General features: G+C 43.6%; 5 protein-coding genes and 3 long non-coding RNA genes across 38 annotated transcripts; 5 read left to right on the forward strand and 3 right to left on the reverse strand.

Moving 5' to 3' along the window:
* The first annotated feature begins 526 nt into the window (after positions 1-526).
* On the forward strand, positions 527-170,352 carry IQCA1 (IQ motif containing with AAA domain 1). 6 transcript variants are annotated; one of them, XM_053283147.1, is made up of 21 exons: positions 528-1,298; positions 3,843-4,170; positions 7,066-7,182; positions 11,789-11,980; positions 19,613-19,684; positions 48,949-49,154; positions 72,927-73,011; positions 83,403-83,549; positions 94,025-94,100; positions 104,277-104,383; positions 113,820-113,912; positions 128,604-128,674; positions 130,135-130,217; positions 133,104-133,203; positions 133,366-133,418; positions 136,270-136,377; positions 141,085-141,284; positions 156,322-156,408; positions 158,991-159,168; positions 166,546-166,784; positions 169,623-170,352. In XM_053283147.1, the coding sequence occupies exons 2-21, from the start codon at positions 3,940-3,942 to the stop codon at positions 169,752-169,754; spliced, it is 2,577 nt and encodes an 858-aa protein (XP_053139122.1). In that variant the 5' UTR covers positions 528-1,298; positions 3,843-3,939; the 3' UTR covers positions 169,755-170,352. The 6 variants fall into 6 exon arrangements, with proteins under 6 accessions (XP_053139121.1, XP_053139124.1, XP_053139122.1 ...); XM_053283145.1 differs by having other exon boundaries at positions 528-1,294; XM_053283146.1 differs by lacking the exon at positions 156,322-156,408 and having other exon boundaries at positions 527-1,294.
* On the reverse strand, positions 118,417-133,350 carry LOC128339371 (uncharacterized). The gene is made up of 3 exons (XR_008313010.1): positions 133,271-133,350; positions 123,786-123,917; positions 118,417-118,505 (listed from the first exon to the last, which is right to left on the reverse strand). It is a non-coding gene; the product is annotated as an uncharacterized LOC128339371 (long non-coding RNA).
* LOC128339372 (uncharacterized) lies at positions 164,170-166,725 on the reverse strand. The gene is made up of 3 exons (XR_008313011.1): positions 166,589-166,725; positions 165,417-165,547; positions 164,170-164,961 (listed from the first exon to the last, which is right to left on the reverse strand). It is a non-coding gene; the product is annotated as an uncharacterized LOC128339372 (long non-coding RNA).
* A 21,045-nt stretch (positions 170,353-191,397) lies between the features above and the next one.
* On the forward strand, positions 191,398-257,886 carry ASB18 (ankyrin repeat and SOCS box containing 18). 8 transcript variants are annotated; one of them, XM_053283155.1, is made up of 7 exons: positions 198,477-198,726; positions 200,062-200,171; positions 200,556-200,644; positions 217,158-217,425; positions 245,453-245,960; positions 252,064-252,177; positions 257,582-257,886. In XM_053283155.1, the coding sequence occupies exons 3-7, from the start codon at positions 200,632-200,634 to the stop codon at positions 257,765-257,767; spliced, it is 1,089 nt and encodes a 362-aa protein (XP_053139130.1). In that variant the 5' UTR covers positions 198,477-198,726; positions 200,062-200,171; positions 200,556-200,631; the 3' UTR covers positions 257,768-257,886. The 8 variants fall into 8 exon arrangements, with proteins under 8 accessions (XP_053139132.1, XP_053139130.1, XP_053139131.1 ...); XM_053283154.1 differs by lacking the exon at positions 198,477-198,726 and adding an exon at positions 199,137-199,215 and having other exon boundaries at positions 200,028-200,171; XM_053283157.1 differs by lacking the exons at positions 198,477-198,726; positions 200,062-200,171 and adding an exon at positions 191,398-191,523.
* A 37,543-nt stretch (positions 257,887-295,429) lies between these two features.
* GBX2 (gastrulation brain homeobox 2) lies at positions 295,430-299,740 on the forward strand. Its single transcript, XM_053299260.1, has 2 exons — positions 295,430-296,647; positions 297,740-299,740. The coding sequence occupies exons 1-2, from the start codon at positions 296,143-296,145 to the stop codon at positions 298,261-298,263; spliced, it is 1,029 nt and encodes a 342-aa protein (XP_053155235.1). The 5' UTR covers positions 295,430-296,142; the 3' UTR covers positions 298,264-299,740.
* A 55,799-nt stretch (positions 299,741-355,539) lies between these two features.
* AGAP1 (ArfGAP with GTPase domain, ankyrin repeat and PH domain 1) lies at positions 355,540-947,240 on the reverse strand. 17 transcript variants are annotated; one of them, XM_053283164.1, is made up of 20 exons: positions 946,581-947,238; positions 852,802-852,860; positions 844,877-844,964; positions 843,624-843,635; positions 830,141-830,226; positions 820,251-820,392; positions 809,403-809,537; positions 764,679-764,806; positions 752,619-752,774; positions 746,134-746,226; positions 648,654-648,758; positions 633,992-634,160; positions 585,633-585,794; positions 542,632-542,793; positions 487,863-487,940; positions 461,254-461,408; positions 458,961-459,051; positions 452,059-452,281; positions 368,203-368,458; positions 355,540-367,197 (listed from the first exon to the last, which is right to left on the reverse strand). In XM_053283164.1, the coding sequence occupies exons 1-20, from the start codon at positions 946,756-946,758 to the stop codon at positions 366,994-366,996; spliced, it is 2,682 nt and encodes an 893-aa protein (XP_053139139.1). In that variant the 5' UTR covers positions 946,759-947,238; the 3' UTR covers positions 355,540-366,993. The 17 variants fall into 17 exon arrangements, 14 of the variants coding, with proteins under 14 accessions (XP_053139139.1, XP_053139134.1, XP_053139140.1 ...); XM_053283159.1 differs by lacking the exon at positions 946,581-947,238 and adding an exon at positions 871,564-873,205; XM_053283165.1 differs by lacking the exon at positions 843,624-843,635 and having other exon boundaries at positions 946,581-947,237.
* On the forward strand, positions 873,300-877,796 carry LOC128339375 (uncharacterized). Its single transcript, XR_008313017.1, has 2 exons — positions 873,300-874,774; positions 877,582-877,796. It is a non-coding gene; the product is annotated as an uncharacterized LOC128339375 (long non-coding RNA).
* Positions 947,241-982,229: 34,989 nt separating the features above from the next.
* LOC128341156 (uncharacterized) lies at positions 982,230-1,000,289 on the forward strand. Of its 3 annotated transcripts, none has more exons than XM_053287302.1 (5): positions 982,230-982,248; positions 995,177-995,267; positions 999,117-999,336; positions 999,429-999,506; positions 999,589-1,000,289. In XM_053287302.1, exons 2-5 carry the CDS (start codon positions 995,248-995,250, stop codon positions 1,000,135-1,000,137), a joined length of 867 nt encoding a protein of 288 aa, XP_053143277.1. In that variant the 5' UTR covers positions 982,230-982,248; positions 995,177-995,247; the 3' UTR covers positions 1,000,138-1,000,289. The 3 variants fall into 3 exon arrangements, 1 of the variants encoding a protein (XP_053143277.1); XR_008314238.1 differs by lacking the exon at positions 982,230-982,248 and adding an exon at positions 983,574-983,970; XR_008314237.1 differs by lacking the exon at positions 982,230-982,248 and adding an exon at positions 984,047-988,645.
* The last annotated feature ends 102,852 nt before the right edge of the window (positions 1,000,290-1,103,141 follow it).

Genomic DNA, 1,103,141 nt, shown 5'->3' on the forward strand with positions numbered 1-1,103,141 from the left:
GCTGGCCCGGCGCAGAGCATCTGCTAATTCTCCTGCCTCTTTCCCTCTCCACAGCACTCCTCACACGCTCTGGCTTCCACCACTCCTAAATAGCTAGGATACCAGGATGGCACTGAGGGATGAAAATGTTTCAATTACAGTACCTCCTCAAAATGCACCTTTTTGGTGAAGTCTTATAGAAACGAAGCTTTAATACACGCACTTGAACACATCTTCCCTTTACCGTCATTTCCATTCCATTCCATCTTCCTTCCCTCCCTCTATAGTCCCCTCCTCTGTGTCAGTTTGCAAGCCCATCAGGGCAGGGCCCTGTCTTGTTTGTTATTCTATAAAGTTCCATGCACACGGATGACTCTGTATGAGCATATAAAGTAAAATAACAACAACGTGTGAAAAGTGTATCTGGCAGTAAAAGTTGGCAAGCACGGCCATAGCCATATTTACTTTGATTGATTGCTACAATGCGCAATCAACGTAAAGCTCATTGGGACGCTTATTCTCAAGGAGGGGATCCAATGGGACTCTGGCTCCCAAGGTAGTGTGCCTTGAGGACTGCAGCCTTAAGGAGTCCAGCCCGCTTCCCTTGCGTCCGTTCTCCCCAGACCGAAGGAGGAGGAGGACAGGCATCCAGAGAACTCGAGTCAGTGTGCAAAAGGGCCCCCGTCGAGAGAAAGCCGCCCCTCAGTCGCCGGCCGGAGCCCTTTGCTTGTTGCGACAGAAGAAGGAGGCAGCTGCAGCCCGCAGGCTTCCATAGCAACCGCCCGGGGACGGAGAGGAGGAAGCCGGGAGAGGCGCAGCCTCGGTTTGGCGTGGCGTCCAGTTGCTAAGGACGGAGTCGCGTCGCCGGAGACCTTCAACAGCAACCGCAGGAGCAGCAGCCAGATAGGCGGCTGCAAGTTGGAGTTGGGCTGGAGGGGCCCGCTTAATGCGGCTTCGCCGGCGGCGGCGGGCGAGGAGGAGCCGTGGTCGTTAAGGGCCTTAGTCAGCTGTGCGGCAAAGATCGAAGCCTGCACCGAGAAGAAGATTCCGCTCAAGCCCAGGCCCTGACCGGGGAGGACGTGATAACAAAACTGGAGAGGAGGAGGAGGTGGTGGTGGTTTGGGTTTTTAAAAATTTTATTTTTAGAGACGGCCAACCCCAGCCCCTGCCTTTCCCCAGCGCACCTCTCCACCATCCTTCAGAAAGTAGCCCTTTGAAATGGAAAGTTAAAAAGACACGACCGGAGAGAGGGAGAGAAAGAGAGAGCGCAGGGCGGGCGGGGAGAACAAACAGACACCATCATCATGTCCCACAAGTAAGTAAGTAAAACAAAAACAAAAAACAACGCCCCAACTAGAGTTCGAGACGTCGGGAATGACCAAGGCTCAAAGGGCTTAACGGCGTGCAAAATCAAGAGGGAAGACCGGGGTGGGGGTGGCCAGTAGCCTTGCCCCGCACCTGTGTTCAAGTTTAGGCCTGATTATTTCCAGAGGAGTCTCTGTTTGCTCAGATATTATATTCTGGTAGAGAAAACTACTAACTAGGGATGCATGGGGCACAATTCAGCCAATAATGAGCATTTTAAAGACTTATTGGCTAACATACTGAGGAAAATTACTCCAAAGTAATCCTCTTGAAATTAAAAGGGCTTTTAAAAAAAAAAGTTTCAAGGGGACTGTTTTGACTAATTTTCCTCAGTATGTCAACCAGAGATTTTAGTGGAAGAGCACTGCAAGCACACACTTAAAACTTTCCCATTGAAATTACATCATCAATAGTGCTCAAGTGTTGCCTTCAGTGCAGTTTCTGGCAGAGCTTTCTAGTTCTAATCTTGCAGTAGCCTGTTGAGTCTTTTACAGCTTATTCATTCTTATGCACAGTTAGGTGTGCCTAATTAAAAACAAACCCAAACTCCAAGCCTATTATAAACTTTTCAGGTAGTTTATAAGGGGAATGATAGTAGTGCTAAGTAAAAGCATTATGCTTATCTGTCATGAATCTATTTGTGAAGTTCATAGAATACGGACAAAAGATGGTAGCTTGTTTCCCATTTCTCAGGTCACCTCCCTTATTTCTATTGTTCATGAAAGCTCAAAAGCAGTTCTGATTTTCCCCTCAGTTAGCCATTGTAAATGATTGTGCAAGGTCTCTTTCTAAAGCTATTGGCCTGGTATACTAGCTAGTCAGCTGGCGTATGTATTTGTTATATCTCTTCCCTGCTGCCTATTGGTTCCTGATGTTGAGACTCAATAAAATAAATAAAGCATTTTACAACAATTAATTAATAAAAGCACACATCTGCATTAATAGCAGCAGTAATATCTGCACTAGAACCTGTCAGTACAGAACTACCACAGCTTTTGAACTATGAGCCCCTTGGTACAGGGAATAATTATTCCTTTTGGTGTGTAAACCACTTTGAGAACTTCTTGTTGAAGAGTGCTATGTAAGTAATAATACCACCATCTCACAGCCCAAATGTCCCACCTTCCTAGGTGAGCAGAGCACAGCAGGTGCTGACCAACAGCAGCTTTAGTGGGAGCAGGGGGGAGAGGGGGCCTGTGTTCACTCTTCTCTCTGGGGGCCCCTCAGAGTGAGGGAGATAATGAAGAAAATAGATAGGGGTGGACCTGTGAGGCCCGTGTTCTTTGAACCTATCTGCTCAATTATAGCTACACCCCTGAGTGGGAGCTGTATGGCTCTCTAACAGTGGATGCCCCCTCATTCATATGGGCTGTCTTCCCTGCCAGGTAATGTGAGGGTCAGTACAGGGCTAATAAACTGGGGTGTGGAGGGTTGGTGGAAAGGGTTAATATACCCTGATGCACTGCACGAGTGTGTGGTGCATCACAGGGATTCCCCCCCCCCCCAATCCCCAGGCTCCCCACAGTGTGGCACAGCTGCCACATGATCAAGAAAATGGGGTTAAGGGAGTGCTTGCTCCTTTAACCTCATTTTCAAGGGTGGCGACATAGGTGCCATGTTGCCGCCGGGCCCGATCCGGGCAGTTCACACGCGCTTGCAAAATGGCTGGGCTCCTTCAGACCGGTTTTGCACATTTGTGTGAATAACCCCAGTATCTACTGGTAGGTTTGAGAAATACCGCTGGAGAACTATTTCCAGTCAATGTAAACAATACTGAGCTAGATAGACTGGTCAATCTATATTGCTTGACTCCAATGCTTGTCTCTATGTATGAGATAGCTTCATATGAAATGCACCTAAGACAAATATGTTGTAATTGAGTTCCATATCTGGGCATTTCAGCTATAAGTGTTAAGTTGAATTTCTATTTCCGATTGGTTGTTGTGATTTCCCAGTAGAGAACTACTTGTTTGGCTTAGAAACTATTCACAAATGGAGGCAAAACCAGGCTAAGGAAGCCCAGCCTGGTTTTGCCTCTTTGTGTGTATTCCTGGGATCAGGCCCGATCCCGGTGGCATCTTGGCAGCAAACCTGCCTCTGCAGCCACCTTCTAAAATGAGGTTATCCCTATGCACTCCTTCTATTCCTTTCCATTCAAGGATACAACTCTCCCCCTCCACCCCCCCCCCCAAATTATTGACAACTTGTACAGCCCAGTACAAAGTTTTCAGGAAAACTTCAGTATTCATTTTTTCAACTGTTTTGCTAAATCATTTTCTGGATGACTAGGAGCAAAGATGGCAACAATTAATTCTTTGGTTGGGAATAGATTGTAATTTTGAAATACAATTTATGTAGAAATATATTATAGCACTTAATACCTGGTGAGAAATATAATGTTTAGGCACCACAAGTAACAGAACCGATGTGTACAGTTGTATATTATTTAGTACTACTTTTACAAACGTGTTTTCTCCTTTCCCTCCCTCTCCAATCAGCTCTTACAATAAAATATGGGCAGAAGCCCAAGAATCCCTCAATGGTTTGTTACAAAAGGAGATAGAAGGGAAAAGCCAAAAACCACTGAAAGATCGCATGGTAGTTTTTCAAATGCTAGCTACTTTCTACATCAAATACGTACAGATATTTCGCAATTTGGAGGCTGCTTATGATCAAATAGTTCATCCACAAAAGCGCTTAATAATTCGACAAATGTTGGATGGAGTGATGGGCCGTATCCTGGAGCTGAAAAATGAAATGGTGGAGCTGGAGTTCTCAGAATTTCATTACTTTGATGATGTTTTACAGGATCTCAAGCTAGCTCCTGTAAGTATATTTCTAACATAGTTGTTTTCATACTATAGAGTCCAAACCTGAGAAAGTCTGAATAGCTATTTGTTTTATTTAAATAACTCTGTGTCAGGCCTCCACAACATAAGGCCCAGGGACCAGATCCGGCCTGCAGGGACTTTTTTGCTAGCCTACAGGACAGAAAAGTCCTGCAGCAAGAGCAAGAGCCATGTCCTTGGCCTGTCCTGTCACAAGCAGTAGCAATTCAATGTATTTGTCCACAGGTGAGGGACCAGATATTCCTCACCTGCCTTGCAAGTCCCGCCTCTGGGCCAGAGCCCAACAACACCATCCCTCATCTCTCTTTCCTCATGCCTTTCCCCCAGAGTCCAGCCCTCTGCCCCCTCACTTTCATTAATTTTCTGATAGTTAATTTTAGGGAAATTCTGGCCCACCCAAACATTTGAGTTGTGCACCTGCTCTAAGTTAATTGCAATGGCTGAAACCCTAATGAAGCACTTGTGCAAGGATGTTGTGACATCACAACACTATTGTGTTGTTAACTACTTGTGCTAAGTCTGAAACTTGTAAACTAAGTCTGAGACTAGTGTTGTGCTACTGCTGCAGGCATGCTTGTTCTTGCACAACAGTTACACCATATGCAACATGCCTCATTTGTTTTAATGGGAACTTCTGCGTTCCCAAGAGTGCTGTGGCACAGTTCTGCAAATCTCCATTTTTTTGGTGTAACTAAGTCACCCTCTTGCACTAGTGTAACTTTTCTTATTCCGCATGCAGTTAGTTGCTCTGGATGTTGGCCAGTATTTATAAAGATTGCAACTCTCGTTGCAAAATAGCACATCCAATCATACATGGAGAAAGGGTTGTTTTGTTGTTTTTACATTACATTACTACTGTGCCATCAAGTAGCACTCTGGAAGCTGATATAATAGGACCAAATGAGAAATGATTGTTTAATTCATTTAGGAGGCATCAGACTTTGTCATAGTGATGATTCCTAGATCAAGAAGAGAAAAATGTAGTTTGTTCTCAACTTTAATCAACATATGTAATAATAACTCTCCTGCCTCGGTGAAAGCAGATTAGTGGAGAAAAGAGAGATTAGAGATCATTTTGATCCATAATATTTAAATCCCATAAAAGCAAGGGGCTGGAAATATATAAAAGAGAGCATCTTTTAACACAGTGTATGTCCCAATGGGTGAAAGAAGCACCTGCCAGACATGGCATCTCCTTTTCCATACGCGAAAAGGCCTTTGGCTGTGCAGCTTGTCACCAACTGAAGTGATTATGTGAGAGCTGACTGCACCTTTCAAGCAGTGGTTTACAAAAAGCTGACCCAACTTGTAGTAGAAACTCAGCATAGTTTAAGTCTAAACCATGACTGCTGTTTGTGGAGAAGATTGTGAGACTGGATCCTGAGTAGAGGCATGCCAACTTATTCTGTAATGAAAGCACACACATAATGTATGTGCTTTCATTACACACATTATATACATGTCAACTTATCATGTAATGAAAACACACACTAGGCTTTAAGGAGTTGGGGAGGAGCTGATTCTTCCCCCCAGTTTCAAGATTCATATAATTTCAAGATTCATATAATTAACTTCTTTTCTCAAACAACTCCACCTGTTGCCCACATCAGGTACTGTCCATACATTTTCTGTTTTTAAAAGAACAGCTATATTTAAGTCCAGATTCCAATGGGAAGTGTGTTCACATTCAGCACATAAAGGCATTTTTGCAAGAACTTTCCAAATGGCTCTTTGAACTCTCTTGAGTTAATAAAGTAGTATAGCAATTAGATATATGAGATTTCCACAGAGAAATTGGACAGGAAACACCAGCAGTGTTTCTCCTTTGAAAAGCTCTCAGTGTTACCAAGGCATAAAATAGTGCTTTAGCCTTCCCATAGATGTAGAAATATGGGCAACCACATGTATAGCTAGAAAGGAACCTTATAGTCTCTGCTCCCATTCCATAAATGCAATGTCCTGCTTTGCATGGCGGGAGGGGGAGGTACTCCTGTTGATTTCTAGGCAGTTTATTGAAGTTAAAATACTGTGTTCTGTGATTATTTCTTTCTCTCCCAACAAGGCAAATTATCAAGTAAGCATTTCTGAGAGGATTTGACATGGTTACCCTGCAGCCCAACATGTTGATGCAAGCCCTTCTTCCAACAGTGGATTGTACTTAAGGGCTTCCTGTCCCTCACTTTGCTTCTTCCTTTCCTGCACTTGTTTAACACTATATGGATAGGAAATGTATGGCTATACACTTCTATATGTAGACAGATAGAAAGATACACTTTCTGGCATCAGTGCCATCTGTTTTTATTTCTTTAATCATTCTCAACATTAGTGTTTTTGAGTACTCCCATCTGTTTCATATATGCTTGTGTCCCATGTGTTGCTTCCGTACATGGAAGAAGCTCTGTTTGAATGTGGGGAATGGGCAATTTTCACTAATCTTTTCCCCTCTCCAGCCCCCTATGTCCCCCTCATATCTGTTCCTGGGGATCTCTGTGGTGGTGGGGATGGGGTGGGGTGCAGCAGTCTTCAGAGGTAAAGAGACTGATAAAAATAGACCTCCTCCCAATTGCACAAGCAGAGCTTCTTTCATTCAAGAAGGAAGTTCTTGCTGTACAATCCATTATCTTGTAAACTTTTAATTGGTGTCATAGCCAAGCTTTCAGTTGCATTAACAAGCTTTAGAGGTCTCTGCACTGAGAATGCAGAACTCCAGTTATTATTTTTGTTAAATAAATTAAGAAGTTAGAATCCAAACAGTTGCAGAGTATTAACAGCAAAACTAGAAATGTGTCCGGGCAGTTTTTACTTGTCTATATTAAGAAAGGTATTAAATGGATGACTAACATGGTTTACAAATTGTTCTTTCCTTCAACAGGAAAACATTGACATTCCTATACCAAGGTATTTTATCAAGGAGAAAGTGAAGGTGTTGAAAGAGAGAGAGAGAATCCTTGCCCAGATATTGTTTGAAGCTGGAATGTATGATGAACCTGTAAGTTTATGTCTAATATTATCTATACCTAGTAAAAATCCAGGACTAGCCCTAGATATTGTGACACCCAAGCAAGGGACAGCATCTATCAACCTATGCCACCTGTGGCCCTATGTCTGCCTTTCATAGTTGTGCAACATCCCTGTCAGTGTTGTGCATCTCTATAGATGTGTTGGACATTTGATTGGAAAGCAAGTCCTGGAATCAGTAAGCAGTAAAATTGTTTGTCTTGCCTTTTTCCTGAGTTGAAGCAGAATTGTGACATAACTAAAGAAGGCACTGTCAGTTAGCTGATTGATATGTATTGCAATCAAAGCATCCTATTCAAGTGGTCTATTTCGTGATAGTGTTCTGTCTTTCCCCTTCTGCTGAATTATAAATTATAAGCACCCTATAGCAGGGATCTGCTGTTTTTAATGTCAGTTTGTGTTGCTTCATGTAAATTGATGGTGCTGTACTACAACAACAAACAAATAAATAAGTGCAGATAAGGATCAGGTCTTGAATTACCTAAGCATTAAGTTGTGTAAAATGTTCCAGTCTTGTAAAATATAGTTGTGATAGATAAACTTTATTACGACAGTACAACAGAAAAAAAAGAAGGGAAAAAAAACATTACATGAGACTAGAGCGTATAGTACAAATAATGTAGCAAAACGTAGCCACATTGAAAGTGATCTCTTTACAAAAATTAGATAGCAAAAACTCTAAGTAAAATTCATCAGAGTGACCTGGAAAATTCTCCAAGAGAGGAGAAATTAGTTTTAAACGAGCGTTACTATAAAATTTACAATATAAAGTATAGAATATTATCTAAATATGCTGCCGGTTTGGAATTAAAAAGTTGTTTCCCCAGATAGATACCACTCCTTAGACAGGCTGTATCCACTTGTAATTCTGTATCAGCAATACGCTGCTTAATATCCTGCCAGGCCTGATCATGTCCTAATCTAAGAATTTCCTCATGGGAGAACCCAAACTGAAGAAGTTTGTTTTTAACAATGAGTACCTCAATTTATCTGGATTCAGTCTCAGTTTCTTATCCCTCTTCCAGCCCATCACCGTCTTGAAGCAGACATTTAAGGAGGGTTATGTTATGTTTTATGTTATGTTATCTCCCGATTATGTTGACATGGAGAAATAGATTTGGGTGCCATCAGCATACTGATAGCACCCTGCAGCAAATCTCCGGATGATCTCTCCCAGCCGTTTCATGTAGTTGTTAAACAACATCGGACATAATACGGAGCCCTGAGGGACACCATACACAAGTACAGATTTTGAAAAACAACAGGCTCCAAGGGACACCATCTGGAACTTTCCCAATAGGTAGGAGCGGAACTACTGCAAAGCAGTGTCTCCCACTCCCAACCCCCTCAGACGCTCTAGAAGTTAAATCATGGTTGACAGTATCAGAAGCCTCCGACAGGTCCAAAAGGACCAACAGAGTCACACTTCCTCTGTCAATTCCCAATTGGAGATCATCCATCAGGCCAACCAAGGCAGTCTCCACCCCAAAGCCCACCCGAAAGCCAGTTTGAAATGGGTCTAGATAATCAGTTTCCTCCAAGACTGTCTAGAGTTTGGAGGCCACCACCCTCTCAATTACTTTGCCCAGTCATGGAAGGTTGGAGACAGGCCTGTAGCTGCTCAACTCTGAGGGATTCAAGGTAGGCTTCTTCAGAAGTGGTCTAATAATTGCCTCCTTGAGACAAGGAGGCATCGTGCCTTCCCTCAGAGAAGCATTTATAATCTCTACCAGGCCTTCTACAACAACCCCGCTGCCAGACAGTATAAGCCATGTCGGGCAAGGGTCAAGAGAACAGATGGTAGGCCGTACCGTTCCAATCAGCTTGTCCACATCCTCAGGAGTCACAAACTGTAACTGCTCCAACTTAACTACAGAAGAGGAGTCTCTGGACAGCTCCACATCAGACACTGAAGCAATTGTGTAAATGGAGTCTAAGTTGGCCCAAATACAAGAGATTTCCCCCCACAAATAATTCATTAAAGACGCCACAGCACGTAATAGATAGTTCCAGATTCTGATTCAAGGGAGATGGGGCACATACTAGCCCTCTACAACCCTGAACACCTCTGCTGGATGTGAACTTGCAGGTGCAATACGGGCAGAAAAGAATTGCTTCTTTGCCGCATATATTGCCTGAGCATAGATCTTCAAATGCGCTCTATGTTGCAATCTGTCTGATTCAAGCTGAGTCTTTCTCCACTTGTGCTCCAGTCATCTACCTTGCTGTTTCAGCCCCCATAGTTCTTCCGTTTACCAAGGGGCCAATTTTGAAGCGGGTCGGAGAAGACACTTAGGAGTGATCATGTCTACTGCCCCGGAGAGTTTGCTGTCTCAGTTCTGTTGGAGATGAACTTCCAGTGCATCGACCTTTTGCACCAACTGTCCTAATGACCACTAGGGGCATTGGGAGTAGAGTCAGTGAGTCAGGGTCTCCCTATCTGTCCCTTCTCTATGACCCCTGGACTGACTCTGCAGCACTTCCTGTGCTGAGTCACAGTCCTTCCTTTCCTCCTAGAGAGCAGATGGAAACATCTCTCTCCTTACCTATCCACTATGTAGTCCTTTAGATTAGAGATAGGTCTTTCCTATCTAAGTGTATTTAACCAATAAATATTTAGTGTTTGGTCATACAAGGATCTCCATGTGTTTTCTCTAAACAGTTGCAATATCCAAACCATCCTCTGCTACCTACTCTGTAACTGGAGTGTGTGCTCATTCCTTAGTGCTCTGCTGTTTTACCTATTGTGGGTAAACATCAACAACCTCTAACAAGTTCTCCACCAGGGCATCAACAGGATTGCTGGCAGAGCCAACACTAAATCCCTCCAAGGCTTCTCGAACTCCTATTGGATCCAATAATCTTCTTGGGCGGATCATCCTTATAGGTTCCTCACCCCTGCAAGAAGTGATTATGAGTGCAACCTTAACCAGATGGTGATCCGTTCATGACAATGGGGAAATCACAAGAGTCCCCAACCACAGAACACCACCCTGATCAGAGTGAAAGACCAAATCAAGCATGTGACCAACAGTGTGCATTGGTCCTGAGACCACTTGGGATAGGCCCATAGTTGTCATGGCCTCTATGAACTCCTCAGCCACCCTGGACAGATTGGTCCCGAAATGAACATTGAAGTCCCCCAGCACCACAAGCCTGGGGGACTCAAACACCAAGCCCAAGACCAAGTCCGTCAGCAAAGTTAGGGAGTCTGTTGAGCAGCGGGGTGATCGGTACACCAACAGAAGTCCCATTCTGTCCCTGGTCCCCAGACTTAAGTATGCACATTCAATATGGTCTGGCACTTCAACAGGGATCCTGGTAAGGGAGAAGTTATTCTTATGGCCCGCAGACACTCCACCTCCCTGCCCACGGTCCCTCACCCGCTCCTCTACAGAGTACCCTGGAGGAAGAAGCCGGGACCAGATCGAGCCACCAGCCTCCTCCATCCAGGTCTCTGTAATACATACCAGGTCGGTGCCTTCATCCAGAATCAGATCATGGATGGTTTCTGATTTGTTCTGAACTGACCTGGCATTACAAAGGAGCAAGGCAAGGTTCCAAGAGTGGTCGGCACTGCTCCTCAAGGTCATAGAGCTGGCAGGACAGCCCTAAAGGGAAATAGCTATTAGATTTCCAATTCCCCTTCCCCTGTAATGGCATGCTGACCTGCCAATGTTACTTCTTCTGTTCCACACCGCCACCAGTATTGCCTCCCCATAATCAGTGGATATGTCTCCTGTCTCCCCATCTCCAGGTAAGCCCAGACACATTATAATTAGTCCACCCAGGACTAATTAAAGTGGAAGCCCCACTATTAAATACCCACCCACATGCAGATTCTTTGGCCAGGAAACCTGGCCCTCGCCCTTGCTGTTCCCCAAAGGGGTGACTCCCTCTTTCTTTTTTGTTCTTTCCCTATCCCATAGGTCTCTTTGCACCATTTTTCAGTTCATACTTCCTCATCCCCACAGTTCTTCTCTTTTTCTTCTTTTTGGCCCTGTTTCTGTCCTCTCCTTATTAATCTGTACTTCCCCTCATTAAGTTCAGTGTTGATAAAACCACACATGGCTTTCACTCTCCCAACAATTCATGTGTTGAAAGAGTCTCCTCAGATGCAGGTAAACTGTGGCTGGCTGTAAAGGCTAGAAAAGCTGGTATAATCTCTGATTCCTTGAAGAGGTGGAGCAATGTGGACATAGTGATACAGGAATTCCACACTCATCTTTGATGGGCTTTGGTGGGCCTTAGTTGTACCCACAGAAAGATAGGAAAGGGCAAATAGTAAACAGGACCCAAAGTAAGCTAGTTGTGACTAAGCACCTATGAAGTCAATGCGTTATGACTAACTTAAGCCCCATGAATCTCAATTAGACTGAGTCATGACTAACATCTGGAATCTTGTCCAGTAGGTATTTGGAATTTCCCCATGAGGCCACAGACAGTCAAAGGGTTTGCCATAATTGACCTTATATTTTCATCTCCACTATCTCAGGTCTACACAACATAAGGTCAATTGTCATGACAAATGCACTGTGTGTTTTATTCTTGTTCTGCTCTCCAATTTTATGTTACAGAAAAAATATGTGAAGGTCATGCCCTTAGAAGAAGCAATTCGAGCAATTCAAATATCTGAACGGGCTCGACAGGGTCGGCTCAGGGCTACATTCATGAAGCAAATCTACCTTGAAGAAAAGAGAGAGAAGCTAGCCAGACTTCATGGTGTAAAAGGCCCAGATCTGGAAGCTGCTGCATTGTACATTCAAAGGGTAAAACACACATTTCCATCCAAAATGTATTGTTGTGAAAGCTCAGAAAGACAGAGTCTGGTGTTGCTCCCTTCAGCACTCTGGTATTGCCAGCACTCTGCCATCTGTTGTTCCCTCCCTTCCTGAACTTAACTTGTGAAGAAAATAGGGAAACTTACAGCCCCACTTGCATATTTCTCGAAATAATGGAGGCTCCACAATTATAGTTACAAGTACCAGTAGACCTCAATATTCGCAGGAGTTCTGTTCCCGGCTGTAGCTTTGGGGGCAATGGGAGAGTGGGGGTTAGGTTCCTGGGTGGCTCAAAAATGGCTAAAAATTGCCAAAACAAAAATTGCCAAAAAAAGTGGGGGGGGGGGGAGAGCAGGGGGGGAACACTCTGGGGTTGCCTCTGCTGTCATGAGGCCTTTGAAACACCATCTTCTACACACACACACACACACACACACACACTTGTAAGGAGAAGTTTGAGAAAGCAAACTAGGGAGCTGAGTGTGGAGCCTAGTCAAGCCCATTGCAAGCCAGGCCTGAACCTTGGTGCGAGTTTGGGCTTAAGTGTATAATGACTAATGAGTTCAGGGGGCAAACCTTTGAGTTTGCCATTCCAAATTTCAGTCTCATCATTGATTTACCTAATATTAATTTTGCTGCCATTTCTCCACTGTGCTGCTTAAGGTGGCTATAGAGTGGCATAGCATGTGCTATTCTAATTAAAGATGGGAGATACCCTGCCTCCCCACCTTCGAACTGGCCAAACTGCCAGTCTTTTGAACTGGTTTGGGGGACCATAAAGGGCCTCCAAACCAGTTCTGTGCACAACTCTAGTACCAGATTCCTGCACTTTGCAGAGTTGGTTTAGAAGAACTTGAACGTCCCTTCCAACTCTAAACTGTTATTCTTAGTGTCAAAGAGCCATTCTCTTATGCTGATTAGATTAGATGACAAATACACTCCTTCCGACTCTATAATACATGCAAATGTGTATGAATATGAATGGGTGAAAGTTCTAAGGATCTGGAACGTGATCCATTGTGGTCATAAGGCATGGGTTCTGCACCTGCGCAGGAACCTCATGGGCTGATTGAATAGCTCCTCGTCACGCCCCTTCCGCCTGCACATGCCGTGCTGAGTCTTCGAGAGGCGGCTGGGGCGTCTATTCCCCAGTTTCTCTTTGACCGCCTTAGTGTTCACACCTCAGAGCTGAAGCTCCTCGTTACTGTTGTTTGTTTTACTATTCTGTTGACCTCGGAACTTGTTAAACGGACTACCCCTTTGCCTAACGGACTGGACTTGTTCTTTGTGGATTTCTCGGAACTTTGACTCGGATTGCTGATTACCGTTTTCTTCACTGTGCCTGGCTTCGACGTTTGATTGTTTGTCTCACTCGGCTTGACCCGGACCATGCCTGGACTTTCTTTGACTTGCATTGAGCCCTTGTATATATCTATACGGGCGATGGAAGTTACCAAATCTTTCAAGCGCTGCGTGAAATGTCGTGCGAAACTGCCTTCTACGGACCACCACGACTCCTGCCTGATGTGTCTGGGGGAAGAGCACAACACAGTAACTTGTAAGATTTGCTGCTCTTTTTCTAAACAGATTAGACAAAATAGGACTCTCCGCCTTCGGGCTGCGCTGTACGACGAGGCACTTCGCCCTCCGACGCCGCGCCCCACTGCCTCGCCTAAGTCCCTGTCGACATCGACAGCCCCCTCGACATCGACCTCTTCGATGTCAGACGCAGCCCCTGCCGACCGTGGAACTGCAACCGGGCAGTCTAAAACCGCGTCGAAGACTAGCGAGAAGGGGTTTAAGCGACCTTCCCATGTTTCCAAGAAGGCGCACAAATACGGGCACCATGAACACCGAAAGAGGGGACACTCTGACGTTGAGACTTCTGATGCTCCACCGATGAGGAAGCATCACACCCCCCCTCCGACGGCGGCCCAGACCTTTGGAGGAGACTCGGACAACTCCGTCTCTGAAGTTTGGTCCCCTGCGCCGCCTCCTGCTACTTCGACATCGACTCTCTCGATGTTGGCGCAGCCTCCTCTATCGATGACGATACCGTCTGCCGAGCCGACCACGTCAATATCGATGACACCGATGTTGACAGCGAGGGTTGTGCATTTACTCTCCCCGGCTCAAACGCCGATCCAGTCGCCTGCTACCCCCTGCACTCCTCGGATGCAGTCGCTGGAGGTGGAGGAGTATCCAGATCTGCGAGACCTGATGGGTTCGACATCCGGAATGCCGTCCGGCTCTACTTTCCGCGGCTTCTTGACTGCGGGCCTCGATATTGAGAGGGACATGCTCGACTCTGGACTGCCTAAATCGCCGGCTTGCTCACCATTACTTCAGCTATCGACATTGACGACCCCCTCGACATCGGGGCTTCCCTCGACATCGATACAGGTGCTGCCTACGACATCGCTGCCGATTACGTTGCAGCACCCGACCCCGCCATCAACGTCGACTACGGCACTGTCAGCGGCGCTCCAGCCTTCTACCCCGCTCCATCCGTCTACGATGCTGCGACCTTCGACTTCGAAGCAACTGGAAGCCTCCGCTACAGCTCAACTTCTGAAAGCCTTGGCGGCTACTCACCACCAGCTAGCGTTCATATCTCCTAAGCCTCCAGAGCATGTCTGTGGCTTTCGACACTCGCTACTACAAGACTATGCTGACTTTCTCCGTTGGAGAACCAGACAACTTCCTGGACAAGCACCTACCTGTGTGCCACAGTCTACCCAGATCGTGGAACAACCTTTCCAGGATCCATTGGGACTCCCGGCCCAGATGTCATTGGGGGCTACCATGCAACTGCCTCACATGCCACAGCAGCCCCCGCTCCAGCTTCCACAGGCGCAACCACAAGCACCTCTGGTCTCGGCGGCCCAACAGCCACAACTTCCCTCTCAACCTTCGGAGAAGCCAGGGGGCAAGCGGAAGAAGAAGTCCACCCCTCTGCCTTCCCCAGCTGACGAGGAAGAGGACTCTTCCCAGGACTCCGACTCTGACAATTTTAGCCGGAGGTCTGACCTGCCCTCTGACGTTCCACCGAGACTCTCTACTTCCCCCACGGAGGAACTCAAGGCGTATCATGCCTTGATTAGAGACATTGCGGAGGCATTGGGCATGGAACTGAAGTCTCCTGACACTGACGTTGTAGACCCGGTCTACAACATGATGCGAAAATCAAAGACATCCCATCCTGTAGCCCTTACTATGATACCAGGCATCAGCAAAGCAGCCAAAACGGCTTGGGAGACTTTGCATGTTTCAGCTCCCACTCCTAAACGTTTAGAAAATTTAGACCGCATTACCGGGGATGACGACACTTACCTTTGCGTCACCCAACGCCGAATTCGATGGTTATTGACTGCGCGACAACAGCTCAAGGCGCCTGACGTCACATGACCCCTGCTGATAAAGAAGGTCGAAAGCTCGACGTGCTGGGCAGGAAGATCTACTCAACCACCAGTCTCGCTATCCGCATAGCCAACTATGCCGCTTGTATGGCTCGTTATACTCACCTCCTATGGGACTCCCTGTTGCAGGACTCCACCTCGATGTCTCCAGAGGAATTCCAGGGGAAATTTAATGAAACCTATGAGAGGACAACAGCGGTTACGAGACAGCAGTTAAGCACTTTTAAACACCTTGCGGAAACGGAATCCCGCACCATGGTGACCGCGGTTAGCATGTGCCGCCATGCCTGGCTACGTTCTACGTGCTTACAGCAGGATATGAAAGAGAAAGTGGAGGGCCTTGCCTTCGATGGTAAGGGCCTTTTCCATGATGACATGGATTCCACCATGGAGTCCCTGAAAAAGTCCAAGTTCACGGCATGCACCTTCATGGCATCTTCGACCGCTTTGAACACCTTCTCTAAGGGCCGCGCTTTCCAACGCCAGCGCCCCTACAGATACCAGGACAAGAGGGAGTACAAGCATCCATACCGCCCTGTCCAACGTTCTAAAGGATTCCGCCAAAAATCGAAGGGCCTCACCTCCCGCCCTCCCAAGGACAATTCCAAATAGGGATTTTGATGGGCCTGTCCGACCACTGCACGTTCTAATGACACCTCCCCGTCCCACTTTGGGCCCCCCTCCACCTACGGAGCCCAGCCATGCCAGGACCCTTTCCATCGATCCTGCAGCTGCCGGCAATACCATCAGGCTGGCAAGCTACGCCCAGGCGTGGCACAACATAACATCCGATCGTTGGGTGCTCGGCATAATCCAGACCGGCTACGCGTTGGAGTTCAGGATCTGACCGCCGTTCTCGGGGATACTCTTCATGCCAGCCACGAGAGTGCTGCAGGAGGAAGTGAGACTGTTGTTAGGAAAACAAGCGATTGTTCCAGTGCAGTGGCTGGACAGGCTGTCGGAATACTATTCCCGTTATTTCCAAATCCCAAAGAGGGATGGCGGCATCAGAGCCATAATGGACCTGCGAGGTCTCAACGAATACATCTCGACCTCGAAATTCAGGATGACAACTCTACAATCTATTCTGCCCTTCTTGGACCAGGGAACTTGGGCGGCGACCTTGGACCTGAAAGATGCCTACTTCCATGTGGGCATCCAGGCCAGTCACCACAAATATCTACGCTTCTCAGAGGGGGACCAACTATACCAGTACCAAGTCCTGCCCTTTGGTCTCTCCACCGCGCCACGAGTTTTCACAAAGGTGATGGCGGTGGTCGTGGCCTACCTGAGGACGCAGGGCATGATGTTTTACCCATATCTGGACGATTGGCTCCTGGTGAGCCACGACAAACGCCTGCTGTCCACTGAAATCCGAAGCATGGTCCGGAGAATAAGAATCCGAATAAGAATCAACTGGAAGAAATCAAACCTCACTCTCGTCCGGAAGATAAATTTCATAGGGGCGGTATTGGATTTCGAGCGCAAGAGAGCGTTTCTGCCCGAGGAGCGCATCCTACAGATACAGGCGCTCATCCGGAGCCTTCTGAGGACCCCTTGCCAACCCGCGTTACAATTTCAGCGGCTTCTCGGCCTTATGGCCTCCTGTGCTACGACAGTCCTTTATACCCGCTTGCGGATGCGGGAGCTGCAGCTGTGGTACCTTCGCAGCTTCCGGCCCAACGTAGACAACCAGAACATGCACCTGGACATGCCACAAAGGCTTCGACAGGAACTGCTTTGGTGGTTGGACCCTGCCAACCTGACGCAGGGGGTCCCATTCACACCGTTGACCCCATCTCGGTGGGTGACCACGGATGCGTCGCTGACCGGCTGGGGCGCCCATTGCGACAGCCTGTGCATTCAGGGGCGATGGACCCCCTTGCAGACCAAGCAGCGTATCAACTACCTCGAGCTACTGGCGGTATTCCTTGCACTGAAGGCATTTCAGCTGCAGCTACGGAACTCCGTAGTCCAGGTGACGTTGGACAATACGATCGCAATTGCCTGCATCAACCTCCAGGGGGTCACTGTCTCAATATCACTATGCCTCTTTGCTCAAAAATTGTGGGATTGGTGCATTCGCCAAGTCATCTGTCCAGTGGCCCTCCACATACTGGGTGTGGACAACCACCTAGCGGACAATCTAAGCAGGGTGATGGATCTCGATCAGAGACACGAGTGGGAAATACAGCCTGCTTACCTCCGCCCAATTTTTGATCTTTGGGGAGTGCTCAAGACAGATTTATTTGCCACACTTGCCAACAGAAAGTGTGCGAATTATTGCTCGCGTGCAGGCATTGGAGAGGGATCCCTGGGAGATGCCTTTCACTGCACTTGGAGCGTGGGCCTGCTCTATCTTTCCCCCCCACTACCGATAATGGGCAGAGTTTTGGGACAGATACTTCGGGACAAAGCAAACTGCATTCTTCTAGCCCCCTGGTGGCCACGCCAGTCATGTTTTGCCCCGTTGCTACAACTGTCCCAGGGCATCTATGTAAGACTCCCGCGAGTGCCGGACCTGTTGCACAAGCAGGAAGGCCCGATTTGGCATCCGGAGGTTCACACTCTAAAGATGACAGCTTGGAGGATCGCTCCTTGAGGACCATCCTCCTCAACAGTAGGAGACAGTCAACGCATAAGAACTATGCTAGCAAGTGGAAACGCTTTAAGATCTACATGTCTTCCAAGGGGAGGCCACCCTTGCTAGCCACCACACGCGATGTACTCCTTTACCGAACTTCATTAAAGTTGAAAGGCTTGGCCAACACATCTATAAAGATTCATCTAGCGGCCATTTCAGCACGGCACGCGGGTTGGGATGGGTCGACGGTTTTCTGCCACCCAGACTGCAAGCATTTCATGAAGGGTCTGAATAACTTACATCCGCCCATACGAAAGCCTTTGGAACAATGGAGCCTGTCCTTGGTGCTTTCTGCGCTTACAGAAAGCCCCTTTGAACCCTTAGCCACCATACCCCTCAAAATGATGTCTCTGAAAACTGACTTCTTGGTGGCAGTTACAACTGCGAAACGTGTGGGAGAACTGATGGCTCTCCGTGTCGATAAGCCATACACTCAATTCTATCCACACAAAGTAGTCATGAGACTAGACCCACGTTTTCACACAAAGATTGTCACAGACTTTCATATCAACCAAGAGGTGGTACTCCCCACCTTCTTTCAGAACGCGGAAACCCCGCTGGAAAGAGCGCTGCACTCACTAGATGTGCGGAGGGCCCTCCTCTTCTATCTCCAAAGATCGCGGCCCTTTAGGAAGACGAGAAAGCTTTTTGTAGGATATAAAGGAAAATGTAAAGGACTTCCGATTTCTCGACAACGTCTGGTGCATTGGCTCGTTGAGGCAATTTTCCTGTCATATAAGAACCAAGGTGTGGCTCCGCTGAGAACGGTGCGAGCTCATTCTACCAGAGCCTGTGCAGCCTCAGCGGCCCACTTGTCGGGCATTAGTATGTCTGATATTTGCACCACCGCTACATGGTCCTCACAGTTACCATTCATCCAGCACTATGCTCTGGACTTAAGGATGGCTAAGGAAGCAGACTTTGGGAGGAGTGTTCTTAAAAGGGTATTAGCATAGCTGGAATACTGCACCCACCTTCTGTGAGGGAAGCTAGCTAATCACCCATGCCTTATGACCACAATGGATCACGTTCCAGATATACAGGTTGCTTACCTGTAACTAAAGATCTGGAAGTGATCCATTGTGGGCATAAGCTCCTCCCTACCGTCCCCACTGCAGTATTCTGGACAGCTGCACTAACTTTTCCTGCGGATCGTCGCTCCAGCGGTCCACGAGAAACTGGGGAATAGACGCCCCAGCCGCCTCTCGAAGACTCAGCACGGCACATGCAGGCGGAAGGGGCGTGACGAGGAGCTATTCAATCAGCCCGTGAGGTTCCTGCGCAGGCGCAGAACCCATGCCTTATGTCCACAACGGATCACTTCCAGATCTTTAGTTACAGGTAAGCAACCTGTATATTTGCTTCAGATAACCGAGTTCCTGTATCTATAAATATTGCTTTTGCATTTCTAATGGGTATTATGTTCATTTGAGATGGAAGAAAGAAGAGGTTTAAGTGAATTAAAGTTATTATTTGTCATACCCTGCCCTCAGTTTTTGTAGTAAAGGTAGTTGTAGCATGGTCAACTAATTTCATTGAGTGTGTGTTTGAATGCAGGTTTGGCGTGGACACACCCAGTGGAGGAAAACTGTTAAACTCAGAGAAGAAGAAATGGTATTTTTAGGAATGGTGAGTCGTCTCATATTCTTCCGTTTATTTTAAATATATATATATATATTTTCTTTTTAGCTAATATAAAATGAAAATATTCCAAAACTCTATAGTGCAAATGTATAGTATATGAAAGTATAGTTTAATGACCAAAACCAACAACAGATCCCTACATCGGAGCCGACATGTCAAGCATGTTGGTACTAGGCAAACCTATGCTGTATATCTGACCCCAAAACAGATATGGTGTGGGAGCAAAAGGTCAGATGCTGCTGATGTTGGTGTAAGTATCAACAGAAGCAAGAGGCAAGGGGTGCTTTGGACTGCTTATCTGTTCCCTTGGTCCCTCAGTTTTTATGGCCATGTACAACCCCCTAGTCCTGCTATGCTGCCTCATCATGGGGGGTGGGGAGGTTCCTGGGAGGGATGAGCAAAGTACGCTGGGAGGTATACTCCCAGTAGGGTCACCCAAAGCATGAAGGTGATCCCAGCTGCCCAGCTAAAGCAAGCAGGCTCCTGTATTGGGCAGCAGCGATATAGGAAGGTGCTGGAGGTGGACAGTGACAAAGGCATCATTTCATACTGCACGGGAGAAGGCAGTAGTAAACCACTCCTGTAGAAAACCACATGGATGGACAAAATAGAATGATTGTAGAAGTAGTGCCGGATGATGGGCCCCTCATGTTGGATGGTACTCAACATGCTACTTCGGAAGAGCTGAGGATCTCTAAGTATCGATGGTGTTTATGATGCGGTTAGATTAAAGCCTTTTGGATGTCTAGCAGCTGATGTTGCCATGCAGGAAAATAAAATCTGAAGCTGCAGAGATAGAATTACAATGGGAACATGGCACGTAAGAAGCATGAATATGAGAAAGCTCAACACAGTGAAAGATGAAATGAATCGACTACAGATTGACATCTTGGGCATCAGTGAATTAAAATGGATTCGAATAGGACACTTTCAGTCAGAAAATCTCAACGTTTACTACTCAGGAAATGAAAAACAAAGAAGGAACAGCGTTGCTTTCATAGGAAGGATATAGCAATGATAGTACTTGGGTACAATGCGGTCAGTGACTGACTGATATCAATTGGATTGGTAATATCAATTGGACAACCCTTTAACATGACAGTTCTTCAAGTCGATGCCCCAACAACTGATGCAGAAGAAGAGGAAGTTGATGAGGTTTATGCTCAAGTTCAGTCTGAAATTGACAGAACATGCAAGTAAGATGTGCTGTCAAAGGGATGGGCACAAATCAATTTTTTAATTTCGATTTGTACCTGTCCCCACTGTTAATTCATCTCAATTCTAATTGTTCCTCTGGTAGGGACAAGGTTCTTTTTTTGGTTGCTGCCAAGTCAGAGTATGTTTACAGGAGGGTAGCAAAATTCTTATTTATAGCAAGTAAGATTTGATTTAGAATGATGGAGGCACAAGATGCTGGGCTGTGCACTTTAGATTGACTGGCTTATTTGAATGGAATTGACTATATGTGCGGTATCGGGAGCCATTAATGTTTTATCCATTTTATGTTAAATGTATTTAATCTATTTTATGTATTTATTCTTGCTGTTGCTTTTTTTAATATGCTGGCCTTGGGCCGAAATAAACAAATAAACAGTAAACAGATTTGTACCTGAATCAATTCACCCCTGATTTGTTTTGGGTCCGAATCTGAGCCCCTAAATCACCCCAGATTCAATTTGTACCCACATTTTATGAATTGATTTGGGGCAAAAAAGGGGTCCCGGAGGCAAAAGAGTAGGGTGGGTGGTAGTGCCCAGTGGGTGGAAGCTACCACCCATATTTCAAAGAAATTGGGCAAAGGGGTGATTTTTAAAAGATTTTTGAATTTGCTGTGTCTTTGCCACACATTCAGGGCAGAAAAGGGGTTTGGGGTCAGGTGGTAGTACCCCAATGCATGCCTGCTACCATCCAGATTTCAAATAAATTGGTGAAAGGGGTGATTTTTAAAGAATTTCTGAAGTTTATGTGTCTTTAAGCCCCCCCCCCCCCCCCCAGGGAATAATGGGAATTTCAGCAGCCCTATAACTGCACTTGGAGGGCACCAGGTTGGCCCAGAGCAAGTGGTCAATTCTCTGTTAGGAAATGAGAGTGGATTCAATGACAAACTCCCAGACTGTATTTCCCAACTCTTTCTGATATATAAGTTCATTTTTTAACCTTGTGTGCTGTGCTGTCGTGGATTCCACACCAACTGCAGACTACTACCCCCAGGTATTTTCGAATACCTGAATATGCTATTTATTGGAGCCCCTGGTGGTGCAGTGGTAAAACTGCCGCCCTGTAACCAGAAGGTTACAAGTTCGATCCTGACCAGGGGCTCAAGGCTGACTCAGCCTTCCATCCTTCCGAGGTCGGTAAAATGAGTACCCAGAAATGTTGGGGGTAATATGCTAAATCATTGTAAACCGCTTAGAGAGCTCCGGCTATAGAGCGGTATATAAATGTAAGTGCTATTGTTATTGCTATTGCTATTGGTGAAGTCAAAACTCATGCTGAGGAGCAGTGCTGAATGCAGTTTCATAACCATGAAATTCTACAAATTACCCTACAAAACTGGCACTAGGGATTCAAGCTTTGAGTGGAGGAGAGCTGGTCTTGTGGTAGCAAGCATGACTTGTCCCCATAGCTAAGCAGGGTCTGCCCTGGTTGCATATGAATGGGAGACTTGATGTGTGAGCACTGCAAGATATTCCCCTCAGGGGATGAAGCCGCTCTGGGAAGAGCAGAAGATTCCAAGTTCCCTCCCTGGCTCTCCAAGATAGGGCTGAGAGAGATTCCTGCCTGCAACCTTGGAGAAGTTGCTGCCAGTCTGTGAAGACAATACTGAGCTAGATAGACCAATGGTCTGACTCAGTATATGGCAGTTTCCTATGTTCCTATGAGTGTGCTTGAGCTTTGTCAGTATTTAAATCCTGAGATCAGCACATAAAATGTAACAACAAAATGACTCCTTTTGATTTAAAATACTTTCTAAAGTATGCTAAAGTATAGGCTGGAAAAGATATGGGGGCAGGGAGAATTTGTAGTGACTTAAAGTAAAATAAAGAGACACACATACAAAATAATATATATTATTTCATTTATTAATAATATATATTATATACAAAATAATAATATATTATTTCTTTTCTAGAAAATGATTGAAGACTATACTAGGTTTGACATATTAATAGCAGCAATAGAACAAAAAATACACTGAGCTTTTCAATTAAGGTTGCAATCCTATACACACTTACTTGGTAGAAAGTCTGATTGAATCAGTGGTGTTTACTTTTGAGAAGACATGCATAAATTTGCACTGTGAAGCCTAACCAGCCTTACAAATTACAAAACACAGGTAGGCAGTGCTTAAGATTGAAAGAGATAGGGCAAATGCAAGCTATCCTCTCAATTGTCCTCTAGGCATCTGCTGCCGGCAGGGGGGGGGGGGGGGGAATGCAACATTCCTCAGAGGTTTCCTTATTGTGAACTTCTCCCAGCCAGTAGGGATGTATACGAAACTGTTTGGCGTTCCATTCAAGGAATGGTGAACAGGTTCGGAACCCCTGCGTTTGAACTGGTTCGAATGTGGGGGGACTTTAAGGCTCGGGGGGGTGCTCTTACCTCCCCTGCTCTTATCTTCCCCACCGCATTTCCCTCTCTGGCGTGACTTTAAAGAATGCTGGCGTGGGGTGGCTGTATACCCTCTTGCTGCCCTGGTCAGTGTAAAACCAGAAGTGTGTGAACGTGCACCTGCCATCCAGGTGTGTGTATGGTGTGCACATGCGTGCCAGCCACCTCTGGTTTTATGCTGGCCTGGGTGGCAAGAGGGTGTACAGCCGCCCTGCACTGGCATTTTTTAACATGGAGGGGGAGGTAAGAGCACCCTCCCCGTGCCTTGAAGTCTCTCCCCCCGCCCCCAGCCTCTCGGGTGTGCCAGCCTCCTGTGCTTTGCCTAGCTTTCTCTAAGTCCAGCGATTAAGCAGAAGAATGCTTGCACATTTTGTTCCGTATCTACAAGGGCTTTTGGAGAGGAGGAGGAGGCCGGGAATGTGGGCTAGCTAATAGGCTGGATAACATGCCTAAAATCCATGAAATATCTGGGAATCTTGGAAGGATGGCCAGCCTAGCCTTTTACCACCTTCCAACCTTATTCCTCGTAAGGGGGAAGGGCTGCTTAGTTCCTTGTAAAGCCAGAGTGGCCAGGACATTTAACAGTTCTGTGACAGGCAGAAACATAACAAGTGTAACTTTGACTAGTATATGAAGATGCAAGCAGCAGCTGCTGATATTCTGCCAGGACTTCAGCAGCTTGACAGCCAGAGCCTCATTCTAGCTGCCAGCACGAGTCCCAGTCCAGCCCCACTCTGGCCACCATTGCTGCTGCCATCCTTGCTCCTGGCCCTGTTTTGCTTGCCAGCACAAGCCCTGCTCCAGCTGCTGGCCCTGCTCTGGCTCCACCCTGGCTGCTGCCACTGCCAGCCCCACTCTGGGCCCGGATTTAGCCAAAGGCGCCAATCCTGCTTTGGCCCTGCTCCAGTCACCAGCCTTGCTCTGGCCTCGCTCCAGCCACCATTGCTGCCACCAGCTCTGCTCTGGGCACCACCACTGCATCCATTCCAGCTGCTATTGCCACTTCAGGCCCTGCTCTGGCCACCGCTGCCACCCCAATCACCAGCAAATCTGCACGCCAATAAGAAGCGAGGCCTCTTTCCTCTCTGGAACAGGGGGGGAAATTGTTTTTATTTCATTTATTGCGCACAGGCCTCCTCTGACCTATTTAAAAAAACAGTGCTCCATGCTCTAATCCACTACCTGCATAGGCTGTATAGGTAACAGCACTCACCATATGCTCAGAGGCACACACTACCAAATTCTTAAACATTACCATCATCACCCCAATCCACAGATTTTTCTGTTGCCATCAGCCTACACAGGTAGTGGATTGGAGCATGGAGGATCTAGCTAACTTGTGTTTACATGGTTATGATTTTATAGGCCAGTACAATATCTCTGACTGGACATCATGTCTCATGCTCCCATGGCATAAATATTATTGGCCATTGAATATCCTAGCTTTTTAGAGCTCAGTTGGAGCTGCCACACCTATAATTATTACATTCATTCATTCATTCATTCATTTGATTTCTATACCACCCTTCCAAAAATGGTTCAGGGCGGTTTACACAGAGAAATAATAAATAAATAAGACGGATCCCTGTCCCTAAAGGGCTCACAATCTAAAAATAAACATAAGATAGACACCAGCAACAGTCACTGGAGGTACTGTGCTGGGGATGGATAGGGCCAGTTACTCTCCCCCTGCTAAATAAAGAGAATCACCACGTTAAAAGGTGCCTTTTTGCCAAGTTAGCAGGGGAGAAAATCTAGTATTCATATTTATAATATTTGGTATAATACCAAATCTGAATACCAAAAATGACTAAATTTCAAGTTTTACATAATTGATTGAAACATAAAGGAGAAAGGAAAAAATACACTAAATCAGACATCATTCTGATAAGACAAAAATATTCTTATATATGGTTACCCAATTATCATATTGAGTTTATAAATCTGTGCCAAACTAACTGCAAATGAGTTAAACAATTGTGTTTCAGGAATGTTCTTTCTACCGAATGGCTCCAAATATACAGAATACAATCTGTAGCTAAAGAAATAATTAGATTGCTTATAACAAAACTTCATGCTGTAAGTAGAGCATGAATATTCTTCAGCTTGCAACTGGGAAAATAAGATAGCTAAGGGGTGCCAAAAGTCTGTTTCATTAAGCATGCATCTGAATATGCCATTTTGGCTTTATTTATAGTGTACATTGACTTTCTAGGGGTTTTTATTATGTTTTGCGCCTGTTAATCCAGTCTTTATATACTCACAATCTAAAAGAGACATTGCCTAAAAGAGACAACAGAGAAAGAGGTGCCATCATGAATGCATTCTGGGAGTTAATTCCAGGCAGCAAGGGTTTGAGGGAGCAGTGTCCACTCTATACTTACTGCCTAAGGGAGCCGAAGTGAGATGTGCATTGTTCAAGATGTGAATCTGCTGCTGAAGTTTGAGCAGGAGTGAGGGAGGGAGGGTGGAGTGATGAGACAGAGTGGCAGACTGGAACTAGGGTTCAGGAAGGCAGGAGCAGAATGCTGGAAAGGGAAGCAAAAACAAGGGATCCATTGGTGCTATATAGCTGACATGAGGAGGAAAATACTCGCAGAAGTTCCATTGAAATTAAAAGGACAAGTTAGGACAGTGGTTCCCAAACTGCAAGCCTCCAGATGTTGCTGAACTACATCTCCCATCAGCCCTAACTACAATTTATTGTGGCTGGGGATGATGGGAGCTGTAGTTCAGCAACATCCGAAGGCTCCCAGTTTGGGAACCACTGAGTTAGGCAATGGCTTCGTATGCAAGAAACTGCTGCAAGGGATATTTTATTTATTTTACGTTTATTTATTTTACATTTATATCCTGCTCTTCCTCCAAGAATCTCAGAGTGGTGAATATGATTATATTTATTCTTACAACAACACTGTGTGGTAGGTTAGGCTGTGAGATGAGTGATTGGCCCAGAGTCACCCAGTGAGTTTTGTGGCTGAACGGGGATTTGAACTCGAGTCTCTCCAGTCCTGGTCCAACATTCTAACCACTATGCAACACTGGCCCCATGTGTCTATCTGTCTATTTGTCTATTTATCTGAAGTACTAAGGTGATGCCTAGCACACTGGAGGTACCTGGAGCGCATGTGTGGCATGCCAGAGGTGCCTGGAGTACAGAGCCACACGGTGTTGATCCCGATCGGAGGCAGTGGCAGCACTGCTCGAGCTCCAGTTGGGAACCACTCTAGACCTGTGAGGAGAACATGAGCGGAGGGATCTTGGGTGAGGGGACTGCTGCAGGGGGTGAGGAGAGCCTCCCAAATGGCCCAAAAACGGCCCGATCTGGCATTTGGGAGGAAGGTGGGCCCAAGGAAGGAGCTCTTGCCAGCTCCACCATCTGAGCAGAGATGGCGGTGAGAGCCCCTTCTTCGGGCCCCAATTCCTTACAAATGCCAGTTGGGCCGTTTTTGCCATTCTGAGGTCCGAAATGGCCCCAAAACGGCCCCACCTGGCATTTGGGAGGAAGGCGGGCCCGAGGAAGTAGCTCTTGCCACAGTCTTAGTACCCGTGCAGATGCTCTGCACGGGTAAAGGTAATTATCTATTAATAATTGATGTTCCTGTAAAAAATAGGTGCCATTGAAAGATGTGTAGGGTATCACATTTGGAACTATATGTTCCAAAGAAATCCTCATTGGGATGTCTTTGTCAGGTGTGTGCACAGAACTGGCTGGTCCAGTTCGGTTCAAGTCCAAACTGGACCCAAACCAAACCAGTTCGGTTTGGCACCCCTTGAACCCCACTCCCCAGTTTGGTTCAGTTCAGGGGGGGTTCATGAACAAAACCATCCCCTCTCCTCACGGGCTTTGCACAGTTCTTGGAGAACTGCGCAATGGGCCTCTGTGTGGCCTGGGTCATGTCCAGGCCACGCAGAGGCCCATTGCATAGGTGCAGCAGCCTCCAAAATGGCTGCCGTGCCAGTTGGGAAAGGTCTGAATGGGCTGAAGAATGGATGAATTGGACTGTTTTTGAAGGCAGGAAGGCTGGCAGGGGGAGGGGGAACCTCTCACAACCCCCGCCACCTCAGAGAACACCCGGTGGGGGTGTAAGTTAATTTTTTTTTTTAAAAAAAAATGTGTTTGCAAACCCTCCAAATGGGTTGGGGGGGTCGATCTGGGGTCAAGCCCAACTGGAGCTAGTTTGGCCCGACCCCGAGCCTTCAATCTGGTTTGGTTTTGAACTTGTTTGCACATCCCTAGTCTTTGTGGTAGCCTGTCTTGAATAGCCACAAGTCCTCTCAAAATTCCTTTGCATGAGGGAATTTTATTAAGTGAAAGCAGTTTGACATTATGCCCAGAATAAGCACACAATAAGAATGGTTTCAGAATTATTTTATAAGCATATTTCATTGAAGATAAAGCTGCCCTCTCCCTTAATATTACAGTGGTAATACAGGAGAACCCTGTTATCTGTGGGGATTCCATTCCATGTGGGGGGGGGGAATAGTGAAACTGCGGATAACCGGCTACTAGGGTAATGGGAATTGGGAGGGTTAGGCTCCTGAGGCAGTGAGGCAAAAGTGTAAAAATGGTGCAAAAGGGCTGGCAAAAATGGGATGGAAAAACTGGCTAAAAGTTTTTTTGGGGGAAATTGTGGGGGAGTACCCTACCGTGCCCTGTGTCCCTAGCTGTCCAGCAGTGCCCCCCAAAGCAAAAATAACTTGTGGAGTTTTCATGAAAAATCACTTTTTCCTCCCTTAAAAAAAAAGAAAAAGAAAAAGAGCCTTTTAAAACAAAATAATAATAATAAATAATGGTGGCTCCTGTTCTCAAAATGGCAGGCAGAAATGACCTTGGAGGTCATTTCCGCCCTTTCCCAACCTGTGGATATATGAGCCTTAACTCTTTAAATGCCTAAATCTTTTGTGTATACTGAGACACAGAATCAGTCTGAATACACCTATGACTGATGGACTGAAAGTATTCTTTTGTAGACGTATGTCCACTTGTGCCTTATTAATTTAAACAACGGTTTAAGACAAAGCCCATCAAACATTAGATAAGCATTTTAAGCTAATGGGCCATATATTTATTTGACAAACACAGGGAGCTCATATTGCAGCCTATTTTTACAGGAACATCAATTATTAATAGGCATATTATTGCTGACAGAGGGCCTAGCTAAATATGTGAATTTCGTTATCCAGTTTTGGCTCATTAACTGTAGAAAGCTTGTAAACATAATGGCTTCTATTCACACAGAAAGCCTTCATTAAGATGTATTATTCTGCTGATGATGTGGCCATCCCATACTACTAAATATGCAGTCCACATCTAATATATATAGATTTATTTTTAAATGAGTAGCTGTTCATAGGGAGAGTTAACAATTTTTCATTGCCAGAGAAATTTCTTTAATATAGCAACATGAGACCACTCTTAAGGAAAAGCTCCATATAAGATGCTTGAGTGCAATACCCCCTCAGGTTCGAAAAAGCTACATAATGGTTTTAAAAGGTTCAAGTATTTTATTTGGCTTGAGATGACTGAGTTTCTTCTGTCGTTTATTATCCACACAGACTCTTACAGGCATTTTGGAATTTGGACTCACTGCTCTTGATCACTACACACTAAGGCAGTTCACGCAATCAAAAACTGGGTAGGGCAAGTGTCCTACACAGGTTTAGAAGCGGTATGTGATTCCAAGTTTTGCTTGTGTGTGACCAAACAACTAGGTAGGAGGAGGGTGGGGGGAGTAATCTTGTGTGAAGCTGGATAGGAAGATTCCACCATCTTACGCAGCTTTCATACCCAGCTATTTACCAAGGTAGGAGGAAAAGCTGCCCTACCCAGCCCCTACCTCATACACAATCACTCCCTGTTCCTCCTACCTAGTTGTTTGCACTAACAACTTCCCAAACCTGGGTAGGACACTTGTCCTACCCAGTTTTCAATTGTGTAAATTGCCTTACTGATTCAAACCAGGTTAACAACAACAAAAAGAGTCAGTGACTGGCATGCTGTGAAACATTATGTGCACTTTATAACATAACATTTGTGCAGATGTGCAAGAGCACTGTTGCTCTAACTGCAAGAATTATGCAAACACGGTTTCACAATGGAGAGCCATTATTTCTAATGGCTGTCAATTGTGCAACTACAGTCGCACAATTCTTGCAATTAGCACAACAGCACTGATGTTCAACTGCACAAACATTAGGTTGCAAGGTGCACATGAAGTTGCACGGTATGTCAGCCCATACCTCCAACAGCTGAGGAAATGGGCTCAAAGTTGAAACTGTTTGGAGTCATACTATAACACTGGGCAAGCTGAGTTTCTTTTCTCTCATGTTAATTTGTCAATTCTTATCAACCCAGCTAGGGTTGTTTATATTTACCAATGTGCAGAGTGTGTTGCTCTAATTGCAATCACCTTTGGTTGATTCAAAAATTACTAACAGACCAATCCCTGGTCCAATGCTTTGAAGAATAAAATTGAAAATTAAAGATTCAAGACTTTAAATATATTTGTCTATTTTTGAAGTGGAGTATTCCAAACAGGCCCAAACTAATTTTGTTTTTGTTTATGTGCCGCTCTTCCTCCAAGGAGCCCAGAGCAGTGTCCACAGTTACTTACCCTCACAACAACCCTGTGCATTTCATGGGTTTAGTGACAACTGCAGATGTAGCTATTATGTACCCCATAATAGACATTTAAAGCTGTTTCTTCCCAATCTGTTGGTAGCTCCCTTGTTCTCATCATTGATTTCTGATGTAACTTGCCTTTTCGGTTTCAGACTTGGTGTGTCATATGTTGTATAGGTTTTGTCCTATGTGCCAGTACATCAGCTATTGATCTTAGGTGTGATAACACCACAAACTGATTCTTCTTTGCATGGGAGCCATGTCATCTTCTGTAGACTGAGTCGTATGTACCTTCACACAAAACAATGTGCAGGAACTTTCCACTGTGCTACTTCCATTGGAAATAATGGAAGTAACAGCTGCAGAAACTGCCTATGCACTCTTTTAAGGAGTTTGCAGAATGTTGGCCAATCTTTCCAGCATCTAACTGACCCATCAATTTGCATCTTAGGCCTACACCTGTTATCACAGCAAAACAACATATAAAATTAGCCATCTTTAAAATAGCTGAAACAGGTACCCTTAGCAACAGAGGGAAGAGACTGCTGTGTATTCTTTATTTCTGAAAAGTAGCTAAAGCTGCCAGAGCTCAGTTGCACAGCATATGCTCTTTCTTTCTTGAAATGCAATAACAAAAGCAGCAAGAAAGCTTAGCTTTTTATCTTAACTACCTATGCTGGTTTACAAGTCCCTAAACTTATTCTTGGGTGAGGCTATTAAAATAATGGGGAACCTAAACAGTGAATTTTTGTATTAAAGTACTTTATGCTTTTTATGTTTTTGTTTTGTTTTGTTTTTTTAATCTCAAGGGACATGGATTTCCTCACAGATTCTTAACAGCTGCATGAAAATGCCAGGAAACAACTGACTAAACACTGCACATAAAATTAAGTGAACAAATTAGAAACAATACTTTCTAATTAAAAGAACCAATGGGAAGTGTGAACATGGGGAAATTCAATTTAAAAATCTTTGGCACCCTTCTGATATTGAGAAACATGGCATTTGCCAAACAGCAGTCTTCTCACCTGCTTTCATAAAGCATACCATTATCTTATTTTAAAACCATTATTTTTCTGTACTACAGTACTGGTAATTGACATTGAAGCATTAAATAGTAATCCATCATGTACACTGGGTTTTTGTTTGTTTTGTTTTTAAAGGAGCATGTCTATTTCTTTCTTGACATGGAGCAAATTGAATTAAGACTGGGTATAAATCAATTGGGTACTGTTTACTGCACAAGTTTAGGATGCATTAGTCCAGACAGTTTACCACTGGTGTAACATGTGAACTATAGCTGGAAACATCTTGATATTGAACACATTTTAGTCAGCATTGGAGGACATGTTGTTTCGAGCATCACAGTAGAAACAATAGTAAAGGATCAGTGTGAATGGTTCTAAGAAAGGAAAATATTGTCTAAGTAAACTCTTCTCATATTTCTCTGAAGTGCCAAGCGATAAGTTCTCTTGTGGCACACAGATAACTTAGTGCTGAACAAGCAAATGCTATGTCCCCCTTACCCATCCACCAGTTCTCTCTTTATTATTGAGCATATGTAGCTGGGTGGGTTTTTTGTTTTTTTTTGTTTTACTGCAGCAGCTCATTTATCCATCTAGCCTGGTACTCTCTATTCTGACTAGTGGCAGCTCTCTAAGATCTCAGACAGAGGTCTTTCCTAGCTTTAACTAGAGATGCTGGTAACTGAAACAGAAATCATCTGCACACAAGGCATGTCTTATACCACTGAAATCTGACGTGGCTGTTACACTTCTGGGCTTCACACATGTACGAAGACCATGTCAGAAAACTTCCAAGTTTATTCTCCTGCTTTGGGGGGGGGGACCTGCCCCCATAGCTATATGTGGCTGTGCCACCCCTCCTTCCCTCAGTCCTTCATCGTCCATACTTCAGTGAACTGTATTGGACTTCTTCTGAGTTTCTGTGGGGGGGGGAGTGTTCTTGCTTTTTAATTTCTTGTTCTTTTGCCTCTTGTTTTTTCATATTATTTCTTTTGCGTAGTTGCTCTTTTCATTTGTGTTTTTATTTTCTCCAGCCCCTGCCTCCTCTGCCCCTGCCCCCCCCCCCAGTTGTTGTCTCTCTGTTTCCCCAGCTGGGGAGGAGGTAAATTTTGTATTACTCGTATGGCAAGTAAAATTAGCTTTTAAAATGTGTCTGTTGTGGTACCAAGCAACTGTCCTCAGACACACACAGCAAGTGCCTTCTCTGTTTAGAAGAGGCACATGTTGTTGAGGCCTGCTCACATTGCCAGAAAAACTGCCTCTCACCTGCACTTGGCTGTTTGGGACCAGGCCCTTCATTCTTCACAACAACTGGTGGCTTCAAAGGGCCCTGCCATGTTAGCCTCAATTGCAGAGACTCCCTCAAGGTCCCCTGTGGAAGTCCCAGACTTGGTGACACCACACTGCCAATGTTGGCCTCGGTACTACCGAGAACCCTGGTGCCAAGCGAGATCTTGTGCCTGATGCCAAGTGCACCGATCTCAATCCTGACGATTAGTATGCAAGTCTCGAACCCGATGATCCCAACTCCATTGTCAACACCAGTATCTTAGCCGGGGACTATGCCAACACCAGCCACTGTGGTGGAGGAGGAGGAGGGGTCAACATCTCCTTCACAACCCAGAGTTTAAACAAGTGCCTGACAAGGAGTTGGCTCCTGTTAAGACCAAGAAAGAGAAGAAACTTCATTTGGATTTTACCCTGATGGGCCTCAGCACCAAAACCCAAGGAAGCACCTTGGATGCCTATGCAGCCTTCCTCTTCAGTTCCGACAAGTGGCATGATCCCAACAGTGCCATCACCGAAATAGGGATGTGCACGAGCTGTTTGGGCAGCTGCAAGTGGGGAAGAGAGTGGCTCCCTTAAAAAGCAACTCTTTAAAAAGGAGATCCTTACTTGTTTTTTAAGGGAAGCAGGCACCCAAGCCAGTTCAGTGCTTCCCAGAGGAAAACAGCTTGTGCACAATCCTACACTAAAGGCGAGCAGATTAATCTTGAAGGCATCATCTCATCTGAGTTTACCCACCTCAGTCCTGGACATGATGTCAGATCCTGAGGGCTCTCCCGAGTATTGCCCTAAGTGGCCGGGAGACCACTATACCCAGACATCCATACTGTCCTTCTTGGGACTGAGACATGCGATCAGAGAGAGACAGGACATCCCGATGGGTGCCATCTATCTTGGTACTGAAGAGACCTCTCGCTCTTGGACTCCATAGGTTCTGATTACTACCGACACGATCCCTCCAATCCAGGTATAGGGATTGGTGCTTGGAGGACTGATATCATGACCAGCCATAGTACCAAGAGGAGGAGGAGGAGGACTATGCTAGAGTCGTATATCGTGGCCGCTATAGTCACTCTTATGATAAACCGAACTCCTATAGGTCTTGATCTCAGTCACTGGATTGTTAGCTGAATCCTTATTGGCCACATTGCCAGCAGGTGCGCCAGCGTTCTCAAGGGGAGACAGCTCCAAAGCACACTAAGGTGCTTACCCTGACCAACAGTCCTCAGCCTTCAGCCATGGATCCCACACTGTCTTCCCCATCTCTGGACCTGCCAAGACTGGGCCCATCAAGAACACCAGATAAGACCCCTGGTCCCGGACTACCCTGAAAGTCAGCTTTTGGAATCAGGTCCTGGACATCCGATCAGAGGAACAGAATTCTGCCCATTCAGAGCTAGCTTCCACAGGCTCTTGGCCTCTAGAACTTTTGTCTGAACCAAAGCCTGTCTCTTGTTAATTATACTGCTCCCAGGGAATTGGCAAGCACTCCTAACTAACGTTTGGGCTTGTGTAAGGGAACCAGTGAGTTTAGAGAGAACAGCTAATTTCAGAATAAATTTGTGCAAAGCTTCGGTCTTGGAAATGACTGACAGAGAGTTGAAGTCACATGCAGTCAGGCTTATTTAGGGTTTGGGGTACAGAAAGAAAACCTTGATTAGCAGGCATCACAATATCAACTAACAAAGCTAACCAGGCTAATAATATTAATAGTACTAAATTGAAGCTCACAAAGAGGCACACTAGCTTGAGATTTGAATTAAATCCACTCAAGGCTGACCAGAGAAACTGTCTTAGAGAACAGCTTTGGATTTTAGAGTTAGAGAGTGGGAAAGAGGGGAGTGGGAGACTTAGGAGCAGAGATTAATATATCTCATGTCCTTTCCCAGTGGTGTGTTTAGACACATCGCTCAACAAATGTTGAGGGACCTCTTTCCTTTAGGACAGGTGGGAAAGCAGAATACAGGAGTGGGGACCCGAGGGCTACTCAAAGATTAGGGAGCCAGGAAAAGTCCAAATGAGGTCTGATCTCAGGGAACTTGTACCTTGCTGCAGCCAAGTGTGCTGCACAGATCAGGCCTGGAAGCAGGGCTGGTCTGGGGGCGAAAAGCAGGATGGGTATGAGAGCCAAGGCACAGCAAGATGGTATAGCTGGTGCCAAGACACACAAACACGCAATGGATGAATCCAGAGAAGAGACACTCTGCTTGGTGGTTTCAGGGACAGAAATAGTCTATGGGGCTATTCTCATGACCATCAAAAATCGGGCTAGCAGAGGCTAGCCCCATTTTTGTTGGTCATCAGAACCTCCAGGTTTTGTTGGTCGTCAGAACCTCCACAGCCGAGCCCGGTGGTTCTAGAACGGCTAACCCGCTCAAGAACCCCTTGCAGAAAGCAGGTTTGCGGAGTGAGCACTCCTGCAAACCTGATTTTTGCGATCGTGAGTAGCTACGCCGTGCCTCATGAGTAGACCCCTGGCCGGGAGGCTTAAAATCAGCCTCCCGGCTCGGGGGTCTCTCCAGTATGCCCTGCACACTCGCGCAGGGCATACTGGGGCTTGCGGGGGCCGCGCAGTCCCCGCTCCCCCCACCCCGCCAGCTCCGTCTCGGGCCGGCCATCGTGTGGGCAGCCGATCCAGCCGCCCAGGGCTCCCTGCCCGCTCGTGAGCGGGGCTTAGCCCACTCTTCCCGCTCAGCGCCCTAAACCGGGTCTCACTGATCATGAGACCCGGCCCAGTATCTTGCCTGGAGGCAAATGTTGACCACACCTTTCTGCTGAAAAGGGTGACGTGTATGACAGATAAAAGAATACATTTTGTCCTGATCAAACTTTGCTGGTGTGCTCTACCAGCACAATTTGGTGAATAGGTTGAGAAAGCTGTGCAGGATGGGGTGTAGTGGGCGCATTAGAGCTTATCTCGTGTGGTCAGGAAGGACCTTGATAGGTGCTGAAATGTATTAACAAGCATGACTCCTGAGCCTCGAGCCAACCATTAATACTTTTTGTTAGTGAGACGAGCCTGTTACCTCTTACCTTATTGCTTCCTGCGAAGGTCATAAGCTTGAAAGCTAATCCGAAGCTATACCATCTCTCCAGATTTAAAATACCCAACAGTTTCCATTGCTGTGCCATAATTGCTTTAGCAGCCAGGATTAAGAAGATAACTAGTTCTTTATCTTCAAATTCAGTATTGCTTCCTGTGAAAAATATTTAATAAACCTAGCTAGATCTGGAGAGTATTCTACTCTTTGATTCGTTATATTGCTCATTTCAACAAAGATTTTCTCCCCAAAAGGTTTAATTTTCTTACAAGTCCACCACATATGATAATATGTCTCTTTCTGTTTACAACCCCTCCAACATTGTATATAATTTTGTGGAGAAAACTGGGCTAATACCGAAGGAGTTAAAAACCAATAATGTAATATTTCCCAGTGAAGTTCTTGAATAGAGGCCAATAGAAAGTCCCCTGGCCTCTATAATAATTGCCAGTGTGTCTTCTCCATATTTTTACTTAATTAAGGCAATCCTCAAGCCTATTGGAGGATCTCCAGTCTCTGTTTGTATTAATTAGGGGTGTGCAATTTGGGTATTCGGTGATTTGGTTCGGGACCCAAACCGAATCACCCCTGTTCTGTTTTGTGCCAGAATATGGGCCACCCGAATCACCCTTGATTAGGTTCGGATTTGGATTTAATCCGAATCGATTCGGGGGGGAAAGGGGGCCCAGGGGCAAAATTTTGGGGTGGGGTGGTAGTGCCCAATGGGTGGAGTCTACCACCCCAATTTCAGGGGAATTGGGCAAAGGGCTGATTTTTGGGGAATTTTTGAAGTTTTAGTGACTTTGGGGCAGTTCGGGGGCATAGCTTGGGATCTGGGCAAAAGGAGTGGGGTGGGGTGGTAGTGCCTAATGGGTGCAGGCTACCACCCCAATTTCAGGGGGATTGGGCAAAGGGCTGATTTTTGGGAAATTTCTGAAGTTTCCATGTCTTTGGGGCAGATTGGGGCAGAAAGTGGGGCCTGGGGCAGAATAGTGGGGTGGGGTGGTAGTGCCTAATGGGTGGAGGCTACCACCCCAATTTCAGGGGGATTGGACAAAGGGCTGATTTTTTGAGAATTTTTGAAGTTTTAGTGACTTTGGGGCAGTTTGGGGGCAGAAAGTGGATCTGCCCCAAAAGGGTGGGGTGGGGTGGTAGTGCCTAATGGGTGGAAGCTACCACCCCAATTTCAGGGGGATTGGGCAGAGGGCTTATTTTTTGGGAATATTTGAAGTTTGGGTGTCTTTGGGGCAGATTGGGGGCAGATAGTGGATCTGCCCCAAAGGAGTGGGGTGGGCTGGTAGATAGTGCCTAATGGGTGGAGGCTACCACCTGTCCCCAATTTCAGAGTGATTGGGCAGAGGGGTGAATTTTGGTGAATTTCTGAGGTTTGTCTTCATAAGGTGAAGTGTGCTAAATTGATTACTTCCTCATATTCATAGTAATTGAGAGTGTGAAAAAGTGAAAGTGGGGTCATGAGAGTTGTTTAATTGAAAAAAATCTCATTTGCTATGATAGAATGAGAGGTGTGAGCCCTCTGCCCAATCCCCCTGAAATTGGGGTGGTAGCCTCCACCCATTAGGCACTACCACCCCACCCCACTCTTTTGGGGCAGATCCACTTTCTGCCCCCAAACTGCCCCAAAGTCACTAAAACTTCAAAAATTCTCAAAAAATCAGCCCTTTGCCCATTCCCCCTGAAATTGGGGTGGTAGCCTGCACCCATTAGGCACTACCACCCCACCCCACTCCTTTTGCCCAGATCCCATGCTATGCCCCCGAACTGCCCCAAAGTCACTAAAACTTCAAAAAATCCCCCAAAATCAATCATGAACCGAATCACCTGAATTTTTCGGGCCCGAAATTCGGGTGATTCGGCTCGGGCCCGAAAAATATCGGGGGACATCAGGGGTGATTCGGTTTGGCCCCGAATCACCCGAAATTGCTCGTTTTGGGCACAGGTCGTTCTGTGCCCGAAATTTTTTGCACATCCCTAGTATTAATACTTTATAGATAGTTGAACTTACTCCTTTAGGCTAATCCTGATAGCAAAGTATTAATTTCTCAAAATTTGTAAGTGAGCGAGTAACTGAACTCTCGACTCTACTATCCATCAGTATGCATCTAATTTGAAACCAAACTAGCCAAGGTATTTGGCATCCTGTTTGTTGTTCAATCTCAATATTGTTATATAACCTCTTATATCTATAACAATCTCTTATTCTCTAAAAAAAATATCTCCTTCAACAGTCTCAAATAAGCCAATCCAGAGTTGCCTGCCCCAGTATCCAGACATGTTAATAGAGGTGTTAATGGAGAAAAATCTCCTCTCAATATTGTAATTTTTTCTTTCCATATCTGGAACATATTTCTAGTGAATACATTTTTTAATTTTCTTAACATCTATGAATTTACTTGGGTAAAAAAATATTTGTCTTAAAACTCCTGCTAATTCTTGTGTCTCTTCTATTTGTATCTACTGCTTTGATACATCATCCATTATAAATTCAATCATACTAGCCAACCCGCACAGAGCATCTGTGCTTTCTTTGGGGCCGGCTGTATCCCCCTCCCTCCCTTCTGCCTTACACTCTTGCCCCTCTTCTCCTTCCTCCCGCCCCACTCTCTTGCCCCCTCCCCTCCCTTCCCACTCTCTCTTGCCCCCTCCCCTCCCACTCTCTCTTGCCCTCCCTCCCCTCCCCCTCCTTCTTGTCCTCCCCCTCCCCCTTCCTTCTTGCCCTCCCTGCCTCACTCTCTCTTGCCCCCCTGCCCCTCCCCCTCCCCCGCATTTCATTTCACAGTAGTTATCGGGCGGCGGCAGCTGCCGCTGCTCCTCCACCCAGGCAGCAAACATGGAAGTCCTGCCGCCCGGGTCTCTCCCACCCCAGCCTCCTGTGGGCGTCTGGCCTCGGCGGCCAGTTCCGCCGCCTGGCCGTGAGCTGCCTCAGCGGCTGGGCCCAGCACCTCCGCGGCCTGGCCCGCTACCAGGCTGAGTGCCGCATTTGCGGCCGGGCCTGTCAGGCCCGTTGCCGCCACTTGCTAGCCTCTGCTCACCCTCACCCTCTTGCCCAGGCTGTCGGGCCGAGTCCCGCCGCCTCGCCCGGGCCCGCCGCCGCCTCACCCGGGCCCCCCACCGCCGTTGCCACCTGTGTATAATTTGTAATCAACATTGAGTAACAAAATCGCTCTATAAGAGCTAACTTCTTGTAAATCTCTGCCTAGTTTGGGAATTGTTATTTTTGAATCATACCACGAGAATGGGAGACAAGCTCCCTGACGTAAAGCATTAATTAACATTACAGATTCTGGTTTAATAATTTCTTTATTATTAAACCTAATATTTTCTTTATTTCCTAAAAAAAATTCCCCTATCATGCTATCCAGTTTGGAATTCTGAATTATTTTTAAAACTTCAAGAACTTCTGCTTTAGTAAATGGTGCTTCTAGGATTTGAACATCCTCTGATAATAATTGTGGAGAGTTAATCTTATCTAAATAGTTAAGAATTTTCCCCTTTGTTGGATTTTGAGAGTTAAATAATTGTTTAAAGAACTTAACAAATTGATTACTAATATCTTTTATGTTAGTGATGATTCAGCCTGTATCATCTCTTTTAGCTTTTATAAACCACTTCTCCTTTAGTTTATGAGTTAACAATCCTGTATTTTTATTGTCATATTCATAGTGTCTTTGTTTTAAATAAATAAGTTGAGTAGAAATTTGTTGTTTTCAGAACCTCGAGCACCTTTCTTTTTTTAATCTATTTGCTTATAAGTATTCACCGGCCCTGTTCTATTAAATATTGCCAGTAGGTGATTAATCTCCAACTGGAGTTTATCATTCATTTGTGCTGATTGTTTTTTAATCCTGCTCATCTGATTAATACACTCCCCTCTAATAACAGCTTTCATCACATCTCACCTCACAGCTAACATTGTATGCTCTTTATCATTTTCATTTAAAAAAAAAAATGGGGGGGGGATTTTTACTTTGTCACCTAATCAACAAGTAGTCTAGGTTTAAAACACCAAACTGGGGAGAATAAAAATTTCTCCTTGGATTTAAACTTAAAGATCACTGGGGCATGGTCTGAGACAAAATGGGTCCAATTTCTCCCTTTTGAAATTCCTTTAACAAGGTATTAGATGCTTATATGTAATCTAACCTAGAATAAGATTGATGTCTTCCTGAAAAAAATGTAAAGCTTTTTGCAGAGGGGTTTAACGCTTGCCAAATATCTGTACGCTCATACTTATGCATCAATCTTTGAAAATTCCACGATAGTGAAGTTTGTTTCTTATGTTATATAAATATTGATTTATTCCCATTAGATGTCTTAGTTGCATCAATGTTGAAATATCTCCTCCCAACACTATATTAGTACCAGCAAACCTTTTCATTTTCCTCATTGTTTTCTGAAGGAAGTCAATCTGTCTCTGATTTGGAGCATAAATAGATGCCCAAGTAATAGTTTTATTATAGAACTTGTTCTTAATAAGAATATATATCTTCCATCCTTATCTTTTTTTAAAAAATCGATAACAAGATCAATATTGTCATGCCCCCACTCGAGGACATTGGAGAGGAGGGCGGGGGGGCAAGGGACTTACTAGAAAGTGGTAAAGCACCTGAGGAGGAGCAGGCTGGTGATTTGAACAGGGAGGTAGTTGAGACAGGCCAGGACGAGTGTTTGTCACAGGAGGGGCCAGCAGGGCCACATGATCTTTGGAGAGAAGGGTCAGGATCTGAGCCAGAAATTGAACGGCTGTTATCTCCTCGAGGACGCCGGCGGGGGAAACGTCAACAGTAGGTGAGGGAATTACAGAGTAGTAGTCAGCTGGCGGGGTGGAGTGTTGACTAAGTCCACGTGTCTGATGATTATAAATTTGGCAGCCTGTGCCTTGAACAAACTGCTGGAAACAACATGTCTAATCTGCTTTGAGCTTTTGTCAGAGAGATTGTTACTTTGGAATCTGGGCTTCTCACTCCTCACTTCTGTATTCATAGTGAGACTGTTAAAGCTTACCATTTGCCAGTAAAGCTGAAACTTGAGCTACTGGCTATCTATATATATAATTCTCCTGGGTGTGCCCAGGAGAAATGCGTCCCGGCAGCCCAGCTGATTGGCTGGGCTGCAGGGGGCACCTGATTGGCTGGCAGCACACCCAGGAGAACGGCAGTGGCGGCCATGGCCGGGGAGCCAGGCGGACCCGGCCGCGGAGGCGAGGCGGCGGGCCTGGCCGGGCCCGGCCACAGCAGCACTCTCGGGCCCAGGGGCGGCGGCGGCACTCTCGGGCCCGGCCGCGGAGGTAAGGCGGCGGGCCCGGCCGCAGCGCAGGCGGTGGTGGGCCCGGCCGCACTAGAGGCACAGATGCTCTGTGCCCGGGCCCACTAGTTGTTTCATATATTTCGAGCCAGTGTCTTCTGTAGATTGAGCTCCTGACAGATATTGGCTTTAAATAGAATAGCAACCCCTCTTGCCTTATTTGTCTCTTGAGCAAAAAATTGCTTTCCATAATATCTATCAGCAATACCATCTATCTTATAGGTCTCTTAACAAAAAAACACCACCAATGGATTTGACATATTTAGATCTCCTAGCCCTTTTAATTTTAATCCCCCAAACATCTTTAAGCCCTTTTAATCCCCCAAACCTCTTACATTCAGAGAAACTACCATTCACTGATCACTCATTTTATTCCTTATTCCTTTAAAAAAAAAAATAGTTATTCAATTTCTATGAACCAGATAATTCCAGTTCACTCAAAATGCCCATTTCTATTTTAGTATCTCTATCTATAGAGTATAAAATACTGTATTTAATTGTTCCTTTTTACAAGATGTGTTCCCCTTTTCCCCTTCCCCTTCCTCCCTGGCCTACTTAGACCGAAAGCAAACATTGTTTGCAGAGGAATCTAGGATCCTTTAACAGTTTGAGAGGCGAGGGGGAGCATCAGCCAGTCCTCTCTCCATTCCCAGCCCAATATTCCTTGTAACGAAATAATTAGTCAACTAATTGATTATATTGACCTAGCCTGACTAAACATCTTAGCAATCTTCTCTCTTCTTTTTAATTTCTATTTTAAAGTTCATCTAAAAGTGTGAATTATGAAATCTTCCAGCTGCTTCTCTTAGGTTCTCATAGGTTCCATAGACCACAGCCTCGAGGTCAAAATTGCCTGGTTTCCAGTTCAACTCTTCTTGGCAGAGAAGCATAGCTTATCTTCTAACAAGTTCTCCTGTTTTCCGAAGACCAGCTACCTCAAGGCCAAGTTGTTTAATTCCATGCAAGACTTTTCTGCTTTGCTGTTTCATTTTGCATTTGTTCCACAGAAATAATAACTTGCTTCCCTTCAGGTTTAAAGATAATTATTTTAAAGGGAAAGCCCCATTTATATCGAATCCCCTTTGAAGACAGAAGCTCAGTCAAGGGCTTGAATTCTTTACACCGCTGTAATGTTGCTATACTGATTTCTTGAAAGAATAACACTTCCTCATTTTCCCAGATTAGATCTTTTTGACGCCCCGTATGTAGAACTCTGTCCTTCAAGCCGGAGTTAACAAATCTCATCAGGACGTCTCTCGGTTTCTGTGTTGACATCTTGTATGGGACCCTATGAATTCTCTCCAAGTCTTTTTCCACCAGTTGCAAGTTTGGAATCATCCCATTCATTTTAGTAATAACATAACTCATTAAATCCACCTTCTCACTAATGCCCCAAATTCTTAAATTATTTCTTGTATCACGATCTTGGATAGCCGCCATATCCTCTCTTATCTCCACAATTTTTTTCTGAGTAATAGATAATTCTAAAGGTAAAGTGTACCAGTCGATTTTGACACCTGGTGCCCACAGATCCCTTTGGTTTTCTTTGGTAGAATACAGGAGGGGTTTACCATTGCCTCCTCCCACACAGTATGAGATGATGCTTTTCAGCATCTGCCTGAAGGTACCAGCAGGGATTTGAACCGTCAACCTTCTGCTTGTTAGTCAAGCATTTCCCCGCTGCGCCACTTACGGTGACTAATAGATAATTCTAGAGCATTCTTATTAGCTAAATCAAAGGCATTGCTGGCTGTTTGTCCAATATCAGATATTTGCTGTGCAAACTCCTTAAATTGCTTATTAATTTGGTCAATTATACCAGCCAGATCTTGGCGGACCATTGTAAAGGAGTTTCTCCATTCCATTTGTAGTTCTTTATTAAGCTGCCTTATCAAATGTTCGATTGATTATTATTCCAAAGTTCGACCGGAGGTATATAAAAGCTTTTCTTGTTATTTTTGTAGATCGAATGAGCTTCTTCTTGGATTTCTTCATCCTTCTCCTCTCCTGCATTATGAGGGGGTGACATAGCAGCTGGCTTCAGTTCATCCAGGAAGGCTTTAATTCCTTTTCCTTTCCTCTTCAACTCTTTCTTAGACATTTTTCCTTAGATATCACTTCAAATTAGCAAGCATAGTTTCCAAACTTTCAAGGCTAAGTCTATTAAAAGGGCTGAGGTGGAGGGAGTGATTGAGCTAACATGCCATCTTGCCCATGTCTTGCTCCGCCCCTGTGTGGCTAAAGTTATGGCAACCTCTTTGCATTCCGTAAGCATGCTTGGCTGTGGTCTTCGGGACTGACCTTTGAGGCACACTCTTGGGTAGAAGAACTTTCCTTTGAGGGGTAGGCCCTGTCTGAAGACAAGATGGACAAGACCTTGCAGAAAGTTCAAAAATTAAAAAGTACGGCTTGTTCTATGAGTTACCAGCCTGCTAAATTCCACTCCAGTAAGCCAAGCAAATGGCCTCATTCCCAATTTTCCTGCTCTTCTTCACAACAGACCTCATCTGAGTGGTCATTTCACCTGAACTGATATGACCCTCCTAAGAAGGTGCCCTATTCCCAAGCCAAATCGCAGCTGCAACAACGCACCCGCTCCTACTCTAAGAGACAATGACTTTTTTCTCTTCTCCACCGGCAGTCATCTCACCCCATGCCTACTGACTTGGAATCAGATAATTCAGATGCTTGGGTCTTTACCATAATTCGCGTGGGGTATGCCCTAGACTTTACAACAAAGCCACCCTTCTCTCGAAGGATTGTCATTCCTCCTACACTAGTGCTCATGGAAGAAATCATGGTCCTTTTGGGAAAGATGCTACAGAAAGTGTTCACAGTCTCACATCCCAAGGATTCTACTCCCCATATTTCATGGTCCTGAAGGTCAACGGTGGTCTTCGCCCTATTCTGGATCTGAGGGAGTTAAATAAGTTCATTATTTACAAATGTTTCCGTATGCTGATGATCGCTATGATTTTGTCACCCTTCAAGAGGGGCATGTGGATGGCATCCCTAGACCTCAGAGACCTACTATCACGTCTCTATCTGACTCCAGCATTGGAAATTTCTACATTTCCAAGTAAGACTCTCCACCTTGGATTGGCTTCAGCTCCCAGGGTCTTTACCGAGTGTATGGCCCCTTTCTATTTCTCGATGACTGGCTGATGGCAGCAGACTCTTTCAGCCAGGCTGCATCAGCAGTACAGGACACCATCGCTCTCATAGAGACCCTGGGACTCCAAGTCAGCTACCAGAAGTCTCAGCTGCAACCCACACAATGCATCTAACTCCTAAGGACTGATCTTTGATTCAGCCCGTGCCAGAGTCTTCCTGCCAGATACCAGATTGTGTATGCTCATTACCCTGGAAGGAACAGTTGCTGGGGTGGCCTTTATAGGGCCAGAACTTAGGCCACATGGCAGTCACCACACACTCGCCTCCATATGCGTGTGCTTCAATTCTGGTTCTTGGACAGTTTTCACCCTCACACAGACTCACAAAATATGCTCCTACTCCCTCCCAGAAGAAGTCTATGCTTCCCTCCATTGGTGGATGCTTCTGAATCATCTGTCTACCAGAAGCCCCTTCTATGTTCCAATTCCAAAATTAGTCCTCTCTATAGATGCCCCTGAATGAGGCTGGGGAGTGCATCTATGGGAATACCGTGTGAAAGGTCACTGGCACGGGCATGAGGGATCTTGACACATCAGCTACCTGGAGCTCCTCGCAGTCTTCAAGGCACTCAGGTGCTTCCAGCCTTTCATAGCAGGGGCCTCTGTGATAGTTCAGATGGACAATACTACCGCAAAAGTGCATGTCAACAGACAGGGTGGTACTGGCTTCAGGAGCCTCCTACAGTAATCCTTGAGTCTATGGTATTGGTGCATCAGGCATCGGGCTACACTGCAGGTGGTCCATATTCAGAGCCACGTAATTCAACTTGGACACCCTCAGCAGATCCCTTATAATATCCCATGAATGGCAGTTTGCTCATGGAGTCCTTCACAGGCTGATTGACCAGTGGGGAATCCCACATTGGATTTCTTTGCTACTGCAGAGAACAGGCAATGTCTTCCCTACTGTTCCAGAGTGGGCATGGGACATCGCTTGTGGGGAGACACTTTCACCATCACATGGACGGTCCTGCTCCTAATCCTGCTGCTCCTGCGGGTTCTTTTAAGGATCAGAACAGAGGGAGAAAACTGCATCCTGATCATGCCATGGTGGCCCCCGCTGCGCCTTCGAATGTTGACAACTGACTACTGACTCCTACTGTTCCACAGCCATCTACTATTAGAGGAGAGCTGGTCTTGTGGTAGCAAGCATTACTTGTCCCCTTAGCTAAACAGGGTCTACCCTGGTTGCATATGAAAGGGAGACTAGAAGTGTGAGCACTGTAAGATATTCCCCTCAGGGGATGGAGCCGCTCTGGGAAGAGCAGAAGGTTCCAAGTTTCCTCCCTGGCTTCTCCAAGATAGGGCTGAGAGAGACTCCTGCCTGTAACCTTGGAGAAGCCGCTGCCAGTCTGTTAAGACAATACTGAGCTAGATAGACCTATGCTCTGACTCAGTATATGGCAGCTTCCTATGTACTGTCACAGCAAAGAGCGTGATCCCTCCACCTGACAGTGTGGAGGATATTCAGGCCTTCCCCATAGAGCTCCATAGGGTTCTCCAAGCTGCACGCAAGCCATCCACAGTTAAGTCCTATTCCCATAAACTGACACATTTCACAAAATTCGCTGTTGAGCATAGTTTCAATGTTTCTTCATTGTCGGCACAACATATATGTGCCTACCTGTTACATTTGAAAGAAAATGTTAATTTAATTTTTTTTTAAGCTATCTTCTTCATGGGTCCACTTGGCAGCCATCGTGTAGGGGTGTGCACGGAACTGCGGAGCTGTGGTCCAGCACTGGGGTGGGGGGTTCCATTAAGGGCGGGGGGTTTACTTATTCCTCCTGCCGCTTTCCACCTTTGGTGCTGTATTTTCTGTAGCAATGGGGCAGCAGGATACCTCCCTGCTGCCCCTTTCCCCACTTGACTGTGCGCCTCCTGTAGCAATGGGGCGGAAGGATACCTCCTCAACTCCTTGACGGGGTGGGGGGGGACAATGTTGACCAGGACAAGAAAGAGGGCTGTACCACTGGGGCGACTGTCGGAGGAGCCGCTTGAGCGAGCTCCTCCTAGCCAGCGAGGGACCAAACTGCGGCGCCGGCTCACTGGATACTGCCTCACTGCTGCCACCGCCGCTGTCGCATCAGCTCCACGTGGAGGTGCTGCGGCTGCCGCCGGCACCAGCAGAAGCCCTGGGCCGGAGGCCAGAAAAGGCCTGCTGCCAGGGCAATCGTCGGAGGAGCCACTGAAGCGAGCTCCACCCAGAAAGGAAACCAGCACTGGACTGTAGCGCTTAGTCAAGTGGGGAAAGGGGCGGCAGGGAGGTATCCTTCCACCCCATTGCTACAGAAAATACGGCGCCAAATGTGGAAAGCAGTGGGAGGGGTAAGTAAACCCCCCCACCCCAATCCATCCGAACCCGAACCGTCCATCCCCGGACCGGTCCGGAGGCCTGTAGAATGGCCTCCGAACCGGTCCGGGCACATCACTACCATCATGTCTGTAAGGAATCAAATATCCTTTCTACTCAGATCAGCACGTGTGAGGAGAATGATCGCTGAGTCATCCCTGCTGAGCTGCCTGGGTGGGCTCCTCATAAAACTGTTCTATATTTCTGGTTGATTAAATCAACCAAGTCACTTTTAAAAGCTTTTCCTAATGGGGTTTGAGTGACTGAAAAGCTCCGTTTCACTTTGCTTCCCCTTGCTAACAGGCAAGTATATACAAACCCACTGCTCCCCTGTGTGTTTGCTTGCACGTGGCGCTAATGATAGCTGGCTAAGCTCTTTTGATGACGTGTCTGCACTGGAGGAATTCCCTCCTTCCACCCATCCCCTTCCTTCTCCTGAGTTAATAACCAACTCTGGAAGGCTTGTAAAAAGAAAAGAACAGAGAAAATTTTATTCATTAATTTTAATCTTTTCACTTGTATTCAATTGCTGTAGGCTGGTTCATCTGAGGTTTTGGCTTTTTAGATACTCTCCAAAATGCCTAACTTGGATTACAAGAATGTTTCAGAACGCCCAGATCTTTTTTAGGTGGCACACATTGCTATCTTAGTTTCTCAGTTACAAAGAACAGATATTTAAGAATTGCAAAGCAAACTCAGAAAGCAAAATAATTCCTAACACAAAGTCTGACTAAGCATACTTTTCCCTATGCTAGTTTTCTGAAGCTCAAAAACCTTGGCTTCATTCCCCCCCAAACTCACCAATATTCCTGGCAAGATCAAGTCCCTGCAAATCTTTCACCCTTAGAGATTGTCCTGCAGCATTCACGATGTTGGAGCAGCCTCCATGCTGGTCACTGCCCCTCCGCTCTCTCCTCTTCCTTCTTCTCCTTCCCAGCACTCCCCACCCCCACCCAGCAGCCCTCATGTCCCACACACCTGGTGGATTGATTGGTCAAGACCTGAGGTCTTCAGCCTGTCATTCAAGGCCAGGGGTTCACTTCCTGTTAACCCTATTGGAGCTGGGAGGCTGATCACTGCAATGTACTTTCTACTCACTACAATGTCTTATACTGTTGAAACAAACCACTCCTGGTTCCACAATGATGTACTCAAGAAGTTCTTAAAGGGCCTGTCACATCTTTACCCAGACGCTCTGCTGATGGCACCGGCATGGGAGCTCTCTCTTTCACTGAAACCTCTTGTTGAGCCTCTGGCCACAATAGACCATCAGCTACTCATCTGGAAAGTTTGTTTTTTTAGTAGCTATCACTTCTGCACATAGAGTAAGCAAACTGCAGGCCTTGAGAGTGGACACTCCATAACTTACCTTCCATAAAGATAAAATTATACTCTGACCAGACATCTAGTGCCTGCCCAAGTTGTCATTTCACCACTCAGAACCCATCAACTTAGCTGTCTTTTTTCCTAATCTGACATCCAGAGCTGAACATTGGCTATATCTTCTGGATGTGGGATGGGCCTTGGCCTTCTGTGTTGAGTGCATGGTCGCATGGAGAAAGACAGACTTCCTCTTTGTCTCGTTTGAAGGACATCAGAAGGGACTTCAGGTTTCCCCACAGTCCATTTCCAGATGGATAGTCTCAGTTATCAAGCTCTGCTGTAAGATCACAAAGAAGAAGTCACAAAGAAGAATTAAAGCACACTCCACCACGACCATGGTGACTTCGGTGGCCTTTGATAAGGCGGTGCTGTTAGAGGTCATTTGCCAGGCTGCCACCTGGGTTTGTCTGCATTCCTTTATCCAGCACTACACAATAGATGATGAGCCCAGAGGAATGCGAGCTTTGGCAGAGCAGTGCTTCAATCAATTTTCAAGTAGATCCCACTATCAATCAGGTAAGGCAGCTTGTTATGCTCCCAGAAGTGTAAAATCCAGAGATCACATTGAAGAACAACAGGTTGCTTACCTGTAATTTTTCTTCTTCTAGTGGTCATCTGGGCTTTTACATGCCCTCCCCCACTCCCCACAGAGGGGTCTCCTCCAGGCGGACTCATTGACTGAAGGCTGGCGCAGCTGCATATAGCAATGGGGGGTGGAGTTCCCACCAAAAAGCAGGAGAATAAGCTTGGAAGTTTTCCAATATGGTCTCCGTGCATGCGCAAAGCCCAGAAGTGTAAAAGCCCAGATGACCACTAGAAGAACTAAAATTACAGGTAAGCAACCAGTTGTTCTGCAATGTAAATATTAAGTTCTTTATGTGATAACTGTAATTGCCACATGAATAATATCACACAGAACTCATCCTCAGTCCAGACATCAAAAGTGAAAAGTGAGGTAGAGAGAATGGAAAGGGGTAATTTCCTGTAAGTTCACATGGTGTGTTATCAGACCTGGTGTCAGGGGTCAGCCAAGTCAACCTGAAGACCCAATGTCTTAATGTGGTGATTTTTGGCACCCTTTCTGAAAATAAGAGCATCTCCCCCATTCACCTCACTGGTGAATCAGGGGGATGTGGTGGTAACAGCAACTCCACCTCCTTTGCCCACGATGAGAACCCACAGTGCTCACGTGCTGACAGTCCGCTCTGGGCTACAGCTGGCCCCATGTGTTAGCCAAGACAAGGCAAAGATGAGATAGTAATGCAAACTGGAAAGATTATTAAAGCTGTGGTTATTGTGTCCATTAAAAAACCCCAGGCTAAAATAGTAACCTCTGAAGTTACTACCAGAATTAAAACTGGGACTATGACATGTTACAGGCAAACATCCCAGGCCTCATTTTGATATGTATTCCTACGTCTTTTTCAGACTCTTCCTCCTCACTTCCAAAGACCTAGTATTTCATTGGTGCGAGCCCAGAAGGTGGATAGTTTAAGGTGTGAAATTCAGGAGAAACATGAGTCCGATTACCAGAAAGCTCTAGTAAGCATAAAGGAGCGTGTGAAAGAAATTGAAGGCCCTGACATCAAAGAAAGCCTCCAGGATCAGATCCGCCAGTGGTTCATCGAATGCCGGTGAGGAAAAAACCAAAATAAAATAATGAAAAATTACCGCAGCAATTATAGCAGTCTTATTGGCTTGAGTCCCAAGAATGCTGTTCACGTAATGGGGCTTTAACATCCCTTTGTCCTGCAGCACCCCAAAAAGTCAATCTTGAGGATCAGGGAACAGGAATAGTATGGGATAAAGTATGCAGAGCTTCCAATGGAGGAGGGAGTTGACAGAAATCCCCCTGTTCTCTGAGAGGAAGTGCTTTTCCACTTGTGCAAACTCTAATCAGCATTCAACCCATAGCCTCTAAACCTCATTCAGTTTAATCCCATTGGAAAGAATGTCATGCTTTTTCAGGACTAGGTTAGACCAGTGGTTCCCAACTTTGGGGCCTCCAGATGTTGCTCAACTACAACTCCCATCAGCCCCAGGTACAATTTATTGTGGTGATGATGGGAGTTGTAGTTCAGCAACATGTGGAGGCCCCCAGGTTGGGAACCACTGGGATAGACCATGTCACATCACCATTTTGACCATACATGCATGACATTGCCTTGGGTTGCTCATTTGATAAGGAATGTTGGGTATAGAGCATGCCCACAGCTCATGTGGACTGTGATTCCCAAGAGTATGGCTAGCAAGCTGGCATCAGGAATTACAAGACTGGATCACATTTGCAGTGGGCCCACTTGCTGACCAGACACCAAAAAGAAGAGTGACCTGGTTGCCATTCTTCGCATATACCTAGCTGCTCCCTTTCAAACCACAAATCTCAGTTGCACTGGGTGGCTGCGTAATTCTCCCATTGGAAAACAGGCAATCTCAAGTTGGGCAATCTCACACTTTTTATTATTTTTATTTTATTTTAATTTAATTTAATTTTAATTTTATTTTATTTTCACCCCGCCCCTCCAGTGCAATACTGTTCAGGGCAGCTTACAACAATAACATAGACTCAGAGACAAGTAATAAAATTTCTTTTAAAAAAAAAGTCAGATTAAAAACAATTATTAGGTTCAAATTAAAACTGAAAATTATAACAAGCTAAAGAACCTACCAGATATAACAAAATAATGATATTAAAAAGTCTCCTTTAAAAGATGTGTTTTAAGATGTTTTTTTAAAAACCCTGAGGGAGGGAGCATGGCAAAGCTCTTCAGGGAGGGCGTTCCAAAGCTGAGGGGCCACAACTGAAAAGGCCCTGTCTCTAGTCCCCACCAACTGGATCTCTGTTAATGGGGGGTCATGAGCAGGGCCTGAGATGATGATCGGAGGGCCCTGACAGATTCACATGGGCGAATGCGGTCTTACAGGTACCCCGGCCCCAAACCATGTAGGGCTTTAAAGGTCAATATCAGCACCTTGAATCTAGCCCGGAAGCAGACCAGTAGCCAATGAAGCTGACGCAGGATGGGTGTAATACTCGTGAAGCGACTCGCACCCACAAGCATCCTTGTGGCAGCATTATGAACCAGCTGAAGCTTCCGAAGAGTCTTCAAGGGCAGCCCCACATAGAGTGCATTGCAGTAGTCCAATCTGGATGTTACTAACGCATGAGTGACTGAAGTCAGGTCCGACTTCTCCAAGTAGGGTCACAGCTGGCGTATCAGCCATAGTTGGTAAAAGGCACTTCTGCACACCACTGCCACCCGTGTCTCCAAGGACAGCATTGGGTCCAGAAGCACCTCCAAGCTGTGGACTTTGTTCTTCAGATGGAACGTGACCCCTTCCAAGACTTGGATGATCATTACTTGGATGATCAGTTCTACCAACCCAGAGCACTTCTGTCTTATCTGTATTGAGTTTCAGCTTGTTTGCCCCCATCCAGTCCAGAACAGCATTTACCAAAAGGAAGGACGCCCAGCAATAGTGAAGCGAATTGAGAGTTACTATCTTGGGTTCCTTTTGACCCTGCCTGCATGGGTAGTAATGGTGGGATGGATCAGACGGAGCATAAGACAACTGGGTTCTATTCCCTCCACTGCTGCAAGGCATCTTTTGCACACGAGTCCCCCCAAACCCTAGGTTTGGTACTGCTGGATAGTGAATGTACTCCATGGTCTTTTTCAGTGCAGAGTAGGTACAAGGCAGAAGGCAAGGCTTTCTCAGTAAATAGGCTGCTGTAGAAAATGTTTCTTAAAGGCAGAAGAACTGAAAACTATTCAGTTAAAAAATTATAGCAAAAGAATAAATGCCTGGCTCTTTTGAGGGTTTCTTGCTGAATAGACAAGCTGTCAGAAAGAAGGGCTAGGCATGTTGGTGCACTGGATAGAAGAAAAATATGGCTGGAGCAGAGGGAGCAGAATGAAAATTAGTAGGATGCCATAAATAATTTATTAGAGAGAGAATTGTTTTGCAAAGTATTATTATTCCATTTGAAAACAACATTTAATTTTAACTTTTGATTGTTTTTGGTTTCTTGTATCACTCTTTTCATACTGATTATTTTGAAGGTGTGAATCTTTCTGTTTTCCAAAAAAATATGAAATGTAATTAGGCCCATGTGCAGTTAATCTGTTTTATAGGGTGTTGCTGGATTTACAGGAGGCTGGGGGCACTGGAGTAGCTTCTGTGCAGTGGCAAAAGTTACCTACTTCAGTATATATTGGAAATTTATGGGTCTGCTGACATTAATGGAGGAAGCTTGATGGCTTCAGTGGGGGCAGGGGATCAGCCGGAAGCCCCCGGTTCATATATTTTCCATACCTGATGAAACAAAGATAAATCTCTGTGTCATGAATACAGCCAATTGAACTTCCAGCATCAAGTCTCCAGAGACTGTTACCCATTGCACTAGCTCTGTTTTGTAAGTTTCAAATGTGCAAATATATCACCTCAACATTTTCAAAAAGCTTCTTGATTATACCATTCCATTTTTAGTATTTGGAAATAGCCAAGTGTCTAGTAGTGCTTGGCATTTTAGTTATTGTCTTAATCTAAACATCATAACCCTTTAAAGCAAACCAGTAATTTTAACAAACTTGTAAGGACAGTCAAAATCCAGTGGCTGACATCCAGACTTGCACTAACGTGTTGTGCTAGTACAATACTGTTGTGCCGGATAGCTGCACTAAGTCTGGTGCTTGCATTCTCGATTGGTATTGTACGTGTGCAAACTGTGACACACCTTATATGTTGTGCTGGGAACATTTGCACAAGAACACAATTCTAAGAATCCCTGTGGCTTTGCACAGCTAAGCGATCTTCTTGCACTTGGTTGGTTGTGCAAGCATTTCAATAGTTTGGATATCAGCCAATGAGTCTAGACACTTTGGCTGATATTTCCCATAGTATACTGAGGGTGGTTCTGAACTGCCCATGCTGCTATGGGCATCTGAAACACATGCCTATGTTGCTGTGTAACAGGGCTGTTCCACTAGTACTTATAACTGTGAAATTGTATATAATTAATGCAATTAAAGTCTATTCTTATAAAATTAATATATATCACTAATTTGAGTACAATACAAATTAATTTGGATACTGAAATTGAACACATGCATTTAAAATGGGGAGCTATGAGTTGCCATGTTTAATTTTTACTAGCCAGGAACAAATTTTGAAATCCAAATTCTACAGTTGAAACACAAATTTAAGTGTACAATGCTAGAGATGCACATGGATCGAGGTTCGTGGACATCTCTATATAATGCCCGTAGAACAGGTTGTATGGCCACAATTTAGGTTGTGTGTTCTGGTGACTGTGGGTGGGTATCAATTATTTATTCCAGAATTCTGTATCTTTCAGAGTCTTGAACTGAAGCAGATACAGTTGCTAGATCTCCTTAAGTTCAGACCTGAGCTACAGGGGATGGACACTGTGAGCTTAAGACCCTTAAGAGTTAGTGCCTAGCGGATCAACGGGTGGGATGGGGCAAAACCTAGTGTTGGTTGGCAAGGGCATAAGATTATAGGGCTGTGCAAGTTCAGATTGGTGAGGTCAGACATACTTCAATTTGGGCCACATCGGACGATGTCAGAGAATACCCGAACCCAGCCTTAGAAAGCCTAGGTCAAATTTGAGTTCTCTGACATTGTCCAAAAAAAAATTAGAGCTTTTCAGAGCACCAAATGGCAATGGATATCTGCTCAGTTTATGGCATCTGCAGGCATCTATTTGCCCACCAACCTGATTGCCTGCCTGCCAATGCAGTTATGTTTTATGCCTTCTTAAACTTACAGTTTTGAAAAACAGACGGGCCACTGGCCAATTTCCGAGTTTCTCTTGTGATTCATTTCCTCTTAGATTCTTTAATGTTTCAACGCTTCCCCTTAGATTCTCTAGGGTTGGTTACTTTTCCTTTCCCCCCCAGGTTTCACAGTGAGTATCCCAGTTGCTTTTAAATATTAATTTAAAGGATGGTCAGGAAAAGACTCAGTCATAACATTCTGAAGGGTCCAAAGGACCCTTAACTGACATTTATGGTATCAGGTCATTTTGGATTGGATTCAATCCTGACGTTTGCGATTGTGCACCCTTAAGATTATACTTGGCCAGGCAAGGAAGGACCTGGCTGTGCTAGTGCCTCAGGGTGGAGTCTGGTGGACACAGAGGTTGAGTAAATGGCAAAAAAAATATCCCCAAGCAAAGGAGAAAATAGCACAAACAGCTTGTCAAATTGATCTATTTCTTTATTGGAGTTTCATTCCTTTTGCTGAAGACCATGAGAAGATGGCTAAGACGTTAATACTTCAACTTGAAGTTCTATCTGAGTGCTTGACTTGTTCCACCTGTCCCTAAGGACCAGAGATCTCTTGTGACAGGAGAGATTTCTGGAGTCCTGGGCAGTATATCTTGGAGGATCTTAAGGGTGCACACTAAGAGTGTCTGGGAGGTCAGAGAGGGTCGGAAGGAGGTAGATTCTCTCAGCTCCCTGACCTCTCCTAATGAACAACAGCCATCTCACCCTGCCTGCGCATTCCTGTCTCGGCTGAGGAGGTTTGTTTTTACAGCCCCAGACCTTCTGAAGGACCAGCTTGTGGCAGCCTGATTGCTGCCCTACTCCACCTGTGCCTTCTATCTGAGTGCTTGACTTGTTCCACCTGTCCCAAAGGACCAGAAAGCTCTCGTGAGAGGAGAGATTTCTGGAGCCCTTGGCAACATATATTGGAGGAAGGCACGCCAGAGGCGTAGCCAATGGCAGAGCCTGTATTTAAATACTCTGCCTTTTAAATATTAATTTAAAGGATGGTCAGGAAAAGACTCAATCATAACGTTCTGAAGGGTCCAAAGGACCCTTTTAAAGGACCCCTGCCGTATTTCCAAAGGGTTCCAAAGGACCCCTGCCATATTTAAAATGGCAGAGTACAGCCTGTAGGCAGCCACTGAAGCTGGCCACAAAAGGGGTTGAATGTTGTTAGACCTCCTTTTTATTGGCTTGTGCCAGGCCTTTTGTTGTCATGTGTTTGGGTTCTCTTGGGCAGAATGATGTGGGGTGTGTGTCCAGTAGCTCTGGAGCAGCTATTACTGTTGTGGTGGGGAATAGAAGAATTGGCATTGGCAAAGCAGCTGGCCGTTACAGGCGATGGGAAACCAGTAATTTAGTAACTGTTTCCACTTCTGTATGGCCTGTCAGCCCTCTGGCCTCGGGGAGTTGTTCCAACTTCCCACAGAACCTAGCCTTGCTCCTTTGCAATGCCAGGTCGGTTCAGAATAAGACCAAAATTATCCATGACTTGATCATGGATAAGGGAGCTGGCCTGGCTTGTATAACTGAGACCTGGATGTGGGAGGCTAGTGGCCCAGTTTGGGCCCAGCTTCTTCCACCAGGTTACTCTGTTGTGGAGCAGGCTAGGGGATGTGGGCGGTGGGGGTGGGGGTGGACTGGCTTTGGTCCATAAGGATACCATTCCTCTTACCAGGGCCCCTGTGTGACAGTTGACTTACATTGAGTGTGTCTTTCAGAGGCTGGCAACTAGGGATAGATTGGGGATTCTGTTGGTGTACCATCCTTCCCGCTGCCCAACCAACTCCCTAACTGAGCTGATGGAGCTGGTCTCGGAGTTAGTGTTGGAGTCACCCAGACCTTTAGTTCTGGGGGATATCAATATCTGTTGTGAGGCTAACTTGTCTGGTGCAACTCAGGACTTCATAGCAGCCATGACAACTATGGGCCTTTCCCAACTAGTTTCAGGACCAACTCATGTTGCTGGCCACACACTCGATTTGGTCTTTCGTTCGGATCAGGTGGGTGTACCATGGGTGCGGGATCCTGTGGTTTCCCCATTGTCATGGACAGACCACTACCTGGTTAAGGTTGGTTTCACAGCCACAACCCAGCCCTGTAGGAGCGGAGGACCTGTTAAGATGGTCTGCCCAAGATGGCTGATAGACCCAGTAGAATTCCAAAAAGCCTTGGAGGGTTTTAATGTTGGTCCTGCCAGTGATTCTGTCGATGCCCTACTGGGAACCTGGAATAGGGAACTCACCAGGGCAGTAGACATGATCACAGACAGTTCCAATCTGTTTTAAAAGTTGCCCCTTGGTATACAGATGAGTTGCTGAGTCTGAAGCAGCAAGGTAGGCGAGTGGAGCGCAAGTGGAGGAGAACTCAGCTTGAATGTGACAGGACACAGCATAGAGCCCACTTGAAGGTTTATGCAGAGGCTGTATGTGCGGCAAAAAACCAATTCTGGTCTGTGCGCATTACTTCTGTGGGTTCGTGTCCAGCAGAGCTGTCCCGAGTTGTGAGGAGTTTGATTCAGGTTCCTTCCAATTCAAACCAATCCCCAGAGACTTTGCTCTGCTGTGATTCTTTTAATGGGTTCTTTGCGGACAAAATCTCCTGTATTCAGGCCGACTTACTCCACTGTTTCTGCAGAATCTATTAAGGTGGTGTCCAGCAACCCCTCTTGCAATATTAGATTGGATCAGTTTCAGTCTGTGATGCCTGATGACATGGACAAGCTGCTTGGGGGGATGCGGCCTACCACTTGTTCTCTGGATCCTTGCCCGACAGCTGCTTCTATCTAGCAGGGAGATTGTTGGAGATGGCCTAGTTAATATCATTAACTTTCCCCCCCTTCTCACTCTAATGCCCAGATTAATCAGAGATGGGGCTCTCTGGAGTCTTATATACAGGGTCTTCAGTCTGCTTATCCACAGGCAGCCCTGCTGGTTGCAGGGGATTTCAATGCAAGACTGGGTAGTAATGATGCGGCTTTATATGCAAAATTCCATTTACAATCCCTCATCATTTATATTCCCGGCCCATTGTTGCCTAGGAAATTTAAAGATATCATTAACTCATCATTGAGGGAGGGTAAGATGCCTTCTTGTCTGAAGGAGGTAATGATTAGACCACTTCTTAGGAAGCCTTCCCTAGATCCCTCAGTGATGGATAGTTGCTGTATAGGCCAGTCTCCAATCTCCCATGGTTGGTCAAGGTGATTGAGAGAGTGGTAGCAAACCAGCTCCAGCCAGTTTTGGAGGAAACCGATTATCTAGACCCATTTCAAAGTGGCTTTAGAGTGGGCTATGGGGTTGAGTCTGCCTTGGTCACCCTGATGGATGATCTTTACCTGGGAATCGACTGAGGGAGTGTAACTCTGTTGGTTCTTTTGGATCTCTTGGTGGCGTTTGATACCATCGACCATGGTATCCTTCTGGTTTGCCTGGGTGAATTGGAAGGAGGCACTGCTTTGCAGTGGTTCCGCTCCTATCTCTCAGGCAGATTCCAGATGGTGGAGCTTGGTGACAGTTCCTCTTTAAAATGGGAGCTATTATATGGAGTCCCTCAGGGCTCCATTCTGTCACCAATGCTTTTTAATATTTACATGAAACTGCTGGGTGAGGTCATCTGGAGATTCGGTGCAGGGTGTTATCAGTATGCTGATGACACCTAAATCTATTTCTCATCATCATCATCATCATGATCATCATCATCAGGAAATGGCATTCACTCTCTAAATGCCTGCCTACAGGCAGTAATGGGCTGAATGAGGGATAACAAATTGAAGCTGAATCCAAGCAAAACGGAGGTGCTCATTGTGGGGGATTGGCATTTAAGGGATGAGTTAGCTCTTCCTGTGCTGGATGGGGTTACACTCCCCCAGAAGGAACAGGTACACAGCTTGAAAGTGCTTTTGGATCCAGGCCTCACCCTGGTGTCCCAGGTGGAGGCTATGGCCAGGAGCGCTTTCTATCAGCTTCAGCTGATTCGGCAGCTGCATCCATTCCTTGAAGAGAACGATCTCAAAACCAGGGGCGTAACTACCATTAGGCAAGGGGAGGCGGCTGCCTGGGGGCCCCCACACCTCGAGGGGCCCCCCAGAGGCAAGTCACATGTGAAGAAAGTGTGTGTGTATCAGCGAGGGGCCCATTTTAGAATTTTGTCTCTGGGCCCACTCCAGCCTCGTTACGCCCCTGCTCAAAACAGTGGTGCATCAGCTGGTAGCTTCAAGGCTCGACTACTGCAATGCACTCTACGTGGGGCTGCCTTTGTACGTAGTTCGGAAACTGCAGTTAGTTCAAAATGCAGCAGCCAGATTGGTCTCTGTGGTACACCACAGAGATCAACCTGAAGAGACCATATTATGCCCCACCTGAAGAGACCATATTATGCCTGTCTCAAAACAGCTGCACTGGCTGCCGATATGTTTCTGGGCGAAATAAAAAGTGCTGTTTTATTACCTTTAAAGCTCTGAATGGCTTGGGTCTGGGTTACTTTAGAGAGCGCCTTCTTCTGTATGGTCCGCATCTCTTGTTGAGGTCATCTGGAGAGGTCCATCTCCAGTTACCACCAGTACGTCTGGTGGCAACTCAGAACCGGGCCTTTTCTGTAGCTGCTCCTGGTCTATGGAATGCACTCCAGGCAGATATCGGCAGTTTAGGCTCGCTGTTGGCCTTTAAGAGAGCCCTAGAAACTTATTTGCTTGGCCTGGCTTTCCAAGGTTTGTAAAGTGTTTTAAAAAGTATTTTAAATGGTATGAATTGTTTTTGAATTGTTTTTATATTGTTTTTAGCACTGTGTTTTTAATGTCTTTTTAAAGTTGTTGTACACTGCCGAGGCAGTTTATAAATGTAATTAATTAATTAATTAATTGACTTGGACCTGACAACCCTACAATAGCAATAGCAATAGCACTTACATTTATATACCGCTCTACAGCCGGAGCTCTCTAAGCGGTTTACAATGATTTTAGCATATTGCCCCCAACATTCTGGGTACTCATTTTACCGACCTCGGAAGGATGGAAGGCTGAGTCAGCCTTGAGCCCCTGGTCAGGATCGAACTTGTAACCTTCTGGTTACAGGGCGGCAGTTTTACCACTGCGCCACCAGGGGCTCTTTCTATCATCGTCGTATTTGCAAAAATTGATATTTTTGCAAGACCATTATATTGTCTTGTTTCAGTCATTAAAAAAACCTTCATTTTATGTCAAGCTAGAGATCTAGTTATATCAGAAATATTGTATTCCTCCCCACCCCTGAATATTGTCAAGAGAAGCTGATTCATAAAACAACATTGTTTTCAGTTAATAATGGATAGCCAGGTTCACCATGTAATAATATTAATACTTACATATGATGAGATTACTTAGAACCAAATGTATGAATTGTTTATATTTTTCCTAATTATATATCATGGCTGTTCTCACAACCGTGCAAAACCAGGCTAAGGGAGCCCAGCCCAATTTTGCGTGGTCGTGTGCAGCACCGGGAGCCGCACAGCTCCAGGCTGCCAGCCTTCCTCATTCACCCTCCTCTTAAATGAGGTTAGCGGAGCTAGTGCTCTGCTAACCCCATTTCCCTGATTGTGAGTTGCTATGGTGCGGCTCTGCAACACAATGACTCACGAGGAGCCCCCCACTGGGAGGCTACAACAAGCCTCCCTGTGTTAGGGGGCTCCCCAGGATTCCCCGCGCACTCGGGTGGCCCCCGATCCCCGCAGCCCTAACCGGCTCTGTAATGGAACCAGTAATCATGTGGGCGGCTGATCCAGTCACCCAGGAAGGAGGCAGCAATCATCTGTGGGGAGGTAAGCACTCTTGGGCTTCCTCCCCGCAGAAGGGGATAGCCTCATGGAGCGATTGTGAGGATCACTTCATTAGGAAATAATTATAATGTTATAAAACTAACTTTCTCACTGCTATAGCTTTTAAGTCCTTTTTAATATCTTCAGTACTTCATTCACTGAACATATAGAGGTGTGACTCACTAACGTCTACATGGTGTGGTGTGAAAGTTATGATACCCCTCCCACCCCATTCCAGTATTTTATTACTTATGTGAGTCTTGTGGGGGTTGCTGAGAAATGGAGAAAATTATGATATACCTCTCATAGAGCCCTACTTCCATCCAATACAACGATCTTGACTTCGCAGAAACATTTCAACCTGGCCTACACCTGCAGCAGAATGGAATGGTAGAATCCTGCGATGGCAGAGTAGGCTGTAACATTTTAATGAGGGAGCAATTTTTGTTGAATGTAAATTTCATATTAAAAACTCTTTGCAAATCTAAAATTAGCTCATCAAGTAGAAAGATTCTAGTGCAGCATTTCCCCTCTTCTGTTACTTTACTCAAGTAGGAAAGTTTTTCACATACAGAACACAAAAAAGTTACCCTCCTCCCTGCAACAAGAGAGGGCCCCAATCAGAGAAGAAAAACACAAAGAAGAAATGCTTTCTCAGAATGCCTCTATGTCTTCATAGTTATGCCCACTGTGTTTGTTTCAGAGGATTCTGTCAGCGAATTTCTGTATGGCTCAGAAACTCTGGTGGGATGTTATAGCTGTATTCTGAAGGAAAAATCTTATGCAGACCAGTAAAATTTTGTTTATGAGACTTTATATATTACCATCCATTTGTAAAAGGTCAGGAGGGAATGTATTCTTAGGAGTGAATAATGTAAGTACAGTAGTTAAGTTCCAGTTCATGTTAGTTTACTGTTTTAGAAGAAAAAAACAAAAAATAATTTCAGAAGTCAGCCACTTTGAAGATATCAATTATAGATTTCTAATAGCCATGAGAACTTAGTAGTATGAAATATAGATATGTTGATTTTTCTTTTACAAATCAGAATAGTCTAATGAGATTGGCATCTGAAGATGCTATAATGTGTTTTTTAGACAGCATAGCTAACAGAGTTTTTCCGTTAGCAACATTGATAAATGGGCTCTCAGCATTAAACTGAGGCTGGCTTTTAATTGAGGACATCTGGTTTATTTCTCTTCATCTTCTTTCACACTTCAGAAGTCACAGAAAACCATGCCAAGATTCTGGCCAATTTATATCAGCTATAATGCTTTGTATGAGAAAGCTGGAGGGGTTTTGATGTTGACCGACCAACATCTTTTTAAAAAAAGAAAAAGATTTTATGTGACAGCTCTGTGAGACTAAACCCATGAGTAGGACTTATTGTCTCCTGCCAGAGTCTACATGGTGTGGTGTGAAAGTTATGCCACCACACAAAATTTCGCTACATTATAAGGCTGTTCACATGACTGAAATCCCTAGGGCTAGGGAGGGAGGCAGGAGTATCTTACCTTCCGCCACACAAGTAAAGGCTCTTGAGCACCCCACTGTGCTGCATGCCCACATAATCGGCGTGGCTATTGTCCTCGGCTGTTAACCGAGGTTAAGTGAACCACGGGTTTGCTTAACCTTGGCAGGCGATCATGTGCACGATTGCTGCTGGGTCATAAGGCTTCCCCCCCACCCCAGGCCGCCACCATTTCCAGCAGCAAGCCCTCCCACTCCCATGCCTTCTCTGTGCTGCCAGAATGGCCACTGCTTGTCTGCCAGGAAGGCAGGCGAGCCCCTGCCTTCCCCACAGCCCTCCAGAGTGGGAGCCAGGAGCTCATGTGTATGACCTCACTATCTAATACAGTATATTTAGGTTGATAACTTTGGATGAATTCTTATTAATTCTTATTATAAACTGTAGTTATAGCTTGTAGAAGTTTAAGTTTAATCTAGTTTATTAAAGTTTGGTATATTTCAAACTTTATCATATTATATTCTGTATTGTAATGGTCCTTGATTCTACTGCTGGTATAAGACTGATTGATTTTGTTCAAATGAGATCATTTTAAACATGAAAGATGCTGAATACAAGTCTTAATATGTTTTACAATCTTTTGATATTATTATAACAAAATATAGTACAGGTGGAACTCCTTACTCACAGATTCATTATCTGTGGCTTTGAGTATCTGTGGTCGGGAAAATGACACCCAACCTTGGCATACGTGGCAGGGGGGCACGTTCACCTCACGTATCAATGGGTAGGGTTTTTTAAAAAATAGTAAATTTCTTTCTTTAATTTCTTTCATAGAAAATGCACTTATACCTTTCTTAATGAAAGTGCTTTCCAAAACATAATAGTAATATCATTAGCACTGACATGGGGCTAAAAACATGGCTTGTACAATGCAAAATGTTGACTATAAAAGATTTAATCTAGACATAAAATATACTGACTTGTAAGCATAAACTTGAAGCATAAATGGTTCTTCAAAGATTTCTGAAAGAAAACCATTTAGTATAGAACACTGCAGCAGCCTTCAAAAGAATCAATATAACAGGTGTTTTCCTATTCTTGACTGTTATGCAATTGGATTCTTAATTTAATCCATATTTTATAAATTAAGTGCACTTTGCTGTGCTGGAAATATTTAAACAGCCATATTATGAAATTTGAATTGAATTAACTTTTACTTGGCTTATTACGAGTTGCCCTAATTATTTCAAACCACTTTCAACATAAATATCATTAATCCTTGGAACCCATGAATTAAGAACTCTCACTTAAACTCTGACTTAAAACAGTGCCCATATCATCCATCCATCATGAACAGATTCATCTTGGCTAAGAAATGTTATAGTTTATCTGATGTTTGTGGATGGTGTGTGTAGTATACGTTCGGTCATGACACAGAATGATGTAGGCACAATCTAGTATATACTGTTAGCTTGGAAGTTGATGCAGACAGCATGCTCCTGACAGCTTCTCCACCAAATGCTTATAGGGCCACAATTCAGTGATCCAACATGTTTTCCATGAAGAAAGATCCAAATCCAATTTCTGACCTTACCAGGAGGTTTTTCACATATGGCTCTATGCCTCGGGGTTTCTGAAGAGTGAATAGCAATAGCAATAGCAATAGCACTTACATTTATATACCGCTCTATAGCCGGAGCTCTCTAAGCGGTTTACAATGATGTAGCATATTGCCCCCAACATTCTGGGTACTCATTTTACCGACCTCGGAAGGATGGAAGGCTGAGTCAACCTTGAGCCCCTGGTCAGGATCGAACTTGTAACTTTCTGGTTACAGGGCGACAGTTTTACCACTGCGCCACCAGGGGCTCTTCACATCTGCTTTGCAGCAGCTTTGCAGCAGATGCAAGGCATTTTAATTCAAGAGATTAGATGGCTCATTCACATAGCCACCAGCACCTCCATCAATACCTTCGGAGAAAGCAGAAGCCCCAGAGTTTTTCCCCAAAAGCTGCTGGAAATAGAGGATTTTGTTACCCCGGACATAACTTGGGCTAAGCCAGATGACAGTGGTTTGTTTGAAAGTATATTAGCCGCAACCTGATTCACCATTTGTGGGGGTCTGCATTTATGTTATGAGATTTTCTGATAAGTATACATTTCTCAAGAAAACACTTGAAAACGATCATTTCACAATATGGCAACCAGTGGGGCTGAATTGGTACTCTTCAGGATCTCAAGAGTGCCCCTTGATCCTGGCACCACCACTTGGCTATGTCTCTCTTTCTCACTTGATAGTATCAGATTGAAGTAATTCTGCTGCACTTTTCAGTTTCCAGTCTCAGGAATAGTTTGCTTAGTTTAGGCTTGTGTGTGCGTGTGTGTGCAAAAGGGGTGTGTCAGCTTCTTTCTGAGTCTCTCACTAAATGACACAGGACCAATTTGGACAATCTGTTTACTTGCCCCCTCTAAATCACATGATGGGGTGTCTCCCATGCAGTCCATCCCTCTAACTGGAATCCCTCTAACTGGGATTCCCAGATGTTGCTGACTACAACTCCCAGGACCCCCAGCTGCAATAGCTTTTGCTTGAGGATTCTGGGAGTTTAGTCAACAACATCTGGGAATCCCTGTTAGAGGGAACACTGCTCCCATCTCTCCCTCCCTTCCCCTTGTGTGTAAATAATGATGTAAGAGAGCCCCACCATGCAGTTTAAATACTACTATTTAGTAGTTAAAATACTACTGCTTATTATTTAGTAGGGGTGGTGTGGTTTGGAAGAAACCCCCCCACACACACAATTATGCTATGGAACAACAACACATGCTTCTCCCTTACATGGCTCCAAAGTGTCTGAACTAGCCCACAATGTGAGTCTGAACTAGCCCACAATGTGAGTCTGAAAAATTACAGTTTACGCAAACCAATACCCTGATTTGTACAAGTATTCCATGTCCTACATTAAATTAGCAATCTCTCTTGATTAATCTCAGTCTCCTTGAGACTGGCTGAGAGTAGAAAGCTGCTTTGTACTGAGTCGGAAATCTAACCCAATGCTGCCTTCTCTGACTGAAAGCAGTTTTCCAGAGTCTCACCTTGGATTAAAGCTGAGATCTTCTGTATGCAAATCATCTCCTCTTTCCTTGAACCATGGCCTTCCCTTCTGAAGCATCATTTCAGAAGCATTTTGTTGCTCAGTAGTTTGCTGACATCTGCATTGCTTCAACACATTTGCTTCTGAAACTTTTTTTTTAAAAAGGAAGGTCATACTTTCTCAGAAATATTGTTTTCTTCCATTATTTGTTGAACATGTGACTGTGCTGCCTACAGCATGCAGTAATTATTCATATCTTGTGTTACATAAATCTCACATTCTTTTTAATCCTGAAAAAGAGTTCAGCTGTTTGTATTCTCAGAAGAACATTTTTTTAAAATTTTCCTGACAGGACCTTTTATGCAATTAGAAAGAGGAGTTATAGCAAGAGAAAATGGAACACCATATGTAAAGCCGTGTAGGAATACAAAGATTGGGTAGTGTACTGTTAAGTATCACTAGAAAAATGTTTAGGTTAATGTTATGCTAACATAAATCTGCCTCAGTGCAGTAGTTTGAATGACACAGTGGACAGAAAACATGTTTTAAGTTCAGAATAAATTGCCAGAAGTTGGGTGGGGTGAGTCCTGTCAGCACTAGCTTGAGATAAGCAGAGCTTTTGGCCTACAATGTATAGCTACTTTATACATCTTTGACACAATTCATTGCAGATCTGATCTGAAGTAATGTGGAATTCTTGGCACTTGTCTCCCTCCCTGATACTTGCTACCAGCCTTCTATCCCTGCACACCCTAAATTTGTCCATCTAAATTTTGTCCATCTAATGTATCCACCCCCAGCACAGTACCTCTAGTGACTGTTGCTGGTGTCTATCTTACGTTTCTTTTTAGATTGTGAGCCCTTTGGGGACAGGGATCTGTCTTATTTATTTATTTGTTATTTCTCTGTGTAAACTGCCCTGAGCCATTTTTGGAAGGGCAGTATAGAAATTGAATAATAATAATAATAATAATAATAATAATAATAATAATAATAATAATTATTATTATTATTATTATTATTATTATTATTATTATTATTATTATTATTATACCACCACTGCATGGTCAGTATTTGCACAATATAACTGGAAAATCAAACATCACCAAGACCTGGCAATGGCTTAAGAATGGCAACTTGAAGAAAGAAACAGAGGGTTTAATGCTGGCTGCACAAGAACAAGCACTAAGAACAAATGCAATAAGAGGAAAAGTCGAAAAATCAACAACAAACAGTAAGTGCCGCCTTTGTAAAGAAGCAGATGAAACAGTGGACAACCTAATCAGCTGTTGCAATAAGATCACACAGACTGACTACAAACAAAGGCATGACAAGGTAGCATGGATGATACACTGGAACATCTGCAAAAAATACAAGCTACCTGTAGCCAAAAATTGGTGGGACCATAAAATTGAAAAAGTTGTAGAAAATGAAGATGCAAAAATATTATGGGATTTCCGACTACAAACAGACAAACATCTGCCACACAATATACCAGAGAGCCAGCGTGGTGTAGTGGTTAGAGTGCTGGACTACGACCAGGGAGACCTGAGTTCAAATCCCCATTCAGCCATGAAACTAGCTGGGTGACTCTGAGCCAGTCACTTCTCTCTCAGCCTAACCTTATTCACGGGGTTGTTGTGAAAGAAAAACTTAAGTATGTAGTACACCGCTCTGGGCTCCTTGGAGGAAGAGCGGGATATAAATGTAATAATAATATAACTGTAGTCAAGAAGAAAGAAAAACAAGTTAAAATAATCGACATAGCAATACCAGGGGATAGCAGAATAGAAGAAAAAGAAATAGAAAAAATCACCAAATACAAAGATCTACAAATTGAAAATGAAAGGATGTGGCAGAAAAAGACCAAAATAATCCCAGTGGTAATTGGAGCCCTAGGTGCAATTCCAAAACAACTTGAAGAACACCAAAGGGGCCACAGAAATCCCCATCAGCCAATTTAAAAAAGCAACTTTACTGGGAACAGCCTATATTCTGCGACAATATCTATAATAATAACAGCAACAACATTGATAATAAAATTCAGCCATCCCAGGTCCTTGGGAAGGACACGATGTGTGGATAAAACAAACCAGTCAATAACACCTGTCTGACTGTGTAAACAACAACAATAATAAATATTTAGTGTAAACCTTTTGTGCAAATCCTGTTCCTGTGTTTTGTACAGAACTTAGTATTAATAATGACAGTATAGTCACAGTAGCATGCTTCACTGTTAGAGAGCTGTTTTACAGTATATTTGAGATATATTTAGAAATATTTGTTCACTACATTCACACTGACCTTATATTTGTAAGTGTAGGCATGAAACATTTTGCATAAAACACAAATGTGTCAACTGGCCCAGAAAGTATTTTGCAGCAAGTCAAGGAGTTCCCAGTTTTTCAGTGAGTATAGCATACCACATTGGGTGGGTTCAGAAACTATTGTGAACAAGCCCAGGAGAGCCATAGGCTTGCATACTTCCACTCTTCTGTGTGCTGGAGAAGAAAATAGCAAGCTTCCCCTTTGAATGTTAAGCTAACTACAACTCTATGAGGCGATTCTCACAATGGCCCAAAAGCGGGCTAAGGGAGCTTAGCCCGCTTTTGGGAGGTCATGTGCTGCAACGAGAGCCGTGTGGCTCCCTGTAGCCAGCCCTCATAAATATCCCTCCCTTAAGACGGGCTTAACAGAGCAAGTTCTCCGTTAACCATGTCTTTTTGCTCATGTGTTGCTGCGGTGTGCATCCACATACGAGTAGACCCCTGACTGGGAGGCTGCAAGCTGCCTCCCAGGCTCAGGGGTCTCTCCAGGATGCCCTGCGTGCTCGTGCGGAGCATCCTGGAACTTCCGGGGGCTACACAGCCCCTGATCCCTGCAGCCCCAGCCGGCTCCGTGACGGAGACAGCAGTCATGTAGGCAGACGATCTGGACGCCCAGGGCTGCCTTCCGATTGTCTGCAGGGAGTGTGGGCTAAGCCCGCTATCCCTGCAAACCCCCTTCCAGGGAGTCTCACTGTCTGTGAGACTTGCTTCAATGTGTCTTCTGAATTCAGAGCATGTTTTAGGCAATTATCTGAATTACTTCATTCATCATCAATTTTATTACAGCCATTGGCCAGCAGAAATAGAAATAACAAACATGTCCAATACAACAATGCTAAAACACAGTAAAACAATTACTTCATTGTAATTTAGGGAGTAAATTGGTTCACAATTTGGTTGTGAACCCCCTTGGTTCACAACCAATTGGTTCCCCCTTGGTTCACAACCAATGTAGAGTTCTTTGAGTTTGTAGTTGTCTTTGATAAAGGATTAAAATGGTAATTTTAAAGTTTATTTCAGTATGAAGTGCAGCTAGATGCCCAGTATTGGTTGGTTGGTTGGTCATTCATTCATTCATTTTATTACATTTATATACTGTGTCATACAAATGGTTAAAAACAACCAATCAACAAGAATAACCACAACAATAAAATCCAACTTACAGCTGATCAAAGACTTGATGAAACAAATTCATCTTTAGTGCTCTTTTAAAACCTGTCAGAGATGGAGAGGAAGAGGGCCTTTTCAGTGGTTGCACCCATTTATGGAATAGCCTCCCCAGTGAGGTTCACCGGGCTTTGTCATTTGTTCTTTTAGGTTCCAGATAAAGATCTTTTTGTTCACCCAGGCCTTTTAGATTTGGATTTTCAGATTTGATCTGGTTTTTAACTAATTTTGCAATGAGTTTTTAATTTGCTTTGTATTGTATTTTGTATTCTTTTTTGTCTGTTATGATTTTAATGTGTTATGTGTTTTTCTTGTATGTTTTAATCCTCTGTTGTGAGCCACCCAGAGAACAATTTGTTATGGGCGGCTAACAAATAAAGTTGTTGTTGTTGTTGTTATCTGCTGCTGCTGCGCCTTGAGGCAGCTGTAGAAAATGTCTGACCCTGAGTCACCATCAGAACAAGTTGGGGGCAGACCTATCCCAAAGGTCTTAATAATAAATGGGTGTCCTGAAGCAGAAAGCACTCTCTTAAATACCCTGGGCCCAAGACATTTAGGGCTTAATAGGTAATCACCAGCACTTCATATTTTGCCCGGAAACATATGGACAGCCAGTGTAATGCTTTTAAAATGGGAGTAATGTGGTCTCTTTGAGTTGCCCCAGAGACCAACCTGGCTGCTGCATTTTGTACCAATTGTAGTTTCTGGACTACATACAAAGGCAGCCCTACTTAGACTACATTGCAGTAGTCAAGTCTGGAAGTTACCAGCAAATGTACCACTGTTTTTAGGTTCTCTTCGTCCAAAAATGGCTGTAGCTGGCGTATCAGCCTAAGCTGATAAAAAGCGCACCTGGCCATGGCCTCAACCTTAGAGACCAGGGAGAGGCCTGGGTCAGGAAATACTCCCAGACTATAAACCTGTTCTTTCTGAGGGAGTGTGACCCCCTTCCATGTCTAACCGATCTCTGGAGTTACGACCCCCCACAATACGTACCTCTACCTTCCTTGGATTCAGCTTCAATTAGATAGTTACACTTTTAAGTTCAGCAATCAGCATGGGTACTTAGGCAACTTCTTTATATTTGTGCCATGTCTTCCATCATTGGACAGAAAGAGGGAAGGGCCAGCAAAGAAGTGGTTTTGCATCTGTGGTCTTTTGGTCAAATAAGCCTTACTCTGTTGTAAGTAAATGGATTACTACAAGTCAGAATTGTAAAAATTAATCGTTATCATCTCCGAGCTACACTGCCATTTAAGATCGTTTAGGCAATCTGCCTGCAATCCTGAGACTTATGGTATATGTACCAGTTTTGTCATTAAAAAGCCAGACTGGAATTTGCTAAAATGCATATTGACAAGCCACAATGCTTCTTGGAGAATGTCCTTTAGACAGATGAGACAAAACTGGAGCTTTTTGGCAAGTCACTTTAGCTCTATGTCCACAGACGAAAAAAGGAAGCTTTCAAAGAAAAGAACACCATAGCTCCTGTGAAACATGGAGGAGGCTCGTTATGTTTTGGGGCTGCTTTGCTGCATCTGGCACAGGGTGCCTTGAGTCTGTGCAGGAAACAATGAAATCTCAAGACTATCAAAATATTCTGGAGCGAAACATACTGCCTAGTGTCAGAAAGCTCGGTCTCAGTCACAGGTCATGGATCCTCCAACAGGATAATGACCCAAAACACACAGCTAAAAGCACCCAAGAATGGCTAAGGACAAAACATTGGGCTATTCTGAAGTGGCTTTCCATGAACCCTGATTTGAATCCTATCAAATATCCATGGAAAGAATGGAAACATGCAGTCTGGAGAAGGCACCCTTCCAACCTGTTAGAGCTGGAGCACTTTGCTCAGGAAGAGTGGGCCAAACTACCTGTTGACAGGTGCAGAAGTCTCGTTGAGAGCTACAGGAATGGCTTGTTTCCAGTGATTGCCTCTAAAGGTTGTGCAACAAAATATTAGGTTAAGGGTCCCATCATTTTTGTCCGTGCCATTTTCATTTGTATTATTATTTGAAATATTCTGTTGCATCAGAACTCTAAAGCAAAGTCTGATTTTTGTTCAATGTGGAATAAACAATGATGTGTGCCAATTATGTTTGTCAGTTTCAAGTTATTTCAGAGACAATTGCGGGTTCTTCTTCTTTCGTGGAGGGGTACCATCACATTTGTCCACGTGTGTATATTGGGCAGCAGCGATATAGGAAGATGCTGAAAGGCATCATCTCATACTGCGTGGGAGATGGCAATGGTAAATCCCTTTTGTATTCTAACAAAGAAAACCACATGGCTCTGTGGTCAGCAGGAGTCGACACCGACTTGACGGCACAACTTTTACTTTACATAACTGTATTTTCCACTTTTTGTAAACACCTCTCCTGGAAATCTATATGGATCACAGGATTTGGGGCCAACACAGCTTCAGTAAACCTCAAATTGCCAAATTTGAGCTGTCTTGCAATGCCAAGTTACCTTTAGAAGTATTATTTCTTTTCAAAGTTCAGCCAGTGGTACAGAACTATGTTCTAATTAGAGACGAAAGAGTATGATTAGAGACTTTGTTGCAGTTCAGTGCCAGGTATTTTTTGTCTCTGCACAGGGAAATCTCTTTGAAGCTGAAGCACTGTTAGCATAACTTTAGGTCATAATAAGAATATTATACATAAAGAGAATGTGTTGCTCTTTTGCTCAAATAAACTATCTGGAACGTATATGTTTATAAGATTAACATGGTTATTTTTGATGCTACTCACTTTTCATTAAGACAGCTTTTGTTCAAGAATGCTTTAGCATGTTTAGAATATCCTTTGAGATCTATAGTAAATGCTTATTCAGGGGTACATTCCAGTTGAGTTCAGTGAGACTTATTCTCAGTAAGAGTGAAAAGGATTATTGCCTTAGATATGTGGCAGGTAGCAGAGGTTCTCACTACAGCAAAGATAAACAAACCCTAATTGTCACGTTGATTTCTCATTAGAGACTTTCTGGGCTATTCTTAGGGTTATGTGTAGACAAGATTAATCCTTAGTTACAGTGTAGAACAGAGGAAATTGTGGGGTTGGTAGCTGACATCCTAAATAATGCTGCAAGCATGCAGGCAAAGAATGCATGCCTGCAGTGGCTTCACTTCCATTTCTGAAGTGTAGTGCTCACAGATGGGGGGAAAGGGGAGGTTCACTGATCTCCTCATCCCCACAGCCCTCCATGACATAATTGTGCATTGCACAGAGTACTTTTGGAGGAAGGAGAGAATAGCAAGCACCTGCTCTTCAGAAGAAGCAGGAGTGGAGCTCTTGCATGTGTGCATCATTTGGCTGCATGCCTGCAGCATTAGTTAGGATGTCAGCCAGTGTCCCCTGGCACTAGGCATACTGGGTAAGGTTGTGTAAAACCTCTCATAAATTGCACCTTCTTTTTGAGGAGAGGGTGGCAATTTCTACATTTATAGTTTAGCACTCAACAGATGATCAGCCTGGTGAGACTCTGATTTCAAGAGTTGGCATGGACCCCTGAAATGCAGCTTTTAAAACTTACTAGCCTTTAGTTATTATTATTAACCTGAGTTAACCCAGGCTAACCAAACTTAAAATTCAAAGCAATAAATCATAATCATACACAGTGAATTTCAACATAGCATTAATTAATTAATGTTTAGCATGTATTTTTAAGCAAGTCTATAGGACTGCACATTTTAGAAATACAGATGTTATTTTGGTTGTTGTAGTTTGGAAAAACTGAGAATTGAGTTGATGCCCAAATCTGGGGCAGGATTCATCCTTCAGCAGACATTGCTGCGGTTGCAGCCCTCTTCCCTTCCCTGTCTGGCACTTGGAACATGCACATCATAATTCACAACAGGAAGCCAGTGTTGTACAGCACACCTCCCATCTAGTAATCTATGTGTCCTCCTTCCTCTCAGAGCCCCAGCCTGCAAGTGACTTCAGCTCCAGGAGTAAAGAGGGTTCCTTCATGCACTATGGCATTCTCCTCCCGTAGCTGCACCAGGAGCTGTTGGGCAAGGGGGTTGTGGATCATGTTCTTGGTTTGCTGAGAGCCACAGTCTTCTTCCTTTGCACCGAAGAAGGTTGTAATTCCTACCTAGCCCTTTTGAATACTTTTGTCATGTCAGGATGTACAGAGAACAGCATGCCAAGCTGTCCAATGCACAGATGCAGCTGGTACACATATGTTTAAAAATTGACTAATTACATAATGTTGAGACACAGTGCAATAGAGCATGACGCAAATGTGCAGAGCCTCAAACTAGTGCCTTATGCTGGACCATCCTTCCCTACAGAGGACATGACAGTTTAATAATGGGAACAGCTGAAACTGCTGAACAATTGACTTGAGGGCAATCAAGGGCTGCAATGAGTCATTAGTTATGCTTGTTTTTAACAACACATTTCTCTCTAATGTGGCCTAAATATGAAGCAAGCCAAATCATCTGTACTTCAGTTTTAGAGCCAAGAGCAATTTTTCAAATGAATGCATAAAAGAGACGAAAAACATAAAAGAATCATGTGACACATATGTTTAATATTTACATTAAATAGGAAATTTGATCTATATGCCATATATCCATTCTTCTTTGTTAGCATTATGTCTGTATGGTTGCAAAGACGCAACCATACAGACATTTATCCCACCAGGTCTTTAAAAAAACAGTCAGAAAAAGAAATGAAATCAGCATCTTTAAACAATGAAATATAAATCCATTTTCTCCCCTATTCTGGAATAAATTGACTGTAAGAAAGGTTTAAAGAGAGATGTGTCCATCATTGAATCTGCCTACTTTCCAATTAATGATATTTATGGACAGGGAGAACTTTGCAAAATCATATAGAAGATAGCTTCAAAGGAGTGCAACAGTACTGGAAAAGTCTCTCAAAAAGAAGAGCACAGGATTTAAGACTTGTAAATGAGATAATATTAGACTGAGCAAAGTTTAAACACAATTAATTAATCTCATTAATACATTTTTCCTTGGGAATTTAGAATGTTGGATGCAGTAACTAATGCTTAACAAAGTAGGACTTATTAAACCATTTTATGACTTTGTAACATGCAGTTTATAATCTCTGTTGGGAATATTTCATAACAACCTTGTTCAAGGGATATCTAAACCTTAGTATGTGGAGATGAAATAATCACATACAGTGGACTTCTCCATTATCCCTGTCTCCACTTCCCTCCTCTTCTCATGTAGCCTTCCTTGTGAGCCACTTAGATTGTGAGCCTTCCTAGATTGTGAGCCACTTGAGGTAAGGAGCAGTTGTCATCTCATTCTTTGCAATGAGCAAGCATAGATGGTGCTATATGTATATGGATATGACAAATATTTATATACCGCTTTTCAGCAAAAGTTCCCAAAGTGGTTTACATAGATATAAATAAATAAATTTATGAATGCATATGGCCATAAATAAATATTAATTAATTAATTAATAAGGTAGGTAGCTGTTATCTTCATTAGTTAGAGATGTTTGAAATTAGAATTTAAGAGAAAGTGGCTTGCCTTGGACCACCCTTAAATCTGTGGCTGAGATAGGATTTAAGGTCTTGAAAGTCCGTCTTCACCATACCACACTGATTCTCAAGTTATCCAGCTGAGGTTAAACCTCTCCCACAACATCAGGCTCATACTGCTGATTAGCCACAGGTCATTATTCAAATGTTTTTAAATCCATTATTCATAAATGCTGAATTAAAATATCCTGCAATATTCTGTTTTTAAATAAAATATTTGCTTTCATACAGGCATGTTACAGGAAAGTTTCCTGACTACCCTGATGAGCAAGATGGAGGTTCAGCTGCTATTTTTTCTGAAAAAACTCCAGATGAGGTAAAGATTATTTTGATTATGAATGCATATGAGCATAAATAAATAAATAAATTTTTAAAAAGTTTTTAATAAATTAGTCACATGTCATTATTCACCTGGGCATAATTGGGCAAATATTACTAGTCACTACTAACTATTTGCTGCTAGAAATCAATTTAGTATGGCTAATAAATTAAGTTCATAATCAGAATAAATGTTAAAATAATGAATTCTACTTATGTTGGAGAAATGTAGAAACCAAAATTAAACCTGATCATCTCCAGGGTTATACTAGGTTGAGCGTATTACTTTTTGTAAGGTAAACTGTGAAATTCTTCGTGTATTATAGCTCCTCAGTTTCTAGAGAGCTGCTCATGTGTTAGAATGAATGCATTTATAATGTTGCTATCAGATAGGAAGTCATGATCTTGGAAAACATATATGGTATACATCACTAGATGCAAATAAATTTATACAAAATGTACATAATAGTATGTTATAGATACCCAAGTCTAAAATTTGAATTATCACCTGCTTATCATCTAATATAACTATTTACTTAATTAATACTCTGAAAGCATGTTCTTTCTTTAGAAAAAGGAGAAATACTTGCCCTATTAATACTTGCCCATTATGAATGCATTGCCACAGTACCTAGGTATTGCCCACAGCAGCATGCTGGCAACTCCTGCATCCCACATTCTGACACACTCTTCGCCCCATCTCCTTCATATCCCCAAATACTAAGTTTATCTCTTGCTCCTGTTCCCTCAGCACCTAAGTACAGGAATGAATGAATAGGACTCTAACTAAATAGTGCAGAATTCCATGGATTTCTGTACTGATTTCAGACAGAGATTAAAGTCTTGAAGTCAGAAATTGTGTTGATTTGTTCAAGTCAATACGCAAAATGCAGTGCCCCTTCCCCAACAATATCTTTGATTTCCTGACTGCTTTGTTTCCTGCCTTATAGTACTTTGGAGTATCCTTGCTTCCCTGCCCTATAGTACTTTACCTGTCTATTCCCTTTCTGGGCCCATGAGTCAATATTCTGCTAAGCCTTTCTCCGTGGCCAACCTTTTGTTAACTCTGTGTCTTTTCTGTCCATTTGCCTGAGACAGTGGGCCGGTTCAGATGATTGTAGTTTATTGGGACAGGAATGTGGTCTGAACCCTCCTGAATACTCACTCCTCCTGCAGTCAGTAGATCTAGTTTGATAAACAACAATCTGTAGAGAGTAATGGAGTAATGGCAGGTGAGAGGGCACGCCCTCAACTCCTGTCTGTGGCTTCCAGCGGCATCTGGTGGGCCACTGTGTGAAACAGGATGCTGGACTAGATGGGCCTTGGGCCCAGCTGGGCTGTTCTTATGTTCTTATGTTCTTAATCTGAGTGAACAACAGGAGGATGAGGCAGGGGTGTGAAAGAAAGCAACTATTAAAGATGGGAACTGGGGGAAAGAATGCGTCGCCGTGGAAAAAACTCACAAAGATCATAGGAAGAACAGTGGCTGTGTGCTACTGGCAGAAAGTGTGTTGGGATGGCAATCATAGGCAATTGGCTGAGCAGAAGAAGCTGGTTCAGACAACCCCCAAACAGTGGCTTGTTGGGTTGTGGCCTGAACCCTCCTGAGTCCACACACTCCCTCCTTCCCTTCCTTCCACTCATGCACTACTGACATCCTGTTTTGTTAAAACAACTCCATGTATCATCTGAACTCCGAGCTGTTTTCTAGCTATGGTTTATAGACCAGAGTTACTGTTAATAATATCTCCAGATTTGGATGAGCTGCAGAGCTGTTGTTTTAACAACCCTTACATTCAAAGGAAATCTTCTTTACTTTAGCACACTTTGGCCTCTCAGTGTAAACTTGTTTTTTTCATTCATTTTAGATAAATTATCTCTGGTTAATCACCTCAACATATTGCTTTCTCCATCAACACCCAGTGAATATTTTAAGATAGCTGTCAGGATAAATCTAAAAACCTAGATAATAACAAGTTACATTAATTAAAGATAAATGGACAAAAGTGACATTGGGGAGACATTGAAGATTACCTTAAGGAGTCAGACATCAAAGGGAGCCCTGGTGTTCAGTCTTTTCTGTAAGGCAGAATTGCACATGGACTTTGGGGGGTCTTTTCTGATATTCCCCAACAAGTAGAGAAGTGTACAGGCAAGACCCTTTTCCCAATGTGATGCCACTTGCAACAAAAAGCAGCCGCAGGATTGTTCTTCACTGGCATGGTATATGGGAGAATTTCTTCACAAAACACTGAAAAAATTTTAAAAGTGCATCTGCAAAATCATGCTTGTAAAATAAAGAATGTGAGTTTTGAGATTTGATTTTCCAGTTATAGCTATACACACAAACAAAACAGATTTTGAGTCCCCGAGTTAACAGACTGGCTGGCTACAGTACAAGAAAAATAATGTTGCCTTGGAGCCTTTAAATATTTCAAAAGGAAAAATTGGCTTTTTGGAACATAATCATAGCCTTTTCCTGGCAAACATTACTTATCAATCCAATTAATAAAAACACTTTGCTGACCATTCAGTTTGATGTGTAAACATATCCAGATACATTTTTGTAATTCAGTTTGGGTAAAATCTCATCTCTACGATATATTCTTTTCTTTTTCTTTCTTTCTTTCTTAAAATGTTTTTGCTATGAACGCAGATAATTTTGCTATGAACACATACTCTGCTCTTTCATTTCTAGATTGTTACTGCAACAGCCTATGTTGCAATAATAATATAGTCACTAATTTAGTATATAGAATAATTTCCGGAAAGCCCAAGACAATCTGATGCATAAAGTAGGCAACATTATTAGACAGCATTTTTAAACCAGAAGTAATTATCTAAGATTTACCATTTTGAGGGGTAGGGAACAAGCAATGTTATCAGCAGTTTAATTAATTTGCACCATTTCTCATCCAGACAGCTGTGGCCCAAAATCATGTTAGAACACAAAGTAATAAACTTAAAAACCTTGCAGGAACCCGAAGGTCTGCACACTGTATTGGGCATATGGGTCAGGGCCTTCCCACTGCAGCTCCTCAAAGCCCCTGAAAAGCTGCTCTTGGAGGACAAGGAAACTCCAAGAACAGCAATTGATGGAGTACAAGGGGGTGCCGCAAGAAAGGAAAAGCAGCGAACCACTCCCTTCTGTGTGCAGATGGAAGGACTTGCAATTTTTCTGTTTTCACAAGTTTTGTTGAGCTGATCATGGAACCAAACTAAACAAATGTTATGTTTTATGTTTTCAAAAATAACTCTGGAGTCTTAAGTAGGGATGTGCAAAAAATTTCGGGCACAGAACGATCTGTGCCCGAAACGAACAATTTCGGGTGATTCGGGGCCGAACCGAATCACCCCCGATGTCCCCCGAATTTTTTCGGGCACGAGCCAAATCACCCGAATTTCGGGCACAAAAAATTTGGGTGATTCGGTTCACGGTTGATTTTTGGCGATTTTTTAAAGTTTTAGTGACTTTGGGGCAGTTCGGGGGCATAGCATGGGATCTGGGCAAAAGGAGTGGGGTGGGGTGGTAGTGCCTAATGGGTGCAGGCTATCACCCCAATTTCAGGGGGATTGGGCAAAGGGCTGATTTTTGGTAAATTTCTGAAATTTTCATGTCTTTGGGGCAGATTGGGGCAGAAAGTGGGGCCTGGGGCAGAATAGTGGGGTGGGGTGGTAGTGCCTAATGGGGGGAGGCTACCACCCCAATTTCAGGGGGTTTGGACAAAGGGCTGATTTTTTGAGAATTTTTGAAGTTTGGGTGTCTTTGGGGCAGATTGGGGGCAGAAAGTGGATCTGCCCCAAAATAGTGGGGTGGGGTGGTAGTGCCTCATGGGTGGAGGCTACCACCCCAATTTCAGGGGGATTGAGCAGAGGGCTGATTTTTTGAGAATTTTTGAAGTTTGGGTGTCTTTGGGGCAGATTGGGGGCAGAAAGTGGATCTGCCCCAAAGGAGTGGGGTGGGCTGGTAGATAGTGCCTAATGGGTGGAGGCTACCACCCATCCCCAATTTAAGAGTGATTGGGCAGAGGGGTGAATTATGGTGAATTTATTTGTATGAGGTTTGTCTTCATAAGGTGAAGTGTGCTAAATTGATTACTTCCTCATATTATTCATAGTAAAGGAAAGTGTGAAAAAGTGAAAGTGGGGTCATGAGAGTTGTTTAATTGAAAAAAATCTCATTTGCTATGATAGAATGAGAATTCACACCTCAGAAAAAACTTTAAAAATTCACCAAAAATCAGGATTTTGCCCAATCCCCCTGAAATTGGGGTGGTAGACTCTACCCATTGGGCACTACCACCCCACCCCAAAATTTTGCCCCTGGGCCCCTTTTTACCCCCCCCCGAATCGATTCGGATTCGGATTAAATCCGAATCCGAACCGAATCAAGGGTGATTCGGGTGACCCAGATTCGGGCACAAAACAGAACAGGGGTGATTCGGTTCGGGTCCGAGCCGAATCACCCGAAATCCCGAATTGCACACCCCTAGTCTTAAGTTATGATTTCTAGAGACCAGATGATTCCTGTGATGGTTCTTATAATGGGATGTGCAGTTACTTGATGTGAATACATCAAGTACAATACTTGATACAATACAATACCTGATGCAAATACATCAAGGTAGTATTGGCATGTAGTAGCAATTTCCAAGACATGCTTGCTTGTGTAATCAATCATGGGGATCATTCACCAGGACATTGCATGTCTGAGAAAATCAAACTGAGAAATGACTTAAACTATTTCTTCATTCTGCTACCCAAGCTCCCTGTTTTGCTGTGTTAATGCTGTCCCTGGGCTGTCTTCTTCACTAGGGTCATGTCTACAAAAGATTAGGGCACAATAAATGTGTTAGTCTTCATGGTGCCCCAGGACACCGAAGCTGTTCTCACAAGCAGCCATGAGCAGGCTAAGGCGGCCCAGCCTGCTCTTGGCCGCTTGTGAGAAGCAGCAGGAGGAAAGTGGCTGCCGCTGCTGCCACCACTGCCACAGCAAATCTGCCTGTGGAGCCCTCTTTCAAAATGAAGTTAAGAGAACAAGTGCTCCCTTAACCTCCCATTCAAAGCAAGTGCTCTCTTAACAAAGCAAGTGCTCTCTTAACTGGGATCGTCTGCCAGCCCCAGCAGCTTGCAACCAGGGCTGGAAGACTGTGGGGTCCTTGGCCGGCATCTGGAGAATCCCCACAATGCACTGTGCCCTCATGAGATGCACTATGGGAGTTTCGAGGGGCGGGGTGACACTTCACATCCCCTGACCATCTGTGCTACCGGCAGCTGCCAGCAATTGTGTGGGCAGGTGATTAGCCCGCCCAGGAAGAGAAGAGGGATCGTCTGCAGGAAGGTAAGTACTAGCAGCCTTACTCCCCCCTTTCCCTCAAGACCTTTCTCACTGATTGTCTTTGATATTTGTGAACCGCCCTGAGCTATTTTGTAAGGGCGGTCTAAAAATCGAACATCAAATAAATAAATAAATCCTGTACAAGAACAACATGGCTACTTTTTGAATTTGTTCAACACATATAAGCATGTTTTCGTGTGTGTGTGTGTGTGTGTATAAATTTTGGCGCAGCGGCTTCTGCAAGATTGCAGGCAGGAGTCTCTCTCAGCCCTATCTTGGAGATGCCAGGGAGGGAACTTGGAACCTTCTGCATGCAAGCATGCAGGTGCTCTTCCCAGAGCGGCCCCATCCCCTAAGGGGAATATCTTACAGTGTTCACACATGTAGTCTCCCATTCAAACCAGGGCAGGCCCTGCTTAGCAAAGGGGACAATTCATGCTTGCTACCACAAGACAATACAACGGATATTCTTACTAAACGCATTATGAGTCCTCGCTTACCTGACTTGCCTTTTTAAATTGTTCGCCTTTTTCACTGATCTTTCTTTTTTGTTGCAACACCATAAACCCAGACCTCATTTTCTTTTCTCCCCCCAAATTACTTCATGCCTTCTCCCCCCACATATGTTTAGTCTCCCACAAATGTACCACTCTTTCCTTGCCTTACGTAATATTACTACTTAGGATGTTCATTGTACATTTGTAGGACTCAAAATTCTTCACATTTTGAAGTATTTTAAATACTTCATATGTTGAGACATATGTTGTAATTCTGAAGTGTAGTTCAGTATAATTATCCTCATAATGCTCGTAGTGCTGAAGCAGAGTATGCATTCTTAGAGAACTAACTCTCTCTCTCTCTCTCTCTCTTGTTCAGTTCAGGTCAGAGGCAAGATATTAGCTTTAAGGAAATTGATTTGTACCCGAATCTAGCTGATTCGGGTGATTTGGAGACAAAACAAATCACCCCTGTGGTCCATTGACTAGATTCGGGTACAAATCGAATTGTGCCTGATTCGAATCGAATAAAAAATACCTTAAAAATAAGCTGAGTACCCCATTGTGTGTGTGTATAGGGGGTGGGGTGTAGTTGACACATGGCAGTTGACAGTTGGCACTGTCCAATGATAGTCAAAATGAACAGAAGAAACAAAGGCGTATAGTGAATCCTCATAGGGATTCATTTTGAGGAAAAGTTATTAGACACCAAAGAATCTAAACATTTCAATATTCCTAAAAATTAAAATGAGTACCCTAATGCCTTGCAGGTGGGGGTGGGGTGTAGTTGGCACATGGCAGTTGATGGTTGGCACTGTTCAATGACAGTCAAAATGAACAGAAGAAATGAGTGTGTGCAATGAATCCTCATAGAGATTCATTATGAGGAAAAGTTATTATAAACTGAAGAATCCAAACACTTGAAAAATAATGACTGCACATTTTGCTCCATAATTCCACTTCTACAAGGGCTAGAGCTTAGCTTTTTAAAAAAATTGAAAGCTTGAGATCCATGTTAGGGTTAGGATATGGCAACTTCAAATCCCCATTGTTTCCTATGGCGGGATAGTTCAAAATCAGTAAAAACCGAAATAATTCATTAAAAATCAACCAAGTATCCCACTGCTTTGATATTTGGATGGGAGGTGGCACCCATGGGGCCCTACCCACCTCCCAAATTTGGTGCCCCTAGGACCTTGTTAAGTGGTCCAAATCATTTTGAATCTGAATCAAAGCAAAGCAAATACAAATCGAATCTGGGGTGATGGGGGGCGTTAGATTTGGACGCAAAACAAATCAAGGGTGATTTGTTTGGGGCACAAATCGAATCAAAAGAATCGATCTGTGCACATCTCTAATTAGCTTGGAACTTCCTGATCACCATTCTGGCTGGCTGTGCTTGGTAATTGTAGCCACATTGTTCCTTGCTTCCATTTCCTCTTTCCAGTTTACTCCAGGCTGTTGTACCTTATGACCCTTTGGTTCATTTCTTGAGACCTAATAGGGAATAAAAGTTCCCAATGATGTCCTTCCCCTTCCCTGTTAGCCATATAGGTCTTCCTTCCACTTCAGACATTTCCATCCCAAGCCAGAGTGCTTGCTGAACAACTGGATGTTGCCAGAGCACATTGCCTAGTGCTCACAAACCACTGCACAGTACTGCATTTGTATTTTTCAAAATTATTTTGCAGATATACAAGGCTCTATAGTTGTTCTAATATCCATATCCCCACTTAGTCACAAAGCACCTTGAATCAGTCATTCTCTCTCTGATTAACATATCTTATATTTGTGAAGATAAAGTGAGGGTGGGAAGACACTGTAAGCCACCTTGGAGGAAGGGTGGGATTAAAATGTAATAAATACATTTTAACCAATGACCCAGTTCCCAGGATTAAAAGCAACATATTTTGTGCAGTTCTTCCATACCAACGTCTCTAAATTCTCCTTTTTAAAAAGGAGAAGTAATTGTACAAGATTTGAGTCTTTAGAAGTTTCCTTATTTGCATAGGCCATGGGATGAGTCCCATTTTTGTGCATTTACTCCCTGTATATTTTGTATGATGCAAAATTGGAGTCCATGTATCTCTGCGAGGAATGTTTTAGTCAAGTCAAGTTTTATTTACGGTCTTAGACCAAACAATCCATGCATGCAAACAGCAGAACAATTTATAGAAAAATCTATAGGTTCTCATTATACATCTTAAAAGCAATGTAACAAAATTTGGCTACGGAGTTAAAATTTAAAACATTTTCATCAGAAAGAAAAAGGAGTATAAAGCTCTTCTTAGAACTAAGAAATTGATTGCAACTCAAAAGGAATGGCTATCTTTGATAGAAGCAGCTAGGAAAAATGATTTAACAAATTTTTGGAGGCTGATTTCATTATCCCAAAATAAGGTAAACTCTGAACAGGCCTGTCCAATTGCCCCTGAATTATGGGAATCACACTTTCGGAAACTTTATAGCAACCACACATTTAAACCCCAGATTGACCTACATATAGATACTTTACCTTCCTGGCCTACGGTCTCCACCTATGAGGTGGAACAACTAATTATGCAGCTGAAGGGTGGAAAAGCACCCGGGAACGATTATATCCCTCCAGAACTATTAAAGGCTCATATAGACTGGTGGGCCCCAGCACTGGCTATTTTGTTCACCTATATAGACCAAACTGCACAATTCCCTCAGGAGTGGGGCTCAGCCATGGTGGTCCCGATCTATAAAAGAGGCAATAGGGAGGATCCCTTTAACTACAGGCCAATTAGACTTTTGAATATAATAAGTAAATTGTACGCCAAACATCTGTGTGTAAAACTTTGCTCTTGGATGGAGCAGGAGCATATAATCCATTATGAGCAAGCAGGTTTTAGACCGAATAGATCGGCTATGGACCATTGCTTAATTTTACAACATCTTGTGGACAAACAAGTTAGGGTCCATAAAGGACCACTGTTTGCCGCTTTCGTGGACCTTAAAATGGCCTTTGACTCAATTTCAAGGAGTCTACTATGAACTAAATTGGCTAGTACATCTATAGATCAAAGGCTTTTATTATTGCTCATCAAGCTGCATGAGAACTCCTCTTTAAGAGTACGTTTGGACACTGCCGGCAATTTCACCAATTCAATTCCAACAGAGAAAGGTGTGCGGCAAGGGTGTGTGTTGGCCCCTTATTTATTCAATCTTTATATTAACAATCTGATTAATCGGCTGCAAAATGTTGATATCCACGCACCTAAATTAGCCAACAAAAAGTTCCCGATCCTGATGTATGCGGATGACGCGGCTATTTTATCTCAAACCAGGGTCGGGCTCAAAAGAGCTTTAGATGTTCTAACATCTTATTGCCAAGAGGAACACTTGAAGATAAATTATAATAAATCTAAAATTATGTGCTTTAAAAATAAACCAAGGATATTTACATGGACCTTGGATGGACATAAATTAGAACAGGTCAATCAAATAAAATATCTTGGGGTGGTTTTTCAACAAAATGCTGGGAAAGTGGCACATATGAGAATGGTAGCTGACTCAGCAAAAGGAATGTTTTAGTGCTAATGCTGAAAGGCAGAGGTGGAGGCAGGTAATGTTTAAAAAATGCTGCCTCAGAACAAAATGTTTTAATGCATATTATGCACATTTTGTACCATCTATTCTGGATTTTGCATTATGCTTCCACTAATTATTTCATTACAAGGATCTCTTCCAATCATTTTGAGCCTTCGTGGCTCCAAATTAAGGTAAATATGTGAAAATATATAGCCAAGAAACTCTTAAACTGACAGTTTACAAAAATCAGTGTTAGGTTTGTTGTTTTAAAATGTTGCCTGACTATTGTACTCAGAAAGCAATTTTAATTCATCTGTCTGGGACCTATGTTTTTTCCCCTTCAGTGGATTTAGGTAATCAAGATTCCTGCTGACCTTGGGCTAAAAATCTGCAGAATTTCCTATGGTTTATTTGGGAAATTTGGCAGAGAACTTTTAGCCCAATATTGATGAGACTCTTGACTACCTTTTTCCACTGAGGAAAAAAAAAAGAGTTCTCAGACAGTGTCCAACCTCCAGAGCTCTGCACTGCAGAGTGCAGTGTAGATCATCTGGGAGCATGATCTGTGCTCCCAGCAACTTCACACCCATCATCTGGTGAGTTTAACCAGCCTTCCCCCCTCCCACACACACATACATCCGCCCAATCATGTGAACAGCCTCAGTAAAAAACATCGCAATCAGCATGAGCCAGATGCTGGAAACAGAAACAACATTTGAAGTGCTGCTGCTGCTGCTGCTGCTGCTGCTGCCGCCGCCCAGGGATACATGGTGAAAAAAAGTTTTAAAAAATAATTACCCTCTTCCAACTTAATTAACTGGTTCCCCTCTATCTATCTATCTATCTATCTATCTATCTATCCTGAATAAAATGCTGGTTGTGATTTCTTAAGATCTGTAAATTTACTGCTTGTTTTATAGCAAACAAATTTTCTTTCTGGCCGGTTCTTTCTAAAGTATTTTAAAAATCTAGACAGATTTGATTCTTATTTTCTACCAGGTTGCTGCAGAACTACGTGCTAAAGAAGAAGAAGCAGAAAAAAGGAAAAAAAAGAAAAAGGGGAAAAAAGAAAAAAAAGAAAAAGAAAAAAAGAAAAAGAAAGGAAAAGAAAAAGAAGAGAAGAAACCAAAGAAGAAGAAAGATGAGGTAAGACATTATTTAAATATTACTTTTAACCATCATTTCAAATACTTGTTGGTTAGAATCTGGATGAGGTCCAGGTGTATGCTTCTTTAGCAGAGTTGTGGGGTTTTTTCTGTCAGTCTACATAGATTTCATATGTTCTTCAAAATCCATTCTAATCCATAAAAATACAATGATCACCATGAAAGATCTAACATTGCAGAGAAATACTATACAACAGGGTCCTTGTCCAGAAGATAGCAGCATCCAGATACCAGGTTCAGAGAAGCAGCATTCCTTCAAATTCTGTACCAAGAACTTGATCAAGTTCTAACCAAGGAAAGCGTTCTCTATGAAGGCTCTTTCTGGGGTAAGAATCATGGATTCTGAGTCCTTTGTATCTATGAACTGAATAGATACTAACCTGAATAGTAGCTGCTGTAAGATGGTATCCTGCCTCAAATGCAAAGTGTTTGTGTATGTGTGGGAGTTGTGGGGGTGCTATCTCCTTTCTTGGATTTGCCAGAAGCAAATCATATAAAGGCATCCCTTTTGGAATCCATAGCTTTTCTGAACTTGTCACTACTATTCATTTGCTCCACCACCAGTACTAATTCCATTACTGTCCTATTGCCTGGCATAGAGGCTGAGGATCAAACCACATGTTATACAAATTTCCATTATCGGAACTCCAAATTTTTGCCCCTTAAAAAGGAGGAGGGGTGAAAACCAGCATAAATCATCTAAGACCTGAAGTAGTGTGTCAGAACTCAGGATGCTCTAGTCCAGGGATTCTCAAACTTGGGTCCTCAGGTGTTATTGGATTTCAACTCCCATAATCCCCAGCCTCAGTGGCCTTTGGTTGGGGATTATGGGAGTTGAAGTCCAATAACACCTGAGGACCCAAGTTTGAGAATCACTGCTCTAGTCTAAACCAAGATCCAGTGATTGTGTGAACCCATGCATCTTACCTATCCTAGTCACCTGTATTCTACATGCCCTCACCTGCATGTCTACTGTAGACATCCCCAGATAGAGCAGATATTACTCACGGGCGCCCTAGCATCCTGACCCTACTCCATGGCTCCCAAGCTGCAACACCATTGGATGCACTCTGCCTGGCAACACACCATGCCACACTCACCTGCTATGACTGCCCACACTGCCACAAGCAGACCTACACCTCCTCCCTAAAGCACCATGACTCCCACTCCACTGACAGCTAAGCCCACCAGTATCTCCACAGTCAAGCAGCTGTCAAGGAAACCACATGCGCTATACCACCACCACAATCTGTGCCTCTCCATTCATGGCCACTCCACACTCCTGTACTACTACTATGGATGTTTACATACTGCTCTTCAACCAAAATTCACAAAGCAGTTTACAAAGAAAAATACACAAACAAAATGGTCCCCTGTCCACAAAGGGCTCACAATCTAAAAAGAAACATAAGGCAGATACCAGCAACATCCACTGGAGGGATGCTGTGCGGGGGCTGGGTAGGTCTCCCCTTGCTAAATATAAGAGAATCCCCACTTTCAAAGGCATCTCTTTGCTCAGTTAGCATGGGTTACTCCTCACATACAAACAGCTGTCCCTCAAAGGGATACTCATGACTCCTCAACTCCTTGCCTCTGCTCACATGTCTCCACTCAGGCATATAACCAGCAACACAGCAGCAGCTGTCGGTGGATACAACAACTAATCCTACTTCACCAGTTCCAGAAACATCTACATATCACCAAAGCAAGTCCCGAGGAAGAGCTTCTCAGTAGCACCCCCTCTCCTACTCTGGGCACAGCTCTAAAGCACTGGCTGTGAGATTCCCTTTAAGGGATGCAGCTCAACAGGCAACAGCAGCCTGGCATCCCATGGGTGTGGCTCACTATCCTCCCAGGTTCAAGAACTCAGACATCCTAACATAACATATCAGATCTGCAGGTCCCACACATTCCAGTTGATGCCCATCAATATAAGCACTCCAGTCCCACAGACACTCCCAGTGCCACTCCCTGAACCTGAAAGGTGCTCCCAGTGTTCCCACCAGTATGGGCAATCATGTCATGACCTCCCAAAAGGATGCTCCTGGCACATCTATGCTGGCAGCAGCCCAAAGTGCAACTCTGAGTCCATGCCCAAGAAGTTCTGGGCCATGTATTGGTGCCTTGAGGAAGCTGCCACCCAGTCTGGGTGGACCAGGGCATCTGGTAGAAGTTGAAGGCCCAATAACAGTGCTTTCTACCTCAACATCACCACAGACCTGGCACTTAGGAGCTTTGACCGCACTGGCCACCAGTACAAGGAGCACATCAGCTTCCTCCACAAAAGAATTAAAGAGCGGCTGAAGGTCTCGGACTTGTATGCCCACCTACTACGACAAACTCACAGCTGTATTTCTGGGATGCATGGAAATCACATCTGGGCACACCATGGATGGCGGGAACACCACTGGGGACAAGCAGCAGAGGACAAACACTTGACAAGGCAGGGTGCAAAGTGCCATGCACACACTGTCAGGATGCCCCAGGCACCTCTGTCCCATGGTGAGAAAGGCCTTCCTTACGTCTCCTCAACGCAAAGGGCTTCAACCTCTACAAAGAGTGACCCAAGCAAGCAAGCAGAGGCCCCCACCATGGTGCCCAATGACAAGCCCCAGGACCATGGCGAAGGGGAAGGCTGGCAAGACGTTAGGGAGTAGGAGGGTTTCGTGATGGAGGACCCCTTTCTTGTTCTTGGGCCAGAGACCTTGAGGATGCACCTGAGGGTGTGGGGGTGCCTGTGGAGGGAATCCAGCAGCCCATGGAAACACTGCTACAGAGGCATTTGTGCACCAGAATGCAACAGAGTGACTCAACCCAAACTGTCTTGGGTGGGAGAAAAAGAAATTGGGGAGTGCAGAAATGAGCTACACGGCTTGCCTGGAGGCAGGGTTTAGTAGACTGAGTGGAGAATCTCACTTGCTTATGAGGGGAATCTACACCCCTGGCCCCACCAATGCCTCCCCTCCCCCCCCCCACATCCTATCACAGTACCTGGCTGACTTTCTCTAGAGTGTGCTTATAGAAGGGGATGCCCAGCTGCATGAGCAGTGTTCAGCCAACTGACATGCTGTCATATGCACTGAAGACTATATGCCTTTGCACTCCTTCTGACAGGTGCACTGATGACACACATTGGAACTATGGAAGAGAGATATTGGAGGCCATCAGTTCTGCCATGGCCACGTACAAGGCAGGACCTGTGTGACCATCTGCAAGAGCATCATTCGCTCCAACTCAGTCTTTGAGTGCTACATAGATGCCCAGTGAATGGAATATGTTGCGGAGCAGATGGTGGAGCACAATATCCAGACAGCCCTTCCCACACCAGCATTAGCACTAGCATTGGCAGTGGGGTACCCTCCACCTTACTTTCTCCCACACCCAATGATGCACCCCCAATTCCACAGGAGCAGAGTAAGTAGGGGGCTATGGAGTCAAAGGGGTATAGGGAGCACATCTTGCATGATGGGGAAGGGCTCCAGAGATGCCCCATAGGGCAGATGCTGGCCCAGAGATCTGGCACTGGCAAGCAGTGCAGAGATTGGGTGTAGAGATCGGTCTCCTCCTGCAAGATGACCATAGTGTGACATCCCTATGGAGGGCCCCTTGGCCCACCGAGTGCCCCAGTTGCTGCTCTCTCAGCTTCATAGCCACCCTGAGAGTTGTGTTGTAGCCCTCTGCATGGATGCCAGTGATGTTGCCCTCAGCTCCTGATATATAGGTCCATGCCACTGATCCCCTGCCCTGACACTCTGCACGTTCCAGCAATGCTCCTGTTACCCACTCTATTGTTTGCATTACATTGGTACTACTGTTTATTGCGCCCTTTACACACACAACTTGACATTGCCCCTGTATTTTGCATATATTTCCTAGCTGAACTCTCATGTTGAATACCTGCCTGTGAGTTAATAAAAGTATGCCAAAGTATGTTCCCCTCATTCCTTAACTTTTCTGGTCATCACGACAGCCAAAGGGAGCCGTAGCTATGCAAACAAGTAGCCATTGTCCCAGATGGAGGCAGATGCTCAGGGAGGAGGGGGCAGGGGTTGGAGTGAGAAGTATCATAGTGGGGATTCAGCAGAAGAATGGGCAAGGGGTGGGGGAGACTAGGAACATAGGAAGCTGCCATATACTGAGTCAGACCATAGGTCCATCTAGCTCAGTATTGTCTACATAGACTGGCAGTGGCTTCTCCGAGGTTGCAGGCAGGGGACTCTCTTAGCCCTGTCTTGGAGATGCCAGGGAGGTAACTTGGAACCTTCTGCTCTTCTCAGAGTGGCTCCATCCCCTGAGGGGAATATCTTGCAGTGTTCACACATCAAGTCTCCCATTCACATGCAACCAGGGTGGACCCTGCTTAGCTAAGGGGACAAGTCATGCTTGCTACCATAAGACCAGCTCTATGACTATGAGAGCTTTATCTCATATGACTATGAGAGCTTTTTCTATTCTTTACCACCCTCTTGAACTCTAGAGTGGCTGTGGCTTGACTATGAAGAACTGCACCAGGAACAGTGATGTCCCAGGTGCCTGGCATCCTCTGGTTTGGCTATCCCCACCCAGGGCTTCAGAGTAGTGATGTGCATGAACCTGTTCAGAGGCCCTTTTATGGGCCTCCGAACAGGTTCAAAAGAACTGCCCCTTTAAGGGCAGGGCAGGGTGCTCTGACCCCTCCCACCATGTTTCCCTTGCCAGTGCTGCAGTTTAAAAGGATCTGGCGGGGCAGCAGTGTAAACATGCACACGAGCGTGACATGCGCATGAGCACCGGGTACTTCTGGTCATTTCCAGTCTGTCAAGGAAATGGGGAGGCAGGGAGTTATGCTGCCGCTCCGCCGTACCCTTTTAAACTGTAGTGCCGGCAGGGGAAATGCGGCAGGCGGGGTAAGAGCACCCTCCCCCACCCTTAAAGATCTCCACCCTCGAGCCATCCCCTGCCAGTTCCATGCACATCCCTACTTCAGAGAGAGGGTAGTGTGACTGAACCATATGATTGTCTGTCTAGCAGTGAGGGGGCCCTTGTGCATGGTGTGGAGTACCCTCCCTGTTGGGGTGATGTGAGTGCAGGGTTCACAACTAGAGGAATTGTGGGTGGGAGGAAAGAGTTAACGTATCTGGTGCTCACTTGGGCAAGTGCCCTGTCTCCCTGGGTGAGTGAGTGCAGCAACGGCCAAAGAGGTCTGAGCAGGATTGTAGCTGGGAAGAGCCGATGGGGAGGGCTCTTGACACAAAAAGCCCTACCCATGTGAGGGATGTTATCTGGGTTTTGGGGGACAAGGGAATAGAGGAGTGGGTCCAGTGCCAGGATGAAACAAGGCAAGAATGGCAATGGTGGGTGGGTGGGTGGATTCTCAGTGACCCAGTGGGACTACCAATTGTGTGCTTGCCTCCACTTCCATTCTCACCATGCCCTGAACTCACATTCAAACTATTGTGAGAATAGGACCTTTATGTTAGAAAAATCAGGCATGCAGACCCAAATCATACAGTAGGCATCAGCAGTGGCGGCCAGTACTGATGAGCTGGGGTGTCTCTTGTGTGTGCTGCTCATTGCTGACAAGCCACATGGGCTAGTCATTTGCCTGGTTGAGTCCAAAGCAAGCTGCTGAAGTTCTCTTAACTCAAGGGAACTTCAACAGCTTGCTTTAGATGCAAGCAGGTGATTGACCAGCTTGGGGCTGGGCAAGCAGTGCACACATGAAAGGGGCAGCCAGAGCCGGTAAGGAAGGGAGATCAGCAGCAGGGCCATAGGAGGCTTGCTGTCAGCTGGGGGACAAACCTCCACCGGTAGCCCCTACCCCATCACAAGTAGACATATGTGCCAACATGCAACGTCCATGGCCCCTGTGTCAACATCAGGCTCAGGCAATGTGGCAATAATCAGGAGAGAGGCTGCTCAGACCCATTCCAGATTCTCCTCAGTCAGTGCTTCATTCCAGTGTTGGCTAGGAGCTCTGCCTCATGAATGAAGCACTAATTGGGAGTGGGGCTGAGAGTGGCCCTCCTCCTGATGCTAGCTAATTTCCCTGCATCTGATGTTGATGCCGGGGGCATGGGCACTACTGGGAGGAGAGGCTGGTTGGCTGTTTGTCAGTGCTTCACTCAAGCCCTGGCTGGCTGGGCGTATGTCTTCCTCTGCCTTGCTGGACAGGAGAGGGGCGCACTGTTACCGTCCAGGCCTGATTTATATACTAAATATTCTCATTAGCTATTATACAAAATTAGGTCTGGCTCATAGTGTCACCAAGTGACCAAGTTCTTTTATATGGTGACCATGTATGATCTGGGCGCATAGAAGAAAGGAGATCAATCCTCAAAGATTCAGTGGGCTTTATTGAGTATAAAAGAATAACAACATAATCTAGCAAAGCAGAAAGCAGAACACTCTATCAATATCAGCAACAGTATTTCCTAGCCAGCACCAATATTCAACCCGTGTGCCTAACTAACATATGTGTATGCAATTAAATCTTCCTAGAGCCTAATTCAAATACAGGCAGAAAAGGGGGGGGGGGCGGAAGGCTGGGGGCTGGCATGATTTGGGGAAGATCAGGAGTTAGTGGGGGGGGGGGGCGAGGAGAAGGGAACAGGAGAGGGGGAAGGGATGAGGGGATTCCAGGCTTGTAGGAACAGCATATTTACCAGGATCAGAGACTTGAGAGCGCAGGATCTTTCAGCTGAAGGAGCGAGGCGCTTGGCGGGAGACAGGAGCATTTGCAGTTGCTCAGATCATGGCTGAGAGCCAGAGCACCATGGCTGGGGAGTCTTGGCTTCTCACTGCGCAGTAGAAGTCACAGACAGCTCCAGTCCATGAACAGAGTTCCTGCTTTGCCCCGCGGCTTAGCAGCAAACTCTGGGATCTTTGTGTGAGCAAGATTGCCCGTAGGCATAAGTCTGCTAAACTGCCATGTCCAGAGACTCCTTCTTATAGTGGTTCCATCCTTTGATGTCCATTTGAGTCTTCTGGATCACAAAAGGCGTTTATTCCTGCTATCCTCTGAATATTGTCTTTTAATTACCAAAAATATCTCAGGATATTTGGTCAGTTCAGAGAGATCTCAATCTCATCTCCTGTAAACTGTGCACTTAGAAGGGAGGGGGAACATTGCCCAAGGCAAATCTGCATCTCAGAGCTGCAAATTGCATCTTCCCCCAGAAGGTGTTAAAAGTCAGGAGTTAGTGAGAAAATTTAGTTCTATTGGTGAGAGATAGCCATTACATTATTTCTTGTGTACCTCTATAGATTGTGTAATTATACATGTGTGAGACGTTCAATACATTTGGCTAGCACAGAAGCATCAGTGAGGTAAGAATTAAAGTCTACAGGCGGATCTCTGTATGCATTTAGCTATGTTGAATTTCTATGGAGAGTAATTGAGTTAATCACTGACAAGGATTAACACTGGCTTCTTGCAACAGGAAGCGGGAGAGATCAGCCCCTGGCAGACTATTGATTAGCTCAGGCCTAGCCCTTTTGTTTCTGTGAGTGCTCATTCCACAATACAATGCTGGATTGCCTCCTCCCTCACAGAGCAGTTGACCTGGGCATCAGTTTACCTTGAGTCCAGGCATTTAATTGAACTCTTAATATAAAATGAAATCAGACACAGGCCTATATTTCATATACTTCTGGCGTCCATAACAGCACCTTGTGCTCCCAGCTGGCGAGTGCTCTGTTTGCTGGGTGGGGGCAGGATGGGGCGAGAGGGTGTCCTAAGGGAGTGGGTGCCATGGCAGCCTCCCTAGACTCCGGCAGCCCCTACAGACCCCCACAGCCCAGATACTGCCATTCCCCCCCCCCCGTCTAATGGTGGGAGCTTAAGTTGCTGCTCGCTCTCCAGCCCCCTCCCCAGCTCATTAGGTACTGGCTGGCACTGGGCATCAGGGGAGTAAGGTGACAGATTAAGGTGTTTGAGCCATATGTTTTGCCATATGGCTCAAAAATGATAATTTTGAGATATTTCACATACTTGGTACCTGCAACTCCTGTTCTGCAGACTAAGAACAATGATGGCCTGATGATACATTATTCTCACTATATGAACTCATTTTCCTTCTCTTTACTGAAAAAATACCTCTAAACTTTGCTGCTTTTGAAGCTTTTTCTTTGCTATCTTTCTTTAACTCTGTACCTCATCTATGTAACCCCTAAATAAAAAAAAATACACAGAAATGTGTTTTATAGTGTTTGAGATCAATTTTCAAAAAGGCTGTCTGAAACACATGAAAGATACCACATCAGGTTTCAAGACCAACTTCTGCATTTATGTTTTACATTGTTTCTCAGCATATGGCTAATGGCTAATAAATGGTATGATGAGGATCTTGATGCAGAGTGGGCCATTTGGGTGTTATCCATCCCCTGCCTCTCCAGATTCCTCTTTTCTGTGGGTTCTTGCTGTCACTGCCTCCTTAATACCATCCTAAAGACCACAGGAATGAGGGACTCTCTCCGGACTTGTTCATTAGGAATAAGGGGCCTTTAGCCTTCCCATTTACACAGATGGGAAGACTCAGCCAACATTCCTTTGTATTTTGCATTTAAGGGAAAATTGCATGAGCCTAATACGCATGTGGGAGGGTAAACTCCCTTCAGAGCATTCATACAAACACATCACTAACCCCACTTTGTCAAAATTTTAAAAAGGCTTCATTACAAGTTTAAGATCAAGGATCAGAGGGAAAACCAAGCATACAAGAAAGTAAAGACTTGCACAATTTAGGCCTACTTTGCAGGAATATGTACAGATCTTTCTTTCTAGGCAAGCTTAACCAGGCAGGAACAAACAGGCTGGCTACACTTCATCAGAAGGAGAGGGAACAATGTGGGAGAGAGATGTGACTTCAACAAACCAGGTTATAGTAGGTGGGGGCAAGGTTACCCATATTTGGAGATGACATCTAGGAATGCAACTGTTGGAAGGGAAACAAGCCCCATTGGTGGTTTAATTGATGGACAAATTCCTGGGTATCTGGGCCTTCTGCTTACATCTCCAAACAGAAGAACCGAAAGAAAGCTCAAAGATCATGGGCTCTGGCACACTAGAGCTGATAGTCTGAAAGAAAGAAAAACTAGAAGTCTGACTTTGTGCTTCTAATTGTACTGTACAAAGCATTGTTGGCAGGACTTGTGCAGAATGTCCCCAATGTTCATAGACCCAGCATGGTCCAGGTTGTACTAGTTAATATGCTAGCTGGTAGTAGACAGCTCACTCTCTTTTCAAGTGCAGGTGAGCCTATACTGTGAGAGAGACACTCCCTGATGTAGCCAGGACCTAGGCATCTTAAGGGTGTAAACCAGCAATTTGAAGGGCACCAGAAGCCATCAAGCAGTTGGATCCTTTTCAATAAGGCTATTCATGGATGGGAGGTGAGGCAGGGTTTCACCTATCTTACGCCCAGATTATCCTTGGTCTTCTCATGGGCGTGCCATTGCACATCTACATGATCCATGCAACATGGATTGCTGGAGGCCAGGACTTGTTTTCCTGGACTCTGGGAATCCCTCAATTAACCATGCAATGAGCGTGGTGCATTGGGGAATTCCCCTGGAAGACTCTGTTTATGCTCGGGCTGCATGCAACCTGAGCATACACAGCGCCCACCCACCCCCACTAGCCAATACACACGACTCATGCCCTGGCTAAAGGCTGGGGTTAGAAGTCGGGCTGCCTGCGAGGGCAGCGCTAGGATCAGGCTCAATCCTGGCAGTGCACACAGGCAGCCAAACCCAGGCTGGGTTGCCCTAGCCTGGGTTTGGCTGCTTGTGTGCATAGCCTTCAAGTCTCCCAACTTGTCTAAGGTGCATTCTTCTCTATTATGTACCAACTGAAGTTCCTGAATTGTCTTCAGGTATACACACAAAGAGCACATTGCATTAATGGGCTCTAGAGAATAGCAGCTGTCTAATTCCATCTCACCAGACAAGGTTGTATATTGGATACAAGATTGAGGAATAGGTGCTCCTAGTCACCCTTTCTGTCTAAGGTTGCAGGATCAGTGCCAAGTGCTCAGTATGCAGACCGTTTATCTGACTCGGAAAGGAGAACCATGTATTGCAATATCCCCTAATTCCCTCTACCAGATGACAGGGACCCCCAGACATTGTTGACTCTAATTTTTTAACCATACCACCTTGACCACAGCTTCCATTCTCTAGTATAAAACAGACACTTTTGCTTCCAGATTAGTTGGAAGAGGGGGTGGGGTGGAAATCTGATTACCAACCCAGTGATGAATCTTTCTCAATGAAATTCTGAATCCCAAGGGTAAGAAGTCAGAACTCCTTCATGGTTCTGGGATCAGAACACTGATATCCAGAATGGATCACATGAAATCTTGCTTGGGCCAATATGGGATCATTGCTACTAGTTTGGGGATCACAGGTAGGTACTTGTTATAACCCTTTTTTGTTGTCAGCTGTTATTTTCATTCTCTGTGCTTCTAAATTAAGGAAGAAGATGAAGGTTGGAAAATGGGCCCCAGTAATTTTCTCCCAGTAATGGAGGAAGGAAACAACAAATACAAAGGCAAGTAGAGCAAGCACTTGGAAGAAAAACTTCATTGGTGTGTTGAACATGCTGGCAGTCTATAGACCTGTAATAGCTTCATTGTTGGAGAAAACATTAATGGCATATAAGTGCTTGAATTTATATCATTGCCCTTTAGTAGCCGAACCCCCAGTTCTAAAGAGAAAATATCCACTGGACTTTCAAACATAAGAGATGCCAAGTAGTATGTTTCTTCAGGTCCTTTACCATAGGACCTGTTTACTGTAACATGCAAACCAGACCCCTGAAACACAAAGGTAAACATGGTAAATTAGCATGTTGTCAGGGTTAGGATGCATGCTTCATTAAACATTTTTAATGGTATTTTAAAGATTTATGTTTCAAATGTGTGCCTGGGGATTTTTGAGCTGTTTAGCAGGATATGACATACTGGACTTGTTCATCAAAAGACTCAATTTATCACGCAGAGTTGCTGGAAAATGGGAGGGAGTTAATTCCTTGAGATCTAACTCAAAACAGATGTGTGGTTATTTCTGGAAGTTGCCAATTCAGCTATGACGTTTTACATATTTTTATCCTTAAAGGGTAAACTTAAAGGATTTAACAATGCACAGTTATAACAACTATAGATGTGCTAGAAGAGGCTTGTACAACTTATTACTTACTGGGTCAAATGCACCTACTAGCTGTCTGTGGTAGTTCACCAAAAGTTTGAGAGAACAGCATTTACTTGAATCCAAGATTAGGTTTCTTCCAAGTACTTGAGATAGTATCAAACAGTATATAAATATGATGAATAAATAAATACTTTGATATTAGAAATGGGGGTTGGTCTTAAATTCAGAGTCCTCTGCCTTTTGGGTACATACAGGTATAACCAGTATTTAACTTGCATTTTTCAAGGGGTTGTCTTAAATTCAGAGTCATCTTCTTTCTATTCAGGTAAATATGATATTCCTGTATATGTGGCTTGCCTGAGACTGCAGCAACAGAAAAGGCTGTCAAGCAGCTGGCAGATCATAATACAGGGCTGTTCAGCTGAGTTTGGCTTAATTATTAATTAATTAAAAATTAATTAATTAATTTGGAGCCAGCGTGGTGTAGTGGTTAGAGTGCTGGACTAGGACCGGGGAGACCCGAGTTCAAATCCCCATTCAGCCATGAAACTAACTGGGTGACTCTGGGCCAGTCACTTCTCTCTCAGCCTAACCTACTTCACAGGGTTGTTATGAAAGAGAAACTCAAGTATGTAGTACACCACTCTGGGCTCCTTGGAGGAAGAGCGAGATATAAATGTAAAAATAATTAAAAATAATTATTATTATGGGTCACAAATTGTGCAAGCTTATACCAGAAGATGGACCATTATTTGGAAGAACATAAGAAAACTGTGGTTGCATTTGCCTCCCTCTTGTTCTTTTCTCTTTAGATCAGGGGTGTCAAACTGCAGCCCTCTAGCTGTTGTTGGCCTCCAACTCCCATCATCCCCAGTCACAGTGGCCAATAGCCAGAGATGATGGGAGTTGTAGGACAACAGCTGGAGGGCCACAGTTGGACACCCCTGCTATAAATGATACAGGTGGGAGCCAGCAGTTACCAAGCAATTGTTCCTGCTATGTATAATGTAATGTAGATTGTTCATGATAAGGAGAGTATCAGTAATTCATTCATGAAGAGACTACTTGCTTTGCATTCATTGCCAGAACTTAGATACAAAATTCATGCAGCTAGTGCTTGTAGACCCCTATTCTAGGTCCTGCTCTGGATGCTACTGCCTTATGAGGCAAGATGGACATGAGGAGCAGAGCTTTCTCTAGATTCAGTCGGGTTCTCCACTTTGGAAAAGCTTCCTGCTGGAGGCCCCTTTAGATCCCACTCTGCTCTCCTTAAAGGTTGGTGAAGCCTTTTCCACACAGGCTTTGGTCTTGGCTGAGGGATACTGCCAGGTGTGGCTATTGTTCTGTATTGCTGTGTGGTATTGAGGGTTTTTTATTCAAAATTATTGTTTTATTTGGGTTTCTTTATAATTTTCAGCTTTGTTTTGTCTATCTTTTGTATATTTAATTCTCTTAGGCGCACCCATCGCTAATCCCATGCGTGGCAGCTCTCACGAGAGAGCTGTCAATTAGCAACGGGGGACTGCAGGGGGGGAGGGGCGGCCCGGTGAATGGCTGGCCCTGGGGGGAAGCAGCAAGCCCGATAGTGCTCTGCACTTCAAAACAGTTCCTGGCTCTCTCTATAGGTATGGGAAGTGGGCGAACGAGGCGCAGAACAGCCCACTCCTGCCTGTAACCAGTGGACACACAATTATTACTTTATTTGAATTTTAGTCGCAACCAGCAAGCCCGATAGTGCCCCACACTTCAAAACTGTTCCCTGCTCTCTCTATATGGGGCTTGGAAGTGGGCAAAGGAGGCGCAGAACAGGCCGCTCCTGCCCGCAACCAGTGGACACACAATAATTACTTTATTTGGAGCGGGCTGCTCTCTGCCTCCTTCGCCCACTTCCCATCCCTATAGAGAGAGCAGGGAACTGTTTTGAAGTGTGGGACACTTGAAGTGCAGGGCGGGCTGTTTGTTGGTGAAGAGAGAGTTGGGAACTGCTTTGAAGTGCGGGGCACTATCGGGTTTGTTGGAGAACGAAGAGAGAGCTGGGAGCTGCTTTGAAGTGTTTATCGGAGATTCGCATTGAGTGGTCCCTGCAGTGAGTCGGCCATGTTGAGGTGTCCCACAGTGAGTTGGCCGCAGAGAGTTGTTCCATTCCCGTGACTGGTGGGCGGATGGCCGAAGTGGCTGTGACCGGCAGGCGGACAGGCAGAGTGGCTGCAGCCACCGCAACGGGTGGCCGCAACCAGCAGGCGGACAACCAGCTGCGACCGGCGGGTGCTGCAACCAATGGGCGGAGGCTGGAGCAGCAAATGGCAGCCGGCTGAAGCGGCCGCAAATGGCAAGTTGTCCCGACAGGTGGGCAGACTCAGCAGCTGCAGGCGGGGGGAGAAGAAGAGGGGCAGCTGGGAAGAATATGGTGGGGGTGGCAAGCCAAAAAGTGGTGGGGTGGGGAGACCAGGGGCGCAGATACTCTGCGCCGGATCAGCTAGTTTTAATTATACATTGAGGCTCTACACACGATTCATGTGTAAAGCCTAACCGGGCTCGGTGGGGAGAGTGGTAGCCCACTCTCCCCACCGAGCCCGGTTAGGCTTTACACATGAATCGTGTGTAGAGCCTCAATGTATAATTAAAACTAGCTGATCCGGCGCAGAGTATCTGCGCCCCTGGTCTCCCCACCCCACCACTTTTTGGCTTGCCACCCCCACCATATTCTTCCCAGCTGCCCCTCTTCTTCTCCCCCCGCCTGCAGCTGCTGAGTCTGCCCACCTGTCGGGACAACTTGCCATTTGCGGCCGCTTCAGCCGGCTGCCATTTGCTGCTCCAGCCTCCGAGTGGGTGGGCTTAGCCCACTCTCCACACAGATGAGCAGGGAGCTTGCTCTGGGAGGCCAGATCGGTCACCCACATGACTACTGGCTTCGTCACAGAGCCAGTAGGGGCAGCAGGGATTGGGGGCTGTCTGGCCCCCAGAAGTCCCAGGATGCCCCATGCTAGTGCTAATGCATGGGGCATTCTGGGGGATCTACGACACCCGGATGCTTGTTGTAGCCTCCCAGTCAGGGGTCTCCGTGCCGGGGTGTCTCACGATTGAGAAAATAGCGTTAGCCGAGCACTCGCTCCGCTAACCTCATTTAACGGGGGGTACTTAGTGAGGTTTGCTGCCAAGAGCCATGTGGCTCCCATTGCAGCACACAACTGCAGGAAAGCAGGCTGGGCTCCTTTAGCCTGCTTTCCTGCAGTCGTGAGAATAGCCTCATTATTTATGCTTTAATGTTCCTAACTACTTTGCGCAGATTGACTAGGGAAGTGGGACAAATTGGAACAAAAATGACTGCATTTCCCCCCAGCTCCACTCCAGCTTTTTACTGAGCCTCCAAAATGTACTTGCCCACAAAATTGTTGCAAAACTACAAACTTCTTTTTGCCATTTTTTGTGGGTATTGATGGTTTCAACAGTGTTAAAAGTATTGATTTGTTAGGGTCCTAGGCAGTATTCCTTCTGATTTTTTTTTTTTTTGATCTGTGCGTGGAATGAGTTTTGTTCTGGGTGGCAGTATCAGGGCAATGTATGCGCACGTGCATTCAGAATGCAGCCTTCCTGATTCAATCTGAGTGGGATCCAAAATTAACTGAATGGGCATTAAAAACCTGGTGTGCGCTTGCACATGTACATGCCTTAGAGGGAACATTGGTCCTAGACCTAGAGTAACTTGTTGGCACATTCTAGAGATTTAAAAAATGGCGGTTAACAGAATCAGTACTTCAAATGCTGCTGTAGTCAACACTTCCCAAAGAAATGTGAAGAAAAAAGCTTTAAAAATAATTAACCTCCTGCAACACACATCACTCCAACATGAATTCCAGGCTACCAATGGCAACCAGGCGAGTACTTAGGGCAAGTGTGTAGTACTCTACTATAGTAAGGTTTAACTACTCAGTTTGCAGATTTGAACTAGCCCATTAAGAATACCAACTGCCTTTTCTCTCTGCTGCCAACTTGCTTTCTTCATTTCCTCCACACTTAAGTAGCTTGAAGAGATGAATTGTTTAATTATATATACTAAAATTGAAAACATGTGTGAACATTTTAAAGGGATTTAAATGCAACACAGAGCCAGTCTGATATTCATAAAAGATACACACCTTACTTGTCATTGTAAACATGACATCCTTGACCACCTGACCTTTCCTTTAAAGCAGGGAAGTCGCATGTTATTTCATAGTTCAGTGAAATGTTTTTAATACATCGAGGCTATCTGTCTTTTCAAATTAGTCGCTTACATACCACACAACTTTATGTTCATCTTGTAATGTTGCATTTGTGCAATCGTACAATCGCATACAAATATTTCCAATGGCCATATCCTTGCACAACTCCAGTTGCACAATTTTTGTGATTGCACAAATTGATACTCTTACTCATATAATGTAAATCCAACATTGCAGGTGAAACCTGTTGACCCATCCAGGGAAGAGTTTAAAAATCACAATAATCTATGTAATAACCAAACTCTGGTAATCCTGACGGAAGTGCATTGCTAACTATTACAAGTCAGTTTTCTCTACTTAAATATTTCAGGGCATCCATCAACTTTCTCAATCTGAAAAGCTAAGAGTAGTTTAAATAAATTAATGCCTTCCCATCTTTAGTTGTAAATGAGAATTACTTGCTTGTCCTTTGCGGTGAAACTGCAAAGAGGATCAGAATTCCCATAAATCAAAGATTACTTCAGCTAAACTAAAACTTGAAAGATCTCCTCAGTATTTGCATTAAGTAATGTGAAGTGCTAATGTGTATTAAGTAATGCCATGATTCAGTGCCAGATTTAGGTACAAGCTAGGTAAGCTACAGCTTAGAACCTCGCATCATGAGGGGCCTCTGAATGGAAAAAAGGGACGACATTTCAGGTTTTTCATAATGTATTTTCACTTAAACGTATTTTTATGTAAATAGGCTTATTGCCTGAAGATAACAGTTTTTGTTAGATTATTGGTTTTTCATTGTATCTTTGCCAAGTAAAAATTGAGCTGTATTATTTCTATTTGCATTGTCGTTTTTGTTAGAATAATATTTTTTTGACTGTAATGCTATGGTGCCTCTTAAGCTTGACATAGCTTAGGGCCTCAACATGTCATAATTGGGCCCTCCCATAATTACATCTAGAGTTTATTCTGCCTGTTACTAGAACACGTGAGCTCAGCTTTGAGCAATGCATCCTCCTTCTTCAACCATCCTACCCCTCTCCAGCAGTGGAGGTGCAAAGTTTCCAGCTTGTGCAGTGTGCAGGAGGGGTGCTTTGCAACACCTTTCCACAAGGGAAGTGAACATCAGCTCCCAGCCTCCAGGTGCACTGTCATACTGTAGCTGCAGTATTTTAAGACAACCGTGAGGCTTTACACATAGGACTTCTACCCTGAACAGGGGCGTAACTATAATAGGGCAAGGGGAGACAGTTGTCTGGGGGCCCACTGCCTTGGGGGGGCCTCCAGAGGCAAGTCACATGACTGACTCCCCCAGCCGTGTATGCACCCAGACTTCTTTCAGTTGTATTCATCCTCCGAAATTGATGTGAGTGTTAAGACCTGGAGTTACCAGAAGAGCATATCTTTCTCTAGTACCATTAAATGACTTGCATCGTCTACAATTTACAGAACCTTTTAAAAAATAATTTAGGATGATGTTCTATAGTGGCACATGAGAGAGAGAGAGAGGTAATGTATATAAATTTTACTATGCTTTTTGTTTCCACTATTCAGCCTCATTTAAGATTTCATGAGCTGAGCTTCAATGGGGGGGGGGGCATTTTAAAATCTTGTCTCTGGGCCCACTCCAACCTTGCTATGCCCTGACCCCGAATCTACTTCAGAAGAGAGTGTGTGTGTTCACACGCCAGCCAAACTTACCCTGAAGTCCCTTCGACATTCTTAGACCCACTCCACACACAAATCTGGCTTTATGATGTGAATTCTAGCTTATCTCGATGTATTTTCACATTTTTAAAATGCTGGTTTTAAGCTGCTTTTTCTGAAAATGCCAGAGCAAATAGGGAGAGGCACTGATGTAGAATCATTAGCATCTCTTTAGAAATGCAGATAATGCTCTTAAGGAAGCTCTCACTCACACACACACACACACCACACACCCGGCTAGAAGGAAAACATGGAGCATGCCATGTGAACTTGCTTCAAAACGAAATCTGAGAACAGAGGGGAGGGGCTGCTTCCCTCAGTGCTGTGAGTGTAGTTTGAAGTGGCTTCACTCAACATTTACCCCGAATCATGAAGCCATGTTCAAATAACTCCAGTGTGAGGTTTTCTTTGTTGGTTTCCACTGCATAATATTCTGCAGAATCTTCCTAAAAATAAAATGTTAGATTGGGTTGTGGGGAAATATATTATTAAAACCAGTTTTTAATAACCTAGTTTTCTAGGTTAATAGCAGAGATCAGTTTTTCCCATTTATCATCCCATTCAAGATGATATAGTCACATAGTGCACAAAAGGAAGCAAAAAAAGATTTTAAAAATACCTGTCCACTGACCACTTAATCCATTACTGCTGGTCTTAAATTGTTCTATGAAAGATTTTGCTGCTGCATTGTTCTAGATCAGTGGTTCAATCCTCATGAGAAATTATGCAGAGTACCAAACATATTGGGGCAATTCTCACAATCACGGAGAGCAGGTGGGGTGTGGGGTGGGGAAGGCTCCAAAAAGCTTACCTTACCTGCAGACAATCGAGGAATTGTTGGTGGGAGTGCGCCGTGCTCCTCCCACATGAGCAGCCCTGCTGCATGAAGCACAGAGCAGGGCGGAGGGATCTGAGGCCACAACATGGAGCCCCTGGTGGCGCAGTGGTAAAACTGCCACCCTGTAACCAGAAGGTTACAAGTTCAATCCTGACCAGGGGCTCAAGGTTGACTCAGCCTTCCATCCTTCCGAGGTCGGTAAAATGAGTACCCAGAATGTTGGGGGCAATATGCTAAATCATTGTAAACCGCTTAGAGAGCTTCGGCTATAGAGCGGTATATAAATGTAAGTGCTATTGCTATTGCTAACATTGTTCTGGCCTCTGTGAATACTACAATGCAATGTGTGACGTCTCTGTGTGCAGCCAGACTGGAAACAGCCCATGTTCACACATGAGCAAGTAGCCGGGGGTAAGACAGCACTCGCTCCCTTAACCTCGGCTAACAGCCAATTTAAATAGTGGGGCTAGCTAGTGCTGCCCCGCCAGGATTGGGGCAGGATCCTGCCAGTTCTCATGCACAGCCTAAGCATCCCTAGCCCGGGTTAGACTGTGCATGAGAACAGCCTCATTTTGTTCATACAAGGGAAAGTGGGTGCTGCACTGATGTATGTGTGCTGTGTGCAACGCTGGCATTCAGCCTCAGTTTTGCTGAGAACATAACAACAAAAAACACCCTCTAGTTACCTGCAGGTGAGACTTCTGCAATGCATTGTATTTTCGGCTGCCTGTGAAGACTTCTCAGACACTTCAACTAGTCCAAATACAGCTGCTAGGTTACTTACTGAGACTGACCAGAGGGAACATACCTCACTTCTTAAAACTTGGCTGCCAATTCAAAGTGTTGGTGTAGGGCTTTTAAATTCCTAAGTGGCTTGCCACTTGTGAGTATCTAAAGGACCACCTCCTGCAACATGAACCTACCCATCTGTTACCATCCTCTTCAGAGCTTCTCCCCACCCCCAGCCTGCCACCAGTTAGGCAGGTGGAAACCTGAGAGGCAGCCTTTTCAGTTGTGGCACCACACATGAGGAATGCCCTCCTCAGAAAGGTTCACCTGCTACCAAACCCAGTGTGCCCAGGCCTTCCAAAATTGTAGTAGTCATTGTCCAAAATGTCTCTGAATCTGGTTTTAATCAATGATTTTTATGGCTTTTGCCACTACTCTGATCAGCTTTATTGTTTTGCTGTTTCTTCGCTTATCTGGGAGTTTTGTAAACAGAAGCATATTCAACACATAAACATTTCAAATAAATATGTAAAACAATTTTTCAATATCTTGGCTGATTAAGAAATGCCTTATTCCAGTGCTTTTTTGCAACTCTCTTGATTTTTTTTTTAAAATAAAGCCGTTCTTTTCAACCTTTTTAGACCTTGGACCTACATTTAGTACCAACCTACATAGGGCCTGCTTTTAATTATTAACCCTGTAAACAATTCTGTCAGTGTTTCTTCTTCTTCTCTCTGTCTTGGCCCTTCTCCCTTCCTTTTCTACACATGTTCTCTCCCTGTTTTTATTCTTGACTTTGCCCTTCTGTTTTTGTTGTTGTTTTTATCTTTTAAACAGAAGATGGAATGATGGGATGTAGTTTGGGGCAACCTACTTTAGGTTGGGTTGCAACTCAGTTTTGGGTTAGTTGAAGACCAGTGTCCTAAGGGATGCATGAAATATTACAACCAGGCATTTTCAGACAGGTATTAAGTGTGAAACCTGCATGTAGATCATTATGTCTGATTATTTTAATACATTGTGAATGTGCTGGGAAACTACAGTTAACTTGTAGCTTCCCATTACACACCCATACATGTTACACATACAGCAGGGGGGAAACCTATGTTTAAGTTTGCCAGGTGTCAAGATTTTTACACAAGTTTCACTTCCATATAGGAAATTAGTAACTGTAAAATATCCCAAGTCTCCTTAAGCTGAAATTCAAGCAGGTCTTGTGGAGCCATCTCTTCCTTCATCAAGAAGGTGCATATATCATTCTTGACTTCTCTCATAGAAGCCTAAACAAGGGTATTCAATTTCATCTGTTCTTTTGTAGATTTCATTTAAAAGAAACCTTCACATCATTTACCTTTTTCTATGCCATGGAATAATCATATAATGGTCATCATCCAGCCTAATCAGTTGCAACTATTACTTCACTCATCACAGTCAAGGTTAATTTCTGTTTCAGAGGAGCAGATACTGAGGCTGTTCTCATGACCTACGGTGGGGGTGTGTGTGTGCTTTGCAAACCTTGCCTTCCCCCCAGATGAGCATTCTTAGACTGGTGAGAGCACGGAGCATGCTCCCATACAATCAGCGCTGCTCCATGCAGCGTGGAGCCGAACAGCTTGCTCTGAGGCTGGGATTTGTTATTCCGGCCTCCAGTATCCCACTATGCACCAAGTGCAGTGTAATGAGGGATTCCCCTAGATAGATAGGTATGTATGTATGTACAATATGTACAGTATGTTTGTATGTATATAAACCGCTTTAGGAACTTATAGGAACTTTTGTTGAAAAATGGAATGTAAATATTTGTCACATTCATATTTGTAATTCTTGGCTAAGAGCTGGGCTTCAGTACTGGGTTGGCGCCACAGCACTGCTGGGATCTGCATGAATCTCCCAGGCAGCCAAGGCCAGGCTGGCTGCCTAAGCCTGAGCTTGGGTGCTCATGACAACAGTCTCACTGTCAGGCACTAAACTTGATTAAAGTTGATATCACTGTAATCCAGTCACCCAGAGACATTATATGCATCCTTGTAAAGCTGCCTTCTTTTACACAAACAAACCAAAGCTATTCTCATCTCTATTTTTCCTCTTTTCTATCCTTGGATAATAGATATTTGGCAAAACAGAGATGAGCGATGGAACTTCTCACAGGAGTATGACCCAGAACTGATCAAAGAGGAAAAGAGGAAAGAAGTGGAAGGAGAGATCAGAGTGCAGGTGAACTTACACGAGCAAGCCATTTATAACAAACAGTAGCTGTTGCCAAAGAGGGTCCTTGAACAAAAGTAAGAGCTTGCCAAGTATAGATTAGCAACAGTCTGCTCCTGTTCTATTTACTCCATGCTATCGAAGAGTAGAGTTATCTGAGCGTGCCTCTGCGTGGACATATGAAATGAAGCTGCGATGGAGTTCAGCAGTGGTTATGTTTCCAGTTGTAACAAATTTCATATAATGGGAACTGGTAGAGCCAATACTGATTCTATAGAGAAGTAGGTTTCAGGTATGGATGGTAAGAGCATTAATCCAGATTCTGGATTCGGTCCAGGTTAGGCTCCTGAAGAATATCAGCCTCTAAGGCCTTAACATGAAACAGTGACCTTATCAGATGATTCATACAGCAAATCGGCTGCTTCCGCACCACCCCATGGTTTTGTATTATTTATCAAAAGTTTCATTTGTAACATCTGAAACTCTGCATGCTCCCTCTCTTGTAACTATCATTTACGTGCATTGTGTGTGTATAATTCTTTTAGTTTGTAGTCTGCTTTTCAGCAAAGCCCCTGAAGTAGCATATAGTCAAAATTAAAACAAACTGCAGTGTGGAACAAAAAACATTGTTCAGGGGCCTAAAAATGTTTTAGCTTATGTAATGCTGTTCATAAATTAAGTGGTGCAGCGGGGAAATGCTTGACTAACATGCAGAAGGTTGTTGGTTCGAATACCCGCTGGTACTATATTGGGCAGCAGCGATATAGGAAGATGCTGAAAGGCATAATCTCATACTGCATGGGAGGAAGCAATGGTAAATCCCTCCTGTATTCTACCCCCCCCAAAAAAAAACCCAACTCACAGGGCTCTGTGGCCTTCAGGAGTCGAAATCGACTTGACAGCACACTTTACCTTTTAAATTATCAAAACACTTCTTGTGCATTATCTCAAATCTGATATATACATATGAGGTGAGAATAAGACTTTCTAGGTCTTAGGTGATTGAATGAACTGTACCAATTAAGGATGCAGCTTGGGAATCCCTGCAATTTCTATCTGATGACCTAGTTTTCTACTTGCAGGGGATTTTTGTATGTGGAAAGCATTAAAAAAAAAAGTGATCCCCACCAGTGTTCTCTCTAACAGGGAATCCCAGATGTTGTTGACTATAACTCCCATCATTCCCAAGCAAAAGCCATTGTAGCTGGGTCTTCTGGGAATTGCAGTCAACAACATCTGGTAATCTCTGTTAGAGGGAACACTGATCCCCACCTACAGTCTCAACTAGAGTCTTGGGACTTGTCAGTATTGTCCCCATATTACATTGGAAAACACAGAGAGCAGTAATTAGTGTCTAAGGCCTAAGGCCACTTTGCGAGGTTATGGCTAGGGATATGCACAAATTGATTTTTAAAAATTGATTTGTGCCCAAAACAAATCACCTCTGATTTGTTTTGTATCCAAATCTCCCCCCTCCAAATCACCCTGATTCAATTTGTATTTGCTTTGTTTTGATTCGGATTTGGACCAAGGCCTCAGGGGCACCAAATTTGGGTGGTGGATAGATCCCCATGGGTGCCACCTACCACTCAAATTTCAAGACTGTGGGACACTTGGTTGAGTTTTAATGATTTATTTTCATTTTTACTGATTTTGAACATTTCCACCATAGGAAACAATGATGATTTGAAGTTGCCATATCGTAACCCTAAAATGGATCCCCAGCTTTCATTTAAAAAAAAAAAGCTAAGCTCTAGCCCTTGTAGAAGTGGAGCTATGGAGCAAAATATGCAGTCATTATTTTTCAAGTATTCAGATTCTTTGGTGTATAATAACTTTTCCTCACAATGAATCCCTATGAAGATTCATTATACACCTTTGTTTCTTCTGTTCATTTTGACTATCATTGGACAGTGCCAACTGTCAGCTGCCATGTGCCAACTACACCCCACCTCCACCTGCAAGGCATTAGGGTACTCATTTTAATTTTTAGGAATATTGAAATGTTTAGATTCTTTGGTGTCTAATAACATTTCCTCATAATGAATCCCTATGAGGATTCCTTATACACCTTTGTTTCTTCTGTTCATTTTGACTATCATTGGACAGTGCCAGCTGTCAACTGCCATGTGTCAACCAACCCACCCACCCACCCCACACACTGGCGTACTCAGCTTATTTTTTAGGTATTTTTGTTTAGATTTTTTGGTGTCTTCATTACACATCTTCATTTCTTCTGTTCATTTGACCCCACTGCTTTGCAGGTGGAGGGGGGGATAAGTGGCAGCCTATGTTCCAACAACCCCGCAACCCACAAGCCCCTGGGTACTCAGTTTATATCTTAGGGATCTGGATAGTGATCCGTTGCATTCATAAAGAATGGGTTCTGTGCCTGTGCAGGGACCTCACGGACCGATTGACTAGCTCCTCGTGCCGCCTCCAACTGCCCTGCACGTGATCGTGCTTTCATTAAATAAGGCAGTTGGGGCGTGTCTTCTTCAGTTTCTTTTAGACTGCCATTGCGTCTAAACCTCGGATCAGATTGCTCCTTTAAAGTTTTTTTCTTGATTTTACGGCAAACGACTTGGAACGGATTTGGAACGACGTTTTGGTACAGGACATTGGACTGTTTTAAAGGACTGCGTATTGTTTTACCCTAAGGAAAAAAGAAAAGAAAAGATAAAGCCGTCGGGTTGGCATAGCCGTGAGGCGGTTGGAACTATGGCGTCAAAATCGACAGTTAAAACAACGTTTAAGAGATGTACTAACTGTCGAGCAAAATTACCTACTACAGATACCCATGGCGCTTGTCTGCTATGTCTGGGAGAACAGCATAACCCGGCAAACTGCAAGATCTGGTGCTCTTTCTCGAAACAAACTCTGAAAAATCGGGCACTGAGATTGAGAGCGGCGCTTTACGAAGACGTGCTTCGACCCCCGACGCCGAGACCTTCGGTGTCGGGACCCTCGACATCGAGGTCGGTGTCGAGCGAGACGGTGTCTTCGGTATCGGTACCTCCCGTAGTGGACTCTGCAACTGCGCAGTCTAAAGCCACTTCGGAGCAAGAGTTTAAGCAACAGGAAACCGTTGGGAGGAGACGGCATAAACACAAGAAGGCCCGTTCTCCACAGATGAGGAGGGCAATTCTTCGCCACCTAGGAAGAAGTCCAAAAAGACTCATATTCGTAGTAGAACCCCTTCGCCTACGGGCTTGCAAGCCGAGGCGGAGGATTGGGACACTACTCTAAAGATAACTCCGTCGCCTTGGGTGCTGCAGAGCTCGCCATCGTCGGACAGATCGCCCTCGGCATCGAGATCGGCTTTCGTTTCGGCATTGACGGTGGCGCCGAGGTCGACATCGATGCCGGGATGGTATCGATGGAACCAGCATTATCGACATCGACGGCGCTCGGCTCGGTATCGATGGAACCCGTGTTATCAACATCAACAACGCAGCATGCTCTGGAATCGGCAGCCATAGCAGGACCAGGTGCTCCGTGCGTGTCGACATCGACAGCCTCGACATCGAGGGGAGTGCAATCTGCGGTACACCACCGAGTGGCAGTAGACTTGACTCCTGCACGAACTCCGATTCAGTCTCTGGCAGCGACGCCTAGAGAGGCTTATCGGCCAGAAGACTTTATGGACTTTGGAGAAGTGTCGGAAGAGGAAACGGCTGTACCAAGGGCTAGAACTTCACTGATGGCTCTGTTGGAATCTAGTGAAGGCACGCTGTCGGGCTCGACCTTTCAAGGTTTTGCTGCTGTTGAGGCATTGGAACAGTTGACCTCCGCTGAAGTTCCCAGGACTCCATCCTTGTCTCCAGTGAGAGCGCCATTACGGCCACGGGAGTCGAGTCGACTTGTTTCTGCTGCTACGAGCCCAATTAGGCATCTGGTGACCCCGTCGGTTGAGACGCACAGTCTTCCTAGACCTGTACCTGTTATGGCGCGTTCGGCTAATGCATCTACAGCAACGTCGTTGGATGTTGGTCGCATCACACATTCTTGTGGCTTCAGGCATAACCCGGACGTGATTACCCACCAGACTATGCTGAGTACAAGATTTAGAAGGCACAATAGGGAATCTGTCATCTCGCTATTCCACCGGTGCAGCAGCGTCCGTTGGAGTTGCAAGCGCCATCGGAAGTACCTAGAATGACAAGCCATCAAAAGATGGTTATAAAGGATCACCAGAGGGCTGTGCCAAAGGTCCCTACCAGCCTTGCCCCTAAGAACCCTTAGGTGTTACTTCTGCGCATGATACTATGAGCAGTAGAGGCAGTGACACGGACACCTCATATATGTCTGACACTGACGGCAGTAATTTGCCTGAGCCAAGTGAGCCAGACCTGCCTGAGGAGGTGGCACCGAAGACTTCAGTTTCTCCCACAGAGGAGTTAAAAGCGTACCACGCACAAATACGGGAGATGGCAGAGGCCTTGGGCCTAGAGATTAAGTTGCCAGAATTGGATCTGAAGGATCCTGTGTACAATATGATGGCTAAAGCAAAGCTCACTCACCCTGTATCTCTTCCAATGATTCCAGCTATATCGAAGGCGGCACAGTCCACGTGGGAGGTGCTGCAGACGTCCACGGCCACCTCGAGGAAGTTGGAAGGTTTATATCGGGTGCAAGAGGAGGAGAACACTTATCTTGTAAGGCACCCAGATCCAAACTCTGGGTGGAGTGTGCGTCAATGAAGGGTGGTCAGCGTCACACTACCCCCACCAACAAAGTGTAGAAAACTCGATGTTTTAGGGCGGAGGGTGTATTCTACTTCTAGCCTCGCGGTCAAAATAGCGAAATATTCGGCATGTATGACATGATATGCACACCATCTTTGGGACACATTCTTTCAGGACTCGTCCTCAATGTCCTCTGATGACTTGCAGAGGGCGCTGGCACAGACCTATGAGAAAACGACTGTAGTTACTAGGCAGTTGCTTAGTACTTTTAAACATCTGGCTGAGACTGAGTCACGGGCCATGGCCACAACCATTACCTTGCGACGCCATGCTTGGCTTAGGTCAACAAATTTGCAGCCAGAGATGAAAGATAAGATAGAGCACTTGCCCTTTGATGGGAAGGGGCTGTTTGCAGAGTCAACGGATGGGACAGTGGAATCGTGGAAGAAGATGAAGTTCACGGCTAAGTCCTTCGTAGCATCTACATCTTCGGCTGGACAGCAATCCCGCAGTCGTTCCTATGGAAGGCAACAAAACTGTTATCCTTATAAACAGGATAGAAAAGAGTACCGGAGACAGAACAGACCTTATCAAAAGAATACGCCCTATTACCAAAAGTCAAAGGGACAAAGGACAACCAAGGAGCAGTCAAAGCAGTCTCTTTGAAGTGCAGGTCCATCCACAGCAGAAGCACTTAGTAACACCAAGTTCAGTACCCGAGGCTCCCAACACCAGCTTCGTGTTAGCCAATGTTTCCATCAAATTGGCACGCTATGCCAAAGCATGGCACAACATAGCATCGGATCGTGGGTGCTGAAAATCATAAACTTTGGTTACGCGATAGAGTTCAAAGCTTTGCCAGCTTTTCAGGGTGTGAAGTACACCAGGTCAACTCAGGTGTTACAAGAGGAAGTAGAGGTGTTACTAGAGAAACAGGCAATAGTGCGAGTGCCGTGGATGGACAGACTGAAGGGGTTTTACTCCAGGTATTTTCAAATCCCCAAAAAGGATGGGGGGATAAGGGTGATAATGGACTTAAGAGATCTGAACTGTTATGTAGATACGAGGAAATTCAGAATGATCACTTTGCAGGGGATTCTGCAGCTCCTGGCAGAAGAGGAGTGGGCAATCACCCTGGATCTGAAGGATGCCTATTTTCATGTGGGGATCCGCAAGAGGCACCAGAAGTACCTTCACTTCACGGTGGGCGATATAGCATACCAGTACATGGTTTTGCCGTTCGGTCTCTCGACGGCCCCACGCGTGCTTACAAAGGTGATGGCAGTCGTCGTAGCATTCTTAAGAACAAAGGGTGTAATTTTATATCCTTATTTGGATGATTGGCTACTGGTGAACAGCGACAGAGAAGAGTTACTTTCTCAGATTCAGCTGGTCCTGCAAACTCCTGAACACGTTGGGAATCAATGTGAATTGGAAGAAGTCAAAATTGAGCCCGCAAAAGCGGGTGGACTTTATAGGTGCGGTGCTGGATCTTGAAGAAAAGAGAGCATATTTGCCGGAATCAAGATTCCAGCAGATCACGGACCTTGTACTCTTGTTCGAGAGGATGCCGCGGCAGCCGGCAGAGTCTGTTCAGAGGCTTCTAGGGTTAATGGCTTCCTGCAACTCCACTGTAGCCTATACCTGTCTACACATGCGCGACCTTCAGTTATGGTACCTGCGCAGTTTTCGTCCAAACCTAGACAACCAGAAAAAGCTGTTGCTCATCCCGGATTATGTGTTGGAATCGCTTCAATGGTGGATCCAGCGCAACAATCTTCAGACAGGGGTGATGTTCCGACCCAGAACGCCGTCACGTTGGGTGATGACGGATGCCTCCCTTTGGGGTTGGGGGGCACATTGTGGCCATCATCAGGTCCAGGGACAGTGGACTCCGGAGCAGAGGCGAAAGCATATAAATTACCTGGAACTCCTGGCTGTGTTCTTGGCGCTGAAGGCTTTCAGACCCCAGCTGCAGGGAGAGATGGTACAGATAAATCTCGACAATACAACCACCATTGCATACTTGAACAAGCAAGGAGGGACGGTGTCCCGGTCCCTGTGTCGACTGAGCAAGCATCTTTGGATGTGGTGTATTGCGCACTGCATACTCCCCATGGCATTGCATATCAGGGGAGAAGACAATGTCCAGGCGGACGAGCTGAGCTGCAGCTTACAGCTGAACCAGCATAACGAGTGGGAGATAAACGATATTTACCTACGGCCACTGTTCAGGAAATGGGGCTGGCCAAAGATAGATTTGTTTGCTACTGCTGTGAACAGAAAATGTCAGAGGTTTTGTTCGCATGCAGAACATGGCGAGAACTTGCTGGGCGATGCGTTCCAGCATATCTGGGCAAAGGGCCCTTTCTATATCTTTCCTCCTCAACCACTGATCTCCAGGGTGTTGTCACAAATACTCCGAGATGGGACGAAGGGGATACTAGTGACCCTGTGGTGGCCCAGGCAACCGTGGTTTGCACTTCTGCTAAAGCTGTCCCACAGCCGGCATCACCAGTTTCCAGATTACCCAGACTTGTTAAGCCAAGACCGGGGGTTGATACTACACCCTCAACTGCACACGCTCAGGTTGACAGCTTGGCAAATAGGCTAATGAGTAAAATACTACTTAATAGTAGAAAGCTTTCGACCAGGCGCAATTACACAAGTAAATGGCTGAGATACAAGATCTATGCAAGGCGGAAGGGGTTCTTCCCAAGGAAAGCGACGGTCAAGCAGGTTCTACTGTATATGACAACCTTGAAAATCTGGTTTGGCAAATGCATCCCTCCGTGTACATCTAGCAGCAATATCGGCAGAGCATAGAGGCTGGGATGGTACGAAAGTGTTTTCGCATCCCGAAAGTAAAAAATTCCTGAAAGGAGTGAATAATTTGTACCCGCCAGTTAGGCGGCCTATGCAACAATGGGACCTGACGTTGGTATTGAACGCAATGACAGAGGAACCGTTTGAACCTCTGGAGATTGCTGTGTTGAGGATACTGACGTTAAAGACAGCGTTCTTAGTTGCGGTGACGTCGGCTCGTAGAGTGAGCGAGTTGGCAGTAATGCGTGCTGACCACCCTTATACCCAAGTTTACCCACAGAAAGTCGTAATGCGCTTGGATCCAAAATTCAGGCCTAAAGTGGTCACAGACTTTCATATAAATGAGGATATTGTGCTAGGGGTGTTCTTCCAGGGCCCTCAGACACAGTTGGAAGTAAAGATGCATTCATTGGATGTGAGGAGAGCATTGTTGCACTATATACAAGCTACTAAATTGATTAGGAGAACGAACAAATTGTTTGTGCTTTATCGGGGGAAAGCCAAGGGCTCGTCGGTTACGCGACAGCGACTTTCTCAGTGGATCATACGAGCTATAAAGCTAGCGTATAGCTCTCAAGGCAAAACGCCGCCAGGTTCTATAAGAGCACATTCTACAAGGGCTTATGCGGCATCGGCCGCGAATTTGGCGGGGGTGCCAATGCCTGATATCTGTAAGGCGGCTACGTAGACAACATGTCATCCATTTGTGAAGCATTATGCTCTGGACATTCGGCAGTCAAAAGATGCAGAGTTTGGCCGAAGTGTTCTTAAAAGAGTCCTGCCTTGATGACCCGCCGCCGGAGCTGGGAGCTGGCTAATCACCCATTCTTTATGAATGCAACAGATCACTATCCAGATAAACAGGTTGCTCACCTGTAACAGATGATCTGGAGGTGATCCATTGTATTCATAATAACCGTCCAGCCTCCCCACAGAATCAAGGCAATGAGATCAAAGTTGCAAAAGAGATCGTCAGTACAAACAGCTATTACTGGCGGTCTGCAGAAACTGAAGAAGACACGCCCCAACTGCCTTATTTAACGAAAGCACGATCACATGCAGGGCAGTTGGAGGCGGCACGAGGAGCTAGTCAATCGGTCTGTGAGGTCCCTGCGCAGGCGCAGAACCCATTCTTTATGAATACAACGGATCACCTCCAGATCATCTGTTACAGGTGAGCAACTTTTTGAGGTGTTTAGACTCTGGTGTGTAATGAATCCTCATAGGGATTCACTGAGGGAAAGTTATTATATACCAAAGAATGCAAACACTTGAAAATAGTGACTACACATTTTGCTCCTTAACTCCACTTCTACTAGGGCTAGAGTTTAGCTTTTGTGTGTGTGTGTGTGTGCTTTTTTTTTTTAAATGAAAGCTGGGAGTCTGGGGGAATTAATAGGAGGGATCCAGATCTCAAATTGATTTGAATCAAATTAGGCGTGATTCGATTTGTACCCAGATCTAGCCAATGGACCACAGGGGTGATTTGTTTTGTCTCCAAATAACCCAAATCAGCTAGATTTGGGTACAAATTGATTTGTACTCGAATCAATTTGCACATCCCTAGTTATGGCAGAGGTTAGATTCCAACCTGATATTTCCCAGTTCGCATCTTAGCCATTACTACACCAGCTCTCCTATTACATACAATACAAAAGAAGGCTACAGAGGACGTCCCTTCCAAATCTAGTCAAGAATCTGGTTAATCTGAAGTTTGCAAGCCTCCAGTTCCTATCCTTCTGCTTTTATTATATCCCATGACTCTGTAACATTTCCAAAGTTAACCAGTGCATGGCAAAAACAAAAATGCACATGCCAAAAAATAAAGTATGCACATTGACTATTATTCCCAGCATGATTTATGTTTTTGAGGCCCAGAAGCTTTTTTTAGTACAGTATTTCAAATCCATTGTGTGTTTCTATCCAAACAGGTTGATGAGCTAATGCGTCAGGAACTGAAGAATCTAAAGTTAGCTGTGGACAGAGAGACAGAGAGAAAAGTGAAAAAAGGCAAAAAGGGAAAGGTAATTGAATCTTTATCATCTGTATTTGCAGTCATTACTAGGAACCAGTGCAGACATTACTGCTGCCATTTGCCTACACAAATAATTACTTATACAAGATGTGGTTGTTTTCTTATCATAGACTAGGAGGCACAGGGGTCACTCACATGACTGCTGGGGCTGGGGAGGGCTTCGGGGGGAGGCAGGAGACTACCTACCTTTCTCCACATGATCCAGAATCTGACTAGGGCTCCACAACTCACCTGACCACACGAGCAGTGGGGAATGAGTGGTGGGGAGAGCAAAGCCTGGCCACCAGATATCCCACAATGTGCCGCACAAGTAGCGTGGTGCATTGGTATATCTCCCAGCTGCTGGGCCACTCCTTTCCCCTAGCTCTCTGGTGGGTATGACTGCCGAAAGCCTGAAAGGAGCTGCAGGCAGCCTGCTCGCCCATACAATCGGGGTCATATGTTATGCCCACACAACTAGGGTAGTGTGGTAGTGTGGTAAGGTAGGAGGCATGAGTGCCCATTTTTAGCCCGATTTTCAAACCCAGGCTGCCCTGCAAAGGACTGCTGGAATCAGGAATGATCCCGGTAGTTCTCATGACCAGCCCTATCTGGTAGGGCTGGTTGTGAGAACAACCTCACAGTCTTCCATGTGTTCCTCCCTCCTATTTTACACTGCTTATGCAAGCAGATCATTTGCATGAACAGTCAACTGTATGGAAAGTTGACTGCAGTAATATCTGCATTGGAAAAATCAATTTCTGTGGAAGCATCTATCTGTGATAGCCTTGTCTTTGAGGAATGGCTACATTGGGGTACATTGTAGTGTACACAAATTATATTGGCTGACATGCAGAGTAAAAAAATTCCTTGCACAATGAATAGTGTTGCACTAGTGCAAGATGATCATGCAGCTGCACTAAATCACAGAGATTTTCAGAATTGCACTCTTGCACAAAAGTTCCCTTTAAAACATATGGGGTGTGCCACTGATTGTGCACATTGCTGTGCAAGCACAAACATGTTTGTACTAATGCAATACTGGTCTGGAACACAATCTCCAGACTTAGTGCTAATCGCTAGCTTGACGGCCTTGCATTATCACAACACCCTTGTGCAAGCACTTCATTAGTCTGCATGTTGGCCATTGTACATAGGTTAAGCAGGTTATTGGTCAAGTTGTTTAAACTAATGAAACATGAGGACATAGGAGGCTGCCTTGTACCTGCTCGAACTATTGACCCATCTCTCCCTGTGCTGCCTGCTCTAGCTAGTGTGGCTTTCTGGGCCTTGTACCGGGGAGCTTTCCAATCCTGTTGCTGATGCCTAATGATGAAGATGCTGTGGATTACACCTGGGACTATGTAGAGTAGGTAATGGACCACAAATCCAGCTACTCCTCCTCAACAGAAGTATTGATATACTGGCTGCCATGGACAATAAGGACAACACATTTCAACTTGGGAGAGAATCCCTTTTACCTTTCTCTTCCTACCCTCTAATCTCTCACTAAAGGACAATCCTACCAGTGTCCTGCAGTAAGCTGTGGAGGACTGCTTTCTATCTAGCCCATTAAGCTGCTGGTTTATCTATATTGTTGCATGGACATCTGAGGGATTGTTACTGTGTGGAACTTGTGAGCATGGAGGAAAGGATACTACTTACACTGCCACTATCCACTTCCAGCACTAGACCTATGAGAAACATTCCAGTCAGTATGGATGTGCACAAATCTATTTTTTTAATTCGATTTGTGCCCAAAACAAATCACCCTTGATTTTTTTTGTGTTCAAATCTACCCCTGCAAATCAACCCAGATTCGATTTGTATTAGCTTTGATTCGATTTGGACTCAAACCGATCTGGACCACTTAACAAGGTCCTAGGGGCACCATATTTGCGTGGTAGGTAGGTCCCCATGGGTGTCACCTACTACCCAAATTTCAAGACAGTGGGATACTTGATTGGGTTTTAATGAATTCTTTTAGTTTTTATTGATTTTGAACATTTCCGCCATAGGGAATAATGGGGATTTGAAGTCACCATATCCTAACCTTAACACAAATCTCCAGATTTCATTTTTTTTTTATTTTTTTTTAAAGCTAAGCTCTAAGCTTGTAGAGGTGGAGTTATGGAGCAAAACTTGCGGTCATTTTTCAAGTGTTCAGATTCTTTGGTGTATTATAACTTTTCTTCATAATGAATGCCTAGGAGGATTCGTTGCATACCTTCATTTCTTCTGTTCATTTTGACTGTCACTGAACAGTGCCAACTGTCAATTGCCACGTGCCAATTACACCCCACCCACCCCCTGCAAGGCAGTGGGATACTCATTTTAATTATTAGGAAAATTGAAATGTTTAGATTCTTTGGTGTCTAATAACTTTTCCTCATAATGAATTCCTATGAGGATTATATCCCTTCGCTTCTGTTCATTTTGACTGTATTAGGATAGTTCCAGCTGTCAACTACCATGTGTCAACTACACCACCACCACCCCACACACACACATGGGGGTGCTCAATTTTTTAAAGGTATTTTTGAAGTGTTTAGATTCTTTGGTGTCTTCATTACACACCTTCACTTCTTCTATTCATTTTGACCCCACTGCTTTGCAGGTGGGGGTGGGGAATTAGTGGCATTCCATGTTCCAATTACCCCCCCAAACTGACAAGCCACTGGGTACTCAGTTTATATTTTAGGAATTTTTGAGGTGTTTAGACTCCTTAGTGTGTAATGAATCCTCATAGGATACATTTTTAGGGTCTTTGGTGTCTAATAACCTTTCCTCGTAATGATTCTTCATAGGAGTTCATTATGATGAAAGGTTATTAGACACCAAAGAGCCTAAACACTTGAAAAAACTCCTAGAATATAAACTGAGTAATACCCCTCTACCTTGCGGGTGGGAGTGGGGTGTAGTTGGCACATGGCAGTTAACAGTTGGCACTGTCGTGGGAGGAGAACTGGTCTTGTGGTAGCAAGCATGACTTGTCCCCTTAGCTAAGCAGGGTCCACCCTGGTTGCATATGAATGGGAAACTAGAAGTGTGAGCACTTTAAGATATTCCCCTCAGGGGATGGAGCTGCTCTAGGAAGAGCATCAGAAGGTTCCAAGTTCCCTCCCTGGCATCTCAAAGATAGGGCTGAGAGAGAGATTCTGCCTGCTTGGAGAAGCTGCTGCCCGTCTGTGAAGACAATACTGAGCTCCATAACATTTTGCTCCATAACTCCACTTCTACAAGGGTTAGAGCTTAGCTTTTTTTTTTAAATGAAAGCTGGGAATCTGGGGGGAATTAAAAGGAGAGATCTGAATCGTGAATCGATTCAAATCGAATCAGGTGCGATTCGATTTGGCCCGAATCTAGCCAATGGACCACAGGGATGATTTGATTTGTCTTCAAATCTCCCAAATCAGCTAGATTCTGGTACAAATCGATTTGTACCCGAATCAATTTGCACATCCCTACCAATCAGTCCTATACCATTGCCAGTCTGACTGGACTAATGGACCCACATTTTGAATCTAAAACCAAAGTAGTACTTGAGATTGTTTTACAGTGGTTTTTACTTGAGATAGTGCCTTGCCCCATATGTCTCAACTCAGACCTTAAGATCTTCTTCAGAGACCCTGTACCAGGTGCCCCTGACAAATGAGTTGGGGTGGGTGGCTACTAGGAAGAGGCTTTTTTGGTGGTGGCACTGCATCTGTGGAATAGCCTCCACAGTAAGGTTTGCCTGGCATTGTCACTTTGTTTTTTTAGACCAGGTGAAGACTTTCTGTTCACTCAGGTTTTTTAAAATTGATTTTTTTAAAAAAAAAAGTTTTAAAATATTTCATCTTGTATTTTTGATTGTAATTTGTTTTGTGTTATGTGTTTTTATTGGATGTTTTTACTGTTGTATTTTTGTGAGCCACCCAGAGAACAATTTGTTATCAAGTGGCTAACAAACAAATAAAGTAATAGTAATTAATAATAATGATGATGATGATGATGATGATAAAATTAACTGGGTGCAGTTCCAAAAGACCTTGAAGAGCACCTCAACACCATAGAGGCCACAGAAATCACCATCAGCCAATTACAAAAAGCAACTTTACTGGGAACAGCCTATATTCTACGACGATATCTATAACAACAGCAACAACATTGACAATAAAACTCAGCCATCTCAAGTCCTTGGGAAGGACTCGATGTCTGGATAAAACAAACCAGTCAATAACACCTGTCTGACTGTGTAAATAAGGAATAATAATTAATAATAGTACAACTATATGCAGCATTGTTCTGAGGGAGGTATTCTGGGGAGAGAAGGAATTGCAACCACCAGGAATTAGCTGTCAGGAGGAGCATCATCATTAAACTCCCTTCCTCCTCCCAACCACATAAAGTGCCAGATAAATTTAGCTGCCTTTGAATGGGGTGGGAAAACTGGGGTGGTTGGGGGTTTGCCGCAAATTTGGCATATACTTAATGTCAAGTATATTCTTTAGGGAGCTTGTTCAACTACCTCTTCAGTGAACTCAGATTCTTGTGTGTGAAAGAGTAAACTTGTGCCATGTCTCCATGTAATCATCTTGCCACTACAGGATTTTTGATGTGTCTATAGCAGAGAAATAACAAGCATGAATATCTGGATGATCCAATTAGAGGGAAACATATTAATGGGAAATTTTCTGTAATAAGGAAGAGAATATGCAATGTTTTCCAAAAGACATAGCAACTTGTTAAGTCTTTGTAGCTTGAAACAAAAACTGAGTGATAGTGGTAGTATCTCTGAGAGTAAACACTGTAAAGAAAATAATCTTTAACAACCATGTTAGATTTTATTCAGAGTTTTCCCATTTCAAAAAAGCCCAACAAAACCCCTGATCTTTGGAACCTTGTCCCCTGCAGTAGAAATGGCCAACAATATAATGGAGTTCAAAGTAGAAATCTGAAAACTAGTGAATAGCCACCCCACTGCTTGGGGAGCCCCTTGTACTTAGCTGCTAGAAGCTGAGAATTGACAGCTGACAACTAAATAATGTGTAAGTAGCCTGTGCTGCTAAAACTTCTGAAGCATCTCAATCTATCTGTTGGAGAGAAAATACTAGGCGTATTGCCAGGACAGAAGGTCAGGAAAGACAGCAGCTACTGCCTGTTACCGGTTTTATTTATTTATTTTAGAATTTTGACTGGTTGAAATAGAAATATTCTTCAGGAAGCTTTGACTGACTACCAGTTCAAAGAACTCTGAAAGCCTGTGGGAAAGAGTAAAGTTGTGCTGGCATGTCTCAACCTCATGTCATCATCTTGTCACTCCAGGATTCATGATTAAGTAGGTCATATAACAGAGAAGATAAGTTATATTTTCCAACATGAATATTTGGACCATCAGTATGGCTGTGGTTATGTTCTGTTTAGTGACAATTTGCTCAGAAACTAATGAACAGAATCTATTCCTTTTCCTTAGCAACTGCTGTTCACAGTAGGCACTAATAACTTTGGTATTGGCTACCCTTGCAGAGTTTAAGAGCGCACACTCATCTTCCTTCTAAATACATTTTAAAATGTTCTGGGCATTAAAAAGTAGTGGCTATTAAGCCACTAGAAGAAAAATCAAAAGATCCCTTTTATAGTTTCTTTCTGATGCTTTTAGATTACATAAAGCATCAATGGAATTTTTTTAAAAGGTGTGAGGTTTCCTTTCCCTCCAATTGCCATAGATGTTTTCTGTCTCTTAAAGCTCTAGTTACTAGGGATGTGAGAAATGATTCAGGTACAAAACAATTTTTACCCAAATCTGGCCAATTTGGGTGATTTGGAGACAAAACAAATCACCCCTTTCCTCACTTGCCCAGATCCGGGTACAAAACAAATAACCCTCTATTCAGATCTGAAAAATTTGGAGATTTGGACCTCCATTTTGTGGCCAAAGTGGGTTGGGTGCTAGTGCCCAATGGGTGGAAGCTATCACCCAAATTTCAAAGAAATTGGACAAAGGGGTGATTTTAAAAGAATTTTTGAAATTTACTCATCTTTAAGTTTTCCCCCATAGGGAATAATGGGGATTTCAGCAACCTTATAGCTCCACCTAGGGGGCACCAGGGTGGCCCAGAGTGGGTTGTGGTGGGTGGTAGTGCCCAATGGGTGCAAGGAAGTTATGACCCATATTTCAAAGAAATTGGGCAAAGGGGTGATTTTTAAATGATTTTTGAAGTTTAAGCTTTTTTCCTTAGGGAATAATGGGGATTTCAGCAACCTTAGTTGTAATTCCCCAGGGAGAGGGGTGGCACCAGGGTGGCCCAGAGCCGGTTGTGGTGGGTGGTAGTGCCCAATGGATGCAAGGAAGCTACCACCCAGATTTCAAAGGAATTGGGCAAAGGGGTGATTTTTAAAAGATTTTTGAAGTTGGCATGTCTTTGGGGGTGGAGGCAGAAGAGTGGGTCAGGTGGTAGTGCCCTAATGGGTGCCTGCTCCCATCCATATTACAAATAAATTGGTGAAAGAGGTGATTTTTAAAGAATTTCTGAAGTTTGTGCATCTTTAAGTTTTCCCCCCATAGTAAATAATAGGATTTCAGCAGCCGCATAACTCAACTTAGGTTGCACCAGGGTGGCCCAGAGTGAGTTGTGGTGTAGTGCACATAGGGTGCCAACCACCCACAAACCCATGGAGCACTGGGTTTTGTTGTTTCTGAGGTGTTCTGAGAGTAGATTCTCTGGTAGCAAATGAGAGTGGATTCATTGTTTGCCATTGAAAATTCGCTCTCAGAAGGACACATCAGAAACAACAAAACTCACCCACCACAACTCACTCTGGGCTACGCTGGTGCCACCCCACCCCTGGGAGTTACAACTAAGGCTGCTGAAATCCCCATTATTCCCTATGGGGGAAAACTTAAAGACGTGTAAACTTCAAAAATTCTTTAAACATCACCCCTTTGCCCAATGTCTTTGAAATTTGGGTGGTAGCTTCCATCCATTGGGCACTACCACCCACTCTTTTTGCCCCAGGATGCTTTTTTTGAGCCAAATTGATTCAGATTTGGATTGGGTAAATTCGGGTACAAATCAAACCTGGGCTGATTCGGGGGCGGGGGTCAGATTCAGACCAAAACAAATCAGGGGTGTTTCAATTTGGGTACAAATCAAAATGGAAAAATCAATTTGTGCACACCCCTACTAGTTACAGCCAAAGACTCACATAAGATTTCTGAGTAGAAATGTTTGAAATCTTATTGCATCCACTTGAGGTCAGATTCTCTTGTTTTCTCCCTTGGAGTTCCTCTTGGCTGATTTTTCAAGCAGAACCTTGCCTCTGCTTTTAAATGTTTTAAACTCACTTCATTTTTACAGAATCAAAAATCCATGAGGTTTATGGTATCTAGAAAATTATCTATTCCAGCCACCCAGTAGTATCAAAAGTGACCAAGCATAACCATGAATGTCACACCCACAGAAAAAGTACCCAGAGCTTCTTTCTCTTGTAATCACAATCTTTTGTAATCACTGCACAGTGCGCATGGCCATTGCGTTTTCTTCTAGAACAGATGGTTCCTTTCTTCGTGGCTTTGCCATATTGTAATATTGCTAAATTTGCTTTCCTTTCTCTGTATACAGTCTGTGTTTTTCCAGATAGTTGGAAGTTGTATTATCAATTTACCAGCACAACTGAAGTTAAACCCTGAAAAAGCTAAAAGTTGCTGTACTTCCCTATAAGGCTCAATTCAGCTGTCACATCAAACCATGCTTTATAGTAACCATAGTTTAGAATAGGAGCTTCCAAACATACTAGAGGAAACCCTGGTCCATACCTGAAAGTCCATTTGTACTCTCATTTCTAAGATGCAGGGGCCTCCAGTTGTAATTATGATTTGTCAAGTAATGCCTAAACATAGATAACCATGGAGGCGCTTCACTGGGAGAGTTAATGAAGCACCAGGAGAGTTAGTGTGGGGAGAGCAGGCTTAGCCCGCTCTCCCTGCACACGTGCAGATTGCTCGCCCTGCTCAAGGAGCACATATCTACCAGCTCCATCATGGAGCCAGTAGGGGCGGCAGGGATCGGGGGGCACCTGGGCGACAGGAATCGAGTGCGTGGGGCATTCTGGGGAGACCCCCGAGGCTAGGAGGCTTGATGGAGCCTCCCAGTTGGGGGTCTCCCCATTAGTTGTTGCGGCGCACAGATGTATTGCAGTATCTCATGACCCAAAAACCTGGGTTAGCCAAGCACTCACTCTGCTGGGTTACGGGGAGAGGTTGTTAGGTGGGCTAGCTGCCAGAGAACCACTGGGCTCGCCTGTGAGCCTGGTGGTACTCATGACCGTGCGAAAGCGGGCAGGGCTGAATAGCTTCATGGTTTGGCAATAGATAATAGGGGGTGGAGACTACCTTGGTTGGCCTGATGGATGATCTCCAGTTGGCAATTGACAGAGGAAGTGTGACTCTGTTGGTCCTTTTGGATCTCTCGGCGGCTTTCGATACTATCGATCATAGTATCCTTCTGGAACGTCTGAGGGTTTGGGGGGTGGGAGGCACTGTTTTAGAGTGGTTCCGCTCCTACCTCTCAGATAGATTCCAGATGCTGTTGATTGGAGACTGTTGCTCTTCAAGATCTGAGCTTAAGTATGGTGTCCCTCAAGGCTCCGTACTTTCTCCAGTGCTTTTTAACATCTACATAAAACCGCTGGGAGAGATGATCAGGGGATTTGGAGCTGGGTGTTACCAGTATGCTGATGACACCCAGATGTCATCTCCATGTCAACTTCTTCAGGAGCTGGCATATCCTCCCTATATGCCTGCCTGGAAGCAGTAATGGACTGGATGAGGGAGAATAAACTGAAGCTGAATCCAGATAAGGCGGAGGTACTTATTGTGTGGGGTCAGAACTCTAGAGATGATTTTGATCTGCCTGTTCTAGATGCGGTCACACTTACGCAGTCTGGGAGTACTTCTGGATTCACACCTCTCCCTGGTTTCTCAGGTTGAAGCGGTGGCCGGAGGTGCTTTTTATCAGCTTCGGCTGATACGCCAGCTGTGCCCATTTCTCGAGATCAGCAACCTCAAAACAGTGGTACATCTGTTGGTAACCTTCAGACTGGACTTTTGTAATGTGCTCTACATGGGGCTGCCTTTGTACGTAGTCCGGAAACTTCAGTTGGTTCAGAATGCGGCAGCCGGGTTGGTCTCTGGGTCATCTCGGAGAGACCATGTTACTCCTTTACTGATGGAGTTACACTAGCTGCCAATAAGTTTCTGGACAAAATACAAAGTGCTAGTTATAACTTACAAAGCCCTAAATGGCTTAGGCCCTGGGTATTTAAGAGAGCGTCTTCTTCATTACAAGCCCCACTGCCCATTGAGATCATCTGAGGAGGTCCGTCTCCAGTTACCGCCAACTTGTTTGGTGGCTACACAGAGACAGGCCTTCTCGATCGCTGCCCCAAGATTGTGGAATGCACTCCCTGCTGAGACAGGATCCTCTCCATCTCTGGCAATTTTCAAAAAACACCTGAAAACGCATCTTTCTCCCAAGCTTTCTCAGCTTCCTAATATTTTTGGATTTTAATTTCTGGTTATTTTTAAATTGTTAAATTGTTTTTAAGTTTTTGTATATGTTTTTAACTGGTTTTATGTTATTGTAAACCGCCCAGAGACTAAAGTTTGGGGCGGTAAACAAACTAGATAGATAGATAGATAGATAGATAGATAGATAGATAGATAGATAGATAGATAGACAGACCATGGAGTCTTAGTCTGGCAGTCACTGCCTTTGCCTAATTAGGAGAACAGTTGCTGCCTGAGTAGGTTGCTTTAGATCCCTACAGTAGTATTAGCTTGCTGAGAGAGGGGGGCGGAGAAGGAGGGGGAAAGAACTGCTTTCTAGCCATCATTCTGTACCTTTTTAGTTTTATCATAAAACTTTTATGGTCATAGAATTTGAGATTTTTGTGAAGAATTCAATACATTTATGTCCAGCAGAATGTTTCACTTGGTATCCAGGAATTCAAAACTCTCCAAATCCTTTTCATTCTATAGAGAAGACAAGAAGAAAGATAAAAGTAAATGTGCAAGTGTTTGAGAGGACAGCTTCTTACTAGGTCTTTTTGATAGAACCACCAAGTTTTAATGGTTTTCATTATTTTTCATTAAATATGTCATTTATATTTATAAGATTTTTAAAGAGTTTTCCATAATATGACATAAAGCATGCAGGAAAGCCACAAACCAAAATATTTTCTTAGTCTCTTCTCAGCACTTGCCATTTTTTTCCATAAATCTTGATGTTAATTTAAAAAGCTTTCCCTTGCAGTATACTGTATATAAAACTTTTGAATTACTCTACTGGAGAAATTGCCTTAAGGAAGCTAACAGTTGGTCCATATGCCGAGCATATGCTCATTGTCTATGTAAGTAAGTAGAAATGATCTAATAGCCATGATACGATCATTTTTAAAATGGGTAAAGATAATGGGCCATTTCCAGAGACCCTAAAGAAAAATTCCTGAGGGGAGAGGAAGAAGAAGGAAGACTGCTGATTTATGTCTTCAATTGCTTTGCTCTACTAAATGTAGATGTAACATGTTCTGCATGCCATAAGTATTAAACTTTTGATATATGTTTTAACATGTTTATTTTAATAACTATGAATTCTTTTACAAAGAAAAAAAGCTCAGCTTGATCTTCAGTCCTAATGTGATATACTTCTGACAGTGCCTCAAGTCTTCAGGCTCTTTTACAGTGGAATCCAACTTTGTATCATCAGAGCTCTTTTAATTGGTACCAGTTACTCAGACTGTTACATGGCATCCTCTCTGTATTATAAATCAAAATATAAAAGCATTTGTATGCTTCTGGTTGTGATAGATGGCAGTCCAATGTGTGTTCTTATGTTATGACATTCTAAAAGTGCAGACAGAGCTAGATGTGTTGCTGATACATTTGCATGTTTCTGCCAGCAGAAGGCAATATGGTTCCTTTCCCACCACAAGAAACCGCCTGGAGTGAAGCCTCTCCAAGCTCTGTAAGAGGGCTAAAGGGGTCATGAAGTAGGTTGATACAATCTTATGCACTGTTCTGCCACTCAGTGGTTGAACATCTGCTTTGCATGCAGAAGATCCCAGCTTCAATCCCTGGCATCTCCAGGTAGGGCAGGGAAAGACTTCTGCCCGAGTCCTTGGAAAGCTGCTACTAGTCAGTGTAGACAATACTGAGCTCGATGGACCAATGGTTTGACTTGGAGTAAGGCAGCTTCCAATGTTCCTGTCTTACCAACTGAGCTATATCATGGAATTCTGATATAGAAAAGCAGGCAATTGCCACCATCACTAGCATTATGAAGACAAGGTTGCTTATTGGTTTCCAGTACAATGTACTTTTGTTGTTCTGTGTTGTAGGCTATTCCTGTTTGCAATGTAGTGTAGTAATTAGAGTGCTGGACTAGGACCAGGGAGACCTGAGTTCAAAACCCCATTCAGCCACGGAACTCACTGGGTGACTCTGGGCCAGTCACTTAACTCTCCGCCTAACCTCAGGGTTGTTGTGATGATAAAAATAACCATGTACACTGCTCTGGGCTCCTTGGAGGAAGCACGGGATACAAGTGTAAAAATAAATAAATAGATAGATAGATAGATAGATATTAGTGTGTCTGCCTACAACACCAGAGTAGAAACACTAGCAGGGATGCAGAGAGTCTTAGGAGTAGATTGCTAATGGTCTGTCTTTAAAATCATAAAAAAAATTGATATGTTTTATCACTGCCAGTCCTAAGACATGTTGATGATGCATTTAAGTAAACCTCTTACATAACTGCAAATGTTGAAAAGTGTAAAGTCTACTTCTGCTTCAGAGTAATTTAACCCAGAAACTGAGGAGACAGAACCAAACAGTGTTTCATCCAGGGGGAAACCCTTTGTGTTTCATAATAACATTTACTACTCAAAATGTGTAAGCAATCTGGCTAAACAGAGTATTAAACCTAATATTTCTCTCCTTCCCTTTGGATCCACAACAGTTTCTAACATATTTCTTTTAGAAGAATATATATGTGTAATTTTTGCTTCTCTGCATTTCACACTACATGGAATTTTGAAATTATGAGCAGGCTCATAATTATAGTATTTTCATATACTGGGATATCCCTACAATATGAAGAATTGATTAAATCTCATCCTGAGTTATGGGCTAAATTCCTACCCAAGCTGCATAAATGTGGGTAAACAAGCAAACCACTGCACTTCTAGCTATGCCCTTGTTATTATATTCTTACCTGCACTTTGATGCATAGTATATCCACAAGTATGTCCCCTCACCAGTTATGTCACTTATGTTATTAATAAAAAATATAAAATAGGGTAGAAAACCACCCCAAAATTCATGGACTCACTGTGGTAGGGTAATTTCTATCCCATTTCCATTGTAAGTCAGTTGGGAGAAAAACAACCTCACAAATGCACGGACTTCCTCCATTGGGGTAGTTACTATCCTCACCCCATGTCAAGTCAATTGGGATGAAGAATGCCCTGTTTCTCTTTAGAAACTTAAGTTTTGTTTTCCCTTGCAAGCTCTATTGACCTTGAAAGTGTTGGAAGTGAAGGACTATGCGCTGTCTCAGTGACATAGGAGAACAGACTAGTGAGTCAGAGGACTTGAGGGTCAAGACATTGGTCATCCCTTCTCTGCTACTCTGACACTATCCCTTTGATAGGTAGATTGCTAATCTCAGGGACTTCCTTCCTTCCTGCCACTTCCTCTTCCCTTCTTCTTCCCTTCCTTCTCCCTTGTGACATGCAAGCTCCTCTCCCTGCACCATGTGTGCAGAGATACAGAATCCATCTGCATCCAGCTAGATAGATAGATTAGAGATCCTAACACTTCACTTTCCTATCTGGAACAGAGTTCTCTAATAAATACCATTTATATTGATTTGAAACTATGAACTGGCTCCAAGTTACTTTACTCTCAGCATACACACATGCCTAACCAAATTCTGCTGTGTTGTGCCTCTGTGCACTCTGCTATAATGAAAAAGGGTTTCTCTTACCAGAGAGAATTCCCAACGGAAAGGTGATAGTAAGTAAGTAAGTTCTCACGAGCAGCCTAACCCAGGAAAGGGCAGCCCAGCCTGAGTTAGGCTGCTCATGTGGAGCACCGGGATCCGCGTGGATCCTGACTCTACCACACAGCCGAACCCAGCTGCAGGGATCATGTGTCTCCTTGGGCTGCATGCAGCCTGAGGGGACACAGAGATGGACAAATCCCCCAATGCACCATGCTCAGCACACGATGCATTGTGAGATTCCCAGAAGCCAATGAGTGTTTTCCTGGCCTCTGGAATGCCTCACCAGTTGCCGTGGCAGCAATCGTGTACATGATGGCACTGTGCTGCTCATGTCATCCCAGATCACCCGTGGGGAAGGTAGGATAAACCCTGCCTTCCACTCGCCCTCGCCCTCCCTCCCAAGCCCAACAATGGCTGTGTGAATGACCTTAGTGTCTGACCAATAGGTCTGTGCTCCCAGGTTTGGGCAGATGAAGCTAGCCCCTCCCATAATGTCAGATCTAGTATTTGGAATGAGTAAATCATTCAGAAGCATCTGACCTTGCTGAAGCAGGGATTTTAGCCACCACAACAAGGCGGAAGAATCACAACAGGCAGCACCCACAACAACTTACCTTCATTAAGTCTGGCATCAGAGGATCAACCATCAACATTATGTATCTTTTTCCATTTCTCCTAATGGGATACAGCCTAACAAAAGGGAAGTTGGGGCTTTGTTTCAGGTGGCGAGAGCAAGATGTAGAGGTGGGATGCATAGCTAAAGATACTGAGATCATGGGTTATATGACAGGCAGGAATGGAAGGTCTTTCACACCATATATGAGCACACCAGGCAGTGGGGGCAGGACAGCTTCCCTGTGGGATGCTGGGACAGGGAGCTCCCTGCTGCGCGGGTGCTGGGTGCCCACTCTGGCAAACCAAGGAGGAAGGGAAAGCAAGACAACCCCAGAAGGGAATAAGGTGTGGGGTCCACCACTGCAGCTGTTGGGGGCAGGAGGTAGGCTGCCTGTAAGAACACAGGCTGCCTATGCGCTCTCTATGCCCCACCTGGAATGGGAAACCTCTCTCTAGTGAGTAGTCCCTATACTGCCAGGTTAAGAGGGGGGCAATGAAATGGGATAGATTTATCCCTGTCAGTTAGAAGTAGATGCAAAGAATCATGGGCAATGCTGCACGCTCTGTTGGGATCTCTCTGTGTCCCTGTTTAGTGAGAATAATGCAGTGGTTCCCTAATTATGGGTCAGCCCTCCTTTGAGAGAAGCTGACGTGCACCTTCAACTATTAAGCCGCTGCTCTAGGAAAGAATTCCAGAATTATCACCAGTGGCCAAAAAGCCCGCATCCCTGACCCCTGACTGATTGGGCAAAGGGGAGAGCAGGTTGCCATGGACAATTATTTGAGCTATCCTGCAACTGCAAGGAGTATGCCTGCCTGTTGTTCTGGGAACGGATCTAGAAAATACAAATCTTTTTTAGTGTCGAGTTAAATGTGCCTCTCATTTTAGTCCAGGGGTGGGGAAGAGTCCTTGTCTGTATGGGGAGGAGCAGAATTTTAAACTGCTGTAAAGGCCTCTAAAGCTATTCATAATCTTCTATAAACTTTTGCCAAATGTAGAAGTATTGCCTTTGCTAACTATCTCCATTTATGGTCCTTAGAAAAAGAAAAAAGGAAGAAAGGGTGGAAGGAAGAAAAAGGCTAAGAAGGAGAAAGATCTGACTCCTGACAGGTAAAATGCACCTGTACCTCTGAGATTCACACTGAAGCATCTCTCTCTTTTTTGGCTTTGTTCAAGCACAAAAGAGAGTCAAAGTTGGTAGGCATAAGCCTGAACCTGGTAGCTCCAATTCCTTGGCAATTATGGAGAATCTAACGTTAAATTCTTTTTAATGACTATAAAATATATAGAAATTTAGAAAAGGAAAGGTCAACCACCAATTTGTAGAAAGTTCATTTTAGGTTATATGTACCGTAGACCTTAGTTCTGTATATTTTCATCGTATGTCTAATGGTTCTTTGAAGAATTGTCATTAAATTTTATTCTTTGCGGCAGGTGTGGAAACACCTGATAGTTTCAGATATCTATCAGATTTTTCCATCTGTTTTTAACATCCTTGAAATAGGACACCATCCATTCCTGCAATAATTGAACAAAGCAGCGTTTTTTCCATATAAAAGAAATCATAAAATCAGACTACAAACCCTTTATGTCATCTTGTATATTGGAATAACAGTGAACAGCTTAGTGTAGGTAATGTGCAAACTGCCCTGGAGCCATGTTTGAAGCCATGCTTGTGGGGTATACTTTTTTTTAAAAGTAAATAAGTAATAGAGGTAGCTTCATTACTTTTGCCAACCACCTGGATCTTCTAGTTCCATCTTCAAATATGAATGGTCTCCCCCACTGTTTCCCCTTAGATTTTTCAGATACCTCATGATAAGCCAAGGAGCAGAACTGAATGACTGTGCATAATTCAATTCAACATCCTACAAAAGAGTTAGTGCCATGGTCTACTTGCTTCACACTGTACTGTGAAGGCCATCCTCACTAGCAACCACTGCCTCTACTATAGTTGCAATGAAATGCTCTTATTATTCATGCCCATATCTGTTAGAAGCGTGATCCTCCATCCTGCAGGAACAATGTGTGAGGGACAACATGGGGTGGGGGTGGGGGGTCCTATTGGGCAGGAGAGATCAGGCACACACATACGCCAGAGTGGACTGTTGAAATAATTGCCTTTGCCCCTTTTGTCCAACACAATACTCCAGTGCTGTTACGTTTCAAGAACCCCTGAGGTAATTTGAGAACAACAGTGGAGGAAAAGGTTTAAGCTCCACATTCCTATGAAATATTTTCCTCTTAAATAATGAATGTGGGTGAAACCAGCAACTCATTCAAAAGTTTTTTTTAACTTTACTGTTCAACTGTCAATAATAATACTGATGCTAAGTACAGTAGATATTAGAGTTCCAATGGTTCCAACCATTTATAGCTGGATAATACTATTTTGCTAACAAAGGGGTATATTGCCTGTGCTTTAACTGAAAATGAAAAGGTCATTATTGCATATAAGAAATGTTCATTTTAGCCACATGTAGACATGTTTAAAGGGCTTTTCTTTTACAGCAGATTTGTACCTTGGCTATAAATCTACTTCTGTAATTAACATATTCATCTGTGTATAGGACCATTGATTCTCTTTACAAGGAGCTGGTAGAAGAAGGGATATTAATAAAAGCCAAGAAAGTGAAACTCAGCGATTATGTGGGTAAAGTATAAACTTTATGTGCCAATACAGAAGTACATCTTGACTGTCTTTGGAATTACGAACTGTATATAATTCTAAAGTTAAACATGTTACAGTATATCACCTGCCTTGAGCACTTGGGATAGTGCAAGCTATGAATAGCCTAGCTGTGAATAGCAGCTGCATAAAATTGTTCATCACAATTTTGCTGATTCCAGATATACAAATTAGTTTCAGTAAAACAACTAACCCAAAATGCAAGTTAGTATTTAGACCTTTTAGCTCTGAGCGTTTGCGGTTAGGGATGTGCACAAAACTGGTTTTACCAGTTAAGCTCAAATCCAGACTGGATTGAAGCCAACCTGGCCCGCCTTGGTTTTGTGCCTGATCAAACCGGACTCAATTGGACCGGCTCAAAGCTCTACTGGTAAAAGGGAATCCAGTGAGGATTCTCCTTTACCCGTAAGGGGGCAGGGGGCACTTCCCTAAGGGAAGAGCAGATGGGAGGGGAGTAAAAACCTGTGTGCCAGTGGTGCCACTGGCTGCAGGGAGTGAGCACCTCTGCTAGCCTGCAAGTACATCGGGATGGGTTCGACCCTGAATCCATAGTCATGCAGTGGCCTCTGTGCATCCACAAAGGTAACAAAAAATGGCCCTCGTGCTTGTGTTAGAGGCCTGAATCGGGCCAAAGAAGCCCTCAACCAGGCCGATAAAGACCCAAACCAGGCCAGCCTGCCTATTCTGGGGGAGGCCAGTGGGCGGGGGGGGGGTGTCACTGCATCCCCCCTCCAGCTGCCTCTGCTGCCAGCACTACTACATAGCTATTTACTCCCCTCCTGCCTGATCTACCCTTAGGGGAGTCCCCCTGTACCCTGTTTTACTGCTAAAGGGGAATCCTCACCAGATTCACCTTTACCAGTAGAACTTGAAGCCAGCCCAGTTCAGTTCGACCCCAAACTTGTTGAGCTGAGCTGGCTCGATCTCGAGCCTGGATCAGACCGAGCTGACTCACACACCCCAATTTGAGGTATTATTTACAATCTTTATATTTTCTAGTTCCACTACCTTGCCAGTCCTGCATCTGGCAACAAAAATAAATTAAGAGTTTCCAAAGTGTTCCCAAAATTGTAGCTAGGGAAACAACTTTTAAATGCCTAGAACACACATGGCATCTCTGGATGTCATCTATGTACATGTGGGGGATGTGTAAAGTGTACAGAATGTCCCAGGAACCTTCCAAGATGCTAGTCTTATGTTAACATCTGACCCCTTTGTCATTCCCAGCCACCTCCTGGCTGTTTCTCTCACATGTTTTTAGAACCTGAAATATTGTATTGTAGAATGCAAGCATTCATTCAGAATCTTAATGCAAGCCACGTAGGTCATTTAGCCTAAGCTAAATAGAGTGGTGAGTGGTGAGCAGTGAGCATAAACTGTACCACTTCAGGCAATCACAGGTAATCACATGTATTAACATATCCCTATGTTAAAATTCCCAATAGAAATCTAGCACAGCTAGCAAATAGACAGAAACAAGCTCATAAGACCATTAAAAATCCCTGCTAAATGAAACCAAAGAACAACCTAGTGGTCCATATGACCTCAAGAAGAAAGACCACAAGCAAGGCATGAAGGTTCTCTCCTACTGTCGCCTGCCCCTCCTACAGCCAGAAACTAGTGTTCAGTGCCACTGAAAGTTGGCAGCTCACAAGGAATCCTGTGCGGGAGAGTAATAAACTGTTGGGAAATGTCACCATAGCACAAAAATGCCAGACTACTGAGCTCTGGGGCTAGAGTAGCATCCTATTCAGCCAGCCCTGAACCTCAGCAGTCAGATGCTATGGGGTAGTAGTGCTGACTACTGAGGTTCAGAGCTAGGCCAGTAGGAAGCTGCTCGTCTAGCCTTTAACCTGAACTATATAGTGCAGGGTAAGGGAGGATATTTACCCCATGATGTATCTGAAAATTTGTGGGCGGGGGGGATTGAAGTCAGAATTTGTGCACTTCACAGCATCCCCAGAACCTAATTTCATTCCTCCTTTCAGGATACTATAAGGTGTCTAGGGTTCTGCCTCTTGCAGGCAGTCCTTGGAGAGGTGATTAATTAGGACTGTGAGAAGTGCTTTCCTGCAGAGCCTAATTAATCCCCCCAGGACTTTTTTTTTAGCTTAAAAATGATTGGAGCTCTTAAAAGCTCCTAGCATCACAGACTTCAGAGGTGGTTGGAGGACATACTCACAGCACATATCTGTGACCCTAATCCCCCTGCAGGATACCATAAGCTGTTGGAGGCTCAAAAAAGCCAATTCCCTTCCCACTTTCATTTTTCCCCAATTAATAAACCAACACTCCGTGGCTTCTGGAGGCCACTGTATTTTTAAAAACGAATATATTTCTGCATTTCTGGGGGATCCCCCGGGTATGCAGAAACTACTATCTTACTGTTGCTCCGTTTTGCTGCCCAACTGATAGACACTGTAACATTCAAGATAAGCACTAAAAGGAGGAAATGGAGGCCCAGTGCTGCAGTTTAGCCCCAGGCATAGTGTTGCTGTTGGGGCAGCATGTAACAGACACTTTGTAGCCCTGGCTTACATACAGCACAGCATGCCATCCCATTAGGAATCCTGGGAGCAAGGTCGCTGCAGCTCTGACACAATACTTAGGAGCCACGGAGACAAGCAAGGATGCAGTTTGGAGTCACACAGAGCCAGTGCACATGAATCTGCCTCCCATGGGCAGCACACTACACTGTTGGGGCTTGCAGAGGTAGAATTCAAGGGTGGGGGGAAGAAGAAAGGGTTTTTTTCCCCTTTTCCCATCTGCTTAAGATCTCCCCCCACTTTGCTATCTAGTAGTAATAGGCGATTTGCCAGTGCTGAACCTCAGAACTGTATTTGCATATAGGAAGGGGAAGGAGATTTGTCAAGGAACAGGAAGGGGGAAAGATGTTGTCCTGGCCCCGTCCCCCCACCGCCTTCTATCTGATAGTCCTTATACAATACAGGTGAAAGGTTTTTTTAAGCTTATGGCATGAAGCCCCCAACCCTAATCCCCACATACAGGATACTTACTGTAAGTTGTTAAACTAATTCCAAATCCTCTCCCTCCATTTTCATTTCTTTTCCTTTTCAACTGACATCCTCAATATTCTACGGCTCAATTGCAGTCAACATTCCATGGGTCCTAAAAGGTTATTGGTCATTGTCAAGCTGTATACAGGTGACCCTCTCTATTCACAGGGGTTTTGTTCTCACCTATAGGCATGAATATGAAAACCATGGATAAAGAACCTTACCCCTATGGGAATCTTGGGATTAGGCTCCTACACAGACACAAATACTAAAAATGGGAGGGGGGGATAAATAAGAGAAATAAAGTACTCTACCTTGCTCTCCAGGGCGCTTTCCAGATTAGACCCTGCAATAGGGTCACGACGCCTTTCATATTTCCAATGCCTTGTTTCAAATTTAGTTGCTGCAATATAGCGTTATAATGTATATCCAGCATTTAAAAGTTTCTGTTTTTTCAGGTGGTTAGTTTTCATGAGACTGCTCCCCCTGCTAGTCACTTTGCTATTTACGTTTTGAATGTGGTTTGCCTGAATGGAAGCATTTTGGGTTCGGTCTTGTCCCCCATGCTGTTTAACATCTACATGAAACCACTGGGAGAGGTCATCCGGGGCCTTGGACTGAGTTTTCAGCAATATGCAGATGACACTCAGCTCTATCTATCCTTGTCACCTGATCCTAGGGAGGTGGTGGGTGTCCTGAATTGGGGTCTGGAGGCTGTGATGGGTTGGATGTGGGCTAATAAACTGAAATTGAATCCAGACAAGACGGAGGTACTGTTGGTCAGTAGGGATGAGGAGATTTTACCGGTTCTGGATGGGGTTGCACTCCCCTTGAAGGAGCAAGTATGCAGCTTGGAGGTATTACTGGACCCAGCTCTGCTTTTGGAAGCTCAGGTGGAGGCAGTGGCTGGGGGTGCCTTTGCACGGCTTCGGCTTCCCTTTCTCGAGAAGGCAGATCTGGCCACAGTTACCCATGCCTTAGTCACGTCATGGCTGGATTACTGTAACGTGCTCTACGTGGGGCTGCCCTTGAAGAATATCCAGAAACTGCAGCTAGTGCAAAATGTGGCCGTTACGGTTTTATCTGGAGCTGCCCGATGAGAGCACATCACAACCATTTTAAAAGAGCTGCACTGGCTACCAGTTTCTTTCCGGGTCCAATTCAATGTGCTAGTTTTGACCTTTAAAACCCTTAACGGTTTGGGCCCGGGGTACCTGAGGGACCGCCTGCTCCCAAGGGTTGCTGCCCAGTTGACGAGGTCATCTGAGGGGGCTCTGCTCCGGGTGCCAACAATGAGGGAGGCTCGGCTGTTGTGCACACAGGACAGAGCCTTCTCTGTTGCTGCCCCCAGACTCTGGAATGCTCTCACGGTGGTTATTTGCTCCTCAGTCTCCTTAAGCATATAGAAAGCGTGTTAAATCCTGGCTTTTTACCCAGGCTTTTATCTGATTGTTCTGCTGCTGCTCTTTGTACTTTGTATTTTGTATTGTTTTTATGCTTGTGCTTTATATTTTTTAATCAGATTTGTTTTATATTTTTCGCTTAATATTTTAATTGTGTCATTTTTAGTCTTGTTTTTAAATTCTGCTGTAAACCGCCTTAGGATTGTTTTAATGAAAGGCAGTATATAAATTTAACAATTAATTAATTAATTAATTAATTAATTAATTAAATCTGGAAAGCGCTCAGGTTTCCAGCTCCCCAGCACTGCTCCCACCAATCCCCAATTCCTCCAATTTTCACAAGAAATTGTGGGAATTTCTTTAATAGCCACAAAATGGCTCTGCACTGTAAAATAGAGACCAGAAATGACATTGGAAGTCATTTCCAGGTCATTTCCAGCCACTCAAAACTGCAAATATGCACATTTTAGCTGTGGGTAAAGAAACTGAGTCTCTAGGACCCATCAGCAGATACACAAAACTGAAATTGTCGAAACTGAGGATAATGAGGGTATATATTTCATTATATATACATCTGTATATATTTCATTTAATTTATAAACAAATATAGTACAGGCTGAAGCGCTCAAGCAGCCCAAACACACACACACACACACACACACTTTTTTTTACTGACTTCCTCAACATACTGCAGTTTCTGGAGGCCACAGACCATGCTCAATCCTCACTGGATGTTTTGGGTTAGATTCCCCTCCCCCCCCTTTTTTTTTAGTGTGGACCCATGGGTGTAACCACAGGAAGGAATGGGATGGGGTGAGAGAAAATGTTTTAATTATCTTTAACCACTGGAATGTAGAATATTGTGACAGCTGTTTAATGATTGTGAGTTCTAAGTTTGGCTCTCATGCTATTTTTCTACACGTCTGTGAATTCTAAGTTTTTAAGCAACACAAGAAGCTAGTGTGTTAGCAGTTGGATAGTGTCTCAGAGTTATATCTGCATAGTGGGCAGAATTCACATTGCGCTCGATCCTTGCCTAAATACTGGCATCTCTTTTGTGTAATCAGAAAGAGAATGTGTGGCATGTGGTAATGTGAGCTCAGGACTTTAATCTAAACCCAGACTTTCTCCAGCTGGACAAGCTAGCATTCTGGTTGGATTGGACTACTTGTGACATCACTTAAATAAAAATCCAGCTGTGCAGTTCCTCTTAATCCCCACAACATCCCTGTGAGATAGGCTACTAGAATTCCAATGTTATAGGTGAGGAACAGGGCCTTCATTGTGGGTGGCCTTGGCAAGTCTCTGAATCCTGTGGCTGAGCTAGGACTTGCAGCAAGACCCAACACTCTGTCCTTGGGACCACAGTGTCTCTGCTTGTTAGCTGGGCCAACCAGCATGGAACAATTGATTCTGTTTTGTTTATTTTGTATTCACCTTTGAGGATGCATTCCAAAACATTATTACTTACTGAGAAAACCTATTAGGGCTTAACAGGATGTTATATTTGTAGTCCCAGGTAGTTTCCAGTTTCTGGAGTTATGCATTCTGTAACAATACAGGATCACATATTAAACCTTTGTCTCTTCCCTGCAGGTGAGTACAGCTATCTGGGGACAATACTTCGACAGGTAGATATAGAACCAATGCCCTCTCTCACGGATGTCAGGCAGCTCATAACTCTGTATGGAATATTGCCATTAGGTAAGATCACAGCAGAAATCGCCAGAGGGCAGAATACCATGCCTTGCTTCCTGTCAGCATCATATATTTTTACAGGCTATGACAGTGCTTGATGGATTTTGGTTGAAAGCATTCTGCAGAATTCTTTTTCAATTAAGCATGCTGAGCTCAGGCAGAATGGTTTTAATAGCATACTTAAAAGAGGGGTGTTGTGTTTGACATACCATTTCTTTACCATTTTTGTTTGCATGTTAACAGTTTGAGAACGGTGGCACATAAAGGAAGTCGCTTGGGAAAGGTAATTGCTAACCTCAAAGCTCCAGTGATTAAATTTAATCAAGTTAGGGGAAGGGCTAAAGTTGCAATTTACCTTTTACAAGCTGGCTAATACATCTTGCTATTAAACAATGGAAGCACTTATGGAATTAGTGAGAGCTCATTTCATGTATCAGAGAGAGTACTTTTAATTATCCTTGTCATTTTAAATACCAAAAATTATCAGTAAGAACCTACCATGGTTGTTTTCTTAAAATACCACCTGCACAGTATATTGTTTGCAACAATGATTACAGAATGACCTTCTTAAGAGAAGTCCTTTGCTTTATATTTTACCTCTGTTATTTTACTACATCTCTCAATGTGGGAGATTTCAGAGAAGAACATTGCCATAATACCCCACTGAATCCACTTTACCAGCCAATACAGTATTGACTGGCTGCAACCAGTCCTAGGCTAGGACTGACCCAGAAGAGGTGATTTTAGAATATTAAAAGTAAAAAAGTAAAAAAGTAGAATATTAACAATTTAGCATAAGAATACTAAAGGTTTAGAATACTAAAACAATGTGTGCATGTCCACCCAAACATTCAACCAAAGCAGAAATTATTTACAGACATGACTTGTATGTGAGAGAGAGCTTGCTAAATCAGCATTAGATGCAGGCCCAAATTTAGAAAGCAGAATAATGCTCATGTAGAGAGAGTATTTACCAATGCTGATCTTTTGTAATTATAAAAGATTTGGTATTGAAAATGTCATGGATAAGCACCACTCTGCAAGAAGTGTATTTGGTTGTTTATTGTGGCTTGAACATTGTGATGGGCAACTATTTTTCTGACGTGACTAAAACATTAGCCTCCTTCAGGCATTATTTAAAAAGCAGGTGCCTATACTTGCATAAAGCATCTGAGAGCATGTCCCCAAACTGAGCATGCCCCCATCTATTCACTGTCTACAGTTACAGTGTTGTCAGCAGAGACAAGAGCTGTAATTGTGGAAAGGTTCTTCCCGCGATTGGAAGCTGAAGCACCTCAGCCATCAAATCATGAAAAGAATCTGTCCATGGTTACTTTATAGATTCTTAGGGAAGTGCTCCACTCGGCTTGTTTCCCTAAACCACTAGGAGGCCCAGTGACAAAATTGTTCTATGACAAGAACAAAACAATCCTGTTTAGAAGGAAGGCTTACTTAAAAATCACTGCATGTTTGTTCAGTTTCTGATCTGGAAGTGAAAGCTGAGTCTCTTTGGGCCCATTGCACCACGTTGTCATGCAGTTGCCACCTAATGAACTACTGAAGGCAGGGACATAGCCATGACGGCAACAGGGAGTGCAGCTGAGGCAGGGCCCCGACTCATGCCAGTTATTGCTCAGTGAGCATAGGCGATCCCCCAAATCATGGCTTGACCAAGACTGTATTGACGCCAGGAAAGCTCTTGTTTTTGCCTACCATAGCCACAAATCCAGTACAGGAGTCAATGCTACAATGACTCTTCCACACTCCTCAACCATAAGAAGCAATATAAACACCTACTGGGAGTTATTCGCACATGGCTTCATGGTGCGGTGTAAATGTTGAGTGAAGCCACTTCAAAGTACACTTGCTGGATTGAGGGAAGCAGCTCTTCCCCTCTGCTCTCATTTTGCTTTGGATGCAAGTTCACATGTTCTCCTTCGTGTTTTCCTTCTAGCCAATGGTGGGGGGCGGGGAGAGGGAGCGAGTACTGAAGAGCTACATCTCCAATTGTAAAGAGAGTACTTCTTATCATGCTAATGATTCTACATCAGTGTCTTTCCCTATTTACTCCAGTGTTTTCAGAAAAAGTATCTTAAAACCATCATTTTTAAAACCCGGAAATACCTCGAGATAAGCTAGAATTCTCAAGGCTTGTGTGTGGAGTGGGTCCAAGGACCTTGAAGAGACCTCGGGGTACATTTGGCTGGTGTGTGAACACACCCACTCTCTCCCGAAGGATATTCAGGGTAGAAGTCCTGTCTGTAAAGCCTCCTGTTATGCAAGAAGAGAGAGGCAGTGAAGGCTACTTGGTCACAGCTCATCCAGGCCAGCAGACTCAGCTCTATTCTGGCACATCATGACCAACCACACCGGCAATGGCTTGGCCCAGTTAGCCACCCATATCCCATCAGAGCTCTGGGAAAGGCACTTTAAGAAGCTGTACAAAGACCCCACTGTAGATGGTGGCTACCCTCTTCTGGATATGGAGGACTTGCCCAGGTGGCCACCAGTCTCTACGGCCAAGACTGAGTCTCTCATTTCCCAAACCAGAATGAGGTGGGGGGCGGAAACCAAAGTTATGGCCTTCACCAGAAGACCCAAGACCCACCACTGGAGTATAAACTGCCACAAGATCAAGCACGGTCACCTGTGTAGCGCTGCATGCCTCCGGCTCAAGAAAGGCCCACTGTGACCATGTTACCCTCACTGCCCAGAAGACCTCCACCACTATACTTAAATTCTTACAGACTAGAGGGGGACAAAATATACCTGTTGCACTCAAAATATTTGAGGCCAAGACGCTAGCACAACTCCTCTATGGGGCCCAATCTGGACCCCACCCCCTAGTCTTGACCCTTTGAAGCGAGTGCAGTCCAAGTTTCGAAGAGCGGCCTTCCAAGTCCCTCGTGTCTCAAATGCTGCCCTACATTTGGAAACAGGCATGATTAAGGTTGAGACCAGAGTGTGGCTGTTCATTCTTAACCTCTAGATTAAACTGTCCCTCAACCCTCAGGGTATGGCCCCCCTGACCTTACAGGACAGTTTTCAGTCTTCTTGGAAAAGGGCCATGTGGTCTAAACTGCTGCTCATGGGCTTTTCTCCCTCTCCTACTTGCTATGGGCCATGAGCAAGCGAAAACAGCCATCAGACAGAGGACGCAGAGTGCCAGGCTGACCTAGGCAGGGTCCCATCCTTCCTATTCCCCCAAAGCCTCAGATACACGGCCTCCCCCGCCACGTATCTGTTGCAGCTGGAAACCCCAAGCCACAGAAGGACGTGCTCTCCCCTCAGCTGTACTGGAAGGCAAATACAGAAAGATCCCAATGGCAGAAAGACTTTACCCCTGTGACACTGGGGAGGTAGACACCACAGAACATATACTCCTCCTCTGCCCCTTTTTTAGAGACGTTCAGGCCAAGTTTATTTCCCTGTGGCTTCACAAGTACCCAGGTCGACCAAACCGTATCTATACCCAGTTGCTGCTTTCAGATGAAGTTCTGGCCTTCACATTTAACACCACCAGGTTCTGCGTGGCATCATGCTAGATCCACCAGACCATGACGACCAGTTCTTCCCCTCGCATCAGCTCCCTACAGCTTAGAACTGCTGTCTATACCACTGTCTTCTAGCGCTCCCATCCTATATGCTCTCTGCTTCAGTCACCGCTTTTTCAGAATGTACATTAGAATTTTAATAATTTTATGGCCCCCCCCTTTTTCAAGTGTAGCAGTTTCTAAATATCATATAATGCAATAGCTTTTATTATTAGATAATTTTAAAATATAGTTTTATGGTTCCACATGTAGTGATTTATACTGATTACATAATATGTTTCAGCAGTAGTTATATAGTTTTATCTATAATTTTAGAGTAGCCTTTTTTTAGTAATTATGGTTTATAACAATTAGTCTAATTAGTATTTTCATAATAATTTTAACGCAACATGATGACAATACTGCTTTGTAATTGCCTTTAATTGTGCTTTTCTGTACTATCTTATGCTGGTCTAGGACCGTAATAACGATGATTACTAGGTGGCCCCTTTATGAGCTGCTTGTTCTCACTGAGAAGCAGCCTCGCTGGGTGTCAGTGCCTTGGAGGTGCCCATAGAAGCTGCCAGCGATGGCATTGGGCTGGAGCAGCTGCTGCCTCTTTAAGTCAGCCGGCAGGATGGAGCCTGGGCAGAAAGGGGGTAGCACCCCACTACCTAGGGCAGTCCCTGCAGGCCAAAGGTGGAGGCTGGATGCACTACAAAGCCTCACTCAAGAGAGCACCCTTCCCGCCTGCCTGCTTGAGCTGGGCTGCACACTCAGCTACCTAGGCAGGTGAAGAAGGAGGGTCCTTCCCTGTCTTCCCCACTACACAGGGCAGGTGACAAAAGGAATGCGGCACTTGCAGTCTCTGTGCCGCTTCCTTGGGACCAACCAGCTGCCAGACGGAGAGAAGGCTACCCCTGCCCCCAGCCCAGTTCTTGCCTCTCCTTCAGTGGCAAAGGCAGGGGAGCACCTGGCAGCAATGGGGTGGGGCAGATGGGCTTCAATGGGGCTCATCTTCAAATCTTGCTACGCCACCCTGACTGAAGACTTTCTCAGTCTCAAGATCTCCCAACCCCAAAATTTGGGAACCACTGCTGTCGATCACTGAAAGGCAGCACCCTTCATACATATATTTATGGGAACATAAAGTAAAATTGTCCCTTTTTTACTTCCATAGGTTCTCAGTCTGTGCATGAGAAAGCGCCTCTGGTGAAAGCCTTGCTGCTGGCTGGGCCAGCTGGAGTGGGGAAAAAGATGCTTATCCATGCTCTCTGCACAGAAACAGGAGCAAACCTCTTCAATTTATCTGCTGCTAACATTGCTGGTAAATACCCAGGAAAGACTGGTCTGCAACTGATGCTTCACATGGTGGTTAAGGTAGGACAGAGGGTGCATTCAGACATAAGGTGAAACTGTGTTTTAGGCTAACTATAGTTAAGAACTCACACCATTAGATGGTTTAGAGGTGTTTATGTGCTTTTGCTTCCCCATCTGCTTAGAACTTAGCTTCATTGGGTAATCCACTCCTCTTGCCATGTTGCAGCAGCCTTTTCCAAACTCTTTGAGTGAAATTATAGTTTAAGAACATAAGAACAGCCTTGCTGGATCAGGCCCAAGGCTATTTAGTTCAGCATCCTGTTTCACACAGTGGCCCACCAGATGCCTCTGAGAAGCCCACAGGCACGAGGAGAGGGCATGCTCTCTCCTGCTCTTGCTCCCCTGCAACTGGTATTTAGAGGCACTTTGCCTCTGAGGCTGGTGGTGGCCTAATAGCCATTGATAGACCTGCCCTCAATGAATTTGTCTGAGCCCCTTTTAAAACCATCCAAGCTAGTAGCCATCAGCACATCCCGTGGCAGAAAATTCCATAGATTAATTATGCGCTGTGTGGGAAAAGTACTTCTTATTGTCGGTCCTAAATTTCCTGGCCTTCAGTTTCATGGGAACCCTTGGTTCTAGTTCTCTCTCACTTTGTGCATAATTTTATACACCTCTATCATGTCTCCCTGTAATAATCTCTTTTCCAAACTGAAAAGCCCCAGATGCTGTAGTCTTGCCTCATAAGGAAGATGCTTCAGGCCCCGGATCATCTTGGTTGCCCTCGTCTACACTTTTTTCAGTTCTCCAATGTCCTTCTTAAGATACAGTGACCAGAACTGTACACAGTACTCCAAATGTGGCTAAACCATAGATTTTTATAAGGGCATTGTAATATTAGCAATGTTATTTTCAGCCCCCTTCCTAATGATCCATAGCATGGGATCTATTGTTCTTAGCACTTCCAATGAGCTGTCCACCAGGACCCCAAGATCCTGGTCAGTCACTGACAGATCAGACTCCATCAATGTGTATGCGAAGTTTCAGGTTTTGCCCCAATATGCATCACTTTACACTTGCTTACACTGAACCACATTTGCCATTTTGTCACCCTCTCAACCGGTTTGGAGAGATCCTTTTGGAGCTCCTCACAATCTGTTTTGGATTTCACTACCCTAAATAGTTTAGTGTCCTCTGCAAATTTGGCCACTTCGCTGGTTACTCCAACTTCTAGATCATTTATGAACATGTTAAGGAGCACTGGTCCCAGTACAGATCCTCTTCTTACTTCCCTCCATTAGGGATGTGAACAAACCTGTTCAGAGGCCCTTTTACAGGCCACTGAACAGGTCCGAACACTTGGGGGTTCAGCCGGTACGAAGGCAGGGGGATAACTTTAAGGGCAGGGGAGGGTGCACTTACCCCACCACTTGTGGAACTCTCTGCCACAGGATGTGGTGACAGCCAACAACCTGGATGGCTTTAAGAGGGGTTTGGATGACTTCATGGAGGAGAAGTCTATCAATGGCTACTAGTCAGAGGGCTGTGGGCCACCTCCAGCCTCAAGGGTGTGCCTCTGAGTACCAGTTGCAGGGGAGCAATGGCAGGAGAGAGGGCATGCCCTCAACTCCTGCCTGTGGCTTCCAGCGGCATCTGGTGGGCCACTGTGCGAAACAGGATGCTGGACTAGATGGGCCTTGAGCCTGATCCAGCAGGGCTGTTCTTATGTTCTTACCACCATGTTTCCCCCACTGCTGCTCTCTGTAAAACTGGTCCGGCGGGGCAGCAGCATACCTCCCTGCTGCCCTGTCCTCTCCTGAGTGACCGGAAGTAACCTGGTGCATGCCCAACGTGCACATGAGCAAACGCAATGTGCACGAGTATGACGTCCACATGCACGTGGGTTACTTCTGTTCTGAGGAGAGGACGGGGCAGCAGAGAGGTACGCTGCCGCCCCACCGGACCAGTTTTACAGAGAGTGCCGGTGGGAGAAATGCTGCAGCGTGAGGGGGAATGCACCCTCCCCTGCCCTTAAAGTTATCCCGCCATCTTTGAACTGGCCCCTGCTGGTTCCATACACATCCCTACCTTCCCTTGTGAAAACTGTCCATTTTTTCATGAACCTGTCCCCTTATCCCATGACTGCTAAGTTTACTCAAGAGCCTTTGGTGGGGAACTTTGTCAAATGCTTTTTGGAAGTCCAGGTATACTATGCCAACGAGATCACCTTTGTCCACATGCCTGTTGACACTTTACATTAACAGGCATTCATTCCTAACCCCATGTTTGCTGAATAGTGAGAATGAACATTTTTTCAAGGGAGAAGCAGCAGAGAGAGGGAGGATGCATAACTCTGCCCCCATGGGGGAAAATGTAATACATAGACAAATAGCATGTCTTGGAGAAAAGTTCTAACCTAGTCTTCTCCCTGATGTCTAGTTTTATCTATGCAGTGAGTTGCTTTTGTGTGTTATTCAGTCATGCAAGTCCCCAGCTGTATTCTGAAGTAGTACAGCTCAGACTCAGATTTACCACCTAGGAACATAGGAACCTGCTTTATACAGAGTCAGACCATTGATTCCATCAGGTCTGCTCTGACTGGCAACAGCTCTCCGGGGTTTCAGAGAGGGCTCTTTCCCAGTCCTCACCTGGAGATGCCAGGGCCTTCTGCTTGCAAAGCAGATACTCTGCCACTGCGCCCCACCTCCCATCTCACCTTAGGGAGAACTAAGCAAAAGTACCTAGTTCACAGCAGCACACCTCCTTTTGTTCTTCTTAATACTGTGTGTGTAGCAACCTACTGAATGACTTACTCATCACAACATGTTTTATATTATACACTTTCAACATAGTTTATATGTTTGCTTTCCACATGGCAGAGGAAGTATTTGTAATACAAAGGTTTTTCAAGTACAGTAAGCCAATTAAAATATAGATTTGGGGCATAATATGTAGAACTAAAGCAGACACAAATGTAGACATCTCTCATCTCTGTGGTTCAGGTAAGCCATGCTTACCCTTCCTTGCTAAGCCATGAGAATTAGCAAGTATCATAGTATAGCTCGCAGTGAGGGTGAGGTAACTTAGAAGTTCCGATTACCAATTGCTTTTACAAATGAAGAAATTTGACTTAAATTAGTCTCCAGGGCACAGAGACTGGCCATTAGGCAGCTTTTTATCCATAAATGAGCCATTGGCTGATGGCAATTATTTCATGAGAGATAGCTTAAATGACTGAGCAGTCATGGAAAATATGAGATTAATATATTTAAAATGTTAAATGCTTGAATAATTTTTCCTATCTTTTAAAATGTAAATACTATTAAAAGTTAAAAGCTCTGACAGAGAACAAGTTCGATAAAAATGTATTCTAGATACAAAGGAAATCATATTTCATAATATAGAAGAATAAAAAGCCAGAAAAATATATGTGTAATTAATATTAACTATGTAAATATTGAGTATTTACATAATCCTTATTAGTTAATATTAATTGCATAAAATGCATGTGTAATTAATAATAAAGATTAAGCACTTTAAAGTCCCATTAACTTCATTGGGAAAGATTTAAGCACTTGCTTAACTCTCCCAATGAAATTAAGAGGACTTAACTGCTTACTTTAGGCTGGATTACGCCCCAAGAAAACTGATTAAAAGAGCTATGGCAGACAAAGGCTACTGCCAGATAGAAAGTCTTCTACCATGGTGGTAGTGGCAGTGCTGCAAATGCGATGCTAGAAATGGCTATCTACAGCACTGCCCTCAATCCCAGTATTATGGAAGGGGCAGGGCTAAACTTGCAACTGATGATCACCTTAAATAAAAGGGAGAGGGGGGTAGGTGAGCACTGAAACACTGCCAAGGGTAAACACATGGCCTTTGAATTGGCAGAAACAAGCAAGGTTTGTTTTTTATGGAGGAGGATGTTTTCAAAATGGCAACTTCTGTCACATATCTCAGATCACAGTTTAAAGTACATAGATAGCTGCGTTATACTACTTCACTCCATTGGTCCATCTAGCTCAATATTGTCTACACTGGCTGTCAGTGGCTCTCCAGGGTTTGAGGCAGAAGTCTTTCCCACTCCTACTTGGAGATACAAGGGAGTGACCCTGAGATTTTCTGCATTAATCTGCATGATTGAACCTGAGATTTTCTTCCACTGAGCTACAGGTCTTCCCAGTCCAGTATGTACTAAGAGATGTGCAAAACGTTTCAACTTGAAACAGGCCTTTTCAAGTGTCTCAAGCTCAAAACAAATAAAGGGCCTGTTTTGAGCTTGGGGGGAAACAACCCCTCTATTCGAAATGTTTCGATGTTTCGAGCCCCATTTTGGAGGCCTTTCCCCCGCTTGCTGATTGGTTTTCTGGCACTGGCTTCCAACTGGCTTGCAATTGCCTTTCTTCTTGGTTGGCTTGTTTTCATACAAATTATAGTGAGTATAATATGGTGTGCTATTGCTGCTATAAATATCTGGTTTGGCTGGACCTTTGATTGACAAAGACAGAACATGGATGCCTGTCTTCCTTAAGTTGTGGTTTGTTGTCTTTGTGAGATAGTGTTATGGCAAGAAATGGACAGTGGCAGGTGTGTGTGTAATATGTGTTTGCTGTGATGAGCTCCATGTCTGGCCTTGAAACTAACTTGTGCTTCACTCTCTGCTCTGGTTTGCTCTGCAATCTGCATTGCAAAGTGTACTCAGTCAAAATGTGGCTGAGGTTACTCTAGTTGGGCTTAAGGCTATGCTAAGGGTGCTGCTATGGTAGCTGTTACTTCCTTACTAGGAAGTAAGGAATCATAATTGTGTGTGAGAGAGCAACTTGTGCCAATGATGTTACTGCAGCGCAGACACTGGCTGGCAGTGGATTCTGGCTCCTTGATTCTTTTTTGACCATTTTTGGACTGTGTTTGAAATGTGTGTTCTGTGTTGGGAGGAACAGATTCCCTTTTACTGTGTGCTTCTGCAGTGCTTTTCAAGGCAGGGTTTCAAATTGTCACCCAAAACTTGTGTGCATACACTTTGTGAGTGCAGCTTATTCCAGCCATAGGGAACAATGGGGAAGTTCAAAACACCCCACTGTTCCCCATGGTAGCTGCTAGGGACACCAAAGTGGGTTGGGTGGTAGGGCAGGATGGGTGCTGCCTACTATCCAAAGCACAAAAGAAATGGGAAAGCAAGCGATTTTAAACACATTTTTAACCTTTCCCCAAGGATCCTATGGGGGATTGGGGAAAAGGTTAAAAATGTGTTTAAAATAGCCTGCATTATTTTGTGGGATGGGTGGTAGGCAGCACCCCTCTTGCCCTACCACCAAACCTACTTTGGTGTCCCTACCCATGGAGAACAATGGGGTGTTTTGAGTTTTCCCATTTTTCCCTATGGCCGAAACACTTGAAATGTTTCGAGGTTTGTTCCGTCGAAACAACCAGGTATGCCGCTATTTTGACGAAACGTTTTGGCCATCTGCGTTTTGTTTCGAGCTTGAAACAAAACACATAATTGGTTTCATGCAGATCCCTAATATGTACCACTGAAGGGCTGAGCCCATTCCCAGTCCTGAGGCCAATGATCATGTTAACTGTGAAATCCAGACTGAGTGCTGTTAAGATTGCTCCATAAAACAATGCTTGCAGTGTTGTCTGGCTGATTCAGCCATGATCCTGCAGTCCTCCCATTGCAAATACCAAGTTAGGAATCCAAGTCAGGAATAGTCTCAAGGGTACAAATTGCTCACTCATCGAAACTTCAAGTAGACTTCTGTTTGTATTGCCATTCTGCTTTGAGTCAGAAAGAGACTTCAGTTCCAACCACAGTTCCCTCTAGGGTGAACACGTCTGCATGCACACAAGATTCCAGCCCCCACCCCTTAGAGGATTCCCTCAGCTACGCAATCTCGCTGCGCTCCAGTAGTGGCTTGAAGTGCCAGCAGTCTTTCACCCTGCCACCGCTGTGTTAGCTCTTGCTGTGGACAGAGTGAAGAAATTGGCTTTTGCAAGCCAGAGAGCCAGTTCTCCCATTTAGTAGCTCAGAGAAGTAGCTTCCCTTCCCTTCTGCCTTCTCCCACCACCGTTCCCTATGGGCTAAGGCTTCCTTGTCCAATGGGAAAGCCGGGGGAGGGGCTTCTGCCAGAAGCTCCAGCACTTAACTTCCTTTCAAAACCCTTTCAGGCAGTTGCAGAGGCCTTCTCTCTCGGTGGCTCATATCTCAGAAAGGAGGGTACCTAGAGGGAGGGTGTGTGAGTGTGCCTAGAGGGACGGTGTGTGCGCGCATGTATAGAGGGAGGTGTGTGGGGTGGGAAGGGAAGGAGTTTACTAGAGGGTTAGGGTCTGTGACTGTAGCAGCTATGTGGGGCGGCAATGGAAGGAGAGTACTAGAGGGAGTGTGTGTGTGTGTGTGTGTGCGCGCGCGCGCAAGGAGGTGTGTGGGGTGGGAAGGGAAGGAGAGTACGAGAGGGAGTGTGTATGTGTTGTACCTATAGTAGCACATAATAATGCACATGTGCGCACCCTGCCTTGATGCTGCTGCCCAGAGAAAACCCAGTCCACTCACTGATTAAACAAATTAGAGGGAGCACTGATCCCAACCTGTGTACAGCTCGGGAGGATATACCTTTGATGACAATTGAGAAAGGGCAAAAAAGACTGGTGTTACATAACTCTCACCCCCTCCCCCTAAAAAAAGGCTAAACAGTCCAGAATAACAGGCCTCAACTCTCATGCAGTGCCATAACTGAAAGCACTATAAGAAAGGTTAAGGAGCCATCTGCTGGCGACTTCAACAAAATGAAGAGCATAACACTGCTAATAAAATTTCAATTATAAATTAATTGCATGGTCCATTTAATTATCCATGGACTCAAATTATCCATGGACTCAAATAATCCATGGATAATTCAAATGAAGTACTTTCATTGGAACATACAGTCTGCTACAAATCTGCCAACAATTTCAATTAGATTCTAATGAATTATGGTGTCTCAACTTTAAAAAAAAATAGCAAAATAGTATTGTATTGATCAGAACAAGACAACATACTATTCAGAGTAATAGTATTCTATATATATGCAAATCTGTTCTTTTTAGCCAGAAAGCAAGGTGATTCATACATGCATTTTGTTCTCAAAATGTTTATCCTGCCTTCTTAAACAAATTATCTAAAATTGCTAGCAAAAGAGGCACATTTTAAAGTGGCAGGGGGTCTTATTTTTAGCAGGGGGGGAACCATTGTTCCCATTCAGTCTATCACAGTGCCTCTCCCGTAGCTGTTGCTCATATCTCTCTTGGGTTTTTTTGTTTTTGTTTTTGTTTTTGTAGATTGTGTGCCCCTGTGAGATAGAGGATTATTTTCTTACACACACAGCCTGTTCCATTCCCCTGAACTTTGACATACTTGTCGGCCATATTTTTGAGAGCCATAGGAACATAGGAAGCTGCTATATACTGAGTCAGACCATTGGTCTATCTAGCTCAGTATTGTCTTCACAGACTGGCAGCAGCTTCTCCAAGGTTGCAGGCAGGAATCTCTCTCAGCCCTATCTTGGAGAAGTCAGGGAGGGAACTTGAAACCAGTTGAGCAAGGTTTGCACTGTAAGATGCAATCTCTGCTTTTGTTCGAAAGCTGCAACTTGCAGGATGCAAAACACTGGAGATGCTCCATTGCCATCTCAACCACAAAGGAGGAGAAGGTTCCAGGAAAGATTAAAGGTAAACCACAAGCTGGAACCTCAATCAAAAACCAGGATACAAGCAAATATATAGAAAGAAATCTGTGTACATACTACAAAATACTGCAAATACAAAGAATAGTCGATACATATATAACATAAATATGGCAGGTTTTCTGGATAGCAACTCATTTTATCAACTTGATCAAATATATACCAATTTTTATGTGAATGGACAAACTCAAAAATACAGAAACATAGGATCGCTGAAGCATAAAGCAACCTACATGGTTCTTGAGCCCCTGGTGGCGCAGTGGTAAAAACTGCCGCCCTGTAACCAGAAGGTTACAAGTTCGATCCTGACCAGGGGCTCAAGGTTGACTCAGCCTTCCATCCTTCCGAGGTCGGTAAAATGAGTACCCAGAATGTTGGGGGCAATATGCTAAATCATTGTAAACCGCTTAGAGAGCTTCGGCTATAGAGCGGTATATAAATGTAAGTGCTATTGCTATTGCTATTGCTACAGTTTTAAAATAGAGAATAGAGAGAGCTGGATTCCTCATCTTAATGATAAAATTGTATCTAAAAGAGAAAGGAATAAGTAATTAAATCCCTAGAAACATGTTTCCAAACTTATCTCCCTCCATCCCCAACCCCCACGATCCAATAAAGTTTAATTGAGGCTGTTCTCATGCATAGGCAAAACCAGGCTGATGATGCCAAGCCCGGTTTTGCCTCCTTGTGAGAACCGCCAGGATCATGCCCAATCCCAGCAGCGCCTTGGTGGCAAACCTGCCTTGAAGCCATCCTCTAAAATGGGGTTAAGAGCACTGTCTTAACCCCGTTTTTCTGATTGTCTGCCAGCCCTGGTGCGGTGCATTATGGGAGTTCTAGGGGTCAGGGCAACGTGTCCCGACCCTCTGAGCTACTGGCAATCATCTGGGCAGGCAATCCACCTGCCCAAAAAACTGGAACAGATCGTCTGTGGGGAGGTGAACTTTTTAAGGCTTTCTCCCTGCTGACTCTATAGCCCTTTCTCACCGATTGTGAGAAAGGGCTCACTGTTTATCAAAATCAATCAAATTACTCATGAGCAATCCCATACAGAATCTACAGGTTTACAAAACAACACTATAGAAACAAATTTAAATCCATTCTTTCATTCAATCCCAGTGGAGACTTTGTGTGCCAAGTGGTAATCCAAAATTCTTCTCATGCTAAGGTCCAAATATTGTCTTTTAGGAGGCTTGATTAATTCTACGAGGCTTGATTAATTCCAAATGCAAAAAAATGCAAGACCAAAGATATATGATGCATAGCTGTAAAATGTGCGGGCAAAGGTGCTTCCATATTTCCAGCACGAATTCAACGTTAGTGTTCAGAAATCATACACAGGTGTCCCTCGCCCCCAGAAATGACTGAACCGTCGTGGTTGGCGAGGGACGCCTGTACACAATGTATGGAGTACCACAATTTGTTAAATCCCTTAACACATATTTCTTGTTATCAGCTGGATTGGTAAAAGATTTAATTTGCAAGCATTGTTGACAACATGAACAATGTCCACATCTGTTATGGCCAACAATCAAACACTTCTTTTGTTTCCACTACACCTGATCTGAACGAACCAATTCGGCAGCCAAGTTAAAGGACTACAGAAACCTATACACGGATGTATCCCACAGCCGGGAACATCCTGAATGAGATGCCAATGTTTGTTAACAAAGTGTCTGATCTTAGAAAGAGAACTTAATGCCAAGGACCAAAACAATCTATTTGGGGCTGTAACAGAGCTCTCCTCAAGCAAAGTAAACTTAGTAATTTGGTCTTCTCTGGATCTAGAAGAATTTATCACTTTCTTGGGGAACCCTCTTGGATGTAAGTTACCAGAAAATAAAACAGGCTGCATATGATGGGAATCTGTTCTGGTGTTATTTCTTTTTAGATGCAGAAAATAACCATATGGTAGATTTTGAGCAAATCTTGAGCAAAGGGGCACCTTTTAAAGTGGTGAGTCTCTTACATTTGGCAGGGGAAGAACAACTGGCCCAATTCAGTCCCAGCACAGCACCTCAACAGTTGCTGTTGCTGGTTTCTGCCTTGTAGATTGTGAGCCCTTTTGGGACAGGGAGCCATCATATTTATCTATTAATTATTTTTCTATGTAAACTGTCTTGAGAACTTGTGTTGATAAGTGGTATATACATATTTGTAGTAGCAGTAGTAGTAAAAGCCACATTTAGCTGCAACCAGGGCACCAAATCTTGCCAGGTTTTTGGTATACCTATAAAGTACAAACATCATCATGTGCACAACAAAGGAAGCCGAACAAGTATAGCCTGCTTTACTTTTTTCCCTTTTTGTACTCTCATAATGTAAAAACAATGTAATCTCACTGATCTATTTTTCATCCTCTGTGTTTTTGCCTGTAATGACACTTAGTTGTGCAAATGTATATATATACTGATACAAAAAATGGAATAATCATTCAGAGGCAAGATGGTGAAAGGGGATGGAGCCACTCTGGGAAGAGCATCAGAAAGTTCCAAGTTCCCTCCCTGGCTTCTCCAAGATAGGGCTGAGAGAGATTCCTGCCTGCAACCTTGAAGAAGACGCTGCCAGTCTGACTCAGTATATAGCAGCTTCCTATGTTCCTAAGTAACTGTCCCTAGTCAGCCCAATGTAGCATCTCTGCAGTGGCTGCTGCAAGTGTCTCCCTTGTTTCTTTTTAGATTGTGAGCCCCTGTGAGAAAGTGAATCATTTCCTCATTACCTAGTTCATTACCTATGAACTAGGTAAAGGTTCATATTGAAAAGCAATATATTATTATTATTATTATTATTATTATTATTATTATTATTATTATTGATGATGCTATTTACACACAGTCTACCAGATGTTATTGACTGGATTTGGTATTATTATATTATATATCCCCTCCGCCCCACCATCAGGACAGCACAAATAGTACAACGATATCTTTAATTTTTCTTTAGTTATCCTAGACCCTTGGAAAGGGCCTGATAATTAAAGTACTAAAACAATATCTGGACTGTGTGTAAATAACATAATAATAATTTTAAAAAGATTATTAGATAGAGGCAATTTTTAAGACACTTTGGTTCCAGGCCTTAACTTTTGGATTGGGCACAAAAACACATTGGTAACCAGTGCAGATGATATCAAATTAAAGTTATACACTAATTTGCCAGCTCCAGTGCTGCATTCTGGGCCAATTGCAGTTTCCAGACTATTTTCAAAGGTAGCCCCACATAAAGTGAGGTCCAGAATGCAGCAGTCAGATTGTTCACTGGAGCACCAGTTTAGAATCATCATTTCCTCTTTCAGAGCAGAAGATGGAAATGAGATATAGAGCTGGGTGTCATCCACAAACTGATGACGCCCTAGCCCAAATGTTCAGATTACCTCCCCCAGAAAGTTTAGGGGGAGTTAAATAACATGAGACACCAGATGGAAATTTGTGGCAACTGTATAATAAAGAGCATGGTGGACAGCAGTCCCCCAGCACCACCTTCTGGAACCAGGGAATAGAATCAGCACAACAAAGTTCTTCCCAGTCATACTCCAACCAAGCAATTCAGGAGATATTGTAGTCAATAGGCTGAAAGCCACTGAGAGGTCCAGGATAATCAATAGGGTCTCACTCCCTCTTCCAATCACCCAGGAAGGTAATTGACCAGGGTGACCAAGGTAGTTTTAGTTCAAAACTGGGCTGGAAGCCTGAGTGGGCCAAATCTAAATAATCAGTTTCACCTAAGAATACCTGGAATTGTGTGTCACCATCTCATATTCAAACATCTTGTCAAGATATGGCAAATTTGAAACAGGGTGATAATTAGGTCGATAGTTTCTTAAGAAAGGATTTCACAGCTGCTTCCTTAAAAGTTGCTGGGACCACATTTTCACTTAAGGGAGCATTTACCAATTCCATCTCCCCATCAGCAAGCCCTGAACTGGCTATTCTATCTAATAAGCCAAGATGGGCAAGGATCAAGAGCACACATAGTGTACCACTGCCCAGAGCCATTTGGATGGGGAAGGATGGGGTGGTATATAAATGTAATAAACAAACAAATAAAAAAATACCACATCACTCCAAGGATCCACATCATCAGTTGAGACATGATTTGAGAGGTAATATAAAGTGGGATCATTCCCAATTTTTTTGTTTGTTTTGGCTATATGCACATACTCATTTAAGGTAAGAGAATCACAGATATGATCATGCTGAAGAAAAAGTATAGAAGGTTTGAATGAGACTGTAATACTAGAATCTTCATCATCCAACAACAGATATTGTATTGCAAAAGCTGTGTTGTATAAAAGCACGTATTTACTTTAATAACTCTTCAGAAGAAGTTTACTAAAATAAAAACTGTCGTAGGATTAATAGAAAATAGGACATCTTAAAGGACATCCATTTTTAAACTGGATAATTTTTCAATGAATTAATGCTTGAAGTGCTAATCAAATAAATCATGTGCAGGCTAAAATGTGAATTTTCCTTTGATTCTGTGCTAATGCCATTGCTGTAAATGAGGTCTTGATTCAGACAATGCATTTACAATCATTTTACAAGCAAATGAGGATTTGATGCAAATAAACAAAAACCAACTACGTATCAGGGCAAGATAGACACTTCAGTAGGCATGCTCCTGCCGTGTAGATGCTTTTCCCAACATAGGCAGTGGGGTGTGCACAAAACCAGCTGGCCCAGTTCAGTTCAAACTAGACCCAAACTGGACCAGGCCAGTTCGGTTCTGCACCCCCTCGAACGCCCCCAGTTCAGTTGAGGGGGTCGCAATCACCCGCTCCGGGGGGCTTCTCCAAGGCCACAGGGGGGAGTCATGACCCAGGCCATGCAGAGGCTCATTGGGCATGTGTGGCGACCTCCAAAATTGCCACTGCCATACAAGGCAGGCCCGGAATGGGACAAAAGCCACCCAGAATTGGCGATTTTTACCATAACGGAGGCCAGCGGGGGGAAGGGAAAACTCTAGAGACACACACACCCCACTGCCTTGGGGAAGCCCCCTGGAGGGGGTGAATTGCAACCCACCCACACCCGAATGGCCGGGGTAGTTCTGTTCAGTATTGGACCATCAGACTGAACAGGTTCAGTATCGAACCTGTTCAACATCGAACCTGTTTGCACATCTCTAATGGGCAGTAGTAACCATGTAGGGGGAAATAACCCTAACAAGGATTTTTAAATGGGTTTTCATCTACTTGTGTCCCACCATCATAGGGCTGTGACATATTTCAGCTTAAAAGCTTTCAAAATGGGATTTATTTCTCTTAGGTTTCCCTAGGCAAATCAGAATATGCCTGTTAAATCACACAGGATCAATAATTATTTTGCATGGAAGCAATATACATTGCCCTTTCATGCAGCAGGTGCTAAAAACCAAAGCAGGCAGCAAACTGAACACCAGTATTTTTATCCTTACAATGAGCTTTTACTGAGCAAACAAGTACAGCTAAGAGGCCAACAATTGTTATGTGATTGTTACTTGCAATTGAAGTGTTCATGGAATTTCTGTTATTTCAGAGTAGTTTCTGACAGTCCATTTTTTCCATCATGTGTAGAATATATTCATACATATATCACATGGTGGGGTCGATAGGGAACTTGTTCATCTGGAGAGCTTTTTCTACGAATTGTTCTGTAGATACTGCTGTACAGCGATTACAAGAGGTCACCACACAGTGGAAAAAGTAATAATCTGAATCCATCCATAGCCATCGTGTATGAGGGGGGGTTGTTTGTTTGTTTGTTTGAAACTGTTGCCTGTTTCATGCTGCGAACTAGAACTACAGTGCATTCAAATCTTCAGCTAGACTATGTATTTCTTACAGCTTGATATGTTGTAGGTGTATGCCAAATCCTTTAAAATTAATAGGGTTTTCATCAGCTTCATAAAGAACACTGCACCCTGCGGACTTGTTCACACATGACGTTTGTGGTGAAAGTTAATTAGCATGATTATCTCGAAGCCTTTTTCACAAATATCATGTGTGAACAAGTCCTCAGGGTGCAGTGGACTTCCTTGTGAAGCTGATGAAGGCCATTCATTTTAATGGATTTTTCAGATGCCCACAAGATGCCAAGCCTTATGGGGTACATTTTTAATAACAGCAACTGCCACCCAGACTATATTACACATGAGTAGTCCCATTGAAATTAATGGGGCAAGTTTGTCATGATTGTGAGTAATTTAACCTGGATGTCAGCCTATTATTAGTATTAGCATTTGTATAGCAGTTGAGTGTGTTCAAAGTGTGTCTGTTTCAAAAGTTAGTTGTGAATGCTTATATTGTTTAGATAATCAAAACTTGAAATGATTATTTCACAAGAGAAGTAATAGGAACAGATTTTCAAACCAGTGTTTGATACGTTCCAGAGAAGTCTGAAGTCTGTACAGTAAAAACTACAAAAAGTACTCGAAGGACTAATACATTTTTAATTGTGACATAAGCTCTCATAAACCAACACTCATTTTGTCAGATATGTGAAGGGGCGATATATATACACACACACACACACACACACACACACACACACACACACACACACTCTTAAGGTGCAGCGAGGAAGTAACTTGCCTAGGGAGCAAGAGGTTGCTGGTTCGAATCCCCCCTGGTATGTTTCACAGCTACATCAAGCAGCAACAGTATAGGAAAGTGCTGAAAGGCATCATCTCATACTGCACGGGAGATGGCAATGACAAACCTCTCCTGTATTCTAACAAAGACAGCCACAGGGCTCTGTGGTCGCCAAGAGTCAACACCAACTCAACGGCACAACTTTACCTTTATATAGATCTACTCACTTGGAAGACAACTTTATCTGACAAAGTAGGTTCTAGCTTCTGAAATGTACACCACAATAAACCAATTTGCCTTTCAAGTGCCACATGCCACAAAACCCTTTGTTTTTGCTTGATACTTAAGAATATATCATTTTTCTGGTGTCAAGTAACAAAGCAACCATGGATCTCTTAAATTTGAGGGGTTTCCAATTCATTTCAGCTGAGGGAGCTGAATCTACCTCAGTATGAAAGGGAGCTTAGCTCCTGTGAAATGAATGGGGAAGTTGTTCCAGATGGAAGGAGGTACACTGAAGCTTCCATAACTAGAATGTTGGATTGGTTGGACTGGGTAGAAGGACTCCAATCTTTAATCTGTCTTTAATTGCTTTACTGGTATTTTAATAATAATAATAATAATCTTTATTACGGTCGTTGACCAGCACAAGTTGTAAAACAGTAATACTATAGAGTAAATGCAATATAAAGAAAGTGTTGCAGTATTACGGAGATTAAAATTGATGTAGCATTAAGACTGAGGGGGAGGGAATGGTATTTTAAAAATTTGAAACCTGGAAACAACTTGCCATTTTTCACCTTAGGTAGCCAAACAACTACAGCCTTCAGTGATATGGATTGGAGACACAGAAAAAACATTCTACAAAAAAGTACCTAAGGTTGAAAAAGAGGTAACTCTCTCTTAGCGTAGTAGAATGATAAGCCAGTAGCAGCACAGCAAACTAAGTGTTTGGGTAATCTTGCTTGTTTTTCCCTTTTTAAAAATGTATTGGAATCTGTCACCCATAAGTTAGACATTCAATAGCCTCACCATACTGTTGTCATATTAATCCCAGAAAATAAGAAATCCAAAAAAGATATTTTAATAAGATAAATATATCCTTCTTGTAAGAGGATGCTAACGTTTGAGTAGCACAGAACTGTGTTGGCACAATGGAAATGAGAGTAATTCTCAGTTATGTATAAAGCCAGATCAGTGTAAAAGGCAAATAGGGGTGTGCTCCACTGGTTTTGAATAGAACCAGGTTCGATACGAACTGGCCCAGTTCAACTGATTCAAATTCAAACCAGACTGGCCTCAAAAAAAGGCGGCTGCTCTGAGTTTGTACCAGGCCCAGTCCAATACGGACAAGTTTGAGGTGGACTATGCTTGCAAATTGGAATCCGGTGAGGATTCTCCTTTACAAGCAAAGAGGAACCCTGCCTTTAAAGGGTAAGGGCATCTGGGGCGGCAGCGAGATAACACTTTGCTGGTTCAGCAGTGGCTCCTTAAAACCCTACCAGCACTCCCCACCACCCAGCAGTGTGGGCTGCCACCAGTTCACTTCTAGCCTCCATGCATGTGGGCCCACTGCCAGCCCAGCCTTTTAAAGGCAGGGTTCCCTTTTGCTTCTAAAGGGGAGTCCTCACTGAATTCCCCTTTACAAGCATAGCCCCCTCAAACCGAGTTGAACTGGTTTGACCCAGTCCGAACAAACGAAACAGACCACCAGCCAGTTCAGCTGAACTGTCTTGTGGACCAGCAGTTTGGTTCAAATTCAGTTTGAATTTGAACTGGACCGCCAAAACTGGTTCTGTGCACACCCTAAAGGCAAATAAGAAGACAAAGGCCGAATTACAGTTTCTCATTCCAAAATAGAGCCATCACTAACTTTGTGGGGAAAGCTGAAAGCAGATTCTTACATTTATGCGTAGAAATCTGAATTAGAAATTTTTTTATCAGTCCAGTGTAAAATGAAAGCCTGAAGAAGAAAAGGCTTGGGTCTTGGTCAGACATATTTTTGAATGTGGGTCAAATTCCAGATTTCAATTCTTGAAAGTCTTATCTTCCAAGTTGATATTTTAATTACATTGTTCTATTAATTATCAGCAAGTTTGCCAAACAGCCAACTATTATTATTATTATTATTATTATTATTATTATTATTATTATTATTATTATTACATTTATATCCCACTCTTCCTCCAAGGAGCCCAGAGCGGTGTACTACATACTTGAGTTTCTCTTTCACAACAACCCTGTGAAGTAGGTTAGGCTGAGAGAGTAGTAGTGTGCATGGTTCGGTTCGGGCACACTGTTACAGACCTCCGGACCGGTTCGGCAGTCCTGCGGTTCGGATGGGTGGGGGCATGTAGCTTTAAGCGGGGGGGGTGGTAGTACTTACCCCCCACGCCGCTCTTCCCCCTCCGGTGCTGGTCGTTTTAAACATCTTCTTGGGGCGGCAGAGTTCCTCCCTGCCGCCTCTGCCCCCGTCGTTGTTCCTTAAGGGTTAAAAGAGACTAGCGCTAGTGGCGCGCATGCCCCCTGCTCGGCACGTGTGCTTGTTTATGACACTGGCGCGCGGCGCATACGTCACGTGTGACGTGTGTGGCGCACACGCGCCAGTGTCAAAGACGAGCGCGCACGCCAAGCAGGGCGCATGCGTGCCACTAGCACTAGTCTCTTTTAACCCTTAAGGAACAACAACGGGGGCAGGGGCGGCAGGGAGGAACTCTGCCACCCCAAGAAGCTGTTTAAAATGACCAGCGCCGGAGGGGGAAGAGCGGCGGGGGGGGAGTACTAACACCACCCCGCTTAAAGTAACAGTCCCCCCCCCCGTGCCAGACCGGGGGGGACTCCAGACCATGCACACCCCTATGAGAGAGAAGTGACTGGCCCAGAGTCACCCAGCTAGTCTCATGGCTGAATGGGGATTTGAACTCGGGTCTTCCCGGTCCTAGTCCAGCACTCTAACCACTATACCACGCTGGCTCTCAAGTAGTTAAATAGCAGTTGAAAATAAATTGTAAGATACAAATATTATCAGTTGACTTTTGTTCTAAGTTTTAGAAATGATATTTGAAAGCCTCATTTTTGGCAGATCCAGGTGTAGTATCTGTAGAGACAGAGTGGACCTTTAAAAAAATGTATAGAAATATTGCATTTAGCTATGAGGTGACTGGTGCCCTCTGCTGGCTGAAGTTTGCATTAACAGCTTGCCACAGTGATCCCAGTAAATAGACAAAATGATACGTGTTATGACAACTTACTTTCATGAATCTTACATACTCTTATAGCAATAGAAACTAGTCTATAACAAATATGCCCTTTTATTTTATATCTTGTATACTAAATTGAAAAACAGACTATTAAACTTAGATGCTGGCAGTGCTTAATACTTAAACTGTGACTAAGACTGCACTTTTGACCTTTGTGTCTAAATAGTTTGCCTGTCTATACTAAAACTTTACTAATTTGTATTTGATCTGGAAGCTGGAACCTAGACGTCTGAAAAAGCAACTTCCCAAACTTCTGAAAGCACTGAAAATTGAAGACAGAGTCCTGATAGTAGGAACCAGTAAACGGCCCTTTGATGCAGACGTCAAACCCTTTTGCAAAGTATACAAGAAAATCATTTTGATTCCAAGACCAGACTATGCTTCAAGATTTGGTAAGTATATAATGGGAGTGCCTGCTTACATAAAACTTAATTTATTTAAACATGTGCTCAAAATGTTTATGAAAATTCCAGTATATTCAGTTAGATATCGGAATCTGATGCAGTTTTAAAAGCATGCAGTATGCATGTCTTCATTGTCCACACCATATATCTTCTTGTAACATCTCTGTATACTACAGAAGACAAATTATGTTGTGAACAGATTTATTTAGAATGAGAATTTTGAACTATAAACCCCAGTCTGTATTTAACTATTGCTTATTATGGGATAGAGTGTTTTAAGACTGGCAAAATCATTGGTCAGGATCCAAAAGGTCCTGCACAAGGCCCCTTCACCACAGCATCTCTGGCCTTCCTTTTATATGCATCCCTGTTGTGCTCCTTGAAAAGCCATGCCTGAGGGTCAGGGGGTGCTCCAGAGCAGTTTCCAATGATGCAAAAGCGGGTGCAGTGGTGGGAGGGTGGAGAGGAATTGGCTCACCACCTATGTGCTCACAAAAATGCTTTCCATTCTTTGGATCCCAGCCTTTGCACAACATTCAGCAGTTTCCTTTAAGGTTAGTATACCTTTAAGGGGGGAAATGATTTAATAATTAATTAAGGAAAAAATAATGTAAACTTTGAAAAAGCCTTAGCTGTAAAAATAACAGCTGGGGAATTTGTTTTAGTAATGAAACTAAAGGATTATTATGGTGATATGATAACTAGATAGATAAATACGAAGGAAATATTTATATGAGAGCAAACATGGATGTTACAGTACAACTATGTTGAAAGATGAACTGGAAGTCACACTGGCATACAGAAAACTAATAAAAATATAAATACTGAAGAAGCCTTAGCTCACTGCAATCTTTGACTTGTTTGTATCTTCAAGGTACTAATCAAAGTTTTAACAGAAGGTAAAAGTGAAAGAGAGCCCTTAGATCATTAATGGTTCGTGTCCTAACTGTTCTGTCATTTCTGGATAATCAACTGTTATCCAGTTCTCAGTAAGGCCAAATTCACAATTTCCTGCATGCAAATTATGCTTTGTGAGAAAATGAAGAGAGAAATGGAATAATATATCCTAATATACAATAATATTAATATACAAACAAGGATAATATACAAACAAGGATGATCTATTCAAGCTAATTCTGAATTGGCAATTTTTTTGGTATAAACAAATACAACTCCAAATTCTTATTCAATTATCTGCTTCACAGAGGTGAAGTTGTCAACATTGGTGGCCTGAAGTGTATTCATTAGGGCTGTGGCCCTATTTCACTCAAATTGCACCACAGTCCAATTCAGGTTGAAACGGGCTCAGTTCAGATTCTTCAAATCCTACCCACCCTGATTCCCCATACATACCAGGTGAAAGTCCAGGGAGATATTCTCTTATTTAACTTTATTTCGTTCTCTCCTGATGGCAAGGGAGCAGTAGCCCCAGCATCTGAACTTTCAAAAAGGTAAGAAGATTATTTGTTTTTCCTCTGCAAGTCCTGAGAAAGGCATAGGTTCTCTTGGGAATTGTAGTATTTTCAGAGACTGCTGCAAACCAGGAGCAAAAATAAAAGAGAGTGTCTCCCTGCATTCCACCTGCCTATAAGCACAGGGGTCAGGGGATCCAGTTCAAGTGTGTGTGTATGTGGGGTGGGGGTGGTCATGTGAGGGGAATGGGGGGTATGATAATATGAAGTCTGGACTCCAGCACAAAGCAACCCCTTCAAATTGGACTCAGTTCAACTCCATTAAAGGTGAGTTGGACCAGGCACTTAAACCACCAAATCAAATTGGAGCTCCCTCCAAAGCAGGCTCCAATTTGGATCAGATCTTCTTTGCACAGCCCTAATATTCATATACTTTTGACATCTTTTTGCCTAGGAGGAATGTAGTGGGTACAGATGTTTCAAGCATTACAGTATTGATGGGGAAAAGCCACATTTGCTGAATTCTCAGTGGCAAGTTGTTATTAAATGCCAAGAGCAGCTACTAAATGCCTGACATCTGAGGAGACAACTATTCAAGAGGAGAAATTTGGCTATAGGATATCATCATATATTTCTTGCTGATTGGGCCAAAGAAGTCAGATCTCAATCTGAATTTGACCTCATTCAGAAAATGGAGATTGGAAAAAAATTATTTAAAATCACCAGTTAGGTCTAGAGCTTTGAAACTTGTGACACAAGTGGGGAAAGAGGGCAGGACCCCCTATAGTGAATTTGAAGCAAATTGGTCAATTCAGTGGTTTTTGATTAATTTTTGAAATATTTTTTAAAATAGCTAAAATTGGTGAAATTTGGTTTTTTTCAAGGGCAGATTTCTCCACATGAGGTTGTAATGATAGTCAGAACTTTTTCTCTTCAGATTCAGAACGTTTTGTAAGGTTCTGTCTTGAAACAAGCTGGGTTTTGGCATTTTTGCTATTTTTTTAATTCACCAAAAATCAGAGGATTGACCCATTGCCTTAAAAATAAGATAAGTACTCAGTCCTGACGATGTGGACTTCATGTGTGACAAATTTCATATTTGTATGCCCAGACATTCTAGACATATAATTGGGGCAGTGGGGGGTGGGGGAAGGGGGCATGTGGTTACCCCCTTTTATGAAGGCAATGGGCAGATTCCTCCATGTGGGAATGCAATGATGGAGAGGCTTCAGTTCCAGAAGGTTTTGTAAAGTTCTGGTTTGAAACAAGTCAGATTTTACCATTTTTAGCCATTTTATTAACAATTCCAAAAATTCACCAAAAATTTGTTAGGCACTGGGAAATTTTGTTAGGCACCAAAGATGTGTTAGGCACTGGGATACATTTTGGGACAAGATTAGCCTGTACAAAAGAAACAGGCTCCTGTTGAACCAAGATGGAACCAGACAGCTGGTGTTTAAAAATTTTTTAAAAATCATATAGGTGCTTATATGCCAATGCAAGAAGCCTCCAAGCCAAGATGGGCAAGCTGGAGTGCTTGGTTTCTAATAAAAACATAGATATAATGGACATAATGGAAATATGATGGAACAGTGAGAACTGATATTCCTGGATATAAATTCCGTAGAAAGGATGAGGTGTGTGTGAATTGGAGGTGAAGTAGTATGGTATGTCAAAGAAGGGATAGAATCTCAGAAGCCAGAAAACCTAGGAAGACCGGAGTCCTCCACAGAAACTCTATGGGTGGCAATACAAGGCCTGAAAGGAAACGTGTTACTAGGAATGTGCTGTCACCCTCCTGATCAAAACACTGGTAGTGATTGGGAGTTGCAGATAAATTCACATTCAAGTAGTGACAAAGAGGCTAAATTTTACTTTTACTGCTGCTGCCAAGTGGACTTTTGGTATGGCTGGGTCCACTACGTCAAAAAATTTCCAAAACCCAAAACTCTAGTATTGTAGAAAGGCTTTATAGGCATGGGGTGGAGATAAATCATCTATCTATCTATCTATCTGCAATTTCAATACAGTTACTAACAGAGCAGGTCAGGGGAAATAAAAAGCTGGAGAAACACAATCACTACCTGACTCTATACTGGTCCCTACTCAGTCCTCTGTGCTTTCTTACTTCTCAGCTTCTGGCTTGCTGTGCAGACTCTTTGTTCTGATTACAGCACAGGTCTGGGGCTCAATTCAGCCTGGCTGTTCCTTTTCTTCTAGTGATTTCAGCTAGGCTTCTCTTCTTGCTGGCTGCTCACTCTCTGCACTCCTGGATTCATCCTAGCAGACTTCCAGACTCTCTTCTGCAAACTCCAGCTCTGACTTGCTTCAGCAGACTCTCTTGACTTCTCCATCTTCCCTCTCAAAACACTCCCAATATATATTCAGTTTCCTGGCCCAACAGTTTTTAAGCCATCCAATTAGAACAAACAAAATCTCCCTCCATCTTTTTAAACTCTCTTTTCCATATGTGGCTTGTACATTAATTGGAGCATTCAGAGTATTCTGAGAAAGTCAGCCTGGAGGTATCATATAAGTAGACTAGTTTAGAATCAGATTTTTACACTTAGTGTTCTGCCATTCTTTTGCTACAACTGCCATTATTATTGTTGTTTGTATAATTATCAAAACATGATCTCTTTGTTTTATATGAATGGGCTTTGTACCTGTGCAAAAACCTCATTTGGATCATTCCAAACGTCTGCTTTCTCTCAGTTTTTGCAGGAACACCACCACCACCCCATAGGTACGTGGCTGCACTGTCTCTCTCTTCCTTCAGTCTTTCGTCATTTGCTGTTCTGAAGACTTGGATTGACAAACACTCTGAGCTTCTTTTTAAAAGAAAACCCTCTTTGTTTCTCTCGCTCTGATTATTTTATTACATTCATTTCTATCTTACTCTAGTTATTTTCTTAGTTAGCTCTGTCTTTATAGTTTGTATTTTTCTTTATATCGGTATCCCCCCTCAACCCGCTTATTCCCTGCTGAGAATATGCAGCCTCTACAAATTTCTTCAAAAGCGTCTCAAATCACAGTTTCCAAACCTCCTTTGCCATTACAAGACTTAAAGCAGCACCCTAGGGAAGAATAACCCTCTGGTCCCGAGCTATCAAGTTATTACTGGCTCTCCCGAGTATCACCCAACATAGCCAGTCACCCAACCTGATCCATTCATCAGAACTGAGTTGTTGGAGCTTGAGGGAACCACAGGAACCAAGCAAGCCTTACCTGGATCTTCTGCTGCATCATTGCACTGGCAGAGACTATAGGAATCATCTTCCAAAATCCTTATGAAGATAGGGATGTACACAGAACTTGTTCCATGCACTCCCGGGAGGCTTTCCTTTAAGGGGCAGGGGAGGAGCTGCCTACCTGTCAGCCCTCACCCTGCCACTTTCCCCCTGCTGGAACTCTCGTAAAAAGCGGGCGCACGGGACTACAGTGTCCCTCCCTGTGCCTCCGTCAGTGTCGCAATGGATGTAGCCGGTGCACGTGCACGTAGCATGCACACACACACACCAGCCAATTCCATTGTGATGCTGACTGGAGAAGATGGAGGGACGCTGCAGTCCCATGCACCCATGTTTTATGAGAGCACCGGCCAGGGAAAGCGGCAGGGTGGGGCTGGCAGGGAGACAATGCCTCCCCTGCCCCTTAAAGGAACACACACACCCTCGCCCTCCAAACTGGCTCAAACACAAGTCCATGGAACTGGTTTGGCATTCCTAGAATGGAGCGCCAAACAGTTCCGTGCACACCCCTATATGAAGGCAGGTACTGCTGTGACTGGGATAGGCATAGGGAGGGAGATTGATAGCATGATGGCTATGATTTCAGTGGGTACCAAGGGAATGTTTGGTATCAAGACTGTGCTCGTTACTGCTTAGAGCGGTACCACCAAGACGGTGATCGGTACAGCTTAGAGTACTACCATGAAGAAGATTGGGACTGAGGAAATGACCGCTACTGTGTGCACTCAGATGGGTACAGAAGTCTGGATCCGTATGACCCTGATACATCCCTTAGAGGAGGCACTATGATCGTTTCCAGGGTCAGATATCAGCACAGTAGATTGCACTACTACTTGATCTCCCACTCCTGTACTCCAATTTCTTGCAGGTCTGGACATGACTCTACAGATCAAAACACTTCTAGACCAAAAATTCCCCATCTTTCTTCATTGCCTGTGGGGACAGATGCACTACCATGTAAACATAAGGAAACTCCTCATTGCTTTTGGGCCCTAAAACTCCAGCTCCAAAACCTGCAGAACAACAGCATGACACAGTCAGTATCGATGAACCTCAGAATCCATCTCAATCAAAACAGGCAGTTGAGCACCTCCAGGAAGAACCAGACGGAGAAGAATCTGCAAAAGAAAAAGATGAAAATCTTTCTACTCATTCATACTTGGTGTTTTCAGGTTCCTCCCCAAATAACGTTCTTACTGACTCTAAACCCCGCTTACCATCAGAGGATCTCAAACTCTATTTATTTACCACCCAAAACTTATGTCTCTGGGCAGTTTACAACAAAATAAAAATAACATTAAAACATTAGTTAAAAACAAAAACAAGAAATTTAAAATGTGACAATTTAAAAAAAAATTAAACAATATTCTAAAACAACATTAAAAACAATCAAAACAGTATCAGTTAAATACCATTTCACTTCCCTGTTTCTGCCCATCCCACTATTCCTACGAGTTTTACTCAAGATTCACTAGGAAGAAGCCAAGTGCATTATAACAACACTGTGGTGACCAAGAAGGCCATTGTTCCCTTGGTTGCATCAACTGTCAGTCAGCTGCCTATGTCCACTTACCAACGCATCCTCAGTTTCTGTCACAGGCCTCCAGAAGGGTTCTCTACATTCACAGCCTCCATCTCACCGTGTGGAGGATACAGAAGCCTTTCTACAGGACCTTCAAAACATCCTTACAGCCGCATGTAAACCTGCAACATTGAAGCCCCATAGTCATAAATGGAAACATTTCCTCCTGTTTTCAAAATCCAATCACATCAACACCACAAATTTGTCTAAATGAGGTATTTTTTCTTATCTACTTAACTTCAAGAAATCTGAATTGAAGATGTCTTCTCTCAGAGTACACTTAGTGGTTATAGTAGCCCATACCCCACAACGTAGACTCATGGTTCCAAGGCTCAACTGTCAAACAGTTTCTTAAAGACTTCTCTCATTTAGGAACAAACTTCCTGTTTGTTCTTATGAAGGTCCACATCAAAGTCACCAGATCTCCTCTCAGAGGTTCTTGCGCTGGATGGTTTGGACTATACAATTGTCATACCAGACCTGTTCCTCCCACCATTGAAGCCCATTCCACCAGGGCCATGTCTACCTCGTGGTTTTTGATAGATTGTTCTCCTAGATGTCATCTGCCAGGCTGAGACATGGTCTTCATCACACTCCTTAATGGAATATTATGTGCTAGACATACAAGTGGGCCAAGATGACAAGTGCACCAACTTCAGCAGGGCTGTGCTGCAGTAGCTCTTTGTATGACTACTCACATCCAGATAAGGGAGCTTGCTATGCACCCATTCATCTAAAACACAGAAACCACATCAAAGAACAACAGGTTGCTTACCTGTAATTTTGGCTGTTCTAGTGGTCATCTGTGCTTTTACATACTCTCCCATCCTCCTCTCTGTAGTTCACCATCACAGCAGACTGATGGACTGAAGGAAGGGAGAGACAGCATAGCTGCATACCTACACTACGGGTGGGATTCCTGCCAAAATTGAGAAAAACTTGGAATGTTCCCATTGAGCTCTCTGAGCAGATGCAAAGCCCATTCATGTAAAAGCAGATGGCCATTAGAAGAAACAAAGTTACAGGTAAGCAACCAGTTGTTTTTGAATGCTCAGTACATTCAGTACACAGGTATTAACCCTGTGGTTGTGTTTTCATTTTTGTTGTTGGCAATGCACAGTTTTATGGAAACACTTCATTCAGCAAAATGGAGGGTTCCTCACCAAACAATTGAACATCAGTTGCCTGGCACAGGTTTCCGATGGTTACACCCAGGGACACATAATCTATGCAGTTCAATCAGTCCTGACCGAACGACGCCTGATGCAAATGAACAAGAAACCGCTGACAGCTGTTGAATTCCTGACTTCACTAGCTAAGCAGGATCCAGTATACAAACAGGAAGAGGAAACATTTAAGGTAAAGTGGGCATTTTGAGAAATGTGCCTTTCCTTCTTTTATTTATTATTTAACATATTTTTACACTGACCAAAACTAATGTCTCTGTGCAGTTCCTGCCCCCGCCCCCACTTAACTGGATAAACAGATCACATAGTGTTTATCCCTTTTGCATAGCACAAAGATAAGTCTGCCTCTGTTCATACATTTGGAAACATATATCAACCACGTCCACACTGACCTCTTCCTCATTACTAGTTTTGCCTCGCCTTCACTTATTGACTTAAGTCTGCATATGATAACTTGATATGTATATGTTTTTGCTTGTTGTGTGTGACCCAACCAACTACCATTTTAAGGGAGAAGGATTGCTGGGGCTGCTGTGGACTTGTATGGCAGCCCTGACACTGTTGAGAAGAAGTGGTTGCTCAAGCAGCACTACTGCAGTTATTTCCATTCACCAGAATGGGAATGACTATGGTAGCACTGCTCAAGCCATCAGAGCTCCCCTAGCCGAAGCCTCGACTCAAAGAAAAAAATGTGCCCAGTCCCACCAGGGGGGCAAGAGGAACCCTTCGGACACAAGCGAGGGGACACCCTCGCGAAAGCAAAGTTGGGCATCAACAGGGGCGTGCTTGCTATCCCCACGGCTGCTCTTGTTGGCCACTGGACAAGTTCTGTGCCTCCAGTGTCTCAAGCACACTGGCTCTTATTACTGAGGCAACAAGTGGGGTGGGCCCTGTGCAGAGAGAGTGCGGCCATTGAGGAAAAGGCCAGCACTGAGTAGGACAGCCACAGCTCACAGACCCACAAGAGGACCCAATTCCTCCACTGATTGGAAAAGCTGGATGCAGGATGCAATCCAGCAGACCAATGTAGCCACTTTGAATTCCCAGAAGGATCTTCTTGCTCATAGGAGGCGGAGGAGCAGTTCCTCATCCTCTTCATCATAGAACCTGTTAAAAATGAAAAAAATCAGGGAGTAAGAAGCATAAAAAGCAGTATAGAGGTCCCAAGTCCTCAGAGGACTTAGGCGGGGAGTCCCCTGACTTATTTCACCCAATTGGACCCAGGCATTTATCTGGATCAATTCAGGACTCCTCTTCTTCTGATGAGGGGGAAATATCAGATGATAATTGTCAAAACACTCAACATCGGCATGGAGTCCTTTCAACTTCTAGTTAATCAGGCTATTTCCACCTTAGGCCTGAAGACCAATAATGTAGAAGAGGATTCACTGGTCTCTAAGCGTTCACTTGTTCTTCCAAAACCCAAGGCACCTAAGACAAAATCACCTATGCAAGGGGTTTACCAATACTATCAAGGAAGAATGGAAAGTGCCTTCAAGATCTAAACATGCTTCTGCCTTTGCCAACAGGCTATATGACTTTGAAGAGGACACATTAGACTTACTTAGAGTCCCACTCATGGGTGTACTAATAGTGGCTCTCCTCAGTGGCACTGTGGTACCCAAGGCCAGGGACTCCTCCCTCAAGGATTTGCCTGATAAAAAGACAGATGCCACCATATGAAGGGCCCATGAGACCCCATCTATGGCCATTAGAGCTGACACCACCGCCTCCTTGCTCTGGATAGATGAGTTACTAAATGATCCACCTTCTGACCAGGCTAAGATGAGGCGCAAACTATTAGGGTTACAAAGGACCTTGCACCAAAGCACCTTCATAGCAGATGCCACACTGGACAGTGTCAGGTTCTCGGCCTGCTCTGTATGCATCAGTATTTTGGCTAGAGTACTGGAATACTTCAATACAACACTTCTCAATCTAACCTCACTTCTGTTCCATACATGGGAGAGAGGCTGTTTGGTGCTGAGGCCCAAAAGGATGTACTGGTCAAGACTAAGGAAAAGTATAAGTTGTTACCTTTTGCCCACAAGTGGAAAGACAAGGGCCCGCAGCGCAGGTTTACTCAACCATTCAGGGCTTTTACCACCCACTGACCCTCAGCTTCCAAAAAAATTAATAATAAGGTAAGCGACACAAAATGTAATCACTCTCCTGTTATTTGAAAGATAATTTCAGCAAATTCAGTCTAGTAAGTTGAAACCTAACCTATCAACTTAAACTGCAACATACGTGGAAAAATCCTGCTTAGTCATGCTGATATTTTCATTTATTTAACATTCTGTTCAATTTTGGTGGAATGATATAACAATGAAAAGCCACTTTACACTGTGTCTCTCTTAAAGTAGTACACAATTTTTAAAAATGACATTCAATTATGAATCTTTCCCAAGATAGTATCTGGTATATCAGTGCTCAACTCTTGTGCCGATATTATACAAATCAATGGAAACACGTTTGTTTCCCATTTTCATTCAACTTCAGTAATTGTGATAATTGCCCTCTTTTACTCATTTTCTAATAAGCTTTCACACTGTGTTAAAATTCTTAATTGGCACTCTTCACTTCATTTAGTAAAAAAACAAAGCCAAAAAATCCTGCAACAAACAGTTAACCATCTTCCCCACTGAAATCAGATAACTCAACTCGCTTGTGCATCTTGCTACACTGCCAAATTTTGAAGTACAGATTTTCAACTAGAATTATATACCCTAGGAAATAGAGTTGATCACAGAGATTGTAATGCTATCATAACTATAACAACTTAAGTACCACAGCTATGTATTCATGTTAATGAGCCACTTCAAGCACATGATTGCTACTGTTCTTGTTATAATAGCATTCTCAGGAGATCTAAAGATTGTGATGCTTCGTCTCCATGAGCTTCCCACAATTAGGATTCTTGTACAGAAAGGACTACTGCAGGCGGGGGGAGGGGGGACGGGGCATACTTTCAAGCTCTTTAAAAATATGTTTCTACCTGATTCTATAGGTTTGGTATGCAAAGACTCCTCTGGGAAAAGCACGAATCAAGTCACTGACAGTGAGTGAAGACACTGGAAAGGGGAAAGGAAAAGACAAGGGAAAAGATAAAGAGAAGAAGAAAGGGAAGAAGAAAAAGTAGTGATGATTTCTTGGGAAAGTTCTCTTAATATTCACCACAGTTACAAAGCCCTTCATCAGTTGCTGTGGAGAGCAACTATTGCAGGGTGAGGAAACTTTCTTGAAATCTCAAGCCTCTGCTCAGTTCTCAGAACAGCCTGCATCTAAAAGTGTCCTGTGAATAGCATAAAACTTCAGTGTGACATTTAGTTCCTTCAAGGTAACAAACTAATGACCACTGGATTATTACATAGGCCACATATTACTATTATTAGGCTGCTTCTTTAACAAGTTACTTAGACCTAGCTAGGGTATTTCAGTTCTTTAGATTATTAACTTATTGGTAATTTTCCTAAAATTTAACTGTGTATCTGTACTCTTCTTTTTGACCATCTATAGGCATGGTACTTCCCCCAGTGAGGACAGAGCACACAATGGGATCCCCATCAGGTTTAACAGAGCTATGTTTCTCCCTTTCCTCCTCCTTGCACACACCAGTTCACCTGAGCAGTCCAGGGAATGGGAGAGCCCATACCCAAATATTCTGAATAGGGGTATGCAAGAAAAAAATAGTTTTATTATTTCATTTATTTCTACCATTAAAAGTATTTTAATACACATTTTTGTATGTTTCCCCCCATTTTATATTAATGCAAGTCATTTCATTTCTCTCTTTCATTTTGATGCTTTTGTTTCCTTTTCCTTGTTTTTTAAGTGGTTGCCTTCATGGTGAGCAGCAGAGGTCCTATGCATAGCTGTTTCCTGGCAGCAGCCATTTTATTTCAGGGCATTCTGGGGGGAAATTGTGGCTGCCAGTGAGGGCCACCATGATTTTGTGGAGGCCATTTTATTTCCCCACAATCTTCCAGAGTGATGGTGTGTACAGGGCTTTGCGAGAAAATACAATGGCAGCTGCCACAAAAACATGGCCCCACTGATGGACGACATTTCCTCGCTGCAGTGCCCTGGAATGATGTTTTATCCATGGCATAGTGGGGAAATAAAATGGTGGCCACCAGGGGGTGTGTTTACAGAAGCCCTCTGTTTCCTGTTGGACAAAGTAAACACTCCACACCCCTGAATGGGTAATGAATCTCATTCATACGCATTTGTTCCCCATGTTTGTTTCTGAATAAATGGAAAGTGAATAAAATGGGCCAAAAATAAATGTCCACTCTTAATTGTGAGCTGGTGACATGGTGAAAAAGAGAGCTCGATGGGAGGCACGCACAGACTTTCCATTCCATGGACTGCCCCCTTGCACAAATGCCATGTGCACATGAGCGTTTGGGGGCAGGGGGGCAGGACTCAGTTAGCCCAGTGGGGTTCACTTCACACATGGTTGCTGCATCACTGTATGCAGAAGAATTGTGCCATATATTTCCTTACAAAATGTTTTCAGTACCTGAATGCCTAATGTGTTGATAGTTTCCAAGAAAATTGTTAAAGCTGAAAATTTCGCCTCCTGTTTTAATATGCCCATGAGCTATTAACAAACTCTAACCAGCTGCCCACAGGACACTTAGCTATAAGAACCCAGTAGTTATTTTTTTTAAAAAATTAGAGATGCCTGGGTTGTCCCAATTTCAGAAATCATGAGCCCAAATTCCAAATGTGCTTGAAATGGTTGCAGATACTGGCATCCAAAATGACTGGGCTAGAATGGGATTTCAGATTAAACTTCATATTCAAAGAGTAGCTTTGAATCTATTTTGGCTGTGAATCCAGGTGTAAGTCCTGGCTTTCAAAACAGTTTGCAGAACTGATCCTGTATGAAACTAGAAAACAATACAGATAGATTCTTAGGGCCTAGCTTTGCTTTTTCTTCACCGTTTATCAATTTAGATTTTTAGTACTTGGAACACCAATATTTTGACACATTTCACTAAAAAGGTCTTAAATGCACAACTCATTCCAAAATATTTTTGTAGTATACAATGCATGTATGTACACATTGCTGGAAATCTCAGCCACTAAACTTTGGCTCAAATGAAGACATTCCCCCTCACCCAAAGCAAATCATTTATTCCATGTATTGCTGGATTAAAAGAGTTCTGTGTGGACAATGAGAATATCCCTACAAGCCTTTTTTTTTCCAGGCTCTTCAGGTACAGCACAAGGGAGGAGGCATTCTCTGAAGAATACTGGGCCCAAGTGATTTAGGTTATGTGAATTTATGTCGGCTAACACTTTGAATTGTATGACAAAGCTGTGGGACATGGAGGCAAACTCTAGAGTACTGATGCAACATTGTAGCAGTGAGGCACTGAGGCTATGCCCATGACCTACCTAGCTGGGGAGGCTGAGCGGCTGTCGTCCTCCCCTCTGCTACGCCACACACCCACACAAGCGGTGGTGCGGCTAAGGGAAACAATGGGAATGGGAGGACTTCCTCCTCCTGCATCCCAGGATGCCCTGGGACATGAGCATGGCCGTTCCTTCCCCCTAGCTCGCTGCTGGAAATGGCAGCAGGCCAGGGGGAAACTGTTTGTCCCAGCAGCGATCTCTCAGATTATCGCTGATCAAGTTTAAGGAAAACATAGGTTTGCTTAACCTTGCCTACATGCCGGGTTAAGAAGTGGGGTTTGGTGTGGGGTAGTGCCAGGAGCTACCTCGCTCCTGGCTACCTCGCTCCTGGCAGTTCACATGTGCAGCCTAAACCAGGCTGAACTGCCCTAGCCTGGGTTAGGCTGCACATGTGAATACCCTTATTATGGTATAGTGGTTTGGGTTGCTACCTGTATGTTCTGCAACCTCCAAACAGTTTCCAAAGGGAGTTCCTTAAGGATATTACATCTTAACACTAACAAAGGCGTAAATCATGGTCATGAGATCAAAACTGATGAAAGAATTACTATATGTTGGAGATAGATAGATATAGATATGAAAAGGCATCATTAAACACCTTTTTAATGTCTGAACCCAGTCAGTCATTCACAGAGATCCCAACTCCCTCCTAGCACAGGTTTTGTCAAATATCTTTATAATATTTATGAGATGCATCTCTACCTCTATGGGGAGCCTCAAGGACATACAATACAAGTCTTAATAACCATCAAAACAGCCCTGCTTGCTCCTTTCCTGTCCTGCAGCAAAAATTCTCATGAAATTCAGGTATTTTGATATTAAAATCCCCTATTCTCAAACTTTAGTTTTTGAGTGTACACAAGAGTAGATAGAGTTAAAGCCCATCAGGTCTCCCTCAGACTCAGAAGCTTCAGTGGTGTGGGGATGGAGTGGGTGGAGCTGGCCCAGCTGTCAGGGTGGGCAGCATAAGGCACTCCCAGTGGCGGCATGGCACCACTTCAGGCAGTGCCAGCGTTTAAGCTGGAGCTGGTGGCAACTGGCTCAACAATCAGAACTAGTAAAAAGCATTCCCAACCATGGCCACCACTTGCAAATCAAGTCACAAAGCAGAATCCAGGAACACTACCAAGCTCCATACCTGCATTGGCTTGCAATCAGTTCACACAATAAACCATGGCTGACATTCACCACGCGACGGGCCACTTCCACGGACATAGCCCTGTGGAGAATCAAAAATAAAAGAAGTCTTTCCCCACAGCCCCAGTGGGTGCAGTGGGGGAAAGGCTTTCTCCTCACAGCTCTCTCCTCCCTTCGATGGAGTTTTTAACTCCAGAAATCTGTCCCTGAAGGCTCTGTGACACGGGGTGGGGGGCTTGTATAGTGACCAGTGATGGAGTCTCGTGCAGATGTCAGCATAAATCCCAGCAGAGCCCTAGGCAGAAAAAACAGAACCACCCAGATCACGGGGTGAGTGTAGGGTGACCACAATGCAACAACTTAAGATGTTGCTCCAATGAGAAGTTGGAACTAACTAACTGGGGCGAACATAGGAACATAGGAAGCTGCCATATACTGAGTCAGACCTTTGGTCTATCTAGCTCAGTATTGTCTTCACAGACTGGCAGCAGCTTCTCCAAGGTTGCAAGCAGGAATCTCTCTCAGCCCTATCTTGGAGAAGCCAGGAGGGAACTTGGAACCTTCTGCTCTTCCCAGAGCGGCTCCATCCCCTGAGGGGAAGATCTTACAGTGCTCACACTTCTAGTCTCCCTTTCATATGCAACCAGGGCAGACCCTGCTTAGCTTAAGGGGACAAGTCATGCTTGCTACTACAAGACCAGCTCTCCTCTCCAGGCTTATATAGGCCTGCCCTCTAACTAAGCAGTAGGCAACCTTGGATCTCCAGTTGTTGTAGAACTACAACTCCCATCATCCCCGACAAAATAAATTGAATAAAATAGTTCAAAAGCAGCTGGTGAGCCAAAGTTGCCTACCCCTGATCTAACTGGTTGTCTTTCGTTCCACCCTGCCTGCAGAAGCTGTTGAGAATTAAAGCCGCTGTGCTCTATTTCTCCAATGCTGGCTTCAGCTATGCTGCAGAGTTTCCTGTGCTTCCAGAGGTTTTGAGGAGGAAAAGAGCAGGACCACTTCCTTAGGCCATACCGATACAGACTCCTGGGGTTCCCTTCCCAGCATGGCAGTTTCTGAGGCTCCTGGGGTTGGTCCTGCACCTTGTCTCCCCCATCCTCTATGTTCTCCGATACCTCCTCTAAGCTGTCTTATACTGTGACTCAATATAAGGTCCATCTGGCTTAGTATTTACAATTACTGGCAGTGGCTCTCCTTAATTCAGCCAAGATTTTTGCACCCCTGGGAAATCTGCTCAACCTGAGGCCTGCTACATGCAAAAGAGATGCTCTTCCACTGAGCTGCAGTCCTACCTCATAGTAAGTGCTAGAAGGACTGACGTCTGGGCCATGACAAATGGTCTCACTTAACACCTCTGCAAAAGGTTAAAAGTAAAAAAATTCCAAGCTATACCAGGATACCTGCCAGAACGGGTACCCATGAAGTAGGTTGAACAAACTTTTTATCTCCTTCATTATGGAAATGGATTGATTTCCCATCAAGATGTTCTAAAGAAGCAATACACAGTTATGCTAACACCTTTTCATGAAACAGCTTTTTAAACAGGGCAGTAACTCAACTTCTGCTTAAATATAAGGCACTTTGAATACATTATTCTAACAACATAAAAATTAAAAAAACTTTAAATGCTATGATTTTATTATATGATTCTCTTGCAAAATCCTAACATTATGAATGCTCATTTGTGCAACAAATTCATTGAAGAGTGTTTCAAAGGGGACATGCCTTTTTCTTTTCGTTTACTGATTACTACTATAAGAAATTCCAGTGCAATTACTCAAAGTACATTTGGCTGAAAGAACAACAAGCATTCAATCCAATGCCAGTTCTTGCAGTCAAGCCCAAGGTGACTAAAAAAGGAAGATGTCATGTTCTCATTTGTATAAGAGACTGATCTACCAAATTTGAGTTAAATTATTTACATCCCCTATTATCATCAAATTACTGGGCTTTCATTGAAAGAACAATCATAATGTAAGTAATTATGATAGTGATAATGTGAATGTCAGACTTTCATTGCAATTATTTTGAGCTCCAGCATAAAATAATTTACCAATAAATTAATTGGGTTAATTGCTTTCTTCGGATCCAAAAGAATTTACATGGTGTAATGAGTTTTGCTATCTTGATCTTGTGCATAGGTATATCACTATGATTTTTCTGAAATGTTGCCTGATGGAGGTCAGGGATTTGGAAGAAGAATGTCCCCCAATGGGCTAGAATCTCTCTCCATCCCTCAGAACACCCTCATGCTAGTTTGCAGTGCAGGGAAGAGAAAACATTTGAGGCAAGTTCTAATTGGGAGGTAGAGAGAGTCACATACAGAACTGGGAATTTTTGTGCTGGAGATACTTAGACTGTTCTTTACACTTGTTTGGGGGATCTAATGAAGGTTCAGCAGTTTATAGGAATCTGTTTGCTTCCACTATGCTCTGATTGTATACAATGAAAATAAGACAAATATTTCAAAGATGCTACAAGACTCCAGTGTGCTCTCTCAGCAAAAGGAAACCAAACCCAAGTATGCTGCCCTTGGACATCTCCCAACTTGGGAAAGTAAGAAGTGCTTAATGTGAAAATAGCTTCCAAGCTTCCTGAAAAAAATCTGTAATATTGCCAGAACAGTTAAGTCTTGGGATGTAAAGCTTCAGTCCCAGAAAACTTTAAACTTCAGGGGTGTCCACCAGCAGCCCTTCAGCTGTTTTTGGCCTACAACTTCCATCATTCCTGACTACTGGCCACTGAGTCTGGGGATGATGGGAGTTGTAGGCCAAAATCAACTGGAGGGCCATAGTTGGACAACCCTGGTGTAGAGGAAGATATCTGAGCATTTAAAACTACTGCAAGGGAGGCTCAAATAACCAAATGGCTAACCAAATGTTAACTGAAAATCAGATGAAATATAAGGAACAAATGTATAAGGGTATAAAAAGTAACAATAAACATGTGTTTAAGTTCCTAGTAAGCATGAAAGTAGCCCAAGAGGCAACAGGATACTAAAGGAAGATAAGGAAATGGCACACCCATTATTTATTTCAGTCTTGGATCTGAGCCATTGATTCAAGAAGTAGATTTGAAGAATGTCATGAAATGAAGAGGATAAATGATGGAATTATAAGAGCAACACCACATTAGAAAGCAACCAGTCCCTGGGGCTGGATGGCATTCACTCAAGAGGTCTTAGAGCTCACATGTGAAATTGCTGGTCTTTTCGTTAAAATATAGAAAACTAGCATGCTGGGCAGAGGGTCTAATTTCTCTCTGATGTGAGAATTTTGTATGTGCAGGGAGTTATTGACAGGAGGGAGCATTCAGTCTCTCTGTCTACTCCATTGTGAAGTGCTACAGTCCCTATGCCACAGTCCCACACAGGGAATACCACATCTCTCTTTGAATATGTCATTCAGCAATTGCAGGATTTCAAAAGCTTGCCTTCACTGACAACTGAAGCAACTTTATAGAATTTCTGCATCAACCACTTGCAAGGTTATTCTATTCCACACTCAAATAATCGTGTGGATATTTAATCTTTGTTTCGTAGTAGTTGATGAGCACAATCTCCGTAGTTCACATTGTATATTTTGGACAGTGATTCTTGTTACCTAAAAAAATCAAGCCAAGTGAGAACAAGTGGTTTTGAAACTGCTTTTAAGAGGAGTAGAATATTTTATTGTAGCCTTAAGCCAAAGGGTTTCCATGTACCAAGAACGAATGAGGAAAGAACAATGCTATTTGACCTTTGAATACTCTTACCAAACATAGCACCACAAATCCTTGTTGCCCATAAACAAGTCACAGTAGATCATACCTGCAGAGCAGCAATACCACAAGCCTAAGCTGCTGGTATTCGTGGGATCTAGGGGAATAGTGCATTAAAATGGAAGATAGCCAGACACCTCTGAAAATGTGATGAAGTCACATTTCTGAGTGCCTCTCTATAGCCCTGGGCTATGCCCAAATCCTTTACCCTTTTTGGGCCCAAATTATTTTAATAAATGTTTTATTTATTTATTAGATTTTTATACCACTTCACCCAGATGGCTCTAGGTGGTTATGCTGTGATCATCATAGTCAAAACCATCTTGATTCTTGCTGGTCTCGTATTATATAAGTACTATTGGGGAGAGAGTCAGAGAAGTGAACTTTTGTGAAAAGGCAGTTGAAGCCAATTTCTTTTTTGGTATGGGTTTTACAAGCAACACTGAAGCATTTTAACAGTTACATTACTATAACTATATCTGGGCTATGAGTCCCTACCATTGTGTTCCTATAGCGTTTACCAACCTCTATTGCTTCAGTCCAGCAGTTTGTCCACATGTGCATCTAAAACAGCAGTTCTACCTGTACAAATGTGTACTGGATCTACTATGACAAGTAAAAGGAGGCAGATCTGAAGCTCCACCTTGCAAATCAGTAGGCTCGCACAAGCTAATGCTAGGGGTCAACATCCCACGTGATAACAGCTTCAAAGCCCTCAAGAGAAAGCAGGCTGTCAGCCAGGCAAGGGTCAGAGAAAATCATCCATCATCCAGGCAGGCAACCCTTCAGGTTCTAGAGGCCATAGCAGGCATGTGGAAGGGTGGAGAGGAGCAGCACCACTTAGCCAAAAACCAAGTTGAGATATCTGCAAGCACCTAACCCACCCCACATCCCTGATAACTGCTGGCACAGGCAGAATATCCAATACATAATGGATCTACTTCATGCAGAAATGTTGGCGATTGGGATGAGACTAGAGAACTTTCCATGACGGAGGTGGCTGTTTTCTGGAATGTGTGCTCTGGCTCTCCTGCATTCAACCTCCTCCCACACCTGAATCCTCAGGTGGTACAATCACATGGGAAGACTGGGAGAACCTGCCTTGCTGTTTGGCAGCTGCTTTAAAACAGCCTGAGTTTTAAAAACAGCTTAACCAGATGAAGTCATCCACAAGCCATGAGATCTGCTGAGGCTTAGAATACCCCATCACCTGAAGTGAGACACGACTACAAGGAACAGGCCTTTCTTAGTGGTGGCCCTTCATTGTCAGGCTCCTGAGAAATGCCTGCCAAGTTTGCTCAAGTTCATCTTGTTGAACTTCTGCAACCAGACTATGACAAGGCTTGTAGGGAGGCCAAGTTAATTGCATTTTAATAACTGTGCTTTGTTAAATAACTGTCTTGAATTATTCATTGAGTGATTTATTTGCTATGATTCCTTCAGGTGTATGGTGCTTATCTGCATGCTGCTTGGAGAACCTTTGCAAGGAAGTGAGGCATAGATTTAAAAATAAATATCCCATGAACTATTTTATTTATTCACTACATTTCCATCTTGCCCTTCTTCCAAAGAGCTCAGGGCAGTATGTCTGCTTGGCCTCCCCTCTTATCTTCTCAAGGACTCTAGGAAGTAGGCTAAGAGAGGGCAACTGGCCCAGGTCATTCAGGAAGCTTGTGGCTGAGCTTGGGTCTCCCTGGTCTTTTCCCATGCTCGGATGCATTTGTTCTCATGGGAAAGGTAAGCGTCCATGCATGCCACATCGTTTGAAGTCCAGGGCTGCAGGGTACTTCAGGCTGAGAAGAAGGACACATTGCTACCTGCAGAGCTCCAAGGCCTTTTTTGAGCGGTGTATGCAGATGTATTCAATCTTAGGGCTTGGGGGGGGGTACTGTAAACTCTCACTCATAAAAGTAAGAAGCCCTGCATCAATAAGCAGCACAAGGGCTTGTCCTCCTTCCCAACTGTGGTCCTTTGTTTGCTGCTCAAGATCTCAGCTGTAGCTCGGTGCCTCAAAGCTCATCGGATAGCATGCCTCAGCATTCCATTCACACACACCTGAATGAAGCTCATTGTTTAAATGCCCATTAAGAAAACAGAATATGCCTTTTCTCTCTAGCAAATACAAAACTCGGTAATACAAAGTGAAACTGACTGTTCTATTAACATCCATCCTGCATCAGGAAGTTTCTAAAGGGTGGAAATTTTATAATTGACTTTTCTGCCAGTAGCAAATGTCACTTTTTCCTTAATCCTTCATAAGTCAGTAAGGTGTTTCAAAAGCCTCCAAGGCTATCACCACAACAGGACTTACAAATTAGCACATTTTTCTGCTTTTCATTAGACACAATACAGAAATCTTCTCATATTAGGGTTTCTCATCTCATTATTGAAAGTACTAGTACTTTGGAACTTCTGCTAGCAAATTATAATGTGCTCAGCTAGAGTCTATTGTAAAATCAGCACTTCAAAAACTATCACATACTTGTTCCTCTTTAAGCACTGGAAATATTGGAGTCTATTTTAAAAAGCCTTATGGAGTCTGTCTAGCCTTGCAAATCATCGCTGTGCTATGCCGAGCTCCCTTTTATTTTCTGAGGGCGCCAAGCCATTTTTGTTCTTTCAAAAATAAAAAGGGAGCGTTTCTTGCTGTGATTAAAAATTACTTAAGGTAACAGGCTGCATTAAAACCCCAAATCATTTTGGGCTCTCTTCTCTGGCATTTGCTTTTAAAATTTCTGGCACTACAGGCTCTACTGGGTTGACCTCCCCTCCTGGTGAGCGGGTGACATTACTCAGACCTCCCAGTATTGAAAAATGCGGGCTTCAACAACGTTCTGCTCACTCCCCAGAGGGAGGGAGGAAGATGGCTCAACAAAGATGACATTGCATACCAGCTGCATGCTGTCCGACAGAACTATTGCAGCGGACCAATCAAAAGGGGGGGACACATACAGCTCCAGCTAATTTCACAAGTACTCCTTTCAAACATACCAGAGCTCATAAGAGAAGTACCATATATTCTACAAAGATACTTTCTTGTGATACATAAGGCTCTTTCTCCTACAGAACAACCAAGCACTGGTGATTCTTTTTAAACGTCGTTCAGATGAAAGAAAGCAGCATGATCTCTCACTGGCCCTTCAGCACCATTATGACCTTCTTGCTGAATTCCATTTGCTCTAGCCAATTGCTTGATTTTTAAAGGAAGGAAGATGACTTCCTGGCCCACTAGCACAGCAGAGGGCACCTTCTACCCATTGGCAGCAAGTTATACTATTTGTACTACTATCCCCCTGAGGTCAGTGCTAGAGTATCAAAAACTTCCTAGGGATATCTGAAAGGAGCGGGTGGGGGGGAAGCTGTCAGGCAAGTTGGAATATCTGTAAACAAAACTTTCCGTTTCTGCAAGCAGAAGAGGCAAAGAGGCCGTGTCAGTCTTTTCTTAGTTTAACCCATTAGGACGTAATCTGAGCCTCTGTTAAAGGTAAAGCTAAAGTGTGCCGTCAAGTCGGTTCCGACTCCTGGTGCCCACAGACCCCTGTGGTTTTCTTTTGGTAGAATACAGGAGGGGTTTACCGTTGCCTCCTCTCGCGTAATATATGCGATGATACCTTTCAGCAGCATCCTATATAGCTGCTGCTAGTTTCAATAGCAAGGAACAGCTCCATGATCTTAATCATGCCTAGGGGGCATCTCTTCTTAAAGAAGAGCTATCTTCTTGTTTCTTGCTAACAGTGCTTCCAGAAAGTGCTCTCCTTCTTCAGGGATATACAGGAATACAGAAGAGATTTTTTTTTTAAAAAAAATCAAAAGTTTCAGTTTAAGATTCACTTGTGCTCTCAGCAATGCGGAATTCAAAACTAGGGTGCTCACCTTAACTTGTGTGCCATATAAACAATAATGACTTTACAGAGTCTTATGCTGTGGTTTTGAAATTAGGTTTCATGCACCCACACTTTGACCTGGTCTTTGAGTTCAAGACTGGGCTGGGAAGGGATGCATTCAGGAAGAAATCCAAGATTTAGAACAATCTGGACAGGCTCAAACACTGAGCCAAAACCAACGAGATGAAGTTCAACAGAGACAAATGTGAAGTCCTGCATTGGGAAAGAAAAATCAAATACACCAATACAGAATGGGGATGGGGACAGGGCTTGGCAAGGGAGCTCCTGTATAGAATATCTCTTGCTTAGAGACAAAGCTGTGGGTACTCCACAATTCTGCCCAAGCAGAAAAAGCAGGATTTGTGATATTCAGAATCACAAGAATATAAGCTTGTGTGTGTGTGTGTGTGTGTGTGTATGCGCATATGTATCTATCTACAGTAACTGTACAAAAACATTCCAGTCTTTATAGCTGGCTGCCAGGGTAGACTGTGGTCAACATCTGGCGAAATCTCCAAAGCTAGAGGGAAGCTGATGAGAACTTCCAGGATTGAAAGCTGGGGCTTTGATGCTTTGCTTTGCTCTTTTCTCCATGACTACTAGTAATTGAATAGCATGCCTCAGCATTCTGTTCAACACACCTGAGTGAGGCTCATTGTTTAAATACCCATTAAGAAAACAGAGTATACCTTTTCTCTCTAGCAAATACAAAATTCTAAAATGCAAAGTGAAACTGACTGTTCCATTAACAGCCACCCTGCATCAGGAAGTTTCTAAAGGGTGAAAATGTTATAGCTGACTTTGCTGCTTGTACCAAATGTCACTTTCCCCCTTAAATCTTCTGCTAACAAAAACGGTGAATCTATGCAAATGAGTAAAGTAATTGACAAGTCAAAAAATAAGGCATTGCATTGCATTGCATTGCATATGTAAAATAGAAAACAAAACTGAGACTTTCAGGTACCAAACTTATTTTTGAGATGCGAGCATTCCTGTGAAATGACATGCACATCACTATAGAATCTGGCTGTAGAAGTGTGTGCTTTTAAGAAGCACTGGCTAGCTGGATACAGCTATCATGGGGCATGGTAAAGGGCAGCCTACTTCAAAAGTGGCTATGCAAGCCCCTCACTGCAGCATACATATTAAATGATACCCTTGAGATCTAGACAGTATGCTCTAGACATGTACTGGCCTGCCAAAAGCAATGGATTGCATTGCGTAGCTCAGTTCACTCCAAGTTAGCTTATACACTGTAAGCACGAGGGAACATTTCATGGAGCAGAATATCAATGACTGATGGTTGCGTTTACATAGGGTTTTTTTTAATTGTTTCACATCTGAGTTTAGAGAACTCCAGACCCTGCAAAGAGCCACAAGAATTTGAAGAGTCTTGTAAGGGTCAACACGGGTGAGATTGTAGTCAGTTATTAGACATGTTTCTTTAAGTTCTCACTAAAGTCATCTTTGATAGGAATGGAAATCTTTGATTCCTCTGGGCCCAGAACTCTGAGAAGGCCCACCTGAGACAACCTCACAGGGTGGGTCGAAGTTGGATGGCAGAGGCGCCAAGCCCTGAAGGGCTTTATAGGTGATAACCAGCACTTTGAATTGGACTCAGAAGTGAACTTGCAGCCAATGCAGTGAAACAATGGTGAAACATGATCATATTTTCTGCTGCCCATTAGCAGCCAGGCCCCAGCATTTTGAGCCAGCTGAAGCTTCTGAGTTATCTTCAAAGGCAACCCCTAGGGGCAGAGCCACCATTGGGCGAAAGGGTTCAAAGAACCCAGGATGCCAATGGGGAAAGGCCCCTGAGCCCCATGACTTGGGCTCCATAGGAGCCCAGAGCAAATTCCCCCCTCCCACACCTGGGCCGCCAAGAGCCTGGGCGAACTCTTTGCCAGTTATTTCAGGCAGCTCCGACTGCCCAATAGAACGTTTTTCCCTTCCTCTCCCTCTCTGGAGGGAGAGAAAGGGGAAAAGGTCCTATCAGGCAGTCAACACTGCCTGAAATGACAAGCTGAGAGCTCGTTTGGGCTCTTGGCAGCCCAAGCCACGCCCCCTTGTGTCACAGGGGAAACTATTGGGCAGTTGGAGCTGCCTGAAATAATTGGCAAAGAGTTCGCCCGGGCTCTCAGCGGCCCGGGCATGGAAGCCAAGCCCCGGGTGCGTGACATCACACACACAGGCATATTGGAGGGGGGGCAACGAGCGGGGCTGGACACCGGCCGCCACTCGACTGGCTCCACACCTGGCAATCCCAGGTAGGGCGCATTGCAAAAGACCAACCGAAAGGTAACAAGGGCATGCATTATGGATTCAAGGGCCTGCTGGTCGAGGTAAGGCCACAATTGGTGCACCAGATCAAGAGTCTTGGAATTAAGTAGCTAGAAAATCCAGTTGCAATCATCTTCATACACAGATACTGGCCAACATTCAGACTAGTAAAGTAAAGTAAAGTTGTGCCGTCGAGTCAGTGTCAACTCCTGGCACCCAAAGAGTCCTGTAGAATACAGGAGGAGTTTACCATTGCCATCTTCCATGCAGTATGAGATGGTGCCTTTCAGCATCTTCCTATATCACTGCTGCCCAATAGAGGTGTTTCCCATAGTCTGGGAAACATACCAATGGGGATGTTACTTCCCTGCTGTGCTAGTACTGCACTATTATTTTATTATTATTATTATTGTTGTTGTTGTTGTTGTTGTTATTGTTATTAAATAAATAGTGCAGCAGTTCTGAATTCTAGACTAAGGCTGCATGACTCTTAGGAGCATATTATCATGATGCACAGTGAGCTCTGGAGGGAAGGGGAGATATACAAAAAATTTCACTTCTCCCGCAGCCTTAGTCTGGAGCTCAATACAACCTGCACTACTAGCTTGGATGACAGCCAGTTTTTTGCTTGTTCAGCTTGTAATGGTGAATGTATCCCCTGCTAACTGAGCAAAGAGGCACCTTTTTAGTGGTGATTCTCTTTATTGACCAGGGAGAGAGCAACTGGCCCTATCAATCCCCAGCACAGCATCCCTCCAGTGGCTGTTACTGGTGTCTATGTTATGTTTCTTTTTTAGATTGTGAGCCCTTTGCAGATGAAGCCATTTTATTTATTTATCTATATTTATGTATACTGCTTTGGAAACTTTGGTTGAAAAGCAGTATATAAATGTATTCATAGAGATGTCAGCAAAGTTCTCTCAGTTCAGGCGCAGAGAAAAAAAATGGGAGCTTGAAATACCCTTCCCCAAACAGAAGGATGGACTCCAGTTGTCTCCAAAAAACTGCTTATCAGCCTTCCTTCCACTCTCTTCTCCCAAGTGTGACATACCATTGCTGTTTTTGAGCCATTTTGACATCCGTTTTAGTCACATTCTCTAACATGGATAGAGATTTTGGTGATTTTATTCCCTCACATAAGGGAATTGCTGCTTAATGCCACTGTTCTGGATGTTATCTCTACTTCTCCAAGACAGTGAGCTATTTTTTGGCCTTCAGCGAAGAGGCCCAAGTCAAAACAAAATTGGGAGATCATTTGCACCTGACTTAGCCCTGGCAACAAGTGGAATTGGGGGCAGGGATGTATAATAGCTAGAGTGTCATCAGGGGCAAAGCTAAGAGCTAACACAGAGACTTTGAAAAGGACACCTTTTTCGCCTGGGCTTTATTGGAGAGTTTTGGATGAGAGATTTACTTTTCAAAAGTAACTTTTTGATGCTTTTGAAATGAACTGTATCCTACTTTGAACAACACCTGCAAACTCTGCAAGGTGTTTCCATGCTTTCTAGTGTAATCATTGCAATCTACCTTAAGTAGGTTGCAGTGTTTTCATGCTTGCCACTGTCTCTATTTTGATATTGGTCAAGGTGGACTCTAAATCTAGACATGGCGAAGACTTAATGAAATTCAGAAACTGGCTGGCATCTTCCACAGCACTGCAATGATGGAAGAAAAGTTCCATCCTCACAGAGCTGCAAGAGTCGAGCTGGGATGAAGCCTTGTGCCACAGCCTAGCATGGGGGAAGGGGAAGTGATTTTAGTTTATCTTCCTTCCTTCCTTCCTCCAAAAGCCACTTTTGCTGCCAGAAATATGTCCCTAAGGGTCACACAGTGACATATTTATGGCAACAAAAAGGGCTTTTGGAGGAGAAAAGAGAAGGAAAAATCACTTCCCCCTTCTCATCCACCCACGCTGGGCTGTGAATCAAGGCTTCAACACCGCTAGGCTCCTGCAGCTATGTGAGGATGGAGCCCTTCTTCCACCCTCATATTGCGGTAGAAGATGTGGGCCACTCTATTTTAAATAATCCTATTCCTTACAATAATTTCTAATTATTAATCTTTTTCATTAAAGAATGCAAAATTAAGAAAATCAAAAAGAACCAGAATATATTCAAAAAAGAATTGTCTTTTTCCCCATTATAAAACTAGAAATCTCACTAATTAGTGATGAGAAGCAATTTTCAAATATATCAAAGGGTGCAGTTAAATTTAGCAATTTGAGATTTTTGATAATATACAATCCTTAAAGAGCAACAATCTATATTTCTTCTCTTATATTTAACCCCTATGAGAGGGATTCTCATAGAAATCCCTTAGGATGAAGCCCACATTATACAGTCAGCTTATTTTACTGTCATTGCTTCAGCAGCTTTGTTTTGTTTCTCATTGGGGATGAAATACAGGTTTTTAAAAAGTTAGCCAAATGTGGGGTTTTGTTTTGTTTTGTTTTGCATGTGAATATGTGAGTTCAGCTTATATCTGAAAAAAAGCAGGGGGGACTGCCTGTCATCTTCTCTTTAAAGGACTACCAATTTGAAATTTTGAGAAAAGTTAATCATTAAATCAAAGTATATGTATTTTTAATGTTCACTCACCCATCAAAGCAAATGGTTCTGACCTTTATAAAACAGACTTGGAAAACTTAGATAAGATATTCAAATACATTCCATACAGTTGTTAATTTTTTCAGATTTGATCCATGGCTCAGAAATGGTCCACTCGTTTCAGTTGTATCATATCTAACACAATATCAAAATAGTGTAGAATTTATTTATTTTTTTAAACCAATTTTGCACAAGCACTGTTTGGCACTGGTGAAATCTCCTATTGGTTTCAGTGACGTTTCTCCACTGGAGCTGCTTTACTGCTATGAAATAACCAAATCCATTCACGATTTAAGGTGATTTAGATTTACATCAAAAATTAGCCAGTTGTACTTAATAGGGTTGTGGAATGGGGCTTTAAACCTTTTGACAGAAACTGATCTTATGTTGCGTGGATAAGTCTGATAAGAAGTCAGTCAAAATTATTCATTTGCCACAGTTGTTCCTCGACTGAGGCTAGATGAAGGTTACTTTTCACTTAGACATCACAGTAGGTTCGTACCTGTGAAGTCTCCCATCTGAAGTGGGAGGGTCCTGCATCAAGGACCTTATTCCCATTCCTCTGCATGACTCCTCTAATCTCCTCCATTAGGGCAAGCATATGCCTCTGCTCTCCCCTGTTTCCATCCCCATATAGCTAGGCTCTCTGCACAGGGGGACTTTCAAGTGAAACTTACTCAGTGTTACGTCGTACTTTGCCTTGGAGTCACAGCACAAGGCAGCAGGAATAGGGCTAGGCTTTTCCTCTATGCTGTGGTCAGAGACAAAGTGAATCTATCTAAGATCCGCTTTGAAATCATGCTGAGAAAAGCAGAGAAAGAAAGAAAGAACAGGCAATCAGGTAGGACATAGAGAAGAACTAGAGAACAAGAGAAGACAACTGATCACCATCTTTCTCTGGTTGTGCCCAGAGGGACTGCTCTACTCCAACCCCATTTTACACTCTCAGCCATGCTGATTGTTGGTCAACAGTATTTATGACATTCTATGATAGCAAAGAATTGAATGCTCCCTATAGGCCCCAGGTTATGAAGAAGAGGAATATCAGGGAAGCCTGCAAGAAACTGAAACATTTGCGGGGATTAGAAGTTCAACACAAAAGCACCTAAAATTTGATTTTGGCCTGTGTAATATATATACTTAATTTTAAATAGTTCAGTCCTAATTGGAAATTCTGGCAATTTTTATTACCAACATTAGTTTCAAGACCTTGAATTCTGAAATTCAAATGGCTGACATACCATGCAAAGGTATGGCAACCTAGTAAGTCTGTGTGCACCCTAAATTGCACAACTGTGTGAATGGTGCAAATGCTATCACACAAGTTTAAGTTTATTGGAAATAATGAGCTTGCTCTTATGTGACATTGCACAAGTTGCATGCACATAAAGTTACTGGGCTGACATACCCTTGCTTGGTGTGTCAGCAAGCAATTTCATGTTCAAATATAAGCATAGGAACCAACATTTAAATTGTATTACTGAAATTAAAACAAAGATCCTGCTTCCAAAATTTGAAAACGGCATCTCCCAGTTTAAACAATTTAAAGGTTAGATTTCATATTCTTGATTTTTATTGCGATTATTGCAATCCAAAGTTCATGGCTCAGGATTTCAGGTTTAGGGTTTAATTCTTTAAATTCAACATCAGACAATACATATTCAGTGCAGGTCTGAATAAGCAGGCCAAATTATAAGTGACAGGAAAGGCTGAAGAAAGGATCTCCTGACATCTTTCTCTTTATCTCAAAGCAGCTGCCGAGGGGGGGGGGGTACGTCCTAATTTGTTCATGTTTTAACCACATTTAATTAGCTGTGTGCAGTGCTGTCACAGATTCCCTCACCAACTGCAGACTACCACCCCATTTTCCAGTATTGGATGTTCTTTATTGATGAAGATACCCAATCAAAGCTTATGCTGGGGAGCACTGCAAATTCTGCAAATTCATGTCCAACTGAGATGTCTAGGGTTGTGAGGGGGTCAGTTCACACCCCCTCTGCCTTGAATTTGAACTTAGAACCATCTGTCACTCACTGTGATATTTTTAATAACTTTTTTGAGGATAAAATCTCTTGTATTCATGCTGATCTAGACTCCACAGTTACTGCAGAGTCTATTGTAGAGGTGTCCAGCAACTCCTCTTGTTGGATTGGATTGGATTGGATTGGATTGGATCACTTTCAGTTTGTTACTTCTGAGGATGTAGACAAACTGCTTTGGACTATATGCCCTACCATCTGCTCTCTTGACCCTTGCCCAACTTGGCTTATTTATCCTTGCGTTTGGGGTGGTATATAAATGTGTTAAAATAAAATAAAATAAAATAAATAATCTGGCAGTCACATTATTAGAAATGGTCTGGTAAATATCATAAATGCTTCTCTGAGGGAGGACAAGATTTCTATTATTAGAAAATACTTGAAGAGACTTGCATTGGACCCCTCAGTTGGCTAATTACAGACCTGCCTCTAATCTACAGACCTGAGCCATTTTGGAAGGGTGGTATAGAAATTGAATGAATGAATGAATGATCTTCCTTGGCTGGGCAAGGTAATCCAGTGAGTGGTCACTTCTCAGCTCCAGGCAGTTTTGGGTGACACAGATTATCTAGACCCGTTCCAAACTGGCTTTCGGATGGGCTATGAGGTTGAGACTGCCTTGGTCGCCCTGATGGATGATCTCCAATTGGTGACCGACAGAGGTAGTATGACTCTGCTGATCCTTTTGGATCCCTCGGTGGCTTTCGATACCATTAACCATGGTATCCTTCTGGGTCGCTTGAAGGAGGTGGGATTGGGTGGCACTGTTCTACAGTGGTTCTGTTCCTACCTCTCTGGCAGATTCCAGATGGTGTCGCTTGGAGACTGTTATTCTGCAAAGCGAGAGTTGAAGTGTAGAGTTCCACAAGACTCCATACTGTCTCCAATGCTATTTAACTTCTACATAACACAGACCTGAGTTAGCCTCCGAGTTAACTTCAAGGTCTCTTTGCCCAGAGACTGACCCTTTTACCTCCCTCTCCTTGATTGTCTCAAACAAGCTAAACTAATCATTCCTCAGCAAGGAAGCAGATAAGGCACAGCGATCACTGCTCCCCTTCCCAACAAAAGAGGTTAATGGGTCATAGGATCTCAGGAGATGTGCTCATTAAAAATACCAATTGGTTTACTGAGTCTTTCTGACCTGACAGATAGGTCCTTGCATGTCCATTCAGTCAATTTACATACAAGTTGTTCTTGACCTTTTCACACCATTGTGCTTATGCTAGCACACCCAACAAAGACAATGGATTATTTTGAGATCCACAGGTATTCCCCTCCTCAGGAAAGAGGAGGAACCAGCATTTTGCTATTTGCACATTTTGGGCTATAACTGGCCCTAGTTTCATGAACCAGTGTGCATGGTCTCTATACCTTGGAACCACTTGCCGTTTGGGCAATTGAACTGACACCTACCATAACACCTGGCTGTTTATTGTTCTTTGTGCCATTCCTGCTCTCAGCCTCCAAATCGGCCTTTCTCACTGGCCCAATCTGCCCAGCTCACTTTGCTGCTACAAGAAGCTGGCTACATGAGACTATACCCCTTTGGCTGTATCCCTGCTGCCTAACCCCCGAACAGCAATCAGTTCTCCGCTGCTGCCTCCCGACTTCCGGTCTGTTCCAGAGGAAAGAGATCCTTTGGCTGCACCTGAGCCATAAGGAGTGAGGTAGTATAATAACCACTGTGCCCCTCTGGGCCTCTCCCTATCTCTGTTCTTTCCTAAATCCAAAAACCTATTTCTCTGAAGCCTTCTCTCTCTAGCCAGTCTGAAGTTCAGTTAATTCGGACACCAAGCTAAATTGCCTTTTTTAAGTGTCCTGGTTAATCTCTCTGACATATTTTAGTAATAATATTGCCTTAATCAACTTTCCCCACTGTATCCTTCAATAAATTGTATTGAATCCCAATACAATTTGTGAATCTCAGCTTACTCTCTGTCAGTTAATTTGCCCGGGTCCAGAACTTTGCACAAATTTATTCTGACATGCGACTGCTCCATTCTGGCTCGCTAATTCCCCCACACAAGCCCGAACGCATTTAGGGGCGTCACCAATCATCCCAGAGCAGTTCTATTAATACAGTGTAAGACTGAAAAACTCTTAGCTAATTTAGAACCTGGCCTGGTTCAAGGAACAGCCTTACAAATTTACAATATTGATCACAGGTAGGCATGGTTCTAGTAAGAACTAATCTGCCTACTTTCCTTTCACTATCCCTACAACTGGACTAAATTAGCACAAATTACAGTAACTGGACTAAGTTAGCCCACTTGTACCTCAAACATTCATGCATCCGCCATCTTGAACTGGGGTGGATGACGGCATCACAAACTATGGTTTTTGAAGTGTCCCTACAACTGTACCAAATCTGGTCAAAATTGGTTTCCACTTGCACCTCAAATGTTCATGTGTCCACCATCTTAAATCAGGGTGGATGAAATCATTGCAAACTATGCCCATGGGCCATCCCTAGGTGTCCCTACAGCTGTAGCAAATTTGGTTCACAAGTTAGCCTACTTATGCCTCAAACTCCATGCATCTGCCATCTTGAATAGCAGTCGATGACATCATTACAAATTATTGAGGTGTCTCTATATGTCCCTACAACTGTGGCAAATTTGGTTCAAATCAGTTAGGAGGTTCACAGGTTAGCCCACTTGTGCTTCAAACATTTATATGTCTGCCATCTTCAATCAGGGTGGATGGCATAATCACAAACTACACTGTTGAAGTGTCCCTATGTACCCCTACAACTGTACCCAACTTGGTTCATATTGGTCCAGGCACTGTGAAGTGTAGAGAGAGAGAGAGAGAGAATATACCGGGTGATCACATAAGCCTACTAGAAGGTAAGCTAAAAAACGATTGAGGAGGATAGTGCCTGCACATTTTGCTGGCTACCTGAGTTAAAAGAGCTAGAGCTTAGGCTTTTAAGAAAGAAAAGGGGGGAAAAGGAAAGAAAAGAAAGCTGGGAATCCAGGCTAGTGAATGGACTAAACGGTCAGCACATGGCATGGCTAAAGCCTGGGGTAAAATCCAGCCAACCGGGCAATCTAACAACCTTAGTAAAGAGTAAGGAAATTGCTTGTAATATAGCCCTGGTATAATGAGACTCTGAAGCTACTATTAGGCTTGTTCTAAAATAAAATCTGCCAGCTCTTACATTCGTGGGTTCAAACATAACCCCCCCCCATTTACTAGTAATCTGATCAGTCAGCTTTTGTTTGCCAATATGAAGTGATCCAGAAAAAGGTAGCCCTTATCTACTACTTTGTATGCTTGTAGTAGAATTTTATCTCTATGTCCTTAGGGAGAAAATGTTCCACAGTCTTTCTCTGTTACAGAATTCCTTTTAAAATGTCTGAGTTCTGGTTCTTTTCAATGACTCTCATATATATATATATATATATATATATATATATATATATATATTACACACACACACTTCCCTGTGCTAATCCCAATGGTGAAAAAGGAGCTGGGCTCATTCTATTTTTAGTAAAGCAAGTAACACATCTCATTTACGACTGGCAAAATGGTTCCCAGGCACAAAGTGCTCCGAAAGTCCTGCTTCGACGACATCCCTGATCACCCACTCAACTCAGATTTGGTTACTAGATTAAAGAAAGCACTGGAAGTTGGAGATGAAAAGACTGTGATGGATATTCTCTGCAATGAAATCAAGCATGTGGATGCCACCATAGAACTATCTAATGATGACTGGATGAAGGCCCCCACGGCTCAGTTACACCCTCTGGTATTAGTAGGTAACTGGATCATTTGTGCAATTAAGAACTGGTTCATCTTGAGAAAGCAGCTGTAATTTAATGGATTTGCTTGATTAAATTATCCCATTTACAAGGTTGCCACTGCACCATGGATGCTTGAATTCTAAGCTCAAAACCAGTTATGCAAATTAAGAATGCTAATTTGCTTTTCTGAAATAACCTTGCTCAATCTGCATGCTCTACTCAGAGGTTCTGCAGAATTTTGAATTTTGGACAAGTACCATGAGGAGGAGCATGGTGTGTGATTAGGGTGGGGCAAAGCAGTCACTACAAGTTGCCATGTATTAGCACAAATATGCCAGTCTCTGGAAAACTTACAAAAGCCCTCTGAACATAGGATGCATCTTCATGTCTTCTTGATGCAAGAATGAGGGCACCATAAAATAAACTTTCACTTGAGAGAAAATCTGATTTTCTGATCTGAGGTTGAGCTTCTGAAATAACACATACGTCATGCATGCACACAGCTGAGCAATGAAGCAACCACCAAAAGCTAGTTTTCATAAATGGGTCTCTGGGTGCTCCTAGGTGTCATCACAGAAGCAACAGTAGCACCAATCAGTGCATTAGGTGGGAAGTACTTTCCAGAAGGAAGCATGGGTGTTTGGAGGTGCCACCACTGTTTAGGCTTAATGGTTTCTGTGTTCCCCCTCACTGATCATCCTGGTGCAACTGCATCAGCGCAGAGATCTGCCTAGCCCACCTGGGATTTGTGGGAGTCACAACTGCTTGCTCTTAAATTTGTGTCTAACTAGGCTTGAACATTCCATGCCTTTCTGCTACCAAGCTTGAAATGCTCTCTGGTCTCAGCTGTGGCCTAAAAATGCCTGGATAAGCATGTCTTTTTCCAGTGTGCTGCCTATACATTTAAAGCTTGAGACCTAAGCATGACAAGGCCCAACTCAAGCTGATGTTGTCACCTTACTGAGAAGTGAACCTGCTGGCAAAGAAGCAGACTAGCACCTGCCTCAAAGGCTTGACTATCTCTTTTGTGGTGTGGCAAGAGAAACAATCGGAAAAACCTAATGCTTAACTAGGAGGAAGATGCTGAAAGGCATCATTTCATACTGTGCGGGAGGAGGCAATGGTAAACCCCTCTTGTATTCTACCGAAGAAAACCACAGGGCTCTGTGGGCGCCAGGAGTCGAAATTAACTTGATGGCACACTTTACATTTACTTATTGCTTACAGAACAATCTGAAAGATACAAGGCAAAAAGTGAAGATTGGATTAATATAAAATACGCAGCTTATCTTCCAACCTAGCACACTCATTGTATCCTTGATGATGCAGAACTAACTACTATCTGAAAGCTGTTGTAAACCGCCCTGAGCCATTTTGAAAGGGCGGTATATAAATCAGATAGATAGATAGATAGATAGATAGATAGATATTAACCATATACATTATAAAACACTACTAGATGGACACACACTGCCCAGCTTCTGGACTGATCTAGAATCTTCATCTGAAGCTTCCCTCTAGGCCAAAGATTAGCATATCTGCATGCAAACCAATGGAGTCCAATGGCTTTGAGTTGGGTGGGAAAGGGCTCTGAGGGGACAATTTAAATAGGTTGATCTTTGCTGCAACCTGAGATGTGTTTTGTTTGGGGGACTTTTTTCTAGAAAGAAATCCAAATCGGTCTCAACAAAAAGTTACTAGCTGCTGTGGGCAAATATTCTTCCCCCTCACCATTAAAAATGGGGACCCCATTAAAGACACATTCCATATGGCAGGCTTCCCCACCCTGCAGCCCTCCAGATGTTGTTGAACTACAACTCCTAGTATACCCAGCCACAATAAATTGTGTCTAGATGTGCTGGGAGTTGTAGTTCAGTCACATCTGGAGGGCCACAGCAGGTTGGGGAAGCCTGCTATATGGCAACCATTTTTTGTGGCAACCATATGGCAACTATATGGCAACCATTTTTTTGTTTCTGGCTTTCAGCTATTAAATCTCCAAATGCAGGGAAATGGTAGCCCTTCTCATCCTCTCATCTTATTTACTCATATCGCATGAACTATTTTTGCCTGTTCCTGTGCATGAATCTGTAGCAGTGCATGATTTGGATGCTCTGTATAAAATTTATTTTTAGTGAAGTAATACTGGGGGAGTGGGGGACAAGGCCTTTTGAGGGAGGGGAGAAGGAACCCTAATCTCCCTTGAACTGCTTGTGCCATCAATTCAGTAAACAAGCAATGGATGCAAAAAAAAATAGAGGTTGTAGAGAGGCTATGCTCAAACTTTAAGCGTGTGTTTGTAAGGAACATACATTGCACTTCCACTCTAGGTGACTAGCTAGAGTATAGGTCTAATATGCTGGAAAACTGAATCACTAGGCTGGCTAGATGGTAGTGCTTTCCTTTTCTCTCTACTAGCGACTGAGATGCTTGTCTCCGCTGCAAGCAGTGCTTTCTGAACTCAACAAAATTAGTCAAGTATCAACCATCTTACTGCTTGTTAATGGCTGAAAAAACAAATGAGAGTGGGATGTGAATTTTTGTTTTTCCTCCTAGCTGGTTTGGATGTTACAAAAGACTATTCATCCAACTGGATGCAGAGTCGCTTACTGTTTCAGATGTTGCTTCTATGAAACATCTGAAAAGGAAAGGGAAAGGGGAAAAAGGCCTGGCACTTAAAGCAGGGTAGACATCAAAGTGATTTGAACACACATTCACTGCCCTGAAAGGGATGGTCTTGGGATGCAGCAAAATTTATGTTCAAACCACTTCTGCCACTATTGTGGTAGTGGAAACGGTTTGTATTTTTAATGTACAGAATGTGCTTTCAGAGTAGCAAATATGTTCCAAACACTTCCATAACCACACTTAATTTATATCTGGCTTCACCCTTACTGTCTTCATCCTAACATGCATATCTAAGACCTGATCTTGTCCCCCACTCAACATACAAGTCTTTCTGTATACAAAAAGTGCCACCAACTGAATGGGCATCCAACTGCAAATAGGAACATAGGAAGTTGCCTTATACCAAGTCAGACCATTGTTACATCTAGCTCTGGCACACTGACTGGCAACAGCTCTCTGAGATTTCAGGCAGGTGTCTTTCCCAGCCTTACCTGGTGATGCCAGGGACTGAACATGTAGATGCTCTACAACAGAGCTACAGCACCATCCTCTGTCCATCCCCATATTCAGTACTACTTCAGGAAGTTCCAGGCAACAAAGCTAAAATAGGTTGTTATTTTGATGGAAAACATAACCATGCGAGTTCCAGAATATTCTGCAACAGTAAAAACAGAGGCTGACATACTGCACAACATTCCATCTCTCTTGTAATGGAACATGCACACAGTTGCACTAGAACGCTTATGTGCAAAATGCAAGATTGAAGCAAACACAGCTGCACAATGGAGTGCTAGTATTTCCAATAGGCATTCATCACACAACAACATTTGTGCAATTCTTGTGTTTTGCACGCTTGAGATCATGTACAATGCACATTCGTTGTAGGAGGGTTGAACATAATGTGCAAATAGGGCTAGTGCGTCTTCTACATTCTGATGATTGCCTATTAACTTGGAGATGGAAAAGGAGGGGAATTTTCAGGATAGAGGAGTAAAACATGCCCTGCATTATTGGACCAAATGCAGAAGCAATGGAGGAATGACCCCACACAGTATGTACTATAGAACCTATGAAGAGGGGAAAGCAAACAAGCTCAGTCTCTTATCAGGCCAAGCCATCAAGAAAGGTGACCTTCCATTGCCCCCTCCCTCCCTGCATGCCTCTATGCTTGAACGAGAAATTATGCAGACGGGCATGCTAATTTAGTCTGCTCATTTGCATAATTAGTACACATAATTTTATCAGGCAAATTACATCACCCAGATTGATTGGGGGCAGCCAAGGAGGGAGGAGTGGAATATAGCAGCCATAAACGGATGCATTATGCTTCAGTTTACAAAGGGCTTATCTGGACCATTTTTACAATACCAAACTTACCCCTACACACACTAGTCCCAGTCCAGAAGCTGCAGTTCTATATTCTGCCCATATTTAAAATACCAGGGGAAGCTTGCTAGCCTGTGTGTTCTTTTATTTACAAAAAAGAAAAAGAAAATGTGCACTTCAGGAATAGAATGGAGACCACATCCTACAAATCAAATACAATTTGGTTTTGTTTTTATTTTAAGATTCACATAATGGCAGGGAAACTGAAATGAGAAACTGGAGTGGGGTGGAGATCCTGCTGGTTTGGGCTACCTGGTTTTTCTTTTAAGAAGGCTACAAGGCTATCCGTGTGCAATGTGAGTTTTAAGGTTAAAACAAAACCCAACCCGTACAGGTCTTAAACATCAAACCAGTGGCGTGAGCAGGCGTTGTGTCATTCAGCATTAGTGATGTCAGAGGGCGCAGCCCAGCAGGTATCCAAGAGACTTGCACAGCCACATGCCTTATGGCAATTGCAAGGGGGGAAATTGATGTCTAAATGAAAAAAGCATCACACTTTCCCAATGACAAAATATGATGGCTTCTTTGCTGGGAAATGTGACATTACCATGATGGAAGTGCTGCTTTGAGAAGATATCTATATCCCCACCCAAAATAATAATCATGTGTTTATTGTGCTAAAAAGAAGAAAGAAAGAAAGATTATGGCCATCCCTTCACCTTCAGATCGCACCATTAAGACAGGTGTGGATTTGTGAAGTTGAGTCCTGAGGGCAAAAAAAGGGGGGGAAAGGCTGCCAAGCAGCAATAGAAGTGAAGCATTTGCCTGTTATGCATTTGAAAGCTCAAAGCATGGCTTACATTCTAAACTATGGCTGGTGCAAGCCATGGATTGGGATGATACCTAAACTGAGCCATAATCTGGTAATGCAGCCAATGAAGTCATTCACACGACTGAGTGGCAGGGATGTGCATAGAAGTGGCTTGGAGGCCCTTTATGTGGCTCCAAACCAGTTCGAATGACCAGTGGTTTGGCTGGTTCGAAGGCAGGGGCATACCTTTAAGGGCGGCGGAGGGTGCCCTTCCCCTTCCCGTTGCGTTTCCCCCACCAGCGCGCCATTTAAAAAGTGTTTGTTGGGGTGGCAGGATACCTCCCTGCTGCCCCAGTGTCGTCCTTAGCCAGCCAAGGAGGACACCAGGGTGGCAGGGAGGTACGCTGCCACCCCAATGAACACTTTTTAAATGGAGCGCTGGTGGGAGAAACGTGGCAGGAGGGGTTAGGGCACCCTTCCCCACCCTTAAAGGTATGCCCCCTCCTTCAAGCCTCCCCCCGCCAGCTCCGTGCACATCCCTACTGGCTGAGTGGGGCAACAGGCGGGTGAGGGGAGGCTTGGTAAACTCACTTCCTGCCCCCCGCTGACGACCAAATTCTTGTTGGGAGCACATATTTCGCTCCTAGACAAGCAGTGCTGTGTGCCTGCAGCACCAAGCTCTCGAAGCCAGGACGTATACCGGCCTCCGAAGATCCCACAACGCACCACACCAGTGGTGGTGTTCCCCCCAGCAACAGGCAGATGCCCATCAGTGTTGAAGCACTGGCTGAAAGCAGCCGGTGCTGACACACAGTCAGGTAAATGGGATTAACCTCATTTAAGAGGTGGGCTCCCTAGGCATTTGCCGCCGAGGTGCCCCTGGGAGCCTCATGCCTCCCAGCAGTTCTCACAGGCAGCCAGGGCTGGGCTTAGGAAGGTCTTGGGCGCTCAAGAGAACAGCCTCAATGTTTTTGCAGTACCAGCAATTCAACTGCAGATTTAACAGCTATAGAATGTGCTCCAGTCTTATGAAAGTTCACATATACTTAGTGGTTCCCTCAGCAATAAACCGTTGTGACAAACTGGAACTGTTATTTCTAAAGCAGTGAAACAGCCACCTTCTAGACAGCAGTCTGTCTGACTTCAGTGAGCTGACTCTGAGCGTAGCTAAGGTCAACCTGGCAACTCAAAGTTCCCATCTGCATGAATTAAGAATCACATAGAGGTGCTTTCAGACATACATTTTCCCCAAGGAAAGAAAATGCATTAAATGTGAATGAATCACTGTCAGTTTCTGCATCAACAACAACTCATTAATTTCTTCAAGAGTATTGTCCCTAGTAAATTAAATAATTGCCGTATTGTACTCATGGAATTCATTGATGTTCATGAAGGAGAGGAGGGGGAAGTTAATTTAATTTGAGTGTCATGAACTTAAACAGTTTGGCATGTATACAAACAGAAAACGGCAAGAGCACCACAGAAGTGGACAACTTCCAGGACAACTTGCTATTCAGTCCAGCTCATTGGTTAAATGGTCTGGTGCAAAGGGGCTGGAAAGCACTTTGCAGTTGTCTACCAAGCACTCCACCGGCAATCATGGGTGGCTGGGAAGCCCATTCTTTAATTGCTAGGTAATTCCAGAATTTCAACAGGAAGTGCTTTTGCCATGTGATAACCATTCTTCTGCCTCTGAAGTTTCCTCTAGAAAGCCCAAGGAGTGGGTGAGCATACAGGGATAGTCAAGAAACCAATGCATTAATGTGTCAAGTGATCGGATTACACTAGGAGGAAGAAAAAACTAACACATACCAAATTCCATGACCTTCGGTTTGCAGACACTCAAGGATTTCATCTCAACTGTCTGCCACTCTGTTCAGACACTCAAGAATTTTGGTTCGTGGAAGAGAGAACTACCCATAAACAGCAACCACCCCCCTAACTAGATGAAGATGACAATGACAAGGGGCAGATTTTGCCCACCATTATCCAGTGCCCAGACAGATGCTTTGATTTCAACGCAAAAAATGATTCCAATATTAAAAATAGGAAAAGAACATTCAGAAACTATAGACCTTTCTTTTTTCTTTTTTCCCCCATTTTGGGCACTGACACTTAAGATGCTACCATCTTCTGTTACTAACAAATATCCATAGGGATTACATCATAATTGGGACTAGAACCTAGTCTGCAAGCATTGCAGCTCAAAGGCCTAGCAACTACTTGTGGTTACCTCCTTCCAAAAGAGAGACTTAAACTACAGGAGAACATACTAAAGACATTCTGCTCACAAGCAGCTATAGTGACAGATAGCTCTGGAAGAAGTGACTGGCTAAAGCAAAGGAGCATTGAAAAGATTACTTGTGAAGCAATGTTGTAGCCTGGCTTGTGAGAAGTAAAGCTAAAAGAGCCTGGGCTTCATAGCATTTTTTCTGCAAGTGAAAGGAACTGAGGTGAGAAATGAACTACCTGGGGAAAGAGGTAGACTGGGAAATGGTGGAGAAGGTGAGTCAGAGATTAGGGGGAAAGGCAAAAACCATAAAGGCTTGATGTGGGGGCAGGGGAGTTGGCCACATGCTGGAGAATGCGCCTATTTCTTTAAGAAGTCTGGGATGAAGCACATTTTCTACAGTGGCAGAAGGTCTCCATGCTCCAGACTACAAATTCACTGACTCGAAAAGGGCAACATTGGAAAGAAAGATGTGAAAGAGTCAAAAGGGTACATGATAAGCAAGGAGACCTGTCACTTTGTGAGAATAGGAAAAGCATTTCCATTCCTCAAGATTTACATGGCCCTTCCAAATAAAGGCTGGTTCAGTCTCATACCGCAGTCATGAGAGCAGATGTGGGGGTGGGGAAGAGGTTGAGGAGCAACTCCTCACTTAAATTGTTTGGGAGGAGAGAGAAACACTGTTTAACAGTTGAAGAAAACACTTGTGGGGGTGAGAATATATAGGAAAAGAAGATTGTTTAAAGATCTGCAGTTAAATGGAAAAACTGGCTACCCTCTAGGATCTCTGGAACATGCTGGAAAATATAGTCTCACATGTTCTATAGGGCCAAGGGAGTCTACCACGGGAGTGGGGCAGGAAGGACACTTGCCTCTTCAGAAACTCTAAATTTAGTTAAATGTTTTAGTTCTAGCCCCTCACTAGGAACCTAGGAAGAGATATCTTTAACAAAAAGAATAGAGTTCCCAGGCCTAGAATGTGTGATCAGAGGAGGAGGGCCTGGGCCAGCAGCAGCAGCAGGGCTAGAATGCTGCTCATTCCATGTGCTCTAACACTGCTTCTGCTTGACTCCAGCAATCCCCACAAGACATGGACACCACCCCCCATAGATAGAAATAAGTTTGCAGAACCCTTCTTAAATACTCTTCTGCAGTTCTACTTTCAGCTTCCCCCTCATGGCACAGCAGCCCACTTCCTGGCTCCCCTAGACTCCCAGGCCTTGGCCAGCTGTCCTCATTCCTTCTCCTCTCAGCCTCGACTTGGGCCCTGCAAAAGGATCTCTCCCAGACTGTTCTGGTTCTCTGGGCCTCCACTCCCAAGTGGAGCTGAAAGGAAGAGCAGCACAGCAGTCTGCCTGCCACCCAGTACAGGCAGCGGGTAGAGATGTACATGGACTGGGAGGGGAAAGGGGTGGCTATTGGGTTCACTTGCCTACATTTCCCTTGTAAATGGGTGTGAGACTGTTGTTTTGTAGATTTTTTTGTTTTTAATTTTAATTTTTGCTCATTTGATCATATTGGAAGAAATGTGTGCTGCCCATTGCTTCACTAAATTTAGACGCCACTGATCACCACAAACAGCACATATGAAAATCCACTGAGTGTGACAAAAAGTGAAATCTGGATAATTTGTTTACACAAACCGACAAACAAGTGCAATGCCTTCAGGTCAGTATCAGTAGTTGAGATATAAAGGTTTAGAGGCACTTTGCAGTGCAGTCATGAGTGATAAATGGAATTCATGCAAGAAAAAACACCAACATAAGGTAAAATTCAAGATGAGCGCTATTAAGGGAACTCAGTAAAATGGTGGGGTGGGGGGCACCTCTGACTGCAGTCCTCTCTAGGACTCTTGAATTCTTTATATTTACAGTTGAGTTTTCCAATAAATATTTTCTTTGAAATTGAAGTGTAGCTCCTCATTGAGAGAGATCAGCATATGAAACAGAATTCCCTTACCCTAAACAAATGTGCAGAAAAGGGAATTTCAACAGGTATTTATATGCTGATTTAAGGATTCTTTTTAAGACTCCGTTTACTCCAACTTTGTAGGATTCAGCTTCCTCTACTCCGCAACTTATGCACTGGTACCAGGTCTTGGGCCTTTAAGAAAAAAGCAGCAAGATTTATGATGAAATCTGGTGAGTCAGCAACACTGGGCTGAAAAAAGGCCAGATCAGAGAGAAGGTAAAAGAGCCCATTATGTTTTATTGGCATAAGGTAACATGCCAAAGCAGCATTCATTGGACCCAGGACAAACTTGTAACACCTACCTCCCCCACCCCTGATCCCTTGCCTGTCTTGAAAAATTGGAGAACTGATTGGTGCTCTTTAGCTGATTGGTGCTCTTCATTAGGTTCAAGCTCCTTAAGGTTCTGACTGCCAGATTTATATTTATAGCCAAGCATGGCAGTATGACATAGATGTTTATTCACTGATAAATGCCATTTAAAGACTGCTCCCTGTTCTTGAGAGCTAGTGTTGGTTCTTCTATGCACACAGGAGACCAGAGGCCTAACTCATCTACTCACATATGCTCTGGGGTCTGCAACTCCTATCGGCAGCACTAGCTCCTACTGCCTCTGGATCAGTATTAGGGTTGTGCACGGAACTGGCAGGGGGCAGTTCAATGGCAGGGGGATGACTTTAAGGGCAGGGGAGGATGCACTCCCCCCCGCCGCATTTCCCCTGCCGGTGTGTGATTCCCTAAAAGCCTGTCGGGGTGGCAGTGTACCTCCCTGCCAACCCATCCTGATGTTGACTGGATATAACCGGAAGTACTAGCTGCGCCTGCACACATGTCAGTTGCGTGCGCATGGTGCATGCGCAACACACACAGGTGCAGCTAGTACTTCTGGTTATATCCGGTTGATGTCAGGACGGGGCGGCAGGAAAGTACACTCCCGCCCCGACAGGCTTTTAGGGAATTGCGTGCCAGCAAGGGAAACATAGCAGGGGGTGCATCCTCCCCCACTCTTAAAGCCACCACGCCCCGCTGTCGAACTTTCGAGCTGACCAGGGTTCAAACCGGTTTGGAGGCCCATAAAAGGGCCTCCAAACCAATTCGTGCGCATCCCTACTCAGTATCCCTAGTTATCCCTAGCATCGGTCATTGTCTCTCCTACCTGCTGACACCCCTGCAATACAAGACACAGAAAATACTGCTACTGCTATGAATATTTAAAATACCAGCAGAAATTGTGGAATTCTGGGACTTGTGGTTCTTGAATTTATTTTGCCAATAATGTCCTGCTCCTCTGACCATAATTCTGGCTAAGCCCGGGTTTCTGGTAGAGGAGAGAAACAACACAACAGATCAGGAGACTAGAGATCACAAAGTTTTAAGTTAATGCTCTGAAAGGAACTAGGGGACCCAGGAGAAGCTGGGAATCTCAAGATGTTCAAAAGAGACAGAACATCTATGGTCCTGGCAAAGAAGGTGTTTGTTTGAAAGTGGGAGGTCTGTTTGCATAGGATTAAGACACAGCATCTGTTTGTGGGTGGAAGCATACAGATCCCAGATGCTCTTGGCACTCTCTGTGTCCAGGTTGATAATTTGGTCAGGTCCTGAATTTTGATGGCAACAGACTGAAAGACCTGCTTAGGGAAAAACTGAAAAGGAAGGAACTGGAGCACCAGAAAGTGTCCCAATCTTCCTGCCTATATCTAAGTATCAAACAAATAACTGGCATCCTTTGGGCTTCAGTTTGGTCCAGCCCTGCCTTCTAAGGTCTGTGCTGAAGAAGCTGTTGCTTTATGCTTCTGTCTTATGGATGGGACTTTGCAGCATTATTGAATTGTCAAGGGGCGGAGGAGAAGGGGGGAGGGAACAGTAGCAGTGGTTTTTGTAGCACAGAGATGGAGCACCATGTTGTTCTCAGAAAGCTTTCAGTACATGGATGCTGTAGGAAGAAATGTGCAAGGAAAAATGAATAGGAAGTAGCCGAGTCAATTGAAAAATGATTTCTGCAATACCCACTCCTCCTTCCTGCATTGAGGCATTTCCCTGCTAATACTCAAAGATCTGTGTAATCAGTCATATTTCTTGATATATTCCCATTTGGCTATTATTTCTTTGTATCACTAGATTTCTGAATGAACTTCTGAGGGCATAGCCCCTGGTAATAATAGGTTGTGATATCACATACTTCTGGAGCAGAATAGCTGTGTGGCTGTGCCCAGGGCATATCAGAAGAGGGGCATTCATCAGCTATTTCTGTTGTGTCCCCTACATAACCTTGAGCCATTTGTTTTGTCAATCAAATTTTATTTTAGGCAAAAACAATGTGCTAATTTAACAAAGTAAGGAATGCTTTGCCATGAACTTAAGCAGAGAGTCTAGTCCTTGGAAATCACCTTATATGCAGCATGAACAAAGGTGCTAGCAGACTTGAATTTGCTCCATACAAAATGCTTTTGATAGTTGAACGTCACAGAGAAATGCAAACTGAGTGGTGATGTACACCATGAACAGGATAGATCTACCCAGCAAAAAACTGGGTAGATATATCCAAAAAGTGTAAAAAGAGATGTTGGTGCTGGAAATTATTTGGTAGTTCTTTACAAAAGCTTGAAAACCAAGAGACCCACAAACATGCAAGCCTTTACATACATTCATATCATACAGATTTAAGGTTAATATGCATTTTAGAAAGAGTCAACTGTAGACTAGGAACTTGTGTGTTTCTTTGCCAAGCTGCCGCTTGGAATTAAAATAGTTTGTCACACAAATCCCAACACAAAACAGCATTGTGAATATTTGACCTTGTCAAGCTATATATATTTCTACACGCAATCAGGCTATCATAGTAAAGTGCTTGTTGCTGTCGCTTAGCAGCCCACGTGGCCTTAATTGTATCAAGTAACAATTACCAGATTTGAAAATAAGCAGTGTCAGGCACCTAACTAAACTATAATTGGATAATGCAAGCAGAGCAATCAAAATACTGCAAGCTATAAAACCCCACCGATCTGCAGAACAAGATTTTGGACTAAAATAAACGGGATCAGCAGCATGATGGCAGAGCAGCTGCCAGGACCTGCTGTAGAGAAGCGGCTGATCTTTGAACAAGAGGGATCCAAGTGCCAGCTTCTGCCTCATGCTCCTGTGGACAGCTACTATGAAGCTCTTGTCACAGGAAACCTGAAGAAGCTCAAAGCCTTAACTGGCCAGTACTATGAAGATGTCAACATGGTCTTTGAGATCAGTAAAAGTGAGCTGGAATGGCAGGTGAAAAGTCAAGCTGCTTTTGGACTGTCAGGTACTCGAGGCCACTTTCAAACCTATACAGGAATTTACTAATTCCAGTGAAGAGTTGTGGTGCTTTTGGGGTTGATTTGTTGCAGCTCGGTTGTTACACATCGCTGTGTGGTCTAGTTGTCCTGAGATCTGCATGCAGGAGTTAGTTCTCTGATGCTAAGCCCTTCTCGCCATCAGCAGCTCTTCCGCATGTGGAAACATACACCTGGATTGCCCTTTCGTTTGCATACTTTGCGGCATGAGCGGTAAGCGCTTTCAGCAGTGAACATGCTTGCTGCTGCCTCAGTGTTGACATGTGTTCTAGCCATCCTAATGGAAAGTGGCCATGTGGCCATTGTGACATGCTGCTACCATGTGTGATGTTGTTGTTCAGCATTACCAGCAGGGTGTGGGAGATCACAGAAGGCCTTGGCAGGGAGAGAGTACAGGGCTCTTGGCTTGGGGCTTCCACTGAGGCCTCAGACCAAGGAAAGGGGTTTGAACAGCACCATCTCCTCCGCTCTGGGCTTGGATTCCAGGTGCCCAGCTGAACGCCTGGAGTGTCCTCCTTGGTCGGACTGCCTCTTGGGCAAGAGGTACGTCCTCCTCAGATCTTTTGTGACTGCCACATCTCACAAGCCTAAAGAATGCACCTCTGCCACCTGGCATCTGGCCACTGGTGGAAGCAGTGCTCAAATCACAGAGAGCTGTCACTTCCATTGACAAACATGGAAGTCTGCTCAAGCAGCAGAGGAAAGGGGTGGCATTCTTGTGCAACTTCCAGTTCTTTGAACTTGATGATAGACTGCTCCAAGGAATGTTCCCAAAATAGGACTGCCACCCAATTGAAGAAATCATGGTCACTCAAACTTGACTTAATTGATAAATCTAATCTCTTTTGTTGATTCTGTCAGCATAAATGTGCATATCATTTTGAAGAAAAGAATCTGTCTTTTTTAGATGGTGCACGTAGGTCATGGTAGACACCATCTTAGAAGAGGCCTTACATTAAAAATGAAGGGGAGTGCATCATCTCAAGGTAGTTTCTACCATTTGTGGTTTTCATAAATACTTATACCAAAAATCATCCAAATAATCAGGGATAGCTTTTAGTTAAAAGTTTTTGTATTACTCTATTAAAAGCTTTTCAGCCATATATACTAATACAGTTTTTATTTCTCAGAATGGTTAATATCAAAGTCAGCATACATGTTTGTCATTAGAGCCTTATATAGTCAAACAGAAATTATCAATTCAGTAAGCACAAACATTTTAACATGAAGCCTGAAAAAGATAGGCAAGGATTCTTCTGAAAACCCTTCTCAACTGGGCTAAGAGGTACCTTTTAAAGTAGCGCCTCTTTTTTATTTAGCAAAGCAGAGTCCCTCCTGAGTTGCTGGTATATGTGTGTTTTAGATTCTGAGCCCCTCTGGGAAGGAAAACCAGTTTCTCGTTATTTTCATCTTTACTTTTCCTATGCAAACTGCTTTCTGAATTTGGAAAGTTGCATAACAACTGCAATAAGACTCCTTAATAGATGGCAAGATTACAAATATAACAAGTTGTTCTGGTAAGAACTAATCTGCCTACTTTCTTTTCACTATAATCTTAATTGATAATTCTCAATCTTTCCAGTTAGCCCACTTCAGCCTTACACGTTCATGCATCTGCCATCTTGAATCAGGATGGATGACATCAGTGCAAACTATGCTCGTAAGCCATCCCTATGTGACCGTACACCTGTAGCAAATTTGGTTCAGATTGGTTAGGCAGTTCACAGGTTAGCCCACTTGCACCTCAAATGTTCACACATCTGCCATCTTGAACTGGGGTGGATGACATTGTCACAGACTATGCCGTTGAGGTGTCCCTACTCACTACAACTGTACCAAATTTGGTTCAAATCAGTTAGGTGATTCACAAGTTAGCCCACTTGGGTCTCAAACATTTATGTGTCCACCATCTTGAATAGGGGTGGGTGACATCATCACAAACTATGCCATTGAGGTGTCCCTATGTGTCCCTACAGTTTTAGCAAATTTTGTTCAAATCGGTTAGGTGGTTCACAAGTTAGCCCACATGTGACTTTCATGACTTTCAACATCCACCATCTTGAATTGAGCGGATTACATCATCACAAACTATGCCCTTGCACCATCCCTATGTGTCCCTACACCTGTTGCAAATTTGGGTCAGATTGGTTAGGTAGCTCAAAAGTTAGCCCACTTGTACCTCAAATGTTTACATGTCCGCCATTTTGAATCGGGGTGGATGACATCATCACAAACTACGCCGTTGAGGTGTCCCTATGTGTCCTTACAACTGTACCCAATTTGGTCCAGCCTTTGCAAAGTTGATGGGACACACACACAGAGAGACATACAGACACACCTACACACAGAGAGAATGCCGGGTGATCTCATAAGCTTACTTTTCAAGGAAGTTAGGCAAAAAATGGAATGAAGTGGATTTAGACAAAGTCTTTCATTTAGTTATTTGTAATTAACATGGTTCATACATGGTTCATACAAGGGCAGCTGGCCAGTAAGGGCAGGAGGGGCTATGCCTCCCCTTCAAATAAATAAACACACACAAACACATAAGGTAGCTTACCAGCAGCCAGCTATTCTTCCCAATCAGGGAGCTTTCTGCATCCCCTCCTCCCCATGCCAGTAAGTTCCTTTGTCTTACTGGCTAGAACAGCCTGCTAATCAAGCTGTTCCAGCCAGTCTAATTCCTTGGGGGCGCTGGTCTAGAATCACCCCCACAAGGAAGTAAACAAATGGGTAGATAATACACTTCCTGTGGCTTTAGGGGCTCTATTTTCTACCTTTAAAAAAAAACTTATGAGGAAGGAATGCCCTAGGAATTAGACTGGCTGGAACAGTTAGATTTATAGCAGGCTGTTCTAGAAAGTAACACACACACACACACACACACAAGGTACTTACTGGAAGGAGAGGTTAGAGGAAGCTCCCTACTTGGGAAGAATGGTTGGCTGTCGAGAAGCCTGATCTGTTGCTACCTTGTGTGTTTGTTTTTGTTTGTTTGTAGGGGGGGAGGGTTGGAATGCAACCCCTGCTTTCTTTCCTTTGATCTCTCTCCCTTGTGCCCCTTTCTGCCTTTTGCTGCTCCTTTCTGCTCCCCTAATTTCTGCTTTTCTGCCTCTTACCCTTACTTTTTGCCCTTGCTGCTGCTTTCTGTCCCATCCACCCACCCTACCTCCACCCCCACACAACTTTTCTGTTTTCTGCTGTTTACTTCTGATTTTCTGCCTTTTACCCTTGCTTTTTGCCCCTGCTTTTCTGCTTTCTGCTCTTCCCCGCTGTTCTGTTTTCTGCTTCTTGCCCTTGCTTTTCTGCTTTCTGCTCCCCCCCTTTCTGCCTCCCCCCCCTTTCCCCTTGCTTTTCTGCTTTTTGCCCCTGTTTTCCTGCTCCCCTCCTCACTTTCCTCTGTGCCAGTGGGCTTGGGCAAATACCCAAGCCCACTGGCTCTGAGAAAAGCAGGGCGGAGACCCCTGCTTCAGCGACTGGGCTCTCCCCTGCCCTGTCCCCCACCCAGCCCCAGGACCCACCAGTCCCTACTGGGTTCATAAGAGCCAAGAGGGGAAGCTGCATCTTCCAAACGATCCTCAGAATCAAAAGAAACTCCTGCCTGTTGTTATCATTTGGGATCATTGTGAAAGGGCTCTGAAAGTGTTCCTTTTGTGTAGGGATGTGCAAAACGTTTCGGATACAAAACGTTTTGTACCCCAAACAGCCTGCTTCGGGTGTTTCGTAGACAAGACAAAACACCCATTTTCCAGATCCAAAAGTTTTGTATACAAAACAAAACGCCCCTGTTTCGACTACAAAACATTTTGTTGTTTCGGACCTCCATTTTGTGGTGATCTCTGAGTCAGTCTCCATTTTGTGTTTGATATCTCTTTGAATTTCCCACCCTTCCAGCCTTCTGATCAGTGACCTAAATCATGGGCTGACCTGCTGACAATTCCCTCCTTGTTCCCCATTGGCTCTTTTGCTTCTTCCCACTCTTTACTGACCCCACATTGGCCAGGGGAAGGGTTGCTAACCCATGGGGTGCTGGGTTCTGCTGTTTCTGTGGTGTTCTGAGTGTAGATTCTCTGGTAGCATATGAGAGTGGATTCTTGTTTTTCACTGAAAATCTCATATGCTACCAGAGAATCTACAATGAACACCTCAGAAACAACAAAACCCAGTACCCCACATGCTTGTGGGTGTGGGGGTGGTTGGCACCCTATGTGCACTACACAACCCCTCGCTCTGGGCAACCCCAGTGGAATTCCCCAAGTGGAATTATGGGGCTGCTGAAACCACCATTATCCCCTATGGGAGAAATCTTAAAAGACACGTAAACTTCAACAAATCACAAAAGATCAGCCCTTTGCCCAATTCCTTTGAAATAATTCTGGAAGTTTCCTTGCCCCCATTGGGCACTACCACCCACCACACTCTGCTCTGGGTCATCCCTTTCCCCTTGATTTGAAGCGATACATTTGCTGGAATCCCCATTATTCCCTATGGGAAAATTCTTAAAGATGTGTAAACTTTAAAAAAAATCACCAAAAAAATCAGCCCTTTGCCTAATTACTTTGAAATTTGGGTGGTAGTTTCCACCCATTGGACACTACCACCACCACCCACTCTTTTTGCCCTGGGACCCTTTTTAAAAATCCAAATTGATTCAGATTTGGATTCGGAAAATTTGGCTACAAAACAAAACAGGGCTGATTCGGATTCAGAAAATTTGGGTACAAAACAAAACGGGGATGTTTCAATTCGGATACAAATCAAAACAAGAAAATTCCAAAATGCACACCCCTACTTTTGTGATCTCTGAAATTTTGTGATCCCTGGTTTCTTAGTTCAGTTTCAGTTCAGAATCTGTTTGCTTAAAATAATTGGTAATCACAAAACAAATCCAAAATAAATTACCAGTTATCCTTGAGGTAAAAGTAATTTTAAAAACCAAATAAAAACAAAACAGGAGAAATTGTAATCAAACATTAAAACATATTTTATACATTACATTATACATTATTTTTTCCTGCCACACCAGCCTGAACAAGGCCAATCACATTTGATTTTGGAAAATGAGAATTTGCTTGACCAGCACAAAGCATCTGTGTGCTAGTTGCTCTCCTTGCCCCCTGCCACAGCCCCCTCACCCCAGAGACCTCTCCACCCTCCAGTGCATCAGCAGCACTACTTTCCTTCCCTGTGCCACCTCCTCCTCGCCTGCCCCGTCAGGGTCCTTCAGTTCCCCAGTCTCCCTTTGGGAACCACCACCCCGCCAATGTTGCCCTTCTTTCTTATTCTCTGCCCCCCTCCCCCCCACTCTCTTCCCATCTTACTTTCCACCCCTCCCCTCTATTCCCCAGATCCTATAACCAGTCCACACAGATGACCAGTGAATAACTAGCCCACATGGGTTTGGGGATACAGTGGGAAAGAGTTGAGGAGCTTGGAGCCTCAGCTTGGATCACTTGAGAAGGAATGAAACTGAGCAGGGTCAGCCCTAGGGTTGTTGGTGCCCTAGGCAAAGTTTGACTTTGGTGCCCCCCCACCCCCTGCCCAGAAATGCAGAGTCCTAGCTTTAACTTGAGCTGTGCAGGCTGCTCATTCCCAGGCCCAATAACCAGCCCATGCAGATGACCATTGAATGACTAGCCCATGTTGGTTTGGGGATACAGTGGGAAATGGGAAAGAGTTGAGGAACTTGGAGCCCACTTGACACCCACTTTTCCTCTATTCATGCTCCCTCCCCCCCCCCCACTCAGCAGCACAGGCCTTGTGCTCCTCAGGGCCTACCAACCTCTCAGTTTCCCTGAGAGACAGCTTTTAAGGATGCTGCAAGGAGCTTCCCTGCATGAACAAACAGGCCTGATGTCAGCCAAGCCAACTTTCACACTTCCTGTTTGGCATCAGGCACTTGGAAAACCAGGATGGAGGCTCCTACCTGAGCAGCTGCAGAAGTAACAGAGCAGAGCAGGCTGAGAGGAGGTGGGGACAGAGCATGCTGAGTGGGGAGGAGGAGGAAAGCAAGCCAGAGACCAGCTAGAGGCAGGCCATGCTCACTTGACTTTCTCCCAGGGAGCTGCGGCACCCCACACAAATTAGTGTCCTAGGCAACTGCTTAAGTCTGCCTAGTGGACGGGTCAACCTTAAAACTGAGAAGCTGAGAAAAATGACTGCCAATGCAGAAACAAAGGAGGAAATGACTGCAAAAAAAAAGTAAACAGATGTACAAAATATGCCTCGCACAATAGGAAAGGGGTTCTATTTTGGTTGCCAGTAGTGTTGTTAGGATTAATATTTTGGGTTGAGTTGAACACCCACCCACCCCCCGATTGCTGCCTCATTTGCAAGTTGTCCAAATGGAAGGGCATTTTGGCTATTTTGCATGGGTGGGGGGTGTTGGGAATTCTCTCTGGTAAGAGAAACCTTTTTTCATTATAGCAGAGTGCACAGAGGCACAACACGGCGGAATTTGCTTAGGCATGCGTGTATGCTGAGAGTAAAGTAACTTGGAGCCAGTTCATAGTTTCAAATCAATATAAGTGGTATTTATTAGAGAACTCCATTCTAGATAGGAAAGTGAGGAGTTAGGATCTCTAATCTATCTATTTAGCTGGATGCAGATGCATTCTGTATCTCTGCATACATGGTGCAGGGAGAGAGGAGCTTGCATGTTGCAAGGTAGAAGGAAGGGAAGAGGAAGAAGGGAGAAAGGAAGTGACAAGGCAGGCTCAGGGAAGGAAGTGTCCCTGAGATTAGTAATCTACATTCCAAAGGGATAGAGTCAGAGCAGTAGAGAAGGGAGGACCAGTGTCTTGACCCTCTAGGCCTCTGACTCACTAGTCTGTCCTCCTATGTCATTGAGACAAGAGACAGCGCAAAGTCCTTCACTTCCAACACCCCCTCTCGATGTCTCGTGACTCAGTTCACAAGATTCATTTTCTCTCTCAGTTTTTCAAAGCAGGGTCTTGGTAGTGGCTTAGTGAGTATATCTGCAAGCATTTCATTTGCTGGGCAGTAGATCAGCTTGATTAGTCCATCCTTTTGCATATTTCTCACTACATGGTACTTCACATCAATATGCTTGTCACGCCTCTTTACATCTTCTTGTTTGGAGAGTTGAATGCAGCTTTGGTTGTCTTCATACAATCGAATGGGCTGTGGTAGATCTATACCTAGATCTTTCAGTAGTTGACACAGCCATTGTATCTCATGACAGCCCTGTGCCGCTGATACATATTCTGCTTCAGTGGTTGATGATGCTGTTATGTCTTGCTTGGTGCTTGACCAGCTTATGGCTCCATCTCCATAGAAAATTATGTGACTGCTGGTGGATTTCCTTTCTGTTAGGTCTCCATCCCAGTCTGCATCTACGTATGCTTCTAGTTTTTGTTCAGTGTTAGCTGGTAGCTTGAGCTTAAAGTGTGCAGTACCCTTTAGGTACTTAACAAGTCTCTTAATTGCCTTCCAGTCCTTGACTGTTGGTGATGCAGTCTTTCTGCAAAGTAAGCCAACTGCTGTACTAATATCTGGCCTAGTGAGTGTACTAATGTATAGAAGCTTATCCAATGCTTCACGATATCTATGGTTGTCAGATAGTGGCTCAGTTTGATCTTCTTGCTTTATGTAGTTCACCCTCCATTGGAGTTGGTGTAGGATTCGCATCTTCCAGTCTAAGCAGATTTATCAGGTCTTTAATTTTCTGTTCTTGGTTGATGAGGAAACTTCCATCTTTCTCTCTTTGTATTTGAATGCCCAAGTAGTGTGCAATGTTGCCAAGTCGCTTGACTTCCACATCTCTGTTCAGATGATGCATTATTTCCTTGCTGTCATCTGGATTCTCATAGGCAAGAATCAAATCATCAACATGTGCCAAAATGTAAGTCCATTTGCCATCTCTGCATTTCGTGTACAGGCAGGGATCAGCTTCACTTCTTTTGAAGTTTGCTTGAAGCAGCATATCATTTAGCTTTGTGTTCCATGCTCTGGCAGCCTGTTTTAAACCATAAATGCTCTTTTGCAGTTTGCATACAAGGTCTTCTTTACCATTCTCTAAGAAACCCAGTGGTTGTTGCATGTAAATGTCTTCTTCTAGTTCGCCATGCAAGAATGCAGTTTTCATGTCTAGGTGTTCAACATGCATTCCTTTGCTAGCAGCAATACTTAACAGAGTCCTTACTGTGGTGTGTTTGACCACTGGTGCAAATGTTTCATCATAATCTTCTCCATATCTCTGTGAATATCCTTTTGCTACTAATCTGGCTTTGTAGCGCTGAATCTCACCATCAGCATCATGTTTGAGTTTGAAAACCCATTTTCAGCCTATAAATTTCCTTCCTTGAGGTAACTTAGTAAGAGTCCAGGTTTTGTTTTTCTATAGAGCCTCAAGCTCTTCAGTTGCAGCTTGTTTCCACTTCTGGGCTTCTGGTTGTGGTAGCTGGGATATTTCCTCCCATGATTAGGGTTCTGGTTGTTCCACCATTCTTGCGAGGTAGGACAGTTGGAGCTGGAACACCTCTGTTTGAGTGCATTGATCGCCTCACCTCACCCTCTGTGGTCCCTTCCATTATCTCAGGTGCATCTGGTGGATTGCTGGGGGTCTCTGTATCAAGCGTGGTTGGATCTGGATCTGCTGTCTCCTCCTCCTCAATTCCTCTGAGATCAGGAAGCATAATCCAGTCGTCAGGGTGTTTGGTCTGGTTGCTTGCTTCAGTGTAGGCCCCCTCTGAAGACGTAGCTCTTTCATTCTCATCAAAATACACCGATCTGCTTATGGTTATCTTGTTGGTGTCAGGGTCCAGAATTCTGTAGCCTTTGGATTGCGCTGAGTAGCCTACAAAAATCCCTTTTGTGGCCCTAGCCCCTAACATAGTCCTTTTTTCCTTTGGGATGTATGAGTAAGCTGTGCTTCCAAAGACACGCAAATGCATCATGGACGGCTTATGACCATGCCAAAGTTCATATGGCGTTGTTCCTACAGGATTTGTGTGCATTCTGTTTTGTATGTATGTAGCAGTCATGATGCCTTCTCCCCAGAGTTTCTGTGAGCAGTGTGCGTCAACAAGCATGCATCTTACCATATCCAGGAGGCTTCTATTTTTCCTTTCTGAGACTCCATTTTGTGACAGATTGTAAACTACTGTGGTTTGATGCACGATTCCATGTTCTCTCAGGAACTGCTGTGTGGCGCTGGACATATACTCTCCTCCATTGTCTGTGTGCAGGATCTTTGGCTTCTGCTCAAATTTGTTGCTTGCCATGGCCACGTAGTCCTGGAGTTTCTCATGCATCTGTGATTTCTCCTTTAGTAGAAAGACAACTGTGTATCGTGTGTAATCAACGATGAATGTGAGAAAATATTTGAAATTACCTATGGTTGCTGGTAGTGGTCCAGATATATCGCTGTGGATCAGCTCCAGGGGTCTTCTGGTCTTCCTTTAACTCTGCTTAGGAAATGGCTTATTAACTGCTTTGGACTCAAGACAACAAACACAGTTAGTCACAATGTCACATGGTACAAAATCAATGCCATCAGCTAATCCCCTTTCCTTCGTGTTCTGGATTGACTCATAGCTCCTGTGCCCTAGGCATCTATGCCACAGTTGCAAGCAGTTTTCATGCGAGCATGACTGAGCAAGGTTCACTTCATTGGCCTGGTATGCTTCAGGTTTGGACCAGGCTGGTCTTTCTCTGTCTGTCTTTGACACAGGTTGCTCCTGCACGCTGTACAGGCCTTTGCATTCAGAGCCTACAAGGCAAACTTCTCCATTCTGGGTAACAACACATTGTCCATTTCTAATATACAGTTCACAGCCTTGTTTCTCTAGCTTGGATACTGAAAGCAAGGAGCTTGAGAAGTCAGGGATCTACAAAACATCCTTCACACAAAAATGCATTAATTGACCCATCTAATAACTTGCAATACAAAATTCCTTCGCCTTTCTTCTTTGCTTTAATTGTAGTATTATTGCCCAAATGAACAATCTCTTCAGGAATATCAGTTCAGTACAGAAATTTAAGTGGTTAGAAATATGGACCATGGAACCTGTGTCCAGAATAAATTTTTCATTGCCTTGCATCAGGCAAACACTGAAATTCTCATTTGAATCTCTTTCTGTAAAGTCAGCTTTCTTTGTCTGATTCTTGAGACAGTTCACCACCTTCTGGCCAAATTGGTTACACAGAAAACATCTAAAGGCTTTATTATTTATTATTAGTAGTATTTATTTGATGTGTAGCCCTTCCAAAATGGCTCAGGGTGGTTTACAATTAAAACAAACCACTTAAACAGTAAAGAGCTAAAACAGATTAAAAACATTAGTCCCAGTTGGCCTCATTCCAGGAGCAGTCTCCCTGCTGGCGGTCATGTGACCTCTCTCTCTGGACTGAGTTCCTTTGCCAATGGAGCCAGACCTCTTTGTATGTAAATGTGGGGGGGGGGCATGCAGTTTCCTCTTGCAGCATTCCCTCCCCACCTTGGGTTTTCTCTGGAATAGCCAATTGTTGCCTTAAGAGCAAAATTATTTGCCAATTCACCTTCATATGGAGAATTCAAAACTTGTCTTCTGCTTGCTTCAGCAGAGATAGTTTCCACAGCTCTCTCAAAGGTTAGAGTGGTGTGGGTTTCCAATTGGCTGATTATATGGGCGGGGGGCAGGCATGCTTAGGAACAGAGCTTCCAATTTCTGACTCTCTGTAAATTCCTCTCTTGCAGCATTAAATTCAGCAAAAAAGTCCCATAGCAGTCCCACATGCGTGGCAAAACAGCCTCTGTCTTTATACTGGAGATTCTGCATTTTCTTTCTCAAATTAAAGGTGTATGCCCACCCCTTTTTCATATGCAAGGAATCTAGCTTGCTTAGCATTTCCTTTGAGGTTTCAAGATCACATATGGTAGAAAGATAATTTTTACTCACAGAAGCTGCAATCAAAGCTTGAGCTTTTGCATCTTTGAGTTGCCACGCCTCTTTAGCAGTTTTCTCAGCAGCTGTGGTTCCATCTGTGGGGGGATCTTCTTCAGTGACTTTCTGTAGTCCTTCAGCTCGCAATGCAAACCTCAGTCGAGTTTTCCATTCCAAGTAATTGTCTGGGTTCAGGATAGTCAGCCTGAGCTTTCCCTCTAGGTAAGTAGCCATCCTCACTGAGCTCCATAAAAGGGCAGCTGCTACAGATTAGCAATTCAAAGTGTCCACGGCTTGATCTCACTGGATCTCCTGGAACAGACTTTAGTTGCAGTACACGCAGCTCAAAATACTGGGCTCCCATAACCTGTTGGGAATTCTCTCTGGTAAGAGAAACCCTTTTTCATTATAGCAGTGTGCACAGAGGCACAACACAGCGGAATTTAGGTAGGCATATGTGTATGCTGAGAGTAAAGTAACTTGGAGCCAGTTCATAGTTTCAAATCAATATAAGTGGTATTTATTAGAGAACTCCATTCTAGATAGGAAAGTGAGGAGATAGGATCTCTAATCTATCCATCTAGCTGGATGCAGATGGATTCTGCATCTCTGCACACACGGTGCAGGGGAGAGGAGCTTGCATGTTGCAAGGTAGACAGAAGAGAAGGGAGAGAGGAAATGACAAGGCAGGCTCAGGGAAGGAAGTGTCCCTGAGATTAGTAATCTTCATACCAAAGGGATAGTGTCAGAGCAGTAGAGAAGGAATGACCAGTGTCTTGACCCTCTAGGCCTCTGACTCACTAGTCTGTCCTCCTATGTCATTGAGACAAGAGACAGCGCAAAGTCCTTCACTTCCAACAGGGGGGAGGCCCAAAATTGAGGAGTTGCAAAAAACACTTTTAGTGATAACTGCCATTTTCCTCCACAGTCGTATTAAGTGATGCTATATCATCATGTAATATCATTCCAAAGGGAGGACCACCATTTCCCCCCAGAATTCCTCAGAACTATGCTACATGATGACATAATATTGCTCAGAGGGGAATTATGGCCAAAAAAAAAAAATGGCATCCATTGCCAATGGCCACCAGGACAAAAATTGCTGACAGCCACCATTGTGTTTTTGTTGCCAGCTGGCAGCAAAACAAGCGCCTGGTTTCAGCCCCCTTCCCCTGCCAACCTCTTCGATGTGGAATGGAAAATGTCCATCTGAGAACATTTGGCTCTTCCAGTTTTGTCCCTTTAAACTGAGTATAGGCCTCCTTAATGCAAGCTTTCCTGCAGATGACCATGTATGCTATGACCCCCAATAGGCTATACATCTGCATTAGATGCAGGAGGGCAATTAGCACTGAGTGTTTTAAATGTTTCTCAGCATGGGCTCCCAAGAGATGTTAAATTTACAGCTGGTTACAGGAATCAATGATTTATCCTTCATTACAAGCAGGCATTCCTACCATTCGAAATCCAGACCACTGATGTGTATTCACTAGGGGATTTTATTTTATTGTATTTTATTGTTGCTTGCTCCTATATCCACCCTAGCTCATACTGGTTAATAATCTTCAAGAAGCCTTTTCAAACCCCAAAAAGTTTTCAGAAGGTGAAAGTTTAGTGTGTCACTGTCATATTCAGCAAGGGCACTTGGCAGCACATGTAGGACTAAAGAAAGTATTAAAATAATCCAGAATGGTTGGATATGAGGTGCCAGTGATCCTTTTCAATAGTAAGATGCATTGATACCTGCTACATCTGTCACTTCTCTTGGCTAAGACTTTCTCCAGCCTTTTCCACACATTGTCAAATGGGTGAACCAGAAGACATCTGGTCTCTGGGCTCAACTTTGCATCTTCATCTTTTTTGCTCTTTGCATTCATATTCCAGACGTACAGACAGGCACATTCTCCACAGTCCTTGAAAAGACTAAGTCTGCCTGTCCCCCACAGGCACAAAACTCTTTTTAGACATGGCTTTGCTATCTTTTGACAGCTCAGATGCTAACATTCACATTCACAAAGGGGACTCACATGCACAAATTAAGGCACAGGCAAGAGACAGAGATTGGAGCTTGCTGGTGAACTGTACCAAGGCCATTTCTGCAAACAACACACCTGGTGGCCAGAGACTAGTCTGATGGCATGTGACCCCAGTAGAACTGGGGAAGCTGGCCTGGCACCTGCCTGGATGGGAGAATCTTGGGAGCTCTATGTAAGCTGCCTGAAGGAAGAGCAAGATATAGATAATCATGAAGAAGTCACTTCTGTTGGTTCTGTAAAAACCCAGAACTGTAATGAATGCTTCAGTGCTTCTTACTCCTCATTAGCCAGCAACTGTTTGCATAAGATATTCCAGTGATGAAGTCCAAAACAGAAAGCTGATAGCAGGACTGGAGCTCTAGGATCCACACACTTAATTATTGTTCTTCTTTTTGTTGCTTTTCTTATTTTCCCCTACCTCCTAATCCCTGCTCCTCCAGGCCTGTGGTCTCTAGAATACAAGAGGGATTTGACCAATCCGCTCTGTATCTCAGCCAGCCATGGGCACACGGCCTGTCTTCGTCATCTGCTCTTCTGGCGGGCAGACCCCAATGCAGCCCCAGGAGGACGGAGCGCCCTGCATGAAGCCTGTGAGAGGGGCCACACAGATTGCACAGAACTATTACTGGAGCACAAAGCCAATCCCAACCTCCTGAGCCATGATGGTCAAGCCCCTTTACACCTCTGCACGAACCAGAACACTTTGGGGTAAGGACGGATATACCCAGGCAAAATTTTAGTCATTCCATGCTAACAGCTCCTGTAGGTCTTAGAGTTAGATGTATGCAAAAGAGTTGGTATTGCTTTGCATTTGGGCCTTATTTTAATGTAGGCTCAGCTTCTCTGCAAGTATAACAAGATAGTGAGGGAGGGCTGCAGCATTTAGTCTATTAATCATGCTCCTCAACTAAAATCACTTGATCAGTTAAGGAGCCTCCTGATTAACTGGGCAGTAGATTTTTAAAACAGTTTTAATTGCTTTGAAAACAACGCCTTGCAGAAATGGACAGGCACCATCTTCTTCCACCTCCTCTCCCACGCTAGAGAACATCATGGCACCTGTTACCCATGACACATTCATGCATCACTTTTAAAAGGGGTGGGGGTGGGGGCATTTCCCTTTAGAATTATAGTTTTAATCCATATGCAGTTTTCATTTGCAGATTTAATCAATGAATCGCTGCTTAAAACTCATACGACTAAGTGGCTCTGCTGACAGTTCTGCTGACTAGCCATCTAAACTACATCCTTGGATTCCAGTAAACATATTTGGTATTGATAGTCACAGGCTTTGCAGAAATTCTGACAGAAGTTACGCACCTTTTTTCTACCCACACTGATACGAACACAAATAACCAGCATTGCTCAGCCCTGCGTGGCCTCGCAGCCTTTCCAGCGGAGAGCCCACCTGCAGTCCTGTCACCCAGCTCCCAGTGTTGCTCTAGCCTTGTTTGCCTGGTGGGGCTCATGCGAGTGTCGTGGGAGCTCCTCCACCGCTGTGGATCAAGTGAGCTGATATCTGTACTCTCTCCTTTTGGAGAATATGATCAGATGCATCTGTGCATCTCAGCTGCTCATTCTATTTGTGGGGAAAGCTGCATTTTAAAAGGGTCTTTTCCACCAGCATCCCCCAAAGCCCCACCTTACCTGTCCTGTGTGACTTCCCAAATAGGCACTTTCTACAGTGACTCATTGGCTGCAAATGGTTTATAGCAAAAATGACAGGATTCTTCTTGGAAGCTCAATCAGCTCATAGCAAAAGGTACTCTGTCCTGCTTCTGGAATGCAACTATTTTTAATTCAAATGTTTACAAAAATGATCTGTAGTTGTTTTTCTCTCTCCTTGTTTCTCTCTCTCCATGTTTCGCTCACAGATACAAAGGAATGCCTCTAATGTGAGGCATTCTATATATTATTGGACCTTTGATATGGAGCTAACCTTATGTTTGCTTGTACACATCATATTTACATTCCACCCCCTCCACATCCTCAAACAAATCAGGGTGGCAGGGATGGTCACTCAGTAGGAATCATTGAGCAAGGATCTGAAGCTGAATCTTACCTATCAAAGTCCAGCACTCTTATCACAAGGCTACACTGGTTTTTGTTGGATATTGCACAGCAATAAAGTAACAGGTAAAACGTGTTAACAAAAATGAGTCAAAAGTGACGCAAAGATCTTGTTGTGAGCTGCCGAGAGACCAATTTGTTATGGGGCTGCTAACAAATAGAGTTTATGATTGATTGATTGATTGATTGATTGTTAAATCAGGCCAAATCCTTCCTAATAATGCATAACACCATTAATCCTGTATGATTTGTAGCGTTTGTTATATTAAATCATATGTTAAAACACAATGTGCACCACCAGGATAACTTTACATTTTAGGAATAAGTTATAAGAAATCAAACTCATCCCTAAAATGTAAAGCCACTCTGGCTGAAACCTTCAAGTGAGCAGAACTCAGTCAAATCATATGCAATAGTTAAACAGGCATTTTAGAATAGATAGATAGATAGATAGATAGATAGATAGATAGATAGAATGCTGCAGGGCCATACCACTAGGGACAAAACAAAAACAGAACTGCAAATATGAATGTCTCCATTGTGTCAGGTCTTGGATCTCTTTGAGCACCAAACTGTAATCATTACTCGGCTCAACTAGAGTTTAAAAAAAAGCATGTCTTAACAAGCACAGCCACATTAAAATCTTGTATTTGAAACAGAACTTATTAGGGCAGCAAACATCATTTCCAGCAGAAGAACTGGAACAGAGAGAAATGGGCAACACTTATTTCTTTACCTTCTCTTCCAAAAGCACCTCCAAGTTGAGAGGAAGGCTCTTCCTTGTAGCTGCCCTCTTATAGCTGCCATCTTAGAGAACTTTGGAAGAAATCTGTCACTGGCTTCTTGACTTTTAAAAGAAAAGAAAAAATCATTCCTCATTCCATGTGAGCAAGATTTTGAGCCTGACTCTTTGGCTGTCCAACTGTGAGGACATCTTTGTTGATTTACATCATGTATGATACAAATGGGAAGGGGTGGGAGCAACGTTCAAGCTGCCATCCTATAACTACATCCTATATCACAGATGCAATGTTGAAAGAGCCGAGCCAACTCTCAGCCCTTGAATATTGTGGCTTTATAATGGAAATGCCATCAGACCCTTAACTACAGCAGCGCTACTGGATGCCTCTACAATAACTAAGCCATCTACCTTGAAGGATCAAAAATTAACTGACGTTAGATGTGTTTTGAGGATTCGACCATTGCTTTTCAATAGCAAAGACTTGTGCTAAAGTTAGATAGTGAGGAGGTCAAGCTTTGGTAACAAACATATTCTCTTTGATTAGAGAAGAGTACTCTCCCCTGATTTTTTTTTAAAGTAATGGATTTGAGGTCATCCTTAATTTTTTTTACTGACAATAAAGAGCAGGTCATTGACCTACATAGAGAGCTATTTTATTTGGCTCCCTCTTTGTAACAATGGCCCGAACACCGATGTGTCAGGTTCTTCTGTGTTCCCATATCGTCTGCGATTCACCATAGGGGCAGGACTTAAAACCTTTGAGCCTCTCAGTGACTGGGATAAAAAAAAATTATCTGGGCTTCCTTCCAACAATTTCAACTTTCAGAATCCATGAGAATTCAAAAAAAAAAAAAAAGGATATAGGAGCTTTAATCTAGAAGCTTTTTGAAGACATTTTTTAAACAAAGTTCCAGCAAAGTTCATCCCTGTCTTCTTCACTTTAGGAGTCCTGCATGCCAACTTCGCCCTATTTAGGAGAGTTCCTCTCCTTGACCTTCTTTTTACAGTAGTGATAATTAACATGGTGGGGTAAGAGGAGTCCACAAATGCACTGCACTCGCTCTGCTCAGGCTTGGGTGATTAAGGAAAGGAGAATCACACAGGCGTGTGAAGTAACTAGAATTGAGAACGAGAAAAATCTCTTTGTTTCTATATTGGCCATTCCACAGGCAAATATATATTACACATGCACGCACACACGCATGGTTGGTCCGGAAGGCAAAAAGGATATTCTCCAATGAAACACCAGGGAAACTGCTGCAGGCTTCCGAGCGGAAGTATAAAAGTCAGAAGGGAAATTAATAGCCCGTCGATCTCATATAGGTGGTAGTGATTGCAAGTATTTTGAAATTAGTATGATTATTCCCAGTAAATCTAAATAGGAATTTCATTTGCAGAATGCTGTGTATCTGATCTTTTCAACTGCCTTTTCAATATGAAACTCCATACTATAAATGAGCTATCGGAGTGGCTTTGATGTTACTGTAATCCTGCTACTGTTCACTCCCCCCACCCCCAAATCGAAACATGTAAAGAAATGCATGCTCTGCCTCTTCAGAAGAATTGTGGAAGCCATTTTATTCAATGGAGGGCCTAAAGTAAGGTCTGAAAATATGAGGGCCTTTTTAGCATAGGGGTTAATTTGTCCTTGCCTCCTAAGGGTGATGAACCATCCAAATGACAATGCACAGTCCAGAAGATATTGTACCACCAACACCAACACCCTCGTACTACTACTTCTCCTCCTCCTCCTCCTCCTCCTCATCATCATCATCATCATCATCATTGTTATCATTAATATTTATATACTTGGACAAAAAAGCAGGATCTGGGCCTGTGTGCATTTCCACATCTAATGCAAACTCTGTTCATTGTTGCTGGCTTAACTTCTTGTGGCTGAAATTTAAGCTCTGTCTCTGAAAATTCTGTCTGTTTTTGCTATGTGGAAGGGTTATTTTTAGGGGTGTGCAAAACGATTCTCCATCAAATTGATTCAGCTAGAATCGGGTGATTCGCAGATTTGACCCTGAATCAAATCATCCTCAAAACAGAGGACCCAATTTGGGGTTAAGGAGAATCACCTCCAATTCGACCCAAATTGATTCATGCAATTTGAATGCCATTGAGGCCCATTTTACTGGGGAAATGGGCCTCAAAATGGCATTTTTTCCCCAGGGGTCAGTTGGTCTACCAGTTGGGATTGGTGGGTAGATCAGCCCTCTGCTCTGGACTTAGCACATCAGCCCGCCTGGGAGGACAAGTCTACCCCAAGAGGGCCTGTCCTCCCAGGTGGGCTGATGCACCAAGTCCAGAGTGGAGGGTTGATCTACCCACCGATCCAAATTTGTAGACCAACTGTCCCCAGGAAAAAAGTGTCATCTTGAGGCCCATTTTCCCAGCAAAATGGTGCATGAATCACCCAAATCGATTTGGGCAATGTGTGCTGATTCGTCGAGGCAGGCAGCGAGCAAAGTCGGCTGCTTTCAACAAATCAATTCAGAGGTCTGTGGTTCAATTTGACCTCGTATCGAATTGCAGATTTGTGCACACCCCGAGTTATTTTGTATTTGAACAGTGCTAGAATGCTTTCTATTCACATTGATTGTTCCTTCTCCAGCCATTTCACTAACTTGGAAGCTTGTTATGGCTCTTGCTATGTTATGGCTCTTGTTCTGCAGATATCAACTGCTTGTGCTACGGTTTTCTTTAGTTTGATATCAGTTTCATTCGATATCAAACAAAACAATTTTGTCCCCCAGTATAAAATCTTCTGCAGACCCAAATTCACGGTGTTGTGCTATGTCCCTGTGCTCTGTGCCAAAAATGCTTGCTTCATCTTATTTAATTTGCCAGAACTTGTTCCTTTCAAAAGACAGTTTTTCTGGGCTCACAATAATTCTTAAAAGTCTGCCAGTACTTCTGCAAGAGTTTTGTTACTGGTGTTTGCAATACCTTGAACGCTATTTCCATTGAAGGACAGGGCTGCTGGAGGCTTAAAACGGTCTATTTTTGGTTATAGGCAGTAGGCAATCGCTTGTTTGTTTAATGTAACTGGTGACCAAAGGAATAAATGGACCAGCTTCTACCACCATCTAGTATTCTTTTGTTTCGTGTGTTCCAAGGGAGTAGTCATTCAGTCTGTTCCCTGCATGTTCTGATATCCTTGGTCAGCATCAGCCAGAGAGAGGGATTCTTAAAACAGCCTTTCTTTACTGAAACTAAGCATACTACCACTTGCAGGTAATACACCAGACTACCCCTAAGTATGCCCACACAGTAGCAAGAGGGAACCTAGGTAACAGTATTTCAATCTCCATGATAGGGATGTGCACAAAACCAGATTTCCTGGTTCAGTTCAAGTCTGAACTGGGCTAAGAACTGAACTGGACATGTTCAGTTTTGGCACCCCGAATGAGGGCCTGGCTCAAATCCGAGCCCAGTTCAGAGGTGCTAGGGACATTTTTTCCCCTTCAAAAAAATGACAGACTTACTGCCTCTGAGCCCTCAGGGAGATTGCAGGCAGCCACAGGGGGTTTCAGCAGTTCCCCCTCTCCCTGCCGGTCTCCCCCAGACAATTTCAGCCCATTTTCAGGCTGTTTCCACCCTTTCCAAGGTCGTGCTGGTCCACAGCATGTTTGCATGGGCCATTTGCAAGTCCGGGTCATTATGCCAGCCATGCAAATGGCCAGGGTGCATGTATGGTGGCCTCCAAAATGGCCACTACCACCTCAGAAAGGGCCAAAATAAGCCAAAATGGACCTTAGAAGACCAGGAGAGGCAAGCAGGGGGAGGGGGAGCCACTGGAGACTCCCCCGTGGATGTGACAGTACCCCACCCACCCCGGCCACTGAACCCAGTGGTAAGTTGTTGGGTTTTTAAAATTTAACTGTATCCTCAAACCAGCTCTGAGCCAGCCCAGGGGGTTTGGCTCAACCTCGAACCAGACCAGTTCAATGTCGAACTTGCTCAAGGTCAAGCTGTTTTGCACATCCCTACTTCTTGAAGGACCATAACACATATATCACATTTCTGCCACACACTTATAATTCCTTCTGTGATATCTCTTCTTCAAATTATTGTTAACAAGTGTCATCATCAGGGGTAAGGTGGTGTTTTATTGTATGTTGATTTGTTTTAAGGTTGTTTCTCAAACTTGGGTCCCCAGATGTTCTTGAATTACAACTCCCATCATCTTCAGTTACAGTGGCCAAAGGCCACCCTGGCTAAGGATGATGGGAGTTATAGTTTAACAACATCTGGGTACCCATTTGAGAAACTGCATTAAGGAATACAGGTTGCAGCAATGTGGTTCTCTCAGACAGAAGAGGAAGTGGGAAATCTGTTTCTGACCTATACTGTTGCAAACTACAAGGATGGCCCTTGATTTTGCTGTTAACAGTGAGACAAAAATAAACAGGATGCAGGACACAAGGAGGATGGACAGCATCCAAATATGTGTTGTATGGCTCAATACAATTGCAGTGTAGAAGACGGCAGGAGTTGGTTTAGTCATCAAGATGTTGCAGAGAATTCAGAGGAGCATTTTGGTTTTAGTGCATTAGAGAGAACTAGCATAGTGTAGAGCTGTGAATCGAGAGGTCCCTTATTTAAATCAATCTCACTTCTGCGGTGATCTCACTAGGTGACCTTAGGCAAGCCATTCTCTCTCAGCAACAGCCCCCCCCCCCCAATATGTGGATAATATTTCCCTTACAAGATTATTGTAGGGATTACAACAATACAGGTGAAACACTTTGAACACTCAAATGTGTATACATACTTCTGTAAATGCAAGATATGATTACATGAGTAAATGGAAATGATATTCTTCGGAGGAAGAAAAGTTAATGTAGAAGGGAAGGTTAGCTCTGATGTGGCAAAGTGTTATGTCTCTCACTATGATCATGTTAGGCACCATTTTTGTGTTTTACAGTGTCACTCTATAAAATTTAAAATAAGAGGAACTGACACTTTTGCTAATAATCATGCATTTCCACTTTGCATTCTTGCAACTACATTTCGTTTCTTGTGTTGCAATTTCCTTAGAGTCACATCTGCTCAAGTGCTGCAACTGTGCTATAATAAATGCCTGTTATTTCAGATAAGTTATTTCAAATACGTATGATAAACAACTTTAAACAACAACTTTACATGTTGGCCTCCCCATAACAAATTGTTCTTTGGTTGACTCACAAAGTAAAACAATAAAACATACAATTAAAACATGTAAAACAAAGTAAAATATTACAGTAAAATACAAAGGAATTTAAACTACTCCCACCATAGAAACCACAGAAACCAGTAGATCATGAGAACCACTCTTCTGAATTACTTGTTTGAGTTGAAAGGGAATAAACTATTTACAAATTTTATTTCTTTATCATCTAACTGCTTACAGCTCCTCCAATCCATGGATAAGAACGTAAGAACAGTCCTGCTAGATTAGGCCCAAGGACAATCTAATCCAGCATCCTGTTTCACACAGTGGCCCACCAGATGCCTTTGGGGAGCCCACAGGCAGGAGATAAGGGCTTGCCCTCTCTCCTGCTGTTGTTCCCATGCAAGTGGTATTGAAGGGCATCGTGCTTTTGAGTTTGGAGATGGCCCACAGCCACCAAACTAGTAGCAATTGATAAACCTGTCCTCTGTTAGTTTGTCTAAGCCCCTTTTAAATTCATCCAAGTAGGTGCGGAGCCAGCCGAGCGGCAGCCTGGGTCCAGCCCCACCCAGCGGCCTCTCTGCTGATGAGCATGTGCCCCCCCACCCCCACCCCTGCCCCCCACCCCTGCCCCCGCACCCTGCCCAGCAAGCACTTGCCGATATTTTTCAGGCAGCAGACGTCACACACAAGGGGCCATGGCCTCGAGCTCTGAAGAGCCCGAGCAAGCCCTTCCCTTTCATTTCAGGCAGCAAATGCTGCCTGAAATACTATACTATTCTCCCTTTCTCGCCCTCTCTGAGGGAGAGAAATGGAGAATAGATGCTTTCAGGCAGCGTTTGCTGCCTTTCTCTGAGGGAGAGAAAGGGGAATAGACGCTTTCAGGCAGCAAATGCTGCCTGAAAAAGATTGTCAAGTGCTCACCGGCTCCCGGTAGCCCGGGCAGGGGTGGATGCAGGGGGTGTGGGGGCATCCATTCAGGGCTTTTCCGGAGCCCGAGCCACGCCCCCCAGGCGCTTCTTCAGCAGCTCCTACCATTGGCGGCCTGGGTTCTTTGAACCCTTTTGCACAATAGTGGCTACGCCCCTGCTCCAAGCTAGTGGCCATCACCACATTCTGTGGCAAAAAATTCCATAGATTAATTATGTGCTGTGTGAAAAATTACTTCATCTTGTCAGTCCAAAATTTCCCAATCTTCACTTTCATGGGATGACCCCTGGTACTAGTGTTGTGAGAGAGGGAGAAAAATTTCTCTCTGTCCACTCTCTCCACTCCATGCATAATTTTATAGAATTTATCTCTATCATGTCTCCACTCTATCATGTTACCTCTATCATGTCTCCGCTAAGTCACCTCCTTTCCAAAGTAAAGAGCCCCAGATACTATAGCCTAGCCACATAAGGAGAGTACTCCAGGCCCCTGATCATCTTGGTTGCCCTCTTCTGCACCTTTTCCAGTTCTGCAATATCCTTCTTAAGATACAGTGAGGAAACTACACAGTACTCCAGCTGTGGCCACAACATAGATTTGTATAAGGGCATTATAATATTAGCAGCTTTATTTTCAACCCCCTTCCTAATGATCCCTAGCATGATCGCTTTTCACATGATCGCTTTTCACAGAGTTGACACTGTCAACTATGACCCCAAGATCTCTCTCCTGGTCAGTCACTGACAGCTCAGATCTCGTCAGCATATATGTGAAGTTCAGATTTTTTGCCCCAATATGCATCATTTACACTTGCTTATGTTGAACCACATTTGCCATTTTGTCGCCCACTCCCCCAGTTTGGAGAGATCTGTTTGGAGCTCCTCCCAATCTGTTGTGGATTTCACTACCCTAAATAGTTTAGTGTCCTCTGCAAATTTGGCCTCTTCACTGCTTACTCTAACTTCTAGTTCATTTATGAACAAGTTAAAGAGTACTGGTCCCAGTACAGATCCCTGGGGGACCCCACTTCCTACCTACCTCCATTGTGAAAACTGTCCATTTATTCCTACCCTCTATTTCCTGACCTTCAACCAGTTATCAGTCCACACATGAACCTGTCCCCTTATCCTATGACTGCTAAATTTACTAAAGAACCTTTGGTGGGGAACTTTGTCAAAAGCTTTTTGGAAGTCCAAGTATTCTGTGTTGACCGGATCACCTTTATCCACATGACACTCTCAAAGAACTCCAAAAGGTTAGTGAGGCAAGACTTGCCCTTGCAGAAGCCGTGCTGGTTCTCCTTCAGCAAGGCCTTTTCTTCTATATGTTTAACAACTTTGTCCTTAAGCATGTTTTCCATCAATGTAACTGGCACAGAAGTTAAGCTAAACAGCCTGTAATTTCCTGGATCCTCCCAGATCCCTTTTTAACAATCATAGTAACATTGGCTACTTTCCAGTCCTCTGGTACAGAGCCTGATTGTAGGGACAAGTTACATATTTTTGCTAGGATGTCAGCAATTTCACATGTGAGTTCCTTCAGGACTCTTGAGTGGATGCCATCTGGCCCTGGAGCTTTGTTAATATTTTTTTTCAAGACAGTTTAGATAATCTTCCCTTATCACCTCAAATTAGCCAAGGTCTTCAGCTAATAAACTTGAGAAGCTCAATTCCGGAGAGGGTATATGGTCAGTATCCAGTATCCATGAAGACAAACACAAAGAACTCATTCAGCTTCTGTGAAATCTCCTTGTCCTCCCTAATAATCCCTTTCACACCCTCATCATCTTAAGGTCCAATCACCTCCCTGGCAGGTTTTCTACTTCTGATATATTTAAAGAAGTTGTTGTTATTCCCCTTGACACTTCTCCTCAAACACTTGTGCTCCTCAAACTCTCTTTTTGCATCCCTTATTATTTCCTTACATGTCTTTTGCCAGAGTTTGTGTTCCTTCCTGTTCTCTTCATCTGGGCAGAACATCCATTTTCTGAAGGAAGTCTTCTTCCCTTTTATAGCTTCACTGACACTACTTGTTAACCATACTTGTTAACCATCCTCCTTAACTTGGTAGTACCTTTCCTCCTTCTTGGTTGTTTCCTCGTCTGAAGTCCAACACATCTGTGTTGGACTTCCTTGGCAATTCTCCACTCACATGTTAACTAAATTGAATCATACTATAGTCACTGTTCCCCATTGGTTCTGCAACTCTGACATCTTGCACCAGGTCCTGGGCACTGCTCAGAATTACGTCCAGGGTTGTCATCTCTCTGGTTGGTTCTGGTTCTGTGACTAATGGTTCTAAGTCATAGTCATTTAGTATGTCTAGGTGTGCCTGAATTACTTAGTGGCTGAACACAAAGGAAATGTGTTTTCACACTATGTGTTCTTCTCCTACTTGTTCCCCAATTGTCCTAGCCATCTACATGTTAATGAAGACACCTTAAGATGAACAAATATATTGTGACATGGACAGGCAGGTCTCCTTTTTACAAACCTGGATCAACATGTTTGCTGTTTCCTCTGTGATTGCTCTCATGTTGCTACAAGAACATTTTAAAAAAAACTAGTAGATGAGGTCCATTCAGGGGCGGAACCACCACTGGGCAAACAGGTTCAAAGAACCTGGGCCACCACCAATCAGGGGCTGCAACCGTGGCCACAGACACACACCCCATGTCTGATGTCAGATGCGGGAGGTGTTATTTCAGTACCAAAAGGGGCCACGTGGCCCCATGTGGAACCAAAATCAGCCGGTGCTGCATTGTCAGTGCAGCCGGAGTGACTCTCCATGCCTTAAAGGCAGAGAGAGGTACTCCTGAACTCACTGCCAACGCAGCAGGGCCAATCAATCTCCCTCTCAAATCGGGCCGCGTGGCCCCGTTTGGGAGGGAGATCAGCAGACGGAACGGCTCTCCCTGCCTTTAAGACAGGGAGAGTTGCTCCGGCCCGCTCTGCCCAATGCAGCGTGGGCCTCTCTCCCTTCCAAATGGGGCTGTGTGGCCCTGTTTAGGAGGGAGATCACGTCCCCTGCATCTGACATCAGATGCGGGGGGGGGCAAGGGAGCCCCAGTGGTGGCAGCCACCGGCCGCCGCCAGCCTCCCTATGCTTCTGAGTCCGTTGTTGACTGGGCAAAATCATTTTGCGTAGATTAAGCTGCTAGGAAGGTTCAAGAAATTGAATCCAGGAGGCCCTCTACTCTCACGGGGGTAACATGCGGGAACCGCAATACTGGAATGCTTTACCTGACCCCAAAAATGGGGTTAGGTTTGTTAGCTAAACAATCCACTCTCACAGTGTGGGGAGAGTGGCTATTTCAGCTTGAAGCATTTCAACTCAGCATGTCAGCTGAGAAATGAGGGAGTTGTAAAGTTTACATAACCACTCTTCCCACTGCTCAGCTGATGCACAAGGAGGTTTAAAGAAGTGGCACACGAGAAAGAGAGTGGATGGAGCAGTCTGCGTCTCTTGCACTGCTTCTTTAAATCTCCCCACATGCCAGCTGAGAAGCAGGGAGAGTGTCTGCTTAAACGGCATACCAATTTGATCGGGGGGGTGGGGGCAGAAAACCATGAATAACCCAAACTAACCCCCTGATAACTAAATTGGTAGCCTGTGAATGGGAGAAACCACTATTTGAGGGTCACCTGTATATGTCATTAAAATAATTCTGAGTGCTTTCAGAAGGGAAGTAAAAGAACAGTTTGAAATTTGTAGGATTTCAACTGCAAATATTATTCATTTTATTGAATAATTACCATGTATGATAAATTTGAATAATAGTAAATTTGATCTTTTGCTTCTCTTGGGGATGATGTTATTTTGGAATTATTGATCTGATTGTTGAGTGTTAAAAATCTGTTGAGAATAATAACGGTTAAAATATGGTAATTATATTCAGAATTTCTTCTTTAAAATACCCCCACCCCAAAGTATTTATACCTCTCCTCCAGAGTATTCCAGGGTAAAAAGTAGTGCATTCAGCTAATTTCAGTGGCAGGATTGATCAGGATTGGTATCTGTAGGCCATTGGAAAAATGACTTTATTTCTCACAAACAAAACAAACAAATCCTTCAAAATATATAACAGATGTACTGGACATGTTTCTACTTTATTATCTCTCTCTCTATAATTCTCTTACGGCCAACCCGAAAGAGAACTACGTCCGGATGTGTCCAGAGCATCTGGATGCCTGGAACCATTGCCTGGAGAGGGAACGGCAGTGAGGGAGGAAGGCAGAAATTGACAGAGTTGCGGGGCAAAGGATGGAAGAAGAAAGGAGGAAAGGCAGATTGGAAAGGAGAAACTGGACAGAGAGGGCGGCAAAACAACGGAGAGAGAGAGGGAGGGGTGGTTTGTTCGAGAGGTCAAGGCCTGTGGGAGTCAGCAAGAGAGGCTGTTGCTGGGCCGAGGAGAGAGGGAAAGCGGCCGAGGGAAAACTCGGGGCGGATGGTTAGGAGGAGATGGCAGAGGCACCAGCAGTCCTGGCCACTGCAAGGAGGGAAGGAGGAGGAAAGGAGGAAAGGCAGAGTCGGGTGAGTAGGCGGGGAGAGAGAGTGGGGGGGAGAGCACGAGTGAGAGAGAGAGCGAGAGTGGTGGGGAGGAGAGAACGAACAAGAGAGTGGTGGGGGGGAGAGAGAGAGAGAGTGGTGAGAGAGAGGGGGGATGCCACAGGCTCAGTGCACTACCACACAGATGCTTTGTGCGGGCTGAGCTAGTGTATTTATAATGCACAAGATACGTATGTCCCAAGAGCACTTACAAAAATGCTGTTGAACATCTGATGCTTGCAGCTCTCAGTTAAGAGTATCAGAAGTGCTCTGTTGCATCAGACCAAGGTCCAGCATCCTGTTTCCAACAATGGTCAAGCAAATGCCTCTGGGAACCCACAAGCAGGGACAGAGGTGCTGGTTTTCCCCATGAGGTCTTCCCTGCCTTGCCCCCAGCCGCAAAAACAAACAAACAAACCAAAAACAAACCAACAAACCAAACCAGAAACTGTTGTAGAGAAATGAACTCTCCTCCCTCATTTTCAGCTATAAAGTGGGGGGAGGGGAGAGCTGTCTGTCTTTCTCTCTCCCCTTCTTCTAGACAGACAGACAGACAGATGCTGTAACAGAATCTACATTAATATAAGCCATACCAGTCAGATAATTTTAATCCTGGCAAGTAAGTAAAGGATCCTTTGCAGGACTGCTTTCTGACCTTTCAGCCACAGTGTGCTGTGTTGAACCATGTCTATGAAATTCAGGCTCCCCACAATGTAACTTTAACCAATGTAGTAAGGAGGTTCTGTGCAACAACAGCAGCAGCAGCAAATATTTATATACCGCTTTTCAACAAAAGCCCTTGGGCAGGACTCAACATAGGCCTGCCACACGTTTCTCCTAGACCAAGCTGGAACTGTGTTGTACTTAATTCATTGTGCACAGTAAACAGGGACGCAAATAATACAACACCGAGAGAAAGCTGGCTGCATTCCCACTATACAAGTATACGCGAGAATAATGTAGAAGCTGAGACCTTCTGCCAGATCTTTTGTATCGCAAGCACAACCAGGGCAACCATTGCAGTAAACAATCCCCCCCCCTTCCTGTCGGCCCTGTTAGTGCATTCCATTCACGTCTGTGTTCAGGGCTATTTTTAACTTAATAAGGTTGGTTACTTAAGATAAAACAGAAGGGACCCCTTGCTGTTCAGAAAGCCCCCTGCAGAGTCTCCAGGGAGCTCAGCATCCAAGGCACTGTGTTCACCTCTATGCTTCATTTTTATCACCACCTCTCAGTTAATTATGTGGAACAGCAGAAAGGGGTTCAAGAGGTGAATACAGGGCTAGACCTTCTAGGGCTGCAATGTGACAGTGAGTGGGTGCCAGCTCCTAGACAAGGAGGCCAAGAGACACAGTGAACTGCCTTGAAGGACAAAAGGGGTACCGTGGTGTACATGTACTTCTGGGATAAAGAAATTGGAGAAGGCAGGCAATGTAGCTTTACTTTGTCTCATCAGCCAATATTGAGCATATAGAGTCTAGCAAATGTTTCAGGCATATGCCTTGCACACAAAAACCTCTAGCCTCACAGCACATTTAAAATGCACTTTGTTCTCAAGGAGCAGGTCAAAACATGGGTCAAAGACAAGCTCTTTAAATTTGCTACCAACTTAGACCTGGCAACAAGCCAAAACACAGCTTTCTCACTAAGGTACTATCACCACAAGACCTATCATTGCCTGCAAATGTACTTATTAGAACTTGAGGAAAGGTTTTATCAGACTATGTTTCTTCAGATGGGAAAGATAGGAACCCATTGCAGAGTGTATTGTGAACAAAATGGAACTGAAGATCTTGGTGTGTTATACTTTTTGTTGCTCTCTCAACAAAGAGCTGAGAGAGAAATTTATCCAAAAATTCATTAAATTACCAGACTTAACACAGGCCCAGAAAAACTGGATCTCTATCTCCTTGCAAACATAGATGTATCTATAATATACAGAGCTACTCTTTTATTAAAGCTCTTAAGGTTTTTGAGTGATTAGGTATGTTATTGTGCTTTTTCCCCCTGGAGGTAATTGTATATAATTCTGACCCATTAAAACAGGGGTGGGGAACCTTGGGCTTCCAGCTGTTTTTGAACTACACTCCCATCATCCCCATTACTGTGGCAGAGGATGGTGGGAGTTTTAGTTCATTAATTCATTAATTCATTCATTTGATTTCTATACCGCCCTTCCAAAAAATGGCTCAGGGTGGTTTACACAGAGAAATAACAAATAAATAAGTTCAAAAACAGCTGGAGGGCCAAGGTTCCCCACCCCTGCATTAAAATATATCTTATGTCTGCATGTAATTTTTTGCCCCTTGAGGGAATTGTGATGACCTTTGGTTGATGCAATAAAGTGTTTGTTTGTTTGACTGACTCACTCACGGATTTAGAGATTTTTCTATAAAGTGGACCTGAAGGGGTTGCTCCTATCACAGAAACAAAGAAAGGAAACAACCCTGCCACCAAAGCCAGAGTGTGTTTGTTTATGCCCCCTCCTCTGCTCCAGTCCCAGACACCTCCAGAGTAACGATACCTAGTTGTAATCTTTGATTGATCCAAGGATATTCATACAACTGGGCAAGGAGCATGCGCAACTAGGCAACAGTAGGACTTTCAAATCTCCATGTGATGGTCTCGCTCCACCCCACACTCGTGCACTTCCATTATGAGTGGCGATTCGAGTGTTACTGGATTCAGTTCCTGGATGACCACGGTAGCTAAAGCAAGAATCCCATATGGAACTTTAAATTATGAGAGATTATTAAAGTATGCAGTACATTATAACCCAATGGGTGGGTTGTGTGAATACCCCCGGATCACTCAAGGATCACTAGTTACAGGTAAGCAATCTCTTTATCCTTGAGGTGATCCAGGTTGTACTCACACAACTGGGCGATTAGCAAGTTTCCTGTATAGGTGGAGGGTACAGGATTTAGCTTAACTCTACATTATTGCATAATCTGCTTCAGAATGCCTCTATCAAAGGAAGCGTCAGATGAAGATCTCAGATCTAATGCATAGTGCCTGATGAAGGGATGCTCAGAATACCAAGTTGCTGCTTTTCAAATATCTTCTTTAAAGACCCCTGGTAAACCGGCGGCTTCCACCACCACATGTGTGGAATGTGCTTTAAAGTCCATTGGTGGATCCATTCCCTAACACTTGTATGTCTCTGTTATAGCCAAAACTATCCATCCAGACCCATCCATCTGTTGGATTTTTTCCCCCTCCCATCTTATCCTCCCTGTCATAGGGATGTGCACAAAACTGGTTTGCCAGGTTTGGTTTGAAAATGAACCGGATTCAAACCGGACTGGGAACATTTGGTTTTCACACAAACACACACACAAATGGGTGGCCTGGTTTGGTTTGAATTTGGACTGGTTCGGACCTGGTTTGGGGGTTCCAGATACCATTAAATTTTATTTTTAAATAAGGTCAACTGCCGAGGGCTTTGGTGGCCTTGGGAGTGCTACTGTGGCCATGGAGGGAGTCTCCGGCAGCTTCCAGCTCCCCCCGCCAGCCTCCCCCCGAGTCTCTAGTGGCCAGCTTGGGCCATTTGGGGGGCATTTTGGCCTGTTAGTGTGTGCTAAAGCCATTTGGGGGGCCACTGCACATGTGCACCAGCCATTTGCATAACCAGGTGACCACCTGGGTCATGCAAATGGCCCACATGCATGCACAGTGGTCCAAAAATGGCCATCGGGCATGCAAAGAGGGCCAAAACAGCCCTGAAATGGACCAAACAGGTCAATGGAAACTCTGGGGGAGGCTGGTGGAAGGAGGGGGAGAAGCTGGAGACTCCCCCTGAAGCCACAGCAGCACCCCTGGCAGCACCTAGTTAATCATGTTTTTGACAAAATTTAATGGTATCTGGCTCGTGATTGAGCCAGGTCACACCTCCCTAGTACAAGATGGCTATTTCCTTTCCTGAAGGCCTTTGTCTTTTCCAAATAGAAGGCCAGTGCTCTCACATCTAAGCTGTGTAGTTTATTTTTTATAGCAGTCTAAGGATTGCAGAAGAAGGAAGGTAGAATTATATCCTGATTGATATGAAAGCTTGTATTTATCTTTGGCAGGAAATTTATGTCTATATGGAAAACCACTTTCTCTTTGTGGAAACCTACGTATGAGAGATATCAGCTCTTAAAGCCTGTGATTTGCTTACTCTTCTTGCTGTTATTACTGCAATTAGAAATAAGGCTTTGTGACAGAAATTTTAATGATATTGTCACCATTGGTTCAAATGGGCAGTCTGATAGACCTTTTATGACTACTGACAGGCTGCACAGGCAAATTGGCTTTTTAATAGATGGACAGTAGGGATGTGCACAAACCAGTTCGGAGGCCCTTTTATGGCCCTCCGAATCAGTTCAAACCCTGGCCAGCTCAAAAGTTTGATGGCAGGGGGGATGGCTTTAAGGGCGGGGGAGGATGCACTCACCCACCCCGCATTTCCCCCAAGAACATGTTATTCCCTAAAAGCCTATCGGGGTGGCAGTGTACCTCCTTGCCACCCTGTTCCGACATTTACCGGATATAACCGGAAGGAATAGCTGTGACTGCGCACATCATGCACACACACGCATCGGGTGCATGCAGATAGTAACTGCTATCTGTAGTAGATAGTAACTACTTCTGGTTACATTTGGTAATCATCGGAACGGGGTGGCAGGGAGGTACGCTTCTACCCCGACAGGCTTTTAGGGAATCATGCGCCGGCGGGGGAAACGTGGGGGGGGGGTGTAAGTGCATCCTCCACCACCCTTAAAGCCACCACCCCCTGCCAGTTCCATGCACATCCCTAATGGACTGTGGGTATGAGAAGCAACCTGTTTTTCTCACTACTGTTGGTTTGCTTCCATTTCACTAGCAAGTTAAAATGTTCACTCACGCTAAAGTGATAGACTGAATAGAGGTCTACATTTATATACTGTAGCAGTCTCTGGCTAGTGTGGGTTTGGCTTTTGTTGTCAGTGGTTGCTACTGGCAAAAAAAATTAATGTTGCAATCCTATGTGAAGTCCACATATTCATGCAACCATTTCCTTTCCCATGTTTTCTATGTAGGATTAATGTTTTTATATCGTCTTTATTTCTGCCTAACGAAGAGCTTTGTGAAACTCAAAGCCTTGTACATTTTCTACTATCAAATTGTCTTAAGATGGATATTTTCTCTTTTTTACCTGTCATTACACTATTCTCTAATCAGTGCAAGCCTAAGGCTCCTTCCTCAGCCAATGCCCTTCACAGAATTATGGAATTATTATAGGGGCTTTTCACATGATCAATGTAATGTCAGTTCAGCAAAAAAACCCAGAGATCCTGGCTACCCATGGAGCATGTCATGTGAAATCAGGATTTTTCGGTGATCTCCGCTTGGCAACACACCAAACTGACATGAAGCTAAAATTGGCAAACTGACTTCAAATCCCAAATTACAGATCTCAGCTTCTTGTCAGGTTGGCGTGTTGCCAGGTGGAGATCACTGAAAAATCATGAGTTTATACAACATGGGAGCTTGCTGGCGGTGGGGGACCTCTGTTTTTCATCTAACCTGTTGTAACTTAAACTTGAATCTTTACAGAACCTGCATTACCTTGATCATGTGAAGAGCCCCATAGTATCATAGAGCTGAAGGGAGCCTTGTCCTGCTTGATGCAGGAGATCAGAGCTAGAGCATGCCCAACAGATCATTGTACGGTTGTCAGCCTCTTCCTGAAGAACTCTAGTGAGGGAAATTCCATCCCCTCGCCCATGTAATTAGGTCACTTGTCAAACTACTTTTATCATTAAAAGGTTTCTTCTTATGTTCCACCAAAATCTACCCTCCTCTGTCTTAAGCCCAATATATCTAGTTTTGCCCTCTGTGGTAGCAGAGAACAAGCCTTTGCCCTCTTCTTTCTTTGTGCTAGCCCTGTAGGTTTGAAGAATGCCGTCTTGTTTGTCCTCCATCTTCTCAGGTTAAACATACCCAGTTTCTTCCGCCTTTCCTCATAGGGCTTGTTTTCCCTGATGATCTTCATTGCCTTCCTCTGAACCCATTCCAAGTTGTCTACATCCTTCTTAAAGTGCAGCTCCCAGAAATGGGATGAGGTCTGAATAGCGTGGAATAAAATGGAACTATTATTTCTTTAAAATTATGGTTGCAATGAATGCAAACAAAAAGAGGCATTAACCTCTTTTGCAGGTGCATCACACTCAAGCTGACCCAATATTAGCTTGTGATTATGCCAATGCCAAGATGCTTTTCACATGTACATCTGCCCAGCTTATACTACTGCCAAGCCTTTCCACATGTACTGTTACCCATCCTATACCATTTGACTTCTTTTAATGCATTTGTCTCTGTTGCCAGTTTCAGTCCAGTTTTCCATTCTGTCAAAGTCATTTTGAATTCCATTGCTATCTTCCAAGGTGCCAGCTGTCTCTCCCACTTTTGTATCATCTGCAATTTGATCAAGATTCTCTCCACCACTTCATCTAGGTCACTGATAAAAATTCTGAAGAATACTGGGCCCAAGATAGATCCCTGAAGCCCTCCAGCATCCTCCCTCCCTGAGGGGCCATTGGTGAGCCATTCTTTGGGTACAGTTTCCCACCCAGTTATGAAAAGTATTGGATAGTATTCTCCACTAGCCATGAAATCAATCACCTACCCATTTGACTATCATCTAGCCCAGGAGTAGGCAACCTTGGCTCTCCAGCTGTTGCTGAACAATAAATGTGGCTGGGGATGATTGGAGTTGCAATTCAGCAAAAGCACAGCATCCCTCCAGTGGCAGTTGCTGGTATCTGCCTGATGTTACTTTTTAGATTGTGAGCCCTTTGGGGACAGGGGACAATCTTATTCATGTATTTATTTTTTCTATTGAGAACTTTGGTTGAAGAGCAGTATATAAAACTCAGTAGTAGTAGTAGTAGCAGCAGCAACAGCAGCAGCAGTGGGAAAGCGAAGGTTGCTTACTCCTGGTCTCACCAATATTTGACCAGTTTGCAAGATACCAGCCAACCGTGAATACCAGCAACAGCCACTGGAGGGATGTTGTGCTGGGGTTGAGTAGAGCCAGTTGCTCTCCCCCTGCTTTCAAAAAAGAGTTCTTTGCCCAGTTAGCAGGGGACATACACAATCTTTGGGTAAGAGCACTGGAAGGGGAGCAGATCATGGTCTCTTAGATTGGTTTTGTGGCTAGCTCTCTACCTACCAGAGGATTTGACCTTGCTGTGTGAAGGTGTCACTATTTCATCAGAGGCAATGTCAACATCTCATAGCAGAGCAGCAGTCACTGTGATTCATTTAGACTAGCTTATCACATTCATTTACTTGCACTACAAACATTGCTGTAGACTGTTTTATCATTAAGTCTCTTCTGTTTGTCAAAAAGCATTTTAAGCAGTGAATGTAATGTGAAGACAGAAAGTGTCCCCCCATCTGCTTCTGCTGTCTCAGAAAATGCTCTGGAAATGCTTCAAATCCTGTGTGTGCTTGCTTGGAAGTAAATTCCACAGTATTGAGTGAAATTTCCATTGAAGCAAATGTGTTTAGGGATAATGAATCAATAGAAACCACCATACTTGGAAGAAAGTATGCCTTTCTGCATACTTTCTTGCCTGCACTGCTATGCAATATGGATCCACCAGCCTGCCCAGGCCACATTTGGTGGAAATAATGACACATAGAGCCCTAGATCTGAAATAGATTGTGGTGGTGCTGTGCACCAGAATCAGTAAAAAGATGATAGGAATCAAAACATGTGTTGATTCCTGATGATCTTGCAATTTCCTTTCTCCCAGCACAGGATTTATGGGAAGCGCTGGGGGACACTTTTATACTGAGCTCTGTCAGTCTGATGCCTGCATAAGCACATAATTGGCAGCAGGGGGCTAGGAATACTATAGCACTAACTTGTAATCACCTCCTTACTGACAGACTGCTGGTTGCTGCTTAATACTGTATGTGCTAACAGAATTCCTCACACCAACAGGGGATTATGTTTTTAAAACCCTTTCATTTTCCCCAACACCATCACCACTCTGACTCAGAAGTACTGGACTGCCTGAACATTATTTGCACAACATATTATTTTAAATATTACTTATAGAAAAAAAATACTATGTTAAATATAAACGATACAAAACTAGCAGAATGTTACTTTTAATTTTTATCCCACTTTGCCAGGTTTCTAAATTTTCAGCTTATGTGAGAAGCTCACAGAAGGCTTTCACCAAGAAAAGGTCGACCCTTTTTTGTTGATTTATCAATGTAGTGTCTTTATTTGCTGCAAACAGCCACTTTATGAAGCAGCTTTGAGAGGGTTTGGTAGGGAAATGATACAAGGGGTAAGTGTTCACACACACCCCACACACAAACGCACACCGTGCTTTCAATCCACCTCTGGATGTTTTTAAATAATAATAATAATAATAATAATAATAATAATAAATTAATAATTGGTGGAATCATCCAACTGAAAAAGGTCACAGAAAATGAGGAGGCAAAAATCCTTTGGGATTTTCAAATATAAACTGATAGGCGTTTAGCAATAGCAATAGCAATAGCACTTACATTTATATACCGCTTTATAGCTGGAGCTCTCTAAGCGGTTTACAATGATGTAGCATATTGCCCCCAACATTCTGGGTACTCATTTTACCGACCTCGGAAGGATGGAAGGCTGAGTCAACCTTGAGCCCCTGGTCAAGATCGAACTTGTAACCTTCTGGTTACAGGGTGGCAGTTTTACCACTGCACCACCAGGGGCTCTTAGCTCATAATATGCCAGATCTGACAGTCATCAAGAAGAATCGGGTTCTGATAACTGATATTGCAATCCCAGGGGATAGACAAGTTGGCGAAAAACAACTGGAGCAACTAAATACAAGGACCTTCAGATTGAAATTGAGTGGCTCTGGAAAAAGAAAACAGTAGTAGTGCCAATAGTTGTTGGGGCCCTTGGTGCTGTACCAAAAGAACTTTAACACCATCTTGACACCTTGGGCATCGATAAAATTACAACACATCAGCTCCAGAAGGCCACACTACTCGGCACAGCATGAATACTATGGTGCTATCTTTCATTTTTCTTTAGTTATCCTAGACCCTTGGAAAGGGCCCGATAATTAAAATACCAAATCCAGTCAATAACATCTGGTACACTGTGTGTAAATATCATCATCATCATCATCATCATCATCATCATCACTGCTAAACACTGTCCGTATATTCAGTAGCGATATAACAATGGAGTTTGGACTAGACAAGTGTGCTGCATTAATAATAAACAGAGGAAAAATAAGAAAAACAGAAGGAATAGAACTGCCCAATGGAAGCAACATCAAGAACCTGAAAGAGAAAGAACATTACAAATACTTGGGCATTCTCCAGGTTGATAACATGGCACACACTGAAGTTAAAAGAAAAATTGGAAGTGAATACATCAGGAGAGTTAGAAAAATCCTAAAGTCCAAACTCAATGGTGGGAACACCATACAAGCCATAAACACCTGGGCTATACCTGTTATCAGATACACTACAGGAATAATAGACTGGACCCAGGCAGAGCTAGAGATGCTAGATCGTAAGACCAGGAAAATCATGACCATCAATCATGCTCTGCACCCCCGCAGTGATGTCAATAGGCTATACCTCCCTCGGAGCTCAGGTGGAAGAGGAATGCTGCAAGTCCATCAAACAGTAGAGGAGGAGAAAAGAGGCCTTGAAGAATATATCAAGGACAGTGAAGAAGATGCACTTAAAATGGTCAATAACGAGAAACTCTTCAACACCAATGAAAGAAAGCAGGCCTACAAGAAAGAACAAGTGAAGAACTGAGCAGAAAAATGGAAAAATAAGCCACTGCATGGTCAATATTTGTACAATATAAGTGGAAAATCAAACATCACCAAGACCTGGCAGTGGCTCAAGACAGGCAACTTGAAGAAAGAAACAGAGGGTTTAATACTGGCTGCACAAGAACAGGCACTAAGAACAAATGCAAGAAGAGCAAAAGTCGAAAAATCAACAGCAATAGCAAGTGCCGCCTCTGTAAAGAAGCAGATGAAACCGTGGACCACCTAATCAGCTGTTGTAAAAAGATCGCACAGACTGACTACAAAGAAAGGCATGACAAGGTAGCAGGGATGATACACTGGAACATCTGCAAAAAAAATACAAGCTACCTGTAGCCAAAAATTGGTGGGACCATAAAATTGAAAAAGTTGTAGAAAACGAAGATGCAAAAATATTATGGGACTTCCGACTACAAACAGACAAACATTTGCCACACAATACACCAGATATAACTGTAGTCGAGAAGAAAGAAAAACAAGTTAAAATAATCGACAAAGCAATACCAGGGGATAGCAGAATAGAAGAAAAAGAAATAGAAAAAACAACAAAATACAAAGATCTACAAATTGAAATTAAAAGGCTGTGGCAGAAGAAGACCAAAGTAATCCCAGTGGTAATTGGCACCCTACAGTAGGTGCAATTCCAAAAGACCTTGAAGAGCACCTCAACACCATAGGAGCCACAGAAATCACCATCAGCCAATTACAAAAAGCAACTTTACTGGGAACAGCATATACTCTGCGATGATATCTATAATAACAGCAACAATATTGATAATAAAATTCAGCCATCCCAGGTCCTTGGGAAGGACTCGATGTCTGGATAAAACAAACCAATCAATAACACCTGTCTGACTGTGTAAACAAGAAATAATAATAAAATAGTAATAATAATCAGGAGAGACTTCCAGCATTAAGCTTCTCTGTTAGTACAATGTGTAATTTGACCCAAAAGTTATCCATCTGTTCTTTTATTTGTCAAATATAGAGTTTTGATAGATGATGATTTTGATGACACTGTAGATTTGCTTGTGGAAGTGATATAAGCTATAAAGTTTCTCCTTATTAAAATGAAATCTTGAATACATATTTACATTTGAGTATTTGTCAAAGGAAGTAAAAACTAGCATTTGATTTGCAAGATTTAAAAGCAATAGTTTTTTGTTTTTTTAAAAAAATTAGACTTCCAGGCCTTCCATTTTTGAGGGCTCAGTTTAACACCACTTTTACATTTTCAAAAGACACAGAACTCCACCAACATTTCCACTATTGTATGCCGAAACCTCCAGTGTTGGCTAAACTCCAGCCACCTAACAAGAAAGTCCTCACCACGGTTTGCCCTTGTTCATATGTTTTCTCCTTGGTAAGCAGGGGCAGCAAGGAGGCCAGATCAGGATCAGGACATTGGACCTGAGGCTTTTTAACTCTTGACCTCTGTGTCCCATAGTTTCAACAAAAAACTCCTCCCGGCCCGGAGCTGCCATCAATGGCAAAGTAAAGACATATGTATGGGAAAGTGCAGAACACCCCAACTCCTTGATCACATACATGGAGTATCAGGACGACAGAGTTAATTTTGATTCAGTATTCCAAGAAGCATAACTTGTTTCAGTAACATCGGCATTTGTGTAAAAAGTGTCACCTTTCTATACTTCTTTTTATTTTCATTGAGGGCTTACAAATATGTTCAAGCAGAGAGGGAGCCCCTCTCTGCCTGAACACGTCAGATTTAAAAATGAGATTATCTGTGCAAGTGATATGCATAGCATTCCAGGGGTATGTCTATGTTAAAATGCAACCACCTTTATTTGGTAGAGCCTTTTTGAGGTATCTGTGCCCCGCATGCCTTATAACCCTGATTTCAAGAATCAACCTGCTGTATTTTGTGTGCAAAACAGATGGTCTTCATTTAAGTAATGGGACTGGGAAATGTTCATGATCAAGCAAAAACCAACAAAGAAACAACAATAATAATCAAAAGAACAAGCATTTATATCTTCCTTTTTGGCCACAACCCAGCATAGAGCTAAATATACTTAAGCCCACTGATTTCAATTAGCGTAAGCATGTCTAACGCTTTATAATTTAGGACAAGTGATTGTTCAAAGTCCTTCACATGCATTATGTCAGCAATCCCTAAAAAGCCTTCTCAGATCAGTCAGTAGTATTATGTTCATGTTACAGTGGCTATGAAGGAAGGTGCAAATGACACAATAGGTAGAAGTCCTTTTTTTTTTTTAACCTCATTTTTAAGAAACCACCAAAGCAGCCCTACAAATGCTGCATCTGAGGGAAATAGTGGCTGCTATATATTTTCCCTCTTGTCCTTTTTTCAACACAAAATCCCTCTCCCTAAGAACAGGAATTTTCTACCCGCAGAAGGGAAAGATAGCTTCCCTATATCTTTCTCCCCATGGATGAAAAAACAGATGGAGAGGGCAACCCTGAACTGAAAAACAACTGAAAGAGCAAGAATTAAACAGCCTCTTGTGGCCTGCCCTTTACGTGCCCTTTACATGCCCAGGGCTCAGGGGCGTAACTATAATAGGACAAGGAGAGACAGTTGTCTGGGGGCCCACTGCCGGGGGGGGGGGCCAGAGGCAAGTCACATGACTGACTCCCCCAGCTGCGCACCCGCCCGGGGGAGCATTTTAAAATCTTGTCTCTGGGCCCACTCCAACCTTGCTACGCCCCTGTCCAGAGGCCATAATGAGTTCATGACTAAGGAGGACAGTGGGGAGAAATGCAATAAATAGAGCAAAAATAAGTAGAGCAAAAATAAAGGGTCACTCACTTTGCTGTTGTGAGCAGCAGGGTGCGAAGCCTACCTTAGCACTACTGAAATCCTCACCACGGTTCCCGGGACCTACCGTTCCCGCAACTGTCCACAAAACAGCTTTAATTTCCCCCTCTAGTTTCTAAGAAGACATCAGAATGCCAACATTTTAAAATTGTTTCAATCTGCAGTCATGAAAGCTAAAAACTTTCTGCTAACTGAGCAAAGAGGCACCTTTTAAAAGCGGCAATTCTCTTTATTTAGCAGGGCAGAGCAACTGGCCCTATTCAACTCCAGCACAGAATCCCTCCAGTGGCTGTTGCTGGTGTCTATCTTATGTTTCTTTTTAGATTGTGAGCCCTTTGGGGACAGGGATATATCGATATAGATATAGATCTATATATAGATATATAGATTAGATATAGATATAGATATAGATATACACACACCCCCAAAACTTGCTTTTTTAACTCAACTAGTATAAGGTGCAGATCCCTAGACTCCCCTTTCTCTTTAGGAAGATGAGATATAGACACTGTGGTTTTTATTCCTGTTATTTTCCCCAACTCTGCAAGACAAAAAGCAAATTAAATTGCACCGGATCCCTGAGGGCTTTTACGAATGATCAGGCAATGCACACTGAACAGCATTTTCCCTGTAGCACAATACTGTACAATACTAATAGTGTACTGTGTAGCATGAAGCCCCCATGTATGATCCAGATATGAGGGGGGGAGGTGGTCTAGCTGCATGGGGAGCATCATGCTGCTGTTCACTCCGTTCCACTGCTGCAGTGAGATTTAGCTGGATTGCTAAATGAGCATTCCCCACAGTGGAGCTAGAAAGGGGCAGCACTCATCCAGAAAAGAATATGTTGAGACAAACAGGCAAAAGATTAGAAAATAAAAATGAAAGAGAGAGAGAAGAAAATATGCTGTTGTTTGTCAGTGTCACAGACACATCAATTGGGTTATAAACTGTGCAGAAGGATCACATTTTCCTAGCAAGACATTGCTGCAGAGTGAATGCTGGAGAAATTTGATATATTGCAGCCAGAGAAGTGCCCACCTGAGCAAAGACATCAGGATCACTCGTGCACAAAAAGAGAGGAGGGTCCATTTATTGCTGGTGAGGAGCAGAAAATTCAGTGGATCAAACACCAAGTGTCCTCAAGGAGTCACAGTCCTATAGAGTCCTTGGCAATATTTGATCAGACAAATTAGAGCACAATTAGGTTGAAAACCAACAGCTTTCAAGCTTGCTCATTTCTTTCAAATGCAGCTGCAACAGGTATTTCTTTGCCCATTGGTCATAGTCTTTAAGCTTTCCTTCAACATGAAGGTGATGGAGCAGCCACTGCTCACACAGAGCATCATGTCTAGCTTGGAGCCCTTTGGAGCTTTGGGTGACAGTCTGTGAGAAGCAGGAGTGGAGTACTCCGACAGGGAGAACCCAAGTTCAGTGTTTAGCTCCTGGTACCTTTGGCGATAGCCTCCCAGCCTGTTCCTTCAGCCCTGTTTTCCAGCCACTCCATCAGCTGCTGCCCCTTTCCCTCTTGCTACAACCACATCATTCCAAGCCAAACATTCCTCAATTGTGCAAAAATTAAGAACATACCAGCTGAGCAGGTACGTGGGTATAAATCATTTGAGTGGCCAAGTTTTAATTTTTAACAGCACAGAATTAGGGAGAGGGGAAGAGCTTGCACAGAAAGAACGTCTTGCCAGCTCCATAATACATAATTCAGAGTAAACACTATTCCGCCATGCAGGGCATCAGTTAGCTTACAAAAAATTTTCTGTCCATCTTTTCTTAAATAATAGTAAAGACTCAAGCATTGCTTTCAAAAGATGTAAGTACCATAAGGGGAGGTAAGTTTGTGTTCAACTAAACTTAATAGCAATTGTACTTTATTACTATTAGTCATTCACATACTACACAATGCGAAGTGGATGGCAGGAGCCCTGCCTGTGCTGCTGCATTGACAGAGCTGTGCACCAGAACAGCTCCACCCCGGCATAACGTTGCACAAATGCAGTTGCACAACATTACGCTGGAGTGGAGCTGCCCTGATGCCCTCCGTCAATGCTGTTTACTGATGCAGCAACACAGGCAGAATTCCTACCCCCCACACTACATTGCATAGTATGTGAGTGATTATTATAAAACACATGTATATTCTGCTTTTCAACAACAACAAAAATCTCAAAGTGGTTTACATAGCAAAATGCATACTTACACCACACTAAGGAAATACCAACCATAAAATGCTATGCTGGAGTGACTAAAGACAGTCAATCCAGCATAGCTTTTGTCTGGTTATTCCTTTCTTTATATATTTGCACAATTGTGTGCCATTACAGAGAAAAACACTGGATGAAAACAAATAAATCAGTTATTTTATCATTAAAAATTAAGAATTGTTAGTTTGTTTATTTAACAGATTCGTATACTGCTCAAAACCTATATCTCTGGGCGGTTTACAATAAAACAATACAAATTAAAAGAAATTAAAATGTTAACAGATTGAAATAACTTGAAATTCAACACAATGTTAAAACACTATTTAAAACTGTTACATTAAGAAGGTACAAAAAGGAAAAAAAGAAAGCAGGTTACAATTGGTCAGTTCCCTTTGCTGTAAGTGTAATGATGATGTCCCTACTTTATAGCTGCGCCAAAGCTTTGGTGAGATTTGGTGCCTTGGTTAATCAGCCAAGTGAAGAGTTCCAAGAAACACCTCTTCATATCGCAGCTAGACATGGCCTTTACCACCACCTGCACCTGTATTTGAGGTATGGTGCTACTGTGGATAAGAAGAACAGTCTGGAGGAGACAGCACTCAGTGTGGCTTGTAAAGAAGCAAAGAAAGTGGAGAACCAAGAAATCTACTTGCAAGTATGCAAACGCCTCCTTGAGGATGGTGCAGAAGTTAACACTGTGGATGAAGAAGTAAAGAGCCCCCTTCACAAGGCCTGCCGAAATGCTCACCACAATTTGGTCCAGCTTCTGCTGCAGAAGAAAGCCGATGTCAATGCGATCGATTACAATGGAGCATCTCCAATGTCCTGCATTCTGCAAGCTGCAGCTTTCCAACAAGAGCAGAAGAGACCACATCTGACTGTGCAGACCTTGCTCAACTATGGCTCTCAGAAAATATGGCCTACGGCTTTTGTCAAGGTATTTATGCTCAGGGAAAGAGAACAGGCTTTGATTCATTCCCACACTGAACGTCTCCACTTAAAACCTTACAGGAAGCTAAGCAGAGGAAGACATGGTCTGCCTCTGACCTTATGAAAGAGGCCATTTATCAGTTAGTTTTGACCTAGATGGACAGTGTGGCTCTGAAAAATTCCAAGGTGGATCTTTATACACGTGTCTTTAGTTTATTGAATAGATGCAGGCTCAGGCCCCCTTTTCTGGGTACCCAGCAGCAAGTCAGATGCTTTCCCTATCATGCTTCCCCACACCACTGGAGAAGGAGTGTGTATATTGCAAACATGTGGGCTAGGCCAGTTGTGCAAGTCTTTCCCACTTTATCAACACCTTTCATCCCACTAGGCTGCTGATTAGGAAGGGCCTGTGCAGTTAGTCCCACCCATATGGTTGCCAGGTTCACAAATATTTCCCAGTAGCAGGAGGTTTCACTGAAACAAATTGCTTCCATGCCACTGAGGTATCTGTGAAAGCAGCTTCCAAGCACTGGTGTTCCAAGGGAACTGGAGAAGAGATGCAGAAATGTGTAAATGTGTAACTTCTACACATTTAAAGAAGCACCATTGCAATACAGAAATTTGGACCCAAAAATGTTTCTCTAGGTTTAAAGCTTCTCATTGGGAAATTTACTCATTTTAGGCCGAACAGCCAGAAGAACGACTTGAAATGAAACCAGTTTATGACCGTTTCAAAAATGCTAGTGAAATCCTCATAGTTCATGTGGGCATTTCAGTCAAGTTCCAAAAAGTAGCAGGCTTAAACCACCAAAGTTGTGCTAATTGGCTCTTGGTGAGTCTCTGGAGTGTGCCTCTTGCCCTTTTAATCCCTCCTGGAATGGTCGGTCCTAATGGACACTGCCCTAGATGTTCACATTCTCAAGCTCTCACCTTTGTTTCTAATTTTAAACAGCTAGTGAATTAACCCTCCAATGCTGTGAATCCAGCACCTCCGTGAGGTTGTAATAATAACTGTTTTAATGATTTGGGAACCTCTGATCCAAAAGGAGAAGGTCAGCCCTGCTTGTTAGTGTCTGTGTAGGTATTAACTAATAAAGGAACTGTCAAGCCACTAGATTTGCCCTACTAAGAGTTGCTTAAGCAACCCTATTTGACTGACATTCTGTGCATATGAAACTCCATCCAACATCTTTTATCTGGCACAACATTAGTATTTTGTGCCTGTTCCATATATCACATTTCCCATTCCAAAGTTTAAAAAAAAAAAAAAAACTCTGCACAACTCAAATATCAGGTTGAGAATAAAGAAGACATCAATCTGGGCTTGCAGTGCCTTGCAGAGTGATCTGGTTTGACCATGGCAGATACTTCAAGTGAAGGGGGAGCCCTACACTGGGACCCAGTACACAAATTTAAAGCAGCCTCCATTAGCCCAGGATCAGATGACAATGATCCTGGTCCTCACTCCACTTCTCTTTCCCTCCCTTTTGTTATATATTAGATACCCATTATTAAAAGGGAGAGAAGTTACTACAGGATGTACCCGATGGGCTGTGTTCACTCAATCAGAGTGATCCTGGTTAACGAGTGTTACTAGAACTGCTCCAGAGTGCTGGCTAAACACTCTTATTATGCTCTTGGGCTAATGTGGGGAATCAGCTTGGCAATGGGGAAGCAATCGGTTTCAGTATTAATTTATGTCAGGTTTTGGTCTGGAATGATGAGGAAGCATAGATACAGTTTAAAGATTTATTTGGCGGTAAACAGGGCACAAGAAATGAAAAAGGTTTGGCTAGGCAAAGCAATACAAACTTAGTTAATGAGAAGCTCACAAAGAGGAACTTTAGCTTAAGGTCCAAATTGAATCAGCTTAAGGCTTGTAGTAGAATGGGCTGAGAAACGAGAGAGAGAAAGGGGTGAGGAGGAGATTTGAGAGGCCGGGGGCTAGTTTACCTATCCTTGTCAGTTGCTGCTTCTAGTACACTTGTAGAATGGGAGTGAGAGCAGGCATCCTCTCCAGGCAGAGGCAGCAGAAAAGCAGGAGGAGGAGGAAGAGGAAGAAGCAGCAGCAGCAGCAAGTGGCATGGAGCTGCCACTCTTGAAAACCCAACTGGTGTAAAACTGGACAGACAGCTCTTGCCAGCTTATTAGGTTGCTAACTGGGCAAAAGAGGCACCTTTTACCATGGTGATTCTCTTTATTTAGCAGGGGGAGAGTAACTGGCCCTATCCACGCCCAGCACAGTACTTCCAGTGACTGTTGCTGGTGTCTCTCTTATGTTTCTTTTTAGAATGTGAGCCCTTTGGGGACAGGGAGCCATCTTATGTGTTTGTTATTTCTCTGTGTAAACCACCCTGAGCCATTTTTGGAAGGGTGGTATAGAAATTGAATTATTATTATTATTATTATTATTATTATATGAGATGTGTGGGGAGCATGTTGGCAAGAAGGCAGGGATGAACCTACCTTTCCCCCAGATTTTCTCCGAATGCCTTTTTGGCACAATAGTGTGTGCCCGCATGATCCCAGCTGCTCCATGCAGCACAGATCTCTGGAGGCCGGGACCCATTTTCCTGGCTTCCAGGAATCCCACAATGCAATGTGCAATAAGCACAGTGCATAGGGGGATTCCTGGGGGAGTCAGGTGCTCTAGGAACCCGATTCTGTGTATACTCAGGCTGTGTGCAGCCCGATCATACTCACGACCCCCAGGGTAAAGGGTGTGCTCAAACCCTTAAACCCCAACTAAAGCTTGAGGTTAAAAGTTGGGCTACCCACGAGGGCAGTGCTGGAATCAGGCCTGATCCCAGCACTCCACCCAACCCAGGCTGGGCTGCCCTAACCTGGGTTGGGCGGCTCATGAGAACAGCTGAAATGGTTTGCTAATTGGGAACTAGCCTCAGGAATGCAGATCCCCTCCCTTCTTATCCAGCACCAATCCCTGCCATTGTTTGTCTTAACCATCTGCACTGATGCTAACCAGGCATCCAGTTTTAACTAGAATTTGAATGCAGGACCTGAAGTGGGTTTGCAAACCTGGTAATTAAGAAAATCATGGAAAGAACTGACCACAACAGAACTGACAGAATTGAAGGGCAGGAAGGAACTCATGCCAGAGGAGGGGAGGAAGAGGGGGGAAATGCACACTCCCAAGCCTTGTTCCTGAGCTGCAAACAATTACATAATAAAAATATTAAATTGGTATATAAAAATTTTAATTTATTTTAATTAATCTAATTAAAATATTTTAAAACATACACAATGAGACCATAAAATACAGAGCAGCAACAACAAAAACAACACTCATATAAAAGCCTGGGCAAAAAGCAAAGTGTTCATTTGCTTTCTGAAAACTGTGATAGAGAGTGAGGAGCGGATGCCCACTGGGAGAGCATTCTAAAGTCGGGGGGCAATAACTGAGAAGGCCCTGTCTGCATGCATGACAGTCGAGCCTCCCTCATTGTCAGTATGTGGAACAGAGACCCTTCTGATGACCTTGGCAAGCGGGCAGAAGCCCTTGGGAGCAGGTGGTCCCTCAGATATCCAGGGCACAAACCATTAAAGGTTGAAGTATCAACCTGTAAGATCAAAACCAGCACCTTGAATTGGACCCAGAAACAAATTGGCAGCCAATGTATGCTCGTTCAAAATGGGTATAATATGATCCTAATGGACAGCTCCGGATAAAATCCTAGCTGCTGCATTTTGCACTAGCTGCTGTTTCCGAGTATTCTTCAAGGGCAGCCCCACATAGAGCACATTACAGTAATCCAGCAATGACATGACAAACGGATGGGTAACTGTGGCCATCATTACATCTTTACATTACATCTGTACAAGATCTAGCAGGTTCATATGGAGCGGCAAATTGATCAGGGCTCCTGTTGGTATCTTTTGGGGCAATCAAATTTTGAGCTATACCCCTGCCAACTATTTAAACCAGTTAACAGTCCCAAAGTACTGCAGAGCTCTGACATTGGCTCGATGCAATGCCTTGCACACAGCTGTGATGGAAGGAAGATGTCAAAAAATCCCATACAGAGAGCGTATTTTCCCCTGTGGCTCCGGTGAGATTGAAACGACAGTTCATGTACTCTTCTACCATCAGTACTATCGTGACATTCGGCATAATCTTATCTCCCCATATATTAGTGCATACCCAGGCTGTACTGATTCTTTTTATCTTAATTTCCTCTTGACAGATCAGAATGACTTTAGATCCTATAATGTGGCCAAGTTCTGCCTCATAGCTAGCAAAATTCATTTAGAGTTTAATAAGAACTAAACACTTTAGCACCTGTATGTATGTCGCGTCCACTAGTTGGAAATGCTGATGATGCCATACATACAATAGTATAGAATTCAATATGGAATGAGATTTAACACTGTTGTGTGTTAAAATAGGCATACAAATTTGCTGTCTTGTCCCCTTTATACTCAGTATCATTCTGAGACCAGTGTTGATTAATTTTTAAATATACAGTAGTTTTATGTTCATAGTCTTAATTTTCAGCTTCTTCTACTCACTATACTATGTTTTTAGGTAATTTTATAGAGATCCCTTATTACTTTGTAGGAGTAGATTGTCTTAACTGTTTTTTGTTTGTTTTGTTGTTAGGCTAGTCAAAGACCGAAATAAAGACTATGCCTATGCCTAACAGGTTCTACTGAAAAACCTACTCCTTCCAGACACACTGCTCCTTTCTGACCTTTGAGCCTGACCTCCACTCACTGACACACAACCCTTCAGCTTTCCAAAATACATGAAGATTAAAGTAAAAACTGAAGAGTGCCCCTAGTCAATCAGGCTCATTCATCAAAGGATACTTCAACCACATTAGAATGGTTTGTGCAATATTGCAATGGTTTGTAGAAGAACAAACCTGGTTATGATTATGACACACTAAGGCTATTCACACGAGCAACCTAGCCCAGGCTTGGACAGCCCAGCCTGACCCTATTTTTATTATTTATTATTTATTATTTATTTATTCAATTTCTATACCGCCCTTCCCAAAATGGCTCAGGGCGGTTCACACAGAGAAATAACAAATAAATAAGATAAACAAAATGGATCTCTGTCCCCAAAGGGCTCACAATCTAAAAGGAAACACAAGCTAGACACCAGCAAAAGTCACTGGAGGTACTGTGCTGGGGGTGGATAGGGCCAGTCACTCTCCTCCTGCTAAATAAAGAGAATCACCACATTGATTAATAAAGAGAAGCACTACATTAACTCCGGCTCTTGGATCGTGTGTATGCTTGGGCTGTGCACAGGCCTGGCATACACAGAGTCAGGCACCTGGAGCACCCGACTCCTGGGGGATCCCCCAAGGCACCACACTCATCATGTGCAGAGCCTGTGGGGTTCCTGGAGGCCAGGAGGAGGAAGCTTCACAGACCGTGTGGGGGTGTGGCAATGTGACGATGAGGGACTGACATTGTCTGGGGGCGGGGGAGGTAAACCAAACCCTGCCTTCCCCTAACCCACCTGCCCGCCCACCCACTCATGAGCATAGATTCTCAGTCAAAGACTTTTAGATTGTGTTATAGATTTAAACAACAACAACAACTTTCCTTCTGAAAGCAAGAGATAGCAAGATAGATATCTATATGCATGATATCCTTACAAATCTGTTTATATACTATTCTGGAAGCCAAAAAATAATGATCATTTTTGTTTGCAGTAACATAATTTCTATTTGAAACATACCCCTTTTTAATCAACAGATTTTTTAAAACAAACTGTTCTAAACATTCAGCAACCATGGTTTTGCTATCATTGATTGATTAAGTGCCGTCAAGTCGGTGTTCACGCTTAGCGACCACATAGATAGATTCTCTCCAGGATGATCTGTCTTCAACTTGGCCTTTAAGGTCTCTCAGTGGTGCATTCATTGCTGTCATATTTGCCATTATTAGCAAATGCATAAATAAGGTATCAAAGAGTGCGAACTGATTCATACATTTCAGTTGTCATATGTAGATTGGCTAGCAAATATCACATCCCTTTTAAGATTGGCTGAGGGCAAGAATAACAGAGAATGGTTCACATGATGATAGGTGTGTGCCACTGTCATCTTAGTAGAGCCTGATTCTTTCCATACTAGGTCCTGAAATCTTGTGCTTCAGTGCCAGAGATCATTGAAATCCTCTATAATTCCTACCCTCATCTGCCAGTCTCTGAAAAGTGGGTGGAAGCTATTCCAAAGGAAGATTTTCAGGTAAGAGATCTGTGAGCTCTTTTTCAGTTAAGATTTTCAGGTAAGAGGTCTCATTACAACCATAGCACTTGGTGATGTTAGGATAAGGATGAAGTTGTTAAGAACTCTATAGAAAAGCGGTGGAGTTTTTCACACCTTGCTTGGCCAGCTGCCTTTTGTAACGTGCGCTCCCTGGGCTGCAGCCGTCCTGGAAATCACATCTCTGAGTTCTGCTGTGACCTCAGATCTCCGAGGTCTGCCAGTGCTGAGGAAAAGGCACCCTACACATGTTTAGGAGAACTCCCCTCTTCAGTGTGAGATGGGAATGAATTACGTGTTCCAACTAAAAGCTATATGAAACCCTGAACACTTGAAACTGTCTTATACTGAGGGCATTTCACACAATAAAAAATTGTGTTCTACCTGGATTTAGGAGCTGTGTGTTCTCTCAATTTTTGGTTGTGTAGGAGGAAAGGTTGCTTCCACACAACCAAAAATTGGGAAACACACAGCTCCCATACCTGGGTAGAACACAGTTTTTGATTGTGTGAATGACCTCATTGAGTCAGACCATTGATCCATGTTCTAATACAGTGCTGCCTGCTGTGACTGGCTATGCCTTTCCGGGGTCTCAATGAGAGGTTTTTCCAACCTTGTTACCTGAGGATAAGCCCGAGATTGTGATCTTGTTACCTGAGGATAGGCCATCTTAAGTGGATAGGCTAGAGATTGAATCTGGGGACTTATGCCGACTAAGCATACGCTCTGCCACTAAAATATGGACCCTCACCAATATTACAGGAGGAGAGATGGTCTTGTGGTAGCAAGCATGGAGTCTCCCCTTTTCTAAGCAGGGTCTGACCTGGATTGCATTTGGATGGGAGACTACATGTGTGAGCACTGTAAGATATTTTTCCTTAAGGCAGGGGTGGGGAACCTTGGCCCTTCAGCTGTTTTTGAACTACAACTGCTGCTCTGGGAAGAGCATCTGCATCCTTGCATGCAGAAGGTTTCAAGTTCCCTCCCTGGCATCTCCAAGATAGGGCTGAGAGAGACTCCTTCCTGTAACCTTGGAGAAGCCACTGCCAATCTGTGTAGACAATACTGAGCTAGATGGACCAATGGTCTGACTCAGTAGAAGGCAGCTTCCTATGTTCCTATATATTTTTGGTAGTAGAGTCAAAGTCCTCCTCAGGATGGCAGGAAGTAGATTCAGGCCAAAATACTGGAAAGCACTTCACTGACAGAAGTATACCTTCCCAGGCATATTCACCTTGCAGAGACATCATCACTTGGTTTTGGAACACGTGTCAGTGCTTGAAACTGATTAGCTCCAGATGATTATCTTTTGGAATATAAATCCTCAGATGCTGAAAACCACTTGAAAACCATAGCCTATAGGCAGTGCGGTAACCCTACACCTTGGATCTTTCAGCAATAAGTCCTCTTCTATCCAGTCTTTATCTGCTGACTTTTCAACAGAGCCCAAACTGAGAGGATAACCATTTCTTCTTTCTTTCCACATTCAGATACCATTTGTTCTCCAGCTAACGAACATCTTAGTCATTGAGACTGTTCTTACACACAGCCCATCCCAGGTTAGGGAAGCCCAGTCTGGGTTAGGCTGTGCATGAGAACTGCCAAAAACAGGCCCAATCCTGGCAGGGCAGTGCCGCCTAACCTAGCTTTTCAGCCTGGCTTTTCACTGAGGTTAAGGGAGTGAGTGCTTCCTTAACCTCATATGACCTCATATGGGCTTCCTGCTCATATGTGAGCTTGGGCTGCTTCCATCCCTAGAGCTCCCATCTCCTGGGAGAATACCCCAATGCATTGCACATGTCACACGGTGCACCGTGGCATATCCGGAAGCTGGGACGCGTCATCCCGGCCTCCAGAGCTACATGCTATGCCATGCAGTGCTGCTCATCTGGGAGCGAGGTCCATGCTCCCAGAAACATGCAATCTCTTATCTGGGGGGAAGGTGAGTTTAACCAGCCTTCCCCCCACCACCACCACCACCTTCCACCACTGCCTTGCCTGCTCGGCTGTGAACAACCTCAGTATCTATTTAACAACACACCCTACATCCCTATAGAGAGACTCCCTCTTCTCCCATTCCCCAAGGCTGGCAGGGATTCTCCAGTCTAGGTCTAGTTCTTCTCTCTTTTCTGCCTGATTATAGAAAAGCAGAAAGGAAAGTTCTCTGCCTTCTAGCTCACAATGAAGCTCATCTCATCCCTAAGATATTTATTGATAACTCTCCAGGTTTCTAAGCCATCATTAGCTAGATTTCTGTTCTTGCTCTTCCTCCAAGAAGTTCAAAGCAATGTACAAAGTTATCCCCCACCCCTGCCATGTTATCCTCATGACAACCCAGATCTTCATCACAGAGTAGAAAGGAGCCTGCCTGCCCTCCCCCACACTATCGGAGTATTTTGCAGTGCTTGTGTCCAGGTGGATTGAAAGTTCTCAGCCAGCCCCAGAGGAGAGAAAGGGATCAGCCCCAGAGGAGAGAAATGGATCTTGAGCCAATAATTAAGGATTGAAATCCATGCTTTTGTTTCCACTTCTGTAGGCCCGTTTCCAGCCAAAATGCATGGGGGGCCTAAATATTGCTCTAATAAACTTAGATTGAATAATCTCCAATGGCCTATAATTCAGGGAAGGGCCCAACTGTGCACCATATAAGAGTTGGGCCAATGATTTAGCAGCAAATAGCTTTAACACTGCAGGGATAACCTCTCCATCTTTGAAGCAAAAGAATCTTTATGTGGCTGATGTGCTCCTTTGTGCCTGTTGGGCAATGTAATCCATGTGGGCCTTCCATGACCCAGTGGCATGAAAAACCACACCCAAATATTTAAAACTATTGACCTGCTCTATATGATGATCTTCTACATGCCAATTCAGTATCTTGAACCTCTTGGCAAAGACCATCACTTTGGATTTCTGGAAATTAATTACCAGGTGATTGTCCTGGCAACAAGTAGCCAGGAGCCTAAGTGCTCTCGTAAAGCCCACTGGAGTTCGTGAGATGGTGGCAGCAGCATCTGTGTACAGCAGGATTGGGATAGCTGCGCCTGCAATGGTTGGGGGATGTAATGCTGGATCAGAGAGATTATTGGCTAAGGTATTTATGTAAAGATTGAACAGGGAGGTTGCCAAAATGCACCCTTGTTTAACTCCTTTGCTAAACAAGGGTTATTAGATGTGAAAGAGAACCTTGAGGGTTACATCTCACTCACTCTTACACTAAGATTTCTGAATGAGAAAAAGTAAATGCCTATTGATATTAGCGTCCCTGAGTTTTTCCCAGAGGCTTATCCTTAACATTGAATCAAAGGCTGATTTAAAATCTACAAAGGCCACATACAAATAGTTGCTGTATTTCTCAGTCAGTTGGGCATGGTCCATGATTGAACTCCCCGTTCGAGAACTGGCCTGTTAGTCACCCAAAATACCTTCATTCTCCATCCAGTCTTGCAACTTCCAATCTAAATGCCTTGAGTAAAGCTTATTCACAACACTCAACAGGCTAATTGGGCAATAATTGGCAGGATCACATCTATCCACTCTTTAGCCTACTTTCCAGTAGGCTTATGAGATCACCTATCAACTTGGCAATGCCCGGACCACTATCAACTTGGCAATGCCCGGACCAATATCAACCAAATCGGGTACAGTTGTAGGAAAACATAGGGACACCTTGTGAACAACCGATTTGAACCAAATTTGCTACAGCTGTAGGGATACATAGGGATGCCCAAATGGCATGGTATGTAATGACGTTATCCACTCCAATTCAAGATGGCAGCTGTGGGAGCATCTGAGGCACAAGTGGGCTCATTTGCAGACTGCCTAACTGATTTAAACCAAATTGTGTACAGTTGCAGTGATTGGCACACAGGGACACCTCAACAGCATAGTTTGTGATGATGCCACCTACCCTGATCCAAGATGTTAGGTGTGTAAACCTTTGAGGTGCAAGTGGGCTAAATTGTGAACCACTTAACCGATTTGAACCAAATTTGCTATAGCTGTAGGGACACATAGGGACACCTCAACAGCATAGATTGTGACAATGTCATCCAACCCAATTCAAGATGGTGAACACAAAAACTTTTGAGGCGCAAGTGCACTAACTTGTGGACAGTCTAATTGATGTGAACCAAATTTGCTACAACTGTATGGACACATAGAGATGTCCCAATGGTGTAGTTTGTGATGATGTCATCCACTTTGATCCAAGAAGGTAGACGTGTGAACTTTTGAGGCACAAGTGCACTAACCTGAGGACTGTCTAACCCATTTGAACCAAATTTGATACAGTTGCAGTGAGTGACACACAGGGAATAATAATAATGCCATCCACCCTGATCGAAGATGGTGGATGCATGAACATTTGAGGTGCAAGAGATCTAACTTGTGAACCTCGATTTGCACCAAATTTAGTCCAGTTGTAGAGACAGTGAAAGGAAAGTAGGCTGATTAGTTCTTACTAATCTTGTTCCTATTGTTAAAAAGTTACTAAAATTGGCACTGTTATGGCTATTCCCCAATCTTCAGGTATGTACCCAGTTTGATCTATACATATAAAAAGAGCTACCAGCACAGGAGCCCACCAATCCACATTAAACTTAATCATTTCAGGAGATATGCAATCACAGCCCAAGGCCTTGCCAACTTTTAAGAAATCAATAAGCTTCTTGACCTTGGCTACTGAGACAAGTGGCCATTCAGACTTTGGTTGTGTGAATAACCTCTGCATGTCAGGAACTGTGCATATAGAAAAAGTAAACAGAATAGTTTAATTTTGCAGATAGATAGACAGATGGATAGAGAGTACCCATCGCTAATACCATGCATGGCAGCTCTTGCAAGAGTTTGCGAGTGAGCTGCCGGGGGTGGGGGGGGGGGGAAGCGAACGGGCAGAAATGGACGGACGGACGAGAGAGCGGTGCTTGGGAAAGCAAGAAGGTGGTGGCAGGGGGCGGGCTGAAGAAAGCAGCACCAGGAAAGCATGGGGGAGAAAGGAGTGGCTGGGGGTGAAGCGGTGGGGGGGGGGTGAAGAAAGCAGAGCCGGGGAAAGTGGTGGCGGGGTGAAGAAAGCAGAAGCTGGGGGTGAAGAAAGTGGTGGCAGGGGAAGAAAGTGGGGTTGGCAGGCAACCAGAAAAAAAATTGGTGGTGGGAGGGCTGAGAACAAGGGGCCGAGAACTAGAGGTGCAGATGCTCTACGTCCAGCCCAGCTAGTACATCTGAAAGTTCATAGTCAACCTCCATAAAGCACTGCAACTACTCACTTTCTCAAGAGAATGATCCTGATGGTCATAATCTTGTTAACTGATGCCTGGAGGGGTATTGACAACAAACTAACTCTTAAGCCTCTTTCCAGATGTTCACAAATGGCCCTTCCTTTTTCTTGCAGAAGCATTTGCCTTTCTACAAGTCCTTTCTCAATCAGATGTCCACAGTTCGCTGCCTGCAACATTTGTGCCGCTGTGCTATCAGGAGAAGGTTCAACAGTAGATGCCATGATCTCATCCCTTTACTACCCGTGCCAAAACCCCTACAAAGCTACCTGCTATTAGAACCAGAGGGAATATTGCTTTGATGATCTCCTGGCAGTCCAACCAAACTCGCTGTTGTGCAGGTCTTTGTTTGATGTATGATAACTGACCTGCTTGTGAATAAAGAGTTTGCAGTGTTTACACTGCAAGAATTTACAATGAATTGAAGCTGTACTTTTTATAGAAGTTCTAGCCTTACCTTGCAATTATATGTTGGTGGTATTTATTGCTTTGTACATTTATTCTTTTGTGATCTATTAGTACAATATAAATTGTACAAATAATCCATAGTAAAATTACAGGAATACAGACATAAAACACGTTTTACGCCAGAGTGTATTTGGGGGTGAGGGAGACTATGCAACCCGCAAAGGATCCATACATCTTCTTGATCATTCACCACAAACCCACAGTTCTGAGCCCTTGCTCCACATTCAAACACAAAACCAACTGGGACATATAGAGCATTTGTAAGGAAAATGCATTAAAAACCACAACACATGTCCCTTGCTTCACAGTTCTCATGCAGACCTTTTGGATCACAAACTAACTTGAACGAAGTGCATTGCGAGCGCAGCAGGGCAGTGGGGAGTTGTTCAGATGTAACAGTTAGTTCCACTTTCACTAGGTGAAAAAGAGAGAATCCTTTCTGGCAGCTTTACTACAGTAGGGGGGAAATTCCTTAAAAATCACGGGATTGACCAAATTCCTTAAAATAAAAATACACAGTGTCCTGCCATCTTGGGCTACATGTGTGCTCAATTTCAGAACTCTAAGCCCAGCCATTTGGGAAATATTAAGGGTTGGGCAAAGGGGGGCGTGTTCCACTTTTTTGTGAAGGCAATGGGCAGAATCTCCACATGGGGGTGAAATGATGGTCCAAGGAGGGTGGGATTCAGTTCCAGAAGTTTTTGTAATTTTCTACCAGGAAACAAGCCAATTATAGGACCTTTTTTGAACTTTTAAAATTCAAAAAATCCTTAAAAATCAATGCATTAACCAATCTGCTTCTATCTGCTTTGTGACCCAGCAAAGCACTGGTCAAGGAGTTATGCTGCTGCTGCTCACTGGGAACACCCACCCCTCCACTGACACCTCCATGGGCTTGCTAATGAATTGCTGAGTGTTGCTGAGAGTGGTCAGAGCTGCTTCAGTTGCCCACTCGGGTCAGGGCCAATGGGAGTGTGATGGCTTTCCAGGGTGAGGGAAGTGTGAGGAGTGGCTCAAGGGCTGCCAGGATGCAATCTGGATCCCTGGAAGCCGATGGCTCCTGTGAGCCACTGCCCTGGAGCCATTAGCTGGGATTGTGTGGATGGTGCACTGAGTAACCTGACAGTGGCACTGATGTGCACCCACCAATCCTGGCTATCCTGCAGGGCCAAAAAAGCAGTCTTGTGAACCCAGTCCATATATATTATCTTGGGTAATACAAGAGGGTTTTATTATTATCCCCATATTATCCCCATGTTTCAGATGAAGAGCTGAGAGGTAGAACAGCTTGCTTACAGTCAGCTTCATGGCAGAGGTGATGTGAGTTGAAGATCCAGATCTCAGCTAAGCCCTTCCAGCCACCTTTTTTATTAGCCTACTTTCTAGTAGGCTTATGAGATCACCCGGCATTCTGTGTGTGTGTGTCTGTGTGCCCACCCCCCAACTTCGCAATGCCTGGACCAATCAGGTACAGTTGTACCAAATCAGGTACTGTTGTACGGACACATAGGGACACCTCAACGGCATAGTTTGTGATGATGTCATCCACCTCGATTCAAGATGGCAGACGCATAAACTTCTGAGGTGCAAGTGAGCTAATTTGTGAACCACTGAACTGATTTGAACCAAATTTGCTACAGATGTAGAGACACATAGGGATGCTTAAAGGTTGTGGTGTGTGATGATGTCATCTACTCCCATTCAAGATGGTGACCACATGAACATCTGAGGCTCAAGCGAGCTAATTTGTGGACTATCTTAACTAAATTAAACCAAATTAAATGCAATTGCAGTGAGTGACATATAGGGACACGTCAGTGGTGTAGTTTGTGATGATGATATCCACCCTGATCCAAGATGGCAGACGCATAAACGTTTGAGGCATGAGTGGGCTAATGTGAACTTGTGAACCGCCTGACCAATTTGAACCAAATTTGCTGCAGCTGTAGGGACACATAGGGATGCCCAAATGGCATGGTGTGTGATAATGCCATTCACTCCAATTCAAGATGGCATCCGCATAAACATCTGAGGTGCAAGTGGGCTCATATGTGGAGTGCCTAAGCTATTTTTACCAAATTGGGTAAAGCTGCAGTGACACTAACCAATTTGAACCAAATTTGCTGTGGGGCACCTCAATGGCCAAGATTGTGACAATGTCATCCACCTCAATTCAAGATGGTGGACACGTAGACTTTGGAGGAGCAAGTGCACTAACTTGTGGACAGACTAACTTATTTGAATCATATTTACTACAGCTGAATGGACTCATAGCAATGCCTCAATGGTGTAGTTTGTGATTATGTCACCCACCCTGATCCAAGATGGCGGATGCATAAACCTCTGAGGCACAAGTGCACTAACTTGAGGACTGTCTAACTGATTTGAATCAAATTTAGAACAGCTGTAGTGAATGAAACACAGGGATACCTCAATGGTGCAGTTTGTAATGACGACATCCACCCTGATCCAAGATGGCGGACACATGAACATTTGAGGCGCAAGAGATCTAACTTGTGGATGTTGATTTGCACCAAATATAGTCCAGATGTAGAGACAGTGAAAGGAAAGTAGGCTGATTAGTTCTTACTACAACTTGTTATTATTGATACCCCTTTAAATGTAATCATCTGCATGTTTTAGTTTTGCAGGTGGGCCACAAGTGAAAACATGAGATGGGTGATGCTAGTTTTTGAGTAAAAATTTCTTTGGACAAATGCAAGGTCCAAATGGATGGACAGTGAATTGACCTTGCATTTGCTTTTTGGGACCCAGCCTAGCTTATATAGAATCTGTGTGTGGCTTAATATGGTTAAAAAGAGTAGTTGTCCTTTGTACCCCTTCAAGCCAGTGTGATCTAGGCAGCTGTGTACCGTTCTCCCGTTGACTGACATGCCTGCAGGTCACTGTGGCTTTTGGCTTCCTGGGTTGTCTTCTTCGAGGTGGCTATGAACCCAGATGGCATGGTTCCACCTCCTCTCCTTTGTTCTGCTTTCTTTTGTGCTACTATCTAAGCCATCTATATTTTATCTTGGTTATTCAGGCAGGGGGGTGCACTTCACTATTGCAAGTCTGAAAACCTCAGATCATTCATATAGTGCACTGCTTTTTACAGTAAACTGTACTAGTGCTTTTTCATTGCCTCAAAGAGAGTTGGAACCCAAATCAAAGAAATGTAGTTCAACTGTTTACCTATGCTAAATATACAGTACCAAACAAAACAAACAAAAAACAAACACACCAAAAAACAACCAGATATTGCAGAGACACTTTTAAAGATCTGCTGAAATCAATTAATTACTCAGTAGCTATTTTGTTGCAGTTTTCTTTGGGGAAAGCCTCCATGAACCTTGATGGTGGTATTCTCTTGGTATGATTTGATATACATAGGATATGTTGTTCCTGCAGAGAGAGAGAGAGAGAGACAGACAGACAGACCACATTGGAAGCAGAATAGCACTGTGTCATTGAATTTAATTGTATCCATTGATCAATTATAGCATTGGTTACCAACACACTGAGGTGGGTGAGAGTGAAGTGGTGGAATGATGGGTAAGGTTTGTGGTCATTGCAACTTCATCCCTGATGACTTTATCAAGAACAAACTACTGTTCTAAACCCTAGGCACACTTCCAAGCAATAATAATTTGAAGAAGAAGAAGAAGAAGAGGAAGAGGAAGAGGAAGAGGAAAAGGAGGAGGAGGAGGAGGAGGAGAGTAGAATAGAATAGAATAGAATAGAATAAGAGAAAAAGAAACTGTCTTCCAAGTAGCTCATCTGACTTGTAGTGCAAAGTAGAAACAGGTTGCAGCTGCTCAAAGTAGTAGTAGTAATTTTTATGTTGGTCACTGACCGGCAAATAAATAAAAGGAAAAAATAAAAATACATAAAATTCCTTAAAATTCCTAGAAACATTTAAACATATTGAGGGGAAATACCAGCATTATTTGTAGAAAGACAAGAAGAAGAAGAAAAACTGACTCAGTTTATAACAGCTATCCTCGGTAGGTAGTGATACTTGGTTATTCAGCTACATAGCATGGTCTTATGAATTTTGCTAGCAATTAGGCAGAACCTGGCAACTGCATAAGAGATCTTGTCATCATGATCTGATAAAAGGTAGCATATGTAGAAATCATCGGAGCAGCCTGGAAAATTTAATACATATGTGTATGTAATGTGCATATTACAGATCTCCCTATAAAAATTACAATATAGTAGAACATGCATGGTTGATTCTATAGCTCCTGAATTGCAGGGACAAACGCACTCCACAAACAGGACTTTGTTAAATCTGCCTTCAAGCACTGCAGTGCAAAAAACATTGAAGACTATTCGGGTAAACACCCTGTGATACTGAGTCGATGTAATCTGGTTAAGATATCTAGCAGGGCCTGTGTTCAGGATTTGATTTCCCAGCACTACTCCCCTTGGAATGAAACTTTGGTCTGCCAGGTGTTCAACATTTAAGATTCTTTGGGTAACCACCAACCTGGCCCATCATTGTTAGTACTTGCAGTGATAGGCCATAAGTAAGCAGCTTCTGCTCAAGCAAGCATTCCCATTTGGAAGTGAATTCATCCACCAGCATCAACAGTCAGCCCCAAAGGACAGAGATTTAGCTTGGCTGCTCAAGGTGTAATATATACAACTGAGACATTGTCCACACTGTTTTCCTTATGGGCCTGATCTGCTAATTGATACACATCCTAACCCCTCACCTAGGAACCTGCTATTCAGTTCCATCCATCATATAACTTGGTGATGTGAAATAGTTATGATGAATACTAGGACATGGATAAAATCTTGTTAGTTGGAAATTTTAAATGAATGCCTTGTCCATTAAGGTATCCCTCTGGAAGTCTACCAAAGAGAGAATGAAACTTGCAGAGCAGTATTTGAAGAGGCTGGAAGGAACAAGAACCACTGAACAGCAATCATGAAAATGAAGGTGCGCCATAATTTCACTACATTATGGGGGTGTTAAAAATGACTGGGGGCAGGCCGGGAGGCTGAGAAAGTGGGACACATACTTAGACAAATACAGCAGTTGTTTTGGCAACTGTTGCCACCTGAAGCAGGAGTCTTGTGTCTGAAGCGAACAACCACCAATGCTAGTTTGCTCTGATAGTTTGGAAAGAATGTCTTTTAGCCAAGATGCTGCCATTCTGCTCTACTCCAGAAAGGAAGCACAGCCACTCCATAACAAAGGCAGGAAATGAGGTTTCATGCAGCTCAAAGATTTCATCATGTTTGTTTGTTTTGTTTAGTTTATTACTATCAATGATCAAAGATCAGCAAATGCAATTTAAAATTTTACAGAAAATTACAAATAAAAAGAATACCTAAAATAACAATGGTAATAATCAGTAGGAGAACAAATCCCATTTACATATAAAAATAGCTGTTATCCAACATCCTAACCGAACCAAGAATCTAAAAAACAGGACAGGAAATTAGTTGCTGTCAAGTCCTAATAGCAATAGAGCAAAACTTAGCCACATTATACATAATAGAGGGAATTTTGTCTGCAAGCAAAAAAGCAACATAAAATTCTTCTCAACGACCAGGTAAAGATAATACAATTTGAGTTAATAAAGTCTGTTGTATGTCCTTATAGAATAAGCAATGCAACAGAACATGTTGTACATTTTTAACATCCCCTAAACCTCAAGGACAAAGTCTGTCACTCCTTGGGACCTTCAAAAATCTCCCAGAAAGCACTGCAGAGGGCAGTACATCGTGTTTTGCCCTGAAAAAGGCCCTTTGATGACGGGAGTAAATTAAAATTTGTAAATAAGAAGATGAACCTCCAAAAGGGAAATCAAGTCTCCTCCTGATATAATCAGAAATAAGAATAAGGTCATTCTGATATTCTATGTCCAGAATTCTTTGTTTCAACACCTATACAGCCTGGTTGTAACTTAACAGAAAAAAGTAATCTTGAGAGAGGCCCAAGGCTGAGATTTTATTCTGGACAGCTTGCATCCAAGATGACTGAAATCCATCAGCCAGGACCAAAGTGATCCAACCTTGGGGGGGGGGGGAGTGATCTTAAGCCAATAAACTAAGATTAAAATCCATGCCCTGGCTTCAATTCTCTGAATCCCCAATTCGAGTCTCAGCGCCGTATTAGAAGTGCATCTGGGGGCTCTGAGAACTGCACTGATGAATTTAGATTGCACAACTTCCAACGTCCTATAAGAGGGGTACGGGCCAAGTTGGGCACCATAAAGAAGCTGATTCCTAGATTTGGTCACAAATAACCTTAAGGCAGCTGGTATAACCTCACCTCCCTTGGTCCGACAAAATCTCAAAAAGGCAGTAGAACTCCATTGTGCCAGTTGAGCTACATGGTCCATGTGGGCCTTCCAAGACCCTCTGGCATGAAGAATCACACCAAGATACTTATAGATGTTGTCCTGCTCAAGTCAATGGCCCTCAAAGGACTAATGCAACACTCTAGGCCTTCTAACAAAAACCATGACCTTAGACTTCTGATAGTTAATAATTACATGATTATCCCTGCAATAGCAACCCAACTGCCTAAGAACTCTCCTAAGCCCAACAGGGGATCTAGCCATGATAGCTGCATCATCTGCATAAAGAAGAAGTGAAATTCCAACTCCTGCGATGGTTGGAGGATGAAACCCTGGCTCCGTTAAGTTGGCTGCTAAATCATTTAAATAAATAAAGATTAAACAGTGAGGGTGCTAAAATGCACCCCTGCCTAACTCCTTTGTTAGTAGAGATTGATTGAGACAGGGATCCTTTAGGGTTACAGCTTACCCTTATGTTGGAAGTTTAATGTAGGTGAAACATTTAAAAAAAGAAGCCGCCTATCAATGTTGGTTTGAGCAAGCTTTTCCCAGAAGGTGGACCTTGAAACAGAATCGAAAGCTGATTTAAAATCAATAAACTCAACATACAAGGAAGACCTAGGCTTGCTACCATATTTATCAACTAAATGACAACGGGTTAATACATGGTCCATAACTGAGCGCCCTGATCTAAAACCGGCCTGTTCCTCACCCAGTATGCCATGCTCTTCCATCCAGTCATACAGTTTCCAAAGAAGGTGCTTGGCATACAGCTTGCTCACAACACTTAACAAGGATATAGGGCAATAATTAGATAGAAGATTCTTCTCCCCCTTCTTGAAAATGGGTACAACAATTGCAGTGCCCCAGTCATGAGGTATATGGCCAGTAGAGTCTATAAAAGTAAAAAGAGCAGCAAGAACTGGTGCCCACTAGTCTACATTAAATTTAATAATTTCAGGAGATATAATATCAATACCAGGGGCCTTACCCACTTTCAAACCATTAATAAGACTCACGATCTCGGTCACAGTGACAGGAGGCCAATCAGGAAGAGAACTGACATCAAACAACAACGTTGCTGGAGACGACTCCTCTGACCCATAAAGGGCTCTAAAATGGGCCACCCAAGGATGGGAATCTGACAGTTAAGACACAGAGGCTGAGGATAAGGATGGTCATTCACAATTCGCCAAAAAAGAGTAGAATTTGTTTCCTTGGCTGCCTCCATAAGGCCCCTCCATGAAGTTCTGAGATCCTCCTTTTTTTTAACTTTGAGAAGGCCTTTATATTTTTTCTTCGCTACCACCACACTTGCTGCTGTTACACTCTGAGGGTCCAATTGAAGCAATCTGAAGGTAGTCATCAATTCCTTTTTGGTGGACAGACAGTCTTGGTCAAACCAACTCCTAGATCTAGCACAGGATAAGGAATGAGCTCTACTCCTGTCCTGACTGAGATGGTCCTGTACAGACTGAATCAAGGAGGTATAATTATTTAAAACTGAGGGGCCTACAGCAGTACCCAAAAGCTCCTCCCAAAAGCTCCTCCTCATGATTTCATAATGACATTAGTGGTGGGATCCCAGAATCTGGCAACCTGTCCACTTTTGTGAGCACTTGCCTTTCTATCTGTCTATCATCTATCTATCTATCTATTTTTATACTGCCTGATATGTACATCATTTTGTACAGTGTGCAAAATTTAAAAGAATATAAAAAGTAAAAACAGGTTAAAAATCCACAAAATGCAATTAAAACAATCTCATCAAAGAAGTTGTTAAAACAAATTATTAAAATTAATTACAGTTAAAAGCCCAAGTGCGCCCTGAGGGTCTTCCTGAAAACAAAGAAAAGAGATGCTCTTATTTCAACAGGGAGCATATTCCAAAGCCCCGGGCAGCCACAGAGAAAACCTGGTCCTGAGTCGCCATCAAACAAGATGGCAGCAACTGTAACTAGACCTCTCCAGAAGATCGTAGTAGGCTTTCATGACAAAGAAGGAGCTCTCTTAGCAGTTAGAGAAACTGCTCCAGGGTGATTGGCAAACACCCCCAAATCTACCTTTTGGGCTCATGGGGGGAATTTAGCTCAGAAAGGAACAGTTTCACGTAAGTTTTAATTTGCACAAAGTTGTGGAGGCAGGAAATGAGTTGGACTGAGACAAGATTTAAGTTTCAAAATAAAAGGAAGATATTTATTGTAAGGAGGGGTACAGAGGAAAGAAATGAGAAATTAGAGCAATATTACTATCAAAAATACATTTAACTGCAATGAGGCGTTTTAGCTTAGAGTCATAATTATGTAAATTCTGAGGCAGGCAAGAGAAAGAGGCTTTTAGAGAAGGAGGAGGGTTGTATCTAAGAAAGGGGAACAGAGATAGATTTTTGGGCCCAAGGAGGGGTGAAGCCTCATATCCCCTGATCTGGACAAAAAGCTCCAGGGACTCTGATGAACTTCGTTCCTCACTAACAGTTTGGGCCAAGACAGATGCAAGAAGGTTGGAGAAGTTAGTTGTTGGAGGTGATTCCAGGAGGGTGCTTCCTCCTTGGACCCAGCTTCCTGGGTTACTGTGGAAGACTGGGCAGATCAGGTTGGGCAAGAGAGCCGATCGGGAGAGTGGCACAAAGTACTGAACACAGCCTTACATGATGGCCTGTGGACAGTAAGTAGCCCATAAATCTGATGGAATAGGCAATGGAGTCCCACGTGAAGCATACAAGGAAGCACACTGGATCATGTAATTTGGGGTCCTTATACCCAAATACATATCCTGGGGGCAAATTCTGGATGACCGTTGCTGTCTAACAGGTGCGTTGGGAGGGACCGGCAAGGAACCCATTGTTGCTGATCTTTCTTCCTGAGTGTACAATGTGAGAATTGCTGAGGTATCTGCCAAGGCTTTTGTCATGAAAACAGAGCGCATAGACACGAGAAGGGGGAACCTGCATAGACGGAAAGGTCCAGAAATCTAATCAGTATTTTTAATGGGTGCATCTCTTAGGTTCATATTACTTGCTCAAACTCCTTTGTGAGAGGGGAAGCTTTACCTCCCCAACCCTTATCTATGTTCTTCCTGTTGAGCTAATTGGCACATTAGCTGACTTCTATCTTGAGCGTTAACATGCTTTTGGTTAATGTCTGGGGTCTACTTAGGATTAGGAAGGGCATGCATGCATCTGCTCCCCTTTACAATTTGCTTGTTAGGACCCAAATCTCAGGGCAACTGGCCCACTGTCACTAAGTTACCTGTCCCCATGTGTATAAACAGAGAGCTCGCAATCATGTGAAGCTCCTGAGTGAGATTTCCATTCCTGGAGACTCAAACACAAACAAGGGGGCTCCTGGAAGCCAACAGAAAAGGCTATGCTAGCAATGATAGCCTGAGCCCAAGCCATTAAGGGCTATATAGGTAATACAGAAAATGAAAAGAGTAGGCACAGATATAACACAAAACAAAATCCCTTATAAATAGAGAACTATATTTCAGTATCAAAGATAACAGATAGTATATATAACAAATGCCTGAACAATAGTTGATCAATCACAATCCTATAAGTTTCAGAGAATCAATATACAAAAACTATTGTCATAGAAGGATATGAGATAGATGATGTTCCTTTTGGACCACTGCAATGAGCTTTAGGTGGAGCTGCCATCGAAGACTGTTCAGAAGCTTCAGCTGGTTCAGAATGCTGCCATAAGGATGCTCATGGGTGCAAGTCACTTCACGAGTATTACACCCATCCTGCGTCAGCTTCATTGGCTACCGCTCTACTTCTGGGCTAGATTCAAGGTGCTGGTATTGACTTTTTAAGTCCTGCACGGCTTGGGGCCAGGGTACCTGTTTGACTGCATTCGCCCATATGATTCTGTCAGGGCCCTCTGCTCATCATCTCAGGCCCTGCTCATGACCCCACCACTAACAGAGATCCGGTTGGCGGGGACTAGACACAGGGCCTTTTCAGTTGTGGCCCCTCGGCTTTGGAATGCCCTCCCTGAAGAGCTTCGCCATGGTCCCTCCCTCATTGTTTTTAAAAAACATCTTAAAATGCACCTTTTTAATGTTCCATTTTTGTTATATCTGGTAGATTCTTTAGCTTTTTATAATTTTCAGTTTTTAGCTTTTAAAATAACCTTTAATTTGAACCTAATAATGATTGTGGTTTTTAATCTGACTTTTTTGTTTAATTTAGTTAATTTTATTATTTTTATTGTATCTTATATCTTTCTTATTGTGAACTGCCCTTAGCAATAGTGCACTGGAGGGGCAGGGTATAACTATTTTAAATAAATAAATAATAATAAATTTTAAAGAGTGTGTTTCCTTCAGGCCTTAAGGATAGGTCAGACTTGACTGCAATTCTTTGATGTCTCTTTAAGAATCAGAGCCCTGGAGGCTATTTAAGAGCACAAGATACAGCTGCTAGTTCATTAGACCAACTCTTTCTCTCCATTTACAGGGAGCAGTTTCGCTCCACCTGCAGGGAGCACTTGCAGGGAGAAGATTAGGTACTTTGTTTTGTGTTATATGTATAATATAGGTAATAACCAACAGTTTGTATTTCACCTGAAAAAATATCAGCAGCCACTGCAGTTCTTTTAAAATCAGTGTCATGGCTGCCGCATTCTGGTTGCTGCATTCTGTACCAATTGTAGTTTCCGGATTACATACAAAGGCATCCCCATGTAGAAAGCATTACAGTAGTCAAGCCTGGAGGTTACCAGCAGAGCACCACTGTTTTAAGGTCATTTACCTCCAGAAATGAACATAGATGATGTATCAGCCAGAGTTGATATAAAGTGCTCTTGGCCATTGCCTCAACCTGAGAAAGTAGGGAGAGTTTTGGATCCAGGAGCACTCCCAAGCTATGTACTTGATCTTTCAGGGGGAGTGTAACCCCATCCAGAACAGGCAGATCTAAACCATCTCGCAGGTCCCAACCCCTCCCCCCCCAGTCAGCACCTCCACTTTATTTGGATTCAACTTCAGTTTGTTATCCCTCATCCAGCCCATTACCTCCTCCAAGCAGGCATTTAGGGATGGTGAAGAGGTTGACATGGAGAAATAGATGTCATCAACATATTTATTTATTTTTATTTATTTTACATATTTTTATACTGCCCAAAACTTATGTGTCTGGGCAGTTTACAAGATAAAAACAAAAGTAAAACATTAGTTAAAAACAAAAACAAGAAATTTAAAACACAACAATTTAAAATTTTTTAAACAATATTCTAAAACAACATTAAAAACAATCAATCACCCTGCACCATACCTCCTGATGATCTTTCCCAGCAGTTTCATGTAGATGTTAAAGAACTTTGGAGATGCTCTTTATGCACTGGCAGCTTGTACAACACAGGCTGGAGCTCTTAATTCAGTCTCTAGTTGTGAGTTCTTGTTTGGTTAGGGTAAAGGTAAAGTGTTAAAGTATGTCGTCAAGTCGATTTCGACTCCTGGAGCCCACAGAGCTCTGTGGTTTTCTTTGGTAGACTACAGGAGGGGTTTACCATTGCCTCTTCCCATGCAGTCTGAGATGATGCCTTTCAGCATCTTCCTATATTGCTGCTGCCCGATATAGTAGCAGCAGGGATTCGAACCAGCAACCTTCTGCTTGTTAGTCATCCATTTCCCCACTGCGCCACTTAAGGTGACTTTGGTTAGGATGCTTGAGTCCTAAAGCTTTTTAGTGCTGACTTTGTGACTCACTGATCCACTGTTTTATGTGAATTAAAAACATAATTGAGGAAATGGAAAACATTTTCCAGTAGCCCCACACGCTCTCCTTATAATTCTGCAAAACCATTGTAGAACTTGTAGTTGAGTTATTATCTAGTGTAGCTAAATGAACAAGTCCCAGGCTCCAGCTTTGGAACCCCTTCACTTGACTCAGATATCTGTATACTCCTCAAGACAAAGCTATGGCATGCTTGGAGGCTTGAGGTGCCCACAAGTGGATGCTGGTGCTGATGGCACCATGTACTGTTCCTTAGGGTCTCTTTGCATTTTGGTCCTCCTTTTAAGGCCCAAGGGCTGCACCATGTGGAGTGAAGGAGAAGTTTTCTCTCTCTTTTGCTGTTGGTGCACTTTTGCTTAGAAAGAGAGAGAGAGAAAGAGAAAGAGTGCACAACTTGGAAACGTGGGTGGGATGTATGTAACCCAGAGAGAGACTACACCTGGGGAATATCCTAGCTTCTCCTGTTCCCTTTTGAGGACTCTCATGAGTAACAGAACTAAATTGTGAGACTCAGGATCCAGAGGGGAAGCAGCTGAGAAAGGAGACAGGCAGGTTTTGCGGCAGAAGTCTCCAGGCAGGGCCAATCCCTCACTGTGGCTTGCTGAGAGTGATGTCTACCAGTCTAGGAGGAACACAATAAAAGATGCCATCTCTAAGCCACTGTCTGCAAGTGCTTTATATTATGCTAGTGGATTCTGCAGATGCGGGGAGATTTTATATTATCGGCCCTGGATATTGCAGATAAGGGCCTGGCTCAGGAATGGGCCCACTAGAAACAGGAGATTGAGCTCTACATCAGCCTGGCCATGCCTGGAGAGGAAGAGAGCAGGAAGGTTAAACTGTCACTTTATCTTATTGGGCAGCAGGGTAGGAAAATCTGTGCTTTCTTGAAGCTCAGCAGTGCCTCAACCTTGTCAGATCTGAGGGTTAGGGTTAAGAAAAAGGTAAAGGTAAAGCTGTGCCGTCAAGTCGGTGTTGACTGGCAACCACAGAGCCCTATAGTTTTCTTTTGGTAGAATACAGGAGGAGTTCACTATTGCCGCCTCCTGAGCAGTCTGAGATGATACCTTTCAGCATCTTCCTATATCGCTGCTGCCTGATATGGTACCAGCAAAGGTGCATTTCAATTTGGAGGTGAGGTGGCAGCAGAACAGTTCTTATGGCTGCAGAGGGGCAGCTATGCCCAACAAGGCCCTTTTGAATTACAATAGTGAGGCAAGAGGCAGCAGGGAGGAGCTAAGATGAAGGCAACATGGGGAGTCAGCAGGCAAAGAGAGAGAGAGAGAGAGAGAGAGAGAGAGAGAGAGAGAGAGAGCCCAGCCCCAGAAGCGTCTGTCCGAATTGGGTTGCTGTACACTCGGAGTCTCTTGAATGTAGTAGCTGCCCACAAACAGACCACCGGGTTTCTGTGGAGGCAGTCAAAAAGGGTTTTCAACACCTTGTTGGCCGCCCCACAGATGCCCTGCTGCACATCTCCCCACCGCCTTCTTAACAGAAGTAGGTGCAACCCGATCAAACAGCCACTGCTTCAAGGGTGTAACTATAATAGGGCAAAGGGAGACAGTTGTCTGGGGGCCCACTGCCTTGGGGGGGGGGGCAGAGGCAAATCACATGACTGACTCCCCCAGCCACACACCCACCTGGGCTTCCTTCAGTTGTATTCATCCTCCGAAATTGATGTGAGTGTTAAGACCTGGAGCGACCAGAACAGCATGTCTTTCTCTAGTACCATTCAATGACTTGCGTCGTCCACAATTTACAAAACCTTTTAAAATAATATATATATAACGCTATGCTTTTTGTTTGCACTATTCAGCCTCATTTAAGATTTCTTTACCTCATAAGCTGAGCTTCAGTGAGGGGGGGCATTTTAAAAATCTTGTCTCTGGGCCCACTCCAACCTTGCTACGCCCCTGCACTGCTTGTTGGGGGGGGGCTTTGCTATGCCAGAACTGATGCAGAGCAGCGGGGACTAAAGCACAGGCCGCACGTCCACCGCAGTGTGAGTGTCCTCAGTATTGTCTGCTGCTAGGAAACAACAGCGTGGGTCTCCGGTTTCATTGGCGGCTGTTCCGCATTTAGTTGCCTTGTTGGCTCGTCTTTGCTTTCGTTCGTTGGTCTGAATTGCTTATTGGCTATTGTTTCATGGTGTGAGAGTGTACGCTTCAGAAAAGTTAGAGATACATACAAGAACGAAAAAGGAATTCCAACCGCACAGCTTTCTATGCGGCTGAAAAGTGCCTCGAGCTTGCGAGCTGTTGTGCACGCACCGGCCAGAACGCAGAAAAGCAGAAGTTTCCCCCCCTTTCGGAGTTCTGCACCTGCTGCCACCTGGTCCTTCTGTCACCACGAAAGAGCTGGAGAACGAATCTCCCCACTTGACGGCCGGGGGCGGGGGGGGCTTCAATGCCCCGAACCCCCATGACCTGCTGGGCCTGGTGTGTCAGGGTCATTCGGTCGGGATGCAGCGGCCCGCCTGCTCTGCTTCTCCCACCTGAGGCATTTGCGTTATTTGCAGCTCCTCGCTACGAACTGTAGGTGGCACCACTTCCACAACAGTTGCTTGCTTCCAGCAGGCGAGGATGGTGCGGGGGGCGCTGCCTCCGCTGGATCTTCTCTAGCTGTGGAGTTTTAAGTTTGTGGAGAAGAATCTTCTCTTAAGAATGCTTGTTAAATCCCGAGAGGCCGAGTCTGACCGATCCGCCCACCCCGCCCGCGCCCAACGAACGCACCCAATACGCTCTTGCCGTCTATTTGCTCTGTGCCCCGATCAGGACAGCGGACAGCTCCCCCCGCCCCCGCCTTCGGGCGTCACTGACCTTCAGCACTAAGTAGGGGTGGGGGTGGAGGTGGGGGGGCGAGGCGGGGGCTCTCTCCCTCCCATTCATGGTGCGCGGCGTAGAGCTTTGACACTTGGGAAGGAAATTAGGCAGGCTGCTGCGGAGAACTGGAAGCCCAGCCGAAGGAGCGGCATAGCCGGGTCGCTGAAAGACTGAGGGGGCTTTGCTGGAGCAACCAGTCGGGGCGAGAGAGGCCCTTCCCTTCGTAATACAATTTGCAAGCAATAAACGTGATTGACATGCGCCCGTGGGGGTGGCGGTGGCGGTGGCGGCGGGAGGAGATCCACACGGCGCGCTGCGGCCCCTCCTGACTAAGCCCGCCGGGCATCTGCCCCAGCTTTGTGTCCCCGGCTGCTTTGGTCCTCACCTTTGGGGAAATGGAAACAGAAATGCCTCTTTCGGGATGCGTCGATCATCCCAGGGCTTTCTTGTGGCGTCGATGTTTACAAACGGGCTCATTTTTTCCGGATCGGCTAAAGTCACATTAACTTACACAGAAACACGCATAAAAATGCGATTATAGCTGCGAAAGAGAACACAGTGGGCTTCTAGTTAACGCGATGCGATTTCTAGGAAGCGATGCATAAATTCTTCCCAAAATGACATATTTTTCAGGTTTCGTTCCAATTAAATTAGCGAGGCAACTAACGCGGCAACGAGCACACAATACATTTGGGGGAAATGAGAGTTTGCTTTCCTTTATATATATCTAGATGCTAATGTGTCTCGTGAAATGCAGCTGAAATTAAACGGCTTTCACCGGGGAGGAGAAATATACTACTAAACAACTCTTACAACCTCTTCCTTCCCAAACGACTCCTCCGCCTACGAGGTTGTCCTTCTCCCCACTAAAGCCAAAACCTCTTCGTCTTGAAATCGGAGGAAGAGTCGAATCAGATAACAAGATTCAGGTCTGTTCAGGAAAGGAAGGGAGGCTGTTTACTTCCAGAAAGGAGAGAAAGAGAGAGAGAGCCCACAGCAGGGAAAGAGATGAGGGAGGGGGAGAGAGAAAGACCAACAGAAAAAGTGGGAAGTAGAGGAACAGAACGGGAAGGACTTCCAGTGTGGTTTCTAAGGATGCATGATGTGAGATGGGCATCGTTCGGGGAAGTTTTATCCCGAATAGGTTTAACAGAGATTTACGAAAATGTTCCGTGTTTAAAGACTACGCTGGCTTTCTCGAAACAACGACGCCTTGTTGTAAGATTTCAAACTCTCCCTCCTCAGGCACAAGCCATTTACAAAGCAGTTGCACAATTATTTCACAACTGTCCAACAGTGTGACGGGGGCGGGGGGGGGCGGGATCCCGAAGGCACTTAGTACCGTGCTGTTAATGGAGAGGCTTACATTCAATTGTTGGTCTCTGAAAGCCAGTTGCAAACCCTTTCCTTGGTGCAAAAGATTAGGATCCGGCCTGGTTTGGTCCATCGTCTTCTCGAAGAAGCCATTCACGGAACAAGCATTTTACTGGGGAAATGGCCAGTATAATGGCTTAGCATTTACTCTTATAAGTAGAGGCTTTAAAATACGGGCGCGCACACTCAAACGGCACTGAGGCGGAGTGATCCACAAAGCAATCCAAATCAGAAAATGAGATTATTTTTTTCCTGAAGTCCTAATGAACCTGATTGCATGAACATTTATAATCCCCCATGGCTTTAAATGAAATCAGATGATAATCAGGAGCTGTGGAGAGAGGGGGGAAAGAAGTGTTTACAGGCTGAGAAAAGGGTTGCAGTATTAGCGAAGATTCTGCTGCTTCTTCTGTTGATGTCGAAAATGATGGATAATGTGAGAATGGCAAATATACTATTTGTCTAATGGCTCTGCAATTAAATTCCCCTGTAAATGACCCATGCCTCATTTCATCCTAATCTATGGAATTTTGATTGAATTCGTCAGCTCTAATTGAAAAATACTGCACTTTAATGTCTGCCTTGCAGATTCCGGACCAAAATGGTTTTAATGAGACAGTGGCTCTCTGACCTGCGAAGATACGAGACTTTTAGGCAGAAATTTTAAAGGGACCGGTTTCCCACCTAAATGTCCTGGCAGAGAGAGAGAGAGACCCTTAAACCTCTCCAACAGCATAGTGAAGTTGCAGAAGTCTACTGTGTTGAGGGCTGCTCTACTTTGTAAACTCTCTTCTTACTTCGAATGCAACCCATGTGGTCTATATATCTGGCTGATTGTTTAAAGTTGGGATTGCACCTTTGTATTTGTCAACCTCCGGTAAACTGAATGTGTGTGACCAAATGTATGAATGTTTACTCGGAAGTAAAATCTCACGTCGTTCAACGGGACGTATTCCAAGTCAGTGGACCACAGGATTTCGAGCTCAACAAAGCTCGTTTTCTCCTGTTCTTTTCTACGCCTTGGTGACTCATTCTTGAGAGTCCCACACGCCAGGGATGATGTTGGAATTTGTTTTGTCTGGAAACGAGTCCGACGTTCTTACTCCTTCCGCCTAAATTCCCCGACCCCGGGCAGGGCTTCTGCAAAAGGAATTTCTAAAACTATGCACATGTTTTCTTCTCTGTGCAGTCAAGAAGCGTGGAACAAATTAAAAAACAAAACAAAAACTCTTTGGGAACAATGCGCGTGGTTGCAACAGCCTCGTATAATTTAGCCTGGCGCCTTAAAAGATGCAGCACAGGAACTCCACCTTGGCCCGGGCAAGGAGAAGCGCTGTCCCTCGCCTTCCTCTTAACGCGAAGCGAAAATGTGCAGTTCAGAGGTCGCATCTCAAGAGAATCTTCAAAAGAAGCTACTTTCCCGAGTGGTCCATCTAGCTCAGTATTGTCTACACCGACTGTCAGTCCGCGACTCTCCAAGGCTTTCCCGCCCTTGAATCTGGGGCCTTCTGGCTGCAAGGCAGATGCTCTGCCAGTAAACTACGGCCCCATCCCGGCAGTAGCTCACATCTGCTCCCTTGCATGGCCGGAGCAAAGGGATGGCACTCCCGTGCAGGGCTTTGTATTAGGCTTTGTATTTGTGTGGAGCTGGGCTGGGGTCGCCTCTGGAGGAGCTCTTGGCCAGCAGTTCCGATTTGGAACTAAAGCACACTTGCCTAGGAGTCAGTCCTGTGATATATCCACGGGACTTGTTGCTCAGCCAGTCAACTTGAGGGTCTGGGACTTGTCCTCCAGCAGCTGACTTTGGCCCTGAAGGAAGGAAGGAAGGAAGGAAGGATGGATGGATGGATGGATGGATGGATGTCAAATGTTCTATACCAGGTTTGTATTGGAAACCTGTAGAAGCATGCAAAGATGGCAGAACTAGCTTAAGAAAAGCCACCTGTCTCCTGAAACCTCAGTGCAAGGGATGGAACAGGGCTTTCTCGCAGAGAGCAGCTTCTCACCTCAGAGTGAGTGGGCACTCCCTCTCTGACTTCACAATTATGGAATCATAGAGCTTGATGCAGGGGGGAATCCACAGCTAGAGCATCCCCACAAATACCTGCCCGGCCTCTGATTGAAGACCTCTAGGTAGGTCTTCACCATCCCTCGAGGTAATTAGTTCCTCTGGTCAAACTGTTTCTAACTTTTAAAACTATCCTTTATTTACTTGGAAAGGTCATCAGAAGTCAGCAGCACCAGTGAATATAATTGACAGCAAGCTGAAGCAAATCTTGGGTTGCTTGTTCTAGCAGAACTCCCATTATTTCCGCATCACTATCAGACTGCTGGGGAAAGTGCCATTTGCTGGTTTCCTCCTGTCACTTAGATGTAAAGACTGAGGAGACTTGCCACCAAAAAAGCTAGCAACCCAAATCTGGCATCAGTAGAGCAGCCTGCTACCTTTCCTCTTCACTCACTAACATATTGTTTTAATATATGTTTGAAATACCCAAGTAAGGGTGCATAGGATTGCAGCTATAGATCCTCTTTCAAAACCATACAAGTTTATCTGCTTTGAACATTTTAGACCCCAAATACTTAATGAGGGAGAGGACCATCCTGCTTGGTGGCCACTCTCTTGGCTGAAATTCTGCCTTGCTAACCAACAAAGTGATGAAAAGCAATGGGTGTCATCTGCAATGGATGCAGAGTCTGATCCAATCAATATGAACATGCTAATGAGTATTCCAGAGCATTCTTTAAATTCCAGTTCCAGAGCTGTTCTGGATGGTGCAACGTGAATTGTCACAGTGCTAAGGAGTGGAGTCCCACTATGTTCTTCATGCACAGGTTAGACTGTGCTGCTGTAAAAGCACCCACTTCTCCTTGCTATTCACCCACTGGGTCTGGGAAGCAGGATGCTCACATTCATAAAAGCAGCCCATCACAGTTCCACCCAAATGAATCCATGCAACAAGTTCATCAGCCCAGTCAGGGCCTCCAGGGTAATATTCATAGCCTTCCATGAATCGGGCATATCTGATCAAGCACTTCTCTAAATTAGCTCAAGCTAATATCTGGTTCATGAGATGGCCCCTTTCACTAATTGATGACCTCTCTCACACTCATTAGATAACCTCATTGATGACCTCTCTCACACTTATCAGTGACTTCCTCTGGAGTTTTTCCTCAAACCACAGCCATGATCTGATGTCTTATATGCTTTACCTTCTCATAAGTGCTAGTATTAGGCAGAAATACACCTATTTCAATAATGTGGTGGTCATTTTCAAGACTGAGATAAACATCCACATAAGCTGCAGACCATACCATGTCCCTGTCTAGATGGCTGGTACTCAAAACTGCTGTCTCTGTCTAACCTAGAAAGGGCCTCAACCACTAACATACTAGAAGATAAATTCACTGAGTTTTCCAAACAGAGAGCAAAACAATAAAGGGACATGCTCAAGGACTCATAGCAAAAAATCTGGAGGGCCACCAAAGCATATAGGGAAGGGCCACAGTTCATTAGTGCAATATCAGCTTTGAAGGTAGAAAATCCCATGTTTTGTCCACTTCAAAGGTTCTTGGGTAGCAGGATTGAGCAAGAAAAATCTCTTCTGCCTGGAGAGAATGCTAGGGAAGATGGACTGATGTTCTGACTCACTATAAAATAGCTTTGTATGTTTGTTTGACTATCCAGCTAGGTGCCCAGAACTTCCCACTCAGGCAGAGCTGCAGAGAGCTCCAAGGGCCATGGGAGGGGCTTGCTGGAGCCCAGAGAAGCTCAGAAAGCCTTCATCTTCACACATACAAGAAATGTACAACAGACACCTGTGTTTCCATTCTCTTGCATGGAACATTTAAGAGGGTTTTACTTTATGTTGGGTGGTAGCAGCTCTCTACTGTGAAGGACTTGTGCAAGTGGGAAAATGTTCAGAATTGCAGATGTAGGGATTTCTCTGCCATACTGATCCAATGATTGAGGTTATCAAGAAAGAAATTCTGTGAATTTTCTATATTATTAAAATTCATCAAATTCAGTCATTCCCCATTAAATGGAAACATATTAAAATATAAATGTGAAGAAGTTATTGTTAAAAATCTATAGATTACCCTGCGAATGACCCAGATCATTATACTATAGTTGGGCTCAGCAAGTCCTTCAGTCTACAGTTTTATGCAAACAAATCACTAAACCTTCTCTGTGCAGAAGAACTCTCTCTGAATGGGAGCTGGGAGGGCTCCCGTTGCTATTCAGCACCCAGAAAGCGACCTATCCATCATTTCAAATAACTAAGGTGAACGTGTCACAATTGTGTTATGAAATCAATCCACTTGGTGGATTTTGCCACTGGTATTGGCAAAACACTAAATTCACTTTTACCCATGTCAGTGAGTGACTGTTCTGGTGAACTGTCAGGCCCCTTTGTGAAGAAAGGCATTGCCTCAGTTAATTTCCCTAGGACAGTAACATCCAAATGCCATTTTTTCCCCAGTGCAAAATATGTTGGCAAACAAGAATAACAGGAGTCTTACTTAGTGGTCTGTGCATTGATGTCAATAAACAGATCCATTGTACAGAATGGCCTTTTTCATGGGAACCATTAAAAATTCATTGTCCTTTGTTTTGCCCCTTGGCTACACATAATCCCATTTCTTATTGGTTCCTTACACAATTAAGTAGGAATTACATTTCATTATACTGATCCTGGTTGCACAATGAGATATATAAGCTACCCCACAATTTACAGATCTTCAGCCTATAACACTCTTATTCAATCATTTTAAGAACCAAATAGATTATATACAGCTGATAATTGACATTGCATTTGATTGATTGAGTGATTGATTGATTGATTAAGTGCCGTCAAGTCAGTGTTGACTCCTAGCAACCACATAGATAGATTCTTTCCAGATCTGTCCAACTGCTGGGAAAAGTTGAAGGAAAGAGAAGAAGACCAGCAGCAAGGTGGATGGACTCGATTATGACAGCAATGAATGCACGTGTCTATACCTACAAAGATTATACCATTCAGACAATGGTTTTTCTAGACTTTGAAGAAGCAGGATAGGAAAAGCATTGACGCTTTTGAACTTTGATGCTGGAGAAGACTTTTGAGGATACCATGGACAGCCAGGAAGACAAACAAATGGATCATAGAACAAATCAATCCGGAATTTTCACTCGAGGCACAAATGACCAGGCTCAAACTATCATACTTCAGATACATTATGCGAAGATCCAGCTCCCTTGAGAAGTCTATAATGCTGGGGAAAGTTGAAAGAAAGAGAAGAAGAGGATGACCAGCAGCAAGGTGGATGGACTCAATTACAGAAGCAATGAATGCACAACTGAGAGACCTTAAAGGATCATCCTGGAAAGAATCTATCTATGTGGTCACTAAGAGTCAACACCAACTTAACAGCACTTAATAAATCAATCAAAGGTTTCTTGAAAACAATGAGATTTGCATTGGATTGGGTGGCACTGCAGGCAACTTTAGTAGTTATGATCTGCATTTTTAATAGTTATTTAGTAGTCCTGATCTGCATTTTTAACAGCTATTGCAAAATGATGGCTTTGTGGTTACAAAATTAGAATATACTTCAGAAAACAAAATAAATTGCCATGATCCTGTTTTCCTTTTGATTACTTTTGATGCCACAGAGGTTGTTCAACAGCTGCTTTGTCAAAAAAAAATTAACTAAAGGTGGAATATATATGCATAACATAAAATAGATGTTGGAACTTCTAGACCTTGCCCTCAGATCATCTAATTTCGACCGTTTTGTTTTGGCACAGTCATATCCAGCTATGCTCTCTCTTCTTCCAAAATCACAACCTGATAAATCAATCAGTGGAGAGAGAGTTGGAGGGAGGGGCAACCCCTGCTAACTGGGCAAAGAGGCACCTTTTTAATGTGGTGATTCTCTTTATTTAGCAAGGGGAGAGTAACTGGCCCTATCCACCTCCAGCAAAGTACCTCCAGTAACTGTTGCTGGTATCTATCTTATGTTTCTTTTTATACTGTGAGCCCTTTGGGGATAGGGATCCATCTTATTTATTTCATTTATTTATATATCTATATAAACTCCTTTGGAAAACTTCTGTTGAAAAGCGGTATATAAATATTTGTTGCTGTACTGCAATAGTACAGAAGATATTAATAACATCCTTAAGTTTCCCTTATTGGTAGGCACGTTTTTACATGAAAGAGTCTGAAAACCAAATAATTCCAGCGTTCAGCATGCTGGCACACACTGCCATAAGAAAAATGATAAGAAGGTCTAAATATATAATGTACTGGTTTTTATTAATTTATTCTGTAGTGCTTTGGCTGGGTAGAGCTGTTTTATGTTTCATGCTCACTTGAATCAGAATCTGTTGCCTAAGAGCAGTAGCAGCAGTTATTAAAGAAAAGCATTGGAACAGACAAGCAGTGGTGCCCAGAGATAACAATGGTGTGATCACAATCGCATGTCATCTAAAGAGTATAGTACTGAGGCAGTTGGATCTCAGATGTGAGCACTGCCCAGGCTCTCTCCACCTTATCAATCATGTTTCTTGCTCACCGCCTGAAATTCCCTGCAACTACCATGTGGACAGATGGACGGCTGTAGCATATACATGAGTGGCATATGGCATGGCAGTGGACTTTTAAAAGACCCACTAGATACACAGGCCCTCATCAAGGAGGCTTCAGCCTGTGATGGTGCAAGGACAGGGTTCATTTCACTTCATGTCCATCCTTGCTGAAACACCATCTTGCTGGCAGAAAGGAACTTAGTGCCTTATTCCGGGACACTATTGCAACCATTCAATAAAGCCAACTGCAGCACATCACTGTAGAGAAAGTTTGCTAAGCCACATGGGGCTGCCTCTGATGTGCTGGCCAGCTGGCTCAAAGAGGAGACATTGGAAGCTGGGCAGTGCTTCATCTGTATCCTGAGGTGTGGCCAGGGAGGCCCTTCCTGATACTTAGCCACCTGTGCAGCCTACACTATGCCATTTGCTCCCAGAACAAATGTTCATCAGCAAGAGTCTTGCTGTGTACTCCAAACACAGTGTGTTCTGTTTCTGTCACTCTTGTGTCTAGGGAGATGCATCGTGGAAAACAGTAGCATCACATTCATTAAGTGGAATTGATAAGCTGAGGATGGGAATAGTCCTCTTCCCTGGGAGTGGGGAAGACCACCGTGTGTCTTATTTCTGAGTAAGGATTCCACTCCACAGCAGAGAGTTTTGTTTCACAAAGTCACCCCATTAGGTTCAACCACTCATGTCCACAAATACACTTAAGGGTAAGATGGAGTGCTAGTGAGAGATAGCTTAACCTTTTCCCCTCCCTACTGATTCTTCTCCTCCACAGCCCCACTTCTCTGCCAGGCCTTTTCCCAGGGCCAGATTATGACATGGGCCTTAAAAGACCTTCTATGGGCCCTTTAAGCTATTAAAAGGCCCATAGAACAAAAATGATTCTAACTAAATGGACAATGAAATAAAAATAAAGCTTTAGTTTTTATAAAGCTACAAAACATTGACGTCTTTCACCCCTGGTGGCCACTGCAAGGAAGCCCACCTGCCTTCCCCTGCATAGGAGCAGTGGCTGCCCTCCACTCTGCCCCACCCACCGTGTGCCCACATGAGAGGGCAGCAACAGCAGGAGCTGGGAGTGGCCATATTGATGAGTGGCCACATCGAGTGCAGGGTGCTTAGAGGAGAGCAGCTGCTCTCATTAGAGCAGCTCGCTCAACGCAGCCACTCCTCTCCCACCCCACTTTGGCTCACAGTGCGGAGTGGGGAGGGGTTCTCGGCTAAACACCGGGTTAAAAACTTGGGCTTGGCATGGGGACTGCACTAGGATGAGGCCTGATCCTCATGCTTAACACACACCTGGGCTAGGCTGCATGAGTGAACAGCCTCACACTAATAATTAACAAAAACTGTTATCTTGAGTGAAGGAATAAGGCTTGGACCTCCTCTTTTTGTGTTACAGATTTCTGTACTGGATATGTATTTGGTGTGTGTGTGTGTGTGTGTGTGTTTAAAGCTGCGCAGGGGTCAAAAGTTCGCAGCTCCTGTTCTACAGTTTGGTTTGGGAGAAAGAAGAGTTGTACTGGTTAAATTTTGGAGGGAAGAGAGGGTTTGATTTGTTCAGATATGTTTTTAAATAATGGAAGGAACTTGAGTTGCTTTGATTGGTTTGTTTAGAAGACTTGGAGAGGGGGGGAAGAATAAAAGGATGCTTGCCTGCAGCAGAGAGTTCAAGTGAAGGTGTTCAAATTGGTTGGAATGCAAGTTCCAGTGGGAGTTGAAGCTAGAGTCTTGGAGAGCCAGGAGAGAAGAGCTGCTGAAATTTGAGCTGAGAAATCACTGGGAGAGTTGAGCTGAAACTCTCTGAAGAACTGATTCACTCTCAAAGCTGCCGAAAGAACAGTCTGGAATTGAATCCCCAGAACTAGATAGGAAACAGCAAGACCTGAGGCTGAGAAAGCCAGGCGTGCTGTAGAAGCTGACTAGAGGGTACTATAAGAAGACTCATGGTACGGACACTGAGCTCAGTAAGGACACTGAGCACAATATTAGGTGCAGGTTCAGTTGGATGCATTTTTCCCTATTTTATTTGTTCCTTATGGTTGCTATTTCTTTGTACTATTTTTTCCAAAAGAACTACTGTTTTGAACTGAATTTAAAGTAAAGTTGAACTATATTAAAGTTTTCTTGTTCTAAATTTAAAGATTTGTAGCTTCAGTCTGTCTCCCCCCACCCCACACTTAGAAGTCTTTTCACCCTACCTAACTTTGAGAGAAACAGAGGTTTTGATGGCTGTTTCAGTAGACACAGCCAGTCAAAAATACAAAAGTACTGGGTGGTAATGGTGAAGCTTAGGTGATGAAGCTTAATGGGACTGGGCTGTGACATTGTGCAATCAAGCTATTTGCATTATAATTGTTTTAATGTTTTATGTTATTTTTTACATTATGTAAAATTGGAAATTTAGTTATTCCTTTTTATTCAGAGGCCCCTCATAATATGAGGCCCTGAGCTGCAGCTTACATAGTTTGTGCCAAAATCTGGCACTGCCTTTTCCCCAGCCAAGCTTATTTACACTCACACAGAGCCTTACTGGATGAGAGAAATCATGAGGGAGAATCAACAGGCAGAGAAAGAGACAAGCACCCTTTCCCACCCACCAGGTCTCTCCTGCCAATATCCCCCCACCCCCCCAGTAGCTTTTCAGGATAAACATAGGGTTGGGCTGGTAGGCTGGGCAGTGGCCGAAAGTAAAGAGGCCTCGTCAAAATACATTCTATCTTGCTGGTTTGTAAAAGCTGATAACATCCCTTCAATCCACCTCATGCCACAAACCCCATAAACGAGCAACTCGCATAACCCCAACATCTCTAATACAAACACCACCAGAAAATTACAAAACACAGGGCATCCTTTCAAACACAAATGCCAGGTAGACTATGGTGTTTTAATGAAGACACCTCTTTCCCTCCTATCCATACTTCTCAGTGGCTGTGACAATACCAAGAGACCATTCAGTGCACTACTGTCCATTCCCAGCTTCTGGCAGAAGGGAGAGGATAAATGGCCTGAAGATCTAAAGAGCTGTTGTTGAGTCCTGCCTTCATCGAATTGGTTTTATTTGTAAAAAGTACTTGGTGTGTGTGGGGGGGGGATGAACGTTGTTGTTGTTTTCTTAGCCTGTTGCTACCTGTTATGATAAGGTGTTTAATACTTGCTTGTTCAGATATTATTTACGCAGCACCATCAATGTGTCCACCAACCCTATGCTTATCCTGAACAGCTACTGTGGGGGTGAGGGGGTATTTGCAGGAGAGACCTGGCAGGTGGGAAAGGGTGCTTTGCAGAAGAACCACAAAACAGTTCCACGCCCTGAGGAAAGCGCCCCTGTTTCCAAATCCACCATTTTCCACATTAGGGAGGCTTCAGTGGTAGGGGAGCTAAAGATTACAGGGGAAGAGTAAGATATGGATTCCCTTCAGTGATAAGTACTTAGGCTTTGTTTCAGAAGGGGATGAGGACAAAAGGGTTGTGCCACAGACCTCATATAAAAGATAAGTTTCACAGAAGGTCAGCCATGCAGAAGTTGAACAAACACTGTTTTGTTGTAAACTTCCATTGTGTTTCTTTTGCTGGGTGTCCTCTAGTTCTTGTGTCAAGTGAAACAAGAAACCATTTAATCCACTTCCGTTTTTACTAATGAAATACTCCTGTGCCAATTTCTTCACTGCCTCTTTTTGAAGTGGACGAGTCCCAATCTGTATGCCCTCTCTTGTTATGAAAGCAACAAAGAATTTTGAGGAAACTTGAGGCACACAACTTTACTGTGGGATATGCTTTTGCGGTGTAAAGCCCGCTTCTTCAGGTGCATGATTTGTTCTCTTCAGTTGGCAGCTATGGTTGTGTCTATAGATGTGCCTATTACACACAGATATATAAAGGGAAAATATCCCCTGCTAACCAAGCAAAGAGGCACCTTTTAAAAGTGGTGATTCTCTTTATTGAGTAGGGGGAGAGCCACTGGCCCTCTCCAACCCCAGAACAGCATCCCTCCAGTGGCTGTTGCTGGTGTCTGTCTTATATTTCTTTTTAGATTGTAAGCCCTTTGGGGACAGGGAGCCATTTAATTTAATTTAATTTAATTTAATTTATTTATGCAAACTACTTCTGGAACTTTGGTTGAAAAGCAGTATATAAGTATTGTATTGTATTGTAAACAGTAGAGCCCATAGACCATGAAATGTAGGAGACATTAGTAAGTCTTTAGAGCTCAGATGTACTACATAAGATAAGAACATATATGTCTACCGATATAGGTGATGATTTCATCATAATGGGGCTCTAATCCACAAATGCTTATGCTAGAGAACACCTGTATGCCTTTAAGCAAATCACTTATTTATTTTTGATAAAAAGGCTTAGCTTCTAGAATGCATCCTATCATCAAAGGTATCCCTTGCTAATTTCTGGTTCCCAATGTATTTTTTTTTAAATTTCCTTGATATTTATGATCAGAACTGTACATCATTTTGAAGAGGAGATACAAACATAACATGTGCTGCACCATTTCCTCTCCTTTCCCTAAGAACCCCTCATGTTTTGCTTATCCTTTGGATGGCTCCAGCACATTGAGCCATTTTTTCCAGGCAGCTATCAACTCTGATGCCAGCTAATTCACTGCATTAGTGAATTATGCATAATGATAGTGTTGCATTCTGTGAATGCTATTTGTTACATTCAGCCGTCAGCCATTGGGTCATCAAATATTCCCAGGTTCTTAGGCTATTGGCCAAAGGAACTACAACTCATGCAACACAGCCAGGTATAGTTAATCTAGAGCACAGACCTGCTGTGATTCTCAACAAGCATCAGATATCAGATGTATAATTTCAATAGATGGAAATCTATCTGCTTGTTCACATGTTCTCTCTCTCTGGCAATATATTTGTTACTTTTTCATGCAGTAATTCTGTCCCATAGTTTATTCCCCCATCATCCCCATCAGCATGCAGTTGACCTCTGGGAGAAATGGCAGCCTGAGCTGGACACAATATGATGTATGTCCTTTGCATCCCAGCACAGAAGGCAAAAGCTAAGTGCCATTCAAAGCAGCAGCACACATAACAAGCCCTTCAGAGTTTCACTGTCAGGATTACAAGCTAGGAGTCCTAGCCTAGGGATGAGCCCAAACTTCCTCCAGAGAATGGGCTGCTTGAGATACACCTCCCTGGATTGTATACACAATGGACCAAAAGGCCTATCAGTGAGCTGGAAAGACCTCCTCTCACTATGGATATAATAGGACCACTTATAATGTTGAGGGGACAGTCCTGAGGAACTTATCCTGCAACCCTTTAATGCATCAGCATTTCATCCCAGGATTTCCGGAACAACTCTGCTAAACAACCACAATGACAGCTTAATTTTCAAAGCAGTCCAGCAAACTCCCAATAACATGCCGCTCTCAGCAACTCTAGAAAATCTGTCATGAGGAAGGATAATTAAAAGGCACTGTGTTTTTTTTTGTTTTGCACATCACTCCTTTATTTGTCTAAATAAATCAGTTAGTTCCCCTGCTAACTGAACAAAAGAGGCACATTTTTAAAGTAGTTGTTCTCTTTATTTAGCAGGGGGAGAGCAACTGGCCGTATCCAACCCCAGCACAGCATTCCTCCAGTGGTTTATCCTATGATTGTGAGCCTTTTGTGGACAGGGAGACATTTTATTAATTATATCTATGTAAACCGCTTTGGGAACCTTTTTGAGAAGTGTATATGAATATTTGTCATATTCATATTCATAAATAGCAGTGATGGTTCCTTTTTTTACCAGTGACAAGGAGGATTTAGGAAGATATATGAATGATGGAGCATCGAATATGGTTGTGATGTTAAATCCAGTGACATCTGTAGAACTTTTGAGATTCCCAGATTATTTATTTATTTATTTATTTATGCATTCATTTATGCATTCATTTATTTATTTAAGTTTCTAACCATCAAGTATTATGGGGAAAAGCCTGAAACTTTGGATCTCATGACCCTTCAGGACTTTAAGCAGATTCACATTCAGTCTCAACAGCCTCCATTTCCTGTCTCCCTGCTTTAAGACACCTCTTGCTGTCCTATTTTGCTGGACTTCCCAACCCCTTTTTTCACACCCTATTTAAGGAATGAACATAAATATCAAAAATCTGCAAAAGAAAATACATAAGAAAGTGAAGTTTGTCAATTAATGTGTTAATGGAAAGAGGTAATTAATATTCCCTGCCTTTGCATGAACAATGCAACTTACTCAGGTCCAAACATTTAGAGCAGGCCCTCAGTCCCCATGTCAGTACTTTTGATGCCACTTAAAGTATATTTGTAAATTTAAAGAAGAGTTAAAGACAAGATGACATTCTTGTCATCTAAAGTCACAATCTAAAGTGTGACTACAATTTTAGTCCCTTGCAATGACCAGTCTTGCAAAGTTCCCACAGCACTGTGCAGATGGGCACAGTTGGTTGAGAATTTGCTGTTGCAGTTATTTGAAAAGAGCTGTCTCCTGTGTGTGTGTTCCTTTATTGCAAGAAGGTGAAGAAGAACTGATGTCAAACATTTGCCACAGGTTAATAAATATGTAGAGGTTATGCAGTTCTTAGGAGGAAATACATAAGGGGAACAGCTGTAGAAAACACCATCTGAATAGATCAAAAACACTGCAGATGTAAGTGAGTAAGCTGCAAAGTGCCGAACTACCACACATGTGGCAACAGCACATAGAATAAGAGACCAGGCAGATGGAAATGTGCAGCAAAATCAATTTTCCCAAGCAACCCTCTCTCCTTCCAAAGTTTCAGAGTAGATTCCAACCCAGAAATCTCCTCTACAAGGAATATTCATAAGCTTAGGCAGACTGCAATCCTAAATATACTTCACAGCAAGCGTCCTTGAATTCAGTAGTAAAGAAATTTAGGATCGGGCCATCTATCCTTTAAACAAACTGAAATAAAACTAAAAATAATAGCAGTGATGGATGTCCTGTTGTTTAAATAAGACATCTGTGGCCAGTGGCATTCGAAATAAGAGTCGGTTTCTTTTGAAAACCTATCCAGTTCCCGTCCTGCGGCTCAAAAAATTAAGGGGGCATTTAGTGTTAGGTGTGGAGTGTTGGTGGTTATGACAGCTGAATTAAGGGTTTCACCCATCACAGCACATTTCATGCATTTGTTGTTACCCATCCCATGCTTACAATGTAGGGCAGACTGTAAATGCTGAGCAGAACTTGAATCATGTCCAGGCTGTCGGCACCATCCCTTCCACGTTGGTTCCCTACCTCTGGCATGCTCAGAAATGTCCCAGTGGCACTGGTACTCCTCCTCAGGTATCCAAGCTGCTCCATCATGGAAGCAGCGGGAAGAGCACCCAGCAATAAAGAGGCACTTGCAGCAGCAATCGCGTGTACAAGGATGGGTCACTCAGGCTGCAGACCTCTTGTGCCGAGAGTTCCACGAAGCACGTGCTTTTGAAAGTGTCTTTTCTCCGCTTACATCATGGCCCTGCAATGGAAACACTACAAACATCTGATACAAGAGACTACAAGAACCCTGATGGCTCAGACTCAGTCCGCCATCCTGTTTCCCACAGTGACCAGCCAGAAGATGCTTCTGGGAAGGCCACAAGCAAGGAGATGGCGCGGCAATAGCCTTCCTCCATCGGTTGTCTCCAGCTCTGGTTTACCGAGCAGCTCATCGTCATTGACAGCCCATAAATCTATCTAAGCCCCATTTACAGCCTTCGTAAGCCAGCAGCCATCACTACATCTTGTGGCAGAAAGATTCCAGAAGCTAATTGTATGCAGTTGAAATTTGGGTTTTCTACTACCAGTCAATTTCATTGAGAGACTCCGTGTGTGTGTGTGTGTGTGTGTGTGAGAGAGAGAGAGAGAGAGAGAGAGAGAGAGAGAGAGAGAGAGAGATCTGCTGTCCCTATACCCCTAATATTTGTACAAATATCTATATGCCCCCCTTGGGTTTTTTCTAATCTTAAAACCCCCAAACTCTCCCCCCCAGGAGAAAAAGAGCTCCACTTGCTCATTGGAGTAGCGAGGGAGAGGGGAGCAAAGCAGGCTGGCCTCCTTCTTTCCCCCGGCCCACTCCAATGCCCTTTGATTTCCTTCCTTATGGCCTGGTGGGGGCCCTTCTTAAGTCTCCGAGAGGCTGTGGGGGTGGGGAAGGGGCTAAATGTGCCTTGCTTCCTTTGTCTATTTATGCAAATAATGCTTTTTTCAAAACTGGTTCGCAAACTAAGAAGCAATTAAACATTCATTAAAAAATACCATCTAAACAAACTCACCAATAATGAAGCCAAAAAAGAAACTGCACAATAATGATTTTTTTTTTTAAAAAGGCTAAGAGAGAAAAGGAAATAAACAAATAACAACACCTGTTAACTAGTGAGGAGAAGGTGGGATTTATTTGAGGACTTCTTTCCCTCCTCCTTCATCTCTTCTTCCTCCTCCTCCTCCTCCTTCTTCTTTTTGGAAGCCATTCTCTCTGCGTCTATGTCTCCCCCACCCCCAGTTGGGGGAAAAGACCTAGACACGAATATAACCTCTTTTTTTAAAACTATTTTACAAAAAAAATTAATTCTGTAATTTAATTCTATCGTATGTTAAGGTTTCAAAAACGGATAGATACAAATTCGGGAACTGAATTCACTTGCAACAACATTCTTTCTGCATATGGGATTCTCTTTCATCAAAGAATACAAACATCAAACACAAAGTTAAAATCTGGCGAGTGTTCCTTGATGCTCTTGGGTGGGGTGACGACGACTCCTTCAGCCGGGCTATTAGCCAAGCTATTGGTCTGCCTGAGGGCGTGGAGAGAGGAGGAGGAAAGGAGTTGAATGGGCTAAGTGTGGATTAAATGGACAGGGCAAACAACAGAAGAGCGGATCCTGCCACTTTCGTGCCTGGGGGAAGCGGAAATCCAAAGTACTGAAATTCCTCTTGGTCCTGGACTCACATTTTCACTGAGCAGTGTGACTGCCTTGAAAGGAAAAGGATCCAATCGCTTCAGGCACTGAAAGGCAGCACTGTTTGTTGTCTCTGTTGAAGTGGCCCTCTGAGTGTGAGAGGCCCCGGCAATTATTGCCGCCCCCGCCCGGGATCTGGTCCATGCACTGCTAGGTTCTGCAGGAACCAGCTTTAAGATCAATGCTCAAACTCTGTTTCCATTGCTGTTCATCTGGAAGATCGTAGAGAGCCACTCAGTGAGTGCCAAGCTTCCCCTCCCAGCTGATCCAGCTCCCCATCAGTCACCTGGGCTCTTACTGTCATTTTCTTCGCCTTCTTCCTCTCCCCCCTCTCACCAAATGCCAAGCATCTGTCTTGCTCTTTATTTTTAATTTCCCCAGAAAATATCTGCTCCAATTGTTTATAAATGGCTGCCATGTAATTAAGGCAGGCCTGAGCAAGGAGTTCCAACCCTTCCCCCCACCCCACCCCTCAAAAACAAAAACCAGGGCCAGGGCCAGGGGTGTAGTGGAGGGCGGGGGTGAGCAGGGACGGGCCGTCGGTACTTCTCGGCTTCCCTGGCTGTTGGGGTGGGCATGGCTGGGGGGCTGTCGTGGAAAGCGCCTGCACTTCTGAATTGGCAACTATATCACTGGGGGGGAAACCCTTTGGGCAAACGGTGGTTGGTTGGCTTGTGCATTGCAGGGCGAGTTACTTCGGGAAAGAGAATCGGAGATTTGTTTTGGAAACGCTTCCTTAGCATCTGGTTTTACCAAGTGATGTTGAAGTCTTTCTTCCCTTCTCCCCCCACCTCCCGCAAACTGAGGGAAATGTGTCCTTTCTCCTTTCCCATCGAATCAGCCTTCAATCCGCTGTTTACAACTATCGAGGATTAATTGATGCCTTGAACAAAGAATCGGGGGCGCGCGGAAAGTGAGGCTCCCGCTTTAAGACAGGAGGTGCCGTGCCTTTGATATGCACAAGACGTCGGCACCTCAGGGCTGCAGATGGGAGGCCGGTAGACCCAAGTAGCAGAGCCAAGCAAGAGCTGCTCACCTTCTCACCTCGACACTTCCGAGGGCCTGAAGCCCCCCACCCAGCCCCGCATCGCCCATCTGGCCGATGTATCCGGAAGCGATGCCAGGGAGGCTCCCCGGTTCTCCTTACTCCCCCCCCCATGGAGGCGGGGGCCGAGACCAGCCAAATATTATTTCCTGGCCGAAGTGAATTACACATTTGCACAGGGACGGACACACACACACACCCGTCCTGTTCTGAACGGCGTGAAAATAGCTGATGATATTATTGGGTGAATGTTTCTTCCTTAGTCCTCTTCACTGGTTGTGTTCAAGGCACTTACAATGGAGGCACATGCCGTTCTGGACATTAAGTTGAGAAAGAAACCCAAGTGCAGTCCTTCCTTCACACAGGCACATCATATACCCATGTACAGGCACCTCGAGGCAGGGACCTCTGGATCGGGCTTCTCCCATAGCAATGGCCGCCCCCCGCCCACCCCCACCCTTGCGTGAAAACACCTCCAAAGTGCAAAGGACGGCGGAGCAAGCGCCCAGGCAAGGCCGCGCCCTTTGCAGCATGCCGCTGCTGCTTCTCCCCGCCCGCTGCCCTGCCTGCTGCTACCGCTTTCTCGGCTTCCTTCACAAGGCCGCCCCACCAAGAGCAGGCAATTCCCATCCCCAGCCCAGATTGGTTCACTCCTGCTTGGCCAGCTCTTCTCAGGCACTCCGCTTCCGTCGGACAGGCTCACAGCCTGCTGAAGCCGAAGCCTGGCCATTGAGGCTCAGCCTAGTTGAGTGCTGGGGTGAGAGAGCGGGAGGGTGGGGGCTGGAATGGGGGGCTGTGTGCGGAAGGAAGGCACCTTTTCAGTCGGAGTCCCACCTCTAGCCGGTTTCTCTCCAGTACCTTTCACACTGGGGCAAATCCAGGAGTGCTTTCTTTCCTGTACGTGCGTGTCTCTCTTGTTAAGAGCAACACACACACCCTTATAAAAACCTGCGGCCGGCGTCTGACTTTACTTTTTAATTGTTGCACAGCGCCTAGGTCTTTTAGGTGCTTTATAAATAATAAATATAATTATTCTATGTCGATCACGTCTCCGAAGAAAATAAAACAGGAAAGAACCAGAGGGATAGGGAACAAATCCATTACTCCGAGTGGACACTCTCTAATCGGCTCTCTGACAACTCCACCCCAGCCATTAGTGAAACGCCAAAGAGGAAATCCAGGCTCAAATTTGGAGGAGGGGGGGTTGTTGTCAAGGAGTCAAAGGCAAAGCGATGGCCACTGCATAATCTGAATCTCAAATGAGCAAATAAAAATGACGAAGAAGGCGGGTGGTGGGGGTAGTGGACGGTTTTTAAACATTCTTACATTTAAGGTATCAGTTGACATTTTAAGCAAAAAATAAAAATATTACCTAAAGGTTTTAAACAACAGTCTCCTTATATAAAACCAAGATTTTAAAGACCGTTTTTACCTTAAATAAATCTAATTGGTGCAAAGTGGCAAGTTCCTGCGAGCAAACAAGGCGAGGAGGGGGGATCTTAAGAACACAGAGACATTTCTATTTCATCTGAAAGATAAAATAATCAGTGGAAAAGTTTATTTTTCTTGTTCATTCATCCCTCCCCTTCCCTCCGCCACCGGGTCTTTGGGGAAAGAAACTCTTTGCTCAAGGGTTGTTGTTGTTGTTGTTGTTGTTTGGGAAGGAGGGGTGAAAAAATGATCTTTCCCAGCCTGAAGAATGCAAGTCAATTCCTCTCTTTTTATTTGTATTATTCCCTGTAATAAACCACTTGATCTTTGCTTGGGAATCTCCATTAATTGAATGGGTTTGCCTTTTTGCCACGTCCCTTTATCATTATTTATGGGCTCTAAATTGTTTAAAAGTTCCCTTGACGTTCAATTTACAAGTTTGGGGACTTTTCCCCTCTCCTGTCCTGCCTTTTGTCCTAAAGAAAGACATCGTGTTGGAAGGGCTTTGAAAAGCCAAACATGAGAGGCCTGCCCGTGAAAAGGGAGCAGACTCGATCCCTTTTAATTCTGCCGTGTTACTGAATGACTCTTTGACATAATTGCAGAAGCCGTTTCAAAGCCGAGCGAGAGGGGCTGACTTCACTTAAAGCCCACATGGAGTCTATTTGGGGGGCTTTCGGAATTTCTTTCTCTTTTTCCTTTTTAAAAAATGTGAATAAAATAGTTAGCCTTTTTATTTTTTAAAAAAGTGGCTTCAGTGCCTTTGCTCCTTCCAAATTGGTGTGTCTGATGGGTGCGGGGGGATTTTTTAAACACAAGAGCCCCTTTGTGGAATTCACCGTAGACACTTTTTAGAGAAACTTGGATGGGGGAAAGCTTTTCTCGCCCAGTTCCTCAAAGACAATCTCGCCGAGACCATTGAGCCGGCAGCCAAGAACTGCCTCAATGATGGAACGATCCCTCTCTTCTAAAGAGCCTGAAAATTAATGCTAATTAATTAATACGCGAGGAGCCAACCCCTCCCCTGGCAGTAGCGAAGCTGCTTCGCAGGGGAGGGCACCATCCATTTGCTGGTGGGGGGGGCTCAGTGGAGTTGGGAGACCTCGCAGTGGCCTCGCCAACGGGGAAAGCCGAGCCCATCCAAAGGACTCCCGACAAGAGCTTCCTTCACGGAGCTGCATTTCAAGTGCGCCGCCCGCATTGATGTCCCCAGCTGCACCTGCCTGGACGGGCGGAGCGTGGGGTGGGGGACGGGACGGGACAAGAAGACACGCCGAATCTGCTGCCCTGCTTGGTGCTTCCCAGACAGGGACCGCGGAGGTTTCAGGAACAAGGCCGGGAAAAGCTGGCTCTTCCAGAGAGCGCGGGAGAGTTGGGCGCAAGCATTTGCCTTTTGGTTTCCCGTCGCAAGTTGGAAAGAAAAAGGAGAGCCACTACTCAATTCGATCTCCTCTCGTCGGTTTCTGAAGGCAGACGGACAAGCCAAGTCCTACCTTGCTTGCCCCCCCCTTCTCGCCCCCCCCCAACGCCCAACCATGAATCGCTCCCGGAAGCGGTAGGAGGGGGCTTTTTATTAGCTGCACTTCTCGAGCGTTAAACGCACTGCAGATAGTTTTCAAAGGTGTCTGGGATCGATTTTTGTTAATCCCGACAAACCACTGTTGGCTGGGAGCCGTTTTTATGACAGGCTTGCAGGTCCCCTCGTTTTCTAAGCACTTAAACATCGGATGATAAAAGCCCTGGCCCGGCTCGTAAAAGAAAAAGGAGGCTCTCCCTTGCCCCAGGTTCAAAACACAGAGACTCGCGCGAGTCAGTTTCGCTCACCCGCCCTCTCTCCAGAAGGGCAAGTTGCAGAGGTGCGAATCTTTGAAATCGTCATCCCGGGAGGGAGCTAAAAAGCAGCAGCCACAGAGCCCAGCAGGCTGGGGGTGGGGGGCGATGCAGAATTTCACAAGTCTCCAAATGCCTGTCGATTGCTCTTTTGACTTTCCCTGGGAAAATTACTCGCTCTTAAATCATAATTTTATTATGCAACAAGATGGTAATCACGCTGCCAAAGCGGGAGGTTTCCAGCAACTTTGCAAAGGATTTGAGAGATCCCACCACCATCCCAGGGGATCTCTTGTCTGATAAATGGCCACCTTGACTTACTGCTGCCCCCCAGAGCCAAGCCCTTCCCCACCACGGGACACAGATTGGGCTCTAGAGGGTTCGGTGCGCTTCAGCAGGGATCTTTATCCTGCTGCAGGAGCTGTTACTGCGAAATGGGAGCGGAGTGTGCTGAGAAGAAGCCTTCGACCTAGTTTGGTGTGATGGACCACGAGTCTTCCGACTTTGCTTGAGGCCTGTGCTGGGATTGAGGTATCCCCGGTGATGCTGTGAAGTAACTAGACAGACGTGGGGGGCGAAAGGGGAGCGAGGAGAGAAGGGGCTGGATCTACAAAGGTAGGATCGATGCCTTCATAAATATCGATCCGTCTTTATTTTCCAATTAACTACGCATGTAAAGAAATTCCCATTACCCTTGTAAAGGCCCCCATTTCTCTCTGATCGTTATCTTGTTAGCGGCCTCCACCACAAGAGATTCTGTCCGGTTACACCTGCTTAAATCTCAACAGCAGAAGCAGCCCTTTCCGCTCCTTCGATGTCTCCCTCCCACCTGGGGACCTCCACTGGCACTTAACTCTTTCCACCCTTCTCCCAACTTTTCAGATGTACTCCGATGTATGCTTTAAAATCAGATCTGCGGTCGAACGAGATGAGGAGGGAAAGATCAATTCGCGTTTCCATGGGCCGGGAGAGCCCATCAGACTGTCCCAGCCAGGCCTCTCTTCCTGGCCCCCGGTTGCTGTGATTTATATAATCGCTCGAGCGCTTCAGGTCCTGACCTCCTGTGGAAGTCTTGCCCTCTGCTGCTATCGTGCGATCCTGGGAGCGGGGGTGGTGAAAGGAAAAAGGATGGAAGTCGTCGGAAATAGGACAGGAGAAAGGATGAGGCCGACCTGCAAGGCAGAGTTTGCGCAGAAGGAGCCCGCTGCTAAAGATAGTGGCGAAGAACCCTGTGCAAACAGCATTCTCCTTTAGGGAAGGGACATACTACTAAATAAGAAAGGAACACACACACAGCTGAGCTTCGCCCTCGGCAGGCAGGCTTAAAGGGCTCACGGAGGTCAGCCTTCACAGACACCACTTCCCCCGCGCCCCCTGCCCAGATCCCAGAGGCAGCCTGGCTGGCCGGGATTATGCTTGTCATGAGCCCTGCTTGCAGAGCCGGGACTGGAGCGCAGCGGTGGAGGGGGCTCTTCCCCACGTTAGGCTTCGGGGTCTCGGTGGCGTGACTCCCAGGCTCGAGGACACACTGGCGCTCCTTTGGGCTCCCTTCCCTTCCGCGCGAGGGGGAGGGGCCAGGCATTCCATCTCCGAACACTCCACCACGCACCCCCACCCCGTTCCCCTTCCATCTCCCCCGCACTCCTTAGCCAATGACAAGGGAGGAAGCAGTCCACGTGGGCCCGGGAAGGTTCCAAGGCTGGCAAAATGTGAATGAGAAAGAAGAGCGCGATTCAAAGGTACTGCTGGCACCCGGGAGGGAGAAAGCGAGCGAGCGAGCGCGAGACCTTGGCGCTTGGCTCACCGCGGGACCCAGGCAGGGGAGCAAGCGAGGACCAGGCGACAGCAGGCAGGTCTGCCAGCCTCTCTGGAAGAGCAGAGAAGAGCGAAGCCGAACACAGGGCAGCTCGTCCCGATGTCTCCCGGCCGCGGCCAGGGAGAACCAGCGCTGACCCGCCGCCGCCACCAGCGCCGAGTCCAGGCTGTCAGCTGCGCGCCTTTGCTGCTGGGTTTTGCCCTCAACTAGCGGCCTTGAAGCCGCTCCGTCGCTGCCGCTGCCAGTCCCGCTTCTCGTCTTGCGCGCACCCCGGCCAGCAGCGCCTCTATGAGTGCAGCCTTCCAGCCCTCGCTCATGATGATGCCGCGCCCTTTGGGAAGCAGCACTGCCTTTAGCATAGACTCGCTCATCGGCAGCCCATCTCAGCCCAGCCCGGGCCACTTCGTCTACACGGGCTACCCCATGTTCATGCCCTACAGGCCGGTGGTCCTGCCGCCGCCGCCCCCCCCACCGCCGCCAGCCCTGCCCCAGCCAGCGCTGCCGCCCTCACACCCCCACCATCACCAGATCCCCAGCCTGCCCACCAGCTTCTGCTCCAGCCTGGCGCAGGGCATGGCGCTCACCTCCACCCTCATGGCCACCCTGCCCGGCACCTTCTCGGCCTCCCCGCAGCACCAGGAGGCGGCCCGAAAGTTTGCCCCGCAGGCGCTCCAGAGCAACTTCGACAAGGCCGAAGGCATCCAGGCGGAAGCTGAAGACGGCAAGGCGTTCCTGGCCAAGGAGGGCTCCCTGCTGGCCTTCTCTGCCTCCGAAGCGGTGCAGGCCTCCCTCGGTGAGTAAAACCAAACAAGCCGGCTTTTGACCAAGTTAGCAGGCGGCCTGGACACGGGGCTGGCCCTGACTGAAGAGGCCCAAAGGCGCAGGGGGCTTGTGCTTGACCTGACCTGATTGGCTAGCTGACTTTGGGATCGCTGGGGGCGGGGAGGGGCGAGGGAGACACTCTAGCCACAGAAAGAATCACCCGGGAGAGCGAAAGGCCCTCGCTTTGCCGGGCCCAGCAGCAGACCCACATTTCAGCAGCCCTCCCTCATACGGAGAACGGGCCCCTCCTGCCGAAACGAGCTGCCAGGGTTGCGGGTCCGGGTGGGGTGGGAGGAGGGCTCGCCTCTCTCCATCGACTCTGCCCGGAATTAGAGGAGGCTGGCTTGGGACACTCACGTGGATTTATTTGTTGTAGGCTCTCAGGGTGGCTTTGACACTCCTGCCGGGCGTGTTGCCCTCGTGAGGACCTTGGTTTTGTTGGTTTCCCCCCCCCCCCGAAAGAACAGTTCTTGCGCTGGGCAGTTGTGTAGCTCCAGGAAAGGGTTGCAACAGGCCTGCTTGCCTCCCCCTGCTGCTGCCCGTTTGGACCCAACCCCAACCCGCATATCAATGGCATGACACAATTAAATCCGTTAGAGCTCAAACTAGCAGGAGTCTTGGGGCAGCCGAAAGGCTCACAGATGTCTATATGGTCCTAATAGGCAGAGCCCGCCACTGCAAGCATCCGATGAAGTGGGCCCTGGCCCACAGCAGCTTAGGCCACCACGGTACATACATCTCAGAGCTTTGCAGCGGCCTCAAGACCTTGAGGCTGGTTTCATTCTTACAGTGGAACTCTCTCCTTCCCGGGCAACTTTGATGTTTGCCAGAAGCCTTCACGAAAAGTTTCCTCCCCACCCGCCAAGATCGCCGCCCCCGGGTTTCATTCTCTCGCCCGTTTCCAAGTTTTGGTTCTCTGCATGCGGAATTCCAGTGGGAAAGGTCTGAAAAAGAAAGGCGAGAAGGAGGCACCTTAATCGGCGCTGCTTTGAGGCTCACCAGACGCACGAAAAGTAATGGAAAGCTCCTTTTCTCTTCTCCTCTTTGTTTTGCTTCCTTTTAGGAGCAGTCAGAGGAACGTCGGGGAAAGACGACTCCAAAGCGGAGGATGACTCGAAAGGCAAAGAAGAAAGCTTCTCCATGGACAGCGATCTCGACTACAGCTCCGACGACAATCTGCCCAGCCAAGTGGCCCACAAGGAGGACGAGGCTGGCAATGGCCTGGAAGAGAGCAGCCAGAGCTCGGCCAACCCTAACAGCACCACCTCCACAGGGAAGAACCGGCGGCGGCGAACGGCTTTCACCAGCGAGCAGCTGCTGGAACTGGAGAAGGAGTTTCACTGCAAGAAATACCTCTCGCTGACCGAGCGCTCTCAGATCGCGCACGCCCTCAAACTCAGCGAAGTACAGGTCAAAATCTGGTTCCAGAACAGGCGAGCCAAATGGAAACGGGTGAAAGCCGGCAATGCCAACTCCAAGACAGGGGAGCCCTCCCGAAACCCCAAGATCGTGGTGCCGATTCCCGTCCACGTCAGCAGGTTTGCCATCAGGAGTCAACATCAGCAGCTGGAACAAGCCAGGCCCTGAGAAAAGCTCGCTTTTCATCTTGCCCCTCCCTCCCCCCCCCGCAAAAATATTTGGAGCAAAAAAAAAGTTTCCTCAAACCAGGGCTACCATGAGAATTTGCTCCCAGGCACTCCTAACGAGAACCCGAACTTCCCGCCTAACAAAGCCCGAAAGCCCAGAATATGTGCGGGAGTATCAAAAGCCTTGAAGAGACAGTGCACATATTTAATTTATTAAACTGTCCGAACTCTATATCTAAAGCTCTGGATCTCAGCTGCAGTATTTTGACTGTGACGGGACCAAATGACCAGGGACGTGAAGTCTTACATTCCAGAAGTATATCCAAGTCCAGAACTGCAGCCCGTTGAAATCGCCCCTCTTTTTTGGGTTGCTTGTTTCTGATTCTTTGGAGAGAGAAAAGGGGAAGAAAACTGCCACTTTAACTGTTCCTTCTTTCTTTTTTTCTTAATTATTTTCTCGGATGGCTGAGTAAAGGAGACATTCTTCAGGTGCATTCCACCTCCTGCCAAAAACCATCTCCTCCTTGGAGGGTGTTTTGTTTGTTTGGGCCTGGCCTTCTTTCGGTTTGATTGCCTATTCCAAACCATGTTCTGGTTTGTTTTGTTTAAATGCACGACCTTTTTCTATTGTGTTGAATTAATTTATTTCCAATGTAGTTTACTTTTCTTAAGTTATGAAAATGAAACGAAATACAGTCATGTTGTGAATAAAAACCCAGAAAAGGGGAAAAAATAAGAAAAAGGGAAAACCAGAGGCGTGAGCCGGTCTTCTGTGCAAGGCGTGAAGGGGCTGGGCTGGGCTGGACGTGGCTGCTGGAAGCTTCCTCTTGGATGCTCTCGAATGGGCGCCGTAGCTGCCTGCGGTTGTTATGTGGGGGAGAGGTCCAAACGACCTGTAGAAAAACTGGGCTTAAGATCAAGAAACTAGGCTCCAGCTGCAAGAGGAGACGTGTGGGGGAAACCTGTATAGATGCTCCTGTACGGAATTCCTCCCAGAACTGAGAGCTAAAAGGGATGGCGGGGCCAAATGACCACAGAAGCGTATCTTAAAAGGGAGGGCTGCTTTCGCACCGCAAAGGAACAGATCTGAGGAGGGTCTCCTGCTCAGGATCACTTCGTGTGGATTAGTCACCCACTCCCCACCCTTTACTCACCTAGTCTATGCCTCGGGATTCGGTTGGGGTGGCGGGAGGTGGGGAGATCCTCACCCCCCCCTTCCTCCTGTAAAAGGCAAGCGGGGAATTTCAATCACGCGGGTCCTGGGAATCCCAGGAAACCCGGGTGAGGTGATCCAGGTGAAGGATAATTTGTGGCTCTTGTGTAGACGGTGTTAGGAGGGCTCTGCGGAAGGCGAATTCACGCGTTGCCTGGAAAAAGGAAGCACTTTTCCTCAGCCCACTCACTTGGCCACCTAAAAACACGGAGGACTTCGTCGGCTCTGATTGCCAGTACATTGAGAGCTCCCGTTTAATTTCGAGAGAAGGAACTTTAACACACTCCCTCCTGGGACGGTTGCTCTCCAAGGAAACCCCCGGGGGCTTAGTGGCGGGGGGGGCATTGTCACAGGGGCAAGTGCCCGTTGCCCCAGACTTCGTGGTGGCGGCTGCTGTTGCTGCCGCCACGAGGAGCAACCGCCCCAAACAGCCGCTTCCAAGTTGGAGAAGGGGCGAGGCACAAGCGCTGGCTTGCGTGCAGAACGCCACACAAAGCCAAGCGGGCCCCACCAGCCCTCTGCTCCGAGGTCAGCCGATGTCACCTCGGGCACCTGGTTCTCTTTCTTTCCCCACGGCCGCAGCCCGGAGCCCACCTTGCAGATGTGGGCTGGAAAAGCGTGTCTGCCTAGTCGCCTCGTCGGCAAAAGAGGCAGCGAAGCACTAGGCTTCGGAAATGTGGTGGCCGTGAAGCAGGAAAGCAAAGTGGGGCGGTTTGTGTGTGTGTGAACCACTGAGGTAGTAGCAAATAAAAAGCGGAGGCGGGAGTCGGACGACTTTCTAGACAACTTCTCCACAAGTAATATGGTGCAACGCAGAACAAAGGGCACGCGATTTCAGAAGAGAACGGCAACAGCCGACGTTAATTTCTAGATTTCCAATTACAATGAACAAAAATTAAAACTAGCTGTGACTGTGGACAAATTAAAGAAGGGTGGAAGCAGCAGTGCCCCCGGGAGAGAAAGGCCAGGTTGAAACTCCAGTGAGGAAATCAAGTGCCGCTACAGGAGGGCCAGTCCCAATATCGACATACATTTACCAGGCTCACTAAATCATTGGGTAAGGCTGGCTTTGAATTGCGTTTCAATGGCCGGGAATGGCAGCTGGGGAAAGGCAGGTTAGGGCCGGCACAGCCTTCCCCTTTGAGAGGGAGGGAAAGAGACAAGGCGGTGGGGGAAATCCAGAGTTTCTAGGTAAGTCCTCCGATCCGTTTAGGTTTTGGAGGAAACGGTGTCCGACAGACAGGCAGGCAGGCAGAGTTCTGCACCTGATCTCTGAGCGTGGGCAGCAACGATCAGCTGCTGGCAGGCTTGGAGAGAAATCCACCAGTTCAGAGGAGTATAATTTTTCTCCTCCGAGGCAAATAGGAGTGTTGGTGATGGAGAGCCGGGGTCAGTCCAGATGCCAATCGGCAAGAACGGACTCCGCGAAGGCGCTCTGAGACGCCTCTGGGTTCTAATCCTGACCTTCGGGGCGGCCAGGACCCTGACCTACGCATGTATACTTCGCATCTCCGTCAAGCTGCGTATCTAGCAACCCTCAGAGAAACCAGAGCTCCCACAATACCCATTCTCTTGAAATGAGAGAGAAGAAAGGGTTGCCGAGGCTCATAAGCCGCAGGGGTCACTCTTAAACCTCTTAAAGCTGTATTTGAAGTAGACAAATGTGCCTGGCAGCGTGTGCAGGGCAAAGTGGACGAGATTCCCCGCTCTGTTTTGCATCCCTTCCACGCGGCAGCAGACGCCAGACCCCTGTTCTGCCCTCTGCAAGAGATAGGAATACAGCCCGCCCCGCCAGCCCCGCTCCACGCACCACACTTGGAAAGCAGGGAAAGAGTTTCCATTCCGCCTGTCCTAGGAAGATGGGGAGGAAAGGAGAAAACGACAGAAAAGAAGAAACCCGGGAGAGTGAAGAGCACGCACGAGAGGAAAGCAAATATTTGTGTGTAGTGTGTGTGTAGGGGAGGGAGATTCCCCCCCCACCTCAGACAATAATTTAAAGGGAGCGGGATGGGGTGGGGGTGAGGTGCTACAGCATCCAGGCAGGGTCAGGAAAAGCCCTGGAGTGGGAGCCACCACGGCAGAGGCAGAAGCCAAGAAGATAAACAAGCGAGGGGGGTTGATAGCTGTCATCATCACCATCATGGCTTTCATTTGGCTGCCTAATGAGTCAGATCACAGGCAGAGAGAAAAATTGTCAATCGCCCAGGCTCTAATGAATTTTTTTGCAAATTGTAATCAAGCCAGGCCGTCTCAGCTCGCTGATTAATGAGACCCAAGAGGCTTGGCCAGCACCTCAGCTTTTTATTCCATCCCATCCTCCCTGCACTAAATTAACAGCAACTTGTCTGCGCTTCAAATTAACTCCCAATGATTAATTCTGATGGGGGGGCCTGAAGAATAGCTCGCGCTAATAGACACTGGCCTCTGATGCTGTTTGAAATTAATACACTTCCCCCCTTTGGCTGCCTGCTTTAATCCAGAGCTGGGCTTTGACATCCCTATATTTGTTGTTACAATAAATTTCACTTACATTTGAACATCACATCATTACACTGCCCGCGGTCCCATCCCAGAAAACTGGGGGCCAAGCTGAAAAACATCCGCGGAAGTTGGATTAGGAATCACCCCATTTCAGCCAACATATCTATGCTGGCATTTGTAGCCGTCTGTTTTGCTCTGGATTCGAGCATTTCCTTTTAATCTCCCCCATAAACGCTACTCCTTTAATCGCTGTGCTCTTTCACGCAGCTCTGCGGCACTAGATAAATTCGTTTTTAACACAAAGAGGTAGTTTAGAATATTCCATTTTGGAAAATGGGAGGAGAAAACAAATCTTGCTTTTAATACAGGTTTCAGGATGCACGGGAAAAAACGACCAGCCGCGGAAGAAAGAGGATGGCTGTGGTGAGGTTGTGACTGCACTTCTATGGGCAAGAGAAAACTCGGCCTAAGGGATCGTCTTTCCTTGGCTCTGTCAAAAAGTAAACAAAAAGTTTGCTGTGCAAAAAAAGAAAGGGTGTAAAACAATTTATTCCCCCCCCCCCCCGAAGAAGGCGGAGAGGGAGCGGCACGCAAAGAGGATCTCCAGCCACTCGCATCGAGGGCCAAGTGGGGCCTCCTCGGAAGAAGTAAGGGCTGGCTTCTCCAGGTGCCCCCCAACCCCGCCCCCGCCCCGCGTGCCTCTTGTGGTCAAGAACTGCCCCACAACCTTCTGTCCTAGTTCCCTAGTGCGAAGAGAAAAATCAGCTGAAGCCTCCCCACCCCACGGCTTTACGACTCTGTTGTTAAGCCCCCGCATTGTTGTCAACGCACCGGACTAAGCTTCATTTCCTCCTCCCGGTGAGGGTCTCTGGAGGAAGCACAGCTGTGGGAGGGCGGGAGCCCAGGCCGCCACCTCCTCCCCCTCCCTCCCCCCGCAAGGGGTCAGATCTCTCTTCCATCTTGTTTCTGTTTGTATTGACTTAATTGGTTTAATTATTTCAGCTGTGATTGGCAAGCCTCAGCGCTGTATCTTTTAAGCGCCCCCTCGTGCCCCAGGGGTCTGCCAGTGATCTCTTGTCAGAAAGAAGGAAGATTGCTTTGGCAAGCCCACAAGTTTTACAAGAGCCCCTTTGTGACTAGGAAGGGAGAGAAAACGACACTTGAGTTCTTTCTCCCCCTCACACACCCCACCCCGATTATGTTTTCCCAGTTATGATTCTCCCTGAAGACTGACGACTGAGCCGAGGGCCGAAGGAATGTCTCTGGCCTCAGCTCCGAAGGAGACCTTTAGCAAAAATAAAGGAGGGGTTTTAAATGAGAGGTCAACCCCAAAGGTGGTGCGGACCCATCGGAGATGTGGAGAGTACCAAGCCATTGGCTCAATTTCGATTAATGTTGAGATTTGCAGACTGAAGGTACTGCAGACCTCTGGGGTACACAGAGCCCTGTCTCTGGACAGAGTCAAAGTATTGTTGGCCACATCTCTCTAAAGATGTGGAACTGATAGAGCCTGGTTCTAAATGCGAAGAGTTCTGCTCATTTCATTATATATAGGAGGAAAAGGAACAGAACTGCTCACGAAGCAGCCAGTGGAGAGACCCGATTGGAAAGCGCCCCCCTCCCAACACAAGTTGAAATGAGATAAATTATCCAGGGTTGGGAAGGGATCGAGAAGAAAACGCGATTTCTTGCTTGGCTCGTAGGAAAAGCACACTAGATCAAAATAAGATGCCAAAAACCTTTGTTCAGGTTATTGGATAGAGATCAAAAAATTGGATTGGATTAGAGATTAGAGAAATTAGAGATTGGATAGAAACAGGATAGAGATCCTTATGCCTAAGGAGAAACCCGATCCCTTTAGCAGTAGGAAAAGGGCTTTAGACTCGATCCTAAATGATTGACTCGCTCAGGAGTAAACTCGTCGATTGGGAGTTTGAAAGTCACATGGGTTGAGAGGAAGATTTATTTGTATCCCATAACGGGTCACCGGGGGTTGTCTCCGTGAAAACACGCCCCGTGTGCGCGCGGCACCCCCCTGAGCCTGCTTCTTTGAAGAAGCGCATCCTTTGGAGTGCTCCGCTCGGAGTCATCTGTTAGTTACCCCAGGAGACAACACAAGCGGCTGACATCGGCGGCATGTTTGTATCCACTACTTTTCCAGAACATGTCCGGCTGCAAAGCAGGCAAGCGTCTGCCTTTCCTCAGGGCCTCTGTTCAGACTGCGCACAAGCTTCGCGAACCTGCCGGCTGTCCTGGCAGTCTGTAAGGAGGGGAGGCTGCTAGTAGGAACGCCAGCCGGCAACTTCCGGTCTCCTTTCGGCCTGCATAGCAGCTGATCCCGCCCGCACCAAGAGGCACCCCTCAGCAGCCTCTGGTCTGCGTTCCTCGTTCTCCCCGGACTCGCAGCAGGCAGAGGGAGGCGGCTCTGTTTGGTGTGGCTCTCGCCCGCAACCATCGAGAGCGCCTTTTCTATATGTCCCTTAACAGGGTGGAAGCCAACGCAGGCAGGCAGCCAGATCAATCTTCATATTCGGCCCTTATGGTGTAAACATGAGAAATATGAGCAGGGTAACTGAACATGAATGCAAATCAAACTGTCACAGTAATAAAGTACCTGAAACACTGACACACAAAAGCAACACCATATGTATGAAGACAACCTGTATGAATTATAAATTACATCATAAAAATTGATTGCCTATTTTAACCATTCAGAAACACAAGCGCGCGCACACCAGCCAACCAACCAAACTGCTGTTGATTGCCATCTCTCTAGCTGACGAGAAGGATTCCGACGTATTCTGCAAAGCCAATACAAGCTCTAGTTATTAGGGGTCTCCATCTTGAAAGCAATTCAATAAGAAAGCCACACCTTCTTAGGATGTGGGTAGGTGTGGAAAACCGAGGTTTCCTGACGACATTTAGCTCATCCGCTGATGTGTTCATTCCACGCCAGACCAGTGTTGCTTGGTATAATTGGATCGCCTTTGGGTGGGTAGTATAACCTTCTGAGTCACACAGAACTCTTTTGCTTGTGCATATTATGGGCCATTCAAAAGCAACTATAATTCAAACAGCAGCATCCCTTTTCGTTATTGCTTATTTCCTCAACACAGCAAGAGACCTTGGTTCTCAGAGGGACTAGACAAGTGAGAAGACCATATCTGAACCAACTTCTTCCATAAAACATTTACTCCAAAAGACAGAACTCTTTTCCAGTGTGCAGTCAGAATAGAAGAATCGGCAGCCGATGTATAATTAGAGTCACTAATACATCTAATAGAGTGGCATTTTCAGGCCATACCTCAAACGTGCAAAGTGCAACCTTTCGTTCCTGCCAGATTTGAGGCAGGTTCCTGCCATTCTTAGTTCATGGATGACCTCACGATCAAGAAATGACCTCACGATCACCCCACAAGAGTCTAAGACCGAGCAGGGATTGGAAACCAGCTTTCAAAGCTTCAACAGCAACACTCACCCTATTGCAACAGGATCACCTTGTCTCTTGTGTGTCTCAGGGCAAAACTCCCAACCTATCTGTAGACCCAAGAAATTGTAACTTCTCTTTAATGAGTTAGTGATGTATCTGTGAGAAACTGTTACATCTGCTCTGGTTGGTTATGTATATAATTGTATATTATTTTATGTAGTAGTACAGTAGTTGTTTTTTTCTGTCAGTCTCTGTCAGTAATAAAGGCTGATTGCTTGATAGAGTCACCCTACAGGATCACCTTGACTCGTGTGTCTCAGGTAGGCAGTGCAAAATTGCCAATCTATTTGTAGATCCCTTCTCCAAGCGTATGAAGTTATAATTCTCCTTTTCTTCCCCTTATCTCTTCAAGATTTTAAGAGTGTAAGTTCCTGAGGGACGGGGTAGCATTTCACTGTATGTAAAATCAGACTGTGTTACTTAGGTTACTCTGTAAAGCACAGATGTCTGCTGCTGGAATGACGACAGTGTTTGAGACGATCACGTGTAACATAAAAACAGGGATACTCTCATTCCTACACAGGGACAGTTAAAGACAGTGCTGTGCCAGAACGTTTTATATTTTCTAGGATCAGAGAGACAACAGTTGGCCATTGCCTTCTTGAAAGAGGATTGGTGGTGGTGGGGGTGTCATCTGGGGCTAAGGGGAAGATGTCGATGGGCAGGAGGGTGGGTTCTTTCCAGGTTGACTTGGGCCCTGCTGCCCGTGCCGCAGAATCTTCACAAGTTAAGACGCTTCTTGAAATGTATTGACCTAATCTGAAAAAGGTGATTGTTCCAGATGGAAACCTAATACTGAAAAGATGCATCTGCCACCTTTTCTTTTATTAAAGGAATTAAAGGAAATATTACACGCATACACGGATCTATAAAACTGAGCACATGATCTTGCATCAGGACAGAGGTGCTGCCATTCAGAAAAGAAAAGAACCTCTCTCAGACTTCTTCTATTGAGCACAACTTCATCCTCTTGATATGTTCCAGTCAGGGGCAGAGCTATAATTGGGCGGATGGGTTCAAAGAACCGGAGCTGTTCAGCTCCCGAGATTCGGCCTGGCTTGCCCCTCCCCCTCCCCCGGACTCCAGCCTGGTTTTATTCCGAGCCGGCTTCATTGTCAAAATGGAAAATGAACTCAGGACGAAGGGCCGTGCAGGCCCTTCTGGGTGTTGGCCACGCCCCCTCCATGTGACATCACACACAGGGGGCGTGGCTGCTGGCTCGGACAAGGTGTCGCCAAGAAAGGGCCAGGGCAGGAGTCCCCTCTCTCCTAGACACACCTGGTTCCAGCGTGGCTTATCTCCCAAAGGACAAGAAGTGGAAATGCCCAAGGCCTGTTCCAGTGATTTAACCACAGCTAGTAAGTTCATTATAAACCAGTCATCTTTGGGGACCAGCCCTTTAAGTAAAATCTAAAAGAATGATGGCACTGAGTCTCATCTAACCAATAGTAGTACACGGTATGCTATTCAAACTATTTTGTTCCAACCATTTCACGGGAGGGAGAAATCTCACTCTCTCCGGCACACACACACACTCTGGTTTCTCTATCAGCATTATGCAAGATAGGGGCACAACCCTGTTGCCCTCCTCCCCTCCTTTCCTGAGAAAATGCTCGCCTTTGAAAAACGGTCGCCTTTCCTTGGGAAATGCTGTAGCGCCGTGCAAAAGCAAACCGGACCCTAGAGAATGAGCCGGCCTCCTCCGCGGTTGCTCTTTTTTCCTGCTGTGCCCAGCCCATAGAGAACTCTAATCTATTTATTTCAAGCCACTTCATCCCCTCGCATGCTTTTGTCATGGCTCCAGCCCCCGGCTTTGTGGTATGACCGCTGATCTTTTGAAAAGCCCCTTCCCCTCTAGTTTGGGGTCTCTGTGGCTGCCTGAATTACAATGGATAAAACAGGATTACACTGACCTGATCCTATTAAAGCCTGCCAACTGATCTGCATTGACCTCCCTGCAGCTCACTCTGCAAACTTACTTTAAACTTCTCTCTGCCCATTTACACGCTCAGAGGCAGAAAAGAATACATAAACTTGGGCTGGTGCCGATACAAAGCCAGGAGAGGTAGCAACAGGAAAAGCATTTAAAAAAAAAAAGAAGAAGAAGAATTGTAAGAAGTTTTTATTCTAGTCTAAGAGGGTTTGTGTTGTTGTTTTTAAACCCAGCAGCATATCCCAAATTTTATTAATATTATTTTCTTGTCTGCGTCTAATATCTCCTATTCCTCTTAAGATGTGGGTATGGAGAAAAAGAGAAATGGAACAGGGAGGGAAATGTGGCTTAAAAGAGCACTCCACCGTGTCAGAATGACGGTTCTGACATGACATTTCTTGCCCACTGAGGTTGTCCCAGCTGTTTCTAAGCATGCATTTCATGGAACGTTTCATGTGTTCCAACTTCGTGTGTGAATCAAACAAGCAAAGTGATATGAATAGCATAATGTAATTGCAGAGCCCTTCTTTTTTCAATTTTGAGTGTGTATTTGGGGACGATCAGGGTGAGTCGAATGCATCAGAAATGTAATTCTGTAGATAGGTTAGGCCCCAATAGGGTTCCTGTAGCTCAAACGCCACAGAATGCAAATTTCATCGTGTGTGGCTTTCTCCATCTAATGGGTGCAATCCTGTCTTCCATGCACTTCCTAAAGGAGTATGAGCCACCTGAGGACCCAGCAGTCCTAGGTGGGAGAGAGCAGTATTTAACAGCAGACCTTTTTCTAGATTGTGAGCCCTTTGGGGACAGGGACCCATTTTTATTTCTGTATTATTTCCCTGTGCAAATCATTCTGAGATTTTTTTTGTTGAAAAGCAGTATATAAATACTTGTAGCAGCAGCAGGAGGAGGCCCTCTGTCTTCACAGCTAAACACTCCTCATCCCACTTCTCAGAGCTGAAGCCTCTTGGCGCCCACCTTTGTAGCACCAAGGTCATGCCAACAGGGCTGGGTGCTGCCATTTATTGCTATGAGTGACCCGTCTGCTATTTTTTGAGACAGTGTGTGTGTGCTTCCTGTCATAACATGAACTGACTTCCCAGAATGCCCATAGTTGTTTTCCCCACCTGCAGCCATGCCCAGAGAGAACATTTGCAAAGGAAGATTAAATAAAACCATAAAACACTTTTGTTTGGCACACTCTCAAGGATGCATAAATTGAACTCGGTTAGAAATCTGAATTACAAAACACACACACACACACAACACAGGCGAGTGCAATTGGAGATGAGTAAAAAACACGATTTCATTAAGAAGTGCATGCAACACATCTGCAATGAGTGCATTCTCATCTGTGATGTCACAAGGCACGACTTCAAACAGTTGCTCAGAAGTTCCATTCCACCTACATTCGACTTGAGCTGAAAATGTGACACCCCCCACCAAATATGGGTTTTTTCCTTCAAGAAACCTGCTCACAAGAGGGGGAGTTGTCCCTTGCCTGCAGTTTAACTTGGAGAAGAGCCCTTCAGAGAAAATCCGTTTAGAGAACCACAGGGATTCTTGGGGAAGATTCCCAGGAAGATACATCCTTCCATGGTGCTCAGTTGCATGGTGGGAAACAGAGAGAGTGGGGAGCGTTGCTCTGCCAAGAAATAAGCTGGGAGCTGCCTGCAACATAATGAGAAGGAACAGCTGCAAATCCCTGCAAACAGCCTGGCCGATAGAGTGAGAAGTGTGGAGAAGGCTGTTTGGTGCTAGGAGGACAAGGTGAGAGGTGAGCGTGAGGCTTGGCTTGGCTTTCCCCAAGCCCCACCCCCACCCCCCCCCACCCGTTTTCTGAAGAGGCCTGGGTCAGTTTGAGCATGTACAGAAATATTTGTCCCCTCAGAGGTGAAACTGCAAGCATTTTTGAAAGTAAAGTAACTACTGAAATAAAACTGGTACTGTGCCCTTACTTCACTTTATGCAGCTGCACCTTTTACTTGCTATACAGCAGTATCCCCTGATTTGGATAATTTACTCAAGGTAATTTTCCATGTTATTTTCCTTTAGATATAAATGACCAGACAAGGCCCAAAGCAGGCAGTACTAGATACACCAGACTTGATGGAATGGAGGTCACAGCAACTTCATCCATTATTTACAGAGACTCTGCAGTGGGCAACCCTTCAGCCTTCAGTGTGTGTATGGCCCTCTTGGGCTGAGGCTGTGGAAGCCAATTTCCCATTCACTTCACATACACTCCTCAGCTCCAGGCAAGTCCCACTTTGGCTCCAAGTGTGGGAGCAATTTCTATACCTGTTCCTAGCTTCCACATATCCACAGATGTATTGGAGGAAGCTTCCCTGCTCCCAAGCTCTGGGAGAGGGAGGTAGGGATGCCCCAAAAGGGTTCTGGTCCCTTGTCCCCACAAGTCCAATAGCCCTGGGAAGTTGGTCTGGGGAAGTCCCTTCTACTGAAGCCACAGAGTGCTCAACAACGACCTCTTCATCCTCTTCCCTCCCTGGCCCTACAAGCTGTCGTGCCCCCAAATCCTCCCTAATTACTAAGACACTTGCCATATGTTTGGAGAGCCACTCCCCAGGATCACAGTGTAAAAGAACCACAACTGCAAACACATCTCAACCTTATGACCAACGAAGGAGAAAGAAGCAGATTCTTAACAAAGTGAGGGGCTCATCTTTCACTGCCATCAAGAAAGCGGGGGGGGGGGGTTACTTCTGGTCTTTAAAAGCCTGCTGAAGTTCATCACCCATTGTTTGTCAGCCTGTAGGAGGCAGATGCAAACTGCCTTGCTTGCTTCCTGCCTTGCTTCTTGGACAATTCTTGTAATTTGTGAACAGTCAAACCTATACCTCAGAATACATAGAGGGTCAAGTGTTTGGATGTTTCTTTTAAGTTGGTTGATTTATATCTCTTTTAACTAACTAAGAATAATATATAGGTAGCTAACCTACCCCGTAATTTTATGCATGGTTATAGGAGGTCCATATATTCCCAGGTTATGTGTTTCTTCTAGAACTTTCCCACACATGGCTAAGATGTATAGGAAAAAGTCATGTGAAAAGAGATTTTTGTTCAGACTTCATGTCATCTCTTTTAAATTGCACTCTCATAGGCAAAAGTCTATTTATTTATATCTATCATGGCGCTGTCATTGTCAGGAGTCGACACCAACTCGACGGCACAACTTTACTTTATCATTTCATTCATTCATTAATTCATTCATTCATTCATTTTTATGTAAACCACTTTGGGAACTTTTATTGAAAAATGGTATATAAATATTTGTTATATATATATTTGGCATATTAAGTGCTTTTCTTACAGTAATTTATTTATGAAATTATTCCCTGATAATCCCTGAAATTTACTAGATATTCTGCATTGCCCCCACCCCTAGAAACCACACTGAATGTACATATTTGAGTGGAGCAAAAAGAGGGTGCTGGCATGGGCACGTACAGGCGTGTCAGATACTTCCAGTTGTATCCAGTCAATGGGGGCAACAGGGCAGCAGGGAGGTATGCTGCTGCCCAGATTAACTTTGGGGAAAAGGAGCGCCAGCTGGGGAAGAGCGGAGGGAGGGGTAAGTGCACCTTCCCCCGCTCTTCAAGCAGCACCCCCACTCACACCATTGAGCCGGCAGAACTGGCCGTCTTTTGAACCAGTTTGGAGGCCCATAAAGGGCCTCCAAACCGGTTCCATGCACATCCCTAACCAGGGGCTCTCAAGGGGAAGTGGTTGTGGCCCCTGAGCCGGACTCAGTCTGAGAGGATTCACAGGATGAGGCAAGCTTCGAGGGGCCCTCACCCCCCGCAATGGAAATGCCAGTTAGGACACCCTTGCCTGTGTCCTCTGTCAGAGGATGAATCCGAAATGCTCCAATCCCCACCAGCAGCCACCCAGCTATGCCACAGCCATCATGTAAGAAATTGGGTGCAGCCCCGTTAAGACATTCCAGGCTCGGGTGGGCTTGCAGTGCTGGCTCTGTATTTAAGGCCTCAGTTTGCCTCCACTATTGGCTGAATTAACTTTGTTGTATATGGGTCCTCCTACCTTGATTCTGCTCCTGCTTCCTGTTCTTGGTTTCCCTGGCTTCTGACCCTTTGCCTGTTTTGACTCTGACTTGCCTGCCCCTACCAGACTGTTCTCTGGCTCCTGCTTGTTTGACTTTGCCTTGCCTGCTCCCACTGTGTGCCTTTTACCACACCTGACCTGCCCAGATATGACAGGAATGCACACAAGCCCAACTTCTGGTTGGGCGAGGACTTGTGATTCTGAACCTGACATCTGCAACCCACTTCACTTCTTGGTTACAGATGGGTCTGGAACTACAGGTTGGGCAGAACCCCCAAGTAGGTGGGTTCACATGACATGACCCATGGCAGCCTTGCCCTTGTGTGACTGTTGGGCTTGTGCATGTTCCAAAACTCTTGTGGCAAACTTGAAATGGAAAGTGACATATGAAGCTGCTCATAGTTTTTATGCCTGATAGGTATAAAATAGGAGCTCGAACTGTGGTCTGAGCACCAGTTCAAGCCCTGTTTGGGAGCGAGGAGTGGGAGCTTTAAGAAAGAGAAGAGCAGCACCAGCAACACACATGGCACCCGATACCTGATTTGCTTTAAACCTTCACCCAATTCTGTGCAACTTGTGTTTCTGAACCTGACATCTGTAACCTACAGACATCCTTCTTTCTAAAACCATTCCAGCCTGAGGAAAATGGATTTGTAGTAGTTTAGGAGATGTGACCCAACAACCCAGTTTTTTCACTGAAGTTTTCAGCAGTTCTACTCTTTGGAAAACCGTTATACTTCACCCACAACTGCATACCTTTCCTCCCCTCATACACATTGGACTCCTGGTGACTCAAGAATAGGGCCCTCAAGTTAGGGGAATACTGCCCGTTAACATATGTTTGCAGTTACTAATCTTACTAAATAATACAGAGCAGGTTTCCCCTCAAGTCAGTCATGAACATGGTTCAGCATCCTGTACCATCCCATCCACATCAGCGTCACAAATGTGGGTGAAAGGGGCAAGGGCATCAGGATTTCTAATTATGCCAGTGATTATTTTCCTCACCCATAATAGAAGCTTTCCCTGGGTTCATTAATACCAGAATGTAGAAAACAATACATTCTGAAAGTGACAGAATACATTTAACCCTCTCTGGAAACCTTTACAGTTGAAATCACAAATCATCTACACCCTGCAGTTGTTAGAAAAGCAGAATTTCTTGGCAAACTGATATTAGTCAACAAGAGTTTTGACTGCAGGGTATATCTTTAATAGGTTTTGCCAGAATAGGGATGGCTGAAAAGAAGAATCATCATCACACAAAAGAAGGTGGCTTTTCCTTCCCACCACCTTGTAAACTGTGGGCAATCGAGTAGTATAGCTAGATAGTAAATAATACAAGAAGAAGTGTGGGTTTTTTAAAAAAAATATTATTACCATGGCCTGAAAGCTTACAACCCAAATCATGTGAGTCCTGGATTTTGACTCAGACAAGCAGAGATGGGCAGTATCTAAAATACATTTATTTTAAAATATGTATTTTTAATACTTTTTATTTTGTATCTAAAATACTTTTCAGAACAATATTTTGTATGTTGTATCTAACATACATTTTTTCAGGTATTTTGTATTTTTAAAATACCTTGCCAAAACCAAAATACATCAGCCAATCATTGCTTTGGTTTTTTTTGTTTTGTTTTGTTTTGTTTTTTGCTTCAGGAGCTGCCTTTTTATTGCAAGCAAGCAGCCCATTAGCATCAGCAAGCTTGTATGCTCAAGTCCATCAGTCAGTTGAACAACCCAGTCAGTTCTGTGTTGTCTTTGTAGCAACTCAGCAAGCAAGTTCCTAGGAGGCACACACTTTCACTCTAGGATTCTCTGATTAGAAGTAGTATAACCAGGAGAAAAGCACGTGATAACTGGCTTGACCAGTTTGAAATGACCAGCCTAATATCTTTCAATGATCAGTGAACACCCATATTGGGATGCAAATTCCACCCCCACCCTTTGGAAGGTGGAAGGGTTTGCAGACATGTGGGTTAATTGAGATTTGCCTACACATTGTCCTTCTCTTGTCTTCAGTACAGCAATCAGTGAAGCACAGTTAGGAGGGCAAGAGGTAAATAATTATTTTATCTTCTTAAAAACTCTTTGCAAACACTTTGGCTCTGGGCTGGCTGGGAATCAAAGTCTGATCCCCAGCCAGCAGCTACCCTATTTGTTAGGTATTTGGAGTGGGGGACTGTTCCATCCTCCTGGGTACTGTATTCTTTTGTAGGGTTGTCATGGGAGAGAGAGTGGGAGATTTTCATTTGCTTCCTTATTGCAAAGAGGTGAGAGAAACTGAGAATCCTTGTTTGTGTGGCTGAAAAAAGGTCCTATGTATCCTATGTGTATGGTCCAGTGCTCACCCAGCCCAGCATCCTGTTTCATACAGTGGCCCACCAGATGCATCTGAGAAGCCTACACGCAGGGCCGCCGAGAGCTAGTTCGGGCTCTGGTGGAAAAAATGTGGGGGGGCCCCCCAGCAAGGGTGGAGTGGCTATAAATCTTTACACGGGATTTGTATTGATGTGCAAAAAACTTTTTAAAAACCCCAAACCCCACCCGCAAAATATGCCCTGCCTTGTATACAAATGAAACATGGAATAGGAAAAGAAAACATGGAGGATAGTTCTAGGACACCACAATGCACTGAGCAGAAGAATGGGGAAAGCAGTAACACAAGTTGGAAGAATGGTTGTAGAAGGCAAGGCAGTAATGCCTTCATTTCAGCCATAAAATAATTTAAGCTAGAAACGTAGGTTTGGGTATATATATATATATATATATATATATATATATATATATATATATATATGAATGATAGATCGCTAAAACCACTTATGTCTTTATTCTGGATCATTTAAACTAGAACTCCTGGATGCTGTTCATAGACTATAATCCTCATTCCACCTTTTTTGCCATTCTTTAACCATCTCATTCTACATATTACAAGGACGTTGTTCAGTTGTAAGTGACATCTCAGTATGCACCCTAAAAATGTGTTTTGGAGAATGAATCTGTAACAAAGACAAGGATTTTGTCACATAAATTAATAGAATATAAAAGAGAAATAATGATGTCATTAGCTTAAGTTAAACCATTTGCAAGCTTAGATCACGGAAAATACAGGCTGAATTCAGATTGTGATGTTAACTTTCTTCTGTTGACAAAAGGCAGGCACCAGAAAGGAAAACTGGAAATATTTGGATGGGTGGCCACTTATTTCCTGGGAAGGTGGTGGGGGGGAGGAGAAAAAAAGCAGATTTGCAGTGCGGGGGATCAAAGGAGAAATACTGCTGTGATGGGGGAGGCTACTTCAGGAAAAAGAAGTGAATACAGGGAGGCTCACTGCAGCCATTTTTGCAGCAGGGTGCAAAGCCTCCAAGGTGTGAGGGGAGGGAGGAGGAGGAAGACCCCACGGAAGTGGGCAGGGGGGGGCCTCCCGCTCGGTCTCTGCCAGTGTGTGCATGGGCTGCCATTCTCTAGGAACTGCAAGCCTGCCCTGCTCACGTTCTGCAGAGAGACATTTGGGGAGGAGATGGCTCATGGCTGTTGAGCAGGCTGCGTGGAAGAGGAGGTGTAAGTAGGGGAGTGGGCACGTGGCTGTATGTCCTGGGTTTCTCCCTGGGAGTGTACAGGTGGCCTATTCACACATGTATGTATGCACTCACACAACTCTAGATCTCTCACCCCTTCACAGCTGAACAAAAGGTGAAGATTCTAGCGCCCCTCTCTGCCTCCGCTCCTTCTTCCCCCCTTCTCTGCAGCTCTGCTGCTCCTTCACATCTTGCCTTACGGCGCAGGCGCAGGCAGGCAGGGGAGTGAGTCCAGCTCATCAGCAAGCTCTGTGTGTGTGTTTGGGGGTGGATTCTCTCCTCTCCCTTCATCTTTCTAAGGATTCCGTGGGGAGAAGCTGAACTGCCGCCAGCGGCTCTAGCCTTAAGCCCAGCCAGGAGCCCTCAATCCCTGCCACTCTTTCTCCCTCTCTCTCCCTGAAGGATGTGACAGAATAGGCCTTGCTTTGGCTTAAAAACACATTCCAGTTTCATATCAGAACTTCCCTCAATCCCAAAAGCCAATTTGGCCTGGGCCCGTGCCCACCACTTTGGTGGATTTATTGTCTCTCACTTGTTTCTCAGGAATCTTGTTCCTGTTGTTCGGAAAACTCTACCTTGAGCAGAAAACATTAAGCTTTTGATTGTTTTGCCTATCTCCAAGAGGATATAGTTAACCTCAAGTTAGATGAGGAGAGGGACTCCTGAGGGACTCCTGTTCCCAACATGCTACTTTGGTGTCAGTTTAACTTTGTTAACTGAGACCAGGCTGCATGGCTCCTGGGAACGTGCAGACTTCACCACGATGCAAGCTTTTGTTCTCTGAACTGCAATTTGAGACCGAAGAGCTACCACGCCTCCTATATAACAAAAGGTATATAACAAAAAGAAGAAAGGTATCTCCTTTGTGCATTTTTACCATTTTGCTTTGGTTGCCTGTGAATTGTCCTACTTTTTATATGTACTTAAATAAACTAGCTTTTGATTGTTTTAAATTTGATCTGGCTGGAAGTATGCTCCATTCTGTCTCCCTGTGTGCCTGCTCTGGCTACATGTTCCAAAGAGGTTACAAGGCATTTTGGCTATATTTTGAGTTCACCCTGGTTCTAGATAGAACAGGGAAGGTTTTGATGTTAGGTTTGTCTTATAGGAGACAAACCTTATAGGAGGCAGCTCTACCAGAGGATTCATTTAATTCATGTGAAAAGTTACTTGATTTTTATTTTAGACTGTGGTCTTCAATTTACATAGTGAAAAGTATATTCCATTTTTAAAACTATGTGATTAATTGTTGATGAAGAGTGATTTCTAGAAATATAAATAATGAATACTTATAGATGAATACAACTGTGTCTGTCTTGGGGACTGGGTTTAGCCATGGGAACATAGGAAGGAACATAAGAAGCTGCCCTATATGGAGTCCTTGGTCCATCTAGCTCAGCATTTTCTACGCAGACTGGCAGTAGCTTCTCCAGTTTTCGCAGGACAAATCCAAGCACATTAGTATGTTGGATGGGTTGTCTGGCGCCTATTTTTTAGATATAATACTAGCCTAACATGAAGTGGTCCTATAGAATGGTTGTTTTCCTTTGCTGGGATGATTCACAGCCCCAGGCGGCACAACCTGAGTGATTTGATCTTTGAAAAACTAGTATTGCTTACAAGAAATGGAAATAAGTTTGGATAAGTAACTAACGTCTCAAAATTGTTTCCTTTTTTCAGGCATTGTATTTTGCATTTTAAGATGTATTTTAAAATACTATTTTGTATTTTTATTGGTTGTTTACCAAGTATTTTGTATCTAAAATACCTTGTCTGAGTATTTTGCCCATCTCTGCAGACAAGGCATTCATAGGAAGAGTCCTTGTGCTTCAGGAAAATATTTAAGAGAGAGAACTTGATCTGTCGTGTTATATATGGAATGAAAATTAGAAATTTGTGGTTTATCCCATTTGTGACTATTAGAAATATGTGGCTTCCCTCATTAAATGGGGTGTGTGGGGGATTTTCAGTGTACATATAAGAAAAGGCAGGAAATATAAGAAAAGGAAGGAGAGAAATACTAATTTTGAGTAGCTCAAAATTGGAGGGGCATTGGCTGGCATCCTGCCTACTGAAGCAGATGCATAAACTGCAGCTCTGCACACAGACCACCCCTGCAGCTCTTTCTGTTCTCTTATGCACACATTTTTGTGCAATGGAGCCAGCAGGCACTTCTCCTAGAGTGCTCTCCTGTGCTCCCAAAGTGCTCTATTGCAGTGGAAATACATCACTGAGGGGAAAAATATAAGAAAAGGAAGGAGACTTTTTTTCTTTCTGGCAAAAAAAGTGCCCACTGGCTTAATTGTGCAACAAACAAACAAACAAACAAAACACAAAAACCCCATGAACATAAGAGAACTGATAGAGCTGCTGGGCTGTTCCCACTGCATAGGTGAAACTGTTGTACGCACACTTCGGATATCAGGAAAGCTAAAGCTCAGAGTCAGCTGGGCCTGGTGAGGGATGCTAAGAGCAACAAAAAGGGCCTTTCCAGGTATGGCATAAGAGGAAGGAAATGATAGACTCACTATCATTCCCATAAGGGGAATGGTTTGCAGCCTCACAAAGGCAGTGTGACTTTAACAGTTTTAAACAACTGCGGTTTAAGACTGATAAAGAGTTGGTCAGGAATCAGCTATCTACCCTAATAGCTCAAGTCTTCAGGGCTAGATGAATTGCATCCTAAGGTGATGATGGACTCTCAAAACCTCTGGCTATCTTCTTTAAGAAATTCTGGAGAATGAATGAGATGCTACAAAGCTGGAGCTGAGCTAATGTCTTGAACATCAAGAGGGGAAAAAGGAGGATCCAGGAAATTACATACTCATCAGTCAGACTTCAATACCAGTGAAGATACTAGAACAAATTATTAGGCCTGTGCCTAATAATTATTAGCCTCCCACAAAAGTTGAATCTGATCTGATCTGACTCATCCAGACAGAAAAACCATTGGGACGTGGTTCCCCCCAAAACTGTTGAAGTAGAGTAGAATTGGACATGACATTTATCCAACAGAAACACAAACACATGAACACAAACTCACACAGACAAAGAGAAAAAACAAACATGCATGTTGCACACATGCATGCAACACAAACACACAAAATGCACACAACACAAACTCAGAAGGACATGCACACACAAACACAAGTAGTTAGCTGTGTAGATGTGTACAAGTGAAAGATACAGGATATATTGGCTCAAGTCCCTCTCCACTCACCTCTGAGTAAGGCTCCTACTTTTAAAAAATACATAAAAGGCTGTGGCTTAACAGCCACAGTTTAACAGTAGTCAGCTGTTCTTTGTGAAAACAAGAAACAAATCAACAAGAATGAAAGAAAAACTAGGAAGAGAGAGAGTTCTACTGTTATCTGTTCCTATCCAGAAAAGCCGCTGCTTAACAAGCCGAAGTGTCATTCATAATCGAATGACATAATGCCATGGATCAGAAGACTTAATTTCATACAAGATGCTTATGAGCCTGAAGCAATACCTAAAATGACCCCTAAGCAGTCCGTTACCTGGGCAAAGACAGATTAGCTCTTTTGTGACATTACAGGATGTAAACTAACTGCTATGTGACTCCCCTGCTAACACAAGTCCACTGTGACATAAGAGAGCAGATCAGCCAACAGAGTGAAAAGAAAAATGAAAAGCCAAGAAGGAGGGAACTAAAATGAAGAGGGAATGGAGAACCACCAGGAGAAAGGTTCAATGGCAGTCACTCATACCAATAAGCCATTTAGTGAATATACCACAAATTATCAGGAGAAAATGTGAAAAATAAATTCCCAAGTTTGGAGATGGTTTGGATGAACAAGGGAAGGCTTTCCCACACTATTGCTGAAAGTGCATTTTAGCTTTTGTGTGTTATGCCTGAAAGTAGGTATTCAGAGACAATAGCAAACTCCCCCATGTTCATGCAACAGTATCTTGGACTTTTGAAAAGTCATTCAAAGGACATTCCAAGAGCAGGGAGGACTAGCTTTGCTGCAGGGGAAACTGCTTTGGACCTAACTGGATATGTATTCCCATGCAAAACTGGGAGCAGGAGAGAGGGATACCACTTTGCCTCTAAAAATGTTTCTGTGCAGTTTAGAAAGGCGATGGATAAAGCAAAAGCGTTGCAAAATGGCATGCCTGGAGAGTCAGAGTGACAGAAGCTTTGGTGGAGTGGGACATTCATGAAGGCCATATGCTGAGTAATATTTTTAAGTGCCACCATTACAATTGAGCAATCGGCAATTTTTAAAACACATCAGTCCTTTTTGCAAAAGGTGATGAGCTCCCTTAAGTTCCACAACTGCTATTTTTCTCCAGTAATCTTTATAGTTCAACATTTCCAGTACTGTGATAAGTTACTGTGAGAGAAGGATAACAGAGAGGCGCTTGAAGAGAAATTGTTCATCTGAAATGTATAAAGGACTTTCCCTAATGAATAATTGTTGAGATCAATCCATCTTCCTGTCTCATTTTGCAGAGTAACATTTGTAAATTAAGGTGATCTCAATTAGTCCTCCTAATCACTCTCCCCTTCAGGAAGAAGATGGCTGAGATTTCCCAGCAAACTGGCTAAACAAGAGCAGGCCTTTAGACATCCCAGGAAAAAAGGATGGAAAACCTAGCAGATTGAACTAGGGGGCTGCTTTGTTTCCCATGCATTGCAAATGTACGTCAGCCTTGATGAAGTACATGCTTGCATGCTGTGGTTTGCTGCAGCCTCCAAATTGACACATGTGAAAAACTCCAAGATAGTCTTTCCTGGGAGCTCAGTCTCTTGGTTCATTTTGACCTTCTGGCATTCTAGAATTAATTAATTTAACCACAGAAGCATAGGCACAGCAGCTTGATCCTACACATGCATACTTGGCAAGCAAGCTTAAAGTAATGCTGAATTTGTGAGCCACTTTAGGAGGGTAGATCATTTGTTGGCTTCTTTTGTAATGTTTCTTGTGAAAGTTTTTGTTGAAAAGTGCTGTATAAATAATTAATAAGGATACAGGATGATGATTATGTCTCCTTGAGTTTACTAGGACTAGTCAATGTGCACAGGATTGCAGCTGAAGAAACCCATTTTGTACCACGCCTTTTTTTGTTTATGGCAAGCATTTAAGAGGCTGGGCAATTTGAACATTACTACTATCAGACCAGCCACTTTAAGTGATGCAGTAGGGAAATGCTTGATTAACAAGCAGAAGGTTTGACGGTTTGAATCCCCGCTGGTATGTTTCCCAGATTATGGGAAACACCTATATCGGGTAGCAGCGATACAGGAAGATGCTGAAAGGCATCATCTCATACTGTGCGGGAGCAGGCAATGGTAAACCATTTCTGTTTACCTCCTGTTTTGACCAGGAGTCAAAGTTGACTCGACGACACACTTTACTTTTACCTTTACCATCAGACCATTCCTAGATGTTTACATTTCAGAGCTTTGTGAGTCACACTGATATTTGCTGTATTCCATTCAGTTTGTTTGTATGTACATTTGTCCCAAGGGGGTTTCTGTAGAAAGTGTGAGGGAGGAGTTAGAAAGGAAAAGGGAGAGAAAGGAGAAAATGGAGTTGTTGCTGAATAAACCTTTAGTTAATCTACATAATATTTCCTTGTGTTTATGAGGGAAGCAGCAACAAAACATTTGGCAACAAGTGTGTGAGCCTGCAAAGCTTGTGAATGTTCCTGCAACCTCTTTTCATTGCATTACTGGGCCTACATTCCTGCACTGCTTTCTATTATTGCTGCTGCTGCTGATTTCTCCAGCTTCCTGACCTTGCCAACCCCTGAAAGTACTTTTTCCTTCTGAATCTTGGACTCTGTTGTTCACTGGATGCGCACTGCAGCATGGTTCAGATTCCACCAGCAAGCTTTTTGTTGGATCCAGATGACATTAGTCAGGACCACCCACTGAAATTAATTTAGTCATCTCTCATTTGTGTCAATGCTGTTTGGTCATTATCACCTGGCTTGATCTGGATCCTGTTCTTAGATGTGCACTTTGTGAGGCGGACCTAATGGAACCCGTGCAGCTCCTCCAAAACCCCTTAAAAATGGTTACGTGGCAGGCACTGGGAATGTGTGTGTGTTTTTTTAAATGGTGAAAGAAAATGTGAAGAAGAGCGGTGGGGACCTGGCTTTAAAGGGAAGGGGGCGATTCTGAGATGGCGGGGGGCACTGGGCATTGTAGTGGTGGATGCCTCGTCTTCCTCGCTGGGGAGAGGAGACACTGTTCAGGGTGGGCGAGGCAATGGTGCACTGGACCACGCTTGGAAGGCTGCCTGGGTCTAAGAGCTGAGTCGGAGAGCCAGCGTGGTGTAGTGGTTAGAGTGCTGGACTAGGACCAGGGAGACCCGAGTTCAAATCCCCATTCAGCCATGATACTAGCTGGGTGACTCTGGGCCAGTCACTTCTCTCTCAGCCTAACCTACTTCACAGGGCTGTTGTGAGGAGAAACCTAAGTATATAGTACTCTGGGCTCCTTGGAGGAAGAGCAGGATATAAAATGTAAATAATAATAATAATAATAATAATAATAATAAAAATAATAATAAAAGAGCTGCTGCCGCTGTGCTTGTGCACCAGAGTGTAGCAGGTGTTCCCCCATCCTTTCTTGCAGCATGTGCCTCTGCACCCCCCTCCCAACTCCCCTGCATGTGCCAATCACACCAGCCTGCCTTTAGTGCCACACAGCTCACATGGTCCCACATGCTGCCTGTGCGTCACTGCAAGGTGAGCCAAGGCAGCCCTCCTCCCTCCCTCCACCGCTTAGCCCTCACTGCAGCATGATCTTGGCCAGAGGCTGTCTACCTCTCCTGGTGAGGTCATAAGGGGGACCGCCACCTTCCACTGGCGGTGCAGACCAGGGGGTTATAGGGGGCCAAGGGACCACAACGCTCCACCAATGCAAGAGGGAAATGGTGTTCCCTTTCAAGGTGCCTTGGCTGCAACAGGCAGCTGGTTTTAAATTGGTTGGGATCAGACACAAACTGCGCTAGGCATCAAATCCCCAGGATCACTTCATTCCAGTGCCATTCATCCAATGACCCTTTCGCATGAATGCACAAAATGCTATCTTGCCTCTCCCCTGCACCATGCCGCCTCCCTCCTCCACTTAGCCCTCTTTGGTACTTGTGCTTGCTCCCCCTCCCCTGAGGGAGGTCCACCTGCACTCCCTTTCTGCAAAGCCCGAGACAAAGCGGCCCTCCTCCCTCCCTCCCTCCCTCCCTCCGCCACTTATCCCTCACCATGGCATGATCCTGGCCAGAGGTTCCACCCCCTGGAGAGGTCACAAAGGGGACCGCTGTCTTCCACCGGCGGTGCAGACCAGGGGGTTACAGGGGGCCAAGGGACCACAATGCCCCACCGATGCAAGAGGGAAACAGCGTTCCCTCTCAAGGCGCCTCGGCTGCAATAGGCAGCTGGGTTTCAATTAATCAACTGTTGGCTGCAAACAATGAGCATGCAAGAACCAGCAGCCCTTCTAGTGGTGCCCACTGCCATACCTTTTCCTTGATGACCCCGCACCGCATACAGTTTGAAGCTGTAAAGATATAAATAAGATAGCTGTAGGAAGATCTCAGCAGCACGTGGAGGCAAGGCGGAAGCAGGGTCCTGCGCCTCCGTGATACTCCTTCTCTTCCTCTTCCATGCCATGTGCAAAATTGAGGAAGTGAGTGCCTTGACTGCAGCTGATTGCGTGTGTGTGTGTGTTTGACTCCCAGTCACGTACCGGCACTCAACCCTTTGTGGACCAGCAGCGGTCCAGGGACCGGTGGTTGAGAAACTGTGGACTAGATCACCATCTAGTTATTCTCAAAATGCAGCATTTGTTGATACACTACAATTGTGCAGAGTAGGGGTGTGTGAACAGGTTCAGAACCAAACTGGTTCAACTTCAAGTTGGTTCGGTTCAACAGTTTGGAGGTGAGCCAAACCACCCCCGGTTCAGCTTGACTCCAGACCAAACCTCCCCCAGCCAATCGGAGGGTTCACAGACCAAAAAGTTTTTTTAAATTTTTTTTTCAACTTACCCTCTCTGGGGGGCTTCTCCGAGGTTGTGGTGGGGGTCCATGCAGGTTTCCCCTCCCACTGCCAGCCTCGGTTATGCACCGATCACCCGGTTTGGGTGGTCTTCAGCCCTTTCCAGGCCTTTCCTCCAGTGCAGTGGCCATTTTGGAGGCTGCCGCACATGCACAAATGGCCCTTGCATGCCTGAGGGGGTTCGAGGGGGGTGCCAGAGCAAACTGGCCCAGTACAGTTTGGGTCCATTTCGGACTCAGACCAAACCTTGTCAGCCGGTTCCGTGCACATCCCTAGTGCAGGGTAAATAAGACACACAGATAGATCGGGTGCGGAGGGGGGGGCCTCCTAAAACATTGGGAAGGAGACTTGTTGGGTGACATGGGGCAAAACAATCTCTTTTTTCCTACAAGTAGAGAAGAAGAAGAAAAGGTTTTTTTTGAGGTTTACTTACTACTGCTGCTACTACTATCTTTAATATACACTTTTTCAATGAAAACATTCTCAAAGTCGTTTACACAGAAATAAAAAGAAGAAGGTTCTCTGTCCCCACAAACGGCTCACAGTCTAAAAATAAACACTCTGTAGACACCGCAGGAAAAATGCTGTTCTGGGGTCGAATAGGGCCAGTTGCTCTCCCCCTGCTAAATGTAAGAGTGCCTCTTTGCCTAGGTTTGAAAGGTACCTCTTTGCTTAGTTAGCAGTCAGGGAGGTGTGCTGGAAGAATGCTTCCAGTATTGGCAACTAAAGTTTGTTTTTTTCTTTCCCCTGGGTCATTTTTTTCTTTTTCTTTTTGGCAAGGTATAGAGGGCAGCATTTTGTTTTCTTTGACTATCTTTTAAGATCTAGTCAGTGAAGTTTCCTTTCTTGGCCACAGAGATGGATACTTCCACATCCCACACAACATATGAGTTCCCTCCATGCAACACAAAAGTTTAAAACTGTTTCTGGATGGAGCTCTTGAAAGAGATGGTAAACACATGCTCGGAGTTTGTAACTATCTGACACCAAACACAGTGGGAGCCCTCTTAGACTCCCCTGACTTCTGTTGAAAAGGAGAAGCAAATGCTATTTGCTTCTCCTTTTAAGCCTCTCTCTCCTTTTCTCTTTGGTTGCTTTTGCTAGCCCTCCTATACATCTTTCCCCTCAAGATACTGCATTTTTATATTTCACAAACCAACAGAGCATAGAGGAACTTGGATCATATATATATTGCATGCCTTCCACCATTTATTTGTCTAGATTTCTGGGCTTCCTTTGCCTGTTCTTTTAATGGTAGAGCTCCGGAAGCTTCATCAGACATTTTAGGTCACACCTTTTCAAATCACAAAAGGAAGGTTTGTGATTTGGAGTCATTGGGAGTCATCAATGTTTAATGGTGAAAATCCTTGAGCCTGGAGTAACTTTTCCTATGAAGATAAGAAATGGCTCCTTTTCAAAGCATTATAAAAATGGATTCTATGGCTGAGTTGAAATGCCTATCCCGACTTCACTCTTTTCACATCCTGCAGAGTGGGAGGGCATTTCAGTGATTTGCGGGATGCAGCACACAAAGGGTAAAGTGTGCAGGAAAGCAGTGATTTTGTTCCCCAGAGTCTTGGCAGCAGGTGAGCATCCTTTGCTGCCCGCTACCCACTCCAGCAGGCTCAGGCATAGGCACCATTAGGCACGGACCAGGGGGTGCACCCATTCACCTAGAGTGCACCTACCTAGAGGGCCCCCTGATTTTTCATAAGGAAAAAGATATCCTATTTTATATTTCTGGAATGGCTTGCCTTAGAGTCCTGAAATTTGGCACAGATGTAGGACAAGGTAGCAGGACTCTGTGTATTGATTTTGAAGTAGATCAGTCAATCCATTTATTTTTAATGATTTTTAAAAATGTTGTTGTTGTTGTTATTGTTGTTATTATTATTATTAATTCGATTTCTATACCGCCCTTCCAAAAATGGCTCAGGGAGGTTTCCACAGAGAAATAATAAATAAATAAGATGGATCCCTGTCCCCAAAGGGCTCACAATCTAAAAAAAAAATCCCTCCCAAGTCCTATACCCACTGGTATAGGACAATCACTGGATCAAAGTGAACTCAACATCTGCATATGGAATGTATGTGTCTGGCTGTCCAAATGCACAGATTTAACTATTGTAAATTATCTATCTAATTTTGACATTATTTTCCTGCAGGAGACTTGGGCCACAGACAAGATTGATGTGGATGGTTTCTATGTGCAGTGTCTTAATGCTTTGCCCAGTGAGAAGCGGGGTAGATACAAAGGAGGATTGGCCCTACTAATTGCAACAGACTTACAAGTGAAGGTCAGCTAGATGTCCTTCCATGCCCATTGGGTGACAGCAGCTCTACTGCAATTTGCAATTGTTCAAATTGTCTTGATTAATATACATCTCTTTTCCAGGCACCATTTGATAGGGCAACAATGACAAAGCTTAGGTAAATACATAGCGGAATGTATTGAATCCAATCCCAACCTATATTTTAGTAGGTGGCGATCTCAATGCAAGGATGGGGCAGGATGACACATCCTTATATACTTACTACCAAGGTGTTCCACCAGAAAATATGGGGGATTTCCCCCTCCCTCCCTGGTTGGCCAAGGATGGGAAACATAACTTTGCAGGCTTTTGCTTGGCCCAATTGGCCAAGCAGTTTGATCTGTGTATTTTAAATGGAGCATTGAGTGTAGACCACCCAGCAGAATTCATCTATTGGATGAACAGGATGTCAACAGGAGATTACTGGCTTGCCTCCCGCAATCTTGCCAGTTGCGCTGTACAGCTGGAGGTTGATCCCCGACCAGATAGTGATCACCTCCCTTTGATCCTAAGGCTTAACTTGTCAGTTAGGATGCCTTATTCAAAGGTTAAATTCTGCCCGGTGTTGGAGGTGGTTGCCGAGGAAGTGTGGACTAGATGGGATGAGAAGTGGGCTCAGTTTATGGCCGATTTGCAAAACTCAGAGGTCATGATGGGAATTCATGATGAGGTTACAAATGGAGAGATGGGAGCCTTGACATACAATCATTATAGGACCTTCATTCAAATGATACAGGAAAATCTTACTCAGGAAAGAATCAGTCATAATTCTCGGTCAACTGCTAGATCCAGAAGTAAGTATGTATAGCTGCCAAGATGGAGTTAGTGACCTATTTTTAATTATATTGTCAAGACCCTCAAAGTGTGACTCCTCTGACACTATTGGGCCTGAAGAAACAATACAAAGTTTACTCAGAGCTAAGAATAGAGAGTCTCAAAGGGTGTCCTGGCATCGGCTGATTGTGTCAGTAAGAGAGGGGAACTCTCCTCTCTTCTGGCGCATTACAGCTGGCTATTCGGAAAACTGCCCCTCCCATCTGACCAGCCACACATTAGAGCTCCCACCCAGGAGGGACAAGTACCATCAGATTTTAATAATAATTTACTCCCAAAATGGCCTCCCATCTCAGTAGCTGAAGTTAAGAAACTTATTGATTGTTTAAAAGTAGGCAAGGCTTTGGGCAGTGACCGTATCTCTCATGAAATGGTTAAACTCAATAAGGATTGGTGGGCTCATGTGCTGGCGGCTCTCTTTTCATAAAAAGACCACACCGGGAATATACCTAAAGACTGGGGCATAGCTATAATAGGCTCGATCAGCCTGTTGAGTATCATGAGTAAGCTTTACTCGAGATATATGGGTTGGAAGCTCCAAGACTGGATGGAGAAAGAAAACATCTTGGGAGGATGAACAGGCTTGTTTTAGTCCGGGGCGCTTAACTATGGACTATGCCAGGGGTCCTCAAACTGCGGCCCTCCAGATGTTGCTGAACTACAATTCCCATCATCCCAGCCACAATACATTGTAGTCGGGGGTGATGGGAATTGTAGTTCAGCAACATCTGGAGGGCCGCAGTTTGAGGACCTCTGGACTATGCCTTAGTACTACACCATCTTATTGAGAAGTATAGCAGTAAGCCCAAGTGCTCCTTGTATGTGGCCTTTGTAGATTTCAAATCAACATTTGACTCAGTTTCAAAGCCAAGGCTGTGCGAAAAACTCAGGGATACCAACACTGATAGGCAATTACTTCTCCTCAATTAAAAACTTTATGAGAACATAAAGGTGAGATGTAACCCCCAAGGCTCACTTTCACACCTAATCCAGGAAAGGAGTCAAACAAGGATGCATTTTGGTACCCTCTCTGTTTAACCTGCATATACACACCTTATCCAAAAAGCTCTCAGACCCAGGGTTACATCTGCCAAATATCACGGGGGTAAAAAAAATCCCATTTTTGCTGTACACAGATGCTGCTGAGATTATCTCTCAAACCCCTGTTGGTCTTAGGAGGTCTCTTAAGCTCCTGGCCAATTACTGTAAGGATAACCACCCGGTTATTAATTTTGAGAAATCTAAGGTGATGGTCTTTGCCAAAAAGCCTAAGAAAGGTAATTGGTCTATAGAGGGTCATTGGATTGAGCAGGTTCACAGTTTTAAATACTTGGGTGTGGTCTTTCATACCACAGGGTCGTGGAAGGCCCACGTGGACTACACTGTCCAACAGGCTCAAAGGAGCACATCAGCAAATCTGAGATTTTTCCACTCTAAAGGAGGACAGGTTATAACAGCACTAAAGCTGTTCTTTGACAAACCACTAGCCCAATGGTGCACAACTGGGCCCCTATTCCAATGACAGGTCACTGGAGATTGCCCAGTCTGTTTATAAGAGCTGTAATCAGGGCTCCCAGATGTATTTCTAATGCTGCACGAAGGTTAGAAATGGGCTTTCAGAGGGTGGAATCCAAAGCATGGATTTCAATTTTCAACTACTAGCTTAAGATCAATTTCTCCCCTCTGGGTCTGATTCCCCTTGTACTGGCCGACAGATTTCAATCTTCCTGGACACAAGCATTGCCGGCAAAACTCTCATTACTTGGCTTCTCTTTAGAATATTTGTCACTATTGGGATATAATCAAGCCAAGAAGTTCCTCAAACAGAGGATCTTGGACACTGAGCATCAAAATGACCTAGGTGTCATCCTGCAGAGCATAAGAGGGCGCCCTGGCGATCACAGCCGGGAACCGGTCAGCTATTTATCATCAATGTTTGTGCCCAACCATCAAAGAGTGTTTCTTAGAACAAGAGATAATGCCTTACCATCAGCAGTTTTTAATGGGAAATTTCTGAAATTCTCCCGGCCAGTCGGATCTGCCCCTGTGGTTCGGGTGAGGTTGAATCCGTCCACCACATGTTGGTATATTGTTCCTTTTAAGACAGTTGATGTAGTCTTACATTACCTTGCTATTACATTACCCTGGCTGAACGGATGAATTTTATGTCACACTTCATTTTTATGTCACTCCTTCAGACCAGAAACCGTCTATTATTACACATAAGGTTGCTAAATTTTGTGTGGCCACTGTGAAGATCTGCCAACAATTAATTCCTACCCTTTAGATCATACCATAAAATGTTTACTTTGTTGGTGTATTGTATGATAGATTTCTTATCTGAATGTTCTTTTATTTTTATTTGTTGTGTTTATGACTGATCTATGATCATAATAAAGCTTTCCTTCCTTCCTTCCTTCCTTCCTTCCTTCCTTCCTTCCTTCCTTCCTTCCTTCCTTCCTTCCTTTCTTTCTTTCTTTCTTTCTTTCTTTCTTTCTTTCTGGAACTGAAGCCTGTACAATCATCCCACCCCCATGTAAAGGAATCTGCCCTTTGCCTTCATTAAAAAGTGCAACGTGCCTGCCCCACCACTTTTGTCCCACTCTTACATTTTCAGAATGACTGGGCTTAGAGTTCTGAAATTGGGCACACATGGCAGGACACTGTATTTTTATTTCAAGGAAATTGATCAATCCTGTGGTTTTTAATGAATTTTCCCCTGCTGCAGTAAAACTGCCAGAAAGAGTTCTCTCTATCCATAGAGTACTTCACAACTAGTGAAAGTGGAACAGTTCCATCTGAATTTTAAAAAAACCAAACAAATGCAGAAGTTGGTTTGTGATCCAAAAGGTCTGCATGAGAACTGTGAAGCAAGGGGCATTTGTTGTGGTTTTAATCCCCCCCTTACCAATGAACTATACGTCCAAGTTGATTTTGTATTTGAACTGTGGACATGCATTGTATCCCAGTTAGTTTGTGAATGGTCAAGAAGCTGTGTGAATCCATTGGGGCTTGCATAGTCCCTCCCTCCATCCCTTCCTTCTTAATGCATTCTGACCCAGACCTGTGGGTTTGTGGTGAAATGTATATATACAGAAAGTTTGCTTATGTGGGGGTGGGGTGATAAGCTCATTAGGTACAGGTTCCAAAATTACGCTGTCCTGAGGCTGCAGAATGAGGGGAGGAAACATTGTCCTCGCTTTGATTGGCTTCCGGATAATGCTGCACAGTCACTATGGGGCTATTCTTATGATCACAAAAATCGGGCTAGGAAAATCCTAGCCCGATTTTTGTGATCGTAAGAACCACCAGGCTCGCAGCTGAGCCCGGTGGTACTGGAGCAGCTAACCCGCTCCTATAGCCCACCCCTTAGCCCGGGTTTGCGGAGCGAGCACTCCGGAAACCTGGGCTATCTGCTTGTGAGTAGCTGCGGTGCAGCTCTGCACTGCGGCTACTTGCGAGTAGACCCCCAGCCTGGAGGCTTAAAAGCAGCCTCCCAGCTCAGGCGTCTCCCCAGTATGCCCTGCGCACTTGCGCAGGGCATATTGGGGCTTCCGGGGGCCATGCGCCCCCGAGCTCCGCAGCCCCCGCCGGCTCCGTCTCACAGCCGACCATTGTGTGGGCGGCCGATCCGGCCACCCAGGGCTCCCTGCTCGCTTGTGAGCGGGGAGAGTGGGTTTAGCCTGCTCTTCCCACTCACTTCCCAAAACCGGGTCTCACGGATCGTGAGACCCGGTCCTATGAGTTCTTGCCTTTACTCTGCAGCTGCGGGGGGTGGGGGTTGGGGTTGGGGGGAGGAATGGCATCCACCAGCCAAGGGAATGTATGAGAGCACAAAGCAGACAATTGTGATAGTGAAAAAGATGAGCTGGGGAGGGCTTTGCAAAATTAAACCTTTGAAATGTTAAAAAGATCAGGCTAGATGTGCTTTTCAAGGAAGAGAGTTCTAGAGTCCACACACTGAGAAAACTCTGCCCTCCCATGTTTCCACCAACCACTATATAAACAGTGCCGGGACATGGAGGAGCAGAGCCTCCTGAGTAGCTCTCAGTGGGCAGGCAGGAGCCTGTGGGAGTAGTTGATCCCTTAAAGGCCTGGTCCACGTGTACAGTTTAAATGCAGTTAAAGTCACTAGAGTTTGTAACTGTAGCATGCCGTACATGCAAAACTGCTGTTAAGCCTCAAAAGCAAACTCCAGTTTGCCCCAACAAACTCCAATTGGCACCTGAGGTGTCTCCAAGATTCGCCACCGATAACTGCAGTTTTGCTGCCAAAGCGTTACGCCTGAAGGCAGACTTGTCCCTAACCACAGTTAAACGCCCATTTCCATACGCCAGTCACAGACGCGGTGGCACAGACCCGCCCGAGGATGCGGCTGCTCCATGCTTTTGACACTTCTCACTGGCAGGCAGCTTCTTGGAAAACCAGCCCTTCTTCTCCTGTCAGCTGCACAGCTATGGAGTGGCCAGGCTTACAGGGACACCAACACACCCCATCCCGAATCAGCCATCCTGTCAAGCCGCTCAGCCTCTCAGGGCAAGCAGGCATCGATGTCCACAAGCACAAACACCCCCAGTGGAAGCACAAGCAGGGGAACAAGAGGGGGAAGCCAAGAGGAAGACCCAAGCAGGGAAGCTGGAGCAGCCAAGTTCTATTGTTCATAAAGAAAGGGGGGGGGCAAGCCCCTTCCCCAGAGGGCTTTTTGCTCCTCAAATCCTACTTATGAGAAGACCCATCCGGGGAAGTGCTCAGAAGTCTCCTGTGTTGCATCTAGATAGTGCTCTACCATTACAGACCAGGATGGCTCTCTCATGAAAGTGACAGGCCATGGAGGCACACATGAGGGCCAGAGGGCTGCAGACTCCCAGCCAAGATGCTATGTCCCTGCAAGCCTGGGGAAGGATACCCCAGCAACACCTTTCCTGATCTCAGTGTATGGTGGACTGCAGGATTACAAGCACTCACCTGGCAATCAACTACATATGGATTTATCTTCTCACCCTGCCCAGGTGGCTTAACAGAGATAATCTCCCCTCACCCGGGATTTGTTGTGGAGGCTCATCTATATACGCCTCAATGATAATCTCTCCTAGCCCGGGAATTTTGGATGGCTGGAAGGGTCCACTCCATAGCCCACTCCCTGCACTGTCCATGCAAATGGTTTGTGTGTGGGTGCTATCAGTGGGGTCTGAAAGGCAGACCCCCAGAAGGGTTTCCAGAGCAGCCAAGTTTCACACATAAAGGGGGGCCCAGCCCCTTCCCCTTTTTGATGTAGATGCCCACAGAGATGCTCATGAACAGGGCAGGTCAGTGAGGATAGTCTTAGGTCAGCTGAAATTCTTATTTAAGGAAACTGCTGGCCAACCCAGGGCTCCATGGCCGGGCATGAGAGTGACAGCCACAGGGACACCTCCAGACAGCTCATGAGAGGGACCATCAGAGTGGAGGGAAAAGAAGTAATGTGCCCAGAAAAAGCATAGAATGAGGGGTTCGAGAGGGAAATACATTGTGAGGGAGGTGTTCGGTTGTAATCTACCTAACACCAGGGGTGTATCTAGGGGTAGGGCAGGCAGGGCACGTGCCCTGGGCGCCACTTGAAGGGGGGCGCCATTTTGTAATTTTTTTTTTAAAATGGCTGCCAAAAACAAAATGGCCACTGTGCATGCTCAAATGGCCTCTGTGAGGCCCTAGGTCTTGCCAGGCCTTGCAGAGGCCATTTGAGCATGCGCGGTGGCCATTTTGTTTTCAGTGGCCATTTAAAGAAAGATTTTTTAAAATGGCCACTGCACATGGTCAAATGGTCCCTGCGAGGCCCTAGAAGCCAGTGGGGGAGGAGGAACCTTTGCAAACCCCCCTAGCCTTTAGGAAGCCCCCCGAAGGGGCTACAGGTAAAAAAATAATAATATATAATATGTCACTGTACACATATTCACATTGGCACTATGTACAGAGAATCAGGGCTTGTGAATACTGAGCTGATGCTTATGAGCTAGGATTGTATTCATTTGCTCTTACTTTGCTTCTTGTGATAAGTGAGTTAAATGTGATGTCTTGCTAATATGGCTATTAACGGTGAATTTGTCTTTGAATCAGTGTGAAATCCTTAATATTAAGGCCCACTGGGAGTTTCTTGCTCTCTTTCTCTCATTTTAACTGTCTTTCTGAAATACTAGAATATATTCCAAACAGTGACACAGTTTACTCTGCATATCCTTTAATTATTTACAGAGTATCTGGGAAAAGTCAAATTCTCCATTTATATTTAAAACTTATGTAATGGTGATGCTACAATACATAGTAGAGAATTAGACAGGCACTTCTGTTTAGTTTTCCAAGTACACCTCCACATAGTATTTGGGTATTTCATGAGCCCCAGCATACTGAAATTTGTAGTTTTCCAGCATTTTTTGGTCTGGCTGAGTCCACTGCTAAAATAGTTTTTGAAAGATTAAAAGATTAACGAGCCTGAGTTGTATTTTTTAGCTGATATTATGGTAAAGTTATCTGAAAGATGGGTGTCAGATGCTAGACAAGGTGCACAATTTCAGTGTTTGCCCTAGGCGCTATTTTCCCTAGATACGCCTCTGCCTAACACCTCCCTTATAACAGTGTCAGGCCATTGGTGTTCTGGATAGAGTGAGGAGTTGTGGGGACTCTTATCCCAGGGAACACATTCCTAGTCTTGGGGACCATGGGCAAGCTGCTGCAATACAGTGCCCCCTTCCTGCCCACATGTCCATGTGCCCTTTCCAGAGCCCTGGAGCAGCAAACCTGCTCTCCAGCACTGTTCAGAAAGCAGGGAGGCTCCCCTCTCCCATCCATCCCTGCGCCTGCAGATCTGCATAAGGAGTCCTGAATGGGCAGAAAGCTTTGTGCTTGTGTCCATCCCTCCACTAACACTGTGCACATGCCAGGGAAAGGAGGCATCTAGATGCCCTCTGTGTGCTTGCAGGTCCACACAGGCGAGGAGTGTGGGGAGGATTTGTGGGGATCTATTTGGGGGGTGGGGCAGCCACTCGCCCAGGGTGTATGTGTTACAACCCCTTTTTACTCATGACCAAGGCCTTGGCTGCTCCTCATCAAAGTATGATGATAGGTGTGGCAACAAAATGGCCACATGGACTATGCCTGTGTTTGGACACAGTTCAGCTTAGAGCACCCATGTACGGACACTCATGTGAGCGGGCACAGTCAGTGTGGCCATTTTGTCACCACACAGACATATTTTGATGAGGCGCCATTAGAGGGCAGGGATGTCCCAGCGACTGCTTTCCTGCTCCTGGGGATGGCGGCCTAGGTGCCAGGGAAACTAACCCCCTGCCCGGCCGTCTGCACCTGTGCACCATTGCCAGCACACCCAGCAGTCCACCCAGCTGGAGCAGAGGGAAGTGGCTTCTCCCCCAATTCCCCACCCCCTCTCATCTGCATACAGTGCACAAATGGACTGGACCCAGGAACTTTAAAACTTGAGTGAATGAAACTTGAGTGATTGACCCACCCCACTGCTGTGCGCATGGCCAGGCTATGGAACATGGGGTGTGGAAATGTTCTCCAGGGTACGTGCAATACTGAAGAGGGATAAGAGGAGAGGGAAGTTTTATTTTTCTTCTATTTTTCAACAAGGATAGTCGGGGACCCCACTAGAGTGGGATCCCCTTAGATTCCCTGGTGGTTAAGTGGCTGGCTCAGCTCATGAGCTTACAGTCCATGGGTGGGGAGAATGCTTTAATAGGCTCAGGCATATCCCGAAGAGACTGGCCCTCTCATGGGATGGTTAGCCTACTGGTGGACAGCAACCTGCTTGCAGCAGCTTAGTGATGGGTCTAGCCGGAGTGCTCTGCCGAGGTCTCCCCTCACGACATCTTCCCTGGTCATGGTGGGACAGACTGCCTGCCCCCAGCACCCTTTGCCCTTTCCCATTCTGGCAAATGTGGGTTCTCCCCTGCCCTCTTGTAAAGAAAGTGGGATTCCATCCCACCTCCCGTGCTCCCAATCCTCCCCCCCGGGAATTGGAGTTCGTGTGATGCTTTCGGGTGTTGGGCCACTGGTGGGGGGGGGGGCAGGGCCATGGCTGGCAGAAGTGGCGCTGGCATTGTGGGGCATTGAAAGGTGTGCTTCCCCTGCTGAAGGTGGGTGGGGCACTCTGAAAATGCATGATCTCACTTGGCATGCCCTGCTGGAGATCGTAGCCAATCATGGCAGAGTGGATGACATGGTGACACTTTGCCCGCAGTTTGGCCTCATAACTGGCTGTGATTGGGCTGGGAGGTCAAGCAGCAGGAAGAGGCCCCCGTCTCCCTCTTTTTCAGTTAGTTGTATGTCTACGGTGTGGAAGGAGTTTGTAATTTTAATTCCGGTTAGTGTTAACTATTGTTAATGTGTATGTCAGAAGCCAAAGACTCCAGAGCCAATGAGATGATGACTTTAAAGCAGGCCTGCTCAACTTAGGCCCCCCAGCTGTTCTTGAACTACAGTTCCCAGAATCCCCAGCCACAGTGGCCAATATCCAGGGATTATGGGAGTTGTAGGCCAACATCTGCAGGAGGGCCGAAGTTGAGCAGCCCTGCTTTAAAGGCTACAGTCAACATCTTGAATTGGACTCTCAAACTGACCAAAAGCCGGTGTAGATTAAAAAATAGCAGTGCTCTGAACAAGCCCTTGTCAGCATTCTGCACCAGCTGCAGTTCCTGAACACTTCAAAGTCTGTCTCACAGATGCCTAGGGTTGCCAACATTGTGTTGCCTGAATAAGGGACACAAGTCGGTGTGTGGGGGTGGGGGTCATCTGGGGGGTGGGGTCATCCCAGGGGTAATTAGAAGCCTGAGTAGCAATGCATTTGTTAAAAACAAAACAAAACAGCACAAGTCCAGAGGAAACCATTAAGAGAAGCCTCCTGCTTTCATCTGCTTGTTCACACAGACCATCTCACTTAGACATAGAGCCAGTGTCAGGAGAAAAGTTAAGACAACCCCTCCTGGTTTACACACACACACACACACACACACACACACACACACACAGTAGGAGGCTGTGTATTCTACTTTTTCTCTACTTGGAACTAGCCGAGGAGTACAGGAGCTGGAGAGGTGTGAGTGGGCATAATGAAGGGATTTTGGGACCTACTGCAAAATAAGATTTTTGGGCCCCTCCTCTCAGGTACTGCTGAAAATTTTTGACACCCCACCCCAAATCCAGAGACAGCAGGCAACACCCATGGCCACACTCACTCTGACAGCCATGCCCACCTCAACAGCCACACAACCCATGGCCACACAACCCACTTACAGCCACACAACATGGCCACACAACCCACTTAAAAGGATGCAGTAATTCTGGGGGTTGTCTTACAAGAAGTCAAGGATAGTTTCTTAACCCTACAAAGCTTCAACTTCACCTTTGGCTATTCACCACATACTGACCTTAGGAACACAGGAAGCTACCTTATACTGAGTCAGACATGAGGGTATGGCAGGGGCTGGAGTGGGCGACCTGACACCAGTGGCAGGAACGTGCGAGCAGCCTTACCTCTCTGCCGCTGGCTCGGACCCAGAGAATGACCAGAATGAGGGGGTCAGCATATCCTCCTTGACCGCCCCCCTCCATTGGCCCAAGGGATGGCAGGAAGAGAGTTTGCCCTTTAAGGGTGAGATCCAGAGATCTTGGAGAGGCATGGGATCTCGGAACCAGATAAGATCTCGCGAGACTTGCATGGGATGTCAGGGGCTTTTTGAGGAAGGGCTGGCCAGTGATGAGGGTCCAGTTGGCAGTGAGGGCTCAAGCTGGAAGGAGCTCTGGGATCTGTGAGGAGGGGGTAGGCGCAGACAGAAAACCCAAAGAGAGCCTGTGAGGCGAACAGGTTTCTGTAGCAAGGGTCTTCCCTCTTTCAATCCTCCCTCCATGCCAGACTTCTGAGGCCCACCTGGGGAAGAATAGCACCCGCTGAAAGGACACAGGGCAACTGATGTGCTGAGGATCTTTCAGAGTACCAATGGTTTTTATACAGAGCACTGGGAAGTGTAGTCCTTCACAATCCCTTCCCCACAGAGTTCTATGGGGGAAATGCTGGGAAGGAAGGACTACACTTCCCTGTTTTGCATGTGCACTGTTGTACATGCTGTAGTATTGTTGGAGATGCAGCTCCTGATGGCATCACCCCCTAGCACTTGCAAGGAGCACTTGCAAGGGGCACCTAGAGAGAGTGAGCAATGGAATCCCCTCTCTGACCACACTTTCTCTGCTCTACTTCCCCTGTGTTAAACTGATCAACTCCAGTTTCATTCTCTCACCTGAAAGGCAGACTTCCTCTTTCTCCACCCCTTCTTGATGCAACACGAAGCTAGGCCTTTCCTATCTCTCTGATGTATTTCCTAAATAAACTACTTTACTTGAAACTTAAACTCCATGTCTCCAGACAATATTGATTAGCAGTGTTCTTACTTGGGCACTTCCACTAGGTGTGGGGGTAGGTGAATGATCTCCCCTCCAAATCTCTCTAGCAAGTATAACAATGACAATAACAAGACTACTATAATGCACAATATCCTACAACTGTTTCAGAAATCTATAAAATATAATAAAAATCACTGTTTCTTTAGAATCAACACTAAATGTGGCATTGGGGAGGGTGTTGGATTGCCAACACTGCCACAATCAAGTCAGGAAACTGGAACTTAAACGAAGGAAAATTCAGTTCTGTCTAATTGCGCACCTCTTAAAGCTTGGTGCCCTAGGCAACCATCTAGTTCACCTACATAGTAGGGCCGGCTCTGAGTCCCTCCCCCTCTACAGCTGCTTTCCTAAGAGGAAAAAAACTGGAGATGTCTCATGTCGCATTTAATTTGGTCCAAAGGGACTGAGTGCAATAAATCAGGACGCTTCTGGTTTGAATCTTATTTCTGCCCTGAACTTACATGATGGCATTAGGCAAGTTACTCTTGCTCAGTCTCAGCCCCCAATATGGGGATAATACTGCTGGTCTGCTTTACAAGAGAGCAAGATAATATGAAGCACTTTGAGCTCTAAAAAATGCTATAGCAATGCTAAGTGTGATCTTCATTATTAGAGGCCCTGGCAAGTCACATGGCCTCCTTCACACAATTGTTGCTGTTCCTCCAGCCATCCTCATGGTAGACTGAGGAAATCACAGGGGACAGTGTGATGAAACCTTGGAATGCTGCACAGAATAACGGGCTGTTTTGTCTTCTGAGTTAGGTCCACAGGGAAATGTTTGTGCAGGAATGGCCAAATCTGCTGCTGCTTCTACTACTACTACTACTACTACTACAACTACAAACATTTATATACCACTCTTCAACAAAAGTTCCCATAGTGGTTTATATAGGGAATCAATCAATCAATCAGGCCCTCTGTCCCCAAAGGGTTCACAATATAAAAAGAAACCTAAGGCAGATACCAGCAACAGCCACTGGAGGGATGCTGTGCTGGGGTTGGATAGGGCCAGTTGCTCTCCCTCTGCTAAATATAAGATGATCACCACTTTAAAAGGTGTCTCTTTGCTCAGTTAGAAGGTTCTCTACTGCCACAAAGAGCTGTGGTGTTTGCTCCTGTCTATCCCACAGAATGTAGGCAGAGCTATCACTTTGCTCTTAAACTCTGCTTAATCAAAATCTGCCTGCATGCAGCAGAATAATAGATTTCTGAACTAATTTCAATCAAACAATATCTTTATTATGGTCTTTGATCAGCATAAGGCAAACATAAAAATTGTCACTGGACTAATTTCACTTCCTTCCCTTCAGTAAATCATATTAAGTAATTCTGCTTTAAACAAGTGTACCTTTCTAATATGTAAAAGCTTCATGGATTTAATCAAAACCTCTATTTCACCAGTTTCTGTGATACAGATAATATTATTCAAGCTATTACTCTTTTATCAGGTCTCTTTTTCAGTAGGAGGAACGCTATTGCCATCTATATATAAACTTCTCTAAGGCATACTCGTGGCTAATCCTGTGCGTGGCAGCTCTTGTGAGAGTTTGCGAACAGCTGCTGGGAGAGGAAGAGGAATGTTGGAAAGCAGCGGCAGCTGGCTGGCTGAAAGAAAGCAGTGGTGGCAGTGGCAGGCGAGGAAAATAAGGTTGGGGGCGGGGAGAAACCGGTGACGCGAGCTGCTGCCGCCGAGTGCTCAAACAGTGCCCAGCTGCTGTTCCTGCCAAGTGCCAGTGCTGAGTACGGCCCTACCACGGTCGTCCTCATCACGAGGAGACTGGCTGAGCATTTGGCAGAGAGGGCTGTCCAGCCTCCCTCTCCCAAATGGCAGGTTGGGCTGCACTGAGGCTGAATCAGGCCTCTCTGCGTCTGCGCAGAGAGGCAAGGAGACTGGCCAAGAGGGAGGGACAGCCTCCTTCTCCAGGCCGCTTGCCGGCCAAATGACAGGTCAGTCCGCACTGGGGCCCAATCAGACCTCTCTACACAGAGAGGTCTGATTGAGCCCCAGTGCAGCCTGACCTGCCATTTGGCTCAGGCAGGCCGGCCCGGAGAAGGAGGCTGTGCCACTCACTCTGCCACCTGCACAGTCATGGGGAGAGGGATAATATATGAAAAATGGAGGGCATGAGAGGGGTTTTGTAAAATGGAGCACGGGGGGCGGCTGAGAAAAAGATGCACAAGGGGCCAAGAATAGTTAGAAAATTGGAGTGTGAGGGGAACACATGGCAAATGGAGCACAGCAAGCCCCACCCCCTCCATAGGCCTTACAGTCTTCCCACCAAGGAAAGCCTTCAATCTGTCTGTCATTTTCATCCACCGACCATCTCACACACTAACTCTGAGGGAAAGGGGCACCTTTCCTTATTCTCCCCACATGCAGAACGTCACTCAACCCACTGCTAATCAAGTGCTATTACTGTGGGATGAATTCAGGACTGAGACCCTTTGAGATACTGATGAAATATTACTCAAACAGGAGTAATAACTGGAGCAGAAGAGCTGAGTTTTACATTGCGCAACCAGAGATCAAAAGCTACATATCTAAGGAAATATATGACACTGACCAAACACAAATAGACTGTGGCAGACAGGAATAAGGTACTAGCGCACAGATGCTCTGTGTGGGTTCAGCTAGTTTTTAATTATTCTTTCATGTCCCTTCTCATAGCTGCACAAAGCCTAAAATGGATGTTTCCCTGGACCTTGGGCAGTGGAGGTTGCATTTTGACAGTCAAGTTGCACTTGTGGCATAGCCGAAAAAGCAATGACATCTCTGCACTTGGCTTGTGAACATCTTACTGACTAGGCCAATGTGTTTGTGAGCGCAAGCCAATAAATAAATTGGAACCATCACTAGGCTTGATTTGCTTTCTAATTGAGTTACTGAGAAATATGTGGTGAATCAATGGCTGGAACTGTGGCCTGGACAAGTGAAATGAATGTCTTGCTAGATTACTAGTATGGAGATGGACAGAGGAGCATTCAACCCCCCCCCCCCACACACACACACCTGTTCGTTGTTTAAGAACCCAGATGGGGTTCTTTCACTGTGCCCTGACAGGCTTTGAATCAGAGCAACTTGCCAATAACCATTTTCAGGGCTACAAAAACCACAATGTCCTAAAATGTTGCATATTCGAAAGAACAAACAGTCCTTTATATAGTTGTTTTCTATATGGCCAACTTGTCACTGGTTTTTCTCATGGCCTCAGTAACTTGCTGACAAATCCTAAAGCATTTTCTCTCAGTCCACAGTCAGGGTCAACTCCACATTCCTATTCCGTCCGGTGCCAGGGGGGCGGAGATGCCAGACAGATGTAGGAAATCAGTTTAGATTCTAAGTTTGTTATGAATTTTATGTTTGTACTTATTTTTAGGTACTTAAGAATGAATAATTAATAATAATAAATCAGAGACACTTCTTGGTGAATGATAGGGTTGAACTCTTGGCTGTTATACTTACAACCTGACTCCCTTGGGAAACATCTGCTGTGTCCAGTATTGTGATCTCCTCTGAGCCCCCAGGAAAGAACAGAATTAAAAGCCAAATTACTTTGCTTCTTCCCAATAGGGCTTCTATCTCCAAATGCAGGGCCTGTAATTAAATCGTAATGCACCAGCTCCTCCTTTCCCCCCCACTTAAGCCTAAGGTCACCTCTACAGTCTGTCAGCAAATGGCTGAAGATTTGTGAACATGTGTAGCAGCTACTACAAACAGGGCTACCTTCAGAGCCACCAACTTAGGATCTTTGAGCAAATAGAACTTTGCAGGCCAATTGACCATTTGGGCCAGATAGGAAGCTTTGTACAAGTCCCAATAATTGAAATGTTGGGCAATGGCTTCTACTACCCCTAACCCCGGAGGATATAAACAGTCTTCATTTGAAGTGCAACTATAGCGCCCAGATAGAACTGCCACCAGAAGTGTAGGATGACAGCTTAAGTTGGTGGTGCACCAGAACATTTTATGCCATGTGGCTCAAAAACAATAGCTTTGAGATGCTCCACACAATTGGTACCTGCAACACCTATTCTTCAAACTGAGGATATTGATGGTCTGATGACCATCAGTCATTCTCACTATACAAATGTCTTTTCCTTTTCTTATTACTAAACATCTAAACTTTGCTTCTTTTAAAAAGCCATTTCTTTGTCATTTTCCCCTTACTCTGTTCCTCACTGATGTAGGTCCTAAATTAAAATAAATGCACAAAAAAGTTTCAAACCCAACGTCTATACTTCTGTCTTAAATTGTTTCCTACCATAACAGCAAATGCCACAAACAAATGGGCACAACACCAACTACAAACAGGGCGACTCTGGTGTGAGGAGGATCCTGGTGGGAAGAGCGTTATCAAAACCCTGCTGCTATAGAATCCTTTTTTCTAAGGGTTGTTGCTGCCACCACCTCTCAATACCACCTTAAAGGCCCCAGTGAGGATGACTGGGTTGAGACTGGGTCTCTCAGGGTTGTTTCTTAGGTAGGGCTCAACATGCTCTGATCTTCCCATCTACACATCGGGGAAGACCTAGCCAACAACTCTTTGTGTTTTGGGCTTCATGGAAAACTACTTGAGCCAGACATGCATGTGGGAGGGTAAACTCCCTTCAGAGCATACAAACACTCTACTAACCCCACAAAGTCAATTCTTCTTTTTTTTCTTTTTTCTTTTAAAAGTTTGATACAAGGTCAGGACCAAAGATTGGGGTAGATGAAAAAGACCAGGCATATAAGAAAGTAAAAACTTGCAAATGACAGGCCTATTTTGCAGGAAAACTTACATGTCAGTCTTTCTAAGCCACCTTAACAGGGGAGAAGTATCAGTAGTATTTATTATGGTCATTGACCCAACAACACAACACGTTCTACTAATCAGCCTACTTTCCTTTCACTGTCTCTACATCTGGATTAAATTTGGTGCAAATCGAGGTCCACAAGTTAGATCTCTTGTGCCTCAAATATTCATGTGTCCACCATCTTGGACCAGGGGGATGTCATTACAAACTGCACCATTGAGGTGTCCCTGTGTGTCACTCACTACCGCTGTTCCAAATTTGGTTCAAATAGGTTAGACTGTCCACGATTGTGCACTTGTGCCTCAAAAGTTTATGTGTCCACCATCTTGAATTGGAGTGGATGACATCATCAAAATATTTGCTATTGAGGTGTCCCTATGTGTCCCTAGAGCTGTAGCAAATTTGGTTCAAATCAGTTAGGTCGTTCACAAGTTAGCCCATTTGCACCTCAAATGTTTATGTGTCTGCCATCTTGATTTGGGTTGGATGACATTGTCACAATCTATGCCATTGAGGTGTCCCTATGTGTCCCTACAGCTGCAGCAAATTTGGTTCAAATCAGTTAGACAGTCCACAAGTTAGCCCACTTGCACCTCAAAATTTTCTGTATCTGGAATTGGTGTGGATGACATAATCACAAGCTGACATCCGTGTGTGTCACTTATTGCAACTGTACCCAATTTGGTTCAAATAGGTTAGGCAGTCCACAAATTAGCTTGCTTGTACCTCTGATGTTTGCATGGCTACCTACTTGAATTGGAGTGGATGACATCAGCAGACACCATGCCATTTGGACATCTCTATGTGTCCCTGCAGCTGTAGCAAATTTCGTTCAAATTGGTTAAGCGGTTCACAAGTAAGCCCACTTGTACCTCCAAAGTTTACGTGTCCACCATCTTGGATTGGGGTAAATGACATCATCACCAACTACGCCACTGAGGTATCCCTATGTATCCCTATGTACAACTGTATCTGATTTGGTTCATATTGGGAAGTTCATAAGGGGGGACATACTGAGAAGTTGCAAAGTTGATGGGGGAGATGTTGCGAAGTTGATGCGGGGGGGGGCACACTGACACTCTCACAGACACATGGACATACACACAGAATGCCGGGTGACCTCATAAGCCTACTGGAAAGTAGTCTAGAAAAGTAGAAAACACAGTAAAGATAATTTAAGTAGTTCAAAACATAGTCTCAGGGTTTTCATAATACCAATAATTCATATCAGCTCAGACCTGATCCTACATGCGGCCGCAAAAAAATTGGGCACACACAGTGTTGTAGAGTGATCAGCTAGTAAAAAAGATGTCTATCCATCATCCGTTCTAACAAGGATGTTTGATAAGAGTGAGGAGATAAGAGCAATACTGATATCTCTTTAAAATGAACAGTATAGAAGAACGTGAGTCACAATCTCACTACCCTGCCCGTAGGGACAGATCCAGCTGATAATAGGGATTTTATGATACCTGCCCTCCAGTACAGCAGATGGAAGTACATTAAATTGTGCAAGGGAGAAGGCCCTTCTCTGGGACAGAGTGCTTAAACTCATTAAATAGTGGGCTAGTTTAGGGTAATTTGTAAAACTACCAAGAAAGTTTCTTACAGAAATTCCTGCCAGATCACTCTGCTTTTTTATGTCTGCTATACGTTGTTTTATAGGCCCTTTAGCAGCATCAAGACCCAGAGGCATTAGAAATTGAGGGGAGAATCTGTGCTTGCCCAGTATATCATAGACTTATTTACACCACCTAGATTGAAAGCCGTCTTCCAAAACGAGGGGGGATAGTCCTTTGGGGCAGAAAATGATTTTAATCCAAAAATTAAATACATGCATCCAAACCTTGGCCTCCACTCTTGTTAGACTGGCATCCAGCTGTAGTAACAACAAACAGGGCCAACTGCAGTTCCTCAGGAGAGGAAACAATAGAGGAAAGAGAGAGATTTCAACAAACCTGGGGCATTTCAACAAACCAGGTTGGAGTTGGTGGGGCCAAAATCATCCTTGCATCCACTAGGAGAAGACATCGCTTAGATTTAAGAGCTAGGATCAGTTGCTGGGAGAGAATCAATCTCATTTGTAGCTTAATTGATGGCCAGGCCCTGGGGTCTCTGGGTAGGGGTGTGTAGAATGGTTTGTGGTTGGAATGTTCCGACCATGAAATGGGTCATTTCAGATGTTCAGAGCTCAGAACAGAATACCCTTCAAATGACCCCGTTCCGAGTCGGAACACTCAAAATATTCTGAGTGCCATTTTGGACTCCAAAATGGTGCTCTTCTGGCCTCTGCACATGCACAGCAGCCATTTGTGTGGTCAGCATCACCACAAATGGCTGCCGCATGTGTGCAGAGGCCAGAAAGAGGGTTAGGTTTTGGAGTCCAAAATGGCGCTTGGAACATTTTGAGTGTTTTGAGCTCATTCCATTGGAACAACTGGCTCAATTGGTTGTTCCAACAGAATGAACTGGGGCATTTGCATTCCATTCGGAGCTCGGAGCAGAACACAAATGTCATTCCGTGCACATTGCTATCTCTGGGTCTATCCAAACCTAATATCACCAAACCTAAGGGCTGAAAGAAAGGTCAAAGAGCATGGGCTCTGGCACACTAGAGTGCTAGACTGGAAGAAAGAGAAACCAAAAGTCTGTTTGTGGATTTTGCAAAGGGCTCTGTATAAGTAAGCAGGAGGAAGAGGGAGTGCAGTGTAGCTTCTAGCACTGGTCATGCACAGTAACTAAAGGCTTGATAGAGGTTTACGATAAAAAGCAGTTGTATTAAGCGCCTAATATAAACCTGTGTATAAATATTTGTAGAAGCTGAAGTTGGTAGTGCATGCACACAACCAGGCATCACTGAAGTAGTACACATGGCTGCTCTGTCCAGTGCCTAGAGATGGAGAGAAGAGGAAGGTCTTAGAAGGTCAGAGGCAGGGGCGGATCGATAATTGAGAGTCCATGTGCTCTGCTGCCTGGTGGGTGGAGCCACCACACTGCTTGCCACTGCAGTCTCCTGCTCACTGCCACCATTGCCTGCCCCCCCCAGGCCTTTGTGGTGGGCCCCCCTCATTGCCCCCTACGCTTCACTGCCCTCTCATTATTATATTGCTGCACTGCAGTATAACAACATTACGGCCAGTGGCAGGGGTGGGGGGGGCAGGTAGCAGTGAGTGGGTGGGGGGGAAGTGATGGATTCGTTGGTGAACAGGAGCCCCAAAGTCTAAAGCCGTCATCAATGTCGATACTCTAATGGTCAGAGGATTTTTAAGTGGCCAGTTAAATACCTGGACAACAATAATGTTTAAAAGTAAGTTCCTGGGGATGGCTATTTGCGATATCTTCTTGCTACTCAGTATCTCTCAATCTAGATTGCAAAATGACCTTAACTTTCAATTAACTTAAATTGAATAGAAACTCTTTAGCACAGATGCACCTATTCAGGATCTTGTCAACCCATGCTAGCCGCAAATTATGGAGTCCCTTGGATGTCATTTATTTTTGGGCAGTATATAATGTTCTCATAGCCAATAATTATTCATCAAATGCATATGTTTAATTCTTTAGTTTGCGGATTTTATTAGTTTAAGCTGTTCTGCTGTTTGTAACTCTTAAAATGGTTTTAATTATGAGTTTGAAAGTCACTGTGGACATGTTTATAAATTGATGGAGCAGAACATAGAAATACAAACAGTTTATGAACACAATTGCCTACATTATCCTTTTCAAATGGGATGATCAGAATTGTTACCGGGTCTTCTTCATCGAGGGATGTGATGACTCTATAGCACTGGAATGGGTTTAATTGTGAGAAAAGCTTCATGATCACCTCTCCATTCATTTTATGAAATCCTGCCTTTCCCTTCTAATAGGCATGGCCTCGAAGGAATAAGAAGCTGCCTTATACTGAGCCAGATAATTAGTTTATCTAGCTCTGTGGGCGTAGCTAGGGGAGAGGGGGCCCATGTTCATCCCTCTTTTGGGCGGCCCCCCAGAGTAAGGGAGACAATGAAGAAAATAGGGAGGGATGGATCTGGAGGGCCCTCAGGAGCTGGGGGCCCGTGTTCTTTGAACCCTTTAGTTCAATTATAGCTACGCCCCTGTCTGTAGTATCAACTCTGACTGGCAGTGGCTCTGCAGGTTCCAAGACTGAGGTCTTTCCCAGTGCCCATTACCTGTCGTACTTTAATGGGGAGAACCTCATGTATTCTGCTGCTGGGATATGGTGTCTCCCCATTCCTGTATCTTGCCAGTGGCAGGGTTTTAATTCATGCCCCTGAAGAGTCCAGAGCCTTAATCCAGTATTAGCTATGCTCCCACAGGCTTACTACATTGTGCCTTCATCACAAAACTTAGAAGGCTGAATTATATTTGGCTTAAGTGCCAGCCACCATAAGAGAGGTGATAAGCTCATCATAGCTAAGCTTGGCTTCCATTCTGGGTAATTGCTTGAGAGAAGAGGCAATGATTTATAATGATGCAGCACATGATCACTGATCATAGCTGTTTCAGATTCAAGTTATCAAATGTAACTGCAATGATCACCAGAATGATGGAACACCTTTAAGGGTTGGTGAAGTGGAATGTCCCAATTAATTAGAGTGTTCCTTGTCCTTTGACAGCCAATTCATACATTACATTTGGAATTTGGGTAGAAAATGTACTGACAAAATACCGTATACACACATCAGGACCCTCATTTGTGAACCCCATAGGGCCTGCTGAGATCAACTCCTCTGAGACTTGCTAGGTCATTGTGTGTTTTCTGTTTGGTGAGAGCTACCCAAAAGATATGGCCATGATGTTGTTGTTGCTGCTGCTCTTTACCTCAGGGTTTCTTAACCTCAGGGTTTAACCTCGGGGTTTCTTAACCTTGGGCCCCCAGCTGTTGTTGGACTACAACTCCCAGAATCCCCAGCCACAAAGGCCATATCTGGGGATTCTGGGAGTTGTAGTCCAACAGCAGCTGGGGGCCCAAGGTTAAGAAACCCTGCCTTGTATAACACTTTCTTCCAGTGTTGGAGGATAGGGGCACACTTTTTTTCTGGATTAAAACTGCAGGTACACTTTACCCTTACACTAACAAAACTATGCACATATTTTTCAGGCACCTCCTAGAAGAAATGGTCATTCTTGTTGCAACAGCAGGAAAGTCAAGTCAAGTTAATATTGCCTCCCAGAATTTACTCTCCACCCTGACTGATTGATCAGGGCTCAGGGGTGGAAGAAGAAAGTGCTTTCTGGGCAATAGTGGGGATGTTTCTGGGATTCTCTCATGCTTGCAAGCTGCACCACAGTATGTGAGGGAATCCCATCCTGCTGTATCCTTATTCCCTCCCTTAGGATGACATCACCTCCCCTATATACTGGCAGAGAACTGAGGGCAAAACCAGAGCCTCATGGAGTTGTTGCGTGTGTTAACTTTTGGATGGAAACCATGGTTTTCTCATGGCACATATTCAGGAGTCACTCCTTTATTTTTTCCACATCCTCACTTGAAAAGTCCCATTCTATGCACTTCTTTTTTTGTTAGGCCCTTGAATACTATATCCTTCTTACTACTTTTCCTGCTAATGATGTCTGCTTCTCCTGGATAGAGATTGCACAGCTTTTGATCCCCGAGTCCAGCTTAATTAGCCACAAAACAAGATGAGCCTGATATTCTCTGTGTTCTGCAAAATTAAACAAAAATTGGCCTCAAGAATGCAAATCATGGAAATGGGGCTGGAGAGAGGTCAAAAATAACATTTAAAGTAGCAATATTAACCACTATTTGCTGACATTCAGGTTGCTATTAGTGTTCTTAGCAGATGGGAAGACAGCAATCTTCAGGTGTCACAGAGCAGAGTATAGTGCAAAGATGATCAGCCTGCAAAAGATGTTTTTCATACTCTATGCAGTAAATCGATCTTCAGGGGAAATGAATTGTTTTTCTTTAAATCCATGAGCTAGATTCTTGCTACTTAAAAAAAGAGAGAAGAAGACAAGCAATAAGGATCAGGTTGTACATGATTATTTCTATTCTGTCCCATCACTTATTCCGCCCCGCCCCCCGCCACCCAGAACACATTTATACCTAACAAAAAAGGACAAAAAGTAAATGGCGAAACGACAGAGATATAATTGAAGGGCTCTTAATGAGAGATTCTTTGAGAAATCAGACCTCTAGCCACTCTACTAGGGAAGTGACTTGCTGAGTGCTCCCCACCAGTGCTCTGCCAAGACTCACTCTTTTGAGGGTATGGTAGAAATGCAGAGAGAGGTCTCATAACACAAGCAAGAGTCATGTATCTAGAAGTAATTGCCATCTCACCCTAAAAACAAGAGGCTCTCCTACTCCCATTAGGGGATGTAGTGCCGCTTTCCTTCCATCCCCCCCCTCTTTTTCTCTTCTCTTTTCTCTCTCTTTTAAAAAAAACCTCTGCTGCCTTGTAGCGTCCACTTTCTTTTGGTCCTCGGGATCTGTGAGTACCACCAGCTGAGAATATTTTCAAGGGTATGTGGAGGTAGGACTTGGGGCAGGGGGAAGATGTTGAAATGAAAGGCCACTTTCCATCTGCAATGTTAGCCCACAGTAAACACCCTTGGGAGAGTCAGCAACAAAGGGAGAAGAGAGAGCAGCAGCACACCCTGCAGCTTTCCCCCAATCTGTCACACAGACAGAGATTACAGATTTTTAGGGATTTTGAAAGGAGCGTTCGATCTGGGGAACGCCATTTTTCTCCCCTTCTCTTTTTCTGCCTCCATCTCCATTTTACTGTACTTACCCCAAATTCGGATGACAGAAAATGGGCTTCCATAGGAGGAGAGTGAACTGAGTATTTCAAATTTATACAGTATCCACAACTAAAGGTAAAGTGTGCCGTCAAGTCGATTTTGACTCCTGGCGCCCACAGAGCCGTGGTAGAATCCAGGAGGGGTTTACCATTGGATTCTTTGGTAGAATCCAGGAGGGGTTTACCATTGCCTCCTCCTGCGCAGTGTGAGATGTTGCCTTTCAGCATCTTCCTATATTGCTGCTACTCGATATAGGTGTTTCCCATAGTCTGGGAAGCATCCCAGTGGGGATTTGAACCAGCAACCTTCTGCTTGTTAGTCAAGCATTTCCCTGCTGTGCCACTTAAGGTGACCATCCACAACTAGGCACTATAAAAAGAGAATTTAAAAGGGCAGGCCCTGCTTATAGGTTCACAATTTAATTATTCTAGGATCAAAACCCCTTCTGTTTAAGAAAAGGGTTATGGCATGCAAGCCCCAGAAATCATGGACATTGTAAGTGAAGGCATCTACTTTATCTTCTGTACCATGAGAGCAGGAAACATTTCCAACTGTCTCACATAATGTGCTACCTTACAATTTAGCCTCCACCCCTTGGTCTTTTAGCCACAATTATCTTTCCTCTGCAAGCTAGGAAGGGGAAATAATGACACTGGGGTAAGTATGTTACACTAAGCACAAATAAGATATCCGCTTTCCCATTTTCAGCATTCTTACGATTGCAAAGCTTATCTGCAATCTTGTACATGTTGAAACAAACACAAAACTAGCAAAATAATTATTCGAACTTATTGGAGCATGTTTTGCCCTAATCATTTTTATTAATTTATTTTAAAAGAGAGTCAACCTGTTGTCAAGGCCAATTCAATACAAGTTTATTAAAAAATGCAGAACTTACCTCCTCCTTGCTGTGATACAGACATTAACCGCAACACTAGTCAGCTCCCATTCCTGTGTCTTTCTCTGCATCCTCCCTGTATTAGCTTCACTCCCATACACAGACCACCACTACATTCTCTCTAGGATGTTTTACAGATTATACACTGTTAAGTAGTAGTTTACTTCAGCTTGGCATGATCGTTTTGAAACCGTAAATAAAAGGTGTTGTGCAAAGCCACCAGCAGGGGGAGCAGTCTTTCATAGCTTGCCCAAACCTCCTAAAATGGGAAAATACAGCTTAAAAAAACCCACAAAAAACATTGTAGTACTGTAACACAAAGATAAAATCTGAAAGAAGGCATCCATGGTTTTTAAATCGGTTTTAATTTTTAACCCAGTTTTTAATTACTGCAATTGTTTAATTCTTGTTTTTAAATGTTTTAAAATTGTTAACTGTTGTTATATTGTTTTGAATTTTTGTTTTAGCTCTTTATTGTTTTATTGGTTTGTTTTTAATTGTAAACCACCCTGAGCCATTTTGGAAGGGCGGTATACAAATCAAATCAAATCAAACCAAACAAACAAACAAACAAATAAATAAATGTGAACGGCACCTTGCTGACAGTTCAGGGACTGTGATGTTGAAACACAGGCAGTATGGAGGCACACTTAACAGACACGTAGTGACACTGTTGTAGGGTATAATCTGGAAAGCACCTAGCTCTCTGGAGTAGATGTCCAGAATGTAGCTATGTGACCACTGCCCTCAGTGTCTTGAGCTCTTACAATCTGCAGAGGAAGAGGATTGGGGCTGAAAGATCAAAGGAAAGTGTGGGTGCATGGAGGCTGTATTATATTATAAGCAAGTATAGTGTGTGAGAGACTGTAGAATCCTTTTTTTGGCTTACATAGACAGATGTTAAGGTGGGTGCCTTAGCTGACCGTTTCCATTATTTTTGGTGCAGGAGTGAATTTGTTAGTGCCTTAACTCTATCTGTCACATGTAAAGTTTGTCAGATCCTAGTTTCCTTTTTCTGAAAAGGAGATTTACTGAAATGAGCCCTCTGATTGGGATGCTGACAACCCCGCCCACCCTACCCACCCGCCTCATGGGTGTGAGCATGACCTTATTTCCTTATCAACCCTGTTAAGTTGGCCATTTTATTTTTATCCCCCGTATAATTCTTGTTTCTATTATTATCTGCATAGTTTGTCCTAATACCCAAGAAGGTTATTAGGCATACAGTGAAGATCATTTTTATCCCCATGTTGCCCTCAAGAGAGGAGTTAAACCTGAGAGAGAGTGGCTGAAACCACTCTAGAATGTAGACCTCTTTTGTAATCACAGCCTGCTAATCAGGGGAGGCTGGCAGAAATTTCAGAAGAGATGCAGAGCAGATCCCTCAAGGCTCACCAAATGAAGTCATGGCTACTCCTCTTTCACTTTTACACATACAGAGCAGATGCACATCACACACAATCCCACTAAGCAGAGCTTCATACTGCGGACACACAAACATGCACACATCAGCACCTCTCTCTCTCTCTCTCTCTCTCTCACACACACACACACACACACACACACACACACGTACGTACACACACATACGTACACACACGTACGTATACACACACACACACACACCAGTACATATTGAACAGGGGCTGTCTGTTCACCAAATATTGGTCATTTTTCTTTTGGGAAACAAGTTACATTTAGGAAGTGTCCATCTGGTAATGGACATGTGCTGAATAACTGAATAACTAAATTAGTTAGGTTAGAGACTTCCATAGTTTAATGGTAGAGTACCTATTTAGTTAGACTGAACTTGTGACCTTCTGCATCAAAAGTCTCATACTTTTCATGCAGAAGGCCCCAGGTTCAGCAAATGGCATCTCCAGGTAGGGCTAGGATATACCCACCTGAAACTGTGATGAGCCAGTTAGTGTAGGTAGTCCTGCCTAAATGGATTAACAGTCTGACTCAGTATAAGGCAGCTTCCTATGTCCCATTAAATAGCTGCTGGGATACAAAATAGATTTTCACCAAACCAGCAAAACAGAGACTACTCCATTAACCTTAAAGTCTTGACTTAGTAAAAAGGAGAAAGGAGAAATCAGGGAGCGATCTCTCTCTCTCTCTCTCTCTCTCTCTCTCTCTCTCTCTCTCTCTCTGTGCTAAGGGTGGAGGTGGGAAATACTGAATAAAAAAATGAACTGAATAAAAAACATTTAATCTACTATTACCACCAGAAGTGTCTGAAATTTGGCCAGTTTATCTCTAACTAGGTATCTATGCTTATTTCATACTGGTTGAACAGACTGGATTGATCTTACAATTCATAGAATTTCCAGACTGGATCCTGGGGAAAACCACAACTGAACAGTATCCAGAATAATGGTGCCCTTGCACAATGAAATTCCAGCTCCCTCCTCCTATGTAAGGCAGTCAATAATTATATTTAGAACATCTGTGGGATTCGAGACCCGGTTTTGGGAAGTGAGCGGGAAGAGCGGGCTAAGCCCGCTCTCCCCATTCATGAGCGGGCAGCGAGCCGGATCGGCTGCCCACACGATGGCTGGCTCCAAGACGGCGCTGGTGGGGGCTGGGGAGCTTAGAGGCCGTGTGGCCCCCGGAAGCCCCAGTATGCCCTGCGCGAGTGCGCAGGGCATACTGGGGAGACCCCTGAGCCGTGAGGCTGCTTTTAAGCCTCCCAGCCAGGGGTCTACTCACGAGTAGGCGTGGCGTGGAGCCGTGCTGCAGTTACTCATGCAAACTCGGGCTAAGGGGTGGGCTACAGGAGCGGGTTAGCCATGGCTAACAAGCCTGGTGGTTCTTATGATCACAAAAATCGGGCTAGGATTTTCCTAGCCCGATTTTTGTGATCGTAAGAATAGCCCCCATGTCAATGTTTGCTAAAACCTACCTTGAAAATCACTCATTACTAACTTAACCTGTGCAGAGCATCTGCACACTAGTATTTGTTTGCTTCTCTCACCCTCCACCACAGCCCTCACCTCAGAGTTCTCTCCATTCTCACCTGAGCTGCACTCCTGCTCCTCCTCCTCCATCCCATTGCTTCCATCCTCCTCATCCCCTCACCCCTCTTAGTTGCTCCTCCATCCCTTTCCTCCACCCCCCTTCAGGTATTTCCAGTGCCAATTGGCCAAGCCACAGCCCCCTAACCCCAGAGACCTCCCCACCATTACCCAAGCCCCACTCCTGCTCCTCCCCACAGGAGAAGCTGCAGCAGTTGACCGGGCCCTTCCTCGCAGCTGCTGCCATGGCTGCTTGTTCCCCTCAGGATGCTGACAGGCATGGGCCCATCCCTTGCCTGCCTGCCTCTGCCAGCCCCCTTAGCTCCAAGCAGCGGCGATGATTGACCGGGCCCTTCCTCGCTACTGCCATGGCCATTTGTTCCCCTCAGGCTGCTGACAGACCCAGGCCCATCCCTCACCCTTCCTTCTTTCTCTCTCCTCCACTTGCTCTTCCCCTATTTCTCCCTCCCCCCAATTAACAGATCTTGTTCCTCATCTAATTTGCACAGTGGCAGCCTCCTTCGCCTGAAGGGGCTCTTTCCTCCCTTGCAACCCTAGTGGGCAGGGAAAGGGGCTCTTTCCTCCCTTTCCCTGCCCACTATCCATCCATATATATATATATATATATATATATATATATATATATATATATATATATATATTCTTCTCTCCTCTACAATCTTCCCACCAGTAACAGCTGCATTCCAACTGGTTACATCACAGGCTCCTCTTCCCTATCTGCATATGGAATTCCCACTGCCAATCACCATGGTGCTCCTACTCTATTACCTCTGATTGGTAAAGCACTGCGTGGGCAGGGCTTGCCACACACCATGGACCACCTAAGCCTATACTATATACTGTATATACTGTAGATCATCGTTCTGCCTTTCACTTTTTTCTGCCAGCACCATCATCCAAGTTTCTTTGGAGATGCTAACTACTTATTGTTCTTCAATAGCAGGTTATCCTCTTCACAGAACATTACCACATATACTTCAAAACTACAGGATGGAAAAGTGTGTGTGTGTGTGTGTGTGTGTGTGTGTGTGTGTGACAACTATGAGGAAAGTATAAGAAACTAGGAATCTGTAATCAGGAGTACTTAGAATACTTAGAAAAGGAGAGGGTGGTGGGGAAACGGGAAGAGAAGAAATGTAGCCATTCTCATGCAGATAAAAAGCTACTGTTGCCAGCATCTGATCACACATTCTTCTACTTGGCCAGACTGTAGAAGCAACTAAAACTAGACACAAGGATGTAGCCTTAGTAGGCTCTCTTGTCCCTCATTGCTCACATATCAGACAACCTGGCTTCTGTGTCTCCTTAGGACCAGGAAGCACAGCCAAGATGATGAGTGCTGGCTGGTAGGTCGGGGAAGGACACCTTTGCTATCTGGAAAGATATCTTCAAAACAACCGTTTAACTGGGTCAAGAGGGTTAATGTTTTCTTCCCTTTGATTTGTAAAGGATTCTTCATTCTTTCAAGGAAGACCTCCAACCAACAAGGGGGAACCTCTGTCCCCTGGTAATTGGATTGTTAAACTGCTTTTACCCAATGTTCAGCTGAAACCTATCCTCCTGTAACTTAAGCCCAATTAGATCTAGTCCTGATCTCTGTGGCAGCAGAGAATGTCCTTGTCCTCTTCGATGTGCCAGTCCTGATGTCTGAAGAATGTTATCATGCCCCCACTCCCATTTTCTCTTCTTCTGCTAAGCACATTCGGTTCCTTCAACCTCCCTCATTGGGTTTGTTTTCCAGACTCCTGACCATCTTCCATTACCCTCCTCTGAACCTGTTTCGACTTGTCTATAATCCTTCTTAAAGTGCAGCTCCCAAAACTGAACACAGTACTCCAGATGAGGTCTGATTAGTATGAAAAACGTTGGAACTATTACTTTTCATGACTTGGAAACGATGGTTCTATTAACACAGTCTAAAACCATATTAGTCTTTATGAGTCATGCTGCTGACTCATGTTCAGCATGTGACAGACTGCAATGCTGAGATCTTTTTTCTTTTTTGGCAAGTCAGCCTGTCAGGTCAGATATCTTCTCTCCTATACTATCCTATACCAAGGAATTTGATGTTTTTGTTTTGCTTAAGTTCAGAACTTTGCATTCAAATCAAATCAATGTTTATTTTGATCAAAGAGCAAATACAGAGTTTAAAACAAACAATAAATAAAAATATTGCAACCAACTGGATCATGACTGTGCCAATTGTTTTCACATTTTCACTGCTGCTACACAAAATCTAGCTACCCTGCAGGTTATGGTTTGATTTGTTTCAGAGAGCAATAGCTTGTTATAGAACCCCTCTAGTCTGCCTGTGCCTGGGTACCTCTGCAATAGAGGGGAAATCCATCTTGTGTGGGAGTCCTTGTAGAAGGGGCAGTATAACAGGACATGTTGGATTGTTTCTGCCCCACATGGGCAGGTTCTATCAGCCAATGGCACTTTTGAGTATCTATCCTGCAGGAGTGCAGAGGGGAGAACATTATGTCTTGCCCTGAAGAATTCCTTTCACAGCCTGGGGAAAGAAAGCATTGTTAAATATCTCACAGGTTCCTATACAAACTTTACTGCCCAGTCCCAGGGCATTTCATAACATCATTTTGTTTGATATCATCTAGCTGTTGGGAAGGCATCTGTTTGGCTTGCTCATAGCCTAAAGAAATAAAGAGTTCTATCGAAAGATCCAGTGATAGTAACTTCAAATACAGCTTTCCAACCATTTGTGAATCCACCGAAGGGTGTTATCATCTAGCCCAAATGTGACCAATGTGCTAAACAAAATATTGTACCACTTTGAGATATGGTACTGTAGCATGTGCATATCTAGAATTACATTTTTGCTGGGGCATGGAAGGGGGACACACTGGTGTGTGGGAAATGGGTTGAGGGGAGGGAAGATTGTAATTTGTTGGTATTTTGTCTATATGGTGAATGTGGAGTTAAATCACTGAATATTACAAAATGTACTAATAAAAAGAAAACCTTTGAGTGTGGTAAATTTATGTGGAAAGGAGGAGGCCACAGCATAGTAGCAGAGGATATGCTTTGCATACAAAAGCTTCCAGATTCAATCCCCAGGATATCTATTTGAAAACAATTTCGGGTAACAGTCCCTGGGAATCCTTGAACAGCCTCAGCTAGTCAGGACAGACCATACTGGGCAAGACAGACCAATAATACAATTCCATCTAAGGCATGTTTCATATGTTCATATGTACTTATGTATTATTATTTTTTAAAGTTCTGTACTTATAGGCACATGAGGGTGAACATATGGCACCATCTAGAAATAAGAAAAGCCTCTTCAGTTACCTTCATGGCAAGAAAAGGGAGAAGAATTACAGTGGCAACAACTGTGTTTTCTTAAGCTTTATTAGAAAGAGACCTATCCAGTATATCAGTCTCTCTCCATGACTTTACAATGTTTTTAAAACTCAGAATACTGTACAGCTGACACAAAAATTCCAGGGTGAACAAAGCAAGGAGGAAACAAACTAGTATATTTAATCAAATGAGATCATAAGAAATAACAAGCAAAGTGAAATGTATCAATTTTTAATTACAGTACAAACAATATAAATAAGGTTTCATTGAGTCATTGTAAAACAAAATTTGCTGAATGAGGTAATAAAAAACCCAAAAAACTCTTTCCACACTGCTGTGTCCTTTATACACTATTTACAGAAACAAAAAGTCAGCCATTGGCTAGGTATTTGCTGCCCATGAAATTAACTTGTTCTCTTTCTCCCATGCCACTAAGAATTACATAACTGTGATACCATGAAAAATGAAATGTAATGGTTTGGGTGAATGGGATCAACAAACATTCAATGCACTATGAAATCTACATTACCACTACCACCACCACCACCACCACCACCACCACACATTTTTGACAATGAATGTCTCTAAAAAGATTCCTGCAATCCATGCTAGCAGATCCTCACACTCTAGTCTTAACTAGAGTGGAATCAGTAACCAAACCATACATGATGGTGGGTCTTCAGTCTACAAAGAATGTTAGGTATGTGCTTCAGTTCCAAAATCATCCCTGTGGACTATGTCAGTGTCAGGAAAGCACATTCATCTTTCATTTACAAGAATGAAGATATCAACAAAGCAGGGAATTTGAATGCTTTATAAAACTACTTAGTTATTGATCTAGAATTTCTTATCCTGCCTTTCTTATAAAATTAAGGCAAACCTCACCCCAAATTAACAACAAAAATTGTTTTATTTTATTAACCAGGGATCCTTATACAGTACTTCTACAGAGAACAGCAGCAGAGTTTCCCAAAAGAAGGTGCCTAATGGTCTCCAGGGGGGCAGGATTAGGAATCTTTGGGAGGCTGGAGACTTAGAAAAAGTGGGAAGAGTCTGCAACTGGATGGAAGTACATGGATAATGCAGGCAGTTACAGACATGGGATGCAGGAAGTCCACATAGGATATGAGTTTGAGAAAAGGTGCCCCCCCCTGCAAAAGAAATAAATAAATTCCAAACCCCACTCCTCCAGATGGTTGGGATCTCTGCTTTGGAAGGTAGGACTGCAGGGCTTTGACGGCCATCATGCTTCAGCCACTGGAGTAATGTCATTGGCTTCTGTGATTTCACCTTTTGGCTTTACTACGGTTATTTGGGAATAAACTAAGAATTGGAGGAGCCCACACAATGCTTGTATTTCAGACAAAATTTCACTAGGCTGTGCTTTCTAATGTGTCTTGCCTGACCACAAAGAATTGGCAACCTTATTTTGTCAATCTTGGTTTCTTTTGTGACTGCCTCACAATATTATATGGATTACAAGAAGGCAAAAATTTAATTCAACAAGCCACACAAAAAATGTAGATACTAATTACCAAATGCCCTAACAACCACTTCAGGTTAATAGTTATAACCTTTCCAACATAAAAAGATATTTTCACAATTGAAGAAACAAGAACACAAGAAAAAAATAAGGGAAGCTTTAGGAGAATGATTACCCCAACCACCCCTTTTGTTGTTTAATTTATACTTCCTGCTCAGAGTGCATTCCTCACCAATGCTATATACAAATGCTACACAATTGGCAATAAAACCTGAAATATAATTTATTCAAAAATACCTGACTGCAGAAAAGCAGCTTGTCATTCCCAGAGTCAAATTCAACTACCTGGCTGAATGTTTCAAAGCTAAAATCAGAGCTTTACTTTCTACGGAAACAGCAGCTCCTGCCATGTACGTTCCCTGCTTGTCTTGCATTTCCTTTTTCTCCCACCTTCCTGGACAGAAGTGCCAGGCATTAACTCACAATATATTAATTCACAGTGATTGCAGGGCTGGCTATGCCACCTTAACATGCAGCACAATTGGAGCCTTAGCAAATTAATCATGAGTTTAGGATTATAGATGTTTTTATATCTATCTCAATATTAAGAAAAATAGGGAACCATGCACTCATACTCCCCCCACCCAAGGAATTTCCATGATGCTCAAAACTCTTTGTTTTCTTTGGGGCCAAACTAGACTTGATGCAGAAGACATGAAGTGTTTCCTGAAAGTTTTTATTTTGATTTTAATGCAATCTCGACAGAAGGGAGTCAAGTTTGCAATAGCATCAGGAAGGGGGTCATTTGCATACTGAAAAACAACACCCAAACCACCTACCTACCTATAAGGAAGTTGTTATTGGGCCCACTCATCTTTTCTGTTGTTGGGAGAAAAGTGGTGGTGAGGAGTGGTTTATCATCAGGACAATAGCTTGTGTGAAAAGAGTTAAGTACCCTCCCCATTACAACTCTGAATCAAAATTGGAGCAGCATTACAGTAAAAACAAAAGACATTAAGAGAGATGTCTCCTGCATCTCGTCTAGTTTGGCCTTTACACACTGGCTCCTAAACAGGAATTCCTTGCTATCGTGGGACCCTCAAATACAGTCCTGTCTACATCTCTTTCTTGCGATACCCATGCAGCACCCACATTTCTGTAAAACTATTTACATCACTTGATTTATACTTGCAAAGACCCTCTTCATGTACTTTCGGACTTGTGCATATAAATTAGGCACATAGAAGTTCATGTATATAATAATGAATATTTTTCTATGGAAACTTGACATAGGTTATTTATAGTATAGAAAACTACATGTGACAAACCGCACACCCATCTGTGCAAGAACAACAGAGCCTTGTCGCAGCTTACAGACCAACTTGAACTAGGACATTGTGGAAGGAGTTTTTGTGGGTCAGAATTTGCTTTGTCCAATGCACCCATCAGGGCACGGACAGGCACCCTTGGGTCTCCAGCTGTTGTTGGGCTGCAACTCCTGTCATCCCCAGTCACTCTTTATTGAGGCTGGGGATGATGGGAGTTTTAGTTCAAGAGCAACTGGAGAAATAAGATTTCCTCCCCCTGCATTAGGGCATTACCATCTAACTATAATTCTACTAAATATTCTAACATTTTCAAGCTGCCTTCTCAAGCACTGTTAATGTCCACTTTCTTGGGGTTAAAAAAAGGAGCTTGTATTTCTTCAGTTATACAGAGTTTTCATTTTTAGGCCTGGACATTTAAAAAACCTTAGGGCTGCTTTGGACGTTACTCTTTCCTTCCTACTTTGCATTATAAAAACATGAAAATGGAAGGAAGAACACACTTTTCTTGATGTACATCTTTCACAATGACTCACAGAGTCATATGCAAGTCGCATCCCAGATACGGAGTGTGCATGCATGCATGACATCTTAGCCTTTGGACAGTATGAAGATGTGCCAACACATAATGTCTTCCTCCCTTCCTTTACAACCTGAGTCGAGACGAGTGAGATTCAAAGCAGTCCTTCAGCTAAAAACTGTATTATCACATATATGATAAAAACAATATAGCAACAACAGAAGTAATGTAAAATGCTGCTAACATGTGCAAGTATTTCATGCCTCTAACTTGCATTGATAATATAACAGTAAAGCTTTAAGGGTGTAAAGATATTGTCCATATTTTTTAAAGATTAGAGATAATTAAAAACAACAAACAAAAGCCAACTAACCACACTTGTAAAAGAGGTGACACATACAAGCCTGTGTGAAATATAACATTTTAATCAGTTAGCCAGAGAGATCCACTACTTGTTGCACTTCCAGCACAGGGACCCTTTGAGCCGGTAGAAGGTCAGGTTTCTCTGCACCAACATTGCATATCTCCCCCCATTATCAAATGTTTGCAGCCGCTGCACTGATGCCAGCATGGATTCTTAGAGGATTAGATCCCTGAACTGGTATGTGTTGACACTATGGGCCCAAATAAAGCAGTTGTAGTGTGATCCTTTGTCCCAGAAAAAAAGGGCTGAATGTGAATGAAAAGGGTTAAATATTATTAAAGGCAGCAGAGTCCTGAGAAGTTACCAGAGGAGGGAGCTGAAGTAACACCCTTTCCAGCATATTTTTCCCCACACACACAACTCCTGTGAAAAGGGAATGAAAATTAGTATGGCATCCTCTACTTGCAGTGCAAAAGGATACTGGATTTTGATGATAACCAAGTATTTTGAAGAACCTAGGTTCTATGAAAATGATTTTCACAGAAGTAAAAATCCTCCCTGTTAAAAATATCTACCACCAACAAGGAACACTACAGTGATCAGGACTCATTCACATATTGCTGCCACCTAATGAAAGAAACCCAAGATTTCCTTAAGAGTGGGGTAATTGTTTTGGACATACAATGTGCAGTACCAATTGCTGCAGGCAACTGAGCAACTCTTTTGAAGCTCTCAGCAGATGTCTGAGTAACCCCAAACCACTCTGAGAAATCTCTTTGAGGACACTTAATTTGACTAAATTGAATGGTACAGGATATAAAAGGAATGGTACAGTGACAACAGAAGTAAAAACAGTTCTGAACTCGTAAACACATACATATATCTCAGGTCAAGAATTCTTTCTCCCAATGGAAGCACTTCAGTGGCTCTTCTAGAGTTGAATATCAAAGATGCATGCTAACATTTAACAACAATGAAAGATTCACCCATTATTAAGCTTTATTAAAACATGTTCACCTGGAGTGTCAGTTGCAAGGATGAGATCTGTGGTTTAAAAAGTAATTATTTTATACAACTATATATGCCAAAAACTTCTTTTAATCTGTAAATCTTACTGCAAACTATACAAAGATGAAATAGAAAAATTAAAAATCAACTAGGAATTCTTGGATTATTATAGTTAAAAATGAACAACCCGTGAGATGATAATTATGAATCCTATTCGCTAAATCTGTGTTTGGCATTAATTATTCATATTTAATTCTCCTAAGCAAACTAGCCACAAAAATTGAGGCCAATGTAGGTTTCAGACTCCACGCTACATTATGCTGTTCAGTACTGGTGTTAAGGGAATATATCTGAGATCATACATAAGGTCTCTTGATCATGTCTTTTGAAGTCTTCTTCCCACCTTGTGGGAAGTTAATTGTTCCATGAGGCAATCTAACACTAGTCTAAGCCTTTACTTCAGTTACAGTGATAAAGAAGCAGTAACAAAGAGACAATGCCTGACATCCAGAAGAAGATACCGAGGACTCACATCTGGAGGTTGCACTTAACACAGCTAGAAGCTTCCTGTGTAGCTGGCAGACTGCAGGCAGGGAGAGAGGAATTATTTTTGCTTATCTCCCTGGTTGCCAGAAGTGCTTTGTACCTTCCAGAAATATGACCCTATGGCTGTGCAGCCCTTGGGGACATATTTCTGCAGAACACTTCTAGAGGTTGGGGAAATCCCTCCTCCCTCCCTCCCTGCATGTCCTCTGCTGCTCATGAACTTCTGGCTGTGAAGATGAATCCTCTTGCTGAGTCTACAGTATATCACTCTGGATTTGAGCCACTAAAACAAGTACTGTTCATTCTACAGAAACATGCCTTATTAGCATCACCTGTATGTTCTAATCCAGGGTTGCTCAATTTGGGCCCTTCTGCAGATGTTGGCCTGCAATTCTCATAATCCCTGGCCACTGTGGCTGGGGATTATGGGAGTTGTAGTTCAAAAACAGCTGGGGGCGGGGGGCTAGGTTTAGCAGGCCTTTTCTAATCACTTCTAACTACTTCCTAAATAACTGATGACTACATTCACAACGCAAAATATATGATCATGATGCAACATGTAAAAGAGGCATGAATCCAGGCATAATGGACATGAATTTCTATTCCTCAGATATGTTTAGACCCCTAAACTTTAGTGGTTCTAACACCTCCATGTATTTGCATTTGGAACAAAAGATTTTTTCCAAATCTTAGATTCTCCAGCAATCTGTGGAAAGTGCAATTCATGCTCATCTCCATACAAGGCTACCAACTGCCTTTTTCTAGTTTGCTTTGCTTTTCAGCATCCAAACCCGCAAGTTGTCAGACAAGAGAAGGGAATAACAGTTTTTCTACCCTCATTTTGCACAGGTGTTCATTGTGTACACATGTGTATGGGGGCAGGCAGGGGGAAATCTGAGATGACAGCATCCATTGTCCTAAGCAGCATGGTAAAAAGGAGACTCAATGGCTGCCTGGTGCCACAGTATTTGACGATACAGGCCTGGGGACGGGGGAGGGCAGGTGGACCATAAAGAGAAGCTGCAGTGGGTGGACACTGCTGCTGCTGCCAGTTGGCAGTGAGGCAAGATTGTCATCAGACCTGCCTAGTCCAAGGTGAGCCCATCACTGCCAGTTCCATGCATTTGCTTACCCAAGATTGGGAAGGTGTGAGGCAGCTCTGTACAGGGCCATGTTGCAAAGTTCAGAAGGAGCAGCCAGATCAGACTTGTTATGTCCAGTGACACTTTCTCTGATAAACAGGCATGAGTTCTCTGCCAGGGATACAATGACTGTCTTTGGGACTAGTGCCAGTGTTCCCATCTGTAAAATGGGTAAAGTTGTTGAGGTTTAATTCCATTGCCATATAAAGGGTATGTGGATCTTGATCTGTAGCCTGTGCTGTGGCTTGGCTCACTTGGTTGCATTTTCTGCTTTACTCAGCATGTAGGTTTTTCCTACTTTAGCACAGATGTATTCTGGATTGTGCTGCAATTTGTGGGCGTCTGGCAGCATGTGTGGATAGTATTGCTTGGAGTCAGGGGACTTGTAAGCACATGCAATAGCTGTTCACCTCAGATGAACATGGTGCTTTTTCTGGGCCCCATCCTTATACCAGAATGTTTTATTTTAAGTGTGGGCAACCCAAGCTCCACAGCAAAAAAGCAGCAATTGCTGTGCATTTATTAATCCACAGCACAGTATCCCTCCAGTGGCTGTTGCTGGTGTCTATCTTATGATTCTTTTTTTACATTGTGAGACCTTTGGGGATAGGGAGTCATTTTATTATTTATTTATACATACATACATACAGATGGAAACTTTTGTTGAGAAGTGGTATAAATATTTGTCATATTGGTTGTATTTTTATTTAATGGATAAAAACCAGGAGATATTTACCACACAATCACCTTTGAGAGAGATTTAGCTTTCCAGATGATCCCTATTGTGATTTCTTATTGACAGGATTTTAATTATTTCTAATTTACACATATACTTAAAGGCCACGATTATTTTAGAGAACAGGTTGTGTTCATAAAATAAAAAAGTATAGCAAATAAAGGAAAAGTAATAGATGTGTCAAGCAGTGATATGGGCAACAATTATTGCTTGTTTTGAAAACGTAATTGTCCCTCATATGCTCCTCACAATCAGTGTTCAGGAGTAATTTCAATATAGCATTAATCCATCCCTAGAAGTATTTCACATCATTTGTTTGTTGGGACATTTTGTGAGTATTTGGTAGTCACAGAAAACTGTTCCCCTTCCTCCTGGTAATAATCAGAACAAGGTAGACTGGATTCATATATCTACAAACAACATATATTGAGCTATCTGTTTTAAAAGTCAGGAAGAAACCCAGAATAATATGCAAGATATTTGATTCAAAGTGTGCCTATTCTGTCCAACAAATATATTTGCAATTCTGTGCAAATGTTAGCGAAAATCTAGAAATGAAGTTTACACAGGCCTGAGATCACCTTCCACTGTCCAATAAGCTTGTGCTGTACCTTACAGCTTTTTAACAAGTGAGGAAAAACTAGACATGTAAATGCTGCATGTACTTAAGGGGTCAGTTGATACTTAATATATGTAACTGGGATTTAATTAAGATGAGTGTTAATGTATTACTTATTATGTGTGATCAATGGAAAGGTGAGGGAGCAACAAGCAATTGCAGATCGCATAAGTATACATATGCTAATAAAATTATTACATCTATCGAAAGATCCTCAGACTTTTACTGTTACACAGATGCAGACAAGATAAACAAAAACTTTCCCTTCTTTTCAAAGAGTGCCAAGATATGGACGGATATCTGAAAGTTTCTGCAGAGACCCCTTAATTGGGATGCAAAAAGCACTGACCCACATTCTATGAAAACATTGACAGTTTTTGCTGGTAGGTCATAGAAATCCGGTGTTAGTCCATACACTATGATGCCAAAACTTTAGCAACAAGGAAAGGCTAATGCTCTGGGTTTGTAGCATCTGTCCCATTTTCTACAGTACATGCTCACTTCCTAAATATTTTCCTTCAAAACACAAATTATTAGAGTTTTACTATGACAATACATAAATATAGTGGAACATAGCTAGTTGATATATTGATATTTCTTTTAAAAGAGTGTCTTGTCCCTACTTTCAAGAGCCTTTAGTGTTTCATGCTACAACAGTGACTCAAAGTTACTATTCAAAAGGCCTTATACAAATAATTAAATGAATAACAATATTGAAAAGTGCGCTGTAGTTAAAACTGGTAGTGCTCAGATATATTTTTAGTCTGGGACCCAATTTCCAAAAGATATTGTGCAACGATAACTGGGAAGGTGCGTTCAAACTTTTTGGAGAACTATCAAACTCATATGAGCTGTAGCCTCACTAAATCAAACTGTGCATTCACTTCCCTGAGTTCAAGCCAAAGAGTACCTCAGATAAGCAAGGTACTTGCTCTTAGTACCTCTAAATCAGATTTCCTCACCCCTTATTTTAAGAAACTGTCAAAACAAAAAATTAGGAAATGGTTGCTTGTCCAGCATAGGTGCTATGTTGCTTGTACACAGCACCTTCCTGAAAACAGTGGTACATCTGCTACACAAGGTTGCAATGAACACATCAATAAAGGGTATTCTCAGATGAAAATATGACCAATAGTTACTGACCAATAGTTAGCACCAAATAGGAAATGTTATGGAAACTATATTACGAATAGTATCTGTTTGAATATCTTCAAAGCTAAAAATGTACACTCATGCTATGAAATTGCCATTGTAGGAAAAGGACTCTCTTGGTTCTTTTAAGTGCTCACAGAGCCAAATACATGAAAATAGAAAATGAAGGGTATAAGAAGGCCAACTAACACATTGTAGTTTGTGACAGTGGCGGCACCAGAAAAAAATGGGGGAGCAGGAAAGGAGAAGAGAAGGAGCAAGTGCATTGTGGCGACGGGGTGGGGGTGGGGGGATGGACGGACACGGACATTATCCTACATGGTAGAATTGTGCAAGAAAAACAGTGGTATACAGTATGTTACACTAATGTTCCCATGCAATTCCCCAGTGGAAATGAGCCCATGAGGCATTGCGTGCATGCTCTCTCTCTAGATATAGCTAGCTAGTGAGTGGGTGGTGTGGGGGGAAAGAGAGGATAATAATGATAAAGACTAATTATGTAAAATGTGCCTTTCCTTCAAGTTATCACAGTTGTCCAGCAATCAGTGGAGGACCTACTTGTTTGGGGAGACACTTGCCCCTACCCTCCTCTGGACCAAAGTTCTCTGACTTGGGGGGTTACAAGTGACACCTGACATTTTTCCAGTTACCAAACAACATTACAGATATGTTTCTTCCTATCTCCTCAACATTAATTTAATGCCATGCTTTATTTTTCTTGTATGAGAAATCCTCAAAATAAAATACTATGGAATTGTTAAAGGCAGGCCAATATATGAACTGCTATTTCATATATCAACTCACTTAAAATAATTCTGCATTACTGTATATTACAGTTTAGTTTTAACAAACATTAATTTGCTACAACATAATTTTCTCTTACCATGTTCTATCCCTTGCAATTCAAAATCACAGCCCACAAAAGTCGCAAATGCTAGAAAGAGTTCAATACTACCCAAATATTAACTTTGTAACTATTGTCTAAAATAAAGTCTAAAATTCTTCCCAGAAGTCAGTCCATACCACAAATATCTACTCTGGAGCACAAGAAGCCATGTTTGCTTTGACATGGAACATCAGGTGAAACATTAGGACCCTTCCTGACGCCCTTGCCTAACTCTGCCTATGACTTCCAGTCGCCATCCACAACAGCATCATGAAACATACGATGAAATATGTTTGTGCTTCTGGAAGACATGGATCCTTCCAAACCATAGTTCCTTGCTTCTTTTCTGTAAACATGTGCCAACTTCTTAATCAGATATGCTCTTCATCAAAGGAATAAAACTCTATTTCTTTGCTGGGAATGTTTTCATGATCTACCGCTATGATCTGTGATCTCTTAGATCCTAACTATCTGCACATTATTTCACACCAATTACAGTTTATAAATTAACAAAAGTGTATTTGTCTTACAAAAAGAATCAATGCATACTTATGAACATCTAAAATTTTGAATAGATTTTTACATACATATAACCTAAAGACACAATACAAAATCTGCATAACTTAGGCAATGCACCACATGAGTGACCAAACCGCAACACATTTACCTTGGCAAAAGTGACACAATGTATTTCTCATGACTGAAAATAATTAGCCTTTTATGTAGTTATTCTCATACATGTACTTGACATATTTTTCCTTAGTTGTATTCATTATTCCTTTTTGCATTTCATAGCTATCCTTATTTATTTTTTCCATTTTGTTTTTAGACTGTGGAGGCTGCAGTCAAATAATACTCAGCAACTGATTTCCTCTCTTTGGACTGAAAAATTAAACAGATACTAAATTATGACAGTGAATTTAGAAAGGAGGGCTCCAAGGGCTTGAAAGAACATGTCTGAGATAATATGATGCTTCTAAGAATATTGCAATCACATCCAAGCAATCACCGAAGCGTGCCATGTAACTACCTCCTCAGCTAATATGCTTTTTTCTCCGTGATGACTAATCATGTTCTATTAAACAGCAGTAATGCTGGAAGAACTCAACTATACAAGTGTAATGAAGCCAGTATTCTCCCTGGACAGATTAGCTACAACTGATTTGACACATACCATCATAGGAGCTTCAAACCTGACAAACTCTGTGCTTGCTTCTGATTTATGCCGTCAAGCTCTTCGGAAAAGAGAATGAAATCCAAATGTTCAGTTTGGTAGAGGTGAAATGTACTGATGTGCTTAACTGTCAGTTAAGGAAAGTTACAATTTCTTCTTTCTTCTTTCTCCTGTTGTCTCCCTCCAGTAACTTCCATGCAATACTTGTGAGAGCCCCTGCCTAGAGACACCCAGTCAAATGGTCCCATGTCATGTGCTATCATTAGTGAATCCATGACCTCTCTGTCTTCCCCTCCCTTTTACAGTTTCATCATTCAGATCTTTTTATTAAAACAAATGGTTTCTGCAGTCCACTTTTCTCCTTCTTGTCTCTTTACAATATCCAGGCTTTTTTTTTCCTCCTGGAGAAAGCGAGGACTGGTGAGGAAAGGAGAAGGCTCATTTTATGAATTCACAGACCTCAGCTGTGAAGGTAATGCATAATGAGGCTGTGGATGTTAGTAATGCCAGAGAATAACCACCAAATTCTTCAGATGATGGTGGGCATCCTTGCACTGCTGTTGTTCCTGTTAGTATTCTTTCTGGATAAATTGGGAGTAGCCATGAGAACAAAGCGCTCATCCGGGCAGCCATACTGCAGGAGGATGTCAACACATTCTTGGCTTGTTGCTTGTCTGGCATAGGCTAAAGCACTGTTTCCATGAGCATCACGGGCCATAACATCAACACCATACTGTAGGGAAAAAACCGGATCATCTATAATTTATGAACAATGTATAAAAACAATCACTTATTATTATGAAACTTAGACCTAGGAAGATCGTAGATTAAGCCATGAAACATTATACAACTTTTTATTATGGGACTTAAAATCCGAGCGGCTATTTGTTATGAACTCAGCCACAGTGCCCCAAGTCTGTTTCCTGAAACTGGCATGAATGAGTTGCTAGCCAATGACTCCAGTGCTCCAAGGTATAAGTAAGCCCTTGTACGGCTTTAACTTCCCAATATACACCGTGCACTGATTCTGAGCTGCTATCATCATAAGACTTTTGGAAAAGGTTGAGTGTGAGAAAATACATTTTGGGTTTTGAGACAAGAAAAACTTGCCTATTCAATTAAAATATTTAGTCATAATACTCGTCTCTCCCTCCATTAAAACAAACATATACATGACTGTACAAGGCCTGCTAAACCACAGTAAAAATTTATACAGGACGACCTCAGTATTTGTGGGAGCTCTGTTCTGAGCTACTGCCGCAGATACCGAAACCACAAATACTGAGGCATTAAGTGAATGAGATAGTGGGGGTTAAGTTCTGAAGGGCTCGTAAAATTGCAAAAAATGGGCAAGCTCCCCGCCACAAAACCCAAAGAGAGTGCCCTACCATACTCCACAGGTCCTAAGCAGTCTAGCAATGCCCCCCAAATGACTTAAATTCTCCTTTTTAATAGAAAAAAACAGGGTTTTAAAAATCATTTACTTTGAAAAGGTGCCACAAGATGGCCCCCAAACACAAAATGGCAGCAAAAAATGACCTTGGAGGTCATTTTCTGCCACCCCCAATCCGTGGATCTAATTCCATCTTAGCCTCCCCCCACGTATACTGAGGTTGGGTGCCAATTACCTGATCGTGGGTATGTAAAACCACAGATGCCGAATCGGCAAATAATGAGGCCCTCCTGTATTTTCATCAAGCCAAGCTTACATCCTCCAATCCACACAACAGGCACTTACCCAGATTAAGAGCTGCACCAACACTACATTTCCTTTCCTGCAAGCCAAATGTAGGGCTGATCGTCCATCACCATCTCCACAACTTTCATTAACTTCTTCTCGTGTTCCATGTGCAAGGAGCAGGATGACAGTCCGCAAATCTTCTTCTGCAGTTGCTCTTAGCAGATGCTGTCCTAAGGAAAGCTCTAAGCACTGAAGTGGAGCAAGAAAAAGCTTCTGCTCATACTTTGCCCGGATCCAGTGCTCTTTTTCTTCCCTAGAGGAGCAAACACAATATCAACTATTTAATATCAATCCATCCTCCTATTGACTCTCTATAGCACAAGTATCTATTTTTCCAGGCAATACAATATGACCTCATAAGGGCCAACCATGCTTTGCCTTAACAAACATGGTCAACATTGGGTTCACATGCTGGACCGGGTCTCACAATCAGTGAGACCTGGTTTTAACGGGTGAGCGGGAAGAGAGCCCTGGGCAGCCAGATCAGCCGCCCACATAATGGCCGGCTCCGAGACAGAGATGGTGGGGGCTGGGGAGCTCGGGAGACCCCCGAACCGGGAGGCTGTTTTTAAGCCTCCCGGCCAGGGGTCTACTTATGAGCAGATAGCCCAGGTTTGCGGAGCACTCGCTCCGCAAACCCAGGCTAAGGGGCGGGCTACAGGAGCGGGTTAGCCGCTCCAGAACCACTGGGCTCGACTGTGAGCCCGGTGGTTCTTATGATCACAAAAATCGGGCTAGGATTTTCCTAGCCCAATTTTTGTGATCGTAAGAATAGCCCCGCTTTCTTCTCCCCTTCCCCTGTGTGTAAGGGCAGAATATAAGCAGCTTCCAACTGTGTTTTGCACCAAACCATAATTTGACATTTTATTTGAACCCAGCAACCTATGGTTTGCCCTAGACACAAAACCATGGCTTTGCACTAATTGCACTTATGACACTCAGGTTGGAATGAGAAGAAACACATTTTAAGAAGAAATACCTTGCTTAATCATCGTCTTTATGATCAGATATGCTACTTTCTACTTGGATAAAAAGAAATCAAAATTGTACACAGAGGAAATATACTATTTCCTCCACTTCCCATACCACTCAAGCCAAAAGTAGCAAAAATCTCATGGTAATAGTGTAGATTTATTATGCAGCTATATCACAACACTAATATATGCCATGCAATTTAGCACACGTCAGCAGAAACTGCTGTCTCTGCATACAAAGAATGACATCAGGCATAGTAGATGTTCCACAAATGCTCCCACACAGGGGCGTAGCAAGGTTGGAGTGGGCCCAGAGACAAGATTTTAAAATGCCCTTTTCCTCACTGAAGCTCAGCTCATGAAGTAAAGAAATCTTAAATGAGTCTCTCTCTCTCTCTCTCTCTCTCTCTCTCTCTCTCTCTCTCTCTCTCTCTCTCTATATATATATATATATATATATTTCTCCTATGTGCCACAATAGAGCATCAACCTAAATTATTTTTAAAAAGATTTTATAAATTGTGGACGATGCAAGTCATTTAACGGTACTAGAGAAAGACATGCTGTTCTGGTAGCTCCAGGTCTTAACACTCACATCAGTTTCGGAGGATGAATACAACTGAAGGAAGCCCAGGTGGATGTGTGGCTGGGGGAGTCAGTCATGTGACTTGCCTCTGGGGGGCCCCCCAAGGCAGTGGGCCCCCAGACAACTGTCTCCCCTTGCCCTATTATAGTTACGCCCCTGCTCCCACAAGTCATTCCCCTAGATTATGAAAATGTAATGCAAGATAAATGCTTGTAACTGTAGGCCACTTCACACCCTACACAAGATGGAATACAATTGTTACAGGAAAGGGATATTTTACTTGGTGTACACTTGTTGGGAAGATTTAGCACTGAGTGCCCAACGTACATCTTGCATGTGTCCAGGAAAATGCACACATGCAAGATCTTCAATGACAGTTGATTTTATGTACATTGTTTTCTTCTCTTGCACATTATACATCTTTGGAGAGAAAACTTCACACGTGAAGTAGACCTGAAATGGGTACTGGTGAACCTCTCTCAAATCTTGCAACTTACTATATTATATGTACTTTTGAAAGTTATGTAGGAGAGTGCCCTTAACATTCATTATGCAGTATCCAACAGCAAGATAGTAATTTCTTTTGTGTCCTGTGACATGGACCCCTCTCCCCTTGCACTTAAAAGGGAACTGTTGTCTACCTTATCAGAATGATTTTCTAAGAGAACCAGAAAGTGAACATCAGCCCAGTTGATACCAAACAGTAATAGAAGTCCACTGTAAATGTTTCATTTATGTTCCATATCATACAGTACAATAATGTAATGGTGTTCTAAATGAGCTTTATTATTTGTAGCTTAATTTAATGCATTCTGTTTGGAAGCTGAAACCAGCATGCATGTAGAGTTAGGTCTTAATGAATGAGATTACCTGCTTTCTAGATACCTGTACAATATAAAGGACAAGTTATACATAGTAATCTGAAGGATCTCTCACTGGAACAAACATTTAGCGTTTAAGAGAGCATCGTCCTAGGATGACTCCCAAAGGTCTGATCACAGATTTACTTCTGGAGATGCCCTTGTTCAGTAAATCATTGTGGTAATCTCTTTAAAGAACAAGTCAAGCCACTTCAGCATCATGCAGGAAGTGTGGTAATGTTTAGGATTTACGCCTTCAACTACAAAAAGAAATGGTCTTTTGAGGTTTTACCAGCAATGCTTATTCTATTCCTAGTAATATAGTGTCAGGTTAGCTTTAAGCTGTTTTCAAATGCTTATGTGAACAGGTACTTTACAAAAGTAAATCTGGATTAGTTTTGCATCACTTCCTGGGGACCTGAGGGTGACCTTATCATAATCTCCCTGTATACTTTCATGCAAAGGTTTCCACATCATGCATTTTGCAAAAGTAACACATTTGCTATAAACAAGAAATAAGATCTGTACATAGAACATCCCCCCCCCCGCAAACAGGATTTCCCCATCTATATAGCTATATAGCCATCTAAACAACTGCTACAATTTCAAATAGCTTTGAAAACCTCTCTTTCAAAACACTGAAAAGTAGACTATGAACCATTTTAGAATAATTTTAAAAGCCTGTAAAAGCAACAATATTAAATAATGAACTTTGGTAAGAAGAAAAAAAAGAAATAACATCTCAGAGATGTTCAACCAGATGAACATTAGTCACTATCCAATCAGGAGAAATATCATACCAACTTTATGAGTACTAGCTAAAAAAACTAGGGATGTGCAAAAAATTTCGGGCACAGAACGATCTGTGCCTGAAACGAACAATTTCGGGTGATTCGGGGCCGAACCAAATCACCCCCGATGTCCCCCGATATTTTTCAGGCACAAACCGAATCACCCGAATTTCGGACCCAAAAAATTCGGGTGATTCGGTTCATGGTTGATTTTTGGTGAATTTTTAAAGTTTTAGTGACTTTGGGGCAGTTCGGGGGCATAGCATGGGATCTGGGCAAAAGGAGTGGGGTGGGGTGGTAGTGCCTAATGGGTGCAGGCTACCACCCCAATTTCAGGGGGATTGGGCAAAGGGCTGATTTTTTGAGAATTTTTGAAGTTTGGGTGTCTTTGGGGCAGATTGGGGGCAGAAAGTGGATCTGCCCCAAAATAGTGGGGTCTCATGACCCCACTTTCACTTTTTCACACTTTCCTTTACTATGAATAATATGAGGAAGTAATCAATTTAGCACACTTCACCTTATGAAGACAAACCTCATAAAAATAAATTCACCAAAATTCACCCCCTGCCCAATCACTCTTAAATTGGGCATGGGTGGTAGCCTCCACCCATTAGACACTATCTACCAGCCCACCCCACTCCTTTTGCCCAGATCCCATGCTATGCCCCCGAACTGCCCCAAAGTCACTAAAACTTAAAAAATTCACCAAACATCAGGACTTTGCCCAATCCCCCTGAAATTGGGGTGGTAGACTCTACCCATTGGGCACTACCACCCCACCCCAAAATTTTGCCCCTGGGCCCCTTTTTACCCCCCTGAATCGATTCGGATTCAGATTCGGATTAAATCCGAATCCGAACCGAATCAAGGGTGATTCGGGTGACCCAGATTCGGGCACAAAACAGAACAGGGGTGATTCGGTTCGGGTCCGAGCCGAATCACCCGAAAACCAGAATTGCACACCCCTAAAAAAAACACCAATCATTGTTACTTGAATGCCTTATGTAAATATTCAGCAAAATGTCTGATGTTTTGGGGAGTTATTTAAATTTCAAGTGGATCATGTAACCAATGGAGTTCCTCAAGAATCAGTACTGGAATGCATCTTGTTCAATATTTTTGCTGGTAATCTCAGCAGGAACAGATGAATGTGGCCAAACTTTAAAGATATCAGTCTGTCACCACTATGTCAATAAGAAAGAGCAGCAGAAGCGAATACAAGTTATACCAAATGCTTAGCTTCTGCTTATAAACCTAAAAACTCAATCAAGGCAGCACTCTTATTTCTAACTTAGTTAACCTTACTTCTGGATAAACTAGAAATACTAGAGTCTTAAGGGATAGAGCCCAGATATGGAATAAGCACAGGGCTGGTTCAGATGATATTTTAGCCCGCTTTAGTGCTGGGGGCACTCACGCTTACCCCAGCCTCATGTCGCAAGCAAGTGCCCGCCCAACGTGCGCAAGCGTGCCCGGTGGTGCACGTGCGCCAGCTACCTCCAGCCACTTCCCGCCGAAGGGCAAACTCTTTATTTAGCAGGGGGAGAGTAACTGGCCCTATCGACCCCCAGCACAGTACCTCCAGTGACTGTTGCTGGTGTCTATCTTATGTTTCTTTTTAGATTGTGAGCCCTTTGGGGACAGGGATTCATCTTATTTATTATTTCTCTGTGTAAACCTCTGTGTAAATGAGATTTTCAATACAAACCATGAATCCACTCTCATTTGCTACCGAAGAATCTACACTCAGAACACCTCAGAAACAACAGAACCTTGTACCCCACAGGTTAGAAACCCAAGGGGGTGGTTGGCACCCTATGACCACTACACCACCACTTGCTCTGGGCCACCCCAGCACCCCCCAAGGGCAGTTATAGGGCTGCTGAAACTTCCACTATATCTTATGGGGGAAAACCCTAAAGACGTGTAAACTTCAACAATTCACCAAAAATCAGCCCCTTGCCCAATCCCTCTGCAATTTGGATGGTAGCCTCCACCCATTAGGCACTACCACCCCATCCCACTCTTTTGCCCCAGATCCCACTTTATGCCCCAAATCTGCCCCAAAGACACTAAAACTTCAACAATTCACCCTTTGCCCAATCCCTCTGCAATTTGGGTGGTAGCCTCCACCCATTACGCACTACCACCTCACCCCACTCTTTTGGCCCTTGGACCCGAAAATCAAGTAGATGTCAGATCAGACCTTTTTGCCTTGAAGTCAATGGGAGGCAAAAAGACAGGAAACTCAAATCGTTGTCAGAACTCAAAATGGAGGAGGAAGAAGAAGGACTTCATCGGCCACAAAATGGAGGGCCGAAACTAAAAATAATTCGGAACCAAAATGGGGGTGATTTGTTTTGGCTCCAAAACATTTCAAGAGGGCAAGAGAGTGATTCATTTTGGCAACGAATAACCCAAAACGGGCAGTTTCGGGTACAGATTGTTCTGTACCCGAAATGTTTAGCACATCCCTAGTGGCCAGGAGTGCTTTCTCTCAGCTTCGGCTGATACATCAGTTATGCCCATTTCTGGAAGTAAACAACCTTATAACAGTAGTACATATGCTGGTAACTTCCAGGCTTGACTACTGTTACACACTCTACATGAGGCCAATGTAGATGACTACCAGTTGTAGTTTCCGGGTATGTAGTCCGGAAACTACAATTGGTACAGAATGTGGCAGCCAGGTTGGTCTCTGGGACAACCCAAAGGGACCATATAACACAGATTCTGAAATATGTTTCTGGGCAAAATTCAAAGTGATTGTTATTAGCTATAAAGCCCTGCCTGGCTTAGGTCCAGAATACTTAACAGAGTGTCATAAACCCTGTTGCCTATTAAGGTCAGATTATGGATGCCACCAGCTTGTCTGGTGGTGACTCAGGGTCGAGCCTTCTCTGGGGCTGCCCCAGGGCTTTGGAATGTACTCCCTGTCAAAATAAGAGCTTCTCCATCATTGATTGAGCTTAAAAAGTTTAAGACACACCTGTTTTCTCAGGCTTTTAATTAAAACTAATTTTAAACTGTTTAATTCTTTCATTCTGTGAAATTGTTTTGTTTTACTCTGTGAATTGTTTTTAATTTTTTTATTCTGTGGAAGTTTTTAAAATGTTTGTTTTTGTTTTTATATTGTAACTTGAATTGTATACACTGTCTAGAGATGTGTATATCAAGTGGAACATAAATATGATGAATAAATAATATCACTTTGAGTTCTTGAAGTGAAAGCCAGCATGGTACAGTGGTTAGAATGTTGGGCTATGACAATGTAGACCCGAGTTCAAATCCCCATTTAGCCATGAACCTCATTGGGTGACCCTAGGACAGTCACTTCATTTTCAGCCTAACCTACCTCACAGGGTTGCAGTGAGGATAAACATAACCAGGTACACTGATCTGGGCTCCTTGGTGGAACATAAATGTAAAACAGACAATGAGAAACAAAATCTAAAAACAATCACAAATACAATCCCGAGAAAGAACCAGCTGTTCCCAAGTTGCAATCTTGCAGAAGCAACCCTAACCCAAACATCTGCAAGAGTGGCACATGTCTAGTGTTTGGTTATAGATACTAAGTTTATAACCAAAAGCTATACAGCGTTATTTATTCCCTGTGGGAGGGAATGGAAAAGGAAGCTGGGACTTGGAGGCAACGAAATAGCAGCAGGTGTGTGTGTGGGGGGGGTCCCTTCAAAGAACAGATAAGGAGCTCATTACCTGTTTGCCTCCTCCCCACCGCTTTCCCCTCGCTGGCTCTTGAGTTTGAAGGAGAGGTGTGGGGTTTCAGTGTTTCTTCCTGAAGCCCCCATAGGCATCCCACAGCCCCGACTGGCATGCTGCACATGGCTGAAATGCCTCATCAGCGCAAATGCCGCAGGCGGTGAAAATTAACTTTTAAAAATGCACACGCCACGGCATTTCTATCAGAAAATATGGTAAATGGTGGTGGAGGTGAGTGGGGTCTCACCAAGATCGAAATGTAGGTTACGTAGCAAAATTAGGCTGCCATTCAACAGGGGGACCACAGAAAAGCTCAAACAAGGTAAAGCAAAGGTGTGCTGGGGTTCCAGACAATTTGGCAGAGGGAAAAATTCAAGGCAAGACACTCACCTATGGGCTACTTCCTATAGAGTTTTCATAAGGTTGCTAAATGAATCCACTTGCCAAGCAAGAATACAGCTATCCAGGGGTGCACCTAGGCAATTTTACTACCTGGACTGGTGCAAAGCGCCCTTGGCTCGGGGGCCCCCAAAACCTACTTTTGGGGGGCCTCCTTCCATGCTGAACCTACATTTTTTAAATTTCAGCCACTGCGAGGCCACGGGATGGCTGCCAGGGGGTGAACCCAGGCCAGCTGTCCTTCTCCTCCACCCCCAGTGGTGGCCAGAGCAACGCCTTTCAGCCCAGCATCTCTAATGGCGAGGCACACCTGCAGAGTTGAGAGAGATTGTCGTAAGCCAGTGTCATCACGGGCTTGCAATGATCTCTCTCAGCTGCGCAGATGGGCCTTGCAATTAAAAAGAGACACTGGGCAAAAGGACAGGCCCAGCGTTGCTCTGGTCGCTGCAGCCGGAATGGGGGGAGAAGGACTGCTGGGCTCACCCCCCCGGCAGCCACCCCTCCGCAATAAAAAAACAAACATGGAGCTTTGGAGTGGTGCGGCGGGGCTACCAGAGGCCCCCCCGGGCCATTTGGAGCCTCCCCCGGACCTTGGAGGCTACGGACCAGGGCCTCAACTTCTGGGGGTTCGAGTGCCTCTGCAGCTATCCTGGCATAGCAATTTCCAGGGCATAAAGCTTAGCTTGGCATGCTCAGATCTTAGCTCCAAGCTGCATGTTGTCAACTGGAGAACCAGTTGCCCCCATAGATATATTCAGAGACAGAATCCTCATCTACTATATTTCAGCTAATGTAGTCGACTTGAATAGCAAGCCAGGGGTTGCCGGCTTGAATCCCTGCTGGTATGCTTCCCAGACTATGGGAAAAACCCAGCAGCAATATAGGAAGATGCTGAAAGGCATAATCTCATACTGCATGGGAGGAGGCAATGGTAAACCCCTTCTGGATTCTACCAAAGAAAAACCACAGGGCTCTGTGGGCGCCAGGAGTCGACACCGACTCAGCGGCACAACTTTACCTTTACCTTTAGTCTTCCTTTGAGTTATTTAAGTTGAAATCCTGGGGCCTTTCCTGGAGAATGTCAAATTCAATGTAGCTGCTTCACAATGGAAATCATGGCATAGACACACAAACACTAATTATTTGTGTGATATCACAATCTCACTTCTGGGATCCACAGCTTATCTTGGTTCACATTCTTTTTCCCAAAGGAAGGCCAGTCCAAGAGCAGAGTTGTCAGCACTAGATCACTTAACCTCATTCCAATCCCCTTGAGGACCACTGCTCACAGACCCTGTTAGCTAATGAGCTAAAAAATGAATTATTAGAGCAGTCTGCAATAAGCAGAAAGGAGGCGGCACAGTGCTTCATTTTAGCCAGTGCTGACATACCTTTAAATAAATCAGTTGTATAAGAGTGAAGGGAAATGAAAGAAAGAGCAACTAATCAGCAACAAAACACTGAACCTCTCTCTAGAAATGAAAGGTATGTGCAGTTGAACATCTGTTACTAAATGTTTCTCTTTCTTTTATGGGCAACTTCTCTTACATCTATTGCCTCTTATTAAAAACCACAGTGGCTGTATACAGTCTGAACAAACAAACAAACAAACAAACAAAAAACAAGCTTAGTTGACTTATTCACTGTGACTCAAATTTTACTAAAGTATTCTTTAAAGATCATAACATGGGTTAACACACTGAAATGTTAAAATACAAATATTTCCGGACTTTCCGTACCTGGTACATGTCTGGAAAACATACTGTATCTATCCAATAATATATCAACTGACAGAAATGAGACTTTGTTTCAGGATCATGATTCAAAATATATTTCTAAATGCTTTTCAGTTAAATAGCACAGATCCAAATTACTGCTGATTCGAATAAGTAACCATTAACACTAACAAGTAGAATTACAGTAATTTAGATCAGGCAATACTTTGTAAAAACCAAATCTCTTTTCCCTTCAACCTGTTACGGTTAGACATTTAAAGCCTTGTTTATAACAAAGGCCTGATATAACTGGATGCAAATAATCACACTGCTGCCTCCTCTATGCCAGAGAAGTGACGATGCATTAAAGCCTGACGAAACAGCACCATCAATTTCCTGGCTTTAATATGCATCTCTACCATCAATGAACTCTAAGCATCTTTTAATGCAAATAATGGAAACTGTGCCCTATTTCAATTCTGCATATGGGCTATACAAAAACAGCACAAAAGCCCTTCGTTTATTTAGCTCCTTGAAGATAACATCCAATTACTTAAATTACTCTGCCATTCGCATAGTATCATTGTCATCTGAAAATAAATAAGCCAGAAAATGTTGGCAAAGATAAGTGAAGGGGGAAGAGAAATGGGCAGAGGGCAACATCAAATATGGTTCTGACAATTATTTTGCTTCAAACTTGACTGTACTTTGCCATCACAGAATGGTAGAGTATAAATATTCCATTATGAGTTCATGCCCGGGACAGCTCCAAACATCTTTCCAATGCGGTTTTTGTTTTTAAGTCAGGATTTTACGTTTATTCACTTGACTTCTAGTCAGGTGCATGCTGCTTTGAATTCTTATGGGCTCTCTGCTTAAGGGCTCCCTCTTATTTTTTGCTTGTATTCCAAGCATTGTCCTTTGCTGAATTGTCACTTAAAACACAAAGAGCCTTGCTGGCAAGCAAGTATGAGACATTGCACATAATATGCAGAGGCAAAGCTGGGTTTGCCCTTGAGTGTACACTCAAGCTGGGAGCTGTAGACAATCACAACTCCTTGGAAAGCATACCTACACAGAAGCTGTGCTTGAAAACATGTATGGGGAGGGGGTGGGGGCTGTATTCACACTTTAAGAGCAGAACTTCATGTTATCCATGACCCCACATGGCATCTTTGTGTTGTGTTCTTCCTCTTTCTTCACCCTAACATGTAGGAAAACATGCCTGTTTTATGACATAATTGTACTGTTCCTACTCCTGCCAAAGAAAAATGTAGAGCAGGGCAGGGAAACACGTGTGATGATGTCACAACATGGGCATAGTCATATATCATTGATAGCTTAATGTAAGGGATACCATTTTTGACAGTATCCATATGTCATGACTTAATGTGCAGTTCCACCCACAGGTGTACATTTAATTCATCTTAAATGGTTTGGCGTTCTGCTAAAAAAAGCTACACATCAGCTTGCAGTGCCAGAAAGCTTTTATTAGCCAACTTTGCTAACCCCCACAATTACAGTTCTTCTCCTATAAATTACACTCACATCTTACAACCAAAAGCACAATGAAATTCTTTAGACCAAGCAATACCCTAATATTTAAATGGCATTCAAAAGGAAAACAATTGTTCTTATTTGCTTGTCAATAATAATAATAATAATAATAATAATATCGATGATGATGATGATGATGATGTAACAAACATGTTAGCCCACCCCAAATTGTTCAAACAGAACATGTTTCATCACTAAAATAAAATATAAAATAAAATAAAAAGTCCTATCCATCAGTAGATCCATTTTACTGAGAATCCTGAAACATGCTTAGTAATTTAGCCTTAGCAAATATATCAATACAGTTAGCTATAATATGTATATCATAACCTGACATTTATGCTGCAAGCTCTCTTAATAGAGGATGCTCAATAGAGTATTTCTAAGATTTCAGTACAGTCTCACTAAGTTTGATAGGATGTAATCGGTAGAGGGTTTAGGAGAAATAAGCAAGCAAGCACATTTGGTTGCATAGGGTGCAGGGAAGGTGAGACAAATTCAGTTTTGTGACTGAAATGGAATTGCGGAAGAGGAAGGGGTGCATTGAGAAGAGAGAGAAAGGGCTAGCAGCAAGGAATTTCCCAAACTGTCTTCCTGCCTCAAGCAAAGCAGGAACTGGAAGGGAGGCATGGAAGAAGAGCTGGGAACAATATGCTGAGTAAACAGAGGGGGCTTCCTCTCTCTCTGCAGGAGAAGCCCCTGCCCTTTGGCAAAGCAAGCGCTTAGCAGTTGGCTGCTTCCTTCGCATGCATGCCTTCTCTCTTAGTTAGCGTTGCTAAGGGGAAAAGGAACACAGGCCCTCTAGGGATACAACTCCCCAGCAAACAAGAGGTATGCAGACAGCAAACAAAGACCAATGGATACTTATTTCCTAATTACTGAACGCTTGTAAGAAACTGGCCACTGTACATTGTGAATGCTGAAAAAGGGCAGAATGTTTGTGCATTTAAAGGGCAAGATAAGAAATAAATATCAATAAGATATTTATATATCTGCAGGGTGTTGTATGAAGTGACTTAAGAACAGAAAATACAAATTAAATAAATTCAACCTATTAAGCTTATTTCTCTCAAGCCATATTTCCCTTGACAGGTGAAGAGATGAACGTACAGATAAAGCATGTTGAGGGGACACTTTTAAACATCTTGCATGCATATTGCAGTAATACAGACCTGTAGGATTGTGCCTTTTACAACATGTTAGTGTATGTTTAAACACTTTGCTTATTTTGTACAAAAGTCACTGTAAGAATTTAGCCTTGTTTGCTACTGTTTTGCCTATCTAGAAGCTTATAAACTGCAATTTTTTGCTGTCACTTGATTTTTGATTTTTGCTGCCAACTGAATAAGTTGATTTGATTATAAATAAATTAAAATTTTGCAGACTTGGATGATCTCTACAATTTCATGAACATGTTCCGGGAGTAAAGTCAAGCAGTAACTGTTCCAAATACATACATACATACATACACATAATATAAATAATGATACTTATTAAATGACTTCCTTGGAAAGTTACATGGTATTCAATAAATAGTCAGGCTTTATTTGAAAGTAGGCTAATTTACACACATTACAGACTAACGCTTCCAGAAAGGATTGGAAAGTTGTCAAATTCAGTTGTTTTGAAGGATACCGATTCAAATACCAATTATCTGGGCCTGGTACAAAGCCTGGTACATGCCCACCCCTCACGAGCCCTATACTGCTTTGAAATGGTTTTGAAAAATTGACAAGGTAAGCCTCATGGGTTTTGAAAAAGGGTCCTTTTGCTTCTTTTAATTCTTTATGTTTCTGGTGCTGGATTTGTATTTATAGCCAGATATAGTGTGTGTGTGGGGTGGGTATGTAAATTATATACAAGTGCACTCACAAATGCTTATTATACATTGTCCTCTCTGTTTCTGGGATCTAGTTTCAGTTCTTTGTGTTCTGGGGAACAGAGGCCTAAAACATTTTCACACATTATTCTGGGGCTTGTAAATTCTGCTGCTGCCCTGGGACCAGATAATTTCACCCCTCTGCTGTTATGCCACATTCTGTTGGCTCCTCCTATCTGCTCATAGAAAATGTCAGCAGGAACATAAGGATTTGTAAGTCCAAGAGTTTCCTGGTCAAGATGGGGATGGGGATGGGGGGAGAGAGAATGAGAGATTGATCATATTTTAGAAGAGGGCCCGAGTCAGAAGCTTATTGTTCAGAAAGTTGCTTGCTCTGTTCGAACATTGCTTTGATTAGCTCCAACAAATCTCACAAGATCTAGGCATTCCACTATTATATGCATAGAAACAGGGAAATAAGTTTACATCAGGGGTGTAGCAAGGTTGGATTGGGCCTAGGGCTCCAAGTCTTCTTTGTCCCCCCCCGCTCCCCTTAACCAGAGGCGTATCTAGGGAGAAAAGCGCCTAGGGCAAGCACTGAAATTGCACCCCCTGTCCAAGCATCTGACACCCATCTTTGAGATAACTTTACCATAATATCAGCTCAAAAATACAAGTCAAGCTCGTTAATCTCGTTAAGCTCATTAATTTAAAAAACTATTTCCAGACCAAAAAATGCTAGAAAACTAATAATTTCAGTATGCTGGGGCTCATGAAATACCCAAATACTATGTGGAGGTGTACTTGGAAAGCTAAACAGAAGTGCCTATCTAATTCTCTGCTATGCATTGTAGCATCAGTATTACATAGGTTTTAAAAATAAATGGAGAATTTGACTTTTCCCAGATACTCTGAAAATAATTAAAGGATATGCATAGTAACTGTGTTACTGCTTGGAATGTATTCTAGTATTTCAGGAAGACAGTTAAAATGAGAGAGAGAGAGTGCACAAGAAACTCCCAGTGGCCTTAATACTAAGGATTTCACACTGATTCAAAGACAAACTCACCATTAATAGCCATATTATTAAGACAACACATTTAACTCACTTATCACAAGGATCAAAGTAAGAGCAAATGAATACAATCCTAGCTCATAAGCTTCAGCTCAGTATTCACAAGCCCTGATTCTCTGAACATAGTGCCAAACTGAATATGTGTACAGTGACTTATATTAATTTTTTTTAAAAAAAATTACCTGTAGCCCCTTTGGGGGGCTTCCTAAAGGCCATGGGGGTCTGCAAAGGTTCCCCCTCTCCCCATTGGCCTCTAGGGCCTTGCAGGGACCATTTGAGCATGTGTGGTGGCCATTTTAAAAAATAATTTTTTTTAAAGGCTGCTGAAAACAAAATGGCCACCGCGTATGCTCAAATGGCCTCTGTGAGGCCTGGCATGGCCTAGGGCCTCACAGAGCCCATTTGAGCATGCATGGTGGCCATTTTGTTTTGGGCAGCCATTTTTTCAAAATATTTAATTTTACAAAATGGCGCCCCCTTCAAGTGGTGCCTGGGGCACGTGACCTGCCTGCCCCACCCTAGATACGCCCCTGCCCTTAACTAACTATCTATCTATAGCAGAAAAACTAAGGACTTGTTGAAAAAAAGATTCTTTGCATGTCCTTTCTTTCTCTTCTGTGCATAAAATATTACAGCTGCTTCATATATACACATGTGGACAGATATGTTGGTATCCCTTCATGAAAAAAGAAGAACCCGCAATTGTCTCTGAAATAACTTGAAACCGACAAACCGCATTGAACAAAAATCAGACTTTGCTTTAGAGTTTTGATGCAACAGAATATTTCAAATAATAACACAAATGAAAATGGCACGGACAAAAATGATGGGACCCTTAACCTAATATTTTGTTGCACAAACTTTAGAGGCAGTCACTGCAAACAAACTATTCCTGTAGCTCTCAATGAGAGTTCTGCACCTGTCAACAGGTAGTTTGGCCCACTCTTCCTGAACAAAGTGCTCCAGCTCTGACAGGTTGGAAGGGTGCCTTCTCCAGACTGCATGTTTCCGTTCTTTCCATGGATGTTTGATAGGATTCAAATCAGGGTTCATGGAAGGCCACTTCAGAATAGTCCAGTGTTTTGTCCTTAGCCATTCTTGGGTGCTTTTAGCTGTGTGTTTTGGGTCATTCTCCTGTTGGAGGATCCATGACCTGCGACTGAGACAGAGGTTTCTGACACCGGGCAGTACGTTTCGCTCCAGAATGTCTTGATAGTCTTGAGATTTCATTGTTCCCTGCACAGACTCAAGGCACCCCATGCCAGACGCAGCAAAGCAGCCCCAAAACATAACTGAGCCTCCTCATTGTTTCACAGTAGGTATGGTATTATTTTCTTTGAAAGCTTCCTTTTTTCGTCTGTGGACATAGAGCTGATGTGACTTGCCAAAAAGCTCCTGTTTTGTCTCATTTGTCCAAAGGACATTCTCCCAGAAGCATTGTGGCTTGTCAATATGCATTTTAGCAAATTCCAGTCTGGCTTTTTAATGACAAAACTGGAGCTTTTGCACACATATTCCCCTAGCTCAGCAACATTTTTAACATATTCCAACTACTGTGACCTGATATATGCATGCATACAACCCCTAACAATGTTCCTATCCCTATTTGCCCATTTGTGCGCTCTCTCTCTTGCATACACACACCAGATTAAGGCTACAAGCAGTCTTCCAAGGGCACAGCTCGATAAAATGCTACTGAAGTCGCCATAGTTCTTGTGGAGTGTGCCCAGATGGTTAGTGGCAGTTCCTTCTTGATGATTTTGTAGCAAAGCTCGATCACTGAGACAATCCATCTGGATATGGACTGTGAGGAAACCTGCCCTTCGTAGGAGACTAATAAAGAGAGTTCATTTGCCTCCAAGTGGCTGTATATTGTACATGGAAGGCCAATGCTCTCTGTAAATCCAGAATATGTAGGCAGCATTCTGCTCATAATACCGGGTTCATAAAGAACACACGTAAGGTGATCAGTTGGGAGGATTGAAAAGTGGAGGATACTTTAGGAAGGAACTGAGTATTTGGTTGTAAGGCAACCTTCACTTTATGGAAGGTAAGGTAGGGATCATCTACTCTCAAAGCCTGCTGCCAGTTAACTTACTTGGTAGGCAGAAGTGATAGCCACCAGAAAGCACAGCTTCCAGGCAAGTAGCTGATAATCTATTGTGACCAATGGTTCAAAAGAAGCCTGCATTAAAGTCATTAGCACTAGAGAGAGGTCCCTCGTGGGGTCATCATCGGAGAATCGGGGTAAAGATGTGAGAGACCTTTCAAGAACTTATTTACAACATCACTGCGGAACCATGAGACGAAACCACCCAGAGACTAAAGTTTGGGCGGTATATAGATGTGACAAAACAAACAAACAAACAAACAAATAAATGGCCTGTTTGTACAGTGTGAGATACAATGGCAGCCAAACTAACCTTCAAGGAAGAGTTTCAAACCGCTCTCCTTTAAATGTAGGAGGTTGGCACAGATATGCTGTGCCGATAACAAAGAAACATAAAATCCACTTTCAGAGGCAAACTTCGTCCATTTGTGGGAATAAGATCTAACGGTGGCTGGTTTGTGCGCAGCTAGGAGGATCCTACATAGCTTTGCTGGGAAGGACTGAAGACCATGTATGCTATTAGATGGAGGGATTGCATGTCCGGATGAAGTAGACAACTGTGTTGCTGCAACAGCAGGCGGCTGTGGCATGGAAGGGGATGGTAAGTCTGCACAAGGCCCCAGAAGGTACCAGAACCATGGCTAGCAGGGCCACCAGAACATGATCAATATGCAGTTCATTCCTTCTAGTCTGATCTTTAGCAGGACCCGTGGAGGAAGTGGGATTGGGGAAAATATATACACAAAGTAGTCTGTCCAAGAAACTGCAAAGGCAAATACCCTGTGAGTATATTTCCTATGCCTGCTCTGGAGCAATAGTGGAGACACTGACTGTTCTGTGTTGTGGCAAAGAGATCCAGAGTAGGGATCCCCCATCTGTTGAAGAAAGCGCAAAGGACCTCCCGGTCCAGCTCCCATTTGTGGGAGATTGTAGTGGACCTGCTGAGAATATCCACCCATTGGTTGGCAAGCCCACATATATGCATTGCCTGTAGTGTGATCCCATGCCAGACTCACCAATGCCAAAAGGCTAGGGACACGTGCAGTAGGCTCTTTGAGCCAGTGCCACCCTGTCTGTTGATGTAAGCTTTTGTACTGTCCATCTGGATCAGTACAGTGGCACCTCTTATGAGTGGGAGGAAGCATCGGAGCGCCTTGAGGATGGCGACCAGCTCCAGATAGCTGATGTGACGTCTGCTTGCTTCTGTGCCAGTGACCTTTCAAATGGTAGCTCTGCAGATGCACTCCCCAGTCTTGCTGTGAAGGATCTGTTGTGAGGACTAGCCTCAAGACTCAAACGTGGAAAGGACTGCTTGTCCACCACCAGAGTGAAGCATGGATGTCTCGTGGGTGGAGAGAAGGAGGTCATACTGAGAGTCCACCTGCAGGTTGAAGCTGTCCAAAAACCAACATTGGGGGCTCTGCAAAAGGAGCTGAGTGAGCAGGGCCACATATGAGGTGGCTGCCATGTGACCTAAAAAGCATTGGAATTGTCTTGGCTCTGTGGAGCCACTGTTTGTCATGGCTGAGCCTTGAATGACAAGGATATGCATCCTGGCTTCGGGCAGGAAGACCCAGGCAGGAACTGAATCAAAGATCAGCCCTAGAAATTAGATACAGTGTGTGGGTTGATGTAGGGATTTTTGATAGCTGACTTGAAATCTCAGGGTCTTGTAGAGCTGATGCAACTTACTTACAGGTTTTGGCTGTGATCAGCCAATCACTGAGATTTGGGAAGATTTGAAGACCTCACTGCTGGAGGAAGTGCTTTGAATTGGTAGCTGATGATCATTCCAAGACATGGCTGACCTTCCTGAAGGAATTCTGATGCTGGGGTTGGATGGACATGTGATAAGGGTGTCCCTTAAATCTAGGGGTGCCATCCACATACCCCTCTTGAGGAGTAAAAAGAGAAGGGAGGGTTAGCATATGAAAATGCTTGCAGATGATAAACTTGTTGAATGCCCACAGATCTAGAATAGGGCGGAGGCCACCATTGGACTTCGGAACTGTGCAGTATTGGGGGTAGAATCCCGGAGAGGTGAGATTGCAAACCCTCTCTATAGCATCCTTTTCTAAAAGTGTCTTGATCTCCGCTGCAAGAACTGGCATTGAAGGGTGATAACCCGTCGAGGAAATGGTGGCCTTGTTGTTAATTCCAGGGCATACCCCATGCGGACAATGGTAAAAACTCAAGCATCAGAAGTTATTTCCCAAGCTGGTAGGTATGGGGTGAGTCCGGTGCCAATGAAGAGAATGAAGTCATTGTTTTTTGGTGTAAGAGGAAGCATGCTGTCACTGCTGTGGCTTGGGCTGTGGGTAAGGCTGCTTCTTTGGAGGGTAGTATCCATTACGCTGAAAGGAATGTTGAACAAGGTGTGTTGCGAAGAAGAGCGAGAAGACTGAGAATGAGGCCATTTACTTTGCTTGCCAGAGGGTTGGTAGGCTGGTAAGTCCTGGAATGCAAAATGCTCTTTAATTTTTGTACTTTTTGCAGCATTTCATCACTCTTCTCCCCGAACAGAGCCTGACCCTCGAAGAGCAAATCCTCCACTCAGGAGTGCGTCTCAAAAGGTAAAGTCCAGAGGACCGCAGCCAAGTGTGTCTACGGAGTGCCACTGAAGTCGACCTAACATTTGCTGCACATTCAGTTGAATGCTGGGACAAATATACTTCCTGCTTAGCTAACTGGTATATTTCATGCAGAAAAACTTTCACAGGATCTCTTGTGTCTTGTGGTAAAAGGTCTAGGAAGGGCACTATCTGCTGCCAGAGAAAATGATTGTAGTAGGCATTATTATCTTGGTAATTCGCAATTTTCAAATGCAGAATCACTGCTGAATAAAGCCTGTGTCCCAACCCTCCTTGTGTCCAACCCTCCTTGTCTATGGTGTTGGAAGCCATCCAACCCTTCAAACGTGCCAAAGAAGCCTCTACAATGGCCAAGTTCAGCATAGGGTGTTTCTGAAGAAATGATGAAGCATTATACATAGCCTGGACCCTATATCAATTCTCTAATCTCTTAGTAGGTTAAGGCAGAGATGAGGGTTTCCCCCCAGTAATTCCACACATTAAGACAGAATTCATGTCATCTTGACAGCAATGAATGCACCACTGAGAGACCTTAAAGTCCAAGTTGAAGACAGATCATCCTGGAGAGAATCTATGTGGTTGCTAAGAGTCGACATCAACTTGACAGCACTCAATCAATCAATCAATCAATCAAGGGCACCCCCAATGCTGTGGCCTCTTAGAGTAAAGTTTCAGGTCCTCTGAAGGAGACACTGGTTTGGGGTCTAGTAGAAGATCCACAGGCAAAGGGCCTGCAGAAACAAGCTCTGACTGTGAAGAGAGCTGGTCTACTGATTCAGAATGATATCTCAGAGTCAGACTCCTCAGAATCAGAATGGTGACTGTCTAGATGAGCAGGGGTGCTGGGTGTAACAGGAGTGCTGGCTGAAGTAGGGCCAGGGTTACCAACTGATAGATTTGACAGGTCTACAGGCGGAGTGGGAACTTTAGGGCCCATGGATGGCAGCTGAGGTGAGCCGGAAAAGCAGAGTACTTTGGCCTGCTTCAGCAGCACCCCCCAAGAGAGGCTGTATCCGAATCAAGAGATCCTAGAGATAGAGAGGTGATGGTCCTTGATCAATCATGAAGCTGGCGGTAACAGTCGGTACTTGAAACCCAGATAGTCATCTTCCTCATCTCGGTACCATGAACAGTCATGGTGCCTGTCCTCTTCTGAGACAGATAATGGTGCCTATCCTCTAAGTGCCGATCATGATATCTGGACTGGTAGGGATCATGTCCAAATTGTCTGAAGCTATAGAGCCTTAGGTCCCTTCAGTACCAGGAAGAGTAGCATCCATACTGGTGCCCCTAATGAATCCAGCATCGGGTAGCCTATCATGCTCCCAAGAAGGAACAAATGGGTGTCTCGGTACAGTAATGTGATGCACAAAACAAAGCAGGTATAAATCTGATCCAAAAAGTAAACCAAAGCAACACACAAGATCAGGAAAAACTGCAAAACCTGTTTATATTCTTATCTTTTGTAGTTTACATATTCTTAACCCTGGACCCAATTGCAGTTTTTCCTGATCTTGTATGTATTACTTCAGTAAAGTAACATCTTGGCCAGTCCTTCTCAGTACCAACAAGAGAGTTAAGTCCATATTGTGGTGATCCAGGGATTCAGGTGGATTTGGGTCCGGAGGGTAGGGCCATGTAGGGCAGTAGTCTGGGGACCCTCCCAGGTCTGACTCCATGTTATGTCTTGATGCAGGTGAGCTTGGGTGCGAAGCAGTCACTCTGGCTGAGGAAGGAGGTTCAGCAAGCATCTCTGGAGTCGGGGTCAAGGCCTTTGAGTCCGTTAGGTTTCTAGTCGTGCTTGAGTTTTCTTCTTCTTTTTCAACTTTACTGGGGCCTGGTCTGGTTCCTGTTACTCCTTATGCTTAGGGATGCAGGGTAGATACTGATCTGCAGACAACGAAGCCAAAGGCATCTTTTTCTTCTTTAACACCGTAGCAGGTGTAGGAGCAGTCAGCATAGATGCAGGTGCCGACGGTTGGATCAGGGTCACCTGAGTTGAAACTGAGGCACCAGGAGTCGGTGTTGAGATCAATACACTTGGCGTCAGGCATGAAATCTCAATTAGCTCTCAGTACAGAGCTCTCAGTACAGAGCTCAATGGTGACAAGTGCAGTGTCACCAAGTCCCTAGCCCCTGTAGGGGAACTTGCAGTAAGGTCTGTGAGAAGAGTTGACTTGGCAGAACCCTTGGATGCAACCAATGGCTGTGAAGCATGGAGGGCTTCTTCCTAAAGGGTAGAGCGTAGGCAAGAGGCTCTGTTCTTTCTGGCCTGCTTGGTAAACTTTTGACAATGTGAACAGGCCTCGACCACATTATCCCAGGCAAAGGAGGCACTTGCTATGAGTATCTGAAGAGGGCAATTTCATCCCACAGTGGACACACTTTTAAAAACTAACTTTACTTGCAACCAAAAACAGGCCTCCTTCCCAGACAGGGAATATGGAGGACAAACAATCAATGGCGGTGGGGGAGGGGAGGAACCGAATAAAAAACAAGAAATGCGAACACGTTTGGGAAAAGGCATGGATAAATAGGAATTTCAAGCCTTGATTTCAGCTGCATATGGGCAGATTTCAACAACAACAAAAAATACAACCAGATATATTTTAATCACTTCTTGGTGAGAAATGAACAATAATTTTTTCTAGGTGACATCCCCATTGTGTCCCGTATATCCCACAATTTATTTATTGTTAGATTTTTATACCGCCTTTCATTAAAAGAATCCCAAGGTGGTTGTCACAATGTGTGACAAATGAACACAACTGTAACCAGTTGTAGCCAATGTAACTTCCACTCTGTGGGGAAAGAGATGTTTAACATGTTATAGTTAAACATAGTGTTCGTTCTGCTTTTATAAAAAGAAATGAAAAACTAGGAAATGCAGAGCAAGCAATAGCACTATTGTGTACCGGAGACATGTTTCTGGACTGAGAAAGCTTCCAAGGATTAGAAACTATACAACCCCAAGACACATTTCCATGATAAATACACTGCTGATAAGACCTTTTAATTTAGAGGCAATGTGATCCCATTATGTTAAATACAACTTGAAGCCTAACTGGGCCTGACTTAACAATTAGTATCCTAAATATAAATAATAACCAAATATCATTTGGCCCAATATCAAATGCCAAATATCATTTTTCTGGCCGTATGTATGTGTGTATGTATACAGTAACCGAACAGAAAAAAAGCATGCTACACCCATATATTTAAACACATAAATCTCAATACATGCTTGCTAGCTAGGTGAGAGACAGACAGAGTGAGTCAAGTGAGATACTCAAGACGCAGTGTAATGTGGCATATAAAAGGGATGTACATCAGCAATGTACTTTATAGCAGTTCTTTCTGTGATGCAGCCATCACACTGCATTAAGAATACCATAACAGTCGCTGATGTGATCTGCTTTGGAACATATCGCATCATAAACACAGGAAAAGAAAGAAATGGAGCTTCTCCTCTGCTCATAATACTAGAAAATGGATAAGTATCCTAACTACAATTGCACTGATACCTTTTAAATAATGAGGCTGAAAATCTAGGTTCCACCCAGGAGTTAATAAACCTTGTGTGAACTATACCATTTAATTTTTTTCAAGGAAGGTTGTGGACTAGAACTTTAGCAGCAGCCAAACAGGTTCCATGAGAGTAATTAGGCTGAACTAGAATGCAAAGCAAATGCTTTAAGTTTCTGTCAAATGTTTGCCTGATGAGGTAATGAGCAGAATTTATGCAAAGTATAAAATGGAAACAAGTAGGAGAGGATAGCGTATGCCTGGCATAGCAAGTTGCTAACTCAAAGATAGGAAGATTTTAAGTAGGGTTGAGGGGGGGGGAAAGGTCAATTCACACTTCTTGTTTAGTTGCTTTGCAGTTTTGATGTCTGACATTAAGAATGTCAGAGGGTGGTTGACCAATGCTTTCAAAGAAAGGCTTTCGACATCCAGTGCTAAATCCATGTACACGGAAAATAGTTGAATTGATTTCCATGGAACTTACTTCTGTGTAAAAGTGCATTGCAGATCAGCCAACAATGCATCTGAAGAGATAGAGGGAGAAAATAGGATCTTATGGTTTAATTGCCTATAAACTCAAAATAATTGAGTTTATATCTAAACATGCTTAGATTTGGTATTTATAAACTGTTGCCAGAGGTGCTGTTAGGTAATAAAATGGGGTGCTTTACCTTTTTTAGGAAAGCAAAGGGTAGATTCCTCCACATGGGGGTGGAAGATCTGGGTGGGGTGGGTGGGCTTCAGTTCCATATGTTTTTGTAATTTTCTGCCATGAAACAAGCTGCTTATAGGACTTTTTTTGAATTTTTTTTAAAAATGCAAAACTTTATTAAAATTCCACAGATTGACTGACATGCTTCAAGTTATAAGTAGTCGTCCCCCCACGCCCCGGCCCAGTCCTACATTGTGCCTGATATCAAAGCCCTATGCCAAACCAATCCAGAAAGATGGCGGGGGGGGGGTGGTGGATGGATAACTCACATAAGCCCCATGCTTTCCACTGAAGATGAGGCAGGCACAGGCTTCTCACAGGAGGCAGTGCCAGGCAGGGCAGAGGGCATACACAGGGCTCTGGTATCTGTAGTCAGTGCTTGCCTTGCTGCTCTGCCTCCTTCCTTCTCTGCACTCACGCAGAAGGCATGAGAGCTCTCCCAAGCTGGAGAGCATCATGGAAGCAGACAGAAGAGAGGCCTCCGCAAACCCTGCTCACCTGCCAAACAGCTGATTGTCGGGTGGGGGGAGGGAGCAACAGCCCCAGCCTGCACTGGCAGCACAATGGGCCCACTCTGGGCACAAAGGAGACATCCTGGAGCCCATGCTGGCTGTACCTCAGGAAGGCGATTCCCAGTGCTGGCACCTTCTGGCCATGATGGCAGGAGAGTGGCTGTGCTGGAGATAAGTTGCAGCTGACTCACCCAGCTGTGCTGCCGTGGGAGGGAGAGAGCAGAGGTCGTGGTGCTCACCACCAAACTTGTAGGTAGGGCGGTGGTGGCATGGCTGAGTCCTGTGTGATTTGGGGGGGGGGGGCAGAGGCAGTGGGTGATGCCACCATCCAGACTTTCACCCTAGTGGGAATGGTGCCTCTGGGAATGGTACCTCTGACTATTACTAACTGATTGATGCAAGCCAAAGGAACACCTACAACATTTATCAAGCATCTATGCAGAAGATGTTACAGGAATTTAAACTGTGTTCTGAAATGGGTGAGCGTTTTCCATTGCTGAAAAGTCCATGACACCTTTTTTTGTTCTTTCCACTATTGCACAGTCTCTTCAGGACACCATTTGGAAATCAATTAAAAAGATAAAATGCTTATAAAATGCTTCCAATTAGAAGAAACATGTTAATATTATTTTCTAATTTGAGACTTAAGTGTGTCTCAAAAAGATAGAGAATTGAAATAATTACCTCTTCCTCTGAATATTTCTATTTTCCACTTGAAACAAGAGGATGGACACTTCTTTGCCTGATGTGCCCGAGGGCTGGATGTATCAATAAGTACATCAAAGCCCTGCCACATGAACTGGTACAAAATCATAATTCCTACAAAGTGCATATTTTGGTTCATGGCTGTTGCAGCCCCAGGGCTGCCAAACCATTTAGCTGGTTCCTAATGTTCTTTGCAGAAACTTGTGGGATGGTGAGAGAAAGAAGAAGATAAAAGTAAAATGAGTAAACACTCAAACTTCCAGTTTGTCCTATGAAAAGCACTTATTGTCAGGCAGGGGCGTATCTAGGGTAGGGCCGGTAGGGCATGTGCCCCGGGCGCCACTTGAAAGGGGGTGCCATTTTTAAAAATTAAAACTTTTTTAAAAATGGCCACTGCACATGTTCAAATGGCCTCTGTGAGGCCCTAGGCCATGCCAGGCCTCACAGAGGCCATTTGAGTATGCACGGCAGCCATTTTGTTTTCAGCAGCCATTTAAAAAAATATTTTAGAAATTGGCCGCTGCACATGCTCAAATGGTCCCTGTGAGGCCCTAGAGGCCAGTGGGGGGAGGGGGAACCCTTTGCAGACCCCCCGACCTTTAGGAAGACCCCAGAAGGGGCTACAGTTAACCTTTTTTTAAAAAAAACACAACATAAGTCACTGTACACACATTCAGTTTGGCACTATGCACAGAGAATCAGGGCTTGTGAATACTGAGCTGAAGCTTATGAGCTAGGATTGTATTCATTTGCTCTTACTTTGCTTCTTGTGATAAGTGAGTTAAATGTGATGTCTTAATAATATGGCTATTAATGGTGAGTTTGTCTTTGAATCAGTGTGAAATCCTTAGTATTAAGGCCCAATGGGAGTTTCTTGTGCACTTTCTCTCTCTCATTTTAACTGTCTTTCTGAAATACTAGAATATATTCCAAGCAGTGACACAGTTTACTCTGCATATCCTTTAATTATTTTCAGAGTACCTGGAGAAAGTCAAATTTTCCATTTATTTTTAAAACTTATGTAATAGTGATGCTACAATTCATAGTAAAGAATTAGACAGGCACTTCTGTTTAGTTTTCCAGGTACACTGCCACATAGTATTTGGGTATTTCATGAGCCCCAGCATACTGAAATTTGTCGTTTTCCAGCATTTTTTGGTCTGGCTATGTCCACTGCTAAATAGTTTTTGAAATATTAAAAGATTAACAAGCTTGAGCTGATATTATGATAAAGTTATCTGAAAGATGGGTGTCAGATGTTTGAACAGGGGGCGCAATTTCAGTGCTTGCCCTAGGCGCTTTTCTCCCTAGATACGCCTCTGTTGTCAGGTGGCTATTGCTGAAAAGATTATCACTCCATGAGCTCTATACTAGTCTCTCCCCCTAATTCCTCAATGATCCGAAGATTCTGACTGCGCTTTGAATGACCAACTGCTGAAAAGTGGTCATTTTTAGGGATTAGCAGGAAGGAATATATCAATGAAAGAGCAGAACATGCTAATAAATTTATAGTGCATTATATATCATTATATATCAAAATGACAGCACTGCCAATTAGGACACACTTTAGAATCAACCCCATCACACCGTTTTCATTAATACCACCTAGAAAGCACTGAACAATCAATGCAAGTCTTTCACATGTGGATGTCACTCCCTCTGCAAGGAATTTCAAGCCCAGGTCTGTGGGCCTGAAATGACAAACAATAAATTTGACTATGATATTAACTCTATCAGATGATATCAGATTTATTACAGCCGTCATGATCAGAAATTTCAACATATTCACAACCATCAGTGCACCACTTGGTTAAGTTACACAACTGTATTTAACAATTGTATTTAACATACAAAATTATATCATCAATATATTAATTTCCTAGTGCCTCATTCCCAAATTTGTTTCTCCTCTCTAATAATGGTCTCAGAGAGTAATTAGTTGTTGAAAAAACCATTATGTTGAAAAATCCTTCAACATAAACACACATTAAAAACCCCCCACCTAACAACAATTTCAAACTTCTGAATATGTTGAAGCTTTCTTTCCCTCTTATATTTCCCTACTGATGACATCACAGGATGCAAAATGTTCTTCTTCCTATTTTTAACAAAGGGGGGGGGGATTTGAGAGATTTCTGCACTGAGACTCAAAATAATACAATGTTTGCTTCCAGGCTATTGGAAGAACCAATTGCCCCGCTGTTGGTGTACTGATTGTTGGTGTACCGATTGCCCCGCTGCCTGATGGAGTCCCTAACTGAGCTGACGGACTTGGTCTCAGGTTTGCCATTGGAGTCCCCCAGGCTTGTGGTGCTGGGATACTTCAATGTCCACTTTGGGACCAATTTGTCTGGCGCAGCTCAGGAGTTCGTAGTGGCCATGACAACTATGGGCCTATCCCAAGGGGTCTAGGGACTGACACAGGTTGCTGGTCACATGCTTGATCTGGTATTTCACTCTGATCAGAGTGGTGTTCCGTGGGAATCCTGTGATTTCCCCATTGTCATGGACGGACCATCATCTGGTTAAGGTTGGACTCACAGTCATACCCCAGCTTCTCAGGGGCGAGGGGCCCATTAGAATGGTCTGCCCGAGAAGGTTATTGGATCCAGTAGGATTCCAAGAAGCCTTGGAGCAGAGGCGTATCTAGGGAAAATAGTGCCTAGGGCAAGCACTGAAATTGCGCCCCTGTCCAAATATCTGACACCCATCTTTCAGATAACTTTACCATAACATCAGCTCAAAAATACAAGCCAAGCTCGTTAATCTTTTAATATTTCAAAACTATTTATCAGTGGATGTAGCCAGCCCAAAAAATGCTAGAAAACTACAAATTTCAATATGCTGGGGCTCATGAAATACCCAAATACTATGTGAAGGTATACTTAGAAAACTAAACAGAAGTGCCAGTCTAATTCCCTACTATGCATTGTAGCATCACTATTATATAAGTTTTAAAAATAAATGGAGAATTTGACTTTTCGAGATACTCTGAAAATAATTAAAGGATATCAGGGGCGTAGCAAGGTTGGAGTGCGCCTAGAGATGAGATTTTAAAATGGGCCCCTCACTGCTCCATGGGGTCTCATACTAACTGTGGAGTCAGGCTCCATGTCTCTCCTCACAAACATGCCCCAAGCCCCAAGAGATGCTGATGCATGACAGTAAAATGCCTCTGTACCCAGTTAGTCCCCCTCCCCCAAAGAGCCTGCAGCCTAGTATTAATTTCTGGGCCAAGATATACTATTTATTATTATTATTTCTTGTTTATATAGACAGACAGGTGTTATTGGCTGGTTTGTTTTATCCAGACATCGAGTCCTTCCCAAGGACCTGGGATTTTATCATCAATACTGTTGGTTATTATAGATATCATTGCAAAATATAAGCTGTTCTCAGTAAAGTTGCTTTTTGTAATTGGCTGATGGTGATTTCTGTGGCCCCTATGGTGCTGATGTGCTCTTCAGGGTCTTTTGGAACTGCACCCAGGGCTCCAATTACCACTGGGATTATTTTGGTCTTTTTCTACCACAGCCTTTCAATTTCAATTTATAGATCTTTGTATTTGGTGATTTTTTCTATTTCTTTTTCTTCTATTCTGCTATCCCCTGGTATTGCTATGTCGATTATTTTGACTTGTTTTTCTTTCTTCTCTTTCTTCTACAGTTATATCTGGTGTATTGTGTGGCAGATGTTTGTCTGTTTGTAGTCAGAAGTCCCATCATATTTTTGCATCTTCATTTTCTACCACTTTTTCAATTTGATGGTCCCACCAATTTTTGGCTACAGGTAGCTTGTATTTTTTGCAGATGTTCCAGTGTATCATCCCTGCTACCTTGTCATGCCTTTGTTTGTAGTCAGTCTGTGCGATCTTTTTACAACAGCTGATTAGGTGGTCCACTTTACAAAGGCGGCACTTGCTGTTTGTTGTTGACTTTTCGACTTTTGCTCTTATTGCATTTGTTCTTAGTGCCTGTTCTTGTGCAGCCAGTATTAAACTCTCTGTTTCTTTCTTCAAGTTGCCATTCTTAAGCCATTGCCAGGTCTTGACAATGATTTTCCACTTATGTCTGATGTCGGATTTTCCACTTATATTGTGCAAATATTGATCATGCAGTGGCTTATTTTTCCATTTTCCTGCTTGGTTCTTGACTTGTTCTTTCTTGTAGGCCTGCTTTGTTTCACTGGTGTTGAATAGTTTCTCATTCTTGACCATTTTAAGTGCATATTCTTCACTGTCCTTTATATATTCTGCAAGGCCTCTTTTCTCCTCCTCTACTGTTTGATGGTTTATCACTGTTATCAGATTATCACATTATTATTATTAACACATCAAACATATACTGTTTGATGGGTTATTGATGGATGATGATGATTCGATTTCTATACCACCCTTCCAAAAATGGCTCACAGCAGTTTACACAAAGAAATAACAAATACAGTAAATAATATGGATCCCTGTCCCCAAAGGGCTCACAATCCAAAAAGAAGCATAAGATAGACACCAGCAACAGTCACTGGAGGTACTTTGCTGGGGGTGGATAGGGCCAGTTACTCTCCCCCTGCTAAATAAAGAGAATCACCACATTAAAAGGTGCCTCTTTGCCAAGTTAGCAGCGGTTATCAATGATACTAGCAGTGTTATCGATAGAACATTGCACTAATACTGCAGTAACATCATGTTGGTATCACAGAAAGATGTTAGTGCAAAAGTGTTAGATTAGGCTAGCAGGGAACAGTTAATCTTCCTCAGCATCTGTTCAGTTTAAAATATTGTCACAGCAAAAGCAGCAGCTACTACTCATTGATGAGAGGGGATATGCAGGGATCTCATGATTGGAGATTTACTTTCAGGTTATTTTTTCTCTTTCTGCAGAGGTGCGTAACTTATTCATTATTGAACTGCCCTCATGTTGAAATAAAAAAGCAAAGCAATACAACTCTGACCTTGCAACTGGTTCGGTAAACCCCAAACACTGGAGTTCAACAGAGGTACTATTTCCTAGTAGATAGTTTACTATCTAAAGTCAATATTTAGCTTTGGTGCTATAAAGACTACTAAGTTTCTCTTGAAATTTCCCTTGCAAGAGAGCTGCGTGTTGCAATTAGTGCTGTAGACAGATTCAGCTAACTGCTAGTTTTTGTGTTGTTGTTTTTTTAAAGAGGGGTGAATAGCCATTTTTGTTTAACTTTGTGATATTGGAATTGAGCCTAAAATCCTGAAGGTAAGCCCTACTGAACTCTGGGATTTGCATATGCACAGGGGCTGCAGCCAGCCTGCAGATGTGAAATGGAGATTGACCTTGGAAAGCAAGGTCTGAAAGGCGGCAGTCCTCTATAGACTCACCTGAAAACTCTGTACCAATAAAGCTGTGTGATTTCCATGCAAGCTCTGGAGTCAGGTGCCTATTGCCTTCTTTCCTCTCTGTTTATTAGGGTTGTGTTTCTGGCATGTTTCCTTTCTGGATAAGCTCAGACTGTCCCAAACAAATGTGTTTTCCCCTATGTAAACAGGCTGCCCTACCAGAGAGCAAAGTGGTATCAAGCCTCGCCTTCCCCACCTCAACTGGTGTTTGCTCAACAGATTTTTCATTTTCTTGACCCTACCCCCCCCACCCCACCCCCCATCACTCACACTGGCTTCAAAAGCTGTCGGATCAGCATGTGGTAGAGAAGAATTACCAAGATACCCCGAGCCTTGGTTGTAAGTGCATAACATGAAACTCTTGTCACCACATTTCAAAAAGGGTATTGTAGGAGTACAGAAACGGGGCTTTACTGCGAGAGGAAGCAAGCCCCATTGAAATCAGTCAGGGACTTACTCTCCATAAACATGCATGAGATCAGGCTGCTGCACAGCTGCAAAGTGCACCCTGCCCTACTTTCTCCTGAGACGATTTCCAGTGAAAAGCAGCCCCTAAGAGCCTTTGGCCTTGCCCAAAGCTTCCCGAGCTCTGGCATGGTGGTTGAGGAACCAATTTAAATCATGATCCTCTACCTATTCTTAAAAGCACCATTGTCAAGTTAAGCTGAAATCAGATATCAGTGCAGATAACTTATAAGGCTCTCTACAGACTATAAAAGGTACTTTGAATGACCATTAGGAGAATGCATTAAGGGGGATTAAGGAGGAGGCGGTAGAGGCAGAAGAGCAGGTGCTGCAGCAGCAGTGGCTACCTTTATCTTTACCTGGGGGGTGGGGCTGAGCCTGGCAATGGGTCAGGGGGCTGGCCTTGCAGGTTGAGAGCAAAGCAGAGGCTTTAGGAAAAGAGAGGCAGGTGAGGCACCGCAAAGCCTCCCCATATCCCTTCCCTAGAAGGGAAGCCTCTGTTTGTAGCTTCAGCAGGGAAGGCGGAAGGGACATCACAACACCAGCCCACCGAGCACCAGAGCCAGTTGCGGCTGGGGCTCTCACCGTCCGCCCCCTCACTCAACCAAGGCCCCCCCATCACCTCCTCCAGCTCCCACAAATGCCAAAGCCCCCCTTCCCCGCCTGGTCCCTGCTCAATTGCCTTCATTTTTCTTCTGAAACCCTCTCTTGCTATGGGACAGCAGCTCATGGAGGTGCCCAAAGAGCACACGAGAGGAGCCCTCCTCTTTCTTCCCCAAAGGCAACTGGGATGAGACCTGCTGCTGCTACTGCTACTTCTGAGGTGGAACGAGGGCGGGGAGGAGGAGAAAAATGTTATGTCTCTTTCTCTCCTTGTTTTCCATCCGATCAAAGCTGGGAAGGAGGGAGTGTTATTGCATAATGGTCCCTCCACCGAGGAAGGCTGGGGGAATGCCAGTCAGGTGCAATTCTCCAGGAGAAAAGCAACAGCAGTGCTTCGCCTGCTGCTGTTTGCTTTCTCCGGTGTGGTGGAAAGTCTCCCCCACCCCATCTTTCTTCAGCACACTCACACAGCCTTCAAGACAGGCCTTTGCCCACAAATGCCGAAGCCTCCATCTGGCAGCTCACTCGCCCAGAGCCAACGCCACCTCCTCTTGCTTCCCCGCCATGGCCCACCACCTCCTCCTCCTGCTGGCTTGCCCAGGCCTCCAAGCCTCTTCTGTCATTGTGATGGAGCTGTGACACATCGCCCGCCACGCGCATGCAGGAAACTTTAAGTTCTTGAAATAAATGCTCTCTCACACACCCAACACCAATGATTTTAAGCTGGGGACTCACTGGGTGCTTGGCCACCACAGCATCGCACACACAGGAGAGGGATGCACTGGGAAATTTAAAGGGGGGGAGACTATTGCTGCACTTGGCGCACAAGCAGGGGCGTAGCAAGGTTGGAGTGGGCCCAGAGACAAGATTTTAAAATGCCCCCCCCTCACTGAAGCTCAGCTCATGAAGTAAAGTAATCTTAAATGAGGCTGAATAGTGGTAACAAAAAGCATAGTAAAATTGTGTGTGTGTTTGTGTGTGTGTATACACACATACTATCTCTCTCTCTCTCTCTCTCTCTCTCTCTCTCTCTCTCTCTCACACACACACACACACACACACACACACACACACACACACATTCCTATGTGCCACAATAGATCATCCTAAATTATTTTTTAAAAGGTTTTGTAAATTGTGGATGATGCAAATCATTTAATGGTACTAGAGAAAGACATGCTGTTCTGGTAACTCCAGGTCGTAACACTCACATCAGTTTCGGAGGATGAATACAACTGAAGGAAGCACGGGTGGGTGCGCGGCTGGGGGAGTCAGTCATGTGACTTGCCTCTGCCCCCCCCAAGGCAGTGGGCCCTGAGACAACTGTCTCCCCTTGCCCTATTATAGTTACACCCCTGCACACAAGGAAGAGGGAGGAGGAGGAGAGGCCCCTCAGAGGAACAGGCCTTTTGGCAGCTGCATCAGAGGTGGCGCAGCAGCAGCAGGTGTTCTGCACACCCAGCCTCTCCCTAGGACAGAATGAACTCTGAGTTGCCTCTGTGCTGGGTAGCCTCTTACCTTGGTCCCCGCTGACCACCACCTGCCTTTCCTTGGCTCTCCCTCCAGCAGCGTGCTAGACTGAGGCAGGACAGGGCAGAAGTTGTTAACACAACAAAGGAGAAAGTTCTTCTGTGGGCAGTAGTGGTGCTGGCAGCTGTGGTCAGGTGGGAAGCTGGAAGCAGGCGAGCAGTTGGTTGGGGGTGGGGAGGGCATGCCCAATGGGAAAGTTCAGCTGCCTCATGCAGCAGAAGGGGCGGGGGAAGAGCCTACCAGCTGCTGCAACTGCCCGGGAACTCAAACAATATTTTTTTTAAATTTAAAACAATGAACTGGGGGGGGAAGCTGAAGCAGCATGGCACTTGCAGCCCCCCTTCGAGTGGTGCCCAGGCCACTTGCTCTGCCTGCCCTAACCTAGATACGCCTCTGCCTTGGAGGGGTTTAGTGTTGGCTCTGCTGGTGATCCTGTTGATGCCCTGGTGGAGAATTGGAACAGCAAACTCACCAGGGCAGTAGACATGATTGCTCCTAAGCGTCCTCTCCGACTCACTTCAAAATTGGCTCCTTGGTATACGGAAGAACTACAGGGGCTGAAGTGGCGAGGTAGATGGCTGGAGCACAAATGGAGGAAGACTCACCTCGTATATGACAGATTACAACACAGAGCGCATTTGAAGATCTATGCTCTGGCAATATGGGTGGCAAAGAAGCGATTCTTTTCTGCCCATATTGCATCCTCAAGTTCATGTGCAGCAGAGGAGGTCAGGGTTGTGAGAGGGCTAGTACGTTGCTCTCCTCCCTTGAATCAGAACTTGGAACCATCTATTACCCGCTGTGACTTGTTTAATGAGTATTTTGTGGATAAAATCTCTTGTATTCGGGCTGACTTAGACTGAGCTGTCCCTACAATTACTGCAGTATTATTATTATTATCATTATTATTAATTCGATTTCTATACCGCCCTTCCAAAAATGGCTCAGGGCGGTTTACAAAGAGAAATAAAACAAATAAGATGGCTCCCTGTCCCCAAAGGGCTCACATTCTAAAAAGAAACATAGGTCACACACCAGCAACCGTCACTGGAAGTACTGTGCTGGGGGTGGATAGGGCCAGTTACTCTCCCCCGCTAAATAAAGAGAATCACCATATGAATCGGAGGTGTCCAGAGACTCTTCTTATGTGGTCAGGCTGGATCAGTTTCGGTTTGTGACTTGTGAGGATGTGGACAAGCTGCTTCGAGTGCTGCGGCCTACCACCTGTTCTCTTGACCCTTGCATGACATGGCTTATACTATCCGGCAGGGAAGTTGTTGTAGAGATAATAAATGTGTCTCTGTGGAAGAGTAGGATGCCACCTTGCCTTAAGGAGGCAATTATTAGACCTCTTTTGAAGCCTGGGTTGAATCCCTCAGAGTTAAGCAACTCTAGGCCTGTCTTCAAACTTCCGTGGTTTGACAAGGTAATTGAGAGAGTGATGGCTTCCCAACTCCAAGAAGTCTTGGATGAAACTGATGATCTAGATCCGTTTCAGACTGGCTTTTGGGAGGGTGGAGACTGCCTTGGTCGGCTTGATGGATGATCTCCAATTGGGAATTGACAGTGTGACTCTGTTGGTTCTTTTGGACCTCTCAGAGGCTTTTGATACTATTGGCCATAGTATCCTTCTGGAGTGTCTGGGGGGATTGAGGATGGGAGGCACTGCTTTGCAGTGATTCCACTCTTACCTCTTGGGCAGATTCCCTTGGGGACTTTTCTTCATAAGCTGAACTTCAGTATTGTGTCCCTCAGGGCTCCGTATAGTCCCCGATGTTGTTTAACATCTACATGAAACCGCTGGGAGAGATCATCAGGAAATTTGGTGCGGGGTGTTATCAGTATGCTGATGACACTCACGTCTTTTTCTCCATGTCAGTATCATCAGGAGAAGACATAACCTCCCTAAATGCCTGCCGGGAGCCAGTAATGGGCTGGATGAGGCATAACAAACTGAGGCTGAATCCAGATAAGATGGAGGTACTTATTGTGCAGGGTCATAACTCGGGAGATGATTTTGATCTGCCAGTTCTGGAAGGGGTCACATAAGAGACTTCCCCAGAAGAAACAGGTTCACAGTCTGGGTGTGCTACCGGACACAGACTTCTCCCTGGTGTCCCAGGTTGAGGCAGTGGCCTTTTATCAGCTTCAGCTGATACGCCAGCTGCATCCATTTCTTGAGATAAATTACCTCAGAACAGTAGTACATCTGTTGGTCACCTCCAGACTTGACATGACTACTGCAATGTGCTCTATGTGGGGCTGCCTTTGTACTTAAGTCTGGAAACTGCAGCTGGTCCAGAATGTGGCAGCCAGGTTGGTCTCTGGGTTATCCTGGAGGGACCACATCACTCCTGTCTTGAAAGAGCTACATGACTGCCAATAGGTTTCTGGGGAAAATACAAAGTTCTGGTTATAATCGCTAAAGCCCTTAACAGCTTGGGCCCTGGGTATTTAAGAGAATGTCTTCTTTGCTATACAAACATGATGATGAATATAAGTATTTATATATTGCTTTTCAATCAAAGTTCCCAAAGCGGTTTACATACAGAAATTAATTAATTAATTAAATGGCTGCCTGTCCCCAAAGGGCTCACAGTCTAAAAAAGAAACAGAAGAAAGACACCAGCAACAGCCACTGGAGTGATGCTGTGCTGGGGTTGGATAGAGCCAGTTGCCCTCCCACTGCTAAATAAAGATAATCATCACTTTTAAAAGGTGAACTATACTGCCCATTGAGATCATCAGGAAAGGTTCATCTGCAGTTGCCACTGGCTCATCTGATGGCTACTCAGGGATGGGCCTTCTCAATTGCTGCCCCAAGGCTTTAGGATATACTTCCTGCTGAAATAAGAGCCTCCCCATCTCTGACAACTTTTAAAAAGGCATTTAAGACACATTTGTTCGCCCAGGCTTTTAATTAGATACTGTTTTAATGGTTTGATTTTAAATAGTTTTAACCTTTTAAATTTTAAATTGTTGCAATGTTTCAACCTTGTTATTTGTTGTTTTTATTGTTTTGTTGTAAACTGCCCAGAGGCTTGCGTTTTGGGCGGTATAAAAATATTTTAAGTAAGTAATAAGTAAATAAGTAATAAATAAGCAATCCCAACCACCTTGGGGTTGTTTAACCACCTTGGGATTGTTTTAATGAAAGATGGTATACAAATTTAATCATAAATAAACAAATAAGTACTGAAAGAGCATACAGGTGAAAAGAAATGAACTTTTGACCCTACCAGTTTTTTTCATGCATAGGGAATTGCAAACAGACAAATCCTATTTACAATAATAAAATAGGTTTTAGGAATATTAATACATTTTATAATTCATTGATTTGATTACTTTATTTATGGTCAATGACCAAAAGAGAGATATACAGTAGTAAATGACATAAAATAGCATAAAATCCTTAAAATAAATGTATACATATACCTAAAAATGGCAATTTTAAAATATACTCATAAGTTTGAGACTCTTTATTTTAAAGACCACATAACAGTACTTAGCAACTATTCTGGAAATTACTGAATCTTCATCGGCTAATAAATACTTTACAAGGAAATCCCCAGTTTTTCCCTTCAAATTATTTAGCAGGGGATTAATTAATTGCTGTCTTACATCCTGGTAAAGTGGGCACTTTAATAGAATATGGGCCATTGACTCGATCTCCTGGCCGCAAGGACATATGCGTAGGGCAATTTGTTATACTTCCCGTATAAAAGCGCGGATGGGAAGGCATTAAACCACGCCCTAGAGAAAGCCCATCTATGTTTACATTGAGTAATCATAAACAAATAAGTAGCTGGGTTTAAATCTGTCTTAAGATGTGCAGATTTGCAAAATTGTGGTAAAATAGCCTTCTCATTTTGGATTTCTATATCGACCAGTCTTTGCTGCACCAATTTGCGAGCTGTAGTCGCACCAGGCTCCAACAAAAAGGCGGGAGATAATCCGCAGCAGGAAAGCTTATGCAAGGGCATATCTAGGGTAGGGCAGGCAGGGCACGTGCCCCGGGTGCCACTTGAAGGGGGGGGCGCGATTTTGTAAAATTAAATTTTTTAAAAAATGACTGCTGAAAACAAAATGGCCACCGTGCATGCTCAAATGGCCTCTTTGAGGCCCTAGGTCATGCCAGGCCTTGCAGAGGCCATTTGAACATGCACGGTGGCCATTTTGTTTTCAGCGGCCATTTTAAAAAAAATTTAATGGCCACCACACATGCTCAAATGGTCCCTAGAGGCCAGTGGGGGAGGGGAATCTTTGCAGACCCTCCCCCCACAGCCTTTAGGAAGCCTCCAAAAGGGGCTACAGGTAAACATTTTTTAAAATATATATATAAGACACTGTACACATATTCAGATTGGCACTATGCACAGAGAATCAGGGCTTGTGAATACTGAGCTGAAGCTTATGAGCTAGGATAGTATTCATTTGCTCTTACTTTGCTTCTTGTGATAAGTGAGTTAAACGTGATATGGCTATTAATGGTGAGTTTGTCTTTGAATCAGTGTGAAATCCTTAGTATTAAGGCCCACTGGGAGTTTCTTGCTCTCTTGCTCTCATTTTAACTGCCCTTCTGAAAGACTAGAATATATTCCAAGCAATGACACAGTTTACTCTGCATATCCTTTAATTATTTTCAGAGTATCTGGGAAAAGTCAAATTCTCCATTTATTTTTAAAACTTATGTAATAGTGATGCTACAATGCATAGTAGAGAATTAGACAGGCACTTCTGTTTAGTTTTCCAAGTACACCTCCACATAGTATTTGGGTATTTCATGAGCCCCAGCATACTGAAATTTTAGTTTTCCAGCCTTTTTTGGTCTGGCTAAGTCCACTGCTAAATAGTTTTTGAAATATTAAAAGATTAACGAGCTTGACTTGTATTTTTGAGCTGATATTATGGTAAAGTTATCTGAAAGATGGGTGTCAGATGTTTGGACAGGGGGCGCAATTTCAGTGCTTGCCCTAGGCGCTATTTTCCCTAGATATGCCTCTGAGCTTATGGATTATTTCCTTGCACCAGGATGCTTGTGGTTCTGCTGCCAGTAGAATTTGGGGATTAATCCTGCTGGGAAAAGATGCAGTTTTATCCAGTAGTTTATGGATAACAACCAGGCTTGGACTCCAATTTAAGAATGCCTGCCTCTGAGCTGATCACCGCATTGGACACACAGTTGGGTGAGCCAAATAGCTTCCTCAAGAAACCCATTTGGATTTTTTCGAGTTCACTAAATTTTGCATATACCCCCAATTGGGCTCCGTAAAGTAACTGAAATAAATTAAAGTAATTTATAACACAAGGGCTGTTTACGAAAAGAAGCGGTTTGGGAATATTAATGCCACTTAGAATACAGGGGCTTATTTACAGGGAAGAGTCTGGGCCTCGTTCCTCCACACTGGCTCACATCAGAAATGTTGCTGAACTACAGTTCCCATCATCCCCAGTTACAATGCAATGTGGGCTGGGATGATGGGAATTGTAGTCTAGCAACATCTGGAGTACCACAGGTTAGGAACCCCTGTATTAGTGTGTCGCAGCCCATAAATTCTGCTGCCCTTGATGACCTTCTGCGAACTCTTTCCCATTAGCCCCATATTTCCTTTCCAGGTCTATCACACACACAGAATTCCAGATGCTGCAAAGAATCTACAAACAAATAGTAGAAGTCTTTGAAGAATACAAATTAAATAAATGTATTGAGATGTCCATTTTTTCATATATCTATTCCAGCTAAACATTTTAGTTTTTAAGTTGTAGAATTTGAGTTTTTAGTTTTTTTTATAGTCAACATTTTTTATTATTATTTTATTATTTTTATCCTGCTAAAAATACAACAGCACGCATGATGATATGGTGGTGGTAGTGGTATCTCCATAGCTGAAGCTGTGGTTTCATCATAGATAGACTGGAAATGGCCACTCACTATGAGACCAGATATAAACTGAATTCACAGCCTGTAGTGATGTCATGTGCCACCACTTTAGCCTAAGATGTTAATTCTACAAGCAATGCAAGATGTATAATAGAGCACTCTCAAACAGAAACAGATTTATTCTGGCAATGGCTCAAAATGACTATACCTAAAACTAGGAAAATCAATGAGCTTTGAAGCAGCAGCCACTCTCTTAGCTTGCCTCTAACAGTCTTTGTGATCTCCCTGACAAAAGTGTCAGGCAGACATGCTGTTAATCTAACTACATAGGCCTCAGTGTATTTCAGTTCAAAATTACTTGTCCTTTGTATGAGAATTTAATCACATGTGATCTGATTGAGAAAAAAATTTCATGACTTGCTCCAGTCAACTCTGCAACACCATTTTGCTAACTGGCATTATAGTAGCAGGCTACATCAGCAAGCAAAACTAAACTAAGGCAGTCTTCCAGTACTTCCAGCTCTTATACTGATTGTAATTCCAGTGGTGCAGAGTCCCCTGAACATATATATAGTTAGACAATCTACTGATTCGTTCAGTAATTTATTGAAATGCAAATAATAGCAAATTATTTTGCTGCTATTATAGCAATATTATTATTATTAATAATATTATTATGCTATAATAATAGTATAAATGATTAGTACTATTATTATAGTACAAAGCAAATAATAGTTAAAAATAATGAGGAGCAAATGGAGGGGCAACACGGTGTCACTATTCAGAGACTGACGTAAAACCAGAAAGGCCCTGGTTCAAATGATGCCTCTGTCATGAACAGCTGGCCTTCAGTTAGGTCTAAAATTTGAACCCAAGTCTCCCAAATCTACCCAGTAGATCATACTGGTTTTCAGATTAACACTTTAAAACTTATATTAAATGTTTATTTTTATTTATTTTATTTATTTCAGTCTTGACTGAATGCTTACCATGAAAGAAAACTCAAGTATTCACATGTATTCCTTTTTAGCAAGAAGAGTAGAAGGCTGCAAAGTGAACTATACTTGACTGTTTATTCCTAGTAACCACAGATTCCAAAGAATTTCAAATTAAACTATTTCCACTGGTATAAGCAGGAAATGCAACAACTGACTGCATCAATAATAGTAACCTGTGAAGTTAATTCTGAACTGAACTGGTCTCTTAGCTCAATGCTAAGCATTATATTAATGGAGAAGACAAAGAAACCCCCATTTTTCACATCGGGATCTAGTCTGTAGGCACAGAATTTAGACTGTAGCACTGCTGATCGTAGCATTTTTATGACCATGGTCTTTGAACATTTTGTTAAGATGTTGAGTCTGAAAAATACCAGGTTAGATTTTATTTCGCTTGTGAGAGAATCAATTCTTATTAGCAATTCCTTTTAATTCTGTAGGGCCATAGTTCTATAAAACAAACATCACTATAAGATGCCTCTAGCCTTAAAGCAGTCACCTGCATTTTTTAACCTCTTAAATAACAGTGGAATGTACTTTGTCCCCTGATGGGGACTATAATGAGAACCAACTGTCAATCACAGCTCCATTAGTGTGGACAGACTTTTACTTCCTGAAACAATTTATTAGATTCTCAGAAGCAAATGGGACTTCTTCCTTTTCAGCTCTGTTTTAGGAGAGTTATTCAGGAGAAGTGGGTGTCCTTTCTGTTCCTGCTGGGTGCCTTTGTCTCCTCAGTTTACTCATGAAAACAGTTTCCTGAGTTTACCCACCTCTTCTATCTTGGTTCTGCCTAGTATTTGCCAACACTTTTCCTTCCTCTGCTGAGTTCAGCAATGCCATACAAAACTTACCAGCTGCTTTGCTCACTTAAAAAGTGCTGTTAACCCCTTCTCAAGGATTTCTAGAATGAAACATGTAGTATAGCAATTCCATGACAGATATACACATTTCTCTTCTTTTGCATCTAAAAAGAGGGACTCCAAGCAACCTGTCTATAGAAAACTCCAATGCATGACACATTTTACTTTCTGCCTCAACTTTTCTGAACTTCAAACTGTAATCGCTTGCTCTCTCTCCCTCTCCCCTTAGAAAACAAATCCTTTGACCTGAGGCATGTCTGCAAGCTGCAGAATGAGGCTGTTTCCATAAAAGTATGTGTGTGAATGAGGGAGTGTTAAGTACTTATGGAAGGGATTATTGAGGAAAGAGATTTACCTCTGAATGTATACCCTCATATTGTCAACCATAGTGTGGAATATTATTAACAACAATGGGAAGCAGAGCAAATACTGAACATGGTACAGTGGTCCCTCGACTTACGAACTACTCGACATCCGAAGTTTTCGACTTACGAACGGCAAAAATGACCGGAAGTCGTTGCCGGTTTAGATGTGGCTTACTCGACTTATGAATTTTTAGATGCGGTTTCCTCGACTTACGAATGTTTCCAGACCTCCGTGGTGCGCTTTTCGACTTACGAAAATTTCGACCTACGAACGTGCGTTCGGAACGGATTAACTTCGTAAGTCGAGGGACCACTGTATATGCTCAGAATGTTCCATTACAACGGAGAAATAGGCTAACCTTTTTGTACCAGCTACAACTTCTGAAAACATTTCCGTAGTCAAGCCTGGAGGTTACAAATGAATAGGCAATTTTTTGGCAAATCCTTATTCTCCAGATCAACTATAGAATGTGTATAATCTGGTTATAGCCACCACCTGGAAATACAGCAGCAGCCAGGAGCTAAACATACACTGTAGAACTGATATATTACCTATGGAGGAGACACCCCATCTGTAGAAAGAAAGGCAGTTCTCTTTCTCTGTGGAGAACAAATTCCCCATCAGCATAATCTTTGTCATGTCTAGATTCAGCTTTGGTTTGTTCCACTAGACCAGAGTTAAGAAATAAAAATGTTAGAAGCACTATAAAAGAAAATCAGAGCTGATTTTCCCAGCTTTCAGATGATATCTCATTGTGGCTTGTATAGGAATTAAACAATAAGGATGATGGGTTGGAACTCCATGTCACACCATGGGATAAGTTGCAGGAGTCCCAAGAAATCACTTTAGGAGCAGAAATAAAGGATAAGGCATTATATTTTTGTTGTAAAAGACTGCCCATATAATCCTGGACAAAAATAATGAGAGTTTGCCACTTGGGAAACTGTTTAGATATGATAAAGTATTGTATTTTCAGAAATTCCACTTATGTCTCTAAGGACTTGAAATAGTAAGTTTCTGCATCAGAACATCCCACTGAGCAAATTAAAGGCCGCTCAAGATTATATAAAACAATATATTTTCTTCTAACACTAGTCTTAAGGAATAAAATATACTGCACAACTGCACTTGAGCATTAACAGTATGCCCTTTTAGTATAAATCAGTTTAACTTTTAGCCTGGGAAGAAAAATCGAAACAAGAGGATAGTTAGCTCTAGCTTGATTCTCAAGTCAATAGTAAATTGGAGAACTCGTTAGTGCCAGAGAGATCCAATCAGGATGAAATTATGCAGTCATGTAAGAAATAATATCTATTAGGCTAATTTAATCAACGAATACTTTACAGATGAATTAGAATGCAGAATCCAATTATTTTAAACATTTGGACTGTCAGCTACTGTGCTTAAGGAGGGGAAAAGATACATTGAAGGTGTACAGAAATCTGTAGAACGGGAACAGTGACAGCAGAGAATTCTATACTTAAACAGACAGCACTTAGAGAATGGGTCTATTTTATCAATTTCTCACAGTTTCTGCAGATCTATATTTTATATGGATAAGTATTTATTTACTTATGAGTCCAGGCTATTTAATTTGCTAGTTTCAAAGCCTAGGATTTTCTCATGCCTATATAATTTCTCCTTGGCACTTAGCCTTTGGAGGAAAATACTTTGTTTTATTTGTTGGTTGATTGCTTTAATGGTTAGATGTGTATTTTTAAGGGCTACTCTCCTCAGGGCTTCCCAGTGGTAGATAATATGTTAGAATGAGACAGGTTTTGCAAGGGCAAAAGAAAAGGGATGTATGAACACATTTTCAGAATATAATCTAAGTCAGTGTATCTTGCAAGTTAATATTACAACAGTTTTCACATAGCAATTTAATCAAATACAGAGTGCATCTCAACTAATTTCGATATGAAATGTCTCAACAGAAGAGTAGAAATAATCTATTGTAGGTTTTTAGTTAATGAGACTTAAGGATTTTCATAAACTGTCTTCCAATAAGCAGTTTTCTATAAAATCTCTTTTAAATTAGCATTCGGGAAAGGTTTGCTGATTTGCTTGATGTACCATTCCAGTCTGATGCTTTAAAATATCTCTAATCAGGCACCCACAAATACACTAGCCAGCTCAATAGGGGCAAGAGTTCCTGCTCCTTTGGTGAGAAGAACGGCCAGCAATCTCTGATAGACTCTTCCTTGCAGGGCAATTTGGAGAAGGGAAGACAGAGCAGTAGTTTCTCCTGCTTTTCCAGACCTCAACTCAAATGAGGAAAGACTCTGCTTCTTCCCTGAGCCTTCTGACCCATGCAGACTGCTCTGAGGAGAGAGAAATCTCTAATTTGCACTGGAGTATGAAGAACATTAAAACCATGGGAGAACTTCCTGCTATTTCTTCACTTCTCTGAACTGCACCACAAGGAACATAAAACCTCACCTCTCTCCCAAGCCCTCTGAGCTTGCCAAAAGGCTTGGGAAAGGTGATGTTTTCTATCATTTGTACTCCAGTTTAGAGAGGGCAAGAAACAGCAGGCCAAGAAACAGCCTGACTCTTTCGTATCCCAGTGCAAATGAGAACAATTCCTGCCTTTTCCCAAAGCCCTTTGCAGATGCCAGAAGATTTGGGGGTGAGATGGGGAAAGTTGGTAGCATGAATATATAGAGGCTGGCTAGAAAGCCAAGGAATTATTTTTGGACCCCTGATTCTACTTGGGAAATTCTAACATGATGGATGAAGTATAAGCTTTTGAAACTTGAAGCCTTTCCATTTCTTTGACTTTCCAATCGTTCTTGCATTACCACAGCAGGATAACAGACATTAATATTTTCTATGCTCTATACCGTTTACAAATAAGCCCAGCAAAGAGTGAAAAACGTTAAAACCTAGTTGATTTCAAAATGCCCAACTATACACTGGCTGCACCAATTATCACCTGTTTTATTATGTCTTTAATAATTATGGTTTTATTCTTTGTGCACAATTCACCCACAGTTAAATATTTTTATTTCAATGGGAGCGTTAACTATTTGCTTAATTTTCTTGCACCAAAATGAATGAGAACTAAAAGCATTTTAATAGAAAATAGTGATGTTTATATTTTTCCCCTGTGAAATTAACAGTATTAACCCAGGAGAAGCAAGTCAGACACATATTAACTTGAGCCAGGACTCACCAAGTATGTTTCCAGTTCCAGGCTCAGGCTAGAATATGTGATTAGCTCTATAATTCTATGACGCTCCATATAACTGAAGATCCATTCTAATGGATGTCATGGCCACTCCCTAGAGAAATAAATAATAAGTCTGAGATCTTCAATAGAAAGATGACTCTGAACAATTTGCTTTACAGGGTAACGTGGACACTAAAAGAGCAATAATGGCTTGGAACTGATAAGCAGTGCTGAGATGTTAGCAAGGAGAAAATTTAAAACATCACAACCCTCAAGACTCTCAGTGGTGCTGTCCATGCAGCCATGGTCAATGCTTTCCTGTTTAAAGTCTTAATCCTGAGGAGGCCTTAACCATTTCCCCAGCAGCTTCTTCTGCCCTAAAAATTCAATCCAAGATGCCCTCCTTCTGCAAGTTTCTAGATCAGTGCTGAATCACACAAATACAGATCTAGAATAATTTTGGGTGGAGAAGCTTTTTTGAACTTTTTCACACAGCGCATTATTAATCTATAGAATTCTTTGCCATGGGATGTGGTGATGGCCACCAGCTTGGATGGCTTTAAAAGGGGCTTAGACAGATTCATGGAGAACAGGTCTATCAATGGCTACTAGTCTGGTAGTTGTGGGCTACCTCCAGCCTCAGAGCACGATGCCTCTCAATACCAGCTGCAGGGGAGCAACAGCAGGAGAGAGGGCATGCACATACCTCTTTCCTGTGTGGCCTCCCCAAAGGCATCTAGTGGGCCATTGTGTGAAACAGGATGCTGGACTAGATGGGCCTTGGGCCTGATCCAGCCGGGCTGTTCTTATGTTCATAACAGAGGATGTCAGTGAAAAAGCAGCTGGCGGGGAAGGACTATGCACCCCTGTAACAGCTTCTTGGCCACAAATCACATCATTCCAAGGGGTCTTTATAAGCAAGAAGGTGAACATTACAGTTGACTGTGTTGCAACATTTTGTTTGGACTTTACTGTTACTATGGGTGGCTTTGCACGATCAGTGCAATGTCTGGTTCCTGAGAAGTGTGCATTCCCGGTAGGTTTGTTGAGAGAACCTGCCAAAGTCTGGTTCCCAAACCTTACACCTGACAGTCACCTGACATTCTTGGTCCAACTTCAAATGTCAGTTACAGATGTCAGGTGAATGGCTTGGGAATCAGATTTTGGCAGGTTTGCTAAACATGCCTGCTGAGGGCATGCACTCCTCAGGAACTGAAGGTTCCTGTGAACCAGAATTTCCGGTAAGTGAAGCCACCCTATGGGTTGGAATTTTCATTCTGAATATATTTTAAATTATTGTATTCAAGTTTCTTAAAGGCAGGTTTGGTAGGAATGTATCTATTTCACCCTGCCCATCCTTTCAAGTAGACTGTAATCCACAATCCACTCCATGCATAGAGGCACCGAACATGGCATTGCAGTGGAGGCAGTGACTTCAACTTCTTGCCTGTTGCAGCCTGATGTCCTACAGTGAGCACCCAGGCTCTCTATTAATTGTCTACTAAGCTAGTCAGGAATGCACACAGAAAAATCAGACTCTTAATTGTATGAAAGGCACTCCTTTTCAGTTTGGCACACCTCCCTTCTTCCTGTCCACCTTCTTCCTTTTTGTAAAAACTGTGAATTATGTAAGAGTTTCAGGAATGATGGTTGCTATTGATGCATCATTTTGGAATAACCTTCCCTCCTAGAGAAAATATCAGCATGTGTCAAGCATCCAAAGCTTGCCTGAATATTGAGAAAAAGCTATCATTCTCTTAAAGTTCAAGTGGGCAGCAGCCCCTCAACAGGAACTGGTGTATGAGCCACCGCCACATGCCTAATTAATGACCCTGCCGGTCACAGCTGGAAGAGCTGAGCTGGGGGTGATTAATTAAATTAGCTGGCAGAGGAAATTACAGTGGAAAAGCCAAAGTTTGATTGCTCCATAATTAACCACAGTGCAAATAATATCTGCATCTATAACTTCCAGCAATGAGATCAGAAGGCAATTGAATTTGGCACTGATTGAAGCTATAAATATCCTGCGGTGAAAAATGATAGGTTTATTCTAAAGGGAAAACTTACAAAAATGGACATCTATAGGGTGCAGTAAGCAACACACAAGGAGATTTTACAGGGATCAGGCTCTTCTTTTAGGGATCTATTTCCCCCAGCTATTGAGCAAGCAGACTAATTTTTTTTCTGTCTCTGTTGTTTTGATTGGAATAGTAAAATTAAGGAATTTCAAAATAGTGTCTGATACCTTAGACAGAACAATCAGCTTTGTTCAAAAGCTACTGTAAAATCCAATAAAAATTTAAAATGCAAACAATCAGTTTCTAAAGTTCCCTTTTAATGGAGTCAATGAACATAGAAGTAAAGTAAAGTGTGCCGTCGAGTCAGTGTTGACTGCTGGTGCCCACAGAGCTCTGTGGTTGTCTTTGGAAGAATACAGCAGGGGTTTATCATTGCCTCCTCCCGCGCAGTATGAGATGATGATGCCTTTCAGCATCTTCCTATATCGCTGCTGCCTGATATAGGTGTTTCCCACAGTCTGGGAAACTTACCAGCAGGGATTTGAACCGGCAACCTCTGGCTTAGCTAGTCAAGTCATTTCTGGGCTCCAAGTTCCTTCCCTGGCATCTCCAAGATAGGGCTCAGAGAGATTCCTGCCTGCAATCTTGGAGAAGCCGCTGCCAGTCTGTGTAGACAATACTGAGCTAGATGGACCAATGGTCTGACTCAGTATATGGCAGCTTCCTATGTTCCTATTTCCCCGCTTCTGAACCCTCTATAACCATAGAACTGTTTTCCAAACGTGCTTTTCCTGGTGTTTTAAAGTGCAACCATTTCCCCTGATATGCTGTTCCACAAAGTAACATGCTGACCCATTAAATACGTCTTCCAGATAAAGAACCTGAACAGCCACAGCTCATTCCTCAATTCTAAAAGTTCACAGCCCAGAGTTTTTCTTCTTGTTTGAATTATAGTGACTTCTGTGCACAAACCAGTCTTTATATTTTTTGCAGATGTGAACGTGAATCCAAACTGTGCTCCTTGGAGAGGGAGTGTTGGCTGTTTGCATTTGGCTGCAAATGTGCATATGGGAAATGCGTATAACTGTGGATGCATGTTTTTGCTCCGTTCTTGCTTTCTCTGTTGTTGCCCGAGCCCAACACACACCTTATTCAAGAGGTTCACATTGCCCATTGTTTTAAAACTGAGGAGTGTTAAATAGTTTAAAAATAGTATTGTAAAGTAAGTTGCCCCCATTTTTACTTCATTGGTAGTTCAGATACAGTAGTGCTCTTTACCCCTAGTTGCAGGGGCAGAACACTGTGTGACAATTCCATTTTTATTCCTTGAAATAAATTAATGCTTCACAGACCCCAATACCTTAAGTAGTTTTGAGAATTTTTTAAAATGAAGAGCAGTATATAAATATTTATAACAATAACAACAACAATAATATGAATGGCAGCTTCTCCAATATGTTTGGAGTTCCTTATGTCTTTCTTTAAAGGAATTTCATTACATTTTCACACACACACACACACACACACACACACACACACACACACACCCATCCATATAAAATCTCAGGGTGGTTTACAACTTAAACAGCAACCAAAGTCTAAACAACATATAAAGCAGATTAAAATGACCATAAACTGGAATAGCTAACTACTGAGCTTCCTATTTCTTTTATTAGCAACATATTATCTTAGGATTTCTCAAAAGCTGTCATTTTAACTGTATTATCCCCATTTTTAATAACCATTCTATCTAGTTTTCCCTCTTCCAAAAGCTTGCATAAAAAAGTTTAACTCTCATTTCCTAATTGTACTTGTGCATTCTTCTTTATATAATTCAAAAGCCATGCCACTAGACTGGCTTCTCCCCAGGTAGACTGGAAACTACCCATCTGTTGCTCTCCAGGGTTTACAGAGAGCTATAGAAACAATACTGAGCTAGATGGACTCAGGGGCATAACTATTATAGGGCAAGGGGATGCAGTTATCTGGGGGCCCACTGCCTTGGGGGCCCCCCAGAGGCAAGTCACATGACTGACTCCCCCAGCCACACACCCACCCAGGCTTCCTTCAGTTGTATTCATCCTTCGAAACTGATGTGAGTATTAAGACCTGGAGCTGCCAGAACAGCATGTCTTTCTCTAGTACCATTAAATGACTTGCATCGTCCACAATTTTCAAAACCTTTTAAAAAACAATTTAGGTTGATGCTCTATTGTGGCACATAGGATATGCTTTTTTGTTACCACTATTCAGCCTCATTTAAGTTTTCTTTACTTCATGAGCTGAGCTTCAGTGGTGGTGAGGCATTTTAAAATCTTGTCTCTAGGCCCACTCCAACCTTGCTACGCCCCTGAATGGTCTGACTTGGTATAATTTCATATTCATGTAATTTCATATTGATAATTTATCCCATTTCAACATATGAATTTGGCCTATGATTAAAATCCTGTGTAGCATGATAATTATTGAAAAACGTTTTTCCTTAGTATTTTTCAGAAGTTTGATTTCCTACTCTTGAGTTCTGCTCTTTTTAGCATCTAGAAAATTCTGTACTTGAAAATACTGATAGAAGGAAATAATTGAGACATTCATTATTTTGTTATAGGATTTGAAAATGCTTTCCCCCCCCCCCCCCCATGCATCTGTCTGTCCTATACCTCTGAGTGCCATCTGTCGGGACAGAAGCACTCTTAGCAAATAGAAATATCTCCAGGTTTGGTATATAGTATAGAGGTACCAGTTAACCACATGTTGAGGGTACCATGACAAACCAGTGTTAACCATATCCTTATTTAGCCACCCAATATACACATGGATCAGGCGTGGAGCCAGCCAAGCAGTGGCCTGGGTTTGGCCCCACCCAGCAGCCCCTCTGACAACATCCTGTGCATGTGACGTCACATACACAGGCCGTGCCTGGCCCCGAGAGAAATCCCCTCCCCGCCCCCAAGCGAGTGCCTGCCCATCCTACAGGCAGTGTTTGCTGCTTGAAAGTTTCTATTTGCTGCCTGAAAACATCTGAAAGCATCTATCCAGAGAGGGAGAGAAAGGGAGAATAGATACTTTCAGGCAGCAAGCACTGCCTGAAATTACAGAGAAGTGCTCACTTGAGCTCTTTGGAGTGCGAGAGTCTAAGTGAGTGCTTCCCTGTCATTTCAGGGAAAGGAGAGAAAGGGGAAATCTCTCATTTTGCTCGAGGGAGAGAAAGGGGGATAGATGTTTTCAGGCAGCAAACACTGCCTGAAAAGGATGGGCAAGCACTGGCTCAGGGCTCTTAGTAGCCTGGGCATGAGTGTGGGGGGGGGGGAGTTTGTTCAGGGTTCTTCCGGAGCCCAAGCCACGCCCCCCGGGGGCTTCAGTGGCCTCTACCATTGGTGGCCCAGATTGTTTGAACCTGTTCGCACAATGATGGCTATGCCCCTGACATAGATGATAAGTTCAGTCTTGATCTTAGTCAGTTGTTGCCGACTGATTTGTCTTTGTGGTAGTACTGATTGAAGAAATGCCTAATAGATTGCTTCCTTTGGGGGAGAAACTTCTCTGTCTTCCTTCAAGGCATTTGTATTTGAGGATCTACCTATATACGAATATGAGTACGATGGATATTTATATACTGCTTTTCAACAAAAGTTCCCAAAGTGGTTTATGTAGATATAATAAATAAATAAAATGGCTCCCTGTCCCCAAAGGGCTCCCAACCTAAAAAATAAACACAAGATAGACACCAGCAACAGCCATTGGAGGAATGCTGTGCTGGGGATGGCCAGTTGCTCTCCCCCTGAATAATAAAGAGAATCGCCACTTTAAAAAAGTGCCTCTTTGGAGGATGTGTCCCTCCTCTTAATGCAATACCTATAAATACCTTCTGCATACTCCCCACTGTACATTAAGGTCATCTGAGGAGGTCCATTTCCAGTTACCACCAGTATGTCTGGTGGAGACTCAGAGGTGGGCCTTCTCTGTAGCTGCTCCTGAGCTGTGGAATGCAGAAACCCATAATCTGAATTCATTATTGGCCTTCAGGAGAGCCCTTAAGACCAATCTGTTTGGCCTGGCCTTCCAGGGTTTTTAAACTGTTTAAACTAATGATTTTATACTGTTTTTAAATTGTTTTGTAATGATTGTTTTTAAAGGACTGATTCATGGGTTTTATTTTTATTGCCGTGCACCACCCAGAGCCGTTTGTATGGAGTGGCATATAAATTAGATAGATAGATAGATAGATAGATAGATAGATAGATAGATAGATAGATAGATAGATAGATTTCTATGTCTATTAGTATGCTATTGATGCTGAACTCTACATTTTCTGTCTTTCAAATTCAAGGTATAACTTTACAGCTATCAGTCCCTATATAATCCTACACACACACACACATACACACACACACACAAACACACCAGAGTCCCTGGAAGCAATGAGAAGGACCAGTAGCATGTCCATTCAAAATAAATAAGAAACTGAATCTGTCTGAGAAGGTGAAGGGGATAGTGGAGAAACATACTTTCCTTTGTCATTCCCATAACATCCAAAAAGCCCCAGCAGTACACTCTACAACTATGACCTTGGCAAACATTGGGCTGTGAGAAGATAAGCATTGAGCTGTCCTTCATTTGTGCACCCCCCCCCCCAAAGACTTCAAGTCAGGCACATAAGGCTAATGGAGTGGGGGACCTCCAAGGCACTCCCTTATTCCCTCTACCCCCTTACCGCTTCCCTCCTCTGCCCCACACTGCTGAGGGGGTAGAGCCAGCGCTGGGCACAAATATGCAACCCCTCACTCTCTCCAGCTGGAAAACAAAGCACTTTGCCAGCCAGAAAGGGCAAGGGGCAGTGCTTGACACCCAGCTCCAGGCATGCCCCCTGCATTGGCATGCTGACTCAGGAGGAAGGGGTATGGCTGGCACAGGATAGCATGTTTGGTGGCTGCAGCACCTTGTCCCGGAGCTGTCAGCAACCTTGCTACATTCCTGCTTCAAGTTCCTGATTGTTGGAGAGGCTATGAATTCAGAAGAAAATGGAACTTCCCACAAACATCCCTAAAGTAGGGATGACCATTTTTTGCTTTGGGTCATTCTAGCCTCTATTCAGGTCTAAGGGTCAGAAATACCAGCTTCAGCTGATACACCAGCTATATCCATTTCCCAAGACAAACTACTTTAAAACAATGGTGCATATGCTGGTAACATCCAGGCTTGACTACTACAATGCGCTCTACATTGGACTGCCTTTGGATGTAGTTTGGAAACTGCAACTGGTGCAGAATGTGGCAGCCAGGTTGGTCTCCAGGGCCACCGATAGAGACCACATTGCTCCTATTTTAAAAGAACTACACTGGCTGCCAATTCGTTTCCGGGAGAAATAAAAGTGCTGGTTATTACCGATAAAGCCCTGAATGACTTGGGCCCAGGGTATTTAAGAAAGTGCCTTCTTCATGAACCCCGCCACCTATTAAGATCATTGGGGGAGATCTGGAGGTTGCCACTGGCTTGCTTGGTGGCAACTTTTGAGGTGCAAGTGAACCAACTTGTGAACCGCTTAACCAATTTGAACCAAATTTGCGACAGCTGTACGGACACATAGGCATGCCCCAATGGTGTAGTTTGTGATGATGTCATTTACCCTAATCCAAGATGGTAGATGTGTGAACATTTGAGGTGCAAGTGCACTAACTTGAGGACTGCTTAACTGATTTGAACCAATTGAGGAACAATTGTAGTGAGTGACACACAGGGACGCCTAAATTGTGTAATAATGACATTTGTAATAATGTCACCCACCCTGATCCAAGATGGCAGATGCGTGAACATTTGAGGCGCAAGAGATCTAACTTGTGGACCTCGATTTGAACCTAATGTGGTCCAGTTGTAGAGACAGTGAAAGGAAAGTAGGCAGATTAGAAAGTAGGCAGAAAGTAGGGAGTCTCCCTTTGCTTGTAATGGGGAATCTTTATAGCATTCCCCTTTAGAAGCAAGGCACTCGGACCAGGCCAAACTGGTTTGACCTAGTTCAATAGCATGAACTGAACTGCCGGCTGGTTCTAACAAAATGGTTCGTGGACCCGCGGGTTTGGTTCGAATTTGGTTTGAATTCTAACCAAACCACTGCTGCTGATTCCATACACACCCCTACATACAAAACCCATAATAGTACTGTAACATGGAAGTGTAGAATACATTTATATCCTGCTTTTCATCCATCAATATGGGAAAGTTCTCAGGGGCCAGGCATCGATCAGACCTAGACTTGGGTAGCTTCAGCAAGGTGGTTCTATCATGTGCCCTGAGGCCATGCTCTGAGACTTTTACAGACAATAATTCAATTAAAGGAAATTGATTAATTGTATGAATGTTAACCTATTAACGGATTGAATTCACAAATATTTGCAGACTGGTAAAAGAAGTCTGTGTAGCTACCAAACGACCTGGTGGCAACTGGAGATGGACCTCCTCAGATGACCTCAGTGGGTGGTGGGGCTCGTAGTGAAGCCGTTTAGGGCAAGCAGCTTGTCCACATCCTCAGGAGTCACAAACTGAAAACCGATCCAGTCAAATCACATAGGAGGAGTTGTTGGGCACCTCCAGTTCAGACATCAAATTAATTGTGGAATCTCCATCTAGGTCGGCCTGAATCTGAGAGATTTTATCTGCGAAAAACTCTTTAAACACATCACAGTGGGTAACTGATGACTCCAAATTCTGGTTCAAGAGAGGGGGAGCAGATACTAGTCCCCTCACAACCCTGAACAACTCTGCTGGATGTGAACTCGCAGAGGCAATACGGACAGAAAAGAACCGCCTCTTTGCCACATGTATTGCCTGAGAATAGATCTTTAGATGTGCTCTATGTCGCAATCTGTCGGATTCGAGTCAAGTCTTTTTTCACTTGAGCTCCAGTTGCCAACGTTGCTGCTTCAGCCCCTGTAGATCTTCCGTATACCAAGGGGCCAATTTTGAAGCGGGTCGGAGGGGATGCGGGTCAGAGACACAATTGTGTCTACTGCCCTGGTGAGCAAGTTGTTTCAATTCTCAACCAGGGCATCAACAGGATCACTGGCAAAGCCAACATTGAATCCATCCAAGGCTTCTTGGAATCTTACTGGATCCAATAACCTCTTCGGGTGGACCATTCTAATAGGTCCCTCACCCCTGTGGAGGTGGGAAGTGGTTGTATGTCCAACCTTAACCAGATGGTGGTCCGTCCATGACAATGGGGAAATTACAAGAGTCCCCACCCATGGAACACCACCCTGATCAGAGTAAAAGACAAAATCAAGCGTGTGACCTGCAATATGTGTCGGTCCAGAGACCACTTAGAATAGGCCCATAGTTGTCATGGTGGCTATGTACTCCTGAGCTGCCCCAGACAGATTGGTCCCGAAATGAACATTGAAGTTCCCCAGCACCAAGAGTCTGGGAGACTCCAACACGAGTTCCATGACCAAGTCCATGAGCTCAGTAAGGGATTCTGCTGGGCAGCGGGGCGATCGGTACACCATAGAAGTCCCAATCTATCCCTGGTCCCCAAACCCAAGTACACACATTCAATATGGTCTGATACCCTAACAGGGACCCTGGTAAGGGAGATGTTATCCTTATAGACCACAGCCACCCCACCTCCCCACCCACGTCCCCTCACCTGCTCCTCTACAGAATATCCTGGAGGAAGAAGCTGGGACTAAACTGGACCACTAGCCTCCCCAACCAAGTCTCGGTAATACATACCAGTTTGGCCCCTCATCAACTCATCAAATCATGGATGAGTTTAGGTTTATTTTGGACCGACCTGGCATTACAGAGGAGCTGGGTAAGACTATATGGGTTGTTAGCAGTGCTCCCCGAGGTCAAAGAGCTGGCAGGACAGCCGGGATGGGAGACAGCTATTAAATTTCTGACTACCCTTCCCCTGGAATGGCCTGCTGACTGTTACTTCTTCTATTCCCACCACCACCACCAGGATAGCTGCCCCATAGTCAATGAAGGCGCCCCCTGTCCCCCCATCTCCAGATGAACCCAAACACATTACAGCAACTTCAACCCAAGTCCAACACAGCTTAAACTGATTAAACAGAAGCCTTCTAGCCCTAGCCCTCATTCTTCCCCAAAGTGGCTTCCCCAAAGGGGCAACCCACTTGGGTGTCACCCCTTCGGTGGCGACCCCGCTGGTGGCAGGCCCGCCACCACAAGGAGCCTTCCTATAAAGCCCAAAACTGAGCAGGTGACCCGAGGAACATATGAGTCACTCAGGGACTGGTCCCAATCCTGCCCACACTTCACACAGATGTTAACCTGAGGCTGCAGCCCCACAGGGGAAGCAGAAGCAGGCAGGCAACAGCAGAAGAAACCCCAGATTCCATCTGGTCTCTCACTACAGGCCGCACTGGGCGGGAAGTGGATGGACTCTCTCTCTCCCTCTCTGCTGGGCTCCTAGCCTTCTTATCCTTCTAATTTGGTCAGACCTGCATCTCTCTTTGTATATGCTCAGATGCAATCAGAGGGGCATTTCCCTTAGTCCACTGCAGCCTTGTAAAAACTTGGTAACTTTCCCTCTTTCATACCTTATATATATTTTTGTGCCTGTTTACAACCATTGTTCTCTCAATGTGCTTCGGGCAGGGGGGAGGGAAACAACAACCAGACTGATGCTCCCTATTGGAATGAACATCCTTGATGGGCAGTAATGACATGCAGAGAAATGAAAGCCATATTCTGTGCACATCCAAATCTGCATATAAATGTGGATGTCACTCCCCTACACTGCATTCCTTTCTCTGGGATATACCAGGGTTTTTTAAATGGAGAACTTGGAACTGCACAATGGTATATGAGTATAATTCACATGCATAGCATGTTACTTTGAACTGAACCACCTGGGCCTGTTTGAGGGTTCTGTAAGTTTTAATCCCCCCCCCCAACTTACAGCTGGGTCTAGTGGCCTCCAGGGGCAGCTGCCGTGGCTGCGTGTGTGTGTCTCAGAAGGTTTCCCCTCTCACTGCTGGCCTCCCCTGAGTCTTTTTCAGGCTGGTTCAGCCCATTTTTAGGCCTTGTCCGTCCTCTCCCGCTCACAAATAGCCATGTGTACGGCGGCCTTAAATTTTCTTAAAAAAAAAAACTTATACAACCCCTGAGCTGGCTCGGCCTGGTTCGATGGCAAAATGGCTTGATCCCTAGGTGTGTGTTGTAGCAGTGTATGCTATGCATGTGAATTATACTCACATATATATCTGTTTTAACTTTTATATGTGTTTTAATTGTTGTTAACTGCCCAGAGATGCAAGCTTGGGTGGGGTATAAAAATAAATACATACATACATACATACATACATACATACATACCATTGTGCAGTTCCAAATTTTCCTTTTAAAAAGCCCTGGTACATCCCAGAGAAAGGAATGCAGTGCAGAGGACTGACATCCACATTTATATGCAGATTTGGATGTGCATCAGAATATGGCTCATTACTGTCGGTCAAGGATGTGCATTCCAGTAGGGAGCATCAGTCTGGTTGCTGTTTCCTTTTCCTCCCCCACCCCCGCCCCCAGAAGACATTACAAAAAGTCCTAAGATGCACATTTGGATGCATAACTCAATGCAAGGGAGCACTGGGCTGGTTGCCTCGGTAATGAGGATGCATTCCATCTCCCATTGACACTTGCTGCCTGACTGAAAACGTTCTACCTTTTTGTCAAAGATTGCAAATATTGGCTCATGTTTCAGGGGGCAAAAATATTTGTAAAACATGCCATACCTAATTTGGCTCAGTACTAAAGATACCACAATACATTTTGTGTTTTCACCTTCTCTTTCTGTTTCCATCTCACCTATCCATCCCATTTCATTTCTTATTACTCTTTGGACTGTGGTGGAGAAAGCACTGAATATCAATTTGATTACCTGTGATGTCACTTTGGTTGGTGCTTTAGGTCCATGCCTGTCCTCTCAGCAACATCTGTTTCCCAAGTTATGTGAGTGGCTTTTAAAGTAAAATTTGTTAACAAAAGTGCTGGCTTACCGTCTCCCCCGAATGCCAGCCCCAGATGTGCATCTAGGTAATTTTGGAGCTTGGAGCTAAAGGCTTTTGGAGCCCCCCACCAAACAGTATTTTTAACACAACTGTAACATGACCACACCACCCAGGAAGACTAAAAAGGATTTGGGGGCTAAAAAGTCCTGAAGACTAAAAAGTCCAGGGGTAAGAGTGTCTCTGGCCAGCCCACTCTCAGCTGCCCCTTGCTAAATTTGACCCTTCTCCTTAAATCCAGCTCCAGCTTTAGGGAGATGAAAGTCACCAGTGACTTCACTCAACCGTCACTCAAAGTTGCTGTCCACTTATTAAAACCTGAAGAAGTCCTAGCAGAAAAAGAGGACAATTGGTAGGCAGAGTATGGGGTGGGGGGAGGGGGAGATAGATATAATTTTCTGCTTTGCCAAGGAAAAATCCATCCCAAGCAACTGCTAGCTGCTGGATTTTATACCAAATTCCTTAAATCCTGCGGCCCAAGGAGAAGAGAGGGAAGCCCTTCCACTAAGACTTATTTGCTGGATGAATACTCTCTCGTCAAAATGGAAGCATGCAGAAATACTTCTTTAAAAAAGAGCAGCAAGGCTAATATCACTGGGAGAATGACTATCGTCACTTCCTCAATATTCCAACCAGTTACACGGAGCTAGAGATTGTATTATATAGAATATTATCTAAACAAATTGTTCTACTAAGAACTAATCAGCCTACTTTCCTTTCACTGGACTAAATTTGGTTCAAACTGAGGTTCACAAGTTAGATCTCTTGCACCTCAAATGTTCATGTGTCCACCAACTGGGAACTGGGTGGATGACATTATTACAAACTATACCATTGAGGTGTCCCTGTGTGTCACTCACTATATCTGTATCAAATTTGGTTCAACTTAGTTAGACAGTCCTAGTGCACTAGCACCTCAAAAGTCCACAAGTCCACCATCTTGGATCAAGGTGTATGACATCATCACAAACTGCACCATTGGGACATCTCTATGTGTCTGCACCATCTCTATGTGTCCATACAGCTCTATAAAATTTGGTTCATATCAGTTAGACTGTCCACAAGTTAGTGCACTTGCACCTCAAAGGTTTATGTGTCCGCCATCTTGAATTGGGTTGGCTGACATTGTCTCAATCTACACTGTTGAGGTGTACCTAAGTGTCCCTACAGCTGTAGCAAATTTGGTTCAAATCGGTTAAGCAGTTCACAAATTAGCCCACTTGCGCCTCAGATGTTTATGTATCTGTCATCTTGAATTGGGTTGGATGACATTGTCACAATCTATGCCATTGAGATGTCCCTGCGTGTTACTCACTGCAACTGTACACAATTTGGTTTAAATCAGTTAGATAGTCCACAAATTAGCCTGCTTGCACCTCGGATGCTCACGTGGCCCCCATCTTGGATCGAGGTAGATGACATCATCATACACTACGCCATTTGGGCATCTCTATGTGTCCTTACAGCTATAGCAAAATTGGTTCAAATCGGTTAAGCATTTCATAAGTTAACCCACTTGAGCCTCTAATGTTTATGCGTCCACTATCTTGAATCAGGGTGGATTACATCATCACAAACTATGCCACTGAGGTGTCTCTGTGTGTCACAAACTGCAACTGTATCCAATTTGGTTCTATTATTATTTATTATTTATTTACACAGTCAGACAGGTGTTATTGACTGTTTTGTTTTATCCAGAAATCGAGTCCTTCCCAAGGACCTAGGATGGCTGAATTTTATTGTCAATGTTGTTGCTGTTGTTATAGATATCGTCCCAGTAAAGCTGCTTTTTGTAATTGGCTGATGGTGATTTCTGTGGCCCCTATGGTGTTGAGGTGCTCTTCAAGGTCTTTTGGAACTGTACCCAGGGCGCCAATTATCACTAGGATTATTTTGGTCCTTTTCTGCCACAGCCTTTCCATTTCAATTTGTAGATCTTTGTATTTGGTGATTTTTTCTATTTCTTTTTCTTCTATTCTGCTATCCCCTGGTATTGCTATGTCGATTATTTTGACTTATTTTTCTTTCTTCTCGACTACAGTTATATCTGGTGTATTGTGTGGCAGATGTTTGTCTGTTTGTAGTTGGAAGTCCCATAATATTTTTACATCTTCATTTTCTTCAACTTTTTCAATTTTATGGTCCCACCAATTCTTGGCTACCGGTAGCTTGTATTTTTTGCAGATGTTCCAGTGTATCATCCCTGCTACCTTGTCATGTCTTTGTTTGTAGTCAGTCTGTGCGATCTTTTTGCAACAGCTGATTAGGTGGTCCACTGTTTCATCTGCTTCTTTACAAAGGCTGCACTTGCTGTTTGTTGTTGATTTTTCGACTTTTGCTCTTATTGCATTTGTTCTTAGTGCCTGTTCTTGTGCAGCCAGTATTAAACTCTCTGTTTCTTTCTTCAAGTTGCCATTCTTAAGCCATTGCCAGGTCTTGGTGATGTCTGATTTTCCACTTATATTGTGCAAATATTGACCAAGCAGGGGCTTATTATTCCATTTTTCTGCTCGGTTCTTGACTTGTTCTTTCTTGTAGGCCTGCTTTGCTTCATTGGTGTTTAATAGTTTCTCTTTCTTGACCATTTTAAGTGCATCTTCTTTACTGTCCCTTATATATTCTTCAAGGCCTCTTTTCTCCTCCTCTACTGTTTGATGGACTTGCAGCATTCCTCTTCCACCTGAGCTGCGAGGGAGGTATTAGGCTATACTTCTACATCACTGCGGGGGATGTGCAGAGCATAATTGATGGTCATGATCACTGTGCAGAGCATGATTGATTGTCATGATTTTCCTGGTCTTACGATCTAGCATCTCTAGCTCTGCCTGGGTCCAGTCTATTATTCCTGCAGTGTATCTGACAACAGGTATAGCCCAGGTGTTTATGGCTTGTATAGTGTTCCCGCCATTGAGTTTGGACTTTAGGATTTTTCTAACTCTCCTGATATATTCACTTCCAATTTTTCTTTTAACTTCAGTGTGTGCAATGTCATCAGCCTGGAGAATGCCCAAGCATTTGTAATGTTCTTTCTCTTCCAGGTTCTTGATGTTGCTTCCATTGGGTAGTTCTATTCCTTCTGTTTTTGTTATTTTTCCTCTGTTCATTATTAATGCAGCACACTTGTCTAGTCCAAATCCCATTGCTATATCGCTACTGAATATACGGACAGTGTTTAGCAGTGATTCAATTTCTGACTGGGACTTTCCATACAACTTCAGATTGTCCATGTACAGCAGATGGTTGATTTGACTTCATGTTTTAGATGTTTGGTATCCGAGGCCTGTTTTGTTTAGTATTTGTTAAAGTGGGGTCATGGCGATTACAAACAATAGAAGGGATAGTGAGTCCCCTTAGAAAATGCCTCTTCTAATACTAACCTGTCCAAGTGTCTCGCCATTGATTGTTAACTGTGTACTCCACATGCTCATTGCTTTTTTAAATAAATATCTGAATGTTTTTGCTGACACCAGTTGTTTCTAAACAGTTTAGTATGAAGCAATGAATCGAAGGCTTTCTTGTAGTCAATCCATGCAACACTTAGATTTGTTTTTCTTCTCTTGCAATTTTCTAAAATCATTTTGTCAATCAGCAGCTGGTCTTTTGTGCCTCTGGTGTTCGGGCGATTTCTTTTCTGTTCAACTGGGAGCTGTTTGTTAGTTAATAAGCGTTGCATCACTTCATCTGCTATTATTCCAGTTAATAATTTGAACATGGTTGGCAGGCAGGTGATGGGTCTATAATTACTTGGAACTGCACCTTTTGCTGGGTCTTTCATAATGAGATGAGTTTTCCCAGTTGTTAGCCATTGTTCAATATCACCTCCTTGCAAAATGTGATTGAACTGTTTTTATAGTTGTTTATGAAGGCTTGTTAGGTGTTTAAGCCAAAAGCCATGCAGTTCATCGTCGCCTGGAGCAGTCCAATTTTTAATTTTCTTTGCTCTTTCACTTATTAATTCTGGTGTTATTATTAGATCTTGCATTTGTTAGCTACATTTTTTTACCTCTTTCATCCAGCCTGCTTTTTTATTATAATCTATTGGATTGTCCCATAATTTCCCCCAGAATTGTACTGTTTCTTCTTTATTTGGTGTTTCTAGGTTTCTTGCAGTTTCTCCTTCTATGCTTTGGTAGAAACGTCTCTGATTCGATTGGAATTGGAGATTCTGCCTGTGTTGTGTAATTCTGGCTTCGTATCTGCTAATCTTCTTTGACACTGCTGTTATTTGCTGCTTTATTATTTCCAGGACTTCTCTAATTTTCCTTGAATCTAGGTGGTATTTTTGGATCAGATACTGTTTGGTGTTTTCATTCTTCAGCTTCTTGTCTTTCATATCTTTCAATTTACTAGCATCTGATCTAAGCCTGGAGATTTTTTTTTCTAATCTAATCTTCCATTTAGGTGATGTACTGCTTTCTTTTTTGACAGGTCCACTGATCTTATATCCGAGCTCTTGTGTTGTTATTGTTGCTGCACTGTACATTAGTTGGCTTGTTTCTTGTAAATTCTTGGTTGTTATTTCTGCAAGTGCAGCACTGACATCTTTTAATGCCTGAGTGAGTTGTTTTTTGGCAACTGTTTTTAGAGCTGGAAGTCGAACCCTGGTGGTTGTTTGGTTCATGTGCTCAGTTATTTTTTGCTTTAGTTCTTGTTGCTTTTTTGTTAAACGGCATTTGGGTTTTTGAGGTGAAGGTAAAGGGGCGGTTGCCTGGTTTTGATTTTGAAACAGTTCAATAACAGTGGAATCCTCAATTTCCAACACCTCCTTCACCCGCGCCTGAGCAACTTCTTCAATTGGTGGTAATTCTCCTTCCATATCTTGAGCTTGTGTTGCTCTTTGCAGTTCTTCCGGCTCAACTCCTGTGAATACTTTATTTCTTATTATGTATCTTCTCTGGTCTGCTAGCCTTTGTTCTGTTATTTCTCTATCTGGATGCCTCTCATTCCAAATTTGGTACATTCTTTTTAAATAACCTCTTCTAGTTGGACTAGACTTGTAATAGCAGATCATTATTTCCTTGTTGGCATTTTTCATATTTTTTTTCGGTTAAGCGACGTTTCTTCCAGTAACCTTGCAGTCTCCAGCCCTGGTTGCTCAACTGAAGATCCTGAGTCCTGTTGCCCACTTGCCACCTGATGTCCAGGGACTATAGCACCTGGCGCGGTCCTTGTTGACCCGGGCGATGACCGATCCGGTATAGATTTATTAAAGTTACGTCTCACCATATTGTTGATGGGAAAGGCACTCTTTGTCTTGCTCCTCTGGTGAGACCTGTCCAGTATGGTTGGACCTCTGGCATAGCTCTCACCTTTCTCAGAGCACACAAGCCCCACAACCACGCCAAGGTAGTGCCTCACTGGGGGCGATAAATTATTATTATTATTACATTTAGGTTTGACAGTCCACAAATTAGACGGCTTGTGTCTTGAATGTTGACATGGCCACCATCTTAAATTGGAGTGGATGACATCATCACCAACTACACCACTGAGGTGTCCCTATGTGTCCCTACAATTGTACCCGATTTGGTTCATATTGGTCCAGGCATTGAAAAGTTGATGAGGGGCACACACGGACACACACACAGAATGCCGGGTGATCTTATAAGTCTACTGGAAAGTAGGCTAAACAGCATTGCCCCTGGGATACATGTTGGTTGATCTATAGGCTACCACAAGGGTTCCCAACCTTGGGTCTCCAGATGCTGCTGGACTACAACTTCCTTCATCCTCAGCCCCAAAGGCCTTTGGTACCTGGGGACTCCCCACTGTGGATGAGAGTTGTAGTCCAACATATTTGGGGACACAAGCGGGAAATGTTTGTTCTAATGCACTAAAGGAAATTATGGTGGCAGCAGTGGTGGCAAGGAAATCTTTGAAGTTTCCGAATGTCAATGAAAGATAAGCCAAAGAATGTTGTTTGCCATTGGCTGAGCTTTTCTGAGTGATGCAGGCAATAGGGCCTGATGGGAAAGCAGGAGTCTAGAAATGGTAGTGGCAGCAAGTCAAAGCAAACAAAGCAAACAAGAGAGGAGCTAGGGAGTGATTCAGAACAACTTGGAAATGAGCTGCAAAGGTGAGGAAGGCTGTTGTTCATATACAGACTGAAACAGCTAACCGTTGGCTAGTAGGCCTTCATAGCTGTATGGGGAAACCCTAACAAAATCAAGCAAATATGAACTTGTCATAAAATATGAACTTGTCATAAAATAGTGAACAATTAAATATGCTCCAGCTACTGTATCAGGTAACCATTAATTTCCAGGCTGAGGTCCAAGAGGCCTTTTAAGACATGAGAACATTACAATCTGCAGCATTTTACTCTTGCCTCTGTGTATGGCAGACATTGCAAAAAAAGAAGAAGTAAGATGACTTAAGATGGCTCAGGAAGATAGAAAAGTTTCATGTGAAAGCACTGTGATGCTGGAAATAAATTCTCCAGTACATTTCATATCTGGAAGACTCTGGTTTATTAGAAAGCAATGAGTTTGTTATTACCACAACACTTGCCAATCATTTTAGAAGAGAGCTTGTTCTAATCTGCAGATTTATACACATGGCTTAATATTTACTGATAAGCAATTAACAGTAATGTACTCAAAGATGAGTTAATGAGGATAGCTCAGTCATGTGAGAGACTAAATTACAACTCTCTGTGTGAATTAAGAAGTCTCCTTAACTAACAGAACTTGCTAAAATATCGTATGCAAAATCTGTGTCCCCTAGCAGCTGTTTGGTCCATGGAAGCACAGCTGTCTAAACTTTATTGGCACTAAATGTCATCCTTGCACACAAATTGGATGCCTGGAAAACCCAAAGGCACATCTTGGTCTGTTAGTGCCATCATACACAATAATGTTCCCCAATAAGATGTGAAAACTGAAATGGAAAATGTCAACAAGCTCTGGCCGCAGCAAGGACTGGGGCATGCTCACTGACAAGCGCGCCACAATGACAGAAATTTACTTTGAGTTGTAATTAGTTACACTGTCATTTTCGGTTGCTCCTGCCAATTAATTTAGCCTGTCAAAAAGCAAAACAGCAACATTCACATGATAATTTATATATAGGGAGATGAGTCTAGCAAAGCTGCGGCTGCAGCCAGCATAATTCCCTTGGAGCACTTAAAAAATAAAATAAAGGGAATGGGGGTGTGCATGGGGGTGGGCGGGAAGAAAGTTAAACTGTCCTTGTTATAATTGTTAACGCTGATCGCTCAAGTAGAAGACGGGCTGATTAAAACTCCAAACGAGCCTCTAGCTCGCTTATATCTCAGAGTCCGGAATGATAGAATCAGAGGAGTTTATTCATACCATTAAACCCCAGAGAACTTAATTGAAAGAAGAGCACAGCCCGGACCTTGACAAGCGGGAGGTCACAGTAATTGCTGCCGGACATATTTAACATTAAGATAATCAGGCCATTAATTACCCTTTGGATCATTAAATCAGCCAGTTGCAAAATGAAATTTCTGCCTCTATTACTCACTTGAGAGACCACAGGGGTGGCTTTTAATTTATCAGTGAGCTTGAGATACAAAGGACCAGGCACGGGGAAGGAGAAAAGGGGGAGTGAATGGGGGCTTGCTTCAGCAGAGGCAGGAATATCAATCCGCCATGCTTGGTGATTGTGGCAAATTAACTAGGTAAGATAACCTCAGTTTCTAAAGGCAGAAGCTGGGGGTATGTAAATAGATGAGGGCAGACAGGGAGATCAGAAGCTGCACACCACTTAGCAGGATAATAAAGGAAATCATCCTTGATTATCAGTGCTAATTTGGACACTGCCGGTAGCTTGTTATGCGTGTTCTGAGTAGCATTTAATTAATTCAATTGCTTGTTAATGAGGGAAGTGACATGTGGGGAGCAGATGCCACCCAACTGCAGATGGGTTCTGGTCAGCCCACCACAATAAAGTCCTTTTTTGTTTAATCCACCCCCTCTAAAATGGGAAATGTGTCAAGCATGGAAGAACATTCAAAAGGGACAGAACACTGACCTCATCAGGCAAAGAGATGGTAAGAAATAATAAAGTCTGACAACAGTGGATATACAGGTACTAATGTTCCCAGAGGCTATATTTGTAATGGTACTTACATCCCTATGCCAGAGATTCAATACTAACATGACTACACCGTAATTTTATGATCTGATTTAACAAGGCAAAGAAAGGTCACAATGCAACTGTTTACATCTGAGCTACAAGCATGAGAAAGCCTCCAGCTTTCCTAGTTGTGCCCCTCATCACTATTCTCAATTAGAACAGATACTAAGAAATTCAGTTAGACAGGATCAGCATCAGGGATTATCATACTCTGGTATATGCTGGAGCTCAAAGACCGGCGGGGGTCACACTGCTGACCAAAGCCTCAAAGTAAGGAGGATTAGGATGGTGCCCATAGGTGCACACTGTTAATGGGGGTCCAGAAATGGGACTGTCTATATACACACACACACCCGGCACACCTACAGAGGTGCCTGGCCTGGTTTGTCCTGTATTTTGTCCTGAGAAACAGCGGTAAGAGTAGCCTAGGAAGTCAGATGAGGAAGGAAGCATAGCCATTGCATCCTATCCCTATGGGAGTCCCTGACACCCCAAAATGGACTTTCTGCATGATCCCTCTTTGGTATTTCTGAGACTCCGGTTCCTTTTCCCTTTCAATTACAAGGAGAACCCCATCCTTCCCCCACTTCCAGGGGTTTTCTATGTTTCATTCTCAACCCATTGTGTGTGCGTGCACACGTGCAAAAAAAGAAAGAGCTCTAAGGCAACTAACCAGAGGTTCAGTATTTAGAATCTATTTTTCCACCAGAGAAAGTGGGGAGCACAGTTGAATCCTCCCCAGGATAAAAAGAGAGCCCCTGTAGGGACCCCAACCCAAAGGTCCGCCCAAAGACCACAGGCTGAGAGTAATGGTCCATTCTGGTTCAGTTTGCAAACAGACTTGTCTACTGTGTACATCATTGATGGGAGTCTGAACATGCACCACTCTCTAATAAAACTGTGAGTCGCAGTCAGCACTCCTCCTCCAGTTTTTACCGCCTGAGTTGGAATTAATTTTAGCCAAATATCCCTGGCTGAGGGTATCTGTTAGGGATCCCTTTCCGTGCAGGTGACTCCAGACACACATGCTTAAGTCATGGCCCCCAGTAACTCTGGGACCATCGTCCCCTCACCCTCCCGTCGGAGGCCCTGTGGCAACACAGGAACTGTTGTTACATCTAGCCTTACTTCTGGGTTCCCAGCAAAGCTCCCTTTATTTATATAACTCTATCTTAGAATTAGCTCAACCGCCAGAGAGCTGACCAATGGCCCTCCCTTCAAAGAACAAAGCTGTCCCTCACCGCTCTGTCCTAATTCCTCTCCCTGAACTCTTTCAGGACTTTCTCTCTCTTTTCTTTGCTTCCTTCTCCAGATCGGTTCAACTTGTTTATCTTACATGAACTTGTTCAGGTCTTCTCCTCCCCTTTCCCTGCTGTCTTCTGGTTCTCCTGAGTGACTCTAGCTTCCTCCTTTACCAACCTGTTTGGGTGGTACTCTTTCTTTATCCCTGCTGCTACGTTTCTCTGATGCCTTGGCTCTTTCTCCTTGTCTCTCCCACTTCTCCCTCCAGTTCTCTTCCTGTAGCATCTGAACTAGTTCTTCCATCCTGCAGCATCCAAACTTGTTTGGGTGCCTGCTCTTCTTGCTCCCAGTTTGCTTGACCAACTTTTCCCTTTCTCTTTCCCCAAACTCTTTGGGATCTGCTCTCTCCTCTCTTGGGGTGATTCTGGTACCGACTCCTCTCACCTATCCTTCCTGGCTTCAGCCAAGGCAGCAGATATCACCACTAACTTCTCCCCCGTGAACAAACTACCTGTCATCACTTTCCTACCCCCCTCCCATCTTCCTCAACTTCAAGTAGTAACAATAAAATAGTGAAGAGATAAAGTATTAGATTGCAAACACATGAACCATCTTGAATGTTCAGTGCAATGTGGAAATGCCTGTGTATTCTATATTATCCAAGTCTCACTCTGTATTCAATAACATCTATTTCTATTTGGACTTTAAGCCTGTGGTTGTGATTTTCTGGGAAACTGCCTGTTTTATAACCTTAGCCTACAAGGTCCACAAGCGGGCTAACAGCATCCCCTCATAACAATACTGCTCCCAAATTGAACTGTGGCAGCACTGATGACAGTTCTTTGTTGAAGTGTGGAGTCTCTTCATACACCTACCATCTGTGGCTGCTGGAATGATATCTGTACTGCAGAGGACTGTAGCCAGCCTTCTTGCCCATTCTCTACCTGTCAGTAAACTCAACCCTGACTTAGCAGACTGGCTGTTGGGGAAGTCAGGTGTGGTTGCGAGAGACTCCAAGGGCTGAGGAAAGAACAAACTCAGGTGCATTTAAGTACTGATGTCTGTTTCTATGATCTACCTGTCCATTCCAGTCTTTCACAGCTTACTGATGCCTAGCTGCCCACCTGACTGTCATGATCTAACCTCCACCATTAACCAGCAGCAGCACCACTTGCACCAGCACAGGAATTTAACTGCTTGCCTCTTTGGAACTGGGAAAGTGGAGCCTTTAGCTTCTGTTGAACTGAGGTGCTTGGTCTGCTGAAGTGGTTACTGCTCAGTCCACACCTTCTTCCCTAACTGCTCCTATAGCCAGTCACTGTTGTGGTCACTTCAGCAGGTGGGTTCAGTTCCTGGAGCTCAAGCAGTGCAGGGCCATCCCTGCTAGTAAGTAGCCATACCCCACAGTGAAGGAATAAGAGTTCTGTGCATTTGGCTTCTTTGAGGAATGATCTCCCTTATCTGCTACTCTGTGCTGTTTTCCTATCCCTCTACAGAGCCCCCACCAGACTGCGATTCTCCCCATCCCATTTGTCTTGTTCCCAAGTTCTGGGTGCTTTGCAACCTGCTCTTTTCACCACCCCCAATCCTTCCCTTTTATTTTATCTGTTTTTCTTTCTTCTTCTTCTTCTATACACTTCAATAAAGATAAAAGAGCAGTCAGTTGCAAGAATGTGGGGTCTCAATCGGCTGAATGCTAGTAGGGCGCAACAGTGCCTATGAGACCACTCAAAAGAAAAGAAAAATGAGAAAAGGCTATTTTTTGGGGAGGGGGTATAACTTACAACATATGAAACTTCTGAGTACTTATTCATGACAACATAAGGTGGGTCTGGTCTTCACGGAGATGGCAAATTTCTATTTGGGCTGTACCATATTACACTGCAGGTGGGGCTTTCATACTTGAATGCTCTTTCATAAAACAGTTGCAGCTTTAAAACTAGATGCCAGAGAGAAGAGTTCTAGGCCAGTCTTCTCTCAAATACAGGTATCTGGATTTCTATAGATGGGTTTTTAAAAAAATGAGCAGAAGAGCATTCTATTGTGTGATGCCCCCACCCTCAAATCTCTAATGTGAAGTGGCACAGCCTAGAAGTTTACCACCTCAAGGAGAACTAGGCCATTGCTGACACACCCTATTGCATTCAGAATAACTGGAATTAAAAACTGGGCTAAAGGCGGCTTTTTTTGACATGGTGCTTCTTCCTGTGAGCCTGTCAGAAGAAGATGAGTGTGTGGTGGGGAGGGGAGGTGGCCCCTTGCCTAAGGCCCCTGGAGCAGGTTGTAGAAAGGTGGGGGGAGGGAGAAGGTCAAACTTCATTTCAGCTTTGCACATCTTTTTATTCCTAAATCTCTGCTTTGGAGCCAGTACTCTTATTTAAGCAAAAACTATGTTTAGGCATAATGTAATATGGTTTGTTTGAATTGCTGAACTGAACCTAGTTTACAATCCAGAATATCAAACCGTAGGTTAAAGGCTTGTCTGTGGACTAGTTAGTGCTAATTGGTTTCTCATTACATCCAGATTTGGAAATAATGGTTTGTACAACAGCAGACCTAGTTTGCCCCATCACTCTGCTTTCAAAGCACACCCAGCTTCAGGGATGTCATTCTAGAGCAGCTTGAAATAGAAACTGCTCCAATTCCAAAGTGGTTCTCACTGGTGCTCTCAGAAAAGCATTACTGCATGTTGAGTGCCTGTATGCGGTGTTGGAAATGCAAGACAAAATTGGGATACTGTTAGTGTACTGTTCACGCAGATGCCTGTCTCCCTGCTCAGGCTGACTGAGGTGGTCTCTGATGTGGTGTTGAGGAAGCTGAGGCTTTAAATCTTGAGAGACTAACATTTATGCAGAGGCCACCTTGTCTTTTTTGGCTTGAGACTTCCTGCCCTCCATGAAGACCATGGGATTGTCTCAAGTGATATTTAATTCCACATGAATATCATACACTCTATTTGGTCTTTGGGTCATCAGTGGCATCAGCCTCTTAGATTGCCCAAGAGGCTTTAATTCTGTTGTCATTGAGACTTTAGTGAAGATAGGACTAAGAATGGACATAGCACACCTCTGCAAGAGTGGGGAGCCAGCTAGGATGTCTTCCCCTGGAGACCTATGGATCCTAATGGATTCTTAATGGTTTGGGGGGATTTTACAGCTGAGAGATTGGAAGATCTCTGTTTTCTCTGTGGTTTGAGGAGATGGGTCAGTTGATTGACACAACTGCACTCAAGTGACTTCTCCTGACACAACAAGCCCAAGTGACTCCCTGGTACACAGAAGAGTTACAGGCAGTGTTCTCTCTAACTGTTTTCGTCTGTGTGCGGAATGAGTTTTGTTCTGGGTGGGGGTATTAAAGCAGTGTGCGCACACATGCATTCAGAATGGGGACTTCCTGATTCAACTTGAGTAGGATCTAAAATTAACTGAGTGGACATCAAAAAACTTGTGAGCGCTAGCATGTGTGCATGCCTTAGAGGGAACACTGTTCAAGCAATGAAAAGGGTCGACAGATGACTTGAGCGCCATTGGTGGAAAACTCGGAGTAAATATGACTGAACACAGAGTAGAGCCTTACTTCTGCGCCACTACTGCACCTATTCAATGTCATCCAGCACAGCTCTTTCAAGTGGTTCAAGAGCTCCTAAATGAGGGCTTGGAAGAACATCAAACTGAACTCTTTGTGAACAATTTGTGTTATTGTTCATTGTGAACAATTTGCTCGTTGTGAACAATTTGTGTTACATTTTGCTGCAAAATCACTCATGCTGACTTGGATGCTTGACTTTTGAAGAACTAGAGCTGAATGTTACCAAGGCACTGTCCCGTCTTATTAAATTAAATATCTTTCAAATTGTGTTGACTGAGAAATTGGATGGATTGTTTGGAAACCTGAGACCTAATGTGCTTGAACCTTGCCCTGCATGGTTAGTGAAGGCAGATAGGGAAGGTTTGGGTCAGTGGGTCGTGGGAGTGGTAAATGCCTCCCTGAATCAAGGGCTGGTGCCCCCCTTCCAGCTAAAGAAGGCAATCATTAGGCCTGAAAAAAACTCTCACTGGACTCAGTCATTTTAAATAACTTCTGGCCAGTTTTGAACCTTCTGTTTGGGGGCAAGGTACTGGAGTATGTGGTGGTGTCTCAATTCCAGGTAACTCGGGATAAAACCAATTACTTAGATCTTTTCCAGTCTGGTTCCTGACCTGGGTATGGACAGCAATTGTATTAGCTGCCTTGGTGAGACAGACCTACTGCGGAAGATAGATAAGAGTGTCAGCAGCTTTTGATACCATCGATCATGGTCATCTTCTGATTTGCTTCTATGGATAGGGAATTTAAGGCATGGTTATATAGTGGTCCTACCTGGACCATACTCAGAAGGTGGTGCTGGGTGATGCCTTTTCCACCTCTTGGCCACTGGCCTATCGGTTGCCACAGGGATCTATCTTGTCTCCTATGCTATAACATCTACATGAAACCACTAGGCGAGGTCATCTGTACTAATGAACTGCAGTGTCAATATGCTAATGACACCCAGCTCTATTTATCATTCAAGTCAGCATATACCAGACTGGTGGTGGATGTCTTTCACCAGTGTTTGGCAGCCATTCTGGGCTGGACTGGGGGCAAGCAAACTGAAGCTTAATCCAGATAAGACAGATGTGCTCTGGGTTGGTAAAACTGATTATCTGAGTAGTGAGGTAAATCTGGTCTTAGATGGGTCACACTCCCCCAAGAGACAAAGTTTGCAGCTTGGGGGTACTCCTGGACCTGACACTGTCCTTTAAGGCACAGGTGGCAGTGGTCTGTGGTGGTAGTGTGCAGGAGTGCCTTTTAGAAGCTGCTGCTGGTACACCAGCTGGAACTTGGCTTGGAAAAGTCAGATTTGATCACCATCCATTGGTGACATTCAGCCTGGATTACTGCAATGCGTTCAACAAGTGGGCAAGACAGATTTGTGGTTGCGCAGTGAGGAAAGAGCGGTGATACCCCTCCTAACTCAAGCCAACCCACCTCCCAAATGATTGCAATAACCTGATTTTTGGCTTTTCTGTGCAAGCACACGTGCAGAAAAGCCTAAAGTCAGGTGATTGTAGTCATTTGGGAGGTGGGCGGGCATGGGTTAGGAGGGGCATTGCTGCCCTCTCCACTGCATTGGAGGAGTGAGCATGATACCCCTCCTAACCCAAGCCTGCCTACCTCCCAAATGACTGCATTCGCCCGACTTTGGGCTCTTTTGCACGCGTGTGCGTGCGCAGAAAGGCCCCAAACCAGGCGATTGCAATCATTTGGGAGGTAGGTGGGCTTGGGTTAGGAGGGGTATTGCCTCTCTCTTGGCACTGCCCACCCGCAAATTTGTCTTGCTGTCGTCTTAATTTGGCATGTGCGAGGGAGCTCTCGCCACCATTCTCCTGTGTGGCAACAGTTTTAAACATTAATTTTTTCCCCTCCCAATGAACAAAATTTGCTGCTGGGGGAGTTTTTCTGCCATAGGCAGTTGCCTCTACTGCCTCTCCATTAATCTGTCAGTGTGGATGCTCATGGGCACTAACAGTTTCACAAGTATTACACCAATCCTGCAGCAGCATCACTGTTTACCAGTTTGCTTCTGGGCCAGAGTCAAAGTGCTGGTTTTGACCTTTAAAGCCCTGCACTTCTTGGGGCCGGGGTATCTGCCAGACTGGATCGGCCCATGTAAATCTGCCAGGATCATCCATTCTACATTTCAGGCCCTGTTTGTGGCCCTACCTGAGATCCAATTGGCGGGACCAGGGTCAGGGGCTTTTCTGTTGTGGCCCTTTGGCTTTGGAATGCCCTCCTGAATGAGCGTCACCATGTTCCCTTCCTCAGGATTTTAAATAAAAACTTAAAGACCCATTCTTATAGAGAGAGGCTTATTAGCTTTTAATCTTCATCTGTTTCTAGTAGGTTTTAAATTGGTAAATCTGGTTTTAAAGTGGGTCTTGCTTTTAAATGAATTTTATTAGTGTTATATTGTTTAATTATTTGCGAGCTGTATTGTACTGGAGGGATGGGATACAAATATATTTTTAGAAAATAAATGATAAATAACAAATACAAGGTGGGGCTATAAAACTGGAAGTTGATGAAGAAATGGGGTTGACTATTTGTCAACCCATGCCAGTATGCTGTCTGTTTGATATATGTCTGTCATAAGTTGCTTGATATTGTAATCTATTCTTTGTCTTCACATTGCTATTTTGAATTTGATGTGATGTAATAAATATTACCAAGTTTTTTCCATATTTGGTTTGTGTTTTATTATTTGGGTAGTGGGCAGACCAACTTGCATATGGGCTATGACTAAGCTGAAGCTGAAAAGAACCATTATTTTTTTTGGGAGGGGGGGTATTTTCCTCCAACACAGGAGCTTGTTTCCTGAAGGTTGTGGGGAACAGGCTTGTCACCATCATGTTTATCACAGGCTTGCAATGTGCAGCAAACACTAAAATGATACTAAGAAGGAAATATAATCAGCTAACAAGAACAAACATTCTTTAATTACCTCAAACTAAATAGGCTTTTGCGCTTGTCTCTATTCCACCGCCCCACCTCCAATTCATAGTAAGAAATGGAAAGCACATATGTTGCCTACTGAGAAAGTGCATGGAGTGTTTCTAACAGAGGGTGTCCCATTTTCAGCAATACCTTAGCTTCCTAATAAGAAGAGTTTAAAGAACTGTGGTTTGAGCGAACAAATGACAGCTTATTGATTATCCATGGCTCAAATAATGATTTATGAAACAATAATTAATTCAAACAATGATTAATTCAAATTAATTAATGGTTTTATGTTATAGTTGAACTGGGCCAGGGTGGTTATTTCCTAGGAAACAGTTTTGACTTTCTGGCACTTTATTATTTTTCATTTTTCAAATGTATAAACTGCCCCAAACCTCCGACTCTGGGACCCAAACTTATGTCTCTGGGTTGGAGTTTGGCGTAGACTCCAAGCTGCATAGGCATAATATTTTTTAAGATCATTAAATTTCACTAATTTGTGAATAGGGATCACATTGGATTTCATGTCTTGAGGTAAAGGTCAATTCCAATAACTGCCAACTCCTAATTCAAAGGTTCCCAAACAGATTTAAGAACCTTTTCATTTCCTATGACCTTTGCTAAACAGAACACACACTGGAAAATGACAGTGAGTCATCTGGGGGGGGGGGGAATCTATGAACAAAGGAAAACAGCTGCAACAATTTGTAGAGTTAGCAAAACGTTACCGGATATTGCAACACGCACTAGATATCAAAACGGAAGTGCAGCTAGAGCCAATAATCTTAACTCAACTTGTCATTCAATTTTCACATTTTTTTAAACTAGTGATGAAAAACAAACCTAAAATTCTAATAGCTAGCATATCCAGGAATAGCATTCGATTTGCATCTGAATGATTTTGGAATCTTGTTTTGGGTACAAAACTGTTTCTGAGAACATGAAACCTGCAAACAGAACTTTTCATTGTGAAACAAGAATTTAAAATTTGAATCTACAAATGCAAATTATGGATATGAGCACTGCACCAAAAAATCTATGTCTTTTGCACATTTTCTCCAACCTTTAAATTTTTACTATACATTTACTATAAAGTGTTTTTAGAATCAAATATGAATGTGAGTTTTAACTCTTCCAATCCACTCAAATTGTTAAAGACTTTGTAAGCACACTCATAAAAGATATTTGTTTCACCCCCAAACACTGGCTAGAATGCAAAGGACTAATCCAAGGCATAATGGAACTTTTCAGTGGCTCCTTTCCCACATTAGCCTCTTATGCTCCTTAAAGGGAAACCTGGAAAAGATGAGGACCCACTGAAGTGTACCACAAGGGTAGACTTGTACACTCATAAAGGGTAAACTCAAAACTGTGTTTTGAGATCATGACAGAGGCATATCTAGGGAGAAAAGCGCCTAGGGCAAGCACGGATATTGCACCCCCTGTTCAAACATCTGACACCCATCTTTCAGATAACTTTATCATAATATCAGCTCAAGCTCGTTAATCTTTTAATATTTCAAAAACTATTTAGCAGTAGATGTAGCCAGACCAAAAAATGCTGGAAAATGACAAATTTCAGTATGCTGGGGCTCATGAAATACCAAATACTATGTGGCAGTGTACCTGGAAAACTAAACAGAAGTGCCTGTCTAATTCTTTACTATGAATTGTAGCATCACTATTACATAAGTTTTTAAAATAAATGGAAAATTTGACTTTCTCCAGGTACTCTGAAAAGAATTAAAGGATATGCAGAGTAAACTGTGTCACTGCTTGGAATATATTCTAGTATTTCAGAAAGACAGTTAAAATGAGAGAGAGAGAGTGCACAAGAAACTCCCAGTGGGCCTTAATACTAAGGATTTCACACTGATTCAAAGACAAACTCACCATTAATAGCCATATTATTAAGACATCACATTTAACTCACTTATCACAAGAAGCAAAGTAAGAGCAAATGAATATAATCCTAGCTCATAAGCTTCAGCTCAGTATTCACAAGCCCTGATTCTCTGTGCATAGTGCCAAACTGAATGTGTGTACAGTGACTTATATTTTTTTTTAAAAGAAGTTAACTGTAGCCCCTTCTGGGGTCTTCCTAAAGGCCAGGGGGGTCTGCAAAGGTTTCCCCTCCCCCCACTGGCCTCTAGGGTCTCACAGGGACCATTTGAGCATGTGCAGTGGCCATTTTCATATATATATATATATATATATATATATATATATATATATATATGGCCACTGAAAACAAAATGGCTGTCGTGCATACTCAAATGGCCTCTGTGAGGCCTGGCATGGCCTAGGGCCTCACAGAGGCCATTTGAACATGTGCAGTGGCCATTTTAAAAAAAGTGTTAACTTTTAAAAATGGCGCCCCCCTTCAAGTGGCGCCCGGGGCACATGCCCTACCTGCCCTACCCTAGATACGCCCCGGATCATGACACTTGTGATCTCAGCAATAGAAATCTGGGAAAGTCCATGTGTGCATGTGGAAGCATTTTAGGAAAGTACATGGGCAACTCTGGATCCCTGCCATTATACCAAAATGCACCTGAATGCATCATTCAGTAGGAATTTGATTAAAAAAAAGTTTGTTTTGCAAAGAGAAATGAAAAAGTACACACTCTCAGATTGTTTACATAATCATAATAAACCACAGATGCTATTACTAGGAACCACAAAGTTAGAGGTGTCCTTGGTCACTAAACATTCCCAAGTAAGAAATGGTAAATTTTGGAAGAGAATAGTAAGATGGATGGACAACAGTTTAGTCCATCTCAAGACACAAACTGCTAAACATACACAGAGGTCTGCTGAGCTCAGAGGGAAAATATGAGATAAACTGTGCTTAATATCACAGACATGCACTGCTGTTATGACAGAGAACACTTTGGGCAGCACCAAAAAACCCAAGCAAGAAACACACGGGCAACATTTATCTATATGAAAAATATACCCAGAAATGCATGCTGAGGAAAACACATTGAGCTGGCTATAGCACAGAGACGCACAGATGCAAATACATTACTGATTCCTGTTCTAAAGACAGACTTTCCTTACTTGATTTCCAAAACTGTTACATGCTTTGATCAAGCAAAATTCTGTCCCAATGCGGCTGCTCACAGACACCATTTCATTGCCATAGCAATCAAAATCAATTCTTTAGGTGCAAACTTAAATGGTATCAATAGCAATTGGATGGCGGGGGTAAAGTCTTGATTTGAATCCCAATTCATTTAATTGTCATAACATTGATCAGTTCTAATTTGACCCACATTACTGAGGGAGGGTTTCAGGGCAAATGCCCCCAAGACATTAAATTTAATATTGAATACACTTGGAAAAAAATGTCAGCTGTTGCACAATCCATACAGAAAGATTTTTCTTTTTTCTCCCTTTCCTGGGAGTAATTAAAAGATGCTTTTCTTGACTAATGATCCCCCTGTTTAGAAATAGGAAGTCGATATTCCTGCTGCAGCAGTCAGCTTCAATTTGTCATACCGTTCCAGAAGTTTGAGAAGTGGGTCTCAAGGCTGTTTGGTAATTGCTGGAGCCAATTACAAGCTTTTAAAAGCTGACCTAATCAGTGGCCCACTGACAACTATCAGAAGCCAGCTGCTCTTGTTTCTATCAGAGTTTCAAAAACTTTCTCCTTATTTTTGCTACTTCATAAACTCCTTAAACTTTTGCTCTGGTATAATTACAACAGTCACAAACCATGAATGTGAACCTTTGCAAGTTATGGCTGCTTGCTTAGATTTTCTTCTGGATATTATATGACACCTGCACTTAAAATCCAGTATGCTTCCACTTTACTCCTGGTTGTAATTAGTAGCTTGTTTCTGACCCGTAGGCTATAAATATAGCTTTGATATTGCAAATGTTAAGTTCTGCTGAAATATTTCAACTTTTGCAGTGGCTGTTAAAATTACAAGGTTGAAATAATTTTCTATAAACTGTCCAAGACTTCAGATATTTGTCACCTGTTTTTAATGGTGGAGAATTCCGATGTCCACTTGCATCAACCCTGAGTGTGGGAAGCCACAAGTGGCAGGAATGAGTACTGGGCAAGGCAGTTGGAATAAGCTGGAGAGCTGTTCAGCCAGATCTGAATGGCAGGATCTGGGCTTGCAAGGCTAGGCAAGGAAATGTGCTCATGGAATGGTTGTACCAATAACTCCAAAGCCCAAGCCAAGTGATTGAACAGTGAATCATACTGCCTCTCAGCAGGGCTCTGATCTGGAGCATGTGCTAGTGTTTGCCTCCTCCTCTCAAGCAGTGCTGAGGGACGCGTGGCCTCAGGATGCCAAAAGGGATGTTATGTACCACAGCATCCATTTTGAAGACTGGAGGTTGAGCAGGACAGAAGAGACATACCCTGGCCTTCAAAAAAAGCTGAGCGGGCATAGGTGTGCATGTCACTCCCTCCCTGAAATTCTGTGGCCTATAGGAAATGCTAAAACCCCTCCTAAAGGCATCCTAAAGGCAGAGATAAGAATTGCAGATCAACATTCAGCAAGCATTACCTAGACATTAGTTGCTGAGGCCTAATCTGTGGTTCGCTTGGCTTGGGCTTTGGGAGGAGTACATATACTGGCCTGAAGCCAGTTCAAGTCAACTGCTTTAGGAGATCCAAATTAGTTTGGGGTCAAGGTCAGTCTGCTTCTCAACCAGTCACAGAGCTGTGATGCTTGCCAGGATGGAGAAGCTAATTGGAAAAGGAGAAAGGATGTTGGGGAGTTGGAATATAGGATTTATAAAGGGAGAGACTGGGAATTGGGGACAGAAAAATGGAAGGGGGTACCTAGAGAGAATAACTAAAGAGTATGCATTGTGGCACCAGCTGGGGAGGGGGAAGGGGAGAGGGATAGGCCAAAGTGGTTGAAGCAAGGGTGGTGGGGGCAAGAGAAGGGTAGGAAGGACCAGTGTTCATCTTTTACATTTGTACAGGCCTGTCATGGGCATGCTCCGAGGAGGAGTTGGAGGCAGAGAGAGAGTTGACACAGCAGAGGAGGGTGGGTAAGGACCAGAGGTTGCAAAGGAGAGTGGGTCTGACACACAGGGAATCAAAGATGAGTTAGAGCCGGGTGAGGAGGTGCAACTGGTCTCAGGTGTGGAGAGGCGACGATCCAAGAGACAGCAAAAGTTAAGAAGCCGCAGGCGTAGAACAACAGTTTCCTGTGAGCTAATTGGCTGTGTTTGTGTATTGCCTTGACCGTGTTTGGACCCTGGACTGTGTTGACTTTGCCTGTGGATTTCACTTTGGACTCTGTTGGATTTATTGGATTGACTCGGACTGGAACTGGTCTGGATAATTTATTCCTGTTGGATTCTGCTGTTCTGCTTCTGCCTCTGTTGCGCTTCATCTGGCTAGCCTGACAGATTAACGGCAAGGCCTTTCACTAATATTTAAACACTGATATAGGTATCTCACATTAAAGCCATTTCTTTCACAAATGTATAATTAACATAAACTATTTTACAGGAGAAAATAAACTACACTTTTCACAATCATTGCAAAGTATCTATAAATAGTTATTTTCTTTTTCAACAGATTCTTCTCTGTACCCTTCAGTGTGGATTGGCATTTCTCTCATCATTTGGGCATTCCTTAATGCCAGCCCCTTTCCACACTCCTTTACAGCAATTCAAAAGCTTTTTTCTTCTTCTTCCCTTCTTTTTAATAGGACTACTCTTGCTGTGATTGCAAAGCACTTTTCACTCCTCCAAATCAAGCTTAAGAAGGCTGAAAAAACATTTATTCCTGTACTAATTTTGGATGCTTTTAACATCATGAGACAGCAATATTTTAAGTGGCAATCTAGGATGGCCCACTACTACAACTAATTGGAATGGGCTTTTGTCCAGTGACTAACCATTGTATGTTGAAAAGCTATTTTATCTTATTTTAATTAATTGCCATTCCACTGATTGAGACTTCATGATATACCATAAAAGCATAACAGCAACTTAACAATAATGTGTTTTTAGAAGCAACTAAAATAAACTCACCAATAAGATTTCACTTTAAAAGCCTTTGTAAAAAAAGAAAGAAAATAAATAACATTATTTCTGACTGAAGTTGTCAAGTTGGCTGATTAACTTCTTTAAGAGAACTTATTTCAGACCCACAGTGCTAGTATGGAGCAGGCTTTTCTCTAAGCAGCACAATCTGTACTTCCAAAAAAAGAACCAAAGCCTCTGCACAAGAACTTAAGGCAGAGGGAAGCTCATAATGGAGAAGGTACTCCTGCAGTGATACTGGATGCACACTCTGTAGGTTCCATAGGTATCAACTAGCATCTTAACTCGTCTCAGAAACTAATTGGAAGCCCATGTAGACATCCGAGTATTGAATGAATAAATTTCTTGCAACTACTATCCCTCAAAAGATGCTCATCCCTCAAAAGAATGCATGAATGACACTTGCCATTATTACAGTATAGAGGAACTGGATGCAATAGATTTAGTCCCATTACTCCCCATGTGCTAATCATAGCAATGCCCCAAAGTTGGAGGGCTTTGGGAAAAAATAGAACAATTTGGCCAATTGGTCGGGTTTTATATAAATAAGAGTAAAATGAAGGTGTTGACCAAAAATATGGACCAGAAATCCAATGACACACTTTATGAAATAAGTGAATTGAAAGTGGAGAAGAAAATTAAATATCTGGGTGTCCGGTTGACAAATAAAAACTCTTTGTTGTTTTCAAATAATTATATTAAAATATGGAATACAGTAAAAACTGATTTGCAAAGATGGACTAGAATGAACTTATCTTTAATGGGAAAAATTTCAGCTGTGAAGATGAATGTCTTACCTAAACATTACCTAAAATGTTGCTCCTTTTTCAGACTATTCCTATAATCAGTACGCTAACCTGTTCCAAGCAATAGCAAAAGGACATAACCAAATTTGTATGGCAAGGGAAAAGACCAAGAATTAAATTTAAAAATTTAACAGATTCTAAAGAAAGAGGTGGTCTTACCCTGCCTGATTTAAGGCTGTATTTTGATGCTGTTTGTTTGACGTGTTAAAAGAATGGATAATATTAAGAAATCCCAGAATACTTGATCTGGAATGATTTGATAGAAGGTTTGGCTGGCACTCATATTTGTGGTATGATAAAAGCAAAGTGCATAAAGACTTCCTTAATCACTATGTAAGAAGGAGTCTGGGCAAAATATAAAAAATGGTTGGAGTGTAAAACACCATTATGGGTATCCCAGATTGAGGCTTTGGTACGTAAAGAGACAAATATGCAATCTGAATGGGGTAGCTATAGGGATTTGTTATGTTTTCAAGAGAAGGGTTGTAAATTAAAAAATTTAAATGAAGTACAAAATTTGGTTAGTAATTGGTTTCAGTATAATCAGCTAAATGAAATTTATAAAAAGGATCTTAAAGTTGGACTTGTGGATCAAATGTCGAGATTCGAGAAGGAGTTGTGTGAAAATGATGAAAGATTAGTCACTAAGATGTATAAGTTGTTGCTTTTGGAGGAGACAAAAGATGAAGTGGTTAAAACGACTATGATAAAATGGGCTCAAGATGTGGGTCATAATATAGATATGGCTGCTTGGGAAAAATTATGGAAAACTGATTTAAAGTTTACCGCATGTTATACTTTAAAAGAAAATTATTATAAGATGATGTATAGGTGGTATCTGACATCGAAAAAATTAGCATTAATGTATAAAAATGTTTCAAACAAATGTTGGAAATGTGGACAATGTGAAGGAACTTTTTTTCCATATGTGGTGGTCATGCGGGAAGGCAAAGGCTTTTTGGGATATGACATATAATGAGTTGAAGAAAATTTTTAAAATGACATTTCTTAAGAGGCTAGAATCCTTCCTGCTGGGAATAACCCAAGGAGAGTTTTCCAGAAGAAATTTAACATTTTGTATGTATGCAACCACGGCGGCTAGGATAGTATATGCGCAGAAATGGAAAGACACTAAAATGCCCTCAAAAGAAGACTGGTTGATAAAAAATTTTGGAATATGCTGAGATGGGATGAAAATTTGGAATCTTTCAAAGAAGATTGGGAACCATTTTTACTTTACTAAAAGAACTATTTTTCTAATATGGACTTTTCAGCAGAGTTTGAAATATAGTAATAACAGCAGGTTGGGTTGGGTAAAATCGAGTAGTAATGTGGAGTATCTATGTTTTGAATTATTATAGCAATGGTTTATATGTATAGTTAACGTGAACTGTGCAGATAGGTAAGCGGGAAGTCAATATTTACTTAATTAGACGAATGAATGTAATTTGAATGTAAAGCTATTGTAAAAGCCAATTAAAAATTTAAAATGCAATCTTAGCAATGCCCCCAACACCCCACCCGCCCCAAAAAACCTCAACAAAAAACTTGTAGCGGTTGTGAAGGGATGGTATGAAATGGAGATCTTATTTAGGATGCAAGGAATAGCTATAATTCTATATTACAGAGCCAGCATGAGCCCATTAAAGAATGGGCTCATGCTTGAGACAGGTGTTTAGAATCCAAAACAAGTAAGCTTTATTTGGGGAATTTAGATTCTTGGATAGAAAGCCTATATGCACGAGTTTTCTGTCTTCACAGTGGTGGTGGTGGTGGTGAGATAAGCCACATGGCTAATGGAGTCTGCAACAGAGCAGAGCACAAGTTTGGGAACAAGAAAGATGGAGTGATAGGTCCTGAGAATATCATTCTACCAATGAGAGAATGCCAGATCAGAGAGAGGGACAAGAATGAAATAAAAAGGAAGACTCTTCCTCACGATCACTACTCCTAATGCCCCTAGTGGTCACTAGGATAAAAGGTGGCACAAGTTGAGTTCCAACTCTATCATCACCCACCCAGTGACTTGTGTTGCTCAGTTAAACCAATTTTAGAATGGAGAAGAATACACAACAGTCTGTATCTGGATTTGATCTGTGTGCTGATCTTTGAACGTAATAAATGGAATTGAATTGAATACACAACAGTCTCCTTTTCCGAGAAATAGCCCAACACCCAGAACATGCTGTCCAGAACTTCAATGAGACATGATACACCTGAGTTTCTGGGTGCAATATCAGCCAAGGCGGGGTGTGTGGGGAGGTGGTGTTGCCTTGATTCATTGGGAGACCATCCCACTCACCAGATGAACTGTCCGCCTTTCTGATCAGTTCGAGTGCCTGCATGTAGTGATTGGATCACGAGACAAAGTTGGGATTCTGTTGGTATACTGCCCACCCTGCTGTCTAACAGTCTCCCAGTCTGAGCTGCTCGAGGTGGTCTCGAATGTGGCATTGAGGACCCCATGGCTATTAGTTTTGGGGGACTTTAACATCCATGCTGATGCCACCTTGTCTGGTGCAGCTTGGGTCTTCATGTTCTCCATGATGACCATGGGCTGGTCTCAATTGATTTCTGGTCCCTCACATGTGGCAGGTCATATGCTTGATTTGGTTTTTGGGTCAATGGTGGACAGTGGTCCACCAAAATAAGATAGTCCATGAGGCCTCAACACTGTTATCATGGATGGATCACTATCTGGTGAAGATTATACTGAGGCTGGACCCACAACACCTCTGCAGGGGTGGGGGACCAGTTAGGATGGTCCGCCCCCAGATGCTTATGGATCCTGATGGATTCCTGATGGCTCTGGGGGAGTTTCCTGCTGAGAGAGTGGACGATCCTGTTTACGCCCTGGTCTCCCTTTGGTATGAGGGGATGGGTCAGGCAATTGACACAGTTGTGCCTAGGGGCTCTCTCCTGACCCACCGAGTGCAAGTGACTCCCTGGTATACAGGTGAGTTGCAGACAATGAAGCAGGCTGGTGGACAATGGAGCAGGCTTGAGCATTGTTGGAGGAAAACACGGAATGAATTTGACTGAACACAGGCTAGAGCCCATATTAGGGCTACTCTATGGTGGTGATGGCGGCGAAGAAATCCTATTTTCCAGCTAACATCATGTCGGCTCAGTGTTGTCCATCTGGAAAGGAGGCTAACAACAATGGTTTTGCTAATACATTATGTTTAAAATTCTTGTTTAAAATAAGCCTGTGCCTTGGACGGATGAGATATTGGAATGATCAGTGATAGAGGATTTAATTGGAAGTAATTTCAATCCAATATTTAAAGGTCTATATCAAATTAGAATTATCTGATGAGATTCCAAAATATCGTGAAAAGTTAGTTAGTTATAAATTTATTCGGTCATTGAGCACCAAACATTGTGAAAATATGGCCGGGAGTCAGAAGACAAAGTATCTCCAAGCTGGTTCCTGCCCAGGTATTTAAATACTGCACCCACAAAATCACCTTGCTCACCTTGCCCCCACCCCCGTTTCTGTGGGTACAAACTGGGTTGGGAGCAAAGGGATTTCAAATTCTGCATTGTCTGCTGTTGCCTCTCACCTCCTGTCTGGACCAAGGCAAGATTCAAAGAGGGGGAGGCATTGTGTTTACAAGACTGTGAAAGCAGCAGCCCCCTCCCCCCAATACATACATAGTCTTCACCAGCCTAGCTGTCTTTTTGCTTCCTTGTTTTGTGTGTGTATATGTGTGTGTGTGTGTGTATGTATTTGTGTGTGTGTATATATTTGCAGAGATGCACTTCACCATACAATCTGTGGGAAAGGACAAAGAAAGTTTGAATTACACCAGGTAGGGAGAGGGGAAGGGAGACTAGGATGGACTTCTGCCTTGACATACCACCCTGAGCCATTTTTTGGAAGAGCGGTATGTAAATCAAATCAATAAACATTATTAATGGTTGTACTTGTCAGAACCCCCTCAAGTTTCTAAGATTCCTCTCTCTCTCTCTCTCTCTCTCTCTCTTTCTCTCTCTCTCTCTCTCTCTCTCTCTCTCTCTCTCTCTCTCTCTCTCTCTCACACACACACACACACACACACACAGTGATCAGGACCTAGTAAATTTGTTTCCTTCCTATCTGACAAAAACTCAATCGGACCACCTACAAAACAGAGAAGGATTTATTTTAAGAGATTTTTATTCTGCCTTATACAATTCAAGGCAGCTTACAAGAAAGTTAATCACAAAACAAAACATTGAAATCATACACATAAAAAGCAAACATAAGGAAGAACAGCAACCATAACCAAGAGGAGAGGGAAAAGGCCAGTCAAACAAAATGTTCTAACAAGCTGGCAAAACAATGGCAAGGATGGAGGCCAGCTGGATTGCTATGGATGGGGATGTAGCTCAGTAGCTACAGTGGTAGCATCTCAGCTTTGCATGCAGAAGGTCCCAGGTACAATTCCTGGCATCCCCAGGTAGGGCTGGGAAAGACTCCTGCCTGAAACTTTGGACAAGCTGCTGGTGGTCAGTGTAGACAATCCTGAGCTATATAGATCAATGATCTGACTCTCTGTATAAGGCAGCTTCCTATGTTCCTGGGGGAGAAGGTTCCACAAGGTGGGAGCTACCATTAAGAAGACTCTCTCTCATGTGAAACTTCAATCTCAACAAGGGGGAACATGCAAGAGGTGCTCTCTACCAGTTCTCAAGGGGCGGACAGTGACCCTTCCTTTTATCGATTATATAACAAGAGGTTTCACCTTAATCAGCAAAGTGATATGCCACAGCTATAAACTGAGAGATCCTAGGTTTCCCAAACAGCCTTAGAATATCACATTTATTTTTCTGTGTCCCCATCCTTCTATGTCCTTTCCTTGCTCCATATAACTTTTCCATTTTGAATATATGCTTCCTTTAATTCACTATAACTGGGGCAGAGTGTCTTGGCTAGCATTGGAAAGGAGGGGTGAGGTACATTGGACAACTTTGGGTTGTAACCTCTAGAAAGACAATAACACTTTTTCTCATTTTCTTACACCCTGCAGGGGTCTGATTTGGAGCAGGCAAAATTGGGGCTTTCTAGGAATTCAAGACTGAGTTGTTAAGGGTCTGAAAGGAATGTTCTTGGACCCTGAGCATCTTTATGAAGAGATTGGCTATCCTGTCCTTGCTGGTTGAGGAGTGTAGTGGAGCTCACCTTGACCCAAGGTACCAACAATCTGGTTTCTCCAGATACAATATATGCAATATTAAAAATAGTCAATAAGTCAGCCATTGACTTAGGGGGAGTCAGACTGAAGAGTCATGAAGATGCTAACAAACTGGAATAGTCCATGTACTCACCGAAAAATGCTCCATGTACCCACTGAAAGGGAAAATACCCCTGATTTTTGTAAAACTCCAAATGTCCCTTTTGTTCTATAAATCAGGCATCAATAAAGACCGGGACCTTGTTAAACAGCTTTCTAATGCCTCACTGACATCTTATTAGCCATCTTTTTAAACTGACTTCAGCCATTAGACTCATATGGCCAAGGTTTTTAGGCACTTACACAGTAGAAGCTAGTGCTAGGCACAGATATGAAATTAAATATCAAATCCCCGCAGAGCTATGAAACTCACTGGGTATATATATTCCTATAAGTGGCTTGTTTCATGACTTTTAATATTTTTTTGTCCTGCAATAAAGCTGCCAGAAAGAGTTCTCTCTATCCATAGAGTACTTCACAACTAGTCAAAGTAGGGCTAACTGTAAACATCTAAGTAAACTTTTTATTCATTTTATTTGTTCATGCACTAAGCTCAAGCTGGTTTGCAATGCAGAATGTCTGAGTGACAATACATAAAAGCAATGTATTGTGCTTTTAACTCCCGCCTCCCCATGAACTATATGTCCAAGCTGGTTGGACATGTCCAAAAACCTCACTCACTCACACTATTTACACAGTATGTCATCAGTCAGTATGATTCTGTAATCATACAAAATGTTAAGGGGCCCCCACACATACTTATCGCCCCCAGCCCCGCGCCCCCCTAGAGATGGCCCTGAGAAGAGCAATATACACACACATGGCAAGGGCTCTATAAAACACTAAGTGTCCAACAGTCCCTGTTCAACACCATGGCAAATGAGGAGAATGATTTAGGTGCCTTCAAAAGGTTAATGTTTCTAAGTCCACATACCTGGTAGATGTGGCTATACATTTTTAACACAAGCTTTTTGAACTCATGTATACTGAAACACCCTACCTTGTGGAGTCTGGAGCAGGTTTTGCACGTCCTTGGGTATTTTCTTCCCACACACTATTTGCTAATTCGTTCCCAATGGAAGACATCACTTTGATGAGTTCTATAGGCCAGTCATCCAAGTCAAGTGATCGGACTCGTGACAGGTGTGTGCCAAGGTTCCGGTGTATCCCTGAGCATTCAATACACATGAGTGCACCCAGATTTAAGCTTGCCCAGTCAGGAGCTATGGAAAGAGAAAACAGACAAGCAGATTGAACACAATTTTAGGGAACACAATCTTCCACTTAAGCTCTGAATAATGAGCTTATTTATTTCACATTTAACTAATACGTTAAATGTGAAATGTTAACTTATATGTTCAGGAGCAGATAGCACTTAATCCTGAATTAGAGGACATTTCACCAGGAGTGTGAGCAAACACTAAACCTTCACTGGCAGCGCACTGCAGGTATTGATAATAAGAACTTCGACTGGGGAAAAGGTACTAACAGCAGAGATCTGATGGTGCAGCAGCAGCCAGGCCCTATTGCATTAAATTAAATTAAACACTAAATTATATTGCAAGCAAGCAGCTGTCTCTAAGTTTTCCACTCAGTTCATGCATAACATTTTCTTCTGTCAGCAACAAGGTCCCAATGGTTTACTTACACATATTTCAAGGCCACTTTTCTATCTGAGGCTTTCAGATTGGCATACTAACAGAATTAAAAACATCACACTAAAAATAAAAATCAGTATACATAATTAAGACAAGGTACTAAGATAAAAACTGAGCAGCAACAAAAAATTGCACTGCAATCCCAACCCCTCCTAGCACAGCAGCAACGCTGCATCATAGCAACAACAAACCAGGAGAGAGAGAGAAACTGCAATCCAAAGGTCCAACAAAACCAAACAGTTTGGTTTTCAATTCAATTGTATAATGGGAAGTCTGCAAAGTGGGGAGGTTAAGTGGGTGTCACTGTTCCCTCTAAGACGTGTGGACGCTCACAAGTTTTTGGTTGTCTGCTCAGTTCATTTTAGATCCCGCTCAGGTTGAATCAAGAAGGCCCCACTCTGAATGCAGGGGTGCACACACTGCCTTGATACTGCCACCCAGAACAAAACTCATTCTGCACAGGATGAGGTTAGAGGGACCACTGGCGGGTGTCCTGGGGAAGGGAAGTTCTAAGCCTAGGTACTGCTACTGAAAAGGCTGTCTCCATCAACTGCACCTGGGGTGGGAGTGGAATATGGAGCTGGACTGCCACTGCTCCAGGGTAGGGCTGGGAAAGATTCCTGCTGGAAGCCTTGGAGAACCACTGCGAGTCAGCATAGACAAGCTAGATGGACCAATGGTCAGGATAAGGCAGCATCCTATGTAATGCATTTGGTTGGGAAAGAAGCCACAGGAATTAATGTTTAACTTTAAGTCTTTTGCTTCCAACACAAGGACCAGGAAATATGTTAGGGAATGGAAGTGAGCAAGTTAGTTCTAGGGAAGATCAACCCTATCACTGTAGTTCTTCCTAAAGAAGAACTTGAGCAACAAAGTGAAAAGGATGATATCTTACATGAAGGAATATGTGCAATTTCTTTAGCTGCCATGGGATAAATATGGTAACAAAAGCAATTCAACTCAGGCTAGAGAGGTAGGAAGTAAAGAGGAGCTCCTCTGCAAGCTAATTTTAAATGCATACGAAAATGCCATTTTTATTTGGTTCAAAGGATGCAACATTTTAAGTAAAACATTTTGTAAATATTGTATTTGTAATTATCAGGTCATGTGTGCTGAAAAAATTCTAAATTGGAGAAGTGCTACATTCATTTTTTTGGTTACGATTCTTTCCCAAGCTAAGCTTAAGAACCTCTTGGACATTGGCTGAAATGTTTAGTCTGTTATCTAGACTGACAGTGGACAAAGTAGCCTTTTAAAGTCTGAGAGAAAACAAAAATAACGTTTAGAGCAGAGCATCTGAAACGAGAAGAATCCAACACTCTAAATACATTATGGGATGTAAGAAATACTGGTGTACTATATCAGTCTATGAATAATTTCTGTTCTATAATACAACATTGGAAGTTCCACACTGGTATTGTCGTATAAGCCGTCTGGAAGATGTGCAAGTTTTAACGTATGTTTTAATACTAATTTTTTAAAAAAGCTAAAAATCTGCTACATATTTCACTGATCCCCATGGTTTATAAACATCAGCCATTGTCATATATACTGAAAATAAAAAGCATGCTTGACTTTTCCTATTAATGTTTTGTGAAATTGAAGTTCAATTTTGAATGAAATCCATTACATGATTCCATTGACACTATAACAAAAAAAAAAAAAAATCACAATGTGAAGTAATATTTATCTTATTTGCTTTGAGTTTAGCAAAGGCTCTCTTTGTGAAATGCCACACTTCAGGCTTGTTCTCCTGAGATTAAGCATGAATAACACCCAGGCCAGACTATGGAAATTAACCTGTTTTATTTATTTGATTGATTGATTGATTGATTGATTGATATACTGCCCCTCCAAAAATGGCTCAGGGTGGTTTACAACAAATAAAAACAAAACAGTTAAAATTGAAACTAAATTAAACAATTAAAATCATTTAAACATTAAAAACATTAACATTAAAATCATTTAAAACCAGCATTAAAAATTTAAACCATAAATCTAATTAAAAGCCTGAGTGAATAAATGCCTTCAGTGCCTTTTAAAAAGTTGCCAGCGATGAGGAGGCTCTTATTTCAACAGGGAGCGCATTTCAAAGTCCAGGGGCAGCAACGGAGAAGGCCCGTTCCCAAGTAGCTGCCAAACAAGTTGGGGGGAACTGCAGGCGAACCTCTCTAGATGATCTCAACAGGCAGTGGGGCTCATGGTGAAGAAGTTCTCTTAAATACCCAGGGCTTAAGTTGTTTAGGGCTTTATAGGTAACCACCACCACCTTGTATTTTGCCTGGAAACGTATCGGCAGCCAGTGTAAATCTTTCAACACAGGGGTGATATGGTCTCTCCTAGATGATCCAGAGATCAACCTGGCTGCTGGATTCTGGACCAACTGCAGTTTCCAGACTAGGTACAAAGGCAGCCCCAAGAAGAGTGCATTGCAGTAATCCAGCCGGGAGGTTACTAGTATATGTACCATTCTTTTGAGGTCATTTGTCTCAAGAAATGGACACAGCTGGAGTATTAGCCAAAGCTGATAAAAAGCACCTTTGGCCACTGTCTCAATCTGGGATACCAGGGAGAGGTTCGAATCCAGAAGCACTTCCAGACTGTGAACCTGTTCCTTCCGGGGGAGCGTGACTCCATCCAGAACAGGCAGATCAATATTGACTCCCAAGTTCTGACACTACAAAGTAAGTACCTCCGTCTTATCTGGATTCAGCCTCAGTTTGTTATCCCTCATCCAGCCCATTACTGCCTCCAGGCAGGCATTTAGGGAGGTTATGCCTTCTCCTAATGAGGCTGACATGGAGAAATAGATTTGGGTGTCATCAGCATACTGATAACGTCCTGCACCAAATCTCCTGATGATCTCTCCCAGCAGTTTCATGTAGATGTTTAACAACATGAGACACAATATGGAGCCCTGAGGGACTCCATACAAAAGTTCAGATTTTAAAGAATAAAAGTCTCCAAGGGACATCACATGGAATCTGCCTGTGAGGTAGGTGCGGAATCACTGCAAAGCAGTGCCTCCCACCCCCAATCTCCTCAGACATTCCAGAAGGATACTATGGTCAATAGTATCGAAAGCTGCCGAGAGATCCAAAAGGACCAACAGAGTCACACTTCCTCTGTCAATTGCCAGTTGGAGATCATCCATCAGGCCGACCAAGGCAGTCTCCACCCCATAGCCCACCAGAAAGCCAGTCTGAAATGGGCCTAGATAATCAGTTTCCTCCAAGACTGCCAGGAGCTGGTAGGCCATCACCTTCTCAATCACCTTGCCCAGCCATGGAAGGGTGGAAACAGGCCTGTAGTTGCTTAACTCTGAGGGATCCAAAGCAGGCTTCTTTAGAATTGGTCTAATGATTGCCTCCTTAAGACAAGGAGGCATCCTGCCCTCCCTCAGAGAAGCATTTATGATCTCTACCAGGCCCTCTACAACAGCCTCCCTGCCAGATAGTATAAGCCATGTCGGGCAAGGGTCAAGAGAACAGGTGGTAGGCCACACCATTCCGAGTAACTTGTCCACATCCTCAGGAATCACAAACTGAAATTGATCCAGGGTCATCACATAAGAGAAGCTGCTGGACACCTCGACATTAGACTCTGTAACAATTGTGGAGTTTGAATCTAATTTGCACCATATGCAAGAGAGAAAAACTCATTTAAAATGTCACAGCGAGTAATTGTACCGATTCAAGGGGGAAGAGGCGCACATTAGACCCTTCACAACCCTGGACAACTCCGCCAGATGTGAACTTGCGGACACAATATGGGAGGAAAAGAATCACTTCTTTGCCGCATGTATCACTTGAGCATAGATCTTCAAATGCACTCTATGTAGTAATCTGTCCAGTTTGAGTCGAGTCTTTCTTCACTTGCGCTCTAGTTGTCTACTTCACTGCTTCAGCCCCCATATTTCTTCTGTATACCAAGAGGCCATTTTCAAAACGGGTTGTAGAGGATGCTTAGGAGCGATCATGTCCACTGCCCTGGTGAGTTCATTATTCCAGTTCTCCACCAGAATATCAATAGGATCACCAGCAGAGCCAACACTAAATCCCTCCAAGGCTTCTCAGAATCCTATTGGATCCAATAACCTCTCGGGCAGACCATCCTAATGGGCCCCCATACCCTGCGGAGATGGAACTTTGTCTTGAGTCCAACCCTGATCTGTTCATGACATGGGGAAATCACAGGAGTCCCCACCCATGGAACACTACCCTGATCAGAGTGAAAGACCAGATTAAGCATGTGACCAGCAATATGTGTCGGTCCCAAGATGCGACAGACCCATAGGGATAGGCCCATAGCAGTCATGGCCGTTATGAACTCCTGAGCCGCCTTGGACAAATTGGTCCCAAAGTTAACATTGAAGTCACCCAGCACCACAAGCCTGGGGGACTCCAATGCCAAGCCCAAGACCAAGCCCGTCAGCTCAGCTAGGGACACTGCTGGGCAGCATGGCGCTTGGTACACCGACAGAAGTCCCAGTCTATCCCTGGTCCCCAAACTTAAGTACGCACATTCAATATGATTTATTTTATTTTATTTTATTTATTTTTACATTTATATCCCGCTCTTCCTCCAAGGAGCCCAGAGTGTTGTACTACATACTTGAGTTTCTCTTTCACAACAACCCTGTGAAGTAGGTTAGGCTGAGAGAGAAGTGACTGGCCCAGAGTAACCCAGCTAGTTTCATGGCTGAATGGGGATTTGAACTTGGGTCTCCCCGGTCCTAGTCCAGCACTCTAACCACTAAACCACACTGGCTCCAATAGCTCCTATGATGCTATTGAATCTTTAAAAAGTTAGCAACAAAAATTACAAATAAAAAGGACTGAAGTCTCATGAAACACATTTTAAAAGCAAATAACTAAAACATTGTGCTCTTTTGAAAATTACTGTCCTGTTTCTCAAAAGTACAAAATATGATTGTGCTATTTCACCGCAATTACTTGAAATTAACAAAACACCACAACACAGCTCAGGGATATAGATGATTTAAATACTGTTATAGCATCTATGGCCATGGACCACAGATTTATAGTATAACAGTTCAGCTGGCAGACTTCATCTGAATACTTGCAATGTTAAATAGTACAGGTTGAGTATCCCTTACATGAACTGCTTGTTACTAGAAGTGTTCTGGATTTCGGACTTTTCCGGATTTTGGAATATTTGCATACTGTAATGAGATATCTTGGGCATGGGATCCAAGTCTAAACACTGAGCAGGAAGTGGAGAAGGGGGGCTTTCCTCTAGCATCTCACCCTCCCTCATCCCACTACGCTCCTTTCCCTTCCCTTCCTTGATTTACACTTCGGCGGCGGTGGCAGCTGCTGCTCCAGCTGCCAGGCTTGTTCTCCCCCACTCGCCTCCATCTCTAGCGCCAAAGTGAGCAGGTGAACGGAGGCATTTTGTTTTTTGTTTTGTTACAAGGTGCTCAGCCGCAACGAGTCGGTGCTGCGGGTGCACGCCATGATGGTTTCCGGATTTTGGAGCATTCCGGATTTCAGATGTCAGGATTAGGGATACTCAACCTGTGTGTGAAAGTAAAAAAGGTGTTTTTAAAAAAAGGATTTTGATCCCCCCCCCCCCCCCCAAAAAAAGAAAAGAAAAAGAAAAAGAAAATATAGTCAACAATTTCAAACTGTTCTATTCAATACTTCAGGGCTGAGATTCAGGCAGTGAGCAAGACATACAGTGTTGAGATAATGGATAAACAAGCTGAACCTGACTAGCACATTTGAGATTAACTTGGCCAGCACTCTGCTGTTACTCATTTTAAAAAAATCATTCAAATACACAACAGGGAAGCAAAATTCCTAATTAGTTTTCAAATATCATGTGCTATCTGTCATAAAACTAGAGGGGGAAAGATGCCTTTACAAATCTACCAAAACGTTTAAGACCGCTTGTTTTTCCTTTTACTGGAATATAACAATGGCATGTTAAGTTGAAAAGAAATGTGAAATAAAACAATTTCAGCCTTCTCAAAAGTGTCCAGATCAGTACTGACAAAAAATGAGGCCTTAAACTGACCAATCAGCATGTGTTAATTAGGATTTAATAGGAATACGCCACACAAATCAAATTTCATAATGAACACTAACTAGTTAAAGAAACTGGAACACAATACCAAGAGGGCAAGAACCGGAACAGGTGTTCACATAACACTGAAGCAAAGTCTAAGCTTTATGAAGCTCAGAGTAACATTCCTTGTGGAAAAAATGGTTGTACTTACTTTGTGCCTCACAGTCCACACAGCGAGAATTGCCTCTGATGTTTCTTATTGACTGCAGGGCCATGGCCTCATTCTGACTTGTCAGTCGGGACTGTGTATATTTAAAGAAACACACATACAAGAAATAAGAACCTGAAGAAAAGACATTGATAACACTCCTGGCAGCTGGTGAAAAGCAAAGAAAGATTTCAGACCAGGGTTGAATGAGCAAGATCATGGAATGTGATGTCTCTGGTTAGCCTCTACGAGAGTTGATGCTTTAGCATCTTTAAGTACTGCAATTCAGTGCCTGACAACCACCGCTCACAATTTTCATCCATGTTTCTGACAGCTCCAGTTTTTACTGAACCACCAGCGCATAGAGTACATAATGTCCAACTGGGGTTGTCAGAGGGAAAGCAAAGTCAAAACTGAAGCACGTCATTCATACCTAAATGGATCACACAATAGTCCATTTTTTATACAGAGGTTCTATAAAAGTACAATAATGTCTAAAGACTGCACCACTTCTATTCCTTGGTAATTGATGGATAGGAAGATTTGGAAATATCAAGCGATGACAAACAGATAAGAAATCCTATCCTCAAAAGATCAGATTTTTTTAAAATTAAATTTTTATTAATTTTAACAATATCTTAACATTCACAACATATTGAACAAATATGGACTTCCCGCTCACACCTCCTCGTGAATCACCAACTATAAAATTAACCATTGCTATAATAATAATTCAAAACATAGATCTAAACCTTACAAACACGATTTTGATCTACCCAACCTGCTAATATTACTAGATTTCAAACCCTGTTGTAAAATAAATATTAGGAAAATAGTTCTTTAAATAGAATAAGAATGGTTTTCAATCTTCTTTAAAGCATCTCAAAAGATCAGATTTGATCTAATGGCTAGCATTATGAATTTCTCTCTGCAGTGGCCTGTCAGTGACCTTTATTTTGACCTGGAGAGATAATCTCTATAGAGAGCAACTTTCAGCCTTCATACCAGCTGAGCCTGGACTAACTGAATCAGATTATGAACTTCTTGATAAAGAGTTCAATGAAAGCCCTATAAATGCTTTATGAAAACTGGTTTCTAAATATATCATAATTTGGTTTGACTACAGTGGATTTCTTAAATCTGTCCTTTTCCTTTAGAAATTCTGAAGCGGAGTAATTTTGCATTGTACCTTATTTTAAATTATGGCTGTAAAACATCTCAAAGAGTCACTATACTAAGGAATTACTATTTCATTTTTCTTAACAATTACTTATATATTTAATATTTGAGTCTTAATTATACAGGAAAGAGGCACCCTACCAAAGGGATACCAATAAAGCTAGATAGCTTCTTTGATGAAAAAAGAACACATTATAAAAATTTAGAAAAGGACCCTGATTCAACTGTTAGTCATTACTAAGTCCCATTGAGACCAAAAGAACAAACAGTGGCTAAAATCCTATTGCTTTCAATAGGACCTACTCATGACTAACTTTAGGGGTATACTCGTGGGTCAAGTGGGCCGTAAGCCAGAATTTGGCTTTAAAAAAGCCAAATCTGGCCACCTAGGACTGAGGCCACAGAAAAATGATCACAATTCTGAGGAGAGTACCACATGAAACACATATTTTCTAGCTACTGTTTGATAAGGAAAAAAGTGTGTAACATTTTGTCAGCCACCTGTTTATAGAAGGAGGACACCAGGGCATTAAATAAGATTTTAATTAAGAGTAATAGGAAAGGTCTATTTCCTATGTTAGCAATATTTTGAGATGGGGAATTTGTGCACAAGAGTACCCTGAATAATTTCTGCAGTACCAAACAAGGCAGCAACACTTTATAGTCATACGGAAACACAACAGCTATCCAGAAAAACTGAGAAGTAACAAAGCAGTTTCATTTTTACATAACATAACAGTAACAAAGTAACAGTAACAAAGCAGTTTCATTTTTTAGAAGTAGTCTTTGAGTAACTTTTTGCAGACTTCAAAAAATGAACACAGGTTTTGGATATACTGTATGTATTTGGAGATACAGTATGTATAAAAGCAACAACCACATTAATGGAGTTCCCTCTATGCTCCCCAGGGTTATTTCAAATATGTAACACTATATATAAAGTGAAGTGACAAAAAATAACCTTAAAATTTTTTAAGGAAACTTGTTCACCAGGAAAAAGTAGGCAAACATTATCCCAGACATCATAATGCTGGCAGCGATGTCTCCTTTTAAGTCTCAAAGAGTTTCTAAATGCCGAGGAAAGCAATTTGTTCCCAGTGATCAATGTGCTGCTAACCTTATTCTTGCTGCTCTCACATGACTGCAGGCTGGCCAGAATCTGACTCTCTATTGCTTGCACCCAAGCATCTCTTTCTTCATATGTTGTAGCTTCAAAGTGCCAAGTCTGACCAGTAAGGGACACAATAATAAATTCAAAGTTTTCTTCTTGTTCTAAAAGACAATTGAGAGGTGGGTAAGATAGGGAAGAGAATGCAAAAAGATTAAGAATGGCAACTAACGTTTACAGAAACACGTAACTCAGTTCTTTCTCACACAATACATATGCCAAAACAAATACAGCTGTTGAAGGCTCAGCTAGACAGGACATATTATCCCCCCACTTTTTGTTGTTGTTGTAAAATGAGATGCAGCCTTGGAAGGCTGTGATTGAGGGTGGGAGAATGGCAGTGGGAGGGGATGCTTAAAACTTTCCCAGGACCTCCCCCCGCTCTCTCTCTCACACACAGTGTAAGAAGGGGGGGTGTCAATTTTTAGTAGACAAATTATTTGAAGGAAAGAATGGAGGGTCAATTTTTAGTAGACAAATTATTTGAAGGAAAGGGGCTTTAATTATGCAGAAAAGCGATTTAGAATCCCACGTTGTGTCTAGTTTGGCCAACATAACTCAAACTGATTGTAGTAGGTTATTTAGGTTGGATTCTAAGGAGTGCCAATAGAAGGAAGTTCCCACGAGCAAGTTGCCCAATCAGAACAAGTTGCCTCTTCAGAACAGCAATCCCTTGCATTCCTTGCAAATCTGCTCTCAAGGGTCAACACACCTTTTGGAACAGAAGTCTGGGGGCATGGAGCAGTGTTGGAAAATCAGTGGCGCACCTAGGTCCAAAATCAACCCGGACCTGAAAGGCTTCCGAGGCCCCCCTGTCACAAGGATACCCCTTACTTTTTAAAAAATCTGCCATTGCTACTCCTGCCTCCAGGGAGTCCTCCAAATGTTGGGGGGGGGGCTTCCCAGAGCCCTGCCTCACTGGGCAGCGGGATGGCGCCCTCTTATGTTAAAAAAAGTGACGCTGTGTAGCGGCAGCAGTACTTGCAGGAAGGTTAGGGGGTGAGGAGAGGAGAGTTCCTCTTTACCTAAATATTTTCCTTGACTCAGAGAGGTGGGATGGGGTGTGGTGGTGGCAGCTGCAGGGAGGGTGGGGGGTGAGGAGGCGAGAGAGCCCCCTTTTACTGGGATGGGGGGAGCGTATTCCTTCCAGATCCCCTCCCTCCTTCCAAGTGACTGCACAAGCCTCTCTGCTGTGCAGCCCGTTTCCAGCCTTCCCCATGTGGAGGAAACAGAGAGGCAAGAGGCCCATGCAGTCACTTGGAAGGAGAGAGGGGAGCTGGAAGGAGCTTGCCACCCCATCTCAATAAAAGGGGAGCTCTCGCCTCCTCACCTCCACCCTCTCTGCAGAAGCAACCACCACTGTGCCCCATCCCACCCTCCTTGGGGCAAGGGAACTATTTAGATGAAGGGGAACTCTTCCCTCCTCTCCCCCCCACACTCCCCACAAGCACTTCCACTGCCATGCAGCAGTGTTTTTATTTTAACATAAAAGAAGGGACTTTTTCTTTGCCCCCCACCCCTGCTGCTGTTGTGAGCAGCCTGGCTGTCACTAACACAACTGTAATCAAGCAGACTACTTTCGATTCATTATCCTGAGATCATGTACATTCAGGAAAGAGGGAGATAAGAAGCATCCCACACAGACTATAATTTAAAAGCTTTATTGAAACTATGATTCCATTCAGGCAATTAAGCATGCAGGCATGCAAGCAAAATACTGATTCATTGTAATGTAGAGTTCTCAACATTTTAAAATCATTCATCCTCACTGGAAACAGCTAACAGCTAAAAACACTTTCTGCTCTGAGTAGAATGGAGACACATTCCTGTCTAATCCAGGCTAGAGGCCAAAACTCAGTCTTATCTCTCCTGCTGTGTAGCAACAAACCAAAACAATCTCACAGCCCAGCTCTAGCAGTGAAAGGCATTCCCTTCTACTTTTGCAAGCAGTTTAAGTGGTTTTTAAAATCACCTCTTCTCCTCTTTAATGCAGCTAAAAACGAAGCTTAGCAATGTCAGTTATCTCCAGTTTTGTTCCCAAATAACTCAAGGTTGCTCAAACAGAAAGCTGAAAGCCACACATAGTCTCTGAGCCGAGAAGCCAAGACAGAAAGGAGGGGGAGAAGGGGGCTCATTACTGACGTAGAGAAATATGCGCCAAAGGCAAAGGGAATGAGAGGCAGAGGGATTGAGGGGGAAGAAAAGATGGCAGTGCGGAGCACAGGCCAAGACAGAATGCTGTTAGGCCAGGTAACAGAGGCTGAGAGCAGCCCTCCTGGGAAGCAGAGAAGACAGAGATTGAAAGGAGAAGCGACAAGATGAGAAAGGTATGTAAGTCTTGGAGGAAGGCATTCTTTTAGGCAGTGTTGTAGATAAAAATTTACCGGTCAGCACTGCCTGTATCTCCAGGAGGCCTTAGGGAAAGCACCAGGAGGCTGTGGCTGCCCAGGCAGCTTAGGTAAATATCCAGCAATGGCTACGAAGCCCAGGAATGGCTAGGGAGCACAGGTTGCTTTCACAGCCTAAGGTTCACATATTACTCCCAGAGGCAGGAGCAGACGTCCCCCTTTGATAGGGTTGACATCCATTCTCTGGGAAAACATGTCTTCCTGGCTTGCCTATTCTTTCTTCCCTGCTTGTTCTGCTCCATGAGAGGGGTGTGCCCCCTTTTATATCTTCTCCTCAGCCTCCTTGTCATATCTCAAAAAAGACAGCCACATCAGTTCACTGAAATCCTTAATGTAAACAATCTCTGGTCTCCCATCCTTGCATGGTGGGTCCAGGCCTGACTTGTTTACTGAATCCAAAAAGGAAACAATCCTGTTTATGCCCAGCTTTCACCAGTCTGTGGTCACGTCTCCAAGGTTGGTTGGCTCTTTTTAGTTCCAAGAAATGTTATTAAAAGATAGCATGTAGGACATGTTATTAGGAGGTAGCATGTAAGAATGTTATTAGGAGTCAGCATTTAGAGCAATTCAGCATTTATTGTGTAAACATATGTACCCTTATAATATGTAGGTACTGATAATCTAAAATGTGGTTTCCCAAGAACTTCTAAATATTATTATTATTGTTATTATTTATTTACACAGTCAGACAGGTGTTCTTGACTGGTTTGTTTTATCCAGACATCGAGTCCTTCCCAAGGACCTGGGATGGCTGAATTGTATTGTCAATGTTGTTGCTGTTATAGATATTGTCACAGAATATAGGCTGTTCCCAGTAAAGTTGCTTTTTGTAGTTGGCTGGTGGTGATTTCTGTGGCCCCTATGGTGTTGAGGTGTTCTTCAAGGTCTTTTGGAACTGCACCCAGGGCGCCAATTACCACTGGGATTATTTTGGTCTTTTTCTACCACAGCCTTTCAATTTCAATTTGTAGATCTTTGTATTTGGTGATTTTTTTCTATTTCTTTTTCTTCTATTCTGCTATCCCCTGGTATTGCTATGTCGATTATTTTAACTTGTTTTTCTTTCTTCTCGACTACAGTTATATCTGGTGTATTGTGTGGCAGATGTTTGTCTGTTTGTAGTCGGAAGTCCCATAATATTTTTATATCTTCATTTTCTTCAACTTTTTCAATTTTATGGTCCCACCAATTCTTGGCTACAGGTAGCTTGTATTTTTTGCAGATGTTCCAGTGTATCATCCCTGCTACCTTGTCATGCCTTTGTTTGTAGTCAGTCTGTGTGATCTTCTTACAACAGCTGATCAGGTGGTCCACTGTTTCATCTGCTTCTTTACAAAGGCGGCACTTGCTGTTTGTTGTGGATTTTTCGACTTTGGCTCTTATTGCATTTGTTCTTAGTGCCTGTTCTTGTGCAGCCAGTATTAAACCCTCTGTTTCTTTCTTCAAGTTGCCATTCTTAAGCCATTGCCAGGTCTTGGTGATGTCTGATTTTCCACTTATATTGTGTAAATATTGACCATGCAGGGGCTTATTTCTCCATTTTTCTGCTCGGTTCTTGACTTGTTCTTTCTTGTAGGCCTGTTTTGTTTCATTGGTGTTGAATAGTTTCGTGTTCTTGACCATTTGAAGTGCATCTTCTTCACTGTCCCTTATATATTCTTCAAGGCCTCTTTTCTCCTCCTCTACTGTTTGATGGACTTACAGCATTCCTCTCCCACCTGAGCTGTGAGGGAGGTATAGCCTATCTACATCACTGCGGGGGTGCAGAGCATGATTGATGGTCATTATTTTTCTGTTCTTACGATCTAGCATCTCTTGCTCTGCCTGGGTCCAGTCTATTAGCGGTGTGCCTGAACCGGTCCGGCGGCCATTCCAAAGAATGGCCGAACTGCCGGACCGGTCCGGCCCTGCCTGGTTCGGGTCCGGGTGGGGGGTATGCCTTTAAGGGCGGGAGGGCTTGCTTAGCCCTCCCGCCTCCTTGCCCCCGCCAGCGCCCGTATTTAACAGTATAGGGGCGCTGGAAACCAGCCACCCCCCCGCCGCGGCAGCGGCGGCGAAAGAACTCCCCAAGCCAGCCAGCCCTCCCTCCCTCCCAGCTAGCTGCCCGCCCGCACACCCACCCACCCGCTCGCTCACCCGCTCACTGGATAAGAAACGAGAGGAGCTCCGGCACAGAGCTCCTCTCGTTCGGAAGGCCTCCTGCAGAATGGCGGCTTGCGCGCGCGCATGCGCGCGCCACAAAGCACGCCGTTCTCCGGAGGCCCGGTCTACCCGCCGGGAAAGGGCCGGGTAGACCGGGCCTCCGATCGCTGAGTAGACCGGGCCTCCGATCGCCAGAGGCCCGGTCTACCCAGCGATCGGAGGCCCGGTCTACCTGCCGGGAAAGGGCCAGGTAGACCGGGCCTCCAATCGCTGGGTAGACCGGGCCTCCGGCGATCGGAGGCCCGGTCTACTCAGCGATCGGAGGCCCGGTCTACCCGGCCCTTTCCTGGCGGGTAGACCGGGCCTCCGGAGAACGGCGTGCTTTGCGGCGCGCGCATGCACGCGCGCGCAAGCCGCCATTCTGCAGGAGGCCTTCCGAACGAGAGGAGCTCTGTGCCGGAGCTCCTCTCATTTCTTATCCAGTGAGCGGGTGAGCGAGCGGGTGGGTGGGTGTGCGGGCGGGCAGCTAGCTGGGAGGGAGGGAGGGCTGGCTTGGGGAGTTCTTTCGCCGCGGCGGCGGCGGCGGGGGGGGCGGCTGGTTTCCAGCGCCCCTATACTGTTAAATACGGGCGCTGGTGGGGGCAAGGAGGCGGGAGGGCTAAGCAAGCCCTCCCCGCCCTAAAAACAAGGCCCCCCTTCGGTGCTGGTCCGGACTTCTCCGGACCGTGCACATCACTACAGTCTATTATTCCTGCAGTGTATCTGATAACAGGTATAGCCCAGGTGTTTATGGCTTGTATGGTGTTCCCGCCATTGAGTTTGGACTTGAGGATTTTTCTAACTTTCCTGATGTATTCACTTCTCATTTTTCTTTTAACTTCAGTGAGTGCAATGTTATCAGCCTGGAGAATGCCCAAGTATTTGTAATGTTCTTTCTCTTCCAGGTTCTTGATCTTGCTTCCATTGGGCAGTTCTATTCCTTCTGTTTTTCTTATTTTCCCTCTGTTCATTAAATAACCCTTGTCTAGTCCAAACTCCATTGCTATATCGCTGCTGAATATACAGACAGTGTTTACCAGTGATTCGCTTTCTGACTGTGACTTTCCATACAACTTCAGATCGTCCATGTACAGCAGATGGTTGATTTGACTTGATGTTTTAGATGTTTGGTATCCGAGGCCTGTTTTGTTTAGTATTTGTGAAAGTGGGGTCATGGCGATTACAAACAACAGAGGGGATAGTGAGTCTCCTTGGAAAATGCCTCTTCTAATGCTAACCTGTCCAAGTGTCTCGCCATTGATTGTTAACTGTGTACTCCACATGCTCATTACTTTTTTTTATACATATCTGAATGTTTTTTCTGACTCCAGTTGTTTCTAAACATTTGAGTATCCATGTGTGAGGTAATGAATCGAAGGCTTTCTTGTAGTCAATCCATGCAACACTTAGATTGGTTTTTTTCCTCTTGCAGTTTTCTAAAATCATTTTGTCAATCAGCAGCTGGTCTTTTGTGCCTCTGGTGTTCGGGCGATTTCCTTTCTGTTCAACTGGAAGCTGTTTGTTAGTTAATAAGCGTTGCATCACTTCATCTGCTATTATTCAGTTAATAATTTGAACATGGTTGGCAGACAGGTTATCGGTCCATAATTACTTGGAACTGCTCCTTTTGCTGGGTCTTTCATGATGAGATGAATTTTCCCAGTTGTTAGCCATTGTTCAATATCACCTCCTTGCAAAATGTGATTGAACTGTTTTGATAGTTGTTTATTGAGGCTTGTTAGGTGTTTAAGCCAAAAGCCATGCAGTTCATCGTCACCTGGAGCAGTCCAATTTTTAATTTTCTTTGCTCTTTCACTTATTAATTCTGGTGTTATTATTAGATCTTGCATTTGTTGGTTACATTTTTTGACCTCTTTTGTCCAGCCTGCTTTTTTATTATAATCTATTGGATTGTCCCATAATTTCCCTCAGAATTGCACTGTTTCTTCTTTATTTGGTGTTTCTAGGTTTCTTGCAGTTTCTCCTTCTATGCTTTGGTAGAAATGTCTCTGATTCAACTGGAATTGGAGATTCTGCCTGTGTTGTGTAATTCTGGCTTCGTATCTGCCAATCTTCTTTGACACTGCTGTTATTTGCTGCTTTATTATTTCCAGGACTTCTCTAATTTTCCTTGAATCTAGGTGGTATTTTTGGATCAGATACTGTTTGGTGTTTTCATTCTTCAGCTTCTTGTCTTTCATATCTTTCAGTTTACTAGCATCTGATCTAAGCCTGGCGATTTTATTTTCTAATCTAATCTTCCATTTAGGTGATGTACTACTTTCTTTTTTTACAGGTCCACTGATCTTATATCCGAGCTCTTGTGTTGTTGTTGTTGCTGCACTGTACATTAGTTGGTTTGTTTCTTGCAAATTATTGGTTGTTTTATTGATGATGATGATGATGATGATGTTGTTGTTTACACAGTCAGACAGGTGTTATTGATTGTTTCAGACATCGAGTCCTTCCCAAGGACCTGAGATGGCTGAATTTTATTATCAGTGTCGTTACTGTTACTATTATAGATATTGTTGCAGAATATAGGCTGTTCCCAGTAATGTTGTTTTTTGTAATTGGCTGATGGTGATTTATGTGGCCCCTATGATGTTGAGGATGGTGATGATGATGATGATGATTTTACATTTTATATCCCACTCTTCCTCCAAGGAGCCCAGAGTGGTGTACTACATACTTAAGTTTCTCCTCACAACAACCCTATGAAGTAGGTTAGGCTGAGAGAGAAGTGACTGGCCCAGAGTCACCCAGCAAGTATCATGGTTGAATGGGGATTTGAACTCGGGTCTCCCCGGTCCTAGTCCAGCACTCTAACCACTACACCATGCTGGCTATCTTAAATATGATTAACATAGCAAGTTTCAAGCTCGTTCTCATGATTGGCATCAGCATAGCACAATGCATAAACAAACTCCAAGGAAGGACAGGGTAAATTTCCCTTCTCATAAGGCCTTGACTATAGAATAAACAAGCAGCTGCACCCTATCCTGCTGCAAGCAGCGGCAGGGCTCTGGGGAGCTCCCCCCCCCGCAACATTTGGAGGCCTCGCCGCCCCGAGGCAGGAGGCCACGGAACAGATCTTCAAGGTCCATTGCTAAGAGCACCTCTGTGCAGAATCAGTAAAAATTGCCACAATTACCTTCTGTTGCGCAAGCTGGGCTAATGCCTTCTGTTTGTGCAACAGCAGGATAGGAGCCAAACTTTTGTAACCTCTATGATGATGGCTGTATATTTGTAGAATGTAGAATATTATTTTCAACATTTTATCACCATTTTCACACATACATAAAGTAAACAGATGTTAAGAAAAATTATTTTAAACTCATTTTAGGCTCAGATATAATGTAACAATCAAAGTATTCCTTGTAAAAACAAAACACTCCCAAAATACAACAAAAGACAACTATATTGTTATGAAGGCCCCCAAACACTAAACATATGCTCAAACACATCCAGGGACAGATTTTATTTATTTATTTATTTATTTATTATTAAATTTATATACTGCCTTTCATTAAAGCAATCCCAAGGTGGTTTACGGCAAAAAAAAAAAAAAATTAACACAAGATGGTAAAAAAGACACAATTAAAATATTAAGTGGGAAAAAATATTAAACAAATCTGATTAAAAAATTAAAATCTGATTTAAAAAGATTTTGGCAGACTATGGTTAGAAGAATGAAAGAGTGTGTAGCTGCATCTGAAAATCACTCTCCACAAGCCTCACCTGACTTATGGAAATCACAATGGATACATGATGATCCTCATCCATAAAGATACAAAGGACCTAATTTATTCAGGTCTTTTCATGTCAAAACCAGCACCTTGAGTTATACCAGCACTGGTGCAACATATCCTCCATCAGCTCATTCCTATGAAGACAGAGGTTGATGTGTTTGACCTTCAGTACTAGCCTGAAGTATATAGAATCCATCACAAATGCCTGCTATGATGTCTGAACTTAAGAAAGGTGCAGCCAAAGAACCACAACATTCACAGAAAGTTTTGAATTTAGGTATGGCTTCCATTGACCTCTTTCAGGGATTGGAATATGTGAGTGGGGATGGAAGCACCTACTGTCAATGGCTTCTCACAGTCAATTTGGTAGGAGTGATGAGTGGGAAGCGAAAACGGTCATCTGCTCTGTTGCAGAAAGACAATATTCCTGCAGAAAGCTTTGGCTCTGTATGAAATCCCAGTGGTTTGAAGAATACGTACACTGACTTTGACAGAAGAGGAAAAAGAGTACAGTAGTGCCAAAAAAATGAGCTACATTAATGCCACTACTACAGGTGAAGGAACTGAGCATATCAATTGAATCTAAGTGTAAGTTGGTACATATTGGAGCAAAACCAAACCTAACTTCATATACAGTATGTACTGGCGGTGGCCAAGATGGCATCAGGTGAGCAGCTCTCTTGAAGATCTCCTGGATCTTAAATTTTTTTTATAGTTTTTAATGGATTTTTAGAGATTGTAATAGGACTTTTAAACTGGAAACAGAAGCACCCCTCCTCCACTTTCTTCTTCACAACTAACTAGTAATTTGGATAGAGACAGGACAACTGCTTATAACTCTCTCAATAATCCTCTCTAAGAAAACGCTTGGTGTCCGTCCGTGGACGGACACCAAGCATGTGTCCGTGCCTCCCTGGCCTGTTCTGCGCAGAACAGGGCAAGGGAGACACGATGGCCAGCACCCGGCAGCCATCTTGGGCGGCCAGAAGCGGCCGCCCCGAAGAAGCTGGAGAAGTGGCGGCGGGGGAAACTGACCGAGGCAGCAGCGGAGCCGCTGCCTCGGCCAAAAGAGACGGAGGCCAGGGGCGGAGCGGAGGCCATGTAACTTTTAAAGAAATTGCTCCCGCGGCCAATGCCGCCGACCCTCCCTCCCAGCATAATTAGGAACCAAGCCCACCCCACCCCATTAAGGGCCAAATTGGCCCAGGCACTTGACCCTGCAGCTTCCACCGCCGACCAACCACCCGCCCACCCAGCTGCCGATACCTCCTTACCCCCGGAACACGTCCTCCGCTTGAACCGCTTATCTATTAACAGAAGGAGAGAGGTGCTCGCATGCAGAGCTCCGCTCTCTTTAAAGTCTGTTCCCGAACTGGCGTTTTGTGTCCTTGGCGCCCAAAACGCCAGTTCGGGAACAGACTTTAAAGAGAGCGGAGCTCTGCATGCGAGCACCTCTCTCCTTCTGTTAATAGATAAGCGGATCAAGCGGAGGATGTGTTCCGGGGGTAAGGAGGTATCGGCAGCTGGGCGGGCGGGCGGTTGGTCGGTGGCGGAAGCTGCGGGGGCAAGTGCCTGGGCCGATTTGGCCCTTAATGGGGTGGGTGGGCTTGGTTCCCAATTCAGCTGGGAGGGAGGGCAGGCGCCCTGCGGAGGGAGGGGGAATGGCAGCGGGGGGACAGGAGAGCTGTTACTAGGGCACGTTGTTCAACGGGCTGAAATTCACTAGTGGGACATAAACGATGATGGAAACCCAGTCCAAAGGGCGAGAAAGAGCATCCTGTAAACAAGGTTCTGAAGCAACGGCGGATTGACAACCTTCTAAATCTGAGAAACTCTTTAAGTAGCTTGGACTCTCTGGCAACAGAGAATCATTATGCCTTGTTAGACATAGAATCCACTCCTGTGGGGCTAGATGACTAACTGGAGTTGGGCAACGTCTTAAGGAGACTGAAGGGAAAAAGAGCACCCATACACAAACAGCTGCAGGGAAACTGAGCTTTGTACTTACTTCTGATCTCCTAGCTGATTATATCTATATCTATATCTATATCTATATATCTATATCTCCTAGCTGATTTTATTTATATATATGTCTTCCTCCCCACAGTTTCAAGTTTCCCATAGATTGAAATTACAGTTTCTGAAGTGAGGAGACAGTATATATATATATTTCCCATAGATTGAATATATATATATATATGTTCCACTCTAACCGGTGAAATTAATTGAACTAAACACTCCAAGAAGCTGTGGAGAGTGGGTAAATGTTACACGAGTCCTTCAGATCAGACAGATAGTCCTGGAAATAGCATTGAACAAGATCAATAAATCAAGATGGGGATGATGTTCTGATTTGGACTCATCTTGCCAGCCCTATTTAAACAGAGGCGCTGAGGATTTTCCCCAGAGTATAAAAACTGAAGATGAGCTGGCAGTTTATCCAATACAACCAGTCACTTCATCCCAACTGTATGAGGCGTCGGATCTTCAGGTTTATATCCAGTGCCTCAACCTCAACTCTTAGTCACAGAGGGGAAGAATTCTGTGATAAAGGAACCTTGGAGCAACACTATAGTCCACCCTGTCCTAGCTCCTCCTTTGGATATGATAGCAGCTTTCCAGAAATCCACATCCCCAGCTCTGAACCCAGCAACGATCATTCTACAATCCAGTCCTAAGATGTCTCTTTCATCAGGCTCGCGAATAACAGAGCAGTCTCCCCTGGATGTGTGCCCAACAGTGTCTGATATTGCCCCATCTCTACAGATCTGGTTCAGCCACCAAATCCATTTGAAGAGCAGGCTTCTGCCCAGCCACTGCTGAACAACCTAGGTGACAATTATCAGATCAGTGTGGACTTTTCTTTTGCAATTGGAATGTAGCTGGTTGCACATGTAAATCTAGAGATATATCTTTTGTAAAATACCTGTCTAAATTTGATATTCTTTTTCTGCAGGAGACTTGGGTCATGGATAAGACTGAAGTGGACCATTTTTATGTATAGCATGTCAGTGCCTTGCCCAGTGAAAATGGGGGTAGACCCAAAGGAGCACTGGCCCTAACAGGACTTCATGTGAAGATTACCCCCATGCCCTTTCATGCCCAGTGGGTGTAAAAATTACAGTTTTACTGCAATTTAATCAAGCTCATCTGATTAATATATACTTAATTTCTCTTCGTAAGCACTCCCTGATAGGGCAGCAATGGCAAAGTCTAGGCAACTATTTAGAGGAATGCATTGAGGCCAACCCCCTAGCCTATATTTTACTGGCAGATGATTTCAACACAAGGATGGGGCAGGATGACACAGCCCTATACAGTCATTATCATGCTGACCCACAAGAAGACAAGGGCGACCCCCCCGCCCCCCGGCTGGCCAAGGATGGGAAATATAATTTTTTCAGGCCTGTGTTTGGCCCAGCTGGCCAATCGGTTTGATCTGTGTATTCTAAACAGAGCAGCAAGTGAAGACCACCCAGCAGAATTTACCTACTGGTCTGGGAATAGGATATCAACTGTGGATTACTGGCTCACATCCTATAACCTGGTCAGTTGTGTGCCAAATTTTGTGCAGCTGCTGTTAAGGTCTGCCAACAGCTAACTTCTACCCCAATTTTCTAGATCAGGGGTTCTCAACCTTGGGTCCCCAGATGTTGTTGGACTTCAACTCCCATAATCCCCAACCAAAGGCCATTGGGGCTGGGGATTATGGGAGTTGAAGTCCAATAACATCTGGGGACCCAAGGTTGAGAACCCCTGTTCTAGATGCTGCTACAAGCAGCTTCTATGTTGGTATACTTTTTATGTTTGAATTCTTACCAGAATGTAGTATTTTTTTGTATATACATCTGATCAATGATCAGTAATAAAGCTATTCATTCATTCATTCATTCATTCATTCATACTGGTGGGACATGAACTGGCTAATACTATCCTGGAAAGAAACATCAGGGTTGTGCTGAATGTTCCAAATGAAAACCTAACCCAAAAAAATCAAGATAGCAACAGTGTATGTAACAGAGATAAAAAACAGGCCCCATGTTAGTTTTATTTATTTATTTATTTATTTATTTATTTATTTTTACATTTATAGCCCACTCTTCCTCCAAGGAATCCAAAGCGGTGTACTACATACTTGAGTTTCTCCTCACAACAACCCTGTGAAGTAGGTTAGGCTGAGATAGAAGTGACTGGCCCAGAGTCACCCAGCAATAGTGGTGAGTCCGAACCGGTCCGGCGGCCATTCTAAGGAATGGCCGAACTGCCGGACCGGTTCGGCTCTTGGTGGTTCGGGTCCGGGTGGGGGGTATGACTTTAAGGGCGGGAGGGCTTGCTTACCCCTCCCGCCTCTTCGGCCCCCTCCAGCGCCCGTATTTAACTTAAAAGCGGGGCACTGGAAACCAGCCGCCCCCGCCGCCGCTACCGCCGCCCCCCCGAGCAGATTAACAATTAAGGGTGCCCCTGCCGTCGCCCGCCCGCCAGCCAGCCCTCCCTCCCAGCTGCCCGCCCGCCCGAGTGTGTCCTTACCCAATGCTTGAATTAAACGAGAGGAGCTACCGAACGGAGCTCCTCTCGTTAGCAAGGCCTCCAGAAGACTGAAGGCGCTTTGCGCGCGCACACATGCGCGCGCCGCAAAGGACGCCAGAGGCCCGGTCTACCCGCCGGGAAAAGGCCGGGTAGACTGGGCCTCCGATCGCCGGAGGCCCGGTCTACCCGGCCCGGCAGGGTAGACCGGGCCTCCGGCGATCGGAGGCCCGGTCTACCCGGCCTTTTTCCAGTGGGTAGACCTGGCCTCCGGTGTCCTTTGCGGCGCCCACATGCGCTCGCGCGCAAAGCGCCTTCAGTCTTCTGGAGGCCTTGCTAACGAGAGGAGCTCCGTTCGGTAGCTCCTCTTGTTTACTTCAAGCATTGGGTAAGGACACACTCGGGCGGGCGGGCAGCTGGGAGGGAGGGCTGGCTGGATGGCTGGCGGGCGGGCGATGGCAGGGGCACCCTTAATTGTTAATCTGCTCGGGGGGGGCGGCGGCAGGGGCGGCTGGTTTCCAGAGCCCCGCTTTTAAGTTAAATACGGGCGCTGGAGGGGGCCGAAGAGGCGGGAGGGGTAAGCAAGCCCTCCCGCCCTAAAAGAAAGGGCCCCCCGTCGGTGCCGGTCCGGACTGGGCCGGACCGTGCACATCCCTACCCAGCAAGTCTCATGGCTGGATGGGGATTTGAACTCGGGTCTCCCCAGTCCTAATCCAGCACTCTAACCAATACACCACACTGGCTCTCTATGTATATTATATCATAATATACAGTATGAGGGAAGTGGATGATGAAGCAGTTGGGACAACCAAGCAGAGTCTGACTGAACAAAAGATAGAACTCATTTTAGAGTCTATCTATATAATTGTCCTAAATATACCCGTCGCTAATCCCATGCGTGGTAGCTCTTGCAAGAGTTTGCAAGCAGTTGCCTGGGCGACAGAGAGAAAATGGCAGCAGTGGCCAGCCGGTGGGGAGGGAAAGCGCCGCCGGCGGGCAGGGAGGGAAAGCTCCCGCAGCCCAGCCTGGTCTGGCCAGCAGGGAGGGAAAGCTCCCACAGCCTAGCCTGGCCAGCAGGGAAGGAAAGCGCCGGGAGGAAAACCGCCACTGGTGGTCAGAGGAATAGGAAAGACAAGCGCAAAGGGGGGGGGGAGGACAGAGAATGGTCTGTGGCTGAAGGGAGGGGGGTATGACAGGAAGAACTAAGGGTGCAGATGGTCTGCACCGGATCAGCTAGTTTTAATACTTTAGTTGCTTTTCAGCTGAATAAGCTCTCAAAGTGTCTTAAAATGAAGAAAAATAAAAGTATTAATCTTACATTAACAAACAAGAGTTAGCCGCCCTCTCCACCAGCCTCAGGTGAAATGGCTGGCTATTAACATGGCCAGGAAGACTCTGGCTCCCCTAGAAGGTGATAGAACTCAGGGAGCTATTTGCAGCTTCTTCAGCAGGCCCAGGTGGAATGGTTGGCAGTTTAATATTACTCCATGGTATTTGTGGTGGCCAGAGGCATATCTAGGGAAAATAGCGCCTAGGGCAAGCACTGAAATTGCACCCCCTGTCCAAACATCTGACACCCATCTTTCAGATAACTTTACCATAATATCAGCTGAAAAATACAAGTCAAGCTCGTTAATCTTTTAATATCTCAAAACTATTTAGCAGTGGACGTAGCCAGACCAAAAAAGGCTGGAAAACTACAAATTTCAGTATGCTGGGGCTCATGAAATACCCAAATACTACGTGGAGGTGTACTTGGAAAACTAAACAGAAGTGCCTGTCTAATTCTCTTGTAGCATCACTATTACATAAGTTTTAAAAAAGGATCTGCAGAGTAAACTATGTCACTGCCTGCAATATATTCTATTATTTCAGAAAGACAGTTAAAATGAGAGAAAGAGAGCAAGAAACCCCCAGTGGGCCTTAATACTAAGGATTTCACACTGATTCAAAGACAAACTCACCATTAATAGCCATATTATTAAGACATCACATTTAACTCACTTATCACAAGAAGGAAAGTAAGAGCAAATGAATACAATCCTAGCTCATAAGCCCTTAGCTCAGTATTCACAAGCCCTGATTCTCTGTACATAGTGCCAAACTAAATGTGTGTACAGTGACGTATATTAAATTATTTTATTTTATTTTTGTTTAACCTGTAGCCCCTTTGGGGGCTTCCTAAAGTCCATCTGGGGTGTGTGTGTCTGCAAAGGTTCACCCTCCCCCCACTGGCCTCTAGGGCCTCACAGGGACCATTTGAGCATGTGCAGTGGCCATTTTGTCATTTTTTTTAAAAAAAAATGGCCACTGAAAACAAAATGGCCACCGCATATGTTCAAATGGCCTCTGTGAGTCCTGGCATGGCCTTGGGCCTCACATAGGCCATTTGAGCATGCACGGTGGCCATTTTGTTTTTGACAAGCATTTTTTAAATTTTTAAATTTAAAAAAATGGCACCCCCTTCAAGTGTTGCCCAGGGCACGTGCCCTGCCTGCCCTACCCTAGATACGCCCCTGGTGGCAAAAGACAGTATTGTCTGATATTGTTTCTTTGCAGTATCACCTTAAAAACTATTTCAAACAGTATGGGGTCTACTTCAAATTGGACTCCTGGGTAATCTTATGGAAACCTTAGTAGCCCATTGTGACTTGTTTACAAAACAATTTAAAGATAAAATTGCTTGTTTCCATCTCAATGTGTCAGATCTCAGTTAGTGTGTGGAATGTGTCCCTCATTGAAGTTGGGATGAATTTCAGTAGTTGCAGCTTAAAGATGTACCAGATGGGGTGGCCCCTCCCTTCCCAACTTCCATCACAGAGCTGCTTAAGAAGGGAAGGAGAAGGAAGCGACAAAGTCTAAAGGGCTCAGTGTATAAATATGTAAACATGTTGCCTGATATATAGTTCCTTATTGAAGCTTTTATGTAAACCGCTTTGGAAGGTTCAGCTGAAAAGCAGTATATAAATGTCAAAAACACAGTCAGCGGCGATATAAGAACATAAGAACAGCCCTGCTGGATCAGGCACAAGGCCCATCTAGTCCAGCATCCGGTTTCACATAGTGGCCCACCAGATGCCTCTGGGGAGCCCACAGGCAAGAGGTATGTGCATGCCCTCTCTTTTATTGTTGTTCCCCTGCAACTGATATTGAGAAGTATCGTGCCTCTGAGGCTGGAGATGGCTCACAGCCATCAGACTTGTAGCCATAGATAGACCTGTCCTCCACGAATCTGTCTAAACCCCTTTTAAAGCCATCCAAGCTGGTGGCCATCACCACATCCCATGGAAAGGAATTCCATAGATTAATTATGCGTTGTGTGAAAAAGTACTTCCGCATGTTGGTCCTAAATTTCCCAACCTTCAGTTTCATGGGGTGACCCCTGGTTCTAGTGCTGTGAGAGAGGGAGAGATCTTATTGTTTGGAGAGATCTTATTGGAGTTCCTCATAATCCGTTGTGGATTTCACTACCCTAAATAGTTTAGTGTCATCTGCAAATTTGGCCACTTTGCTGGTCACCCAACTTCTAGATCGTTTATGAACAAGTTAAAGAGTACTGCTCTCAGTACAGATCCCTGGGGTACCCCACTTCCTACCTACCTCCATTGTGAAAACTGTCCATTTATTCCTACTCTCTGTTTCCTGTCCTTCAACCAGTTACCGATCCACTCAGGAACCTGTCCCCTTATTCCATGACTGCTAAGTTTACTCAAGAGCCTTTGGTGGGGAATTTTATCAAAAATTTTGGAAATCCAAGTATTCTATGTTGACACTCTCAAAGAACTCCAAAAGGTTAGTGAGGCAAGACTTGCCCTTGCAGAAGCCATGCTGGTTCTCCAGACTATATAGACTATATTCAGACTACCTTCTGTTAGCTCAACTCATTGTCCATCATGGCTCAAACATGGTCCTGAAGCCAGGTTACCTCAAGGACCATCAGTGTTTCCAATTGATGGGGAAACACTTAGAAATATACACACAAATTCAGATATAAAAATTAAATGGTTAAATTTTTAACCCAGCTAAATTACAGTTTGTGTAGTTAAATTCCTGTGAGCCCAGTCACAACATTTTATTAAACAGTTTTCCACATTTAACTGTTATGCATGGAAAGGTCCACTATAATTGTATTTTAGCACCATCAACCTGTCAAAATCTACTTGTTCAATTACCCCAAACTGCATTAACAACAGTGAATATTACTCTAATTGTGTCCAGTTTCTATGTAGACAAAGTCCCACATGGCTAATCTTGTATCTGCAGAGACAAGCAACCTGGCCATCAAACTGATTTCACAAGGATTCCTTCTCATAACACAGGTCCAGGTTGTCATCATTCTTTATTTTCTGCCCACCCCCCCACCCCCCCCCCCACACACACGTGTTAGTGGGCTAATTAGTCATCAGTTATTTCCTGGAAATATAGCATACAGAGGTTTAATGGGGTGGAAGGGTTTTTTGTTGTTATTGTTTGCATTTGAAGCAGAAAGCATATGGCAACCCTTCTAGATGGATTTGGCTACAGAAGGGTGGAAGGAATGCATGTATAATAATTAGGTGCAAGAATACAAATCAGAAAGCCATCAGTGGAATTATTTTTCTAGTATAAATATAAATTAATAAGTTGGACTGACAGATCATGTTGGATTTATCAGTCCTCATTATTACATTAATTACATCAATCTTGCCTCAAAGCATACATCACCATAAGTTTCTTCTTTCATCCAAGAGAAGAATTCCTACCCTAACCCGCCCCGTCAGAATGTATTTCTGGTCATTGTAAAACAGCACACATCTGAACTTTCAGATTCCAAGTTTGTCGATATTCTTTCGATATGCAGAAATGTAAAAACTATTCTTGTGTGTTCTGGAAATTAACAGAAACAGTAACAGAACAGAAGTGCTAACAGAAACAGTGCTACAGTGATAACAGAAACAGTAGAATGCAGCAATGACCTGTGTTTTCACATGTTTTTTTAAACAAATCTAGTCAAGGATGTGACAGGCCACATCATTAATTTTCAGATAGAAAATGATCCAAGACAAGCGATATTAAAGCAAAGATATGGTTCATTCTTAGCAGTTAATATATGAAACTCAGCACTCTGGCTACAGCCTCTCCCAGGCTCACTGTCTTACCTTTCTAAGCAACACCACTATAATATCCCTTGACCTTAGGATCTAAGTTATTTCCCATGGCCTCACTTCTCTAGAAACCCTCCTTTCCATTACCATTCATTCTGGGGCACAGTATGATGCAATGGAAAATGTTAAGTTCCATTAGGAACTTGTTAGGAAAAGGTAGGTTTATATCCCCACTAAGTCAAAGGTCACTGGACCATCTCAGGCAAGTCACACTCTGAGCTTGTTCACATGCCACATGGAGTAAAGGTTTATTTTTATTTAGGTTTATTTAACAAACCAGAATTGGTGTGCATACCATCACCAAAGTAAACAACTTGTTTTGTTGACTTGTATCTGTGTGGATCCTGCTTCCTTTCCTTGGCCTCCAATGAAAGTGCCTGAATTCTGTCCCAGCCTGCTTTGTCTTGCCCTGCTGCTGGCAAGGCATCACCTCATCAGCTACTCTTTCAGCAATGATCCTGATAAGAAGGAGAATATGGACTCTGACCCTATAACTCTAACCTCCTTTGCAAACAGAGAACATCAATCCCCTCCCCTCTCCATAGCCCAAGCATAATTACCTCTTTCCTATCCACTGCTGTATGGAGTAGATCTTGCCAATTACATTATGAAGTAGTGATTGTTAAACCACCACCTCTCCCTTCTCCCCCAGGGAATCAAATTAACACCCCTCACAAGCTTGTTTCAGACACTTGCAATATTTGCATGTCTCGAAACTTAAAATTGAGCAGGAGCTAGACTAATGATGCATAATAGGAACAATGTTTCACACATGCAATGAGGGGGGACAAATTTTGGCAATCCTCCCTTCCAATAAACCCCAAATATATGTCCCTGAGGGCTGGGGGACCTTTGCGAACATATTTTTGAGGTGTATTGGGGGAAGCCAGTGTGGATAAAAATAAATGATTTTTAAATTTTAAATGTGATTTTTTTTTTAAAAAAAGGTAAATAAAATACTAAATTTCCAGTTCTCATGTGAAAAACAACATGAATAAAATTAAATATCATAAACATGCTACACCAACATTTTCAATTTCCTAAAAATGAATCAATGAGTATCACACACATTGCGTTTCCTACTAATCAAACAAACATGGACATTCATTTCTGTTTCATCTCATGAAAATGGCGCTAGGCTGCCCAGCAGCTACCAGCTCTTGCTTTTGAAAATTTCTGGGCTTTCAGTTTCTAAGTCTGTTTTTCATGTGCAAAGACACATGCTGGATAATAGAGTGGTTGTTTTGAGATGGGACTGAATCAAGTCTGAGAAGTTAGAACAGACACACAATATAGGAAAAGAGGTGAAGCAGAAAAACAGTGGAAGAAAAAGGAACGTACACAGTACATGGCTTCCTTTATTGCCCCAAAAAACTGTCATAGCATTTGGGCGTAGGAGACACCTTATCTAGAACTATATTTTGAAGAAATGCTTTCTCTAGGTAAAAAGGAAAATGTGTCAAGTATAAGCAGTACAACAAGAAGATGCAGGGCAGCTTGACACAGGTAATGAGTAAAGGTATCAGTTATATTTTAAAAAAACCAGGTATTGTATACTATTTCCTAAATAAGTAAAAATTAAATTATCTAAAATATTTACAGAAAATACACCCCTATGCTGGCCTTGGGTCGAAATAAACAAATACATACATACACGCTAATTTATGTTGTAAATTAATGTGTTGTTGATAAGATTGGCACCATTGTTGAAGAAATATGTTAAGTAGTATTTACTTCACATGAAACTTGATCGAAATAAATTCACCCTGGAGAGAGCAGAAAAAATGAAAGATGGCATAAAATGTTGTTGCATGAGTGAAAAGTTCTTCCCCGCATACTAATACTATGAATATTTATATACTTTTCAACAAAAGTTCCCAGAGTAGTTTACATAGATATAAATAAATAAAATGGCTCTTTTGTGTCCCCAAAGGGCTCACAATCTAAAAAACAAAGACTCCTTTCCAGTCTGCCTAGCTACAAATGAGGTCACTCCTCCATCCCAGCAGTGTGGCCTGCAACTTCTGTTTTCTCTCCCTTGTTCAACACACACACACACACACAGATGAAAGGCATTTAGCCTTTGAAACAAACTGCTGGAAGCACAGAAAGGATTAACAAAGATCCTGGGCAGTGTGCAGGAGACATCATGTGCTCTTGACCCTTGCCCTTAATGGCTAATAAAAGCTGCCAGGGAGGGTACAGGTGGTTGGTTGGAGGTGACTATTAATGCTTCATTAAGGGAGGGCAGGATGCCACCGCGCCTCAAGGAGGCGGTGGTAAGAACATTATTAAAAAAGCCCTCCCTTGATCCCTCCAACCTGGACAACTATAGACAAGGTGGGCAAGGTGATAGAGCATGTGGTGGCGTCCCAGCTGCAGAGGGTCTTGGATGATACAGATTATCTGGACCCTTTTCAATCTGGCTTCCGCCCTGGGTATGGGACTGAGACTGCTTTGGTCATTCTAGTGGATGACCTACGCCGGGAACTAGACAGGGAGAGTGCATCCCTGTTGGTTCTGCTGGACCTCTCGGCAGCGTTCGATACCATCAACCATGGTATTCTTCTGGGCCGCCTCGAGTATGGGAGTCGGAGGTACTACATTGCAGTGGTTCCGGTCCTTTTTTGAGGGGAGGGGGTCCAGAAGGTGGTGCTGGGGGACTACTGCTCGGCTCCATGGCCACTGGCCTGTGGGGTCCCGCAGGGTTCGGTCTTGTCCCCCATGCTGTTTAACATCTACATGAAACCGCTGGGAGAGGTAATCCGGGGACTTGGACTGAGTTGTCGGCAATATGTGGATGACACTCAGCGCTATCTCTCCTTGTCTAGGAAGGCAGTGGATGTCCTGAATTGGGGGCTGGAGGCCGTGATGGGTCGGATGTGGGCTAATAAACTGAAATTGAATCTGGACAAGATGGAGGTACTGTTGGTCAGTAGGAGAGCCAATCGGGATGAGGAGATTTTACCGGCTCTGGATGAGGTTGCACTCCCCTTGAGGGAGCAAGTACACAGCTTGGGGCTACTACTGGACCCGGCTCTGCTTTTGGAAGCTCAGGTGGAGGTGGTGGCCAGGGGTGCCTTTGCATGGCTTCGGCTAGTGCGCCAGCTGCATCCCTTTCTCAAGAAGGTAGATCTGGCCATGATTACCTATGCCTTAGTCACGTCACGGCTGGATTACTGTAACACACTTTACATGGGGCTGCCCTTGAAGAATATCCGGAAACTGCAGCTAGTGCAGAATGCGGCAGCTAGGGTTTTATCCGGAGCTGCCCGATGGGAGCACATCACACCCATTCTGAAAGAGTTGCACTGGCTGCCAGTTTGTTTCTGGGTCCAATTCAAGGTGCTGGTTTTGACCTTTAAAGCCCTTAACGGTTTGGGCCCGGGGTACCTGAGGGACTGCCTGCTCCCAAGGGTTGCTGCCCACTTGACGAGGTCATCTGAAGGGGCTCTGCTCCAGGTGCCGACAATGAGGGAGGCTCAACTGTCGTGCACTCGGGACAGGGCCTTCTCTGTTGCTGCCCCCAGACTTTGGAATGCTCTCCCAGTGGCCATTCACGCCTCGGACTTCATCACAGTTTTTAGAAAGCTTGTTAAATCTTGGCTTTTTATCCAGGCTTTTACATGATTGTTTTTATTGCTGCTTCTGTGTGTTTTTACCCATGTAAAATTTTTGTGCTTGTATTTTATAGATTTTAAATTTGGTTTGTTTTTATATTTTTAGCTTAGTATTTTAATTGTCATTTTATTATATGTTTTTTTAACTTTTGTAAACTGCCTTGAGATTGTTTTTAATGAAAGGCGGTATATAAATTCAACAATAAATAAATAAATAAATAAAGGAATTGTAAACAGAGAGGTTTTTAGTAATACTTTTGAGCAGTATCCAAACTACGGTAACACTGCATGGTGTTCAAATTGGCACAAACACTATAAAATGGGTGGCTGGGAGTTAGTCAAGACAGTGTCCCTTAATTTCCAAAAACACGTATAATGGGACTATGATTATACTGCGTGCAGACAAATCTAGGTGATTCAGACTAGAAGAAAGCGAATTTTGCAGACTAGCAGAATCACATCTGCTCTCATGATCACCTCTTCTGCTACATCGATCTGTCACAGATCTACATAGATAGCAGAGAAAATACTAGAGAAATTGTGTGCTGTGCCTCTTCCCATTAATTAGTATTTATTTGGAAGAATGACAAGGGACATTGCCAGAGTAGCAACTGAATATCAGTTTTATCCTCAAAAGGAAGTCCATGAAGGATGCTAGATTGCCCATCACAGTTGCCACAGCAGATGCTAAAAAAAGACCGGGAGATGTACTGGAGGGACTGGGAGATGTACTGTTCATCCCAGGCTGAGTCCCCATCCCAGAATTGTCAGAGTTGGGGTCAGCCGTTCCCTGAAAAGGAGTCCTGAAGAACTAAGGACCAGAGGGGTTCTGGCCCCTTCTCTAGAACCCCTTCCATTGATCCTGGGTCTCAGAAGCAGGGGCAATGCCAAGCCCCTGGTTCTGAAAGCAAAGCACATCCCTACCTGGAAGGGGCGGGGCCCTTCCAAGACATAAAGATCTTCAGCTGTAGCCAGCAATTCACTGGTTTAACAATCCATTAGAGCTCAGGCCTCCAAGTCTGCCTTGCCTGATCTGGGTTTGGACAGTACTACACTTTGGGAAGGAGTCAAATTGGCTGGCCAGGTTATTTATGGATTGTTTCCTCTTTGAATTAAGTTACTCTAAACTGTACCTTAGCTTGTTCACGATCACAGCCTTTTAAGTTCTGTGTAAGATATATAGTTTGCCCTCTACTTCTTAAAATAAGGAAAACACCAGAAACTCCTCCTTAGGGAAGAACCAGAGTGTGAAGTTTGGCTCAGATGCTTCTGCTTATCAAGGCTTGTGGGTACTAGGGTTGTGTGAAGCACAATGTTTGTGATTTGGGTGTCAGTTTGGCACTGTGGAGGGATCCTTGATTTCATGCCTCTGTGTGTGTGTGCGTGTGTGCGTGTGTGTGCGTGCACGCTTGCGCTTTGCAATAGCCCAATTCCCACATTTGCTAGGGAATAATAAATCAATAATAAAGCTGATACAGTCTTTTATAAAAGTGAAACCACCACAAGTTGCTGCTCCCTCACTGCTAGGAGTCTGACCGTCTGCCTCCTTCCATGCTGCCTGATCTGGTGTAGGAGTGTGTGAGTGGTCTGAGACCAAAGTTTTTCCAACTTGAATTGAGCCCATTTCTATTCTATTCTATTAGATTGCATCCAAATCAGTTTGGACTGAATGTGACTCAGTTCAGTTCTAAACCAATCCTGCTTTCGGAGCTTTGCACAACCCTAGTGATTACAAAGGTATCAATTACTCATTTGGACTTAGAAGGGAGAGGGGTTTTTTTGTTGTGTTTTTAAAATAATAATAATAATAATAATAATAAGAGAGACTACATGTTTGATAATATTCAGGTCCAGAGGGCTTAGCTTCTGGAAAATCGGCTGAGTTAAATTTAAATAGACTACATTTCCCCTCATTTATGAGAACAGCATAAATTTTTGATCTGAGAGGAGCCAGCAGCTTCAGATGATAGTGTGCCACATTTCTCCTTTCTGACTGAAGTTGTGGTGAGGGTAAAGTGAGATTTATTCCAAGTTTGCTCGCTAGTTGTCCAGGTCACATTTCAAGGCATGCATGTTCCATCATTTTCTAAGGGCCTTGCAGGATGTTGTTTTTTAAAAAATCCCTGTTGATACTAAAGAGCTTCAAAAGTGAATAACCTTCCTTTGATCAATTTCATGTACAGGAGGCTCAGCTATAAAGAAGTCGGTGGTGTGTGTATGTCTCATAATGAGAGGTTTTCCAGGGGTGCTGTCCCTATCCCTGGCATTACAGGTTCCTTCCTACTTTCCCATCATGCTGTTGCCCCCTTGCTTCTTTTGGCTCTATCAGAACCAGTGAGAGGTTTGGCGCTGGCTACACCAAGAGAAACATAAGACAGTCACACTACATTCTCTCCAGAGTCTCTTCTACTGAGAAACGGGAGATTGCTTTGGGGCCCCAGGGTAATGTCTTCTTTCCTAATAGGAGAGGTGCTGGGCGGGGAGCGAGGCAAGCAGAGGGAGGGGATGGCAGTTCTTGAGCTCTTCTTCCTTTGCTGCTGCCAGGCCTCTCTTGCACTGGAAAACAGGAGGTAGTCCTATGAGTATAGGCCTCAGCAGGTGTCTAACTATGCCAGCTACTGAAGGCAGATCTGCTTATGATCACTGTCGGCAAAGAATTAATTGTATTAAGGCAGGAGGGTATAGATATCACTCGTCATCTCTCAAAATTTCACCACTGAATTTCATTCAGCCAAAGAGGGGGAATGTGATAAGAAAAGACTAACACCCAGTAAGGCTATGAGAGAACAGATGGCCTTGTAGTTCTAGCAGTCTTGTTCTTATTACACATATTAAGTTTAGATATTTTTTTTTACAGGATGGCTGATTACCTTTGCAAAGGTTTTGACCCCTATACCAATACAACTCTCACTTGAAGGCAATGCAGTTTTTCAATTAGGAACACAGGAAGCTGCCATATACTGAGTCATACCATTGGTCCATCTAGCTCAGTATTGTCTTCACAAACTGGCAGGGGCTTCTCCAAGGTTGCAGGCAGGAATTTCTCTCAGCCTTATCTTGGTGATGCTGCCAGGGAGGGAACTTGGAATTTTCTGTTCTTCCCAGAGCGGCTCCATCCCCTAAGGGGAATATCTTACCAGTGACCACACATCACACATCTTAATTCTAAGATGACAGAGAAATGTGGGTGCATTTTTTTGCAAAATAAAATTTGTATAGGTTTTCTGTACTATATACAATATACATGACTTAAGTATGTGATACATACTGCATCACAACAATGGCTATGAATATACTAGAACAGTACATGAGCTGCAGCATCAATAGAATGAATATAGTTATGTTATGATGGCAGGAAAATTAATGTATTTTGAAAATTTTGCTAACTAGGAAAGAAGAAAGTTTGTGAGTATAAAGATCTTACTAAGGAAAATCTCTGTAAAGGTAACAAACCATACTGAACTAAATAAAGAAATATCCAATGAAGAACTGTGTAAAAATAATATTTTCTTTTCCACTTCAAAAAATCCTCCTTATTTATTAAGCTTCAGCAACTGATATTTATGCCCAATTCATTCCCAATTTTCATCTAAAAGCCCTTTGAAAGATAATAAAAAACAGATACAAAGGTTATGGCATTGTTATTTTAAAAGGTGACAATTTAACTTTACAATGGCAAATAAACCAAGATTATAGTAAAAATTGCTCCTTAGCAAGTGGCTGTAAAAAAGCACTTTTGTGTCCTAGATACATTTTATCTGGTAGTGTGAGGAAGGCAACTGTCTGAGCTACAGTAGTAATTGTGCAAAAAGGGGGCAGGGATATAAATAATGAAAGGTTAATGATCAGGATGTGAACAGAGGGACTTGTTTACAGAAACAGCATGCAATTTAAAATTTACAAGAGATTTAATGCTGTCTCTTCTCAATCACTAAAACCAACAGCCCAGAAAACTGTGACATTAAGAAAAATATTATAGGTATAATCATTCCCAAATAGTCAATTAGTGTAAGGGCATGTGCTTGTGATTACTTGACCCATTTGGTTTGCACTTGTGAAAACAAAATCCCCCCATTACAGGAAAATTACTGAATTGTGTCCTATTTTACATTCAACATCTTTTATGCCATCACCATTTACACACACTCTGAGATGGTGGCTGAAGATTTCTCTCTCCTTTCTTGGTTTCCAAGTAATTTTGACCTTTGACATTTGCAAAAAAAAATAAAAATAAAAAAAGAAGGAGGCAGTTTATAATTGCATTGTTCAAATGAAGGTGAAGGAAAGAAATTCAATCTGCTATTATACAAAAGCCATGATGGCTGTCTTCACTGAAAACAGCAATGTAAGTCAATTTGTGAACTTTGGCACCAGGTGACCTTTAGAAATACAACAATATACAGAATTTACAAGCAAGAGTAGCACATGCAAATGGTTTGGCTCTATCTCGCTTTTGGATTAGAGCGGCAGAAAGCATTATGGAGAATGCTTTCACAAAACAAATTAAGACTGTTACTTAAATGTCACGGCACACTATTGTATTTGGCTACAGATCATTACACCTGATACCAACACTTTAAAAAACTGTAATAACTTGGGAAATATTACACTGAGTGCCCACATGTATAAAGGGAAAATAAAAAAAATGAAGAAAATGGGTTCTTGAAGTAATTTAAACATCACTACTCCACGACTGGAGGGAAAGGTCAGAATTTAAGTAAACTGAAAGGAACATGAATGGCAAAAATAAAACACACAAACAGAAGGATGAAAAGACCAAAGGAATGAGTCTGCAAACACAACACGAAAGCATGCATGCTTTGGGCAAATTTTGTTCCTATCCCATATTTAGGAGAAAGGGAGAGGCAATGAAGGTAAAGCTTGGAGAGGGAGCAGTTACTCTACAACATGGTGTTTTAATTTAGTTACCTTCGGTGTTGGTGCTGCTGCTGCTGTATATGTTTCGCAGGCTACCAACACGATTTAGTTTCCATGCTTTGCGTTTGGCTGCATCCAGAGAGCAGAAAGGGGAGAGAGAAAAAAGAGAAGAGTAAAAGAAAGAACAGAAAAGAATGAAAAAGAAATGGGAGGGGGGGAAAAGGTTGAAGTAGCATATGAAATAAAATACAAGCAAAATCCTCTTTCTTGGGAAACAAATGTTGCACAGTGAAAAGCCCAGAAACTACAGTATTTGCTTTTTGAAGCAGAAATAATTTTTACCAAAAGTTCACCACTCCTTCAGAAAATTTAAATGGATCATCAGATAAGGTGAGACAAGGGAACATTCTCCATTCCCTTTCAACATAGCATACACCAGTAAGAAACAAAAAATATATAACTGTTATTAATTCACAGTAGTCAGAGCCATGCTAAGAACCACACTTTCCCCCCCAAATTAATTGGGTTGTATAAATCACTAGATATTTGGAACCATAAAAACTTTAATGCCAGGTGACAGAGTAATGCATTCAGATAAGGCAAAGTGCCTCAGACATCTTTTTATTTGCCTAGATGTTATTTGCGTAATGAGGTTTTTAACTTAAGTAGATATTGTCTGATGCAAATTCCACTCTTCTTCAGGCATACAAAATATAAATTCTTGTTTGAAACATATGTTTAAATTAAAGTGTCACTGTTGATTGATGTCTACTCTCCCACTCTGGTTTTCAAAGGATCGGTTCTACTTTTGTCAGAATTTATTACTGTTACAACTACATGTTATCCTGCCCTTTTGAGAAGCCCAGGATGGAGAGAGAGAGGGAGAAGGAGAGATCCCACCACTACTCCCTTTATTTTCACAACCATCCTGCGAGGTAGGTTAGGCTGAGAGATGGACAATAGCTTAAGGTCACCCATGAAGCTTGTGGCTGAACAATCATATGAACCCAGGTCTTCCCAGTCAGTCCAATACTTACACACTGACTCTCCAGATGATCTGTTCAAAGCATATGCCACATTTTAGTTCTGCACATTCTGCTCTATAAAGCAAAAGCATGATTCCCATAGCTAACCTTGTTGTGGGGGGAGGGAGACAACAGCCGTGCTGCTCCCTTCCCATTTAAAAACAACAGGTTGCTTACCTGTAACTTTGGTTTTTCTAGTGGTCATCTGTGCTCTTACTGAGCTTGCACCTGCGCAGATACCTCCATTCAGAACTTTCCAAGCTTAATAGAATTCTGGCGGGAGCCTCTCCTCCTCTCCTTTATGTGGTTGCGCCCACCTCTCCCTCCTCAGTCTGTGAGTCCACTCTAGGAAAAACTTCAAATCAGTGGGGAGGATGTATAGGAGCACAGATGACTACTAGAAGAAAGTTCCAGCTCTGATCCGGCTGCACCTCCCTGAGAAGGCCCAGCTGCAGTGTTGGGCGGGGCCCTCAGCACACTGCCTATTTAGAGAAACCTGAAAGCTGGTTCTGTGCTGGAAACAATGTCCGTGGTGACCAGCCCTACTGTGAGAAACCTTGACCTAGAAATCTGGACCTTTTGCTGTTGTCTGATCATGATTCATGTTTACCCCACCACCCACCCACCCCACTGCCCAATTCCTGTGGAATTCCTGGTGCTTGACTTCTGGCAATGTTTTGACTACTCTCTGTCTCTGTTCCTGTCTGTCGGCTCTCCCTTCCCCTCTGAAAAAAGTGGGTTTTTTTTGCAGCTGCTGGGCAGTCAGCCAAGGCAGTTACAGACAGTAGGCGAGGTCAATGTTAGCCAAGGGTGCGAACAATGGACTCATGAGGCAGGAGAGGACAAGGGAGAGGTCCCAAGCCAGTGCCATGATGGGGTCATCAGGAAACTGATGTTGTAGGATTCTTGAACCTAGGATTCATCTTGATCCTAGGATTCTTGAACCTAGGATTCATCAGGAAACTGACCGTGGGATTCTTGAACCATGAGGGGTACACATAGGAAGCATGTAGGCTACAAGAGCTGCTAAGTGCACCCGAAGGGGACGAGAGCTTTAGGCTTTCTTCTTTGAGATGGAGAAGGTAAGAGCAGATAGCCTCCGACGTCAAGGGGGTATCTCAGAGGCCTTCAGGGGATAGGAAGGCTTGGAAGCTTTTCCACAAATAAGACGATCTGATAGAGGATTTCTATGCTGCTTCTAGGATCCGTTGCAGTCTATCCAGGAACAAGGATGTATCCTCCATGCAGTGAGTGGGAGGTTGGAGCGTTTGGATGAAGGATTTGCCCCCAAGATTGCATCAGGAGATGGGGGCTGTGCAAAAGAGGAATATGTGTACTAGTCGAGAGACAAAGTAGAGTGGAGAACCATGGGTGGCAAAGCCATCAAGGGCAATGAGGATGCAGTCCACCGCCTCCTGTTGAAATTTAAGTAGTATCCGCGGTAGCAATAGTATGGCGGGGGGGGGGGAGGTAGGCAAATAAGCCAGTCCATGAAATGGTGAACACGTCCCCCACTGAGGTCCAACCTTATCCCACTCTGGGACAGAAGCAGGGAAATTGGGTGTTCTCCGGGCAGCGCCCCATGTGCGAAAAATGGGAAGTAGTGCTTCTGTACGTTTCTGTACGTGGGTGTGGGTTCTCAACCTGCTCATGGCATTGGCCTATATGTTGTCGGTTCCATAGATGTGTACAACGTGGGATGTAGTGCGATGAACTATGCACCATTCCCAGAGAAGCACGGTAAGCTGAAGTAGCAATCTGGACCAGGTCCCATCCTGCCTGTTTATGTATGCTTTGGCAGTGGTGTTGTCTGTTTTGATAGTCACCATGGAGTTGGAATTGGAAAGAAGTGGCAGGAAGCCCTTTAAAGCTTTGAAATTGCAGAGGAACCAGAACAGGAGGGTGCGGGAATAAAGGTGAGCATATAGGAAGACATGGGTAGTTAAGGCCATGTGTCCCAGTAGGACCTGTAAGGTCCTTGCCGATGAGGCAGGAGCGGAAGCAAATTTGGTGGCCAAAAGGAATAGAGTTCAAATTCTGTGAAGGGGAAGGAACACTTTGAGTGGGCAATGAGCCTGAGGAACTCGATGGTCATAGTCAGGGTGAGATGTGAATTCTTGAAAATGATGGCGAGGTCAAGGTCGCCAAGGAGGTGGATCGTGGTGTGGACTGCCTCTGTCACCTCCGAGGGGGAGTCTCCCACTATGACCAAAAAGGGGAAGAGGCCAGTGTTCCCTCTAAGAGGGATTCTCAGATGTCGTTGACTACAACTCCCAGAATCCCCAGCTGCAATGGCTTTTGCCCCTTATCGACTTTGGTGACTGCAAAATACAGAGAGTAGAAGGGTGGTAGGGTCTGATTGGATCTTTCTCCAAAAGGGAGGTGACTTCTTGTTGTAAGATGTTTGTGGGTTTGGTCATCCGAATTGGGGAGAAGGGCATAACCCACATGGATGATGGTGAGGACCCATGTGTTGGATGTCACCATTTCCCAAGCTGGTAAGTAAGAGGATAGCAAATTCCAATCCTGAAGGGGAGGAGAAAGTCATTGTTTCTTGGGGAAAGAAGACTCTGGTCGCTGCTTGTGGAGAGGCAGCTTAGTACACTGCCTAGAAATGTACATATCAGGCAGTATAAAAATATGGTAAATAAATAAATAATACTGGAAGTGCTGCTTCTTGGTATAAGATGAAACTTTGGGGAACGAAAGGACCAGTCTCCTTGTGGGTAGCTAGAATTTTGGCTCTATGGAAGCGGCCTAGACCAACGTGTAGGCTTGGTCGAGTGGAGAGACTGTGGCATTGATTGAGCCATGCTGCAGAACTTCTGTACTTTTTGAAGAGTTTTTTCTCCCAACAGTGCATCACCGTCGAAAGGAAGATTTTCGATGCAGGTGCGGGCTTCATAACTGAGGCCTGAAGATGTTTGCAAAGCACGGCGGCGAAGGACAATAGATGTGGCCATGACTTTGGCCACACATTCAGCCTAATGGCGAACCGAGTAAAGTTATTGTTTGGCAAGGAGTGCCACTTCTTTGAAGAATACCTTGGCAGGTTTCTTCTTATCAGCAGGTAGATGTTCGAGGAAAGGTCCCAGTTTCCCCCATAGGAAATGGTTATATTTGGCATTATATGCCTGATAGTTAGCCACCTGCAGGTATAAAGCAGAGACAGAATACAACTTGTGACCCAGGGAGTCCAGTTTTTGGCCTTCGATGGAGAGGAGGGTAGTTGTGTTCGGTTTTGAGATTGGGAAGCCTCTACTGCTACAGAGTTGGGCATGGGATGTTTGAGGACAAACTTTCCTGCCAACTCATCTTCTGTGTGTTCCTCGTAGAAATTTTCCAGATGTTTCATCGGCTGTGGCAAAGACGGTTTGAACCAACAAGATTTAGCAATGTCCAGAAGTGCAGCATTTAGTGGCAGTGAGATAAGCACATGTGTGTCTGTGTCTATGAGTCCAAAGTGGGGATCCAGGTCTGCCTTACTCTGCTGGTTCAATTGTACACCTAGGGAAGATGCCATGCAAGACAAGTAGTGAGTATATGGTTTATAATCCTCTGAGGGGGAGGCTGGTTTCTGGTCCACAAGCTGGTCATTAGGGAATGAGCCCAAGAAATGGGTTTCAGTTGAGAGGGCATCCTCTACTGCTATCCTGTCATCCACATCCTCCTCATCTTCTTCCTCTTCTGCCGATTTGGAGTCCACTCGGTTAGACTCCCAATAAGATGAGGTTTGAGGTGCTTGCACCCTGTCCTCCAGTTAATAAGGAGCAGGGGCAGTGGCAGGAGGAGCTGGCATCAAAGGTTGCTGTTTATGTGTAGGAGGTGGTTGCCGCGAAGGTAGTGGACGGCTTGTGGCAGTGGTCTGCTGTGTATGGCCTCTTGACGTAGGAAGGTATTGAGGTAGATGTGCCTCCAGTGATCAGGAGTGAGACTGTGGGTAGGTTTGATAGCTGTTTTCCCATGGATCATCATAAGAGTAAGCGAAAAATCTCTGTTCTCAAGGCCTTCCATAACGGTGGCGATAGATGTTGTCAGGGTAGTCAGATTCAACCTCATGGTGGGCCACTGTGCGAAACAGGATGCTGGACTAGATGGGCCTTGGGCCTGATCCAGCAGGGCTGTTCTTATGTTCTTAACTGGAGCTCTGACTCTGGTATCTAGCAGAATGTCGATAATCATCCTATCCCGAGTTGGACCAGTACTGAGGGTAATAAGTGGCTCTTTGATCGCGAGCTGGCCGGTGGGGATACGAATCTTTGAATTCAACATCCAGTGCCGAAGTTTGGGATCAAACTTGGTCTGGGTCCAAATAGGCCTCTTCAGGTTCCTCCTCGTGCTGCGACTCGAATTCATTGGGATCAAAGACCGGGTGAGAGTCAACTGAGCCCTGGAAGGTTTGGCCCACTGGGATCATCAAATCTGATGCTGATACCACTACTTCAGAGGAAGCGGAGGGATCCAATGGGTTCAAAAGCTTTTTCTTTTTCTTGAGGCGAGAAGCTGGATCTGTCGAAGCAGACCTTTTCAGGTGTTTGTGTGTTGGTACAGTGGAATTGGACTGAGTAAGCTGTTGCTTCTTCTTCTTGGGAAGAGCTTGTTGCATCATCGGTACCAAGATGGATTCCTAAGGAGCAGTAGGCTCTGAATGCGGCTTTGAGGTCGTGCTAAGACCTGATTGTTTTGCCAGGAGAGGCGCTGAAGGCAGAGGAGGCAATTTGTTTTTGAACAGGGGGTTCAGGCCCTGTGGATTGCATTTTGGCAACCTGGGAGGTGCGTAAGGTCTGTTTCCAAAGCCAGGAGTGGAGTCTGGAGGCTTGGTTCTTCCTCACATGTTTAGTAAAGTTGGAGCAGTGGGCACAGGTTTCCACCACATGTTGCTCCCCAAGGCAGAAAAGGCACAGGCTGTGACCAGCTGTAGATGGTAATCTAGTGGCACCACAGGTGCACTTTTTGAAGGTAATCTTCGAGGTTTTCCATGCGAGGGAAAGGCCCGAGAACAAAATGCTCCCAGTGGGGAGGGGGAGAGGGGACGACGAAGAACAGTCGATAGATGCAAGTTCCTGCACATGTAAGGGCAATTGCTCAGGAGTTTGCGGGGGATATGACATCAGTTGAATCTCTTACACTTTAAGGCAAAATGTGGAGAAGTCTCAGAAGCAGAGCCAAAATCTCATAGTTTTCTGAAAGTCAAGGCTGAAACTGGTAGGGGACATCTCCACACGTTGCCTCACTTCTGTGAGCATCTTCTCTTTGCAGGTTCAATGCCAGTGTTAAGGTAACAACATGACCTAAGAAAGTGGGTGGAGAGCTATCACTCATCATCAGTGATGATGACAAAGGAACAATTTAGTTCTGTGTCCATGGTGCACAACATTCCAGGCAGCAAGTCAAACTGCAGCGGCTTTGCCAGCTGAGCAAAACATTGCTATTTTCCTGCAACAATATATTGTGGTTCAAAAACTGGATAGCATGATATCTCTAAAACAAAACCTTGCTTCCTTGAGGCTAGATCTCATGCAAAAATTTAAACTTCTGATGCACTAGAACTGACTACGAAACCCTGCAAAACTGATTTCACCAGTAAACATGGAAGAAAATAAGAGAAGAAAGCACTTCAGAGCTGCACAGGAAATCAGTTTAATAAGGCCCAAATTATTTTGAAGCTGGTGGCTCTTCCTCAAAAGCAACTAAATCAGCTTCTTCAGAAAACTGTTTAAATTCTTACACTTAACAGTCTTATACTAAAAAAAAATAAATCAAAAACATCATCCTTCTGAGGAAATTGGTTCAGCTGGTCCTGAGAAAAAGACTCTAAACACGTTGGGTCTTAATAAACTAATTCCTGAGCACTAATTCCAATCTGAGTATTCTGAGGTGATGTCAAATACCTGACAACATATATCGCCACCATTATGGAAGGCCTTGAGAACAGAGATTTTTCGCTTACTCTTATGATGATCATAGATGATTATTCATAGACCTCTTGATGATCCAATAATGTTCATTCTGATAAAGATCTTTTGCATACAGTTTCAGAACTAGATTTATATTTGATTAGTATATACAGTGGGGATTTTATATATACAGTGGGCTGGATTCAGATACAACACAGAACCAGGAATAAATCCTGGCTTTGTGTGATGTCCTTTAGCCTCAAGAGCTTGCACTCTCAGCTCTTTGTGTGTGAGGCTTAGAAGAATTCTACCCTCAATTCTGGCTGAAAAGAAGCCAGGATCACTAGTTATATCTGAACCCTGGCCCATTCTAGCCAGAGTTTCAAAATAAACCAGGATCTGAGCCTGGAAGGAGGCTAGGGGACGTCACACAAAGTCAGGATTTAATCTTGGTTATTTATTATGTTTGAACTGGTCTGGTCACATAAATTAAAATCTGAAAAGAGGAAAAAGAAATTCAGGGCTAAACCAGTTCAAAATCTAAAGCAAACTGAAATTGAACTAGACAATTTACATGTGAATAGTTTGCATATTTACATAAGCCCCATCCAGTTTCTGAGATTTCACAAGGTATCTCAAACATTTCTCTACAACATGAGGGTTGTAAAACTCCTCCCGTTTTAAAAAGTGAAGACTGACATTTTCAGAACACTGAGTTCTGCACCACTGCCAGGAAGAGCTGCACATGCAGAGATACCACATCAACTGTGTCTATGCATCTGCTAATACTAATTTAAATGGTCACCACAGAAATAAATTTCTACAGTGCTGTTTATGTTGTTATAATCAAGACGGAACCTTCAACATTGTAACTGGCACATTCAAAAGTTATAGCAGTTATATGCATAAAGTTATATGCATAAAGCTCATCTAACTAGGGGTGTGCATTTTGGAATTTTCTTGTTTCGATTTGTATCCGAATCGAAACACCCCCGTTTTGTTTTGTACCCAAATTTTCAGAATCCGAATCAGCCCTGTTTTGTTTTGTAGCCGAATTTTCCGAATCCAAATCAATTTGGATTTCTAAAAAGGGTCCCAGGGCAAAAAGAGTGGGTGGTGGTGGTAGCGTCCAATGGGTGGAAGCTACCACCCGAATTTCAAAGGAATTAGGCAAAGGGCTGATTTTTTGTGAATTTTTTAAGTTTACACATCTTTAAGAATTTCCCCATAGGGAATAATGGGGATTCCAGCAAATGTATCACTTCAAATCAAAGGGAAAGGAATGACCCAGAGCGGAGTGTGGTGGGTGGTAGTGCCCAATGGGGGCAAGGAAACTTCCAGAATTATCTCAAAAGAATTAGGAACATAGGAAACTGCCATATACTGAGTCAGAGCATTGGTCTATCTAGCTCAGTATTGTCTTCACAGACTGGCAGCGGCTTCTCCAAGGTTGCAGGCAGGAATCTCTCTCAGCCCTATCTTGGAGAGAACTTGAAACCTTCTGCTCTTCCCAGAGCGGCTTCATCCCCTGAGGGGAATATCTTGCAGTGCTCACACATCAAGTCTCCCATTCATATGCAACCAGGGCAGATCCTGCTTAGCTATGGAGACAAGTCATGCTCAGCCACAAGACCAGTTCTCCTCTCCATTGGGCAAAGGGCTGATCTTTTGTGAATTGTTGAAGTTTACGTGTCTTAAGATTTCTCCCATAGGGAATAATGGAGGTTTCAGCAGCCCCATAATTCCACTTGGGGGGCACTGGGCTTTCCCAGAGCGAGGGATTGTGTAGTGCACATAGGGTGCCAACCACCCCCATACCCACAAGCCCGTGGGGTAATGGGTTTTATGTTTCTGAGGTGTTCATTGTAGATTCTCTGGTAGCATATGAGATTTTCAGTGAAAAACAAGAATCTACTCTCATATGCTTCCAGAGAATCTACACTCAAAACACCACAGAAACAACAGAACCCAGCACCCCATGGGTTTGCAACCCTTCCCTTGGCCAGTGTGGGGTCAGTAAAGAGTGGCAAGAGGCAAAAGAGCCAATGGGGAACGAGGAGGGAATTGTCAGCAGGTCACCCCATGATTTAGGTCACCGATCAGAAGGCTGGAAGGGTGGGAAATTCAAAGAGATGTCAAACACAAAATGGAGACTGACTCAGAGATCACTACAAAATGGAGGTCCGAAACAACAAAACGTTTTGTAGTCGAAACAGGGACGTTTTGTTTTGTATACAAAACTTTTGGATCTGGAAAATGGGTGTTTTGTTTTGTCTACAAAACACCCAAAACAGGCTGTTTTGGGTACAAAACGTTTTGTATCCGAAATGTTTCGCACATCCCTACATCTAACAAGCACTATACAAATTTATAAATACCTATCAACCAACCAACCATCTAGTTCAGTGATCCTCCCTATTTTTCAAGCAGGGGCCACTTGGGGGAAAAAACTCCTTCAACATGAGAGCTACTTTCCCAATGTGCTGAAGTCTGTAGAGTAATTCACTTTTCTCAGTGCTAGGCGGGCCCTTTAAGAAAGACACAGCCTCCTCTTAAGAGGTTTATGTGAAAAGTGCTGGGAAGGACTAGCACTATGTGCACAACTTTCAAAATAGGGCTGGAACCAAAGAGCTTCCTCTTAAAGGAGTGCTCCCCCCGGTCCTTGGCAAAACAGCATTGCACGGTGAGAATGTGTCAAGCACCAGGCTTTGATCAATGGGGAAAGACTCACTCACAACCCTGGAAAAGCTGAAGGACTTCAGGAGGCACACAGGTACAAGTTGGAGAGGTTCAAGAATGGGGGCAGGCACCCTGTATTGACAGGGCCAAGGTTTGGTCATGACTAGAAGCCAAGGTCAGGAGGTTCCAGAGGCAGTACCAGAGCTGGATAGAGAGGTAGCAGCCTGAGGAGCAGAGGGTCTAAGTGAGCTGTTACTTCCAACACTACCTGAGAGAACTGGGCAGGCTTAAGTAGGCCAGGAAGGGGCCACACCCATTTCCTGCCTGCGATGGTACAAATTTTCCTCCCAAGTAACCTTTCTGCAAGTAGTGACACCTCCTCCTGAGATGACTTGTCTGATGGCAGCTGCCTTGCAGCCAGGCATGTGCTTCTCCACCTTGCATGCCGTGCCACAGGATTACGTTGGCACCAGCTAGTTGGAGAACTGGCTGAGGCCTCCCTAAAGGGCTGTGGTGTGGCTCGCAGGGGCTGCAGGATCTGGTGGAAAGGGAGGCTCAAGTGAGGTGTCTCATCTCCAGACACTGGAGACTGAGACTCTTTGGGTATTTGAAAGGGTGTGGGAGAGGCCCTGGGTGACTGAGGTACGGGGATATGGGGATTGGTTTGGCTTCGGGGGGTTCCTCCAGGAATGCCAGGTGGTTCTATAATGAGAGGTGTCCTGGAGAGGTGCCCAGGGGCTTCTGGCAGTGCCAAGGTGGAGAGACCCATCATTGGGTTGCTGGAGTGTGGTTCCTCCTCCTCAGAAGAGGACGCTCCATCTGATTAAATGGGCGAGTCATCTGTCCTAGCTCCAGGGTGGACCCTGACAAAATGGACATCACCACATGGTGCCAAGTGAACTGTGTAGAGTATTAAGCTTCAGCTGAAGTTTCATACATGCCCAATAAACAATTAGTCAGGGGGCCACACTTAGGGTTGATGAGGGCCCCCGGGCCTTACAATGAAGAACACTGATCTAGTTTAAGATGAGAAGGAGAAGGCCCTTTCTATGACTAACAAGAGGTTGTCTGGACAGCCCATTCCTTTTAAGTGTTTGTTTATTACAATGATGATCTGCAATCTGCTCGAAATCAATAAACTAGTAATTAACTAGAAAATGAACAGCTACACTTTAAGTCTCAGGATATTAATGTGCTGCAACTTGCTTTTTTCTAAACATGGCATTGAATTTTTAGTATCATAACCACAGTGAGGTTAAACTGCATACCTGAAAGCTGTAATTGCGTCCTTTAAAAAAAGAAGAAATCATGCTAACTGAACAATTCCATAGCACTAGTGAGAAGACTGAATGGCAGTTAGTCTTGCCTATGAATGTAAATAAATGTAAATGTTTTAAAAGTATTAAACCTTTATACTTGGAAAATATTCAGCAAGTCTCAGTAGGAATTAAGTAGTCTAGGACCTAAATTTCCCAGTTGAAACTTTTCTTGAAGAGAATTTACATATAAATAGGTAAAAATGTAGGCATAGCATTCCTCTGTTAAGGGGAAAAGAAAAAAAATCTCCAGTACATAAAGTCTCTTTCCCAATTTACTTCATGTTTTTTACTGTTTTCCATGCTTCAGTCACATACTAAAATATGGACATCTATATAAAGAAGTGCATTTCAGTCTCATTTTCAGTTAGTTTATTGATGGAATAATCAATTTTAATGTGTGAAGTATAATTCCTTTTCTCTTTTTAAACAAATGAAGTTTCAGTGGCCAATATATGCTTATGTATCTTGCAGCACTGATTACACTCCAGTTATTATCTGCATTGTTCAACTCTCTTTGTGTGAGTAAAGTGTTCCTGTGTCAGAAGACTTGAGAAAAGGCTGAAGGCAGCTTCCAAAATCTTGAATTCGGGGAGTGACACAGCCATTTTTGCTGGGACAACTCAAATGGTCTTTGCAGAGTGTACATGGTCATTAGCAGACTATATATATTTTCATGTTTAATGTATTCAAACAACAGGAGTCATGAACTCATGAATAATTGCTATCATTTTGAGTGCAATCTAGAGTTTGTGTATATATCTGAAATATCAAAACACAATAAAATATATTTTCATGACTGCATAAAACCTAGTTGTTTTATAACTACACCAGAATTATACTTCTATACCTATGAAGAAAGCTACAAAAACAAGATTATATACTGTAAGTTCAACTCCCAATTATTTCTGAATGAAGTTAGATTCTGAAGGTTATGATCCTAACCCTTTAACAGAAAAGCAGATTCTGACTTTCAGTCTAGGCCAGTGTTTCTCAACCCCCGGTCCGCGGACCGCTGCCGGTCCGCAGAGGGTTGAGTGCCGGTCCGTGACCTAGCTGCTAGGAAGGCAGGGCTCTGAAGAGTAGGCGGTGCCAGGAGGGGAGGAACCACCGCAATCGGAGCCAGACCATTTCTACCCGGAACCTTGTTGCCTCTGCTTGCGTTATCGGGTGGGAATGGTGACGCGGCAATATTGGGGGTGCACGAGCTGGAGGCAGTGCCACTGTCTGAGCCAAGCCTCGATCGAGCGGACACAGACGGGCAAGGGACAGGCAGGCTGTGGCTGGCGACGCACACGCTTTCTCCTTCTCCTGTCCGCTCGGGCACTCTCCACCTCCTCAGCCATCCCGGCCAGCTCGGGCGAGCTGCTGCGATGCGACCGTGCCCCCTTCCTGCTGTCCAGCCCCGCCAACCGCACCCCCGACCCACCGGGCTCCCAGCAGCGCCCGACCTCCAGGCCGCGCACTGCTTTGTTTCCCAGGAGGAGGAGGCCACGTGCCGTGCTGCTCCCCGAGGGTCGTCGCGGAGCGCCAGACAGGGCTGGCAGAGGGGGTCGAGTCAGTCCTGCCTGGAGGAGCCCGGCAAGCAGGCAGGGGCTTCTCCGCCAGCTGCGTTGCTGCTGCTGCCCCGGGGCCAGCACACGTCGCGCGAGTCAGATCTTTCTGGGGAGCCCCCCCCCACCGCTTGGGGCGGCTCCCGGCGCCTCGCAAGCCATTGAAAGGTGGATGGGTCAAGACTGCTTGCGCTCTCCCCTCACGCCCCAAGTTAAAATACCGCTTTCCCTTTCCACTTCCAGCAGTGTGAAGAATGCTGCCTCCACGCAAAAAATTGAGAGCATGTCTACACACGACAGACTTAAACTGTTTCAGTATTCAGTTCTTCCCAGCGGACACTGGGAACTGTACTAGTGTGGGTTTGTGTGATGGGGGCAGGAATCGCTAGCGAACCATTTTCAGTACTTCACCCAGTTATGATTCTCAGAATGCTTTGTGGGGTGGAGAGAGACAAAACAACTTGTAGTGTACCTATATCCTGTGCGCTGTTCAGCATCTTCTTGCCCTATGGAGAGCAGGGGAAGGGCAAACAAAATCTGGTGGTTCTGTTCAGAGGCTCACTTGTAACTCACATAAAAACAGTTTTGGTAGCACTTCTTGATTCACTTTAGGGGTGATTTTATTTTTCAGCATCTAAGTTCAGTTTTAGTACTTGAAATGTTTCTGAATAGCTGTGTTGATAGGACATTTGGCTACCTGCCCACAAGCCATTATGTCTTGTGTCAACTGGAGGTGGGGCAAGTGCAATAAATACAGTTTGTTTAACAAATTTTATTTTATGATATTATTTTAATTGTAAACTACCCAGAGATGCAAGTTTTGGGCAGGTATAGAAGTTTGTTAAATATATAAAATAAACTTAAACTTGAAACCCCTTTACTAACTGCTGGTCCGGGAAACTGCACACAAAGAATGTAGCGGTCCTTGACACTCTGCACGAATAATTTAGCGGTCCTTGACTCCAAAAAGGTTGAGAAACACTGGTCTAGGCAATGCAGAATACACTTATGGCAGTAAAGTGTAGATACACTGGGTTATGCTAGGGACAAAAAAGCTTAGCTTTATTAAGGCATTACATTTTGAGGAAAACAACATTACAATACTCAGAAAATTTTCAATTTCTACATCAATGATATGGTAAGCCATTTTAGCAAGCCAGATTCTCATCCCACCAAGCTGGCCAAAATAAGCATTTCCACCCTGCTCTACGCTGATGATGCCGCTATCCTCTCGAGGACTCCTATAGGCCTCAGAAGGGCATTGACGGTGCTAGCTCAGTACTGCAAGAGTGAACAACCTGAAATCAGTTACCAAAAAACTAAAGTCATGGCCGTCACTAGAAGACCCAAGATCACCTCCTGGAGTATTGATGGCCACAAGGTTGAGCAGGTTTCTTGTTTTACAAACCTGGGGGTGGTCCTCCATACCTCTGACTCTAGAAAGGCCCATTGTGATCATGCCGCCCTTACTGTGCTCAACTGCCATTCTGAAGTTTCTACGGACTAAAGGTGGCCAATATGTACCCGCTGCACTCAAATTATTTGAGGCCAAGCCGCTGGTGCAATTACTCTGTGGTGCCCACCTGGGACCTCTCTCCAATTCTGCCTCACTAGAATAAGTTCAGTCCAAATTTCTAAGAGCGGCCCTACAAGTGCCATGCTGCAGGACAATTTCCTATGCTCTTGGAAATAGGCTGTCTGAACTAAAGTAGCCCTATTGGGCTTTCCCCCTCCTCTCCTACTTCCTATGGGCTGTGGCAAGGCAAAAACGGTCATCAAAAAGAGAAGATTGGACACTGAGAACCAGGCTGACCTAGGCAGGGCTCCAGGCTTCCTGTCCCTGGAAAGTATTAGATACTCTGCCTCTCCCGCTGCATACATGATACAGATAGAAATTCCAAGCCACATAAGGGCCTTCACTCTCTCCCGTTGTCATGCCCCCTCCTCTGCTGTTTTAGATGGCAAATACATTCCCCCATTAGTAATTCCCTCATTAGTCTGGGAGCAACATCTCGCAAATTTATTCCGAAAGAAGGACAATTTAGTCTTCCATTCAACAGACACTTTGGCCCCGTCATCGGACTGGCCTCCAGTGTCATGCAGCAAAATTAATCCTCTTATTACCCAGTTGGAATCAGGTAAAGCCCCAGGTATTGACCATATTACCGTGGAGATACTTAAGAGTAACATGGCTTGCTGGTCCCCTATTTTAGCTTCCCTATTCACCTTTATAGACCGAACTACTCAGATTCCGAGTGATTGGGGCATAGCGGTCATTATTCCTATCTACATAAAGGGAGATAGGAGACTCCCAGAGAACTATCACCCAATTAGTTTACTTAGTACTATTGCTAAACTCTATGCTAGGCATCTGTATGGTAAATTGGTGGATGGGTGCGACAGAGTAAACATTCTATCAGATGAGCAATTTGGATTTAGAGTGGATCAATCAGTTTTGGATCTGGCTTTAATCCTCCAACATCTTGTTGGGAAATATGTGCTTGCCCATAAGGCTGCCCTTTTTGCCGCCTTTATTGATTTTAGGACTGCATTTGATTTGATCCCAAGTGATAAATTATGGTATTAGCTGTCTGAATCCACAATTGATTGTCACCTTTTATGCCTCATTTGTAAGCTTCATAATAATTCTTGGATTAGAGTTTGTTGTTCTAGATCTGGGCATCTTACTAAGGAAGTATTGGTATCTAAAGGAGTTAGACAGGGATGCATCCTGGCTCCCTTGCTGTTTAGCCTTTATATTAATTCTTTGATTTCTCACTTGAATCAACTGCATCATCACCCTCCTAAGTTAGGATCAAGACATTTATCTGCTTTGCTTTATGCTGATGATGCGGTCATTCTATCTAGAACTCAAGTGGGTTTAAGGAGAGCTATGCGTGCCCTTGATGATTATTGTAAGTTGAATTTGTTGGAAGTTAACTGTTCCAAAACCAAAATTGTGGTATTTGCAAGGCCCCCTAGTTTACATAGCTGGTTCCTTAATGGAGTCCAACTTGAACAAGTGGAACAATTCAAATATCTCAGGATTGTTTTTTCTGCTACTGGATCACGACTATTGCACAGAGATTATGTTATCCAGAGTGGAAGAAGAAATGCCAATATGATCCAGTCCTTCTTCCGCTCTAGAAGTGCTCAGTATGTTCCAGCAGCATCAAACTTTTTAATGCAAAGGTAAGGGCTCAGCTACTGTATGGTGTTCAATTGAGGCTGTACTCCAATTTTGAGAAAGTTGAGGCAATACAATCGACCTTTCTGAAGAACATTTTCCAAGTACCTGGTTGTGTGCCCAGAGTAGTGCTGCGCCTTGAGGCAGGAATGATTAAGGCTGAAGCTTGGGCATGGTTTTTCATTTTGAGTTATTGGCTCAAATTGATGTTTAGGCCTATTGGTATTGTCTCATTGATTTTTCAAGATACTTATCGTTCAGCTTGGTTGGAAGCTATTGAAGGAAGATTGCAGTATTATGGATTTTCGCCTGCAGTCATTCTTAGTTTGCGTCATGAGGAGGCTAGCGGCAGACTTAAGGAAAGAATTCTGGATGTGGAATCTCAGATTGACAGGGGTCTAATTCCTAGGGGTGTTTTCCTGAATGTTAAAACTGTAAGCTATTCTCCAGCTAGATACTTATCTCTTCTTACTGTACCTAAATTCCATAGGGCTTTAACTTTGGCCTGTTGTAACACCATGAATACAGCTGTGCTGCAGGGGAGATTCCAAATTACTCCTTATCATTGTCGTGTTTGTCCGTGTGGATCGGGAGAAGTTGAAACGACGGCTCATGTCCTTTTGTATCGCCAATTTTACAGTGACATTAGGAAGAAATATATTTCTCCTCAACTTATCCTGTTTCCAGGATTAACTGAAATGGACTATTTAAATTTAATTTTCTGAGAGCTAAATTAAATTAAATTTCTAAATTAAATTTAAATTATCTAAGAGAGTGCCTTCTTTTACATGATCCCCACTGCACCTTAAGATCATCTGAGGAGGTCCGTCTCCAGTTGCCACCAGTTCGTCTGGTGGCGACGCAGAGGCGGGCCTTCTCTGTAGCTGCTCCTGGGCTGTGGAATGCACTCCCGGCAGAAATTTGTAATTTGAGATCATTGCTGTCCTTCAGGAGAGCCCTTAAAACCTACCTATTTGGCCTGGCCTTCCGGGGTTATAAATGATTAACTGTTTTAAATTGTTTTAAGTTGTTGCCTGATTTTCAGGGCTTTTAGCTGTTTTATTGGTTTTATTGTGTTTTAATAGTTTTTAATTGTTAATTTTTTTAAATTTTTTTTTATCATGTTGTGAACCGCTCTGAGCCATTCTGGAAGGGCAGTATATAAATAAAATAAAATAAATAAATAAATAAATAAATTTTAAAGGATTGTAAAGAGGAGAATTTATTCAAAGTTGCTAAATTTTGTTATATTTGTGGTGTTATTTGGAATGAAGTTGTTAATTGCAAATGATTTTATTTTTGTAATTCTGGCCATTGGCTGTACTAATAAAGACTACAGAAGGACTCCAATCACAAAGAGACTTTGTCCCTGTGACACTGGGGAGGTTGAAACCACAGAGTACGTACACCTCTGGTGCCCCTTTTATAGAGACAGTTGTGCCAAGCTTATACTTTCACTACTCCTCAAGTGCACTGGCCACCCAAACCCAGCCCACACCTGAATGTTGCTACTGGATGAAGACTGGGCCTTCACATACAACACTGCTAAGTTCTGCGTGGCAGCGTGTAAGATCTGCCAGGCCTGACTTCCAGTCCATAACCATGCATCAGCTTTGTACTGTATTATTTTTATAGCCTATTTTATTTATCTTGCTTTAGACACCTCATTTTATACATATTTTATGTTTGTATTTTAAAAACATAAATGCTTATTGTCATGATTACCTCTTGTTGCATGTTTTACTGCAATTATGCTTTTTATTCCCTTGTACCCTTTTTATACCTTTCATGCTTTTTTTGTCTTCTTATGCCCAGTTGGGCCTATCAATGCTATTTTGATGTTCTATTTCACAGCTTTTAATAGTCTCCATATGTCTTTTAATGTATCATTATGCATCACTTCGCACTACACTTTGTATTGTAATCATCTCCTGTATCTTATGCTGGTCTATAACCGTAATAAAGATGATTGATTGAACACACAGGAAACTTGCAACAGAGATTTTGCAGGCTAGTTGAAACTGATGTCTTTTTGGCCTCCCTAGCCTATGCTTCCTCTCACTCATGTGCCCCCCTCTCCAAATTTGCATTTGCTTTCCGTCCCTTTCTATCCCTGGGGCCATGTATAAAGTACATCCCCATCCATTTGATTCAGCTAGCCTTTTGACCAGCTTCCCAGCAGCCTCTCTACCTGTCTAGTATTAGCATCTCTCTCCTGCTGTGTATTTCCATAGCATATTTTACTAATATTTGTTAAAATATTCAATCCCACCTTCAGTGGGATTGAACTAAGCAGAACAAAAATATACAGACAACATTATGTGAGCTCACAGGCTTTCCTTCAAAGCCAATACTTGGCTGTGTGCCAGAAAGCCAACAATGGGGTAGACATGTATTTGAGGAAGGCATTTCACAACCTAGTCAAAAAGGCCCTGCCTTGTTTGCACCTGTGGTATCTTCACCTGTTTGCAAGGGCACAAGAACAGGGCTTCTGCAGTTGCACAGAATGCCCAAGTGGAAGATATGGATCTCATGTCCATATGCCCACATCTAACTCTATGTCAGGCTTCAATCTAGCCTTACATAGATTGCTCTCTTCATTGTACAGTCCCCTTGTTTCCTCAGTTCTGTCTCCTCCGTACTGCTTCTCCTCTGGATTCTATGGTTTAGTTCTCACAAACAGATGAGATAGAAAAGCTTGACTTCAGATGATAGGGGGCTCATCTGACTGAATACTTCTCCATACAAAACATGGGGGGGAAACTATGCGCATAGGTACCATGTCAGGGAGAAGGTTAAGCTAGAGCCTTCTCTCCAGCATCCTTCCCTGCTAATGAGAAGGGATTTTTTTTTTTAAATGAAGGCATATTTGCAGTCATGTAAGACCCCAGCTGCTATTTTTAAGTGGTACTGTCTTGACTTAAGATCTAGGCCTACATCTTATACCTAGCCTTAGGTTCCTGTTTCTCAGACTATTGTTCCAGTTTCCTTCAGTCACCCAGACTCTCATCCTTATTCCAACTCAGCTTCCAGCTTGGCTAGCAATCTGTGCCTGCCCCTCTGCAATAGCACGCAGGACAAAAAACATTGTTGTAACTAAAGAACTAAGTGAGCAGCAAAATTTCACTTTCCCTCCACAACAAAACATTTAGCAGCTGCCAATACACTTCCAAGTTATTGTGCAGCTGCCCTTGGGGATGTTTTGGAACTTCAGCTGGTCCAGAACGCAGCTGCAAGGATGTTTATGGGTGCAAGTCACTTCACGAGTGTTACACCCACTCTGCAGCAGTTTCACTGGTTTCATAGTTTCACTAGTCCGTTTCCGGGCTAGACTCAAGGTGCTGATTTTGATTTTTAAAGACTATACGGCTTGGAGCTAGGGTACCTGTAAGACTGCATTCACTCATATGAACCTGCCAGGGTTCCATCCAGTATCTCAGGCCCTGCTTGTGGTCCCGCCCTGGTTAAGACTGGGCTGTTTTTGTTGTGGCCCTTCAAATTTGGAATGCCCTCCCGGAAGAGCTTCGCCATGCTCCTTCCCCCCCAGTGTTTTTAAAAAACAATTAAAGACTTTTTAAAGAGAGGCTTTTAAATGTTTTATCTACTGCTTATATCAAGGTTAATTTTCAGCTTTTTACTTATCTCTATATATAATTCTCTAAGGTGTACCTGTCCCATGCATGGCAGCTCTTGCAAGAGTTCATGAGCAGAAGCACCGTGGTGACTGGGCAGTGGAGATTCCATATGCAGATAGGGAGGAGGAGCCTGTGATGGTTAAGGTCAGTTGGAATGCAACTGTTACTGGTCGGAAGATGTTCTTGATTGTAGAGTCTCTGTATATAAAAGGATAGTGAGCAGGGGGCTGTGAAGATTGGGGTTGTGAGGGAGGAAAGAGCCCCTTCAGGAAAAGGAGGCTGCCATTGTGTGAATGAGATGAGGAAACAAGATGAACAAGATCTGTTAACTCAGGAATGGAGAGAGAAAGAAAGAAAAAAGAAGGGAAGGAAAGAAAGACAGGGGAGGAGAGAGTGAAAGAGAGAAAAAGAAAGGAGGGAGAAAGAGAAAGAAGGAAGGGCAAGGGATGGGTCTGAGCCTGTCAGTGGCCTGAGGGGAATGAGTGGCCATGGCAGTGGCGGGAGTGAGGAAGGACCTGGTCAATTACTGCTGCTGTCTGGGGCTACTGAGGCCATTGGCGGAGGGAGGCAAGGCAGGCAAAGTATGGACCAGGGCCTATCTGTGGCCTGAGGGGAACGAGTGGCCATGGCAGTGGCGGCAATGAGGAAGGGCCCGGTCAACCACTGCTGCTGCTGCTGCTCCTCCTGTGGGGAGGAGCAGGAGTGGGGCTCAGGTGAGGGTGCCGAGATCTCTAGGGTTAGGAGGCTGCAGCTTGGCCAGTAGGCACCACAATGCTGCAGCCATGACTAAGAGGGGTGAGGGGGACTGAAGCAACAGGATGGAGGAAGAGGAGCAGGAGTGCAGCTCAGGTGAAGGTGAAGAGATCTCTGAGGTGAGGGGGGATGTAGCAGGAGGTGAGGGGAGCAATCAGGTACTAGCGTGCTGATGCTTTGTGTGGGTTAAGCTAGTAACTTAATTAAAAACTTTAAAAATTTGTATTTTTAAAATGTGATTTTAACATTTTAATTTTTTATTGTTTTATGTATTTTATTAATGTTGTAAGCCAAGCAGTAGTGTACTGGAGGTCCAGGGCATAAATATATATTTAAAATAATAATAATAAAAATCATGACAATATTACACTGCCACCCTTATTCTTGACTGTTTTAAGCAAATGCTGTTTTAAAATTGTTGTGCACCACCCAGAGCCTTTTGGATGGGGCGGAATAGAAATGTAATAAATAAATAATATTGAAAATGGGGATACAAATTCAGGATACCATCACAAGGAGATATGTAAGTATAATGAACAGGGTGTCAGTATGGCCATAGTAATGAAACCTTATCTATGACGTGTGTATACCTGAATAGTCATATCTAAACCTACATTCACCAATAGTTACATACTGCATTCATACTACAATAAACAAGGGCAATTTATATAATTTTCTTGTACTTTATTGGAGTTCAGTTCAAACATTACATATTGGGCAGAATTTTTTTTTGGAAATTTACTTATTCTACAAGTCCTTCAAGGAATAAATTCATACTGAGGGGTTTTTCTGTACTAGCTTCCTTGGGTTTGCACAAGGAACTAGTTGCACAAGTCATAGTTGGGTTCCTGTACCTAGCAGTTCTATGCACTAGCTCACCCCACTATTTTCTTTCCAAACCAGGAGTGGTGTGCTGAGGAATAATCCTTGTTGGGGTCTCTCCTAATGTCACAGTCTTCACCAATGTTTAATATGCACATGCATGGAAACCAAGATTTTTTATTTAAAACATTGTTCTGCTGTTGTGAACTTCCAGTTTACAGAACTTCTGCAGCATTCTGTCATGTTGTATATTCTAACAGAACATCCAAGCAAGCAGCAAAATTTCACTTGTTTTGTTTAATATAAGGGATTTAAATAAGGGAGAAGAGAAGTAGGGGTGTGCAAGAACTGTTTGTCACCAAACTGGTTCATCTTGAACTGGGTCACTCCGGTGACTTGATTGCAAACTGTACCAGGGATGGTTCGATCCATGATAGAAGCTAACAGAACTGAACCAAGCCTGATTCAGTTGAACTGGTTTGACAGGGAAGGGGCAGCCAGGCAGCTGGGGGCGGGGCGCGCTGTGTTGAGAGATGTAGAAAGATCCTTACCTGGCAGGCATGGTGGCTGGTGCTGCTGCTCCCCCCTCCACCCCGGCGTGGCCCCAAGAGTGCATGAAACTTTGTTTAGGAAGCTGCCCAAGCAGAGGTGCACTTCTGGACTCCACAGACGCATGGAGGCCATTTGTGTAGTGTCCACGCATGTGCTGACACCATTTGCGTGGCCATGCAAATGGCCTACATGTATGTGTAGAGGCTAGAACCATGCCGCCGCTGCACAGGCAGCTTCCTAAAGAAAACTTTGTGCATACTTGTGGCTGCACAAGTGGGGGTGAGCAGCTGTGCTGCCCAGGTAAGTATCTTTCTTCCTCTTCCGCTGTCTCCTCCTGCCCCCCCTAACATTTCCTGGACCCACCACCCCTTTTCTTGTAAAGGGAAATCCTCACTGGATTGCCCCTTACAAGTATTAGCTGCCTGAACCACCGAACCAGTTCAGTCAAACGGACCAGATCGGCTGGTCGGTTTGAGTGAACCAGTCTGGAAGCATGCAGTTGGGTTCAAATTCTATTCAAACTGTGATTTTTGGTTTGTGCACACCCCTACATAGGAGGAGGAAAAGGTCAATCAATTAGGTGTTACAGCCTGAGGAGGGGGAGCACAGAGGTGCATTAAGGGGTTGCTACTGCTGCTACTACCTTAAGTGGCGCAGTGCGGAAATGCTCAACTAACAAGCAGAAAGTTGCTGGTTCGAATCCCTGCTGGTACTATATTGGGCAGCAGCGATACAGGAAGATGCTGAAAGGTCATCATCTCACACTGCTCAGGAGAAGGCAATGGTAAACCCCTCCTGTATTCTACCAAAGACAACCACAGGGCACTGTGGGTGCCAGGAGTAAAAATCGACTTGACAGCACACTTTACCTTACTGCTGCTACTACTACACACTATTATTGCTTCTTTTCCTGATGACACAGAAAGCAAGAAGACATTGTCTATAATAGGAAGTCACCTAAATGTTTATAACTTCTTGTTTCTTGCTAAAACAGGATGATAACTTCATGCATGGTAGACCCTTGTGAGAGGCTATCACACAAGATGCATTTCATACATATTGGGTCCAAGGGTTTCAGTGCACACACTTTATAACTGTGAGGCTTGATTTTTTACCATTTAAATCATAATGATCCAAGCAGTCAGATGGGAATAATGTTCCCTTTGATATGGTTTAGTGACACCTAGTTCTCTGCAACTCTGCATAAGGAGCAGCAATGCTCATTTGGAAGTGGAGGATGGCTAAGAAAGCTTATTTCTCTAAAGGCTGCTTTAAAAAAAAAGCTAACAGGAAGAACAAAATCGTGCAAAAAATCAATAAAATGTATCAAGGGGTGGAAAGATAATAATATTGTTCAAAGTGGCTTCCATTTGTTTTTGTTGTTTGGTTTTTTGAAGGACCACTTGAGGCAAAAGCTGGAAGGAAAGTGCACTGAGGTACAAAAGGCATGTACCTTTGGGAGCCATCCCACTAATACATCATCATCACAGATAATCTATCCTTTACAAGTTATACCAGAGCCACTGATCACCTATTCCTACTTGTCCAAGACCATAAGCGTATGAAAAGGCATGGGCATTTCATGGATTGTCATGCAGACTGTTCAACGAAGTTATGGGATGTGAAGAATGTCATCTGAACCACCCACAAAGTCACCTGCAAGAATTAGTGCTCATGTTGGATTAGCCCAGTCTGGAAAGACTCTACAAAGGTCTTTAAACCCTATATAGGTTTTCTATTCACACAGGCTATTAACTAAATATTGTTTTAATAGTTTTAACATTGTTTATAATGTTTTAAGGTTTGAATTGTTGTAGTGTTTTAACTTTTGCTCTATCATTTACTTTGTTTTAACTGGTGTTTTAATTTTTGTTGTCATTTATTTTAACTAATGTTTTAACTTTTTCTGATTGCTTTGTTGTAAATCTCCCAGAGACATGAGTTTGGGCGGTATAAAATATGTTACATAAATGATTTGGAGAGCATATCTAGGATCCAGCTCTAGTCATTCTCAAACACTCTATGTACAGGGAGATTCTGATTAAGTTGTACTTATCCTGTTGTCAGGTTGCCCTCCTCTGCATAGATAACAGATGGACAAACTGGGAGATAGCATTTTCAAAGCATCATTGTGTTTCCATTAATCCAAATATATAACCCAAACTAAAATGCAGAGTTTGTACTGTAAATCAGGAAATACCTACAGAACTCCCAGTATTGCCAAATGTTTTAGAATGGGAAACATTCTGCCACATAAAATTCCCAAATGCACAGCAAATTAGATAGTATTCAATTTAAGATGCTCAGAGTTAAGACAAACAGCACTAAAGACATTTATAAATTGCCACCTTGTTTCAACATTACAACATTTGGTGCTGGAGGAGAGGCTTCACTAGGCGGCTGTTGATGTGTGGGCTAAAGGAGCAGGAGGCAACTATGGTGGCTCAGGCTCACATGATCATCAAAACTGGCAGTCCTGACGGAGGCTGCTGTATTACCAGACCCACTCGCTTCATCATTTTGGGGCACTTCAGTGTACTACTTAAACTCAAGCCTCAGCCATTTTCTGTCCCCATGGTTGCCTGAAAGAGAAACATTGGCTGCTTTCCAGGTAAACGGTCGTTCTGATTCCCGCCCCCGCAAAATAGAATAAAATAAATAAATAAATAAATAAAAAGGCAATACTCAGGTCAATTTGCAAAAGAATTGTAATCAGGGACAGATTAACCTCTTTGCTGCCCATAGGCAAATAGGATTTTTGCCGCCATGGGGGGGGCACGCAAAGGGGAAATCCCCCCTTTTGTCTCAAAAAATTGTTCCTGCCGTGGGAAAGGGCTTGCAACAATATCTCACAACTGTGCAGGTGCATCTCACAGTTAGTTAGAGACGCTAGGCCAAACGGCAGGCCCCAAAATTGCTCCGGTGTTCACTGCCACTGCTGGGCTCAACACCCACACCACCCACCCCGGGCAGCCACTCCTTGGCCATGCGGCGGCTGGAAAATTTTCTTTAAAAGGAAAGTTTGGCGTGGTGGGGTGGGCACAGGAGGCCCCCGAAAGTAGGGCTTTTTTGGAGGGGGCTCATGCCAAGGGGGATCCTTGTGCCGGGAGTGGTCCTCCCACCAAGGGCGGTCCAGGCGCCAAAATGACCTAGGTGCGTCCCTGCTGACAAGACTATCAACGTGCAACTCCTTCAACACTACTAGTCTTGAAAAAAACAATACAAATCCTTGATCAAAGCTAAGAAAAGAGGGGCTCAAAAGTTTGTCCCGGCAGCAGGTGATTGCTTCAGTTAGAGAGGGGAATTCCCCTCTCTTCTGGCATATTACAGCTGGCTGCTCGGGCCATTATCTCTCCCATTTGACTAGTCAGGTCCCTATGGAGACATGGGAATTACACTTTAGAGCTCTCTATGTGGTTTAGGAGGAGGAACTAGTCCCAGTAGATTTAAAAAATGACCCACTTCCTGAATGGCCACCTGTTTTAGTTGCCAAAGTTAAGAAGCTTATTGATTCTTTAAAAGTTGGCAAGGCCTCAGGCTGTAATTGTATCTTCTCTAAAATAATTAAGTTTAATGCAGATTGGTGGGCCCCTGTCTTAGCAGTCCTCTTTACATGCATTGATCGAACTGGGCTCGTACCTGAAGACTGGGGCATAGCCATAATAGTGCCCATATTTTAAAAAGGGGATAGACGTGATCCTGTCAACTATCGCCCAATCAGCCTGTTGAGTGCTGTGAGTAAGCTTTACTCAAGGCATTTAGATTGGAAGCTGCAAGACTGGATGGAGAATGAAGATATTTTGGGTGTGAACAGGCTGGCTTTAGAACAGGGTGTTCAGCCATGGACCATGCACTGGTATTACACCATCTGGTTGAGAAATACAGCAATAAACCCAAGTTATCCTTTTATGTGGCCTTTGTAGATTTTAAAGCAGCCTTTGATTCAATTTCAAAGACACTAATATCAATAGGTGTTTACTTTTTCTCATACAGAAGCTCTACGAGAACACCAGTGTAAGAATGAGATGTAATCCCCAAGGTTCAATTTAATAACGACTAGTAAAGGAACATGAGAACAGCCCTGCTGGATCAGGCACAAGGCCCATCTAGTCCAGCATCCTGTTTCACATAGTGGCCCACCAGATGCCTCTGGGGAGCCGACAGGCAAGAGGTATGTGCATGCCCTCCCTCCTGCTGTTGCTCTCCTGCAAATGGTATTGAGAGGCATCGTGCCTCTGAGGCTGGAGATAGACCACAGCCACCAGACTAGTAGCCATTGATAGACCTGACCACCATGAATTTGTCCAAGCCCCTTTTAAAGCCATCCAAGCTGGTGGCCATCACCACATCCCATGACAAATAATTCCATAGATTAATTATGCACTGTGTGAAAACGTACTTCCTCTTGTCGGTCTTAAATTTCTCAATGTTCAGTTTCATGAGGTGACCCCTGGTCCTAGTGTTGTGAGAGAGGGAGAAAAAATTCTCTCTGTCCATCCTCTCCACTCCATGCATAATTCTATATACCTCGACCATGTCTCTCCTTAGTTGCTCCAGGCCCCTGATCATTCTGGTTGCCCTCTTCTGAACCTTTTCCAGTTCTGTAATATCCTTCTTAAGATACGGTGACCTCCAGATGTGTCCGCACCATAGATTTGTATAAGAGCATTATAATATTAGCAGTTTTATTTTCAATCCCCTTCCTAATGATTCCTAGCATGGAATTTGCCTTTTTCTCAGCTGCAACACACTGAATCGTTATTTTCTACGAGCTGTCCACCACGACCTCAAGATCTTTCTCTTGGTTAGTCACTGACAGCTCAGATCCCATCAGCATAGATGTGGAGTTGGGGTGTTTTGCCCCAATGTGCATCACTTTACACTTGCCAACACTGAACCTCATTTACCATTTTGTCACCCACTCCCCTAGTTTGGAGAGATCTTTTTGGAGCTCCTCACAATCTGTTGTGGATTTTACCACCCTAAATAGTTTAGTGTCATCTGCAAATTTGGCCACTTTGCTGGTCTCCCCAACTTCTAGATCATTTACGAACAAGTTAAAGAGCACTGGTCCCAGCACAGATGCACAACCTCCTACCTACCTCCATTTTGAAAACTGTCCATTTATTCCTACTCTCTGTTTCCTGTCCTTAAACCAGTTACCGATCCACACATGAACCTGCCCCCTTATTCCATGACTGCTAAATTTACTCGAGGAGTAAACAAGGGTGCATTTTGGCACCCTCCCTGTTCAATCTTTACACATATCACTAACTAATAATCTCTCTGATCTAGCGCTACACCCCAACTATTGAGGGCAGACCTATCCCAATCCTGCTATATGCAGACAATGCTGCTATCATCTCACAAACTCCAGTGGGCTTTACAAGAGTGCATAGGCTCTTGGCTACTTACTGCAAGTACAATCACTTGGTAATTAATTTCCAGAAATCCAAAGTGATGGTCTTTGCCAAGAGGCCTAAGAGACTTAACTGGCATATAGATCATCATCATCATATAAAGCAGGTCAATAGTTATAAATATCTGGGCGTGGTTTTTCATGCCACTGAGTCTCAGAAGGCCCACATGGACTACGTTGCCCAAAAGGCACAAAAGAGCACTTCAACAACATTAAGATTTTTTCACTCCAAAGGTGGAGAGGTTAACCCTGGAGCGTTAAAGCTATTTGCTGCTAAATCATTGGCCCAACTTCTATATGGCGAACAATTGGGCCCCTACCCTAATTATAGGCTATTGGAGATCATCCAATCTAAGTTCAGTAGAGCAATATTTAGGGCCCCCCAACCTATCTCCAATGCAGCGTTGAGGTTGGAAATGGGCTTCCAGAGGGTGCAATCAAAAGCATGGATTTTAATCCTCAGTTATTGGCTTAGGATCCATTTCTCCCCTCTGGGACTGTTCCCTCTTATGTTGGCCAATAGGTTTCAATCTACCTGGACTCGAGCACTGTTGGGCAAACTGTCATCACTTGGCCTTTCTACTGAATATTTGTCATTACTAGATTACAGTCAAGCCAAGGAGATCCTCAGAGGGTCTTGGACACTGAACATCAGAATGATTTAGGCTCTATCTCGGAGACCATAAGAGGGCACTTTGGTGACTTTAACCAGGAACCTGCTAGCTACCTATTGTCCCTTTCTTTACCGAGCCATTACAGGGTGTTTCTCAGAGCAAGACAAGATACCTTACCATCAGCAGTTTTATATGGAAGGTTTTGAAAACTGTCCGGCTAGTCGGTTTTACCCCTGTGGCTCAGGTGAGGTTGAATCTGTCTACTAAGTGCTGCTGATTTGTCCTTTTTGTGATGATAGCCAGTGCAGTCTTATTTCTCCCCCGCTATCACATTTTCCTGGCCAGACTGCTGAATTTTACGCCACACTCCTCCTTGCAGTTAAGAAATCTTCTATCTCATACAATGTTGCCAAATATTGTGCATCTGCTGTTAAGATCCTCCAACAGCTAATTTCCAGCCTTTCTTTTTAGATGATGCTACAAGAGGCTTCTGTGTTGGTATATTCAGTATGATTTAACTTTTATCTAAATGCAGTATTATCTGTTGTTATGTATAACTGATCAGTGATCGTAATAAAGCTATTCATTCATTCAAGGACTTCCATATGCCTCAGAAGAGCACTGGAGTCTCTCACTGAGTACTGCAAGGAAGACCTGCTGGAACTCAACTATCATAAAACCAAAATCATGGCCTTTGCCAAAAGACCCAAAACATACTCCTGGCTCATAAAAGGTCATGAGACTGAACAGGTCTCATGCTTCAAATATCTGGGAGTAGTCTTTCATTAACTTCTGCAGACACCAGAATAATAAAGTTCATAGCTCTCATGTCGCCCAAAAGGCACAGAGGAGCACCTCTGCCATCCTCAAGTTCTTCCCGACAGGAGGAGGACATTACATAGCTGCAAGCCCTCAAACTGTTTGAAGCCAAGCCATGGGCGCAACTCCTCTATGGCACCCAAGTGGGCCCCTTCTCCAACTGCTCATGCAGTCCAAGTCCTTAAGAGCAGTTCTTCAAGTCGATTAGGGTTAGGGTTAGAAACATGGGATCTTGCTTGTCTTTTCCTATCTATCCCTGTTGCCGGAGCTTTTGCCCCTTTAACTGTCACCACATGCTCTTTTGCCACCTAGGCTGGTGCGTGTGCTTTTGCTCTTACACCCACATCTGCTATTGAACACTCCACTCCACACTCCCTGGGTGCGCCCATGAGCTCACTCTGTGCTTGAGGTCCCCCGAGAGGATTCCCTACAGGTAGTTATGAAGAACACCTTTCCCTTTATCTTTTATTTCACCCCTAAGCTTCTATCCCCATTCTGAGTATAGTAACTTGGCAATGTGCCTAATCAATCATTTTTTAATTTCCTGTACCCCTTACCCCTCAATAAAACAACCCTTGTTTTCAAAGTCACGTCTCCATCTCCTTTTTCCCACTTTCCAGTGTGTCCACATCATGACCGCCTATCTTGCATAGCTCTTGAGGGATTTTTATTGCAGTTCATGCGTCTGTGCCATTTGATGCTAATTTCTCCCACTCGAGCCAAAGTCATGGAGGGTGGTAGCTGATACGCCTCCTGTAGGCCTTGTAACATCTGCTGCTGTGTCTGAGGCTACAGAGGGATTGGCTTACTTCAAGATGCCCATCTGCCACCACTGCTGCTGCCAAGAGCCCAGCCCATTCTTTGCCTACATGCTGCTTCCTGCCTGCCCCCTTTCCTTCCCTGCTTAATCATTGCCCAGGAATAGGCGGTGGCAAAGGCAAGCTGCCCAGTTGCCTCCTTTCCTTTCACAGAAAAGTGAGAAAGAGCCAGCAGTGGGGGGAGGCGGGGGAAGAGACTGGAAGTGCAGTTTTTGATTCCCCACCATCAACTTGTCTGTTGCATGTCTGCATGCTTGTAACTAATGCACCACCAGTTCTAACAACAACTGAAAAAAATAGGGTATTGAGCCTTGATTCAGGAACCAAACTTTAATTTGTAACATTGTTCCTTACAGAAAAATATGTTCCAAGATATGATGTTTCAACTTAAGACAAGTTTTCAATAACCAATTGAAACCAAGGACTTCCTGCATGCCTTTAATCTGGGCTCTTAGGACTGATTTTTTAGACATAGTTGATTTTGACTATGAAACTTAAGTGGCATCAAAGGACAGAGAGAATGCAATGCCAGAGAACTAGCACTTGTAAAAGTTAATCGTTTTTGCTAGCATGTGCACTAATTTGATTAAAAAAACACAACTTTATTAAAACAAATTTACAATGCTAAATTATTGATTCAAACACAAACAGCAAAACATAATACGACAAACCCCGATTCATCAATCCATCCACACTATAATATTTTCTGGGGTAGGAAAAGAACCACAATTTTCCCAATTAGCACTAGTTTGAGATAATTTTGCAGTTCTCCATGTCTTTGTATTTGGAAGACAAGCTGCACATCAGTAACAGCTTGTCTTTCCAAGCTCTTATTTGCTGATTAGAATTACAGAATTGTTTTCCTTTTTAAAAAGACAAAAGTGGTGAACAAAAGCACATAAGAGTACCAAAACAAACTTGAGTTAAAGCTCAAAAGCTTTCAGTTCAGCAACCATGCAAACAATTTACGTGTTTTCTACTTATGATTTTGGAATTTCTGGAAGTATCCACAACTATTATTTCAGCACTCCTGGGTAGTACATATACTGTGTTTTCAGGAAATCGAGATCCTCTGCATATTATCCTATGTTTTCTAATACACAAACATTGTTTAGTAGTTAAAATATTCTACAATCTTTATCTTCATAACAAAACCTAGACTTGTTAGTGTCATCACTGATCTCCGTTTGACAGAGTTCTTTGGTGATTAGATAAATAGTCCTCAGATAGCTGATTAAAAAATGATGTAGCCATTAGGTCGTGTGTCTAAGCCTTGTCAGCCATGTTGGATGTTAAAGTGTGCATGAATTACATCCCTGGAGTGTGCTGAACAGAGCTGATTAAAAGAGGCACATCACAGCCCTCAGCATCAATTATCAGAAATAATAGGATCTTTTTACCTACACTAGAAAAAGGGGGCTATGATCAGGCCACTATGCCACTCATATCTGGGACTATATCAGCACAAAAAAAATAAACCCATACTTACATACCCTTTTCTTTTTTAAAAGAATATGGTTTTAATTCAAGAAGAAAATCTGATCTGATATTACATAGAAGACCAACATGTTACTTTATAAGCTACATGTCCAATAATAAAACAACCTCTTATTAAATACATAAATATTTATTTATTAATAATGGCATAATAACATGGATACAAGGCTGCTTTAAGGCAGAATTTAGGTTCATCATGCTCACAAGAACAATCTATATTAAACTAATATTCTGCCCTTTTGCCTTCCCTATTTACCACAATAATTTCTCAGGAGTCACATTTGTATAATGTTTCTCTTGTTGTTTCCCTAATGGACATTAATCTGTTGAACAAAATCTATATATTTCCCTCTTCATAATGCAAGTAGAATCATAAAACTGCAATTCAGATAATTTTTTACACCAAATGAGCTGTCTTCTATGAAGTTACATTGGTGTTTTCCTAGAATATACCAAAAATTGCCTATCTAGCCCAGCATCCTGTTTGACACAGTCAAGCCCACAGGCAAGAGATGAGGGCATGCCTTCTCTCCTGCTGTTGCTCCCCTGCAACTGGTATTTAGAGGCATCTTGCCTCTGAGGCTGGAGGTGGCCATTAGCTCTCAGACTAGTGGCCACTGATAGATCTGTCCTCCATGAATTTATTTAAAGCTTTCCTAAAGCCCAGGTTGTTGGCTGTCACTGCCACTGCATGCCAATGAATTTCTCAGACTAAAACAGACTAAATTAATGGATGAGGCTGTAGCTCAATGTACAGCATTTGTTTTGCATGCAGAAAGTCCCAGGTACAATCCCTGGTATCTCCAGGTAGGACTGGGAAAGACTCCTGCCTGCAATTTTGGAGAAGCTGCTGCCAGTCAGTGCTAGATTGGCCAATGGTCTGACTCTGTAGACGGCATCTTTCTATGTTCTATGATCAAACAGTAAAGCATGGCGGAAAATCCAGAAGTTTCCCAATATGCACAGAACAACTATGTGAGTGTTAAAAGTGATCCTATAAATTCTATAGCTTTTCAAGTGGCAGGTCAGTATGTTTTCCTGCAGCAAACCTCTTCAGATAAAGGGTTAAAATGTACAAACATGCGTGTGAAGGTAAAATATATTATTATAACCCAAGTGCAACCCTTCAGTCTTTATTATTACTATTCATATAACGCCATCTATGTATATGGTGCTTTGCAAAGAATGAAAGGACAAATCACTGCCCCAAGAGGCTTATAATCTAGATATGGATGTAAGAGAAATGGGAACTAGAGGCAGGGCAAGTAGAAGCGGAATATGCAAATATTTCACTTAAATATACTTGAGCTTTTACTTGATCTTATTTTTAAAAAAAGAATCTCAATAATCTGGTGCTATTGTGGCATCTTAGTAAAAGAGAACCATAGAGTAGTTTTCAAAATCCATAGATTCAAATGCTTGCATAAAAGCTTAGATATTTGAAACACTGTCCTAATTGTATATACATGTACAGAGTTTTGGATTCTGGTCTTATTTTTAAAAAAGATCCAGGGCATTGACAAAAACAGTGAAGAAACTTTATCCTCTACACAGGACCGGGGAGACCCGAGTTCAAATCCCCTTTCAGCCATGATACTTGCTGGGTGATTCTGGGCCAGTCACTGCTCTCTGAGCCTAACCTACTTTACAGGGTTGTTTTGAAGAGAAACCTAAGTATGTAGTACACTGCTCTGGGCTCCTTGGAGGAAGAGCAGGATATAAAATGTAAAGAACAACAACAAAAACAAAAACTAATGGCCGACATCCAGATTAATGTTGTGCTGAGGCTATGGGGAGGGGCAATTTTTGCCACTCTCCACTTTCCTCTGAAGCTAACTATGCCTCCCAAAAATATGTCCCTGAGACATGCCAGGGACATGCCAGGGAGTTACCAGGGACATACTTTTGGGAGGCATGTTGAGCTTCAGAAGGAAGGGGAGATTTATGAGTTGTCCTCCCTGGTTACGCCATCACTGTGTTAGGATGTTTAGTTTATAATTTTAAACTAAACAATGCCACTTCATTTTGATTATCATATTGCTACTTCCCTAGGTAACCCATCTATGCATATTTAGAATTTGACAGTGGTGGTGGTGTGTGTATATAAACATATTCCAAATGAAAAAGACATAGGTGTCCTATTTATACAAGTCTCAAATTAGCTCAATGTAGTTACATTTTGGAAGGGGGGCGGTATATAAATTGAATAAATAAATAAATAAATAAATAAGTATACATTTGTATTAAAAAGTTTAAAGTGAGCATATTAAAGAGAAATATAAATGAGGTTTGTCCTATTTGATCTGGATCCTGTTTTTGAACGTTTCTGAAAATTAAATACTGATACAAATACTTTGTGATTTACTAAACTACCAACCCATTCATTGTTTACTGAAATAATGCTAATTGGATATTTCTTTCCCTTGTTTTCTCTACTGTGGAACATTATAGATTCTTTATGCACACAGAAAAATCTTCAGCCACCAAAAATGTCTCTTTATAATAGCTTTTAAATTATAATATCATATTTCAAAGGCAATGAACAGCTAAGGAAACCAATTAAAGGTATAATTATTTAACGATGAGGAGACATACTATCTAAAGGACCATAATTGCTTGGCTGTGATCACTGGACCACCAGCTTTAAAAACTGGACAATAAGAGCATATTGCATTTGCTCTATCAGTTTCTAAGGTTAGCTTTTCCAAATGGGGTCTCTTGAGATGCTTCCAAATCTGTAACAAGCTTACATCATGGGAGGACAGGTGCAGAACGGCTTCAAATCTGCACTCATTAGGGCCTTGTTCACACTACCAAGAAAATTACCCAATCTTGCCTTCTTGGTTGGGAAAGCAGCTGCCCTTCAGTTTAGTATGCCTAGATACCTATCAGCATTGGACCTTGGTCAGTTGGTATGTGACCCATTTAGGCTCAAAAAAGGTATCTGCTTGATCTTCTTTGATTACCTCCACCTGGACACAGATAGAGCAATTGACCCTACTGGTTGTGTTAAATCTTTACAAAGCAATACAGTAGGCCATGAGGGGCTAGTGTGATTAAGGCAAGGCTGCAAATTTTGGCCCTCCTGCGATGTTGGTCTACAACTCCATAATCCCTGGCTATTGGTCACTGTGGCTGGGCATTATGGGAATTTTAGTTAAAAAACAAAAAACAAAGAACAGCCAGGGGGCCTAAGGAGCAGGCCTGCATTAAGGTCTTAGGTTTATAGGACTGCTACTTTCAAGATGACAAAAGATGGTGATGGATGACAGTTAATCTGGTGCCAGATTTGGCTTATTTTAAGCCAAATTTTGGGTTTTGGCCCATTTGACCCACGAATATACCCCTTAGGTTCTGGCAACAATCACTTCACATTCACTGTGGGCTTCCTTAGAGTTTCATTTGATCCATTCCCCAATCTCGTTTAAACATGTATATAAGGCTGTAGCTCAAGATCATACAGAGAAATTGAGGTAGTCACAGATGATAACCAACAATTTGATCAAGCTTCTGCTGTTTCATTGATTGGTAATATCGGTTGACTGCATATAGGCAAGCAGGCAAATTAAATTCAGCCAAGACAACAAAAGTAAGGCAGAAGGTTTTGTAACCAAGAGGATATGGAAAATAAAAGCTCCCATTATATGGGAATTATTATATTATATAAGTTATTGATAATGATAATGGTAAGAATAATACTCAAATGTATTAAGGTAAACATAGAGAACTGATGTAAGGACTATAGGAAAAGAGAAAGGCTTTCACAATGTTATGCTACCAAACTATGTCCATGGCATATTTTGGAGGGAGATTCTGCAAACATTCAGTGGAACAGCGCCTCTGCCTCTGTGGCGCTGGCCAAGTGGTGGACATTATCCATTTTGTTTTACACTGTCCCATTTATGATTTGATCTGGGGGGAAATGTTGGGACAGATTATAGATAAATTTAAGGGTATGGATGAGGAATGTTTGACTTATCTTCTTACCAAGGTGTTTCAATATGTCAGCTGTCAAGTTGCTGCTTTTGCTTTCCTTCCCTTAAACTTAGAAATAAATTTATAGCTGCTATGCTCTGTCCTAAATTGTAGCATTGGTTTTAGCTTAAGTAGACTGTTGAAGTAATTCTATGGTATGCCGAGTTATGTCTTTTTTGCCATGAGCCTCATGGCCCATTGAGATCCAGAGAGGTCCATCTGCAGTTACCACTGGGTCCTCTGGTGACTACTCAGGTCCGAAGGAGATTCTGGCCAATATTCTGGCCTTCTCTGTTGCTGCCCCGAGACTCTGGAATGTGCTCCCTGATGAAATAAGTGTCTCCCATCTCTGACAACTTTTAAAACGTCTTTAAAGATGCATTTGTTCAACCAAGCTTTTAAACTAGCATTGTAGTTTTAAATTGTTTTAATTTTTGTCTTGTTTTATGTTTTTGTAAACCACCCAGAAACACAAGTTTGGGATGGCATACAAATTTCATTAATTAAATCAATATGTTATGTTATGTTGTTATGTTATGTTATGTTATGTTATGTTAGTAGTCACAACAATAAACTCATTACTTATTACAGGGGGGAAATAGGGATGAAACATTTTAAGAGCCAGTACTATGAAGGTCTCCTGGATCCAAGACTAGCCTTCTAGCCTACTGAACCACATTGGATATCTCTGCTAACTGAGTAAAGAGTCACCTTTTAAAGTGGTGATTCTCTTCTATTTAAAAGGGGAAGAATTACTGGCCTTATTCAACTGCAGCACAGCATCCCTCCAGTGGTTGTTGCTACCATATGTCTGTTTTCAGACTGTGAGCCTTCTAAAAATTAATTATTAGTGTTGTTGTTGTTGTTTACACAGACAGGTGTTATTGACAAGTTTGTTTTATCCAGACATCGAGTCCTTCCCAAGGACCTGGGATGGCTGAATTTTATTATCAGTATCGTTGCTGGTATTATTATAGATATCATCACAGAATATAGGCTGTTCTCAGTAATGTTGCTTTTATAATTGGCTGATGGTGATTTCTGTGGCCCCTATGGTGTTGAGGTACTCTTCAAGTTGTTTTGGAACTGCACCCAGGTTGCAAATTAACACTGGGATTATTTTGGTATTCTTCTGCCACAGCCTTTCAATTTCAATTTGTAGATCTTTGTATTTTGTGATTTCTTTCTATTTCTTTTTCTTCTACTCTGCTATCCCCTGGTATTGCTATGTCGATTATTTTGATTTGTTTTTCTTTCTTCTCGACTACAGTTATATCTAGTGTATTGTCTGGCAGATGTTTGTCTTTATAGTCGGAAGTCCCATAACATTTTTGTAGCTTCATTTTCTACCACTTTTTCAATTTTATGGTCCCACCAGTTTTTGGCTACAGGTAGCTTGTATTTTTTGCAGATGTTCCAGTGTATCATCCCTGCTACCTTGCCATACCTTTGTTTGTAGTCAGCCTGTGTGATCTTTTTACAACAGCTGATTAGGTGGTCCATGGTTTCATTTGTTTCTTTACAAAGGCGGCATTTGCTGTTTGTTGTTGACTTTTCTACTTTTGCTCTTATTGCATTTGTTCTTAGTGCTTGTTCTTGTGCAGCCAGTATTAAATCCTCTGTTCCTTTCTTCAAGTTGCCATTCTTAAGCCATTGCCAGGTCATGGTGATGTCTGATTTTCCACTTATATTGTGCAAATACTGACCATGCAGTGGCTTGTTTTTCCATTTTTCTGCTTGGTTCTTGACTTGTTCTTTCTTGTAGGCCTGCTTTGTTTCATTGGTGTTGAATAGTTTCTCATTCTTGACCATTTGAAGTGCATCTTCTTCACTGTCCTTGATATATTCTTCAAGGCCTCTTTCCTCCTCCTCTACTGTTTGATGGACTTGCAGCATTCCTCTTCCACCTGAGCTACGAGGGAGGTATAGCCTATCGACATCACTGCGGGGGTGCAGAGCATGATTGATGGTCATGATTTTCCTGGTCTTACGATCTAGCGTCTCAGCTCTGCCTGGGTCCAGTCTATTATTCCTGCAGTGTATCTGATAATAGCTATAGCCCAGGTGTTTATGGCTTGTATGGTGTTCCCGCCATTGAGTTTATTTATTTATTTAATGTAAACCACTGTGAGAAACCTGGTGGAAAAGCAGTATAAAGTAGTAGTAGTAGATAACCCAAAGTTAGTCAGTCATGATTAAGCAAAATTGAAATCACCGAGACAAGTTAAGACATGACTAACAAGCCCCATTAACTGAAATGAAACAAAGTCAGGATTAACTGGATTCAATCAATTGGTACCAAATAGGAACATAGGTAGTTGCCTTATACCAAGTCAGACCACTGGTCCATCTAGCTCAGTATTGTTTATCCAGATTGGCAGTGGCTTCTCCAAGGCAGCAGGCAGGAATCTCTCTCAATCCTGTCTTGGAGATACCAGGGAGGGAACTATGTCCTTCCCAGAGAGGCCCCATCCACTGAGGGGAATATCTTACCGTGCTTACACATGTAGTCTCCCATTCAAATGCAACCAAGGTGGATCCTGCTTAGCAAAGGGGACAATTCATGCTTGCTGCTACCACCAGACCAGTTCTCCTTCTTGACTACTACCTCCTCTCCTCCACAACTAAATGAGACTACTAAAATGATAGAACACACACTTCCATGCTTCTGTGGTATATAACCAGAATGTAAGTAGTGAGCATAAAGAGAAATGCCAAGCAATTATGCCACTTAATTGCCCAATGACTAGTTTGTTTACTTTGCCAATGCATTTGAACTGATAACTTTAAGAGCTGGGATTCCACAGGCTGTTTTGAACTCTAAATGGCAAATCCGGGTTCTTAGAAACCCAACATCATGTTGAGAACTTCATTTCTGTTAACAATAATGGTCTTATGTTCAAAATGTAGTTCAAATCTATGCCATGTGAATAATGATGCCTGTCAGTGCCATTTAACTTGGTATATTGTACATATGGAATCAACTGAGTTTTCTGGAGCATAATAATTTCTTAAAGAGGAATTACCTAAACTACTCCTTTCCATTGGGAATGTTTCATTTTGATGTTAGTTGAGCAATACAGTAATATTGAAATTAAATTCATTCACAATTTGGTAGCATTTTAGTATTCCTGGGGGAACCTCTGTGGAGAGACATTCATACTATTGTCAGGGATGTTAATGACACACCCCTCTGATATGGCACCACAGCAATTCATTCTCACAGTCTGCAGCTGCACTGCTGGACACCAAATGGATTACTAAATTTAATCAAAATTATAGTGCTAATTAGTTTTCTACTCTACAGTACAAAAACACCACAGAAGACAGAGAAGACAGTCCCAAATATACGTCAAGGCAAAAATGTTCTCAGATTTAGGAAACAAATTTAGAACAGCATTACTTATTTACTTATCAAAGAAGCGATAACCTTGCTAGCTAAAAAAGTCTTTGTATGTGCCTGAGCAAACTGTATTCAGGTCTATGTTTTTTAAACTCTCCACCATTTGTAAGCAGAGACCTATCTTTCAAAATTAGTTAAATACTGTTAATAAGTAGGGGCAGAAACTACCCAGTATCTGCAGGTTAGAAGAACAAAAAAACAAAAAGGAAAATAAGGGGGTCAGATTAGATTTGATGAAATTATATAAACCACCCACAGTATTTATCAAACACCAAATGTCACAAAGCACAACCACTGCACAACAAAACACTCTGCTTCTTGGTTTTATTGCTTGAAGTTCCAGCAAGCGTTAAGTAATGACGAGCAAGTTTGGCTGCATTTCACTTGGACAGATAGATATTAAAATTTCCCTTTGTACCAGATGCTAGTGTCAAACCATTTCCTTGCTAGCAAAAGATGTGAGTTGTTAAATACTAAAAGGCTAAATGACAATGGCTGTTACTAATCGCTTATTGAATAATGAAACTGACACAACTGATAAAAGGTTTCAATCCTGGGGAAAAATGATTTATAGTATTTCACTCTACCGGCACTGTTATTTGTATGACGAATGATTGGACAGACACTAGTTAATCTCCCTGCACCTCCAACTCAGATGTGGCAGCTTCTGCCAGAGCATCCAAATAATCAAGAACAGCTAACAATACAGCTATGATGTTGTGAGGGGTTGAATACTGGTATTTTATCAAGGCTGATCCCCAGATCAATTTACGCAATGGATTTTCAGGTGGAGGGAGGGAGGGAGAGTGTGGAAAGAAATAGGAGGGACATCATAAAAACTATAAGCTGCAGCTTGCAGCATGTTAGTTAAGGCCATGCTTCTTGCAGCACAGAAATGAAATCATCAATACTACCAGGGCAGTAATGATTTTAGAAAGCTCTGTATAGTTTATAGATTTCCTTGATGGCAAAATCAGATCTGTAGTAGCATACTGACCTGTCAAGGTTGTTTGTTATGTTGTAGTGCAATATTACATTTCCTGCCTGCGTGCCACAAATCCTATTTTCCACTAGGAGGAAGGAACCATGCAGCTTCTTTGAAACATTATGAAATTTACAATGAATAGAGCTTCATATTTATAAGGAGACCACCAATAGCAGCCACTCAGTTGGTTCTATGTGTTCCAAACATAGACAAAGTCACAAGAAAAAAGCATCCAGCACTTGCATTTTCCATAACATCTCAACACAAGACTCAACATCTCTTGCTCTCTCCTTCTTGGAGGGAAAAACAGAAAAGCTTTTATCAACTTCTGGAAAACCAATGTGTTTTTGAAAGAAACAAAAAGAAAACAGTGCCCTAAGCGGTGTGACCCATCAATATCTAATCACCTGTCTCTTAACAGACATTCTGTCAATAGTACAAGAAGGAGGTAAGGGCACCCTTTGACTAAATTGTCCATGCAACAAGTATGGACAATGAAAGCATGCAGACTATTCAGATAATCAACTCTCTTCTCCAGAACAACTCCCAGAAGTTATTTTTCCAAACTATTCTGAAGGCTTTCTGCAGCCTTAGGACAGGAAGATTTTGGATGGGAGTATAGATTTACACTAAGTGGTGTGTGTTGATTGTCATCAATTCATCCTCCCCCCACTTCCACCTGCTGGAGGTCCCTATGCTGCACCTTTTCCTGAGCTGGAGGGTTTGCCAACTCTAAGGAACCCATTTTCAGGGGGCTTCAGAAGGGATCAGCGAAAATAGATGAGCGTGATGTATTTCCCCCCCACACCCCCACAATATACCCTTAGTAGCAACAGAACCATGCAGGCACTAGTACTCAGATAGCTAGAGCTGGGAATGTGTGGCTACAGTAAAGCAAGCAGTCAATTTGTTCCCTTCAATACTGTTGAAATTCCCATGGTATGTTTGGGGCTGAAGAGGGTAGAAAAACCAAGTAGTGGCCAAGGTCATTTTACCCCCAAAGCCAACCAAGTGAAATGCCTTGTATTCTAGAGAAGAATTTTGTGGACAGCAAGAGCAAAAATCTCCTTTTCTACTGCTTCCACACTTTCTTAATGAGTCTCCACATGTATATGAGACATCTTTGTACTGACCACTATTGCATAACTGTCAATGAAGACTGAGCTACTCTGTGAAGGGTTAGGTGCTATAAAAACACTACAAAACACTAACCCAAAGTGTTACAGTGCTTTTTGCCATTTCAAGAGAATTATGGCATTTCACCTAATTTCCTGATATTTTTTTAAAAGTTTCATTTCTGCAGCACACACATATATATCCCTGTACAAATTCAAGGTTAATATTCAACAAATGTATAATAAATAGTCCTATAGCAACACTGGAAATCTCCTTGTCCAAAATTCATTTAAATCCCATGAAACACAGCCTATTTCCTCATAAATCTCTCATTCAATTAGAAGAGAGAAAGTAAAAAGGTGAGCTTGGGGACCACTGGGTTGCTGCTGAGGAAAGAGATAGGAAGCTAGGCGACTCAAGCCTAGCCCGGAGAAACCTCCCCTTGCTTCTCTTCTTCAGGCATGGTAATAGGCTTCAAACTGAATAGCCTCAAAAGCAGTGGGAGGGATGGAAAGAGGTTGGTGGTGGTTTTCCAAGCCAGCAGAAGGTCTGCAAAAACTGGTGCCCTTTTCCATCTACACAACCCATCTACATAGGTTCATGCTTCCCTTTGCCACATGGTGACAAAGGATATACAGATATGATAAAATGTAAACTTTGCATTCAAAAGCAAAATTTTTCCTTCTTTGCAGGGGCATGGCATCGGCAGCTCCTTACCTGCATAAGAACATAAGAACAGCCCTGCTAGATCAGGTCAAAGGCCTATCTAGTCCAGCATCCTGTTTCACACAGTGGCCCACCAGAGCCCATACAGGCAAGAGGTGAGGGCATGCCTCTCTCCTGCTCTCCTGTGATTGGTATTGAGAGGCATCTTGCCTCTGAGGCTGGAGCTGTCCTATAGCCACCAGACTAGTAGTGATTGATAGATCTGCCCTCCATGCATTTGTCTAAGCCCCTTTTAAAGCCCCCTTTACAGCTAGTGGCTATCACCAAATCCTGTGGCAGAGGATTCCATAGATTAATTATTAACTGTGTGAAAAAGTACTTCCTTTTGTTGGCCCTAAATTTCCCTGACATTCATTTAAATAGGATGGCCCCTGGTTCCAGTGTTGTGAAAGAGGAAGAATACTTTATCTCTGTCTAAGCTCTCTACTCCATGCATAATTTTATATACCTCTATCATGTCTCCCTGTAGCCACCTCTTTTCCAAAGTAAAGAGCCCCAGATGCTGCCTTGCCTAATAAGGAAGGTGTTCCAGGTCATTGATCATTTTGGTTGCCATCTTCTGCGCCTTTTCTAGTTCTACAATATCCTTCTTAAGATACGGTGACCAGAACTGTACGCAATACTCCAAATGTGGGTGCAACATAGATTTGTATAAGGGCATTCTAATTAGGGATATGCACGGAACCAGCAGGGGCTAGTTCAAAGGTGGGGGTGGGGCAATTTTAAGGGGGGGTGCACTTACCCCCCCACTGGCGCTCTGTTTGTAAAGGCCCCCTCAGGGTGGCAGCATACCTCCCTGCCGCCCGGTCCCTCCTTGGCCAGAAGTGGCTGGAAGTGGTAGGTGCACGTGCATGCCTGCCCACCCAGCATGGGTGCGCGCGCCTGGCACTTCCGGCCAAAGAGGGGATGGGGTAGTGGGGAGGTATGATGCTGCCCCAACGGGGTCTTTACAAATGGAGCGCTGGTGTGGGGAAAGCAGAGGGAGGGATAAGTGCACCCTTGCCCACCCTTAAAGTTGTCCCACCCCTGCCTTGAAGCCTCCAAACCAGCCAGTGTTCGGACCTGTTCAGAGGCCCATAAAAGGGCCTCCGAACAGGTTCATGCACATCCCTAATTATAATACTAGTATTCTTATTTTCAATCCCCTTCTTAATGATCCCTAGCATGGAATTTGCCTTTCTCACCGCCGCTACACATTGAGTGATCCCTAGCATGGAATTTGCCTTTCTCACCACTGCTGTACATTCAGTCAACACTTTCAATGAATTCTCCACCACAACCCCAAGATCTCTCTCCGGGTCAGTCACTTAGAGCTCAGCTCCCATCAGCGTAAACATGAAGCTGGGTTTTTTTGCCCTAATATGCATCACTTTCCACTTACTTAAACTGAACCGCATTTGCCATTTTGCCACCCACTCACTCAGTTTGGAGAGATCCTTTTGGAGCTCTTCACTATTTGTTTTGAATTTCACTACCCTAATTAGTTTAGTGTCATCTGCAAATCTAGCCTCTTCGCTGCTTACCCTAACTTCTAGATAATTTATGAACAAGTTAAAGAGCACTAGTCCCAGTACAGATAACTGGGGGACCCCTCACTTCTTATTTACTTCCATTGTGAAAAATGTCCATATAATCCTACCCTCTCTTTCCTGTCCTTCAGCCAGTTACCAATCCTAACATGAACCTGGCCCCTTTGTCCATGACTGCTAAGTTTACTCAAGAGGCTTTGGTGGGGAACTTTGTCAAAAGCTTTTTGGAAATCCAAGTATTATTATACTTTGATTTCCAAAAAGCTTTTGACAAAGTTGTCAACCGGTTGACGCTCTTAAAGAACTCCAAAAGGCTAGTGAGGCAAGACTTGCCCTTGCTGGTTCTCCTTCAGCAAGGCCTATTCTTCTATGTATTTAACAATTTTGTCCTTAAGTATGCTTTCCATCAATTTACCTGGCACCAAAGTTAAGCTGACCAGCCTGTAATTTCCTAGATCCCGCCCCCTCCGATCTCTTTTTTAAAATGGGTGTTACATTAGCTGCTTTCCAGTTCAGAGCCTGACTGGTACAGAGCCTGACTGTAGGGATAAGTTACATATTTTTGCTAGGAGATCAACAATTTCACATTTGAGTTCCTTCAGAACTCTTAGAAGGATGCCATCTGGCCCTGAAGATTTGTTAATTTTTAGTTTTTCAAGACAATTTATAATATCCTCTTTTGTCACCTCAAATTGGCCTCCTGAGAAACTCAGTTCTGGAGAGGGTATATGGTCTGTGTCCTCTGTTGTGAAGACAGATGCAAAGAACTCATTCAGCTTCTCTGTAATCTCTTTATTCTCTTTTAATAATCCCTTTCACACCCTCATAATCTAAGGGGCCAACTTCCTCCCTGGCAAGTTTTCTGCTGCTGATATATTTAAAAGAAGTTTTTGTTATTCCTTGAAGTGTTTTGTTATACTTCTAGCTATATGCTCCTCAAACTCCAGTTTTGCATCCCTTATTGACTCTTTGCATTTCTTTTGCCAGAGCTTATGTTCCTTCCTGTTCTTTTCATTTGGGCAGGACTTCCATTTTCCATTTTCTGAATGGAGTCTTCTTTCTTTTTGTAGCTTCTCTGACTCTACTTGTTAGCCACACTGGCGTTGTCCTGAACTTGGTGGTACCTTTCCTCCTTCTTGGTATACATTCCAACTGAGCTTCTATTACTGTGGTTTTAAATAAATTCCATGATTTATGGAGTGATTTAACACTCCTTATTCCCTTTCAGTTTCCTTTTTACGAGTCCCCTCATTTTTGAGAAGTTTCCTCTTCTGAAGTCCAGTGCATCAGTGTCGGACTTCCTAAGCAATGCTCCACTCACATATAAACTGAATTGGATCACACTATGGTCACTATTCTCCAGTGGTTCCACAACTCTGACATCTCACACCAGATCCTGGGCACCACTCTGGATTAAGTCCAATGTTGCCATCTGAGAGCCAGCATAGCGTAGTGGTTAGAATGTTGGACTAGGACTGTCAAGACCCGGGTTCGAATCCCCATTCAATCATGAAACTCATTGGGTGACTCTGGGCCAGTTATGTATCTCACAACCTAACCTACATCACAGGGTTGTTGTGAGGATAAAAATAAGCATGTACACGGCTCTGAGCTCCTTGGAGGAAACACGGGTTATAAATGTAATAAAATAAAATAAATAAATCTCTCTGGTTGGTTCCTCAATTAACTGTTCTAAAGCACAGTCATTTAGCATGTCTCAAAATCTGGCCTGAATGTGAATTTACCCAGTCTATGTGTGGATAATTGAAGTCACCCATTATTATCACTCTGTCTCTTTTTGATGCTTCTCTTTTTTGCTTCTTTTGATCTGGAGGGTGATATCATTTCCCGCCAATGACACATTTCCTTTCAGTCCTCGAACTGTCACCCATAATGATTATGTGGAGAACTCTGGTCCTTCTAGATTTTCTAGTTTATTGGATCCTATTCCTTCTTTTAATATACAGTGCTACTCTATCCCCGATCCTCCCCTCCTTGTCCCTTCTGTAGCGTTTATATCCAGGAATAACTGTGTACCACTGGTTTACACTGTTCCACCAGATTTCCTCTATGGCCACTATATCTAAGTTTTCATTAGTGACCAAGCACTCCAGCTCTCTCATCTTCATTTGGAGGCTTCTGGCACTGGTATACAGACACCTCTACACCAATCCTCTTACCTGGTGTTGGCATGTGCTACCTCCCTTAACTTCATTTGACCTTTTTGACCAGCTGTCATATGTTTCCTTCTGGTCTACTCCTGATTCCACTCTGTCCCCTTTTAGTTTATCCAAAACGTTTGCACCCTCGCGCCATAGAGGATTTTGCTCTCCCGAACCAGGTACCACCCAGTTCATGTCAGCAATCCCCCAGACATCATTTTAAAAGATGCTCTGCGACCATTTTGATTTTAAGTGCCAGCTGTCTGGTTCCATATTGGTTCAAATGTATCCCAGTGCCTAACAAATCTAAATCCCTCCTCCTGGAAGCACTGTCTCATCTATGCATTGAGACCCAACAGCTCTGCCTGTCATCTTAAAGGTACCCCTCCCGCCCTGCAAGGAAGCGCATGAACAGCTCGTGCACAAACCTCTACAGTTCTACCTATGCAATACAAATCTCTCTCTCTCTCTCTCTCTCTCTCTCTCTCTCTCTCTCTCTAGCAGGATCATGGCCTGTGGGAAGGGTGCATGAAAAAACCTTTCTACCATGGGCTTGACTAAAATTGTGCTCCTCCCAGAACTGCAATCAGCCCCATAATGGACACTTGCATTGATACCAATAGAAGTTTCCTTCCCAGGGTTTGTAGCAGCTTTGGGGATGGGAACCATTTTAGTCAGAACCATGATGAGAAAGGGTAAAGTACTATAATCCCAATCACCTAACATCCTGCTTCCAATTTTAAATGAAACACACACACACACACACACACACACACACACACACACACACAGAGTGGATCAGCCCTATGAGCCCCTTCTATCAAATGAAGGATTACAAGAAAAAAATATACATACCATTTATAATTTAAGGCATCAGCCTTGGAGGAAAAAATAATTCTACTAGGGACAGGGAAAAACTTTGATCAACTTCTTGAGATTTTCACATTCAACAAGGATGTAGGGGAATTGACAGAAATATTTTTAAAAGCCATTTGGTCAAACAACGTGCAATTTTATGTAGAATCTCATGGATTTAAAATCGAAGTGTAAACTAGGTGCTAAAGAGATAATATTTTCCTAGGAATAACAAGAGGTCTGTTGTATGCGTTCTTTGGCATTAAGTTTTCATATGATCCATCTATATATGCACTGAAATTATGAAGTTAATTCATTTTTTGTTATGACTATGTAACTTCCCTGCATTATAGCCATTTACAAGTAAAAGCTGAAGTGAATGATTGGTGCCCACAGCTTACAGTGATTACAACAAGGAATTACTTCCAGTCCTTTAGCTAAGGATAGAGAAACATGTTATTCCTAGACAATTATTTAATCTACCCATATCTTTTTTTCAGTCTCTGCAATTTTCAGAGAGAATAATCCCTGTTATAATACCTAGCTTTTAATATAATTTATTATACTGCACTTTTGCTGTTATTTGTTATTTGTTTTGCTGTCAAAATGGCTTAATATAAAAGCATCTCTTTCATTACAAATCTCATCAACAAAACATGTATTCTATTTTGTGAAAATACCTCTCCAAAATAAGTCTTGATTAATTAAGCACTTTGTATTGATATAGCACTACATAGGAGGCCCTGATTTTCTGTTGTCTTCCGGGTTGCCATTTTGTATATCTGCAGTTGGGTTTTAGAGTCCTGGTTCCTTTAGCCACAGGTTGAAAAATAAGCAGAATTTGCCTGTCCATGGGGCCTGAAGGGCAGGAAATGACTGCCAGTGTCATTTCTAGCTGCCATTATGCAGCACGGAGCCATTTCGTGAATCTTTTTAAAAATTCTTGCAAATTTTCATGGAAATTTGGGGGGCTTGCTGGAGAGCTGAGTCCTGGAGAGCAATGTACTAGTGCTTTATTCCCTTATTCCTCCCCCCTACAGTTTGGCCTCCCCCCCGCCAAGGAACCTAACCCCTGAATTCCCATTGGGTATGGTTTCTTTATTTGTGGTTTCCATATTTACGGTTTCAGGCAAGAACAGAACCCCTGTGAATAAAAAGGGCCTCTGGTATTAACTTTATTAATTATTTTACTTTATTAATGTAGCACTATAGTAATTGTACTGTATTAATCCTAATAAGACCTAACAATGCCAACAGAAGAGTTGTTGATAAACATTTTATTTATTCATTGTGAGATTTTGCTAAATTTTCTTTTAGCCTGTAGTTGTTCAGTGAAAGCTGCCTTGCTATGTGCCTTGCTATGTGGTCTATTTAATGAGATTGAAAACTAGATTGTATTCATTACTCTATGCAACATTTCTCTGTAGAGTAATGGTATTCCTGAGAGAGAGACACACAACATGTAAAATATAATGTGAAACATTAAAAAAAATCAACTTGTGTGATAAAACAAAAAACATGGAGCTCTGTTGGTCCCCCTTAAGGAGAACCTCTGCTCCCAGGAGAGCTGATATATGGAGCAAGGATTTGTGAATTGAACCATTTATGTATTTACTACATTTATATCCTGCTGTTCCTCATTTAGGGAGATATTCCTGGAGATCGCCATAAGTCAGCAGTTGGATCACAGATTTCTGCATCAAATGTTTCCAAACAGCCTTCAAAAGGAAACCCCACATGCTACATATTTACAGTCATCAAACCTAGGAGTTACTAAAGCTCAAAAGTTGGTGTCAACTTCCCTGTTCTCCACGAAAGATTACAAACAAAGCATCATGAATAAAAAGCCTTCACAGCCACTGCTACTAGCTGGGTATCCAGGAGCAGTGCTGGATGCAGTAGTACTCTTAGGCTGTACACCAGGGTTTCTCAACTGCCATTATAAGCTTTAGTCTTGCCTGGATTCAGTTTCCATTTATTCAACCTCATTTAGTCCATCAGTCTCAGACTCTAATTCAAAAGACCAACCATGACAACTCTTTCAGATGTGAAATGAAACACAGAGTTTGATGTCATCAGTATTAGATGACACCATACTTTCCCAGCAGCTTTACGTATTTACTACATAAATGCACAAGTCAGCAGCTGAACCACAGATTTATGCATCAAATGTTAAATAAATTGGGAGACAAAAAGGCCCCAGGACAACTCAGGGGACAGCTGCCAGGGGCTGGATCAGGATGCACCCCCTGCCCCAAGCATCCCATTCTGATAATGGCTGAAGAAATGAACAGTTTCACTTTTATTTAAAATACTTGGTGCTGGGCTTCTGTATTTCCAAATTATGTCATTTGAAAAAGATTCATAACATAGAATGGAAACATCTGCCTTGATTTGACACACTAAGGATATGGTATTTATATTTTAGAAGTCTCACAACAAGAATATTGAAAAAAATGATAAAGCAGTAATTTCCCTTACCATTTTTTAATTACTAGAGTTAGAAAATTAAGAGGTCACCTGGACAGATAACCAGCAAAGTGTTCAGTAATTTGAAAGTTATAGAGGATTCGTTTGCTCAGCCTAAAAATTGGATACTCTAATATTCACCTTACATGTTTGGCAGCAACTAAAAGAAATAGTTTAAATATTATTAAACATTACATCATTAAATATAAATTAGGTAGAAACAAGGGAAGGCTAAAAAATTGACTAGGAGTTCAGATACTCTAAATGCCTAATACGTCCATTTTTCACCTGAAGCCCTCTCCAATGCAGTTTTGCTATTAAGCAAAACCTAAAGAAAGGTAATCAATTCCAACTAAAAAGCACTTATCCTGGAATGACTATGCGTAAGGCACTTCAAACTGTTGGCTGGCTGCCAAAACCCAGACAACCGCTATCAATGTTTCTGACTATCACAAGAGCACAAGGGGCCATGCATAATTGACTAGAAGATGGGCTAAAACTGTGCCCAATCAGTATGTGATCAAAAACGCGTGGAATATTCAGCGCCACTTGATTACATGGAGGCACGTCCTTTCACTCTCCTCATGAAATCTCTTCAAGGTCCAGAGTACTGTAATAAGATCATTACTGTCAAGCGGTACGAATCGCAGGCAATGAGTCTTGGGATAGGAAGTCATACTTCACAAGCTTCTCTGGTCTTTTTTTTTTTTTTAACTGCGTATTGAGGCAGCAAGGCGACGAGGTGACAGATAATGATCACATCACTGTGTGGCAACTAGAAAGGCACTTTTAAGAAAAAACAGAAATCAGCTTAAGAGAAACTCAATCTCTTTTTGCTTTCTTTCTTAAAAATTAAACAGAATTAAATTGTGCTCACTGTTTTTATCAACTGATTCTTTGCCATTAAATTAATCATTATATAAGCCTTGCTACAATATGAAAACCAATTACTTCACAGGCAAAAAGCCAATTTTCTGCTTATAAAGAATCTTGCATTACTTTGGGGAGGGGAGGGAAGGAAAGGGAAGACTAGTAACCTGAATGGCCTGTTGAAGTTGTCTTTTTTACTTAATGTATTCTATACACATGCTGCATTTAACAAATGGGTTTTATAAGCGAGCCGGACCTAAGGGGGTAAAGGCAGAAGGATTAACAACAAATTAAAATGATAAAAACAAATTTAAAAACTGGCTATCCAACTGTCCCAAAACTTGGCATAGTAGACAACATAGGAGGTACTGCTGTTGACTGGCAACCAGGCAATTGAGTGAAAACATTATTAGAACCTAACAAAAGACTGATTTTGCAGAACACTGAATGACTGGGAGCTTGACAAACTGTGATGTATGTAGATTTTCAGAGTCATTCAGGGCCGTAAGCTAGGGGAGAGGGGACTGTGTTTGCCCCTCTCCCCAGCAGCCCTTAGAGTGAGAGAGACAATGAAGAAAATAGGGAGGGGTGGACCTGGAGGGGGCCCTCAGGAGCTGGGGGCCCCAGGTTCTTTGAACCCTTCCGCTCAATTAAAGCTACACCCTTGGGGTCATTTCACAACACTTTCTTCACAACAGTATACAGAGGTGCCTGCTTGACGAGTTCTTCTCTCAAAGGTAGCAACTGTTCCAAGAAGAAGCAGCAGCAAGCAACACACATGCAAGCAGGCACAAGCAGATATTCTGCTTTGCTACTTGTCCTGTCCTGTACTTAGGGCACAGGAATATCACATCTACTTTGTAGATACTGTACTTAACAATAAAGGTTTCCTTCCTTGGTAAAGGCATCGACAGCTCTGCAATTCCAACTTCTGAACTGCTTAAATGGAAAAGGATTGATCAAGTAAGTTACAAATTAATTATGGACCAAATAATAAATACTACTTTTATTAGAAGCAGCACACTGAAATAAAATAATAGAAATCAGTAACAGTATTCAGAATACTCTGAATATTCTGTGTGGCACCACTTCAGTTACCTATACAAAAATGAATACCTTTGAATCAAAGTTTTTCTTTGTTCTTTTTAAAGATAGCTTTCTCATCACAGGTAACATCTTCGGAAAATGCGGGCAATCTACAGAAACAGAAAGGATTTCCCGTCCAACACAATCTTTGCAGAAATTTAAAGCTGAAATGCACCTAACAAAGCAAAATTTAAAAATACCAAGGCAGTCTGTGCACAGTGGGAAACAGCAGCAGATCCTATTTGACAAGGGGGGAGGAAGAAGCACTAAATGTCTACAGATAAGAACTATGTAGAAGACAACCTGGTGTCAACAGCACTCCTGACATTGAAAGCCATTACAGGTTATTAGACTGGAGTGAGTGTGCATCCTACAGTTCAGCAGTATGCACAAGATGTACATTATGCATTATGCACAAGATGTACAAATTGGTCAACACTGACCAGTTTGTATGGAATGGTCAAATACAGACAGCTAATGAGATTAAAAACCACTGTAAAATGTATGGGTGGTGGTGGTGGTCACTGCCTCATACATACTAACCTTTCTCCTAATTTCGCCATAAATATTTTTATTGTGCACCAAATCTTCAAATGCTTTTAAAACACTTTTTAAATCAGAGAATGGTTCTCTGATGGCAGTTGATGAGAAAATGTAAAATAAAATAAGATCAGGTGCATACTCTTCTGTGGCCCTGTTGCTGGCATATTAGAAGCAGTTTCAGACACAACTCATTTCCCAGCTCTCGACACCAATTAGGTAATTAGCAATCAAAGGAAAAGAAAACCTGATAGGAACTCTTAGCAATAGCCTTAGCTGCCATTCTCTTCTCACTTAAGGGGGAATCTTCACTCCTGTGAAACATGTTGTTAAGCCACCTTACAGTAAACTCCCATACACCTAATACCAGCAAGTATTAAACTTAATACTTCCTGTATAACTATGCCAACAAGTTCCCTGCGTGCAAAACACTTATTTGATTTCCCATAGATACGAGCAAGTTAACCTCTATTCTATACCTTTCCTCTTTAGAATTTCTAGTTATGCAAGGATGTGCAATATAAATCCATTTTCCTGTTGGCTACTATGACATACTTCCTTCCAACTGGGAAGGCGTAACTTGCAGCCTCTCTTGACCCCGAAGTTAACAAGAGTTGAAAGCACAGAAAAAAGCTTTCAACTTGCTTAGTTTGCAATGAAGTGGGTTAAAACAATAGATGAGTTTCTCCTCCCTTGTCTTCCACTCCTCAGCATCAACACAACGGCCTTTCAACAGCAATCCTTTTATGTAAGATAGGCTGTGACAACTGAGGCTGAAGGTTTCCCAACTAGTGACCTTTGTGCCTTGCTTAAAAGTGAACCTCTGTGATTTTCAGTGTAGATTTTATTAATTTCTGCCCTCCTATTTCTGAAGTGGACTGTGGTAGTCCACTATTATGTCTCCAAGACAGTGAGTGATGCAGCTGATTTTCAGTGAAAGTATGGATTAACTCTGGTTTGGTAGGCACCACATTTGGGGAGGTAAAGTACACTTTCAGCTTCAGTTAGTTTGGGAACTAGTTGATCACCACAATAACTACATAACTGACTACATTTCTGTGCAGAAATAGAAATGGCTAAGTACAATTTTTGCTACTTCTTACAAAACCTAGTCTGTTACTTTTCACTTGTTGATTCATTCAACAGTCCACCTGCTGCAATAAATATTTTGGCTCAGGGAGAATAGACCAGTCACACAGGACAACAAATACAGACATAATGCTTGCCATAAAATTTGTACTAACACAGATATATTAAGTATATTGCCCCCCCCCCCAAGACAAAATATATCAACACTGGAAATGTATATTTTAAGATATGATCCTGCAAAGACTGTCTGCATTTATACAATTGTATGGAAAAAATGTATAAAATCTGGCAAACAGCAGAAATTCTAACTTACAGGAAACTGCTACATTTTAATATAATCAATATGCTTCTTTTGTATTGGCTTTGCTTTTCCCTGGCCTTGTATTATACACCTCTCAGCTGCTGCTTGTACGCTGTCACTTCTGTTAATCATGTTGCAACTGCAGTCACAGACACTGTTCCTTTATTGCATTGAACCCCTCCTTGGCAATGATTTAGGACAATTACTGATACCAATTAGTGGGGTAGCAGGCCCTTTAGAAAATTCCATTTATAATTTGGTCCTGCACTCAGTGTAACCCCAGTTGGGGTGGAAGGGAATCACAATTTACTACTGCTCACCTAGTATCTGTTTTCTCTCTTGGCCACATGCTCTGCATTAAGCATAGCAGTAGTGGAATTTAGATCTGAATTTCTTTGTTGTAAAAATCAAAAACAATCCCTGAAGGTAACTTGCCATGTTACAACCAGTTGTCACTGGTCTGCAACTTTCTACAGCTCACAGTGCAAAGAGTTTGTATCCATGTATCATGACATGAATATGCTGAAAACCCACAACAGCTTGCCAAATCTGTAATGGTCTTATCAAGACTGGAACAACTTTTAAGTTTTGGGTGGGGACATAAACCAAACCTAAAATCTCTTGGTTGCCTTGAACCTGAAGTGAACTCCCAAACATAAAAAGTTGTAATAGGCTCAAAATAAGTGGTTCAATAATTACTACTTGGCTTTCAATTTTAAGCACAACTTTTTATTTCCTTTAAAAAAAGAAAACCCTGTTTCCTTGTTTAAAAAACCCTTTTAAAAATCAAAACCAGTTAAAAAAATTTTTAGTTTTTGTATTCATTTTATATCTTGCAAACAAAAGAGTTTGATACTATTTTGCATGAAACTTATCAAAACCAGTGGTGTCTGAACTGGTTACCAATGTACTTTTAAATGTTAGTGTTTGAACCAGAAATGAATGGAAAAAATTCTCTTGAACATGAACTGAAATGGAATCAAATTTTTTAAAAGGTGTAATTCCTTGGTTACAGGAATGACCCTGGGGACAATGTTGTAACAAAACATTTTGATGCAGGAAAAGAGCCAGTACAGTACTATATTACAATGCTAAAAGAATGGTCTGAGAATATGATTAACTCAAATACTTTAAGAGTACTTTGACATTACTATATTGCCCTGGATAAAACTTTACCTCTAGGAACATGTAGCTGGGTAAAATAACTAAGTAGCAATATTGAAATATTGGCTGTACTAAAATGGCTTGAAGAGGTGTGGAAGAGGGAAGAAGGCAACTTGTTATGTACTAGAACACGGGTATTTGAAATGTGTGGGGGAAAGCAGAGGTTAGTGGGCTAGCGCGGTACATTTCTTTGCAAGGACAGAAGGTCACTGCCTTGCCAGAAAGTGACTTCTTGCCTACCTCCATGGTCAGTTGAGCTTACTAAAATGGTAGAGATATAGAATGATGTGAGTTATACACTGAGAGCCAACAGGTACATTATGATAGCTCTACTTTTATATACACACACAACACTGAGCCATAAATAAGCTTTTGGCACTAAGCAGAGAGATCTTGGAATTATGAGAACAATGTAAACTCTCATGGTATTTCAGCTATACGGGGGGGGGATCAAATAATGGTAGGAACTATCTTGTTTTTAGAGACATAAAGAAGAAAACTTGCAGCAGAACATCAAAGTCATATAACTTTTCAGGAAAAACTGACACAGGACAGAAATATTTCTCACAAAAGTGCAATGAGAGTTCAACACTCAGCTGTATTCCTGCTATCATTTGCACCAGGGTAAACTTTATTGACTTTAGTGGAAATCTTTCATGCAGGGTTAAGTAAGTTCACACTGCAGTGAGTTTTTATAAATCTTTTAAGGGGATGGGGCATTTGCTTTGCATGCACAAGGTCCCAGGTTCAATCCCTGGCTGGGAGAGATTGAAGCTGCTGTCAGTGTAGACAGTACAGTACTCAGATATATGGTCTAACTCAGTTTCAGGACATTACATATGTCCCCATGTAAGTGACTGACGAACATAATCTAGAGTTGGTTGGTCTCTGTCTAGTGCAGGGAAGGCTGTGGTTTTTTGTTTTGTTTTTAATTGTTCCAGGGCAATTTTTTATTGTTGATTTGGGGTGAGATTCCATCAATATGCCGATGATAATCAATTGTATATTGCCACCCCAGGCCACTCCAGAGATGCTGTTTTTGTGCTTGCCCAGTGTCTGGAGGATATCAGGGTCTGGATGGGCCCCAAAAGGCTCAAACGTAATCCCTCCAAGACTGAGCTGCTTTTGCTTACTCCTTGATCTAGCCAATTCTGAGTCTCTTCCTGGACGGGGTTGCACTACCCCTGAAGGAGGTGGTCCGCGGCTTGGGGATCCTCTTGGACTCGTGGCTCCTGCTCGAGCAGCAGGTGGAGGCCGTGGCTGGAGGTGCCATTGCCCTGCTTTGGCTGGTCCGCCAGTTGTGGACCTATCTTGAACGGCAGGCCCTGGCAACAGTAACTCATGCCCTCATCATCTCTTGTCTGGATTACTGTAATCAGCTCTACCTGGGGTTGCCTTTGAAGACGACCCAGAAGCTTAAGTTGGTCCAGAATGCGTCGGTCCACCTGCTTATGGGCGCTAGGAGATATGATAGTGTGACACCTCTCTTGCAGTTGCTGCATTGGTTACCTATTTGCTTCCAGGTCAAATTCAAAGTGCTGGTTCTCACCGTTTAAAACCTTCAGGGCTTAGCATCTGTTTACCTTCAGGACCGCCTCTCCCGGCCAGTTCTGTCCCGTCCTGTGAGATCTTCTCAGGTTGCCCTTCTTTTGGTCCCTTGTCTCCAAGAGGTCTGTAGTACTAGGGCCCGTGGAAGGGCTTTTCCTGTCACTGCCCCTTCACTTTGGAATTCTCTCCCCCCCATCAGATTCAGTCTGCCTCCTCCCTTTCAGCCTTTAAGATCTTATTGAAGACATTTCTTTTCTGCCAAGCATTTGCCCTTTAAACCTTTCTTTCTTTCTTTCTTTCTTTCTTTCTTTCTTTCTTTCTTTCTTTCTTTCTAAATCTCGGATGCTGTTCTGTGGATTGGGCAGTATATTAAATCTTTTAATAAATAAATAAATAAACAAGTAAAAAATAGATACCTTCAGCTGTGCCTGAGATACCATCAGCTTTAAAATTGCTAGTGCTTTTCTTCCTGCGATGCTTTTTCCGATTAGCATGAGGGGAAGGAGGAGGATCCAGCTTAGGACTTGTAGTGCTAGATATACTTGGGCTGGAACACACAGAATCTCCCAAACCAGTATCTGCAAATCAGGACCAAAAATAAGACAAAACATGAGGCAAGGCACATTTCTAAAATCCTAACAAAAATATATTTAATACAATGAATATTGTATATACCGCTTTTCAATGCAAGTTTCCAAAGTGGTTTACACAGATATGAATGAATGAATGAATTGTCCCATGTCCCCAAAGGGCTCACAATCTGAGAGGAAAAAAAGAAAAGAAACATAAGATATACACCAGCAACAGCCACTGGAGGGATGCTGTGCTAGGGATGGATAGGGCCAGTTGCTTCCCCCCACTAAATAGAATCACCACTTTTAAAAGGTGCCTCTTTGCTCAGTTAGCAGGAGACTCCTTCACTCAAAAAGTTCTTAATCATTAGGGTGGATTCATGCAGTAGTTGGAATGAATATTGAAGTCTTTAAGTACCTGCAGCATTTTATTTATTTATTTAATGCATTTATATACTGCCCTATATAAAATCTCAGGGTATTTTACAATGTAAACAAACAGCAACTAAAACCTAAAAATAATATAGTTATTCCTGCTATATTCCTGCATCCCTGCTAACTGGGCAAAGAGACACCTTTTACCGTGGTGATTCTCTTTATTTAGCAGGGGGAGAGTAACTGGCCCTATCCACCCCCAGCACAGTACCTCCAGTGACTGTTGCTGGTGTCTATCTTATGTTTCTTTTTAGATTGTGAGCCCTTTGGGGACAGGGATCCATCTTATTTGTTTATTTCTCCTTGTAAACCGCCTTGAGCCATTTTTGGAAGGGCGGTATAGAAATTGAATTAATAATAATAATAATAATAATAATAATAATAATAATAATAATAGAGCACCTCAACACCTTAGGGGTCACAGAAATCACCATCAGCCAATTACAAAAAGCAGCTTTACTGGGAACAGCCTATATTCTGCGACGATATCTATAACAATTGACAATAAAATTCAGCCAACCCAGGTCCTTGGGAAGGACTCGATGTCTGGATAAAACAAACCAGTCAATAACACCTGTCTGGCTGTGTAAACAAGATATAAAACAGATGAAAATTACCAGAAACAAAACTTCAAAACACCATAAACTGATGAAACAGGTGTGTTTTCAAAAGTAGTTTAAAAACAACCAGAGATGGGGTGAGTCTGATTTCATTTGGGAGTGTGTTTCAGAGCCCCGGGGCAATCCTAGAGAAGGCCTGGTTTGGGGTCGCCACCAAGCAAGCTGGTGGCAACCACAACTGGACCTCCCCAGATAATCTTAATAGGATGAAGAGGGCGGCACTCACTTAATACTATGTATTTGTTCTGTATATAATAACACAATTTAATAAACATTATACAATTATTATAATATTTAAAAAGTATGTATTTATTCTGATAAATACTACAGGCACCCACAGAGAGGAATCTCCTACCAGTAACAGTACCAGCACTCACCCACTTTGGCTTCGTCTGGCAGAGAAGAATAAAGAAATCCTGCCAAAGGGAAGCTGCAGCAACTTCCTTGTTCCTCTGCTACCAGAAGAAGTCAAGCAGTGCTAGAAGGCAAGTGGGTAAATTCAGAGAGTTGGAAAGGGATTTCCCATGGATGACCATAGCAGTTGTCTAAACTGACTATTAGCAATAACTGAGGCATTTGAAAGCTTCTGCACACATGTAGGCTGCTGTGTTAATCTGTCTTTCATTTGCTCATAATGTATCATCAGCTGAAATCCAGTCAGTGCGGATTTGATGTAAATCAAATAGATTTAAATCATCAGTCAGCAAAACTCGATTTTCACAATTTAAACGTTGCATATCCTCAGGTAGAAGAAACTCATTAAAATATCCCCAAATGCAGTATTACCATGATAGGCATTCCCTTCAAATTTTCTAGTAGATCTCAAATCAATGGAGAATACTTTCAGAATCAGAAACTTACCACTCAAGACTTCAGGAATATTGTGCTCAAACAGTTTTGCTTTCTTTCTACTGACATTCCCTCCTTGCTTTTAACTCCAGACTCCTCTTCCTTGTTCACTCTCTATAGTCTAATATTGTTCCTTCTTTGTGTTTGCACCTTTAGAGAAAAATTAGGGCCTGAATTTTCCTCCCTCTGTACACACAGTCACACTGGTGCACTTTGGGATTGGACCTCTGGTCCGAAGTCCAGTTCTCCACTGGAAGGGGGCCTCTAAATATCCCCCTGGGGCCTAGTGTGGGTGGTCGCAATGCTGGCACCAGCCCGTGCTGCCACTGGGTGGATTAATGCCCGAGACCCACAGCTGGGGCCTCCGCCAGCCTGCCCTGATCCACATAAAGGGATGGGGGGACAGCACGGCCAATTCAGGGTGGGCCTTGGCTGCTTCTGATCCAGCTTCCTCCCCAGGAGCACCTGAACAAATTATCGCTTTTTGTTGTTCTGTGTAGAAAAAGGCGACTTGAACTCCCCTAGGCCTGGCAGAGCTGGGGCGGGCCAGGCGAGCACATACACATGGTATCAGGCCACAGGTATTGTCAAGCAGGCTGCTGCCCAAGCCACACAAAGCCGGAGAACAAACAGCAAGGCAGGGCAGGCTTCCCGCCTTGTGTTGTTCCCCATTTGCTGTTGCTGCTGTGAGGGAGGAGAGTGTGATACAGCAGGAGCATGTGTGCTTCACTCCAATTAATCTCCTGTGTTCTCCTGACTTCCAATCTCTTCCACCACCATGCACCACACATGCTTGCACTTTCCTTGGTTTCTCACTCCTCCCCACTCCCTGAAGCTGGTCTGCTGGTTGCTCTGCCTCCCTTCCCAACTTTGCCCACATCAACTGTTTCCCTCACCCCAGCCAGCAGTACACAGGTATCGCTCACCACCACCTTGTCCCCACTCCCTAGCAGTGCTGTTGCAGGCTACCCATGCAGCTTTAAAATTCTCCCTTCTTCAAGGCTCGCCTTTCCCTCTATATCCCTGAGCAAGTGTAGGCCAAAGAACCAAAAGGGTTAAAGGCTCGAGCAAGTCAGTCGGCTCTCCTTCTCTAGTTCCAGCCATGTGATCCTGCCCGCTCGGAACTTGAATGTTCTGATAGGTTTGAGAAGGCCATTTGTATACACTTGTGCAAATGGTCCTGTAAAAGTCTCAAAGTGGTTTACATAGCAAAAGGTCTAAGAAAATGATTATCTGCTCTAAAGGAGGTTGCAAACTCACTTGCTCACTCACACTCGCTACATAGTATGTCATCACTCAGTATTATTCATAATCATATGAAATGTCAAGGAGGCCCTGCACATGTGGAGAGCTGGTCTTGTGGTAGCAAGCATGACTTGTCCCCGTAGCTAAGCAGGGTCCACCCTGGTTGCATATGAATGGGAGACTTGATGTGTGAGCACTGAAAGATATTCCCCTTAGGGAATGGAGCCACTCTGGGAAGAGCAGAAGGTTCCAAGTTCCCTCCCTGGCTTCTCCAAGATAGGGCTGAGAGAGATTCCTGACTGCAACCTTGGAGAAGCCACTGCCAGTTCGTGAAGACAATACTGAGCTAGATAGACCAATAGTCTGAATCAGCATATGGCAGTTTCTATGTTCCATGCTGATTTGTCCCCTGCTCCGCACCCCTACAGGGATGGCCCTGGCAGGCTGCCTCAGGCATCCAGTCTGGAGACAGAGTGGCCTGCACTGTGCACACACTGCCTTGTTTCCGTGTGTATTGAGAAGGGCCTACCTCTTCCTCTGACTTAATAATGGAAAGTATGTGATTTCCTTTTTGTGGTTATCTCCCCCCCCCTTGAATATTTATGGAATGGCTTGTCACAGAGCTTTTATATCAGGCACAGATGTAGGGCAGGGTGGGAGGGCTCTGTATCTCTGTTTGAAGTGGATTGATCCATCTGTTTTTAATATTTTTTGTTGTTTAAAAATTCAAAAATGTCCTATATGTGGCTTGTTTCATGGCAGAAAATTAAAAAAAAAAAGTCTGGAACTGAAGCCCCCCACCCCCATGTGGAAGAATCTGTGTAGGGCAGGGTGTGTGTGGGGGGGCCTCTGTATCTCTAATTTGAAGTGGAATGGTCAAATCTGTTTTTAAATAAATTTTCGAATTAAAAAAAAATCAAAAAAAGTCATACAAGGGGCTTGTTTCATGGCAGAAAATTACAAACACTTCTGGAACTGAAGCCTCCCCCCGCCCGAGACCAATGGGAAGCTGCGTGAAACCCTGGGGCAAGTGGGGAGAGAGGGGGAGAGGATACTGATTTTGCAAAGGGAGGCCCCAGTAACCCACTAGGTCCAGGCTCCAAAATTACCTAGGTGCACTTCTGGACAGACACACACAGAATGAGCACTGCACAGTTCTGTTATCGCTCATCTCCATATACTGCTGTTATCAAGCATGTTCATAGTATATAATCAAAGTCATAATCCATATCCATTATAATGGCTTTGGGCTTTAACACATATCTTAAATTAAAACTATGTATATGAGGAGAGCTGGTCTTGTGGTAGCAAGCATGACTTGTCCTTATTGATAAGCAGGATCCACCCTGGTTGCATATGAATGGGAGACTACATGTGTGAGCACTGTAAGATATTCTCCTTAGGGGATGGACTGCTCTGGGAAAAGCATATGCATGCTTGCATCTGCAAGATGCGGCTGAGATTCCTGCCTGCAACCTTGATGAAGCCACTGCCTGTCTGTATAAGCAATTCTGAGCTAGATGGACTAATGGTCTGACTCGGTATATGGCAGCTTCATATATTCTATCTATCTATCTATCTATCTAATCAGGTGGTTTTTTTTAAGCATTTAAAGAAAAAGAAAAATCTGATTTAAATTTAAAATCAATTAAGAAAATAAGAATCACTTATTTTTAAGCCTATTTTCCAGTAGGCTTATGATATCACTCGGCTTTCTGTGTGTGTGTCCATGTCACATAGGGACACCTCAATGGCATAGTTTGTGATGATGTCATCCACACTGATTCAAGATGGTGGACGAATAAACTTTGAGGCACAAGAGGGCTAACTTGTGAACCGCTTAACCGATTTGAACCAAATTTTTGGACTGTCTAACTCATTTGAACCAAATCAGGTACAGTTGCAGTGAGTGACACACAGGGACACCTCAACAGCGTAGTTTGTGAAGTCATCCACACCAATTCAAGACGGCAAATGCATAAACTTTGGAGGCACAAGTGGGCTAACTTGTGAATCCCTTAACCGATTTGAACCAAATTTGCTACAGCTGTAGGAACACATAGAGACATCTCAACGCTGTAGACTGTGAATGTCATCCAACCCAATTCAAGATGGCAGACACGTAAACTTTTGCGGTGCAAGTGCACTAACTTGTGGACAGTCTAACCAATTTGAACCAAATTTGTTACAGCTGTATGGACACATAGGGATGCCCCAATGGTATAGTTTGTAATTATGTCATCCACCCCGGTCCAAGATGGTGGACGTGTGAACTGTTGAGACACAAGTGCACTAAGCTTGATGACTGTCTAACTGATTTGAACCAAATTTTGTACAGTTGTAGTGAGTGAAACACAGGGCCACCTCAATGGTGTAGTTTGTAATGATGTCCTCCTCCTGGATCCAAGATGGTGGACACATGAACATTAGAGTACAAGATATCTAACTTGTGGACCTCGATTTGAACCAAATTTAGTCCAGTTGTAGAGACAGTGAAAGGAAAGTAGGCTGATTAGTTCTTACTAGAACAACTTGTATCCACCTGAATCCAACTGAACCTTGCTTTGAACTTGACAGGAATAGGGATGTGCACAGAACCGGTTCGGAGGCCCTTTATGGGCCTCCGAACTGGTTCCAATGGTGGGCGGTTCCACTGGTTCGAAGATGGGGAGGGTTCTGCTTTAAGGGCGGGGGGGTAAACTTACCTCTCCCTCCACTTTTCCCCTGCTGACACTCTGTGTTTTAAAAGTCCACTGGGGTGGCAGCATACCTCCCTGCCCCTTCACCGGAAGTAGGCGGAAGTATCTGACAAGTCTGCACATGCCGGATGTGTTTGCAGGCACGTCGGATCCTTCCGATGTGCACATACCTAGATCATGACCAATGGCTAAAGCAGGATCTACTGCAAAATTTCTAACCGTGTCACTGCTGATTATAAATGTTAACATTTATATCCATCTCTGATGAGAGAATTATTTGCAGATAACTTGCAGATAAAAACAATAGGAAAGCAAGCAAAACAAAATGAGCTGGGTAAATGACACTTTGTATGGATACATGTAACATCTATATACCCAAACATAGAGTCAACTAATTCAATAAAAATTAGTAGAGCCATCATCCCACCCTTCGCTCAGCCTTACTTCCACATCATTCACTCTGCGGACTTCCATGTCTTTCCCCAGCCAACTGACATAATTTCTAGAGAATTCAAATCACCTAAGGAAGGGATTCTGCCATTGTTGAAACAAAGGAGGAGACTAGAGGTATGCATGGAACATGTTTGGTATTCCATGCTGACTCAGAATGGAACACCAAAAGGCTGGAACGTTCAGATTGAAACACTGGGGCGACCTCAGTGTTTCACGGGAACAGAACCATTCCACTTGGAACGTTCCAAATGTTATACATGTTTTTTTCTTTTTAAAAAAACCCTGGAGGTGGTAACGAAAGGTTACTTTAACATTAAATTAAACATAGCTTCTTACCTACGGTACTGTTGGCACTGACAGCTGAGGCGGCAGTGTGTTTCCGGATCTCATCTGGCCTCCAAGCAAAATTGTTCTGTTGAGCTTGGAGCACTCAACATGCCCCATTTCTAGTCAGAAAACTCTGTATTTGGAATATTCTGCATATCCCTACAAGAGACCATTCCTCCTGCTATAGTACATTGCTTGTATACCTTTTTGGCTGGTTTTGCTGTCCTCAAAATGAGACTGTCTGGCTAGGGAGCAAAAGATCTTTCCTGCACACTGCCTTAGCTGCTTTAGAAAGCAAGCTGGCCAGGAAGGGATATGGGTCACTGAAGAAACTGCATATACTTTGTGGCCCCTGGAATGTCTCTGTCCCATAAATATAAGCAGAGTAGTGACTCTACTATATTTTCTATTTATCAAAGAGAGAAAGAGGAAGATTGGAGACAATCTGCTCCATTGAGAGCAGCAGGGAAATTCTGTGATATGTCGGCATTGAATATGATCTTCCACTAAACTGTACACAAAATGTGTGAACAACCTTTTATTATAGTCACTTATTATATTCATTTACTTCTGCCTATGTGGAAGAACGATGTCTATTTATTTTTCACATTTATATATCACTGCACATACTAAACACACACAACAATTAAAACATTACATCATATTAAAACATTTAAAATAACTATCAATAAAACACATTATGAACTTAAAGCATGATAAAATAGGTGCATTTTCAGATGATGCTTAAAAACAACCAGAAATGTGGAGGTTCTGAATTTGTTTGGGAGTGTGCTCCAGAGCCCCAGGGCAATCCTAGAGAAGGCTCAGTTTTCGGTCGCTAACGAATGAGCTGGTGGTAACTGTAACCAGAACTCCCCTGAATAAGTGGCAGGGTTCATGAAGAAGGCGGAACTCTCTCAAATACCCTGGGCCCAAGCTGGTGAGGGCTTTATAGGTAATAGCAGCACCTTGTATTTTGCCCGGAAACTTACTGGTAGCCAATATAGCTGTTTTAGAATAGGAGTAATGGGCCGAAGTGCTCTAGCACAGTGAGTTAGAGAGAAAGTTTGAAGTTCCAAGAGCTGGGAGTTCATCCCCACAGGAGCAGCTGGAAGAAATACCTCCTGAAACTGCTGGCTTGGGGATTTCATCAAAGCTTAGTGGCAGATCATCTGCTTTGCATGCAAAATTTCCAGGTAGGGCTGGGAAACGGGTGTAGGGGACCATGGAGCAAGGGGGAGACAATTGTCTTCCAGCTGCCAGGGTCTGCGGAAGCCTCCAAGGCTCTTCCTCACCTTGGGGAAGGGCGTCGCCTCCCATACCCAGCTGGCGAACGAAGTGCTCACCAGCTGGGAGCATGAGGCACACCCCTCTCCTCTCCAGGCAGTGTTTAACTGAAACTGTGCTGTGGGGGAAGAAGCCCAGCTAGCCAGTGTTTCAATGAAACACTGACTGGGGAGGGATAGGAAAGGGTTAAATGGACCCTCTGACAGGTATTGGCTCTGCCCCTGCATCTGGCGTCAGAAGCGATTCCAAGAACGCGGCCTGTCAGAGCTTCTCTTCCCCAGTCAGCGATTCCATGAACTGGACTGGAGAAGGGAAGCTCTGCTGGTGCTGATAGTTCCCATTCTCAGCATTTATTATTTCTTGTTTACACATTCAGACAGGTGTTATTGACTGGTTTGTTTTATCCAGACATCGAGTCCTTCCCAAGGACTGGGGATGGCTGAATTTTATTATCAATGTTGTTGCAGTTATAGATATCGTCACAGAATATAGGCTGTTCCCAGTAAAGTTGCTTTTTGGAATTGGCTGATGGTGATTTCTGTGGCCCCTATGGTGTTGAGGTGCTCTTCAAGGTCTTTTGGGATTGCACCTAGGGCGATAATTACCATTGGGATTATTTTGGCCTTCTTCTGCCACAGCCTTTCAATTTCAAATTATAGACCTTTGTATTTTGTGATTTTTTCCATTTCTTTTTCTTCTATTCTGCTATCACCTGGTATTGCTATGTCGATTATTTTGACTTGTTTTTCTTACTTCTCGACTACAGTTGTATCTGGTGTATTGTGTGGCAGATGTTTGTCTATTTGTAGTCGGAAGTCCCGTAATATTTTTACATCTTCATTTTCTTCAACTTTTTCAATTTTATGGTCCCACCAGTTTTTGGCTACAGGTAGCTTGTATTTTTTGCAGATGTTCCAGTGTATCATCCCTGCTACCTTGCCATACCTTTGTTTGTAGTCAGTCTGTGTGATCTTTTTACAACAGCTGATTAGGTGGTCCACGGTTTCATCTGCTTCTTTACAAAGGAGGCACTTGCTGTTTGTTGTTGACTTTTCGACTTTTGCTCTTATTGCATTTGTTCTTAGTGCCTGTTCTTGTGCAGCCAGTATTAAACCCCCTGTTTCTTTCTTCAAGTTGCCATTCTTAAGCCATTGCCAGGTCTTGGTGATGTCTGATTTTCCACTTATATTGTGCAAATATTGACCATGCAGTGGCTTATTTTTCCATTTTTCTGCTCGGTTCTTGACTTGTTCTTTCTTGTAGGCCTGCTTTGTTTCATTGGTGTTGAATAGTTTCGCGTTATTGACCATTTGAAGTGCATCTTCTTCACTGTCCTTGATATATTCTTCAAGGCCTCTTTTCTCCTCCTCTACTGTTTGATGGACTTGTAGCATTCCTCTTCCACCTGAGCTGCGAGGGAGGTATAGCCTATTGACATCACTGCGGGGGTGCAGAGCATGATTGATGGTCATGATTTTCCTGGTCTTACGATCTAGCGTCTCTCGCTCTGCCTGGGTCCAGTCTATTATTCCTGCAGTGTATCTGATAACAGGTATAGTCCAGGTGTTGATGGCTTGTATGGTGTTCCCGCCATTGAGTTTGGACTTGAGGATTTTTCTAACTCTCCTGATGTATTCACTTCCAATTTTTCTTTTAACTTCAGTGTGTGCCATGTTACCAGCCTGGAGAATGCCCAAGTATTTGTTATGTTCTTTCTCTTCCAGGTTCTTGATCTTGCTTCCATTGGGCAGTTCTATTCCTTCTGTTTTTTCTTATTTTTCCTCTGTTCATTATTAATGCAGCACACTTGTCTAGTCCAAACTCCATTGCTATATCGTTACTGAATATACAGACAGTGTTTAGCAGAGATTCGATTTCTGGTAGGGACTTTCCATACAACTTCAGATCGTCCATGTACAGCAGGTGGTTTATTTTACTTGATGTTTTGTATGTTTGGTATCCGAGGCCTGTTTTGTTTAGTATTTATGAAAGTGGAGTCATGGCGATTACAAACAGCAGAGGGGATAGTGAGTCCCCTTGGAAAATACCTCTTCTAATGCTAACCCGTCCAAGTGTCTCACCATTGATTGTTAACTGCATACTCCACATGCTCATTGCTTTTTAAAAAAATAAATATCTGAATGTTTTTGCTGACACCAGTTGTTTCTAAACATTTTAGTTTAATAATAGTCTAATAACATTTTAGTTGTTATTACTATTATTATTATTATTTACATTTGATATCCCGCTCTTCCTTCATGGAGCCCAAAGCAGTGTACTACATACTTAGGTTTCTCCTCACAACAAACCTGTGAAGTAGGTTAGGCTGAGAGAGAAGTGACTGGCCCAGAGTCACCCAGCTAGTATCTTGGCTGAATGGGGATTTGACCTTGAGTCTACCAGGTCCTAGTCTACCACTCTAACCACTACACCACACATCTGATGTCAGATACAGGGGATTTGGCTTGGGGTGCACACACTTTGTGCACTGCCCTGAGCCATTTTGGAAGGGTGGCATACAAATCAAATCAAATAAAATAAAATCATAAATAATAAATAAATAAAGCCTAGCGAGTGGGGGAGCAACTGAAGTATTTCGTCCTCCATCCGTGTCCAAGCTCCCTCTGCCCCTTCTGGGGAAGACTCCTGCTTGAAACCTTGGAGAGTCACTGTCAGTCAGTGTCAACAATAATGAACTCGATGGACCAATAGTCTGCCTTGGTATAAGGCAGCTTCTTATGTTCTAATGATGCACTGCATATTCCTAACTAAAGCTAAAGATGTACCTTTTTTTTTAATGTGAATGAAGCTTCAAGGTATCATATGGTGGAAGAATTCTTGTAAATGTTATGAGGAAGGCTTTTCATAGAACATTAATTGTTTGGCATGGAAGAATCCTTTAGCACAGAAGAATCCTGCTTATCACCAAGCCAACTTGTTTGGGATCAATGATGGTCAAGCAAGGGATGTGGCAGTGTTTCTTAAACTATGGGGTGGGCCTTCCCAGAGAAGAGACATGTGAGGGAGGGAGAGGATCCTGCAGTAAGCAGAGTCAGAGCCATTTTCTTCCTAGCAGTAGAACAGGCCTGCTCAACTTAGGCCCCCCAGCTGTTTTTGAACTACAACTCCCATAATTCCCAGCCACAGTAACCAATAGCCAAGGATTGTGGGGGTTGTAGGCAAACATCTGCAGAAGGGCCGAAGTTGAGCAGCCCTGCAGTAGAAGTTTAGTGTTGTAGCTACCAAACCTGCTATACCATGGAAACGGCAAACACCGCATTAGACCCGCGGGGGCTTTTTTCCTGCCCCCCGGGGCTATTTCCCCTTCCGCCCTCTGCTGCTTAACCCCCCCCATTCCAGCTGCATTCAACCCACGGGGGCTTTTTTCCTGGCCCCCGGGGCTATTTCCCCTTCCTCCCTGTGCTGCTTAACCCCCCCCCCAAATTGCAGCCACCGCGCAGCCGAGGAGATGGCTGCAGGGATGCAGGTGTTCTTCCTTACCCTCCCCCATAGCAGCAGCGGCGCACAGCGGCAGAAATCAGAGCGACACTTGGACCTGCCATTTGGCCCGGCGTTGCTTCCCAAATGCGAGGCTCGCCTGTGCAGTTAAGTCTCTTAACAGTGCAGGCGTGCCTCGCAGTTGGAAAGTAACGCTGGGCCAAATGGCAGGCCCAAGTGTCGCTCTGTATTCTGTCGCCCTGCGCCTCCGCCGTGAGGGTGGGGAGGGAAGTACACCCGCACCCCCGCAGCCATCTCCTCAGCCGCACAGCGGCTGGAATTTGAGGGGGGGTTAAGCAGTGGGGGAGGAAGGGGAAATAGCCCCGGGGGCATCTCCTCGGCTGTCTGGCGACTGGAATTTGGGGGGAGGCGGCGGCAGACTGTGGCCCCACAAGGGAGTTCAGTAGTGGGGGTGAGCAAAAATGGCAGGGACGGAGGGAGCCCGGCAGGGAGAGAAAGCATTGCCGAGGGATGGGGAGGGAAAGCTGTTAGTGGCCAAAGGAGAACGGGGACCTCCAGAACAACGGGGAACAGATTCTCTCACCAAGATTGCTCCTCTCTCTCTCTCTCTCTCTCTCTCTCTCTCTCTCTCTCTCTCTCTCCCTTACCCACCAAGACTGCTCCATTCTCTCTCTCTCCCACCAAGACTGCTCCATTCTCTCTCTCTCTCTCTCTCTCTCTCAACAAGACTCTCTCTTCCACCAAGACTGCTCCATTCTCTCTCCCCCCCCACCAAGACTGCTCCATTCTCTCTCTCTCTCCCACCAAGACTGCTCCATACTCTCTCTCTCTCCCCCACCAAGACTGCTTCATTCTCTCTCTCTCCCACCAAGACTGCTCCATTCTCTCTCTCTCCCACCAAGACTGCTCCATTCTCTCTCTCTCACCAAGACTCTCTCTCCCACCAAGACTGCTCCATTCTCTCTCTCTCCCCCACCAAGACTGCTCCATTCTCTCTCTCTCTCTCTCTCTCTCTCTCTCTCTCACACACACACACACACACACACACACACACACACACACACACAGACCAAGACTGCTCCATTCTCTCTCTCTTTTTCTCTCAAGCCAAGCCTCCTGCTCCTTTCCATCTTTCTTCCCCCTTCTCCCTTCTTTTCCAAAATTATGAGAAGAGCTTCTCATATTCCCCCCCCCCTTAAAAGTGTTCCATGTTATGTGTGATGATTTGGCAGAGGTGGAAAGGAAGAATAATGCATTTTATTATGTATTTTGTACAGATTGTATAATATTTATATTATTAGAATGAATTTTAATTCAACTTATTTCATATTAATTTAAATCAATCTTGGCCTGCCAGAACATCAAAAGTTAAATATTGATTAAATTCATTTTAATTCATTTCACTTTAATTTGGTTGGTTGATTGATTGAATAATCAGCACCCTAAGAATTGAACTTGGCCCCCATGAACCAAGTCATGGTTGGTTTCGGCCCGCCAGGTCATTTGAGTTGTGCAGGCCTGGCATACACACAAGAAACATATAGGAACCTGCCCTCTTCCTTGGCTTTCTAGTTTTAGAAAAAAACCTGATATGTCCTGTTTTAGTTCTCTTCTAGTGACAGTTTTAAAATAGTACTCCAGTCCACATTGTCCTGTCTCATCCTGCAGATGGGAGCCCATGAGGTCTGGGAGGTTATGAGGCAGGTTGCGGCACCACAAAGTTCTGTGGGGCAGGGTGATACAAAAGCAATCAGAGGTAGACTGAATTCTACCGCTGGCTGTATAAAGAAGGCTGCATGTGAGAGGTCTGCACATTCAGCTACCAAAGGTTGATGTGGTGAGAGGCCTGGAAGGCAGTTTATGTTTAGAAGGGCGTCCAGAGTTCCACAAGTTTGAGAAGCACCAGCTTAATTTTTTCTAATTTTTATAACATATAGAACTCTTTGAGATTCATGACTATGTTAGAACTCTGATGTATACAAAAGGGAGCTTTCATTTCCCAAAAAAATTTACCTAATCATCCTAGTAAATTTATTTATTATTTATTTCATTTATAAACCACCCCATTCCAAAGGCTCTGGGTAGGGATGTGCACAAAACCGGTTTGCCCGGTTCAGTTCAAATTCGAACTGGGTTCGAACCGGGGTGGGGAGGTTTGGTTTTGGTTTTACTCAAACCCCCCTTTGGTTTGGTTCGAATTCGAACCTGGTTCAAATTGGTTTGAGCCTCCGAAACTGGGTTGGGTGGTAGGCACTGAGCGGTGTTTGCTGGCATGCATCCGAGTGGAAGCGGATCCAGCCCAAGAGTCGCAAGATCACCAAGCCTTCCTCCATATTCCCACTCACCATAATGGCTCTCCAGCCCAATACCATTGCAAATTAACCTACCCCGACCCACACTCTAATGTAAAGTGACGAAATAACCCAGTGACCACCTTAACAAAGTCAGTGAGAAATAGGCGAATAAAGGCCCCAACCATAGCCAATCAACTGAGACCCCAAAAATTTCTACTTAGCCCCAAAAGGCGACTGGAATATCCCAACTGAGTCAAGGGATGGGCAGGAGGGTGCCTGCCCACAGAGTAACTGAGAGAAATGGAACAGAGCCGGCTGCTTATGCAGGCACTCCTTTGCACTGATTGGTCCACCCACAATGTGACAAGGGACAAAAATGGTGACTCATGTGCCTGATTCTCAGGCTGGGCTTGCAACTCCACCCCCCCCCCCCCCGCTTGCCTGGTATCGCCGCTAATGCAGCAAAGGGGGCAGGAAGCGAATTTTCATCTGAAGGTGGGTATGGATGTAACACAAAACTATGCTTAAGCATAATCCTAGGTAGATAAGCCAACTTGAAACCTAGGGTACAAATCTTGATTAGATAGTCATAAACAAACCACGGCTAATACCATAGAATGGATTCCAACTATTAACCTAGGTTATTTGAAATAAACTGAGGTTCTGCATGATATTGTCGTAAACCTGTCCCACTAATCTGGAGCTAAAAGTATCAGCTGCCCGAGAGTGAAACAGACAGGGGTGGAAGTCAAACAACAAAGCCAGGCAGTAAGCAGTTTCTTCAAACCATACTCAGTTCGGGTCGTAATATCAACAGTCAGTTGAATAGAGTTCAAATCATAATCCACGAACAGAGTCCAAAACGGTCCAAGGTCAAAACACAGGCACGGCAAACAGGAACCCAGCTAAGTATCTCAGTAAGAACAACGTTGACACCAGCACAGTGGCTGTGGCAAAGCCGGCTAATATAGGCTGAAACCATGTGCTGTTAATCATGGATCCCTGACTCAGCAGCCTTGCTTGTTAGTCTAGCCATTCTGCACATGTGGTCTTTTATCTCCTGCTGTCTCTTTGAGTGACGCCTCTCCACTGCTGAGACTGGCCGTCCCCCTTCCACAGGAGCTGCTACAACAGGCTCTAACTCTTCTCCAGCCTCCCATAGGCTGGTCCCGCTCTCGTCTGCAAGTTCTGGACTTTGCACTCCCACCTCTGCTGCCATCCCATCCGTCTCCTCCTCCTCCTCCTCCTCGTCCGTCCACGTGCTCATGACAAATATCTGAACTGACCCTTAGACTGTAAAATTCTCAAGCATTCTGGATTGAAACTGTACCTCAGGACCATACTAACCCTAAAACAGATTGCCTTTGTCATGAAAGTGGAAGCTGCTGTGCCCTTGTTTCAGTGCTAAAACACTGAAACATTATTAATGACAAAATTAACAACAGCTAATTGTAACCAAACAGAAAAGGAAACTAGGATACACCTAGAGCAAAAGAGAGGAAATCACTTATTGACAATATTTTATTGTCAATAATTAACAATTAACAATTAATCTCTTTTATCAAAAGAAATGATTCATATTTTAGGGTGGTTGTTTCATTTGATTCTCCATTGGTTGTAGCAGAAAAAACCTTTCAGCCTGGAATAATTGAATGGTTGGCCATTCTGTGCAGATATCCCTGTGTGCATTCATTGTGGGAAATGCGTTTATCACAGTTTATATTGCTAAAGGTGAGCTGCATACAATGGCAGGTTGCTTACCTGTAACTAGGATTCTTCTAGTGGTCATCTGACAAAGGACACAACACTTTAAAATTACTCTGCTGGCCGTAAGCTGACAAGGAGGCGAGACGCCAAGCCCCGAAGGGCGGGGTGGGGGAGGAAATACAAAAACGCTAACGAAAAGATTGGAAGATAACAAAACTAAAATATTATGCAACATAGAAGAATATAATAGATAGAAGCAATGAGAGGAAAGGAAGGAAACAGTTTTGTCAAAACAGAGATATAGCTTGAAAGCACTCACAGTAGAAGTCAATCTGTTTGCAGACGAAAGAAGACTGGGGAAGGCAGTCCACACAACCACATATATACCAGGGGGTGGGGCTACCACCTAGAGTTCTATGGAAAGATCTAGCTTGAAAAGAAAACTCCGATGAGGTCTCTGCACAGGTGCAAAGCCCAATTGTGTTGAGCACAGAGACCATGTCAAAAAGTCATAGTTTTAGCACTTCTCTTCACATATGAACAGAGGTTTCAGAAAGCTTCTCCTCCCCCACATTCTAAACAGTACTGTACTGCTTTTTGTGGTGTAAAGTTGAAACTGTTGTAAAATATGTGAACTCTTGTCTCCATGCAGTCCAGTAGAACCAGTTGGAACTAGTCTCTCCCTCTCCCTCCCTCCCACCCACCCACCCATAATTGGTGTGTAGAGTAGGCTGGTACTTTTAATTTGGAATATTATCCTAAGTTTGTGGAGCTGCACTGGAATCATGCTCCCATGACCACCTAGTGTTGGACTTTTCTCCATAGCTCTTCCTAATCTTTCAGTCTTTCTCAAGCCATTTTTCTCTTAAGCCTCTGCTTCTCATTGCATTACCTGTTCTGTCTTCTTTCTACTGGACTTCCTAGCCCTCAGCCTCTTCAGTGTCCTTGCTGCCAGCTGCACTCACCCTCTTTGAACTCTAGGTTCTGTATGAAATGTTTTTCTCATTCAAACTCCCCTTCCCAGCCTTCCCTCACTGAGTCTCATATCCTAATTGCTGATAGATACCACATGGCTCTGTGATCGCCAGGAGTCGACAGCACAACAACAACAGAAAAAAAGAGAATCACATTTAAAAGGTATCTCTTTGCCCAGTAAGCAAACTGGACAAAAGATCACATCCTTTTGTTGAATACAGAAACCTTCCTAGTTAAAATGGAAGAGAAGTGCTCCCTAGGCAACCCACATAGGCATTTGATGTGTCCCCTCCTTTTCTACATAACCTGTAGCTGTTGAGAAATTAAACTATATTACAACTGTAGGGTCACCTAGAATAATCTGTTTAAGACAAAACAGTCCTTACATCCTATATAATACAAAACTTCTCTAGTGTAGGGCCAACTAGAAAAATGAACACCCTGAAGTAAGTCTTTATGATGTACAACCATTTTCAGATAATAGTATGCTGTACCTGGGTCAAACAGCTCTAAAGCGAAGAGAGCCTGAGATATTCTCTTTCCTCCTCATCTGGAAAAAGAAATGTGAATTTGGTATGCAGAACTAAGATGTCATTGTTTCTCTATTAGCACCCTGTATTCTAGTTTTTAGTATTTTCTGAATATAAGTTACTTAGTAACATCTGCTTTATAAAATGGGCCACTAAAGTGTACGAGGCTTACTTACAGTGTTTCCCCCATTTCTGATTACTCTGCTTGCTTGACAAGGTATTCTTCAAACTGAAGCGCCTCTTGCAATGTGTAAATGAGTTCTAGTTTCAACCCACTGCATGCAATTTTATACTCCTGACTGAATACAAATAACACATCTTATTTGGTATCAATTACTGTATGTGAGAACAGATGACCACTGCTGCTACTATTAAATAAAAAAGGCATACCAAATTAAAAAGTAGTAAGCGCCTCATTACTCTATATCCTAAACAGCACTGACAGAAGCGCTAGTTTCAATGAGCTGGGATGGGCTGTTCTGCAGCCAGCCACTCCATACACTCAATGTCAGCCATTAGTTCTTTCCAATCGGGCATCCATATTTGATGCACACCCTCAAACACACTAGTAGTAGTAATAACAACAACAATCTGTGAAATATCTGAGCTTCAATACTTGAAGTATGAGTCAAATAAGCAGTTTCACTTTTCACTTGAGAAGCTGACAAGCATGACTAGAGGGGGAATAAAGTAACATTCAGTTCGCATAAATATCAAACAGGCTTCTTGAGACTGATGGGCCAGGAATGTATTCTTAGCCATCATTCTGGCAGACAGGCCCAAGGACACTCATAACTTATTTTACAATCATTTAGTTTCAGTTCAAGTGGAAAACGTGACAACTTATCTTTGCTGACAAGATGCCATATCAAACCTTACAATTAACTTTCCTATGATTATCTGCCCATCCCATCATTAGCTAAGCACCTTCTAATGGCAGCTACAGGCAGCATTTCTGATGATAGTCACCAGTTTTAGGAGTTATATAGTTACATTACGTGTACAAACACACACAATTTGAGACGGAGTGGACGTTCCCCCCCTCAAACCTATGCAAAATTGATGCAAACCAACAGTCAATTTGATTAAACACACCAAATAATTGTCCCTCTTACAAAAACCTCATGGATTGCCCTTCTGTTTCATAATGATGTTCTTTTGTGACCATCCACCAAACTTACTTGTGTATTCAACACACTACTAGGGAATGAAGTATGACAGCCACTTCACTGGCATTTATGAAGGTGGTCAGGGTCCATATTCATCTGGGACTTTTAATCTGCCTGCTGATGTTGCTGAGTGGCCAACAGTTTCTACAACTGAAGTGAAGGAACAGCTTATTCTGGATCCTGTTTGATGGGCTCCAATTTTGGCTACGTTGTTTACCTATATGTTACCCACATAGCTTTTCCCTGCTCCTCTGTAATGCCAGGTCGGTCCAAAATAAATCTGAACTCATCCATGATTTGATCATGGATGAAAGGGCTGACCTGGTATGTAATACCGAGACTTGGTTGGGGGAGGCTAGTGGTCCAGTTTGGTCCCACCTTCTCCCTCCAGGATATTCTGTAGAGGAGCAGGTGAGGGGACGTGGGCGGGGAGGTGGGGTGGCTGTGGTCTATAAGGATAACATCTCTCGTACCAGGGTCCCTGTCAGGGTATCGGACCATATTGAATGTGTGTACTTGAGTTTGGGGACCAGGGATAGATTGGGATTTCTGTTGGTGTACTGATCGCCCCGCTGCCCAGCGGAATCCCTTAATGAGCTCATGGATTTGGTCGCGGAACTGGCGTTGGAGTCTCCCAGACCCTTGGTGCTGGGGGACTTCAATGTTCATTTCAGGACCAATCTGTCTGGGGTAGCTTGGGAGTTCATAGCGGCCATGACAACTATGGCCTATCCCAAGCGGTCTCTGGACCGACGGCTATTGCAGGTCACACGCTTGATTTGGTATTCTACTCTGATCAGGGTGGTGTTCCATGGGTGGGGACTCCTGTGATTTCCCCATTGTCATGGACAGACCACCATCTGGTAAAGGTTGGACTTACGACTACTTCCCACCTCTGGTTTTACCACTGCGCCACCAGGGGCTCAAGAAGAAGAAGATGCAGCAGATTAAAAAAATTGCAGTCCTTTAAAGTCTTCTCAACAAAGACCTCTAATATATATCCTTGGGACCTCTTATACAAATTGCAGTCCTGGAAAAGGAAAATGTATTTATTTATATTTATATACTGAGGAAATATAACTCATCTATGGAAGAATACTTGTCTATTGACCATCATTATGTTCTGAGGAACTGGGTTTTCATTCAAGACACTAGTGAAGACAGAGTAGTAATTAACATCTCATACTTCTCAGTCTGATATTCTAAAATTAAGACAAGTTGTTCTAGTAAGAACTAATCAGCCTAGTTCCGCACCAAATCCCCTCATGATCTCTCCCAGCAGTTTCATGTAGATGTTAAATAGCACTGGAGACAGTATGGAGCCCTGAGGGATGCCATACTTAAGCTCAGATTTCAAAGAGAAATAGTCTCCAATCAACAGCATCTGGAATCTGTCCGAGAGGTAGGAGCAGAACAACTGTAAGACAGTGCCTCCCACCTCTAACACTCGGACGTTCCAGAAGGATACTATGGTCAATAGTATCGAAAGCCGCTGAGAGATCCAAAAGGACCAACAGAGTCATCCTTCCTCTGTCAATTCTCAATTAACTTTTAACTTTTTAGCTTTTTAACTTTTAATTTTTTAAACTTTTGATTGTTTATTATTTGTTTTAAATTGTTTTTAGTATTTGTTTGTTGTGAACTGCCCTGAGACCTTGGGTTAGGGCGGTATAAAAATGTGCTAAATAAAATAAATAATAATAAATAATAAATTAGAGATCATCCATCAGGCTGACCAAGGCAGTCTCCACCACATAGCCCACCCAAAAGCCAGTTTAAAATGGTTCTAGATAATCAGTTTCCTCCAAGACCATCTGGAGCTGAGAGGCCACCACACTCTCAATTACCTTGCCCAGCCATGGGAGGTTGGAGACAGGCCTATAATTGCTCAACTATAGAATTGTCTTTAGAATGGTCTAATAAGACAAGGAGGCATCCTGCCTTCCCTCAGAGAAGCATTTATGATTTCTACCAGGCCTCCTACAACAGCCTCCCTGCTACAGGATCACCGGCAGAGCCAACAGTAAATCCCTCCAAGGCTTTTTAGAATCCTATTGGATCCAATAATCTCTTCGTGTGGATCATTCTAATAGGCCCCTCACCCCTGTGGAGTTGGTAAGTGGTTGTACGCCTAACTTTAACCAAATGGTGGTCCATCCATGACAATGAAATCACAGGAGTCCCCACCCATGGAACACCACCCTGATCAGACCAAATCAAGCGTGTGACCTGCAACGTGTGTGGGTCTAGAGACCACCTGGGATAGGCCCATAGTTGTCATAGCCGCTATTAACTCCTGAGCTGTCCTGGACAAGTTGGTTCCTAAGTGAATATTGAACCAAAAGCCTGGGAGACTCCAATGCGAGTTCCGTGACCATGTCCGTGAGCTCAGTAAGGGATTCTGTTCAGCAGAGGGGCAATCGGTACATGAACAGAAGTCTCAATCTATCCCTGGTCCTCAAACTTACACACATTCAATAAGGTCAGATACCCCAACAGGGACCCCTGTAAGGGAGATGTTATCTTTATAGACCACAGCCACTCCACCTCCGTGCCCATTTCCCCTCAGCTGCTCCTCTATAGAATACCCTGGAGGGAGAAGCTGGGACCAGACTGGGCCACTAGCCTCTTCCAACCAAGTCTCTGTGATGCACACCAAGTCGGCCCCTTCATCCACAATCAAATTATGGATGAGTTCAGGTTTATTCTGGACCGACCTGGCATTACAAAAGAGCAAGGCAAGGCTTTGTGGGTTGTTGGCAGTGCTCCTCGAGGTCAAAGAGCTGGCAGGACAGTCAGAGGGGAAGACAGCTATTAAATTTCTGACTTACCCTAACCCTAACCCCTGGAACGGCCTGTTGACCTGCCAACATTACTTCACTCTCTATTTGATGGGACCGTGGTTTCATCATATTTGGGAATGGGAAGAATATTTTTCCCTGCATGTCAGATTGACAGGATACCCTGGGAGTTTTTACTTCTCTCTGCAGTACCTGCCAAAAAATTATATGGCAGAACCATTCTTGCTGCAGTTCAATATACAGATTTACTTGTCTGATTGGCACATTCCCAATGACATATACTTTCAAATCTAGACCTTGAAGTGTAGAGTCCAATGAGAAACAGTTATTTTCATCAACACATTGTACTCTGGTTTGTACTGACACTGCTCTTCAGGATGTAGTACAAGGTTGAGTGGGGGGAGGGAGTCTTTTTCAGATAAACCTCTCATAACTTCAGATTCCTTTATACTCATCCCATCCTCCTTATAGTAGGAAGCACTCTTAAAAGCATATCGTAGTCATCAACCTCTACCTCTTCCCCTCTATATATTCCCATAGTTCGTTGTCAAACAATGTCCCCTCCTTTATTCTTCCCTCCCTGCAGTCTGCAAGACTGGCAACTAGTGCCTCCTCCCCAAAAGGGCCCCCACAAAGCATATGCAGGACTTTGCCTATCATTGCCAATGATAATGGAGTGACTGTCCTAAGTGCTTTGATAATCAGACCTGCTCACTGGCATAAAAGTGTCCTAGCCACAGAAAAGTAGTTTGAACAGAGCTTAAACAAGTAGCCACACATGTCATACCTAATGATTAATGTCACTAACATTAATTAACAATAGTAAGGCAGAAGTATTCTGGGATAATGACCAGTAAAGTGACAATGTCTTTTTCTTTCAGAACTGGGTATTGAGGCTATTCCTATGCCATTTCTAGGAGTACCAGGCTAGCTAAGGCCAAAAATAATATCATTTCAAAGTCATGGAGCACCAGAATTTTATTTCATGCCATTTAAGATACACTGTGTGGGTGTGTAGCAGGGGTGTGTGTGATACTGGCACTATTTTCTTTTAAATGTTCTGGTTATTGTACAAGCGTATGCAAGCCTTACTGTACAATTTCTAGAGATTCAGGTACAGGCTGCATGATTTCCTATAGCAAAGTACATTGTAGGTGGCAAGGCCATGGTTATCAAGTTAAGTGTAATTGCAGCAAATTATGGGATCTGGCTACTTGACAAGAGATATTCTCCCATTGTCAGGAAGTCCACATCTCTTTGCTTCATTTGTGCTCTAATAATCAACAGGCTATGAAGGGACCCTGTATCAGAGGATGCATACAGGCCTCTTGCTCCTTGAACTGCATACAAATGAAGCAGCTTTGAAGTGGAACATTCCACAGGTAAGATATACATAGTGACCTTACACCCCAAGCCCTGTGATCAAGACTGGAATGAGACCAGACTTGCAGGCAGGTAAATAACAACTTGTTAATAAACAGAAAGGAAGACTCATTAAGCAAATAAGGAAAGCATTCATTCATACAAACAACAATGAAGTAATATGTTTTTGCTCTAAATTAGTAGTCAAACTCTTCAGAATCACTGATACATCTTCATGTTAATGAAAGTCTGTCACAAGTATATCACTGAAACCAACTACAGAGCTAAAGACACTGCTGCAGCTGTGCATAAGGCCCAGCAGTAAAAGACTGACTTGTCCAATCTGGAAAAGAACATTTTCGACTAGGATTCCTAGATATCTATGGATGATCTTGCTGGTGATAGTGCTAGAAAGGATCACTTATGGGATGAAATGCAAATATGTACCCTTCAACTCAATAAAATGGCATGAAGTTAACACCGCTAAACAAAGATGTGAAGGTCTGAAAAAATCCAGAATAGCCCAGAACACAGTTCCCCATTATTTCAAATGACTTTAGTTTTTTCCTAGAAATTGGAAAAATTGGAAAAAAATTGGAGCATGAAATATTTTATTTTGGAATGCTGAATAAAATGATTATGAAATGGTGTTCAGATATATTCATATGAGGAAAAGGAAAATAAACTCCCCAAGCTTCTTATTTGCTTCAGATTCTTCCATCTTCTGCACTTATAGCATGTGGGAAAAATGTGTCTCAGTTTGGGAACACCACACCAGAATCAAGAAATAAACTAACATGTGAAAAGGTAGGGAAGTGGTCCAGGCAAACCTTCAGTTTTCAGAAGTCCATGAAGAGGATAAAAATAAAGGATCAGAAGCAGAAATTGCTGATAGAAAGTGAAACTGATTAGACAAAGTTTCATGTGACAAAAATGTATTTGATAAGTCTTGAGGTTTTTCTCTTTTTCTGAAAGTGAATGTTTTGTGTGTTTAATTGACATTGGATTTAGTCATTCAGAACACATAACTGTCCTTGTTTTACTGTAATACTGACAGTGGCTTAGATATAGCACAACACCCCACTGATTCAAGAGTTGGACATGTGCACTCCTTCAAAGCACCCCCAAACTATGTCCTCACTTCTACCAAACCCACAATCTCTCCATGGCTCCTAGGAATTGTGTGATTGCTGTAGCTACAAGACCACTCCCTGTTGCATTTCACGATAAGGTGGGGGGCAGAGTTGTGCACCCGGCCCCATTGATGAGCACGGGGACTGCCATTTGGTTTCCCTGGCAGGTGATGGTGGCTGGCCAATTGGCATGAGGGAGCAGCTGCATAAGTGGCCGGCTCCCTTCGCTTGTTCTCAGTTGCTCTGTAGCAAGGCAGCAAGCAGTTCACGGATGTTTCTGAGGTATTCTGAGTGTGAATTCTATGATAGCAAATTAGAGAGGATTCATGGTGTTTCATTGAAAATCTCATTAGCTATCATAGAATCCACACTCAGAATACCTCAGAAACAACAGAACCCTGTACCCCATGGGTTAGAAACCCATGGGGGTGGTTGGCACCCTATGTGCACTACACTACCACTTGCTCTGGGCCACCCCAGCACCCCCCAAGTGCACTTATGGGGCTGCTGAAAGCTCCATGTATACCCTATGAGGAAAAAGCTTAAAGATGCGTAATCTTCAACAATTTACCAAAAATCAGCCCTCTGCCCAAATCCTTTGAAAAAATTCAGGTAGCTTCCTTGCCCCTACCTGGCACAACCACCAACCCCACACTGCTCTAGGCCACCCCTTTGCCCCCCACATGAAGCTATACATTTGCTGACACTTCAATGCTTCTTTATGGAGAAAAACCTTAAAGACGTGCAAACTTCAACAATTTCCCAAAAATCAGCCCTCTGCCCAATCACTCTGAAATTGGGGTGGTAGCCTCCAACCATTAGGCACTACCACCCCACCTCACTCTTTTTGCCCAGATCCCACACTATGCCCCCGATCTGCCCCAAAGACACTAAAACTTCAAAAATTCCCCCAAAATCAGCCCTTTGTCCAATTCCCCTGAAACCTGGGTGGTAGCCTCCACCCATTGGGCACTACCACCCTACCCCACTATTTTGCCCCTGGGACCCGTTTTTCCTACCCGAATCGATTCGGATTTAATCTGAATCCGAACCGAATCAGGGGTGATTCGGGAAGCCCATATTCGGGGACAGAACAGAACGGGGGTAATTCGGTTCGGGTCCCGAACCGAATCACCAAAACCCGAATTGCACACCCCTATTCTCTTCAAGGAATGGATGCAGCTGTCGAATCAGCCGAAGCTGATAGAAAGCACTCCTGGCCATAGCCTCCACCTGAGATATCAGGGAGAGGCCTGGGTCCATGAGTACTCCCAAGCTCCGTACCTGCTCCTTCCGGGGAAGCTTACCCCATCCAGCACAGGAAGATCTAACTCATCCCTCAGATTCTGAACCTCTACAATGAGCACCTCCGTCTTGCTTGGATTCAGCTTCAATTATCCTTCATCCAGCCCATTACTGCCTGTAGACAGGCATTTCGGGAGTCAATGTCATTTCCTGATAATACAGATGAAAAAAATTAGAGAGAACACTGGTTGGGTATACTTGGTTACTAATTAATTAAAAGCGGTCACAACATGGTGAGATTGAACATTTGAACATTGTTATATGATACACAGTTGTGCATATATTTTGGAGATACATAGATAGATAGATAGAGATATTATAGTAGCTGGGCTGGGTGGAGAACATCTGTGCCTCTGACGGGCCCCCCAGCCCACCCCTCCCCCCTACTGTGGTTTCTGGGTGGCTTTCCTCATCCTGGGGGCTGGGCCCACCACCACCGCCTCATCCTGGTGGCCGGGTCGGGCCCACCACCACCTCCTCATCTCAGAAGCCGGGCCTGCCGCCACTGCCTCCTCATCCCAGCAGCTGTTTTTCCCCCATCCCATCGCTAGTTTAGCAGCTTCCCATGAGAGCTGCCATTCATGGGATTAACAACGGGTATGCCTAGGAGATATATATATATGTGTGTGTGTGTGTGTGTGTGTGTGTGTGTATGTGTATGTGTATGTATGTATGTATGAATGAATGAATGAATGATATATTTTATTTATTATTTATTTATTTGATTTCTATACTGCCCTTCCAAAAATGGCTCAGGGCAGTTTACACAGAGAAATAATAAATAATAAAGATGGGTCCCTGTCCCCAAAGGGCTCACAGTCTAAAAAAGAAACATGAGTTAGACCTATCTATCTATCGATCGATCGATAGATATAGCTTTATATAACCAAAAAGCCCCAGGAGTTGCAGTCCTGCCTCATAAGGAAGGTGCTCTAGGTCCCTGATCATCTTGGTTGCCCTCTTCTGCACCTTTTCCAGTTCTACAATGTCATCCTTTAGATGTGGTAACTAAAGCTGTATGCAGTACTCCAAATGTGGCCACACCATAGTTTTGTATAAGGGCATTATAATATTTTAGCAGTTTTATTTTCAATCCCCTTCCTAATGAGCCCTGGCATGGAATTGGCCTTTTTCACAGCTGCCACACATTGAGTTGACACTTTCAACAAGCTGTCCACCATGACCCCAAGATCCCTCTCCTGGTCATTCAACGACAGCTCAGATCCCATCACCATATATGTGAAGTTGGGGTTTTTCATTCCAATGTGCATCACTTTACACTTGCTTACGTTGAACCGCATTTGCCATTTTGTTGCCCACTCACCCAATTTGGAGAGCTCTTTTGGATATATATTGTGGATTTCACTAACCTAAATAGTTAATAATAATAATAGTAATAGTAATAATAATAATAATTCGATTTCTATACCGCCCTTCCAAAAATGGCTCAGGGCGGTTTACACAGAGAAATAACAAATAAGATGGCTCCCTGTCCCCAAAGGGCTCACATTCTAAAAAGCAACATAAGACACACACCAGCAACAGTCACTGGAAGTACTGTGCTGGGGGTGGATAGGGCCAGTTACTCTCCCCCTGCTAAATAAAGAGAATCACCACGGTAAAAGGTGCCTCTTTGCCCAGTTAGCATGGGGTGTGCCCAGTTAGCAGGAGGTGTCAATAGTTTGGTGTCATCTGCAAATTTGGCCACCTTGCTGCTTACCCCAACTTCTAGATCATTTATGAATAAATTAAAAATTTATTAATTTATTTAAAATTATTAATTTATTGAGCATTGCACCATTATTTATTTATTTATTTATTTATTTATTAAGCAGCACACTAAAAGTCTCCCTGCCTGAGCTGCTTGAGGTGGTTCTCGGATGTGGTGTTGAGGATCCTGAGGCTAAGTCTTGGGGGATTTTAACATCTATACCAGGGCTGCTCAACTTCGGCCCTCCTGCAGATGTTGGCCTACAACTCCCATAATCCCTGGCTATTGGCCACTGTGGCTGGGGATTGTGGGAGTTGTAGTCCAAAAACATCTGGGGGGCCTAAGTTGAGCAGGCCTGATCTATACCAATGCTGCCTTTTTTCTCAGGCTTTTAGTTAAAATACTAAACCGGGCAAGGTAGAGATGGAGAAACCGCTATTTTGACAGGGAGTGCATTTCAAAGACCTGGGTCAGCCATAGAAAAGGCCCGATCCTGAGTCGCCACCAAACAAACTGGTGGCAACAGTAACTGGACCTCCCCAGATGATCTCAATATGTGGAAGGGTTCATGTCAGAGGAGGTGCTCTCTTAAATACCCTGATATCTATGGCTTGTCTCAACTGATATCTGGACCTGCACACCTAGCAGGTAATATCCTCAATTTGGGCATTCAGTCATTGGCCAGCAGTGGTGCTTTATGGGCTGATCAGGAGGCTTTAATGCATGGGTCACTATATGGTGGTCTGAGGGTTGATCCAATACAACTCTGCAAGTGTGTGGGATAGACTAGGATACTCTCCTCCTAGATCCATAGGCTACTTGGAAGTCTGAGACCCACTACATGCACACTTGACCCTTGCCATTCATTGTTGGTGAAGACAGACAAGGAGCAACTGGGTCCTTGAGTGGTAGGGGTAAGCAATCAGAGGATGGGCCCCTACATTGAAAGAGGCAGACATAAGACCCCTTCTAAAAAAAATTCCCCCTCTTTGGACACAAGCTGTCCTGAATAACTATCAGCTAGTATCTGGCCCCTCTTTTTGGGCAATGTGAGATGGTGTATCATTGTGAGATGGTGTATCAGCTCTAGGGGCTATTGGAAGAAGCCATCTACTTTGACCCTTTCCAATCTAGCATCTGGACTGGGTTCATGATGGAAACTGCCTTAAGTCAACGTGGTTGATGACCTATGGCAGGAGATAGGCATAGGGAGTGTGACCATCTGGATTCTCCTAGATCTCTCAGCGGCTTTTGATACCATTCACCATAGCATCCTTCTGAGTCACCTCTCTGGGTTAGTACTACCTGGTGAGTTGTACCCTGAACGTGGTGCTGGGGGGATGTCTGTTCTACCCCTTGGCCTATGGGGCACTTCAGGGATCTGTTCTGTTCCCCATGCTGTATAAATATATATATGAAACTGCTGGGAGAGATCATCCATGGATGTGGGCTGTGGGGTCATCAATATCATTTAAACCAGATTGGTCTCAGGAGTTTTCTGGAAAGACTATATTATGCCTTGTTTTAAAGCAATTCCACTGACTGCTGACATGTTTCCAGGCAAAATAAAAAGTGTTGGTGATTACATTTGAAGCAGTTTAGGACCAGGTTACCCAGGAAAGCACCTTCTTCAGCGCGATTCACACAGCATATTCAAGAAGGGTTAGTCTCATCTGGCGGCGACCCGGGGTTGAGCCCCAAGTAGAAGCCAGAATTGAAGTTAAGCAGACAAACCAGTATCACGAATGAAAGTCAAATCAGGAACCAGGAAAGTCAAATCAGGAAGCAGAAACATCAGGAATTGCAACAGGACCAAGAAGATTTGGATGCCGACAAAAAAACTTACTGCAAATAGGAAGTAAGATTACTTTTATATTCTGGAAAGATCCAACAGTCAGCCTGGTCAGACCAGTACAAGTTGTGAGAGCTCAATGTTCTACTGCAGTTCGGTGCAACATGGGGCAGCTATATGCAGTCTATGGCTTTCAGCCTCAAGCAAGACAGCTCGTAACAAACAGATCCAAGCCTGCCCTTTCAAGGTTTCATCTCTTCTCAGCAGAACAGGAGAGATATACATGATTCCTCCCTCCAACTTTCACTAAACATTCATTTTAGTTTTCACCACAGTGGCTTGACTTTGGTCATCCCCCGGCTCCCCCTTACCTCCATTAAACAACATTCAGATCCATTCCGCAACGTCCAACCCCGCATCCCACCAGTAGCCAATACTCAAAACCTGATTACTGTGATGTCCTTTTAAAAATAAAACGTTTCCCTCTGCAATCCTAGTCCCTGAGTATTTTACACTGACACTTCACTATCTGGACCTAATCTGAAGTTATGTACGCTTGCTAGTTAATATGGGGTTGATTTACTGGATGGATAGCTGTGTCTTTCTCTAGCTGGGCAGAGTTGGCTGTAGAAGGAAAGTCAGGTTGGTTACCTGTAGCAGTAGTTCTTGTAGAGGTCCACCGTCCTTCACACTGTGGACATCTGTGCTTGTGTAGACATGACCCAGGGAACCTTCTAGAGTTCTCAAAGCCTTTTGGCAGTAGCCCTGCTCCCTAGTGGCATGAGCATTCCATCAGACATATCTCCCTCAGTCCTTGACCTCTAAGATCAAATAACCAGTTAAGTGACCACTTCAGCAAAGAGGAGGGAGGGTCGTGTGAAGAACAATGGACCACTACAAGAACTATTGTTACAGGTAAGCAACCTAAATTTTTTGGCAGTGGTTCTATTGTCCTCCACACTGTGGAGATTAGCAAGCTACTCACCAAGAAGGTGGGAGAAGCAGGCATCTACTGAAGGATGGTTTCTACAATTGCTGTCCAAAACTGCGAATGCACTCGATTTGCTGTCCAAGGCGTAGTGGTGGATAAAGCACAAGAACCCTTTCCAGGGGGCTGCTATGCAGATGGCTTCTAGTGGAATCTCATGGAGGTAAGCTGTGGAAGTAGCCACAGCCCTCATTAAATGTGCTCTGATGGAAGGCGGTGGTGGCTTCTTAGCTAAGGTGTATGCTTGTTTGATAGACAATGTGATCCAGGCAGACAGCCTCTGAGAGGAAACCTGTTTCCCCTTGTTAGGACCAGTGTAGCAGGTGAATAAGGAGTTCGACTAATGTACTGGGCATGTGCGGTGAAGATAGAAAGACAGAGCACATTTAACGTCCAAAGCATGCAAGAGTGTTCTTTGTCTGAGGTGAGTAAAGGGAAGAACACCGGAAGGCAGATATCCCTGGGTAAAAATTGGACATTGAGTCTCACTTTATCCTGCTGGAAGGAGATAAATGGAGGATCTGCCCTCGGTGCTCTTAGCTTGGACACATGATGGGCTGATATGATTGCCAACAGAAAGGCTATCTTAATGGTTAGGAATTTTAATGTGCAGGTAGCCATAGGTTCAAGTGGCTTATGCATGAGGGAAGACAGGGCTAATTTCAGGTCCCAAGGAGGTGCTAGCCTTGGGGCTGGGGGATGTAAATCAAGTAAACCTTTAAAAAACCATAACAGGGCCCAAAGAAAAAATGTGAACATACAATGTGTTGACTGCAATGGCAGCAAGATGAACCTTCAAGGAGGAAAGAGAAAGGTTTAAATTCTTTGAATGCAACAGGTAAGAAAGGATGAAATCAAACGAAGCCACTTAGGGGTTAACACCCTCGGAAGTTGTGCAAACGGTAAGATATGTCCATTTTGCTTTATATGAATGCTGTGTTGAAGGTTTTCTAGTGGCTGAGATTACATCTAGGATATTGCCTGGTCTTGAATCACCGGTAGGTGATCCTCCACACTGTGAGGAGAAGACTCTGAATGTCCGGATGCAGGACCAACCTCTGTTCCATAGAGAGTAGATCTGGACAGTCGGGGTAGCAGCATGTGCTGGTCATTGGAAAGTGCCTGTAGTGTGGAGAACCAGGCTTTCTGAGGCTACCAGGGAGTGAAGAGTATGGAATTGGTGCACTCTTGTCTGATCTTCCTCAGTACTGTTGGTATGAGAGTTTTACTTCCTGTCTGTGGTATTTGAGAAATATGTTGTGAGTGCAAAACAATAAACAATAGCCTCTCTGTGGCTTGAAGGTTGGACATGCGCAGTCGCTATAGAACTGTATCTAGCCTAGAGTACCGCGATTGGTCAATGCTGGTCTGAAGATGTACAACGTACAGGTACTCATTCTGACCAAATGTATTTGTATAACTGATAAGGTTTTGATATATAATCTGTAACCACCACTTTGTGGGGTTCTTCTTCTCTCACCCTGGTGATTGATGTAGACCTAGTACTGTGATCAATAAAGCTTTGAATCTGATGGAATGGTGCAGCCTCTGTGTATAACCAACCCTAGTTGAAGATTTCTCCTACACCGTCACATTGTCTATCCTAACTAGCATGGAGGTGCCGTCCAACAGTAAAAGGAACACCTTCATGACTTTCCAGATGGTCAAGAGTTCCAACCAGTTGATGTGGAATTTGCTCTCATGGCTGCTGCGGTGTCCAGGCATCTGTTGTCATGAATGTTGCGGCTGGTGGTTGAATGAATGGTCAGCCCTCAAGCCAATTCAGGATTCTGGACCACCAGCATATGGACCTGTGAATGTTGTCTGGTAGTACAAGTTTGGCATGTGATGGTCTTCCTGTGGATGAAAAACTGACAGGCACCATTGCTGTAAGATTCCACAGCCATGCTAGTGATAGGATGCTGATGGTGGATGCCATAAAACCCAACATTTTTTGTATGGATTGTGCTGGGTCCCTGTTGGAGGCCAAGATCCTGTGGACCATGGCCCTGATGTCTCTGCTAAAACTCTGCTATCCTCCATGGAGATAGGGAGGCCAATGTTTTCTGGGAGTCGAGGATCATGCCCAAAACTCTATAGTCCCTGTAGGTGTCAATATTGACTTTTTCTAGTTTACACATAGACCTTGACAGTCTAGGAGCTTTGGATATGTTGTTGTAAGTTCTCCTTGGTCTGAGCCACCGAGAGCCAGACATCTAATTACAGAAATATGTGAATGGCCTGTTGGTGAAGATGTGCCACAACTGCAGATATGCACTTGGAAAAGATTCTTCGCACTGTGGACAGGCCAAAGGGCAAAACCTTGTATTGGTAGACTTTCCTCCCAATGCAAAAACGAAGGTATTTTCTGTGGCGAGGTTGGATTAAAAGAAGAAAGAAGGCAGCTTTCAAGTCTATCACAGTGAATCAGTCATTGTGGTTGGTGGTCATATGGAAACACCTTGAGAAAATGAACTGGTTGAGGCTGTGAAGGTGCATAATGGGTCTCAAGCCATCACCTCTCTTTGGGATCACTGTCACGAGCTCACTCTACTGAAGAAGCTGACCAGAGATTTATGACACAATAGCCAGTTACAATTGAAGCTCAAGTTTCAGCTTTACTGAAAAATGGTAAGTTTTAACAATCTCACCACGAATACAGAAACGAGGAGTGAAAGCACCATAGTCCCAGTACAAACTCCAGAAGTCTAATCTGCCTTGAGTTTTTGTCAGTTAGTTTGTGACTCTAGAATTTAGACATGTTGTTTCCAGCAGTTTGTTCAAGGCACAGATTGCCAAATTTATAGCCAGCAGCCATGTGGACATAATCAACACTCCACCCACACCAGCTGCCATACATTCAATCCGGCTCCTGCTATCTTCTTGTCAGTTGACTACTTCTCCATAATTCCCTCACCTGTTGTTGATGTCTTTCATGCCTGCATCCTCTAGGACAGGGATTCTCAACATTGGGTCCCCAGACATTATTGGACTTCAACTCCTATAATCCCCAACCAAAGGTCACTGGGGCTGGGGATTATGGAAGTTGAAGTCCAATAACATCTGGGGACCCAACGTTGAGAATCCCTGCTCTAGGAGATAGCAGCCGTTCAATCTCTGGTTCAGATCATGATCCTTCTCTCCAAAAATCACCCAGCCCCGCTGGCCCCTCCTGAGACAAACACTCACCCTGGCCCGTCTCAACTACTTCCCCATTCAAATCACAGAACTGATTCTCCTCAGGTGCCTGCCCACTTCCTGGTAAGTCCCCTGCCCCCCACTCCTCTCCAATGACCTCAGGTGGGGGCATGGCAATCATGAAGTACCGAGAATAAAAACTTGTTGCGGTATTGCTACATACCGGTTGGATGGCGCTCTTTCTGAGCAGAGATTTCACTTCCTGTTGAAGGGTCTGGTTGGGTTGCATACATTGTGTTCCCGAAAAGGGTGGCAGAGTGTGCAACTTGATTGCATACCCCATATGTACAATAGTCAGCCCCCACTGGTCCATGGTGATATCTTGCCACTTGTTTGCAAATGGGAGGAGTCTGGAACAGACCAATGTGTCAGGCCCTTTTACTGTAGGAAGGCTTAGATTTTGGGTAGTCTTTGTAGAAGGAGTGGATGACTTGCGAAAGGAACTGTAGGGTGGGTACCTCTTCCTTCATTGTTCCTGGTGGTAGAAGGGCTGGAAAGTAAATCTTTGGAGCGGCTGTTGGGCCCACTGATGTTGGTTATTAGACTTTTGTTGGAAGTACTGGATCCCTACAGACTTTGAAGTGGTTTTTAATTTGTGAATTCTTTCCAGTGTGTCATCTTTCTCTTTGCCAAAATGTCCCCTATCAAAGAGGAGATCTTCTCAGGCCCAAGAGAGGTAGACTTAAGCCAAGCAAGTCGGCATAATGCTACAGCTGCAGCCATGGTTTGAGAAGCACAGTCCGCTTCATGGTGCGCTGAATGCAGTTGTTGTTTTGTAGTTTGCAGGCCCGCAGAAAGGAAGGCCTGCATAGCTTCCTCCTTCTGGTCCAGTTGAAGTTGTTGAAGAAAAGGCTTTAGTTTTCCAGAATGAAATGCGTATAATGGGCCATGCAACCCATGCAATCCTGAAGGCTTGCCGTGGCATACATGCGCTTCCCAAAGGAACCAAGCTACTTTCCATCTGGGTCAGACAATAGCCTTTGCTTTGAACCATGTTGAGAAGACTGTACTACAATAGTTAGACTTGGGATGCAAAAATAAGTAAGGTGTGTCAGCCTGGTAGACCCTATATAGGTTTTCCAATTTCTTAGATGTTGGATGGATAGATGCTTGTTTGGTCCAGGCTGCCTTGACCACTTCCAGGAAGACGTGGCAGAGAGATGGGGGCCATAGCAGAAGAGTTGATCAGGCCAAATACAGGGTCAACTGCAGACTCCCCCCACTTTCTGGGCATGCCTTCCAGGGGCTTGCCTCCCCCCAGGGGGAGGAAAAGATCTCTCAAGAGCTCTGCCAGCAAGAGTCTGGCCAACAACACTGGAGGATGCATTCGAAAAGAAACAATTGAAAATTGATATCTCCCTCCCCCCCCAGAGGTGACAGCAGGAGATGTAAGCACTGTGAGTGCTAAAAACAGATTTACAACTCTGGGCACGGAGCTCCCTCCCGTTCAGTCAAGGAGGCCACTTCATGCAAGCTGGCATCTTGGAAGGCAGCTATAAATCAAATTCTTCCAATACTGTCTCATCAGAAGGCCGAGAGGGTAAGTGCCTTGGAACAGGAAGCCAGGGGCCCCTTAGCTCCCAGCCACGCACCCACTCAGCAACTCAGTGATGCCTCTTTAATTTCAGCAGAATCCCTAATCATTATCCTTGGCAGGTTGAGCATCACTGCAAAAAACATGGACAGTTTAGGACAGGTTTTTGACCAATTCATCGTAAAGAACCAACAGGGGTTAAAAATACAGTTAATGTCAATAACTCCCGAACAGCCCCTCCCCTTGCATCTGACTAACTCCCCACACGCAAGGTGCCTTCAGGGCTTTTGGGAATCAACAGTTAACCAAATTTCCAGAGAGTTCTACAGAGAGTTCTACAAACATCTCAGATTGCCCTTGAATTTCCCAGATAGATTGTGCCATGGGTCTCCTGCATCCTTCCCGCGGTGCCCCCTCATGAGACCCTAGGGCTGATGACTTCTACGATGGAAGAACAGATTCACACAAGCCCTTTGGGATTCATTCAACAAGAATGAAAGGCTGAGCCATGCAGCACTCCCTTGCCCAGAATCATCAAGAGGTCCAGCAGCACAGCCCCACTCAAGGCCTTGAATCTGTAGAAGTGCCCATGGCCTTGCAGGGTCTGGGAAATGGAGCATTTTTGGACAGCGACTCTGATCTCAAGAACATTAGTGAGCTGAGTGCCCAAGGTAGCCTACCCGAGCCAGTGAGCACTCAGGTCTTCGCTGCTGACCTCCCTGGACTGGACACAAGACAGCAGGCTTCTGTGAAGGAAGTGTTGAACCAACCAAGTGACTCACCACTGGCCCCCCCGGGCCAGAAGAGCAGGTACTAGCAGATGCCCCCCTCGCTCTCCATTTCAGCAAGAGTCCTAGTCTCCCAGCTTGGCCACCAGAGATGTTCTGATTCCTATATGCAGTTCTCCCACCCAGAATTCAACCACCACCTTGACTCGGTGACATCCCACAGACCAGCATAAGATCAAGGTCCTGTTGTAGAATGTGGCTGGGTAGTTCTGTTTATGAGACGCAGACACTATCAACTTCCTCTCCCAGTTCGATATAATCTTGGTGCAGTAAACTTAGACAGCGGATGTCCTTACACTTAATGGATACCACTCATACAAAATGGGGGCAGTTCCTGGGGCAGGCCGAGGGAAACTGAAAGAAGACCTGGGGATACTAGTCTCCACTACCCTGTGTGCAACATCACCCCTCACCCCACTTAAACAAACTGCTTTGGCTATTCTAATTCACCTGGGGCCCGGCTCACTGCTGATAATCAATATGTACCTCCCGCCACAGCGTGAAAAACCCGAAATCAGCTCTGCATGGGCTGAACTCAAAGATTATAAAGACGACCGTGTGCTGGCCAATCCTGATGCACTGGTGGTGTTGGGGGGGACTTCAATACCAGACTGGGGCATGTTGACTACACTCTATTCTCCCGACACCAGTTTCCACCTCCCTGTTCGGAGTCCAAGCACCACCACCCCCACTTCTTCAAGGACGAGAGATCAAATTACGCTGGCCTCTGTCTTGTAAAATTGATTGCCAGGCTCAACCTCCATATATTAAATGGCTCTTTCACAGAGGACCATCCAGGAGAATTTACTTATTTATGTGGCTCCAAAACAAGTACCATTGATTACATCATTATCTTTGGGAACCTGCTACCCTTTGCCGAGAATTATAAGGTAGTACCTCACCTTGACAGTGATCATTTCCCGATTTGCCTTCAATTATTATTTCTTTCCCAGCAGATCCGCATGGAGGCCCACTCCCCCCCCCCCAAGATTTTATCTGCAGGACAAGCCAGGTGTTGTGCCAAATGGTCCCCCCAGTTAGATCAAACAATCAAGGAGCTGCTTGCCAAGGAAACTACAGAGTTTTGGGCTACAGAGCTACTGGCTAGACCTAACTTCAAAGGGTCCCACTCGTGCCCCCCTGGTGACCTACAAAACCCTAGTGCATGAGCTACAAAAGCACCTAATCCATAAGGCTGAGCCCCCTCAAAGCTGACTGTGCGCCCATCCAAACTGTGGTTTGACAAGGACTGTTGTGACACCAGGAAAGCTCTTGTTTCCTCCTACCAGATCCACAAATCCAGTTCAGGAACCAACGCCACAATGGTCCTCCCAAACCACCTCAACCGTAAGAGGCAATATAAACACCTATTGGCACGCAAGAAAAGAAAGGCAACTAAGGCCACTTGGTCACGGCTCATCCAGGCAGTCAGAGCAAAGGACTCAGCTATGTTCCGGTGGATCATGACCAACTCCATCGGCAACGGCTTGGCTCAGTTAGGTACCCATATGGTATGTGGGTATATGTGTGGCCATATCCCATCAGAGACCTGGGAAATGCACTTTCAGAAGCTGTATGAAGACCCCACTACGGAAGATGCCCCCCCACCTTGTATGTAGAGGACTTTCCCAGGTGGTCACCGGTCTCTTTGGCTGAGATTGAGTCTCTCATTTTCCAAACCAGAGCTTATAAAAAATAATATAGAGTGGTGGGCTCCAGTCTTGGCCTCACTTTTTACTTACATTGGCTCTCATGGCCATATTCCCAAGGACTGGGGGCTGGCGATTAACGTCCCCATATTCAAAAAGGAAAGAAAGGATGACACCGCCAACTATAGGTCCGTCAGCTTGCTCAACACCATCAGCAAGCTCTATGCTAGGATCCATGTGGATCCTAAGTAGCTATGCTACTTAAGGACTGGCTAGATCAAGAAAATCTGCTTGCAGAGGAGCAAGCTGGCTTTAGGGAAGGCAGATCCACAACCGATCAATGCCTGGTGCTTCAGCATCTCATTGAAAAATATTCTCCCAGCAACAAAGCCTCCCTTTACACTGCCCTCATTGATCTTCAGAGCGCTTTTGATTCCATCTCCCGAGTCAAGCTATGGGAGAAGTTGGAAGCCTCCTTGATCAACCGACATCTGCTCTATCTGATCCACATTCTTCATGCAGACATGACCCTCAAGGTGCAACCCACAAGAGCACCTCACAAACCCTGTCCCAACACAGGGAGTAAAACAAGGATGCATCCTGGCCTCTCTCCTTTTCAACTTTTACATCAGTGTCATGGTGAAACACCTTAGTAGCCCAGACTTTCACACTCCTAAGCTGGTGGATAGAAGAATTTCCTGCCTGCTCTATGCTGCTGCTGCAATTCTCTCTAGGACCCCTATAGGTCTCAGAAGAACGCTGACGGCTCTAGATCAGTACTGCAAGAATGATCAACTAGAAATCAGCTATCAAAGAGCTAAAGTTATGGCTTTCGCCAGAAGACCCCAAGACCTGTCCCTGGAGTATAAATGGCCACAAGGTCAAACAGGTTGCTTGTTTCAAATATTTGGGAGTGGTCCTACATGCCTCTGGCTCAAGAAAGGCCCACTGCGATCATGTCGCCCTCACCGCTCAGAGGAGCTCCATCGCCATTCTAAAATTCCTACAGACTAGAGGTGTCCATTATGTACCCACAGTGCTCAAAATATCTTAGATCAAGACGTTGGCGCAACTCCTCTATGGTGCCCAATCGGGGGCCCCTCCAATCTTGCCCCTTTGGAGCGTGTGCAGTCCAAATGTCTAAGAGTGGCCTTCCAAGTGCCTCACTGTGTCTCAAATGCCATATCACACTTGGAAACAGGCATAATAAAGGTTGAGGCCTGAGTGTGGTTGTCCAGTCTTAACCTCTGGTTTAAATTATCCCTCAACCCTGGGCCCCCTCTGACCCACAGGACAATTTTAAATCTTCCTGGGAAAGGGCCATGTGGACGAAATTGTCGCTCCTGGGCTTTACACCCTCTCCCCACCATCTTCTAGTTGCTATGGACCGCAACCAGGTGAAAACAGTCAAACAGAAGATAATGGTTTTATGTCTACACAGGCACAGACATCCACAGTGTGGAGGACAATAGGACCACTACCAAGAAACAGTTCCTCTAGCACTCAAATAATTCTCCTAGCTTTAAACAGAACTGATTTCCCACAGAACTGATTTGGTATCCCTGCCTGTGCACATGTGTAAGAGTCACAGGTTCAAGCAAGAATGGAAACATTCCATAAAACCAATGAGGGGAAATCAGCTGTAGCCTATTAATAGTACAACCAGCAATTTTAAAATAAATTTTCAAAAATTTGACTGGAAAACTCAGAACTCTCCAGGGAACAGTTTTGTGAAGAAGTGTTATTGGGGGATTTCAATGCTAAATACCAATGAGAAAGTGTTACAAAATGGCCACATGGGAGCAAAAACAACAATGGTAATAAATGGCTCTCTGGAGGCTACATAAATCTACAATCGCACATGAGTGTGAAGTCAAAGATAAGCTTCACAGTAAATGATTCAAAGAAGTGCATGCCTCTACATCAGATACAACATGAGCTATCAGCCAATAGTTATTGCAGAGGTAATTGTTCCAAATCTATCAATAACACCAAGTTGCTTCATCACCGACTGCAGAAACCGTGTTCTTTCATAGGAGCTTATAAGGCCACGTTCATGTTTTCACTGCCACCATTAGGGTGATAAACAGTTTAAACTCCACCAGGGTCTGACATGTGGATCAATTGTGCCCCCATAAAGAATCTACACAAGAGGTTCCCAGACAGGGATTTACAACCTCCAGTTTGTATGCTCTTGCTGCTAAAATTACTTCTGTCAAACACTCTGAAGAGATAAGTACAAGATAAAAATGGTTTTTTTCATGTTGTATTGTACTGAAACAGTTTAAGTAAGAAAATTCAAAACTCAACATGATATTTTATTAAACTATGTTGAACAGCACCTGGCATTTAACTAAAAAGTGATCCAGTTGTAGGATTTTCTCACTATCAAGCATGCAGCAATTTGAAACCACCATCGAAACTGTCTAGATATTCTCTAAGGACAGTCATAGACTTCATGTTACCGGTGCCAAATTATATTAGACATTTAATTTTAAAGCTCAAGTGCTTAAATGTAAAACCTTACAACTGTAATAGTCATAAAGCAGTGGGGCATTCCATTTCATAGAATGGATTTTTCTATTTTTCCTCTTTTAATTTAACCAGCACCTCCTGTTTTGTAGCTCTGCCCTCAACAAAGTAATTTATCTAATTAGGGAATATTCACAGTTGCTTAAAAGACAGAAACTGCAGGGAACCGAAGGTCTAGATAGGAAGAGTCTGAAAACTTCTCTAGAGCCATACAAAGTACTAATTTGGTACTAAAGGTGCAAAGAAAAAATGAATCCCAATATGTTATTTTGTCTACAATAAAACCATGTGACAATAAGCAGGCACATTCTCCAGTACATTCGGCATTTGAATCCAAAGAGATGCTTTGCTTATTTTACAACCCTGCTGCTTTCACAGTATCCTCCCTTTTTATTACTCTAAAATTCAATACCTTTTATTGGGGGGTGGGGAAAAAGCTGAAATTTTAAAAAGGGCTTTTTTCATAAGGCAACTGCCAACATAAATGAACAGCATCATGAGCACAGTAAAATACAAGGGAAATAGCTAATTTCCATTTTTATCAATAGTGACAAGTAAATACTTCTGTAGTCCAAGTTCATACAACAAAACTTGTTGAATATTTATGGCATACTGTGTTGTTTTTCACCTTACTTACATTGGCTAATGAGATACACAAAAAATTAAAAGTGGAATTCACACCATAGAGTGCCAGGTTAAACTTTGACTTATTGCCAACATAACAGTCCAGGGCTCAAATCCTACACACAGCTTACTTGGGAATAAGTCACATGAAACTCAACAGGAGTCCCCCCCCCCCCGCCCCAGGAATTCATGCATACAATTTAATTATCCATTGAATTTCCTTCTTCTTCTTCTAAGGGTGCACACACCTTTTGACTCTAGGTTCATTTGTCATTATTCTAATGACCATCAACTGGTTCTCCATGAGCTCTCTCTCTTCCTACACACACACACACACACACACACAATTTCCAAAAGAGCTGGAATGTTACAGTCCTTATAGACTGAGAACTGGAACACCTGTGGGCTGAGGGGTACTGACAGACACGGGGTGACCTGCAGATATGTTGGTTTTGCAAAAATCTGAAGGAAAAAACCTAATGGGTTGACACCCCCCCTCCATTTCCCTCATATTAGTCAACAGGCTAGAATGTCCGTGAGCTCAGACAGTTAAGACAAGCAGGTGGGTGGAACTAATGGAACTCAGTGGCAACGGTGGCGGTGGGGAAGAGGGATTAGCAAAAAGAAAGGGAAATTTAACTGCTTCAGAAGGGGAAAGCAGTCTAATAGTATCTACAGAAGAAATTGCTGAAATTCTGTGGCTCCTTCAGCAGACAGGTAACTCTGTTTTGTTTCTGAAGGGGAAGGAGTTTGACAAAGTTAACCTTTTTTTGTCATGAAGTAGTGCCATTCCAAGTGCTGGTAGGCATGTTTTGAGGGGAATTTTCCTCACAACTCCCCACTTTATGGGAACACTCTGGAGGTTCATATATTAACAATATATTGTTTTTTCACCATGCTCAAGTAACACATGCACATCAGGGATATAGTGCAACATTTTGTTGTGGGGTCCATATTTATATGAACATAATTTCTACTTGGCCTACATGATAAGAAAGGGGAAAACACACCTTTATCAGTCTAAGTAGTGGGAGTCACAAGTATTATTGTGCTGATTAGGGAGCAGAGAATCTATGTGACATAAAGGCATGCTCTGACATATAAGCCTATCATCTTATGTGCACAGAAATAACTGGTGAGGTGCCCTTGTGAGAGAATGCAGACACTGCTCATAGGTAGCAGAAAAACAAATAGACCCACAAAATACAGTTAAACAGTAATCAAGCAAAGGTTAGTGTTTGTCTTTCTTTAAAAACAATTCATTATATATCCAGATCTTTATAACATGGATTTAGAAAAACTTTGGATCACAGCTCAGACAGAGAACATGGTTTACATTCATAACTGGGATCTCAGGAGAAGGGCTGAGAAAGACCCCTGATTGAGATCCTGGAGAGTCACTGTAAGGCTCCGAGAGGTACAAAGTGTGTTTCTGGCCTTTCTTGAACCCAGAATTACAGGATGGGAACAGATAAGGTCAGCCTCAGAGAAGGCTAGGGGAGGAGGTTACTTCATCACCTCAGCCCTCTTCCTGGCTTGCTGCATCTAGCCGGTTCCCTCTCCAGGGAAACCTCTGACTCCCATGCTCAAGAGCAATCCTCATCATCAGCTGCCATGGCTTTAAGTGCCCCAGTACAGAGCTGACAAGGCTCCAAGCCTAATCAAAGCCCTGCCTCCTCCCTGGCCTCACTTCCTGTCATGCCCAACATGGCTGTCCCACTGGAGCTATTCCCTGCAGCTCCAGTTGAGCCTCACCTGCTCAACACCACTGGGACACCACCAGCCTGGAACCATTTCACCCACACTCCCTTTCGGGGAAGACAGAAGCCCCAAAGGACTCTCTGCACTCTCTGCTGGACTCCATATGGCCACACAGGCAACCAAGTAAAGCGGCATCCTGACAGAGTAGACAATACTGGGTTAGATGGACCAATAAATTGACTTGGTTGAAGGAGCATATCTAACCTTGGAGAATGGAAGAGGATCCATACAACTGAGAGCGTATTATAACCACCCTGAGCCATTTTGGAGGGGCAGTATACAAATCAATCAATCAATCAATCAATCAATCAAATAGATAAATAAATGTTGAAGGCACCCAAACTCTGACATTGCTGGTAGGCACCGAACTCCAACATTGCACCTTACTCACTGATTTCCTGGTGTCTACCAGAACAACCAAAGCCATTTTCTATCCAATAACCAGCCCAAAAGTCAGATTAAAATAGGTCCAGTTATACTCTATGAATGTGCAGAGAAGGAAATATGCAACTGAGCAATAGATAGGAAGTTCAGTAGGGTAAACTGAGACTTCCACCCTCCCCAAGAGGTGACTCAAAGTCACCTCTTTTGAAATGGCTGGAATACTTCCTTTTCTCAAAGAACCATCACTCAGCTCCTAGACTCACCAAGATCCTCATGTTTAATGGGAGGGGAGGAGCAATGCAAGGCTCTCTCTTCAAAATCCCAAGATTTTCCTGCATTCCCCCTGACTTCATTTCCCCCTGAGTTACTTCCCCTCTCCTAAACAGGGGCCATTTTCCACCCTGCTTATCTTTAAATGGACTGCTTATTTTACTAAATAGGGAGTGATGTTTTGTTTCTATATAGCATAGCATAGCATAGCATAGCATAGTGTAACAAAAAGCCCTGCTGGATTGGGCCAAAGGGTCATCTAGTGTAGCATCCTGCTTCACACAGTGGCCAACCAGGTGCATTTGGGAATGTACCCTAACAAAAGACGATTGTTTTGTTTTCATACATAACCAGAGCTTTTTGGAAAGAGTAGGCTGAAAATGTAAACACGCACATATATATTCGCCAGTTATTGTAACCACATTGTATGTGCTAAAAATATTGGAGGATGGAGAGATTGCTCAACTTCAGCTTGTAGGGGCAGAATGATAATTGGGCTGTGCATAAATGGGAAGGGTGGAATGGAAAGAGACTGTTACTGGTTGGGATACAATATTATCCAGTATATAGATTCCAATTTCTTGTTCAAAGTTGTTGATTCCTCCCAATTCTTGCATTTTTCTGAAATGCTCTTCAAATGCCTTCAACCTCCACACAACCTTACTTCTATATTTTTTTTCTAAATATGAAGATGAGTTTTAATTCTATTTTCACATCTATTGTATATCAGTCACAGCCCGCTCCCCGCCCCCAGGGGGGAAAAAACTATTTTGGCTACCTGTAGCTTCTACCTGGGAAGAAAACTCAATTCTACCAAATCCTTCATACATTATTTTAAATACTATATTTTGACACAGTACTCATCTCTCTTTGACCTTTGCCCTGCTTAAATAAAACCAGATTTGTAGAGTATACTTTTCATATATCTGTTCACTAAAAATTTAATTTTATAACTGTCTCTTACCACTACTGATGCCTGAATTTGCAATGACTGTCACCTCACTCCACTGGTCCGCACTGGAAACTGAATAGGAACGCTGATGCATCCCATCCGGTCGACTGTTGAAGGAAACAAGGCTGATGCCACTTGTCATCTGAGTCACAGATGTACTAGTAGTCACATTCCCTAAAAACAGAAGGATTGAAAGTTACTAAAAGTTTAGCGTTACTAAAAGTGGAAAGCTTGCTGGATAATTCAGGATAATATATTGTTAGAAGAAAGAATTAAATCCTTCAATACCTAATTGGCAATTTGTGTTGCCATTATTACATTTTAACAGAAGACATGGAAAGAATAACCTTGACAAATAATGCATATTGTACGGTAAGAGCCATTATACAACTCTACAAGTTACTTATTTCCAGTGAGTTCTTCCTCTGTACATTCCCCATCTGTTGAAAAATAATTCCCAATTACATAATGTATACCGAGTTACAATTTTTTGAAGTATTATTTCTCTACTTGTGGACCATTATTATCAATTATAAGTTCTTACAGCTGAATTGCCCAACTATTTACCATGTGGTGACTATATAAGATCTGGTTATAATGCCCTTATACAAATAATGTATACATTATTTATTATACATTATAATGTATGATATAATTATACATTATAATGCCCTTATACAAAACTATGGTGCGGCCACACCTGGAGTACTGCGTACAATTCTGGTCACCACATCTAAAAAAGGACATTGTAGAACTGGAAAAGGTGCAGAACAGGGTAACCAAGATGATTAGGGGCCTAAAGCACCTTTCTTATGAGGCAAGACTACAACACCTGGGGCTTTTTAGTTTAGAAAAAAGATGACTGCGGGGAGACATGATAGAGGTCTATAAAATCATGCATGGTGTGGAGAAAGTGGATAGAGAGAAATTCTTCTCCCTCTCACATAACACTAGAACCAGGGGTCATCCCATAAAATTGATTGCCAGGAAATCTAGGACCAACAAACGGAAGTACTTTTTCACACAACACATAATCAATTTGTGGAATTCTATCATCAGCTACTAGTTGGAGGGTTATAGGCCACATCCAGCCTCAAAGGCAGGATGCCTCTGAGTACCAGTTGCAGAGGAGTAACAGCGAGAGAGAGAGAGAGGGCATGCCCTCAACTCCTGCCTGTGGCTTCGAGCGGCATCTGATAGGCCACTATGTGAAAGAGGATGCTGGACTAGATGGGCCTTGGGCTTGACCCAGCAGGGCTGTTCTTATGTTCTTATGGTTGCTCTAAGACCCTGTCATTTATAGCCTCCAGCTATACAGCGAGATGCATATTGCCCCCCACCATTATGCTGCAATTATGCCAATAGTACTGTGTGTTCTCCAGAAGAATACGAACGTAGAACTTAAGACAGGAAGGAATAAATATTCTTTTGGGGAACATGCTATAAATGATAGAGTCTCAGAGAAGTCAGAGCTATTAAAGCAGCCAGTTTTTTAGTAGCCGCCACATGGCAAATAGTTAGACTACAAGAACAGCCCTGCTGGATCAGGCCCAAGGCTCATCCAGTCCAGCATCCTGTTTCACACAGTGGCCCTCCAGAGGCATCTGAAGCCCAAAGGCAAGAGCTGAGGGCATGCTCACTCTCCTGCTGTTGCTCTCCTGCAACTGGTATTCAGAGGCATCTTACCTCTGAGGCTGGAGGTGGCCTATAGATAGACTTGTCCTCTGTGAATTTGTCTAAGTCCTTTTAAAACCATCCAAGCTAGCAGCCATTACCACATCCCGTGGCAGAGAATTCCATAGATTAATTATGGACTGTACTGAAAAAGTACTTCCTTTTGTCGGTCCAAAATTTCTTGGCAATGAGTTTCATGGGATGAGCCCTGGTTCTAGTGTTGTGTGAGAGGGAGAAAATTTTCTCTCTGTCCATTCTCTCTACTCCTTGCATAATTGTATACACCTCGATCATGTCTCCCCATTTCAAACTAAAAAGCCCCAGCTGAGACCCCATTAGTGTAAATGTGAAGTTGGGGTTTTTGTCCCAATATGCATTGCTTTAGACTTCCTTACACGGAACCACATTTGTCAATTTGTCACCCACTCACCCAATTTGTAGAGATCCTTTTGAAGCTCCTTTGAAGATCTGCATTGGATTCCGCTATCCTGAATAGTTTAGTATAATCTGCAAATCCAGCCATTTTGCTGCCTACTCCAACTTCTACATCATTTATGAATGAGTTAAAGAGCACTGGTCCCAGTACAGATTCTTGGGGGAGCCCACTTCTTACCTCCCTCCATTGTGAAAACTGTCCATTTACTCCTGCCCTCTGCTTCCTGTCCTTCAACTAGTTACCAATCCACACATGAACCTGGCCCCTTATCCCATGACTGCTAAGTTTACTCAAGAGCTTTTGGTGGGGAACACTGTCAAAAGCTTTTTGGAAGTCCAAGTGTACTATGACTGCCATATCACCTTTATCCACGTGCCTATTGACACTCTCAAATCAGTCCAAAAGGTTAGTGAGGCAAGACTTGCCCTTGAGGAAGCCAGCAAGGGAAAGGCCTCAGCAAGGCCTGTTCTTCTATATGTTTGTCCTTAAGTATGCTTTCCATCAATTTATCTGGCACATAAGTTAACCTAACCGGCCTGTAATTTCCCAAATCTGCTGCTCACACTGATCCCTTTTTGAAAATGGGAGTTACATTAGCTACTTTCCAGTTCTCTGGTACCAAGCCTGATTGTAGGGACAAGTTACATATTGTCCCTACAACCAGGGACAATATGTTGTGCAATTCAGTTGGAAGAATCTAACAGAAAGTTCCACAATAGTTGGTTGGTTATTCATTCATTCATTCATTCATTCGATTTCTATACCGCTCTTCCAAAAAAAATGGCTCAGGGCAGTTTACATAGAGAAATAATAAATAAATAAGTTGGATCCCTGTCCCCAAAGGGCTCACAATCTAAAACATAACAATGGTTATGTCATTGGGCAGATACTCAATGCTGCTGCATTTTTCGCTGCAGGGGGCCAGGGATGACTCATGTTCTTCATTAAAGATTGGCAAGCAGCAGTATGTTGGAGATTATTAGCAAGTAAAACAACTGAACCATGTAGTCCACCATGTAGTCTTACAGTCCAAAAGGATGCTACCTTTGTAGGCTGGTACAGCAAAAACAGAGTTAAGCCAAATTAATAGTGGCCAAGGCAGGCTGCAGCAGGCAGATGAACCGGCAAAGGGACTCATTCAACTAAAATATTTTCTCTTTCAAAACACAGAACTGAGCTCTAACATTAAAACAAACTAATTCCTTATATGATTTGCCATGTCCAGGCAAATCTTGAGCTACAGCCTTTTTTCTGTTACTGTAATGCAAACGCCTAACTTATTTTTTAACCTTCCCCATACTTCTACCCAATTATAAGCAACATCATTATAATGATACCAAAGTATTCTTTTAAAGGCATCTGTCATTTGCATCCACAATCAACACAAAGCTTCTGCAAAGTACTCCTCCAGGAAGCAAATTCCCATCCTCATCTCCAGTAGAGAGTTTAAAAAACAAAAATACAAAAATACAATCTATACATATATATGCAGCACTTATTACTCTGGTACAAAATTCTACCAGGAACATAACAGATCAGTCAGCCAAAGGATGAATTCACTTACTCATTGGGATTCTGCATCTTATGAAGAGATCTTATTGTTAAGTGGTTCTTGTAAAGCCTTCACATCAAAATCTTACGTGCAAGGGCTAGCAGCATTTCAACATCTGTCTCACTTTTTCAATTTATTAGAATTAACATAAAATACATGGTCAACTACCTGGTTTATTCGGAGTTCTGAAAGAGTGCCTCTACAAATGCATCACATACGCATCATCTGGTTGCTTTAGTGATTAGCAGGGGGCAGTTAAATTACTATGCTAATCCATGTATTCTCAGCACTGGTTCCTTGATATGGATATGTGTATATGCTTACTGAGAAGCCTTGATTAGTTCAAGCTTCAATGTGTCAAAGGCTCCAGATTTTTTCCAAAGAATAATTTTAGCTGTATTCATATCCCTAAAGTGTAGGAGCTGATTTGAAAATGTACTCACCTCAACCATATGCTATTTTTCTTTAACAATTTGCATTTCAAAGTTACTATTGCATTTATATATGAATGACTATCAGTATGTTGCCAGAAATGGGCTCAAATGAGCAAGGATGATGCTGGTTTCCTATTGAACAAAAATGTTTTTCATCTTCTAAAGTACCACCACAAAGGAAAAAAACTCTAGTTGCAGGAAGCTTTATTACATTTAAAATACTTATCTGATATTCTACAATACTTTATTATGGAAAAGTTTTCAAAACACTCATCTATAGTTGCATAAAATAAATTACGCTTGAACTGCAATCAATGTTATAATCCCCAAACATTCACTTCCTGGTAAAATGACAAGAGCCCAGCATTTTGAAGAGGAGAGAAATTCTTATGTATAGATGTCCATTAAGAGAAGTTATATTTTATTAATGAACAACCAATGAAGAACAAAGAAAATTATGATAGAGATTAAATATGGGGGAATCTATACAATACTGGAACCACATGCAACAAAAAACCCTTTCTCCCTTGCAAAGTGCCCTCATTGAGGAGACAGCTTTAGGGAAGATACCTTGTATATTTTCTCCTGTGGTGAGAGAAAAGCAGCTGGGGGGGAGATGATATGCAGACAAACAGCCTTGGAGAAAAGGGGCCAGGAGCCCCACAGTACCAGCCACAGCGCTAGTAAATTGTATGTGGCTGTACTAATCCAGACTGCTGTTTGGTCAGACTGAAAAACTGAAAGTGCTCAAAAAATAAGCATGTTTAAGTCACATTCCAAGTTATTTATATAGGTGAACACTTTGGCCAATATAGGAGCCCACTATTATAGGTTCAACCTGGAAAATCCAGTGGTGACATAGCTTCCCTGGTGATGTTACCACTTGATAGCTTCTCTGTAATGGGGCCAAACAGGATACTATTTGATCTGAGTATCTCACAATCAGCTGCTCTAGATGAACTCCTGGAGCATCATTAAGATATCAGCAAAATGTGTTTCCCCTTTTATAAAGCTGGAATTTGGACTTTCTATGCAAACTCTCATCTCCTGCTGCTCACATGCTACCCAATAACCCCAAATTTAATTTACTTTCTCTATCAAACCCAAATGGATCCACATTTTGAGTTGAAACACAGCTTTCTTCCTCTTATAGCTGTTACTTTATCGAGTTTATGCTTCTTAAATCAGATCCGCAATATCACCATGAACTTTCATGTATGTTACGATTTTTTCACCCAGTGTTTCTGTTGACCTACATTCTCAACTGAATCACCTGCACAAGCAGTGAGCTAATATGCTTGAATAAGGATTTTAGCTCACAAATAGTGTTCATGATGTCACCTCAGAGTTGGACCATTATTCCTCTAATGACCGTTATCATTATTAAAATTTCTTTAACTTTGTCCTGCAAATCGATATTCTGCCCGATAAGTTTAGAGCCCTTTATCTACCATGTTTTCAGAATTGAGTTCCTTTTCCTACCCATTTAAAGTTTCTTGAATGTTCGCCTGAAGGAAACGTGTTTCTTAATCTCATGCTACACTACAATCTCATCTCATTATTTTAAATGTATTTACTTCCTTGAAATATTTGCAACCTGCTTTTCACTTCCCCCCCCTCTCACAAATACATACATCTCCCAGAAAAGCCAACAAAAACTGGCAACAATCAATTAAATATACACAAAATACTACAAAACAGAGCCCCATAAAGATGGAGGGAAAGATTAAGGCAGGCAATAAAAAACTGATGAAGCTAAAATGTCTATGCAAATAAGGAGGTCTTCAACTGGACCTAAAAAGGCATCAAACTAAGCACCAAGTGAGTTGCCCTGGGGAATGCATTCCAAAGCTGGGACACCACAACTAAGGAGGCCCTACCATGGGTCACTATTCATTCACCAGAGGTTTTCTTTATGGAGTGGGGAGAAGATTCAAATCAAGGCCTTAAGTAAAGTCTTAGGAAGATCTTGGTAGGTTCATGTAGGAAAAACCAATCCTTCAGGTACTGTTTAGGATTTTTTTTTTTAAAGTAAGTAAAAAAGTAAAAGCACTCTGCACTGTACACAGAAATAGCACCGCATATAGTAGAGGTGTTTTAAAACTAGTGCAATATATTCCATATGCCTGGTCCCAATCAGTAGCCTAGCTGCTGTGATTTATACTAATTGAAGCTTCCACACCACATTCAAGGGCAGCCTCGCATACAATGCATTGCTGTAATCTAAATGAAAATTACCAGAGCATGAATAACTCTAGCTAGGCTATCTCTGTCCATGAAAAGTCTCAGCTTCAGGAGAAGTCTGTCCAGGAGAAGTTTCAGCTAGCCTAAACTGGTGAAAAGTGTTATGCATCAAGACACTAGGGGCTCCCAAAATAGGGCCAGATTTGAGAGCTCCCAGAAACTGCAAGCAGGATCCCTCAAGGAGAATGCAACCCCATACAGAACAAACCAACCATATTTTCCTAGCTCAGACACCAACCCACACCCGCCCTCCAATAGTATCTCCATCTTATCAAGACTGAGCATCAGCTTTTTTTGGCCTTCATCCAGTCCATTACTGATCTCAAATATTGGTTTAGAATAGAGATGTGAATGCTTGGGGAAAAACTGGTAACCCAAATCCCCACCCCACCACCCCAGGGGAAACAAAAACAAAACTCCATTCTAGGCCTTCACATCTTTAGTTTAGAATTTCCACGGTTTCATCTGAATTTGATTAGAAAGAGAAAAAAGCTGGGTATCATCACATACTGATAAACAGTACACCCAAAATCCTGGATGACTTCAGAGGTTTCATGCAGGTATTAAATAGCATGGGGGACAAAACAGAGCCCTGAGATACTCCATAGTGTAACTGCCATAAAAGAGCAATAATTCTGCAAGATTACTTTATGGAAACAGCTATCCAAACAGGACTGAAACTAAAGAAAGACAATGGCTGACATGCACACTGTAACACTGGCATTTCGGACTCACTGGGGCTACTGTGCACACAAAAGCCAGTCTAGTGGTGCTGCTCAAGAGCACTCTTGCTCAGCTACCTCCAACAGTACATGTGCTTTATTGACTACAGAAAAGCCTGCAATTGCGTCGACCATGTCAAGTTGTGGAACATCCTTAGGAAAATGGGTGTCTCAGAAATATCTCAGAGAAACCTATACACAGGACAGGAAGCCACAGTCCAGACGGAACATGGTGAAAGAGACAGGTTCCAGATCGGCAAAGGAGTAAGACAGCTCTTACTTTCTCCTTATTTATTCAATTTATATGCTGAACATATACTGAGAGAAGCTGGATTAGAAGAAGATGAGCATGGTTTTAAAGTTGGAGGAAGAAACATCAATAACTTGCGCTATGCTGATGACACCACTCTGATAGCTGAGAATGTGGATGATCTGCAAACTCTAGTAATGAAAGTCAAAGAGCACACTGAAAAATGGGACTGTGACTAAATGTCAAGAAGACTAAGCTAATGACAACAGGTACAGCAACCAGCCTCAGAACTGATAATGAAGATACTGAAGTGGTGGATAGCTTCTGCCTTTTAGGATCGACCATCAACAGGATCCAGCACTCAAAAAATACGCTGCAGACTAGCACTTGGTAGGGTTGTAATGAAGGCCTTGGAAAGGATATTTAGATGCCATGACGTGTATACCTACAAAGATTAGAATTGTTCAGACAATGTTTTTCCGCCTGACACTCTATGGATGCGAAAGCTGGACTTTGAAGAAGCAAGATAGAATATTGACGTTTTTGAACTTTGATGTTGGAGAAGACTTTTGAGTCTTCTCCATGGACGGCCAGGAAAACAAACAAATGGATCATAGAACAAATCAATCCAGAATTTTCACTTAAGGCACAATGACCAGGCTCAAATTATTGTACTTCAGTCACATTATGCGAAAACCTAGCTCCCTTGAGAAGTCCATAATGCTAGGAAATGTTGAAGGAAAGAGAAGAGAAGAGCACGACCAGCAGCAAGGTGGATGGACTTCATTACGACAGCAATGAATGCACCACTGAGAGACCTTAAAGGCCAAGTTGAAGACAGATCATCCTGGAGAGAATCTATCTCTGTGGTCGCTAAGAGTCAACACTGATTTGACAGCACTTAATCAATCAAAAATCAATAATGTCTCCCCGCAGTCATCTTTTTTCTAAACTAAAAAGCCCCAGGAATTGTAGTCTTGCCTCATAAGGAAGGCGCTCTAGGCCCCTGATCATCTTGGTTGCCCTCTTCTGCACCTTTTCCAGTTCTACAATGTCTTTCTTTAGATGTGGTGACCAGAATTGTACACAGTACTCCAAGTGTGGCCGCACCATAGTTTTATATAACGGCATTATAATATTAGCAGTTTAATTTTCAATACCCTTCCTAATGATCCCTAGCAGGGAATTAGCCTTTTCCACAGCTGCAACACACTGAGTTGACACTTTCAATGAGCTTCCCTCTCCTGGTCAGTCTCTGACAGCTCAGATCCCATCAACGTATACTTGAAGTTGGGGTTTTTCGTCCCAATGTGCATCACTTCACACTTGCCAACATTGAACCGCATTTGCCATTCTGTCAGCCACTCACCCAGTTTGGAGAGATCCTTTTGGAGCTCCTCACAATCCGTTTTGGATTTCACTACACTACATAGTTTGGTATTATCTGCAAATTTGGTCACCTTGCTGCTTACCCCTACTTCTAGATCATTTATGAATACATTAAAAAGCACCCATCCTAGTACAGATCCCCTGGGGAATCCACTTCTTACCTCCCTCCATTGTGAAAACACTCCATTTATACCTATCCTCTGTTTCCTGTCCTTCAACCAGTTAGCAATCCACACATGTACTTGTCCCCTTATCCCACGATTGCTAAGTTTTCTCAGGAGTCTTTGATGAGGAACTTTGTCAACAGCTTTTTGGAAGTCCAAGTGTCTACCGGATCACCTTTTTCCATACACCTGTTTACACTTTCAAAACACTCCAGCTTTCAATCCACCCTTGGAACCTCACCTTGCTCCTCTGTAATGCAGGTCGGTCCAGAACAAATCAGAAACCATCCATGATTTGATTCTGGATGAAGGTGCCAATCTGGTATGTATTACAGAGACCTGGCTGGGGGAGGCTGGGGGCCAGTGTGGTCCCAGCTTCTTCCTCCAGGCTACTCTGTTGAGGAGTGGGTGAGGGACCGTGGGCGGGGAGGTGGAGTGGCTGTGGTCTATAAGAACAACCTTTCCCTTACCAGGATCCCTGTTAGGGTGTCGGACCATATCGAATGTGTGTACATAAGTCTGGGGAGCAGAGATAGACTGGGACTTCTGTTGGTGTACCAATCGCCCTGCTGCTTAACAGAGTCCCTAACTGAGCTGACGGACTTGGTCTCGGACTTGGTGTTGGAGTCCCCCAGGCTTGAGGTGCTTGGGGACTTCAATGTTCACTTTGGGACCAATTTGTCCGGAGCGGCTCAGGAGTTCATAGAGGCCATGATGACTATGGGCCTATCCTAAGTGGTCTTGGTGCCAACACACATTGCTGGTCACATGCTTGATTTGATCTTTCACTCTGATCAGGGTGGTGGTCCGTGGGTGGGGAATCCTGTGATTTCCCCATTGTCATGGACGGACCACCATCTGGTTAAGGTTGGACTCACAATCACTTCCCACCTTCACATGGGCGAGGGACCTATTAGGATGGTCCACCCGAGAAGGTTATTGGATCCAATAGGATTTCAAGAAGCCTTGGAGGAATTTAGTGTTGGCTCTGCCGGTGATCCTGTTGATGTCCTGGTGGAGAATTGGAACAGCAAACTCACCAGGTCAGTAGACATGATTGCTCCTAAGTGTCCTCTCCAACCCGCTTCAAAACTGGTCCCTTGGTATACAGAAGAACTAAGGGGGATGAAGCGGCGAGGTAGACGACTGGAGCACAAGTGGAGAAAGACTTGGCTTGAATTTGACAGATTGCAACATAGAGCTTATTTGAAGACATATGTTCAGATGATACAGGCAGCAAAGAGGCTATTCTTTTCTACCCGCATTGCATCCACAAGTTCACATCCAGCCGAGTTGTTCAGGGTTGTGAGAGGGCTAGTATGTGCCCTCCTCCCTTTAATCAGAATCTGGAGCCATCGATTACCCGCTGTGATGTGTTTAATGAATTCTTTGTGGAAAAAATCTCTTGTATTCAGACCGACTCTGTCTCCACAATTACTTCAGTGTCTGATATGGAGGTGTCCAGCGACTCCTCTTGTGTGATTAGGTTGGATCAGTTCCAGTTTGTGACTCCTGAGGATGTGGACAAGCTGATTAGAATGGTGCGGCCTACCACTTGTTCTCTTGACCCTTGTCCGGCATAGCTTATACTATCTGGCAGGGGAGTTGTTGTAGAAGTCCTGGTAGAGATTATAAATGCATCTCTGAGGGAAGGTAGGATGCCTCCATGTCTAAAGAAGGCAATTATTAGACAGCTTCTGAAGAAGCCAACCTTGGATCCCTCAGACTTGAGCAACTACAGGCCTGTCTCCAAACTTCCATGGTTGGGCAAGGTAATTGAGAGGGTGGTGGCCTCCCAGCTCGGTCAGTCTTGGAGGAAACTGATTATCTTGACCCACTTCAAACTGGCTTTCAGGCTGGCTATGGGGTGGAGACTGCCTTTGTCGCCCTGATGGATGATCTGCAATTGGGAATGAACAGAGGAAGTGTGACTCTGTTGGTCCTTTTGGACCTCTTGGCGGCTTTTGATACTATCAACCATGGTATCCTTCTGAAGCTGGGAGGGGGCTGGGAGTCGGAAGCACCGCTTTGTGGTGGTTCCGCTCCTACCTCTCGGGAAGGTTCGAGGTGTTGTCCCTTGGAGACTGCTGGTCTTCAAAATCGGAACTCTTGTATGGTTTGCCTCAGGGCTCCATATTGTCTCTGATGTTGTTTAACATCTACATGAAACCGCTGGGAGAGATCATCAGGAGATTTGGTGCATGGTACTATCAGTATGCTGATGACACCCAAATCTATTTCTCCATGTCAGCATCATCAAGAGAGGGCATAACCTCCCTAAATGCCTGCCTGGAGTCGGTGATGGGCTGGATGAGGGATAACAAACTGAGACTAAATCCAGATAAGTTGGAGGTACTCATTGTGCGGGGTTGGAACTCGAGAGACAATTTTGATCTGCCTGTTCTTGATGGAGTCATACTTCTAGGGGTGCTTATGGATCCAAGCCTCTCCTTGGTCTCCCAGGTTGAGGCAGTGGCCAGAAGTGCCTTCTATCAGCTTCTGCTGATATGCCAGCTGTGTCCGTTTCTTGAGGTGAATGACCTCAAAACAGTGGTACATCTGCTGGTAACCTCCAGACTGGATTACTGCAAGGCGTTCTATGTGGGGCTGCCCTTGTATGTAGTCCGGAAACTACAGTTGGTCCAGAATGCAGCAGCCAGGTTGTCTCTGGGTCATCTCAGAGAGACCATAGAACTCCTGTATTGAAGGAGTCACACTGGCTGCCGATATGCTTCTGGGCGAAATACAAGGTGTTGGTTATAACCTGTAAAGCCCTAAACAGCTTGGGCCCTGGATATTTAAGAGAATGCCTTCTTTGTCATGAACCCTACCGCCCACTGAGATCAGCTGGAGAGGTCCGTCTGCAGTTGCCACCGGCTCATCTGGTGGCCACTCAGGGACGGTCCCTCTCCACTGCTGCCTCGAGGCTTTGGAATGTGCTCCCTAGTGAAATAAGAGCCTCCGCATCTCTGACAGCTTTTAAAAAGTCTTTAAAGATGCATCTATTCACCCAGGCTTTTAATTAATATATTTTTTAATGGTTTTAATGCTGTTTTAAAATATTATTTTAAAAATTTTAAATTGTTGTAATGTTTTAAACTTTTCATTTTTGTTTTAACTAATGTTTTACTTTCTGTTTTTTGTTTTGTTGTAAACTGCCCAGAGATGTAAGTTTTGGGTAGTATAAAAATATGTTAATAAAATAAAATAAAATCAATTTTCCTGGAACAGACATTAAGCTAACCGGCCTGTAATTTCCCGGATTGCCCCGGATCTCTTTTTGAAAATTGGTGTTAACATTTGCTACTTTCCAGTCCTTTTGTACAGAGCCTGATTGTAGGGATAAGTTATATATTTTTGCAAGGAGGTTGGCAATTTCACATTTGAGTTCTTTAAGGACTCTTGGATGGATTCCGTCTGGCCCTGGTGATTTGCTAGTTTTCCATTTTTCCAGATAGTTTAGAACAGGGATTCTCAACATTGGGTCCCCAGATGTTATTGGACTTCAACTCCCATAATCTCCAGCCCCAGTGGCCTTTGGTTGGGGATTATGGGAGTTGAAGTCAAATAATTCTGGGGACCTAACGTTGAGAATCCCCGGTTTAGAATGTTCCAACTCAGAATGGGTTGTTCTGAGCCGGGAACAGAATGCCCTTTAAATAAGGATCCTGCTTCAGGCTCAGAATGGAACAGTCCTGTTCTGACCCTGTCACGCACTGACTTGGGATCACAGTATCCAACCACCTCCCTTCCTCTGACCTTGTTCTTAGGCCGTGGAAGTGGCCTCAGAAGTGCTGGTGAGGGGGTTAATTGTCACCCTTTTCCTCTACCAGCTGTCAGGGAGAGGGTTAAGACTGCTCTAAGGTCCAATTCACTCCCATCTCTCCAGACCTCTTCACCCCTGGCCATCCAAGCCTTAAATAAAGCCCTGCAATCAGGGCAGTCCCAACCACCCTCTCCTGACTCCGCTTTCTGCCTGCGTCCTCCCTCCTTCAGCTGTTGCCTGTCTTGCCAGCTGTTGAGGCCCTGCCTTCTCCTCTCTGCCACCAGGAGGCAACCTGTTGGGCCATGCTGTGGGTTCCTGTGTGTTCTGGCTCTTCCTGGCAACTATGTAGGGTCCCAGCTGACTTTGTCTGTACCTGGGGACTGTATTGCCTCTGTCATCTTGGCCCCCCAACTGGGTGAGTACTCAGGCCTGCCTGCAGCCAGTTGGAAGGCCCGACAGACCCAAAACATTCCATCTGGCTGGTGGAATCTGAGGGCAGTGTGGTGGTGGGGAAGCTTTACATGTTCTTCTTGCATGGCAGCCATTTGCATGCCATAGGAGGGGCCTCTGGGCCACTGTGTCAAACAGGATGCTGGAATGGATGGGCCTTGGGCAAGATCCAGCAAGGCTGTTCTTATGATCATTGAAAGTATCAGCAGTAAGAACAACTTTTAAATGTACCTTTTTAAAGGTGCCCACCCCCTGCACTGCTCTCAGGCCCAGAATGTTCCAGGATGGAATGGGGTTGTTCTGATGGACTGTCCAGGCATTTTGCCTGGAACACAACGCAAAACACATTTTGTGTACACCCCTCCTGATGATCTCTCCCAGAGGTTTCATGTAGATGTCAAAGAGCACTGGAGACAGTATGGAGCCTTGTGGAACTCCATACTTTAGTTCTAGCTTTGCAGAGAAGAAGATTCCAAGTGACACCATCTGGAATCTACCAGATGGTGGAATGGAAACACTGTAAAACAGTGCTACCCAATGCCCCCTTTTTAGGCGACTTAGAAGGATATCATGATTGATGGTATTGAAAGCTGCAGAGAGATCCAAAAGGATCAGAGGTATTGCCTCTGTCAATACCTAATTGGAGATCATCCATCAGGCCAACCAAGGTGGTATGAAATGAGTCTAGACAGTCAGTTTCCTCCAGGACCGTCTGGGCTTGAGAGGCTACCACACTCTCAATCACCTTGCCCAACCACGGGAGATTATAGTTGCCTAACTCTGAGGGGTCCAGTGTAGGATTTTTCAAGTATGGTCTAATGATAGCCTCCTTAAGACAAGGAGGCATCCTACCCTCCCTCAAATAAGCATTTATGATGTTTACCAGACTCCTCTCCAATAATCAGAGGCCAAGTTGGTCAAGGGTCAAGAGAGCAGGTGGTAGGAAGCACAGTCCGAAACCTTGTCCACAACCTCAGGAGTTACAAATTGAACATGATCCAGTCTGACCACATAAGAGGAGGTGCTGGATACTTCCATAACAGATTCTGCCTAATTGTAAAATCCAGTTTGTCCCCAATATGAGAGATTACCTATGAGAGATTTGGCCATTACTTCTCTCTTCTGTATGGTGAAACAAAGGTAAGCTAAAACAAATTTGTGTCATAGGTCAAATTTCTGCAAAGATGGATATCTCGATTTTGACCTTCAGCAGAAAAGGAAGCCTTTTCTTAGATTAAGTCAGTCTCTGTCTCTCTTTCTCACACACACACATACAACACCACTGTCAGTCATTTACACTGTTTTCAGGCATCTAGCTTTTACTTCTCTCTCTCTCTCTCTCTCTCTCTCTCTCTCTCTCTGGCTCCTACATCTCAGCCTTTTCCAATTTTGCAGTGATGCATCCCCACCTCTTAAAACTCTACCCTACACTGCTCTAGTAACACAGGAATGCAGAAAACCAAATGGAAAAGGTGGAATCACACTGCAAGAATTATGCCAGTGCCAGATCAAGGGGGCTGTGTTAGCAATGAGCTGCTTCTCACATAGTTTCTATATTTTTAGAATACTGTCATATATGAGAGCCATTAGGGAGTAGCAACAAGGCAGCTCTCAAAAAATTGGGCCCAAGATTTTGTGCCAGATAATAAAAGATAAAGGCTATGGAACAACCCCGCAAAACAAAATAGTTGCAATGATATTAAGGGCTTGGAAACAGATATGCCAATACAGGCAAACCTCATTATATGCGGATTCAAAATCTGCAGATTTGTGTATCTGTGGTCGGGAAAAAGACACCCGACCTCAGCATATGCGAAAACTAAACAAAAAAACCCATGTTGACCTCACATATCCGCAGGTCAGGGGTGACCGGAAATGACCACAGAGGTCATTTCATGCCGCCATTTTGTTTCTCAGAGCCACAAAATGGCTCCTGCTTTAAACACACACACACACACACACACACACACCCCAAAATGGCAATTTTCAGCTGATTTCTAGGCATTCTGGGGGCACAATGTGACACAGGGAGAGCAGCAAGGCATGGTAAGAACCTCCCCCCCCCAAAAAAAAAATTGGCTGAAAATTGGCATTTCCTCCTCATTTCCTCAGCAACTGAGAACCTAACCCCCAATTCCCCATTCACTCGCCTCGATATTCGCAGTTTCTATATTCATGGTACAACTGCAGAATGGAACCCCTGCAAATACTGAGGCCCTCCTGTACATGCTTTCCAATTCAGTGCAGACAATAGACCACATCAGGGCAATGAGACTTAAGCACAGGCTGGTGCTTTCAAGCTTCTTACCTATCCTTGTAATTAAGGATGCAATAAAGGTGGTAGTGCCACATCATTAGCATTTAAATTAAATAAAATTTCCTTTACTCTCAACACAATCCTCTCACTCTGAAAAACACAGGGAAAAGGCAATATTTATTTTGCTAAGGCTTCTCCCCAAGACTTCTAGTGTCCATGCGGACATCATAATTTTTTAGCTGGTTCAGACTTTAGGTTGCCTCTTCAGGAATTGCACATCACATTTCCAAGAATTCTCCACAAACATTTCTAAGGCACCTGAGATGCTTCCTGTCTTTTCCTCTCCTCTTCCTCTCCTCTTCCACTATGATTGGCATATTCTTGAGACAGACATATTCTACTGTGTATATCTAATTAAGGCAGCATCTAGCAGTACCTACTCATAAACAAGTCAATGAGACAAATGCAGTCTTGTTAGGTATCATTAGCAGCACTTGCAGGAGCTAGATAGCTTTATCTTAATTTTAAGTGACTGACAAATCTTATTAAAGGTGATTACACTAAAAACATATTTCCTGGCTGATATTCTGGAATACACATAAGTCTGAGACACCTTCAAACAATACACACAACATATTTCTGCATGATGTCCATTTTACCCAACTTATGTCCATTTAATCCAACTAATGAAAGTGAAAGGAACAAAGGGAAATGTAAGAAATCTGATTCCCCGCGCACCCAACAGGGTACCAGGGCCAAGACCCCTCCACTAACCTGCGGGAATAAATCATGGTCAAAAAGGCATATCAGCAAATTTGTAATAATAAACTTATTCATCTTGATTAATAATTAACAGAAATTCCTAGCCATATGAAAGCAGCAATGCAGACTACAATATCACTAGGGCACACATTTGCAAATTAAACATTACAGCATTAAAATAAGAGATTGGTGATTAAGAACAAAAGTGTCCTTAATAACTTTCTAAGTTCATCATCATGGAAGAGATGTTCTGAACACCACAAATTTATGTTCTGAACACCACAAATTTATGCCACAAAATGTCTATCTGTCTCTTTTTAAATTCTATGAGATTTTTCTTTAATAACCATATTTATTGTTGAAACATGCCAACGATTCAAACCTAGTACAAAGTCCTTGCCTTTTTTAAACAAACAAACAAATAGAAAATGCCTTGTCTGACCAAGTGATGAAAATATGGAACACATAGCTGCAGTCTAGCAGCTAAGGTTGAACTCATTATAGTTTTTCAAGAACATATAATGACTTTGCAAAGCCTTTTGAATAAGCTGGTTACTAAAGAAATGAGCAAAAGGCTATTTTTAATATCCAGAACGATCTATATGAACATTACCAGGCTACAAAGAAGGAAAACACCTTCAAGTTAGAGCGCACTATAGTTATCAAACTGTTTCTAGACCATATAAAATAAAAATGAAGTTTCTCTTAAGAGAAAGATTTTGATCTTACATTACTATCATTATTATTATTATTATTTTATTTTAAAGCTATTACCTCTGTAACAGCAGCCTAGTAAATGCATGTCTGCAGTGTGAGCAGTTTTGATAAACAGCCTCTGCGGGCCACACAACGGGGATAATGTATCCTTAAGTACTGCCAATGAGCTGCCATTCTGCACAGCCAATTACTTCTGTGCGTCTGTCACTCAAAGGAAAAATGACTGAACCCATTAGATCAAACCTTTGTCACTGTTCCTAATGCACTCTTAGGCCTCATTAATCTGAGGGAGCAGCAACACAGCCGCCGGTGCCTCATTGCCTCCCCCACAACAGGACCACGTGAAGCCTCTCATCTCTCCCCCAAGTGCACCACGTTAATCAAGCTCTCCTTATTACCCCAGTTCCTGTCACGGCGGAGAGCGCTCTCTCTCTTAAATGCTCTCATTATGGCCCATCTTTAGAGCTGGCTGAGTGGAAAAAAAGAGAGAGAGAAACAGAAGAGGAAAAAGCAAGTCCATTCACATTAATATTCATGACAATAATTAGTATTCTAGGTCACTGAATATTCATGCTATTAGTTTGGATTTTTATGGGTTTGCTGGATGTCCTGATTGCTGGAGTGTGGAGGAAAACAGCATGGTGGGGACTTTAGATGTCAATGGCAGTTCAATACTGAAAATACGTTTGAATCCCCCACCCTTCTGGGGAGGGGGGTGGCAGCTAAATCAGCTCCTTCAACTCTCCTGATGGCTGTAGTATTTGAAAAATCACTAGAGTTCCAGGGAGCGAGAGGGGGGTGCAGACAAGAGAGCTTGATTTTCTTGAAAAGGTTTTAACATCCAAACGGTTGCTATTACAAAATATAACCACCAGAGCCCAACATAATAACTTCAGTAGGATAGGATGAATCACTAATCTTACACAAGGCACATCAAGAGATGAGACACACAAATCATACTACCATGAACATGAGTGATCTGGCTGGTAAAAGACTGTACTATTGGCATCTTCATTTGACTACCTGAATGTTCAGGAAAACTTAGCAACATTAATCTTGGTGATGGTCACTACCATTCAAGTCCAAGCTAATATCAGAAGGGAAAGGCAATTCTGAGCATACACAGTATATATATATAAACACATACACCAATTCACAGACCACATACAGTAATTCTGAACATATACACCAGTCCAAATCCTTCCACGTTTGGGTTTTAAATTCATCCAATGACTGTCAGTGTTTTAACAATTGCATATGTGCACATGCATCCAACCGTGATGATTAAAAAAACAACAACTCCACATGTGAGGTGACCCCTTTCCCTTCTCTTTCAGCAACCCCCCTCCCCTGCCTATGATAAACAGAAAGAAGTAATTCCATGAGAGTAAAAGCAGAATAGAGAATGAAAGCTGCTAGTAGTAATTTACTATTATGTAAAATGCTCCACGGAAATACTGTGTTGGGAATAAACTACAGATGCATGTTTGCCCTGAACTATGCATGCATAGTTGCCTAGTGACCACCCAAAAGGCAGCCCAGATATCCTTGTATTATGCAAAACTAGCATGAGGGAGACTCACACGGCCTTCAAAATCAATGACAGCTGTCTGTCTGTCTTTTTGAAAGGAGCAGAGGTGGGAAAAGAAAAAGATTGCTAAGCCAGAGACCCATCACTGCTGCTTTTTTCCCACTGAAGGGAAAAAGCAGCTTCTGCTTTCTGCATCTACAACAGGCACTGTGATGTAACCTGGAAATTATTTCCCCTTTTTTTGCAGGAGGGGTGAGAAACCTGTCCCAGAAATCATCCCACCCAAGCATTAAGTCCCGATACTCTTTTGCTGCTCCTTGTACTTTATGGCTATTTCAGACCAGGTTGCCACGAATCCATCTGCCAGCTTGCAGGGGGCAATGAAGGTGTCTGCCCAGAACAAAATGAAACACCATACCCCAAGAGGGAGAAAAGGTAATTTTTAAGTTCATACTGACTTTTGGAGCAGATAGAAGCAGTTGGACACATACTACTTCTGTTTAGGGGTGTGCACGGAACTGCAGAGCTGCGGTCCGGCACTGTGGGGTGGGTTCCTTTAAGAGCGGGGGAGGGTTTACTTACCGCTCCTGCTGCTTTGCCCCCTCCAGCGCTTGCATTTATTGTAAAAATTGGGGCAGCAGGATACCTCCCTGCCGCCCCTTCTTGCTCTTCACTGCAAAAGGCTCCAACAAGCCTTTTGCGCATGCGCATGCGAGCTTCACGTCTCCCCAACGCACGTCAGGGAGACGTGAAGCTCGTGCGCTTGCGCAAAAGGCTTGTCGCCTTTTGCAGTGAAGAGCAAGAAGGGGCGGCAGGGAGGTATCTTGCCGCCCCAATTTTTACAATAAATACGAGCGCTGGAGGGGGCAAAGCGGCGCAAGGGGTAAGTAAACCCTCCCCTGCTCTTAAAGGAACCCCCTCGACCCGAACCGAACCGGCCAGGTCTGGACGATCCGGAGGCCTCCGGACCAATCCGGACCCATCCCTACTTCTGTTTGCTTCAAAGCCCAGACTCATAACCTTGTGGGGTGGCAGCGGCGGTGGGTCAACTCTGCAGGGTAGGAAGGGAGGAGGCGGGGAAGGACAGTTTGACTCAGCCTTCCAGAAATGTGCATACAGACTGGGCAAGCAGCAACAACCTAATCTGAAGGTAATGCAATGGAAGGGACCCGGGCATGACCACAGTTCTGGACTGTCCAAACCTGCAGAGCTCAGGAAGTGGGGGGGGGGAACCCAGGGTGATGGAAGACAGTCCAGTTGTTGAGGCAATAAGGATGATTTTGTTAGACTCACTGAGACCCAGGATTCTTATGGGAACAAGGAAGCACCTAAAGCTTGGATGTTCCTGTTATAGATTAGGAACAACAAGCAGAAGAAGATCCTGCTTGAGTTAGGATGGAGGAGACTGTTTGCAAACCTATTCCCTTCAGATGAGAGTTGTTTTGGAGGTAGCTAATTTATAGTGCAGGTTTCTTTTTTTTTTATCCCTGTTCTGAGTACCTCTAAAGGTAAAGGTACAGTTGTGCCATTGAGTCGGTGTCGATTCCTGGGAAGCACAGAACCACGTGGTTGTCTTTGGTAGAATACAGGAGGGGTTTGCCATTGCCATCTCCCACACAGTATGAGATTATGCCTTTCAGCATCTTCCTATATTGCTGCTGCCCGATATAGGTGTTTCCCATAGTCTGGAAAAATACCAGTGGGGTTTGAACCAGCAACCTCTTACTCCCTAAGCAAGTTACTTCCCCGTTGCGCCATTAGGTCTAGGGGACCTCTAGGGGACTTATATCAGGGTAATGGTCAGTAGTGACCACAGATTATGAGTGGCTTGAACACCTGCCCCCCCCCCCAAAAAAAACAACCCAACAAAAAATAAAAAAACAAACAAACCAGTGGGTGCCTGTCCAAGATTGCCATTCCATGGAAGGCAGAAGAGATGATGGCAACAGCAGAATAAATTATACTCAGGGAAGATCTCCTCCTCCTGCCTATCCTAGCAAGATTTAAGGTAGGCTTTAACCTCGAGGAGCATTTGACATGTTCTACATTTTCATCACTGTTTTAAAACTACGTGCAAAATAGATCCAAAAAGGTAGTTACACTTTCTGAGTAGACACTATTCTTCCCGTCAAACCAATTATGAGAAACACAGTGGAGCACAGTTACAACAGTGTCTGACAGAGCTCTTTGTCTATACAATGTTTCATATTCTCATCTCTCTTTGCTTCCCTGTGTGTTCTCCTGAACTGATTAACCAGGTGCCAGAGGAAAGTGGAGGGAAGGGAAGGGATCAGGCTTGCTTTGGAAAGCCAAAGTGAAAGGTTGCAGGTTTTCTGCCCCATCAAGGTTGAAGAAGGAAAAAGGCAGAAAGTCTCCTATCTGCAAATTTTGCGATTTATTGTTCAGAGATGATGTAAAGCAGTAGAGAAGCAAATGTACAAATTCCAGTTTTAAAAAGAATGTTAATCTTACATAAATTGTTCCTGTTTTAAAGAAATGTCTGAAGGCAGCCCATTATAGCTTAATCGGATTCTAAGCACTTTAGCATAAAATAAGCTTACTAATAGTCGCTGCATAGCTTCGCTTGATGATCAAGATGAATAACCTAAGGAATTCTCAGATTCTCATTTGAGAGTAGCAACTTCATTTTTGTAGCATGTCCATAATGATGTTAACACATATTGTAACTCCAATGGTGTTAAATACTATTGAATATACAATAAACTGAGACCTTTGTAGCATGTGAATTGTAACAGAGCTTATTGCACCATATTTTATTGCTTAGATCTGAAAACACACATAGCCCTTTCAGAGGAATCTAACTGGTCAAAATGATTTTGTAATAGTTTTTGCCACTTGGTTCAATGATCAGCTGCAATTTGTTAAACATTTCAGATAAGGACTGCCTTTTAAGAACAGTAAAAGAATTACATGACCCACAACACATTTTGCTGGGTCTTAGAGCTTTCTGCTTGGAGTGGGGGTGGGGTAGCACTTTAAAAAGAGAAGCCACAAGAAGGGAACACAACTGCAATATTGCACACCTCTAATATACATATCAAAGCACAGAAATCAACTTCAATACATGTACTAGATATATATAACGAAGATATCACCAAACATATTTTGACAAAAGTCTTCTTCAGCTATTACAAATACCAATTCCATACATACAGAGTAACAATATCAATTATCAGTGAAGTCAGAGTCACCTCCCTAGCAGTAATTAAGCCATTCATTCTCTCCCCTGCCCCCACTGGTCTTAGGGTGGACTCTTTCTATCAGTAGATCAATCAATGTTTGTTTGTTTATTTATTTATTAAAATTTTCTTATATGCTGCCTCCTCCAAAGACTCTAGGTGGTGGACAACAGCAATACTGATAACTATTAAATTAAATATTATTTCTTTATTTATTCACACAGTCAGACAGGTGTTATTGACTGGTTTGTTTTGTCCAGACATCGAGTCATTCCCAAGGACCTGGGATGGCTGAATTTTATTGTCAATGTTGTTGCTGTTGTTATAGATATCGTCGCAGAATATAGGCTGTTCCCAGTAAAGTTGCTTTTTGTAATTGGATGATGGTGATTTCTGTGGCCCCTATGGTGTTGAGGTGCTCTTCAAGGTCTTTTGGAACTGCACCCAGGGCGCCAAGGACCACTGGGATTATTTTGGTCTTTTTCTGCCACAGCCTTTCAATTTCAATTTGTAGATCTTTGTATTTGGTGATTTTTTTCTATTTCTTTTTCTTCTATTCTGCTATCCCCTGGTATTGCTATGTCGATTATTTTAACTTGTTTTTCTTTCTTCTCGACTACAGTTACATCTGGTGTATTGTGTGGCAGATGTTTGTCTGTTTGCAGTCGAAAGTCCCATAATATTTTTACATCTTCATTTCCGACAACTTTTTCAATTTTATGGTCCCACCAATTTTTGGCTACAGGTAGCTTGTATTTTTTTGCAAATGTTCCAGTGTATCATCCCCTGCTGCCTTGTCATGCCATTGTTTGTAGTCAGTCTGTGCAATTTTTTTACAACAGCTGATTAGGTGGTCCACGGTTTCATCTGCTTCTTTACAAAGGCTGCACTTGCTGTTTGTTGTTGACTTTTCGACTATTGCTCTAATTGCATTTGTTCTTAGTGCCTGTTCTTGTGCAACCAATATTAAACCCTCTGTTTTTTCTTCAGGCTAGCATTCTTAAGCCATTGCTAGGACTTGGTGATGTCTGATTTTCCACTTATATTGTGCAAATATTGACCATGCAGTGGCTTGTTTTTCCATTTTTCTGCTTGGTTCTTGACTTGTTCTTTCTTGTAGGCCTGCTTGGTTTCATTGGTGTTGAAGAGTTTCTCGTTATTGATCATTTGAAGTGCATCTTCTTCACTGTCTTTGATATATTCTTCAAGGCCTCTTTTCTCCTCCTCTACTGTTTGATGGACTTGCAGCATTCCTCTTCCACCTGAGCTGCGAGGGAGGTATAGCCTATCTACATCACTGCGGGGTGCAGAGCATGATTGATGGCCATGATTTTCCTGGTCTTACGATCCAGCGTCTCTAGCTCTGCCTGGGTCCAGTCTATTATTCCTGCAGTGTATCTGATAACAGGTATAGCCCAGGTGTTTATGGCTTGTATGGTGTTCCCACCATTGAGTTTGGACTTTAGGATTTTTCTAACTCTCCTGATGTATTCACTTCCAATTTTTCTTTTAACTTCAGTGTGTGCCATGTTATCAACCTGGAGAATGCCCAAGTATTTGTAATGTTCTTTCTCTTCCAGGTTCTTGATCTTGCTTCCATTGGGCAGTTCTATTCCTTCTGTTTTTCTTATTTTTCCTCTGTTCATTATTAATGCAGCACACTTGTCTAGTCCAAACTCCATTGCTATATAGCTACTGAATATACGGACAGTGTTTAGCAGTGATTCAGTTTCTGACTGGGATTTTCCATACAACTTCAAATCGTCCATGTACAGCAGATGGTTGATTTTACTTGATGTTTTAGATGTTTGGTATCCAATGCCTGTTTTGTTTAGTATTTGTGAAAGTGGAGTTATGGCGATTACAAACAACAGAGGGGACAGTGAGTCCCCTTGGAAAATGCCTCTTCTAATGCTAACCTGTCCAAGTGTCTCGCCATTGATTGTTAGCTGTGTACTTTTTATTAATTATTATTATTATTATTATTATTATTATTATTATTATTGGGCAAACGCCTGGCGAAAAAGGTGGGTCTTAAGAAGAGCCTTAAAAGCAGCCAGGGAAAGGGCTGAACGAATCTGGGGGGGGGGGTGTTCCAAAGAAGAGGGGCGGCCACAGAGAAGACCCTCCTATGGGCCCAGGCTCCACACACTACACCAGGGCTTGGGACACTAAGGAAGGCCAGCTGAGAAGATCTAAGGAGGACCAGCTGAGCAGGCCAGCTGGCCGAGAGAGGTAATCCCAGAGATATACAGGTGCCAAGCCCATAAGGATTATGTACGTGAGAACCAGCACTTTTAATTGGACCCAGAAGCTAACAGGCATCCAGTGCAGCAGCTGTAAAAGAGGTGTGACACTATCAAATCTTCAGCCACCCATAAAGAGGCAATCTGCTGCATTCTGAAGTAGTTGAAGCTTCTGAAGTGTTTTCAAAGGCAACCCTAGGTAAAGCGCATTACAGTAATCCAAATGAGAAGTTACAAAGCCATGAGTTACTGTTGCCAGGGCCTGCTGGTCAAGAAAAGGCTGTAATTGGCGAACCAGCTTAAGCTGGGCAAAGGCACTCCTGGCCACAGCCTCTGCCTGCTGTTCAAGCAGGAGCCGCGAGTCCAGAAGGACCCCCAGATCACGAACCATCTCTCCCAAGGGAAGCACAACCCCATCAAAAGATAAACTCACACACGGCAATTTGCCAGATTGCAAACTGAACAAGAGCAACTCTGTCTTGGAGGGATTGAGCCTGAGCTTGTTTTGGCCCATTCAGGTCATGACAGCCTCTAGGCACTGAGCCAGCACATGGGCAGTGGCCAGGGGTAGCATATTAATGAAAACTTACACCAAACCGATGGATGACCAGAAGCTTCATGTAGAGAATGGGAGCAAGGACTGAGCCCTGTGGAACCCCACAAGAAATGGGCCAGGGCACAGAACACTCACCCCCCAATTGACACCGACTGGAATTTCCCAGTGAGATAGGATCAGAACCACTGAGGAACAGTGCCCTCAAGGCCCAGCCCCCTTAAGTGCTCCAGAAGGATAGTATGGTCGATGGTACTGAAGGCTGCAGATAGATCAAGAAGAACCAAGAGAGGTTCACTTCCCACATCAAGGTTACGATACAGGTCATCCAAGAGGATGACCAGTGCTGTTTCAGTACTGTGCTGCAGCCTAAAACTTAACTGGCAAGGATCCAGGAAACCAGTTTTCCCCAGGAAACAAGCCAGTATCCTGGCTTGTCTTAAAAAATCATTAGTGCTGCTGCAATTCCTATGCAATCTTAGCATTTGAGAACAAGAAAAAATCCTTTTCATACGACCCGGATGGACACACGCATATCTCAAACAGGAACTGGCATCTGTGGATGTATTATAAACAGTACTAAAATAAGCTCCGTTCCTTCTTAGTTCTACATCCAAAAAATGAATCCTATACTCATCATGCACCACCTTAAGTGGCACAGCGGGTAAATGCTTGACTAACTGTAGGGACCAGTATAGAGTCAGGCAGGAAGTGTGCTTTTCCAGTTTTTATTTTCTGTGACCTGCTCTGTTAATAACTGATTTGTATTTGTATTTTTTGGCTGCTTATAGGCATGGGGTGGAGACAATCAACAAGCCTAATTTTTGTCCATCAAGAAAAATTTACTTTTAGCAGCTATCCCTCTGTGCTACCATGGGTGACAGATCCCACCACTGCCACCACGTGTGGAGGAACAGCCCCTATTCCTCCTAACCTTTTTACCGCTACCACCAAGTGGATTTTTTGTATAACTGGGTCCATTACAACAGCCCCTCCAACAAAACAAAACAAACCAAAACAAAACCACTTCTCAACCAGAGGAAGAAGCAAGTGGTTCTGACAGGTGGGGTGTGAAGGATTGCATGCTCTGCTTGGGATGTATTGGGAGAGGTGGGGGAATAAAGAAAAGACTGAAAAATAAATAAAACAACCGAAAGGACAAGATGGCACAACTACTACTCCTACAAATATTTATATACCACTTTTGTTAACAGGCAGTCTGGCTCTTCCTCTACCTATAACCACTTTTGTCTATGGCACTCAGTGCCAGGCATTGGAGTGTGAATAGCAGTAAGATTTAGCATTTTAACACCCAAGAAGTCAGTCTCAAACTGGGCTAAAATAGCTACTATGACAATGAGGGGGGAAATCTCTCTAGGAAACAGAGCAAGCTCCACAGGGGCAGATAATATTAACATTGCTGCATTGCCTCTGGTCTTGCTGGATCAAAAAACATGAGGCAAAAGGAGGCATTTATGCCTTGGGAGCATTCAAGGTCACATGAGCCTCCTTACTTTATAGGGCACCCTAAAGATGTTCTAAAGTAATCATCTGAGAATTTCAATTCATTCAGTATACAAGATTGAAGGAGAGCACTTCCATTGCCTGTCATGGGAATGGGGAACCTACACACCATTTATGCCTTCTGCTGGGAAGACCTAAAGGAGGACAGCCAACATACTTGAAGTCTCTGCAATTGAGCTATGCAGAATTAGGAAAGGTATATGGCTTCTCTCTCTCTCTTACTTTGTCTATCACCCTACTTAAAGCAAAAGCATAGTCACAGGGCATGATAGCAAAAATGCACTTGAGCAAACAAGCAGTCTACACGAACTGAAACTTGAAACACGAAACATGAAACACAAACTGAAACCCACAATCAGGATGGGGGTGCACTGAGGGCACACTCACCCTGATGACACTAGAGGACAGCCCAATGTGCTTTTGGGGCATCCCTTAATTTCATGAGCAGGGTATTAATTTGAATCACTCCTCTATAAGTATTCAGCCCTCCACATGATTATGGGACATCCCAAGAGTGCGTCGGACGATCTTCCAGTGATGTCAAGGCAGGTAGCACACTCTCAGTGTGACCATCATGATCGTGTGTTGTGATCATCTGAACCAGTCCAAAACAATTTAAATAGAAAATACTGTCCCCAAAGGGCTCACATTTAAAAAGAAACATAAGATAAACACCAAAAACCACCACTGGAAGGTTCTCCTCCTACTAAATGTGTACCACATGATAGCTTGCTCACCCTCTGTAAAAGATGCTTCTTGCACCACTGTAAAAGGTGCTTCTTCATTCAGTCAGTAGGGGTTCAAGATCAAGGTCTTTGAAACTCAACTGGACATGTTTGCCAGCCACTATGCAAATCAGGTCCAAGAAACGGGGAAGGGGCAGGGGAAGATCCTTTAGCTATAGGCCAAGGTTCTGCAATCTGCACCCCTAATGAAGAGAGAGTGGAAAAGGGGAACCTGGTAGCTGCAATTTGAACCTGAGAATTAAGATTGTTTGCTTGTAGACGAAAAGGAGTAGAGGGCAGCTGCCTACAAACTGTGAGGTGGAGAAGGAATGATGAGGCACAATGAGCAACAGACCACTGTCCTTCAGACCCTGAATCCCAAAGCAACAATCACATGCCCACAGCAAGGGCCCCTCTCTACTTCACATTAAGATAACGTATTTTGTATGTCTGCATTTCAAAACAGATTCTAAATGCCTGAAATGATCCCAATGATTTTGTATTTTTACATGTACCTAAGCAATTGAGAATTGAACCTTACACAACATTAAACTAAACAATGCCAGACCACACTTTGTTTTCTGGTGAAATGCAGATGTGCTCCTCTATTATTATGTGAGGGCTAACTGTGGCATCTTCTACCAATATTAGGTTCAAAACAGCTCACTGTATAGCTTATGTTTTAACCTTGTTCAATGATAGCTGTAGAAAGTTTACTTCCTTTCATTACATTTTTCTATTACAATACAGCAATGACCCTATTATACCTGCACTTAGAAAACTAGCATGTTAAGCAGAAAGGTTTTAGGTAGACTTCTCCTTGCTGTACTATCTGTCCATGTGCAAACAGTTTTACAAATGGGAGAGCATTCAAATATAATATATGACCAAGTATCTACTATCCAAACTCCAGCGGAGTATGTTTTTCTCTGCATGTCATTTGAATTGCCTTTAAGAGTCCCCAAATCAAGCAAATATTTCAGAAGCATCAGTTCACAGGTTTGCTATCAGAGGTCCACACTGGGTTGGTAGGGGCCCATCCATAAACTGGGACATACTATTGCTCCGTCTTCTCATTGCTGTTATCAGCTTGCTTGCTTAACCCTCACCATGGGAGAAAGTCAGCAAGCTAACGTGCAGTGGTGGCAGTAGCGGCTTCTCCTCCTCACCACTGAACATTTTCCTGCCCACCTTCTCTCTCATCACTATGTCAGAGAAAGTGTTCCCTCTAAGGCATGTGCATGTGCTCACATGTTTTTTGATGTCTGCTCAATTTTAAATCCTGCTCAGGTTGAATCCTGCTCAGGACTGCTGCCCAGAACAAAACTTATTCCACACACAGATGGGGGGGGGGGAAATTAGGGAGAACACTGGGCAGAGGGTGAGCAAGCTATCATGTGATGGGAAGTGCTGGTAAGGAGCAGCAGCAGCAACCACTGCTCACACATGGTCACCCTTTACCTCAACTTAGGAAGATGAGCTAGTGGTGAGGAGCTGCTGCAGCATACTCACTCACCTGCTCTTACTTGATAGGAGGACATGCATGTGGGGAGCAACTTCATTTTTGAAGTCTCCCCAGAAAAACTTGGAGCCAGCAATGCCATTTCAGATTTAAGTATGGGGAAGAAGAATACTGGTGCAGAAGCAGAGCAGAACAGATTCAGCTTGGCCTAGAAGTATGGCTACATACAGTCAAGGTTAAATTACACCCCCCACCAAAAAAGTTAAAAGCATTACAGAGTGCCTCTTGGTACTCCATTACTAAGAGTGTGACACAGATTGCATTTCACCATTATAAACGGGATGCAGGGGGACATTATGTTCTTCAGCTTATATTTTCTGGCAGAAGGGTTAGATTGGCTTTAAAGTTTCCATTTAAGGGCAAGATTATGAATATGAAATTTCAGATTTAAAAAAAAGATGAAAATGGCTTAGCTGTGTTCACTTGAAGTACAGCTTACAGAAAAATGGGTTTGACAGCTTGTCAGTTTTCATTCAAAACACTCATTTTGAGTAACAGTGCTGGGGACATTTTTACTTTTGGGGCCCACTGCATTGATTCCAGATTGAAAACAGATCCTGTGTTGGGCAGACCAGCCATTGAGGATTTTAGTTTAGTTTACATTTTCAAGTCCTATTTCTTATGGGTTACATTACATGGCGCCATTGCACCTGCTTAGCAGCATCTGCTCCATCTCACCAAGATTGAAGTCACCTTTCCAGGTAGCGGCAACAAGGAGCAATTGAGCTCAAGAGGACGCTCAAGATGAATGTAGCTGTGAGAGGGGGAGGTGAGGGCCATCCTTTTGTTTCAGCCAGTTCTGTAAGTTTGTCAGTTTGCTTTTGAATGGGAGCCAGTGGTGTCACAAATTTAAAGGTGCAGGTGCTTTTCATGACAGCTGACATAGCCACACCCACCCAACAGCCACACTCTCATGCAGTGGTGCACCTAGGTAATTTTGGCGGCCGGACCACCCCTGCTGTGAGCCCCCCTGCCGCAAGCCCCCCCGTTAAAGACAAACCAAGCTGCATGGGGGGAAGGCTCTCTAGAAGCCTGCCACTGCCGCCCCGCCGAACCTCCAATCTTTTCCATAATTTTAGCCACCATGTATGCTGCTGGGGAGTGGGGGGTGAGCCGAGCAGGCCGCTGGGCCTGTCCATCTGGCCCAGCGGCCCTTGAGAACTGCAAGGTCTTGTGACATTCTATTCCACAGGCTTGCGATGATCTATTCCAACTGCGCAGGCGTGCTGGAGAGCCTCACAGTTTCCAAGGGCCTCTGGGCTGGATGGACAGGCCCAGAGACCGCTCCACCTGCCCCTGCCATCACGGGTGGGGTGGGGGGAAAGGCCTGCTCGGCTCACTCCCCACCCGTGCACATGGCAGCTAAAATTACGGAAATGATCGGAGGTTTGACATGGCACAGCAGCACGGGGTGGTGGCAGGAGGCCTCCATGGACATTTGGAGGCCCCCAGGACCTTGGAGGCCATGGACCGGGGCCCCAAGGTCCAGGGGTAAGAGCGCCTCTGCCCTCATGGCCACTTAGATAGATGTAATAATTTTGGAGAGTTCTTTCACATGAATATTATGGACAAAATACAAGGCAGCATAAAAACCATTTGGGGTAGGCAAGGCCTGCTCCACTCTCCCTCATGTGTATACTGAAGTCTGCTCCATGGGTGCATATATGCCCTATCTTAAAAGGCACATTTAGCAGAAAAGTGATATTTTAGTTAATATGGACCAAAGAAAACAGGAAAAGTTTTAACTTTAATTCCCAGATTTTTTGATCTAGGAATGAAAATAAACATGCCAAGAAAAAGTGAAGGGCAAGATAGTAGATTCAATGGCAGAAAAAGGCACAAACCATTAGTTCTGCTATTATTTAAAGCTATAAGCTAGCATTTTGACAAAATACAGCTGGAAACCATGGCTTATTATTATTTATTTAAAATATTTATACCACGCCCCTCCAGTGCACTACTGCTTGGGGCGGCTCATGACAATAAGATAGATACAAGATATAATAAAAGTAATAAAATTAAGTAAATTAAACAAAGTTGTCATTAAATGTCTTTCAGTACCTCCCCTGGGTTTGGGCTACCTGATGACCCAATTTTAATTTTGGTTCTAGCTATGTCCACAAGCATCTGGAAAACCTGTAATATTGGGTGTGTGGGGGGGGACTTGTATCCTGATAATTAGATTTTGCCTTTGCTTGTGACTAGGCATGTGCACAGAACCGCAGCAGGGCGGTTCAAAGGACTGGAGTAAAGATGGTGTCCTGGAAGGAAGCACCCAACTAATCTCTCTCAGGTGTTTTCACTCCCATTTGGTATAATTATCTTCATTACCAATATGAAGATCAGAATAAGTGCAGAGCTTCCCCCCCCACCCACCACATTGATGGGTGGGAGTCTGGGGAGAGTCCAGGCTTGGGAAAGTCTGGAGGACTCCGGACAACCCCCCGGAAGAGACCTTTCTGCCTTAAGCATCAGGCTAAATGGAGAGAGGTTCCACCACTTTCATTAAGGATGACCTTGCTACATGTACTCTTACCTGCTTCCCTATTAAATCTCTGAGACGACTACGGCTTAGCACTGGAATTTAACTTAATATCCCCTGCATTTTTCTTTCTTATATTCTAATTTTATCATTTTTGAACCTCCATGGACCCTCCAGTAGATGAAACGGTGTTAAGAGGAAGATTGACTGGGAGAGGAATAAAACTTTGCTAGACTGGGAGAGGAATAGTAAGTAAGTAAAACTTATTTTGGTCGTAGACCAGCAACACAACAATATAAAACAAATAAGAAAATAATAATAATATAAAATCAGACTACATTTATACGCATTTGGCATATTATACAACAATATTTGGCCACAATATGAATAACAACCGAATTAGGATTAGTGAGCAAATAGTTTAAATAAAGATCATCTCCATGACCCAGAAAATTAATCAAAAGTGGGGCAATTAGTTGCCGTCTTACGTCTCTGTAATAATCACAATACAGAAGAAAATGAGCAGTTGTTTCAACGTTACCAGATCCACAAGGACATAATCTTGATGCATATGCTATACCCTGGAATTTCCCATGGAGCACAGGGGAAAGGAATAGAATTTTGTATGACCTATACTTGATTTTTCTGCTTAAGTTATTCCCCTTTTCTGTTTTTAAAATTTCTGAACCTCCTACTGACTTTGCCTGAGAACCCAGCATTTTATTTTGATCAGCTTCTAGTTCTATCATGAAGACTATCTGCAAGTAATTTTGCAAAGCGTTTGATGCTCTAGTGACTAATTACTTTCATTTCTGAACTCTAATCACAGCATTGGAATTCCGGGACTGTTAAAAGTGTTTTATTGCTTGTAATTGAGTTCTTTGCTCCTTGTACAGTTCTGTTTGTTTCTGTCTTTGAGTAGCATTATAGAAGTTGGGTTGTTGTTGTTTTTTTTAAAAGTTTTTAACGGCTTGAATACACCTGGAACTTGTAGCAGCATTGTTGGTCGGGACTGTAGAGAAACAAAAACGGGATTTTCAATTTTTGAGCTTTTGATGCCTCCCTCTCATTATATTATGGATTATGGTGATGGAAAAACAGGGGGAAAGAAATAACTTTTAAAGTTTTGGAATTTTTTGGAACTTTTGCACTCTTCTTATTTTTGCTGTATAAATATCACTCAGCATTGTAAACCCTATCCAGAAGTCTGGCTTGAAACTCAACACTTATTTTATTTTTTATTTATTTTATATTTATAACCTGCTTTTCCTCCGAGGAACTCAGGAAGTACATGGTTATTTTTATCCTCACAACAACTCTGTAAGGTAGGTTAGGCTGAGAGATACATGACTGGCCCAGCGTCACCCAGTGAATTTTATGGTTGAAAAGGGATTCAAACTCGGGTCTTCCCGGTCCTAGTCCAACACTCTAACCACTATGCTATGCTGGCTCTGAATTCCTAGATCAAAAAATCTTTGAAATCGAAAACATCAAAATAGAAGACCTAAGACTTTCCCATATATGACCTGATAACACATTTCCCCATGCGTGAGTTTCTTTTTGTTTGGAACTAGCTTGGCAGTGTTTAGTCTCTCAGCAGAGCTTCTTATCTTTCAACCAGGAATGTTTTTAAGACTTTCACGTTAACCCCTTGAAGGACTAGCAAAGACTTTCCTCTGGGACTCTTTAGTATTCTGATTGATGTTGAGAAGCAAATGATACCTGAGAATTAAATAATATGTTTTTCTTTTTTTCTCTTTTAAATTCATTACTCTTATTTTCCCTCCTTACTTTCATTAAAGAGATTTTTAAATTCTTTTGGTTTATTTTAAGGTAAAATGTATACATTTAGGTTAATACACTTGATATTGATATCAATATGTTTGGTTTGTTATTTTGGCTATTGCTATGTGCTTATTTAAAATGAACACATGCATTATATTCCCTTTGATAAAATAGCGAGTTATGAAATTGGTGAATAGGGAAATCTATATCCATATAGGAGAGAGAGAGAGAGAGAGTGTGTGTGTGTGTGTGTGTAAGTTAATAGGTTGAGCTTCTTTACTAGAGATAGACTTCATTGAAAGCTGAACTTTCTCATTGGATTTCCTGTTACTGTAGTTTCCAAACGTATTACAGAGACTAGGGAAATCAGTTTATATATTTATACATTCAGTTAATCAATACAATTAGTGTTATATCTTTGTCTTGTATGTGTAATTAATCTTTTCCTACATGAAGTATTCCCTCTCAATTTAGCACCTGTTATCAAAAATTCTTGTGAAGAGGGAAATCTTTAGATCTAAAAGGTAGTGTTTTCCCCCTATTTCTTCAAATAATGGGTTAAAATTGGAGTGCAACTTGATATTTCATTAGATTATGGCACTGAAGATATATTTGCAGATAAAGTCGCTCGCATCCGTGCTGACCTGGACTCCAGAGTTTTGGCAGTTCCGGCAGACGTGCCTCTGGTACCATCTGGTCCCGTTGTGTTGGATTCTTTTCGGTTGGTGCGGCCTGAGGATGTGGACAAGATCCTGGGCAGTGTGCAGGTGACTTCGTGCGCTCTTGACCCTTGCCCTTCATGGCTAATAAAAGCTGCCAGGGAGGGGACAGGCAGATGGCTGGAGGTGATCGTTAATGCTTCGTTAAGGGAGGGCAGGATGCCATCATGCCTTAAGGAGGCGGTGGTAAGACCTCTATTAAAAAAGCCCTCCCTTGATCCCTCCAACCTGGACAATTATAGACCTGTGTCTAACCTTCCCTTCTTGGGCAAGGTGATGGAGCGTGTGGTGGCGTCCCAGCTGCAGAGGGTCTTGGATGATACGGATTATCTGGACCCTTTTCAATCTGGCTTCCGCCCTGGGTATGGGACTGAGACTGCCTTGGTCACTCTAGTGGATGACCTACGCCGGGAACTAGACAGGGGGAGTGTGTCCCTGTTGGTTCTGCTGGACCTCTCGGCGGCGTTCGATACCATCGACCATGGTATCCTTCTGGGCCGCCTCTCGAATATGGGAATCGGAGGCACTGCGTTGCAGTGGTTCCGGTCCTTTCTTGAGGGGAGGGTCCAGAAGGTGGTGCTAGGGGACTACTGCTCGGCCCCGTGGCCAATGACCTGTGGGGTCCCGCAGGGTTCGGTCTTGTCCCCCATGCTGTTTAACATCTACATGAAGCCGCTGGGAGAGGTCATCCGGGGATTTGGACTGAGTTGTCAGCAATATGCGGATGACACTCAGTTCTATCTCTCCTTGTCATCTGATCCTAGGGAGGCGGTGGATGTCCTGAATCGGGTGCTGGAGGCCGTGATGGGTTGGATGTGGGCTAACAAACTGAAATTGAATCCGGATAAGACGGAGGTACTGTTGGTCAGTAGGAGAGCCAATCGGGATGAGGAGATTTTACCGGTTCTGGATGGGGTTGCACTCCCCTTGAAGGAGCAAGTACGCAGCTTGGGGGTACTACTGGACCCGGCTCTGCTTTTGGAGGCTCAGGTGGAGGCGGTGGCCAGGGGTGCCTTTGCACGGCTTCGGCTGGTGCGCCAGTTGCGTCCCTTTCTCGAGAAGGCAGATCTGGCCACGGTTACCCACGCCTTAGTCACGTCGCGGCTGGTTTACTGTAACGCGCTCTACGTGGGGCTGCCCTTGAAGAATATCCGGAAACTACAGCTAGTGCAAAACGCGGCAGCGAGGGTTCTATCCGGAGCTGCCCGTTGGGAACATATCACCCCCATTTTGAAAGAGCTGCACTGGCTGCCGGTTCGTTTCCGGGTCCAATTCAAGGTGCTGGTTTTGACCTTTAAAGCCCTTAACGGTTTGGGCCCGGGGTATTTGAGGGACCGCCTGCTCCCAAGGGTTGCTGCCCGCTTGACTAGGACATCTGGGGGGGCCCTGCTCCGGGTGCCGACAATGAGGGAGGCCCGGCTGTCGTGCACTCGGGACAGGGCCTTCTCTGTTGCTGCCCCTAAACTCTGGAATGCTCTCCCGGTGGCCATTCGTTCCTCAGACTCCATCACAGCTTTTAGAAAGCTTGTAAAGACTTGGCTTTTTACCCAGGCTTTTACATAATTGTCTTTTACTGCTGTTCTTGTGTGTTTTTATCTGTTGTCTTGTTTTTATGCCTGTTTTTAGCTTGATGTTTTTACTGTTTTTTACTGTATGTTTTTAATTTTTGTAAACCTCCTTGGGGTTTTCTTTTAACGAAAGGCGGTATAAAAATGTAAAAAAAATAAAAATAAATTAAAAAAAATAAATAAATTTGATTCCCAGAAGACTGAGAGTTCCAGGTGCATTTACTCTTTTTTTTATTGAGGAACTCCATATTAGTAACTCATAAAATCTCCCTCCCCCGCCCTCCTCTTTGAATTAACTTTTTCCTTTTTCTTAAACTCCTCCCTAATATTCATTTCTTTTTTAAATAATAGGTTATGGATACCAGACATGAACATCTGCTTAAACATTTTGTATTTGGTGTGTATGGGTTGGGAATTTTGTTTTGGCTCTGCATTTAAAATATGTCTCTGCATGATCAGTTTCTCCCATTCTAATAATTAACTTTCTCTTTCCTTTTCTAAGCTCTCTGATTTCTTGGAGAGCTGGATAGGAGGTTCAAAATCTATCTTTTTATCTTTTCTTAATAGACTTTAGATCTATTTTTGTAGTTATCCCTTTTGCTTTTATTGACACCCATATAACTGAGAATACTTTCCATGGACTTTTTAGGAGGTAATTAAGTCATATTGTGTAAAGAGAAGACAGCCAGCATTGAGAAGAGAGCCAGTATGAAGTGATTATTGTGCCTGCCTAAGATCTTGCTGCGTGGATTTGGCACAGAATTCTGCATTTATTTTTTTCTCTTCCCTTTTTCTGTGTATTAGTTTAACGCCACTGATAAGAGTTGCATTTATTGCCAACAGTATTTAGTACTGAAACTCTGTACTTTTGTCCAAATTCCTTCATCTGTTATTTACACCATGAAATTAATATTGGGGAGATAGCTTTTTACTGGGGAAGCTTGAAGCAGAAGCTTTTTCATATTTCTGCTATAAGAATAAGGATATTACAGACATTGAATATTTCTAGCGTTTTTCTAGATTTTTGGATTTTTTTTGCTTATTTTGGATTCTATTCGTCCATCAGCTTAATAAACAGCATCATTAATGGAATTTGTACTCATTACTTGTATCATTTAGTATTCTGCATGGAATTTTTTATTTGTTACTCAGGAAGCTGGGGTGGATAAGATTGAATATTTATGACTTGTTATAACCTTTTAAATATAGATATATAGATATATAGATATATACTATTTTGCACTATAGAACATTCCCAATTCATTTTTTGTTAGGTCAGACTCAGGATTTTGAAAGTTTCTGAATAATTTTTAATATTTTACTTTTTTTTTCATTTTCCATTTTCAATTATATAGGTTTTAAATCAGATGAAGGACAAAGTTGGAGTGGGGAAATTCACATGTATTGATTGTACTGATCTATTTTTACGTGGAACAGCAAGTGGTATGGGCTGGGATGGCTGTATTGCAGAACATTGTGCCTGAATTACTTATATTATCTATATATTTTTTATTACGGTAAAATGGGTTCTCGCCTCTTTAACAGGATGCTGGACTAGATGGGCTTTGGGCCTGATCCAGCAGGGCTGTTCTTATGTTCTTAAACTACATAATTGTTGGATGATCAATCGGTTCAGGTGGAGTTTTCCTTGAGTGGTTTAAAATCCTTCATTGAAGGTTAGATTCAGGTTTAGACTTTCCGAGGCCTGCTACTCTAATAATATTTTAACAATATTTTTCTCTTTTCATATATATACATATACAATTACTACTATTGTTTTTTTTCTTATTTGGGAATTTTGCTGTTGTTGCTGATGGATAATATCTGTTTGTATGTGGGTTTTTTGGATTCTCAGAGATGTAACCTTTTCTGTTTCTATAATACTAATAAAAGCATATTTAAAAAAAACCAAAAACACCAAGGTGGTGGGGGGTCTCCCTTGAAGAGGGGAGCAGTGCACTTACCCCTCCTGCCACCACCCCCACCACTGGCATCAGTTTTTTAGTAAAAGCCCATCAAGCGCGCCAGCAACCTCCAGTCATATCCGGAAGACGAGGGCAATGGGGCGGCAGGAAGGTATGCTGCTGCCTCGATGGGCTTTAAAAAAAACTGACACTGGCCGGGGGCGGTGGGGGGGGGAATGGCAGTGGGGGAGGGTAAGTGCAATCCCCTGCTCTTAAAAGGAGAACCCCACCGCCTTCGAACTGGTGGAACCGCCGGTTAGGAACGTAGGAAACTGCCATATACTGAGTCAGACCATTGGTCTATCTAGCTCAGTATTGTCTTCACAGACTGGCAGCGGCTTCTCCAAGGTTGCAGGCAGGAGTCTCTCTCAGCCCTGTCTTGAAGAAGCCAGGGAGGGAACTTGAAACCTTCTGCTCTTCCCAGAGCGGCTTCATCCCCTGAGGGGAATATCTTGCAGTGCTCACAAATCAAGTCTCCCATTCAGATGCAACCAGGGTATACCCTGCTTAGCTATGGGTACAAGTCATGTTTGCTACCACAAGACCAGCTCTCCTCCCTCCCTTTGAAGTTCTTCAAAGGGCCTCCGAACTGGTTCCGTGCACATCCCTACTTGTGACTACTGTAGATGATCAGAGAAGCAGAAGAGAAATGAATATCTTACCAAAGCTCTAGCCTGTGAGATAAAAACAAAAATGGAGTTTACTCATTACAGTCTTAGCATAGCTGGTATAAGTTAAAAATATCATCGTGGCCATTAAAAAAAAAAGTTTTTATCAGCTCCATATGCAGGTTAATATCAAGATCCTTAATCCAGGATGTTCCGCTCTCCTCCCCACAGAACGGTGAGTTATTCTGGTGGCAGGGAACCATATTCTTAAATGTTTTCTTGATTAGGGATGTGCAAAACAATCGGGTACACAACGATTTGTATCTGAATCAAAACAAATTCCCCCTCTGCTAGCCCAGCCAGATTTGGAATTCAAGGAGGAATTTTCAAATATATTTAAAGAGGCAGCAGCCACCATTCTGCCTTTCTGCCTTGTGGGAGGAGGGGGGGGGGGAGCTTTGCTTTGCCTATTGCCTTGCGAACCTCAGCCCAGCCCGCCTTGCCACCCAGCTTGCCTGCCTGCCTGCCCCTGCTGGGTGCCAGGCTGGAGTGGATTCTCTGCTGCATTGCTTTTTTGTTCCTGGTGCTGATTCAGGAATAGAGAAGAAAAGAGAATTCTTTTTTCACCACCTTCCTGCTGCTTAGAGGCTACCACCAGTAGCCTATATTTGTATTTATTCTCTGCCCAGCAGCCTACAAGCTCTGAGTGGGCACACACTCTAGCCTCCTCACTGCGACCATTTACCCCCCAACACCAACTCAAGCCTTTAAACAACGAAAACTTTGAGCTTTCCCAGCCTCCTCCACCCTGCACCCATTTCCCCCCCTCAGCTTTCTTGCAGCCCAAGCCTATTTTCTGTGAAGGGTGCCAGCAGCACCACAACCCATTGGCACTGTGTGTGTGTGTGTGTGTGTGTGTGTGTGTGTGTGTGTGTGTGTGTAGGACACACTCCACTGAAGTCAGCCCAACCCCTGTTCTTGGCCCTTCTCCCAACTGAATGTCCCCTGCCCTGAGACACTCACCCCACTTCTGCCCCTTTCCCCCCCCCAATTCTTTCCATAAAATTTTTTTTTAAGTCAGGGTTTTAAAAAGAAGCCCCAAAATAGATGGCTGGGAGGGTTGTTGCAGATTCCCCAGGTCACCCCCACCCCTGCTTTGGTGTGCAGGCTGGACTTCTCGTGTCTGCCTGGCCCTACACCAGGCCCTGCGGCCAGGCAGCAGTTAGTGGGGAGGCCCTCCCCAGCCAGGAAAGAAGTTCTTCCCGTGGCAGATGTGGTGGTGGTGCAGGTGGAGCCAGCTGCCAGTCCAGCCAGATCCACCTTGCTATCCTCCCTCCCCACCAGTCCCTGTGGAGGGTGGGGGCCCCAAGGTTGCATCTAAGGAGGCCCAGGAGGAAGCCCCTGTGTTTCCTGTCCCTGGGACTTCCCAGGCCAACTCTGAGGGCAGAGGTGGTGGCCCAGAAGGAACCGGTAGAAGCACCACCACCCAAGTGGCCCCATGTCGCAGGAGAGTCTAGCAGTGTGGTGTGGGATCACTTTGAGCTTTGCCCTGGTGATCCCAGCCATGCTGCCTGCACCCACTGCAAGCCACTTGTTAGCAAGGGCAAGGACCCTAAGCACTTCAGCACATTGGGTCTGCGGTTCCACCTGTGGCAGCGGGGCGGCAGCACCCAGGGGTCCAAACCTCTGCTGGCAGCAGTGTTAGGCCAAGTCAGTATATATATTATGCAATTCAAATGCCTTGGTTTGTTGTTGTTCCTGTATTTTGGGGACCTCATGGATGGGCACAGGACAGGTTCTCTCTCTGTGCGTGAACTTCTTTGCAATGAAGATTGGGTCATATTGTGACTTCTAGCATTATCATCATTTTTATTCAAATTAGATTGCTTGCATCTACAATAGGTTATACTGATGCCACAGGCTCCAATCCGTTGCAGAAATGTCAAAAAAAAAGTGCCAAAAAATTGTGTGCCGTTGTCATCCTCACTCTTCTACTTGTGTAGGTGAGAGAGGGCCCAACCTTGCTATTTCACTGGCAGAATATTTTGCATCCTTACTTAACCCACTTATGGCCGGGTGCCACAGATATAACTGTGTCAGTTGCTTGTTGATGAAATGCTTGGGATGGGGGGGGAGGGCACAGTTGATGCTGTTGTTGGCCCTAGTCTGCTGCCCCTGCGATATCACACTTGCTTGCTTGCTTGCTGCTGCTGTTATCCTGCATTGGGAGGGGGTGCGTGGGGCAGTGCATTTCGTTGTTGTTGTTTCACACTGCTGTGTGTAGATCAATTACATTTCCATTGGGGGGGATGGTGGGACACAGTGGATGTGTGTGGCCATTGGAAACCTTATTCTTTGCAAAGCTCTGCTCTGGTTGTTGATGTGTACTGCATCTACGCTATGGGACAATGGGGACAGACAGTGCCCATTTTTGCCTGTGGGTGACTCCTAGGAGTGCCACAGTGGGTCAGGTGGTAATGCCCCAATGGGTGGCAGACACTAAAAAAATTTCAAAGGAATTGGGCAAAAGGGTGATTTTTAAAGAATTTCTTGTTTGCGTGTCTTTAAGCTTTTTCCCATTGGGAATAATGTGGATTTCAGCAGCCCCATAACTCCACTTGGGGGCACCAGGGTGGCCTGGAGTGGGGTGTGGTGTAGGTTGGCAATGTCTTTGTGGCAGATAGATTTGAGGCAGAAAAGGGGTTCTGGGGGCAGAAGAGTGGGGTGGGTGGTGGTAGTGCCCAGTGGGTGGAAGCTAGCTACCACCTAGATTTCAGAGGGATTGGGAGAAGGGGTGATTTTTAAAGAATTTTTGAAACTGGCATGTCTTTGGGGCAGATTCGGGACAGAAAAGTGAGTCAGGTGATAGTATCCCAATGGATGCCTGCTGCCACACAGATTTCAAAGGAATTGGGCAAAGGGGTGATTTTTAAAGAATTTCTTGTTTGCGTGTCTTTAAGCTTTTTCCCATTGGGAATAATGTGGATTTCAGCAGCCCCATAACTCCACTTGGGGGCACCAGGGTGGCCTGGAGTGGGGTGTGGTGTAGTACACATAGGGTGCCAACCCACCCCGCAAACCACAAACCCATGTGACACTGGATTTTGTTGTTTTCAATGTCTGAGGTGTTAGATTCTCTGGGAGGAAATGACTGAGAGTGGCTTCTCTCACTTCCTACCAGAGAATCTACTCTCAGAAGACCTCAGACATTGAAAGCAACAAAATCTAGTGCTTGGTGGCAGCTTCCTTGCACCCACTGGGCACTACCATCCACCACAACCTGCTCTGGGCCACCCTAGTTCTCCCCCCCCCCATGTGGAGATATATGCTCCTGTTAACTTGGTAAAGAGGCACCTTTTAATGTGGTGGTTCTCTTTATTTAGCAGGGGGAGAGTAACTGGTCCTATCCACCCACAGCACAGTACCTCCAGTGACTGTTGCTGGTGTCTGTCATGTTTCTTTTAGATTGTGAGCTCTTTGGGGACAGAAATCAATCTTATTTATTTATTATTTCTCTGTGTAAACTGCCCTGAGCCATTTTTAGAAGGGCGGCATAGAAAGCAATCAAACAAACAAACAAACAAACAAAATAAGGTTGCTGAAATCCCCATTGTCCCCTATGGGGAAAAGCTTAAAGCCATGCACATTTCAAAACTGCTTTTAAAATCACCCCTTTGCCCAATTTCTTTCAAACTTGGGTGGTAGCTTCCACCCATTGGGCACTACCACCCAATTCAGTCTTTTAGCCCCAGGACCCTTAAAAAAAATCTGAATCGATTTGGAAAATTTGGGTACAAATCGAATCTGGGGTGATTTGAGGGGGAGGGGTGAAATCAGGGTGATTTTATTCGGGTGCAAATCGAATAAAAAAACCAATTCATGCACATCCCTATTGCTGATATATAACTTTTGTGTGTGTTGAAAAGCAATATATAAATCAATTTAAAAATGACACACACACACATCACAGACCAGATTAAAGCCAGCCAACCATCTAGCACCCACCCCCACAATCAATCACAAATCCATTGCCCCAGCATTTTGCAGCAGTGGCCCTACAAAGCCTCACCAAACTGCTCTGGAAGCTTATTGGCTGAAAAATGGGGTGTAAACTTTGATGTAAATAACCTTTTTAAAAAACAGAGACTGAACCTTTGGTTTCCTATGTGCAACTCATGTGCTCTGCTATTAAGCTACAGTTTCTCTTTGCCAGTAGAAATAAATACCGTATTTTATGGACTATAAGACTCACTTTTTTCCTCGAAAAATATCCGCCAAAATTCAGGTGCGTCTTATATGTTTTAACAGTTTAATATGTTAAAACTCTGAAAAACTGGATTAAAATTAAGGTGCGTCTTATAGTCCATAGCGTCTTATAGTTCGTAAAATACGGTAAAGCAGGACTGGGAATGTAAGCCTTTTTTAAGGCTCAAGGACAAGGAACATTTTTAAAGTGTGTGTGTGTGCTGAAATTTCTCAGGATGCCAAATACCCATGTCTGTGCATGCTCAGACACATGACATAACACACACAAGAGTCCTGTAATGACTGTGTCCTATGATCTTAATTTCTAAGTAATTTTGCTCTCTTTCCCCTCTCTTAATCTGTTTGCAAGGATGGAAGGATGCAGATGCTCTTCCACCCATACCTCAACCTCATACCCTAAATGGAACATCTTACAGTGCTCACACATGTAATCTCCCATTCAAATGCAAGCCAAGGTGGAACATGCCCAAGCAAAGGGATATTCCTGTTCACTACTACAAGACCAGCTCTACTTTGGAGAAAAATGCCCCCTTTCTTAATAGAAAAGCAGGTGTGTGTGTGTGTGTGTGTGTGTGTGTGTGTGTGTAATGTAATGTAATGTAATGTAATGTAATGTAATGTAATATTGTAACCCATGGTAACATTCCAGAATGGCTGGGTAGAAAGTTCTCAACATTCATATGGTGGTAGCACATAACTGTAGCACTGTGTGTTGAATTTAAAAATGATTGGGCCACCTACCCAGCAATCTTAAATGAATTTACTTCCTCATGGTAGAAAATACTGTAACACTAGAGAACCCACTTCTTATGTGCAAATTTAAAGCTTTCTTGCCAGGCATTCCAGAGTTGTTCTAGCTCCAAGGTATAGTTAGCAAGGAGGACATCCCCACAGTCCCAGCCCACCCTTGGGATCTTAAACTGCCCACTGCCCACATAGTTCATATTTTATTTATTTCTTACATTTCTATACTGCCCCATACTAAAAAGTCCCTGGGCGGTTCACAATCTAAAAAACCATTAAAACACTGACATAACGAAAACAGTTTTTAAAATACAGCTAAAAATGCTAAAACTGGAATAAACTTAAAGCCTGGCTAAACAGGTATTGCTTTCAGGTCCTTCTTAAAAATATTCAGGGAATGGGAAACTCTAATTTCATTAGGACGCATGTTCCAGAGTCCTGGGCAAATCTAGAAATGGCCTGGTTTCGAGTCGCCATCAACCGAGCAAGCTGGTGGGAACTGCAACCGGACCTCCTCAGATGATCTTAATAGGCGGTGGGGTTGATGAAGAAGAAGGCATTCTCTTAAATACCTTGTACCCAAGCTGTTTAGGGCTTTATAAGTAATGACCAGCACTTTGTATTTTGCCCGGAAACCTATTGGCAGCCAGTGTAGTTCTTTTAAAGTGGGCGTAATATGATCAGTTTTGGCTGATTCACCACCTTTTCTGGAGATAGACCTTAAAACAATAGTGCATATGCTGATAACATTCAGACTTGACTACTGCAATCCGCTCTATGTAGGGCTGCCTTTGTACATAGTTTGGAAACTGTAAGTACAGAATGTAGGTACAGAATGCAGCAGCCATTAACTGCAGTAAGTACAAAATGCAGCAGTTTCCAGGGTTGCCCGAAGAGATCATAAATGACCAGGCAGGCATTTAGGGAAGTTTTGACATTTCCTGATGAAGTTGACATGGAGAAATAGATTTGGATGTCATCAGCAAATTGATAACACCCTGCATCAAATCCCCTGATGATCTCTCACAGTGGTTTCATGTAGATGTTAAAAAGCATTGGAGACAGCATGGAGCCTTGTGGGACTCCATAGAGGAGCTCTTATTTTGAAAAGCAACAGTCTCCAAGCGACACCATCTAGAACCTACCTGAGAGGTAGAAGCAGAACCACTGCAAAGCCATGCCTCTGATTCTCAACTCCTTTAAGCACCCCAGAAGGATACCATGGTCAAGAGTACCGAGAGCCACCGAGATATCCCAAAGGATCAACAGAATCACACTCCCCCTGTTGATTCCTAATTGGAGGCCCATCAAGGCCATCTCAACCCCATAGCCTGCCCCCAAGCCAGTTTGAAATGGGTGCACATAATCCGCTTCCTCCAAGACAGCTGGGAGCTGAATGGCACCACCCTCTCAATCACCTTGCCCAGCCATGGAAGCTTGAAGACAGGCTTATAATTGCCTAATTCTGAGGGATCCAATGCACGTTTCTTCAAAAGTGGTCTAATAATTGCCTCACAAGACAAGGAGGCATCCTGCCCTTCCTCAGAGATGCATTAATTATCTTAACAAGACCCTCTCCAATAATCATGTTGCTAGATCGTACAAGGGTCAAGAAGACAGGTGATGAGGCGGTGTCCCAAGTATCTTTTCCACATCCTTGGGAGTCACAAACTGAAATTGATCCAATTTAACCACACAAGAGGAGCTGCTGGACACCTCCACAGTAGACTCTGCAGTAACTGAGTCTAGTTCAACTTGAATATTTTATCTGCAAAAAACTTATTAAACCCATAACAATGGGTAACTGATGGATCTAAATACTCATTCAGGGGAGGAGGGGCATGTACTAGCCCTCTCACAACCCTGGACAACTCGTTTGGGAGCTTGCAGAAGCAATGTGGGCAGAAAAGAACTACTTCTTTGCTGCATGCATTGCCAGAGCATAGATTTTCAAATCTGTAGGATTTGAGCCGAGTCTTTCTCCACGTGCACTCAAGCTGTCTACCTTGCTGCTTCAGCCCCCATAGTTCTTCCATATACCAAGGGACTAATTTAGAACCAATCATGTCTACAGCCCTAGTAAGTTCATTATTCCAAGACTGAACAAGGACATCAACAGAATCGCTAGGAGAACCAACCATAAAGCCTTCCAAGGCTTCTTGGAATACTATTGGATCCAATAGCCTTTTGGTCGGACCATCCTAATAGGTCCTTCACCTCTGCAGAGAAGGGTTGAGGCTTCAAGTCCAACCATAACCAGAGCGGGGTGCAGTATGGTGGCCCATCCATGATAATGGAGAAAACACAGGAGTACCCACCCATTGAATACCTTCCTGATCAGAGTAAAAAACCAAATCAAGAGTGTGACCAGCAATGTGCAGGATAGACCCATACAGTAGTTGTAATGACTGCTATCAACTCCTGAGCTGATCCTGAAAAATTGGTTCCAAAGTGAACTACTACTACTACTACTACTATTTATATACCGCTCTTCAACAAAATTCTCTAAGCGGTTTACATAGAAAAATAAATAATACATAAATAAGATGGTCCCCTGTCCTCAAAGGGCTCACAGTCTAAAAATAAACATAAGGCAGACACCAGCAACAGCCACTGGAGGGATGCTGTGCTGGTGTTGCATAGGGTCAGTTGCTCTCCCCCTGCTAAATATAAGATAATCACCACTTTTAAAGATGTCTCTTTGCTCAGTTAGGAGGGGCTTAACATTAAAGTCTTTAACATTAAAGTCTCCAAGAATTACCAGTCTAGGAGACTTCAATGCCAGCTCTGCAACCAAGTCAGTCAGCTCAGTTAGGGACTCTGTTGGGCAGCGGGATGAACGGTACCCCAACTGAAGTCCCAGTCTATCCTTCGTCATGGATTGTTTCTGTTTAATTTTGAACTGACCTGGCATTACAAAAGGTGAGGTTCTGTGGAAGATTGGCACTGCTCCCCAAGGTCAAAGGGCTGGTAGGGAAAATGGAAAGGGTAACAGCTGTTAAATTTCTGATCTCCCTCCCACTTTAATGGCATGCTGCCCTGCCAACACCACATCTTCCTCTATTCCCCACCACTGCTGGAATCACCCCATGGACAGTGGACATGCTCCCCACAACTCCAGGTACACCAAAACACATACCTACACAAAATCTAACAAATAAACAGAGAAATCTTTTAAAGCAACAGCATAACTTGCCCCACCCCTGAAGCCTGCCCCCAAAGGTGGGCCCCTTTTGGCAGTCACCCTGGGTGCCTTGCCCAGCACCCTGTTGATGGCTGTGCTCTTGGCACAGCCCCACCTTTATAGCTACAATAGTAACCAACACCTTATTCCAGCAGCAGACCCAGGTGAAAAGGTTTGTTGCAATAGCCAAAAGACAGGATGCAGCCACGTAACGGAAAAGCACAGAAGAAATAAGCAAATGAAACTCCCTTCACCGGCATATTTTACAACAGTCCTTGGCTGTCCACAGTCGAGAAACCAGCAGATAAAATGGAGAAAGTGGCCCTCAACACTGCTGCTCATTACTAGATCTTCTCTTCATATTGACATGTAACTTCCTCCCCCAACTCTCGAAATTAGTTTTCCTAGGTGGCAGGTTAGCAAGAAGCATTGTTCACCACCACAAATGGTGGTTCACTACCAATGCAAGGAGCATTGACTCCACATGGCGGAGGAGGAAGAAGCACCTCAGCTGCAACCCAGCTAGTAAACAAGTTTAAAAGGCCTGTCACCTGTGCATTTGTTGTTTAAACAGGGGCATGGGCACGTGATTGCAACAAAGTGGGGGAGGAGCCACACAGAGCAAATTAGTGGAAGTGGGAAGGGGCAGGAACTGAACAAAAGTGAACAGGTGGGGGCAAATTGAGGGGGGGTAGGAAGGGTCCAGGTCCCAAAGGTTTCTTGCAGAAATGGCACAGTGATTCTTATATTAAGTGATTTATGTAATTGAGTGATTAATGAAGTTACATTTATATGAGTATTGGCTTTGGTGTCTTTTGTATGTGTTTATATTTCTTGCATTGGGTGGTATTTTTTTCTTTGTTACTTTGAGTAGTACTACTCTCCCCTTATATATTTTTTCAGAGAATTAAGAGGCAGCATAGTGTAGTGGTTAGAGTGTTGACTGGTCAAGAGACTGGGGCCGGTCAAGAAACTGGGGCTGGCCTGCTGCTCCTGGCAATGGGGCGGGGATGGTGGTGAGAGCAGCCACTTTTCCTTTTGAAAAAGCAGTTCCCTGCCCTGTCTGGCACTTGGTGGCAGCCTAAAAACCAGCAGTGGCTCACTGGGCAAGCTGGCATTCCTTCAGAGGGCTGTTCTGCCCCCAGGGTTTAACTAGCCTCCATGCTTGGGCGAAGCAACTTCCCAAAGGAATGCTGGCTTGCATGGTGAGCCTTCACCAGTTTCAAGGCCGCCACACTGCCTCTAGGTGCTAGACAGATGTCATGGCTCAGACTTCTGATTCAAAAGAGTCAGATCAGGAACGGGAGGATTCGCCTGCTAGTGCGGTCTCAGAGGCACAGCAAAAGGATTTGGCAGGGAGACCAGACTCTAGAGCTGAGGATTCGGAACAGCTGCCAGACATGATTCCTGATGAGGAAGAGCCTGGGATTTCACCTGTCTTGAGAAGACATCTCAAGAGGAAAGCTCAGTGGGAGTCACGCAGGAGATCACAAGAGAGGAAGCAGAAGTGCTGACTCAGGGAAGCCTGATTGGCTGCTGGTTCTCTTGAGCTATATATATTTAGCAGTCTGTGAATCGCTCAGATGCTGTTAGCAACTTTTGCTGACCGCAGACCATGCGCTATTTTGAATTCCCAACTTTTCCGAGTTCCAGTTTGCCCTTGTTTGTGCTTTCCTGCTTTGTTCCATTAATTCCTTGTTCTGGTGTCCTTCGTTCAAGTCCCCTATGTCCCCCTCCACCCCGGTAAGAGCCCTTAGGGTTACACATGTATGCCCATGCTTATGCTATAAGTAGAGTGAAATCTGCTATATTCTGGACTACTTGGTTGGTTGTGGAAAAGGACTGGAGGACATAATTGCTCAGTTTGATTTTTAAAAATTTGTACTATTAAAGATGCATTATTTAAGCAATACAGACACTGCAGTTAGTTCCAACTTTACCACTACCTGATGGGTGGCAGTGGCAGAATTGTGGACCAGATTTGTTTCTTCACTAAAATATATACATGGAGTCCATGCAATTATAGTTTTCAGTTTTAATTTGAACCTAATAATGATCGTGGTTTTTAATCTGACAACATTTTTGTTTGTTTAATTTAGTTAATTTTATTACTTTTATTGTATCTTGTGTCTATCTTATTGTTGTGAGCCACCCCGAGCAGTAGTGCATTGGAGGGGTGGGGTATAAATATTTTAAATAAATAATAATAAATAAATCTTAAAGGTCATCTAGTCCTTCAGCTTATGGGAAGTGTTGAGCACACACACAGAGTTTCTTGTATCTTACATTTTGACAAACTTAAATTGAAGTGTTACCTATTAGTTCAACTCTTATAGTTTTCCCTATAAAAATCATTTGTGAGGTCCTATACCCTTCCCCATCATTATGTTATCAATCAAGCCTAAGCACTTCAGCATTCTGTACAGCAGTTTGTGCATCTGAGGGCCTAGCACACACTGCAAGGTCTAGTTTTCACCTGTGGTGAGTAGCCTGCGTACCATGGCAGCAGCTGGGGTTCACATGATGAAATGCTCTTTCATACAAAATGTTCCTTGCAAATAGAAAATGAGATGTCAGGAAGATTGGGCTAGAACCTCTTTTAATGACATGCTAGTTTTCTACATTCAGGGGTTTCCCCTTCTTTTATTGTACAGAGGACCATACATCATGTGAGACCCTACAGTGGTACAACCCAGACATAAGTTTACCCTTTCAATGAGAACTAGGCCAAATGAGCAATATTGTCACTGTGGTAATACTTAGCCCCTCAATCAGCAGATTGCCAATTATCTTCATGGTTATTTATATGATGATAATTTCTATACAGATTTTTTTTGGGGGGAAGGCATTTTACATTTATTCCTTAAAATGAGCAATGCAAGCAGAAGATAAACACAGTGTGATGATGGTATTTTTAAATATATTTATCTTACCTGAATTTGGTGAGATATGTAAGTTGCTCATGTCTTTGGACAAGCCATTTGTTTTTGGACTAGAAATGGGTGCACATGCTGATGTGGCTCGAGGTGGCCTTTTCCCTGGGACTTTAACTGTTGTTCTCAAAAGATCAATTTCTTTTCCATGAACATTCTGCATATAGTCCTGTATCAAAGGAACACAAATTATTTTTTCCCCCAGGTGGCCAGGGATGGGGAGAATGGGAAAAGTACAAAATCAGATCAATATGACCAACAGGACAATGTGACTAGTTCTGCATGCCCAAGAGGGATTTGGACTTGTGTTTCTTAAGCACTACAATGTCAAAGCACTCTGGAATTTGAAGGGACTTTCAGAACCCAGATTGTGATATAGCATGAGAGAGGGAAGGGTATAGCAGGAATATTTTAATCTTAAGAGAAAAGGTTAAATATCCCTGGCCTGGGCATGCCCAAATCTGTGGGCACACCTGGTAGCTCTTAAATTTAAGGCATAAATGTATGCCAAGAGAACATAAGAATTAGACCAGTATCTAAACTGCTGGGCAAAACAACCAATAAGGTAACAAGCAGGGATATTCACATTAACAAAAGATAGAACTACTCAAACCACAAGTCTAAGGGTTAAAAAAAATCCAATTTGGGGCTGCTTCTGAATCCAACTATGGTGAATATAGTGTGTTACTTAAAAAGTTATATTAGAGAATGTGAGAGAGGAGATTAGGGACACTTCAGCTAGCCTTGAAAAGTCACAGGCAAAATCACAACAAAAAGGAATAAAGATTGGCTAACATCCTGATTAAAGTAATGAACCAAGTTGTGGTAGTACAAGAAGATCACATTGTTGTGCTAAAAACTGAGGATTTGCAGAGCACTATTGTGCATTGCAGAGTGTATTTCACAGAAATTCTCTGTAAAACAGATGCAGCAGGCTGCACAGCACTCGTCTGGAACGCAAGCTCCAGCCTTAACACAAGGAGCTATCACAATGGCCTTTCACAAGCGCTTTGTTAGTCAGGATGTCAGCTACTCTGTTTAGTTTCTATGTGAAAACATCCCTTTCTATGAAAAATCCAATTTTCTGGTAACATTCTTGCCTAATGGCCTTGCTTATGAAGCAAGAACTTAAGAACAAACATGTACTGCACATCGGCAAATACAAAATCCTATATCTAAAACTCAGTAGAACATTTCATATACAATTCAAAATTTGAAAATCACCTTAACTTTTAAACCCATATCAACAAATTGCTTTGGGTTAGTTAAATGCCAAAGCATTATCTGAAATTTCATGTTTTAAATTCCCTGGTTTCCCCAGCTGTGGTACAGTGTGGCTTCTTATATAAAAGACATTCATGAACATGGAATAAGTTGTTTCAGAAAACAGTGGTGGGAGGATGACAATACTGGTGTTTGTTGAAATTATGATGAACTAATAACATTGTATTAATTGTCAATTTAAATTCATCAATATTTTAATTGTTTGATGAAAAAGTTCCTTTCACTGTATATAAAGTACAACACAGTTGCTGCAATTCCTTTCAGCAAGATCTCAACGTTCTCCCATCTCAGATGTTGCTGTTCTGGAGAAATAAAAACTTACATTACAAGTAACACAGCAGCTTCGGAGCAGTGATTTATGGTTTGATCACGTTAGAAAAAGATTGAGATGACCCTGTCATCGAGAATATGGTGTGTTAAAGAGAAGACAGCAAGTCTGAGTTTGATATGCAAATGTTACAGAGAAAACTCGCCTAGATGTTAGTTGTAGGAAATGCTGATCACAGAAGAAAGGGGGGGGGAGGGGAGAGACTTCAGCAAGACAGGAGGATAATTCAAAGCCAAGTACTTTTAAACAGCACTTAACAAGTCCCCAGGGCCCACTCAACAGTGGCCCACCCCAGAAGTGCTATCTTCTGCCCCTCAACAGCTTGAAAAAGTAGTAATTGCAAATCCATTTACATTTTGCTTCTCAAGTTTGCTGTGTTCATAATTCAGTAGCATTTTTTAAAAAGCACCAAAGCAAGGAGCGCCTGCCCCCTCCCAAAATGTGTTGGTATCAACCTAACTGAGCAGTTGAATCCCCTGCACCCCTTGGCTCTTGCACCTTTGCCATCGCTTGTTTTTTACATTTCACTCCTAATTATGTTGCATCTATTGCCATACACTTAATTAGCTGCATTAATGTGATTTCTTTTCACATAGTCAAGCAATTAAGAGCTATGATTGAGTTTCATTCAATTAGCCTCAACAAACATGCTAATTGATGTCCCAGATGCAAATGAGGTGCAATGAGAGAAACCTGCTAGCAATTGAGTGCCATGTCAGAGACCCACAGCTCTCAGCTTGCTGACAGAAGCACAGCTTAAGTAGCTACCACATTCTGTGGAGCTATTTTCAAGGGGATTTGGGCAGGCAGTTGGGGAGAGCGCAGCACATGGGCCACACACACAAACACACACACCATTAGTGCATTAATACACCAAATATACCCACAGAAATAGTAATATGCAGCAATCTGCTTTGAACATTTGCACTACAATGGCTGTAAACAGCAATGCAAGTGGAAAATACCCTTTACCGCTGCTTGATATGCGCAGAAGTTCCCGTTAAACTGAGATCTGCATGCAGTCTCCTCTGCTGGCAAAACAGTACATACGTAATTGCCTACAGTTATCAGTAACTGGCAACTTCATCTTAGTCAGCTGTGGGCAATGCGGTACTTGAAGTTAAACTCAAAACACATTAATCAATCAATAAATCCCTAAAATACACTCAGTATATTGATTGCCACTGCCTTCCTTCCTGAGGATACCCTTGGCATTTGTGCAAACACAGTGGTGCTGATGGGGTAATCTGACTACAGAAGAGACCACTGCTTATAAAAACTACATGATGAAATAGCCTTTTGCTTATAACATCTAGGTGACTGGAACCCTACCCAATACTTTATGATTTCAGACCAAAAGGTAGCTACCCCAGTATAATCAGAGACTATAGCTATCTCTGTTTTGTTGAATTTCAGCCAATAGGTCTTTTTAAATAATAACCAGGCTTCTCCATTTTAACTTTGCATGGTGAGTGTACTGCTGCCATCTGATGAGTATGATGAGGTCCAGTCTTCTTCCTAATCCTGGAGCTGGAAAGGTGGGCTAGTATCATCCAATCAATTGCATGGTGATCCCTGATCCCTACATAGCTCCAAGTTGGAGAAGACAGCTGGGAGATATTTGATCATTGCATTTCCAAGGTGCCTGGAGTAACTTGGCTGCACAGAGCAATCTCTTTCTCCGTGCTTTTCTGTTATGGAACAGAAAAGGCCCAGCAAGGGCTCCCTTGGCTGCTGTTTGACTACAGTGCCAGAAATGGCTCAGATAAGCCATGTACCTCCTTTTCTTGCTCTGGAGAGAGGGTAGGGTGTGTGTGTGTGTGTGTGTGTGAGAGAGAGAGAGAGAGAGAGAGAGAGAGAGAGAGAGTTGAGACTTCCTTGGCCAGCTGCTTAGGTGTAGTGCAGCAGCTGTGCAGAGCCAAGACCTTCCACCACACTTTCCTGCTCTACACTGTCATAACATATTCAAAGCCCTAATATGTCAACGATCTTTATCTAAAGAACATGAAAATTATCCAGAATCTCAAGCAGCTGGGTGATTTTAACATCCATCTCTCTCCAATTTCATATATACATAACTATAAATCAACATGGTCATCCTATCCAATGTGAGGTTGACTCTGACTGCTATCAGGATCAACAATATGACCTGTGTCGGTGTGCCTGAGCATTCTTTATCATATGCCAGCTGGAATGTGAAAGACTAACAAGTGCTCCCAAAGAACCTGTTAAGGCTCATAACTATGTATCCTCTGTAGCAATAATACTGCAACGAGAGGGCTGAGCTTTCCTTTGACTAGTGAGATATTTCCCTGAGTTTCCCTTTTCCTTAGAACTACATGGGAAAGGGAGGAAAGCACACCAGTATAACCCAATGAATAAGAGGCAAAGCAAGCTGCTTATCCTTTCCACAAAATGAAATCAAGTTAGGCAACACAGTTAGTAGCTCTTATTTTTGAGTCACAAGGAAAGTGTCCTTAGTATTTATGCAGGACAAATTCACAGAGTTTAGTGTACCCTTGGTCTATAAACAAAATGCTGCATGCTAAATATAAGGAATCCATTTCTGAAAAAAATGAATAACTAATAAATAAAGTAATTCTGCATTCACCTGTAAGGTCACATCTACAGTGGTACAGAGTAGCTATAAAATGCTAAATTACTGATCTGGCAGAGCTTTACTTAGACTTTACTAAGGCACTATAGAATCAGGGCTTAAGATTGTCAAAGCATGCAAGACTGAGCAGCTCAGAAACCACAAACCATATGCATGAATTCTTATGCTTAAATGACTTATGGGGTATGCAGAATAGGCTTTCTTATTTCTAACTAGTTCTGGTATGGGAACTATTTACCTTGCATTGTTTCATACTGTGCCCTGCTGGACGGTTTTGAAATCACACAGAGCCAACAATTTTATCTACTTTTTTGTTGTTGACTTGGTGAAAAGTCTTCTAAAATTTTATTTAAAGAGATGCAATGACAGCAGTTCTTTATAGTATATGGGTGCAAAATAGTGTACTAACTATAACAGCCACACCAAACGTCTCTCACTTTATCTCCTCCCATGAATATATATGTATCTGAATCTGGACAGACTCACAGGAGATATTACAAATGCACTGCAGTGATTTTTTCTAACTATTCTTGAAGAAAAGAAACCAAGATTGTGTCTTGCCATCATTTGATTTCACATCTTTTATTTCCCATCTCTCTTTTATTTCCCATTATATTGTATTATTGTATTGCACCAACAATACAATACAGAAAAATAGTTTTTTTGAAAGGAAAAAAAAATCCAAGATCCCTCCCGCCCAGTTGGATACCTACCAACTAATTTGGTAAGTAACATTTTGATAAACTGGTAACAATCAGAAACTCTAATGTTGATTGCCAACAATCCCTTGAAAACCTGTATGTACTGACAGGCAAATAATGATGCCTCTACTTATTTGTGTACGGGGGAATCAGACATTTTTATTGCAAAATGCCGTCTGGAAAAGATGCAAAATAAAATTGCTAAAATGCAGAGAGAGGGAGAAATAAGGTGGGGAGGCAAATACCCCTTCCCTTTGCTTATGGAGTTCAAAGGCATAACATGCAGCACCCTGCAGCAAATGGGAAACTACACTAATTTTAAAGCCATAAAATGCTATAAAGTGCCCTGCAGGGCAGGACTACACTGAAGCTAGTTGCACCTAAATAAGATATGGTTCATTTACTTCACAGCTTAGCCTAATGTAATCATCAGTGGATTTCTAGCCTAGAGTTGTAACAGGCAAGTAGCCGATACTGCAGAGGCGACACTCCCAGACATTGAGGGGACTTCAGTTAGATTGCTGTTGATTAGAAAATTTTTCAGTTTTGACAAGCATTTAATGAACATAAATCGCACCTTGATTGGTTTCCATTGGGGCCACAGGCACACCTAAAGTAAGAGATTGCCTCCTCCTACAAAAGGCCTCAGGAAACCTAGAATTGTGTTATAAGCTTAAAAAAAATACATGTTTATAAAATACTGATGAATGTAGCCATGTAATTACACATACTGACCTTACATGTTCAATACTACAGGACAACATATAATTAATTATATGTTGTCCTGTAGTATTGAACATGTAAGGTCAGTATGTGTAATTACATGGCTACATTCATCAGTATTTTATAAACATGTATTTTTTTTAAGCTTATAACACAATTCTAGGTTTCCTGAGGCCTTTTGTAGGAGGAGGCAATCTCTTACTTCAGGTGTGCCTGTGGCCCCAATGGAAACCAATCAAGGTGCGATTTATGTTCATTAAATGCTTGTCAAAACTGAAAAAGACAATAATAGACAGACCTATTATTTTAAAGTGTGGGGAGACAAAATAAACTTGTGTTTGCTTTTGAAATGTTCCTAGCAACCTAAAGATGTCATTGAAGGTGAATATTTGTTGTTGTTGCTATTGAGTGTGAAAGATCACTAGATCTTTCTGGATCACAAAAATTAAATTATACGTGGTATCTCCAGCCTTCCCCCCACCCAAGTCCTTCTTTGCTGCCTGATCGTGACAGGGGGGTGTTCCTGGCAAGGATGAGCGAAGTACACCAGGAGATATACTCCCAGTAGGGTCACCCAAAATGCGAAGGTCATCCCAGCTGCCCGGCTAAAGCGTGCAGGCACCTATATTGGGCAGCAGCAATATAGGAAGGTGCTGGAGGCGGACAATCACTTCAGTGACAATGACGACGGCATCATTTCATACTGCGCAGGAGGAGGCAATGGTAAACCACTCCTGTATTTGACCAAGAAAACCACATGGATAGACAAAATAGAACGATTGTCTATGTAGTGCCAGATGATGGGCCCTTCAAGTCGGATGGCACTCATGCTACTGAGGAAGAGCTCGGGATCTCTCAGAGTACCATGGTGTTTATGATGTGGTTAGATTAAAGTCTTTTGGACGTCTAGCAGCTGATATTGCCATGTGGGAAAAGCAAACTCAAAGCTTCAAAGACAGAATTACAATGGGAACGTGGAATGTAAGAAGCATGAATATGGGAAAGCTCGACACAGTGAAAGATGAAATTAATCGACTACAGAGAGACATAGTGGGCATCAGTGAATTAAAGTGAACTGGAATAGGACCTTTTCAGTCAGAAAATCATACCGTTTTCTACTCAGGACACGAGAAACAAAGAAGGAACAGTGTTGCTTTCATAGTCAGGAAGGAGATAGCAATGACAGTACTTGGGTACAATGCGGTCAGTGACCAACTAATATTAGATTTCATGGACAACCCTTTAAGATGACACTTCTTCAAGTCTATGCCCCAAAGACTGATGCAGAAGAAGAGGAAGTTGATGGGTTTCAGTCTGAAATTGGCAGAACATGAAAGCAAGATGTGATACTGGTGGTTGGAGACTGGAATGCCAAAGTTGGAAATGGTAAAGAGGAAACCACAGTCAGACTGTATGGCCTAGGAAACAGAAATGAAGCAGGAGAATGACTTATGAGTTTCTGCCAAGCCAATGATCTCTTCATTGCCAACACATTCTTCATACAACCAAAGCGGTGCCTATACACATGGACATCACCAGATGGAGTACACAGAATTTAAATTGATTACATTATTGTTGCAAGGAGGTGCAAGAACTCAGTTATAACATCCAAGATGTGGCCAGGGCCCAATTGTGGAACAGATCATGAACTGCTTATGTGCAAGTTCCAAGTCAAGCTACAGCAGAAAAACAAAGCTATCCAGCTTCCACGATATGACCTTGAGAATGTACCCACCATTTCCAAGGAGAACTTCAGGAACTGCTTTGAAGTTCTGAACCTAATTGATAGGAAACCAGAGGAACTGTGGAATGAAATCAAAGAAGTCGTTAAGGATGAATGTGAAAAGAGACTGCCAAAGACCAAGAAACAGAAGAAAGCAAAATGAATGTCAGACTAGATGGTGGAAATTGCTCAGAAGAGGAGAGAAGACGAAGTCAAGAAAGATAAAGACCTCAGGAAGGAACTTAATAGGGAATTTCAGAAAGCTGTTAGAAGAGACAAGGAGCAATACTACAATGACATCTGTAAAGACCTTGAGGATGGAAACACACATGGAAAAACAAGGAAATTTTCCAGAAGATCTCTGAACTCAGAGGGAGGTTCCAACGTCAAATTGGTATGTTAAGGGATGCCAACGGACAGATAGTAACTGATTCAGAGAAGATCAAACTGATGGAAGGAGTATACTGAAAATCTGTACAGCAGGGATGTCAACATCCAAGATACTCTAGAAGATATTCCCTACTTGCAAGAACCTCTAGTACAGGAAAATGAAATTAGATAAGCACTCGGATAATTACCAAGTTGGAAGGCTACACGGCTTGATGGAATAGCTACAGAAATATGAAAAGCAACAGAAGAATCAGTCAAGGCTCTAAACATACTATGCCAGCAAATTTGGAGAACGACACAGTGGCCATCTGATTGGAAGAGGTCAGTCTACATACACATATCAAAGAAAGGAGACTTAACAGATTGCGCAAACCATCGCACAATATCCTTAATTTCACATGCTAGCAAAATAATGTTCAGGATCATCCAAAGCAGATTAGAGCCCTATGTGCAAAGGAAAATGCCGGATGTTCAAGCTGGTTTCAGAAAAGGCAGAGGAACAAGAGACATCATTGCTGATGCATGCTGGATAACTGAGACAGCCAAATAATACCAAAAAGAAGACAATGGGGCGCTTCTCACGATCAACAAAAATCGGGCTAGCAGAGGCTAGCCTGATTTTTGTTGACCGTAAGAACCACCGGGCTCGCAGCCGAGCCCAGTGGTTCTTGAGCGGGTAACCCGCTCGAGAACCCCTGGTAAAAAGCAGGTTTGTGGAGCAAGCGCTCCAGCAAACCTGCTTTTTACCATCATGAGTAGCCACAGAGCGCCTTCGCGCCACGCCTACTCATGAGTAGACCCCCGGCCGGGAGGCGGAAAGCCACCTCCCAGCTCCAGGGGTCTCCCCAGTATGCCCTGCGTGCTTGCGCAGGGCATACTGGGGCTTGTGTGGACCGCGCGGCTTAGCCCGCTCTTCCCGCTCACCCATAGAAACCGGGTCTCACTTATCGTGAGACCCGGTCCAATGTGTGCTTTATTGAAAAGCCCTCAATTGTGTTGACCATGTCAAGTTGTGGAATATCCTTAGGAAAATGGGTGTCCCAGATCATCTCATTGTTCTCATGAGAAATCTATACTCAGGACAGGAAGCCACAGTCCAGACAGAACATGGTGAAACAGACTTGTTCCAGATCATGAAAGGAGTAAGAAAAGGCTTTATACTTTCCCTTATTTATTCAAATTATATGCTGAACATATACTGAGAGAATCTGGATTGGAAGAAGATGAGGTTGGTTTTAAAGTTGGAGAAGGAGATATCAGCAACTTGCACTATGCTGATGACATCACTCTGATAGCTGAGAATGACAATGATGTGCAAGCTCTAGTCATGAAAGTCAAGGAGCAGAGTGAAAAAATGGGTCTATGACTAAATGTAAAGAAGACTAAACTAATGACAACAGGCACAGCAACCAGCCTCAGAATTGACAATGAAGACATTGAAGTGGTGGATAGCTTCTGCCTTTTCGGATCAACCATCAACAGTAAAGAATCCAGCAGTCAAGAAATATGCAGCAGACTAGCTCTTGGTAGGGCTGCAATGAAGGCCTTGGAAAGGATATTTAGATGTTGTGACATGTCTATACCTACAAAGATTAGAATTGTTTGGACAATGGTTTTCCCCATGACACTCTATGGATGTGAAAGCTGGACTTTGAAGAAGCAAGATAGAAAAAGCATTGACGCTTTTGAACTTTGGTGCTGGAGAAAACTTTTGAGGATACCATGGACAGCGAGGAAAACAAACAAATGGATCATAGAACAAAGCAATCCAGAATTTTCATTTGAGGCACAAATGACCAGGCTCAAACTATCATACTTCAGACACATTATGCAAAACTCCAGCTCCCTTGAAAAGTCCATAATGCTGGGAAAAGCTGAAGGAAAGAGAAAAAGAGGACGACCAGCAGTAGGTGGATGGACTTGATTACGACAGCAACAAATGCACCACTGAGAGAACTTAAAGACCAAGCTGAAGACAGATCATCCTGGAAAGAATCTATCTATGTGGTCACTAAGAACAACACCAACTTAACGGCACTTAATCAATCAATCAATCAATCAATCAATCAATCCCTCCAGTAACATTTTTTGAAAGCTGAATCTGTATTCTTCCGACCATAAAAGAAAAATGCACATATCTGAAGAGGTATCTTTTTATGCAAATTTCCTCCTCACTATATGATCAGTTATGAAAATGATTTCCCCCCCAGTTTTGAGTGCTCAGTGATTTTTAAATTTCACATTACCAAACTTTCTAGACTTCTCAAAAACTCATACCTCATAAAACCAGACATTAACACACAATAGCTAGCCAGGATCCAAAGTAGCACACAGGGATGACCCACTTGTGTATGGAGACTTTTCCTACAGCAGCCCGGAAAAGTACTCCCAAATTAGGCCCTGCACAGTAGCACATAGAACATATGAGGTACTCCCTTCTACATGTGCTCACCTTTTATATGGTTATGTGCAAGCCATATATTTTGCAATATCCTGGGTTTGCAGTATCCAAACCATTAAATCCTATTGCACACAGTAAGTGAACAATATCTGCAGACTACAAAGAAAATGCTCACAAGTTTCAGGTCTAATGCATAAGTTGTCCCAAACATTTGGCATAAGGAAGTAAAGTGTGCCATCAAGTCAATTTCAACTCCTGGTGCACACAGAGCCCTGTGATTTTCTTTGGTAGAATACAGGAGGGATTTACCATTGCCTCCTCCATCAGTATGAGATGATGCCTTTAAGCCAGGGGCGTAACTACAATTAGGCAGGGGGAGGCCGTTGTCTTAGGGCCCCCCGCCTTGGGGGGGGCCCTCAGAGGCTCTCCCCCACCCAGCGCCTACCCGATCTTCAGCCGCCAAGGACCGCTGGAAAGCTCATGGCAGGTTTTCTAAATCAAAGGACAGGAGCATGCACAAGAGAGACGCCCCGCCCAAGCCCAGGGAGAAGCGCGGAAGGTGGCTTCCTCTTTGGCGGGTGGGTGAGGGGGGCGGCCATGCGAGGTGAGAGCGCGGCTGGCTGGGTCCCCTTTGAAGCCCCAGGGCTGGTGGCAGCATGCAGTTGCTGCTGCTGCATCTCTTGCCTGGTTTCTGTTCTGGCTGGGGAAAGGGATGCCGTGCGCGCGCTCGCTCGCTCGCTCACTCAATCACTCATCCGGCTCTCCTTGTTCTTGGGCATGTCAGGGAGAAAGGCAAGGCGTGCTGCGAGGAAGTCGGAGAGGGCTGCTGAGCGAGTCCAGGCTAATGGACGCCTTTGACAACACCATTTCCCCTCTCAGGCGCTGGCGGCCAGAGATCCAGGGTGGCAGCAAGCAGAGCGTCTTTCATTGATATGGGAGGAGTGGGAGGAAAATGGACTCCTGTTTCCCTCACTTTTATACTGAATTTTAGTGTACCTGAAGCCCCCAACATTCAGACCTGAGACCTCTACAAGTTCAGTCCTATGCCTTTCTACTCACAGGCTGCAATCATGTGGACACTTGCCTGGGAGTAAACTCCACTGAGCACGGTGGGACTTACTTCTAAGTGATTGCACATGCATAGGTTTGAACTGCAAATGTTGGATCTTCTACGCAGGGGAAGATAATTGTGATTCAAACAGCAATTGGTATCAATACACCATCACAAATCTGTTGTATTAGTTGGTTCTGCTTTCGTGTTATCTATACCTTGCAACTAGTTGGGATAATTAGCAGAGACATCCGGCCAGAGGAAGGAGAGGTAAGCGGTGACGGTGGGTGGGGGGGCCCATTTAAGAATCTTGTCTCAGGGCCCACTCCAACCTAGTTACGCCCCTGCTTTAAGCATCTTCCTATATCACTGCTGCCCGATATAGTACCAGCAGGGATTTGAACCAGCAACCTTCTGCTTGTTATTCAAGTATTCCCCCGCTGTGCCACTTAAGGTGGTAAGTAGGATTCTTTAAAAGAGCAGTTTATAGAACATTGCACAGGATACAAAGAAGGGAACATTTTGTTAGACTCATTGCTTCCATGACGTTTGCTTGACATAAGGGATACAGTGATACTTTCATCCAATGCTTTTCTCAGCTTAAAGGGCAGTAAAAAGTGGATCTTTGCTATTAATCTTACAAGTTGATAGGATGCACTTGAATTTTTAGGCCAATTCTTGTTGCTGTACTACATTAAAAATCATGATCATGCAAATCAAAACAGAACACACAAGCCATGAAGCAGTCTACCACATGAAAAAGAGAAAACTCTTCCCTAATCAGATAATTCAGCTTTCAATTTGTGACAACAGGGATTTTCTAAAACAAAGCATACTTAATTCTGTTGGATCACCTACTACCTAAACAGAGCAAACTCTACACTCAATTCAGTTTAGTTAATTTACACTGATTAACAGGGAAAATCTTGCCATCTTCTTGAAATCTCTTTCAAGAAGTTTATATTTCTAACACTTTAGAAAAAATGTGTGTCATCCTTCAAAAAGCTTCTAAGAAAAGTCAGTATGAGGAAAAGGGATTCAAATCTGCAGGACAACTTTACAGATGGTGAGAAAAGCTAACAGATTTGTTCTAAATAAATAGGTGAATGCTAAAGTCTTAAAAAATGAAAATAAGGCTTTGAATGATTTAAAAACACACAAAGTTTTAGAAGGATTAGTGGAAGACACAAGAGCCCACATGCAGTTCTCAGGGACATATTTCTGGAAGCCAAAAGGACTTTGGAGGAGGCAAGATAAGCAAAAACCACTCTGCCCCTCCATTGTGTATGTGTGTGTTTTATGGTTATTATTTAACTGATTTTAAGGTTTTAAAGGTGATTTTTGTGGAGCTTTACTGTATTTTAACTTTTGTAAACTGCCTTGGGATATCTTATGGGTGGAAAATATAGTTAAAAAGAGCAGCTGAAGTTTCATCTCAGAAACATAAGGGACAGGCCACAGAAAAAGCTAGGAATCTAGCATAAACAAATGGGTATAAATTCCCCTTAAGAAGAACAGGGGGATCCAAATATATGGCAGGTTTACCCATGCTTAATCTCTACATTGGGTAGTGCCAGAAAAGTTTAAGAACACATGGGATAAAGGCTAATGTAGCCTTTACATTACACAACCACCTAAGCCAACCAACACAACCACCAAGACTTTGAAACAGCAGTTAGTTAGATCTAGACTATATGATAAAAAGTGTGAAATGAAAGCCTACCCAGTCTGTGAAAGTAGGGAAAGGTCTTGTAAGCAAAAAGGAGTTATTTACAAAATCACGTGTACAGAATGTGGTGAAAATGAAATAGGGGAAACAGGAAGACATTTGGTTTACTAGATTTAAAGAACATCTAGCAGATGCCAAATATATAAACAGGGAAAGGCCATGGTCAGTTCATATGAAAAATAAACGCAATGGAATGCCTCACTCAAAAGAAAAATAAGGGAAGCACTGTTTTTAGACAAGTTACAGCCTGAAGTCAATGGTAAGGAAGAACTCAAAGAAATCTTAAAATACATAGGCTATTAAAGGATAAGCAGTAATTTAGTTCACACTCTCCCCTCTTTCATTTTTCTGTTATAGATTCTGATAAGCAGGCAAAGCTGTGAGTCATCAATTTCTGCTTTCCCCTCCTCCCCTCTTTCTTCATATGCTAACCAGGTGCCTGATTAGATTCAGGGATACAAGGGTGTGGATTTTTAAACAGTGAGACATGGAACACTGAAGTTGATGTCTATACATTGAAACATTTGTTCTTTACTTGCAGCTTATATATATTTTTAAGTTACACAATAAAAAGATCTGGAGAGAAGAATTTGGTGTAGATCCTCATGCGTATGGTGTCACCAGTATATTTATAAATAGTTTAAAAGAAGTTCCTGTCTTGCAAGAACTTTTATAATGGAATCTCATACAAAAAACAGCTAATATGTCTGCCATCTTTCACTACCAATACTTTACTGATGGTTAAGATTAAAAAGAAAGAATATGTACTTTTGATTAAAACTGCAATAGCTGCTAAGTCAGAGCTTCTGCTACCATGCGAACACGGCCACAAACTATCATCTTCCACGTATTACTGTCGCAAAGTATTTTAGAGCATGTTGCCATGCTAGGCACTAAGATGTCTGTAATTCTCAGATACTTACTGAAAATGATAATCGAGTTTTTTGTTTTGAGGATTCAAACAACTGCTGATACCCCACATATTCTTAATGTCTTTGAGAGAAAAGAGTGGTTTGGCTATCTAGTAGTCTAATAAAAGATTTGTAGCACCAATTTTCAGATTACATTTTTTACACCCTTTCCCATGATGAGCAGCCATCTCCTTGGTGGACAAGTAATGTAACAGTCAGCCATGATGGAGGCTATAGTACTGTAATCTGATGGCGGCTATAGTACTGTACTTCTAAAGAATGTACTTCCCATATCTGGGAGGCTTTTTATCAATTCCGACAGAAAATTAAACACAATGGAGTTGAATTTTGATAATGCCAACAGAATAGAGGCTCCTTGCTGTTATCTTTCATTAGATCCGACATAGGCAATGTTGGATCTGACATGACATACAGCCCTAAAATTTAGACAGAATCCAAAGGTCCAGTTAGCGCAGCAGTTTACAAACCAGCTTGAAACCATCATTTCCGTTTCTGGTTTGCTGGCTCCAAATAAACCATAGTTTATGGGTAAGTTTGGTCAGACATCGTCGTCAATCATCAGGTGCTGTTTGAACTCAGCAGTCTTTTTCCTCTAGTATCTACATTGTACATTCTACACCCTTTATTTTTGAGATTTTATACAATTAACTTCCTAAAGAGGTAGTAGTCCCCAAGAGCGTTTGTTAATTAGATTTTTATTTCCTTGGTTATGCATAGGAGTATTACTGCCTCATCGCAGGTCTCAAACCATCATTGAAAACTGGGAAATCTATGCATACTTACATGTAGACTTGGATGGTAGGTCAGCACACCATTATCACAAAGTGTAACATACTTCTTCTTCCACTCTTTATTTAATGACTTGCCACTTCGCTTTAGCAACATACCCTGTAAAGAGAAAAAAAGTTTTAAACTTATAGAAGCCATTTAGACAAAAGCAATTCTGTGGTTTGGATTCCGACTTGTGTCAGCAGGAGGAAGCTCATGCAAAGCAATTTCCCTACTTCCTTCTCCCAACTGCACCCCCTGCACCCTATAAAACTGTTCGTGAAGGTTTGGGGACCCTCCAGAACAAAACAGGATGGGGTGTGGGGCTGTAGCAAGAGGTGGGAATTGGCCAAATTTTGCAAGTTTCCTTTCACTCATGCAAAATACCTCTGGCTGATGTATTCTGACTCCTCTTCCAACTCCCAAGGAATGGATTTTTGGGAACACAGACTGCTATAGGGAGGAGGCAGAAAGCAGGTTCACCATGGGAGTGTCCTTCCATTTGCATAAATCATGAGCCTTTCACTTGCACAAACCACAACCTGGATAGGTTTTACAACCTATGTTACTGCATAAACTATTTTGATTTGTTTATGTTATCCCAGTAGCTTCAATGAGATTACTTTGCACTCTGGAAGTTCATATGGGTCTTTTTACTGCAGTTAGTACATTTCAACAAAACAAAGCAGGCAGCATCCAGATGAGTACTTCTACAAATGGAAGGCATTCCACCTGTGCAAGGTAGGAAGGAGTCATTTTAGTTGTCCCCCTCCCCTCTACTGATCCCTGCACCACCTACAAATCCCCCCCACCCTTAGGGACAAATTCCACCCCCACCCCGGACAATATTTTGGAAAGCAAAATGGGAAAGAGGGTAGGTCAGCGAAAATCACCCCTTATGCCCTGCACAAGTGGAATGCATCAATTGTCCCCTTTGCTAAGCAGGGTCTGTTTATGCCATGCCATGCCAGATATCTCCAAACTGCTTCAGTGTCCATGCCAGATCTTTCCCTTCTGCATTGACACACTGTTTCAGACCTCAGTTAAAGGGTGTCACTCTCACACTTTCCCTCCTCTCAATTCAAAACAAAAGTCAAACTTCTAATTGTTTTTACTAAGAGGGCACAGGTGAAGGCCAAGCACCAAGTGCAAAACAACAGGTTTTGCTCTCAGCAAAAACGGGGGCTCACACAAAGACTGCATAAAATTGTTTTTCTCAGGTCCACTTTGAGTCACTTGAGATCAAACACCCACCATACATACATCTGAGAAATGGACATGATACGTGACAGAGGTGTAACTAACTATAACAACAGCTTTTAAACAGTATTTTTGCTGTATTTGTGCTTCCCCAACTCTGCCCAAGTACATCTTCTTGTTTAAGGGTGCAAACACTCTGCCTGGATAAAAAGTAGTATCAGCTTTTTAAATAGAACTTTTAATCACAAAATGAATAGTACTGTTTTCATTTTTGTTTGCATTATAACCAATTATTTGATGAGCATTTCATTTAACATGAACTGAGAAATGTGCTACGTCTGAATAAGAGTAAAACAAAACTGCTGAGGTATCAGAAGTAATGGCTCTCAGGTCCTGAGGGGGAGACAGGGAGTGAAGTGGAGGCCAAGGGAATGAAGGCAAAACCATCTGGGAAGGGAAGCTGACAATCATCCACTCAACTACATTCCCTTCTTTATAGTCATGTATCCATATGTTTCCCACCACTTGTGGGCATCACTAACAACCGTTTTTAATGGCAAGTACATTGTAATTAATAATGGAAGGACCACCATCCGGTTAAGGTTGGACATACAACCACTTCCCACCTTCCCAGGGGCAAGGGACCTATTAGGATGGTCTGCCCGAGAAGGTTATTGGATTCAATAGAATTTCAATAATTCTTGGAGGGATTTAGTGTTGGCTCTGCCAGTGATCCTGTTGATACCCTGGTGGAGAATTGGAACAGTAAACTCACTGGGTCAGTAGACATGATTGCTCCTAAGTGTCCTCTCCAACCCGCTTCAAAACTGGCCCCTTGGTATATGGAAGGACTACAGGTGCTGAAGCGGCGAGGCAGACGACTGGAGCGCAAGTGGAGAAAGAATCGGCTTGAATCTGACAGATTGCAGCAAAGAGCTCATTTGAAGACCTATGCTCAGGTGATACATGCAACAAAGAAGCGATTCTTTTCTGCCTGTATTGCATCCCAAGTTCACGTCCAGCGGAGTTGTTCAGGGTAGTGAGAGGGCTAGTATGTGCCTCTCCTCCCTTTAATCAGAATCTGGAATCATTGATTACCCGCTGTGATGTGTTTAATGAATTCTTTGTGGGGGAAAATCTCTTGTATTTGCGCCAGCTTAGACTCTATCTCCACAATTACTTCAGTGTGGAGGTGTCCAGCGACTCCTCTTGTGTGATTAGGTTGTATCAGTTCCAGTTTGTGACTCCGGAGGATGTGGACAAGCTGATTGGAACAGTGCGGCCTACCACATGTTCTCTTGACCATTGCCCAACATGGCTTATATTATCCGGCGGGGGGGGGGGGGCAGGGTTGGGTTGTTGTTGTGGAAGGCCTGGTAGAGATTATAAGTGCATCTCTGAGGGAAGGTAGGATGACTCCTTGTCTAAAGAAGGCAATTATTAGACTGCTTCTGAAGAAGCCTACCTTGGATCCCTCACATTTGAGCAACTACAGTCCTGTCTCCAACCTTCCGTGGCTGGGCAAAGTAATTGAGAGGGTAGTGGCCTCCCAGCTCCAGATAGTCTTGGAGGAAACTGATTATCTTGACCCATTTCAAATTGGTTTTTGGTCTGACTATGGGGTGGAGACTGCCTTGGTCGCCCTGATGGATGATCTGCAATTGGGAATGGACAGAGGAAGTGTGACTCTCTTGGTCCTTTTGGACCTCTCAGCGGCCTTCGATACTATCGACCATGGTATCCTTCTGGAGTGTCTGAGGGGGTTGGGAGTTGGAGGCACTGCTTTGCAGTGGTTCTGCTCCTACCTCTCGGGCAGATTCCATATGGTGTCCCTTGGAGACTGCTCTTCTTCAAAATCTGAATGGTGTGCCTCAGGGCTCCATATTGTCTCTGATGTTATTTAACATCTACATGAAACCGCTGGGAGAGATCATCAGGAGATTTGGTGCAGGGTGCTATCAGTATGCTGATGACACCCAAGTCTATTTCTCCATGTCAGCATAATCAGGAGAGGGCATAACCTCCCTAAATGCCTGCCTGGAGTTGGTGATGGGCTGGATGAGGGATAACAAACTGAGACTGAATCCAGATAAGACGGAGGTACTCATTGTGCGGGGTCAGAACTCGAGAAACATAAAAACAGCCCTGCTGTTCCCAAGATGGGCCCAAGGCCCATCTAGTCCAGCATCCTGTTTCGCACAGTGGCCCACCGGATGCTGCTGGAAGCCACAGGCAGGAGTTGAGGGCATGCCCTTTCTCCTGCTGTTACTCCCCTGCAACCAGTACTCAGAGGCATCCTGCCTTTGAGCCTGGAGGTGGCCTATAGCCCTCTGACTAGTAGCTGTGGATAGACCTATCCTCCATGAAGTTAATAAGAATATAAGACCATTTTGATCTGCCCATTTTGGATGGCATCACAATTCCCCAGAAGGAACAGGTACACAGTCTAGGGTGCTTCTGGATCCAAGCCTTTCGCTGGTGTCCCAGGTTGAGAGAGTGGCCAGAAGTGCCTTCTATCAGCTTCAGCTGATACGCCAGCTGCGTCCGTTTCTCGAGATCAACAACCTCAAAACAGTGGCACATCTGCTGGTAACCTCCAGGCTGGATTACTGCAATGTGGTCTATGTGGGGCTGCCCTTGTATGTAGTCCGGAAACTACAGTTGGTCCAGAATGCAGCAGCCAGGTTGGTCTCTGGGTCATCTTGGAGAGACCATAGAACTCCTGTATTGAAGGAGCTACACTGGCTGCCAACATGTTTCCAGGCAAAACACAAGGTGTTGGTTATAACCTGTAAAGCCCTAAACAGCTTTGGCCCTGGGTATTTAAGAGAACGTCTTCTCTGTCATGAACCCCACTGCCCACTGAGATCATTGGATAGGTCCGTCTGTATTTGCCACCGGCTCGTCTGGTGGCCACTCAGGGATGGGCCTTCTCTGCTTCTGCCCTGAGGCTTTGGAATGTGCTCTCTAGTGAAATAAGAGCCTCCCCATCTCTGATAGCTTTTAAAAAGTCTTTAAAGATGCATCTGTTCACCCAGGCTTTTAATTAATATATATTTTTAATGGTTTTAATGCTGTTTTAAAATATTGTTTTAAAAATTTTAAATTGTTGTAATATTTTAAACGTTTTCTTTTTTCTTTAACTAATGTTTTACTTCCTGTTTTTATTTTGTTGTAAACCACCCAGAGACATAAATTTTGAGCAGTATAAAAATATGTTAAACAACTAATCAAATAATTAAATAGTTGTGTAAATCTGTAGAAAAATAGTAACAAAAAACATTAATAGAATGTGAATTGTTCATGCATCAGTAGAGGAATTACTGTTAAGAGGCAAAACCCAGCTACTAACAACATTAATATTCCAAATACTTCAAGTAGACTACTCCAGTGGCATGTTTTCATCTGTTCTCTGACACATCAAAAACTCTGTGAAATTCATTAATACCATCACTGTAATTTCATGGTGAGTGTCCCATCATCCTCTAATGGGAGTGATGAGAAGAGACCTAGCCTTCATTCGTAGTTTAGAACTAGAGAGGAGACAAAGATCATAACCCATCAGAGCCAGCCCTTGGGTTTTTGGTACCTTAGCCTAAGTATGACTTTGGTGCCCCTAGTCAAGATGTTTGGAGCACTGTGCGGACAAGGGGTGAGCTCCTCCTCCTCTGCAGCCTTAAAACCTTCAAGCCTTGGCCTGGCAGTGCCAGGAGAGTGGCATGAGACTCTGCTGGGCATGCAGCTCACTTGTGCCTGAGTGCTGGAGGGAAGAGTATGGCTGGCCAGCAGATAGACTGTATTCCTGAGCGCAGGGCTACCCCACCCCCTAGATGACCTAGCAGATATCTAGGGCACTAAGCATGGAGGGGTGCCAATGACCTAGGTCACATGCCACCCATGAGGGCGCCCTGCCCCATGAGCACATACACACCTATTGTCAGAGGGAGTAGGCAACTGAGCAAGTGCTCCCCATCCCTGTCGTCTACCTGGTTGGCCACCGGCTCCGCCCATCACTCCTGCCGTGCATTATAATGATGTTACCACATCACATGGCAACATCATTATAACATGCCACAGCAGGCCAGATGCTCAGAAGCAGCCAGCAGTGGCAGCAAGAAGAACAAGTAAGCAGGCAACGGGAACTACTCACCAGGCAGTGAATGAAATTGTCCACCTGCACATCCGATCACTGGAAGGGGCCCACCCATGCAGATGAAACGGCAGGGAGCACCAAAGGCAGTGTCTCCAATCCTGGGGCTGCCACTGCTGCCTTTGCTGGGGTTGGAGGGCACATTCACTATGAACCAGTCCACCAGGCCTCCTCTGCTAGCTCCTCCACTACCACCTCACTAGTGAAGGGGCTCAAAAGAAGATATAGCTGAGGCATCAGCTCCAGCACTCCTTAAAATATGGTGCTCTAGGCATAGATCACCTATATAGATGGACTGGCCCTGTAGCTCATACACAGCACAGCTAGGTGGATAATCCCTCTTCAGCTCCAAAGACTAGGGCTCTAAGCACTGTCATTGGCCATCACCAGAATTAACTCCAGTCTCTCCCTCCAGCCCCAAAGTTATCATTGCAGATGCACTGGCCTTTTGAAACCCAGCACAACGGTGAGGATAATCCGCACCATTTCTACTTAGGGGAGCAGATAACTGTCTCTGACCTCATGAAGCAAAACAGAAGACTGCTATCCTATGCATGATTACCTGAGAATTAGCCCCACTGGAGGAAGTCCTACTTGTGAGTAAGCATACATAGAACTGTACTGAAGAGGAGGGGCAGAATGTTGGTGACTATGCGAATGTTGGTGAGCCAGCGTGGTGTAGTGGCTAGAGTGCTGGAATAGGACCGGGGAGACCCGAGTTCAAATCCCCATTCAGCCATGATACTAGATGGGTGACCCTGGGCCAGTCACTTCTCTCTCAGCCTAACCTACTTGACAGGGTTGTTGTGAAAGAGATACTTAAGTATGTAGTGCACCGCTCTGGGCTCTTTGGAGGAAGAGCGGGATATAAAATGTAATAATAATAATAATAATGATGATAATAATATGCCCAACAAAAATGTGTGGAAAACTGGCCAGTGAGCATGGTGCTCCATCAAGACAGGAAAAAGACATGCCTATTTTGCTTGCTCAATGTTTTCATATGAAAGAAACCAAAAGCTGTTTCTTAAAATGTGATAGAAAGTAATAGTAGCAATAATAAATTCCCCAACCTACCTTGCCCCTTTAATGGAGTATTCCCACTATCTCAGAAATGATGTAGAATACCAATCTACAATAAAATTTCATCTACTAATGATTTTTAGGATTCAAGAATATTAATAAATCTTGCTAAATTGTAGCATTTCATCAATTCCCTAAAGTGCTCTTAATACTCAATTTTTTATTTCCACAACCCTACCCCAGCTGAGAACAACAGTGACCGAGCACTGCTAGGTAGGCAGTTTATTTCCCAGAGTTATGCTTGAAGAGGCTTTATTTTTATTTTTATTTTTTGCCTTAAATAGACACAGTACAACAAAGCTCAGTAATTCAAAAATAACACTTAGTATCCAAGACAGTGATTGCACTTGAAAGCTTAGTCAAAGCAGACTACTTATATGAAACACACACAAAATAACTTTAAAATGGAGTACATGATAAAAGCTAAGCATTAATGAGTGAGCAGTTTATTGACTATTTGTAAAAGTTTGATTTCCCATGTACTTTTCAGTCTAGTTGTCATGCTGATGAATTATGTGACAGCAAACACACAAAAGGCTTGTTAGTACTCAGATTAGTTCCATTGCTATTTAATTGGCTGATGAGGACAATCTGTGGCAGTATGACAGCAATTTCATGTGTACAAGTAATCACTACTGTAAGCTATGACTGTCTTTAAATCATGAGAAAGCCCTTAAACACAATTAGATGTGTTTCTTAATTGATTCAAACACACCAAGAAAATAATTCATCTCCTAAATAAAACATATTTTTCTTGTAATAAGAGAAAATGCCATCTAACTGTGAACACAATGCCAGTAGAAGACATCAATGTTTACCACTGAAATCCAAGACCCAGCCACTCCTGAATTTTTTCAACACTGACATCCTTTTCCTAACACTAGCCTGCATATATAAAGTTTGTGCACTCGATAGATAGATAGACAGATAGATAGATAGATAGATAGATAGATAGATGACGATCACTGCAATAGTTACTCCATGAAATAAATGGTATAAGAGTAACTATCCTTTTTGTAATTCTCTGCTATATTTTTGAAGAAAGGGTTTTGCTACATCACTGCTTCAGTATTTTCCTCCCCCCCCTCCCCCCGCCCCGTCTGAGATACAGCCACTGCTTTTATTGATGGGAGCTATGAACTCTGGGACAAAGGAAAGAATTGTGTTTTGTACAAAAACTGCATGTAGTATAGTTCTTCTGTATCACACATCTATAAATAACATTTAGCACTCATACACACAGAGCATACAAAAGGCTCCGAAGAAGCACTTGCTGTGGCAGTCGGTGAAAGACTGAGGTGTTTGGGTGAGAAATGAACTGAATAGGCAGGCTGGGGGTGGAGTTACCACCAAAATGCTCTCTCTCAAGCTCTGGAAGTTTCCAAAGCTGGTCTCTGCATACGTGCAAAAAGACAACAGGGATGACACCACAGCAAAATGAATGGAAGGAAGGAGGGAGGCATGGTGCAACAATGATTTATTGCTCAAAAAAGTCCTGACTGGTTACTTGTATGAAAGAAGCTTTCTATCTTTATTTGTGCACAATTTCCTGAGGAAGAGGTTCCTACCTCAAACACACTGGGACTTTTTCAAGCAATAAATCACTGTTTATTCCTTCCTTCCTCTGCACATGTGCAAAATTTCATCAATGTGATGCACAAAAACCACACAGAAGCCGTATTTAATATACCTCAGTTCAAATCTAAAGAGGCTTTGCATGAGTGAAATTCAGTGGGTATAGAGATAGGAAACTCTATTGTGCAAATAAAACTCCACCCATGGTTTTTTAAAAATCCATGTCATTATCTCAGTGTGCTTTATTTAGAACAGTCTGCAGGCTGGTATATATTTACTAAGTTGTGGGCAAATCATTGGGGGGGAACCTATCAGAGATGAGAGTCCTCTAAATTAAACTGCATGAATTGCTGCAGTCGCATCATAGATACACAGTTTTGACAATCCACACATCATGCCACATGAGTGTTTAGCTATTGTAACCTAAACACACAAATTATGCCCAAATTGTTCAGAGGGCAAAGATGACTGTGACTGAGATATATCTGAATTCAGTACTGCTGATCCTAATATCGAAGTACATTATATTTATAAACATTGCCCTTAATGAAAACTGGAAAGTAATCTTAGCCAAAGATGGCTCAAATTGTGTGTTTAGTGTACTAAGCATAGACAGGTCAGGACTTATTTCTCTTTCAAAAAAGCATTCAGTAGAGTTGTAAATAAGTTCTTGCTCCTGCAGAGATCTGTGCCAGGAGGTTGAGCTAAGCTACATTGCTTTTGAAGTAAATCATAATTCCAAACATCTTCACTCATAATAGAAACAGGCAAATCTTAAAACATTTGTTTTCTTGACCGGTTTTTATTACTTATTCTGACAATTTAGCCTTGTGAATTCAGATGTATAATACCACTACTGTGTTAGCATCCAAAAGCTACAGTACATGTGCTGCACTTTGCTCACTATACCTACTCCAAAGATAAATTTACATTTTTGCTCGGGCATTGAAGAGCAGCCTAGGTTCTATTCTACAGCTTTATAGCAATGTATATTCTGCATCTAATCCCAGGAGGTCATTGCAAGCCAAAAGCAATGTTAAGCGTACAAGCTTTAAATAACTTAAAAAGTTAACGTAATGAATGTAAGTATTATCTGAAATCCATCACTCAGTGGCTCACTGTAGCCCCAAGCTGTGATAAAACACCACTCATAAATTTATATTAAAGCTCTATTCAATAGCAATTATTTACCAACAAAGATTTATTGATTTCATTTGCTGCTAAGAGTCTGAGTTTCTAACTGAGCCAATCAGCCTGTAATACTGGCCTTCAAGGCATCAAGTTATGGTACAGACCACTAACATGCTCAGCATCCTGATTATCATGGCAACACCATGCAGTTAATGAGTAGAATCTCACTTGGGATCAATTAAAAATGGTGGTCAGCCAGTCAAGGGATTGATATAGCATATACTGTACATGTGCACTAGTATTTGCTATCCCTTTCCTTTGTAAGGACTGGAAACAATGGCTCAGACAATGGAGAAAGTATGTGCAGAAAATATCTGTTTTGATCAACAGCTTTACATTCTTACATCTGAAAAGCTTATGAGCTCAGCAAGCAGCAACATATGAGCACAAGCATGGACCTGCAACAAAATAATCGTGAATAAATAAATAATCGTGAACAAATAAAAGTCAGCAACCAAGACAGGAGTCCCTACAATACTTTGCATATGTCTTACTTCATACGCAAATTTTACTTTTTCTGTTTTCTATGTAAGCACACTGGTGCTCAGTCCCAGCTCCTTTTCAAACAATTCACAAAGCTGTGAATTGAGTGTTGAGAAAAGAGTTTTTATACAGAAGCTGAAGGAGTTGTGACTGTCTTGAGGGAATGTTCTTCAAGCTGAAAAATTGTCTGCTGTTTTTGTTCAAAACCCCTCCTTTCCTCACATTAGCTCTGCCCACATGCTTATCTGTTAAGTGCACTCTATCCATGAACATTCTGTCCCACTGATTAACAAGGGGGCAGGGTTTGTTTACTTCAGATTTTTTAACACCAACAAATCTACACGTCACCCTGAGTCTGCTTCAGGCAAGTCCTTATAAGGGCCACTGCTTATAAGGAACTTAGAAGGACCACTGCTTCAGGCAAGTCCCTATAAGGACCACTATCCATTCATAAGGATCATAATGTTTCTACCTCCTTCAGAAACCCTACAAGAGTATGTGTATTTATGTGTGTTATACATATACCACAATGCTCAAAACAAACCTCATATTTCCTAAACTATATGTAATGCTTTTGCATTAAGTGTGGATTTGAAGCGAATGGGAAAACATTCTTTCTCAACCCGACAAGCTGACCTCAAACTCTGCATGTGATCTTTCAGGGCTGGGGTAGAGAGAACGCACATTGATAACCGTCTCTCTCCTACTGACCAACACCACCTCCATCTTGTCTGCTTTAAGCCGCAGCCTATTGGCCCACCACCAGTCTATCTCCACTGTCTCCAACCAACGGTTCAGAGCATCTGACTCCCTGGAATAAAAAACAAAATGCTTTCCCCCCAGAGCTTCTCAGATCCTAACACCAGCCCGCAGTGGATACAAGAAAAGGCAGGGATTAATCACAGCTGGGAGAGGAGAAACAAGACTAAGAAGTCATACAGCTATGTGGGTCCAAGGTGGCATATAGTTTTTCTAAGGAATACAGGAACTCCACTTCTGCATAGCTGCCAGAACCTAAGGGGTATGTATACTCGTGGGTCAAATGGGCCGTAACCCAAAATTTGGCGTAATCACCTGCAGCTGATTACTCTGATACAGACAGAAAGAATATATGGCCTGGTTCCTACCTGCCATAATTTGGCTCCAAAAGAAACTGAAATACTTCCAGTGATTCCAGTTCATAGGTACTTCTCCTTCTATATCTGGTCCACAATCAATTGTGGCTGGGGATGATGCCAGTTCTAGTTTAACAACAGCTAGAGAACCAAGGTTGCCTACTGTATGGTCTAGAGTATTTGAATAGAAGCCAGGAGATCCAGGTTCAAACCCGCATTCAGCCATGAAGCTCACTGGTTGATATTAGGCCAGTAGTTATAATTCAATCTAATTTACCTCACAGGGTTACTGTGAGATAAAGTGGCGGGAGACACATAATGTATGCTTTCATGTAATATCTGGAAGAAAGTTGGGGAATGAAAGTAATAAGTAAACAAATATACAAAATAAAGGTTCGTAATATGATTTTATGCCAATCAGCTACTCGTGGCCAATTTGTCACTGGTGGTGGGGGCGGGGCATGTATTGGACCCATGAAATCCTGTTGGTGAACCTGTCAGTGCACTGACTATCAATGCAAGCATTTCATTTATTGAAAGCATCATATGCTACAAGTAAAATTCTTCAGCAATTTTACTTAGCTGCATCACCACATCAGTAAACATATCACATCATATCTGACACTTCGGCAGCATTTCTCCATCTACCCTCAGCACAGGAGCATACTGTTAACAAGTAGCATTTCCATAACCCTCAGTACTGGCAGTTATTTTACCTCTGAGAACATTCAAAGTATACCAACATGCACACAAGCCATTGAAGATAACTGACTCCCCGCCCCCCTTTAAAATTTGAAATAATATAAATCAAGGGCAGGGAGAATGGATAGTCACCTGACCTGCAAACTATATGACATTGTGCGGGACAGCATTGGGGTGGGGTGGATGGAGTAATCTGGCACATTCCAAACATGAGACATGTTTTCTTCAAAAGCTAAAATGTGAACAAATATTATGCCTACATCCCCAGATCTGAGAAAAGCAGCACAGCAACTTCAAGCACTAATAATTTCACATTGTGTATCACATTTTCTAGCCAAACATAGGAGTAGGAAGCAACTGGCTGATTAGGAGGGGACTAGAAGCAGGGGGAACTCCATGTTTTGAATACAGAATTTAACTTTCCATCCTGGATGAAAATGTTTCCATAGAAACATCAGGAACACCACTTAACAAAAGACACACACACACACACACACACACACACACACACATCTATATCTATATCTATCTATCGTACCATACCCCTCCCCAGACAAGATATTTCACAAAGGGTTGATTTTTGCAGCTTGCTCTGTAGATCCTTCTATGGAGTAGTGAAAAGAATACCGAATCTTTAACTAGTCCCCCTTGTGGCCCCCTCTTTTTCCTCTTTTTTTTTTTTTGGTTGGTAATATTTCTGTCATTCTACCAGGGTGTATGGTACAAAGGGTTACACTTTAATTGAGCTGTCAGCATCTCCAACAATCCTATAAAACTTCGATTATGCACGGCAGGGTTAGTGACACACTTGTTATTGTGGATGCCCTATTTGCTAAACCTAACCAACCCCCCTCACAGGTCACATAACCCACACGACCTTCCTGTCATTAGCTGCGTCTATTCCTACCTCACTGCTGTGAAAATCACACAAGTGAAGGCTTCAAAGCCCTTACCAGGACTGAATTCGACCAGGAGCTAATCACCCACAAATCCAGCTCAAATGGCAATAATTGGCTAAACTGCTCACCTCTCCAGAGCTCAGCAGTAATTTGGGATAATAAAGAAAAGAATTATTCAGCTAACTGCCCTGAAATGTATGTTTTGTGACCGACACACTTCACATTTTAATAATGATGGACACAAAATCCAATTTAATATAACATCTACTGAATAACAAAACCAGGAACCTGAGACTGAAAGAAAACGAAGACATTTTTTAAAAAATGTGGCCCATATTATTCCACAAAAAAGGTTCACACTTCATGTTGTGGACCAAAAAGGGCTTTGTGAGCAATCCTTAAACCCTGAACTATATTGGATTTTTGAAATAAGAGAAAATCCCAAGTCAAAAATAATATACCTATTCCTCAAAACTGTGCAAGGCAAATACTCCCCCCTCCCCCAATACTTTTAAGGTTGGTAACTACCTTCTTGGTTTTTATAGTTACTTTTGGCTATAACATAGTGGTAGAGAGTATGCTTTGCACACAGCAGGTGCCAGGTTCAATCTTGGGTAACAGGACTTGGAAAGATCTTTCTCTGCCTAAGACCTTGGAGAACCTCTATCGTTCACTGCAGACAATACTGGACTAGACGGACCAATAGTCTGACTCAATATAAAACAATGTTGTAAACCCATGCCACATAACTCTTTTCACCACTGGTTGAAAATGAAATCAATACAACTTTTGAGAGCTATCTAGATATCTTAAAATTGAATCAATAATTCTCAACCAATGTGGCCACAATCCAGAAAAATGCAATTCCCATGGGCAAAGTAGGGCTTGGATTTGCTTCTCCAGAAGTAATCCCCCCCAACACACGCGCACACACACACACACACACACACACACACACACGTGTGCACGCGCGCACACACACACACCACTTTTCAAAAATGCAAACCGTATTGAATGCAGTTTGTAAGGTAGTACAAATCTGATGTTCAAAGACAAATATGAGGCGTCCCACTGGGTTCCGGGTGACCCTTGGGAGTATCTAAAGCAGATCACTGACATGAAACTTCCAGACCAAACCACAAAAGATAGAAACATGCCATTTTCACAGGTAGGTTCCAGACCTCACTCAGACTACCAAAAAAATTGAAAGTCCCAGAAAAATTCATTAATGTTCTAGAAAATTCAGAAAAACTCCCCCATTGGAAAGGCATGATTTCAAGTTCAGGTTATGGTTTGAACAAACTAAATTTTCTTGGGTACTTTAAGCCAGAGAAAGTCTGGATGTTGTGGTACAGGGGGATGAAAATGTTTCTGAATTATGTTCTCTTTTTTATTTGTCTTAACTCTGAATAGTTTAGCTGCTGGTCTTGTACCCAAAGTTTCCTTCCGTGCTTCCATTTTTAGTCGAGATGCCATCTCAATTTGCTTTGTTCTTGAACATTATCAAAATTGTGCCAAGTGTCAGTAAGTTCCACAGATCAGCTGGCACAATAAATGGTAGTGGCAGACCAAACAGAGAAATTGTTGGAAGGGCACTTCCCCCAAATTCTTGGTTCCTCAGATTGGGTCAGAATTTCGGACATTTTTCCTAACATTCTGTGGATGTTTTTGAGGGACTACATGTTAAAAATTGGGTTATAAGGGAAGCAGGACAACCCCTCCCCCAAGGAACCCACAGAGTTATTTTAGCTGTGAAACAAGTAGTGGAATGGCTAAACATTATTAAGATGGGCTGGCATAAACTAAAAAAAACCCATACAAGACTGATTCTTCATAGGAGCACCTATGGAATCTTACATACACTTACTGTACTCTATAGCAAACCTGTGTTCCATGGGACTCACTCATGAGATTGTATGTACAGGTCTGAATCTGTTCTCCAACAGTTAGTGATTAAGATATACTTGAAAATGTGATGTGGAAGGAAAAAACAAAGTTGTTCTAGTAAGAACTGATCTGCCTACTTTCCTTTCAGTATTCCTACAACTGGACTAAATTTGGTCCAAATCAGTGAAGCAGTTCACAAGTTAGCCAGGCCACTTGCACCTCAAACGTTCATGTGTCCATCACTTTGAACTGGGGTGAATGACAATCACAAACTACGTGTTTGAGGTGTCCCTATCTTCCCCTACAACTGTACCAAATTTGGTCCAAATCAGTTCCCACTTGTGCCTCAGATGTTCATGTGTCCACCATCTTGGATTGCAGTGGATGACATTACAAATGACACCACTGAGGTGCTCCCATATGACACTCACTACAACGGTACCAAATGTACCGTTAGATAGTTGGTTAGATAGTCCACAAATTGGTTAGACAGTCCACAAATCAGTCCACTTGTGCCTCAAATAAATAAATAAATAAATAAATAAATAAATAAATAAATAAATGCCCACCATCTTGAAAGGGGTAGATGACATCATCACAAGCTATACCACTGAGGTGTCCCTGTGTGTCCCTAAAACTACCAAATTTGGTTCATATTGGTCCAGGCATTGCGAAGTTGATAGTGGAGGATGAACTGAATGAATGCTGGGTGATCTCATAATGGAAAGTAGGCTAAAAATACAAAATATAATTCTTCTTTCATATCTGTGGTAACACACTGAGTGAGTGAGTTCTTCTTGTATCTATAGTGGCACATAATGCACATTTGTGCACACTGATTCCACAAAAGTCATACCACAGATGGATGAAAATATTTATTTATTTATTTATTTATTTGATTTGATTTGTATACCGCCCTTCCAAAATGGCTCAGGGCGGTTTTCAATTAAAAACAAACCACTAAAACAATAAAGAGCTAAAACAAAAATTTAAAACAATATGACAACAGTTAATTTTAAAACATTTTAAAACAAGAATTAAACAACTGCAGTAATTAAAACCCCTGAAACCGGGTTAAAATATTAAAACCGATTTTAAAACCCTGGAAAGCCAGGCCGAACAAATACGTTTTAAGGGCCCTCTTGGAGGCTAATAGAGAATTCAAATTACGGATTTCCACAGAAGAAGAACAGAGAAGAATTAGAGAGAACACTGGTCAGGATGGGAGCCAGTATTCCAAGTGAAGATTGACCAGCACAGAATAGAGTGAAACTATTCCTTCTCATGATCTGGACACTATGCTTATGTTAATGCAGCCTAAGATTTCTCTACTGTAAGTGCTGTTCCGCTGTGCAACGGTCTGCCTCATACAGGTGTGGGCTCTCCTCCTTTAAAGGTTTTCATCCAGAAGCTGGACATGGCAACCTATCAGGGTATAGCAGTTTCCTACATTGAGCAGGAGGTTGGACTAGAAGTTCTCCAAGATTCCTTCTAACATTCTATCACTCATGGAAAACCCAAACTGCCTAGTAAATATTAGCCCTTGTTTCTGGAAAGTTCTGGGCATTTTGTTTCCAAGTAAATGTTCTTGCTGTCTTTCCTTATGTACAGTCAAAATTCATAGGAACCTGCCATATAACAAGTCAGACCATTGGTCTATCTAGTTCAGTATTGTCTTCACAGACTGGCAGGCAGGCATCTCTCTCAGCCCTATCTTGGAGAAGCTGCCGGGGAAGGAACTTGGAACCTTCTGATGCTCTTCCCAAAGCGGCTCCATCCCCTGAGGGGAATCTCTTACAGTGCTCACACTTCTAGTCTCCCCTTCAAATGCAATCAGGGCTGACCCTGCTTAGCTAAGGGGACAAGTTATGCTTGCTACCACAAGACCAGCTCTCCTCTCCTCTCAATTTCGCCCCCTTGAGCTCCAGACAGACAAAATATCACAAGTGGATCTCATTATGTAAAAGCTTTGAGTTAACCTCCCATAGGAACATGCTCTACCATTGAGATCTTCTGGAAATGAATCCTCCATATCCACCATCTGATGTAGGGCTGCTCAACTTCAGCCCTTCTGCAGATTTTGGCCTACAATCCCCACAATCCCTGGCTTTGTGGCAAGGAATGCAACTGTGGCAAGGGATTATGGGAGTTGTAGTCCAAAAACAGCTTGGAGGCCTAAATTGAGCAGGCCTGGCTCTGATGCATGCTTGTTTGGAATATAGTAAACCATGCTGCAGGAATCCCTCTCAAGGGAGACACACCTCTCCCGCTCCCCACAAAACAATGGCAATATTTTCCTGCCAGTTAAAGACCATTCAGTTCTGTCAGGTTTTTAGTATATTTGCTGTTTGACTGCTATTGTGATTTTAATGTTGCTTACATATGTTCTTTTACTTGTTGCTACTGTTTAATTGTTATTTATATTTTGTTAGCTGCTTTGCAAGTTTTATTGAAAACTGAAAGGCAGAATATATGTAATTTATAATACATAAACCAAACCGGGACTTAAAAGATTGTTTTCATATGCGAGTCAACATGTTTTCAAATATTAGATCAACCAGATAGCATGCACTAGCAGGACTAGATCTGCAGCATCAGTCTGTATGCACTGACCCTACTTCTGCAGACCATGGGTATCTGCTGGCTGAAAAATGTGGGTTTCCAACAAAATCTGACACCCCTGCCCGCTCTACTACAGTCAACAGCTGATTAGTAATGTCAATGTTGCCTTATACATTGGATTTACAACTAGGTTTTTAAGAATCCAGCTTCTATGCAGCTGCTATAACAGAAAGGAAACCGAAACAATTGATTTTTTTGACATTTGTTTCTGCAAAAATTAAGAAGTATAGGAAAACTGCAGAGTTGTTAAGCTAAGAATGTCTATCTGGGATCTCAGCTGAAAGCTCTCACACATGTGACTCTTTCTGGGACTTTCTTCCAGCACTATTTTAAAATAAAATTTAAAATAGTCATGGAATTTGATATGAATGAGCAGTGGAGTTTTTTTTCCTTTTCTTTTCATGTCTAGCCCATACAAATGTGGATTGAGATGAGATTATTTTATTTTATTTATTGTCACTGTTTCTTCAAGGTTCATAAAGAAATACTGGAACTGAATATTTTTTGGAACTGAAGAGGGTAAAGAGCTGTAAGCATTATGTACTTGGCCATTTAAGTCAGTGTTTCTCGACAATTTTGGAGTCATGGGCCAGTACATTCTTTGTGCACAGTTCCCCAGACCAGCAGTCACCCCTCGCCACCACCCCTTCCCCCAGTGATGTTGTGCACAAAGGGGGCAGGGCCCAGGGTCCACAGAGCCCAGGTGAGCTCTCCAGAGCAGGCAGCCCTTGCTTCCTCAAAATGAACATTATCCAGCAGCAAGGGCTTCCTGTCTAGAAATGAGCTCTGGAGAGCTTCTGTTGGCAACCCCCACCAGCCCGAAATTGTTTTTTTGGGGGTGATTTTTATCAGTGATGCCTCACAGACCCAATGCCTTGCAGACAGGCACCAGTCCACGGACCAGCAGTTGAGAAACACTGGTTTAAGTTATCTATTTTAGTAAATGTACCTCTAATATAACCTTATAAATGTACATAGGAAGCTGCTATATATTGAGTCAGACCATTGGTCCATCTGTTGTTTAAACAGACTGGCAGCGACTTCTCCAAGATGGCAGGCAGGAGTCTCTCTCACACCTATCTTGGAAATGCCAGGGAGGGAACTTGGAACCTTCTACATTCATGTACTTTATTACGATCATTGATCAGTTATATATACAAACAGATGATACCACATTCAGATAAGTAAATCATACAGAATACACCAACATAGAAGCCTTATGTAACAACATCTTTAAAAAAGGACTAGAAGTTCGCTGTTGACGGATCTTAACAGCAGCTGCACAAAATTTAGCAGCCTTGTAGGTGGTAGAAGGTTTCTTATCTGCCAGGATTATGGCATAAAATTCAGCAGTCGAACAGCGAAAGCATGATAGCAAGGGAGAAATAAAACTGCACTGGCTATCATTATAAAAAGGACAAAACAACAGCACATGGAGGACAGATTCGACCTCACCTGAGCCACAGGGGCATAACCAACTGGCCAGAGAGGTTTTCAAAAACCTTCCCAATGAGACCACTGACGGTAAGGCATCATATCTTGCTCTGAAGAAAACTCTGTGATGGCTCAGTAAAGAGAGGGACAATAGCTAGCTAGCAGGTTCCCAGTTAAAGTCACCAAGGCGCCCTCTTATGGAGCTTTAAATTGTTAAATAATGGGGCTTAAATCGTTTTGATGTTCAATGTCCAAGACCCTCTGTTTGAGGCTCTCCTTGGCCTGACTGTAATCTAATAATGACAAATGTTCAGCAGAGAGGCCGAATGATGACAATTTACACAACAGTGCTCATCTCCAGGTGGATTGAAACCTATCGGCCAACATAAGAGGGATCAATCCCAGAGGGAAGAAATGTATCCTAAACCAATAACTGAGGATTAAAATCCATTCTTTGGATTCCACCCTCTGGAGGCCCGTTTCCAACTAGTGGTGAGTCCGAACCGGTCCGGCGGCCATTCTAAGGAATGGCCGAACTGCTGGACCGGTTCGGCTCTTGGTGGTTCGGGTCCGGGTAGGGGGTATGACTTTAAGGGCGGGAGGGCTTGTTTACCCCTCCCGCCTCTTCGGCCCCCTCCAGCGCCCGTATTTAACTTAAAAGCGGGGCGCTGGAAACCAGCCGCCCCCGCCGCCGCTACCGCCGCCCCCCCCGAGCAGATTAACCATTAAGGGTGCCCCTGCCGTCGCCCGCCCGCCCGCCAGCCAGCCCTCCTTCCCTCCCAGCTGCCCGCCCGCCCGAGTGTGTCCTTACCCAATGCTTGAAGTAAACGAGAGGAGCTACCGAACGGAGCTCCTCTCGTTAGCAAGGCCTCCAGAAGACTGAAGGTGCTTTGTGCGCGCGCGCATGCGCGCGCCGCAAAGGACGCCGGAGGCCCGGTCTACCCGCCGGGAAAAGGCCGGGTAGACCGGGCCTCCGATCGCCGGAGGCCCGGTCTACCCTGCTGGGCCAGGTAGACCGGGCCTCCGGCGATCGGAGGTCCGGTCTACCCGGCCTTTTCCCGGCGGGTAGACCGGGCCTCCGGCGTCCTTTGCGGCACCCGCATGCACGCACGCGCAAAGCGCCTTCAGTCTTCTGGAGGCCTTGCTAACGAGAGGAGCTCCGTTCGGTAGCTCCTCTCGTTTACTTCAAGCATTGGGTAAGGAAACACTCGGGCGGGCGGGCAGCTGGGAGGGAGGGCGGGCGGGCGACAGCAGGGGCACCCTTAATGGTTAATCTGCTCGGGGGGGGGGCGGCGGTAGCGGTGGCGGGGGCGGCTGGTTTCCAGCGCCCCGCTTTTAAGTTAAATACGGGCGCTGGAGGGGGCCGAAGAGGCGGGAGGGGTAAGCAAGCCCTCCCGCCCTAAAAGAAAGGGCCCCCCGTCGGTGCCGGTCCGGACTGGGCCAGACCGTGCACATCCCTATTTCCAACCTCAACGCTACATTGGAGATACATTGAGGGGCCCTGAATACTGCTCTAAGAAACTATCTCCAGCAGATTGTCTCCAGCTGCCTATAGTTAGGGTAGGCACCCAGTTGTGAGCTATACAAAGGTTGGGCCCATGATTTAGCAGCAAATACACTGCACTGCAAAGATAACTTCTCCACCTTTGGAGCGAAATAATCTTAACTTTGCTGAAGAGCTTCTTTGTGCCTGTTGGGCAACATAGTCCACATGGGCCTTCCATGACCCAGAGGCATGAAAAACCACACCCAGATATTTAAAACTATCGACCTGTTCTATACAATGGCCTTTTATATGCCAGTTAAAACTTTTAGGCCTCTTGGTAAAGACCATCACTTTTGATTTCTGAAAGTTAATTACCTAGTGGTTGTCCTTGCAGTAAGCAGCCAAGAGCCTAAGCGTTCTCCTGAGGCCCACAGGAGTTTGTGAGATGATAGCAGCGTCATCTGCACACAGCAGGATTGGGATAGCTGCGCCCGCAATAGTTGGGGAATGTAGAGCTGGATTGGAGAGATTATTAGCTAGGGTATTTATGTAAAGATTAAACAGGGAGGGTGCCAAAATGCATCCTTGTTTAACTCCTTTACTAGAGGCTATTAAATGTGAAAATGAGCCTTGAGGATTACATTTCACTCTTACACTGGTATTATCGTAGAGCTTCTGAATAAGAAAGAGCAAGCACCTATCAATATTTGTGTCTCTGAGTTTTCCCTAGAGGCTTATCCTTGAGACTGAATCAAAGGCTGCTTTGAAATCTACAAAGGCCACATACAAGGAAGGCTTAGGTTTTTTGCTATATTGCTCAGTCAGATGGCATAATACCAGGGCATGGTCCATGGTTGACCACCCTGTTCTACTACATTCATGTAGTATATGCATGTTTTTTTCGAACCACGATATTGTCATAGCATAGGGAATTCTTTAAGTAGGCCTTGGGATTCAGGACAAGGAATGGAAATCTCACACACACACACACACACACACAATCTGAATGCCCAACAAAATGAGTAGGCAAACTGAATATTGTCACTGTCATTTTCAAGAATGCATATTGAAAACACTTTTTGAGAAACAATAGATTGCATAGTTTCAGAATATCACTATACAGTAACTGCATGCAATGACTGATGTGATTATACTGTTCAATATATTTTGCCAGTATCCCCAAGCAATGTTTTGGCAGAGGCATTTTCCTGAAATTTTATGTAGATGGAACACCTAATATTTTGTGAAGTTTTGCCTACATGCAATATGTCAAAGGTTCTATTTCTATGCATACTTACTAGGAAGGGAGTCCCACTTGTGTCAGTGTAAACATTTCTCCAATGCAGAACCTGTAGTAGTTAGAGATCTAATCTATGACTTTAGCTAGTATGTAAGTGTGCCCAAAGCAATAACATGTGGCTATCCCAGGTTTTGTGCTGGGCACAGGAGACAAAAGGCACATTTTAGAAAAATAGCTGGGACATTGCACCATTTGGAACAAAAGGTAGAGAATTTGAGGGGCCTAATACTCACAATAAAAGATCAGGTAATAAAACTGTGAAATTACGGGATTACATGACTGAACTCTCCTTCATATTAAAAAAAGTTCCTCCTCACAGAAAATTTGCATGTCAAGGAGATGAGTTCCAGCCTAGCCTTCTCCCTGATATGTCTGTTTTCTATGTCCAGGATATCAGTCGCAAAGCGAGGCTGGCAGTAGCCCGTGTCTGGCTGCTGCCGTGACCACCTGGCCCTGCCCCCGTGTCTGACATCAGATGCAGGGGGTGGCTAGCCACACTCCCACATCTGACATCAGATGTGTGGGTGTGGCTAGCGTTGGGCAGCATGGTCCGGAGCGACTCTCCTTGCCTGTAAAGGCAGGGAGAGCTGTTCCGGCCGCACTGCTAACGCAGCACTGGACGATCTCCCTCCCAAACAGGGCTATGCGGCCCCATTTGGGAGGGAGATCGGCCCCGCTGAGTTGGCAGCAAGGCCATGAGTGGCTCTCCCTGCCCTTAAAGGCAGGGAGAGTCACTCCAGCCGCACTGCCAAAGCAGCGTGGACTGATTTTGTTCCTAAATGGGGCTGTGCGGCCCCATTTGGGAGCGAAATAATGCCCCCCGCATCCAACATCAGAAGAAGGGGGAGTGTTGGGGCTGTGAGACATGGCCCCTGATTGGCAGCAGCCCAGGTTCTTTGAACCCGTTTGCCCAATAGTGGCTCCTCTCCTGCAGGATATGGTTTATCTAGAAGAGTTTTCCATCTTGGAGGCTCCATAGCTGCAAAGTGCAGACACAAGTCTACCAGTTTATCTTCGATTTGTAAGAACTATCCCTGTGCTCTGAGACTATGTTGAAACCTAGCTTACAAACATCCTCTTGGTAGTTAGATGTAGGACCAGAAGTAGTAAATGTGTTACTACACAAACCAGACAAAGCCATTTCCTGCGTTCTCATCCTCTATAATAAAAGGCTAAAGTGTAATCCCTTGTCTGCCCGTGTCTTTTTCGGCCGTTCTGGGCATGCGCTCTGCGCATGCCCAGAACGTCCGAGAAAGATACGGCCGCAGAGACACAGCGGCCATGTTGGGGCCAGGAGGAGAGTGGGGCCAGGAGGAGAGTGCAGGTGAGGCGGCGGTGGCCGTGGCGGGGCGATTGGCCCCGATGGCGGCAGCCGCCACCCCGGCGGAAGTGCGGGCGAGGCGGCGGTGGCCACGGCGGGCCGACTGGCCCCGATGGCGGCGGCGTTGGGCAAGTGAAGGAAGATCGGATCCCTCCTCTCAGCAACGGGTCAGAGGGAAGAGGAAGCATCACTCCTCCTGAGCGAACTCCCCCAAGTCTCTCCCTCCTGGTCCCTGCCCCAGCCTGCTCGGAATCGGGAACGTGGACCTCGCTGCCCCAAGCGAGCTAGAAATCCCCGGCTCGAGACCGACAGCGCTCCGCCTCCGCTGAAAGCTCCCATACTGCAACAGGAAGAAGGAGCTCTGGCTGGCTGCATGATCGGAGACGGGATGGGCACCAGCAGGGTTGGGCAACACAGCCAGGCTGTGGGAGATAGGCCGCTTTCCCTTCCCTCTGTGCAGAGCAAGCAGCCGGGGGGGGGGGCACACAGGAAGGCCGGAGGAGGACTGAGCCCTGAGGCCAGCAGCATCCCGCGCTTCTCGGGGGCCCCTCGCATGCCTCTGGGGAGCAGCCCCAACGCAGGAGGGAGTGAGAGCAGCGCACGCCCTCTGTGCTCCCATAATGGCTCCCCTGAGACTGGCAGGAGGATGCAGAGGCATGTCCATCCCGCCCCAGACGAGCTTGGTGCACCGCTCGCCGCCGCCTCCCTCAAGTCCCATTTGCCCCAGTGGCGGCAGGTAGGAACCTAGCAATTCTGCTCCCCACGTCGTCGCCTTCAAGTAAACGGTGCCAGGTCAAATGAGCGACAGAGCTGCCACCTTTTGCCCTGCCCTGCCCTTCGGTCCAAATTACTCTGTGAGGAGCCGGTGTCACTAGGAGTTATGGAGGAGGAGGAGGAGTGTGGCCCCAAAGCTCTACTAGCGCCCGTTAATTTAAGGGCTTAAAGATACTAGTAATGGATAAAACCATAATGGATAAAACCAGATAGCTTGTGTGTGGGTGGGGAAATGGGATGTATTAAATTTGAAGATTCTCTAGGTTCATTACAATGGTTATACTCCAATTTGTTCTAAAGACTTATTCACATCTACTCACTTGAACTCCCAAGCTTTTCTCTTAAGTGTTGCCAATCAGCTTCAGGTTATTTCAGTTATAGCTTACTTAGTATATAAGAATGACTGGAATGCATGTCAGTTGATAAGGACTGAGACACAACAGCAAGGAAAAATAGCTGGATGATTAACTGAGAATGTATTCTGATTTCCATACCTTGAAACGGATTGTGGCCTTTAGGCCACTATGAACAAGTGCTGGGGTTGCCACATGACCAGCATTAAGTTGGCCTGACTAGCTTTTATTCCTCCCACCTAATTTCTATTTTAAACTCACCCTTGATATTAGGCAGTGATGAAATGTTGAATTTGCATACATTTAAATGTATTAACATGCAAATGAATAATGACCTTTTCTTCCTCTGAGAAAGTTGGCAACTATGAACTACTGTAATTCCAGGAGGACGACACTTTACTGCATTGGTTACGGGTAATCAGGAGAATGTACTCAGTTCCCTTGAGTATAGTCCTTGCAAGTGTCAAATTCCATCAATATGTCTATCACACTATTGCTCTAGTGTACTTCATGCCTACAGGGGAGAAAACTCTGGGATATTTTTGAATCATACTGACAAATGATTATGTGCCATCTTCAATCTCAAGGACTCATAGGATTTGTTTTTAAAATATTTGTTTACTATGAATGGTGGGTGGTTAAATAGCTTCATTGCATTCTTTTTTTAAAAAATGTTTGTTTTTTTAAAGAATGACAGCTTTTATTACAGCTAGGTGACATTCCAAGATATTAGAATGAGCATTTTAGATTATCTGTGACTGTGTATCACAAAGAATTAAGGCTGCATTGGGGGATACCCCCATGAGAGTGTCTGACTGTGTGTGCTCGGGCTGCAAGCAGCTTGACTTTAACTTTAGCTTTAATACACAACTGCAGCGCCCCAGGGTTAAGGGGTGCTTGTGCCCTTTGACCTTGGCTAAAGGCCAGGGTTAAAAGTAGGGTTTAGGCAGGCAGGCAGAGCCGGGATCTGACTGCCGGCTTCCCCACCCACACCTGCCCTCCCACTCACTCTCCCAGTCGTTTGAAAAGCCCTTACATTTAGCTTTAACTATTCATAAACTGAGCTGAGTTGTGATAATAAATATGCTCACAGTTTAAACAAATAACTTCTATAAATAATTTTGAAAAATAGACAAGACCTTTTTCACTTCTGTAGACTTTTGACAGCCTAGTGCATTAATGCACATACCCTTTAGTTTTGCTTCCCTGCATCCAAGCAGACTGGAGGATGGGTTCCAAATATTAACAGAGTGATCCTATGCACTCCTATCTGAGAACAAGTCTCAATGTGTTCAGTGGGATTAATCTCCAGTAAGCTTGTCTAGGATTGCAGCTTAAATTCTTTAAAAATCATATTTTTTTTTAATAATTACAAATTATCTCTGCTTCACATAATTTCCATTCAACCAGAATTTACTGGAACTGTATCGCACCATTATTTCTCAAAGACAGATATAGTAATACCTATGCCTCTACCCTGATCTATATAAACACCACACTTGGCTGATTATGTGCAAGTGGCCTACCTGGGGTGAACAATGAAATAATTGGGGAGGGAACTCACCCAATATTTTACTTTTTGAGCAGGGGAATATATCTTCCTTGTTCTTCCTGGTTATTACCTTTAAAGATCTGAACGGCTTGGGTCCGGGTTACCTTAGAGAGCGCCTTCTTCTGTATGATCCCCATCGTTCGTGGAGGTCATCTGTGGCGACTCGGAACTGGGCCTTTTCTGTAGCTGCTCCTGGTCTATGGAATGCACTCCCAGCAGATATCTGCAGTTTAGTTTCGCTGCCAGCCTCTAAGAGAGCCTTAAAAACCTATTTGTTTGGCCTGGCCTTCCAAGGCTTGGAAAGTGTTGTTGTAATTTAATTTGTTTTAAATGGTTTTAATTGTTTTTATATTGTTTTTAGCATTGTGTTTGAATTGTGGGTTTTATGTCTTTTTAAAAAGTTGTTATATACCACCCAAAGCCTCTGGATGGGGCAGTTTATAAACATAATAAATAAATAATAAATAATAACAAATAATAATTATTTATTATGGCACTATTCTATGAAGTTCTAAATCTTACAGCTCATGAAAGCAGACAATTTGCATGTCCCATGGAGAATGCAAATAAGCAACTGTTTATAACATATAAACTACCTATGAATTACTACTGCAGACTGTTAGTGTTAGGGGATTTAATCATGGAGCAGCAGATCTCAATGACTAGGTTCAGATTTCAAAAAAACTAGAAATTTCCTAAGCAGTTTCTTGATTATGGTATACACACAAGTATTCCACTATTTACCAAATGTCAATCTATGTTGATCTGAGGTTGGAAACAGAGGGTTAAAAAGAAAAACATACTCCTTTGTCACAGTCTAACTATTATTGATCTCATTTTCCCCTCAGGACAGAGAATCTGTTTTGATGGTGCACCTAAGATAGATAAAAGTTCCAAAGTCTGGTGATTATAATGCTCATCCAGAAAAATCTATCAATTGAGTGCATTTGATTATTTTGTCAATTTTATCTAATTATTATTTTTAAAAAACCCAATCAAAGAGCTTGCTTCCATAGCATCTTGAAGTGCCAAGATATTTTAGTGCCAATTTATTCCATATTTAATTAGATTTCAAGATTAAGATATTATTTTTAAATTTTTACTGTTTAACAGAAGCCTTTTCCTGTTTCATCACTAGACCTGTGAAGTCTTAAGGGAGTCTCACCCTAAAGAAATTTCCTGATACTGAAACCACTACTTCTTAATTCAGATTAGTACAGATTAACCTAGGTTTCTTTGTGTTTCTTCTCAGACAACACTGCTTGGATTCAGGGTTAGTTGATAACACAGTTAACAAAAACCCAACATGGTGGATCTTAATCCCATGACATCATACCATCACACTTTCCGTGGATCCTTATTGACTGCTGGGAAGTCAGAAGGGTCCTAGTTTTCCTGGATTTAAAGTTGAACATTGCAACCAGAAGAGACAAGGCAGCAGCCCATGGAATTCTCAGATCATATGGGGAGAGATACAGAGCAATGCCTGTTTAATGGCATATTCAGCTAGAACACTATAAAAAACAGAGAAGGAAGCCTGAGACTAAACTTGTTATCAGGAAAGTCAACTATAAGCTATAAGCTATATAAACTATTTTGGGAGAGAAGTCTTTTGGGAGAGAAGTACCCTTGGGACTCTTGAAGGAAAGGGAAACAAATGAATCAAAGAAACACTGGAGATAGGGATGTTCTCCCCATCTTGTTCTTTTGGCCAAAATGGAAGGGACAACACCACACTCAGTAACACATACTAGAATTTATGGTTGTAGAGTATTAATCTTGTTTAAAAAATTCTAGTCATTCCCACCCCACCAGGGAGAACCTGATCACATTTCTCAGTCTCTAACACAACATTTGTATGTGTAACATCATCTTCCCTAGTGGGTTTTTAGAGGCCTGGCAAAGAGATGGACACTCTATAGTGCCTTGCTTCGGTTGTTGATTCTCTATGCTGCTCAGCTAACTAAGCTGCTGGTTTAAACTCTGGTGGATTGTTGCTCTGATTTTCTTTTTTATGTTACTTTTTAAAATTTCACTGTATTTATTTTAAATTGTTATTATGCAACCTTGGACATTCATTGAATCAAAGCTGGTGTATAAATACTGAAAAAATGACTAAAATAAGGTAAGGACCATATCAAAAGATGTCGATTCAAAGGAGGGGGCACCCAACACCATGAAACCCAGATTTCTTGGAGCATCTTTCCTGCCTAACACAGCTCTAGCTATGGTTTGTATCTGTAACAAGAAGCAGTCCAAACCTGTAATTTAGACCTACAGGTGTGAAAAAGGCAATTCTCTGAAACAGGTTTCGGCAATAATTGCCCCAAACTCCAGACCAATGTATGTCACACTTGTAAAGAAACATGTCATAATTTCCCCCAGAGAGTCCAAGGAGCCCTAACTGCGAGGGAGCTGGGAATCTCCAACGGAACTCTTGTTTTTGTTGGAAGAACCATTACTAGTAGTGTTCCCTCTAATTTTTCTCATCAATGAACGGAAAGAGTTTTGTTCTGGGTGGCAGTATCAAAGCAGTGTGCTCACATAACACACACACACACAGAAATAATGTGTCACACTAGTGCTGGGCACATTTTTTTATCTCCCTCCCGCCCCCACCTCTCTTCTTCTGCAGCTTATTAATCAACACTGAAACTAGTTATTCATGACTAAGCACCAAAAATATGCACCATAAATATGGAAGGAAAAAAAATACATTTTACAATTAAAAGAGTGTATTTTATTACAAAGTATAACAAAAACAAGACAATACCTTTAACAAACAGTTACTGAGAGTGATAATACTTCAATATTCAAATTAGTATGGTGGAAATAGTATTATCACACTGCAGCAGTAAAACAAAACCAGAAGTTTAAAACAGTTAAACTTAAAAACACATAAGAAGTTCAAATTAAAATAATACCATGAAACTACCAAATAGCTAAAAAGCTTGGCTGAAAAGATGTGTCTCCAGTTGTTTCCTAAAAGCCAACAGGGATGGATATAAAAATATAAAATATAAAAATAAAACAAAGCAGGGGAGGGGAGGGAAGTTAAAATGGGGAATGTGTGGGAGTTTTTTCCTTGTTTTTTTTTAAGCCCATCTTAAAAAAATGAACTAGTTCAGCTAATATTCAACTAATAAGTCAACTTTCAAAAGTATATATTAATTTATCTATTAATTTCTGGGGGGGGGAGGGAGGGAAATTTCCTTTCATTCCAGATTAGGCTTGCAGGTCCCCCCAGAGATTGTTTATTCTTTCCACAGCACCATAGCAGCAATTATTACTTAATTTATAAATATTATAAGTAATTTATTAGCAGAACTCCTACCTCAGCCTTTTAGGGTTCTTTGAGAGGGTTGAAAAAGTCAAGCAAGATCAGGCAGCAATGTATGAATTGCTCTTTCTTATGCCACCATGAGGTCCTTCCTTAGTTTGGAGCCCTCTGATCAGCTGTTTTGTTCTTGCCTCACCCAGTCTCTCGAGGTCACCAGCAAATTGCCTGTTTGTGCTTTGTGTTAACAATACAGTGACTCAGCCCCAAATGTGACTTGCAGCACTGAAGCTGTGTTCCCGCGCCACAGAATTTTAGAAGTGCTGTGAGGTTAACTTAATTCTTGCTAAGTGGAATGCAGGACTGAGAGAACTTGAGAATACTGCAACTGGAGGCTTGTACTGGAAGAAGGCTCACTAGCTCCAAAGGAAGCGCAGTTATACCTGTGATGAACAGTTGCTTACGTTTCCTCCCTCCCACCACAGTAAGCATTTTGAACCCCTCATTTTCAACACCATGTGCTCTTTTATGTTACAATCGAGATATGGTGTTCAAAGAAGAAAAATCTTTAAAATCCAGAGCTATTAAAACAATGCTGTAAAGAATTATGTTTGGTATACTCTTGTGCAAAGGAATACAATACAAATCTAGGATACCAGCTCTGGAGTCTGATCCTTGCCTGGCTCCCAGTCCCAGTTGCTTCTCTCTCCCACCACCACCTCCACCTCTGGTCCCATCACCTCAGAGGCGGGTGGGAGAGGCAGAGATGGAGGCGGAGGGTGAGTGGCTGGGAGAAGCAACTGGGATTGGAGGACCGGGCTCCAGAGCTGGAGTCTGAGGCAATGGGGGGAAGGTGGCATAGGGAGAGCAGCAGCCACAGAGGAAATGGCACTTTCTGGGAGGGCAAGTGAGTGGCTCTGAAGGATCACTGCTTGGAGAGTGTGTGTGTTTGCAACTGCTCACCTTAGAGGGAACGGTGCTTAATGGTAGTGTGAGGTATGAGGCTCTTCCAAGGAAATAATATATCAGGACAGAGGGAACTAAACAAGGAAAATGCAGTTCTGGCCTCTAAAGGTACCAAGGAAAAACTTTTGACAATGACTGTCATCCTCTCTCCAGATCTTAGAGCATTATTTTTTGTTCATATAGTCATCCACAAGAAGTACAGTTTAATGAACTTAACATTAGACAATATGTAATTCAGATGTAAACACACACACATCTTGTAATATTATGTAGCTAATTAAGAAGCAGATCAGATAAGTCATGGAAGCAGATTAATTGCAAACAGAATTTTGTATTTTTGCCACATCATAGTGGCCAAAAACTAGCAGGACAGATACTGGCATTTAAACATTTGCTCTTTTATTAAATAAGCAATGGTATAGCCACATACTAAGTATGTGTTAGTTAAATGAATAAATAATAATAATACACACATACCCCACAGAGAACTGACGCTCTTTCAACAAGGACACTACCTTTTTTACCCAAGCCCTGCACCCATGACTGGGTGGCAATGATTAAAATAAAGACTGACTTCAGCTTTACTGCTCATCCAGAACTCACGATAAAATGACAAGTTGCCAGTTATTGCTTGCTTTACCTTAGAGCAACAGGACTGTGAACATCATTCATGAATAGATACTCCAAGATTAGTCATTCCTTTGCTCTCCCATTCTACACTACCTCTTTCATGACTAAATTCTACACTACCTTTTTCATGACTAAAGTATTTAGTGCAACTAGTTTGTAGAGATACCCACCACCTTAAGTGGTGCAGCGGGGAAATGCTTGACTAACAAGCGGAAGGTTGCCGGTTCGAATCCCTGCTGGTACTATATTGGGCAGCAGCGATATAGGAAGATGCAGAAAGGCATCATCTCATACTCCATGGGAGGAGGCAATGGTAAACCCCTCCTGTATTCTACCAAAGAAAACCACAGGGCTCTGTGGTTCCCAGGAGTCAAATTGAATTGACAGCACACTTTACCTCAGTTTGTAGAGATACAATTGTGGAGTTACTAAGTCTGCTGGAATCCATGCAAATAAAACAATTTAAAAAGAGAATAAAAAAGAAAATAAGTGCTATTTAATAGAAAATAAGTGCATGACATTCTTGCGTCGCTCTGGTTCGTAATATTACAAACTTAAACAGCAAAACCTTTACCCTTGATTTCATCATCAATCTTAGGTACATACAGTATGTTAAAACTTTAAAATACTGAAGCAAATTAAGAGCCATGAGAAATTCTATGGTTAACCCCATTACTATCTCAAAACAAATGTCTTTCACTTTTAAAGCAGATCCTTCTCTTGGAAATCATAATATACTTTCTAAGAATTTATGCTGCCAAATTTAGTGGATGAAGAACATTTCTTAATTGCTTAATTAAGAACAAGTCTGGTGAAAACAATATCCAATATCTCCAGGACTTTAGATCCTCCAGTTCCATGTAAACACAAGAAACAGTGGCCAGCATTCTGACTAATGTTGGATGTAGGGATGTGCACAAACTGGTTCAGCGGTCCTTTACTGGACCGCCGGACCAGTTCAGAGATCCACCAGCCCTGCTGCCAAAATAGCTGGTACAGGGCAGCAGCGTACCTCCATGCTGCCCAAGTCAGCGTCAAACTGGAAGTGCGCGACGCACGTGTGCACCAGCAATTTTGGCGGCAGCACCAGTGAGGGAAACGCGGTGTGTGTGTGTGGGGGATAAGTACACCCTCCCAGCTCTTTAAAAGGTAACCCCCCCAGTGCCGAACTGTCCAACTGATGATTCATGCACAACCCTAGTTGTGTGTATGTAGCCAAAAGAAATACATGTGCTGTAGCTGTGTTCCTGCTGCAGTAGCACAGGCATGTGGGGTGGATGGGTGATTTTTGCCAATCTCTTGTCCAGGAAGCACATTGCACACCCTGCAGATGTGTCCTTGAGGGTCACACAATCCTCTGGGATATATTTGCCGATTGTACCAAGTGCTTCTGGGGGAAGAGAAGATGGACCAAAACTGCCCCTCCCCACATCTGAGACTTTGTGCTATTGAAGTGGGAATGAAGCACTTACACATGTGCAGAATCAGTAAGGATGTCGGCCAGTGATACCTCCTACCAGTCTCTTTAACCAATGTGGTATAATCACAGTATTGTGTTTTCTCAACATGGGAAGTTCTGTTACAGAGTAAGATATACTATTTTTGTTCATTCTTCAACACAGCAATTTACAATCACCTCTTCTTAGCTCACTAAAAAAAAATCTGTTTACTTCAGCCTGACAAATACAAACAACCTGGTGAGAAAACTTTTTTGTTTTCTCTGTCCCAGTCATTACCAAGACTGGAACAGATATGCTATCATCCCACTCTTGTAGCAGGGCAAGTTATAGGTTGGAGTTGTGTGTGTGTGTGTGTGTGTGTGTGTGTGTGTGTGTGTGTGTGTGTGGTTTTCAGGCCCCTGGCGCTATATTTTCACAGAAGTTAAGTCCTATTGAGCTCAATGGGATTCATTCCAAACCAACTATACATAGGATTGCAGCCTTACAGTGCAATCCTATGCATCTCCTGTCAGAAGCAAGCCCAAATGGGCTCAATTGAACACTCCCAGGTAATTGTTATTGAATTGCAGCTGACATTATTGAATTGTTCTTTGTAATACTTACAGTAATTCACATTCATATTACACTTCAGTATATTACATGCCATATTACATGTCAGTAATATTCATATATAATTAACATGAAAATATGGTATAGTTACTGGCCACTGTTCTGAGCAGTGAACCCATATCAGTACTTCAAGAACAAAACAGAGCAGATAAAAGCTACAAGGATTTAATTTCTTGATCCACTGTGAGCAACTGGCAAAAATTATGCTTTGTTCTTTCTCTAGGTTTAGAAACATGGAGAAGTAGGTTATGCTGCACCTCAGTGGAGTAGGGAGGCCACCGGCAGCCCTGGTTCAGCCCACTGCTAGCGGCCCATCTAGCCACCCCCCCCCCGTGTCTGATGTCAGATGCAGGGGGCATCTGATGTCCGGGGGCAGGGGGGATGGTTTCACTCACAAACAGGGCTGTGTACCAGTGCCACATTTGCAGCACAGCCAAGAGCAGCTCTCCATGCTTTAAAAGGCAGGGAGACATATTCATGTCCAGGCTGGGAAGCCATCGCAGGCTACGCTTCTGAAAAATGGAGCAGTATGGCTAATTACCACCCCATCACTCTGTTTTTCAGAAGCTTAGCCAGCGCCGGCTTCCCTGAGAGCAGCGCCCGGGTTCTTTGAACCCCTTCGTGCAATGGTGGCTTCGTCCCTGCTGCAGCCTCTTTTTATTGCACAGCTGATATGACCTGGTAGGAGCTAGATACTTATTTTCATAGCGAGAGAAGTGAAGGACTCTAAACTAGCTTTCAAGGTAGGAACTGATGAGGTTGGGTATAAATGCTACTATAAATGAAAAGACTGTGCCTATCCCAAAACAAATCATGCTGCCTTCCTTCTAGTTATCAATGTCAGCTGCCTTGAATTTTAATCTGACCAAGGCAAAAGCTTTTGTATTGTGAGGGCTTTTGTTACAAGAAATAGGAAGCCAAAAACTCCCTGTTTAATTGGTAAAGCCTTTATAATGTCATCTGTAACTTGGGTTGGTGTGGCACAGGGCCCACATCCCATCCTAAGAACCTATATGAGAAAGCAGTGAACATCTCATGTGCCATACAGATAAGCAAAAAGAGTACCAAATACGGAGGGGGGGGAATCAATGCTGTTCACGAGAATTAAGATGTTGCCGCTTAAAGACCTTCTGATTAAAAAGTTATTTAAACCTCTCCCACTACATCTGATCAAAGTGACAGCTATATGTGTAACTATGTAGCCATGGTAGCTGTCCTTCAATATACTGTCTGTAAGAACAACAGTCCCTAAGAACAGCTACTGTTTCCTGTAAAAGCAGACCCCTTAGTCACAGGCAGGCAATACACCATTGAGGATGTTCATTTTTAAGTAATGACAAGTGAAGGAGGCATAATGAATTAAACTCTCTATTTATATCATACATATTTTCTTTATAAATACATGTCTGCATAAACACTTTGCAGATTACACAAGAAGCTGCAATGAGGAAAACAGGTTAAAAAGCTTATCCATACTAAAATTGACATACATCCCAAATCTAAAAACTTCATGTAAAAAAAAAAAGCAGTCTTTACTCCTTTTTAAAAAAGTTGTAAAGCACCTGCTTTTTAACCTCCTCCCATTTTTGATGAGTGCAAAGTATGCTAATAAAGATATTCATGTGTATGTGCACATACTGTGTGTTTTTTATTTATGTACACACACACACACACACACATATACCCTTCTCCATCTCTATCCAAGGTACCCAGAGTGTAGCTAATGGGATTTGACGCTGGCTTTAATTTTAATGAAGAAAGTTGCCAGTAGCAACAAAACTGTCAGTAGCAGCCAAGCACCATTAATAAAGGCCCAGACAACATTAGTGGCACGGCAACAGTACAAAAGGTTCCTCCCTGGTTCATGCTGTGCTAAATTGGCTGCCCAATTTTTCTTAAGTGTCCATACTATTTAGAAGACATTTTATTAATTTTTGTCATCCATTGTCAGTTGACAGGCCATCGTTTTATACCTCGAACTTCAGACAAAAATTAATTGAAAAGACAGATAGTATTTATGAGGGGTATTATTTGTCAATTATGGCTTCTGTTTTTTGATACCACACTATTGTCAGTACTCCCTGTCAGTGTTCCCTCTAAGGCGTGCATGTGCGCTCACAAGTTTTTTGATGTCCGCTCAGTTAATTTTAGATCCCGCTCAGGTTGAATCAGAAAGGCCCCACTCTGAATGCACGTGTGCACACCCTGCACACACAGAACAAAACTCATTCCATACACAGATTTATTTATTTATTTATTTATTTATTTATTTATTTATTTATTTATTTAAAAAGAGGAAACACTGCTCCCTGTGCTTAGGTGTGATTAGTAAACTTTGCATAATTTAAATATTAGTTCTATGAACATATTTTAAAATCTTTTTCTGTCTAAACATTCAACAAGATGTTGATTTTAGCTCTAAAGTTGTATGCTAACATTACAAGAGAAGTGTAACATGGACAAGATTATATCTAAAATAATTATTATGGGCAAGTATTTCTTGCTGGTAATTTCTTATCTATAGAAATAGTTTAGTCATTCTGTTTTTGTTAATATCAAAAAATCTAGTTACCATATATAATTAGCACCACTCCTCATAGTGTGCTTGCAATTTAAACTTTACTTTAAATTCTTACTATATTCTGTGCCAAATTAGCAGTCAATAAGTTGTGATCAACCCATATTGAGAGCAATTTATAAATTAATTCCTGTATACCTCCTCTCTAGTCCAGACTAAGCAACCACTCATTACCACTCAAAAGAGCTGAGCATTCTGAAGTCAAACTTGTGCCTGAAGGTTATCTACAGTGGTCCCTCTACTTACGAAATTAATCCGTTCCGAATGCACATTTGTAAGTTGAAAAGTTCGTAAGTCGAAAAGCGGTTTCCCATAGGAATGCATTGGGAATGGATTAATGCGTTCCGGAGCCTAGAAAAAAGACCCATACCCCCAGTAAGGCTTGCAAACTGCACAGGAACATTTCTTTTCAAGAGTAAACAGGCAGGCAAGTCAAGGAAACCGCATGTAAAATTCGTAAGTCGAGGAAACCCCATCTAAAAATTTGTAAGTCGAAAAAACCGCATCTAAAACCGGATCTAAAACTGTCGTTTGGAACTCGAAAAATACTTATGTCGAGTAGTTCGTAAGTCGAGGGACCACTGTATAATACAAATGGCAAGGAGTCCACTCCACAGACGACTGAAACCACTTCAGAACAATGAGAACACTTATTGTATTCCCAATACAAACACCTTCAATCACACCACAGCATTCTCATTCTCATTCTTTCACTTGCACAGAATGAACTACAATCCATAGTAAGGGAGTAAGGGAGGAAACTACATAATGAAACTGCAAACACATATACTGCATTTACCTGAATCCGACACTAGGTTTTCCCCAAGTTATTTCATATTAGAAATCAGGGGGTCATCTTAGAGTCCTCTTCCTTTTGGGTAAATATGCAACCTGTATTTGACCTATATTTTTAAAAGGGGTTCATCTTAAATGCAGAGGCATCTTGTATTCAGGTAAATACAGTATGCAAATACAAAACATCCAGCTTTCAAGATTAAAGACCTGCATCATTAATAACTTTGTCATTAATAACTGGAGCGGACTATATTAGAGTAGCAGATGCAAAACTTGCAAACAAAGCTGCATACCAATGTTTAGTTATTTGTTTTGTATTATACATATTTACAGTAGTGGTGCAAAGGAAAAAAACAAGCAGCTTAGAATCAGGGAAGATATGGTGCCATTTTACCTCAAGATGTTCTTCTACACGAAAAAAATCCATCTAGAAATTATTAGTACTAGGGATATTGGATGTGCAAAATGAGTACAGAATCAAAATGAGTACACAGCCAACTATTATGGGCAACGTGCTCTGAAGCTCCTTGCAATGTGAGGTTGAATACTAAAGAACCAACCACACCAAAACTGTAGATTGTAAGGCTAGATTGCAATAGTAGAGAATAGTACTATGCAAAATTATGTATTCCAACCACCACACTGCTTTGTAAAATTAATGGTATTCACATAAGCATGGTAAAGCAGCACAGTAAAAGCATTTAGAAGACTTCTAGAAAAAGCAGTACAGGTGGCCCTCATTATTCATGGGGATTTTGTTAGTACTTATAGGGGCAAATATGGAAACCGTAAATAACAAAACCTTTTGCAAACCCAGGCCCAAATAACAACAGGACATGCCTTGTTGGAAAAAAAATAGGGCCACTTTATCAAATATTTACAAAACCTGCAAGAGAAACCTTAAATAAAGTGCAGGTATCCCATATGTGGGTCAATCTCATAGGAGGTATGCCCACAGGAAGGCGAAGGGCCAGGCTTTGATTTGAGAAGAACCTCTTCTCTAACACAAGGTTACCCCCATTGAGGAGATACAGGTCAGCCCATCTCAACCCAGGTTGCAAGGCAATGAACAGAGTTCACTGGCATGCATTTGAGTGGGAGCTGATCCACCCTGAGACTCACGAGATCACCAAGCCTTCCTCCATATTCCCACTCACCATAACAGTCCTCCAGCCCGACAACACCCTGACCTGTACTCATCCACCACAGAAGCAGGGCAAACCTCAGTTTTGCCCCACTTACCCTACCCATCTATAATTATACCAATTCCTTGCTGCAGGTTCTGGAAGAAGTCAGCATTCCCCCAATCTGACAAATGAACACCATCTAGCCAAAACCAGGAAACGTCTTCAGTTAAAATATCTGGAAGTGGATTATCCCGGATAACTAATCCACCCATAGCAACCACGGCCCAACTGATCTCGTGGTTAACACCACGTCTGGCCACTGAAAAATTGCCCTACCAGTGCAAACTCAGAATTATGTTGGACCAGAACAAGTTGAGATCCAGAAGCAGAGCTTTTAGTTTCCAAAAATCATCCATTGCCTGTAATATTAGAGCCTCGTCTCGAAGTGAGGCAATGTTGTTACCCAACAAATGATTCACACAGAAACATCTATATCTACATTTCCTAAAAATATACTTAAGCAAATTGGAAAAACTCAGTCCATATCATTCTGCGATGTCCTCATGACTGAAGAGTGGGTTCAGACTATCACTCCGCACCCCTATGTAGATAAATGCCAGTACCCGGGAGACAGGGCAAGATGGCGATGGGCTAACAACCTAACCATCAAGCTCCTGCCTGTACTTGGGCATTCCCCCTCCCCAGGCATGCCACTCAAGGGGTTGACCCCATCCAGGGGGAGAAAAAGACCACTGAAGAGTCCCAGCAGCAAGAGCTCCCCCGAGGAAGGAGGGATCAAGGAAGAATAAACAGTTAAGGAATGAAAACTTCCTCCCCACAGCTGAGGCAGTGCCGGAAGACTCTTTTGGTCTGAGTACCAAGAACAGATTCACAGCCCTGACCTCGGAAGCCCCCACCTCCACTGACAGGCAGACTCACCGGGAGACACATAGCAAACAATCCACCTTAACATCATCTCATCGGAGGGATGAAGTGGGAATCTCCCCAAACTATGGGGGCAGAAGCTCAACAGTTGGGAAAGTACCTCACTTCCAGTCTGACCGTGTTACACAGCAGTTGAACACTGCCTGTCTTATCTCTGCAGAAAGCTTACTATTAATTCTAGGGCGTTTGAACCAAATTGGGAGACAAATAGAAACTCTAAAACAGGCTTTTGCCCAATTCTCAGCTAGGACCCAGCAAGGACCCAGCAAGCTAGGACTCAGCTGACGTCAGCCCCCATTCAACCCTCCCTTCTTCCTTCCACCATACCGCATTAAGCTTATCCAGAGGCCATACCGCATTGGGCTTACCTAGAGGTAGATGGATTAAGCAAGGGAAAGTTGCAAAGAACCTTGCAAATCCATCAGATCCTTATCTACATTCCCAGAGAGGATTCACATTTATGGGCTAACCAAAAAAAAGATACTCACCTCCCTCTAAGAACTCCTAAATCAACAAATCTTCCCTTCCGAGATGGAGCAGTTTCACTTTTTGCCAACTCAGCTGGACTTCAAAAGGCTTTTCTTAACGTTCAAGACAGCAAGGCTGCTAACTCAGTTACTTTGCTCGGGCCAGCGCTTGAGACAATTCAACATCACTGCGCAACATGTTTTCAAAGATCTTGATTCAAGACCACTAAGGGCCCTATAAACATCAGTAGCAAAAATCCTGAATCTTACACGAATAATAAACTGCCCCCTCTGAACCATGGTGGTGCTACACTAACTGAGGCTTGGAATGTACACTCAAGGACACATAATCAAAACAAGTTTTTTTTACCAAAGATAAGACACAGCTAGCCCTCTCTACAGAGCTGGCCGACTTCCAACCCTGCAGATCAGATTATTTGCAACAACTAAAGAGCAAAATTAACGCGCTCCTAAAGAGACTGAGTCCAAAAAGACACAGAACTGGCCTCTTGGTCTCAGACCCTGAAACCGACCAGCAGTTATCAATGGAAGTTCAAATAAAATCACCCCCTAAAAGACTCCTAAAAGTGAATGTTGAAGATTTTACAACTGGCACAGAGTCTGAAATGGACCTGGAAAGTGACTGTGACCAAGAACAATCTTCCAGGCTCTCTCCTGTCTCTAATAAATGTCCTAGCATATTCAGGGTAGAGGACCCAACAACAACTGACATACACCCAGGAGTGTTGCTGTTCACAGACCCACACTTTGACAGTGTCACTGCCCTCCTCGCTCCAGACGACTGCCTATGTCACGAAACTCCCAGGTCCTTGCTATGACCCCTTCTGAAACAGAGGAGCTGGCCTTGGGGTTGGAAGTCCTGATTCCTACAAACATCCTGGCAATCAATGAGAAGGAGAGACAAAGTTCCCTAGCAATACTACCACCTACAGAGCCTTCATATCATCCCTCTGCTGACTTAAGGGATGCATCACCTGAAGCACAAGAGCTGGAACCTGACATGCCCTTGTCCAGTGATGACCAACCGAACACTACAGGCGTGCTAGACAACCCTCAGGGATCAACACCTATCCAGGTCCCCACTGCTGTCCTTCTTGACATGAGATCCCAGACCATCTTGGAAGCCCCAGAAGACACTATCACAAAGGATCCAGGACCAGGAACCTTCTTGGACGATGCTAACCCACATACCCAAGATATCCCACCAGAGTTTGGGAGCACACTGGACTCTCCTATCATCCTGAATGGACTGCACCCAGGACAGCTGGTTGAAGGGATGGAAGCAACAGGGGGTGCCCAAGAACTTGAAAACGCTCCACCTGCTACCCGATGACATCCTGTAGACCAGCATAAAATTGGATTTTTATCTTGGGATGTGGCAGGTTGGTTTTCCTCTTTCTCAGACCCCTCCTTCAGAGACTGTCTTTCCTGCCATGATATTATTTTGATTCAGGATTCATGGACAACCGAGGATTTACTACTCAATGGCTTCCTCTCTTATACAGTTGGAGCTGTACCTGGGGCTGGCCATGGCAGATACAAGGGTGGCCTGGGTGTGCTTGTAGCTACTTCTCTATGTGCATCTTTGAAACTGCTTCCCTCACTCAAGCAATATGCGATGGCAGTTTTGGTCCAATTCAGCCGATGTAAATTGCTGATAATAAATATCTATCTCCCTCACCAATGCAGGAAGTTACAGGTTAGAACCATGTGGACTGAACTTGAAAATTATGTAGCAGATCTCCTTCACTCCACTCCTAATGTATACATGGTGATGGGTGGTGACTTAAACGCCAGGTTGGGTCCTGCCGATCACACTGTATACACTCAACAGAGGGCCTATCCACCCAGCCCCAAGGCTGACAGGCTCCCTCTCACTCGTCTTTCTAAGGATCAAAGGTGAAATTATGTGGGTCTTTATTTGAGTCAGATGGCCACCAGACTTCATCTCTCCATTCTGAATGGCTCACTTGAAAATGACCATCCCGTTTACCTATCTTGCTGGCTCCAGAATGAGCCTGATTGACTGCTTTATTACCTCAGGGAACCTGCTTCCTTTAGTGGAGAGATTTGAGGTTGTCCCCAAATTTGACAGCGACCACCTTCCCATTTAGCTACTTTTGAAACCTTTCATCTATCAGTCCCACATGGAGAATCACTATAATTCCTCTATTTCCCTGGCAGATGGAGCATATTGCCGTGCAAAATGGACACCACAACTGGATCAAGCACTGAGAGAGCTACTTGCTTCTGACCACCTGCAGTGTATCCAATCCTCCTTACTTAACAGCAACCCCATCTATGTGCCTCTGGAGTCCTATAAGGCCCTAGTCCAGGAATTACAGCAGCTCCTCTCTCGTAAGAACCACACGCCTCATGAACAGCATCAACTGGCCTCCAAGCAGTGGTTTGAGAAGGACTGTGTCATCGCCAAAAAAGCCCTTGCCAATACCTATCGAGTCTACAAATCTGGCTCTGGACTGTGGGCTGCACAGAATCTCCTCCAGCAGAAAAGGCAGTAAACTTCTTCTGGCATGTAAGAAATAAGAGGCCATGAAAGAGGCCTGGATGAGACTCATTCAGGCAGCTAGATCCAAAGACTCTGCTATGTTCTGGCATCTAACAAAGAACTCTCCCAGGTATGGCCCAAATCACTTGGGCTGTCATATCCATCCAGAGATCTGGGAGAAACACTTTCAAAATATATACAAAGACCCTGCTGTAGTCTGCAGAAGCTCCTCCTGTGCCACTGAGGATACACCAGCATGGGCTCCGGTGTCAACTTCAGAGATCCACAGTCTAGTCACCCAACTAAGACTGGGAAAGACTCCAGGAGAGGACCTCATACCTCTGGAGGCTGTTAAAAACAATCTGGACTGGTGGGCTCCCATCCTGGCATCACTTTTTACCCATATTGATATGAATGGCCAAATTCCCAAGGACTGGGGAGTAGTGATCATTGTCTCCATATTCAAAAATGGCAAGAAGGACGATCCTGCCAATTACAGACCCATTAGTTTGCTCGATACCATCAGCAGTGCTGTGAACCAGCAATGGGCAACTTCAATTACACATAAAAGGTGAAGGCCTGAGAGCATAGCGAACACAGCATAGCAAACAGGGCATTGGAGTTTTGAGGGAGTTTAGTGGGAAGCAGGCGAGCCTGGAACAAGTCCCTGTGATCACAAGGAGCCCAGTGGAGAAGAGAAGGTAAGTACAAATCCCTTCCTCCTGTAAGTACTGATCCCTACCTCATATTCCTGAGAAAGGCTGTTTGGACAGTTAAATAGCTGACCAATACAGCTGAGACCTATCCTTCTAATAAACTATCTCTAAATACTGTAAACAGTCAACAAAACCAGTTATGAAGATAGAAAGCCAGCAGGAGAGGGGGCACGTCCCAATGTATTGCACAGAGTGCCGCATGTATGACTATTTGCTCCATGGGCAGAAGTCATGGGTGTGTGCTTGGTGCAAGCAGCTCCTTGTTCTCAGGGAAGAAGTTTGTTTCCTTGAGACTAGGTGGCGGATCTGGAGAAGTTCAGAGAGACATAGAAGCATGCAGACGAGACCTTCAGGGTTGTGGTTGAGGAATTGCACTCCAGGGCTGATAGCTCCTCTGCTGCCAGGGGAAAGGCTCGTTTAGAAGGGACCCCTTTCATGGAAGATCATATCCTCTAGCACAAGGAATACTCCTCCGGGGGGGGGGTGTCCTTGTATTGGACAATTCGATCATTAGAAGTATAGAGAGATGGGTTTGTGACCCGTGTGTTAACCTCATGCAGATTTGCCTGACTGGTGTGAATGTTGCAGACTTCATGCAGTGGCTAGATACAATATTAGGCAGTGCTGGAGAGGAAATAACTGTCGTGGTGCACGTCGGCACCAAGATGTGGGGATTCAGATAAAACAGAAGGAGACAGAGCAGAACCAAATAAAGAGCAGACAGAAGGCTGTGCCAGCTGGTCAAAGTCAAAAGAAAGATAGCATACACCAGGTAAGAGACTCAGCGTATAGGTGCTTATATTCCAGTGCCAGAAGCCTCCGAGCCAAGATGGGTAAGCTGGAGTCCTTGGTTGCTAACACAGAAATAGATATAGTGGGCATAACAGAAACAAGGTGGAAAAGTGAGAGCCAGTGGGACACTGTTATCCCTGGATATAAACTCTATACAAAGAACAGGGAGGCGTGCCTTGGAGGTGGAGAAGCACTGTATGTTAAACAAAGGATATAATCTAACAAGGTGGAAAACCGAGGAGGAAAGGAGTCCACAGAAACCCTGTGGGTGATAATACAAGGCCTGAAAGGAAATGTGCTACTGGGGACGTGCTATCATCCTCTGGATCAAAACACTGACAGTGACTGGGAGTTGCAGGAGGAAATCAGAGAGGTGTCAAGGAGAGGCAGAGCAGTAAGAATGGGTGACTTAAATTACCCACACATAGACGGAGTATCAATTTTTTTACAGCCTTAAGCCAACCAGAAAGAAAACAATAGGAAAAACATACAGTAGTACAATAAATATCAATAAGAATATCAAAAATATAAAAACAGACATGCGGATAAAACTAGAAATACATTATAGAGAACCATGGCGGGATGTCTGTCTCATAGCCCCATAAATGAACCTAGCCACTATCCTGGTTACTTCATCATTAGTGTCAGCCATGCAGTAGTTAAGATAAAAGGAATCAGGCCTACCAGGAAACTGCTATAAAATAGGAGCCAATAATTCTCTCCTAGAATCATGATAAAAGGGGCAATATAGCAAAATGTGAGTGACAGTTTCAAGGCTACCCTTTCCGCACGAGCACAACCCCGAAGCAGTAGGATCTTTTGAAAACCTGCTTAGGAGTATAGCAGAAGGTAATACATTCAACCTGGCCCTAGCAAAAGCTGACCTGAATTTGACAAAGTGGAAGGAAGATAAATATCTGGCAGCCTGGTTTCCAGCTGGGAGGGAGACGCCAAGATATAAAGGAGAACAGCAACATAGACGGAGTAAATTCAAAAGTCAGGTAATGACAAAGAGGTCAAATTTCTAGATACACTGAATGACTGTGCCCTAGAATAGTTGGTCTTGGAACTGACCAGTGAGAAGGGGACCTTGGACTTAATCCTGAATGGCACCCAAGACCTGTTGAGTGATGTCAGTGTCATGGACCCCTTAGGGAACAATGACCATAGTGTGATCAAATTCAACATACAAGTCGGGAGAGAATCAGCAAGGAGGTCTAACACAGAGAATCAGCAAGGTCTAACATAGACACTTTGAATTTCAGAAGAGGAAACTTCTCCAAAACGAGGAGTATGATGAAAAGAAAGCTGAAAGGGAAAAATCAGGAGAGTCACTTTGCTCAAGAATGCATGGAATTTACTCAAAACCACAGTACTAGAAGCCCAGTTAGACTGTATACCCAAAAGGAGGAAAGGTAACACTAAGGCCAGGAGGATGCCAGCTAACAGGTAAAGTCAAGGAAGTCATAAAAGGGAAGAAGACTTCCTTCCAAAATTGGAAGGCCTGTCCAAATGAAGAGAACAGAAAGGAACACAAACTCTGGCAAAAGAAATGCAAGGTGAGGGAGGGAGGCGAAAGGAGAGGCGAAAGGAGAGTTTGAGGGACATTTAGCTAAAAGCATCAAGGGGAGTAACAAAAACTTCTTTAAATACATCAGATGAAGGAAACCTGCCAGGGAAGCAGTTGGACCCTTAGACAATGAGGGAGTGAAAGGGCTTATTAAGGAGGATATGGAAGTTGCAGAGAAGCTAAATGAGTTCTTTGCATCCGTCTTCAAGGCAGAGGATACTGAGCATATACCTGTTCCTGAACCAGGCTTTTCGGGGATGGAGGCTAAAGAACTGAGTCAGATTAAAGTGACAAGAGATGATGTTCTAAACTGTCTGGAAAAACTGAAAACTAGCAAATCGCCAGGGCCGGATGGCATCCATCCAAGAGAACTCAAAGAACTCAAATGTGAAATTGCCAACCTCCTTGTTAAAATACATAACTTATCCCTGCAATCAGGCTCTGTACCAGAGGCCTGGAAAGTAGCAACTGTAACACCAATTTTAAAAAAGGGATCCAGGGGTGATCCAGGAAATTACAGGCCGATTAGCTTAATGTCTGTTCCAGGCAAATTGATGGAAAGCATCCTCAAGGATAACATTGTAAAGCACACAGAAGAACAGGCCTTGCTGGGAGAGAACCAGCATGGCTTCTGCAATGGTAAATCTTGCCTCACAAACCTTCTGGAGTTATTTGAGAGTGTCAACAAGTGTGTGGATCAAGGTGATCCAGTTGACATAGTATACCTGGACTTCCAAAAAGCTTTCGACAAAGTTCCTCATCAAAGGCTCCTGAGGAAACTTAGCAGTCATGGGATAAGGAGACAAGTACATGTGTGGATTGCTAACTGGTTGAAAGGCAGGAAACAGGTATAAATGGAGAGTTTTCACAAGGGAGGGAAGTAAGAAGTGGGGTCCTCCACAGCTGTACTGGGACCAGTGCTTTTTAATTTCTTTATAAATGGTCTAGAAGTAGGGGTAAGCAGCGAGGTGGCCAAATTTGCAGATGATACCAAACTCCTTCGGGTAGTGAAATCCAAAACTGATTGTGGGGAGCTCCAAAAGGATCTCTCCAAATTCGGTGACTGGGCAACAAAATGGCGAATGTGGTTCAGTGTTGTCAAGTCTAAAGTGATGCACATTAGGACAAAAAACCCAATGGGTTTGAAGCTGGTCTGAAAAATTCTGCTTGTGCTTTTTTTGGATTAAAAATATTGTGCCTAACTAGTACCAGTGTCATTCCCATGCCTAGAATCTCCCTCTTTCTAGAGAAATGTTCCCCACCCATTTCCCATTTATCACTAGTGGGGGTGGGAGAGAAATCACCTGGAAGCCTTCAATTTATCCCACGTATGCATGGAAAAGGTTTACATGGTTTTTGTCTAAGTTTAGGAAGGTTCCTTCTGGATCAAAGCCACTTCCACAAATCTCTCTGAATTAGGTCAGCATGGGGGTTCAACACTACAAAGAAATGAAATAAGTCCTAAAATATATATTGGAATATCAGAATTGCATCACAGACCATCATTGTCCCTTCATAGCATAATATTAACATTGTAGCTTCTACTACTCTCAGGTTTCAGATCGTTAAATTCTGTCTTTCCATAGTTACTAAACCTATTTAGTACAATGTAGTTTTAAAACAAACTGTAAAAAAGCTGAGCAAGTATTTATTAGCTACGGAAATATGTCACTCAAACTGTTATAAGCATGATAGAACTATGTTTACACAGATGCTTGAACAGCAGACAAAGCATGTCAGACGTACATTGGCTCAAATCAGCACTGATGCATAATAAAGGACTACGGCCAAGAACCAATTTCATTGTACAAGTTACAGTCACTATTCATTGACAAAAATCCATTATTTTAACCCTAATCCAGATTTTGGGATAGAGTTCCACCCCCAGTTACGTAAAACTGCATAAACAAGCAAAACACGGCACTCTCAGCTATGCTCTTGTTGTAAAACCCTTACACCTGGACTCTGGCACATGATACACACGTGGACAAATGTGTTGGCACCCCTCCACGAAAAAAGAACCCATAATTGTCTCTGAAATAACGGGAAACTAACAAACGTAATTGGCACCCACCATTGAACAAAAATCAGACTTTGCTTTAGAGTTTTGATGCAACAGAATATTTCAAATAATAACACAAATGAAAATGGCATGGACAAAAATGATGGGACACTTAACCTAATATTTTGTTGCACAACCTTTAGAGGCAATCACGGCAAACAAGTGATTCCTATAGCTCTCAGTGAGACTTCTACACCTGTCAACAGGTAGTTTGGCCCACTCTTCCTGAGCAAACTGTTCCAGCTGTGTCAGGTTTGAAGGGTGCCTTCTCCAGACTGCATGTTTCCGTTCTTTCCATAGATGTTCGATAGGAGTCAAATCAGGGATCATAGAAGGCCACTTCAGAATAGTCCAATGTTTTGTCCTTAGCCATTCTTGGGTGCTTTTAGCTGTGTTTTGGGTCATTATCCTGTTGGAGACTCCATGACCTGAGACTGAGCTTTCTGACACTGGGCAGTACGTTTCGCTCCAGAATGTCTTGATAGTCTTGAGATTTCATTGTTCCCTGCACAGACTCAAGGCACCCCATGCCAGATGCAGCAAAGCAGCCCCAAAACATAACCGAGCCTCCTCCATGTTTCACAGTAGATATGGTGTTCTTTTCTTTGAAAGCTTCATTTTTTCGTCTGTGGACATAGAGCTTATGTGACTTGCCCAAAAGCTCCAGTTTTGTCTCATCTGTCCAAAGGACATTCTCCCAGAAGCATTGTGGCTTGTCAATATGCATTTTAGCAAATTCCAGTCTGGCTTTTTAATGACAAAACTGCTTGCAAGCCAGCCAGCAAGCCAGTGAGCTACAGCTTCTTTACATAAGTGGAATACTTTATGGTGCAATTTCCCATCCAAATGCAAAGGCAGACCCCATTCAGAAAAGGAGATGGTTCCCGCCCACTGGTGCCAGACCATCTCACGTTCCAATTAGTCACCCTTACCCCATCGTTGCTACCCCTGCACCTGCTATTTCTGCTTTCCCCCTGTACAGGGAGCACCAAACCATTGCCATTGCTGCTGCTGCCATTCCGTGAATGGCCTCAACCCGGCCATGTGCACTCCAGGGCTGAGTTCCACTCCTCCGCTTAGCCCAGGAGGCCTGCCAGCCAGCGGCAAGAAAAGCAGACCTGGGCACCACCACATGCATGCCTGTTCGCTGCCACATGCTCTCCCGCACCGGGCCCAGCTACCTGGTCATGCCGCCCTGGAGCTTCTGCCCCACCGCCCACTCTGCCAAGCAGCCCAGGAGGCCTAACACACTCCTGTCTGGCTTGGAAGAAGAGATGTTCAGGAGATCCCTTCCCAAAGCCCGAGCAGCAGCAAAGTGCTTGGCAGCACCCAGCCCTTCCCTCCTCTGATCAGGATAGACCAACCTGTGGCTGCTAAAGTGAGGGTGGGGCAATCAGCCTGCCCCCCACATGAGGCCATGGGCTGGCCCATTATTTCTGAGGCAATAATCACATTATGGTACATAACAGTTGTCACATCTCTGAACAAGTTGGGGGAGAAAGTCATTCACAGTCAGTGTTGATTTATAGAGAGAAAACAGGATGGATACTCAAGTCCTTTGGCTGAGGCACATGCATGGCAGGCAAAGTTCAAGCTTACAGAAAGAATCTCACTAACCAAATCTTTCCATATTTCTCCCCACGCCAAGCCTGAGTTCATCAGGACTCCTGACAAACAAGGCTTACGTTCTTTGTACGAAGCCAACTGAGTTGATTACCCTATAGGCCACAGCTGACCTTAATCAGACAATCTGCTGACCAATTTATCTGGCTCACATTTATACCCCAAAGGCAGAACAGAAATCTTTTCAGATCAGAGAGCTAGAGATTCAGCTATGAGAAGTAGTCTATAGGCCTTTGCCTTGATGTTTAGTACTGCAGCGCGCACACAGCACAGTGTCTCCTCCCGGGACTGTTTACTAGTGTTTCCTTTATGTTTCTTTTTTTAGATTGTGAGCCCCTTTTGGACAATAAATCATTTTCTCTTTCATTTTGCTACTGAAACTGCTTTGGAGAACTTTGTGTTGCTGTTGTTGAAAACTGGTATGTAAACTATTCACCACCACAACATATTATGAAGGGCATATGGATGGATAAATAACTCAATTTCCCTTTAAAATACACTGAAGAGGCACAATCCTGGTTACCACCACCATATGCTTTAAAAGGGAAACAAAGAATACACACAAGTAATGGGCCACGTAGGCATTTTGTGCTTACAAGTACAAACCATCCAGGGAAAAGCTTCCATAAGATGTAGCACAACAGGAATGTTTACATCCACAATACTTTGAAAGCATCTGGCAAGAAATATATTGTATTGTAAAACCCACTTGAAGAAACAGAACATCGTCTGTTTAAAAGACAATGACAACCATGGATGAACATACACTTTTTAAAAGCCTCCGCTATGAAACCATTCAGCCACAATACTCTAGAACAGTGAAGTTCTGTAAGTGACCAGCAGCCTTAAGCCTGATTTCCAGTGTTGTCCTTTAGGAGAGACAGATCTTTCTAAAATAAAAGTATAAACAGATTAAGAAAGGAATTCCTGATATGTCTAAAACAGTGTACTTTAATGGAGAAAGAACTTAATTATGCTGAACAGAGACCATAATTAGAAATGCATACACATGGGTGTACATGTACACACACACATACACTTTAACACTTTCAGGAAACAACCTAGCTTGCACCACAATGAAAAGGAGATAAGGTCACCCAAGGAAATTGTGTAAAAAATCCCATTTATTTTATCTGTATTGTTATAATCAAGCGCATGGCAGAAGAAATTAAGGGTCCTTTGTAAGTAGCCTAAGTTTCTGCGAAAAGGTAACATTTTTACTACATCTACCTTTTTAACCTCTTTGTTGTAAAATGTCAGCAGTATATCAGAGTAGAAGAGAGTGACTAACAAACAGAAAAAGCTCTACAAGCTATCAGTGGACAAATCTGAAATTCACCTCTATGTTAACTCCTACTGCTAATTCATCATCCAAGCATGAGACAGCTAGGCTGATTGTGAACCACATACTACAATGCGGGCCTCAGCTGACCACCAAAAACAGCAAAGAGGGGGAGGGGGTTGATGGGCAAAAGCCTAGAGAAGGCCTAAGATAAGTGCTGGCTGTCAGAACAAGGACAAAGAAGGGCAGGCCCCGAGGAGAGAAGGAGATAAAAAAAAATCTCAACAACTGCTTTATCTGATGAGGGTTATGGCTAATTAATTATAAACTCAATTACCTAACCCTTACTTCAGCAGTCTCTATTCATTAAGAGATAAAAACTTGACTGACTGCTAACTTTTGCGTGCACACACAGCATGCTTATTTGCTCACTTTGGCACACAATTTCTTAAAAAAGATCTCCAAAAGCATTCAGACCTGTCAACGTTTTCCTCACTAGATGGAACATTTCTCTTCCCCCGCCCTCCTCCTACCACCCAAAGCACCCTCTGTTGCACGATGGGGGGGCATTGCTTCCATGCTGTGCATTGGCATTCAAAAGCAAAACCACAGACATTAAACAATAGGCATTAGGTACATCAAAGTCCCCTTTTCCAGCTGTGTTTCAGTTTGACAGGGCCTTCTGATCTATTTCACATTTTAAATTGGACTTTTAATTTTGGGTGCCAAAAGTTGGCTATCAGTTCACTGAAACTCAGCTAAAGTTTAAAGTTAACTAGTCAAATCTAATGCAATAACAAAATGTACATGCTTGACAATATTATCCTGTTATACATTTGCTTTCATGGTTTTATGTAAAATGCAATTTTCAATTTCCCCCATTCAAGTAATAAATTAAACTCTTGTGGTGTTTGGCATGACTTATAGTTTTCTTACCCGATTGTACCACATTTTGTCAAAAGGAAGACCAACAGACATGGACAAACCCTTTCTTCAGAAAAGAATCCTCATTCTTTTTCCAGTCTCAACACTAGGTCTCACCCTTTGGAGTACTGCTGCTACTTTCTTGAATCATTCTGATTATAAGGTTTTTGGCAAGGGCACAGAGCAAGTACCCTCTTTGCAGTGTTGAGACACAGTCTACAGTGTGTTTCCTCCCCATTTGTTTTAGCACATCAGAATATCCTGGGCAATTGTTCTACACTGAGTTGAAGAAACTCCTCACTATAATGCTGTTATTGAGAGTATTAATTGTATAGCTATGCCATTATTTCCAACATGATTTTATTCTGTAGATTGCCTTCACTCTATTTAGCTAGACTAAAAATTGAATTGCCTAGTTTTTTAATATTTCAGATTGGTAAACCTAGTTATCTGAACCATATCCACCCTTCACTCTGAGCCACCCTGAGCCAGCGTGGTATAGTGGTTAGAGTGCTGGACTAGGACTGGGGAGACCCGGGTTCAAATCCCTATTCAGCCATGAAACTAGCTGGGTGACTCTGGGCCAGTCACTTCTCTCTCAGCCTAACCTACTTCACAGGGTTGTTGTGAAGAGAAACCTAAGTATGTAGTACACCGTGCTGGGCTCCTTGGAGGAAGAGTGGGATATAAAATGTAAACAAACACTCTGAACTAGTCGCAATTTCATTTTTATGATTTGGATACACATATTCTATCTAGTTCATTTGATCTGAAGCTTAAAATGGCAGCAGAAGTATTATACCAAAAGAGTAAGGCTGACAGAAACAAAAATGTATGGCAAAATAATTTAGAAGAACAGTTCTTCCTTCTGCACACACACTCTCTTGTCCCCACATTTTTTCACAGCATGCACTGGAAAATCCATGGAATTGTTACACTGGATAAGACCAGTAGTTCGCAACTGCAGACAGGTCATCATTTGATCATTCTGAAGCCTCAAGTTTAGTCCTCAGAGTTTTTATTAAGAATCAGGTAAGGCTTTTATATAAATACACTGTACATACAAAATATCTATACACTTCATATTTTAAATTACCCTACAGTTCCTCTCCCTGCCTCAGCTGAATCTAATGAACAAGCTACTGGACATTCAATTTGATTCACAACTCACACAGTCAACTGAAAAAGTATGCTAAATAGTGTGCCAAGACAACTAATACTGGTAGGTCAGTGTTGCAATATTTGTTCATATTTGTTTCTTGCTTTTCAACAAAAATTCTCAAGCTGGCTTAATAATAAATGGTTTCCATGTGGCTAGAGGATTCAGTGGCTGAAATACCCTGTATTCCAATTTTGTATGCAGTTGTTCTGATAATTTGTATAAACTTGAAACTCAGTGTTGAAGCTGCCATCTTCTCTGTGGTCATTAAAGAGAGAGAAGAAATATGTTTGTATTTGTTTCTTTTTTTTAAATCATACTGTATTTTAAATGGTCCTAGAGAGGTTTTAATAAAGATGCAATGATTTTCACAGCTTTATCTTCCCATGTTGATACGGAAAATATAATTCTGAATTGTCACCACATGCTAATCATTTTCCTGTTTTCTCTCTTTATTACATCCATTTTTATATGTTGGAAACATTATTTTCAGTATTACACTGAATCTGAAATCATTATAGTATAAGTCAAGTAATTTTTAACTATGAACTTTAAAAATCCAAGTTCACAACTTTGACTTAAAAGGAACATTCACTGTAAAGGCTTTTTCTTGCTGCTAGATTTGAGAACATCTCATGTGGGTTATCCTTCCCACATGCTCCAGTAGGCAGGACTGTGTAAATTAAGAAAAGCTTTAATGTCCTGAAAGGAGAACCCCACCCAGTTTGTAATAGCCAAGCCCAAAGTACAGCAAAAACTAGCAAGAAAGGAAGAGAAAACATCAGTAGATACAGATGTGTGGAAAGGTGGGTTGAGATGTCCTCAAATCCAGCAGCAAGAAGAAGTCTTCATGGTGAGTAACCAATGCTCCTTTCTCTGCTGCTGGATGAGGACATCTCATGTGAGACAAGCCACAGCTAAGAACCCCGGGTGGGAGCATCAGCATCTAACGAGGCAGGAGAATCGAAAATTTGTCTGCAAAAGGCTGCTTGTGAAGAGCGATGGAAATCGAGTTTGTAGTGTCATGTGAATGTGGAGGGAGACGTCCATGGCTGATTTGCAGATTTCTGAAAGTGAAACATTAGTAGAGAAGACAGCTGATGTTGCCACCTATCCTGTAGAGTGTGCTGTGATGTTAAGAATACTGTAGGTTTTGGGCCAGCACAATACAAGCCTTGATCCACCTGGCAATGGTAGTGGAGGGAATTTCCTGTCCCATGGAAGAAGGGAGAAATAAAACGGATAAGGCATAAGTGGATAGGAAGGAAGCCGTGCATGAGAGGCACATTTTCAGACAGTGGTGGACATTGAGCTGTCCACCACCAGGGGTGAACTGTCTTAGGACAGAATGAAGAGAGGACTATGTCCTGAGAAGGGTGAAAGACAGAGGCCACTTTAGGCAAGAAGGGAGGGGAGTCAAAGGATGTATCAGACAAACGTATCAGACAAATGGAGAGGGGGGAAATGCAGAAATTAGGATTGGTGGACAATGCTCACAATTCTGAAACACATCTAGCCAATGTGATGGATACTAGAGAGCATGCAGAGTTGTACAGATCTTAGGGGATTAGAATGGCAGTTTATGCAGCATGTGTACAACTCTATGTAAATCCCAGAATGGAAACCTGTGTATAATCAGTGGTGAAAAGAACAAGGCGCACTTGAGGAAGCATTTTTTAAAAAAATTGATTTATATACCACCCTTCCAAAATGGCTCATTTAAGCTGCGGATGAAAGTGTAGTCCTTGAGCGGAGGCGATGGATAAGAGATTTGCCAATGAGCCTGCCTGACATTTGAGTGTGTGGACTTTGAGTCCCTTATCAAGGCCATCTTGTAGTAAACGGAGAAGATCAGGCAGACCACAGTCTTCTCCTGAAATATTATTATGTCTGCACCAGTGAAGAAAAACCTGTCATATAGACTGGCAAATGCGGTTTGTTGAGTATCTTCTGGATGCTAAAATCGTGTCCAGCACTTTGGGAGTGCAGCCATGGCATTTCAGGATGTTCCATTCAGTCACCAGGAGACAAACTTGAACCATGCCAGGTTGTGGTGGAGGACAGGACCTTGGTGAAGAAGTTACTGGGTCACTGGAAGGAACCAATCCCTCAATGGCAAGATGAAATATAGGAGAACCACAAGCCATGAAAACAAGAGTGCATCCACAACTTCTTCACCCTTGCAGGGGAATCTTGAAAAGAACCTAGGTAGCTTCATGTTGGCTAGTGAGGTGAACAAGTCCATCTGTGGTTGGCCCAAGGCCTGGTTCATGAGGTTGAATGCCTGGGGGCTGATGCTCCATTTGGCTGGCTGAATCTCCTTCTTGCTTAGCCAATAGGCTCGGGTGTTGAGAAACAGACTGGCATGATGAACTATTAGGAGGCTAGGTGAAACTCCACCCAGTGGAGTAAGAGCGAAGCTTCTTGATGTAGGGACTTGGATCTGGTGCCCCACTGCCCTTTCACACGAGCTTTCGCTGTGACATTGTTTGCTTGGACCAGTACATATTGATTCTGTAGCAGATGTCGGAATGATTGTAGGGTGAGGCAAATGGCTCTGAGTTCCAGCCAGCTGATGATGTGCGATTGTTCCTGTATAGTCCAGCCCACGCCCGAATTGAATTTTGTAGGCTGTGCCCCACCCCCACCCCCACCCCCAGTCAGAGACTGGTGTCCATCATCAGTATAACCCTGGAGTGGTCCAGAAAGGTCTTTCCACAGGAGAGATGAGACAGTTGAGTCCACCAGCGAAAGGAGCTTAACTCTGGTAGGTCGCCAACATGCTATGTCATTCTGATATGGCAGGAGAAACTACTGGAGTATTTGTAGGTGGAAGAAGACCATGACACCCAGAGGTCTGGCCAGCATGAGGATTCGTACCGTGGTGGCTGTGGCTACTAGATGGTATATTGAAGTAAGGGTGGTGTGGAGATTCCACGATGGATCTTAGAGGAGAGCTGGTCTTGTGGTAGCAAGCATGACTTGTCCCTTAGCTAAGCAGGGTCTGCCCTGGTTGCATATGAAAGGGAGACTAGAAGTGTGAGCACTGTAAGATATTCCCCTCAGGGGATGGAGCCACTCTGGGAAGACCAGAAGGTTCCAAGTTCCCTCCCTGGCTTCTCCAAGATAGGGCTGAGAGTGATTCCTGCCTGCAACCTTGGAGAAGCTGCTACCAGTCTGTGAAGACAATACTGAGCTAGATAAACCAATGGTCTGATTCAGTATATGGCAGCTTCCTATGTGTCCATTCAGAACTTTCTGTGTTTGATTAATCTGTTTTAAAAATTTAAGTCCAGTATGGTCCAGAGAGAACTGTCCTTTTGCTGAACAAAATAGAGTAAATTCCCATGCCCCTTTAATGAAGTGGTATGTGTTCCACTGCATTGATATATACTAGATGTTGAATTGCTCGGAGTAGACTGATGTGTTTGGTAGGAGAGTGTGGCCAGGGTGTTGGGAGGAAGTGGCTGGAGGTGGAGTGAGGAAGTTAGCTCTATTTTGTACATGTGCAAGATGGAGTTGAGGACCCATTCATCTGATATGTTGGTTTCCCATGCATGGAAGAAGTCTGAGAGGTGGCCTTCTATACAGTGGGAGGCTGGATATTCTGGCGAGTCAGGATAGAATAGCTGTCTAGGTTTGGGTCGGGTTAAGGGTTGCCATGGTTAGTTAGGTGGTCTGTTGGTATTGATGCACTGTCTGTTCCAGATGGGATGCTGGATTCTAGAATACCTATTCTGAAGGTCTGAAGGTGGAACAAAAGGAATGAAAGGGCTGGAAAGGCCTTCGTGGCTGTCATCCTTATGATAAACTGAAGGGAATGCCTTCCTCTTATCTTTAGTTTCCACCAGTATTTCTTTAAGGGTATCATAGCCAAGAAGATTTGTTGCAGTATAAGGGACTGCAGTTGGTTTGTGCATGAGGCAGAATCCACCTGCCATTGCTTGAGTCATAGGTTTCTCCTTGTCACTACCATAGAGTTAGTGGACTGTGAGGCAAAACAGATGGAGTCCAAGGTAGCATCTGCTATGAAGGCTCGTGCTTTTTGCATCTTGAGAAGTGTTTGTTTTTGGTTATTAAGGTCTTGGGAGGAATTTGGAGTAGCTCATCCACCCAGAGAAGAGATGCCTGTGCTATGATGGAGGCTGCAGTGGAGGCACACACAGATAAGGAAGTTGCCTCATGCCATTTCTTTAGGGCCAACTCAATCCATTTTTCATTGGTTTATCTGAGGGAGGTGTTCCCATCCAGAGGAATAATGGCACCTGTTAACACATTCACATCTGGATTCTCTGTTCCTGGAATGGGAATATTTGGGATATCTGGGACAGTATCTGGACCAACTACATCAAGGATGGGCTCCAAGTTTTGACGGTTCAGATCAAGCCCACTGGGATGGAGATCTGGGGACTCATACCCTGAAATTGCAGGAGTGTGGTGGGGAGTCTTGGTCTCCACCGCCCTTCTTATGTCTCTTAGGTTTTTGATTTTTTGCCTTTTTTTAATTTAAGGGGTTTCCTCTGCTTAGATTTTTTCTTTCTCTTTTTAGGAGGGCTGGATGAGGAGGAGGAAGAGGCATCTCTGTTCCCATCCCACTTTTTGACTGATTTAGCTTGTTTGCGCTGTGAAAGCTACTTATTGAGTATGCCCTGGAACCAGACCTGCTACATGCTGGCACTTCAGTGGGGAGAGTAGATAAAGGGGAGACTGGTGGGATGGGATGGTTAGGGAGAGCAGGAAGGAGTGGTCAAGAAGGCCAAGGTCTTACCTCTTTTATTGGCGTTTCATTGTCTTAGGAACACTGGTGGAGCTGGTTGGGCTGGGCTCCCATTCATGCCATCATCCGGCTTTCCTGGGTCTTTTGCATGGGGTATCGGGTACTGGGATACCCCACGGTATCGGGTCTGCGTCACTGGGTGGCAGCAGCAGAGCAACACCCTTGTAGGGAGATGTCTACTGCCTGTCCAGTCTGGGGTTGGAGCTCTTGAGTGGCTTGTCTGCAGGTGACAGAACCGGTGGTGGGAGTGCAGCAGGAGGTGGTGAGTCCCCTTGGTGTAGCTGCTTGGTGGGCAGAGAGAGGCCCTGTGTTCCCGCAAGAGCATTTAGGGGTCATGGTGGAGGCGAGGAGAGGCCCAAGGCATACCAGGCTCTGTGGGAGCTGTCAGAGGTAGCCGTTTGAGCCTAGTCCCCATCATAGTCCTCATCATTCAGGCCATTTGGGCTGAAGGGTCTTCCATTGTATCCATGCCTCCTCCTCCTTTGGTGAGCATCAGCGAGGACCTAATAGTTATCCGTGTGCCAGATGTTGTAGAACAGGTTGAGGAAACTTGCTGGAAGGGTATCCATGAAGAAGGAAAGGAAGAAGTTTTGTTTCCCTCGGGGAGGACAATGTGCCTAACTCTGCCTGGCATCTGGTCCATTGAGGAACAAGAGACAGAGAGGAAGAAAGGATAGGAAGAGTGTTGTGTGTTTTTAAAAGTTTTTAGAAGAAATGGGGAAGAAGAGAAATAGAGAGAAAGAAGGAAAATGGCAAAGAGCAGGCTGAGAACCAGAAGAGAGAAGGTTTGGCTATAAGACAAGAAAGCTTGTCTCAAGGAGGATATAGGACTAGAAGAACTCGGTGGGCTGCCCATGGCTATTAAAGCTCTTCCTAATTTACACACTCCTGCCTACTGGAGCATGTGAGAAGGATAACCCCACATAAGATGTCCCCATCCAAAGCAGAGAAAGCAGCAATGAAAAAAAGTTTCAGCTTTGTAGTATTTTCACGAACTGCATTGCTTTATTCCTGGTTGCTAGAGTTAATACTTATTAAGCTGATTTAATAGCTATACTTGAGAGACAGTGTACAATTCTCAAATACTGATTAGCAAAAAACCTGCTGCTCCTCAGCTTCTTTTCTCTACTGCCCTTTCATTAATAACAAACACCAACATTTTTTTAAAAAAAATCTCTTCTGGCAAAGATTTCTACCTACACACTCCCATTTAACATGTGCCACTTCTCACTGCACTTCAGCTTTACATCCAGAAAATATTGCTGACTAGGGTAGAGTTCATAATAATTTTGAGTCTTCTCCTTGCTTTATAAGAAATTCTTATAACAATAGTAGTAACTACAAAAGAACAGAAACAGACTACCTGTGAAAATTCATTCACCTGGATGGAGTATATCCTAGCGAGAATTACTCCTCCTCCTTTCTTTAGAGACAAGAGCTATGAAAATTAGCATCGTCAATAATCACCCCTACATGCAGAAGAATCTCACACACCTTCTATTATAGGACATTATTCAATCAAGAAAAAGCAGAACCAAATACAGAACCTACAACCACTGTCAAACTTCTGTTAAAAATTCTAAGCAGTTAACTTATAAAATATAGCCTTAAACAAAGAAGAGAGAGAACAAATAGGTTATCTTCATAGAACTGAACTATGCTTCGCTAATGACACTGGCAGGAGCCCTTCCTTGCAACCTGCATCCCAAGGGAGACAGGATAAAAAGAATGTACTTTCCCAGAATATCCTTTTTCAGTGGTGCAGTGTATCCTGATAAGGGCTGCTCAACAGCCATATGAATCATCCTGGGTTCATACCTTATTGTAAGAAATCCTACTGCAGTGCTCCTCCACCCAAATGGCCTGTCTGGAGGAGGGAAAGCAACAAATGAAAAGGCTGAAGTCCAAGTAGATACCTTACATATGTATATAAGATACCACATATTAATGTTAAATGTTAACCCCTGCTAACTTGGCAAGGAGGCACCTTTTAACATGGTAATTCTCTTTATTTAGCAGGGGGAGAGTAACTGGCCCTCTCCACCCCCAGCACAATACCTCCAGTGACTGTTGCTGGTGTCTATCTTATGTTTCTTTTTAGATTGTGAGCCCTTTGGGGACAGGGATCCATCTTATTTATGTATTATTTCTCTGTGAAAACCGCCTTGAGCCATTTTTGGAAGGGTGGTATAGAAATCAAATCAAATCAAATCAAATCAGTCAATAGATTTGGGCTGTCACTCCCCTTGCTGTTCTCCCATTTGATCAATTTACTTCAGAGAGTCTTAGGTTATTTCTTCCTCACATTAGCAAGATCAGACCAAAATCTTATATATACTTTAATGTACACTTTCAATGCTTTGTCATATAGCTAGTATATGCCTTTGTTTCCTATAGGATGCTTTGGTTCAAGACAGAAGGAAGGCAATACTATTTTCTTGCCATGGAAAAAAGAAGTTCATATTTGATTATACAAAAGATTAGCAATATTCTGTCTTGTGGGAAAATGAGCTTTCCTCACCAAAAATGCAAAAAGGTCTGAGATCTTGCTGGTTGCTATTACAGCCACAAAACATTCCAAGACAACAGTTTAAGACAAAGAGATCCAATAGTTCAAAAGTTTCTTTAGTCAGACTCATGCAGAGTACCATCAGATGATTTAAAAAGGTAAGTGTCCCTACGAATTGCTTCAGATACAGGTGAAATGGATAAGAAACTCTTCTTATCCAAGAGAGTTACACACCCAGCTGCTTGATACTTCAAAGGATCTAGATGAAGAACCTTGTTGAAGAATATCCTTGTTTCATATCCTTCAAGGATATGAAGAATATTCTTGTTTGCAGCAGAAGAATTGACACTCATTTTTCTGTAGTACCTGTGATGAGCATATTTGATGCTCTAGTTTTATATTCTCCATTAAACATTTTACATGTTATGATACTAAAGTGGTACTGAATGGTTGAGTGGGCCTGTACAAAAGATTTTGCATTATTTTCAGTACACCTTCCTTTCCCTATATCTCTGTTGAGATGTGTCCTTTGATTGTAATTGGTTATAAACAAATTTACTTATTGTAGCACCTGAGAAAGGCCTCACAGATGGATTCATAGATGTGATTAATAGACTGTCACTTAGAACTTAGGACCATGACCACTACTCCTTTGTAGTACCCAAGTATGAGCCTCTGTCTCCAGACACAGTCAGGCTAGATCTGGATGGATCAGAGGACCCAAGTCAGCAGCTAAGAGCCAGAAGCATTCAATGAGGTTCCATTGCCATGCTCATCTCAAATCCTGGTCTTTCACAGACAGTGGGGCTCCACCAGAAATACTTCTTTCTTCATACTGATGTGATGCAGAACCCTTTTGTATTGAAATCCTGGACAGGACTATTATAGACACAGATCCCGAGGTGCAAGAGCATCTTTGGCTTCAGTACCTTCTCTTAGGGACCTTGTTTAGTATCTGTTAATCCTGTTTATTAACAAAACAACAAGCCACTGGCAAGATGTCTAACCTGCAAATTGTGGCCTGTCCAATATCCAAATGTGAAGGTCTCTTTCCCCTAGTCCAAATCGTAATGGGTAAGTCGATTCATGTTAGAATGATTATAAAATCCCTTGCATCTATTCTGTGGTCAGGGACAGGATATCTGTCTGTCTAGACAAGATACCACCCCTCATTCTTGCTGGTTAGAAGTACTTTTGTACTGTCTGTATCATGACATGTATCCCATTGGCAGTGTTCAACATATTGCTCTCAGCTGAAGCCAACTGTCTTGCTTCCTCCCAGAAGCATCAGCCCTGAGTTTTAGGTTCTTGCAAAGGGTTGCACAAATGCTTCAGGTTTGCATCTATTACCATCTGAGCTCAAACATACTGACACCAGCACTTGAACTGGCTACACTAAAATCTGGTGTTAAAAAGGGTATGCATCCCAGTGAGGGAGACTGAGCCACCTCAGAGTATACGACTGAAGTCTGATGCGTCGGGCTGACTCTATACAAGCTATGACTGATCACTAGAGTTGGGCTAACTGCATGAGATTTTCAGATTTTGTGGTGAATTAGATGGACTTCAAAATGGTCTCTACTTCATCTAAAAATAAATAAATTACCTGTTCTCCACCCTGTATTACTACATGATTTCCTATTATTTAAAGAACTGGTAGTGTCCCTGAGTACACTCAGTGTTCATGCCTGTGATGCAGTAAGTAATAACCTTCAGTGACTGCTTACAGATGGGGCCCTCAGTTCCCAAACCTGAAAGCAGCTACAGGGAAGTTAAAAGGTGAAACTTGGGCAGTTGCATGGAAAGCTCATCACTTCCTAGTAGTTGAAGCTCAGCTGAAGTGCAGAGCTTGAAGTAGCAATCCAACTCCTTGAAAAATATAAAAATCCCTTGATAGCATTTTCCAGCCAGCCTTTCTTGGGTTGAGCAGCCCTATTCCTTACCAAGCACACTTGATTTTTCAGGGGTATGTTTGAGTGTGCAGATGACTATTAGTGCCTATGTTGGAATTTTGTCTTATGTCCCTGCTAGGGATGTGCATGGAACCAGGTGGGGGAGGCTCGAAGGCGGGTGTGTGCATGTGTGTTTTGACACACACGTGCCACTTTAAGGGCAGGGGAGTGTGCACTTACCCCTCCTGCCACTCTACCCCTGCTGTAGCTCGTTTTTTGAAAAGTCCATGGGGTGGCAGCGCCTCCCTGCCAATCCGTTTGCCCCTGTTTACCAGATCTGAGCTGAAGTATCTGGCACATGGGTGAACACATGTTGCATGCGTGCATGAACACAGAGGGCGCATGGAGGTGCACCAAATACTTCCACTCAGTTCCGGTAAACGACGGAACTACCCGGCATTTGAACCGTGCACATCCCTAGTCCCTGCCATCAGGCCCATTAACTCAGTGCTATCGTTCAACATTATTTTTCAATCTATATATAGAATTCTGGATGTAAAGATTTACCCTTGACCATTGGGGAGGAGAGGGGCATTGGTGAAGGCTATTAGGCCGAAGTCTTGAAACACTCTTTTCACCATTCTTCTGGGGAGCCCTCAGTGCTATTGCAGTGGAAACCTTCCCCAACATCATAGGGAGGATCTTGAGGAACACTTGGCTACCATGCTAGAAAAAAACCACAAAGAAGTACAACCTAGAGAGTGGTCTATCCAACTCCCTTCCCATCTTTAGGTGACAAAACCAGGGAAGTCAGGGTAGAAGAAAAACTGTTTCAGCCATACATTTGAGGCCAAGATGAAAGTTGTGAAGCCTACAAGCCCTGTTTCCGAGGAGGAAGCAAGACTAGAATGGCAGCCAGGGATGGAGGTGAGAGAAACAGACTTCCCACACTCAGGGATTACTCTAAAATATAATTTGCATAACCTTGCTTTTGGAATGAGTGGAAAGAGTAACTGATTCCTCGAAATAACCCACCACTAAAGGAGAACAACCATTACTATATTAGAATGTACAGGTTACAGAAAGATCTTTCTGAATTGTGTAACCAGGCATGCAGACAAAGTTATTGGCCCACAACTATTTCTACACATCATCTGCCCATACATACCTATGCTAAACATTTGTTGCCTAAAAGCTAAATAGAAAAAGTGCCCATGCATGAGGAAGATTCTTACTCCTCACAGGTGACCAAGTGAGTGGCCATCGATAAGCCTGCTGTAAAGATTCTACTCATCCCAATCATCAAAATGTTTGCCATTTTCAAAAATTTAGAAAGAGAGACCTTTGGGGGACAGGGAACCATTTCATTATTCTTTTTCTATGTAAACTGCTTTGTGAATTTTGTCACCAAAAAGTGATGTGTGTAGAAAATTGTAGCAAATTCAATGATATAAATACAACTGGGTATTTGTATTGAAGAGATGCCAAATTGGGGTGAACCACTTTACAGTTGCTATTCTTTAGAAAACTGAAATTTCATTTGTTATCTACTGAAAATCTGGACCTATAATTTGAGTTGCTACAATAGAACAGTGCATTTCCAGGTTAAAATGAAGTCATCTCATTATTTTTTTAAAAAGTTAAAACATGTACTAAAGTAAGTAGGGGAAGAGGAGAGGAAGTTGTGTATTCAAGTGTCATCAACAGTTGGAATGTATCCTCCTTAGAGAAACAGTTGCAACTTTCCCCAGAAAATTATATTCTAGTGAGGTGGACCTTGTCCTTTTCTGAGGAAATCTGAAAGCAGTCTTTAGTATTCACTGGCATAATTAGGGCTGCAGTTAATTTCATTAAATTCTCTTCCTGCTAAATGAAGCAGATTATGAGACATCTTTTATTGCAAGGCGTGAAATTACAGCCTGTCAGCTGCCAATGGTAGAGTAAAACTAATGAATTACAGGGTAAATAACACCAGAATTAACCAGCTAATTTAACATAGCACAGAACAAAGTCATTTTTACTTAGAGCTCTGATAAACAGGATAGCTAGCATACCTGTTCAAAGAGCTTCAAAGATATTCAAGAATTGTAATACCTGAGTAGGGTGGAGGGATTACAAATAGATAAACATTTAAAAAGAATAGTAACGAATACAAACATAGTGAAGTCATTGAATCAACAATGCAGTGCAGTTGAAATGAAAAGATGCAGTTAGAACCAGTAATGCAGTGAGGCCAGAACGCACAGGAACAGATTTCTGGTACTTTTCCAGATCCCATGTCCCAGGCAGAGTGTGGGGAAAAGAAGGTAGCTGCTGTCGGTGAGCACTGGCTCCAGCTCCAGAGGGGTGGCAAGGGTGGCACGCAATTCTTTTTAAAAACACTGCCCACTCTTCGCAGCCTATCCTTGGGTTAGGTGACGGTTCCCAGAGGCTGCTGCCAGATGCCCAAAGACTGGGCAGTGAAGAGAAGGTGACATTCTCAAAAGGAATCATGCACTGCCCTCACAGCAAGAGCAAGAGCAAATCCCTCCATACTGGCTTCAGGTCTCCGTCTGGAGGCTTCCCCAAGTGTGGAGCTTAAGAACATCCCTGCTGGATCAGGGCCATGGCCCATGGACGCAGTACTCCAGGTGTGGCCACATTTTGTATAAGGGCATTATAATATTAACAGTTTAGAAATCTCACTAATCTATTCCCCCTCCCTGATCTACCCCCCCCCCCCGACACTCACACACATGGCATTTGAGCCATACTTCCTCTCCTGGCTAGCCAGCTGCACCAGCTCTCCCCCCGCCCGCTGATCTGCCCTATATTTCTCCTCACAACAACCCTGTAAGGTAGATTAGGCTGAGAGAGAAGTGACTAGCCCAGGGTCACCCAGTCATTTTATGGCTGAACAGGGATTTGAACTTTGGTCTTTCCCCACTGTCCTGGTTCAATGCTCTAGCCACGACATTATGCTGCCTCTCAATTGGATGCACCTGAATTCCAAAGAGTGGAGGTCTGGGGGGAAGAACTGTTCTTATGGTAGCAAGCATGAAATGTCCCTTTTGCTAAGCAGGGGCTGCCTTGGTTTGCATTTGGATGGGAAACTACTTGTGAGCACTGTAAGTTATTCCCCTTAGGGATGGGCATCAAGAAGAGCATCTCTGTGGAAGAGCGTCTGCATGCAAAAGATCTGCATGCAAAACATGCAAAAGATCCTAGGTTCAATCCTAGCAGAGCTGGGAAAGACTCCCAGCCTGAAACCTTGGAGAGCTACTGCCAGCCAGAATAGACAATACAGGTGGCCCTCATTATCCGTGGTCTCGCAGGTTGTAATTTCGTGTATCTTTGGAACCCAGTTTCTTTATCTGCAGTTTTTAAAATAGGCAAAATTTGCCTATCCTGGTTGGCCAGAAATGACTTCTGATGTCATTTTGGCTGCCATTTTAAAGCACTGAGCCATTTTGTGTCTCTTTAAAAAAACATTAAGCTTTTTAAAAAAAGAAATGAGCCACAAAATAGCTCCTCCTGACAAAATGGTGGCCGGAAATGACCTCTGCATTCACTTCCAGCCCTCTACGAACCCTTAAAAAGGTTTTAACCCTTTTGTATCCTCTGATAATGAAATTGGGTGTCAATTAGACACACACAAATACGCAAAACTGCTGATCTCGAGTCTGCATATAATGAGGTTTCCTAGTACACAGTGCTGCATTTTTATCACCATCTCTTTCGCTCAAAATATAACTGATAGTCCAGCATACTTTGGACAGATTTCTTTTTAAAATATATTTTTAAATAAAAACAGTCTACATGTTTGCACACAAAATAACACTACATTAAAAATATGACTATAAAGAGGTCATTTATTTGTTTATTGGGGGTGTGGCTATGGGTCATGGCTGTTGGGGTGAGCACATCATGGTGAGCACATGGACTTCTGAATTTCCAACTACACCACTGACTACAACCCTCCTCACAAATTCCAAGTTTATAAGGGTATGCTATTATAGTATATGTATGTCATGTTCAGGTCCCATGGGTCGTGATCTGGTGCCAAGGATCACACAGGAGTAGTCATAAGCATAGTCAAACAAAGCCAAGGTTCTGAAGTCAGGAGTCACTAGAAGGACTGAACAAAGCAAGCAAAGAGCACAGTTAAACAAAGCCAAGATCAGGAATCGGAAGGACAAGATAGAAACATAAGACAAGGCAGATTTGCAATGAGTTCAGAATGAGCTCTGCCCTGCTCACAGATACAGCATCAAGCTCTGCCCTACTTTTAGAGCAAGCCTATACAACCTAAGGCCCAGGGGCTAGATCCGGCCTTCAGGGCCCTTTTGCTGGGTAAGCATAACCTGCAGCAACACAACCTCAAAAAGGCAGAGGGTGACTCTTTAGATAAGTTCCCTCTTCTCCATCTTTCTATCCTCTGTCCTTTCTGGAACTGCCTTACAACACCATCCTATACATGCTCACTTCAAAATATTCCCACAGGGCTCTCAGTGAGGCTTACACCTAAGTAAGCAGGCCTAGAATTACAACATGAAAGCAATAACAATTTAGAGAAAGGAGAGGACTTGGCATTTTGGGGGTGGGGATGCACTCCAGATGCCCCACTGGGGACAATGGTCTATTATCTGGCCACTATCCTTGGTTAAAACTGTGGGTCCCTTAACAAGTGGGAAATATCCATAAATAATTACTTTCATTTACATTTATATTAAATTTAATGTAATAATGTCTCTTTTAATGAGTTCTTTGAGGATGACATCTCCTGTATTCAGGCCGACTTGGACTCCACTATTTCTGCAAGGTCTATGAAGGAGATGTCCAGCAATCCCTCTTGCAGTGTTAGATTGGATCAGTTTTAATCTGTGATTCCTCAGGCTGTGGACAAGCTGCTTGGGGTGGCACTGCCTACCACTTGTTCTCTGGATCCTTGCCTGTCTTGGTTGCTTCTATCTAGCAGGGAGATTGTTGGAGGTAGCCTAGTTAATATCATAAATGCATCGCTGAGGGAGGGTAGGGTGCCTCCATGTTTGAAGGAGGCAATGGTTAGACCGCTAATTAAGAAGCCCTCCCTAGACCCCTTAGTGATGGGTAGTTATAGGCCAATCTCCAATCTCCCTTGGTTGGGCAAGGTGATTGAGAGGTTGGTGGCCGACCAGATCCAAGCAGTTTTGGAGGAAACTGATTATCTAGACCCATTTCAAACTGGCTTTAGAGCTGGCTATGGGGTTGAGGTAATTGAGGGAATTACCAGGGAATCGAAAGAGGGAGTGTGACTCCGTTGGTTCTTTTGGATCTCTCGGTGGCGTTCGATACCATCGACCATGGTATCCTTCTGGATCGCCTGTGCGAGTTGGGGATAGGGGGCATTGCTTTGCAGTGGTTCCACTCCTATCTCTCAGGCAGATTCCAGATGGTGGAGCTTGGTAACAGTTGCTTCTCAGAATGGGAGCTCTTATATGGAATCCCTCAGGGCTCCATTCTTTCACCAATGCTTTTTAATATCTACATGAAACTGCTGGGTGAGGTCATCAGTAGATTTGGTGCAGCGTGTTATCAGTATGCTGATGACACCCAAATCTACTTCTCCTTTTCACCTTCATCATTAGGAAATGGCAATCATTCTCTAAATGCCAGTCTACAGGCAATAATGGGCTGGATGAGGGATAACAAATTGATACTGAATCCAAGCAAGACAGTATTGTAGGGGCTCAGAATATGAGGGATGAGTTAGATCTTCCTGTGCTGGATAGGGTTACACACTCCCCCAGAAGGAGTGTGCAGCTTGGGAGTACTCCTGGACCAAGGCCTCACCCTGGTATCTCAGGTGGAAGCCATGGCCAGGAGTGCTTTCCATCAGCTTCGACTGATTCGACAGCTGCGGCCATTCCTTAAAGAGGACAACCTCAAAACAGTGGTACATCAGCTGGTAACCTCCAGGCTTGACAACTGCAATGCTCTTTATGTGGGGCTGCCTTTGTACATAGTTTGGAAACTTCAGTTAGTTCAAAATGCAGCAGCCAGACTAGTCTCTGGGGCAACCCAGAGAGTCCATATTATGCCTGTTTTAAAGCAGTTGCACTGACTGCCGAAATGTTTCTGGGCAAAATACAAAGTGCTGGTTATTACCTTTAAAGCCCTGAACAGCTTAGGTCCGAGTTATTTTAGAGAGTGCCTTCTTCTGCATGATCTCCACTGCACTTGTGGGTCATCTGAGGAGGCCCGTCTTCAGTTACCACCAGCACATCCGGGGATGACTCAGCCCTTCTCTGTAGCTGCTCCTGGGCTGTGGAATGCACTCCCAGAGGAATTCCATCATTTGAATTCATTATTGGTTTTCAGGAGAGTCCTTAAAACCTATCTGTTTGGTCTGGCCTTCCAGAATTCTTAAACTATTGTAAATGTTCGGCCTGGTCCTCCAGGGTTTTAAAACTGTTTTAAAAGTTTTAATTTTTAATTGGTTTTATGTTGTTTTTATAGTTTTTGTTTTTAACTGTTAATTTATTTAAATTGTTTTTATTTTAATGTAAATTGGCCTGAGCAATTTTTGGAAGGGCAATATATAAATCAATCAATCGAATGAATGAATGAATGAATAAAATTATTGACCTTGGCCCCCAAGCACCATGTCGTGGTTGGTTCTGGCCCACCGGGGCATTTCATTTTAACATAAAAACAGCCCTGCTTGGATGAGTCCCAAGGCCTATCTAGTCCAGCATCCTGTTTCACACCAGATGTCTCTGAGAAACCCACAGGCAAGCGGTACAGGCATGCCATCACTCTTGCTGTTGTTCCCCGGCAACTGGTATTTGAAGGCAGCTTGCCTCTGAGTATGGAGGTGGCCTATAGCCACCAAATTAGTAGCTATTGATAGACCTGCCATCCATGAATTTGTCTAAGTCCCTTTTAAAGCCATGCAAGCTAGTGGCCATCACCACATCCCATGGCAGGGAATTCCATAGGTTAATTATGTGTTGTGTGAAAGTACTTCCTTTTGTTGGTACTAAATTTCCTGGCCTTCAGTTTCATGGGATGACCTCTGATTCTAGTGTTGTGCGAGAGGGAGAAAAGCTTCTCTCTGTTCATTCTCTCTACCCCATGCATAATTTTATACACCTCGATCATATCTCCCCTTAGTCGCCTCTTTTCCAAGCTAAAACTCCCAGATGCTGTAGCCTTGCCTCAAATGGAAGGTGTTCCAGGACCCTGATCATCTTGGTTGCCCTCTTCTGCATCTTTTCCAGTTCTACAATGTCCTCCTTAAGATATGGTGACCAGAACTGTATACAGTACTCCAAATGCAGCAGCACCATAGATTTGTATAAGGGCATTATAATATTAGCATTTTGTCCTTAAGTATGATTCCCACCAATTTACCTAGCACAGAAGTTAAGCTAACCAGTCTGTAGTTTTCCGGATTCCCTCTGGGTCCCTTTTTAAAAATTGAAGTTACATGCACCCCTGTTCTAGTGCCTGTGGCCATTTAAAGGTAACTGCAGGCTCTGAAGGGCATCCTCTTAACTGAGGACAAGAACATGGTATATCCTCTGGGTGAGGTGCAGGCAGTGGTTCTTCTGGATTTAGGTTCTTCATCCCCAGAACTGTAATTGCTCAGTCCTGACTCTGCTGGTGATACAATTGGGTTTCTGGACACAGCCTTAGGATTGGGTTGTGCAGCTGTTTCCTGGGGATCTGGGGTCCACCTTGTCCCCTGAATAAGTGTGGCACTAGCAACAGGTTGCGGTCCATGAATATGTAACGGCATAGACCCAATAGTCTCCAAACTTTTATTTTTAAAAACCAAAAAGATTTAAAGCTTAGGACAAGCCCCATACAGTATAGCCAGTAAAGTAAAGCCAGTAGTTGACATACTGAATGCATAACATGTGCGTTACAATATAACATTCGCACAATTGTGCAAGTGCTTACTAGCACAAGGTCAGAAATTATGCAAACAGTTGCACAGATGAACTGCCTGAAATATGGCCATTATGTCCAATGGCCATACGGTCACACAACTCTGTGCAATTTTTGCACTTGTGCAACTTGTTACGTGGCAATGTAATGTTATACAGTATGTCAGCCAGCATTATTACTACTCTTACTAACCTTTTAAAATTATCCAAAGCAGCTTACAAATATATTCTTTTCTTACAGTTTTCCCTTTGTAAAGATGGCATATAAAACCCTCAATTTGCTTTCTGAATTATCAGGAAAGTTTAAAACAGCAGTGTGTGTGTTGTGAGAGAGGTTCTGCTAGGGAAGTAGCAGTGGTATAGATCTATAGATCAGTGGTAGAACCTTTTGCATGCAGAAGACTGCAGATTAATTCCCTCTTAGCCCCACGTGCAGATTCTCAAGATCCCCCAACTAAAATCCTAAAAAACCACTGCCTATCAGTGTAGACAATATTGAGCTAGATGAACCCATGGTTTGACTCAGTATAAGGTAGCTTCATATGTATGTTCAGGGACACATTCCTTCAGATCTGGCAGATCTATCTTAAACTGAAAGTGTACTGCAATCAAGAAAAACAAGCTCTTGGTAATTTGAGGTGAAAACAAAAATAATGCTTAATTAACCACAATAAAAAGTTAAACTGGCAATCAAAAACCTCAATCTCTATTATTGTTCCAAAAATATGTATTTTGTGCATTTACTGGGAGATGCCAGGAACTGAACATGAAAAAGGTCCCAGGTTCAATCTCTGACATCTCCAGATAGGGTTGAGAAAGACTTCTGCCTGAAACCTTGTAAAGCTGCTGCCAGTCAGTGTAGATAAAACTAAGCTAGATTGTCTAATGGTCTGACTCTGTATAAGGCAGCTTCTTATGGTCCCTAAAACACATCAATGTATTTCGTTATAATTAGAGTACAGTAGTCACACCTTTTCCCATCATCACTCTGACCCTTGTTTCTTTTACCATTTGTGGAACACCAACATATATTTCCATCATTTCCAGATTATTCCTTTATTCCTGTAAAGATCTTTGGTTAAATATTTAATTACAGTGAAGAATTTTTATACCAATTTTATACTATACGAATTTTTAGTGAAGAATTTTTATACCAATTTTATACTATATGAATTTTTAACCAATTTTATCAACTACATATCCTATAAAGAAGCAGGACAAATGTTCAAAAGGCTGGGAACTGCCTGAAGTATGTTACTCGTATATATTATGAACAGTGCTCATTGTATACCCATGGTGACAAACACATGCCAAAGTCAGATGTTCCACTGAATCAATGCAGTATGCATTTGTCTTATACTAGTGTGCTGCTCAAGCTTAGCCTCATTTAATTCTTGTCAATGCTTTTTTGAGACTTTTCTTTCTTAATTTCCCTCCCAATTGACATTTATAGCTGTTCCAAGTAGAACAGAATTTGATTTCATTAGTTTCTATCAATCTACCTATCATTACAGATATGTTAAATAGCAAATGAACCCAGTCCAGCACCAATCTTTCCAGTATCCCAGCTAATTTCTCATTTTCCAGCACTAGTTCACTACTTCTTGCTCACCACCATTTAGATAGTTTTCAATAAATAGAGATTTGGATTTTAAAAAAATTTCAATGTAGTAATTATCTACTATGTCCTTTAATACAGCCCAAAATAATTACAGATATTACACACGCACACACATTAATTCACACATGTCTGTTTATACTCAGGTATCAATAAATAGTTTTACAACAGGCCAAGTACCTTCATAAATCAAACTCCACTGTCACCTGCCCTTCTATCATAGTTCGGGACTGCCACACTGTTCTCCTAACTAGCATATATGCTTGCCTTCTTCTGGGCATCATTACCACGCTGACTCCAATTGTTCCAAGGTGCAAGCCTCTATTTGATTGGTCTTTATATTTCCTGGAGGCTGTCGGTGGTGGCTGCTCCAAACCTGGAGACCTTCAAGGTACATTAGAAGAATTAAAAAAGGATTGCTACCTCCACAGATGTAGGTCACTAGAAGAAGTGACCTTCAACCAGCAACAGTTTTAAGTTCAATTATAATAAATGAAAGAAGTGTGTGTTAGAACTGTTAGATAACAGAGGAAGGAGTAGAACAAGTTGCACAGCAAAATAAAAATGCTCCCTCTCATCTAGATTATTAGCTAGAAGCACAAAATATAAGAAGAAAGTGAGCAGACAAGCAAAATGCTAACTGCACAGAAAAGCGACAAATGTTTGTTGTGAATTGGAATCCTAGCAGAGCAACAATGAAAATATAAGCCTCCAGAAATGAAATAAATTGGATATCTAAGACAATTATAGGCAGAAGCTTCTGCTATGGATATAGATCCAATAAGATTCTGGCATTTAGTGATAAAAAATTGTAATAAATTTCCATATAATGTCATGTGAAATCCTAAACCAGCCCTTTGAGTTTGCAAGATGGGAAAGCCCATTTTGAACATGTATTTAATTATAGCAGGTCAAGTACTTGGATTATGGTTTCAAAAGGTTCTACAGCCATTATTCAGTGTGCATGAATTACCAGTTCTGTCCCAACAGATGGAACAGAGCAGGAAATATGCCAGCTATATAGGTTGCTAAATGGAAGAGGTCCATATGCAGCCAACCTGTCATTCCACTGCACCGGGCACTGAGTGATGCTTCTGTACTTTCTGGTTTAGATCATGCCCAATATTCTCCTTTCCCTCCTCTATATATTTGTACATGTACATCAAAACAATTATTTCAATTAGTCACAAGCACACATTTACAGGAACATTTAAATTGCATGGAATATTTAGAATGCCACACGTTTGCTTTGTTCAAAAGCAAGCTAAAGGGCTTTAAATACTTGCTGTTCAGTTTACTCGTTTGATTGCTTTCCTACTATGTAAATCAATTTGTTAATGTTCCCTACAAAATGCATGAGCCAGTTATACTGACACACACACAAAGCTCATTCGTAATTAGCTGTTAATTAGTAAGAAGGAACAGATGCTGTTAGAGTTTCAGCAGGCATACAGGTTCTGTAAACAATGCTTATAAATCTAAATGAATTTATTAGCCACAATGCAAGTGTCAACGTTTAGTTGGCAACCATACAAATATGGCAGAATTCCCTTAACATCTCTGCAACATATTAATAATCCTTGTGTCAACAAAAGTCTATGAAGCAATCTGACTTGCTAACTGTCATCACCATTCTACTTAATCTCATTTTGTAAATCACTTATCTTCTTCCTAATTCCCTTCATACACTGTGTGATGAAAGAGCTCTGGCACCAACATTTTGAATTGTACACACTACCCCCTTTTAGCGCCCAAAGTAACGGAATTTATGTGGAATTCCCAGGTGTGTTGCCACAGAGCTAACAGGTAATGAAAATGTACCCTTACTTGCAACCCCGCCCCCCCTACACATACACACCTACCACTAATTTACACACATCTCATTATTATAAATGTATCTACATAGTCAAGTATTTAAAACCTGAAACATGCCTACATCTCTATCACACAAAGCCAACCAGTAACATTTTCTTCATGTCTTAAGCGCCTTATTGTGTATTTGCAATGGCAAAATTGACCACATTCCCAAGAATATCTTGAATAGGACACAGCTCAGTTATACAATATTGTCTTCACTCCACTTTGTTCTCCCCCCCAGCAATAAATGTCATACCATGACATCTAGCAATACTGTATCATTACCAAAGAAAGCCATCTTAATCCTAGTATGATTCCCCCTCCCCTTCCTTCTATGAAGATTTGATTTCTCTCTCTCCAAGATGGGCCATAGCTCGGGGTAGAGCATCTGCTTTGCATGCAGAAAGTCCCAGGTTCACTCCCTGGTTTTTCTTGGGGAAAAGTGCTGCCTAAACCTTGGAGAGCAACTGCCAGTCATTATAGATGACCACATCTATAATGATAATCTATAATATAAACTAGATGGACCAGTGGTCTGACTCGGTATACGGCAGCTTCCTATGTCCCCCCTCTTATCCATTACAATGACCTTTCATTTCCCTTCGCTATGTCCTCTACTCATAACAGTAACTGTATCATAACTAAAGATAAGTTATTTCACATGGCTAGAAGTACATCATTACATAAAGCCAATGTAGGAGAATCAGACAAACAATTTCATATTTTCATCTAAACCAGTGAAGTGTGCATTTCTCCACAAATAATATCTCCTTGAAAATTTTACACAAAGTATCAATACCAATATTGTCCCAATTAGCTAAAATATGATCTTAACATCAGATTGGCTAGAAGAATGGGTACTTGATGACAAGTCCTCAAGGTACTAATATTTTAAAGAAAAGGTCCTCAAGGATTTGGTCTTTTGAAAAAAGATGTTAACTACACTGATGTAGACAACTACACTTTTTTTCCAGCCACCACTGCAAATAACTGCAAAAGAATGGCTGTTTTGATCACTATGCTTATCAGTATTACAGGCATTAAAAATAGCCTTCATGCGCAAATTAAACATTCCAAGCAAGTACCCAAGGCTCTAGCCACTCTGATGTAAGGGCACATTTGATCTAATTGGAAAAATATTTCAAGAGCTCTGGGAATAGTCACTGTTAACTGAATGCAACAACAAAAAAGAGAAAGAGCATGCATACCCGAGGGGATTACCAAATCAATTAACAACTAATTCAGGAACTAATTTCTGTATTGCCTCTTAGCACAAAAATATATCTTTAATTTCTCCTGCAATAAGCATCACCATGATAGTCCTAACACACACTGACGCTCTAAATGAGTTTACATGTATCTCTTTCTGATTGGCTATATAACATTATTTCTTCACAGTTCAATGCAACTGTAGCCAAGTGCTCAGAAATATTTAATTATACTAGTAGCTTTCCATTAACAATTTAAATAACCATAGTGAAGACAACACTATAATAATCAGCAATCAAATAATTACCACAGTAATCTGGATACTTAATCTATTTTAAAAACCTAGAGATTTTTTCAAAAAAATATTTAGCTAAATTATTTGCACTTCAAAAAGCATTCAGATATGTCTTAATGTGTGCTGAGATAATGGGTTAACACTAGAAAATAAATAGAGAGACCTACAAGTAATCCTCCTAAACTCTAAATTGCCACATGTTATCATTATGTTCCTATCCTTGTTTTGAGTGTGTTCTGAAAACAGAGGAACAAAATACCACAACTATCAACCCCCAACAGCTAATATCCCTTTTAACCAATAAGGCTGCACAAAAAGATAGCAAAATTAATGCTTTGACCAGCTACATCTGACCAGACGGTGTTCTCTCCAATTATTTTAGAAGCAGTTCTTTCTGGGTTTTGTTTTCTGGGCAGCAAAAAACCAAGTCAATTCAGACATGATGTGGAATCACTATTAATTTCATGTAATGTAGCCTGCTTTTATCATCTGAACCCATGCTACAATATAAATTGCAGATTATTAATGGCTGTCTAATCAAGATCTGAACTCTATGTTTTATGTTGGCTTTTGTACCTAAGTCAAGCCTAACCTTAGTTCTGCATTACATCCAAACCCACTCTCATAATAAATCTAATTTGTTTCTTTGACTCTTCCCTCCAAGTGTTGCCACTCACAGACACGCTAGGCCAGAGCAGACACAAAACATGGCTGAACCAGGCTGCAAGCACTCATTGGTACCATCTTGAAATCTAACATAGTCTCTCTAGTAACTTCTTATGTTATCTCTCCAAACTTTTTCTAGAAACAAAGTCACTGGTAGGATCTCTTTCTTTTTAAGAGGCTTTTGGAAGAGAGAATTAAAGAACATTCTTCCTTCTGCTACTTTCATTCCTGTCAGACCTGAAGTGCAGCAATAGCCCATTGACACAGCAACAAAGGCAGCAGAGGCTGCACTAAAATCCCTTTCACAACCCAATCTCTATCTGTGACTTGTATGAAATCTTTATTAGCAAGAGGGGAGCTGAAAAACCCATTAAAGTTTTTGCCAGTTAGCTCAGTGGTGGTGCCTCACCACTCCCTTCCCAAACGAAGACTTGTGTGAGATATTTGTAGAAGGGAATGCACTACAGTGCATTTGTATAGCTTTGCAGCCTCACTGCTGACAAAGTGCAGAAAATCACAAAGAAAGTGCATTCCTGATTCAGCAGTCTCTGTGCTCATGGGCCACCATGTAGGGGCCACCATGCCAGGCCTCACAGAGGCCATTTGAGCATAGCGGTGGCCATTTTGTTTTCAGCGGCCATTAAAAAAATTAATAAAATGGCCACCGCACATGCTCAAATGGTCCCTGTGAGGCCCTAGAGGCCAGTAGGGGGAGGGTGGACCTTTGCAGACCCCCCCCCCCAGATGGACTTTAGGAAGCCCCCAAAGGGGCTACAGGTAAAAAAAATATAATATAATATAAGCCACTGTACACATATTTAGTTTGGCACTATGTACAGAGAATCAGGGCTTGTGAATACTGAGCTGAAGCTTATGAGCTAGGATTGTATTCATTTGCTCTTACTTTGATCCTTGTGATAAGTGAGTTAAATGTGATGTCTTAATAATATGGCTATTAATGGTGAGTTTGTCTTCGAATCAGTGTGAAATCCTTAGTTTTAAGGCCCACTGGGAGTTTCTTGCATTCTTTCTCTCATTTTAACTGTCGTTCTGAAATACTAGAATATATTCCAGGCAGTGACACAGTTTACTGTGCATATCCTTTAATTATTTTCAGAGTATCTGGGAAAAGTAAAATTCTCCATTTATTTGTAAAACCTATGTAATAGTGATGCTACAAAGCATAGTAGAGAATTAGACAGGCACTTCTATTTAGTTTTCCAAGTACACCCCCACATAGTATTTGGGTGTTTCATGAGCCCCAGCATGCTGAAATTTGTCGTTTTCCAGCATTTTTTGGTCCACTGCTAAATAGTTTTTGAAATATTAAAAGATTAACGAGCTTGACTTGTATTTTTCAGCTGATATTATGGTAAAGTTATCTGAAAGATCGGTGTCAGTTGTTTGGACAGGGGGCGCAATTTCAGTGCTTGCTCTAGGCGCTATTTTCCCTAGATATGCCTCTGGTCCCAACCACCCCAGGTGTGCCGAAGCAAAGTTCTTCCATTTGTGCATGAGACAGGTGCAATATTTGTTGTGTAAAAATTGCTTATAGGATGCCAGAAGACTGGAGCAGGGGGTGGTTACTGTTCAGAGGCCCTACATGCAAGAAGAACACTACACACCGACTAGGATCCTAAGCACTAGACATTTTTAAAAGGCATTTTAAGAATAATGAGCAAGTAACACAAGCAGGTGACACTGATTACCTGTGCTCAGCCAATCAATAAAAATAGAAGTAGTGGTTTTGAGAAATGTCTTGTCTTCAAGCTTATTTAAGAAGTATCACTTTGTATCCCATTTGACTCAGTGAAAGTCTTCTGCTTAACTCTATTTTACTACAACATCAAGATGGTAAATGTTAAGTTTCATTCACTTTTTATTTTATGCTTCAGTACTCCAAATGACTTTGACAGTTGAGTATTCTTTTTTCTTCAGAGCAACATCTAAAGAGTATAATCATTTTCATTTTTGTTAAATTGTGTTAAAGATGTATATAACATTTATTATTGTATTTCCATTAGGACAACAATAAAATAATTCACCACAGGCACACAATTTCCAAATTCCTGAAAGATACAACAAAACATTTAGCACACTTTAGAAGAAACAGTGTATTGTCATTTCAAGTGTTTTTCAGATGCAACAAGCAATGGTCCTTTTGCAAGAACAGGAGAAAATTCAAAAGGTGTTCTGAATTAATATATGAAAATAAGAATTGGCTTGCTGGATTAGACTAAGGTTCATCTTTTATCATACAGCTTCAACAAAAAACAATGACAAACAAAAAACTCTGAGTAATGAATGCCCCCCCCCCACAAAGTATATACCCATCAGAATTAACAATTTTAGTTTGCATGCTGTATTTTCAAAGTACTTTCCTGTTTATGTTATTTTTACACATTGTGACTTGTAGGGATCTACAACCTCTAGACAACACATGGATTCAGGCTAAAGGAAGATACCATTATCTAGAGTTCTCTTAGGATTTCACACCCTTTTCCTTCACTTCTCTATACTAGAGGAAGTATTACTTCACAACCCAATCAGATGCATTCCCATTATCTATGCTGTTCCCAAGTTTAATTTTATATTTTTACATCTCTGTTCTTCCTTTTTAAAAGAGCCATGTGATATGTTACCCAGCCACTCCAGATAAAGAGCCAAACATTCTCAGAAATGGCTGCAGACACTTGCATAACAAATGTAGTCCAATGATGCATGAATGTGACAGATTATGCAAAGCTCATCTTTTCTATCATAAATGAAGACCTTAACTGAAACTTGTAAATCACATATGGTAAAAGGATGTGCCTCAAATTATGTACCTTTTAATGTATTGTACATAAGAACATAACAATAGCCCTGCTGGATCAGGCCCAAGACCCATCTAGTCCAGCATCCGGTTTCACATAGTGGCTCACCAGATGCCACTGAAAGCCTACAGGCAGGAGTTGAGGGCATGCCCTCTCCCCTGCAACTGGCATCCTGCCTCTGAGGGTGGAGATGGCCTATAGCCCTCTGACTAGTAGCCATTGATAGACCTCTAATCCATGAAGTTATCCAAACCCCTCTTAAAGCCATCCAGGCTGTCTCGTGGCAGAGAATTCCACAAGTTGATTTATGCATTATGTGAAAAAGAACTTCCGTTTATTGGTCCTAAATTTCCTGGCAATCAATTTCATGGGACAACCCCTGGTTCTAGTGTTCTGTGAGAGGGAGAAGAATTTCTCTCTATCCACTTACTTGTCTTGTACCACCATAAACCACTCCCCATCTAAATGGCTACAGCCCTTCATCTTGTCACAACAGAGTTCCAAATAGGTTAGGGTTTCCTCTGTTGAAAGATCAAATTAACCTATGAAACCTGCTGCAAAACATGTCTTATTTATGGTGATCACAGGTTTCAGGTCTGACAGTTGCCTGAAGCCCTGTGGTGCTCTTCCCCTAGTGAAGAGAACTAATGAAATCAGCTTGACTGATTATAGGAAGATGTGGCTCTCTTTTCAAAACCTATTTCAAAACCTGAACATTGTTGAAATGTTTTAACAACAGTTGTCTAAAGCCAACAAAACATTATGTTGGAAAAGATCATTCCAAATGATAGTAACAGTGATGCTGTTTGCGTCAAAAAAATAGCAGTTTAAACAAATCTATTTTTTATTTATCTATTTATATTATAATACAGTGCGTTTTTCTTGCAATTGCCTTATTGCTTCCCGTTATGTGTCACTGAACTATTTAGTCTCCAAAATAAACTTATACCAATCTAAAATCAAACCGATCATCAATCAAACAATTAAAAAAACCAAGCAACAGATGTATTGTGACCAGTAGGAGATGGCACTAAAAAGACATTTCAAAGAAATAAAGAGGTTTTGACTGCTCTTTGGAAAGAGCTATGGATGAGAATTCTGGGAAGTTCCTTTGGGATGAAAATCCACAATGCATGAACCACTGCTGAAAGGGCACTAAAATCTGTAGATGATAACCGCTTCTCCCTCAGTGGCAAAACTCACAGTTCATTGGACCTCCTTACCTGATTCTCAATTCTCTCTTTCTCAGTCCTTGCTGGGACCGGAAAGAGAGGTGGGGAGAGTAAGCTGCTCTAGAGGCAGCAAATATTTGACTAACAAACTTCTCACCAATAGGAGCCAACCTGTCCTTTGATATCTGAGTGGGGAATCTTGCTCAAAGTCCTCTTGTTTTGAGGCAAGGAATCCGACATAAAACTTGATGCAGGACCTTTTCTGGGGTGGACCCAGTCCTCTAGAACCAGCTATCTACAAAAATCCACCATAACAGTGTTTTAATAGATAATGGGGCTATTCTCACGATCTGCAAAAATCGGGCTAGGTGGTGCTGCGAGCCCGGTGGCTCTAGAGCGGGTAACCTGCTCAAGAACCCCTGCTCTAAAACCTGGTTTTCTAGATCGTGAGTAGCCGTGGCGCGGCTTTGTGCCGCGCCTACTCACGAGGACCCCTAGAGGGGAGGCGAAAAGCCGCCTCCCAGCTCCGGGGGTCTCGCCAGCATGCCCTGTGCACTTGAGCAGGGCATGCTGGAGCTTGTGGGGACCAATCGACCCCCGTTCCCCTCAGCCCCTGCCAGCTCCGTCATGGAGCCGGCAATCGCGTGGGCGGCCAATCCGACTGCCCAGGGCTCCCTCCCCGCTCACCACCCCAAACCAGGTCTCACCAATCGTGAGACCTGCCTCATTGGCTGACACCCAAACTAACTGCACTGGTGCTATAGGGGAAGAACAATTCTTGTTTACTCCTCTTCTCTCTGAAGCCCCAATGTACTTTGGAGGCAAGGGGAGTTCTGACAAAAATCACTCCTCACCCATAGCACCATTGCAGTGTTAGTATGGATATCAGCCAGTGAGATATAAGTTTAGGAAGTTTAGGAGCATTGGTCTTGGATAGATGACTGGAGTGCAAGTGGTGGAAGACTTGACTCAAATCCATCAGACTGCAACATAGAGCGCATTTGAAGATCTATGTTCTGACAATACGGGCGGCAAAGAAGCTATTTTTGTCCGCCTGTATTGCGTCCGCAAGTTCACATCCAGCGGAGTTGTTCAGGGTTATGAAAGGGGTTATATGTGCCTCACCTCCCTTGAATCAGAAACCATCTATTATCCTCTGTGACATGTTTAATGAGTACTTAGTGAATAAAATCTCTCGTATTCAGGCCAACTTAGATCCCATTATTACTGCAGTGTCTGATGCAGAGGTGTCCAACAACTCCTCTTATGTGGGTTAGGCTGGATCAGTTCCAATTCATGACTCCTGTGGATGTGGATAAGCTGTTTGGAGTGGTGAAGACTACCATCCGTTATCTTGACCCTTGCCCAACATGGATTATACTATCTGGCAGGGAGGTTGTGGTAGAGGGCCTAGTAGAGATTATAAATGCTTCTCTGAGGGAGGGCAGGATGCCTCCTTGCCTCAAGGAGGCAATTTTTAGACCTCTTTTGAAGAAGCCTGCAAGTTAAGCAACTATAGAACTGTCTGTGGTTGGGCAAGGTAATTGAGTTAGATAACCTCAGAACAGTGGCACATATGCTGGTAACCTCCAGACTGGACTACTGAAATGTGTTCTATGTGGGGCTGCCTTTGTACATAGTCCTGAAACTGCAGTTGGTCCAGATTGCAGCAGCCAGGTTGCTCTCTGGGTCATCCCAGAGAGACCACATCACTCCTGTCTTGAAAGAGCTACATTGAATGCCAATAAGTTTCCAGGCAAAATACAAGGTTCTGGTTATCCTCTATAATAAAAGCCTTGGGTGTGCGCCCATGTCTCTGCGCCCGTGTCTCCCTCGTCTGAGGTTGATACGGCCGCAGGCACCAGGCAGCCATGTTGGCCGCATGAAGGCCGGAGGCGGCGGCCGCGGGAACGGACAGACTGCGGGGAGGGCAGAGGCGGCAGCAGCGGGACCAGCCCTGCCGCGGGGAAAGCCGAGGCAGCGGGTCCGGTCCGACCGCAGGAGATGGAAAGGTGGCGGGGGGGGTCCGGAACGGCCGCGGGGAGGGGAGCAGCGGCAGCGGCGGGTCCGGCCCGGCCGCAGGGAAGGGAGAGGCGGCGGCGGCGGTGGGTCCCACCCAGCCACAGGAAAAGAAGAGACGAGTTCATGCTTTGCTGTTGCTGTTGGTGCTGCCGCCGCCGAGGCAAGCAGGCAGCCTTCAACCTGGGCAGACATCGCCACGCGCTCTCACCCTGGAGCTCGCGCTTCTCGCATCTTCCTCCGCTCCCGGCTCTTCTTCCCCAGGCCTGACCATGGCGGCGGTTCACCTCCCTCGCCCGGTCGCCAGCACACAAGCCCAATGCGCGCCTACCGTGAGCCCCGCCCGCAGTGTGCGGATACCATAGAGGGCAGAAAGGAGGAGACTCGGGAACAGCGGCTCCTAGGTTTCTCTCGCCATGCTCAGGAAAGGATGCAGAGATAAGAAATCTGCAGAGTGGCCCATCCCGATGTCTTGAAAGGCAACTTCTGGGTTCGCATGACAAGCATCTCCACGCGGGGGTTAGTTTTTTACCAATCCTCCAGAATTGACAGGAGACTCCAAGATTCAGCATCAATCTCGAAAGCAATCCTGGAGACATTGTGAGAAATATCCCCAAGAACAGCTTAGTCAGAGACCTAGCCTAGCAAAAGCACACGTGAAGCTGTTCGTTATGGGTTCACCGGTTCAAGATTGTCTTTGCAGTGACTTGGCAACGCAGCTCCCCAAAGTTTCACATAAGGGTCTTCATGAGTCCTAACTGAGGATGCAGAGGTCTGAATCTGGAGCCCTCGGCACGCAAACCAGGGGGCTCTAGCCCCCTCCAAAGGTAGAGTTGCCCATAGAAATCAATGGAGAAATGAATTCAACTATGGTTGGTAGGTTCACTACCAAAGAGAAAATGTAGCAGCAAAAACAGGAGGTCTCGCTCTTTCTGACTCTTTCGCGTGGAAAATATGGTTTTTAATGAAGTCTATGGAGCCCATAAAGAATCGTGGTTATTGCCAGCTTTTGTGCCCCGACCACGCCCCCGGCTTGGCCTCCCCCAGAGAGAGAGAGAGAGAGAGAGAGAAGGAAGGAAGGAAGGAAAGAAAGAAAGAAAGAAAGAAAGAAAGAAAGAAAGAAAGAAAGAAAGAAAGAAAGAAAGAAAGAAAGAAAGAAAGGAGGGAGGGAGGGAGGGAGGGAGGGAGGGAGGGAGAGGGAAGGAAGGAAGGAAGGAAGGAAGGAAGGAAGGAAGGAAGGAAGGAAAGAGGGAGGGAGGGAAAGAAAAAAGAAAGAAGGAAGGAAAGGAGGGAGAGAGGGAGGGAGAAGGAAGGAAGGAAGAAAGGAAGGAAGGAAGGAAGGAAGGAAGGAAGGAAGGAAGGAAGGCTACTAGCGCCCGTTAATTTAACGGGCTGAAAAATACTAGTAACCTATAAAGCCCTAAACAGCTTAGGTCCTGGGTATTTAAGAGAATGCTTTTTTCGCTATGAGCCCCACTGCCCATTGAGATCATCAAGAGAGGTCTGTCTGCAGTTGCCACTGGCTCATCTGGTGGGAACTCAGAACAGGCTTTCTCCGTTGCTGCCCCAAGGCTTTGGAATGCACTCCCTGCTGAAATAAGAACCTCCTCATATCTTAAAATTTTTAAAAAGGCAGTCAAGACACATTTATTCACCAAGACTTTTAATTAGTTTTAAGAGTTTGTTGTTTGTTTTAATAGTTTTAACATTGTTTTAAATTTTAAGTTATTGTAACCTTTTTATTTGTTATTTGTATTGTTCCATTGTAAACCATCCAGAGGCTTATGTTTTGGGTGGTATACAAATACGTTAAATACATACATACATACATACAATATTTTGTAAACTACATAGATAATTTTATTTACTGGGCTGCCAGAAAATCTGACATTTTAAAAAAGCAGTAGTTTGCTTCCACAAAGGAGAGGAAGAAAATTACAGTAGAAGAAAAAGAATAAGGAATCTGGGTCAAGAAATAAACAGGGAAAGTTGGCATTATCAAGCCACAGAAGAAACAGAGCAGCAGGGAGATAAGGGAATAGGCATCTTGTACTACATTTTTAAGATAACTGAATGTTGTGACCTGGGCACCTAAGCTGAGACTTCACAAATTTTAAAATAACTCCCCCACCCCAAAAAAGAAATGGTAGATGAACTGAATAATCAGGTTAGTACAAGGGCAAAGTTCTGAGGACACTGTGACCCTCACCTGCCCTTGCTACTTTTTATTTTAATATGCAAGAGCATCAGTTAAAATGGCCCTCATCCTAACCATAGACAAAGCCATAATCTGAAGCATTTCTAATATCCTCATTTTTCAGTGGTCCTCAGTATGCATGTTTCTATACTAATTTTAATTTTCATTGCAACAGAACATAATAAATGAAGAAAACTTTCTTGAAGTTTCCAGCTGGAATGAATACTATCATTCAAAAACGTTACTGTTTCAGCCAAATATTTAAGGGACAAACTGTTGCCAGCAAGTCTGGTTTGTTTAGTATATGGGGTAAATTGAATGTTGCAAGGAATTGGGGAAAGAAGGCTCAGGAGGGGGCTATTCCTTTGCCCCCATCTCTTAATAGATCACTAGACCCTTCCCCACAACCCATTAATTCAGAGGTGAAAGGGAAATTGAGTGGATAGGAACTGATGGATGTGAGTCATCAGGATACAACAGCCTTCCCACATGTCATCTCATTCAATGGCTGCAAGGAATCAAGAGGCAAGAAAATATGAAGAAACCTTACTGTGGGCACAAGCTTCCCTGCATTCCGTCCACCCAATACAATTCCCTCACTTCCATGAAAGCCAAGGGTTAGCATATACACATTGTCCTCTATTGTTGGGGATTGCAATAAGTACAATCCTTGTCCAATAAGTTTTGAAACATGTGGCCTACTACTTAAATTTACAGTAAAGCTAAGGATTCAACCTTTATCCACACTCAGGTGTCTTTATGTCTGAGCTACAAAGGATAGAAACCATTATTCTACTACAGTGGGCAACAGAGATGAGCACGAGCCTGTTCAGCACTTCCTGTTTCAAGCGCATGCCTGTGTTGCTGACCACACAAAAGGCCGGTGCGGATGCGTCCCAGCCATGTGCGTGCAGTCACTGCATGAGGATGAAGGAAGCAGCGCTGCAGCCCCACAAAGCTGTTTCTAAAATTAGTGCCAGCAGGGCAGGGGCAAGCAGGTAAGAACTTCCTTACCTGAATCTTAAAGGTACCCCTCCCCGCCCTGCAAGAGACTGCAGAAACAGCTCATGCACATCCCTGGTAGGCATGTCAAGGGCTTCTCTATGAAATACCTGATAGAAAGAACAGCTTTTTCACACATCAGAAGTTTCCACAAACCAAATGTCAATATATGCAGTTCAGATATCTAGTGAGCTCTAGTGTGATCTGAGGGCTTGTGATTTTGTACTATTCTGTAGAGCAGAATGGAAGTCCTAGATCCCTCAAATGGATGGGCCCTGGAGCCAACTTAGTGCACATCTTCTAGAACTGCATCATAATAATTCAATTCTAGCCAAAGGTGAATTAAACTAGTTCTTGGCTATGCTACTTAGTATTTGATAATATGCCAATAATTCAGGTTCTGGAAAGGCATAAAGAGGGCTTCATATGCCAACATTCTTTTGTGATGGGCAGATTCAAACGTTACACAAAAACAAAGTTTATTTTGTTAAAACCTCATTTGTTTGCTTGTCTGAACCGACAGAGGCAACAAACCAAGGTTTATTTTAGAGTCTCAAATGAATATATGAGCCCTAGGTTTGCAAGAGTTTCAAAACCTAGGTTTGTGCTACTTTGGCCCCATGTGACATCCAAATTGACTATCTCAGTTTATCTCAGTTTATTTTGTTATTGCTGCTCACATGAACTGAGACATGAGCCTGGAAAGCAAAGCTGCCAATCTAGGTATCAAATGCCTCTTGCTACTGTGAACAAAGCAGGCTGGAATTCCATCCAGAAGGTAAGGCAAGAAGGCAAAACCTAGGTTTGGTGATCGTCTGCAGTGCCTGTGGCAGCTTATTAAATAAATCAAAGTTAAAACAAATCTTGGCTGCTCATGACGTGTGCACTGCCTTGATACTGCCACCAAAAACCCATTCTGCATAGAAATGAAAAAAATTAAGAGTGACCACTGCTCAAAAGTATAAAGCACATTACATTAAATTGATATATGTATTATGCATTTTAAGGATACTTCTGCACCCACCCCCTGAGCTAAAATATTCCAAGCTACTGTTTTTGCTAACAGTTGCAAACAATTCAGTTTTTTTCCTTTCATAGGAAAAAAAAAGTCCCTGGGTACACTGATGAGGGTATCATAGGGTAACATTTTCTAGAGTGTTTTAGTCCCTAGGAAGACTATAAAAATGAGAGGACTAAAAGGGCTTAGACAAATTCCATCTCTCTTTTTTCCTCTTTCTCAGTTCAAGTTCATTATCTTAAACTTCAAGTTAACCTTTGAACTGGGATTTGGGTTAGTGACTATTCTGCATCCAACAAAAGGACACACTGAATTGTTTGCAACTCAAGCCTGAGCGGGATCAAAAATTAACTGGGCAGACATAAAAAAACTTTTGAGCACACACATATGCGCACACCTTAGAGGGAACACTGCGCTATTTATTTTTATAGAATCTTAATAAAATTTCCATTTCTCAAATCCGTAAGCTAAAGTTGAAACATGAGTTGATAGTGAGTCTTCCTATTCGATTTTATTTTTCTCTTATAGTCTGTTTTTGTTTATTCTCAGCTGTTTACTACATTTAGGCATAGCTGTTCTCAGGCCTGTTCCCTTCTGGGAATGCTTGTTAGTTCGCACATTCTGCTTATGAAGATTCACTTATTCTGCTTTGCATTACACATTTACACTCAGATTGTGAGTTGCTGGTGACCTCATTAGGTTTGTTGTCCAACAACTGATTGTTCTGAATTTTCTGCAAAACTACGTTTTAATACACTGTTGAGTACATCATGCATGTTTATTACTTAAATTGCGTTGCTTTTCAGCATTATGGATACTGAAGACATAGTACAAGTATCCAATACATAAATCTCCAAAACTAAAGCATTAAAGGCCAGTTCTTACTATTTATTTATGTTCCAATTTAGAAATGAAAAAAGGAAATAGCACACAGCTGTCATCCCAAAAACAGACCTCCCATCTGCCACCCACTATTTGCATGTCACCTTCTCCAGGCTCATTTGTACTTCATTAACTGCCATTGACTTAACAAGATTTATGCAAATGACACCATAGGAGATTGCTAACTCCCACTGCAATCAAGCGATTATGTATGTACAATTCTCCACAGCAATGAAAAATTAATACACGACAAGCCCACTCACTGCTGAGCTGTGGCTCTTGCTTTTATGTTTCTTGTTGTATACTTTTTATTTTAATATGTCCTATTGATAGATGTTTGGCAGAATAGGTAAAACAAAGACAAACCTTTCACACACAATTTTCTATTAATGTAAAAGTAGTTTCTATCATTGAGTAAATTTTCCAGCATCTATGAGATTCAACATACTGGAAGAAAACATGGAACACAATACAGAAGAGCAGACTGATTTAAATCAACAAGCACTGATTTAATAGAGTTTTCCATTTTGAATTAATATAATTCCTGACACGGATATATATAAAGTGGCTGCTGTAATAATCAACACAAATTGATGGTGAATATATCTATATCACTTTTCAGAAAAAAGTTAACTTACATAGGCTTACAGAGAAGAAGAAGAAAAAAGATGATTCCCTGTCCTCAAAGGTTTTATAACCTAAAAAAAACACAAGGTAGAAACCACCAAACAGCCAATAGGAAAACGATGTGCTGGGTTTGGATAGGAACATTTGCAACCAAACAGAGCCTTTATAAAACCAGCAATATGCAGTATTATTGCTGCAGAATGAATTCTCCTCTACTATATGGCAGGTTGTTTTTGAAACTCCAGTCACTTTCAAACCAGTCAACAGTGGATTAACACGATGTGTGTTCAAAAGAGTCAAAAGAAGAGCACAAGCCTGGTTTTTCATGAATGTCTTTCAAAAACCAAAGAAATCTACTAGAATATCTTAGAGCAGTTAGCCTACTGCTTTAGAAGAAGAAGAGTTAGCCCAAACCCAGTTAACTGGGTAAGAGGCATCTTTTAAAAGTGATTATTCTCTTATGTTTAGCGGGGGATGATCAACAGTCCCTATTCAAACCAGCAACAGTATCTGTCCACTGGTTGTTGCTGATGTCTCTCAAACCCGTCTTGTGGTAGCAAAAATGAATTGTCCCCTTTGCTAAGCAGGGTCTGCCCCGGTTTGCATATGCATGGGAGATGATGTGAACCCTGTAAAATATTGCCCCTTAAGGGATGGGATTGGGCTGCTCTGGGAAGAACACCTGCATGTTTGCATGCAGAAGGTTCCAAGTTCCCTCAATGGCATCTCCAAGATAGGACTGAGAGAGACTCCTGCCTGCAACCTTGGAGAAGCCACTGTCAGTCTGTATAGATAATAATAAGCTAGATGAACCAATGGTCTGACCCGGTATAAGGCAGCTTCCTATGTCCCAATGTACTTTTTAGATTGTGAGCCCTGTCAAGCCCCTCTGGAATGAAGAGCCATCTTCTCACTCCTTTTGCTATATATAGCAATTCATGAACTTTTTTAAATTGAAAAGCAGCTTATAAAATATTCAGAAGAGGCAGCAGAAACACAATGTGATAAAAATACAGTGGGAATCAAAATGTATTCAACTGAAGGTACTTATTTTGGGAGAGATGTACCTGGACAGTCCAATTAAGAAAGCTACAATGCTGAATACTGCATAGCCAGAAAATTTATTTCATGTGTCTTTATATAATTAATTAAGTCTTGACCATATATCCGAGGTCTAATAGAAAACCTCTGAAAACTCTGCTCAGTAGCTCATCTCTATCCCAGTGACCTCTCCAACTATTTTGAGTCTTTGGTATTAAAGTTTTTGGACCACAGGTTTATTGTCAGGTTTTATCTATATACTATTGCCAAAACAGCTGCAAATATTATGATTCTTATAAATGCATAAACAGAGAGTGAGAGGTACTGGCAGACTCAAGATGACCTGCAGACATGCCAGTGTTCAGAATTCTGGAGAAAAAACCCAAGAGGGGGAAAATCCTCACCCCAACTGCCACTTTGTAAGTTGATGGGACAAAATATTCCTGGGATCAGAGTGTATTTAGCAAACAAGCAAGCTGGACAACAAAAAACAAACATTATATGGATTCACACCACATCAATTTGTCCAAGAAAGAATCCAAATATGTGTATATAGATAGATAGATAGATATGAGTAAATATCCCTTAATTACAATGAAGATAAAATGTAACCATCCAACCAAGGGACACAGCCCAGTTAGGGAGTTAAAAACTCAATTTTACAAATCACAGTCACATATAAATATATATACAATGATACTAAAATAGTCTTTATAAAGATTGGAAGAAGTTGAATGTACTGAAGGTTTCTGAATGTAGATGGAAAAAATTCAATCTGATCTTCTTTTTGTTGAAGAGTAATATTTCCAAAGGTTATCTTGTTATATTATTAAAACTGCCAAACGCGTTTCGACATGACAAAGGTCTTCTTCAGTGGCAAGCGTTGGTATTTATTAGAAGAGATACCAGGATGCGAGAATCAGCCTATGTTTGTGCATAAAAGAAGTACCAATTTGAAAGATATTCTAGTACAAAGTGATCTGTCCAATGGACTTTTGAAAAATACTGTATTGACAAATGGAGATATTATTAATGGGCAATTCAAGTGTGGCCATTGTGCAGTTTGTGACAATTCTGTAAGAACAAAGACATTCCAAAACTCTCAAGATCAGAGAATACATCAGATTAGAGATCTATACATATATATATATTTCTCCTGGGTGTGCCCAGGAAAAATGCGTCCCGGCAGCCCAGCTGATTGGCTGGGCTGCAGGGGTGCCTGATTGGTCCTGGCGCACCCAAGAGAATTGGCTGGCTGGGCGGCTGCGGAGGCAAGGTGGCGGGCCAGGCCACAGCGGCACTCTCGGCCTGCCTGCCCGCGGCAGCACTCTAGGAGTGTGTGGAGGGAGGAGGAGGCGGCGGCATGGTGGGGGGGGTGAGGCGGAGGGAGCCGGCGGTGGCAGCACAGCTGGCTCTGCCCCCAGTCCCTGAGACGGCGGGGAACAGCTGTGTCCAGCTAGAGGCGCAGGTGCTCTGCGCCCGGGCCCACTAGTTTTATGAATTGCAGCAGCGAAGGTGCTTTACGTGTCTGTGTGTGTGTGTGTACACACACAGCGTCCCTGTGAACTGCTATATGTTGGTATGACTACAAGAAAAATAATAATAACAGAACATAAGAGCTGCATTAGAAATAAGAAAATACAAGCCTCTTTAGTCAAGCACTTTTTAGAAGACCAACATCAGGCACAGAGCCTAAATGTTTGGTGTGTAGAACAGGTCCAAAATAAGAGAATGGATATTCACACATTGATAGTCAGAAGGGAACTATATTGGATCTACACATTAAAGACTTGGTCCCCTTTTGGCTTGAATGAGGAAATTAATTGGCTTGTGATTTAAGTTTTATATTATGTTGGCCATTGTGTGTTAATAATTTTCAATTATTGTAGTCCATTCATCTGCATTTATAATTTTATTGTGTGCGTGTACACACACACACACACACAGAGGACACAATTAATATTTCTGTTCTTCTAAATGAGTATGTTATGTAGGTTTTTTTATTTATCACATTATTATTATTAGGTTTTAAATATACACGGTGTATTTGTATGGGAGTGAGTTGTTACAGTACCAGTATCTTGGTCACCTTCTTGCATGAAACCACAGGTGCATCCAGTTGGTACAAGGGAATAGGGTGGACTATATTCAGGCCTTTTGGCTGCAACGAACAGATGAAGCTGAAAACATCAGGTTAAAAAAGGCTGGTCCTTTGATGGATGTAGTTTAATAGTGTATAGACAGTATTATATACATCTTTATGAAATACCTATATCTTTGGAAGAACAACAGAATACTGTGGCAATTTTTTAATTTATATATTCTTGTTAGAATGTTTTTTCACTACTTTAAATGTTTGGCCATTTTAACCTATTTTAAATGTTGGTTCTGTGTGGAATTTGGAGTATAATATATGTATGGTATTAATCTCTATTGTGAAAATTTTACATTAATATTTTGTTCTATAGTAGGAATACTTGCCACTGAAGAAGATTTTTCTCTTTGGTTGAAATGTGTTTGGCAGTTTTAATAATATAACAAGATAATCTTTGGAAATATTACTCTTCAACAAGAAGAAGATTAGACAAATGGTCATAATGGAACTCAGCGGTGGGTGGAGGGAGGGGGAGGAGATTGAACAAAAAAGCAGAACATTTCTCAACTTGAATAGTCCCTCAAAACAGTCACAATCCCTTCTGCTTCTGAGGAGGAAGAGTGTCAAACTCTTGTTTCCTCAGCAGCCATTTCATACCTGTGTGTTCTGAGCAGGGGTGTAACTATAATAGGGCAAGGGGAGACAGTTGTCTCGGGGCCGACTGCTTCGGCGGGGGCGCCCAGAGGCAAGTCACATGACTGACTCCCCCAGCCACACACCCACCCGGGCTTCCTTCAGTTGTATTCATCCTCCGAAACTGATGTGAGTGTTAAGGCCTGGAGCTACCAGAGCAGCATGTCTTTTTCTAGTACCATTAAATGACTTGCATCATCCACAATTTACAAAACCTTTAAAAAAATAATTTAAGATGATGTTCTATTGTGGCACATAGGTTATTTAATTATATATATATAAGTTTTACTTCAGTGAGGGGGTCATTTTAAAATCTTGTCTCTGGGCCCACTCCAACCTTGCTACACCCCTGGTTCTGAGGAAAAAGGGCACTGACACATTTAAGCTCTTGATGTGTGGGCATTAAAGCAACATACAAAAAGCAACATAAAACCAACTTCATATACATATTAAGTGTCCTAAGGAATGACGTTTACATTGAATCTGTTAATCACTTTATGTGCACACGTATACAAGCACTCACGCAAACTTTTAGATATACTAGCCGACCCTGCACAGAGCATCTGTGCGCTCTTTGGGGCTGGCGGTTACCTCTTTCCCCTCCACCACCTTCTGCCCTAGTCTCCACTTCTAGGCCCAGCCGCTTCTCCTCCCCACCACCACTTCTCCCCCCCCCCACTTTCTACCCCTCCCCCTCCTGGGCCTTGCCTCCGTGGCTGGGTTGAGCCTGCCGCTGCCTCTGGCCTCTGTGGCCAGGCCTGCCGCTGCAATGGCAACCAATCCTCCTGTGTGTGCCTCAGCCAATCAGGCCCATCTGGCACCCACCCAATTAGCTGGGCACTGGGACACACATTCCAAGGCACACCCAGGATAATTATATATATATATAGATTCCACAATTCTGTTACTTCCCTACAATCTCAGCCAATACTAACAAAACAATTAAATTGACCCATCATCAACCATTAACCCTTGAAACTTTAGGGCTGGATGAAAAGACCTTGGCACTGAGCAGTGTGCACACCCTCACCACCAAAATCCAGAAAACAGGAAAATATCATATTTGTATATGAAGACAGACCCACGTTAGAGTAGGGACGTCTGTTTTTGTTGCTAACCTTGGCTTTTTTGCCATGCTCAACCCAGGCTCAAGTAACACATGCTAATGGGGCATATATACTGATTAATTTTAAAGTGTTTGTTTGTTTTATTCTGTGAAATTGTTTTAATTGTTTTACTCTGTGAATCATTTTTAATTCGTGAAGCTGTTTTAATTGTTTGTTTTTATTTTATATTGTAATTTGAACTATGTACACTGCCTAGAGATGTATATAAAGATAGATATACGACAACATTTTGTTTCAGGTCCATACTTGTAATTACATTACAATTCTCAACTCAGACTCCCTGTGAGAGATCCCCCACACTGGAAACATGCTATGTACTTGCACACTCCCTTCTCTCCATCTCATGGATTTCTTCCTACCTTCCCTGGCTTGCCATGGCATCCAAATCAGGCAGACTCTGATAAGCACTGATTATAGTTTCTGAAAGTCATAATTCAAAATTATAGTTTGCAAATCTGAAAAAAGTAGGTACATTCCCCTCACATTAGACCTCACTGCAGCATTCAGCGAAACAAAAGCATTGCTGTTTTGGTAGTATACATTCTTGTCTTCTGCCCACTTACTCTAAATCTGTCACACTGACATTGATGTGTATACACAATACATGGGTACGCTCCCAGAGCTCTGACCACAACATTTTTGCAGGTGCCTAGAATTTTGAAAAATATGTTTCCAGCCCTGGTTATACAAGACTTAACATTCTGGTACTGGAAGGAAGCCACCGTTAATCTACAGTCAAGGTTATGCGATATAATATAACAGTAAGAGTAATTTTGTTCATGAAATTTCATGTACCAGTTGTAACTTACTGAAAAGCAAAAGAGCAGTTTTATAGCTGACTTGATGTTAAATTATTTTCATGCATCTGCAACTAGACAGATGGGTGGAAACATGGAACCCAAAGATTCACAACTACTCCAAACGTAGCATGTCATTTGGCAGCACTGTTGCAGGAAACTGGATTTCAGTGATGTTACTTTGTTATGAATAAGTTTGCACAGATACACTGGCATACTTTTAGCTTTTAATTTTTAGCTTTTAAAATAACTTTTAATTTGAAACTTAATTCTGATTGTGGTTTTACCCTGACTTTTAACTTGTTTACTAAAATTGGTTAATTTTATTCGTTTTATTTTACATTGTACCAATTTTATTGTTGTGAGCTGCCCTGAACAGTAGTGTACTGGAAGGGAGAGATATAAATATTTTAAATAAAAATAATTTTTTAAAAAATATCGCAGGTAAGTGATATTCACTTCAGCAAAAAATCCTGACTACTGTTGGGGATCTGATGGAGGTCTGAAGTGGTGTCATTTAATCAGGAATGAGATCGTGGGGACATACTAGATAGCTCAATGAAATATCAGTTCAGGCAAATTCCACACTAGAAATAATTAGCAAAAGAGTTCTTTTTTAAATATTACAACGTAAGATGAGGTCATTCTCTGAATACTGGGAATAGTTCTAGTCATCACATCTCTAAAAGGATGTTCTAAAGCTTGGAAAAGGTGCAAAAAAAAAGGACAAGTGACCAGAGGGCTTAAGCAACTTACCCAGAAGGAAAGATTACAATATCTGGAGTTTTCAGTTTAGCCAGCAAAGCAGGGAGGCAGCATGAAAGAAGTATATATAATTGTGCATGGTGTGGAAATAAAAGATAAAACAAAGTTATTCTCTCATGTAGTATTAGGATTCAGGGTCATCCAATGAAATTGATTCAATTAGACAAAAAACTTTTGTTTACAGGGATAGTTATAAGTGTGGCAGCTCCAACTGAACTACAAAATGCAAGGAAATTCGATGGCCTATGATGTTCAGGGTATGAGACCTGATATCCAATCAGAGATCCAACTGGCCTAAGAAATCATAACTGAGGATTAGTATTACAATAGTGTTTAAGAATTTGGTAACATGCCTCCAAGCATATGGTAAGTGCTGTTACCTCATCAGGAAACAATTACAATCATCACAATTACTAAAGGAGGAGACAACACTCACCATATGCTCAGAGGCACATGTTAGCAAATGCCCTAGCTTCTGCTGTTGCCAACAGCCTGTGCAAGTAGTGGATTGGACATGGACGACTTAGCCAAATTGTGTTTCCATGGTAATCATTCTGTAAGCCAGTACAATATCTCAGACTGGACATCAAGTCTCATACCCCCATGGTGTGGGCATCAAGAACCATCAAGTTTCCTCACTTGTTGTAGTTAATTCAGTATCCTCACTTTTTAAGAACTGAGGATCCCTATATGAGCCACACTTAATATAGGTGTATCCAGTACAAGGAAAATGAATATACTGATTTAGCATTGCCAGGCGTAATGAAGAGGGAGACATGAGTGCTTGTGTTTAAAACGATGTTATCAAATAAAGTTGAGGTTTGTTTTAAATAGAATGCAAGAGTACATTAACTATTACTAGCTTAACCTACGCAAAGCATCTGCACACTAGTACTTGATTGCTCCTCTCACCCCCTGCCACAACGCTGCTCATCTCAGAGATCTCTCCACCCTCACCTGAGCCGCATTCTTGCTCCTCCTCCTCCTCCATCTGGTTGCTTCCACCCCCCTCAGTCCTCTTGGTCACTCCTCCATCCCTTTACTCCATCCCCCTCAGCCCTCTTGGTCGTTGCTGGCACCTATTGGCCAAGCTGCAGCCCCCTGTCCCCAGAGACCTCCCCACCCTCACCTGAGCTCCTCCCCACAGAAGGAGCAGCAGCAGCGGTTAACTGGGACCTTGCTCACTGCTGCCGCCACCATGGCCACTTGTTCCCCTCAGGCCACTGACAGGCCCAGGCCCATTCCTTGCTGTCCTTAACCATCACAGGCTCCTCCCCCACATCTGCATATGGAATCTCCATTGCCCAATATCCACAGTACTTCTGCTCACAAATTCTCGCAAGAACTGCCACTCACAGGGTTAGCTACGGGTACGCCTTAGAGAATTAGATAGATAGATAGATTCTGTGCTTCATTACATAACAAGAGTGAAATATGATTATACTTTCTTATTGCATGGAGGGCGTCCACTTACTTACTGTATGGTATGTGTGTGCGTTTTAATAAATACATATAACTGTAAAGATAACACTATAAAGAACATAGGCAAATACTGGGTTTCTCCGCACTCCCCACCCCCATGCTAACAACAGGGCACGCAGCTGCTTGAATGCACTCAGGCTATCAAATAACAACAACCTATGACCCACTGCTTATCTTCAACAATCCTGTCAAGTAGCTTATATTGAGAGAGACGATTCCCTTCCACTCTCTGCTTGTCCCCAATCACCCTGTGAGGTAGCTTTGGTAGCTTTTTACATCAGTGAGCCAAGAGATCCGTCGGTAATTCTCCAGCTGTCAAGTATTATTGTCCCATGCCACTGCTTGGCTCCATACAATCTCTCCCATGGCCACAATTTGGCTCTAGCAAACATTTTTCTGCCCCATGCTCTTATTGCCTCTTCATCTTTCCAAAGGTCAGAAAGGTATATCTCGGCATGTACTCACACAGAAAGAGAAACAAATTAAAATATGTCACTGGCCTACTTCTGCTTCAGTCAGCTAAGCCGAAACACTGCTTTTCTCCCTTTCTTTCTCTTCATAAATGTTCTATAGAATACTATTGGTTGACTGTAACTGAGCAAATCCGATGTTACCACAGAACCTAATGGGAAGGGCTAAGTATCAGCTATTGATGATAGATTTCAATGGGTCTACAGTCCTTTGCTGCTCTTTTATGATTGTCAGATTATCGCATGATTTTATGTTGATTTTTTAATCCTGTGATATGCAGGGGTCTACAGATTTTGACTGATGCACTAGCCAAAACCCATTACTTACTAGCGCAACATATTACCCTCATTCCCCAAGTTCTGTAGCATATGCAGAAGAGTACTTGGGAAGTGGATGGGTGTTCGCTTTTATGCAACCAGCAGCTTACTGATGCTGCTGCTTCTTGCAAAATCCCCAAAGGTAAGATAAACCACTCTCATTTCTTCTATGTAGAATGGGGAATGAGAGCAGAAAGAAAAGTTCTCCTGCAATAAGGTAGATTCTTTCCTATCCAAATAGTTCTTCCTTAGGGCAGAACAATAGGTAATTTCCATCCCTGCTCATTAGGTTATTCCCGGAGACACCAGTGAGGTATATTTCACCACATTAGAATCTACAGGATTGTTTCCAAGACTCACCTGAAGATTAATGCTGATTTGGGGACATACATGGTGAGGGCAGAACAGGACTCAATAGAGCCTGAGTTCCCCCTCTCCCCGACTACACACACATAGTCATAAACAAACAAACACACCACCACCAGCATTCCAGGCAATGAAAAACAACAGGGGGACTCTGAACATCTTGCAGACAGTACCTATAGAAAATCAACACCCCCTTGAATATTTTTCACATTTTGTTGTGTCAGTGAGTCAGACGTGAATGCATTTAAATGAAGTGATATTCCACTCAACACACTGTGCTCCACACTTTTCAGAGGAAACAAAATGTGTTTATTGTGGAGGAAAGCATACAGACCCAAAATGTAACAATTGGATAAGTCGCCACCTCCCTGAGTCAATACTTGGTGGAAGCACCTTTGGCAGCAATTACAGCTGTGAGTCTGTTGGAATAGGTCTCCACCAACTTTAACATATACATTTGTCAGTACAAACCTGCTCAAGCTCTGTCAATTTCCTTGAGGAGCATTGATAGACAGCAATCTTTAAGCCATGCTACAGATTTTCAGTTGGATTCAGGCCAGGGCTCAGATTGGGACACTCAAAAACACTGATCTTTTTGTTCCTTAGCCACACCCTTGTAGCTTTTGTTGTTATATTTCAAGTCTGTAATTTAGATGTGTGTCGTGACAACAAAATGTAACAAATGTTCAAGATGGTGTAGACTTTCTATAGGCAGTGTATGCCTATCCAGGAGAGGAGAGCTGGTCTTGTGGTAGCAAGCATGACTTGTTCCCATAGCTAAGCAGGGTCTGCCCTGGTTGCATCTGAATGGGAGACTTGATGTGTGAGCACTGCAAGATATTCCCCTCAGGGAAGAGCAGAAGGTTTCAAGTTCCCTCCCTGTCTTCTCCAAGATAGGGCTGAGAGAGATTCCTGCCTGCAACATTGGAGAAGCTGCTGCCAGTCTGTGAAGACAATACTGAGCTAGATAGACCAATGGTCTGACTCAGTATATGGCAGTTTCCTATGTTACTATGTTCCTCCTATGCATTACTCCATCTATAAGTGAACATTTCCCATCCATGGACAGGGTGCTTTGGGGGATGGGGGTTATGCAATCAACCCTTAGGTCCTCCCCAACCAATGGCTAGGATTGTCAATCCTCCAGGCTTGACCTGGAGTCTCCAAGTACTGACAAACATCTTCAGGTTACTCTTGAAAATGCATTTCAAAATCTGTTAGCTGCTATAAAACCCCAATTTGCTGAGTAGTAGAATATAAATTTTAGAACAAATATAGTTTCCACCCCAACCTCCTTTGGTGGGACAGGAGGGACACTAAAGTATAGTATTCTTGGCCCTAGAAGCACAGAGCTATTGTAAGTGATAAAAACAGTGGAATTGGGAAATATTATCAGGTTTAGAAAGGGCAAGGGAATATATGATACAAAGGGACTGGAACATTCTTTTAATATATTAGGTCAGGTAAGTGGAACTTGTACCTCTATTCCCTTGCTTCTGACAGCTCTTGGTAATTTCAACAGCAAATATGATTCATTTTACTGATATATGGGTTATCAACCTATGCTTTAGGCAAGCCTATAAAAACATGCAGTACCCAATCCATGCTTGGCATTTAAATAATGCCCTACAGCATTGCAAGCAACCCATAAACCCCATTCTCCATGGCCCACCACAAGGAGATGACAAAAAGAGGGAGATTATTAAGCATGGTGGGCTTAAGTTGTTGGGCTCAGGTGGGTACAGCACAGTACAAGTTACGATTGACAGGTGAGCTTTTCTAGCTTACCTCACTTGTCTTCAGAGAAATGCGCACCATGCTCAGAGAACTCCAGTCCCAGCAGAAATGGTACCCAACATTAACAGTTAGTAGTTTAATTTTTATTACTCAATTCAATGAATGAACTGTTACATCACAAGATAATGCTTAGCTGAGTGAATGCACAGGTTACATGGCAGTTTTCTTACTTGCCAAGCTCCACTGGCAACACGCCCTACCCCAACACACACATATTCTTTGGGGTTGAAAAATCTGCAAGAGTTCTTGATGTTTTAATGTTCTTGATGTTTTAATTCCAGTATTTCCCATATATAACAGATAGAAGTGTTAGGATGGTAGAGGGGTGTGCGTGTGTGTTAAAAAACAATCACCAAAGAACACTCTGAATACTTTAGTATTAAATGTATGGAACCACTTACTAAAAATGGTTAGAAGTTTTACTAGTGTTGTATAGTAGTTTTTATATTTCTCTAGTATCAAGTTCACTGATTAAACTACCCAAAATACTAAATCTATATAAAAACCAATTATTAATTAAAATAGGCCTAGTTCTTTTTTCCACATAAAACGTTTCCCAACAAGGTCATGGAGATCAAAGGGTCCAAAAATGGTGGTTTACAATTACTAATCCAAAGAAATTTCAAAATGCTAACACAGGTGTATAAATTTTCTGGAATAAGTTAAAAATGAGTCATACATTTTATATCATATTATTGCTTTCTTTTACACAACACTGTTCACTCTAATAATGGCTTTGGCTTTTTCTGGGTAATGGAAGTGAACTTAGACTAGTCAAACAGACCAAAACAAATCCTCAATTTCAAATCCTGTCATGTAATGAGAAAGTTTAATTAAGGCCACATACTATGGCTGTAAATGTTCTCTTATATAACAAGGTCTAAATGAAGTTACAATTCCTTCATTAGCAAATTACAAACAAGAGTGCACAGCTGACACACCAGCTATGATTATCACAACTAATTGCCTCGTTGTTGCAAACCAGCCTGGAACAGTGTTCAGATGTCCTTCTGCAATAGCAAATGAGGGCCACATCAGGCTATTTCTGTGATCACAAGGGGCTCTTGTACTGCGATCTGATTTACCCTTGTCGACTGGCAGCAAACGGCCCAATCAAAGCACTCTCTACAAAGCAGGCTTTGAAGCCAGCTCAGCCTAGAAGCACGCTCCATATGCAGGCCGGCAGACTGCACTTCATTAGGCCTGTTGTTACATTTTCCCTCTTCTTATTCTAATGATCCTATTTTAATACACATAGGAACCTCTCCTAATTGATGTCAAGTGAGTGACTTCAACATTCATCACCAGAGCACATCAAACAAAACTTGGCAAACACGCCAGCATCATGGTGTTTAAGACCCGAGGTGTGTCTCCAACTACAGAAAAGCATGCACACACTCTCTCTCTCTCTCGCGCGCGCGCGCGCACTCACACACCTGTTTAATTGGGATTGCACGGCCGCTTCCAATGCTATCAGCTCTGCTCTCCAGTCCTTTCTTCTCTTTGTCTGGGTCGCTCCCTTTCCGAGACTGCAGAGTAAAAGCCAAGTTAGCACTATTAATGCATTGATTCACATATTGAATTTTAACTGTTTTAAAGTTGTTTTGATTTAATGACTAAAAATATGCCTATTGAAAGCAAATACTTACCTGCATAGAAATATAATACAAAGCTGGCAGGAAAAAATGTACACCTTCCTACTAGGCAACTTCCTATACAAGTGTATATCCTTAATTATCATCTGATGAGGTTTTAAAAGGCTATTAACTATTCAGCAGTGTAATTTTATGGATTACTTTGATCAGAATTAAAATTTCATTTAATTTCCTATTTTATTACAGTCGGGTGATTAAATAACATCAAAGTCAAACCAACAATGCTTGGAAAACCAAGCTGCAACTTTACATTTTGTCAAAGTGAATACTAAGCATTTTTATATGTGAACATTTCTAAATATAAATGTATATGGATAAATATGTTTCACAGAGGGGCCTTCTTTTAAAACAGTAACTTTATCCTGATGGGTTCTTTAAAAAAAACAACCAAGAAACTTAACTACTGCTTATTCAAAAACATTGAATGAAATAATGGTTGTCCTGCTTGCTTTTGCACACTGTGGGAAAATACGCACAATTCTAACACAACAGCAATTCATATCCCCCTCCTCCTCTTTTGTGAGATAAGTAAATCTACATATGACAGATTTATTTTATCATGAGCAAGATCTAAGAGTCATCCTCCTTAATAACTGCACTGACAAGTGACAACTTCACTCCATTACTTTTCAGTAGGAACATTACTCACGCAATATTGAAAATGAGGAAACATTTTCATGCACTTTTCAAATCACAGATGATATATGAAGTTAACATACTGGTAATGTCCAGTGCCACAAATGGAACACTAGTAAAAACCAAAACTATGTGAAATTGTGCTTCTTCTATACATTCAAGAGTTGTTTAAAACACTCAAAATTGGAACATAACTTGAAATAAGATGGCCAATCATATCTACTCTTCATATTACAGTGAACAGATAAAGGGAAAAAGAAGGGGAGTAAAATTCAAACAGAATACCACCTTGCCAACACCACACCTTGTGTTCACAATATCAATAACTTTTGGTGTGGGGGCAGCTTGCACATTTATAGGCATAGTAAGTTACAGCAGGGCCAGCAAGCTAGCACCTCAAACTAAGCAGTAAGGTTTACAGCACCTTTAACTATAGGTCACAAACACCACTTAAGTTAGGGATAAGCTCTTGCTTTTGTATGGTACTGACAGGCTTCCCTCAGCTCCGCTTATAACAAACCAGTTATAGTAGCTGCTCTTCTTAGAGCTCAGGACTACAACATTTTATTATTTTATCAATAACTTTCATTGTAAACCACTTTCAATATTTTAAGAGGAAAGTACTTTAAATAAAATAATTTCAACTCTTATCAGGACCTAGGTGCCTGCTCTAGTTTTCTGTGGCATCCTTTAACTCTACATTTGTCTTATTTGTCCCAGATTCAAGGACTTTCACCACTATAAAACATCTAAGATAAAGTGTGCTGTCAAGTCGATTTCAACTCCTGGCGCCCACAGAGCCCTTTGGTTTTCTTTGGGAGAATACAAGAGGGGTTTGCCATTGCCTCCTCCCACACAATATGAGATGATGCCTTTCAGCATCTTCCTATATCACTGCTGCCCAATATAGGTGTTTCCCATAGTCTGGGAAGCATACCAGTGGGGATTCGAACCAGCAACCTTCTGCTCCCCACTATGCTGTAAACAAGTAGTAAAAACAGATATTGCACTTATTTGATAGAAATAACTTTATCCTTTATAAAATGCACAGCACACATTAATAGTAACAAGAACTGAGATAGAACAATGGGGTGGAGGTGGAAGGAAAGCAGTTTCCTTACAAAACACGAAAAATAGGCGTGTGAGAAAAGTAATTCCCCTGAACACTTATAGCAATTGCCTGTGGGTGACCAAGCAGAAAGGAATTGGAAGAGAGTTGGTTTGTTTTTACTTTTATGCCAATGTGTCCCAAATAACTATCAGAGGTGTTTAGGTACAATAGTAAAATGAGTGGAATAGTAACTTTTCTGCTTCTGTTTGCAAGATTGTATACTGGGTATATGGTGGCAGTCACCACAGAAGATCTTCCTGTCACAACAGCTATCACATATCAGTTGTGTATCAACTGTAGCTATCTGGATATAAAACATTGTTTGCTAAGGATAACTGTGATAGTTGGATAGATTTGACTACAATGATCTCTACCAATATGCCTACCAATAAATGAGCCTGAAGATACATTTTTGTGTAGCTTTTGACAAGATAAAGTATTTCCCTCAGAGTAACCTAAATAAGTTTGCTGTTGTAACCATTGATCATAACATTTAGAAAAATTAAAACATAAAATAACATAAGCAAAACATAACAGAAAAAGGGAAAAAGCCACGCAATACAATTAAGAACAACAACATAAAATACCTATCAACCAAAGTAGTAATTATATGACCCATTAATGTGGTATTTACTGGCTATTTTGAGACCAATAGGGCAGCTTTTTTGGCCACACAAAATTTAAAGAAATACAGTTAATATAAATAGTGGTTCTGGAGGTTTTACTCTTCCCCACGCTCCAGTCACTGAGGATAGAACATTATAGTTCATATCATCTTTTTGAAATCGTTTCAGCATCTGGTGAGTAAGTTTCTTAGTATTAGGAAGTTTTGTACATTGCAAAGATTCTAGCATTTCTTGGACATCACTATCACCTCTTAATCAAGTTGAAAATGAAAGAGTAAGAGCTATGTACAGTAAGAGCTACTGTGAATTGCCAGAAACACTACTGCGGGGGGGGGGGGAATCTGGTATTTGTTCACTCATTATTATGAAGTTTAGTATTTCAGTATTTCTTTTGTTTTATTGTGCAGCACTAGCAAATCAAATTTTCTATGTGAAAAATGTAAGCTGATAGATGAGATTTGTAACCTTACAAACTAGACTGATATTTATATGATAATATAATATTAAATCAAAATGAGTTTATCCACTTTCAGCTAAAAATGAGGTGGTTTTTTTTTTTTTCTATACAAAGCAAAATTTCCTGTACTGGAAATCAAGCCAGTATTACATTATAGGGGGGAAATGGTCTAAGATTAAGCTCTCTCTGCCAGTTTTACCAGCAATGCAAATGTAAAATGTTTATACACACACTCACTCACTTTCTTTCCCCTCATCTATATATAGATAATAGATATAAATATAGATATATAGATCTCCTGTTACAAGAATTATTTATTTAATCCTTCCATTTTAGTCCACCACAAGGAACCTCAAAATACACACAGTCCCTCCACAGGATTCTAAGCATAATCTGAGCAGAAGCAGAATACATGATTTCAGCATACAGATGCAAACCCTCTTTGCAGGGACCATTGCCAATGCTCCTACCCAACATTCCATTTCTTGACTGACACTGACATCTAGTGGAGCACAATGCTAAGATCATAGCTAACAAATACATTAAATTGTAGGTAGCCATGTTGGTCTGTTAAGTGGGGGTGGGGTGGGAAATAATACAAACCAAAGACAGACAATATTGAGTCCAACTAAAGAACCACAAAGTAGTAATCAGCTAATGTTTGAGCTCTTCCGCTTGATACCAGGCTAGATATTGAGCAAAAATGAGGGGGATGAGAGAGTATGTTGGCAGTGCCCCAATGGTCAGCAGTTTGTAGAACCTAAAGATGGGGCACCTAGTCTCTATTAGGTGTGAGATGGTTCCATTGCACACCTAGAGCTTCTGGAATAAAGGAGCAACAAGTTACAGCAAATCATTATTACATTTTTATTCCAGCTCCCTAAGAAAATCAGGATGGTTTACATTATCTCCCCCCATCATTTTATCCTTACAACAGCCCTGCAAGGTACATTGGGCTGTGAGAGGAACTGCTAGCTGCTCACAGTTTCTAGGATGTTCCCTCCCTGCAACCCTGGCATCCAGCATCATTGCTGAAGTTCACAAAACCCTCAGCTACAGCTTTTCAGGCAAGCTCAGTAAAACAGCGGGGGGGGGGGGCGGGGGGGGCAGGGAAGATGCCTTCAGCTGTGGATGCCCCCACCATCACCGTGTATATTGTGTAAGTAAAGATATCTATGTTGCCTCCTTAATTCCAATGTGAATTAGTTTCCCCAGTACATAGTGCTGTGCACAGATTTCTGTAGAAACTGGAAGACTGCCTTCAATGCTTTCTAAAACTACACAAACACTCCTCATCAATGCAGAAAGACAGTGTAACACACAGTTCTCTCTAAAGATGGTATGACTTTACACATGGAATACTGCAGCTATAGCCCTGATGTTGGATACTCAACCTAGCAAAAGAGAAGCACTAGTCACCAGTATCAGCCATACAGGAGGTTTGTATCCATTCCAAATTCTGAATACCACAGCAAGTACCGTCCTGTTTCTCAGAAACAGACCATGTATTAGGCTTCTATACACATTTTTCTAGTGCTATCCACCCTGAACACTCTTTGTAGCACCTAAAGCAGTCAAGACTTCTACTCACTAAACAACTAATGTTCTTTTGCAGTATGAAGTAAAAACCAGATTTAAAACAATGAGTAAAAATCCAGAATAACTGGGATTCTAGGTTATATACACTGATTATCTAGATCCATTTCAGTTGGGCTTCAGGCCTGGTTTTGGAACAGAAACTGCCTTGATTTCCCAGTGGGATGACTTGTGCCAAGAGAGACGGGCGAGTGTGTGTTAATTCTCTTGGACCTCTCAGTGGCTTTTTGGTATCCTTTTAGATAGGCTGTCCGAGTTGGGTGTGGAAGGCACCACTTGGCAGTGGTTCTATTCCTACCTGTATGGCCAATGGTGCAAGGGGATTACTGCTCAACCCCTTGGCATTTGTGCTCTGGGGTGCCACAGGCTTTCATACTTCCCACTATGCTGTTTAACATCTACAGGAAAGCACTGGGAGAGGTCATCCAGAGACTTACCTTGAGGTGTCATCATTACGCAGATGACACCCAAATGTGTATCTCTTTTTCATCAGATGGAGGTCGGGGTGGGGGGCTGCCCTGAATCAGTGCTTGAGTGCAATAATGGTGAATAAAAGGGTGTGAACAAAAGGGTGAGGGTGAACAAATTGAGATTCAATCCAGACAAGACAAAAGTACTGTTGGTCGATTGTTAATCCATCTGGGTGAATGATGTCCAGCCTGTTCTAGATGGGGCTGCATTCCTCCTAAAGGATCAGTTTCAGTTTGGGGGTGCTCATAGATACATCACTGTCACTAGGGGCTCAAGTGACCTCTGTGACTCAAAGTGCCTTTTATCAGCGTCGACTGATATACTGGCTGTGACTTTAAAGGTAAAGTGTGCCATCAAGTCAGTGTCGACTCCTGGTGACCACAGAGCCCTGTGGTTGTCTTTGGTAGAATACAGGAGGGGTCTATCATTGCCTCCTCCCATGCAGTATGAGATAACGCCTTTTAGCATCTTTCTAGATCGCTGCTGCCTGATATAAGTGGGCTGTGACTTTACCTGGATGGAAATAATCTTGGTCACAATTATGCATGCTATGGTAACTTCCCACTTAGATTACTGCAATGCATTGTACATGGGATTGCCTTTGAAAAGAGTTCAGAAACTGTAGCTGGTCCAAAATAGGTAGACAAGATTATTAGCTGGGGATGGGAGTTTTGATTATATCATGCCAGCACTTTGTCAGCTGCATTTCCAGGCCCAATTCAAAGTGCAGGTTTTGACCTTTAAAGCCCTAAACCGCTTGGAACCAGTTTGCTTGAGAGTGTGCCTTGCTTGATATGTCCCTACCCAGATCCTGAGTCATGGGTCCTTCTCCAAGTACCCCTGCCAAATGAAGTGAGGCAGGTGGCTACTAAGAAACTACAGAGCAATTACTCAAACTGAGTGATCACAGGCAGAGCTAAATACATTTATACCATAAGGTATAAATGAAAGAAGCTTATTGTTAAAGGGTTTGAGGTTTGATTTCCTTCAGTACTACACAATACAGAAAATACACAATATAGAAAAGTAATTCAAATTGAGCTGATTGACCATTTCAGAGATCATGATGTTAGAGATGTATATGATTAGCATGCACCAAAACTAGACAACAACTAGCAGGTCATAAGCCATGGTAGGTGTGGAATGGTGTGGAAATAGACTCCCAAACACAATTTGACATTTGTGGCAGTTGGCTTTGTTGTTGCTGTTGTTGTTTAAAGAAAATATTAAAGTGGACCATTGTAGGTAGCAGTATTTTATTTAACTAACAAGATTTTTGTCCCACCTTTCTCAAAGATTGATTCAATATTAAAGTATGCAAATACAGAGGAAATAAGTGGATAAGCATCTTATCTCTTGGTTCACTCACCGTGAAAAGGTTGGACCGGCGCTTGGACTGTTTACGAACAGGTGTTGGAGTGTTGGTAGCAGGTGGAACATCAATCCTTAGCTCCTTCTGGCTGGTGCTTGGAGTAGATGGAACAGAGGAGGAATAATCACTTAAACTCCCTCCTCCATTACTGGTCTGCAACAATTAAAATCCATTTTAGCAGAAAGAAACCCAGCTGCAGTTAATAACCTTCATTTCATCTTTAATAGGCAAAGTAGTATTGTTGTTGTATATATTTACTAGAGGTGTTGAAAAATTCCCAAACCAAAATACTTAGTTCCATTCATCTAGTAACAACTATGAGTTATATCCCCAAGAGCTTCTCTCCCCCCACCCCATTGGCTCAGTTTGCCAATCCTTGGAGAATCTCCCTTTCCCTCTGCAGTACCCTGTGCCCTTGCCTGAAAATCTGTTCCTGAGGTGACTCTCAGGAGTAGATTTTCAGCGGTCCAAGAGGCTGCAGAGAGAAGGTAGAACATGAAAACAACTCCACCCCTCCATTTTGCACAAAGTGCACACAAAAGCTCTTCAAATACAGCTTTCTACCCCCAAACTAAATTCACATCTAGTTTGTATCCATTTGTTCTTGTCCTCCTTTAATCCCCCCCACCGCAACACACACTACAGTAATTGCTTTATTATATACCATATAAGCCCTCAGTTTCCCTGTTTGCAAAGCTCTTTCCACGCTCTTGTCTGAACTTGATCAATTTGAATGCATTCAAATGCACTTCTGTATAGAGAAGCTGGCCTGTACATATGGCTGAATGGTGGAAGCACAGGAACCTGGCAAGCCCAAAGGCAGAACTACTATGTATTTACCATACATTTGAGAGCTGGTAGAGAAAGAAATCAAGAGAAAAGGTCTGAAGCAACTCAAACGCTAATTCCCAGGAAAAAGGAAAACTGTAATTAGTGAGGCAGCTTCCAGTTCAGGGACAGCTCCTCTTCTTGGTTCCCCCTCCTCTCCATTGCACGCACTCACCAAACACACACACCATAATTCTTGAAAATCCCCTATCCTTCAGGACTGGAATTTCAGGGATGCAAAGTTTCACTGCATAAGAAGCACTCTAGCTGTAGTTCTCTGAAACCAACCCATAATGTTAACAATGACAAAAAAATTACAACTATAAGCATTTTGTAAAAAATGAAAAGGAAGATTACCCCAAGGCTAAGCCAGCGTGGTGTAGTGGTTAGAGTGCTGGACTAGGACCGGGGAGACCCAAGTTCAAATCCCCATTCAGCCATGAGACTTGCTGGGTGACTCTGGGCCAGTCACTTCTCTCTCAGCCTAACCTACCTCACAGGGTTGTTGTGAGGAGAAACTCAAGTATGTAGAATCCCGCTCTGGGCTTCTTGGAGGAAGAGCGGGATATAAAGGGAAATAAATAAATAAAATAAAATAAAATATTTAACTCGAAACCGAGCCTTTTCTGTAGCTGCTCCTGGCCTATGGAATGCGTTCCTGGCAAATATCTGCAGTTTAGGCTCACTGTTGGCCTTTAAGAGACCCCTAAAAACTTACTTGTTTGGCCTGGCCTTCCAAGGTTTGTAAACTGTTTTTAAAAGTATTTTAATTAGTTAATTTTAAATGGTTTTAATTGTTTTTATATTGTTTTTAGCACTGTGTCTTAAATTGTGTGTGTTTTTAATTTCTTTTTAAATTTGTTGTACACCGCCCAGACCCTTTGGATGGGGCAGTTTATAAATGTAATTAATAATAATTTAAGACGGTTCTTGTTAAGGGCAGACTGCCCAGAATTCCATAAAACCCTATCAAGAATGGGAATTCATGATAAGTCCAAAATTTCCCTTTCTCCAGTGGTGTTAGAGTGAGGCAGTTCAGGGTTGTAAAACTGTGCACCCAATGGGTGGTAAGATTTTACTGCCCTTCAAAAAAACCAAAAAACCCACAACCTTCTGGAGAACGCAAAAATGGCAGTGGCCAAGGATGCAGAGGAGAATCTCGTTACTCGTGGGGATTCCATTCCTTGCTAGTAAGCAGGCAACTGAACCGCAAGTAACAAGGCATTACGGTTATGGGGGAAAGGGGGTTAGGTTCAAAGGTGGAGGGGGAAATCCAAAAAGGGCAAAAAAAATGGCCCAGAATGGCAAAAAAAAAATTACTGTGGAATATTTCGTGGGTCTCTCATGTGCCATGTTTAAAAGTCTGATTTTGTGAAGAATAAATGAGCCACAAAATGGCTCCTTTAGACAAAATGGAGTGCGGAAGTGACTTCAGCAGTCACTTCTGGCCCTCTAGGAACTGTGGATACATGGTTTTTAAGCCTATCATATCCAAGGATACTGGAAACGGGTGTCTATTAGACACCCCACAGAACCACGAATAATGGTTCTGCAAAAAACAAGGTTCTCCTGTACTGATGCAACAGTATCTAGTAAGAATACAGATGGATCTCCAGGTTGTCGTCTTGCATGAAAATTCAAGAGAAGGGCAACTCCTCATGGAACCATGCCAAAAGTGAGCTATAGTTCCATTAAGCAGAAACCAACTTTTAGCCTGATGGGGACTGCATTCCTAAGACCTAGAAGTGTGAACAGTGTAAGATATTTCCCCTCAGGGGATGGAGCCACTCTGGGAAGAGCAGAAGGTTCCAAGTTCACTCCCTGGCATCTCCAAGATAGGGCTGAGAGAGATTCCTGCCTGCAACCTTGGAGAAGCTGCTGCCAGTCTGTGAAGACAACACTGAGCTAGATAGACCAATGACTCAGTATATAGCAGCTTCCTATGTACCTATCTGGCAACTGTTTAAACAGAAACACTTACATAATGGCTAAGGGATAAAAACAGGAATTCTGATTTCCTAGAATCCCACGTACTGAACATGTAGAAACTGAGTGCCCCGGCATCCAAACAGTGTCATACCTTTTCTATTGAATGAGAAGGATTTGGACATAGAGGTAACAATCTCGTCAAATCCATGAAAAAGCAAATCAAACTTTGGAATGAAGAGGTCAGTCATGGAAATTACCCTATCTCCATGGAAAATGCATACGTGTTCATTAACAGAAATAGCATTGAGCTCAGAAATCCTATTGATTGATTGACTGATTGCCATCAAGTCGGTGTCGACTCTTAGCAACCACATAGATAGATTCTCTCCAGGATGATCTGTCTTCAACTTAGCCTTTAAGGTCTCTCAGTGGTGCATTCATTGCTGCTGTAATTGAGTCCATCCACCTTGCTCTGGTCGTCCTCTTCTTCTCTTATTATAGATTATAGAAATCCTATAAGCAGACATAATTCCAACTAAAATCATGTCTTAAGCAAACATAATTCCAACTTATTTCTTCGTGTAAACCGCCCTGAGCCGTTTTTGGAAGGGCGGTATAGAAATTGAATGAATGAATGAATGAATGAATAAAAGAGCAAGTCTTCATGGATAATTTCCTAAGCAGACAATGACTATGGGTTCAAAGGAAAGTCATCACAGCAGAAAGAAATAATAAGTAAATAACACATTTAGTCAGTCATGATGGCCATATGGAATCTCCATAATTTCTAAAGTACATCACTAAATACTGTTTGCTAGAAAGCAATAGCAAGGAGAGCTGTTGCCTTCATGTAGTGGTCACGGAATTATTTGCTTAATCACTGTATTATATTGTAATATCCAGTATTGTAATACCAAGAAGTATTTGCTTACTCAAGCAGGATGCTACGCTTGTCTAATGTAGTAAGGTACTTATTTAGACCACACTAAGATCCCCGTGGGAAAATCTGGCTAAAGTAGGTGAGTTAAGAAGCAACATCCTCTTAAGAAATATGTGGGCATGCAGATGCACAAATAGCTCTTTGCCCCTATCATGGTATAGTATGTTGGTGATAGCAGCAACGTAGCACCAGTGAGTTATAACTTAGATCCTTGTAAAGGCTATCTTAGAGGAAAGCTAAAGGAGAGAGTGTACCATCAAACTTTCTTGGGTAAATTATTCTCAACCATCACCATAAGGATTGCCAAGTGATGTTATAAATTTACTGATAGAAGACTTGTGCGAAGAAAGAAAAACTGTTTTAAGACTTTCAGCATAGACTTGTTATGTAAGTTTTTGCTATTTAACATCCAGGCTGAGGGTGTGCCACTGGACCTTGGGAGAGAGAGAGCAGATCCTAGCAAAGAGCACAAAATCATAGCAACCAAGATTGCAACCTGAAGAGGTCTGAAAGTCACAGTCTCTTGGGCCAGCATAAAATGATCAGAATAAACTGGCCCTATATTTCTGGATTGCTCTGAAAATGAGCTTGATGGGAGCAAAAGCATACATCCTTCTCCTTGGTCAACTGCTGGCTGAGGCATCTACCCCACAGGCCTGAGATACATATCTGAACCAAAACAAGCATCTGCTCACTTGGCAGCTCTCCAGAGAATGAACAGACATCAATAGCTCCAAACCTGTTGTAGATTTGATGTATTTTCTCTCTCTCCCCCACAAAGTATTCCAGCTGAACTAGTCCACTGTTGCATTCATGACTTCAACTAAGTCCTGCATTTATGGACATCAAAAGTTGTTCTGACCAGGATAACATTCTGCAGGCTTCCTTGTTGTTCTATCTTGCCTTAATGTTGTTCTATCCTTAATGTTGTTCTATCTTGCCAATTTATATGTCTTTGCTGATGAGGTGTCCATATGAATCAAAGGTCCCTGCTCTCAATTCAAATCTTGGAACACTAGCAGTGTCAGTCTTATCATGCCTGCAACCTTGGAGAAGCCACTGCCAGTCTGAAGACAATACTGAGCTAGTTAGACCAATGGTCTGACTCAGTATATGGCAGCTTCCTATGTCCCTATAATTCCAAACTTGAGTCACAGTCTTTTTGGATTCCTGCTGCCAGTAGAGAACACAGTACATACTGCTGAACTGTTCTGGAAGGGTAAGCAGAAGTCTACAGAGAGGTCCGGCACAGAACGTTGCTCACAGAACCACAACTTGGCAGGGCACTAACATGTCCAGTATCTGTGCTAAAGTCATTAGACAGGCAGTCATCACTGTGTTGATCAGGTCTTAACACTGCCTCACAGGTGTCAACATGCTGTTTGTTGAGTAGGAACTATAACACACTGCCTCTTGTTTACCAATTAGTGATTTTAAAGTCATTAAAGGGTACAGTGAACATCTCTCAATCCATGTTGGAAGCTGAATCAGGTAAGTTCTTCTGATAAAGAAATACAGAAATCTCCCTGGTAATGCAAATGAGCCACAAAAGCCACCTAGCACTTTAGTGAGATCTCACAGAGTGAACAGCAAAGGCCAAATGTAGAGATGATTTCTGAAAGGTCTCTGACGCGAGAAAATCCTTGTCTCTGACTCTGTTCCATTATAGCAGTTCTTGAAGTGCCTTTTCCTCATCTTCTTGATCTAGAATTGCTCACTAGTCTCTCTTTTTCTTGTTTGGTGTTATTTGCAAAAGGAACAGTTATTCCTAAAGAGTAGCTTGCTAGGCACTACTGCAAAAAGTTAATTTCATATTTTAATTCTAGATATAATTTTCTTCAGAATGCCAGTCAGTAATACAGCCAGAAGGAAAACAACTTAGTTGGTCCCCAGGGCTAAAATAAAGTTGTTGCAGATGAAGCTAGTACAGAGACAATTTCTGAGTAAAGTCAACACAACAAGTCATTTCCCCTTGAATATGTACTTTGCAAAAAGATACACAAAGCCCCAACCTGAATTGTGTATTTCTACTAGGACCTGCTTCAGACATTATGGTTTCTGCTCATGAAGTCACCCTGACTTTTCCCAATTGTGAGAAAACAATTACACGGATTGTACTATTATGGTGACTGGATGGCAGCAACCTCCATGACCTTGGAAACTGGGAAAGTGCCTTGATGTTGCTGCAGGACAATGACTGTGATCATCTGAGTTGTGCAATATGTCTGCTCACTCACTCAGGAATAACTGGTGTGTATCAAGGGCCCTATAAAACACATTCTTATAAAGTTACACCAGGGTTAATCTAATCTGTTCCAAAACAGGATCTCTCCCAAAGTTTCTGTCATGTAGCCTGTCAGCCTTTTAAAACTCCAAAGAATCTAAGTCTTCTCAAGTACTTTATTCCATACCTAAAGTTTCCTAACATCAGATCAGACTTACAAAATGCTATTTGTCTGAGGTGAGCAGCAACAGTCCCGAAATAAGCACTGAAGAAGCAACTACCTCAAATGCAGGTGGCCAAACACCGTTACCAGCTACAAGCACAGCCCAAAAGAACTGGGGCTGGACACAGTCAGTTTAGGCTGCATGTATGATTTAGCCTTTTAAGAGGGATGGCCAGGGGGTGGGGGCTATTTTCAATGGGTGGTAGCACTCAGTCATGCCTAGTAGCACTCAGTCATGCCTAAGCTCCCTGGCTGCATTTCCCAGCTAGGAAACACACCAAGGCTCTTGGCTTGGTTACAGAGAGAAATGGGTAGGGCTGCTGTCTTGGTACTGTGCTGTTTCCCCATGGTGCTGTGCTGGTAACAGCAATTCTGTCTGGCTCTCTCCAAGCCTCAGAAAGCATGTTGGGAGCCAAGTAAGGCCAACACCTTGGCACTGCACTGTTTCCACGTGTTTTGAGTGCTAGAGCTACCAGATTTTCAGAAAACTAAGCAATTATTTCCAACAATTCCACTTCTTTCTACCTGCATACATACTTCCAGAAGTCTCTTGCTAGCTTCACCTTTTCTTTGATATCAGATCATTTATTTCTGAAAGCTTACATTACAAGATTAACTGTCCAGGTTTGTTTCATCATAGCATATTTTAGCCAAATTTAAAATGTATTGGTATAATATGAAAGAAAACAGTTAGTATTTCAATTCCTTAAACTAGTTCACACCATTTTTAAAATCCCAAAACATTTAAAATAATCTAAACCACATGAAGGTCAAAATAAGAGTTCCACTAAACCTAGGCTGGTTTGAGTTCTGAGGACTGCATCATATACAGGTGTGTATGCAACACATTTTAAGCATGTGAACACAGTGAAACAGACACATTTGCATAACCTGTGAAAAGCCCCTCATCAGTCAATACGAATCTCTGCTGTTTTCAGGAGCTTATCATTTCAGGTTGCCAGCCTTTCCTCAGTGGTAGCACTCAAGCACAAGGAGGTTTTTAGCACAGTTTGTGCATTTGTATCTGCCTAGAAACTGAACAATAAAAAGAAACTAACCAGTTATTAGCCTCAGACACTCCCTTTTTCATCTGTTTATTTAAACCTAAGGGCCCCATTTGCCAAGTGAGTGAGATAACTGAAGCTGAACAAAAAAGCAAGAAATAGTGGTGGTCAGCAAGACCTATGGCAAGTAACAGATGCAATCCAACCTCCCGGGTAACTAAGACTCACAGCTTTGCAACATTCCCATGTTCATCACTTTGCCTGGATAAAAATAAATAAATATAAAATGTGTATTCTTGTAACAAAAAGGAAAAGCCTTTGAGAGCGAGTGACTGGGAGCCGACTGCTTATGCAGCTGCTCCCACTGCAACCCATGGCATGGGAGCCAAGATGGTGCCCCCGCCCCCGAATCAGTCTCAAGGGCCAGGGAAACAACCCCGTTCCCCTGTCAAGTCACATACTGCAGGGGGAGTGGCAAAAAATCCTTTATTTGTGTATGTACTTAAAATAGTTATATCCCACCCCTCCAGCACAATACTGCTTGGGTTGACTCACAAAATTTGAAAAACAATGTAAAACAATTAAAAAAATTATAGTAAAAAAAAAAACTAAAAACAGACCTAGCTATAACCAAATTTAAAAGCTGAAAGTTAGAAAGCTAGAAAGTGAAAAACCCACCAGTTATACGATGTATTTGACTTTATTGCTAAGAGAGTTCATAATTCCAGAAATGATGTGCATGTTTCCACATCAGTACAATGAGGCTTTCTGCCCACTCATTCCCTTCCCCCTCCCTTTTTCTCCTCACGAACATTCCAGCTGATCTGAACATGCTTCAATTTAGTGGGAGCGGTGATGGCTCTGAACACATCAAATGGCCTGATTTGGGACTGGCCCCATGTAAAGCAGTCAGACTGCACATTTTAAGATACAGGAAGGTCATCTCTACCAAATGATATCAGTTTCAGCCATGTGTAGTTCATGGCCCTGTTACCCCTTTTTGGAGAGGTCTGAAAGAGGTTACGCCCCAACAAAGTAAAGCAGATTGGACAATTTGGAATAATGTACATTCTTCCCCAACAGATACTGCTTGCTTCATCTATGTAAGTAATGTTCCCAAGATGACGTTTTTGGGGGGCTTGCACCTCCTAAATGCCCAGCAGCTGCTCATAAGACTGGCGCTTTTGGAAATGCCAGATTTAGTTTAACAGCTCTAGGTAGTCAAATCTTATCACACACATTTTTTTACATTGTCTCTGAGACTACATGCTCAGTGAGAGTGCCCCATCCCCTTGATGATGTGCATCAGGTTTTGGTGACCATGCTCCAACCCCTTCCTGAAAGGGTGCAATGCATTATAACTAGTGCTCTAATATGCACTAGTCTTCAAGTGTATCTAAACAAAATAAAGTACTAGTTTTTATTCATATACATCCCTAAAGAGTTTGAGCACAAGACACAAAAGATGTCCTTCCTTTCCTATCTCCCAATGCAATTTCTAGATTTAAATGTGAGCTTCCTCTTCACAACAGGCAACATCCAGGCTAGTTAGTTATGACTAAGTCCCACTGGAATCAATGAGAAGTTAGTTATGACTAACTTAAATTCCATTAATTTCAATGAGGCTTAATCTGGATATTGTCTAGTACCATTTTATGATCCAGACAGCACACAGAAAGGTCCTTTGCTGGCTAATAGCTGCCCCATGAACAGCTTTCCTTTAAAGATTCAAACAATATTTTTTAGAAGACAATGCAAGACTTTTCTATTTAAGCTGCCTTTTATAGGAGGTTGAGTGAGGTGTTGTTTTTTAGCTCTTTAATTGCACTGCAACTAGTTTAAATTTGCGTTGTAAGTAATTGTGACCTATTCTGAACTTTCAGGGTAAAGTATGATATACATTCAAATAATGACAAAGAACTTTATAAAAGTTTTCTAAAGCACAACTAAAAATATTCATTTTACAGTGCCTCACCAGCCAGCGTGGTGTAATGGTTAAAATGCTCAGAGGCGTATCTAGGGAAAATAGCGCCTAGGGCAAACACTGAAATTGCGCCCCCCTGTCCAAGCATCTGACACCCATCTTTCAGATAACTTTACCATAATATCAGCTCAAAAATACAAGTCAGGCTCGTTAATCTTTTAATCTTTCAAAAACTATTTAGCAGTGGACTTAGCCAGACCCAAAAATGCTGGAAAACTACAAATTTCAGTACGCTGGGGCTCATGAAATACCCAAATACTATGTGGAGGTGTACTTGGAAAACTAAACAGAAGTGCCTGTCTAATTCCCTACTAAGCATTGTAGCATCACTATTTCATAAGTTTTAAAATTTGACTTTTCCCAGATACTCTGAAAATAATTAAAGGATATGCAGAGTAAACTGTGTCACTGCTTGGAATATATTCTAGTATTTCAGAAAGTCAGTTAAAATGAGAGAAAGAGAGCAAGAAACTCCCAGTGGGCCTTAATATTAAGGACTAGTATTTTTAAGCCCGTTAAAATAACGGGCGCTAGTTGGGTTGTGGAGATATGTCTGTTAGATCTGTATTTCCTTTACATCAAGGGATGTAGATTTTGATTTGTTTTTGGCCTCTTCTGTTTTATTATTGTGTGTGTTGGCTTTCGGGTGTTTCTGCGGGTGGGGGGTATTGTGCTTAGTGCAAACTTCAGTTGGTTTTTTTGTGTTTATTGCAACCTTTTTTGTTTCTCTTGCGGGCTGGTTCTCCCTCGCCCGGTCTCGTCACCGCTCCCTCCCCCTTCCCTGCGGCCAGACCTGACCCGCTGTTGCAGCCATTTTTAATCTGCCGTTGCCGCCTTTCCCTCTCCTGGGGTCGGGCTGGACCCGCCACCGCCGGTTTTCCCCTCTCTGCGGCTGCTGCCGCCTCTGCCCTCCCCAGTCCCCAATTCTCCTCCTCCGTTTCTGCGGCAGGGCCGGTCCCGCCGCTGCCGCATCTGTCCTCCCCGGTCCCCGTTTCTCCTCCTCCCTTTTCCCACATGGCCGCCTGGTGCCTGCGGCCATTTCAGCCCGCCCCCATCCTCTCTTCCCTTCTCCTGGCCGGCCCAGTCCTGGCCCCACCGTTTCTCTCCCTTCCCTGGCGCCGTTCTGAACCCGCCCCCGCTGCCTGGGGGAAACTCAAGAACTTCAATCACTGTTTTTAAAAGCACCCCATAACATTTCAAACCCACTTCCTAAGCTGGGTCATTGGCCATGAGTGTACGTTTTTTCGAAAGTCTGTGTGGATTAGGAAAGCGGGGGCAGGAGGAGGAGGAGCGAAGCCACCACTCCTTTTGAGCGCACAGGCGCGGAAGATTCTTCCCCCCGGCCCCCGACTTTGCTGCGGGATGGGAACATGAGGCATTGCCTTTCGCTTCCGAGAGAGCGCGCATGCACTTTCTGTGCCTTGACTCCTCCCGCTGTCCTTTTTCTTCCCCTGCGCGCGATCGATGGGCGTCCATTATTACTCCCATCGGAGGGAGCGAGGCGGTTGGAGCCTCTTACTCGTCTAAACGCCAGAGATGTTAATGCAAAGTAGTGTGCCTCCCTCTGTCCCTCCGTGACTTCCCCTCCTGGCCCCTCCTGGCCCCCTCCCGGTTCCCACATGGACGCCTAGTGCCTGCGGCCGTTTCAGCAGCAGGGCCGGTCCCACCGCTGCCGCCTCTGCCGTCCCCGGTCCCCGCTTCTCCTCCTCCCGGACTGGGACCCAACATGGCCACCGTGTCTCTGCGGCCGTATCTTTCTCGGACGTTCTGGGCATGCGCGGAGCGCATGCCCAGAACGGCCGAGAAAGACACGGGCGCAGAGACACGGGATCACACTCAAGGCTTTTATTATAGAGGGTTTCACACTGATTCAAAGACAAACTCACCATTAATAGCCATATTATTAAGACATCACATTTAACTCACTTATCACAAGAAGCAAATTAAGAGCAAATGAATACAATCCTAGCTCATAAGCATCAGCTCAGTATTCACAAGCCCTGATTCTCTGTACATAGTGCCAATCTGAATATGTGTACAGTGTCTTATATTATTATTATTATTATTTTACCTGTTTTATTTTATTATATTTATTTTATTTTATTTTATTTTATTGCGGGGGGGCTTCCTAAAGGCTATGGGGTTTTTTTGCAAAGGTTTCCCCTGACCCAGCTGGCCTCTAGGGCAGGGATGGGGAACCTTGGCACTCCTGCAGATGTTGGCCTACAATTCCCATAATACCTAACTATTGGCCTCTGTGGCTGGGGATTATGGGAGTTGTAGTCCAAAAACAGCTGGAGTGCCAAGGTTCCCCACCCCTGCTCTAGGGCCTCGCAGGTACCATTTGAGCATGTGCAGTGGCCATTTTCTAAAATAATCTTCTTCTTTTTTAAATGGCCACTGAAAACAAAATGGCCACCGCACATGCTCAAATGGCCTCTGAAAGGCCTGGCATGACCTAGGGCCTCACAGAGGCCATTGGAGCATGCACGGTGGCCATTTTGTTTTCAGCAGCCATTTTTTTTTTTTAAATTAATTTTACAAAATGGCACCCCCCTTCAAGTGGCACCCGGGGCACGTGCCCTGCCTCCCCTACCCTAGATACGCCCCTGAAAGTGCTGGACTAAGACTGGGGAGACCCGAGTTCAAATCCCCATTCAGTCATGATACTTTCTGGGTGACTCTGGGCCAGTTACTTCTCTCTCAGCTTAACCTACTTCACAGGGTTATTGTGAGGAGAAACTTAAGTATGTAGTACACTGCTCTGGGCTCCTTGGAGGAAGAGTGGGATATAAAATGAAAAAAAAATAAAATAAAATAGTGAGATGGAGAATCTGGGTGCTTGTGAGGACAATGTAACCTATCCAAATTTATGCTGAGTATTTATTACTTAGGGATGAAGATGGTTAACAGCCTGTTGCATACCTGGCTGATATGTACTGCAGAAACCTGGGCTGAACATACAGACGAGTGGCTTGGAGAGTTTGGTAATGATTTGCAAGGACCTATAGAAAGCTGCTGCTTTTTTCTGGTCGCTACAATCTTCTGCGCAACTGTAAAGACAAAATGAAAAGCATTTCATTACAAGAAAGCCCACACATTATTTCAGCAATTTGCTCCTTAGTCCAAGGTGAAAATCACCATGCTCAAACATAAAGAACAATTTATCATGACCAGTAATGTAAATTAGTAGTTGTGTGACTGATGGACATACAAACTAGCAAGGACACTTGTTAAAAAAAACTTACAGGTCTTTTGTAGTTTGTTTTCCATATAGATGGATGGATTGTGTGTGTGCGCGCGCGCACACACACACACACAAATAAATAAATATAAGACTATAGATGCCACAAGGTTCTTAAACATGTGATATCACTTACACAAAAAGGTTTTTAAAATTAAACCATCTCACTTTTATTTCTTCTACTTTCCACATGAATGCATTTGTAATAAGAATTGTTAATTGAATCATTTGTTTCAAGAGAATGCTAAAACACTTAAGCTGATACGAAAGTGGTACATTGTCACAGTTTTAAAGTTATTCTGAATGAAACACAGATTCAGTCTCCTAGGGGAAAGGGGGATATTTGGGTGGAGAATATTCATTCTTGCAACTCTTTTTGGAATAGATCTGAATGTTTACTTTAAGCCAGACAGACCCTTTTCACACATGCAATTCAAACAGTGAACGGACACAATGTCGAGAGAGAGCAGCAAGTTCCATCCTTTTCCCTAAGGGTGTTAATTCAGTCCCTGAATGAAGTACCCTCACAGAGGGTACTGCTCATGCAGAAAGGACCCCTGTCTTTACAGGGTCCTGATCACATGGAAGAAGCCTAATGTGCATACTGTTGTACACATGGAGACTCCTTTTAGACAAGGAATGAATACACACAGAGGAGGGACTGAGTCTTCTACCATTCCCCTACATACATTCATTCAACACAGAAATTGGATTAATGTAATACGCTGTACGTGGGGCTGCCCTTGAAGAATATCCGGAAACTGCAGCTAATGCAAAATGCGGCAGCTAGGGTTCTATCTGGAGCTGCCCGGTGTTATCATATCACACCTATTTTGAAAGAGTTGCACTGGTTACCAGTGTGTTTCCGGGTCCAATTCAAGGTGCTGGTTTTGACCTTTAAAGCCCTTAATGGCCCGGGATACCTGAGGGACCGCCTGTTCCCAAGGGTTGCTGCCCACCTGATGAGATCATCTGAGGGGGCTCTGCTCCAGGTGCCGACAATGAGGGAGGCTCGGTTGTCGTGCACGCAGGACAGGGCCTTCTCTGTTGCTGCCCCCAGACTCTGTAATGCTCTCCCAGTGGCCATTCGCTCCTCGGACTCCATCAGAGTTTCATGTGCACCTGAGAAAATTTAGCAACCAAGCTTCCAAAACATACTAGGATCTAAACACTGGATTGTATGCCAGATTCTGGTTTATTAGAATAAACTAGGATTGCTGGGTTTGGATGGAATAAGCTTAGAAAACATGAAGTGAACTCGTCTTTAATCCTGACTCTGTGTTAAATCTGAACACACCCCTACTCTTATTTCTATAGAATTGCCCAGGAATTCCTGGTTTTATTTTTCTAACAGACTCAATTCGCACCAACATGTTGGTCATTTAGATCCTAAAAATCTGGGAAGTGAGACGTACCCCCCACCCCACTTTAACCTTTGTAGGGTTAGTAAAACACTTTTGCAATCCAATATTACTACTACTACTAATATTTATATACCACTCTTCAACAAAATTCTCAAAGCGGTTTATATTGGAAAATAAATAATACATAAATAAGATGGCTCCCTGTCCCCAAATGGTTCACAATCTAAAAAGAAGCATAAGGTAGACACCAGCAACAGCCACTGGAGGGATGCTCTTCCCTCCAGTTGCTCTTCCGCTGCTAAATCTAAGAGAATCACCACTTTAAAATGTGTCTCTTTGTTCAGCTAGCAGGGGTAAGTATTATGGTCAAGTAGACATGAACTGAGTCAGATTTTAAAATGAATGAAATTTGAGAGGTTTAATGTAAAAAATATTGTATTAAGGTTATTTATAACACAGGGTAAATTACACACAAATGGCACATAATTGGGTCCAACTCCCCATCCCAATAGATCACTGAGAATTTAATCACACACGTTTTCCTCCTGGATCTACAAACAGAAAACACAATGCTGAAATAGTTACTTTGTACATACAGTATCTTCCCTCATTAACTTTAGTTCGGGTCTACATAACCCTAATGCCATTTTAACAAAACCTTCACACATCTCTCTCCCACACAAAATATGGGAGCAGATGCGTATCTGGGGGGGCAGGCAGGGCACGTGCCCTAGGCGCAGCTGAAGGGGGGCGCAAAGTGCCTGCCATGCCCCGCCCGCCCCCCCATTTTTAAAAAACATTTTCTTTTTTAAAAAATTGTTTGGTCCAGTGGAGGCTTCCCCCTCCCCCCGTCAGATGCACCAAGTGACATGCCAGTTGCGAGATCTGTCCGGCCGGGGCTCCTGGAGAGTGGAGGCAGAGTCCATCACAGCGGCAGAAGGGTTAAAACTACGGAGCTTTCCTCCCTCCCTGTTGGCAGCCCTGCCTTCTCCCAGCAGCTGCTTCAGCCTGGCTGGTTATCCTGAGTTCTGCCTTGTGCTCCACCCCCCTTAGTATGCAGCCAGTTGCCCAGCAAGGAAGCGAAGCTGAATGGCACGGAGGAGGGAATTGTTTGCTCTGCCACTCTCAAGGAAAGTACAAACGAAACCTTATGATAAAGCCCTTATCAGTTTTTCCCATCTCTCTCTGTGTGAGAGAGATTTCTACCCCCACCTTGCTTAGAAGCCACCACTGGGTGTGTGTATGTTTCCCCCGTGTGTGTGTGTGAGAGAGAGAGAAAGAGAGAGAGAGAGCAGTACCGCTTCCAAAAGCCTGAATTTGATTTGTCTGTATGCATTTCTTCCCTTCCCAGCTCGAAAAGCTGTGTCTGTGTTCTGCACTTTGGAAGCCCGTGTGTGTGTGTCTGTGTGTGTGTGTGTGTGTGTGTGTGTCTTCCTCACTTCCCTCCTCCTGCCCCCTGATTTGGAACTGCTTATTTACGTGGGAGAAAGACCCCCCACCCCCACACACTTGAAAAATCCCTCTTTTGTTCTGCTGCTCTCTTGAGTTCTGCCTTGTGCTCCGCCCCCTTTAGTAAGCAATTGCTCAGCGAGGAAGCAAAGCTGAATGCGATGGAGGAGGGAATTGTTTTCTGGGCTGCTCTCAAGGAAAGTACAAATGACACCTTATGATAAAGCCCTTATCTGTTTTCCCCATCTATCTGTGTGTGTGCGCGCGCGCAAAAGAGAGAGAGAGAGAGAGAGAGAGAGAGAGAGAGAGGTATTTCCACCCCACCTTGCTCAGAAGCCACCACTGGGTGTGTGCATGTTTTCCCCGCACGCGTGTGTGAGCGAGAGCAGTACCGCCTCCAAAAGCCTGCATTTGATATGTGTGTATGTGTTTCTTCCCTTCCCAGCTCAAAAAGCTGTGTGTGTTCTCTGTACTTTGAAAGCCTGTGTGTGTGTGTGTGTGTGTGTGTGTGTGTGTGTGTGTGTGTTTTCCCTCCTCCTGCCCCCTGATTTGGAACTGCTTATTTACGTGGGAGAAAGACCGCCACCTCCACACACTTGAAAAATCCCCCTTTTTGTTCTGCCTTGTGCTCCTGCCCCCTTGGAATGCAGGCTTTCAAGTGGAGACAGTACTGCTCTCGCTCACACACACACGGGGAAAACACACACACAGTGGCTTCTAAGCAAGGGGTAGAAATATCTGCCATGGATATTATCTCCACAGGACTTCACAATTTTGCTCAATCTCCTCCCTCTGACAGTGGCAACTACTCATATTTCAAAGGGAGGTGAAAACACATGCAAAGTGCACACTATAGAAGAAGATATCTGAAAAAGGCAGTACCCTCATTTTTCATAATGTGGTGGAATTTAGCCCTAAGGCATGGATATTTATGTCCCTCCAGCTATGTAACACCAATTATTCTTGCTCTACTTCTCATTTGTGGATCTGTCCAATTTTACTTTAAATCTTGGCTAAATTCTAATCCGCAAACATAACCTGTGGCAAATATTTTCATAGGTCAATTAGAAATTATGTGAAAGAGAGTTTCCTTTAATCGTTTTGGAATTAGCCAACTTAAAGTCCATTTGTGTTTGTGTTATGATAAAAAGAAAGGTCACATACTACTGTTTCATCATGAGTTAGCCTGCGTCCACTTTCTTCTAAGCAACTACTTCCTGCTAAGCAAAATATTTCAGTATGTATTTTACATCAGTTTATTTTTTGCATTCTGCTTTGAATCCTATTTTAATTCCACCATAGTTCTAGGCAGTGTCAGTCTCCTCTATTTGTATATATAGCAACTAAGCTCCTTCTTAAATTTAGTGTCCTCCTAGCATAAAGATCTCCATGCTACCCCAAAACACTTTTTATTCCATTGTGAGTTTGGTTTTAGGGGAAATTTTCACTAGCAGTCTCAGGCTGCTGGATTGAGGCAAAATTGATCCAAGAAAATAGGCAGGAAGAATAAATTTAGAACTAAAAAAGACATTCCTAAAAACATGTGTAATGTGAACACTGGGAAGGTAATTAATAAATAATATTTTAACTAGTCTAGAGATAAATAAGGACTCCTAAAAAGTTTGGAGTCACCTGTCATGGTGGCAGTGGCGGTGGAGGGGGCCTCCGGCGAGGGAGGGCCCTCCGAAGGCCTTTAGGTCCAGGCTCCAAATTTACCTAGGTACACCACTGCCTATAAGGCTGGAGGTGGTCTAGCCCTCAGACCAGAAACCAATGACAGACCTGTCCTCCATAAATTTGTCTAAGCCCCTTTTAAAGCCATCCAAGCTAGTGACCATCACCACCAGTGTTCCCTCTAAGGTGTGCGCATGTGCATGTGCTCACTTGTTTAAAAAAATATATTTAAGGACATATTTCTGGCAATTAACTATATAACTATATAAATAGTTATAAATATAACAATATAGTTATAAATATAACTATATAAATATTCACCATGTTCATAATGTGGAGCCAGCGTGGTGTAGTAGTTAGACTGCTGGACTACGACTGGGGAGACCTGGGTTCAAATCCCCATTCAGCCATGATACTTGCTGGGTGACTTTGGGCCAGTCACTTCTCTCTCAGCCTAACATAATTCACAGGGTTTTTGTGAGGAGAAACTTAAGTATGTAGTACACCACTCTGGGCTCCTTGGAGGAAGAGCAGGATATAAAATGTAAATAATAATAATAAGAAGAAGAAGAATATTAGAATAAGAAAGAAACAGAGGGTTTAATACTGGCTGCGCAAGAACAGGCACTAAGAACAAATGCAATAAGAGCAAAAGTTTAAAAATCCACAATAAATAGCAAGTGCCGCCTTTGTAAAGAAGCAGATGAAACAGTGGACCACCTAATCAGCTGTTGTAAAAAGATCGCACAGACTGACTACAAACAAAGGCATGACAAGGTAGCAGGGATGATACACTGGAAAATCTGCAAAAAATACAAGCTACCTGTAGCCAAAAATTGATGGGACCATAAAATTGAAAAAGTTGAAGAAAATGAAGATGTAAAAATATTATGGGACTTCCGACTACAAACAGACAAACATCTGCCACACAATACACCAGATATCACTGTAGTCAAGAAGAAAGAAAAACAAGTTAAAATAATCAGCATAGCAATACCAGGGGATAGCAGAATAGAAGAAAAAGAAATAGAAAAAATCACAAAATACAAAGATCTACAAATTGAAATTGAAAGGCTGTGGCAGAAAAAGACCAAAATAATCCCAGTGGTAATTGGCGCCCTGGGTGCAGTTCCAAAAGACCCTGAAGAGCACCTCAGCACCATAGGGGTCACAGAAATCACCATCAGCCAATTACAAAAAGCAGCTTTACTGAGAACAGCCTATATTCTGCAACGATATCTATAACAATTGACAATAATCCAGCCATCCCAGGTCCTTGGGAAGGACTCGATGTCTGGATAAAACAAACCAGTCAATAACACCTGTCCGACTGTGTAAACAAGAAATAATTAATAATGGGGATGTAAGTGTGAGCGCACTATATATTGTGAAGTCCGTGTGTGTGTGTATATATATATCAGCGAGGGTCCCATTTTATAATCTTGTCTCTGGGCCCACTTTAACCTTGCTACGCCCCTGCTCTCTCTTTCTTTGAGATTTCCTTCCCCCCATGCTTGGTATAGTTATCTGAAAGATGGGTGTCAGATGTTTGAACAGGGGTGCAATTTCAGTGCTTGCCCTAGGCGCTATTTTCCCTAGATACACTTCTGGGGAGGAGAATGATCAAACCATCACAGATAAATTATATTGAAAATATACAGGGCACAAAGTGGTAAATGGAGACAAAAAATGCAGTCCATTATGACCCCCAAACCATAGGAGGTTCAAGTTAACAGTGATATCCCTGCACCCCAGAAATTATCTCTTGTCCTCTGAATCCCAAAGCCCACCGCTCTCCTCCACGCTGAGAAGCAGGACAACACTAAGGAATGAAAAAGAATACAGGAGCTCAGTGAATAGTACTACTCACCACAGATTTACACAAGTTTGCTACAAAGTTATTGAATTCTTCATACTTTCATTTTTGATCAAAATTTGTACACAGCAATTATAGAACAGATAAAAACATTGGTCTTACCCTGAAGGGTTTTTTTCCCCCTTAGGTGGACAAAGGTAATCAGTTTAATATGAGTTTATCAGTCATCACATGGCTCGAGACAGGATAGGGTTAAATTTTTTATGCAGACTAGCTTCCTCTTAGGCAGTATGGGGCGCCAGAAACCCAGTTCCGGCCTGTAGCATAGAAAGGTATAAGATAGAAGAAACAGAGGAAAAGCAGTTATCCATACAAGGTGAGAAAGAAAGTACTATGAAAACAGAATAGTGTATGGACAACTCCATTGCTGTCCCGGTTCAGTTCAAGTCCGGACCAGTTCGATCAGACACCCCCTTGAACACACACACCCCTTCGGTTCAGTCCAGGGGTTGGTTGTAGACATTTAAAAAAAAATTTTTTTTTTAATGTCACTTAACCCTTCCCGGGGAGTTGTTGGAGGTGGCGGCGGGGGTGTGTGTGTTCCATGGATGTACCCCCTCCCCCCGCTGGCCTTCCTTGCAGCCCAAACTGCCCATTCAGGCCTTCCCCCTCTGGCATGGTGGCCATTTTGGAGGCTGCCACACCTGCAATAGGCGTCTGCATGACCCAGGCCACACAGAGGCCAATTGTGCAGGCACGGTGGCCTCCAAAATGGCCACTGCACTGGAGGGGAAAGGCCCAAGCGGGCCAAAGAGCCAGCCGAATGGACAGTTTGGGCTACAAGGAAGGCCAGCGGGGGGTGGGGGAACCTCCACAGACCAATGCCACCTCCAACAACTCCCCCAGAGGGGATAAGTGACATAAAAATATTTTTAATTTAAAAAGAAAAAAGTCTGCAAACCCCAGAACAGTCGGGGGGGGTGTTCGGTCCAGGGTCGGACCGAACAGGGGGTGGTTCAGTCTGACCCCAGACCGTCGAACTGAATGAGCTCGACATTGAGCTGGTTTGCACATCCCTATCCCTGAGGGTAGCTACCCTACACCCAAAACTGGCACCCCAACCATCAAGTATATATCTGTGGGTGGGTCTAATGACCTTCGTCCACCTAAGAAAAAGAACCCATCACAGTAAACCCAATATTTCTTTTTCCTTATGGTGGACGAAGGTCATCAACTTAGTATGGGACATACCCAAGCCAGCTAAGTGAAGAAAGAAGGGAGTGGATGGTCTAGATGACGTTTTGCAATACCGTGGCGCAATGCCTGCACTGCATGTAATGAAAAGGCATTATGCAATGCCTGTGCTGCATGTAATGAAAAGATTTTATAGTGTTTAATGAATGGAGAAACAGAACCCCATGTGGCTGCTCTACAAATCTCCATGAGAGGGACATTTGCAGAAAAGGCGACTGAAGTAGAAGCACTATGAGTGGAATGAGCTGTAATGCCTGTCGGAGTGGGCAAGCTCCAGAGATTCGTATGCTAACATGATAGTTGCCCATATCCATTGGATGACTTTGGATACCCTGTTACCGAGGGATGAAGGAAGAAATGATGCAAAAAGGGAGTTCGTTTGGTGTAATATGGCAGTACATCTTAGGTACATTCTGAGTGCCCTGAGCACATCTAGAGAATGATATAACTTTTCTTTGGGGTGCATCAGAGAAGGGCAGGATGACCTCCTGCATCCGGTGGAGAGTAGAGTTAACCTTTGGGAGGAAGGTAGGGTCTAATCTTAGCACCACTGCATTCTGGTGTAATGTGCACAGCTCCTTGTGACTGGAGAGCACACCAAATTTGGATACTTCATGCCGAAGTAATTGCAAGGAGGAATTTTTAAAGGTACCGAGCGGAGCAGTTCGAGGGAGCTCTAGTGAGTGCATTAAGAACCCCAATGAGATGCCACGGGGATGTTGACAGCCTCCCTAAGGAACCTTGTAAGATGAGGATGGAGAAAAGAGGGAGCATCTGGGGCAGACCATTTGATAACTGAGGCAAGGGCTAAAGTTTGACATCTCAGTATACTAGGTCCTAGTTTAAGTTCCAAACCAGACTGTAAGAAAGCCAGTACTTCAGGGACCCCTGCAGTAAACAGAAATACATGCTTCCAGTGTACCCACCACAAGGAAGCTGACCAAGAAAGCTGACTGGTAAAGTCTACTGGTGGACCATCTTCTAGAAGCTAGGACAGTATTCTGTACTTCCAAAGCTAGGCTAGTATTCTATACTTCCAGTGAGTATCCTTCTTGAGCTAGAGCGCACAACCTCCTGCCGAGCGCACAACGTCCACACGGAGAGTTGGAGCCATTGAGGGTCTGGGTGGAAAATGGGGTCCTGTGACAGAAGGTTTTGTTGTAGCAGTAGATGCCAACTGGGCCAAACTGAGAGATTCAGTGGGTCGGAAAACCATGGCTTCCGGGCCCAATAAGGTGCAATGATGATCAAGTCTGCCCTTTCTAACAGCACTTTTTGAATGACTCTATGAATAATGGTCATCGGGAGAGATACATCTAGAAGGCCATTGGGGGGGTGACCATTCTGTGGGATCTGATGACTTAGCCAATCTGCGTGTACGTTTGCCATCCCACTGAGGTGTTCCACCAATATGGACAGGAGATTATTTTCCACCCCGGTGAAGAAGAGATTAGATTCTGCCATAATTGCTCTTGACCTTGGTGATTGACCTGGGACTTTGTGGTGGTGTTGTCCATGCATCTCGTGATTTGTGGTAGGAAGTGAATGAGTGTTAGGCAGATTGCATGGCGCTCCAGCCAGTTGATATTGTGATGGAGTTTGGGGAGACCATTTGCCCTGTGCATAATGTCTCTGGCAAGCTCTCCAGCAGGAGAGGTTTGCATCTGTGGTTATGGTTGTCTGTGAGGAGATTTTGAGTGAAAGCTCCTTGTTGAGTGCCGCAGACAGCCACCATTTGAGTGATCCAAGACGTTTGTTCATCAGGGAGAGCTGCACCTGCCCGCATTCCATGATGGCCTCTTGATGTGGTAGAATGTGCCACAGGAGTGTTCTTGATTGCCATCTTGTCCAAGGGACTCATTCCATGCAAGAGATCATTGAGCCTAGGGTCTGTGCCAGGAGCATCAGGTCTGCCGACTGTTGACACACGAGAGGATGAATTAGTGATCTCAATTAGTGTGCCCCGAGAGGAAGGCAAGAAAGGAGGCACCCAGGCCAGGGGAGAGCATAATATCGGCCCCCATAGAGACCAGCTCTGGCCTGTGAGGACTGTTGGGGCAGCCCCTCCTCCACCTTCCCAGGAGTACAGAAAGACCAGTGTCCCCTGAGAAGAAGGCAGGAATGAAGGCACCCAGGCCAGGGAGCTCTTGTTCTCAGCTCCTGAAAAGACCAACAGCCTGAGACAACCTTTTAAAATCTTTTGTAATTTGTATCTTTTAATATTGCAAACTGCTTTGGGTACCTTTGTAAAGGCAGAAAGGCAGTATAAAAATATTGTAAATAAACAAACAAACTTGTTTTTGCATTTGTTTGTGTGGTTTGTTGAATGTCCTTCCTTGTAGGCCTGTTGATGGATCTGAGATCTGATGAGCAGATGTCCTATTAAGGGTGGATATGAATGGCTTGCAGGCATAAGCGTGCCATGAGGGTCGCCATCAGCTTCAAAAAGACCCGCAGGGCTAATGAGAGGCCGAAGGGCCTCTCCCCTGTATTGAAACTGGGGATTGTTGTAAGCAAACCTGCGGTAGTGAGTGCATATCAGGACATGTAGGTAGGCCTCCGAGAGGTCTATAGAGATGAGGAATTCCTGGGATCGCACAGCTTCCTTGATGGATTGCAGAGATTCCATGTGGATTGGCTTCTTTTTTATTACCCGGTTCGGGCACTTGAGGTCTAGGACTGCCCTCCAGGACCTGTCTTTCTTGGATACCAAAAACAATATGGAAAATATGCCTTGCCATAATTCTGTTGATGGTACTGGTTCTATTGCCTTGATCTCCAGCAGATGAAGAATAGCCAGATACATCTGTAGTTGTTTGGGTCGGTTTGGGGGGACGGGTGTGGGTATGAAAGTGGTTTGGAGGAAGTGACTCAAACTCTAATGCATAGCCACTTTGGATTGTGTCCAACACCAACTGGTCGGTAGTGGAGGCCCACCAGGCCCGCGAGTACAGGGTGAGTCTGGCCCCAACCAGAACGGATTCATTGTTTATGCATTTGGGGGCAGAGGGGAATCATCTGGACTGTTGTGAGCTGGAAGATCCCCTTGCACGTTGCTGCCACTGGGGACACCAGCCAGGTTAGTTGGTTGTGGGTCTCTGTCTCTGCAGGAGGATCCTGTATTTCTAGGGAACATTCTGTTGGGATGAAAGGAGCTATTACTGAAACGAAAGGACTTCCATGAATCTCGGTGCCCTACAGGAATAGCTTTTTTCTTATTCCTAGTCTCGACTACAGTGGGCTCTACAGATTAGCCAAACAGCTTGGTCCTCGTGAAGGGGAGGTCTGCTAGACTGAGTTTGGATTTAGCATCTGCACTCCAGTGTTTTAGCCAGAGGCTCCTACACACTTCCATCCCAAAGGCATAGCCCTGGATGCATGTTGGATAGAATTCCGGCTGGATTCAGCCATGAGTACAGTGGCCTTAGTTTCTAATGCCCTGGCATAACATCTTAATTTCTGAAGAAATGTATTGTACTAATTCTTTTGCCCATGGAATGGAGGCATGTGCAAAGATTGAAGCGGTAGTGGTTGCTCTAATTACTGTAGCTGACGCCTCATGAACCTTTCTTAGGAGAGAATTGCACTTTTTGTCCTCTGGATTTTTAAACTGTTCCTCCCCTTCTTTGTGTATGATTGCTCTTGAGACTAACTGGGCCACTGGTGCATCACCTTGGGGACTGAGAGCAGGTCCATTATATCAGGGGAGTGGTAAAATATTTTTTTAGAGAATGATGTGGAAGGTCCGGAAGAGACAGGGGCATTCCATTCCACCACCAGAGTGTTTTTGAACAGTGGTGGGAATGGTACCGTGGCTGACGGGACTAGCTCCGATGGGAAAACGTATAGGTCTAGGCCAGGAGGAGATCGAGGAGCATTTGGAGTGGAGACATCATTGATGACTCCCTTAGCTTCGCCAGTAACACTTCAAGTCAGCTGGTGAGAAGAGGTGTGAGGAGCTCAGTACTTGTGGTGTGGAGCCATTCTCAGACAGTTTCTCATCTTTTGGTGAGTAAGGGAGGGCTCCCAATAGACTTTTCATTTGCTCCATGGTGCCCTGGCCTGAGGCTTGAAGCACCCTCTCACTGTGGCGGGAATGGCCCCCCCACCCTGACTGGAATCTGTTGAGAAGGAGTAGGCTCCCAGATTCTGTCGCCCTGTGGGTCTAGCCCTAGGGGCTGGAACCGGTTGGTGTAAAGCAAGCTGAAGTGGCAAAGAAAACCAGAATCCTGAATTTGGTTGAACTAAATTCCTTTAGCCATTGAGGCATGTCTTCTGGGAAAAGATTGATTGATTGATTGAATTTCATTGCCCCACCCCTGGCAAGGTCTTATTCATCAGAATGGATCTCTGTGAAGTTAGTATAGGGGCAGAGGCAGTTCGCAGGGACTGTTATCTGGGATTGTGCAACAGCTGGGACTAGCAAGCTAGAGCCCTCATCTAGAATAAAAAGAAGCCTGGCATTTTGGGATACAAAGTTGTGCAGCTTCAGGGACTAGCAAGCTAAAGCCCTGATCTAACACAGAAGGAAGAATGGCATTTGGGGACATGGGGAGCGAAAATGGCACAGCTGCAAGTTCCTCCCCCACTTCCATAGGCACAACAGAAATATCTTTGGTGAAAATGGCATCCTTGTGCTGTGCACCTTTGCCCATGATGTCTTGGGGGCAATATGGGAGTCTGAGCTGCTTCTGTTGGCAGAGCGTTTGATACGCTTACTGAGGAACACAGCAGAGGAGAGAGACAGTTTTTGCAGGGTTTGGTTTTTTTTAAATAGAGCGTTCCTTGCTTAAGTGTTTGCTTTTCTTTGCAGCTCTTCTATGTTGCTTTGTGCTCAGCAAGGGTTCAGTAATCTTGGGGAGAGGCATAATATAGCTCCTGAAAGAGGTTTTTTTTTTTTTTAAAGCACGATTCTTCCTCCTTCGGGTCTGAGTGGGATCTTCCAAGAGGGAGCCCACTAACATCTGTCCCAACTGAGCTGCCTCCATAGGCTTGAAATGGGGTGAAGGGAGTGCAAAAAAGCTAATCTAGGGGGGAAAGGCATAAAAAAAGCTAACCAAGGCAAAACCGAAAGTAACTGAGCAATTTTAACAAACAGACAAAATCAGAACATAAAGCAATGATTTTTAGAACAAAATGAAGAGACTCCCTTCCTACCCTGGCACAGGAGAATAAATAAAGCAGTTAAGTTGGGCGGAGGAACAAACTAGCCTGATTTTTTTGAAGTTGATCTTCAAAATCACTGACTTTCGAGCCAGACTGGGTTTCTGGTACCACCTACTGCCTAACAGGAAGCTAGCCTGCATAAAACATTTAACCCTATTCTGACTCGAGCCATGTGATGACTGATAAACTCATACTAAGCCGATGACCTTCATCCACCATAAGGAAAAATTACAGTATGCAGCATATACTTGGAACCAATTTTGGGTAGCACAGTGAGCCATCTAGATTATCAGTCTGTGAATATTGTTTAATAAATCTCACACATTTCAGTTAAAGCAGTGATTCTCAAACTTGGGTCCTCAGGTGTTATTGGACTTCAACTCCCATAATCCCGAACCAAAGGCCACTGAGGCTGGGGATTATGGGAGTTGAAGTCCAATAACACCTGAGGACCCAAGTTTGAGAATCCCTGAGTTAAAGAAATCACCAACACATCTAATTCTAACATCCTCTGAAGTTACTTTCCTAAGAACATAACAACAGTCCTGCCAGATCAGGCCCAAGCATCCTGTTTCACACAGTGGCCTACCAGATGCCACAGGGAGCCTACAGACAGGATTTGAGGGCATGCCCTCTCTCCTGCTGTTACTCCCCTGCAACTGGTACTCAGAGGCATCCTGCCTTTGAGGCTGGAGGTGGCCAATAGCCCTCAAACTAGTAGCCATTGATAGACCTCTCCTCCATGAAGTTATCCAAACCCCTCTTAGAGCCATCCAGGTTGTTGGCTGTCACCACTTCTTGTGGCAGAAAATTCCACAAGTTGATTATGCATTGTATGAAAAAGTACCTCCATTTGTTGGTCCTAAATTTCCTGGCAATCAATTTCATGGGATGACCACAGGTTCTAGTGTTATGTGAGAGGGAGAAGAATTTCTCTCTATCCACTTTCTCCACACCATGCATGATTTTATAGACCTCTATCATGTCTCCCCACAATCGTCTTTTTTCTAAACTAAAAAGCCCCAAGTGTTGTAGCCTTGCCTCAAAAGAAACGTGCTTTAGGCCCCTGATCATCTTGGTTGCCCTCTTCTGCACCTTTTCCAGTTCTACAATGTCCTTTTTTAGATGTGGTGATCAGAACTGTACGCAGTACTCCAGGTGTGGCCGCACCATAGTTTTGTATAAGGGCATTATAATATTAGCCATTTTATTTTCAATCCCCTTCCTAATGATCCCTAGCAAGGAATTGGCCTCTTTCACAGCTGCCATACATTGAATCGACACTTTCAACAAGCTGTCCACCACGACTCCAAGATCTCTCTCCTGGTCAGTCACTGACAGCTCAGATCCCATCAGCGTATGCTTGAAGTTGGGTTTTTTCATCCCAACATGCATCACTTTACATTTGCCAATGCTGAACCTACCCTTTTTGGGCAAGGTGATAGAGCGTGTGGTGGCATCCCAGCTGCAGAGGGTCTTGGATGATACGGATTATCTGGACCCTTTTCAATCTGGCTTCTGCCCCGGGTATGGGACTGAGACTGCCTTGGTCATTCTAGTGGATGACCTACGCCGGGAACTAGACAGGGGGAGTGTGTCCCTGTTGGTTCTGCTGGACCTCTCGGTGGCTTTCGATACCATCGACCATGGTATCCTTCTGGGCTGCCTCTCGAGTATGGGAATCAGAGGTACTGCGTTGCAGTGGTTCCGGTTCTTTCTTGGGGGGGGAGGGTCCAGAAGGTGGTGCTGGGGGACAATTGCTCAGCTCCGTGGCCACTGGCCTGTGGGGTCCCGCAGGGTTTGGTCTTGTCCCCCATGCTGTTTAATATCTACATGAAACCGCTGGGAGAGGACTTGGACTGAGTTGTCAGCAATATGCAGATGACACTCCGCTCTGTCTTTGTCATCTGATCCCAGGGAGGCAGTGGATGTCCTGAATCGGGGGCTGGAGGCCATGATGGGTTGGATGTGGGCTAATAAACTGAAATTGAATCTGGACAAGATGGAGGTACTGTTGGTCAGTAGAAGAGCCAATTGGGATGAGGAGATTTTACCGGTTCTGGATGGGGTTACACTCTCCCATGGAGCAAGTACGCAGCTTGGGGGTACTACTGGACCCGGCTCTGCTTTTGGAAGCTCAGGTGGAGGTGGTGGCCAGGGGTGCCTTTGCATGGCTTCGGCTAGTGCGCCCGCTGCATCCCTTTCTCAAGAAGGCAGATCTGGCCACAGTTACCCATGCCGTAGTCACGTCACAGCTGGATTACTGTAACGTGCTTTACGTGGGGCTGTCCTTGAAGAATATCCGGAAACTGCAGCTAGTGCAAAACACAGCAGCTAGGGTTTTGTCCAGAGCTGCCCGGTGGGAGCACATCACACCCATCCTGAAAGAGCTGTACTGGCTGCCAGTTCGTTTCTGGGTCCAATTCAAGGTGCTGGTTTTGACCTTTAAAGCCCTTAACGGTTTGGACCCGGGGTGTCTGAGGGACTTCTTGCTCCCAAGGGTTGCTGCCCGCTTGACAAGGTCATCTGAGGGGTCTCTGCTCCGGGTGCCTACAATGAAGGAGGCTCGTCTGCCGTGCACTTGGGACAGGGCCTTCTCTGTTGCTGCTCCCAGACTTTGGAATGCTCTCCCAGTGGCCATTCGCTCCTCGGACTCCATCACAGTTTTTGGAAAGCTTCTTTAATCTTGGCTTTTTACCCAGGCTTTACATGACTGTTTGCACTGCTGCTTCTATATGTTTTAACTCATTTATAGTTTTTATGCTTGTATTTTATAGTTTTTAAATTAGATTTGTTTTATATTTTGAGCTTAATACTTTAATTGTCATTTTTATTGTATGTTTTTAACTTTTGTAAACCACCTTGGGGTTGTTTTTAATGAAAGGCGGTATATACATTCAACAATAAATAAAAATAAATAAATAATGCATTTGCCTTTTTGTTGACCAATCACCTAGTTTGGAGAGATTCTTTTGGAGCTCCTCACACTACCCGAAAGAGTTTGGTATTATCTGCATATTTGGCCGTCTCACTGCTTACCCCTATTTCTAGATCATTTATGAATAAATTAAAAAGCACTGGTCCCAGTAAGATCCCTGGAGGACCCCACTTCTTACTTCCCTCCATTGTGAAAACTCTTGATTTAAACCTGCCCTCTGTTTCCTCTCCTTCAACCAGTTAGCAATCCACACATGTACTTGTCCCCTTATCCCATGACTGCTAAGTTTCCTCAGGAGTCTTTGATGAGGAACTTTGTCAAAAGCTTTTTGGAAGTCCACATATATTATGTCAACTGGGTCACCTTTACCCACACACTTGCGGACACTCTCAAAAAACTCCAAAAGGTTTGTGAGGCAAGATTTACCATTGCAGAAGCCATGCAGATTCTCCCCCAGCAAGGCCTGTTCTTCTATGTGCTTTACAATGTTATCCTTGAGGATGCTTTCCATCAATTTGCCTGGAACGGACATTAAGCTAACTGGCCTGTAATTTCCCGGATCACCCCTGGATCCCTTTTTGGGAAAGGGTGTTACATTTGCTACTTTCCAGTCCTCTGGTATAGAGCCTGATTATAGGGATAAGTTTAAAGAAGTCGGCAATTTTACATTTGAGTTCTTTAAGGACTCTTGGATGGATGTCATCCAGCCCTGGCGATTTGCTAATTTTTAATTTTTCCAGTTTAGAACATCAACTCTTGTCACTTCTGTCTGACTCAGTTCTTTAGCCTCTGTCCCCGAAAAGCCTAGTCCAGGACAGCTATATGCTCAGCCATGAAGACAGATGCAAACAACTCATTTAGCTTCTGATGTATTTAAAAAAGCTTTTGTTATTCCCCTTGATGCTTTTAGCTAAATGTTCCTCAAACTCTCTTTTCACCTCTGTCACCTTGCATTTCATTTGCCAGAGTTTGTGTTCCTTTCTGTTCTCTTCATTTGGGCAGGCCTTCCAATTTTGGAAGGAATTCTTCTTCTCCTTTATGGCTTCCTTGACTTTACCTGTTAGCCATGCTGGCATCCTCCTTTCCTTCTTTTTGGTATACATTCTAACTGGGCTTCTAGCATTGTGGTTTTGAGTAAACATGCATTCTGGAGTGAAGTGGCTCTCTTGATTTTCTCCTTCAGTTTTCTTTTCATCATACTCCTCATTTTGGAGAAGTTTCCTCTTCTGAAATTCAAAGTGCCTGTGTTAGACTTCCTTGCTGATTCTCTTCCCACATGTATGGTGAATTTGATCGCACTATGATCACTGTTCCCTAAGGAGTCCGTGACACTGACATCACGCACCAGGTCCTGGGTGCCACTCAGGATTAAGTCCAAAGCCTATAAGCACCTATACGCTGAACCTCTTACCTGGTGTATGCTATCTTTTTTTTGGCTCTTTGATCTCCTTGTCCAGCTAGCACAGCCCACTGTCTGCTCTTTATGTGGTTCTGCTCTGTCCCCTTCTTCATCTGAATCTTTTACATGCTCGCACCTTTGCCAAACCAGATACTGCCCAGCCAGCTCCTGTTGGCTATTCCCCAGGCAACATTTTAAAAGCTGCTCTGCAACCATTTTGATTTTAAGAGCCAGAAGTCTGGTTCCATCTTGGTTCAAGTGCAGCCCGTCCCTTTTGTACAGACCTTGCTTGCTCCAAAATGTATCCAAGTGCCTAACAAATCTAAACCCCTCCTCCTGGCACCAACGTCTCATCCATGCATTGAAACCCCTCTACTCTGCCTGTCTTACTGTACCTGTGCATGGAACAGGTAGCATTTCTGAGAATGCTACCTTGGGGGTCCTGGAATTCAATACACTATCTGCCTAAATTTGGCTTCCAGAACCTCCCTACTACATTTCCCTACATCATTGGTGCTGACATGCACCATGACAGCTGTCTCTTCCCTAGCACTGCCTAACAACCTATCTAGATGCTGCGTGATGTCCGCAACCTTTGCACCAGGCAGGCAAGTCAGTGTGCGGTCAACAAACCCATCTCTCTATACCTCTAATGGTTGAATTGCCCACTACAAGGAGGCCCCCATCCTCTGAAGGAGTATCCCCTGCACAAGAGGATATGGGCTCATCATTCACGGAAAGGGTCCCTTCTAAGGGAGTATATTTCTCTTCTTCGGATTGATGCCCTCCTCCCCTGAGACCTTCATTCTCCCTGACAGCAGAGGAGCTATCAGCCCTGGAGTGTGATTCCTCTACCACAACCCTGAAGGTATTGTCTGCATGCCTCTATGTCTCTCTGAACTTCTCCAGATCCGCCACCTAGTCTCAAGGAAACAAACTTCTTCCCTGAGAACAAGGAGCTCCTTGCACCGAGCACACACCCATGACTTCTGCCCATGGAGCAAATCGTCATACATGCTGCACTCTGTGCAATACACTGGGACGTGCCCCCTCTCCTGCTGGCTTTCTATCTTCAGAACTGGTTTTATTGACTGTTTACAATATTTAGAGATAGTTTATTAGAAAGTTAGGTCTTAGCTGTATGGGTGCTATTGAGTTCAAATTTCCTTTATCAAGAATATGAAGGAAGGACTATTACTTACCTTCTCTTCTCACTGGGCTCCTTGTGATCAAGGGGACTCGTTTCAGAGTCCCACACAGACTTCCTGCAAAACTCCCACAAAACTCCAATGTCCTATTCCCTAAGCTCTGTTCGCTAACCTCTCGGGCTTTCACCCTTGTATTCAAGACAAGCAGACAAACTGACTCTGCTCAGGAATGTGACCCCTCCCACAAGCTGAGGCACTCACGGGGAATGAATCCCCCTCTCAGGCTACTATTCTGTCAAAGACACAAACATTTCCACCCAGCCAGAAATCAAACCCTAGAAAATAATCAGCCCTAACAACTTGGTTTCTCCTTCACTTCTTGTTTTCTTGGTTATTTATTCACTCATTCATTCATTCATTCATTTGCTGTGTTTCCTTGCTTGGTGTCTTCTTTAGGAAAGAAATACAAGCTTAGTAGGCAACAAGAATAGATCCTAATTCCATGATTCTTCATGGAATAGATCCTACTAATAATCTAATAATGAAAACCCACACTAGAGTAGTCATCTGTGCCATATATGTGGTCATCTGTGCCAAATATTAAGATTAGGGCACAAACATCTCAAGTTTCATATTCAGTTATAAAGTAATTTTAAACTGGCGTTTCAGTTCCTGACATATTAAACTCTTGATGTATTAAAACAAATTTATCTTCATTTATGTTGCAATTACCTCTTAGGGCAGTTAATTTGATGGAAATTAAACTATTGTTTAATTGCTCCTATTAATCGGGAGATTTAAATATCCACAGTAATAAACAGTTACCTTCAGGTCAGAACAAAGTCAATGTTACTCATGTTTTATTCTTAAAAGGTAAAATAATTCTAGACAGATGAACATAGAAAATCTCAAAACATTTCTCAGCTTTCAGAACAGGAGAGTGGTGCAGCAGAAATGTATCATAACTAACTCATATAATGAAAGCTTTCACATATTTAGAAGGTTCACATGCTTTCAATCTATCTGTTATTGCCTGATTAACATCATTCAAAAGGGGTTGATATTATCCATATCAAACATGCCTCATGGAACTGTTATGAAGAGTGATGTAGATCTGTGCCTACAAAGATTCCTTACTTGGAAGTTGTGCTGGAACACCATTCACGTTTACTGTCCCAGGCAGAGGTGTGTGACTGTGACAACTGAAAGCTTGGCCCTTTTACACAATTTAAGCAATTACCAGGACAAGCCTGGATTTCAAGGTCAAACTATACAGGACACTAATCAACACACAGAGCCAAAACATGTGGTTTTTCTTTACATCTTTGCTCACTGAAAAACCAGCAAGTGTAAACATTGCACAAAGGAGGGAAGAGAGATTTGACACTCCCCCCTCCCCACTCCAGCCTCCTGTACCTTGCAAAAACATGTCCTTGAGGACTGGGAAACTCTCAGACACACATTTCTGGGAGGTAGGGATGTGCACAGAATTTCTGGTAGGTAGGGTTGTGTTCGGCGGTTTGGGGGGGGTACTATTAAGCATGGGGAGGATGCTCTTATCCCCCCACCGCTGCGTTTTCCCCACCAGCCCAGTGCTTAAAACAGTCCCACACAGGGCAGCAGCATACCTCCTTGCCGCCCTGGTGCACATTGGACTGGAGGTGCCTGCTGTGCATGCACATGTCACACAGCACTTTGTATTTCACCCAGAAGCATACTGGCAGCCAGTGCAGTGTTCTTAGGACAGAAGTAATGCACTCCATTCTGGTTTTACCAGATACCAGGTTCACTTCCAAATTTTACACTAATTGAAGTTTCTGAACTAGATACAGAGGCAGCCCTACAAAGAGCACACTGCAGTAGTCTAACCCAGAGGTTACCAGCATATGCACTACTCTTTTGTGGTTGCTTTCTTCCAGAAATGGACACAGTTGACATATCAGCCAAAGCTGACAAAAAGCACTCCTAGTCATTGCCTCAGTCTGAGAATCCAGAGAGGGGCTTGAGTCCAAAAGTACTCCTAAACTGTGTACCTGATCCTTCCGGGGAAGTGTAACCCCAATCCAGAAAAAGAAGATCTACAGAACCTCCTGAGTTACAGCAACTTACACCTTGTAACCGCCTCCATCTTGTCTAGATTGATTCAAATTATTGTCTCTCATCAAGCTCATTACTGCCTGTTGGCAGGCATTTAACTATGCCAATCCCCGATGATGATGATGTCATAGAGAAACAGATTTTTATATCATCAGCATAGTGATAACTCTTTGCACCACAACTTCTGATCTCTCCCAGTAGTTTCATCTAAATATTAAGAACCACTCGAGAGAAAATGGAGCCCTGAGGGACTCTATATAATAACTCTCATTTTGAGGAGTGACAGTCTCCAAGAGACCACCTTCTGGAATCTACCCATGAAATTGGAGCAGAATCTCTGCAAAGCAATGTCTCCCACTCCCTACCCCTGAAGGTGACCCAGACAGATACCATTTATTCATTCCTCCTTTAGTTTATATGGCAACTTTAATAAAATGCATCCCAAGGCAGTTTACAAAAGTTAAAGTACAATAATATTCTATAAAATCACATTAAGATATTAAAATCAATTAAACAATTAAATTCAATAAAAACCATAAAAAACACCATAACACAGAAGCTATACAAAGATAAAAACAAATCAGCAGGAAAGCAGAGACTGGCAACCCCTTAGGGGTAAAAGGCTGAATAAATAAAAAAGTTTATGGTTGTTTTTTCAAAGCATTCATAGGCACCACTTTATGGAGCTTATGACTGACATGCACATGAACAGGTCCACAATGAAACAGGCCAGTTTGATGGTTCAACTGCAAACCGAAATGGCCTCCAGGACTGGTGGGCCAGTCTGCGATCAAACCAAACCGAGCCCAGTCTGTTGCGAGCTGATTTGATGGTTTGAAGGGCTATGCTTGTAAAGGGGAATCTGGTGAAGATTCCCCTCTACAAGCAAAAGAGGAATCCTGTCTTTTAAAGGCTTCTAAAGGTGGCTGCCACCTCAAGTCTTGCTATGCTGCCTCATTGTGGCAGGAGGCTGTTCCTGGGAAGGATGAGCAAAGTACACTGGGAGATATAATCCCAGTAAAGTCATGAAGGTCATCCCAGATGCCCAACTAAAGCAAGCAGGCACCTATATTGGGCAGCAGCGATTTAGGAAGGTGCTGGAGGATCACTTCAGTGATAATGACAAAGGTAGGGATGTGCGAAACGTTTCGGGTACAGAACAATCTTTACCCGAAACAGCCAATATCGGCTGATTCGGATCCGAACTGAATCACCCTTCTGGCCCTCCAAAATTTTTCGTAGTCGAACCGAATCACCTCTGTTTCGGCTCCGAATATTCGGATTTTCGGATTTTGACGTCTATTTGAATTTCCCGCCTTTTTGCCTCCCATTGACTTCAATGCAAAAAGGTCTGAAATTCTTCTACTCAAATTTCGGCTCCCAGGGGCAAAATAGTGGGGTGGGGTGGTAGCGCCTAATGGGTGGAGGCTGCCACCCCAATTGCAGAGGGATTGGGCAAAGGGCTGATTTTTGGTGAATTTTTGAAATTTTAGTGTCTTTGGGGCAGATTGGGGGCATAACGTGGGATCTGGGCCAAAAGAGTGGGGTGGGGTGGTAGTGCCTAATGGGTGGAGGCTACCACCCCAATTGCAGAGTGATTGGGCAAAGGGCTGATTTTTGGTGAATTGTTGAAGTTTATGCATCTTTAAGGTTTTCCCCCATTAGGTATATTGGAGGGTGTATTGCTTCACGTCGGGGGGAAAGGGGTGGCCTAGAGAGGTGTGGGGTTGGTGGTAGTGCCGGGTAGGGGCAAGGAAGCTACCTGAATATTTTCAAAGGATTTGTGCAGAGGGCTGATTTTTGGTTAATTGTTGAAGTTTACGCGTCTTTAAGGTTTTTCCTCATAAGGTATAATAATGGAGCTTTCAGCAGCCCCATAAGTGCACTTGGGGGGTGCTGGGGTGGCCCAGAGCGAGTGGTGGTGTAGTGCACATAGGGTGCCAACCACCCCCATGGGTTTCTAACCCATGGGGGACTTGGTTCTGTTGTTTCTGGGGTGTTCTAAATGTGGATTCTATGATAGCAAATAAGAGTGGATTCATGGTGTCTCATTGAAAATCTCATTTGCTAATCTCATTTCCACCCATTAGGCACTACCACCCCACCCCACTCTTTTGGCCCAGATCCCACGTCATGCCCCCGATCTGCCCCAAAGACACTAAAACTTCAAAAATTCACCAAAAATCAGCCCGTTGCCCAATCCCCCTGAAATTTGGGTGGTAGCCTCCACCCACTGGGCACTACCACCCCACCCCACTATTTTGCTCTGGGACCCATTTTTTAATCTGAATCTATTCAGATACGGATTTGGATTAATTCGGATCCGAATCGAATCAGGGGTGATTCGGATGGGCCATATTCGGATACAGAACAGAACAGGGGTGTTTCGGTTCGGATCCGAATCGAAACACCAAAAATCCGAATTGCACACCCCTAGACAAAGGCATCATTTCATACTACGCGGGAGAAGGAAATGGTAAACCACTCCTGTATTTTACCAAGAAAACCACATGGACAGACAAAATAGAATGATTACCAATGTAGTGCTGGATGATGGGCCCCTCAGGTCGGATGGTACTCAACATGCTACTGAGGAAGAGCTCAGAATCTCCCAGAGTACCCATGGTGTTTATGACGCTGTTAGACTAAAGTCTTTTGGACATCTAGCAGCTGATGTTGCCATGTGGGAAAAGAAAATCCAAAGCTGCAAAGACACAATTACAATGGGAACATAGAACCTAAGAAGCATGAATATGGGAAAGCTCGACACAGTGAAAGATGAAATTAATCAACTACAGATTAACATCTGGGGCATCAGTGAATTAAAATGGACTGGAATGGGACACTTTCAGTAAGAAAATCATACCATTTACTACTCAGGACACGAAAAACAAAGAAGGAATGGTGTTGCTTTCATAGTCATGAAGGCTATAGCAATGACAGTTCGTGGAATGCAGTCAGTGACTGACTAATATCAATTAGATTTCGTGGACAACCCTTTAACATGACAGTTCTTCAAGACTATGCCCCAACGACCAATGCAGAAGAAGAGAAAGTTGATTAGATTTATGGTCAAGTTAAGTCTGAAATTGACAGAACATGCAAGCAAGATATGATGCTGGTGGTTGGAGACTGGAATGCCAAAGTTGGAAAGAGTAAGGAGGAAAACACAGTTGGCCTGTATGGCCTAGGAAACAGAAATGAAGCAGGAGAATGACTTAATTGTTTCTGCCAAATCAATGATCTCTTCATTGCTAACACATTCTTCAAACAACCAAAGTGGCGCCTATACAGGTGAAACTCGGAAAATTAGAATACCGTGCAAAAGTCCATTAATTTCAGTAATGCAAATTAAAAGGTGAAACTGATATATGAGACAGACGCATTACATGCAAAGCGAGATAAGTCAAGCCTTAATTTGTTATAATTGTGATGATCATGGTGTACAGCTCATGAAAACCCCAAATCCACAATCCCAGAAAATTAGAATATTACATGGAACCAAGAAGACAAGGATTGAAGAATAGAACAATATCGGACCTCTGAAAAGTATACAGTGTACTGTGCTTGATTGGCCAGCAAACTCGCCTGACCTAACCCCATAGAGAATCTATGGGGCATTGCCAAGAGAAGGATGAGAGACATGAGACCAAACAATGCAGAATTGCTGAAGGCCGCTAATGAAGCATCCTGGTCTTCCATAATACCTCATCAGTGCCACAGGCTGATAGCATCCATGCCATGCCGCATTGAGGCAGTAATTGCTGCAAAAGGGGCCCAAACCAAGTACTGAATACATATGCATGCTTATACTTTTCAGAGGTCCGATATTGTTCTATTCTTCAGTCCTTGTCTTATTGGTTCCATGTAATATTCTAATTTTCTGAGATTGTGGATTTGGGGTTTTCATGAGCTGTATGCCATGATCATCACAATTATAACAAATTAAGGCTTGACTTATCTCGCTTTGCATGTAATGCATCTGTCTCATATATCAGTTTCACCTTTTAATTTGCATTACTGAAATTAATGGACTTTTGCACGATATTCTAATTTTCCGAGTTTCACCTGTACACTTGGACATCACCAGATGGAGTACACAGAATTCAAATTGTTTACATTATTGGTGCAAGGAGGTGGAAGAGCTCAGTTATAACAGCCAAGATGTGGCTGAGGGCCGATTGTGGAACAGATCACGAACTGCTCATGTGCAAGTTCCAAGTCAAGCTAAAGTGGGAAAACAAAGCTATCCAACTTCCACAATATGACCTTGAAAATGGTACCCACCATTTTCAAGGAGAACATCAGGAACCGCTTTGAAGTTCTGAACCTCATTGATAGGGAACCCGAGGAACTGTGGAATGAAATCAAAGAAGTCGTTAAGGATGAATGTGAAAGACTGCCAAAGACCAAGAAACAGAAGAAAGCAAAATGGATGTCAGAACAGATGGTAGAAATTGCCCAGAAGAGGAGAGAAGACAAAGTCAAGAAACCCCAGGAATTAACTTAATATGGAATTTCAGAAGACTAGCACTTGGTAGGGTTGCAATGAAGGCCTTGGAAAGGATATTTAGAGGCAGTGACGTGTCTATACCTACAAAGATTAGAATCATTCGGACAATGGCTTTTCCTGTGACAGTTCTTTTTGAAGGAAAGAACCCACAATCCCAAAACATCAGGACAGAACTTGCTCACATATAATTCAGTCCAGTCATTAATATGTTCTCCTTTATTAACAAAGTTAATCATTAGCTCTCAACATGAATCAAAACCACTAATAAACTTTAGATTTTAAAAAAAATGTAAACACAAAGTACATGTTTTGGATTATACAGATATAATTAGGCTGATATAAATTTACCATTTAAATATTACTCTTTGCATGCAAACTATTTCAATTCCCAAGTCTATTAATCATCCAGCTAAATTGCTAAATATGTGGGCTCAATGAGTCTTCAGTATTTTATGAGGAAATAACTCAACTACTCTACCCTATTAAAAAAGATGTGAGGAAAATAAATCCAAGATAATGTGAAGTCCACTAACATGGCTGTCATGTAGTATGTTACAACACAAATTTCAGCAATTTTAGCCATTTGCGTTACTTTATGGGAATTATCCAAACTGGAAAATGAAGTGTTGCCTGTTTATGGTTAATGTAATTTCTGGAGAACCGAAGTGTATAGATTAGTAGTTAGGATACTTCTGAGTTTAGGGCATTCGTGTAGAACATAAATGAAACAAAAGCTCAAGGCTTTGGGTTTTTAACTTAGCATAAAATAATACACATTGAAGCATAATACAATGGATTCCTATGTAATTATGGGGTGGGAATGTTCAAACTACCAAAACTTCTGCCAGTGTAGAATAGTATGTGTGAATAGACAAGACACCGTCAACAGAATGCTGATACTAATTTGCCAGACCAGAGCATATTGCACAAATTTTATTGATTTCAACAGAACATCTAATTTAAGTGTACCTAGGGTCACTCAAAGCATGTCAACAAAGACTGGATCTCAGCCATACATGGCCTTCAATATAAAAATAAACTTCTTCCAAGATATATACTCACATATGTACAAGCATAGAATCCATATGCAAGGCTGAATTGTTCTGATAGTTATCTGCTCTGGTCTGCCCCCAAAGACCTTCCCCAAACAGCACTTCAAACACCCATAACTTTAAAAGGCTGTCTGGAGATGCATGCCTCCTAGAAGTCATTTCCAATGCCCAGAAAACCTATCATAGGCTATCATAGGGCATAGGCTGGCTACCTATAGCCAGCGTGGTGTAGTGGCTAGAGTGCTGGACTAGGACAGGGGAGACCCGAGTTCAAATCCCCATTCAGCCATGATACTAGCTGGGTGACTCTGGGCCAGTCACTTCTCTCTCAGCCTAACCTACAGGGTTGTTATGAGGAGAAACCTAAGTGTGTAGTACACTGCTCTGGGCTCCTTGGAGGAAGAGCAGGATATAAATGTAAAAATAAAATAAAATAAATAAATAAATCTTCTGGGGAAGGGGGATTAAGTTACCCTTGTAGCTATCTTGCTATCTAACATTCTATTTAATGCTTCTAATTCAAATCTTGCTTTCATCCTTCAGTATTTACTAGCTTAACAAAAAGATGTAGAGCATCTGTGCAATAATGCTAACTTGGCAAAGAGGCACCTTTTAACGTGGTGAGTCTCTTTATTTAGCAGGGAGAGAGTAACTGGCCCTATCCACCCCCAGGACAGTACCTCCAGTGACTGTTGCTGGTGTCTATCTGATGTTGCTTTTTAGATTGTAAGCCCTTTGGGGACAGGTATCCATCTTACTTATTTATTATTTCTCTGTGTAAACCGCCCTGAGCCATTTTTGGAAGGGCGGTATAGAAATTGAATAAAATAAAATAAAATAAAAATAATGATGTCTGGATAAAACAAATCAGTCAATAACATTTGTCTGACTGTGTAAACAATAACAACAACAACAACAACAATAATACTGAATTACTGCCCTCACCCCCTGGAACAGCCCCCTTCACCTCAGAGATCTCTCCACCTTCACCTGAGCTACACTCCTACTCCTACTCCTTCATCCTGTTGCTTCCATCCCCATCACCCCTCTTGGTCACTCCTCCATCCTTTCCTCCATCCCCCTCACCCCTCTGCAGTGTTGCTGGTGCCTATTGGCCAAGCTGCAGACCCCTATCCCCAGAGACCTCACCACCCTCACCCGAGCCCAGCTCCTACTCCTCCCCACAGAAGCAGCAGCAGCAGTTGACCTGGCCCTTCCTCGCTGCCGCCACCGCCATGGCAGCTAACCTATTTCACAGGGTTGTTGTGAGGAGAAACTCAAGTATGTAGTACACCGCTCTGGGCTCCTTGGAGGAAGAGCAGGATATAAATGTAAAAATAAATGAAAAATAAATTCCCCTCAGGCTGCTGATAGGCCAGGACCCATCCCTTGCCTGCCTGCCTGCCTGCTTCCGCCAATGGCCTCGGTAGCCCCCAAAAGCAGCAGCAGTTGACTGGCCCCTTCCTTGAGGCCAATAGGCACCACAATGGCTGCTCATTCCCCTCTGGCCGTTGACAGTGTCTTAACCCCTCCCTTCTTTTTCTCTCTTTCTCTCTCCTCCACTTGCTCTTCCCCTCTGTCTTTCTTCCCCTCCCTCCTTTTTTTCTTCTCTTTCTCTCCCCCACCTCGTTCTTTCCTGATTTAACAGATCTTGTTCATCTTGATTCCTCATTCCATACAACAGCAGCCTCCTCCTCCTGAAAGGACTCTTTCCTCCCTCACAACCCCTCTCTTCACAGACCCCTGCCCACCATCCTTTTATATAAATAGATTCCTCTCCTCTACAATCAAGAACATCTTCCGACCAGTAACAGTTGCATTCCAACTGACTGTAACCATCAGAGGTTCCTCCTCCCTATCTGCATATGGAATCCCCACTGCCCATCACCATGGTGCCACAGGCTCCTCCTCCCTATCTGCATATGGAATCTCCACTGCCCAATCACCACGGTGCTTCTGCTCACAAACTCTCGTGAGAGCTGCCACACACGGGATTAGCCATGGGTACAACTTAGAGAATGAGATAGGTTGATAGATTTATAGATTGGTTGGCTGGTTGGTTGGTTGGTTGGTTGGTTGGTTGGTTGGTTGGTTGGTTGGTTGGTTCTAGGGCCTTATATAATAATACATCATTTAACATGATTTAAGTTCTCCAGTTTGATAACTGGAGAACTTAAATTTGTATCAGTCTTTGTAAGCGACTGCTACACACACACACTCACTACTTTAACTAGTAAAAAATAAGAGGTCCTAAGCACAAAACAAAGGTATACAGAAAAGGATTGAAGATATTAAACTATACAAAAAGTTTACTTTCTGTTTGGAAGAATTAAGCATATTTTCAAGAAATTGGAAAAAAACCTCCCTGATACTATTTTGCTCAGAAATTTAGTAAGGGTAGCAGATCAGGCATAGCAGTATTTCTGCACTTTTAATTGGCCTTGTCCCTCCAGCCTAACCTAGTCAAACAGATCCTACATAGTGCTCATGAGGGAGGAAAAAATTAGACATGTGACACTCGACAACAAGAGCTTCTGAAAAGCAACAGTGCGAACTTGGAATTTCAGCATGACCATTCTTTACTTCATCCCACTGTTGATCTGCATGGGGCTGAATGCAGGGGAAAGCACAGAACTGAGAGCTAGCCGATTCAACCATGCAGTCATTTGATGCTGCCATAATAAAGTTGAGAGAGAGTGTAGGGGAGTGGGTGGGGTGAGGAAACCATTCTCAGGCTTTGATATTTTACCTCTATCACCTGTCAACTTTTAAAATTCTTAGATTATCTAGTGCCCTGCCACCTCTGACTACATTAAGATGTTAAGGAAACTTCAGCCTCAGATGCAGTATTTCTTCACACATTTAGACAGATTAAGATTAATTAACACAACGCATTGCCATACTTGGACCATCTATTCCATGTACCATTCTTAGCATAATTTACCAATTTTTAGCCTACTTTCCAGTAGGCTTATGAGATCACCCAGCATTGTGTGTGTGTGTGTGTGTGTGTGTGTGTGTGTGTGTGTGTGTGTGTGTGTGTGTCCGTATGCATGTCCCCCGCTAGCAACTTCGCAATGCTTGGACCAATATGAACCAAATCGGGTACAGTTGTAGGGACACATAGGGACACCTCAACGGAACAGTTGAGGTGATTCAAGACCGATTCTTGATCGGTGATTCCACACCAATTCAAGATGGCAGATGTGTAAACCTTTGAGGCACAAGTGAGATAACTTGTGAACTGCTTAATCAATTTGAACCAAATTTGCTGCAGCTGTAGGGACACATAGGGATGCCCAACAGGTGTGGTGTGTGATGGCGTCATCCACTCCAATTCAAGATGGTGGCCACGTGAACATCTGAGGCACAAACGGGCTAATTTGTGGACTCTCTAACCAATTTAAACCAAATTAGGTACAGTTGCAGTGAGTGACACACAAGGACACCTCAACGGCGTAGTTTGTGATGATGTCATCCACACCAATTCAAGATGGTGGACACAAACTTTTGAGGTGCAAGTGGGAACCACTTAACTGATTTGAACCAAATTTGCTGCAGCTGTACAGACACATAGGGACACCTCAATGGCCTAGTTTGTGATGATGTCATCTACCCCAATCCAAGATGGCAGACACGTGAACGTCTGAGGCACAAGCAGGCTAACTTGTGGACTATCTAACTTATTTGAACCAAATCAGGTACAGTTGTAGTGAGTGTCACACAGGGACACCTCAGTGGTATAGTTTGTGATGATGTCATCCACCCTGATTCAAAATGCCAGATGTGTAAACTTTTGAGGTGAGCAAGTGAGCTAACTTGTGGACAGTCTGATTTGAAACTAATTTGCTACAGCTGTAGGAACACATAGGAATAACTCTATGGCAAAGATTGTGACAATGTCACCCACCCCAATTCAAGATGGTGGATGCATAAACTTTTGAGGCGCAAGTACATTAACTTGAAGATTGTCTAACCCATTTGAACCAAATTTGGAACAGCTGTAGTGAGTGACACACAGGGACACCTCAATGGTGCAGTTTGTAATGAGGACATCCACCCTGATTCAAGATGGTGGACACATGCACATTTGAAATGCAAAAGATCTAACTTGTGGACCTCTATTTGCACCAAATTTAGTCCAGATGTAGAGACAGTGAAAGGAAAGTAGGCTGGTTAGTTCTTATTAGAATAACTTGTTCATTTCTGTAACTTTTAAAATGTGTCCAAGCGTATGAGAAAGAGGAAAGGTCTCTGTTCCAGGAGACTACCTATATCACACCTCTAAAAACCAAAATATCCTTAATTCACAATACTGTATAATAGTGTATAGCTGTTTATTCAGACCAATGGTCTGACTCAGTATATGGCAGTATTATTCAGACCAATGGTCTGACTCAGTATATGGCAGCTTCCTATGTTCCTATTCCTGCATTCTTAAAGCATGCACATACATGTTTCTTTTTAATAAATTTCAGTATGAAGAAAGAATTGACATCTTAACCAAAGTTTTAGAGCATATTAATCATTCAAATATGTTATTAGTTCCTATTTATTTATTAACAACTTACAGATGTTTACTATGACAGATTAAGTTGACTGGGCTGCAAGAATCCAGAAATGTGTTAAATTTCCATGCTTGAAAATAATTGCAACTTTAACAGCTCAATCGTAATTGCATTTGCTTGAAAACTGCTTCCATTGCTTCTGCAGGCTTATTTCAAAGTATGCATGCCACAGATTGTAGCTGCAACTTTGTTCCCTAATGAGTTAACATTCTCATCCCCAGTTCTATGTACTGCTGATCAAGTAACTTTGCTTACTTTATCGAGTGTGTCTTATTGCAGCTCCAAATGATCTCTTAAACCATTTTATTATGTCTATGGAACAATGAAAAGGAGTAGAAGCTCAAGAAATTAATACAACTCTTTGCTATTGTTGTACTGTCCCCTAGTGGCTACTTGCCAAAATTATCATATGAATTCTAAATCCAGGTAAACTTTTTAGGGCACTGATGGCCAACTCCCATAGATTCTTCTTTAAATAAGCTTTAACAGACATAGTCAATTTCAGCATGCAGTTCACATTCCAATATTTACATTTTCAGCACAGCCCTTTTCAACAGGGAAAACAACACTAGCATTATATAGGGGGAAAACCTGAAGCCAACAACATACCATTCTCTAAATGGTATCAACCTGAAAAGTGATGCATGGACATAGCATTTTCAAAACTACATTTCTCCCCCACCACTGTTTAGCACATGAAGGCACATGAAATTCAAAACCAAATGCCAGATAATTCAATCAAATTTCTACAGAGATGTGAAACACCGAAAGGTACCCTAATAGCCAATGCACACAAATTGATTAGTTACATTAACCCTAAACAGGCAGGAATTCCTTTTGACAGTGTCAGCTGTTTAAATAAACTCCAAATGGTCAGAATTCTCCACATCCTTCAAGGAACATGATGAATATTTATATACTGCTTTTTAGGAGAAGTTTCCAAAGCGGTTTACATACATACATATAAATAGGTTCCCTGTCCCCAAATGGCTCACAATCTTAAAAAAAAACCCAAACACAAGATGTAGAAACACAGTGGCAACAGCCACTGGAGAGATGGTATGCCGGAGGTGGATAGGGTCATCCCCAGGAAAGACCCACGAACAGGATACTAAATTTCTACTGATGCCTGATCATGGACCTTCCCCCCAAAATTCACAAGGATCACAAATTCCAACACTTTCCAGGTATTTCCGGTAAAATAATATTTCTTAAAGCAATCAGGTAAAGGAACACTTTGTAGCAGAAAAGGGGGCTTATAATAATTGATTTTAATAGCTGTTATAATAATAAATATTAAAATAGTTTAATATTAAATGATTTTAACAACAGTTAAATAATAATAAAGGTTGCCAAGCTACTTTGCACATCAGATTCTCCAAATCCTACACCACATACCTTGTTCCCTTTCATATGGCTGAACACGCAACAAACCAAGTCTCACTGTTTGCAATGGAGCACATATTGCATAACCATCCATTGCTGTAAGGGAGCTACATTCCTGTGCAGCAAAGCTGCTCCATGCTATTTCGTCAAGCAGCAGCGTGCACACAGGGCAAGGATAGAATTTGCGAATTCCCCCTGCCTCTGTTAGAGCTCTTTGCTGTCCAGAAATGTGAGTGCCCAAGGGTCACACAGCCCTGTGTGACTGGAATGAATAGAGTGAAACTGATGGGAATATTTTATAAATATTTGAGTGACATGCAGGATGTGCCCCTCACAAAATAGTTAATACCTTGACCTGATTTCAAACTGTCAGAGGCAAAAATATTAAGATGTCGGTTAAACATGGACCTTAATACAGAGTTCGGAGATACAGGCTTTGACTCAGTACCTTAAACTGCAATCCTATGCACACTTACTGGAAGTAAACTCAACAGAACATAGTGGGGCTGAGTTACGAAAGGATTGGGCTGCATAAACAAGATCTGTAAGGCATTTTACAATTTGGGGACAGGGAGCCATCTTTTTTATTTATTATTTCTCTGTGTAAATCACCCTGAACCATTTTTGGAAGGGCGGGATAGAAATCAATTTTTAAAAAAATTATTATTTTATTATTTATTTATTTATGTACACGGTCAGACAGATGTTATTGACTAGTTTGTTTTATCCAGACACCGAGTCCTTCCCAAGGGATGGCTGAATTTTATCATCAATACTGTTGCTGTTATTATAGACATCGTCACAGAATATAGGCTGTTCCCAGTAAAGTTGCTTTTTGTAATTGGATGATGGTGATTTCTGTGGCCCCTATGGTGTTGAGGTGCTCTTCAAGTTGATTTGGAATTGCACCTAGGGTGCCAATTACCACTGGGATTATTTTGGTCTTTTTCTGCCACAGCCTTTCAATTTCAATCTGTAGATCTTTGTATTTGGTGATTTTTTTCTATTTCTTTTTCTTCTATTCTGCTATCCACTGGTATTGCTATGTCGATTATTTTGACTTGTTTTTCTTTCTTCTCGACTACAGTTCTGTCTGGTGTATTGTGTGGCAGATGTTTGTCTGTTTGTAGTCGGATGTCCCATAATACTTTTGCATCTTCATTTACTACCACTTTTTCAATTTTATGGTCTCACCAATTTTTGGCTACAGGTAGCTTGTATTTTTTGCAGATGTTCCAGTGTATCTTATCAAAACTAACATATGTTCAGAAAAGGAGAAAATGACATTAATAGTGGACAACTTACCCATCAAAAAAAGCCAGTTTGGAGGATTGGGCTTTCTAGTATTGATTTCATTATAATACAAAAGATGATAGAGAGGCAAGTTGGAAGGGCAACTCACATCAATGTGATTGGAAAACAGAGTTAATAAACCTATAACAACAATAATATTTTGCACCTCCTTGTAATTTGAATATGTTCAAAACTCTGTTTTCCAATCACATTGATGTGAGTTGCCCTTCCAACTTGCCTCTCTGAGTCTTGTGGTGGTGTTGCTCAATGGTAGGTCAGTTCATAATAAAACAGCTACCATCTATCAGCTACCATCAGCAGCTACCCCTGCTCACTTGGCAAAGAGGCACCTTTGAACGTGGTGATTCTCTTTATTTAGCAGGGGGAGAGGAACTGGCCCTATCCACCCCCAGCACAGTACTTCCAGTGACTGTTGCTGGTGTGTATCTTATGTTTCTTTTAGATTGTGAACCCTTTGGGGACAGGGAGCCATCTTATTTATTTATTATTTCTCTATTTATTATTTCTCTCTGAGCCATTTTTGGAAGGGCGGTATAGAAATCGAATGAATGAATGAATGAATGAATGAAGCTATGACTTGATCATGGCTTAGGTTACCAGCCTCCTGAGTGGGAAGGCTGGGAAGAACTTTATCTCTCTCAACTACATTCACCTCTCAACTACATTCACCAGTGCAGCAACAACATAGCTTCCAGGGCTAGAGAAAGGTGGGTAAACTATAGGAATTCCTTTATGTTATTTTGTGGTATAGAGATTCTCATATCGGCACCTTCTGAGTAAAGATTTCCCAAGGACTTCTGCTTTTTATATTTCCAAAGATACATAAGGAGGATTTTCTATCCCTGAGCCAACATATGGTGTCTGTCCTGGATCTTCATTGGACCCATTAGCTCAATATTTAAATTCATTAACCTTTAAAGCCTTTAGTTTACAATCTACCTGCACTAAACATTTTATGCAGGTTGAAGGCTTGGAAGTTGACAATGATTAATTACAATATATGTAAATACACTTCTATATCCAAGGAGACTAGAATTATAATTGAAGCTTGTCTGGATAGACATTCCAGTAATTTTCCACCTAGACATTTTTTAATTCAATTTGTTTGATACAAGGTTGTTGGGTTGTTGGGTTTTTTTTGGCGGGGGGGGGGCAGATTTTGTTTTGAGAAACAATTCTATTATTAAGAGGCAAAGTGTGTAGCTATGAGTAGTCCAGCTGCTCCCAGTATAGCCAATCTTTATATGATTGAAATGATGGTATGTTCCAGTTCTAACTCCTTAGTTAATCCCTTTTGGATCTATTTCTAGCGTAAGAAACACTTTGGATTTCTGCACTGCATATTATGTCTCCACTTGGACTGAATGATAGGTTGGATCTGAATGTGTTTTTATAGTATCTATGTATTATAATTCTCCTGAATGTGCCTTGGAATGTGCGTCCCAGCACCCGCTGATTTGCTGGGCAGCAGATGCGCACCCAGGAGGTTGCCACCGCAGCAGGCCCAGCAGTGGAGGCCAGAAGCGGTGGCGGGCCTGGCCCAGCCATGGATGCAAGGCTCAGGAGGGGGGAAAGAAAGTGTGCGTGGGGGGCAGAAGTGGCTGTGGGGAGGAGAGGCGGCTGGGCCCAGAAGCGGAAACTGGGGCAGAAGGTGTGGGGGAAGAGGTAACCGCCAGCCCCAAAGAGCGCACAGATGCTCTGTGCAGGGTAGGCTAGTTCATGTAAATTTCTTTAGTGTTTTGAAAGTCATGTTAGTTTTCTGTGCTATTGCTCATGGGTAAATGTCTTCATTTGAGACATGAGATTCCAACACATTCCTCCTGTGAGAAATTAGCTGACTTATAATGACACTCATATATTCCCTTCTTTCCTTATGTTTTTGTAACAGACTGCATTCTGGAGCTAAATAGCTCCTCCTTAGAACTCATAAGAATGTTTTGGCTGAATTAAGTTTAGTAACTTATGTGGGGAGTGTAGAGATGTGTGCTGAAGTTCTCATTTCCTATTTAATTTTTAGGTTCAGATCCTTCACTCATCTGAGGAATTTATCAGCACATAGTTTTTACAGTCTCTATATACAGACCCATATGGGTCATTTTCACTCAAGCAATCTAGTAGTGTACATGGTTTTGATCCGGCGCCATTGGAATGACCTCCGGACCGGTCCGGTGGTCCAGAGGTTCGGACGGGCAGGGGAGTGTTACTTTAAGCGGGGGGTGGTAGTACTTACCCCCCCCCCGCCGCCACTCTTCCCCCTCCGGCGCTGTTCCTTTGAAAAATCTTCTTGGGGCGGCAGAGTTCCTCCCCGCCGCCCCTGCCCCCGTCATTGTTGCTTAAGGTGCAAAAGAGACGAGCGCTAGCGGCGCGCATGCGCCCTGCAAGGCGCGCGCGCTCATCTCTGACGCTGCCGCCCCCGCGCGCTGCGTAACAATCCTATGGATATGTTAAAGCTTCAAAACAAGTTATTGTCCAGAAATATCTTTTTGTTGTTTTGCTTTCTGGTCTTGGACTGTAACTAACGTGCATGTTCAGGGCAACCTCGATATTCGTGGGGGTTCCATTCCATGGTACAACATTAATATCGAAGCATTGCGGCAATGGAGAATTTGAAATAAGTTTCCCGGTCAGGGGAAAACATCCCCAAAACATCAATTCTCGCGGGGGAAACGCAGGGGGAAGCTGCCTACTGTATTTAGCTGTTCCCCCGAGTCATGATGTGCCCTGGAATGCTCCCAAATTGGCAGAACGTCCCTGGGTTTTATCTTTCTTTTAAAAAACGGAGTCATTTTGAGGCTCCAAAACACAAAATGGCAGCCACAAATGACCTCCGTGGTCATTTCCAGCCACCCCGACCCGCGGATACATGAGGTCAACGTGTCCCCCCTCCCTTTAATTGTGTATGCGGAGGTTGGGTGACTTTTACTCGACCGCGGATAATGCAAATACACGGATATAGAGGCCCTCCTGCATATAGTCAGGAAATCTTATCACATGAATGCATCAATTGCATGTACACACCAATTCATTTATTTGTACTACACAATCCTAGCCAAAAGGCTGAGAAGTGATTCATTTATTTGTACTATACATGTATGCACTGACTTTAGTTAGTATTAGTAGTACATTTATAGTATTACTACAGAGTTATTCATATGCCCTTGGAGTATGGTTTTTGACTGAAATTCCAGTTTGGTTTACCTCAACTGATGCAGCTGTAAATATTGTCCTTTAAATCAGCTGCCTTTTGCTTCTCACAGCACTACAATCCAAGTTAAGTTTCAGAAGCTTAATGACTTCACCTCTCATTACTGTGATAAGATTACACCCATGCTGCCCTGAGTCATTTAACTAATTAAATTACATCAAAAGACTGCAAATTGAAGAGATGACCTCTTTTCAATACAGCACCACAACCATCACACAGTTCACAAGGCTAAATAATCAAGAATCAAGGCACAAGACTCTGGAACATTCATAGTAAAACTTATTCATCTATTACAACTGTGTCCATTAAAAGCTTTGAAGGATTCATACTTCAACTGGCATAAAGTTATTGAGCTGGCAACACCCTGGTTAGCCAAACATACACCTGTTTACCATTTTACTGTAACTATTCCTTCATGAAATCAAAACTCTTGAAGATGCTAAACTATGCTGAAGATGTACCTTTTTTATCAGACCTTTCAGTGAAAAAGTTTAAAGTTTATATACAGCTGTCCCTTGTCAATCACAGGTTTGCCAATCATCAATCTGAGTATCCCTGACTGGCAAACTGTCACCCCCTCACCAACCGCAACTTGAGTATTCGCAGTTGGCACCATCCCCCCCCCCCCGGCCTTTTCTGGCCAATTTCTAGGGGACCTGTTCTGGGGGTCAGGACGGATTTTTAGCCTTTTTTGTGCTCTTTAGGCACTTTGGCACTTGCGATTCCCCTAACCCTGTTTCCCATTCATTTCAATTCCTTGTCAATTGTGAATTCACCAACTGTGAGGGTTTCCAGGAATGGAACCTTCGCAGTTGGCGAGGGACAGCTGTAGTTTAAATTATTTTAATCATTTTAATGTTTAAATAATTTTAATTGTTGGTTGTTTTAAATTTGTTGTGGTGTGTAAACCACCCAGAGATGTCTATATTAGGAGGTATAAAAAGATACTGGACTGGGGCTCTCAATTGGTGGCCATGTTAGTGAAGGTTGTACCTTAGGGCAATAGTCTGGGCTTGGAGGGCAGTGGTCCTAAGTTGATTATACCACACTTGTTAGTTCATGGAAGTGAGGCTGCAAAGCAGTAGACTCTCTGCCCTTTCTTAGGTATTACTCTTCCTTTGCTTTTGGATAGCTGGTAGAATAATGGATCCCCTGTTTTGTTGGTCCCAGGCACCTGAGTCACGAAGCCCATAGCTGTGGGTTCCAGTGTGCCCTTGGCAGGCCATCACCCATGACCTTGGCATATGTGGCTGCCCTTGGTGGGGGGTATGGGTGGCCCTTGGTGGGGGGTATGGGTGGCCTCGAGATGCAGCCGTCAGGACTTACCAGTGGGCCTGATTAGTATGGTTCGCAGTGGCAGGACATGCTGTTTTAGCCAGTACCTTAATGAGAGTTGCAGGCCTGACCGGTAGTTTTGCTGTTCAGATACTACAGCTGGCTATGTTATTGGTTTTTGCCTTGTGCATTGTGTGATGGCCTTTCCATGGGGGCTTTTCCCTTGACACATTTCTGCTCCATGAGCTTCCAGGTGCCAGAGGGAACAGAACACTGGGGTATTTGGTCTTCTTTTCTAGGTCGGGTAGATGCATCAAGCAAACGGCCCCAAACTTTCCACCCTTCATACAAGATGGCCTAGTTGCTCCTGTTTGTTCTCTTCTTCTGTTTGTTATACAGTTTTTGACCTTGGTGGCTTGAACCAAATATGGCTGCTAGGATCCCCAGTTCTTTTCAGATCATGACTTCTAAACTGGCCGATATACCCCCTTTTGTTTTGCCCATCATTCAGTCAGTTTTCAGGTTGAAGATCCCACTTCCATTGTGAACCCTGCCAACCAGGACCACCAGGAACTCCCCGATGGCCGCACCCTGAGGCCACCCATACCTCCCTGAGCATACCCCCACCAATGGTAGCCAAACGCTCTGTGGTGATGGGTGATGGCACTACAAAGGCACACTGGAACCTAACAGCTACAAGCATCTCAATACCAGTTCCATGGGACCACAAAAATGGGGTTCATGACTCTACCAAACCAACCCAGGCAGCAGGAAGGAAGGAAGGGCACAGAGCCTGCTTCTTTGCAGTCTCATGACCAGAAACTAACATGCTCCACAAACTAAATGACTTGGGACCACTGCCGCCCAAAGCCCAGACTATAGCCTTAAGGAAGAACCCCTACTACAATGGTCAGCAACTGAGAGCACACGAAGGAAAAGTGAGGCAGGCAAAGGAATAAATTGAAAGTCCCAGCCAGACTTTACCTGATGCCCAACACATGTCCAGATAACAAGGTGGTGCACCAGCTGTGCCCCTGTTCCATAAAAGTCTCCCACAATTTTACGCTACTTTGCCTTGCCCTGGCACTGCAAGCCAAATTCAAGACAGCTAGAAGAGCTGGACACAGAATATGCTGACCCTATACTCTCAACTACCCTAGCCAGATGTTCCATCTGTGGCTCATCAGGCCATGCCTATACGTCCCTCCCATGTCCAAACTGTGGCAAGAGAGGGAGGACAGCTGCAGGCAATAATGCCATGGGGCAGGAGGCTGCTGGGAAATGCTGACTGAGCTTTCCTTGCTGACAGTAAGGACAACTTCATCCAACCAGATCAAGAATGCTGTACCAAAAAAGGCAGAATCCAAATCGTCATGAGCAACCAACAGAGCACAACCAGAGAAAGACAGATGCACACAGGGCAGAACATGAATGCTGGCTCAAAAACTGAGCAGCTATCTAAGATGCATATTTTCCATACATGTCACAAAGCTACGTGAGAGGTGGGAGAAACAAGTAAGGTTCCTTCTTACTCAATGCAAATCTCTCCACCTTCTGCATTCACGTCAGTAGGATACAATTCTAACAGTCTGAAGACATTAATGAAGTACTCAGGGGCAGAACAGAATGGTTATATGTTTCTATATAGAAAAGTTTAGTGATATTCAGATAATGTTGATAATATCTACTTTGATAAGTATTACCCAGCAGCAAAGAGCCCACAGACATTACTTACAATACATAGAAGTCCTATATCAGAGGATAAGAAAGCATTTATCATTCTAACCATCAAAAAGAAAGTCAAAGACTACTAAAACTAATGCTCATATAAATATGTAAGAATGGTTAAGCGAGACTATAGACATGAAATGTTAAGTTCTACATCACGCTTGCATATGCATCTACATTAAATTTGTTTTGTTTTAAGAAAAAAATTCTGTTTAATGCAAAGACTCAAGTCTCCCATTCAACAATTTTGGGTAGAAATTCAACCAGTACAATTAGTTTGGGCAAGGGAACTTCCTCATTCTCTTCTCCATAGCAGCCCCATGTGCAACCTAAAAAGCCTCTCCTGAAGGTTGAGGTCCTCAGTAACAATGTAAGATGGGACGTCGACGATTCTCCCAAAAACTGGATGGAGAAACTTTTCCTGAACAGAACTTCAAATGTCATCAAGCGGCAAATGGTGGCCTGACAGGGCCCTGGCTGTCTCCCAGACCACAGTCTTCTTTCACTTCTCTTGCCAGTGCTTAAATGCCAAAAGATTGACGTTTGCATTTGGAACATTTAACTCCTGTCCTACATACAGAATGTTGGCTAATAACAAGCCTGAGAAACAGAATAATTATTCTTGTGCATGTATACTTGTGTTTAGTGTGGCAGCTTGATGCAGCTTCTTAACAGCAAATGTGCACCAACATAGCTTGAGGAACCATCTGATAAGTAACAATTTTGTCTGGTGAGCTGAGCCAACATTTCTTGACCCTTGTCCAGCAAGATAGCTCTGACACACACACAGGCAACTGCAGAAGGAAGGGGAGATAGCCAAATATCACCCCTTATGCAACAGTAACCCCTGGAGCATCAGCACAAGATTAGTCTGGATGTCAGTTACGGATGTGCAAACAGGTTCAACGTCAAACATGTTCAACATCGAACCGGTTCGATTCAACCGTTCAGGGTCGAACCAAACCATCCCCTGTTCAGTCTGACCCCGAATTGAACACCCCCCAATTGTTCGGGGGGGTTGTGGACATTAAAAAAAAATTACTTACCTCCTTCGGGGGAGTTGTTGGAGGCGGCAGGGGGTCCGCAGAGGTTCCCCCTCCCCCCGTCAGCCTCCCTTCATGCCCATACCACTGGCAATTTGGCCCGTTCGGGCCTTCCCCCTCCGGCGCGGCAGCCATTATGGAGGCTGCCGCACCTGTGCAATTGGCCTCTGCATGGCCGGTATGGGCATGAAGGGAGGCCAGCAAGGGAAGGGAGAACCTCTGCGGACCCCTGCCGCTGCCTCCAACAACTCCCCCAAAGGGGGTAAGTGGAAAAAGAATTTAATTTTTTTTTAATTTGGTTAAAATTGGTGATGATTGATCGAGTCCTGTCACGGTGCCTCCTCCCTAGAGGGAGACGCACAGGGGGCAAGCGAGGGTCACTGGGGTTCTACTCGGGAGGGGCACCTCGGGCTCCTTGGACTTATGCATCCCATGAGGATGACAACAAGGCTGGATGGTGGTAAAGGCAAGGGTGCAGCTGGTGAGGAGAGGTGGAGGATGGGCTAGCTGGCCATGGCAAGGGCGGAGCAGCAGCAGGGAGGAACGGGTGGAAGGAAGGAAATGGTTCCCACATTTGCAAAACCCTCCCTGGAAAGCCAGGATCGGATCCCTGCCTGCTGCTGCCACCTGAACACCCTTGCCGTGTCCCACAGCTGCCAGGTTTCCTCCCAAGAAACCAAGAGCGTGAGGGATCACAGCCTTGCAGTCCTGTCCTCCACATGTACCCTTGCTCTCCTGCAAGAAGCATAACTCAGATTGCAGCCTCAACTTCTTTCTGGAGAGCTGATGCTGGGAACCTTCATTCAGCTCTGAGGCACGTGATAGAGACTGGCAAGGAAACATGCCTGCATCACTTTGTGGCAGGGGGATGGATAGCTTTTTGTGATGTGCCCTGGCCTGGCATATGCATACATATTGCTTTGTATGTATGCACAACAGTACGCACAAACCTACCCTACATTAGATGGGTCCCATCTCTGAGTTCACTTTTTAAAAAATGAATCTATCTACAGTCATTTGCACAAAAACAGGTATAGGTGTACAGTTAGTTGTAGGCATGTGCAGTGTAATATTTTATTATCCTTACATAAGAAGAAGTGCTTTGTGGCATGGAAATAGATTCCTGAAGTTGTCTGCCCCCACTTTATGGTGATTTTTGACTTCATCCCTTGAGATAATTATAGTAGAAGAATAAATCAAACGCTGCCTGAAAACACGCTTAAGTTTCAAATCAATGTGTAGTACTCTGAATTTACATACAATCCAAGATGCACTGTGGCCAGAATAAGTTAAGATATTGCTTTTAATGTTTTTTTTAAAATGTTTCAAAAGCAACATTTGCATACTTCGCAGTAACCCAGCAGTGAGGTTGCTTCCATTACAATGAAACAATCCAGTAGAAACCATATCAACATTGAGTAAACATTCCTCTTAGTTGTGTTGAAGTAGTACCACACTGAACTCTTTACTGTGCCTGTAAAAGTTAACACATGCAGAAGCCTGTCAAATGCCTCAAGCAGCAGTCATCGCCACAAAACCTAGTCATCAGCTTCCATGGCTTGAAAAAAGTTTCGATAGATTCATGGGGGGATAGACCAATCAATGCCTATTAACTATGGTAGAAAAATTGCAACCTCCCCATTCAGAGGCAGCATGAGCTTGAGTAACAGATGCTAGGGACAAACAGAATAATGGTCTCCTACTTGTACACTTCAAATCTGGCAGGAATTCATGAATCACTGGTGTGACCCAACAAGGCAATTATGTTCTTATATGTACTTAAAACTTTCTAGCCTATATAGAAACAGTCATAGCTGAAACAGTCCTTATGGTCTCCCTCACTATTTCTATTTTTGATATATATTTGCTGTAGCCTCATTCTTTGCACATTGCAGAGGCATGGTTTTCAAAGCATAAATACTTAATTTAAAAAATGTAATCTCTCTTTAAAAGGACAAACTTAAGTTCAAGGAAAGCTTATTTTATTAAATATCTGTACACACCAGTTTAGCAAACTTAATGATGTCAGTCCCATTCAACTAGGGAGAATTGCAAATGCAAAATAGTATATTTTTGTCTAGCTAGTCAAAAAGAAGGAAAATACCAAACGCATCCTAATGAACTAATGGCACATTTCCAATGAAATGTTAGATATCACACCAGATGATTTGCAGCAAAAAGCCAAGGCTCCAGTGCAAAGTAGTATAGAGTTGCCACTGACATCAATAAAATTAGAGTGGGAAAAGACATACAATGCCTCCACGGACTTAACTGCATATTTGTGCAATTATGTGCAAATACAGGAAACCAAGAAAGGCAGTAATATGCACAGGAGAGAAATTGCCACAAGAGGGAGCCAAAAGACCCATTTTAGGCATAACACAATGTGTGAAACTAAGCTATTGGCATGTGTTTGTCCCTCAAGATATGCACAGGACTACTAGTGCTTAATTCTGAGGTCCTTATTTGACATTCCAAGATACCAGTCTACATAGTTTCTCAAGCTTCCCACATCTTTAAGATGTCAGCAGCAGCCTCAATGACATGGCATTGGCACAAGTCAGGTCTCCCACGTATATGAATATATTATGGATATTTATAGACCACTTTTCATCAAAAGTTCCCAAAGTTATTTATTTACATAAATAAATAAAATGGCTCCCTGAACCCAAAGAACCCACAATCTTAAAAAACAAGAACAAAAACACACAACACACACAAAAAGACAGTTGCTTCGAAAGTTTACATGTTACCAATGGTATATGGGAGATAACCAAAGAGAAGCACTTTTTGTGGCAGTAGCCATGCAACACTGCATCTTAATGTCCTTTCTTGCTCTCTAGAGAACGGCACAAATGTTCTCAAATAGTATGAAAGATTAAGCACTCGATGCACCTCAGTAGAAGAGCAGGATGTTGAATCACACACAGATGCTCTTTTCTACTATATCTTGCCAATTAGTCCATAAATCAATATCTTTGAAGCATACAGTCTGAAATACTAAATAAATAATCTAGACAAGGTGGTGGACAGCATGGCATCTTGTAATGATTATATTAAATATCCATTGTATTTTATTCGATATGTAGTACTCTATAGTCGATATATTTTACTTAACCCTTTCATTTTGCTCTGCATCAAACTGGAGGTATATCATCCTGGAAGGAGGGCGTCTGAGACAGCTGGTGTGTGGATGCAAATGTCGTATCTCTCACTGAGATAGCCCTGTGGCTGAGATGTACTACTTCAAGGTGTTACTTACAACCCAATCCTATGTGGGCTGACTCTGAAGTAAGCATCAAACTCAAAGCGGCTTACTCCCATGTAAAGTGGACAGAATAGCAAACCTTGTTTGCCTCATGCTCTCCTCAGAGAGACATGCTGATTCTGCTGCTGAGCCCAACACCCCTGATCAACCTGTCCAGTCCTCAGTCATTGTGGACCATCTTGATAAAGCAGTCATTTGTTCCAGCAGCCACAAAGACTGCAGCAATAGCAAAGAATCAGACAAGGAGAGGAACTGGGGATGGGGGATGGCAAGGCCCAACGCTAGCTTCTCCCTCCCAGATGGAGCCTATGCACAATTATATGGGATTAAATCCCATTCAACTACATGCATATCAGCATGCATGAGGAGGGGAGGCAGGGTGGGCAGCACACATACCAGATAAAACACTAGGTGCAGGCCTCCAGTATATTTATCTAAAGGTTGTTGACACTGCCCTTCATTTTTCAGAGCAGTTTACAAAGAAGAAAACAATGAAAAATCAAGGCAGATAAATCAATGCAAATAGTAGTAGGTGGGTATGCGTATGCACGCGCGCGCACACACACACACACACACACAAACTTATAACAATGTTTCCAATACATGAAATCAACATTAGAGGCACACACTGACCTATTGTTTGACACAGAAGTATTTTTGTTTTTGCTAGTCAAGTCATGAATGACATTGCTACAGATTAACTTTAACTGGGTGTTGCAAAAACAGTGTGTAGAAAAGTTTTCTTTACCATCCTGAAAGACTCTCTCCACATTCAACCCATAGGTAGCACAGGTTTCATAGTAGATGCATCTCTTCAAGTCATTTGACAGTTTCCGTGCTCTAGCATCATCAATGACCCGAGGGTTACTGGAACTTATAGCATCTATAAAGAAAACAAATTTTCAACAAGTCCTTAGAGCCAAGACACAGAATTCTAACTTGAAATTTTTCAAGAAATCACTAAGATTATCCTCAGTGTTCTTTAGAGATCTCCTCAACTTCCATTTTAAAATTACCCTCTGTAATTTCAATTCTGGTATAGGAATAACAGAATTAAATGTAAAAACAAAAATGTTGCAGCAGCCAGTACCTTAAACTTGACATATAGTCTCCTATTAAATACTATTTTGCCAATATCTAACTGAACAAACTGGCTGAACTCCAGAGCAATAAAGCACTAGTGCTTCTGCAGTGGGGACAAAGTTGACAACCGCCTTTCCCCAGGACATGCTCTGTGCCATCTGAAAATATGTTCCTGGGGGTCACACAATCCTCAGAGACATATTTTTGGGTAATACAGAGAGCTTCCAGAAGAAGGGAAGGTAGTTAAAATTCTCCTCCTTTCCCTCACTCACACACACACCCCTCTACACAAGAACCAGTGCAGCACTAGTCTGGAACTCTGTGGGAATGGTGGTGCTACACAGGTCTTTCTCCCACAGCACCAGTGATTTGTTAGTCTGGATTGTCAGCCACTATCTCCATATAGCATTTTATATGAATAACAGTCACTGTGTCCACTTTAAGCTTACTAGTAGTTCTTCCCAAAAACATACCAAGCTTACCATGTCTTTCCTATAGCTGGACAGAATCCAACATGGTCGATGCAAAAACTGGAACAATCTTTGCAGAAAAAATAAAGCTCTACCACCCTGGACTACCTGACTCCCATTAGGGCTAACGTGCCAGTGGCCCTCAAGAGCTATTCAAACAAATATTTAAAAACATCTGAGGCATGAACACTAAAGGCTTAACCATATGATTCAAAAGTGGAAAACCTGACCTGACGTCAAAACCTCCTCAGATAAAAACTTCATTGGCAGAGAGAATTTATTGAATTAGTAGTTTGGTTTTATCATACTGAAATAAAGCAACTAGTAATACAAACATTTCAGAATGTAAACCAAAAGTGGTTCAGCACTGTTCTTATAAGGAAAACACAGCACCCACTTACGGTGTGTGTATGCGAATCAATTACAGTGTGTGTGTGTGAGTGTGAATGAATCACTCTCACACACACACACACACACACACACACCCCTTCAGGATGGCTTTGCACATTACTAACAATGATAAAAGAGGAACTCAAGTAAATCATGCATCTGGAAATACACAGGTACTTGTACCCTCTCCCCCACTCAAACCCATTGGGAGATACGTATGTTCTCAAAGGGGAAATTCCTTTTATATTTCTTAGGTAATGTGTAAAGAAATATTCCCCAAGAAATGTGATTCACTTGTCTCCCTTCTTCTGTGACTTTGTGACATGTGAAGCTAACTTCAGGTAATAAGCGGTCTCTAAAGAATTCAATGCCAAAACAACCCTTAAGCCAGAACCAGATAACCAAATTTATAATGCTGAATACAGAAGAATTAAGAAGCCCACATTAGTACTTCATTCTTAAAAGTGGTGTTAGGAGAACTCTCCGAGTAGCCGAATAGGCTCTAACCGGTTTTGGAAAGAGGTGTCACAAGAGTTTTACAAGCCTTTAGAACAGAAAGTCCCCAACCTTTTTTTAAAACAACTGTATCCCTTCTATTGCAAACCTTCAGCTCAGATATCCCACAGATTTAGAGAGAAAGCAGGCGGGACAGAGCTAGAGAGAGTGAGCACGCACACATATGCATGTGTGCACACACACAGAGAGAGAATAAAATGTTCCTGTTATGAAACAGGCTACTTCAGCTGGCTTACATCCAGACTAAATTACAATTATTCATGAGTTCTCTGAGACTGCTTATGAGTAACTTAATCTGGATGTAAAGCCCGTAACAGCAGTAGCCCATCTCATAACTGGAACGTTTACATGTGCACGTGCGTATATACAGACATTTACGTACACATACACAAAATTTAGTGTTACAGTTAGGGAGACAGAGTGCTATACTCACTGGCTCACATTCACAGTTACTCATAAGCAGACTTACTGTAATTAATGACCAATGAATTTCAATGGGAGTACAAGAGGGCCTTGATATCTGTGGATTCATTATCCACCGATTCGCATATCCGCGGTCAGGTAAGACATCAAACCTTGGCATACGCTAAAAACACACACACACACACACACGTCGAGCTCTCGTGTCAGGGGTGGCTGGAAATGACCACGGAGGTCATTTCCAACAGCCATTTTGTGTTTCAGAGCCTCAAAATGGCTCTGTTAAAAAAGAGAGAGAGAGAACGCCAAGAAAAAACGGTAGTATTTTTTTATTGCTTATAACCCTAGTAGAATTATTAGCCATGATTGCCTTTGATAATGAGAACCTTTCACCCCACCCCAAACAAAAAACCCAGCTTATTGTGCAAAAAGTAACTTTAAAATGTATAATTAGCAACAATGACTGTATAGTGACCTGACGACATTACTAATCCAACATTTTCTATCTGAAGTAACAGGCTGACAGCTAAAAATGAAAAATAATTTTTCCCATGGCAATATTTATTATATTAATATTTTGAAAACATTAATCTACGGAACACTAAAAAAACACAGAATTTCTGTACTAATTTGAAGAAAAATGCAAATTTTAAGTACATTTCTTTTAGCTCATCATACAAGTCAGTGTCATCATGTCATTGGTTCAAACCATTCTTCATACAAGTACATGTGAGCCCAGCACAAAACTGCTTGCACTGGCAGGAGAAAAGCTCAAGAACTGAATCAGGAGCTGGTTTCCCAGCCATCCATTGAATATGGTCTTGCTATTCTTGCATTCATAGTTGCTTGTACTTGGAATTTCTGGAGACTGGATCAAGCAGTTTTTCCAAATAAACCTTGGTAATTAGCATGGTTGAATGTGCTGTTGCAGGGAGTTGCGACAAGTTGGCAGTTGGCACGATTCCACTACACCAGGGTAGGCAACTCTCAGGCTATTGTTGAACTGATGATGGGAGTTGTAGTTCAACAATAGCTGGAGAACCAAAGTTGCCAACTCCTGTACTACACCCTTTTTTACCAGTTGTCCTCAATCAAGCAATGTATGCTAAAACTATAGAATTAGCCTGGAAGCACATAGAACAGTTCAAAGATACTTTACAATTGGGGGGATTTCACACAAGTATTATAGGCACATACTTTGCCGATACTAGCCTTAGAGACATCTGCACTGAATGAGTTGTTTTTGGACAGGGATCACTAAACACATTATTTGAAGGCTGGCAATGCAATTGTGGGGTACGTCTGCACAAGCTGAAGTATGAAGCCTGCCTGTGATTGCTGTGGGATACTTTCATTATTTGGTTTGGACTTCAGGGTTTGGCACCCGTGTACTTTCAGGACCACCTTTCCCGTCCAACTTTGACCTGCCCTGTGAGGTCGTCTCAAGTGGGCCTTCTCAGAGTACCAGGCCCAGGGGAGGTACATAGGGAGGGCCTTCTCTGTTGCAGCCCACCCACCCCTTCTCTGTTGCAGTCCACCCTACCTCCTGAGATTCGTAATGCCACCTCCCTTCTGTCCTTTAAGAAGCTTTTGAAAACTTATTTACTTTGCCTGGCTTATAGTTTCTAATGTGTGTATGTGTTTTCCCCCTTTTTCTCTTTTTTTCATTATTGTTTTAATTTATGTAAACCGCCTTGAGTCTATGGAAGTCAGGTGGTCAATAAATTTGCTAAATAAATAAATTTGGCTTCAGGAAGCACATCAGCAAGATGGGATGCTGTTCAAGAGTCAGTATTATTATTCTCTGTGTAAACCGTCCTGAGCCATTTTTGGAAGGGCAGTATAGAAATTGAATGAATGAATGAATGAATAGTAAGGACAACATTTCTGAAAAGCAGCATGAAAGTGTTGTGTGTAGCAATACATTAGGACATATGGACAGCTTGTTTGAACATGCAGGAGAGATCCAAGTAGACCCTGTTGGCAACTCCTGTTTTAGAACATAGGTTCTTTGCCATTTGGAACTGGAGGCTGCTGATGCTCTTGCCTTGAGCTGCTCTGTTGTAATTTACAGACAGGAATGTTTGTTTCTAAAATTCTTAGTTATGTGAAATACATCCAAGCATTCACTGGGGAGATAACTTAGCAACCCTAAGATGTATAACAATTCTGTACAACATTAACATGTTAGATGTTACATGGTTAATGCTGTACAGAAACATGACACATCCATGGGTTGCCTGATTACTCAATAAATAGCATAGTATTCTTTGCATGTCAGGGAAGGTAAAAACTTCCTTTTCAAGGTGTCAAGTTTGAGTCATTTGTCTTAGCTGTATTTTAGAAAAATCTCCTTTCTCCTTTCACTTTGGTAGAAAATTCTCTAAAGGTTCAACACAGATGCTTACAGAAGTTTTCCAAAAAGACTCATAGACAAAGGGAGTCTAGCTCCCTAACCTAGGAGTTCATTTTCAGGGGCACATGAAGCTGAGGAGGAAAAGGGGAGATTGGCAAAAATAGTCTACCTCCTTGCATTTCTTCTATTCACAGAATAAAGTTTTAAGATACAACCCAGTATATGTTTAGAAATGGGGGGAATCTGCAGAAAAAAATTTTACATAAGTTTTTTTTCAACTTCTATCCATCTATAATAGTCTTCTTCACATCACTGGTAGAGTGTTGCCTAAATGTGTGGGTAAGAACTAACCTTTACAAAAAGCATCTTTACAACTCTTACACTTCTTTGATCCCAAATTCAATAGGTTTAACATCCTGCATATTCTCTTCTCCCATATTCCAATAAGACCTTGCTTATATACAACACAGTTCTATGAAGTGGCTGAATACAGACTCCTCAGAGAACAGTGTCACCTCCCCCGCCCCTGCATGAAGATATTCACGATTGTTGATTCATGGTGAAAGCAAAGCTTTTTAACATACTATTATTTTCTTCTATATTTATTATTCTTTCCCGTCTTTCTTATACAATAGGCTAGTAAACTAAACACAGTTTTGTTTCATAGATGCCCATTCTTCTCAGTTCCTTTTAATACTGAGCACTGGCCATTTGAAAAATGATCAAATGAGATGATGAATTCCAACAGCAGCCCCATCTGCTGTTGTGTATAAATTCACGAGGCTCCCTTTTCTGAAATACTCCCTGAACAGGATTTTAGATATATCCCAAACCCACAGCTGAGAACAGTCAAGAGGAAGCCTGCAGTTAGAGATAATCCTGATTCAATTTCAGCAAGAACCTAGTTTGCCTAAATAGAATTACCATTCTATAAATATATGGCACAGCCATTTTAATGACTAAATGGTAATCTACACTGTATTAACCTAAACTGTTTGAGTGCATCTGTTTTAAAGAGACTCATATTTATGTCTGAGGAAACTAAATGCAATACAGCAAAAGTGTAAGAGTCTCTCAGTATTTCTCACGTTTGCCTCTAGATCGAAAGAAGAAAAAGAAGGAAGTTTGACAGACTCACATAAATGTTATTTAAAAGGAGGCGTCCAAAGAAGCAAAGGGCACGGACAAGATGTGAGGTTTGTCCCACTGATCCTCAATGCTGAGATTTTGCACTGGAACAGGCATACCTATTTTAGGGCAGCATCTAGATTAGAGCTGCGCTAATGTCATGAGAAAGTATAAATGACTAGCAATCTTCAGTAGGGACGTTCACGAATCACGACTCACATATGTGGAGGCCATGTGCATGCCGGCATCATGCAAGGGCAGCTGGGGAAACTGCCACCAGCATGCAATGATAGCTGGGGGAGTGCTGCTGATATAGGAAGTGGTAGCGAGCAGTGTAGGAACAGGTGTAGGAACAGGTACTGGGGATGTGTCGCAAATCACGTTTCAAATTACGATTGTGCACATCCCTAATCTGCAGAACTCCACACTGTTGCACAACCACAAATAGAATACTTTCTCTGGGACATATAGAAGACTATGTGAGAGGTAGTGCAATGTATTGTGAAAGAAAGAGACTACATAACACGGGTTGTGTGAGAGGTAGTGCAATGTGTTGTACTATTAGCTTGTGCCTCGTGTTATGCTAAAGAAAATACATCACCTGTTGCTAGCCCAAGAATTAATCTGTAACAGAGATTATTTGGTTCACACAATTTCCTTTTGTTCCAACCATAACAGCAAGTGCTACACTAATCTAGATGCTGCTCTTCGTTTTTAGCCTACTTTCCATTATCATTTATTTATTTATTTAATTTATTTAGCACATTTTTATACTGCCCTAACCCAAGGTTTCAGGGCGTTTCACAACAAACAAATACTAAAAACAATTTAAAACAAATAATAACAATCAAAAGTTTAAAAAATTAAAAAGTTAAAAAGCTAAAAGTTAAAAAGTTAAAAAGCTTGGGTAAAAAGATAAGTCTTTAGACCCCTTTTAAAAGCCACTAGAGATGGGGAGACTCTTATTCCCACAGGAAGTGCGTTCCAAAGTCTCGGGGCGACAACAGAGAAGGCCCGTCCCTGGGTGGCCACCAAATGACATGAAGGTAGCCACAGACAAGCCTCCCCTGATGAACATAGTGGACGATGGGGATCATACAGAAGAATACGCTCTCTTAAGTACCGTGGGCCTAAGCTGTTTAGGGCTTTATAGGTTATAACCAGCACTTTGTATTTTGCCCGGAAACCTATCGGCAGCCAGTGCAACTCCTGTAATATAAGAGTAATATGGTCTCTTCGAGATGACCCAGAGACCAACCTGGCTGCCGCATTTTGTACTAATTGTAGTTTCCGGACTACGTACAAAGGCAGCTCCACATAGAGCACATTGCAGTAATCAAGTCTGGAGGTTAACCAGCAAGTGTACTACTGTTTTGAGATCATGAACTTCAAGAAACGGACGCAGCTGGCGTATCAACCAAAGCTGATAGAAAGCGCTTCTGGCCACTGGCTCAACCTGGGAAACCAGGGAGAGGTGTGGATCCAGGAACACTCCCAGACTGCGTACCTGTTCCTTCTGAGAAAGTGTGACCCCATCTAGAACAGGTAGATCAATATCGCTTCCCGAGTGACGACCCCGCACAATAAGTACCTCCGTCTTGTCTGGAATCAGTCTCAGTTTGTTATCCCTCATCCATCCCATTACTGCTTCCAAGCAGGCATTCAGGGAGGATATGCCTTCTCCTGATGATGTTGACATGGAGAAATAGATTTGGGTGTCATCAGCATACTGATAACACCCAGCACCAAATCTCTGGATGATCTCTCCTAATGGTTTCATTTAGATATTAAAAAGCATTGGAGACAGTATGGAGCCCTGAGGGACCCCATATAAAAGCTCAGATTTTGAAGAGCAGCAGTCTCCATCTGGAATCTGCCAGAAAGGTAGGAGCGGAACCACTGCAAAGCAGTGCCTCCCACCCCCAACACTCTCAGACGTTCCAGAAGGATACTATGGTCGATAGTATCGAAAGCCGCCGAGAGATCCAAAAGGGCCAACAGAGTCACACTTCCTCTGTCCATTCCCAATTGGAGATCATCCAACAGGCCAACCAAGGCAGTCCCCACCCCATAGCCCACCCGAAAGCCAGTTTGAAATGGGTCTAGATAATCAGTTTCCTCCAAGACCGCCTGGAGCTGGGAGGCCACACCCTCTCAATCACCTTGCCCAACCATGGGAGGTTGGAGATAGGCCTGTAGCTATTAAACTCTGAGGGGTCCAAGGCAGGCTTCTTAAGAATAGGTCTAATAATTGCCTCCTTTAAACAAGGAGACATCCTGCCCTCCCTCAGAAAGGTATTTATAATTGCCACCGGGCTCTCCACAACAACCCCCTTGCCAGGTAGTATAAGCCAAGTTGGGCAAGGATCAAGCAGACAGGTGGTAGGACGCACCATTCCAAGGAGCTTGTCCACATCCTCAGGAGTCACAAACTGAAATTGATCCAGTCTAACCACACAAGAGGAGTTGCTGGATACCTCTGCATCTCACACTGCGATAACTGTGGAGTCTAAATCTAGATCTAGATCAACCCGAATGCGAGAGACTTTGTCCACAAAAAACTCATTAAAAGCATCACAGCGGGCAACTGATGGTTCCAAATTCGGATTCAGGGGAGTAGGGGGCCCTACTAGACCCCTCACAACCCTGAATAGCTCTGCTGGACGAGAGCCTGCAGAAGCAATACGGGCAGAAAAGGAACACTTCTTTGCTGAATGTATAGCCAGAGCATAGATCTTTAAATGTGCTCTATGTCGTAATCTGTCGGATTCGAGTCGACTCTTCCTCCACTTGCGCTCCAGTCGTCTACCTTGCTGCTTCAGCTCCCACAGATTTTCCGTATACCAAGGAGCCATTAGGCTTATAAAATCACCCGGCATTCCGTCTGTGTGCCTGTCCCCTACTATCAACTTCACAATGCCTAGACCAATATGAACCAAATTGGGTACAGTTGTAGAGACACCTTAATAGCTTAGTTTGTGAGGATATATTCCACACCAATTCAAGACGGTGGACACAGGAATGTTTGAGGCGCAAGTGGGCTAACCTGTGGACTGCCTAACCAATCTGTATCAGATTTGCTAAAGCTGTAGGGACACATAGGGCATAATATGTAATGTCGTCATCCACCTTGATTCAACTAATGAATCAGGCAGACATGTGAACTTTTGAGGTGCAAAATTTGGACTAAATTTGGTACAGTTGTAGGGACACATAGGGACACCTCAAATGCATAGTTTGTGATATCATCCACCCCAATTCAAGGTGGTGGATGACTGAACATTTGACGCACAAGTGGGCTAACTTGTGAACCACCTAACCAATTTGGACCAAATTTACTCCAGTTGTAGGACTAGTGAAAGGAAAGTAGACAGATTAGTTCTTACTATAACAACTTATTTCTCTAGTAAAATCACATTCGTTCAAACACTCAATTCCTTCTTCCGCCACTTCTACCTAAAAGAACGTCAAAAATTTGAAATCACAACATTTATTTATTTATTTATTTATTTATCTATCAAATGTGTATGCCACCCCAAACTTCAGTCTCTCCGCATCTTAAAACCCATTTTCCTTGTATTAGAATCCCCATATCTGCATACAGTGAGGAAAACCCACTTTGACTGCAAGTATGACAGGATTATCAATGACTGAACAAAGGATTAAGTCAGCAAAAGAAATTTTGTGGAAAATCAGATTATTCTACATATTTCACAGAATTAAATGATATTGGGAATGTGATCATCATTGTGGATTTTCATCTACCAAAAATTCGCCTATCTAATATGTTAATATCGTAGGTCTAGGTGAAGTAGTTTGCTAAGTAAAACTGCCAACAGCTGCTACATGGCAATGGGGAAAAGAAAGAATTTCTGCTTATACAATTTCTTGGTTGCTGAGTGTTCATACTGATGTCAGCAGCCCATGTAGGAGCATCTGTCTGGTCACTGACAGTGTGTTTTCACAGTGCTGACAGTAACACTGGCACTTTCACCCATGTAAGAAGTATGAGTGTAAATTCTCACCCCTCTTCAATTGCCACACAGCAGCTTCCAACAGTTTTACCTAGTGAACTGCTTCATTAACCAACACTGTCTTGTCAACTTGTTGTCTGATCAATCCCTGCTAACTGGGCAAAGAGGCACCTTTTTGACATGGTGATTCTCTATATTTAGCAGGGGGAGAGTAAATGGCCCTCTCCACCCCCAGCACAATACCTCCAGTGACTGTTGCTGGTGTCTGTCTTGTGTTTATTTTTAGATTGTGAGCCCTTTGGGGACAGGCAGGGGCGTAGCTAGCCCGCCGGTGGCTCATGTGCGGCCGCGGCGGGCGCCCCAATAGCCCCACCCCCTGCGTCTGACGTCAGACTCAGGGGATAGCCACGCGCCCCGCATCTGACATCAGATGCGGGGGGCGTGGTCTGGCTCCCGAACGGAGCCTTGAGGCTCCGTTCAGGAGAAGCAGCTTAACTGCAGAAGGGGCCACGCGGCCCCTTCAGCAGTTAGACAAAGGCTGGTGCTGCCAGGGAATAGCCGCTCCTGCGCTGCGCTGCAAACGCAGCACTGCGAACGCAGCACCAGTCTTAGCTCCTGAAGGGGCCACGCGGCCCCTTCAGGAGCTAGTTAGGCTGGCGCTGCGTTCGCAGCGCCAGCCAGGAGCAACTCTTCCCTGCAAAGAGCCGCTCCTAGCTGGCGCGAATGCAGTGCCAGCCTTTGTTTAGCTCCCGAAGGGGCCGTGCAGCCGCCGCTCGGGAGCTAAACTACTGCCCCCGCGTCTGATGTCAGACGCGGGGGGCGTGTCAGGGCCGCGAATGGTGGCTCCTGATTGGGCACGGCTCGGGTTCTTTGAACCCATTCGCCCAATTATAGCTACACCCCTGGGGACAGGGATCCATCTTATTTATTTATTTGTTATTTCTCTATGTAAATTGCTTTGGAAACTTTTGTTGAAAAGTGTTAACATAAATATTTGTTGTTGCTGTTGTTCACACAGATTTGCTGTGAGTTAAAGAATCTCAGTCAAACAGAAATAAAGAAGTTAACAGCACTGATCAAACAATGCCAATAAGAGACTTTAAAAAAAAAGTTAGAGCAAAGTTATTGGAAACATCTATCCTAGGTACATACACTTTGTAAGGAGATAAACACAGTTTTCAAGAGGCTTCTTTATAGCTAAACAGTTAAACAAAATAATTCAAAAGAACCAACACAAATGCACAAGAGGCAACACTTACCCTGAGTTCCTACAAGTACCATTGGGATTTCATTAGTGTTGCGATAGTTTGCCATACGGCTATAGTAGTGAAACACAGTCTGAAAGCTAATTTCATCCTCTAGGCTGAAGACAAATATAACAGCATCCACCCACATGGCGAACTGCAGAAAAACATTGAAAAATAGTATTTAGTGGGATTAGACTGTGGGGTTTTTTTTGTGTTTTTTTGTTTTGTTTTGTTGAAAGGAGGATATCTAAAGCATACACCGCTTAAACTAAATCAAACCACTTAAACTAAAGTCTAAATTGCTGTCAGGTTATTCCCCAGTGGAAGATTTGGCATTTTGAAAGCGAACTGGTGTGATGCTATAGGTATTACATAAACCCTAGCGAAAGCTGCACAACCACTGCACAACCATTGCTTCTAACCTTATTAACTACTAACCTGTACTGATAATAAGGGAAAACTCCCTTATTATCAGTACATATAACTCATTGCAAACTGAACACTTGAACATTACTTATTCATCCATACTTAGGCACCTGAAAGAGCATGGCCTGAACAATCTGTTCTATACTCAAACAGCCCATGAGATAACAGCTGCATGTAACCAAGCCAGTGTTCCCTCTAAGGGAACATGCGCATGCACACAGGTTTTTTGATGTCCACTCAATTAACTTTAGATCCCACTCAGATTGAATCAGGAAGGTCCCATTCTGAATATACATGCGTGTGAATTGCCATGATACTGCCACTCTGAACAAAATTCATTTTTCACAGGTGAAAAAAATTAGAGAGAACACTGAACCAAGCTACAAGATGATTACAATTATGTTGCATTTGCAGTTATGTTGTATTTCTGTATTAATAATAGAGTATTATTCATAGAAGCTATGTAAGAAACAGCTTCCACAGATCCAACACATTTTTACTTTTGAATTTTCCCTAATTGAGCAACAAAGCTACCTGCGATTTAGTTGGCAAATAGCTATTTTTCATTAGTTTTATACACTTCTCTTGTGATAAAACAGATTTAGCAAGACTAAATGGCTATATAGTAGTCTAGATTACTACTACATTTAATTCTCTTAAGTATTTCTGCACATCAGAATACCCAAATCAATGGTGATCAAGCAATTAGCATTTTGTTCATCATGTCTAGCCCTCAAGTTTATTATAGAACAGAACTCCAATTCTTCTCACCTTGCTTTCTCATTTGTAGTTTAAACTTCTTGTGCAATTCCTATTATAATGGAATACACTGTAATCAAACTGTTGTGGATCAGGATCACATTCTTGCAGAAGAGCAAGCGGGGTTCAGAGAAGAGAGGTCTACCATTGACCATTGTTTTGTTCTGCACCATCTAGCACAGAAATATGCTCAGTCCTTGCATGTTGCCTTTGTAGATCTTAGGTTTGCCTTTGACTCAATCCCACAGGATAGGCTCTGGGATAAATTGAGAGCTTCCTCCATTGATTGGTGACTCTTAGCTCTAATTAGAGCCCTACACGTATCACCAACCATGAGGGTTAGGTGCAATCCTCAGGGAGGATTAACCAGAGCTATTCCAATTGGAAAGGAGGTCCGTCAAGGATGTGTGCTGGCGCCCTTGTTGTTTAACTTTTTTGTTAATGATATGGTGACCCATCTAGATAGCTGTGATTTTCATCCTCCCAAGCTAGCTGGAAGAAGTATCTCAATGTTGCTGTATGAGGATGACGCGGCCATTCTGGCCAGAACCCCAGTCGGTCTAAGGAGGGCCTTGGGGGCATTGGCTGTTTATTGTAAGAGAGAACGGCTGAGTATTAATTACCAGAAAACAAAGGTGCTCTCCTTTGCTAGGAGACCCAAGAAACGGGTATGGAAAATCGATGGACAAAGGATAGAGCAGGTCCAAAATTTTGTATTCTGGGGGGTAGCTGTTCACTCATCGGGATCAAGATGAGCCCATGCCTATCATGTGGCCCAGGCTGCCCAAAACAGCACCCGAGCTATTTTGCGGTTCTATAGAACCAGGGGAGGGTATTTTACCCCTGCGGCCTTAAAACTTTTCCAGGCGAAATCATTGGCATAGTTACTGTACGGTGCCCAATTGGGTCCTTACCTAGATCTGTCCTCCTTAGAAGTGGTGCAGTCTAAGTTTTTGAGAGCAATATTTCAGACACCCAAGTGTACCTCTAATGTGAGGCTCAGATTGGAGGCGGGCCTCATTAGAGTGGAAGCCAGATGTTGGCAAATGGTGCTGTTTTATTGGCTGAGAGTTTTTTCCTCGGACACAGGGCTGAGCCGCCTAGTGTTAGAGGATCCTTATCAGTCGACCTGGAAGTGTGCTCTGAACCAAAAGATGACCACTTTAGGCCTCGATCAGTCTGCCCTGCCTGCGCAAAGTTTGGAAACAGCTAGGAAGCTCATCAAACAGAGAACTGAGGATATTGAGAGACAAACAGATATAGCAAGGGTACCTGACTTTCAGAGCCAGGAATCAGTCAGATATAGTTTGGCTCCAGCATCCTACCTCACTGTCTTGGAGGTGCCCCCACTTAGAAGAGTTTTTACCCTAGCAAGATGCAATGCTCTGCCTTCAGCCCTCCTAGAGGGCCGATATAGAGGGATTCCCTATGGGGAGAGGCTCTGTCCATGTGGTGAAGGTTAAGTGGAAACAGTCACCCATGTGCTATTGGAATGTTTGTTCTATAGAGACCTGTGTCGAGATCTCATTTACCCTTTGATAGCTAAATGCCCAGGTCTTGATTCTCCTCAGATGACTGACAGGCTGTTGGAAGGAAGTAATTCCTGCGCCAACAGACAGGTAGCTAAATTTTGTAGGGCAGCCCTCCGTTTGCGGAAGAGCTTACTATTGGGAAAATAGGCGACGGATTTAAGGCCAGAGCAACTTGTAGCTATAATGTGGCTAGCTGCAGGTGGGCACGCAGGTACTAGTATCACCTGTATATCAGCAGTAAATCTAATCCCAATATTTTCTCAAGCTCCTGAATTGTTTAATTCCTCTCAGATTTAGGAGTCGAAAAGGCAACTGGTTGAGTTTTTATTTGTGTGTAATAGCCTCATAAGCATGAAACACTGCTGCCTCCTCTATCCCTAATTATTTTAGTAGTACTTTTAGTACCTTGATCTATGCTGAGGAGGACTTTTTAAAATTTATTTGGTGTTATCGTTTGTAATAGAAGTTTGATTGTCTGCTCTTTTACATTTGTTTTAACCTCATGCTGGTCGCTGACCGAAATAAAGAGACTGATTGATTGAAACTGTTGTGGGGGCATGTTCTATTGCAGCAAAAAGGGATACACAGGCAACATTTCTAACTACAACCCTGCATGCAGCGATTTCCTCACACTTTTACTTTTATAACCGGGGTGGATTAACCTTTTTGCCGCCCTAAAAAAAGGGGGGGAGCCGCTGCTGTGTGGCTGCAGCAGTAGCTGTGGGGAAGGGGGGGAGAAAGTTCCCCCTTTTGCCCCCTAAAGATCACTGCTACTTGAGCTCTGTTTGGGATCCAGTGCACCCCAAACCTCTCCCCACCCCTCGCCTTACTGCTGGCCAGGAAAACGTATTGCACTGCTTCCCCCTCCCCGCACCCAAGTTAAAATTCTGCACCCCCGTGAGCAAACTGGTAAGCTTAGCCCCAGAGGTGCTCACCAAGGCAAGACCCCAACAGAGGGGGCAGCAGGGGCCCTCAAGGGAAACCCATATCGAGCCCAAGCAAGACTCACAACCTACAAATCCAGAGCAACAGGAAGACACACCACGAGGAATCTGGACTAAAAGCTGCGATTGGCTGAGTGTAAAACTATTCGACCAGTAGGAATAGCCCCTCTGATTACATCAGTGGTTGCCAGGCGAACCTGTCGTCGATGGTCTATGAGGCGGGGAAAAGTAAGGGAAAGTTTTGCAGACTCAAATCCTTTCGGGACTCCACTTCAGTGGGTGACTCAGCTATGGAAATGTTGGGGGTGAATAAATGAATGGAGCAGGAAATGGGGTGGAATGGCGCTCCCTTGGAGGGGAAAGGCGTGAGATGGTGGGAGGCCCAATGCTCATCATGATGGATATAAAATGCTTGTTTTTGTCAGCTGGAGAATCAGCCCTGCAGCAGGCAAAGGGCGGGGGCTGCGCCACAGCTGTCCTCCCTGCATAGCGATTCAGTTGGAAGTTTGCCAGTGCTCACACCTCATACATATTCTCACACACACACATACACACACCATTACGACCCCTCCTCAAACCCACACACCCACTCATTCTCTGAAGTGGGTGTAGGTGGAAATAATGATTGGGCCAGTCCACTTCCACAGAATCCAGTTCAGGATTTGATTCCACCTCCTGCCAAGCTGCTTTCCAGTGACAGAAAGGAGTTGGGATGGAGAGTAGCAGTGGGAAGAGAGGCTCTTATCCTGTGCCGAGCCGGTAGCAGTTTTTAAAAGGGAAAAAAAGATTTAACTTTCCCCAGAGGCATATCTAGGGGAAATAGCGCCTAGGGCAACCATTGAAATTGTGCCCCTGTCCAAACATCTGACACCCATCTTTCAGATAACTTTACCATAATAATAGCTAAAAAATATAAGTTCAGACACTTTCAGGAGAAACAGGTTGTAAGCAACACACACACACATACAACCACACGTGGTACATATGTGCCAGTCACCTTCCCAAGGAAACGCAGCACATCCATGTGCTGGGTATGCCTCCATAGAGCTAAGCAGTGAAAGATCTCTTTAGCAAATGCTCTGCCACTCAGCACACCTCACTACAGGTTGCTGCCTCCAAGAAATGCAGGTACGGGTTTTTTCTGTCCAAACAGCTTTTGCCTTAAAGGGATATGGCTGCAATGGGAAATCCTAGGGGCCTCAAACAATCTGAAATTATCCAGGAGCTTACAATAGGCTTGGATCCAGCAGCCTGATCAGGAAGAATTTGGAAGTTGCAGCTAGCCACAGAACAGCAAAACAGTGTGATATTCAGTTTTTGGTGTGTGTGTGTGTGTGTGTGTGTGTGTGTGTGTGTGTGTGTGTGTTTTAAGCACCACACAAATTAAAGGCAGGCACTTTCCAAGTTTGAAATCCCACAAACCTTATAATCAGATTGGTTGACAATATGCAGATAAAGATAAGAGCTCTGTACAGAGAATTAAACAGCATGAGAGTGAATATTTCTATTTTATTCCTTGCCTCTCCCCACCACCCTTCAGTTTTGCCAGCTTACAAGGTATTAAAGCAACATTGTCTTTTTGAGGGAAATTTTGTCCACTTACTTTTGTGCCATTTATATCTGGGTTTTGTTTTTTTTAATGCTTGGGTCCCTTGCCAACAACTTTGCATTCTTCTGACTCCCTAGATCGGGGGGAAATCTAGACTTAGGTCTTGCAGAGGCCATTTGAGCATGTGCGGCAGCCATTTTTGTTTTCAGCAGCCTTTTTTTAATTTTAAAAAATGGCCGTCACACATGCTCAAATGGTCCCTGTGAGGTCCTATGCCTTGCCAGGCCCTACAGAGGCCTTTTGAGCATGTGTGGTGACCTCCAAAATGGCCACCGCACTGATCTTTGTAGGCCCAAACAGGCCTGAAAATTAGCCCAAGGCAGGTTGTGGCAGTGATCTAAGAGGCCAGCGGGGGGAGGGGAAACCTTTGCAGGAACCCTCCCCCCCGCCACGGCCCTTAGGAAGCACCCTGAAGGGGCTACAGGTTAAAAAAATGTTGTTTTAATTTTTTTTTAAATCCACAAATTGGGGAGGGGGTGGGGGGCAGCATGGCACTGGCGCCCCCCCCAGTGGTGCCTAGGGCATGTGCCCTGGCTGCACCCCCCTAGTTTCACCTATGACATTCCCCTGCCCTCCAAAATCTGCCGCTTCCCCAAGATTTGCCACCATAGGTAATGCACCTCTGTATATAACCAGTTACATTCCAACATAGTCGACGAGCAGAGTGCATAAAAAACCCAAAAAACTTGTGGACTCTTTGGAATGTTGCCTTCCATTCTTGTTCCAGCAAGATGAATTGTTTCATTTGTTCCAACGGATAGTATTGTTCCATTGTAGCCACATGTTCTGCTAGAGTGTCATACATATAAAATATTAAGGAAGTGTTTTTTAGTTTATGAAAATAACTTTTCAATGATACTTTATACAATTAAATTGGCCCAATAATTACTGAGGTAATGAGGTTTATTATTTATGAGATAGTGACCCTTGATGTCATCATGACAAAGATGTGCCACACGTGATGCATGGAAATTCTTCATCCAGAGAGGATTTTGAACCAAACAAAGCGATCTGCAAAAAACTTATAACTAAATTTGCCATGAAATTACATATGTTCACCAACTAATACTGTAAGAAGAAACAGCAAATAACGAAGCCAGAACTGAACTCCATTTTGGTGAAAACAGAATTGTCATCAACCAAAAATAAGGGGAAAGGGAGAACCCCAAAATGCTTACAAGAGATCATCTGTAAGTCCAGTTTCTCTCCACCTGGCTGGGCCGTTATGTCAGGGTCAGGATCAATCCTTGAGTTACTTTCTGAACAGATGCCTTAATTAAGTTGTTCCCTTTATCCATCCTACATTAAGGATATTAGAGACTTCATATGTAAAAAGATCAATTCCTGCAATTCCAATATAGTTTGATTATTTAGACTTCACTTCAACCAACTATTTGAAGATAAAGATGCTAGAATTATTTTGGAAATAAACTTAATCTCAAACAATCAACAGCCACCTATTTTCTTACTTTATCAAGAAGATGCAATATTGGGCTGAGGATGGGGGAGAACTATTTCAGGTTTGGCAGGTAATTTTATTTTTCAAAACACTCCATGTTCAGTTCTTTTATTCTCACCAATTTGTTCATGTAATAATAAAAGAACAAATCATATTAGCCTCTGAAATCAATCATTTCAGACATAACATATTATCTTTAAGACAGACCAAGAATAGATAAACGTTTCAAGTAACAGCATTAATAGGTCAATTACCTGAATGGATCATTACTAAACATTGAAGTTTGAAGCCTTCTGTGAAGTAGACCCATGGATTTATTTCATGTTTAGAATAGTATTCCATAAATATCACAAATTAATGGTTAACAATTACATCAAGCATTTTATGCTTGATGTAAGAAATTTTACTGGAAATGTTATCTTGCATTACAAAAAGTTCCCATTCTACTTATTTCTAACCAATTCTACCACTGGAGCAATTTTTCAGATTAAAAAAAGTCAGTGTAGAATCTCAGTTCCATGATCAAGCTAGGAATTATACCAGCACTTTGGATCAAATAGGTAATCCCTATAATGCCATTTTACAGGCTCATCAAAGACCAACCACTGTCAATTGGGCAGAGCTACTGAAGCAACAAGGTACTGAAGCTACAAGCAACAGATGGTTGGTTGCCTGGACTTCAATCATTTGTCTTACAAAACAAAGATTATCCAAAATCACTGGCACATACTAGATAATGTGTACTACACTATACTAATCCTCCTGTATCTAGATTCAGAAACACAGAATTGCATTCCGTTCTAATATGAAGAATGAGGTTGCAAATGCAATAGGCCACTTCAGATGTTAAGGATGCAAATAATCTTTAGCTATTAAGGTTTTAGGAAACCTCACAGTAGTGAACAGCACAAATTACAGTCTCTTAGAAACTGTAATTGGCACATTATTATTTATGGCTGTGGTATATTCCCTTGTTCTCATTATTTATCTGTCTATACAGGTATTGAGAAAGGCAACTGAGCAGAGTCAGAACAGAACAGAGAAAATAAGAAGCTGAGCATTGGAAGTACATCACTTTAGTAAGTACATCACTTTCAAGAGTGAAATTCATGTTGAAACAGACTATGAATTCTTTGTTTAAAAATATACAAGTCATATTGGATGCAGATCTAAGAACTGTAAATGGAAGGAAGCTTACAGGATGCAACCTCCCTGTCCTTTCCTCTTCACCACAGCTCCTGAACCCCTTGAAAAGCCTATCAGAGTTGGGGGACATCTGAAAGCAAGTGGGGTATAGGCAAGAGAGCTGCAGAGAGAGTGGGGAAATTCCTAAAAATTGGGCAAAGGCCCTTTTTGTTAAGCAGACATCTGTTCACAGCAGAGATGTCTACTTAGTTTTTAGAAATTCACCTCTTTTCACTGTCTGCAGCACATATTTACAAATATACTCCTCACCCCACCCTCTTCTGGACCTTCAGGGAAGGCTTTTAGGTTTATGGAAGGAGTTAGGAAGTTTCCATCATTGTGCTCCCAATTTTTCTTAATATACAACCAAACCTATATACATCTATTATTCATCCAACACAGCCTCTTCTAGATACAATGAATACAGTAGCCCTTATGGGGTTGTCTAGAAATTAGAACTTTGCTGAAAGCACAACATTTATTGGAAAAACAGAAAACAAATTCATGTGATGGTCACCTTAAAATTATATGAGATCTCCTTATACATGTTGGCAGATTTGTACTTTTGTTTGAGATATCAAAGTGTCTACACAAGAAGTCTCCTGCTTCAATGATCATAAACCAGACTCTAATGTACAGGTGAAACTCAGAAAATTAGAATATCGTGCAAAAGTCCATTAATTTCAGTAATGCAAATTAAAAGGTGAAACTGATATATGAGACAGACGCATTACATGCAAAGCGAGATAAGTCAAGCCTTAATTTGTTATAATTGTGATGATCATGGCGTACAGCTCATGAAAACCCCAAATCCACAATCCCAGAAAATTAGAATATTACATGGAACCAAGAAGACAAGGATTGTAGAATAGAACAATATCGGACCTCTGAAAAGTATACAGTGTACTGTGCTTGATTGGCCAGCAAACTCGCCTGACCTGACCCCATAGAGAATCTATGGGGCATTGCCAAGAGAAGGATGAGAGACATGAGACCAAACAATGCAGAAGAGCTGAAGGCCGCTAATGAAGCATCCTGGTCTTCCATAACACCTCATCAGTGCCACAGGCTGATAGCATCCATGCCACGCCGCATTGAGGCAGTAATTGCTGCAAAAGGGGCCCAAACCAAGTACTGAATACATATGCATACTTATACTTTTCAGAGGTCCGATATTGTTCTATTCTACAATCCTTGTCTTCTTGGTTCTATGTAATATTCTAATTTTCTGAGATTGTGGATTTGGGGTTTTCATGAGCTGTACGCCATGATCATCACAATTATAACAAATTAAGGCTTGACTTATCTCGCTTTGCATGTAATGCGTCTGTCTCATATATCAGTTTCACCTTTTAATTTGCATTACTGAAATTAATGGACTTTTGCACGATATTCTAATTTTCCGAGTTTCACCTGTATGACGATCACATTTTTCAAAGTTAATATGGTCAAAACCATCGGTCATAAATACTGAATGAGATTCATCCCAATTATTTCAATGATACTTAAAATGTCAGTACTAATATAGGGAAAAAAATCAAAAGTTTTAAAAGGGAAATATTTGATCATATGTGGATGCCAGCAACTCTACAATGGTAAGTTCCACTAACAATTAAGTTCTAATATGTAAAATTCTTCCTTTAAGTATTGTATATAGTTTCATACATTATAGTTTTAGACCCAAAACATGTAACAGACCAATCATCTTCCACTTATTGTACTTCAACTTACCAGAAAACTTTATTACCCGCAATTATTTATGTATTATAAAAGTGTGATGTAGTATACAAAAATAGTATTAATAAGCTGCTACTGTAGCTATTAAAATTTTGACAATCATAAGACTTTTCCAATACTCAGACTAGATTGCTGTGAAGGTATCAAGCACTCATTCTACCACTGCATAATCTATACTTTGACATAACAGGATTGAATTTGTCACCAATTTTAAGTCTTTTTTTTTTTTAATCACTAAACACAATGCTCACCTGTGCCTCAGGAGGACCCCCTTCATCTCTAATCAGAAGCAGGTAGCTTTGTCCATCAACTACTATCTCTTTCTTGAATCTCCCACCTGTCACACAAAACAACTAAATTTAAAAAAGTTAAAAACTCAAAACAATAAAGGCTTTTCTTGAAGAAAGCTTTTTAAACTTTTTTAAAACTTTTGAATCATGTTATGGAGGCAAGATTTTACTGAAATAGAAGACATGGTCTTACCATTATCTTTCTGGTAAGAAACAGACCCTGCATTTTGCTACGTAGGTTTAAAATATGTAGTCCAATTTCTACTTTGTCATCAGCATTTGAAAAACTGAGTGAAAATTAATGTTCCAGAATATAAGCAAAACAAGCGATGTGCACTAAATCCCTTCATAACATCACATAGAAAGCATTCAGCTGCTTCAACTTTTAGTTTTCATCAAGAGAAGCCTAGTTCTATAAAGCAAAATATACAATGTTCATAATGTGTCTCACTATTACAAGAAAAATGTTTTAATATTACAACACAGGTTAAACAAAAACACACTTAGTATAGTATCTGTTGTAGGTTTCTTTTTTACAATTGCAGAGTATATGAATGTTTAATCTGCGCCACAAAAGATTTAGCATATGGAACAAAAAGGGTTGGCCTAGGGGACTTCCATAGCTGTCCTAAAAGTTTGAAAAATCATAGACACTTAATTAAAGAATGTTGCAAGATAAGATTAAATTAAAGTATTTGGTACTTAAGCACTATGCTATTTTTCACCATAGAGTGAAGATGATGTTCACCATAGAGTGAACAAACCATGTTCAGAGTTCCTGATGTGACAGACTAAGCAGAAATTAGTCAACATGCCCTATTTAAGGTCTCAGGAAGGCTTTAAGTAATGCCTCTGGAAGTGAAAGCACTTATGTTAAACAGGGAGGTTCTATCTAAAAAAAGGTGTACATTAATGCATGTCCCATAGAAACCAATGTGAATTGCATGTATTGAAAGGACTGGGGTCTTAATCTCTCAAATAGGATATTTTAAATTAACCAAGGCTTAATGAAATTTACTCCCAGGTAAATGTTCATAGCTGTGCAAGATTAGTTGTATAGCATTTTAGCCCTTCCCCTCACTAACACTGGCATTAAATATTTTGCATTTTTCTTTTATACCCTTCCCTGTAAGCTTAGGGGGAAAGGGCAACATTGGAATGTTTAACACAGAAACCAACACTGAAAAGATGAGAGCATCAACTCATAATTATTATTGTTTACACTTATATTACTTTGTTTAACTTAATGGCAATGCCCCAATATTGTGGAATTAAAATTCTTTGGGAAAATCCAGATACTGCCTATAATTTTACCCTTAAAATTATATTCAAAGTGGTGGAAAGTTGAATTGGGGAAACATTTCAATTCAAGGAGGTGGGGGAAGGACTCCATATAGCAACCTTAAACAGCAAGTGGACATGTAGCAGTGTTTCTCAACATTTTTGGAGTCAACGACCGGTACATTCTTCGTGCGCAGTTTCCTGGACCAGCAGTTAGTAAAGGGGTTTGAAGTTTAAGTTTGTTTGTTTATTTAACAGATTTCTATACCACCCAAAACTTGCATCTCTGGGCGGTTTACAATTAAAATTATATTATAAGCATTAAAATAATTTAAAAGCAAGCATTAAGTATTAAAACTTTAAATCTAATTAAAATCCTTGGTGAACAAATATGTCTTCAGTATGTCTTCATATGTCTTCAGTTAATAAAATAAAAATTAACAAAAACCTGTATTTTGTTTACATACTGATAAAAACACACACAAGATATTAAATTAATGCGAACGTTGTTCTTGTTTAGTTTTCACCACCTGCTCTATTCACAGCACAGTGGTTGTCAGGGCCAAGCATAATGATTAACATCAGTTCAGTTGCGTGTTTTAGTTTTAATAATACTCATACTCGAAAATCTGGCCTCACATAAATACACTGATGAAAATGGGAGGAGTATTTTCATTGCCTTTTTGTGGGGAATCTCAAACTCATTCTTGAGTTTTATGCAAAACGGTACTATTTTATCAGCTTCGGCTAATACGTCAGCTGCAACCATTTCTAGAGGTGAATGACCTCAGTGGTACATATACAGGTAACCTCAGGGCTTGACTACTGTAATGCACTCCACCTGGGGCTGCCTTTGTACTTAGTCCAGAAACTACAATTGGTAGTTTAACACCAGTTTTGAAAAAACTGCACTGGCTGCCGATATGTTTCTGGGTGAAATACAAAGTGCTGGTTATTACCTATAAAGCTTGTGACGGCTTGGGTCCAGGCTATTTAAGAGAGTGCCTCCTCACTAACCGTGCCACCTTTTACAATCTTCTGGAGAGGGCCAATTACGGTTGCCACCAGCTTGTCTGGTGGCGATTCAGGACTGGGCTTCAACTTGGCCTTTAAGGTCTCTCAGTGGTGCATTCATTGCTGCCGTAATCGAGTCCCTCCACCTTGCTACTGGTCATCCTCTTCTTCTCTTTACTTCAACTTCCCAGAGCATTATAGACTTCTCAAGGGAGCTGGGTCTTTACATAATGTGTCCAAAGTATGATAGTTTGAGCCTGGTCATTTGTGCCTCGAGTGAAAATTCTGGATTGAATTGTTCTATGATCCATTTGTTTGTTTTCCTCGCTGTCCATGATATCCTCAAAAGTCTTCTCCAGCACCAAAGTTCAAAAGCATCAATGCTTTTTCTATCTTGCTTCTTCAAAGTCCAGCTTTTGCATCCATAGAGTATCACGGGGAAAACCATGGTCTGAACGATTCTAATCTTTGTAGGTGTAGACACATCACGGCATCTAAATATCCTTTCCAAGTCCTTCATTGCTACCCTACCAAGTGCTAGGCTGTGGCGTATTTCTTGACTGTGGATCCTTTACTGTTGATGGTTGATCCAAAAAGGCAGAAGCTATCCGAAAAGACAGAAGCACTTCAAATGCTTCTGAAAAGATCCAAAAAGGCAGAAGCTATCCAAAAAGGCAGAAGATCCGAAAAGGCAGAAGTACTTCAATGTCTTCATTGTCAATTCTGAGGCTGGCTGCTGTACCCATTGTCATTAGTTTAGTCTTCTTTACATTTAATTGTAGTCCCAATTTTTCACTGTGCTCCTTGACTTTCTTTACTAGAACTTGCAGATCATCCGCATTCTCAGCTATCAGAGTGGTATCATCAGTGTAGTGCAGGTTATTGATGTTTTTTCCTCCAACTTTAAAACCACGCTCATCGTCTTCCAATCCAGCTTCTCTCAGGGATACTTGATTCAATTTAGCAATCAGGTCTTGCTGGCTGGTAGCAGCTGTTGCCTTTTTTTCTTTCTTTATTAACTGCCGTTACATTAATCCTCAAATATTTTTCTGCTTTGCCACTGAGCTAGAATCCTGTTCTTTCTTCCAATTCTTTTGGTTCTTCATCTTTAATATTCCATGTTACCATCTGCGTCTTGCTATTATACAATTTATATCCAGAAACCTTCCCATATTGCTGAATTTTATCCATTACATAGTCTAGTGAGACCCTTGGTTCAATAATTGTAAGTACTACATCGTCTGCATACAACTTTATCTTATGTTCTTGCCTGGCCATCTTGATTCCTGATATTCTTTCTTCTTGTCAAATCTCCCACACTAATGGTTCTAAAGCCAGAATAAACAATAAAGGGGAAAGTGGGCATCCCTGTCTTGTCTCTTTCGTAACAGAGCATGTCTTGGATATCACCCCATTCACTATTGCTTTCGCTGTCTGCTCCAGATAGATACTCTGAATCCAAGAAATGAAATTCGGCCCACAATTCATCTTTTCCAACACTGTTAACATAAATTGCCATTCCAAATTGTCAAAGTCCTTCTCAGCGAATGACGAAGAAGTTTCATCTGTTTCATAGCTTCACTGAATAATACAGTGGAACATATCACGCACTGAGGTTTTGGTACCTTTTCAAAACCAGGACTGCAAATAAATCAATACTGAAGGTAATCACATTGTATTTATGAATAAACATACCTCTTATTTTTTTAATAGAATGGACAGTTTCATTTATAGACTGAGAGTCTGAATCAGAAGTGACTCCGTGTGTGCTCATCCCTGCAGAAATGTAGTCATCATTGGAGATTGTAGCCAAAGAGCTTGTGCTTCTCCATTATCATCATTTTTATTATGAAGGATTATCTTCATTTTCCATAGACAAATCTTGGTTCGATGGTCTTGATCTTTTATTCAAAAACTTGAACTGGTTTGCTTATTCCGTTTGGAACTCATTATAATATTGACAAAACAAAAACACTTGGCACAAATTAAACAAAACTAATAATCGCAAAGCATATGGTATGCATGAATGATGCTAGCTGTCTAGTGACAGAATGGCGCCAGTAGGAAATATGAATAGATTTTGGTGGGGAGACAGAAGTGGGAGGAGGGTGTTAGTCACGTGTGAGCAACAGACAATCTGCTGCAACACAAGTTTATTTTGCCCCTTCTAGTCTAGCTCCGCCTCCCTCGCCCTCAGGCACACACCCTCAATTTCAAGCGGGGGGGGCACCGCCGCTGGGAGCTCTCCAGAGCTCATTTCTAGGCAGGCAGTCCTCAGAGGAATCCCTCCCCAAGAAATCTTGAGCTGGCCGGGGGCACTGGCACCAGTCTGCAGACCGGCAGTTGAGAAACACTGATGTGTAGACTCCATGAGAAAAGGATTAAATTCCCCGGAGCTTACCGCCCCACATGCCTGGAGCAATACTCCTCTTCTCGTAAAGGAGCCTCTCCCCCCCATCCCACCCCTTCCCTGAAGCATGCAATACTGTGTGGAGACAGGTACACTTCCAAGTAGCCACTTTCCACACAGTTCTGAAGGGTTGGTGTCCATTATTCAGCTTTGGGCAGTACAAAGCACATGCCTGGTAGTTACACACACGTATGTGTCTTGGTATTACGTTTTACGGTGAAATTGCTTGTGTTTTTAAAACACAGCTGTCTCCTCAAGTTAAAAAGAGAAGTACTGCTCACTAAGATTTTATATGCATGTCAGTTAATGTAACATGGTCACTTTTTCTATAGCTTATGTTAAATGCAAGATGGTTTCCTTTCAACTCAGGACTTTGAACTTGAGGGGTTTCATAAGAAAGGCAGTTAAAGCCACTCACATGATTAAAATTGGGAGGGGTATATTTTTCCCTCCAATATTATTGAACATCCTAATGAAAGCCTGATAAAATTCACCTTAGCCATCAGATCACCAAGGTAGTTACAGACATTTCCTACATAGTTTTGGGAAAGCATGACTACATCATTTGAGCACTAATAGTTTACTAACAATAAAAAGAAACATAGATATTACTTTGATATTAAGACCAGATGTAGTAGATTATAAAGATATAATTATGATGAAATATGCATTTTCCACAATTCACCACCTTTTTTCAAGACCTCTTTAATGTGTAAATGTGTTTAAAAAACAGGTGTTCAAGATAGCAAATGTTTTGATGTAAAAGTCAAGTCAAGTCAAGTTTTATTTACGGTCCTAGACCAAACAATCCATACATGCAAAAGGCAAAACAAATTTATAAGAAACTCTATAGGTTCTCATTATACATCTTAAGAGCAATGTAACAAAATTTGGCTACAGAGTTAAAATTTAAAACACCCTCATCAGAGAGTAGAAATTTCACAAGTTGTTCAGCAGATTGATCTGGCTGTTTACAGAACAGAGGTAAAATTAAGTGCTCCCTCAATTGCCTATGAATTTTACAGGATAATAGAATATGCTCAATGGATTCTATTTCCCCACTGCCACATCTACAGTAGCATTCTTCCAGGGGAACACCATTGTATCTCCCAGCTAATAATGCAGAGGGAAAGGAATTTGTTCTTGCCCTTGTAAATGCCCACCGGAATTTGCTGAGTGTAATATGGGATAAATAGTTTGCTGGTGAAAGATCCCATCTAGTTCTTACTCCTTTATAGAATTCTGTTAAAGAGGCCCGGTTATTTTGCAATTCAGTATCTGTCAAACACTGTTTTACTATTTTTTTAGCATTTGCCAAGTCTAACTCCAGCAATTGTTCAGGGTCTATTCCTAGAGCAGCAAGCTTTTTACTAACTACAGTGCACCACTGCGGTTGTGGAATTAACAATAAAAACTGAGGAATTAGGCCCACCGGACATAGGTGGACTCTCAACCAAAAATAAATGATTAAAAGCCAGGCACGAGATTCGATCTTTATGAGGCCGGCCTCCATGTGCACTGTTACATTTGACATGCATCTTGTAGTCCCAAAAAAAGCTCTCCAAAAAACGGATTGAATTCTTTCTACCATGTCAAAGTTCGCATAAGGTCCCAGTTGATATAAAACATCAGCCTCACAATACAGAAATGGCTGAATTGTGCTCTTAAATTCAACTCTAATGTCATGATTCGGCAAAAAGACTGACAGTAATCAGCCAATCCTGTTACACTGTCAATCCCATTACAAAACCCCAATGTTTCATACTCAGAGGGAGGGAATGAAATTCCCAACCTCACATAGCTGGAAGAGCAACAGTAGAGGTTGGGAATTTCATTCCCCACTTATGAGAATGAGACATTGGGGTTTTTTTAATCTGATTGACAGTGTAACAGTTGTATTTGAGTTATATTTAAAAGCACAACTCAGCCACTTTTGTATAGCAGTGAGGCTGATGTTTTCTGTCGAAATGTCTGCTATCTTGAACACCAGTTTTTTAACATATATTTACACATTACAGAGGTCTCCAAAAAAAGCTATTATAAAGTATTTAGGATTGTAGTTAGACCTGTCCGTATCTAATTCCCACCTAATTCAATACTACTTGTGAGATGATTCACAGATTATCATGAACTGGGAAGTTCATGAACTATGTCAGAGAAATCATCTAAGCAAGTTCCTGACAACAGGATTCAAAAGAAGACTCTGAATAAGATAATGTTCTTATCAATGGTTAAGACCCAATATTTTTCTCACTAACCAAGCTAGCAAGACACTTCAAAGGTCACCATTAACTACCAGCTTGGGGGTGACCATGAGAGACGGGGTGCCTGTAGAAGACTTCCACTGTCACACTCCAGTGAACTTGACCTAGGCTAGGAGGGCTTGTCCATGCATACCATCCTGCTGTATCCACTGTGTGGATGGCCCCCTCACGCTGCATTACAAATTGGGCCTGCACAATGCAAGCAGCTATTAGCCCTTTGTGTTTGTGATGGCAATCAGGGCTGATGTCAGCCAACTGATAATAGTGCAGAGTTACTGAAGGAAAAGGGCTGGTTGACTGGAATTTAATCCTTTGTCTTACAAAATAAGGATTATGCAAACACACAGGCACATATTCAATACAGAGTCCATTCACACAATCAAGAACTGGGTAGAACAAGTGTCCTACCCAGGCTTGGGAGCTGTACACACTCCCAAGTTTCAATCGTGTGTGAGCAAACAACTAGCTAGGTAGGAGAGGGAAGTGACTATGTGAGGAAGAAGCTGGGTAGGACAGCTTTTCCTCCTACCTTGCTAATAGGCTAGGTATGAATGTTGGGTATTATGGTGCTGTCCTACAGGAGCCTCATACACAATTACTCTCCCCCCCCCCCCACCGCCAAATGTTTGCTCACACACCAGCAAAAATAGGTTAATACCCAAACCTGGGTAGGACACTTGTCCTACCCAATTTTCAATTGTTGAACTTAATGCATGCAACGTACACATTAATGTGCACAACATATAATGTATAGGCTTAATGTACACAACGCTATACTAACTTTATTTCTTTATGATTATGTAATCCTTTAACACTGAATTCAGGGATGCAAGAGAGGAACATTGCACTATAGGTTAAAAAAAGAGATGGCGACCACCAGAACAGGTGCACAGTCCCTTTGTATCTAAGGAAGCCCAGAAAAGCCTTTGTAGGCACTGGAGGGACTTTGTAGGCACTGAAGCTGCAAAAAAAGAAAAAGAAAAAAGGCAATTGCTGCTACCAGCCAGCAAGACCTGATTGCTAAATTGAATCAAGTATCCCTGAGAGAAGCTGGATTGGAAGACGATAAGCGTGGTTTTAAAAGTTGGAGGAAGAAACATCAATAACCTGCGCTACACTGATGACACCACTCTGATAGCTGAGAATGTGAGTGAGCTGCAAGCTCTAGTAATGAAAGTCAAGGAGCACAGTGAAAAAATAGGACTACGACTAAATGTAAAGAAGACTAAACTAATGACAATGGGTACAGCAACCAGCCTCAGTGAAGACAATGAAGTGGTGGTTAGCTTCTGCCTTTTTGGATCAACCATCAACAGTAAAGGATCCACAGTCAAGAAATACGCTGCAGACTAGCACTTCGTAGGGTTGCAGTGAAGGACTTGGAAAGGATATTTAGATGCCGTGATGTGTCTACCCTACAAAGATTAGAATAGTTCAAGACCATGGTTTTCCCCATGACACTCTATGGATGCAAAAGCTGAACTTTGAAGAAGCAAGATAGAAAAGGCATTGACGCTTTTGAACTTTGGTGCTGGAGAAGACTTTTGAGGATATCATGGACAGCGAGGAAAACAAACAAATGGATAATAGAACAAATCAATCCAGAATTTTCACTCGAGGCACAAATGACCAGGCTCAAACTATCATACTTCGGATACATTAAGCGAAGATCCAGCTCCCTTGAGAAGTCCATAAACCTGGGAAAAGTTGAAGGAAAGAGAAGAAGAGGACAACCAGCAGCAAGGTGGATGGACTCGATTACAAAGGCAATGAATGCAGCACTGAGTGACTTTAAAGGCCAAGTTGAAGACAGATCATCCTGAGGAGAATCCATCTATGTGGTCACTACAAGTCAACACCGACTTGATGGCACTTAATCAATCAATCCCTTGAAGCAGGCTGACAGCTCCCAGTCAGCTCTACTGAGTTGAGAAGGACAGGAGGAGATGGTAGTGATGGTGGCAGCAGCTTGAGTGTCAATGAGGGAGCAGGTTAGTTAAGGAGTGTGTCATAGCTACCAACGTCAGAGGAAAATGGGGGTGGGGGGAGTTCACTAGGGTGAATCCTTGACTGTAAGGGATTCATAGTAAGCTGCCACCATCCACTTTATTTTGATATGAGGAAACCCACTCTCTAAATAAGATTTCTTGAGGGCAAAGTGCCAAAACTCTCCCTAGAAGGGATTAGCAGTCCTAGACCTCAAAAGGTGAGGCAGACCCAAAATGAAGAGCAGCACACTTCACCAACAAGCGTTTATTATTAGATTATTAAAAAAACAAAAAGAGTATGTAATAAGAACAAATGTCTCTTCATAAAGCAGATTGTAAGAGAGAGATTTTTCATTAACGAGGCAACTCAGATTCAAGCAATACGATCAAGGAAAATAATTTCCCTCAAGCATCTAAATGAACCAGTCTCGATCTCACATCTTCCTGCTGTCTCCAGCCTCCAGGCTGTGGCTGAGGCTTCTCAGCCAGCTGCTCCCTCAGGAAACTCTTGGGACAGAATTAAAAAACAGAACAAAGCTCTCTCTTCTTCTGCTGGTAGTTGTGAGTGTAGCTCCCACCCAGTCCTCTGGATTGGTCCATCTGTTTTATTTCTCCAGGCTTTTCCCCTTATTAGGAGAGGCCCGTCCTTGCAGCAGTTGCTCCAAGTGAGGCCTAGCCCTCCCTCAAATCCTTCCCATCACTATAGAGTGGGATTTCTGAACACTTATCTGAGGATCAAACACTGACCAAGAGAGATCAGTGTCCTGTTCCCCGCCCCCACTTTAAAAATAAAAAGTGGTAGAAACAGTGGTGCTGGGATGTTCAGTCCTTCTGCTTCCCAATACTGTTTTCTCCATCCAGCAGTCTTTCCAAGCTGCTATTTGTCCTGCTTCCCCAATAGGCCAGCTTCTGAGGGGGATAGAAATTTAGACTGAAGAACTGGGAGAGAAAAGGTTCAACTAAGCTCTCAATTACTGCTACCTAACATGTATTCATCCCCTCAGATGTGATTGTTTAAGTGCCCAGGCAGCCATTTTGTGGTAGCACCCACCACCCCTTCTCAGAATTCCAAAAGTGCCTATAGGTTTCACGAGGTTGGGGAGCACTACACTAGACTGATCTGGAAGCAAGCTTGCTGAATTAGTATGCCATATCACAAATGTTTCTGTTATTGGGGGAGAACTAGAAAAATGCCTTGTACTTTTAGAAACTCTAAAGATCAATCCATGCTGCTAATGAAATTAGTAATTCATATTACAAAAATATTTCACACTGCTATCATATCCATTTCTATAATTATTCACTGGCTATGCAGAAGCTCCAATGTGTATTTAATTTCCTTGTGTTTAGAATTTTTTTCCTTTTTTTCTGTTGGGATAATCTGCCACCACCATTGCATTTCTTCCTTTTCCCACCACACACATTTATCCCCAACTTGGCTGGTTCTTTCCTCCCTCCCAGTGCCAGTATTTCTCTCCCTCCCACCGCATGCATTGAAGTGGAAGCATTTCTTGCCGTACGCAGCTTCTTGCTTCCTCCCTCCCACCGCTGCCACACTCCTCCCTCCTGCATTGTAGCTCATCTGGTTCTTCAGCGTGGTAAGAACTTGCCCAGGAGAAAAAGAGTGGAGTAACAGAAGTCTACATAAATAAGTGCAGGGCAAGGGAGGGGTGAGACGGGAGGGAGAGGAAAAAAGGAAGAGTGAGATAAAGAGAGGAAGATGGAAGAAAGCAGCGGGAGTAAGTGAGTGGAGGGTAAGGAAAGGGGGAAGAGGGGTTCTGCTTTTCTTGGGCTTGATGTTTCAGAATTATTGATCAGATTAGTGAGTGTTCAAAATCTGCTGAGAACATTAACAGTTGAAATAATTATATTCAGAATTTCTGCTACAAATGCAAAATAAAATAAAATAAAATAAAATAAAATTCATTCTTTCCCTGAGCATAATCTGATGTAAAAGGTAGTGCGTTCACCTAATTTAAACTGCAAGATTGCCCACACAAAATTTGGTATCTCCTGGACATTGGGAATATTTCAATAATTTTCATTAATATTAATATAGCAATTAATAATTAATTTTCATCACAACTGCCCCTTTTCCCCGAGGAGTTGTCAAACATGAGTTTGGTACCTCCACCCACCCAGAAAAAAAGCACTACCTCTATACATTCTCAGGACCACTCCACCGCAAAATGACCATTCTTCCCCCCACCATGTCTGCTTCGAGTTTGTTATGCTCATCCACATTCCCAGCAGGATCTTGAATATTAAAATGTGACTTGGCAAGTATAGCTTTGCTCTATATGTATATAGAAAGGATTATGTGACCTTTATTCAAAATGTGAAACAGTAACAGCAGAGGTTCTCAACTGGTGATTCGCATACCAGCAGTGGTACTTTGAAGAATCCTTGGTGGTACACAGGCCTGCTGCCAGGCCGCCACTGCCAATGACTTGTGTGCCATGATTTGAATCCTGCCAGTGTGCCATGATTTGAATTTGAATTTGAATTGAAAGGCTCGCCCACTCTGCCAAGTCTCTGAAGAGTAGGCGGGCAGCTTCCATGTGTGGCTGTCGAAGAGAGAGAAGGAGCACAAAGCCCAAGTCACGGTGACTCGTGGCCTGAGAGGGAGCACAGGGCCACGCAGGGAGTGTGGTGCTCAGCACACTCTAGTCCCATCTCCTCGGCCACCATGCAGCACACTTCCTAGCCTGGATAGCTATGCTTCCCCAGGTGGATTCCTGCTTCTCCCCACCCCCGACCCTCCTGAGCTACCAGGGTGGGGGAAAGGGCAACCGGAGCAGCAGAGAAGGTGTACAGTGCAAGGACCTCCTTAGTGAAACCTCATTCTCATCCTGAATGACACACTCCTCACATCAAGGCTCTCTCCCCTCCCCTCCATCCTCTCTCCACCCTCTTCTGCCAACTTAATCCTTGTTCCTCTCCCTCTGCTTTTGTTGAAAAGCAGTATGCAAATAAACATAAAATTAGTAGTCTTTGGTTGTGGGTGGATGGAACCTAATCTTGGTTGGAGAAGCTTTTATATACAGAAAAAGGGGTTGGGGGAGCCTTTAACTCCCTTTTTATGAGCAGATAATTATGGACTGTGGCTGTGTTCTATTATTTGGATGGAAGTGGGAAAGTAGCTAGGTGGATGTTGTGGGGGGAGAGACAGTAGCTGTTTTTGCACTTTCAAAGGAACTATTTCAAATACAGCTAGAATAATGCTGTCATAAAATGTCTGTCTAAGTCTACCAATCATATTTAATTGGTTTGGCCTGACTTGACTTTCAAAGTATTTACAGCAATTGGGCATGTTGCTGGAACAAAAAGTCTGGGACTTGGATACCTGGGGGAAGAGTAGGACATATATGTAAAGATAAAACTATAGTAACCTGTCTCCCCAACTGTAACTTTGAAATCTGCTTGTGCATGTACCTGAGCTCAAGACCTGCAGCAGAAGTGGTACACTTGTTAAAAAGATTGGGAACCCCTGAGTTTTCCTTCAGTTCATTTAAAACTACCAGATTCTAGAAAATAGAGGGCCAACCAATGGCAGCAAAGGTTTGTGGTACCTCTGTTCAAGAACAGGGCTCTTGGGTCCAACTGTGGCTGAGTCAGAGGTGTACTTTTTCCACCCAGATGTGCTCCCTGGATAAACAGAGACAAAACCCCACCTTGGCATTTGGGGTGGGACTGCATATATAAGGAGTGCTATTCTACTACTTTAGATATGACTTACGCCATACTTTCTAAAAATAGAAATCAGCCACCACTGGGCAACAATTAATAACACAGTCATTTTTCTTCTCCCAGTCCATCCTGAAGCCAGTTTCTGAAGGCAATTAGGGCAAAAAAGATTGTAGATTTCTTAGCTGGAAGATAGAGTAAGTATGTGGGCATTGAAACAAGATCAAATCCAGAGGCACAGCAAGGTCGGAGAGGGCCCTGGGACAAGTGAAGATGGCCCCCTGCACCTCTTCCTTCTCCTTTATTAATCAGCCAGCCAGAAGAGGAAGAAGGATGGATGCTGCCCAACACTTTCCCCCACAGCCTCCTGGAGATGACTCATCACACTTGAAGTAGAGAGGAGTTCTCTGATCAGGAGCCAACAGCATGCCAGTGAGTTGAGGAGGAGGGATAGGGAAAGTTAAGAACAAGTTGTTGCCCAGCCAGTGCTGCACTCCCCCTCCCCACAGTCCAGGGACATTTGTCCCACCTTGTACAAAAATAGCTACACCTCTACATATCTGCTGTTAGCATACAAAAGGTATAAAGCACCCAAAGAAGTGTTAATTTCAAACAAATGTTAAAGACACATGAATCTACATGACTACTGCTAAGAAACACCTACAGCAAGTGAGACAGTGAGATGTGTTCATAACTTAAAAGGGAAAACAAAATGATACACAAAACAAGAGGAAACTAGTACAAAAGCGTTGCTTCCTCTCTTCAAAACAAGAGCTGCTATGAAGGGGACATATAGTTACCTGCATCCATATCTGCAAAGAATGGAACAGCCAGTAAGGAAAAGAAGGAACCAGAAATTCAGTTTCTCAGATGAATTTAAAAGTTCATAAGGAGAACAAATAAAAATAATCAGGATATTAATTTTAGTGAATGTTACCTTAAATAGTTGTTACTAAGAGTCATACAATCTCAAGTTCTAAACCAGATTCAGTCATCTGAATTCAACTAAAAATCCTACAATCTTTTCAGCTACAAATTGAGCTGGTTCAGATACAACACAGAACCATGGTTAAATCTGGTTCTGTGCGATGTCCCAGAGGTTTGGAAACGCATGCTTCCCCAATCCTATGTCTACATGGGTGTTTACCTCCAATTTAAGTTATAATAAACTATGATCATTAGTGACACCTGAACTGACCAATTTCTGTTTATACTAACCTACTTACTTGAAATAAACTGTGCTCTGTAACTTACTTCAAACCTTGGATACAGACTGGATTTTATTTCAAGTGAGTAGGCTAGAAAATACCAAGATTGGCAGTCGATATCACTACTGATCTTGGTTTATTGTAAATTGGAAGCAATTTTTGGAAGCAATTTTAAATTGGAAGCAGACACTCATGTGAGCATGAGAATGAAGGAGCACACACTCCCAAGCCTTAAGACATCACACGGAACCAGGCTCAACTGTAGTTCCATCTGAACAAGTCCACTGTCAGTTTTTCTACAGCTATTTTTATAATGCTCCCTAAAGGCTGAGAATAAAAAAATAGGAACAAATTACATGCAAGTTACATCTAAGAAGTCTTCAGTATGACATATAAAGGGACTAAAATATACCATCACTGCAATGTTTATAGCCTGCAACAATGAAATTATTATTTGGTACTGATATTCTGAGAAGGTACAGAGGCCAATTGTGCCGTTTAGGCATAGGCTCATGTTGGAGATCACACAAAAACAGGATGATATTTTTGCTCAGTGGGGATAAAGGTAGTAGAGGCAAGATTCTGCTGGGATCTGCTAGCTTTTAAAAACAGACCTCTTCTAGCAAGATCTGCTCTGTGAAATGAAAAAAGCAGTATAGTAACAGTTTGCTCCTTTTTAAGAGTAGGTGCAGGCAAGACTTTAAAAGTATTTTGTACTCATTTCTGTCTAACATGATGTCCTGTGTAATTGATTTTAAATGCTAATATTGCACAACTGACTATTGCTAGCAGCCAGTGAAAAGGATTAAGAATAGCATGCTCCGAAAGCCTGTCAGTCAGAATACCTTCTGGCGATTCCTCCTGGACATATGTCCCAGTCAGATACCGATGTACAAGGGCAGATTTACCGCTAGCTAGATTTCCCACAATTCCCTGTGGAGATAAAGTCAATTGTTACTTAAATTTCAAATTCTCACAGACTAATTTCAATATATGATTTCATTATCAAACACTAACATTCCAATCAAAATGAATATAACACACACCCCTACAACATATGCATTATTTCCAATGGTAAGCAAATACTGAACTTATGAATACAAATCCACAGTCAGACAGGGGTATATGCATCAAGAGAAGTCCACAGCTGCTGCTGGGAATGCTAGCAATATACTTTGTCCATCATTAAAATGGGAAACATGCCCCTCTATCTCTATTCAGAACAGGCTACCCCTTTCAAAACCTTCTTTGAAGATTTTTTAGGGAAAGTTGGGGCTTCCCACCCCACCACACCCTACCCCACCCCAAGAATTCTCCAAAGCTCAGAAAGACCCATTCTGAGAGCTCCTCTCATTTGCTACACTTCTCAAACTTGCAAGTTGGTTGTGAGGGGGAGTGAGAAGAAAAGGGAAAGAGACCAACTGTGAGAGCTAGAAATCCACATTTTTGACATATGTATTGTGCTCAAGATGTCTTGGGACAACTCTATAGTTGTCAGGGCATCCATGAAGTCCTGAGCCACTCCAGATGAGGGGCCTTGGTATGATGTTGGCAGTCCCAAGGACAAAACCACCCCTAGGGGTTCTCAGCCCCAGGTCCAAAACCACCTACAGAAGCTCCAACAGAGAGACCAATAGACTCTTCAATCTATTCCCATGTCCAGCACTAGGTACACACAGTAAACCTGAGTTCTGCCTGGAAAAGCACCCAAAGAGTGTGATGGTATTCCAACAAACTATAGCAACTCTCCCTCTCCAACTACAGAGCCAAGACCAAAGCTGTATCACAAACCCAACTGGGTCAGAAGAAATCTTCCAGAGTAGTCCAGCTCAATCTCATTCCAGGATAGCCCCCTGCAGCAGATTATAGCCTTTGTCTCAGAGCAAGCCCACATGAGGGAATGAAATGCTGACTCATCCATGCAGAGCTTTCTGGCAAAGGCTACTCCTAAAACTCTTCTTTACTAGCTGACCCTCCACAGAGCATCTGTGTAGTCTTGCTGAGCCTGTGGCATCCCACCCCCCAACTCTCTCGCTCTCGCCACCCCCACAACTCTCTCGCTCACTCTGGCTGCCCCTCACAATGCTCTCGCTCACTCTCGCCGCCCCCACAATGCTTTCGCTCGCTCTCGCCACCCCTCACAACTCTCTCGCTCGCTCTCGCCACCCCCCACAACTCTCTCGTTCGCTCTCACCACCCCCACAACTCTCTCGCTCGCTCTCGCCGCCCCACAACCCTCTCGCTCGCTCTCGCTGCCCCCACAACACTCTCTCTCACTCTCGCCGCCCCCCACAACACTCTCACTCGCTCTCGCCACCACCACAATGCTCTCGCTCACTCTCGCCGCCCCCACAACGCTCTCGCTCGCTCTCACCACCCCCTACAATGCTCTCGCTCACTCTCGCCGCCCCCACAACTCTCTCATTTCCTCTCGCCGCCCCCACAACTCACTCGCTCGCTCTCACCACCCCCACAACTCTCTCATTCACTCTCACCGCCCCCCACAATGCTCTTGCTCGCTCTCACTGTCCCCCACAATGCTCTCGCTTGCGCTCTCTGTCCTCCATCTTTCTATCTTGTCTTGCAGTCCTTGCTTCCCCCTGCCACTGCCAGGGACTGTCGCCTGCTCGCCTGACAGCCTCCGAGCTCCCTGCCACTTCACGGCGCAGCTCAGCCAACCGCCTGCTGCCCCCAGCCCCCAGAGCCAACTGTCCAGCTCCCAAAGCCACCCCCAGCCTCCAAGCTCCCTGTTGCTTCACAGCACCCCCAAGCCAACTGTCAAACTGCTTTCCAGCTGCCCTGCAAAACTCCCTGCTGCTCTGGAACTCTCTCCCCCTCTGTCAGCCAATCGCCTCCTTTCTACCACGTCCCCACACATGGCCCATCTTGGAGAATTAATAATATAGATTTTTGGTAGGTTGTAAAGGCTGCCACCACCATCTGCTTATCAACAGAGCTTGTCGACCCTTGGGCTTAGGAGGAAATCTCAAGGAAAACTCACTTTATTGAGCCTACACGTGGTGGGAAAACTAAAAGCTGACGAGCTCCTGAGGCATGTTTTGCACCAGAGGGGGGAAAGACCCCCTTTCAGCCCCCTTTTCTCCTGAGCTAAAAATCCCCTCAGATGAGGCTTGTAAAAGAAAAGAACAAAAAGAAAAACAGTTTTATTCAAATGTCACAAACTGCTTGTGTCTGAGGCTTTCCCAGCTTTTAGTTAAAGGTAAAAATACTCAGTAGGGTAAAAATACTCAGTAGGTTACAAGAATATAAAGCACCCCAGATGAAGATGGGGCGGCATGCTTTAAAAATCATGGTTACCCAGTTGCAAGGAACAGGTATGTAGGAAAATACAAAAGCACAGTTAAAACATACAGTGTCTTTTACAACACCCTGGCTGGATGGGGGAAGGCTAGTGTTTCTTAGTTTAGTTACATTGCAGATAAACAATAATAGACTAGTATTCACGGATATACAAAGTGCACACAAAAGAAACAGAAAGTCTAATGCAAAATTTGACTAAACAAACTTTCCCTAGACTAAACTTCCTGGCTTCCTTTGTCTTGAACTGACCAAAACCCAGTTGAGACTCAAGCCCCTGCAGTCCTATCTTCCCAGATCTGCAGCCATCCTTCTGCAGCCAAACTCCGTGGCCACACGTCCTGCTTTCACCCCCAGCCTCCTTCTTCTCTCACAAATTGCCTCTCCTTCAAAGCAATGGCTCTCTTAGTCCCACCCACCTGGCATAATGATTAGCTGACCCCTGGAGTTCACCAGCCTGTCAGCCAGTACAGGGTTCACATCCAGTTCACTCTTTAGGGGAGGGGTGGCTGATTACTACATTCCCTCACCCAGATACAAGTTCTGGGTGGCAGACATCCTCCGTGAAATTATCTGGCATTAAACAGCACTTTCAGGTCTGTTTACATGGCTATAGGCTGATAGAGGGACTAAAAATAGGGGTGGACCTTCCCTCTCTACTCCCTCATTCGCTGGTCTATTCTTCTCCCATCACAAGTTCTCCCCATGAGTTTAATAAAATGTTATTGTTATGAGTTTAATAAAATGTTATTGCAGTTGCCCAGAGACAAAAGTTTGGGGCAGTGCACAAATTTGATAGATAAATAAATAAATAAAATAAAAACTGAAGTGCCTGCCTTCCACAGCAACATGAGGTCCTAGGCATATAACTGAAATGACGACCTCTCAGCCTAACCCAGGAGTCAGCAACCTATAACATGTTTGCAAGAAGTGGCATGCAAAGTGATTTTGAGTAGCAGTCATACTGCTAGTCCAATCAGGGCCATCCTTAGGGTAAGGCAAATTGGGGCAATTGCCCTCAGTCCCACACCATTCCCCCGCAACTGGACCCACTGGCCACGGGAGAACTAATGGGGATGCTGGGGACACTGGGGGAGCTGCTGGAAGGGAAGGAAGAGACAATGGAGCTGCTGTAAAGGCGAGGTGGGCACTGTGGATGCTGCTGCTGGAATGGACTGGAGTTACTGCAACAAGTGCAAAGATTAGATCTGGGACACATGCACACTAGGTTCGAGGGGTTGGTCTTGGCAGCAGCTGCTGCTGCTGCCACTGGAGGTGGGGGGGGGGAGGAAGAGTCCTAGTGCTTTACCCGCTTCCTCCTGCACCACCACTCTTCCTTGTCCACCATCTTCTTCACCTCTACCACTGATTTGCTCTAACTCCTGATAGCAGCAACACCTAGCCTGTGCTCTACTCCATTCTCCCTTCCTGCCTCCTGTCAGCAGAAAAGGAGGGAAGGGCAAGGAAGGGCATCTTACTAAACTGGTGAGACCTGCATTTTAATTTATTTTTAATTAAAGCTTATTAAGCATTTTAAAAGCATTATTTACTTATATACACTTAAAAGAGAGACCTTCTAAATGTTAAAATATATCACTGGCATGTAAAACCTTAAATTAGAATGAATAAATGGCACACTTCTGAAAGACCGCCGGCCCATGGCCTAACCTAGCTCTCAGAATTGTTGTAAGGATAAAATGGAGTGTGTCGTATATGCCACCCTTTCAGTGTGAGAATTCAAAGCAGCAAGGACACTAATCCCCAGTTCTCACTGAAGGGATAACCATGTGTCTAGGCTGTACCAGACTACAGGTATGTGCTCATATAAAAGTTCCTTTATACAAAACAATTCCCTGCATATAAAAGTCTAGCATGTTGTGGGAAAGGAGTCTAATCCCTACCTGCCAAGATACAATGAAACTTCCCCTTGTGATTCAGGAAATTCTGTTCCTCTACCCTGTGATAGTTTCTTTTAGCTGCCATCCACAATTTTAAAGGAGGTGTAATGGTCACTTTAATAATTAGACTACTCTGTATTTTTGCTCACATACAAAGAACTGAAGTAGTAGCAACTTGCCCTAGCTCAAGTATGATTCTCAGATCGCCCAAAGCCCTCAGATAGCCCTCAGATAGCTTCCCCTGAACTGTGCACCTCACCATCCAACAGTGGGGTAGGTTCTGAATCTGGCGTCACGCCATGTGTGTACTAAGCTTTGCACCACACATTCTCAAGCTTCCCTTTGTAGCCCAAAGAACTGAGCCATTTTTGGAAGGGCAATATAGAAACCAAATAAATAAACAAACAATAAAAACAACAACTACTACATGAGACTTGGCGATTAAAGTTGAGGATCTCAGTGAGCTGGCACCTGAACTATAGTCGGGGTTTTTGTTTGTGTCACACATCCACAGTTTTGCTGTCATATTGCAGAATTTTGACAGCAAAACTGTGGATGTGTGACACAAACAAAAACCCTGATTATAGTTCCCTTTCCAATAATAGCCTACTGCTTGTAATTAACTACAGTTATAGGAGCTGCAAGGCAAGTTCTAATTACCACCTTCTACTGTTCTTGCACAGAACAGAACAGTATCCCAGGGTGTAGTACAGTCATCATAGAAGTAACTTCCTCAGACAGCTACTTCTGGGACATAATACAATCCTTTAGTTAGTCCTAAAATTAAAAAAGGAACGAATCAGAGATAACTGCCTCTGAACCATTGAAGAGTATCAATGTAATTAAATTCAATTTTTGTTTATGAGAAAAGACAGCAAAAATAACCATTATATAATTAGATTTTTTAAATGGTCCTTCCAACAGTAAAAGCCCTGCTAACTTGGCAAAGAGGCGCCTTTTAACATGGTGATTCTCTTTATTTAGCAAGGGAAGAGTAACTGGCCCTATCCACGCCCAGCACAGTATCTCCAGTGACTGTTGCTGGTGTCTATCTTATGCTTCTTTTTAGATTGTGAGCCCTTTGGGGACAGGGAGCCATCTTATTTATTTGTTATTTCTCTGTGCAAACCACCCTGAGCCATTTTTGGAAGGGCGGTATAGAAACTGAATAAATAAAATAAAATATTATAATTATAATTATAATAACAACAACAACCCCCAGTGAGGCACTACCTTGGTGTGGTTGTGGGGCTTGCGTGCTCTGGGGAAGGTGAGAGCTATGCCAGAGGTCCAACAGAAAGGAAATTGTCCAAACACCAGATGCACAAAAGACCAGCAACTGATTGACAAAATGATTTTAGAAAATTGCAAGAGAAGAAAAACAAATCTAAGTGTTGCGTGGATTGACTACAAGAAAGCCTTCGATTCATTGCCTCACACATGGATACTAAAATGTTTAGAAACAACTGGTGTCAGCAAAAACATTCAGATATTTATTTAAAAAAAGCAATGAGCATGTGGAGTACACAGTTAACAATCAATGGCGAGACACTTGGACAGGTTAGCATTAGAAGAGGCATTCTCCAAGGGGACTCACTATCCCCTCTGTTGTTTGTAATCGCCATGACCCCACTTTCACAAATACTAAACAAAACAGGCCTCGGATACCAAACTTCTAAAACATCAAGTCAAATCAACCATCTGCTGTACATGGACGATCTGAAGTTGTATGGAATGTCCCCGTCAGAAATCAAATCACTGTTAAACACTGTCCGTATATTCAGTAGCAATATAGCAATGAAGTTTGGACTAGACAAGTGTGCTGCATTAATAATGAACAGAGGGAAAATAAGAAAAACAGAAGGAATAGAACTGCCCAATGGAAGCAAGATCAAGAACCTGGAAGAGAAAGAACCTTACAAATACTTGGGCATTCTCCAGGCTGATAACATGGCACACACTGAAGTTAAAAGAAAAATTGGAAGTGAATACATCAGGAGAGTTAGAAAAATCCTCAAGTCCAAACTCAATGGCGGGAACACCATACAAGCCATAAACACCTGGGCTATACCTGTTATCAGATACACTGCAGGAATAATAGACTGGACCCAGGCAGAGCTAGAGACGCTAGATCGTAAGACCAGGAAAATCATGACCATCAATCATACTCTGCACCCCCGCAGTGATGTTGATAGGCTATACCTCCCTCACAGCGCAGGTGGAAGAGGAATGCTGCAAGTCCATCAAACAGTAGAGGAGGAGAAAAGAGGCCTTGAAGAATATATCAAGGACAGTGAAGAAGATGCACTTCAAATGGTCAATAATGTGAAACTATTCAACACCAAGGAAACAAAGCAGGCCTACAAGAAAGAACAAGTCAAGAACCGAGCAGAAAAATGGAAAAAGAAGCCACTGCATGGTCAATATTTGCACAATATAAGTGGAAAATCAGACATCACCAAGACCTGGCAATGGCTTAAGAATGGCAACCTGAAGAAAGAAACAGAGGGTTTAATACTGGCTGCACAAGAACAGGCATTAAGAACAACTGCAATAAGAGCAAAAGTCGAAAAATCCACCACAAACAGCAAGTGCCGCCTTTGTAAAGAAGCAGATGAAACCGTGGACCACCTTCAGCTGTTGTAAAAAGATCGCACAGACTGACTGCAAACAATGGCATGACAAAGTAGCAGGGATGATACACGGGAACATCTGCAAAAAATACAAGCTACCTTTAGCCAAAAATTGTTGAGACCATAAAATTGAAAAAGTTGAAGAAAATGAAGATGTAAAAATATTATGGGACTTCCGACTACAAACAGACAAACATCTGCCACACAATACACCAGATATCACTGTAGTCGAGAAGAAAGAAAAACAAGTCAAAATAATCGACATAGCAATACCAGGGGATAGCAGAATAGAAGAAAAAGAAATAGAAAAAAATCACCAAATACAAAGATCTACAAATTGAAATTGAAAGGCTGTGGCAGAAAAAGACCAAAATAATCCCAGTGGTAATTGGCGCCCTGGGTGCAGTTCCAAAAGACCTTGAAGAGCACCTCAACACCATAGGGGCCACAGAAATCACCATCAGCCAATTACAAAAAGCAGCTTTACTAGGAACAGCCTATATTCTGCAACGATATCTATAACAACTGACAAAATTCAGCCATCCCAGGTCCTTGGGAAGGACTCGATGTCTGGATGAAACAAACCAGTCAATAACACCTGTCTGTGTAAACAAGAAATAATAATAATAGATAGATAGATAGATAGATAGATAGATAGATAGATAGATAGATAGATAGATAGATATGGTTCCCTGTCCCCAAAGGGCTCACAATCTAAAAAGAAACATAAGATAGACAACAACAACAGTCACTGGAGGGGTACTGTGCTGGGCCATTTGCTCTCCCACTGCTAAATAAAAAGAATCATCACATTTAAAAGGTGCCTCTTTGCCTAGTTAACAGCTGAATGAAAAATTATTCAGCTGAAGTATCAGCACGCATTAAATCAAAAGCAAATGCAGGCATTGAGAGGTTACTTACCACTTTGAGTTCTGGCACAGACCGGTTTAGTGTCCATTCCTGGCTATTTACAAAGGCATCTGTAAAATTGAACAATGTTTTTATAAAGTATTTGAACAGTACACCACCATTCAGTTATTGCTAAAGGTGACTTACTGACATGAGAGATGTTAGCTATGTCTGTAAATTAAATTTTAACGAGGAAATCCTATTTTGTACCCCAGCTTTTATGAGAACTCAATTCTAAAAACAGCTGGCATTATGGTACCCGTCATTTTCCTTGCTAACACACTTAACTAATAACAGTCATTAAGTACTCATGATAGTCATGTACACTTTGCCCATTAACTAAAAATCATAACAGAACTCACACGGAGGTTGTTCATATTCAAGGAAGGCTTTGCCATTCAGTACTTAATACTACACGGGGAAAATGTTAAGCCACATTGTACCCTTGACCACAGGCAAGAGCCAGAAATGTTCTTCCCTAGCTCCCAGGAATACAACAGCACCATTATTATTAATAATGGTGCTGTTGTAATAATAACAGAACATTATTATTATTTATTTATTTATTCGATTTCTATCCCGCATTCCAAAAATGGCTCAGGGCGGTTTATACAGAGAAATAATAAATAAGTAAGATGGATCCCTGTCCCCAAAGGGCTCACAATCTAAAAAGAAACATAAGATAGACACCAGCAACAGTCACTGGAGGTCCTGTGCTGGGGGTAGATAGGGCCAGTTACTCTCCCCCTGCTAAATAAAGAGAATCACTATGTTAAAAGGTGCCTCTTTGCCAAGTTAGCAGGAGTTCCTGCTAACATCCCAACAACCCTGCCACTTCCTTAATGTAATTTACCTTAATGTAAATCAAAGCTGTGCCATTCAGAAGTGTGGCGTGGAAATTTCTCCATACTTAATTCTTCTGGTGGAAATTTTTCCATTTCTCAAATTTCATTGGTTGACATCAGGACTAGCATTGCACATGTGTAGCAGTGCACATTCTAGAGTACCACTGTGTTGACGCTTGAGCAGGTTGGTTTTCACCAGTTTTCCCCTCCCTTTCAAGCCCACTGTGTGGCACCAAAATAAGTTCCTGAGGGATTTCAGAAAGAAGGGAAGACTAGTTAAAACAGCCCACCCCCCACCCACCCCCGCTCAAGCAAGAGCACAGCAGTAGTCAAGAATGCACACTGCTGCACTGCATGTGTGCAATGCTCATCTTGTAAAAACAGATGGATGTCAATGCAATATTAAGCAAGTTCAGCAGTTTCAATGTTGTAATTAATGTTTTTCAGATGATTATACACTGTGTGAGAAGGTACTTGTGATCTCAGTATTGCAGTAAAAGAATTATTTCCACATAAATCTTTGAGTTTGTTTCTATATAACAATTGCACATGAAGTGGTTTTTCATTTCCCCACCCACCCCAAATATATCAGTTTAACTACTTGGCAACTTGAAAACAAACAAACACAGATTTTATGCAGATGAGGGGGAAATTTTTTTCAGAATTCACCACCACCACCAGAAATCTGGTGCCATTATCTGGAAGGATGTTGATGGTGGTAGTCCACTGATGCTGATGATGGCTGGATCCCAAAGCTAGCATGAAAGTGCAGTCAAGTATGTTCTCCTATTAATTGTATATGCCTGCTAACTCTCGAAGTCAACTGATGAACACATACGTGCTCAGAATTGGATGTACCAGCAGGTATACACAGGTACAGCATATGGATTCACAAACAGATGCACCAGCAAACTACAGATCGTGCAAATTCTCACATCTATTCCAAAGACACTATAAACAGTGTTCTCTCTTATTTTTTTCATCTGTGTGCAGATTGAGTTTTCTTCTGGGCAGCAGTATCAAGGCAGTGTGTGCACATCTGCATTCAGAATGAGGCTTTCCCAGTTCAACCTGAGCAGGATATAAAATTAACTGAGCAGATATTTTAAAAATTGTGAGTGCACGCACGTGCACATGCCTTAGAGGGAACACTGACTATAAGCCTACTTTAGCACAGCAACAGCAGACACAAAATGTCTGCTGTGTAATCATAAACATCCCCACCCATTATTATTTTGTACCTATTATTTGTACCAGTCTGAGCCATAAGAAACATGGCTCCTAAGTATTTGATAGAGAAATAAAATGTCCCTTAATTTAAAAAAAAAAACACAAACCACTAAGGAGATACTAAAATGAGCAAACCTTGCCCTCCATGGCCAGTACAGTACCTAACACTATTATGTCCCAATGTGGGGGTGGGAAGGAGGTTTTTATTGTCAGTTGCACAACGCATTCATTATCAAACATATTGTTCAATCACTTTTTAAATCATGGTTTAAGACACACAATTTGTTTTCCTGCTTTAAAATATTTGCACGGCTATTAGAATTACATACATCTTGGATTTTTTGTTTGTTTTAGGAGATTGCCTCCCCCCCCCCAATTTATATTTCACCACAAAACTAAGGTTACCATACAACCTAATAAACACAAGAGCTGCTTGACTTTGAATTATTTTTAGAATATACTATTCAGACCTATGGTAGGAAGATTTGGGTTTGGAAAAGATCACAAAGTATTCACAAAGAACATTATTTAGCCCATATAGCAGACAATGAACCAACCTCTGACTAGTCTAAATACAATTATATGGTGGTTGAACATATAATTGCAATAAATAAGTAAATAAATAAATAAAACACTTGCAAAGGTATGTCAAAGAATCAAGAATAATGACCCTGAAATATTCCTGGGTCCTAGACATTTGAAGTGATATAGCTCTTTACAGGAGGCAGTAGTACCAAAATATTTCATGCTAAGGGCTTAAAAAGAAATCATCAAAGTATCCTGTGAGATCCTGCAAGATTCCCATCATTCAACAAACACATAAGGCTGCTGAGTGAAGTCTTAAACTAGTGCCGTGAGTATACCATTGCTACCATCAGCTACCATCAGCTTATCAGCACTAGCTTACTGTGGCTTTATGAGCACACACTCAATGTACCCATTTTAACCAAAGGCACCTTAAATTCATTGGCCCTGAAAACATTAGACCATGGGAGGGGCCATAGGAGAGCACAATAGTAGCTTTGTATGCAAAAGATCTTTCAGTCCCTCTCAAACTACCTGGAGACACTAGATCCCTGCCTAAATCTCCTAGAAAGCTGGTGCCAATCAATGTACACAATATTGACCAAACAGTTCATATGGCTGCTTCATATGTCCTCCCACTTGGTGCCCCCCCCCCAATAATCTCTACGGGTGGTTTCTTGATTATACCCTTTATATTAAATATTACACCCCACCCACCCACCCACATGTCCTGCTATACTGCCTCATCGTAGCACGCAGAGGGACAGTTGTTCCTGGGAGGGATGAGTGAAGTATGCTGGGAGGTATACTCCCAGTAGGGTCACCCAAAGCGTGAAGGCCATCCCAGATACCCAGCCAAAGCAAGCAGGCACCTATTTTGGGCAGCAGCGATATAGGAAGGTGCTGGAGGTGAAAAATCATTTCAGTGACAACAACAAAGGCATCATTTCATACTGCGCAGGAGAAGGCAATGGTAAACCACTCTTGTGACCAAGAAAACCACATGGATAGACAAAATAGAATGATTGCTGATGTAGTGCCAGATGATGTGCTCCTCGGGTGCTCCTCAAGTCAGACGGTACTCAACATGCTATTGAGGAAGAGCTCAAGATCTCTCAGAGTACTCATGGTGTTTATGATGCTGTTAGACTAAGGCCTTTTGGATCAGCTGTCTAGCAGCTGATGTTGCCGTGCGGGAAAAGAAAATCCAAAGCTGCAAAGACACAATTACAATGGGAACGTGGAACCTAAGAAGCATGAATATGGGAAAGCTCGACACATTGAAAGATGAAATTAATCAACTACAGATTGACATCTGGGGCATCAGTGAATTAAAATGGACTGGAATAGGACACTTTCAGTCAGAAAATCATACCATTTACTACTCAGGACATGAAAAACAAAGAAGAAACAATGTTGCTTTCATAGTCAGGAAGGCAATGACAGTATGTGGATACAATGTGGCCAGTGACTGACTAATATCAATTAAATTTCGTGGAAAACCCTTTAACACAGGGGTGGGGAACCTTGGCCCTCCAGCTGTTGTTGAACTACAACACCCATCATCCCCAGCAACTGGGGATGGTGGGAGTTGTAGTTCAAAAACAGCTGGAGGGCCAAGGTTCCCCACCCCTGCTTTAACATGACAGTTCTTCAAGTCGATGCCCCAACAACTGATGCAGAAGAAGAGGAAGTTGAGGAGGTTTATGCTCAAGTTCAGTCTGAAATTGACAGAACATGCAAGTAAGATCTGCTGTTGGTGGTTGGAGACTGGAATGCCAAAGTTGGAAAAGGTAAGGAGGAAAAAACAGTCTGCCTATATGGCCTAGGAAACCGAAACGAAGCAGGGGGGATGTCAAGATATATCACTGTGAGATGTTGTTGTGTGTATAGCTTTAAGTAATAAGTGCAAGTCACTGTGGTTGCAGTAAGTGGCGACTGGCAACATGTGAGGACAATTGACAGGTGATGAGGGCTCAAGTACTGACCTAGAATGATTGGCCAAAGCCAGTATAAGAACAAGGTTCAAAGAAGAGCTAACTGTCCACAGTGGTAAATGCTGCACCACTGTGGTCCACCCAGCTGCTAAACCTATGCTTTATCTACGTGCCTGATGTATATATATATACGCCTACGTGTAACTGGATCTTGAGAATGTACCCACCATTTTCAAGAACATCAGGAATCGTTTTGAAGTTCTGAATCTGATTGATAAGGAACCAGAGGAACCGTGGAATGAAATCCACTGAGACTGAATCCAGATAAGACAGAGGTACTCATTGTGCGGGGTTGAAACTCAGGAGACGATTTTGATCTGCCTGTTCTGAATGGGGTCACACTTCCCCAGAAGGAACAGGTACGCAGTCTAGGGGTGCTTCTAGAGCCAAGTCTCTCCCTGGTGTCCCAGGTTGAGGCAGTGGCCAGAGGTGCCTACTATCAGCTTCGGCTGATATGCCAGCTGCATCCATTTCTTGAGATAGATGACCTCAAAACAATGGTACATCTGCTGGTAACCTCCAGACTGGATTACTGTAATGCGCTCTATGTGGGGCTGCCCTTGTATGTAGTCTGGAAACTACAGTTGGTTCAGAATGTGGCAGCCAGGCTGGTCTCTGGGTCATCTAGGAGAAACCATAATACTCCTGTATTGAAGGAGTTACACTGGCTGCCAATATGTTTCCAGGCAAAATACAAGCTGTTATAACCTATAAAGCCCTAAACAGCTTGGGCCCTGGGTATTTAAGAGAACGTCTTCTTCGTTATGAACCCACCGCCCATTGAGATCATCAGGAGAGGTCCGTTTGCATTTGCCACCGGCTCATCTAGTGGTTACTCAGGGACGGGCCTTCTCCATTGCTGCCCCGAGGCTTTGGAATGCGCTCCCTAGTGAAATAAGAGCCTCCCCATCTCTGACAATTTTTTCAAAGTCTTTAAAGATGCATCTGTTCACCCAGGCTTTTAACTGATACTGTTTTGATTGTTTTTAATGTTTTAGAATATTGTTTTACAAAAATTTAAATGGTTGTTTTTAAAATTTCTTGTTTTTGTTTCTAACTAGTGTGTTAATGTTGTTTTTATCTTGTTGTAAACCGCCCAGAGACGTAAGCTTTGGGCTGTATAAAAATATGTTAAATAAATAAATAAATAAATAATAAAAGAAGTTAAGGACAGATGTGAAAAGAGACTGCCAAAGACCAAGAAACAGAAGAAAGCAAAATGGATGTCAGAACAAACGGTAGAAATTGCCAAGAAGAGGAGAGAAGCCAAAGTCAAGAAAGATAAAGACCTCAGGAAGGAACTTAATAGGGAATTTCAGAAAGAAAGAGATAAAGACAATGACATCTGTAAAGACCTTGAGAATGGAAATAGGCACAGAAAAATAAGGAACACTTTCTAAAGATCTCTGAACTCAGAGGGAGGTCCCAACCTTGAATTGGTATGTTAAGGGATGCCAAAAAACAGATAGTAACTGATTCAGAGAAAATCAAACAGAGATGGAAGGAGTATACTGAAAATCTGTACAGCAGGGACATCAACATCCAAGATACTCTAGAAGATATTCCCTACTTGCAAGAACCTCTAGTATGGGAAGATGAAGTTAGATCAGCACTCCAGACATTACCAAGTCGGAAGGCTACAGGAATTGATGGAATAGCTACAGAAATATGGAAAGCAACAGAAGAAGAATCAGTCAAGGCTCTAACCAAACTATGCCAGAAAATTTGGAGAATAACACAGTGGCCAACAGATTGGAAGAGGTCAGTCTACATAACCATACAAAGAAAGGAGACTTAAGAGATTGCACAAACCATCACACAATATCCTTAATTTCACATGCCAGCAAAATAATGCTCAGGATCATTCAATGCAGATTAGAGCCCTACGTGCAAAGGGAAATGCCAGATGTTCAAGCTGGTTTCAGAAAAGGCCGAGGAACAAGAGACATCACTGCTGATGCACGCTGGATAATTGAGAAAGCCAAAGAATACCAAAAAGAAGTCAATATGTACTTTATTGACTACAGAAAAGCCTTCGATTGCGTCGACCATGTCAAATTGTGGAATATCCTTAGGAAAATGGGCGTCCTGGAATATCTTGTTGTTCTCATGAGAAACGTATACACAGGACAGGAAGCCACAGTCCAGACAGAACATGGTGAAACAGACTGGTTCCAGATCACGAAAGAAGTAAGAAAAGGCTTTATACTTTCTCTCTCTTTAATCAATTTATATGCTGAACATATACTGAGAGAAGCTGGATTGGAAGAGGATGAGTGTGGTTTTAAAGTTGGAGGAAGAAACATCAATAACTTGCACTATGCTGATGACACCACTTTGATAGCTGAGAATGCAGATGATCTGCAAGCTCTAGTAATGAAAGTCAAGGAGCACAGTGAAAAAATGGGACTACAAGTAAATATAAAGACTAAACTAATGGCAACAGGTACAGAAACCAGCCTCAGAATTGACAATGAAGACATTGAAGTGGTGGATAGCTTCTGCCTTTTAGGATCGCCCATCAACCATAAAGGATCTAGCAGTCAAGAAATACACTGCAGACTAGCACTTGGTAGGGTTGCAATGAAGGCCTTGGAAAGGATATTTAGATACCATGACGTGTCTATACCTACAAAGACTAGAATCATTCGGACAACGGTTTTTCCCGTGACACTCTATGGATCTGAAAGCAGGACTCTGAAGAAGCAAGATAGAAAAAGTATTGATGCTTTTGAACTTTGGTGCTGGAGAAGACATTTGAGGATACCATGGACAGCCAGGAAAACAAATAAATGGATCATAGAACAATTCAATCCAGAATTTTCACTCAAGGTACAAATGACCAGGCTCAAACTATCATACTTCGGACACATTATGTGAAGATCCAGCTCCCTTGAGAAGTTCATAATGCTGGAGAAAATTGATGGAAAGAGAAAACGACAACCAGCATTGCTGCTGGTTGTCCTCTTCTCTTTCCATCAATTTTTAATGGAGTGGAGGGACTTGCAGTGGAGGGACTCAATTACGACAGCAATGAATGCACCACTGAGAGACCTTAAAGGCCAAGTTGAAGACAGATCATCTTGGAGAGAATCTATCTATGTGGTCGCTAAGAGTAGACACCTACTTGACAGCACTTAATCAATCAATCAATCAATCAATCAATCAATCAAATATGAATGCTGAGAGGCATTCTTGGTGACCAGTCCCTAAGTACTGAAGCCCCTTGCCCCAGAGGATCAAACTAGACATTGAAGGCAAAGCACATGTTGCACCATTCACCTACTAGAAAGGGGGAGGATACTAGAAAGGGGTAGGATATTTACCTACTAGAAGGAGGGAGGATATTTACTATTTATACCAAAAGGAGCACATGGGAGAGAAGTGAGTGTCTGATTTCTAGGAAGTGTCTGATTTCAAGTTCGACCCGGTTTGGTTCAATGGTTCGAACTCGGACCAAACCAGGCATTGGTTTTGCCCTGCTGGTCCGAGTTTGAACCAAACTGGCCCCAGTTCAAACCAAACTGGTTCAAAGCTTCTAGGCTCCATTTCAGGTCTGTCCCCCATTTTGTGACACTTTGTTTTGCTCAATTCGGCTCATCGGCTGTCCTCCATTTTGTGAGATTTGTTTTGCTCAATTTGCTGACTTTGCATTGGCTGAGCTATTGATTCTGTGATTCGGCAGAGTTGAGTCTGGCTCTCTGGTAGGCTGTGCACTGTCCCAGTGTTTGAGAGCTGGCACCCTGTTGGCCGGGGGGGGGGGATGCAAAGGTGGGGGCTCCCAAAGGAGGGAGTTTCAAACCTATTTAAACCCAAGCCTCTGGCCTGGAAAATTCTCTCTGGCTGCAGTTGCTGCTTGGCTCTGGCCTGTGTGCTGCTCTCTGTAGCTGTTGGTGTGTGAGTCCTTGCAGACCAGCTGTGCTTTTTTGGTCCCATCCCACGTTCCCTTCTTTGCCTTCTCTCCTCCTGTCCTCTGCTTTAAACTTTTTTCCAGTCTTTGGGGTCCCCCCCCCGCTGCTTCTCTCTCTCTCTCTCTCCTTTGTTTGGCCAGGGCTACCTGGGGCCTGGCCCTCCCTTGCCCCACCACCTACATTGCCCTGCATCCTTCCCTTGCTCTTTTCCTGTGCTTTTTGCTTTCATTTTTAACTGTTTGTGTTTATTTTTCCCTGCATCCCATCCCAGTCCTCCTCAGTTTCTTTGGCAAGAGCCTACCTGCCAGGGCCTGGCCCTGCCCATCCCCAACCCGCCTGCATTGCCCTGCATCTCTCCCTCCCTCGCTCTACTCTCTCACTCTTAGTCCTGTTTTGTTGTTTATTTCCCCCCCCATCCCAGTTCCTTTAAACTTTAAACCCGTGTGTGTGTTTTGTTTGTTTTCTCTCTTTTGCTTGGCCCACTCTCTCTTTCTATCTCCCCCTTCTTTTGGTGGCTGCCAGCACCCCCTTTCCTTCCCTCCCCCATTCCCACACAGCCTTAGTGATGTGCCCGGACCGATCCAGAGGCCATTCTACAGGCCTCCAGACCGGTCCGGATATGGGCAGTTCAGGTTTGGATGGATTGGGGTGGGGGGTTTCTTTAAGGGCGGGGGAGGGTTTACTTACCCCTCCCGCGGTTGCCAAATCCGGCGGCTGTATTTCTTTTAGCAATGGGGCAGCAGGATACCTCCCTGCCACCCCTTCCCCTGCTTGGCTGCACGTTCACCCTTATTTCTTTTAGCAGTCGATGTTGCTAAACGCCGTTGGCTCTCGGATCTCCCGCCATGCATATTTGCTGTTTCCTCGAGGTGTCGGAGGCTGCCTGCGGCGGCTGGATAAACAAGGGATTCTGTCAAATCTCCCTGCCGCCCTCTCCCCGAAGGCTGCAGTCCGCACCGACTGGCACCAGTGTGCATTTCACGACTGGACCAGTGTCAGTGGAACGCATGCTGCTTTCCTGGCCCTCACTGCCCACTGGTGAGAACCGGAGAGAGGGGACCTTGGGTGCTGCCTCTGGCTCCAGCACGTCTCACACTACATTGCAGCACAGGTGGACTGTCTTACACGTGGAGACCATGGATGTCAGGCACACCGAGGAGGAGGTGGTGGACATACTCGGCTGCCAGATAGAGGAGTGGATTGGCAGGTATCCACACCTATCCTGAGGCTTCATTGTCACAGACAATGGCTCCAACGTGACCACCGCCATCAAGTCAGTGATAGGGTGTGTGGACATATGGTGTATGGCGCACATGCTCCACCTGGCTGACAGGGACGGCCTCGGCCTTAGGGAGCTGAAGGTGGCCAGGGAACAGGGCACCAGCCTCCCTAGTGCTGTTGCTGCCATGGCCATGCTTGTCAAGAAGTCTTGAAAGACAGCGGCCCATTTCCACCACAGCGAGAAGTCCAGGCGCCTGCTTCATGAAAGGCACCGTGATGTTGGGCTTCCACGCCATCTCATCCCAATGGATGTAGTGATGCGGTGCAACTCCACCTTCCTCCTGTTTCAGCACCTGCTGGAGCAGGAGAGAGCCCTTGACAACCTGGTAAGGAATGAGTCCTTGGGCGTGTGCAACCTCTCTAATGCTAAGTGGAAGCTCATGTCCAAGATGGTGTTGAAACTTGAGCCCTTCCTGTTTGCCACGAAGAGCTTGTGTGCCAACACACTCCTCTGAGCCAGGCCCTGCCCACAGCTCTCGGCCTCAAGAAGCTGATGTGAAATCTAGATTTTGCTGACCATGCCAGAGGGGTGTGCTCTGGCTGGAAGGCTGAAGACTGGGGTAGCCAACTGGCTTGGTTGTGTGTTGAGTGACAAGGAGGAGTATGTCCTTGCTTGTCTCTGTGACACGACCATCAAGGGCAATGTCGTGTGCGCCAAAGGTGGAGGGACCTCCTGGTGCGGAGAGTTAGAGTCCAGAACAGGTAATTAGGACTGAGAGAGACCAGTAGGGTGGTGCGGGTGCGCCTCCCCCCGAGCAAGCCGCACCCAGCAGGAGCAGCACTGTCAGCAGCCCAGCGGCATCAGCTACCCCTTCCCCTTCCCAGTCCAGCGGCGTGGCATCCCATGCAGTGGCGCCAAAACAGCAGGCACTTCCTCCTGCTAAATCAGCCCAGTGGTTTCAGCGGGTGTGCCTTGGCGCCTTACCCAGTGTGCGGGAGGCTCAACCTACCAATTTTTAAAGAATTAATTTTGGGCTGCATAGGAAACCATTGCTAGACCTTTCACCTACTGTCCTAGTTATTTAAGGTCAACATATATTGTGTTCTTCTGAATGAAAAAGGCTCAACAATGGTTTCCTATGGAGCCTGAAATAATTCTTTAAAAATTCATAAATAAATAACAATAAATCCTATCAAATTGGGGGTGGCCTGGGGGAGTTGAGGCTGGCCCTGCCATGCCCCCAGATCCACTCTGGGGTACCCTGGCACCCCACAAAGGGGTGGGATGGGGCTACCATAAATCCCCATTATTCTCTATCGGAAATTAAAAAATATCTTCAAAAATTCACCAATAATCAGAGAAGTGTCCGATTGCCTTGGGGTGTGGTGGGTGGTAGGCACCCATGGGTGCCTACCAACCACCCCACTTTTGTGCCCCTAGGTGTGCTACATAGGCTAAAATGGGCTGCTTTTTAGATTGTGAGCCCTTTGGGGACAGGGATCCATCTTATTTGTTTATTATTTCCCAACTTCAGAAATTATCTCTTTTTAACTTCATCTTCATCTAACCAACCCTGCTATGGCGAACCTTCCAAAACCAGTTCGAACTGGGTTCAAATTCAAACTGAACCCAAGGGGGGTTCGAGCAAAACCAAAACCAACCTCCCCCACCCGGTGTTTCAAAGCCGGTTCGAATTCGAACCAAACAGGATTTGTGTACATCCCTACTTATTTCCTCTCCCATCTTATCAGCAGCCTTAATTTGATCAATTTGTCTGACTCCCTGCCAGACTTCCAGTATCAGAGCTGAGCTGGGGGAAAATGTTTAAAAGCCATTGAGTGTTGTGAGGTAAGACTGGAGAGGAAGTGGATTTTGCTTCCCTTCCCCCACCCCCTCCTTATAGGTAAAAAGAGCAACCACATGTTTAAGGAATTTTTAATTGCTCCAATCTAGAGTACTTTCTGGAATCAACAAGAGCTGCAGGTATTTGGATGCCATAGATGCTCAAACGTGTTAAATTTGTTTATATTGTATGCTTTTAAACGTTATCTGTCCTGAGCCATCTGGCAGAAATGGAAAAAGTCTAAGAGAGGTTTCATCAACATGCCAATACAGTAATTTTACTGCTGGAACAAAAATGTGTATACACCATCTGGTATACACTTGAATTATTGCAAACAATAATCTCTCCTCTATTTAATTCAGCTAGTGACCTTAATACTAGTTCAGTTCTTAATCATCTGACTATTTCAATACATCTGGCATCTACTTTGCCTCTGACATAGATCCCTCCTAATATTTATTTAAAAACTTAGTCAATTAACCCATGCAATATTTAACTTTAACACATGTCAATCTAATCTTAGAGATTTATCTCGCAGTACACATTGAACAAAGGAACACTATTACATGGTTTCAAGGAAAAGACTCCCTCTGAAAATAATAAACTATCTACAAAGTTTCAAAACAGACTAATATAATTAAGCCATTGGTTTCCAAAGTATGATTTTAATACTGAAATGATTTTAAATTGGTTTTAATTTTGTTTTAATGAGTTATTTGTTTATCATCTGTTTTTATATTTGTGAACTGCCTAGAGCTATCTATATGAGGCAATATAAAACTCAAATAAATAAATAACTGGTATGCATAAGCACATAAGCAGTGTTAGTCTTGGAGTCAGCAGCCGCCTGGGGCACCAAGCTCCACATGTCTATAGTGCTGGTGGTGACACTGGCACCACCATCCAATGTTGCAATCATTCCTGCCTCCCTTACCAGCATCTCCCCCTTTCCCCTCACTGAGGTGGCTTCACCTTTCAGATGCAGATTTGCTGGCTCACAAGAACCATCTGGCTGGAGTATTGCCAGAGCTGAATCTGGAGTGCCTCCTTTCATCCCCATGAATGCAACAGCACAATATGCACTCCCTCCCCTCCCCTGCCCTTGATTGATTGATTGATTGATAAATTTGTATGCTGCCTTTCATTAAAACAATCCCAAAGTGGTTCACACAAAAACTAAAAACAAGACTATAAAAATGACACAATTAAAAAATTAAGCTAAAATATAAAACAAATCTGACTAAAAAGACTTATAATACAAGCATAAGAACTGTACAATATACAAAGATGCAGCAGTAGAGACAAACATATAAAAGCCTGGGGGGAAAGCCAAGGTTTAACACGCTTTCTAAAAACTGATGGAGACCGAGGAATGAATAGCCACCGAGAGAGCATTCCAGAGTCTGGGGGCAGCAACAGAAAAGGCCCTGTCCCACGTGCACGACACCAAAGCCTCCCTCATTGTCAGCACCCGGAGCAGAGCCCCCTCAGATGACCTTGTCAAGTGGGCAGCAACCCTTGGGAACAGGCGGTCCCTCAGGTATCCAGGGCCCAAACTTTTCCCTTCACTGCCAATAGCCACTGCTTGTTTTTGTAGATTGTCAAGCAAGCTCCCCCCGCACTGCTGATGCCAACCTACAAGCCAAGCAAAAACTATGGCAGCCCACATCTGAAAAGTAAAGCCACCTTGGTGAGGGGGAAAGAGTCACAGTGTTGGCACCAGTGAGGAGGGAGCCCCAGAATGTGTTTCTCCTGAGGTGCTATTTGGACTAGGACTGGCGGGTCCCGACTGTCAGAACCAACCAAAACTCTGATCCAGACGAGACCCACTCAGGGGAGAAGGAGGAACATAGCCTGGCCAAGAACCCCAACCCAGGGGGGGAACCCCTAGATCCATCAGGCACTGAGCAGCCAGAGCTTGATGCCTCTCCTGGATCCCTGGGGGGTCAGTGCTCTCCAGCAGGGCTCTGGTCCTATTCCTAGAACCTCCTTTTGCATCCCTGGGACTTCAGAAACAGAAACAACACAGTACCAGGGTTGAGCACCAGCTCTGTAGCTGGAGTGCTGACTTGCTGCTTGGGGCCTTCCTCCCAATGGGTTTACTTAGGAGGAGGGGAAAGTAGCCTGAATCCAGGAACAGGCATTGCTTCTCTCTACTATATAAATCCTCCATGTGGAGCTAGCCTTTGCTGGGTCAGCAGCTGCTTAGCTGTGCTGCTGCCTTGCTGGTCCCCAGGCATAGATAATCACCAGCTTAAAAATATAATAGTGCCATTGCTTCTAGTTCTCTCCCAACTTCAGAAGAAAGCCTTCTCTCTTTTAAACTTCATCTTCATCTAACTAACCATGCTAACTTGGCAAAGAGGCACCTTTTAACATGGTGATTCTCCCACTCCCACAGGCTCTCCTGCTCCTTTTCAAAATGTGCCCCATTTTATAGTAGTGGTAGCAAGAAGAACTGTCCCCTTAGCTAAGCGGGGTCTGCCCTGGTCTGCATCTGAATGGGAGATTACATGTGTGAGCACTGTAAGATATTCTCTTTAGGGGATAGGGCCACTCTAGGAAAAGCATGCAGAAGATTCCCTCTTTGACAACTCCAAGATAGGGCTGAGAGACACTCCCACCTGTAACCTTGGAGAAGCCGCTGCCAGTCTGGGTAGACAATACTGACAAGATGTAAGGCTGCTTCCTATGTTCCTATAGTTTTTCTAAGAGAACTTACATGTTCCCACTTTAAAACATAGTTCTGACAGGAAAATCTGGCAATCAAACCTACATTCTATCTTAAACTCTGCACCACCTCACACGGCTGTTCTGAATCTGAACATCTGGGGGGAAATTAAGATGCACTTACAAACAACTTAATTGTAAGTTTTAGTTGCCTCTTATAATCTCTCTCTTACGCTTACTTTGGTATAATTTAGGTTTCAATCTTGCAATAACTAACAGACCACTGCCTGTGCAGAATTTTGTGGGATCAGAGATTAGAAATTAAAAGCCCAGTAAGCTACTGGCACCTAGAAATTGTCAGTCTAAACAAACACAATGCAGAGAGCCATTACCCTTGAAATTAAATTTAACATGAGATGTATGCATTTTGTGGGATCGTCAGCTGAAATTTAGATTCCCAAACAGAGGGCTTTTTAAAAGATCCCCAAGTATCTGAATACTGTATTGTACAGTATAAGTACACTGCAGGTTGAATTCTAGGGTGATGTTTATATCAGGTGTAATGGGGGGAATGGACTTCTGTAAGTCTCCACAACATGCCTTTGTGGGCATCAAATGCAATGTAATACAGAAATAAATTTTCAATACACACAGGGTAAATTTAGAGGGAACTGTAAGACTAGCATTTCAAATAGCTCATAACATGCTCATAATCAAGGTGGTTAAAAAATGGGATAGAAAAGTAGATTTTCCCATAAAGTCTACATGCTAGACGGGAGGATTCTAGCTCACATTAGCAATCGAGTACTCAACCAAGAGATGTAGCTATTATAGTAATGAAGTAAATGGGCTTTGATTTGTGATACGTAGAGCTCTCTAATTGCCTCTAAGCAAACCAACCACTCACTCCCCACCAAAACAAAATGAACTTGTGCAGAGTGCATTTGCTTAAAACAACACTACAGATATATGTGCAGGGAAGAGAGGTGTGGGAAGAGGCAAGACGTTAGCTCAGTTCTTGCATTTTCTGTCTATGTTACAAGTAAATATTGCCTGCCTTTGAAGGTTACTGCCTGCCTTTGAAGTATTGCTACAGAAGCAATACATCAAACACATTGATGGGTCTTTAACCCCAAAAGGCTCCAAACAGTTACAGGATTCTTAATACACTAAGCACAGGCTATACATATCCTGTACAAGGTGCTCATTATACAAACTAAGGTAAATTGCACCCTGATTAATAAAGCAAGTTCAGTAAGAGATATCTAACTGGGCATAACCCAATAACATTAAAAGTCTGATCACTCAAAAGCTGTTCACTCAAAGCAGACAAAAGAACTGTTGGAATGTTTCAGAAATAAGGATCCTACATGGTAAAACTTTACACACTGCAATACTATTCTAGCTCCTTCTCATTAGCAATATGTGTCCCACCCTTCACAAAGTTCAGGGCTTTCCACTGTCCCTCAGTTCCACAATGTTAAAGCCTAAATCACTTGGAGAGGGATTTATACCCAAGCCAAAAATTTCACTTAATTTTGAAATGTATGCCTCATCATGTTTCTGCCCTTAAACCTGAGATGGACTGGACTGTCAATGAATTGGACATGTGTATGCAATTCCCTTATTAGGCTATTCAAAGCACCTTCTAAAATACTCTCCAGGTAGTACAGTACACACATTTTTCAGATATACCAAGCTGTGCACCCGGGTTACAAACATCTTTTCTGCCACTTCCATCGTTACGTTAAAATACTTGACAAATAAGAGAGCAAGAGTAGTAGAAGGTGCTTTTATTTTATTTTAAAATTTATTTCTCAGATTTGTAGACTGCCCCAAACTTCCATCCCTGTGCAGTTTACAACATAAAAACAAGTTAAAATAAAAACCTTAAAATAATTTAAAAACCACAGTCAAATTGAAGAGCTTGAGTGAAAAAAATGAGTCTTTAGAAGTTGACAGCGATGGGGAGGCTCTTATTTCAGCAGGGAGCACATTCCAGAGTCCCAGGGCAGCAACAGAGAACGCCTTTAGTCAGGTGGGTGTACAATCTGACAAAGCACCAAGTGCTAGCCTACATTAAATGTTTCCCTTGTACTTCCAAACAGGACTTTGCACGTTGGTAAAAGTCAAAATTCCATTTCAGAATTCCCAGCCCCCACCACAAGGAGACAGTACCTCACAGGGCAACTGCCCCAGAGTAGGAGGAAGGTGGCAGGGACTCTTTAAAAGTCTCCCAACACTGGCACGGGAAGAGCTGGGCAGCTGCGCACTGCTGGGAATGCGCAGGAGGAACGACATCCCCCAGGCATCCCTGCATCTCCCAGCCACCCCACAGGAGTGCCCAGCTTTCCCTTAGACATTCCGCGGCTGGCCCCTGCACATTTCCCAGCTACACTGCAGCCACACATCTTTCCCCATACTAGTATGGGCAGCTTTTAAAGAGCCCATACCACCCCCTCCTACCCTGGGGCAGTTGCACTATGAGGCACTGCCTCCTTGTGGTGCAGGCTGGGAATTCCAAAATAGAGTCCTACTTCTAAACAAGCTGTAACAAATAAGAACTAATCTGCCTGCTTTCCTTTCACTATAATCTTAATTGATAATTACCATCCTCACAAGAAAGCCCACTTCAGCCTTAAATGTTAATACGTCCACCATCTTGAACTGGGGTGGATGACATCATCACAAACTACACCGTTGAGCCCTCCCTATGGGTCCCTACACCAGTAGAAAATTTGGTTCAAATCAGTTAGGCAGTTCACAAGCTAGCCCATTTGAGCCTCAAACATTTACGTGTCTGCCATCTTGAATCATGGTGAATGACATCATTACAAAATACATTCTTGAGCCGTCCCTATGTGTTCAAGGGAGAAAAGCTGGTCTGGTGGTAGCAAGCATGAATTGTCCCCTTTGTTAAGCAGGGTCTGCCCTGGTTGCATTTGAATGGGAGACTACATGTGAAGAACACCTGTCTGCTTGCATGCAGAAGGTTCCAAGTTCCCTCACTGGCATCTTCAAGATAGGACTGAGAGAGATTCCTGCCTGCAACCTTGGAGAAGCTGCTGCCAGTCTGGGTAGACAATACTGAGCTAGATGGACCAATAGTCTAACTCAGTATATGGGAACTGCCTTTGTTTGGAGAGGAGAGCTGGTCTGGTGGTAGCAAGCATGACTTGTCCCCATAGCTAAGCAGGGTCTGCCCTGGCTGCATATGAATGGGAGACGATGTGTGAGCACTGCAAGATAATCCCCTCAGGGGATGAAGCCGCTCTGGGAAGAGCATCAAGGTTTCAAGTTCCCTCCCTGGCGTCTCCAAGACAGGGCTGAGAGAGATTCCTTCCTGCAACCTTGGAGAAGCCGCTGCCAGTCTGTGAAGACAATACTGAGCTAGATAGACCAATGGTCTGACTTAGTATATGGCAGTTTCCTATGTTCCTATGTAGGCTAAAAACATTGTCTGGGACATTCATAAGGGCTCTGCACATTCCCAAGGACATCATTCATTTTAGCATACCCCTACATTCAGCTATACTTTGTTCTAACACTGCATCATGGTTTGCCAGCCTGGATCTCATAGGAGGGAAATGATGTTGAAAGAAAATATTACTATTCCATTGTTTAAGAGTTTAAAATACTGTTTAAGCTACTTAAATGTGTGAACTTAAAAATGCTCACCAGCACATTTGAAAAACCAGTTTTAAATAATGTTTAGGTGTTTGATTAGATCCCATGTCAACAAAACAAATAAGCAGGATTCTAAACAAAATGCCCTACCTTGCAAAGTCGATTTTGACTCCAGGCACCCACAGAGCCCAGTGGTTTTCTTTTGGAGGGGTTTACCATTGCCTCCTCCCACGTAGTATGAGATGATGCCTTTCAGCATCTTCCTATCTCGCTGCTGCCAATATAGTACCAGTGGGGATTTGAACGGCAACCTTCTGCTTGTTAGTCAAGCATTCCCCGCTGCACCACTTAGGGTAGCTATTATCTGCTACAGCTCAGATAGCAGAGATATAGGAAGATACTGAAAGACATTATCTCATACTGCATGGAAAGATGCAATAGTAAGCCCCTCCAAAAGAAAACCACTGGGCTCTGTGGGTGCCAGGAGTCGAAATCGACTTAACAGCACACTTTACCTTCAACTGACTTAGTAACCTATATTTTAAAAACCAAGAAGTGCTCCTCCCTTACATGGAATTAAACGTCAAGCCTTTGGAGCACTAAACTTAACAGCTTAAAGAATGCAACAAGAAACTACCCATATGTTCAACAAAAGACTTTTTATGCATTTTTTTTCCTTGCAAAGGGTGGCATTTATAACATAAGGGCAGGAAGGAGGCGCACCATCTGAAGAGATCTGGGTCCCAATGAGTACATCAGTCAGCCAGTTAGCAAGCTCGTGTTTTTCACCAAGCAACGCGCACACGCACGCAACGCACGCACAGACACACGTGTCCTGCCAGCTCACTCACAGGTCGCTCGAGGCAGCCCCCCACGACCACCCCTCTTAGAACCAATGAGGCACCTCTGCTTAGAGACTCGGTGAGGCTCTCGGTGCTGGACTGCTCGTCTCCGGGGACGCTTCTCTTCAGGCTTCCTCCGCAAACCCTAGGCCGAGGGGACCGGCCGAGCGGACTCCCGAAGGGGGAAAAGACGCCACTGAAGAAACGGAGGAATCTGCGCTCCTGGGAAGGGGCGGTGCTGCCGGCGGGACTCTCCCAATCCACCAGCCGCTCCGAAAGTCTACGTAGGTCGCCGCTGCTGCTCTTCTTGCCCTCGCTGCATTCCAACCCTTGGCCCGCTGCTTCTTCAGCCGCCGTCAGTGTATTGCGCCTCCCAGCTCCTAGCCGCCCGGCACCGGTGATCGTGTCAGGGAGAGAGAGGCAGCCTGAGCTGCTGTGGCGTTTGGTCCGGGCCAGGGCGCGCAGCCGCAGCACCTCCCCCCCACTCCAGTGTCTGAAACTGCAGCTCCGGCGCAACGGAGCCGCTGGCTGCTGCCTCCTGGGACTGAGGAAGGAGGCGGCACCGGCGGCTACCTCCTCGGGGCATGCAAAGGGGGAGCGCGGCGCCCGGAGTGCCCCCGCGCTCTGCAGTTCCGCCTCGGAGCCCCCGAGAAGTAGAGTAGCAGCCTCCTGCGCCAAGTCCTTCCCCCGCGGCCGCTCTGCATAAGGCCATCTACAGCCAAGCCCAGCTCGCTTAGCCACCTTCAGACGGCCCAACTCCAGCTGCCCAGTGCTAAGGGTCCGGAAGGTGCGGAAAGCCTGCCTAGCAGCACACTTGGCCGATTTGCCGTCTTCCTCCTCCTCCTCCTCCAGCAGCAGCCCATCTCGGGACAAGCCGGCCACGCCGAGCGCTTCCTTCTTCACAAGGGTCACCGAGATGCGATAGACCGTTTTCCGCTGGAGGGTCCCCCGCTCCATCGCGCACAAGGAAGACTGGGCGGGGGGCGGGTCGCTACTCTCCAGGAGGTACATCTCGCACAGCCTGTGCACACGAAGGGAAGCTGCTCACAGTTGGAGTCAAGCGCCAAATCCTTTGTCACCGCGCCTCCCTCGAAAGGAAAATCTTCCACGAATCACTTCGGTGGGCACCTCAGCTGCTCCTGCTGGCACCAACCTTCCCTCCTGTTTAGCTGCCTATGGAAGTAACTGCATAGCTCCATGTCTACAGCTCCTGCCTATGATTCACCAGATCTTGGTGCCGCCTTTTCTCTCTCCTGACAAAAAATTATAAAATGATCAACGCCTAGGCGTTTTAAATACATGAAGCGAGATTTTTCTCGTACAGATCCTCAAACGCAGCAGTACGCAACACAGCAGTGTTCGAGGGGATTAGGATACAAGCAGCCGCCCTCCTGTTTTTATTGTTTACAGAGGACTGCCCGTTTACATAGTGTCCTTTTTGCAGAGTAATCCGATTATATATTTCGTCCTCGCTATACTGCGTGAAGCGCCAGCCAAGTATTATCCTTGTGATCAATTGTGACCAAAAAGGAAAGAAAGATGATTTAAAAATAAAAAGGAAGGAGCCCGTTGCCGCCAATAGCTGAAGGTCTGAGGGTAATCCGACTCCTAGACAAACGCGTTCCTCGCCTGCAATCAGCATACTATAGCCTCCGAACATCAGAAACAGCAGATATCCCAAATAGCTCAGTTTCAACCTACAGAGAGACGTGAAATTCCGGAGTGGATTTCAGTTTCTCTACGGAATGAGCTAGCATTCGGGTACACACGCTCCAAATAACAGCCGGATATATAGGGCAGGGCCGTCTCTAGCCTTTACAGGGCCCAGGGAGAGAAGGGTGGGGGCGCTATGCTGGATCACTGTTGTTTTCTGTGTCTGCCCATCTTGATTAGCGCACAGCGCCTGTGAATGCCCAGGAGGTGAGCACCCGTCTAGTTGCCATCCCACACCCCTCTTCAGACAGACCTGATTTAGCAAGTATAGACAGTGAAGTTTAACTGAAGTTTGTAGCTTTCCTTAGAAATCCAGTTCCTGCAGGATCAGGTTTTTTCGTTATGCATCTCAGTATAACAATTAAGTCCAACAAAATCAAGTTCTGTGGAACTTAACTATCTCATCCAAAAGCAAATTAATGCTCTTAACCTATACCCTTAAGAGTTCTAGGTCTGGCTACTAGGGATGTGCATGGAACCAGGCAGGAGGCTGCTGCTTTAAGAGAGGGGGAGGGTGCACTTATCTCTCCCTCCGCTCTTCTCCTGCTGGTGCTCCTTTTTTCTAAAGTTCTTGGGGCGGCAGCGTACCTACCTGCCGCCCCATTGCCCCCGTTTACCGGATACAACGTGAAGTATCAGACGCACCTGTGGCCGGCAGCAGCCATGCTGGCGCCTAGTCACGTGTAGGCCCATTAGATACTTCCGGTTGTATCTGGTAAATGGGGGCAATGGGGCAGCAGGGAGCTACACTGCTGCCCCAATTAACTTTAGGGGAAAAGGAGCACCAGTGGGGGGAGAGTGGAGGGAGGCATAAGTGCACACACACCCGCCATCGAAGTGGCTGAACCAGCCGCCTTTCGTTCTGATTTGCAGGCCCATAAAGGGCCTCTCAACCAGTTCTGTGTACATCCCTACTGGCCACAGCCAGCTCAAATTGCAAGAATTTGAAAATGCTTCTGAAAACTTACCCAGAACTAAACAGTTGTGTAGGAAAGCTCAACTGCAAGCTCCAATTGCAAATACATAATCCAGCAGGAGCCTTAGGCTCAACATCCAAGTTCAAAATATCTTAGCTTGATACTCCATGCCACAGTTTCCAGTCTGCAGAATCATGAAAATAGGCTTCTTACTACAGAAGAATCCATTTTCATGAGCTTTAGGTTATTCAATCACCAGCAGCAACTTTCAAGTACAAATGCATAGTTCCTTCAAAGATTTCAGTCTCTTCGAAGGTGTGGTTCCTTTCTCCTCCACCATCCACACCCCTAATCAGGAGTTAACATATTTCTATATCCTGATCTTAAGGCCAACTCTGTGTGAAAATGAACTACACATTTCAACAAAAGATACAAGCACCTCTTCAAAGAACATTTTAATTTCCCCTCTTGGTATATGAGAAACATTTGTATATTTGGACAGACAACTCCAACCTGATTTTTATGAACTTGTTAAGAAGATAAAATACCTACTAGGATAACTGAGGTAACTTAACAATCCAGATGCCACTTTTCCCTAGAGAGGAAGCGGGTAAGGAAATCAGACCTCTTCCTAAGAAAACAGGTAAAATATGCTGTTTAAACTAGTTAGCTCAAATTCTGAGTGAACCAGATTTTCTAAAAAGACTTGAGACTAACCTGGCTTCTATACAGGTTTCTATAGCAGTAGTATATTGTTGGTGGTACCAATGTTACACTATCCAGGAATTTTGTGGTACACTGGAATATTTGTTAGCATAATTGGAACTACTGCACACTGCAGCAAAAAACACCAACTTCACATATACTCTGATGAGATCTGAGCTGTCGGTGACTGACCAGGAGGAGAGAGATCTTGGGGTTGTGGTAGGCAGCTCATTGAAAGTGTAGTCTCAGTGCACAGCAGCTGTGAAAAAGGCTAATTCCATGCTAGCAATAATTAAGGAAGGGGGTTGAAAATATAAATGCTGATATTATAATACCCTTATACAAATCTATGGTATGGCCACATCTTGAGTACTGTGTACAGCTTTGGTGCGATTTTTGGAAGATATTGTAGAACTGGAAAAGGTAGATAAGAGGACAACCAAAATGATCAGGGACCTGGAGCACCTTCCTTATAAGGCTAGGCTACAGCATCTGGGGCTCTTTACCTTGGAAAAGAGGTGACTAAGGGGAGACATTATCGGGGTATATAAAATTATGCATGGAGTGGAGAGGGTGGACAGAGATAAATTTCTCTCTCTCACACAACACTAGAACCAGGGATCACCCCATGAAACTGAAGGTCAGGAAATTTAGAACCGACAAGAAGAAGTACTTTTTTACATCGCGCATAATTAATCTATGGAATTCTTTGCCATGGGATGTGGTGATGGCCACCAGCTTGGATGGCTTTAAAGGGGGCTTAGACAAATTCATGATGGACTACATTGACTATCAATGGCTACTAGTCTGGTGGCTGTGGGCCATTTCCAGTCTCAGAGGGACAATGCCTCTCAGTACCAGTTGCAGGGGAGCAACAGCAGGTGAGAGGGCATGCACATACCTCTTGCCTGTGGGCTCCACAGAGGCATCTGGAGGGCCACTATGTAAAACAGGATGCTGGACTAGATGGGCCTTGTGCCTGATCCAGCCGGGCTATTCTTAATAATCAATGAGCCCCTGGTGGCGCAGTGGTAAAAACTGCCGCCCTGTAACCAGAAGGTTACAAGTTCGATCCTGACCAGGGGCTCAAGATTGACTCGGCCTTCCAGCCTTCCGAGGTCGGTAAAATGAGTACCCAGAATGTTGGGGCCAATATGCTAAATCATTGTAAACTGCTTAGAGAGCTTCGGCTATAGAGCGGTATATAAATGTTATTGCTAAGTGCTAATAACATTAAGCAAGTAGCTCCAGCATTACCTCTGGTGATGGTTTTGCTCTTCTACATAAATTGGGGAGAATAGCTCAGAATATAGTATAGGAGTCAAAGCTCACCTAAAAATCTCACTGGCTGATGTCTAGACCAAATTACTCATGAGTAACCCTACTGAAGTTAATGGAAGAAGCTAATCCTGATTAATTTCTGATTAATCCTGATTAGTTCACCTTTAGCTGTGAATAGGCATCGGCAACTCTTTTTATGTGTATAGATGGCACTGGGTACATACCTAGAGATTGGGGCGCAGCCATAATAATGCCCATATTTTAGCAGAGTGATAGATATGATCCTGCCAATTACTGCCCAATCAGCCTGTTGAGTATTGTGAGTAAGCTTTACTCAAGGAATTTAGCCTGGAAGCTTCAAGATTAGATGGAGAACGAAAGTATTCTGGGGGACAAACAGACTGGTAGACATTCCAAGTTTGTTGTATGTGGATGAGCCTGCTATAATCTCATGAACTCCAGTCAGTCTTAGGAGAGCTCTTAGGCACCCAGCTAATTATTGCAATGAAAATCATCTGGTAATTAATTTTCAGACATTTAAAGTGATGGCCTAAATCCTAAGAGACTTAATTGGTACACAGAAAATCATTAGAAAGAACCGGTCAATAGCTTCAAATATTTGGGTATGGGTTTTCACGCCACTGGGTCATGGAAGGCCCATGCAGACTCTGTTGTCCAACAGGCACAAAGGCACATCAGTATTAAAATTCTTTCACTCCAAAGGTGATGTTATCCCTGCAGCATTAAAGTTGTTTACTGCCAAATATCATCCCAACTCCTATATGGTGCACAAGTGGGCCCCTACCCTAATTATAGGCCATTGGAGACCATTTAATATAAGTTTATGAGCAATATTTAGGGCCCCTAGATGTATCTCCAGTGTAGCACTAAGGTTGGAAATGGGCCTACAGAGAGTAGAAACAAAAGCATGGATCCCAATCTTCAATTACTGGCTTAAGATCATTTTCCCCCTTTGGGGCTAATTCCCCTTGTGCTGGCCGACAGGTTTGAATCCTCCTGGACACAAGCACTTTTGGGTAAACTTTCATCACTTGGCTTTTCTATTGAATGTCTGTCATTATTTGTATGTAATCAAGCTAAGGAGATCCTCAAACAGAGAATCTTGGACACTGAGCATCAAAATGACTTAAGTTCCATTTCAGAGCCTGTAAGAGCCTTGGTGATTATAGCTGGGAACCTGCCAGTTATCTATTGTCACTTTCTCTTCCGAGTTATCACAGAGTGTTTCTCAGAGCAAGATAGGATACTTTACCATCAGCAGTTTTATTTGGAAAGTTTGAAATAAATCCCTTAGGCCAGTCGGATCTGCCCAGGCGAGGCTGAATCTGTCCACCATGTACTTATATTGTTCTTTTTATAAGGACAGTCAGCATAATCTTATTACTCCCTTACTACATTTTCCCAGCCAAGTTGCTGAATTTTATGCCACACTTCTTCTTGCAGATAAGATATCTTCCATCACTCAAAATGTTGCCAAATTTTGTGTGGCTGCTGTCAAGATCTGTCAACAGTTAACTTCTGGCTCAGTTTCCTGGATGCCACTACAAAATGGCTATTGTGTTGGTGTGTATTGTATGACTGAATTCATATCTAAATTCTATTGGCCTGCTTGTATGTCTTATCATTGATCGTAATAAAGCTATTCATTTGTCCATCCACCTTTAGTTATAATGAATGTTTGAAAGCATAATAAACTATCAAAACCAGAGGGATTTGCAAGTAAGATTTTAGGTCATGGCATAGATTTTCAGTGCCCTGAATAACTCCTTGTTCCTCCCCATGAGTAGCAAAGACAGCACAAACTAAGCAAAGCATTTTACACACTACAGAAAAAGCTAAACATCTTAAGTAAAACTGTATAATTAATACAATTCAGCTTTTAGTGTTATAGGGCCCTCCTACCAGCAGGGGTTATATTCATATGAACACATATATGGGATCCAAGGCCTTAAGCTTCATTAAAGTCTATGGGCATGTCAAGTAACCCATACTTTATTTCTCATCAGGGTGGATTTGATTTAAATCAAATCGATTTAAATCACTAGTTAGTAAGACTAGATTTAAATCATGGTTTTTACATAAAGACTCATTCTTGCTGGTATAATCTTAATATTTACAACCAGATGAAGGTTTCCTCTTCTAGATAGAAAAATTGCCCAAAATAATCTTACAGAAACCTCTGGAAGAGCATGACATTGTGAATGGATTAATAAAATCTATTTACCAAAAAATTTAAACATTGCATATATACAGCCTCATGCTACATAATTAAAAACTAATCCTTAAATAGAAAACTATCTTTAGATAGATTTTTTCCTCAAGAAGCATTTTATTAAAAAAATCTGAATTAAAATTTTAAAATCTGATTTAATTTTTTTTTAATTATTTGTTTTAAAATATCATTGATTTTTATCCACCCTGTTTCTCATTCAACAATGAAGAATTCTTAACTAGGCCACTAGAGATACTCCTACTATTACAATGACAGATTGTTTCACATTACTTTTGAGATGGGCTATTTATAAGGACAAGGCCTCTGGGTGGAAAATGTTTTGTTGCAGTAACAGAAATACCAAGTATATCTCACATCACATTTGTATTAAATCATTCATCTATGAGAGTGCAATACCCTAAACCAATTTAGAAAAGTCGCAGTTTTATCTGCTAGATTATTTTCTCAAACCTATGGACCACTATTAATTCACAGACAAATAGTGGTCCATAGGATTGCAAAACTGCATCTTGCACTGTGAGGCCCCAACTTCAGGAGGGCTTTTTGAAGTGTTGTAGGATGTTGACAAAAAGGAAGGGCTCAATGCATGAATAGCAATAGCAATAACACTTACATTTATATACCGCTCTATGGTCGGAGCTCTCTAAGCGGTTTACAATGATTTAGCATATTGCCCCCAACATTCTGGGTACTCATTTTACCGACCTCGGAAGGCTGGAAGGCTGAGTCAACCTTGAGCCCCTGGTCAGGATCGAACTTGTAACCTTCTGGTTACAGGGTGGCAGTTTTACCACTGCACCACCAGGGGCTCATTGAATGAGAGATAGTGTCAGAAGAAGGGTGTTTTGATTTCTTGGGCACTAGGGAACATTTTGGGAAAAGCAGAGCCTGCACAAAAGAGAATTCTTTTGAAGAGAAAAGAGCTGGTCTTGTGGTAGGAAGCATGACTTGTTCCCTTAGCTAAGCAGGGAAAGGGACACCTATCAAATGCTATTATATGCAAATACTAGAAGTGCCTGAACCGAGATGCTTGGTTTTAAATGAGAATATAGACATAGTGGGCATAACAGAAACCTAGTTAAACATTGAAAACAAGCTGGAAATGGTTATTCCTGCATATTAACACTATAGAAAGGACAGGCAGGGTTGCATTGGTGGTAGAGTAGATCAATATAACCAGTCAGAGAGGGTATTTAGGTGGACTTAACTACTCCACAGAATCATTGTGGATAATCATACCAGGCCTAAAAAGTAATTTATTACTGGGAGCATACGATGATCCTCCTGATCAAAATGTCAAGGTTGATTTTGAAGAAATGAATGTGGAGAGGTAGGAGGGAAGTGTTATAATAATGAGTGAGTTCAATTCCTGCACAGACTGGGCAACTTCATGTTCAGGCAACCAGATTTCTAGATATGCTAGATGGCAGTGCTTTAAAGCAGAATGTGATGGAATTAATCAGAGGAGAGGTGAAACTAAGTTTTCTCCAAAGTGGAGACCAGGACCTGATATGAGATGTAAGTATTGTTCAACCAACAGGAAATAAGTTACTAGAGTACTATCTGATTCAATGTATGGGGAAATTGCTCAAATAGTCCAGCACATGCACACCCACCACAGAAATACATATATCCAGGATTAGGGAACTGGTAAAGAGGAAACTGAAGAGGAAAGTCAGATATTGGTATTCCTGTTACTGCAACAAAAATTTTGTTGCAGTACAAGATGCAAGGGAATTTCAGTAGAAGAAAGCACAACACATACACCTCAATGTGCATCAAACCACTTTCTGAAGGAATATTTATTCAGATTACATTTCTACACTCTGTCTCTGCTCAAAGAGTACACAAAGTAAAGTCCAACAACACAGATACATACTGTTTAACACCATCTAAAATATATAGTATTCTGACTCAAGAGCAACCAATAAGAATACAGAGCAATTTCTAAAACTACAGCAGGCTGGAAACCGACTCAACATCTGACAAACAGTTTCCTAAAGAGAAACATTTTTACAGTTCAAAGCAAAGCTTCCAGAAAGGGAGACTGCAGAGCTCCACAACCTAGGTGTCATCACTTAGAAGGCCCTGTCCCAGGTTACCACTACTCAAATCTCAGAGTGGTACGATCCAAAGCAAGACCCCATTGTTGAGCCTAATGTTTGGACAGATTCATATGAGGAGAGACAGCCCTTCAAATACCCTGCTCATGAACCATTTAGGGTTTTAAAATAACTAGCACCTTGAATTGTCCTCAGGAACTAATCAAGAGTCAATGAAGCTGGTAGAACAGGGCTTCTGACAATCTCACCACAGCATTTTGAACTAATTGTAGTTTCCCAATGCTTTTAAGGGGCAGCCCCATGTAGAGATTACTGCCTTTGTGGTGGTCAATAATATATTTTCCATGCACATTTATTCCCTGTGTGTTTTTTGTCTTGATCTCATTTTCAGTAGCCTACTACTGGAAAATCAGATAATGAAGCAATCAAATCTCAGTGTGACTAGTGCATGGGTGATAATGACAGATCTGCTGTCTGTATGATCACAGCTGGTATACTAGGCAAAGCTGTGCATTGGACTCCAGGCCATACATGGCCACTCTTGCTCTAGGAGCAAGGCCAAGTCAAGAAGAACCACCAAGTTGTATCCCTGGACCTTCAGAGGGAGTGCTAGCCTGTCCAGAGGAGGCAATTCACTAAAATCCAGGTTGACTTTCCTGCTGACCAGGACCACTGCTGTCTTGGTTTTAATTTCCACTTTTTATTCTATATCCAGTCAATCACTGCCACCAGGCAGAATTTCCACTGCTTCCCTGGCATCAGCTGGAAATGAGTGATAGAGCTGCGAATCAGCAGCATACCAGGGCATATCGAAAATCAAAATCTAATCCATCAATAAATGGCTCTATCTCCAAGTCTAGGTTCAGAGCATTCACCATTTCTTTTGACAAGAGTAAAACAGAGCTGGGTATCATCCATATATTGATGACATTGCAGTCCTCTTCTTCAGAAGGCCTTCCCCTCAGTGGTTCTATGTAGATGTTAAACACTATGAGGAACACAACCAAACCCCGAGGAAACTGATAGGTCAGAAGCCAAGGAGGCCCCAGTACTACCTTCTAGACCTGACCTCTCACCAAGGTAGAATCGGAACCAGTCTAAAACCTGTTTCCCCAATTCCAACCCTGTAAGTAGATCCAGAAGAATACTATGGTTGATGGTATCAAACACTGCTGAGAGGTTCAGCAGAACCAACTCCTCCTGTCCAATAGGCCATCCACTAAGGTGACTGAAGTGGTTTCTGTGTTAAATTCTTGGTGGAAACCAGAATGAAACGAGTCAAGATCTGTTTGCCTTTGCACAGTTTCACTTAGGGAGCCAGATGCATTCCAACCTTGAGCAAGCCACAGTTATCCAAGCCCTAGTCACTTTACTACTTTATGGCAGTTACTTTAATGCACTGTATGTGGGTCTAGCCTTGAAGAGTACTTAGAAGCTTTAGCTAGTACAAAATATCATGGGCAGAATATTATCAGGAACCAGGGGTGTGATATTGCATCAATTTTGAAGGAATTGCAACATTGCCAGTTCATTTCCAGGATCAATTCAAGGTGCTGGTTTTAACCATGAAAGCCCTGGATATCTACATATTTAGCTCATAGCAAAATCTGCCCACATGATGAGGGTGCTGTTGCTCTGTGCCAACACCAGCTGTTTGTTGTGATGTAAGTCGGGGCCTTCTTGGTAATGTCCCCCTAGCCTCTGGACTGCCCTCTTCAATGATGTCTGTGCCCTCCCAACCCTTTCAGTCTAGGGATGTATACAAACTGCGGTTTGAGCACTTTTAAAGAATTTGGACTGGGAATTTTAAGAAAAAGGAAAGCAGGTCCTTACCTGCTCTTTGTTGTCTCATGCAGCTTCCTGTTGGGGTGGTGCACATCCCAATAAACCCCACGTGGTGTTACACAGCACCTACACATCTGAGTGGTCAGCAACACCATGCTGATTATGCAAATGGTGCATGCACAGACATCATGTGCTTGCTGATGCCGCACAGGGGCTATTGGGATGCGCACTGCCCCAGCAGGAGGTTGCATGGGGCGGAGGAAAGCAGGTAAGGACCTGCTCTGCTTTTTCTTAAAGTTCCCAGTCCAAATTACCTCAAAGTGCTCGAACTGCAGTTCAAACCACAGTTTGTGCACATCCCTATTTCCATTTTCCACTGCCACTTAAATACTATGTTTTTTACCCAGACATTTAATGTTTTTCTGTTTGGGATTATATGCTTGAAACTGGTTCTGTCTCTTTATCGACTGTTGTTCTTCTTTTGGTTGTTTTTATTGTACACTAGTATTTTTAAGCCCGTTAAAATAACGGGTGCTAGTACCTCCCCCCCTTTCTTCCTTCTCCCTCTCTCTTGCCCTCCTTTCCTTCCTTTCTCTCTCTCTCTCTTTTTCATTCCTTCCTTTTCTCTCCCTCCCCCTCTTTCCTTTCCTTCCTTTCTTCCCCCTCTTCTCCTTCCCTTCTTTCTTTTTTCTTTCTCTTTCCCTCTTTCCTTCCTTTCTTCTTCTCTCTCTCTCTCCATTCCTTCCTTCTTCCTCCCTCTCGCCCGCCTTTCCTTTTTCTCTCTCTCTCTCTCCCTCTTTCCTCCCTCCCTTCTCTCTCGCTCTCCCTCTCTCTCCTTTCCTTCCTTTCTTTCACCTCTTCTCACTCCCTTCTTTCTCTTTTCTTTCTCTTTTCCTCTTTTCTTCCTTTAACGGGCTCGCTCTTTGGGGCTGGCTGCTCCTCCCTCCCTTCTGTTTTTCTTTTGTCCTTCTTCCTCACTCCTTTCTCCTTTTTCTTTCTCCTTCCTTCTGTTTCCTTCTTTCCCTTCCTCCCTCCCTCCTTCTTTCTTTTGTCCTTTCCCCTCCCTTCTCTTTTTCTCTCCTTCCTTTTTTCCATCTTTCTATTGTCCTGTCTCCCTCACTCACTCACTCCTTCCTCTCTCTCTCTCTCTCTTTGCCTTCCTCCTTGATGAAGTAAGCATGCTAATTGGAAGCTTGATAATATAAACTGTTTGTTGGCATCCATTATGGGGTTGCTGTCTTTTAGCAGCATTAAATCATTGCATGGGAGCACTGTCAAAGAACCTCTTCATTTCCTTTTAGTGACTTCTTACTGCCCCCAGTTGAAGTTTAACAGAAAAGGAAGGACATGATGTAGTTTTGATGACAGGTAACCAATGCCTTCCAAATGAATAAATTCCATCACTGGCTGCCACAAAGTGTGCTAATTATTTCCTCTGATATATTTAAAGCCATGAAAGTCTCTCTCTAAAGCGTGCAGCTTACAGTCATAGTCTGCCCTACTGCTGTACTGAGAGTTGATATAAAACTGTTTATTTTAATGTAGTAAACACTCCTTTATTTTTTTTAGCAAGTATGTCTTCTGTGTTTATCAAATACAGTATGTGTTAATTTCCCCCCCCCCCCTTCTTTTAAATATATGTGTTTGGATTCTTCCCACCCACCCCCCACCCGGATTTTCTTTTCTATTTTTTTCTCAAGTTTTTTTTCCTTCTCACCTCAATTTTGTGAGGAGCTTTATCAACTCTTATCCCTGCCACCTAGCCTAAGTGCCTGGAGCCAGGCTCATTTATGTAGCTGGGTTAGATCTAATTAGAATGGCCAGCAGTCGTGTTGGGCTGTTTTGTGCTTTTTCCCTCACTCGCGGCTCGGCTGGGCGAGCGCAGCCAGCGATTTCCTTTCCTGGCCAGGGAGTTCTCTCTTCTCTGGCTCTAGAGTGTACTCTGTGCTTGAGGGAGAAGAAGGGTTTTCTCTTTGTGGAGGACACAGGGCTTTTCGCAGTGGGCTTTTTCTCCCGCCTTTTCCCCCAACTGAGAAGGCGCTGTGGAGAAAGAGCTTCTGAGCGGCTGCTCCTGTGTACTGTTGGTCTCGTGGCGGCCGTTGGTTATATCGTTTGCGGCGTGCATGCCACCGCCGTCTTTCCCTGCTCCATTCTCCAGCTCTGCTTCCGACCATGCCATCCCTCTCTCAAGCAGCTCCACGGCTGAGGAGCCGCAGAATTTGTAGAGGTACGGCTGCTCCTTCCCGCTGTTCGCTCTCCTCCTCCTCCTCTTCCTTCCGTGCGGTTTACATTGTGTGCTTTTTAACCGCCTGGTCCCTGCCGCTGGGTCCCTTCTCCATTCTGTGTCCGCCGCTTTTTAAGTATTTGCGGCTGTTTTCCGTTGCTCCCGCTGCCCTCCCAGTCCCCTCGCAGCCGCCTCTGCCTCCAAGCGGCTGTCGCAGCCATCTTTATCTGCCGCCCATGGGTGGTCTGGTCCCGCCGCCGTCTCTGCCTCCCAGCGGCTGCCGGAGCCGCACCTGTCCTCCCCGTGGCCAGGCAGAGTCAGAAACATGGCCGCCTGGTGCCTGTCTCCGTTTCTGCCTCGGCCGTTCTGCGCATGCGGTCCACGCATGCGTAGAACGGCCGAGGGAGGCACGGACACACGCTTGGTTGTCCACGGACGGACACCAAGCCTTTTATTAGAGAGGATTGTGAGTTTTAAGGTGGGGTGTTATAGTGTAGTTTGTTATGAGAATCACCTTGGGATATGAAAGACTGGTATGTGGTGGTGGTTAGAGTTCTGAACACCACATATCAATCATAAAAAAATTCTTAATGGGAAAGGATGCTGCAGACACCTTCTCTCTTCATGACAACAGTCCTCGCATATGGGCCTCTTCAGAATTGCGGACTCTCACTACACCCAGCACTCTGGACAGGGCCAGATTATAAACATGCTAAGGCCCTAAATGCCAGCAGGTTTTAAAACTCCACAGCATTACCAAAAAAAAAAAAAAATCCAACTAAAAGGATAATGAAAATAGAAATAAAAGGTCTTTAGTTTTTTGTTGCATATTCGCCAAATAAAATAATACCTATTTGACCCTAAACTGCAGCTTACTTTGCTTGCCTCTAAATCCATTAGATTCTAGAGAGGTATGTGGGATGATAGAGAAAAACAAATAGCACTCCAAAATGCATAGGGAAGGATTGCCAATCTACTGGTGATCCCTATAATTAAGTGAAAGGAGCAGGGAGCCCCTCATCTCCATGGCACTTCATCTGGCCATGGGTCAAGTGACCCACCCATAGGACAACCTATGAGGAACTACCTCCTGTCTCAGAAGTCGCCTCACAAGGCCAGAAGTGTCTGTGGTGGGGGAGCAGAGAGACCTTTTCCCAGGCTGTGCTTTTCCAAATAGCATTCAGACGGTTAGGAAAAGCAAGGCAACTAGCTCTTCTTGTAGCAGCTTTAGAATTCCCAGCAGAAGGGCCTATAATACTTAAAAACACCTTGCTCATAACAGCAAACATTTAGACTTTCAGTGCAGCAGCACTAACATTCTTCGTAAGACTTATGAGAATAACATGGATGAGGGTGGGTTCACTAACCTGTTCACTATCCCAAGGTCCTTACCTTACCTGGAGGAAGTGTGAGATAAAGAGATACATTTTTTGTGATTGTTCATGTCTGAACACTCTACACTCCAGTAGAATCTATATGCCAATCTATATGTCAGGATCCAAGAGGGCACATTAGAAGTATACTGGATTTCGATCAAGAATTAAAATTTAAACACCACGTGTGAAGAAAACACCACTTAAACACCACGTGTGAAGAAAAGTAAGAGCTGGGAAAGTTTGCAGAAACACAGCCAGACATGCTGTGACGAAGCACAGAGAGGAGTGTGCACATACCCAGTTCAAGTCTGAGTTGGACTCGAACTCAAACAGACATGTTCAGTTTTGTGCCCCCAAACTAGAACTGCATTTCAGCTCAAATTTGAGCCAATTCGGGGTTCTATATTTTTTTTTATTTTTTTATTTTTTATTTTACTCACTGCTGGGTCTGGTGGCTTCCAGGGGGTTATGCTGTGGCCATGGGGGAGGTCTCCAAAGGTTCCCCCTCCACACACCGGCCTCCCCCCAGTCTTCTATGGGCTCATTTTGGCCCTTTTTGAGGTGGTGGTGGTGGTGGTCATTTTAGAGGCTGCCATGCCCTGGCTATTTGCATGGCCTGAGACATGACCTGGCCACTCAAACAGCCAGGGTGCATGCACAGCAGCCTCCATATTGGCCAGCAACACCTCAGAAAGGGCCAAAACTTCCCAAAACCAGGACAAAATGGCCCATAGAAGATCGGAAGGAGACCGGTGGGGAGAGGAGGGTGGACCTTCAAAGACAAGCCCCACCACATCTACATTCACAAGCTCTGGGGGCCGCCGGAACCAATGCTAAGGGGTATGTGTGTGTGTGTGTGTATGTATGTGTAAACTGTTAGAACCCCGAACCGGCCTTGGGGAGCTCAGTTCGATGGTGAACCAGCTCAACCTTGAGCCAGTTTGCACATCCCTAAATGCAGATATCTATCTTAGCTCAAGAATGTCTTACACTTACCCATGCTGTAAAAGAAAACCTAATGCTTTTTAACAGCTACATGAAACCACTGGGTGAGATCATCACGGGATTTGGTGCTGGGTGTTATCAATATGCTCATGACACCCAAATCTATTTCCCCTTATTAATATCAGGAAATGCCATTAGCCCCTTAAATGACTGCCTACAGGCATAATGGGCTGGGTGAGGGATAAAAAACGGAAGCTGAATCCAAGTAAGATAGAGGTGCTCATTCTTGAGGGTCGTAATCTGTAAGATGGGATAGAACCTACTGGATGAGGTTACACTCCCCTAGAAAGAACAGGTTTGTAGACTGGGAGTGCTCTTGGACTACTACAATGCCCTCTATACGCTGCCTTTGTATGTAGTTCAGAAACTTCAGTTACCTCAAAATGCAGCAGCCAAATTGATCTCTGGATCCATTTCCAAATCAATTTTTGATCTCCAAAGTGATCAAACCAGACAGACCACATTTTGCCAGTTCTTAAACAGTTGCACTGGGTGCCAAAATGTTTCCAGACAAAGTAAAAAGTGCTGGTTATTACCATTAAAGCCCTGAATGGCTTAGGTCTGGGTTACCTGAGAGAGTGCATTTCTCTACAAAATCCCCACCGCTCACTAAGATAATGAGGATAGGCCCATCTTCGGGTGCCACCAGTTCATCTGATGAAGACCTGTGATTTGGCCTTCTCAGGTGTCGCACCTGAGTTGTGGAACACGCAGGGGTACAAAAGGATTACCTTCCTTGGAGACCTTTTTTAAAATGCTGTCTAATTATAATGTTAGTTTTTATGAGTTTTAATCTGGTTTAAGTGGGTTTTTTTAAAAATTTTAACTGTTTTATTGTGTTTTTTTATTTTAATGTAAACCGCCTAGAGCCACTGAATGAATGAATGAATGAACGAATGAAATGTTTGAGAGAAAAGAACATCTTACACTTTTACTCCACCCCAAGAACTTTGAATGAGGAACCTTCCTCCTGTTTGTTACTGGAAGAGGACAATCCTTGCTTTGTGCAAGTGAAGGGACAGAGCCATAAAGGGTGGCCCTCGTTATTCATGCAGGTTCCATTCTCACCTACAGGCACAAATATGGAAACTGTGAATAACAAAACCTTACCCCTATGGGAATCTAGGGGTTAGGTTCCTAACATAAAGTGGGGGGGGGGCAGAAATAAGAAAAGAAAATCACAGTACCTCATTCTCCAGCTCCCCCACAATGCCTCTCCCAAACCCCAAACACAATCAAATTTGGGTAAATATTCACCTTTTTTAAAAAAAGAAGCCACAAAATGGCTCTCCATTGTAAAATGGCCAGATATGACATTGGAAGACATTTCTGGGTCATTTCCAGCCACGCCAAACTGCGGAAAGGCAAATTTCGCCTATTTTTCTACCTGCGGATAAAGAAACTAGGTCTCTAAGACCCATCCACAGATTCGCGAAATCGCAACCTGCAAGTCTGCAGATAATGAGGGCCACATGTATAGTCTTAATCCTTTTTTCACAAGAGGACCAGCTCAAACCAGACCAGTATTTAGGCATTAAGTTCAGACCCATTGCAGAGGAAGAACCTCCAGTTTGGAAGAAAAAACCTCAACCCTGGACTGGCTTTAATCATTATACAATGTGGGCCCAGTCGCAACAACCATTTGGTCAGCAGTCCAGTCACGAATTGCCAGGAACCAGGTACCCTGCCACTAGCTGCTACTAGTGTTCCAAGGGAGATGCTGTAGAGATTAAGGTTCTCTCAGCCAAGGACCTGCTAGACCAAGGTAAAACTCAGTGCCAGCTAGGTTTTTTATTTTTATTTTGTATTTTCTTTTGAATTTCTGTGTGCCTTTCTTTACTCCCAATTACGCTTATCCTCCCCACCCCCATTCCTTGTTCTATGTGCAACCCTTATTTCTTAATAAATTTCATGTACTTAGAAGTGGCTTCAGTCCGATTTAAAAGGTTCTGGAGGATTACTTGCAAAACTCTTGTCTTTCCCATGTGCCTCATAAGGTCTGGAGCTACAGATGAGTTCCTTTTAGATTAATATACTGTTTGACTAGAACTGGATTGTCAACTCTGGCTATACAGTACCTGCAAGTCCCAAACCAGGTAGTTTTAGATTGTTGAAGCTGTGTCTGAACCTGGTCAGTTGCTTTAGATCAGTCTTCAACTGGTGGCAGGCTGGCAGCCTCCCTTGAACAAATGGTGTGCTCCTAAATTGGGATGAGAGCAATCTCTCTGAGGGTAGATCCCAGGAAAGCACAGAGTAACCCACAATCCGTCACACACCCCTATTAAAACAAATAATGTTCATAGCCCTGGTATGAAAGTAGAGAAATGAAATCCAAACATACCACTTGAAACAACATTGCCTTCCTAAGTGAAGAGGGCCATGCAAAATAACAGTGCCCAGTGTGGAGAGAAGACTTTGTTGCATACATTGATGAGACTGAAACCCAATTACGAACCAAGATCCATGTTGTCATTGTGTAGGCAGCTCAGCTGGGGGCAAAAATAAGGAAGGCCTGAAAAGAAGAGTATTCCAGGCTCTGAAATATTGAGATAATATATCCCACCCATCCCCCTTCAGCTATCAGGAGAGAGTCTTCCCAGCCGCTCTCCAAGTTGGCTTCAAAAGGGACATGAAAGGTAGACTCCCAGAGAGGAATCTGGGCAATTGCCTAGCACTATATTTCCCCTTTCCCTTCAACTGCACATTCAACAGAGATACTTAATACCTTCTACATTCTAGGGCATTTATTCTTATTAGATCCCCAGTACATGTAATCTCTCTGCCATGACGGGTGACATGTTTTATTGTTCAAATAATTAATGAATGACAACTGGATTATTATTTTTTTAATTGTACAATAGATAAAAAGGGGCAACATTACACAGAAGAACACAGAGCATGCACTGAATAAGCAATACAAATAACAAATATTTATATACCACTTTCCAACAAAAGTTCCCAAAGCAGTTTACATCAATATGCCTCTGTGTCAAAGTTTTCTCTGCCAAAATACTACTGGCTCCCTAAATGTTATGCATTCAATAAGTTACATCAGAGTGCAAAAGTAGTCAGGTTTAATTTGCTGTTAGGCACCAAAGCAGAGATTTCAGTATTTTTCTATATTTTCACTGTGATATCAGGACAATATGAAAATGACCTTTGAACCATCAGTGACTCAAAAACGACAGGTTTCAACATCTGTGCTCAGTAAGGTTTAAATTTGCCCCTCAGCATGACACTTACAACATTTCATTTGCTTTCTTCTTGATCTAGTATCACAATTAATCCAAGCAGCAAAAGCAGCATTTCACTGCTCTAGTCAACCATTTAGCTTGTTTTCTGCAATTTAGGAATAATTGTTTTCCCTCTTTTTCTTCAACAGTATTTCTAGGCAACTTGATTTTTAATGTTTACAGATTTGTCAAACTTCAAGAAGACATTTTGTGTTCATTCTTTTGTTCAATGTATCTACCATGCAGCTGAGTCCTTCCAGTTCTGCTTTTTACATCTACTGATTCTAGGAACCTTTTCTCTCCAACCTAATTAAGTATGGAAGGCAAAAGTATTATCATGTACAACTCTACTACAATTTAGATACTGCAATTCTAACCCTGCTTTCAAATGAGAGCACACTTGAAGACAGCCAGTGCTTTTGAACACTAAACAAATTACATATTTGGATTCTCCCTGGCTTCCACAGCCATACATGAGCATATTTTTACATGCAAGTGTGATTTCCTGTTCAGAAACAGGCATTTTTTCTAGGAAAGAAGACAACCCATCTCTTACGTACTATGTAAGTGAGTCAGAAGGAGGTGCTAAATCACTAAGTGGTCAAAACTAGAACTCGTGAAATGTTGACTTACTCATTTTTAAAGCTTTATTAAACTGAAAAATAGACACAATATAATCAAGAAAATAAGAAAAAATACAAAAAAAATCTTAACCATTAACGTAATATATACATATAAATGTACAAGTCTACTCGTCAATGGCAAATGCAAAATGAAGGCAGATGAGTGTAAATGCAGCCCTCCACCCACCCACCTGCTCCCTGCCTCACAGCATCAATCCTCCTGCTATCACCAGAAAAATGTGGTGCTGTTGGTGGGGGCTAACATTGCCATCTCCCTGGATTTTCAGGGTAGCACCAGAGATTTTAAGTATTTTACCTAGACTGCTTAGCCCACCCAGATTCCCCTGGATTTCATCTTTCATTTTAAAAAAACCCAACCTTTTTCCCTTTTAGAAGTGAAAGTTATGGAGTAAAACGTGCTGTCACTATTCTGCTTAACCACTGGACTTGTATTCAAGCAGGAGGCTGGCTGGGAGAGTATCACAAGTACAGTAATCCCATGAGGAATGTTCCCTTTGTTTTTTTAATCAGCAGGGGATCTCTATCAGGCAGTTTAGAGGATAGCTTGCTTCTTATGTAAATCATTGCCTGCCTACCAGGCTGTGTATTATAATGTTTAAGGACTTTGGTTTCAATCAGATCTTCCCCCAAGTAAGTAAGGCTCCCTGCTTCTGCGCAGAAGGCAGGGAAGGGGGCGGGCGGATGGACGGACATCTCCCCGCCGCCCGCCCGAGCGCTTTAGCACTCGGTCCGGCGCGAGATTTAAAGAGCTCAAATGGCTTGAGGGGGCTTTGGGGGCGGCAGGGAAGTATCCTGCCGCCCGATTTTGAAGTCAAGGAGCCCCGGAGCGGCGAATGATTCTACGGCGCATTTTTTAAAGTAATTATGGCGCCGAAGCAGCAAAGCACGGGAGGGGTGAGTAAAGCCCCCCCCGCCCTTATTGGACCCCCCCACCCTAACCCTCCCGAACTAAAACCACCCCTTGTCCGGACGGGTTCGGAGGCCAGTAGAATGGCCTCCGAACCGATCCATGCACACTACTAGTTGAGAAAGCCTGTTGGCTCATTTTAGGGCAAAAGATCTAAATGTGAAAGCCCACCCCTGCTAAAAGTAAAACATGCTTGCAAGTTGCCTTGAAGACCTACGTGTTTGAAAGATGGTTATAAAAATACAAGCAAGACACATTTGCTTGTAGAGCTATGAATTATTTCACTACTAATCTTGCAACAACCACCAAATAATACCTCTCAACATTAGCTCCATCTCTTTCAAGATCCTATACCCTTTTGTAATTGCAAGCTCTGGAACAAATACAGATGTCTGAATTGATCCATTCATCATGCAATTGCTTTGTCACACTGTCCCCAAGCTATACCAATAATTGTGAAGCAAAACAGGTTTTCAACTGAAGACAGAGCCTGAGTATATTGCCTCACTACTGATTACTGAAATTGCATTTTCCTTCATCTGGAAGTCCAAGATTGCTCTTCATCTGATGCTGGAAAAGCCACTTGAAAAGCCTTAATACTACATCCTGGAGTTTGAAATATTATTCCTATCTTGAAAAGAAATTTACAAGTTACTCTGAAGATTGCCAAAATGGAAGCAGAGAAAGGATGATCTATTTAGCACACTGCTTGGATATAGGCAAGTTTCATAATTCCTTGTACCAGCAGTACAATACTTACTATGATACAGTACTGTACTATTATAGCTTAATAAGACAGTGGCATGACAGACAAACTGGTTGCTGAATCTCTCCTGATCGTTCATGCTGTTATCCCATATTTCAGTTGTTCTAATTTACAAAATCATTAGGCTAATCAGACAGCTGTCAAAAGCAGCACAAATAGAGGTTATGTTGGCAATGTTCCTTTCAGTACTTAAAAAGAGATGCATTTCAAAACAAAAAATACACTAGTGCCTGTGTATTATTGGTAGAGGTAAAACAGCATTGTATCAAGTTATTTCACTCAATCCCTCGACCTTCCATGTTTTCCTTTTGCACTATCCATGCTGGAACTGGCATTTTAATCCAGAGAATTGCCTGCTGAACATGTGTGTCAGTTCAATTAATCCGTGGAAAGACGGCTAAGTTAGGAAGAGAAGTTGAAAGCCACACATGAAACTGCACCACATCTCAGTCCTCTCCCCACCCCACCCCATATTTATAACTGGAGATTAGCTAACTAATAGTGAAGCCCAGACTGACTCAATTTCTTCACAAAAGGTCTCTTTCAATCGTCTTTCAGGACCTGAAATGAGCTTGTCAACATGATTGTCTTGAATGTGTACAAATTAAGAAAATAGTTATCATCAGGTTCTATAGTGACATCCGATTCACATGTGCTCAGTTGCAGTCAGCCAGCAGCATACACAGTTTGTGAGAAAAAAGGGGGAGGGGGCACTCTCCTTTGCTCTTGTCTTTATTCCTGGAAATTTTTCCCCCTTCCCAGAGAAGCAGAGACTTGGCTTTTACCACCTTCCAACCTTGTACCTCGTAACAGAAAAGGGCTGCTAAGGGCGAGGCAGCCCAGGACTTTTAGCAGTTGCATGACAAGCAGACCTTCAACAGGGGCAACTTTGCCTAGCATATGTGTATTTGCTGCCATTCAGCTGTTAGACACAGAGCAACAGTCATTGTAGAAGACATGGTAGTTTTTATAGCTGAAGCATTACTGCTCCTACAACACCTGGTGTTCTGTGTCTAACAGCTGAATGACAGGCACAAACTCAGCCGGTGGAGTTTCCACCAGCATTTAGAGATGGGAACTGCACCCACTTAAGTTCTGGCTGGCCAGTAGCTGAAGTACAGGCATAACAACAGCTGCTGCTTGCATCTTCATAGGCTAGGCAAAGTTGCATACGTTGAATGTCTGCCCGTCACAGAACTGTTGAAAATCCTGGGCCCTCTGGCCCCATTCTCCCACCAGATAATTGAACAACTACAATACATGTATCTGTTTGCCTGGAGACAATCAGTGACTGGCCAGCATTCTACATAATTGACGTGGAATGGTTACTATATCTCCTGGAGAGATTGGACAGTATGGAAAGTTGCTATCTTTTTACTATACCTAAAGCATTCTCTTCATCTGGCTGTCTGTCTCTCTGTTTAATTGAAGGCATGCCTCAGAATCGACTGGTTGATTTAAGACTTGAGTTTCTAGATTGCGGTAGGACAACAGTCTGTACAACGAGTATAGCTGACATCAATGCGTTGTTGGTTATATGTCTGTAATCAAAATCCCCCCAGAAACAGAATGTATGGGGTGGAAACATATACACACAGAGTGAAGGAGTACTATTGGAAATTAAAGGACAGCAGCTAACTGTCCATCAAAGCTTGAAGATTCATTTCTTAGGACACTTGTAAAGTCTTGTGTACAACACTATCCTAATGAAAGAGATACAATGAGGTAGACTAGTTCCTACAAGTAAACAGAAAATTAGCTGGACTACACTGCAGAACAGGTGGAAGCTAGAGAAGGAAATTACAGAACTGTGGTTTTCCTGTTAGTCACGTAAGGAAGCCTTGATGTGCTCCAAGTCTGCTTTGTAATGACAGACATAAGTATGGGGGGGGGGGGCGGGATGAGCAAGAATTGTATTTTGCTGTAATTCCGATTTGAAAATAAATAAAAAATGAAGGGCAGGACATCTAGGAGCCAAAAAAGCCACCTACCTTGCAAGGCTGCAATAGAGATTACTTCCACATACTTTATTTGCATCATAGCGATTTATATCATTCAAGTTCCCCTTTATTCCTGTGTTATTAAACCAAAAAATGTCTGGCTCTTTGTTATACCTGGCAATGCTAATGCAGTATTTTCACTTTCCTTCTACTGCACTCACTAAACTGTGTGGCACATATGAGATCCTCCATTATAAGTGTGGAAATTCAACAGTGTGTTCTTTGCTTTAATTAGTTCAAGCAATAGTTACAGCTGTGACACGCTCCAACTGAGCTCCAAAACACAAGGAAATTCAATGGCCCATGATGTCCACACCATGGAGACATGAAACCTGATGTCCATCAGATATTGTACTGGCCTACAAAATCATAACCATGGAAATACAATTTTGGTGAAATCTACTACCTGTATAGACTGGTGGCAACAGCAAAAGCTGGGGTTTAGGTGATTCGTGTTACAAAAAGCTTTAAGAAATATGTGTCTCTGAGCACGTAGTGAGTGCTGTTACCTCAGCAGGCAACTACAAACAGCACAACTGGTAAAAGAGAACCTTTTAGTCAGTATATTCTGATCATAGTTGGTACCATAGGGATGGATATGCTAACACATGAATAGAATAGCGCTTGTCTTATTTTTGAAGTTTAGAAAGAAATTTTGGCTCTTGCTCTCTCACTGAAACTGAGAAACATACTAGGCAGCTTGTATGAAACAGTGACAGTAGGGGAGCTACATTTTGTTCTTCATTTGTAAATCTTCATAAACAGACTTAAGAACAGACGAACAGCCCTGCTGGATCAGACCCAAGGCCAATCTAGTCTAGCTTCCTGTTTCACACAGTAGCCTACCAGATGCCTCTGAGAAGCCCACAGGCATGCCCTCGCTGTTGCTCCCCTGCAACTGGTATTTAGAGGATATGTCTGTTTTGATCTGAAATGAAGGTACAGTTGTCAATTGTTATTAAAATGGAACTATAAATGTGCACACCTCCATCCTTATGGTAAACATTCCTTGTACCAATTACAATCAGAATATTCTGCCTAAACGTGTCTCTTATTGTGCTGATTGTAGTTGTTGCCTGCTGAAGTACAGCACTCACCATATGCTCAGAAGCATGTTACCAAATTCTTCTTATAAAGTGTGGTATTACTAATCCCCTGCTTTGGCTGTTGCCATCCACCTACAAAGGTAGTGAACTGGGAATCAAGGAACTAGCCAAATTGCATTTCCATTGTTATGATTTTGTAGAGCAGTACAATAGCTGAGACTGGACATCAAGTCTCTTACCACCATGGCATGATCATGGGCCATCAAATTTCCTTGCTTTTTGGAGCTGCCACATCCATAACCATCCCTGTAAAACTAAAAGTTTTCTGTTTTAGTTGGATGGGCAGAGACTGTTATGTTCAGTCAATAACATAGTTCAGCTGTTTAGTTGAGTTGTAAGAATGATGAAAGATTCTCCTGATCTTTACATGGAAAATAAAATGCACTACAGAGTCAGATGGTACTCAAGATAGCCAGAAGCAAAACAAATGTAGGTCACTTCTTTAAGTCTAAAAGAAATGAGAGGCGGCAGAGAGTAAGAGTTTGTGCACATATATTTTTATGTGCACACAATCACCAACGACATTATTCATTGACTTGCCCTATGTTTAGCCTACTTTCCAGTAGGCTTATGAGATGACCCGGCATTCCATGTGTCCGCCCGCCCCCCCCCGCCCCCCGGCCCCCACCATCAACTTCACAAGACCAATATGAACCAAATCAGGTACAGTTATAGGGACACATAGTCACCTCAAGTGTGTCATTTGTGATGTCATCCAACCCAATTCAAGATAGCGGATGCTTACATTTTGAGGTGCAAGCAGGCTAACTTGTGAACCGCCTAACGAATCTGAACCAAATTTGCTTCAGCTGTAGGGACACAGGCATGCCAAAATGGCATAGTTTGTGATGATGTGATTCACCCTGATTCAAAATGGCAGACGCAAAAACATTTGAGGCGCAAGAGCACTAACTTGTGGACTGTAACCAGTTTGAACCAAATGAGGTACAGTTGTAGTGAGTGATACACAGGGACACATCAATGGTGTTGTTTGTAACAATGTCATCCACTCTGATCCAAGATGGCGGATGCATGAACAGTTGAGGCGCAAGAGATCTAACTTGTGGACCTCATTTTGAACCAAATTTAGTCCAGTTGTAGAGAAAGTGAAAGGAAAGTTAGCAGATTAGTTCTTACTAGAACTTGTTATCTATCAAAAGGCTCATACATTTCCAGTGTTTAAAACCATGCACCTATTACTACTCAAGTGAACCAATTTCACTTTATTTTATGCTTAAGCATTACTAGTAATCCTACTAATTAGCTGTCAGAAAACTACCCTTTTAACATGTGTGCAGTCATTTTACTTATTTATTAACACATTAAACCGGTGCCAGCTTTGAATAATCAGTTATGACAAGCCTCTGGTCATACAGAGGCAAATCAGGTAATAAAGCAAAAACTACAGAACATGTAGATTTGCCAAGAAATTGTGCTTATCAGTTTGTGTGGTTCCCACCTTGCTTCACCAGAAATAAAGGGGGGAAACTACATTAAATGCAGGCTGAATTGTTCAAAGCCCCTTTAACTATTGGCTGTGAGTCCTGGCTTCAGTTGAGGAGAGAAGAGCTGGTCTTGTGGTAGTAAGCATGACTTGTCCCCCTAGCTAAGCAGGGTATGCCCTGGTTGCATATGAATGGGAGACTAGAAGTGTGAGCACTGGAAGATGTTCCCCTCAGGGGATGGAGCCGCTCTGGAAAAAGCATCCAGGTTCCAAGTTCCCTCCTTGGCTTCACCAAGATAGGGCTGAGAGAGATTCCTGCCTGCAACCTTGGAGAAGCTGCTGCCAGTCTGTGAAGACAATACTGAGCTAGATAGACCAATGGTCTGACTCAGTATATGGCAGCTTCCTATGTGGAAGGAAGCTCCACTGCTTAAGTATTATCGAATGTTTTGTGAACATTTTACTACTCATAAGTCTACAGGTAAGCTAACTAAACATAGATAAACATAGATGGCACTGATGGTAGAAAGGAGAGAAAAGAGAAAGAAAGCAGAATCACCATCAGTAATCTAGTGTTAGACTTAGTAGTCTCAACTCATGTGTGCACAAGAGATTGTACCCAATTTGATTCAAAATAGCACTAGCACTTACATTTATATACCGCTTTATAGCCGGAGCTCTCTAAGTGGTTTACAATGATTTAGCATATTGCCCCCAACATTCTGGGTACTCATTTTACCGACCTCGGAAGGATGGAAGGCTGAGTCAACCTTGAGGGTTAAGCAGTCCACAACCTTGAGGGTTAAGCAGTCCACAAAAAGGGTTAAGGAGTCCACAAATTAGTCCGCTTGTGCCTCAGATGTTCATGCAGCCGCCATTTTGAATTGGAGTGGATGACATCACCACACACCATGCCATTAGGGCATCCCTATATGTCCCTACAGCTGTAGCAAATTTGGTTCAAATTGGTTAAGCTGTTCACAAGTTAGCCCACTTGTGCCTATTCATATTCAATTTTTATTACAGCCATTGGCCAGACAAAAGATAAAATCCAGAACAACAAATATAACTAATATATACAAATAATGGCTGATAGTTACACACAATGAAACAGTATACAGGCAACCAGGATAAATTACTTTAAAAACAGTAAAAACAACTCCTAAAATTGAGACCTTAATCTCATAGCAATATAAAAGAATTTGGCCACCACTTTTGTGATCTCACAGCTTGTGTCCGCAAGGCAATATTGTATATAAAAAAGCTCACACCTCCCAGGAAATCTAACTAACAGGGGGAAAATAAGTTCTTCTCTAACACCTTGATACAAAGAACAATATAACAAAACATGGGTAACTGTTTCCAGGAGGCCAGAGCCATGGGGCAGAAAACCGTAACTGAGGAGTCCTTAGCGAACCTCCTTTCCAAAAGAGAGGAGGGCAGCACATTTAAGCGAGCCCGAGCAAACGCAACCCGAAACTTGGAGAAGTGAAGAGTTGTTAAATAATTTGCACCTCTATCTCCCATGGGGAGAGGGGAATCCCAAAATGTAGGGGAGAGCAGGTTCTGTTAGCCAAAGACATAAGTTCCTGATGTTCAATGTCATGCAACCATGGAAATAGTATTTCCTTCACCTTATTATTCTCCAAAGTAAGTAGTTCAGAAGGAGACAGTCCCAACTGCATTATTTTGTTGTTTACATATGATAGCCAGGGGTTTGAATAAGAGTCCAACCATAAGTAACGGAAAAAAGAAAATCCCCGAATCTCTAAACAGAGTTTAATCCATCTAGCAAAAGTAGATTCCCAAGCTTTACAGACTATAGAAAAAGACCCAGATTCCAGGCAAAGAACAGAATATGGCACACACCTAGGCACTGCAAAGATTGCTCTTAGGAATATAGATTGTACTCTCTCCAATTCAGTTGTTACCCCCTGTATCCATTATGAGGCTCCAAAAAGTAACTGAGCCACAATCTTAGCCTGAAATACCTGGAGAGCCATAGGTATATACTGGCCTCCTTTAGAATAGTAGAAGTGTAAGAAGGCACTAAGAGTTTTGCGGGCTATATGGATGGAGGACAGCCTATGGGTATTCCAGTTAAGATTATATTGGGGGGGAAATGCCTAAATATTTATATTTGTAAACCTGCTCAATACGATTCTGGTTTACTACCCATTTGTATACTTTCCTGGATTTAGAAAAAACCAGGACCTTTGATTTTTTATAATTGATAACTAACTTGCTATCGTTGCAATAGCAGGCAAAAGCATACAGCAATCTTTGAAAAACCCAGTCTAGTCTGAGATAATACAGCTGCGTCATCTGCGTATAACAACACCGGCACTCGTTTATCAGACAGCTTTGGTGCATGTGAATCCACCTTTTCCAGACATTGGGCCAAATCGTTAATAAAAAGATTAAACAATGTAGGGGCCAAGACACAGCCCTATCTGACCCCACGATTAGAAGGAATTAACTCAGTTAGAGCCCCATTAGTGGCATACCTAATCCATAATGAAGATGTGGAATAGAGCTGTATCAACAGGAATAACAGTCTCTTGTCTATTGTAGTTTTTTCAAGTTTGGACCATAATAAGTGTCTGGAAATGGAATCAAAAGCAGATTTTAAATCTATAAAAGCAACAAAAAGTTTGCCTTTAGGGCCACTAGAGTATTTCTTCGCTAGATGATACAAGATCATACAATGATCAAGAGTAGAGCGGCCTGCTCTAAAACCTGCTTGCTCAATCCCAAGAATCTGGTTCTCTGAGATCCATGCCTCAAGCTTGTCCAATAGATAAAGAGCGTATAGCTTACCAACCACGGACAGCAAGCTTATGGGCCTATAATTATATGGATCCAAATGGAAACCATTTTTAAATATGGGAACAACTATTGCTGTTTTCCATTGCTCTGGTATAATTCCCGTGCTGTTAATAGATGTATTAGCTTTTAATAGTTTGGGAAGAATAAGGTCCGGACCAGGGGCTTTTCCAATTTTTAAACGGCCTACTAAATTTGTTATTTCTGCAGGAGTAACCAGGGGCCAATGGGGTAACACATCAATCAAAGGTGGTACAAAAACCTGGCTAGGCTGTGTGTCATTATAAACTGTAAAAAAGTGGGTTTCCCATAATCTAGCCGAAATCCTACAAAGCATGTTAACTCAGCTTGTTACAGAGACAATTCTCCAAAAAGTGTGGCTATCTTTATTATTAGTAGCCATTATAAGCTTATTCCTGGCATTTCGTGAGGCTTGATGTTTAGCAAATTTGAGACTGCTTTTGTATGCTTTCTTTATCTGAAAATAGATTGGTGGGAGAGTTTGTTCTGAGCCCAATCTATACTGTCTGTAAATACTCTTCAATTGTTTACATAGTGTCCTACAGCGTGAGTCAAACCAATTACTAGTTGCTCTCTTACAATGAGCATTTGAAGGCTGTAACTTGCACAGACATGAAAACTTTTGTATAAGAGCATCTTCTAATTTTCCATAAGCAGTAATGGTTTGCGGGCCCAAATGTGCTTGCACAATAGAGTTATATAGATTTCTACCTTCGGGAGAGTCATAGAACATAGATATCTCACTTTCTACTTCCTTTGACCATTTTATTTTGTGGCTTGAATTGATAGAACTATCATCAAAAACACAGGGGAAAGGATTATTCCTCCTTTCCTGGGGAAGATCTAGATAAATGAGCATAGGAAAATTATCACTGAAAATTTGCTCCCCCACCTCAAAAGTAGTGACATAAGGAAGAATAGATTTAGAAACCATAGCATAATCCACAACACTACTCCCCCACGAGGAAAGAAACATGTATTCCCCAGGAATATCCGGGGGTATAGTACCATTTAATACTGTCAACTCAAATATCCTAGATAAATAGATCAGTTGGGCTCCTGATGAATTCATGGCTTTATCTTTAGAAAAACGATTGGAAACGGGAGCACCATCTAAACAGTTGCCCCATTTCCAAAAATGAGAGGCCATCAACGTTGTATCATCAGTACCACATCTAGAGTTAAAATCCCCCATAAGGATTATAGAAGCATGAGGATAGTGCCCACTTGTGCCTCAAAAGTTTACACGTCTACCTTCTTGAATCAGGGTAGATGACATCATCACAAACTATGCCATTCAGGTGCCCCTACAACTGTACCCAATTTGGTTCATATTGGCACAGGTGTTGCGAAGTTGATCGGAGGAGTGACACACACGGACACACACACAGAATGCCGGGTGATCTCATAAGCCTAATGGAAAGTAGGCTAAAAATAGGAGTTACTGGAGCTAAATAAGGAGTTGCACAAGTGTCATGTATGAACAAAATTTAAGTTATGGAACAAAAACTTAAAACATATGAAGTTTTTCACCCCAATGAAATACTTAATATATTCACAGAAATGGGCCCTACTCAAGTCACTTCATGACAGATACAGGCATGTTTTTGGACATGGGGTAAAAGGATGAACCAATAGTTCATTAGGTCACAAGGACCTGCAACTGTTGGCTGCTAAATAGGCAAAGAGGCAGTTTTTAAAGTTCTAACACAGTTTTTAACCATTCTTTCATTTCCCCATTTCTGCCATGAGAGGAAAAAGTGGATTTTGAACTTTCAAATAAATTTAACGATTGTAAGCTACTGCAAAACATGCAATTTAGAACAGTATTCCAAGAGGCGTATCTAGGGAAAATAGCGCCTAGGGCAAACACTGAAATTGCGCCCCCCTGTCCAAGCATCTGACACCCATCTTTCTGATAACTTTACCATAATATCAGCTCAAAAATACAAGTCAGGCTCGTTAATCTTTTAATATTTCAAAAACTATTTAGCAGTGGACTTAGCCAGACCCAAAAATGCTGGAAAACTACAAATTTCAGTACGCTGGGGCTCATGAAATACCCAGATACTATGTGGAGGTGTACTTGGAAAACTAAACAGAAGTGCCTGTCTAATTCCCTACTATGCATTGTAGCATTACTATTTCATAAGTTTTAAAATTTGACTTTTCCCAGATACTCTGAAAATAATTAAAGGATATGCAGAGTAAACTGTGTCACTGCGTGGAATATATTCTAGTCTTTCAGAAAGACAGTTAAAATGAGAGAAAGAGAGCAAGAAACTCCCAGTGGGCCTTCATATTAAGGATTTCACACTGATTCAAAGACAAACTCACCATTAATAGCCATATTATTAAGACATCACATTTAACTCACTTATCACAAGAAGCAAATTAAGAGCAAATGAATACAATCCTAGCTCATAAGCGTCAGCTCAGTATTCACAAGCCCTGATTCTCTGTACATAGTGCCAATCTGAATATGTGTACAGTGTCTTATGTTATTATTTTTTATTTTATTTTTACCTGTAGCCCCTTTGGGGGGCTTCCTAAAGGCTAGGGTTTTTTTGTTTTGTTTTTGCAAAGGTTCCCCCTGACCCAGCTGGCCTCTAGGGCCTCGCAGGGACCATTTGAGCATGTGCAGTGGCCATGTTTAAAAATAATCTTCTTTTAAAAAAAAAATGGCTGCTGAAAACAAAATGGCCACCGCGCATGCTCAAATGGCCTCTGCAAGGCCTGGCACGACCTAGGGCCTCACAGAGGCCATTTGAGCATGCACGGTGGCCATTTTGTTTTCAGCAGCCATTTTTAATTTTTTTTTTAATTTTACAAAATGGCTCCCCCCTTCAAGTGGTGCCCGGGGCATGTGCCCTGCTTGCCCTACCCTAGATACGCCCCTGAGTATTCCTGTTCTATGTTATTTTTCTTTCAGAAAAGTTATAGTACTCCACAGAGACTTTTTCCTGGGATCAAAGCAAATTTCTTCTTTATATAAAATTATCTATTCTAACACATCAGACTGCCTTTTCATTTATTATAGCATAGTAACCACCAAACTGCATGTTATGAAGCATTTGGTCTCTATGTTCATCAATTCTGTTGCACTGATCACACTTCCCTTTTTCTTCACTACTTCCCTCCACCAATAAATCACATATTGCTTCCCACATCTTGTCAATTTTGCCTGTTTTGGGAAAGCACTGTAAGCAGTATTTTATATTGATCCTTACCAAAAATTGTTGTCATCCCTTCCAAGAATAAAAGTAACATTGTCCAGATCTTGGATGAATAGGTTCAGTGGAATTCTGTGGTATTCCCCTGACCCAACCAACCTTTTCAGTGTTTCAGCTGTGTGCTCCTCTTCATTTGGACATTAGTTTGTCCTTCCCAACTGATCTCTGCCATATAAATTTACACTATTAGATATATAATTTCCATTTGCCCTTGGTTTATTTAATTTTCACAGAGTTAGTTCTTTAGATAAATCACTACCTCTTACTGTTTTGGGGGTTTCCTTGTAATTTAGCCATTTTGTTTTCACTCTCCCATAAATATTTAGGAAGAACCATAGCATCTGCTTTGAATGCAGAAGATCCCAGGCCCAGGTTGGGCTGGGGAATAACTGTCTGAAGCCTGGAGAGCAGCTGCTAGTCAGTGTAGACAACCATGAGCTAGATGGAACAAACATCCAATAAGGCAACTTCCTATGCAATCCTGTATCAAATTTGCATATGTTATAATACCTAAATGTTGTCAAAGGATTTCCAGCACAATGATAAAAAACAATTTCTCTGAATACTAGCTTCAGGGAACATGCCGTCATCTCCTGCTTGTGGACTTTCCAAAGGCATCTGGTGGGCCACTAAGGGGAAACAGGATGCTGGACTAGGCAAGCTTTAGGCCTGATCTAGCAAGGCTCTTCTTAAGTCATTTCTATTTTTTGTCCAATTCTGAAAGTATTGTTTACATATACTTGTTTTTCCCTATTTTGAAAATGAACCTTTTCCTCCTTTTTAACCTGTCAAATTTAATCTCTCTCTTTCCAGCCTCTATACCCTTCTCCCCTATTTGTGAGGTGGTGCCTTAGAATACTTCTATGTACTAGTTTAATCCCAGCATCATGTCTTTTTCTGGCTGTTTGCTGGTATCCACCTTGTTGTGTCTCCTTTGTTTTTAGATTGAGCTCCCTTTGGGACGGGGAATCTTCTTTTAATTTCCTTAGCTATGTAACCACTGTTGATGAAATTATTCTAAATATATCTCAAATATATACTTGGCCCTCTTCCCCTTTACTGAGATACTATGCAGCCCCATCCTCTACTGAGCATCTTTGCCCATCTACCACCTACCCTCCACTGACCTGGCCTATCCAGATGGTCAGTCTCAGCTTTATTTTCCACTGTTGATTGGCTTTTGTTTTATTCAGCTTTCATTCCGTAAACTGCTTTGGAGGCTATTATGGGGGTTGTGGGGGCAACCAGTGCAGCAAAAGTGTAAAAACAGAGACACAAGGCCACAGACAGATTTGTCTGGTATGGCTCCTCCCTAATTTTACAAAGCAGAAGCAAGCTGCATTACGCTTCCCTTCTGCTCTGCTCCCACAAGTACTCTGAGGGCATAAAATACACATAGCCATGCTGCCTTTGTTTGCTTTCCACTCATCCAACACATTTTACCCAAGCTCTAATGGCTCAAGGCTTGCAATTTCCCCTGCCTACAGAGCTCTTCTTCAGCAGCTTGGAGGAAGTATGCATACATACACCCTGCACTACTTTTGAGAAGGGGAGAGGTTGAGGGGCTTTGTTATAGGGTATCATTCCCATCCTCACCCTCCCCATACTCCTCTGCAAAGGTAGAGGGGTCTTTTACCATTGGTAGAGATTTAGACCTGCCCTGGTCACCATTTAGTCTCCCCACCTAATGTATTAATACAGGGAGTGATATTTTTACTATGTCAGACAATTGCACGTTACTTTACTATCATTTACTTTGTTCATGATTTTCTCCCACACAGGACCATGAGGCACTAGACATAACAGAAGGGTTGAGAAGAAATGATCCTCTGCTAACTGGGATTGAGGCCCCTGATTTTAGGCTGAATGAAGGTGAAAAAGAGTAAAGAAGACAAACAGACTAAATCCGTAGGTCACCCTGTGGTTGAAGTTGGTGACCAAAATTTGTGTTTTCCTGATTCATCAATGTTAATTGAACCCTTAACTTCAATTGAAATACAGCCTTCATGGTTTCAATCTTTGTTAGAAGCAATAGAGGTGCCACAGAGTGATTCTGCCGGAATGAATAGACTACCTCCATCAATCACAAGTTCAGAAGAACCAGCATCAAATAGAGAAGAAACTGCAATTCATCATTTGGAAGTAACTAAGTGACATTTAACATCTGTGAGGCCTTTATCTTTTATAACATGGAATGTGTCTGGTTGAAGTTCTAAGATTAAGGATTACTGAATGTATTTCAGATTTTGATTTTGTGATGCTGCAGGAAACATGGTTTGATGAGAAGCTTAGTTTAGATGGTTATATCTCTCTCCCTGAATGCAGTTCCAGGCTCAGAGAGAGGTAGATTATGTGGTGGGTTAAGTTTGTTGATCTCCACTGCTCTTTAAGCAACATTAATTATGCTGCTTCCCTTCGAGCATTTAGTGATTGCTGCTGAGACCAAATTTGATCATGCCAGCATATTACTTGTAAATGCAGACCCACAGACAAATAGATGAACTATGGGGAAAATTTGAGGATTATTTGATGAAATTTTTAAATTCCTTTCCTCATGCTCATGCTATAGTTGTTGGGAATTTTAATGCATGTACACTAAGCTTGAGAGGAGAGCTGGTCTTGTGGTAGCAAGCATGACTTGTCCCCTTAGCTAAGCAGGGTCTGCCGTGGTTGCATATGAAAGGGAGACGAGAAGTGTGAGCACTGTAAGATAGTCCCTTCAGGGGATGGAGCTGCTCTGGGAAGAGCAGAAGGCTCCAAGTTCCCTCCCTGGCTTCTCCAAAATAGGGCTGAGAGAGATTCTTTCCTGCAACCTTGGAGAAGCCGCTGCCAGTCTAGTTCAATACTGAACTAGATACACCAATGGTCTGACTCAGTATATGGCAGCTTCCTATGTTCCTACACGCTTAAATGATATGGTGCTTGATCAAAAGTTCAAAGGAAGTCCACCTGATGTAGGCGACAATTGTTTCGTCTTGTTTCCCGACAATTCAATGACCGGGTTGGAAACTATCCTGGTTATGTCTTGCAAAAACAATGGCCAAATTAGATTTATATATATTAAATGGTGCAGTAAAGGAGGATTGGCTAGTGGAATTAACTTTTGGGGCTGGAGCTAAATGTCTACTATCGATTATGTTGTGATTTCAAAGAATCTAATTATTTGAGGGAAATCAAGGTGGCTAGCCGCCCAGACAGTTATCTTCCTGGTGTATTATATATTAACTCCTTTTTGAGACAACCTTTTAAAAAATAGAGATGAAGATCCCTACGGGTTAGGTAGTCTGAGCCAGTTAGGGATCGAATAGCAATGGCCCTTAAGTGTGATAATTTGAAGGAGGCTAGATCTGCAGTACTGGATAAGGGTACAAATTGAGGTATTCTTGGCTTTTATGAAAATTTAGTCTAGATTCTTAAACCTGCCTTAATTGCACAAGGTCCTATTAGATCAAACAAATATTGAAGAAAGTCTAAGTCCTGGTTTGACCAGGAATGCAAAGAGGCAAAAAGAAAACTTATTCAGAGCTATCAAGCCTATAGAGATGGTTCAAATGCCTTCCCTCCTCAGACTCTTATTGCACAAAGAGGGAATATAAGATACTGCTTAAAATGAAAAAGAGCAAAGTTGACCAAGCCACTTGGCAACAACTGATTAATGCTGCATGTATCAAAAAAATCTTCATTATTTGGCACCTTGTGAGAAGTCAACCCTTACATTGTCCATCCCATCCCACACATCATATTTATCCTAAAGTATGGGGAAATCATTTCTGTGTTTTGTTTACTCAAGTTGAGTCTGGAGATCGTATTACAAAGTTGGATGTGGGCTTTTTACCTGAATGGACTGGAGTGTCAACTACAGAAACAAAAACTCTAGTGCATCAGTTTAAAGTTGGTAAAGCCCCAGAAATTGATTTGAACTGATTCTAGAAAACCTTGATTGGTGGGCCCCTGTACTTGCCTCACTTTTTTCAGCCATAGATGCTACTGCATCTATTCCAAAAGACTGGGGTATAGCACTAATTATTCCACTTTATAAAAAGGGCAAACAAGATTTGCCTATAAATTATTGCCCTATCAGTTTGCTTAGTGTGATTAGGAAAATTTATGCTAAACAACTTCATGATAAATTGGATAGAATAGATAGAATAGAAGAGGAAGATATTCTAGCAGACAAACAGACTGGTTTTAGGTCCAGTCATTCTACGGTGGATCAAGCCTGATACTCCAACACTTGGCTGAAAAATATAGAACAACACTTTTTATGTGGCTTTTGTTGATTTTGCAAACATTTTTGACTCACTTTCTAGGGAGAAATTTTGCCAAACCTGATGTGTTCCACAATTGACCTTCACCTGCTCTTACTGATATATACAAGATGTATAAAGATACTAGCTTAAAGGTCCGATGTAGTAGGCAAGGTCATCTTACAGAAGAAATCCCATTCAAGAGAGGAACAAGGCAAGGCTGGATTTTAACTCGAACTCTTAATTTGTATATTAATTCTCTTGTTACTTATGTTAATCCAAATCATCATCCACCTAAATTAGCAGACAGATATGTCAGTATTACAATATACAGATGATGTTGCCCTACTTTCTCAAACACCAATTGGACTCAGATGTGCTTTAAATGCCCTTCCTTCTTATCACAAGGATCATGATTTAGAAATAAATTATGACAAGACCAAGGTACTGGTGTTCTCTAAAAGGAACAAAGAAAGAAGTTGAAAGATAAATAATCATAAAATTGAACAAGTTGTTTTAAGTATCTAGGCACAATTTTTGAAGCATCAGGCAGCAGAAATGATCCTTTAAATTATGTACTGCTAAATGCTCAGAGATCTACAAGGGCTATTTTCTTTTTCTTTTGTTCCAGGGGTGCCCAATGTATAGCTGCCACAATTAAGTTATTTTTAACTAAATCTTCCATATAGTTACTCTATGGAGCTCAGATCGGACTGCCAAAAAAATTCAGTAAATGAGAAGCCATTCAATCGAAAATTTTAAGAAGTATCTTTCAGGCACCACAGAGCATGCCTAATGCAGCACTTCATCTGGAGGCAGGGATTTCCCAAATCAAGACATGGCAATGGCTAAGTATCTTTGATTTATGGTGAAAATTGAATTTCTATCCTTCATGTCTGGGAGCACTGGTACTCACAGATTGTTTTCAGTCTTATTGGAAACAAGCTTTGGAGAAGAAGTTGTTGTACCATTGACTATTTCCAGGTTATTTAAAATCTATGGTGTTTTCACAAGCTAAGTTGGTAGTTAAGCAATGTGTATTAGATATTAGGGATGTGCCCAAATAGGCTTCGGCACCAGCGGGGGTACTACTTTAAGGGTGGGGGAGGGTGTACTCACCCCCCCACCGCGTTTCCCCCTCCGGCGCTCTCCAAATTTCAAGCCCCTTGGGGCGGCAGCATTCCTCCCTGCCGCCCCGTTCCCCCCGTCGGCCGGAAGTGGCCGGAAGGCGTGAGAGCCCGTTGTGCGTGCGTGCGCGCACGACAGGTGGGTGGGCACGCACCCGCACGACGGATGCACGCGCGCTCGTGACTTCCGGCCACTTCCGGCCGACAGGGGGAACAGGGCGGCCCGGAGGAACGCTGCCGCCCCAAGGGGCTTGAAATTTGGAGAGCGCCGGCGGGGGAAACACGGCGGGGGGGTGAGTACACCCTCCCCCGCCCTTAAAGTAGTACCCCCGCCAGTGCCGAAGCACCGAATCCTGCCCCAGCGCCGAAACGTTTCGGAGGCCTTTACAATGGCCTCCGAAACGTTTCGGGCACAAGCCTATTAGATATGGAGAAGCAGGCAGAGCTTACTCATATGCCCAGAGGCGTTATCTTGAGGAAACCAAGGTGTCAATAATAAACTAGCTAGATATCTTGGTATAACAACTATTCCCAAGTATCGCAAAGCTCTAACACTAGCTTGTTTCAATGTGCTACAAATGGCAGTCCTAGAAGGGAGGTACAATAAAAAGACCTTATGCCCTCTAACAATGGGAGTATAGAAACAACAGCACAAGTAGTGCTATATTGCAATTTTTATAGGAACATTCATGATTTCTATTTGTTACCCTTTATAAAAGAATTTCTAGGGCATTCAGACAATTTTTATCTGAATTTGCTTTTAGCTGATACATCTGATGAAATTTCTTTAAATCTTGCCAAGCATTGCTCAATAGCTGGGAAAGTTCTTTGGAAGCTGGTAGCTTCGTCAGTTGAGTGGTGGTGTTATTAATCAAACCTTTAACTGTTTTATGGATTTAAAGTGATTGTTTTTTTCTTTTTGTTTTTCGTCATTGGGATTTTATATAATTTTGTTTCCTGTTTGATTTTCTGTTTTCTGATCAGTGATCGAAATAAACCATTCATTCATTCAACTGGGCAAAGTGACACTTTAAGTGGTGGCTTATCAAGCAGCAGGGAAAGCAACTGTCCCTATTCAGTCCATTCCAGCATAGCGTGCTTCCCAGTGGCTGTTGCTGGTGTCCCTTTGCTTTTTTTGCTTTTTAAAATAATTAATCCTTTGGGAACAGGAAGCAATTTTCTTATTGTTTTCACTTTGATAATGTTGTTTGTTGAAATTACTACTACGGCAACTACTATGTTGTTATTATTATTATTTGCCATGGATCTGCCGTTTGGGGCAGCAGTACAAGGTCTACTGTAATGTTTAGTTCCACTAATATTTTAGAAGTTACTGTCTAGAAAGCAAATGTTCATGTTGTTTGGTAGGTAGAGGCATAATTTGAGAGCTCAGCAAAACCACAGAGCTTAGACAGTTACTGCATAGAATAGCTGCATGAGATAATCCAGGTAGGATCAATGCTAGTGTTTCCTGGAGCAAGATTACAATGGCTGTCTGGTGGCCAGGATCAAGACTCATGATTCACTGTTTCATATTTACAATGCTTGGTCCCCAAAGACAAGTATTTCCCACCCCCCACCCCATGGTTCATTCTGTAAATAGAAAAAGCATTTAACTCCTGTGAGATAGTAGTGGATTCCATTTTAAGAGACTATAGCTGTAAATATTCTACTTTAAAGCAGTGCAGTTTATATGGAACATACTAGTACTTCCATTCTCAGATTATAGGACACAAACATTTGCTAACATCAGTATGAAATATTTATGTGAAACAGAAAAGGATAAAGTGGCTTAGAGGACAAGGAATGGAAATAGGGCATCTTGAACAGCAGTATATATTTATTCCACTAGAATACTTTATATCTGAACTCAGAACTGCTCATGTGCAAGTTGTTTGCTATCACAATTATTGAGCTAATCTAGAATAACACGTTTATGGAAAACTGAACTGGGTTATGTTATTCGTTATCAACGACTCAAACTTCTTTAGGGGAAACAGATTCCTGCAGCATGTACAACATAAGCCCAATTCCAGATACAGCAGATGGCCAAGATATACCTCAAGAGATCACAGAGCTACACCATATGTTATTTTACTCATAATTAATAGCTATTTTCAGCACTCCAAATTGTTGGTAATAGAATAGTTGGGAAATTAGGGTAGTATTCTTGTCTGTCTGCATAACTTGACATCCTTTGTTATATTTTGATGAAATGCTTCATTCTAATTGCCCTAGAAGTCTTTATCCAACCCAATCAAGGTTGCGTCTATTTGAACATAAACTATATAAAACTAGGAGTTGCACTAATGTTTTGGTAGTCTGTGAGGCTATTCACATGATTGCAGAAAATTGGGCTAGCCTCCGCTAGCCCGATTTTCTGCAATTGTGAGAACCACCAGGCTCAGCTGTGAACCCGGTGGTTCTTGAGCGGCTAACCCGCTCAAGTAGCCCGCCCTTAAAACCGGGTTTGCGGAGCGCTTGCTCCGCAAACCCGGTTTTTAAAATCGTGAGTAGGTGCAGCACGCCCGCTCGCTCGCTCTCCCCCCACCGCCCTCTCGCTCGCTCTCCCCCCGCCACCCTCTCGCTCGCTCTCCCCCCCCGCCGCCCACTCGCTCGCTCTTCCCCGCCTTCCACTCGCTCGCTCTCCCCGCCGCCCTCTCGCTCGCTCTCTCCCCGCCGCCCTCTCGCTCGCTCCCCCCCCCGCCGCCCACTTGCTCACTCTCCCCCCCGCCGCCCTCTCGCTCGCTCTCCCCCCGCCGCCCTCTCGCTCGCTCTCCCCCACCCCTGCCGCCCTCTCGCTCGCTCTCCCCCCCGCCGCCCTCTCGCTCGCTCTCCCCCCCGCCGCCCTCTCGCTCGCTCTCCCCCCGCCGCCCTCTCGCTCGCTCTCCCGCCCGACACCCTCTCGCTCGCTTTCCCCCCGCCACCCTCTCGCTCGGTCTCCCCCACCCCTGCCGCCCTCTCGCTCGCTCTCCCCCACCCCTGCCGCCCTCTCGCTCACTCTCACACACCCCTGCCGCCCTCTCGCTCACTCTCACCCCCCCACACACACACATTGCAAAGGGTAAGTGTACTCACGCACAGATGATCTGTGCGGGTTCAGCTAGTATGTCAATAAAGGATGGTCAGTTTGTAACACTCCATCCATTCAAATCAAATTTTGGAATGATGTTCTTTCTTGAATTTTGTTTTCAGTTGTCTATCAAGTTGCACCTGCATGCTCAGCAACCAACAATCTCTTCTTAACACTGGACTTGCGTATAACCTAAAATGGCTCTTAATTTCTGGCTTATATTCAAGTTTTAATTGTTTGTTCTTTTCCATTGCTGCACAGCACATGTGCTTTATTTGTTGACAATCAAATTTCAAAAAAAAATAAATTAAAAAATACTGCCACTGGCTCTCAGGTCCTCAGAGATTTGTCACAATAAGCCAGTAAAGACCCTACAATGCCACAAGAACTTTTGTAGCACACACAAGCAACAGGGCTACTCCTCTGGAATTCCCCACACGAGTTTGTACACAGACTACAAAACAAAAGAACCCACTATATCAGAGCTAGTTGTCAATTGTGATGGCAGCCAGTAAATTGATTTATTCCGTGCCCATAATTTGTGTCTAGAATCCCCTTTCATCTGAGAGTGTATATTGACAAGTTTTATGAACCCACTCCCATTTCATTCTTAACAGCTAATGAGATTGTGTCAGTTTTCTCCAATGAGCAGCATAAAGTGTTACATGTATTAGAAATGAGCCAAGCATTCCAGGTTTTACCCATGAGATCTCATTATAAAGCACTAACCTCAACTGACATGAATTATTTACTGCGATCTTACACTTATAATTATGCACATGCATTAAACACCAAAGGTGCATCTGTGTCCCACTTTAAATCCATGAAGAATCAAAGTACTGAAAATAAGTGAAAAGGAATAAAGCAATATGCAGCATCAAGGATACAAGCAAACAACTGCTCTAAATGCTCCCCCTTCTCCCCACTCCCATTTCCAAAATAGACACATTAAATGCCTGACATATTTTGTAACAGCTAATTGCATATATCCTATCTGCAAAATCTCAAGTAAAACTATTTGTTTAAGCAATTTTTAAAAAAATATTAATATTAAAGTTATCTTTTGTGACTGGCACAATCTGGCTCACATCCTGCTCCTGTAATAACATGCTGTATTTCAATAATTCCCTTTCTTGATCTGTATACTGTTCAGATATAACTGAGGTGAGGTAATATGATCAAGTTGTCTCATTTAAATCCCACTTCCCCTGGTTCAAAACCATTGAGAATGTTAGCCAAACATGCATCACATTCAAATTCAGTTCAATCAATGATCATGGAAGCTATGACAAGTATGGCTATACCCAGCTTCTCTGTAAGTGGTACCTACCAAAAGTTTTAATTACAGGCTATACAATTTGAGGACTGCTTCCCACATTTTTAATCACAGAAGTGAGAATCTACACCTCTGTGACTGAACAAAGGAAAGGAAAAAGGAAAAATTGTTTTCCACTTCTATACCTTGAAGCAGGATGTAGGCAGAATTTTAATCAGCAAGGCAAATCCAGCAGCAGCGACGATGATGTCATCCACTAGTCTCCCTGGGGCATCGGTCCACTGTCAGAGGTGGAACTCAAAACAGAGTTCCCCTTAGGGTTTAGTCTCTCCAGGGTGGGACTGGAGGGGAGACTAGGATCCCAATATAAGTGTTGCCTTTGTCACCCTATTAGCTTAGATTCAGGTGGGCTGAATTTCTATGGCTGAAGACCTCATCAGTTCACACTGGATTTGTAGATAAATACAGAAATCATTGCCTCATCATCCAAAAGTGATTTTGGAAACAGTTCAGAAGGCAAAGAAGAAAACAAGCTTTCTTCTTACAATGGTTCCCATTCATTTTAGAAGGCAATCAGGGAATTTTTTCACCCTTTTCTGCATGCAGCAGAAAAGAACATTGGACTTACTGTAAAGGGTTCTTTTTCCCCTGTGACTTGAGCTCACCAGAACGTAAGAACAGCCCTGCTGGATCAGGTCCAAGGCCATCTAGTCCGGCATCCTGTTTCACACAGTGGCCCACCAGATGCCGCTGGAAGCCACAGGCAGGAGTTGAGGGCATGCCCTTTCTCCTGCTGTTACTCCCCTGCAACTGGTACTCAGAGGCATCCTACCTTTGAGGTTGGAGGTGGCCTATAGCCCTCCGACTAGTAGCTCTCCTACATGAAGTTATCCAAGCCATCCAGGTTGTTGGCTGTCACCATATCTTGTAGTGATGTGCGGTTCGGTCCGGATCCGGCGGTTCGGTCCCGGACCGAATCGGGCCCTTCTGGGACCGATCCGGACCGAATCCGAGCCGGTTCGGCACCGAACCGGCTCGGGTTTCCCGAACCGGTTCGGGAACGCCATTGCCTGCAATTGAGTCTCTGAGTGTCTCTTAAAAGTTTCAAGTGTGTCCTCCATTTTGTGTCTCCTTCCCGAAACTTTTGCTCCTCCTTGCATCCATTTTGTGATGCTATTTCCAGGCATTGTATTGGCTGCACTATTGATCCTTGATTGGCCAGAATGAGTCCTTTGGTCTGGTAGGCTGCTTGGCTGTTGCACTGTTGAGAGCTGGCACCCTGTTGGCCGTGGGGGGAGTGCAAAGGTGGGGGCTCCCAAAGGAGGGAATTTCAAACCTATATAAACCCAAGCCTCTTCTCTGGAAACTTCTCTTGGCTGCAGTTGTGGGATCATCTCTGAGACCTTGCTTGCTCTTTTGCTGCTGGTGTCTGCTGTGAGTCCCTGACTGTGTGTCACATTAGTGTGTGTGTGTCTCTCTGCTCTCTCTCTGTGTTGTTGTGTGCCACCTTGTCCATCTGCCCTCTGTCTGTCTCTGTCCAAACCTCTTCAATACTTTCCCCTCAACTTTTTCCAACTTTTCCTGTTGTGTTTTCTGTTCTCTTCACCCTTTCTCTCTCAACCCTTCTCCCAAAGTTTTGGCTTGCCCTCCTCCCCCCCACCCACCCACCCCCATCTTCTGCATTGCTTTCCTGTTTTTGTGCCTTGCCTGACTTTTGTTCCACTTTTTGAGTTTCATTCAATTATTGCTTCTGTGTAAATTTATATATTTGCTGATTTTGGTTTTTAATTAATAACTTCTGCTATTGTTATTGCTGGCTGCCTGTCTGAGTTGTGTTCCTGAGGATTTAGTTTATATTATTGCTGCAATTGGATTCCTTGTGTTCTGATTTTGATTGTTAATTTGTTCCCCTCTGGCCCTGCTCCTAGCTTCCCCCCTCCCTCCCTCCCTCCCACCCAGATAAGATTGTTTCCCTCCTGTGCTGCTGCCTGTTGAGTCTTGCATTCTTTGGATTTCTTTGTGGAATTAGGTTCTGGTTTTGGTTTTGCTCGCTGTGTGTGTCCCACCCACTCCCCCAGTCCCTCCCCCTGGTAGTTGTTACCCCCCCCCCCCGCCCTGAGACTTTCTGGCTGCCCTTTGGTTTCCTTTTTTTTTAACTTTGTGTATAGATTGTTTTGATTCAAATTTGATTGTTCCCCTGTGTGGTCCTGCTCCTAGCTTCCCCCCTCCCTCCCCTCCAGAAAGCCACTCCCCCCACTGCCAGCTCCTCCTCCACTCCTGCCCTGCCTGCCCCCTCCCACCCAGACTGAGTGTTGTTCCCCATCCTCCCCTGGTGCTGCTGCTGCTGCCTGTTGAGTCCTGTCTTAGTTGGATTTTTTTGTGAAATCAATTAGCTTCTTTTGGTTCTGGTTTTGCTGTGTGTGTGTGTGTGTGTCCCATTCCTCCCTGCTGGTTGTTGTTGGTTCCTCCCACCCCCCCCCCCCGACTTTCTGCCCATTGGTCCCAGGTTTTCTTTTTTGGACTTTTTTTCATATTGTTTGGTTTGCTTTGATTGATTCATTGATTGTTCCCCTCTCTGTGTGGCCCTCTGCTCCCAGCTTCCCCCTCCCTCCCCTCCAGAAACCCACTCCCCCCACTGCCACCTCCTCCTCCTCCACTCCTGCCCTGCCTGCCCCCTCCCACCCAGATTCATCCCCCTTGACGCATACTAATCCCCCCAAAACACACCCTGCCCTCTGGTCTCTACCCCTCTTGCCCCCCGACTCCCTGCTACATACCCCAGACCCCCTGAAACACACTCCACCTCCCAAACACCCTCTGGTCTCTCCCCCTCTTGCCCCCTGACTCCCTGCTACATACCCCAGACCCCCTGAAACACACTCCACCCCCCAAACACCCTCTGTTGGTCTCTCCCCCTCTTGCCCCCCTGATTCCCCGCTACATACCCCAGACCCCCTGAAACACACTCCACCTCCCAAACACCCTCTGGTCTCTCCCCCTCTTGCCCCCCCCGACTCCCTGCTACATACCCCAGACCCCCTGAAACACACTCCACCCCCCAAACACCCTCTGTTGGTCTCTCCCCCTCTTGCCCCCCGACTCCCCACTACATACCCCAGACCCCCTGAAACACACTCCACCTCCCAAACACCCTCTGGTCTCTCCCCCTCTTGCCCCCCTGACTCCCTGCTACATACCCCAGACCCCCTGAAACACACTCCACCCCCCAAACACCCTCTGTTGGTCTCTCCCCCTCTTGGGACCGTCACCGCTGCTGCTGCTGTCCTCCTCCCACACCCGAATCCCCCTCCCTGCTGCTACATTACAGCTCCTCCTCTCTTCTTCCTCTCTCTCTCTCTTTCTCTCTCCTCATCCCTTCACTTCTTCTTCCTCCCACAGCTGCAGCCACACAGTATCCTACCTCCGACCTCACCTGGAGGTCCCCGCCATCGGTTTTTTTTCTTTTGAAAGTTGTTTTATTTCATTTGTCTCTGCTTGGGGGTGAGTTGAGCAACAACACATAAATAGTGTTGTCTCCTCACTTCTGCCCCTCCATCGTTGAACTACCCCGGTTGCCTGTGCCTCGTGCGGCCGCCCTGTTGTGTCCCAGCCCAGGGGGTTGGCTGGCGGCGGTGCATCCGTGACCAGCAGTGAGCGGCAGGAGAAGGACAGGAAGAAGAGGGGTTAGTGCATGTGCAATTGTGCACCTTTTGTTGCCCCCTTTCTCTCCCTAGCTGGCGGTTTTAAATAGGGACACCCCTATCTTGAAATGCATTTGGGTGTGGGGAGGAGGGAGAGGAGATGTACCGTTGTAACTTGTGTCTTCATGCCCAATAAAGAAATTGCTGCTGTGTGTTGCGTTGCATTGCATGCGTCTTGCAGGTGGTTTTTGAACAGGTGCCTTAGTCCAGAGTGTTTCCTTGCCTCTGGGGCAGTCTGAGTGGGGTCAGGGGATCGGATGCTGCCACTACATGCTGGGCCAATGCCATGCCAGAGTGCTTCCTTGCCTCTGGGGCAGTCTGAGTGGGGTCCTGGGTTCTGATGCTGCCACTACATGCTGGGCCAATACACACATATGATGATGATGTTCAATCCATGATGCTGCCATCAAGTGTTTGCTGCTGCTTGCTTGCCATGGCATTGGGCGGGCAGAGTCACAGAGTGGATGGGTTCAACCTCTGTGTAGGTGCGACTGGGTTCTGGTTTTGGTTGTGTGCAATTTAGTCACTAAATAGGCTTCATTGAGTTTGATGCTCCCCCCACAGGAGCATTACTTGAGAACCACCCCCCAGAACCCACACTTTGTGTTCCAGTTCACTAAAAAAGGGTTTCCTCCTTTGATCTGCAGGTTCCCAAGCGTTGACTGCGTCCCTCCCCCACCCCCGGTAGGTGCTGTGCCCTCCCCCCATCCACTCCCCCCCCCAAAAAAAGTTAAAAACTTGCCACCCATACCACAACTACTCCACCCAACTGCCCGTGCCACCCACACCAGGGGTCCACCCTTTAACCCCCTATTTTTAAAAAAACCCTCCCAGACCCATCTCCCCAATTGGCTTGGTTGACTCCCAAATTCTAAAAGGACACCCTCCCCCTCACTTCAATTGGCTCCCCCCCCCCATATCAAAAAGTCTTCCTTTCCCCCCAATTGGCTTCCTTTTTAAAAAAACAAACTTCCCCCCCGCCGTCTCCAAATCAGCTGCCTTTTTTTTTGGCCCCAAGCCCCTCCAAATTATTTTTTTGACCCTGTCTGGCCTTCCTCCTAAAGTCTCCCTCCTTCTGACCTAGCAGCATGTCTGAGTGCCGTGTGGCGGGCAGGGCTCGCTCAAGGCTGGCAGGCAGAGGTGGGAGAGGCCAGGTGCGGGGTGCGCCTGCGGCACGGGGAGGGAGAGGACGCGGGGAGCCTGAGGACACCCCAGTTCTCCCCATTGGAGAATTCTTCGCTCCGGCCCCATCTTTGGTGCGCAGGATTCAGTTCCCCCCGCCTGCTGCCGCCAATCGCGGCAGAGGCAGAGGCACCGTTAGGGCTGTGGCGGGTCCCTCCTCGCCGGCGGCACCAGGTGCTGCTGAGGTACCGCCAGTTGTTGTGGTGGAGGAGACTGTGGAGTTGGAAGAGCAGGTAGAGGGCGGTGAGGACCGTGCGGCTGGCAGCGATGCAGCCAGGTTCTCCCTCCCTCTGGGGCCCCTTCCCCCTATCCTTTCGCCGCTCAGTGGGCCCCCCCCTCGTGAAGCCCGACACTCTGGTGGGGAGCGGTCTGGCGAGGTGGTGGAGGAGAGGCCTGCCTCTCCGATGCCAGTTGAGCCGGGCCCTTCCTCCGCTGTGGAGGGCGGAAGGGGCGGGTTGGGTGGCAGCAGTGGGCAGGCAGCGGCGGCCGCCCCCCCCCCCCGGACTGCAGCCACCCCGCGAGAAACGGCCTAGGATGGGGCAGCCCCAAACCCCCATTCTAGCCAATGGAAAAAAAATTTCTTCAAAAATTCACCAATAATACTAGGAGCCACCAATTGCCTTGGGATTTTTGGGGTGGAGTACACCCATTGGTGGCTACCACCCACCCCAGATTTTTTTGCCCCTAAGGGCTCCACATTGTGAGTTATGGGCAAAAATTAATTTTTAAAAAAAATTGTAAAAAATCAGAGGAAGGTCCAATCGACTTGAAATTTGGGTGGCAGGTAGAACACAAGGTCCCCTTCAAAACCAGCCACTTTTTGTGATCCGAACCGGTTCAGTTCGGATCCGAACCGGTTCGAAACCGAACCGGACCGGGGGGATGGTCCGGCAAAACCAAAACCAAACCACCCCGGTCCGGTCCGGACCCGGTTCGGACCCGAACCGAACCGGGAGAACCAGTTTTATGCACATCCCTATAATATCTTGTGACAGAGAATTCCACAAGTTGATTATCCGTTGTGTGAAAAAGTAGTTCCGTTCGTTGGTCCTAGATTTCCTGGCAATCAATTTCATGGCTGTCCCCTGGTTCTAGTGTTATGTGAGAGGGAGAAGAATTTCTCTCTATCCACTTTCTCCACACCATGCATGATTTTATAGACCTCTATCATGTCTCCCCACATTCTAGGAACCATGCAATGATATATAGTTCTAGCAGTCTTACAAATAAGCAGTTCATGCCTTATCAGAGTCAAACCACCATGGGGAAACTACTTCCGTGAGCAGCATAAATGTCACAGAAGACACCAGCAATTGCTTCTGTAAAGAGTGCTTTCTAATTTCTAGTATAGCCTGCTTGCTGAAGATCTTCTTGATGGTTTTCTGAGTACCTCACCCAATGCACTTTACTTCATTAACAGTATTTCACACGTATCATCCAAACCAGTTCATACGAACCAGGCTGCAATCTAAAGGCCATCTTATCCTGTAGGTTCAGGAAACTTACAATACAGTATTTAAATGTGTCCCCTTCTCTTGCCTTGTGCTACTCATCACCAAGGAGGAACCACTTCTATATTCCATCCATCCCTTCCATTAAAAAAAAAAGATACAAAGTGTTTCTCCTCCTTCCAACTGAAATCAGCTTATACACATCTTTACTAGGGATGTGCAAAAAATTTCGGGCACAGAACGATCTGTGCCCGAAATGAACAATTTTGGGTGATTCAGGGCCGAACCGAATCACCCCCGATGTCCTCCGATATTTTTCGGGCACGATCCAAATCACCCGAATTTCGGACCTGAAAAATTTGGGTGATTCGGTTCATGGTTGATTTTTGGTGATTTTTTTAAGTTTTAGTGACTTTGGGGCAGTTTGGGGGCATAGCATGGGATCTGGGCAAAAGGAGTGGGGTGGGGTGGTAGTGACTAATGGGTGCAGGCTACCACCCCAATTTCAGGGGGATTGGGCAAAGGGCTGATTTTTGGGAAATTTCTGAAATTTTCATGTCTTTGGGGCAGATTGGGGCAGATTGGGCAGAAAGTGGGGCCTGGGGCAGAATAGTGGGGTGGTAGTGCCTAATGGGTGGAGGCTACCACCCCAATTTCAGGGGGATTGGACAAAGGGCTGATTTTTTGGGAATATTTGAAGTTTGGGTGTCTTTGGGGCAGATTGGGGGCAGTAAGTGGATCTGCCCCAAAGGAGTGGGGTGGGCTGGTAGATAGTGCCTAATGGGTGGAGGCTACCACCCGTCCCCAATTTCAGAGTGATTGGGCAGAGGGGTGAATTTTGGTGAATTTATGAGGTTTGTCTTCATAAGGTGAAGTGTGCTAAATTGATTACTTCCTCATATTCATAGTAAGTGTGAAAAAGTGAAAGTGGGGTCATGAGAGTTGTTTAATTGAAAAAAATCTCATTTGCTATGATAGAATGAGAATTCACACCTCAGAAGTTTTTTAATTTTAATTACACATTTCTGTAAGAATAGCCCATTAATGCAGTGCTTGTATTCTACCTACCTGTTTTAAGTTATTTACAGATATTCCCTGTTAAGCACTCTGTTCTATTAATATTACCAACATTTTGTCTACATACCCACTACTAGTTATGCAATTTTGTTCTATTTTGTGCAAAGTATTTGAAGTAAAACACATACTACAGAACAGATACATTCTCCAATACCCTAGTCCTACATACATTTACCAAGAAAATCTCAGTGACTTCAGTGGGGCTCACTCTTTTTCTTCAGCTTCTAATTCATGCTATCACCACTGATAATTCATGCTACCAATTTATCTTGTATTGCCAAGACTTGGCTGAATATGAGAAAGTCAGACTAATTCCAACTATGTATTCTGGATTGTATGTCCTGGAGCGTGCGCGCGCGTGCGCATGTGTGTGTGTAGTATAATTATCTACAAGAGTAGATAATTATAGTAGACTAGCCAACCCTGCACAGAGTATCTGTACGCTCTTTGGGGCTGGCAGTTACCTCTCTCCCCGCCCCCCCCCCCCCCACTTTTTGCCCCAGTCTCCACTTTATTTTTTATTACTATTAGATTTATTACTAATTTTTAAAGACCGTTTAAAACAAAAAAATGTCCAAGTCTTAAAGTAAGATCTCATTTAAACCAGTTATTCTGAATGACACAAAGGAACTGGGTTTTTTACTCTTTCCTCAAATCAACTTTGAGGGGGGGGGGCGGGGGGGGGATAGACTTGAAATTTGTGTACTACTCTGTTATTTAAAATATTTGCACATTACCTTTAAAGATCAAGAAGTTCAAAGCGGTTTCCAAAGAAAGGAATAAGATTGTTTCCTGGGAGACACCCACTAGCAATGTCCACTGGAAAGGATGCTCTAGGGGGATGAATAGGGAGAGCTGCTCCCTTCCCACCACTAAATATAAAGAGTCACCACTTAAAGATGTACCTCTTTGCCCAGTTAGCAAGGTAAGTCTCCAACTTTTAATGACCCAAATGCTGTTATGGCTTCCTAGAACCTTCTCTGGCCCTCTCATGAGGATTTATTCTATTCTAATAACTGTACTGCAAGGTTTCATATCTTACTTTTTTTTAAAGCTTGGAATCTCTAGACTCATTGGCAGGCTGTTACACAAAATCATTATTGATTACTACAGAATTTTTATGGATGTGACTATTTGATAGAAGTTCCAAATTATGACAAATTATATACAAAATAGCATCCTATTCACAAAACAAGATTTGTCATGCCCAAGAGATTTCAATCTTCTAAATGACAGAACAAAACAATGTGTGTGATTGTTAAATGTTCTTTTTTGTAAATGTGTTTACAACTCTAAGAACACTATATATTTAATATATTTATGTTCATGTACTTTTCTTCTAGTATTTTCAAGCTTCTGTTCCTCTGCAGAATCTTCTCTTTAGTGCTTCTGAGTAAGAACCACTCAACTCAAAAACTGCTATCTGTTCAGTGTTTAACATAGAGAATAACCATCTCTGTGGTTTATTTGATTGTTTGCACCAATTCCATTGTCCTAGAGAGGGCAGCAGCACACTAATCTATACAGTATTTAAACGCTAAGTGAGAAACCTCCATGGAAGAGTGCATCCTTGAAAGCGAAGCTGTTGGGCTTTTGTGTTGGAATTATATTCATAGTGTCAAAATGAATGCAGCAGATGAAACTGTTTTTGAAATTAGCACACACACCTTAATATCTGTCTCAGAAAGAAAGAGCCACACATCGTAACCGAACAGTGGCAGCTACAGCATCAATAAATTATAGAACCTTGTACCAATAGCTAAAAACAGATTTGAACGTCTAGCAAAATACAATTGATTATTTGGAGTTATAACTGTGGCTTGGAATATATAGTTACCCACATTTAAGACAACAGGTCATTGTGTATTTATCACCACAAAAGTGGAGAAGAAGTGTAGCAGGGTTGACTTGATTTAAATCGCTTCACATAAGGACTAGATTTTATTAATTATTTAAAATCACTAGTCAAAAAGATACTATTTAATCATCCTTTTCTAGTAAAAGTATATTCTTGTTGTCTAATATAAACTTAATACATATTCATAGATAGAGGTAGGTTTCATTTTAATAAAGGTACACACTTCTCATAATGCTGTTTCATTCAGGCAACTAGGCCTTGCATTTCTGTGTTACAATCTTTACATTTTGCACACATGCCTGTCTTACCCACAGATACAGGAACTTCAATAAAATATTCCCAAATGGGATGTATTTACAGCCTGCTGCCATGATAGGTGTTTCCCTTCTACAGTGGATGATACACTCCAAAAATGTTTTCTCAGAATTGCACGAATGTGTTTTGGTCACTTTTGTTTTTCACTTACTATTCCCCTCCCCTATCCCTTGCATTTATATCTATCCCCAACCCTTGCATTTATAGAGTCCTCCTCACTCAAGTCTACTCCATCCCCATCTTTGCACTTTTAGAGAGAGAGAGGAGCAAGGGCTTGACTGTGTGCATGTGTACATGCTGCATGTACACCACTTGCAGGACAGAATTGATGGGGTCTGTTATCTTTCATCCCCATATACTGGTCTTTAACATGTTCATAGAATATAGTTATGATTAATATTCATAATGATATTTTTGACCTAGGTTCTTTTTTATGAATGGTTTAAAAAAATATTAAAATCCAATTTAAATTTTAAAAAACCATCCATTGTTATCTACCTTGAAGTGTAGTGTTTCTGCTGCCCAATGTTTTAGTCGGTACAAAATACAAACACACACTCTTAAAAGTGTTTAACTAATCCTCACAACCCTCACAAATAATAAACTAAGCCTGGCTGAAATAAAGTGGCACTGAACAGGGAGTAGACTAGTAAGGCCTCCAGGGTCCCATCCTACTCTAAAATTCAGTGTTCAGCCTGGGCTGGGGAAAGATTGGTCAACTAGTTACAAGCAACTCCATTTAAAATGCAGCATTTTGGCTTAACTAATAAGACTTGGTTGCTTTATGTACATACAGTATATCACAACAAAAATAGATGCCACCCACTTTTAAAAACTGCACTTCAAAGTTTGAAAACCAGGCAAACACTAAAGTTGAGAAGGCATACTGCAAACAGACAGTCAAAATTGCTTTCTACTAATAGCACTGAGTCCTTACTTCAGGACCATTAGAGAAAGGAAAACAGGCTCATAGGGAAAATTCAATTTTTATCTATCTGGGGAAAGTTTATATATAGCTCGACATGGTTGCGGGGGAATTGAGTGGAAGGGAGCTACAACTTTCAGTGAAAATGTGGCAATACTGGTGCTTCTGTACAATTTATTACCCTAACACAAGGCTTTTTTTCTCCCCATGCCTCTCTGGACAGTACCATGCTGGCCATCAAAACCCAATGTTACAATCATATTTACCAAAATGCAGCAATGTGTCAAATTGCAGCTTTTCAGAAGCAATCTGCATATACGAGAAGCAACCCAACACTATATCCAAGTTTTGAGCTTGCATTTTTCTCTACCTACGCAACTGAACATTTTTAGATGCCCTACAGAAAGTGTGAAGTTCAACAGAACTTTTTTTTTTTTTTGTAATGTCCTACTTGTCCCCCATGAGAGGGGACATAGGATCAAGGACCCAGGAACAGCCATGATTTGATGAACCAGTTCCACGGGCGGGCTGGATGGGCTCTGAATACTGTGAAAAAGAACCCTTCACAGGTAAGAGCAATGTCTCTTTTTCCACCGTAATCAGAACCCATCCTTGGATATAGGGACATACCCAAGCAAGAATTCGAACTACTAAAGGGAGGGAAGTGGAAACCTATAAGACTTGTTGGAGAAGAGTGCGGCCCAGTGCCACTTGTTCCATGAGGAAGGAAGGAATTTTAGTGTTTTACAAGGGGAGTAACTGATGACCATGTTGCAGCCTGGCAGATGATCCAAAGAGAGACATTGGCTGAGAACCCAGCTGAAGTAGAAGTGCTCCATGTCAAATGAGCAGTGATGCCTTGGGCAACTGGAATGTGCATGGACTGCTATAGTAGAGAGATGGTGGCTCTGATCCATTTTGAGAGAGTTGCCTTGGAGGTACAGAGTGCTCTCTGAACACCGAGTGTGTGCCATATTTTTTCCTTGTCGTGAACTGAAGTAGGGCAGAAGGAAGGCAGAACTACCAGCTGAGATCGATGGAATGTCAAATTGATCTTGGGAATGAACATTGGATCTAGTTTGAGGATGACTGCGGCTTGGAGGCTGTTCTGGACTGGATGGGGCCAACAAGCTGTAACTTGTTGTAACCAGATAAGACAGAAGTGCTGTGGGTTGGTAGAACTGATCATCCAAGTAATGAGGTAAATCTGGTCTTGGATGGGGTTACACTCCCTCTGAAAGACAAAGTCCGCAGCTTGGGGGTGCTTCTGGACCCGATGTTATCCTTGGAAACACAGGTGGCAGCCGTGTGCAGAAGCGCGTTTTACCAACTACAGCTGGTATGCCAGCTGTGACCCTACTTGAAGAAATTGGACCTGACCTTATTCACTCATGCATTAGAAAATCCAGATTGGACTACTGCAATGCACTCTATGTGGAACTGCCCTTGAAGACTGTTCGGAAGCGTCCCCTGGTCCAGAATGCTAGTGCAAGGATGCTCATGGGTGCAAGTCATTTCATCAGTATCACACCCATCCTGCGGCAGCTTCTTTGGTTATCGGTCCGCTTCTGGGCTAGATTCAAGATGCTAGTCTTGACCTTTAAAGCTCTACATGGCTTGGGGCCGGGGTACCTGTCAGACCTCATTCACCCATATGAATCTGCTAGGGCCCTCCATTCATCGTCTCAGGCTTTGCTCATGGCCCCACTACTAAAAGAGATCTGATTGGTGGGGACTAGAGACAGGGCATTTTCAGTTGTAGCCCCTTGGTTTAGGAACACCCTCCCTGAAGAGCTTCACCATGCTCCCTCCCTCAGTGTTTTTAAGAAACAACAACTAAAAACACACCTTTTAAAGGAAGCTTTTTAATGCTCCGTTTTTGGTTATATCTGGCAGGTTCTTTAGTTTTTAGTTTTTATAACTCTGTTTTTAGCTTAATTTTTTTTTTTAATTTGAACTTTATACTAATTGTGGTTTTTAATCTGACTTTTAACTTGTTTACTCAATTTGGTTAATATTATTACTTTATTGCATATTGTACCTATTTTATTGTTGTGAGCCGCCCCGAGCAGCAGTGTACTGGAGGGGTGGGTATAAATATTTTTTAATAATAAATAACTAATGCATCCTGTTGTAATATGCAGCATTCTTTTCGGAATGATAGTGCACCAAGCTCTGAGACTGTGAGCTGAGGTTATCGCCAACAAGAAGAGCACCTTATTACGAGAGAACTTTGAGTGATGCCTTGCACAACGGATTGAACGGGGCTTGAGTCAGTGCATTGATCACCTTATTCAAGTTCCATGAAAGGAATCTGTGAACAGGCGGGGGAGCCCCTTTTAAGAAATGCCTGATACGTGCATGTAGGTGGGAAAAACCTGGAGAGTTTCTCTCAAGAATGAAAGCCAATGCTGAAGTCTGCCTTTGGAGTGTGTTAGGTCTCAGTCCCTGTTCCAGGGCGGACTGTAAAAATGTGAATACTTCTGGGACACCCACAGAGGTAGGAATAATACTCTTTCTTCTGGCCCAGTGTGAAATGGCCATCCACGTGGCCTGGCAGATTCTGTTGGTGGCCGGTCGCCTAGATAGAATAGTGTCGGACTTTAATGCCATAACCTTGATTAGCTAGGGGTACAGGCTCAATGTCCAAATGTTGAGTTAGAGCCAATCTGCGTCAGAATGGATGATGAGACCCTGTGAAAGAAGATCCGGATGCCTGGGAAGAGGCCACGGAGGACGAGTGGATAGGGAGACCAGATTGGCAAACCATGGTCTCTGTGGCTAGAGTGGAGCTATGAGAATGAGGCGAGCCTTCTCTCAACGGAGTTTTTTGATTACCTTGGAGATTATGGCTGTGGGAGGGAAGGCATAGAGAAGGCCCTTTGGCCAGGGGGCTGAGAAGGTGTTTATGGTTTCTGCTTGTGGATGGTGGAATCACAAGCAGAAGCTGGGAAGCTGACTGTTGCAGTGAGTAGCAAAGAGGTCTACCACTGGTTAGGCTAGTGTTTCCAACACTGTCTGAAACATCTCCGGGCTGAGTGTCCACTCTGCCGGGTCAACTCTCTGGCGGCTGAGTCAGTCTGCTCTTAGGTTGAAGGATCCGCTTAGATGTTTGGTCATCAGTGATGGGAGGCTCTTTCCTGCCCAGGTGAATAGTAGAGCGGAATCTTTCATGAGGACCCTTGATCTTGTGCCCCTTTGGTTGTTTAAGTGCAACTTCATTGACACATTGTCCATCCTAACAAGGACATGTCTGTGCGCTATGTATGGACAAAAATGTAAAAGGGCCAGATGAATGGCTCTTAATTCCAGCAGGTTGGTGGACTTTGCTTGTTCTCTGGGGTGCCAACTGCCCTCTGAGTAGAAGTTGAGGCAGTGGGCTCCCCAAACCCAACAGACTGGCATCTTCTGTTATGGTGATGTGAGGTGGTGTCAGCAGTAGACCTTTTGACAGGGCTGAGGACCTCCACCAACGAAGGGAAATGCGAAGGGGAAGTGGAATGGGGAGTTGTATGTGGGCGCGAGTTATGATCTGGTTCTGGAAAGGAAGTAGGGTGTATGCGTGCCATCTGGCCCAGGGGGTGCACTCCAGACATGTGATCATGGAGCCAAGGAATTTGGCCAGTAGCATGAAGTCCGTGAAGGTGTTGCTCAGTACAGCAGAAGAAGAATCTTTTCCCTTCAGCCGGTGGGGGGGAGAGAAATCAGGCCCTTGGATGTGTTGAAGAAGGTGATGGAGCCTCTGGGTAGGGTGGAAGTGGCTCTTCTGTTTACTATGAAGCCATGTGAATGGAGCAACTCCAGGGTGTTGCAAATGTCCTTCTGAGCGCTGTGGAGGTATGACGATCGGATCAGTAGGTTGCCTAGGTAAATATGAGTGTGTATTGCCTGTGTGCGCGTGTGCGCGATTAGGGCTATCATTACTTTCATGAATACTCTCAGTGCTGAGGATAACCCGAAGGGCATAATCCGGCACTGGAAGTGTAGGTTGTTGAAGCAGAAATGGAGGTAACATCAGTGGGCTGGGAAAACAGGAACATAGAGATAGGCTTCTGACAAGTCCACCTATGTCAGGAACTCCCAGACCTTCATCACCTCTTTGATGTTCTTGAGGGATTCCATTGTGAAAGGTTGTTTGAGGTGGCAATTCAGAGCTTTGAGGTCTAAGACAGCTCTCCATGTACCATCCTTTTTTGGCACCAAAAATAGAATGGAATATGCACCCTGACATAAGTCTGTTGAGGGGACTAATCAATTGCCCGTATCTGGAGGAGGTGGTGGATCGCTTGACACATGCACTGAAGCTTGTCTGGTTTCTTGGGGACTGGAGTGGGGATGGAGCGATTTGTTGGGGAAGAGGAGAATTCCAGGGAGAGGCCTTCGGAGACCATCTTGATCACCCAGCGGTCCGAGGTGACTCTTGTCCAGGCCTCTGCAAAATCCAGGAGCCAGCCCCCAACCTGTGGTGAGTCATTGTCTGCAACGCTGAAAGGAGGAAGACTGGAACTGCTTGGTGTTCTGTTGTCTGAATGCTCCTCTGGAACTTTGTTGCCACTGGGGGTGGCCTGTTGGTCTGAAGTTGGCGTTCCGATTGTCAAGAAATGAGGTACTGGAAGAGTACCCTGGTTGCCTAAATGAGGAGTGAAAGGGATGAAAGGAATAGGAGTTACCTCTGAATTGTATCCATGACTCCCCACTAGAAGATGGCTTGGCCTGCTTTTTATCTTGTGTCTCTACTAGAATAGGATCAAGAGATTCCCCAAACAATTTAGCACTTTTTAAATGGGGTAGAGGCCAAGTTCAATTTAGATTTTGAATGTGATTTCCGATGCTTAAGCCATAAGCATCTCCTGACAGCCACTGCAGAAACCATGGCTCTTGATGCATGTTGGATGCAGTCAAGGTCTGAATCAGCCACAAGTGCTGTGGCTTTGGCCATTTTGTTGATGCCCTAGTGGAGCTTAGTGTTTTCAGGTGGCACATACTGTAAAAGCTCTTTGGCCCAGAGAACCAACGCTCTAGCAAAGATGGAATTTGCTGCTGCAACCTTAATGACTGTAGTGGCAGCATCATGGGGTTTTCTCAGAAGGAATTTGCACCTCTTGTCTTCTGGTATTTTTAATTGCTCCCCCCTGCTTTATTCATAATGGCCCCCAATACCAATTGTGCTACTGGTCCATCTACCACAGGAGGGGCTAAGAGGGAGGAGATCTCTTGTGGTAGTGAGTATAGCTTGCCAGGGAAAGGGATGGCCAGTTTGTGGGAAGAGAGAGAGGCCCATTCAGCAAGCATGATGGAATGAAAGATGAGAGGGGAGGGTGCTGAGGGAGAGGAAGGAGAGGTGGATGAGAACAGCTTCTCATCTAGCCCTTGGTTGGGCAGCAGCGTTTCCAATGTGGCTACTGCCTTAATGGTTCTCCTAGCCTTTGCCATAAAAATTTCAAAGTCAGCAGCTTGAAACAGTCTACTGGAACAGAGGGCTGAGTAGCAATATCCTCATTTCCCCTCTGCTCTCCTTTTGCAGTGGCAGGACAATCCTCTATAATAAAAGCCTAAGTGTGTGCCCGTGTCAAATGCCTGGCGTGCGTCCGTGTCTCCCTTGGCTGTTCTGGGCATGCACGAAGTGCATGCCCAGAACATGCCGAGGGAGACACGACCGCGGCGACCAGGCGGCCATAATGGCCGGGAGAAGAAGCGGCAGCCGAGGAGAAGCGGCCACCGCGAAGCCGGGCGGGGGGAAGAGGCGGTGGGGGAAGCCAGCTGAGGCGGCGGCGGAGCCGCGGCCTCGGCAGAGCTGTGGCCGAGGCCTGGCCGCAACGCCGAAGACGGCCGGAGGGAAGAGGTGGCGGCGCCGCAGAAGCGCAGAGGCAGACGGTACAGACGGCGGGGGCAGGCGGGACTCTTGGAGGTGGCGGCGTTGGCACTCTCCTCTACTAGCACCCGTTATTTCAACGGGCTAAAAAACACTTGTCTAGGAATAAAGCGTCCCCTTTCCCCCACTGGAATGGCTTTGTGAACCGGGCTAAAGCTGGGGGAAGAGGAAAGGTAGGGCTTGGAAGAGACCCTGGGGTGCCGAGGAGGGATAGTAGAAGGCATAAAAGGAGGGACAGAAGGAATGGAATGGAGGAGGGAGTGAAACTCCTTTTGCAATAAATTAATTTAACCAAGAGGACATATTTTACAAGATGGGAAGGTTAGTTTGGGCCATCAATCCCGTGCTGGTACTACTCAGTTACCGGGACTGCTGGATTGGCTCCACGTGGCTGCCCCTCGCTAGGTGCCTTTGGCATTACTGGCTTGGCTGTGGGGGGAAGAGGGTTTACCAGTTGCCCCTCCCCCATGATGGAGACAGATGGTACAATCGTGGGCAGCAGAATGACACCTGTCCCAGCTGCTTTAGTCCTCATGCTTTCGTGGGCAAGTAGGTGCAATGAAGGGATACAATGCGGCTGCCGCTGCTGGAAGACCACTTGCAATAAGAGATGTGCATTCAGCCTAGCGATCGGAAGTTTATTTTTCTTTTTTCATGGCTTAGAAGGCAGCAGCAGAGCAGCTGGCAGCGAGTGTGTTGTTGGTTTTTTGGCCTTCTTGTGGCTCTTGCCTGGCTCCATGTTATCCACTGGGCAGAAGAGGTAGGAACTATTACACCATTTTCATTCGAAGTGGCAGAGGGAGATTGCTTCCATTTGCCTATGGATTGCGATAAGGAGGGAATCTGGGCCTCTGAGGAGAGACCCTCTGATATAGAGCCCAGTAGGACTTTGGCCGCTTGAGCTTGGTCAATGAGGGAGACCGTGAAAACAAAAGTGAAAGCAAACAAACCAGCCATTGTATCAAATTGCAAATTTTTTGTTTAACAAGAATTGTGACTCTCTTCCCACCCTCACACAAAGGAAAGTGGAGCAAGTAGGAAAAGGGAAGGGGGCTTGGGGGCTCTGCCTACAGCTGAAAATAAAGCTGCTGCAGTAATATCCTATCTGTGCCTGAGGCATGTTAGGTACACAACTCTATATCTAAGGATGGGCTCTGATTACGGTGGAAAATATAGTAATTACAATGCATACTATAGCAAATATCTAGTTGTAGACTGTCAGATTTCTAGATATATTACCATGTTCTCATTGTTAAATGCAACACATCAAGTTCATCTCCCCAATTAGTTCAGTGATTATTGAGGAGACATGACATCTGGACCAGGCCAATGCAGTGCTGAACCAACACTCATACTACATGAATGAGCCCAAGAGAGTTGCAGTCTCCAATAATCCCATCCCTCTTCATTATAACCAAATTATAATGTATAAACGGTTCCCCCATTTTGAAACAAATTTATCCTCTGATCTGTTCTTTATATATGAAGTAATCTTAGCCATTGATGCATATTACCAAAGTTCAAGTTGCCACTCTTCTAATGATGGAATTAAATTAACTTTCCAACATATAGCATAGAGGATTCTGGCAGCAGTTATTACATATAAAGAGAGTTCAGTATATTTTTACATGTATATAAGGCTTTGTGATATTCAACAAAAAATGTATCTGGTAACAAGGGAAAGTCAATATTCAAGATTTGTTGCATCTTAGAATGAATTGTCTTCCAAAATTGCTGAGCTTTACTGCACATCCACTACATATGATAAAAAGTTCCTGCCCAATTCATATATTTCCAGCATTTACCAGAATTTTTATTGTCTATCTTTGCAATCATCATGGGAATATGATACCAGCGAAAGAAACATTGGTAGACTTACCATGAAGGGTTCTTTTTCTGGTATGGGGAGGGCATCCGTTACTTGATGGGTTGTCAAGCTCTGCATGCTCTGAGACAGGGCCAATGAAAAGCGAGCACGTCCTCTACTCCCCCTGACCTGGCGGCTACCAACTCGGGCATGGGGACGCTAGGAGACCTTTTTGAGGAGGATCCGGTTTTCAGAATTCCTTTCGTCCCTACAGATCATTCAATCGCCTGGGATCGTCCGGTTTCCGAGACGAATTCAGAGATAGAGACTTTCAAGGAGCACAGTGCAGGCAGCCTTGGCATCAATCCTGGAACTCCAAGCCTAGAGGAACTGGCAGGAAGGCAGGTCTCTTCGGTCCCCCGCAGGAACGACGGAACCGTAAGCAATGACTCGTATCATGTCGGAGGCAGGTTACGGGCTTTTGCCCATTCATGGGGGGGGGGGACCACTTCAGATCAATGGGTACTACAGACAGTGTCCCAAGGTTATCGCATAGATTTTCTCGCTTCCCCCCGGACTCCTTTTTCAAGACCCTGACATCAAGGGATCCCTTAAAGAGAAAGTTGATGCAAGAGGCCATCCGACACCTATTGGACATTCAGGCCATAGAACCTGTTCCGGTGCCCCCAAATCCCGATGGGGTGTTTTCTCTGCTATTCCTGGTACCAAAAAAGGACGACTCCTGGAGAGCGGTACTGGATCTAAAAAGACTGAATCGGTACGTGCGGAAGAGGCCTTTTCGTATGGAGTCCTTTCGAACCATCAAATCTGCAATCCTCCCGGGGGATTGGCTGGCGTCGCTAGACTTATCCGAGGCTTATCTGCATGTACCAATTCATCCGTCCTCCCGTCGCTTCCTCAGATTTGCGTACGGATACCAGTTCTTCCAGTACAGGGCTCTTCCGTTCGGCCTGTCTTCAGTGCCGAGGGTCTTCACAAAGCTGATGGTGGCAGTCATTGCCCACCTCAAAATACGGGGCATACACACATACCCGTATTTCGACGACATTTTAATATGCTCAATATCGGAGGCACGAGCAGCGAAGGATGTAGAACGCACTATTCATGCCCTGGAGGCTCATGGCCTCATAATCAATCTGCACAAGAGCCATCTGCATCCATCTCAGCGGTTATTGCATCTGGGAGCCCTTTTCGATACAAAGGAGGCGTTTCGATACAAAGGAGGCCTACCAAACGAGAGGAGAGTGAAAATCTATTGGGCCCTCAGGCCTTATCTACTCAAGTCAAGAGCACCGCTGATGCACTTGGCTCATATTCTGGGCCTGATGATCGCGTGCCTGGATTGTGTGCCTTGGGTGAGATGGCACTCCAGACCCCTTCAGTGGCTGCTCCTTCCGCACCAGGAGGCCATTATGGAAAGGAAAGACATGTGGGTAACATTACCCAACAAGGTCAGGAACTCGTTCACTTGGTGGACTTCAACTGCCATAAAAAGGGGCTTGCCATTGGATACCCCAGAAAAGATCATAGTTACTACAGATGCAAGTCTCTCCGGATGGGGGGCACACTGCTCCACCCACCAGGCCCAGGGCAGGTGGGAGCGAGAAGATCTGAGATACAATATAAATTGGCTGGAGCTAAAAGCGGTTCACCTAGCGTTGGTGAAGTTTCAAGTCCTGCTGGAGGGTCATCACATTCTAATACAGACCGACAATATCACAACGAAAGCGCACATAAATCATCAGGGCGGGATGAGATCCAGGTCGCTGATGTGAGAGATGAACCTATTGTTCCTATGGGCGGAAAAACACCTCAAGTCGATAATGGCGGAACATCTGTCAGGCCTGCTGAATCGTCAGGCGGACTGGCTGAGCAGGCAGTTCCTGGACCTGGCGGAGTGGGCGCTACATCCAGATGTTTTCCAACAGCTAACACAACGGTGGGGTCTACATGTCCACATGTTTGCATCATTCCAGAATTCCAAGCTCCCAAGGTTTTACTCAAGACACCTCTGTTACCATGCAGAACAAGTGGATGCCCTGTTCGCCAAATGGCCTCAGGGTCTGCTTTATGTCTTCCCTCCGATGGCGATCCTGGGAGCTGTCCTCAAAAAAACTGGTCGCCAAAAGGGCCGAGGACATTCGGGTAGTGCCTTACTGGTCAAGGAGACCATGGTTCTCTGACCTGATGGCCCTATCAACTCAAAAACCGTGGGCGCTTCCACTGAGAAAGGATTTATTGAGCCAAGGCCCGATCTTACATCCGGATCCAGAGTGGCTCCACCTCCATGCTTGGAGGTTGAGCACAAATCATTAATTGCCAAGGGTTACTTGGAACGAGTCTAAGATACTATCCTGGTGGCAAAACGTCCGTCTACGGCTAGAATTTATCAGGTGACATGGTCCGCTTTTTGTTCCTGGTCGTACAAGGCGGGGGTGGACCCCTTATAGGCGGGAGTACCGGCTGTTCTCGGTTTCTTACAGGCAGGAATTGAAAAGGGTCTCCGACCAAGCACCTTGAGATGTCAGACGTCAGCATTAGCTTCGGTCCTAAGCATTTCATCCAAGGAATCGCTAAGTTTGGACCCAGACATTCATTATTTCTTGAAGGGAGCGGTTAATCTGAATCCTCCACCGATTCATAGATTTCCCTTGTGGGATTTAAACAAGGTTCTGAATGCCCTTACGAAGACGCCCTTCGAACCTCTACGGCGGATATCCTTATGACTCCTTTCGTTCAAAGTTTTGTTCCTTCTTGCTATTACTTCGACCAGACACATCTCGGAACTGGCCTCTCTCTCGATATGGGATGAGCTCTGTATCTTCCAGAAGGAGTCAGTAGTGTTAAATCTAGATCCTACTTTCTTACCAAAGGTGAATTCGGTGTTCCACAGGAGTCAGGAAATTGTGTTGCCTTCTTTTTGCCCGAAGCCTCGCCATCATAAGGAATGGGCTTGGCACACTTTGGACGTACGGAGGGCTCTCCACATCTACATTGAAAGGACGAGTAGTTTCAGGAAGTCAGGTTCCCTGTTTGTATCTTTTTTACCTTCGAACCTAAGTTCAAAGGTGTCTAAGGATTCACTAGCCCGATGGCTATGAGCTACTATTACCTTGGCTTACGAGTCTTTACATTTGGAGGTTCCCCTGAAGATCACGACACACTCCACTAGGAGCGTGGCTACTAAGGCGGCATTCTCAGCTAGGGTTCCACTGGAAGAGATATGTAGGCGGCCACTTGGTCATCGACATCTCCCTTTGTTAAGCACTATAAAATTCCTTCCTTTTTCAAACCTCAAGCAGCAGCTGCCCGCACAATTTTACAAAAAGTGGTCTAAAACATCCGCATCCCACCCTGATCAGTAGCTTGGGTATGTCCCATCAAGTAACGGATGCCCTCCCCATACCTTGGAAAAAGAAACATTGGTAGACTTACCGTGAAGGGTTCTTTTTCTGGTATGGGGAGGGCATCCGGCCCACCTGCGGATGCAGAGGTGGGGATCTCTGGGGTGGTGGAGCAACTCCTGGGGTTCCAGTTGCTTCTGTCCCTTTAAATCTTTTTGCGCTTTTCGCCTTCCTCTCTCCTTCTCTTACTTATTCACTCTACTATTTTTTCATAGTGTCCAGGATCTAGTGGTCCAGCGTATAGGAATATGCAGGTGTTTCCAGATTTATTTTCTCTCACTCCCTACGCTCCGCATGACCAGAACTGGGTAATAAGGGGCAGGTCAGGGGGAGTAGAGGACGTGCTCGCTTTTCATTGGCCCTGTCTCGGAGCATGCAGAGCTTGACAACCCATCAAGTAACGGATGCCCTCCCCATACCTTGGAAAAAGTACATTTTATACTAGTTTTCACTGTAAATTTAATATTCACCTTCCATTGATACTCCTATTGCTGCATATCAATTGTGGGGTTTTTTAAGTTTTGCATCCATTTTATCATGCAATCTGTTCTGATTCTGAAATATACTTCAATAACAACTTGTATATAAGTCCTAGTAAGTGCTCTGAATTGTGATATTAATATTTCAAAATCCATCAATTCTCTAAGCTTCCCCCCATTTTTGTACCTCTTTCTGAACTATGCTGTTTATCTGTGAATATTGAAACCACGAAGGAGCACTTGTCCACTCTGCAAAAAGAATTTCACCTGACTTCATTTTCGTTTTAACAGTTAAACTTTGCAGATTATATGCCTTTTCTCTCCATTGTTCAAATTTCTTTTTTTTAAAAATTAAATTTTTATTAATTTTAACAATAATCATTCACAACACATTAAACAAATATGGACTTCCCGCTCACACCTCCTCGTGAATCACCAACTATATAATTAACCCATGCTATAATAATAATTCAAAACATAGATTTAAACCTTACAAACACAATTTTGATCTACTCAACCTGCTAATATTACTAAATTTCAAACCCTGTTGTAAAATCCATATTAGGAAAATAGTTCTTTAAATACAATACGAATGGTTTCCAATCTTCTTTAAAACATTCTAAGTTTTGATCTCTTATCAGTACTGTAAGTTTTGCCATCTCCGCATATTCCAAAATTTTTATCAGCCAATCTACTTTTGAAGGTAGTTCATTGCTCTTCCATTTCTGTGCATATATTATTCTGGCCGCCCTGGTAGCGTACATAAAGAATGTTAAATTAGTTGTAGAAAACACTCCTTGTGTTATTCCCAGCAGGAAGGATTCTGGCTTCTTAGGAAATGTCATTTTGAATATTTTCTTTAACTCATTATATATCATGTCCCAAAATGCTTTAGCCTTCCTACAAGTCCACCACATATGAAAAAAAGTTCCTTCAGAGTGTCCACATTTCCAACATTTGTTTGAAACATTTTTATAAATTAATGCCAGTTTTTTTGGTGTTAAATACCACCTATACATCATTTTATAATAATTTTCTTTTAGAACATAACATGCAGTGAACTTTAAATCAGTTTTCCATAATTTTTCCCAGGCTGCCATTTCTATATTGCACCCCACATCTTGAGCCCATTTTACCATAGTCGTTTTAACCACCATTGTTCAAATTTCTTAGTATATTCCTCTTTGTAAAAATATATATTTATTATCGACACTATTATTTTTCTTTGTAAACCACTTTGTGAACTTTGGTTAAAGAGCGGTATATAAATATTCATCATCATCATCGTAACTAGAATTATAACAAGCCAGGATATCAATTACTGAGCAAGGTATTCTTCCCCCTGCTCCTCAGAGTCCTCAGATTATCACAGGTCTGAAGTCTGAACTTATAAAAGATGACAAAAAATGTGCAAAAATAAGCATTAGCTTATTCCCCCACATTTTTTAAATCTTCTGTGACACTACACAGAAGACATTCATGGATAATTCTAAGCCAGGAGGATACCATTACTGCATTTATGGCAAGAAGCTAGGAGCAAAGCAAGCAGCTAGAATTTCTGCAATCATTGTTTCTGAACTCAGCACAGGTGGCAAACACTTCATTTATCAAGGTCAACCAAGACTTCCTGCTCACATGCTCTTCCATTCAGGCTTAATGCAAGTATTTTTAGATATTACTAGGTAAACAGTCAGTTCAGTTTCCAAGCACCTACACTAATTAAGGAATTGCAGCCTAGCAATTAAGATGCTACTAGAATACTGATCTATATAGTACCAGTGTGCACAGTGCTTTACAGAGCAATATTACAGAAAAAGGGACATGATCCCATATTTCAGCAGTAGTAGGCAGCTCTCTCTCAATAGGGCAAATGAAGCCACTGGCTTTGCACAAAGCTTGGGAGATGTGGCTGGCTTCTCTTGCTACGTCTGCAGGGGCGTAACAAGGTTGGAGTGGGCCCAGAGAATAGAACATCATCCTAAATTATTTTTTAAAAAGGTTTTGTGGACGATTAAATTGTGGATGATGCAAGTCATTTAATGGTACTAGAGAAAGACAGGCTGTTCTGGTAGCTCCAGATCTTAACACTCACATCAATTTCGGAGGATGAATACAACTGAAGGAAGCCCAGGCGGGTGCGCAGCTGGGGGAGTCAGTCATGTTACTTGCCTCGGGGGGCCTCCCAAGGCCAGACAACTGTCTCCTCTTGCCCTATTATAGTTACGCCCCTGAACCTCTGGGATTGCTGACATGCATGCAATGGTTAAGGGAAAATAGCATAATGGAAATTTAAGTGGAGTCAATCAAAACAGATATTTTGATTTTTTCTAGGGGTATCATTTACCTTGTAGATTATGAAAATCAAAATACAATAAGATAAACAGCAACCTAAAATTCTAACTATATTTATTATTTATATATGTCCCAATTAAAAATAATCTGGTTTTATATTCGTGATAATGAGTTGCATCCTAAGAGTTCCTTACATTTGTGGAAGATGCCCCATTTATGCAAGAGAAGGGAAGAAACAAGTTCCCCTTTCTCTATATAGCTTGCTGCATGAAATAAAAATCTGCTAATGGCTGGGAGATCCTTGGGAGCATATTTTAGGAAGTTGCGGAGGAAAGGGGGAATTGGCAGGTCACCCCGCCCCTTGAATAAATGGACTTCTTTCACAAAGATTAGAAACTCTTAGGATTTAACCCAACAATGGTGCTCTTTCTGAACCATACACTGACTGCAGTCAATACTACCCCAAGATAGCTGAATGCTCATTTAACATACTGATGCAGAACAAAAACTTTAGTATTATTAAAAGCATAGGACTGAATGTACACTACCCTTGTGATTCTGAACTGCTGTACAGAGATGTGCAGCAGTTCACTAACATGAGGTAACTTCCTCTTAAAGTTCCCAACAATTATACAGAAAAGTGAGAGATTTATATGAAACCAGCTGACCCCACACAGAGCATCTGTGAGAAAATACACTCCCCTCACCTTCTGCCCCAGTCTATCCTGCCCTCACCCGAAGCTTCTTCCCTGTCTCCAACAGGTGGCAGGGCTTCGCCCACCACCTGTTCCCCTCCAGCCCCCCACCTTCTGCCCCAGTCTCTCCTGCCCACCTTATGCCCATGTCCTTCCTACCCTCCCCCCACCCTCTGCCCCATCTCTCCTGCCCTCCCCCCAGCCTCTGCCCCCATCTCTCCTGCCCTCCCCCACCCTCTGCCCCCGTCTCTCCTGCCCTCCCCCCACCCTCTGCCCCATCTCTCCTGCCCTCCCCCACCCTCTGCCCCGTCTCTCCTGCCCACCTTCTGCCCATGTCCTTCCTACCCTCCCCGACCCTCTGCCCCGTCTCTCCCGCCCTCCCCCCGCCTCTGCCCCGTCTCTCCCGCCCTCCCCCCAGCCTCTGCCCCGTCTCTCCCGCCCTCCCCCCAGCCTCTGCCCCGTCTCTCCCGCCCTCCCCCCAGCCTCTGCCCCGTCTCTCCCGCCCTCCCCCCAGCCTCTGCCCCGTCTCTCCCGCCCTCCCCCCAGCCTCTGCCCCGTCTCTCCCGCCCTCCCCCCAGCCTCTGCCCCCGTCTCTCCCGCCCTCCCCCCGCCTCTGCCCCGTCTCTCCCGCCCTCCCCCCGCCTCTACCCCGTCTCTCCCGCCCTCCCCCCAGCCTCTGCCCCCGTCTCTCCCGCCCTCCCCCCAGCCTCTGCCCCCGTCTCTCCCGCCCTCCCCCAGCCTCTGCCCCTGTCTCTCCTGCCCTCCCCCCGCCTCTGCCCCGTCTCTCCTGCCCTCCCCCCACCCTCTGTCCCCGTCTCTCCTGCCCTCCCCCCATTCCCTGTCTCTCCATTCCCCTCAGGGGATGGAGCCTCTCTGGGAAGAGCAGAAGGTTCCAAGTTCCCTCCCTGGCAGCATCTCCAAGATAGGGCTGAGAGAGATTCCTGCCTGCAACCTTGGAGAAGCCACTGCCAGTCTGGGTAGACAATACAAAGCTAGATGGACCTATGGTCTGACTCAGTATATGGCAGCTTCCTATGTTCCTAACGCAGGGCTGCACAACTTCAGCCCTCCTGAAGATGTTGACAACTCCCTTCATCCCTGATTACCAGCCACTGTGGCTGGAGATTATGGGAGTTGTAGCCCAAAAGCAACTGGAGTGCTGAAGTTGTGCAGCAATGCTCTGATCTCTGAAATCATCAACACTGTAAAAACAAGGCCTTATTCAGGCATTATTGAATCACAGCAAATCGAGTCACTATTTTAATCTTGTTATCCTGTCAAGTGTAATTCTCAGTTATCATACATGCACGTCCTCTGCACTGTGAAAAACTCTGCTTCATCTCAATCCAAATCTTTCATTGTAATGACAAATTCTGACCATCAGCAAAAACAAAGAAGCCACTTGTGTTTAAGCTGTCCAGACACCTATTTTAGATATACAGCTACTTTGAAATGTAGCTTTGGTAGTTACGCAAAGTGGGGGGTGGGGGTTTACACAACCCCATAAAGATGTGCTTTGATGTGGGATGTAGCCCTTATAGCTAGACATGAAAAAGTGAGCTACAAACTGGGAAGTCCAAAGGATCTCTTCTACTAGACACATATTTTTTGTTTCCCACTGGAAATGAGGGGTTTGCAACAAAGTACAAAAAGGAGGCAATTGCCTTTGCCAACCTCCATGAAAACAATCATAGTCCACTATGAAGGCAGCACTGATTATGAGAAACACGTAAGAAGATGGTATAGTAAAGGTAAGGCTTCAGTATCTATAGTATTCACATAACCTCGGATTTGGCACCACTACGTACTACACAATATATAGAGAGCTGCTGTTCCAACAGTAATAGCGTGATTAGCTGACTATTCACTGCACACCTCAAGGGTGTACCTAGCCCCCTAAATCATTAACAAAATTAAATATGCCCCCCCCATTAGATAAAGTTTCACAGTGGTTCAGGTCTACTTGCTTCTTTAAATCCAGAGCAAAGAACAAATTCTTAGCCCCATCAAGGGTATTAGAAAATACTCTGACCCAGTGAACTATGACTTCAAGTTGATTTTCAGGAGTTCTACACCCATGAGGAAGTAGCTTCTAGATCAACTGACTGCAGAGCACAGCAATAAAATATACAGGTTGTTGCAGATGGACATTGTACATATACTACTCACCAATACACTATAAGCCACACCCTTCAGTTATAAGATTTCAAGGGATTTTCTTAATGTAGTTTTGCTGTGGGCTATAGCCAAGGAACCACTGTCCCTATGTTTGTGTGAACAGCCACAGCTTACTGGCAATCCTATGGCTGCTAAGTGGAATGGGCAAAGTACCACAGCTTACCACAAACTGTAAAATATAGTCACTCATTTTGTTGCATGTGGCAAATGAGAACTGCACCAGGTATCCAAAGACGGAAGCTTTATCAAGTTGGTTTACCACACCCCCATATTTATACTGAACCATCAAAGTGCATGGCCACAGGTCAATATGTATCAGAAGACAGGCTAGTAAATGTGTCCAGACTTGCTCGAAAAGCTACCTGACCATACTGACCCATTCAAGTGTCACATATTCAGCATTCAGCAGAAAATACTGGGAACGTCACTTCCTGCAGAGACTAAAGTCCTTTCCAAGGCAGTGAATATATGCTTTCCTAATGAGAAAATGTCTGCATTGTGCTAAGCCCTACCCTCAGCTCCTTGCACAAGGACTTATTCACTGTACTTACACAGATCACAAATTTTAATTTGCTTCCCTTTCCTCTCAAGTCCTGTGTTTAGAAGATAGACCTCCAAACCAAATAACTGAACTCCTTAAAGAGACTATTGTATATAAACTCAGTTCTGTGTCCTTACAAGACAGACAATGCATCACTGCAAGATACAGTTGCAATGAAATTATTTTGCACCAATTTAAACACATGTTTTCCAAAGATATGCAAAGACCATTCCATAACACCTCCGGATGCACTATGGCCTATTTTTGTTTCTCAGCACTGAGAGAACATCAGTGTAATTGTTAGGTTACCTATTTCCTTAATTTTATCCTTCATAAATTAACTCACAACCAGACTGCAGTTTCCTTTAGTCTCATGGTGATGTATTACAACACATTTTCACCTCACACTTTTGCTCAAGTTAAAGGAAAAGGTTTTTTCCTTCTTATAAATTCAGGAACAATAAAATCATATTACTTCAAAGAATTAACCTAAACAAAGCAGTAAGATGAACTGCTGCATGCTCCATTATCAGAATGATGGCAGTACAAATTAATTATTATTATTATTATTATTATTATTATTAATTCAATTTCTGTACCTTCCAAAAATGGCTCAGGGCGGTTTACAAAGAGAAATGCAAGAGACAGACTAGCAAATGTTAAAAAACTCACACTATCAAGCAAAAAGCCTAAGTTGCAGCCATGTGCGCCTATCTATGGGCACTGTGATGGGCATAGGAGAAATTTTACTATAGTATCCCAAATGGAAGCAGTTTGTTAGCAAAACAAGAACTGTGAACATTTTTTCAGAGATTTATGAGGAGGAGTTTTGGAGGGAAGGTGACCACTTAGAAACTTCAAGATACGACTCATGACCAAATGTTGATCATCAAGGGTCTTTTCTTCCACAACCAGTGGTCTATGTAAACCTACATAAACTATGTACACCAAGTCTCAGCAAAACCCCATGCAAGCCTCAGAATAATCCTAAAAAAGTTTATTCAGCAAGTCCTGTTCAACTCAGTGGGACTTCATCCCAAGAAAGTGCACCCAAGACTGGAGTGGAGCCTTAATCCAATATCCCTCAAAAGAAAGGCAGCCAGGATAAAGCCTAGAAAGAGACTATCCACATGGAAAGTAGTACACAAAAACAAATTAAGGCAAACCACATATAGCACTTACATTTATATACCGCTCTATAGCTGGAAGCTCTCTAAGTGGTTTACAATGATTTAGCATATTGCCCCCCAACATTCTGGGTACTCATTTTACCGACCTCGGAAGGATGGGAGGCTGAGTTAACCTTGAGCCCCTTGGTCAGGATCAAACTTGTAACCTTCTGGTTACAGGGCGGCAGTTTTTACCACTGCGCCACCATATGAATACCTTGCAAAATCCAAGCTGCTCCTTAATCATGTTGCTGCTAGAACTCATGTTGAAATGTCAGGAAAAAATGTCATTAAATACTTCTTCCTGAGACAAGGCAGTAGTACATAATCATCTGCTCAGATTAACACTTTAAAAGCTAGTAGGTAATTTGAAGCTTCTCCAACACAGAAATGCAACCAGTTCTTCAAAGTAGCCTTCCCTTTTCTCTTACAGTGGAAGCGAGAAAAGAGAAATCTGGAGGCGAGAAGGGGTAAAGCAGGACCTTTAACTGCCTTTCCCTGATCTGCCTACGCAAGACAGACAAGTGAACATTAGCAGTTCTGCTCATTTTCACAGAGAACTGCAGGAACCTTGGCACATCCACCTTTTCAAACAGTCATCAAAATATAAACTTCCTTCACCAAGTTGGCTGCCATGCCCTGAGAGCCATTTTCAAATTGATCTTTTTATCTTTAATGGCACATCAGGGAAGTAATTTGCCTTGCATTCAAATCCCTGCTGGTATGTTTCCCAGACTACAGGAAACACCTATGTCGGGTAGCAGCTATATAGGAAGATGCTGAAAGGCATAATCTCATACTGCGAAGGAGATGGCAATGGTAAACCTCTCCTACCAAAGAAAACCACAGGGCGCTGTGGGCACCAGGAGGTGACACTGACTCCACAGCACAACTTCACAAGTTTACTCTGACCAAGCCAAGAGATCACCTCCAGGCATTGCAGAGCAGCAATTATCTAGAGACTCACTAACCAGGCTGCACATTATGACAGGCAAGCAACCACCCTCCCTCAAGAGGCTGCAGCATGCAGGTTTGCCTTGGATACAAACATCAAAACAGCACATGGGAACCCTGCCATTCCTCACCAGCTGCTACTGAGGCAAGCACATTTATTTATTTATTATATTTATAATAATACTAGTATTTGTAAGCCCGTTTTAATAACGGGCTCTAGTGGGGGGAGTGCTGCTTTTGGCCTCACCTTGGGCTGCCAGCGGGGCCAGGCCTCTCGGCCGCCGCCGCCGGCAGCGGGGCCAGGCCTCTCGGCCGCCGCCGCCGGCAGCGGGGCCAGGCCTCTCGGCCGCCGCCGCCGGCAGCGGGGCCAGGCCTCTCGGCCGCCGCCGCCGGCAGCGGGGCCAGGCCTCTCGGCGGCCGCCGCCGGCAGCGGGGCCAGGCCTCTCGGCGGCCGCCGCCGGCAGCGGGGCCAGGCCTCTCGGCGGCCGCCGCCGGCAGCGGGGCCAGGCCTCTCGGCGGCCGCCGCCGGCAGCGGGGCCAGGCCTCTCGGCGGCCGCCGCCGGCAGCGGGGCCAGGCCTCTCGGCCACCGCCAGCGGGGCCAGGCCTCTCGGCGTGGCGGTGGCCGCCGCCAGCGGGGCCAGTCCTTCCTGCCACCACCGCCGCCTTTCCCTGCTCAGATACAACATGGCCGCCCGTGTCTGGGCAGCCGTATCTTTTTCGGCAGTTCTGCACATGCGCTCAGCGCATGCTCAGAACTGCCCAAAAAGACACGGGCAGCACGGCCGCACCGCTCTGCACATGCTCAGAACTGCCCAAAAAGACACGGGCAGCACGGCCGCACACCTAACCATTTTATGGTATAGGATAATAATAAACTGGCCTCCGGTGAGCCGAGCGTACATGGTTATCTGTATCCTCGCAACAACCCTGTGAGGTAGGTTAGGCTGAAAGATACATGACTGGTCCAGAGTCACCCAGTGAGTGTCATGGTTGAATTATTATTTATTATTATTTTATTTCTTGTTTACACAGTCAGACAGGTGTTATTGACTGGTTTGTTTTATCCAGACATCGAGTCCTTCCCAAGGACCTGGAATGGCTGAATTTTATTGTCAATTGTTATAGATATCGTCGCAGAATTATTATTATTATTATTATATTTATTATCCCACTCTTCCTCCAAGGAGCCCAGAGCGGTGTACTACAAACTTAACTTTCTCCTCACAACAACCCTGTGAAGTAGGTTAGGCTGAGAGAGGTGTAACTGGCCCAGAGTCACCCAGCTAGTATCATGGCTGAATGGGGATTTGAACTCTGTTCTCCCCAGTCCTAGTCCAGCACACTAACCACTACACCACGCTCTAACCATGCTCTCTTATAAAGAGTCCTGGTGACTCCTGGTGACACAGAGCCATGTGGTTTTCTTGGTAGAATACAGAAGTGGTTTCCCATTGCCTTCTCCCACACAGTATGAGATGATGCCTTTCAGCACCTTCCTATATCACTGCTGACCGATACAGGAGTTTCCCATATTCTGGGAAGCACACCAGAGGGGATTCGAACCAACAGCCCCCTGCTCTCTAGGCAGGTTGCTTCCCCGCTGCTCCGTGTCTCATTAAGACCTAGTTACTTTTTCATTAACTGCCTCATTCCTCCATCAAAGCTGGTTTGTGTGTTGCTCTATATTTTATTAAACATTTCTTCAAATTTTGTTTTTAGAATTCTAACTCAGGAAGCGCAGTGCACTACAGAGCAACAATGCATAGCAGTTAGGAGTGAATCTGGTTTACCATATCAATATTATACAGAATGCATAGCAAGACAGCCTTTCACCAAAGATCTACTCAACTTGAAATAGGAAAACCCTCTAGTTAATTTGGCTTTTAAGATGTTTTTCCAGTCACTTACTAGGGAGAACCTGAGCCTTAGCAAGTGCAGTGTAACAGCTAAGAAGCCCCCATGAGCTCCAGAGACAGTCATTAGGCAAGCCCCTCCCATCTCGATCCCCTATCTGCAACATGAAGATAAGAAACCGACTTAGAGTTCTTATATTAGAGTTCTTATACGAATTTTAAATAGTGTCTGTAAAGTGTCTTGAAGTGCTATGTAAATATTATGTCTTAGTACCACCTGTGTAAAGTAAGGGAATGGGGCCACAGGCAACCATAATAATAATGAATAAATCTATATATTTAATTCTCCCCGGTGTGCCTTGGAATGTGCATCCCGGCACCCAGCTGATTGGCTGGGCGACAGACACACCTGAATGGCTGAGGCGCATCCAGGATGCACAGGTCAGTGGCGGCAGCAGGCCTAGCCCAGCCCGGCCACAGAGGCCGGTGGTGGCAGCGGGCCCAGCCTGCCTGCGGAGGCGAGTGGCAGGGGCGGCAGGGGCGGCAGGCCCGGCGGTGGCGGGTCCAGCCCCTCCCGGCCTCAGAGGCCAGAGGCGGCGGCTTCCCGGCCCAGCGAGGCCACGGAGGCCAGGGGCGGCGGGCCCGGCCCAGCCACGGAGGACAGAGGAGGCGGTGGCGGTGGGCCTGGATTGACTGTGGAGGACAGAGGAGGGTCCAGCCCAACGTGGCCGTGGAGGACAGAGGCAAGGCCCAGGAGGGAAGAAAGAAGGGGGACAGAAGTAGCGGTGTGGAGGAGAGGCGGCTGGGCCCAGAAGCAGAAGGTGGGAGGGAAGATGTAACTGCCAGCACCAAAGAGCGCTCAGATGCGCTGTGTGGGGTCAGCTAGTAATAATAAATTACTGAACAGGGAATACACAGACCGAACCGCAGAGGACAGAGGCAGCGAGGACAGAGGCAGCGGCAAGGCCTGGCCGCGGAGGCCAGAGGCGGTGGCGGTGGCAAGGCCCGGCCGCGGAGGCCAGAGGCGGCGGCGGCAAGGCCCGGCCGCGGAGACCAGCAGCGGCAAGGCCCGGCCGCGGAGACCAGAGGCGGCGGCGGCAAGGCCCGGCCGCGGAGGCCAGAGGCGGCGGCAAGGCCCGGCCGCGGAGGCCAGAGGCGGCGGCAAGGCCCGGCCGCGGAGGCCAGAGGCGGCGGCGGCGGCAAGGCCCGGCCGCGGAGGCCAGAGGCGGCGGCAAGGCCCGGCCGCGGAGGCCAGAGGCGGCGGCGGCGGCAAGGCCCGGCCGCGGAGGCCAGAGGCGGCGGCAAGGGACAGAAGCAACGGTGGAGAGGAGAGGCAGCTGGGCCCGGAAGCAGAGACTGGGACAGAAGATGGGAGGGAAGATGTAACTGCCAGCCCCAACGAGTGCTCAGATGTGCTGTGCGGGGTTGGCTAGTAATAATAAATAACTGAACAGGGAATACACAGACCGAACCACAGAGGACAGACGTGGTGGCAGCAGGCCCAGCCCCCTCCCGGCCTCGGTGGACAGAGGCAGCAGTGGCTTCCTGGCCCAGTGAGGCCATGGACGCCAGAGGCGGCGGCGGGTCCGGCCCGGCTGTGGACAGAGGCAGTGGCAGTGGCGGGTCTAGCTCGGCCACGGAGGGCATAGGTGGCGGTGTGTCCAGCCTGTCCTGCCCGCGGAGGATAGCGGAGGGTGGGCTGGGCCCGGCCCACGGAGGCCAGAGGTGGCTACAGTGGAGGTGGCAGCAGCAAAGGTGTAACCACCGAATATGTAACCGCCGACCCCTAAGAGCACACAGATGTTGACTAGTAACAATAAATAACTGAACAGGGAATACGCAGACCAAACCAAAGACTACTTAAAACTCATTACTGCTGCACTGCACGGGGCTTACTATCAATTAAGTGTTCCTAGGATCGCAGCCCGAGTGAAATATGGATGAGAGAAAGGGTTGTGGAGAGAAAGCCTCAGTGAATAAAGCAGGGCTTACTTCCAAATCAAAGCAAAACAGGACACAAACCCCAACTGAGACCGAAAAAAGGGAACAATTCCCAAACTAAAGTGGCATCAAGCTACCTTCGATGGCGATGACGTGCTCCCGTATTTGGTTCTGCAGAGCCGGCTCCTCCACTCGCTCCAGCAGCTCATAAATGGAGTAGATGTTGGGGTGCACCGACTCGAAGCGCTGGATCTCTGCCCGGATGGCCGCAGAGTTGGCCAGCTGCTGCTGCTGCTGCTGCTGCTGGTAGTTCATGGCGGGGGCGGCAGGGACAGGGAAGCTCCAACGACCGCCCCCACCAAAACACCGGCCAGCCGACAGGCCGACCGACTGGCCGACCGACCACCCCGAGGCAGCCAGTCAGTCGGGCAGCCAGGATGCACCGAGCTCCTGTGCTGTCAGTTCATCGTCCTGCCAGCCAAGGAGGCCTGGAGGAGCAGGAAAGGGCCGGGCGCCAAGGCCCACCCCCATGGAGAAGGACCGGACCCCCGCCCCTCACAATCAAGACCCGGACGGGCCTCGGTAGCCGCTTCTGTGGCGCGCGCGCCAGGCAGTCTCGCAAAAACCCAGCGACAAGCCAAACCTACAGGAGCCCCTCTCGCGTCATCCCAGCCAACCAATAAACAGGAGATAAACCGGCCTGGTGCTACGGTCCTGCCAAAACAAGCCCCGCCCCATTCCTTCCCTCTCTTGCGTCATTACGTTCAAACCCAAACACACGCCCTGCGAAGATCTCTGGGAATTATAGTTCCGTTTGAACTCCTTGTTTTGACAATTTCCCTCCCTCGGCTTGACCTTTCTGGAGCTCAGATGAAAGGATTACGGTTAGGATTCTAGAGGCTGTCCCACGTAGTGGGCAAAACTTTCCTACAGGCTCTGCAGTATCACAGGGGCTTGTGTCTGAAGGAGATACGGGGAAGGGAACGGATTCCTTTCTAGTTTCGCTAGATTGGGTTGTTTTCATTATATAGCCTAAAATACCACAAAGGTAACTTACTGTATATAACTCACCAAGAGTTTGTTTCTTTTGCTAGATCTTGGGACTTGCTCTTCCGGTGACAAGGCCTCTCCACCAATGCATCCGCCAGGCAGCTTCTCAGATGAAATCCAGTGAGAGCTGCTGATGAGTGAGAGAAACTCCAAACACAAAGCCCAGCAGGAGAGTGCAGTGGTGTAGGGATAGGTGTAAACCCCCCACCCCAGCCTGGCTGTACCCCCTATCATGGTACCGCTTATTATTTGATGTAAGGGAGCCCCTTTTAAGAACATAAGAACATCCCTGCTGGATCAGGCCCAAGGCCCATCTAGTCCAGCATCCTGTCTGCAAATTTGGCCACCTTGCTGCTTACCCCTACTCAGAGGGCATATCTAGGGAAAATAGCACCTAGGGCAAGCACTGAAATTGCGCCCCTGCCCCACCCATCCAAACATCTGACACCCATCTTTCTGATAACTATTGACTGTTCTCAACTTCCCCCAAAAATTATTATTAATGTTGGCAGACACTGTAAGGCTTACATTATAAGGCTGATATTCTCATGCAAAAAGACCTAGTCTGCCAAGACCCCCCCCCCCGCAACATGAAATGAAGCAGCTTTATGAAATCTCTCCATGTGCTAATATTATTGTCGTTGTTTTTACATTTATATCCTGCTCTTCCTCCAACAACCCTGTGAGGTAAGTTAGGCTGAGAGAGAAGTGACTGGCCCAGAGTCACCCAGCAAGTATCATGGCTGAATGGGGATTTGAACTCAAGTCTCCTCAGGAACTCTGGTCCTAGTCCAGCACTCTAACCACTACATCATGCTGGCTCTAATGAAGATCCTCCAGCACAATGAAAATCACAGCCAGTGGCTGAACAGGAAACACAAAACAATAGCATCTCTCTAGATGTGCATATTATTTTGATATTGCAACCAGCTTTTGTTCAGGTCTAATGTTAAAAATGTTAATTGTTAATGTTAATGTCTAATGTTAAAAACCTTCACATTTCAAATGGCCCTTGACAGTAGGGGTGTGCACGGAACCGCCAACTACGGTCTGGCACTGGGGTAGGGGGGTACCTTTAAGAGCGGCGGGAGGGTTTACTTACCCCTTCCGCCGCTTTCCTGCTCTGGCGCCCGTAATCCTTAGAGTAATTGGGGTGGCAGGACACCTCCCTGCCGCCCCTTCCCCGACGTTGCTTGAAAAAACTCCCAGGAGTCCTTTGCGCGTGCGCACGTCACAGAGACGAGCATGCATTGGAGAACAGGCTAAGGAAACCAAGAATATTTAGTTTAGAAAAAAGAAGACCAGGAGAGGTGATTCATTTCTCAAGTTTTCAAATATTTAAAAGAACATCAGAAAGAAGGAAAGAACACAGTAGAGCTGCCCATTTAGACAGGGACTAAAAACAAAACCAATGAAAAAATAGAAACTGGTTCAAATGACAGCAGCTTAGGTTTAAATTAAGTACTAGGAAAGATACCCTAAGAGTGCATTTCAAAGTGCAACTTATCATTCATTCATTCTCCTTAATGCTTCTTTTAAAAACGAGGCTTAAGGAGCCACCCCTCTGACTGGTGGGGGCGGGTTTATGTCATGTTTAGGGAATGCAAGCACAGAAGCAGGTTACATGGGTAATGCCAGATAACTAATCCAAAACAAAGGTGCCATCTGTAGATGTAGCATGTAAGGAGGATATAAAACACTGAGAGGTACGACTGAAAACAGCTAGAAGCGTCCAAGCAGAGAAACCCAGCTCTGATTCAAACTTCATTGGGGGAGGGCAGGGGAGAGAGCTTTGTCAGCCCTGCCCCAGGACTCCTGCTAGCAGAGAGTCCTCTGCGGCTGCAACAAGAAATGTCATCGAGTTCTTGTGTTGGGGACAGGAGCTGAGGATGAAAGCAGAAGCAGAAGGCGGGAGGGAAGGAGGGAGAGAGACGGGAAAGTTTGCAAGAAGACGAAGAAGTGCGATGCCGATACTGGAGGTGCAGAAGGCTCCTCCGCAAAACACTGTGTGGGGGAGAGTACTTGTTCCTGCCAGAGCCAGGCTGCAAGAGGAGCAAAGAGGAGCAGCAGTTCTTACCGTTGGTCCACTCCAGTAAAAATGGAAGAGAAAGGTGTGGTGACAAAGTGCTGCCCCACATACATCATCCCCCAAAGCGGTTAAAAGTCATAGACATCTTAGCGCTCTGCTGTCTGCTCACCACCCTACTCTTTGTTCTCCACTAACTCTCCCTCCCATCCCCCGCCGCATTATAGTTCTGTTCCAGCCCCACACAGACCTACTGGCTCTTCAGTTTCAGCCCAGTCTGTTTCCTCAATCATGAATTATAAACATCCGGATCAGATCTCTAATGGACCACGAGTGATAAGCTAAGGAAGGAACATTCAAGAGAGGTACCAAAAGAAAGTGGGGCAGGGGCGCCTGCAGCGTGTGCGATGTCCTTTTAACAGAATTATCCAGCCGTCCTTGCAAGTTGCTCTAGCCACCCCGCCCCATATCGCATCTTCTGTTCTGGATTCCCAGAGATCATTCCCTGTAACACTTCGATTCTAACTACTTTTCCGGATTTAATCTGAATTTACTATTTTAAGGTCAATTTGTTTGCTGGTTTGGGATTGGGTTGCAAGAAACAGCCAACCCAACGACCAAAAACAAACTCCAAGTCAAGAAACAAAAAACCCCACGAAGTCCTAGCTTTTTAGGAGCACCATCCAACTTGAATTCCCTTTCTGTAAGAGGGTGGGATTCGATATAGCACCCCCACTTCCCCAGTCTTGCCACCAGATCTTTCTATGAAAGGTAGAAACTGCCCAGAATATTTCTGCCTTTGGGACCCAGGAGACTCCAAACGGCAGCTGCTGCAAGCAAAGGAAGCAGAGAGAAAGCCTCCTAATGGTGAAGTGAAGCAAGGAGTCCCAGGCTGGATCAGATCTGATCAGCTTGATGGGATCACCTGACCTGGGGTTCCCCTCATGCACGCACGCACCCACACACTACCCCCATGCAATCCATGCAACAGATATCCCTTACCTGGCAGAGGAGGCTTCTCCAAAGAATGGAGTGGGGAGGAGATTGGGCTGGAACGTGGAGGAGGATCCTAAGGGGTTCCCAACAGTTTCTCTCTTCCTCTGTGTCTCTCTGGTTGGGAGCAGGTGGCTGTTGATGTCCTCGCACTGTTGCTGCCTGCCTCCTCCCCCAGCCCATGCAGGAGGTAGAGGCAAAGACAGCGCTATAAATTATTTAAAGGTGTAGGACTGTAGGAGCCATTTGCAGTCAAAAGCAAGCAACAAGTAATGAAGACTGCAAATGGGGCAACCCTTGCCAAGCCTAATGCTCATCTCTCTCTGCCCCTGAGCACAGATCCCTCCCCTAAAAGCTCCCATTGGAGCAGGTGGCCATTCAGGCTCCTCCCAGGCAACCCCACTCTGCCTCTTCGGTCTGGAGCAGCCGCACAGCAGCAGGCAACAGTGCATACACGACATGAGGGCAGCACACTGTGCTGCTCTGCTTGTAAGCAGCCAATGAAAGAGCACCTGCCCCGCCAAAACAGATCTCATGACTGGTGGGTTGTGTGGTGCTCCTGTGCCAAGGGAGGGGGAGGGGGCGCCGCTGCCGCCAGCCCGAGCAAGATTTTTTTTTTTAATTAAAAATGGGGGCCCCATTCAGCTGCGCCCAGGGCACGCGCTCTGCCTGCCCCATCCTGGTTACACACCTGCCTCTAGATCATTTATGGATAAATTAAAAAGCACCGGTCTCAGTACAGATCCCTGGGGGACCCCACTTCTTACTTCCCTCCATTGTGAAAACTCTCCATTTATACCTACCCACTATTTCCTGTCTTTCAACCAGTTAGCAATCCACACATGTACTTGTCCCCTTATCCCATGACTGTTAAGTTTCCTCACGAGTCTTTGATGAGGAACTTTGTCAAAAGCTTTCAAATGGATCACCTTGATCCACACACTTGTTGACACTCTCAAAGAACTACAAAAGGTTTGTGAGGTAAGATTTACCTTTGCGGAAGCCATGCTGGCTCTCTCCCAGCAGGGCGTGTTCTTCTATGTGCTTTACAATTTTATTCTTGAGGGTGCTTTCCATCAATTTGCCTGGAACGGACATTAAGCTAACCTGCATGTAATATCCCGGATCGCCCCTGGATCCCTTTTTAAAATCGGTGTTACCGGTGCTACTTTCCCGTCCTCTGGTACAGCGCCTGATTGCAGGGATAAGTTATATATTTTAGCAAGGAGGTTTGCAATTTCACATTTGAGTTCTTTGAGGACTCTTGGATGGATGCCTTCCAGCCCTGGCAATTTGCTAGTTTTCAGTTTTTCCAGACAGTTTAGAACATCATATCTTGTTACTTCTATCTGACTCAGTTCTTTAGCCTCCATCCCCGAAAAGCCTGTTTCAGGAACAGGTATATGCTCAGTATCCTCTGCTGTGAAGATGGATGCAAATAACTCATTTAGCTTCTCTGCAACCTCCATATCCTCCTTAATAATCCCTTTCACTCCCTCATTGTCTAATGGTCCAACCGCCTCCCTGACAGGTTTCCTGCTTCTGGTGTATTTAAAGAAGTTTTTGTTATTCCCCTTGATGTTTTTAGCTAAATGTCCCTCGAACTTTCTTTTCGCCTCCTTCTTTTCACCTCCAGAGTTTATCTTCCTTTCTGTTCTCTTCATTTGGACAGGCCTTCCAAATTCAGAAGGAAGTCTTCTTCCCTTTTATAGCTTCCTTGAGTTTACCTGTTAGCCATACTGGCATCCTCTGTTGCTGCCACACACACACACACACACACACACACCGCAGCGCCCCTTCTTTTTCCTCCACACGTAGGGAACCTCTTTTCTCTCTGCTGTGTGGCGGAGGCAGTGGCAGCAGCCTCCCTGAGGGAGCATCCTGAGGTAGGCTGCCCAGGCTGAGACACTGCCACCGAGTACACAGCAGGAAGAGAAGGGTAACTCTGCACACGTGGTCAGGAGAGAAGGTACTATGTGTACGTATGACCTGAGAGGAAGCAGTTTATGCAAGCACACCCAAGAGTCAGCAAGGGAAGGGTATATGCAATGTGGACCTAGTTGTGCCCACCCAAGTGAGCACATTTCTAACATTTGGAGTGGATTGTGACCCAGTGTTTATACATGAGTTTTATATAGTTTTTTATACTTGAGTTTTATATAGTCTTGAGTGAAACGATATCAGAGTTGCACCTATGTGTGTGAAGAGGTGGTGCAGCTGAGCAGTGGGGGCAGGGCAGCCAACCCTGGGCTGCTCCCTCAGGGAGGCTTCTGCTGCTGACACTGCTGCCGTATGGCAGGGAGAAAAGGGGCTCATGGAGGGGAAAGAAGGAGTGCTGCGGGGGAGGGGTGCCACAGGGCGGCCGCCACCGAGTTCTGGGGGCAGACGGCCAGGACATGGGCTGCCTATGCCTTTCCTGTACCACTGTCACACTCAGCTCTCTTAGCCTGTCTTCAGCCATCTTCCGCACAAGTGTCCATATCAGGGGCAGAGCTGTAATTGTGTGCACAGGTTCCAAGAATGCGTTCACAGCAGCTATGAACCTCCACACATTCACAGCTGTTGAGAACCTCCACACTCGCCGTGTCCCTTTTCTCATCCTTGTGTGTTGTGGCAGCAGCAGCCTCCCTGAGGGAACAGCCTGAGGTAGGTACCCTGCCCCTGCCACTCAGCTGCCGCCACCTCTTTGCACATGTAGGTTCCACTCTGATGTAGAGTGGGAAAGATGTGCCCATCTAGAGGCACATCTAGGCCCCCATTGCACCCTTCCCTTTCTGGGGTGTGCTTGCATAAACTGCTTCTCAGTACTTGTGTACACCTTTTCCTGCCCCATACCTTCTTTTTCTGGCCCGTGCAGGGAGTGGCAAGAGTAGCAACTTCCTGCTGCACATGCCGGGAGCCCCTTTTCTCACCAGCATGCAGCAGTGGCAGTGGTGGCGGCAGAGCATCAGCCTCCCTAAGGGAGCAGCCCAGGGTAGGCTGCCCTGCCCTTGCCACTCAGCAGCTGCTGCTGTGTGAATTCTTACCACAGAATATCTGCCACAGGCTTTAGAACAGAATGTGTCAATGTGGTTGGTCTGGCAAGTCATTGGTTTTGCAGAGTTGTTGTTTTTTTTGTTTTTTTTAAATTAAGGAAATTGAAATAATTTTTCATGGACCCAAATGAAAATATTCAAAGATACACACCAGATATTCACAGGTAGAAAAGAGGAGGCGTGGCATCTCGTCTGCTCTAGAAAGCCAAAAGGGGCCAGAGGAATACCAGGGAGCAAGCAGTATGAATGGTGCATGGAATACCATTGCAAGGAACAGAGAGGAACCCTGTTAAAACAACACAGATGTGAACACCCCCCCAGATGTCTCTGAATTATCTTTACTGTGCTTATATGTGGCTAATATATGCCCCATAACTCCCTCTACTTTGCCCCACTTAATCCCGTGGTGTAACCTGTTGTCTGGGAAAGGCCAGGGCATGTCCATTGGACAATGGGGTGCAAATGTCCCAGGGCCCGGATGGTCAAGGAGTCCACAAAGGCCCTGCTGCCCTACCCCACCCACTGACCTTTCCCATTTACCCTTGTTTGGGGAGGTGGTGGGGTTGACAGGCAGGCAGATTTCTCCCCCCTCCCCAGCTGGCGTGCAGGCCTCCCCATTCCCTGACTGGCATGCCAGCGTCTCTCACACCTGTACATGGGCCTCCCATTGAGTAGGGAGAGCATCACGCAGGTGCCAGAGGAGCTGGCGCACTGGCCAGGGAATGGGGAAGGCCATGTGCTGGCTGGAAAGAAGCCGGTACAGCAGCCAGGGAGAAGCCAGTGTGCCAGCCAGGGAAAAACCCGCCCGCTACAGGTAAATAGAGGGGGAAGCATGGCGGCAGGGCTGGGGAGCCCCCAATGGAATTTGTCCCCAGGCTACCAGGAGTCTCCCTACGCCTCTGGGCCAGGGAGTCACATAACTGAATATTTCTTTCTCCATAGAAAACTGGATGCCAAGTAGAAATTTTCTTGCCTAATCTTCTTCCTGATACATAGTGCTGCTGTATTTGCTGGGGTTGTAGTATACATTCATTAGGCCTGTAATTTGAATGAGGAAAATCCTAGACACAGGTTCAACACCTCAGTGAAAACTAGACCCTGATTAGTGTAGCGGTGTCAGAAGTGTGCCTGGGTAATTTTGGGGCACCCCCCCTCCCCCACTGCAAGTTAAGCATCATCACCCTACACACACACCCCACAGTATTTTTAACATGTGGGTTCTTGAGGGCACAAATAGCAACTGAACTCTCAAGATTGTAAGAATATAAAACAGGTATATTTATGCAAATATGCCTTAGCAGAATCATTTCAGTGTACAACTTAACATATTCCCATCCCACATATTTATTTCCCAACTCCCCCACCACCACCATCTCTATAGCAGAGGTCATGCTCAGCTGCCCAGCACTGGTCACCATCATGCTCAGCAGCACACCACACTAAAGAGGATTTGGGGGGCACTGGACTTCTGCCTGGAAGTCCAGTGCCTGAGCAGTGTTGAAAACAGCCCTGGGGCTACACTGACTGCCTGCACTGCCACCATTGCCACTGCCCTTGGTCCCGTCTTGTAAACTATGTTTGACAAGAAGCAGTTAGTTGTTTGCTCCAGAAGTAACCACCTTGAGGAAAGGACAAAGTGCTTCTTTGCAAAGATGGCTCCAGTCCTGGGCACTTTCTAGTTGCATTCCACAACAGTTCCACTACATGTCTGCTAAGTGTGTTTCCGTACTTCCTGTGTTCTGACATTGCAGTCCCTGCGCTATCAGAAAGGTGCTGTCCATATTTCTGATGCCCTCTTTTGGGTTTTACTGTTGCGTTTCAGTGCTACAACGTTGCTTGTGCATTGCAGGAAAATAGTATTTTTTTCCATTTTAGGATGGTTGCAATGCTGTTTCAGCAGTGTAAGTGGCAAGGTGTGGATGGTTCATTCAGCAAGCAGGGACAATTTGTTGATAGGAACATAGGAAGCTGCCGTATACTGAGTCAGACGATTGGTCTATCTAGCTCAGTATTGTCTTCACAGACTGGCAGCAGGGAATATTTTACAGTGCTCACACTTCTGATCTCCCATTCATACGCAAACTGGGTGGGCCCTGCTTAGCCAAGGGGACAAGTCATGCTTGCTACCACAAGACCAGCTCTCCTATTGCCCCTTCCAGCTTCTGAAATTATTATTTTTGTCTTTTGCCAGTGCTCTTCCACAATGGTGCAACGCTTCAGTTTTATTTTTATTTGCTTGTCGCTCTTCTCCCTAATTCTGATTATATCTATTCAATTCTGATTCAATTCTGGTTATATCTATTTTGCTCAGCTCCATGTTGTTGTTTTTCCTGGGTGCTCTTGTGCAAAGCTGCAATGGTGCATCAGTGCAATTTCCTTTTTATTTGCTTTTCTCCCCCTTCTTGGTTAATGGTAAACCCATTATGCTTATATTTCTTTTTATGTTTCTTTCTGTTCTTCCTTTCCTCTTTCAGCCTCCTCCAGTGAGTGTTTTAATTAGTTTAAAAACTAGTTGCCAACCATTGCAAGGAATAGTTAAGTTTGCACAAGCTAGAAAAGACTGCTCCCCCTACTGGTGGCTTTGTGCAAAGCCACCAAGTAGCGGCGGGGTGTGTGTGTGCTTTTTAAGCCTCATCACATCATCATCCCCACCTCTTCTGCAACCCCATTGGCCCCAAATAAGCACATCTTACAATCAACATGAACAGTTCCTGCCTGGAAAGGGATAGTTATGGGATTGCAATTGTTGTTATGGGTGGCAATACAAACTACGTAGCAAATGGCTTCCAACCTTTATTTATGTTTTGAATACTATCCTACAAAGCCAAAGCATTTTACACCACCTCCAACCACTCTCAGTCTGGAAGGCACCCTGGAGGATCAGATGGGGGCAGGGCAGCCTCAGCAAAGGCTTTCCCTCCTGGAAAGAGCACAAGGTGAGCAAAGGTCACAACCCCATGTCACATTCATGTTCAATGAGACTTGTGAGTAAACATACCTAGGATTGATCTGCAAGCCAGTGAGAAAGAATATAAGAGGCAAGTACCAGCCAAAACATGGCTACAGGCCTCTGGTTTTATTCTATGTAGGATCCATCTGAAAATGCACTATTGTAATTGCAAATGCAATAAGGCAAAATAATGTGTGAAAAACTTGTCAACTTGTTGGACTCATTACATAAAAGTCAATCAGCTTGGAAAATGGTTACATCTTCTGGGTTTAATCACAGCCATACACAGGATTACACACACACACGCTGTGGCAATTATACATACATACATACATACATACACCCAAAGAGTGCACTGTTACCACCACAGGAAGCAAAAGGTGATGGCATAGGTGAACAGCTACTGTGAGAGGGAGCACTTTACTGACTGGGGAACTCCAGTTGTTCATGCAAAACATACTGAATAACATCAAGTTATCATACAGAATGTCCAATGATTCTGATCAAATTACCATAAGAATAAATTGACCTCTGTGTCACTACAGAACCATATATTGGAATGAATATGTATGTGTATGTGTGTCTTTAAATCATCAGGAGCCCCTCAAATTCTAATGGAAATTCACTAGCAGTAGTTATTACTACCAAACCTACTTATCAGCAACTGTGACATTTCCACTATCCATGTTCATGTACACTGAGTGTGGTTACTAGAATTATATTAAATCCCACAATTTACTTCCAATTTCTGCCAGGTTTTTGGGACTCCATGTATGAGTCTCAAAAACCTGGCAGAAATTGGTAGTAAATTGTGGTATTGCATATAATTCTAGTAACCACACTCAGAGTGGCTGCCCATCAGGATATTAAATAAGATAAATGATTTACTGACATGTCCACTCTGTTTCTAAAATTGCTTCCCCTTCTCCCAATATGCTTTTAAAAACAATAACTCGATTATAAGAGAGCTCTTAATAGCACTGGCTGATCTAACAGAACACTGGCATTGGCCATCAGCTGACACTACTGTACACAGGACAGGTGTTGCACAAGCGGGCACCTGCGTAACGACTTAAAACTGCACGCCTGCTGGTTTATATTTTATATTTTAATATATTTATTTATTGTTTAATTTCTATACCGCCTTTCATTAAAAACAACCCCAAGGCGGTTTACCAAAGTTAAAAACATACAATAAAAATGACAATTAAAATATTAAGCTAAAAATATAAAACAAATCTAATTTAAAAACTATAAAATACAAGCATAAAAACACATAGACACAAGAATAAAAACACATAGAAGCAGCATAGAAATGGTCATGTAAAAGCCTGGGTAAAAAGCCAAGATTTAAGAAGCTTTCTAAAAACTGTGATGGAGTCTGAGGAGCGAATGGCCACTGGGAGAGCATTCCAAAGTCTGGGGGCAACAAGAGAGAAGGCCCTGTCCCGAGTGCATGACAGACGCGCCTCCTTCATTGTAGGCACCCGGAGCAGAGCCCCCTCAGATGACCTTGTCAAGTGGGCAGCAACCTTTGGGAGCAGGCGGTCCCTCAGATACCCCGGGCCCAAACTGTTAAGGGCTTTAAAGGTCAAAACCAGCACCTTGAATTGGACCTGGAAACGAACTGGCAGCCAGTGCAGCTCTTTCAGGATGGGTGTGATGTGCTCCCACCGGGCAGCTCTGGACAAAACCCTAGCTGCCGCATTTTGCACTAGCTGCAGTTTCCGGATATTCTTCAAGGGCAGCCCCACATAGAGCGCATTACAGTAATCCAGCCGTGACGTGACTAAGGCATGGGTAACTGTGGCCAGATCTGCCTTCTCAAGAAAGGGACACAGCTGGTGCACTAGCCGAAGCCGTTCAAAGGCACCCCTGGCCACTGCCTCCACCTGCGCTTCCAAAAGCAGAGCTGGGTCCAGTAGTACCCCCAAGCTGCACTAAAAACAAATAGTGTGCAACTGCAGGTGCACAGTTTTAAGAAGCTGCACAATTGTCTGCTTGTGCAGTGATGTTAGGGCCTCTTGCCACACGTGCAGCAGCATCAACTGATGGTCAGCACCATAATTGCATTGTGCATCATGTCAGCCACTAATTGACATCCAGACTAGCATTGTGTGTGCCAAAAACAATGTGCATATATAACAGGGGGAGGACAATCTTCACCAATTCCCCTTCCTTCTGCAGTCCTCTGTGACTCCTGAAAATATGCCTCACAACCTTCAGGCATATTTTCAGGAGGCACAGAGGGCTGCAGAGAGAATGGAGAGAGAGTAAAACCTCCCCACCCAACATTAATCTGGATGTCAGCCACTAGTCCAATGGAGATGTGGAGATAAAGATTCTTAAGAGATAGTTTAAGGTGGCTCTGACTTTTCATGGCATTGGACCAATAAAATCGTCATTATTTAATCTGCTGGTCTGGAACCTTTGGCAGAGAGCCTTTTCAATTGCTGCTTATGAAATGAGAATGCTGGCAGGAGCAGTGGTATGATGCACAAGAGGAAAATACTTTTGCTACTGAGGAAGATTTATTAATGAATTCACAAGTATTTTTAGCTCAGGCAGCCCTCTTGCCGATTTAATCTCTTACAATTAGATATCTAACTCAACAGTGGAGCCTGCTGTTACCATCTTGGAAACATGTTTAAAAGAAGATATTCTAGTACAGCTGTATAAAGCATACTATTTTACAGAGCAACCCTAATCCCATGGAGAGTAACATTTGGTTTCAGTAAAATAGGTCACTTGGAACTCATTAGAGCTAGAACCATTAGCTTCATTTTAAGATACACAGATTAGCACGCACACAAGCATTTGCAAATCCTATCAAAACAAGGGTGTGCATGTTTGTCCTAAGGGGGTCATTTGGCCCATTCACATACATGCATGCATGCATACACATACAGTACACCCCTCTTTACAAGTAACCTAGCCTCATTTTGATGTATCATCTCACCACTGTAAAGAAAAGAAGGATAATGGGAAATAGGGGCTTATTTTAAGCAGCATGCTGGACAACAGCTACAAATCTCTACTTTATTCATTCAGATTGGAGAAGGTGGATCAATATTTATTTCATGTTTTGAGTTGACCTGGCTGGCCAAAAAGGTGACTATAAATAGGCATTTCTTCATACAATCCCATTCCTGTGACAATGACAGAACAATTTGCCTGGTAGGGAAAACTGGGACCAGTTACAACAGTACCACACAGACATTTTTTTCTATATGGAGATCATGCATGAAATGTCCTTAAAGGAGGACTCGAGAGGTCTTTTGGCTGAACTCTAGCATGATCTAAACCATACCTTGACAAGGTAATATTTGATGTATTGTGAGCATGGGAAGAAATGTAAAGATGCTAACTGACAAGTTCTATGAAAGGTTCTAGCAAGAAGAATGCCCTATTGCAATAAGTAGAATAGATTCTGCAATACAACAGTGAAAGAAATGGCAGTGGAAATTGATTCTTGCTGTATTCTGAGTAACCATGAGCATCTTCCATTTATTCATCATGGATACATTGTTATTGGGGATTTTTGTGTAATATCCAGATGAAGCTGAAAGGGAAAATCAGGAGGGTCAAATCACTCCAGAAAGCATTGAACTTATTTAAAACCATAATAATAGAAGCTCAGTTGGAAAGTATACCAAGAAAGAGAAAAGGTACCACCAAGTTCAGCATGACTAACAAATTGGAAGGACTGCACAAATGAAGAGAACAGAAAGGAACACAAACTCTGGCAAAGAAATGCAATGAGACAATAAGGAAGGCAAAAAGAGAGTTTGAGGAATATTTAGCTAAAAGCATCAAAGGGAATAACAAAAACATCTTTAAATACATCAGAAGCAGGAAACCTGACAGAAAGGCAGCTGGTCTGTTAGATTATGAGGGAGTGAAAGGGATTATTAAGGAGGATATGGAGATTGCAGAGAAGACAAGCGAGTTGTTTACCTCTGTCTTCATGGCAGAGGATACTGAGTGTATACCTGTACCTGAACCAAGCTTCTTGTGGACAGAGGCTAAAGTACTTAGTCAGATAGAGGTGACCAGAGATGATGGTCTAAACTGCCTGGAAAAATTAAAAATTAACAAATTGCCAGAGCCAATTGGCAGCCACCCAAGAGTCCTTAAAGAACTCAAATGTGAAATTGCCGACCTCCTTGCAAAAATATGTAACTTATCCCTAGCTCTGTAGTAGAGGACTGGAAAGTAGCCAATGAGATTTTCAATGACAAATCCACTCTCATTTGCTACCAGAGAATCTACACTCAGAACACCTCAGAAACAACAAAACCCAGTACCACATGGGTTAGCAACCCAAGGGGGTGGTTGGCACCCTCTGTGCACTACACTGCCACTCGCTTTGGGCCACCCCGGCACCCCCCAAGTGCAGTTATGGGGCTGCTGAAACCTCCATTCTTCCCTATGGAGAAAAACCTTAAAGACACATAAACTTCAAAAATAATGTGAAAACCAGCCCTTTGCCCAATTCCTTTGAGATAATTCTGGTAGCTTCTTTGTTCCCCTTTGACACTACCACACTCTGCCCTGGGCCACTCCTTTCCCCCCGATGTGAAGTGATACATTTGCTGAAACCTCCATTCTTCCCTATGGAGAATAAACTTCAATAATCACTTAAAAATCAGCTCTTTGCCCAATTCCTTTGAAATAATTCTGGTAGCTTCCTTGCCCCCACTAGGCACTACCACCAACCAAACTGCACCCTGGGCCACCTCTCCCACCCACCACCCACCCCGATGTGAAGGGGAAAACCTTAAGGATACCTGAACTTCAAAAAATCACCAAAAATCAGCCCTTTGCACAATTCCTCTGAAATTTGGTTGGTAGCCTCCACCATTTGGTTGTTAGCCTCCATTAGGCACTACCACCCAACCCACTCTTTTGGCTCTTGGTCCCATTTTTTGGATCTAAATCAATTTGGATTCAGATTAATTCAGATCCGAATCAAATCTAGGGTGATTCAGATGGGTCTGATTTGGATCCTAAATGAAATGGAGGCATTTCAATTCAGGTCCAAATCAAAACACTGAAAATCCAAAATGCACACCCCTTGTTTTGACATTGTTTTAAAATATTTTAAATTTTAAATTGTTGCAATATTTCAATCTTTTCCATTTCCATTTATTTTGTTTTAATTAATGTTTTAACCTTTCTGTTGTAAACCACCCAGAGATGTGAGTTTGGGCGGTATAGAAATATGTTAAATAAACAACAACAATGACTTCCGGTTGGACTGCCAATGTAGCTGCATGCTTCCTTGACAGGGGAGACCGAGGAGGAGAAATTAAGAGGATTTTGAGGCTTCAAAACCCTCTCACGTCACCCTGGATTAAAGGGTAGGACTTCAAGATAACCCACTGTTCCCCCAAAGTCAGCTCTCTAATCTAGAGCTGCATGGAGAACGCAGTTTCTGTTTTAGGTCGAGCGGCGGGGGCTGGGTCCAATCAAGCTTATTTCTCTCTCGAAAATCTTTCTGACCGAAGCCAGTTGACAGCCAATTTCTACGGTTTGAATTTAATTAATCACTTAAAGTTCAAGAAGCTCACCTTTCAAGTGATTGATGACAACTTGCTGGAATTCTTCCTGCGTTTGTGGGAAAGACACTACAGAATTCAAGACATAGCTGTAAGTTTTTCTTGACTACAATTTGGGAGGGGAACTCAATCTTCTTGCTAAATATCGGAACTCAAGAGTTGAATTGATGATTAAAAACTTTTTAATACCTGGAAAAAGATCTTATTAGTGGGAATTACTATTTTTTCTTTTTACTGCTGTTGGGCAAAGTTTATGGAAGAGGCGTTTTGCTGTTCGCTGTTGAAATTGTCTATCATTTTGTCAACCAATCATATTAAGAGGCGTTTCACACTACCGTGAGAAAATTTAATTGCAAGTGATAAGATACAGGAGCTGTGGTGCAGAACTGTTTATATTTGGGAAACACACAGGCTTTTACTTTCTCTCTCGAGATCTAGGACATTAAACCCTGCTGTGAAAGCATTTCTTTTTCTTTTTTTTCTTTTTTTAAACTCTTCCTCTATACTACGAAAGGGGGAGGAGGAGAAGGAAGAAGGGGGGGGGGAACCAAAAGAGAGATAATGCAAAAAAAGCCACAGCAGAGTCAGATATATTCACAGTTCAGGAAATCTTCCCTTCCAAGTCCAGGTGTGGGGGAAACCAAAATGCCTGTAGATTTGGATCAGACACTGTCAGAGATGAAGCAGATACTACAAACAAATGCTACTACTCTGCAACAAGTCAGCTCTGATATGTTCCAAGTGAAACAAAATATACATCAAATTAAACAAGATACACAGACATTAAATGATAGAACATCAAACATTGAAGAAACAGTTAAGAAATTAGCACAAGACAACAAAGAATTTAAAACAAGGGTTGACACTTTGGAGAAGGAAGTGGGACCACTGAAAGATGACAAAGAAAAACTATTAGATCAAATGGCACCGTTGGAATTAAGACAAAAAGAGAGATTTTTAAGGTTCAGAGGCATTCCAGAGAAAGCTGGCCAAGATATAAAAAAATTACTTGGGGAGAAGCTCGCATCACTTTTGGGAATTACAGCTGGAGAGATGGAGGCACAGATTGAGATAGCTTTCCGTTTAAATTCAGATTTTGCTACAAGAAATAAATTAATTAAAGACTGTTTGGTGCAATTCAGTTCCAAATCAATTACTGAGCGAATTGTTCAGGCTCATTTTGCTACAGCTCTTACTATTGAAACCCAGCAGATAAATTTTTTGAAAGAAATTCCAACCAGAATTCTAAGAAAACGTAAGGATCACAAATTTTTGACAGATGCATTGAATGCCAATGGAATACGTTTCAGGTGGGAAATACCGGAGGGAGTTTCTTTTTTTATATAAGGGTAAGAAGAATAGATTCACTGAGCTCCTTAAAGTGCAAGAATTCTGGTGGAAATACAAAAAAGACTTATCTCCTGAGCGCCCAGCTTCCTCAACAAATAACTCAAATTAGACCAGATGGATTACAAACTACAAGACCACAGGATTCTTTCTTGGAACATTAATGGGTTAAACACAAAAGTTAAAAGAAATAGAGTCTTTCATTTTCTTAAGAAACAAAATTTGGACATTGTGTGCCTACAGGAGACACATATTAGAAAGCAAGATAGAAAATTTCTGGTTAACAAGGCTATAGGACAAGAATTTGTTTCCTCAGATAAGAAAAAAAAAAAGAGGGGTAGTATTTTATGTTAAACAACAATTTGAACCTAAATTGATTTTTAAAGATGAAGAAGGTAGGCTATTAGCATTGGAAATTTTAATTTCTGGAATTAAAACGGTGATAATTGGAATTTATGCCCCTAATGAAAAGAAAGTTGAATTCTATAATTATTTGGATCAAAAGATGGCTGAGTCATCGAATGTTAATCTGATTATATTGGGAGATTTTAATGGTGTTGTTTCTACATCTTTGGACAGAAAATCTGATATACCGGATAGGAATTTACAAAGTAAACTTCCTAAAGCTTTCTTTGATTTAGCAGAACACATGGATCTTTATGATTTGTGGAGAATTAAAATTTTAAATGCAAAAGAATATACTTATTTCTCTGATGGATATCAGTCACATTCAAGGATAGATATGGTTTGGACATCTAAAGCTATTACACCATGTATGAAAAGAATGGACATTTTACCTATGACTTTTTCAGATCACAATCCAATTTGCTTTACATGGAAGAAGAAAGGAACGACTTCATTTCATTGGAGATTGAATGAATACCTCTTGAAAGAACCAGATGTTGTGGAGAAAGCCAAAAAGAAGTTAAAGGATTATTTTGAATTGAATTTAAATCAAGGAATGGACAATAAAATAATCTGGGACACAAGTAAAGTGGTTATGAGAGGTTTTTTCATACAGCAAAATGCATACTTTAAAAAGCAAAGAGGATTGAAAAAAGAGACATTATTGATGCAGATCTCCAAAAAGGAAAGGGAACTATTATGGACCAAAGATAAGAAGACGGTTACTCAAGCTATCAAAATGTTACAACAACAACTTTCTATGCTAGTAGCAAACGAAATACTTGAAATATGTTAAGCAAAGGACATTTGAGTTCGCAAATAAACCAGGCAAGTTGTTAGCTTGGAAAATTAGATCTGAGAGGGGGGGAAATTACATATCCAAAATACTTACAAAAAATGGGCTCTCTTATGATGCAAAAGAAATAAGAGCTGAGTTTTATAAATATTACTCAGAATTATACAAAGGTAAAATAGTTGAAGACCAAAAAATTGAGCAGTTTCTTAGGACCAAAAATATTCCAAAATTCTCTAAGGAACAAATAGAAATTATGAATGCTCCGATAACAATCATGGAAATAACAGAAGCAATAAATCAAAGCAAGCCCAACAAGGCCCCAGGACCTGATGGATTGTCAGCTTTGTACTACAAGTCATTTAAAGATCAAATTTTACAGCCTTTTCAATGGACTATGAATGATATTTTACAAAAAGGGATTATGCCAGATTCATGGAAGTATGCAAATATTGCAGTAATCCCAAAACCAGATCAAGACTTAACGTTAGTCAAAAATTATAGACCAATCTCACTTTTAAATAATGACTACAAACTTTTTGCTGCCATTCTGGCAAGAAGAATGAAGGTTATATTAAGACATTTCATTCATGAAGATCAAGCTGGCTTCTTGCCAAAGAGACAATTGAGAGATAATAAGAAATGTAAACATAAATAAAAATAATGTGAGAACAGTCCTGAATGTATTGGAGTATTATGAAAAACATAATGACAAACAGATGGCAATGATTTTTCTGGATGCAGAGAAAGCTTTCGATAATGTTTCGTGGCAATTTATGTGGAGATTATTAGATGTAATGGGTGTTGGCAACAACTTTATTAGGGCAATTAAGACAATTTATTCGGAGCAATATGCTAAGATTATTGTAAATGGGGAATTATCAGACAATTGTGAAATACAAAAAGGGACTAGACAAGGATGTCCACTTTCCCCACTGCTTTTTATATTGGTTCTAGAAGTGCTTTGTAGAAGTATTAGAGAAGATGATAAACTACATGGCCCTAAAATTGGGAAACAAGATTACAAGTTGAGAGCCTTTGCGGATGATGTTGTGGGGTTTTTTTTTAGAAAATCCAATGAATAAGATTGGAAGACTCTTGGATAAAATACAACAATTTGGCCAATTGGCTGGATTTTATATAAATAAGGCCAAAACTAAGGTTCTGACTAAAAATATGGATCAGAAATCTAAGGACAGATTATCTGAAATAAGTGAGTTGAAAGTGGAGAATAAAATCAAATACCTGGGGGTCTGGTTAACAAACAATAATTTTTTGTTGTTTACAAATAATTATGTTAAAATATGGAATGCAGTGAAAATTGATTTACAAAGATGGTCTAAATTGAATTTGTCTTTAATGGGAAGAATCTCAGTGGTGAAAATGAATGTTTTGCCTAAAATGTTATTTCTCTTTCAGACTATCGCTATAATCAACACTTTAACTTGTTTTAAGCAATGGCAGAAGGATATAACTAAGTTTGTTTGGCAAGGGAAAAGACCAAGAATTAATTTTAAGAATTTAACAGATGCAAAGGAGAGAGGTGGTCTTACTTTGCCAGACTTAAGGTTGTATGTTGATGCTGTTTGTTTGACGTGGCTAAAAGAATGGATAACATTAAGAAACCCTAGAATACTTGATTTGGAAGGATTTGATAGAAGGTTTGGATGGCATTCATAACTTTGGTATGAAAAAAGCAAAATACATAAAGACATAAAGAACCATTATGTAAGAAGGAGTTTAATGAGGGTGTGGTTAAAATATAAAAATTGGTTGGAACCTAAAACTCCATTATGGATATCTCCGATTGAAGCCTTATCACGTAAATAAGTAAATATGCAACTGCATTGGGGTACCTATAGGGATTTGTTATATTTCCAGGAAAAGGACTGTAAGTTAAAAAGTTTAACTGAGATACAAAATTTGGTTAGAGATTGGTTTCAGTATCATCAGCTAAATGAAATATATAAGAAGGATTTTAAAGTTGGATTTGAGGATCAGATTTCGAGCTTTGAGAAGGAATTATGTGAAAATGATGAAAAATTAGTTTCTAAAATGTATAAACTTCTACTGTTGGAAGAGACAAGAGAGGAAGTGGTTAAAACGACCATGATAAAGTGGGCTCACGATGTGGGTCATAATATAGAAATGGCAGCCTGGGAAAAATTATGGAAAACTGATTTAAAATTTACTGCATGTTATGCTTTAAAAGAAAATTATTATAAAGTGATGTATAGATGGTATCTGACACAAAAAAATTGGCATTAATGTATTAAAATGTTTCAAATAAATGTTGGAAGTGTGGACATTCAGAAGGCACTTTTTTCATATGTGGTGGACCTGTGGGAAGGCTAAAGCCTATTGGGATATGATATATAATGAGTTAAAGAAAATATTTAAAATGACATTTCCTAAGAAGCCAGAAGCCTTCCTGCTGGGGATAACACAAGGTGTAATTTCTACAACTAATTTAACATTTTTTATGTACGCTTCTATGGCGGTCAGAATTATATATGCACAGAAATGGAAGAGTAATGAACTGCCTTCAAAAGAAGATTGGCTGATAAAAATTTTGGAATATGCGGAGATGGCAAAACTTACAACCCTGATAAGAGACCAAAATTTGGAAGACTTCAAAGAAGATTGGAAACCATTCTTGTTGTATCTAAAGAACTATTTTCCTTCTATGGACTTTACAGCAGGGTTTGAAAATTAGTAAAAATAACTGCAGGTTGGGTAGTTTAACTGTGTTTGTAAGGGTTTAAATTTATGTTTTGAATTATTATTATAGCAAGGGTAAACTTTATAGCTGATGATTCACGAAGAGAGGTGTGCGGGAAGTCCACTTTTGTGTATATTGTAATGAATGACAATATTACTATTGTTAAAATCAATAAAAATTGAATTTGGGGAAAAAATGAACAACAACAACAACAATAATAACCTTTTGGAGTTCTTTGAGAATGCCAACAGACCTGTGGATAGAGGTGAATCTGATTGACATAGTATACTTAGACTTCCAAAAAGGTTTTGACAAAGTTCCCCATCAAACGTTCTTGAGTAAACTTAGCAGTCATGGGATAAGGGGACAGGTTCATGTGTGGATTGGTAACTGGTTGAAGGGCAGGAAACAGAGGGTAGGAATAAATGGAATAAACAGTGAAATCCAAAACAGACTGTGAAGAGCTCCAAAAGGATCTCTCCAAACAAGTGATAAAATGGCAAATGCAGTTCAGTGTAAGCAAATGTAAAGTGATGGGCCAACAAAAGGAAGTACTTTTTCTCCCAGTGCATAATTCATTTATGGAATTCTCTGCCACAAGATGTGGTGATGGCCATTAGCTTGGATGGCTTTAAAAGGGGCTTAGACAAATTCATGGAATTCAGGTCTATCAGTGGATACTAGTCTGGTGGCAATGGGCCACCTCCAGCCTCAGAGACAAGATCCCTCAATTGCAAGGGAACAACATCAGGAGAGAGGGCATCTACGTCCACCTCTTGCCTATGGGCTTCCAAGCGGCATCTGGTGAGCCACTGTATATACTTGGTATACTTTCTTGTTTTCATGGGAAACAAGATGCTGGACTAGATAGGCCTTGGGCCTGATCCAGCAGGGCTGTTCTTATGTTCTTATGATATTCTCTGTTGGAGTGCCAACAAAGGGAAAGCTGGAGGAGCAACTCCTCACTTAAATGTTTGGGCATGGGAAGAAAGACATTTTGGTGGGATATACTGTATGGGTTATTAGGTTTGGTGGGGCAGTTAAGTAATATGTGGGGGAACTCAGGTGCTTGGGGTGGATTTGCATACCTGTTCTCTTTGTCCCCTATAAAAACAAACCCCTGCTCCTGTATCTTTTTGCTTCCATGAGTATGCTGGCTCAAGGCGAAGGAAGCTAGCTTGTTTACATTTTAGCCACCTCCAGATATTCTGAAATATATGAGAGATAATCTTTGATGCGTCAGTTTTGCTTCTTCCTACATGGATCTTTCAGACCTTCCCTAGCCTTTGTCCAAAGAAAGACCCACTCTTCACTTTTGAACATAACAATGTTGAGTCCTATCCTTTGTCCCTATTGTCCACCTTTGCAAGGTGCGATCAGCATACTGCCCTCGGGCAAGAATGTTCCTATAAGAGATGGAGACACCATCAATTCGTGTGTCTCCTGGGTCACCTCAGATTTTCCAGGTGTTTCTTCCTCGGACTCATCATGTTTTTCCTATGTTTTGACACAGGCACCTCCATTTTGCCCTGCCTTGACTCTTGCTCCTACAAGAACGGCCCTTTCTTTCACCTCCAGAACGGCCCTTTTCCTAACCCAGTCTGCGCAGTACTCCTGGCTGCAAAATTCAGGTCCATTTTTGGATCTTCCCTGGATCCCAGGCCTCTGCCTGGTTTCTGGGTCCCCGTACCCATCTTCCTGCCTGCCTCAGAGCAGAGAAGCCTCTCAGTAACAACTGAGCTGCAAGGGTTCATGACATTCCTCTGGGAAGCAGTGAGGTAGTATATAACCCCTATTCTCAAAACGCTACTTCTGTTTTTCCTCATCTCTCCTAAAATCCAAAAATTGCCTGTTTCCCTCTTGTCAGCCTTGAGTAAACCTAATTTGGAAACTCATACCAAATTTCCTCTTTGTGAGTTGTAACATCGTTACATGGTAACTTGTTGGTCTTTCTAATCTTGCTAGTTAAATATTGTTGCTCTTTAACCATTATTTTCTCTTCCTGTACCCCACAAAACACTTCAATAAACCTCAATTTATTTTGAAATTTAACCTCTCCATTCAGTTCTTTCCACGACCAAAGCTCTGAATAAATTTATTCTGAAGGTGGGACTGCTCCATTTCAAGCTAGCTAATTCCCCCACACAAACCTAAAACATAGCTCAGGGTCCCTGCCAATTCCCTGGGAGCAGTCCCATTAACAGTTTACATAGACTTTAATGACCTGTTATCTGCAGTTTCACTATCCGCCCACTCCCTGCGGAACAGAATCCACATGGATAACAGAGTTCTCCTGTTTTCCAATCTTCTCTCACTCTTAACATGGTTTTAAAGAAAAAGAAACATTGCCAGTTTTTAAAATTACATTTGTAACAGATAGATAGGTAGGTATAGGAAATCCTGAGCAGGCATGGTGTTAATTCTAATGTATGCACAGCACCTAAGACATTGAAACTACATCTAGTTAAATATATGATATGACTATATGATAATAAATGTGAGGGTAAGGATTGTTCAATATGTGAGGAAGATGGGGGTGGTGTAAAGTGAAACGGATAGTAGATAGAATGTGTGGAATGTGCTGCATTCTATACTGAGGGAACAGGAAGGCCAATAATGAAAATATATAAAGAGCATTTGGCTGACAGGCAGCACAATATAAATCAAACTAAACAATGGGCGATGCACATGAGGGGAAACTATCAAGGAGAATTAACACAAACAAATGTCAATACTTGGCAGATGAAGGGAATTTAATAAGATTAAAGAAGCAATGTTTGTAGAGCAGTTGTAACCCAATATTAATGTAAAGGAAGAGCTGAAAGAAGTCATGAGATAGATTGGTTTCTGAAAGGGTTAAAAGGTTTGCTTGTTTTCTCCCTTCTCAGTTGTTTCTACTTTCAGTTTGGCTACTGTATTTAAGGCTTGAAGTGTTACCAGCTGGTATGCTGAAAAGAACAATGATGAAAGTGTTTTATACCAAATCCTTTGCTTTGCTTACATGTCTTATTTTAACATCCTGTTTTTGCGCAGTAAAGAGGTCATTTTGTAACTTTTGTTAAATAAATAAATAAATAAATAAATAAATAAATAAATAAATAAAGGCCCACTCCTATTCACTTTTACTCAGACTTGTAAGTAGCATGTTATGTCTGTTCATGTAGAATCTGCCAGAACTTTGCTCCCATGTTTCTTATGAAGTGTAGAAATTGGTATAAGATCTTTCTGCCTCTAAATGCAAATGACCGCTTATCTCAGTGTAATATTCTAAGGCATGATTAATGATTATTATTTATTCTAGCCATTAAGTTCATATATTTTAATAGAAGGCACTGGTAGGAAGGAACCAAGGCAGGTAATAGTAGGAATTATAATAATTCCTTAATTATAAGAGATAATTAAGCTGTCTTAAACTGAGGCCTTTTCACCACTTAAAAGACTGGGAGGAGAGAGGGAATATATGGATACACGGATGCACACCACAGCTACTTCTCTCTGTGACAGACATTTCTATCCTACCTAGAACTATAGATAAAGCATGATGGTGGTGGTGGTGGCGGCAGTGTTGCCAGCTGAGCTTATTCTGCCCGGCTCCCAGAAGCCTTCTTGTTTACTGCAGGACCTGCACTGCAATGTGAGCTCCCAGTTTATGTTAAGCATGGGGACAAGTCAATTAGTTGGCAGTGGGCTAGTCACCCATAGATCTGGCCACAAGCAAAGCAAATTGGAATGGGGATTAGCTCCACAAGTCTTCTCTCTGGGCCCTGCTAAGCAGTCTCCAGAATTAACTATTGTGAGTTATCTGGCATCAGAGGTCAGTCTGAACTCAGAGAGAGAACTCTAAAAAATCCCCATATCCTCTCGCAAGAGAGATAATGCAAGTTGCTAATGAAGCAATTATGCCAAGAAGGGAAAGTAGATAAGGCAGGCACAGCAACAGCCCTCCATCACAAAAGGGATGAGTCAGCAATGTATGGGGTGTACCTAGTGAACCTGAGGTGTACCTAATGAAAAGTATTGATAGGACTACCGAAGAGTCAGTCCCAATGCTGATACTCTTGAGAGTACTGCATACTCTGATTTTCATCACAATCAGCCTTGCACACAATAGGTGATTCACACACTGTCCCATCCAGGAAGCACCATCACTAACAATGCATTCCAAACCAGCCGGGCCAGGCTCTCCTATTCAGTAAAGCATGACAGTAGAAGTGTGCCCCCAAGGCACATTTTGGGATATAAGTATCCCTAAATCCATGACCCAGTGTGCTTCCTCGTGTGTAACACCTGGGACTCCACAGCAACAAGTGTTCCCCTCCCCATCCTATTGGGGATACCAACTGCGAAAAACCTTCTTGCTGAATACTTCTTTCTGTGCCTCAATCCTCAATTGGGCATGAGCTGCTCCACCATTGTATGCTATACTTTGGCTTGCACCACCAGAGCTGAAATCACTACCTGGATTGGTCCATGTGCCAATCCAGCCAGTTTACCTAGCAGGTGTAGGAAGCTGGATCCATGGAGACATTTTTCTTGTGGGCATGCCTCCTTACCCTAATCCTTGAAACCCTCCTACTCTCCACCTTGCTGTCCCTGAAGGACATGAATCTCCAGCTGTTCGAGGCCCCGCTGCCTAGAGCCAGGTGCAGTATCGCGGTTGTCCGGCTCTCAGAACCCCAATCTATAACATCTTTCTAAACTTCCCCCTTCCTTCCCCCTTCTCTTAGCATCTTTCTCTTGCCCGCCTGGAGGTTTTTTGCAAATGGCTCTATGCCTCGGGGTATCTGAAGAGCGAATCTGCTTCACAGCAGATTCGAGGCATTTTAATTTGAGGGATTAGATGGACCATTCACATAGCCATCAACACCTCCTTTGCATAGCCATCAGCACCTCCATCAACACTTTCTCGGAGAAAGCAGAAGCCCCAGAGGTTTTTCCCCCAAAAGCTGCTGGAAATAGAGGATTTTGTTACCCCGGATATAACTCAGGCTAAGTCAGAATTTGCAGCCTCCATTCAGGGAGAACCAAAGTCCTATCTGTCCTGGTCCCTGATAGCCCACAGAGAGGTCGGATTAAATCCAGCGAATATGTGGACTGGCACACTCCAATTAGGATTGGATTCAGGGGGAAAGCCCTGTCTGTAAAACCTTCTGGGAATTTACACATAATCAGGGAACTTCAAGCTAAATGTGCCTTACAATAGTCTATTTTTAAACATATGTGTATTGCTTTTAAGTTAGGACTGCCTGGTAACTTAGTCTTATTGCTTTTATTATTTTTCTTCTAATAAACCCCTTTTTGTTAATTAAAACTTCTCTCTCAAGCCAGTTTCTTGAGTTCAGACGCTTGCACAAGTTAAAACTGTCTCCTCCTTTGAGCTAAATTCCCCACATCGCCCTAACTTGGGGCTGCTGACCACCCTCAAGGCAGTTCTGTCAACAGCAGCCATGTGAAAGGGGTGTGTATGAAAAATATGTTGGCTTGTCTAGTTTAGCTCCTAGCAGGGGGACAACAAATTACAGTATATTCTTACAGCATTCATCCTTGCATAAAGTCTGAGAGGTATTTTAGTTTCAGAGAATTATTCATGGCTGAGCATGAATATTAGTCTGAGTTCCACTAATTGAATTGTCTCCTTCATGACCTGTCTGTCTCCAACCCTGATTAAGATAATATTCTTAATCCTCCATTGTTGTATAACCCTTGCCAGTGAAATCTGTGCAAGATTTAAACCCACCATTTAGGTATTGTTTTCCTAGCAAATTAGTTAAGCAATGAGTTGGACAAACCCTGTTGAAACAAAATTCTGGCTGAGCTCTACAGTCCAGCTCTAAACATGTTTACTCAGAAGTCCTGCAGACTTAATTTGGACTTACTACCTAATGCCTCAAAGTTATATTATAATCCTAGAAGTTATTATATGCCTAGAATACATGCCTATTATAAGCTGCACGGAATCTTCTTAAAGAGAAGTTGAATTTGCAGGGAAAGAATGACAAATACTTTAAGCAAACTACCCTGCCCAGTACCATCAAATAGATCTTTTGTGTTAATTACCAGTAATTGTACTGCACATGTAATGTACAACTAAAGGTAGTTCCTGAGCGGACTAATTCCTTCAGAGCCTCATACAATATTTGTACTTGATGAAAGGGGAGGAGGAATATCACTAGATATTCCTTGGTTAAGATGAGTGTTTTTCAAAGCCAAACCTTTAGCAGACTCTAGAAAGATTTGTGATCACAAGGAGCAGCTTGGAAAACATAAGAAGAAGGGATGGTTTAGGAATGCCTTCAGAAATGCCACCAAAAGGATGTCTGGTAGTTTTTCAAAAATTCCAGAGTTCTTGTTTAATAGAAATATGGTGAAATAATGTGAAATATTAATTATTCTTCATATGTATGTGTATACAGTTCATGTACAAAACATCAATAAAATATGAAAGTGCTGTGAGGGTTCTTTTTAATCTTTATTTTTTCGGCCATATATTGTCTTTCAAGCAGATTTAGGGAGATGCAGTCACTTCAGTGTCATCTTCAGCTGTAGAAATGGGGCCTTAAAGCTTCAAAGTGGCTCTTGTATTAAAGAAGGATTGTTAAATAAAAGAACCTTGCACTACCAACCTCCCACTGTCTCTGCCTTTCTGCACTACCGGCTGTGTCAGCCAAGCAAGAACATCATACTGAAGTGAGCCTACACAGAAAAGAAAAAATAAAGAAGGAAGGAATGGACTCAGCATAAATGCCTATGAGAAGGTGAATGATGCTGAATCTGTGTGAAGTCAGAGACAATGAGGCTATTCTCACAATGGTAGGAAACTGGGCTAAAGGAGCCCAGCTCGTTTTTACCCTATCGTGAGAACCAGCGGGTTTGTGGGAGAGCCCAGTGGTTCTTTGGCGGCTAGCCCGCCAAATTATCCCTCCCCTTAACCCAGGTTAGTGGAGAGAGTGCTCCACTAACCCAGGTTTTCTGATTGTGGGTGGCGCCGCATGGTGCTGCTCTGCACTGCGGCGACACATGAGGAGACACCCCCCCCCAGGACAAGCCTCCGGGTTCAAGGGGTCTCCCCAGGATGCCCCACACACTTGCATAGGGCATCCTGTGACTTCCGGGGGCCAAGCAGCCCCCGATCCCTGCTGCCCCAACCAGCTCCGTGACAGAGCTGGTAATCATGTGGGCAGCTGATTGGCCGCCCAGGGACGGCTTGGCAATTGCCTGCTGAGAGGGGAAAGTTAACCCGCTCTCCCCGCAGACCAGCCGGAAGCTCTTCTCACCGATCATGAGAAGAGCTTCAGTGTGTGAAGTTAAATAGAAAAGAATGCAACTGGTGCACTGGAAATGACTTTCCCGCCTAAAATCCAGTGAAAATATAGAACATAATAAAGCACAATCCACCAAGAATTTTAAAATTGTGTATGTGTGTGTGTCTGTGTGTAATAACATTCCTAACCATATATATGATTATGCCTAGGGAGAGTTAAAATAGGGTCCATTTGGAGTCTCAATACATTTGAAAATTATATGTCATTCTGGAAAATTTCATTATAATCTACTTCAGCAAGATATATTCTAGGTTTGTCTTCTGTTGGACATTTTAAATTTTATAGTGACTGTTTACTGGAGCTTAGCCCCATGTAGACGTGCTTAGATTCACAGCCTGATGTGTGCATCTTATTTTTTAAACAAGACAGTTATTTCAATATATGATTGGGCATAATGTTGCTAATACAAGAGATCTTAAATTAGAACTTATTATTTTTTATTTTTTTAAACTTCAAAGCAGCCATGTAGGAAGCTCTGGTTTTTATATAGTTATGCAGCTCTCAGGGACATATTTGGGTGGAGTGGGGGCGGGGTCACAGAGAGCTTCAGATGGAAAGGGAAATTGGCAAAAAGCACACACACACCTCATATGCAATTGCCCATGCTGCTTTATTATGGAACACAGCAAAAGAGTGTGTGCTTTGTAAGCCAGGATGTCTGCTACTAGGGAGGTGCAAACAGGTTCGTCGCTGAACGTGTTTGACGTCAAACTGGTTCAGTTCGAGTGTTCAGGACCCTGAACCAAACACCCCAGACAATCCCGGACTAAACACTCCCCAACCCTTAGGGGAGTTCATGATTTATTTTATTTTATTTAAAAAAATTAACTTACCCCTTCCAGGGGAGTTGTTGGAGGCAGCGGGGTGGTGGTGTCCGTGGAGGTTTCCCCTCCCCCCACCAGCCTCCCTTGATGCCCATACCAGCCAGCCAGCTCTTCGGCCCTTTCAGGCCTTCCCCCTCCATGGTAGTGGCCATTTTGGAGGCTGCCACAGCTGCACAATTGGCCTCTGCATGGGGCGAGGAGAAACCTCCATGGACAACCCCCCCCCACCTCCAACAACTTCCCCAGAGGGAGTAAGTAAAAAAATATTTTTTAAAAAAAATATTTTAAAAAAATGTTTGTGAACACCCTCCCCCCCCGGACTGGACCAAACCAGGGGAGGTGTTGAGGGGGTTCTGGACCGAACTGGACCAGTCCGCTTCAGTTCCGGCTGTACTTGAACTGAACCGGACCAGCCGGTTCCATGCACACCCCTATCAGCTACTGCAAATAAAGAACCTTTACTGAACGCACATGACTATACTTCTTGTTATTTCCATCTGCAGATCACTATTCCAGTTTTGTCTAATGTGTATGGAACATAGTTACATAGGAAGCTGCCTATATCAAGTCAGATCATTGGTCCAACTAGCTCAGTATTGTCTACACAATACTACAATTTTGTCTACAACCTTGGAGAAGCTGGTGCAAGCAGAAGTCTTATCTTGGAGATCCCAGGGAGGGATCTTGGAATCCTTTGTGTTACCAGAACTGTCCCGGAGTGCTGGCTAGGCACTATAACTATGCTTTTGGCTCAGCATGGATAAATTAGCCTGGCTTTGGGAGTAGTTTGGCTTCAGTATCAAATCTGAGCAAGTTTGGTGTTTTGGAAAAGATGAGGTGGCAGAAATACAGTTTAAAAAGTTTCGTTAAGGATATATGGGGGTACAGAATGCAAAAGTTCAGTTAGGCAAGGCAATAAATCTTAGCTGATGTTCTAGACAAGTGTCCTAATTAGAGATTGATTGCTACGGTGCATAGACCAGAGCCAGGCTGTGGAAAGTGCTTGAAAGTGGGGAGACTGGAAAAAGAGTGGGGGCAAGGAGGCTTAGAAGGGCAAGAGGTTAGTTTATCTATCCTTCCCTGGTTAAGTTGGTGTGTCTGTTGCACATTGGCTGGCCTCTTCACCAGTAAACAAATGAGGAGAAGCAGGAAAGAAGTGAGGAGCAAATGCTACCACTTGCTTGTATGAGACTCTGTAGGATAGTGATCCAAACAGATTCTGAGACCATATGCTTTGGCCAGAGGCAGTTTCCAAGCCATTCTGCTTACCCAGAGGGTGGCAGATTCTATGCAAGAAAAGTAAATCTATTGTCACTCAAACCTAATCATTCTGAGGGTAGGTTGCTCAACAAAGGCAAGAGGAAGCTATGTAAATATGTACATGTTGAATAGAGCTGCAGGACTGACTATCTGAAGAACAGGATGCCTCCTTCCAGGTGAATAGATTACATGTCTCCAATTTTGATGCTCTCATTTTCCTGAGTCTTTGCCAGCTAAGTTGTTAATTCAAAAACGAGTAACAAAATGCACCAATTATCTATGTGCCTCTTGAGGAGTGCTTTACTGTTATTTCTCGTGAAAAGGAGGATTCCTTTTCTGATTAATTCACCTTTTGAAATAGGGTCTGCTCACCTGCTATTGCCTTCTCTCTGAAAGAGAGGGGTGGGAGCATCCTATCCAGCCTTTGCTATTCTGACCTTGGGGTACTTTGCCCCACGCCTTGCTAATGCTGAGCAACCAACTATGAATCTTGCCAAACATAGGCAGGTGAAAGGTTCTTGTAGGGACTACGATCCCACAGTCTGGGGCTATATAGCCTTCCAATGTACTATAGATAGAGGGTGCACTATGGGCTATCCCAAAATCAGACTGGCAACATCTGCATGGAGGTGCTGTTCCCATAAACAGCCCCATCCCCTAAGGGGAAGATCTTACAGTGCTCATACATGTAGTCTCCAATTCAAATGCAAACCAGGGCAGACCCTGCTTTAAAAATGGGGGGGGGGGCAATTCATGAAACAAGACCAGCTCTCCTCCCATTACTTTCTGACTTGCAGTGATATACTATGTGTGGAAGTATTCCGTGCCATATTTGTAATTACACATTCAAAAGATGTGTCCTCCCTGTTATATATTTATTATTAATTATTAAAATTTTTATACCGCTCTTCCAAAAGGCTATAAGCAAAATTAGATAGATAGATAGATAGATAGATAGATAGATAGATAGATAATTTTGCTTAAGAAGAAGTAATGAATCTATAAATATTAGGGCCATAGCAAGGTTGGAGTGGGTCCTTGGACAAAAAGTTAAAATGAGCCCCTCTCCCACTTTCTTTTTCAGAGAAGCTTGAGGGGGAGAGCAGAGTGCAAGCTGTCCAGGGGCATAATTATAATTAGACAAGGGGAGACTGTTGTCTCGGGGGCCCCTGGCTTGAAGGGGACCCCCAGAGACATGTCATGTGTCTCCCCCACCAAGCACCTGCCCGAGCTTCCTTGTGAATCACTTTATTTTATTTTTGCAAAATAATTTTTTTCCTCCGACCTTGTTGCCTCGTGGGGCCGAGCTCCTCCTCGTTCCCCATCCATTAGCTGGCTGGCACCTGAGAGCGCCTCATGTGATCCAGAAGAAAGTCACATGATCAGCTAGGCTGCCTGCCACAGTTTCCGGCCGGGCCGGCTTTCCTCCTTCTGGCCTGTGCTTTCCTCCATGGTGGCCCAACCCACCCCGCATCCGCATGGTCCCCATTTTCCTCCCCCCACCTCCCCACATGGTGCCCATTTTCCTCCGCTCTCATGGTGCCTGATTTCCTTCCCCCACCCGCCTGCATGGTGCCTGCTTTCCTCCCCCCACCCGAACGCCCACATGGTCCCCGCTTTCCTCCCTCTCCCCACCTGCCTCCATGGCCTGCTTCTCCCCGGCCACGGTTTCTGGCTGGGCAGGCCATCTTGCCTCCTCCTGGCCCGCACTTCCCTCCATGGTGGCCCGCCCGCATCCGCATGGTCCTCGCTTTCCTCCCTGCCTACCCGGTCCCCGCTTTCCTCCCCACTCCCCACCCCGCTTTCCTCCCCTCACCCACCCACATCGTCCCCGCTTTCCTCTCCCCTCCCTGCCTGCCCGCATGGCTCACTTCTCCCCGGCCACGGTTTCTGGCCGGGCCAGCTTTCCTCCTCCTGGCCCACGCTTCCCCCACTCCCCGTCCACCTGGCCTGCCAGCCCACTTCTCCTTCCTTCCTTCATTCATTCATTCATTCAATTTCTATACTGCCCTTCCAAAAATGGCTCAGAGAGGTTTACACAAAGAAATAACAGACAAATAAGATGGAATCCTGTCCCCAAAGGGCTCACAACCTAAAAAGAAACATGAGATACACACCAGCAACAGTCACTGTACGTATTGTGCTGGGGGTGGATAGGGTCAGTTACTCTCCCCCTGCTAAATAAAGAGCATCACCACATTGCCAAGTCAGCAAGGATTCTCCCCTCCTGATCCCCGCTTTCCTCCTGCTGCGGTGCCACCTCCTCACTGCTTTTGTATATAACTTATTTTATTTACTTATTTTTACTTTTTTACATTAGTCAATGATCGAACTTTGAAGTCTCATTTTTCAAAATGTCTGAGCAATGAGGCAGTAATATTGAACTAAAAGAAGTTGAACAATTGCTCTATGATTGATTTGCTCAAGCAAATTGACACATTAAGTTTTGCATCATGCATGACAAATGTTGAATGAATGTGTTGAACATTCTCAGATGTGGTGGCTGTATTTTTGCACCAACAAGTGTTTTGATAACAAATCTAAGAGCATGGAGAAGTACTGTATTTCCATAGTTTCCTGTGAAATAATCTTGTGGGTATTTTGTAGCAAAAACAACTACAGTTTCTGATAGCAAATAAGTAGAAGTGTTACTTAGATCTTTGGTTTCTGTTGCTATAAATGCTTCTAAAGGGTGGGAAAGATATTTTGTCTTTGTTACTTGCTAAGGGAACCAACTGAATGCAGATGTTCTGATTTTGTATGTAAATGTATATGCTGGTGATGACAGAGACAAAGTAATCTTGCTTTGACAGGATGTCTGCATTAAAGCAGTGAATAAGCTTCCTATTTTATTCATATAACCTAATGTTTTATTAACTCGCATCTTGTTTTTGGAAAATGAGGAGGTATGAGGTAGGCATGAGAAGGTTGTAGAGTGCTTTGGGAGAGGGAGAGAGAGTTACTTTGGTTTTGCTGTGCTGTTATTTACACCTTGCAACTAGTTGGGGTAGTTAGCAGAGACATTGGGCCAGGGGAAGGAGAGGAAGGCGGTGGGGGGGGCATTTTAAAATCTTGAAGCTGTCACTCAATCAGTGGGCCCCCCCTTCCTCTGGGGCCCAAGGGCATTTGGTCTCCTCCCCCATTCAGTTGTAGCTGTGCCCTGGTAAGAACTGATAAATAGGAAAGTTCACATTATTTCATCTGACAACTTGTTCATATGTTTCATACAGTCCATCTACTATACAGTTCTTATAATGGTCCATTGTATTTTGCTGCCAAATGCTAAAATTACCTAAATTTCCATCCACATTAACAAAGGATAACACATAATGAAAAACATAATGAAAGTTTTAGGCATCTTTTCCCCTCGGAAACAGAATGGGTTGCAACTGCCTTGAGGGAGTAAATTTTCAGCTTTTTTGGAAACCGGAAACTTAACTTTTCTATCTTTCTGTCTTTCTGTCTGTCTTATTATGTAAACCACTTTGAGAACTTTGAAACGTGGGATATAAGTGTAGTATAAGAGAGATAGATTTCTTCACAATAGTTGCTATCTTCATGTATGCCACTTCTGCTAATCCTGCTAGCTCCTGATTTGTTCTTTGAACAAGCAAACCCAAAGGAACTATATTAGAATAATATAACTGTTTCTAGCCATAATAATAATAACCCCAACATGGAGCTTGGCACAGATTTTGTGTTCCTCACAGGTGTGAGACACATTGAGTCAGTGCACATGACACTTACAACTCTTCTGCCTGGAAGCACAAGGCAGAAGCACTTTGTCCATTATGGTGGACAAAATGAATTTAAGGGAAATGTGCTGTTGTTCATTTGGCATATAATTGCAATTTCTTGGCCTCCTACACAAGACAAAAATGATCTAACGCTTTTAATAGTGTCACAAGTTTTTGCTATAGGCTAAATGCAGTTGAAAAGGAGGCTTTGATACACTAGATGAATATGGAGATGAGATGTGGTTATAGACAATGGCTTTTCTGTCTTCATGCAAAGAAGCATGTCTCCCACAGTATTGTTGGTATGTATTATTCTATTCTCTGGTATTTGCTTAAAGCACGTCTGAAATCTTTTTGGAATATTCAGTGGCATTCCCCCCAACCCCATTTAACTTCATATTTTTATCCTGTTTTTACAATGCAATGGTTGGGGGCAGTCATGGAAAAAATACAACTAGCATTACCTATTATCAGTTTTGCACTTCATTTCCTGCTAGCATCCTTCCTCAGATAACCTCAGATTGCTTCATCAGTAAAGAGAAAGTGTATGCTTGAGCCAAGCATGAGCATCTTGTCAGCCACTGAGGGATGATGTAGAAGAGGGCTGACTCAGGGACTAAATAAAAACAACCATGTTCCATGATTGACAAGAGCATATGACAGTCTCATCTCCCCTGCTCAATCCCTACTTATAAACGTCTCAATAGTACCTGGCTGGTCTTTAGTAGGGCCACAGAACTTATCCAAGAAAGATAAAGATACTATTACAGTAAACAAATTAAATGAACATGGTATATACATGTTCATACAAGATACAACTTTATGGGTCATGAAAACTTTATATTGTGGTCCCATTTCTTCTTGGTATTGGCTTGGGAAAAGGTAACTAGCTATTGGAGGGAGTGCGTGTTTACTACCATTGAGTTCAAATCATTATCTTCAAAAAAAAATACTTGTGGCCAGGATGGTAGATAAATCTGGATGACCAACAGCTTGTGTTCTGATCTTGGGTGCATATGGGCTTCTAAACATGGTGGTAAATTTACACATTGACACTTGATTGGGGTATGTAGAATGTTTAGAAAAGTAAATGCTTTTACTTCTGGCCCTTATGACATGTAGATGGACATCAGGGTGGTCCAGTCAAGTGGGAGAAGAGACAACTTGACTATGTATTTGTTTTGTTCTTTGGATTTCTGTCTTAGCAGTCAGAACTGAACAGTTCAAGGAGGTTTAAAAAAAAACACTTGTGGCAGTAGCAAGCACAAAGAAGACTTTTTCCCATGCCTTTGTAATGTGAAGCATAGCAAAACTGTTTGGGAAGTGAGTAGTCATCTAAATAATGTCCATAGAAGAGATTAAAATGGATATCCTGACATGTCTGCCACCATATTGCTTCCAGGTGAAATATTTGTATTCAGCTTGCTGTGGAGGCTGCTAACATAATTATTGTCAGAATATGAGAGGATCACTTAGTCTTGCTTTGGTTCTAGACACATTTGTTTTATTTTGTTCATGGGATCACATAAGGCACTTGTTTCTTCATACATAGAGCTTCAAAATATAAAGCTTAGAAAACACACACACACACAGAAGCCGCATTCGCATGCAACAGCAAACCATTGATAGCCAAACCTCAGGTTAATTTTTGTAACCGTGAATCACATCTCAGACCATCATCCAACCATATCCTGGCAACCTCTGGTTTCAGAGCAGGGGAGTCACTCCCTCTTCCTCATCCCTGAGGAATGTCTGTATTCCAATGCCTCATCCCTGCAAGGTCTGTAGTGCTCACATCACCAGACTGTGGGTAAATGGACATCAGGGTGGAATATCTGCAGGGCATCGGCCATTGGCCACGATGTTCAAGGGCCATGTAGAGTATGATTGTGCCTTTTTGGAATGGACAGAACATCCACCCTCGGCAGGGAAAGGGCATTTAAACCTCCTTAAATGGCATTTAAGCCTTTCTCCTGAAAGCAATTATATCACCACCCTAATATGAGCTCCACAACAAAACAGTCCTGTACAAGAACAATTACTGGCAAAGGGGAGAATGAGAGGGGCACTATTTTTATGTTACTCTTGGAAGGGATCATGATTACTTCCTAGGATGGAATATGTATGTAGCAATCGCCCCCTCCCTTACCCTAAAGAGTGAACCCTGTCCTGTCTGTCAGGTAGTGTATACCCTTTTTCTATACTCAAAAGGAGGTAAGGTACCACTAAGTCCAGGAGGATGCCAGCATGGCTAACAGGTACTGTCAAGGAAGCCATAAAAGGGAAGAAGACTTCCTTCTGAAATCGGAAGGCCTGTCCAAACAAAGAGAACAGAAAGGAACACAAACTCTGGCAAAAGAAATGCAATAAAGGAGGCAAAAAGAGAGTTTGAGGAACATTTAGCCAAAAGTATTAAGGGGAATAACAAAAACGTCTTTAAATACATCAGAAGCAGGAAAGCTGCCAGGGAGGCCGTTGGACCATTAGATAATGAGGGAGTGAATGGGCTTATTAAGGAGGATATGGAGGTTGCAGAGAAGCTAATTAAGTTATTTGTGTCCATCTTCACAGCAGAGGATACTAAGCATATACTTGTTATATATATTTAAATATTATATACACTGGCTATCCTAACCTGCTAAAGGGTTAGATAATTGGGTTATGAATATAACTAGATAAATAATTGCACATAGTAGTTTCAAGTAACCACTGTTCTAAACATTGGCTCTGCTTTTCCATAGCTCACATTTCATGCAGGGTAAAGAGTTAATATCTGTTGTTTTTACTGTTTTGTTGTAAACTACCCAGAGACTTGCATTTTGAGTGGTATAAAAATGTGTTAGTTAAATAAATAAATAAATAAATAAATAAATAAATAAATAAATAAAAAGAGTCATAACTCCATGTGGTTGGTTGCATAAGTGAAAGCAATGAGTATTTTTGCTTATCTGTGTGATTTGATAGCAACAGCTCCAGTCCTGTCAATCACCTTTTAAAGCTGAAAGAACCGCCTTTCATGTGGGTTTCCGAAGGGAGGGGATTTAGAATGGAGCAGAGAGTGGCAGTTAAACTGACTTTTTGTAAACTCAGAGGGATTTACGAACAGGGACAGACAGGGCTAGAGAGAGGATCTCTAGAGAGATAGGGTCTGTTCTGGGACTGGTAGGATTGAAGGGAGGACAGGATCTGTGTCTATAGGTGATAGGCAATCCAGCTGTGGCTACCTCAGCAGATTGTTATCTATCTGTCCATGTGGGTGAAGTCTATGTGTCACAAATCTTACATTATACCATATATACACTGTAGCCAAGCCAGGTTAAGGGACATTAGCCCAGTTTTCAGGATCGCCAGGGCTGGGAGACCTGCACGGTCCATAACAGGAGTTCCAGGGATTGGGCAACATGCCCCAGCTCCCAATCCTGATACTGCCCAAGGGGGCAGCTGCACGTCTGGTTGCACAATCTCCATACCCAGACCAGCAGCTCAGACCGTCTGTGGGGAGGTAAGCATTTCAAGGCTTCCTCCCTGCTCACCCTGTAGCCCTTTCTCATCAATTGTGAGAAAGGGCTCAAAGAAAAGTTGAAATAAATACATGAGGTGCTTCACATGATTAGTGTGGAACGCTGGGAGGGTTAGTGCTGGGAGAGGGGGCTTAGCCCACTCTCCCTGACCATGAGCAGAGTGCCCACTCTGGGCAGCCAGATCGGCCACCCACACAACTACCGGCTTTGTCATGCAGCCAGTAGGGGAGGCAGGGATTGGGGCCCCTCCAGCACCCTGGAAGCCCCAGCATGCCCTGTGTGAGTGCGCGAGGCATGCTGAGGAGACCCCCTGAGACTGGGAGGTTTTATGGAGCCTCCCAGTCAGGGGTCTCCTCACGGGTTACTGAAGTGTGGCGATGCATCTCATGACCCAAAAACTGGGGTTAGTGGAGTGCTTGCTCCACTAGCCTGGGTTAAGGGAAGGGATATTTAGGTGGGCTAGCTGCCAGAGAACCCCTAGGCTCACCTAGTGGTTCTCACGACCGCACGAAAGTGTGCTGGGTTGCATTAACCCCCTTGGACGAAGTTAATTTCTCAGTAATAGTGGTCCACATAAGTATAAGGTTGTTAACCTCTGTAGTTTGGGGTACAGATCCCCTTCATTAGCAGTGGCCCGGGCTGACGAGTAGGGTGCTTCTCATCACAATCTGTGACTACTGCAGAGAACTATGTTCCCCTAAGACTGCATTAACTCAGAACAATACTTTTCAGACTTTCCACCTTCAGGAAACCCTTTCCACATAAATTGTCTGCAGAGGAACCTCTGCAGTCCTTGGGTGTTGCAGAAGATTCTGTTGAATGCTCTAGGTGTATGCTCATGCACAGTTGCATGTATATTTTCTTCAAAGGATTTGGGGATAGGAGGAACTGTTTTACAGTGGTCCCACTCCTATGTTTCAAGTTGTGGAGCTTGGTGACAGTTGCTCTTCAATACAGGAGCTACTATATGGAGCCCCTCGTATTCTATCACCAGTGCTTTTTAACATTTACATGAAACTGCTGGGTGAGATAATCAGGGGATTTGGTACTGGGTGTTATCAATATGCTGATGACACCCAAATCTATTTCAATATGAGGAATGCCATTAGCCCCTTAAATGCCTGTCTATGGGCACTAATGGGCTGGATGAGGGATAATAAACTGAAGCTGAATCCAAGCAAGATGAAGGTGCTCATTTTGGGGGGTCGTAATCTGCAAGACGGGATAGAACCTCCTGTTCTGGATGAGGTTATACTCCCCCAGAAAGTACAGGTTCATAACTTGGGAGTGCTCTTGGACCCCAGTCTCACTCTGGTGCCTCAGGTTTAGGCTGTGGTCAGGGGCACTTTTTACCAACTTCAATTGATTTGACAACTCAACCCATTCCATGAGGAGAATGAGCTGAAACCAATGGTACTCTAGCTGGTACCACTGTACCAGTCTGCAGCAGCCAGATTGGTCTCCTGTTCTTAAACAGTTGCACTGGCTGCCAATATGTTTCTGGGCAAAATACAAAGTGCTGGTTATTACATGGCTTAGGTCTTGAATGGCTTAGGTCTGGGAGTGCCTTTCTCTACAAGATCACCACCACTCATTAAGATAATCAGGATGGGGTCAGTCTTTGGGTGTCATCATTTCATCTGGTGGTGACCTGGGATAGGGCCTTCTCAGTTGTCACCCCTAAGTTGTGGAACCCACTCCCAATGGATAGAAGAAGATTATCTTCCTTAGAGGTCTTCAGGAGAGCCTTAAAGACCCATCTTTTTTAGCCTGGCTTTTAATGATCTAATTTTAATGAGTTTTAATCTGGGGTGTGTGTGTGTGTGTGTGTGTGTGTGTGTGTGTGTTTAAAAATGTTAATTGTTTCATTTATTTTTTATTTTCATGTAAAGCACTCTGAGTCACTTTAGGAAGGGTGGTATATAAATGGAGTGAATGAATGAATGAATGAATGAATGCTGAGCTGCAAGCACTCCCTTCGCTAGTCCTTCCATCCCAGATAAATATGCCTTCTATTTTCTCCTGCCAGCCCTTTCCCTTTCCCTTTCCCTTCTTCTTAGCACATTGACCAGGCCATAAGCAATTCTTCTTCCACCCCAACTTTCCCCCCCAGCACCACAACTTCCTTCCTACTGACTAATCCTGCTAGTCAATAGGAAAGATGTTCTGGATTGGTTATAAACCTGTTTTGGGTGGAGTCACACTCACTCTGAAAGAGAAGGTGAGCAGTTCTGAGGTTCTAAAGGACCCACTATTGCACCTGTCAACCGGAGAGCCCTGGTGCTGCAGCTGCACTCATTCCTGGAGAGGGTAGATTTGGCTACAGTCACCCATGCCTTAGTCTCCTCACATTTGGACTCCTTCAATGCATTCTACATGGGGCTGCTCTTGAAGAGTAACTAGAAACTTCAGCTAGTATGAAACAGGGATGCCAGGGGTCTCACTGAGAACATGTAATGGAAAAATATTAAAGAGTTTCACTGGCTGCCTCTTTGTTTATGGGCCCAATTTGTTTGTAGCAATTTGCGTTTGAAGAAGGAGCTGAGTTAGCTACAACTAAGTTGCAACCTAGGTGTGAGGGGAAATGGGCCTGCAACAGCTGCTTTCTGGGAATCTGATGGAGTCAGTGGATTTGCTGCTTGTTTGCCTTCACTTAAGCTATGGCTGTATATTTTAAAACAAAACACATATTACACATGCATTATTTATTTATTTATTTATTTATTTATTAAATTATTTATACCCCACCCCTCCATTACACTACTGCTTGGGGTGGCTCACAACAATAAAACAGATACAATGTAAAATAAAACTAATAAAATTAACCAAATTAAGTAAACAAGCTAAAAGTCCAGGCTAAAACCACAATCAGAATTAAATTAAAAGTTATTTTAAAAGCTAAACATTGAGAGTTATAAAAACTAAGAACTAAAGAACCTACCAGATATAACCAAAGATGGAACACTGAAAAGCCTCTTTTAAAATGCAAATACCAGCACCTTGAATCTAGCCTGGAAGTGGACCAATAACCAATGAAGCTTTGATGGGATGGATGCGACACTCATGAGGCAACTTGCACCCACGAGAATCATTGCAGCAGCATTCTGGACCAGCTGGAGCTTCCGAACCATCTTCAATGGCAGCCCCACGTAGAGTGCATTGCAGTAGTCCAATATGGATGTTACCAAAGCATGAGTGAATGAAGTCAGGTATGACTTCTCCAAGTAGGGTCGCAGTTGGTGTACCAGCCATAAAAGGCACTTCTGCACACTGCCGCCACCTGTGCCTCCAAGGAGAGCGTCAGATCCAGAAGCACCCCCAAGATGTGGACTTTGTCTTTCAGAGGGTGTGCTATCCTGTCCAAGATCAGATTTACCTCATTACTCGGATGATCAGTTCTACCAACCCAGAGCACTTCCTTCTTATCTGGATTAACTTTCAGCTTGTTGGCCCTCATCCAGTCCAGAACAGCCTCCAAACCCCAGTTCAGAACATCCACTGCCTCCCTGGTGTCTGCTGACTTTAAAAATAGGTACAGCTGGGTGTCTTCAGCATACTGATGACACTGCTGCCGACACCTATGGATGAACTCTCCCAGAGGTTTCATGTAAATGATAAACAGCATGGGGGACAGAATAGATCCCTGTGGCACCCCATAGGCCAAAGGCCAATGGGTGGAGCAGGCATCCCCCAGTACCACCTTCTGAGTACAATCTTCCAGGTAGGAGTGGAGCCACAGTATAACTGTGCCCCCAAGTCCCAACCCGGAGAGATGTCCCAGAAGGATACCATAGTCGATAGTATCAAAAGTGGCTGAGAGGTCCAGGAGAATCAACAGTCACACTCCCTCTGTCTATCTCCCAGTGTACATCATCCACCAGGGTGACCAAGGCAGTTTCCATCCCATAACCAGGTTGGAAGCTAGACTGGAAAGGATCTATGTAATCAGATTCATCCAGGGCTGCCTGGAGCTGAGACGTTCTCCAACACCTTGCCGAAGAAGGGGAGGTTAGAAACTGGTCAAAAGTTATTTAAGTCATCTGGGTCCAATGAGGGATTTTCTCGGAAGGGCCTGCCTCCTTCAGCCAAGGGGTGACCACCCCCTGCTTTAGTGAGGCATTCATCACCCCACCACCAATGGACCCAGTCCATGAAGGCCTCGAAGCCTTCACCAACCATGAAGGGCAAGGTTCAAGGATGCACGTGGTAGGACTCAGTCTTCCAAGCAGCCTGTCTAAGGCAACACAGTTTGAAAACCATCTAATATAACAAGACCAGATGGTGCATTGGCCACATCCAGTTCCAGCACTGCAGAAATCTTAGCATCCAAGTCAGAACGGATACAAACAATTTTATCCACAAAATGTAGCACAAATTGGTCACAGCAGGCTGCCAAGGGTTCTGTTTGATGGTGTGGAAGCCACTCTATAGGCCTTTTATGTATGCTTTATGCCAAAATGTACCTGAGCAGAAACGCTTAGCAAGAAGCAGACAAAATGACAGCCAGGCTTAGCACAGAAGGCAGGAAAATTGCTGGCTTGCAGTTTTAGCTTAAAATAGATTTAGAAAAGTCCCTTAAGATTTAAATAATACTTGAGCAAACTACCAGAAGATGCCCTTTGCAATACCATGTCTGGGTCATTCTAATCATTCAGAGTAAATATGATCTGTTACTGTAACTTCCTTGTTTGATGTATGTGTGTAAATGTCCAGCTGTTTGAAATGCTCAAATTATGTAACTTCTTGTTTTGGCCAGATAACACAGTGTGATTTATTTGGCAAGTGGTCTTTGGGTCTGATGAGGTTTGTGATCTGTGTAAGCCCTCTGACCTTTCAGATGAAACTGTCTCTTAATAAAGCAATTAAAGCAAATAAAGCAATCTCTTAATTAATAAAGCAATTTACCTGGATTTCCTAAACACAGCGTGAAGACTCTGAGGCAGGTCTCACGATCGGTGAGACCCGCATCTAGAGGGTTTGCGGGGAGAGCAGGCTAAGCCTATTCTCCCTGCAGATTATCATTGAGCCCTCCCCAGGCAGCCAGATCGGCCACCCACACAATTGCTGGCTTCGTCATGGAGCCGGCAGGGGCTGCAGGGATTGGGGCCCGCGCAGACCAGACCCCGGAAGTTCCAGCATGCTCTGTGCAAGTGCGCAGAGCGTGCTGGAGAGGCCTCTGAGCTGAGAGGCTTCTTTTTAGCCTCTTGGTCGGGGGTCTCCTTGTGAGTTGCTGTGGCATGGAGCAATCTTAGAGCCCAGGTTAGAGGAGTGCTCGCTCTGCAAACCTGAGCTTAGGGGAGGGCTCCATAAGCGGGTAACCCAGTTGAGAGCAACCGGGCTCGCCTGCGAGCCTGGTAGTTCTCGTGGTCACCAGAAAGTGGGCTAGGCTCCCTTAGCCCACTTTTTGGCGATCATGAGAATCACCTCTCTGTTTTCTTCCACAATGGTCTTTGGGGTCCCCGTACCACTTGAAAAAGCTCTGCTGGACGACATTGAGCAGACATAGTGGTGGTGGGAAAGTAGGTTTTCTTCGCCACCATCACTGCCATAGAGTAGGCCCTAATATGGGCTCTAGCCTGTGTCTAGTCACATTCATTCTGAGTTTTCAACCAACACTCAAGCTGTCGACCAGCTGCCTTCCTTCATTGTCTGCAACTCACTTGCATACCAGGGAGTCGCTTCGATTCGATGGGTTAGGAGAGGATGCCTAGGCATGACTGAGTCAATCGCCCAACCCATGTCCTTATATCAGAGGGAGACCAGAGTGTTGACAGGATCATCCACTCTCTCAGCATGAAAACTCCTCCAGAGTTGTCAGAAATCCATTAGGATCCATAAGCCTCCAAGGGTGGACATCTTAACTGTTTCCCCACCCCCACCCCTGCAGAGGCATATTGGATCCACCCTCAGCCTAGTCTTCACCAGATATTGATCCATCCATGATAACAGTATTGAGGCCTCCTGGACTATCCAAGGAACACCACTGTCCACCATTGACCCAAAGACCAAGTCAAACGTATGGCCTGCCACATGTGTGGGCCCAAAAATCAGTTGAGACAAGCCCATGGTCATCATGGAGGACATGAAGTCCTGAGGTGTACCAGAGAAGGTGGCTTTCAACATGGACATTAAAGTACCCCAAGACTAACAGCCATGGGGTCCTCAACACCACATCCGAGACCACCTCAAGCAGCTCAGGCAGGGAGACTATTAGACAGCAGGGTGGGCAGTATACCAACAGAATCCCAACTTTGTATCATGATCTCATCACTGCATGCAGGCACTCAAACTGATAAGAGTTACTGGGGTCTCTTTGGATGGGATAAGGACTGGAGAGTGTAATGACTTTGATATAGCCTTCCCCTCACCTGGCATGTCCTCCTCCCACTGCCATTTCACCCTCTGCCAAGGACCACTTCAATTGGAATGGCATCCTCCAAGATAATACCCCCTGGCACATATTGAGAAGAGCAACATTTAACCTTAGCAATGACAAGAAATAAAAACTCCCCCCATTAAAGCTGAGGCTCTAGCTTCCAGTGGTTCGGTTTTCTTCAGATGAGAAATGAAACCCTTCAGGGCAACTATGTGGGACTTCTTACTGCGTGGGGAAGGGAGGAGTGATTAACAATATTATACCAATAGAAGCTTAGCATACATCTTCTATGACATGTTTCTAATTGTTGCTTAACTGACAATCTCTTTCCAAAATAAGCTGCAGGGAATATTTTACAATTTTACAATCTGATGCAGATTCCACTTTACACAGGAAGGATTTAAAGTGTTAAGTTATGAACAAAGTGATGATATGATATCACTAACTGTACAGAAGCTGACTGCTTATACTTAAGGGCAGGCAATCCTCAAGCCCATTGTCCCACATATTATACATAGAAGCAATATTTGACTAGTCTTTGTTGTTGGCTAAACCAAGTAGATTTAGTGTTGATTTGATTTAGTGTTTTTAATGACTTAATAACCCCCCCCCCCGCCTTGTGCAGATGGGAGGGAGTTTGCCACAGCCTGTCCTGCGCGAAGCCCAGGAAGGGTTCCGTTTGACCTCTTTGGTCAAGGGGCGGGGCTTCGGCCAGGATTGACCGATCCCGGCCCCATCCTCCATTTTCCATTCTCTCTTCAGTTGGGGTCAGGCAATCACAGGAGAAGCGGCTTTCCCCCCCCTCCCTCCCTCCCCGGTGCAGAGCGGGTCTAGCGACTGGCCGCCTGAGGGGGCCGAGTAGGAATTTTTTGCTCCCAACGCATTGGCCACTGTTGGGGGTTTTTTCGCCTACTCCGTTCTGTGTCCTGGGTGCGTATTTAGAGTTAGGTCAACCACAATGGCAGGAACAGTGCGGGCGGGGTGGCAATTTGAGGGTTAGAACATCGGTGAGCACCCTTGGATATGTAAAAGGGGTGATTGGTTAATCGCTCCTTTGTAGCCTGTGCGGCACGGGGAGAATGATTGCCATGAACCCTGCTTCAGGACTTCTCTAACCTTTGGGCTGTGCGGACGAATGCCTAGAAGTATCCAGACCCTCTCTTACAGAAGGGGGGGTTGGCTTTGAAGGAATTGGGTGGGATGTACCTGCCCATTCCCGAGCCAGGGTGTCTCCCCCCCAGTAGGGTGCTGGGTAGGATTTCAGAGTTCTGACCTGCTTCTATTGGCCCGCACTGTTCTTTAAGGGTGATTAATCACCTGGTGTTCCAGTCTGCCATGCTGTGTGTAATAATTAACAAAGTTGTGGCCCTTTTCCTCTATACTGAGTCTATGTTTTCTTGAGCTGGGGTCTGGGGATAATGTTTTATTTTTGTTTTAAAATGTTTTAAATTGTTAGCTGTTTTATTGTTTTAATTTGTTTTAGCTTTTTACTGTTTTATAAGTTGTTTTAATTGTGAACCGCCCTGAGCCATTTTGGAGGGGCGGTATATAAATCAAATAAATAAATAATAATAAATAATAAATAAATAGAACATGAAAACACCCAGCAGAGCATCCTAGTAATTTAAAGTTAAATTTTACTTTATGTAAATAGCCTGTAGGCTATGTCAACCCAATCTCAAGATACTGTCTTTGTTATATTCCCAATACAGCATCTGATTCTCAGAGGATTGACTTTAATAGTGGAGGAGGCTTTTTCATAAACTTATTGCTATAGAAACAAACCCCTTGCTTGGTAATCATGTAAACAGTACACTCAGTTACCCTAATGACTTATTGGGGTAATCTCCAGTGGTTGAACATAAAGAAGCATTACTTAAAACTCAATAATTATTGCTTTATAAAACCAAAATTTGCTTACATTAATCAAGTTCCAGGTCCTAGAAGTTCATTGGCCCATTTTCTAAAAAATCTTTTACTTTCCAAATTTATGTACTTCTGCATAGTTTCTAGCAAATACCTTAGATGTGTATAACCACTTACTTCTTTTTGGGTAGTCCCTTTCCCAATAGATAAGAACTTGCCCACCTGTGTTTGCTATACAATTATATTGCAATTGCTATACAATTATATTGCAATTATATTACTATATAATTTGCTATACAATTATATTGCAAAAGAAGGGGCTAAAAAGGAGCAATTTCCCTAAGACCACCTTAGAGGCAGAGGCAAGATTTGAACTTGGGACTTCCAGAGCTGCAGCTTTGTCCGTTAATCTATACTACTCTATCTCTAGTGATAAAAAGAGGCTTTCAAACTACTTCTGCCATGCTTTATTATTTTCCACCTTTAGGTCAGCTTGCCTGTTTGCATCTTCTTTCATATCCCTTCCAACCACACTTCACCTTATTTGTGGATAAAAAATTAATCAGATCTGATATAAGAATCTGATATAATAAAAAGGAAACTATTGACCCATCTCAACCTGTCATTCACCCAGCATTTGAAATCAACTTTTGATGTTGGCTTGACAATGTTGGGCTGATCTCAGGAACCACCCTGATCCTGATCGCAAAGCAGGAGTTGACCCCTTTCAGGAGCCAGCCAGCCCCCTGAACCCCTTATGGAGCTACCTGTCACAGACATCCCACACAACCCTCACCTGCTCCAGACTCAGAGGACACTTCAGACCCTATTCAAAACAGACACTCCCTTACCTGACCTACCCATGTCTGGCTCAGCGCCTGAAAACCCAAAGCCTGTGGGACCCTCACAACTTGCAGAGCCCCATCTCCCTCCTCTTGCCTACCCAGAGAAGCCCCTCTTGGATCCTTCCAGCACAGGTGCTACAAACCCCAAGAAACATTGCAGGAACAGTAACCAAGTGAAAGGCTGGCCAACAGAAAACTACCACCTGGAGGCTTTACGCACATGGCTTTTAATTCAAATTGACTCTGCATTGGAGTGCACCAGTCCACATATTCGCTGTATTTACCCCGACGTATCATGGACCAGTACAGACATGATTCTGTTCCCCGCCCAAAGCAAGGCTGGGGATTCTGGCTTAGCCCAAAGTATGTCTGGCTTTTAAAAAAATCCTGTTTTTCCAACAGCTTTTGAAGAAAACCCGATGTTTTCCTTTGATGTGTGGAGGGGCCATTGCCGACAATTTGGCTTACTTGCACTTGTGTGGGGTTTTTTTTTTTTTTTTTTTTTTTTAAGTATGCTGGGTGGATTTCCATAAATTTACCCAGGTGTCAGCAAAGGAGAATTTGGCAGCTCAGTCTGGTGTGCTGGAGTGATTTGCTGGAGTGATTTGCAATTGTAAGCGCTAGGGGCAGGGGAGGGCTTGTGGCAGATTGGTGAAATTCTGTGGAGGGAGTCCAGAAGGGGAGTGGGGAGGCAGGAACTCTTGAGTATTAAATTGAAGCACAAGCAAAATGTATGTCTTCAAAGTTTGGTCACCATAGCAATACAGCTTACATATGCAGATGTTTGAATATGCAGATGTTTGGAAGCTTAACAATGGAGACTGCAGGATGGGGTTAAGTTCTGTTGCTTTGACTTGTCACTTTTGCAGACATCCAGCTGGTTGTCAAACTAAGAAAAGTAATACTGAAGAGAGGCATCTCATGCCTCCCCCTGGGATGTGATTGGTTGGAGGAAACAAACAAACAAACAGTGGAAACGCACATAGGAGAAAGGTTGCAGGAGTGCAGGAGGAGTTCACAGCTATGTAAACTGTCAATTTAATCCCTGAAATAAACATCTTGTGATTCTGCTGAGAAGAGATTCGCTCTTCAGATACCCCGAGGCATAAAGCCATGTGTGAAAAACCTCCTGGAAGTTTTTCACACCCAGCTTTTAACTCACATCTCCTCTGGAATATTGGCCAAATTTACCCCAAAGGCCCTGCAAGCTATTGGGGAACACTTCACACACAATTGGGATTTTTTAAATTGCATATCAGAATGTAGCCCAATTTATATTAGGGGTAAAAAAAAATCCACTTTTTGCATTGGTTTGGCGGGGCAACTTTGAACTCGCAGTAAAGCCTTTCAGTAAAGCCTGCTGCCTGGGAAAACTCCTGGAGGATCTATTCAAGAAAAGGACAAAAAGAGGACTACTCAAGAGTCACATTTGTTTAAAGGGAACAGGCTGTGGCTCTGGCAAGGCCTATATAAGCCTCTTCCTGTGAGCCTTGCTAGTGAGAACAGTTTGCTATAAGAGATCTTGCTATCTGCCTACTAACAAACCAACCCTAGGCCCTTTTTCTCTGGCTTCTCTTTTGGACTCTGTCTGAACTCTGGCACTGTTGACAGAACCTAAGGGGTATACTTGTGGGTCAAATGGGCCGTAACCCAGAATTTGGCTTTTAAAAAGCCAAATCTGGCAACAGAGCCATGCTGACTACACAAATGGCACCCATGCATGTGCTGGCCCCGCTTGGGGGTTCTTGGGCCAAGCACTGCCACTGAAGGAAACTGCATGTGGCAGTGGTGAGCAGGTAAGGACCTGCTCTCCTTAAAAGTAAAATAAAAAATAAAATAAAAAAGACCCCTCTCCACCCTTGGTTTGTGCACATCCCTACCTGGTGGGAACCAGCAGCTCTTGTGTATTTATTTGCTGCTATTACATGTGAATCCAATCACTGAATGCTGATGTCATAAGTATAGGAAAATGCTAGAAGTACTCTTCTAATTGTCTGAAACGCCTGTCTTTGTGGGGGGGGGAGCACAATCTGCTGAACAATCTGCTGCACAATCAGTTATGCTAAAATTCTGGATTTCTTCATTATTATGTTCAAACAGCATGTGTGCTGCCACCACACCATCACTGCACCAGGGCTGCTGGGGAGAGCACTGCCACAGCAGGAAGCTGCATGGAGCATCAGAGGAGTAGGTAAGTACCTGCTTTCATCCATTTAAAGATGCTGAATCTGTGCACATCCCTAAATATAGTCTTTTGTTTTGCTGGAGTAGAATCAGGGCTCTGTATGGCGAGGAGATAATTGCAGAAATAGGGCCTCCGGCTGTGAGCCTTTATCTCAGAGCAAGTTCATGTGAGGGAAGGAAATGCTGAATCACTCCTACTGAGCTCCCTGGCTAGGTGCCTCCTAAAACTATTCGGTATTATCAGTAGGTTCAAAATACAGAGCCACCCCTTTTGTCTACAGAAACTCTCTGGGCTTGGGGTGGGATAACCCAGAAAAAAACTCTCATAATTTGGCTCTTGGATAGTACAAAAATCTTCCATGTGCAAGCCTACATGTGGTTAGCAGAGGTGCTCTAACCCCTGGACTTTGGGTCCCCAGTCCATGGTCTCCAAGGCCTGGGGGCCCCTCTATAGGATCAGGAGGGCCCTGCCACTGCAAGCCCTCCTCCCCGATATTCTAGCTGCCCATGTGTGTGGTGCGGGATGATGCAAGCAGGTCTCCCCACACGCCTGTGGCAGGTGGAGTGGGATTAGCCACTGAGCCTGACCATCTGGCTCAGCAGCCTCTGAGAATGCAAAGCACTTTGGTGTGCCTGTGCAGCTAGAATACAGTGTTGTAAGCCCATGACATCATGGGCTTGTGACACTTTATTCTAACTGTGCAGGTGAACCTGAGTGCCTCGCAGTTCTCAGAGCCCGCTAAGCCAGTTGGTCAGGCTCAGCAACCATTCCTGCTCCACCTGCCACAGGCATGGGGAGAGGCCTGTTTGCCTCACCTCTCAACCCCAGCTGCATACATAGGCAGCTAGAATATCAGGAGGAGGCCTCATGCAGCAGCTGCGGGGAGGAGGGGTTGTGGCAGCGGGGGTATGTGTGTGTATGTCACGACGGGCAGTCCAGGCACCCAGTTTGCCTGGGTACACCACTGTTGGTGAGAAGACTGATAGCTGCTGAACATCTGAGGACGTGTTTGCACTAGATAACTCCCTCTTCTACTCCCTTTTCCTGAGTTAAAAGCCAACTCTGAGAGGCTTGTGAAAAGAAAAGAAATGAAAAACAGTGTTATTCCATTATTATATACAGCTTCTGTCTGAGGCTTTTTCAGCTTTCAGATACAGTTAAGAATACTTAGTAGGAATACTTAGTGGGATTACAAAAATGGGTTGTCTTAATGCACACTTAAATGTTTACAGAGGCTTTTGCAACACCCTAGGTGAATTGAGTGTAGACTAGTGTTTCTTATTTCAATTACATTGCAGGTAAATGATAATAAAACAATATTGGGAATATGCAAAGCACACAAACCAAAGAAATATAATTCCCCTAACGCAAAGTGACTAAAACGTTTTCCTAGACTAAACTTTCCAAAGCCATTAGCTCTGGCTCCTTGCCTTGAAATCACCAGACTCCAGATGAGAATTCAAGCTTCCTGCCCTCCTGTCTTTCAAGGATCTGCATGGTTATTCTCCTACAGCCAAGCTCCAGAGCCACATGTCCTCTTGTGCACTTCCAGTCTAGCTTTTTCCAACAAAGAACTCCCTTCTTCCTTGCAACAGCTCTCTAGGCCCCACTCAACTGGTGTGCCGATTGGCTGAGTCCAGGAGTTCACCAGCTTGCCAGTCAAGACAGAGTTAACTCTTTAGAGGGAGGGGAGGCTGGTCACTACACCAGGGAAAAGCAGGTTCTCCTGGGGTGGACAAGGAAAATAAAGATGGTGGTGGGATCTGAGCCATGCTGCAGTGGGCATCCAGTGAACAACAGAACTCAGGTTTGATAAGGAAAAAATACATTCAGGGGTTGTGCAGGTCAGGAAGCTGGAGAAACAATCATCAGCAGCAATAGTAGAATACAGCATTTCAGGAATGTAGTTCCAATAATGCAATGAAAGGAAGAAGCAAGAACTTTCATAAGCCTTGCAAGCTCACACGCCTAGTTGGTTCAAAATATCATCTCCAAAATCCTCTCCAAATGTTTTATAGCTGCTTTCCTCATAAACACAAAGTAATCTTATGTAGATTGATGTGTATATGTTTCTTTATTCAGAAACAACATTTTTTCTTTCTCCTTTCCCTCCCCTTTCCTTCCTAATCCCCCCCCCCCACACACACACACACACTCTGCAGGATTCCAACTGGGACAAATGTCCAAACAAAACACAAAAGATTACTAGAAAGAATAAAATAGTAATTGGCCTGCTCAAGCTCCTAACACTTTCTTATAAGTATTTGGAGATAGGGGAGTTACAGTTGGGGTTTGCGTGTCATGTAAACTCCTATCTTTGCATTCTGCAGGGATGTTTCCAGAGGGAGGAAAAACATAAAGACACACACCCCTTTCCCATTCTGCAAAAGCCTGTTCAGAGGTGCACCTAGGTAATTTTGGAGCCCCCCCCACCTTGCAAGTTAAGCATCAACACTCCCCCCGACACACACACACACACACTGACACATTCATTTTTAACACATGAGTTCTTGAAGGCACAAACAGCAACTGAACTCACAAGAACATAAGAATATAAAACAGGTTTATTTATGCAAATATGCATTAGCAGAAACATTTCAACACACATCTTAACATATTCCCATGCCACATTTCTTCCCCACACCTCTGTGTCTAAAGCAAAGGTTCCGCCTGGCACAGGTCTCAGTCATGCATGGCTGCCCAGCACAGTGTGGGCTGGCAGCCCATTGACCACACCATCTGGGACAGACTAAAGAGGATTTGGGGGACCCCAGGGGGTATGGAGGCCCTGGACTTTGGCCCAAAAGTCCAGAGGGAAGAGCACCTCTGATCCTGTTTCCCATTACAGAGCACTTAAAGCTCTGGACAGGCTGCTAGCCCCAAAAGACCCAAGAGAGAGTAGGAAAGAAAAAAAAAGCCAATCTTCCCTCAGGAGGCCTGAACAGCACTACAAGGCTCCTGTTTCAGGGTGGCTGAAGTCTTGAATAGGAGCTCTCGGGGTGGGGACATACTGTAATGAAGGTCCCATTTGTGGAGATGATAATCATGACTTAACTTACAGATCTGTTGTACGGATTAGAACAAGATGGTGTATGTGAAGCCAATCTGAACATTCAAAAGCACTATATAAAATGCTAAGTAGTCATTAAAACGAATGCAATTATTAATAGTCTAGCTTCTTAGCTTCCTCTTAAACTGGTTTTATAAAGTTCAAGCCACATGCTGGTATTTATTAAGAGCACTAATGGCTCTCCTCTCATTTCCTTTATAAATAAGCTTCCCTGATTTATAAGGCAATTGTCTTGGGGCTCTTTGGTCTATATTAGTAGTAGAGGTACATACCTGCTGTCAAAAACCATGTGCTTTTGTTTACAAAAAATGCATGTGGCTGGAGGATGACGTCATAGTGAAGTCACGGGGGCAGGACGTGCAGCTGTAAAAATGCGCTGATGTCACCAGAAAGACATCACCGGATATGCGTCAGCGGAAATACGTCAGCAGAAATGGTCAGAGGAGACCCCCACATGGCTGTAAAGAGTCAGAAGTAGGGGCATGCCCTCACCCCCGGAAGTTTGGCCCCTCCACCTTCCACTCCTACCCCCAGTATATGTCCAGGCATGTCCTGAAGGTGGGCATGTGACCCCCTCTATGAACACGCCTAGCCACCCTGGACCAATAGGAACAGGTTTCAGATCCCAGAAAGGTCCGAGTGCACAGGCATGATAATGGTTGGGCAGCCATTTTGTGTCACTTTATTGGCTGAAACGGGGTCAAGAGATCCCTCTACGAACATGCCTGGCCATCCTGATTCTGTAGGAATAGCCTGTGTCTCTCTGAGCCGTTTTGTTTTCGCAGTCTCACTGTTTGTGCAATCATGGGCTCCCCAGAGAGATCCTTGGAGACTATTGTACAACAAACAGATGTAAAGCCTAGCCCGAGAAAGCGGTATATTAGCACAAGTTCTGATGATGAGAAACTTCCACCTGCCAAGCATCCTGAAGAAGAAAATCAAGACGTTTATGAAATCTGGCAGGGAATCTTGGAGGCTGCAGCTGTAGAACCTTTTGGAGCCCAGGTAAATAAGGAGTGTTGGTGTTCTAGAACTGGGAGGGGATGAGAGAGTTCCTCAGGGCTGCAACTTAAAACTGTGTCCTTTTTCCCCCCCAGGAGGGTGAGGACCGATGTCTTGACACACACCCTCTAGCAATGTGGAACTATACAGAGCCAGGGAACATGCATATCAGGGTGCGTATGGAAATTTGGGTGGGAATATCTCTTTTTAAAAAGAAAGAAACAAAAGGTAATAACAGGTAATCCCCTCCTACAGAACCCTCCTGCTGTGAGAATGCATCAACCCAGTCATGTTACTTTGCAGAATTTCCTAGAACTACAAGTGAATGATTCAGATAACATACCAGCAAGGAAAAGGAGGTCTGCTATGAAGGGGCTTGTGAGAGCGGGGGTATATGGAGTTTTAAAATACTGTCTGAAGAATTGCATGCATGATTCATGCTACGGGTGTATGGTTCAAGCAGGGGCTCAAGACTCACATGAATGTGTCACCTGGACTGAAAGAAATATTTCCAGATTTATTAGAATATTGTCTTCAAGGATGTGTGTGAAAGCAGTGCTCCACATAATCATTATAATTGGTTATTGTCTGAAAATGCTAATGCTGACTAGTGAAACAGTTGATCAGACTCTAAATCTCATCACCAGTGTTAAGGATTCTGATGACCAGAAGGTGGTATTAGAAGCTATCCCACACCAGAAAGATTCCAGAATGCTCTTTTTTGTGAACTGTGTCCTTGAAAAAAGAGTACAGACAATTTCTTGTTCCAGAGGTAGCTGTATAAATTCCTTTGCAAAAGTATAAATGTAGTATTTAACACTGCATTCTTGTGGTGTGTTGTTTTTTGTCAACACATCCCACATGGTCTCTATGCCTGAGAAGAAACACAGCTTCAGACTGCATCTGTTTTTCTATTAAAATGCTATTTTATTATGTATCATTTTATAAAAATAAAAACGGACATGACTCTAAATAAATGTCTGATTTATTTTTGTTGGGGGTAGCTTATTTCTGTCTTATTTTACAAGGAGGGAGGGTGGAGAGACCTGATCCAGCAAGATGAGTCAGAAGAGTTCATCAGATGATAAGGCAGCAGAAGCAAAGAAGAGACAAGGGGTTGGCTATTAGTTCTACTCACCAGACCTAAGGGGTCTACTCATGAGTCAAATGGGCTGTAACCCAAAATTTGGCTTTAAAAAAGCCAAACTGGCAACCCATGTGCATGCACCAGCATGCAGGAGCCAATCAGCATGCAGGAGCCAATCAGAGACTATGCAAGACCATGAGTCAAACTGATAAAATTACTGTGAGGCAGGAAATCCACCTCTTTCATCCTGAAAACAGCAGCTGGAGCTGGAGCAACAGAAAAAGAATGCCAAGGTATGAATTGTTGGAAGTTAAAGGACTTTACTGTCAGGGTCTGGCCAACTGCCAGGGAAGTTCACAAGACAAAATGGAGCTGCTGAAACTGGATACGGCTGGGAAGTTCATCTTGACAGGACTTGGCTGCACGCTGTCGACACTGGTTGAAGAATGTTGCTTTTCAGCAGTGAGTAGAAGGCTGGTGAGGTGATTTATAGTGCAAGCCGAGAGCTCCCAGCTGGCAGGAATTCAAGGCTTATCAGCCCTCAACAAAAGGCGTTTGCTTCTCCTAATAGTCTCTAATTGGGTTCTGTGTCTCGTGAGACTCCACTGTTGTGGGATCAGTGGTGTTTGATTGCATAGCTCTTCTTCGGATTGGTCCTGCACAATTTCTGCTGTCTCAGGTTGTTGTGCCTGCTCTAAATCATTAGCTGGATCTACCACAGCTGTTTCATGAACACTGACAGCCGGGCTCTGCCCCTCAGACACTCCTGAATCGGCTGGAAAGTTGACAGCTTCCCCTTCCTCCTCGCTGTCAGAGGTCGAGGGTGTGACATTTGCACTGTCTCTTGTCTCAGACAGTGGAGGACAGACTAATGAGTCAGAGGGCTAGAGGGTCAAGACATTGGTCACCCCTTCTCCACTGCTCTGACACTATCCCTTTGAAATGTAGATTGGTACTCTTAGGGATTAACTTCCTTCCCTACCTCTCTTCCCTACCTGTCCTTCTACCTTGCAACATGGAAAGATCCTCTCCCTGCACCATGTGTGCAGAGAAGATGCAGAATCCATCTGCATCCAGCTAGATAGATAGATAGATTAGAGATCCTAACTCCTCACTTTCCCACCTATAATGGAGTTCCTTAATAAATGCTTTATATATTGATGTGAAACTATGAATTGGCTCCAAGTTACTTTACTCTCAGCATACACGCATGCCTAAGCAAATTCCGCTGTGTTGTTCCTCTGTGCACTCTGCTATAATGAAAAAGGGATTCTCTCACCATGGAGAATTTCCAACATGAATAACACCCCCATTTTTAAGTTAAAAAACAATCTGGAAAGTATTAATTTAAAATTGGTCCCTTGTTTTTGTTTAAATGAAGGGTTTATATGGTTCTACAATGTAAGAAAATCTATTTTTCTATTTGAACCTCTTTGCTAGTTTTAGCAATTTCTTTTCCTCTTTAAATGGAGGTTTATGTGCTTCTTCAATGTAAGCAAATCTATTTTTCTATTTGAACCTCTTTGCTAGTTTTAGCAATTTCTTAATTTTTCTCTGGGGTCATGTGTTGGGCAGAAATTAGTGTTTGAATCTGTTTGCTAGTTTTAGCAATTTTTTAATTTTTTCTCTCTGATGGGTAAGTGTCAGCTGCACACAACCCTCCCAAGCTGTAGGGAATCTTAGCCACAGGGTCTTTTTAAAATTAAAGCACTCACATTTTTATTTTTAAATTTTATTCTTAAAGCACATATTTACACAGGCAGTATTATATATAGCATTTTAATGTATGCCTCAAGATCTGTAGAAATCTAGTATTCCAAGGGCGAATTCTGTTCTTTACAAAACAGCTCTCCTGCAACAAAACAAAACAAACAAATAAACAGGGTCATGCATGCACAAATCACAATCATGTAAATTGCTTAAATTAAATACACTTACCCAGCACACATGCTCAATCCACCCAGTCCTCACAATGTAATCTGTAATAAAAAGGGCCTTCCTGTTCTTGATTTGCTGGTTCACCCAGGATCATAGCCATTTTGTAAGCAATCCACCAAAGAGAAATATTGTTAAAAGTCTACCCTTATTGATTTTTTCCATCTGCAAATTCTGCAGCCATCACGGCAGTGAAAAAGTTCTCAATATCTATCAGGCTGTTAGGGTGTAGAGAAGCCACGTGGGGCTTTAAATCAGCCTCCATTTTAAGTAGCAAGGGGCCTATTCCCTCCAGTTTTGGTTTTCCACAGGCCTGTTCTATACACTCCCTAGCCAGAGCATAAATTTGATGGTACTCCATTGGCTGCCGTTTAGGGTTCTAGTTTGGGAGGATATGTCTGAACATGTCCCTGCCTGGATCTTTTCTTTTCTTTTCTTTTGTAGCACTCGCCAAAAAACAAAGAAAGAAATGGTTGGGGAGGGCAGGGCAGGGTATGTCTGAACATGTCCCTGCCTCTTTTTTGTTTTGTTTAGATGCAGGCAGGGTATCTGAATGTTAAAACTTTCTTAAGTGCTATGTCTAACTTGCTTCAAAGTTATGCTCAAATTTTAGCTGATGGGGCATTAACACTGTCTGTGATTGTCATTACACCCCCACGAGGAGCCAGCCTCAGGCATATAAAATCAATACCCTATAACAGCATTATATAGAAAAAGAGGCTGCACCTGATAGATGTACCCATGCCTAATACTGCACTCTGCTTTGCAGCAAGTCTCATGGCTGTTCTAGATGAGAAAGCTACCGCTACACAGATAAAAGAAGGTGCAAAAAAACTGTACAGGGATCTTGGGTGGGGTGAGCAAAAAGAAGTGTCTTTTGCAGACGTGAAAACCATAGACACTTACATGAAGGTCAATATTGTGGTTGTACAATGGGAAATTTCTGGATGGAGTGTTTTTAAAGCTCCTGAACAGAAATACCTCAAAATATGTTTTCTGTTACTTCATAATGCTCATTATTATGGGTTTAAGAACATCAAAGGTTTTTTTGGCTCCAGAAATTTTTGTTATGTCTATTACACACCCTATGCACACAGCCATGACTGTTTGATGAAGTGCCACTGCTGTTTGGACACAGGAAGTGTAAAACGTGTCGGGTGAATAATCAGATGCCCTGCCTGCAAGATGCAGTGTAGATCACAAGAATGTCTAGGAAGGCATAAGAAGCTCTCTGCAATGGGCCGGGTAGAATGCATCCCATGTGAACTATGTGATAAGTGCTTCCATTATGTCAAGGTGGATCATGAAGATGAACGCCCCTGTAGGGGAAAACAGTGTCGTGTATGCTATGAGTACCTTTGCCGTGGGGAAGAACATGAGTGTTACATTCTACGTTTACAGTACCCCGAGCTATCTGTAAAATATGTGTTTTATGACCACGAATGCAGGCTGGAGGATGAGGTCCACGTGCCAAACTATATTTATGCCAGGGCTTTTCAAGGGGAGACAGTTGATCCTGTTAAAGCATATCAAGAGAAACAGAAAGGTTGGAAAAAGTGGGGGCCCCAAGGGGGAGATTGGGAATTTAAGGGGGACTCATGTTTGCAAGAGTTGGTAATAAAATTTACATCAGACAGTAGCTTCAAAGGTTGTAGCTTTATAGCCCATAATTTGAGAGACTATGACAGAATTCTCATCTTGGGAGAGCTAATCAAAGAAGGTCTCGATGTAGATCTGCTCACTCAGAGGGGGAAACTATTATGTATAACAGTTAAAAATAATGACACAAAATTTATAGATTCTCTTTGCCATCTGCCCATGGCCCTAGCAAAGCTCCCCAAAGCTATGGGTTTCCAGGGTTGTAAGGGTTATTTCCCACATTTCTTTAATAAAAAAAGAAAATGAGAGAGATATTGGGAATATGCCAGAACCCATGTACTATGGTGTGGACACTATGAAACCTGCAGTAGGGAAGAATTCATGAAGTGGTATGAGGAAAACAAATCAAAGACATTTGACATGCAGAAGGAATTGGCCTATTACTGTCAGAAAGATGTAGACATCTTGATTCAGGCCTGTACAAAATATAGACATGAATTGATTGAGATGACATGGGATGTAGTTGATAAACCTAAGGGGAAGAAAACTGTCAGGGTGCTGGTGGGTATCGACCCCTTCCAATACCCTATACTTGCCAGTGTGTGCTAAAGAATGTACTGTTACAAGTATCTGAAGGATAAAGAGATCGCCATACCGGCACAAGATAATTACCATAATCAGTGCAAAAGATTCTCAACTCCGTCCATTAAATGGTTGGAATACATGGCCCACAGGGAAAACATACATATTTGGCATGCTCTGAAAGGGGGTGAGTTTAAGGTTGATATTCCTCAGGAGCTGCAGGAGGCATCAGGGGGTGTTAAGGCATATTATTTAGATGGCTATTCTGTGAATGGGGAAAAGAAACTAGCCTTTGAATTTAATAGATATTTTTTATCATGGGTGTTTAACCTGTTACCCTGCACACAGACAGCACCCTATGTTGTTGGAAACCTATGGTTTTCTCTACAATGCTAGTGAGAGGAAGGCAGATGTCTTAATCGACTGGGATTTGAAGTCCACTGTATATGGAGGCATGAGTGGACTGATATGGTCACGGGGGATCAGAAGGTAATAGATTTTTCTGAAGAAGCAGCAGTTTCCAGAACCTCTGGAACCCAGAGATGCACTGTTTGGGGGCAGGACTGGTTGTGTGTGTCTGTATTATGAGGTGAAGGAGGGAGAACAGATTCATTACTTGGACTTTACCTCTCTCTATCCTTTTATTATGCGAAATTGCCAGTTTTCTATAGGCCATCCTGAAGTAATTTATGATCATTTTAGGCCACTCTCTGAGTATTTTGGAATTGGCAAGGTGAAGGTTTACCCACCATGCAGTCTCTTTTCCCCCGTCCTACTTGTCGAGGTGAACAGGAAGCTCATGTTTCCCCTGTGCAGGCTCTGTGCAGACTTACAACAGTTGGAGCACTGTAGCCACAATGATGAGGAAAGGGTGCTGCTGGGGACATGGTACACAGTGGAATTGGAGGTTGCTGTGGCTAAAGGGTACAGGGTGGCAGAGATCTATGAGGTTTGGCATTTTGAAAGGAGGTCTGACAGTCTCTTTTCAAAGTACGTCAAAACATTTCTCCGGTTGAAGCAGGAGTCTTCTGGCTATCCCACAGAGTATGTTAGCAGTGTGGACAGAGAGAGATACATTGATGAATATTATAAAAAAGAAGGGGTGTGTTTACGCCCCAAGCTGATTGAAACCAACCCTGCTGAACACCAAATAGCCAAGCTTTTCTTAAATTCCTTGTGGGGAAAATTTGCTCAGAGGACAAACCTCCCTAGGACCTCCATAGCGAAAAAACCTGATGAGCTTTTCCAATACCTCTTTTCAGATAGCTATGAGGTCTCTATGTGTGAATTCCTTGATGGTGATACATGTTGTGTGTCTTGGAAAGATGCAAAAGATCATATAGTCCCTCCAGGTAACACAAATGTTTTTCTAGTGTGTTTTACAACATCATATGCACGCCTGCATTTGTACTCTATCATGGAGAAACTAGAGGAACAATGCCTGTACCATGACACAGATTCTGTGATCTATGTGTCTCGCAAGAGGGAGTACAACCCTCCCCTTGGAAACTTTTTAGGGGAGCTGACAAAGAACTGCCATCAGACCAGTACATAACAGAGTTTGTGAGCACAGGTCCTAAATCTTATGGCTACAAGCTGTCTGGGGGTGTATCCTGTATAAAAGTCAAGAGGATTACTCTGAATGTGAGTATCTGTCAAAAGATTTATTTTGCTAGTCTTAAAGGTCTGGTTTTTGCCTACGTTTCAGAACAGGGTCCTGCATGTGAGATCGTGGTAGAGCAGAACAGTATAGTTAGAAATAAGAAGAGGTGACAGATAGAAACACAGCTTTTGAGGAAAACACAGAGAGTGGTATTTGATAAGCACATCACCATTGAAGATGTTAAGACTATACCATACTGGTATTAAAAATGGATGCTCTCTGGCAACACCCCTTCTCTGCCATCCTTGCAGGACCTAGTAACTGTGGTAAAACTTTTTTTCTAAAAAAAAAATGCTGGACAACACACACTGTGCGCTGTCTGTGATGCCTGAAAAAATCGTGTGGTGTTACTCTTGTTGAGAGCCGTTGTACAAACAAATGCTCTGTAAATACCCTATGATAACTTTTGTAGAAGGTATGCCTGAGAAAATTGATGATGAGTTGTCACCCCTAAATAAAATCTGTTTTCTTGTTCTGGATGACCTGATGAGTGCTTCATCTGACAGTCAACAAACTGAACGCGCTTTCACAGAGTTTGTTCACCACAGGAATCTGAGCGTTTTTCTCATCACACAGAATGTTTTCTATAAAGGGAAATCTGCCCATACCATAAGCCTTAATGCCAAGTATATGGTGCTCTTTAAAAACCCGAGGGATAAATTACGGATCATTAATTTGGCATGCCAGATTTTCCCCGGGAATGTCAGCTATTTCATAGAGGCCTACCACGATGCCACACGGGAACCTTATGGCTACTTAGTTGTGGATCTAAACCCTAGAACTCCTGAGGATTATAGGGTCAGAACTGGTCTTTTCCCTCCTGACTGGCCTGTTGTATACATCAAGAAAAAACCACAGGGGGGATACAAAAGGGGCACACACTAATGCTTTCACAGGTATTCCTGTTAACTCATTGCATTGAGACATGTCTACCTGCATGAAGAGAAACCTCGCCCTATTAAAACTCCTTATTAAGGCCTCACCATGTCAGAGGAAGGCCATACTATGTGCAGCTTCTGATGATTTAATATCTGCCATATCCAAGATTGCCCTGAACACCTTAAAAGGGAATATTCCATTGTCTCCACACCAAGTGCGTGTGCTAAGAAAAAAAGTGGATTAATTAAAAAGCTGAGTAACAAGCACCTATCTCTGAGAAAGAAGAAGCTTTTGGTCAAGCAGTCTGGAGGTTTTCTTGCACCGCTGTTAAGCATTGCAATTCCTTTGATAACAAGCCTTTTAACCAAACAATAATGGAGTATGCATAAAAGATGTACTTGGTCCCCAAACACCAGCTAGATCTGCTAAAAGGGAACCCTCCTCCTAAGGAGGAAAATATCAGAGCGGCTACAATCTACACTTTAGACACTGAAATGCAAGGAGTTCTACAGAGGTCTGACTTAACAGAATATGAAAAGGCTAAACTTTATGAGGGTCTACTTCAAAAATATTTAACACATGTGAGGCTGGGTGATGCTGAAAAGGGAAAACTAAACCTGTTTCTACCACAACCCGAGATGCCTGCTGCTGAAGTTCCACATAGCTCTGACCCCTCCTTTCAAGAGATCTTGGACACTTTGCCTGTGCGCTCTAGGAACTCTGCAAAGATTTTGTTAAACAAGTTGAGGCAGAATGCCGCAGATACAGCGTGGGATGAGAGGGGCAGTTTCATCTATAAGGGAGCCACTGTTGATGGTTCCAACATGGTGGACCTGATCAAAGCATTCACCCAAGTTCATGCACTGCATTCCAAACGCTTCCCTGAAGGCTGGGATCTGTTCATGAGTGGTTTGGCAGAGTTAAATGTCCCTACCTCTGTTGCAGGAAACCATACCACTGCTAACTTGGCAAAGAGGCACCTTTTAACATGGTGATTCTCTTTATTTAGCAGGGGGAGAGTAACTGGCCCTATCCAGCCCCAGCACAGTACAGCCCCAGACTGTTTTTAGATTGTGAGCCCTTTGGGGACAGGGTTCCATCTTATTTGTTGGTTGTTTCTCTGTGTAAACCACCCTGAGCCATTTTTGGAAGGGCGGTATAGAAATCAAATAATAATAATAATAATAATAATAATTATTATTATTATTATTATTATTATTATTATTATTACTACCAGCAGTGAGTTTTTAGAGCATGTGAAGAACCCTACCCCTGCAGCTAGCCCTCTACCCTTAACTCCTACACCCAGGACTTCTAAAATACTCGTGAGAACTCACTGGCTCCAGTTGTAGCCTGATACACACACACACACACACACACACACACACACACACACACGGTCAAATAAAAATTTTCTCTGAAATATATTTTACAGGCTGGTAGTTGTTGATTTGCGGGTAGGGAACACACACATATACTCTTTTAAAAGTCCTCAAGGCTTACTTTATTGTTCTGTGGAAATCAGTACAAGATCCACACACTTGTGTGTTTTGAAAACAATTTGGGGCATGTCTGGGCATGCATTTCTTTTTCTTAACATACAGCTCAACCATTTGGTCATTTCTTTCTAAATCCCCCAAATACAATTCTTGAATCTGCTTAAATGTTAAACCCCTACCCCTCTGCTGTAGAAAGAACACACAGTGGTAGCCGCAGATAACAGAATCAGGAGCTTGGAGCTGTCGGGGTTGAAAGACTGTCTTAGAGGCATTTTTTCTTTAAAAATTCATTACAGCATTGGGAAACCATGGGTGATTTGGGGGGTGTCCATAAGAATAAAAAAAACTCTCCTTGGTTGTCCTCTGTCAGTTAGATGGCTAGCTAGTACTCTCCCAGGAGGTTATGGGGGTGTGTGTTCACTACAAGACCCACAGGTCTCTTTCTAGGTAACCAGTCACTAGGAAAAACTCCAAAGAAAGTCTTTTGGGTTCAGGGGCTTGCAGACAGCACGCGTGTTAGCTGTATGCTATCCATATTACATATAGTCGAACAGTACATCCCTCCTGTGGTTTATCTCGATGAGGTTGTCAAATACTACATACACAATCATATTGATGGTCACTTGAAGTGGTCTGCCAAAGAGTATTTTGGCCCTCAGATTCCCTGTTTTAATCAGGGAATAGTGGCCCCCACATTCTTGGTCAGGCTTTAGATCAAATGCAAACAGTGTGTAGCCTTTCCCATATTCTTCCCTATTAATGAGCAGTGGTCTGTCTTCTAGGTGCTTGCCAGTGACCTGTACCAGCCCCATATACTCACGGACATAATTACACGCTGTGAAGTCTGGCTGGTAAGGTTTCATGGGTACTGAGGTACTATCCATATAGAGGTAGGCAAAGTTAATGTCATAATGCTTGAAATTTAAGGGGGTTTTGGTATATGACCCACTAAATGCATCGTTATCCACAAAACCGATGATGACAGTTTTTGGCAACTGTCCTAAATATAAATTCTCCTGATTGCAGACACAACTTCCAGTGGGAATACGGAACACTTTCATACTCACACGGTCCACTGGGTATTTTGCATTGGCTGTGAGCAATGCCTCAGCATGTGCTAACTGCACAGGGAACATTTCTTGATAAAGAGGGATGCTGACAATATTTGCAGCCTGTAGCGGGGGTTAGCTCCACCTGCCATCAGACAGAATGTGACCTTGTTACGCTTTAGTTTAATTTTCACATCTATGCCATTTAAAAGCAGTTTTTCTTGAAACATAAGAGCTGTGTGTAAGTGTCCCAATAGGTCCACTTTCCGACTTTCAGATGTAAAGGAGACTCTGTCAACAAACCCATTGTTCACTCCATCTAACGTCATTATCTCATAGAACCCTGGGGTGTCCTTATAAAATAAGCCAGCTGAAAATTGTGTAGATAAAGTGGTCTCACTGTAATTTATCATCGCTTCAATGAACGCCCGGTAGGGGTAGGTACTACTGCTCTGACTGACAAGACGGTCTCCCAGGGTCACATCCATCTGCTAAACATGGTGGCAATTGGGTAGTTCACTAGCCCCACAACAGAATCCTGTGCCAGGTTGGTTCCATCCTCCTTGACAATTTTACAACACACGTATAAAAGCCTGTTATTCAAATCCAGGTAAAAATCTCCAGCAATAAAAAGTCCAGAGGTGCCATGTCTGTCAGTGCGGTAAGCAGTGGCACCTCAACATATACGCTTCTCTCAATACTTGTTTGTGTTGGTGTGATTTGGAAAAGGTCCAGTTCCGATTTCATGCATTCTTCGGAGCTGCAGTGTATAAAAGCCATTATGACTTAAAAGATGTCACCGGGAGCATGTTTCCTCTTCCCCTTAGGATGCCGTTGACACTTCTGAGGCTTTTTCAGGCTCACCCCTTTTCTTTTAAGAGGCTAGGGAGGCCCTGATAGCTGCACCCGTGATGCTTTTCATTTTCTTTTGATATACATCAGTCCTGACCCCCATTGTGAGGAAGAGCATGATCCATCTTGTTCAGAACAGCCTGGGAGGCGCGCCCCACTACATCTTTAGCAATCCCTCGTGCTAGTGTTTTGATATGTGGCTTAATGATTTCCAGACCCCGTCTCAAAAGAGGGACAGCTTTCCTGAAAAGGATCCGAAATATACCACCAATTTCTGCCCCATACATGACTGGGGCCCCCATGAAGCCAGGAAAGGCGCTTCCAGCCTGGGCCCTGTAATAGCTCTTGTAAAGGGCGGGGTCACCATAACTTTTCAGAATTGGCATTTTTCTTTTCCCTTAAAGTTGTAGGCCTCTCCTGGGGCGAAAGTGTAGCTTCACAATCACCTTGCCAAAACGGAATGGCACACATTTGTCCTGGTCCAACTTTATCTGGACTGTGATTGTGTCAATGTGGTGCTTGCTCACAGAGATGTAATGTGGCTTGTCATAAACAATGTTAACACACTCACCGTTCTGCTCCTTCACGGTAATCCTTCGCAAAAGGGGGATATGGTGATCTCCCCCTATCTGATACTCTACAATGTCTGTATAAACAAATAGAGTGTTGAACCCCCCTGTTATGTCAGCAGGAAAAGGGAATCCTTTGCTGGGTGTATCATGAACAAGTTTTGACCCCACCAGCTATGCTTTTTGGGTGTGTGTCAGGAAGGATCCCTAATATGTGTGCTAATTCTGCCCCTGCAGAAAAGGTGAATGCATTGTTAGGACTCATAAACTGAATATTTCTAGTAACAGTGTCATAAAGTAGGGATGCCCCCTCTAGAGCGTTCTGGGTGCTGGTGATTTCATTCATATCATGCAGCAAATCTGCAATGCAGGAGTAATAGCCCTTTCGTAAGTAGAAGGCCCATTTCTTTAACCCCTTGCTATATTGAAAGGGGATATCTGCTGTGATGGTGTCCCAAGCGCATGGGTACTGTATCTCCAAGATCACTTCCCACTCCCCTGGAAGATCCAGCAGCCTGGCTAGTTGGATGGTGAAGTCTGAGCTAGTGTTCTGTGGAAATGCCTTCTTGCTGACATTACTAGGAAGCGTAATGTAAAACCCTCTATCACCCATTGCAGAGGTCTGAAGCAGGCACCCAACTATTGAACTTGTCAGGCCACCCCTGCCCACTTCACTAAATGTCGTTTTACTTTACCACGTCCTTTTGTAGCTAGAATTTTTTCAACCCTGTACAGTTTGTCCTCTCCTGCTTTAACTTTCTGTAATTCTTCAAGATAGAAGCTCCTGAGACTGGCTCACCCATGTAGTCTTTTAGCAGATAGACCGGCCTTTCAGCTTTTCTGATGACTCAGTCCACTATAAACAATTCTGTGGTGTAGTTCTGTTCATAACCTTTCTCAAAAAACCCTTTAATTTTAGAAATCCTGATGTGATCTCCTTTTCTTAACACTGGACTTGGCTTTTTTATGGCTACTGCAGCCATAGATTCTCCTCCAAACAGACAGGTCGTTGCTGGTCGTTACTGGCCTGCATTGTATGGTTCTGTGAAAGCTGTGGTTATAGCTTTTTAGGAGCTGAGGCAGGATATCAATATACCAGAATGTGTTGTGAGCAGTAAAATACCTCCACATATGTGTTTTTAAGGTTTGGTTCAGTCTCTCCACAAGGGCTGCTTTGACATCATTGTTGGTGACAAAGTGGTGAATATTTTGCTCCTTTAACAGTGCCCCTACATACTTATTTAAAAATTCCCTCTCTCTATCTGTTTGGAGCTTGCCAGGCTCTTGGCCTTCTCTGAAAATAGCCTTAAAAGCACCAGCCACTTCCCTCCCTGTTTTATATTTAGAGGTACAGCCCAGGCATATCTAGATAGAATATCCACCACTGTCAAAATGTACTTGTAGCCATTGTTGTATTTACAATCCTGTTGCATGTCCACTAAATTGGCCTGCCATTGTGCATCCACCCCTGAAACAACAGTCTTGTTTCTTTTAAAATGAGTCCTTGCAGGTCTGTGTAAGCATCCTGCTCTGAAAGCCATGCCTCAACATGCCTTTTACTCAGCTCTTTACTATGCTGCCTGGTCTCTTGAAATAGCGGGTTTACACCTCTGAAACTCCCCACTCTCCCAGGGGTGTAATATATTTTCTTTAGGATTTCTTCGGGCCCTGCCATGGTTCTGTTTAACACAGGTATGAACACACATATTTAAAACAAATTTCTTTTATTGGTCACCATCAGTACACGCACAGGAAATGCAGGACACATTGATATCCCCAAGGTGCATGTTCTCAAAGGCCCATACCTGCACAAAAGAGGGGAATATTTTAATACTGACAGGTAAAAACACAGGCAAACAAAGCAAGGCAGATTAAATCCCCTCCAACTCACCAGCTTGTCGGTTTCCGCAATGGGGTCTGGTTCTTCAGGCTTTGTAAGCACAATGCCATACATGGCTTCCTCCTCCTCCCCACAGTGATGATGAAGTAATGATGATGAAGTAAATGATGATGAAGTAAAGCACACAGCCCCACAGTAAGCGGCCCTTGGGTTGCTGGGGCTTGGGGTCAGGCAATCACAAAATGACCAGTCTTCGCTTGACCTGCAGCACTTATACTCACAATAGGATACCCTTGGCCTGGATGACAAGTAAGATTCACAGCCACACTCATCTGAATAAGTATACTCTCCACATGAGCTATCACAGCAATGCTCGTTGCACCATGTATATTGTGGTCTGCTCTGTACCCATTTTTTCTTCTTCCTACACCGCTTTTGTTTCACAGACACTTCTGTTTCAGAATCTGATGAACACGTTTCCCACTTTGGAGGCAGTAGCTGGAGGCTCTCCATCTTCAGTTTCCATGGGGGTTACAAGGTTGGTGTTACAGCGACTGCAATCACATTCTAGTTTACCATCCTCATCCATTGGCTCTGCTGCAAAGTTAGTTTCTGGAACCTCACCAGCAATAAGGCCAGCCATGTGGTGGGTTTTCATACCAGTAGGAGGGAAGGACAGACTCCATGTGCAGTTGCATAGGCCTAATCTTCGTGAGTGCCTGTGGCAATGATGGGTCAGTGGGATGCAGTGGAGTCCTAGCATCAGCCATAGTCTCTGTACAGCTGAAAAATGGTTTCCCTCTAAACACACAGCCCCTAGTCTTGTTCGTAGAGGGGTCACTTGACCCCATTTCAGCCAATAAAGCTACACAAAATGACCGCCTAACCATTATCACGTCTGCGCATTTGGACCTTTCCGGGATCTGAAACCTGTTCCTATTGGTCCAGGGTGGCTAGGTTTGTAGAGGGGTCACATGCCCACCTTCGGGACATGCCTGGACATATTCTTGGGGTGGGAGTGGACGTGGGGGGCCAAACCTCCGGGATTGAGGGCGTACCCCTACTTCTGACCCTTTCCGGCCACATGGGGGTCTTCTCTGACCATTTCCGCTGACGTATTTCCACTGACACATATCCGGTGATGTATTTCCGGTGACATCATCATCAATTTTATTACGGCCTTTGGCCAGCAGAAATAGGAGTAACAAATATACTCAATACAACGATCAATAAAACAATGCTAAAACACAATATAACAAAATACAATCACTCATAATAAATTACTTAAAAACAATAAACAGCTCTCGCAATAAAGCACTTAATAGGGACCTTAACCTAATGGCAATATAGAAACATTTAGCCACAATTGTTGTAATCCCAGGGCTTAAATCCGCGAGGCAGTAATGTGTATAAAAGAGATCACACCTTCCGGGAAATTTGAGTAGCAGAGGGGAAATAAGTTCTTCTCTAGCATCCCGATATAAAGAGCATTATAGCAATACATGGGTGACAGTTTCCAGGAGGCCAATGCCACAAGGGCAGAAAACCGCAACAGGATGATCTTTAGCAAACCTCCGTTCCAAAAGAGAAGAGGGCAACACATTAAACCAGGCCCGAGCAAATGAAACCCGAAATTTAGAAAAATGCAGCGTTTTTAAGTAATTAGCACCTCTATCTCCCCAAGGTGGCAAAATCCCAAAATGTAAAGGGGAGCAAGTCCTATTGGCCGAAGACATAAGTTCCTGCTGTTCAATATCGTGCAAACGGAGAAATAATATTTCCTTCACTTTATTATATTCCCAAGTAAGGAGTTCTGAAGGAGAAAGGCCCAGTTGAATAATTTTATTATTTACACGTTAGCCAAGGGTTGGGATAAGAATCCACCCATAAATATTGGAAAAATATTGGCCAGAGTGGTGTAGTGGTTAGAGTGCTGGACTAGGACCGGGGAGACCCGAGTTCAAATCCCCATTCAGCCATGATGCTAGCTGGGTGACTCTGGGCCAGTCACTTCTCTCTCAGCCTAACCTACTTCACAGGGTTGTTGTGAGGAGAAACTTAAGTATGTAGTACACCGCTCTGGGCTCATTGGAGGAAGAGCGGGATATAAATGTAATAATAATAATAATAAGAAGAAGAAAATTCCTGGATCTCAGAACAGAGTTTACTTCATCTAGCAAAAGTAAGCTCCCAGGCTTTACAGACAATAGAGAAAGATCCAGATTCCAAACATAGAGCAGAATAAGGCACACACCTAGGCAATGCAAAGATTGCTCTTAGAAAAATAGACTGTACTCTCTCCAGTTCAACTGTTACTCCCTGGATCCATAGCGGGACTCCAAAAAGTAGTTGGGCCACGATCTTAGCACGAAATACCTGGAGTGCCATGGGAACAAACTGGCCCCCTTTAGAGTAGTAAAATCGCAAAAAGGCACTGAGAGTATTGCGGGCTTTATGAATTGAAGACAGCCTGTGGGTTTTCCAGTTTAGATTATATTGAACTAATATGCCTAAATATTTATAGTTGTAAACCTGCTCAATGTGGTTCTGATTTATTACCCATTTATATAATTTCCTGGATTTAGAGAAAACCAGGACCTTTGTTTTTTTATAGTTAACTGTTAGTTTGTTAACAGTTAACAAAGCACGCAACAGTCTTTGCAGACCTAATCTGGACTGAGATAGCACAGCTGCGTCATCGGCATAGAGTAAAATGGGCACTCGTTTGTTAGCCAACTTCGGGGCATGGGAATCCACACTCTCCAGAATTGGAGCCAAATCATTAATAAAGAGATTAAACAGTGTCAGGGCCAAGACGCAACCCTGTCTGACCCCTCGAGTAGAGGGGATAGAATCAGTTAGGGCCCCATTGATAGCGTATCTAACCCGTAATGAGGAATTGGAGTAAAGCTGCATCATCAAAAATAACAATCTCTTATCTATTGTTGTTTTTCCAAGTTTGGACCATAATAAATATCTGGAGATAGAATCAAACGCAGATTTTAAGTCGCTAAAGGCAACAAAAAATTTGCATTTGGGGCCGCTAGAGTATTTCTTAGCTAGATGGTGCAGCATCATACAATGATCGAGAGTAGAGCAGCCTGCTTTAAAGCCTGCTTGTTCAATCCCGAGAATTTGATTTTCTGAAATCCATGCCTCAAGCTTATCCAAAAGGTACAGAGCATATAATTTGCCAACCACTGACAGCAAACTAATGGGTCGATAATTGGATGGATCTGAATGGGAACCATTTTTGAATATGGGAACAACTATTGCTGTTTTCCATTGTTCTGGAACAACACCTGAACTATTAATCGATGTAAATAAATTAGCTAGAACTAAAGCCCACCATTCTATATTGGTTTTTAATAGTTTAGGAAGAAGAAGATCAGGACCAGGAGCTTTTCCATTTTTAAGGCGACCTATTAAATCCGTTATTTCAGCAGGCGTAACAGGAGGCCAACGGGGCAACTCCCCAGTCAGAGGGGGAACAAAGATTTGGCTAGGCTGGGCATCATTATAGACCGCAAAAAAGTGAGATTCCCACGATCTAGCCGGAATTCTACAAGGCATATTAACCCGGCTGGTTGCCGAAACCAATCTCCAAAAAGTGTGGCTATCTTTATTAGTAGTAGCCATAATAAGCTTGTTCCAGACACTTCACAATGCTTGTTGTTTAGCATCTTTAACACTACTTTTGAATGCCTTTTTAATCTGATAGTAGATTGGTGGGACTATTTGTTCTGTACCCAATCTATATTCTCTATAGATACTCAGCAGTTGTCTAAGTAATGCCCTGCAACGCAGATCAAACCAGTTATCAGCTGCTCTTTTACTATAGGCCTGTGAAGAATGTAGCTTACTACAATGTAGGAACTTTTGCATAAGGGCAGTTTCTAATTTTCCATAAGCAACAATTGTTTGAGGTCCCATGTGAGCTTGCACAATGGAGTCAAATAAATCTCTACCTTCGGGAGAATCATAAAACCTGGAAATCTCATTTTCTACCTCCTTGGACCATCTTATTTTGCAGCTAAGATTGGCAGAACTATCCTCAAAAGCACAGGGGAACAAATTACCCCTCCTTTCCTGAGCAAGATCTAAATAGATGTTCATGGGTCAATGATCACTAAAAATTTGCTCACCCACTTCAAAGGAGGATACATAGGGAAGGATAGATTTGGAAACCATAACATAGTCCACTACACTATTTCCCTGCGAGGAAAGAAACGTATATTCCCCAGGAATATCAGAGGGTATAGTACCGTTTAAAATGGTCAACTCATGTATCTTAGTTAAATAGAGCAATTGGGCTCCTGAGTTGATAAATTTATCTTTAGAATAACGGTTAGTGAGAGAAGCACCACCTATACAATCTCCCCATTTCCAAAAATGCGAGGCCATCAACATTTTATCATCGGTACCACATCTGGAGTTAAAATCCCCCATAAGAATTACAGAAGCATGGGGAAAATTCAATAATGCTTCAGTTATATACATATCCAACTGTTCCCAGATCAAAGTAGTGGAATTAAGTGATTGACTAGGAGGCAAATAAACATTGATCAATAACAAGTCTCCACTCCTAGCCTTGATCAAAATCGCCATAGCATGGGGGGCAGGTCAGCTAATCGGATGGATTCTACATTCAAGGCTAGCGATATACAACATACTAAGCCAGCCTTCAGCCTTCCCCATTGGTATCCGAGTGGGCTTTCAGTGAGTAGATAGTATAGCCACTGATATTGATCTCATCTTTTGTCCACGTCTCCTGAAACACTAGAATATCCCACTGTTGGATATAAGTAATAAACTCTGCATCTTTTCTCTTCCCGTTCCACCCGGCAATATTCCAGCCAAGAATTTTCCAGGTCGACTGTTCACCGCTCGCATAGCAAGTCTCTGAGTGGGCAGGGAAGAGCTGTTCGGTCGAAAACTCCAAAAATGAGGGACCTACACCATTTCCCATCGTGGATTTTGCCACCAAGGTTTCCAACTCTGAGAAGCCTCCCACACTCCCTTCTAGCGGTGCATCCCCAGATGTAAAGTTCAGATACTTCAGCTTGGCCAAGACCAGCTGAGACTGTCATTGCTGCGAAAGAACAGCAATGTAGGTCATCAATAGCCAAGCTACTCGGGTGATCCTTCGAGCAGGAGAGATTAGACTTATCATTCTCCTGTAAATAAACAGATGAAATAATATTACTTGTGCTTTCCTCTGGAGAGATCTTCTTCCTTTGATTCCTGTTTTCTGTTAAAATAGCCTCAAGAGATTTTAACTTGGAAATGTTAGACCATAAACCATCCTTCAGGAGTGATCCCGCTATTAGTTCATTCTTATCTACTTCACCCGGCAACTCCATTGGGCTGGTAGCATTAAGAGCTAACAGAGAGTTCTTAGAGATAGAATCATTCACTGCTTCCAAAGGTTTCAGGATATTGGAATCCAGGGACTTCAGTTCTTGTGAGTTAGGAACCAGACAAGACTGGGTGTCCGCCTGCGTCGCCAAAGATAAATCCCCATGTATTTCGACTATATCACTCTCCTCCAAAAAGTATGGGGGTTGCAATCCATTGGATAGTTCACCCACTTCCGAAACAGTGACAAACAAAAGATTGTTTGGTTCTCTTGAGCCTAACAAGGTTGAACTGGGTACAGCAATAGTGTTCAATATAGGATCTGTACACCCAGTCTGAGTTTGATGATCTTTCTTAACTATAGGGGAACTGCAAGAGGATTTTCTCTTCTGTGGGTTGCCAGTAGTCAGATTTGCTCATGTGATCATGCATTTCCTCATGGACTCCAGATCTAGTTCAATGGGGTCCTCGGGAGTGTTTGAGAGCTCCCCAATAACTTTCCTGGGGAATATCTCCCAATTAGCTAGACAGTCTCGCATTCTGAGCAAAGATTGAGGGATTAAAGCATAGTCAAATCTAAGTAGCAGTTTGAACATGTAAGATTTAAAAGATTTGAGCTTAGAGAAGGAAATCAAATCAATTGCTTGAAGGGGAAAGCACAAAATCTGAGCTAATGAAGCTCTAATTTTTCCTTTTGTATTCCAGCGCTGACGATTAGTGGAGTTATGACAAATGTCCAAAATAATATGGTTTGGATGATAGGTCGACTGAGAATTGCCATGTTTGGGACGTGATGGGTGATATCCAGAGGGGGACAAACAAACCTCCCCCTTGGGTGAAACAGAATACTCAGTTAACGACACAAGGTCAGAAGCTGGAATCTGCACTCTCGTTTGAGAATAAGCATCAGCAAGCTGTTTGCCTTCCTTTACTTGTAATGATTTGCTGTCTTCAGATCTACCCAGTGAAGCTGAATTAGATAACTTTTTCAAATCCATGGCTAAGGAGTCCATCTGGGCTGTGATTTTAGAGAGACGCTGAAATAAGTAAATCAAAGTCTCCAGTATAAGTTTGGACATTTTAAATGGTATTTCCTCACTGATAGCAGGAGTGGCAGATTTCCTTAAATTGCTGGGAGATAAATTAGCTGGGTCATCCATAGAATGTGAGAGGGGCTCACTCATCCCGCTCAGATTGTAATGAAAGCCAGGTGATTTATTACATACTTGACTCTGTTCAAGGCAGACCCCCACTGGGCTAGTCCTCCGGCTCTCAGCGATAAAGTCATTCCCAGCATTTTCAACATGCAAAGAGCCTGCAAACGGAGGTTGCAAAAGAGAGGAGTCACTCTTTGCTTGAGCAGCTGTGTCTACTGCATAGAAAGGCTTAGAGACACAGACAGAGCTCAGAGTGGTTTTCTCAAAAAGCTTAACTTTGTTAGAATGTTTCTTAGCCTGCCTCCTCCTCATTTCTTACTTGGGTGCAAACACTCCTTGCAGACGCTCCTCATTCACTCCAGCTAAAAACCACTGAGTCAGGGGAGACAAATCTTGCAGTAAGGTAATCTCAGTCCTCTAATAGTGAGAACATTCCCCAAAATTGGCACAGCTTCAGAATACAAGCCAGACAACTCAATTAGGCTATAAGCCAAAGGCAAAAGTCTCAATTAAAAAAGAAAAACAGAATATAAGATAAAAACGAGCTCAGAACTTGCGTGTTGCCTCCTCCTGTTCCTCCTTTCTCTGGTGACGTCAGTGCATTTTGACAGCTGCACACCCCACCCCCATGACATCACTATGATGTCATTCTCCAGCCACGTGCATTTGTTTGTAAACAAAAGAACATGGTTTTTGACAGCAGGTATACTACTTATATTTTCTTAGGGCTCTTATGTCTAGGTAACTACACCATAGGCCTCCTGGACACAAACACCCAAAAGACATAGTGTCAAGCTCCAAAAGTCTATTTGACTGTGTAGCAGATTAAAATCTTTGCCTTAGAGCTAGCTCACGTGAGGGAAGGAAATGCTGACTCATCCCTGCAGAGCTGCCTAGCTTGGCTTCTAAACTCTTATGTATTTTTGGTTCAAAAATGGCTGCTGCTGCCACCCACTTATTGACAGAACCTGACCCCACCCACCTGGGCTTGGGGTAAAATCCCAGGGAAACTCTTTCTTTTGCTATTGGAAAAGTACAAGCCTACACATGGTGAGAAAACTGATAGCTGTTGACCATCTGAGGCATGTTTGTACCAGAGTAAAAACCCCTTTCAGCCCCCTCCTTTCTCCTGAGTTAAAAACCCACTCAGAGAAGCTTGTAAAAGAAAAGAACAAAAACAGTTTTATTCAAATGTTACAGACTGCTTCTGTCTGAGGCTTTTTCAGCTTTTAGTTGCAGGTAAAAATATTCAGTAGGTTACAAGAATACTTCAAAAAGCACCCTGAGTGATGCTGGGGTGGCACACTTCTAAAATTGTGGTTACCCAGTTGTAAAGAACAGGTATGTAGGAAAATGCAGAAGCACACTTAAAAGCTTACAGGTAAACAATCATAGAACAGTATCTGGGATATACAAAATGCACACAAAAGAAACCAAAAATCTAACACAAAATCTGAAGAAATGACCCTTTCCCCCTAGACTAACTTGCCAAAGCCCAGGCTTCCTTTTCTTGAACTCACCAAATTCTGGTTGAGAACTTAAGCTTCCTGGCTTCCCAGGACCTGCAGAGACATTTTTCTGCAGCCAGTCCTCATGGCCACATATCTTTCTCTGCACCTCCAGCCAGCTGCTTCTAACAAAGAAACTCTCCTCATCCTGCCAACATCTCTCTAGGTCCCACCCACCTGGTGTGCTGATTGGCTGAACCCTGGTCAGCCAATCACCAGTCTGTCAGTCAAGACAGGGTTCACTTCTGACTAATTCTTTAGGGGGAGGGGTAGCTGATCACTACAGCCTGCTTTGTCCTAAGCTTTTCAATAGAGGTCAAATCCACAACTCTGCTTTGCCATATAGCACTGTGGGACTCTGTTCCCTCCTTGGCTGTCTCAACCCAGCTGTTCTTCAGCTGTGAATAATGCAGCTGCAACTGGTGAGAACAGTAACAATCACACTGCACCCTATCTCCTGATTGAGAGCTGTGGTTCCTAAGAAGTTGTAGCAGTATTGCCAGTTGGTATGTGGTTGTCTCCTCCACACAACATACAGTTGCTTCCATGGGTTGCTTGCCAAATCCACAACTCAGCTTCACCACACAGCACTGTGTGGTTCTGCACCACTGAATATACCCTTCGGCACTGCTGAGGCATTGCTTTTCTACAATGAGATGTAAGTGGAATTAAAACAAGAGTTCCACACAGCACTTAAAGCAGTGCTTTTTAAATCCTGCAATGGTTGTCCCCATGGCTAAGATGCTTCTGTAATGTTTACTTAGAGGTTAGTCAATAAAAGTCTCATACAGCATTCATTAAAAGCTATCTGTTTGGTTCCTGGTTTGGGAGGGAGAGGCTTTAATTACACATTTCCTCACCCCCCGCCTTATTTAGAAATGTGAAGGCCTGGAGGAAAACCCAACACTCCCCCCCCTGACCCCCCCACCCTTGTTCCAGGAGAAAAAAAGCAGGGGCTGTGTTTTTTCAAGCCCTTAACATCTCTACTTAAAAAAAAAAAAAAGGATAATGATGCTTTTTGCAATAAAAATGAAAAGAAAAAGAATGAGATAAAATCATAATTAAACCCAGGACAGGAACTGACATTAAGGGGGTATTTAAGAGAGGCTATTGAAGGGGCAATGAACAGGCTATTCATCCGTGATCTTCTCTATTTGTGAGTAAATAAGCATAAGTTCTGGTAAACTAATACTATCCTTGTCTTTGTGTTAAGTATTTTTGCTTATACTTATACTGAAAACAATATAAATTAATATGTTAAGAAGAGATTTTGTCAAGATAATTATTAATCATCTTAATATGCTAAGAAGAGATGTGTGAAATATTTTTATAGCTTTTTTCTTACCTTGTCTGAGTGAGCTTTATATTGGATCATTCTCTGTAGGACTTGATAAAGTAAATTGGTGGTTATGGATTTTTTTACTACTCTTCTGGAATAACCCTAGTTCCCTGAGGGAAGATTATAAATTTGCAAGTTGTCTTTTGACACTTGTAGTTTCCACCATTCAATGTGTAAAAAGGAAAACAAAATATTGTGTGTGTTTGAAATATTTCTCTATTTTAGACTGGTAGTAAGAATGCAGAATACAACAGAATTTTTGTCATTATCACATAAGCAACAAACTGTATTAGTTTCATTACTTATGCAATAAGAAGATTACACTAAACTCCTTGCAGCCAGTAACTGGAACCAACACCAATAAGAGAATAGCAGATGGAGCAAACTAAAGAGTAATAAATTAACTATAACCTCACCATTTTTGTATCCTCTATAATAAAGAGGTAGAGTGTGATCCCGTGCTGCCCGTGTCTTTTTTGGCAGTTCTGGGCATGCGCGGAGCGCATGCCCAGAACCGCCGAAAAAGATACGGCCGCCCAGGCACAGGCGGCTATGTTGGCCAAAATGATCAAATTGCCCTTAACGATTCCCGCTGCGGCCGCCGCCGGCCGGCCGCCCGCCCTCCCAGCTGCCTGAGTCCTCCTCTCCCGGCCCCACGGTTGGCCATTTTGCCCCAATTGTTGTCCCAATCGTATTAAAAAAAATACTGGCGCGGCCGCCACCGCCGACCAGCCGACCGCCCTCCCAGCTGCCCGAGTCCTCCTTACACTTTTAGGCCCACTTCAGTCGGGTGATGAAAGTCCATAATTTGAAAGGGAGAGAGGAGCTCGCAAACAGAGCTCCTCTCTGTGCAAAGGCTCTGCCCGAACTGGCGCTATGGACGCAAAGGACGCAATAGGCGTCCTTTGCGCCCAAAGTGCCAGTTCGGGAAGAGGCTTTGCAGAGAGAGGAGCTCTGCTTGCGAGCTCCTCTCTTCTTCTCAAAATATGGACTTTAATCACCCGAATGACGTGGGCCGGGGCTGAGGAGGACTCGGCAGTTGGGAGGGCGGTCGGTCGGTGGCGGCGGCCGCAGGGGCACTTGCATGGGCCGATTTGGCCCTTAATCATGGGGGGGGCGGAGAGGAGGACTCGGGCAGCTGGGAGGGCGGGCAGGCAGTTGCTGGCAGCAGCCGCGGCGGGAATCATTTGGTTCAATTCTGATAATTTGGGCAACATGGCCGCCCGTGTCTGGGTCGGAAAAATAGCACACACAGTGTCACAAGCACGCCCCAAGTTCCCTGCCAGCCCAGCCCATGGAGCGGACTACAGCCACCATTCCCTCTCCCCGGCCAACCAATCACATAGGGAGAAAACTCCCCCCCTTCCAACCAAGGGCAGGAAAACAGGCTGCATAAATAACGGCAGCGCGCGGCAGCCGAGCAGACTAACGGTCACCGCTTCATCACCGCCAGAGCAGAGTATTCCGAGAGCACCAGATGTCGTTGATTTCTGTCTCCACATTGTCACAATTTACCCAAAAAAAAAAAACCCTAAAAACCAGCCAGGAGACAAAACTTCCTGAGGGGAGTCAACACACCAACCAACAGGGAAGCCCTCACAACCAGAGAAAGTGCCTTCCCGCTCACAGTGGAATAACCTTTAATCTATCATTTTGAACGCTTTAGAGGGAAAAGTTTTTTTAAAAAAGGATAAATGTTGATTGCTCATTTGGGGGCAAAATTCAAGGCCAAATAAAAGTAATTTTTAAAAAGGAGAGAGAAGAGGGGGAAGGAAAAAAAGGAGAGAGAGAGAGAGAGAGAGAGAGAGAGAGAGAGAGAGAGAGAGAGAGAGAGAAGGCAGGAAAAAGGCAGAGTGAGAAAGAAAGAAAAGAGAAGAATAACCTAGCTGCTTTTACTTTAGACCTGCATCTGCAGCAGGATAAAATGGCAGACTAACACTGTGTGTCTGTTGCCATTATTCTTTAAGGAAAAAGTGACAGTGTGTGTCTGTCACCATCCATCTCTGAGGGTAAACCAGGAACAGAAAATATAAAAGGAATACCTTATGTAAACAAAACAAAACAAAAAAAAAAGGAAAGGAAAAAAGACCCAAATATATATATGTCGGGCACCTGAAAAGAAAAAGCCAAACTTAACAAAATAAAGATTTAAAAAACCAAGTGTCTCAGCTTGGCAGGCCATGCCATGCCATACAACAGGTTCCAATAAAAAACACTTCTCACTGCTGTTCTTCGAATTAGATCCAAAACTCAATAAACAGTGAAATCACTGCACAACAGAATTTAATAGAAAGCACTTCTCATCACCGCTTTTGGGATTAAAACCTCAATTCAGAAAACAGTATTTAAAAAAAAAAAAAAGCTTGCGTTTAATGAGGAGGAAAGTAGAAGGGGCATAACACCCCAATATTTCTGCATCTGCAAACATAGAAGAATAAAGGAATAAACAAGTCATCCTCTATAATAAAACCCTTCAGCGTGATTGCATGCCTGTCTTCGGCCCGTGTCTTTCTCGGCCATTCTGGGCATGCGCGGAGCGCATGCCCAGAACGACCGTGAAAGATACGGCCGTCCAGACACGGGCAGCCATGTTTTTAAGCGGCAGGGGGACCAGGAAAAAGTGAAGCAGCAGCAGGGGAACTGGGAGGGCTGAGTGGCAGCAGGGGAACCGGGAGGGTTGTGAGAGTAGCCGCTCTCTCACTTGCCGCCACCAGTCCCCCCGCCACCCCCCCACCTGATTAAGGGCCAAATCGGCCCAAACAATTGCAGCCGACAACGACGACGACGACGACCGACCGACCGCCCTCCCACCCAGCTGCCCGAGTCCTCCTCACCCCCATCTTCGGCCCGCGTCAGTCGGGTGATCAAGGACCATAATCTGAGAAGGAGAGAAGAGCTCGCAAACAGAGCTCCTCTCTCTGCAAAGCCTCTTCCCAAACTGGCGCTTTGGGTGCAAAGGACGCAACAGGTGTCCCTTGTGCCCAAAGCGCCAGTTCGGGCAGAGGCTTTGCAGAGAGAGGAGCTCTGTTTGAGAGCTCCTCTCTCCTTCTCAGATTATGGACCTTGATTGCCTGACTGACGCAGGCCGAAGACGGGGGTGAGGAGGACTCGGGCAGCTGGGAGGGTGGGCGGTCGGTTGGCGGCAGCCCCGGAGGCAGTTGTTTGGGCCGATTTGGCCCTTAATCAGGTGGGGGGGCAGCGGGGGTGACTGGTGGCGGCAAGTGAGAGAGCGGCTACTCTCACAACCCTCCCGGTTCCCCCGCTGCCGGCTCAGCCCTCCCAGTTCCCCCGCTGCTGCTTCACTTTTTCCCGGTCCCCCTGCCATTTAAAAACATGGCCGCCCGTGTCTGGACGGCCGTATCTTTCACGGTCGTTCTGGGCATGCGCTCCGCGCATAACTTAACTTCATAACCGCGCATAACTATAACTTCAGCATTTTTGTATCTCATATACTTTTTCAATAGTATAAAAAGATGCACTTGTATTTGAGTGATATCTAGACATGTTGTTAATGTAGATCAGGTCTCAAGAAAACTATATTCGTGGCTGCTTGAATTTATTTATAATTAAAATACGTTGGGGAGTACCTGAAGCTATTTTGTTGTGGGATATTTAGTATCTCTTCCTATAGGCTTCCAGTGCTGATTGGGCTGCTGTCAAGCTTTAAATGCATACTTGGCCCAAGTTAGTAAACTTTTGAGCTCTGAATAATTCAGAAGCATCTTCTTTAGGTTGGGAATGATTGGACAACTGCAGCATATTTTGGTGACCCTCATCCAGAATTGTGGATGTAAGGACATTCCCTCCAAAGAAGATCAAAGGGTACCTTCTGATCACATCCCTTCTGTTTTGCATATATTGAAGACTTACAGATTCTGCACCTTATATTGAGTTCCCTATACGTTCATTTCAATAAGCAATTTGGCATCAAAGGAAATTATGCCAATCCATTGAGACGCAAAATCTCCTTTACAAAAATGGGCCTGAGCTGGCTTTGCATGAACTTTAAAGGAAAGGTCAACTGAATCCATGAAAGAAGATTTCAGGTGAATATTTTGTACTAACAACTTGTAGCAATAGCAATAGCAATAGCACTTACATTTATATACCGCTCTATAGCCGGAGCTCTCTAAGCGGTTTACAATGATTTAGCATATTGCCCCCAACATTCTGGGTACTCATTTTACCGACCTCGGAAGGATGGAAGGCTGAGTCAACCTTGAGCCCCTGGTCAGGATCGAACTTGTAACCTTCTGGTTACAGGGCAGCAGTTTTACCACTGCGCCACCAGGGGCTCATGTAGTGAGTGGTTAGTCTCCTTCATAAGGTGTTTTCTGCTGATAAAGTGATAAAGCTAGTGATACTGATGGAGTGGGAGATTAGAAAACAGAGCCTCCTGGTTACTATCAAATTTAATATTATAGGACTATTTCTGGCTGGAAATTCTGAGCAATAATCTGATAGTTTGAGCCTGGTCATTTGTGCCTAGACTAAAAATTCTGGATTGATTTGTTCTATGATCCATTTGTTTGTTTTCTTGGCTGTCCATGATATCCTCAAAAGTCTTCTCCAGCACCAAAATTCAAAAGTGTCAATGCTTTTTCTATCTTTCTTCTTCAAAGTCCATAGATCCATAGAGTGTCACAGGAAAAACCATTGTCTGAATGATTCTAATCTTTGTAGGTATAGACATGTCACGGCATCTAAAAATCCTTTCCAAGGCCCTCATTGACGCCCTACCAATTGCTAGTCTGCTGCATATTTCTTGACTGCTGGATCCTTTCCTGTTGATGGTCAATCCTAAAAGGTAGACATTATCCATCACTACAATGTCTTCATTATCAATTCTAAGGCTGGTTGCTGTGCCTGTTGTCAGTTGTTTACAAGAATACTTCAAAAGCACCCCGAATGATGCTGGAGCAGCATACTCTAAAATCTTACTCAGTTACAATGAGCAGACATTTAGGGAAATGCAAAAAAAAAAAAAGCAAAATAAATTCCTGACGCACAGTCTGACTAATCAAATTGTTCCCCATGCTGGGTTACCAAAGCCAACAAAGTCGTGACTTCCTCTTTCCTTGACTCGCCAAACTCCTGATATGAATCAAGCCTCCTGAAGATCTCTCACCCTGAGAGATTATCCTGCAGCTCTGCCATGAGGCATCTGACCTCATGCTAGTCTGCTCTCTCTGACTTCCTCCTTCTTGTTCCCAGCAATTCCAGCAACAGCTCTCCTATCCCATCAGTCAACCTGGTTGACTGATTAGTTGAGTGCTGGAGGTCACCAGGCTGTCATTCAAGAAAGGGGTTCACTTCCTGTTAACTCTTTAGAGGGAGGGGAGAGTATTCAATACCGGGATCAATGACTTGCTGTGGCAGGACTTCCAAAGCACTCTGGGATGGTTGTATTTGTGTACAGTTTTTTAAGCATAATGTCTGTATTAGAATGATGTGTGGCTGCCACTTGGTTTCTTTCCAGACTGATGTTTTGGCAGTTGTAATTCAAAGAGATGTTCTGACAAATCTGCCTACTTTTAGAAAATCTGATTACACAGCTTAAAGGGGTCCCTTCACCCCCTCACGCTTAATTGAGTTTGGGTTATACTATCTCATTCATAACTAGAGAGGTGCTGACTGGGAAGGTGTGGGTTATATTAGCATACCCCAATAATTTTGGTATGCCTGTGTGTGTGTGTGTGTGTGTGTGTGTATGAAGTTTTAGACAAGAAGATCTGTATTTGCTGGATAAAAATTAAAGGCTAGATGCTAACTACTGACCACCAGGTGTCAGTATCAGCTTGCTCTTTTGAGGGATGGTGGCTCCCTCTGTCAGTCTTCTGGATAGCAGTCTGCTGATATTTCCTTACATGACTGCAGTACATTTACCCATGACAGTAAGTTGTCTAGTATTCTTGCTATTTTCCAACCACCTCTTTACTCATTTTCCAAAAGTGGCTTGCAACACAGACAAGACCGAAGAAGAAAGAGTTGCAGCCCACATATGGATTGATTGTGAAAGGTTAATTTTTAGAGCTCTGGTAGACATTGAAGTTGCTTGGCTGAAATCCATGAGCGCCTTGCTCATGATGTCAAGTTGTTATGTAACTCACACAAATGGTGATGCCAGGTGAACTCTGAGTGCAACAAGTGGCTCACAGTAATTTTATTAAGCACATTTTTATACTGCCCCATACAGAAGTCGCTGGGTGGTTCACAATGAAAAAAGAATTACATTATTTTAATTGTCTTAAGATGCAGAAAAACTCAAACTTAAAATTATAAACTAAAAGCCTGCCTAAACAGGTATGTTTTCAGGTCCTTCCTAAAAACATCCAGAGAAGGGGAAGCTCTGTAATAAAGATGACTGATTGAGGAGTCTCTAATTTCATTAGGAAGTGCGTCCCAAAGGCCTAGAGCAACCCTCGAAAAGGCCTGGGTTTGAGTTGCCTGGTGGCAACAGCAACCAGACTGCCCCCTATTAAGAATGTGATATTGATAGGTGACAGGGTTTATCAAGAAGAAGGTGTTCTCTTAAATACCTTGGACCCAAGCTGTTCACAGCTTTATAGGTAATAACCAGCACCTTGTATTTCACTAGGAAACATATTAGCAACCAGTGTAGTTCCTTTACAATTTATTTATTTTTCTGATTATATAATGCTTTTCATTAAAATAATCTCAGAGCGGTTGGGTGTAATATCTCTTTGGGCAACCCTGGCTGCTGCGATCTGTACCAGCTGCAGTGACTGGACGATGTACAAAGGCAGCCCAATGTAGAGCATATTGCAGTAGTCAAATCTGGACGTTATTGGCACATGCACCACTGTTTTAAGGTAGTTCATCTCCAGAAATGGACATAGCTGGCTTATCGGCTGAAGCTGATATAGAAAGCACTCCTAGCCAATCCCTCAACCTGAGAAACCAGGGAAATGTTTGGCTCCAGTTGGTCCAAGACTACGTACCTGTTTTTCCCCCAGGGGAGTGTAATGCTATCCAGAACAGGCAGATCTAAGCCACTTCCTAAGTTCCAACCTCCCTACAATGAGCACCTCCATCTTGCCTGGATTCAGCCTCAGTTTGTTCTCCCTCATCCAGCCTATTACAGCCTCCAGGCAGACGTTTAGCGAAATGATGAAATTAACATGGAGAAATAGATTTGGGTGTCATCCACGTATTGATAGCACTTTGCACCAACTCTCTCCCAGTGGTTTCATGTAGATTTTAGAAAGCATTGTAGATAGAATTGAGTGCTGTGGGACACTATACAATAACTTGTGTTTTGAAGAGCAACAATCTCCAAGTAATACCATCTGGAATCTACCTGAGAGGTAGGAACAGAACTACTGCAAAGCTGTACCTCCCACTCTCAACCTCTGTTGCCAGATTTGGCTTTTTAAAAGCCAAATTTTGGGTTATGGCCCATTTGACTCACAAGTATACCCCTGAGGTTCTGGCCACCCTGCTCTCAACCCCCTCAGGAACTCCATGAAAATACCATGGTATTGAAAGCCACTGAGAGGTCTAAAAGGACCAACAGAGTTCTAATTGGAGACCATCCAACAGGTCCACCAAAGCCATCTCAACCCCATAGCCTGCCCAAAAGCTGGTTTGAAATGGGTCCAGATAATCTGCTTTTTTCCAAGACTGCCTGGAGCTGAGATGTCGCCACCCTCTCAATCACCTTGCCCAATCATGAGAGGAACATAGGAAGCTGCCATACACAGAGTCAGACCATAGGTCCATCTAGCTCAGTATTGTCTCTACAGACTGGCAGTGGCCTTTTGAAAGAGGAATCTTTCAGCCCTATCTTGGAGATGCCAGGAAGGGATCTTGGAACCTTCTGCTCTTCTCAGAGCGGCTCCATTCCCTAAGGAGAATATCTTACAGTGCTCACACATCAATTCTCCCATTCATATGCCACCAGGGCAGACCCTGCTTAGCTAAGGGGACAAGTCATACTTGCTACCACAAGACCAGCTCGCCTTTCCATGGTTGGAGAAAGGCCAAATCCTTAGTTCGATGCAGGTTTCTGTATTGGTCTAATAATTGAGACAAGGAGGCATTCTGCCCTCCCTCACAGAGTCATTAATTACCTTAACAAGACCCTCTCTAATATCTCTCCTGTAGGGGCGCAACTAGCAGAGAGGGGGGCCTGTGTTCATCCCCCTCTCTGGCGGCCCCTCAGAGTGAGGCAGGTAATGAAGAAAATAGGGGTGGGTGAAGCTAGGCGGCCCTTAAGACCTGTGGGGCCCGGGTTCTTTGAACCCTTTTGTTCAATTATAGCTAAACCCCTGCTCCCCTGCTAGATTGTATAAGCCAAGTAGCTTGTCCACATCCTTGGGAGTCAAACTGAAATTGATCCAATTTAACCATACAAAGGGACCTGCTGGACACCTCCACAGTAGACTCTTAAGTAACTGTAAAATCCAGTTCAGCTCAAATACAAGAGATTTTATTTTTATTTGTTTATTTTTATTTTTAACACATTTATATATACTGCCCAAAACGCAGGTCTATGCTCATTTTACACCAAAACTTTTTTTAAAAACTCATTAAAGATGTCACAACACGTAATTGATGGATCCAAATTATCATTCAATGGAAGATGGGCATGAACTAGCTCTTTCACAACCCTAGTAAACTATGCTGGATGTGAGTTTGCAGAGGCAACGTGGGCAGAAAAGACCTGTTTCTGTGCTGCATGTATTGCCAGAGCACAGAACTTCAAATGCACTCTGTGCTGTAATCTGTCTGATTCAAGCAGTGTCTTTCTCCATTTGCCCTCTAGCCATCTACCTTCCTGTTTCAATCCCCATAGTTAACCATGGGGCTAATTTAGAAGTAGGTCAGAGAGAGTACTTAAGAGTAATAATGTCTATCTCCCTTTTGAGTTCACTATTCCAAGTTTGAACTAGGGCATCGACAGAAACACTGGCAGAACCTTCCTTAAAGCTTTCCTAGGCTTCTTGGACTCCTATTGGATCCAACAGCCTTTTTGGGTAGACCACCCTAATAGGTCTATTAATACCCTATCAATAGGAAAGGCGCAACCCTCAGAGAAGGGTTGTATTTGTGAGTCCAACCTTAACCAGATGGTTGTCCATTCATGACTCACAGGAGTCCCCACCCACGGAACATCATCCTGATCAGAGCCAAAAAAAAATCAAACATCAAATTGAGCATGTTATCAAGCAATATGCATTGTTTCTGAGACCATTTGGAATAGGCCCATAGTTGTCATGGCCACTACAAACGCTTGAGCTGATCCTGACAAATTGGTCCCAAAGTAAGCATTAAAGTTTCCCAGAACTATCAGTCTGGGAGACTCCAATGGCAGCTCAGCAACCAAGTCAGTCAGCTCAGTTAGGACTCTGTTGGGCAGTACACCCATGCTAACTGAGCAAAAAGACATCTTTAAAGATTGTGATTATCTTATATTTAGCAAGGGGAGATCAACTGGCCCTATCCAACACCAGTACAACATCCCTCCAGTGGCTGTTGCTGGTGTCTACCTTATGTTTCTTTTTAGATTGTAAGTCCTTTGTAAACCGCTTTGAGAATTTTGTTGAAGAGTGGTATATAAATATCCGTCATTGTCATAGTAGTAGTAGTCCCATTCTATCCTTGGACATAGGTAAACACACTCAGTACAGGCCAATTTACTGACAGGAACCCTGGTAAGGGATATATTATTCTTATAGGAGTGTGCACAGAATCGCGGAGCTGCAGTCCGGCACTGGGGTGGGGGGTTCCTTTAAGGTGCGGGATGGTTTATTTACCCCTCCCGCTGCTTCCCCCCCCCCGGGGCCTGTATTTCTTTGAATAATTTCACTTACTATCTCTTGGAGCGCCCCTTCTCCAGCGCTGTGCTGCAGAAGTTCTTTAAGTAATGGGGCGGCAGGATATCTCCCTGCCACCCCTTCCCCCGCTTGGCATGCAGTGCAAAAAGGCTTTAAGAAGCCTTTTTTGTGTGTGCGTGCGCGCACGTACTTTTTTGACTAAACGGAGCGGCAGGATATCTCCCTGCCGCCCCTTCTTCCGTTCTGAAAGTACGTGCGCGCACGCACACACACACAAAAAGGCTTCTTAAAGCTTCTTAAAGGCTTTAAATAACTATCTAATTGGAAAGAATAGAATGTGTGTCAGTGGGTGAAAGGTAAAGCCAGCAAGCTCAGAGAGAGACAGTTATTTAAAGACTTAGGAAATCCTAATAAAAAAACCTATCACTCCTATCTATCTGGGGATTGCCGGGAGGGACTGAGGACATTTTTCCCATGGCCCCAGACCCACTTTGGGGGTGATGCCACCCCATAGAGGTGGGTACGGGGCTGCCCAAAATCCCCATTCTAGCCAATGGGGTTTTTTTTTCTCTCTTCAAGAAATCCACCAACAATGCTAGGGGCACCCATCAATTGCCACCCCAGCTTTTTTGCCCCTCTCTCTGGGCGCCCTAACACGTAAGACCTTAATACCTACCTACCACCACCTACCCAAGCAACTAAGATGACACACAGAGAGACAACACCAACTCTCTGATCTAACAAAAAGGCCACACTGCTGCTGCTGCCTGCCAGCGGCAGCAGCAGCAGTGGAGCAGCACAGCACACACACAGGGAAGAAGCAGGAGGCAGAGCAGAGCAGCAGACCTGCTGCTCTGCATGATGGGTGATGTGATGCCCAAAGAAACCACCGCCTCACTCAGTGCCTGCCACTGAGGCCAGACAGACAGAAGCCAGCCAACCTGCTCTGCTCTGCTGCTCCTCCTCCCCATGGATGATGCACACACACCCTACATCTGCGTCCAGGCAGGCCAGGGGACCGATCCAAACCAGACCAAGTGCACAGAGTCAGCACAGGCCAGCAGCCAGCCCAGCAACAACAACTACTACTACTACTACCACCACCACAACCAGTGTTGCTACACCAAGATTGCCAGTCACACGCACCACAGCCTGAGCATAGCACACAGCCAACAGCTGCTGCCAGCCAGTGCCTAGCAAGCCAAGCCAACAAGAGGAGAGCTAAGTAGATGGCGCACGCACGCCAACCCGTGATGACGCAACTGCAAGGGGAGAGAGCACAATTACAGGCAGGAGGAGGCGAGGCAATCCTAGCACAGATTTGAAAGTTAAAATTCAGGACTTCTACCACCAGCTGTAGTGTCTAGTGAGTGCAGTGAGTGCAGCTGAGCTGAGCTGCGTGTGCAGATGATAGTTAGTTTAGTTAAAGCAGACTGAGCATTGAGCATGGGCAATGGCATTGGCAAGCAACACAACACAACACTCACCTGCTGCTGGTTCTGTACTACTAGTAGTCTTCTCTTGTCTTCATCTCTTCTTTGTGTGCACAGTGCGTGCATGCCTTTTGCCTTACTTGGGGAAAGAAATGGTTCTCTGGTTCACCAAATATTTGCTCAAGGACACAGAGAGGCCCAAGGCACGTGGTGGCACCAGTGTGAGTGCATGTGTGCTGGTGTTTGCCAGGTGTTGTATGTGTGTGTGTGTGTGCATGCTGCTAGCTAGGAGGGGGGAGGGAGGGAGGAAAGGGGGGAGGAAAGGGGAGGGGGAGGGGGAGAGGGATGTAGCAGAAGGGATTGAAGGGGGAGGAGGGTCCGGCTCAGAGTTTGTCAGCCACATATTATGCACACACGTGATCACGTGTGTGCTTCGGTGGGAGAGACCAAATTCTCATCATCTTGCCAGACTGGGGGGGGGAGGGGCAGGTGAGGTGGTGGGTGTGGGAGGATGGAGGGTGATGAAGAGGAAAGAGGGAGGATGAGTGGAGGGATGGAAGGAGGCATGGGGGGGAGGGAGGGTTGGAGGGGTGGAAGGAAAAAAACATGTAGACAGACACACACACAGAGCACAGAAAAGACAACACAAACTACACAGCAAGCATCCACACACAGAGACAGTGCTAGGCATCCCATTCACACAGACAGACAGACACATCAGAAAGAAACAGCCTGCAACACACACACACACAGACACACACAGACCCAATTCCCTCCTCTGCATAGTTATCAATCAATATGTTGTGTTGGCAGCCAGTTCATTGTTATTCTGATGATTTTCGGGTTTTTGCCATCAGCCAACATCAACAGTGACCACAATCAAGATGAACATAAAATGATTAATTCATTCGTATCATAAAAAAGATACTAAACTCTGTTTCCATGTAAACCAACCCCCCCACACATGATTTTTTGGTAACACTTTCCAGAAAATCAATTCATTCAGCAGTCATTTTTATTCCTTTGTTGCCAATTATTTTTTTTGCCAAATTCTGAGGGTTGATTATAACATGGGCTTTTAAAGAAAAAAATATTTACATGTTTATTTACATATTTATTTGCATATTTACACTGCAGAACGTATACCCGCTGCTGCCGCTGAAAGTCTAGTACTATTAGGGCTGTGCTACTTTGGAGGTGTGGACCGTGCCCACGCCAGGTCCCCAAATGCTGACAGGTGGAGAGATAAGGGCCTGTGCTGGTCAGCATTGGGTTTCTTTTTAGGTGGGCGTTGTAAACGTTTGGCCAGTTGCAGCACTACCACTACTACCACCACTGCATCTGTGTGGGCACTGCACGCTGCGACTGGCTGGCATGGCTCAGCATCCATCACATCAGCTCAGCTAGAGGTGGAAGGGGGGAGGGGAGGGATGAGCACAGAGGTTGAGCCAGGCAGGTGACCAACCATGGGGCGACCACGGTAATCACTCACCTGCCTCAAACTCCAGCTTGGGGTAGCCCACCAGGGGGAGGTTGATCTTGAGGAAGACCAACTGCTCCACCAGACCAGTGTCCAAGCGTGAGCGAGAGGGTGTCACCACGTCCAGAGCACGTGAAAACACCCGCTCGCTCTGGACACTGGTTGTGGGGCAGGAGAGGAGGTGCACAGCAACTACCGCCAGGTCCGGCCAGACTTGGCGGCAGGTCGCCCAGAACTGTGCGCAGTCCACGCCGTCTTCCTCCACAGGCTCCTCCAAGTACTGCGCAACGCATTGCTCAGCACTGGAGGGGGGCCTGGCAGGTCGAGCCTCCTGCACAGCAGGCAAGGTGCCAAAGCACACCCGCTGAAACCACTGGGCAGATTTCGCTGCGGGAGCAATTGGCTGCTGTGTTGGCGCTGCCTGGGATGCCACGCTGCTGGACTGGGAAGGGGTAGCTGATGCCAGCTGGCCGCCCAAGCTGCTGCTGGGTGCGGGTCGGGTGGCGGGTGCTGCCCCCGCACCACTACCAACCTCCTGGTCTCTGTGGGCCGCCTCCTGTGGGCCTCCTCCTCCCTCACCTTCTGTACCAGGAGGTCCCTCCACCCGAGCAAGTCGCCGGCACTAACAGCATTGCCCTTGATGGCTGGGTTGCAGAGACAAGCGAGGACATACTCCTCCCTGCCTCCCAGCTCACTAACCAGCCGCTTGGCCACCCCAGACTTCAGCCTCCCAGCCAGAGCACGACCCTCTGGCATGGTCAGAGAAATCTGGAGTTCGCCCATCAGCTTATCCAGACCCATAGCTGTGGGCAGCGCCTGGCTCAAGGGAGTGGTGTCGGCACACAAGCCCTTCATGGCAAACTGGAAGGGCTAGAGTGCCGACACCGCCTCGGACATCTGCTTCCACTCTGCGTTCGAGAGGTCGCAGACAGCCAAGGACTCGTCCCTCGCCAGGGCGACAAGGGCTCTCTCCTGCTCCAACAGGCGCTGGAACAGGAGGAAGGTGGAGTTCCACCGCGTCTCCACATCCGTTGGGATGAGGTGGCGAGGAAGCCCAAGGTCATCCTGCTTCTCACGAAACAGTTGCCTGGACTTCTCACTGTGGTGGAAGTGGGCAGCCAGCTTGCAAGCCTTCTCGACAAGCATGGCCATGGCAACAACAGCACCTGGGGTGGGGCGGCCCTTCTCCTGGAATGCCTTCAGCTCCTTAAGGCCAAGAGCGTCCCTGACGGTCAGATGGAGCATGTGTGCCATACACCGTATGTTCACACAGCCCATGACTGTCTTGACAGTGGTGGTAGCGTTGGATCCATTGTCTGTGACAATGAATCCCCTGTAGAGGTGTGGACACCCGCCAATCCACTCCTCTATCTGGCGGTCGAGTACGGCCACCACCTCCTCCCTGGTATGCCTCCTGTCCATCGTCTCCATGTGCAGAACAGCCCACCTGTGCCGTAGTGCAGCGGGAGCTGCGCCGGACCCGGAAGCATCGCCCAAAGAGGTCCCCTCACTCTCCCGTCCCCACTAGTGGGCAGTGAGGGCCAGGAAAGCAGCGTGCTGACACTGGTCCAGAGATCAGTCGTGAAATGCACACTGGTGCCCGCCGGAGCCGCACGCAGCCCGGCCGACACGAGCTCCCTGCACTGGCGGTACAGGGAGGGGACCACGTTCCAGCTGAACGTGGTCCTTGAGGGGATGATGTATTCGGGCACCAGGTACTGGATTATCCGGCGGAAGCCGGAGTTCTCGACCACCTGAAACGGCTTGTCATCGGTGGAAATCATCTCCCCTATGAGGCGGGTGAGGTGATGATGGTCCACACGAACAGTACGCTGGCTGCCTGACACCTGTGTCCACTGCTGGACTGGCAGTGTAGCCTGCCTTTTGGCTGGCGCAGGCACACTGCCCTTGTCCGCCCTAGTGGCAGATGCACAAGGCGCACTAGCGCAGCCAGCCTGTCCAAGGAGACCTGGGTGGTGACACTCCATGTGCCTCCACATGGGTGTCTTACCCTGGTGGCCCGGATCCTTGCCGCAGCTGACCTGCATCCTGCAGTGGACACAGCGGGCATGGAATGGGGCATTTTCTGGGACCTCAAAATGCACCCATACACCGCTGCCCTTGGCCTCCTGCGCCCTGGGCGCTGTCTTAGGCCGTTTCTTGCTGGGTGGCTGCAGTCCTAGGGGGCGCGGCTGCTGCTGCCTGCCCACTGCTGCCACCCAACCCACCCCTTCCACCCTCCACATGAGAGGAATGGCCCGGCTTCACTGGCAGAGGAGAGGCAGGCCTCTCCACCACCTCAGCAGACCATTCCTCAGAGCGGTGGGCTTCATGAGGGGGGGACCCACTGAGTGGCGAAAGGATAGGGGGAAGGGGCCCAAGAGGGAGGGAGAACCTGGCTGCATCGCTGCCAGCTGCACGATCCTCACCACCCTCTACCTGCTCTCCCACACCCACAGTCTCCTCCACCACCACCACTGGCGGTGCCCCAGCAGCACCTGGTGCCGCCGAGGAGGGACCCGCCACAGCCCTAACGCCTCTGCCTCTGCTGCGATTGCCGGCAGCAGGCTGGGGGAAATCAAGCCTGCGGACAAAATCCAGAGCTGGGGCAAAGATTTGTCCAATGGGGATGAGCGGGGTATCTTCAGGCTCCCCACATCCTCTCCCTCCTCTCCGTGCCACAGCTGCCGCAGGCACACCCCACACCTGGCCTCTCCCACCTCTGCCTGGCAACCTTCTGTGAGCCCTGCCCGCAACACGGCGCTCACCTTGCTCAGACATGTTTTTTAATCTAAAGGAGGGAGACTTTAAGAGGAAGGCCAGAAAGGGGCAAAAAAATAATTTGGAGGGGGTGGGAAGGGGCAAAAAAAGCCAATTGATTGTGAGGCGGTGGGAGGGAAATTTGATTGGAAAAATCCAATTGGGGGGAAGGGAAGAGTTTTTGATGTGGGGGGGAAGCCAGTTGAAGTGAGGGGGAGGGTAACCTTTTGAAATTGGTGTGGGTGAGGTATTAAGCCAATTGGGGATAGGGATGGGTGTGCTTTTTTAATTTGGGGAAAGGGTGGACCCCTGGGTGGGGGGTGGTTGGCACGGGCAGTTGGGTGGAGTAGTTGTGGGGTGGGGGGCAAGTCTTTCTATTATTATGGGGAGAATGGATGGGGGGAGGGCACAGCACCTACCGGGGGGGGAGGGACACAGTCAAAGCTTGGGAACCTGAAAATCAAAGGAAACCCTTCTTTAGTGAACTGAACACAGTGTGCATGTTGCTGGGGGGTGGTTTTCAGGTAATGCTGTGTGGGGTAAGCAAGCATCCACCTTGCAGCCTATTTAGGAACTTTCAATTTCACAAAACCCAGATTGCACTTTCAGAACCCAATTGCACTTTCACAGATCGAACCCACCCACTCTGCCCAAGGCAACCAAAGACACATGATATGGCACATCATCACATATCTTCAAAACATAACTAAAAGGACCCCAGGAAACCCTTCTTTGGTGAACTGAACACAGTGTGTGTGTTGCTGGGGGGTGGTTTTCAGGTAATGCTGTGTGGGGTAAGCAAGCATCCACCTTGCAGCCTATTTAGGAACTTTCAATTTCACAAAACCCAGATTGCACTTTCAGAACCCAATTGCACTTTCACAGATCGAACCCACCCACTCTGCCCAAGGCAAGCAAGCAGCAAACACTTGATGGCATGGAACATCATCATATATCTTCAAAACATAATGACCTGGGGTGGGGTGGGGTGGGGTGTTGGGGAACCTGTTAAAAAACAACCTGCAAGAGAAGCATGAAATGCAACACAGCAGCAATTTCTTCAGCAAGCAAGACACAAGTTACAACAGTACATCTCCAAGAGTCCCTCCCCACACCCAAATGCATTTCAAAATAGGGGTGTCCCTATTTAAAACTGCCAACGAGGGAGGGAAAGGGGGCAACAAAAGGTGCACACAATTGCGTGCACACACTAACCCCTCTTCTTCCGGTCCTTCTCCTGCCGCACACTGCTGGTCACAGATGCGCCAGCCAGCCACCCCTGGGTTGGGACACAGACAGGGCGGCCGCACGGGGCACAGGCAGCCAGGCTTGGTCAACGATGGAGGGGCAGAAATGAGGTCACAACACTATTTGTGTTGCTCAACTCACCCCCAAGCAGAGACAAATGAAATGAACAACAACTTTCAGAAAAGAAAAGAAAAACCGATGGCAGGGACCAGGTGAGGTCAGCGGTAGGCTACTGTGTGGCTGCAGCTATGGGAAGAAGGGAAGGGATGGAGGAGAGAGAGAGAGAGAGAAGAGAGAAGGAGCAGCACGGAGGGGGGGAGGTGTGATGTAGCAGCAGGGAGGGGGGATTCAGGTGGGGAGTGGACAGCAGCAGCAGCGGTCCCAAAAGGAGGGACCAGAGTGTGTGTTTGGGGGGGTTAAATGTGGCAGGGGGTGTGGGGTGTGTTAAAAGTCAGGGGGCAGCAAGAGGAGGGACCAGAGGCTGTGTTTGGGGGGTTCAATGTGGCAGGGGGGTGTTGGGAGGAAGGGGAGGGGGCATCAACAAACAGCAAACGAAAAGGCAGAACTCGGGCGGGCGGCAACATTGAGGATTGGGGAAGAAGCTGGATGGGAGGGGGGAGCAGCAGGAGTGGGGTGGGGTGGGTTTGGGGTTCTGGATGGGAGGGGGGAGGGCAGGAGCAGGGGCACAGAGGGGAGGGGAGCAATCAGATAATGCAATCAAAGAAAAGAAACCCAATTTGAATCAATCAGTGAGCAGCAGCAACAAAGGGCAGGAGATCTCGGGGGGGGGGGGCAACCAAAAAGGACCACTCTCAGAGAAGCAAAATAGACAATAAATCAATTGCAACAATAATATAAACTAAATCCTCAGTCTGAGCAAAAAAAGCAGAACTCAGGCGGGCAGCAACAACACAGGCAATGGCACAAATTAATTAACAATCAAACCAACCAAAGCAGCAAAGCAAATATATATATTAACACAGCAGAAGAAATAAATAATCAAATTGAATGAAAATCAAAGGTGGAACAAAAACAAGGCAAGGCACAAATAATAACAGCAATAAATGAAAGCAATGCAGATGGGTGGGGGTGGGGGAGGGGAAGCCAAATAATAAGGAGGAGGAAAGAGAGAAAAAGGGAGGGTAAGGAAAGGAAAGGAGGACAGACAACAGAAGAAAAACAACAGGAAAAGTTGGGAAAAGTTAAGAAAAAAGTAAAGTAAGTGAAGAGAAGAGACAGATAGACACAGGGCAGATGGACAAAAGAAAGAGCACAGCACAATGTGGTATACACACAGACAGACAGACACTAAGGACACACAGTCAAGGGATTCACACAGACACCAGCAGCAAAAGCAAGGGTCTCAGATGATGATCCCACAACTGCAGCCAAAGAGAATTTTCTAGGCAAGAGGCTTGGTTTATATAGGTTTGAAACTCCCTGCTTTGGGAGCCCCCACCTTTGCACTCCCCCCCCCGGCCAACAGGGTGCCAGCTCTCAACAGTGCAACAGCCAACAGCCTACCAGAGCACAAGACTCATTCTGGCCAATCAAAGGATCAATAGCGCAGCCAACGCAATGCCTGAAAAGTAGCCTCACAAAATGGATGCCAGGAGCAAAAGTTGCAGGAAGGAGTCACAAAATGGAGGACACAGTTATAGGAGCAAAACTGGAGCCAGCGTGGTGTAGTGGTATGAGTGCTGGACTAAGACCGGGGAGACCCGAGTTCAAATCCCCATTCAGCCATGATACTTGCTGGGTAACTCTGGGCCAGTCACTTCTCTCTCAGCCTAACCTACTTGACAGGGTTGTTCTGAGGAGAAACTTAAGTACACCTCTCTGGGCTCCTTGGAGGAAGAGCGGGATATAAAATGTAAAATAATAATAATAATAATAATTAATGAAAATCATGACCAACCAGGAAAATCATGACCATCAATCATGCTCTGCACCCCCGCAGTGATGTCGATAGGCTATACCTCCCTCACAGCTCAGGTGGAAGAGGAATGCTGCAAGTCCATCAAACAGTAGAGGAGGAGAAAAGAGGCCTTGAAGAATATAGCAATAGCACTTACATTTATATACTGCTCTATAGCCGAAGCTCTCTAAGCAGTTTACAATGATTTAGCATATTGCCCCCAACATTCTGGGTACTCATTTTACCAAACTCGGAAGGATGAAAGGCTGAGTCAACCTTGAGCCCCTGGTCAGGATCGAACTTCTAACCTTCTGGTTACAGGGCGGCAGTTTTACCACTGCGCCACCAGGGGCTCAATATATCAAGGACAGTGAAGAAGATGCACTTCAAATGGTCAATAATGAGAAACTATTCAACACCAGTGAAACAAAGCAGGCCTACAAGAAAGAACAAGTCAAAAACCGAGCAGAAAAATGGAAAAATAAGCCACTGCATGGTCAATATTTGCACAATATAAGTGGAAAATCAGACATCACCAAGACCTGGCAATGGCTTAAGAATGGCAACCTGAAGAAAGAAACAGAGGGTTTAATACTGGCTGCACAAGAACAGGCACTAAGAACAAATGCAATAAGAGCTAAAGTAGAAAAATCCACAACAAACAGCAAGTGCCGCCTTTGTAAAGAAGCAGATGAAACCGTGGACCACCTAATCAGCTGTTGTAAAAAGATCACACAGACTGACTACAAACAAAGGCATGACAAAGTAGCAGGGATGATACACTGGAACATCTGCAAAAAATACAAGCTACCTGTAGCCAAAGATTGGTGGGACCATAAAATTGAAAAAGCTGAAGAAAATGAAGATGTCGAAATATTATGGGACTTCCGACTACAAACAGACAAACATCTGCCACACAATACACCAGATATAACTGTAGTCGAGAAGAAAGAGAAACAAGTTAAAATAATCGACATAGCAATACCAGGGGATAGCAGAATAGAAGAAAAAGAAATAGAAAAAATCACCAAATACAAAGATCTACAAATTGAAATGGAAAGGCTGTGGCAGAAAAAGACCAAAATAATCCCAGTGGTAATTGGCGCCCTGGGTGCAGTTCCAAAAGACCTTGAAGAGCACCTCAACACCATAGGGGCCACAGAAATCACCATCAGCCAATTACAAAAAGCAGCTTTACTGGGAACAGCCTATATTCTGCGACGATATCTATAACAATTGACAATAAGATTCAGCCATCCCAGGTCCTTGGGGAGGACTCGATGTCTGGATAAAACAAACCAGTCAATAACACCTGTCTGACTGTGTAAATAAATAATAATAATTAATATGCAAGGCTCTATAGCCAAGTCTGAGCTGAAAGGGAATTTTGCTTTCTTAAAATAGTATTTCTGCTGCATGTACCAAAATATTTTCATAAATATATGCACATTTTTGTGGGTTCTGTTCCCTTTTGGGACAACAGGGAACATCAGTATGTCTGATCTTACTTTCCCTTGCCTTAGGAGCCACTTTTTAAATTCTTATTTCTCTCAGCTAGAAATGTTCCTGCTTAGCTGCAGGTTGCAGTATATCACATCATGTTAAAGTAAAGGTAAAGTGTGCCATCAAGTCGATTTTGACTCCTGGTGCCCACAGAGCCCTGTGTTTTTCTTTGGTAGAATATATGAGGGGTTGACCATTGCCTCCTCCCAATGCAGTATGAGATGATGCCTTTCAGCATCTTTCTATATCGTTGCTGCCTGACATAGTACCAGCGGGGATTCGAACGGGCAACCTTTTGCTTGTTAGTCATGCATTTCCCCACTGAGCCATTAGGTGTCCATAATTGCTTCCTAAAGCCTATGTATCAACTATAGTGATTAACACAAGTATCTTGTTGGTTGTTGGTTGCCAAAGAGACGTAAAAAACAAGGGTTGAGCTGCAAGCATGCATCATGAATTATCCACACAGCTACTAGGCTATGGATGATAAAATCCTGGTGTACAGCTACTTAATAATTAGGCTACGTTTTTATCCCCTTTAAATGGATTTGAAGTGCCTTATCAGAAGCTCTAAATGTAGAACGTTGCTTACTAGGTGATGTAACGAAGTCCCAGTTGGATTTAGGCTTATCAAGAAAAGACTGACCTTGGGTCAGAGTTTTCAGTTCTCAGAACTGTAATGAGATGATAGAAATTCCACCTCTTGGAGAAAGCATCCCAGAGCTCTGTCAGCTAGAGCTTTTGCTGCTCCAGATGTAGAAGATGATGCTAGAGGTCATAATAGTGGACAAGTTAATGAAACCACCCATGTTATAATAATACCCAGAATAACACCATTGAGTGTTTAAAGGGTATCATACACATGACAACTTTGTTGTTGGTAGGTCATTATTATTTTCTCCATATCACAGAGGATGTGCATGTGCTGAGGCTGTGAGGAGTGGTTTGCTTGCAACTACCTAGTAAGTTTATAAGAGAGGCAAGATTTAAACCAGGGCTGTCCTCATTCATAGCTCAGTCTCAACCACTCATCTGAACCAGCTTTCAGTGAAGCCTGAAGGCATTTGGATGAAAAAGCTGCAACATAAAAAGACATAATAGGTGACATAAGGTTTCACACTAAAACACAGTATGATGCGGCTGCTAAAAAAATGAATACACTCTTAAGCTGCATTAACACAGGCATTTACAAGTAAATGTTCCACTCTTATTCTATGTTGGTTGAATCTCACTTGGAATATTGTAAGCAGTAACTTTTTCTGAAGTTTGTGCGTCTTTAAGCTTTTCCCCATACGGGATAACGGGGAATCTCAGCAGCTCCATAACTCTGCTTGGGGGGCTCCAGGGTGGCCCAGAGCGGGTTATGATGTAGTTCACATAGGGTGTCAACCACCCCTAGAACAACAAGCCCATTGGGCACTGGGTTTGTTGTTTTCAATGTCTGAGGTGTTCTGAGAGTATATTCTCTGGTAGAAAATGAGAGTGGATTATGAGTGGAGAAAAACTTCGGGGGGGGGAATTAAAAACCACCCCTTTCACCAATTTCTTTGAAATCTGGGTAGTAGCAGGTACCCATCGGGGCACTGCCACCAAAACCCCTTTTCTGCCTTGAATCTGCCACAATGACATGCCAACTTCAAATTCTTTTTTAAAAATCCCTTTGCCCAATTTCTTTGAAATATGGGTGGTAACTTCCTTGCACCCATTGGGCACTGCCACCCACCACAACCCACTCTACGCCACCCTGGTGCCCACCTCCCCAGGGAGTTATAACTAAGGCTGATGAAATCCTCATTATTTCCTATGGGAAAAAGTTTAAAGATGCATGAACCTCAAAAATAATTTAAAAATCACCCCTTTGCTCAATTTCTTTGGAATTTGGGTGGTAGCTTCCACCCATTGGGCACTAGCACCCAATCCACTTTGGCCACAAAATGGCCAAATCTCAATCTCTGGATTTTTTTGGGTCAAAATCTAGGGTGATTTGTTTTGTACTCAAATCTGGGCAATTGAGCAGAGGGGTGATTTGTTTTGTCTCCTGAATCAGCCAGATTTGGGTACAAATCATTTTCTACCGGAATCATTTTGCACATCCGTATTTATATCTTTGATTTATAATAAGGATGTGTACAAATTGATTTTTTCAATTCAATTTGTATCCGCATCTAATCACCCTCTATTTGTTTTGAGTCTGAATCTGGCCAGCTATCACAGGGGTGGTTTGTTTTGTCAATTAATCTCTTGAAAGAGGTAGATTTGGGTACAAATCATTTTGTACCCAAATTGATTCAGAGAGACAGCAGGCTCAGGCAGTGATTCTTTCAGCAGCAGGAAGCAGGTGAAAAAAATTCTCTTCTCTGTTCCTCAATCAGGAAAGCAGGAACAAAAAACCAGAATCAATTCCAGGCTGCAGCAGGCAAGGCAGAGCAAAGCTCCTCTGGCTCTCTCTCTCTCTTCTCCCACAAGACAGAAAGGCAGAATGGTGGCTGGCTGCCTCCTTAAGTACATTTGAAAATCCGTCCTACAAACTCCCCCCACCCTTGTCTCTTCTTTGACTGTTCATCTAGCCAGTGCGGGTTCAGTCACACCTGGATAAAACACAGATAATTACATGGAATTTAGTGGAGAAGGAACAGCAATACTTGAAAGAAAGAAAAACAGGATTTCATATTAGTGTTAAACTGATCAAATAGTTGGGGATAAATTTAATGGCTGCTAATAAAGATTTGTTCAAAAATAATTATTTGTTGATGTGAAAGAATATATTGGCTGACTTACACAGGTGGAAAAAGTTAAATCTTTCCTGGTTGAGGAGAATATCAACAGTAAAATGGTTATTTTCCCAAGGATGAATTTTTTTATTTCAAATAATACCAATAAGAATTGAAGAAAAGACACTGAATGAGTGGCAAAGACATATAAATTATTTTATTTGGGCCTATAAAAGGCCTAGAATTAAATTTAAGATCATGCAAGATATAAAAGTACATGGAGGATTGGCTGTCCCAAATTTGAAGCTAGTTGTTTGACTTGGATTGTAGACTGGATCAAAGCACCATACAGATGGATCATGAATATGGAAGGGGCAGGACTTAGAGATGGATTACATAAATATAAAGTATAAGAAAACATTTTATTAGAAACAGTTTACTAAATGTTTTGGACAAGTATAAAAAAAGAATATGCCTGGCTTTATCGCCTTTAGCTTCAATATTAATTTTTTTTTTTTTTTTACGAAGAGGAATATTCTAGGGTTGTGCGTTTTGTTTTGTTTTCTTTTCTGTTTTGTTTTTTCCCCAAATCCGAAACACCCCCATTTTGTTCTTTGTTCAAAATTGCAAAATCCAAAATGTTTTAGATTTTAAAAAATGACCCCGGGGAAAAATAGTGGGTGGGGGTGGTAGTACCCGATGGGTGGAAACTACCACCCAAATTTCAGAGGAATTGGGCAAAGGTCTGATTTTTGGTGAATTTTTGAAGTATAGGATATTTCCCATGGGGAAGAATGGAGGTTTCAGCAAAAGTAAAGCTTCATGTTGGGGGGAAAGGGGTGGCCCCAAGCAGAGCAGGGTGGGTGGTAGTGCCCAGTGGGGACAAGGAAGCTGCCAGAATTATTTCAAAGGAATTGGGCAGAGGGCTGATTTTTAAAAATGTAATGGAGTTTGCATGTCTGTAAAGTTCTTCCCCATAGGGAATGATGGACCTCCATAATTCCTGCCCCATAACTGCACTTGGGGGGCACCAGGGTGGCCTGGAGCAAGTGGCCCAGAGCGAGTGGTGCTAACCCATGGGGACTGTTGTTTCTGAGATGTTTTGAGTGTAGATTCAGATTCTCTGGTAGCATATGAGAGTGGATTCATGGTTTGTCGTTGAAAATCTCATATGCTACCAGAGAATCTACACTCAGGCGGGATATAAATGTAATATTATTTCTTGTTTACACAGTCAGACAGGTGTTATTGACTGGTTTGTTTTATCCAGACATCGAGTCCTCCCCAAGGACCTGGGATGGCTGAATCTTATTGTCAATTGTTATAGATATCGTCGCAGAATATAGGCTGTTCCCAGTAAAGCTGCTTTTTGTAATTGGCTGATGGTGATTTCTGTGGCCCCTATGGTGTTGAGGTGCTCTTCAAGGTCTTTTGGAACTGCACCCAGGGCACCAATTACCACTGGGATTATTTTGGTCTTTTTCTGCCACAGCCTTTCCATTTCAATTTGTAGATCTTTGTATTTGGTGATTTTTTCTATTTCTTTTTCTTCTATTCTGCTATCCCCTGGTATTGCTATGTCGATTATTTTAACTTGTTTCTCTTTCTTCTCGACTACAGTTATATCTGGTGTATTGTGTGGCAGATGTTTGTCTGTTTGTAGTCGGAAGTCCCATAATATTTCGACATCTTCATTTTCTTCAGCTTTTTCAATTTTATGGTCCCACCAATCTTTGGCTACAGGTAGCTTGTATTTTTTGCAGATGTTCCAGTGTATCATCCCTGCTACTTTGTCATGCCTTTGTTTGTAGTCAGTCTGTGTGATCTTTTTACAACAGCTGATTAGGTGGTCCACGGTTTCATCTGCTTCTTTACAAAGGCGGCACTTGCTGTTTGTTGTGGATTTTTCTACTTTAGCTCTTATTGCATTTGTTCTTAGTGCCTGTTCTTGTGCAGCCAGTATTAAACCCTCTGTTTCTTTCTTCAGGTTGCCATTCTTAAGCCATTGCCAGGTCTTGGTGATGTCTGATTTTCCACTTATATTGTGCAAATATTGACCATGCAGTGGCTTATTTTTCCATTTTTCTGCTCGGTTTTTGACTTGTTCTTTCTTGTAGGCCTGCTTTGTTTCACTGGTGTTGAATAGTTTCTCATTATTGACCATTTGAAGTGCATCTTCTTCACTGTCCTTTATATATTCTTCAAGGCCTCTTTTCTCCTCCTCTACTGTTTGATGGACTTGCAGCATTCCTCTTCCACCTGAGCTGCGAGGGAGGTATAGCCTATCAACATCACTGCGAGGGTGCAGAGCATGATTGATGGTCATGATTTTCCTGGTCTTACGATCTAGCATCTCTAGCTCTGCCTGGGTCCAGTCTATTATTCCTGCCGTGTATCTGATAACAGGTATAGCCCAGGTGTTTATGGCTTGTATGGTGTTCCCGCCATTGAGTTTGGACTTGAGGATTTTTCTAACTCTCCTGATGTATTCACTTCCAATTTTTCTTTTAACTTCAGTGTGTGCGATGTTATCAGCCTGGAGAATGCCCAAGTATCTGTAATGTTCTTTCTCTTCCAGGTTCTTGATCTTGCTTCCATTGGGCAGTTCTATTCCTTCTGTTTTTCTTATTTTCCCTCTGTTCATGCAGCAAACTTGTCTAGTCCAAACTCCATTGCTATATCGCTACTGAATATACGGACAGTGTTTAGCAGTGATTTGATTTCTGACTAGGACTTTCCATACAACTTCAGATCGTCCATGTACAGCAGATGGTTGATTTTACTGGATGTTTTAGATGTTTGGTATCCGAGGCCTCTTTTGTTTAGTATTTGTGAAAGTGGGTCATGGCGATTACAAACAACAGAGGGGATAGTGTGTCCCCTTGGAAAATGCCTCTTCTAATGCTAACCTGTCCAAGTGTCTCGCCATTGATTGTTAACTGTGTACTCCACATGCTCATTGCTTTTTTAAAATAAATATCTGAATGTTTTTGCTGACACCAGTTGTTTCTAAACATTTTAGTATCCATGTGTGAGGCAATGCATCAAAGGCTTTCTTGTAGTCAATCCATGCAACACTTAGATTGGTTTTTCTTCTCTTGCAATTTTCTAAAATCATTTTGTCAATCAGCAGCTGGTCTTTTGTGCCTCTGGTGTTCGGGCAATTTCCTTTCTGTTCAACTGGAAGCTGTTTGTTAGTTAATAAGTGTTGCATCACTTCATCTGCTATTATTCCAGTTAATAATTTGAAAATGGTTGGCAGACAGGTTATCGGTCTATAATTACTTGGAACTGCACCTTTTGCTGGGTCTTTCATGATGAGATGAGTTTTCCCAGTTGTTAGCCATTGTTCAATATCACCTCCTTGCAAAATGTGATTGAACTGTTTTGATAGTTGTTTATGAAGGCTTGTTAGGTGTTTAAGCCAAAAGCCATGCAGTTCATCATCACCTGGAGCAGTCCAATTTTTAAATTTTCTTTGCTCTTTCACTTATTAATTCTGGTGTTATTATTAGATCTTGCATTTGTTGGTTACATTTTTTGACCTCTTTCATCTAGCCTGCTTTTTTATTATAATCTATTGGATTGTCCCATAATTTCCCCCAGAATTGCACTGTTTCTTCTTTATTTGGTGTTTCTAGGTTTCTTGCAGTTTCTCCTTCTATGCTTTGGTAGAAACGTCTCTGATTCGAATGGAATTGGAGATTCTGCCTGTGTTGTGTAATTCTGGCTTCGTATCTGCTAATCTTCTTTGACACTCCTGTTATTTGCTGCTTTATTATTTCTAGCACTTCTCTAATTTTCCTTGAATCTAGGTGGTATTTTTGGATCAGATACTGTTTGGTGTTTTCATTCTTCAGCTTCTTGTCTTTCATATCTTTCAATTTACTAGCATCTGATCTAAGCCTGGAGATTTTATTTTCTAATCTAATCTTCCATTTAGGTGATGTACTACTTTCTTTTTTGTCAGGTCCATTGATCTTATATCTGAGCTCTTGTGTTGTTATTGTTGCTGCACTGTACATTAGTTGGTTTGTTTCTTGCAAATTATTGGTTGTTATTTCTGCAAGTGCAGCATTTACATCTTTTAATACCTGAGCAAGTTGTCTTTTGGCAACTGTTTTTAGAGCTGGAAGTCGAACCCTGGTGGTTGTTTGGTTCATGTACTCAGTTATTTTTTGCTTTAGTTCTTGTTGCTTTTCTGTTAAACGGCATTTGGGTTTTTGAGGTGAAGGCAAAGGGGAGGTTGCCTGGTTTTGATTTTTAAACAGTTCAGCAACAGTGGTATCCTCTATTTCCAACACCTCCTCCACCTGCGCCTGAGCAGGATGCTTCAGTTGGTGGTAATTATTCTTCCATATCTTGAGCCTGTGTTGCTCTTTGCAGTTCTTCCAGCTCAACTCCTGTGAATACTTTATTTCTTATTATGAATCTTCTCTGGTCTGCTAGCTTTTGTTCTGTTATTTCTGTATCTGGATGCTTCTCTTTCCAAATTTGGTACATTCTTTTTAAATAACCTCTTCTAGTTGGACTAGACTTGTAATAGCAGATCATTATTTCCTTGTTGGCATTTTTTGTATTTTTTTTTCTTTTCGGTTAAGCGACGTTTCTTCCAGTAACTTTGTTGTCTTCAGCCCTGGTTGCTCAACTGAAGATCCTGAGTCGTGTTGCCCACTTTCCACCAGATGTCCAGGGACTATATGTCCAGGGACTATATGGCGCGGTTCTTGTTGACCCGGGCGACGACCGATCCGCTATAGATTTATTAAAGTTACGTCTCACCATATTGTTGATGGGAGAGGTATTATTATTATTATTATTATTATTATTATTATTATTATTATATTACTGTCTGCTAGACATGGGTGGACATCATCATCATCATCATCATCATTATACGTTATTAATCTAATAATTAAACAGAGGGACTGGCCCTCACCCTCGCTGTCCCCTGAAGTGGTTCCCCCAAAGGGGGGGACCCCTGATTCAGGACATGCACTGCCTCCCACCTTAGGATCAGATGACAAGGAAAGATAGAGCTGTAGTGACCAGTCTCCCCCACCCACTAAAGAGTTAACAGGAAGTGAACCCTTGTCTTGACTGACAGGCTGATTGGGCAACTGATTGGGCAACCAATCAGTAGGGATGTGCAAATTGATTTGGGTACAAATCGATTTGTACCCGAATCTAGCTTAATCTAGCTGATTCGGGTGATTTGGAGACAAAACGAATCACCACTGTGGTCCATTGGCTAGATTTGGTTCCAAATCGAATTGTGCCTTATTTGATTCAAATCGATTCAAGATTCAGATCCCTCCTATTAATTCCACCAGATTCCCAGCTTCTTCTTCTTCTTTTTTTTTTTAAGGTAAGCTCTAGCTCTTGTAGAAGTGGAGTTATGGAGCAAAATGTGTGGTCGCAAGTCTTTGGATTCTTGGGTGTATCATAACTTCCCTTCAATGAATCCCTATGAGGATTCATTACACACCTTTATTTCTTCTATTCATTTTGACTGTCTTTTTGACAGTGCCAACTGTCAGCTGCCATGTGCCAAATACAGCCCCCTCCCACCTGCAAGGTATTGGAGTACTACTCAGTTTATGTTCTAGGATTCCCCACCCCCACCCCCACCCCCCCAGTGTTTAGGCTCTTTGGTGTCTAATAATCTTTCCTCATAATGAATCCCTATGAGGATTCATTACAGAGTCTAAAGACCTCAAAAATTCCTAAAATAAAAACTGAGTACCCAGTGGCTTGTGGGTTGGGGGGTAGTTGGGACATGAGATGCCACTAATTCCCCACCCCCACCTGCAAAGCAGTGGGGTCAAAATGAACAGAAGAAATGTAAGTGTGTAATGAAGACACCAAATAATCTAAACATTGTTGGGAATTCTTTCTGGTAAGAGATACACTTCTATTATAGCAGAGTGCACAGTGGCAAAACATAGCAGAGTCTGTCCAGGCTTGTGTGTTTGCTTAGAGCAAAAGAAACTCAGTTCATAGTTTCAAATCAATATAAGGAGTCTTTATTGGAGGACTCCATTCTAGATAGGAAAGTGGAGAGATAGAATCTCTAATTTATCTAGCTATCTGGATGGATGCAGAGAGATGCTGCATGCATCTCTGCACACATAGTGCACAGAGAGAGGCGAGCATGTGTGATAGAGGGAAGAAAAGGAAGGAAGGAAGTTAGAGCGAGGCAGGCAGGCAGGAAGTCCCTTAGAGTATAAATCTACATATCAAAGGGGATAGTGTCAGAGCAGTAGAGAGAAGGGATGGCCAATGTCTCGGCCCCTCTAGCCCTCTGACTTACTAATCAGTCCCCTTCTGTCATTGAGGCATGAGGCAGTGCAGAGTCCTTCACTTCCAACAAACACTTCAAAAATACCTAAAAATTAAACTGAGTATCCCAGCGTGGTGGTGTAGCTGATACATGGCAGTTGACTGTTGTCACTGTCAAAATGAGCAGAAGAAACGAAGGCATATAATCCTCATAGAGATTCATTAGGAGGAAAAGTTATTAGCCACCAAAGAATCTAAACATCTCAATATTCCTAAAAATTAAAATGACTACCGCACTGTCTTGCAGGTGGGGGGATGGGATGTAGTTGGCACATAGCAGTTGACAGGTGGGGGGATGGGATGTAGTTGGCACATAGCAGTTGACTGTCCAGTGACAGTCAAAATGAACAGAAGAACTGAAAGTGTGCAATGAATCCTCATAGGGATTCATTATGAGGAAAAATTATTATACACCAAAGAATCCAAACACTAGGAAAAATATGACTGCATATTTTGCTCCATAACTCCACTTCTACAAGGGCTAGAACTTAGCTTTTTTGAAAAAATGAAAGCTGGGGATCCATGTTAGGGTTATGATATGGTAATTTCGAATCCCCATTGTTTCCTATGTCAGAAATGTTTGAAATCTGTAAAAAATAAAAATAAATCATTAAAAACCAACCATTAATCATTAAAAATGTTCCCCTGCTAACTGGGCAAAGAGGCACCTTTTACCGTGGTGATTCTCTTTATTTAGCAGGGGGAGAGTAACTGGCCCTATCCACCCCCAGCACAGTACTTCCAGTGACTGTTGCTGGTGTGTGTCTTAAGTTTCTTTTTAGAATGTGAGCCCTTTGGGGACAGGGAGCCATCTTATTTGTTTGTTATTTCTTTTTGTAAACCACCCTGAGCCATTTTTGGAAGGGAAATTGAATTATTATTATTATTATTATTATTATTATTATTATTAGTCCCACTGCCTTGAAATTTGGTTGGTAGGCGGCACTCATGGGGACCTACCCACCACCCAGAATTGGTCCCCATAGTACCTTGTTAAGTGGTCCAAAGCAGTCCAAATTGAATTGAAGCAAATACAAATTGAATCTGGGGCGACTGGGTGGGGTAGATTTGGACACAAAACAAATCAGGGGTGATTTGCTTTGGGCATATATTGAATTTTTAAAAATCAATTTGTGTACATCCCTAACAATTACTACACCAGGAGGGTCGGACCTAAAGAGCTGTTGCTGGGAATTCTGGGACCAAGAGAGTGCAGACTAGCTTAAAGTATGGGCTGGAGGAGTGAGGAGGACATGAGGCAATGGAGTTTTGCTGCATCAGGGTGGTTGTAGATCCTTGTGAGACAAGATTGCAGGAGGCTTGATTCTCATCAGGACCTTGTTGAGTTCAAGGGAACAGGGAATTCATTATGACTCTTCCTCCAGCATTGTTCCAGCTGTTGCCCAAGTTGTTCCATTGCCCTAAGCTCTGAGGAAAACCAAGGAGCAGAATTGGCTCCACCAAGCTGATGACGGCATTTGGGAGCTGTCGCCCAAGTTGTTTCATCGCCCTAAGCTCTGAGGAACACCAAGGAGCAGAATAGGCTCCACCAAGCCAGAGAGGGCATTTGGGAGCAACCGTGTCAACAGCCCGGGCTGTCTGCCCATTCCAGCGATGTCAATGTCAATCCAGCGATTCACCAGGGCCTCGACAGTTGCCACATTTGGACACTGAAAACTCCCCGAGGGCTGTCTGGAAACTCAGCAGATCTATGAGCCTCTGGGGGCAGAACATGTAGAGGGCAGACGGAGCAGTCAAACTAAATACAAGTTTTACATAAGTTTTGAGATGTAAAGTTTTGGGCAGTATAAAAATATGTTAAATAAATAAAATATAAAATAAAAATAAACCCCACCAGATGGTGATCTGTCCACAACAAGGGAGTTATTGTGAATTCCCCCACCTCCAGATCATTAATTCCCTGGTGGGCAAAAACCAGAGCCAGAGTATGTCCTGCCATGTGGGTAGGGCCAGATACTGAAATAGGCCCATGATTGCCATGGAGGCCATGAAATCCTGAGCTGCTCCTACTAATGGGGCCTCAGCATGGACATTGAAATCCCCCAAGACAATAAGCTTGGAGGAACCCAAAGCCACCTCTGAGACTACCCCCAGCAGCTCAGGTAGGGAGATTGAACTACAGCAAGGTGGTTGGTACACCAGCAAAATCCCCAGCCTATCTCAGAGGCCCATCCTCAAGAACAAAAACTCAAAATTCTGAGATTGCCTAACCGGGCACCTGGAAATGGGAAAGATCTCATGAGAGATTACTGCAATGCTCCCTCCCTGACCCTCCAGGGTCCATTTTGCTAATTCCAAAATTCTGAGTATTTAAGTAGATATTTAAACACAAAAGATGTGTGTGAGGACAGGTCAAAGTTAATAAGTTTGTTTTATTCACAGCGTGGGGGTCCTTCTGGATCCAATGCTGTTCTTAAGAGAATCAGGCAGCAGCAATGGCCAGGAGTGCCTTCGCACAGCTGTGGCTGGTGTTTCAGCTGCATCCCTTCCTCAAGAAGGCAGATCTGGCCACCATCACCCATACCTTAGTCACATCGTGTTTGGATCATTGCAGTGAGTTCTACATAAGGTTGCCCTTGAAAAGTATTCAGAAACTGGATGTGTTAAAATGTGGCAGCCAAACTGGACCTGGAGTGGAGATTACACCAATCTGTTTCCAGTGCTGGTTATTATTTTTAAAAGTTTTTAATTTGGGCCCCACATACCTTAAAGATCACCTGTTCTAAGGTGAAATTATCCACCTGACTAGGTCAACTAGGAGAGCTTTGCTCTACATGGCAACACCTGCTGAAGCTAGGTTGTCAAGCAAATGGGACAGGGTCTTCTTGGTGTGCAAGCTGTAGAATTCCCTCTCGAATGAGATCTGCAGTCTTTTGGAGGGCACTGAAGACTGCCTTTGGCCAATGAGTAATTGTTCTCTGATTTCTTTTGGTTGTTGTGTGTTTTAAATTTTTTAGTGTATTTTAAATGAAAATTTCTGGTTATCTTAGTTTTTTGTTTTCAATTTGTTGTTTGTCCCCTTGGCGGGACAACAGATGGTGTATAAATGTAAATGATAAATAAATTTAGAGATGGCCAGCAAATATTCAGTATCAAAAGGTGGTGGCTGTTACTAAATTTGATGCTGCTAGTCCCATTCATACAGATTGACTAATCTCCTAACCTTTCAGAAAATAATAATTCTATCCACTCTCCATCCTCATCCCAGCTCTCCAGCACAACTGACAGCACAATTGTCAAGACCTAATTCCTTCCCTCTAATATTCCTCCCTCCAAACATCCTCCCCTGTTACCTCAATGTTCCATGCTTTGTGTGATCGCCTCCCCCGCATCCAGACACACCTCAGACCACAGTTCATTACACATGTTTTAATGCAGATGTCTGTTTTAATTTAAAAACACACACACACACACACAACACCTAATTTTTTACTGCTGTTTTTAACAGTTTGTTTTAATTTGTTTTTCTTGTGTTGTTTTTGTGAACCACCTAGAGCCTTTGGAGTCAGGTGGTATATGCATTAATAATTAATCATTAATAATTATTAGTCATTAGTCATTAGTTATTAGAAGCCTGCCGGTGGAGGAAGAGGAAAGACATCACCTGGCCTTGGCAGACTCCAGAGTGAGAAGCTGGGGTCCCTGCCTGGCTGCCTCCTCTTCTGCTCCCTGCCTTTGTTATAAGGGCGGCACGAATGTCTCTGTAGAACAGGCAGTATTAAAGGACATGCTCAGTGGTTTCAATTTGCTCTGAGCTGCAGGGGCATAATCGCTCTGCGTACAGGATCTTTCTGTATCAACCCTCTATTACTGCTGAGGGGAGACCATGGCAGCAGGCCAGAGTGAACGCACTTCTGTGGTTTGGGGCCTCCAGTTGGGAAAGGTATGCTGCCAGAGAGGCTATATATCTAAGCTCCTCACTTATACAAAACTTTGGGACACTGCTGAGATCTGCTTGACGTCCAGTGTCTGTGATGCACTGTTTGATGATAGCTTTTGCCTGATTGTATCCCATGTTGATCAGGGATAGAGGGGCAAGGCCCAGTGTAGCTAATTTCATCTCAATTGCCTGAGCCCATATAGAATGGTAATCGTCATGAAGGGTTAGAGGGGCAAGACCAATTGGACTGAGGGATAGTTTAAGCCAATAGGAGAGAGAGTGGCCACCCATACCCTAGCCTCAATCTTGATCAGGCCTGTCTCCAGGCACTATGTAGCATTGGAAACACATCTTGGTACATGCAGCGCTGCCCTGAGGAACTTGGATTGTACCCCATAGGCGTAACGATAGGGGGGGCAGGGGGGCACGTGCCCCAGGCGCCACTTCGGTAGGGGGCGCCAAAAATGCCCCCACCAAATCGCCGATCCCCTGCCTTTCACGATTTTTTAATTTTATTTTATTAATTTTTTTTGGACCGCTCCCTACAGTCCGCGGGTGGTGGCGCCCCCTGGCAGTCCCATCCCAGTCCCGGTGCTGCCCCCCCCCATTGCTTGGCTCCGGTGCACGGGCGCCTAACAGTGCCTGCCTCTGCTTGCTGCGCTGCTTAGTTTGGCGTCAGGACAGCATACTCCGCTCACTTCCCGCCCTGCCACTAGTCGCGCATGCGTGGTGGTGTATCCTCCCAGCTCGCCGCCTGCAGCACGTGTACTTTGCGTGCGTGTATCAGCGACAAGGCAGGGAGTCGGTCTCGGAGGAGCATTTCTGTTGCTGGCTGCTGCGCTGCCTGAGGCCGCTGAGCACAAGGAGGAGGACAAGGAGCGGAGGAAGCAGGAAGGGGTCAGGGGACGCAAATTAATATAAGCAACAAGTGGACAAGGAGGAGGACTACTGGACAAGGTGTGTGAGATCTGAGATGTGAACTTGGTCGGGCGGGCTTGGCATTGCGCTTGGCTTGTCCGGCGCCGGCCAACAGCAGGCAGGCTTCTTCACCCCCCACACCCCTAAACCGAGGGTAGCTGCTTGGAGCAGTAAGTAAGGACAGCCTGGCCCCGGCCCCTCCCCCCCAGGAGAGATGCTTTGCAAAATCCCTCTGCTTTGCAAGCGGTGGCCGCCGGGTCGTCTCTCGCCTGCAAGCATGCACGGCCTGAATATCCGCCGCCTCGCCAGTGTTGGGACTCCGAGGAGTCTGCTTTTAACCAATCCCCTCCTGCCCCGCCAGAACAGAACAGTCAGGAGGTCAGCTGAGTTTCACGTGGAGGTTTCGCGGGGTTGTTGTGTTTCCCTCTCCCGCAGAGCGCGCTCCCGCAAGTAACTGGCGGAGGCTTCCGAGGAGCCTTCGCTTCGGCTTCAGAAAATGCTGCTAAGGACTGAGACGCCTGGGGCGGGGGCGGGGGGCGGTGTGGAAACGTAATACCTTTGCAATAGTTTATCTTGCAAATCAGATGGAACAGATTGGGTTGGGGGGGGCAAAATGTGGAAGAAATCAGTCCCTCAACCTGGGTGGGCACATTTGGAAAATTTATTGCGATAGGTTTAGTCTTGCAGTGGTTTCCTTTATTGTTTTCATTAGGGGATCTGAAGCACAGCAGAATTAATCTAACTATCGACCTTCCCAATGGTGGGAAAGGTGTTGTGGTGGAGTAGGAATATTATTTGCCTCGGATTTTATTGAGGATTTAATGCTGCCTGGGATTGGGAAGGCGCCGTGGCGGGCGCGCTTTCCCCCAGGGTGGAGGAGCCTGCCTCGCCTTTTCCCTGGTTTGCTTTTCGTGTTCTCTGGCTTAGGGAGCGGGCGCGCGCACACACACACACCCCTTCGCTCAAACGGAAGCTGAAGTTGGGAGGGGTTTCTTCTCTTCCACCACGCTCCCCGCCAGCAAGCAAGCCTTCCCTGCCTTCTTGGGTGTGTTTTGGTGTTGGTGATCCTTTTTAGTGGCCACCTTTGACTTCCAGTCTCTGGGATTTGGCATGTTTGGACCTCTTCTTCTTCCTCTGCTGTGAGTTTTACAGTTATTTCAAACAGATGAAATGCATTCCACTTACTGACCATTCTTCTGCAAATCAGTTTCTTTCCACTGAAAGATTAGCTAGAAAACCAGCTAGAATTTCAAATGGGATTGTTTATGCACTGAAGAATAAGTATTAATAGCAAAAATGTATTCACAGTATGATTGTTTTCCGCTGATGAAAATGAATTGCTACTTTAAAAATAAGAAAGAAAGCAGCCTATTCATTATAGAATATTTGTTCTGATACTCTGCAATCACACTCCCAATTTATAAATAGGTCATTAGGGAGTCTAGAGCAGTAAGCCCCAGTTATCCAACTTCTTGCAAAACAGTATGGCTTTCAATCAGTTAAAGTTATTGATTATTGTTCCACTTCCAACTTTTTTGCTTTTTCAAAGAGAACTTTGGTTAGGGGTGGAAATAAAGAGAGAATGTTTTCATTCTTATTCACATTCAAACATAATCAACAAATGGAATTAATTGCCAGAAGATGTAAGCCCCTTTCAGAGTAGCACCATAGGCATCAGATGTTTGGAGGGGGGGGTGCAATTTCAGTGCTTGCCCTAAGCGCTATTTTCCCTAGATACGCCTCTGGCTGTTGCCTCAGAGTTTGGGTAAGTTGTGGCGTTTGGCTAAGGAACAGGGAATTGGATTCAGACCTTGGGTTGGTGAGGCAAGCTGCATTGTCATTAAAGAACAGGTTCTTTTGCTATCTTGAGTTACTTCCCTGCTGTGCCATTAGGTGTGGCTTGTATTCCTTGTATATCTAGGAGTAGGCAGTTGTGGTGTGTGTGTGTGTGTGTGTGTAGGATCTTGATTATGGAAGTTGGCTGAGTGTCAGGATGGGACAGGTGTCTTGTGTGTGTGCTGCAGTAGTATTTAGGAACATAGGAAGCTGCCATATACTGAGTCAGACCATTGGTCTATCTAGCTCAGTATTGTCTACCCAGACTGGCAGCGGCTTCTCCAAGGTTGCAGGCAGGAGTCTCTCTCAGCCCTATCTTGGAGATACTGCCAGGGAGGAAACTTGGAACCTAGATGCTCTTCCCAGAGTGGCTCCATCTCCTGAGGGGAATATCTTCCAGTGCTCACGCTTCTAGTCTCCCATTCAAATGCAAACCAGGGTGGACCCTGCTTAGCTAAGGGGGCGGCCGGGGGGGGGGGGCGCGCAATTTCAGTGCTTGCCCCGGGCGCCGTTTTCCCTAGTTACGCCTCTGTTGTACCCGTTCCAAAGTCACGATATTGGGGAAAGGACCAATTGAGCGCCATAGAGTAGTTGGGCTAGTGACTTGGCTTGTAACAGTTCAAGAGCAGCAGGGACATAGTGGCTTCCTCTTGTGCACATAAAATGAAGAATAGCGGAGGGGCTTCTCTGAGCATTTAAGGCCATATGATCTCTGTGGGCTTTTCGGGAGCCACTTGAATGAAAGACTATGCCCAGGTATTTAAAATGAGTCACTTGTTCAATTTTAGGTCCCTCGATCCTCCAGGAATGGATCTTGGGCCTCCTAGCAAAGGCCATTATTTTAGTTTTGTTGTAATTGATTTCCAGACTGTCTTCCTTGCAGTGCAGTGTCAGAGCCCTCAACACTCTTCTAAGTCTTGAGAGGATGACCACGTCATCTGCGTATAATAGGGTGGCTAGGTGTCTCCCAGCGAGCTTAGGAGAATGGAAGTCAATGATGCTGAGCTGGTCTACCATTGAGTTGATGTAAAAGTTAAATAGGAGTGGGGCCGGACTGCAACCTTGCTTGACGCCCTTCTGCGTTAGGACAGCATTCGTAAGATGACCTTGTGGGCTACACCTCACCTTGAGTGAGGTGTTAAGATGCAGGGTTCGAATAAGATGCAGCAGGCACCGATCAATAGTGGAGGCCTCCAGCTTCTCCCATAGTTTTACACTTGAGATGGAGTCAAAAGCTGCCTTAAGGTCAATGAAGGGAGCATAAATGGAGGTTGTCCTACAGGAGGAATATTTTCCAATGAGGTTCTGTAGGACTATACATTGATCAATAGTGGAGTGCCCCTCTCTGAATCCTGCTTGTTCCTCAGCAAGAAGCTTTTTCTTCTCCAGCCAGTCCCTGAGTTTCCCATGTAGGTGTCTTGCATAAAGTTTACTGATGGTATTAAGTAGACTGATAGGTCTGTAGTTGGCCGGGTCATCCTTCTTCCCCTTTTTAAAGATGGGGCAATAATTGCTACCCCCCAGTCCTTGGGGATTTGGCCACTCACGTCGATGAAGGTAAAGACTGATGCCAAGATTGGGGCCCACCAATCCAGATTGATTTTGATAGCATCTGGGGGAATAAGGTCCTCACCTGGAGCCTTTCTTGGTTTCGGTTGGGCAACAAGGCTGTGGATCTCGGAGCCCATGCCAGAGTGTCCTCTATGGCACTAGGAGGGTCTCTGCCAACAGCGGTGGGATCTTTATATAGATCATAAAAGTGTTTCTCCCAGGTTCCTGGATAAATGTGGCAGTCCAGGCGGCTTGGACCATAGCTGGGAGAGGATTTTGTGAGACACCAAAACATGGCCGAGTCCTTGGATCTAGCGGCCTGGATAAGTCTCGTCCAGGCCTCTTTCATGGCCTTTTTTTTCTTGAGGACCAGCAGGAGTTTATATTGCTTTTTCTGCTGAAGTAGATCCTGAGCTGCCCTCAAACCTGAGGTATATTTGTAGACTTGATAGGTGTTGGCGAGAGCTTTTTTGGCATTAACGCAATCCTTGTCAAACCACTGCTTGGAGGGCAGTTGGTGCAGAGCACGTGGAGCACGGGTCCTACGGGAGAGAAGCTGCTGTAGTTCCCGAGCAAGTGCTTTTTATGATTCCAAAGGCATAGAGGTAGGATCATCATAAATAATGATTTAGCAGTGATGAGTGGATTGACTGCAAATGATCAGAGGCAAGTAGCTCATGCAGCTCTTGATCTAGCTGTGGTGACCAATTGGCGCGGCAATCTACTCCCTCTGCTGCAGATATAGTGGGTCCGTAGTGGTTCTCAATGTAAGACTGATGGATAAATTGTTTTAGGAGTAGCATGATAGGGTCACTATCAAATTTAGGAATAACCTCGAATCCCTCCACTAGTGGTAGCAGGCTCCCTGATGTAATGAAGTAGTCAATCAGACTCATTCTGGTGCCAGCGAGAAAGGTGAATTCAGCTGGGTGGTCACTTTCAAACGAGCCATTCAAGATGGAAAGGTTGAGTCTCGTGGACAGTTGGCTCAAGTGGAGACCCGCGTAGTTTGACTTTTGATCCTTAGAGAGGCAGCTAAGAGGGAGTCCATCAGCCCTGGGGCTGGGTGGATAGGCCCTTTGTTGGGAGTATAAGGTGGAGTCATCCGGACCCATCCTAGCATTGAAGTCACCACCCAGCACCACACAGGCGTTGGGGTTGGAGTGGATGAGATCTGCTACATAGTTTCCTAGCTCAGCCCACAATGTTCTGACCTATATTTTTCTGCATTGGGGTGGGAGATAGTTGTTAATTATCAGCAATTCACATCGAGTGAATTGGACTAGGATGGCCATTGCGTATTGTTTGATTGGTGGGAGCAGTCTGGAGGTTGTGTGTAATAGGGCAATAGCAATGAATACAACCAGACCTCCTTTGCATCTGCCACGACCTGCCCCAGGTAAAGCTCCAACGGTATGTGAGTGGAAGCCATTGAGCAATAGCTCCCCAGTAGTGCAAGTATCAGTATGATATCGTGGGAGGCTAAATAGTCAGTGGTCTGAAAAGGATGTGTGCCAGCCATTTACATTCCATGTTAGGATCACAATTTTATGCTGGTCTGCTGAATATCATTGGGCATTTGGTGTTGGACTATCAGCAACTTGGGCGCCCGGTATCTCTTGCAGCCTATCGGCCAGGTGATCTGGATCCAGCCCAGGCAGACTGGAGCGAGAAGCCACCTTGTTCCCCACCTCTGATGGGTTGGCATGATTGTCCTGCTCACCATTGTCTGGGGTGGTACCAGGCCTTTCATCCAATGTGGTGATGTCTTCTGCAGCATCTGGGATGGACTGGGTGCCTGGGTCTTGAGAGGCATCTGTAGTGATTTCCACATTGTCTGGTTGAGCCTCAGTGGCCGGGGGTAAGTCAGTTCCCTGTAGCAGTTCTGTGGGAGGCGCTTCTCCTATGAAGGGTTGTTGTGTTGTCTCTGGATATTGGGTTACCGCTGGGGGGGCGGGAATCCCCTTTAGGGATATGCGAACCGGTTCAAATTCCAACCGGTTCGAATTCCAACCGGCCTGGTTCGATGGTTCGAATTCGAACCAGACCGGGCTCTTTTTAAGCCATCCTGGTCCAAATTCGAACCGAATCTGGACCGGTTCAATCCAAACCGGTTTGAACCGTTTTGAACCGGTTCGGATGTGCATAGGGCTCTATAGGGTCTCTGTTCATTGTATTGTCTGTCCTTCATTTTGTGGCTCATTTTTTTGAACTTTTGCTCCTGTCCTGGTCTCCATTTTGTGAGGCTATTTTTCAGACATTGCATTGGCTGGGCTATTGATCTTTTGATTGGCCAGAATGAGTCTTGCACTCTGGTAGGCTGTTAGCTGTGCCACTGTTTGAGAGCTGGCACCCTGTTGGCCAGAGGGGTGTGTGTGTGCAAAGGTGGGGGCTCCCAAAGGAGGGAGTTTCAAACCTATTTAAGCCAAGCCTCTTGCCTGGAAAATTCTCTTTAGCAGCAGTTGTGGGATCATCATCTCTGGACATTGCTGTGCACTGGTGTCTGTCTGTGAGTCCCTTGACTTGACTGTGTCTGTCCTCCTGCTCTTTCTTTTGTCCATTCTCTCTTTCCTATGTCTGTCTCTGTGTTACTTACTTTACTGCTTCTTTCCCCATATTATTGTTGTTCTGTTGTCCTCCTCATCTATTTATTCTTTCATTTCTTTATTCATTCATTCCCCACCCCATCCAGCTGCATTGGTTTCATTTCTCTGTGCTGATTTATTTGTGCTTTGTATTTGTTCTTTGTTAAGCTTTTAAAAAGATTATTGTGGTTCTTGACTCTCTCCCTGCTGCCATCCCATCTCCTTGATCCATCCCATCCCTCCCAGGCCAGGCCAGTCCCTAGGGCCCTGCAGCCCGGCCTGGTCTCCTCCCTGCCCTGACCTCTTCCTCCTGTGCCACACATCTGCCCCTCTGCAACCCCCTCCCTCTCTGTTTTTCTTCTGCTGCCTGGGTTTTATTTCATTGATTATATATTGTTTTGATTGATTCCTGATTATATTGCTTCTTGTTGCTGCTGCTGCTGTTATATATTTATTGCTGTGATTTAATTATTGATTTGTGTGTCCCTTCTGGACTGGGCCTGCTCCTGCTGCCCCTTTGCTCCTGCCCTCTCCCCTCTCATCCAGATTCCCCACCCCCACTCACTCACTCACCCACCCACCCTCTGCTGCTGCTGCCTGCCCGAGCTTAGTTTTCTTAAAAAAATTTGGTTGCTGTTAAAATATTTATTATTTTTGTGTGTTTTTGATTCATTCCTAAGATTATCGAAAGGTTTTACTTGGTTCATTCTGTTGTTGTGGTCCTCCTCCATTGATTTTTGCACCTTGCTTTCTTTTGCTGCTCATTAATTTTCCTGGGTTTCTGTGTTGTTGTTGCTTGCTTGTGCCCCTTGGGGCCTGAGCCCTTCCACACCACTCCTGCTGCCCCCTTGCTCCCAACACCCCCCTGCCCTCTTGGGCCTGCTGTCCCCTTCCTCACACACCCCTCCCTGCTACAGTAATACCCCCACTCCCCCCCTCTCTCTGCCCTCTTGGGCCTGCTGACCCCTTCCTCCCACCCCCACTACAGTAATACCCTCACTTCCCCCTCTCTGCCCTCTTGGGCCTGATGCCCCCTGCCTCCAAACACCCCACCCCCTTGTTACATTAATATCCCCAACACCCCCCTCTCTGCTCTCTTGCACCTGCTGCCCCCTGCTCCCTGCCTCTAAACACTGCACCTCCTCCCTACTTTAATACCCCCAACACCCCCCTCTCTGCCCTCTTCGGCCTGATGCTGCTGTCCCCCTGAATCCCCCCTCCCTGCTACATCACACCTCCACCCCCCCTTCGTGCTGCTCCCTCCCCCCCCTCTCTCTCTCTCTTTCTCTCTCTCTGTCTCTGTGCTCTCGTCTGAGTCTCCGCTTCTTCATTCTCTCTGACTTTGCTCTCTCTCTCTTTGTGCTCTGCTGCACTCTCTCTCTCCTTCTTTCATTCATCCCTTCTTCCCACAGCTGCAGCCACACAGCACCACTGACTTCACCTGGTCCCTGTCATCGTTGTTGTTTTTTTTTTTTTAAGTATTTTATTTTATTTGTCTCTGCTTGGGTAGGTGAGTTGAGTCACACAAATAGTGGTGGCTCCTCATTTCTGCCCCTCTCCAACCATCCTTGACCCACCCCCGGCTGCCTGTGCCGCGGCCGCCCTGTCTGTGTACCTGCCCAGGGGTGGCTGTTTGGTGAGCCAGTGACCAGCAGTGTGTGACAGGAGAAGGACCGGAAGAAGAGGGGTGAGTGTGCGTGTGCATGTGTGTGCACCTTTTGTTGTCCCCTTCGCCTAGTTGGTGGTTTTAAATAGGGACACCTGTATTTTGAAATGCGTTTGGGTGTGGGGAGGGACACTTTGAGATGTACTGTTGTGTTGTTGAAGAAATTGTTGCCTTTTTTGCAGGTTGTTTCTTGTTTTTACAGGGGGGGGGCAGCTCATTGTTGTTATGATATGCTGCTGTTTTATGTGTTTTGCTTGCTTGCTTTGTGTGGAGTGGGTGGGTTTTGTTAAAGTGCTCTTTTAAAATAGGCAAGGTTGGTTGGTACCGTAGTAATTATTTAAAATCCCCCCCAACCCAATCCACACACTGTTCACTAAAGAAGGGTTTCATTTGATTTCCAGGTTGCATCCCAAGCTTTGACTGCATCCCTCCACGGTAGGTGCTGTGCCCTCCCTCCCCCATTTTCCATTTCCCATTCCATTTTCATTTCCATTTTCCCCATACTAAAAAAAACTTGCTCCCCCCCACACAACTACTCCACCTAGTAACTGCCTGTGCCACCCACCCACCCAGGGGTCCACCCTTTTTTCAAATTTAAACACCCATCCCCAATTCCCTTCAGCTGACCCCAAGGTTCCCTTCCCCCTCACCTCATTTGGCCTTTTTCCCCCACTGCAAAAAGTCTTCCCTTCCCCCCAATTGGCTTTCCCCCCTCAAATTTCCCTCCTGCATCCCAATTAATTGGCCTTTTTTGCCCCTTGCCCCCTTCCAATTTTTTTTTTTTTTGCCCCTTTCTGGCCTTTCTCCTCCAGTCTCCCACCTTTAACATGTCTGAGCGATGCAAAGGCCGTGTTCAGGCCAGGCCTTGCAGAAGATTGCCAGGAAGAGGTTGGAGGTGCGGGAGAGTGGGCATAGGGCAGGGAGGATCTTACGGCTGGCTTACGGTGATGCAGCCAGGTTCTCCCTCCCTCTTGGGGCCCTTCCCCCTATAGTTTTGCCGCTCAGTGGGGTCCCCGTCATGAAGCCCACCACTCTGGCTCCAATCCCGAGGAAAGGTCTGCCGAGGTGGTGAAGGAGAGGCCTGCCTCTCCTCTGCCAGTGGAGCCGGGCCCTTCCTCTCCCATGGAGGGGGGAAGGGGGTTGGGTGGAAGCAGTGGGCAGGCAGCAGTGGCAGCCCCCGCCCCCCCGCAGGACTGCAGCCACCCAGAAGAAAGAGGCTTAAGACAGCACCCAGGGCGAAGGAGGCCAAGGGCAGCGGTGTCTGGGAGCATTTTGAGATTCCTGAAAATGCCCCAAACCATGCCCTCTGTGTCCAATGCAGGGTGCAGGTCAGTCGTGGCAAGGAGCCAAGGCACCTGGGTACGACACCCATGTGGAGACACATGGAGCATCACCACCTAGGTCTCCTTGGCCATGCTGGCAGCGCTAGTGCGCCTTGTGCACCTGCCACTAGGGCGGACAAGGGCACTGTGCCTGCGCCAACCAAAAAGCAGGCTACACTGCCAGTCCAGTGGTGGACACAGGTGTTGAGCAGCAAGTGGACTGTTCATGTGGATCATCATCACCTCACCCGCCTCATAGGGGAGATGATTTCCACCGATGACAAGCCGTTTCAGGTGGTCGAGAACTCCGGCTTCCGCCGGATAATCCAGTACCTGGCGCCCGAATACATCATCCCCTCAAGGACCACGTTCAGCCGGAACGTGGTCCCCTCCCTGTACCGCCAGTGCAGGGAGCTCGTGTCGGCCGGGCTGCGTGCGGCTCCGGCGGGCACCAGTGTGCATTTCACGACTGATCTCTGGACCAGTGTCAGTGGGATGCACGCTGCTTTCCTGGCCCTCACTGCCCACTAGTGGGGACGGGAGAGTGAGGGGACCTCTTTGGGCGATGCTTCCGGGTCCGGCGCGGCTCCCGCTGCACTACGGCACAGGTGGGCCATTCTGCACGTGGAGACGATGGACAGGAGGCATACCAGGGAGGAGGTGGCGGCCGTACTCGACCATCAGATAGAGGAGTGGATTGGCGGGTGTCCACACCTCTAGAGGGGATTCATTGTCACTGACAATGGATCCAACGTTACCGCCGCTATCAAGACGGTCATGGGCTGTGTGAACATACGGTGTATGGCACACACGCTCCATCTGACTGTCAGGGATGCCCTCGGCCTTAAGGAGCTGAAGGTGGCCCAGGGCCAGGCCCGCCACCCCCAAAGTGCTGTTGCTGCCACAGCCATGCTTGTCGAGAAGGCTTGCAAGCTGGCTGCCCACTTCCACCTCAGCAAGAAGTCCAGGCAACTGTTTCATGAGAAGCAGGATGACCTTGGGCTTCCTCGCCATCTCATCCCTACGGATGTGGAGATGCGGTGGAACTCCACTTTCCTCCTGTTCCAGCTTCTGTTGGAGCAGGAGAGAGCCCTTGGTGCCCTGGCAAGGGACGAGTCCTTGGCCGTCTGCGACCTCTTGAATGTAGAGTGAAAGCAGATGTACGAGGTGGTGTCGGCACTCGAGCCCTTCCAGCTTGCCACGAAGGGCTTGTGTTGCGACACCACTCCCTTGAGCCAGGCGCTGTCCACAGCTCTGGGCCTGGAGAAGCTGATGGGTGAACTCCAGGCTTCTCTGACCATGCCAGAGGGTCGTGCTCTGGCTGGAAGGCTGAAGTCTGGGGTGGCCAAGCGGCTTGTTGGTGAGTTGGGAAGCAGGGAGGAGTATGTCTTCGCTTGTCTCTGCAACCCAGCCATCAAGGGCAATGTTGTTAGTGCTGGTGACTTGCCTGGGTGGAGGGACCTCCTGGTCCAGAAGGTGAGGGATGAGGAGGTCGCTAGGACCTCGAGAGGGTGGTAGTGGTGTGGGTGCACACATCCCTCACCCAACCTGCACCCAGCAGCAGCGTGGGCGGCCTGCTGGCGTCAGCTTCCTCTTCCCCTTCCCCTTCCCAGTCCAGCAGCATGGCATCCCAGGAAGTGCTAACGCAGCAGCCACTTGTTCCTGCCGTGAAATCCGCCCAGTGGTTTCAGCAGGTGTGCCTTGGCACCTTGCCTGGTGTGCGGGAGGCTCGACCTGCCAGACCCTCCAGTGCCGAGCATTGCATTGCCCAGTACTTGGAGGATCCTGTGGAGGAAGACTCGATGAACTGCACACAGTTCTGGGTGACCTGCCGCCAAGTCTGGCCGGACCTGGCGGTGGTTGCTGTGTGCCTCCTCTCCTGCCCCCCAACCAGTGTCCAGAGCGAGTGGGTGTTCTCACGTGCTGGGGACGTGGTGACACCCTCTTGCTCTCGCTTGGACGCTGGTCTGTTGGATCAGTTGGTCTTTCTCAAGATCAAACTCCCCCTGCTGGGCTATCCTGAGCTGAAGGTTGAGCTGGGTGAGTGATTACTGTGGTTGCCCCATGGTTGGTCACCTGCCTGGCTCATCCTCTGCACACATCCCTCCCCTCCCCCCTTCCACCTCTAGCTGAGCTGACGTGACAGATGCTGAACGGTGTCAGCCAAGTCGCAGCGTGCAGTGCCCACACACAAAACTACTACTACTACTACTACTACTACTACTAGTGCTGTGACTGGCCAAACGTTTATACAATGCCCATGCCCACATAAAAAGAAACCCTATGCTGACCACCGCAGGCCCTTATCTCCACCTGTCAGCATTTGGGGACCTGGCGTGGGCACGGAGCACACACCTAAAGTAGCACAGCCCTAATAATACCAGACTTTCAGCGGCAGCGGCGGGTACACATTCTGTAAATATGTAAATAATTTTTTTTAATGTTATGTTAAAATAAACCCTCAAAAAATATTACAAATCATACTGGTAACAAAGGAAATAATATATGACTCCAGAAAGGATTGATTTTCAAAAATATGTTACCTAAGAAATCATGTGGGGGGGGTTGGTTTTCATTGAAAATGTGTTTAATGCCTTTTTTTTTTTTAATGATTGCTGAATGAATTCTTATCTTATGTTGCTGATTATGGTTACTGTTGATGTTGACTCTGATGGCAAAAAAACCCAAATCAAAATAATAGAAATCAACTGGCTGTCAACACAACATATTGATCGATGATTGATTTGATGATGATGATGATGATGATGATGATGATGATGATGATGGATGATGATGATTGTCTGGGTTATTTTTGGGGAGGGGAGAGAATTGGGTCTGTGTGCGTCTATGCACTTGTGCTGTGCTGCTTGTCTGGAAAGAAAGGTGTTTGTGTGTGTTTGTGTGCATATGTGTTGTGTGTGGACTGTGGAGGCTGTTTCTTTCTGTTGTGTCTGTCTGTGTGGATGGATGTTAGCACTGTCTGTGTCTGTGGATGCTTGCTGTGTAGTGTGCTGTCTGTCTGTGCTATGTCTACATTTTTTCCCTCCCCCCAACCCTCCCTTCCCCCCCTCATCCCTCCACTCATCCCTCCCTCCATCCCTCCCTCCCCTTATCCCTCCCTCCTTCTTCTTCATCACCCTTCCATCCTCCCTTCCACACCCACATCACCTGCCCCTGGTCTGGCAAGCTGATGAGAAGCACCAAAGCACACACATCACGTATGTCCATATATATGGCATACGACCAACTCTGAGCCGGACCCTCCTCCCCCTTTAATCCCCTCTGGTACATCCCCCTCCCCCTCCCCCTCTCCTTCCCTCCCCCTCCCTCGCCCTTCCCTCCCTCCCCCATCCTAGCTAGCAGCACACACACACAACACCTGGCAAACACATACACGTATGCACCCACACTGGTGCCACCACCTGCCTTGGGCCTCTCTGTGTCATAGAGCAAATATGTGGTGCACCAGAGAGCCATTTCTTTCCCCAAGTAAGGCAAAAGGTATGCACTCACTGCACACGAAGAGATGAAAACACTAGTGTGGACAAGAGAACTACTAGTAGAGAGAGAACTGTAGTACTGAACCAGCAGGTGAGTGTTGTGTTGCTTGCCTATGCCATTGCCAGTGCTCAATGCTCTGAGTCTGCTCTAACTATCATCATCACACATAGCTCAGCTGCACTCACTGCACTATGTAGACAGACACACTGGTGGTTCTTAATTTTAACTTTCTAATCTGTGCTAGAATTGCCTCGCCTCCTCCTGCCTGTAATTGTGCCCTCCCCTTGCAGTTGCGTCATCATGGGTTGGCGTGTGCCATCTAGTTAGGTCTTGTTGGCTTGTGTAGGCACTGGAAGAAGCTGTTGGCTGTGTGCTATGCTCAGGCTGTGGTGTGTGTGACAATGTTGGTGTAGCACTAGTAGTAGTAGTAGTAGTTGCTGGCTGCTGGTATTAGACTCTGCGCTTGGTCTGGTTTGGAACTTTGGATTGGTCCCCTGGCCTGCCTGGATGCCTTCTTGGCCTTTTCAGATCAGATCTCAGGGTAGGGTGTGTGCATCATCCATGATGAAGGAGGGGAGCAGCAGAGCAGAGCAGGTCAGCTTGTTCTGTCTGTAGTGGCCTCAGTGGCAGGCACTGAGATGGTGGTTTCTTTGGGCATCACATCGTCCATCCTGCAGGAGCAGCAGGTCTGCTGCTCTGCTCCACCTCCTGCTTCTTCTCTGTCTGTGTGTGCTATGCTGCTGGCAGGCAGCAGCAGCAGTGTCCTTTTTTTAGATCAGAGTCAATGTCTACAAGTTGGTGTCTGTGTGTCATCTTAGTTGCTTGGGTAGGTAAGGTGGACTGACCTGGGTGATGTTACGTGTTAGGGTGCAAGAAAGCTGGGGTGGCAATTGATGGGTGCCCCTTGTATTTTTGGTGAATTTTTGAAGAAGAAGAAAATTCCCATTGGATATAATGAGGATTTGGGGCAGCCCCCCAAACCCGCCTCTGTGGGGTGGCAGCACCCCCAAAGTGGGTCTGTGGCCATGGCAAAAATGGCCTCAGTCCCTCCCAGGCATCCCCAGATTGATAGGAGTGATGGGTTGTTGTTTTTAAGGATTTTCTAAGGCATCAAATAAATATCTCTCATAGAGCTTGCTGGCTTAACCTTTCACCCACTGACACACATTCCATTCTTTCCCATTAGAAATTATTTAATGCCTTAGAAAATCCTACAAAAAAACCCCATCACTCCTATCAATCCAGGGATGCCTGGGAGGGACTGAGGCCATTTTTGTCATGGCCACAGACCCACTTTGGGGGTGCTGCCACCCCACAGAGGTGGGTTCGGGGCTGCCCAAAATCCTCATTATATCCAATGGAAAATTTTTATTTTTCAAAAATTCACCAATAATACTAGGAGCAACCAATTGCCTTAGGATGTTTGGGGTGGGGACACCCATGGGTGCCTACCACCCACCCCAGCTTTTTGCCCCTAAGTGCTCCACATAGGGAGTTATGGGCAAAACTTGAAAATATGTTTAAAAATTCATATAAAATCATAGGAAGGTCCAATCGCTTTGAGGTTTGGGTGGTAGGTGGCAACCAAGGGTGCCTTCCATCCTACCTACTTTTTGAGGTTTGAACCAGTTCAAACCAAAACAGTTCAAAACTGGTTCAAATTTGAACCTAACCAGTGGGTGGTTCGAACAAAACCAAAACTGAACCACCCCCTCCTGGTTCGAACCTGGTTTGAATTCAAACTGAACTGGGAGAACCGGTTTTGTGCACATCCCTACTCTCCTTCCCTCTCCTGGGTTGCCTCCATCCCCATTGTAATTTCCACAGCATCCATAGCAGGGGAGGGCTCTGCAATGCAGGGCTGGGTGCTATGAGGTGTAAGCAGCCTGTCTGGGACAAGAAGGGCAGTGACACTGTCAAAGTGTTGGTCTGTAGACAACATCACTCCTGGGCGTAAATTCATCCTTTTAGCAGCCTCTGCATTTGCTGTGCTAGGCTGTGTGTTGGGGGGGAAGCACAGGTGGATTGATCACAGTCCCTTCTACCCCTAAATTGATGGTGAAGTCAGCTGGATTAACCCTTAGGAGTGTTTTGATTGGAGATCTTAACTGGATTTCCATAGGGTCAGTGATACCTAGATCAATCTGTGTCTGAAGCTGGTCTGAGATGACCAACATCATCATCATCATGATGTCTATCCAGATACAGTCTTTGGAGGAGGGCAGCCAGTTTATTTTTAAGCTGCATCAGGTCGTCTTGCTTGCATGTTTGGCAGTTAACCAATTCAACAGGGAGAGTTGGCATCGTCTTATCAGAAGTAGCAGGCTGGGTATGTGACCTTGGTGTCGGAAATGACAAGGCGGTGCCATAATTCTTGCATTTGACTGTACTGGAGCCGTTGAACAAGTCTCTAGTGCCAAAATCTTTGAATAGATGCTGGGGAGTAATATATGTTCTCAAAAGGTATTTAATATGAAGTAACTGGGTAGGCACTCTGGATGTTTTAAACTCTAAAAGTAGTCTTTTGTGATCCAGCTGAGATGGCAGAAAATAGAAGTGTTCAATCTCTGAAGAAGAAACTTAGAAGTTTAAAATTTGGGAAAGCGGGGTAAGAATCCTTTTTCTAGTAGCCCATAAAAAGGCACCGCATCTAGGAAAACAAATTAGGATTTGTTTATGTTGAAGGACTCTTTGTACCCGATAAAGAGTTTCTGTTGCTGAGGAGGAGGAGGGGAGGGCTGCGATGACGTCCTCGGAGTTGCTGGGATTTGGCTGTGAGTTGGGCAAAAGCCTGGGTTAGAGTCTCTATTTGTCCCCAACCAGGAGAAGAGATTTGGCAGCAATCAGACAGACATCACTCAGCTGTTGGGTGATGGCATCTGGCTGGGGACAAGTTGCTTGGTCAGCATTAGTGCTGTGTGGGTTCTGTCTTGGAAGGGTTCCCTTCCCGCTTCTTCTGTGCTCTGATTTGGGAGTGGGTGGATGGCTATTAACCTCCCGGGGAGCTGGTCTGTCGGAGGGGGTTGTGGTCAGGGCTGCAAATCTGTTTGAGGTACTTACAGCAAATGAAGTACCCAGCGCTGCCTCGGCTGGGGGGAGGAAATTTTTGATTCTCAGCTGTTTAGTCTTCCTCTCCTTCCCTGCTCCTTCTTCAGGGGGAGACTTGCTGGTGGGAGTATTTCGCAGTCTTTTCTTCCCCCTGGATGGTGTCACTCCTTAGATGGCATGGCTGGGATGGAGACATGTCTAGGCTCGGGCAGGAGCTGAGAAGATAGGCTGTTAGTTCATCGCCATCTTCCCCCGCCTTCCAGGTCACACGCTTGATTTGGTCTTTTACTCTGATCAGGGTGGTGTTCCGTGGGTGGGGACTCCTGTGATTTCGCCATTGTCATGGATGGACCACCATCTGGTTAAGGTTGGACATACAACCACTTCCCACCTCTGCAGGGCGAGGGGCCTATTCAAACGGTCCGCCCGAAGAGGTTATTGGATCCAGTAGGATTCCAAGAAGCCTTGGAGGGCTTTAATGTTGGTTTTGCCGGTGATCCTGTTGATACCCTGGTTGAGAATTGGAACAACTTGCTCACCAGGGCAGTAGACATAATTGCTCCTAAGCGTCCCCTCTGACCCGCTTCAAAACTGGCCCCTTGGTATACAGAAGATCTATGGAGACTGAAGCGGCAAGGTAGGCGACTGGAGCGCAAGTGGAAAAAGACTCAACTAGAATCCGACAGATTACGACATAGAGCACATTTAAAGATCTATGCTCAGGCAATACGTGCAGCAAAGAAGCGGTTCTTTTCTGCCCATATTGCCTCTGCGGGTTCACGTCCGGCAGAGTTGTTCAGGGTTGTGAGAGGACTAGTATCTGCCTCCCTCCCTTGAACCAGAATTTGGAGTCATCAGTTACCCGTAGTGATGTATTTAAAGAATTTTTTGCAGATAAAATCTCTCGGATTCTGGCCAACTTAGATGGAGAATCCACAATTAATTTGATGTCTAAACTGGAGGCGTCCGACAACTCCTCTTATGTGCTTTGACTGGATCAATTTCTTTCTTTCTTTCTTTCTTTCTTTCTTTGCTTTTAAATTTTTTATTGATTTTTACAATATCTTAACAATCTCATTACATCCAATTAAACAAATGTTGACTTCCTGCTCACCAATCCGCACGAATCACTAACTATACAATTCAACCATTGCTATAGTGATTCAAAACATATATCATATACCTTACAAACTCGATTTTACTCTACTCAACCTGCTAATATTACTAAATTTCAAACCCTGTTGAAAAATCAATATTAGAAAAATAGTTCTTTAGGTATAATAAGAATGGTTTCCAATCTTCTTTAAAACATTCCAAGTTTTGATTTCTTATCAGTACTGTAAGTTTTTCCATCTCAGCATATTCCAAAATTTTTATCAACCAATCTTCTTTTGAGGGCAATTCATTATCCTTCCATTTCTGCGCATATACTATTCTGGCCGTCGTGGTTGTATACATAAAGAATATTAAATTTCTTGTGGAAAACTCTCCTTGCGTTATTCCCAGCAGGAAAGATTCTGGTCTCTTAGGAAATGTCATTTTAAAAATTTTCTTTAACTCATTATTAACTAGTATTTTTAAGCCCGTTAAAATAACGGGCGCTAGTACCTTTTGTTGTTGTTGTCGTTTCCTTTATTCCTTCTCCCTCTCTCTTTCACCCTTCTTTCCTTTTTTCTTTCTCTCTCTCTCTCTTTCACTCCTTCCTTTTCTCTCCCTCTTCCTCTGTTTCCTTTCCTTCCTTTCTTCTCTCTCCCTCTCCCTCTCTCTCCTTTCCTTCCTTTCTTCCACCTCTTCTCACTCCCATCTTTCTGGTTTCTTTCTCTTTTCTTCTTTTCTTTCTTTAATGGGCTTGTTCTTTGGGGCTGGCTGCTCCTCTCTCTCTCCCTCTCTCCCTCTCTCTCTTTTTGGTCCTTCTCCCTCACTCCTTTCTCCTTTTTCTTTCTTCTTCCTTCCTTCCTTATGAGGGAGATGCCGGCGCTGAGCATCTGCCATGATCTCTCTCGCTGCCCAGACTGTCAATCAGGCTGAACCGGGGCTGGGCTGAGCCCGAGCATTTCGTCAGCCAGTCAGGAGGAGGGAAGGCAGGAGAAGCTGCTGCCGGTCAGTTCTCCCCCTCCCCCTCCCTGAGGATTCGTCTCTCCCCTGGCTTTGGAAGCCGAGGCAAGCCCTCCAATTCTGATCAAAGAGCGTGGCGTGCTAATGAGTCAGGGAGTGGGAGTGGGAAAAGTGAGCACGGCGTGGTGTCTCAGCTTCAGGGGCACAGTGCGTCCACCCGAATATACTGGCCAGAAGAACTGGGGCATGGCGGGCCGAGGAATGGTCTGGGAGGGGAAGGCTGCAGCAAATAAAGGGTAAACCTCGCCCCTTCGCTTCAGGCTCCTTTTGTCTGTTGTGTGGCACACTCAGATTTAAACCTCTCTCTGGGTTCAATGGGTATATTTACTCCCAGGCGGGTGCGGGTCTCCCGGTCCGTTCTCCTGGCCTGCCCAGTCCTGCCCCCGCCGCTTCTCTGACTTCCGGGGTTTTCCCCTCTCTGCCACTGCCGCCTCTGCTCCTCCTTCTGCCCTCCCCAGTCCCCACTTCTGCTCCTGCGGCTGTTTCTTCTTCCTCAATATGGCTGCCCGTGTCCCTGCGGCCGTATCTTTCTTGGCCGTTCTGGGCATGTGCTCTGCGCATGCCCAGAACGGCCGAGAAAGACACGGGCCGCAAAGACACGGGATTACAACCAAGGGTTTTATTATAGAGGATGTCCCAAAAGGCCTTTGCCTTCCCACACGACCACCACATATGGAAAAAAGTTCCTTCACGGTGTCCACATTTCCAACATATGTTTGAAACATTTTTATACATTAGTGCTAATTTTTAGGTGTCAAATACCACCTGTACATCATCTTATAATAATTTTCTTTTAAAGTATAACATGCAGTGAACTTTAAATTCATTTTCCATAATTTTTCCCAAGCTGCCATATCTATATTATGACCCATATCTATATTATGACCCACATCTTGAGCCCATTTTCTCATAGTAGTTTTAAGCACTTCATCTCTTGTCTCCTCCAAAAGCAACAGCCTATACATCGTAGAAACTAATTTTTCATCATTTTCACACAGCTCCTTCTCAAATCTCGACATATGATCCACAAATCCAACTTTAAGATCCTTCTTATAAACTTCATTTAACTGATGATACTGAAACCAATTACTAACCAAATTTTGTACTTCAATTAGGATTTTTAATTTACAGCCCTTTTCTTGGAAACTTAACAAATCCCTATAGGTACCCCATTCCGGTGGCATATTTATCTCTTTATGTGCTAAAGCTTCAATCAGGGATAGCCATAATGGAGTTTTAGGTTCCAATCATTTTTTATATTTTACCCACACTCTCATTAGACTTCTTCTTACATAGTGATTAAGGAAATCTTTATGTACTTTACTTTTATCATACCACAAATATGAATGCCATCCAAACCTTCTATCAAATCCTTCCAGATCAAGTATTCTAGGATTTCTTAATGTTATCCATTCTTTTAACCACGTCAAACAAACAGCATTAAAATACAACCTTAAGTCTGGCAGGGTAAGACCACCTCTTTCTTTAGCATCTGTTAAATTTTTAAAATTAATTCTTGGTCTTTTCCCTTGCCAAACAAATTTGGTTATGTCCTTTGCCATTGCTTAAAACAAGTTAAAATATTAATTATAGGAATAGTCTGGAAAAGAAACAGCATTTTAGGTAAAACATTCATTTTCACAACTGAAATTCTTCCCATTAAAGATAAGTTCATTCTAGACCATCTTTGCAAGTCAGTTTTTACTGTATTCCATATTTTAATATAATTATTTAAAAACAACAAAGCATTTTTGTTTGTCAACCAGACGCCCAAGTATTTAATTTTCTTCTCCACTTTCAGTTCACTTATTTCAAGAAATCTATCCTTAGATTTCTGATCCATATTTTTTGTCAACACCTTCGTTTTAGTCTTATTTATATAAAACCCAGCCAGTTGGCCAAATTGTTGTATTTTTTCCAAGAGTCTTCTGATCTTCTCTAATGGATTTTCTAGAAAAAACACTACATCATCCACAAAGGCTCTTAGTTTATACTCCTGTTTCCCAATTTTTGGGCCTTGTATTTGATCATCTTCTCTAATATTTCTACAAAGCACTTCCAGTACTAATATAAAAAGTAATGGGGAAAGTGGACATCCTTGTCTAGTTCCTTTTTGTATTTTACAATTGTCTGATAGTTCCCCATTTATAATAATTTTAGCATATTGCTCCGAATAGATTGTCTTGATAGCCCTAATGAAATTGTTACCAACTCCCATTACATCAAATAGCCTCCACATAAACTGCCAGGAGACATTATCAAAAGCTTTCTCTGTGTCCAGAAAAATCATAGCTATCTGTTTATCATTGTGTTTTTCATAATACTCCAATACATTCAAAACTGTTCTCACATTATCTCTTAATTGCCATTTTGGCAAAAAACCTGCTTGATCTTCATGAATAAGAAGTCTTAATATAACCTTGATTCTCCTTGCCAAAATGGCGGCAAAAAGTTTGTAGTCATTGTTTTAGAGTGAGGTTGGCCTGTAGGACTTGCGTTAAATCTTGATCCGGTTTTGGAATTACTGTGATATTGGCATACTTCCAAGACTCTGGCATAATCCCTCTTTGCAAAATATCATTCATCATCATTGCCAAGGCTGTAATATTTGATCTTTAAATGATTTGTAGTACGAAGCTGGTAGCCCGTCGGGCCCTGGCGCCTTATTAGCCTTGCTTTGATTTATTAGTTCTGTTATTTCCATTATTGATATTGGTGCATTCATAATTTCTATATGTTCCTTAGAAAGTTTTGGAATATTTTGTGTCTTGAGAAATTTGTCAATTTTTATATCTTCTACTTTGTTTCCTTTATATAATTCAGAATAGTATCTAAAGAATTCCCTTTTTATTTCCCTTTCATCATAGGAAAGCCCTTTTTTTGTTAGTATCTTGGATATATACTTATTCTTTTTCTCAATTCTAATATTCCAAGCCAACAACTTGCCTGGTTTGTTTGCAAATTCAAATGACTTTTGCTTCGCATATTTTAAGTTCCGTTCAACTTCATTTAATACTAACATAGAGAGCTGTTGCTGAAGCATTTTAATGACTTATCTTCTTCTTATCCTTGGCCCATAAAAGTTCTCTTTCTTTTTTAGAAATCTCCATCAATAATGCCTCTTTTTTCAGTCCCCTTTGTTTTTTAAAATATGCATTTTGTTGTATTAAAAAAACCTCTCATAACTGCTTTTCCTGCATCCCAAACTATTTTGTTATCCATTCCTTGGTTTAAATTCAGTTCAAAATAGTCCTTTAACTTCCTTTTGGCTTTCTCCACAACATCCGTGTTTTTCAGCAAGTGTTCAGTCAGTCTCCAGCGAAAGGAAACTGTTCCCTTATTTTTCCATGTAAAGCAAAATGCATTATGATCTGGGAAGGTTCTGGGCAAGATATCCATTCTTTTTATAAATGGTGTAATAGATTTGGATGTCCAGACCATATCTATTAGGGGTGTGCAATTCGGGTTTTTGGTGATTCAGTTCGGGACCCGAACCGAATCACCCCCTTTCTGTTCTGTGCCCAAATCTGGGCTACCCGAATCACCCCAATTCAGTTTGGATTTGGAATCGATTTGGGTATGAAAAACGGGTCCCAGGGGTAAAATAGTGGGGTGGGGTGGTAGTGCCCAATGGTTGGAGGCTACCACCCAAATTTCAGGGGGATTGGGCAAAGGAATGCTTTTTGGGGAATTTTTGAAGTTTTAGTGTCTTTGGGGAAGATCGGGGGCATAGCATGGGATCTGGGGGGAAAGAGTGGGGTGGGGTGGTAGTGCCTAATGGGTGGAGGCTACCACCCGAATTTCAGAGTGATTGGGCAGAGGGCTGATTTTGGGGGAATTGTTGAGGTTTACGGTTTTTCCCCATAGAGAAGCATTGAGGTGTCAGCAAATGTATAGCTTCATGCGGGGGGCAAAGGGGTGGCCTAGAGCAGTGTGGGGTTGGTGGTAGTGCCAGGTAGGGTCAAGGAAGCTACCTGAATTTTTTCAAAGGATTTGGGCAGAGGGCTGATTTGGGGGGAATTGTTAAAGTTTACGTGTCTTTAAGGTTTTTCCTCATAGGGTATGCATGGAGCTTTCAGCAACCCCATAACTGCACTTGGGGGGTTCTGGGGTGGCCCAGAGCGAGTGGTAGTGTAGTGCACATAGGGTGCCAACCACCCCCATGGGTTTCTAACCCATGGGGTACAGGGTGCTGTTGTTTCAGAGGTATTCTGAGTGTGGATTCTATGATAGCTAATGAGATTTTCAATGAAACTCCATGAATCCACTCTAATTTGCTATCATAGAAATTGCTCGTTTCGGGCACAGATCGATCTGTGCCTGAAATTTTTTGCACATCCCTAATATCTATCCTTGAATGAGATTTATATATTTCAGAGAAATAAGTATATTCCTTTGCATTTGAGTTTTTGATTCTCCACAAGTCATAAAGATCCATATGTTCTGCTAAATCAAAAAAAAGCTTTAGGTAGCTTGTCTTGTAGGTTCCTTTCAGACATATCAGATTTTCTATCCAAGGATGTAGAGACAACTCCATTAAAATCTCCCAGTAAAACCAAATTAGCATTCGATAACACAGCCATCTTCTGTTCTAGATAATTATAGAATTCTACTTTTTTTCCATTGGGTGCATAAATTCCAATTATCACAGTTTTGATTCCGGAAACTAAAATTTCCAAATTTCCATCCTGCCTTCTTCATCTTTAAAAATCAACTTGGGTTGAAGTTGTTGTTTCACATAAAACACTACCCCTCTTTTTTTTTTTTTTTTCTTATCAGAGGAAACAAATTCTTGTCCCAAGGCCTTATTAACCAAATATTTTCAATCTTGTTTTCTAATATGTGTCTCTTGTAAGCATACAATGTCCAAACTTTGTTGTTGTTTTTTTAAGAAAATGAAAAACTTTAACCTTTTTGGTTTTGCTATTTAACCCATTAACGTTCCATGAAGCTATCTTGGCTAGTTAGAATTATGTGTTGAAGGGACTGGGTGCTCAGAGGTTAAAGTTTTTTTGTATTTCCGCCAAAATTCTTGTGATTGGGGAGCTCTGTAAATCTGTTCCTCTTTCACTTGTAGAAAAAGGAGACCCCTTCAGGTAGTTCCCATCGTATTCCATTGGCGTTCAAAGCATCTGTCAAAAATTTGTAATCCTTACGTTTCCTTAAAATCCTAGATGGTATTTCTTTCAGAACTTTTACCTGTTGGGCTTCAATAGTAAGGGCTTTGGCAAAATGTGCTTGGCGTATCTGCTCTGTAATTGATTTAGAATTGAATTGAACCATGCAATCCCTAGCTAATTTATTTTTTGTGGCAAATTCAGAATTCAGGCAAAAAGCTGTATCAATCTGCAGATCCATCTCTTCACGTGAAATTCCCAAGAGTGATGCAAGTTCCTCCCTAAGCACTTTTTAAATGTCTTGACCAGTTTTTTCTGGGATTCCTCTAAACCTCAAGAAATGCTCTTTTTGCCTCAATTCCAACAAAGCCATTTGATCTAATAATTTTCCCCTGTCATCTCTTAGTGATCCTACGTCTTGCTCCAGACTTTCCACCCTTGTTTTAAATTCTTTGTTATCTTGCACCAATTTTTTCCACTGTCTCCTCAATGTTTGATGTTCTCTTATTAAGTATTTGTATGTCTTGACTTACATGTTGGAGGGTGCCTGTATTAGCTTCTAGTAACTGTTTCATAGCAACTAGTGACTCTGAAGACATTTTCCCTTCACCCAGGCCTGGGTTTGGAACAGAAAATCTCCTAGCTTGTGATTGGGTTTGACTGGATCAATTTCAGTTTGTGACTCCTGAGGATGTGGACAAGCTTCTTGGAGTGGTGAGGCCTACCACTTGTTCTCTTTACCCTTGCCCAACATGGCTTGTTCTGTCTAGCAGGGAGGCTGCTGTAAGCGACCTGATGGAAATCATAAATGCTTCTCTGAGGGAGGGCAGGATGCCTCCTTGTCTTCTTAAGAAGACCTCTTCTTAAGAAGCCTGAGTTAGATCCCTCAGAGTTAAGCAATTATAGGCCTCTTTCCAACCTCCCATGTCTGGGCAGGGTAATTGAGAGCGTGGTGGCCTCTCAGCTCCAGGCTTGGAGGAAACTGATTATCTAGACCCATTTCAAACTGGTTTTCGGGCGGGCAATGGGGTGGAGACTGCCTTGGTCAGCCTGATGGATGATCTCCAATTCGTAATTGACAGAGGAAGTGTGACTCTGTTGGTCCTTTTAGATCTCTCGGCGGCTTTCGATACTATCGACCATAGTATCCTTCTGGAATATCTGAGGGTGTTGGGGGTGGGAGGCACTGTTTTACAGTGGTTCCGCTCCTACCTCTCAGACAGATTCCAGATGGTATTGATTGGAGATAGTTGCTCTTTGAGATCTGAGCTTAAGTATGGTGTCCCTCAAGGCTCCATACTTTCTCCAATGCTTTTTAACATCTACATGAAACCGCTGAGATCATCAGGGGATTTGGAGCTGGGTGTTACCAGTATGCTGATGACACCCAGATCTATTTCTCCATGTCAACTTCTTCAGGAGCTGGCATATCTTCCCTAAATGCCTGCTTGGAAGCGGTAATGGGCTGGATGAGGGAGAATAAACTGAAGCTGAATCCAGATAAGACAGAGGTACTTATTGTGTGGGGTCCAAACTCCAGAGACAATTTTGATCTACCTGTTCTGGATAGGATCACACTTCCCCAAAAGGAACAGGTTCACAGTCTGGGAGTACTTCTGGATTCACACCTCTCCCTGGTTTCTCAGGTTGAGGCGGTGGCCAGGGGTGCTTTCTATCAGCTTTGACTGATACGCCAGCTACGCCCATTTCTTGAGATGAATGACCTCAAAACAGTGGTACATCTGTTGATAACCTCCAGACTTGACTTCTGTAATGCACTCTATGTGGGGCTACCTTTGTACATAGTCCGGAAACTTCAGTTGGTTCAGAATGCGGCAGCCAGGTTGGTCTCTGGGTCATCTCGGAGAGACCACATTACACCTCTGCTGATGGAGTTACACTGGCTGCCTATAGGTTTCCGGGCAAAATACAAAGTGCTAGTTATAACTTATAAAGCCATATAAGGAGCCATATAAAGCCCTAAACAACTTAGGCCCTTGTTATTTGAGAGAACATATGAGCCCCACCGTCCATTGTGGTCCTCTGTGGAGGTCCGTCTCCAGTTGCCGCCAGTTCGTCTGGTGGCCACATGGAGATGGGCCTTCTTGGTTGCTGCCCTGGGACTATGGAATGCGCTCCCTACTGAGATACGATCCTCCCCATCTCTGACAATTTTTAAAAAATATTTAAAAACTCATCTTTTTACTCAGGCTTTTTCAGCTTTTTAATAGGTTTTTAATTCTGTGATTGACTTCTAAATTGTTAGTTTTTAATTGTTTTAATGTGTTTTTATATGTGTTTTTATCATTGTGAACCTCCCAGAGACATGGGTTGGGGCAGTATAAAAGTGTATATGTATATGTATATGTATGTATCTATATCTATATCTATATCTATATCTATATCTATATCTATATCTATATCTATATCTATCTATCTATCTATCTATCTATATTCAAATCTGTATGGGTCAAGGAAGCATGAGACCTCTAATATACAGAGAGAATATTAAAGAACTGGGGCAGCTGTTAGTAGCAGGGGGAAATTATACCAAAAAGTGACATAAAGAAACAAAGCCTGGGGGGGGGGGAGATTTATTGCATGGTTTACTTGCATGTGACTTAAAGGAATCCTGAATATATTCTTAGGCTTCTAATAATCTTTCATATGATGGAAAATTGCTGCCCTCTTTTACAGCACAGGCTCTTTTCTAAAGGTATATGCACACTTAATGTGTGATAATGGAGATCCAATTTAGAAAATCAATAGAAAATGGCATGCTAAAAAAAGAAGGCAGCTATCTGGCATGAATGGTTTACAATAAACTAGGGTTGCACATTTTGTATTTTTTCAGTTTTGATTTGTACCAAATCTGAATCAACCCCATTTTGTATTTTGTCCAAAATTAAGTCTTCCGAATCACCCAGTTTTGTTTTTTATCCAGATTAATCTGAATCTGAATTAATTCAGATTTTAAAATGGGTCACATGGCCAAAAGAGTGGGTGGGGGGTTATAGTGCCCAATGAGTGGAAGCTACCACAAAAATTTCAAAGGAATTGGGCAAACTGATGGTTTTTGGTGAATTTTTGAAGTTTGCACGTCTTTCAGATTTTCCCCATAGGGTATGATGGAGGTTTCAGGGAAAGTATAGCTTCACATGGGGGCAGGAGGGGTGGCCCAGAGTAGAGTGTGGTTGGTGGTAGTGCTCAGTTGGTACAAGGAAGCTACCACAATTTTCTCAGAGGAATTAGGCAAAGGGCTGATTTTTAAAGAATTAATGAAGTGACACGTCTTTCAGATTTTCCTAATAGGGTATAATGGAGGTTTCAGCAGTCCCATAACTCCACTTGAGGGGCACTGGGGTGGCCCAGAGCTAGTGGTGGTGTAGTGCACATAGGGTGCGAACCACCCACATGGGTTGCCAACCCATGAAGTACATGGTTTTGTTGTTCTAGAGGTGTTCTGAGACTAGATTCTCTGGTAGCACATGAGAGTGGATCCATGGTTTTTCATTAAAAATCTCATTTGCTACCAGAGAATCTAACCTCAACACCCCAGAAACAACAAAGCCCAGTACCCCAATGGGTTAGCAATCCGGGGGGTGGTTGGCACCACCACTCACTTCGGGCCATCCCAGTGCCACCCAGGTGGAGTTATGGGGCTGCTGAAACCTCCATTATTCCCTATGGGGGGAAATCTTAAAGATGCGTAAACCTCAAAAATCCCTAAGAATTCAGTCCTTTGCCCCTGAAGCCCCACATAAACAAGTTGAAAGAGTGAAGAGAATGATGAACAACAACAACACAATTTTTTGGCACAGTTATTTGAGAACTTTGCAGTGGGTGTGAGCCTGTCCGTGTGGCACTAGCACAGCAGCACAACTCATTTGTGGATTCAAGCAACCTTTCAATAAAAACACTCCCTCCCCATGGAACAGTGACCACAGGTCATTTAAGATAGCAAGATAGACCAATGAACCAGCATGGTGTAGTGTAGTATTTAGAGTGCTGGACTAGGACCGGGGAGACCCGAGTTCAAATCCCCATTCAGCCATGATACTAGCTGGGTGACTCTGGGCCAGTCACTTCTCTCAGCCTAACCTACTTCACTACTTGTTGTGAGGAGAAACCTAAGTATGTAGTACATCGCTCTGGGCTCCTTGGAGGAAGAGCGGGATATAAAATGTAAAATAAATAAATAAAAACAAAACAAAACTGCCTTGGTACTATGGAACAGCTTCCAATGTTCATTTAACTGAAGTGGAGTGAGCCTAGCCCAAACAAATCAGCCTACTGTTCAGAATTGTTGAGATTGATCATCACTGCACTTAAGAAAGTGCAAAACCATGGATCATGGTTACAAGAAAGAGAGAAGCAACTAAGATTCCTGGGGATGTCAATAAATTGACAGGAATATTCCCCACCCCCCTCCTTTTGTCTCCTGTAGTCCCATGTGGATGACCTGTTCCTGCAATGGCAAAAGTTGTGAACCACTGGCTTAGACGTCATGTCCCACCAAATTACATTGTTGCCTAAATTACATTAGACTGCTCAACTTGGGCAACAAAACTTAGACACCACTATAACTCATAAAAATCAAAAGAAAAACAAAATAGCTCTTCAAAAGACCCCTGAACAAGTCAAGAGATTCTTTTTCTTACCTGTGTAATTTCAGAACTTTCCTAACCAGCTTCTCGAAAAGCTTCGCCACATAATTTATACCATGGCTTTTAGCAAGAGCTTTGGAATTGCATTGAGCTCCCAAAGGTATTTGGGTATTTCTGTCTCAAAATGCTGTCTTCCAAATCCCTTTGCAAGGTCAGTTTGCATTTCAATCACACGGAATACAACACATACTTAACTAAACCATTCAAGCTCAAAAGCTATTTGCATATCTTATCTTCTGCTAATCACTCAGTGCCTCAGCTGGAGTGGAGAGAGTCAGATAAGTCAATTTCAATTGCAACGCTTTTCAGAAGAACAAAGCATTCTGTCCGAAACACAGTCATTTCGATTTGGAAACAAAAATCTCTGGTTTTTAATTTTTGATTTTGTTTTGGTTACAAAACCTCCGAAATTGCCATTTTTGGGCACAAACCGTTTTGTACCTGAATTGAAATGCACAAGCCTACAATAAACCAGATGGTCAGTTGTGAAAAATGTATCCCAAACTGTGTCTCCCGCTATCAAAGTAATGACCCAGTGGATCATCTTCTCTCACACATCTCTTTAATGATATTTTGCTCAGACACCACATATTCAGTTCCTCAAACATCCTCACTAGATACCTGGTTGATCTTCTCTTGAAATTCTCCAAGGAAGCCTCCCTAGGCAACATTTGCTGCTGCTGCTAAAGTTAGAAAGTTCTTCCCAACAGTTAATGTAATGTAATTCTCCGTTCTTGTAACTTAAAATTCTGTCTTCTTTTATAATCTGAAACTTGACATCTTCCTTAACCAAGGTTAAACAAATTTAGTTCCTTCAGGCTATTCTGCTTTTCACACCTCTTGGCTTCACTGTTTTCAGATGAATCTTTTCAGCATACTAATTGCTTTCATGAACTGTGATGCCCACTATTGAAACCCAGTACTCCAGATAAGGCTATTTCATCTCAGAAATAATGCTCCTATTACTACAGCCTGTAATTGTACTGTCTACAATATAATGTTATTGACTCACATCAATCTTCTGCAGGTTGACGCTAAGGTTAGTTCTCAATTTATTAAGTTAATGTTTAAATTGATATTGTCTGATGGTGGCATTCATAATTTCTGGCTAGGCTAAATTGGAGGAAGGAAATGTCATTATTTTTGTGCTACAGTATATATATGGTATGCAAGTTACAGGGTAGTGATATGGTGAATGTTGTGGTCTGACATGATGAATCTATTGATGGAACAACTGGAGGCTTTGGGGAGGAGGAACATAGGAACATAGGAAGCTGCCATATACTGAGTCAGACCCTTGGTCTATCTAGCTCAGTATTGTCTCCACAGACTGGCAGTGGCTTCTCCAAGGTTGCAGGCAGGAATCTCTCTCAGCCCTCTCTTGAAGATGTCAAGGAGGGAACTTGGAACAATCTGCTCTTCCCACAGTGGCTCCATCCCCTGAGGGGAATATCTTACAGTGCTCACACTTCTGGTCTCCCATTCATAAGCAACCAGGGTGGACCCTGCTTAGCTAAGGGACAAGTCATGCTTGCTACCACAAGACCAGGTCTCTTGTATAGTTGAACAATAGGAATTAAAAAAGAACAGGCATGACATACTATCTCAGTCCTTTTCACCCATTCCCCAAAAGCTGCTCGTGTGCATGTTTCACTGGAATGGCATGTGATGTAGCATAGCCGATTGAACCTTGGGGCAAGAAATCAACAGCAACATCCCCTCCATGCACAAGTTTTCAACTGCTGCATAGAGCACCTGTATCAAAGCTAAGAACTGAGAGTAGTATAGGGGCATACCTGCTGTCAAAAACCATGTGCTTTTGTTCACAAACAAAAGCACATGGCTGGAGGATGACGTCACAGTGACGTCATGGGGGCGGGGCATGCAGCTGTCAAAATGCGCTTACGTCACCGGAAATACGTCATCAGAAGGGGCTGAGGAGACCCCCACGTGACCGGAAAGGGTCAGAAGTGGGGGACGCCCTTACCCCCGGAAGTCTGGCACCTACCCTAACACAGCTACCCCAGAATATGTCCAGACATGTCCGAAGGTGGGCATGTGACCCCTCTATGAACACGCCTTGCCACCCTGGACCAATAGGAACAGGTTTCAGGCTCCGGAAAGGTCCGGGTGAGCAGGTGTGATAATGGTCAGGCGGCCATTTTGTGTAACTTTATTGGGTGAAATGGCCCAGAGGAGACCCCACGTGGTCGGGAAGGGTCAGAAGTAGGGGTACACCCTCACCCCGGAAGTCTGGCACCCACCCTACCACCCCTACCCCAGAATATGTCCGAAGGTGGACATGTGACCCCTCTACGAACACGCCTAGTCAGCCTGGACCAATAGGAACAGGTTTCAGGGTCTGGAAAGGCCCGGGTGCGCAGGCATGATAATGGTCGGGCGGCCATTTTGTGTAACTTTATTGGGTGAAACGGAGTCAAGTGAGCCCTCTACGAACACGCCTGGCCATCCTGATTCAGTAGGAATACACCGTTTCTCTCTGAGCCACTTTGTTTTTGCAGACCCACGGTTTGAGCGATCATGGGTTCCCCAGAGAGATTCTTGGAGGATATGGTACAAGAAACAATTGTAAATCCCTAGCCTGAGAAAGCATTCTATTAGTACAAGTTCTGATGATGATAAGTTTCCACCAAAGTCCCCTAATTTCCTTTCTTCTCACCAATACACACATGCACACATTTTTTAAAAGCAAGACATCTCTCTCTCTCTCTCTCTCTCTCTCTCTCTCTCTCTCTCTCTCTCACACACACACACACACACACACACACACACACACACACACACAACATTTCTGGGATATATATCCTTTGGTTGCAAAGCTAAGCACACAAGGGTTACCTGGGAGTAAGCCCTCATGGGTTCGTTAAGGCTTTGAGTTAGAAACTGTATAGAATGGTTGCAATCTGGGCTGCTACGCTTTAAATCACTTCACAGAACTTAGTTTTAATGATTTAAATCTCAATTTAAAGCACCATTCCCTAGTAAAAGTAAATTCTTGTTGTCTAATATAACCTTAGTACGTATTCAGAGATGTAATACGTATTCAGAGATCATAATGCTGTTTCATTCGGGCAACCAGACCTTGCATTTCTTTGTTGCACTCTTTGCATTTTTGCACACATGCCTGACTTACCCACATGTACAGAAACTTGATTAAAATACTCCCAAGTGAGGTCTCTTTTGAGCGTGCAACCCTGATAGGTGTTTCCCTTCTAAAATGGAGGATACAGCTGGAAAAGGTTTCCTCCATGTTCCTGTTGCTTGCCCAGATCTATTCCAACCTCCCCAGATCTCCTAGGCCTTCTTTATCCCGATTCAGACACTGTTCTGTGGAGGTGTACACAAGTTGGTGTGAATTACTGTACCTGGGTTCATTTTAAAATTCAAACAGGGATACAGGCCCTTCAAGTGCATGGTACAGATAGGCAGTATAATGCTGTACCTGTGTAACATATGAATGACTGTACGTGTGCACAGATTTGTACCTGTGCATACACTCATTGTACAATTGTTGAACATAATGTGTGAATGGACCAACAAGTTCACAGAATATAATTAGGAGTTATTATTAATACTCTTGTTCATGATATCTTTGGCCTATGTTCTTTAAATAAATAAATAGGTTTAAGGAAAAAAATCCAATTTAAATTTTAAAATCTGATTTTTTAAAAAAAAATCATTGTTTTCTATCAACCCCCAGCTGCAATTCTATGCAACATTTACTTTATCAGTTTTGAAAAATTAAGGCATATAGATCACAGCTCTGAGAGAGAATTTATGCTGAAGATCTCTCCTTTCAATACTACTACAGTCACCAAAGTTTAAAAAAACAACAAAATAACCCGCCAACAGCAAAACACGCACACACACAAAAAAACCCCTTAGAATAATTAGGGACTATAGAGAGAGGTGCAGCTACTTAAATATTTTGGACTTGCCTGGTTTCTAAGCTATACCTGTTAGGTTGGCTCATAAATAGAAGGCAAGAATGTCAGATTTCTTAAAAATTAAAAACAAGTATTTCTGTTTTAAAGACCCATTTCAGACAGGGTAGGTTTGAAATTATCCAAGGTGTAATTTCAGTTAAAATATCATTATTATTTTTTAAACCACCCTCTCGAGAGGAGAGCTGAGGAAGCTCGCAACAGGCTTTTCTAGATTTCTGAGTCTTACTAAGATTTGCTAGTGAAATTTTAGAAGATGAGGAAAAGGAAACGAAAAGAGAAAAGCTCCCAGCAAAAGCTGGACCCCCACCATAGCCACACAAACTGCAGATCCTGGAGTAGTAAAGTTGAGAGACAGAGGAGTGCATATGTTACTGAATTCAAAATGATGCCTGCAACTTATAATTAGGTGGGTAACAGGCCATCTGCAGGTGGACGGTGCCCACTTTGTCCTCCCCCCCCCCCCCGCATCCCTGGAACCGTTATAAAAGGGTGACAGGTAACTTTACATTACCCTCACCTGTAAAGCTAGCAATAACACAGGTTGGGGCCTTTACTACCCAATTAGCAAGGCCCCCGGGATCTTCCTGGGGACTGGGGCCGGTTGGGATACGCTGCCCACATAGCGGGTGTGTATGTGTGTACTGTTAAAACAGATAACCCCCCGCCCCCGAACAGGGGTGGGTGTTCTTCAGAAATGCCTGCTGCTTCTTCAGAAGAGAACTGTTGGGAACCCGCTGCAGGTCCAACATCGAACGCCAAGCCTCCTCGAGAAGCTCCGCTGTGGGTAGCCCGCTCTTTGGGGGTGGCATTCGGGCCAACATCAGAAGCCTCACTTAGAGAGGACCCATTCTGGGTTTCACACTGTTCAGTAAAAGCATTCTGAGGACCGGGGCCACTAGGTGACTCCTCGGATGGTTCAAATTCATCTGAAGAATCAGAAGCATTCCTATGCCCTCCTTGCTGGTTGCTAAATGTGTTCCCTCTGCTTTTGGGCCCCTACGCGTGTGCATGTCCCCACCCCACCCCTCCCCTCCCAATGTGTGGTGGCACAGGAATACATGTACTCATTTTTTGTTAATTTCTGAAACTTGAAGGCCTCAGACAGATCATTATAGAGTGTCAGGACTGTCTTCTGGTAATCTTCTGTCTTCTGGCTTGTTCAAAAATCTGCACAGCAACATTGTTAAGGACATAAAGAAAACTAGCCATCACCCACAGCCATTCATCAAGGTCTTTCCCACACACCATCAGCTTTGGTGAAGCGTCAGCATTGCCTGGCTCCTCATCAGCCAGTTCTAAAAAACAAGAACATGATAAAGTTAGAAAACTATACAACAGACCGCCCCACAAGGTGGTTGTAATTTATTTATTAAGATGTGTATACCCCCACCCCTGCACTACTCCCCCCGACAAGGTGGTTGTAATTTATTTTATTAAGATATGTACAGTATACCCCCACCCCGGCAGTACTCTACTGCTCGGGGTGTATCAGAGGCTCTTATTTCAACAGGGAGCATTTCAACAGGGAGCAAGTCCAGGGACTGCATCGGAGAAGCCCCAAACAGCCGCCAGAAGAGTTGGCGGAAGCCGCAGGCGAACAAGAACATTAATAAAACAGCTACAATGTAAAATAAGTCTCATAAAGTTAAACAAATTAAACTAAACAAGTTAAAAGACCAGACTAAAACCACAATTTTTAAAGTTTTGAATTGAAAGTCAACTATCAAAACTACACCCTCTTTAAAAGTATGCATTTTTAAAGGGTTGCTAAAAACACCAAGTTTTTTTAAAAAAATTCTGAATGTTTTAAAACTAGTGCCCCCCAGGTGAGACACGAACACACAACCATGGGTTGTGTTTTTGTACAAATACCCTATGCTATCCATTGCGCGTGTGGAAAAATTCTATTTATTAATAACTTTCTAACAGTCATCTTAAAAACCATGGGTTTTCAAACACTGGTGGAACACACATTTTAGAAATCTATGTTCTACACACGGCTTTTAAAACTAGAACCTGTTCACTTGGATGCAGAGCTAGAGGCCTTGTAAAAATACTTATGAACCAGGCAAAAGAACAAGCTAGCTCTTGAACACAGGGCAGTCAGAGTTATTATATGTCTTTTCTGACACCACACTCACTGGAGAAAGTAATGAATGAGTAACACAAAGGGCAAAGTTTCATGTAAAGTTACACATACAACATAAAAGAACACAAAGGAATACAGAGTTGTAAAGTATAAAGAATATTATATTCTACATAGAGTGTCAGACACAGTAGTGTATGTACTTGAGAAGGCATATTTCCATATCATAGTTTAGGGTTGTCCAAGCCCATGGGTAGATTGTGCTCACATCTGAAAAAACAAAGCAACAATTTCAATGTGGTTGCTAAATGCTCAGTGTAAAGTAGTAATTTTCCATTAAAATAAACCCGTTATTTCCTCAAGGTGTGGATAACTATCACTTACTGTAACCCCCCCCCCCCCCAAGGGAGCGGTGTGCAGGTATGGCTTAGCATACCTAATAGTCACAGAACATCACCCTAAAACTCTGCTCCTCCAGAATAGGAAGCTATAGTACAGCCATGTGGCAGGTGGACTAACACATGGCTTTTTTTCTGCAAATGGCTGTTTCTACAGAGAAACAATATGTAGCAGGCTACTCTGCTCCACTCTGTGGAGTTCTCTCTTTTGCCCTAAAGAATTAGTCACTCCTTCAAACCAACATATTCATCATAAAACTTTTGTGGACCAGAATCTGCAGCATCACAGGCATCTGATGTATGGGATTGCTGATCCACAACAGCTCATGCTGAAACTAGAAGATAAAACATGGCCCCTCAACAGTTTGGGGAAAACATTTGAAACCCACACGCCTAAAAATTTTAAACTAGCAAAATGAAAAATTATTTATTTGTTACATTTTCTATACCACCTTTCATTAAAACCAATCTCAAGGCGGTTCACACAAAGGTTAAAAAAAGATTACAAAAATTACACAATTAAAATATTAACTAGAATATAAAAATACAGATCTGATTAAAAGATTAAAAAGAAAAACAAGCACACTCTAACAGTAAAAGATACAAAGCATCAGCAATGGAGACAAACATATAAAAGCCAGGGTAAAATAAAAATAAATCCAACACAGGGCTAGGAAGCTCTCTTTACCTGAGCATTCCGTGCCCCAGACTTTATATCCCAACACTTTCAAATATGCAGGTTCAGTTTTTAACCTTGTCTAATTAGCTGTGTGTAGTGCGGACATGGATGCACCAACACATGGCTTTTTTTTCTACAAATGGCTGTTTCTACAGAGAAACAATATGTAGCAGGCTACTCTGCTCCACTCTGTGGAGTTCTCTCTTTTGCCCTAAAGAATTAGTCACTCCTTCAAACCAACATATTCATCATAAAACTTTTGTGGACCAGAATCTGCAGCATCCCAGGCATCTGATGTATGGGATTGCTGATCCACAACAGCTCATGCTGAAACTAGAAGATAAAACATGGCCCCTCAACAGTTTGGGGAAAACATTTGAAACCCACACGCCTAAAAATTTTAAACTAGCAAAATGAAAAATTATTTATTTGTTACATTTTCTATACCACCTTTCATTAAAACCAATCTCAAGGCGGTTCACACAAAGGTTAAAAAAAGATTACAAAAATTACACAATTAAAATATTAACTAGAATATAAAAATACTGATCTGATTTAAAAAGAAAAACAAGCACAATATAACCGTAAAAGATACAGAGCAACAGCAATGGAAACAAGCATGTAAAAGCCAGGGTTAAAAAAAAAACTGCAGGCCTGAAATTGAAACGGGGGAGGGAATAAATCCAACACAGGGTTGGGGAAGCTCTCTTTACCTGAGACCCAGACTTTATATCCCAACACTTTCAAATATACAGGTTCCATTTTTAACCTTGTCTAATTAGCTGTGTGCAAACTACCACCCCACTCAATCCCCCAAAACCTGAATATGCTATTTATTGCTAAATAAATATGCTATTTTATTGGTGAAGGTGATTAGAACTGCCTGGAAAAGGGGCAGGGGTTGGGGGGCAAAGAGAATTCATGGTGGATTAAAGCAAAATTAAACACACACAGACAACAACATCTATAGAAATAGATGAAGACTACACTAAGTCTGAGATATTAAAAGCCGCAATAAGACCAAAAAAATGCACTGAGCTTTACAGTTAAGGTTGCAATCCTATACAGACTTACTAGGGAGGAAATCTAATTGATACTGATGGTACTTACTTCTAAGCAGGCATGCATAGAATGATTTTGCATTATAAAGCCAAATAAATAAATAAATAAAACCTTAAGGATGCAGACTGCAAAAGTGACAATTTTAAATTAATACAAGGGCTTATTATTATTTTTACTGAGAATAGGAGATTTGCTACTTACTGCATGCTGGAATTTCAGGAGAGAGAAAGCTTTCTGTGGGCCACATGCTTTCAGCCACCTGGCCCACGCCTATGCAAACTTGATGGGATGGCCCTTGATGGAACAATGGGCTTATCGGGTGTGGTGTTTCAAGAGAGAGAAAGAACTTGATGGGATGGCTCTTGATGGGACAACATGATGGGGTTATCTGGTGGTGAACTCATCTCCCTTCAGGGACCCTTATTCTTCAGATAAAGAGCCTTGAATTTTAATTTATTCCTTCAAATAAATTTCCTTGAATTTTAAAAGTCTCCATTTTGCACTTTGAGAGTGGTGAATGGGGAGATGTTAAACTGAGGGGCGAGGGGAGAGACCATGTGTGAATCATTTGCTGTAGTGTGTGGAATTTTTCTAACTGATATTACCTATGCTGCAAATTGGGATGCTTTTTTAAAAATAAAAGCTGGTTTTTAAAGGGAGGGGGTAGATCATCCAAAATTAGTACAATGGGATAACTTGTGCAGTTCCTATAAAACCCCTACAATGATGGGATTTCCAATCTAGGATCCTCTAGTCTTTATTAAATTTGTTGTCATGTTCTGCATACAATACCTCCTTCCGAGCTGCTACCACAAAACACATGTCTTAAAATTATGAATTTTTCCACATAAGGCAAGGGGGGAAAGAATTGGATCATAGACCTTTTCTCCTTTCCCCCAACAGAACTTTTGTACTTGTTATATGATTTGATTTCTATACAGCCCTTCCAAAAAATGGCTCAGGGCAGTTTACACGGAGAAATAATAAATAAGATGGATTACAGTCCCCAAAGGACTCACAATCTAAAAAAGAAGCATAAGATATACAACAGCTACAGTGACTGGAGGTACAGTGCTGGGGTGGATAGGGTCAGCTAAGTGGATACTTAGTGTTAGTTTCATACAATTATTCAACTGTTGCTACTTTTTTGTTCTACCTTGCAGGGTTGTTGTTATACAACGTAGTAACACTCATAAGTCCCAGTTCAGACATGATACTAAATTGTTTAGTGCTACATGAAGCAGTCCAAATGAGACAAGGGCTCTCCCCTCCTTCTCCTACACACATGAGGAGGAGGGTGAAAAGTCTTGCAGGTTGCATCATAATGCATTTATATAAATGCGTGGTTTGGCATAGAATAGTGTTAAATTCTAGTCACCCCATTTGAAAAGTGATATAATAGAACCAGAAAAGAAATGCTTTTCTGTCTTATCAAACTAGAACACAGGGTCACACAACAAAATTGCTTGACAGTAGATTTAGGGCAGGGGAAAAAAATATATTCTCATTCAACTTATTAGAGAACGAGCGAATAGGCTTTCTTAAGCGGGTCCTAACTGTGATTGCACAATGGTGAGGAAAGTATTCTCTGCACATGCTCAGTTATATTCATGATATTTATTTTCATTCATTCATTCAAACATATATTTATAACGCCCCAAACTCACAGCTCTGGGTGGTTATGATATGGACATATGTTATAATATGGACATATGTTATGATAGGGACATATGTATTCCAGGGCTGTTAAATGGTCCTTTAATACCCTATTGGAATATTTACAACCATTCCACAGCCAGTTTCTCTCAGTGATAATTTTGGATGATCTACCCCCACCCCGCCCCTCCCTTTAAAAACCAGCTTTTATTTTTAAAAAAGCATCCCAATTTGCAGCATAGGTAATATCAGTTAGAAAAATTCCACACACTACAGCAAATGATTCACACATGGTCTCTCCCCTCGCCCCTCAGTTTAACATCTCCCCATTCACCACTCTCAAAGTGCAAAATGGAGACTTTTAAAATTCAAGGAAATTTATTTGAAGGAATAAATTAAAATTCAAGGCTCTTTATCTGAAGAATAAGGGTCCCTGAAGGGAGATGAGTTCACCACCAGATAACCCCATCATGTTGTCCCATCAAGAGCCATCCCATCAAGTTCTTTCTCTCTCTTGAAACACCACACCCGATAAGCCCATTGTTCCATCAAGGGCCATCCCATCAAGTTTGCATAGGCGTGGGCCAGGTGGCTGAAAGCATGTGGCCCACAGAAAGCTTTCTCTCTCCTGAAATTCCAGCATGCAGTAAGTAGCAAATCTCCTATTCTCAGTAAAAATAATAATAAGCCCTTGTATTAATTTAAAATTGTCACTTTTGCAGTCTGCATCCTTAAGGTTTTATTTATTTATTTATTTGGCTTTATAATGCAAAATCATTCTATGCATGCCTGCTTAGAAGTAAGTACCATCAGTATCAATTAGATTTCCTCCCTAGTAAGTCTGTATAGGATTGCAACCTTAACTGTAAAGCTCAGTGCATTTTTTTGGTCTTATTGCGGCTTTTAATATCTCAGACTTAGTGTAGTCTTCATCTATTTCTATAGATGTTGTTGTCTGTGTGTGTTTAATTTTGCTTTAATCCACCATGAATTCTCTTTGCCCCCCAACCCCTGCCCCTTTTCCAGGCAGTTCTAATCACCTTCACCAATAAAATAGCATATTTATTTAGCAATAAATAGCATATTCAGGTTTTGGGGGATTGAGTGGGGTGGTAGTTTGCACACAGCTAATTAGACAAGGTTAAAAATGGAACCTGTATATTTGAAAGTGTTGGGATATAAAGTCTGGGTCTCAGGTAAAGAGAGCTTCCCCAACCCTGTGTTGGATTTATTCCCTCCCCCGTTTCAATTTCAGGCCTGCAGTTTTTTTTTTAACCCTGGCTTTTACATGCTTGTTTCCATTGCTGTTGCTCTGTATCTTTTACGGTTATATTGTGCTTGTTTTTCTTTTTAAATCAGATCAGTATTTTTATATTCTAGTTAATATTTTAATTGTGTAATTTTTGTAGTCTTGTTTTAACTTTTGACTTGTTTTAACTAATCTTGAGATTATTTTAATGAAAGGTGGTATAGAAAATGTAACAAATAAATAATTTTTCATTTTGCTAGTTTAAAATTTTTAGGCGTGTGGGTTTCAAATGTTTTCCCCAAACTGTTGAGGGGCCATGTTTTATCTTCTAGTTTCAGCATGAGCTGTTGTGGATCAGCAATCCCATACATCAGATGCCTGTGATGCTGCAGATTCTGGTCCACAAAAGTTTTATGATGAATATGTTGGTTTGAAGGAGTGACTAATTCTTTAGGGCAAAAGAGAGAACTCCACAGAGTGGAGCAGAGTAGCCTGCTACATATTGTTTCTCTGTAGAAACAGCCATTTGCAGAAAAAAAGCCATGTGTTAGTCCACCTGCCACATGGCTGTACTATAGCTTCCTATTCTGGAGGAGCAGAGTTTTAGGGTGATGTTCTGTGACTATTAGGTATGCTAAGCCATACCTGCACACCGCTCCCTTGGGGGGGGGGGGTTACAGTAAGTGATAGTTATCCACACCTTGAGGAAATAACGGGTTTATTTTAATGGAAAATTACTACTTTACACTGAGCATTTAGCAACCACATTGAAATTGTTGCTTTGTTTTTTCAGATGTGAGCACAATCTACCCATGGGCTTGGACAACCCTAAACTATGATATGGAAATATGCCTTCTCAAGTACATACACTACTGTGTCTGACACTCTATGTAGAATATAATATTCTTTATACTTTACAACTCTGTATTCCTTTGTGTTCTTTTATGTTGTATGTGTAACTTTACATGAAACTTTGCCCTTTGTGTTACTCATTCATTACTTTCTCCAGTGAGTGTGGTGTCAGAAAAGACATATAATAACTCTGACTGCCCTGTGTTCAAGAGCTAGCTTGTTCTTTTGCCTGGTTCATAAGTATTTTTACAAGGCCTCTAGCTCTGCATCCAAGTGAACAGGTTCTAGTTTTAAAAGCCGTGTGTAGAACATAGATTTCTAAAATGTGTGTTCCACCAGTGTTTGAAAACCCATGGTTTTTAAGATGACTGTTAGAAAGTTATTAATAAATAGAATTTTTCCACACGCGCAATGGATAGCATAGGGTATTTGTACAAAAACACAACCCATGGTTGTGTGTTCGTGTCTCACCTGGGGGGCACTAGTTTTAAAACATTCAGAATTTTTTTAAAAAAACTTGGTGTTTTTAGCAACCCTTTAAAAATGCATACTTTTAAAGAGGGTGTAGTTTTGATAGTTGACTTTCAATTCAAAACTTTAAAAATTGTGGTTTTAGTCTGGTCTTTTAACTTGTTTAGTTTAATTTGTTTAACTTTATGAGACTTATTTTACATTGTAGCTGTTTTATTAATGTTCTTGTTCGCCTGCGGCTTCCGCCAACTCTTCTGGCGGCTGTTTGGGGCTTCTCCGATGCAGTCCCTGGACTTGCTCCCTGTTGAAATGCTCCCTGTTGAAATAAGAGCCTCTGATACACCCCGAGCAGTAGAGTACTGCCGGGGTGGGGGTATACTGTACATATCTTAATAAAATAAATTACAACCACCTTGTCGGGGGGAGTAGTGCAGGGGTGGGGGTATACACATCTTAATAAATAAATTACAACCACCTTGTGGGGCGGTCTGTTGTATAGTTTTCTAACTTTATCATGTTCTTGTTTTTTAGAACTGGCTGATGAGGAGCCAGGCAATGCTGACGCTTCACCAAAGCTGATGGTGTGTGGGAAAGACCTTGATGAATGGCTGTGGGTGATGGCTAGTTTTCTTTATGTCCTTAACAATGTTGCTGTGCAGATTTTTGAACAAGCCAGAAGACAGAAGATTACCAGAAGACAGTCCTGACACTCTATAATGATCTGTCTGAGGCCTTCAAGTTTCAGAAATTAACAAAAAATGAGTACATGTATTCCTGTGCCACCACACATTGGGAGGGGAGGGGTGGGGTGGGGACATGCACACGCGTAGGGGCCCAAAAGCAGAGGGAACACATTTAGCAACCAGCAAGGAGGGCATAGGAATGCTTCTGATTCTTCAGATGAATTTGAACCATCCGAGGAGTCACCTAGTGGCCCCGGTCCTCAGAATGCTTTTACTGAACAGTGTGAAACCCAGAATGGGTCCTCTCTAAGTGAGGCTTCTGATGTTGGCCCGAATGCCACCCCCAAAGAGCGGGCTACCCACAGCGGAGCTTCTCGAGGAGGCTTGGCGTTCGATGTTGGACCTGCAGCGGGTTCCCAACAGTTCTCTTCTGAAGAAGCAGCAGGCATTTCTGAAGAACACCCACCCCTGTTCGGGGGCGGGGGGTTATCTGTTTTAACAGTACACACATACACACCCGCTATGTGGGCAGCGTATCCCAACCGGCCCCAGTCCCCAGGAAGATCCCGGGGGCCTTGCTAATTGGGTAGTAAAGGCCCCAACCTGTGTTATTGCTAGCTTTACAGGTGAGGGTAATGTAAAGTTACCTGTCACCCTTTTATAACGGTTCCAGGGATGCGGGGGGGGGGAGGACAAAGTGGGCACCGTCCACCTGCAGATGGCCTGTTACCCACCTAATTATAAGTTGCAGGCATCATTTTGAATTCAGTAACATATGCACTCCTCTGTCTCTCAACTTTACTACTCCAGGATCTGCAGTTTGTGTGGCTATGGTGGGGGTCCAGCTTTTGCTGGGAGCTTTTCTCTTTTCGTTTCCTTTTCCTCATCTTCTAAAATTTCACTAGCAAATCTTAGTAAGACTCAGAAATCTAGAAAAGCCTGTTGCGAGCTTCCTCAGCTCTCCTCTCGAGAGGGTGGTTTAAAAAATAATAATGATATTTTAACTGAAATTACACCTTGGATAATTTCAAACCTACCCTGTCTGAAATGGGTCTTTAAAACAGAAATACTTGTTTTTAATTTTTAAGAAATCTGACATTCTTGCCTTCTATTTATGAGCCAACCTAACAGGTATAGCTTAGAAACCAGGCAAGTCCAAAATATTTAAGTAGCTGCACCTCTCTCTATAGTCCCTAATTATTCTAAGGGGTTTTTTTGTGTGTGTGCGTGTTTTGCTGTTGGCGGGTTATTTTGTTGTTTTTTTAAACTTTGGTGACTGTAGTAGTATTGAAAGGAGAGATCTTCAGCATAAATTCTCTCTCAGAGCTGTGATCTATATGCCTTAATTTTTCAAAACTGATAAAGTAAATGTTGCATAGAATTGCAGCTGGGGGTTGATAGAAAACAATGATTTTTTTTTAAAAAATCAGATTTTAAAATTTAAATTGGATTTTTTTCCTTAAACCTATTTATTTATTTAAAGAACATAGGCCAAAGATATCATGAACAAGAGTATTAATAATAACTCCTAATTATATTCTGTGAACTTGTTGGTCCATTCACACATTATGTTCAACAATTGTACAATGAGTGTATGCACAGGTACAAATCTGTGCACACGTACAGTCATTCATATGTTACACAGGTACAGCATTATACTGCCTATCTGTACCATGCACTTGAAGGGCCTGTATCCCTGTTTGAATTTTAAAATGAACCCAGGTACAGTAATTCACACCAACTTGTGTACACCTCCACAGAACAGTGTCTGAATCGGGATAAAGAAGGCCTAGGAGATCTGGGGAGGTTGGAATAGATCTGGGCAAGCAACAGGAACATGGAGGAAACCTTTTCCAGCTGTATCCTCCATTTTAGAAGGGAAACACCTATCAGGGTTGCACGCTCAAAAGAGACCTCACTTGGGAGTATTTTAATCAAGTTTCTGTACATGTGGGTAAGTCAGGCATGTGTGCAAAAATGCAAAGAGTGCAACAAAGAAATGCAAGGTCTGGTTGCCCGAATGAAACAGCATTATGATCTCTGAATACGTATTACATCTCTGAATACGTACTAAGGTTATATTAGACAACAAGAATTTACTTTTACTAGGGAATGGTGCTTTAAATTGAGATTTAAATCATTAAAACTAAATTCTGTGAAGTGATTTAAAGCGTAGCAGCCCAGATTGCAACCATTCTATACAGTTTCTAACTCAAAGCCTTAATGAACCCATGCGTGTTCGTAGAGGGGTCACATGTCCACCTTCGGACATGTCTGGACATATTCTGGGGTAGGGGTGGTAGGGTGGGTGCCAGACTTCCGGGGTGAGGGTGTACCCCTACTTCTGACCCTTCACGACCACGTGGGGTCTCCTCTGGGCCATTTCACCCAATAAAGTTACACAAAATGGCCGCCCGACCATTATCACACCTGCTCACCCGGACCTTTCCGGAGCCTGAAACCTGTTCCTATTGGTCCAGGGTGGCAAGGCGTGTTCATAGAGGGGTCACATGCCCACCTTCGGACATGTCTGGACATATTCAGGGGTAGCTGTGTTAGGGTAGGTGCCAGACTTCCAGGGGTAAGGGCGTCCCCCACTTCTGACCCTTTCCGGTCACGTGGGGGTCTCCTCAGCCCCTTCTGATGACGTATTTCCGGTGACGTAAGCGCATTGGACAGCTGCATGCCCCCCGTGATGTCACTGTGACGTCATCCTCCAGCCATGTGCTTTTGTTTGTAAACAAAAGCACATGGTTTTTGACAGCAGGTATGCCCCTATACTACTACTGAGAAGTTAGTGGCTGTAAATACTTATCAGCTACAACCACCTTAAGTGACGCAGCAGGGAAATGCTTGACTAACAAGCAGAAGGTTGCCGGTTCGAATCCCCACTGGTATGTTTCCCAGACTATGGGACTATGGGAAACATCTATATCAGGCAGCAGCAATATAAGATGATGCTGAAAGTCATCATCTCATACTGCGCGGGAGGAGGCAATTGTAAACCCCTTCTGTATTCTACAAAAAGGGCACTGTGGGCGCCAGGAGTCGAAATCAACTAGGCAGCACACTTTATGTTTTACTTTTCAAACTCCTTTTAAAAACCTCTTAATAAATATTTACTTTTAGAAGTTCATCCATTTATGTCTATATGTATGAAGATACAAATGCCTGTTCCTTAGATTTGTGTTTCTAGAAAACTCAATCCTTTTTAGAGCATCAAAATAGAACTAGTTAAAAACAACAACAACCCAGAATAGAACATTTTTAAATAGAATTTTTTAAAAACACACACACTCAACTAATTGTTGGTTGCAAAAACATGAAATAGCTGTTGGAGCTGCAATTTCATCAACCTATTACAAAAATAGCTAGTTTCACTTATTAAAAATTTCACAGTTGAGCTTAGCCACATAGCATTCGGAACATAGCAGATAGCACTTAGCCTAAAAATATCAAGTGTGCATGTATTTATGACCTGAGGTGGTTGAAATGAGTTTTAAATTAGGGATTCTGGCAAAATTATCCCGAGGCAGCTACAAAATGAATTTGGGACTCATTCACCGCATCTCCAAGGAAAGGTGAACTTTATGAGTCCCTAAATTCTTCTCCAACTTTGACTGAAATCCAAGCAGAGAAGAAATCAAGAGTCCTTATTTAATATCCCTTATTTAATGCGCCATGGGTCTATGATATGGAAGAGAAAGTAAATTAGGGAACTTCTAAAACAAAAATACAAGGATATTGGGGAAAGTCAACTTCCTGTGGAGAATCTGCAGGGATTGACAGCCTCTCGCAACCTCCAGTTTTTGGTCTGCAGCATCTGAATTCAGCCCAGATTTAATTAAATGGAGTGTCTGAGCTTCATTGCATTTTAAAATGCATTTTAAATTTTTGTAATTTTGTAATTTTAAAATTACAAAAGAAAATAACAGCCCTGCTGGATCAGGCCCAGGGCCTATCTAGTACAGCATCCTGTTTCACACAGTCTTCCACCAGATGCCTCTGAGAAGCCCCCAGGCAAGTGGTGAGGGCATGCCCTCTCTCCTGCTGTTGCTCCCCTGCAACTTGTATAAAGAAGCATCTTGCCTCTGAGGCTGGAGGTGGCCTATAGCCACCAGACTAGTAGCCATTGACAAACCTGTCCTCCAACTGAGGTTGGAAAAGGGGGGAGGAGAGTAAAGACTAGGGATGTGCACAAAACCAGTTTTCCTGGTTTGGCTTGAACTCGAACCGGGTTCAAACCAGGAGGGGTAGGTTTGGGTTTGGATTTGCTCGAACCCCCAGGTTCAGTTTGAATTTGAACTATTTTGAACTGGTTTGAACTGGTTCAAACCTCCAAAAGTGGGTGGGATGGTAGCTGGCACCCATAGGTACCTACCACTCAACCCCCAAAGGAATCAGACACTTGTATGATTTTTTTTATGAATTCTTAAAATATTTTATTATTTTTTCCCATAGGGTATAATGGGATGTGAACCAGCCCATTATTCCCTATTGTGAAGCACCCATGGATGCCAACAACCACCCAAACCCTGAAGCAATCTGACACTCCTACAATTTTTTATGAATATTTGAAATATTTTCAATTAGTTTTCCTCATAGGGTATAATGGGTATTGAACCAGCCCATTATCCCCTATTGTGGTACACCTAGGGGCACAAAAGTGGTATGGGTGGTAGGCATCTAGGGGTGCCTACCACCCACAAAACCCCAAGGCAATTGGACACTCCTCCGATTATTGGTGAATTTTTAAAGTATTTTTGAATTCCTCATAGGGAATAATGAGGATTCCAGCAAATGTATAGCTTCACGTTGGGGGGCTGGGGAGTGTAGATAGCAAATGAGAGTGGATTCATGGTTTGTCATTGAAAATCTCAGGTGCTACCAGAGAATCAATACTCAGAACACCTCAGAAACAACAAAACCCTGTACCCCATGGGTTAGCAACCCATGGGGGTGGTTGGACCCTCTGTGCACTACACAAGCACTCTCTCTGGGCCACCTCAGCACCCCCCCAAGTCCAGTTATGGGGCTGCTGAAACCTCCATTCTTCTATGGAGAAAAACCTTAAAGATGTGTAAACTTCAAAAATCACTTAAAAACCCCCTCTTTGTCCAATTATTTTCAAATAATTCTGGTAGCTTCTTTCCCCGCCTTGGGAACTACCACCTACCACACTCCGCTCTAGGCCACCCCTTTTTCCCCCGATGTGAAGCTATACGTTTGCTGGAATCCTCATTATTCCCTATGAGGAATTCAAAAATACTTTTAAAATTCACCAATAATTGGAGGAGTGTCCGATTGCCTTGGGGCTTTGTGGGTTGTAGGCATCCCTGAGTGAACTTTTGTGACCCTAGGTGCTCCACAATAGGGGATAATGGGCTGGTTTGAGTCCCATTATACCCTATGAGAAAAATAATTAAAAATATTTCAAATATTCATTAAAAAAAATCGTAGGAGTGTCTGATAGCTTTGGGGGTTGGGTGGTAGCACCCATGAGTAGTACCCATGGGTGCCAACTACCACTGCACCCACTTTTGGAGGTTTGAACCAGTTCAAACTGGTTCGAATTGAACCCCCTCCCCGTTTGGTTCGAATTTGAACCTGCAGCTTGAACCTGATGGCTGGTTCAGTTCAAATTTGAACCATCGAACCAAACTGGTTCAAATTCGTACTGGTTCAAATTCAAACCAGTTTGCACATCCCTAGTAAAGACAATCCCCATAGCAAACCTTCAGGTCATAAGATTCCACAGGGGAGTTATCTTTTCTCCTACCCACAACCTCATTTTAAGGTGTAGCCCTCTTAAAAACAACATACAGCTTTGCCCCAGCTTAATATAAATGGAGCTCAACTATCTGCTGTAATCTGACCAGTACTGTATGCACTCAAAGGGCACTGTGGTATTAGCATATATTAATTTACACTGGTTTGAAGATAAATCATTTTTCTGAGAAAAGGTGGCAGAGAAACAAACCATATGGTACTTGACTCAACTTTGGCATAACCTGATGAGTGCAGACATAGGAATACAGTGCTCTGGAGACAAAAGGAGCATGGGAAGGAGCAGATGACAGAAAGAAAGTAAATGTGCTGTATGCAAAGCAGAACAGAATCGCATTATTGGAAAATCCTGCAGTGTACACATACCTTGTATGCAAGTAATTCAGCTTAACTGGGCCTGTGAACTATGTTAAATAAACTTTTGCCCTCTTTATAGAGAACAGGAAATCCTTTCAGGGTTAGATATAAATGATGAGAATACAGTACTTAAAATGAGAGAGTACACATCTTTGCTGTTAACAGTGAGTATAATTACCCTGAGCCTGATCCTCAAATTAAAATGATTCTAAATGTTCAGAA

Source organism: Hemicordylus capensis, chromosome 1, assembly GCF_027244095.1.
Source record: "Hemicordylus capensis ecotype Gifberg chromosome 1, rHemCap1.1.pri, whole genome shotgun sequence".
Lineage (NCBI taxonomy): Eukaryota > Metazoa > Chordata > Lepidosauria > Squamata > Cordylidae > Hemicordylus > Hemicordylus capensis.

Coding starts and splice junctions, on each gene's coding strand:
- IQCA1 (XM_053283145.1), top strand. Junction 4,171..7,065: donor AGGATCTCAAGCTAGCTCCT/GTAAGTATATTT, acceptor TTCCTTCAACAG/GAAAACATTGACATTCCTAT. Junction 166,785..169,622: donor AGGAAGAGGAAACATTTAAG/GTAAAGTGGGCA, acceptor CTGATTCTATAG/GTTTGGTATGCAAAGACTCC.
- ASB18 (XM_053283151.1), top strand. CDS start 203,518: ATGATGGCAGAGCAGCTGCCAGGACCTGCTGTAGAGAAGCGGCTGATC. Junction 245,961..252,063: donor GGCCTACGGCTTTTGTCAAG/GTATTTATGCTC, acceptor TTTCCATACTAG/GTCCTGAAATCTTGTGCTTC. Junction 252,178..257,581: donor TTCCAAAGGAAGATTTTCAG/GTAAGAGATCTG, acceptor TTTTTCTTGCAG/AAGCATTTGCCTTTCTACAA.
- GBX2 (XM_053299260.1), top strand. CDS start 296,143: ATGAGTGCAGCCTTCCAGCCCTCGCTCATGATGATGCCGCGCCCTTTG. Junction 296,648..297,739: donor AGCGGTGCAGGCCTCCCTCG/GTGAGTAAAACC, acceptor GCTTCCTTTTAG/GAGCAGTCAGAGGAACGTCG.
- AGAP1 (XM_053283159.1), bottom strand. CDS start 872,512: ATGTACCTCCTGGAGAGTAGCGACCCGCCCCCCGCCCAGTCTTCCTTG. Junction 820,393..830,140: donor GGGGTCCTCCTGAGGCACAG/GTGAGCATTGTG, acceptor GTTTTTCTGCAG/TTCGCCATGTGGGTGGATGC. Junction 585,795..633,991: donor ACATATCTCACCAAATTCAG/GTAAGATAAATA, acceptor TTCTGTTTTTAG/GGAATGTGACTACTAGTACA.
- LOC128341156 (XM_053287302.1), top strand. CDS start 995,248: ATGGAGCATCAGAGGAGTAG. Junction 995,268..999,116: donor ATGGAGCATCAGAGGAGTAG/GTAAGTACCTGC, acceptor TTGTTTTCGCAG/TCTCACTGTTTGTGCAATCA. Junction 999,507..999,588: donor CAGGGAACATGCATATCAGG/GTGCGTATGGAA, acceptor CCCCTCCTACAG/AACCCTCCTGCTGTGAGAAT.